This window comes from Elephas maximus, chromosome 10 (genome assembly GCF_024166365.1).
Source record: "Elephas maximus indicus isolate mEleMax1 chromosome 10, mEleMax1 primary haplotype, whole genome shotgun sequence".
NCBI classification, from domain to species: Eukaryota; Metazoa; Chordata; class Mammalia; order Proboscidea; family Elephantidae; genus Elephas; species Elephas maximus.
The window spans coordinates 41915905-43033816 of record NC_064828.1 but is presented as its reverse complement, the minus strand read 5'-3'; the positions used below and the strand labels follow the sequence as shown (position 1 = coordinate 43033816).

Sequence of the window (1117912 nt, the reverse complement as noted above, 5' to 3'; positions counted from 1 at the left end):
AAGACATAAATATGGGAACAAAATATGATATTCTTTAATTAGAAAAGTAACAATATTCTGCTATCCGATAATTCTGATCTATCTGACCCTGCAGCATAGAGCTCATTCTTACATTAGCACTCACCTTTGGTTTTGGTTTGGTAGAATCAATACAGGGGACATTGGTGGTTCAGTGGTAGAATTCTCACCTTCCATATGGGACACCCGGGTTTGATTCCCAGCCAATGTACCTAATATACAGCCACCACTCATGTGTAGCTGATGCTGAACAGGTTTCAGGGGTCTAGGGATAAAGACCTGATGATCTACTTCTGAAAATCAGCCAGTGAAAACCCTATGGATCACAATGGTCTGATCCAGTCATAAGGATGTCTCAGAACCAGGTAGTGTTTCATTCAGTTGTACATGGGGTCTCTGAGTCAAGGCTGACTCCATGGCAGCTAACAACAACAAATCTAGAAAAGGAGGGTGATTGTGTAGAGAGGGTGGGGATGGGGAACATTAGGCTGCTCGTTGATGGAAAAGCAACCACATAAAAAAGGTGCCACAGTCTTTCTTGAGTGTCACAGTCTTTCCTTCACACTTGTTTCTTCCTTGAAAATAATTATTTAATTATAGAATTAACTCTATTATCAATATTTACCTTATGAAAAAAGTACTTACTGTGGGGGAGATTACGCTAGGGGAGCAACAAACGACTTTTGTCTTGTACTTTCTTTGCTCCTCTTCTTGTCTATTGCTTAGATGTTCTCCTACGATTCTCTGCAATAGTGGTGCAGTGGTTAAGCATTTGGCCACTAACCAAAAGGTTGGCAGTTCAAATCCACCAGTAGCTCTTTGGAAACCCTATGGGGCAGTTCTACTCTGTCCTATAGGGTTGCTATGAGCTGGAATCCACTCACAGCAACGAGTGTCAACGAGTTCGCATACACTTAATCGCTCTCATCATGGCATTAATGCTACAGAGTTTTCATCCCATAGTTCCAAATCAAGTTATCCGATATAATTGATCACTTTGTGCTAGGTCTTAATGAGAATATTGTACAAAATAAATTAAAAGTCATTATCTTCATGAAACATACATACAAGATGGGAGCCTGAGGAAAACATTTATTTAAAAATATTTAATAATAATGGTAGACGGGCAACCTACCCTCTTGACTAGTTGGTTCTCTAGAAGATGATGGCCAGTGGGTACAGGGTAGTCAGAAAGCCCCAAGGTGATTTTTTTCCCAAAGCTTTTAAGTTTAGTATATGAAACTCCTCTTGCTGTAATTCAGAATCAAAATGGAAGAAAAATAGGTTGTATTTTCATTAGCATTTAAAAATCCTTGATTAGAGAAGACTGGCAATCTATTTGAATGGGCTCAATGATAATGGGTTAGGTTGGCAATCTATTTCTGAAAAAAATCAGCCACTGAAAATGCTAAGGAGCACAGTTCTACTCTGACACACCTGGGGTCGCCATGAGCCAGAATTGGCTAGCTGGCAGCTAGTACTGATAGGGTAGAAAGGACTTTTGTCCCAGATATTATTTATGTCAGTATAAAAATGCTGTAAACACTCAAATTCCCTTTTCTTAATGGGATTGTTAAGGTTGTATGTCTACTTGCCTGGGCCATGATTCTCAGTGGTTTGGCAGTTATGATGTAGTTTGGCAGTTGTATAAAAATGTGATCACCCCCATGATGAGATTTAATATAATGTGATCACCTCCATGATCCGCTGTGAGCAGCCAATTAGTTGAAAGGGAGTTTCATCGGGGGTGTGGCCTACATTTAATATAGGTGGATTTTCTGGAAAGACTCACTCTGGATCCTGCAGCTAGCTTCTGTTCATCTGACCTCCGGTTCTTGGGACTTGTGTTAGCAACTTACTTGCCATCCTGTCTGCCAATCTTTGGATTCATCTGTGCTTGCAGCCTGTGAGCCAGAGCCCTGCTGTCTGACTTGCCAATCTTGGATCTGCCAGTCCCTGTGACTATGTGAATCAGGAGAAGCCTCCATCCAGCCTGACCCATGGACTTGGGACATTCTAGCCTCTACAACTGCATGAGCCATTTCCTTGATATCAATCTCTCTCTATATATATTTACATGCTTTATTGGTTTTACTTCTCTGGAGAACTCAGCCTAAGACACTTAATTATTAGTTAGCACAGCATTAGAATCTGATTGCCACAGCTTTAATTTTGCCAGAAATAAATGAAATTTAGTTACCATCTATAAATTCTTTCACGTTCATAACTAAAATATCAACATTATTATTTGCTCTGCGTTAATACCATTATTAGTGTATGAGCCTGCAATCAATAAATATTTGTCAAGCATCTACTATGCTGTCAGCAGTGCTAATAAATTTCTGAATGCAATTTTACTCACGTGTTTACTAAAATGTTCCTCATGTTAGTTTACCTGTCCAGTCTTTTTACATCAGTTTTTGAACTTGAATTAAAATACATTTTAGGAAAAGTAGGTGGCTGTTTGCCACCAAATAGAAATTTTTCTCAAGGTCTCATCCACGTGAATGCTCTGATCTAAAATTCTAATCTGGCTGTGGTTCAGTGTCTTTTAAGTCAAACACACCATCTCCTGGCAGCAGGAAGCACCAACCCAAAACAGCAATTTCAGGTCTCTTGTTCCAGGGTTGCTTGCATAATAAGTAGGTACACTAACAGCAGTGATTTGTAATGATACTATCCCTGCTGGGTAACTGTGTGGTTTTAGCAAGACGAGCTCAAAGTTTGCTCGTAGCCTGTATGAGACAGGGTGTGCTAATATAGGTCAACGGTATTATATGTTTATGTTAACTTTGTTTTTCAAACAAATTATGGTCTGGATTACTTTTCTTAACTGCTGTCTCTTGGCCTGTAGTGTTTATATAGAAATCAGAGCCTCTTTACATTTAAGAGTAACTTCAATATAGGCACACATGCTGGTAATGCCACCCAGAATAAATCAAGTATTGAACAACATGTTCGAACTGTGTCTTAAAAATTCTTGGATACAATTGCAGGCAATGGAAACTGTTTTCTGTTTCAGTGCTTTGATTTTTTTTAATGCCTCCCAAAATACTCAAGGAAAGCAACTTCTCAGCTGAGTTGATAAAGTGGTTCTGTTGTAGCGAGCTAGATTCTCACCTGCCTGTCTTGACAGGGTTGGAAGAAAACTTTCATATTTTCACCAAGATCCAGGACACAAAATTACCACTTAGGTAGCAGGCATTTGCCCAAAGCTTTGCTTAGGCCCTTAGGGATGTTCTTCAAAGAGACTAAGTAGTACAATGGTAGGATCCTGAATTTTAAAGTGAAACAGGCTGGGATTTGTCATAGCTAAAAACCACTCAGGCCTTAAAATTCAGAGGATTTATTCAACATAAAGATTCATCCGGATGAAGGAAACCACCAGCTCATATAAATGAAAACATGGGAAGTTTCAGAGAGAGTCTCAGGGGAAAACAGTTACAGAGTCGAAAAAGGAAATTGCAATGAAAATCGTTGACTGGTTAAACTTTCACTGAGGTCAGAAGAAGGAGGGCCAAGCAAAACAGGAAGGGGCTTCCATTGGATACATATGCTTAGGCAGACCACAAAGATTGATTACAATGCTCAGTTACAAAGTACATTTGGGCATAAAGGTTTACAATCATAGTCATGATATGCTTACAATGCATGCCTTTAAAAGTGTCTAGTTTTGATGTAAAACGTATCTTTGGAGTGTCTGGTACCTAAGGCTGGTGATAAAAAAATTTTGCCTAGGCCCTGTTGCTCAAGCTAAACCTGGGGAACTTAGATAGTAGATTGGTGCCTAAGGTCTTTTCTGAAATATTGTTTCTATATTCCTATTATGAAAAGAATATTTCTTAAGGCCATTTTACGCAAGCACAGCTGTATCAAAACCTCCCTTCTTGGGTGCGTTCCTTCCACATCCTGACTTGTTCACAGAGAAGATAACTCCCTAACTACCCAAGGTTGCTATGCCAGATAAGAAGCCTAAAAGCAGGCATTGCTAATTTCAGTTTTAATTCAGAGTAGGGACATGGATTTTAGTTTTTTACAATTTACTCTGCTCAAAGATTTACTGGAAATTTCTCTCTTACAGATTTAAATGCTATAATTTACAAGCTAAGTATGAAAAACCCAACCCTCTGAGTTCTACTCCCAAAATCCATTGCTGTCGACTCAATTCCAACTCATAGCAACCCTATAGGACAGAGAAGAACTGCCCCACAGGGTTTCCAAGGCTATAATCTTTAAGGAAGCAGATTGTCACATCTTTCTCCCGTGGAGCAGCTGATGGGTTTGAACAGCTGATCTTTTGGTTAGCGGCCAATCACTTAACCACTGACCACCAGGGCACCTTCTGAGCTTTACTACTCGTTCGTAAAATGGAAATAACAATAACTGCCTTATAGGTTTGTTGTCAACTTCGAAAGAGAGAACTTTTATAAAGGCAATTCTTACAACTGGCAAATAGGCAAAATGGACAAAATGTACATTTAATACCCATTTACTTCCCCTTTGAGAGATGTGTGGCATTCCATGCAAAGTACCTTCAGGCTGGTGGTCCATTTAAAGTCACACAGAACTCTCCCAGGTGGTTCTTTATGCTCCTTCTTTCTTCCCTTCAGAGCTTATGTTAAATTCTTCAGTGACCTGCTCTCTACTTCCCAAGTTGACAGCTAATCTAAAAAAAATCAATCCATATTAATATAAAGAACAAGGAGCCCTGGTGACACAATGATTAAGTGCTCTGCTGCTAACCAAAAAGTAGGCAGTTTGAACCCACCAGTGGCTCCGAGGAAGAAAAGACCTGGCTGTCTGCTCTTGTGAAAGATTACAGCCTAGGAAACCCTATAATGCAGTTTAACTCTGTCCTATAGGGTTGCTATGTGTCGGAATCAACTTGACGGCACACTACAACAGTAGAGAGAGCTAATGGATTATATTTAACAAGCTATTTTTGTAGCCGAAATGGATAGTGAGAATTTGGGGTTAGTCAGGTATGTTTGCTTTCTTCCCCAGCCTTTGTAAAAAATGATGTGCGTTTATCTAGAGTCCCTGGGTGGTACAAACGGTTATGCACTCTGCTGGTAACCAAAAGGTTGGAGGTCCGCTGAGGGGCACCTTGGAAGAAAGGCCTGGCTATCTACTTCTAAAAAAACACTCATTGAAAACCCCGGGAACCACCGTTCTACTCTGACAAGCATGGTGTCACCATGAGTTAGAGTCCACTGGAGGCAACTGGTTGCTGGTTAACTGGTTATGTCACAAACACCTGCTAAAACCACCCAAACATTGATTTACTTAATCCTCACAAATAAAATAAGTGATAAAGCAAGGGCTTAATGGGGTTAAATAATTTGTTCAAAGGAATAGTAGGCAGAACTGGTATTTCAGCTCTGCTTATTTAGATGTAAAGTCTGTTACTGTTACAATATTTAAAGCCATACACAGTGAGAGATACGAGCAACTATAAGAAACCTGGAGCCCTGGTGGTGCAGTGGTTAAGCGTTTGGCTGCTAACCAGAGGTCAGCAGTTTGAATCCATCAGCTGCTCCTTGGAAACCCTATAAGGCAGGCAGTTCTACTCTGTCCTATAGGGTCGGAATTGACTTGAAGGAAATGGGTTATGAGAAACCTAATATTAACCTAAAATAATTAGCAAATAATACAGTTTGATTATTATGGGAAATTTCTTTACTTGTCTATAGAATTGTATGATGTCAATTTAGCAAAGTGCCTAAGATATCATCTAGATTTAGGTACAGAGAAGATTCAGTATTACCCTGAAAGTTGAATTAGATTAGCAATCTTCAAAATGTGGTTTATGAGATCAAATCATTTTTATAATAATACTAAGATTTTGTTTGTTTTTTTCACCTGCATTCTCTCACAAGCATGCAGTGGCGTTTCCAGAGAGTACGTAGGCATAATATTGCAACAGATTGAATGCAGAAACTGATATGAGAATCTATTGGTTTTCTATTAACTCATACATTAAAGAAATTTGCATAAATGTAAAACAGTGCCACTCTTATCAATAAATTATTTTCATTTTGAAAAATAAAGGAATTTATGCTAACATATGATGGGTTCATTATTGTTATTTTTAAAATTAACTAAACATGCTTTTAAAGTGTTTCTTAATTTTAATTTCTAATCTGGTAACTATCAATAGCAACAGCTATAAACGCCAAGGGAAGTTTTGAGGCAGGGGTTTCAATGAGTTAATTAGTCTTTTTCCATGCCATTTGAGGAGTTTGATGTGCATTTAAATAGAGTTTGCCAGGATTCCTGAAACAAAAATAAAGTCATTTGCAATGTTTTTCTTTTCTGGTAAGAGTTTCCTAAAATGATAAAGTCAATTTGAAGAAGACAGTGAAAAAGTCAAGTTATTTTAGTGAGGAGAGTAGAACAGTAAAGTCATATTAACACAGACTGTAAACTGGATACTTGTAGGTGGTTCCTGTTCTCAATGTTCCCCCTGGTGGTCATTCTCAACCCGAGCTGAAAGACAGACTACAGTCACATTCAGGGTCACGATCAATCCAGATTTTCCATTTTATTCAAGGTGTCATAACCATGACTAAAAGAACCCTGGTTGTGCAAATGGTTAAGCATTCATTCGACTGCTAACCAAAAGGTTGTCAGCTCGATCCCACTCAGTGGCTCTGCAGGAAAGAGACCTGATGATCTGTTTCCGTGAAGATTAACAGCTAAGAAAATCCACGGGGCAGTTCTACTCTGTCACGTGAAGTCTTCTTGAGTCCAAATCGACTTGACAGCATCTGACAGCAACAATAATCATGAATAAAGTCTCTAGGGGTGTTTTTTTTTTTTTTTTTTAGCTTCTGCACTTATCAGGTTTTCCTGCTTTTTGTTTTGATTTTGTGTGATGATTTGTTGAATCATTTGATGGCACAGTGGCTATGCATCTGAACTTAACACACTGGAGACCACACATGCTGGAGACAACACATGTAAACACTGCACGACAGACAAATACTAAGAATCATTGAGTAGATAGGCTTTAGTTGTCAAATCAAGCCATAGTTTTTCTGCTTCTTTATCTGTTGTTGTAGGTGGCTGTCCAGTCAATTCTGACTCATGGCAATACCATGTTGCAGAGTAGTACTGCTCCACAAGGTTTTCAAGGCTGTGACCACCTGAAAGCAGATCTCCAGGCCTGTCTTCCAAGGTACCATTGAGTAAGTTTAAACCATCAACATTTTGGCTAGTAGTCAAGCACTTAACCATAAAGATTTCTTTTTCCAAGAGGAGAAACTGATGGTCCAAAATGAACCCTGGGTGATACCAGGCACTGTTTTACCAAGGTAACCTGTTCCTGTCCATTTTTCAGGTATTAGCCAGTAGGATTTTTGTACCACTGATAGAGTACCAATCCTAAGCGCCACCCAATGATCTGTTTTCTCTTAAAATAACCCTTAACAATTGTCAAGTAGTGTGGTAACATTTTGCTATCACTCGTAATCTGACACCAGGCAGTGGCATTTGGAGCACTGAGATGCTTAGGTGGATCTAAAACAAAAGCAATGTAAGGTGCCTTATTTATAAGGTTTGTCACAGTGAGACAATCTCCAAATATGTACTACCTGCTTTCTATCTCTTCCAAGTTCTATTTTTGCAAATATTTGGTTACAAAAGCTAGCTCCTATGAAAAGGACCTGAGTATTCCTTCAACAAAGATTAAGAACCTCCATTTCTATCGGAAATCAACACTTACTTAGAATCACCAGGAGCCCTGGTGATGCAGTGGTTAAAGGGATTGATTGCTAACTGAAAGGTCAGAGGTTCGAGATCATCAGCAGCTCCACTGGAGAAAGATGTGGCAGTCTGCTTCTGTAAGATTTGTTGTTGTTAGATGATGTCGAGTTAGTTCTGACCCATAGCGGCCCTATGCACAACAGAATGAAACACTGCCCAGTCCTGCACCATCCTCACAATTGTTGCTATGCTCGAGCCCATCGTTGTAGCCGCTGTGTCACTCCATCGCGTTGAGGGCCTTCCTCTTTTTCACTGACCCTCTACTTTACCAAGCATGATGACTGATCCCTCCTGATAACATATCCAAAGTATGTGAGATGTAGCCTTGCCATCCTTTCTTCTAAGGAGCATTCTGACTGTACTTCTTCCAAGACAGATTTGTTCGTTCCTTTGGCAGTCCACAATTCAAAGGTGTCAATTCTTATTCGATCCTCTTTTTTCATTGTTCAGCTTTTGTATGCATATGATAATGATTGAAAATACCATGGTTTGGGTCAGGCACACCTTAGTCCTCAAGGTGACATCTTTGCTTTTCAACACTTTAAAGAGGTCTTTTGCAGCTCATTTGCCTGCAATATGCCTTTGAATTTCTTGATTGCTGCCTTCATGGGTGTTGATTTGGGATCCGAGTAAAACGAAATCCTTGACAACCTCAGTCTTTTCTCCATTTATCATGGTGTTGCTTATTGGTCCAGTTGTGAGGATTTTTGTTTTCTTTTTGTTGGGGTGTAATCCATACTGCAGGCTGTGGTCTTTGATCTTCATCAGAACTGCTTCAAGTCCTCTTGAATTTCAGCAAGCAAGGTTGTGTCATCTGCATAATGCAGATTGTTAATGAGTCTTCCTGCAATCCTGATGCCCCATTCTTCTTACAGTCCAGCTTCTCAGATTATCCGCTCAGCATATAGATTAAGTAGGTATGGTGAAAGGATACAACTCTGATGCACACCTTTTCTGAATTTAAACCAGGTAGTATCCCCTTGTTCTGTTTGAAGGACTGCCTCTTGATCCGTGTACAGATTCCTCACGAGCACAATTAAGTGTTCTGGAATTCTCATTCTTTGCAATGTTATCCATAATTTGTTATGATCCACACAGTTGAATGTCTTAGCATAGTCAATAAAACACAGGTAAACATCTTTCTGGTATTCTCTGTTTTCAGCCAGGACCCATCTGACATCAGCAATGATATCCCTGGTTCCACGTCCTCTTCTAAATCCAGCTTGAATTTCTGGCAGTTCCCTGTCAACATACTGCTGCAACCACTTTTGAATGATCTTCAGTAAAATTTTGCTTGTATATAAATTAATGATATTATTAGATAATTACCAAATTCAGTTGGATCACATTTCCTGGGCATAGGCATAAATATGGATCTCTTCCAGTTGATTGGCCAGGTAGCTGTCTTCCAAATTTCTTGGCATAGATGACTGAGCACTTCCAGCGCTGCGTCTGTTTGTTGGAACATTTCAATTGGTATTCCATCAATTACCAGAGCCTTGTTTTGTGCCAATGGCTTCAGTGCAGCTTGGACTTCTTCCTTCAGTACCATTGGTTCCTGATCATATGTTACCTCCTGAAATGACCAATTCTTTTTGGTATAGTGACTCTGTGTATTCCTTCCATCTTCTTTGATGTTTCTCGCATCGTTTAACATTTTCTCCGTAGAATTCTTCAGTATTGCAACTCGAGGCTTGAATTTTTTCTTCCGTTCTTTCAGCTTGGGAAATGCTGAGTGTGTTCTTTCTTTTGGTTTTCTATCTCCAGTTCTTTGCACATGTCATCGCAATACTTTGTCTTCTCAAGCTACCCTTGGAAATCTTCTGTTCAGCTCTTTTACTTCATCATTTTTCCTTTTGCTTTAGCTACTTGACATTCACAAGCAAGTTTCAGAGTCTCTTCTGACATCCATTTAGGTCTTTTCTTTCTCTGCTGTCTTTTTAATGACCTCTTGATTTCTTCATGTATGATGTCATTCCACAACTCGTCTGGTCTTCAGTCATTAGCATTCAACCCATCAAATCTATTCTTCAAATGATCTCTAAATTCAGGTGGGATATACTTAAGGTTGTACTTTGGCTGTCATAGGCTTGTTCTAATTTTCTTCAGTTTCAACTTGAACTTGCATATGAGTAATTGATGGTGTGTTCCACAGTCAGCCCCCGGCCTTGTTCTGACTGATGACATTGAGTTTTCCATCGTCTTTTTCCAGAGATGTAGTCAATTTGATTGCTGTGTATTCTGTCTGGTGAGGTCCATGTGTGTGTACAGCTGCCATTTATGTTCGTGAAAAAAGGCATTTGCAATGAAGAAATCATTGGTCTTGCTAAATTCAATCATGTGATCTCTGGCATCCTTTCTATCACCAAGGCCATATTTTCCAACTACCAAGCCCTCTTCTTTGTTTCTAACTTTCTCATTCCAAAAACCAATAATTATCAGTGCATCCTGATTGCATGTTTGATCAATTTCGGACTGCAGAAGTTTGTAAAAATCTTCAATTTCTTCATCTTTGGCCTTAGAGGTTGGTGAGTAAATTTGAATAAGAGTCATATTAACTGGTCTTCCTTGTGGGCATATGGATATTATCCTATCACTGACAGCACCGTACTTCAGGATAGATCTTGAAATGTTCTTTTTGATGATGAATACAACACCGTTCCTCTTCAAGTTGTTGTTCCTGGCATAGTAGACCATATGATTGTCCAATTCAAAATGACTAATACCAGTCCATTTCAGCTCACTAATAACTAGGATATTGTCATTTTTGACAATTTCCAATTTTCCTAGATTCATACTCTGTACATTCCAGGTTCCGATTATTAATGGATGTTTGTGGCTGTTTCTTCTCATTTTGTGTCATGCTGCATCAGAAAAGTAAGGTTCTGAAAGTTTGACTCCATTCACGTCATTAAGGTCGACTCTGCTCTGTGGAGGTAGCTCTTCTCCAGTCATATTTTGAGTGCCTTCCTACCTGAGGGGCTCATCTTCCGGCACTACAATGTCCCGCTGTTATTCATAGGGTCTTCACCAGCTAGTTCTTCTCAGAAGGAGACCACTGGGTCCATTTTCCTGGTCTGTCTTAGTCTGGAAGCTCAGCTGAAATCTGTCCACTTTGGGTGACTCTGCTGGTATTTGAATATGAGTGGCATAGCTTCCATCATCACAGCAATGCACAAGCCCCCCACAGTATGACAAACTGACAGATGACTGGGGGCATAGAGATTTATAGTCTTAGAAATCCTATGTGGCCGCTATGGGTTGGAATCCACTCGACATTAGTGGATTTGGTTTTGGCTTAAAATCAGTACAGCGAACACTGGTGGTTCAGTGTTTTCTGGCTATCTGGACTACTGTGTTGTTTATCATCTAAATATTCACCTAATGAGGAAATAATAAAGATCTGAGCAGAAATACACAAAATAGAGAAGAGAAAAACAATAGAAAGAATCAACAAAATCAAAAGTTGGTTCTTTGAAAGGATCAACAAAATTGACAACCATTGGCCAAAATGACAAAAGAAAAACAGGACAGGATGCAAATAACCCATATAAGAAATGAAATAGGAGACATTGCAACAGGCTCAACTGAAATAAAAAAGGATCATAACAGAGTACTATGAAAAACAATTAGAAAACCTAGAGGAAATGGATGAATTTCTAGAAACACACTACCTAAACTAACACAAACTGTGATACAAAATCTGAACAGACCTATAACAAGGGAAGAGAATGAAAAGGTAATAATAATAACAATTCCCAACAAAAAAATTCCTAGCCCTGATGGCTTCACTGGAGAATTCCACCAAACATTCAGAGAAGAACTTGCACCAGTACTACTCACACTATTTCAGAACATTGAAAAGGAAGGGTACTTTTGAATTCATTCTATAAAGTCAGCATAACCCTGATACCAAAACAAGTGTCATGGATTGAATTGTGTCCCCCCAAAATATATGTTAACTTGGTTAGGCCATGATTCCCAGTATTGTGTGGTTGTCCTCTATTTTGTGATTTTTCTATGTGTTATAAGTCGTAATCTCTGCCTGTTAAAGAGGATTAGGGTAGGATGTAACACCTTTACCCAGGTCATAGCCCTGATACAATGTAAAGGAAGTTTTCCTGGGGTGTGGCCTGCACCGTCTTTTATCTTACAAGAGATAAAAGGAAACGGAAGTAAGCAGAGAGTTAGGGACCTCATACCACCAAGAAAGCTGTGCCAGGAGCAGAGTGCATCTCTTGGACCCACGGTTCCTGTGAGGAGAAGCTCCTTATCCAGGGGAAGATTGATGACAAGGACCTTCCTCCAGGACTGACAGAGAGAGAAAGCCTTCCCCTGGAGCTGATGCTCTGAAATTGGACTTACAGCCTACTAGGCTGTGAGAAAATACATTTCTCTTTGTTAAAGCCATCCACTTGTGATATTTCTATTATAGGAGCACTAGACAACTAAGACAACTAGGCAAAGACACCACACAAGAAAGGAAAATTACAGATCAACATCTCCCATGACTATAGATGCAAAAATTCTCAACAAAATTCTAGCCAATAGAATTCAGCATCATATAAAAAAAAATAATACACCATGACCAAGTGGGATTCATACCAGGTATGCAAAGATGATTCAACATTAGAAAATCAATCAATGTAATCAACCGCATAAATAAAACAAAAGAGTCACATGATCATCTCGATCGATGCAGAAAAGGCATTCAATGAAGTCCAACATCCATTCCTATTAAAACCTTTCAACAAGATAAGAATAGAAGAGAAATCTTTTGACATAATAAAGGGAAGCTATACTCGACGGCACTGGGTTCTGGTATACAAAACCAATAGCCAATATCATTCTCAGTGGAGAGAGGCTGAAAACATTGCCCTTGAGAACGGGAACAAAACAAAGATAACCTTATAATCACTCCTATTTAACATTGTGCTGGAAGTTCTAACTAGAACAATAAGGCATGAAAAAGAAATAAAGGGCATCGAAATTGGTAAAGAAGAAGTTAAACTGTCCCTATTTGCAGATGATATGATACTATACATAGAGAACACTAAAGACTTCACAAGAAACTACTGGATCTAATAGAAAGATCAGCAGAGTAGCGGAATGTAAGATAAACATACAAAAATCAGTTGGATTCCTATACACCAATGAAGAGAACTACAAAAAAGAAATCAGAAAAGCAATACCATTTATAAACCCAAAAAACCAAACGTATTGCTGTTGAGTTGATTCAGACTCATAACAATCCTATAGGACAGAGTAGAATTGCCCTAAAGGGTTTCCAAGAAGCACCTGGTGGATTCAAACTTCTCACCTTTTGATAGGCAGCCGTAGCTCTTAACTGCTATGCCACCAGGGTTTCCAAATTTATAATAGCCCCTAAAAAGATAAAATGCTTAGGAGTAAATATAAGCAGGGATGTAAAAGACCTATACAAAGAAAACTACAAAACACAACTGCAAGAAACCAAAACAGACCTACATAAATGAAAAAACATACCATGCTCATGGATAGGTAGACTCAACATTGTGAAAATGTTGATTCTACCCAAAGCAATCTACAAATACAATGCAATCCCAGTCTGAATACCAACAGCATTTTTTTTTTTTTTAACAATATGGGTAAACTAATCATTAACTTTATATGGAAAGGAAAGAGGCCCTGGATAAACAAAGCATTATTGAAGAAAAAGAACAAAGTAGGAGGCCTTGCACGACCTCACCTCAGAATCTACTATACAGCTATGGTAGTTAAAACAGCCTGGTACTGGTACAACGACAGACACATTGACCAATGGAACAGAATTGAGAATCCAGATGTAAATCCATATACCAATGGCCACCTGATCTTTGACAAAGGTCCAAAATATATTAAATGAGGAAAAGACAGTCTTTTTAAAAAATGGTGCTGGCAAAACTGGATGTCCATCTGCAAAAAAATGAAACAGGACCCATACCTCACACTACACACAAAAACTAATTCAAAATGGATCAAAGATGTAAATATAAAACCAAAAACCATAAAAATCATCGAAGAAAAAATAGGATCAACATTTGAAGCCCTAATATACAGCATAAACAGCATACAAACAATAATTAATAATGTACAAACATGAGAAGGTAAGCCAGATAAATGGAAACTCCTAAAAATTAAACACTATGCACATCAAAAGTCTTCATCAAAAGAATAAAAAGAGAACCTACACTGGGAAAAAAAATCGGCTTTGATATTAATAAATAAATAAATAAATACTCACCTAATGGCTGAGTTCAGTTATCCAGGAAACCAAATAATTTATTACAAGAAACTGGATTCCCAAAGGAAAATATACCCAATACATGAGTAAATTATAGCCAAGTGTTGGGCTCATTTCAATGAGTGACTGAAAATGCAAAAATCAATATTAAGAATAAGAGCTTTCCATTTCACATCCAATAGAATGGTTATAATCAGAAAAATGGAAAATAACAAGTGTTAGCAAGGATGTTGAGAAGTTAGAACCCTCATCCTTTGCTGGTGGGAATATAAAGCGATGTAGCCACTGTGGAAAACAGTTTGGTGGTTCCTCAAAAAGTTAAACACAGAATTACCATATGACCTAGCAATTCCACTCCTAGGTATATACTCAAAAGACTTGAATGCAGGAATTTGCACAGATACTTGTATACCAGTGTTCATTGCTGCGTTGTTCACAATAGCCAAAAAGTAAAACCACCCAAGTGTCTCTTGACAGATGAACGAATACACAAACAAAATGTAAGAGATATATATAGTCATAGATATCACATTCCATATCTATCTATCTATATATCTCACAGTGGAATGCTATTTAGCCATTAGGTGAAATGAATTTCTAAAACATGCTATGACATGGATAAACCTTGAAAACATTATGCTGAGTGAAATAAGTCAGGCACAAAAAGACAAACATTCTATGAGCCTACTTACACGGAATATCTAGAATAGGCAAATGCATAGGGACAAAAGTTTATTAGTGGTTACCTGGGGCTTGTGGGGGAGGGGGGGAGGTGCGGAAATGGGAAGTTATTGGTTAAAGGGTACTGAGTTTCTGTTTGGGGTATTGGAAACTTTTGGAAATAAATAGTGGTGCTGGTTGCACGATCTGGTGAATGTAATTCATGTCGCTGAATTGTACAGTTAAAATGGAAAATGTCTTGTATTTTACCACGAGAAAATAAAAAAGAGTAAGGGCTTTAAAGAAAAATAAATAAAAGCCAGTTAGATAGGAAAGGAAGAAGTAAAAATTTTTTTATTTGCAGATGATATGATTGTCTACATAGAACATCTGAAGGGATCTACAAGCAACTAGAACTCATACGTGAGTTTGGCAAGGTTCCTCGATACAAGATCAATACGCAAAAATAAATTGTATTTCTATTTACTAGTGATGAACAACTAGAAATTGAAATTTATAAAATACTGTTTATAATAGCAACAAAAATATGAAATGTTTAGGGATAAAACTGACTAAAATGTGTAAGATATGTACACTAAATACTGTAAAACATTGCTAAGATAAATTAAAGGAACCCTAAGTAAACAAAGATATGTACTGTGTTCCTGGATGAGAAGACTCAGTGGTGTGAAGATGTCAGCGCTACCCAATATGATTCAGTGAGATCCCAATTAAAATCCCAGCAGGGTTTGTTATTTTTTTTTTTTATATAGATATGCAAAGACCTAGGAGAGCCAAAACTACTTTGAAAAAAAGAACAATGTTAAAGAACTAAGACCACCTGATTCAATAAAGCTGTGGTACTGGCATCGAAATAGATCAATGGAACAGAATAGGGAATCCAGAATTAGACAACTGTTTTTTCTTTCTTTCTTTTTTTTTTAATTGTGCTTTAAGTGAAAGTTTACAGCTAAAGTTAGTTTCTCATACAAATATTTACACACACATTGTTATGTGACCCCAGTTGCTATCCCTACAATATGTCAGCACACTCCTCCTTTCTACCCCAGATTGCCTGTGTCCACTGAACCAGTTCCTGTCCCTTTTTGTCTTCTCATCTTGCCTCCAGGCAGGAGCTGCCCACTTAGTCTCACGTATCTTCCTGAACCAAGAAGCACACTCCTCACAAGTATCACTTTATGTTCCATAGTCCAGCCCAATCTTTGTTCAAAGTGTTGGCTTCAGGAATGGTTTTAGTTAACAGAGAGACCGGGGGCCGCTTCTTCTGGAGTTCCTCGTCTCAGTCAGACCATTAAATCTGGTCTTTTTTCTGGAATTTGAGTTCTGTACCCCACTTTTTTCCTGCTCCATCAGGGATTCTCTGTAGGACAACTAATTTTTGACAAAGGTGCAAAGGCAATTCAGTGAACAAAGAAGAGCCTTTTCAACAAATGTTACTGGAACAATTGAATATCCATACATAAGAAAATGAACTTTGATCCATGCCTTGTACCATATAAAAATTTAACTCCACATAGATCATAGACCTAAATGTAAAACCTAAAGCAATAAAACTTCTGGATAAAAACGTAAGAGAAAATCTTTATGACTTTGGGTTAGGTAAAGATTTCTTAGATAAAATACCAAAAGCACAAACCATAAAACAAACAAGCAAAAGTTGCTGAATTAGACTCATCGAAATTTAAAATGTCTGTTATGCAAAAGACTGTTAGAAGAATGAAAAGGTAAGCCAAAGACTGGGAGAAATACTTGCAAATTATAATCTAGTAAAGGAATTTCACCCATAATACATAAAGAACATTTGAAACTCAGTAATAATAATAAAAAAAAATGATAAATAGGCGAAAGAATTGAACAGACACTTTGCCACAGAAGAGATGGCCATGATGAAAAGATCATCAGTCATTAGGGAAATAATTTTTTTTTTAAATTGTACTTTAGATGAAGGTTTACAGAACAAACTAGTTTCTTATTAAACAGTTACTACACATATTGTTTTATGACATTGGTTAACAACCCCACGACACGTTAACACTCTCCCTTCTCGACCTTGGGTTCCCTGTTGCCAACTTTGCTGTTCCTTCCTGCCTTCTAGTCCTTGCCCCTGGGCTGGAGTGCCCCTTTAGTCTTGTTTTGTTTTATGGGCCTGTCTAACCTTTGGCTGAAAGGTGAATCTCAGGAGTGACTTCGTTACTGAGCTAAAAGGGTGTCTGGGGTCATACTCTTGGGGTTTCTCCAGTCTCTGTCAGGCCAGGGAAATAATTCTTTGAAAACTAGGAGAGAATCTTCGTAAATGCCTGGGGCATAATAATCTAATCATATTGTTGATTTTTCCTGGAAAAAGCTAACAAGTATTGACTGTTTTGATCTAAATTGATTCTGGAGAAAAAAGAACACGTCTCAAACTGTAAAATATGCACCATTATGAGGTACTGAAAGAAAATAGTATTGAGCTTTGTTATTATACGGAAGTGAGTAATAATTATTCTGTGTATGACCTTGAGGTCCTAAATCCACATACCATAACATTTGTCCATTGAAAGATGTACAATGCAATGGTTTTTAGTATGTTCACAGAGCTGATAAGCCATTACCACAATCCAATTTCATAACATTTTGATCACTTCCAAGAAGAACCTTGTGCCCATTAATAGCCAATCTCCATCTCCCCCCTAGTAGCCCTAAAAACCCATTGCTGATGAGTTGATTCTGACTCAAAGTGACCGTATAGGACAGAATAGAACTGCCCTATAGGGTTTCCAAGGATCAGCTGGTTGATTCGAACTGCCAGCCTTTTGGTTAGCAGCCGAGCTCTTAACCGCTTCGCTACCAGGGGTCCCTGGTAACCCTAGACAACCAATATCTACTTTCTGTCTCTATAGATTTGCCCATTCTGAACATTTCATACAAATGGAATTGTTGTTGTTAGGTGCCGTCCAGTTGGTCCCTACTCATAGCGACTCTATGTACAACAGAATGAAACACTGCCGGGTCCTGCACCATCCTCACAGTCTTTGCTATGCTTGAGCCCATTGTTGCAGCCACTGTGTCAATCCATCAAGTTGAGGGTCTTCCTCTTTTTCGCTGACCCTCTATTTTACCAAGCATGATGTCCTTCTCCAGGAACTGATCCTTCCTGATAACATGTCCAAAGTATGTGGGATGTAGTCTTGCCATCCTTGCCTCCAAGAAGTACTCTAGTTGCGCTTCTTCTAAGACGAATTTGTTTGGTTTTTTTGGCAGTCCACGGTTTACTCAATATTCTTCGCCGACACCACGATTCAAAGGAGTTAATTCTCCTTCAGTCTTCCTTATTCATTGTCTAGCTTTTGCATGCATAGGAGGTAGTTGAAAACACCATGGCTTGGGTCAGGCGCACCTTAGTCTTCAAGGTGACATCTTTGCTTTTTAACACTTTAAAGAGATCACTTGTAGCTGTTTTGCCCAATGCAATTCATCTTTTGATTTATTGACTGCTGCTTCCATGGGTCAATCAATATATAATCTTCTGTAACTAGTTTCTTTCATTAAACATAATGTTTTCAAGATTCATCCATGTTGTATAGCATGTATCAGCATTTCATTTATTAAAACAAAAGAGCTTTATTGAGCTATAATTCACATACCATGCAATTTACCCATTTGATGTGTACAATTAAATGTTTTTTTTAGCACATTCATAGGTATGTGCAACCATTACCACAGTCAATTTCAGAAAATTTTTCATAACCTCAAAAGAAACTACTTACTCTTTAGCTTATCACCCCCCCATACCACCTCTCCTCTCAGCCCTGAGCAATCCAAATCTATTTTGTGTCTCTATAGATTTTCCTGTTCTGGGCATTACACATGAACACTGTCATAAAATATGTGGTCTTTTGTAACTGGCTTCTTTCACTTAGCACAACATTTGCAAGATTCACCCATGTTGTAGCATATATCTGTATATTACTCCTTTTTATGGCTGAATATTCTATTGTATGGAGTCCCTGGGTGGTGCAAAGGTTAATGCTCTCAGCTGCTAACTGAAAGGTTGGAGGTTTGAGTCCACGCAGATGCACCTCAGAAGAAAGGCCTGGTGATCTACATCTGAAAAAAATCAGCCATTGAAAATCATATGGAGCATAGTTCTACTCTGACATACATTGGGTTGCCATGAATCAGAGTCAACACAATGGCAACTGGTTTGTTTTTTCGGTATGGCTATACTACATTTTGGGGATACTACATTTTGTTTGTCCATTTATCAGTTGATAGGCATTTGGGTTGTTTCTACCTACAATGAGTCAAACTGCAAAGTCAGGGGGAACAGTTCCCACAAGATTGTCCTCACTTTAGACACCAGCCACAGGTTTGGGGGTTCACAGGACCACCCTCACTTCAGATCAGCTGGCTATAAATTCATGGGTCTAACTCATCAATTTTTTTCCCATGGATTTTGCTTTCGGTGTTTTATCTAAAAAGTTATTGACAAACCCAAGGTTACCTAGATCTTTTCCTATATTATCTTTTAGAATCTTTTATAATTTTGCATTTGACTTTCAGGTCTATGATCCATTTTGAGTTAATTTTGTGAAAGAGGTAAGGTCAGGGTCTAGATTCTTTTTTTTTTTTTTTGCATGTGAACATCCAGTTGTTTCATCACCATTTTTCAAAAAGACTGTCCTTTCTTCATATATAAGTTGATTGTACTTTTGTGGATTTATTTCTCAGACCCCTGTTCTGTTCCATTGCTTTACTTGCCTGTTTTTCCAGGAGTACCACTCTGTCTTGATCACTGTAGCTTTATAGTAAGCCTTGAAGTCAGGTAGTGTCTGTTCTCTGACTTTGTTCTTCAGTATTCTGTTGGCTGTTCTGGGTCTTTTGCCTTTCCATTTAAACTTTAGAACTAGTTTGTTGATATCTACAAAGTAACTTGCTGAGATTTTGATTGGGATTGAATTGAATCTATAAATCAAATTGGGAAGAAATGACATCTTAACAATATTGAGTTTTGCTATCCATGAACACGGGACATCTTTGGGCAATTATCAGTTGGAGTCCTCGTGGTTCAATGGCTAAGTGCTTGGCTTCTAACTGAAAGGTTGGCAGTTTGAACCCACCAGCTGCTCTACAGAAGAAAGATGTGGCAGTCTGCTTCCATAAATATTTACAGCCTTAGAAACTCTATGCGGCAGGTCTACCCGGTACTACAGTGTCTCTGAGTCTCAATCGGCTTGATGGCAAAGAGTTTTATTTTATTACTTCAAATATTTCTTTTGTCTCTTTTTTTCTCCTTCTGGCATTCTCATTATACATATGTTAAACCTTTTGTAATTGTCCCACAGTTGTTGGATTTTCTCTTCCATTTTTTTTTCATTCTTTTTTCTTTTCACTTTGGAAAGTTTTATTGACGTATCTCTCTAGCTCACTGAATCCTTCCGTGGCTGTGTCCAGCCTGTCCATGAGCCCATCAAAGACATTCTTCATTTCTGTTACAGTGTTTTTGATCTCTAACGTTTTCTTTTGATTATTTCTTAGACTTTATAACTCTCTCCTTATACTACCTATTTGTTCTAGCATGTTGTCTGCTTTTTCTACTAGAGCCATTAACATATTAATCATAACCAAAAACCAAACCTATTGCTGTTGAGTTGATTCCGTCTTATAGTGACCCTATAGGACAGAGTAGAACTGTCCCACAGGGTTTCCAAGGAGCACTGCTGACCCTTTGGTTAGCAGCCAAAGGTTTAACCACTGTACTACCAGGGCTCTATAGTGAAATTCCTGGTCTGATAATTCTGAATTATCTAAATCTGTTTCTGATGCTTGCTTTTTCTTTTCAGACTGTGTTTTCTGCCCCTTAGTATATACTATTATTTTTTTTTTTTGAAAACAGTCATATTGTATCTGGTGAAAGGAACTGAGGTTTTATGTTTAGCTGGCTAGGAGTTAGGCTGTGCTTACTGTTTGCTATAACTGTGGTGTCAGGCCAAAATTTCTTCTAGTGTTCTTGTTTTTGTGTCCTCTGTCTTTGGTGTCCCTGTTTCTCTTTCTTAAATAGGGTTTAAGGTTTATAGTTCTTTTAGCTGTAACCTCCTATTATTACATGGGAGCCCTATTGATGTGGTCTTAAGGTAGGGGAGGAGGGGAACATTCTATAGGACTTTGATTGGGTCTGAATGTTTTTAGTGAGATTTCCCCCGGACTGTGACCTTCATAAGTGCTTCTTAGCATTTTTTTTTTTTTTTTATCTCCTCTTAGGTGAGACAGTAAGCCTTTGGTAAAAGTCAAATCAGTTAGGCTCTGGTAAAAAAGTTTCCCTTAAGGAAAGCCATCTTAAAGAGACCAGAGAGCTGTGGACATATCTCAGAATGGTTACCGCACCTCCCTCCCCACACCGCCCAACCAGAAGCATGACGATGTTTCTCTGATATTCACAGAGAGAACCCTGTGGGGCAGTAAAACTCATGAAAGGGTGGAGGCTCCCTAAGACTAGGACCTCAGGAGTTTTTAACTCTCAAGCTAGTCCACACTGAGCCTCCAGCAATTTGTTAATTATAGTTTAAAGTGTTTCTACCAGCACTGGCTCCAGTTGCAGACTTCTGCTTCTGGGCTTCTGCTCCTGGAAAGCTGAGATTCTCTGTATCTGCCTGTCTGTCTCTCCAATTTTTGGGACAGTGGTTTCCCTGTGACCTTAATTCTCTCGTGAAAATTAAAATTGTTGATTTTCAGTTTGTTCAGCTTTTTTCTTGTTGTGAGAATAAGAGTGATGAATTCCAAGCACTTTACATGTTGGGCCAGAAACTAGAAGTCTATACTGATTTGTTTTTACCTTCCTCAATCAGAGGAGCAGTCTTCCAAACAGGATACTCTCCGTTCACCTTGGAACTGCCATTCATAAACCAAGCAGGTCTTTGTTAGTCAATTGAGAACTGTTCATAGGGCACTACCCAAGTGCCAAAAGGATCTGGCATGTCCTCAGGTTATTCCAATGTCAGTCCTAGTGGAAAAGAGCCTACGTGCTTGTGAACACGCTGAGTACCACTTTGCATTCCTCCATTAGCATGTTCTTGCACAAGCCATTTCTACTTTATAAGGATCTTTTCTGGGCACTGTGCTCACCATTAGGGCATTTCTCTGATATCGCCAAGGACATTACATGTATTTCAGGTATCAAGATTTTTATATATCCATCTTGTAACCTGCAACACTAGTGAACTTGTTTATTAATTCTAATAGTCTTTTCATGGATTCCGTATGATTTTCTATATACAAGATCATGTCATCTGCAAATACAGTTTTACTTTTCCTTTCTAATCTGGATGTCTGTTAATCTTTCTCTTGCCTAATTGCCCTTGCTAGAGCCTCTAGTAAAACGTCAACTAGAAGTGAGAGCAGATGTCCTTGTCTTGTTTCTGATCTTAGGGAGAAAGCATACAGTTTTTCACCTTTAAGTAGAAAGTTAGCTATAGGTTTTTCATAGATTCCCTTTATTGGGTTTAGGAAGTTCCCTCCTACTCTTACTTGTTGAGTGTTTTTATCCATAAAAGGGTTGGATTTTTTCAAATACTTTTTCTGCATCTTTTGAGATGATCATATGATTTTTGTTTCTTATTCTACCGAAAAGATGTATTACATCAGCTGATTTTTGAATGTTAAACTAGCCTTTCAGTCATGAGATAAATTCTACTTGGTCATGGTATACAATTCTTTTTAACTGTGCTGGATTTAGCATGCTAGTATTTTGTTGAGCATTTTTCCATCCACGTTCATAAAAGGTATTGGTCTGTAGTTTTCTATTCTTGTGATGTCTGGTTTTGTTATCAGGGTAATACTGACCTCAAAAAATGAGTTAGGAAGTGTTCCCTCTCTTCCACTTTTTGGAGAATTGATGTTAATTCTTTAAATGTTTGATAGAATTTACTTCATTCCTTTTTATGGTTGAAGTGAACCATAAAGTTCAATCCATTAACATGGAACATCTTTCCCTTTATGAAAGTCTGTCTTATTCCCTTCCAGCAGTGTCATATAGTTTTCACTGTATAAGTCCTGCACGTCCCTGGTTAGGAGAACCATTATTTTAAAGTGTCTTCAAACACTAAGATTTTATCAATCTCTGACTTATCCATTCTCTCTTAGAGCTTTTCTTTCTTTCTTGAAATTTCTAACTTGTTCTGTAGTTGACAAAGTTATCTTTATTAGCTTAGGGAAAATTCAAACTGTTTAGCAGGAATCAATGCAAATTTTACTGTTTTAGACTCTAGCTGAGTTTCTTAAAAATAAAATATTAAGTTCCTGAATGGATAGTAAAGAAAAAAAAAAAAAAAAAAAAAACCTGAAAAAGCTACAGTTGTTGCCGTCCAATCGATTTCAACTCAGAATGACTCTGGGACAGAGTAAAATTGTCTCATGGAGTTTCCAAGGCTTTAATCTTTACGGAAGTAGACTGCCACGTCTTTTTCTGGTGGAGCCACATCTTTCTCCCATGGAGTGGCTGGTGGCCACCAACACGCTTAACCACTGCTCCACCAGGGCTGCCTGAAAGGATAAAAACCAGACTATATCTATTTGCCATCAAGTTAGTTCTAACTCATAGTTGACCCTATAGGACAGAGTGGAATTGCCCCATAGGGTTTCCAAGGAACAGCTGGTGGATTCAAACTGCCAACCTTTAGGTTTGCAGTTGTAACTCTTAACCACTGCACCACCAGGGCTCCTCTGAAAGGATAGAAGCATGTAATTACTGTCAAAATAAAAACACAGAAAGAGCTGCAGCTGTCCTTCATCCCTTCGGAGGCCCCTCTCCACCCCCTCAGGACATCTACTTCTGCTCTGAGACTTTGCTGAGTGCTGTGTGGACACTCCCCTTCTTATTAACAGAATGTTAGAAAGCTCTTTCCCTTACTGAAGAAGGAAGTCCTTGACCTCCTCGAGCCCTTTTAAGTGTGGCAGTGTAGAAGAGAAAAAGCACTGGGAGTACCAGAGGGAGTCAGAATAGTGGAGAAACAGCCTCTGATTAGAATTCACTTAGTAAATATTTATACCAGCCACTCCAGACTCTGACTGTGCTATGACAGTAAACTTTTAGGCAATAATGCACCGTAGAGAACTATTATTTGGTAGATTTTGCAATAAATATTCATGAAATTTATTGTTTATAATATTCTTGAATGAAAGTTTCACTTCATTTCCATCTATTTGGGTAAATTAATGTCAATAGCTCTTATCAATGTTTTTGCACTGAAAGTAAGCTCTTTAAAAACTATTAAACATTCCGCTAAATAAATTTCATACTTCCTTATTCGCCTTTTGAAAATAGTAAAGTCAGCAGGGGAGGAGTCCTTGCCAGCATTTATTCAGCATACCTCCTGCTACCCTTGTCTTTTCTCCAATCAACCCTTGCTAACCTTTGCTAACATTTTGTTTCCAAACGGAAGATGTAAATAAAATTTTTCTTTGTAGAAAGAAGTAATAGGCTTATTTCAATAAAAATTTTGATTATAAGCCAAATGCTGCACATGATGTTTCTCCAGGCTCCTAATTTTAAGTGAAAAAAAATTTAGCGGAATCTTTTAGCCAGCTAATACATCACGTCTTCCGTAAGAATTCATAATCAAATATTTCCATTACTTTTACCTTACTCTACCTCATATATTCATTTTTTTAACACATATTTAATAGCTACATTAAGCTAAAATATGAGAAGAATACAAAGACCCGTAAAATGCTGGCATAACCTAGAGAGAATGCCAGACTCTTTTCTCCGCCATCTCTCTTCCTCATTCCACTTAAACAAACAAAAAAACAAACTCAGTGCTGTTGAATCCATTCTGACTCATAGCGACCCTATAGGACAAAGTAGAACTGCCCCATAGGATTACCAAGTAGAAGCTTGTGGATTCAGACTGCTGACTTTTTGATTAGCAGCTCTAGCTTGCCCAGCTCTTAATCACTGCACCATCAGGGCTCCTCATTCCACTTCCAGTGCCGTCGAGTCCGACTCATAGCGACCCTATAGGACAGGGTAGAACTGTCCCATAGAGTTTCCAAGGAGCGCCTGGCAGATTTGAACTGCCAACCCTTTGGTTAGCAGCCGTAGCACTTAACCGCTATGCCACCAGGGTTTTCTCATTTTACTCAGGTGTCCCTTTTTTGAGATTTAGATTTTATGGGCTTTTTCTCTCTCTCTACCATTAGGCAGGTGAGATAAGGCTGCTTCCAATTTGGAGTTACCCAATTCTGACTAAGTCTACTGTAGGTCTTGAAGAAACATTATCCTTTTACCACACTCCCCCCGCCCCCCCCCCCCCATAATCTTGGCATGTTTATTTTTGGGTTTAGATTTCCTCAACATTAGCATGTTGAGGTAAAGACTGAAATTTAGGTTTGGGAGGTTTTAGGGAGATAGAATGAGCCCTGGTAGTGCAAAGGTTAAGTGCACAGCTGCTAACAGAAATGTTGTTGGTTCTAACCCATCCAGCAGGCCCGCTGGACAGAGACTTGCGATCTCCTCCTGTAAGGACTACAGCTTCTGTGAGTAGAAATCGACTCCACAGCACCCAATAAGAACTATAGGGAGATAAACGCAAAGAGACCACTCAGCCTACTTGCAGTGTTGAGGCTATTTTGCCCCATGTCCTAGCTTGGATTCTCCCAAAAAACAGAGTCTGAGACAAGTGCCTGCAAGCAGGTGATTTATTTGGGAAAGTAATCAGAGGGATAGAAGTGGTGACATTGGAAAGATGAAACAAGGCAGGATGAAATCCATTCCAAGGATGCACCACTGAGATGGTTACTGCTGTGGGTGACTGGGGCACAATCCTACTGAAGGCCCCTGAGGAACTATAAAATGTGTCTCAGAATTATCTGCTGAAGAGGCAGAAGAGGAGAGTATTTATCCACGAGCTCCTGTCTTCCCATTGGTCCTGGTTTCTTTACGTGAGCCAGAATGCAGAGAGGGCTCCCGGAGGCATCCTACATAATAACGGAAGAAAATTCTGGCAGAAAGCAAGAAAGCCTTGGTGCGGCTGAAACAAGTGCTGCCAGGCCACACCTTCCTGTAGCTTGTTATGGCAACAATTCTGGAACCAAGTAGTGGGGTAAGAGGATTAAGACGAGACATAAAGGTACCTAACAGGCATGACCGAAACAAGCCAAGGTCCTTGACCTCAGACAGCACAAGTGTTTCTGGCATATTGTCAACTGAAATGCTTTGCGATTGTGGGGTAACGTTATATTTGATAGAACATTAAATAAAATACGTTATAATCTCTTACCTTTATAAATATACCTTCCCTACAACTAGAAAAATTTATAAAATGTATAAAGGAATATACTTTCCCTACAACCAAAAAAATTTATAAAATGTATAAAGCTGTGGTGTTTATATGACTGAAAGCCAGGAAAACATAAAAGATAACAATTTAATTATTAATGCTCTTGACTGGGTTTTCTGTTGATATGCAGGCAATGTTTGGATGAGCAATAAAAAAATACAGTTCCTAAATTATATAATAAATAGTAAAACATAATAAATAATAATAAACATTTATATTTACATATATTTATTCTATAAAATGCATTGTCTTACCTTTATTTCAGAAATCTATCTTTAATCACTTTAAACCAAACCCACTGCCGTCAAGTCGATTCTGACTCATAGCGACCCTATAGGCCAGAGTAGAACTGCCCCATAGAGTTTCCAAGGAGCACCGGGTGGATTTGAACTGCCAACCTCTTGCTTAGCAGCCGTAGCACTTAACCACTACACCACCAGGTTTCCTTTATCACTTTAAATCCTTTAAAAAGTCCTTCTTTAAATAATGCTTAGGATATTTCCTCTCTAGTTAAATCCATTCTTAACAGCTTCATTAAGGTATAATTCACACACAATAAACTACATGTATTACGTATACACTTGTGACACCATTACCATAAGCAAGGTATGAGTACATCAGGACCATATCCTTTATCCCACAAAGTTTCTTCTTTTTTTTTTCCTTTGTGATTCTTCCCTCCTGATCTTCCCTGCCATTGCTTGTGCCTCTTGGGTCTTCAACTATAGTATAAAGTTTTAAATATCTCTGACAAAAATTGATGATAAATAAAATATATGGGGAAGCCTTTCCTATTACGCCCTCTGAAACATTGCCAGTTAATCGTTTTAGAGCACAGATTTTTAAAGAAGGTGATATTTTCATCTTACATGAGTCGGAATCAACTCGATGGCAACAGGTTTGTTATTTTGGTTTTATATGCAATTTACAATGTTTCCTATTAAAATCGCTTTACATTATTACAAGTCCTTGTGTTTCTTTGAACGGAAACAGAAATTAAATCGCCAAAATCACTTATGAAAACGTAGTGACAATCAGAACGAGTAGAAATGGAATCTTGACTGAATAAAATCCAATCTTACACAGTTTGAAAAGTTTATGTCCTGACTCCCATCTTTAAAAATATTCATTCATTTACACAACTGACAATAATTATTGAGCGCTACGTATTGTTCGAAGCTTCGAGAACAGTCAGTAAAGTCCTTTCTCTCATGGAGCTCACATTTTAGTGGAAGGAGATACAAAGCAAACAAGGAAACAAATACGTATGTACTATGTCAGATGATAAGTGTTATAAAATAATGTATAACAGAGCAAAGTAAAAGAGTGGGGAGGTTTCATTTTAATTTGAGGTATCACTAAAGTCCTGTCTGACAAAGTGACATAGGAACAGAGACTTGAATACGGCAAGGGAATAAGCCCCTGAGACAAAAATGTGCTTGGCGTGTTCTAAGAGCAGCAAGGATATCAAGTGTCTCAAATGGAGTGAATGAGAGAGCTAGAAGAGATGAGGTAGCTGGGGAGTCAGATTATGTAGACCTTTTGGCCATGATAATGACTTGAGTTTTATTTTGTGTGAGATAGAAAGCTTCTGGTGAATTTTGGGCAGAAAATTCATTATCTGACTAAAGTTGTTAATGTATCACTTTGGCTGGTGTGTGAAGAATAGAGGGCATGGGAAATGAAGAGAAAAAGCAGGGAGGCCTGTGACAAAGATAAATAACATGACATAGAAAAACTTTGGATCAACTCTATGCATGTTCCCTGATCATAGAAAAGCATCTTGGGCTTTGCTGATGATATAATCTAAGTGTGAGTTTAAGGAGCAACTGAACCAATGCTGCTTTGGAGCTTTCTGGATTTGTGACTCTCCAAAAGGTCTTTATGTCCATCTGGAGGCTTCTCTGAGGAGCTGCTCTTAGCATTTGGGTTGCAATGCATTTCTGTTTTGTTCTAGTTATTTATCACTACATAATAAACATCCCTCAAATGTAGTAGTTTAAAATAATGACATTTGTTTTGCCCATGAATTTGTAGCTTTGGCAAGGCTTGGCAGTTCAGCTCCTCTCTGCTCCACTTGGCGTCAGCTGGGTGGGCTAGAAGGCTGAGGTCTGAAGGGTGGCTTGCTCACATCTGGCAGTTGATGCTATCATCTGGAACCTCAGATGGGGTTTTAGTCAGAATGCTTACATGTAACCTTTCCATTTAGCTCCATGGCGTCCTTACTTAGAATATAGTATCTTGGTTCTAGGGATGAGCATCGCAGTAATGGCTGAGTTCTAAGAGCAAACCAGGGGGAAGCCATATCATTTTTTCTAATTTACCCTCCAAAGCCGTGAAGTGTCACCACTATTGCCTTCTATTCATTAGGAGCAAGCTTCTAAGGTTGGCCAGTATTCAAGGCAAGGGGAATTACTTGCCACCTTTTGATGGGAAGAAAGTCATACCTGGCTATGAGGCACATTGAGTAGGCAGATTGTAATGTTTAATATGTAATAAGTAGCCTTAGTAGTATTTCTAGGCCTAGAAGGGAAAAGCTTTCATTGCCTAGCTTGAAGAGGACATAAAATTTCAGGGGGGTGGGGGGGGGGGGACATGCAAAATAAAAAGAAGTTAAAAAAAAAAAAGGCAGAACTTGATCATTTGTTTCCCCAACAAACAGATGAGTGCTTGCCATACTTGAAAATCAAAACCTGTTGCTGTTGAATTAGGACAGAGTAGAACTGCCCCTTACGGTTTCCAAGGTTGTAACCTTTACAGAAGCAGACTGCCACATCTTTCTCCTATGGAACGGCTGGTGGGTTCAAACCACTGACCTTTCAGTTAGTACCCGAGCACTTAACCACTCTGCCACCAGGGCTCTTTTTCCATATTTTAGGAACCAAAATGTATTAGTCCTTGAGGAGCTAACAGACATAGAAACACACAAACAGATCCTGAGGTCCTCAACAGAAGGGCCCATGTCTTATTAACAAATCCTCAGGGTTTAGCATTGTTCCTGCAGCATACCCAAAAACCAGTGCCTTTGAGTCAATTCCTGCAGCATAGTAGACAATAAATATAGATTAAATATTCTATTGTGGTAAACGTCATAACAAGTTATATACAAAGACTTAAGAGAGTACAGAGGAGGGAGAAACATCAAGGAGTATGGCAGGCATCACAGAAAATATGGCATTTAAGTTAAGTCTTGAAGGATTATTGAGAGTTTGAAGTCAGCGGTATTGGGAGTATCGTGTGCAAAGGCCTAGAAACATGAAAGAGCATGACTGGTTAAAAGAACAGCATGGTCAGATGGCTCTGTGGCTAAAATGTATCCTTGGCACAGAGCAGGAACTCAATAAACATTTACTGTTTAAATAAGTGAAGGAAGGATATTGGGTGGTCAGCTAAGAAAAGTGAGTTTTATGCTACATGGTGTCATGTAAAGGATGTTGGAATGTATACTGCCTGCAACATGCAGCCATGTAACGGTTTTTACAAAGGGAAATGTTACAACTGGACATCTGTTTAAGAGAGAGAGCTCTTGCAGCCACAACCAGAATGGATTGAGATGGAGAAAAACTGAACAGTGATTGACCAGATCAGTTTGGAAGTCACTGCAAGAATAAGGCAGGATGGTAGAAAGAGGGAGAAGAGAGCAGACAAAAGAGATAGTTTTGATGGTAAAACTCATAAAATTTGATGATTAAATTATGGGGAATAAAAGTGAAGGAGAGAAGAATTCTTAGTTTTTTAGTTGGGTAACTACAGGATGATTATGCCATCAGTTAAGGTAGATTGTGTGTGTGTGTGTGTGTGTGTGTGTGTGTGTGTGAGTGAGTGAGAAGGAGCCCTGGCGGTGCAGTGGTTAAGTGCTCTGCTGCTAACAGAAAAGGTTGGTAGTTCGAACCTACTGGGTGTTCTGCAGAAGAAGGATGGGGCCGTCTGCTTCCGCAAAGATTTACAGCCTTGGAAACCCTATGGGGCAATTCTGCTTTGTCCTATAGGGTCACTTGGCCTGCAACGGGTAATGGGTGGGTGTATATGTGTGTGATATAATGAATTCAGTTCCACGTATTGTATAAAACGTGCCTTCAGCGGGGTATTAAAGGGGAGATGTAAACTTTTGACTTGCCATCAAAAGAAATTATTTACACCGTGAAAACTCTGGATGTCCGAAGCATTTTCTCTAACACTTCATGAGCTTTGATGATACAAGCATAGAACAGCAATTCCGTTACACATTTTCACAACAGGAGTACATTGAGTGGGACCAAGTTCTCACTCCCAAGGTTATTTCAACTTTTTTTTTTTTTTTTTTACCGGAAGTTTTGCCCAAACTCTATCAGGTACTTCTTTTTTTTTTGTAATAGAAACAAAGGAGTTATACTTCAGGGCTCACGACTGCAGCTGCCAGGAGACCAGCATATCTCCTTGGAATGGCGGTCAGGGAGTGGTGGTGGTGGTGTGGGTAGAGGACGCCACCTGCTGGAGCGGAGAGGAAGTTTTTTTTCTTAAACCAGCGCGGTCTGGGTAAGGGGGCTGGGGAGGTCAGGGGACGTGAAAAGAGAAGCTCTTCATTGGTAAGCACAATTTTGCACTTGCAGTTTTAAGTGGATTTCTACTTGGCCGCCTCAACAAATGAAATTTTAACCACAACTATGGCATTGCTCTGGGGTCTGGTTTCAATCCTACCACTTGCCTCTTAATTTCCAATTTTCAACAACAGGTTGCATATGCTATCGAATTGCATATGCTATCGAATTCCGGGGAGTCTCATATTCCCTAATCTGGTTCGTGGAGTCTCTGAATAGGCAGGACAGTGGAAGGACAATTACTCCCTCTCCCCCTCCTCATCCCCTTGCCTACATTAGGTGAGAACACGCACAAACAGATCCTGGGGAGTCTTATGAGATCCCCCAGGTTGGCCTATGTGGCCTCATTTGTCTTCAGAAACAGAACAAAACATTGTGACCTACCAACCCCAGGTTTGTTATGGCAAGGCTGACAGATTTGGCTAGTAAACAATGAGCTCCTTGTAGATTCAGACATATTATTACTTATTATTACAGCCCTCTGCAAGTTATAGAATGCGGATCAGTCCAGTATTACTCTTTCTGATCTAGGGTTATTGCTTAAAGGGGAAACTTGTGCACTTGACTTCCTCTGTCCAAGAGTGAGTATCTTCCATGGACTGAGTGACACCTGAAAGGTTAGGTTGTGGCGAGTGGTGCAGGATTCTTAGTTCTGGGCCTGGCTACGTAGTTTCAGTGTCTCTTTAGTGAGTTTCCTGTGAAGGCCTTTGGAATCTTCATAAAAATCTGCTCCCTGAAAGCTCATCTTGCTGTCTTCCAGATATGTCTAGTCTGGATTTGCAGGGTGCACAGCTTAGGTGTTAGGGCCACTGACACATGGATCCGGAGCTCGAGAGAATTTAGGGCTGAAGAAATGTTTAAATGTCACAGGTGGTAGCCATGAAAATGGAAGCTATCATCCAGAGAAAGGTATATTGTGAGGAGAGGACAGGCCTGAAGAAACTATCCATGGAAACACTCATATCAGGAATCAAAGAGACAGTTAAGCCTGAGATGGAGAGATTAGGAATGTAGAAATAAGACCAGGAACAAGAGGTATCACAGAAGTGAAGGGTTCTAAGAAAGGCAGCGAATGGAAATTGCAAATGTTTCAGGAAAGTTAAATAAGATAAGACAGGCAAATCAGTTATTACACTTTTTAGAAATAATATTACCTAATGTTTTTTTTTTTTTTAATGTTTACAGAATACTTACTATGTGCCAGGCTAAGTTCCAATACTGACTCACTCAGCCCTGACAACAATCACAGCAAGCATGCATAATTAGGGTCCTCTCTTTACACACGAGAAAACTGAGCACGTGAAAGTTAAGAACACTTCCCAAAACACCACAGGTATAAGCTGACTGATCCATGATTCCAACTGAGGTGGTCTCAATCACGTTACTATCAATGCAATGATGCGGATAGAAGCTAAACAGCAATAGCTTGAGTAAGGAATTAAAGAAAGTGAGTCTAGTTGATTCTTTCAATAAATTGACAGTGAGGAGATGTGAGGGTTGAAGGAAATCTCAAAATCTGGGCTGGTTTCCAGTTTTTTTTTTTTTGCTTTGGTCACTGGGAAGCCTATAATGCCAATAGTGCCATTTCAGGAGGAGAAGAAGGTTTAATGAGGAGAAAATACAAGTTTAGTTTTATTAAAATATAGTTAATATAAGCACATCCAAGTAGATCTCTCTAGGAGGTGGTTGAATCTATACGTCTGGAACTCAGGAGAGACATCTGTATTAGAGATGAAGAAGTTGAAGCTATAAATGGGTATGACAGTATTTTCTAGAAAAAGCTAAGAATGCGATCAAGGGCCAAAGAGGAAGCCTGTGTAACATCTATACAAAAAGGTTTGGCAGATGGACGATTCTGTGAAAGAGACAGAAAGAAGGTGCCAGAGAAGTGGAAGTCAATCCATGTGAGGTGGCATTACAGGTTCTAGTTGAGGATTGCAAGGGCAAAAAGCCAGAAGACAACAAGTAAGATAACTACTAAAAAGAAACTGTGGTTGTCATTAGCGCTTTTGTCCAGTACATCACTTCTCCTTCCCCCGGGCACATGTAGGTTTGTACTTGCCTATCACCTTGGAGTTAGGAATGCTCCTTGACGTGTGAGAGGAAGTGAGGTACATTACCACTGGTGGAAGCCTTTGAGAGCGAGTGGGTGACCTTTTGGTTAGCAGCCAAGGGCTTAACCATTGCGCCACCAGGGATCCTTCACTGCAATATAAACTAGGGATTTTACAATTAAGAGTCCATTTTACCTTTAGAAACATCAGTAGTACGGTAGGACAGAATTTCATGTATTAAAAAATGAGTGAAAAGTTAAGAACTTTGGCAGTAAAGGAAGGGAAAGAGGTAATATAAGAACTTGATATAACTTGGTATGAAATTAAGATAAGACCAAATGAAAAAAAAATTAAGCTGATGCAAAGAACATTTGAGAGCTGAAAATGTGAGCGTCTATTTGATTAAAGGAGCCCTGGTGGCACAGCGGTTAAGAGCCATGGCTGCTGACCAGAAGGTAGGCTGTTTGAATCCACCAGCTGCTCCTTGGAAACCCTCATAAACAAAAATCCCACAAATTGGTATTTCAGCTTATAACAACTGAACACAAAAATAAGGTCCTTTTGCTTTAGTTTTGTCAAAAGAAAGAAGATGAGAAGGTGATGACAAGCAATACATAGTAACATTAGTAAATGCTTAGAAATGTTTGGAAAGTATACCCCCCCCCCAGGAGTACTTAGGCTCTCCAAATGATATTTTTAAATCACTTAAAACTTCTCTGTTTTTAAAAATGAGTTATTTTATATTTGCAGAAGTTTTCACACTCTGATGACTTTAAAAAATCTAATACCCTTGAGACCCATGTAACTAATTAATATAATGCTCTTTAAAAACAAAATAAATTCGGAAGAATTCATGCCACAATTATAACATTGAGATAAACATTTGCATCAAAGGAATCTGATTTCAGATGTTGCATCAAATAACAAGCCGAACACTTCACACTGTATTTATACACCTTCCAAGAGACTAAATTATGCATAATTTATTGTGACTCTGAGCTTGCCACTCATTATGTAGTGTTAGCAGCAAATACTTACTGTGGGACAGATAAAGTATCAAAATAAACTATGGAAGGTGGGAGACTGTATCTCTTAAGGCTTAGAACCCCATCCGCTGTCTTTGTGTTTTCTACAAAACCAGAATTAAAGGCACTATCCATTGGGTTACCAAGTAATGGTAAATAAAAATACTCTCATGATAAATTCCTTCTAGAGTTTCTCACCACAGAGATGCTTGTTTCTCCAGACTAACTTGACAAATACTCTGGTAAGCTTAAAATATTAAAGCTTTTCTTGTTTTTCTCTCTTCTATTTTTTTGGTCTTTCTGCTTTCTCCAGATAAGCTCTTCTATGGGCTTCGGCTGAAAACCAGATTGTATTTTGAGCACAGGTGTATCACCAGACCCCTTAAACCACCGTGAACGATGGCAGGTCTAGTTCAAGAAAACACCTGAGGCATTCTTTTCAGCTGCAGCAAATATGGAAACAAGGGCATTCCTCTGCCAGGAAAATGGAAGGACCAACCTGAGGAATTTGAGAGAAGGCAGGAGCAGCAGCCTCAGTGGCAGCCTGCAGCCATCAACATCCTGGAATCCTACTGGGGATAAAGAAACACAGAGAGAAGTATAGATTAGGAATGTGGGAATTGCTGGATAAAAACTAAGTTTCCTTGCTCCTAAGAGAACAGGGAAACTGTTTCCCAGACAGAGCTTAATGTCAATTCAGAATGGGGTGCCAGGAATGCAGAGACCAAAGAGAGGTGGCAAGAAAAACTGAGGATTTAAATATATGGGATAGACACTAGTGGACAATGGGGCTTCAGGAAAGACTTTATGAGTAGGGGTGCCAAAAATGCAATTTCTAAAATTTGGAAGGAAACAGGAGTGTTTCTCTTTGAGAGAGGCAGTGTGCAGCAGTATGCTTAAATGATGGATTCTCCATCTGCTCCCCCAGTTCAGGATACGGAATTCTAGGGTCACAGTAAACCTCCTCATGGGCTTTTTCTCCCAAACGAAATTTAAATTCACAAATGGACTCAGGACAACTGGCATGGGTTGACTAGCTCTCCAATGAAGCTGAAACCAAGAAGCATTTTTTTTTCTTCTCCTCACTTCTCGTTTTTTTTTCTTTTGCTATAATTTATGGTTGATATGAATCACATGGGTTTAGGTTTTATATTTCCTGATTTCTGATTGAATTGATTTTGTTTGGGAAATAATCTTGAATGAGTAATTGATCCTTACATTGTAAAGTGCTCAAGCAGGAGTCATAATTTTTCTGGATTTGTGTTTTATAAATTTTTTGTGGGTGTGAGGCTTGTACTCATATTCCTATGCATCATGCAGAACCTTTGGTATTTAGGAAAAGTGAACGCATGAAATGTTTTGGGTCGAGGAACCCAATTTACCCAGTTTTGTGGGTGCTGAAGGAGCTTCCTTAGTTCCAGTGGAAGACTAGAAGGAGACCCGGTTTCGGCATTATAAATTGCTTAAGCCTGTTACTTGTGAAAGCCAGCGTTTCCCAAACCAGGGACGTTGTTCAGCAGCACAGTAGTAAGAGTTTTATGCTAACAGACTTAGACAAGTTTGGGAAAACCAGCCTTAAGCAGAGTTAACCACCATTCTTTTCCTGTAAGGCTTCTTATTATTTAATCTGTTTCTATGTGTTTTTAATCTCCAAGAGGGAAATATACAATGCAGTATTTCCAAGATATTTTTGGTCATGGAATACTTGTACGTGGTATACCGGTTAACGTCTCTCAGACAGAGTTTCTTAGGTAACCAATTTTGGAAACACTGAGCTATAAAAGGGAATTGCTCACTGGCTCCTTCTTAGTTCATACAAGGTGACTATGGGAATGTTATCTAACCCGTTTGACCTTCAGTTTCCTCATCTATAAAATTGGAAAATATAACTATAATATTTTTACACAAATAATGTACGTCTTCTACGTTTGTCAACCACTCCCTCCTCCCCCGTGCATTTTTGTAAGCCTGCTATGCTGATTTTTTTTTTATAGCAACGTGTAAAAAATTGGCATAGAAGTGCTTCTGAAAATACCGCAAGGTGGGGGAGGAAGTGGTTGGCAAAAAAACATAGAAGGTGGGCATTATTTGCATAAAAGTATGGTAACTCCTTGGATTACTGTGCACATTACTGACAAACTATCTCTCACATAGCAAGTACTCAATAGTTACTTGTTGATCAAATGTACCTAACTTAAAAAAAAAAAAAAAAGCTTGCTGCACAGTGGGTTCTGACTCACAGTGACCTGATAGGACATAGTAGAAATGCCCCATAAGTTTTCCAAAGAGCGGCTGGTGGATTCAAGCTGCCGACCTTTTGGATAGCAGCTGTAGCTCTTAACCACTGGCCCACTTGGGCCCCATACCTGGCTTAGTGCCTGCATATAGAAAACCAGTTGCCTTTAAGTCCATTACGACTCATAGCGACCCCACGTGTGTTAGAGAGAACTGTGCTCTATAAAGTCTTCCATGCTGATTTTTTCAGAAGTAGGTCTCTAGGCTTTTCTTCTGAGGTGCCTGTGGGTGAACTTGAACCTCCAAACTTTTGGTTAGCAGCCAAGCACTTTAACTGTGCCACCCTGGGATTCCATTTGACATAAAAAAGCAAACAAAAAAAAAAACAAAGCCATTGCTGCGGAGTCAATTCAGACTCACAGTGACCCTAGTCCTCAACGAATGGAAACTTTTATGATTACTGCTATCCTATGGAATCCTAGTGGTGCAGTGGTTATGAGCTCAGGTTGGCAGTTCGAATCCATTGGCCACTCCTTGGAAACCCTATGGGGTAGTTCTGCTCTGTCCTATAGGGTCACTATGAGTTGGAATCGACTCCACGGCAATGGTTTTTTTTTTTACTATCATTACGAGGTATGAATTCCAAATATAAATGCAGACAGACAGAACATCAATGTTGAGGAACATATATACCCAGTAAGCTTAAATTTTAGGCATGCTTATGTATATTTTTGAAGGGATAACTTACTTGGATTTGTAAATTGTCAAAGAGCTAATTCTAGAATCATAACATCTCATAAGAAAGTATTAAGTGCCCAGTGAGGGGAGAAACAAAGTACCATGTAACCACGGCAACTTGCTCTCGGAGAATATATTGGCCTAAATATGAATAATGAATTCTTTGCCAGTATCACACTATCCTACACACTGATGTTATAGGAAATCTTCCCAAAGCTCAATATGTCAGTTTGCTGTTCAAAACCTTGAAGATTTGCAGAGCAGTGAACCCCATTGAGAATCTGATGACAATTATAGGCCCTCTCCCTGGAGAAGTGCACCTATGCTCATGCACAGATATTTTGCCCCTACAATTTCAAGGTATTATTGAACATACCAAAGCCCATTTGAACCATGTATGGTCATTGGATGCTACTATCAGAATTTCTGCAGTTGAACACAGTAAGATAAAGCCCAGCATTTTTATCTTGACATTCAAAACTCTCTATAAATGGCCCGCATCAGTTTTTCTCAATTTTCATTTCTACCCCCCACCCCTCTTGGCCACACACATGGTCCAATTTTTTCAGGGCAAGAATTTGTCCATTGTTTTCCAAAACTGCGAGTTGCATTCTTGTGTCCCAGTCTTGTTTGTACCTGTTCCTCCTGCCTGAAATGCCTTTCTCAGTCTTTTCTGGTTATGTAATTCCTACCGTCTTCTTAAAGGTCATTGCAATTCTGTATATTCTGTGACCCTTTTCTGATCGATGGTGGCCATCAAAAAATCACGCTTTCCTCAGAGTTGCTGTGATACTTATCTTTATCACTCATTTGATAATACGTGTTTTCTTTAGTTCATTTTCTTACATTTTTATGTTAAGTTTCTCTAACTAGATTATAAGTGCAGCAAGGGCAGGGACCACGTTTTATGCATTTTGGCTCAGGGGTGAAATATGGCCAATAGCAATGCCACGTTGACTAGGCTTCCTTCAGAGTGTACTAAAATCATTTGGAAAATTAGCAAAACTAGGCTTAGCTTAATTTTCTCCACGAATGCAATGACCTGAAACAAACATGGATATAAAAACAAAATGACATTAATAAAGAAAAATATGAAATGGTTTAGAATTTGGGAGAATTGCAATCAGTCACCACTAGATGGAAGAAGTGATTTTCTTAGTCTGTGAGTGAATGTGAAGATTTTCATTTCAAGAATTATACTTGATGCTTGTGCCTTAGATGGTTGTTGTTAGTAATTTATCAGATTACCTTTAAGGGTACTGGTCTTCTTCATAATTTTATTAAAAGTATTCTCTATTCCCTTTTTCCACCTCTAACAAAAGCAAAACAAAAATAAAGCAAACAGATACAGCTAGCGTGAAATGCTATGGACCATATGACTGATTTAAAATATATCTTCAGACTCAGGGTGAAATTTTATGTGATTTCATTGCACATTAGCATAATTAATGTAGCATAATTAAGTTAACATATGTGCTGATATCTATAGACCTTTATAGACATCAAGGTCTTTCTGGGGTAAGTAACATGCTCTTTGACTGTATTTATTGCTATTGTTCCATATTTATAACATGACTGCATTTTAGACATCAAACATGACAGTTTTTGCCTCAATTGACTTTTGTTTTGAGCAGCCCTTTGTCTTCCTTCAAAATGGTAAACTTGCAGTTTAGTTAGAGAAAATTAAATCTGTGTAACTGTGAAAATCGCTTTTCACTAGGGGCAAAATTGATATCATTGCAATTGGTTTGAAAGTGAAACCTTTCACCTTTCTTTGTTTTTTTTTTTTCTTTCTTTCTTCTTTACTTTTCTCTCACTCTAACAGAAATGTTAGAATTATCATAAATGAGCTTTTGCACATGCTGTTATTTCATCTTCTGTAAAAATTTCAATCATATTCTTAATGTTTCTGTTTCCAAGCCAACTGTTTAATGTTCAAAGCTTTATTTCAGAGAGCAGCTCAGACTATTCATTTATGCTAACAGTGGAGCTTGAACAATACTGTAAATTAAAGAAAATGTAATTTTGGGATTTGTCTTATAATTTACCATTTTCAAAAAGCACTCTCTGGAGAAATTAATAGCTTAAATATTACTGGAATAATGAGGATCAAGTTTGAGGAAAATATAGCTTGAAAGTCTATTACTGAAAATGATGGAAATAGGCATTTTTGTGTTGCTATCGGAGCAAATATAATACCATACCATTTATCTCTAATTATCCCTAAGAAAAAGAATAAGAAGCATTGAAAAAACAAAGAGTAAAGATTTAAATGGATCTGTTATTCTCTTGCTTTCCCTCACCTACTATTTCTGTTATTATAAATATTAACAAAAATCAGCAAATAGAACTAGAGAGTAAAAACAGAAGGCTGATATTTTTTGGGTCAACAAAGAGCTTCTACTCAGCACATTGAAAAATCTTGGGCCTATTATTCTGGGAAAATATCCTCACATATAATCCAAGTGTTCATTTTTCAAACCCATTCATGTTCAACGAAGTGTGTGATTTTTCTATTCAAGTTAAAGAAAGCCAGATTGAGAATTTATCTAAATTCAGCTAATTACATTTGGTCAAGCATTGTCCTTGGCGCAACTCTAGAGCTAAAATTTTGTGCTTTTAATCAGCGATGGCTGCAGGAGCCATTGGCTGCAAAAATAGACATTTTAATTACATCAGGATACACTGCTATGACTAGACCTTTATGTTTTGTGTTGTTTCTTCCTGTCCAAATAAATGGTTGGGTTTATGCAACAAATGTGTCCTCAAGAGGTAAAATAGGGACAAAAACATGGAACAGTTCAGCAAGATTAATTTGTGTCTTAGTTCAGCTTTGTAAAGTTTAGAGCTTCCTTTCTGAATGGTAAGTAGCTTCTGACAGCCTTTTGCATTGTGTCTCTTATGGCACAGTCATCATTTGGGCTGGGTAGTTTCAGCACCACCCAATTAATTTTTAAATTATTCCACAAGGAATTGACACATTCTCTTGATGCGTTTATATCTGTGATCTTGAAGCTTGGATGCCTCACTCACTACTCCCTCCACCCCCTCCCCCCCGCAACCTGTGAGAAAGAGTTCTCTCCTTTGTAAAGGCAGGAATAGGGGATAGAAGAGAAGCAGGCAGAATTTTTTACATCTCCTCTTGTCAGTCTGGATGATTCACTAAGCCTGGTAGGCTGTATGCCCTGTATCAATACAATTACATAATCATTACCTGTAAGTTAAATCACTTCACACACCCACTGGCAAAACGGTAACAATAAAGCTATTCTTATGATTTTTCCCCTTCAGAGTAATTATATAGAGTTGAGAAACTAAACTACATTCCAACTCTGGTAACTTCAAACATTTTCTCTTATAAAACTTTTTTCTCTTCTTACCTTTCATTTAAAAAAAAAAAAAATTTTTTTTTTTTTTTTTACCTTTCATTATACTGAATGAAAAAAACCAAAGGGACACAAAAAACTGTTTATGGTGGAGAGACAAATAAGATGTATATTCCTCAGCTATTCAGCAGATATGTTCAGGAAAAACAAAACAAAACAAAAAACTGAGAGCATTTCATCTGCTTAGCAGATAGAAGGTGCTCAAAAGTCACCCACTTATATGTTAAATATATGTATTTCTTTCCAAAGGACTTGAAAAAATACCAAGATTTCAAAGAGTCAAAATGTGCTTGGGGGATTATTTTTCTACAATAAATGCAAGCTTTGGTAAAATTTCCAGGAATTAAGTGAACTAAGGATGACTTTCTGATTTCATAATTAGTTAGCTTTGAAAATTCATTTAGCATGCTTACATTCTGGGGATTTAAAGGATTTAGTGATAGGAGAGGAAGCCATGTAACCTCAGAGGGCATGGGTTTGAATCCAACACGGGTTGTCGCAGAAAGTTGATACCATTTGACAACTGCTTTGTGAAACGAGCTGGTCTCAGTCCAGTGGACAGATGTCCATATTGCAAAATGTTCTAATTGGCAATCTTAGCAGAGGAGCCAGGAATTGAATAGGCCTGGAATCTGAACTCTCTTCTCACTCTTTAGAGGGGCAGATAGAAGTACACTCAGAAAGGAAGCTTAGAATTGCTGGTGGCAATCATATACATGCTTTATGGATAAACAGAGGACTTCGTGTTTCAAAGCTGTCAGTCTAATTTTTTAATATACTCGAGTACTTTCAATAAGGCCTTTCCAAGTTGGTACAAGCGTTCATTACTTTCTGCTGCAAATTTGTCACTGCAAGTCAAATTCAGTAACTAGTAGAACTTAGAACATTTTGCTGGTGGCTCAAAAATATGCCCAATCTCGTATAGTTTTTCTATTTGCCACATTGAAGCGGACATCCCCAAAGCCTGGGAAATCAGATGGACTGAATTCCCGGGCAAATCCTTGTAGAATTATTGACATAGCAGTAGTCTTGATAAGGGCCCTTATGCTGAATAATGAAAATGAATGCCATCCTGAAATGATTTCAGCAGCTATGAGAAGGTCCACTGTCCCCACATGCCTAAAATTTCAGGACTGAAGTTTCATTCTTTTGGCTTTGGTTTTGATTTCCTTGGGAGAGGTAATTTTCCAAACTGTGGTCCATAGACCATTACTAGTTTTATAGGTTAAACCACACACACACACACACACACACACATTGCACATGCTTGTGTGTGTGTGCGTGTGTGTATTCCATATTCATATGAATTCGGAAAACACTTGGTTACACAGGTTTATTTTTGCAAAATTCGTAAAGCCTTTAATATACAAACGTGTCTTTTGACTCTCAAAGAAGAGAGAGAGGGTGTGCAGAATTTCATAGAACACCTGTTATCGCAGGTAACTAGGGTCCCAAGGAACACAGTTTGAGAAATGTTCTTTTTAGTCATTTAGAGTTTGGTGTGCATTGATTGCCAATTACTACCCAACAGAAAGGTTTTCAAAGGAAAGGGGAAAATAGGCAGCTCGTTATCTGGAATTACTGAAGACTAATTCCAACCCCCCTTCCCCCCAATTCTGCTGACATCAAAACACTGTTACAAAAATAAAAACCTTCTCCAGAATGGAAAATTGCTTGCTCTTTGAGAGGTTTAGTGGATTCTCAGTAGTGTGTTACTCCGGGAAAACTATTTTCAGTAAATCACCGGTGTAGAACAATTTCCTTCGAAACTTTAATTAGATAAGTAACCACAGTTGAGCCCCTCAGTGTCTTTTCTCTCTAAACCTGCAGCTTTCCTGCTCTGCTTGGGCTGTTATGGCAGCCCGGGGAGTCAGAAATTCTTCTTAGAGATACACAGTTGGACAAGTGGTCAAAGAAATGTCACCCCCAAGGGTCAGATAAACTGAAATTGAATGCTGGGTCTGACCCTTAAATCGACTTTCCTGCATCTTCTTATGGAAATTTTCTTGTAGAGGACAGTCTCAACTTCAGTGTGCACCCAAAGCACCCCCAAAGCCTTTGAAAATGCCCAGGGGTTTTGATTCTGCAGAACTAGGGTGGCTCCAGAAGTTTACTTTTTTAATGAGGTGTCTGTGTTATTTGGATACAGTTTATGTGAGGACCACCATTTCAAAAATATGTTAGAGGCAACAGAGAGGCAGCTTCTGAAGTCTGAGCATTGTACTCATACAATCAGTAATGGGATATTTTGGGCAATAAAACCAAAAAAACCCGTTGCTGTCGAGTCGATTTCGACTCATAGTGACCCTATAGGACAGAGTAGAAGTGCCCCATGGTATTTCCAAGGAACTCCTGGTGGATTCGAACTGTTGATCTTTTGGTTAGCAGCTGTAGCTCCTAACAACTGTGCCACCAGGGTTTCCAAATTAGGCAATAGTCACCTTAAATGATAGGAGAGTTTTCCTCAAATCAATTGAGTAATTTAGATATGCTGAGAGCATTGATTATTATTAACAATGTTCTCAGCATATCTAAAGAATGACACAGTGTTTTCAGAAGGGAGCATAGAAAAACAGAGTCTAGAGATACAAAATTTGTCATTGTTTACTGTGCAAAGGGAGGAGCACCCCGACTAATGAATACGCTCATCTAATCCTCTTGGCAGACAGACCCTCATAGTAGATAGGGATGCATTTAGTTCTCGTAAGTGGATACCACTAGCTACTAAAACCACCCAATGCACTTCTGCTTGAATTCAAAGCTCTAAGTGGATTTGCATTCCTAGCTTTCCAGCTGACAGACAATATGCTTATTAGGCAGCACTAATATTCTGATTCTCTTATAAGCTTATGTACCTATATTTAAATTTATTATAAGTTGTATGTACATATACCAAAACATTGGCTTTCTGATCTCATGCAATTACTCTCTGTTTCAGTCAAATGTGCTCCAGAGACTGACATAACTGACTTACTAGACTTGCAAAGCTGAGGACTGGGGCTTAGACCGGTGATTCTCAACTGCTGCTGCACACAGGTTGTCTTAGTCATCTAGTGCTGCTATAACAGAAATACCGCAAGTGGTTGGCTTTAACAAAGAGAAATTTTTTTCTCTCACAGTCTAGTAGCCTAGAAGTCCAAATTCAGGGCACCAGCTCCAGGGGAAGCCTTTCTCTCTCTCTCCTGGCTCTGGAGGAAGGTCTTTATCATCAATCTTCCCTTAAACTAGGAGCTTCTCCGTGAAGGAACCCCAGGTCCAAAGAATGTGCTCTGCTCCCAGTGCTGCTTTCTTGGTGGTAGGAGGTCCCTCACTCTCTGCTCACTTCCCTTTCCTTTTATCTCTTGTAAGATAAAAGGTGGTACAGGCCACACCCCAGGGAAACTCCCTTTATATTTGATCAGGGATGTGACGTGCGTAAGGGTGTTACATCCCACCCTAGTCCTCTTCAGTATAATCCAATCTTGCCTCATTAACCACAGACAAAGCTTAGGATTTACAACATATAGGAAAATTGTATCAATCACAAAATGGAGGACAACCACACAGTGCTGGGAATCATGGCCTAACCAAGTTGACACATATTTTGGGGGGGCACAATTCAACCTTTAAAAAACACTGATGCCTGGGTCTCATCCTCAGAGGTTCTGATTTAATTTGTTTGAGGTGCACTCAAGAAATTGAGATTTTTAAAAAATCTCTCCAGGAGATGTTGCATGCAGCCAAAGTTGAGAAACACAACCTTAGAGAACATAGACTTCATGGGTCTTGCCTAAGCTGCCATAATCTTCTGTTGACATTTCTAACTTGCCTTCAAATTGCTACAGATGCTTTATTTAAATTTAATCAAGGGATTCAAGAAGGGTCTAACCTGTGTTGGAATCGCCTGACGAGTCTAACTAGTGCATACTTTGGCATCCATGACACTCTACTGACCACTAGGTGCACAAACTGCATCAAGCAAGATGACCATGATTGTCACTCCTATTTTTGTCATTTCAAAAGGTAAAATATTCTAAATATATTATGATTTAATATTCAAAATGTATCCTAGACTATAACAATCAGGAAATTACCCAAGATGGTATCAGGGCAAATAAAAAACCCCTGTAGAAGCCAATAGATTTTTGTTTATACAAGTGTGTTTGAGAATACATTAAGCTTAGTGGGGTTGTGATTTACAGCCACTTCTAGCCATAGTTACATTATTTCTAGCCATTTTTGCATAGGAATAATCTTCTGGAATACTTCTACCCATGGGCCAATTCATTCCATGTCATAACACGAAGGTTCAGGGCAAGGGTCTCATCATGTTATCAATATATCTTATGATATTGCCACCAGTAATATATAGGTGATAGAGGAGAAACACTTTTGAAATATATTGAGTCAGAGTTAATCTGTAGAAAATTCTTCCAATTATCCTATGTGGAAAATTGTAAGTGGAGGATATGTTTCTCATTGACTCCAGTCAAAATGGAATTTCTCTCCTGTCAGGAATATACTTCACAGTGGATCAGAGAGAATTAAATGTACACATTCTTTTCTTTTTTGATAGAAATTGCATGAGATATAATTAATCAAATTTGTATATTTATGGAACACAAACTGTAGTGGTATAGTATTATTCTTTCTACAAGGAGTATTGCAAAATTATTGCCAGAAAAAGATCCTGGTTGTTGTTGTTGTTAGGTGTTATTGAGCTGATTCTAACTCATAGAGATGTCATGTGACAGAGTAGAACTCCCCCATAGGGTTTTCTTGGCTATAATCTTGATGGGAGCAGATTGCCTGGACTTTCTCCCACAGAACCACTGGGAGGGTTTGAATTGTCAACCTTTCGGTTCACAGCCAAGTGCCTTAACCACTGCAACACCAGGGACCCTTGCCATATCAAGAAGCGATCAATGAATACAAAGCCCCAAAATTTGGGAAAAATATACCACAGAGGTGTGTCCGGCAGTTAATTTGTAAAAATATTATATTATTTTCCTGGTATTTGAGGTTATTTCTAGTATTTGTCAGCTTTTCAAATTTTGTAATTTGTTGTGATTTCTCTCATTATAAATATTTATTTTCTTATTTAATTTTGTATTATTTTAGTTAAAAGATAGTACTCAAATTACATGAGCATTTAAACTAAAGCCAAACTCATTGCCATCGTGTTGATTCTGACTTATAGTGAGCCTACAGGACAGAGTTGAACTGCTCCGCAGGGTTTCCAAGGAGTGGCTTGTGGGTTTGAACTGCTGACCTTTTGGTTACCAGTAGAACACTTAACCACGGCAGCACCAGGGCTCCATATGAACATTAAAAAAATTAGGCCCCACAAAACCTGGATCTATCCCTGAATACGTTGCTAATAAAATGAATTAAAATATTGTTCTTTTACCATAATGTCATATCAAATATTATTCTGTTACCATCATATTGATTTAGCATAGAATCGTAGGTTAAAAAACAGAAAATAATTGTCTCTTTCTCTCTCTCACACACACACACAAAACCAACTCAGCCCCTCTCCCAATCGTATATGGTACAATTTTGAAGGAAAACCTTAGCTGATTAGAGTTAAATTTTTTTTTCTTTAATTTATGATAGGTTTTTGAAAAGTTGTGATTGGATGAAGAAGGGGAAATAAGAATAAGAAAATAATAGAAATAAGAAGAGGGAAAGATGCAAAAGGGGTAGTGAAGTTAGAAAAGGAGAAGAAAGATAAAATAGAAGAGGAGCAAGGAAAAAAAGTAGCAGAGGACAGATAAAAGAGAAAGGCTAGAGAAGAAGAAAGATGGGCAAAATACCAATTAGCTCTGTAAATAGTTACTAACGACTGGCTTACTACCCTGACTCATGACTGGAACTGATTGACAGGTTGGAATACCTCCTGTGTCTTTAGGAATGACCCAAAAAGATTGTCTTTAAGAAATATTACCCTAGCTGCTTGACTACTATGAATTCAAACCAGTTCTTCAAACAAACTTATTGAGATGAAGGGTAAAGGATGTGGTTCCACAGATTTCTGAAGGCAGATCATCAAAATAATTCTGTATTAGATGCGGTTTAGATAGATATACACCCCTTTTGTCATCTCCTGGATTTGGAAAACAAGTTAGGGATTATATATTTTAATCTTTATACAATAGTGATTTTAAAAACAGAATTCTGAGAAGTATTTATTCAGCTGTTACCCAAACAAGTTCAGAAACGATAGGCTTGTTTCTCTATAAAACAGTCCATTACATTTTGGGTAGTGGTACTTGTTAGGAAGAGTTCCTCCTTATTGAGCCCCAAACCCACCTTCCTGTAACTTCAAATACCAAGAGTCAGTATTATTCTTCCACGTAATACTCCTCTTTTATTAAACAGTTCTTCGAATGTTTAAAGACTTCATCTATACTTGGCATAACATGCTTCACTTTTGTGATCACCCATCTGTGGACATACCCTTGAGCTCTCTCTCAAAACATTGTAGTCAGAGGTGAACATGATACTCCACATAAAGATGGAGCGATATTGGGATTGTTACTGTTTGTTGTGTTCCAACTCGTTAAGCCTCTCTTTCAATTGGTTTTATTATCAGCTTTGTCACAATGCTCGCCTATGGCAAGCTTGTGGTCATCTAACATCCTCGTTTCGTTTCCACCCTGTCAGATTTTTAAATCTGAACTGCTGATGGGTCAGTTTTTTCCCTTGAACATTGTACTTGACAATTGATTTCTGAGCCTAAATACAGAGTTTATTCCTATTAAATTTAATCTTTTTAGTTTATATGCCTGACATTCTAACCTGCTGCAATCTTTCTGAGTTTTGCTTATTTTATTTATCTTATTAGCTGCTTCTTCCATGACTATCAATGATGACTGTACTGACTAATTGATAGCAATGCTGATGAAGAGATTTTGGCATATCCCAAGAATAGTGGTGCCCACGGAATTTTCTGTTATGATGGAAATGTTCTGTACTTGTGCTGTCCAGTATGGTAACCATTAACAATGTGTGGCTAGTGAGCGTTGAAATGTGGCTACAGCACAAATCTGAGAGCCTTCTCTGAAAGGTTGACATTAATCAACACACTTGGGATACGGTTTTTCAACTATGAATTCACCTATCCTCTACTGTCATAAAGTTCGGTGTGTTCATGTTATTCTCAAAGAAAACATGAAGAGAAAAAAATGAAGAGCAGTACCTGAAAGCAACATATTAGGTGTATGCTATGTGCATGGTGACATAGATGAATCTTAGAAACGTACTACTTAATGAAGAAATGTCACAGATTTTCTAAATATGTGAGTGTGATGTTTATATGTTTGTGTATGTATGTTGTTGTTGTTGTTAGGTGCCGTCGAGTCGGGTCCGACTCATAGCGACCCTATGTACAACAGAACGAAACACTGCCCGGTCCTGCGCCATCCTTATAATTGTTGTTATGCTTGAGCTCATTGTTGCAGCCACTGTGTCAATCCACCTCTTTGAGGGTCTTCCTCTTTTCCGCTGACCCTGTACTCTGCCAAGCATGATACCCTTCTCCAGGGGCTGATCCCTCCTGACAACATGTCCAAAGTATGTAAGATGCAGTCTCGCCATCCTTGCCTCTAAGAAGCATTCTGGCCGCACTTCTTCCAAGGCAGATTTGTTCATTCTTTTGGCAGTCCATGGTATATTCAATATTCTTTGCCAACACCACAATTCAAAGGTGTCAACTCTTCTTCGGTCTTCCTTATTCACTGTCCAGCTTTCACATGCATATGATGTGATTGAAAATACCAAGGCTTTGGTCAGGTGCACCTTAGTCTTTAGGGTGACATCTTTGCTCTTCAACACTTTGAAGAGGTCCTTTGCAGCGGATTTACCCAATGCAGTGCATCTTGATTTCTTGCAGGTTGTTAATGAGTCTTCCTCCAATCCTGATGCCCCGTTCTTCTTCATATAGTCCGGCTTCTCGTATTATGTGCTCAACATACAGATTGAATAGGTATGGTGAAAGAATACAACCCTGACCCACAACTTTCCTGACTTTAAACCAATCACTATCCCCTTGTTCTGTTTGAACAACTGCCTTTTGATCTGTGTAAAAGTTCCTCATGAGTACAATTAAGTGTTCTGGAATTCCCATTCCTTGCAATGTTATCCACAGTTTGTTATGATCCACACAGTCAAATGCCTTTGCATAGTCAATAAAACACAGGTAAACATCCTTCTGGTATTCTCTGCTTTCAGCCAGGATCCGTATGACATCAGCAATGATATCCTTGGTTCCATGTCCTCTTCTGAAACCAGCCTGAATTTCTGGCAGTTCCCTGTTGATATACAGCTGCAGCCATTTTTGAATGATCTTCAGCAAAATTTTGCTTGCGTGTGATATTAATAATATTGTTCTATAATTTCCACATTCAGTTGGGTCACCTTTCTTGGGAATAGGCATAAATATGGATCTCTTCCAGCCAGTTGGCCAGGACGCTGTCTTCCATATTTCCCAGCATAAATGAGTGAGCACCTCCAACACTGCATCTGTTTGTTGAAACATCTCAATTGATATTCCATCAATTCCTGGAGCCTTGTTTTTCCCCATGCCTTTCGTGCAGCTTGGACTTCTTCCTTTGGTACCATTAGTTCCTGATCATATGCTCCTCTTGAATATTGACTAATTCTTTTTGGTATAATGACTCTGTCTATTCCTTCCATCTTCTTTTGATGCTTCCTGTGTCTTTTATATTTTCCCCATGGAATCTTTCACTATTGCAACTTGAGGCTTGATTTTTTCTTCAGTTCTTTCAGCTTGAGAAATGCCAAGTGTGTTCTTCCCTTTTGGTTTTCCATCTCCAGCTGTTTGCACGTCGTTATAATACTTTTTGTCTTCTCGAGACGCCCTTTGAAATCTTGTGTTCAGTTCTTTTACTTCATCAATTCTTCCTTTTGCTTTAGCTGCTCGGTGCTCAACAGCAAGCTTCAGAGTCTTCTCTGACATCCATCTTGGTCTTTTCTTTCTTTCCTGTCTTTTCAGTGACCTCTTGCTTTCTTCATATATGATGTCCGTGATGTCATTCGTCATTCCACAACTTGCCTGGTCTTCGGTCACTAGTGTTCAGTGCGTCAAGTCTATTCTTCAGATGGTGTCTAAATTCAGGTGGGATATACTCAAGGTCATATTTTGGCTCTCTTGGACTTGTGCTGATTTTCTTCAGTTTCAGCTTGAACTTGCATATGAACAGTTGATGGTCTGTTCCACAGTCGGCCCCTGGCCTTGTTCTGACTGATGATATTGAGCTTTTCCATCTTCTCTTTCCACAGATGTAGTCAATTTGATTTCTGTGTGTTCCATCTGGTGAGATCCATGTGTATAGTCATCGTTTATGTTGGTGAAAGAAGGTATTTGCAATGAAGAAGTCGTTGGTATTGCAAAATTCTATCATTTGATCTCCGGCATTGTTTCTGTCACCAAGGCCATATTTTCCAACTACTGATCCTTCTTCTTTGTTTCCAACTTTTGCATTCCAATCGCCAGTAATTATCAATGCATCTTGATTGCATGTTCAATCAATTTCAGACTGCAGCAGCTGATAAAAATCTTCTGTTTCTTCATCTTTGGCTCTAGTGGTTGGTGCATAAATTTGAGTAATAGTCATATTAACTGGTCTTCCTTGTAGCCGTGTGGATATTATGCTATCACTGACAGTGCTGTACTTCAGGATAGATCTTGAAACGTTCTTTTTGACGATGAATGCAGCACAATTCCTCTTCGAGTTGTCATTCCCAGCATAGCAGACTATATGATTGTCCGATTCAAAATGGCCAGTACCAGTCCATTTCAGCTCACTAATGCCTAGGATATCGATGTTTATGCATTCCATTTTATTTTTGACGATTTCCAGTTTTCCTAGATTCATACTTCGTACATTCCAGGTTCTGATTATTAATGGATGTTTGCAGCTGTTTCTTCTCATTTTGAGTTATGCCACGTCAGCAAATGAAGGTCCCAAAAGCTTTACTCCATCCACGTCATTAAGGTTGACTCTACTTTGAGGAGGCAGCTCTTCCCCAGCCATCTTTTGAGTGCCTTCCAACCTGCGGGAAACCCTGGTGGCGTAGTGGTTGAGTGCTACGGCTGCTAACCAAGAGGTCAGCGATTCAAATCTGCCATGTGCTCCTTGGAAACTGTGGGGAAGTTCTACTCTGTTCTATAGGGTCGCTATGAGTCGGAATTGACTCGACGGCAGTGGGAGTGAGAGACTGAGTCCAACCTGGGGGGCTTATCTTCCAGCACTATATCAGACGATGTTCTGCTGCTATTCATAAGGTTTTCACTGGCTAATGCTTTTCAGAAGTAGACTGCTGGGTCCTTCTTCCTAGTCTCTCTTAGTCTGGAAGCTCAGCTGAAACCTGTCCTCCATGGGTGACCCTGCTGATATCTGAATACTGGTGGCATAGCTTCCAGCATCATAGCAACACGCAAGCCCCCACAGTACAACAAACTGACAGATGCATGGGTAACCATATATTCTACTCCTCTCCTTTCACATGGTCTGATATTCATTCATACTAAAGTGTTAGAGATCAAGTGTGTTACATAGGAGTTTAGGAATTACCACACTGGGTGAGATTTATGGTCCATCAATCCAGCATTCCTTTAAACAGGGCCTCCAAGGTGTGGGAGAAAGTGTTTTCACACTGAGTTTAGATTTGAAACATTCTTTATGTGTTTTGAATAAATAGCATTATTAGAAGCATTCTTTATTTCAAGCAGTCTGCAAGGAAAAAGCTAGGCCAAGAAAATCTAACATTTTCTGTTTATCAAGGGAACTCAAGTAATACAGGGCTGGTGGGTTAGTTCATTTACAGCTTAAGTGAGCAAATTCAATTGCCCGTAACAAACATTTTACAGATTTAGTGGAAAAATATGATTTTCTATGAAAAAATATGTGTTCATTACATACTTTGTGATTAAGTATTGCAACAATTGATAAAAAAGAAAAAAGGCACCACCACTATATCTCATGGACTAGTGAGGTCTTTGGATCACTGGACTCCTGCTCCAACTATTTCTTTCCATTTTTATTGGTTATAACATCATCTCTCCAGTCACCCAAGCTATAAACTTTGGAGTCATCTTAAATTTCTTCCCTCTCAGCCACAACATCCAACTGGTCACCAAGTTCTGCTATTTCTACCCCCTTAATGTTTCTGGAAATCATAGTGGTATAGTGGTTAAGTGCTATGGCTGCTGACTGAAAGTTTGTTGGTTCAAATCCACCAGGTGCTCCTTGGAAACTCTATGGGGCAATTCTACTCTGTCCTATAGGGTTGCTAAGAGTTGGAATTGACTTGATGGCAACAGGTTCTTTTTTTTTTTTTTATGTTTCTGGGATTGTCTCCTTCTCTGCATATCCATGTTCACTTCCCCAGTTCAAGCTCTCATTATCACCGCTTAGGCTATTGCAATAGCCTCCTAACTGATTTTGCTCCTTCTGGACAAATATTCTAATCCAAAGGTTGGTAAACTATAGCTAATGGGCCACATCCAGCCCATTGTAAATAAAGTTTTATTGGAGCACAGCCATCCCATTAATTTATGTTTTGTCTATGGCTGCTTTTATGCTGCAACATCAGAGTTGAGTAGTTGTGACAGAGACTGTATGGGCCACAATGCTCCAAATATTAATTATCTGGCTCATTATAAAAAAGTTTGTCAACCTCTGATCTAATCTATTCTCTCCACTCTGCAGCAAGAGTGATATTTCAAAAACTTAAACCTGATCATATTACTCTTGCTTAAAATGTTGCATCAACTTTCTATCATCCATAGAATAAAGTTCATATAGTTGTATACTAAGTATGACTCACAAGGCCACTACTGATTTGGTCACTGCCTGCTTTTCTAGTCTCATTTTTTTTGCTATTTGTCTACTATCTTACTGCATGCTGTTATGATAAGGTACTTGCAGTACCCTAGATTTGCTATGTTTTCCCTCAAGTTCTTGCTACTGGCAAACACGGTTATCTTTCAAAACTATGCCGTATTGTTGAAACTTGAGTAGACTTTCCAGATCCCTCCAAGCAGAATTAAGTATTTCCTTCCTGTGAATTCATCATTTCTTCTTATCCTTATCACTAACAGCACTTATTTTGTTATCATTTTTACTTACTTCTCTGTCTTTCCTAATAGGTTATGAGCCTTTGGAGGACCTGGATGGTGTCTTATTCACTCTAGTGTAACGTGTGCCTTGTATATTATACACACTTATGAAACATTTGCTGAAGAAACACATAAGAGAATGAAGAAACTTCAGTTAAACCTTCCTTGAATAAACTCTGGAATGATTTGTGTAAAAGCAAACATTTTGCTACAAAAGACTGTAAAACATTACTGAACGTGCTTATGCCAAAACTTGCTAAAGATTGTAAAAATAGAAAAACACAATGTTTCTCTATAAATTTATATTGCGGGGAAAAACAAAAATCAATTTATTATTATTTTTAATCAGAGGAATAAAAACAGTTTTTAAATGTAAGAAGCAAAGAAATGGTTTTGCCATTGACTGTGACTATAAACATACCAATAGTATTTGAATTAAATTATATCGTTTAAAAGCTATATTTATCAAAAGACAAGATTTGGCTTCATAACATAAAATAACAAGCATGGCTAATTTTTCACCTTCTAGTGATCTTTAACCGGGTCTTGTAGCCTGAGGTGACTGCATAGAATGATGTTAGTACTTGAAAGCCTGGATGCATAAGAAATGTGAAAGCTGAATTAAAAGCGTAGAAACCAGATATTCAGTAGATGTTAAGAATACATTTATTAGCGCACATAAAGCAACATCACATATTCAATATCCATGTGAAAAGCCAGATGATATAGTATTAAGTAAAAATTCAGATTATGAAAGTATATATTTGATTCAGCCTTTTGGAAATGGAAGAGTAGCTTAGTTAGACTAACCTTCCTGCAGACAATAATTATAAAACACATAGACAAAATATATTTAAAAAAATCCCAACTATTTGAAGGCACTGGAGAACACCCAAAGCACGCAAATTCATATCCCTAGATCAACAACTAAAAATAAAGAGGTAGAGCTAAAAAGCCACTAGAAGAATTAAAATAGAATTCTGAAAAATATTCAATTAACCCAAAGAAGGCAGAGCAGGAGGAACAGAGAAACAGGAATAACAAAAAGATGAGACAAATAAAAAACAAATAGTAAAATGGTAGATCTAAATCCAAGAACAAATAATTATGCTAAATATGATTGTATTTAGGTATACCATTAAATATCATTATTGGACTATTTCAGTTAAAAAGCAGAGATTGTCAGACTGATTAAAAAAGTAAAACAAGTAGAACAACTAAATAGACCCATAACAAAAGAAGAGATTGAAAAGGTAATCAAAAAACTCCCCCCCCCCAAAAAAGCCCTAGTCCAGACTGCTTCACTGCAGAGTTCTACCAAACATTCAGAGAAGAGTTAACACCACTACTACTAAAGGTATTTCAGAGCATAGGAAATGACGGAATACTACCAAACTCATTCTATGAAGCCACCATATCCCTGATACCAAAACCAGGTAAAGACACCACAAGAAAAAAAAATTATAAACCTATATCCCTCATGAACATAGATGCAAAAATCCTCAACAAAATTCTCACCAATAGAATTCAACAACATATCAAAAAAAAATAATGCACCACGACCAAGTGGGATTCATACCAGGTATGCAGGGATGGTACAACATTAGAAAAACAATTAATGTAATCCACCACATAAATAAAACAAAAGATAATTATCACATGATTTTATCAATTGGTGCAGAAAAGGCATTTGACAAAGTTCAACACCCATTCATGATAAAAACTCTCAGCAAAATAGGAATAGAAGGAAAACTCCTCAACATAATAAAGGGCATTTATACAAAGCCAACAGCCAGCATCACCCTAAATGGAGAGAGCCTGAAAGCATTCCCACTGAGATCCGGAACCAGACAAGGATACCCTTTATCACTGCTCTTATTCAACATTGTGTTGGAGGTCCTAGCCAGAGCAATTAGGCTAGATAAAGAAATAAAGGGCATCCAGATTGGCAAGGAAGAAGTAAAAGTATCTCTATTTACAGAAGACATGATCTTATACACAGAAAACCCTAAGGAATCCTCCAGAAAACTAATAGAAGAGTTCAGCAGAGTATCGGGATACAAGATAAACATGCAAAAATCAGTTGGATTCCTCTACACCAGCAAAAAGAACATCAAAGAGGAAATCACCAAATCAATGCCATTTACAGTAGCCCCCAAGAAGATAAAATACTTAGGAATAAATCTTACCAGAGATGTAAAAGACTTATACAAAGAAAACTGCAGTACACTTCTGCAAGAAACCAAAAGAGACTTACATAAGTGGAAAAACGTACCTTGCTCATGGATAGGAAGACTTAACATTATAAAAATGTCTATTCTACTAAAAGTGATTTATACATTTAATGCAATTCTGATCCAAACCCCAATGACATTCTTTAATGACATGGAGAAACAAATCACCAACTTCATATGGAAGGGAAAGAGACCTCGGATAAATAAGGCATTGCTGAAAAAGTAGAACAAAGTGGGAGGCCTTACTTTACCTGATTTTCGAACCTATTATACCGCCACAGTAGTCAAAACAGCTTGGTGCTGGTACAACAACAGATACATAGACCAATGGAACAGAATTAAGAATCCAGACATAAATCCATCCACATATATATGAGCAGCTGATATTTGACAAAGGCCCCAAAACGGTTAAATGGGGAAAACACAGTTTTTTTGACAAATGGTGCTGGCATAACTGGATATCCAACTGCAAAAAAATGAAACAAGACCCATACCTCACTCCATGCACAAAAATGAGCTCAAAATGGATCAAAGACCTAAATATAAAATCTAAAACGATAAAGATCATGGAAGAAAAAATAGGGACAATGTTAGGAGCCCTAATACATGGCATAAACAGTATACAAAATATTATTAAGAATGCACAAGAAAAATTAGATAACTGGGAGCTCCTAAAAATCAAACACCTACGCTCATCCAAAGACTTCACCAAAAGAATAAAAAGACCACCTACAGACTGGGAAAAAGGTTTTAGCTATGACATTTCCGATCAGCGTCTGATCTCTAAAATCTACATGATACTGCAAAAACTCAACTACAAAAAAGCAAATAACCCTATTAAAAAATGTGGAAAAGATATGAATAGACACTTCACTAAAGAAGACATTCAGGTAGCTAACAGATACAAGAGGAAATGTTCATGATCATTAGCCATTAGAGAAATGCAGATCAAAATTACAATGAGATTTCATCTCCAACAAGGCTGGCATTAATCCAAAAAACACAAAATAATAAATGTTGGAGAAGCTGTGGAGAGACTGGAACACTTATACACTGCTGGTGGGAATGTCAAATGGTACAACCACTTTCGAAATCGATTTGGCACTTCCTTAAAAAGCTAGAAATAGAACTACCATACGATCCAGCAATCCCACTCCTCAGAATATATCCTAGAGAAATAAGAGGCTTTACACGAACAGATATATGCACACCCATCTTTATTGCAGCACTGTTTACAATAGCAAAAAGATGGCAGCAACCAAGGTGCCCATTGATGGATGAATGGGTAAATAAATTATGGTATATTCACACAATGGAATATTGTGCATGATAAAGAACAGCAAAGAATCTGTGAAACATTTCCTAACATGGAGGAACCTGGAAGGCATTATGCTGAGTGAAATTAGTCAGTTTCAAAAGGACAAATATTGTATAAGACCACTACTATAAGAACCTGAGAAATAGTTTAAACTGAGAAGAAAACATTGTTTGTGGTTACGAGAGGAGGGAGGGTGGGAGGGTGGGAGAGAGGTATTCACTAATTACTTGGTAGGTAAGAACTACTTTAGGTGGAGGGAAAGACAACACACAATACAGGGAAGATCAGCACAACTGGACTAAACCAAAAGCAAAGAAGTTTCCTGGATAAACTGAATGCTTCAAAGGCCAGTGTAGCAGGGGCAGGGGTTTGGGGACCATGATTTCGGGGGACATCTAAGTCAACTGGCATAATAAAATCTATTAAGAAAATATTCTGCATCCCGCTTTGGAGAGTGGCGTCTGGGGTCTTAAATGCTAGCAAGCAGCCATCTAAGATGCATCGATTAGTCTCAAACCACCTGAACCAAAGAAGAATGAAGAACACCAAGGACGCAAGGTAATTACGAGCCCAAGAGACAGAAAGGGCCACGTGAACCAGAAACTACATCAGCCTGAGACCAGAAGAACTAGATGGCACCTGGCTACAACCGATGACTGCCCTGACAAGGAACACAACAGAGAACCCCCGAGGGAGCAGGAGAGCAGTGATATGCAGACCCCAAATTCTCATAAAAAGACCAGACTTAATGGTCTGACTGAGACTGGAAGGACCCCAGTGGTCATGGCCGCCAGACCTTCTGTTGGTCCAGGACAGTAACCATACCTGAAGCCAACACTTCAGACAGGGATTGGACTGGACTATGGGTTGGAGAGGGATGCTGGTGAGGAGTGAGCTTCTTGGATCAGGTGGACACTTGAGACTATGTTGGCATCTCCTGCCCGGAGGGGAGATGAGAGGGTAGAGGGGGTTAGAAGCTGGTGAAATGGACACGAAAAGAGAGAGTGGAGGGAGAGAGCGGGCTGTCTCATTACGGGGAGAGTAATTGGGAGTATGTAGCAAGGTGTACATAAGTTCTTATGTGAAAGACTGACTTGATTTGTAAACTTTCACTTAAAGCACAATAAAATTATACAAAAAAAAAAGTAAAACAAGCAAGACCCAACTACATGCTGTATACAAGAGATACATTTTTTTTTGACGAAAATATATACGACAAAACAGACCCATCCATTCAACTATTTTTATATATACAGTTTAATGACAGTGGTTACATACTCCACATAGTGTCACCATTCTTAATATCTCTGCCCATATTGTTTCACTACTGTTATCTTAGACTCTCTGTCTCTAAATTCTTGTCTGTGCTTTAGAGTTACTGTTGTTCATTTAATTTCATACAGGTAGTTCTTTAAAAGAGTGCAATGCTCAAGGCAAACATTCTTTATTAAATGAACTAAATTACTGTTTAGTTTAAAGATGACTTCATGGGATAGTTTTGGTTCAAGGCTTAAAAGTTGTTTTTAGGAAATAAATTTGGAAGATCCTCCAGTCTCAATGTATCTAGTAAGTTTAGTTTCCAATGAGAATTTGAAGTTCTATTCCAGTTTTTCCTCCTTTTGATCACCTACTGGGGACTTGATCAAAACATTTTGTAATAGTAGCTGGGCACCATCCAGTTTTTTTGGTCTCATAGCAGTAGCTCAAGGGGGCAACCAGACCTGCAGACCATTTCCTTCGCTGATTCCTGGGCCTCCTTCTTCCTCTATTGTTCCAGGCAACTACAGACCACTTGTTGTATCTTGGGTGGCTTCTCGTCAGCTTTTAAGACTCTAGTTACTACTCACTGAAGCAGGAGGAAGAACAGAAACTCTAAAAACAGTATTAGGCCAATTGACTGGAGGGGCCTACAAAACCATTCTCCTAAACCTTTGAACCAAGGAAACTATTCCCACTAGATACTTTCTTGTACTTGTGTAGTATCAACAGCTGTAGCCTTCTTCTTTTCTTGTTTTTCAGCTGCTGTTATTGTTGTAAAATTACATATAACATTGTATATGCCATTTTGCTGCTCCCCTCCTTTTTTTTTACCCTGGTGGAAGAGTTTTGTGAAACGGATTCATTTCTACTTAAAGATACAAATAAATTGCAAGAAAAGCAACCAGTAAGCCTAAAATGTATAATGGATAAAAATATTGTTCAATGGAATATTATACACCAATGAAAATGCACAAATTACTGTTATGTAAATAATATAAATGCTTCTCACAAACAATACTGAGTGAAAAGCCAGTCACACACACACACAAAAGCACATTGAATGATTTCGTTTATATAAAGTTCAAATAAGATGATCAACAAAAAAAAGGAAGACCCTCAAAGAGATGGATTGACACTGTGGCTGCAACAATGGGCTCAAGCATAACAATGATTGTGAGGGTGGTGCAGGACTGGGCAGTGTTTCATTCTGTTGTACATGGGGTCGCTATGAGTTGGAACCGACTCCACAGCACCTAACAACAACAACAACAAAATTCTGATAAGAAGTAAAACTAATCTATGCTGTTGGTTGTTAGGATGGTGGTTATCTTTGGGGAGGAGGGTGGGCATAGGGATGGATGAGGGCACAAGGGGACTTTTGAGATGCTGAGTGATGTTCTTATATCTTGATCTGGGTGCTGTTTATATGGGTCTGTTTACTTTGTGATAATTAGTTGAACCGGACACTCATAATTTGTATACTTCTCTCTCTGCATGTTTTCCTTCAATAAGAATGTTTATTTACATAAATGGACTAGTAGACTATGTAAAATCTAGGAAGATAATCAATCAGCTCATTAATAAAAGCAGATCAGTGTAAAAAAAAAAAGAGAGCATATTTTAAGGCAAATATGTAAAACAAGTGCTCAACCTCAAAATTTAGGTTTTTTTGAAAACCTCCATAGTCTGGAAGCTATGGCTAGTGAACCACAATTATGGATGTCTCTATGAACTCCTTTACAAATGTTTTGGGAGTTCACTAAAAAAAGCAAAAATAAAAACAGTACCATGAATAAGAGTATCAATGCCATTTTATATATCTTGAGTTTGTAATAATGTTTTTATTACCATCCCTGCTCCTCAAGATCTCCTTCCTTTTCTTTTCTTTTATACAATATTTGTAAATTTGTTCTGCTATGTTACATATAGTGTGCACAGTGAAGAGCAGGACGTTTTTCTTTTTAATGCCTTTATGATATTATGACTCAGAACAGTTGACTCCCACTTCTAAGGTTATGTTTTTGGTGTCAGAAATCTGTAGCTATTTGGATGTTTGAGATGGAAAACTCCTTGGGTTATCATTATTTCATTAACTCAGCCTAGTTGGGCTGGTATTTTGCAAACATCCTCCTCAGCATACAAGGTTATCTGATGTCTGGCTTGATAATATCTTGCTGAAGCACATGCCTTCAGCTCGTCCTTCAAGCTCAGTTCCCTTGAGCTAAAGGATGCAGGAATACAGCTCTAATTTCTGGTTTTATTTTCTCTCAGCTTAACTGTCTAGTCTAAGTATCGGTTGCGAAATCCTTTACTAATTCTTAGCCAATTTCTTTACTTTTCCTTTTGACTTCCAAATCCTTTCCTCCCAATATTTCAATTAGGGGTGATTCAAGTTTGAGCATGTATTGAGATTTCTATCATTTCCAGAGATGCAGACTGAAACCAGCTCTTACTAGCTCAGAGGAGCAGATGATGTGCATTTTGTCCCAACTCCTTCACCAGTGACACTATGTTGGTAGTTTGAAATTAGCCATGGTTGGAGCATGGAAATTGGCAGGCACAGGGCTTTATTTTTATATAGTCTGCTTACCAGCACACCACAGATATAAGTTGTCTGTGGTGTGCTGGTAAACAGACTGTAAAGAAAAAAAAAATGTATCTCTAAATGAGCTGAAAGAGTAGTTAGTTAACCCTAAAAATAACAAGAAGTTCTCAGGAAACAGGGGTTGGGGCAAGGATGCCTTTATAGATCATTCATTTTGCTAAAAACTAACCCTGAGTGAGCTTGGTGAAGACTTACTGGGAGTGATAACCTCAAACTGCTTACTGGTTGGGTAGTGAACTCAGAGATAGTATCCAGCAATTGCCTCTCAGTTCTTTGGCTTACTGTAAACAAGGCCACAAAGAGCCTGAGAATTATTTTATTCCTTACATAAGAAATCTTACCAGTTTTATTGAGGGCTAAATGGAGAAATGGAGTCCTGGTGGTGTGGTGGTTAAGAGCTCAGCTGCTAACCAAAAGGTCGGCAGTTCAAATCCACCAGCTGCTCCTTGGAAACCCTATGGGGCAGTTCTACTCTGTCCCATAGGGTGGCTGTGAGTCAGAATCCACTTGATGGCATTGGGCTTGGTTTTTTTTTTTTTGTGCTTTAAACCAGAAACGGTAAGTGTCTTAGGACTCTCTAGAGAAACAGAAACAGTAACATATATTTATATAATATCATATTTTTATGCAAATAATATGTGAGGACTTGAAGCACTTACTGATAAAGATCAAAGACTACAGCCTTCCGTATGGGTTACATCTCAACATAAATAAAACAAAAATCCTCACAAATGGACCAATAAGCAGCATGATGATAAATGGAGAAAAGACTGAAATGGTCAAGGATTTAATTTTACTTGGGTCCACAATCAACCTCCATGGCAGCCGTTAAAGCCGTTGCCGTCGCAGCAGCAGTAGTCAGGAAATCAAATGATGTGTTGCACTGGGCAAATATGCTGCAAAAAGACCTCTTTAAAGTGTTGAAAAGCAAAGATGTCACTCTGAAGACTAAGGTGGGCCTGACCCAGGCCATGGTATTTTCAATTGCCTTATATGCATGCAAAAGCTGGACAATGAATAAGGAAGACTGAAGAAGAATTGATGCCTTTGAATTATGGTATTGGCAATGAATACTGAATATATCACGGACTTCCAGAAGAACAAACAAATCTGTCTTGGAAGAAGTACAGCCAGAATGTTCCTTAGAAGCAAGGATTTCTAAATTTTGTCTCAGATTCTTCAGACACGTTATCAGGAGGGACCAATCCCTGGAGACGGACATCATGGTTGGTAAAATAGAGGGTCATCAGAAAAGAGGAAGACTCTCAAAGAGATGGATTAACATAGTGGCTGCCACAATGGGCTAAGCATAACAATGATCATGAGGATGGTGCAGGGCCAGGCAGTGTTTTGTTCTGTTGTACATAGGGTCACTATGGGTTGGAACCAAATTGATGGCACCTAACAACAAAAACGTGTGTTATACTTTTGTTTGCCAACTAGGCCTTCTCCCCCTCCCCTTGCATGATATTTTTGTAAGCAAGCTATACTAACTTATTTTTACAGCAACATGTAAAAAAATTAGCATATCGTGCTTATGAAAATGCCTCATGGGGGAGGGCACGGTTCACGAAAGCAAAACAAAACATATAACGCATGTTATTTGTGTAAAAATATGGGATAGATAGATGAAGAGAGATTTACCTCAAAGAATTACCTCATGTGATCGTGGGGGCTGGCAAAAATCCATAGGTTAGGTGGCAGGCTGGAGACTCCTGCTGGCTCATGGGATTGTAGGTCAGGAGACAGAAAGAGTGCAGAGTGAAGAGAGACTGAGTTCTGTCAAAATATCTATTTAGAGTCTGAAGGCAGAAATACTCTAAGGAAACTTTCTCTTCAAGTGATTGATTACATCATATTAGATTACATTATGGAAGGTCATTACATAGTGGAAGAGAAATTAGCCTAGGATTTGGGCAAATCACTAGCCAAGTTGACAAATAAATAAGTTTATGTTTTTGCTGTATTTGCAATTTGGGTTATATATCACTAGATTGTGTGACAAAGTTAGTCACCCGAAGTCTCCTCTTTAGAGACTTTTTAGAGAATAGAACGCCGTCTTTTTGAATTCTGGTTTTATTTTGCCCGAAGGCAGAAAAGAAATTACACAGCATTTTCATGGTTTCTTTCAAATTTTTGAGCCTATAAAACTTATTTTTATGAACACATTTTTGTAAGAATTATATTTACTTAAGAGTAGTGGGGGAATGCTATTTTCTTTCTTCTCTATCAGAGCTACTGGGTCTCACTATAGTGCTTTTCTCACCATGGTAGTGTCAGCAAAAAAGACTACTGCTGAGGATGCATTATTACTATTCATAGCAATATTTAAAGCCACAAAAATAGAAATGTTGATACTTAGCTTTAATGCACTAATCAAAGCGACTGGAAATTGCTTAAGTGGACCAATTTTTAAATCTTTTAAATGCAAAATACTCCTAACCAAATATCCGAGCAAGAACTGTGCTGGAACCTAATGATTAGAATGTTGGGCTTGAAACTAATTTTTAAAAAAATTCAATTTGGCTCTATTAAACAGCCATTTGTGAGACTTCTATTTTCTTAATATGGATTTTTTTTCTCTTTATGTGGTGGCCACTGTATTGGGAATTAGAGAACACTAGAGAGACACACCTATAGTCCACGAATATAGTCGCCTGTGTATATGTGTACATATATAGGTGACTACACATGGACCTCACTGGATAGAATACACACACAAAAAAATAAGACTACATCTGTGGAAAAAGATGAAGGAGAATCTCAATATCATCAATAAGAACATGGCCAGGGGCTGACTGCAGAACAGACCATCAATTGCTCACATGCAAGTTCAAGTTGAAGGTAAAGAAAATTAAAACAAGTCCACAAAAGCTGAAGTATGACCTTGAGTATATCTCACCTGAATTTAGAGACCATCTCAAGAATAGGTTTGACACATTGAACACTAATGACTGAAGGCCAGAGAGTTGTGAGATGACATCAAGGATATCATACGTGGAGAAGGCAAAAGGTCATTAAAAAGACAGGAAAGAAAGAAAAGACCAAAATGGATGTCAGGAGAGACTCTGAAACTTGCCCTGGAACATAGAGTAGCTAAAGTGAATCGGAGAAATGATGAAGTAAAAGAGCTGAACAGAAGATTTCATAGGGTGGCTCAAGAAAACAAAATAAAGGATTATAATGAAATGTGCAAAGACCTGGAGTTAGAAAACCAAAAGGGAAGAACACACTAAGCATTTCTCAAGCTGAAAAAACTGAAGAAAAAATTCAAGTCTCAAGTTGCAATATTAAAGGTTTCTATAGGGAAAATATTGAATGATGCAGGAAACACCAAAAGAAGATAGAAGGAATACACAGAGCCACTGTATCAAAAAGAATTGGTCAACGTTCAGCCATTTCAGGAGATAGCATATGATCAAGAACCAATGATACTGAAGGAAGAAGTCCAAGCTGCGCTGAGGGCATTGGTGAAAAACAAGGCTCCAGAAATGGACAGAATACCAATTGAGATGTTTCAACAAACACTTGGAATGCTGGAAGCTCTCACTCATCTATGCAAAGAAATTTGGAAGACAGCTACTTGACCAACTGACTGGAAGAAATCCATAATTGTGCCCGTTTCAAAGAAAGCTGATCCAACAGAATGCAGAAATTATTGAATATTAAGTAAAATAATTAAATTATTGAATATTAAGTAATAATTAAATTATTAAGTAAAATTTTGTTGCAGATAATTCAAAAATGGTTGCAGCAGTACATCGACAGGGAACTGCCAGAGTTCAATTGGGATTCAGAAGAGGACATGGAATGAGGGATATCATTCCTGATGTCAGATGGATCTTGGCTGAAAGCACAAAATACCAGAATGATGTTTACCTGTGTTTTATTGACTATGCAAAGGCATTCAACTATGTGGATCATAACAAATTATGGATAACATTGTGAAGAACAGGAATTCCAGAACACTTGATTGTGCTCATGTGGAACCTGTACATAGACCAAGGGGCAGTTGTTTGAACAGAACAAGGGTATACTGCATGGTTTAAAGTCAGGAAATGTGTGCGTTAGGGTTGTATCCTTTTATCATACTTGTTCAATCTATACGCTGAACAAAAAATCTGAGAAATTGGACTATATGAAGAAGAACAGGATATCAGGATTGGAGGAAGACTCATTGACAACCTGCAATATGCAGATGACACAACTTGCTTGCTGAAAGTGAAAAGGACTTGAAGCACTTACTGATGAAGATCAAAGACTACAGCCTTCATATGGATTACATCTCAACATAAATAAAACAAAAATTCTTGCAAATGGACCAATAAGCAACATAACGATAAATGGAGAAAAGATTGAAATGATGGAGGATTTAATTTTACTTGGATCCATAATCAAAGCCCATGAAAGCAGTAGTCAGGAAACCAAATGACATGTTACATTGGGCAAATCTGCTGCAAAAGACCTTTTTAAAGTGTTGAAAAGCAAAGATGTCACTTTGAGGACTAAGGTGGGCCTGACCCAAGTCATGGTATTTTCAATTGCCTCACATGCATGCAAAAGCTGGACAATGAATAAGGAAGACTGAAGAATCGATGCCTTCGAATTATGGTACTGGCAATGAATACTGAATATATCATGGACTGCCAGAAGAATGAACAAACCTGTCTTGGAAGAAGTACAGCCAGAATGCTCCTTAGAAGCAAGGATTTCTAAATTTTGTCTCAGGTACTTTGGACATATTATCAGGAGGGATCAGTCCCTGAAGAAGGACATCATGGTTGGTAGAGTGTCATTAAAAAAGAGGAAGACCCTCAGAGAGATGGATTAACACAGTGGCTGCCAGAATGGGCTCAAGCATAACAACGATTGTGAAAATGGTGTAGGACCGGGCAGCATTTCATTTTGTTGTGCATAGGATCGCTATGAGTCAGAAGTGACTCGATGGCACCAAACAACAAGAAAAGGAACCAGAGACACACAAGGAGGAATATTTCTCATAGGAATGCACAACATCCTCTAAAAAGTAAATTGTGATCTATTTTGATCAGGACTGTCAATGGCCTGAGCATTGTAAGTATCAGGTTCTCTGATTTCCAAGATCTTTCCTTTCTGATGGTTCTCTGGTCTGTACATGATCCACCTTAGGCTAACAATTTGAGAAGATAGTAAGATTCTGTGCAGTGAACCAGCTGTTGCCATTGAAAAATGAGATATGGATAAACCAAATCAACAGGGACCCTCAAATTTCACTGTAGATACTATCTCTCATGTTTCTCCATCCTATTACCTTGGTGGTGCAGTGGTTAAGAGCTATGGCTGCTAACCAAAAGGTGGGCAGTTTGAATCCACCAGCCCCTCCTTGGAAACCCTGTGGGGGCAGTTCTACTCTGTCCTTATAGGGTTGCTATGAGTTGGAATCAAATCAACTGGATGACAATGGTTTTTTTTTGTTTATCCCAGTGAAATAAAACGGGCAGGAAAACCACTGTGTGAAAGTTGTAGGTTTTCTCTTGAATTCTTTTTGATCTATTCTTGATTATGAAAATTAATAAGGAGTAAAATGAACAAAAACTGTGCCCCAAAAGAGAAGTCAAACCAGAATAATAACAAATCTGTCAGGCTTCCCCTAAGAAGCTAGAGAATTGTCTTTAACAATTGGGGGAATAAACATCAAACCCTAAAACTGTGGCAGTGTATTTCCCTCATGGCAGAACACCGGCAACAGCTAGGTCTAAACTGAAATTGCCTATTCACCACAAGAAAGTATGGTTGATATAATACCCAAGCGGGTTTTGGGGGTAGCGTCTCTACAGTATTTCAAACTGAAGAAGGTATCAGTTTCAACGTCTGTTTCAGAAAGTCTTGTGGTTGCTTATTGTGGAGGTATGCAATAGGTATAAACATATAAATTAAGTTCCTTCTGAGTTCAATTAATTAGTTTTATTGGGAGAACTCAGAGTTATTTAAAAGAAAGAGATTTTTTTTTTCCTGTGTGTGTGTTCAGTGCAGGTGATATGTATTAACAAGTAGACTGTGTGCATAAAGAATATGTTTGTGTGCATGCAAAGTGGTATTTTATTGAAGAACGCAAGGCAGGTTGTCATGGAGATTAAAAGCCTTGAAGTGCTATTCACTGGTGCTAGTTATGGTTGCTGGGCACTAGGATATTAGGTTCTGGCACCCTGAATCTTCCATTGTTATAAATAATTATACTTTTATCTTCGCTGTAAGGGCTATTCAAGTAGGATAAATAAATACAGACGCATGAACAAATCTAACTTAAAGGTAAATATAGCAACCGTATGACCCATCCTAGAGCAAAATTATGTAGCTGTGGTTTCTATACCATCAAAATGCTTGATTTTCATTGCAGGGTCATTGAAGCTGTTTATAAGATGAAATTACAAAATGCTCCAAGTCTGCACTTACATTAAAAGGCAAAAGAAGAATGAAAGCTATTGACCGTTAGTATGGTCACTGGTAAAAATAAAGCTTTCCTTCAGAAGCCGAGGAAACAAATGAAAAGCTCATAATGTGTTTTACTAGCATTTTCTTGAAATACTGTATTTATATGAGATTTCCAGCCTCACTTTGAGCTCTATGCAAAGCACAAAGTGATTTTTCTGGTGGTCTTTTCTCCTCAACGATTAGATGAAATGATCCTGACAAGTTTACCTCAGTAAGAAACTATGTATTTTCTATGTAAAGGCGGCTCTTATGCCTGGCAAAATCAGTATGGACATTTTCTTAACCAATAAAGCAATAGAGAGAGTTGCAATATAACAAACCACACACACACACACACACACACACACACACACACACACACTGCCTTCGAGTCGATTTTGACTCATAGCGCACATCTAGGGTTTCTAAGGCTGTAAATCTTTATGGAAGCAGACTGGTACATCTTTCTTTGGAGGAGTGGCTGCTGGATTGAAACTGCCGACCTTTTGGTTAGCAGCACAGTGCTTTAACCACTGCGCCACCAGGGCTCCAACAAACTACACATGTATACAGTATAACGTTAAAATCTGCAGCAGGAAGTAATATGGTTTTCAAAACTGCCTTAAGTGATGATTAACTGGAATTATATATATTTGTATTTAAACTGACAACACAGAATTCTTTTAAGACTTGACAGTTACGTGGAATATTTAAATGTAGTAATTGCAGTTGCTAAACCTCATGGGATTAACCTGCTGGAGAGATAGTGACATCTTATGCAGAAAAAAATGATTTCTACTGTGGGGGGAAAAAACTAAAACTGAAGGAATTCCCTGTGTGTTTCACATAACTCTTTGCAAAAAAGTTTATTGTAATGAATGAATTGGTAATATTCTGTAACAATCTATCGTGTGAACAATTATAGAATTTATATAAGTGTAGGCATATAATTTAGTTTTTCAACGTTGATTTTTAGGTTTTATAATATAGCACAGCTCACAAAACGTAAAACAGAATGCGTAGAGCAGCACTATATTAATGTAAATAGTATGAATCTTGAATTTTAAAGAAGTTTCTATATTACTTTTCCCCTGTTAATGGGGAATGATGTAACACAACACTCTCAGTTCATATTTAGGAAATATTTGTTGAGTGCGTTTATGCTTGGCAAAGACGTAACTAGGGTATGGCAGGCATGGCAGACATTGCACCAGCCCTGGGCACATGTTGCCACTGAGCAGTTTCTATTAACCTGGGGCAGCCATGGGTGTATCTATGGAAAATGGTGCCTATGTTAAGCATTGAGACTGCACCTTTGAGCAACCATCTGACACCACGCTTTTAGGTAACTTTACCGTAATATCAGCTCAAAAATACAAGTCAAACTCATTAATCTTTTAATCAACACATTACCATGCTTGAGGAAGGAAGTTGGGTTGTACCAGGGTAACAGAAACTGCTCAGTGGCACCACATGCCCAGGGCCTGTGCAATATCCTAGATATGGAGTGAATTGTGTGCCCCCAAAGATATGTTGAAGTCCTATCTCCTGTACTGGTGAATGAGACCTTGTTTGGGGAAATAGGGTTTTCTTTGCAGATATTATCAGTTAACAAAGTCATACTAGAGTAGGGAGGTTTCTAAGCTTAAATCCTTCTGAGTGGTGTTTGTAAAAGACAAAGACAGACATGGAAAGAGTCACATTCAAGGGGAAGACGGCATGTGAGGATCTGTCTAGAAGCCCAGGAATGTCAAGATATGCCCGGGGCTACACAGGCTAAAGGAGAAAAGGAAGGGTCCTCCCCTAGAACTGACAGAGAGAGCCCAGCCCTGCTGATGCCCTGAATTTGGATTTCTGGCCTCCAGAACTGTGAGAAAATAATTTTCTGTTCTTTAAAGCCATCCACTTCATAGTATTTTTGTTATGGCAGCCCAAGGAAACTAAGATATGCTCTCAGCACACAGTCTGGTTAAATTCAGTGGAAGTCAGGGAGCAAAAGCAACAATAATGGAAGATAGTATTGGCATGTTTTAATCAAATTAAATTATTTAAAAATTAAATCACAATTTTGCCATTTTATGTGTGGATAGAAGTGTATTAACCGTAGCAATTGTCTGTCATCCCCTATGTTTAGAACTTCTGGAGAAGTTCTTTGAGTTCTATCTATGTAACATAATCATATAGACAACAACTTGAACAGTCAAATTCCTTAACCATATTAACTGTCTATTTCTTCAGAATCCATTGTAATGCACAAGAGTAGAGTGAGAAGACATCGGCAGATTTCTATTTGGGTAGATGCCCTCAGAGTCCAAGGCTGTCTGTGCTTCTAACTCTCAAATTGTATCTCAAAATGTTTAAAGCACTATAAAAGTTGGCAAGCTTACATCCAGGATACACCCAAAATTGTGGGATAATCTGCTTCACATTAGGGTTAATTGGATAAGATATTCAGGAGAAATATTGCATTTTGTACACCAGAGAGGGTAGCTCTTGGATTGAGAACAACACACTTTAGTTTCAAGTGTGTTACTTGCCTACTGAGTGATTTAAAATAATTTGTTCATTGTACTGATGGAACAATGCTGGGTCACTGTGCCATGGGAATTTCTCTAGTGTGGCTGCCATCACTGCCATTGGAGAAAAGGGCCATTCCTCCCTTCAACAACCTGAGGCCTGACTGACTACACTGTTTCTAAATGTAAGGAATCTAAGGCCTCTACTCCTAAAGACTGAGCAGTTCTGTCTTCATTGAATTTACAGTTGAGTGGGGGGAGACTGACATTGCACAAGTTATTATAAGTGTGAAAAGTTTTATAAAACATAAGTTCAAAATGCACTGAGGGAATTTATCTACTCTAAAGAGCTGCAGTGTCTCCAAAAAACCATAGTAGTGGCTCCAAAATGACTTTATCTTTAATCTCAGGTTCTTCAGTTACAGACCTACAATTCCAGTCATACACTTTCAGTTTCAAAATAAATGTAATTGTCATGGGTTGAACTCTGTCCTGCCAAAAATGTGTGTGTCCATTTGGCTAGGCCATGATTCCTGGTATTGTGTGATTTTCCTATATGTTGTAAATCCTGCCTCTATGATGTTAATGAGGGAGGATGGGTGGCAGTTGTGTTAGTGAGGCAGGACTCAGTCTATAAGATTGGATTGTGTCTTGAGGCAATCTCTTGAGATATAAAAGAAAGAAGCGAGCAGAGAGATGGGGGACCTCAAACAACCAGGAAAACAGTGCTGGGAGCAGAGCACATCCTTTGCATCTGGGTCCCCGCACAGAAAAGCTCCCAGTCCAGAGGAAGATTGATGAGAAGGCTGACAGAGAGAGAAAGCCTTTCTCTGGAGCTGACACCCTGAATTTGGACTTTTAGCCTATTTTACTGAGAAGAAATAAATTTATCTTTGTTAAAGCCATCCACTTGTGGTATTTCTGTTATAGCAGCCATAGATAACTAAGACAGTAATTGACTCCTTTAACTCCAAATTCATCACTTCCTTCCCAAAACAGCACTTCTTTCTAAATTTCCTACTGATTTACTACCCTTTTCTGGGAGCCCTGCTTGTCCAATGGTTAAAGAGCTCCATGTTAACCAAAAGGTTGGCAGTTCAAATTGACCAGCTGCTCCTTGGAAACCCTAGGAGGCAGGCAATTCTACTCTGTCCTATAGGGTTGCTATGAGTCGGAATCGACTCGACGGCAATGAGTTTTTGGTTTATCCTTTTCCCAACCACTTAGACCTGAGTTACCAGCAGACCTAAGATCCATCTTTCATTCCTTCCCTCATTTTGTCTTTGATATCCATACTGTTGTAATACATTAAACACTTTATTTTGATAATGTCTATCCTGTCTGATTACTCATTCCCACCCACAAGGCATTGGGCTTTCAAGTAAATTAAGTATCATCATTTATTTATCCGATGAATATTTGAGTGCCTAATATATACCATGCCCTATGCTGGGAATATATTAGAATACAAAACAGCCATTATTCCACTGTTGTGAGGTCTACAAAGTCATAAATAAAGCAGATATGTAGTATACATTTTATCTACAAGATATAAATTCTATGAAGGGAAAGTATGTGCTGTCATGGAGTGCCATGTGAAAAATAATTGGGGTACCTGATATACTTTGGGGGGGATCTTGTCTGAGACCTAAGGGATGAGTAGCAGTTAGCCAGACGAGGAGTGGGTGGAAGAGGATTCCAAGTAGAGGGAAGATATCTTGTAAGGATTCCATTTCTAGAGAAAGTGTGAGGCCCCTGAAGCTGAAGAGGAAGGCAGAAGTCAGATTGTGCCAGGTATCATCAGCCTTTCTAAGGAGTTCAAATTTTATTCTCAGCTACTGAAATATATTCAGAAAGGGAATGGAGATAGAGATGTATTTGGAATACATGTAGAAATTATAATGAGCAGGATTTGTTGAAGGGATGGATATGAAGAAATGGAGGAGAGGCTAGACTTCTGGCAAGTGCAACTGGCTAAATGGACATGCTATTCAGTGAGACAGGGAACACTGGTTTGGGAAGCAGTGTGATGAGTTCGGTTTTGGATATGTTAAATTTGAGGAATATATGGGATACCTTAATGAAGCTCTTCAGGGAATAACTGGATACATGGACATGTACCTGCTTTCATGGAAGGCACTTTCCTAGCAAGTGTTAAGATGTATGTAATGACTACACAAAACCATATAGTTAATGTCATATTAAACTGGTGACTTATGGAGAATGTGATATTTAAGAGGGCCTTGAAAGTTTGATAGAATTTTGGCAAGTAATCATTGGTTGTACTTGTTTATAATGCTGATTAAAAACAAACAAACAAAAAACCCAAACCCATTACCATCGAGTTGATTCCTACCCATAGCGACCCTGATAGGATGTTCCAAATGTTGAGGTTGGTTTTTATTGACTTGTGGAGGATGGTAGCGGTACATTGATCCTTTCATTGAGGGATCCTCAAATGTCAGTATCTATAGCTCCTTTGTTTTGGGCTGGTTGCTTTCTTCAAGTTTCTGGGTTTGGAGGTATAAACTTGGCTGCCAAGGTTCTGGAAGCCAAATGGGGAAAGGGAACTCTCAGTTTTAGCGTTTTGTGTGGACCGTTAGTTTCTGTTTTAATTATGATATCTCTGCCCTTAGCAGTATCTGATGTCCTAAGACCAGAGTTCTTTAGGACCCCAGAGAGTGGGAGAGCAGAACTCAACTTGTCACTTTGGGAGGGGTTGTAGGAATCTTACTCTTATTTATAGGGTCTTTCAACACATTCTCCAATCTCCAGCCCTATCCTATACAAATTCTGAGGTTCAAGTGCTAGCAATTCCTAAACCTTTCGGAGATTCTGAGCAGGTTAAGAATCAGCTTGCTTCTCCTCCTCAGGCTTAAGTTTATCCTTTCTGTAACCCACTAAATCAGTACCATCATCCGTCTGCTTTCCAGCTTTCAAACTTTTGTCTCCCGTCTTCTGTTATCTTTGTCTTGTCATTGTCACTCAGAAGGGAGTTGGCATAAACTTGTGAGTTTAATCTGTCATGTATAGTTGGGCAATTTTAAAGATGTGCCTAACTACAACAGTTGGTAGTAAGTACTGGAAGATGATAGCTTAATAAAGTACATAATCTAATTTCCTTCTGTAATTTCATAATTCTTGTTGTAAAGAAATACTTCATAAACTTAGACAGTATTTTGAGCTTCAATTGTTTTACAGTTGTTTTAGTACTATTAGTGTCTTACATATCTTCAGGCATCCTTTTTATCTCAGGTCAATTTGCATCAGGTAATTGCTAAATTATTGAAAGCATTAACTTTTACATAAAAAACACTTTTACGTAGAAGTTTTTAAAGAATGGGTTACTTTGGTTAAAAAAAAGCTGAAGTTATTAGAAACAAAAGGCACAAGGACAAAAACAGTTATATTTAATTAACATTAAAGTTGTTAAATCAACTGATAAAAAAGATTGCAAGTTGGAATTCAGGCTGGTACTATAAACCTTAAGTAAAATCACCCGTGCCTGAGGATGGGCTTTGCAGTGATATCACCAGTTAAAGAGGATGGTGGGGCTGTCCCAGGATGACATCTCAAGATTCCAAGTTAATGGCAGCTTTAAGAAAATAATTGAAGGTTATTTGCCTTTTTTTCCTTCCCATTTCCTCTCCCATCTTAACCAAATGTTTTGTTGGAACTACAGGCCATATTTCTTCATATCTTCATAATTAACTCATATAAAAACAAAACAAGCTGAGACTTTCATAAAGTTTTCCTTTCTTCTGTTAGTTCACAGTTATAATCTCTAGTTCTGAAAGATAGATTCATTCATCTATTGATTGATTCATTCATTTACTGATTCATATATTTGGAGCATCTATTTTGTTTGGCATCACAGAAAGTACTGGAAGACGCAATGGTGAACAAAAGGAAATATGGTCCATGTCGTCACGTCAGGAAGAGGAGACAGACATTAATTAACAAAACCTACTAATGAAATAAACTAAGATGTTATGGATTGGATTGAGTCCCCCCAAAATATGTGTTGAAATCTCAACCCCTGTACTTGTAAATATGACCCTGTTTGGAAATAGGGTTTTTGCTATGTTAATGAGGTCATGCCAGAGCAGGGTGGATCCTAAACCTAATTACTTTTGAATTATAAAAAGAGCAAAATGGACACAGAGACACACACAAAAGGAAGTCAGATGCCATGTGAAGATTTTCTACAAGCGAAAGAATGCTTAGGAACCACGGAGGGAATTGACACTGCTGAGACCCTGATTTGAACTTTTAGTTTCCAGAACTGTGAGAAAATAAGTTTATGTTCTTTAAATCCACCCCATTGTGGTATTTCTGTTATGGGTGTACAAGGTAACTGAGAGATAAATGTCATGAAGGAAAGAAACAGGTTTTGTTGGTGAATGTGTAATGACAGAGTCTGACTTGAACTAGAGGGCTAGTAAAATCTAGGAAAGAACAAATGAGCTATCTGATGAATGCTAACCTAAAGGGATAGGGAGATGGTGGGAACAGTATTTTATCCATGCAATAAGAGGGAGCACAAGATATTTGAGGAACAGAGACAAGACAAGGTGTGTATGAACAGGGCTTAAAGAGGATCATGATGCAAGATTAGCCTGGAGAAATAAAAGGGACCAGATCTTATAGCAGTTGGAAGCCAGAGGGGGTGAAGTGGGAAGGAAGGACCATAATGCAAATTGAGCTGGAGAGGTAAAAATGGACCAGATCGTACAGGAATGGAAAGACAGGGCTACTGGGGACAGAAATGAAGGGGTGACATAAAAGGAGAACTTTCTTTGAATAGCAGTACTTGCATGCAAGTTGTTAAAACTGATAGTAGTGTTGCATCACACAGCTGATTCTAACCAGCTGAAATTGTTAAAGGACTGTGAACTTGAGTGAACCTTTAGGACATCAGATCCTTACTGATTCTAACTGAAGACTCTTTCCTGACCAATGAACAATGGGATTTACCTGTTTTAACCAAATACGTAATGATCTAAAGAGCCCTGTTGTCATAGTGGTTAAGCACTTCGTTGCTAACGGAAAGGTTGGCAGTTTGAACCCACCAGCCCCTTCAGGGGAGAAAGATGTGGCAGTCTGCTTCTGTAAAGATTACCGCCTTGGAAACCTTACGGGGCAGCTCTACTCTTTCCTACACCGTTTCTATGAGCAGGAATAGACTGAAGGGCAGTTGGTAATGTAATGATCTATAGACTCATTTTATCCAATTCGGAGTGCTAGTTTTCAATGCTTAATTAGCATCACCACCATGAATTCTTCCTTTCTGGTACTTAAACACCTCTGACTTTTCCCCATATCATGGGACACCCTAAATTTCTTCACTTGCAGGTGTTCCCTTGCCTGGCAAGGAATTGTTTAGCTTTTGATTTAGCTTAAGTGGCCTCTGTTTACTTTTTGACTGTGAGGATGGGGAGACGGATCATATGAGATTTGAATTGGAAAAGTCCTCTTTGGCTGAAGTTTGGAGAATGGATTAAAGAATGACTCAGTGGATTCCAGGAGACTAGTCTGAAGATTATTGCTGTAGTCCAGGTCAAAGATGGTAACATTGTTGTTGTTAGGTGCTGTGGAGTTGATGTGGACTCAAAGCGACCTCATGTGACAGAGTAGAACAGCCCCATAAGGTTTTCTAGGCTGTAATCTTTACAGGAAACCCACTGCCGTGGGGTCAATTCCGACTCCTAGCAACCCTATAGGACAGAGTAGAATTGCCGGATAGAGTTTCCAAAGAGCGCCTACTGTATTCCAACTGCCAGCCTCTTGATTAGCAGCCGTAGCACTTAACCACTACGCCACCAGGGTTTCCTTAAGAGCTATTGTTTCCACCGGAAGAAACCCTTGTGGCATAGTGGGTAAGTGCTATGGCTGCTACCCAAGAGGTTGGCAGTTCGAATCCTCCAGGCACTCCTTGGAAACTTTAGTAGTTCTACTCTGTCCTGTAGGGTTGCTATGAGTTGGAATCGACTCCGTGGCAGTGGGTTTGGTATTTTTTTGTTTGGAATCTTTACAGGAGCAGGTCGCCAGGTCTTTCTCCCGGAAATGATAATAGCACTCTAGAATGTCGGCAGTGAAAGCAGACAATAATAGATTTGAGAGCTATCCAGGAGCCAAAACCCACAGGACTTGGGGATGGATTGGGTAAGGTGGTTGGTGAAGGTGTCACAGATGACTCTGAGACTTACACAACTGAAGGGATGATGCCACCAATCACTAAGATGGGGAACCCTGGTAGAGGCCCAGATTAGAGAATGGGAAGGAAAGAACAGGAGTTCAATGTCCTTTAGGAATCAGAAACTTAAAAAAAAAAAAGAACAAAAACAAACCAACAACGCTGAACAGAATTTGGATTTTTACCTTTATCATATTTTAGAGTCACTAGACCTACAGTTTTTCCTATTGTTACAGATCTCTCTAGATTTTCCTTGGACTATCTTATTGGCATTTTCCATTGATAACAACTACAGTTATTTCAAAGAGCATTTTATTAAAGGAAGTTATGTATAAAGGTGTTGTGTGGTTTTTCTATGGGCCATTAATGCAGAGTGGAGCACATACTGAGAACTCAATGCAAAAATAAAACAAAAAAGTAAAGGCTTCCTTAAATTGGTGCATTGCAATGTGTAAATATTGGAAATCAAGTGTGGGCATGGGGAAACAGTACCTATTACTCACTTAGCATTGATTTTTAGTGGCAGCAGATTTAGATAAAGTCTGATCAATGGACTGTGTTACAACTAAATGATCTCTTTCATTTCCAAGGCAAGAAATCCTGATTCTTTTCTGAAAACAAAATTTCCTGTTATTACAAAGGCAAAGTGTTTTCAATATGGAAGACAAAAATTTTGCTTCTAAGTTTCTTGTTTATTTTATTTTTTTAAAAGGTATACAGGAGTGGGAAGTGGGAAGCAAAAGGAATTTTAAACAGAATATCTCAATCCTAGCTGTGGCCCACAATTCTAGTTGTTTTAAAAATTCTTCTCAAGACAGATTACCCGTAACACCACAACATACTCGGAGTAGAAATAAAATAATATGCTTAAGTCTGTTATTCCCCCCAATGCCATTAATATTTAAGATTCTATGTTGGTCATATTTTTGGTAAAAGCCTCTAATGTGCATTTTTAAGGAATTGACCAAGCTCTTTTTAATAAATAATTTCTTGTTCCTGTTTTATATTGTTTATCACCTTATCTCTTTTTGTATGTTTATTGTACTTATTTTATAGTTTGGTTATGTCTGTTCCAATATTTCCACTTCAGTCACTGTATGTTATTCAAGTTGGTGACATTTATTACAGTAGTTGATGTCTTCAAAAACCAGTTACTGTAGAATTGATTTCCGCTCATTGCGACCCCATGTGTGTCCGAGTAGAACTGTGCTCCATAGGGTTTTCAATGGCTGATTTTTTTTTTTTTTTTTTTTTTAGATCACCAGGTGTTTCTTCCAAGTATGATTTTCCAAGGCACCTCTGGGTGAACTCAACCACCCACCTTTTGGTTAGCAGCCTGCAACTTAACCATTTGTACCATGCAGGGACTCCTTGTTTGATGTCCTTAGGTGTATAGATATTCTGGCCTTTAAGCTTGTTCTTTGTGTGGGAGGGGGAATGGGTTACTTTGTCCGGGGAAAAGCCAAAGATCAGTCTTCTGAGAAAGTCTGGGGAAAGGGGTGTTGAGCCCCATGGTGGAAAGCCTTCAGCACCAGAACACCATTTCTGATGCTGCTTCACTATCTGGCAACTCCTCTTCTCAGGGATTCACCTCATGTTCTTAGAAAGAAGCCAGTCTTCACTAGCCCTAGGATTCGGAGATGGTGGCGGTGGAGGAATGAATGCTTTCATCCATGACTGTTTGCATTAACTTCTTCCCCAGAACTATTTTGGTACTGCCCTGGTGTTTCTTGCTGACGCTGGCAGCCTGAGCTGCTGTTCACAATTTCTGCATCGACAAGAAGGTAAGGAAAAGAGAGGCAGGAGAAGAACTAAGACACGTTTGCAAGGGAAAACGTCCTCTTAATGCAGCAGTGTCTAGCAGGTATCATAACTGTATTTCATCACAGTTGGTTCCAACCAGCTGAAGCTGGTCAAGGACCATCAACTTTGAGTGACCTTGGGATGCCAGACCCTTACTAGACCTGACTGAAGATATTTTCCTGATTAATGACCATTGGGGCCTGTTTTAACCAATGGTGTAGAGACTCTAGTGCTCTTTTCAATTCTTAGTTTTAACCACCATAAACGCTGCTCCCCTTGCTTCTACATGCAGACACACTTCCTAGCATCTAAACCCCCTGACTTTTCTCCCTAAACTGAGTACTTGGTGATTTTCTTCACAGATGTCTGTTCCTTTGCCTGGCTGAGTTCGTTTGATACTAAATTCCAACCTTTCCTTTCAGGGCCTCCTTGCCACTCTGTCTAGATGCAATATCTTTCCCTACCAATTCACAACTACCTGTTTATCCTGGATGTTTCTCAAGGCTTCCTCTTCTTCCTCTTATTATTATTATTAGTTTAGTTCTTCTCTTCTTCTTGCTTCTCTAGTTTTTCCAGCGGGGAGGTTTCGGGGGAGGGAGCTAACAGCCCATGCAGAAGACTTTGGCCTGATATTAAAGAAAATATTTTCCTTGGTGTCCCCAGAAAACTTTTTATAAATAGCTTCTTATAAAGAAAAATGGGCACCAGAAAAGGAAATGTCTATTTTCACAAGCTGTATCCTTTAAGACCTTGCAGCATAATTCTTTTTTTAATTAATTTTTTATTGTGCTTTAAGTGAAAGTTTACAGATCAGGTCAGTCTCTCATACAAAAATTTACATACACTTTACCATACACTCCTAATTGCTCTCCTTCCAATGAGACAGCATAGTTCTTCCCTCCACTCTCTCTCCTTGTGTCCATTCGGGTAGCTTCTGGCCCCCTCTGGCCTCTCATTTCCCCTCCAGGCAGGAGAAGCCAACATAGTCTCATGTGTCCACTTGATCCAAGAAGCTTGTTCTTCACCAGTATCATTTTCCATCCCCTATTCCAGCCCAATCCCTGTCTGAAGAGTTAGCTTTGGGAATGGTTCCTGTCCTGGGCTAACAGAAGGTTTGGGGACCATGGCCTCCATGGTCCCTCCAGTCCCAGTCTGACCATTAAGTCTGGTCTTTTTATGAGAATTTGGGGTCTGCATCCCACTGCTCTCCTGCTCCCTCAGGGGTTCTCTGTTGAGTTCCCTGTCAGGGCAGTCATCAGTTGTGGCGGGGCACCCTCTAGTTCTTCCGATCTCAGGCTGATGTAGTCGCTGGTTTATGTGGTCCTTTCTGTCTCTTGTGCTCATAATTACCTTGTGTCTTTGGTGTTCTTCATTCTTCCCTGCTCCAGGTGGGTTGAGACCAGTTGATGCATCTTAGATGGCTGCTTGTTAGCGTTTAAGACCCCAGACACCACTCTCCAAAGTGGGATGCAGAATGTTTTCTTCATAGATTTTATTATGCCAATTGACTTAGATGTCCCCTGAAACCATGGTCCTCAAACCCTCGCCCCTGCTACGCTGGCCTTTGAAGCATTCTGTTTACTCAGGAAATTTCTTTGCTTTTGGTTTAGTCTATTTGTATTGACCTCTCCTGTACTGTGTTATTGTCTTTCCCTTCACCTAAAATAAAACTTATTTACTATCTAATTAGTGGATACCCCTCTTCCTCTCTCCATCCCTCTCCTCTCTTGTAACCGTCAAAGAATATTTTCTTCTCTGTTTAAACTGTTTCTACAGTTCTTATAATAGTGGTCTTATACAATATTTGTCCTTTTGCAATTGACTAATTTCCCTCAGCATAATGCCTTCCAGATTCCTCCATGTTATGAAGTGTTTCACAGATTCATTGCTGTTTTTTTTATCAATGCATAGTATTCCATTGTGTGAATACACCATAGTTTATTTATCCATTCATCTGTTGATGGGTACCTTGGTTGCTTCCAACTTTTTGCTACTGTAAACAGTGCTGCAATGAACATGGGTGTGCATATATCTGTTCATGTAAAGGCTCTTATTTCTCTAAGATATATTCCAAGGAGTGAGATTTGCAGCATTATTCTTACGCTACCTGTAGTGGTTAGCTCTTTGTGGCTGTTCGTGTATATACCCACTTACATTTACTTTCCTGTAATAATTCCATAAGCTGACTCATGAGTAAGGAGTCTCCACATCCCATTTTAAAATGATTTTGTTCAGTATCTAAAATTGCTCCTAGAATATATCATTTGAGGGCCACTTGGCAAATGTGTTGATTCATTTCTACTGGGTACTTTTTTTTTTTGAGACATTCTCAGTGCTAGCTTTAGATTGAGTTATGGTGAAGAGCTAGACGGCTAATCAAAAGGTCAGCAGTTCCAATCCACCAGCTGCTTCTTGAAAAAAACCCTCTAAGGCAGTTCTACTCTGTCCTATAGGGTTGCTATGAGTCAGAATCAACTTGACGGCAACAGATTTGGTTATTTATTTATTTTTTGGTTTGTTTATGCACAAGGAGCCCTGGTTGCACAGTGGTTAAAGTGATTAACTGCTAACAGAAAGGTTGGTGGTTTGAAACCACCAGTGGCTCTGGGGGAGAAAGAGGTGGCAGTCAGCCTCCATGGAGATTTACAGCCTCGGAAACCCAATGGAGTCGCTACGTGTTGCAATTGACTCAAGAGCAGTGATTTGGGGGTTTGTTCACACATGACCATTAGAAATCTAATGATCAGACTGGGCTCAAGTTCTGCTCCTGCTTTGTCACCACAGGCTTCTATTTTGCTAAGTTACCAGACTTTAAGGTACTATTGAATGTTGGCTCCTGAAAGTGCCATGGAAATAGCCTGTTGATAAAGCACGGGTGAGTTTGTTGCTTATTGTGTCAAGGAAGATTGCTACCTTGATAGATCTTAGTAACGTCTTAAAAAAAAACGTCTTAGAGGAGGGAAAAGAGGTGATTTTCATGCGGGTTAGGGGAGCTAGCTTAGTACAGGTCCTTTAAGGTGGAGAGCTTGGTTAGGGGATTTGGCAATTTTTAATGATATACTAGTTTTATATTACAGATACAAATAGATTTTGATGCAGTGAGGTGAGGGCTTTGAAGTGAGTCTTGAAGGGTAAATAGTAATTTGATGAGCTTGGTTAAGCTATTTACTGCCTAGGAAGGGAGTGAGCTGAGCAGTCCAGTGTTCGAATAATGTCATTTGCAACTTCACCTTCTTAGGCAAGAGTTTCCTGGAATAATAGTCATGTTAATGCAGACCCTGAGCTGTGTGGGGTGTACATACTTTCAGTTCTTGGTGTCTCCCTTGTGATTATTCTTCTGCTCAAGCAGAAGAATAGACAACATCTGTAATCACTTCAGATCTTTACAGCTGTAAGGAGGTATTGTGACAGCATATCAAGTTTCTAGTGGTCTAGTGGTGTCGTATTTTCCTGTTCTTTTTGTTGGATGGGCACTTGTTGGATCATTTGATGGAACAGCTGCTGCACAGCAGCATTTAAGACTCTGAGGATCATACACCCAAGCATTGTTAACACAAATATTACCAGTACCAGTTGCCATCGAATTATCTTAGACTCATGGTGACTCCGTATGTGTCAGAGTAGAACTGTGCTCCATAAGGTTTTCAACGATTTTTTTTTTCAGAAGTAGATTGTCAGGCTTTTCTTCTGAGGCACCGCTGGGTGGACTCCTTCAACCTTTCCCTTAGCAGCCATGTATGTTAGCCATTTGCACCACCCAGGGCCTCCAGGCAAATACCAAAGGCAGAATAATGATGAGAGTTTGTTGTCTCCTCAACTAAGAAAGGGTACCTAGATTAAACCAAGAGAATAAATCCAAAGAGCCAAACAAACAAACAAAACTTACATGGGGTTTAAGACATAGTGTCTAATTTTATGATTTTTTTTTTTTGGTATATTTCTTGCTTCTTTTAGCAATATTAAAGATCCCAGAGAAAGTAAGTACCACATTCTTCTCTTCAAACAGCACGTGCTTCCCCTTGAGTCACCAATGTTGCATCTAAAATAGCCTTTTTTTGTTTTTGTTTTTGAATTGTGGTGTAGGTGGAAGTTTACAGCTCAAGTTGGTTTCTCATACAAAACTTTATACACACATTGTTATGTGACCTTAGTTGCTATCCCTAGAATATGACCGCACATTCCTTCTTTCCATCCTGATTTTCTGTGTCCATTCAACCAGCTCCTTTCCCTTTCTGCCTTCTCGTCTAGACTCCAGACAGGAGCTGCCCATTTAGTCTCGTGGATCTACTTGTAGAAGTACACAGTTCATGAGTATCACTTAATGTCTTATAGTCCAGTCTATTCTTTGTCTAAAGAGTTGGCTTCCGTAACGGTTTTAGTTCTGGGTTATCAGAGAGTCCGGGGGCCCTGTCTTCTGGGGTTCCTCCAGTCTCAGTCAGACCATTAAGTCTGGTCTTTTTACTAGAATTTGAGTTCTGTGCCCCACTTTTCTCCTGCTCCATCAGGGATTCTGTTGTGTTCCCTGTCAGGGCAGTCGGTGGTGGTAGATGGGTACCATCTAGTTCTTCTGGTTTCAGGCTGATGGAGTCTCTGATTTATGTGGCCCCTTTTGTCTCTTGGGCTAATATTTTCCTTGTGTCTTTGGTATTCTTCATTCTCCTTTGTTCCGGGTAGTAAAATAGCCCTGTTTTGAACTGCTATCTGACCAGTCTCATGAACGTCTCAAGGAAGGAATTCTAAAGCCTTGGGGGCATTGTCTAGCTCTCTTGCTGTCCTCTGAAGCAGGCCTCTGGCAAAGCATGAAGTAAAGAGGCTGGAAGAGAAAAGAAAGCAATCCAAAAATCCCTTAGGTTATTAAGGATTTGGTCCTCATATTGAGGCCCAGTTTTTCTACTTCTTGAATTCCCTTGTAATTTTTTGTTCTGAGACAGGAGACAAATGAACTAAAATGGACTCTGGGTAATAACCAGGAACTATCCTGAAGATAGGTATTAGTCTATTGAAGTAACTAGGTCCTGTCCAGTTGGCAAATAGTTGCCAGAGGACTTTTATAAAGCAAATCCAATACCAGTTGTTGGCCGAAATACCCTTACGGTATTTTAAATAGTATTGCAGTGTTCTGGTGCCATTCATCAAGACTTAGCATCAGGCATCAAGACTATTAGGCCTATCTGAAGCAAAAGAGCTTAGAGTAGAGCTTATACAGTATGTCTTACTTGTAAGATCTATGAAAATTAGACCATCTCCAAATACACTGTCAGTTCCCTGGTTTTCTTCCATGTTCTGTTTCTATGCAATTTGCTTACAAAATCCAGCTATTACAAAAGTCTTCAAGTATTTGGTGGAATCAGTAAACTCCCTTTCTAGGTACCATTAATAGAGAACTTTAGGTTTATGGCCTGTTGTGTTATTTGCCATCTAAAAAGTCACTTAATTGTTGTGTCCACTTCCCCAGGAAACCAACTAGTTCATTACAAGGAACTGGTACTAAGGGAAGCTGGGTAGCTCCCAAAGGGAAAATATATACAAACCCAACAGTCAGAGTGGCTGTATGCTTTAGCCAGTTTATGAGTAAATTGGAGCCAGGTGACTAGGATGAAAAAAACAATATAGAATAGAGGCTTTGTAGGTAACATAATTAAAGATAACCTTCAAGCCAGCAAAAGAAGAAAGCTAGGAAAATAAAGAGTAAAGAATGTAGGTTAAAGTGTGGTAATTTGTAGTCTTATTGCATGGCTCTTGAGTTGAAGCTGTTGACACCTCATGTTGTCATCTACTTGGTTCAAAGATTTTGAGTGGAAGCTGTCTTCTTTCTGGCAACTGCTTCTGAAGGGTTCCCAAGAATCCTCAGTTTGAGGTTTCTGTTTGGGACAGTCTTCCAGTGATTCAAGGATGATTTATTCCTCTTTAATTGAGAGACATGAATCTAAGGATCAACCCTTTGAATTTTCACTGCTAAGCTAGTAAATAGCACACGATTTGGTCCTTTCATTGGAATTCATGGGCTGTCTTTCTTTGATGTCCCTTCCAGGAGACTAGGTCTCCAAGTTTTAGGTTATGCAGGGGTTGATTGAAGGGTGTTGAAGAGGAGCTGTTCATTCATGTTGATGTATGGTGTATTGAATAAATTCCTTTAGTTTTGTCAGCTTGCCATAGTGTGTAATCTAGAATTGGAGGTGATATTCTTAGACGCATGAGACGTCTATTACTAACTTGTAAGGGGAGAGTTGGTGAGCCCAAGAAAGAGTTGTTCTCATTGTCATCACAGACAATGAACTTATCTTAGGCCATGAAAGCTCAAAGTCTTGAGAACTATGCTAATTTGAGTTTCAGAATTCCATTTATTCTTTTTTCCTTTCCTGGAGATTAAGGAGAATATGAACAGTGGATTTTCTAAGCAAGGAGCAGAGTCTTGCAAAAACCTTTTAAAAAATAGTCCCAAAGAAATAGTCTTTTCTATCATTTGAGGTAAGCATCAGAATTCCCAGGTTGGGAAGGCAAAATCAAATAATTTTTGCTACTCTAATTTTCAAATAATTTTTGCTCCCTGGCAAGAAATGACTTCAATACATCCCTAATGAGTAAACAATGACCAGGGTATATTCAAAACCCATGGCAGGAGGAAATTATATAATAACCATTTGGAGGTGTTTGAAGAGCATTGAGGCTGGACTCTTGTCCATGTCTCACCTTTAGAGTTTTACCACGATTATGCTATTGACGTGTAAAACATACACCACAGATGAATTCAGAAATTTTAATAATGTTCCACTGTCAATGTTAGTCAAGTATAGTGACCCAGTTTTCCTTGCCATGATGGGTAATTTCTTGTAAAAATTTTACAAGGTTCAATTTGAGAACCTTTGGTGCCACCGAGGGATCTTCCTGAGAGCTCTCTCTGAAATCTTCAGTAGACTCCTCCTCTCTTTGCTTACAGGAATGCCTTAGTTTCCTGGTGATGCATAAGGGCAAATACCAAAATGAGTGGGTTTAAAGAACAAAATTTATTTTCTCATAGCTCTGGAGGCTAAAAGTCCAAATCGGGGCATTGGATCTAGAGGAAGTCCTTTTTTGTCTCTTTCAGCTTCCAGTAGCTATTGGTAATCCATGGTGTTCTGGGCTTGTAGATGCACCTGCTTCCATCATCATCTGCTGTCCATCTTTCCTCTGTGTGTCTGTATATCTCTCTGTGTTTATACTCCCCTTTATAAGACACCAGTTAGAAGGGATTAAGTTTAGGACCCACCCTATTCTGGCATGACCTTATTAACATAACAAAAGAAAACCCTGATTTCCAAACAGGATCACCTTCATAGATACAGGAGTTAGGATGTCCACATATATTTTTGAGGGACACAATTCAATCCCTAACAAAGACTGAATTAGTGTCGAATCTATTTTTACAGAAAATGCTTTGGAGATAACTCCAAAAGACCTTTTCCAATGTCTACAGATTGAAATTTGAATTATCTATGAAATTTAGGGTCCCTATGTTTTTTTTTTTATGATGGCACTGGGTTTGGGTTATGACACTTAAAGTTCCTTAAGTCATCTTCAGGCTGCCCTGGGTGGCTCAAATGGTCAAGCACTTGACTATTAACTGGAAGGTTGGCTGTTCGAACCCACTCAGAGGCACCTCGGAAGAAAGGCGGGGTGATCTGCTTCCAAAAGTCATAGTCTTAAAAACCCTATGGAACACAGTTCATGAGTTGGAGCTGACTCAATGACATCTGGTTTAAGTCATCCTCAGAGTCTTCCCATTTTGCCTTTTCCATCCATACTTCGCATCCGAGGTTCTCACAAATACATGTTTTATATTGTTATATAAATACTTGTTGTAACATTTAATTGTTATAAATCTGGGAGCTCTGGAGTTTATGTTCCTAAAACTATATTAAATCCCTCTATAAATTTCTATCTTGACTAGGCTTTGGGAAGTCTTTGATGATGGCTTTCCACATAGAATGGGGCTAGAACTTATAATTAACCGTGAGGAATTTTCTTGTTCTGAGGGAGGTTTAACTTTAAGAGGTAATTGCATTTTGGGAGTTTCTGGACAGCCAGAAGGGAAAAAGAGCAGGTCAGAAGGAGAGATAGGTACAGAGGAAAACGCAGGAGCATAGGATGGGGGAAGAAGAAGAGTAGGCTAAAGGTCATTTGCTTCAAGTTGAGATTTGGGGAATCTTGAGGAGAGCAAGTTTTAAGATTTTTACATTTTTCTTTGGCCGTGACCAAAGAAATCTCTTAACAAAGCAATTTGGAATCTGAATTTCTTTGGCATGCCTCCTCAGAGCAATGAAAACGTGCAGATCATTAGTTCTTTGGTATTTTATTTCCTTTTTGTCCTATGCTGCTCCAAATACAAGGAATTTTGTTCTTGTTCGAAGTTCTCCAAAGTGACCACTATAAGACAGAAATAAGTAGTAATGTTAAAAGTTAGTCAGGTTTCCACTATAGGTAAAGAATTCCTAAAAAGAGTTTTATATTCTTTTTTTTTTTTTTATATTCTTAGGGGATATTTATTCTAATGCCAGTAAGTTGAGTAATCTAGTGTGCAAATAAATGGAGTTTTGGGAGTTTTCCGACAAAAAACAATAGTTAATGCAGTTTTCATCTTCCTGGGTAAGAGTTTCCTGGAATAATAAATTTATGTTGATGCAGACAGTCAAATAGTAAGGTCATGTTGTAGACAGCAAGTTGTGTAGATGGTTTCAGTTGTCAGCATTTCCCCCTAAACGCCCACATTTTTTTTCCTTGTTACAACTTTGGAAATTTAGGTTCACAAGCCATATGAGAAGTTGCATTAGTTTGCAAAGTTCTTCCTGTTTGCGGTGACACTTTTTCACTTAGTTGATTTAGGATTTGCTTTATCCTGTTGTCAGTTGGGATTTATTTTGAAAAAAAAAATGAAATTAAAATGCCAAACAGAGAATTTAAAGTGCATAATAGCCTCTAAAAATGAGAACATTTAGTCACAATCAACAAAACTCCTTCCATTTTAAGTCATGGTCAAAATTGGAAAGGAAAATTTAAAAGTATGATTTCTTCTTTTTCTCCCAGCCGGCATTATTAAATATAGAATGCTTAAAATTCCAGAAACAGTCTACTTTAACATGGCTTAAACAAGAATCTGTTAAGATCATTTAAAAAACCCAGAAATGTGGGGTAATCTTGTACTATATTTTCATTGTACACTTAAAAAAAAATTTTTTTTTTTGCCAAATTCAAAATCAGTTAAAAAATGCAGAGCACACTTACGTACCAATTCTGGTTGATTCTTTATCCTTTTTTGCTTATGGATGATTTGTTGAAAATAACATCTTTTGGTTTTAAAAACAATGACTTATAAAAGTTTAGAAAATTTAGAAAAGTACAAAGAAGAAAGGAAAATTTGTAAAAAATACTATTTTTTAAGAGACAGCCACTGTAGATTTCTATGCTGAGTAACAAATTACCACAAACTTAGCTGCTTAAAACAACAACACACATTTATTTTCTTACAATTTTTGTGGGTCCGAAGTCTAGGCATGGCGTATCTGGGTTCTCTGCTTCAGGGTCTCACCAGGCTGCAATCCAGGTGTTGGCTGGGTTGTGTTCTCATCTGGAGGATTGTCTAAGGGAAGAATCTGCTTCTAAACTCATTAAGATTGTGCAGAAATCATTTTCTTACGGTTGTATGATTGAAGGCCAGTTTCTTACTGGCTACTGACTAGAGGCCACCCTCAGTCCCTGGAAGCTGCCTAGCTTCCTTACCACGTGGGCTTGCATTTTCAAAGCCAGTAGAATAATTTTTCTCTCTCCAGTTCGCTAAGATAGAGTTTTCTATAATGCAACATAATCATGGGAGTGACATCTCATCATCTTTGCCATATTCAGTTGGTTAGAATTAAGTCATTCGTTCTGCCTGCATTCGAGGGTAGGAGATCATACAAGGGCATGTCAGTGGGGTCAGCTAGGGTGTATCCACTACAGCCACTTTACTATTTAGGGGTATATCCTTCCACGCTTTTTTCCAAAGGTTGTATACATACAGCACATTATAGTCACAGTGTAAACTGGTTTTTTCATTCTGGCAATATTCTTTAAAAACCTGTTTTTTTTTTTTTTAAATTTAACATTATATATATGATACATACATATGTATATGTACTATGTTTAATAATAGTACCATAATTCATAATAATAAAAAATGTGTCATCACTTATAATAGTAAAATTTATGGTTTAAAACCATTGGTTCTAACTTAAATGTCCATAAAGAAGAGATCAGTTATATAGTTTTTAATTTTATATCTCCTTTTATTGTGCATTAAGATGATTTCTGATTTTTAACTATTATAAGTAATTTTCCTATAGAAATACTTGCATAGAAGTCTTAGTGTATTAAAAAAAAAAAAGTTGCTAGGCTAGACCCGAAGCAGTGAAATTACTAGGTCGAATGTCAAGAACATTTCAAAGGCTTTGAATTTATATTCCCAAATTACCTGCCAGAATGTCAGTACCAATTTAAACTCCCACTACCCCTCCAACACTTTACCAATCTGACAAGTGAAAAATAGTATTGAGTTTTCATTTTGCTTTCTTTTCCTATGAGGGAGCAGGACATTTTCCATATGGTTTATTCTCTATTTCATTTATTCTGTTAAAATTATTTGTTCAATTGTTCATTTTTTTTTTTACTGTGTTGTAGTTGTTGGCTTTTTTTTTAAATGAAGAAAATATGCTAAAGAATATGAGAAGCATTAAATTTTTTTTTTTTTTGCAAATGAGTGGGAAATATTTCAAAGAAAAGCTTTAAAATATATAGATAATTTCAATGAATACTGGCACCTTATAACACTGCCCACTGACACACTAAAAAGTACAAAAGTTCATAACATATTGTAAGAAAAATTCATCCAGAATCTGCTCTGTTATCTTGGAGGTACCAGACATACCATATGCCGTGTCTAGGAGTTGCTATGGCAACTACTTTTAAAATTTAAGAACAGGGTAAATTGTTGCCTAAAATCTCCATAACTTAGTGAGTCAATTAAGATCTCGTCAGAGCACTGCTTTGCTCTTACTACATGGTAATGCTTTATTTCTCGTAGTTTTATAACATGTAAGGTCTCTAGATCAGAGAAGAATGTACTCATTTCTGACTGAGGAAGAAGCTGTTTATTTGGTATTTTTCTGATTAGGCATCTAATCTTTGATAAGGGGGACATAGGAAATAGCCCCTTGGAAGGTGGGCAGACTTGAGCATGTAATCATAAAGTTAAGAGAAAGTTTTAAAGCCTTGACCTCAAATGAGGTAACTGAAGTAAAGAGACTTGGTCACTGTCTTTTGACCTTGGCTGAACTGGGATCAGAACTTAGGTTTCTTGCCTCCCATTGTACCACTGCACTGGAATGTTTTCAGTTTAGTTACTTTTTAGGCTATTAAATTTATTTTTATCAAGGTAATACATTAACCCACCAAAGTGCACTTAGAGTTTCAAAATAAGATTATCAGTTTCTGGACTTTTCCCACCTCCAGCCAGCCTTTAGTTTATCAATTTTTAACACTATCTATTGAGTTTTCATAATGGTAATAAAGGTTTTAATTACTTTAATTTCTCCTCTGTCCCCTTTTCTCCTCTCTTATCCTCTCAAGATAGTTGTAGCACACTAAGTAAATCAACAATCAAATGATGAAATTATGATCTTATAAAATATTGTTAACAGCTGAAACAAGTAGATTCATTTCTCATGCAGCTTTTTGCTTTTTCCAGGGTTAATAATTGTCTCTTTTTAAATTTTCTATGTACCCATGCTATTTTTTGTTATACACTTACTAAAAAATATTTTTAAATATTGAAACTCAATCCTAAACACCACAACAGTTTAAGTCCCCACCCCAAGACATCCCTTATGAAGCCATCCTTCCTCTTGCTTCCATCTGGACTAGTTGCTTTCTAGAATGCTGCAAGCTGTCCATCTGAGACTTCCTTTAATTATTTTCATGTGTTAGAGCTCATGTTTCCTGAAATCCATGTCTTTTTCTTTCTCCTTCATTTCGCTGAAGTACATACATAACTTCCTAGAAAATAGTGTATGGGAGGTAAAATTTACAAATTTTTGCATATTTGAAAATGATTTTACTTTAATCTTATATTTGATCAATAAATTCATTGAGTACACAATTATAAGTTGGAAATAATTTTCTTTCAGAATTTTGAAGGCATAGCTACACTATTGTCTAGCATTTATATTGCTACCGAATAACATTTTCTTTATCCTGCTGTTTGAAATTTCACAATGACGAGCCTTGGTGAGGGTCTTTCTTCATTCATTATTCTGGCATTTTCTCTAGAGATTCATGTTCTTCAGTTCTGAGAGTTTCTTGTATTATATCTTGTATTATATCTGTATCCTTCTCTTTCTTCTGTTCCCTCTGTAATATCTGTTAGTATGATATGAAACCTTTAATATGAATTCTCAAAGTTTCTTTTCCTTTCTGTGTTATATTTGTCTTTTTGCCTTATTTTTTAAGATATTCACCTCATTTGATTTTCCTACCCTGCTATTAAAATTTTGAAATTTAGGCTTTCAGAGTCTTAATATGTAAGAAGTCTTTCTCTGATGATCCTATGATTTTCCCTTTTTCATAGTCTTCTATTTTTATTTCATGGATATAAATCTTCTCTTACTTCTTTAAAGATATTGTTTAGAGTCTTTAAAAGATTCTCTTTTTTCAACTCAATGTTATGTGCATTGTCTCTGTCTGCTTCAAATTCCTTTGTTATCATTACAAAAAAACCAAACCTGTTGTCATTGAGTTGATTCCAACTCATAGCAACCCTATAGGACAGAGTAGAATTGCCTCATACAGTTTCCAGGGAGTGGCTGGTGGATTAGAACTGCTGACTCTTGGATAGCAGCCACAGCACTTAACCACTATGCCACCAGTGCTCCTTGTTATCATTAGAAATCCCAAATACACTTTTTGAAAGGAAAAAAAAGTAGAATTATGAGATTTAAGTTTATTTGTTGTTGTTGTTAGGTGCTGTCAAGTTGGTTCTGACTCATAGCGACCCTATGAACAAGAGAACAAAACACTGCCCAGTCCTTTGCCTTCAGACAATCGTTGTTATGCTTGAGCCCATTGTTGCAGCCACTGTGTCAATCCATTTCAATAGATGATCTTTTTTTTTTTTTTTTTTCTACATTATCAAGCATGATGTCCTTCTCCAGGGACTGATCCCTCCTGATAACATGTTCCAAAGTATGTGAGATGAAGTCTTGCCATCCTTGCTTCTAAGGAGCATTCTGGTTGTACTTTTTCCAAGACAGATTTATTTGTTCCTTTGGTAGTCCGTGGTATATTCAATATCCTTCACAGACACCACAATTCAAAAGCGTCAATTCTTCTTCTGCCTTCCTTATTCATTGTGTAGCTTTTGCATGCAAAACACCATGGCTTGGGTTAGGCACACCTAGTCCTCAAGGTGACATCTTTGCTTTTCAACCCTTTAAAAAGGTCTTTTGCAGCAGATCTGCCTAATACAATGCATCTTTTGATTTCTTGACTGCTGCTTCCATAGGTGTTTATTGTGCATCCAAGTAAAATGAAATCTTTGATAACTTCAGTATTTTCTCTGTTTATCATGACTTTGCTTACTGGTCCAGTTGTGAGGATTTTTGTTCTGTTTATGTTGAGGTATAATCCACACTGAAGGCTGTAGTATTTGATCTTCATCAATAAGTGCTTCAAGTCCTCTTCACTTTCAGCAGGCAAGGTTCTGTCATCTGTGTAACACAGGTTATTAATGAGTCTTCCTCCAAACCTGATGCCCCATTCTTCATATAGCCCAGTTTCTCAGGTTATTTGCTCAGCACACAGGTTAAGTATGGTGAAAAGATACAACCCTGACACACGCCGTTCTGACTTTAAGCCACACAGTATTGCCTTGTTCAATTCGAACGACTGTCTCTTGATCAAAGTACAGGTTTCTCATAAGGGCAATTAAGTGTTCTGGAATTTCCATTCTTTCCAACGTTATCCATAATTTGCTATGATCCACACAGTAGAATGCCTTTTTAAAAGAGCCCTGGAGACAAAGTGGTTAAGCACTCAGCTGCTAACTCTAAAGCCAGGAGTTCAAACTCACCAGCCACTCCCAGAGAGAAAGATACGGCAGCCTGTTTCCGTAAAGATTTACAGCCTTGTGTGGTGCAATGAATTACTCAATATGGCCCTTCTAGCCATAGTCTTTGTGACTCACATACAATGATTGAGTGAGACTATGCAAATAACGTGTATGGGTACTTTGTGATAGTTAGGGTTTTATGTTAGTTTGGCTGGGCCATGATTCCCAGTATGGTGTGGCTGTCCTCCATTTTGTGATCTGATGTAATTATCCTAATTTCCCCCATTTTTTTTTTTTTAATAACTTTTATTAAGCTTCAAGTGAACGTTTACAAATCCAATCAGTCTGTCACATATAAGTTTACATACATCTCACTCCCTACTCCCACTTGCTCTCCCCCTCTTGAGTCAGCCCTTTCAGTCTCTCCTTTCTTGACAATTTTGCCTGCTTCCCTCTCTCTCTATCCTCCCATCCCCCCTCCCGACAAGAGTTGCCAACACAATCTCGAGTGTCCACCTGATATCATTAGCTCACTCTTCATCAGCGTCTCTCTCCCACCCGCTAACCAGTCCCTTTCATTTCTGATGAGTTGTCTTCGGGGATGGTTCCTGTCCTGTGTCAACTGAAGGTCTGGGGAGCATGGCCGCCGGGATTCCTCCAGTCTCAGTCAGACCATTAAGTTTGGTCTTTTTATGAGAATTTGGGGTCTGTATCCCACTGATCTCCTGCTCCCTCAGGGGTCCTCTGCTGTGCTCCCTGTCAGGGCAGTCATCGATTGTGGCCGGGCACCAACTAGTTCTTCTGGTCTCAGAATGATGTAGGTCTCTGGTTCATGCGGCCCTTTCTGTCTCTTGGGCTCTTAGTTGTCGTGTGACCTTGGTGTTCTTCATTTTCCTTTGCTCCAGGTGGGTTGAGACCAATTGATGCATCTTAGATGGCGCTTGTTAGCATTTAAGACCCCAGACGCCACATTTCAAAGTGGGATGCAGAATGATTTCATAATAGAATTATTTTGCCAATTGACTTAGAAGTCCCCTTAAACCATGGTCCCCAGACCCCCGCACTTGCTCCGCTGACCTTTGAAGCATTCATTTTATCCCGGAAACTTCTTTGCTTTTGGTCCAGTCCAATTGAGCTGACCTTCCATGTATTGAGTGTTGTCTTTCCCTTCACCTAAAGCAGTTCTTATCTACTGATTAATCAATAAAAAACCCTCTCCCACCCTCCCTCCCTCCCCCCCTCGTAACCACAAAAGTATGTGTTCTTCTCAGGTTTACTATTTCTCACGATCTTATAATAGTGGTCTTATACAGTATTTGTCCTTTTGCCTCTGACTAATTTCGCTCAGCATAATGCCTTCCAGGTTCCTCCATGTTATGAAATGTTTCAGAGATTCGTCACTGTTCTTTATCGATGCGTAGTATTCCACTGTGTGGATATACCACAATTTATTTACCCATTCATCCGTAGATGGACACCTTGGTTGCTTCCAACTTTTTGCTATTGTAAACAGAGCTGCAATAAACATGGGTGTGCATATATCTGTTTGTATGAAGGCTCTTGTATCTCTAGGGTATATTCCTAGGAGTGGGATTTCTGGGTTGTATGGTAGTTCTATTTCTGTTTAAGATAACGCCAGATGGATTTCCAAAGTGGTTGTACCATTTTACATTCCCACCAGCAGTGTATGAGAGTTCCAATCTCTCCGCAGCCTCTCCAACATTTATTATTTTGTGTTTTTTGGATTAATGCCAGCCTTGCTGGTGTGAGATGGAATCTCATCGTAGTTTTAATTTGCATTTCTCTAATGGCTAATGATCGACAGCATTTTCTCATGTATCTGTTGGCTGCCTGAATATCTTCTTTAGTGAAATGTGTGTTCATATCCTTTGCCCACTTCTTGATTGGGTTGTTTGTCTTTTTGTGGTTGAGTTTTGACAGAATCATGTAGATTTTAGAGATCAGGCGCTGGTCGGAGATGTCATAGCTGAAAATTCTTTCCCAGTCTGTAGGTGGTCTTTTTACTCTTTTGGTGAAGTGTTTAGATGAGCATAGGTGTTTGATTTTTAGGAGCTCCCAGTTATCTGGTTTCTCTTCATCATTTTTGGTAATGTTTTGTATTCTGTTTATGCCTTGTATTAGGGCTCCTAGGGTTGTCCCAATTTTTTCTTCCATGATCTTTATCGTTTTAGTCTTTATGTTTAGGTCTTTGATCCACTTGGAGTTAGTTTTTGTGCTTGGTGTGAGGTATGGGTCCTGTTTCATTTTTTTGCAAATGGATATCCAGTTATGCCAGCACCATTTGTTAAAAAGGCTATCTTTTCCCCAGTTAATTGACACTGGTCCTTTGTCAAATATCGGCTGCTCATACGTGGATGGATCTATGTCTGGGTTCTCAATTCTGTTCCATTGGTCTATGTGTCTGTTGTTGTACCAATACCAGGCTGTTTTGACTACTGTGGCTGTATAGTAGGTTCTGAAGTCAGGTAAAGTGAGGCCTCCCACTTTCTTCTTCTTTTTCAGTAGTGCTTTGCTTATCCGGGGCTTCTTTCCCTTCCATATGAAATTGGTGATTTGTTTCTCTATCCCCTTAAAATATGACATTGGAATTTGCATCGGAAGTGCGTTAAATGTATAGATGGCTTTTGGTAGAATAGACATTTTTACTATGTTAAGTCTTCCTATCCATGAGCAGGGTATGTTTTTCCACTTAAGTATGTCCTTTTGAATTTCTTGTAGTAGAGCTTTGTAGTTTTCTTTGTATAGGTCTTTTACATCCTTGGTAAGATTTATTCCTAAGTATCTTATCTTCTTGGGGGCTACTGTGAATGGTATTGATTTGGTTATTTCCTCTTCGGTGTTCTTTTTGTTGATGTAGAGGAATCCAATGATTTTTGTATGTTTATTTTATATCCTGAGACTCTGCCAAACTCTTCTATTAGTTTCAGTAGTTTTCTGGAGGATTCCTTAGGGTTTTCTGTGTATATAATCATGTCATCTGCAAATAGTGATAACTTTACTTCTTCCTTGCCAATCCGGATACCTTTTATTTCTTTGTCTAGCCTAATTGCCCTGGCTAGGACTTCCAGCACGATGTTGAATAAGAGCGGTGATAAAGGGCATCCTTGTCTGGTTCCCGTTCTCAAGGGAAATGCTTTCAGGTTCTCTCCATTTAGAGTGATATTGGCTGTTGGCTTTGCATAGATGCCCTTTATTATGTTGAGGAATTTTCCTTCAATTCCTATTTTGGTAAGAGTTTTTATCATGAATGGGTGTTGGACTTTGTCAAATGCCTTTTCTGCATCAATTGATAAGATCATGTGGTTTTTGTCTTTTGTTTTATTTATGTGATGGATTACATTAATGGTTTTTCTGATATTAAACCAGCCTTGCATACCTGGTATAAATCCCACTTGATCAGGGTGAATTATTTTTTTGATGTGTTGTTGGATTCTATTGGCTAGAATTTTGTTGAGGATTTTTGCATCAATGTTCATGAGGGATATAGGTCTATAATTTTCTTTTTTTGTAATGTCTTTACCTGGTTTTGGTATCAGGGAGATGGTGGCTTCATAGAATGAGTTGGGTAGTATTCCGTCATTTTCTATGCTTTGGAATACCTTTGGAAGTAGTGGTGTTAACTCTTCTCTGAAAGTTTGGTAGAACTCTGCAGTGAAGCCGTCCGGGCCAGGGCTTTTTTTTGTTGGGAGTTTTTTGATTACCGTTTCAATCTCTTTTTTTGTTATGGGTCTATTTAGTTGTCCTACTTCTGAATGTGTTAGTTTAGGTAGGTAGTGTTTTTCCAGGAATTCACCCATTTCTTCTAGGTTTTCAAATTTGTCAGAGTACAATTTTTCATAATAATCTGAAATGATTCTTTTAATTTCATTTGGTTCTGTTGTGATGTAGTCCTTCTCGTTTCTTATTCGGGTTATTTGTTTCCTTTCCTGTATTTCTTTAGTCAGTCTAGCCAATGGTTTATCAATTTTGTTAATTTTTTCGAAGAACCAGCTTTTGGCTTTGTTAATTCTTTCAATTGTTTTTCTGTTCTCTAATTCATTTAGTTCAGCTCTAATTTTTATTATTTGTTTTCTTCTGGTGCCTGATGGATTCTTTTGTTGCTCAGTTTCTATTTGTTCAAGTTGTAGGGACAGTTCTCTGATTTTGGCTCTTTCTTCTTTTTGTATGTGTGCATTTATTGATATAAATTGGCCTCTGAGCACTGCTTTTGCTGTGTCCCAGAGGTTTTGATAGGAAGTATTTTCATTCTCGTTGCTTTCTAAGAATTTCCTTATTCCCTCTTTGATATCTTCTATAACCCAGTCTTTTTTCAGGAGGGTATTGTTCATTTTCCAAGTATTTGATTTCTTTTGCCTAGTTGTTCTGTTATTGATCTCTAGTTTTATTGCCTTGTGGTCTGAGAAGATGCTTTGTAATATTTCGATGTTTTGGACTCTGCACAGGTTTGTTTTATGACCTAATATGTGGTCTATTCTAGAGAATGTTCCATGTGCGCTAGAAAAAAAAGTATATTTTGCAGCAGTTGGGTGGAGAGTTCTGTATAAGTCAATGAGGTCAAGTTGGTTGATTGTTGTAATTAGATCTTCCATGTCTCTGTTTAGCTTCTTACTGGATGTCCTGTCCTTCTCCGAAAGTGGTGTGTTGAAGTCTCCTACTATAATTGTGGAGGTGTCTATCTCGCTTTTCAATTCTGTTAAAATTTGATTTTTGTATCTTGCAGCCCTGTCATTGGGTGCATGAATATTTAATATGGTTATGTCTTCCTGATCAATTGTCCCTTTTATCATTATATAGTGTCCTTCTTTATCCTTTGTGGTGGATTTAAGTCTAAAGTCTATTTTGTCAGAAATTAATATTGCTACTCCTCTTCTTTTTTGCTTATTGTTTGCTTGATATACTTTTTTCCATCCTTTGAGTTTTAGTTTGTTTGTGTCTCTAAGTCTAAGGTGTGTCTCTTGTAGGCAGCATATAGATGGATTGTGTTTCTTTATCCAGTCTGTGACTCTCTGTCTCTTTATTGGTGCATTTAGTCCATTTACATTCAGGGTAATTATAGATAAATAAGTTTTTAGTGCTGTCATTTTGATGCCTTTTTATGTGTGTTGTTGACAATTTCATTTTTCCACATACTTTTTTGTGCTGAGGCATTTTTCTTAGTAAATTGTGAGATCCTCATTTTCATAGTGCTTGACTTTATGTTAGTTGAGTCTTTACGTTTTTCTTGGTTTTTATCTTGAGTTATAGAGTTGTTATACCTTTTTGTGGTTACCTTATTATTTACCCCTATTTTTCTAAGTAAAAACCTAACTTGTATTGTTCTAGATCCCCTTGTATCACTCTCCATATGGCAGTTCAATGCCTCCTGTATTTAGTCCCTCTTTTTGATTATTGTGATCTTTTACCTATTGACTTCCATGATTCCCTGTTATGTGTATTTATTTATTTTTTTTAATTAATCTTAATTTGTTTGTTTTTGTGATTTCCCTGTTTGAGTTGATATCAGGACGTTCTGTTTTGTGACCTTGTGTTGTGCTGATATCTGATATTATTGGTTCTCTGACCAAACAATATCCTTTAGTATTTCTTGTAGCTTTGGTTTGGTTTTTGCAAATTCTCTAAACTTGTGTTTGTCTGTAAATATCTTAATTTCGCCTTCATATTTCAGAGAGAGTTTTGCTGGATATGTGATCCTTGGCTGGCAGTTTTTCTCCTTCAGTGTTCTGTATATGTCGTCCCATTCCCTTCTTGCCTGCATGGTTTCTGGTGAGTAGTCAGAACATATTCTTATTGATTCTCCCTTGAAGGAAACCTTTCTTTTCTCCCTGGCAGCTTTTAAAATTTTCTGTTTATCTTTGGTTTTGGTGAGTGTGATGATAATATGTCTTGGTGTTTTTCTTTTTGGATCAATCTTAAATGGGGTTCAATGAGCATCTTGGATAGATATCCTTTCGTCTTTCATGATGTCAGGGAAGTTTTGTGTCAGGAGTTCTTCAACTATTTTCTCTGTGTTTTCTGTCCCCTCTCCCTGTTCTGGGACTCCAATCACCCGCAGGTTATCCTTCTTGATAGAGTCCCACATAATTCTTAGGGTTTCTTCATTTTTTTAAATTCTTTTATCTGATTTTTTTTCAGCTATGTTGGTGTTGATTCCCTGGTCCTCCAGATGTCCCAGTCTGCATTCTAATTGCTCGAGTCTGCTCCTCTGACTTCCTATTGCGTTGTCTAATTCTGTTGTTTTATTGTTAATATTTTGGATTTCTACATGTTGTCTCTCTATGGATTCTTGCAACTTATTAATTTTTCCACTATGTTCTTGAATAATCTTTTTGAGTTCTTCAACAGTTTTATCAGTGTGTTCCTTGGCTTTTTCTGCAGTTATCCTAATTTCATTTGTGATATCATTAAGCATTCTGTAAATTAGTTTTTTATATTCTGTATCTGATAATTCCAAGATTGTATCTTCATTTGGGGAAGATTTTGATTCTTTTGTTTGGGGGGTTGGAGAAGCTGTCATGGTCTGCTTCTTTAAGTGGTTTGATATGGATTGTTGTCTCCGAGCCATCACTGGGAAACTAGTTTTTCCAGAAAATCTGCTTAAAAAAAAAATGCAGTCAGATCCCTATCCGAGTTCTCCCTCTGGCTCAGGCTATTCATATGTTAATGAAGCTGCCTGCGTCCAGTCCAAATCCCTGCAGGACGGTTCCCCGGCTCGGACGCTGCTCTTTCTGCTCCAAGACCAGTCACTGCCTCCCGGGGACTTCTCCTACTGGCTGCGTCCCACGCCGCCCGTGGAACCGGCTGGTCCCCCTCCCGGGGTTACTTCAGGGGGGTGGAGCAGCTCTCTGTGCTTGTGCCGTACCTGACTGGTACACTGGCTCCAGGCTCTGGAAACAATCGCTGCTTCCCCGTATTAGTTCGTTCTCCATCTCTAAATCTGTGTTTGTTGTTCAGGGTTCGTAGATTGTTATGTATGTGATCGATTCACTTGTTTTTACGAGTCTTTGTTGTAAGAGGGATCCGAGGTAGCGTCTGCCTAGTCCGCCATCTTGGCTCCGCCTCCATTTCCTCCATTTTTGTGTTGTAAATCCTAACGTCTGTATGTTAATGAGGCAGGATTAGTGTGGGGTGTATCTTGAGTCATAACCTTGCGAGAATTGGGTCCCACCCTTATCCAAGCCATGCCATTCCTTGGGTTGGGGCCTGCATCCAATGTATATATGTGGGTGCTCTGGCAGGGCTCTCTCTTTCTCTGCATCTGCATCTTGAGTCTGGTTTGTCACTGTTTGACCCCCGGTTCTTGGGATTTGAGGCAGTGGCCTACCATCTGGCCAGCAGACTCTGGGATTCACCAGTTTCTGCAGCCCCATAGCCCAGTAGCCTATCTTCTGACCTGATTCGCCAGCTTCTGCAGCCTGTGAGCCAGCAGCCTTGTCATCTGACATGCTGATTTGAGTTCGTCTGCCCTTGCAGCCATATGAGTCAGAAGAAGCCTGTGCCTGACCTATGGATTTGGGACTTGCCAGCCGCTACAACCACATGAGCTGTTTCCTTGATACGTGTCTTGAGTTCTGTGAGATGTGGGAGCGAATTACTGGACCCAAATATGGTAGAGAGAGTACTGAAGGGAGGAGGAGTAGTTAATGTTACAGATGATGGAGTGGTGCAGTAATTTGGAAAAGTTGGATATTTGGGACATCTTTAACCTTTGCCTCATAGGAACCAATTTTGTGCTGAGTCTTATAAAATTATTCATTCACCTTGGAAACCCTCTGAAGCAGTTCTACTCTGTTCTATAGGGCCACTGAGCAGGAATCAACTCGATGGCAACCGGTATCCTTATTTATCATTAAACTAGTATTTGGTCTCTCATATTTATCATTATGAGAGACAAATACTAAACTATTGAAGTATGATTAAGAATTTTTTATAAAGAAAGTTACTAAATGGCAGTGATTATGAATTTTACCTTTGTTTTCCACAATGCATACATGTAAATAAACCTTTTAAAGTGCTTATAGGACTTTACAAGGAGACTTGGTGGTGCAGTAGGTAAGTGCTTGGCTGCTAACTGAAAGGTTAGAAGTTTGAACCCACCAGCAACTCCATGGAAGAAAGATGTGGTATGCTGCTTCTGTAAAGATCAGAGCTCTGGAAACCTTATGAGACAGTTTTACTGTGTCCTATAGGGCTGCTATGAGTCAGAATAGATTCGACAGCAATGGGTTTGGTTTGGCTTATAGGATTCTACACACTTTGGCAGGTACCTTATAGAAGTAGAAAACTATTGTTATTTCTTGGTACTTTCTACCCACCATACAGTTTCTTTTATCTCATTCTAAAGCTTCCTGTTCAAAATCTGTGCTGAGAATTTTTACTGGTTCTTTCCTTACCTTTTCATCTTCAGTGGTAATTTCTTAACCAACCTCTCTTTCCATCATATTATATAGTATATAATGAAAAGGTCAGGGCAAATGAGTTATAAATCTTCATATAATTGAATATGAAATGAAACATTTCTTATGTGAGTCATTATAATAAAACATTGTTAAGGTGCTCTTAAATATAAAAATCTCTGCCTCTGGTAAGCCTGGGGAATGAATAGATGAATTGTGGGTTATATTACACAAAAGGAGGGAAATGCGTTCTAATCTATACTGCAAATTTTGTTCTCTTTGGCTCAGTAAAATTCTGGAAAAAATGTTTTAAATTAATCTGTTCCTATAATGATTTTTTTTTATAATGATAATCAAAGAAAGAAGACCTTTACAGTTGTGACAATCATTTCCTGTTTTTGTTTTTTTCCTAGTACTTGGACTTAACAGTTCTAATTTCACCTTTAAAATGACAAAATTTCTTTCATTAGTTGTTCAACCCTACCAGAACAACTAATGAAAGGAAGAGAAATTGGTCTTTGCTTTCCAGAAAGTTTAAAAATGGAGATCAGAGGACTAAATGGCCACTTTCAAAATATTTGTTGTTAAATTTCGTTGTTTTAAAGGTGAAATTAGAACTGTTAAGTCCAAGTGCTGAGAAAAACAAAAACAAAAATAGGAAATGATTGCTACAACTGTAAATCTATTCTTTCTTCCATCACCATTATAGGAACAGATAACTTTAAAACATGTTTTCCAGAATTTTGCTGAGCCGAAATGAACAAAATTTACAGTTTAGAGTAGAACGCATTTCACTCCTTTTTGTGTAATATAACCCATAGATAATCTGTTCATTTCCCAGACTTACTAGAGGTACGGATTTTTATATTTAAGAGCGCCTTAACAATGTTTTATTATAATGACTCGCATAAGAAATATTTCATTTCATATTCTGTTATATGAAGATTTATAACTTATTTGCCCTGACTTTTCACTAGATACTATATAATCTGTCATTTTATTATAGTTGAAATATATGGCCTTGGTGACAGAAACAATGCCAGAGATTGCGGGATAGAATTTTGCAAGACCAATGCTCTGTTCATTGCAAATACTTTTTTTTTTCCTTGCTAACATATTTTATTATCATTTATATTTTTAAAAATTTTATTTTGTTGTTGTTGTTGAGAATATGCACACTAAAACATACACCAATTCAACAGTTTCCATATTACAATTCAGTGACGTTGTCATTCACGGTTTGTAATAGAATGGAATATTTAGATTTATACTTAACTTCCTGGACCACTAATGAGGTTGAATATATTTTCATAGATTTATTAGCTAATTATATTTATTTTGAAAAGTTATTTGTGTATATGTCTACTAATTTTCTATTGTTTGTCTTTTATTAAATCTTTAGAACTCTTACTACATGTCCTTTGCTATTTATGTGCATGTACTGTGGTTGTCTTTTGACTTTGATTTGTATTTTATATAGTCAGTCTCTTTCCTATATGATTCTGGATTTCATGCCATGCTCAGAAAGACCCTCTCCACCCCAAGATTATTAACATAGTCCATATTTTTTTCTAGTTACTTTTAAAGCATTTATAGCAAATACCTTTTTCAACAACATAAACGGTGACTGTACATGTGGACCTCGCCAGACGGAATACATAGGAATCAAATCGACTATATTTATGGAAAGAGATGATGGAGAAGTTCAATAGCATCAGTTAGAACAAGGCCGGGGCCAACTGTGGAACAGACCATCAATTGCTCATATGCTAGTTCAAGTTGAATCTGAAGAAAATTGAAACAAGTCCATGAAAGCCAACATAAAACCTGAGTGTATCCCATCTAAACTTAGGGACCATCTCAAGAATAGAGTTGACACATTGAGCACTAAGGACCAAAGATCAGATGAGTTGTGGGATGATATCAAAGACATCATACATGAAGAAAGTAAAAGGTCATTAAAAAGACAGGAAAGAAAGGAAAGACCAAAAGGGTTGTCAGGAGAGACCCTGAAACTTGCTTTTGAACATAGAGTGGCTAAAGCTAATGGAAGAACTGATGAAGTAAAAGAGCTGAATTTCAAAGGGCATCTCGAGAAGACAAAGTAAAATATTACAATGAAATGTACAGAGAGCTGGAGTTAGAAAACCAAAGAAAGGAACATGCTTGGCATTTCTCAAGCTGAAAGAACTGAAGAAAAAAATTCACACCTCAAGTTGCAATATTGAAGGATTCTATAGGCAAAATGTTGAATGATATAGGAAGTATCAAGAGAAGATGGAAGGAATGCACAGAGTCACTGTACCGAAAAGAATTGGCTGACATTCAACCATTTAAGGAGGGAGCATATGATCAAGAACTGATGGTATTGAAGGAAGAAGTCCAAGCTGCACTGAAGGCATTGGCAAAAAATAAGGCTTCAGGAATTGACAGAATACCAATTGAGATGTTTCAACAAACAGATGCAACAGTTTTAGATGCTCACTTGTCTGTGCCAAGAAATTTGGAAGAGAGTTACCTGGCCAACTGACTGGAAGAGATCCATATTTGTACCTATTCTAAAGAAAGGTGATCCAACAGAATGTGGAAATTATCAAACAATATGATTAATATCACATGCAAGAAAAATTTTCTGCAGATAATTCAAAAGTGTTTACAACAGTACATTGACAGGGAACTGCCAGAAACTCAAGCTGGATGTGGAACTATGTGGAATGAGGGATATCATTGCTGACATCAGATGAATCTTGGCTAAAAGCAGAGAATACCAGAAATATCTTTACCTGTGTTTTACTGACTATGCAAAGGCATTCAACTGTGTGGATCATAACAAATTATGGATAACATTGTGAAGAATGAGAATTCCAGAACACTTAATTGTGCTCGTGGTGAACTTGTACATAGGTCAAAAGGCAGCTGTTTGAACAGAACAGGAGGATACTGTGTAGTTTAAGTTAAGGAAAGGTGTGTGTCAGGGTTATATCCTTTCGCCATACTTGTTTAATGTGTATGCTGAGAAAATAATGCAAGAAGGTGAACTATATGAAGAAGAACATGGCATCAGCATTCGAGGAAGACTCAATGACAACCTACAATATGCAGATGACACAACCTTGCTTGCTGAAAGTGAAGAGGACTAGAAGCAATTAGTGCTGAAGATTAAAGACTACAGCCTTCAGTATGAATTCTATGTAACATAAAGAAGACAAAAATCCTCACTAGACCAATAAGCAACATCATGATAAACGGAAAAAAGATTGAAATTGTCTAGGGCTTCATTTTACTTGAATCCACAATCAATGAACATGGAAGTAGCAGTCAAGAAATCAAAGGATTTATTGCATTGGACAAATCTGCTGCAAAAGACCTCTTTAAGTGCTGAAAAGCAAAGACGTCGCTTTGAGGACTAGGGTGGGCCTGACCCAGACGATGGTGTTTTCCTTTGCCTCTTATGCACGTGAAAGCTGGACAATGAATAAGGAAAACTGAAGAAGAATTGATGCATTTGAATTATGGTGTTGGCGAAGAGTACTGAATAAGAGTGAGAATTGAATAATTGAAGAAGAATGAACAAATCTGTCTTGGAAGAAGTATAGCCAGATTGGTCCTTAGAAGCAAAGATGGTGAGACTTCATCTCATGTACTTTGGACATGTTATCAGGAGGGACCAGTCCCTGAAGAAGAACAATATACTTGGTAAAGTAGAGGGTCAGCGAAAAAGAGGAAGACCATCAACGAGATGGATTGACAAAGTGGCTACAACGATGGGCTCAAGTATTGCAATAGTTGTGAGGATAGCACAGGACCAAGCAGAGTTTCTTTCTGTTGGGCATAGGGTCACTATGAGTCCAAGCTGACTCGATGGCACCTGACAATAGTTGGCTCCTTTGTAAATGTGTGATATTAAGAGTTAACTCTTCTTTTGAAGTCTATTTAAAAAGTGAACCAAGTTAGTTCTCGGCACTTTTTGGTTTAATCAATGCAAGAGATATATCTCTCCACCTGAAGTTGGTAAAGCAGCGATCCACTGCTTCTCCTCACTCTTTCCCAGCGTTTTCGCCCACTCTTTTCCTGGAGTTTCTCTGCATCATTTGGTTATGGTGAATGGATGAAAAGCAATAGAAGTGGGGAAATATAGGAAGTGATGAAGCTGAAGGTAGGTAAGGGTGTATTCAGTGTCTACTTAGTGTATACTCAGATATACTGTGACCCTTCTGGCTCTAGGAAAATCCTGAGCAGAGCGTATTAATAACAGGATCATAGTTTGTTTCCTGTTCTGAGCAAGCAATCTCAGGTGATGGACTATTCATAGTGTAGTTAGTTGGGCTATTTTAAGCAGTTGTTTTCACCTTCCCCATGTGCCTGGCACTTGTCATTTGTTAAATGGGGGTAATGCCTACCTCAGAGCACTGTTTTGAAGATTGCAATTAGCTAATGGATTTGAAAATACTGCAGCAAGTTAAAAATGTTCAACACAAGGCATCTAACATATGCTTCAGGGGCTCTGTACTGTTTTAATGGGTGGGAGGTGAGTCTGCTTGGGCACCTGCCGGGCCAAGATCAGTCACTGTTCCCCACAGAAATGGCTGGGTGTGGTTGGCCCGGAAACATGAAATTGCACACGCCTCAACGCAGGGCTGGGATCCCTAAGGCTATGGGTAAGTTTATTTTTTCTTTGTTTTGTTTTCTTTTGATTTCGGAGCATCTGCTGACATAATTCTCATTCTTGGAAAAGATAGTAAGAAAAAGGACTCCCTGTATTTAAGCAGAAAGGGTCATCTTTCACTCCAGACCACCCCTTCTTATTCTCTTTCCCTTTAACCACCTTCTTTTCAAAGGGTATTTTTTTCTACATATCAAATTTATGAAGCTCTGGTGGCACAGTGGTTAAGAGCTTGCCTGCTAACCAAGAGGTTGGCAGTTTGAATACACCAGCTGCTCCTTGGAAACTCTATGTGGCAGTTCTACTCTGTCATGTTTGGTCCCTTTTACCACCTTCTTTTTAAAGGGTATTTTTCCCACAAAATCAAATTTATAAAAAATGTTAATAGTTTAGGATGAAATACTTGGGTTCAGCAATCCCAGAAAAGCCTTATGCTAAGATACCTCTGGTAATAAGTTATCAAACAAAAGAAAATAAAACCTTGACACAAACAGTTCATTGCGTTATAAGCAGCTCACACAAGTCACTGAGGACCCAGGTCCCTTCAATCTCTCTGCTGTGCCATCTTCAGCACGGGTTTCCTGTGGAGACGAGTTCTGTTCACATTCGAAGGGTGCAGTAGTTCCAAGCTTCCTATCTAGACCCGGTGACCTGCAGGGCAAGGTGAGGGGCTATCTCTTTCCTGAGTCTTTTTTTTTTTTTTTTTATTAACTTTTATTGAGCTTCAAGTGAACATTTACAAATCAAGTCAGACTGTCACATATAAGTTTATACACACCTTACTCCGTACTCCCACTTGCTCTCCCCCTAATGAGTCAGCCCGTCCAGTCTCTCCTTTCGTGACAATTTTGCCAGCTTCCAACTCTCTCTATCCTCCCATCCCCACTCCAGACAGGAGATGCCAACACAGTCTCAAGTGACTACTTGATATAATTAGCTCACTCTTCATCAGCATCTCTCCACCTACCCACTGTCCAGTCCCTTTCATGTCTGATGAGTTGTCTTCGGGGATGGTTCCTGTCCTGTGCCAACAGAAGGTTTGGGGACCATGACCGCCGGGATTCCTCTAGTCTCAGTCAGACCATTAAGTATGGTCTTTTTATGAGAATTTGGGGTCTGCATCCCACTGATCTCCTGCTCCCTCAGGGGTTCTCTGTTGTGCTCCCTGTCAGGGCAGTCATCGATTGTGGCCGGGCACCAACTAGTTCTTCTGGTCTCAGGATGATGTAGGTCTCTGGTTCATGTGGCCCTTTCTGTCTCTTGGGCTCTTAGGTGTTGTGTGACCTTGGTGTTCTTCATTCTCCTTTGCTCCAGGTGGGTTGAGACCAATTGATGCATCTTAGATGGCCGCTTGTTAGTATTTAAGACCCCAGACGCCGCATTTCAAAGTGGGATGCAGAATGTTTTCATAATAGAATTATTTTGCCAATTGACTTAGAAGTCCCCTTAAACCATGGTCCCCAAACCCCCGCCCTTGCTACGCTGACCTTTGAAGCATTCATTTTATCCCGGAAACTTCTTTGCTTTTGGTCCAGTCCAGTTGAGCTGACCTTCCATGTATTGAGTATCGTCCTTCCCTTCACCTAAAGTAGTTCTTATCTACTAATTAATCAATAAAAAACCCTCTCCCACCCTCCCTCCCTCCCCCCCTCGTAACCACAAAAGTATGTGTTCTTCTCAGTTTATGCTATTTCTCAAGATCTTATAATAGTGGTCTTATACAATATTTGTCCTTTTGCCTCTGACTCATTTCACTCAGCATAATGCCTTCCAGGTTCCTCCATGTTATGAAATGTTTCAGAGATTCGTCACTGTTCTTTATCGATGCGTAGTATTCCATTGTGTGAATATACCACAATTTATTTAACCATTCATGCGTTGGTGGACACCTTGGTTGCTTCCAACTTTTTGCTATTGTAAACAGAGCTGCAATAAACATGGGTGTGCATATATCTGTTTGTGTGAAGGCTCTTATTTCTCTAGGGTATATTCCTAGGAGTGGGATTTCTGGGTTGTATGGTAGTTCTATTTCTAACTGTTTAAGATAACGCCAGATAGATTTCCAAAGTGGTTGTACCATTTTACATTCCCACCAGCAGTGTATGAGAGTTCCAATCTCTCCGCAGCCTCTCCAACATGTATTATTTTGTGTTTTTTGGATTAATGCCAGCCTTGTTGGAGTGAGACGGAATCTCATCGTGGTTTTAATTTGCATTTCTCTAATGGCTAAAGATCGGGAGCATTTTCTCATGTATCTGTTAGCTGCCTGAATATCTTCTTTAGTGAAGTGTGTGTTCATATCCTTTGCCCACTTCTCGATTGGGTTGTTTGTCTTTTTGTGGTTGAGCTTTGACAGAATCATATAGATTTTAGAGATCAGGCGTTGGTCGGAGATGTCCTAGCTGAAAATTCTTTCCCAGTCTGTAGGTGGTCTTTTTACTCTTTTGGTGAAGTGTTTAGATGAGCATAGGTGTTTGATTTTTAGGAGCTCCCAGTTATCTGGTTTCTCTTCATCATTTTTGATAATGTTTTGTATTCTGTTTATGCCTTGTATTAGGGCTCCTAAGGTTGTCCCTATTTTTTCTTCCATGATCTTTATCGTTTTAGTCTTTATGTTTAGGTCTTTGATCCACTTGGAGTTAGTTTTTGTGCTTGGTGTGAGGTATGGGTCCTGTTTCATTTTTTTTGCAAATGAATATCCAGTTATGCCAGCACCATTTGTTAAAAAGACTATCTTTTCCCCAACCTGAGTCTTTTTTACAAGTGAGGAATGCTTTTCCAGAAGCACCCAGTGGACTTCTCCTCACATCTCAGCAATGAACGGGGTCGTGTGCCAATTCCAAACCAATAACTGAAATGAGAAATGGGTTGCTATGACTGATTTAGACACATCATCTTGCTGAGTCAACCACAATCACCACTTGAAGCATGATTTTTGTCTAACTTTGAGTTGGAAATCCTGTAACATTTTGATACTGGATTCAAGTTCTCTTTTGATGGCTATAGTGAAACTCTGCAATTACACATTCAATGATAATGTGAATTCATATATATAACACAATTTGAGTGGATTCCTGTTTTCTGTACAGCTCTCATTTTCAAATTGGGTGGGGTAAGTTCTTATCTTCTGAGGAGGGAGGAGGAATGTAGCGTGTAGGGGAGGGGAGGGCTGGGTGGGTGTATCCAGGTAGTTCTTCTGGGGAAGCAGAAGCAAAACGTAGAGCCATATACTGTCAGTATTTTTTCTATCCAGTTTCTTTTGATCAGACTTATGAGATAGATGCCAAGCAACAAGAGTGTTCTGGGACTCCTGTCACTCTTCTTTCAGTCCCAGCTAGCCACAGAGTTCAGAATTGTCTCCACAGAAATTTAAGGTGGAGTAGAAAATCACAACCAGTTGTAGACAAAATACAATCAGGACCAGGATGAATTTGGAAGGCATATCCGGGGTCCCAGGAACTTCTGGTTAACTAGCCACTTTTGGTCATTTCACTGACTTCACAATAATGCAACGTGCATTTTACGTGATTACGGTTTTGGATTTCGTTTATTGTGTTATGGCAGAAATTTCCTGCATTTCGTTCCTTGTCTTCATACTGGTAGGGTAGCACAGTGGAAAGAAGCCTGACAAGATACAGATGTCTCCCCTAACTTGGAGACATTAGTGCTTCTTCCTATATGTGTTTCAGAAATTCTGAACCTGGTGAAGGAAGAGGAGGTAATAGGACAGAAGAAAGAGCAAAGAGCAAGCCACAAAGGTTCAGAGGCTATGGGACTTTGCTACAGAGATATTATCAGAAAGACTTTCCTTTAGAGATTCTTTCCAAATAATATAGTTATCAGGAAAGAAACCATAATTTGCCATGGCTAAAACATTAAAAGAAAGCACGAAAAATTTCTGCTAAGCAATGGAAAGTTATTCAGATATGGACATAAACAAACTAGTTTGTACAAATAGTAAAACAGAAAGGTAACTGTATAACTTTGGCGTCATTGGTTGATTTATAACATTTTAACATTCTTCGTATTTTCAACTTTGATGAAACGTGATTTTTACGCTGATGCAGAATAGAACGGAAACTTGTAGTACCTAATTTATGTAACTAATTTCATGTGTATGTGTTTATGGTTTTAAAACTGATTCTTTTAAAACTATCTTTATTGGGATATAACTTACATAACAAAGAAGTCACCCATTTTAAATGTAAAAGTCAATGATTTTTGGTAAATTTATAAAAATTTTGGTAAATTTCACCATGACCCAGTTCTAAAACATTTTCATCACCCAAAAAGTTCCCTTGCATCCATTTGCAGTCAATTCTCACCCATCTCCAGCCCCAGGCAGCCATTGATTTGCTCTCTGTCTCTAAACATTTGTCTGGCTTTTTTTCACTTGTAATACAGTTTTGGTGGTTCTTGCAAGTTGTGTTGTGTATCAGAAGTTCATTCTTTTTCATTGCTCAGTAGTATTTTCTTGATGAATATACCACGTTTGGTTTTCCATTTCCCAGTTAATGAAGATTTGGCTTGCTTCCAATATTTGGCTATTATGAATAATGCCACTGTTGGCATTTTTGTACAAGTTTTTGTGTGGATGTGTTTTCTGATTTCTCTTGGGTATATACCTGAATGTGGAATTAATTCTTTTTTTTTTTTATGGTGTTACGTGGAGTCCCTGGGTGGTACAAACTGTTAACATGGTCACTGCGAACTTAAAGATTAGAGTTTGAGTCCGCTCAGAGACTTGGTGATCTGCTCCCAAAAAATCAGCCGTTGAAAACCCTATAGAGTACAGTTCTACTTTGACACACATGGTGTCTCCAGGAGTTAGAATTGACTTGACAGCAGCTGGTTTTTAATTGCTATGGTGTTATGAATTGAATTGTGTCCTCCCACTCAAAAAAAAATAAGTCAAACTCCTAACCCCTATACCTATAAATGTGGCCCTATTTGGAAATAGTGTTTTTCTCGTTATGTTAATAGGACCTGCTGAAGTAGGATGAGTCCTAAATCTAACCCCTTCTGAATGATGTCTTATGAAAAGGACACACACTCACACACACACAGACAAGACAGATGCCATGTGAAGATCCCTCTAAAGCAACCAAGGAACACCTAGGGCTATAGAAGCTAAAAGAAACAAGGATCTTCTCCTAGAGCCGAGAGGGAGAGAGCCTACCCCTGCAGATGAAAATACATTTCTGCTCTTTAAAGCCGCCCATTTGTGTTCTTTTTTGTTATGGCAGCACTAGGTTTCGAAGACATATGATAACTCTAGGTTTAACCTTTAAAGAAACTGTCAAACTGATTTCCAAAATGACTGTACCATTTCAGATTCTTACCAGCAAAGCATGAGGGTTCTAATTTTTCAGTATCCTTGCCAAATATATCTGGTACCATGACTCTTTTCTATTAGTCATTCTAATGCGTGGGAATGGTATCTCACTGTGGTTTTCATTTGTATTTTTCTAATGACTGATGATGTTGTAATTGTTTTCATGTGCTTATTAGCCATTTGTATATCTTCTTCGGTAACATTTTTTTTTTCCCACAACTTTTGACTATTTTTAATTGGATTGCTTTACTTCTTCCTACTGATATGTAAGAATTCTTTATATATCATGGATATAAGTTTTTTTTTCCCCCCAGATATATGACCTGCATATACTTTCTCCAAGTCTGTAGTTTGTCCTTTCATTTTCCTATTGGTGCCTTTTGAAAGTCAAAGTTTTTAATTTTGGTGAAGTCCAATTCATCATTTTTTTCTTTTATGGATCATGCTTTTGGTATCATACCTAAGCAATCTTTCCCTAATCCAAGGTTTTCTTCTAAAAGTTTTACAGTTTTTTGTCTAACAATTAGGCCTATGGTCTTTTTTGAGTTAATTTTTATGTAGGGTGTAATGCAAAGGGTCTAAGTTCATTTTGTTGCATGCACATATCCACTTGTTCCAGCACTGTTTGTTGAAAATCCATAGTGCTCCCACCAAATCAACTGACCATAAATGTAAGGGTTTATTTTCGGTCTCTGAATTTTTTTTCCATTGATCTATACATCTTCCTTCACACTCACCATACTGTCTTCATTACTGTAGATTTATAGTAAATTTTGAAATTGAATGTAAACTTGCCAAATTTGTTCTTTCTGGAAATTGTTTAGGCTCTTCTAGGTCCTTTGCATTTCCACATAAATTTTAAGATCAGCTTGTCAGTTTCTACAAAGAAGAACAAATTTGCACACTTACACTACCTGATTTCTAAATTCTTCCAATTAGCACTAAACTTTTTGTTCACATAGATTTTTATTACGTTCTCAAGGTCTTGGCACTAAGATTAGCCTTAGGGCTTATAAGAATCCTCTCCTATGAACTACATCAATCAGTGAATGAATACTTATAGGTTTTACAGTTCATTTAAAGAGATAAGAAATTGCAGGAGGTAGGAGGTCCTAACAGTGGTTTATCTGGAAAAAAAAAAAAAGAAGAAACACAAGCCTGACTTTAGAACCTGCTTGAGATTGGTGCTTGATAGACTTTATTTCTGTTTGACTGTTTCTCTTTTAAGTCCCCTAGGATTTTTTTGGAGGGGCCCTTGTGGCGGAGTGGTTAAGTGTTTGGCTGCTAACCAAAAAGGGTTGGCAGTTTGAAGCTACCAGCTGCTCCTTGGAAACCCTATGGGGCAGTTTTACTCTGTCTTATAGGGTCACTAGGAGGTGGAATCGACTTGATGGCAATGGGTTTGGTCTGATTTGGGTTTAGGGGTCCTTGGAGGTAATGGTGAGGAGTTTGTTTGGCTTTTATTGTTGATAATACAAAGGTATTTAATCAAGGAAGAGGCATGATCAGAGTTGTTGTTTATACAGACAATTCTCAGAGTAATAATGTGTGGGAGTGCATGGAAAAGGAAGAGACTAGGGACAGGAAAACCGATTAAGAGTCAAATTCAGTAATCCAGGCCAAGTGGTTTCCAAATTTTAGTGTATGCCAGAATCACCTAGAGGTCTTGTTAAAACAGATATTGTCCTCACTCCTAAAGTTTTAGATTAATAGATCTGGGGTAGGGCTTGAGGTTTTGTATTTCTAACAAGTTCCGTGGTGAGCTGATGCTGTTGGTTCACTTTGAGAGCCATTGGTCCAGGCAAAGGAAATAAGCACATGAATTAGAATACAGGCAATAGGATTGGAAAGGTGTCAGTGTGGCAAAATCCATATGCCTTAGTGATTCTAGGATATGGAGTATGAAGCTGGAAATCAAGATAACAGAATTCAGACCTGGGTGATTTGTGGTCCTTTTAGTAGAGCTAGTTGTAGAAGGTTAGTTGGAGAGGTAGGATGATGATGAATTTATTTTGGACACTGAATTTGGGATGTTAGAAAGCCACTTAGGGGTAGACTCTCAGCAAGCATTTGCAAACGCGGGCTTCTAATCTGCAACTGGGTGGGATAGAAACGGGAATTATGAAGCCACCATTGCAGAGTTGACCTCGTGACCATGGGAATGGTTGAGGCTGCAGTGGAACTGAGAGGTTCAGAGCCAAGAATAGAAATTTGGAGATTCTTACCTTCTGGAAATGAGAGGAGTAGCAAACAGGGGAGTGGCCAGGGAGGTGCAGCGTCACAGTGTGCAAAGGAAGAGAAAGGGTGAACAAAGGGCCAACAGGGTCGTACCCTGCAGAACAAGATGAATGCCCTCCAACACCATTAGATTCTGTGATGAGGTTATGGGCGAGCTTTAAGAAAGAAATTTCAGCAAAGCAGGAGGCTGAGACAAGATTATAAAATCTTAAGGAGCAAGTAAATGGTTTCAGAGAGGAGATTCGTGTTGTTGGGTGCCATCGAGTTAATTTTCAAATCATAGACACCCTAGGTGACAGAGTAGAGCTGCCCCATAGGCTTTTCTAGGCTGCAATCTTTATGGGAGCAGATCTTTGGGTCTTTTTCCTGCAGAGTAAGTAAGAAGTTGAAACAAATGGAAATCCCGAAGATAGTATTTAAAAAGTCCTGAAAACTCAATGAGTTCATATGTGCCCCTCTCGACAGAAGGGGCTAACTCTACATTTTAAGGGAGCTAGTATATATATATATTTTTTTTTTAGTATCCGAGAGTTTAGTATCTGAGAGTTTGGTACAGCCAGAGAAGAGCTGTGCAAAGAGCTGTGCGTAGCAGTGAGCTGAGGACCAATCAATAGCAAGCAAGACAGGGAGCTGTGGTTTAGCAAATACAAATCGCATCGAGTACATGGAAAAAAGAAAGATGTGGATATAGAAAAACAGAAAAAGGGGAACAAAAAGAACCAAAATGTGTCATTGAGGGGTATTTTGAGGGATACACTAGTAGGGACAGAATTGTCTTAACCGGTTACTTGATCATCTAGTGATGAAAAGAGGGGATATTTGTATTGCCAGAATTTACTCATATATATCTGATTCTTTGTTAAGAATACTAAAAATTAACAGCACTTTCCTTCACTGTCAATTGCTGTTCATAGGAGCCTAAAATAATGCAACAAAATAATTATTACTGAGGTACTCTCAGTACTACTGAGACTTTCCTAGTACCCTAAGTGTAGTAATGTGATCTGACTTTGCAAGTACCACTGGTATTTTCTGAAAGGGCTGTAGGGCTGAGACTGGTAAGAACAGTGGGAAACACCCACATAACCCGATGAAAGAGGAGTCTAGATTCAGTTCTTATAAAAATAAACAATACAAAAATACAGAAAAGTACTTTTGTCATCATTTTTGCCCCCTTCCCCTCTTTAAGGACATTGGAAACAGTAGTTAGAAACAGATGTGACTTCACACCAGATCCTATGATTTTTTTCAGGCAGAGAGAAGACATTTCTTTAGCCTATCTTTTTATCTGCTCGCTTAGTGTACATTAAAGAACTGATGTTCGCAGTATAGCTGATAGCTAGTGGAAATGAAATCATCTGTATTGACACATTTGAAAGTTTCACATCTTTTTCCACTTAACATGCTAACGTGATAATTACTAGACTGATGATTTTTCCAGTGACACATCTCCTTTGTCAATATTTAGACCTGTGTATAGAAAGCTTATCTAACACACCTGGCTAATTTTCACTTAATTTAAAAATAAATGGAACATGTTTAGCTTGCAGGGTTAGAACAAAGAAAAAAAGCTTTCATAAATAATTTTCTCAAAACACTTCTATGGTAATAAGAAAATGACTCTAAAAAGATTTTTTTTTTCATTAAATGTATTTGATCAGATTTTAAAATCTTAGTGAAAGGATGTGTTAAGATCATCTTATGGATTTTGAGGCTGTTAGGAAAATTCTTCGGGAACTTACAAAAATCACTTGTAATATTCAGGGAAATCGCTGCTTTAGATTTTGCAGCTTTGAAAAGCTATCTCAGAATTTGGTTTACTTCTTGTTTTGAAATGCCCCGTTTGTAATCAATCATTACAATGCATTATAACTTTGATAACTCAGAAGAATCTTGGTTTTAATTTAGTGTCTTGGAAGATTAAACCTTTTTATAGGTAAACTCTTCTAGGATAAACTCAAGGTGACTTTGAGATCTCTCTAGGACTCTCTAAGATTTTGTGAGTCAGCTGATTCAAACTTAATTCAAACTACATTTTTTATTTCCAAACTGGGTGGTTGGTCTGTGTTTTACTTCAAAAAAAAAAAATTTTTTTTTTTTTGCTTGGAAAGCAGGAGTTTCAATTTTGCATATGAATCCCCTTGGCAGTGGCTGAACTGTTGCTACTACCCAGGCCCCTGGCTGGCTGATGAAGTGCAAGGCGCTAAGGACTGGAAATATTCATTTCAAAAAGCCGAGGTGAGGGGAGATCTTCAGTTGTTTTCTGATTGGTTTCTCAGCATCATGTGTTTTGGGGTCTTGATGTTCCTTCCTCTCACCTCTCCCCATTCTTCTTCTCTTTTCATAAAATGTAATTGCTGTTTAAAATGTTAGCCTGGCTTTCTTTTGGAAGTAGAATTGCACCAACAGTAACTGGATTAACTGTATTGCTAGGTTTTTCTCGTTTCCAAGGACGGCTTCGGAGGTGTAGAAATAAAAGCCTTCTAATTTGCTGCCCTGTTGCATTAGGGGTCATAATCTTTGTATTACAATTTAGCCATTCTGTGTTGAGTTTCCATTCTTTCCTTCTCCCCTGAATTCCTGCTGAAAATGGCAATAAAAGTTACACAGCTGAAGCTTGCATACAGACCTAAGATGTAATGAGAACAGCACTTCTCATAGGAATTCTAACCAAAGGGTCGGCAGTTCGAATCTGCCAGGCGCTCCTTGGAAACTCTATGGGGCAGTTCTATTCTGTCCTACAGGGTCGCTATGAGTCGGAATCGACTCGACGGCACTGGGTTTTTGGGTTTTTATCACAGGTTTAATTGGCAAATATCCAGAATGAAAAGCATACTTCAAGTATACCGAGATCTTTCCTCCTTTCTTTTCTCCCCTTCCAGATTAGATTATAAAGCAAAGCTCATTATTTTTATTGTCACTTGCCTATGGAGGAAACAAGGTTGTTTAAAACCTCCAAAGATTTGAAGGAAAGATCAAAGAAGTCATTATTATGACCAGATTCGTTGAACCAACGAGAAAGATATAGCAACATCAATGTTCTAAGTTAGAGAATAAAGTTAGAATTGTAAGTTAAAGGCGAGCTGTTAGACTCTACTGGTTATTCTGGAAAGTCAACTGAAAAAATTATAGATGTGGCTCATTTTTTTTTTCATTATTAATTGTAAACTTGCCAGCAGATGTAATTGCTAATTAAGGGTAATCCAGAGAATGCAGATGGTAGAGTAAAATCTCACTCGCTGGTGAATTGAAAAGATCCCGTGAGAAAAGATCCTGTTAGACGTATTCCTCTAAAAATAGTGTCTCCCATTTTTGCTGTTACTTCCTGACAATGATACAAGATAATTAAAAATAATGTACACTTTAAAGCAGTAGTTCTAACCCCCCCCCCCCCAGTCAATTAACATGAAGTTATATTCTTTAACAGAAACAGAAGTCCCTGGCCTTTCTCATGAGCTGGACCTGGTTTTCTAGTAACGATTTTAGCAAAATAAGATTGACAAGGAAACTATACGCAGGGACTTCCTGAGAGCTGATTTTCGATAGGAACGCTACAGGTCAGGTTAGGTAAGTAGAGTGAAAATGAAGTAAATGTAAGTATTCCTAGAAATGGATAGTGAGTAAAAAGAATGGCATACTTTGCATGAATTCAATTATGTGTCAAATATTTTTCATACTCTTATAGAATATAATAAAGTTTTTTTTTTTTGAAATTATCAGTCTCTTCCTATAGGCAGAACTATGTGGAAACTCAAGTTATCATTACAAAGGTGCTCTGGCAGACAGAGAATCAAATAAATGGGATGAGATTAATTAAGTGTTTAATGGTAACTGGAAGACAGTCTCATCCATCCTTCTTAGGGGAGGGTTGTTCTTATCAACAGGACCAGAATACTTGAAGTTCTTTGATTATTGTTCCCGCTGTCCTGGACAAAGCTTGGAAGAGCTCTCTTTGGTCACTTGATCCTTTTATCTAGCTTGTCCCCTCCCCCGCTCCATTCCACATGTCCTTTCTTTAGGTGAGTTACATCTTTTAACCAGTACATAAGTATGGTGGCCATTCTGGTTCCTTCAGTTTACTTTAAATGTTTATATTTTGGACTGTTTCATGTTTACTGTATAGTTGAACTCTATAGTTCTCTAATTATGTCCTTTCCTATCACCTGGAGACCTCCAAAATGCAGATTCCTGGAACCCCAACAGATATACCTTTTCAGGGCCCAGGGATGGGTCCCATAACAGATGATTCTGTTGCAGGAGATAATTGAATCACACATTAAAAAATATTGCCAGTGAGTATTTTCATTTCATTTTTTGAATATGTAATATACTTACAGAGTTCAGAATGACTAGACTACTAAAAGGTGTATGGTAAAAAGTCTGTCGCACAGTCTGGTCCCCACATCTGCTTGATCTCCCACCTCTCAGAAGGTAACCCTGGTCCACTGAGAAGCAGACACCAAAATGGGATTGTATATGTAGATATGATACCTGTGGAAGGAGAGAGAAGGAAGGAGAATTGGTAGGAGGATTTTCAGACTACAGCATAGTTTTAAGAGAAATGTGGCCAGTCCATTGAGGAGTCTTAGAGCCAAAGTCTCTTGAAAGAGGAGTTCCCTGGATTGTCACCTTACTCGGTCATGTCTGGGAAATTGGCCTTCTAGCATATATAGATCCAGAGGAACAGCAGCTGGAGCTGCATGTCAGTTATGCTCCCTGCAATAGCAGACCCGAGTGACACAGTTTACGGCCATTACCGGTTGCTGCTGAGTTGGCTCTGGTTCATGACAACCCCATGGTGTCAAATTAGAACTCTTCTCCATAGGGTTTTCAATGGCTGATTTTTCGGAAGTAGGTCACCAGGTCCTTCTGTTGAGGAGCCTCTGGGTGAATTCAACCTCTAAACTTTACGTTAGCAGCTCAGCTTGTTAACCCTTTGGGCCACCCAGAGATTCCTCCTGGCCACTGTTGTTGCTAGGTACTGTAGAGTTGGCTCTGACTCATAACGACCCTAAGTACAACAGAACAAAACACTGCCCAGTCCTACGCCATCTTCACAATCATGGGTATGTTTGAGTTTATTGTTGCAGTCACTGTGTCAGTCCATCTTGTCGAGCGTCTTCCTCTTTTTTGCTGACTGTCTAATTTACCAAGCATGATATCCTTCTCCAGGGACTAGTCCCTCCTGAGAACCTGTCCGAAGTACGTGAGATGAAGTCTCACCATCTCATTTCCAAGGAGCACTCTGGTTGTACTTCTTCCAAGGCAGACTTGTTTATCCTTGTGGCAGTCCATGGTGTATTCAGTATTCTTCACCAGCATCACAATTCAAAGGCATTAATTCTTCTTTGGTCTTCCTTATTTATTGTCTCTTTCATATGCGTATAAGGTGATTGAAAATACCATGGCTTGTGTCAGGTGCACCTTAGTCCCCAAAATGATATCTTTGCTTTTCAACTCTTTACAGGATAAATTATTCTTGGTTGGCTGTTTTTTTCTTTCAAGATTTTATATATGTCATTCCCTTGCCTTCTTGCCTGTATGGTTTCTGCCAAGTAATCAGAGCTTAGTCTCATTATTTCCCCTTTGTATGTGACTTCATTTTTCTCAAGCTGCTCTCAGGGTTCTTTCTTTGTCTTTGGTTTTAGAAAGTGTGATTATGATATGTCTTGGTGTTTTTCTTTTGGGGTCTATCCTATGTGGGGTTCACTGAGCTTCTTGGATAGTCAACTTTTTGTCTTTCATGATATTAAGAAAGTTTTCTGTCAGCAAATCTTCAATGATCCTCTCTGTGTTTTCCATTTTCTCCCCCTGTTCTGGAACTATGATCAAACACAGATTTTTGCTTTTGATTGTATCCCACGTCATTCTCAGGTCTTCTTCATTTTTTTCTCTGATTTTTTCTCAAAGTGGTATCCAAGGATTTGCCTTCAATTTCACTGATTCTGTCTTCCATTGTTTCAAATTTGCTCCTAAAGCCTTCTATTGCACTGTCTGTTTCTGAAATTTTGCTTACCTGTTGGATTTCTAATTGCTGTTTTTTGATATGGTTTTCTGTTGTTTATTTATTTTGAGATTTTGTTTCTGTATTATTTTCCTTGATTTCTTCCATTGTTTTGTCTGTCTTTTCCATGATTTTGTCTGTCTTTTCTATAATTTTGTTTATTTTTTCCTTATTTTTGTCTGCATTTTCCTTCATCTGTTGGAGAACCCTGAATATTAGGTTCTGAATTTCCTATCGGGTAGTTCCAGTGTCTTTTCTTCTAGCAGAAGGTCATCTGGTATTTCATTTTCATTGCTTTTTGGAGCCAGTGTCTCCTGTTTTCTTTTTTTAATATGTTTTGATATTGTCTGCTGTCTCTGGGACATTCAGGAATTATTTTCTTCATTTATTGATTGTAGGTTTAATTGTTTCATGCTGCTTTTTTGGGCTTTATTTGGTTATGTCTGGGCAGGCAGGCTGGGTGTGTTTTGTTGCTTGCTCACCTGTGGGCATAATACTTCTTTCCACCTTGTCCAAGTGCACAGGGCTGGTCACTTGGTTATGGTGTAGCAGGGTGGGTCCAGCAAGGGTGGAGGAGTGGGGATGGGTAGTTTGCAGCATAAACTTGGGGCAACAGGGTGGGGCTGGGGGCAGGGCAGGGTGGGGTCTGAGGGACCATGTGGATACTGCTCAGGGTCATGGCACATGGTATGGATAGGCAGGAGGGAAAGGAGAGGATGTGATGTGCAGAGCTAAGTGGTAGGTGAAAGAAGAGAAAGAAGAGAGAGAAAGGTGAAAAAAGTAGTAAAAAAAGAAAAAAGTAAATAAAATGGCAGCACAGTAGGGTTTGGTGGGTGGGGGCAGGACAGACATATTGAAGCCATGGTCTGGTGGCTGCCTAGATGAGTGGTGTGGCTCAGCCTGTCAAGAAGTGGTGTGGGTGGTGCATGGAGCTAGGTGGGTGGGAGAAAAGAAAGGAAAGTGGGGAAAGAGAGAGAAGAAACGAACAGTCAAACAAACAAAAAAAATACGGTGGTGGGGTGCCAGCCATTGCAGGTGGGGCGGAATTGGGGTGGCAGTGAGCTGATGTCTCTTTTCTCGGGTGACACAGCACGGCCTATCAGGAAGGGGTAGAGGCAGTGCAGGGCCTAGGTGGGAGGAAAAAGAAAAAAGAGGGGAAAGATAAAGGAAAATAAAAATATATGGTGCTGAGAGAGCTGATCTGTGGGGGTGGCACAAGCTCAGGGAGGCTGTGTGCCAGCGGCTTCCCAGCCAAGCGATATGACACAGCCCATCAAGAAGTTGGGAATGGTGAACGGGGCTGGGTGGATGGGAGAAAGGAAAGGAAGGAAGGTAGAGAGAGAGAGAGAAGAAACAATAACAAACAAAAAAAGAACAAATAAGTAAATAAAATGACACCAAGGGAACCAGTCAGTGACAGCGGTGCAGACCCAGGGAGGTCACACGCAGTGAGTCTCCAACTGAGCTGTGCAGCATGTCCCCTCCAGAAGGGGCTGGGGCGATGCACAGGGCTGAGTGGACAGGAGAAAGGAAAGGAAGGAAAGGAGAGGGAGAAAAGACACAGAAAACCGGGGGGAGGGGAGGGGAAGAACAAAGCAAACAAACCAAAAAATCACATCCTGACAAGAAGGGGAGGAGATGGCACATGTAGTTAGGTGGGGGGGTGGGGGGGAGTGGGAAGGAGTGGGGAGAAAGAAAAGGAAGGAAGGGAGAAAGAGAGAAAAGCAACAATAACAACAAAAAAGCTACAAAAAAAAAAATCAAAACAAACAAGCAAAAATACAAACCAACCAAACAAACAAAAAATGGTGCTGAAGGGGCAGGCTGGTGGGGTCAGGGTGGAGCCCGGTGGCAGTGAGCTAGTGTCTCTGTGGCTGAGCAGTCATGACCCTTTGGCAAGCAGTAGAGGCCATGTAAACAACAGAAGGATGGGGAGGTGGGAAAGCGTGTATCCCTGTTACTGGGTGCTCTGTCTTCTGCTGGGAGCTCCATGGAGTTGCCTTCCCCTGCTCCCTGTCCACAGTCCTTGGTGGCTGAGGTCCAAGATGGTGAAACTGGGTGGCAGTGAGCTGGTATCTCTCTGGCCAAGTGACCGTGGCCCGTTGGCAATCAGCGGAGGCCTCGTATAAGAAAGAAGGGTGTGGGGTGGAAAACCTGCATCCCTGGCTACTGGGTGCTCTGTTTCCTTTTGGGAGCTCCATGAAGATGCTTTTCCACACTCCCTGTTTGAGTTCTTTGGTGGCGGTAGCCCAAGATGGTGAATTTGGCCACATTAGCTGGTATGGGACCTCCACTCTGTAGCTCTCCTCATTCTCTGTCAGTTTCTTATTCCACTCAGTGCTTGATCAAGTTATTTCTTCCTTCATTTGGTACTTAGGGTTCCAAGACTGACATTTGTGTCTGTTTTACTTAGTATTTTGGGTCTTAGCTGCAGAGGGATGGCATGGTGCTTATGCCTGTAGTGCCATGTTGGCTCCACCTTACTTTCTTTTCAACACTTTAAAGAGGTCTTTTGCAGCAGATTTGCCCAATGCAATATGTTGTTTGATTTCTTCATTGCTGCTCCCATTGGTATTGATTGTGGATCTAAGTAAGATAAAATCCTTAACAGCTTCACTATTGCCTCCATTTATCATGATGTTGCTTATTGGTCCAGTTGTAAGGATTTTTGTTTTCTTTTTGTGGAGGTGTAATCCATAATGAAGGCTGTAGCCTTTGATTTTCATCAGTAAGTGCTTCAAGTCCTCTTCACTTTCAGCAAGCAAAGTTGTGTTATCTGCATAATGCAGGTTGTTCATGATCTTCCACTAATCCTGATGCCAAGTTCTTCTTCATATAGTCCAGCTTCTTGAATTATTTGCTCATCATATGTACTGAATAGGTATGGTGAAAGGATACAACCCTGACACACACCTTTCCGGACTTTAAACCAGACAGTATCTCCTTGTTCTGTTCTAATGACTGCCTCTTGGCCTATGTACAGGGTCTGCATGGGCATGATTAAGTGTTCTGGAATTCCCATTTTTCCCTATGTTGTTCATAATTTATTACAATCCACACAGTTGAATGCCTTTGCATAGTCAATAAAACACAGGTAAACATCTTTCTGATATTCTTTGCTTTCAGCCAAGATCTATCTGACATCAGCAGTGAGGCCCCTTTTTCCATGTCCTCTTCTGAAACTGACTTGAATTTCTGGCAGTTCCCTGTTGATGTACTGCTATAACCATTTTTGAATTACCTTCAGCAAAATTCACTTTCAGGTGATATTAATGCTATTGTTTGATAATTTTCACTTTCAGTTGGATCACCTTTCTTCAGAATGGGCACAAATAAGGATCTCTTCCCATCAGTTGGCCAGGTAACTGTCTTCCAAATTTCTTGGTATAGATGAGTGAGCACTTCCAGCATTGCATCTGGTGGTTGAAACATCTCAGTTGGTATTCCATCAACTCCTGGAGCCTTGTTTTTTGCCAGTGTCTTTAGTGCTGCTTGGACTTCTTCCTTCGATACCATCAGTTCTTGATTATATGCTGCCTCCTGAAATGGTTGAATGATGACCAAATCTTTTTCATACAGTGACTCTGTGTATTTCTTTCATCTTCTTTTGATGCTTCCTGTGTTGTTCAATATTTTGCCCAAGGAATCCTTCAAAATTGCAACTCCAGGATTGAATGTTTTCTTCAGTTCTTTCAGCTTGAGAAATGCCAAACATGTTCTTCCCTTTTGGTTTTCTTACTCCAGGTTTTTGCACATTTCATTATAATACGTTACTGTGTCTTCTTGAGCTGCCCTTTGAAATCTTCTGTTCAGCTCTTTTGCTTCATCATTTCTTCCATTTGCTTTAGAGGCTCTACATTCAAAAGCAAGTTTCCAAATTTCTTCTGAAGTCCATTTTGGCCTTTTCTTTCTTTCCTGTTTTTTTAATCACTTCTTGCTTTCTTCCTGTATGGTGTCCTTGATGTCATCCCACAACTTGTCTGGTCTTGGGTCCTTAGCGTTCAATGTGTCAAATCTATTCTTGAGATGGTCTCCAAATTCAGGTGGGTTATGCTCAAGGTTGTGTTTTGGTTCTCATGGACTTATTTTAGTTTTCTTCAGTTTCAACTTAAACTCGCTTATGAGCAACTGATGGCTTGTTCCACAGTGTGCCCCTGGCCCTGTAATGACTGATGATATTGAGCTTTTCCTTTGCCTCTTTCCACAGATCTAGTTGATTGGATTCATGTGTTTTCCATCTGGTGAGGTTCATGTGTATAGTGGGCATTCATGTTGTAGAAAATAGGTATTTGCAATGAATAAGTCCTTGGTCTTGCAAAATTGTATCATGCAATCTCCTGAGTCATTTCTATAACCAAGGCCATATATTCCAACTACAGATCTTTCTTCTTTGTTTCCAACTTTCTCATTTCAATCACCAGTAATTATGGATGCACCTTGATTGCATGTTTGATCAATTTAAGACTGCAGAAGTAGGTAAAAACCTTTAATTTCCTCATAAATTTCCTGTGTAGATTTGAGTAATGGTTGTATTAACTGGTATTCTTTGTAGGCATGTGAATATTTTTGTATTACTGACATAGTTTTAATTCAGCCTAGATCTTGAAATGTTCTTTTAGGCAATGAATGCGATGCCATTCTTCCTCAATTTGTCATTCCTGCCATAGTAGACCATATGATTTTCTGATTCAGCATGGCCAATACCAGTCCATTTCAGCTCACTAATGCCTAGGATATTGATCTTTATGCATTCCATTTCATTTTTGATGACTTCTAGTTTTCCTAGATTCATACTTTGTACATTCCAGGTTCTGATTATTAATGGATGTCTGTAGCTCTTTCTTCTCGTTTTGAGTTATACCACATTAGCAAATGAAAGTTCAGAAAGCTTGACTCCATCCATGTCATTAAGGTTGACTCTATTTGAGGAGGCAGCTTTTCTCCACTCGTGTTTTGAGTGCCTTCCTACCTGAGGGGTTCTTCCTCCGGCTCTCTATCAAACAATGTTGTGGTGCTGTTCATAACGTTCTCACTAGCCAATTTTCTCAGAAGTAAACCACCAGGTCCTTCTTCCTAGCCTGTCTTCAGCTCCACTGAAACCTGTCCACTATGGGTGACCCTGCTGGTATTTGAAATACCAGTGACATAGCTTCCAGCTTCACGACAACACTCAAGCCACCACAATATGAGATACTGACAGGCGCATACTGGTCCTGGCCACTACACATGGTTATTAGTTTCTTGTGAATCCTTTCAATGTATCTTTTTGCATATCTAAGTAAATTTTGACTCATAACAAACTATGGATAACATTGCGAAGAATGGGAATTCCAGAACACTTAATTGTGCTCATGAGGAACCTTTACATAGATCAAGACCGGTTGTTCGTACAGAACAAGGGGATACTGATTGGTTTAAAATCAGGAAAGGTGTCGTCAGGGTTGTATTCTTTCACCATACCTATTCAATCTGTATGCTGAGCAAATAATCTGAGAAGCTGGACTATATGAAGAAGAACAGGGCATCAGGATTGGAGGAAGACTCATTAACAACCTGCATTATGCAGATGACACAATCTTGCTTGCTGAAAGTGAAGAGGATTTGAAGCACTTACTAATGAAGATCAAAGACCACAGCCTTCATTATGGATTACACCTCCACATAAAGAAAACAAAAATCCTCACAACTGGGCCAATGAGCAACATCATGATAAATGGAGAAAAGATTGAAGTTGTCAAGAATTTCATTTTACTTGGATCCACAATCAACAGCCATGGAAGCAGCAGTCAAGAAATCAAAAGACACATTGCATTGGCCAAATCTGCTGCAAAGGACCTCTTTAAAGTTTTGAAAAGCAAAGATGTTGCCTTGAAGACTAAGGTGCACCTGACCCAAGCCATGGTATTTTCAATCACATCATATGCATGTGAAAGCTGGACAATGAATAAGGAAGACCGAAGAAGAGTTGATGCCTTTGAATTGTGGTGTTGGCAAAGAATATTGAATATACCGTGGACTGCCAAAAGAATGAACAAATCCGTCTTAGAAGTACAACCAGAATGCTCCTTAGAAGCAAGGATGGTGAGACTGCATCTTACATACTTTGGACATGTTGTCAGGAGGGATCAGTCCCTGGAGAAGGACATCATGCTTGGCAGAGTACAGGGTCAGCAGAAAAGAGGAAGACCCTCAACAAGTGGATTGACACAGTGGCTGCAACAATGAGCTCAAGCACAGCAAGGATTGTAAGGATGGCTCAGGACCGGGCAGTGTTTCGTTCTGTTGTGCATAGGGTCATTATGAGTCGGAACTGACTCGAGGGCACCTAACAACAGTGACCCTATAGTACAGGGTAGAAGTGCCCTATAGGGCTTCCCAGAGAAGGGCTGGTGGATTTGAACTGCAGACCTTTTGCTTAGCAGCTGAGATCTTAACCGTTGTGCCACCTGGGTTGCAAATATATGTATACAGTATTCCTATTTTTCTTCTTTTTACAGAAAAGTTATGATTTTATACTTGTTTTTGTCACTTTTTTATTTGCATTTTTGTCTGTAAATCTTGGAGTGATTTCTATATTAGTACATTTAGAGCTTCCTCATTCTTCTTATACAGTTGCCTAGTGATCTGTTGTATGGATGTACTATTTTTTTTTTAATCAGCCTTCACTAATAGCATTTGTTTCGATTCCAAACAATGCTGTTATAACTAAACTTTTACAGACATCATTTTGCACATATACAAGTATATCTGTAGGATAAATATCAGAAAGAAACTGCTGAGTCAAAGGATATATATAAGAAATTGTGGTAGATGTTGTCAAATTGCTCTCCATAGGGGTTATAACCTGTTTACACTCCTGATGTATAAGAGTGCCTATTTCTCCACAGCATTGCCAGATGAATGTATTATCAAATGTCTGCATTTTTTCCACTCTGATAAGTGAAAAACGGTAATGCAGTATAGTTTTACTTTGCTTTTTTTTTTTTTTTTTTTTAAATAGAGTGGGTTTGAACATAGATATTTAGGAGTCATTTGTATTTCTTTTTCTCTAAGCTTGATATTTTTATACTTTGTCTATTTTTTAATTAAGTTGTCTTTTTCTTATTGATTTAGGTGAGTTTTTATCACACACACGCACACAGACATAAAAGAGATTAGTCCTTAATATATAATATGACTTGTGAATACTTTTCCAAGTTTCTTGGTTGTCTTTCTACTTTATATATGGTTTTATTTTACATATGGGAGGAAAATATATACATAGTTTACACATGCTTTTAATGAATTTTATGTACTTAAGTTTATCAATTATTTTGGGAGGAGCTTTTGAATTTTGAGTCATAGTTGTAAAGTTAAGGAAATAAAGGAATGCTCCTGTGTTTTCTTCTAGTATATACATGATTTTTTCATCAAAATCTTGAATACATTTGGTTTAAAGCATAAGATGGGAATCCAGGACAATTCCTCTCCCCTCCACCCCCAGATTTATCCCAACTCAATTTATTGAATGAACCACTTTTTTCACCCATAGGTCTTGAGGTGCCACAGTCTTGCTATATTTTAAATTATGCTAAATCCCCTTATATATCTTGGTAAGACTAGCCTGCCCTCACAGCTCTTCCCTTTCATTGTTTTCCTAACTGTATTAGTTGTTTACTTTTTTCCAAATGAACTTTAGAATTAGCTTGATTTATTTAAAAAGTCAAACAACAAACACAACAGAAAAACTTGATGGTATTTTTGTTAGAATTCTGATTAATTTATAAATTATGAAGAATGATAACTTTATCACATCAAGCCTTTGTATTAATGATTATGGTCTAGCTGATAACCTTAACTGTCTTGTTTTCGAGCTCTTGAGACATTTCACTACGTTTCCGAAGTACTAAAAAAGTTCCCAATCATTGAACATATTAAAATATAATTTTCAAAAAGACAAAATCGTGATTTTTATTGATATGTAGAGTGAACACAAGTCAAAGATTTTATTTATCTCATAAGGGAAGCAGTAAGATGTTCAGTTAGTCCACAGAGCTTTAAGAAGCTAGATATATATAGGAACATCCATAGATTACTAGGTTATATACAAAATTAGTTAATGTCCAACAGGACCATAAATCTTTGCAGTCATCTGTTCCACTGGACAGAAATTATTTTCATATTTACTGAACAAACCACCTACACACTCACCTCTGTACCTACAGGGTTGGAAAATAATCCAGAGAATATAAAGTCAAGCCTAGCATTGTGCTGAAAGAACACCCAGCAATTTCTTTTGCCTATTTCCAAGTTTTTTTTTGTGTGTGTATGATTTAGGTGAAAGTTTACAGAGCAAATTAGTTTTTCATTGCAACCAACTGTTCCCCCTCCTGGAATGTAACTGACAAGGTTAAACCATCACCCCTCCTCTTGTCACAACCAGGGTCTGTGAATTCCTGATAAGAAATTCTGTGTAGCAACTCAAGGCTTCACTCACCACTCCCCACTCCATTTGGATGTGAGCAATAAGCCACAAAGCTATCCTTAGATAACCTTCATGTGTGATACCCCTCAAAAAACAACGCCTCCCTAGCTGCCATATTGCACTCCTCATTGCACCCCCATACATGTTAATTAGTTCCTGAAATTGCTCGCCTATTCCCAGAAACTTCATGAATTATACATAAGTTTCCTATCCCGAACCCTAGAACTTCCCTAGAATCCCCAACCTCTAGGAGCTTGATTCAAGACTTAGCCTCTCAGCTCCTTCCTTGACCAGCTTGCAGTAAAGTCTACTTTCTCTTTCTCAAAGGCCTAGTGTCTCTCAATGACTTGAGGCGTCACGCCAGACAGGGCCCACCCTCATCAGGTTACATCATTAAACAGTTAACATACAAATTGTTTTGTGACATTGGTTGCCAATACTCTCCCCTTCTCCACCTGTTATGGATTGAATTGTGTCTCCCCAAAATGTGCGTCAACTTGGCTAGGCCATGATTCCCAGTATTGTGTGATTGTCCACCATTTTGTGATCTGTTGTGATTTTCCTATGTATTGTAAATCCTACCTCTATGATGTTAATGAAGTGAGATTAGCAGCAGCTATGTTAATAAGGTAGGACTCAATCTACAAGATTAACTTGTATTTTAAATTAATCTCTTTTGAGATACAAAAGAGAGACTTGAGCATAGAGACATGGGGACCTCATCACCACCAAGCAAGAAGAGCCAGGAGCATGTGTCTTTGACCTGGGATCCCTGTTCTGAGAAGCTCCTGGACAGGGGGAAGATTGATGATGAGGACCTCCCCTTAGAGTCATGGAGCTAGCACCGTGAATTAGGACTTCTAGCCTCCTAAGCTGTGAGAGAGTAAGTTTCTTTTTGTTAAAACCATCCACTTGTGGCACTTCTGTTACAGCAGTATTAGATTATTTAGACATCTCCCCAGGTTGCCTATTTCCATTTGTCTAGTTTTCCTGTCCCCTTCCTGCCTTTTCTTTTTGCTTTTGGGCTGCTGTGCCCATTAGTCTCATGTACATGATTGAACAATGAAGCATGTCCCTCAGGTATGTTATTGTTACCCCTATAAACCCCAAAACCCAAACCCATTGCTGTTGAGTTAGTCCTGACTTATAGCAACCCTATAGACCTGTCTAATCTTTGGCTGAAGGGTGAACCTCAGAAGTGCCTTCAGTACTGAGTTAAAATGTCCAGAGTCCATACTCTTGGGGTTTCTCCAGTCTCTGTCAGACCAGCAAGCCTGGTCTTTTTTTTTTTGAGTGTGTGAATTTGAATTTTGTTCTACGTTTTTCTCCCACTCTGTCCAGGATATTCCAAGTTTTAGGAAATTTTTTTCTGACAAACTTATCATTAAATAAGATAGTTGGCATTTTAAAATTCAAAATTTATTTGGTTGAAGCTATTACATTATTATCATTTTGCACTTGGCATGGGTGGTTCTTTCTCTTTGATGATTTATTTTCTTAAAAGGAAACTCTAGTGATACTTCTTGGGCAAGAAAATTAATAAAGACATTGCATTCATTTAACAAATATTTATTGTGTTGAGCACTGTTCAGGTTTTTAGGATTCATCAGTGAACAAAGCAGAGAAAGCTTTCTGCCTTCACAGGCCTTACAGTCTATCTGGATGACATGGAACTAAACATAATAAATAAGTAAAGGAGATAGTACATGTGAGATGATAAAAGAGAAGATAGAGCAGGGTAAAGGGCATGAGGGGTGTGAGCAGAGGTGCTTTGGGTTGCCATTTTACATGGGGAGGTTAGGGTAGGCTTCATTGGGAAGGTAACATTTGAGCAAAGGCTTGAAAAAGATCAAGGAGTCAGCTGCGTAGGAATCTGGGGCAAGAGCATTTTGAGCCAACGACAAAGCAGGGCCAAGGCCCTATGGAAGGAATTTACCAGGCCTGTTCAAAGAACAGCAAAGAGGCTAGTGTAAAGAGAATGGAGTAAGTGAGAGAGAACAATCAGAGATGAGGTTAGAGGCCTTATCAAGTAGAGCCTTACAGCCATGTTAGGACTTTATGCCTTACTCAGAGTGAGATGAGAAGCAGAGGGTGACATGATCTGACATATTTTAAAGGTTCCCATTGGCCATTGTAGTGAAAATAGAGTTGGCGGGGGGGGGGTGGTGGTGAGGATCAAAGGCGGAAACAGGGAAAACAGTTGAAATCCTGTTGAAACAATCGAGGTAAGAGATTATAGTGGCTTGGATCAGGGTGGTAATAGTAGAGGAGGTAAGAAAAATTTGGATTCTGGATATCTCTTGAAGGTAGAACCAATATGATTCATTGAATTGAATTGGTGGGTGATTAAAAGGAGTTAAAGGATGATTCACAGGTTTTTAGTCTGAGACACCGAAAGGATGGAGTTGACATCTATTGAGGAAGGCCGTGGGCAGAATAAGTTTGGAGGCATTAGACCAGGGGCTCAGTTTTGGAACCGTTAACCTTCAGATGACTATTAGATTTCCAGGTAGAGATTTCATGTAGGCAGTTGGATTTATTAGCCTTAAGCTCAGGAGTGAGAGCTGTGTGGAAGATGTAAATTTGAATCATTGGACTATAGATGGAATTTAAAGCCAAGAGAATGGATGAAAAATTATCGATAGAGAACCAATGATTGAGCCCTAGGCCCCTCCAACATTAAAGAGGCTATTTCTTGATATGACCAAACAACCTTTTAAGATTATTATCAACTGAGGTTTGATCTCAATATCAATAGCAAAAACAGTTGAGACTTTTGTGCGACCCATCATTATTATTTAAAAAAAAAAAATTTTTTTTTATTGTACTTTAGATGAAGGTTTACAGAGCAAATTAGTTTCTCATTAAACAATTAATACATATATTGTTTTATGACATTGGTTGCCAACCCCATGACATGTCAACACTCCCCCCTTCTTGACCTTGGGCTTCCCATTACCAGCTTTCCTGTCTCCTCTGCCTTCTCATTCTTGCCCTTGGGCTGGTGTACCCATTTAGTCTCATTTTGTTTTATGGGCCTGTCTAATCTTTGCCTGAAGTGCAAACCTCAGGAGTGACTTCATTACTGAGTTGAAAGGGGGTCCTGGGGCCATACTCTTGGGGTTTCTCCAGTCTCTGTCAGACCAGTAAGCCTGGTCTTTTTTTGTGTGTGTGACTTAGAATTTTTTTCTGCATTTTTCTCCAGTTCTGTCCAGGACCCTCTATTGTGATTCCTGTCAGAGCAGTCGATAGTGGTAGCTGGGCACCAGCTAATTGTGCTGGACTCAGCCTGGTGGAGGCTGTGGTAGTTGTGGTCCATTAGTTCTGTGGAATAATCTTTCCCTTGTGTCTTTGGTTTTCTTTATTCTCCCTTGCTCCAGACAGGGTGAGACCAGTGTAGTATCTTAGATGGCTGCTCACAAGCTTTTAAGAGCCCAGATGCTACTCAACCAAAGTAGAATGTAGAACATTTTCTTTATAAACTATATTATGTCAATTGAGCTAGATGTTCTCCAAGACCATGCTCCTTAGCCCTCAGCCCAGTAATTCAGTCCCCCAGAGAGTTTGGATGTATCTATGGAGCTTCCATGACCTTGCCTTTGTCAAGTTGTGCTGGCTTCCCCAGTATTATATACCACCCATTATTGACTAAAAGTTAAATTAAGTGTATGTGAATCAAATCCTTCTGTAATATCAATGAGTAAAGTTGTAAATAAGCAAGTAATACAAATTTTTTTTCAAAATAAACAATAATTTGGCATTTGATAATAGCAAAGAATTAATGTCTCTTACAGAGAAACATGTTCTTGGTTTCGTTTCACATCATATTAAACTTCTCAGGCTCATTAGAGAAATATATTAGATGCGTATTATGTATTTGACCTTTGGAACTCATTGTCTAAATGTTACACAGGTTTATAGATGCAATTACAACATTATACCGTCTCTGATATTTGATAGGCTTTGCAAAAAGAGCTGGTAGTTAACAAAAACTCTATTATTTGTACCATATAATTATACTGGAGGTGTGGAGAGCCTTGCTTTTTTTTTTTTTTTTTAATGTGTGGTCTATATACAGCTCCCTGATTTGGTCAGGTTGAGCAGTGTTTGAAGAAAAGCCAAATATGCTCTGGAGAGAGCAGGCAGCCCTTGGAAACAGCTTAGCAATTAACGCAAGAATTTTTCCTCTTCTAAAAGATTAGTGTTCTCTGAAGCCCATCAGTACCTGGTATGACGGCTTTGAAGCCCCCCTCTTCTTCCATAGGCTGGCTCAGGGTTTGCACGCTACGGTTTTACTTTTTCTTCTTTTTGGAAACATGACTTTATAGAGTTAAAATTGTCATCTTCTGCTATCAACTGAAAACTTTGTATAAAAATAACTTAATTTTTTTAGAAGGCATAGCTACATGATAGAAACAATTCATAAAAATCAAAATGGGAAAGAAAGCATTTTTACTCATATGATTACTTTGGAGTCCTGATCAGAAATTTTATCAGATTAAAATTCACGATGAAGTTAATCAACTACTGCACAGCTGCACCTATTCCACGAAAATATCAGATTAATCTTAAGTGAAATTCCTCATTGGCTTGAAGAGTATAAACTCAATTTTTGTGGTTACTAAACACTCCTTTGAGGAGCTTAGGTGGTACAGTGGTTAAGATACACCAGCCGCTCCGAGGCAGGGAGATGTGGCGGTCTGCTTTTGTAAACTTAGAAACCCTATGGGGCAGTCCTACTTGGTATTGTAGGGTTGCTATGAGTCAGAATAAAAACTATAGGGTTGCCATGAGTCAGAATCTGCTGGACAGCAACGGGTTTGGTTTGGTTTGGTTTATGGGTCAGAATTGACTTGATGGCAACAGGTTCAGGTTTTATACATTACTCTGCTAATTACCACATGACTTTTGATTATACAGATTTATATATATGTGTACATATAGGTTAAAAAAAAACTAAACCCATTGCTGTTGAGTTGACTCTGACTCATAACGACCCTATAGAACAGAGTAGAACTGCCCCATAGAGTTTCCAAGGAGTACCTAGTGGATTTGAACTGCTGACCTTTTGGTTAGCAGCCTAGTACTTAACCACCACACCACCAGGGTTTCCAGATACAGACGGAAATAGGTATATAAGGTCTCTGGATAATGCAAATGGTTTGTGATGAGCTGCTAACCTAAAAGGCTGGCAGCTTGAACCCACTCAGTGGCACCATAGAAGACAAGCCTGGCAATCTGCCCCTGTGAAGATTACAGCCAAGAATATCCTATGGAGCAGTTCTAACTCTGTAACACGTGGGGTTGCCATGAGTTGGAATTGACTCAACGACGATGAACCTTTCTGTTAGCAGCCAAGCGCTTTGACCACTGCACCACCAGGGCTCCTCCAAGGAAGGTAAGGCAGCCAAAAAAAAAAAAAAAAAAACTGGGACCTTTTGGTTTATTGCTATGGCATGGCCTGACATGCAGTAAGCATGCAATAAAATTTGTTTTATGAATAAATTCTATGGGCTTGCCTAAGGACAAGATGTCATAAAAAAAGAAACAAAACATCACATTTATAAGCATATGATATCTCTGACCCACGTAATCACATTTACCATAGAATTGTCTAATGATATTTCCCTCCCCTCCCCTCCCTTCTCTCCTCCTCTTCTCATTCTCCTAACAGACTGTGTAGTCTTTGAGGGCAGTTACCTCCTATTCATTTGGGTTCCCGCACAAGTAGATCCTGAGACAAAGATTCCAGATGCAGAGAACACCGTAGAGAAGTAGGGACGTGATACTAGGAAGGAACCAAAACCAAACCAAACCCACTGCCATTAATCGATTCTGACTCATAGCGACCCTATAGGACAGAGTAGAACTGCTTCACAGGGTTTCTAAAGCTGTAAATGTTTATGGGAGCAGACTGCCACTTGTTTCTCCCACAGAATGACTGGTGGGTTCGAACCACAGATCTTTCTCTTAGTGGCCAAGTGCTTTGACCACTGCACCACCAGGGCTCCTCCAAGGAAGGAAAAACAAAACAAAACCCAAAACTCATTGCCTTGAGTCGATTCTGACTCACAGCGACCCTATAGGACAAAATAGAACTGCCCCTTAGGGATTCCAAGCAGTGACTGGTGGATCTGAACTGCCGACCTCTTGGTTGGCAACCAAACTGTTAACCATTGTGCCACCACGACGGCTCCAAGGGAGGAAAGGCAGCAAAAAAAAAAAAAAAAAAAAAAGCTGTTCTATTAAGCCAACTACTACTGTGGGCAACTGGAGCTCAATTTCTGGGGAAACTCTGGGAAAGAGTGGGTATAAAACAGCAGGTGCGAATTATCCCACCTGAGGGATGAGGGAGCTGGGGTAGTTATTCACCAACTCCTGAGAGTCATTGGTTGAGAGCTGCTGGGGCAGGGAGAGCTGGGGGGTAGGAGGAGTGTTAATTCCTTGGCACCTCTGACCTGCCACCACAGGCGGAGTAGCCTTCCACAGTTCCAAAAAAAAGCCCTCAGATCCTGAGATTTTAATACTGGCAGCTGGAAGCCAGCTGCTGAAATGGTGCAGTCCTAGGATTGTGGGTGGGATCCTGACAGTCTGTTACAGCCCTCATCATCTGTCTGCATACCTGATTCCAAGCATTTAGCAGTAAAATTTTTTTTTTTTTTTTAAAGTTTATTGGGAAACCCTGGTGGCGTAGTAGTTAACAGCCTACAGCTGCTAACCAAAAGGTCGGCTGTTCAAATCCACCAAGCGCTTCTTGGAAACCCTATGGGGCAGTTCTACTGTCCTATAGGGCTGCTATGAGTCGGAATCGACTCAATGACAAAGGGATTCTTGGTTAAAGTTTATTGACACAATGTGAAGTATCAGAACTTTTGTGCCCTTCCAATTATTGGGGGACTACAGCTCTCTCATTCGTCTATGGCTGTAGAAAAATAGAACTTTATCACTAAGGACCAATGGAAATAGACTTAAAAAATTCCCATCCACAATTCATTCAAAGAAAACTTCATCCTGTATCTCAGTGTTAATTGCAACACTATTCACAACAGCTAAAAAGTGGAAACAACCTAAATGTCCAACAACAGATGAATGAATAAATGAAATGTGGTATATATATAAAATGGATTATCACTCAGCCATAAAGAGAAACAAAGTCCTGATACACACGCTACAACATGGTTGAACCTTGAAAGCATTATGCTGAGTGAAATAAGTCAGTCACAAAAGGACAAACATTGCATGAGCCCACTTCTGTGAAATAGGCAAACGCACAGAGACCAAAGCTTATGAAGGGTTAACAGCCATGGGAGGGAGGGACAAGGGGCAGTCTTTGCTTAGGGGACACTGAGTTTCTGTTAATGGCGGTGGAATAATTTGGAAAAGGGTGATGGTTGTACAACATGACGAACTTAATCAACGCTACTGGGTTGTACATGTAAAAAAATGTTGAATTGGCAAATATTTTCTTATATATATACGTATATATTTTACCACATTAAAAAAATAGAAAAAAAAAACCCACCTCATTTTATATTGTTATCCACATATGCAAAATGTACCCCAATATCTACAAGTATCCTTGGGATAGCTGGGGTGTGCTGATGTTCAATTTAATGGTGATGGAATCAGACCTTCCAGGCTGCGTGGCCCTGGTTTGACCTCCCATTTAAGCATTGATGTCTTCTCTTAAGCTCAGTACTGGCCTTGTTCCAACCCTGGATGTTATTCAATATGAGGTTTTACAAAAAACTCCACCTCCTTGTATTTATTTTTTCTTGGATGAAGCTTAAAAAAATGTTAATCTATAGATCCTCCACCTCCATAATTACAATCGCCAGAGGAGTAGGAGCCAAACAATTAAATTCCCCATAGGTGTTGGGTGTAATAATTTCTCATGAATCAGAAGATTAAGCATGGCAACAACAAATGGAACAAGATGGTCTAAGTTCTGTTTTTCCTGCAGAACAGTAAATAGTTGCAAATCAAAAGCAGTTCTCCTTCATTACCGCCGTATGAGGCAGTAGGCTAAAAGCAGGCTCATTTGGTAATGTTTTCTGTGTGGCTATGGTATGTACATATGGTGCAGGCTTTATGCACTGTCTAATAGACAATATTATATACCAGGGTATTGCTGACACTCATTTTATGTGGAGCTACAACTGGTACACCCAGGACACTGGCCTCCAAGCTGTGTGTGCACAGAACTAAAGGAACAGTTTTGCTTGCTCAAGCCAGGCAAGACTATTTATACTTAAACACATTTCTTCACCGCTTACAACCTGCCATACTAGGTGACAGTCCAGGAAAGGACAGGCTACAATCATGGGCTGCGATCACAGGGAGGCCTGCAAGCTGGAGCTTGCCGTGAGCTTCACCAAGTTGACACATTTCCTCTCTCTCTTTACCCTGGAATCAGCTCCCCTGCTGTTCCGGGGGCCTTTGGGAATGCGAACTCTTGTCACAAGAATCAAAAAGCAGGCGTAGGAAAACGAATAGCAGAGCTGTAGTGTTTTTCTTCCCTCTTTTCTCTCCCCAAATTAAACCGGCTTGTTTATTGAAATTGGTCAAACAGTTTAATTAGCATTCCATGTTTGTTGTTCCTTTAATCAAGGTTTCAAACGGAACAAGGCAACAAGCCAGGCCAGTAATGAGTCTCCTCCACCTACCCTTAAGTTAAATACTTGCTGAGATTCCCATTTATTTCCCAGGGACATATCATCACTGGTGTACTCTCACTTATCATCAGGGTTATTGGGCACTGCTCATAAATGCATGCTAATTGGCAGCAGGCGATGTATGTATTTATGTAAATTCATAGTTATATATAGGTAGCCGTAGAACATTTTTTTTTTTTTTTGAAGTGGGGCGAGTTGGATGTCTTTCTGGAGGAATCTGTGAGATTATGAGGGCCTTCCCTGAGGAAAAACGATTCACAAGATCTCCTGGCTTATGTTTGAAAACCCATAAATTAACCTTCCTGCTTTTACAAAGTTCACTTGAGACATAAGCAAAAATATATTAAAAATTTTTTTTTGTTTTTTTCTGAAAAATGCCTGAGTATCTAATTACTTGGGTTCCCATAGAAGTTGAAGGGCTTAAGAGAAATGTAGAGGGTCCAGACTAGCTAGGCAAATGAATTTCATTTTGTTTCATCTAAAATCCTGCCCTACTTTTAGCTGCAAATGTAGATAACTTAGGCAGAGTTAAAGAAATTATGCAAATCCTAATTGCAAACAGTTTCCCTTTTAGCTTTTTTACATTTAGACTAACTGTAGTAATTATTTGAAAACCTTTTTGAATCCCACACTTAATAAAAGAAAATTTTATGCAAACAATGAAAGAGAATTTCAAAGCACTAAGCAAGGGTGATCCTGGTTTGCCTTCAGGGGCTAATGAAGCTGGAGAGGAGTTTATTTCTGGTCTTCATACTTCTCAGTATCATGCTGCCCTGAGGGCTCTGTAGCTCTACAAAGTATGGCAAAGAGAGAAAAGATTAATTCCTGCTGGTGGACTTGAGTGATAGGCTGTGAAGGAGGAAGGGTGTGGCTTATGTGGCCACTTCCCCAGGCTTGTGGGTATACTAGGCAAAATACAATAGTAGTTAAGAAAGATTACAGAAACTAGATTGGGCCTTCTTGCAACCTGATCCCATTTCAGCACAATTTGGCTGTATAACCTTACCTCTCTGAGCTTAGGTTTCCTCATCTGTAAAATGGAAGTAAAATAGTACTACCTCATGTCATTGTTTGGAGGATTCAGTGTGCTAATATGTACAAAGCAAAGCACTTATAACTATGCCTGGCACAAAGCAAAGGCTATGTGCCCATTATTATTGCTTTTAAATTGTGATAATGAAAGTGTCCAAACGTGCCCTTGGCTGGAGCTATTTTCTGGGCGTGAGTAGTGTCTATGGCTAGCATAATGGTCTGTTAAGTGGAAGCCTGGGCATTTGACTCACCTTGGTAGAACCTGTAAAAGGTAGCAGTGTGTGATTGCTAACAGTCAGGTAGATCTTTGCTTGGAGACAGGCTCTGCCACTTATGGGCTGTGTGACCTAGAGAAAAGTTACTTAAACTCTTTAAGCTTCTATTGCCTTTATCTTTAAAATGAAGATAATAATAAAATCCACTTCAGAGAGCCTTGTGAGGATTAAATAATCTCATGAGGATGAGCATCCCGAGTTAGCACCTGGCAGAGTAAGTGCCAGATAATAGAGAACAGGGTTTCTCAACTTGGGCGCCATTGACAAGCTGGGCTGGAGAATTCTTTGTTGTGTTGTTGTCCTGTGCCTCTTTGGATGTTTAGCAACATCCTTGGCCTCTACCCACTACATGCCAGTAGCAACCCCCCACTTCCAGATGTCACAACCAAAAATCTCTCAAACGTTGACAAGTATCCCCTGGGGGCAAAGAATTGCCCCTGGTTGAGAACCACTGATAAAGTAAGGATGAGGCTGAGGGAAAGGAAGTGTATTGAGAAACAGGAATATCTACATGAGATTTTCATCATTGACAAAGCCAGCCTGCTGCCAATAAGGGGAAAGGGCAGGAGTGAAGCCAAAGGAAGCAATTACTGTGTCCAGGTTGTCCCAAGTTTTGAGGGCTCTCTGGAGTCTTTAGCTGCAGAGTTTGGAAATGGGAGAGATATTTCAGAGCTCTATTCCTTCCGCTAACTTTCCTTCCAACTGATGGGGCCTCCGGAGTTCCCTCCCTTGGTTCCAGGAGACCTGCAGAATAAAGCCTGTGTCTTTTATCTCCACTAACAAAGTAAATTGCAGGAGCGACATCTCTGTACTCAACCTCAAATTCTTCTTAGAAGCAGGTAAGGAAATTATATGCTTGTGTAAATTTCAGCCTGATTTTATCTGGTCTTGCTTGCTCTTATTAATGCTGCTATAATCCAGGTAGTAATTTATGCTGTGATGCCATTCTGGTTATTCCAATTTAAATAAAGATGGAAATATTTAAGGATTAAAATGTCAGAAAACAGAGCAAAATAACTTTATTCATATATTTGATAAATGTTCATCGAGAGTTTAACATGTGCCAAGCACTGTTCTGGAGGCTTGGGATACATCAAGGAACAAAAGAAGTAGAGAACGCTTCCTTCATGGAAATTTAGCTAATCGACTTTTTAGGGCAGTAACAGCCCAAATGAACAAGCTGTGCCTTTGGGATAAAGCATACCTCAACCTCTACTGATTCCTTTTTCCTCTTTTACACTCGTCCTGCTCCCAGTTTTCTTTCTTTCCCAGACTTTCTGCCCTTAATTTGCCATGCCATGGAACTGAAATGCAATAGGTGAGTTGAACATAGCTTTTTGTATGTAGCTCCTAATCTTTCTGTCGTTTGCAGACTCTCAAAATGAAAAAGAGTCATCCTGCCTTGATCTAAAGAGGTGTTTGCTCTTGGGTTAACAGCCTGGCCATTATGATATAGGCTCCAGGGTGCTTCAATCTCTGTGATTCTCACAATCAAGGTTTTGAGGATTACAAATACTGGTGAACTCTCCCTGCTTCCCACCTGTGGCACACAGCTTGTATGGACCAGCCAGCCCCTGAGCTATTTCTCACTCAACTGTCTCTTCTCTAGCTACTCTATGGCCACATTAAAAAAAAAAAAAAAAGTTTTAATGGACCAAAACACAACCCCAGTTAACAGGCCAAACTCTGAGAATAGGATTCCAGACATCTTGGCACATTCATATCCAAAGAATAGGACATATTTTTGTGGAGGATAGTCCATTATTTTGGACCAAAACTTGCCCACATCTCTCTAGCTGGGTATTGAATGTGGCAACTGGATTAAGACAGAAAAAGAAAATTATGGACCAGGCCTTAGTGCTATCACCAGACTTCCTGTTTGTGAGAACGATTCCTGTGGATTCATCACTGGTGTGCCAAGCAATGCCAAGCAATTAGGAGCTGCGTTTCAAGAGGAAACTTCATGGGAGGAGAACAATTTGAACCTCAGCTTCAGGGGTGGGAAGAAATGAGAGACTAAATAGGTTTTTGATTTTATGTGGGTTTCCACTTTCTGTTTTTTTTTTACTTTGGCATTTATTTTTATAACAATATCTACCTACCACAATTTGTAACCAATTATGAACAGAAATTGTCCTTTTAAAACTCATATAGAACACTGAATTTGAAAGCACTTATAAAGTTATTAGAAGCTCTGGTGATGCAATGTTTAAGTGCTCAATAGTTAGCCGAGGTCGGTGGTTTGAACCCACCAGCAGCTTCAAGGGAGAAAAGACCTGGTGATCTGCTCCTATGATGATTATAGCCTAGGAAGCCCTGTGGGGCAGTCCTACTGTGTTGTATTAGGTTGCCTGGTAGCGTAGTAGTTAAGAGCTACAGCTGCTAACCAAAAGGTTGGCAGTTCGAATCTACCAGGTGCTCCTTGGGGACCCTATGGGGCAGTTCTACTCTGTCCTATAGGGTCACTATGATTTGGAATCTACTTGACTGCAACGGGTTTTTTGGTATGAATTGGAATCGACTCAAGGGCACACAACAACGACAATGAAGTTTTTACTCCACATTGTTCACAACATACTAAACACAGTTCTAGCCATCAAAAGGGCTATTAGCTGACTTGGAAAGATTTGTAAATAATACTGAGCACTTAGATTTACAGTTCTCTAAGTCAGTTTTAAAATATTATTTGATCTTGCAGTCTTAGCATCCAGTAATTAACTACCTGTGACCTTTCAAACTGTCATTGAACTTGGTCCACAAATGTGCAGTACTTGGGCTTATTTACTGCACACTTTAATTAGGGAAAAACAAGTTTAGACAGTCTGTAGAGGAGGGAAATAGGCATCTTTTCTTTTGAGCTTCTTCTTCTTTTTTTTTTTAATGACTCATCTACTCTTCCTTCTTAATGTCTAAGAAAGAAGTCAGGCATTACTTAGTTCTTTGTAGCAAAGCTGAGTGGCCCAGGCAGAGCTTACACATGATGATAGGCCATTGTGAGCAGAGAGGGTATAAAGGGTTATGTCCCCTGTGGAGAGAGGGCAAGTCAGATTTTCAAGCTAAACAGAAATTTGCTGTAGTAATTATCCTTTATCATTAATGACAGGTGATCGCCATAGCAACCCGGCTGCCACCTGTCTCTCACATACCAGCTCTGTATGCTCTGAAATCAAATAAGAGTACACTGCAAAGTCAGTTGTGGAGCAGGAATGAAACTCTCTGCTGTTGGTGCGAATTTAGCTAGTGGCATGCAAAAAAAAAAAAAAAAATTTTTTTTATGCATAGTTCCTTCTGTTCATGAAGAATTAAATAACACTCAAACTTAAGAGAATTATACATATATATATATTTTTAAATGAATGAACAGTGCTGACCCAGGATAGCCAACTGGCTAAGGGCACAGCTCTGGAGTCGGAGGAGACTGGGATTGAATCTGAGCTTTTCCACTAACTGACCTTGGGCAAATGGCTTAACCTCCCTAAGTATCAGAGGGTTAAACTCATAGGCTATTGAAAGGATTAAACTGGATAATACCTGCAAAGCACTTAGTACAAGGTGAGCACTCCATCAGTGGTAGCAGAAAACATCTGCTGCCTGGCAGCAAGGTGCATTGAGCACATAGCCAGGGCACAACACATGGCTCTTGTTGACTCAGCCAATTAGATCACTGGTGGACCACTACCAGGGGAATCTGGGTCTCCAAATGACATTCTCTACTATCTGTCTCTCCTCTCTGCTTTTTATGCATATAAACATGTGCACAAAGGCTCATAGACACAGCTTTTGAATGACACAATTTTCATCTCCTGTATCTAAACATTTTAGATATGTCTTCTCAATACCAAAAAGTTCAGTAGATTGTTTAATTGTTCTGACACCCCACGTTGACCAATCTCAGTGACGGCTGAAATTAGTTTTTCTTCTGAACCCCCTCGATTATGTCTCTAACCACTTCAGCACTCCTCTTAACCCCCGAGTCTTGGCACTGTGCTGAGGCCAATTAGAGCTGTTAATGCTGTGCCTACAGTGCAGGGATTTTTTCTTGTCATTAAGGTGGTGAGGACATGCCAGATTTTCTTTTCCTTTGACCTATCTGCCAAAGAAAAGCTATTCAATAACCAGAACCAATCCTAGAAGGTGTTGACATGTGCATACCCCTTTCCCTGCTGTATGTCACATGCACAATTTTAAGATAAATTAGGAATTGTCCAATCCTAAACTATGTCACAGTGCACAATCTAAAAATCACAAAGTTTTTACCCTTAACTGATAAGTACCTGAATGCTGTTCTAGACATCAATCACCAACACCAGAACCTGGGGTCAACCCTTTCCATCACCCAGCATGTTTAAATCCGGTGGTTTGCCCTCTCAAAGAGCCTTTGACTCTCCTGCTTTGTGTCTAGACTCACTGCTTCTCCTCGGTTCAGGCCTCACCCTCTGCCTCCTGAATTGCTGCTGCAACAGCCTACTAGCTGGCCTCCTCTTCTCCTGTTCATTTTCTATACTTCAGTCAGCATGATTTTATGAAATGCTAATGCAATCATGTTACTGCCCCTAAAAAAGAACTTTGAGTGGGTTCTTATCACCTCTAGCATAAAGATCCTTAGATATCTGCTTCTGCTCACCTCACTAGCCACATCTTCCAACATCATGACTTTTCTCCAGCGATACCAACCTACACCACCCCATCCATGCTTCCTTGCCTTTGCTTAGGCTTTCTTCTATATGCAACACCCTTTGTCCTTATTCTTCAAAGTCCTGCACAGTTGTTATCTCCTCTTTGAAGATTTTCTTCCGTTGTTGTTGTTGTTGGGTGCCATTGAGATGGCTCCAACTCATAGTGACCCTATGTACAACGGTACAAAACACTGCCCGGTCCTGCACCATCCTCACAATCATTGTTGCAGCCGCAGTGCCAATCCATCTCATTGAGGGTCTTCTTCTTTTTCGCTGACCCTCTACTTTACCAAGCATGATATCCTTCTCCAGGGACTGGTCCCTCCTAATAACATGTCCAAAGTACATGAGATGAAGTCTCCCCATCCTCGCTTCCAAGAAGCACTCTGGCTGTACTTCTTCCAAGATAGATTTGTTCATTCTTTTGACAGTCCATGGTATATCCAATATTCTTCACCAACACCATAATTCAAAGGCATCCATTCTTCTTCGGTCTTTCTTATTCATTATCCAGCTTTTGCATGCATATGAGGTGATTGAAAGTACCATGGCTTGGGTCAAGTGCACCTTAGCCTTCAGGGTGACATCTTTGATTTTTAAAACTTTAAAGAGGTCTTTTGCAGCAGATTTGCCCAATGAAATACATCCTTGGATTTCTTGACTGCTGCTTCCATCGGTGTTGATTGTGGGTAGATTCAAGTAAAATGACAATTTCAATCTTTTCTCTTTTTGCTTATTGGTCCAGTTGTGAGGATTTTTGTTTTCTTTATGTTGAGGTGCAATCCATGACGAAGGCTGTAGTCCTTGATCTTCACCAGTAAGTGCTTCAAGTTCTCTTCACTTTCAGCAAGCAAGGTTGTGTCATCTCATGTTGTTCATGAGCCTTCCTCCAGTCCTGATGCTGTGTTCTTCTCCATATAGTCCAGCTTCTTGGATTATTTGCTCAGCATACAGACTGAATAAATATGTCGAAAGGATACAACCCTGATGCACACCTTTCCCAACTTCAAACCGTGCATTATCCTCTTGTTCTGTTTGAACGACTGCTTCTTTTTCTATGTACAGGATCTGCACAAGCACAATGAAGTGCTCTGGAATTCCCATTCTTCACAACTTATCCATAATTTGTTATGATCCACTCAGGTCAATGCCTTTGCATAGTCAATAAAATGCACATAAACATCTTTTTGGTATTCTCTGCTTTCAGCCAAGATCCATCTGACATCAGCAATGATATCCCTCACGCCACACCCTCTTCTGAATTTGGTTTGAATTTCTGGCAGATTTCTGTTGATGTACTGCTGCAACCACTTTTGAATTGTCGTCAGCAAAATTTTACTCATGTGAGATATTAATTATATTGTTCGATAATTTCTGCATTCTGTTGGATCACTTTTTTTGGAACGGGCACAAATATGGATCTCTTTCAGTTGGTTGGCAAGGCAGCTATCTCCCAAATTTCTTGGCATAGATGAGTGAGCCCTTCCAATGTTGCATCCGTTTGTTGAAACATCTCAACTGGTTATCCATCAATTCCTGGAGCCTCGTGTTTTGCCAAAACCTTCAGTGCAGCTTGGACTTCTTCCTTCGATGCCATTGGTTCTTGATCATATGCTTGATTATTTCCATTCTATTTTCTCCTAAAATCATTACCCCCTCCTTTGTCATAGTTTTATATATTGATCATAATTGCCTTATTTAAAGATATTTTATTCTTCCCTACTAGACTAACCAAAACCCAAACCTGTTGCCATTGGGCAGATTCCAACTCACAGGGACCCTACAGGACAGAGTAGAACTCCGCATAGGGTTTCCAAGGCTGTAATCTTTACAGAAGCAGATTGCCACATCTTTCTCCCATGGAAAAGCTGATGGATTTGATCCACTGTACTTTCAGTTAGCAGCCAAGCACTTTACCACTGTACCACCAGGGCTTCTAGACTACTTGTGTCTAAAGGCTTAGATCTGGGTTTTGTTCATTTTTGGTACCCTTAGAGTCTGGTAGTTAGTAAGTCCTTAATAAAACTTTGCTGATGTAAAACACATTTAACATTTTTATGAACAGCACGGTCTTTTTCATAATAATGCATGAACGTCCAGTTATTTTTCTTCAAAAGGGTTACCTAAACTCAGTCTTATTACTGAAGAAAAGAAGGTAGGGAAATGCCCTGTGTTTGTTTAGCTATCTCCTTGGTCCTAAACAATTACCTTTTGCTATAGAATTTGAATTTAACTCAGGAGTATAGATTACAAGGAGCCCTGGTGGTGCAGCGGTTAAGAGCTCAGCTGCTAACTAAAAGGTTGGCAGTTGGAATCCACCAGCGGCTCCTAGAAAACCCTGTGGGGGCAGTTCTACTTTATCCTATAGGGTTGCAATGAGTCAGAGTCCACTCGATGGCAATGGGTTTGTTTTTTTCTGGTTTTTACAGGCTACAAATCACTATTTCCACTAGATGGCACCAAACCACTGACAAAAGAGACTCGAATGCTCTGTGCATATTCAAATAGCTTTAAAAAATCTTTCAAAGCCCATTATTCAGTGTTCTTCGGTATCACACAAAGCATTCGAAATTTGAAGAATTAGTGGGAAGATGCACATTACATAAAGTGCTGGCCCCTTACATAACAACTGAGGGCTTATATGGATTCTTTGACTTTATTTAATCTATATTTTATTAGCCTCTTAATATAAATGAAGAGAAAATTGTTATCAAGGGTTCTGTTTAAAAACAAAAAAAATTTTTTTTCAGGTAATTTGAAGTGTTCTTTTTATGTAATGCGTGGAGCAAAAGAGTGTCAGAGCCCTGAAACTCCTTTCTAAACAACGTCTTTAAACCTAAGACAGCTTTCATCACAGAATGGCTAGCTTCTTGGTTAATGACTAAAAATATTTCACAGCATTAGGATGATTTTCATGACATTTAAAATTAATGGTAAAGCTGTGTAGAGTTCACGTCACGTTTCAGAAATCAAAACAATGAACTTTTCCATGAGGAATGAAATAAGGCATCTCTTCTTTAACATAACAAAGGGCAACTAAGACAACTATGTTTCTTTAAACGCATGAACCTGTTTACTCTGTAGGCCCCAAACTGGTCTTTCCCTGATTGGCTCCGTTAACAACTAAAGTATGGGTTGGCGCATTCGTGTTTCCAATCATTTTGGCTTGCGAACAAAAAATGGTTGGCCAATCAAAAGGCATTTAAATTAGGCAGTGGGCTCTTGGAAAGAAATCTGTGTACTGTCTCCCACATTATTGCTCTCTAGTGTGGTGTTTGGTGTTTAAGGATGTACTCCATTATTTTTCTTATGCTTCACCATGGGACGACAAGGCAAAACACAACAGTTTGTAAACAAACACCTGACTAAATTTCTTTGGGTCTTTTTTTTGTTTGTTTTTTTGATGAATCGCTTTTATTTTTTTATTGTGCTTTAAGTGAAAGTTTACAATTCAAGTCAGTTGGTTCTTTCTTTTTTAAAATACATATTTTTTCAATTGCTGCTTTTTAAAAACAGTACTTGCTAATTATCCTTGTAATCCACAGTCTTTAAGATTTCTGACTGTTACCAATATTTAAAATGTCTCTGTCCCTTTCAATGTCGTTTTAACGGCACTGCACCATCTTCTCTGTGTAAAAATTCAAAATAACAGAGAGAGCACTACTAATGACACCTATGAGTTTCCTTAGGGGAGAGTAAACCAAAAAACCAAACCCGTTGCAGTCCAGTTGATTCCGACTCATAGTGACCGTGACCCTACAGGACAGAGTAGAACCGCCCCATAGAGTTTCCAAGGAGCGCCTGGCAGATTCGAACTGCCAACCTTTTGGTTAGCAGCTGTAGCTCTTAACCACTATGACACCAGGGTTTCTTATGGGAGAATAGCCACTCTTAATTTCAAAAAGAACGAAAACAAGCCCAAACCAGCAATCTCCTGTCATCACCTACGCATCTCAGTTTCCGAAACATTTTTAAAGGGGGAGGGAAAGTAAATGACTGATTATCACATTGCAAATGCTACCAACTAAAACTAGATAAATCTGCATTTCATTAGGGAATCTTAACTTCCATTAACTGAAGAATATTTGGATTAGCATAAAAAAATTAATGTGTTTTGTGTAAAAATTATGAATTATGAATGCTATGGCTTTAAACGTCACAGCAGGGGAAAATAATCTTAGTTCTATGGGATTCTAGTTTTTTCAAGTGTTGATCAGTTACGATCTGAAATTTTTCTTGTTTGTTCCCTGAGCACCGTCTCACTGATGACACAGGCACAGTTTCATCGAAAAAGTCCGATCTGCATTAGACCCATCCAGTATCCTTGTAAATGCAATTTAGTTCTGGCGTCTCTTTCAAATTTCTGCATTTGAACCTTTCACATGAAGTATTCATCTGAGTCCCTCTGGTTCGGCGACAAGAGTGGAGAAGCTGATTTTTGGATGTCCCTCTCCAGACATTCGGATTTACTTCTTTATAAAACCAGTGCCATCGAGTCGATTCCGACTCATAGCGACCTTATAGGACAGAGTAGAACTGCCCCATAGAGTTTCCAAGGAGCGCCTGGGAGATTCGAACTGCGAACCCTTTGGTTAGCAGCCGTAGTACTTAACCACTACACCACCAGGGTTTCCTACTTCTTTATAGTACTTGAAAAAAGAATAGCCTCCAAGAGAGACACACAAGGCCTGGTAAGCCAATTCCCCTGGACATGTTCTAATGTTCTAATTCAGTGCCTGCCTTTTCTGTGGCCACCAAAACTCCTCTATTCTAGTCCCAAAGCATAGTGCACTTACTGTAATTATTTTGATATTTGCTGTCTTCCAGCTACATTTTTTTTTTTTTTTTTTTTACCGGAACTGTAGGTAGAGACAGGATTTTTCCTGTGGGCTCTCATTCATGCAATTACTCTGGCTCCTCAGAGCCTGAAACTGTAATGTCACATCTTTGAAATCAAGGTTTGTTTTAGAGTGGGTTAATTTCTTTAAAAATATTGGTGGTAATTTGCTCCAGCTCTTTTCCTTCATGTGTTTTAATTGAGCGCTCCAGGGCAAACTTGCTGTGAGAGGGGAAGTTTTTAGAAATGAAAGGGATTGGTCGCCACACAATTTCGTGAAAAAAAAGAAGTCCAGCACTACATTTTCCATCTTGTTTGCTTTGGGAGTCTGCCACGAGAATTTGCTCAGCTCATTGCTGAAGGGTATTGAAAACACAATGACTTGCCGACATGGCGTCATCTGTAGTGTGGTTGGAACCTTCATGCTGACAAAGATTGCATAAATGCCTGTGAGAGCCAGTAGGCACTTCTGATGATTAACCACATAAAAAATGTTTTCCACTCTTGTTGCTGGCAGGAATGACAATGCTTTGGCCAGACTGGCCTCCTTCTGGACACCAGGGAGGTTCCAGCCTTGGTTTTCCCATCTGGTTTCAATACAAGCCAGGAAAGATGAAGAGGCGAGTCTTTTAAAGAGGCAGGACTAGACTGATTCTTCTGGCAGTAGTATCATTTTTTGATACATGAAAACATGCACTTGGGCCTGGGGAACAAAGCAATGCTTCTGAAATTTTCATTTCTGGGATAGATAAAGGCGTTTTGAACATCCTCATAAAGCAAAGGGATCTATCTCTGTAAGTCACAAACAAGCTTTGTGTGGAGAAGACTGTTAAATACATAAGCTTGTACTGTGGAGCTGAAGCTTAGTATCCCTGAAGGAGGACCAAGCTTACAGTTTATAGAAGCCATTTCCTTAATAGAAATACATTCTGTTGGTGCAATAGTACTTAGCCCTACAAATATTAGTAAAACAGCAACAATAACAGTATTTATGGTATTTTATAATTTCCAAAGAGCTTTTGATTAGATTATTTCCTTTGGTTTTCACAAGAATCCTGTTTATGTACAAGGAAACAAACTCAGGCTAAATAATGTATGCAAGGTCATGGAATAAGTGGGGGGGTGGGGGGGGACAGTGCAGAGAAACTTCAGCTTGGGTGACCTGTCACCAAAGCCAGTATACTTTCTACTACCTCACACTGCCTTAGTACCTCCTGGCCATACTTCCATGGTTTAAGGGAGTAATTTCTTTCCTTTTTTGATATTTTACTTTGTTTTAGGTATAAGTTTACACAACGAATTAGGTTCCCACTAAACAATTTTTATATAAATTGTTCTGTGACATTGGTTACAGTTTTCACAATGTGTCAACATTCTCATTATTTCCATTCTGTTTGTTCTGCTTCCTTTGATCTAGCTTCCTTGCCCCTCCTTGCCTGCTCATCTTCGCTTTTGGGTAAACATTGATGGTTTGATCTCACATAGTTGATTGTTTAAGGGACACATTACTCACAGGTGATATTGTTTATTTTATAATCCAATCTATTATTTGACTGAAAGCGGACCTCCAGGAGTGGCTTCAGTGCCAAGTTCAAAGGGTATCTTAGGGTAATAGTCTCGGGGGTTCCTCTAGTCTCTATCGGTCCAGTAAGTCTGGCCTTTTTTAGGAATTTGAATTTTGTTCTATGTTTTCCTCTTGCTCTGCCTGGGACCTCCTATTGCGTCCCTGGTCAGAACAGCCGGTAGTGGTAGCTGGGCACCATCTAGTTTTTCTTGTCTCGGGCTGGAAGAGGCCGTGGTTTGTGTGGGTTATTACCCTTAGGACTAGTTTCTTCTTTGATTATTTGGTTTCCTTCATTCTCTTTTACTCCAGATGAGTAGAAACTAATAGCTGTGTCTTAGATGGGCACTCGGAAGCTTGCAAGACCCCAGACGCTGCTCACCAAAGTAGGATGTAGAATGTTATCTTTGTGAACTATGTTATGTCAGTTTGCTGAGCTGTCCCACAGAATTTAACCCAGTAAACAATCCCAAAAGGTGTTTGGATATGTCCAGGAAACCTCTGTAACTGTGCTCCCTAAGTACTTTATTATATATATGAATATATATGCAACACACTTAAACATGTATATACATGTGCCTACAGATACACCTATACATGCAAGTGCATGTACTCACATATGCCTTCATATACACATGTATGCATACATACATACTTATATGGAGCCCTGGTAGCACAGTGGTTAAGAGCTATGGTTGCTAACCAAAAGTTCAGCAGTTCAAATCCACCAGACCCTCCTTGGAAACCCTATGGGGCAGTTCTACTCTGTTCTATAGAGTCATTGTGAGTCAGAATTAGCTCGGTGGCAACAGGCTTGGTTTTTTGGTTTATATGACTTGACTTCATGGCACTGGGTTATACCTATGTAACTCCACTCATATTTTTTGGTTGTTATTACTGTTGCTGTAAAATTGTGTATCTTATGGCATTTATCAAAACTGGCCCTTATCCTTGCATACTTGGTAAAGTTGTGGAGACTTCACCCATATCAGATGTTGTCTTTCCCATCAGCAAAAATAACAAGTGTCTACTATCTAGAAAATGATTCCTCTTCCCTTCCCCTTCCATCTGTGGAAACCATCAAAAAACACTGCTTTTTTTATATGTTTATACCTATTCTTGACTTTTCATAAAAGTGAGATCATATAATATTTGTCCTTTTGTGATTGAATTATTTCAGTCAACATAATGTTATAAAATGTTTTGCAGACTCATTATTCTTTATTAGTTGTGTTGTTTTCCATTGTATGTATATACCACAAGTCATTTATTCATTCATCCATTGAGGGTGCTTAGGTTGTTTCCACCTTGTTGCTGTTGTGGCTAATGCTGCAATGAACATAGGTGTGGATATGTCTGTTCTTGTCACTGTTTTTATGTCTCTTGGATACATACCTAGGAGTGGGATTGCTGAATCAGGGTGATTTCCTGACTATAACTTGAAGAATAAATATTTCTCACACAATTTGCTACTATTCTAAAAATAACAATTTTGTGTAGAATATTGTTTAGATCTGTGAATCCAGCACCTTGGGCTACTTTGTTTTCCCAATACAATGACGAGAACTTGCATTTGTGTAGGCAGTGTGGTACCGGCTATTATTGACTTGGGTGGGAATGTATGGAGAAAGCCTGGTATGTTGTAGTTCATGAGGGCTTATTTGCAGAGCAGTGTTGCCTGAATAATGCTTGGAACAAATCACAACATTTCTTATCTCAGAGTTGCCTCTTCTTTCTTCCATTCTTGTCTCATATATTAGTCTTTAATGTCCTTTCCTATTTATTATACTTTCTTGAAAAGGGTAATGGTAAAGTTAAAACTATCCAACCAAAAACATTTTCTTCAATGAAGCATTTAGCTAACATTCAGTGGTACTTTTCATTCTGGGATAGAGGACTCCCTCATTATTACTATGCAAGTAAAGCAAAGTCGTGATAAAATCACCAGAATCACAGCCAACAGTGAACTCAAATAGACCTCTTTATCATGTTCTTTTAACCATAGCACACAGAATGTGAGAGTTTTTCCAGAACCAGGTTTGGATGTTGTCAAATATAGATTTACATGGATATGTCATATTTTATGTCTATATAAAAAACAAAACAAAACGAAATCCATTGCCATCGAGTTAATTCTGAATCATAGAGACCCAATAGGACAGAGTGGAACTGCCCCATAGAGTTTCCAAGAAGCCCTGGTTGTTTTGAACTGTCTTTTGGTTAATAGCCATAGCACATAACCACTACGCCACCAGGGTTTCCTTATATCAACAGATTTGCATTTATATATGTCTTTGGCCTATAAAGCTGAGCAAATCTTGGATAAGCAGTAAAATGTTCTTTGAGTACAATTTGAATCAAAAGGTTATTTTCTTGAATTCCAGTCTTTGCTGTTTAAAGGTCCCTGGGTGGTGCAAAAGGTTTGTGATCAGCTACTAACCTAAAGTTTGGTGGTTTGATCCCACCCAGTGGTGCCACCAAACACAGGTCTGGTGATCTGCTTCCAGAGAGATTTCAGCCAAGAAGCCTGATGGAGCAATTCTTCTCTGTAACACATGGGGTCACCCATCAATAGTCTCTGCCCTCTCTTCTCTGTTTATTCAAATCCTTGCCATTTTACACATGATATCAGTCAGACCTTGACTGAAGGCCCAGCTATGCTGCTTGCCAACTGTGCCCTTGGGAATAATACTCTCTATAAATCGGTACCACCATTTGCCTGTCAGTTTGTCATACTGTGGTGGCTTGTGCATTGCTGTGACGCTGGAAGTTATGCCACTGGTATTTCAAGTACTAGCAGGGTCACCCATGGTAGACAGATTTCAGTGGAGCTTCCAGACTAAGACAGACTAGGAAGAATGGCCTGGCAAACTACTGCTGAAAATTAGCCAATGAAAACCTTATGGATCACAATGGAACATTGTCTGACTTGTTTGCTTTGGACACTGTCAGGAGGGATCAATTGCTAGAGGAGGTCATCATGTTCAGTGAAGTAGAGGATCAATGAGATCATGGGAGATTCTTGGTGAGAGGTATTTGCACAGTAGCTGCAACAGTGTGCTTGAACACGCTGGTGATTGTGAGGATGACACAGGACCACGCAACATTTTGTTCTGTTGTACGTAAGGTCATCATGAATTGGAGTTGCCCTGTTGGAAGCTAACAACAAGAAGGATAATACATCAGCAAATGAAGGTAATAAGAAAACTTATCTCATAGGGTTGTTTTGAAGATTAAATAAAATAGTTCCTGTAAAGTTTTTAGTGTAATAACTGACACAGAGTAAATAATGTGTAAATGTTTTTATTTAAGAGCCAAGATTAAACCTTGACTGTTCTTTGAGGCCTTCCTTGGAAGTTCAGGCTCATAGCTCCCTCCTTAAGATTAATCCTTACTCTGATTTCTATAGAATTTATGGATGATGATCTGGTAGATAATTTTTAATAAATTAAATTTCAATGAGCTAAATAATAAATAACTTAATAAATAAATTTAATACAATTTCCAGTGTTCTCTGATTGTTGCGTGGGTGTGTATCTTCTGTTCCTAGCCAGATTGTAAATTCATTGACATTATGGATCATGACTTAGATTTTTATTGCATACTCCATAGTATTTGTGCTGGTATATAATCATGTTTTCAACAAATCTTTGTTGGTTATTTAAAAAGTAAGAGACAGGAACTCTGAACTAATAGGCCTATCAGACACAGAGAAATGGGGATTGGCAGCGAGGATGGGTAAGAATAGAGGAAAAAATAGAAGGAAAACAATTGACCACCTGCATTATGTAATAGGCATTCTGATAAGTCATCTAATGTAATCTTCTCAACAACTGTATCCATATTTTATGTAAGAAGAGAAAAATACTGTATGATAGTACTCATGAGCACTATGAGGCTCAGGGTAGTTGGGTAACTGGAAACCATTCTAATACCTAGATATAGATGTACCAAGAACTATCCAAGACAAAGCAATGTGAACTGGCAATCAGACTTAAGTGTGGCTCTTTACTAGTAAATTTTCTTTTTGAGTTTTGAATGCTCTTTTCTTGAGCCTGACTTCTAGATCTTGGCTTCTAAATCTGCAGATGACCTTTGGTGTTCCCTGTTGATCTTGAGGACCTCTCTGAGGGCCACCTTTCATCAAGTCTTAACTGAGGCGTGATGGTTTTGGGCTGTGCACTAAAGGGCACCTTTGAGTTGTTCCACTTGATGCATCGAATTTTGGTGTTGGCAAAGAATACTGAGTATACTGTGGACTGCTAGAAGAATGAACAAATTGGTTTTGGAGGAAGTACATCTAGGATGCTCCTTAGAAGGAAGCATGGTGTGACTTTGTCTTGCTTACTTTAGACATGTCATCAAGAAAGACCAATTGCTAGAAAAGGACATCATGCTTGGCAAAGTAGGGGGTCAGTGAGAATGAGGGAAACCCTCGATGAGATGGTTTGATATGGTAACTGCAACAATGGACTCAAACATGTGAATGATTGTGAAGATGGCGCAATGTTTTGTTCTGTTATACATAAGGTTGCCATGAGTCAGAGCTGACTTGATGGAAACTAACAATACTAAAGGACAGCAGGTGGCAGGGTGTATTGTGAAGTCTAAAATTTCATGTGCTACCTTGACATCTTAGAGTTACATAGGACCCCAAAGGACTAATCATGAGTTCTCCTGCTCAGGTATGCCACTCCCACCCAGCAGGAAGGCCCCCACCTGGGTACTGGGTCCTCAGCTAACAGGTCTCATTTTCCTGCCAGCCCATGAAATTATTCAAAGACGCTAATCACATCCTCCCTTGGGAACCAGGGGCACCCTACTCTCTTGTTATTACAAAACCTGCCTCCCACAGCCCTTGTTGTTTTACTATATTCCTGAGCGCAAGCAATCCTGTGTGGTGTCCTCCTCCCTTGGGTTCTGAGTGTATGTGACTAATAACTGTCAATCTCATCTTTCCAGTGTTGGATATTGTATGTTCAGCTATCTCATACTGTTTAGGGTAGAGTATCCCTCCTTCACCAATGGAGTGAATAGGAGGTGGTCAGAACACAGGGGAGCTGTTTGTTCCTTCTTCATGACCTTTGATGGTGGCACTCTCTATGGGTGCCACTCCTGGCTTCCATCTGGAGACGTTCTAAATCAGACAAAACAAGACTGAGTGATAACATAATTTTCATTGTCTGTGAAGCAGACCAACTCAGTCCCTACCATGCTGTGGACAGGTACCAAGATGAAATTTGATTACGTGTAGACAGGTATCAAGGTGAAATTATTTTAATCCTTGTTTCATCTGTTCTTACCCCAAATGAACAATGAAAAGCTAGTACAGAAAGCTTAGCTAGTTCAGCAGCAATGCAGCATCTACTAATCATCAAATATTATAGATAAATTACAAGGTTTCTGGGTTTGCTTTAATTGGCCATGTTTTTACAAGACGCACTATGGAGTTAGAGGGCTGGAAAGAACTCCAAACACCAGTGCCTATCCAAAAAAAAAAAAGTTTGTTAAGTGCAAGTTACCATTTACTACTGTGTAATACATGTTCTTCCTTTTTTTATTCTATTTTACATGTTCTTTCTCATTAGATACAAAAGTCCTATGAATTAAGTAAAATTATCTTCCTTTTACAGAAGAAAAAAAAAATAAAGCTTTGAGATGTTAAGTCAGAAAGTACCAGAGCCAGAATCTAAATCCCAGTCTGCTGGACACAAAGATCATGCTCTTAACCACTCAGCTCTACTCCCTGAAGAGCATTGCCGCATAATAATTGCGGAGCTGCTGCTTATTAATATAAAAATTGGAAACATCCTAAATGTCCAGCATCAGAGGACTGGTTAAACATATTTTGGGTATTAAAAATTATACTAAAACCCAAAACCAAACCCGTTGTCATTGAGTCAATTCTAACTCATAGTGACCTTAAAGGACAGAGTAGCACTGCTTCATAGAGTTTCCAGAGAGCACCTGGTGGATTCACACTGCTGGCCTTTTGGTTAGCAGCCATAGCCCTCAACCACTATGCCATCGGAGTTTCAAAAAAAAAAATTATACTAGAGGTAAATATTTTGTGTCAGCCAAGAGTTTAAGCCAAAATATGAGATATTTTCAACTGGCTCATTGTATTTAATGTGAGTTAAAATGCATTTAATGTGAGTATTTTTACTATGTAGTCACATTAACATAGAACCACAAAGTTGAAAAGCTGATTATTTAGCCAGGGTTACACCAAATCCTCCCAGTCCGCTGCAACGTAGAACTTCTTGATCACTTAGATTCCAACTGTCTCCATTGAAGGGAGTGAAATCCCATAGTCGTACAGAGAGGTAACCATAAATAAAGAGGGTCCTGTCAGTCTAACATAACTGTGGACTTCCAATATTCACAAAGGGCCTCGCTTAATAGGATGACTCTGACTCTGAATCCTTTGACAGAATGAAGGATGATAGAGGGTATGCCTAAACCCGGGACATCAGCGTTACCTGGACCACCAGAGAGCGAGCTGTTTCAGTAGACCTAAGCTGATGGGGTGATGGGTTGTCAGGTCAGCATCAACATTGCCTTGCTGTGTATTATTTTGACATAAATGATAGGGAAAACGCCTTATTAAGTTCCCTAGTGGACCAGGAGGCAGATAACACTTAAAGTGTGCTTGTAAAACATAAATGGGTAGCTGAAGTACTGATAATATATTCTTAATTGTCTGGAATATAACTTAGAGTCCTCTGTTAACTGACGTGTGCGTGTGTGTGCGCGCACGAGCCCGTGCCTGAGCATCTGTGTGCACTTCCAAAAATTTTATGAAAAAGTAGTGATTAACAATCAGCAAATTGATATTAGGACTGTATTTTTTTTTTTTAATTTAAGCAAGACTAACATATTCTAAGTTCAAGTTGTTGTTACTGAGAATAAAAATATTCTACACATTTAACTCAATTGCTCATACTTTTAATTTCATTGGTTAACCAAGAAAGTATATAATGGTTAATGATGAATTAATCAGACTATTAAATTAACTAAACCAAGATTGTTGCCGTCAAGTCTGACTCATAGTGACCCTATAGAACAGAGTAGAATTTCCCCATAGGGCTTCCAAAGAGTGACTGGTAGATTTGAACTGTCGACCTTTTGTTTAACAGCCATAGCTCTTAACCACTGCACCAACAGGGCTCCCTTAAACTAACTAGGAGATTTCAGTTCCATAACCATTCTAGATAATTGAAGTTTTACTATCCTAGCCAAACTCACTGCTCTACCCACATCTGTTTTTAATGAAGAAAAGATAGAGATTAGAGATTTATGTCTCCGGTATTATCAATACCTTCTAATTCTACCAGATAATGAATCAGCCTTTTATTTTCCTTGGCCTGTGAAGACTGTATGTATATATATGTGTGTGTGTATATAAATACATGAATCTCCTTGTTTTCAAGAGATAGGCATAAATGAACACATAAATTTTACCCTTTAATCGTAAGCTGTAACAGCATTGAACTTTCTGTGACTTAAGATGGAGCACTTCGTTACCCAACTCACGTTATCATCTGGAAGGAGTTGGCTGTGTTTAAACCGTGCTTAACTGTCTTTAAAATGAAATACAACATATTTACATTTTTCTCCTCTAGTTTATTATAAAGTTTACACTTTAAGATTTTTAAATAGGAAACGTTCTCCAGCACTCGGATTTGTATGTGTTTCTTTGACTTAGCTGCAAGAATCAATCAGATCACGTTAAGGTGCACAAAAAGGCTCTTTTTGAAGCCTGTTATTAAATATACATAAGAATAGACTTTTTTTTGTATTCAGAAATAAAGAGAGAGAAAGTGTTCCATGTTTTTGAAGATTGAAATCCTTCAAAGCTTTTTTCGTTTGCAAGAAAACAAAAGGCTATTGTAAATTGAAGCGCTGAAACAGCGACAGCAGCAGAGTAATTAATTGCTCATTCATGAAAGAAAAACTGTAAGTGAGAGGCAAAAAGTTAACCCCTCAAAATAAAGTGCACGGCTAACAAAACAGCTATCAGCTCTTCTGTTTGTAAAACAGGATGGTCCTCTTTGTGCTGCTGGTTGCTTTGTTTTGAGACCTGGTGGCAATGGCTGATGTCACTATACCTATCTTGGAAAAAAGAGACAAACAAGCATCTGAAGATTTAATTTTTTTTTTTTTCCCTCAGAGACAGAGCTTGCTGATTAGGGCACTATATTGTGAAAGCCAAGGTAAGGAATATTTTATAGCCAGTGTTTAACATTTTCAATACATTATATTTATGATCATCTCTGCACTAAATAATGTAATTAAAATATACATGCGTATATACACATACGTATGGCAGAAGTGATTACTACGCTTCCAGGAGCTGTGAACAAGTGATAGAAATTGGAGACCATGTTGGATTTTTTTCTAAAACAGTCAAATTAAGTGATCAATCCTATTTAGAAAGCTTTTTCAATATATTTCATGCCCCAGGGAATCTTACTCCAACCAAGAGCTGTGGCTGGTAGCTACGCTGTCTACATTTGCAACAGCTTGAGCTATGCCATCTCACAGGGTTTAGGGAAATTGCTGCCAGCATAAAGCAAATAATTCCCTCCCTCCGGTCCTCAAGAATTGCAGGAAACTGTAATTTCTCATTATCAAACCTTCTGCTGTGTACCATCCTGCTGTACCTTCGAACTAAGAGTCTTATTCACAATCACCTTTCCTTCTTAAGCACAGGTGTATATGTATTTTGATGTGACAAAATCACACCTAGTCGTCAGCAGTATAACATCTTCCTAAGGTGATGGGGTGAAATCTGAAGCAGATTGAAGGGTGGTTAAAAAGCTCCCATCATTTTAATATTAAAACCTTAGCTGGCTTTACCTGCAAAGGTTCACACATTTAAGTTAGCTGGAAAGTCAAGTATCCATTTGGGTTTCCAGTTAGTTTAACTGGGGGGCTCTTTCCTGAATTACATTGATTTAATCTCTTGAGCTTCCAATAGCAACAAAACATAGACTAGAATTTAGGATGATGGAAAAAAAGAAAGTTCTATTCAGGGGTAAATATAGTGCCAATATACGAATATCTTCTTCTACAATTAATTTCATTTATAAATTCATGTTTAAAACTCAGAAGCTCTTTTCCCATAAAAACATTGTAATAAATGGTTATTGAGTTTCTTGGCTGCCCATGAAAATATATTTGAAGTGTAGAAGGTAATTATTATTTTTAATAATATTGGTATGAAAAAATGTGTTCCGAGCGCCAAAGAATGCCAAAGCGGGTTAGTCTCCCCACCCCCACAGAGAAGCAGGAATACTCTCTCCCCCGTCTTTAGGCAATAGGATTTGGAGTGCTGTGGGCTGAGGGTAATAGGGGTGAAGGATTTTCAGCAGGACAGAGGATGGAATGAGGGATTGGAATGAGAGGCAGGGGAAGGTGAGATGCCCTGGGTCAAAAGGATGGAAGGGGATGCCAAGGGAGAGAGAAGGATGGCCAGGGGCCATAAAATCCCAGCCTCATCCTGACCGACAACAACCCATCCATCGCAGTAAGGGGGTTGCAGCTGCGATGTTTTTCTCCCTCCAGAGGAGGGAGAGCTGAGTGGCAATGGTAGTAGCAGGAAGGGAAGGGGCATTTCTCTCTTGGTCTAGATGGGGTGCTATTTACATGTGTGGGGTATAAATAAGTTGGGGTCTTCTCTGTAAACCTTTTTTTTTTCTTTTTTGAATCTTTTGAATTCCGGCACCAAATGATTAGCAATGCTTAAGAGAATGCTTGCAAAAAAAAGAATATTTGTTCATTTGGCAAATAGTTATTTGTTTACTGTATATAAGGCACTCCTGAAGCCTGATGCCATTGAGTCAGTTTCTGCTCAACCACCCCATAGGACAGAATAGAACTGCCCCAAAGGGTTTCCAAGGAGTGGCTAGTGGATTTGAACTGCCGACCTTTTGGTTAGCAGCTGTAGCTCTTAACCACTCTGCCACCAGGTATCTACGTAAGGCATTTGCCTTACGTAGATACCTGGTGGCAGAGTGGTTTAAGCTCTCTTAAATACCTTTAGTTGAGTGCAAAACAATGCAATAGAAATTTTAAATTGCAATGTGTCATCTAGTGGCTATGTTTCTTGACTCCAGGAGCTTCCATTAATGAGCAGGGTCACACTCTCTTGTCTTGTTTTATGGGGACTATAGTAACAGTGAGGGTGTAGATAGAGCCTGGCAGGCTTTTGGAGGCAAGAGAGGTTACTTCTAGTAGGGGAGATTGGGACAGATGGTACAAAGGTAGTGGTGTTTGAATCAGGTTTTGCAGGATGAATAAGACGTATGAATACACGGTAGCACATTCCAGTCATGTTATAATGATTACTTAAAGTAGGTTGTTTTCAGCTGGAATGGAGTATAGAGTCTAGAATTGAGAGATACAAATGTAGAATCAACAGGACTTGGCAACTGATTGCATGAAGGGACTAAGAAAGTCTTATGATTTGTGAAGAAACTGATATCAATATAGAGAAGCCACAGGAGAAAGATTACATGTTTAGTTTAGGTCACATTGAGATTGAGCAGCCTTTTCAGCCTAGCCAGGTGGACCGGTGCAACCAGCAGTTAGAAATGAGACTGGAGCTGTGGTGAGGTACTGGGGCAAAGGGTTTCAAATCCTCTAGAAAGCATGGGTTGGATAAGATCGCCAAGGGGTCCAGAAAATAATAAGATCAAGAACAGATCTTTGGGGAAATATTTCTTATTTAGGGAGCAGGAGGAGGAAAAAAGGGTGGTCAGAGAAGTAAACTGTTGTCAGGAGCTGTCGAGTCAGTTCCAACTCATAGTGACCCTACGTATAATACAACGAAGCACTGCCTGGTCCTGCGCCATCCTCACAATCCTTGCTATGCTTGAGCCCATTGTTGCAGCCACTGTATCAATCCATCTTGTTGAGGGTCTTCCTCTCTTTCACTGACCCTCTACTTTACCAATGGAAACCCTGATGGTGTAGTGGTTAATTGCTATGTCTGCTAACCAAAAGATCCGCGGTTCAGATCTACCAGGTGCTCCCTGGAAACTCTATGGCCCAGTTCTACTCTGTCCTATAGGGTCACTATGAGTTGGTCTACTTTACCAAGCATGATGTCCTTTTCCAGGGACTGGGCCCTCCTGATAACATGTCCAAAGTATGTGAGACGAAGTCTCGCCATCCTTGCTTCTAAGGAACGTTCTGGCTGTATTTCCTCCAAGACAGAGAAGTAAGAAGCAGAGAATTACAAGAAAAAGATGATCATCATTACCCCAAAGTAAAGAGGTTTATTTACTTGAGAGAGAGAGAGAGAGAAAACAAATAAGTAAGTAAGTAAATAAATAAATTATCCACCTACTAGATTAGTAGTCTGTCCTATAGGGTCGCTATGAGTTGGAATTGACTTGATGGCAGTGGGTTTGGTTTTTGGTTTGGTTAGATTAGTAGTAAGGTAATTTTTGGTAACTTTTGAGAAAATAATTTTAATAATGCAATGAGGAGGGGTCAGATATCAAGGGGTCAACAAGTAGGTGGGTGGTCAGGAAGTGGAGGTTGTGTAGAGAAGGAGGGAGAGAAATATGGTTAAGGGATAAGGAAAACTTACGCATGATTGGAGGCCAGCTTTCCCAGAGTCTGATTCCTGTGGCACATTGCATCCTTGGGATGTTCGAAGACGTTCCATGGTCAAATAGGTTTGGGGAATATTCATTGAACAGAGTTAAGCAGGATTCCTTACTGTAGGACTTTTCAGGACCATTATTACATGGATATGAATAAGAAATATTTGGGAGAGAGATAGTATACAGCTTCCCAGGGTTTTGACGATGAAAACCATTTTTGTTGGACCATTTATTTCATGGGATTAAAGTGTTCTTGGAACACAATGTGAGAAATGCTGCTGCAGGCCAAGGGAAATGACAGTAAAGAGATAGAAATCAAAATGCAAATGTGAACAGGTTACCTACTCTCCTACTTGAAAATCTTCAGTAGCTGCTTAGGGTCTAAAAGATGAAGTTTACATGTCTTTTCTTTCTCTTTTTAGGTTTTTTTTTTTGAGATATCATTACTATTCCACACAATTCACCATTTTAATGTGCTCTTCAGTGTCTTTTTTTTTTTTCGGTATATTCACAGAGTTGTGCAACCATCATCATTATCTAATTCCAGGACATTTTTATCACCTCCCAAAAAAGCTTTAAACGTGTTAGTCACTCCACATCCTTGCTCCCCACCCCAACTCCCTGGCAACCACTAATATGCATTCTGTCTCTATGGATTTGCCTATTCTAGATATTTCATGGAAACCCTGGTATAGAGTCATACATTAAGTGGCCCTTGGTGCCTGGCTTCTTTCACTTAGGTAATATTTCAAGGCTCATCCATGTTGTATCATGTATCAGTACTTCATTCCTTTTCATGGCTGAATAATATTCCACTGTATGTATACACCATATTTTATTTATCCATTTATCAGTTGATGGATACCTGGGTTTTTTTTTTTTTTTTTTTTTTACATTTTGGCTATTATGAATAATGCTGCTGTGAACAGTCACGTACAAGCTTTTGTGTGAACATATGTTTTCAATTTCTTTTGGAATTTCTGGGTCATATAGTAATTCTATGTTTAATCTTTCGAGGAACAGCCAGATTGTTTTCCAAAGCTGTTGTACCATTTTACATTCCCCCCAGCAACATATGAGGGTTCTGGTTTCTATATATTTGTCAATAATTGTCATTATCTGTCTTTTTAATTATAATCATCCCAGTATGTGTGAACTGGTATCTCATTGTGGTTTTGATTTGCTTTTCCAAATGACTAAGCATTTCTTTATGTGCTTACGGGCCATTTGTGTATCTTCTTTGGAGAAATGGCTTTTCAAATCCTCTGCCCATTTTTAAATTGAGTTATTTGTTTTTATTGTTCAGTGGTAAAATTTTTTTATATTCTTGATACTAGACTCTTATCAGATATATGATTTACAAATATTTTCTCTATTCTGTAGTTGTCTTTTCACTTTGGTGTTCATATTTCTTGGCCATCTAAGGCCCCCAGATATGATCCCAATCTATTGCCAGTCTTATTTTTCTTGACCTTTCAGTATGAGCAATAACACGATAAACAGAGAGAGGATTGAAGTTGTCAAGGATTTCATTTTACTCGGATCCACAATCAACACCCAAAAGCAACAGACAAGAAATCAAAAGACACATTGCATTGGGCAAATCTGCTGCAAAGGACCTCTTTGAAGTGTTGAAAAGCAAAGATGTCACCTTGAAGACTAAGGTGCCCCTGACCCAAGCCATGGTATTTTCAATTGCATCATATGCATGTGAAAGCTGGACAATGAATAAGGAAGACCGAAGAAGAGTTGAAGACTTCAAATTGTGGTGGTAGTGAAGAATATTGAATATACCGTGAGCTGCTAAAAGAACGAACAAATCTGCCTTGGACGAAGTACAACCAGAATGCTCTTTAGATGCAAGGATGGTGAGACTGCGCCTTACATACTTTGGACATGTTTTCAGGAGGGATCAGTCCCTGGAGAAGGACATCATGCTTGGCAAAGTACAGGGTCAGCAGAAAAGAGGAAGACCCTCAATGAGGTGGATTGACACAGTGACTGCAACAATGGGCTCAAGCATAACAATGATTGTAAGAATGGCACAGGACTGGGCAGTGTTTTGTTCTGTTGTGCATAGGGTCGCTATGAGTCAGAACCAACTTGACGGCACCTAACAATGACAACAATTCAGTATGAACTATCCATTCTAACTAGATACCTTCCGTTCTTTAAAGACACCTAAATATTTTCACCGTGCTAGTGTCATTCTCCCTATTGAAATATGCTTTAAGTTTCCTCTACATTTATCTAAATCCTACCCATCCTAAAAGGACCACCTCAAATTTGCCTCCTTTATGAAACCTTCCCTGACTGTCTGAGAGCAGAGTGGTCCCTTCTTCCTTTGAATTCCTGTAGTGTATGTTTTCTATAATTGCTACCAAACATTTGTCACTCCGCATAGGATATACAGCCTCTTCATAATTTTTCTAGCATATATATTTCACTCAGCTGAAGGTGGTTCCCTTGCTTTGCATATTTATGTTTAAGTGTTTGTCAGAGAGAGAGGTAGGTTTTTACTTTATTTAAATTTGTTTTGGGAAAAGCTCTCTAGTTTACCTTTAAAACAATGACATATGATTGGCACTGAATCAATTCCCTCTCTCACAAGTTCATATTTATTCCTGATATTAAACATGTTTAGCAAACTACCAATCTTTCTTCAATAAAAATAAACATTTGCAGCTTATAAGTTCTGAATGAAGTTCTCATAGAAAAATGTTGGTAAGAGAACAGATTCCACTAATTTTAGTACCCAAAATGGACACCCTGTAATTTATTATTCTTCTTCTTATAATTATATTTATTATTACATGTAAAACAATTAAAGAAACATCTGAGAACATAGTTATTTCCAGTATTATGATGAAGCTGTCTTTTTGAAAGGAATATTATAGAAACTACTAATGTGAAGATGGGAAAAACTATCTGAATATGTGATAGCTCCCAGCAGGAATACTGAGAAAGGAGTGAAGATTAAAACTAGGCTACAGTTATGGAAGAACAAGTTACCTGGGGCTACAATCATGACTGACATTGTCTAAAATGGAGAACTAACTATCCCACTAATGAATGACACTGAACCTACGGGCAACTGTAGAGAAGGGAATAGAGAATAAAACCTGAGGTTGTCAAGGATCAGAATATAAATGGAAAGGCCAGAGAAAATAGCCTACTGCTAATATTTCTTCATTTTAACTAGAAGGATAAACTTTCATGTTTTATTTTGACACTAGTGATGGATGAAATAACATGGTCTTTTTTTTTTTTTTCTTCTTCCTGAAGTGAACATGTTTATGTTGGAGATGGAGTTCCTGGGTTATGTAAATGGTTAATGCACTCAGCTGCTGATGGAAAAGTTGGAGGTTGAAGTCCACCCAGAAGTGCCTTGGAAGAAAGGCCTGGCGATTACTTCCAAAAAGTCAGCCACTGAAAACCCTATGAATACTATGGAAGAGGAGGGTGAGAATGGTTGCACAGCCAGAAGAATGTAATCAATGTCTACTGAGTTATACATGTAGAAATTGTTGAATTGGTGTATGTTCTGCTGTGTATATTCTCAACAATAACAAAAAATTAAATAAATTAAAAAAAGGAGAACATCCTGTAGACCACAATTCTACTGTGACACACATGGGTTTGCCATGAATTGGAGTCAACTCTACATCAATTGGTGATTTTAATGCTGGAGATTTCAGGTCGAAGAAGAGGAATGGGTATTTAATTTCTCCCTATTCCTTCTCCACGAAATCAAGGAAGGGTTATACAAACAGCTGAGGAGGCCATGTACAAGCCAAAGGAACTCAAGCTTTTATGTTGCCTCCATGTTGAAGTGGGATTTGACCCTGAAAGAGCTTTAAGGCAAAAAAGCAGAAGTTTAAGGAAAAGCTACCTCTGGGCGTGAGACCCTAAAGACATCCAAGAATCTGGTACCCAGGTTAGCTACAGAATGAGAAGGTGCGTAAGCTAGACAACATTCTCCTTATCTTAGGAGAAATTAAGGAGAGAAAAGGAGAGGAAGAAAAAAAAAACTGAGAAGGGATAAAAGGAGGGCAGAAAACGGAGGCAGAGAGATTTTATTTATTTATTTCCCAGTCCTTTTCACTTAAAATCAATTCTTTCTTTAAGAAGTGCTGGGAATTCCAATTCTGCTCCCACAGATACTTTGTTCATCAAGGCTGAGTTCAAGGAGTCTGGTGGGATATAATACCGTAAAGACTTAACCGAAAGTTTCCCAGTATGCATTGTTTTATTTTTGTACATGCAATCCCTTTGTTTGCCTTGCGTGGCATTGACTATAAGTTTTCTATCTGTTGTCCTTTATCACTGAACCTCAAAATAATAATACTTCAAATTTTAGTTGCACATATTACCACTCAACTGAAAGATTACATTTTCCGCCTTTTTTTTACAGCTTGATGTAATCATGCCGATGAGATGTGAGCTGAAGTTTTCTTGGATGAGGTAGCTTTTTTTTTTCTTTTCTTTTTTTTTTTTATTAACTTTTATTAAGCTTTAAGTGAACGTTTACAAATCCAATCAGTCTGTCACATATAAGTTTACATACATCTCACTCCCTACTCCCACTTGCTCTCCCCCTCTTGAGTCAGCCCTTTCAGTCTCTCCTTTCGTGACAATTTTGCCGGCTTCTCTCTCTCTCTATCCTCCCATCCCCCCTCCAGACAAGAGTTGCCAACACAATCTGCAGTGTCCACCTGATATAATTAGTTCACTCTTCATCAGCGTCTCTCTCCCCCCCGCTGACCAGTCCCTTTCATGCCTGATGAGTTGTCTTCGGGGATGGTTCCTGTCCTGTGCCAACAGAAGGTCTGGGGACCATGGCTGCCGGGATTCCTCTAGTCTCAGTCAGACCGTTATTTTGGTCTTTTTATGAGAATTTGGGGTCTGTATCCCACTGATCTCCTGCTCCCTCAGGGGTCCTCTGTTGTGCTCCCTGTCAGGGCAGTCATCGATTGTGGCCGGCCACCAACTAGTTCTTCTGGTCTCAGGATGATGTAGGTCTCTGGTTCATGTGGCTCTTTCTGTCTCTTGGGCTCTTAGTTGTCGTGTGGCCTTGGTGTTCTTCATTTTCCTTTGCTCCAGGTGGGTTGAGACCAATTGATGCATCTTAGATGGCCGCTTGTTAGCATTTAAGACCCCAGACGCCACATTTCTAAGTGGGATGCAGAATGATTTCATAATAGAATTATTTTGCCAATTGACTTAGAATTCCCCGCAAACCATGTTCCCCAGACCCCCGCCCCTGCTCCGCTGACCTTTGAAGCCTTCATTTTATCCCGGAAACTTCTTTGCTTTTGGTCCAGTCCAATTGAGCTGACCTTCCATGTATTGAGTGTTGTCTTTCCCTTCACCTAAAGCAGTTCTTATCTACTGATTAATCAATAAAAAACCCTCTCCCACCCTCCCTCCCTCCCCGCCTCGTAACCACAAAAGTATGTGTTCTTCTCAGGTTTACTATTACTCAAGATCTTATAATAGTGGTCTTATACAATATTTGTCCTTTTGCCTCTGACTAATTTCGCTCAGCATAATGCCTTCCAGGTTCCTCCATGTTATGAAATGTTTCACAGATTCGTCACTGTTCTTTATCGATGTGTAGTATTCCATTGTGTGAATATACCACAATTTATTTACCCATTCATCCATTGATGGACACCTTGGTTGCTTCCAACTTTTTGCTATTGTAAACAGAGCTGCAATAAACATGGGTGTGCGTATATCTGTTTGTGTGAAGGCTCTTGTATCTCTAGGGTATATTCCGAGGAGTGGGATTTCTGGGTTGTATGGTAGTTCTATTTCTAACTGTTTAAGATAACGCCAGATAGATTTCCAAAGTGGTTGTACCATTTGACATTCCCACCAGCAGTGTATAAGAGTTCCAATCTCTCCGCAGCCTCTCCAACATTTATTATTTTGTGTTTTCTGGATTAATGCCAGCCTTGCTGGTGTGAGATGGAATCTCATCGTAGTTTTAATTTGCATTTCTCTAATGGCTAATGATCCGGAGCATTTTCTCATGTATCTGTTGGCTGCCTGAATATCTTCTTTAGTGAAATGTGTGTTCATATTCTTTGCCCACTTTTTGATTGGGTTGTTTGTCTTTTTGTGGTTGAGTTTTGACAGAATCATGTAGATTTTAGAGATCAGGCGCTGGTCTGAGATGTCATAGCTGAAAATTCTTTCCCAGTCTGTAGGTGGTCTTCATACTCTTTTGGTGAAGTCTTTAGATGAGCATAGGTGTTTGATTTTTAGGAGCTCCCAATTATCGGGTTTCTCTTCATCATTTTTGGTAATGTTTTGTATTCTGTTTATGCCTTGTATCAGGGCTCCTAGGGTTGTCCCAATTTTTTCTTCCATGATCTTTATCGTTTTAGTCTTTATGTTTAGGTCTTTGATCCACTTGGAGTTAGTTTTTGTGCATGGTGTAAGGTATGGGTCCTGTTTCATTTTTTTGCAAATGGATATCCAGTTATGCCAGCACCATTTGTTAAAAAGGCTTTCTTTTCCCCAATTAATTGACACTGGTCCTTTGTCAAATATCAGCTGCTCATACGTGGATGTATCTATGTCTGGGTTCTCAATTCTGTTCCATTGGTCTATGTGCCTGTTGTTGTACCAGTACCAGGCTGTTTTGACTACTGTGGCTGTATAATAGGTTCTGAAATCAGGTAAAGTGAGGCCTCCCACTTTCTTCTTCTTTTTCAGTAGTGCTTTGCTTATCCGGGGCTTCTTTCCCTTCCATATGAAATTGGTGATTTGTTTCTCTATCCCCTTAAAATATGACATTGGAATTTGGATCGGAAGTGCGTTAAATGTATAGATGGCTTTTGGTAGAATAGACATTTTTACTATGTTAAGTCTTCCTATCCATGAGCAAGGTATGTTTTTCCACTTAAGTATATCCTTTTGAATTTCTTGTAGTAGAGCTTTGTAGTTTTCTTTGTATAGGTCTTTTACATCCTTGGTAAGATTTATTCCTAAGTATCTTATCTTCTTGGGGGCTACTGTGAATGGTATTGATTTGGTTATTTCCTCTTTGGTGTTCTTTTTGTTGATGTAGAAAAATCCAAGTGATTTTTGTATGTTTATTTTATAACCTGAGACTCTGCCAAACTCTTCTATTAGTTTCAGTAGTTTTCTGGAGGATTCCTTAGGGTTTTCTGTGTGTATAATCATGTCATCTGCAAACAGTGATAACTTTACTTCCTCCTTGCCAATCCGGATACCTTTTATTTCTTTGTCTAGCCTAATTGCCCTGACTAGGACTTCCAGCACGATGTTGAATAAGAGCGGTGATAAAGGGCATCCTTGTCTGGTTCCCGTTCTCAAGGGAAATGCTTTCAGGTTCTCTCCATTTAGAGTGATATTGGCTGTTGGCTTTGCATAGATGCCCTTTATTATGTTGAGGAATTTTCCTTCAATTCCTATTTTGGTAAGAGTTTTTATCATAAATGGGTGTTGGACTTTGTCAAATGCCTTTTCTGCATCAATTGATAAGATCATGTGGTTTTTGTCTTTTGTTTTATTTATGTGATGGATTACATTAATGGTTTTTCTGATATTAAACCAGCCTTGCATACCTGGTATAAATCCCACTTTATCATGGTGAATTATTTTTTTGATGTGTTGTTGGATTCTATTGGCTAGAATTTTGTTGAGGATTTTTGCATCTATGTTCATGAGGGATATAGGTCTATAATTTTCTTTTTTTGTAATGTCTTTACCTGGTTTTGGTATCAGGGAGATGGTGGCTTCATAGAATGAGCTGGGTAGTATTCCGTCATTTTCTATGCTTTGGGATACCTTCAGAAGTAGTGGTGTTAAGTCTTCTCTGAAAGTTTGGTAGAACTCTGCAGTGAAGCCGTCCGGGCCAGGGCTTTTTTTTGTTGAGAGTTTTTTGATTACCGTTTCAATCTCTTTTTTTGTTATGGGTCTATTTAGTTGTCCTACTTCTGAATGTGTTAGTTTAGGTAGGTAGTGTTTTTCCAGGAATTCACCCATTTCTTCTAGGTTTTCAAATTTGTTAGAGTACAATTTTTCATAATAATCTGAAATGATTCTTTTAATTTCATTTGGTTCTGTTGTGATGTGGTCCTTCTCATTTCTTATTCGGGTTATTTGTTTCCTTTTCTGTATTTCTTTAGTCAGTCTAGCCAATGGTTTATCAATTTTGTTAATTTTTTCAAAGAACCAGCTTTTGGCTTTGTTAATTCTTTCAATTGTTTTTCTGTTCTCTAATTCATTTAGTTCAGCTCTAATTTTTATTATTTGTTTTCTTCTGGTGCCTGATGGATTCTTTTGTTGCTCAGTTTCTATTTGTTCAAGTTGTAGGGACAGTTCTCTGCTTTTGGCTCTTTCTTCTTTTTGTATGTGTGCATTTATTGATATAAATTGGCCTCTGAGCACTGCTTTTGCTGTGTCCCAGAGGTTTTGATAGGAAGTATTTTCATTCTCTTTGCTTTCTAAGAATTTCCTTATTCCCTCCTTAATGTCTTCTATAACCCAGTCTTTTTTCAGGGGGGTATTGTTCATTTTCCAAGTATTTGATTTCTTTTCCCTAGTTTTTCTGTTATTGATCTCTAGTTTTATTGCCTTGTGGTCTGAGAAGATGCTTTGTAATATTTCGATGTTTTGGACTCTGCAAAGGTTTGTTTTATGACCTAATATGTGGTCTATTCTAGAGAATGTTCCATGTGCGCTAGAAAAAAAAGTATATTTTGCAGCAGTTGGGTGGAGAGTTCTGTATAAGTCAATGAGGTCAAGTTGGTTGATTGTTGTAATTAGATCTTCCGTGTCTCTATTGAGCTTCTTACTGGATGTCCTGTCCTTCTCCGAAAGTGGTGTGTTGAAGTCTCCTACTATAATTGTGGAGGTATCTATCTCACTTTTCAATTCTGTTAAAATTTGATTTATGTATCTTGCAGCCCTGTAATTGGGTGCATAAATATTTAATATGGTTATGTCTTCCTGATCAATTGTCCCTTTTATCATTATATAGTGTCCTTCTTTATCCTTTGTGGTGGATTTAAGTCTAAAGTCTATTTTGTCAGAAATTAATATTGCTACTCCTCTTCTTTTTTGCTTATTGTTTGCTTGATATATTTTTTTCCATCCTTTGAGTTTTAGTTTGTTTGTGTCTCTGAGTCTAAGGTGTGTCTCTTGTAGGCAGCATATAGATGGATCGTGTTTCTTTATCCAGTCTGTGACTCTCTGTCTCTTTATTGGTGCATTTAGTCCATTTACATTCAGGGTAATTATAGATAAATAAGTTTTTAGAGCTGTCATTTTGATGCCTTTTTATGTGTGTTGTTGACAATTTCATTTTTCCACATACTTTTTTGTGCTGAGGCATTTTTCTTAGTAAATTGTGAGATCCTCATTTTCATAGTGTTTGACTTTATGTTAGTTGAGTCGTTACGTTTTTCTTGGCTATTATCTTGAGTTATAGAGTTGTTATACCTTTTTGTGGTTACCTTATTATTTACCCCTATTTTTCTAAGTAAAAACCTAACTTGTGTTGTTCTATATCGCCTTGTATCACTCTCCATCTGGCAGTTCAATGCCTCCTGTACTTAGTCCCTCTTTTTGATTATTGTGATCTTTTACCTATTGACTTCCATGATTCCCTGTTATGTGTATTTTTTTTTTAATTAATCTTAATTTTTTTTGTTTTTGTGATTTCCCTATTTGAGTTGATATCAGAACGTTCTGTTTTGTGACCTTGTGTTGTGCTGATATCTGATATTATTGGTTCTCTGACCAAACAATATCCTTTAGTATTTCTTGTAGCTTTGGTTTGGTTTTTGCAAATTCTCTACACTTGTGTTTATCTGTAAATATCTTAATTTCGCCTTAATATTTCAGAGAGAGTTTTGCTGGATATATGATCCTTGGCTGGCAGTTTTTCTCCTTCAGTATTCTGTATATGTCGTCCCATTCCCTTCTTGCCTGCATGGTTTCTGCTGAGTAGTCTGAACTTATTCTTATTGATTCTCCCTTGAAGGAAACCTTTCTTTTGTCCCTGGCTGCTTTTAAAATTTTCTGTTTATCTTTGATTTTGGCGAGTTTGATGATAATATGTCTTGGTGTTTTTCTTTTTGGATCAATCTTAAATGGGGTTCGATGAGCATCTTGGATAGATATCCTTTCGTCTTTCATGATGTCAGGGAAGTTTTGTGTCAGGAGTTCTTCAACTATTTTCTCTGTATTTTCTGTCCCCCCTCCCTGTTCTGGGACTCCAGTCACCCGCAGGTTATCCTTCTTGATAGAGTCCCACATGATTCTTAGGGTTTCTTCATTTTTTTTAATTCTTTTCTCTGATTTTTTTTCAGCTATGTTGGTGTTGATTCCCTGGTCCTCCAGATGTCCCAGTCTGCATTCTAATTGCTCGAGTCTGCTCCTGTGACTTCCTATTGCGTTGTCTAATTCTGTAATTTTATTGTTAATCTTTTGGATTTCTACATGTTGTCTCTCTATGGATTCTTGCAACTTATTAATTTTTCCACTATGTTCTTGAATAATCTTTTTGAGTTCTTCAACAGTTTTATCAGTGTGTTCCTTGGCTTTTTCTGCAGTTTGCCTTATTTCATTTGTGATCTCTTGAAGCATTCTGTAAATTAGTTTTTTATATTCTGTATCTGATAATGCCAGGAAAGATTTTGATTCTTTTGTTTGGGGGGTTGGAGAAGCTGTCATGGTCTGCTTCTTTAAGTGGTTTGATATGGATTGTTGTCTCCGAGCCATCACTGGGAAACTAGTTTGGGAAAGATTTTGATTCTTTTGTTTGGGGGGTTGGAGAAGCTGTCATGGTCTGCTTCTTTAAGTGGTTTGATATGGATTGTTGTCTCCGAGCCATCACTGGGAAACTAGTTTTTCCAGAAAATCCGCTAAAAAAAAAAAATGCAGTCAGATCCCTATCAGAGTTCTCCATCTGGCTCAGGGTATTCGGATGTTAATGGAGCCACCTGGGAAGGGTGGGGGAGGGATCAGAGAGCTAGGAGTGTAGCACCTCAGAATATAGCCAGAGTTGCTTGTCTTGCTTGGAATGACTATTATATCTGAGATTCCCGTGGGGCAAGTCGCCTATGTGTGCTGGCTGTGTGGAGATTGCCCCCGGGGGGTCTGGCCCGCTGGAGTCAAGGTCAGATCCTCCGCTTCCAGCCCCACGCCCAGCGTCAAGGCTCCCCTACTGGGACGGTGCACTCTCGACTCCAAAATCAGTCGCTGCCTCCCGGGGACTTCTCGTCCCTCCAGCCGCGTTGCCTTGCCACCTCCGCGAACCAGTTGGGCCGCCTCCCGGGGTTAGTTCAGGTGGGTGGAGCAGCTCCCCGTGCTTGTGCCGTGACCGAGTGTCCCAGCTGGAACGCTGTGCTCCCCGCTCCAATACCAGTCGCTGCCTCCCGGGGACTTCTCCTACCGGCTGCGTCCCACGCCGCCCGTGCGACCCAACTGGGCCCCCTCCCGGGGTTAGTTCAGGGGGGTGGAGCAGCTCTCTGTGCTTGTGCCGTACCTGTGTCCAGTCCAAATCCCGGCGGGATGGTTCCCTGGCTGGGACGCTGCTCTCCCGGTTCCAAGACCAGTCACTGCCTCCTGGGGACTTCTCCTACTGGCTGCGTCCCACGCCTCCCGCGGAACCGGCTGGTTCCCCTCCCGGGGTTAGTTCAGGGGGGTGGAGCAGCTCTCTGTGCTTGTGCCGTACCTGACTGGTATGCTGGCTCCAGGCTCTGAAAATCCCTGCTTCCCTGTATTAGTTCGTTCTCCGTCTCTAAATCTGTGTTTGTTGTTCAGGGTTCGTAGATTGTTATGTATGTGATCGATTCACTTGTTTTTCCGTGTCTTTGTTGTAAGAGGGATCCGAGGTAGCGTCTGCCTAGTCCGCCATCTTGGCTCCGCCTCTCTTTTTTTTTCTTTTTAAAATCTTCTTCCTCCTAGGACAGTTTTTCTGCCTAGAACATGGATATAATGGACGGATCTCCAGCAGCTACTTTGATCCATAAGGACAAGGGCCATACCTGCAGGATGGCAGAATGCTGGATGGAGTCTGGGTATCCGGAAACTATGTCCCAGAACCCAGTGCCGTCGAGTCGAGTAGAGCTGTCATATAGCCCTGAACTACCTAGCTCCAGACTTCTCTTACATGAAGGAGAAATAAACCTTAATCTTGTTTAAACCACTGTTATTTTATATCAGGTGTCAGCAATCTGCAGCCTATAGGTTGGCTGCCTGTTTTTGTAAATAAAGTTTTATCGGAACACTACCGTGCTCATTCATTTACTTACCGTCTGTGGTTGCTTTCACACTACAATGGAAGAGTTGAGTAGTTGTGACAGATACTGTATGGCTCCTAAGCCTAAAATATTTAATATCTGTACCTTTAAAGAAAAAGTTTACTGACTCCTGTTTTAGATTTATCACTTGTATGCAGCCTGTTATGGGTTGAATTGTGTCCCCCAAAATATGTGTAGTAAATCTTAACCTCTGTGCTTGTGGTTAGAATCCCATTTGGGAGTGGATTGCCTTTGTTAGGTCAATGAAACAGGATTAGTGTAGGGTGTGTCTTAAATCAATCTCTTTTGAGATGTAAAAAGAGATTAAACAAGCAAGCAAGAGAAAGATGGGGTAAGATAGATGCCAAGACACATGGAGATCTCCAAGGAACCAGGAAGCAGAACCTGAAGAGACAAGGATCTTCCTTTAGAGCTGACAGAGAGAGAAAGACTTTCGCTAGAGCCAGCACACTAAATACAGACTTTTTTTTAGCCTCCTAAACTGTGAGAAAATAAACTTCTGTTTGTTAAAGTGACCTGTTTGTGGTATTTCTGTTATAGCAGCACTACGTAACTAACATAGCCAAAACTAATGGCAACTGATGTTCCCTCTACTTCTCCCCAACCCAAACCAGACCTTGGCCTCCAATGCCACAGTGGAAAAAGAAAATGTGACAAAATAAATGAATTCTTGTTTTTTCCTACTTTAAAGGCCAAGATCCAGGTATAAATAATAGATATGGAAAACTATCAAGCTAGGACCTTTGTCTCCCCACTCGTCCATACTCCCCTATTAAAGGGGAAAAATTTAAGAAATACAAACTTTCTTTGGGCTGGGGAAGAGAGAGTAGAGAATCAGAGAGAAAGGCAGAGAGTTACTGGTTCCTGAGAAAGGATCCTGCACCGTGTTCGTTACTCAGGCAGAGGCTCAGGGTGGAGGAGTCAAAACCCCAGACAGATCTGGCAATCTAAGAGTAGTGGAGATGCATGTCTTATTTTCTGGGAAGTGCCTCAGAAAACGACAAGGCCCCAGGGTTCCTCCACACACTGACATGGCATAGAAACAACAGAGTTTCTATGGTGACAAGTTATGCCTGGGCTGAAGTGGTTCAAGATAGTTCACCAAAATCTGTACTTCCTACACCAAAAATGACGTGCTGGAATTGCCACATTTTCCTGTTCCTAACAAAGATATGAAGTAGTCAGCTGAAGGAAAATGAACCTAAAGGGATCTTACAATTGTGACAAAGGGATGCTACAGTGGAAGGCAGATTTGACCACAGAATTTAAGAGTGGGTGGGGTTGGGGATATCTTGGCATTTGCCAATGTGGAAGAAGATGTCAGCTGAGAACAAATAAAACTTTGAGAATATCTCAGAGGATGCCATGGTGGACAGATGATGGGAGATGACTAGATACCATCCACAGTGGCATGAATGATATATGAGCACCTTAGAACTTAAATGTCACTTCAGGAAGAGGGGGGGATTTTGCCCATCATTGACTGAGATTACATTTCCTGCCCTAGGGAGTGTGGTAGCGGGCTTGGAAATGTTTAATAACTGGCTAGGGTGTGGAAACCCTGGTGTCGTAGTGGTTAAGTGCTATAGCTGCTAACCGAAGAGCTGGCAGTTCGAATCTGCCAGGCGCTCCTTGGAAACTCTATTGGGCAGTTCTACTCTATCTTATAGGGTCGCGATGATCCAATGGCACTGGGTTTGGTTTTTGGTTTTTTAGGGGGTGGGAAGGTGCCCAGATTTGTAGCATTTGCTGATTTCCGTGGTATAAATACTCCCACCACGACCAGTTTCCAACTACCAACCTGATATCATTGAAGTTGGAGTTGGGAAGAGAATTACATAATCAGCTCTTATGAACCAGTACAAGCTGACTCCATCACACCACTGTGGAAGGACATCTGAATAAAAGGTGAGGCATTACGGAAAAAAAATGAATAAAGTTACATTTCTTTCCATATCTGAATCAAACAACACTTGAAAATATGTATCTGCTGTAAATTTTTGGATTAAGTTTCAATTTTGATAATTGCTTTCTTGGTCATTCATTTCGCATGATGCTTTTAAACCTCATTAGTGTTTAGGTTAATTTTTACAGGTTGTTTGCAAGAGGGGAGCAAGGGCAAGTTTTCATTCTTGCTTGTTTTCCACTCCTTCCACTTAATTGCACAATATGATTATTGCTTCTCTAACTGTTCTGCCAGAAATTCAAGCCAGATTCAGAGGAGGACATGGAATGAGGGGTATCATTGCCGACGTCAGATGGATCCTGGCTGAAAGCAGAGAATACTAGAAAGATGTTTACCGGTGCTTTATTGACTATGTAAAGGCATTTGACTGCATGGATCATAATGAATTATGAATAACATTGCAAAGAATGGGAATTCCAGAACACTTAATTGTGCTCATGAGCAGCCTGTACATAGACCAAGAGGTGGTTGTTCAAACAGAGCAAGGGGATACCTGAGTGGTTTAAAATCAGGAAAGCTGTGCATCAGGGTCGTATCTTTTCACCACACTTATTCAGTCTATATGCTGAACAGATAATCTAAGAGCTGGACTATATGAAGAAAAATGTGGCATCAGGACTGGAGGAAGACTTATTAACAACCTGCAATGTGCAGATGACACAACCTTGCTTGTTGAAAGCGAAGGAGACTTGAAGTACTTACTGATGAAGATCAAAGACTATAGCCCTTCAGTATGGATTACGCCTCAATATAAACAAAAATCATCACAACTGGACCAATAAGCAACATCACGATAAATGGAGAAAAGATTGAAGTTGTCAAGGGTTTCATTTTATTTGTATCCAAAATCAGTGCCCAACAGGAAGTTTCAAGTATCCCTTAGAGTTTGTAGACACTTTTACCGGTTGGGTAGAAGCCTTCCACTGCCAAACAGAAAAGGCATCAGAGGTAAGCAAAGCTCTTCTTAATGAAATTATTCCTAGATTTGGTCTACTTTATTCAATTCAAAGCAATAATAGAGGAGGTTTTGTATTCAAGGTTACCCGAGAAGTTTCAGGATATTTAGGAATCTGGTGGAAATTACACTCTTCCTGGATGCCACAGTCAATTGGAAAAACAGAGAAGATGAACCACACATTAAAGAAGACATTAGCTAAGCTACCAACCTGCCCTGGATCAAACTGCTACACATTGCCCTGTTGATAGTCTGGGTGGCCCCCAGAAACAGGCTCCAATTGAGCGCCTATGAAATGCTGTATAGGAGACCTTTTCTTAAGGCAGCCTGGGGATGTAGTGCTTCAGGTGATCCTCAAGTAGTCCAGAAACTTAGTGTTTCTAGGTGTCTTAGGTCCTGAAAGCTATTAACAATTATGCTTCCAGTCATATGTTCTTTCCCTCTTGTAAAAAAGTGGGATGATTATCATGTTCGTAGCCAGCTTCAACCCAAGTGGACCAATCCCTACAAAGTTCTTCTAATCACCTACTCCTCGGTGAAGGTAGCTGGAGTCAAGCCTTGGATCTACTACACCAGGGTGAAGTATGCACCCGCCACTCCAGATGAGCCTTTAATGGCTTCACCCACTGGCATTGGTCACCAAAGTGCAGACTATTTGTGGGACCATAAAGACAGCCAACTCCCGAAACCCTCAAAATAGAAGTGGGAGTGCGAGCCTCTGGAAGACTTAAGACTCAACTTACACATAAGCGACCTCTTTCTGCTAGTAGCCTCTTCCACCTTTTAAGTCTTCTTTGCCTGCTACCCCCAAGAAAATTCAACCTAGGTTCCTAAAATTCTACCCCATGTCAGCAGGAAGCAGCAAGATGAGTTGCCCACTCTTACCCCTTAAGATTAAGAAATTGTTACAGCTCAAGAGGAGATTGTAAGCTGACTCTACCAATGCCAATAAATTTTTATTAGTCAGAAAAGACTGCCTTAAAGCAGCCCAAGCCAGATTTGGGCCAGCTGTGATTATTAGTTGACTTCAACAGAGGATGCAGCAACAGGTGGAACGAATCAGAAGAAAAAATCATCACTCAGACCCTATTCCAAAGCGAGATGTCCAACAAGAACCATGTCACCTCCTGTTTCCTGGCTGCCATAATTCCTGCAACGTCTTCCTTCTAGAATTTTCCCTCCCCAGTATACCTGTGCAACTGCCATCTTGCTGCCCAGATCACATATAAGCCCTACTTCCTCATAGCTCAGGGAGTCAGATCTGAGGAACTTCCTCCCAGCTCCTGGCTCTGAGCATTGCAATAAAATTATTTTCTCTTCCTCAAAGACTGGTGTCCAGATCATTGGCAAGTCTGAGTGCGCCAGACAAAGACCTATCTTCCCAGGTTCAGCAACAGTATGAGGTCCCCATGTCTCTCTGCTCACTTCTTTCTTTTGTCTCAAAACAGACTGGCTTAAGATACAACCTGACCTTGTAGATTGAGTCCTGCATCATTAACACAACTCCCAATAATTCCATCTCATTAACATCATAGAGGCAGGATTTACAACGCATAGGAAAATCACATCAGATGACAAAATGGTGGGGAAGCACACAATATACTGGGAATCATTGCCTAGCCAAGCTGACAGATATTTTTGGGGGACATAATTCAACCCATGATAGAGTTGGAATCGTCTTGATTGTGCCTAATAGCAACTGTTCTTAGGGGGGCATTGGAGATTCAGTGGTAGAATTCTTACCTTCTAGGTGGGAGGCCAGGGTTAGATTTCTAGCCAATGCACCTTATGCGTAACCACCACCAACTGCCAGTGGAGGCTTGTGTGTTGTTATGATGCTTAATCAGGCTTCAGCGGAGCGTCCAGACAAAGACAGACTGGGAAGAAGGTCCTGATGATCTACTTCAGAAAATCAGCCAATGAAAACCCTGTGGATCACAATAATATGATCTGCAAATGATCGCGGGGATGGCATAGGCTGGGCAGCATTTCCTTTCATTGTGCATGAGTTATGGGTTGACTTGACGGCAGCTAACAACAATAAACTGTTCTAATAGCTTGAAAGGAAACCAGGTTTCTAAATATTTCCAGGGCCAAGATTGGTATAGTAAGTACAGGATGGAAAGGACTGGAGAGGAGATAAGAGTGTTCAATTAGAAATAGACAATGCACCATTACTTTCTGAGGGGTTGTGGGGCTTCCACAAGTTGCCAAAGTATGATATTCTAGCCTTTCAATTTCTTGGGGGAAGAGACACCCAGGAGTTTAGTCTTTGTTGAATGGTCATATGACTCCTCATATATTTATCAGCATGTTTCAAAGGTTTCTAGGAGCTAAAATGGGTTGCAATAACCCTTCAGTTCTTTATGATGCCGAAGATATTTAGCTAACAATGGGGTTCCTGAAAGAGTGAGTCTCCTATTCTGCAGTGATGTTTTTCCATTGACACGTTGGAAATGGGAAAGCTAGGAAACGAAGAAGCTAACTGAAGTAATGGAAGTAAGTAGTGAATTTTATGACACACCCTGTAAGAAAACATCATTATTTCCCTGCCATATTTCACAGTATTAGCAAGAATAAAAGCCTAACATATGATAATAAAAGGGTAATAAAAGACAATTGTATATTTATCTGGAAATTAGTTGTGATGATTCATATATCTTCTTGGTTATAATATTAAAAAATACATCAAGTATTTCTTACAAGAGCACTATAAAAATTGAACGAGTTAAATTTCTCTGGGCAATTTTCAACACTAAGAAAAGAGATGCCTTTTCAAACTAATGACTATTTCATGGATGCAGCATCTGTAATTCCCTTTGGCCCAAGAGTGAAGAGATAAGCAGTAATCATGCCTTCCAGGTAGAATTCGTAATCAAATCCTTAATTAAACTCAATATGGAAAGTCCTTAGTAAATATCAAAATCTGACTATCAGATTTTCTGGCAAATATTTAATGCTGTGTTCAGTATCTGCTATCTGTACATCAGTGTGGAAAGAATTAAGCCTTTCTTTTTATTTACTGGGTACCTGGGACTGTCAATGTCATATTTAAATGGAGAAGTATCTTGTATTTGAACACTATACCTTCATAGTATTCTTTTTTGCCTTACACATACTTAACACTTTTCAGAGAATTATAATTCATTTTACTATTTTGATATTTCTATTCGTTATGTATTAAGTAAAAAAAATATGTGTGGCTAATTCTCTTTTCAAGCAGTTTTTAATCAACTCTTTTCTGTTTATTCAGACCAAAAATCTCATTGTCTTTTATGACTCCTGGTGGTGTAGTGGTTAAGGGATAGGGCTGCTAATGAAAAGGTCGGCAGTTTGAATCCACCAGGTGATCTTTGGAAACTGGGGGTGCGGGCAGTTCTACTCTGTCCTATAGGGTCGCTATGAGTCGGGATCGACTTGACAGCAACGGTTTTTTTTTTTGGTTTTCTTTCTTTCATACGCTGTATCTGTCAGCAAATTCTAACAGTTCTAGCTCAAAAAAATACCCAAAATTCTACCAATTCTTATCTCCCCTTTTACTACCACCAGTCCATCTCTCACGTGGATTACTGTGATAGCCTCCCACCTGGCCTCCTTGCCTCTGCACCTGCCCCTCTGCAGCCTAATCTCAACACGGCAGCAGGAGGATCTTGTCATTCTGCTGCTCAAAACCCTCTAACAGCCTCCCAGCTCACTCAGATAAAAGCCAAAATCTTTATTATGGTTTTCAAGATTCTTCACCATCTGTCAAATATTCTCTGTGTATGAGAATTTGGGCAGTTGTTAAACTTACCTTGCATCAATTTCCTCATCTGCAAAATGGGAATAATAATACTGCCTGCTTCCTAAGGTTGTTGTGAAGATGTATCAGGTAGTACACATAGACCGTCTAAAGCTTAAATATAATAAGTGTTCAATAAGTTGGTGTTAGTATTTTCATCATTATTGTTTTGACTATAAGCACCATGAAGATAGGGACCATCAGGCAAACTGGCATGATGGTGCCCTGGAAACTGAGGCTGGAAAGGATATGAATTGGAAATGGACCACTAGTATCTAAGGTAGAAACACAACAGGTGGGGTGGGGTATAGGGCAGTAGTTTGAGGAACATTTCACAGAGAAGGGTTCTGAAGCTGATTGGCCTGGCATGATTGGATTTTCTGTCAGTCAATAGAGACTGTAAGGGAAGGATGGAGGGAACCAGGGAGAGTGTGTTCCAAAAGCCCGTATCTCAATTCTTCCTGCATTTCTGTTATTCCAGTAAATAGTGTAGTGAAAGCATGAGATTAGGGTAGGGGGAGCTGGCAGTGAAGGAGAAGCAGTGTTTTATCTACAACCGTTTGGATAACACTATTCAGTAAGAGGAATTTACAAAATAGTCCCGTTAAAGAATAGAGAAACTAGGAAGGAATTAGAAATAAAGTAGATGCTAGAGTCAAACATACAGATGAAAAGCCAAAAGTCTATCAGCCATTTTGACGTTTCTGCATATTTTGGTGTCTAGCATTATGTAGGTAAAATACCCAGCTGCTTGTCTAAATTTCCCATTTTTCATCCAGATGTTTCTATTTCTCATTGTACGTGGAATATATTTAATAATATTTATAGTTTAATTGGGCATTTATGAAAGCAATTATGAAGTTTGATTGGATATTCATAGTTGTGAAATGATAAAGAATGGCAGAAAATGTTTGCACTGCTGTAATAAAATTCTATTTTTATTTTGGGAAGATGTACTTGATTTTTCAATAGGAGAAAGAATTTTAAAAATTCAGTGTAACAACAAATTTGACACATCTGTTCTTCCTGTACAGAATCCTAGAATTGTAGGGCTGGGATGGACCTTAGGTCTGAGGCTGACAGTAACAGAGGGACATCGCCATCCGAAATAGATTGGACAGGAGATATCAAAGCTTAATATCGAGCTGAAAGCTGCTCTTCTGAAATTTGTTTTAAGTAATCCTCATTTGGGTCTTTGAGGTAACTGTTGAGAATCCATCTTCATTCCTTTCCCTCAAGGCAATCCTATGTTTAAAGACAATTCTCATGTCTTTCCTAAATTCTCCCTTCCTCAGACAATATATCTTCTTTTTCTTCATATGGTGTGTAAACTTTAATCACAATCCTCTGTATTCATCCTTCTGTATTTTAATTTTCTTTGAAAACTATATCACTTGTAACTGAGTAAAACACTCTTCTGAAAATCTGACCAGCACAGAGGACAACAGGACTATCACTTTTCTTATTTTGGGCACTATAGATATATCCTGGTGGCGCAGTGGTTAAGAGCTCGGCTGCTGCCCAAAAGGTTGGCAGTTCAAATCCAGCAGCCTCTCTTTGGAAACCCTATGGGGCAGTGGTACTCTGTCCTATAGGGTTGCTATGAGTTGGAATCGACTAGATGGCAATGGTTGAGAAATACTCATGCACTCCAAGTATTTATCAGTGTTTTTGAAGTTACATTTCATTGTTGTTTTCTATTATTTGATATCAATTCAAACAGATGGATTCTTTCTATTCAAACCACCCTTACTCTATATCTCCCCCATGCTGTGAGGGGCCCACTGAGAATATGGCACTAATTTTGTCCCTACTAAATTTTGTCTTGTAAACGTCATTGTATCATTCAGCCTGTTTAGTGGTTAAGGGTTTGACTGCTACTCCAGAGGTAGGCAGTTCGAATCCAGGAGCTGCTCCTTGGAAACCCTATGGAGCAATTCTACTCTGTCCTGTAGGTCACTATGAGTCGGAATCAACTGATCAGCAACAGGTTTTTTTTTTTTTTTTTTTTTTTTAGTTTTATCCAGTGTGTTACCTATCCCTTGCGTCTTTGGATCAACTGAAAAATCAGAAAGCCTGGTTTCTCTGTCTTCATTAAAAATATTTGATTAAAATTAGGATAAAACAGAATTAGACCTGTTATATGTCCTTGGAGACTTTTTTCCTTGGTTGATTTAACAGTGAGGTTGGGACCCCAGGGCAATTATTTGAGTGGTAACCCCTAGAGGAAATATGTGTTTATCCAGAGTCTGAGGAAAATCTTTGGGAATAAACAAGTTTGGCTCTGGAGCTCACAATTTAAGCATCTTAAGAGTTTCATTTATTGCTAAGAATTAACATCTAATTAAGTTATTAAAATATTTTAATAACAGCAAACAAAGTAGGTAAAGGAAAAAAAAAAAGAAAAAAAAAAAAAAAAAGACTGGTTGTTACCACGTGCAAGAAGTGAAGTTGAATTGTGCCCTGATTAATTGATTAAGGATGGTTCCTGTGGTGAATAATTATGTTCAATAACTGTCAATATAATTTGCAATCAATTATCACTTCTAAAACCAGCACATAGCAAACTCAGTTTTACACGCATCCTAATGCAACTGCCACATTAGGGCGCACCACCTCCCCTTTCTGTCATAATGCCCTTCACTCAACAAATCGTAATTGAAAGCTCTCACTTCATATCCAACAAGGTACCTTCCTCCCACTATCAGAAATTGCCTTGAAGCTTTTTTCTTTTTTTTCTAGAAAGTCCATTGTGATTAGTGGAAGTCATCCAGTCTGCGGTAGATTGAATTTCTCCAATTCTTTGTTCTCCTGTAGGATTTGTAGATATCCACATCTTTGGGATGGCGCCATGGTGGGTGAAGAATACCTTCCTGCCCTTTGACTTCAGGGCTTTGTCATGTGACTTGCTCTGGCCAGTGGGATGTTAGAGGTACACAGCAAGCAGAGGCTTGAAATATGCTTATGTAGGTGGGCTTGCCTTCTTGCGATTCTGTCATCACCTTGAGAAGAGCTTCCCCAGGTAGCTACTGTCTTTTTAGCCTAGATCCCAGAATGAACATACATGCAGCAGACCTAAGCCCAAGCTGCATCAAGGAGTCAAGTTCAGTCAGACCTATGACTTGAAGCAAAGTTGCCTAGTGAGCCCAGCCTAGATGAGTTGAATCCTAGTTGATATGCCGACCCATGAGTATGAGAATAAATGTGTATTGTTGCATGCCAGTAAATTGTGGGACTTTATTTTTTTTTAATGTAGCCATAGATAACAGCACAGTCTTTTCCTATAAAGTACTATTTCTTAGTTCAAGTGGGAAGTTTGTTGTCTATCCTACTGCTTAAGTTTACTAACAATTCATCTAGTCAGAATTTAGCTACACAGAACCCTCACCTGTAATGCAGCCAAAAACGTGGAAGAGAGAAAAAAAGATCTCCAAGTGCCTGAAAAGGATATCATGAGGCCCATCCACTAAAACTCATACATTTATCCACAGGAAACATATTCAGGCTCTCAAGTCTATTTATTCCTATTTTTACATTCAATATAAAATCTTTGCTAATCTGGTTTCTTAGCCAAATAGAAGAAACATAACCTTTCTCAAAAGAGGTCATTGGCAACGTGAAAACTTAGTCAAGCCTATGAACTAGTATTTGGGTACCAATAAATTAAAATATTAATGTCATTCTTAAAGATAGAGAATGCAAAATTTAGATGGTATTTTAAGATAAAAATGGGGCATCTCGTGCCTATTCTCTTGGAGATAGATGTTCACTCTTTTCTGCTTATAGAAGAAGTTGTGTAGAAAAATTCGAGAGATGCTGCTCTGTCATTGTTAAATCAACTCCACGTTAGCCTTTCTAAGAAAACAGGGAAGTATATTATGCATTTTAGAATTCAGCATTTTCATTAAATGGTTAAAATATAAAAGTTACTGATGCTTTCAAGGAGTAAATTTTTGCTTACCTGGAAAACCTGACTATGGAATCTTATTTGTTACTCATAGATTCTGGGTGACTGAGTCTTTACTGCATATAAATTTAGAAAATCTCACCTCCGCCACAAAACTTTCAGTGAAGTGGAGCAGGGAATTAATTCGTGATGATTCTTAAAGCCAGAGAAATGTCAGTCTGTGTCCAGGGCTGACTTCTATATGGAAAGAAGAAGACATGGCTCGTATGGAAGAAATTGATGGTTGAGTCATCCTTCCCCTAAGCATTCCCTGCCGGCCTACAATTTCCTCCATTGGTCTAGTTACTAATGATTTTTCCAATGAAGATCATGCACTGCAAGCTACAGAGTTCACCAACATGTCCTAGGAAGGATGAGAGATGCAGACATGTATTACTCCTGTCTCAAAGGGTTTATAATGTGGCTGGAGCAACAAGGCAGATAAGGAATGAGAAAACAAAACAGTAAAGACAAGGAGGTAGATAACTGAGAGGTAAACGATGTGTTATGGTTTCCAAGAGTTGTAGGAGGTTAAAGGAGGAAGGGTCAGGCAGGACTGGACTAGGAGGAAAGTTACTGAGGAGTAGGCCTTGAGAGATGGGTACGATTTTAGGGAGTAGACAGAAGCAGAAAGGTCATTCCAGGTATGGGGAAGAAAATGGACGCAGACCTATCTTTTAAAAGCTACAGAGTCAGGCAATGGTGGTAAAAACAATGGCTGTTAGGGGCAGTCTTTTTTTTAACACCTGCTGCAAAATTCATCAACTCTAAGATGACTGTGGACAGTAGAAATGCACCTCTATTGAGCACTTTCTATGCGATTAAATCAGTTTTGAACATCAACCCTATGAGGTGAGTATTTCCAGTTTCACTTAATAGATGAGGAGGTGGAGGAGGCTCAGTGAAGGTCACATGGTGATTCAAGGTGAAACCAGGACTTCCACGATCATCTTTAGATCACATATATTTTTGCCCTGCTCTTTCTCTCATGAAAAGGAAAATGAGCCCCTCAGAGGACCCAAATTACTGGAGAGAGTGAAACTCTGCATAAAGGGAAACAGCATTTTGTTTAAGAATTCAAATAATGACCATAAAAGCAGCACATACTCGTATGCTGTACCTCCATTTCTGTACTCCTTTTGGCCGCTACAAAAGAAGGGCTGTTTGAAATGAAAGTCCTTTGCCCTTAAAATATAGAGAACCAAAAGCAACATGTTTCAGTACTGAATGGAGAATTTACAAACACAACAGAACAGTGTTTTTCTAACTGTACTCATGGGAGGCCCTGGGCAGGGGAAGTCTTATATGTGATCAGAAGGTGATCGTGGAAGTCCTGGTTTCACCTTGAATCACCATGTGGCCTTCACTGAATCGCTCCACCTCCGTGCCTGTTAAGTGGAACTAGAAATACCCACCTCACAGGATTGATGTTCAAGTTTGTCTTGGGGAAGTCTGCCTAGGGGAGGGTGGAGGGTAGGACCTGCATGGTGTTCTGGGTTCCTTGACTCGCCCATCACAGGTGGTGTACTTTTTTAAAAATTTTATTGAAAGCATGTATTCTCACATATGTGTAAAATTTCCTTTGACCAAAAACTTTATACAGCTTAAAAAGGGAGGGCCAATTTCCAAGTCCAATACTTCCCACCTCCCCGCTGCAAACACCATTAGCTGAGCAACTTGACTGGATTTACTCTGAGATCAAACCTGGTTTTATGTTTATTGCTACAAATGATACAATGCAGAATATACTATACTAAAAATGCAATCAAGATATTCGAATAATGACTAAATATACTCACATAACCATTCAAGTGAGAGGAAAACTGACACGAGAGGAAAAACAGCTGTGCCAGCCACATAAAATAACAGGCACTGCTTCAAGGTCCTTTGAGTAAATGGAGGATGAACTTACTGTCCAGAAAACAAATGTCGTGTGTCTAACTATTAAACACAGCAAGAACACAGAATTCAGCTAGAAACATCATCATATGAATCTTTATGGGAGAGTTTCAGGGATTACATAGAAGGAATATGAACATATTTGAGTCCCTGGGTGGTGCAAATGGTTAGCCTGCTCAGCTGCTAATTGAAAGAAGGTTAGTGGTTCGAGTCCACCCAGAAACACCTTGGAAGAAAGGCCTGGTGATCTACTTCTGAAAAATCAGCCACTGAAAACCCTATGGAGGACACACATGAGGTCACCAAGAGTTGGGATTGACTCCAAGCCAACTTTTTTTTTTTTATATTGTTGGAGTGGCTTTCCAGAATAGTCTGACTACTTTATGCTCATCAAAATATTATGAGATTGCTAGTTTTGTTACAACTTCAATAACCAGGTATTGTTTTAAAGAGCTTTGTCAGCCCCAGGTCTTTAAACAACAACAACAACAAAAAACCCAGTTGGGGTTTCTTAAACTCCCTGCCTCCCAGAGTTGCTGTCCCATCATTAGGAGAATATGGGGTTATATAGAGCAGGGCCTGGGGAAATGGTCCTAATTTGTGCCATCTTGGGGAAGTCTACAGCCAATCCATTGGAACCAGGGCTTCCCGTAGAGGACAGATTCATCTGACTGAATGTTATAGTGAGCAATCTATGGCAGCTGAACAATCTGAGATAATGTGAAGTTTTGAATAACCAACTACAGTACAATGTTTGAAAAGCTGTAAAAAAGACTTCCTCACAATTGAAGACGGAGACTTTTATAATTCTCTCCCAAAGTGTTCCATTTTAGATGTCTTATAGGTAAATAGAAGTAAATGGTATGTATTTAAATTGGATTTGTTCTCAAATCTGTTCCAACTTGAGCAATTGCTGCAATAAAATTTCCTTTAATATCTTTGTTTAAAACTGCCATTCATAGAAAGCCCTAAATCTGAAGCTATTTCTAAAATTGAAGATTGAACATAATTGGTATTAAGTACCATTAGGTTCATTACTGGCCTTTTAAGAATATTTCTAAATTCTCTGGGATGGATATCATCTCAGGAAAAAGAAAGTTCATCTCTTGTGTGTTTCCTCTACTCAATTCTGTTCATCAAACTATACCATACAATATGTTAGCCTCCAAGTACTGGAAAAATGTGTCAAAACCCAGCTGTCAAGAAGCTCCTTCTAGTGGTGGGTGGCATATATACATGTACACAAATAATAACACCCTGCGATAGTTGCTGTAATAGAGGCCCATATAACATACATAAGGGTTTTGGAAACACAAACTGGGAGCTAAATTCTGCAGTCATAGTGGAGGTAAGGGAGTGAAGAAAGGTCAGGGAGGCCTTACTTGATGGATTTGCCGGGTACATAAAGGGGCAAAGGGATTTCAGACAGTGGGAAGAGTGTGTCTAAAGCCGTGGAGGTCAGAAAACTCAGGGAACAGTGGGAAAACTAGTGTGCTTAGAGGTTTAGCCATGTGAATGGGGAGAGGTGGGACAAGGGCCTGGAAAACCCAAACAGGTAAGCTGTGGGCAGGCTGTGTACTATACATTTATTTGTCCTCTGTGACTCTTGTGCTAGAATGTACCTTTAATCAAAATCCTAGAGTTGTAGGATAAGCTCGCACCTCATTGCCTTTGTAAAGGACTGCTTTTCCTTTCTTCTAAGACATACACAAAAGGAAAAGAAAGGTTTTGAAAAAGAATTCCAATACATTTCTTTCCAAGCACATTTATTTGTATTTGATTTTCTAAAAGAAACCGACATTCAGTGTATGGATCTGTAGAAATGTGTGATTTTGCTGAAATATATATTTTCCAGAACCATAATCATTTCTATCAGATCTTTGCTATTCCACAATAAAAAGGTCTTTAAAATGAATGACATGCCAATGGTATAGCATTATCTCTACCAGGGATTCTTAGATATTGTTTGTCAGTGTTTGAATAGTACATTTTTTCATGAGAACAAGCAAATTGTGGGCTCTAAGCATCTCAGAGAGCTCTTTTGATGATGATGAATTTTATCTTTGTATACGAGGTTATGCTGGGTGATTTGTAATGCATCTTTCTCCCTCTGTGCCTCTCTCTGTCCCCCGTCTCTCTATCTCTTTCCATGTCTACAGTGTGGCCATAAAGTTTGGAAACATAGTTTTATTATGTTATTTTATGTTACGTTACAATATGATTTTATTTGGTATTGTAATACAATATCAACAAAACTTTTATTAGGTGTTAATCTGTTTTCCCAGACTTGGTGGGTAGCCTGTAGTCTCAAACTAGCTGGTGTTGAGATTAGTCAAATGTATTTTGATATTAAGTAAGATGAGATACTTAAAAAGAATAGATTCTATCTAACTAGGGTTTACTTTGGTAGAACACCTTGTTGCTTTGGGGGGTAATCTTAGGTATAAGCTAATACTTTTATAACTGTCATAAAGTGGTGTATATGATGCCCTATGTGCTGCTGAGGGGACCATTGAATTAAAATGAACAATTCATGGTAGACCTGGCCAAAAATGGGTACAGATAGGATTAGTAGAAGCTAAGGTGGAGACCAAGGTAGATTGATGTTCGTGCTTGGAAACACTATCAGAGCTTAACTCTGTCCTGGTCACGTTCTATCTGTACAGAATATTTCAGCTATATGTCTAGTGGTAGGTGTTACATATCTCTGTCAATGTTCCATACTCTTCCAGCAGTGAAGTGAATGTCTTTGGTCAGTGTATGTGGAGCTTCACCCAGAGTCATAGGTATGGCTAATTGTGTTCCAGTGAGGATCTGCCTAAGGTAACCACCCATCCTTCTTAATACCATCAAGGTCAGGCAGCTACTGGCTCCTCTGGCACCTTTGCGAAAATTAGCCAAAAGGTTTCCCTTCCTCTAGATGGACATGGTCTTGGGAATATGGCTTAGGGATGGAACACATGCTAAATATTGGGAACCTTGTGCTGAAAATAACCTATATAATTATATATGATGGCTGTGCCTCCATTGTCTAGTGCCAGAGAACCCCATTGCCCATTTTTGGTTGAACACCTATTACATACTTTTGTAAGTCTATAAGTAACTAGTATACTTAGTAATATGTATACTTAGTCTATATATATAATGTACACGTTGTTGGTGTTGTTGGGTGCCATGGGTCAATCCCAACTCCTAGCGACAGCATGTGACAAAGTAGAACTGCCCCATAGGGTTTTCTTGGTTGTAATCTTTGTGGAAGTGGTTTTCCATATTTTTCCCCTGTAGAGCCACTAGGTGGATTCAAACCACCAACCTTTAGATTAACAGCCCAGTGCTTAACCATTGCACTGCTAAAGTTCTTTATAATGTACGTACTAATACTTTTTTTTTTTAATACTTAATATGGAGGTAGCATTTAAAGTTTGTTAGATTTTTTTTCTGGCTTCCTTTGTTAAAGTTGTGACAAAGCTTCGAAAGATTTCACCCCATCTGTTTCTGATATCGATTATTCTAAACCAGAAAAGAGAGTGTGAATTCATGAAATATCTTGGTCAGTAAAGCAGATGGTCATGAGAGCCTATAGAAATTCAGTTAGCAATCACAAGTCCAAAGGATGTAGAGTTATGCTGCTCAGCTGAGATGAGAGGGAGAAAATGTGTTCAGAAAGTCATGTAACAATAACCAATTTCAAGTTTGCGACTGTTTCACAGTTTTTTACTCACATGGTAGGCAGAATAACAGGCCCCCAGAGATGTCCATGCTCTGATGTCTGGAACCTGTGGCTACGTTACCTTACATGGCAAAAGAACATTTGCCAGCTGAAATGAAATTTAGAGGGAGATGTGGCTATGAAGATGGAAAATGGGGTCAGGAGCCATGGAATGTGGAAAGGACATATTCTCCTAGAGCTCCAGAAGGAACGCAGCCTTGCTGACACTTTAATTTTAACCCTGTGAGACTCATTTCAGAACTCTGACCTGTAGAATTAGAAAATAATAACTTTGTGCTGTTTTAAGCCACTAAGTTTGTTGTAATTTGTTAAGCAGCAATAGAAAATTAATCTACCTTTTATGTGCATAGTACTGAATCACACACTGCAAGTTTATGTTTCTTTTGGGACAGCCATTTCAAAGTCTTTCTATGGCACTTTATTTTTGTATTAAAAATTAACAGGCTTTGAGTAAAGGCAATGAAGTGAGATTGGTCCAGGCCCATTTGAGAAATAGTAAGGAAAGCATAGAAAGAGAGAAGGTGTTTTTAGAGCAGTGGTTCTCAACTATGGGCAATTTTTTGTCCATCAAGGAATATCTGGCAATCTCTGGAGACATTTTTGGTTGTCACATCTGAAAGAGTGTACTGGCATCTGATAGATAGAGGACAGAGGCATTGATAAACATCCTGCAATGCACAGGACAGCTGCTCACAACAAAGAATTAGCCAGCCTGAAATGTCCGCAGTGCTGAGGGTAGGAAAGCCTGCCTTAGAGGTATTGGGCAATGTGGTTCGATAGAGTTGGAGGGACTGATGAAGGGAACACTTTAAAGGCTAAATCAAGAAGTTTAGAATTCATGTAATAGGTTATAAATATACTTTTTAAGGTGGGAGAAATAGGACTTAATGATGATTAAGAAAGGTTCATTATGAGACACTCCATTAGATGCAAGGAAAGATTAAAGACAGGAGACCAGATAGACAGTTGCAGTAATTGAGCATGGTGTGGCAAAGTCTACAGTGCTCCACATAGTTGCATGTTTCAGGTACTGTTCTAAGGGCTTTACCTGCATTAACTCACCTAGTCCTTATAGCACCTATGTATTATAGTCATTATTCTTATTTTATGGAAAAAGAAACGAGGAACAGAGAAATTAAGTGCCCAAGGCCAGTAAAGGATAAAACTGGGTTTTGAAACTGAGAAATATATATTAGCTTTTAAATATTTTTTTTTTACAGGTTAAAAAAATTTTTTTTTAATGCCTGGACACATTATCTTTTTTTTTTTTTCTGTCAACTTGGTTGGAAAATTGGGTTTTTGGTTAAATAGAATAACGGCATTATGTAAAATTTACTGTCTTCTTTTTACATTAGACTGAGTTTGAGAAAGACTGAGAAAGCTGTGAAGATAGCAACTGGCTTCTTGAGTTCTAGAAAATTGCTTGGAGGGAAGATTAGAATTAAGGGTGGGTGAATTAAAAATATAGGTTGGAGGAGGTGAATAATCAGGGAGAGATGATCTCAATTTCTCACCCACCAGCTCTCAAATTCTGACTCCCCAAAAGCTTCAGCAAGGCTGTATATGCCATTCCACTGACACGTATCAAACTTGAAAAACACAATCTAGGCCAGGATTGTCACTCCACCGCCCACTCCCCAGTAACACTCCCTCATCCTGAACACTTCCCACTCAATAATCCTTTTCCGTGAAAATGAAGGAAGATGGCCGTGCCTTTCTAGAAGGCCTTGTGTGAGCTTGTTTAGGGAAAGGAATGGTCTGTGCAACTGAGGAAGAAGGGAGGATAGAGAAGAGGCTCTTTGTTTCATTGAGAGCAGCTCACAGTCAACTCCTTCCCTGTCTTTTGTACAGAGTGTTGAAGTTCTCAGTAGCTCTGAAGATCTGGGAAAGTTCGGAAAGCTGCTAACATAGTTAGTGTTTGTCCCAGAAGAGGGTTAAAACCAAGAACCCAGGTGTTTCAGTCTCGATTCTCTTACTAATACATTCCGTGATCTTGGACAACATTACTGTATTCGTCATTATCGTACTGCTTATTTTCCATGCAAGATCTTCTTTAGATTTTCATGGCAGGCTGGAGAATAAGTACAGTAGATATTATTACTATTTTTCTCCCCAAAAGAAAAACTGAAGTTCAGAAAGGATAAGTGAGCTACTCAGGGCCTTCCAGCTCGCAGGTGACAAAACTGGGACAGAAACATGATTCGACTCACTTGAAATCCATGTATTCAGATGTCACTGCCTCTCAAACTCTTGGGTGCATAATAATCACCTGTGTTGTTGTTGTTATGTGCCATCCAGGTTCCAACTCACACCAACCATAAATACAATAGAATGTAACACTGCCCAGTCCTGTGCCATCCTCACAATCATTACTATGTTTGAGCCCATTGTTGTATCCACTGTGTCAATCCATCTCACAGTTTGCCAGGTCTTTGGTCTTTAGTGTTCAGTGCGTCAAATCTATTCTTGAGATGGTCTCTAAATTCACGTAGGATATACTCATGGTCATACTTTGCCTCTCATGGACTCGTTTTAATTTTCTTCAGCTTCAACTTGAACTTGCATATGAGCAATTGATGGTCTGTTCTGCGATTGGCCCCTGGCCTTGTTTTAACTGAAGATATTGAGCTTCTCCATTGTTTCTTTCTACAGATGTAATCAACTCGATTCCTGTATATTAAATCTGGAGAGGTCCATGTTTAAAGTCACCGTTTATGTTGTTGAAAAAGCTATTTCCAAAGAATATGTCATTGGTCTTGCAAAATTCTATCATGCGATCTCTAGCACTGTTTCTATCACCAAGGGAGTATTTTCCAAATATTGATCCTCCTTTTTTTGTTTCCAACATTCACATTTCAGTCACCAGTAATTATCAGTGCAACTTGATTGTATGTCTGATCAATTTTAGACCGCAGAAGTTAGTGAAAATCTTCAATTTCTTCATCTTTGGCATTAGTGGTTGGTGCATAAACTTGAATGATAGTCATATTAACTGATCTTCCTTTTATGCATATGGATATTACCCTCTCACTGATAGCCTTGTATTGTATTTCAGGATAGATCTCGTAACATTCTTTTTTGACGATGAATGTGACACTGTTCCTCTGGAATTTGTTATTCCCTGCATAGTAGACCATATGATTTTCAATTCTAAGTAGCCTGTACCATTTTTTGGAACAATATCATTAACATCGCACACAAGTAAAATTTTGCTGAAGATGATTCGAAAAATGGTTGCAGCAGTACATCAACTGGGAACTGCCAGAAATTAAAGTTGGATTCAGTAGGTGACATGGAACAAGGTGTATCATTGCTGATGTTAGATGCATCTTAACTGAAAAGAGAGAAAACCAGAAAAATGTTTACCTGTGTTTCATTGACCATGCAAGGGCACTTGACCGTGTGGATCATAACAAATTATGGTTAAAATTACAAAGAATTGGAATTCAGAACACTTAATTATGCTTACATGGATCCTATACATAGACCTAGAGGCAGTTGTTGGAACAGAACAAGGAGAAGTTGTATGATTTAAAATCAGGAAAAGTGTGCATTAGGGTTGTATTTTTTCACCATACTTATTCAATCTGTTTGCTGAGCAAATAATCTGAGATGCTGGACTATGTGAAGCAGAATGTGGCATCAGGATTGGAGGAAGACTCATTAACAACCTGCAATATGCAGATGACACAATCTTGCTTGGTGAGGAAAACTTCAAGCACTTACTGATGAAGATCAAAGACTACAGCCTTCGGTATGGATTACACCTCAGCATAAAGAAAACAAAAATCCACACAACTGGGCCAATAAGCAACATCATGATAAATGGAGAAAACATTGGAATTGTCAAGGATTTCATTTTACTTGGATCCACAATCAATGCCCATGGAAGCAAAAGTTAAAAAATCAAACGATGTATTGCATTGAGTAAATCTGCTGCAAAAGACTCCTTTAAAGTGTTGAAAAGCAAGGATGCCATTTTGGGGACTAAGGTACACCTCACCTAAACCACAATATTTTCAATTGCCTGACATACACTTGTAGCATAGTGTTTAAGAGCTACAGCTTCCAAAAGATCGGCAGTTTGAATCCACCAGGTGCCTCTTGGAAACTCTATGGGGCATTTTTACTCTGTCCTATAGGATTGCTATGAGTAGGAATTGACTTGACGGCAAACGAGTTTGGGGTTTTTTTTTGGCATATGCATGAGAAAGCTGGACAATAAATAGGGGAGACCAAAGAAGAATTGATACCTTTGAAATGTGGTATTCGTAAACAATATTGAATATACCATGGACTTGCAGAAGAACAAACAAGTCTGTCTTGGAAGAAGCACAGCCAGAGTGCTCCTTGGAAGTGAGGATGATGAGACTTCGTCTCATGTACTTTGGACACGTTGTAAGAAGGGACCAGTCCCTGGAGAAGGACATCATACTTGGTAAAGTAGAGGGTTAGCGAAAAAGAGGAAGACCCTTGTTGAGATGGATCGATATAGTGGCTGCACAATGGGCTCAAACATAGCAATGATTGTGAGGACGGTGCAGGACCAGGCAGTGTTTTGTTCTGTTGTACATACAGTCACTATGAGTTGAACCGACTGTAGCGCACCTGAGAAGAACAGGTGCCTAGGATATCAATCTTCATGTGTTCCATTTCATTTTTGATGACTTCCAATTTTCCTAGGTTCATACTTCGTACATTTTGTGTCCTAATTATTAATGAATGTTTGCAGCTCTTCCTTCTCACCTATAGATTTAAGGAAAATACAGATTCCTGGGACCTACTCCCAGGTATAGCATCTCTATTGCAACCTATCTACCAGTGCTGTCCAGTCAACTCTGACTTATGCTGACCCCATGTGTGTCAGAATAAATCTATCAATGACTGATTTTTCAGAAGTAGATCACTAGGTCGTACTCTTTTTATTGTGTTTTATGTGAAAGTTTACAGCATAAATAAGTTTTTCGTTCAAAAATTTATACACAAATTGTTTTGTGATATTGGTTGGAATCCCCACAATGTGTCAGCTCTCTTCCCTTTTTCCTATCCCCCCAGGGTTCTCTGTGTCCATTTGTCTGGTTTTCCTGTCTCTTCCTGCCTTCTTGTCTTTGCTTTTGGGCAGGTGTTGCTCATTTGGTCTCCTATACTTGATTGGATTAAGAAGTACATTCTTCAGGTGTGTTGTTGCTTTTATAGGCCTGTCTAATCTTTGGCTGAAAGATGGACTTTGGGAGTGGCTAGAGTTCTGAGTTAGCAGGTTGTCTGGGCAATAGTCTTGGGGGTTCCTGCAGTATCTGTTAGACCAGTAAGTCTGGTATTTTTTTGTGAATTTGAATTTTGTTCTATGTTTTTTTGCGATACTGTCCAGGATCCTCTATTGTGATCCCTGTCAGAGTGGTTGATGGAGGTTGCCAGGCACCTCCATCTAGTCTAGTTCTTCTGAGCTCAGGTTGGTGGAGGCTGTAGTTCATGTGGTCCATTAGTCCTTTGGACTAATATTTTCCTTGTGACTTTGGTTTTCTTCATTCTCCTTTGCTGCAGACACGATGGGACCATTAGATGTGTCTTGGAAGGCCTCTCACAAGCTTTTAAGACCCCAGATGCTACTCACTCTGAAGTAGGATGTAGAACATTTTCTTTATGAACCATATTATATTAATTGACCTAGATGTCCCCTGAGACCATGTACCCTACCCACAGCCCCAGTAACTCAGTCTCTTAAGGTATTTGGATGTGTGTAGGAAGCTTCTACGACTTTGCCTTGGTCAAGTTTTGCTGACTTCCCCTATATCGTGTGTTGTCTTTCCCTTCACCAAAGTTAACATTTGGCTACTATCTAGTTAGTGATTTCTCTTCCCCACCAATCCCCTCCCTTGTAACCACCAAAAATTGTTGTTTTTTTTTTCTGCATGTAAATATTTTCTTGGGTTTTTATGATAGTGGTCTCATGCAACATTTGTCCTTTTGTGATTGACTTATTTCACTCCGTATAGTGCCCTCCAGATTCATCCATGTTGTAAGATGTTTTGTGCATTCATTATTGTTTTTTATCTTTGCGTAGTATTCCATCGCATGTGTGCACCATAATTTTTCTTATCCATTCATGCAGTGCACAAATGTTCCCATCTCCTCGCAACCGCTCCAACATTTGTTCTTTTCTTTTCTTTTTTTTTTTAATTGTTGTTGTTTGGTGCTATTGAGTTGGTTCCAACTCATAGTTACCCCATGTACAACAGAATGAAACTCTGCCCAGTCCTGTGCCTTCCTACCTGGTGAATGTCAATAATGTTGGGTTGAGATGGTATCTCATTGTAGTTTTGATTTGCATTTCTCTAAAGGCTAATGATTGTGAGCATTTCTTCTTGTGTCTGGCAGCTGCATGAATGTCTTCTTTGGTGTAGGGTCTGTTCATATCCTTTGCCCAGTTTTTAATTGGATTATTTGTCTTTTTGTTGTTGAAGTATTCTATAGATTTTAGAGATCATACCCTTGTCAGATATGTTGTAGCCAAGTTTTTTTTTTCCCAGTCTGTGTATTTTCTTTTTACTCTTTCGGTGAAGTCTTTTGATGAGTATAAATGTTTGATTTTTAGGATCTCCCAGTTATCTAGTTTATCTTCTGGTGTTTCTGTATTTTTAGTTATGGTTTTTATTGCATTTATGCCATATATTAAGGCCCCTAATGTTGTCCCTATTTTTCCTTCCATGATCCTTATTGTTTTAGGTTTTATATTCAGATCTTTAGTCTATTTTGAGTTAGTTTTTGTGTATGGTGTGAGGTATGAGTTCTGTTTCATTTTTTACAGATGGACATCCAGTTTTACCAGCACCATTTTTAAAAAGACTGTCTTGTCCCCATTCAATGGACTTTGGTCCTTTGTCAAAGATTAGCTGACAATAGGTGGGTGGATTTACATCTGAGTTCTCTGTTTTGTTCCATTGGTCTATGTGTCTGTTGTTGTACCTGTACCAGGTCGTTTTGACTAACATGGCTGTGTAGTAGGTTCTGACGTCAGGTAGTGTGAGGTCCCCTCCTTTGTTCTTTTTTTTTCAATAACGCTTTTCTTATCCGGGGCTCTTTCCTTTCCATATAAAATTGGTGATTAGTTTTTCCATCTCATTAAAGAATGCTGTTGAAGTTTGGATCGGGATGGCATTATATCTTTAGATCTATTTGGGTAGGATTGACATTTTCACAACGTTGAGCCTTCCTATCTGTGAGGATGGTAAGTTTTTCCAGTTATGTAAGTCTCTTTTGTAGTTGTTCTTGTATTGTTTTCTTGAATTCTTCTATTGCTTTGTCTGTGTTTTCCTTGATTTTGGCTATGTTTTCTTTGGTTTAATCTGAGTTTTCCATGATTTTGCCTATTTTTTCCTTTGGTTTTGTCTATATTTTCCTTGATCTCTTTTCTAATCTCTTGGGGAGCCCTAAATATTAGCCTTTTGAATTCCTTATCAGGTAGTTCCACTGCCTTTTCTTCTAGTGGAAGGTCATCTGATTATCTTGGTCATTTGCTGGAGCCATTTTGTCCTCTTTTTTATATGTTTTGTTACTGTCTGCTGTATCGGAGATATTAAGGTATTATTTTCTTTGTTTAGTGATTGTATGTTTGGCTGTTTCTTTGTTTTGTTTTGATACGTCTGGGCAGGCAGGCCAGGCGTTCTTTGCTGCTTGCTTGTCTGTGGACATGATAGCTGTCACCACCTTGAATGGGTGGGTAGGGCAGCAGCAGACAGGTTGAGCCCACTCCACTGTACCCTGGTTTGATGAGATGGCTTGGGTGGACTAGGCAAGCCCTGTCTGCCTCCTGATGTTGGCCCATCAGTGTGGTGCGTTCATAGCCTTTCATCAGATAGGCAGAGTGTCACTTGGGGGGTGTTAAGAGTTTGTTTCCCACCATTCAGCAGCTGTTTGAGTGGTGAGAGGGGAGGGGCAGTGCAGGCCTGGTGTGGCACTAGGCCTGAGCTGGTGATGCTCTATCCTCAGTGGCATGGAGAGGGCCAGAAGGAAAGGGGGGGGGGGTGGTGTTCAGGGCTAGGCGGAGGGAAGAAAAAAAAGAAAAGAGAGAGAAAGAAAAAAAGGGTAGCTGGCAGGTGGGAGGAGGGCAAACCTGGGGGCCACCAGGAAGTGAGGAGAGGTGGTATATGAGGTAGGTGGAAGGGAGAAAGAAAAGAAAAGAGAGAAAAAGAAATAAAGGGTAGCTGGCAAGTGGGGGCAGGGCAAACTGGGGGGCAAGCAGGAAGTGGGTGTGGGTGACATGTGAGGTAGGTGGGAGGGAGAAAGAAAAAGAAGAAAGGGAAAAAGAAAAGAAAAAATATGGTGTGGCAGGAACCAATGGTCGGTGGTGGGTGGACTTGTGCTAGTGGTAGGCTGTTGCCTTTCTACCCATGGTGGTGCAGTGTGGCCCTGTTGGAGGGGGTAGAGGTGGTGTATGGGACTAGGTGGGGGGGTAGAAAGTGACGGGAGCTGGCCAGTTGGGGCAGGTGGGATTTGGGGCAGTGATGGACCCATAACTCTCTACCTGTAGTGGTGTGGTGAAGCCTAGTGGGAAGGGGAGGGGTATGGGGCTAAATCAGAGGGAGAAAAAAAGAAGAAAGGAGGAAAAGAAAAAAAATGACACAGCTAGAGCTGGCAGGTGGGTATGGCATTGACCTGAGGTGGCAGTGTGCCAGGAACAGTGTGGTTGGCCTGGGGGGAAGGGGTGTGGTGGTATATGGGGCTAGGTAGGAGGGAGAAAGAAAAGGAAGGAAGAGAAAAAATGGAATGGCAGGAGCTGGTGGGTAGGGACAGCAGGGGGTTCAGGGTGGAGGCGGGCAGGTGGCTCTCTTCTGACTGCATTGCAGCATGGGCTGGTGGGAAGGGGTAGAGGTTGTGTATGGGGTTAGGCGGGAATGAGAAAGAAAAGAAAGAAAGAGAAGAAAATAAAAAACATAAAAGAAATGGCGCTACAGGAGCCCAGGATGGTGGTGGCTGGTGGCTCTCTAGCTAAGGTGGTGCAGTGTGGTCCGGTGGGAAGGGATACCGGTGGGGTATGGGGCTAGGTGGGACAGAGAAAGAAAAGGAGGAAAAGGAAAAAAAGGAAAACTGCAGATCAGGAGCCAGTGGGTGGGGGCCAGGGGGACCTGAGGTGGCAGCAGGCTGGTAGCTCTCTACCTACGGCGATGTGGAGTGGCCAGTCAGGAAGGGGTGGGGGTGGCACACAGGGCTAGGTGGGAGGGAGAAAGAAAAGGACAAAAGTAGGAAAAAATGTCATGGCAGGAGCTGGTGAGTGGGGGCAGGCTGGTATCTCTCTATCTGAGCGGCATGGCATGACCCATTGGGAATGGGTAGGGGTAGCATATGGGGCAGAAGGGTGAGGGGTGGGAAAGCCTATTTCTATGATTACCAGGTGCTCTGTCTCCTGCTGGGAGCTCTGTGAAGTTACCTTCCCATACTCCCTGTCTGGGGTTGTTGATAGCTGTGCTCCAAGATGGCGATGCTATGCTGTGTTAGTTAGCAGGGGACCTCTAATCTATCTCTCCTCGTACTTTGTTTTCCTTCAGTTTCTTCTTCCATTCCGTGTTTGATCTAGTTCTTTATCACTTAATTTGATGCTTAGGGTTCCAGGATTGACGTTTGTATCTGTTTTACTTAGTTTTTTTGGTTTTTGTTGCAGAAAGATGGCATGATGTGTCTGTCAAGGGTACCATATTCCAGGTCTTACTCTATTGTCATAGAGTAATATTAATAGTACCTCTGTTACTATAGTTTCTCTATCATTTAGATAGTATCTCTGTATTAATTTTTAGGCTTGGGGTGGGCTGAGAATTTGCATTTCTAACAACCTCTCAGGTGATATCGATGGTTCTGGACTACGGACCATTCTTTAAGTAGTACCACTTTATACTCTCCCAACATACCTCTTTGTACCGTAGATTCCTCATCTGTGAAAGAGAGATGATAATAAACAGGTTTCTTTATCTCTCAGGTTTGCTATTGAGATTGTGGTGAATTAAAAATGGCTACAGACACTTTGCAAGTCCTCCGATTAAGAGGGGCAGTCTATTTCCTGGCCCTTGCATCTGGAGGTGGCCTGATACTTTCTTTGACCAAGAAAATGTGGTACAAGTGACATGAGACTTCAGAGCAAAGCCTCAAGAGACTCATCAGCTTCTACTGTTTCCTTCAAGGACCCTGAATACCACCATGTGAAGAAACCCTGGCTAGAGCTTGTGTGATAGAGACCAAGCTGACTGGACATATGAATTTAAGGCATCTAGGATCATTCCTCTAGCTAACTGAAGCCTCATGAATAAGCAAAGGAGAGACCAAAAGAAGAACTGCCCAGTCAACCCATGAGATTGTGAGAAATAATAAATTGTTATGTTAAGCCACTAAGTTTTGGGGTGGTTTATTATGCAGCATTTATTATGCAGATAACTGAAATGGGAATAAAATGGATAATGATTGTTAAGACATTTTGAAATTGTAGTATTTTCTCTGAGAATAAAGCTTTTTTGCAATAAATAATAAAATCAACTATACTGAAAATTACTAAAGAAGACAAAAGATTTAAAATCAAACTATGAAAAGTAAAATAAACATTTAATAAGAAGAAATCTGGGAACACGTAGTGATAAAAGCAGATAAATGAATGAATGGATAAAAGAGAAGAGGGTTCATCTGTATACTGGTAGGAATAGAGGGAGTGGTAGAGTTGGAAAATCAGCATTTCGCAACCACATGGCAGAAGTTGGTTAGAGCAAGAGTCATTAGTGGATACTAAATCTAGGGGTGAAGTTTAATGAAGAGCAGGATAGGTGCATGATCTCAACATGTCTTCCCACAGATTGTTGTAAATTGCAAAGGGAAAAACTGTAACTATACAGTAGAAAGACCTCGGCTGGGCAAAGAAAATTAAAATCACCAATGAAGGCCAGTTGCACATTGTGTGCTTCCACATGTAATACCCTGAGGAGGAGTCAATGTTACTGGGAATGCATAAGAAGAATCTAATCATGATGAAGCATCAGGCAAACGCTAATTGAGGGGTTTTCTATAAAATAACTAGCCTATATTCTTGTTAAGCATTAAAATGTCATTAAAGACATAGAAAGACTGAGAAACTGCTCCAGGTGAAAGTAAATGAAAGAGACATGACAACTAAACACAATACATGATCTTTGACTAGATCCTGTGCTTGAGGGGAAAAAAATGCTATAAAGGACATTATTGTGACATTCGACAGAATTGGAATGTAGACTGCAGATTAGATAAAAATATTGTGTCAATGTTAAACTCCCTATAAATGAATATTCTTGGTTTTAGGAAATGCATGTTGAAACATGAAGGAGACAGGGTCAGGATGTATGCAATCTACTCAAATGATTTAGAAAAAAAATTACACACATGAGCAAGAGAGAGAAGGAGAGAAAATAAAGCAAATGATGTGGCAAAAAGTTAAACATTGATGAATCTTGGATCTTGGCAAAGGGTATATGAGTACAACGATAACATAAAAATCTAAACTCATTTCAGTTGTGTTTTAGAACATAACAGTCGAAGACTTTTAGTTGAAATGTGTTGAGCTATTCTTTTTTTTTAACCACCTCACCCTCACCAGCTACTCAGGCCAATAGGCAGGGTGTAATTGTCTATGGCTCACAAATACTTAAGTCAAGGTTGGCAAGGTTGTAGAATTGCCCAGGGTCAGGCAATGATGTAACTGTGAGCAGGACTAAAAGCTTTTATGTCATGACAGTAATGAAATGTGTTGAGCAATTTTCTCTAAGTCTGAAATTATTTCAAAATAAAAGTTATAAAGATATTATAGGTGAATATATTTAATGTCCAAGTGAAGATGAACTTTGATGACTTAAAAAAGGAAGAAATTATAAAGTAGGTTATTAATGGGTTTGGCCACATTAAAAAAATATCTTCTGTAAAATTATCGACAAAATTAAAAGACAAAAAACAGTTTAGGGAAATATTTGCAATTAAAATGACATAAGGTGAATATAATTAAAGTTTAAACATGAAGAACTTGTTCAAATTGGGGTAGGTAAGTAGACAAAGAATACAAAGAGAGTATTCAAAAAAATAAAGGAAAAAATACTGACCGATGTTAAAAACATTTATCTTCACAAGTAATATAAAAATGCCATTGGAAAAAATAGGTGCCTTTTTACTTAGGAATTTAGCAAAAATTGAAAATAATGCCAAAGATGTGGCATGAAGAGCAGTAAGTATCAGGAATTTTAAACATGTTTTTCTCATGGTCCAGTAATTAAACTCTAAGAATTTATCTGTGGAAAGAATCAGAAATCCAAACAATAATTTATTCACAAACACTGTTGATGTTATTGAAAAACTGGAAGTTAAGTCGACCAGGTTGCACATGATGTTGTAAAAAGTTTTTAATGATACGGAGACATTCTTATAATACATTAAGCAATAAAAAACTGTACACGTAAAAGATCAAATGGAAATATCATCAAGTATTAGCAACCATCTATCAGTCAAATCCAGGCAGGGAACAGATGACACACTTAAGAAAAAAAAAAGGGGGGGGATGATTTATGGAGGTGTGGGCAGGGTTAAAGGAACAAAGCTGAAATAGTAAAGCATCCAGGACTTAGCAGCAGAGGGTAATATTACCAACCCTAGTCCTGTTGGGGCAATGGCAGGGGACAGGTACCAAAGCTTCGAGAGAGCTGATGCTCTGGAAGCCCTAGCTCTTTTCCTACTCTCTGGTGTTCTGTTGGAAACCCTAGTGGCGCAGTAGTTAAGAGCTGTGGCTACTAACCAAAAGGTTGGCAGTTCAAATCTAACATGCGCTTCTTGGAAACTCTATTGGGCAGCTCTACCCTGTCCTATAGGTTCACTATGAGTTGGAATCAATTCAACAGCAATGGATTTTTGGTTTTGGTGTTCTGTTCACTGGATTCACCTTACATGAAGCCTGGGTAATGCAGACCCTAGAGGTCAACTTCCTGGTGCACAGAGCAGGGCAGAGAAGAGTGGGGAGTAGATCTAGAGGTGCAAACAGAAATTAATCAGCACAGGTATTATATCTGGATGGAGGATCAGTGGGTGCTTATCACTTTCTTTTTATATTCTTCGTAAAAAACTGAAACCAAACCAGTTGCTATCGAGTTGATTCCGACTCATAGCGACCTTATAGGACAGAGTAGGACTGGTGGATTCAAACTGCCAACCTTTTGGTTAGCAGCTGAGCTCTTAACCACTGTGCCACCAGGGCTCCATGCTCTTCACAGCTTTCAAAAATTTCCATTATGAGCAAAATTTCTCTTATAGTTGGAAAAGAAAAGCACTTTAAAAAAACCTCACAGTATTTTATAAACTAAACATGTAATTGGTCTCCCTTTACAGGACTCTAAGGAGACATATTGCTGCTTGCTGGTAGGAGAATGCTGCTAGGTAGGAAAATTGTTGTTGTTTTAGGTGATGTCAAGTCGATTCTGGCTCATAGCGACCCTAAGGACAAGAGAATGAAACACTGCCCAGTCCTGTGCCATCCTCACAATCTTTGTCATGCTTAAGCCCACTGTTGCAGCCACTGTGTCAATTCATCTCATTGAGGGTCTTCCTCTTTTTTGCTGATCCTCTACTTTGCCAAGCATGATGTCCTTCTCCAGGGGCTGGTCCCTCCTGATAACATGTCCAAAGTATGTGAGATGAAGTCTTGCCACCCTCGTTTCTAAGGAACATTCTGATGTACATCTTCCAAGACAGGTTTGTTCGTTCTTCTGGCAGTGCACGCTTTATTCAATTTTCTTCGCCAACACCATAATTAAAAGGAATTAATTCTTCCTCGGCCTTCATTATTCATTGTCCAGGTTTTGCGTGCATATAAGGAGATTGAAAACACCATGGCTTGGGTCAGGCCCACCTTAGTCCTCAAATTGACATCTTTGCTGTTTAACACTTTAAAGAGCTTTTTTTGCAACAGATTTGCCCAATGCAATATGTTTGATTTCTTGACTACTGCTTCCATGGGTGTTGATTACGGATCCAGATAAAATGAAATCCTTGACTTCAATATTTTCTGTTTATCATCACGGTGCTTATTGGTTTAGTTGTGAGGATTTTTGTTTTATGTTGAGGTGTAAACAATACTGAAGACTGTAGTCTTTGATCTTTATCAGTAAATGCTTCAAGTTCTCTTCGCTTTCAGCAAGCAAGGTTGTGCCACCTGCATAGCTTGCGTTGTTAATGAGTCTTCCTCCATTCCTGATGCCACATTCTTCTTCATATAGTCCAGCTTCTTGGATTATTTACTAAGCATAAAGACTGAATAAATATGATGAAAGGATACAGCCCTGACACACACCTTTCCTGATTTTAAACCACACTGTTTGAACAACTGCCTCTTGGTCTGTATACAGCTTCCATATGAGCACAATTAAGTGTTCTGGAATTCCCATTCTTTGCAATGTTATCCATAATTTGTTATGATCTATACAGCCGAATGCCTTTGCATAGTCAATGAAACACAGGTAAACATCCTTCTGGTATTCTCTGCTTTCAGCCAAGATCCATCTGACATCAGTAATGATATCTCTCATTCCACGTCATATTCTGAATCCAGTTCGAATTTCTGGCAGTTCTGTGTTGATGTACTGTTGTAACCACTTTTGAATTATCTTCAGCAAAATTTTACTTTTGTGTGATGTTAATGATATTGTTTGATAATTTCCCCATTTTGTTGGATCACTTTTCTTTGGAATGGGCACAAATATGGATCTTTTCTGGTCTATAGGCTAGGTAGCTGTCTTCTAAACTTCTTGGCATAGATGAGTGAGCCCTTCCAGCGTTGCATCTGTGTGTCGAAACCTATCAGTTGGTATTCTGTCGATTTCCAGAGGCTTGTTTTTTGCCAATGCCTTCAGTGCAGCTTGGATTTCTTCATCAGTCCTTGATCGTATGCTACCTCCTGAAATGTTTGAACACAGACTAATTCTTTTTAGTACAGTGACTCTTTCTATTCCTTCCATCTTCTTTTGATGCTTCTTGCATTGTTCAGTTTTTTGCCCTTAAGGATTCCCATAGAATCCTTCAGTATTGCAGCTCAAGGCTTGAGTTCTTTCTTCAGTTCTTTTGGGTTGAGAAACACTGAGCATGTTCTGTTTTGGTTTTCTAACTCCAGGTCTTTGCACTTTTCATTATAATACTTTACTTTGTCTTCTCGAACCACCCTTTGGAATTTTCTGTTCAGTTCTTTTACTTCATCATCTTCCTTTCGCTTTAGCTACTCCACTTTCAAGAGCAAGTTTCAAAGTTTCTTCTGACATCCATTTTGGTCTTTTTTTCTTTCTTGTCTGTTTAATGGCCTTTAGCTTTCTTCCTGTATGATGTCGTTGATGTTATCCACAACTCACGTGGTTTTTGGTTATTAATGTTCAATGCATCACATCTGTTCTTGAGATGGTCTCTAAATTCAGGTGAAATATACTCAAGGTCATACTTCACCTCTTGTGGACCTGCTTTAATTTTCTCCAGTTTCAACTTGAACTTGCCTATGAGTAATCGACGGTCTGTTCCACAGTGGCTCCTGGCCTTGTTCTGACTGATAATATTGAGTTTCTCCATCGTCTCTTTCCACAGATGTGGTGTGTTTGATTCCAGTGTATTCCATCCAGTGAGGTCCATGTGTATACTCACCAAATTTGTTGTTGAAAAAGGTGTTTGCAGTGAAGAAGTCATTGGTCTTGTGAAATTCCGTCATGCGATCTCTGGTATCCTTTCTGTCACTAATCCTTCTTTTTTGATTCCAACTTTTGCATTCCAGTCACCAGTAATTATCAACACATCTTGATTGCATATTTGCTTAATTTCTTACTATATAAGTTGGTAAAAATCTTCAGTTTCCTCATCTTTGGCATTTGTGGTTGGTGTGTAAATTTGAATAGTAGTCATATTAGCTGGTCTTCCTTGTGTGCATGTGGATAATATCCTATCAGTGACAGAGTAGTATTTTGGGATAGATCTTGAAATGTTCTTTTTGAAAATGAGGGTGGTGCCATTCGCATTCATTTTTTTCATTCCCAGCATAGCAGACCACATGACTGTCTGATTGAAAATGGCCAATACTGGTTAATTTCAGCTCACTAATGCCTAGATAGTGACATTTATGTATTCTATTTCATTAAGGGAAGTTAATAGATTAAAAAATAAATAAATAAAATGAATGTTTTCTTAATCAGCCTGAGTTGGAAGAGAGTCAGGTGAAGGAGAATTTAAACCACACTGTTTGAACAACTGCCTCTTGGTCTGTATACAGCTTCCATATGAGCACAATTAAGTGTTCTGGAATTCCCATTCTTCGCAATGTTTTCCATTTCCCATCCTGACCGTAAAAACATCAGCTTGATTAATCAACTAGCCTATTAAACTCCTGGTCCAGGTGTGAACAACCCATGCCCATGAAGAGAAATTTGGTAACAAAAAAAATCACACAATTTACATATTATTTTTTCTTTCTCAAGCTCATCTTAACTTAAAATGTTAAAATTTGTATTAAAAAGCTTTTATTTTTCTAATCTACTTGTTATGATATTCTTTAGCAATTAATTGTTTTCTCCACAATGCCTCTTTCCTGATTTCTTATATTATGCTTCTCTGTCCTATATTATCTGTATATTTGGTAAGGAAATTGCTGACTACAAAAAAATCTCATAGGAGTGTCTGCTTTATGAATAGCGGTGACTGCATAAAGCACTGTAGAGTTGGAGCAGCAGCAGAAGTAATAGCTTTGGTTTGGTCAAGGCCAGTTAAGACAAAGGCTCTCCCTTCCAGCCTTCCCCACATCTGGGCAAATACAGTTCTCAGAAAGTTCATGGCTAAATGGAGGTGGGGAAAGGTTCAGCAGCAGTGGGAACATTGCTTTCCTTTCTTTAGGACTGCTGTGAATATAATGGATGTTTTGTCTGGAACCGCCCTTCAAACCGGTCAACTATTCATGTACCTATAATTTGGGAGTGCAACTATAACATAAAAATCCAAATTTATTTCAGTAGAGCTTAGGAACATAATAATTGAAGACTTATTTGAAATGTGTTGATTTTATGGAAAGGGTCTGGAGAGAAGTAAGGGATTATATTTTAAAATGTGTCTTTTATTAAAAAGTTTTCTCCACAAATGCCTAGTATTATTTAAATCAGGTTAATCTGATTTTTGTTGTAAACATTTTGTGTTTGAAACGCAGTCATATTGGAGGTGTGTAATGATGTATCATCTTGGCCTATAGGGTCAGTATCATTTGGAATTGACTCGACAGCAAGAGGCTTTGTCAAACTAATTAAAAAAAAAAAAGATTTTGAAAGAAAAGAAATATTTTATTTGCTCAGAATTTTGAATAATTTTTTCAAGTATAATTTGAAATGATTAAAACAGTTCATTACTTGCTAAGAGGCTTGGGTCATGTGTATTTTGACTTCAATTATTTTGCACGTTGACATTGATTTTGATCATTTGTTCACTATCAAGTCTTCTATGACTGTGGATATAATGCAGTAAGACCATTAATAACAGATTTTGATTCAGGATGTTAAAACACGTGGAAACATTGTACGTGCATTTGGCTCATTGGGAAGTTCAGTCATGATCAACCTGTCATGGCTTATCTCCTTGGAGAAGCACTAATTTTCTCAAGTGCTTGGCCTGTTTGAGTGTCACAAGCCTGGACCCTGAACTCTCATTGAACTCATTGTTCTAGGTTGTAGTTCCATTTAATCAGGTACAGTTAAAAAATAATGTTTTAAAGTAAATAAGATAAAAAGACTCATTTTCTCCTCTTTCATTTTTTCATGTTATCACCTATATTAGTCCTGACTTTGTTATTTACCTAATCATTTTACTCCTATTAACTTAAGTAAATGTACTGATGTGGTATGTTTATTGATTAACTTAATCAATTGGTAAAACACTTTTTTCATACAAAATACGTAATTAATAATAGTAACATATATTAGCTCAAAATGAACATGCAAACGAAGTTAGAATAAATCAAATGACACTTATCTGGGTTCCATAAAAATAATCTAAAATTGCCTAGTTATCAACATATATAAGGATCCCTGGTGGCACAGTAGGTAGAGCCCTGGTGGCACAATGGTTAAGAACTTGGCCTCTAACCAAAAGATTGGCAGTTGAAATCCACCAACCATTCCTTGGAAACCCTATGGGGCAGTTCTACTCTGTCCTATAGGACCGTTATGAGTCAGAATCGACTCAGTGGCAACAGGTTTGGTTTGGTGGCACCACGGTTAAGCATTTGGCTGTTAACTGAAAGGTTGGCAATTGGGAACTCGCCCAGTGACTCCGGGCAGAAACACTTGGTGATTTGCTTCTGTACAGATTACAGTCAAGAAAACCCTAAGGGGCAGTTCTACTTTGTCATATGGTATCACTATGAGTTGCAATAGACTTACAGCACCCAGCAACATTATCAACATATATTAAAAAGGAAAAAAAATTAACATCAAAATTTTATAAATAAGTTAAAATAGAGACCCATACCAAAAACAGGGAGCCCTCGTGGTACAATGGTTAAGTGCTTGCTTACTCATCAAAAGGTCAGTGGTTTGAATCCACCAGAGGCTTTGTGGGAGAAAAGACCTGGTGATCTGCTCTTGTAAAGAGTACAAACTAGGGAAATCTTATTTGGCAGTTCTAGTCTGTCGTAGAGGGTCGCTATGAATCAGAATTGACTTGACCGGCACATAACAGCAACAATGACACAGCAAGAACGAAGCTACTTATTTATGACAATGACTTGAGCTAAGGATGAAACAGAAGAAGAATGAATCTGTTTGTATCACTGGCCATTTTCCCTTTCCAAAATTTTTAAGAGCACTAGACTTAGACCCTTGCCAAAGGGGACCAATGCAAAAGAAAAAAAATCGGTAAGTTGGACCTCATCAAGGTAAAGAACACTTGCTCTTCAAAATATAATGTTAGGAAAATGAAAAGGGAAGCCATGGAACAGGAGCAAATATTTGCAAAACATCTGACAAAGGACTTGTCTTACAACTTGCAACCTCATTAAAAATAGGCAAAAGATTTGAGCAGAGACTTCACCAAAGAAGGCATACAGTTGGCAATTTAACACATGAAAAGATACTTAACATTATTAGTCATTCAAACCTGTTGCCGTCGAGGCGATTCCCACTCATAGCGACCCTATAGAACAGAGTAATATGGCCCTAAGAAGCGACTGGTGGATTTGAACTGCTGACTTTTTGTTTAGCAGCTGAGCTCTTAACCACTGCACCACGAGGGCTCCATGGCTATTAGTCATTAGGGAAAAGCAAATTATAACTACTCTAAGATGCTATTAAGCACTCACTAAAATGGCTAAAACTAGTAAGACTGACCATCTGAGGGACTGCAGAGGATGTGGAGTTATGGTAACTCTAATAGACTGCTTGTGGAAATGTTAAATGGTATAGCCTTTTGGGAAACAAATTTTGTCATTTATTAAAAAGTTCAATATATACCTACCATCTGACCCAGCCATTCTACTTCTAGGTATTTACTCAACAGAAATGAAAGCATATGTCTGTATGAAGACTTGTACATGGATAGTATATCAGTTTTGTTTGTACTAGCCCCAAACTGGAAACAACACAAATATTCATTAACAGGTAAATGCATACATGTAACGTGGTGTATTCAATACAATAAAACACTGTTCAGAAAGAAAAAAGGAATGAACTATTGATACATGTAATTGCATAATCTGAAAATTATTGTGCCGAATAAAATAGCCAGCTGAAAAAGAATACATACTGCCTAATTCACTTATACGAAATTCTGGAAAATGCAAACTAATCTATAGCAACAATAACAAAAAAAAGATTAGTGATTGCGTGGCACAGGGAAGTGTGAGGGAGGTGTGATAAATTACAAAGGGTACTTTTATGGATTGAATTGTGTCCCCCAAAATGTGAGTCAACTTGGTTAGACCATGATTTCCAATATTGTGTGATTGTCTACCATTTTGTCATTTGATGTGATTTTCCTATGTGTTGTAAATCCTACCTCTATGATGTTAATGAGGCAGGACTAGAAGTAGTTTTGTTAATGAGGCCAGACTCAATCTACAAGGTGAGGTTGTGTCTTAAGGCAATCTCTTTTGAGATATAAAAGAGAGAAGTGGGCAGAGAGCCAGGGGGGCCTTATACCACTAGGAAAGCAGAGCCAGGAGTGCACGGCCTTTGGACCAGGGTCCCTGTGCTAGAGAAGCTCCTAGAACAGGGGAAGACTGATCACGAGGACCTTCCCTCAGAGCTGACAGAGAAAGAAAGCCTTCACCTGGGGTTGGCACCCTGAATTAGGATTTCTAGCCTCCTGAACTGTGACAGAATAAATTTCTCTTTGTTAAAGCCATCCACTTGTGGTATTTCTGTTATGGCAGCACTAGATGACTAAGACAGGTACTAAGAAACTTTTGGAGGTGATGGACAGAGTCACTATCTTGTTATGGTAATATTTCATAGGTGCTTACGTATGGCAAAACTCATCAAAGAGTACACTTCGAATATGTGCAGTTCATTGCATTTAAATTATAATTTAAGAAAACTGAAAACATTTACAAAGACCAAAAGAAAAAAATAAAAAGGAAATTTTTAAAAAGATTGAAGAATTTTTTCAACTTTTGTGTTAAATATGAAAGCTGGGCTGATATTTCTATTTGTGACTTCATACTTGTAAAGCACTTGGAATAGTCTAACTTCAAAAGTATTCCGTATTGTTAGAAAAAAATCACTAGCCAATTTTGATCTAAGACACAGGCCATCTGAGTGAGATTTCAGGTCAGAAGCGAGCAACAAAAGGCAATAGCTTCCATTTTGTTGGTTTATGTCAGAGATATACAGCTTTTGGGGACATCAGTGGTTACAAGTAGTTGTACTCCTGACAAAGAAGTGGCATCAGAGATGGTAGTGACTCAGAGGCAGCTTATTTCTCATCCAACTCTCTAGCATGATTTAAATTTAGACCGTTAACCTCAAATCTCTTCCTCCAGCCTTCCCAACAATTCTGTAAAAAAAAAAAAAAAAATTCTGGAAGTTACCAAATATTCATTTTCTGCTTTGTATAATAAGAATGGATTCTGTTGATTGTAACCAAACACCTTGATCAATATAACTCCTAAGGAAAAAAATTGTGAAAATCAAACATCTTTCTCAGAAAAAAAAAAAGAACTTATTTTTTTCCTGTTTTTTAAATTTGTTCTTAACAGTCTGGAAGACATTTATATATTCCCTCCTACCCCTTTTTTTAGATTTTCATTGTTGTTTTACATGGAAATCTTTAGTGGGATTAAATTAGAGTCATACGAGTGAACACTCACTTGATTTTCCATAAAAAGATTTTGGGTTCTCAGAGTGTAGTGATTTTGGGGAACAGGAGAAAGGTGGTAGGGATGGATGACGACGAACATAAATGATGGCAAATTTTGACACTTTTTATTGCTGTTTTCAGATAAAGTTGGATGTGATAGGTCTGTTGAATATCATGTACCAAGTTTTATGCAAATTAATTTTTGCTTGATTGGAAATTTTTGCTTAAAGAGGTAACAGGATTTTCAGATCAGATTGTCATTTTAATGATGATGCCTCTGGGGAGCAAGTACTCTTTCAGTGGAAGGTAGAGCTAGCTATATGTACTGACATAGAAAGGTACCTCTGACAAGTTGTTAAAGGAAAGAAGCAAGATAAAAAGTAATGTTAGTATATTCCCATTTGTGTGTGTATGCGTGTATGTAATGGAATTATACTACTTAGTCATTAGTACCTTAGTACCTGTCTTTGAACTAGTGGGGGTTTGGACTTCAGTGCATCAGACAGAGTGAAAGGCAAGGATGAGGCACTCACTGAAAAATAAAAGGATTAGGTGATAGTTTTTACAGTGAGAAGTGAGAAGCCCCTCTCAGCCTCCTTCTACTAATCTTCAATAATGCTGGCTGCCAGGCATATATAACCGAGACAGAAGACTGTCTCCTGAGAAAAGATATATCGACATTTGGAGTGTTTCCCAAAGAAAATCTGGATTTATGCTTAATTACCCTAGAGAAAAGTGCACAGGCAAACAAGGGCTTCCAGTCATCTTTTTATTGTATTGCTCCTAAATATATGAAGATAGACAAAGATTACCAGCCCAAAAGTAACTAACTAACTAACTAGCTAGCTAGCTAGCTAACAGACAAAAGGTATAAAGGAAATAAAACTGTATAATATCTTCAGATATATAAGATTTATGAAACCAGATCTGGATACTTAAAAAGAGGAATCAGAAAAGAAGTAAGAACTCTTGGAAGTGAAAAAAAAAAAAAAAAAAAAGTGATAGAAATCTTTTAAATATTAGTAGAAGGCTGAGCAGACAAAATTGAAGAAATCTCCTAGAAAATAGGACAAGACAGATGTAAAGTATGAGATAAGCAAAAGAAAAATTGGAAGCTCAATCCAAGAAGCCAACATCTAAATTCAAAAAGGAAGAACAGAGAAAATGGTAAGGAAGAAATGATAAAAGAACAAGGAAAAATTTTCAGAACTGAAGGTCAGAAGTCTACAGATTGGAAATTGCCTCTGAGTGTTCAGAGAAGTGAAGGGGGAAAAAAAAGACTCACATGAAAGGATGTCATACTGAAATTTCAGAATATGGGGGATAAAGAGAAGATCTTAAGTGCTTGCAAGGAGAAAAAAACAGATTATATCAAAGGGACTGGGGTGAGAATGCCTTCTGAATTATGAACAGAAACACCAGAAGCTAGAAGACAATGGAGAAATGAATGAAAAATTCTGAAGGAAAATTATTTTAACCTAGAATTACTCACCCAGCCAAGCTATTGATTAAGTGCAAAAAAGAGAATAAACGCTTTTTAAGGTATACAAATTTTCAAAAATTTACCTTTCATGTACCCTTTCCCGGGAAGCTATCAGTGAATGTGCTTTAGTGAAAGAGAGGAATGAGCTAGTAGAGGAAAATCTGCAATACAGAAAATATGGGATCTAGTGTGGAGAGAGCTAAAGGAAATTCCTCAGATGCTATTTAAAGGGAAATCTCAGCATGAATCCTGAAAGCCACCAGTACAGATCAGAGCACGGGGATGGGAAGTTCCAGCATGGCTGTCTTCAAGAAACAAAGTGAACTTAATCACTCAATAATGTGGAAAATTTTAATTAAAATAATTTTACATAACTTTTAAAGAGTTTGGAAAGAAGCAGAGAAAGGTACGTAGAAAATTAAGGAAATAAAAAAGAATAAGGCAATTATTAACTCCAGCAAAAACAAAAAACTTTATTAGAAAAGAAATATTATCATGGTTTTCTACTTGGTTGACTTATGGTGTCTGACTGAAGAGACCCCACATATCTACCAGAGGGTTTGCTTTGCATCAGCTCCCAGGGTTAATACTGCCAGAGATTGCCACGCAAGAAACCTCCTACCCTCTCTCAGTAACTGGTAGTTAAGTGTCTTGATTAACTCGACATCATTGATAGTCAGTTGAAAGTCTGATTTTGGCATTTTAGGAGTATCAATGTATGATGTCTGAAAGCATAGGTCATATGGAAGACAACTACTGTATGAGAGATGAGGACAGTCTATCCTAATAATAAATACTAATTATAATACTAATAATACTAATATTTAAGTCCTTACTATGTGTTAAGTGCTTTCCATGGTTTATCCCCACTCCCCTCCATATAGCCCAAACTCCTTGCGATTGAGTCAATTCTGACTCATGGTAACCCTGTATGTTACACAGTGGAACTGCTCCATAGAGTCTTCTTGGCTGTAATCTTTATGGAAGTAGATTTCCAGGCCTTTCTTCCATGGCACCATTGGGTGGTTTCAAATCACCAACCTTTAGGTTAGCAGTTGAGCACAAATGGCTTGCGCCACCTGCTGACCTTTATCTTTGTTAATCCTAGTCTAATACCAGTCCCATTTTACAGGTGAAGAAATGGAAATTTATAGAGGTTAGGCAATTTTCTCAGAATGGTAGGCTGGGATTAGAATGCAGGCGGTGTAATTCCAGAGCCTGTGCTCTTGACTACTGCTCTCTTCTGTCTCAACACATACTCGGAGAAATGCTGAAGGAGATGAAAACTTAGAATGTCAATGAAGAAAGAAGGCTTCTCTGCTGGAGGTAGTGGTAAAGAGTAAAGTGGGCTAACGTCAGACAGCGGGAGTGGGGAGGGATAGGATGTTGGCCTCCCAGCCTATTCATAACTATTGAAAATTGATGTGATTTTAACAATTCATTTAATTTTGAGATTTGTTGTAAGCTGCTCTTGAGTCAGCTCCTGGTTCATGGTGACCCCAGGGCTGCTGTGATCCATAGGATTTTCATTGGCTGACTTTTTGGAAGTAGATACCCAGGCCTTTCTTCTTAGTCGGTCTTAGTCTGGAAGCTCTGCTGAAACCTGTTCAGCACCATAGCAACATGCAAATCTCCATTGACAGACAGTGGTGGCTACGCTTGAGGTACATTGGCTGGAAATTGAACATGGGTCTCCTACATGGAAAGTGTTATGGATAGAACTGTGATCCAAAAATATGTGTTGTAAATCCTAACCTCTATCAGTGGTTATAATCCCATTTAGGAAAGGGTTGTCTTTGTTATGCTATTGAGACAGAAGTAGTGTTGGATATATTTTCAGTCAATTTCTTTTGAGATATAAAAGCAATTAAAAGCAAGCTAGCAAGAAGAGATGGGGTAAGATAAATGCCAAGATACATGGAAATCTCCAAGAAACCAAGGAGCAGAAGCTGAAAGGACCTTCCCCCAGAGCTGACAGAGAAAGCCTTCTCCTAGAACTGGTGCTCTGAATTCAGACTTCTAGCTTTCTAACCTGTGAGAAAATAAATTTCTGTCAAAGCCATCCACTTGTGATATTTCTTTTATAACAGCACTAGATAACTAAGACAGAATTTGGTACTGAGAGTGGGGTACTACTCTAACAGATACCTCAAAATGGAAGTGGTTTTGGAATTGAGTAATGGACGGAGGCTGGAAGAGTTTTAAAGTGTCTAAATAGTAAAAGCCTAAATTGCTTGAAGGGCCTGTTTGTACAATTATGGACATCAAAGGCAGTTCTGGTGAGGGCTCAGAAGGAAGTGAGGAAAGCCATAGAAAAATTCTCTATCGTCTTTGAGAATACATATGGTGCCAGCAACAGAAAGTTGATACAAATGTAAACATTAAATGTGCTTCTGGTGAGGCTTTAAAAGGAAATGATGAACACGTGATTGGACAATGGAGGAAGGGAAGCCCTTTTTATGCAATGGCAAAGGACTTGTTTGAATTATATTCAAAGTTTGATGGAAGGTAGAATTTGTAAGTGATGAACTTGGATACTTAGCTGAGAAGATTTCTAAGAAAGATCTTAAAAGGGCCACATGATTTGCCCTTGCTGCTTATAGTAGAATGTGAGAGGAAAGTGATGGACCTAAAAATGAACTGTGCAAAATGAAAACAGAACTTAAAGGTTTGGAAAATTCTGTGGTGCAAACTAAGAACACATGCCCTAGAATGTTCTCCAAGGATGTGGCTACACAATCTTTTGTTAAAGAGATTAAGCCTGTGACTGATGGCTCTAACCAACTACCACAGCAGAAAACCCATCATCTTACACTATAGGGGATAGAGAAGGAATGAAAGGAAAGAATGCTGTCTGCCTCTTGGAATTGTACAGGCAGGAAACAGGCCAAAGGAGCTACATCTTTTGTCTTCCAAGAAAAGAAAAGGATATCAGCCAAACTGTTGGAAGGAGCATGGCAAGCAGGGCCTTCTCAGTTTCAAAGGGTGGGGACATGGTCTCCAGGATTTAAAAGGGTGGGGGCCTAGCCTCTTTGCCGACTAAGTTCCAGAGTGTGGAGCTGCCATTAAGGTGTGCCAGTGCAATAGGGCTGCTACCCAAAGCTGAGGGAATGGGACTGCCATGCCCAAAAGGAAGAAGAATGGGGTCTGCCAGGGTCAAGGGGGGGTGGAGTCACCACTCAGATGGACTAGGAGAATGGGGTAGCCCAAGGCTGAGGGAGCTGTGTTGCCATCTCAGAGGGCCTGGAAGACAAAGTTCAAATCCATGACCAAGGGCTCTCCACCCAGAATCCAGAGAACATGGCAAATACCCAGAGTTTGGAGGGCAGGGATATTGCCCAGATGGTCTTGGAGAACAAAGAATTATTTTCAAACCTTAAAAGCTAATGAAATTTGGCCCGGTGGGTTTTGGACTTGCTTGGTGCCTGTTATCCCTTCTTTCCCTGAAACTTCTGTTAGAGCAGCACTAGATAACTAAGACAGAAAGTAAAAATTCTACCACCGAACCACTACTGCCTCCCAGCTTAGAGAGATACACTGATAAACACCTTCAGCCTACTGAAGAGGTCAAGAACATTGGCATCAAGTGTAGCTTTCTCCTGAGACTCCCTCACTTCATCCTTGTATGTCATTTTACCATTTCTTTCACTTATTATTCCCTTTAATTACCAGTCTTTGTATTACAAGCAGAGAAACCCAGGCTCTGCTTCTCTTGTTCGAACTTTTCCTTCACTTGTATTTGCCTCCAGGAGTCTTGGAAACCAGCCAAGGAGATTGCAACCTGGAGGCAAAGAGGCCCTAGTTCCTCCCACCCGCGAGCCTTATGAAATATGGTGTAGTTCCTACCAAGAGAGGTGGGGGTGGAGGCTGTGTGGGCAAAAGACACAGCTTTCAAATGTTCTTGTAAATATTCATAAAAACATGTCAGTGTTGCTAAACCTACAGCAAACGGTAATCATCCGTCCCCCTACACCCTGCATCTTTTTGCTGTTAATCCTTTTGCCCGCCTTGAATTTTTTCCCACAATTACTTCTCCCTCAATCCTTGTATTTTTGAATGCCTGCCAGACACCCTGGCCGTTGCTGCCCTTCTTGCAAGTTGGTGGTACCCCTTTCAAAGCAGTGGCCCTCTGCTGCCAGCTAGAGATTGAATGGTACACACCATCCTAGGCAAGGTGCTTCATTTTCTCATCTTGGTTCTTTGCTCTTGGGGGACACAACAATTGTTCTACTCAGGAACTGATGGGGATTTCTGAGCAACCTGGCACATCTGAAACATTTTTCTGACTCATTGAGCTGGCATGTGCTGCTCGATCAGCACTGGCCCTGTTCCACACAGCCTGTCACTAACAGTGGGTGTTGTTGTAAGCACGAGTTTTGATTGTGGCAAGATGGGCTCTGTGACTCTCCTCTTGTTCTGTTGAGTTCAGAAAAGGCATCTGGTCTCCATTCACATTACGTTTGACAAGAGTCCAAAACCTAAATGAATATTGCTAATAAAGAACTGTAAGGAAAAAACATGTTGAAAACTACTGAGTGTATTCAACACATATCAAACTTTGGAGAAGGGGTAGAGGGAGGAGAGTGAATGCATTGGGTTAAGATCATTGCTTTGCAGGGTGAGATCCCCTGGCTCTGTTCCTATGTCCACAAGCTGTGCCTCAGTTTGCCTTCTTTTAAAGGGGAGTGCTCAGAAAGTGCTTTATGATCCGGAAGAGACTGCCTGTGACCATGCATACGTTTAACTCTTCTGTTGGTCAACTAAGTTTCAAATGAGCTAATGTTAATTGAGTAACTACTCTGTGCCTAGGCCAATGGCAGCCAAGGGGTGGCTCTAAAAAAAAAAAAAAATTTTTTTTTTTTTTTTCTAGCCCCTGCATAATCTTCGTTGGTTCTCCCCTCCAAATCCTTTGATCTGTATAATTAACAGGTCCTCCACCTATTGTGTATTACTTTCGAACACAGCCTAAACCCCTCCCTCTTTGATCTTTCACAGTATATCTCTTGCATTTCAAACTCCAGCATTGTATCAGGTTCTCAGAGGACCCATCCGGCACAGCAGGAGAGTTTACTTCTCAATGGAATTGGTCAGAGTAGGGTGAAGAATGTTAAGATATGTAGAACTAAAGTAAACAAAAGGCCACTGAAGCCCCCAGTGAACAATTATTTTTTTCCTGAGGTAGCCTTTAAGATGAACCATTTGCCAAATGCATACACTGAGGTAACTGAATGAAGAAACTTTTAAAAGAATATCTTAAATTTCAGAATAATTACATTGTCACAGTTAAATTCTTTCATGCTCATGTAACACTTAGCTAAAATAAAATAAATAAAATGACCTGGTCTAGATCATCTTAGATCAGCATGATAAAATCTTGTTTTTTATATATGAAAGATTGCCTGTCTTTATGTTTTCTAATATAGAGGAATATGTTTTACTCATCAAAAAGTGCTGTCCCACAAATAAGCAATACTCCCACTGTATCTTTTTACCTGCTTTGCCCAGAGAAAATTTCTACTGTCTAGATTTTTGCAGAAATATTGTAAGGTGTCTATATGTTAGATTGTTTAGTTTTGGCCCATGACCTTAAGATCTTAAATCTGTCCAGGGTATTAAAGACAGGAAAAAGTGAATAAAAACTACAAATAATCTAATGTTTTTGGCAGATAATCTTGTGGTAGATAACCATGTCTAAAGCTTGTATGCCAAAAAATAAAAAAACACCAAACCTGTTGCTGTCAAGCCAATTCCAACTCATAGCAACCCTATTGGACCCAGTAGAACTGCCCCATAGGGTTTCCAAGTAGTGCCTGGTGGATTCAAACTGCTAAACTTTTGGTTAGCATCAATAGCTCTTAACCACAACGCCACCAGCGTTTCCTAGTCAGGTAAAACACCGGGCGAGAATTCAGGCTTGTAATTTGTCCAGCAAACAACTGGTGTACAATGTTGATATGGAACATTTAATAAATTCATAGCCTATTATCCGGGGGAAATAGAAGACGGAAAGATCTATGCTTGGGTCTAGTCATCCGTGACATATCTGGACAAGCAAGAACAGCAGTATTTAGAGCAGTCCTCAAGTAGCTCTGGCCATGGTATTTTCAATCACCTCATATGCAAGCAAAAGCTGGATATCATAAGGAAGATCAAAGAAAAGTTAATGCCTTTGAATTATGGTGTTGGCGAGGGAATGTTGAATATACCGTGAATATACCATGGACTGCCAGAGGAATGAACAATCTGTCTTGGAAGAAGCACAGCCAGAATGCTCCTTACAAGTGAGAACGGCAAAACTTTCTCTCGTGTACTTTGGACACTTTATCAGCAGGGACCAGTCCCTGGAGAAGGACATCATACTTGGTAAAGTAGAGGATCAGTGAAAGAGAGGAAAACCCTAAATGATATGTATTGACAGCGGCTGCAATGAAGGGCTCAAATATAGCAAAGATTGTGAGGATGGTGCAGGAACGGGCAGTTGTTTCCTTCTGTTATACACAGGGTTGCTGTAAGTCAGAACTGACTTGACAGCACTTAACAACAACAACAGCAACAAGCAATGTGCAAAAGAGCCCTGGTGGCTCAATGGTTAAGCACTCGGCTGCTAACCAACAGGTTGGTGTAGATCAAATGCACCAGTGGCTTCGCAGATCAATAAACCTGGACATCCGCTCCCACAAAGATCACAGCCTGGGAACCCCTCTGCGGCAGTTCTACTCTGTCATATGTGTTATCTATGAGTTGGGTGCCAAACAACGAGCTTAGTGAACAACATGAATTTTGTACTTAATAAATACTTGTTGAGTGGGTGAATAATTGAATGAATCTGAGAATTCTTTACAGAAGTTTATATTTGAGTTGAGGCATAAAAGATGACTACACATAGTTAGAAAAAGTAAAGATTCCTTTACATGATAGGGGGTGGGGAGGAATTCGTGGCTTTTGAGCAAACGAGTGATATACTGACATTTGAAGGTTAGATCACTCCAGTGGTAGTACGGACGATAGATCGGAGGAGGGGATATAGGGCCACTGACACTGCAATCAAATTAGTGATTGTCTTAGTCATCTAATGCTGCTATAACAGAAATACAAGTGGATGGCTTTAACAAAGAGAAATTTATTTCCTCACACTAAAGTAGGCTGAAAGTCCAAATTCAGGGCACTGGCTCCGGGGAAGACCTTCTATCTCTGTTGGCTCTGGAGGAAGGTCCTTGTCCGCAATCTTCTCCTGGTTGAGGAGCTTCTCAGGCACAGGGACCCTGGGTCCAAAGGACACGTTCTGCTCCTGGTGCTGCTTTCTTGGTGATATGAGGTCTACAACCCTCTGCTTGCCTCCTTTTCCTTTTATCTCTTGTAAGATAAAAGGTGGTGCAGGCCACACCACAGGGAAACTACCTTTACATTGGATGAGGGCAGTGACCTTAGTAAGGGTGTTACAATCCCACCCTAATCCTCTTTAATATAAAATTACAATCACAAAATGGAGGACAGCCACACAATACTGGGAATCATGGCCCAGCCAAACTGATACACACATTTTTGGGGGGACAAAATTCAATCCATGACAGTGATATAGGGTGATGACCTTAGGTATAAAGAAAAAGAGAATGGTTCAAGACATAATTAGGAAGTCATAGCAAAAAGCCTTGAAGATGGATTGGCTACAGGGATGAGAGAGAGAGAGAGAAAGCTTGGATGTCTTGGATTCCTTCACCAGGGCAGGAACCACAGGAGAAAACATGGTTTGGGAGAAACATTTGGTTCTAGATTCAATGAGTTTTAGGTTCTTAAGTGTTCTATTATGGGAGCAAAAGTTAGATTACATTATAAATTCTACGAGTTCAGGGCCCATGTTTGTTTAATCACATAATTTGTCCTATATGTTGGTACTTGATAAATCCTTTGATGATATTGATGGAATACCACAAGGTCATTCCTGCATTGCTTTTCCAACTAGGGGAACCCCTCTGTACGAAGCCCATGTGTTTATTTACTCACCCCAGTGGGGCTTTATGACCAGGTTGCCCTTTAGATGAACATTATCTATTTTTGCAGATGCTGTTTCAAAATTGATTAGTTCTTCAACCCGCCCACTGAAATCGTCTAACCTATTGAAGAAGCAGACTGGGATGTGGATTATAGGGTTTCAGATAACACCGAGTCCCTAGTGAAAGGTATGTTATTTCATTGCTTTGTTCTGTTTTTGGAAAAGTGTAGCTGTGTTTTCTTTTCTCCAACTGTATAGGTCACAGCAATTTTTTTTCCACTGGGAATTACAAGCTATAAGGAAGATTTCCAGGGTAGAATCACAGTCTCGCACAAATGCTAAATGCAACTAATCAAGGCCTGGAAGGTACACGGAGAGTAATTAGTAGGTTATATTTGGGTCAGTATTAAGGCCATTTATGAATTACTACAAGAAAAACAGATCGTTTGCCTTCCTATGAGGGGAAAATGGAAATATATTCATTTTGTGCATTGCAATAAATACATTTAAACGGTTTAAAGGCATTTGTGGCCATTTCATGTGTGTTTGTGTCTGTGTATATATGATGATTTAAAGAAAAAAGTGAAACATAATGAGAGTATTATGGGTAACAAGAAATTACACAAATTCGTACGATAGGGCATAGCTAGTATCAGAGCTGACAAACGGGGATTCTCACTCTTTGATTTCTACTACTAAGGAGTCACTCATTTGGTAGTATTAAGGCCTTTGCTGCACAACCATAATGAAGGAATTCAAGATAATAGAACACACTATTGGGGACTTAGTTCCCATTGCCTGTAGGGGCTTTTCAGGGCTCCCCTGACCACTATGGACATCAAATAGGAGGAAATGATGTTAATTCAAATATGGACATTTAGGAATCTTTGAAGACAGTGAAGATTATCAGTTTGGTGGTTAGAGGAATGGATTAAAAACAAATGCCGTACAACCCCCTTCTTTACTCACTCATGAAAATTGATCTCACCTACACCAATTGTTTCTGCCACCCTTCCTGTGGGAACAGATTTCTCCTTAATTTCTGTCTCCAGCTCAGACTTTCTGTCTTAAATATCAGAGCCCTGAATCCAATTGTCTTCTAACTCTATATCTATAGCTATATAAATCTATAACCTTATCAATATCTTTTTCTATATCTCAGTGTGTTTAAAGCTAAGCTCATCATCTTCTCCCAATAACCTGTCTCTCTTTCTGATGAAGTTTTAATAAGTCAGATGCTCATTCCTGGGTATCACCCTCCTTTCTTCTCTCTCCCTCACTGCCAAGATCCAATCAGTCGCTTCTTAGCATGATTTTGGTTCATGAATACATATGTAAACCGTCCCTGGTATTCTGTTCTACTGTCACTGTCTTAGTTGAGGCTTTCCTGATTTTCCCCCTGAATGACTTCTATAATCTCTTAATGGGTCTCTCAGCTTCTAGTCTTTTCTCATCTTATCCATGTGATCCATCCCAGAGATAACGTTTTAAAATGAAAATCTGGTGAGGTAACTTCCCATCTTAAAACCCTGGCCTACTGCTCTTACCCTCAAAAAATGACTAATTTCTACTTATTATGTAAACTAGAGACCATCAAGCATGAACTCTCTTAACTTCCTGTCAAACCTCACTGTGTGAACACGTATTTGCATGGTTTCCATCTTTGTCTCCTTCTCAACTTCCTTATTTCTGACCAAGGCCATGATCTGGGACCGTGATCTGTGTCCCTTTCTTGTCTACTCCCTCAGGACTCTCAGTCCATCATTTTTAGCTGTTCTCTTCATCCATCACTTCTCAACTGCCTTATGTCCCTTGACATAAAAACATGTTCAAGTGTCCCTGATATTAAACAAACAAAAATCCTTCCTCACATGCAACAAGGCCAAAAGGGAACTCACATTTCCTCACACTGCCCTTGGTTAATTGCTTTTTGTCCTTCAAATCTCAGCTCAAGTTGCACTTCCCCTCACTCTGTGCTATCACGTCACCTTGCATATGTATCTATCAAACACTTCATAGATCATCACTATTTTTTTGCCTGTCTCCTACATTAGACTGTGAGGTTCTCGTGCATAGGAACTGGTATTTTATTGTTGTTGCCAGCAATTAATTAGTTGAGTAATAAGCATACATCTCAAACCACAAGTTCAGGTCAGAACATTCTTCTTATTTTTCTAAAATTTCTATTTTAAGTGTCAGGCACTAAATTTAATCAATTCAAGTTTCCTACTCTCTGGGGCTGCGTGTATGTTGCAAGGGGTTATGGTGAGGTGATGCTGATGGGGGTGGGATGTGGAAGCCATGTTGTCTGGTCCTGAGTTGCCCAAGAAGTCATCCCTAAGACTTCCCATTCACACCTGTTCTCTCTTTACCGATCATTCAGATGGTTACACGCTCCTGATCCAGACAACAAGCTACTTTGACCTGGCTTTCTTTCAACTTTTTTACTTCTATCAGCTCTCTGGAAACATACAACTGAAATTTCTTTTGTTCCTCTTCCCTCCTTTTTCAACTCCCTGAGATTATGTCAGGAGTTGAGCAAGCAGGATTCCTTCTCAGGAAATACCAATGTCTTAGGTTTCTTACTTCCTAGCATTCTTTCTCCAGCCCCAGATTCAGCTTGAAGGTTTGGGGTAGGAAAAATTAATTTTGACCTTTGCTTCCAAATCTGTTGGCATAAACTTTATGCTCTGAGTCTGTCAGGGATTAGGATTTTGAGACCCCAATTCCCAGTGTATCAGTTATGATGCAGTCTGTGGTAAGAAATAGAATATCTAGCTGAAATGCACCCTTAGTAATAAGAAGGTTTAATGATCTCATATAGTGGGAGGTTGCGGGTAGAGAGAACATCCGTGGGTTGATTGTTAGCATAGCAATCCCAATGAAGCTTCAGGCCTTTTCTTACTCTAAGAATTCCCATCCTCTGATATTAGTTTAGTTCTCAAATTTATTTCCTCCTGGTTTCAAGATGGCTGTCCTGTTCTCCCATCTTTAGGAAAGAATGTAGAATATATCATATTACACTTTTAGAATAAGAAAATAAAATATTGCAAAGTCAAGTCATCCATGGTGTGGAAATATGTAAAATGTTTCCAACACAGCAAAGAGAGAAAGTAAAGGATCAGGGCAACTTCAATATAACCAATGACATTAGAATAACAATGTTTGGAGGTTATGTATGAAGGACAGTATTTAGCTGGCTTACATAAAACAGTTTTATGAAATGTGCATATTAGTCATGTGCTATATATATACTGTGTGTATATGTTGGTAATGCATCGCAGTCAAGAAATTCACTAATGAAAAGTTTAACGAAATAGAGTAAGAACTTGTCAAGGCATAACCCCAAAGCCTGACGTACTAGAAACAAAGGCTCCTATTGAAGGTCCAGATGTTGTGCTTTAGCTTAAATGATGTTGCATTGGTTTTCCGGTGACATTTTTACCTGTACCCTCATCAGTTTACTTTGCTTATGATAAGCTTGCCCTTCTTTTGGTTTACTTTCAAAGCATTTTATTTTTATCTTTTAAGGAGCCCTCTTTAGATGCATGTTTACCCCTCTGGCGGTCTCAACTGGAGGCGGTCAAGCCAGCTCTATGGTCAGGGCCTGTAGCAGTCAGGATTCTAAGTGTCTTGTCTCTTTTTATAATCACACTGAATCCCTGGATAGCTAGTTATTTTCCTCCAGAAAATATAGCTGGCTCTCACGTTTCCTTAGTTTGCATTATAACCAGAAAATTATGCATTCTTGAATTGAACCAGCTCACGAAATAACAAATGAGTAATGATATTTGGCTCTTGTTTTCCTCTTTTTAATTTTAAAAGGCGTAATGTGTGTTATCTCAGAGAACGTCAGTTTGCTGTTTTAAATTTAGCCATGTGGTCGAATCCAGCCGCCCCTTATAACTCTATTTTTTATATATTTCAAATTTCTTCCACATTTCAAAATCACATCAGTGAATGCATTTTCAAGGCCAAAATTGGAATTTCTGCTTGGATTCTTGTTTAGAGCTATTTCAACCTCAGAGCGAGCTTCTGTAGGCTATGGCCCTTTTCTTTCTGTCTTCCGGAACCTGAAAATCTAGGGCATGTGGCAGCCCTACATATTACCTGCCAGGGAGATCGTCTAGCTGAGAATTAACTCAGATGCATGCATTTTTATAAAGTTTCAAAAATGAGCTCCTAATATTATCCTTTGTCAATCATCTACCTATTATTTATTAGATTTCTATAACACCTTTTCTCCAAAGAGCTCAATGTATCTTAAACACATGTTACAATGCACTTTAAATAGGTGTTACCAAATTTGGCATTATCTGTGAGAAATACTGCTAAAATTATGAATTCCAACTGCAAATTATCAAAAGAATGAAAGAAAATTTCAGCATCATTTAAAAATGATCTTTTATTTTTTTTAAGGCCTGTTAGCCCTGTCAGAACCTCCCTCCAAAAGAATTCCAGGGTTAGCTTTGAAACAGTAAACTTTACCTACAGATAACCGCACTTAATCGGTATTTGAAATGTTACACAGTTTTCTTGTTTGCAAAGGTTCTGATGTTTCCTTTGAATACAACAGCCATTTCTGTCTAAATGTCAAATGGCAGACCCAATAGGCCTTTAGGTGTTTATTAGGTTAGACTCATAGGGACTCCTAACTCTTTTGCAGCTAAGATGCTATTTGTTTTCATTCATTTTTGCAGTCAGTGTTGAAGCCAGACCTGAGCACAAGGGAGCTGTCAGCAATCAGCTCCTGCCCCATTGCAGCAGAGGGAGGAGAGTGTGAGGGCGATGGAGGCAATTACTATGCCCTTTCTTCTTGGAAGAGGCAAATAAACACGTTATAATCTTTAAGTTAGAGGTAATTCACAAAGTCAGAGGCAGGCAATGCCTTCTAATTTAGAGACATTTTCTCTTTCTTTGCCATAAAAAACCACCCCCCCCACAAACTACAACAATAATAAAAGAAACCCCACAATCAAAGGACCAACCCCGACCTCCCCATCCTATAAATCCCAAATTGTGGGCTTCAGTTGCATTCTGCCCTTTTATTTTCTTTCCTCTTCTTTTTACTCAGATGGATTGCTTTCATTTGGGGCAGTCTTCATTCCACATGAGCTTTGAAATCATATCCCTGGATCTGTATAGAACGGCAGTAGTTCAAGGTATTAGTAGCAGCCTTCCATGGTAATGGTGCCATTAGATCATTATGACTATTCTAAGGTTCTACCTGTGAGCATGGCATGAATTTTATATTTGGAAATAAAATCCTCCCGGGATACCGCAAAGCTGCACGCTGGCCTTGCCCCTTCTCGCAGGCGGTTAGGATTGGCTGCCCTGTCTTGGGTCTTGTGTTACGCAGGAATAAGTCCTGCCGTGTTTGTTTCACATAAGAACCCCTTGAATTTGTTTATAATGATCTGAATGATATGATTAGGTGAACAAAGCCACTCAATGGTGACATTTATTAACCAGTCATCTCATCTGTGTTTAAATCTCGTATTACATTTCAGGGAAATTGTGTGACCCTAACTCCAGCATAACTTTTCTTTGGGGACCATTGCTTTGTATTGAGTTTGAATTAAAATTGAAGAGCATAGAAAGCAGGTTTTATTTCCAGAAGTGCATTTCACTTAAGAGGTTTAGACTGAGCCAGATTACATACGGAGGCCCACAGAAAGGTGGACGTTGGGACTTTTTAATTTAGCACTGGCTAGATGTTCCTGCCTGCATGAGTTAGGGAGCACTCATGACTCATTTCTGAAGAGGGGTATGGCAATTGGACGAGCAGTGCCGTGGAAATAGAGCAGAGGTGTCATGGAACAAATGGGAAAAAGCTATGTATATAAAAATGTAGTCTTTGTGTGTGGTTTGAAAGACATGCAATGACTACCTCCATGGGGATGAGTGTGCGCAGGGTGAGAGAATGCCTCTTGTCTGAGAGAGACGGCACGTAGATATCGGAGACAATGGCCAGGTGTACAGGTGAGACAAAAAAATGGAGAAATAAGACAATAGCCTATTTGTGTGAGAGCCAGGAAGGCTGGACTATGTGTAAGATTTTGAATGATAATGCAATAAGATATTTTATTATGGAAAATCTTAAACATTACACAGAAGTAGAAAGAAGAGTATAATGAACAGTTATATACTCCTTTCCCTCAGCTTCAACAATCAACTCATGGTCAATTTTGTGTTATCTTTACTTCCTTCTCCCTCTATTGCATCTATATTATTTTGAAGTAAATCCAAAACACCATGTCTTTGCACCCATAAGTACTTTTGTATGAATCTATAAAAAATAAATACTCTTTTGGAAATCATAAGCACAGTACTGTTATCATACCGATAAAATTATTAGTACTTCAAACCTGTCTGATTATCTCATTGTTCTTGATAGTTGGTTTGTTCAAGCCAGAATGTAAACAAAGCCTGCACATTACCTTTGACTGCTGTGTCTCTTAAGAATCTTTTAATCCATACATTCTCCCTCCATTTTTTTAACTTGCAGTTGATGCATTGACAAAAATTGGATCATTTTCCCTGTAGAGTTTTCCATATTTTAGATTTTGTTGATTGCATCCTCTTTTATTTCCTATGAAATAGTAGTTAGATTTAGAGGCTTGATAGGACTCAGGTTTGATTATTTGGCGAGAATACTTCATAGGTGGAGTGGTGTACGTCCATCAAGAGGCACATAATGTCTGGTTTTCCCTATTTTTTTGTGATGTTAGCAGCCATTGATGTTTATGGCCGAGATCCATTATTTTATTAAGGGTTTGAGACATGGGGTTTTCTTCTTTTCTTTGCTGAAAAAGTCTATAGGGAGAAACTTTTCAACAATTAGTTCTCCCTGGGGCACAGTTCCAATAAAAAAAAGCCCGGTTAAATGTTTGATTCTTTTTCTTTACTTAGGTGGTTCCCTAATATTCTCTAAAATCATTGAAGTTTGTTTCCTCCAGAGTCATTAAGAACGTACAGTTCTTACCATATTTGATTAGTTTCTATCCATAGCAGTTAGTATTATTTTTTGGGGTACAAATTATTCCACCATTGCTTAGTGGGAACCGTTTCAATTTAGCTCCTAAATTCTTTTGGCACAGTAATTTATTTATTTATTTTTATCATTGTACTTTAGATGAAGGTTTGTAGGACAAACTAGCTTCTCATTAACCAGTCAGTACACATATTGTTTTATGATACTGGTTAACAGCCCCATGACATGTCAGCTCTCTCCCTTCTCAACCTCGGGTTCCCTATTGCCAACTTTCCTGTCCTCTCCTGCCTTCCAGTCCTTGCCCCTGTGCTGGTGTGCCCTCCAGTCTCATTTTGTTTTATGGGACTATCCAATCCTTGGCTGAAGGATGAACCTCAGGAGTGACTTCGTCACTGATCTAAAAGGGTATTTGGGGACCAACACTCCCAGGGCCTCTCCAGTCCCTGTCAGGCCAGCAAGTCTGGCCTTCTCCTGTGAGTTAGAACTTTGTTCTACATTCTTCTCCAGCTCTATCTGGAACCCTTCACTGTGATCCCTGTCAGAGCAGTCAGTGGTGGTAGCTGGGCACCATCCAGTTGTACTGGACTCAGTCTGGTGGAAGCTGTGGTAGTTCTGATCCATTAGTCCTTTGGGCTAATCTTTTCCTTGTGTCCCTAGTTTTCTTTATTCTCCCTTGCTCCCAAAGGGATGAGACCAGTGGAGTCCCTTAGATGGCTGCTCACAGGCTTCTAAGATCCCAGATGCTACTCATCAAAGTAGAATATAGAACATTTTCTTTACAAACTACGTTATTTCAATTGAGCTAAATGTTCCCCAAGACCATAGTATCCACAGCCTTCCGCCCAGTATTTTGGTACTTCAGGGAGTTTGGAAGACACAGTAATTTTTGAGACCTTTCTTGTCTTTTGACCTAACTAGATGCCCCAGGCTCAACTTGTACATTTCCTGTTCCAGATCGGGCATCAGCCATTTCTTGAGGGAGTCCAGGTTCCTTTTGGTGGGAAATAAGCGGTAAGGGTATTCATCATACTAGTTGGTTGAAATGGTGTATATTTTTTGCGCTAGGGTTTGCCAATTTTTTCCAGATGCATTGCGTTTGTCCAAATCACATCTACTCAATGGCGATATTCACAATCATATCAGGATGCTTTCTGTTGTCAGGAACAGAAAGTCTGACCCAAGCTGATGTGGAAAATAAGGAAATTTCTTCTTACTGCCTTTTTTTTTTTTTTGGTAACTGAAAAGTCCAGAGATAAGCTTGCTTTCGAGTGAGGCTTCCAGTTTCTTCTGTCTCTGATATACTTTTTCTCACTCTTGATTTTATTCTAAGACTACCTCCCCTTATGGTCCTGAGATGATCATCAGTCCAGGACCCCATGCTTCCACATTTACACTCAGCAGCAAATATTGTCTTTGTCCTATTGTTCCAAAAATAATCCTGAGATTCAGTCTGAATGGAAATCCTTACTTAGGTCTTGGGCTTACTACTGAGCCAAACACTTGTTGAAAAAATCCGTTGCTGTGGAGTCAATTCGGACTCATAGTGACCCTATAGGACCGAGTAGACCTGCCCCATAGGGTTCCCAAGCAGCAGCTGGTGGATTGGAACTGCTGAGCTTTTGGTTAGCAGCCGAGCTCTTAACCACTGTAACAATCACTTGTTAGTTGGATGAAATGTGCTGATTGGTTTAACCTAGATTCCATACTCCACTCCTGGAGTTCGGGGATGATAAGAGCATCTTATCAAACAAACCAAGTAAATTTTCAAACAGAAATTTGGACTATTGGAAGGGGAGGAAAGGGATGGAAGAAAATAGGTGTTAGGGACCAACAAATACTGTGACAGTATGGTATCCTTTTCTTTCTTCTATCCATCTATCAATTCAGTCATTCATGGTAACCTAGGCAATATTTTAAGCATTAGAGAGACAAAGAGGAGTGAACTATAATCTCTAATCTCAAGGAATTTGTAGGCTAATAGAGAAAGATATTTATATGCAAAAAAACCCTTATAATAAATACCATGAGAGAAATTTATACGGGGCCCAGTGAGGTCCAAGGGAGGAAGTAATCACTTCTACTTGAAAAGAGGTCTTTCCAGTGTAAAGATCTCATGATTTTGTGATTATTTTATGATAGATTTCTTATCTTCTTTACAGCCTGCATTGAAAGACTCAAACATGGAAACATTATGAAAATGAAATTCTTTCTCAATAGTGGATTCATCCAGAAAATTATTTCACATCTCTAGCATTAAGGTATCAGCAGTGTAAGAATTAACCTCTCAAATTTTTTTTTCCCATTTGGCCAAAAGAGATAGAATATTAATGTTCTTCCAGAGATGAAACAAGTTTATGTTGTTAATGCAAAGTTGCTTGATTTTTCCAAGTTGGCTCGGACACTGCCAGCATGCTATCTATGTTCTTGTCATTTAAAAGAAAATAAGATGCCAAATCCACATTGTTCCTTTGGACTGACTGTGTGACCTGAACATTTATTTAGGCACAACGTCTGGATTCCAACACCAACATCTCAACCACATGAATTACAACAGAGCAGAATTTGGTGAGTGAATACCTCTTAAATCCATCAAGGAGAGTCTCATTTTAAAAGAGCAAAGAATGTCCAGTATAAAACAGTCCCACAGCAAAACCTCTGGGTATGGAGGTCACAGTGATAAAAGAAGATCATCAATTGAAAAAATAGTCTGATCCAAGTTAGTATGCATACATGGCTAGGAGACCGCTGACGAATTTAAAATTAAACACACCTCCAATTTCTTTTACTAAATACAATTTTGAAAGGTCCTAATGATGGTTACCTTTTCTATATTGTCAGCTGGTGTGAGGGTCTAATAAATTACAATCACAACTTACTTTGTAAGATAACAACTTTCTTTTAAACTCACGCAGTGTCATCTCATTATTGTTTTAATCATTAAAGTGATCCATACATCCCTTTCTCTACCTACTTTTCATCTTTAAAATGGTTGGTTCCTGTCCATAAATCGTAGTCTCCCATTTCCCTTCACATTTATGCTTTATTAACAATATCTTAGAGACCTACCACATTGTATTGCAGAAGGTTTATTGTGGTCAACTTTGCCCTTCAAAAAGCTCTGGGGAAAGAAAACAAAAACAAACAAAGCCAGCAACCTCAAACCCAAACCCAGCCATCTGTACTGTTTGACGGGGCGTTCCTGACTTGGAGCATTAGTCCTAGCTGAGAGTTACCACAGAGTGCTATTGTTTATGCTGCGCCACAGTGTAAAGCAGACAATACCACACAATCAAAGCCTTCACACTCAAACAGACATCACACTCTGTAATTATATTTGTCTGACAGATTATTATAATTGTACATGGCAGGTAGTGTAAAGCAGCTCTTTTTTACAGCCTAAATAATGTGGCATATTCTGCATACTGTAAATCAACCTTGCAGAAGGTAAATTATGAAAGCTAAATGCACGTTGAGTGTTTTTATTTACTCTTTTCAGTTAGCATCTTATGTGGTGCTAGACAGCAAAAGAGCATTACCTTATTTTGCCTGGTACTATTTCATTTAACACTTTGTTGTGCAAAGTTCCTTTTTGGCTGGCAACTTCTTTAATTTCAGCATACTCAGGGCATCTCTAGCAATGAGTATTTGTAATGCTTCCCCCACCCTCACTGACCCAAGGTGACCAAATATCAGACTCAACTGTGCTAAATTAGCACAGGGAAAAAACACTTTAGAAAAAAATTTAAATTATGAGCCCACTTCTATGGTTCTTTTATTTAATGATTAGAATAAAACCAATTTGGAGAAAAAGCTATTCAGTTGTTTGAAGAATTTAGGGGCTTTATTTCTGATGGCCTTCTGGTCTAATGGACGTGTTTGTGGTAGAGTCTTCCAGCGCTCACTTATGTCTGGTTCTCCTTTTCTTCCAGTCGCAGAGGAAGATTACATCTCTTTTGCCATTAGATGGGGCCATGTTTGCAACTGGCTTTGAGCGGAAGCGACATATGTCATTTCCAGTTGTGGTTGTTAGTTGCTATCAAGTTGATTCTGACTCATGAACAGTTATACTCTGTGACACATGGGGTTGCCACGAGTCATTTGCAGTACCAATATATAATTACCAATGTGAGACTCTTAGCATCCTTTTCCTCTGCTGCTGACCAAAGAGTCTGCATGTTTCAGAAGAGCAGTTAAAAGATGATAGCACTTCTGTCACCCCGGGTCCCTGAGTCACTGAAACTGAGCCCCCTGCCAGCTAGAGTTGGATATGTACAGTGGGTGAGAAATAAACTGTTGTGTTAAGCCACTGAGATCTAGGGTTTAATTTGTTACTGCAGCAAAATTTAGCTTATCCTAACTGATATATGACTCTTCAATATTTGATTTTTCTATGGTGGCCACATTTTACATTAGATTTGTGAATGTTATGTCAATTTGTCATAGTTTCTATACTACGATTCTTCTGTTTCAAAAATATTCATGATAAAATAATAAAAGCAACCAGACATCGAGTGTCTCATAAGTACTGTACATTATGGCTAATTCTCATAAAAATTTATAAAATCAGATAACTCAGGATAAAGCAGGTAAGTGCTTTCCCAAGTCTACTCAGGAATACTGTTCTAAACCAGTTCCGTCTAGGTCTAAAATCTATGTTTGTTCCATTTCACTATATAGGCTTGTGTTATTTAGTCCCTGAAAAAGTGAAATTGATTACAAAATAACCATAAGGCTTTTATGTTTTCCAACATATCATAGTGTTCTATTTATTTATTGCCTGGGTTAATGTGTGGGGTTAGATGCTGCATAAGGCTAATCTTAAACAGAAAACCAAAATGCACCCAAATAAAATTTGTAGGCTGATGTTTTAAATTATCAATCCAACCACAATTTTTTTTCAGGTGTAGCCATGATATTTATTGGATGTACAATCTGGATTTAGGCCATTTTCTCATATTCTTATCTAGGGAATCCATTCCTAACAATTGCTATTACTGAAGCCCTCTTCAACATTTTCTGATGACAATATTTTTCTGATTTCTCCAAGTTTCCCCATTGTTGTAGTCTTTTGTCTGCTTAGAGAATGACACTCACTGAGGAATTTTTGAAAATTAATTACTAATTCATTCAGAGTCTTGTCACATAGGTATAGTATACACATCAAAGTAATTCCTCACTCTGCCTTTATGCATTTCACTTTCCCAATCTGTACCAGTTGATATGAGTCTGCCCTAAATTGCCAGGTTCTCTTTAATGGGACTCTGTGCCTGCTCAAGGAGCCCTGGTGGCCCAGTGGTTATAGGCGGCTATTAAAATTCACCACCCACTCTGTGGAGGTGAGATATGGCAGTCTGCTTCCATAAAAATTAAACCCAAAACTAAACTTATTGCCGTTGAGTCTATTCCAACTCATAGTGACCCTATAGGACAGAGTAGAACTGCCCCATAGGATTTCCAAGGGTTGCTGGTGGATTTGAACTGATGACCTTTTGGTTAGCAGCCAAGCTCCTAACCACTGCACCACCAGGGCTCCTCTGTAAAGATTACAGCATTACCGTACTCTGTCCTATGGGGTTGCTCTGAGTCAAAATCCGCTCAACAGCAACAGGTTTTGGTCTGGTGTCTACTCACAGCTAATGAGTTTATTCTGGACTCTTGATTTAAGGTAAGCCAGTCAATAGGCAGCCAGCCACCTATGACTTTTGGCCTAATTGGAAAGATAAGCTGGGCCAATCAAATTAATATCTAGGAATTGAGGATTGAGAAAGTAAAAAACTAAGTCAGTAGCTATGGCAAATATAGTGGCAGAATTTATCTAACCCCTTGACCATTTTTGAGGAGCGAGTATTATAAACTTCCTCACCTGGGACTTCCTGCAATGTGGCAATTACCAAGGTTATCTAGAGTCAGGGACGGAATGTTCTCACTGAGAACAGAAAGCTTTGAGGTGGAACATAAATGTTCCATGGAAGGCAGAGCAACAACTTGTATGTAGCATCATACAAGCATGATTAAGCATCAAATTCCATTATGAAGAGAACGTTTATTGCTTTGGTACATGGGTTCTATTAAACATATTATCAGAAGCAGAGTGACCACCTAGAAAGTGGCCCAGAAAATTATCTGAGGAGAGATTTGGCTCTGTGTTTATTTTGGTAGAAAGTAAACAAAGGAAGCAGATAATTGTACTGATATATTCATATGCTATTTTTCTTGAAGGCTTAAAAATTTGACTTTGATTCCATTGTGGCATCTAATAATTTGGAGAAAATCATCTATTAATTTTGTAAATTATATACAAATATATTTCACATATGTTTGATTCAAATATATACATTATGTACTTAAAAATTATTCTCTGTACAATTGGAACAAGTCAATTGCTCACATTTAATTTGATATTCTATCAAAGAAATTCTGATGCTTGGAGGTGTGGAAGAATAGAGAGCCAAGAAGATCAGGGTCCTGGGCTCAGCTCTGCCTAGAACTCTCAGTGTGACCTTGATAGGCATTCATTCCTTCATTCATGTTTCATTCATTTATCCATCTACCTCCAGCCAGGTTGCCAAAACTTGGATCACAGCTCTGCCACTTACTAACTGTGAGGCCTTAGGTATATTACTTAATCTTCCAGTGCCCATATTTCCTCATCTGTAAATGAGGATAATGTTACCACCTATCTCATAGGGTTGTTATGGATATAAGTAAATAAATCTATTTATATGCATGTTGTTGTTGTTAGGTGCTGTTGAGTCGGTTCCGACTCCTAGTGACCCTGTGTACAATAGAACAAAGCACTGCCGCGTTCCACGCCATCCTTACAATTGTTGCTATGCTTGAGCCCATTGTTGCGGCCACTGTGTCAATCCATCTCATTGAGGGTCTTCCTCTTTTTCGCTGACCCTCCATTTTGGCAAGCATGATGTCCTTCTCCAGGGATTGATCCCTCCTGACAACATGTCCAAAGTATGTGAGACGCAGTCTTGCCATCCTTCCTTCCAAGGAGCACTCCGGCTGTACTTCCTCCAAGACAGATTTGTTCATTCTTTTGGTAGTCCATGGTATATTCAATATACTTCGCCAACACCTCAGTTCAAAGGCGTCAATTCTTCTTCAGCCTTCCTTATTCATTGTCCCATTTTTGCTTTCGCATGCACATGAGGCGATTGAAAACACCATGGCTTGGGTCACTTATATGCATAGGGTACAAAATTTAAGGAGGCCCTTGCGCAATCCTGAGAGTGAGGGCCTCTGTAAATTTTGCTGCCAAGTACCTCTCTTGCCTCACATTATTCCTGTCCCTGGGTCAGGCTATTATTATTTATTCATTTATGTACATTTTATTCTGAAAAAGTATAAGTATATGCATACAAAAATGGGAATAATTTGAGTTCCTACCATGTGAGTTTTTTTGAGCCTAGATAATGAGATAATTCGTATAAAGAGCTTAACACAGTGTCTGGCACATAGTAAATAATAAATGTGAGTTTTTTTTTTTAAAGAGTGATGGACTAGATAACTTCAAAAGTCACCTCCCAACTCTAAAAATTTGTAATCCTAGTTACATCCAGCTGGGTTAAATGTAATTACTGATAGCTGCCTCGAAGAAAGGTAGCACCAGTATTTAGAAGTGTGGCTCTGTAGGGGCAGGATTATTATAGAGAAGAGAGAAAACACGTTCTCAGTCTGTAGGGGATCACAGTCAGGCTGAAAAAAGGCAGGTGAATAAGTAAAACATATTCTCATACATATGTAACAAACAATCTATATCCAAATACACTTTCCATGGGGAACGACATGCGGTTGAGATGGGATTCTTTGGGAAGCTGCTTTTCCTTCCAACCAGCTGAGGAAGATTTTGAGAAGGAGGCCAGCTTTGAGTGTTCCTTGAAGTGCACACAGGAGATGACCATTGTTTAGGCTGACGGGCGTTTGGTAGAGTGTTTGTTGGGAACCGGAATGGGTGGAGCCTGAGGCTTAGAACTGAATTGGTGAACTGTGAAGGTAAAGGTAGATATAAAGTGAAATGCATTTGCCAGAGACATATTGGGTGGATATTGTTGGACAGGTCCTAAAACTTCATGAGGAGGTGGATGGGACCCTGAATGACTGTTGACATAAAAGCTCATTTGCCCATCTCACTCATCAAGGTGAGCCTCTTGCATAACTGATACCTATTAGCTGTTATGTAAGAGTCACAGAAGAATAGAGCTGCTGAAAACCATGAGTACTTGACCCAGATTGGTACAAACCCTTGTTACAATACCCTTGTTAATAGAGAGATTTGTTAGAATTTCTTGTTATTTATTAATTGGTCAACAAGTCAATAAAGGTCCAAACACCACTCACAAGTAGAATAACAACTTTAATTTAACATAAATTAAGCACTGCTTCTTATATTTGAGAAAAACATAGGAAAAACATAAACATATCTTGATTGGTTTGGCTTTGAAGTAAAGATATACCCAGCATGGATGCATAAATATTGCTGCCTTGGTGCCTGGCACAGTACAAATTCTACAGAAGGTGATCAACAAGAATTTTTAAAATAAATGAGAAGTGTCTCTTCGGATTAAAAAAAAAAAGGTGGAAGTAATTGTGCAGTTTATCGTAGGTGTGCTTATTATTTTATATCATGTTTGTTTAAAAGATGATGTTGCAGAAACAAATATATATGAAATGCACATCACAGAATCCTAGAAAAAATGCTCATTGATGCAGTTGCAATTATTTTGGGGGGTTTTATTACATACTAGGAGCCCTGGTGGTGCAGTGGTGGAGCACTCAGCTGCTAATTGGAAGGTTGGTGTTCTCCTTGGAAGAAAGATGTGCCAGTCTGCTTCCGTAAAGATTACAGCCTTGGAAACCCTATGGGGCAGCTCTAGTCTGTTCTACAGTGTTTTTTTTTTTCTTTATAATTTTTATTGTGTGTCAAGTGAAAGCTTGCAAATCAAGTCAGTCTCTCACACAAAAACCCATATACACCTTGCTACACACTCCCAATTACTCTCCCCCCTAATGAGACAGCCTGCTCTCTCCCTCCAGCCTCTCTTTTCGTGTCCATTTCGCCAGCTTCTAACACCCTCCACTCTCTCATTTCCCCTCCAGGCAGGAGGTGTCAACATAGTCTCAGGAGTCCACCTGATCCAAGAAGCTCACTCCTTACCAGCATCCCTCTCCAACCCATTGTCCAGTCCAATCCATGTCTGAAGAGTTGGCTTCGGGAATGGTTCCTATCCTGGGCCAACAGAAGGTCTGGGGGCCATGACCACAGGGGTCCTTCTAGTTGCAGTCAGACCATTAAGTCTGGTCTTATGAAAATTTGGGGTCTGCATCCCACTGCTCTCCGGCTCCCTCAGGGGTTCTCTGTTATGTTCCCTGTCAGGGCAGTCATCGGTTGTAGCCGGGCACCATCTAGTTCTTCTGGTCTCAGGATGATGTAGTCCCTGGTTCATATGGCCCCTTCTGTCTCTTGGGCTCGTAATCACCTTGTGTCCTTGGTGTTCTTCATTCCCCTTTGAACCAGGTGGGTTGAGACCAATTGATGCATCTTAGATGGCTGCTTGCTAGAGTTTAAGACCCCAGACGCCACTCTTCAAAGTGGGATGCAGAATGTTTTCTTAATAGATTTTATTATGCCAATTGACTTAGGTGTCCCCTGAAACCATGGTCCCCAGACCCCTGCCCCCGCTACGCTGGCCTTCGAAGCATTCAGTTTATTCAGAAAACTTCTTTGCTTTTGGTATAGTCCAGTTGTGCTGACCTCCCCTATATGGTGTGCTGTCTTTCCCTTCACCTAAAGTAGTTCCTATCTACTATCTAATTAGTGAATGCCCCTCTCCCACCCTCCCTGCCTCCCCCTTCTCGTAACCACAAATGAATATTTTCTTCTCAGTTTAAACTATTTCTCAAGTTCTTATAATAGTGATCTTATACAATATTTGTCCTTTTGCAACTGACTAATTTCACTCAGCATAGTGCCTTCCAGATTCCTCGATGTTATGAAATGTTTCACAGCTTCCTCACTGTTCTTTATCGATGCGTAGTATTCCATTGTGTGAATATACCATAATTTATTTATCCACTCATCTGTCGATGGGCACCTTGGTTGCTTCCATCTTTTTGCTATTGTAAACAGTGCTGCAATAAACATGGGTGTGGATATATCTGTTCGTGTAAAGGCTCTTATTTCTCTAGGATATATTCCAAGGAGTGGGATTGCTGGATCGTGTGGTAGTTCTATTTCTAGCGCCAAATCGATTTCCAAAGTGGTTGTACCATTTGACATTCCCACCAGCAGTGTATAAGTGTTCCAATATCTCCACAGCCTCTCCAACATTATTATTTTGTGTTTTTTGGATTAATGCCAGCCTTGTTGGAGTAAGATGAAATCTCATTGTAGTTTTGATCTGCATTTCTCTAATGGCTAATGATCGTGAACATTTCCTCATATATCTGTTAGCTACCTGAATGTCTTCTTTAGTGAAGTGTCTATTCATATCTTTTGCCCGTTTTTTAATTGGGTTATTTATCTTTTTGCAGTTGAGTTTTTGCAGTATCATGTAGATTTTAGAGATCAGACACTGATCAGAAATGTCATAGCTAAAAACTTTTCCCAGTCTGTAGGTAGTCTTTTTACTCTTTTGGTGAAGTCTTTGGATGAGCATAGGTGTTTGATTTTTAGGAGCTCTCAGTTATCTAGTTTTTCTTCTATGTTCTTTATAATGTTTTCAATACTGTTTATACCGTGTATTAGGGCTCCTAACGTTGTCCCTATTTTTTCTTACATGATCTTTATCGTTTTAGATGTTATATTTAGGTCTTTGATCCATTTTGAGTTAGTTTTTGTGCATGGGGTGATGTATGGGTCTTGTTTCATTTTTTTGCAGAAGGATATCCAGTTATGCCAGCAGTATTTGTTAAAAAGACTGTCTTTTCCCCATTTAACTGTTTTGGGGCTTTTGCCAAATATCAACTGCTCATATGTGGATGGATTTATGTCTGGATTCTCAATTCTGTTCCATTGGTCCCTGTATCTGTTGTTGTACCAGTACTAGGCTGTTTTGACTATTGTGGCAGTATAATAGGTTCTAAAATCAGGTAAAGTAAGGCCTCCCACTTTGTTCTCCTTTTTCAGCAATGCCTTATTTATCCGGGGTCTCTTTCCCTTCCATATGAAGTTGGTAATTTGTTTCTCCATCTCATTAAAGAATGTCCTTGGGATTTGGATCGGAATTGCATTAAATGTATAGATCACTTTTGGCAGAATAGACTTTTTTTTAATGTTAAGTCTTCCTATCCACGAGCAAGGTATGTTCTTCCACTTACGTAAGTCTCTTGGTTTCTTGCAGAAGTGCACTGTAATTTTCTTTGTATACGTCTTTTACATCTCTGGTAAGATTTATTCGTAAGTATTTTATCTTCTTGGGGGCTACTGTAAAATGGTATCGCTTTGGTGATTTCCTCTTTGATGTTCTTTTTGTTGGTGTAGAGGAATCCAACTGATTTTTGTATGTTTATCTTGTATGCCGATACTCTGCTGAAGTCTTCTATTAGTTTCAGTAGTTTTCTGGAGGATTCCTTAGGGTTTTCTGTATATAAGATCACGTCATCTGCAAATAGAGATACTTTTACTTCTTCCTTGCCAATCTGGATGCCCTTTATTTCTTTATCTAGCATAATTGCTCTCACTAGGACTTCCAGCACAATGTTAAATAAGAATGGTGATAAAGGGCATCCTTGTCTGGTACCCGATCTCAATGGGAATGTTTTCAGGCTCTCTCCATTTAGGGTGATGTTGGCTGTTGGCTTTGTATAAATGCCCTGTATTACAGAATTTTCCTTCTATTCCTAATTTGCTGAGAGTTTTTGTCATGAATGAGTGTTGAACTTTGTCAAATGTCTTTTCTGCATTGATTTATAAAATCATGTGATTCTTGTCTTTTGTTTTATTTATGTGGTGGATTACATTAATTGTTTTTCTAATGTTGAACCATCCCTGGCATACCTGGTATGAATTCCACTTGGTCATGGTGCATTATTTTTTTGACATGTTGTTGAATTCTATTGGCTAGAATTTCGTTGAGGATTTTTGCATCTACATTCATGAGGGATATAGGTCTATAATTTTCTTTTCTTGTGGTGTCTTTACCTGGTTTTGGTATCTGGGATATTGTGGCTTCCTAGAATGAGTTTGGTAGTATTCTATCCTTTTCTATGCTCTGAAATACCTTTAGCGATAGTGGTATTAACTCTTCTCTGAAAGTTTGGTAGAACTCTGCAGCGAAGCCATTGGGATCAGGGTTTTTTTTTTTTGTTGGGAGTTTTTTGACTACCTTTTCAATCTCTTCTTTTGTTATGGGTCTATTTAGCTGTTCTACCTCTGTTTGTGTTAGTTTAGGTAGGTAGTGTGTTTCTAGGAATTCATCCATTTCTTCTAGGTTTTCAAATTTGTTTGAGTGTAGTTTTTCATAGTAATCTGATATAATTCTTTTTAGTTGGGTCTGTTGTAATATCACCGATCTCATTTCTTATTTGGGTTATTTGCTTCCTCTCCTGTTTTTCTTTTGTCAGTTTGGCCAGTGGTTTATCAATTTTGTTGATTTTTTCAAAAAACCAGCTTTTGGTCTTGTTAATTCTTTCAGTTGTTTTTCTGTTTTCTATTTCATTTAGTTCAGCTCTAATTCTTATTATTTGTTTTCTTCTAGTGCCTGTAGGTTTCTTTTGTTGCTCTCTATTTGTTCAAGTTGTAGGGGTAATTCTTTGATTTTGGCCCTTTCTTCTTTGTGGATGTGTGCATTTATTGATATAAATTGACCTCTGAGTACCGCTTTTGGTGTGTCCCAAAGGTTCTGGTAGGAAGTGTTTTCATTCTCATTGGATTCTTTGAATTTCTTTATTCCCTCCTTAATGTCTTCTATAATCCAGTCCTTTTTGAGCAGGGTATTGTTCAGTTTTCAAGTGTTTGATTTCTTTTCCCATTATTGATTTCCGCTTTTATGGCCTTATGGTCAGAGAAGATGCTTTGTAATATTTCAATGTTTTGGATTCTGCTAAGGCTTGCTTTATGACCTTATATGTGGTCTATTCTAGAGAATGTTCCCGGTGCACTAGAAAAGAAAGTAGAGTTGGTTGCTGTTGGGTGGAGTGTTCTGTATATGTCTATGACGTCAGGTTGGTTGATTGTGGCATTTAGATCTTCCGTGTCTTTATTGAGCTTCTTTCTGGATGACCTGTCTTTGACCGAAAGTGGTGTGTTGAAGTCTCCTACTATTATTGTGGAGCTGTCTATCTCACTTTTCAATGCTGATAGAGTTTGTTTTATGTATCTTGCAGCCCTGTCGTTGGGTGCATAAATATTTAATATGGTTATATCTTCTTGGTATATTGTCCCTTTAATCATTATATGGTGTCCTTCCTTATCCTTTCTGATGGATTTTACTTTAAAGTCTATTTTGTCAGAAATTAATATTGCCACTCCTGCTCTTTTTTGATTGTTGTTTGCTTGATGTATTTTTTCCCATCCTTTGAGTTTTAGTTTGTTTTTGTCTCTAAGTCTAAGGTGTGTCTCTTGTAGGCAGCATATAGACAGATCTTGTTTTTTAATCCATTCTGCCACTCTCTGTCTCTTTATTGGTGCATTTAGTCTATTTACATTCAGGGTGATTATGGTTAGGTATCATTTTGATGTCTTTTTTTTGTGTGTTGTTGACAGTTTCTTTTTCCCACTTGATTTTATGTGCTGAGTAGATTTTCTTTATATATTGTCCTTTCCTCATGTTTGTTGTTGTTGATTTTGTTTCTGCTGAGTCTGTATTTTTCCCTTGTATTTTATTTTGATGAGTAGGATAGTTTGTCTCCTTTGTGGTTACCTTATTATTTACCCCTATTTTTCTAAATTTAAAACTAACTTTTATTTCTTTGTATTGCCGTATCTTCTTCTCCATATGGAAGGTGTATGATTACATTTCTTAGTCCCTTTTTATTATTTTAATGTTGTCTTCTTTTATATAATAACATCGCTGTTACCCTGTTTTGGGCTTTTTTTTTTTTTTTATAATCTTGCTTTGGTTTTTTGATTTCCCTGTCTGGGTTGACTTCTGGATGCTCTGCCCAGTGTTCTAGTCTTGGGTTGATACCTGATATTATTGATTTTCTAACCAAAGAACTCCCTTTATTATTTTATGTAGTTTTGGTTTGGCTTTTATGAATTCCCTAAACTTGTGTTTATCTGGAAATGTCTTAATTTCACCTTCATATTTAAAAGACAGTTTTGCTGGATATATGATTCTTGGCAGGCAATTTTTTTCCTTCAATTTTTAAAATATGTCATCCCATTGTCTTCTTGCCTGCATGTGTGCTATAGGGTTTTGGTGAGTCATAATTGACTCAACGGCAGCAGGTCTTGTTTTGTTTTGTTATATACTGGAAAAAAAGTGTGTGTTTGTATGTAATACATCCTTAAAATTAAATAGAAGTCATTGACAAAGTCTGAGTCACTAAATTCAAAAGAGTCGGAGGCTCGGGCCTTTTATGAAACTGCAAAATATCCTGTGGGGGTGGAGGATGGGCAGATTTTGATATTCAAAAGAATTTGATATAAATTCATCACTATTTTCATTTTTTTAATGAGTTGTAAAAGCAACCCAAATGTCCAACCATAGGTAAACACACTGTTCTTTAATGGAATATTATGCAGCTGTTAATATTGTAGGTGGAAAATATTTAATCACATGGAAGGATGTTAATAAAGACATTAAATGAAAAAAGTGATTTAAAAATCAGAATGTACCATATTACCCATTAAAATATGCATAGAAGAAGACTGAAATAATAAGATTTAAAATATATAACAAAAATCATTTCTGAGGGGGAGAATCACAGATTTTTTTTCTTCATGCTGTGTATATTTTCTAATAAAAAAAAATGTATTAAATTGTTTCTTAACATAAAAAAGAGATCAGAAAATACCTGGTAAGATTAGACATACTATCCTCTCTTTGTTTCCATGTTGAACTGAATGCCAACCTTCAGTTGCCTCTGACCTTGGATTTCCCTTTGACAAGGATTCTCCCTCTTGCTCATGAATGGATTTGATGTCTTCTGCTATTGTAATACAGCCTGTACCCCACCTAGCTCTGGATCTTACTTCATAAACTAGACTTGTGAATGAGGTGCCACATCTGCTCCCTGAGGTACTTGAGCATGTTTCATAAGCATAGGTCAAGTGGCCCTACTCCTTCCCGTAGACTTCCGCAGGACAAGGACAGTTTCTGGAATGATGAGATCACATGGTCTGTAAGGATGGCACCCTTGGTGATGGATGGGGATCAAAGACAGAAAGATCAGAGAAAAGATTATCATAAGGGGCCATTTCAAAACTGACAAGGGCCTGAAAACCAAAAATACCCATTGCCATCGAGTCAGTTTTGACTCATAGCGACCCTGTAGGACAGAGTATAATTGTCTCATAGGGTTTCCAAGGCTGTAAATCTTTATGGAAGCAGACTGCCACATCTTTCTCCCTCAGAGAGGCTGGTGGTTCAAACCGCCAATCTTTTGGTTAGCATGCTTAACCACTGTACTACCAAGCCTCCTTCCAGGGCCTGTAGAAAGGTCAAATTAGGCTACTTAGCATTTTGAAGAAAATGATTTGATTTGTTTGCTTAATATAGCATAAGTACCACTGTCAACACATGTAGTGTTTTAACATTATGAGCTTATTAAAATAATAAATCTGTGGAGAACATTCAAATCTTCACATAATTATGCTTGAACCTAATGCACAAGTGAAAATAGGTGATGGTAATAACATCGTACAACACTGGAGACAATTTTTCAGCCCGCAGGTACTAAAAATGTTACTGATTGCCGGAGCTTTGTGCCAGCTCCTTTCTATCTGTCTGCTTGCTGTTTTTCATTCAAATTATAACACCTTTTGCTGCAAGATAAATTAACAGGTTTTCTTCCCCCTAGTTTTAAGTTTAGATCCTTCGAAAAGCTTCACATAAAGTAGAGCCATTAGGTTTTGGTAAGAGGCCAAATTTAGGCAAAGCAGATACAAAAATACTTCATGTAAAATAAAAATTCAAATATCCTATGCATGCGTGAAGCTGCCTGATTGATGTATTTATGAGGGCCTGCAGGTTTGTTTTGATTTCTTCCTGCATTCATGAATCTTTGTTTTTATTTATTTATTTATTGTGGTCCTTTCCTCTTGCTGTGAGGGTTTGTATCGACTCGACGGCACTGGGTTTGGGTTTTTTTTTTTTTGGTTTGGTTCTTTTTAGTGAGAAAAAAATTTTTGTTTTTCTTTATCACCCATTAGAAGACTTTTTGAAGGGTAAAAACTATCCTGAATTTTTTGAGTGATCATTAATTTATCTAAGTCAGAAGTTGCATCTTCTTGACTTGGAAGAGGCATGGGTGAGCATCATGGCTTGGAGGTACAGACTGGAGAACCAAGAGAAAAGAAAGTTGGTGAATGATGACAATCTGGAGCCCGAAGCTTCTCCTTTCAGAGACATGAAGCTCCGCAACAATGACTTTCAAATAGGTATTGTATTTGAGAAATGCGTCCAGGCAAGAAAAGCAGTTGGAAGGTCAGTGTTATCCTTGGTATAGGATAGCTCAGTACTTTTTCTGTTATTGTGGTAGGTTGTAAGAGATCTAACTGTGAATCAACATCAATTATTAAATATCCATTCTGAGGATACATATCTTCAGTGCTTGCACGTATCTGTTGACCTGTTGCTGTTGAGTGCATTCCAACTCATAGCAACCCTATAGGACAGAGTAGAACTGCCCCATAGGGTTTCCAAGGCAGTAATCTGTATGAAAGCAGACTGCCACACCTTTCTACTGTGAAGTGGCTGGTGTGTTTGAACCGCCCACCTTTCAGTTAGCAGCCAAGTGCTTAACCACTGAACCACCAGGGCTCCTCTGCTTGCACGTAGTGGAGATTTATATATTCATATATATAGCACAATGCTTGCTCTTGCTTTCTAAGTGTTTCTAATTGCAATGCATTAATACCATACCAGTATATAGATAGACCAGTATAGACATTTCATTTCCTAAAATCTAGGTAAAGCAGATATACTGATTTTTAATTTATAGATGACAAAATTGGGTCTCAGAGAAGCTAAGTTGTCTAGGATTACTCTGTTAGTGAATGGCAGAGCTGGGACAGATGTCAAATCACCTGGATTTGAGTTCAGTTAGTTTAATGGTTCTCACCTGGAGTGAAAATTAGACTCACTGAGGGAAGCTTTTAAAATATGCATTGCTGGTGCCTTCACCCTTACATTCTGGCACGTATTCTTAGGGTTTAGGTAACTATCCTGTAATCTAAATGTATTAGTAGACTATGGAGGAGGGCGAGGTGAGATGGGTGGGAAGATAATTTCCAAAATAAATTTCAAAAAAATGCATTTCCTCTCAGACGTTTTTAATATTCCTCCTCTACACAACTGACCCTGTCAATTAAGAAGCCCCAAGGCAAACATTTGCATGAGAAAAGATAACACTATAAGGCAGAGTATAATAAGAACCCCTTGGGTGACAGACAATAAGAATGCTATGAATTCAGGGACCGGAAATATCATTTCTAACTCAGGTGGTCAGGGACGTCTTTTAGAACAGGTTGGACCTTGATAATGGCTAAAAGGAAGGCATGATTCAGGGAGTTCTTAATATTAAGTATTGAGAGAGACTCAACCACATTTTCCTTTTGAGTGCCACCACTTGTCAGCTGTTGCACTTTAGGAGAGTTTCATAATCTCTCTGAGGTTCAGTTTTCTCATCTTAAAATGGGGGTAATAATCTTTAGCTCACTGGGATATTGTGAGGATTAAATGAGAAAACAGATGTGTCTAGTATAGTGTATGCTATGTAGCAGCTCTTGACAAAGAGGAGTTCCTCACCCCTTAATTAAGTTCTAAATAAACAATTGAACTTTTCCCAATTCTTGGAAAACTTTATACTCTTTCTCTTATGGGTTGAATTGTGTCCCTCCAAAAGACATGTTCAAGTCCTAATCCTCAGTACTCCTGAATATATTCTTATTTAGAAATAGTATCTTTGCAGATGTAATTAGTTAATATAGGATCATGCTGGAGTAGGATCAGCCCTAATCCAATATGACTGGTGTTCTTATAAGAAGAGGAGAAGAGACACAGAAAGAGAGACACACAAAGAGGTCACTCCAGCAGAGATTGGAGTGACGCATAAGCCAAGGAACGCCAAGGATTGCAGGGAACCACTGGAAGCTAGGAGAGAAGCATGGAACAGACTCTTCCTCAGAGCCTCCAGAAGGAACCAACCTTGCCAACACTTTGATTTCTGACTTCTGGCCTCCAGAACTGTGAGAGAATAAATTTCTGTTCTTTTAAGCCATGTAGTTTGTGGCACTATGTTACGGTAGCTCTAGGAAAAAAACAAAACAAAACACGCTTTTGCACCTTAACAGGGATGTCTCCTTATCTATGCAGCTTGTCCTTTAAGGCCTTTTTTAGAAGTTACCTTCTTTAAGAAGTCTCCACGGTTCTCTCATTGGGATATGATCTTGCCCTTTCTGAGTTCTCTTAGGACTTCCCACTTCTCTCCTGCTCTTCCTCTTACTCCACTTTGCATCATGTCTCTCCTGCATCCTGTCCTACCTGCCTCCTATTTGCAAGCTTGTCTTTATATTCCTACAATACTTACCACAGCACCTTGCTTTTATTAGCTTCTGGCCAAATTTTGGATGAAGTGATTCCAAGGGTCTTGATGTCCCTTTTGGGTCTGGTGTGGCTAGGCCTGGACCCTGAATTAGTTCTCTTGATTTGAGGACCTGTTTCAATCACTTGGGATTTTTCTCTAATCTGTAACAGTTACACTAATCGGATTTTAAACTGACTGAACTCATTTATTATAGCCCGCCAGGGGTATGCATTAAAATTTAACACTGTTTCCTCTTTGAACAGAAAGAAAGTACTTATGGTGTGATTATATAGGATTAGAATTTTTCATTAAAAAAGGTTTTAAACACTTCGGCAAGTAAAAGGCAGAATCCTATTTAATGAGTTTTTAAAGGTAGTGAAAGTAAGCAAAGTCTAACAGGACCCACTGTCTTCCTCTCCTAACATAAAGCCCCTCTTTCACTGGGATGCACTGTGCACAACTCATGGCCTTATGACTTGTAAAGGGTTGCTATTTGCATGGAGCAATAGGAGACAAAGCCCATTATAAAACGAAGGGGAGGTCATACAGAAATCTAAGAGCAGGTCAAAACACTTCATAGCCTTGAGTGTGGAGAATATCTGAATTATAACCAAAGTGATTTTACAGACTCCACATTTAGAACCAAGTGAGATACTTTGTGACCTGTGATAATCTTAAGAGGCTTAAAGCCAGCATTCCTGAAGAAAGTTAAAGGTCCTGGGATTTGGAGGCTGTTACTGAGGTTTGAAGTTGTCTGGGTGGCTCACGGTGGTAGCTGGGGGCCTGGGGCCTTCCCTGCTGGGGCATGAAGAGACACAGAGCAAGACTTTGGATGGTTCTTATGGAGGTTGGCAGATGTGGTGCCATTTGATACTGCCCTGATAGCCATGTGCAAACACAGAAGCCACAGAATACAAAGCCCAGGCCTCTGGAAACAGGAAATCTAGCCAAAATATTTAACCAAGTAATTTTATCACTGCCTTTGAAATGGCTATGGTATGCATTTTAGTTGGGTTCAAGAGCACACGTATATCAAATAAAGGGCTTGGATTGAAATAAATCTACCTCAGATCTGTTTACCCAGCAAGATCTAAAGATTAATTTTCTAAGCATTTCTGAAATAGGAGTTGTTGGAATTGAAGCAAGGCAGCTCAGCGGTAACAGTTTAAGTTTTTCTCTGATGTGAACATTGATAGGAACAGAGTGGCTATTGGAAATATTATGTGTACATTCTCATTTAAGGCTAATTAGAAGTATTTTTGTGACTGGATATGGGGAAATGTGTCATGGGTGTCAGCACGCTGCATCGCACGGTTAATAGGAATGGGATCGTGCACTGGCAGTAAAGCCACATGTATCATACTTGGACACGAACTTTGATGAAGACACAGTTGTAGAATTGTTGTGTATACATTCTCATTTATAACTAATTAAAAGTATTTTTTTAATCTGGTATCTAGGAAATGTGACATGAGTATCAGCAAGATGTACTATATTAACAGTTACATCTCAATTAAGAAATAGATCGCCTGCATGATCTTGCGTATTTCTTGAAGAATCGCGATGAACAGGAAGTTGGGAAGAGTCTCTCAGGCCAGGCATGACACCTGGGGTCGAGGGAGACCTCCGAATAGTTTCTTTTCGTTTCCTTCTCCCTCTCTCTGTCTCCTGCCCCCACCCCCTTCCCTCTTTCCTTCCTTCTTTCCTCTCTTTCTTTCTTCCTGGAAGAAGTTGCTTTAGCTGCAGTAATACAATGGCCATGCGGTGAATGGTCATAGATCAGGGTGTCTAAACTCTTCAGCTATCTTTCTTTTTACAATCAATTATAAGGAAGTAATAACATTTTTTTTTAACATAGATACAGTCTTTATCATATGCCAGACATTGTTCTGAAAGCTTTATGTATATTTTTCATTTAATTTTCTTAACAGCCCAATGACATAGGTACTATATTATGTCCATTTTATAGACAGGGAAACTGAAACACAAAGAGAGAAAATGATAACTCGCCCAAGGTCATACAACTAGTAAGTGACAGAGCTAAGATTTGAATCTGGCTATCTGGCTCAAGGCTGTACCCTTAACTACTATGCCAAACTGCCTCTACAGTTTTTGTTGTATTTTGTTCTTGTTTTTATTGCTTTAATTTTTTTTGATGATGTATTTAATCTATGCATATTGTAAAAATTAAAAGAAGAAAAGTATAAGGATAAAAATAAAAGTTTACCTGAAATCTCATATCTTAGAGACAATTACCATTAGTGTGTTGGTGGTCATCCTTCATTCACCTGTTCATGGAATGAGGTTGTAGATATGATTTTACATGAATAGAATCATATCATCAGATTATCCATGTGGTTTTTTTAATTGAAGACTTCTTTTTCTTTGTTTTACTAACCTCTTCTCCATTCACATGTCCTCAATCACGTTTAACAAACTAATATGTGTCCTTTAACTTCCCTGTACATATACAATAATTTATAAATGTGTGTATTTATGTACAGATATAGGAGTTTTTTGGTCTTTTTGTTGCTGTTTTACAAAATTAGATTGTATTATATACACTGCTTGTCTTATTCCTATAACAGAAACACCACAAGTGGATGGCTTTAACAAAGAGAAGTTTATTTTCTCACAGTTTAGGAGGCTAGAAGTACAAATTCAGGGCACCAGCTCCAGGGGAAGGCTTTTTCTCTCTGTTGGCTCTGGGGGAAGTTCCTTGTTATCACTCTTCCCCTGGCTTAGGAGCTTCTCAGACAGGAATCCCGGGTCCAAAAGATGTGCTCCGCTCCAGGCGCTTCCGTTTTGGTGGTATGAGGTCCCTCTCCTCTGTGCTTGATTCTCTCTTTCATATTTCAAAAGAGATTGACTCAAGATACAGTGTAATCCTGTAGACTGAGTCCTGCCTTATTAACATAACTACCTCTAATTCTGCCTCATTAACATCATGGAGGTTAGGATTTTCAGCACATAGGATAATCACATCAGATCACAAAATGGTGGACAACCACACAATACTGGGAATCATGGCCTAGCCAAGCTGACACACATTTTAGGGGGACACAATTCAATCCATAATATTTTCTTACCGAACGAAATGTCAGGGAAATTTCTCATGTTAAAAGGAATAAATTTACCTCACTTTTTAAAAATTTAACTCCACAATAATAGTCCATTGTAGGGTTAATTTTATATGCCCCTCCAGTAACAAAATTCTCTTCCTATGGTGTTTTCAGACCCTAGATGGTGCAAACAGTTAAGAGCTGGACTACTAGCTGAAAGGTTGGCAGCTGGATGGAATCCACCCAGAGGTGCATCCAAACACAGGACTGGCCCTCTGCTTCGGAAAGGTCCAAAAAACCCCTTGTTGTGGAGTCAATTCCCATTCGTAGCAATCCATAGGGTTTTCAAGGAGCAGCTGGTGGATTTGAACTGCCCACATTTTGGTTAGCTGCTGAACTCTTAACTACTATGCCACCAGAAAAGTCAGAGCCTTGAACACTCTATGAAGCAGATCTACTCTGCACACATGGGATCGCCCTGAGTGGGAATCAATTCAACGGCAAGTAACAACAGCATAGTATTTTAGCCTGGTTTTCTCCTAAATCAAAAACCCAAGACAAGGGTTTGTAAGCACGTAATATATTAGGGAAGCCATTCCAGCCACTGGGGACAGTGAAACAAAGGCAGGAAAGTCAACGCAAAGGTACTTAGCCTGGTTGCTCCCTGCTGTGGGCCACACAGGCTTGGCCCTGTTTGAGAGGCCTTGTAGAGGGAGCCTTAGAACGCTTCAGGCAAGAGAGAGAGAAGGGGAGCAAGCATTTACCCCCGGCACTCAGTACGTATTTGTCAAGAATTGCGGGGTAGGTTGATAACCCCTGTAGAATTGGCGGGCTGCGCATGCGTGAGCGGTGGGCGGGCCCTGCAGGCCTCCCAGGCCACAGTGCGCAGGCGCAGGCCAGACTAGGGGAGGAGGTGGTGCTGCCTAGTCACATGTGGTCTGGCTACCATCGTGCTAGGCTGGCAGCTGCAACAATGGCTGGCATTAAAAGTGGACTGACAGAAATGAGGCGTCGATACGGAGAGTGTGTTAATGCCTGCTTTCCTCTGCCTTTCTCCTGGTGATCCACGGTGTTTGTGCAAGGGACACACTCTTACCCTCTGCTGTAACAGTGATGGTAATATCCCTTGTCTTAAGCACCGACTCTGTACCAAGTTTCTACACAGCACAGCTCCAGCCTTCACACCAATTGCATGGGTAAGAGGAGGAAATTGAGGCCAGAGAGATTAATGAGAGGGGGACCATTTGTACCTTGTTCTCTTTGTATTTCATGTTTAGCACAGTGCCTGACACTTAAAGAAGTTTCATCGTATGTGTTAAAGTGAATATTGTTGAAATAAATTGCCCCAAATCACACACCCAGTACTGGCAACGATGGCATTGAAACCTAGGAATTTCTGCCTCCCAGGCCTATGTGTCTATTAAAAAGTGTGTTTTCAATCTTTTTTGTTGTTGTTTTGGTTTTTGGCTTGCATACATCCTAAAATAATTTTGTAAAACTTTGAACTGCTTTTTCAAGTGGATATATAAAATCTGTTGTCATAAGTTTGAAAGTTAACTTTTTGTTAAGAGGAAAAAGGAAGTACTAAACATTTTATAAACTGAAATAAGATGAAGGTAGGCTATATTTAGGCTATGTTTGCCCTTATGACTTGGTAAAATGAGTTTTAACCACTTATTGAATAGCAGACACTGACCTTGAGAAAGTTGTATAGAGTTCTTATCCGTAGGTGTTATGAAATACATCTTGAAAACATTCCAGTTATGTTGACCTTTCAGTGTCACTATGCTGTACTACTTCATTGTTCTGAATCCAGAAAATTCCAACAATGGCTTAGCTTTCCCCGTAACAAATGTGTTTGAAAATGAAGAAAAGCTCCATGGCTGTGAGGTACAGTAATTAATTATTAAAAGGGAATTCCTAGAAACCAATGTTTCCAGGTATTCCTTTGTGTGGTTCCCGTGATTTGGAGCGGATGAGGGGGTACTGTACTTATCCTTTGAAAGGGTGTCATTTTCTTAGCTCTGTGGGTCTCTTTAAATATGCTTGATCACTGCTTCCTTGAAATATTTTCCTTCCCTGACTTCCTAGCTTATTTATTTATTTTAATAAATGGTACATACGACAAAAAATAGTCATATAGGAAAGTACAATGAATACAGAAAGCACCCCAAATCCTACCACCCAGATAAAGCATTGTTATTCTCTCCTCAGCTTTTGACAAGACATTGCCTTTTCCTGGTTCTTCTCCTCCCGTAACACCTTCCTTCTAAGTCTGATTTGATTACTAAAACAAAACCTATGTGTTGGATGTTATCAACCTCATTTTTAGATGTGGAAACTGCTCTCTGGATTGCTGAGTCCTGTGATGTGTGATTATCAGGGTTAGTCTGTAATAAAAGACTCATAAATGTCCCTCTTTAAACTTCTAGAGATGATAACCTGCTGTAAGAAGCCAAGGAAAGGTCTGTCTATAGAATTCTAGGATGGGGTTCTGTTGAGGGAAGTTTCCTCTCCAGCTTTTTTGTTTGTTTCTGTGGAACAACAAACAAAACAACAACAACAAAAACTCTGATATAGAACCTAAGCATAGTTATAGCAAATTGCTTTACTTAAAAAATGGTTTGGGGCCAGTGTAGTTGAGGATAAAATTAAATTGACTACTTGTCAAATCTCTTTATTTCTCTTTCTTGAATTTTTTTTTTTAAATCTCATTTCCGTGAAGGTGTTTTATAGATTAACAAATAAACTGTGAATACTGAAAACTATTTGTACTGTTTCCAAAATATACTGTCTTCTCATGGTCATTTAGAGTATACATTGAAATGCATGTAAATAAATAGAATAAATAATAGAAGAATGAAATTATATTTGAAAATATTAAAGGAGCCCATCTTTTACATTTTCACCATAATTTTTAGGCCTTATAACAAAGAGTGTTTTTCCTTATCCTCTTGGGAGCAGGGCTTTCTAGGTGCTTTTTCTGATGTTAAGAGATTTACCTTCTGGCTGTTGAAAATAGTGTAGTAACTGAGGAAACGAAAAGGAGAAATAAAGCGTGGGCTCCATGTGCTTAGCACATGTCTGGGTTCCAACTGGTCTGTGAATTATGAGATGCTATATTTTTTAATATACTAAAGGATTAATCCTTCATTAATAAAGTGTAATCAGTTGGGAAGACTTGCTCCACAGGACAACACCAGGGATTGTCTGCAGGAATGATCTCAAGTCACAGAATTAGGAGTTATCTGGAGAAGGCGTACTGTTGCCTGTGTTTGAACACAGTGAGTTGGACTAGAGAGGGCAGCCTGTGAGTGCATGTCTAAGTCAAGGAGCCTCAAGAGGTGAAGTGATCCATCCCAGGCCCTATGTGCCTATTCCAATTACTATTGCTATGTAACCCACCACCCCCCAAAATTCCCATTTTATTATGTCTCACCATTTTGTGGGTCAGGAATTCAGGCAGGGCTTTGCTGGGCAGTTTTTCTGCTCCATGTTCTTTGACTGGCATCATTTGGTGACATTAGCTGGTATCTGCTGCTCTGTTTAAGACAGCATCCCTCATATGTCTGGTGCCTTGGCAGGTTTAACTAGCCCATCTCCCTCTCCCTATAGTCTCAGGGGCTCACCATAAGTTCTTTCCTTTGGACCTCTTATGTGGTGACATGGAAGTGGAGTAGACTCTGCCAGTGTCTTATGGTCTGGGCCCAGAAATTGGCTCAGATTTACTTCTGGTATGTTTTATTGGTCAGAGCAGACATGGAACCCACCTAGATTCAAGGAGAGGGGACACAGATCCCACCTCTTGTTGCGAAGAGTGTGAAAGAATTTGAGATGATCTTTATCTACTATTTCTCCCACTGTTTGACTGTTAATGGAAAGGTTGGAGATTAGAGTCCATCTAGAGGTACCTCAGAAGAAAGGCCTGGTAATCTAGTTCTGAAAAAAAAATCAGCCATTGAGAACCCTATGGAGCACATTTCTACTCTGACACACATGGATTCTCCATGAGTTGGAGTCCACTCAATGGCAAGTGATACTGGTACTGGTAAGCCAAAGTTGTCACCTCAGCCTAATTGCTGCAAAAATGTAGTTTCCCAGTTTTCTGATAAAGCACCCAGCATGGTGTTGGGGACTAGAATTTGGGCTCAAGGGATCTCAGACTGCTTGTGATTGAATTCCAGCTCCACTCCACGCTTGTGCAGCAATGTGATCCTGGGCAGTCCTTGGTCCCTTCATTTGAAAAATGGGAGTAATAATAATAAGTAATACTAACGATAATGAATATTGACTTCATAGGACTGATGTAGGATTAAATGAGATAACACATGGAAAACCTTTAGTACAATACCTGACACTTATTAAGTGCTCAGCACATAGAAAATGTTCAATAAATGTCAACTCTCATCACCATTATTGTAGCTATAGCCCCCACTCTGGGGACAGAACATAAGTACACTGCGGGACTGAAGAAAGGAGGGGTTGAAATCCAAGAAAGACTTCTCATACCTCTCTCTCTGGTTATAGCCACTGGGGTATAATGTGATCTATAAACTCTTCTGTCTGTTGACATGCCAGCAAACGATACGTCTCTCTGATCTACTTAAATTTTCAAGCTTAATGTAAGGGCCCAGGTGCTGGGGGCTCAAGGCAGAGAGAGATCTGGGGGCTGGGAGCTGTCCTGGCCTTTACAAACCATTGCTGCTCCAATGAATAAAGCATTCACTCAGAGAGTCTGTGAGCTGGGGAGCCGCATTGCGTGCAAATCCAGATCAGTGGCTGAGCTTCTTCCAGGTTGAAGTTAATCATAACTGACATGTTAGAGTAAAACTACTTTAGAAAATCAATATTAAATTTACAACCTTTGACATTCTGGGACATCAAAGATAAAGGGGGAAATAAGCCATGGAGTAAACAGTCCTCCAGCTATGCGAGCTTCTCAAGGAGATGGGAGAATGTGGGAGACCCGGAGCCCAAATCGTACACTGTTAGTCTTGTTTTTGAACCACTGTCTCGACATCAATAAAAACATTAAAAAAAAAAAAAAAGTCACACAGACAGGCACGGTGAAGGAAGGGAAACAACAAGGAGAGAGCTCCACCAAGCTAATGTTGTTAGCTGCTGTGAGTCAGCCCCTGACTAATGGCAACCCCACGCACAATGAAATGAAACGCTGCCTGGTCCTGCACCATCCTCATGATTGGTTGTGAACGGACCATTGTGATCCGTTGGGCTTTAATTCTGTGATGTCACTAGAGGGGTATGGGGGTGTGGACCACAGTGGGTGACACTCTCAGAGGGGGTGACACCAGAATGACTGTAAAATTTTTGTGCAGGGTTTCAGCAGAAATTTATTATTTTTAATAAAAATATCCTTGCAGTTAGTTATAACAACAAAAAAATTTATCCTAAGCCCAGTTTACATGTATCAGTATGCCAACAAGGCTAAGACTATTTACGTTTTGAACCTTCTAATGCGCTGTGGTCAGAGCTGTCTTTATTACTCAGTTACATTGACGCTTTGAATCGCTTGGTTTCATCTGCACTAGCTACAAGCATGCGCGCTGTTGTCGTTGCTGCCAGTGTTTTTATAGTTTTCTGGTGTTTTAGCTACAATATGGTGGTAATTAGCGTGAGGGGGTTAACACCATGAGTTACCGCACTGGGCGATACCAGCCTTAGGGACACCACTGTTTTCATTGGCTGATTTTTGGAAGTAGATTTCCAGGCCTTTCTTCCTAGTCTGTCTTAGTCTGGAAGCTCTGCTGAAACCTGTTCAGCATCATAGCAACATGCAAGCCTCCACTGAAAGATGGGTGGTGGCTGCGCATGAGGTGTATTGGCTGGGAATCGAACCCAGGTCTCTTGAATGGAAGGTGAGGATTCTACTACTGAACCACCATTGTCCTCTCTACCAATCTAATAGACTCCTAAGAACATTCTGGAATGAAGTGACTGAATTCCTTCTCTGACAGTGAGGCTTGATGTTCCCGAACAATGGGATGCTGCAATTACGGGGCAAGCATCGCTTTGTGAGGCTGCCGAATCTCCTATTGAAGGTCCTAACCTATCTGGCCAGGGAACATGCGCTAATAAAAGGCTTCACCTCTCTAGTTAGGTCCTCCCTGCGTGCAGTGGGATATTTGGAAGCATAGTTAAACAATAAGATCATTGAAAAGCAAGAATGTGTTTTTCTGAGTGCTCCTCTTTTTTTTTTTTTTTCCTCAGGGGGTACCAGCTCTCAGCTGCTCATGTCTGGGATGGGGATTCTTTCTTTTCTAAAGGGGACTTTAATTTTGACTTATAGATGCAGAATCACCTTAGTCCTACCAGGAGGAGTAGGTCTTGGACGGAAGACACTGTGAGTATCCAACACAAGCAGGAGAATGAAAGACTTCCTAGTCCTTTGCATGCAGAATGATTTTGTCCTAAGAACTTGTTAGAGAACAGTGTCATCTCCTTGATGGGTCTGAGCACCTAGATTTCATTTGATAAATTAGCAAGTGCTCTAGGAAAGGTGGAGGAGGGGAAGGGAAGGCCAGGTGCTTCTCTGGTCTCAGTAGTCTCTTCCCTACCACTTCCTCTTTTGGAAGAGGAGCTTGAATTTATGCCCTAGCTCACCTGCACTCAGTGTGGTGAGTGTGAGTTTACCTAACAAGATGTTTGTTCAATGTGTCCCTCTATGAAGACTGTAAGGGAAATAGCAGCAATTCCACTGTTTTGCCCCTCATCTCCTGGTCTCCCATCAAAGATTCTAAAGACGCTGATTTGAGCCTCTCTGCTTTGTGGCCATTGTAGTTCACAGTGGTATTTTGGGCTACATCTTCAGATTTTGAATTTTGTTGTACCAGAGCATGGTCATATGATCAGAGACAGGCACTCTCAGTAATGTTCAGCTTTCATCGCTTCCTAAATAAAAACAAAACATAAATCATTTTCTCCATTTCAAATTCTGCAGAATCAAACATATCCTGAGCAAGCAGGTCAAGAACCAGGAGATGTACAAGTTTTGAAGGGCCTTGTTGATGTGTGTGAGTGTGAGTGTGTGGTAGCCTCTGGCACAATGGTTGAGAAAAACAAATGGCTGTTTGGGTCTGGTGTGTGTAGAAAGTGGAGAATTACCCTAAGTGTATATGAAATGTTTTTGCTCTTTTGAATGAGACATTAAATTCATAAATTACTAGAATAGGGTCTGGCACATAGAATATGCTCATTAAATATTATTTTGGTGAATAAATGAATTAGAGTTTCCCAGATAAATTGTGGGAGGTAACTAATACTTATTCAGGGCTTAATGTGTGTCGGGCACTGTATTAGGCCTTCTATTTATACTTTCTCACAGTACCTCTGTATTAGTTTTCTATTGCTGCTATAACGAATTACTACAAACATAGTAGCTTAAAGCAACACAAAATTTTCATCTTTCAGTACTGTAGGTCAGAAGTCCAACACAGGTCTCCCTGGGCTAAAATCAAGGCATTGGCAATGCTGTGCTCCTTTTTGGAAATCGTGGTGGTTAAGTACAACAGCTGCTAACCAAAAGGTCAGCAGTTTAAATCCACCAGGCACTCCTTGGAAACTCTATGGAGCAGTTCTACTTTGTCCCATAGAGTTGCTATGAGTCGGAATTGACTCAGTGGTACCAAGTTTTTTTTTTGGTGCTCCTTTTGGAGGCCGTAAAGGCGAATCTATTTCCTTGTCTTTTTCAGCTTCTACATTCCTTGGCTCCTGGCCCCTTCCTGCATTTTCAAAGTCGGCAATGGTGGGTTGAGTCCTTCTCATGCTGCTGTCTCTCTGGTTCTTGTTCTGTTGTCACATCTCTTTCTGACCACAGCTGGTGAAGGACCTCCCTTTTAAGGCCTGGTGATTAGATTGTGCCCAGGATAATCTCCCACCTCAAAGTCCATACCCTTGATCAGAGTTGCAAGGTCCTTTATGCCATGTAAATTAACATATTTACAGGTGATGGGAATTAGGGTGTGGACATCATTGGAGGCCCTTATTCTGTGTACTGCAACCTCTATGAGGTAGATGTTATTAATATCATTACATAGAAGAGGAAATTGAGTCCCAGAGAAGTTAAATAACTTGCTCTAGATCACACAGTATATGACAGAGTAGAGACTCCAACCCAGGTCCGTCTGTCTCCAAAGCCTGGGCGCTTCATCCTGTGCCACACTGCTCTGAATCATAAAATAACATGCTGCTGGATGGGGTGGAGGTTCAGGGGCTCATCGGGTGAGGAAGGGATGGGAGCTAGAATAGAAAATTTTAGGTGAATTCTCCTTAAAAGAGCAAGTTTGAGAATCAGGGGATTGAATTCCATGGTATAGCCTTTCATGGCAGAAGAACTGGATTAACATTTGAAAAAAAAGAATTTGCTCCTAAGAAGGAGGGGTTAGTTTAGGGGCAGGGAATCAAGTTTGCTACTTAAAGGAAATGTCTCCTCTCCCAGGGACCCTCAAAACCCCATGTCCCATGTTGTTTTGTTGAACTCATGCCTCTTGCTGGAAAAAGATTTACCAAGCAAATTCCTTCTAAGCTGTAAGGATTCAATGTACTACCCCTTTCAAGAGTATTACATTTAAAAATAGGGTGCTTTAACCCAAAGGCATACATAAACCAACACCCAACTCACTGCCATTGAGTCACCTCTGTTTCATAGCAACCCTATAGGACAGAGTAGAACTGCCCCATAGGGTTTCCAAGGCTGTAAATCTTTATGGAAACAGACTGCCACATCTTTCTCCCACAGAGCATCTAGTAGGTTCCAACCTCCAATCTTTTGGTTAGCAGCCAAGTGCTTAACCACTGTGCCACTAGCACTCCTCCAAGGCATATATTTGAAAAAACAAAAAACATTACCTTCCAGTCAATTTCAACTCACAGCGACCCTATAGGACAGAGTAGAACTGCCCTGTAGGGTTTCCAAGGAGCCCCTGGTGGATTCAAACTGCCAAACTTTTGGTTAGCAGCCATGGCTCTTAACCACTATGGCACCAGGGTTTCCAAGGCATACATAGAACTTTTGAATTTCTTAGTTCATTAAATTGATAAAGAAGCTGATCAGGGCAATATTTGTTGGCATTTGTTATCATGGGCTAAATTATCATTATTTTTAAAAATAATTGTAGATTTTGATTACTATGGCACCTGAGTCAGGAGTCAAGTGAGCCTTCCTGGTACCTATTCTGCCTGCTTCAGGAGACTATGTAGGTAGTAGGAAAATGAAAAAGATTGATATGAAATTTAGAAGACAAAGTAAGTATTGAATATTTGCTCATCACATGAAATCATTAGGGAAGGACACCTGATTGCATGAAGAAAGGGGGTTTGGGGAACTGGATTTTATGGGGGCGTTTGCCAGAGATTAGTCAGGCGGCTTCTAATAGCTGATGTTCAAGCCCTTTTCCAATTTTGTAAGAAAAAAAAAGAAAACCTCCCTGAATTTCATTCTCTGTTGCTAATAGGACAGAACAGCAATGATATACCACAAAAAGTAAGGGTACAACCAGGGCTTCGAACCGGTTCATTCCCTTTCAACCCCCTGCCGAGAATTTGCATTTCCACCCTAGATATCCTGAACCAGAGTCTAAGTTTAAGAAGATCCCCAGGTGATTCTCAGGTATAATAAATTTTGAGAACCACTGCTCAACTAGTGGTTCTCAGAATTGGTCCCTAACCAGCAGCATTAGCATTGCCTGGGAACTTGTTAGAAATGCAAATTCTCAGCAGGGGATTGAACCTGAACAAACTGGTTGGAAAGCCTGGATACAATTTATAAGTGAGCCAGATGGTTCCCATCTCATCTCATTGAATTGTTATCTTTGAAGAGTTCCTTTTTGTGGATTACAAAGAGAATGTAATCACTTTAGAAATCCCCAGAGAGTTTCATAATGAACTCTACTTACATTGTGTTGACACTAATAGTAACTATAACCATGATCTTCAAATCCCCATGTAGGAGGCAGGTCTATTGAAATTATAGCATGGGCCAATAATTCTTTAAAAAAATTTTTTTTTTAAATAAGCTTTATGTTGACCAAAAGCTCACTTACACTAGTTTCGCTTTCAAATATATTAAAAATGGAATCACTGTAGTTTAACTCATGAAAAATAACATTTTGCTGACAAGTTTTGTGCAGTTTAGTTTCGTATCAAATTAAGAAACTAAGTAAACCAAACATTTATATGACGGATTCATACTGTGAAAAAAATGTGATCACAGCTTCATATCACAAAACTATTAAGTTCTGTTCAAGTAATTTCCTCTCAATGTTTCCTTTCCTCATTTAAGGTTTCCTTCTTAACCAAAAAGCATCAAATTAGGAAGCTTAAATGACTGAAGTATTAACACTCTCAGGAAAAAAAATGATTGCCTTTCAGAATGGGAAAAAAGCCTCACCAATCTTCCTTACCAAGATAGTTACAAAGTAACAAGAGCTGAGAGTTTTGTTGTTGTTACATGCCTTTCTAATAGTTTGATTTTTCAATCTGAAGTTTCTTTTAAGATTAATCCTTTAAAATCATTTCCGGCAGTGTGCAATTCAGCAAGTTCAGAGAACGAAATGGTCAGGACCATTTTATCTTTGAAGATTGGGTTTATACTAGTGGGAATGTATTGAAGTAACCCTTGCAATTTTTTGTATAATAAATGGTAACTTGCATATGGTCCAATTAGCATTTCTGTGACTAAATCTAACGTTGCCCTCTATACAATCTTTGTTTAATTTTGGATTCCCTAGTCCATATTCACTATATCTCTGTTTGAATAAAAATGAAATTTTATCTGTCTTTTCGAATTTTATGTTTATGCACACACACACAATAATTTATTAGGTGAGGCTGATGTATAGTAAGGTGGCAAACTTGTAATGCCTTCTCTCTCCCTTACCTAGCATAGGAAATTCCTTTGTGTTTGGACTCAGTCTAAATGTTCTTCTAAACACATTGTTCTAGGCATCCATTACTGATTAATTGAAGTAGACATTTGACGTCTCATCAGGGTTTAGTTCACAAAATAGAATCTGCTTTAGGTATTTTCAGCAGAAAGGGATGTAATACAAAGAATTGGGTACTTCTAAAATTGGTGGAAGGACTGGAAGTGCGGACTCAATGCCTGACCTCTAGAAATAACTCCCAGATCACTACAGAACTGACCCTCCTGGGAACTGCTATGCTGCCACAGTCAGGAATGGAAGGAGTCAGGAAACTGCAACGGAAATTCTGCAGTTCCAGAAAATACTGCTGTAGCTGTAATCCAGGGATCAGGAAGCTGCCACTACCACTCTTGCCTCTGAACACCCAGGAAGCAGTTGATTGGACAGTGGAACACAGACTACGGCTGCTGCCACCGTTGCTGCAACTGCCCTTGGACACCAGTGAAGCTGGACACCGGGCATTGGGAATGAAGCAGAAAAACCTCATGCCGCCATGCCCTTGCTTGCCACCTTTCGAATCTCATATGAGGGATTTAATTGAGGAAGTCTATTTGCATCCAGAATCCTGGCTTTAAGGAGGTGGGAGAAATGCAGTTTTCAGCCCAGGAAGGCATAACGAAATCAGAACGCGTACTGAAGGTGTATCCATGGCAAACTTGCCTTGCTCTCTTGCTCTGTTTGTCCTTATCAGAGCTTCAGTGTAGGGATATGCGGAATTGTATAAAGGGTAACAGGAAGATTTAAGGACCTGGCTTTTCTTAGAAGCTATCCCCAAACCCTAGGGAATTTGACCCTTAACTTCAACTTAGAGGTTAACTAAAAAAATCAAAACTAGTAGCTGTTGAGTTGATTCTGACTCATGGTGACTGCATGTGTGTCAGGGTGGAACTGTGCCCCACAGGGTTTTAATGGCTGTAGATCGCCAGGCCTTTCTGTGGGTGAATTCAAGCCAATTACCTTTCAGTTAGTAGCCAATGCTTAACTTTTTGTACCACCCAGGACCCCACGCTTAGCGGATGCAGGTAATGATAGTTCTAGCTTCTGATTTTTAACTTCTTTCTCTTCAGCAATTCATTTTGCTTAGGAACCTCATTTTAGTTCTTGATCAGTTTGATGCTGCTGGATTACTTAGTTTTCGCATTTGCTTATCCTGCCTTTCCCATTCATAAGAAAGGAGGAAATTTCCTATCTTTAGTATGTTTTTTACCTGAATTAATAGGGACTTGGACTAGGCAGTCGATGGAACAGAACAAGCGGTAACTGCATGGTTTAAAATCAGGAAAGGTGTGCGTCAGGGTTGTATCCTTTCACCATACTTATTCAATCTATATGCTGAGCAGATAATCTGAGAAGCTGGCCTGTAAGAAGAAGTCAGCATCAGAATTAGAGGAAGACTCATCAACAAACTGTGATGTGCAGATGACATAAATTTGCGTTTGAAAGTGAAGAAGACTTAAAGCACTTACTGACGCAGATCAAAGACTACAGCCTTCAGTATGGATTACACCTTAACATAAAGAAAACGAAAATCCTCACAACTGGACTAATAAACAACATCATGATAAATGGAGAAAAGATTGAAGTTGTCAAGGATTTCGTTTTATGTAAATCCACAATCAACACCCATGGAAGCAGCAGTCAAGAAATACAAGGACATACTGCATTGAGCAAATCTGCTGCAAAAGACCTCTTCAAAGCATCAAAAAGCAAAGATATCACTTTGAGGACTAAGGTGCACCTGACCCAAGTCATGGTCTTTTCAGTCCCCTCATATGCGTGTGAAAGCTGGACAATATATAAGGAAGACCAAGGAAGAATTAATGCCTTTGAACTTTGGTGTTGGTGAAGAATACTAAATATACTGTGGACTGCCAGAAGAATGAACAAATCTGTCTTGAAAGCAGCACAGCCAGAATGTTCCTTAGAAGCAAGGACGGCAAGACTTTGTCTCATGTACTTTGGACATGTTATCAGTAGGGACCACTCCACAGAGAAGGACGTCATACTTGGTAAAGTAAAACCAAACCAAACCCGTTGCCACTAAGGTGATTCCGACTCACAGCAACCCTATAGGACAGAGTAGAACTGCCCTGTAGAGTTTCCAAGAAGCATCTGGTGGAATTGAACTGCTGACCCTTTGGTTAGCAGCCACATTAGTACCCTCCTGAGGGAGAAAATGATTCTGTGATAAGCAAAAACGCACAACCATAGAGTTTTGACTCTACGATTGATTCATTATGGCAAGGTAGGTATGTTACCTGACATGTCTTCTCTTAAGTAACAAACTTTTATGTAGTAACATCTGTACCCCACAGAGTACTTGATCTTAAGGTATCCCTATGAGCACATGTGGCAGGAACAGAGTGACTAAATGACAAGTGTCAGTCAGCAGGGTGGAACTCAAACCCAGGCCTTGGAACTCTGAATGTAAATTCTTTTCTACTACACTAGGAAGATCAATATTATTTTTAGAAGAATGTAGTATTCATAATTTGTAGCCAAGTCTTTAATGCATCTCTCAATTATGAAATGCCTAAAATACCCATTGCAATACAATTTAATATGCTAAGTGTTAAGAACTTAGTTTCGTCTTGGCAATTTTTTATATAACTGACAGAGGGATAGCTGTATGACATATTTTTCTGTAAAATAAATATTTGACAACTTTGATATGTGAGTTTTAGTCAGTCTTACAGTGTGATGTCTGTTTTAGATATTGACGCTTAATAGCCATTTTAGGTGAGCTATTCATTTATGTGGCTGTATATATATATTTTTGTAAGACTATGTAAAAAATTTATATAAAGAGGATGCCCATGAAGTTATAATTTCCTGTAGTCGTGCTCATTGTAATAAGCTCGTCTCCATCCTTGTGCCCATATGCAGTCATTCCCTCCAAGGCTGCTGAGAGTAATCATCTCCAATCCTGCCCTCTCCCTTTGGTGTCATCACGTTAAGCTTCTTCTCCGGTTCCATCTCATGTGCCACATCTCACAAGACCCAGTTGCATTTTTGTAGGTTATACCATCAATCTCACTGTATCAGCACTTTGCTAGTAAGCAGGACTGAGGAACTGATGTCTTTGAGTTGTCGTTTTGGAGAAGAGTATTGAATATACCACGTAATGCCAAAAGAATGAACAAATCTGTCTTGGAAGAAGTATAGCCAGAGTGCTCCTTAGAAACAGGGATGGCGATACTGCATCTCACATACTATGGACATGTTATCAGGAGGGACCAGTCCGTGGAGAAGTACATCATGCTTGGTAAAGTAGAGGCTGAGCGAAAAAGAGGAAGACCCTCAACAAGACGGATCGATACAGTGGCTGCAACAGTGAACTTAAGCATAGCAACAATTGTGAGGATGGCGCAGGACCAGGCGGTGTTTCGTTTTGTCCTACATGGGGTTGCTTTGAGTGGGAATTGGCTCAATGGCACCTAAGAAACAAACAGACAGGTCAAACACACTGATATGTGGCTTATCATTGTTATATTCTTTAAAGCAGTAAGGTAAGGGTGGGAAGAAGGCTACCCAGTCTTTTTGACTTTAAACTATTTGATGGGAGGATGAAATACAGATTTTTTTAGGTTATCAGGGCCCTGTGAAAAAAAGATTCCATTTTTAAGCCGGGGAAAGTTAGCAAATACAATGGGGGCCATCTGAACAATTTTTACAAGGCAGGACTAGGCCTTGAATGTAAAAGACAAATCACAGAATTGAAAAAAAAAAACCAAAAAACTATCAGTATTTATGGAATGAAAAAAAAAATTTGCATGTTATTTGCTTAAATTCTCTTGATCTTGCCACTGCCCCCTTTTTTATGGGGAAACTCCACAAAGAAGCCACTCAAGGAAGCTACTTAGAGAAGTTCTTTGCTTCCTTTTTTTTCCTTCCAATTATGAAGAAGCCAAGTGGCTCAGGGGTACTCTGTCTTAAAAAATAAAGACGGTGCCTATCAAGAAAGAGTCAGGTAGTTAAGCTTTAGGTCAGAAGTTACTTGCATCTGAGAGCCCTCTAAGTGCTTGGCTAATTTAGTTTGTAGAAATGAGATTCTGGGAGGTGCAATAAACGGACCAAGTAGTGCTCTCGGGGGATGTTTCCAGTGGGTCATAGGATCACCCTGTGTCTTAGATTTTGGTTCCGGTTAATAATCTCTTGTCATGTTCAGCAGGTTCTGGTATACAGAGTAATTCATATGCTCTTCTGTTGGGCATATGGTGCTTTCAAGAACACTCCAAGGGTTGATTTGACTGCTCTGGTTAATAAAGGATGGCACAGTGGGAAGGAAGGGAACAAGCTATGGATGGTGCGTGGGATTCAGGAGAAGAAGGCATTCACAGGAGAGCAGAGCTGCTGAGAAAAACAGCACGCAGAGACTTAATTAGAAAACCAATTTTACCATCATTTAAGTTGAATTCCAGCAAGTGTCACTGTTTCTTATGGTAAAATTCAGTGCACATGAAGCCCACGAGTAGTGAATGTATGTATATTATGTACATGTATGTTTTCTATATGTGTATGTATACATATGTGTATAAATAATAAATATGTATACAAATACATACATGTGTGCTTATGTAAAGGAGCCCTGGTGACACAGTGGTTAAGAGCTCGTCTGCTAACTGAAAGGTCGGTGGTTTGAATCCACCAGCCACTCCGTGGAAGAAAGATGTGGCAGTCTGATTCTGTAAAGATTCACAGCCTTGGAAACCCTAAGGGGCGGTTCCACTCTGTCTTATAGGGTCACGATGAGACAGAGTCGACTCAACAGCAGTCGGTTTGGTTTGTTTTTTCGTGCCTATATAAATATATTTTTTTAATAAAAATAAATATATGCAAACTGCTGACCTTTTGGTTAGCATCTGAGCTCTTAACCACTGCACCACCAGGGCCACACACACACACACACAGACACACACACAGACACGCACACACACACCCTCTCTCTCTCTCACAGGAGGCAGCAGAAGGACAAGATTTAACCCCAGACGCTATAACTGAGAATGGGGAGATTTTTGATAGGGTCAAAACAGAAAGAAGTCTAGAGGAAAGTTTTGGAGTAACAGAAGAATCTTTTAGGAAACAGCTTGAGACTTGTTCTTTTCCCATTTTAAGTCAGGGAAAGTGAGAAATTTTTCTCAGAGTAGCACCTCCAGATACCATTCACTGGCAAAAAGGAAATATTTTGTATATAAAATTAACAGGGTAAGTTTACACTCCAAGAATGTCATGCCTCCAGAATTTCTTGTGTTAACAGGGATTTGTGTCAAAGCCAATAGGAGCAGAAATTATCAGAACGATAGGAACACGGCTGACCCAATCTGTAGAGTTGTAGAAAGCACTACTAACGCCAACTTTGAGTAATTTCAGCAGAGAGCCTGAGAACTCTGCGACCAGGCAGTCAGCTCTGATACAAAAACTGACCAGTTGGACATCAACCAACATGGAACAGAGAAGGGAGGACTCAGGAGCCCAGAGAACTGGTGAAAGAAGACTGTGTTTAAAGCCGGGCCATGATCGGCATTACCTAGTCGTTCCCAGCGAAGATTATTTTTCAGCCGTGACTGTCCAACACATGGCCTGTGAACCAAATCAATCCTGTCTGAATAGGGTTGCAGCCCACTTGTAATTCTGAAAGATTTTGAAGAAAAAGAAAGTTTTCCCCAGTTACCTGACTTACTCTTCCCAACTAGCTGACGTGCTCGGCTGAGAGCTGACTGCTGCTAGGTTTTACACCGAAGACTTACATTAACAATTGTAATTGAAGTCAAAGTTGTCAGATATGTTCTTGTGTGCTGTTCAAGTTTAAATCCACACAATCATATCATGAAACCTGGACTAAATGATTGTGGAAGGAAGCAAGGCTGCGTGAATACATCTTTGACTTATATAAATTTATATACATCTTTCACCCATGCTTGAGTCAAGTTCAATGTTCAATGAACTCACTATTACTAGCAAAATAAATAAGTAAATAAATGCTACCTACATAAATAAGTAAATAAATGCTACCTACATAGAGAGAAGGAAAAGGGAAGAACTAATTAAGTGTTTGGAAACCCTGCTAGCGTAGCAGTTAAGGATGATGACTGCTAACCAAAAGGTCGGCAGTTTGAATCCACTGTGTGCTCCCAGGAAACCCATGGGGGTTCTACTCTGTCGTATCGGGGTTGCTGTGAGTCAGAATCAACTGAACAGCAATGGGTTAGGTGATTAAGTGTCCCTTATGTACCAGAATGTCTCTGGGAGTTTTTCATACATGGTAAATTTCTTAATCTTTCTATGCTATAAGTGTCCTGTAAAATGGGAATAATAATAGTACCTACTTTTTTTTTTTATACCCCATTGTTCAAGCTGTTTGTCTTCTCTTTGTTTTGTCTGCTCAAATCAGAACAAATTTAAACCCAGTTTTTGACTTGCTGTCCTCACCCCCAACCCTAATATCACTCTCATAAGGAAATTATGTTAGAGCCTGAGAGGTTTATTTCAGGTTTATAGCTAATGAGGTACATTTCCTTGTTTCATTAAAGGTTTTCTCATTCATATTTGAGATACCCTTGTAGTTTTCTTAACAAAATGATATACCCTTGCTTTTACACTTTTTTTGCTCCTCTTGGTTAGGCGTCTCCCAACTTGTCATTTAAAATGGACATTTGTTAGATGTTTTGACATCTGGTATTTCCACCTTCTGATTTGAAAAACACCAACAACCACAATAATATACTTTACCTGGAATTCGGCAAGAGAAGGAAAGGATGCTTCTTCTGGTATTACTGTGCTGTGCCTTCTAGAATTTGAATTTTCAAATTTTGAATGCTGTTTTTCTTTTTCTTCTTCCTTTCTTTTTCTGTCTGCTTTTTTTGTGCTGTAGATGAAGGTTTACAGAGAAGATTGGTTTCTCATTAAACAATTAATACACTTATTGTTTTGTGGCGTTGGTTGCCAACCCCATGACATATCGACACTCTCCCCTTCTTGACCTTGGGTTTCTCATTACCACCTTTCCTGTCCTGTCCTGCCTTCTTGCCCTTGCCCCTGGGCTGATGCGCCCATTTAGTCTCAGTTTGTTTTATGCGGCTGTCTAATCTTTGGCTGAAGGGTGAGCCTCAGGAGTGACTTCAGTACTGAGTTAAATGTATGTCCAGGGGGCATACTCTCAGGGTTTCTTCAGTCTCTGTCAGGCCAGTAAGTCTGACCTTTTTTTGTGAGTTAGAATTTTGTTCCACATTTTTCTCCAGCTCCATCGGGACCCTCTGTTGTGATCCCTGTCAGAGCAGTTGGTGGTGGTGGTAGCCAGGCACCGTCTAGTTGTGCTTGACTCAGTCTGGTGGAGGCTGTGGTAGTTGCGGCCCATTAGACCTTTGGACTAATCTTTTCCTTGTGTCTTTAGTTTTTTTCATTCTCCCTTGTTTCAGATGGAGTGGGACCAGTGGAGTATCTTAGATGGTTGCTCACAAGCTTTTAAGATCCCAGATGCTACTCACCAAAGTAGGATGTATAACACTTCCTTTATAAACTGTGTTATGCCAATTGATCTAGATGTTCCCCTAGACCATAATCCCCAGCCCTCAGTCCAGTAATTTGGTCTCTCAGGCAGTTCTAACGTGGCTGTGAAGCTTCCATGACCTTGCCTTGGTGAAGCTGTGCTGACTTCTCTAGTATTATGTACTGTCTTACCCTTCATTGAAGTAAATACTGTTTTTTTTTTAATTAATTAAAATGTCTCTGCACTTATATGGACAATGATCTGGGCTTATCTGTGGAGTAACACAAGATGAAAGCAACAGATAATGAATCCAAGTCTGAGGAAGACTTCGCATAGGCCAGAGTAGCTCAAGGAAGATAAAGTGTTAAACACAGTGCATTGGAAGCACAGCTTAATTTTTACAGGTTCTTGGTATCTGGTTTTTCAATTAATGCTATTCCTTGAGTTTTGAAAGAAATCACACACATTGTTGCTCTAGGAGCACCTAAAGCAAGAACAGCATCACCCAGCTCTAAAAATATTCCCCAATAGATAAACTGTTAACAAAACATGTTTGTGTTCACCCTTTGAATAGAAATATTTATAATTTGACTTTGCACTTAAATTTTTTTTTTTTTTAAATCAAGTAACTAAGTTTGTTTTTTGTGACGTGATGACCAAAATCAGGGCACTGGGTCACCACCTTTATAGACAAAGCAAATGATCAAGTATTCCAGGGCCTTAAGACAACCTCCACAGAACCAGCTTAGATCGTATTGACTTTTGTTTGTTTTAATTCATACATACAATGTTTCAGAAAAACATGTTAGAAATTTGTTTCTAAACCTGAAAGACAATGAATATCTGATGGTATATTGAGAATTTAATGCAACTCTTATGTTCATTAAGAAATTATCTCAGGGTATTCCAGTGGGTGAGCACCTGAGATGATGGACTTCGCCATGATTGTTTTCTTAGTCAAACTTAATCACTTCTGTATACATGTTATACAATTCTTATTTTGAAAATTTTTATATTGACTTTTGAGGTTTTAAGGGTCTTTGAAATAAGATAACATAATGACCCATCTCACCAAGTCTTTTTTTTTTTCAGCTGCTATTGAGTCATTCTGACTCATGGCAACCCCATGTGTGTCAGAGTAGAACTGTACTTCATAGGGTTTTCAGTGGCTAATTTTTCAAGAGTAGGTTGCCAGGCTTTTCTTCTGGGGTACCCCTGGGTAAATTCAAACCTCTAACTTTTAGGTTAACAGCTAAACACCTAACCATTCATACCACCCAGGTTCTCCCACCAAATCTTTACCAAGTGTCAATCAACCCCTGTCTCCTGCGTTCACCATCATTTCTGGATTGAGACTTTTGACTTCATTAGTGATCCAACTTTAAAATAGGAACATTTATCCTTCTGATAGTGATAAGCAATAAAGAGAACATTACAAATAATTGTCTTCTTTATTTGCAGTTTTAGGGTAGGATTATTAGTACTTCATTTAACAGGTTTTTACAGTTATTTTTGTTCTTATTGCACATATCATCCCTAATTTTTGCTGCTTAACTGTTTAATGTTTAGCTCATCCAGTCCTGCCTGATAAAAATCTTTACTTCATTTTTCTTCACTTTTGTGGCTCATGAGATGATTTCCATGGATGATAAAACCTTGAGGGTGTTTGAGAGACAAATGCAGGAAATATAAGCTAGCCTGCTTTATGACACTCGACACCTTAAGATGTGGTTTCTAGGTAACAGGGGCTGCCTGCAGAGAGTCATTCTTGATTCAAACCCCTGAGATGGGGGTGAGGAGGAGCTTCAACCCAGCACAGGCAGGTCAGAAAACGGGGAGCGTCTGAGTTTCACAGAGATTTAGAAAAATGATGCATTTTTGCATCACTTAGCACGGAGAAGCCTGTAACATAGTTCATATTATTATCATTTCATAGTATACTTGAAGGTTCACGTTGTTGTTGTTAGGTGCCATTGAGTTGGTTATGACTCATAGCGACCCTGTGCACAACAGAATGAAACACTACTGGATCCCGCGCCATGCCCACAGTTGTTATTATGCTTGAGCCCAGTGTTGCAGCCACTGTGTCAGTCCATCTCATTGAGGGTCTTCCTCTTTTCCACTGACCCTGTGCTTTAGCAAGCATGATGTCTTTCTCCAGGGACTGATCCCTCCTGACAATATGTCCAAAGTATGTTAAGACGCAGCCCCTCCACCCTTGCTTCTAAGGAGCATTCTGGTTGTACTTCTTCCAAGACACATTTGTTCATTCTTTTGGCTTCATATGCTTCTTTATATTATTTTGCTGTAAGATTAGGTAGTAGCAGGATTTGTTTTAAATTCTGGGACACAGGTAAGAGGTTCCTCTACTGGTTCGTACCTTTATTTGGAAATACATTTCTGAAGGAATGCGTGATGGATTTCAGGATATCATAACCAGGACTCTTTATGATGCTTTTAAAACATAAATGTCCACTTAGTATGTGTGTGTGTTTTCCCCTCAGTCTGTACTTCCCAGTCCCTCATTTTTCAGCCTTTTTTGAGTCTAAATGGAGGCATTGGAACAAGGAGAATGGTTGGGGGATTGACTAACTGTTCGATGATATTGCATCAGTACTTTCTGCAAAAAATGCATGAATAGACGAGCAAAGAGCCAGAGGTCCAAGGGCTACTGCTTGGGACCACAGCTACTCTTTCAAGCAAATCCAAGAACACAGAGTCAGCTCTTCTTAATTATTCATCGAATCTACTAAAAATGAGTTTTTCAAAACTTTTTTCCCCATCCCTGCTTTTTTTTCTTTTTTCTTTCCACTTCCCATTTTTTGGGAGATTCTGTTTATTCTTCTTTCTCCTGTCCTGGGTAAGATGCAGGTTCCTCGAGATGGAAATGGTTAAAAAGAAGACAACCAGGTGATTTTTTCAGAGAGAGGAAGTAGTAACAGTGGCCAGAGATTAGGAAAGAGATAGCAGGTAGAAACGCAATTTAGAGGTATGGTGTGGCCTTATTAGACATGGAGAGAGACTTTATCAGGAAGGAAATAGTGACCTCAATATAGAGAGCAATTTTAGCAATACATCTTAATGTTTGGAAAACATGGAAACATTTTTCACAAAGATTAAAATACTGTAGTTTCATTTATTAGTAGAGTAAAATATCATCAAATCACCCATTATAGATAGGCATAAACAGTGTGAATTTTATCATAACGTAAGTATCAGAGATTTATTGGGTAATCAGGGAGCAAAACAAATAATAAAGGACCTAAATGTGACAACATAGATCTCATAAACAGAAATAGCTTAGTAGGATCAAGAATATAAGCTATTTTTTATGCTGTCAGTCCAAATTAAAAACAAGGATGAAATGAAGCATTTCTGCTAAAATAAATCATCGCAAAGGGAAAATGAATTCACCTCCTACTTCCTGCCCCTCTAGCAACATGGGAAGTGTTAACTTAGAACTTTGCTTCCCTTCCCTTCCCCCAGCTCTTTGAGATGATACCTGAAACTCAATAGGACCTTGTAATTAAAGAATAATTTACTGATGGCGAAACACTTTTCATTTCACTAAGTAGATTTGAAAATAGAAATTCACTAGAACTGATAATTTCAGGGATCCTGATGCCAAGAAAGGGTGACATCAGCCAGGTTTTTGTGTGAATATCTTCAATGCCTGTTCAAGCTTTTGGGGTTTAGCCAAAGCCAAAACATGTTCTCCATGCTGTTGCATTTTACATTCTGGATGCTTCAGTTAACATGACTACATGCTTTACATGGTGTATGAAAGAGGAGGAGAAGGCAAGGAAGAACTCAGCAAGGGGAAAATAACAATGTCTATCCATCCTTAACTGTATGGTAACAATCTTCAGGATTGGTAACAATCTTTGGGATCTCTGGAAATCATAGAAATATCAAACCAAATTTAGAGTAAGGAAACCCAGACAAAGTAGAGCCCTGAGGGTGGACCTTTATTGCATTCTGACACTTGTTTCCACTTTAATACTTGTGTGTATCATGAGTAATGCCATTTGGGGCAGTCAGTAATTTTTGTTGAATGAATAAATGACCAAGCCAGGAAACAGCCTTGCCTAACTCGATAAAGCAGCTGTTTGTTGAACCAAAGGCCTAGAAATGTAAGGAAGCAAAGGAAAGACAAATAAGACATGGTATCTTCTCTCAAGCTATTATCTACCCCTGAGAAGTTCACCTTTGGGGAGTCTTGCAGTCTTGACTTAAGTTGGCTTTATCCTTACTCAACCCAAAGCACTTGATTTATGCTAGCAGTGGCAAAACTACCGCTAAATGACTGCTTTTCCAAAATCGTCCACAAACATACTAGATATTAAGGAAGACTCCACACCACATCACAGCTTTGAAATAGCAGATACACTCTATCCCGAATCTACAAATTACCTGGGTATGGGCTTAAACTCTCAATTTTAGGTTTGGAAGGTGTCATGGATTGAATTATGTCCCCCAAAATGTGTCCCTACTTTGGCTGGGCCATGATTTCCAGTATTGTGTGCTTGTCCTCCATTTTGTGATTGTAATTTTATGTTAAGGAAGATTAAGGTGGGATTGTAACACCCTTACCAGGTCACAGTCCTCATCCAATGTAAAGGGAGTTTCCTTTGGGTGTGGCCTGCACCACCTTTTATCTCTCAAGAGATAAAAAGGAAAGGGAAACAAGCAGAGAGTTGGGGACCTCATACCATCAAGAAAGCAGTGCAGGGAGCAGAGCACGTCCTTTGGACCCACGGTTCATGCGTGGAGAAGCTCCTAGCCTGTGGGAAAACCGATGACAAGGACCTTCCACCAGAGCCCACAGAGAAGAGAAAGCTTTCCCCTGGAGTTGACACCCTGAATCTGGACTTTTAGCCTACTTTTCTGTGAGGAAATAAATTTCTCTTTGTTAAAGCCATCCATTTGTGGTATTTCTGTTATAGCAGCACTAGATGACCAAGATGGACGTAGGAACCCTGGGTCCAAAGGACGCGCTCTGCTCCTTGCCCACTGTTTTCTTGGTGGTATGAGGTCCCCAACTCTCTGCTTGTTTCCCTTTCCTTTTATGTCTTGAGAGATAAAAGGTGGTGCAGGCCACACCCAAGGGAAACTCCCTTTACATTGGATGAGGACTGTAACCTGGGTAAGGGTGTTACAATCCTACCCTAATCTTCCTTAACGTAAAATTACGATCACAAAATGGAGGACAAGCACACAATACTGGTCATCCACAGGCACTCTCAGAACCATGGGAGGTACTTTTTCCCAACTAAGCATTATTATTTTATTTGCTTTCACTATGCAGGCTACATTATTGTTCTAATTTATAAGGACAGTCTTAATAAATAAACTTTGGTCTCTATACATTTGCCTGTCCTAGATATTTCATGTAAGTGGAATCATACAATATTTCTCCCTTTGTGACTGAATTATTTCACTCAGCATAATGTTTTCAAGATTCATCCAGGTTGTAGTATGTATCAGGACTTTGTCTTTATGGCTGAGTAATATTCCATTGTGTGTATGTGGATGGGAGAGAGGGGAAAAAGGGAGTCACTCTTTAGGGTCACTGTGCTTCTGTCAAGAGTGATGGGAAAATTTGGAAATGGATGATGGTAATGGTTGAACAACATGATAACTATAACTAATGTCACTAAATTTGTACATGTTGAATGTTGAAAAGGCAAACAATTTGTTACATATTTATTTACCAAAATTACAAGGAAAAAAAAAAGAGGGAGGCAGTATTCCACTGCTTCCATGAATTTTGTTACATAGGATGACAAACTAGGGAGACAGAGAATGTTCCTTGGTGAGGAGGGAGTTTGTGACACTAAGTGATTTACCACTAGCCATTTAAGGATCTTTGAAAGTGCAGTCGGGGTTTTGAAACTGATGCCCTGGCCAGATAATTGTTTCCTCCTCTTGGTTCTTTTAACTTTTGCTAGAATTTGAAAGAAAAATGAAATGAATGGTTTGAATTGTGTCCCCCCAAAATATGTGTCAGCTTGTTGAGGCCATGTTTCCCAATATTGTATGATTGTCCTTCATTTTGTGATTGTAATTTTCCTATGTGTTGCAAATCCCAACCTCTGCTTGTGGTTAATGAGGCAAGACTGGATTATGTTAAGGAGGATTAGGGCAGGATGTAGCACCTTTACTCAGGTCACCTCCCTGATCCAGTGTAAGGGGAGTTTCCCTGGGGCGTGGCCTGTACCACCTTTTATCTTATTAGAGATAAAAGGAGAAGGAGGTGAGCAGAGAAGAGGGGACCTCATACCACCAAGAAAGCAGTGCTGAGAGTAGAGTGTGTCCTTTGGACCCGAGGTTCCTGCAGGGATAAGTTCCTAGTCCAGGGGAAGATTGATGAGAAAGACCTTCCTCGAGAGCTAACAGAGAGAGAAAGCCTTCCCCTAGAGCTAGTGCCCTGAATTTGGACTTGTAGCCTACTAGACTGTGAGAGAATAAATTTCTCTTTGTCAAAACCATCCACTTGTGGTATTTCTGTAATAGCACTAGATGACTAAGGCAGTATCATTATTTATATGTGATTTCAAATTGTATTAAATGTGGTTAAATGAGATAGCACTTACCATAGAGCTACAACAGGGCATTTGGGAATTTATCTGGGAGCATTCAGGAGGAGGTGATGTTAGGTATGGATATAGGACAAAATTCTTTACGCTCAGGATGACAGGTAATGCACAGTGAGCCTGAATTAAGAGGTCACATCTGTAGGAGGCCAAACACACACAGAGAGATGCCTCTGGTTCTCCATGATTAAGGTGGTCCTGCTGGAAAGTTGTATAGAACTCAGAATATGCCTTGAGGGTGAGTAGCCAGTTATCTAAGAGGCATTTTACTCACTTGGTTGACCACTGCTCATAAGAATGAATTTCGGATTGACTCTTCATATTGAATCATTCAACAGTGTAAAACCTTTTCTTTTCTCAAGATGGCATTGAAACTTTATTCTTACCTTTAGGGTGCATAGTTTCTGTTGAAAAAGGCAAATAATGTAGTCTGTATGATTTACAAACCAATACAAAGCCATGGAAGTTTCCAGTTAAATCCAGTTATTATTCTAAACACATAAGGAGGTGGTAGGTCCAAAGGTATGTCTCCTTTAATAAAAGGAGCCCAGAGGACTTACAAATACCTAAAAGAAAGTAAACATTTTATCCATTTACCTTAAAAAGGAAGAAAGAATAAGGGAAGCAGAATATAAAATGGCTTGTCAGCATAACTTTGGCTGCAGTATTGTGTACACCAATTGCTACTTAGGTTTTGATCACATGAACACAGCCAGGAGTGCGTATGAGCTTTTTTGACCTGTAAAGGTATTTTGATCAATTACCTTCCAAGCAGCTGATAAGAAAACTTTGTCATTATAGCCCTAGAGGTAAGAGCCAGACCAGGGACTAAAAAGACCAGGGAAGAGACCTGAGAGAATGGAGGTCAGGTCCAGTTGTGGATGCGGAATGAGGTTAATAGCAGAATGCCCTGTGGATCTATACCAGAAAATATCTCTGTTGTTGAATATATTTATTATCCATTTATAAAAAAAATGAGGTGAATAAAAGAGTGATATTATTCAGTGACCCTACATTTTCAGTCCAGTAAGGACCATAAGAGACTCCAGAAAGACTTAACAAAACTAGGTAATTGAGCTATATGATAAAGATGAAATTTGAAACAGGCAAGTGTGAGGTGATGCACGTCTGAAAGAACAATTTAAGCTAATCATACACAGTGATGGGTATTGAATTAGCCATAACCTTCCAAGAAAAAGATCATGAGCTTTGCTCAATGTGCAACAGTGCTAAAAATAAGTCACAGAAAGAGGTGTGAGAATGATGTCGAAAATATTAAGGTGCCATTATATAAATTGACAGCCTATCCTTGTCTGGAATATGATGTTGAGTTTTTGTCAGCTCATCATAAAAATGAAATGGAAGAAATAGAAAAATGCACGGAAGACCAGCTAAACTGATTGGAAATATAGGGTAAGCTTCATTATGAAGGGAATATTTTTATGTCTCATTTAAATATCTCCTGTTGCAAAAATCCTATAGTGATATAAAAGACAGGTGTGTTTGACTCTCAATAGCATCTGAAGTATGCCCATTAAACAGAAAATAAGCACTCACATTTCATTCCGTAGCTTTTGGACTTGAGTAACCAAGACATTTTTATCCCCAAATAGTTTTCCTGAGTCTTGTTGAAAGTAGTACAAGTTGGTGGCGTCTCTCAGGGGAAAAAAAAATCATCCCAGAGAGAACATCTCCTTGGAAAATCCCATTTTATCTGGGCCAAAAATTAACATGTCTGTGCTTCACCTATATAATAATTGCTGTTTGTAATGATGACTTCACATAACTGCATGATTCTTAAAACGCTTTCAGAATCAGAAAACAAACAAAAAACCCAAACAAACAGAAAACACAAACCAAATTTGACATATTTTCCTAAAACTCGAACAGTAATTGTTTTTTTTTTTATACTAATTTACTAAACATAGTATTTGTTTACTCAGCGTGTACTGTCCTTGACCACCAAACATAAGTTATTATTGTAGGTTATTTTCTAGACTCTATTTAACCTGAGAACTTCATCCAATTTAACAGAGAATAAAAATGAGATATGGGTAAAACAACACAGGGAGACTGAAAAACAGGTCCAGCACTGATGTTCTTCTCTCTGGTTGCCTGGAGGGAGGGGGCTTCTGTCTCCTTATCATCTCTGTGCTAGACTTTGCTTTGAAGGAGGAACTGAGAAATGCATCCAAGATGAGCTCAAAAAGGGCTAAATATAATACTTGGTAAGAAAACACCGAATCTGTTGCCATTGAGTCAAACTGCCCCATAGGGTTTCCAAGAGCGTAAATCTTTACGGAAGCAGACTGCCACGTCTTTCTCTCATGGAGCAACTAGTGGGTTCGAACTGCTGACCTTTCAGTTAACAGCCAAGCTCTTAATCACTACACCACCAGGCCTCCTGTGAATACTTGGTAGTGAAAGTAATGATGGAGTTGAGCTATATTTCTCTGAGTGTTGACTCAAGAAACAATAGCAACTGAGATGCCAGTTTCATCTTTGTGTATAAAAGCTTGGCTTGTACTTTCTTTTCCTGGGAAGTCTGTTATATATCTGGCAAGTGGCTTCTTGGGAATAATTTCTTCTGGAATGACATATAGACACTTTAATGCTTCAAAAGGTAATCTTTACCAGGGTATAGACCCAAACAGTCTTTGTATATTTGAAAAGTATTTAACAATTGTTTTTATCTCTAAACAGGAGCTCTGGTGGCACAATGGTTAAGCACTCGGCTGCTAACTGAACCCACCAGCTGGTCCATGGGAGAAAGATGTGGCCATCTGCGTCTGTGAAGATTTATAGCCTTGGAAACCCTGTGGGGGCAGTTCTACTCTGTCCTGTAGTGTCGCTATGAGTTGGAATTGACTCAATGGCAATTTTTTTTTTTTTTTAACCTCTAAGACATCATCTGGATTGCTCTGTAAAATAAACAAAAAAAGTTGAGGTTTACATTTTAAGAGAATTGAACTCTCATAAGCTTTAGACTTCCCTTATTTTTTTTTTAATTAATTTGTTTATTGTGCTTTAAGTGAAAGTTTACAAATCAAGTTAGTCTGTCATACAAAAAGTTATACACATCTTGCTGTGTACTTCTAGTGCTCTCCTCCTAATGAGACAGTACATTCCTCCTCTCCACCCTATATTCCCTGTGTCCATTCAACCAGCTCCTGTCCCCTTCTGTCTTCTCATCTCTCCTCCAGACAGGAGTTGCCCACATATAGACTTCCCTTATTGAATAGCATTTTTATTTTGTTAATGCCTGAAATAAATTATCACCAAGATAAGAAAACCTTTGAAAGTCTCATATTATGGCTTGCTTCTGCTTTGGGCAAGAGGTGACCTTAGTACAAAATTTCCTTTAACTCTAAATTATCAAGCACAAAGTTAAAAAAAAAAAAAAGATCATATTTGAAACAAAAAGAAAGAAAAAAAGACTAGTAAACATTTAAAAACTGCTTCTATAGTTTTATTTTATTAATTAAAGAGCATAACTTTTGCATCATATCTCAGTGTGAACAAGGCCTTTCTGACAGTTGTAGTAACTGCCTCAGGCCAGCAGGGCACCATTTTGGAAATCGTTTCGGGAACTTAAAGATATCCTTGGAGCCCTGGTGGTGCAGCGGTTAATAGCTCGGCTGCTAACCAAAAGGTTGGCAGTACAAATCTACCAGTGGCTCCTTGGAAACCCTATGGGGCAGTTCTACTCAGTACTACAGGTTACCTATGAGTCGTAATCAACTTGATGGCAACGGGAATGATACTCTTGTGGGAGAAAGACGAGGCAGTCTCCTTCAGTAAAGATTCTTTAAAAAAAAAAAAAAAAAACCACTGCTACTAAGTCAATTTCAACTCATAGTGACCCTGTGAAAGGTTACAGCCATGGAAACCCATGGGGGCAGTTCTACTATGTTCTGTAGGGTCACTATGAGTCAGAATCGACTTGACGACAATGGGATTGGTTTTGGTTTTTTGCAATGTTATTATGCAGGGACCCTGATGGAACAGTGGTTAAGTGCTCAGCTACTAACCGAAAAGCTGGTGGTTCAAAGCCTTTCCATGGGAGACAGATATGGCAGTCTGCTTCCATAAAGATTACAGCCTTGGAAACCTTATGGGTGCAGTTCTACTTTGTCCTATAGGGTCTCTATGAGTTAGAATTGATTTGACAGCAATGGGTTTGGGCTTAATGATACTCTGAGGCATCCGTGGGTGGTACAAATGGTTAAACACTTGGGTTCGCACCCCCTCAGAGGTGCCTAAGCAGATAGGCCTGGAAAAATCAGCCATTGAAAACACTATGGAACACAGTTCTACTCTGACGCACATGGCGTCGCCATAAGTCGGAGCTGACTCATGGCAGCTAACAAAAAATGATGTCCTAACGGGCTAATAGTGCTTATAGCTAGCTTCTCAGGTGCCCTAGCTTCCTCACAGGGATACAATGTGAACCAGGAAGATCTGCTTTAGCAGTAGAGTGCTTTTGATTGACGGGTTATATCAACTTTGATAGCCTAGTTTGAATAGTATTAAGGAAGCAGGAAGTTTTTTTTCCCCCCCAGGTGCTAGTACTGACATTTAGCCCTGTATGATATACTAACACAATTAACTAAAATATACTGTTCCTGAAATGCGCTATCACCAAATGCACTATATTTTTCATATGATTTGCAATTTCCATGGAGAGCTCATTTGGATTACGTTTATAATATTCATTTAGCAAACTCCATTAGCAATGTTTACAAGTGCTTATGGATCCGGTAAATGAGTTTGCGGATGTGCTGTGAACGAGGCTAAATGCATCCATTTGTGTATGGGATCTGATGCATAAACTCATTCCAATCAGGCAGGGTATACAGCACGTTAAACTCTAACCTGGCAGTCTGGATTCTGGTAGGGCTCCTACAGTTTCCTAATATGACTGCTTCGACTTACCTCTTGCTTTCTTGATTTTCTCTGAAGGGGAACACTTGTTGAAAAACTGGATTAATAAGAGCAGCTGAGCGTAAGAATCCTTAAAAGCAAACACACACACACGTAAATGAACAGGTAAATAAATAAGCATACAGACTAAAGAGATGTTGATTCAGTCTCTTCCTGGTTGTAAATTAGGCCTTTTAGTGGAAAACTTTTCATACCCGTAGGTTCTTAGAACACTGATGACATTAATAGGGGTCTAACTTTTTGAACTACCCTGGTGACTTGGAAAGGTTTCTGCGTCTCACAGAAGGGCCTATCCTAAAAACTGCAAGTGTTCACGTTTGGAGTGGCTGATTCTTTTGATGGGAAACACCTAAAGGCCTGTTTAAAAGAATAAGGCCCTTTGCTAGACCACTGATGTTCTGTACAAACTATGGATTTACTAGTTTATGAGATCCAGATTTCTAGTGTTTGTTCATGTCAGGGGTGAGGATGTAATACCTGGAGAGAGAATAGGACAGCAATGCCCAGGTCTAGAAAGTTCTTGAATTAGGGAGCTTATAATAATAATAAACCCCAAAGAAACCCATTGCTGTTGAGTCGATTCCAACTCATAGTGACCCTGTGTTTGATGTTTACCTTAGACCGAGTACTTTACATGTAACTAATCCTTACACCAATTGTATGGGGGCATCTTATCAATGAGCAAACTGAGACTTAGAGAAGCTAAGTAATGTGTCCTAAGGTCACATGGCTATGAAGTGGCTACATTAGAATTTGAACTCAGGCTCTCTGTCTCCGGAACTCATGCTGTTCATGGCAGATGTGATCATTAAGGTTGTGTGTCAACCTGACAAGGCCATGATTCTCAGTGGTTTGACAGTTACGATGTAGTTTGGTAGTCGTATAATGATGTGATCACCTCCATGATAAGATCTGATATAATGTGATCACCTCCATGAAGGAATCTGCCGTGAATAACCAATCAGTTGAAAGGGAGTTTTCTTGAGGGTGTAGCCTGTATCCAGTATAGGTGGACCTTCTGGCAAGGCTCATGGGCTTTGCTTGCTCTGGGTCCCACAGCTGGCTCCTGTTTGTCTGACCTCTGGTTCATGGGATTTGAGTTAGCAGCTTACCTGCAGTCTTGCCTGCCGATCTTGGGATTTGTCAGTCTTCACTGGCTGTGAGCCAGAGCCCTGCTGTCTGACTTGCTGATCTTGGGTTTGCCAGCTCCTGCAGCTATGGGAATCAGGCGGTCTCCAGCCTGACCCACAGACTTGGGACGTTGCAGCCTCTACAACTGCATGAGCCATTTCCTTAATATAAATCTCTCTCTATATTTATATGCTTTACTGGTTTTGCTTTTCTAAAAGAACCTAGCCTAGGACAGCAGATAACTGATATTTTCCTCGTAGCTCATACTGAGGCACAAAGTTGGTTGCAACTGAAGAATAAGCAGTCTTTTCCAAGCTTAAATAGTTGTTCTCTTGGACTAGAAGCTTTAAGCTTACTAAGATTTAGGGTGTAATTCCCCATTCTAAACCTAACTTAAATCCAGGACACAGAAATTCGAGTCATCTTTGATATAAGAAACTTATCAAACAGTGCCATCCAATGAGGATATTTTCTTCTCTTCTTTTAAAATGAAGTTGGGAGTTTCAGTTATTATTTAACATTTTTTTCACAAATATAGTTTTTTTTTCATAGAACACAGATGCTCTTAACTCCCTAGCAGTCACCATCTGTACCTCAATTTACATTTCCCAAAACACTGCTGACATCTGTTTAAATGCCAATCTCTCCCCAACTTAGTGGAATTTTAGCTCAAAAGTGATATCCTATGAGTGATTTGGAGTTACAAAATTACTCTAATTTTAATCAAAACGCTCAGTGACTAAAGGTACCTAGGCTTTATCTGCCCCTTTGGGAAGGTTTCTACGCTAATGGAGGCTAATATTAAAAGTAATCTGTCATTTCCAGGTGAACGTGGGGCAATTTTGCCAGGTTAGACTTTTCACCTTGGGGGGGCGGGGATGATGGGAAGGAAGGAAAAGGTTCTGAGTTGTCATGGAGATAATTCTGGGTGATTAGGATTTTTCCCAAAAGAATCGCAACCCCTCCCCCATTTCTTTCCTAGGTCAACTGTTTTTTCATACAGAGATGTCTGACTTTCTTCAAAGAATCTCTGCGTGTGAAGAAAGGCATAAAGTACTTCCTGGGGGTAGAGACAGTATAGGAATGGGGCTGAGGCTGATTGAACAATGGGACTGAGAGATAGGCATGAGCTTTGGGATGCTGTTTTTTTTTTTTTTTAAAGAAATATAGAAATTACACCCCTAGATGGGTGTTAGGAAAGCCTGGTGGTATAGTGGTTAAGAGCTACAGCTGCTAACCAAAAGGTCAGCATTTTGAATTCACCAGGCACTCCTTGGAAACCATATGGGGCAGCTCTACTCTGTCCTATAGGGCCATTATGAGTCAGAATCAACTCAACGGCAGCGGGTTAACGGGTAAATGAGTGTTACTCCTTCATAAAAAGCACTCTGGGAAACTATAAATTTAATTTGATGGTGTTTATAATTCTTCAAAACATTCTTGATGCTACTGTGAAGTCAGGATACATTCTTTTTAAAATTCTTAAGGATGCCCAATCTTTGTCCTTTGAGGGTCAATTTGATTTTGGGAAAAAAATCAAATGTCATCTGGAATGTAGTGCTCTAAGATGGCAATTTTGGAAGATGAGCTCAGAAAAAACCTTAAACAATGGTAGTATCAAGAGACTAGGTATATAATCTCTCACAGAGAATTTTTTACTTTGAAGTAAAATTTGGCCTTGTTTGTGTTTTAGAATCAGATATAGGCGTTAGATCTGGCTTCATATATTTCGAGATATGTGACCTGGGTTATTTAACCATGTTAAACTTCTGTTTTCTAGTTTGTAAAATGGTGATAATAGAGTCTACCTCATGGCATTGTAAGGATCAAGGAGGAAATTGTACTTGAAATGCTTTGCCCAGTGCCTTTCATATAGTAAGTGCTTACTAGAAGTGATACTAACTCATCCCTTCATATCCTGAAGGTAGGTATATGAACTCTACTGTCACGGGGTACAGCATGATGTATTGGAAGGAGAGGACTTGGAGCCACACTCTATCATTTATTTGCCTGTAATGGTCTTAGGCAAGTCATTTAACTTTCAGAGTCCTGACTTCCTTCTCTACAAAGTGATGATAAAAACACCTCTTTTATCAAATTACCATAAATATTAGAGATAAAGTACATAAATAATTTAGAGCAGCAGTGATGGTTATTATGGAGAAGAATCTTAGAATGATAACCTTTTAATGATGTTCAGATTGCTCTACAAAGATGACAACAAGTTTAATGTTGACTGATAACTGGCATTTGAAAACCGACAAAATTCCAAGTTGCAACTTGGGAAGTTTTCAAGAAGGCAAATGTTTCTGGGCATGGCTCCATGACACCTGAATTTGTTGGTTTCAAAGTTGCAAACCTAGAGTGTCATAGGTTAGCTTGTCCCACTTGTATCTCCAGTGGTTTTCATAGCATTCCTAGTGTTTCTGACAAAAGGCCTTGAGTAACTATAGAGTACAATGGAACATCACATATATAGTTAGAAGAAGTGTCTCTTATCTACAGATCAGTACTTTAGGAAATAGTTTTAGTTGTGAAATATTTGAGTGTGGTTTTTAAACTTCAAGTTAAAAAATTTTTTAATTATTTTTATTGTGCTTTAAGTGAAAGTTTGCAGATCAAGTCAGTCTCTCACATAAAAACTTACATACACCTTGCTACATACTCCCAATTACTCTCTCCCTAATAAGACAGTCTGCTCTCTCCCTCCACTCTCTCTTTTTGTGTCCATTTCGCCAGCTCCTAACCCCCTCCACCCTCTCATCTTCCTTCCAGGCAGGAGATGCCAACATAGTCTCAAGTGTCCACCTGATCCAAGAAGCTCACTCCTCACCAGCATCCCTCTCCAACCCATTGTCCAGTTCAATCCATGTTGAAGAGTTGGCTTCAGGAATGGTTCCTGTCCTGGACCAACAGAAGGTCTGGGGGCCATGACTACCGGGGTCCTTCTAGTCTCAATCAGAACATTGAGTCTGGTCTTTTTATGAGAATTTGGGGTCTGGATCCCACTGCTCTCCTGCTCCCTCAGGGGTTCTCTGTTGTGTTCCCTGTCAGGGGTGTCATCGGTTGTAGCCAGGCACCACCTAGTTCTTCTGGTCTCAGGATGATGTAATCTCTGGTTCATATGGCCCTTTCTGTCTCTTGGGCTCATAATCGCCTTGTGTCCTTGGTGTTCTTCATTCTCCTTTGATCCAGGTGGGTTGAGACCAATTGATGCATCTTAGATGGCTCTTGCTAGCGTTTAAGACCCCAGACACCACTCTTCAAAGTGGGATGCAGAGTGTTTTCTTAATAGATTTTCTTATGCCAATTGACTTAGCTGTCCCCTGAAACCGTGGTCCCCATACCCCTGCCCCTGGTACACTGGCCTTCAAAGCATTCAGTTTATTCAGGAAACTTCTTTGCTTTTCGTTTAGTCCAGTTCAAGTTAAAATTTTAAAGAGACAAGGAGTTATACCCCTTCCCCACTTTATCCCCCTTTCCAGTATTAAATTCCACCCCCCAGCAGTTCTTCAAGAATTCTTAAAACAAAGGGAAATCAGAACCTGTAGCAACATCTCTCTATCAAGATGAGAGAATATTCATAGCTTCTTTTCAGTCTGCTTGGCAAAAAAAAAAAAAAAAGTCTCAGTTAAAATGAAATGTCTGACTCATTTCTACAGCCAAATATTTCTGAAATAAAAGTTTGGAGTTGCAAAAAAAAAAAAAAAAAAAATTAAAATCCAGTTCAATTCTAAAACAGGCTTAAAACTTGCTGGTTTAAATCAAACCAAAATGTTTAGGAATAAAACTGTAGCCTAAATAAGGAATTTTCAAAAAAGGAGGAAACCTTTTCCTCAAATTGAATCTTACAGAGAAGTCTAAAATGAGAAACATAAAAGCAAGGCTTCTCTAGTTAAAGAGGGAAGAGAGAAGACCCACCCTCTGAACTTCTTCCTTCCGTCCTCCATCTCCTATGATCATATGGTGCCTTCCCAGAAACCTCAGAGTTCCTGGGAACAGTTTGGGATCCATTGTTCTAGCTATTCCTATGATTTCATCTCTTGTCCCTGCTTTAAAAATATGTAGTCTTTTGGGCATAGAACATTAATCCTGTCAACATGAGTAGGCAGGAGACAAACATGTTTATACCCTGACAGCTCAGTTCTCTCTGCTTTGCCCAGTGTTTGGGAGCAGGGCTTCTGAATATAGACAAGTCTGTCTGCAAGTTTGATTTCTGTTAGTGGTGAAGTTTCTCCTTGTTAACTTGGCAGATTTTCTCTAATGACTCTCAAATCAAGAGGGCGGGTACCACAGTCTTAAAAAGTAGCTCTACAGGTGTTTGATAACATTAGACATGTTGATACTTCCCTTTGTCAAAGTACAATGTCAGCGTAGAGGTGGGGTGTGAGCTTGAGCCATCTTAGAAGGGACACATACTTTCTGCAGTGTATCCCCTCCATTTAGGAAAGATTACTTCACCCTTGATAAATTGCCGTTGGTGAGGCAGTGTGTGGGGGAAATGCCACTACCACACAGCCTCTGTATCTTGCTGTATAGAATGTTGGTCTGGCTTGTGCAGAGATTTCCTCTGGTGTCTTTTCCATGACATTTGGGTTTTAAAATCCTACTGTCAGAAATCATCCCACTCAAGGGGTAAGACTGGAAGTGCTGCATAGCTTGATGACCCTAGACCCCAAGGAAGACAGAAGATGCTTGGGGCTGATGCTCCAAACTGGCCCTCCTGCATGGGACCTGATTGACAGGCAGGCCAGGGCAGGAAGGGAACTGTGGAGGAGCTGCTGACTGCCAGTAGTAAGAAGTAAGAGCTGCTTGTTCTTCAACTTGGCTTTGCGCTGTTGAAAGCTGCTGGTTAAAACCCAGAGATTTGTATTATTGGCCCCTAAGAAGGCTCTATGGGGCCCTGGTGGCACAGTGGCTAAGCACTCTGCTGTTAACTGAAAGGTTGGCAGTTCGAACCCACCAGCCTACCCTGAGGGAGAAAGATGTGGCAGTCTGCTTCCATGAAGATTACAGCTTTGGAAACCCTGTGGGGCAATTCTGCCATGTCCTACCTATAGGGTCACTATGAGTCGGAATCAACTCAATGGCAGTGGGTTTGTTTTTTGGGAAAGGAGGCGCTTAAAGGAAGAAACTCACAGCAGTGTTCTATAATGCCAGCCCACAGGATTTAAGGGGAAGATAACTGTGACTCCACTTTTGTTAGCATTGTGTGTCATTGGGGAAATACTTTCTGTCTCTAATTAAACCTTGGTCCTCTCAGCTGTGAATTAAAATCCAGTGCTTCTTAAACTATCTATGTTGAAAGACCAGATGTAAAAAAAAAAATAATTTTTAGTCCTTGATAGACGAATATGTTTGTAAAATACAATAAAACAAATTCCTAGAAATGCTTATTTTTTATTGTTAAATTCAACAGACATAAAACTGTTCTGTCAAATTGCTTTTAAAGCTTCTAAATGTTTACTGTCAATTTCTACACTGTTTATTGTATGTAGACCAGTAACAATTTGTGGACTAGTTCCAGTCTGTGGTCTATACTGGTTAGAAGGGTATTAGGAGGCTAAATGGAATAGTACGTATGTTTTTGACAACCACTGTCATCACTTTTATATTTCATTTTCATTTAACCCTTGGGAAGGTATTTTACCATTCGTAAACTCCTACCTTTGTAAGGCCATAAGAACACATAGGTTTTCACAAAAAAATAACCAGGAAGGAGGGGAAAGGAATGGTTAAAACCAACCTCTCTTGAGAGACGGAGAAATGGTAGGTCTCAGGAGCAACAGCTAGAGGTGCAAGATTCCACAAACCAGGCGCAAGCCTTGAGACTGCTAATTTATAAATGTGAACCGAAAGCATTCAGAACAGGTCCCCAGGTTGGGAGAGAGAGCCATATCTGCAATGCAGTCAGTTAGCAAGATGTGCTAGTGATCGGGACAGTTATGGATTTCACTCCCCTCACTAGAGCTACTGGGTAACTGAGTAGAGCAGTGTTAAGCACCCAAGCTTGGAGGCACACAGACATGGGTTTGAAAAGCCTACTTCTTATTGCCAGTGTGACTCTAGATGAGATTATGTAAGCTCTCCAAGCCCCCATTTTGTCCTTTGTAAAACCAATCCGTTGCTGTCGAGTCGATTCCGACTCATAGCAGCGCTATAGGACAGAGTAGAACTGCCCCATAGAGTTTCCAAGGAGCGCCTGGTGGATTCGAACTGCCAACCTTTTGGTTAGCAGCTGTAGTGCTTAACCACTATGCCACCAGGGTTTCCCAGTCCTTTGTAAAGTGGGGGCTAATCATAGTACCTATTTTCCTTAGTGCTGGCGAACAGATTACATAAAGTCATTCCTGCTAGTGTTCAATACTTTTTGAATGAATAATGATAGCAGTAAGGCCAAGGTGAGCAGCTCAATTTTTGCCAAGCCAAGTTAACATGTGGGCCTGATTTTCCTTGGCATGGAGGACTGAAGAAGGGTCAGTGGTGGCAAATGTATCTCCTCTCAGGCACAGCAGAGGAAAAGAACCCTAAACCTCAGCACACCACTTTTAAAAGGTCTCTTCTGACCCTTAAATTATGACTTTCCCTGTAGCTATCTAACACTTTCTCTCCTTCCCTTCACCCCAGCTGTGAAGGAGATGGTTATAATATGGAAAAATGAATCAAAGTCTTGAATACATCATCCAAGGTGAGGAAAACTGCAGGGGTTGAACAGGAGTCTGGTGAAGCTGGAGCCCCCCCCCTTCTGTCTCTATCTACACAAAGTGCACAGAATATCCGTGATAAAAATTCTTAACACGATTTCAGAGCATCACCTTCCTAGGTAGATGACACGCAAAGGCAGTCACAGAGATTTGGGAATGATCTGACTCAAGTGGCTCATTTGTAAGAGCTCGAGTAACACTCCATAATGAATTTGCTGTTTACTGATGTAGCAGTGCATTCATTTGGCATTAATGGGCAGGGCCGATATACAGTCAGAGGTATTTTATTGAAATCCAAGCTTTGGTACCAGGCAGCTGAGTTGCTGCAGAAGGAAAGCAGTATGCCTATTTCAGAGTTACTTATTGCCATACCATTTAGTGGCTCAAAAATATAGAGAAAATATAAAGAATAAGATGAAACTATAAATGCTACCTAATGATGATGATGATGATAATACTATTTATCTATGTCTTTTTTGGAAGGCATCGTTAGTAAAGGGAGCTTTCCTGAAAAAGTATTGGTCTATAAGGGGTGATTTTAAGCTGCAAAATGGGCCAGAGTGCTCCCAAATACTTCTCTTAATTGATACAATTACAGAAGTAATTGGGTGTAATTTTTGAATTACAGGTCAGTAAGCCTTAATCTCCAAGCTTGCCTCATCCCTGAACTCTTCTCTAGTTAATTCTGGGGCTCTCAGTTCAGGTAGTATCTCATAAGTGCCCTGGGATGAGACACCTCTGATGTTATGGTATCCTCATCAAGGGACCTTGATGTTGTAATCTCAGCTCTGGTGCCCTCTTTAAGGATGTTGCCTGGCCAACACATCTGCCCTCCCCTGGGGGCTGTCCTGACCACGAAGCCTACAGTCTGGCTCCTTGTTGTTGTTGATTTTAATTCATAGCAACCCCATATGACAGAGTAGAACTTCCCCCATAGCCTTCTAAGGTGTAATCTTCATGGGAGCAGATCACCAGGTCTTTCTCCCAAGGAGCTGTTGGTCGGGTTCAAACCACTAACATTTGGTTAGCAGCTGAGCACTTAACTGTTGAGCCACCAGAGTGGTCTCTGGGAGAGGTGGGATAATAGTTCCCAATCACACAGTCAGGAACTCTGACGGCATAGTGGTTAAAGTGCTCGGCTGTTAACCAAAAGGTTAGAGGTTTTAACCCACCAACCTGTTGTTCGGGAGAAATCGGTAAAGATTTATAGCCTTGGAAATCCTGTGGGGAAGTTCTACTCTGACCTGTAGGGTCACTATGAGTCAGAATGGACTTGACAGCAATGGGTTTGGGTTTTTGTGTATTACACAGTCTTTCATAAACACAGATCCCCGTTTCTTACATTAACTTCTCTGTTAGGGCTCAAAATCAGCCCATCAGACTAGGTTTTGTATGTATGTGGCTGGAAAGCAGGTAAGGCTAGAGGTCATACCGTTCGCTGCATAGACCTCATCCAACTCCTTCCCAGAGACCCTCTAGAAGGCCTTTATGAGTAGACTTGAGGTAATGTCTTACTCATGCAAATAGACATTGGTGAGGAGAGAAGATTATCTAGCTCCACTTACCAGAGGCCTCTGGATCCTGGATCCAATCTGAAAAAAGAGTATCACTCGATGACAAACCAATTAACTCATACCAGTCATTTACACTTTCACATAAATGAGTTTTTAAGATACTTTTGTTAGGATTAGGCTTGGATAGGAGAGGGGCTGGAGAATATGGATCACCAGAGATGGAAAGGGATTAGAATGGAGTGGCAAAATGTTAAGGCTATTAAAACCAACTTTGACTACAATTGCACTCTAAGATGATCCTGCTCACTCTCACTATCAATCAGGTCGGTCATTTCTGATGAAACAAACCAGGGAAGGTTGTGCAGATAGTTGGAGACGTAAATACAGTCAGGGCAAGGTTTCCACACTTTGCCATCACCAAGGTCTTTTTAAAAATTGTTTTTCTCCCTTCAGGGACTTCAAATCTTTAAAAATTTTGTTTACCAAAAAGCGTTTGTCAGGTAAAAATTACTTTGTCTTCCTGGTTTATTAAGACAAGCTAAAGATAGCTGCCAGTCAGAGTTTTTGGTTGATATATGATAACCAGTGTTACCGATGTGATAAAATGCCATAAAAATTAAAACAAAATAAAAGAAAGCCTGAGTGTATGTATTTATGTTTACTATAGGTACATGTATGTTCTCCATTAGGTTTTCAAGAAACTAAATATAATTCACAGATACCTGTTACTGTTCTTAGTCTTTGAGGAACCCCAAAATCTAGGTGTGTAGGATGAGAAACTTACTCTGTAGTCTACCAGGGTTTGGGATATAGGGAGAACCACATTGTGCCTTTGGGGACTCTTCTAGAACAGCCTTAAGACTTTAGCCAGCACCTTAGGATAAATAATAGAGGCACACCTACTCCTCGCGTATATTCTAGTTCAAAAATTCTGTTCAAAGATCCAGGTGTTTACAAGCAACCAGCAAGACTGATTGTTCAGCTGACCCTCTTGCTAATTATCCCATTTAAGATTTCAGCCTTGACACCACAAAGAGAATATTGGGCTAAACTGGTTCTACCCAAAATGAGTGAGTTGGATGGGCAAATTTAGCCTATGTAGCATCTTCTAGGTTTAAGTTCTCATTCATCAATCTCTTGCCAAAAAGGAATAGACCACTGTAATGAAATATAGGGGTCTGAGAATATATGGTAGAACCTGGGTGACACTTCAGCCACTTTCATAAGCACCTGGTGTAGATTCTCATAGAAGAGTGAAAATAGAATTAATGAGTTCAGCAGTGTGCCTCTATGGAGAGGTCAGTTAAGATATTTGTACTCTAAAAGCAGCTTTGAGGACATTGATCTAGGAGTATATTCCTACAGAATCTTATGCCGCCTTCCTGATGGAGACAGAATTTAAAGTGGGGAGTAATTTGGATTAAAATATTTTAAGAGGAAATTAGAACCTGGATCTATTAGACTCTTGACCCCTTGTTAATTAATACAGATAAGAGACTTCTAATGTCAACTGTTAATTAAAATATATGTGAGAAGCAAATGCACATAGAATTTCTGTGAGTGTGGCTCAACTGCCTATTTAAACCAAACATACATTTGATTGTTTTTAAATATTGATGCCTTTGCTGTTATTACAAAACACTGAGTAGGAGTTCACACAATGAGAGCGACATGTGAATGTGTCAAGCTAATGTCAAAACAACAGCCTTGAGCAGCATTGCAGTCTGACAGGTTTCAGAACGGAGTGACTGCTGACTGGACTATTCCAAGGCTGAATTAGGTCTCTCCTCGTAAGGACCTTGCTGTTTCCTTGGGTGTCTGCAGCCTGGAGTTGTGTCAGACTTAGCTGATTATATCCCTGTGTAGAGAGGGAGGGCATGAACTTTGCCAACAGGAGCAATGAATATGTATAGTGTTTTTCTTTGGATCAGGCTGACTGCGACCTCCGCTAAGAGGGACTGTGTGACAGTATGCTTGACTTTCTTAGCATAAGGACTGCCAAATAAGGGATCTAGGTTGTGACTCTCATATAAGGACAATCAACAAGCCAATGCTGAACTTCTTTAAAAAAACATAACAAAACAATAAAACCAAACCCATTGCCGTCGAGTTGATTCCGACTGATAGTGACCCCATGGGACAGATTAGAACTGCCCCATAGGGTTTCCAAGGAGCGCCTGGTGGATTCAAACTGCCGACCTTTTGGTTAGCAGTCATAGCTCGTGACTACTATGCCACCAGGGTTTCTTGGTGAACTACTTTTACTGAACTTCTTTTAGCACCTGGAAAGTATGGCTCTTGCTGTTGGGTCACTGGAAATGCTACTTTCTTTGCCTGGAATAGTCTTGGCACCCCTTTAACCTGGTCCTGTCTGATTTCTACCCATTCAATAAAACTTGACCTAAATATTTCCTCAGGGGCCTTCCCTATGTAACTGTATCTTATCTGTTAATGTTTATGTATGTGAATGTTTATATTCCTCACTAGGCATGAGGACATGGACCACGTTTGTCATGTGTTCTGATACTTTCCCAGAACTCAGCAGGTGGTCAGACACAAAATAGCCAACCTTTTAATGTTTTAATCAAGCCATCCATTCAACACATACGCAGTCCTTACCATGTGCCAGGTACTGCTCTAGTTGCCAGGAATATAGCAGTGAAGAAAACAAAGTCTGCCCTCTTGGAACTTCCATTTGAATAGAGAAACGAAAAATAATTCAGGTTGTGATAAATACTATGAAGAAAAATAAAACAGGCAAGGAGATGGGGGATAACAGAAATGATAGCTATTTTAAATAGGGTAGGCAAGAAAGGCCTTTCTAAAGAGAGGTTATTTGAGCAGAGACTGAAGGCTATGAAGGAGCAAGTCATGTGGAGATCTAGATAATGAGTTTCCAAGCAGAAAGATCAAGCACACAGGCCTGAAGGTTAATATGATCTTGGCCAGAGGACCAGGGTGGCTGGGGAAGTGGTGTGAGGTAGGGGATGAAGTCGAGGTATTCTAACAAAGCTGTGACCTGATCTGATTTTTGTCTTAAAAGTCACTTTGGCTGCTGTGTTGAATGAACTATTAGGGTGGGAGAGGAGGGAAGGGTGGAAGTTGAGACCAGTTGGGAAGCCATTGCAGCAACTTGGGTGAGATAAGATGCTTGCTTGGACTAGGTTGGTAGAAGAGGAGGCAGTGAGGAATGTGTGGATTTGGGACATATATTGAAGGTGGAGATAACTTGCTGATCAATATGGATTTGGAGTGTGTGTGAGAGAGAAATCAGTAATAAGGCCTAAGGATTGGGCTCAAGTAACTGGGCAAATGGTGGTACCATTTAATGAGGTGGGAAGGCTGGGATAGGAGTAGGCTTGAGTGGGATATCAAGAGTTCTGTTTTGGTTGTGTTGTGTTGACTTTGAAATGTGTCTTATATACCTAATTGGGGAGGTTGAGAGGGCAGTTAGATATAGAAATCCAGATCTCACAGAACAGGGATGTCTTGGAAGGATAGACTGCCTTTGGAGCTATGGGGTTGGAAATGATCACATGGAAAGCATGCAGGGATATGAAGAGAAGAATAACAAGGACCAAGCTCTTGGGAACGCCACCATTTGAAGGTTTAGTAGAAGAAGAAGTTCTAGAAAAGAGTCTTAAAGGAGGTAAGAGGAAGAACAGGGGAGTTTGGTGGCTAGAAGCTCAGAGAAGAAAGTTCCAAGAAGGAAAGAGGTATTGATCATATTTGTTAAGACTACAGCTGCATGAATGAGTTATATATAGCCAATGAAGCGCTTGAATAAGAGAAAAAGATGTAAGGCATATTATTGTGCTCCTGAGCCTAACTGAGAAAGAGTCACTCACATTTGACTGTTTGGAATATACTTTTTTTTTTTTAATTTAATTTTTATTGTGCTTTAAGTGAAAGTTTACAAATCAAGTCAGTCTCTCATACAAAAATTTATATACACCTTGTTATATATTCTTAGTTGCTCTCCCCCTAATGAGACAGCACACTCTTTCCCTTCACGCTCTATTTTTGCATACATTCAGCCAGCTTCTGACCCCCTCTGCCTTCTCATCTCCCCTCCAGACAGGAGCTGCCCACATAGTCTCATATGTCTACTTGATCCAAAAAGCTCACTCTTTACCAGTATCATTTTCTGTCCCATAGTCCAGTCCAAACCCTGTCTGAAGAGTTGGCTTTGGGAATGGTCCCTGTCTTGGGGTAACAGAAGGTCTGGGGACCATGACCCCTGGGGTCCTTCTAGTCTCAGTCAGACCATTAAGTCTGGTCTTTTTACAAGAATTTGAGGTCTGCATCCCACTGCTGTTCTGCTTCCTCAGGGGTTCTCTGTTGTGTTCCCTGTCAGGACAGTCATCGGTTGTAGCTGGGCACCATCTAGTTCTTCTGGTCTCAGGCTGATGTAGTCTCTGGTTTATGTGGCCCCTTCTGTCTCTTGGGCTCATAATTACCTTGTGTCTTTGGTGTTCTTTACTCTCCTTTGATCCAGGCGGGTTGAAACCAATTGATGCATCTTGGATGGCCGCTTGCTAGGGTTTAAGACCCCAGACACCACTCTCCAAATTGGGATGCAGAATGTTTTCTTAATAAATTTTATTATGCCAGTTGACTTAGCTGTCACCTAAAACCATGGTCCCCAGACCCCTGCCCCTGGTATGCTGGCCTCCAAAGCATTCACTTTTTACAGGAAACCTCTTTGCTTTTGGTTTATTCCAGTTGTGCTGACCTCTCCTGTGTTGTGTGTTGTCTTTCCCTTCCCCTAAAATAGTTCTTATCTACTATCTACTTAGTGAAAACCCCCTCCCTCCCTCCCTCCCTCCTTCACCCCTCTCGTAACCATCAAAGAATATTTTCTTCTCCATTTAAACTATTTTTCAAGTACTTATAATAATAGTGGTCTCATACGATATTTGTCCTTTTGCAACTGACTAATTTCACTCAGCATGATGCCTTCCAGATTCCTCCATCTTATGAAATGTTTCACGGATTCATCACTGTTCTTTATCAATGCGTAGTATTCCATTGTGTGAAGGTACCATAATTTATTTATCCATTCATTCGTTGATCAGCTCCTTGGTTGCATCAATCTTTTTGCTATTACGAACAGCGCTGCAGTGAACATGGGTGTGCATATATCTGTTCATGTAAAGGCTCTTATTTCTCTGGGATATAGTCCAAGGAGTGGGATTGCTGGATATTATGGTAGTTCTATTTCTAGTTTTTTAAGGAAGTGCCAAATCGGTTTCCAAAGTGGTCGTACCATTTTACATTCCCACCACAGTGTGTAAATGTTCCAGTCTCTCAACCTCTCCAACATTTATTATTTTGTGTTTTTTGGATTAATGCCAGCCTTGTTGGAGTGAGATGGAATCTCATTGTAGTTTTGATTTGCATTTCTCTAATGGCTAATGATCGTGAACATTTCCTCATGTATCCCTTAGCTACCTGAATGTCTTCTTTAGTGAAGTGTCTGTTCATATCTTTTGCTCATTTTTTAATTGGGTTATTTGTGTTTTTGTAGTTGAATTTTTGCAGTATCATGTAGATTTTAGAGATCAGGCACTGATCGGATATGTCATAGCTAAAAACTTTTTCCCAGTCTGTGGGAAATCTTTTTACTGTTTTGGTGAAGTCTTTGGATGAACATAGGTGTTTGATTTTTAGTTATCTAGTTTCTCTTCTACATTTTTAGTAATGTTTTGTATACTGTTTATGCCATGTATTAGGGTTCCTGGCATTGTCACTATTTTTTCTTCCATGATCTTTATCGTTTTAGATTTTGCATTTAGGTCTTTGATCCATTTTGAGTTAGTTTTTGTGCATGGTGTGAGTTTTGGGTCTTGTTTCATTTTTTTGCAGATGGATATCCAGTTATGGATGTTAAGGAGGCTGTCTTTTGCCCGTTTAACTGACTTTGATCCTTTGGCAAATATCAGCTGCTCATATGTGGATGGATTTATGTCTGGATTCTCAATTCTGTTCCATTGGTCTATGTATCTGTTGTTGTACCAGTACCCGGCTGTTTTGACTACTAGGGTGGTTGTAAAATCAGGTAGAGTGAGGCCTCCCACTTTGTTCTTCTTTTTCAGTAAGGCTTTACTTATCCGGTGCCTCTTTCCCTTCCATATGAAGTTGGTGATTTGTTTCTCCATCTTATTAAAAAATGTCGCTGGAATTTGGATCAGAATTGCATTGTTTCTATAGATGGTTTTTGGTAGAATAGACATTTTTGCAATGTTATGTCTTCCTATGCATGAGCAAGGTATGTTTTTCCATTTATGTAGGTCTCTTTTGGTTTCTTGCAGTAGTGTCTTGTAGTTTTCTTTGTGTAGGTCTTTTACATCTCTGGTAAGACTTATTCCTAAGTATTTTATCTTCTAGAGGGCTACTGTAAATGGTTTCTATTTGGTGATTTCCTCTTTGATATTTTTTTTTGGGGGTGTAGAGGAATCCAACTGATTTTTGGATGTTTATCTTGTACCCTGAGGTTCTGGTGAACTCTTCTATTAGTTTCAGTAGTTTTCTTGAGGATTCTTTAGGGATTTCTGTGTATAAGTTCATGTCATCTGCAAATAGAGATACTTTTACTTCTTCCTTACCAATCTGGATGCCTTTATTCCTTTATCTAGCCTAATTGCTCTGGCTAGGACCTCCAGCACAACGTCTAGTAAGAGTAGTGATAAAGGGCATTCTTGTCTGGTTCCCAGTCTCAAGGGGGAATGCTTTTGGACTCTGTTTAGAATATTCATAAGGGTTATGATGGAGAAATGGGCTAGGGAAAGAAGAATAGAAAGAAAAGAATAATCCTTTTTGGGATTAGCCACCCTTGTGCTCAATGAAAAAAGGGAGTAAATTTGTTTGTTTGTTTGTTTGTTTATTGTAGCATATATGAGAGCCTGTTATGTGCCAAACACTGTTTTACCTTCAAAAGTATGATTCTGTGGTTAGGTTTGAAAAATCAGTGTTTCAGGTCAGTTTTATATGATTCCCTCTATGCCACATATTCTATCATAAGTCTATGCAACTTAAGTACCTTAAAACTGACAAGAATGAAAGGAAGGGCATCTTGGAAGTATTTCAACAAGGGAAAGAAATCTGAAAATCAAAGTTTTAAATAAAGATTAGAAAGAAATAAAGAACACAGTCATATCAAGTGAAATATGGGAATGACGGAAGATGGAACATCGTCAGGAGCTAAGGTTTACTGAGCACTTTCTAAATTCTTAGTCTGTATTAATCTATTTAATCTTTATCATAACCCAACAACGAAAACATCATCATTATCATCCCAAGTGAGGAAACTAGTGGGGAAAGATTAAGACACTTGTTCTGAAACAAATAGCATAGAAATGATTGAGCCAGGATGTAGACCTTGCTGTTTAGCTCCAGAACCCACATGCATAACCATGTTGTCCCATTGCCTTATAACCCCATGGAACAACCTCAAAAGAAGCAGCATGCAATGATATTGACTTGTGGGTCCAGTTGAGTGTCAGGAGAACGGGGTATGGTGACATCTGGACAGAGGTGGAAGGAAATCTCTGAGGTTTGACAATAGAGAAGACTGGAAAATCTTTTCAATGAATGTGAATCTCTGACGGGGTGAGTGGTGCATGTGTGTGTGTGTGTGTGTGTGTGTGTGTGGTGTGTGTGTGTGTAGTATGGAGGAAGCAATAAAATCTATCCATACCTGTCAGGGTGTTTTAGCAATGCTACTAGCTTCTCTGCCTGATTTGTGCTCCAGTGCTTTGAAGAGTAGGGTACAGACTTCTCTAAGGAGGCAGGGTGATGACAACTGAATTTCCATGTTGCATGCTAAAGGGATTCTCTGAGACAGGCATGATACTGACAGCTTGGTCCATCTTGCTTTCTTCTGAAAATCTCTAAGCATTGTCCACCAAAAAACATAAAAAAATTTGTATAGCTGTAGTTTGACATAGTCATCATACTAGCAGATTGATAAGGTTGATAAGTGGGAGAGTGGGAACGATAACCATGAGCTCTGTATAAAGAAGAAACAAGGCACACCCACTTGTTCAGCAGTTGGCATCACCCCTCCTACAATTGTCAACTCTTACTTTCTGTCACCAAGACTGGACGGGTGGATATATCCACGTGCCTGAGCTCTCAGAAATGAGGCCTGTTTCCTCATGCCTGGTACCCGGAGGTCTGCCTGCTTTCTTTATTTTCTGTAAGTCAGCTTGTAGAGTGAGGAGATGGAGCTTCTGAAGATTTGTTGCAGCCAAACAAGCCTCTGTTGTCATATTAAATACGATTAGACTCATAGCTTCCTCGTATTGGTGTGTAAAAGGGAAAAACTCACACACGCACACACACAACACACTTAGCTATTTATTTTTTAATCAGGGAAGAAAACTAGATTGCTAACTAAATGAGTGTTACCTGAATTCAAATAAGTGATAATTGCAAAAGAAAGCCTAAATGGGCTTTTATTTGCATTGAAGAGTGAAAAAGTCATTGGTGTTTCAGAATCACAGAGAGTAACCCTTTGTTTTCCAGTACGTGAAAGAATCTTCTGGAATTCTAAAAAGCCTGACCAAAAATAATATTTATTATTCACTTGGGTTTGAACTAGGCTACCCATCTAACTCTCCCTATCTGTCTTACCTTCATAGACCATCTTAACTTGCATCTCCGGTACTGCTCAACAGAAAACATTAATCACATTACCAGACGCATCCGCTTTGATATGATGAGTAGGTGCTGGCTGGTGGATGACTTCCTCTATGGCGTCTCAACTAAACATCTTGAAGCAAATACCTCATTTAGATTAGCCATATTCAGTTCAATTCAACTGACCTTTATTAGACTCCAGTTAGATAGGTGCAGAGCACTGTCCTAGCCCTTGAACAGGATAGAGAGGGAGTGAGTTGTGTTTCTTGTGTCCTGTGCTGACTACATAGCTGAGGAGGTGGATGGATATACAAGGAACTTTGGTAAAAAGCAGAATATGAACTGTGAGGCAGGTACATACTGAGGGCGGTGAGAATTACGTGTAGTGATAACGTAAGAAGTGTTCATGTATTTAACAAAATCCTGTAATGATGGACCTATTTACATGGGAGAGAAGATAGGGCTTGGGATATATTTGGCTCTTAATAAGTTGCAAGTTATTCGCCTTGCTTATTTGTTTGAGCATGTTGTCTGGACGGACCAGTCCCTGGAGAAGGACATCATGCTTGGTAAAGTAGAGGGTCATTGAAAAAGAGGGAGCCCTTCAATGAGATGGATTGATACGATGGCTGTAACAGTGTGCTCAAACATACATACTATTGTGAAGGACTAAGCAACAGATTCCTGTTTTAGCTGAAATCTAGATCACAATAGTTTCTTTAACTTAATATTAGCTTGCATGTTTGAGTGCTGACTTTGCATCAGGTACTGTCCTAGAAAACCTCAGCCATTGCCATCGAGTTGATTCTGACTCATAGTGACCCTATAGGACAGAGTATAGAACTGCTCCGTAGGGTTTCCAAGGCTGTAGCCTTAACAGAAGCAGACTGCCACATCTATTTCCTGTGGAAAGGCTAGTGGGTTCTAACTGCTGACCTTTCAGTTAGCAGCCAAGTTCTTAACCACTTCACCAGCAGGGGTCTGGTACTGTGCTAACTGGATTAGCTATAATATTTCATTGACTGCTAATACTTTATGAAATAGAAGGGGTTATTGGCTCTATTTACAGTTGAAGGACATGCTTAGAGGGATTAGGTCACTTTTCTAAGGTCACATACTAGTAACAATGAAACTGGAGCTTGCAACTGAACCTGACTTATTGTAAAAGTACTGCATGTTATTACTTTACATGTCTGTATATTTAGAGTAGATGCACCAAGAAACACTGATTGCTAGTGACCAGTAAGGCTGATAGGTTGTATCTGACCTCAAACTAAAACCCCTGTAGTTATCTCTCAAACCATTTCTCTGTGGGTTTCCTCACATCACAAAAGAAATAATTAAATTTTCTTGGGCTAAAATTTTTAATCACAGTATTGGTACCAGAGGTGGTTTCATGCTTGAAATGGCAGAGTCAAACTCATGAGCTGGCTCTTTCTGTGCCTGGCGCAGCCATAGCTTATGGTACCAAGAAGCATCTGAGGCAGGTAGCAGCTCCAGAGTATTGGATGCTGGACAAGCTGACTGGTGTGTTTGCTCCTGGTCCATTCACTGATCCCTGCAAGCTGTCCATTCATTGATCCCTACAAGCTGAGAGAATGTGTCCACCTCATCATTTTCTTAAGGAACAGACTAAAATATGGCCTGACAGGAGATGAAATAAAGATTTGTACGTAACAATTCAGTAAGATCGATGGCAAGGTCTGAACTGATATAATCTACCCTGTTGGTTTTCTGGATATCATCAGCATCAACAAGACCAGAGAGAATTTCCGCCTGATCTGTGGCACCAAGGGTTGCATTGCTGTTCATCATATTACACCTGAGGAGGTGGAATACAGGTTGTGCAAAGTAAGGAAGATCTTTGTAGGCTTAAAAGGAATCCCTCATCCGGTGATCCTTCTGCCACCCTGATCCTCTCACCAAGGTAGATGACATCGTTCAGATTGATTTCGAGCCTGGAAAGATTACCAATTTCATCAGTTTGACACTGGTAACCTGTGTATGGTGACTGGAGGTGCTAACCTGGTAAGAATTGATGTAATCACTAATGGAGAAAGATATCCTTGCTCTTTTGATGTGGTTCATGTGAAAGATGCCAGTGCCAACAGCTTTACCACTTGACTTTCCAACATTTTTATTATTAACAAAGGTAACAAATCATGGATTTGTCTTCCCTGAGGGAAGGGAGAAACCCTGGTGACGTAGTGGTCAAGTGCTACGGCTGCTAACCAAAGGGTTGGCAGTTCAAATCCACCAGGCACTCCTTGGACACTCTATGGGGCAGTTCTACTCTGTCCTATAGGGTCGCTATGAGTTGGAATTGACTAGACAGCACTGGGTTTGTTTTGTTTGTTTGTGGAGGGAAAGGTATCTGCCTCACCACTACTGAAGATAGAGACAAGAGACTGGTTGCCAAACAGAGCAGTGGGTGAAATGATCTCTAAGTGACATGAATAAAGAGGACATTGTGCATAATTAAAGATAATACAGCATGAAAAAAAGTATGAGCTGGATATGAGACATTGGTTATGTCATTGGTTTTTTATAGCTCATTCTTGCTGAACATTGGAATTCTGAAGTAGGGTGTCATGGATTGAATTATGTCCCCCAAAAATATGTGTATCAACTTGGTTAGGCCACGATTCCCAGCATTGTGTGGTTGGCCTCCATTTTGTGATTATAATTTTATGTTAAAAGGATTAGGGTGGGATTGTAACACCCTTACCAGGTCATATCCCTGATCCAATGTAAAGGGAGTTTCCCTGGGGTGTGGCCTGCACCACCTTTTCTCTCTCAAGAGACAAAAGGAAAGGGAAGCCTACAGAGAGCTGGGGACCTCATACCACCAAGAAAGCAGTGCCAGGAGCAGAGCGTGTCCTTGAGTGGGTTTCCTATGCAAAGAAGCTCCTAGTCCGGGGGAAGATTGATGAGAAGGCCGACAGAGAGAGAAAGCCTTCCCCTGGAGCTGACACCCTGAACTTGACTTTTAGCCTACTTTACTGTGAAGAAATAAATTTCTCTTTGTTAAAACCATCCATTTGTGACATTTCAGTTACAGCAGCACTAGACGACTAAGAGGGCATATAGCAAACAAAATGGCAACTAACTAATAGCAAAAGAAAAATTCCACAACCTCCTTCAGTACTTCATTAACAAAATCTAGGTCTTTCAATGTGTTTAAAATAAATCAAAAGTCATTTAAAAACATAATCTTGAACATGGAAAGATGTCTGTTGGGAAAAAATTGCAAAATTGTAGATGTGACATGCCCTAGAAGATGTTAGGGGACTGGAAGTGAGTATGTGTGTAAGAAACACCTAATTTTTAAACCGTAACATATATTGTTAATTTTTTTTTTATGAACATGTACTTCATTTCTGCTTAAACACACACACAGAGCAATCACAGTCACTTAAAAAAAAAGAAAGTATATTACTTCCTTTTACCATCAATAGGCGTTTTGTGGTAAGACGTTTTCAAAGTTAAATAATTCAAATAGAAACCACACTTTCAAAAACAAGTGAAAAAAGAATTAGAGTGAACAGTTTAACACTTTTATTTATACCATGCACATGTAAATTGCTTATTTGGGTATTTTGAAATTCATTTAGCAATAGGAGATACGGTGTTTGAACAGGGAGGGGAAAATGTTGTTGGCATTTCTTGAGAGGGGTAGTCTAATATTTGGACTGACTCAACACTATCATTGTAAAACAGTGATTTAGGTATATCCAATGCTGTATGGGAAATCCTGGTCATGTGGTGGTTAAGAGTTCGGCTGCTAACCAAAAGGTCAACAGTTCAAATCCACCAGGCACTCCCTGGAAACTCAATGAGTCAATTCTACTCTGTCCTGTAGGGTTACTCTGAGTCAGAATTGGCAATGGGTTTTTGTTTTTGTTTTTTGGTAATGCTGTTGGAGGAGCCCCTGAATGGTGTAAATGGTTAACATGCTTGCTGCTAACTAAAAAGTTGGTGGTTTGAGTCAATGCAGAGGTACTTTGGAACAAAGCCCTAATTGTGTATTTCTGAAAAATCAGCCACTGAAAATCCTGTGGAGCACAGTTCTACTCTGACACACCTGGGGTCACCATGAGTTGGAATCAATTCCATGGCAACTGTTTGTTTCATTTTTTAAATGTCATATGAGGTTCTGGTGAGAGACTTCTCATTGACTGAAGTAGGAATTACATCTTAATATTGAATTTTACCTTTTTAATATTAAGGGAGTCTCTGGTCTTGCCAAAAGACCAGAGAGTTTGGGCCTTAACTTTGCTAAGTAAGGCTTGTCAGTTTGCTTCCATTTCTTCTCTGTTGAACGGATGGCAAAATATTCTAACTGTGACATTGTAAACCATACGTGTCTTAGGCCGGGTGTGAGGGAGAGATTTATTGTAAGGAAATGGCTCATGCTGTTGTAGAGGTTGGCAAATCCTAAGTTCATGGGTCAGGCGTCAGGCTGGAGGCATCTCCTGACTCATGTAACTGCAAGGGCTGACAAACCCAAGACTGGCAGACCAGACTGCAGGCTGCCGGCTCATGGGCTGCAGAGTTCAATGACTCCCAAGATTGGCAGGCAGCATGGTAGGCAGCTGGCTCAAGTCCCAAGGACCAGATGATGATGAGCTAGATGCAGGATCTAGAGCAAGCAAGCGAGCTTTGCAAAATGCCCATGTATATATTGAATGCAGGCCACACCCCTGAGGAAACTTCCATCACAACTGATTGGTGGATCACATCAGATCACATCATGGAGGATGACTACATCATTACATAACTGTCAAATTATATCATTGAATAACTGCCAAACTACATCATTATGTAACTGCCAAACACTGAGAATTGTGGCCCAGCCAAGTTGACATACAACCTGAATGCGGTGATTTATTCAGGTTAGGTCTTTCACTGTTTCTTGTGTATCTTTTTTAGAGAGGACATCCTTTCTACTGAGAGTAAGAACATCCTGGGGTCAAATGTGAGTAATAGGGCCTAGCCATCCACAGGGACTTTACAGTGAGATATTGGATATGAAAAATCATTGAATAGATAAAAGTGTACCTAGTATGGTGCTGGGCACATTACCTGTACTATAGCATCTTCACAAGATTTACCTTATTTGATTCTCAGAACAACCCTTGAAATAAGAAGAGATAGTATTAAATTTGTTTTACAGGTGAGGAAACAGAGGCACAGAGTGATTAAGTGGCTTATTGGTGATTATAGAGGTGCTTTAGTTTCTTAGGGCTGCTGTAATAAAATACCACCAAGTGGGTGGCCTTAACAGAAATTTATTGTCTAACAGTTTTGGAGGCTAGAAGTCCAAATTAGGGTATCGGCTGGTTGACTCTTTCTGAGGGCGTGGAGAGAGAAAACTCCATGCCTTTCTCCTAGTTTCTGGTGGCTCCTAACAATCCTTGGCATTCCTTGGCTTGTATCTGCCTCCATAGTCATGGTGCCATCCTTCTGTCTGTCCGTGTTGGTTCTTTCTTATAAGTACACAAGGCTTGTAGGATTAGGACTTGCACCACTCCAGTATGATCTCATGTTAACCTTCAAAGATGCTATTTCCAAACAGGTCACATTCGTAGTTACAGGGGTTAGGGCTTCAGTAAATCTTTCTGGGGGGACACAAGCAGAATCAGAACTAAACCAGAGCTTTCCTGACTTGCTGCCAGATACTTTCCCCTCTAAATGTGGCATATTAGTATTTTGTTTTGAATCACAGAATAATGGACAGCAAGGAAATTGAAAGTTTTTTTAATTTTTTTTTTTTCAAATGGCCTAAAAACCAAAAAATCCTTTTCTCCTCCATTTGTACACATTGTTGGAGATGTAGATATATTGGGGGAATCAGGATCATTCAGGAGGTAATGCCCCTTGGCATCTGACTTAAGTTTTGGTGGGCAATTGCTTTTTTTTTTTTTTCTTACTCTGCAGTAGAAAAATATTACTATTGTAAGTGAAGGTTGCAAATGTGAAAATAGGCTCTCAAATGAAAATCGTATGGAGCACTTAGCATTCTGAAAAATATTTGAGTCATTATGTTGCAGTTCTAAAATTGAATCAATGCTATATTTAATAAGGCACAACAGGGCATGAATTATTGCACATTAATTCATACCCAGTGTGTTGCTAGGCACATGGCTAAAAGCTGAGAGCAGTCAATGCAACTAAACATGAATACGCCATAATTCACACACCAGAGGGTCCCACTGTAATTATAAAATGCTATTATAAAGGGTTATTTTAAAATATTTAGATATGTTAAGTTTTATACCTACATGGTTGATTCCTGACATATGGTGTTCTCATAAATTTAGCAGCTCACTCCCTTTTTCTCAATCCCGTAGTTCCTGGATTTACATGTTAAATCCTGGATCTCCATTTTCTCATCAGTAGGCTCCCTAAGGCTAGATATATTATTCTGTGGTTTTCAGTTTTCATTTGAAAAATAAAAAAAAACCTAGAACTTTCTCTTAAGAAGTGTCTTGCCAAGCTGTATGGTACAATGTATTTTAAATAAGGAAGGACAAGGGACAGGCTAGAAATTCTGCTGCAGTGTAGCTGGAGACAGAATGATGGTCAGGCTGAAGGGTGTGGCTGGGGCCCCTGAGTGGATGCTCTCGGTTGCTTAGAAGAAAAGCAGAAGGGAGCCTTGATGTTGGTTCCAGATGCCACAAGGAAGTGGTGAGAGTAAGTTAAAGGAGTGATTGCTCTGGCCTGCTTTTATTTTTAACTGTACAAACTACGGTTTGTGGTAGAAAGATAGGATTTAGTATTGATGATTGCTAATGAAGAACTTTCAGAGAAATCCAACCAAACCAAACCAGTTGTCGTGGAGTTGATTCCAACTCATGGCAACCCCGTATGTGTCAGGGTAGAACTATGCTCCATAGGATTTTCAGTGGCTGATTTTTTGGAAGTAGATAGTCAGGATTTTCTTCCCAGGAGCCTCTGCATGGATTCGAACCTCCAACCTTTCAGTTAGCAGCTGAGTGTGTTAACCGTTTGCACCACCCAGAGCATTTCCAGGAACCCAGAAATGTAATAGAGGCTGGTGGAATTCTGGAGCAGAAAGCTCTGTGTCTTTCCACTAAGGTGTTCTTACCCTCGGGCCAAAACATGATGCAAAATAAACACTGATGTAATGCGTGCCATAAAACTTTTTTACATAATCATTAGAAATTAAGGTATTTATGAAAGAAAAAATGTCTGATTGGTTCTTAGGAGATTTTTACACTCTTTGATATTTGTGTTGCTGACTTTATTAAAATGAATTAGACAAAAAAAATTGGTTCATTTTACCTCTAGTCATTATTCAAATGAGATTTCCCTTTTAATAATTTTATAGAAAAAATAGCTATTTTTCATGAAAATATCTTTTGTTTTGCCCTACTATATCATATTGTTGGATTTTGTTATCTATATTTTAAAAGTATATTGTAAACTTTATAAGGCAAAACATTAACATGATAAAAAATATATTTTTTTTTAACATGATAAAAAATAGCTAGACTTAAATACTTCTAAAGGCCAAACATGGAAGGATGTTGCTAAAATTAATGAACTGGGTTAATTTACATTTCTATCACCAAGACTAATTGTAAGAGCTTCTACCTTGATTAGAGTCCTTAGTAAATAAAAATATCTCAAATTTCGTAAGAATGTTTGAATCACTTGAGTATTACATGAAATTAGGCTGAAACAAGGTATTCATTCAATTCAGACTAAGGATGGAGAAATCAACTTCCTTAAACAGTAAGTCTATAATAGAAATTATAGAGTTATGTTGTTTTGGCCATGCATTTACTAGTTGTGATTTTTAATTGCAGATATTTTATTGAAATTTCAGCCACATTAGAGCTACCTAAACCAAACCTGTTGCCGACAAGTCAATTCCAACTCATTGCGACCCTGCAGGACAGAGTAGACTGCCCCGTAGAGGTTCAGGGAGTGGGTGGTGGATTTGAACTGCCATCCTTTTGATTAGCAGCCAGAGTTCTTAACCACCGTGCTACCAGTAAAAAAACTAGATACGTCCCTCAATAACCTACAAATAAAGGCCCTGCGCCTGGGCTGGTACTTCTGTTCTCAATCTAATACCAAAGCCAAAACCAAACCCAGTGCCGTCGAGTCGATTCCGACTCATAGCGACCCTATAGGACACAGTAGAACCGCCCGTAGAGTTTCCGAAGAGCGCCTGGTGGATTCGAACTGGTGACCCTTGGGTTAGCAGCTGTAGCACTTAACCATTATGCCACCAGCGTTTCCCAATAAAAAAAATAGTGGTTCTCAAATTTCCGTGAAATATCAGAATCTCCTGAAGGGCCTGTTAAAACACAGATTGCTGGGTTCTACTATCAGAGTTTCTGACTCAGGAACCCTAGAGTGGGGTTTAAGAATTTCTAGTTCTAACAGTTTCCAGGTGATGGTGATGCTGCTGGAGACCACACTTTGAGAACCATAGATTAAAAAAAAAAAAAAGTTATTATTGTTGATGCTGTTAACACTCAAGTTAGCATTTGTGGAGCCTGGCAGAGATAAATTGAGTATGTGGTTTATTTATATGATGACTAATAAGAAAAACATTCAACATAGGAACAGTTCCAAGTTTCCACCCCATATGGGTGTTAATAGGTTGAAGACTTTTAATCACAATGCATATGTGGGCAGTTCCTGGTTTTTAAATGGCTTGTTTTCCAGAGTTTGTTGTTTCTTTTTGAATGTTCCACAGATGGCAAAACTAACTAGCAAAAAAATAAAAACCTATTCAATCCATATGTGGCCGAACCACAGCACCAATCAAACTCTCATTTTCCGCTACTTCTAAGGAAGTATGTGTCTCAAGTTAATAAAAATTTATAAAGCAATAAAAATTTCCAAAGTGCTTTCACATGTATTATCTCATTTAATCCTCAGAATAATCCTATAAGAAAGATCTTAATTATAATAACTTTAAAATATGCTCTGCCTAAGGCCATGTGGGTAGTAAATAATGTAGTTAGGACTGGAATTCAGGGCTCTTTGACTCCAGATTCTGTGCCCTTTCCACATGCCATGGCACTTTTAAGTGCCACCTAGGACTTTGAGACAATGGGGACAAAGGAGAAGCCAACATCTGAACCTAAGTCTAGTTTTTGACCTGCCTTACCTGATTTCCTGGGCTTAGCACCTGAGGACCTGGAGTTCCTACTTGTTCCTTTTTGTCTTAATCCTTTACTCTTTCCCACTCAAGTGTCCTTAATGAATTTGCCTTCTGATAACTTTAACTTGCTCCTTCTGCCTGGCAATTCAGATCCCATTGTATCTCAAGAAGTGGTTGGGAGAAGGCTCAGATTGCAGACCACGAGTTTCTTTGCCTTTTGGTTTCTGAGTCAGAAACTCTCCTGAATAATTCTCTCAAGGTTCAAGCTCAATGTAGAGTGATAAAGAAGACAGAATAAAATGTCTCCTCTTGAAAAGCAGATTATTTCATATTTACCATCAGCAGGAACTTCTCCATCTTTGATTCAAAAGTTGACCATTATGCTGGCAGGCTAGCTAGATTTCTGATGTGACTGAAAAATTTAGGAAAAAGCCAGATCTTCTTGATTATTGCAATATGTGAGGTCCCCACTCTTAATCAAGAGCACCAATGCATAAGCATATGGTTTGCAGGTCCCTTTAGGTATTGGTTATTAGTCCATCAAATCCGGAGCAATACCAGGTGCTGCGTGCCAATTGAAGACTCCAGTCTCACAAGGCATGTACCTTGCCTCCAGGAGCCTTCAGGTTAATAGTTCTCAAGGCTACTTTGGAGCCTTCAATTTCAACAGTCTTCAGGGTTATGTTTTTTTTTTTCCTATATACCTCTTGGGTCATGTAAAGATGACTTAATCTTCAGTTGTCCAAAGTGCCAATTTTACAAATGCAATGGTGGAAGACAAGTGAGGCACTCAGCAGCCTCAATTAGAACAAATATAGGTACATAACAGTAAGATAAAGAAGAATATGTGACATGCCTGTCTGACTGAAGAAATGAAGGCACAGAGGTGCCACCAGATACAAGGGACACAAGTTTGCCTTCAGGCCCATGGAGTGTTAATATTAGCCCTCTTCAGACATGAAAAATAATAATTAGACACTGCTTGTCAATTAATGCCAACTTAAAGAAAGGCCCTATACTTAGCTTAAGTGAGAAGCATGGGTTGCTTGAAAACAGCAAGGAAGGAGGGAAAGGGTATAAAATAATGGAAGAGATAAGGTGAAAAAGAATAACAATTAAACGCACACGTACTTTCACAGAGTTGGGGCACTCATATTTCTAATTAGAATTTCAATGCAGGAGCCCAATTTAACCTTAGGGAGTCTTTATATTCATGTCACTGTTGTACACAGCAATCAATCCAACTCTGGCATCTTACTTGCAAGTTGAATTTTCATATCACATTAGTGGAGCCCCAGTCTCTTTATACCTCTAATGGATATTTTCTTTTTAGAGCTTTAGTATGTGTTTTGTCTTCTAGAAAATTCTATGCTGAGAGGAACAATAGCCATTTAGATACTGGAATTCAAAAGAATCAAAGGCTTCCTGACATTAACCCATTTCTTCCTTGACAAATGCAGTCATGGTATTTTTAGAATCATCCTCTATCATGTCTGCTGGAATGAATTTAGAGGATACACTAGGCACTGGATGGTATGATAAAAGAATCCAGAATTCTGTCTCCTGTGACTAGATAGTGATTAACAAGCTGCCTTGTAGTTCAGTTCCTCCCAAATCTCTAAAATGGGATTTTGACTTTGTCCTTCCCTTCTATTGTCCTCAGCAGATTCATGTTTTTTCCAATGGCTGATTTTTTGGAAGTGGATCATGAGGCCTTTCTTCTGAGATACATCTGGGTGGGCTCGAACCACCCACCTTTTGGTGAGTGGCTAAGGGCATTAACCATTTGCACCACCCAGGAACCCCTCATGTTTAACTAAACCCAGATCCAGTGCCGTGGAGTCAATTCCAACTCATAGCGTCCCTATAGGACAGAGTAGAACTGCCCCATAGAGTTTCTAAGGAGCGCCTGTCAGATTTGAACTGCCAACCCTTTGTTAGCAGCCGTAGCACTTAACCGCTACGCCACCAGGGTTTCCGTCATGATTAACTAGCAGCTTTTCATTCTGGAACATATTATGGAACGCCAGTCTATTACTCTGTATAACTTAAAGGTCAGTAGTTCTGTGCTTCCATCTTACCAAATAGGAAATTGAGACCAAGGAGGTTAAATATTTTGCCCCAAATCAGATAGTTCAGGAGGAAATAATTTTATCTCATACCATGGAGTGTAGAACTCAGCATATTATTAACCCTTCTCAAGCAGGAATTTATGAACTCCATATTCTTTCCTTTTGGACAAGCCCACATATAATATTCCTATATTGGGTCATATCTAAATATTATCCAGGCCAGTGGTTTGTGTTCACCAGTGTCAGTAAGAGAGTGTTTTCTTCAAGGTCCTAATTTGCATTGGAAACTAAATGTTTGTGGACTGTCCTTCTGAGTATACGCATGGTTTTTGTCAAGCTGGTGATGTGGGGCCAGAATCAGGAACCAGTACAGAGCTTTAGTCAGCCTGCTGCCTCAGAGCAAATACAGTGAGAATCCACAGAAAAGTGCATTCTATGGACCTGGATACCAGCCATAGATCTAGAACAGAAGATTGTGAATCAGGGTGACAGGTAGGAATTGAAAGGGATATTGGCAGTGAACCCAAGACACCCTTAATTTCTCAGTCTGCCTATGAAGGAAACATTGATCATTGCCTGGAAATGTGGACTGGACAGCAGGTATAGGTAGGGCTAATGTGGGACCACACTCTGTGGAGGGATTTGTAAGCGCTAAGATAAAAAGTAAGGCCCCCAGTGGCTAGCCAACCCTGATATATGAAGTCTCCAATGCTAAAAATTGATCCTAAAGCTCCTTTTGTGCAGTTTAACTGGGTTGAGGCCTAATATAACTGGATCAATTCAAATTAACTGTTCCATTCTGTTATGGTTCAGCTGCACATGTAGTGCTTCTTCCTTTGTTCCTCATCACCAGAGCCAAGTCACATCTCACAGGTTAAAGGGCACATTTCTCCAGACTGCTAAGTCTCTCCAAGACTTTAGATGCCAGCGGCAAGTCTGGGGGTCCCAAAGCACTCCTCAATTCTGACCTGCTGACTACAAATTCAAGAGCTTCAGCCCTAAGCACAGGTGTCCCTTGGGCCCCCCCTCACTTCTGACCTGCTGGTTACAAATTTGGGGGCCCCTCTATTCCTCTCAGGATGCCAGCCATAAGCTCGCCCCCCCGCCCCTTACTTCTGATCTGCTGGTTCCCACTACTCCCTTGAGTTTGATGATTTTTTAGAAATACTCACAGAACTCAAGAAAGTGCTATACTTACAACTACAGTTTTATTACAGCAAAAAGGATACAAATGAAGAGATGCAGAGTGAAGTCTGAGAGGGTTCCCAAAGCAGAGGGCTTCATATCCCAAAAAGCAATGCTCTGACCTCAAGCATGGCCACCGTTCATCTGTGAGTGGAGGCTTGTGTGTTGCTATGATGCTGAACAGGTTTCAGCAGACCTTGCAGACTAAGAAAGGCCTCGTGATCTACTTCCAAAAGAATTAGCCAGTGAAAACCCTATGGATCACAATAGTCAAATCCAATAGTCACCAGGAATCGGGGACTAACTCAACGGCAGCTAAAACAACCCTCCCACATATATCAATGTCTTCCACCAACCAGGAAGCCCATGGAGCTTCTGTGCCCAGAGCCTTTATTAAGGCCTCATTACACAGGCATGACTGATTACATCAGCCCCTCTTCCTCCTGAAACTGGGCTGATATCACATGGTGGGTCCCTCTGGCTTGGCCAGCCCCTACCTAAGGGCCACCACATTAACATAAATCCTCAGGTGTGGTGTGGAGGTCTCATCAAAGACACTTCAATCACTGGGGAAAATCTAAAGTTTTAGAAGTTATCTCTCAGGAACCAAAGACAAATTCTTTGGGTAAAGTTGATTGTAAACCACATACTATCTAATAAGGAACACTTGTTAGAAGTAATTTTATATGACTTTTATATTTATATTCTCTGTATTCAAACATTTTGCTCAATCAAATAAAAGAATTGAAATCTACTGACCCTCTGCACACACTGCCAAGTGGAGAGGTACAGGATCCCAAGGGAATGGTAGATAGATGTTTGGATGCGGTAGATGGAAGAAAGTTTTGGGAGGTTCCAGTCAGTGGGTGCTGGGTAGGAGTAGTTGAACTAATTTCTGAACCTTAAGGATGCTGAGGCTGAGTTTCTGAGAGTGACCCCAAAATATATTGACATACGGAAACAGTGGCCAACTAGCTCTTCTTCATAGATTTTTTTTAAGGGTAACAGGGATTTGGGGTAGCTTAGGGGTAGATAAGGAAACCCTGGTGGCGTAGTGGTTAAGTGCTATGGCTGCTAACCTAAAGGCCAGCAGTTCAAATCCACCAAGTACTCCTTGGAAATCCTATAGGACAGTTCTACTCTGTCCTATAGTGTCGCTATGAGTTGGGATCGACTAGATGGTAATGGATTTTTTTTTTTTAGGGGTAGATAGAGCAGTTCAGTTTAGCAATTTGCTGTGTGGGAAATGCTTTTATCTAATCCTCATGTTCACCATGTACCTGTTGTGTGCCTCCATCACCCTAGATTCTCTAGGGAAACTTCAAGCAGAATTGGTTAGAACTGGGAGGGAGCCAAACCAAGGGAGCCACAGGCACACCAGCAAGACAACTTGGCCTTTAGTGCTCACTTGGTTTTTCCTTGCCCTCTGTCTTAGGGTGGGTTCTCTAGAGAAGCAAAACCAGTGAAGTGTCTGTATATACAGACATACACACACACACAGATTCATCTCAAGAAAATGGCTCACACGGTTGTAGAGTCTGGCAAATCTCAAGTCCATGAGACTGGCCACAGGCTGGAGGCTTTTCCTGACGCACATAGCGGCAGGGGCTGACAAACCCAAGATCGGCAGGTCAGACAGCAGGCCACTGACTCACAGGCTGTAGAGGCTGATGAATCCAAGATTGGTAAGTAAGATGGTGGGCCGTTGGCTCACAGGTTGCAAAGGTGACAAATCCCAAGATTGGCAGGCAGTATGGCAGCCAGCTGGCTCAAGTCCCAAGAACCGGAGGTCAGATGATGATCCAGATACAGGATTCAGAGCAAGCAAGCATTGCCAGACGTCTATTTGTGTGTGTGTATATATATATGTATATATATATGATGCACACTATACCCCCAAAGAAACTCTTTACAACAGATTGGCTGATCGTACCACATCATATCATGGAGGATGACTACATCATTACATAACCGCCAAGCCACTAAAAATCATGGCCCAACCCAGTTGGTACACAGCCCTAACCATCACACCCTCTATCCCTAAAACCTGATTTTTCCATTGACTTGAATTGTGTTGCTTACCTGATATGTGATTTCAACATTGTCTTGAATCTTAATTTTTCTCTGTGAGATCTACTTCCTCTGTCCTGATGTAATCTCTGGACCTGGCATAACATCTGCTCTCTGAAGGTAGATTAGAAGGCAAGCCAAACAAGCCAGGCAGCATGTTCCAGAAAATATATGCATTTAGATGTGTGCGTGTGTGTTGTGTGTATATACACACATAAATATACACACCCATACATACATAGATCATTTTAGCACAGTATGGAACTTGAGGTATTGAAGTCCTGAGGACAGAGCCTGTGCTGATTTCATCTTTTGTCTCAAGCACTAGCACACTGCCTGGCACATTGGGGAGGTCAAATAAATATTGAACTGAACTGCTTTGTTTAATTTACTACTTTTCCAAGCGTGATGTCCTAGAGAAGGACATCACGCTTGGTAAAGTAGAGGGTCAGCGAAAAAGAGGAAGACCCGCAATGAGATGGATTGACACAGTGGATACAACAATGGGCTCAAACATAACAACTATCATGAGCGTGGCACAGGACCAGGCAGTGTTTTATTGTGTTGTACATAGGGTCGCTGTGAGTTGGAACCAACTTGATGGCACCTAACAACAACAGCAACAACTAACAAGCACCTACTGTAATGCTCTAGGCAGTGGGGAGGAAGCAAATGTAAACCACACATTATCATTGCATTCAAGGAGCTTACTAATTCTAGTGTGTGAGATGCAAATTATAATAAAGATTCAAAGAGAATGCTACAGGAGAGTGGAAGCATTGAGTATTAAATGAGACAAAGGACAGAGGAAACCTTTATAGAGAAAAAGACATCTGAGCTGGGCTTTGGAAGATAAGTAGGAGTTTAGAGGGAGAGAAATCAGTTTGGAAGTTATTGCAAGAATTTAGGCTAAAAGTAATGAAGGGTTGAAAAAGGGTATGGCAGCTAGAAATGTAAAGGAGTATAATGGATTTAAGAGATATTGTAGGAATACAATAAAAAAAAAAATACCTTCAGACCAATAAGGAAAAGGAAGCTGTCAGAATTTACTCTGATGATTTACACCAGAGCAATAGGAGATTCCTGTATCATTAACTGAAATAAGGAATTGAGGAGAAGAAAGTTTTGGTAGTTGAAAAACTTGGACACATATGGGATTCTTGAAAGATGGAGCTTTAATCTGTATGTACTGTCCTCCTTCCTCAACTCCACTCTAAGTACCAGCCACCTCTGCCATGCTGAGGAGTTTCTGGGCTGTGTTGTGTGCAGGCTATGGAAAGCGTGAGCAAGGCTTGGGCTCTGTTGGGGTTGGATGGGGACAGTAAGCACAAAACCTCTTGTTCTCTCGGCCTGAGGAGAGCCTGGAGACTTCAGAGCACCCAGGTGTGAGAACTAGAATGTTGTGCATCCTAGAGGGGGGCTTGGTCTGTGGCCATCCTTGGGTCATCATCGCCCTCCTTCCTAAGCCAAGGGCAGCATTCAAAGAAGTGGACTGACTGGTTCCCAGAAGCTGGGGGGAAGTTGAATAGGTGAATGTAGGCACCCTGTCCTAAAGGCTGGAGGAACCATAGTCTTGGCTGCAGGTGAGAGTGGGGAGATGAGTTCTTTCTTCTAATGCCCAGGGAATGAAGCAAAAAATTGCCTGCTGGAGATGGCCTGTGGAAGTAGAATATTTCTGTACAGGGCACCCCAGTCTCTGGACCTGAGTGAGTCAGGAGTTGAGAAATATAATAATGTACCTCAGGCGACCTAGCAGAGATAGAAGAATATCCAGAACATGTAGCTCCTAAAAGAAATAGAACTCTTGGTGGATACCAAAAAGAACTTGAACAAAGAAAGAGAACTTGACCTTCATATGCAGTATAGAATCTCTCAAACTCTTGGAACTAAAAACTCATAATTTTTTAATTAAAATAAAATCAATACACGAATTGAAGGAGAAGGTAGTCACCATTGGATTCCGAATCAGCCGTTTGGAAGATTAAGTGGCAAAAAAATAACCTTAGAATAGAAATAGGATGATAAAAAAAATAAGAGGAAAAAGATAAATGATTTTGGAGGACAGATATAGGGCACCCAGGATACAAATAATAGGCGTTCCATAAGGAGAAATAGGAATCAGTGGAGACGAGGCAATGATTAAACAAATAATAGAAGACAATTTCCCTTTGTTGAAGAAAGATTTGAGCCAGAAATTGAAAGGGCTCACTGAGTTCTAGGCGTGATTGTCAAGAAACCTAGGTTTAGCCTGGTAATCTTCCTGAGCTCAAAGGATTAAAAAAAAAAAAAATCACTTAGACTCCCAGAGAGAAGGAACAAAATGTTTACAAAAGAAGAAGAAAATTGGCAATCAGATGTCTCATCTACAACACTGGAAATAGAAGACAATTGAATAATACCTACAAACTATTGAGAGAAAAGAAGACAATCCAAGAATTCTAACCATACCAACATACCCTCCACTTGTGAGAGGAAAAGAAAATATTTGAGATTGTATAAGATTCCCGAGAATGTATTACCCACGTGCCAGATGTGGGGAGAATATTCAAGAGAAATCTAATATACAGCAATTACATGAGTAGAGTTAATATATGCTTGTGTATATATACGTATGTATATATATGTGTGTGTGTGTGTACATACACATGTATATGTGTATTTATATCAATAATGATAGCATGGTGTGGACATGTAATATAAAAAGTGCTAGGTAAATAAAGATTCTTGAAATAGAAGTAATATAACAATGAAAAGTCTAGGATTTGGGCATGGTAGGGTTGGGTCAGGATGGGGGAAGTAAAAGTATTCTAATAAGTAGTGACTTGGTCAAATAAAAACTGATCCTGTTTGTCTTTATGATTTTGATATTTAGTTCATCATTGAATTTTTTTTTGCATTTTGATTTTTAAAATATTGCATTAAAATATTTATCTTGATTACTACTTTTTTTGACTCCTCCTTTAAATTTTGTACCCAAGGCAAGTGCTTCACTTGCCTCACCCTAGATCCGGCCCTGCCAGCAAAAATAAGGAAATGGAAGAAAAAAAAAGCAGGCAGAGTCACAAAGCCAAGTAAGAAGAAAGTTTTAAGAAGGACGTCAAGGAAGATGGCATAGGATAAGGTCTAAGCAGAGGCCATTGGGTCTGGTGCTAGACAAGCTATGATAACAGTTGCAATAATCTAGTAGAGGGAAATTAAGGCCTGAATGGGAGGCCACAGGTGTAGACAACGATTAAGCGTGCTTTTGTAAAAGAGAAAGTCAGTTGTTAAAAATTCCAATGGCTTTTATCCTTCAGAATGACATCATGAAAACTTCATAGGAAGGGAAACCTCTTGGAATTAGAGCATCACCAAAAGCAAAACTCACCGCCTACCTTTGGCCAGGAGTCCCTGGGTAGTGCAAACAGTTAAAAAACTCGGCTGCTAACCAAAAGGTTGGAGGTTCGGGTCCACCCAGAGGCACCTGGGAAGAAAGGCCTGGTGATCTACTTCTGAGAAAGAAAGCCAACCATTAAAATCCTACGGAGTACGGTCCTACTTTGACATATGTGGGGTCACCATGAGTTGCAACTGACTCGGCAGCAACGAGTAGGTCTTATCTTCAGCTATTGAGGCAGCTCTGAGATCAAAATTGTCTTTAAAAAGAAATTTCTAGGAAGTCCTGATCCATGTCTCCTTAGAGGTCTCATAGCTAGAAAAGCAACGGAGCCTTTCAAAAAATCATCGTTGTATCACTATCACTTTACCCAGTTCTGTCTCTACAATCTTAGCTCATGCCCCTAGGTGTCCATGACTGTGGAAAATGATGTGTTCACCTTTCTTGTACCATTTTCATCACACACACTTTTTTTTTTTAATAATTTTTATTGTGCTTTCACTGAAAGTTTACAAATCAAGCCAGTCTCTCACATAGAAACTTATATACACCTCGCTACATACTCCCAATTACTCTCCCCCTAATGAGACAGCCCTCTCTCTCCCTCCACTCTCTCTTTTCGTGTCCATTTCGCCAGCTTCTAACCCCGTCCACCCTCTCATCTCCCCTCCAGGCAGGAGATGCCCACATAGTCTCAAGTGTCCACCTGATCCAAGAAGCTCACTCCTCACCAGCATCCCTCTCCAACCCATTGTCCAGTCCAATCCATGTCTGAAGAGTTGGCTTTGGGAATGGTTCCTGTCCTGGGCCAACAGAAGGTCTGGGGGCCATGACCACCGAGGTCCTTCAAGTCTCAGTCAGGCCATTAAGTCTGGTCTTTTTATGAGAATTTGGGGTCTGGATCCCACTGCTCTCCTGCTCCCTCAGGGGTTCTTTGTTATGTTCCCTGTCAGGGCAGTCATCGGTTGTAGCTGGGCACCATCTAGTTCTTCTGGTCTCAGGATGATGTAGTCGCTGGTTTATGTGGCCCTTTCTGTCTCTTGCGCTCATAATCGCCTTGTGTCCTTGGTGTTCTTCATTCTCCTTTGATCCAGGTGGGTTGAGACCAATTGATGCATCTTAGATGGCTGCTTGCTAGCATTTAAGACGCCAGACGCCACTCTTCAAAGTGGGATGCAGTGTTTTCTTAATAGATTTTATTATGCCAATTGACTTAGGTGTCCCCTGAAATCATGGTCCCCAAACCCCTGCCTCTGCTACACTGGCCTTGGAAGCATTCAGTTTATTCAGGAAACTTCTTTTCTTTTGGTTTATTCTAGTTGTGCTGACCTCCCCTGTATTGTGCATCACACACACTTCTGAAGGGATAAAAATAACGAATTTCGACTTTTTTTTAAAGGTCTTCCTCAGGCCAGACTCCACTTAGGTCCTGCTCTTCCTGTACACACTTGGAGAAGTGTTGCCAAGAAAACCCAAAACAAAGATGATTTTAAGCACACACATTACCAATGTTTGACAATCTTCTTTTTTCTAACTGGAGTTTTAAAGTGCTTCACATTCTTTTTTCTTTTTTAATCTGGGGTATAGTCAATTGGGAGTTTTTCCTCTTATCTTCTGGCTACTTTTCAAGTGTTTTTGCCATTATTTCACAGTTTATGTGTTCAAAAGAAAACATTACAGTAATAGCAACTCTTAATTTGAAAAACTGGAAGGCTTAAGCAACAAATTAAGAAAATGTAGTTTTCATTCCATACTGACTTCTGTAGCACCACCTTTGAGAAATGTTGCTATAGTTTGTATGTTAATTTTAGAGCTCTTAAGGCTAGAGTTGCTGTCAGTCAAACAGATCTTCTGTTGCTACTCCTCAGAGTCTATGACCAAATAACCTGCTAACACCTAGAAATCTTTTGTGTACAGATTGGCTGGTCGTGGGAGTTAATTGTCATAGCTAAATAAGGGTCATTTTCAACATTGCAAATTTATATATTCGATTTAATCTTCTAGATTGTCTTTCACATCATGTTCTTAGGAGAGAAGAATGTACTCTATTAAGCAAGAGTCTTTGAGGGAAAACAGTATCCCTGAAAGTGGCCTAGGAGCATTGTTGATGCATGACCAGAGAAACATCAGATTTTGCATTACAAAAGGGGTAGACTTTATAATCAGAAAGTCACTGGTAGCAGTGACTTGTGAAAAGTAGAAGAGGAATGAAGGCATACAGAATTGAAGTGTCCGTTTGAGGTTCAGAACGCATGGTCACTGATTGAAATAGGATCAGAATCTGTGCAGGTGTGTGTTTTCAGAAAAACCAAGTTTAGCTTTCCCTGTGATCATCATCTTGTTCTGAAGGGCACTGTTTTCTTTTTGAGAAACTGCACAACCTCACGGGAAAGGATGAGAGTGATGTTGTGAGAAGCGGAGGGACTGAATGCTAGGCACCTGAGTCAGACGGAGGCAGCCCAGAGAGGTAGCGCTTCAGGAGGTGTGGCAGCTATCATGTGATAATCATATCCTTGGAGAGTCACAGATCCAGAACAGAACCTATTGCTTTGCAATGCCCTAGGGTGTGATTGTCTTATGATACCATCCTAAAGATGTCATTTTTGCTCAATTAACACATAGTTCCATGAAAATTAGCTATCAAGATGAGTTACAAAATACAGATATTTAACATGACAGGCTAAAATAGTACAGATGTCTTCATCCAATTATTGCAATTTACACTCTGGACAAGGAAACTACTTGGATTAGTGATTTGACTTGCTAACATTTATAGGTTTTGTAACTGCATATGATTAACTGATTTCTTCATATTGGGCAAACTCTATTTTTACCGACAGAGCGGTCTTTCTAAAAGGCAGACCCAGATGGGTTTACATGAGTATCCTTGTCTCCCATCAGTTTGTTCTGCCCTTTTACAAAACTTTCCCAGGGATCCCAATAAGTTTCCTCATCCATTCTGCGGCATGCAATGAGAGGAAGCCAAACCATTTGCTTTGTGAGTGTTTGTTGGCAGAGAGTAAAATACGTTTGTCATGAGTGCACATGGGCTGGGAATATTTCTTGAAAAAATGGGGCATTAAGATGAGGAAAAGTTTGCATGTTGTAGGAAAGGAAGTCAGTATTAATCTGCTACTCCTCCTTCCCGGTAGATTGCTGTAATACTTTGGGCTGTAATACTTCTCTCTAAACCCTGGTTTTCTTATCTGAAAATGAGGGATTTATTCAGCTAATCTTGAAGTTTCTCTCCAGTTTTAACATTCGGTGCTTCTGAACTAAAGGTACATAGGATCCGCTACTAGGTAAGGATGCTGAATGACTGGGTTCTTACGGGGACAATTTTGCCTTCCAGGGAACTTGGCAATGTCTGGGGATATTTTTGGTTGTCACAACTGGGGGTGAGGAGAGTGTGCTACTGGAATCTAGTAGGTGGAGGCCAGGGATGCTGCTAAACACAGAACAGCTTCCCACAACAGAGAAAAACCTAGCCTAAAATATTAATAGTGCCGAGATTGAGAAACCTTAGTCTAGGGCATGGTCTTTAACATCTCGAATCCTTAGTTTCCTTATCTGTGAAATGGAGATAATAATAATATCAATTTAACTAAGTTTCTGTGAGGCTCCATAGAAGCAATGAATGTAAAGCAAGTTAGCACTGCCTGGCATGTAATAAAAATTCATTGGATGTCAGCAATTATTATTGTAATGAATAGTGCCAATAATATTAAAAATATATTTCAAATCAACTTTTCACTGACTATTTAATGAAATGAGCCCTGGTGGTGCAATGGCTAAAGCGTTCAACTGCTAACTGAAAGGTTAGCCATTTGAAACCACCAGAAGCTCCATGGGAGAAGTGGCATTCTGTTTCCATAAGGACTTATAGCCTTGGACACCCCATAGTGTCCTCTATGAGTCTGAATTGACTCTATGGCAGTAGGTTTGGGTTTGTTTTTTTTAAAAAAAATTTAAAGAAACATGCTAGCAACACAAGATTGAGCTTTGAGGTGATCTCTCACAGTGATTCCTGTAAGATGTATGATCTCTGGAACCGCAGCATGGGCCTCACCTTGGACGTGTTGGAAATGCAAATTCTCAAGCTCTGGCACAGATCTACTGAATCAGAAACTCTGACAGTGGGCCCAGGAAACTGTTTTAATAAGACCTCCGGGTGATCCTGAGGCTCCCTGAAGTGTGAGAACCACTTCTCTAACATATCCCTTGGGAATAGTTCCTTGAAGTAGGACCTGGGCCTCATCCTTTTTAATCACTCCAAACACCTGGTTGAGTGCCTTGTATGTGGTAGGTACTTGGTAAGGTGATTGAATGTGATGAAAAGCTAATTCATGAGCAAGACTTGATCCTACATTTTTGACAATTGTCCCCACAGCTTGGCATTGACTGATGTTGACAGACACAACAGAGTTACACACACAGGCCCTAATCTCTCTCTGTCTGCTTGTACCAGGTGTAAGGCAGCATGCCTGTGGGCTGAAGAGGCCACTTGTGCTTACAAGTTGAGACCTGCCAGCACAGTTCAAGTGATCCTACACCTTAGTTAGGGCCAAACAGAGGGAGAGGTTTCATTAGAAATAATTAAACTCAAATGAAACAAACCCAGGAGTTCGCACAACTGCAGCTGTGGCTGCCATTAAATCATTCCTCTATTGTTTTTATTGGAGGGATTTTGGAACTTATAAACAGATATTTTGGGGATGTTTGTATGTATACCTGGATTAATGGAGGAAATGTCTTATCTGAGTCTTCCCTCAGTATACAAGATTAGACCACCCTGAAAATGTAACTTACATTGTAGAAATATGGGACCAAAAGAAAAATATATTCATTTGAACTTAAAGCCCTTTTTTCCTATAGTTGCATAATAGGGATTCAGAAAATCAATCATAGTGAGACTTTTTCAAACCCTTCTGGTAGCTGGGTCAACATGTTTAGTGATGGTATAGGTTTTTAGCTTAAAAATTTGGAAAATAAACATGAAAGACCAGTATATTTGGAGGATAGTTTTTAAATGCATATTTTGTTTTTGTTTTTAAACATGTGCATACAAATGTAAGTGATAAAGCACACCATAAGCTGAACACCCAATTGGCCACTATTAAGCAATGGAATATTACCAATATCATTAAGGTTCCCTCTAGGTGCCTTCTTCATTGAAAACCTCTGACTGATCTCCACTCTTGACCCAGATAACCACTATTCTAAATTGTGCTTTAAAAATAATTTTACATCAAATCCATTCCTGATAAAAATTCTCAATAAAATAGGAATAGAAGGGAAATTCTTCAATATAATAAAGGGCAAAATCCTCGTGGCATAGTGGTTAAGAGCTATGGCTGCTAACCAAAAGGTTGGCAGTTCAAATCCAACAGGTGCTCTTTGGAAACCCTATGGGGCAGTTCTACTCTGTCCTATAGTGTCGCTATGAGTCGGAATCAACTCAATGGCAATCAGTTTGGTTTTTGGTTTAGACAAAACCAATAGCCAACATCATTATCAATGGAGAGAGGCTGAAAGCATTCCCACTGAGAATGGGAACAAGACAAGGATGCTCTTTATAATCACTCCTATTTGACATTACTCCTAGGTAGAGTAATAAGGCAAGAAAATAAATAAAGGGCATCCGAATTGGAAAGGAAAAAAGTAAAACTATCACTATTCACAGATGATATGATCCTGTATGTAGAGAACTCCAAAGATTCCACAAGAAAACTAATAGATTCAGCAGAGTTGCAGGGTACAAGATCAACACAAAAAATCAGTTGGATTCCTATACACCATCAAAGAGAACTTTGGAAAGGAAATCAGGAAAATAATACTGTTTATAACAGCCCCTAAAAAGATAAGATACTTAGGAATAAATCTAACCAAGGATGTAAAAGACTTTTACAAAGAAAACTACAAAACACTATTGGAAGGAACCAAAAGAGATTTACATAAATTGAAGAACATACCATGCCCACAGATAGAAAGACACAACACTGTGAAAATGTCATTTCTACCCAGAGTGATCTACAGATATAATGCAATCCCAATTGAAATACCAACAGCATTCTTTAACGAGATGGAAAAACTAATCACCAAATTTATATGGAAAGGAAAGAGGCCCAGATAAGCAAAGCATTATTGAAGAAAAAGAACAGAGTAGGAGGCCTCACACTACTTGATCTCAGAACCTACTATACAGCTACAGTAGTCAAAATAGCCTAGTACTCGTACAATGGCTGACATATAGACCAGTGGAATAGAATCGAGAGCCCAGATGTAAGTCCATCCACCTATGGTCAGCTGATCTTTGACAAAGGACAAAATCTATTAAATGGGGGAAAAAACAGTCTTTTTAACAAATGGTGTTGGTAAAAGTGGATATTCATCTGTAAAAAAGAAAAAATGAAGGAGGACTGTTCCCACACACGATACACAAAAAGTAACTCAAAGTGGATCAAAGAACTAAATACAAAACCTAAAACGATAAAGATCATGGAAGAAAAAACAGAAACAGTGTAGGGGCCCTAGTACATGGCATAAATTGATTACAGACCATAAGTAACAAAGCACAAATACCAGAAGATAAACTAGACAACTAGGAGCCTGCAAAAATTAAGCTTATACTATTCATCAAAAGACTTTACCAAAAGAGTAAAAAGAGAACCTACAGACTGGGAAAAAAATTTTGGTAACAACATATCCAACAAGGGTCTAATCTCTAAAGTCTATAGAACACTTCAACACCTCTGTCTTGGGCTGGGTTCTCTAGAGAAGAAAAACCAGTAATGTTTATAAATATATAGAGAGATGTTTATATTAAGGAAACACCTCGCATGATCGTAGGGGTTGGAACGTCCCAAGTCCTTGGATCAGGATAGAGTCCTTTTCCGATTCATGGAGCTGCAGAAGAACCTAAGGTGAGCAGGTTGGAGAGCAGGGATTCCGCTCACAGGTTGTGACAGTTGAGGAACCCCCAAGGTCGGCAGGTAAGACTGCAAGGTTTCTCTTGAGTCACTTAGCTGCAGGGGCTGGTGAACCCAAGATAGGCAGGCTGGGGAGCAAGACTCTTGCTTGCAGGCATGAAGATTAGAGAATCCCAAGACAGACAGGTAAGCTACTAGCTCAAGCCCCAAGAACCAGAGGTCAGACGAGAGATAGCTGCTGGATCCAGAACAAGCCAACGACTTTTGCAAGGCGAGCAGGAAGAAAGTAGGCACTGGAAGGCAGAGAGATGAAGGCTGAGTGGGTGGTGAGCCACCACAGACCCCACCCCTGCTGGTACCACTCAGCAGATTCCATCATGGGGGTGATCACATATCAAATTTTAACAGGAACGTGATCACAACATTATACAACTGCCAAAACACTGAGAATCATGGCCCAGCCAAGTTGACACACAATCTTAACCATCACAACCTCAATAACAAAAGACAAAGAATGCAATTAAAAGGGGGCAAAGGATATGAACAGACACTTCACCAAAGAAGACATTCAGGCAGCTAACAGACACATGAGGAAATGCTCACAATCTTTAGCCATTAGAGAAATGCAAATCAAAACTACAATAAGATACGGTCTCATCCTGACATTACTGGCATGAAACAAACAAAAAAGCAGAACATAAATGTTGGAAACATTGTGGGGGAAATGGGAACACTTATGCACTGCTGGTAGGAATGTAAAATGGTGCAACTACCATGGAATTGATATGATACTGCCTTAAAAAGCTAGTAAAAACACCATATGATCTAGTGATCCCACCCCTAGGAATATACCCTAGAGAAATAAGAGTAGTCACACAAATAGGTATGCACACCTGTGTTCATCGCAGCATTATTCACAGTCGCAAAAAGATGGAAACAACCTAAGTGCCCATCAACAGATGAATGGATAAACAAATTATGGTAATACACATAATGGAACACTGCACAAAGAGAAGGAACAATGATGAATCCACGATAAACTTCTCACAACATGGATGAATCTGGAAAGCATTATGCTGAGTGAAATAAGTCAATCAGAAAAGGGCAAATATTGTATGAGACCACTATTATAAAAACTCAAGGTTTATACACAGAAAAAATAATTTTTTTTTTTGATGGTTACGAGGGAAGTGAGGGATAAGGAGGGGAAATCACTAACTAGAGAGTAAACTAGATAGTAGACAAGTGTTAACTTTGGTGAAGGGTAAGACAAGACACAATATAGGGGAAGTCAGCACAACTTGACAAAGGCAAAGCCATAGAAGCTTCCTAGATGTAGCCACACATCTTGAGGGACCTAATTACTGGGGATTACAACTGGGGATCATGGTCTCTGGGGGACATCTAGGTCAATTGGCATAACATAGTTCATAAAGAAAGTGTTCTATGACCTACTTTGGTGAGTAGCATTTGGGATCTTAAAAGCTTGCAAGTGGCCACCTAAGATACATCTATTGTTACTGAATACATTTGGAGCAAAAGTGAACGAAGAAAACCAAAGACACAAAGAAAATTTGTCCAAAGGACTAATGGACCTCATGAACCACAGCCTCCAGTAGCCTGAGCCCAAAACTAGATGGTGCTCAGCTATCACCACCAACCACTCTGACAGGGATCACAGTAGAGGGTCCCACACAGAGTGGGAGAAAATTGTGAGATAAAATTCAAATTCACACACACACACACACACACACACACACACACAAACCCACCAGATTTACTAGTCTGACAGAGGCTGAAGAAACCCCTGAGACAATGGCCCATAGACACCCTGCTAATTTAGGACTGAAGCCACTCTTGAAATCCACCTTTCAGCCAAAGATTAGACAGGCCTATAGAATATAGCACACATGAGGAACATGCTTCTTAGTTCAATCAAGTATGAGACCAAATGGGCAAAACATGCCCAAAAGTGAAGGCAGGAAAGGATAGGAAACCTGGATGAATGGACACTGGGAGCCCAGGTTGTAAAGGGAAAGGGGAGAGTGTTGGCACATTGTGCAACTAATGTCAAAAGAATTTGTGTATAAATTTTTGAGTGAGAAGCTAATTTGTGCTCTACACTTTCACCTAAAACGCAATAAAACTCAAAAAATGAAAGTTTACAGGCAGTCCCTGGATTACAAATGAGTTTCACTCCTAAATCTGTCTTTAAGTCAAATTTGCATGTAAGTCGGAACAATTAGATACGATTCATGGCTAACATCAGTTAGTCATATGTTTGCGTTAGTGTATAGTATACAGTGTACCTTTCTATGCATAAAAAACATTACAGAAACACTTCCAAAATACACTGACACATCTTTAATGTAATAATACAGCAAAAACAATAATAATGTTTTGGTGCGCATCACAAAGTGGTACCCATTTGTTATTATGAACCATTGTATGTACCTCAAATGCTTAATATAATACGCTTTACAGGGGTTGGTTTGTAACTCTGGATTGTATGTCAGTATTACAGGCAGTCCCTGGGTTACGGACGTCTGACTTATGTATGACCTGTAGTTACGATTAATGTGGTGTTCCCGTTGGAGTCCAGGGTCCCTTATGGTCCTTGTTTTTTGGTGATTTGTGACCTTTAAATATGTCTATGTTATCTACTACACAGTGAGTTCTTTGTGGGCAGGAGTAGGTCTATTTTACCTCTATTTCCCTAGTACCTAAGATGTTGCGTGACCTATAGTAGATATATTAGTAGAAATGGCTATCGGTGACAGAAAACCAACTCAAACTGAGTTCACTAAGAAAAAAAAAAAAGAGAGAGAGAGAATGTATTGGTTCCTTTACCTGAAAATCTCAAGGGTGGTCCCAAGCAACTTCAGACTCCTACCCTTGTTGCAGCACCCAGCCCCTAGGAAGACAGAATCTTTTTGTAGTGCTCATACAAGGTCTTAGGTTCACTCTCATTGGCTTGAATTGGTTTATTCACTCGCCACCAAACTAGTCACTGTGATTCCAGATTATGAAATGCTATGATTGGCTTATGGCCAGGTCACATATCCCAGCCCTAGAGTCCTATCCATACTGCTTGTACTAAGAGTGAGAACGAAGTGGTTCTTTCAAAGTGAAATTTGGGGCCCCTAAACAGTGAAAAAACAATGTCTACTACAATAGATGGTCAAAAAATTCTATTTCAATCAAAACTAAAGAGTAAACATAGTAAAAGTATATTAGAAACGCACACAGGAATTGGCCGAGGTAATGAAGTATAGGTAGGACTTTGGTTTATAAGATGGCTCAAGGGAGACATAAAAACGAAGAGTGTCTTTCTTATGGGAAAAGAGAAAAAGAAAACAGTTATAATTAGTTTAGCTTAATTCTGGGGCTGTGGGCTGGGTGCTTCAGAAATGCTGGAAGCCATAGAGCAAGGAAAACAAGTGACCTGGAGTGGCAGAGAGGTACTGATGGGATCTGGAGTGAGGTTAATAAGGAGTCCAGGCAGTGGGATCCACTTTAGTGTCAGGAAGAAAGTTTATAGACGGGAGTAAGATAGACAGGAATCAGAGGCCCCCAATGCCAGCTTGGGAGTGACACACCCAATTTTATTTCCTTGAAGAAAAGAATTTCATCAACTTCATGCTCCAGTAACTCTACAGAGTTCTACTTGGAGCTATGGGGACATTCCTCATATCAAAACGCAGAAGGTTAAAATATGGGAAATGGTTTCTTCTTGAAGGGTTAATATGCAGTGAGTGTACATGCAAGGCGCAGACAGGTAGCTCTCTAGATACTCTTCTTATCACCATCATTGTTATTTGGTAATAAAATTAAGTTAGAACAGAGGACAATCTCTATGTCCTTGAGCATAGACGTAAGAGATGCTTCTTCTATAAATTAATTTTCATAGACTCAGAGTTTGAACTGGACACCAAGTTAAGTCCTATATTCAGGGAGGGGATTATGACTTGTCTGTAGTGAAAAGTCAAAAAAAGCCTAGCAACTTAAGAATATTTCTCTATCTTAAAGCTATTTTTTTTTTTAAAGCTATGAAATTTCAGTTAGTGGGCTTGTTTTCAGAGGAAATCAGGCAGTGGTAAAGAAATGATGCCTGTCAGGCCCGAGCGACTGTGCACATGATTCCGTCCACTTCTTATACCATTGGTTGCTGCCAACATTCTAGTTGTTTGTGTTCCTCACACAATGCGACTTCCTCAGGATTCATTATTGAAGTCATTTCTCTTTCTCTCTTCTCCTTCCCGGAGTCTTATCTAATCTTGTTTCTTCAGCTCTGCCTTTTCTATTTTATTTAATGGCATTAGAGGCTCCTAGACTTGAAACAGTCATTAGTAACCTCCTCAATTCTCCCTAATATCTAAGTTATTTAATTTTTTATCATGCACAGATGAGAATATCTATCTTTTCTTTTCCGTTCATACTGCTGCTACCCTAGCTATAGTCTCTTATTACTACTGGTCTGCTTTCTCCAGTGGCTTGCCTCTACGTCTTTCACTGCCAATCCATCCTTTGCACCAAAGCCAGATTAATCTTCCTAAAGTGTACCTCTAATTGTAGTGATCTCCAGGGTAAAAACAGAAACAACAACAAGAAACTTCATTGGCTCCCTATTCCTACATAATAGAGAATAAACTCCTCTTTGGTATTCAGTGCTCTCTGCAATAGACTACCAATTTGTCTTGCCAGTTTTATCTTTCACTGTTGTTGTTGTTAGGTGCCATCGAGTTAGTTTCATCTCAAAGAGACCCTATGTACTCCTTTGTTTATACCCTTCACTTCAGTAATCTCAATTATTCATCTTGCTCTACATATTTCCTTTTGACCATGCCCTTGTTCTACACAGAATAATAATAGCTAACTCTTTCACAGCACTTACTGTGTACCAGGCAGTAATAGAACTGTTTTACTTATTTTAATTCATATAATTATCAAAACAATCCTAATACATATGTATCATTACTAACTTCATTTTGCAATAAGAAAATCAAGGCAAGCAAGTTTGCCCTTAGTCACACAGCTGATTGATAGTTGAGCTGGAATTGGAACTCAGGCAGTGTTTATGCTCGTAGTCACTATATTCTTTTCCTTCTCTTCTTATTGAAATCCTAGCCTTGCCTCAGTGCCTATCTAAATCCTCCATCAGGGCCCATGTAAGTGCTGCCTTTTCAGTGATCCCTTTTTTGGCATTCACAAATAGTGGTGATTTGCCCCCATTTTGAACATCATAGCAATTTGTTTTCTACATTTCTTCTACTATATATACCATGCATGGTAGTTTAGTTTCTCTACTATTTTTATTTCCCAACTAAATAAATAAGGCCCTGTTCTTGCTCTCAAAGAGATCACAGTCCTGGTGTGTCTTGAAGCACCTAGCAAAGAGATGTCTAATGTTTAATTAATATTTATTGGACTTGATTACTGTTTTTTAGAATCAAGGAAGAATTTATTCCCAACCCCAGAAATCAAATCAGATAAACTAGAATGATAATTGCACTTAAAAAAAAAAATGGAATTGATTTATGGTATAGTTGGCATCTGGTTAAGAAAGACAGCCTCTTAGGATTACTTTATATTGAACTTCCACACATATTTGTATTTCCATACCAGAGTTATTTAGCAGTTCAAAATTATGGATAAAATAACAAAGGGATTTACTATGGTTTTTGTTAAACCTTGGTAAACCTCACACCTTTACATTATCCTTCAAATAAAACATCCAGGAAACCTTTCCAGCTCTCAAATTGAGGAAATATTTGACTTGTTGTTTGCATCAAGGTATTCTGTTACTTTACAACGTTTACCCATACTTGTTGCTCAAACCTTCTTTTCCCTCGAAACACACTGATTTTGAGAGGGACCCAGTTCTCCCAATTATTTAATTATAATATAGAACAAACACAAATGCTTAGAAATTACTTCTTCTATATCAATTGTCTCCATTAATGTAATTAACTCCTACTAACCCATCACTAGTCTGATTCTGGGCTTGAAGTCTTCAGGTTCAAATTAAGCCATCAGTCTGGCACAAAGATAGAAAAAGGAAAACCAGGAATCAGAGTTTTTCAGAATGGGATGCCTACTCTGCCAAAGGGTAAGCCTTCATCTTGTGGAATTTGACTCAACTGAATACTTATCCCTTCTTGCCATGTCTTTCCTGCATTGCCCTTATTATGAAAATTCATATTAAGTTGTGGATTTTCTTCCTGGAACTCTTTTCCCAGGTAACCAGAATGTGAATATGTTTGTCATAAATGTCTACAAGAGAAGTGGCAAATATTTGGGATGTTGCCAGAATCAGTGAGATCTTTTCCTGAAATGTATAACACGAAGTTAGCTTGAGATGCACAGTGAGCAGAGATAACAGACAGGAATGGAGGATGCAGTCACGCTAATAAGATTGCCACTAACAGGAGATGAAGTTGAGATTTCTGCATATAAATAAGGTGAGAAGCAATCAGGCAGCATCTACTTGAAATCAATTGCTAGAGGCTCTGGGTACCTAGGAGAATTATTTTATCAATGGATTTTAATTTCTTTTTTTTTTTCAGTCCCTTTTGCACGGTAGAATGTATGTGTACACTTTGACTGTAGTGGACCAGGCACCATTCAGTATAGTGGGATGACTTTCTAGAAGTCATGTTATTGACTGACACCTTTAAAATTGAGCACAATCTCCTAGTCTCTTAGCTGCAGAATTTTTGGCAGGAATTGTACCAATCTCTGGTATTGGGAGGGAGAAGGGGAAGAGACCTTTAAAGACCAAGACTATAAGAAATAGAAATGAGGGTTAATTCACCTATCTGGGGAAGTCATCATTAACAATGAAGTCTATAGACTGTGTTGTGATATCCATGTAATTCTATGGGGGTAAAGGAGTCTTTATGGCCTATTAGGTCACTAGAACCAAACTGGGTGATCATAGGTGACAAATGTCAGAGCCAGTTCAAATTGTGATTTGGTTGGTTGTCACTTTTCCATTGGAATATTTGAACACTCCAGTGCCCTACAATGCATTTTTATGTCATTCTACATTATTAACTTAAACATGCTAGTTTCCTTACTAATTTAACATACAAGGATGATATTATTAACTCCTGTATTTCCTAAAGAAGTATTACTGGAATATATGAAGTAACATAATTAAGTCTTCAGAAAAGTTAAATAGATTAAAAAATGTTATCTATTTCCTTTGCATCTGTCAGTTTATCATACTGTGGTGGCTTGTGAGTTGCTGTGATGCTGGAAGCTGTGCCACTGGTATTCTAATACCAAGAGGGTCACACGTGGTGGACAGGTTTCAGCTGAGCTTCCAGTCTAAGACAGGTCCTTTTAGGAAGAAGGACCTGGTGGTAGTCTGCTTCTGAAAAAAATTAGCCAGTGAAAACCTTTTGAAGGTTTGTCCGATAGAGAGCCGAGAGATGAGCCCCTAAGGTTGGAAGGCACTCAGAAGGCGACGACTGGGGAAGAGCTGCCTCCTTGAAGTAGAGCTGACCTTGATAACATGAATGGAGTCAAGCTTTTGGGGCCTTCATTTGGTAATGTGATATGACTCAAAATGAGAAGAAACAGCTGCAAACATCCACTAATAATAGGAACATAGAGTATGAAGTATGAATCCAGAAAAATTGGAAATTGTCAAAAATGGATGCATAAACACCGATATCCTAGGCATTAGTGAGCTGAAATGGACTGGTACTGGCTATTTTGAATCAAACAGTCATAAGGTCTTCTATGCCAGGAATGACAAATTGTAGAGGAATAGCATTATATTTGTTGTCAAAAAAACATTTTAAGATGCATCCTGAAGTACAACACTGTTAGTGATAGGGTAATATCCATATGTCTACAAGGAAGAGCAGTTAATACAACTATTTTCAAATTTATGCACCAACCACTAAAGCCAAAGATGATGAAATTGAAGATTTTTACCAACTTCTGTAATCTGAAATTGATCAAATATGCAATCAAGATGCATTGATCATTACTGGTGATTGGAATGTGAAAGTTGGAAACAGAAGATTGGGAAATATGGCCTTGGTGATAGAGACGATGCTGGAGATCACATGATAGAATTTCGGAAGACCGACAACTTCTTCATTGCGCATACCTTTTTTCAACAACATAAACAACAACTATACACATGGACATTGCTGGATGAAATACACAGAAATCAAATTGACTACATCTGTGGAAAGAGACAATGGAAAAGCTCAATACCATCAGTCAGAACAAGGCCAGGGGTTGACTGTGGAACAGACCATCAATTGCTCCTATGCAAGTTCAAGCTGAAACTGAAGAAAATCAGAGCAAGTCCTTGAGTATATCCCACCTGAATTTAGAGACCATCTGAAGAGTAGATTTGATGCATTGAACACTAGTGGCCAAAGATCAGATGCGTTGTGGAATGACATCAAGGACATCATTCATGAAGAAAGCAAGAGGTAAATGAAAAGACAAGAAAGAAAGAAAAGACCAAGATGGATGTCAGAGGAGACTCTGAAACTTGCTCTTGAGCATCGAGCACCTAAAGCAAAAGGAAGAATTGATGAAGTAAAAGAACTGAACACAAGATTTCAAAGGGTGTCCCAGGAAGACAAAGTAAAGTAGTATAATGACATGTGCAAAGAGCTGGAGATGGAAAACCAAAATGGAAGAAAACGCTCGGTGTTTCTCAAGCTGAAAGACCTGAAGAAAAAATTCAAGCCTCAAGTTGCAATAGTGAAGGATTCTTTGGGGAAAATATTAAACAATGCAGGAAGCATCAAAAGAAGATGGAAGGAATACACAGAGTCATTATACCAAGAAGAATTAGTTGATGTTCAACCATTTCAAGAGGTGGCATATGATCAGGAACCGATGGTGCTGAGGGAAGAAATCCAAGCTGCACTGAAGGCATTGGCGAAGAACAAGGCTACAGGAATTGACGGAATATCAATTAAGGTGTTTCAACAAACACATGCAGCGCCGGAGGTGCTCACTCGTCTATGCCAAGAAATATGGAAGACAGCTTCCTGGCCAACTGACTGGAGAAGATACATATTTATGCCTATTCCCAAGAAAGGTGATCCAACCGAATGTGGAAATTATAGAACAATATCATTAATATCATACGCAAGCAAAATTCTGCTGAAGATCATTCAAAAACGGCTGCAGCGGTATATCTACAGGGAACTGCCAGAAATTCAGGTCAGTTTCAGAAGAGGGTGTGGAACCAGGGATATCATGGCTGATGTCAGATGGATCCTGGCTGAAAGCAGAGAATACCAGAAGGATGTTTACCTGTGTTTTATTGACTATGCAAAGGCATTCAACTGTGCGGATCATAACAAATTATGGATAACATTGCTGTGAACGGGAATTCCAGAACACTTAATTTTGCTCATGAGGAACCTTTACATAGATCAAGAGGCAGTTGTTCAGACAGAACAGGGGGATACTAATTGGTTTAATGTCAGGAAAGGTGTGTGTCAGGATTGTATTCTTTCACCATACCTATTCAATCTGTATGCTGAGCAAATAATCTGAGAAGCTGGACTACATGAAGAAGAACGGGCCATCAGGATTGGAGGAAGACTCATTAACAACCTGCATTATGTAGATGACACAACCTTGCTTGCTGAAAGTGAAGAAGACTTGAAGCACTTACTAATGAAGATCAAAGACCACAGCCTTCAGTATGGAGTGCACCTCAACACGAAGAAAACAAAAATCCTTACTACATAATGATACAACATAATGATAAACAGAGAAAAGATTGACTTAGTCAAGGATTTCATTTTACTTGGATCCACAATCAACAGCCATGGAAGCAGCAGTCAAGAAATCAAAAAACATATTGCATTGGGTAAATCTGCTGCAAAGGACCTCTTTAAAGTGTTGAAGAGCAAGGATGTCACCTTGAAGACTAAGGTGGGCCTGATCCAAGCCGTGGTATTTCCAATCGCATCATATGCATGTGAAAGCTGGACAGTGAGTAAGGAAGACTGAAGAATTGACGCCTTTGAATTGTGGTGTTGGCGAAGAATATTGAATATACCATGGACTGCCAAAAGAACAAATAAATCTGTCTTGGAAGAAGTGACGCCAGAATGCTCCTTAGAGGCAAGGATGGCGAGATTGCATCTTACATACTTTGGACATGTTGTCAGGAGGGATCAGTCCCTGGAGAAGGACATCATGCTTGGTGAAGTAGAAGGTCAGCAGAAAAGAGGAAGACCTCAGCGAGATGGCTTGACACAGTGGCAGCAACGGTGGGCTCAAGCGTGACAATGTGAGGATGGTGTAGGACCAGGCAGTGTTTCTTTCTGCTGTACTTAGGGCTGGTATGAGTCAAAACTGACTTGATGCTGCTCAACAACAACTTCTAAATATTTAAATCACAAATATCAGTGCTTCCTAGGAGCAATGTTACTGATTGATTCAAGTCAATTTAACAAGTATTTATTGAGTTCCTACTAAATGAGAAATACTGTAGTGCAGATATCTGTGATGCAGAGTGAGTAAGACATAGCCTCTGCTATCAGCACCTTTTCGGTAGGGAAGGAGGCAGACATTTATAAGGCGTAGAAGTTATGCACAAGTAATATGTTACCAATGTATATAATTGAATTACATATCCAGTAGTCTCTGAAGCCTTGACAGTGGAGAGTGTCTTTGTCATCATTATAACAAATATAAGTTTAGTAAATGGCAGGTTCTCAATTCCTATTTACCAAATGAAAGAAAGAATAAATGTCAGTGAACTACCCAGTCAGCATATTTAGTCTCCTTCATTATATTTGCAAAACCAAAGATCATCAGATCTTTGTGAACCCTGGCACTTTTTATAGCTAAAACAAAAACAAAAATCATGATTATGAAAAATCACTGTTTTTATTCAGTGTTCATCTAGTTCCAGGCACTGTGCTAATATCTTTACAAAGTAAGTCTTATTTAATCCTCACAAAAGCCCTGAGAGGTAGGTACTATTTTACAGATGATGAGGTTTAGCAAAGTAAATGTAAATGTAAGATTTGGAATTTAAATCTGGGGTTGTCTGACTCCAAAACCCATTCTCTCAACCGCTATGTATTGTAGTGCCTAAGACTTTCAGAAAAAAACAAAAAGGCAGTAACTTTGAAGAAGCAGTTTATTTAGAGTTTTACTTCTATACTAAAAGAATTACTAAGAATAATTTGAAAGTATTTTAGTCAGTGGTACAAAATAGTATTGGCGTTGACAGAGACATTCAACCCATCTGGTCAGACAGGATAGGCTATGGCCTCCTTCCCATAGTGCTGGACAGGAGTGTAAATTTAACTGTGGAGCAGAGGAGTTTCGGTGGGGGTGGTGAGCCCAGGCACATTTGCTGAGGAGCAGGGCTCATCGTGGGAGTCTAGCATTTGTGTGGAGACTTGAGATATCCATAAGCACAGCCAAGACAATTCACTGTCCTTTTTCTTTCCCGCCTCCTAGCCCTGCCATATCTCTTCAAGTAGTGGCTCCCTTTGCATTATTATAGGGCTGTGTAGGTGTTGCTAGACCTAGAATTTCATGGGGGTGATTAGAAAGAGGATACTGGTTGCAGGGAGGACTATTTCGTTCCTGATACACCTGCATCTTTACCATCAGGAGAAGCCTAACAAGACTTGGTAGGACTGTGTGTGAAACATGTAGTCACATCCAGATACTTGTCCCTGGGAAGGAACACTAAGGCAATAAGTAGCCAAATTAACAGGATTCTATACCTTCTCTTCTAATAGCTTGCCCTCAACTTGAGCTAATGTGGTACAGTGAAAAAATGCTTCCAAGGCAGGAGGTGTTGGTTTCTAGGACTTTACCACTAACTAGTCAGTAATGCTGGGTTAGGCATTCTCCTCTATGGAGGTCAGTTTCTTCATCACTGACATGCAGGAATTGGATTAGATGTGTTCTAAAATCCCTTATGGCCATTAAAAAGATAAACTGCATGTGGAAACAAACTTGACTTAGCAGTTTGGATTTGCCACTTTATTAGCTGTGTAAATCTGGGCAGTCATTACATACACACACACACACACACACACAAAAAGAGTAGAAATTCTACTCTCCCTGCCTTACACCATTGTGATAATCAAATTGAAATGATATTTATGAAATTATTTCATAAACTGTAAAGTGCTTTGGAAAATTGAAATGCTATTAAATTTTTACATTTATTCTCATAGCCGCACATTGAAACTCTTTGTGTAACTGGAATGTGATGTTGGAATTTGAAAAGCTATTCCACCAGCCTCATTTAATCAAATATTCATTTTAAAACAAGCTCATGGATGTATTAAGATGTCAAGCAACCCCTCTGGCAAATTGTGAAATAATACTCCTGCATAGCATCCATTGCCATTGAGTCAGTTCCAACTCATAGCGACCCTATACGACAGAGTAGAACTGCCCCTTAGAGTTTTCAAGGCTGTAATCTTTACAGAACAGACTGTCATATCTTTCTCCTACAGAGCGGCTGGTGGGTTTGAACGACTAACCTTTTGGTTAGCAGTGGAGTGCTTGACCACTGCGCCACCAGGGCTTCTCCTGTATACCGTAAAAAAAAAAAAAAAAAGATGCAGTAAATCCATGCAAAATCTGATGGAAAAAGATTTAAAGAACTTTCTGATAGTTCAACACTGATGTTCTATTTAGCTGTTTACGTATATAAGATGATCTTAAATAAAGTCTACCTTTTCTGTGGAAACCATGAAAGAATGCCCTTCCCCTTTAAAAGTAAAGTATATGTCAGAGGCAGGAGATGTAAAAAAGTAAAACAGTTTATAGAGGGTAACAGAATCAGTAAGATTTGAAACTCAACTAATGTGAAACTGAGGTGTATGCAGAGATGATGACTTGTATCTCTTCCATGGTATAGGGAATGGTCTAGATTTTATATTGGCCAAGAAATAGCCTTATTTACTCATTTTTACTATAAATCTGTATGTTATTTTATTCACACATTCAAATTCATCATCCCAGTGACCCATGGATTAATTTGGTGGATGTACGTGTGCTAATGTGAGCATGTTTCAGATTCTTGACCATCTGCTTTAGAATCTGCTACCTTTTTCCCCAAGAGGTTCCATCTTGCTATAAAGGATGTCCAGAGGCCAGTTACCCAGGACATGCATAACAACAGAAGGTCAGCAATTAGAATGCCTGGCTATCCACTCCTTTCTAGGTTTCGAGGGAGGCATGGCAATATGGTGGCAAGAACAATGGTCTGGGGATGCGACCTGAGTACCTCTCCTGACCTCAGTTTCCTCATCCATACAACGATGGGGTTGGTGTTCCAAGAGGCTTTTGAACCTGATTAGGAAGTGAGGAAAAAGAAAGTGTATGTCATGGCCAGGGCTGGAGTGAGGAGGGGGATGGTAGGTGGGAATATTAGGCAGACTGGTCTTGAATCCTGGCTCCACCCACTTACTGCAGTGGGTTTGTTATTAATTTACTTAACCTTCCATTCCCTCAGCTCTATAATGGATAGAGCAATAACTCCCTTATAAAGTTGTTAAAAAAAAAAAACCAAACCTGTTGCCATCGAGTTGATTCTGACTCATAGCGACCCTGTAGGACAGAGTAGAACTGCCCCATACAGTTTCCAGGGAGCGCCTGGTGGATTTGAACTGCCGACCTTTTGGGTAGAAGCCATGGCACTTAACCACTACACCACCAGGGTTTCCATAAAGTTGTTATGAGTATTTAATAAACCAATTGTATAAGATTATTAGCTCTCAATAAATTGCAGCCATTATTATTGTATGACCTTAAGCTAGTTATTTAACCTCTCTATAGGGTCGCTATGAGCTGGAATCAACTCAACAGCACTGGGTTTTTGGTTATGTCTCAGTTACCTCCTTTGTGAAATGGGGATATTGGTACTTACTCCAAATTGTTGTTATGAAGATTCAATGAGTGTAATGTAAACGACTTTGAATAATGCCTGAAATGTAGTAAACACAATAATGTTAGAGGAAGAAGGAAGAAACTCCAACTGGCAGTATTATGGAGAGTGGCATTTTGGTGAAATAAATTAGAGGATAATTAGGATTTTGACAGAATGAAAAAAAGAAAAGAAGGGCATTTGACCCACAAGAATGAGCACGAGCAAATGAAAATGTGTGGTACCTTGGTGACCCTTGGGTCACCACTGGGTCTTTCATGTGGGTGGAACATAGTATTTATGGGCACATGCAGTAGGAGATGAGGTTGGGATCAGAGATTGGGGCTAGTGTGGGGAAGATTGGAATGCCATGTTCTAATGTTAGCACATTTTGATTTGTTTCTTTGTTGTGTTGTGATGTCCAGCCTCATCATTAGGTGTTCGGCAACATCATCTTCTCAATTAAACCTCTTCTGTCCTCCCTCCAAAGATAGCTCTTCCTTCTTCTGTGCACCCTTGGCATGTGGTACATATAATACTTTCATTACATAAGATGTCATAGAATATTTTAATTTTTTTTTTTTTTACATGGATCTCTCTCCACTACGAGACTATAGGTGACTTGAGGGCAAGAACTACAATCAAGTCATATTTTGAATAGCACTTGCCTTGACCATAATAGTAGATGTGCCAATGCTTACTGTTGGGTGCTTACTGTCTTTCTGTTTCCCTGAAACAAGAGGAGCCAGGGGATAAGGTAGGTTCATCTCAGTGGGACCACTATGCTGATGGAAGCCTAGGACTTCTTTTTAGCATTTCAGTGGGAGACTTTTTGAGTTAGGTCTCCAAAATTTGATTGTTAGGCAGTGAATAAGCATACGTACAGTTGGTCGGGACATAACCTCATCTATAAGTAGGTAGTTTTATTACTTCACTCTTCCTTTCAATACATTTTCTTAATTAAAAAAATTTATGCCTTATTTATTTCTTAAAAGGAATGTTAATTTTTAAATACAAAATAGAAAAAGACATTTAAAATATGCTGTTTTACCTAGATAATCCCCACTGATAGTTAAGAAAAATAAAAGTAATTTATGTATGTGTTTAGAAATTTTAAAGTGAACCGAAAGACACAAAATGAAAAGTGACATGCTTTTCCACTCTCCCTCTCCCCAAGCATAATCCCATCTCCCCAAATTAACTACTGTTCACTTATTTTTTATTAAAAAAAAACTGTTAATTTGTTTTTTATTGACTACTGTTAATTAAGAAATTACTGCTAATTTCTGGTAATTCTTTGATTTGCTTTAAATGATAATGTACAACGTAAGTAATTCTGTTTCAATAATGTGGCTTTTGTTATTTTAATACAGAACTTCTTAATACAGAACTTTTTCCAGACTGATGCGTTCAGAATTAAAGCATGCATTTTAATCTTTAGGAGTCTAGTTAGGGTGACAAGTAAATCTTTTGATGGACACAAGTTATCTTAAGTGACTATTGCCCAATTTCTGCTACTTGGATTGCAAGAACAGTCCCAAGAGAAGTCAGCATCTTCCAAGCTTGCCCTGTAAATCTAGACTATTCAGTGAGCACACAGTCACAGTCGGCCTCCTAATTTTTACTATTTTGTTTAAACTAATTTTTTTAAGACAAAATGTAAAATCTGGGTTTGTAACATTTAAAGTATTATTTTTATATCTGTACACATATATGCAAACAAAAACAAGTTGGCCGCTAGCAAGCAGCCATATAAGATGCATCAACTGGTCTCAACCCACCTGGATCAAAGGAGAATGAAGAACACCACGGACACAAGGCGATTACGAGCCCAAGAGACAGAAAGGGCCACATGAACTAGCGACTACATCATCCTGAGACCAGAAGAACTAGATGGTGCCTGGCTATAACCAATGACTGTCCTGACAGGGAACACAACAGAGAACCCCTGAGGGAGCAGGAGAGCAGTGGGGTCCAGACCCCAAGTTCTCATAAAAAGACCAGACTTAATGGCCTGACTGAGACTGGAAAGACCCCAGTGGTCATGGCCCCCAGATCTTCTGTTGGCCCAGGACAGGAACCATTCCCGAAGCCAACTCTTCAGACATGGATTGGACTGGACAATGGGTTGGAGAGGGATGCTTGTGAGGAGTGAGCTTCTTGGATCAGGTGGACACTTGAGACTATGTGGACATCTCCTGCCTGGAAGGGAGATGAGAGGGTGGAGGGGGTTAGGAGCTGGTGGAATGGACATGAAAAGAGAGAGTGGAGAGAGAGAACAGGCTGTCTCATTAGGGGGAGAGTAATTGGGAGTGTGTAGCAAGGTGTATATGGGTTTTTGTGTGAGAGACTGACTTGATTTGTAAACTTTCACTTCAAGCACAATAATAATTATTTTTTTTAAAAAAAAGTTGGCAACATTGGGATCCTAACTGGAGCCAAATCAGAATGGCTAATTTAGTTTAGGTTTCTGGGTGGCACAAAAGGTTTGCCCTGAATTGCTTAACCTAAAGGTTGATGGTTTGAACCCACCCAGCGGTACCACGGAAGATAGGCCTGATGATCTGCTTACATTAAGTTTATAGACAAGAAAACCCTATGGAGCAGTTCTACTCTGTAATGCATAGGGTCGCCATGAGTTGGAGTCCACTTGACAGCAACTAACAATTTCGTTTAGCTGACGAATTTCTCTGGGAATTATCTCAGTGATTACCGCCTGGTGGCAGGAGGGCAGCAGAGAGCTAGAGGCCAGGGATCTTGGAAAAGTCTTCTCCATGGAGAGCTGGCTAATAGTAGGTAAACCAGTAGCTGCCCAGGTGATTCTGACTCGCAGCGACCTCATGTGTGTCAGAGTAGAACTATGCTCCATAGGGTTCTCATTGGCTGATGTTTTGGAAGTAGATCAGCAGGCCTTTCCTCTGAGGCACCTCTGGGTGGACTTGAGATACCCGTCTTTCAGTTAGCAGCCAAGCACGTTAACTGTTTACGCCACCGAGGGACTCCAATTAGTAGGTAAGATGGGCCCAAAATGGAGAGGTACCTGGGGTGGTGTCACCAAAAAGGTCCTAGACCAAGCCGGCTGGATCTTAGAAATCAAAATAGAAGCAAGAAAGGAAGACGGAAATGGAAGTGAAAATTTTTGCTGGATCTGGAAGTTGGGCGAATCCTTTTGTGGCTGACCCTGCCGAGCCTTAAATGGGCACTGTTCCAGTAGGCTTGGGCTCTGGCAGACTCTTGAGCTAAAGCCATGCTCCCCTGCCCCACTTCTCTTCTCTTCCATTGCTCCTTAAGTGCGCAAACAGCAATAAAATCTACTGTCTACCATTGGTGAGCTTATAGGTTTTCATTATTGTGGAAAAATAAATAAAGGGAATATAGAAGAAATGAGCTCCAGTAATGATGCATTACTTTGTTGAAGAAATGTGACGTTAGATACTTAATTACTCCTGTCAAGGAAGAGTATGCAGCTGTGTGAGCATATGTCAGAGGGATAGATCTAGGCTGGTGAATCAGGGTGGGCTTCTCAGAGGTAGCGATGTTTGCCTTTCTAAGTATATGCAAATATGTAACATAAATCTGTATTTAGTGAACGATCATTGCTCTGTAAATCATACTGATACAAGACAGTCATGTGCCGTGCAGTGTGGTAAATGTAAACAGGCAACTTCAAAGGCATCTAGGAATTAATCCTGAGAATCATGTTTTCCATTAATAAAATATTGTTTAAATAATTCCATGAAATGAAAAATTTTCCTTATGATAGAGAATATTAAATGTTGGACAGTAAGTAATCTATTTAACATCAAAGAAAAAAATTTTGATGGTTTTTAAAAAAATTAAAATATACCATTAAACAGAGAGTTCAAAAATAGTATTTGAAATAGATGGGCCTTATAATAAAGCAGACAGTTACTAGAATTAGTCCTTAGAACAATTTCACATCAGCTTAAAAACCTTGTTTAATGTTCTTCATAGAATCAGAAAAGTTACGAATTTTATCATCGCAAAGGACTTTATAGTTATCCTTCTTAATCCCCGTAATTTAAAAACGATGAAACTGAGGGGCAAGGATTTAGCTGACATGTTTCTAGCAATAACACAAGTCTTAACATATTTAAGGAAAAATTAATTGGTGAGTGTTATGGATTGAATTGTGTCCCCCTAAAACGTGTTGGAATTCTAGTCCCTATAAGTAGAAACCCTGGTGGCATAATGTTTAAGCGCTGTGGCTGCAAACCAAAAGGTCGACAGTTCGAATCTACCAGGTGCTCTTTGGAAGCTCTATGGGGCAGTTTACTCTGTCCTGTAGGGTCACTATGAGTTGGAACCAACTCGACAGCAACAGGTTTGGCTTTTTTTTTTTTTGATTGTACCTGTAAGTATGACTCTGTTTGGAAATAAGGATTTTTCTTATATTAATGAGGTCATGCCAGTGTAAGGTGGATTCTAAACCTAATCACTTCTGATCAGGGTATACACACAGACACACACAGGAAGAAGAAGAAGATGGATGATGGAGACAGAAGCATCTATAAGCCCAGAAATGCCAAGGATTGCTGGCAGCTATAAAAAAAATTTTCTTTTTTTTATAAAAGCTGAACTAGACAAGGAAGGACCTTCCCCTAGAGCCACACCCTGAATTCTGACTTCTAACTTCCTGACTGTGGGAAAATAAATTTCTATTCTTTAAAGCCACTCACTTGTGGTAATTCTGTCACAGCAGCACTGGGTAAACTAAGACAATGAGTCATTTCAAAATATCTTTCCTGACTTAGGTAAAAATCTTCATCTTTTCAAATATACAGAAAAATACTTAGAAGTTGAGTCTGAATTCTAGTTCTTCATTAAAAATAAATGGACTTAGTTTTAAAGAAAATTTTACTTAGTTTGGAAATTAAAAGCTTTTCTATGCTAATCATAATGCAGAATCATCAATTATACATATAAGGGGGGAAAAGATATTGATTCCTCGACAATATTTGGTGGAAATACATGAGAAAAAGCTTTAGATATTTTAGGGAGAATAAACAATTGTCTTGTACTTTTGCATAGAGAGTATTGCATTTTCTAAAACACTTCTTGTATTTACTCACATGGTTCTTACAAATGGGTAGAAGGAGCCAGAACTGGTATCTTTGTTTTGTAAAAGAGTGAGGTTCAGAATAGGCCCCAGAGTTAAGGGCATGGTCAGGACTGTATTTGGAGTCTCATTCCAGTATACTTCTCCCCGCATGTTGGCATAAACAGCTGCCCTGATATTTGTAATGGACTATTGGTTGCTAACAGTTTAAGACTATAAAAAATGAACAATATTTAGTCATACTTGTAAACATAAAGATTTGATCAAGATTTCAAAAATGTTATGTGCTGTGACCGGAATATTTAGTGACCAAGAAGACATTGGAAACTACCAGCCAACTTCATACATAATGGTAAAAGACTAAATGCTTTTCCCTAAGCTCAGGAACAAGACAAGAACGCCTGCTTGCACCACTTTTATTCAACAGGGCACTGGATGTTCTACTCAGGGCAAGAAAATGAAATAAAAGGCATCCAGATTGGAAAGGAAGGAATAAAACTACATTCACAGATGACATGAACTTGTATACAAAAAAATCATAAGGATTCCACTAAAAAACTTTCAGAACTAACAAATGAGCTCAGTAAGGTTGCAGGATGGAAGATGAATATATATCAGTTCTATACACTCGACAGTGAACAACCTGAAAATGAAATTAAAGAAAGAATTTCATTTATATTAGCATAAAAAATACTGAAGAATAAATTTATCAAGAGAGACATAAGATGTACTCTAAAAACTGTAAATCACTTTTGAAAGAAATTAAAGAAGACTTAAATAAATGGAAAGTTATCCCATATTCATGGAAAGGAAGACTTATTATTAATTAAGATGGCAATACTCTCCAAATTGATCTACAGATTAGACTCAATCCCTTTCAAAATTCCAGATGACTCCTTTGCAGAAATTGACAAACTGGTCCTAAAATTCATATGGAAATTCAAGGGATCCAGAATAGCTAAAACAATCTCGAAAAAGAACAAAGTTAGAGGATTCATACTTTCTGATTTCAAAACTTACTTTAAAGCCATAGTAATCAGTACAGTGTGGTATTGGCATAACAGAAAATTGAGACTACAGAAATAAACACTCACATTTATGGTCTGTTGATTTTCAAGAAGTATGCCAAGTCAATTCAAAGGGGGATAGAATAGTCATTTCAACAAATGGTTTTGGTTCAGCTGTATATCCACATGCAAAAGAATGATTATATCACACACCATGTACAAAAATTAAAACAAAATGAATCAAAGACCTACATTGAAGAGCTAAAACTATAGAACTTTTAGAATAGAACATAGGGGTAAATCTTCGTGACCTTGGGTTTGGCAGTGGTTTCTTAAATAGCCACCAAAGAAAAAATACAAAAATTGGAAATTGGTCAAAATTGAAAACTTTTGCACTCCAAAGTACACTATAGAGAAAACACCATTAGTGAATAGAAGAAAATATTTTCAAATCATATAAGGGATAAGGAACTTGTATCTAGAGTATATAAAGAACTCTTACAGCTCAGTAATAAAAAAGACAAACAACCCAATTAAATAAATGGACAAAGGATCTGAATAGGCATTTCTCTAAAGAAACACAAATGGTCAATAAGTACATGAAGAGATGCTCAACGTTATTAGTCACCAGGTAAATTCAAATCAAAACCACAACGGGGTACTAATTGACACACACTTACCAGTGGCCCTCAAGTTGGTTCTGACTCATGATGACCCCATGTGTTGCAGAGTAGAACTGTTCCATAGGGTATTCGTGGCTGTGACCTTTCAGAAGCAGATTGCCTGGCCTTTTTCTGAGGTGCCTCTGAATGTGTTCAGATTGTCAGCATTACTAAGTGAAAGAAACTAGTCACAAAAGCTCACATATTGTTTGATAATTCTATTTGTATGTCCAAAATAGGCAAATCCATAGAGACAGAAAGTATTTTAGCAGCTGCTTAGAGCTGGGACAGAGGGGAAAGACAAGGGGGTTGGTGTTGGGAGGAAATAGGGAGTGACTGCTAATCGGTATGGGTTTCTTTTAGGGGTGATGAAAATGTCCTAAAATTTATTGTGGTGATGTGTACAACTGTGAATATACTAAAAACCATTGAATTGTACACTTTAAGGGCAAATTGTATGGTATGTAAATTATATCTAAGTAAAGCTGTTAAAAGAGGACATTGGATCATTCTAGCAATGATAAACAGAGTTTTAGGGATAGAGAAGAAGAGATGTGTAAGGCTTAAACACTCCTTCAGTGGATCCAGGCTGGATCCTGATTGCTTCTTTGGCATGGGGAGTTGCTGACGGCATCTACTCTGAAGATTCCTTCTTCCATCACACCTCTTTTGTTTGGGCTTTTGGATGCATAACAAATGGATGCGTAAGAGAAAAAGCCAAAAACCACACCCATTGCCTTCGAATCAATTTGGATTTATAGTGACTCTATAGGACAGAGTAGAACTGCCCCATAGAGTTTCCAAGGAGCACCTGGTGGATTTGAACTGCCGACCCTCTGGTTAGCAGCCAGTTAGCCCCTACGCCACCACGGTTTCCACTTAAGAGAAAAAGGGACAGTATTAATGCATATAGATAAAATGCCTTACAAAACCCTGGAGAAGGATCACAATGAAAACAGAGCCTGGAAAGCCACTAGGGTTCTAGGAAATGCTCTTCTCTCTGTCTTTGCAGAATGACATTCTCTGTTCTTGGTCCTCAGGGTGGAGTCTGGATATCTTTTAACTGCCTTCTTATCCACTCTCATTGCAGCTACACGCAGAAATGAACTGGCTTCTCTCAGTCTAACTTTCATTTTGAAAGAATGAAAAATTTGATTGTCCTAGCTCAAGTAAACTGTCTACTTCTTGTCTAGTTAGTTATGGTGCAGGGGTGGGATCGTACATAAATATGTCTTCTGGATGCCCACTGTAATGAGTATGAGAACAGATCTGTGAAAGGGCAGTGGCTTGTGGGTTGGGCAGGTATTTTAATGGAAGTCTAGTATGCTTGGGCAATACTAATCATGGTAATAGCTCTGGTGGTTATTGAGGACCTGCCTGTCTTAGCACTGTCGTTAGGTGCTTAACATCCTTTAGCTCATTAAATCCTTATACTCCTTTGAGATAGTATCATTAGTCCCATTTTATAGAGAAGCAAGGTGAGAATCACATTAAATAACTTGCCCAAGGTCTCACAGGACTGACACTAGTCCTCTATGTTGTCCTGCCAGTTCTCAGTAGTTCCATCCTTATACCTCTACCTAGGTCAGCCCAGTTTCTAGCTTTCTCTCATAACTGTGTGAGGAGACAGAAAGTGGAGAAGACAGCTTTTGACAGTAGTTGTTTGGTTATCTATTTCCAACCACTCTAAAAGTTATTGACTTAACAGAACAATTTTTTTTTTTTTTTATCTTTTATAGTTCTGGGGGTTGATTGGACTCAGCTGGGGTTTAACTTAGCTCTCATGTGGTTGCAGTAAGGTAGTGGCTGGGTATGGAGTCGCCTGAAGGCTTGACGGGGCTGAATGTCCAAAGTGGCTTCTTCACGCACATACCTGGTGAACCAGTGCCTTCCTTGTGGCCTCTGCAGCAGAGTGGTCTGGACTTTGTACATGGCGGCTCAGGGCTCCAAGAGGGAGTGCCCCAAGAGCAAGCATTCCAAGAGGGAAAAAGACAAAGTTGCCAGTCCTTCTAATGGCTAGTCCTAAAACTAGCACAGCATCAGTATCTCATGGCCAAAGCAGCCTAGATGCTAAAGATCACACAGGTACCCAAGTACACAAAGAGGAAAGGGATTAATAGAGGCCATCGTTGGAGACAAGCTACCACAGTGGTAAGAGAGGAAGTAGAGGTATAATTAGCATATTAATAGGAAATTCATAGTGCATGACTAAAGTAGGGTTTTGGGACATGAAAAGAGGCAGTTCACGGAGCCTGCTCTCCATATCTGCCTTAGTGTGACCTTGAGAGTAAATTTTCAAGAAAGTGTTCTCCAAGACATAGTTCCCCCAAATGTCCCTTTGTAATATTTCATGTTAGCAAGACATTGTCCCATGGGCAGATGTATTAGTTTTATCCACTTATTTCCAACCTACTCCTGAGTTTCCCTGTGGGCATAAATATCCCAAGAGTATATAAAGCTGGGGCTGCAAGAGCCAGAATCACCTACTCAGTTCCTCTGCCCACAGATAAGCCACAACAAAATCATAACGAAAGCATTTCAGTAGAGATCCAACCTATTTTTAAAGATAGAAGAAGAGAAGCTTCCACAAAAGCCTTAGGATACCCTTTCTGAGATACAATCGTACTTTATGTCTGATCTAAGTCCTCTATGCCGGTTGTCAGTCACCTCCCCGAACCCAACTCTCTGTGCCTGGGAAACAAAGCACTCACGGTCTTCAGAAAGAAGCTATGTGGATGAACTAATGAATGGTTGGAGCCCTGGTGCCACAGTGGTTAAAAGCTACGATGGTTAACCGAAAGGTCTGCGGTTTGAATCCACTAGCTGCTCCTGGAAACCCTATGGGGCAGTTCTACTCCGTCCTATAGCATTGCTATGAGTTGGAATCAACTCTACAGCAACAGTTGTTTTTTAAGTGAATGGTTACAGAGGGCTTTGAAAATATAAATTTCTGCATTAATACCTAAAGTCTCTATAAATACCTTTGCTTCAGCCTGAGGGAGGGGGTACTTTTTGAAAGATTTCACCTTTGTGGAGTACCTGACTAGCAAAGGTAAAGCTCTTGTTAAGTGAGGAAAAAATGATTCCTGCCTCTATTATGTATATTATTTATTGTAAAAGCTTTTCTAAAATAGAAACATGGTAAATCTTAGAGAAAAAAAAAAGTATTTCATGGCTCCCTTAGACTGTAAGCTCTTTTAACCAGGTGTATGTTCAGTACATACTTTTAAAAAATATATAATTCACAGGTATTATTGGTGTTGAGAAATGATGTGCAAGTGCTTTCTTGCATATGATGTCTTCTTGGGGGCGTGGAGAGATGGGGAAAAATCAACATTACATTTTCAAGTGATTTTCTTTTCTGTCCTCCATTTTTAAGGCATTATTTTAAAATGAAGGAGATGATTTGGAAGGTGCCTTATCAAAAATGACTATTTCTACTACTTAAAAATTGAAAAACAAATGTGTAGGGATTGTATTAAGGAAGGCTTACTTCTTTAAACTGTTTTTACCCATCCCTTTCTGCTGATGAAGGTTAAGATAATAAAGGAATATAGCGTGTGTACAACTGGAACAACTACGTATCCTGTATCTCTGCTTCTTGCCCACCTTTCCATGGGGTTATTAATAGGTTAACTAGATAGGAAATTATTATTTAAGATTGCATATTTATAGGAATTAAAGAAAGTTAAGGCAAATAGGGGAGGCAAAGGATCCATGTGGGAGAACTGCTTAGGAAAAGAAAGAAGCTTCCTTAAGGGGGCGCCATGTTGCTCTCTGTGATGCCTTCACCAGTTGGTAGAGTATGCTTTGAGACTCAAGACAGAGTAAAAGCAGAAGAGAGATGAGCTGTTCTCTCTGACATTGAAACTGAGTCCAACATATCTGTACATTTTCTGAATTTCTGTTTGAGGAAACAGAGTCTAGTAAATCTCCTTTTATCCTTTTTATAGTTGAGCCTTGAGTTGCCAACTGCACTTTAATCCAAGATGGTGGGAAGAATAAATTAAGTGAATTGATGCAGCCTGCAATCAGATGAACAGAGTGCTGTCTCTAGGAACTATTTTGGAGAGCCGTTTTGTAATTAACCTGGCAGTGGCATATTCAGATTTGATTAGTCTCATGTGGTCAGTAGGTAAGCTTGAGTTGAAGGTTGTTTTTTATTTTTTTATAATCAACAATAGGCCCTACTCTGTGATATATACGTGGAAGTTTGTTTAAATTATAGAAGTGGCAAAAATGTCGATCAATGCCATGGTCAGAGATTTGTCTCTGTTTCATAAATAGAATATATAAAATGTCTCATTATATTAAATATATGGAGACATTGATCTAGGTTCATCTTTGTATGTTAAAAATTCATATATATGAGTATATATAAATAATATATATGTAAACTATATGTATATATAGTATACATACATACACATATTTATGAGGAAAAAGTCATCTAATTATTTAGCCACAGGAAATTGATTTTCACTTGCTCCCTAACCCTGTTCTCTTAATTGGTATACATGATAAATTCCAAGTTAGTTATAGATTATTGCCTATTGCATTGGTGGGTTATGACTCAAACCTAAGGCTTAAAGATTTAATTTTCTGTTGTTCTTAATGAAATAACCAAGGCAGCAGCTCCCTGTGGAGGGACATGAAAAGTAGTATATAGATTGCCTACTAAAACATTTGCAGACCTCCTCAGTTTTCTGTTTTTAATGTGATGAAAATTTGTACAAATAACAAAGAAAGAATGTCATGGTAACTACAACATTTCCTATACATGTATTTTAGAGGGAAGCTAAATCAAAGGTCTTCAAAGAATTACTAGGGTTCTTTCTAGGAGGTTATTGACAAATATGTAGTTTGTCTCTGGAGTTTGTGCCTCGTTCACAGATTGGTGTATTTGTGATCCCACCGGCAGAATAAGTGTCTGTAATTCATTTCTCCTTGTTAACTAGTGTGCCTTTGTGTGTAGGGTGATTGGCAGCAAACTCGGCTGAGTCCCAACGGATGAGCTTGTTAGCAAAACCCTAGCATCCTATCTCTAATAAAGCATATCAGCGGTACATTTTGTCCTATCTATTAGCCTCTCTGTTTCTTTTTTTGTGAAAAGCTGAGTGTCCCTTTGAAGCAATGACAAATAAACCCCTGAACTGAAGTGCTAGGCTGCCTTACGGACAGCTGGATAGTAAATGTCACACCGTGTAGAGAATGCCTATTATCAGAGTGAGCCATTTGTTCCCGGCCTTTCAGTATCTTAATGTAATACAAAATTGCTAAATCAAGCCCCATGTCTGTGACAGAACATAATTAATGAGAAAGCAGGAGCCAATTCAACACTCTTTATTGGGACCTAATTGGCTCAGGCAACAGAGTTGTCACTCAACAAGAGACTTCCTTTAAAGCAATTTTGTTCTTGGTTGTATTACAGAGCCTATTAAATTGTCCCCTCCTTGATCACACAAAGAAGTATCTGCATGCAATAATTAGCTTTTCCAGGGGGAATTTTTTTTAACTCATGCAATACCGGCTCGTTTTAAAACTGTCTGCAAAAACACCCAGGCCCTGGGAGTGGGGGGCTGGGGGAGGGGTGTGCTGCCATACTGGGCGGCACTGTGGGCTGTTTTCCTGTCTGCAGAGTCACTAGGAGGTTGGGCTGCAGAAAGATGAAAAGAAGCACCAAGGAAAAGAGAGACTTGTTCAAATGTGGAGGGTAGGGGGATGATAGAGGAAGTGGGTAGAGGAAATTACTTTGATGGTTAATCATAGCTCACTTCATAAGCTGAGTTAAAAAGGGCAAAAAAAGGAATGCTTGTATGTACATATTTAAGTATATATTTAGTTTTTTTGTAGTCCTACCCGACTCCCTTAGGAATCAAAAGGAGCACAGCTATGGAGGAGGGTGGAGGTTAAACACATGTAGAAACCTAACTGTGTGGACCAACATTAATCTACTTGACCCGATGCTGGCATTTCATGGGGCACACCCTTTCAAAACCAGCACAAATATTTAAGAACGTGATATTATTTCAGTCTAAAATTTCACATTTGGGGATTATGTTTTTTATGTCTCCCTTATTTAATGAACCTCGAGATAAATTTATTCTTGGTATTTATATTTTTGTTATATGACTTTTTTTTTTCCTGTCACGATATCACAGACTTCAAAAAAAAAATCTGTGCCCCTCCTAAGTTTCAACACAATGTGACGTGCCCTGAGTAGAGATGGAGGAAAGCTGAGTTTACAGTTTGCACTGGCATTTGCCTCTAGAAAGATTTTCTAAATTCCTGCACTCGGCCAAAACTTAACTGGCAAAGCTTGAGGTAAAGGCAATGGGAAAGCTGTAGGAAATACACTTTAAAACGTAAAAATTAAACAATTCATCAGATGACTTTGAAAAATGCAACAGTTGATTTTAGAAAAAATTTATTAAGGGTTCATTTAAGTGACAGCCCTTTGAACAGGCAAGCGTGTGGCCCTTTTCTTGAAATAGCTGTCAGTTTCTCTGCCTCGAGAAACATCACAGAGATTGTCCAGTGTGCATGGCAGCAGCGTTTGGTTGGATTTAGAGAGAGCTGTTTGCCTCGACATCCGACATCCGTTGCTTTCCTTGATGAGGAAGCGCGAAGTGCTAGGAAAGGGAGGAAGGTAAACCTGTGAAATAGAGGGGAGCTGTACTGTTCTCGGTGGGGTGGGTGGTGTGTTTTAGAGAATGTTTGGAGCAGCTGAAAGCCCGGGACTGTGCCACGGCTGCAAGCGTATAATACGGAGGGCGCTCATGGTGTCATGTCTTTTACATTTTCTAGCATTTGCCGACATATTAGCTGTATCGGTTAACTGTAATTTATTCATGTATGTAGAGAAATTATTGCGTTCCCCCTCCGCATCGCAAACCTACCTCTAAACACTGAGCAAAGCTAGACTCACGACTGTCCTTTAAATGTTTGAAAAATATTAGTTGCTATTCCATAGGGTAATAGAATATAAATCTAACAGCCATACAAAAATATTAGTCAATAATGTCCTTTCCCAGGTGACTCCTGAACCTTGTGAAAGCACACGTTCTCAACAAAGATTTATTAGTCGAGTCGAGGAACACATGATAATGATAGCAAGAGCTGCCAGAATCTAATTTGCTTTAATTAATCATTTGCTTCATAACACAGCGAATCTCCCTCCCCCCCCTTTTTTTTTTAACTGTCTAGATTATTTTAAAACATTAGATATTACACTGTGGATGGCTGATGAAACCGAAATTGAATGCTGTAAAAGTTAGATTAGAAATTCATTTAACAGTATAAACATTTCAGAGTGCAGGATGGTGCCGATTAGGTCAAGTGAATACGGAGTGATAAAACAGTCGTGGAACTGAGAGAAAAAATATTGTCAGAGGGCACTCAAACAGCTGAATTTAGCCTAATTTAAATGTTATAGCTGACAAAAAAAAAATGTTAACTAGAAATCCCATTATAATTATTCTTTGGTATTTTAGCAACACAGACTGGTAAGGAGTCAGAACCTAGGTTTAAACACATTCATTTAACTGTACACACAAGCTCTGGGTTCTGACTAGAGTTGGTTGTCATGGTTAGGCCAGGGAGCCTCGTGCAGTGCTGAGGCTGAGTCAGGGTCATGGTGCCTGGGTTTTCAGGATAATCAGATGAACTCCCAGTCTGTGGCACCATTCAGATACTCCTCAGGCCCTCCTGGGCAGCACTGAGCACCAAGTGCTGTCTCCTCTGCACACGCCTGGCCTGAGAAGCAGCCAGCATTACATGACTCTAGACTGGGCTCAGTGTCCCCACGTGGTACAAATGCTTCATGTGCTCAGCGGCTAACCGAAAGGTTGGAAGTTCACGTCCACCCAGAGGCTTCTTGGAAGGAAAGGCTGGTGATCTACTTGCAAAAAAATCAGCCATTAAAAACCCTCTGGAGCACAGTTCTACTCTAATGCACATGGGGCTGACGGCAGCTGTTCTAGTTTTTGATTAGACTGGTGTCAGCTGAAGGAGCTCCGGTGGTGCGGTGGTTAAGTGCTTACTAAAAGGTTGGTGGTTTGAACCTATCGTGGGAGAAGGATGTGGCAGCCTGCTTCCGTAAAGATTACACCCTTGGAAGCCCTATGGGACAGTTCTACTCTGTTCTATAGGGTCACTATGCATCGGGATCAATTGGATGGCACCAGGTTTGGTTTTTTGGTCTCAGTTGAGTGTAATCAGAGAGTCTGTGGCCTTGAGGCCACATGAGGGAGCTCACTGACACCTCCACCTACAGTGGGCCGCATGCCCTAAAGCAGTACAGTTGGCTCGGAAGTGTTAAAGCTTTCCCAGGGATTTGAAGAATACCATTGTGGTCTGACTCAGCTGCTGTAGACTGCTGAGGTGAATGCTTTCGTGTTACAGGGAACAGGGGGTGGAGAACCTTTTGCATTTGTCCAGGCTTAGGGACAAGCAAAACATTCATGCTCAGAAATCTTGCAGTTCACTCCATTTTTCAGATGACTTGATGGGCAATTTCAGCCCTTAATTCTTACCCTTGTCATTGTAAGGCTCCCCTCCTAGTCTACTGGCTGTATTAGACGAGATTTAGCTCAAATAGATGTTCAGAATCCTTCAACAACTCCCCATCATATATTTGATAATATGCCTCCCTAGGTGTCACCCAAGGCCCTCAGTGACCTATTTCCTTCCTATGTTTATCCTGTCTCATTCCCATTCCTCATCCCTTCTCTGCCTAGCACTTGACTCACCATCAGTAATGAACTACTTGATTCTCAATCATGCCACACTAATTCAGTGTTGTGTATAACAGAGTAACTCATCTTGAATGTGACTCCTTAAGAAAGTCCTCCTTAACTCCTTCAGACGTACGGTGCCAACCTGAGAGGGTTGCTGTGAGGATTCATTGAGTTATGAATTATGAGCCTGGCGCCTGGAAGCACTATGTAAGTGTTAGTATTATTATTAAACTCTCTCTTTCCTATGCTGTCCCTACACTTTGTACAAGTCTCCCTCATATCAACCACATTATGACGTTGTTGGTTTCCATGTCTTTCTTGCTCTACTATCATCCTCTTAAGGACAGCAAACTTTTTTTTTTTTTCCCTGACTTTGAATCCCTAGATTAACACAGTGCCTGGCTGGCATGTAGTAGGTGCTCAGTCAATATCTCTTGCATGAACAAGTGGCGGGTCCATTAAAAAGAATTCTACAATTTGGCCACTGGTTGATTTTTAAATAAATATATAAGAGCTCAAATGTTTTTCCAAGAAGCCAATATTTTGTGTGGGTATATAACATCTTTTCTCAAGCAGGTTTCTAACTGCTTTCAGAATCAGTTGTAAACTCTCACAAGAAAATTAGCATTATAACACTATAGCGCCATCTCTCTCTCTCTTTAAAAAAATTATGTTTCTAAGGGCAGTCAACTACCCAATTCATTAAAATTGGTAGTAGATGAATTCGAAATGGCTTCAAAACCAAATCTGTCTTCTAAGTATGAAAAGGAAACCCTGGCGGCGAAGTGGTTAAGAGCTACAGCTGCTAACCAAGAGGTTGGCAGTTCAAATCCACCAGGCACTCCTTGGAAACTCTATGGGGCAGTTATACTCTGTCCTACAGGGTTGCTATGAGTTGGAATCAACTTGATGGCAGTGGGCTAAGTATGAAAACCTGGCTATAACTGAACATATTCAAAGACATCTCCCAAAATGAATTCAGTAGTGCCATCAGGCATGGAATGAGTCCTTTGACTGTGGTTCTTTGATGAAGATGTACTGCTATACTCTGCTTAAGTTCTGAGTTACAGTATACCCTTAAAATAAAAAGCTAGTTAGTTTCCATGTCTTCACTCTATACCTCACCTGAAATACAGTCAGTTACAATTATAATTGTAGAGTAATATAGTATAACCTGTTAAGATGAGAAAATATTGTGAGAGAGCCTTATTCTGACCCCCAAGGAAGCTTCAGACTAGGAGAATCACCTAAGGTGGAATTTTATAAGGAAAAGAACATTGATGTCCCCAGATTCATCAAACCATGTAGTTCTTTTCAAATCCTTGAGTAGTTGGAGCGTCCACTGCAGCTCAAGGCACTTCCTCACAACAGAATCACAGCAAGTCTAGTGCTGAGAAGCAGGGCACCATCTGGGCATCTCCAGGCAGTTGTCACCCTTAAGATGCAAGGAGAATTACAAACTGGTACTGACCAGACTGAATTCATTGAATCTCACTGAAGGGATGTGAGCAGAAAGGGTGTACTTTCATTTGCTTGGTTCAGAATTTCTTAACATTCAGAATGGGGGGGAGGGGAGGAGAAGGGGGCAGCGAGTGACTCCTGTGGTCCCACAATGAGCATTGTAATCAAGGAGAGCTCTGAACAGTGTTAGAAGGGTCTTTACATCCCCTCTAGCTCTTTGCAATATGCTCTTGCAGAATTGGTTAAATGAGCCGCCATACTCTGGTCAATATGAATAGGCTTGTAAGATGCTCTGTTTGATTTAATGGCCACCCATGGACTTCCATACGTGGAAGCGAGTGTCACATTCAGTCTGAATAAAGCTCTAGGAAATCAACTACTCCATTTGGCATCGTAGCTGTATTTTAATGTCCTCTTCAGAATTCTCCGTTATAGTAACATCTCTGCAATCAGCCTAGCATAAAAAGGCCTGTTTATAATAAATTGGTCAGCCTCTTATGTGCCTATCTTTCCTATTGGAGTAGAGAACTATAACATTATTCCTTGTAGACTAGGCTATAAGATTTTCAGGATGACATCATTTGCACAAATAATTTATTTCAGATTTTATTTTTGTTTGGAGCCTTTGTTTTCATCTTATCTCCTAATTGTCCTAGGGGAAAACAAAAAGAGAGGGGCAAATTGATTCTCCTTGTGAATTGTAGGTCTTTGGGAGATGTTTAAGTAAGATGTAGTTTTGAAGAAGCCAGTAAGTGAAAAACAAAATTGGTCAATCTTTTGTTCTCCTTTCAGTTAGGACACCTATGTGGCAGTTGTGAACTTTAGTGTCCTGGACAGGAAATGCTGGCAGAGTTAGAAGTGTGCCACTGATTTGTATGAATATTCTCAGGTGGAATAATCACCCTTCCTTGTTAGTACATAATAATCACCCAGTATAAACGACCTTAGACCTTTGGAGTAACATAAAGTTTTCTTTAGAGAATCAGCAATCTTTTAGACTCGCTATGGTCTTGAAAAGCAAAGATGTCACTTTGAGGACTAAGGTGCGCCTGACTGAAGCCATGGTATTTTTTCTTTTTTGGCTATTTTATTTTTTCTTTCTTTCTTTTTTTTTTTTTTTTTTGTACTTTAGATGAAGTTTTACAGAGCATATTAGTTTTTCATTAAACGATTAATATACATACTGTGTTCTGACATTGGTTGCCGCCCCCACGGCATGTCAGCATTCTCCCCTTCTTGACTTTGGGTTCACCATTGCCAACTTTCCTGTCCCTTCCTGCCTTCTTGTCCTTCTCCCTGGGCTGGTTTGCCCATTTAGTCTTGTTTTGTTTTATGGGCCTGTCTAATGTTTGGCTGAAGGGTGAACCTCAGGAATGACTTCATTACTGAGCTAAAAGGGTATCTGGTGGCCATATTCTCAGGGTTTCTTCAGTTTCTGTCAGACCAGTAAGTCTGGTCTTTTGTGAGTTAGAATTTTGTTCTGCATTTTTCTCCACCTGTGTCCGGGACCCTCTATTGTTGATCCCTATCTGAGCAGTCAGTGGTGGTAGCCGGGCACCATCAGATTGTGCTGGACTGGACTCAAGCCATGATATTTTCAGTTGCCTCATGTGCATGCGAAAGCTGGGCAGTGAATAAGGAAGACCGAAGAAGAATTGATGCCTTTCAATTATGGTGTTGGCAAAGAATATTGAATATACCATGGACTGCCAGAACGACGAACAGATCTGTCTTGGAAGTAGTACAGCCAGAATGCTCCTTATTAGTGAGGATGGTGAGCTTTGTCTCACATGCTTTGGATGTGTTATCAGGAGGGAACAGTCCTGGAAAAGGAGGTCATGCTTGGTAAGGTAAAGGGTCATTGAAAAAGAGGAAGACCCTCAACGAGATGGATTGACACAGTAGCTGCAACAATGGGCTCAAACATAGCAACGATTGTGAGAATTGTGCAGGACTGGGCAGTGTTTCGTTCTGTTTACGTAGGGTCGCTATGACTTGGAACTGACTCAACAGCACCTAACAACAACAATGGTGTACCCCAGTGTTGAAATTGCATATTACGGGTTATGCTTCTGTAAATAAAGGACATTTTGTTATGTCCACACTCAGCTGTGTTTCCTACTGTGATTTCTTTTCTAGGCCCTGCTGTGACCTATTCCCAGATACAGTGCATTATTGGTGAGCCTTTTTTGCCAGAACTTGAAGTCTGTCCAGGAGACAAAAACACTGATTAGGTAGAAAGAGGATAAAAGTCCTTCAGGAACAGAGTGACTCTGGACCTCAGCTACAGACTGTAGCTTATTCATAGATGTCAAAAGGTGGGGGAGCAGGGCATCCTGCCTTGAAGGTGCCTTCCCAGCTGTCTCGGGGAAGCATGGGCTCCTTGTGGAATAAAGTTGAAAGGGATATGGCCAAGTATTACCCCTGGGCTAAATTTGTAGAGGTCAGTTCTAGTTCAGTTTTAAAACAGAATCAATTCTAAGCCAATCTTTTGCTTTTATTTCTCATGGAGAGTTTTACAATGGATTCAAGGATGGTTAACTTTCAGAAATACTTGTGGGGTTACTAAAGAGTAGGCAGTTTCTCTAGTCCTGTTCCTATTCTGTAGCACTTCTCCTTCTTTACTCTAAGTGCTCAAGATAACTATATCTTCAAGAGACACCAGTGTTCTAAATTGGTTCTAGATAAGGTAACTTTTTGTCCTCTAAGAAGATTCTTTTCTGTAGTCATTTACTGGCATATAGGCCTAGAGCTCTACTTGAAAGATGAAAATGAAGAGAACTTACATTATGGATTTTTTGGGTGAGGTTGATTGACAAATACTCATAACAACATCAACAATTTACAGTTTCATTTAAAGTTGCTCTGGGCCCCATTTATGGACATTATTTCATTTGATCTTTACAATAAACCTATGTAGCTCTCAAGTGTTATCTATATTTTGCAGATAAGGAAATGAGGTTGAGTAACTTTCCAAAGGCCACTTTGTTGAAAGTAGATAAGAGCAGGCTTTTGAGATAGACAACCCTGGTTCTGCCCTTATTAACTACATGAGCTTGGGCAAGTTGTTGAAGCTCTTTAAGACTCTGTTTCTTCATCGGTAAAGTGGGAATGATAGTATTAGTGCCATCCTAATAGAAATAACACATGAAAAGCACTTAGTACATTGCTTGGCACAGAGTAAGTGATCAGTAAATGTAGCTGCTATTATTATTCTTTATCTGGCCTCGAGTTCAGCATTTCTTCCATTCTCCTGTGCTACCAACCTCAAACCATCACCTTACAAATTAAGTAGAAAGGAAGGGCAATTATTTTCCCAAATACTTACCACAAGTAATTAATTTTAGACCTTGTTCTGCAAACAATGGTGGAAATTACAGCTAGTTTTTCCATAGCAAGAAAACTAGCAATACTGCTTTTAATCTCCCTCAGTTTTTCTGCTCCTTTTTGGTGGCCAGGGGAGAAAATCTTATCCTCTTACTGTACCAAAAGAGAAAGATGCTATTTATATCTCCTGGCTATGAGCCATCATTGAGTGGTGGTTTCTCTACTACAGAAAGTCAACAATTGTTTAGAAGAAGATCTGAAGATGACCAGTTTTAGGCAGTCATGCTTAACACAGAACATGAGCTTTGAAACCAGTATTTTTCCCTTTATGTGACATCTCTGATTAAATTCCAGGAAAACTTTGTTGAATTATAAGATAAGCAAGCAAGGGTTAAGAAGTTGGATCTGACCAGTGTGTCCAGCTGTACCTTAAAGAACACACACAAACATACTCAACACACACACACCCCAAAGCAAAACAAAGAGCAGATAACTTTCAGTTCTATCCATTAGAAAGATCCATTTGTAATTTTTTTTTTTTTATGTGCAGAAGGGCCGCGAGACTGAAGTGATACCTGAGAGAGGCCTGGGAATACGTTTGCACCACATTACTTGGACTGCATGATAATTGAGAGCCATTGTGGCTGAACACTTTATGAGTTTGTTTAATTTGTCACAGTAAATAAAGCTTTTTTGATGCAAGTTAATTAGCTCTCTTGTGTTACTGCACATCAAATGTAATTAACAACCAACTGCCAGTGTGGGGTTACCCTTGTGTAACATGGCAATAGGGGGGAAGGCTTAACTGGGGCTGGAATAAATAAAAGATAATACTGTTGTATCAATCATCCTTCTTCCTGCTTATATTGGATGGACTGGAATTCGGGGGAAAAATATCAGGACTCATAAAATATCAGCTGCTTAATATGATTTCATTAAAATCTTCTGTATTATGCTAGGCTCACGTTTGCCACCACATTAAGTAAATTTAGCTAAGCACTGCTCAGGGTTCACTTTCTCCTTGGTTGGCATCGCGTATATATCCCCTCTGCTTGGAGCTTTCATTTCCAGCCATTTACCTTTCTTTGGCTCTGACATTTTATCTCCCTTTGTGATAAGTGCTGCCATAGCCCAGGCAGAAGGAATGCTATTCAGTAATGACTAGGAAGATATTTGTTTGAATGGGCAGAAGAAGATAATTGAAAGAAGGGGGTTCAAGTCAAAGAAGGGGATCATGCTTCCAAATTCGTAATGGCGTTCTCATCTATGTATTTTGAGAAAGTATTCTTTCTTTTTCTTTTTTTCCCTAGGTAAAGTTAGCACAAAAATGTCAACCTTGATTTACACTCATTTTTGATGATGTGGCCAGGAAGAAAGGTAGGAAGGCAGAAAACATCTCTTTAAAAGGACACAGTAAGAGCAAACTTGAGACAGTCCAAGCATCTACTGCAAGTATTTGCAAGTAAATACTCACTGGGAGAAAACAACAGTCTGAGTTAAAAGGAAATAATCAACTTATGAAGGTATGTAGCTTTACTAGAGTAAACCTTTCCCCTCTTACCGTCAGAATTCCCTCCTCTATAAGGAAGGAAGAATCTATGCCAGTTTTCTAAAGTAAGAAAACTCTTTTGTGGGGAGTAAGACATTGGGTAGAGAGGGAAATTGAAGGAGTGGCAGGTCTGGGTTTTGAATAGTGACTATCACTATAGCTGACAGCCTGGGGCAACTCACGTTCTCTGGGACTTAGTTTCCTCATAAAAATAAGTGTTAGATTAAATAGTTTCTTGGTTGTGTTCTAGCTCTAAAGTTCTCCGCTCTCTCTCTCATTCTCTTCTGGGGACTCCTTCTGCTTTCATTTCTCATACCTCTGCTGACTACCTTTGGCAGTGGAGGATGTGTAAGTCAGGCTACTAAGAAGTTAAAAGTGATGTGTTTAAGAGCGAGCCAGTGACTCTGCCTTCTCAGTCGTTCATTCGACACATGGCTTGGAACACTTTCAGTGAACTAGGTTCTGGGAATCCAAGGATGAAAATGAACAGACTAATCCTTCACATACCCAAGTGAAAACTAGAAAACGGGCAGCTAACTTAATAAATTATATTGCTCTGCCCATATTGATTTATTGACAAATATTCCTGTTCATTTGATGTAGATCTATTACCCATGGGTTTTTTTTTTTTTTTTTTCCCATGCCCTATGCATTTGATACCCTGAAATGGGCAAGGAGGCCTAAATTGAGACAGATAGGAGAAAATAAAGCCCCTTTTTATACTTGAGCATTTCATCCTGAGAAACTTCTTTCCTCTAGGATTTGGCAAGAATACGTGACTTATTTTCTTTAATTTGAGGATCTAGTATGAAGGATTATATCATGTATTTCATTCATTTTTCATTCTTTCAAAACTCCTTTTTTGATTACAAAAATAATACATGCTCACTGTAAAAAAAATGTTACAGAAGTTTAAGATAGAGAAATAAAATGAAAATAACCATTATTTGACTCTAGAGATAATCACTATTAATATTTTGGCTTATATTCTTGTATCTCTCTCGCTTGCTGGCATATACTAGTAAAAATATTATGTTTTTTTCACAGACATGGAAATAATACAATTAATAGTAAAACTTGATTTTTTTCCGTAGTATATCTGGACTCTCTTTCCATGTAGAATGAGCTTATTCTACTTTGTACTTTGTTAAATAGACCTATGTTTCTTGAACCAATTCCCAAATTAATTGTTTTTTTTTCCTAATTCTTTTGCTATTATAAATAATGCTGCATAGTATTTATAAAAATATTATTACTACTACAAGGAGTAATAAACACTCACTGATTACTTACTAGATGCCAGGCATTTTGTTAAACAATATAAAAAATATATATATATATAGGTACCACTTAGTTCTTGAAATAGTCCTGCAGATGAGGACAGTGACCTCTAGACATGTTGTGTGACTTCCCAAGGTAACACAGCTAGGAAGAAGTGGAGCTATGATTTCAACCCAAGTCTCTCTTATTCCAGAACTGCTTAACACTCACTCAGCAAATCTTTGTATGTAACATTTTCATATACTGTTATTAGTATTTCTGCAAGATAAGGCTTATAAAGGGAATATTGTTGGGTCAAAGGATATGGAATATTTAAACTTACATATGTATTTTCAAATTGCTCTCCAAAAAGTTTTTCCAATTAGCATTGCCAGTTGAAGTAAATAAGAGCACTGGTTTCTCAACACTCTTGTCACATTGTAGAACTATATATATATATATGTATATATATATTTAAACTAATATGATAGGTAAAAATTTATATCTTATTTTTGTTTTAATTTGATTTTTTTTTAACATTTTCACTCTTTTAGTAGTACAGTGTGTATATTTCAATGTCACCTGTGTCATCAGCTGTTGACATATAGCTCATATACCTATTATCTCCCTGTTTTAGCGAAATTACATGAAATTCTCAGTTAAGTTCTTCATTTTTCATTATAATACATTCTTCATTTTCTCTCTCATCATATGTATATCCAAACTGCTTGTTGAAGTTCTGTCCACATTGCCTTTGGAGTTTCTTTCTGGGAAGGATATACCAAGATACCACTCTACCAACAGGTTCCAGTTATTCAGTCCAGGTTAAAGGACTTGGGCAAGAGAAGAACGGGAATAGACCATATAAAATTAACATTAAATCGACTTTTTCTCCTAAAAATGATGATAGCTCTGGGAAGAGAGGAGAGATGACTTTTTAAAGAACAACATGGTATTTTTAAAATAGGACAAAGGGCTCAAGAAACAGACAAAAACCTAGAACGATAATTTAAAAGAACAGATATTCAAAATAATTTTGTTAAATAAAACCAACAAAAAACATTTAGAAAATATAACTTGCTGTACCTAGAACTTCATTAAAGCCATATTAATAGACTACAAACATTTGGATTTGTGCTTCTACATTAGATTGAGATGCATATAATCATTTATATACACTCGTAATTTCTAGAAATGAACCATATTGCCTACATTTTTTTTTTTCTAACTATACTTAGGAAGTGGGACAAAGGTAAGATCCATTTTACTTTATTAAGAAAAACAGGCTTCTATTTCATATTTATTCTCTTTGAAAACCATCTGCTTTCATGTCATCGTTGAAGCCAGGATTTCTTATCTGTAAAATTCTAGCTTTTCATGAGTTAAACCAAAAAGGAATAAAACAATTACATCAACTGTTTATTAGAGACACTAAAAATGTAGACAGAAAGATGTCTAGTCAGACAGATTATTATACTAGTTGAATCCTTAAGGAATTGGAGACTAAAAGCAAAACTAAAAAGAGCTAAGGAGATGTACAACAATAGAGAGCATGAGACAGTTAAAGATAAGTGAAATGTGCAGTGTTGTTGGGCTCAGGATGGGAAGAGAAGACTTTTTCATGTTACTTTTTTGTTAGAAAGCTCTTGCAGCAAAGCAAACTTAAAAATGTATTATCTGCCACAACCTACATCTTGAAGAAAGTGATTAACGCAATTTGGTCAGTCTATAATAGAGCCATAATATATTGTTGGAAAGGGCCTGCTGAGGCAAAATGTAGTGTTGAAAATGTGCCGTTTCTTAGTGATAATAGAGGCCACCAAAGTGAGCTTTGAAAAAGTAGGCCAGGCCAATGATTAAGCTAACATTAACACCTTCTCCTACTTGCACAGACACTAACTTTTCCTCAAGGGCCTCTGGTTCTTTAAACTTTCTCCTCTCACTGTATTTGCCAGATTTGGATATGTTTCTGGTAGGGAATTTGAAAACAAACAAGGAGTGAAGGAGGGAAGAAACTCTTGGGAAATACCCACCCCCCCAAAAATGTTGCCGTCGAGTCAATTTCAACTCATATTAACCCTACAGGACAGAGTAGAACTGCCCCTATAGGGCTTCCAAGGAACAGCTGGTGGATTTGAACTGCTGACCTTTTGGTTAGCAGCCAAGCTCTTATCCACTGTGCCGCCATGGCTCCAGGGGCAGAAAAGCGAATTTTTTTCAGTAATCTTATTTTTTTACGGAACCCAAAAACCCACTGCCGTCGAGTCGATTCTGACTCATAGAGACCCTATAGGACAGAGTAGAACGGCCCCATAGAGTTTCCAAGGAGCGCCTGGTGGATTTGAACTGCCAGCCTCTTGGTTAGCAGCCATAGCACTTAACCACTACGCCACTAGGGTTAATATACTTAAAATAAATATTTGATTCTCTAACATGACTAAAATGGACCACTTACAGCTCACTGATAACCTTGAGTAAGTTTTTTGGGGGGAAGTTTTCTTCTTGGGTTTCTACAAAAGCTTGTTTTCTAGGCTGATAGTAATGAAGGACAATGTGAGAGTGAGAACAGAAATAAGGATGAAGAGAATATTCCTCCAAACCTCATGTACTGAAAGGAGGCACTAAAAATGTAGACAGACAAAGATGGCTAGTCAGACAATCAGATTATTATACTAGTTGAATCCCTTAGGAATTGGAGGCTAAAAGCAAAACTAAGGCTCCTGCCCAGTGGATCCTCGTTTAATATTTCTGGGCAGATAAAAGACCATTAGAGAAGGAGAGATTTGAATAATATTTTCCATGTCCATCTGTCCCAAGCAACTGAACTACATTTTCAAGATCATACGAGGTCTTGGATATGTGACTGCTTTTAAAAGCAGGAGAAAGTCTGGGTTTGTAATCACAGAATCATGATTTTCAGAAAATATGAAGGAATTCTTAGCATGATTCAACGCAAGATAAGTTGTTGAAACAAAGCTTAAAGAGTTGAGTTTAGGCTAATGAAGACATTAACGCATCTCCGCTCAGAGACTGAGCATAGGATGGCAGTGAAGCTGCATGTTGTTTTTAAATGAAATTGAGGCTCTACAATTTGGTAAAGACTTGGATGAACAATATTTAGGAAAAATCAGACGTTCAGAGCTTTGAATTCTGGCCTCTTTCCCAGGTTCCCACATGCCTGGGAAAGGGCTCAACCAGTGCCGGCTGGCTTTTTGCCACACTATTTTAATGACAGATCTCATGTTTCAGATACAGATATGTTCCTTCACCTTTTCATTCTTCTGCCTCTCTTATCCTTGGTGCCCAATAGAGAATTTAGTAATCTAGATTGAATTGGCAAGGAGCTCTGGTAGTGCAGTGGTTAAACACTTGGCTGCTAACTGAAAGATTGATGGTTCAAACCCAACAGGCACTCTGCGGGAGAAAGATGTGGCAGCCTGCTCTTGTAAAGATTATGGCCTTGGAAACCCTGTAGGGCAGTTCTCCTCTGTCTTAGAGGGTCACTATGAGTTAGAATCGACTTGAGGGCAACAGGTGGTTTTGTTTTGTTTTTCGTTTAGCTTGGATTGCTGTCAGTTTGTCACACTGTGGTGGCTTCTTGCATGTTGTGGTGATGCTGGAAGCTATGGCACTGGTATTTCAGCAAAGCTTCCAGACTAAGACAGACTAGGAAGAAAGGCCTGGCAATCTACTTCTGAAAATTAGCCAATGAAAACCCCATGGACCACAAAAGAATATTGTCCAACATAGTATTGGAAGATGAGCCCTCTAGGTCAGAAGGCACTGAAAATACCCAGTGGCCACAACAATGGGCTTGAGGATAGTAACAATTTTGACAATGGTACAGGACCAAGCAATGTTTCATTCTGCTGTACCTAGGGTTGTCCCTATGAGTTGGAGCTGACGTGATGACAACTAACAACATCAAGAAGCTTGGATTGGAAAACACTAAAAACCAGAAAAATCAAACCCAGTGCCGTCCAGTCGATTCTGACTCATAGCGACCCTATAGGACAGAGTAGAACTGCCCCATAGAGTTTCCAAGGAGCACCTGGCGGATTCAAACTGCCGACCCTTTGGTTAGCAGCCGTAGCACTTAACCATGACGCCACCAGGGCTTCCGGAAAACACTAAAGTAGACTGCAAATTCCCTTACCTTAATACATTTTCTCTTCGTAACACCTGAAACATTGTTGGGCCCTTAACAGGTACTTAATAAATTCCTGTAGGTTAGTATTTGAATGAAAGGGCTGTTACGTTTTTGCTTTTCATCGTTCCGGTCTTTATTCTAACTAACTCACCTTTCAGAGCTAATCTGGGGGGAAATGGATGCAGTGACAGAGCTTCATTTCAGTCATCCTCAGCTTGAAATAATATCAGCAGTCCAGAGAAGTTGGGGACAGAAGAAGGAGCTGCGTTTATTTCCAGCAGGCCTGTGTGATCTCTGTTCTTGAGAAAGCCTAAACTCATTCTGCAGACTCTGAAAAGGATGAGCCAGGGTCAGGCAGATTTACGGGGCCTCTGGGGAAGAGAAAGATGAGATTAACCTGAGAATGGAGAAGATAGAGGAAATGAGTGTGTAAACTGTGGAGAGGCAGGGTGGTGTGGAGGTTGAGGATGAATTTGAAGCCGTTCAGACTCAGCTTTGAATCTGGGTTCCACCAATGACTCGCCATACGTAGCTGGACAAGTTATTCTCCAAGCCTAAACTATTCCATGGAAAGTGAGCATAACCCGAATGTGTCCAAGTTCTACAGGCTTCAGGGATCACCCTTTCCATTAGGCGCCCCCCCTCCCCCACAAAATGGGTCAGGAATCAAAACAAGTACAGTGAGGCACTAAGCATATGCATAGTATTTCACATGGTTCCCTGGGGGTTACAATCTCTTGATCACGGCTTTTTCCCAAAATCTTGCTTCTATTATCTAATACCTGATAGCTCTTTGCCATCTCATCACCTGCACCTACCATTACCTTTCCCAAATCTTCACCAGTACAGCGCTGCTGACTTAAGAGTCTTTCTCTAAAGGTTTGGTGAAAAGAGAAGGGAAGTACAGTAAACAGGAAGTAGTTTAAAATCCTTTAGCTTCCTCAACTACAGAGAATTTCTCACAGGGAGTCTTTCTCTTTGGGCCTCTGCCTGGTACAAATTTGGAGGGCTATTCTCACCCTTGTTTGACCCAGACCCTTTACCTACCTCCTTTCTCATCCCATTTCTTCCCCCTACCAGGATCTCCAAGCTTTTTTTTTTTTTTAACCAGAAAGCTTACCTTTCTTAAAGAGTTGAGGAAACTCCCCAAATTCCTCTTACTTTATTTTCAGAATTTTTGAATTAGTACTTATTGGAAGCATTTTTTTTTAACTTACCCCAGATGAAATTCTTAGCCAGATCACTCTCCCTATGAATAGTTTCTATATGAAGAAAAAGTAGTCTCCTCATGAAAAGTTTCTACATGAAAAAATGGGAAGGAGAATAAAAGAAAACGTAGATACCTGTTTTCCTCCTTCTGAGAGCAAACACCAAGGTAAGTTGTGGATTTCACAGTCCTTGCTTCGTGAGTTTCTACCCCCTTCTCTCTGTTTGCCTGGCTCTGGCCTGTTCAAACTTATATATTGGAAGGCATCCTGTAGCCAGGCACATCTTAAAAGCCAGTATTTACCCTTTCCTTTGCTGTCCGCACTTGTACTAGTTAGGGCTTTGCTATCCAAGGCTGGACATCCCTGGAGAGTGAGATTGGAACTAGTACCCGAACAACCAAACCCATTGCCATCAAGTCAATTCCAACTCATAGAACCCTACAGGACAGAGTAGAGTTTCCAAAGAGTGACTGGTGGATTTGAACTGCCCATCTCTTGGTTAGCAGCCTTAGCACTTAACCACTACTTCACCAGGGTTTCAACAGCAAGGTAGAATGTTAGGTTATGTTTAAAAGGGTTGTGATTTTATTTTTCCCTATTCTAGTTCTTTGGAAGCTGTTTGACTAGATGATCTTGAAACTTTCTTGTAGCCTGTACAAGTTCTTTAACTATATGAATGGGTAAAGACTGCTCCTGAACTCCTGCACATTTTTTAGGGCTCTTCTTCTTCTTCCCTTATGTCCCCATTCCTCCACTTCTGGAGGTGAGAGGAAGGAGGATATGTCTGCTTCTCCTCTCTGGAGAGATCCTAGTTGAAATGCGATACCCTGGAGATCAAGACCATTTATTGTATCTTGGTCTTGGTGCATGGAGTGAAGGGAGTAGAATGAGAAGCAGCATCCCTAGGAAGTTCGAGGTCTGTAACCCAGTAGATAATTTCAATGGAGTCACCTGTCCCCTGGAAGCTAAGCTTCGAGGGACTTTCTGAGCATGATGCTGAATAAGAGGCATGGAGGGTTAATGAAGTTGATGTGAGGAGAAGTTGTAAGTTACAAGGAGAAGTTACAAGTAAGGGAATAGACCTGGAATTCTTGCTTCACTTACTAACTTCCTGTTTAGCTTTATAAGGGCTTCTCACAGCTGGGGACGTGAGCAGGCTAGGAAGGCTAGAGCGGTCCTGTGGAGCAAAATTCTTCTTTCTCTTCCACCTCCTTCTCTCGTCTCCAAGCTCTGACCTTAAGGGCAGCTGGTCCTGTATATCAAATACTGTCATGTGTCACTTTTCAGGACATGGCAGACATGGGACGGTTAATGACTGCATAGCCTAGGAGGAACAGGATTCCGGAATTAGACTGCCCATTGGTGATGTGCATTTCTATGGGTAATGATTTAGCTGACCAAGAGAGCAGATTTCTGAACGTTTTGGTGATAAATAGGTTGTGATCCAGGTAAGAAGTTGGTGTGGAAAGAGCATCCAATGTTAAGCCTGGTGAAAGCCTGGAAAAAATGAGACAATGAGATATCATTAAGCCCTAAGGGATATTCTTTTCCTAGTACTAAGATTCCTGTTTGGATAGTGGCTAAGTTGTTACCAAGGAAGAGAAACAAGGAAACAAGCATGACTTGTTTATTCTTCCAAAGTAGTTAGCAAAAACAGCCTTAGCAGGTTGATGTTGCAAACTCTCATCTCTGATGTAACAGCACACAATTCCCTTGACAAGAGACAAAGCAACTGCTAGGTTTAATGTGACTTTACATGAACAAAAGATCTCGCATAATAACACTGCGCTGTGCTGACAATCCTTTATGAATACAGCAGTGTAATGCCAACAGTTAGCTGACAGCAGAGCTGCCTGCCTGGATAGAAGGTTTTGGAACTACACAGGAGGGACAGATTCGACTCAAGGTAGTTCTGGTGAAATGTGGAAAGGCTGACATCTGGACTGTCATGCAAAGCAAACACTTTCTGATACACAAGAGAAATACCGTCTGAGAGGTCCTGTTGAGGCTTCCAAATTGTCATCAAGAGCTTGTTAAATTTTCATAATTTTATTGTGGAAGAAAAGAAGATCGCTTCAGAGAACTTAGAGGGAGGAGACCAGTGTTTGGGATGAGTGCCTTTGTTCATTTAACTACTGGTCTTTTCTTGACTACTTTCTATAGACCAGGCACTATCCTAGGTGACAGAGATACAGACATGAATAAGATAGTCCCTGTCCTCAAAGGGATTGTTATCTATATTTAGAGAGGGAAATAAGCCAACTAGTACAATATACTGTAGTAAGAAGTGGGAATTAAGTCAAGGTTGCTATGGGAGCTGAGATCAAGAACATGTCATTGTATGTGTGTGTGTGCGAAGGGTAGTGTTGGTCAGGGAAGGCTTCCAGGAGAAGGGGGTTTTCGAATTAAATTTTACCAGATGAGTAAGGATGAGTAAGAGGAACGGGTGAATGGGTGGATGGATGAGTGTTCTAGTTGGAGAGAACTGTGTGTGCAAAGACTTGAATTTATAAAAGGGGTGCCATGGAGTGCATGGTGTGTGTGTTAGGAGATTCAGTGGAGGCGTGGAAACCAACAGATCCCGTATTTAGTATACCTTTTCAGGTTTTTATTGATAACAGACTGTTGAGGAATAACAGGTACAGGTCTCCCTTCATGGCAGAGCAGAATTTCCTGATACAAAAATTGTTAGACCTTAAAGGAGGTTGGGAAACCCTGGTGCCATAGTGGTTAAGTGCTACGCCTGCTAATCAAAAGGTTGGCAGTTTGAATCCACCAAGGGCTCCTTGGAAACTCTATGGGGCAGTTCTACACTGTCCTATAGGGTTGCTATAAGTCAGAATCGACTCGATGGCAATGGGCTTTTTATGGGTTAAGGGAAGTTGTTGGGGAAGATTATGAGATTTTCTTCTCTGAAGGGTGTGGTTTAGAAAGCAAGGTGGGCAGATTTTGAGACTAATCAAGGGTTCTTTCAACTCTGAGGGTTCTCTTTGTTTCCAAAAATGACTAAAAGAAATGGGAAAGATTAAAGAAAGACACCGTGTGGAATGCAATTGCAAATGCTACAAAATGTTAGGGACAGGCTCTGGGTTCTTATACAGAGACATTTAATTTTAGTATAAAGGCAACTCTAAAGCATTTGAACTATTCACAGTAAATTCTAACAATTTATGCTTCCTTGCAACCTTTAGAAATAGGAACTTGCCAAAGTTAGGAAACTGTTTCTCCAAGTGCTCTGAAGAAAACCCAGACCATAATGGATATTTAGTTATTCTTTAGTGCAAGGAGCTGACCTTTACCACTGTTTCTGTGTTATGGGTTGTCTTCAGCCATTCATAATATGGAGGGTTCCAGTGCAGTCCGTGTGCCCATTCACTAGGGGTGGCCAGGTTTGTGTCTAGTTATCAGTTTACCCAAACTAAAAACTACTAGAGTACTAACTTTATTAAGCTTTTGCTTTGAGATTTATATCCCTGCAGATTGCATGAAGAGTGTAAACAGAGATTTTCCTGTTTGAAATGGAAATGTAGGTCATGCTTGCTTTTCAAAGCACATTTGTCCATTCCCCCTTGTGTGTTGTGTCTCATTGGTATTAGGAGGACCAATGTGATCAAACAGCAGAGCTGGCTTAAAAGAGATGCCATTCAATGTCATCACCTTCTGTAAACATGAAAAAAACAAAACAAAAACAAAAACCAGAGGTAATTTCATAGAAGTCAGAAGATGTTAGAGTTGGGAAGGATATTGGAAATCATCTAGTTTTTTACCCCCAATTGGTAGATGAAGAAATTGAGGTCCTTGCTTAGGGCCCTACAGTAATAGAATATTATTTAGGTCTTTCCAATAGCTAGGCTAACACTCTCTTCTATGCTATAGTATTTCCCTTTTCATTCCTAATGTAAAGCAGAATACTTCTTTTCTATTATGGGTCAGGTATTTTTGAAAATATAAGTGCCATAAAAATGTGTTATTTAAAAAAAATTGTATAAGAAGAGGTACACTGAATTAAAATCCAAGCCTTTGATTTACTGAAACATCAAGTATTTGGTTATAAATTTTACACACTGATCTCAAATCCAACAGCCACTGCATGTGGAGTTTTTGCCCCTCACATGATCACATCTGAAAGCCAGCAACATAGCTAGCAACTCACCATGATGACTTGGTTGGCAAAGGCAATAGAACAAATCTACATCATCAATTCTTTAAGTGCATTGCTGATTACATAGTGATTCCATCTATCGCTTTATCCATGTAACAACCTTAAGAGACACACAGGAAAGTATTAATTTTCCCGTCATAGAGATGAGAAAGCAGTGTCTTAGAATAACTAAGTGATTTATTCGAAGTCATGGAGCTGGTAGATAGCAAGGCAGAATTAGTACCCAGGCATTCTCACTCTTGATCGTGTGATCCTTTCAGTCTACCTAATCATCATCATCATTATTACTTTTCTTTTTTTGACTTTTTCAAATATCTCTTCTATTACTTTTCTAAGGCCAGTAGATCACAATGTATAACAGCATCTCTCTTGCCTTACTATTATATCAGTTTACTGCTTTTATATTCCCAGAACATGTCTCTTGGTTGTCTAATGAATTAAGCTATAGCTTCTAGGGAAGATGACCACACCTAACTATGTTGGTGGTTCAGTGGTCAGATTTTCACCTTCTATGTGGAAGACTCAGGTTCGATTCCCAGCTAATGTACCTCATTTGCAGACACCTCCCATCTGTCAGTGGAGGATTGCAAGTTGCCATGGTGCTGAACAGGTTTCAGTGGAGCCTCTAGACTAAGATGGACAAGGACATACTTCTGAAAAACCAGCCAGTGAAAACCCTATGGATCACAACTATCAGAATCACACACAACCAATCCTAGGGATGGCTCATGTCCAGATAATGTTTCATTCTGTTGTGCCAGGGCTAACCCAATGGTAGCGAACAATAACAACTCTACCATTAAGTGAACAATAGCAGTTAATAGTAGTGTTGACTTTTCAGTGTGTCCCCAAACCATAACTCCTAGAATATCTAAAACAAATGACGACACCCAAGAACAACACTGAAAATTTTGATGGCAAAATTAACAACTCAAAATACTTAGTCTTAAGCAACTCTAGTCCTACCTTTGGTGGTTTCTCATGGGGTTCTGTCACCCAGTTCTTGGTCCTGTATCTCACAGTGCCTTCTGCACTTCCACACTGTGTCCCATCCACTGGGCTTTACCCACTCTCAGTAGTGTACCCCTAGGCTCTGTGCTTAACATTTTACAACTAGATAGTTAATACTCATTGGAAAAGAGGTAGAGGAACAGATGTTCCTGCACAAATCAGGGCCTTTACTTTTCACACAAATCAGGGTTACTTTCTAAGGACAAAACCACTCTGCTTTTTAAGATCTGCCCTGAAGTACAATGCTGTCAGTGATAAGATAATATCCATATGCCTACAAAGGAGGACCAGTTAATATGACTATTATTCAAATTTACACACCAACCCAATGCCAAAGATGAGGAAATTGAAGATTTTTCACCGAGTTCTGCAGTCTGAAATTGATCAAACGTGCAACCAAGATACACTGATAATTACTGGTGATTGGAATGCTAAAGTTGGAAACAAAGAAGAAGGATCAGTAGTTGGAAAATAAGCCCTTGGTGATAGAAACAACACCAGAGACCATGTGATTGAATTTTGTAAAACCAATGACCTCTTTATTGCAAATACCTTTTTTCAACAATATAAACAGTGACTATACACATGGACATTTCCAGATGGAATACACAGGAATCAAAGAATCAAATCTACTACATCTGTGGAAAGAGATCATGGGGAAGCTCAATGTCATCAGTCAGAACAAGGCCAGTGGCTGACTGTGAAACAGACCATGAATTGCTCATAAGCAAGTTCAAGCTGAAACTGAAGAAAATCAGAGCAAGTCCATGAGCACCAAATTATGACCTTGAGTATACCCCACCTGAATTTAGAGACCATCTCAAGAATAGATTTGGTGCATTAAACACTAATAACCGAAGACTAGACGAGCTGTGAAATGACTTCAAGGACATCATACAGAAAGAAAGCAAATGGTCAGTAAAAAGACAGGAAAGAAGGAATAGACCAAAATAAATGTCAGAAGAGACTGAAACTTGCTCTTGAACATAATGTAGCTAAAGTGAACAGAAGAAATGATGCAGTAAATGGGCTGAACAGAAGATGACAAAGGGCAGCACGAGAAGAAAAAATAAAGTATTATAATGACATGTGCAAAGACCTGGAGTTAGAAAACCAAAAGGGAAGAATGTGCTCAGCATTTCTCAAGCTGAAAGAACTGAAGAAAAAATTCAAGCCTTGAGTTGCAATATTGAAGGATTCTATATAGGCAAAATATTGAATGATGCTGGAAGCACCAAGAGAAGATGCAAGGAATACACAGAGTCACCGTACCAAAAATAATTGATCAACGTTCAGCTATTTCAGGGGGTAGCATATGATCAAGAACCAATGGTACTGAAGGAGGAAGTCCAAGCTGCACTGAAGGGAATGGCAAAAAACAAGTCTCCAGGAATTGACAGTACCAATTGAGATGTTTCAGCAAACAGATGCAGTGCTGGAAGTGCTCACTTTTCTTTGTCAAGAAATCTGGAAGACAACTTCCTGGCCAACCGACTGGAAGAGATCCATATTTGTGCCCATCCCAAAGAATGGTGATTCAACAGATTGTGGAAATTATTGAACAATATCATTAATCTCACATACAACTAAACTTTTATTGAAAATCATTCAAAAGCAGTTGCAGCAGTACATTGACAGGGAACTGCCAGAAATTCAGGCCGGTTTCAGAAGAGGATGTGGAACCAGGGATATCATGGCTGATGTCAGGTGGATCCTAGCTGAAAGCAGAGAATACCAGAAGGATGTTTACCTGTGTTTTATTGATTATGCAAAGGCATTCAACTGTGTGAATCATAACACATTATGGACAGCATTGCAAAGAATGGTCATTCCAGAATACTTAATCATGTTCATGAAGAACCTGTACATAGACCAAGAGGCAGTCATTCGAACAGAACGAGGGGATACTGTGTAGTTTAAAGTCAGGAATAGTGGTGCGTCAGGGTTGTATCTTTTCACTGTAGTTATTCAGTTTGTGTGCTGAGCAAACAATCCAAGAAGCTGGACTATGTGAAGAAGAACATGGCATCAGAATTGGAGGAAGACTCATTAACAACCTGTGTTATGCAGATGACACAACATTGGTTGCTGAAAGTGAAGAGGACTTGAAGTACTTAGTGATGAAGATCAAAGACTATAGCCTTCAGTATGGATTACATTTCGATGTAGAGAAAACAAAAACCCTCACAACTAGAACTATAAGCAACATCATGATAAATGTAGAAAAGATTGAAGTCGTCAAGAATTTCATTTTACTTGGATCTGCGATCAATACTCATGGAAGCGGCAGTCAAGAAATCCAAGAACATATTGCATTGGACAAATCTGCTGCAAAAGAACTCTTTAAAGTGTTAAAAAGCAAAGATATCACTTCGAAGACTAAAGTGCTCCCGACCCAAGCCATGGTGTTTTCAATTGCCTCATATGCATGCGAAAGCTAGACAGTGAATAAGGAAGACCTAAGAAGAATTGAAACCTTTGAATTATAGTGTTGGCAAAGAATATTGAATATACCATGGACTGCCAGAAGAATGAACAAAATCTGTCTTGGAAGAAGTACAGCCAGAATGCTCCTTAGAAGCAAGAATGGTGAGACTTTGTCTCATGTACTTTGGACATGTTATTAGGAGGGTCCAGTCCCTGGAGAAGGACATCATGCTTGGTAGAGGGTCAGCAAAAAAGAGGAGGACCGTCAATGAGATGGATTGACACAGTGGTTACAGCAACGGGGTCAAGCACAACAATGATTGTGAGGATGGCACAGGACCAGGCAGTGTTTAGTTTTGTTGTACATAGGGTTGCTATGAGCCAGAACAGTCTCGATGGCACCTAACAATAACAGCAGGTAACAAAAACAGTAAAGATTACCATAATTATCTATGAACTGCTATGTCAGATGACCTCTCTGTGTGTTAGTAGAATTCTGCAAGGTGGATCTCTAATAGTCATTTTACAGATATAGAAACAGCCTCGAAGAGTCTCAATCACTGGTCCAAGGCCACATAGTAAGTGTCAGAGCTGGGATTCTCACACAGGTCTGTCATTCCAAAGCCCATGCAATTTTAAGTAGACATTTATGTAGCCATATTAGATTTTGAAAGTTTCAAACATTGGACCTAATTTTAGGAGTTTGCACTGGGGAATATTAAAAATCATTCTCTGAAACCTCTCTTTCAACTCTGTTCTCTAAGAAGACCTTCAACTCTGGTGTAAGGTGGCTGGGTGGTAGATCGCATCTGAAAGTGTGGGGTCATTGTCATAGCAAAGAGATCTTTCAACGTAATCTTGTTAAAGAGGATTTAATCAGGACAGGATACATATTTGTATTTTTTCTTGTGTATTGATGTCTCAAAACACAATTACACTCTGAAGTAATTCTCAGACTGTTTTATGAAGACAATGTTAATAACATTATGGTACACTCTCAGAGTTGACCCTGTCTTCCAATCTTCTATTAGATGTAAGGCCTGTCATTCATAGAGTCACAGTTTCATAAACCATTCATGGTCATCTATGACAATGAAACTCCCAGTGGCTTCTAAACCTGGGTGACCTTGAGAAAGTCACTTATGTTTTTGAACCTCATTTCCTTTTCACATAGGGACAAACTTTGCAAACTTTCTTTTTCCAAGCATTTCTGGGAGTACCCAGGGGAAGTGTCATTTGCTTATGAATCAGCCTGGGCCAAGGTTCACTTTTTATGCTCTTTTTTGTGAAAACTACAGTTGGACCCCTGCCACTGATGTTCTACTCCAAAACTCATATTTCACCCTAGGTCAGGTCTCTCTGCTAAATGGTCCAGCCATTCATGCTGAATCTTCATAGGACCAGGAGAAATTGGGAGTCTTCACTGAAGGGAGATGGCAATGGTTCCCAACCCTCAATGTCACACTGTATTTGGGGAAGCCCAGTGGGGCATTGTTTGGCTCTCTCAAGGAGTCACGGAATTTAGTGACAAAACTCTCAGTTTCACATAGTTACTTCATCCTAAGTCATCAACGTGGCTGGACTGCAATGGATTTGGTTGGCGTCTTAGTCATCTAGTGCTGCTCTAATAGAAATACTGCAAGTGAACGGCTTTAACAAAGAAAATTTATTTTCTCATAGTATAGTAGGCTGGAAGTCCAAATTCAGGGTGTCAGCTCCAGGGGAAGGCTTTCACATTCTGTTGGCTCTGGACGAAGGTCCTTGTCATCAATCTTCCCCTTGACTAAGAGCTTCTCTGCGCAGGAACCCCAGGTCCAAAGGACGCTCTGTGCTCCCGGAGCTGCTGTTTTGGTTGTATGAGGTCCCCCTGTCTCTGTTCACTTCTCTCTTTTATGTCTCAAAAGAGTTTGGCTCAAGACACAATCCAATTTTGTAGATTGAGTCCTGCCTCATGAACATAACTGCTGACTACCTTGCCTCATTAACATCTTAGACGTTGGGATTTACATCATCTAGAAAAATCACATCAGATGACAGAATGGTAGACAATCACAGGATATTGAGAATCATGGCCTAGCCAAATTGATATATTTTTGGGGGACACAATTCAATCTGTGACAGCTAGCAACCATTACTTCCTAAAACTGTTAACTGGTGCTTTATTACTTGGCTCCTTCTTCCTTTAGAATGGATTCTTTAGTGTCCTTCCTTCCTTCTTCCTATTCTCAAATGGGGTTTTTTTTGGACCGCCCACTAGTTTTCTAGATGTGCACGAGCCCCAGCGTCTGAAACTAATCATTGTCATAGCAGGCGTAATGAAATAGCCCATGTGAGTGATTCCTCTAGAGCTGTGCAGGGCAAAACCTGTGCAATGTATGACAAAGCCTGTCTTAAGCTTAACTACTAGCTTGTTAAACATGCCCAGACATGTCTGAATCTCCTGCTAGAACAATAAAATCAACAAATGCTTCCTGTATACAAATGCAAGTTGTTGTTACTATTATAAATATTAATTCATGACAGTATGGAATGAGATTTACCAGGGTACATAGAGTTTTATTCTCTGGTTGAAGGAAAAAGTCTTGGTCATATGTAACTTAAGTGGGTTCTGTCACATGCCTCACATGGCAGGTAGATAAGAAAATCTTTAAGTGCCCCTTAATGACCGTCTTAGTTATCTAGTGCTGCTGTAAAGAAATACCACAAGTGGGTGGCTTTAACAAAGAGAAATTTTTTCTCTCACAGTATTGGAGGTTAGAAGTCTGAATTCAGGGTGTGAGCTCCAGGGGAAGGCTTTCTATCTTTCTGTCGGCTCTGGAGGAAGGCCTTTGGAGCTTCTCTGCTCAGAAACCCTGGGTCCAAAGGATGCACTCTGCTCCCAATGCCGATTTCTTGGTGGTATGAGGTCCCCAACTTTCTGCTCGCTTCCCTTTCCTTTCATCTCTTGTGAGATAAAAGGTGGTGCGGGCCATACCCCAGAGAAACTCCCTTTACATTGGATCAGGGTTGTGACCTGAGTAAGGGTGTTACATCGCACCCTAATCTTCTTTAACATAATCTAATCTTGCCCCATTAGCCACAGGCACAGGTTAGGATTTATAACACATAGCAAAATTACTGTCAATCACAAAATGGATGACAGCAACACAATACTGGGAATCATGGTCTAATCAAGTTGACACACATTTTTGGGGGACACAATTCAATCCATGACAACGACCTTATAGTCTGTGAAAGTAAGATTACATATGGAGCCATGTAGTTAATCTATGAAGGATCTGGACTTGAAAAAATCATCTCTACAAGAATAGCACTGCAGTTCCATTTTTCATATTCTGAGAAAGTTTAAGTTCAATCACAAAAATTAGAAGTGAACCAAAGAATAGTATGGTAAAAACATTTTTTTAAAATATATTTTACATAGAGGTATATAAATAAATATGCACATATAAAGATTAACTCCAGAGTCTGCTCTAAAAACTAAAGAGTTATTGGCGCTTTAAAAAATAAGAACAAAAAAGCAAATGTGAAAACTTTTAAATTAAATTCCAACATTTTCAAACAAGTGCTGCCTGGGAGATCACGCAAAGCATTCAAAGCCTAAATTGAATGTATGTTGGCAAGAGCATCTTCACATCTCTCTAAATAACTAGCTAATACAGTCAGTATTTTGCACCTCATCGAGGCCTGGCACTTATTTGCAAAATGTTCTAGTCAATTGTCAACTAAAAAAGAATGCAGATTTTCAATCCTTTGGGGTGGGGTGGCGGGGAGGGACAGGCAAAAGTTTTCTCTCCTCTCAAGGAATATTGTATTGCAAAGACTATTCTCCAGAGGCTGCCAAGAGTGCTGTCAGGTGTAATCCAGCCCATCAACATTTTTAGAAGGAAGGCAGAATCAACACAAAAACAAAAGATGAAGCCATTCGAAAAGGAGATGTAGAAGCATCCACCTTTAGCTGCTATAATTAAGCATCTTGTCTATTCTATTGAATAAAACTTTTGCAGAAAGTCAAGTGCAGAGCATAAAAAAAAAAAAAAAAAGACACTCTGAATTGTTTCTCTTTTCTTTATCCTTTTGCCAGGCCTCTATTTATTTATCTGACCTGAACAAAAGTTCATCAATCATTCAGCCTCTTATTCAATCATGTATTTATTTAAGAACACATACAGGGACCCTGTGTAAGACAAGGAATAGCAAAAAAACATACTGGCTGCACCGTTCTGCAGCCAAGGAATGTATAGAGAATAAAACACCAGTTCTGAAGCTGTTATAACATAGAACAGAAAAGGAGGAACATCACGAAAGAGGGGAAAGGGGACTGTAAGCCTGAAAAAGATGGATACGTGGTTGGAGATTCATGTCTGCCATTTTTTGCACCCTCCTATATTATAGGCATTATGCTTAGTATTTTGTTCATTAAATCCTTTAACAACCCTATGTGGTAGGTATTACCCCCATTTTACAGATGAGCACATTAAGGCTTAGAAGTTAATACATTTGATTAGGGTCCCACAATGAATGTTAGGGCTGATATAAGAATTCTCAGGTGCTTCTGACTCCAATATTTGGCAGGGCTTTAGGGAATACTTCATAGAGATAAGGGCATTTGACAGACCCTTAAGGGTTAGGTAGACTTGAAATATGGGTGATGTGGGAAAAGCTCGTTTAATGAAGAAGAAACAGCGTGGGCCTAGGGGTTAAAGTTTGTTTATAGCATAGGGCAGGGCCAGGAGTTCCCTATTTATTGAGTTTGGGCTTATAGTAGTCCATATATTGAAAACTTGGTAAAAAAGGGAGAATAATGTAAAAAATAATACATGGTAGACTTTTTATTTTAACATAAAATGTAAAAGCATACACTTATTTGCCAATCGTTGGTTGAGGAACCAAATAATTTTCTTGGGTCATGAGTCCACTGATTGGAGTCCCTACCCATAAAACACCATCTTATGACTGGTTTTATATAAACCAGTTTGTTTTATTTAAAATGGAACAGAAGCAGGAGACATTTGAAAACAAGCTTAGTGCAATATCTTTCTGGATTTTTATCATTTGTTTTCTCAATCTGTTATAGCTGTCTTGCCCATTTCTAATTTGACAGTATTTTTTTTTTATTGGCTCAATTTTCATCAAGCATATAGCTTAGTTTTCGTAGAAACAATTTTCTTTCTGTACTCATATTTTATCAGTTTTTATATTTAATTAAATCACGTAGTTGCAATAACAAGTACGACTGGCATAAATATGTTTGGGCAAGCATACAGCTAATTGATGGTGAAGAAGGGCACAGACGTGCTGTATAACTTGCTAACTCACAGTGCTTAATCAGTTGAAGCCATGCTTTACAGAGGTTATGGAGAGCATTGGTCTGATGAGTCAATTAAATAGAAATGGCTTAAGATAAAAGTTATTGCAATGGAGAAATAGGAGATAAGATATATTGGGGTCAGATTTTGTAGGTCCCTGAATACCAAGCTAAGGAATTTAGTCATCACTGATTAGCCATTGTCACCATCCTCACAACGCTGGGATCATTATACTCAGAGCTGTGGCTAAGGAAGATTAACCTGGATAGTGCTTAGAGCAATTGGGTAGAGAAAATAGCAAGAGAAAATAAGTTAGTGCCAAGTGTGAAAGGAGAAGAGAAAATGGAGGTGAAGGATATCCTGGATGTCAAATGAGTAGGACCTGACAGTAGGTCAGATGTGAATGTGGTATTCAAGGTACCTTTCACATGAAAGCGAAGGAGGAGGACTTTGCCACCTGGACATGATATGAAACTCCAGGGACTTTACTAGTGCTTTTGACTTTTTGTTTCCATTTAGCTTTGGTCATTCTGCAAACCATCCAGGTGGTTGCAATGGCATATACTGGAACAGCCGCTGCCACATCACTGTGTATACAACCTCTCCCTGATTCAGAATTCTTTTCTATTATTTCCTAGTTGTTCCAGGTATATACCCTATTACACTGATACTAAGATGCACATTTTTTTTTTCACTATTGCATCTCTGAAATCAGATGCATCTTATAGTTGATGACATACCAAAATTTAATCAGTTGCATGTTTTCCTTCTTGGTGATCCAGAAATTACTGCAGTGTTTTATAATCATAGCATCTTCCCTCCTCAACTAGATCACAAATTCCATGGACAGCACTCAGCCTCCTTTTCTTTTGCATCTTGATAATACCTCGCACAGTGCTGGGCACATAGGAGACCTTTAGTAAATATGTACAAACCCATTGTCGTTGAGTCGATTCCAACTCATAGATACGCCATAGGACAGAGAAGAACTGCCCCATAGGGTTTCCAAGGAGCGGCCAGTGGATTCCAACTGCTGCCCTCTTGGTTAGCAGCTGAGCTCTTAACCACTGTGCAACAAGAGCCCCTTAGTAAATACTTACTGACTTGCAGTTAACTGTGTAGGGGGTTGAATACACCTTTCCCTATAGGTAGAGTCCACGCCACCCCTGTTAGGAAAATGACAGTAGAAATAAAACCATGAAGATAAAATATGTAATGAGAAGATGTTTACTGCAGCCATAATATGGTAATGATTGAATAATGATTAAAAAAAAAAGAGACTTTATTATTTATCTCAACATCTCCCCTTTCCATTGACTTTCCTAGAGGTATTAAAGATAGAATAATGCAAAGAAATCAAAACAATGCCAACTCTTGATTATTGGTATGAAGAGATTGTTTATTTCCATATAATTAGTAACAAATTTTGATTTCCAATATATACCACAATGTTTTCTAAACTTTGCCACACATTAGAATTACATGGGGGAATCTTTAAAAAACACAGATGTTTGGCTCTCACCCCCAGACATTCTGATTTAATTGGTATGGTGCACGACCTGGGCATTAAAAAAAAAAAAAAAGTTTTTCAAAAAGCTTTGTGGGTTATTCTAATGTGCAACAAACTTTGGGAACCACTGTATTGTTGGTACAAGTATTACCTCGTATTGAAAACAAGTATTACCTTCTTTTTGTTTTATTGATGTAAGAACTCTCACTATTCACTGTGCATACACAAAAACCTTTTCATATCGAAACACAAACCTTCTCTGTAGTTCCAGGGACATTTGTAGAGAGAGGTTTGCATAAGCAGGTGAAAAGGTATGGAAGAAAAGAGAATAGTCTGAGCACAGAGGATTATGTGGAAGAGCTAAGGGTCTGATACATAATGAAGAAAAAGGATATTCCTCCATTTCACCTAAATTTGGACTTTAATGAGGCCTTGCTGTTTTGCTTGAATCAGTTTTCTATAAAATATATATTCATATTCAAATGTCAGGTCAAAATACATTAAAAGATAAATTTTAATGATTCACTACTTTGAATTATTTAAGTCTTGGAAAATAATCAGAAGTCTGAAAGGGAAAAACACTTCAGGTTGTTGATCACTGCAATCACTACTCTGGGTAGATATATATTGTATCTTTGTTGTCTTTAATTTCTGTGATTCTCTGAACTAAAACTTGTTGTAATACTGCCCTTCATAATGACCCTGACTATTCTTTGGCTAGTTCTGAGATAAAAAGAGCAAGATAGTAATTTCAAGATGTATTTCCTATACAACTCTGCTTTTGTGACTTTATCGATCCCAACATTATCTGAACTCTTTCCTCCCTAGTTTTGAGATATCAGATGAGAAGGAGTTATTTTACTATCTCTTGGAGGACAACATCAATGAACTATTTTCATCCAAGGCAGCATAAATTGTTTTTGTCCACAGCATATTCCACCCAAAGAAGGCAGACTCTGATTACTGGTTATTAAGCTTTTTCTTTCCTGCCATATGTCTGAATGGAACGTGGCAGATTTTCCTTTGGGTTTCTACGAAGTGTTGTCTCAAACCGCAATGAAATGAATTGTTTGAAAGGCCATAATAACAGTGGTGGTAGTAGATTGTTGCTGCTTCTTGATAAAACAGAGAACTGGGGCTATTTGAAATCAGGGTAACTTCTGGGTGAAGGAATAAGGCCTTGAAACCAAAGATCAGATTTGTTGTTAGCCCAATCCTATCTAACTATGAAGAGCATTTGTTTGTTTGTAGTTTCTGCAGATAGTTCCCTATCTCCTGAGATATACAAGAAACAGTACAGAATGAGGAAGAAAATGCCAGAGCAGCATCATGTTGGGTGATGTTTGTGTTGGCTGTACTTAACGTGGAAGGAAAGTGTCTTCTTTTTCCTGTTCAGTCGCACTCTCAATCCATTTGGGGTAATATTTAAAGAGGCTGGTCATCAGCCCAGAAATGCATAAGGGAAGATGCATTAACCACAGTTTTTCTTCATAGTGTTCTCTTCACATATTCCTGTACAAGACATTGATGTATTCTAAAGATCACCTTGCTAAAAGAGCTGATTGCAATGGTTTCATTAGACTTCTGGAGGTACCGAAGTGGATGCTTTTGATGGTGATGTGATGTAATTGTTTTATTCCCAAATCCGAAGCCAAAGGAGTTTATCTAAAATTGAGAGATTTTTTGATAAAGTAGTCTTTAAAATCTAAGCTTTAGGATCTTGGACATAGGCTACAAATCATAATATGTTATTTGACTAAGTGCCCCAAATTATGGATCAAGGTCACTTTTAATATATTGGATTAACTCTATAAATTCTGTTTTGAACACCTGGTTTCATAAAGCCATAGAGGCATCACAATTTAGACTAGGAAGAGATCGATAATACCAGCCAACTTTTATGGATCGGGGTGCTGAGACCCAGAAAGCTTACCTAATTTGCTCTGATGACTCCTAGCCCAGAAAACATTTTATCCACTTTAAGATACTCCATTAAAACACTACCTGTGCCTATATTCACTTTAATGACATTTGTGCTAAGGAAGTCTTTAACATCGCTCTCCCATCATCTCTCTACTGGTCCTGTATTTAGCTTCCTTTATGATGATGAAGACAGCTAATATTTACTGTGTGCTTACTATTTGACAGGTTTAAAGCTAAGTGTTATATATGTATTTATCTCATTTAGTCTACACAACATTTTATAAGGTAGATCTGCCAATTATCCCTGTTTACAGATGAAGAAACTGAGGCATGAAAGGTGATGTTACTTCCACTAGGTTGTACAGCTACTAAGTAAGTGGTAGAGCCAGAGCACCAAATCATAAAATGTACCCAGTTGATAGTTACCTGTTGCTGTTGAGTTGATTCTGACTCATAATAACCCTACAGGACAGGGAGAACGTCCCCATAGGGTTTCTAAGGCAGTAATATTTGTGGAGGTAGTAGTCTGCCACATCTGTCTCCCGTGGAGTGGCTGGTGAGTTTGAACTACTGACCTTTCAGTTAGCAGCCAAGCGCTTATTTACTGCGCCACTGTTGTTGTTGTTGTTAGGTGCCATCGAGTTGGTTCCGACTCATAGCGACCCTATGCACAACAGAAGGAAACACTGCCCGGTCCGCGCCGTCCTTAAAATCGTTGTTATGCTTGAACTCATTGTTGCAGCCACTGTGTCAATCTGCCTCGTTGAGGGTCTTCCTCTTTTCTGCTGACCCTGTACTCTGCCAAGCATGATGTCCTTCTCCAAGGACTGATCCCTCCTGACAACATGTCCAAAGCATGTAAGACGCAGTCTCACCATCCTTAACTTTAAGGAGCATTCTGGCCGCACTTCTTCTAGGGCTCCTTAAATTGATAGTAAATAGAAATCAGCATGTTAAAATGAACTGGGTTTGGACATTCTATTAAAATTAAGGGAACCTTACATGAAATTTCTGTTTTTTAGTTTTGTCGATTATATTGTATTCATTGGTAATTCAGCTCCTTAATACATAAAATGATCATTCACTTAGTATAGTCAAGGGTCATGTTAAATTGGTTAGATAATAGGGTCTGCAGTAACATTCACATGTACACAATAATTTTTAAAAGAATTATCTTTGATTCCCATCTACATTTATGTATCTGTATTATTTCACATATGTTAGTCATTAAGGAAATTAGTGACAGTAATACTTAAGAAAGATGAGTAAGAGAAAATTAATTATCCATATGGGCAGAGTAATACTCTGATGATGGTTTAGCCCACAGGAATTTAGAGTTTTGTATCTTAAATCCACATCCTTGGATAAATCAGCAGCACCTATCAGGATATGATTTTCTATCTACCGTATATTGATTCCACACCCTGATGGTGCACTGGTTAAGAACTTGGCTGTTAACCAAAAGGTTGGCAGTTGGAATCCACCAGCTGCTCCTTGAAAACCATTTGGGGCAGTTCTGCTCTGTCCTATAGGGTTGCTATGAGTTGGAATTGACTCAATGACAATGGGTTTTTTTGGGGGGGAACATTGATTCTAGTTTTGATTGGTTTTAATGGAAGCCATGACTGTCTTCTGTGTCTCAGTCTTAGGTTCTCTTAGTCACACCTAACAGTCTTAATGTTATGGGTCAATGAAATACCTGGCCAGTAAGCAGAGTGTAACTGAACAATTCTCAACAAAGAGGTTTGAAGAATAGGTGGTGGTTATCCAGTGATTGACAGCATCTCTTTGATAAGAATTCAGGGAATGACTTCTTTCTCAGTCTTCCACATCACAGTGATCAGTGATTAGAATTCCATCAGTCCATTCTTCTCTGGTAGCTCAACTCCATACGCAACATCTTCAGATACTCACTGTAGACACATCCTGTGTAACAGGTAGTTGGAGTAGGTGCTACTGTAAGACAAGAAATCATCTTTTAACTTGGAGGACAGCTCTTTTAACCTCTAATATTAGAGAATAGCTTTTTTCTTACTGTAAGCATTTGCTTTAAGACAGGATCAGTCCAGGATGAAAAGGAAGACATGGTGTTCTCCAGAAATCAGCTTTAATGCCTGAAAGAGACCATCATTGGACAGAACTTTTGGATTCTCTTACTTTCATCTTATTCCTTACGATTATGTCACCTGGGTCTTCCTGCATGCATCCCTCCACTTCCTACTTCATAATTACTTCCTTCAAAATACTCGTGCCTGGTGATTTCACCCCCCACTTAGTCATCATAATTTTTATATAATGTATATATTGTTTGTAATGTGTCATCTTCCTTTATATTGTTACATTGTAAACATGCTGTGTTAAAATATGTTAAATTGGTTTAAACAAGTTTCCTTTTCAGATGCCTTTAATTTAGCTCGGATTGGTCTAAATCCATGAAGAACCATATATTAAACACTCTTGAATAGCTTCTATGAAAAGAAACTTAATTTATGATGTTTAGTATTATACATTATACAGTTTCTTTATTTTTCACTCAGTTCATCGTGCTGTGAAAATTCATGAATATTTAACTATTAAATGAAATGCAAAATTTTCATTATCATTTTATTGAAAACTTGACATCTTAAAATACCATACATACCATTAGTATTCTAATGCATTGTCACCTTATTGAAAAATGCTGCTAAAAAACAATACAGCCATTCAGAAAAAAAAAATTTTGTCCGCCCAAGGCTATTAACTATAGTTCTACACATACATTAGTGACAAATAAGTGAAGCAGCCAGTGCTCACAAAAGATGTCACTAAAATGCTAGGAAACAACTGTAACCATAGAAACCATCTCACACTGCAATCTGAACATCTTTTGTCAGTGTGTGACTAGAAATGAGATGCTTAAAATCATTAGACTATCAAAAAATCTGAACATCTCTCCATTGAAATTTACATATTTAAATATTTTGAAACCTGCACAAACTTCAACATGATACTTCTATAAAATATTGTTTCAGCTCCTAGCCCTCAACTATCAGTTTAGATATAACAACAAAAATTATACATGAAGACTTACAATCTTTCCCCCTCTCCCTTTAGGCTACGTGCATTGTCTGAGAGCCTAAACAAACACCCCAGAGAACAGAGGTTAGCTCGGAGGGCTGTCTACTTTCCTGCTCTAAATCCTCACAATGGTGCCATTCTTCACCTTTCCTTTCTCTTTTGAACAATCACTGGCTTAAATTGTACCTGTTCCAGCAAGACAGGTTTGCAGGTTTCATAAGCCTTCATGACAGTAAGTACAAAATTGTCTTAGATAATGAGATATTTAAATAGAGGCTTTGACAAACCAGTATAGGAGGGTGTGAGTTGGGATGAATGTGGAACAGCCTTTGCAACCTTGGATATGGAACTGAATTTTTTTCTCTTGTCTTCATCTTCTCAGAAACTCCTGAAAGGTCTGGTTATTTAGCTGAGTGCTCTGTGTTTAAGGGGCATTGGAAGCCATTTTTTTCAAAACCTCCATGCGAAACTCAAAGTTAGGAAGCTCCTTTGAGTAACCTGGATTTTTGAGACATTGCACTTTCTAAATTGTTTGCTCTATACCTTTCAGTCATCATTCTAGAAATATTTGTGGAGTACCTACAATGTGCCAGACACTGTTCTAGGAACACGGGACACATCAGTGAACAAAGCAATGCTCACTGCTTTTGTGGAGCTACGTTTTAGCAGGACACAGACAATGAACAACAGAACAGGTACGTAAAAAGCATATAATATGGTATTTTTTGAGCACCTACCATACGCTAGGCACTGTTGCAGGCTTTTCAGATCCAGCACTGGACAAGACAGGTACAGGCCCTGCCATCCTGCAGCTTTTATTCCAGAAGAATTATAAGGGCATATTTAGCAAATCTGTAAGTGCATAGATAGGGTGCTTCATCTTCCAGACTTTACCATTGGCATTGCCGAGGGGGTAGTTCCAGACACCCCATTATTAGCAGTCAACATGAAATAAATAAGCATGATCCAAGGAGCAATTTTCAGTGGTTTACCATGTACCTAAAATGTCGTGTTCGGTTCCCTGTTCATTCTTCTAACCATTTTTTTCCCTGATTTCCAAATCATCTTTTCTATAGAAAATGAAACCACTACCCTTTATAGGAAACCCTGGTGGCGTAGTGGTAAAGTGTTACAGCTGGTAACCAAAAGGTTAGCAGTTCGAATCTACCAGGTGCCCCTTGGAAACTCTATGGGGTAGCTCTACCCTGTCCTATAGGGTCGCTATGAGTTAGAATCCACTTGATGGCAATGGGTTTTTTTTTTTTTTTTTTTTACCTTTCATAAGTAATCTCCTTTTCCACTTCCAAATAACTATGGATTTTCTTCTATAAATCTGCCAGTCAAGCTTATCAGAGACTTAATAATAACAACATCATATGTATACATATATATATTAAAAATCCAAATCCGTTGCCATCGAGTAGATTCCAACTCATAGCAACCCTCTAGGACAGAGTAAAACTGCCTCCGTAGAGTTTCCAAGGAGAGGCTGGTGCATTCAAACTGCCAACCTTTTGGTTAGCAGCTGAGCTCTTAACCACTACATGACCAGGGCTCCAATATAGATGTATACGTATATATGTTGTTGTTGTGTGCACCATCGGGTTGATTTCAACTCATAGCAACCCTACAGGACAGAGTAGAACTGCCCCACAAGGTTTCCAAAGAGCGGCTGGTGGATTTGAACTGCTGATCTTTTGGCTAACAGCCTGAGCTCTTAACCACCTCCCCACCAGGGCTCCTATATATGTCTATGTGAAATATACACACGTACTGTCTTTTTGAATATTTACTGTGTGCTGGGCACCATGCTAAAAATGTCAAATACCTTCTCATTTAAATCTAAAGAACTTGTTCAGATGGGCATTATATCCATAATTTACAGATGAGGGAAACTGAGGATTACAGCAGTATAGTAACTGGCCAAAGAATACATAGCTAATGACTGGTATTACTGAGATTTGAACATGAACTTGTCAGACTTCAAAGTCTTTTCTTTCAACCACATTTTTAAGTCAGGGAAGGAGAAGAACTCTTCTCACCTACCCACCATGTGCTTCAAAAGGAATTCTTCTGAGGGACAAGGCCTGCACTTTATCATAGCAGTCACAGAGCTTCTTTTGCCCTCCTTCTGGGTGCCTCCGTTCTACTTATGGAATTCTAATCTCTTCTCTACACAGCTGCCCCAATGTCCCCCACGTCCAGGATGCTCATCTGCAGCTGAGCATATAGGGGTGGGGTCAGACCCAAGGAGGAACACTCTCTTGATTGCTTAATAATGACCTCCTGTACGCAAATGGGTAGGAATCTTCCAAGTTGTAAGGGACCATGAAGGTATCTAATTCCTTCATTTAATTGATCAATAAACGGTGATTTAGAGTTGGTGGGAATTGCCTAATTACTTCAATAACCAGTTAGCAGTAGAACAAGGATTTGAATCCTGAAATACTGTCTCCAAGCATGTGCTTTTTTAGTAATACACTGAATCACATGCATGTTTGTTGTGTGTGTGTGCAGGCACACATATGGGTAGAAAGCCAGCATAAACACACACGCATGTGTACTCTCTGTATGTGCTGGTTCTGTGTGTTTAAATTTGATTTCTAGAATATTAACCTTGTCTTCTCGTCTAACTTCTTTTACGTTTGTTTAAACTGACAAGTGCAGTGTCACCAGCACCCTTGATTTATTAGGGGCATTGGAAGGGAACCAGAAAAATGACTTTGCATCTCAGTCATCAAGGCCTCCATCTCTCCTGACCCCATAGGTCGCTTCCACAGGGCTGACAATGTTGCTATACTTTGCACCATTTCAAAACCCTCTGTTGAAAAACACAGCTGTTCAGATTTGCTTGATAATATGATTTCATTAGTGCTTTATAAAGTATATATAATATGCATACATGTATACACACACACGCACACACAGTTATATATAAGGCGGCCCACACATGCTATTTCCTATTTTTTTCTTTAAAAGTATAAATGTGCTATGAAATTGTTACTACATCTTTTTATACAATAGAAAAGACAATGCTACTGTGTTTTAAAAAAGTACATATTCAATGATAAATGAACAAATTCATAAAAATTTAACAGCAAAAATGGTACCACAGCTTACTCTTTGCCATGGTAGTCTAGAATGGTTTTCCATTCCATTTCTCAATCACCAGCATGATATCAAGTCTAAAATGTAAGTGGTTTTTGTCCACACTGCAATCTAATATCCAGCTGTTTGCTTTTCTTCCAGCTCCCTGCTGCCCACCCCACCTCTAACTGAGGGCAAGAAGCACTATTAATCATTCTTGTGCTCATTATTGGACTGGATTCTTCTCAGTGCTGCAGTCCCCCAGGGCAAGGGAAACCTGCTTAGGCAGACCACCCAGGATTGCACAGAAAAGTGGTCAGTCTGAATGCAGGTGGTTGGTCTCCTGCTCAGGTTTCTGTTAAGACCCATTAAGTCTGCCGTGATGGGCACTTAAGAGCATTAACTCCTTCATTCCCCAAGCCCTCCAAGCACTAAAGCATTTTGAATGTTCCAGGAGAATTGGTACTACTCCTGGAGAGTCCTGGGGACCAGCAGCTTTGGTCCTGATGAGAGAACACCAATCTAGAAAAAGCATGGGGTAGAAGCCAAATCAGGACCCAGAAATTCCAACAGGTACCTCTTAGAACTGGGAAGCACTCTGAATTATGGAATCAAAGCTACAGCTGTATTTTCAGGGGCTTTGGAAAGACTCGTGGTATTTCAATTACTTCCCCCATTAGTCTCCAAAGACTGAAATTTTAGCATTATCGCTTTATTCATTTCGCACCTGTAAAAATGCAAATACCCTTGGGAGGGTCAGCATATTAAGCCTTAGGAATAAAGTAAACGTTTGCATGAGGAAACTGACCTGAGTCATTTGAAATACAGATTTTAATAGAAGGCAAGTGAAAATGCAAGGTGGAGGGGACGGAGTAAGGAGAGAAAAGGGTGCCAACAGTAGGAGGAAAGGAAGAAGGGTGGGAGACTGGAGCTGCTGAAAACTCTTCTCATTGTCAATAAAAGTTATAATTCATGAATTTTAGTAGTTTGTCAGGATGGGGGCTGGACGATAGATTTTGTAGATTTGACTGGGGGCAGGCATCCAAAATTTAAGAAGCTCTTGGCTTAGTGTTCTTTATCCCACTCAAGTTTGAGCCTGTGGTGCTGCTGTATGAGATGTGGAACAAGTGGAGAGAGAAAGAGGGAGAGCGAGTCAGAGATGGAGAGGGAGAGCGAGACAGAGGTGGAGAGGGAGAGTGAGACAGAGACGGAGAGGGAGAGCGAGACAGAGATGGAGAGGGAGAGCGAGACAGAGGTGGAGAGGGAGAGCGAGACAGAGATGGAGAGGGAGAGTGAGACAGAGATGGAGAGGGAGAGTGAGACAGAGGTGGAGGTGGAGAGGGAGAGCGAGACAGAGGTGGAGAGGGAGAGTGAGAAAGAGTTGGAGAGGGAGAGTGAGACAGAGATGGAGAGGGAGAGTGAGACAGAGATGGAGAGGGGGAGAGAGAAGAATGTAAAGCACAAGCCCTCCATGGTGACTGGCCTTCCTTCTGCCAGGAGTCAGAAACTAGCCAGAGACTCGTAAAACCCAGTATTGATTTGTTTTAAATGCAGGCACTGGACAGAAAGGAGATTATGCTTTCTGTAGAAAGGATTCATGTCATCATAGTGAACTTCTGGTTAGTAGTATAGATAGAAACAGATGTTTTTTATTTTGAAATCATAAATGCCTTTCTTGGTTTCGTCTCTTTTTTTTTCTAATAATGTCTTCAAAGATGTGCATGGAGCACAGAAACTTAGTAAATACTTGTTGAATTGAATTGAAATTGCAATCTGCTGCTAAACAATTTTTTGCAAGTCTACTCAGACAATGTCACTGCACTGACAAATAGGTCCAGGAACTTCTAATGCACAACCGAATGAATGTGAAGCTCTTTTCTCAGGGTTCACCATCCCTCAGATGTCAAGTACTCTCCCTGCACAGAGCATGGTTGCCATCTCCTATACGTTTCCTCCGCTTCTCATTTATGAGCCTCTACGCATCTCCCTGTCTCACATAAAGCTCTGTCCCTTCTAGCCTTCAGGTTTTCATTTCAGATTTAATTTTCTCTGTTAGGATTTTCTGAGCTGACAAAAACTAACCTATGTTAGCACTTTGACTCTACACTTTCTTTCTTTGTACACCAACTCTGAACTCAGCACCCCAACATATGCCGAACAGGATTTTGATTGATACAGAGAGATCTAAAAGATAATGTGTGGATGGAAGGGAGAAGATTTGATGATGGAATGAATGAGGTGGTTGGCATTGGGGTGAGCAGATTGATTGTTGACACCAAGGTTCCTGACTTGAAGAACTGATTGAATGGAGGGCTTCACCTACCATGATAGAAACAGAGACTTGGTGTAGGGTTATTACCCAAGTATAATTGGTGTATTAAAAGTCATTTTGAGGCTAATTCTACAGTAACTATTGAAGCCAGGTATGGCAGAAACCATCTCTAAGTTATGGCTCTAGTGTAACCCACAAGAATTGTTCCAAAAACTCTGGGGACAAAAATGGTCATATCTCTTATTTATATTCATTAAGACCTACATTTCTGTCATGTGTCCACTCCTGAGGGCTTACACACTCTAAAAATGAGGTAAGTTTGAATTTTTTATCCAATCAGGATGAACCCGGTGTTTTGTGGATTGAATTGTGTCCCCCCAAAAGATATATTGTAGCCCTAACCCCTGTTACCTATTTGGAAATAGTGTCTTTATAGATATAATCAAGCTAAGATGAGGTCATACTGTGTTAGAGAGGGTCCTATATCCTCATAAGGAAAGAGAGATTTGGACACAGACACGGAGACACAAAGGAGACACGGATACAGGGAAAATGCCATGTGATGACAGAGGGAGAAGTTGGAATGATGCAGCTACAAGCCAAGAAATGCCAGAGATTTCTAGGAACCACCAGAAGCTAGAAATGGCAAGGAAAAATTCTTCTCTCAGAACTTTCAGAGGAAGCATGACCTTGCCAGCATCTTGATTTCAGAATTCTACCCTCCCGAGTGTGAAAGAATAAATTTCTGTTGTTTTAAGCCACCTAGTTTATGGTAGTTTGTTATGGCAGCCTTAGGGTTTGGTTTCTCCTGTGCTGCCTCTACTCCTCACTGCTGCACAGCTGTTAACAACTCCCACGCAGTCTAGAGTCACACTAATCCCTGCTGCCCAAGCGTCTTCGCCAGTGACAATGGCTCTTGGAGGAAGGATGGACATCTTGGAAAGAGAATGGAGAAAGGATGGAGGAAGGATGGAGGGAGAATAGAGGAAGGATGGAGGCCGAATGGAGGAAGGATAGAGGGAAGATGGGTAAACTCAGCTAAGGATGCCCAGGATCATTTGAGTCCAAGGTCATGGCTCTTAGAGATCAACTCTTTCAATCCCAAGCCTGGGTGTTCCCCAAGACATCCACCACCGCAGGTGCACTGCATCAGAGATAATCTGGTCAGCCCCTCCCTTCATGGGCCTGAGATAGTTGTCTCTCACTTATGTGGATCTGTCCTCCAGGAGTTGGGCAATTCTTCCTTTTTAGCCCTGAGAACACTAAATATCTCATTATATCCGTTTCTCGGACAATAAAGCTAACCATTCAGTTTCCCAAGAAAGGTCCCAACCCCACTCATCTTTGTCATTTCTGAGGAAGGGATAGAGCTATGGTCTGTCCTTCAGAGGTGAATTATTTTCATAAAAATTATCCAGGAGGGTTTTCAGCATCTCTTCTGACTAGAGCTTTGAACTAGAGCTTTTCATCTACCTTAGGTTATTTCCAGGGGCCATTTGATAAATATCATCTTGATATCTCTCTGGTGGCACCTGCATATACATCAAATCTAAAATGCTTCTGTAGACATGATATGAGCCTGAGCTTCTCCATTTTAGCTACTCTTTATAGGAATGGCAGACAAAAAACTTTTAGCTGTAAGATATTTAGAGATTATTCAGCCCAGAGTTAGTAGACTGTGGAGCGTCTCCAACTTCCTCTCCCTTGTCAGACATCACTAATCATATAACTCTTTACTGATGAACCTTTATTCGGTCTAGCAACCCTTCCTTATTTAACACTCCAGGAAGTCATTCTCAATTGATCAAAGCTGGCAAGCAAGATGAAGCCTATTTACCACTCAGATCTTGACTGGCCTTCTCTTTATATGATTAAAAAAAAAAAAAAAACAGAGAGAAAAAGAAAGAAAGAAAAGCAGAGAGGGTAAGTCGGTGGCCAAGGTCACATAACTGGTAATTACAAGGTTTTTTTTGGTACTATTGAGAGTAAGATTTGTGTTATGCCAGTCTTTAACATTTTCATTGATTAATGATAGTAGTTTTTGCTTCATAGCAACTCTTTAGGACAGAGTTGAAGTGCCCCATAGGGTTTCCAAGGAAGGAGTGGCTGGTGGATTTGAACTGCTGACCTTTTGGTTAACAGCCGATCTCTTAACCACTGCGCCACCAGTGCTCCTCATAGAGTTTATAATGCTGAATAAATACCCTGTAGCAAGTAACCCCATGAGATAATTTGTAGCATTGTTCAGTGTAGTGGGTCTCGACCCCATTAGTATAAGAGGAGACTTTGCAGCCCTAATTTAATTTCTAAGCAACTTCTGTATTTACTTACCCCACTGGGAACAGAGCTAATAATCCCACAGACTCACAAGCTGAGAAGTGATGGAATGATTGGGTTACAGTTCTTTAATATTCATGAGTGCCTAAATGTCAAATAGACTCAACTCTAAGCCATTTGCTATCACTCAACAGAGAGCCTGAAAAGCAGCTAAGTGTGTGGACTCATCTTTCAGCTATTTTTGGAATAAATGGTCCACTTAGGCTGGGTTTACATACTGCTGACTCAATTGGTTGAGAAATGAAAAATTAGGTCAATCACCTAGCTATTTTGATACTCAATGAAAAGTCATCAACATATCCATTTTGAGTTTTAGAAATAAGCCATTGAAATCCACTATTTGTGGTGATAGGGTCACTGTGAGCCAGAATTGACTGGACAGTAATGGATTTTTATAGACAAATACTCTCAAGATTCCTGATCCAATAATAATACATGGTGTTATGGACTGAATTAACCAAAATCAAACCTCTTGCCGTCAGGTCAGTTCTGACTCATAGCAACCCTATAGGACAGAGTAGAACTGCCCCATAGGATTTAGCAGCCCGTGTCTTAACCACTACACCACCAGGGCTCCATGGATTGAATTATATCCCCTAAAAAAAAAAAAAAAAATTTTTTTTTTTTTAAATATGTGTTGTAAATCCTAACCTCTATGCCTGTGATTTTAATCCCTTGTGGAGCCCTGGTGGCATAATGGTTAGAGCTCGGCTCCTAAGCTAAAGATCAGCAGTTCAAATCCACCAGCCACTCCTTGGAAACCCTATGAGGAAGTTCTATTCTGTCCTATAGGGTCACTATGAGTCTGAATCGACTCGATGGCAATGTTTTTTTTTTTTTTATATGCCAGGTGTAGTACTAAGCACTAGCTATTTAAATATATTATCTCATTTAACCCTCACAATAACCCTATGAAGAGAGTACTATTTTCCTTGTTTCAGAAATTAGGCAAGAGAAGCATATTTATCTTTCCTTTTTAATTAAAAATATGGATTATGTAACTAATAAAATTAAACACTTAAAAATTTATTCTGTGCTTAATTACAAGTCTAAGGATTTTGTATTAGAAAATGGGTCCAATAATAGAGCCTTGGCATTCACTTCCATTACTTTGCTTTCTGAGAATTTTCACTGTAAAAAGTGCACTTTAAAGCAATCTGGAGGCCTGGAATGCTGACGCCATTCAGGAGAATTGAGGTCTTTGGTGGCGTTAGAGTTCTATCTCAAGTCTGCGATTTTCTGACACTCCATAAAGACTTGAGGCCACAGTGACAGAATTTACACCTCATTCATGTCCACCCTGCTCCAACCTAGAGGAGCTGTATCATGTTAGTACCCAGGATGTATACACAGAAAGGCAGCCTAGGTATTCTACCTGCCAGCATCATCCGTAAAAAGGTATGCGATCAGGAAAATTATCATACTTATTGCCAGCTCTTCAACAATTTTTGTACATATGAAATGATTAAAGGAAGCAAGGGAGGAAACCTTGAAGGAACAAAAGAGCCTAAAGAAGTCAGCCAATAAGCAATTTAAGAAGAAGAACATCATGAAAGGGAGATATAAAAATACTCCCATATTGCCTTGGTGACGACAGAGGAGGTGGAGGGTTGATGGTGAGTATGTGTGTGAGTCTCAAGTCGTTTTAGTATCTGTAGAAACTTCCTCTTTTACCCCAACCAGTTGCCTCCTGGAGTCAGTAGTAAGTTCTGATAGATGAGACTGCCTGTAAAGATTGGAGCTCAGAGTAGCTGAGCACTCCCTCCTTCCCAAGTCTATACTTCAGACATAGATCTACCTGCCAGGTTTGTTCCTTGGTCAGGACATGAGGACAGTGCTGTGACTTGAGATGTGTGTTAGCACACAGTGCCTAAAAGCCACCTCTCCAGGCCTGTGCTTTGAATGGCAGGTGGGGTTGATAGTAAATTTGTGTGTGTGTGTATGGAGAAGCTCTCAGGGCCAGAGGTGCAATGGAAAGAGAGGAAAGGGTAGTCTCAGCACAGGAAGTAGAAAGACCTTGACCTCAAACTAGAAAAGACCCTTTTGACATTGAGGTTTATGCTTAAGAAATATTTGGCCAGGACAATTGGGATATAGACAAATTTCCAGGTGAAACCTAACTGCTAAGCAGTCTGAAAGATGCAGAAGGTGCTGCCCATACAGTATGGGCTTCTTCAGAATTTTGGAAAATCTTAGCTTCTAGCTACCTGGCATGGAATAGCCAGGAATTGAAATGAATTAGCAAGATTAAAACGATGAATGCAAACTCACTGATGCATGTTTAAACTCAGGTGCAAATTATTGTATCGATAGAAATTAATTATCCTGAATGTTAGAGAGGGCTGCTGACCTAACCTAGTCAAAGAATTGGACCTCAGTGGCCACTTTGTCTCAAACGCAATTTTGATTCGTTTACCTAGAGATTTAGTCCCTGAATAATGGACAGAAGTTCCTGGGTGGTACATATGGTTTGCACTTCGGTCGGCAGTTCAAACCCACCCAGCGAAACCATGGAAGAGAGGCCTGGCAATCTGCTTTGGTAGCAATTACAGCCAGGAAAACTCTGTGGAGCTCAGTTTTACTCTGTAACACATGGGGATTGTCATGAGCCAGAATCAACTCAAGGTAACAGGTAATGGAAAGGAATAGACTGGAAGTACAAACAAAATTATCATATAAAAATATTTCAAGTGCTTTTTCACTTACAGAGTAGCTCAGCAATCTACATATTGACTGAACTTGACTTGGTTTAACTTTGCCAAGTACCATCATCATCTTTGACTTCCTGATGCCATACCAAGCTACAGTGTTTCTATCATGGATGCATGTTCTTTTTGATGGAGGGAAATGTTCTTTTTTTGGTTGCCTTCTTTTTTCCTTTTTAGTCCTTTCTTTTCTCTTCAATATTTTTCTAATCATGAAGTTCAACCACTGGAGATTTCACTGACATCCGACTGCAATCATAGTCTTTGGAGGATGGAAACAATTAAACTAGATTATATTCATATTTCATACCTTTTTATAACTTCATATATTTTAATACACCCACAGCGACAGGTAAAAGTGAGTCAAGATTTCCATAAAGAGACATTTCACCTTGTGTCTAATTGAAAATGCAAAATACAAATTGAGGTTTAGAGATGAAATCACATTGGAATGGAGTGCTGGCATAAGAATAAGTTTGCTCCTCAGAAAAAATGCATAAATGAACCATTTGTTTAATGTTATAGCATCTATCTCCTATTTGGGGTGGGTGGTGGGTGGGAGAGAATGTATATTAACTCATTGTGTGAGATGGACAAGTCTCTCAATGTTCTCAGCTTGAGTTTTCTCATCTATGAAACAAGCAGATTGGATTAAATTATTTTAGTATCTCCTCTAGCTTTAAAATCCCATGATTCAGTCCCAGAAATCATAGAAATGTTGTCATGGATTGAATTGTGTTCCCCCCCACCAAAATATGTGTCAACTTGGTTAGGCCATGACTCCCAGTATTGTGTGGTTGTCCGTCATTTCGTGATTGTAATTTTATGTTAAGAGGATGAGGGTGGGATTATTACAACACCCTCACTCAGGTTATCTCCCTAATCCAAGGTAAAGGGAGTTGCCCTGGGGTGTGGCCTGTACCACCTGTTATCTCTCAAGAGATAACAATGAAGGGGAAGCAAGCAGAGAGTTGGGGACCTCCTACCACCAAGAAAGCAGCACTAGGAGCAGAGCATGTCCTTTGGACACGAGTCCTTTGGACACGGGGTCCCTGCGCCTGAGAAGCTCCTCGATCAGGGGAAGATTGAGGGCAAGGACCTTCCTCCAGAGCCAACAAAGAGAGAAAGCCTTCCTCCGGAGCCCGCACCCTAAATTTGGACTTGTAACCTACCAGATTGTGAGAAAATAAATCTCTTTTTGTTAAAGCCATCCATTTGTGGTAGTTCTGTTATGGCAGCACTAGATGACTAATACAAATGTTCTGCAATAAGAGCCAAGTACCCTGGGAGCAAGCAAAGTTTGTAGAAGATGTCCCAACTTAATTAATGGTGCTCATTATTTTCCTTGATCTGTTACAGTGATTGGAATATTCATGTCTGTCAGGAACAGAATCACTTCCCCTTGGACAGAGCTTGATAAGTAACCACACATATTCCTTATCCCTTTATATTAGTTTTCTAAACAGCATGGTGTATGACATATGGGAAGATTTTAGCTTTCTACATTTCCCAGTCATGTTTTCCTAAGAGTCATCGTAGTGTGTGTTCTTGAGTGGAGAGAGTAAACAGCAATATGTGAGGTTAGAGAGCGCGGCAAAAAGCAAAGCCAGTTCATGAAGCCTTACATGCCGAGAGAGGGGCTTGGACCTCTCGGTACTTTATTGTAAAGGTGAGGAAAAACCATCAATGATTTTTAATGGAAGAAGAGGAGGTGAGAAAGAAATGATCTGGTTTGTATTTTAGAGAGACAACTCTGGTACACAGTGGAAAATGAACCGGTATGGGGATAACCCACAATTAATGTAACCAGGTAAGATGCTATGGAAATAGTCCAGGCAGACAATGATAAAGGACACAAAAGTAGGACCAGGGGAGATGGAGAGAGGAGGGTGAACTCAATAGTAATTTTGGAGGTAGCGTCACCAGTTTTTAGTGGTTACATGCATGTGGAAGGCCAGGGGAAGAACAAGGTTGAAGATGACTCAGGTTTCAGTCTTGGAAAACTGGAGAGATGGTGGATGTTTCAGTAGTGAAAATAATGGGCTAAATTTTATGCATGGTTGATGAAAAAACAGCAGGAATGGTCTCAAGGAAAGAGTAAAGGGAAGGGGGAATGTTGACTTTATACTGAGGGGAGGCAAAGAACCCTAATAAGAGAAGGTGGAAGCGCTATAAACAAGGCTGTAGGCTTCGTAATACCTCCGGGGACTCTTTTTGTCTGCTCCCTTTGGCTTGTTCAACTGATTGAACAATCACTTCTTCACACCTCAGGGAGTTTACTGTATGGGAGAGACAGAGAGAAATAATTACAATATATCATCAATGGATGTACTAGTATTGTGATTCTCTTTGTGTTTCACATGCTAAGCACGATGCTTCTTGAATGAATAAATACATAAATTAACTAACCTAGCGCCATAACAAAAGTATGTAAAACATGATATGGGACCATGGAGGAAGCAATGAATTATTTTAGCACTGAGCATAAAAGTCAGATAATATTTTACAGAGAAGATGACATTTAATCTGGATTTTGAAAGTGGAGAATGGCTGAGAAGAAATTCAGGCAAAAGGAATGACATTTGTAAGGGTATGTTGATATTAAAACAAACGTATACCTTATACCTTATTTTGAGCTCTTGAAGAAGAAGCATGTCCTTTTTGATCATTGGTGTTGAATTCTGGGTTATCATATTGAGATTTTTTTTTTAATTAAAAAAAAAGACATTCACTCTTGAAAGTATGCCTCTATTTCATGATTTATAGGATTGCCATATTATTATGCTTTGTACATAAAATATAAGTGGTGTATGCAGAGTTTCCCTCACTTAAATCAAACAGGGAAAGTAATTCAACTAAGTTATTCCCTCAGTCAGTCAGTGAATGATCGATCTAATGCTGCTCTTATGTGAACAAGAGCAGCAATACTGATGAGTAAACCCTGATAATGTTTAAAGCCTTTAGGTTTTGGATGAATAAATGTGGAATAAATGAGATTTTTAAAACTAATATTAATTTTTCAATAAACTTTAGAGCTGAAGAGCCATAAATATATACATTCATTCATCTTCCTCCCAACCTTTACAGACTGTAGTCTAGAATTTTGTCCTAAAGTATCAACATTCTGATACCTTGTTGCAGTTAATTTATAGGGGAAAAAAAAAAAAAAAACCAAACCCGTTGCCGTCGAGTTGATTCCAACTCATAGCAACCCTATAGGACAGCGTATAACCGCCCCACTTGGCTTCCAAGGGGCACCTGGTGGATTCAAACTGCCTACCTTTGGTTAGCAGCTGTAGCTCTTAACCACTATTCCACCAGGGTTTCCTATAGAAAATAAGGCAATCACTATTCTCTAGACTATCTGTCACATATGTTCCTTCTTTAATCAAATATTATTTAATATTTTTTTTTATGTGTCAAGTACAGAGCCCTGGTAGTGTAGTGGTTAAGAGCTCGGCTGCTAACCAAAAGGTCAGCAGTTGGAATCCACCAGCCGTTCCTTGGAAACCCTATGGGGCAGTTCTACTCAGACCTGTAGGGTTGCTGTGAGTAGGAACTGACTCGATGGCACCTAACAACATCAACAAGTGTGTCAGTTATAGAAGTCCCTGTGTGGCACAAATGGCTAAGCTCTCGGCTACTAACTGAAAGGTAGGTGGTTCAAATCCACCCCAAGGTGCCTTGGAAGACAGGCTTGGTGATCTACTTCTGAAAGATCACACCCACTGAAAACCCTATGGAGCCTTTCCTATCCATTGCCTGTGCTCAGGACTCAGGGCAATTGTCCTTCTAGACTGAGAATCGAGAATTTCTTTGGAAGCAGACATCTTGATGGCCTTCTCTTTCTGTGACCATTGATAGCTTTTATTAGCCCATTGCTGCCATCTCATTTGTAGCACCTACCATCTGTCATCAGGTATATAGGTGGCATCTAATTCCTTTTTGTTCACTGTGATGCCTGAGAACAAATGTAGTGAGCAGCCCTTTGTGGTTCACGTGGTAAGAGCAATGCATGTGCTTTAGATGGGCGATTAAACTGCAAATCTGAATCCCTCTTTGTTGGGCTGGACTCCCAGACCTTTCAAAGCTCCCGTGGATCCAACAGACATTGAAGGTCACCCTGGAGGAAGTTTACAAGTCTAAGAGCCTTGGCCCCACCCTCAGAGATTCTTCATGTATATAAAGTACATAGTATATTACTTGGCACATAATAGGTGTTCATTAACTGGTTGCTGTTGTTATTATTGTCATGATGAGGCCAGGAGGGAAAGCATACACACTCAAAGATCTCACTAACAACAACAATGATAAATTATGATGTATTAAACAGATGCTGTGGGAATTTAGGGGGCATTCCCCTTGAGCTGGAAGGACAGGGTAGCATCAGAGCCAGAGACTGAAGCATGCAGGCATTTGGTAAGCTGGTAGAAATTCCGTTGTCCTGCAAAACTTTGCCTGGCTCAGTTTATAGTCACCAAACTTATAACCACTGCCCACTTCTTTTTACAGCTTTTCGTGTTATTAATATAAAAGAACATAGGCCCCTGCTAGCACTCTTCCAAAGGCACAGAATTCTATTAAAAAACAACAGAATTCTATTAAAGAAAACAACTGCCTCAGAAAGAGAAAGTTTAAACAGGTTATAGGCAATTACCTGAGGGCTCCTTCCCTGATTTCCCTTGGGTGGTTTTCTGGAAGATGCTGGCATCTGAGTCAGTATGCAATTTCATGATGGGAGAGGGGTCATCAGAGGCAGAATACTCCTTTTCTTTAGGGGGGGAAAAAAATAAGGCAGGTCAACATAAAAAAGTCTTTAAACTCTCTTGAGAACTAGATTGATCTTGAATTTTTAAGACATCTTAAAATACTTCAGGAAGGGTTTCAAGTCATCACCCTTTTGATATTGCCAAGAGGTTAGTCTAAGTGCCATTGCCTTTGGAATTGTTTTTTTTTTTTTAGCCAAAAGACAATTTAATCATCAAATAGCAATTTGGTCCAATAAGCAGGAGTAAGGCGGTATCAGCATGAATTTCAAAAACCTGCTAAGAGCTATAAATATAGCCTGCAATATTTTGCAATATCTAAAGTGTTTGGCCTAATGTTGAACATGCTCCATTGTTCAAACCAGCTGTGTTCTTTCACTCTTTCATTTCTATAAAATGAGGATAAAGGCTGTCAAAGCAAACGCGGCAGCGGCAGCAGCAGACTTTCTTGCTGAAAAGTTCTGTGTACATAGTACATAGCAATCTCAAGATGGAACTTTGAATGTTTCAAACCAGAACAAAATCTTCATCTAATTACAAGTGAACTATATTAAGCACAAAAGGCAATTTCAAATTATACCGAACAAAGTTACATTTTACTCTTTGCTTTCAAAATGCATTTATCGCAATTTCACAAACTAATTGCAAATTCATTTTGCTTAATTTTCTTAGGTTATTTCTTTTATTGCTTTCAAGTGCTCTGCATATTTCTGAACCATCGAAATCCATAAGGGAGATTCAGAGGGATTTTTTTTTGTTGTTGCTGTTAATTTGTATTTAAAATTGTATAATAGGAAATGAATCATTCTTTTCGTTTCTTATTCTTGGATTAATGTGGTGTCCACTAAACCAGCTCCAGTTATTATAGACACATTCAGAATAGAGGGAGAGAAAGTTACCAATGATGAGCACATTTCAAAAACCAAGATTTGGAGAAAGACATTAAAATTTTAGAGACAAACGCAAATGGAGTTGTATGTAGCTGGCTTCCATTTATACCTAGGCAATCGTGGGTCTTTGTATACAATGTTGCTTGGCTTTTTACACAGAGGCAGCTCTCCATTTTCTACCACAGTTGGTTATCCACTAAAAAGATTGACTGTGGCAAGCGGTTCATTGAAGGCTGGGTATTTCACTGTTTACTGTAATTCTAGTTTATCCCTCCCAATTGCGCGCTTTGTCTAGGAAAAAACAGTTGAAAAACCCCTGCATTCCAAAGTCAAATACAAGTTGATATATTAAAAAAATTTTTTTTTTTAGTTATTTTACATTTCCGGGCTGTCCCGCTCTTGCACCATCAGTAAGGATGGTAGAGAGTGCCCAGTGTGTAGCAGGTGTGATTTCGTTTCAGTAATCTCACAGGCAAAGATAGTTCCTGGTAGGCTTGAATTCATAGTTCAGCCTGGACTTTATTCATAGCTCTCCTAGGGAGAAACGTCAGCCCCTAATGAGTCTGCACTCTTGTCTTAGGGGTGTGTGTGTCTGGGTGTATATGTGTCTGTCTGTCTGTTGTGGGGATGGAGGGAGGAAGATGGGAAGTTACTCCTGTGTTTTCTCTCTTGCATTGGGGCAGATAAGATGACTAATAGAATTGGATTTCTAGGCCCACACGTTTAATAGTATTACTCAGTCTTCATGTTACTGAGTAAATTGTTTATGTGCTTGTTAATTCATTGCCCCCAAATAATAGGAAGCCGGTGAACCTCATTTTGCATTTTGTGAATTTTAGCGGTTTTTGCTTGAGGGGAGTGTCAGTAGATTGTAATAATAACCTACATTTACATAGCACCTTCAATACTTTCATACTAAAAGAATCTACAGTGCACTGAAATTCCCCTGAATAGATACAAGCGCTATAGATATCTTTCCTTAAATGATCTCAGATATCATCTTGCCAATAATTAAAATATAGTCATTCTTAGAACATAGCCATGGAAAGTGAAAAGTGTTATCTTCTTGGTTAGGGCTGGGATTAACCATAAAGGTTTAGTATCTAAGAAGCTGGTTTAAGGACATGAAGAGCTAATTCACAATTATTTTAGTACTGGTATTAGGCTTTTGTTTGGGCTACTTCTTTATGGCCGTGTGGTCTACCACATAATCTAGTAAAGTTTTTTTTTTTTTTAGCATAGGGTGACTTGATCCTTTCCCCTGCTTGGCTGATTGCCAAAGAATTTGGCTTTGCTCTTAATTAGCAACTATTGGCTTTTCCGGTTTTTGCTGAAACATCATGTCAGACTTTCTGTTGCCCAGCTCTTACCCAACACTCAGCTGAAAGAAACAGTCACACGGAATGGCTTGAAAGGTTTTCAGATTACTCATTTCTCCAGATATTTAAGTATTTCCCCAGAGAATCCATTCAAACCACAAGGGAGCTGGGTAGTTCAGACATCTTATTTTGCCCTCTTAAGAGAGATTTTTTTCCTGAATTTTATTTACTAATTCGTTTTTCTGTTCAAGAATGATTTTGCACAGCTGATTTTATTGAGCAGTGCTTTGCTGTGGTGTTATCCTCTAGACTGAGGGAAGTTGGGAGACCAGGTCACAGGAAACCTGTTTGTCACAGGGGTGTTATTGCAAAGTCATGGCGTCATGCGATGTTCTCTCTCTGTGGACCTGTGGGAGACATTCCTCTCTGATCTCAGTATTAGGGAAGCTTTGGCTTCTTTATAGCAACTGTGTTATTTTTATATCATGGACACTACGAATCGTCATATTTCACTTTGTTTGGCAGCCCACAAGCTCATATCCAAATGTGTAGCCCACTTATAGAAGCTGTGCGAACTTCATAGCATGTATTTCTCTCTGTAAATCTTTCTTCTAACTTTATTTGGTTTTTCTGCTCTTTTTATTTTTTTTAACCTTCCCCCACCACCGTCCCTTCATATTATTTTAGCATGATTTGCTGTATACATTTTTGAGGCTACCTCATATTCTTTACAGAATATGGATCATGAGGTATAAACAAGCAAATAAATAGCAAGAAAAAGCTGTCTACGGACCCTCAAGGGGGCCTAGATTATTTCATGTATAGCCAAGACAGAGCATACTTGGCTGGTGATATCAGGCTGTGTGGCACCCACAAACCATACACCCGGAGGCCTGGAGCTTCAGACATTGTGGCAGGATGTTCTACTCAGGTATCCAAGAGGAAAAAGTGCTCTGAGCCCAAGTGGGTGATTTCCAGTCTTCTCCCCTCTCCATGTTGAATGCCAGTTTTCTTAAGGAGTGTAACAGGATATATGAGGAGTGAATTCAAAGTCTGTAAGTCCTCTACTGAAGACATTACAGGACGCTCAGGATGCTGGCCACCATGGCTCATGGCTCAGGTCTTTTCATAAGGATGGTGATCATTGGGCAGGAAGGCTGGAGCAGAGCTGGGCACTCTGTGCTCCCATTAGGATGAAAAATTCCCAATTTGGGAGAGAATGTGGTAGGCTGGCTGATGGAAAAGAGAGCTGGATGGTCATAATATAGTCCCCAAGGACTCTCCAGTCATAGTTTAAGCAAACAATTGCGGCCAAGTTCTCAGAAGAGTCAGAAGTGCCTGGAAGTGGGTGTGATTCATAGACCAGCAATTTAGGGCACAACATTTTAGAGGGCAGGGATCTCAGGTAGTTCGCAACGAGAGGGCCCTTCAGTTCTAGGTCAGTTCTAGGGTTCAGTGAAATGATTTATTTCCTTCCTTGCATGCGAGGCATATTTGTCCTTTAGTTTGTTTCCTTATCTGCTTGTTGCTGTTGTTGTGTGCCGTCGAGTTGATTCCAACTCACAGCGACCCTGCAGGACAGAGTACAACTGCCCCATAGGGTTTCCTAGGCTGTAAATCTTTACAGAAGCAGATCACCAGGTCTTTTCTTCCGTGGAGCAGCTAGTGGGTTTAAGTCACTGACCTTTCAGTTAGCATCTGAGTGCTTAATCATTGTACCACCAGAGTTTCTTTTTATTATCTGTTAACTGTGTTAAACATCTAAGCTTTTTGTAGCAATACATGTCTATGCAATGTTGCCCCCTTGGGAAGGCAGGAAGAATGCTACCAAATTGCAAACATGGGTCCAGAAAGTTGCTCTGACATCGCTGGTGTCCTGACTGCAGCCCTGGACTAGGGTTCTGTAAAGGGTGTGGGGAATGGGAGGCAGCCCAGGTAAATAAAGAGGAGTCTAAACGGAAGTTTTAGTTCCTACATTGACTCTGTTCCCAGGTGTGAGGTTTTGTCCATCTTTGGGATCTAATTTTACTTAAAAAAAAATGTGGACAGAGAAGAGAACTATGCCTGATTGCTATTTTCCTGACTATTCTATACAGGTAAAAGGACGTTTTGCAGATGTGAGTGACTTGCTAGATGTTACCCGGAATCTGGAATAAATGGGCTTGGGGCATATGAGAAACATTTTGGATTTTCTGGGAGGAGATGGTAAGGTAATAAAAGCTGACATCAATCCAGAAAGTCTGGCTAGAAGAGAGGATCCCACTGCCTAGACGGATCATGCACACGTTTCAGCCCACGTGTAAATTCCAAGTGACAGCAGGGAGAGGAGTCATCTGCTCTCCAAACATGATACAGTCATGGCAGCAGAAATGGCAGAGCCTAGAGATAACGCCATGCCAACTGGGAGTCAATGAGAAGTGAATGCAGGTCTGCAGTCTGCACACCTGGGGCTGGCTGGAGGCCTTTGGCACTGGCCCCTGTTTACATGAGTCAGAGCTCAGATATCCTGGCTTCCTGCCTAGTTTTTGAATCACAGCCAGCTTGGAGAGGAGACCAACCAGACTGAGTTCTCTGGACTACACCAGACAAAGGAGGCCCTTGGCTTTGACCACAGTCCCAGATCTCTTTGGGACCAGCCTTCTCCTAGCAGCATACTTGAACTTATTGTTTATAACAAGATTTCACTTAAACTAGCTCCCCTAGTTACTTGAGATAAACAGCACAGAGGGAGAGAGAGAAATGAAGAAGAGTAATAGGAAAATGTGTGCTTTTAGCTGAGAGTTTCAGCTATTCGTTCTGATTTTCAAAATAGCCCCCATTTCTGAATTCTGCATTTCGGAGAGAAAGATGGCAAATCTAATGATTGCCATTTAGGTTTTACAGTACTGGAAGAAAAGAACGAGAAGGGCAGACACAGAATTGGAGCTGGATCAATTCTGATTTTTCTTCTGCTGCGTGATGATCACCACAATGGTGTTATTTTATACAGGCGTGTATCTTCTTCTGTGTCCTCATGCCTCTGCCTTGAACTCCAGAGTACGGGAAATATGACAAGTTCCTCCCTTTGCTTCTGCTGAAATTATTCCAGTACAGAGCAATGTACGCTTCATTTTATAGTCTGCCCTTTGTCAGATATTTGAAGGTCTTCTTTATATAAAACACTGTGCTAGGCACATGAATATTACAAAGATAAATGATGTGGGCCTTTGCTTTAAAATAGCTACCAGTCTACCAGGGAATCGATGGCATATATTCTACTACCTATAATAGTAAGTTGGCTGGGGCACATGCCTTGGAAAAGTTGCAAGTAGAAGTCTGTGAATGTCCAGAGAAACCAGAGGACGTTTTCATTGAGACATCAGAAAATCGTTTCTTAAGATGGTGGGTTTTATGAGTGAGTCTTGAGAAACGTATAGTATAGGATTTAATAGTTAGAAATGAGGCGAGAGGACATTATAGGAACAGGAATGATGCCAGCTAAGGCCAAGGGTGGGTTCAAGGAAAAGACAATTTAGATCAAGTGTAGGGTAGGGTATATAATAATATTAATAACACCTTATCTTTAGAATGATCTATAGTTTTCACATTTTTACCACTGTGTTATTACATTTGATCTTTGTAACAACTCCATAGGGTAAGCCTATAACTGTTGAGGCCAGGTTAATGGATTTGTTCTTATTCAGCATGTAGGAGGGAGCCATGGAAGATATTTCTTTGGGAAGTGATGCATTTGAGCTGGGCATAATGAAGGCCAACACAGCAGAAAGGATCTTTTGCAGGCTGGATTGCAGTAGGAAGGTCTGGAGTTGGGAAAAACAATTCTGAGGCTGTGGTGGTAATGTAAGTTTGGAGTAAGGCAACAGAAAGGAAGAGAGGGTGAGAAAAGACATATTGCCAAGGTAGAATCGCAGGCCCATTGGAAGTGATTTGAATGCTTCAAGGAGGTCTCAGAAACTATATTACAAAATTCTCTGCTCTGATCGTCTCTCCAGTTAGAGTTAGTTGCTCTTTATCTGTATTCTCCAGGAGACCTGGTCGTGCAGTGATTAAGCACTTGGCTGTTAACCAAAAGGTTGGCAGTTTGAACCACCAGCCACTCTGCAGGAGAAAGATGTGGCACTCTGCTTCTGTAAAGATTTAAAGCTTTGGAAACACTAGGGGGCAGTTCTCCAGTGTCTTATAGGATCACTGTGAGTCGGAATTCACTCGATGGCAATACATATCTGTATTCTCAGAAGACTGTGTGGTAACTTTATTTAGCACTTACTTCTTTCTGCCTCATTTTATTGTTTATTTACATATCTGATACCTCTGTGAGGTTGTAAGCTTCTAGTGGATAAACCAAAACCCCAAACCTGTTGCTTAAAGTGGATTCCAACTCTATAGGCCACCCTATAGGACAGAGTAGAACTGCTCCTTTTGGTTAATAGCCGAGCTCTGGATAAGGATAACGCTATTCATCTTTGTCTTTCCTCAAGGGGAGCTTGCACATAACTAGTGTTTAATGAACACTTGCTGTATTTAACTGAAGTTTGGCAATGAAAGGCAAAATTAGGGCTTCTAGCCGAAGGGTTACAGGAAGGGGTCGATTTTTAAAATTTTTTTAAAAGAAGCAAGTGAAATACAGTAGAAGTAACACGCAAGTTGGAGTCAAGTTTGATTTTAAATCCCTACCTATTTATCATCCACATGACTTTGGCCAAATTACTTAACTTTTTTAAGCATAGTTTTCTCCCATATGAAATGCCTATAATAGAATCTACCTTTTGAGGTTGTGTGAGGACTACATGAAATATTATATTAGGTAGACATCTGTACAAAATAGATTGCTCATTGGCTAGTGCTGCCTCAGGTAGGTTTTTTATGTGTAGAAGAGACTTTAGATGCTATCTCATTTGACCCAATCCTAGGTGTGGGAACTGAGTGTAAGTGACTTGCCAGAAGTTATTTCATTACAATATCTGTACATAAGAAATATATGTACAATATCTGGCACTTAAGAAATTTTTAATAATATTCGTTCATGTCCAGGCCTGCTACAGTTCTCAAACTTGAGTATGTTCCTAGAAGAATGGGAAGGAAATTATGAGGTTGAAAACATAAAAGAAAGGCGAAATTTTAGAACAAGTTTTCGTAAGATGCAGCAGGCAGAGGAAAAGTTTTGTTTTTGTTTTTTAAAGACATACAACAAAAAAAAATGCAGAAGAGAGAACAGGAATAGAGAGACTTTAAAGAGATTTTGACAAGTGAAGAACAGGGATTCTAGGAACACCAATCTCAGAAAAGTCAGACGAAAGATGATCTGTTGGAGGTGAGGGGTGAGGAGGGATGTATATGGGGTTGGGTACTGGAGGTGAGGGGTGAGGAGGGATGTATATGGGGTTGGGTACTGGAGGTGAGTGGGCAATGTTTGAAATAACTGCTGTGGGCTCTGGGATAAAAAAAAAATATAGGGAATCAACAAAACAAGAGAAGAAGGGTTGCTAAGAAGTAGGGAAGATCAGTGAAGCCTGATGGCATGAGTTTGCTGTTGACATAATCAGCAAAGCATCAAAGCATGAGCCCAGAGTGTTCTTGGTCAATTCCATTTATGGAGTTTTTGTCGGTGCTGCTCAAGGCCTTGGGCTGGCACAGATGGGCTATTAACCAGGGATGGATGGGGGTTGACAGCAAGAAGAGTGTATGTGTAGATAGATAGATAGCAATAGACATAGACAGACATAGATATTTGTTGTTGTTAGGTGCCATCAAGTTGGTTCCCACTCATAAGGATGCCATGAGCAACAGAATGACACACTGCCTGGTGGTACACCATCTTCACAATCGTTATATTTGAACACATTGTTGCAGCCGCTATGTCAATCCATCTTCCTTTAGAGTCTTCCTCCTTTTTGCTGACCCTCCACCTTACCAAGCATGATGTCCTTCTCCAAAGACTGGTCCCTCCTAATAACAGTCTTTTTTAATGACCTTTTGCTTTCTTCATGTATAATGTCCTTGATGTGATCCTACAACTCATCTGGTCCTTAGTGTTCGATGTATCAAATCTATTCTTGAGATGGTCTCTAAATTCAGATGGGATATACTCAAGGTTGTAATTTGGCTCTCGTGGACTTGTTTTAATTTTCTTCAGCTTCAACTTGAACTTACATACGAGCAATTGGTGGTCTGTTCTGCAGTTGGCCCTTGGCCTTGTTCTAACTGATGATATTGAGCTTCTCCGTCGTCTCTTTCCACAAATGTAGTCTATTGATTCCTTTGTATTCCATCCAGCGACGTCCACAGGTATAACAGCCATTTATGTTGTTGAAAAAAGCTATTTGCAATGAAGAAGTCGTTGGTCTTGCAAAATTCTGTCATGCCATCTCCGGCATTGTTTCTGTCACCAAGACCATAACAACTACCGATCCTTCGTCTTTGTTTCCAGCTTTTGTGTTCCAGTCACCAGTAGTTATCACAGATATTTGTACATATATATATCATAGATATATATCTGCCTATATATAAATGATAAATATAGACATAGATAAACATAGTTCTGTATCTCACATACACAAAGAAACAGAATAGGTTACTTATGGACCCTTGTAATAAATTACCACAAACTATGTAGCTTAAAACAGCATAATTTTATTCTCTCACAGTTCTGGAGGCAAGATGTCCAAAATGAAGGTGTTGGCAGGACGGTGCTCTCTCTGCAGGCTCTAGGGGAAGATGCTTCCTTGTCTCTTCCAGCTTCTGGTAGCCCCAGGTGTTCCTTGGCTTGTGGTAGCATAACTCCAGTCTCTTCATATCTTAATCCCTCTGTGCCTGTGTATTCTCTTCTATCAGAACACCAGTCATAAAGAGATGAGGGCCTACCCCACTTAAGTATGACTTTATATTAACTATTTATATCTACAAGGAGCCTATTTCCAAATGAGGTCACATTCTGTGGTTCTGAGAGTTAGGATTTCAACATATGTTTTGCGGGGGGGTCACAGTTCAGCCTATAACAGATGAAAATGACAAATTTGGAAGGATACACACACACACAGACACACCCCATACGTGATATATGCATACATACATATGTATGTATCAAAGAATATATGTATATATGTGTGTATGTATATATATATATATATATATATATATATATATATATATACATCCTCGCTTATTAGAAGCAAGGATGGTGAGACTTCATCTCTCATACTTTGGACATGTTATCAGGAGGGATCAGTCACTGCAGAAGGACATCATGCCTGGTAAAGTAAAGGGTCAGTGAAAAAGAGGAAGACCCTCAATGAGGTGGATTGACACAGTGGCTGCAACAATGGGCTCAAGCATAACAACGATTGTGAGGATGGCACAGGACCAGGCAGTGTTCCAGAAGCAACTTGATGGCACCTAACAACAGCGACAACAACGTAGATCTGTATAATGGATATATATCATAGAAGCAAAACAGATTGCTGAATGACTAACGTTATATCAGATGTTCTTTACATGTAGAAAAGACTTTAAATGTTATCTTGTTTAACCCAATCTTAGGTGTGGGAACTGAGTGTGATTTTTCTGAAGTTATTTTACCAGGAGGCAGTGTGGTATACCAAAAAACGAAACCTGTTGCCATCGACTGGATTCTGACTCATAGTGACTCTATTAAAAAAAAAAAAAAAAGAGTAAAACTGCCCCGTAGAGTTTCCAAGGAGTGACTGGTGAATTTGAACTACCAACCTTTTGGTTAGCAGCTGTGCTCTTAACCACTGCGCCATCAGGGCTCCAATGTGGTATAACGGTTAAGAATGTGGCCCTGAGATCTGACTTCTGGAGTTTACATCCCAGTTGTATAAAATGTGTTTTACTTATTTATGAATCATGAATAATAACAATACCATTCTCATAGGGTTGTTTTAAGGATTAAATGAGATAATACTTATAGCATGCTTAGTTTGAAGTCTGGCATATGATAGCCACTCTATAAATGTTATCTAGACTCAGGTATTTTGATTATTGTTCACTGCTCTGTCTACCATGGGGGACTGTCTTGTTGAACTGATGGACCTCCTTGAGGTGTGGCCATGAGAAACTGAAAATCTCCTTTGGTGTAACTCTTTTCCTTATAAACCATATTATATATATTTGGCCCATGTATCTTATGAGCTTATATCTTAACCCTTGATGCACCAAATCCTCTTTTCAACATTTCTATTGAATTCACACAGTACCTTCACAATCAGGGTAATCTTGCTTGAAATACTTACAATGAATAATCTTTGTGCATAATTTATGAAATCAGTCTCATTTCTTTGTAGTCATGTGGCCTTTATCATCTTTCACTTTTAAAGGCTAACCTCAATTTTCTTAATCAGAATTCTGTTAAAATAGGAAAGCTGTTTTTTGGACAAGAAAACCAAGCAACAGAGAAGGCCAGTGAGTTTCCAGAAGTCAAACAGTGCCAAAATTGTGAAGCATGATGCATGGATTATCTATAGCCTGGCATGTTACTATGGCTTGTATTCCAATTATTACCTCAAACCAACATGAGTTTATCTAGAAGGGTTTTCTGTGGCCTGATGGCATCTCAGATACATTTGAGGCAGACCTAAAATATCAGACTCCCTGCTTTGGAACCTAGAAATGATACTTCCCCCCCTACCTCTACCCTTTAATGTGTGCCTGCGGAGAAAAAAATTAGAAATCAGACCTAGCAAGGCCATCTGGACCTTGGGAAACAAGTCAATTGTTTGTGTTTCTTCCACTCCCAGAGATATTCTGAGGATTGGTACCAGCCTGGAAGAAAGAAGCATCCATGGACCATCTCATTTCTGACTCAGGAAGCCAGCTGGGTGTTGAGACTATTTCCATGGTTTCCAATCCATCAGTGCTTGAAAACATTTACTACAGAAAGGATCGCTGGCTCGGGGAAGACATTTGTCTAATTCGGCAACAGCACTTTGCTCTGCATTTCCAGATTATGCCTCTCCTTGAAAATGATCTATTACAGGAGCAGTTTATCAAATTAAACACTTGTCATTATGCAATGCAAAATTCATGAAGCAACCAAATGTCAGGGATCTACATATTTAAAAGATGGGAGCTTTAGCATTTCTTCCCTGGCAGGGAATCTGAACAGTAAAAGGCCCAGAGAAAAACATAGCTAATCACAAAGCTGTTTTGGAATGGACCAAACCATTCCTTTTTGGGACTGGTGGTCCAGAGGGAGCCTATTTTCCTAGTGTAAAAAATAATTATTTATTCAACAAATAGCTATTGAACCTCTACATTGTGCCAATCACTGTGCAAAGCCCTGGGGCTATGTCAGTGAATATAAACAACATCTCAGTTCTCATGGGACCTACAGTCTCGTGAGGGGTGAAGTAACGTGGGGGAGACAGACAATAAACAATAAATAAATGGACAGGAAGTTGATACATTTGACATACTTTTCTCATATACATACACAGTTTTTTCTGTCAGAGAGAAATGAGCTTTAGCTTCTCAGACTCCAGCAGCTTGTTTTGAATTTCTAGGGCCACATCACTCACCTGTGAAGCAGTTAGCCCTGAACAATTGTGGTGAGCAGGGTGCTGCACAAGATACAGAAATGGTGAGATACCCCAATGGTCTCACCTCTTCAGGAGCAAGGAAGAATGAAGAAAACTGAAGACACAAGGGAAAGGTTAGTCCAAAGGACTAATGGGACACAACTACTACAGCCTCCACCAGACTGAGCCCAACACAACTAGATGGTGCCGGCTACCAACGCTGACTGCTCTGGCAGGGATCACAACAGAGGGTCCGGGATAGAGCTGGAGACAAATGTGGAATAAAATTCTTACTCAAAAATAAAGTCCAGACTTGCTGGCCTGACAGAGACTAGAGAAACCCTGAGAGTATGGCCCCCAGACACCCTTTCGGCTCAGTAATGACGTCACTCCTGAGGTTTACCCTTCAGCCAGCCAAAGACTGAACAGGCCCATGGAACAAAACAAAACTAAAGGGGCACACCAGTCTTGGGGCAGGGACTGGAAGGGAGGAGGGAACACGAAAGCTGGTAATAGGGAGCCGAGGGTTCAGAAGGGAGAGTGTTGACATGTCGTGGGGTTGTTAACCAATGTCATACAACAATGTGTGTACTGTTTGATGAGAAACTAGTTTGTTCGGTAAACCTTCATCTGAAGTTCAATTAAAAAAAAAAAAAAAGAAATGGTAGAGTACCACAGGGTGAAAAATAAACTGGTTGTCTGCAACACGGTTTCCTTTGAAGAAATACAAAGCACACTCTTGAAAAAAACTGAAGGTCATAATGTTTGGACTCTCTGAACCATGCTTTCTCCCATAATACCTTTGCTTCTAGCTCTGGCAGAAAGAGAAGGGAACACATACTCATTCCTGGGTTTGGCCTTGATAGAGGCAGGAGCCTCAGACAGCTTCAGACCTTGCTTAGGGGCCCAATGACCCATCCGTTTTAAGCTCCTAAAGAACACTCTTTCCTAGAGGGACCCCAAGTCAGCCCTCAATGGCTTCTTCACTGGGAACTACACCTACTGGCCGTGACTCTACTAGCTTGAGAGCCACAGATACTCTAGTGCCTTTCCCTCAGAGCTCGGCTGTCAGCTCTCATACCATGGCACCCTAAAGCAAAAAAAAACCTGTTGCCTTTGAGTCGATTCTGACTAGTACCACCTTACCCATTCGAAAGTTGCATTGTTCATGACATTTAGACCTGGCTGCTTTGACATAGCTATTTTGATGCCAGGGACTTTGTGACTTGCAAACATCTGTGTTGCGACTTTGACACAATATTTTAACTTTTTTTTTTTTTTAATATGCATCATGGGGATAGTTAAGGATGAAAAAGAGTTAAAAAATAAACTAGCTGCCTGCAAGGACCATGTGGAGAGGCTGACTCCCTTTTGAGAAAGTAATGAGTTTACAGGCAGGGTTAAGTAGGGAGTGGCTGGAGAAGACATGGAGGTTGTATAGCACTAAGTTATAAGAGGGCAGAATCAAAGCTGGAAGAAACTTAGAGGTCATCGACCTTAACTTCTCTCCACTTCTGGAGGATTGCTTTCAGGAACTGCAGCCTGAACAGATACTCACTTCACCTTCACTGGAAGGGCATTCCCTAATTTGTCAGGCACTTTATTCCACATTTGGACGGTAGCATACTGGGTCAACATATTTTTTACTTCATCGAAAGATAATATAAAAAACATATAACCGCAGGAGGTAGAACTTTGCTGGTAGTAGGAAAGTACAGGGGGTCCCTATATTTATTTGAACTAAAAGAGAAGCTTGTACGTATTTCAAGGAAACGAAGCAATAGAGAGGAAAGAGTTAAGGAGTCTAGAAAAGAGACAGATGATAAAGCTTCCAGAGGCCAGAGGCAGGAAGTGGTCAGAGACACAGATGGAAAGGTTATTTTCTTTTTACTCATCCTCCCACTTACCAGTGTCTACCACAGTGCTCTTAGCATAGTGTGTGTGCAGTAGAGAGATGTGGCGATTGGTTAATTGAGAAGAAAGATATTTTTGAGATCCCAGGAGAAGATAAAAGTAGGGATTTAGAGACAGATCTAGGCTCTATCTAGTGATACAAATCATGTCAGCTGGGGAGCAAGGGAAAATACAGAAGCATCTTTTTTTGGCCACTGAAAACAAAATGGCTGCTGTTTAGTGAATTTTAAAGATAAGGATTGGGGGCGTGCGGGGGCGGGGGAAGCCTGCCTGACTCCTTTGTACTTCCTACCAAAACTGAAGTAATAGGCAAGGGATTCAGACCAAAATGTCCCTCCTGGAGGAGAGAACATGCCAAGAGGACCCTGGCCAGATGGGAGCTGTAGAAAGAGGCTCAGAGAGGCATTTCACTCGCCCAGTCAGTTTGGATTTAAACCAGGTGCCTCCAGGGTAGAAGGCCAAAGCTTTGCCAGTCAAGAGCAGAGATGTAAGCTGCCGTTGTGTGAAAACAAGTTAAGTTGCTTGGTTCCAGGGAATATGGTCCAAGTGTCATCAATGCATCTGTTTAATAATGCGTATCAGTAGCTGTTCCAGAACTTGGACGCCTTGAGTTGCCTTTGTTTCCGCATTTTCAGAAAAACGAACAAGTCCCTGCCTTAACCGAAGCACTAGATGGCAGCATAGGACACCTATTCAACTGCCTCTCTCCACAGGCTGCTGGAATTTTGACAGATACAAAACGGTACCTGTGGTTTTGTGTATAAAACTGGTATAACTGTTTGTACATTTAAAAAATGTAACAATAAATTAAACATAAGGGAAAGGGGTTGCTAATAAATACAGTGTTAGACTGCATTTTTGTATACCAGGTGACAAGCTCGGGCATTCAGACCTGATTTGTGTAGGGGATGGGCAGGACCGGAAGCAAGTCGAAGGAGTTGCGAAATGTACATGCTGGGTGGTTATAGCTTCCTTGAGGATTGTTGTTGATTTACCCATATGTCTGTGTGCATTACACAGAGGTGAACGTTTAGGGAAGTGAGGGGTACGATATGTCTGAAAGTCTGGATACAAGAAATTCTAGAAGGAAGTACTGCTCTGTGTTTCCCTAGCTCAGTGTTTGGATGGGTGGCAGGTGAAAGTGTGAGCTTGTTCTATTTGTTTTCCTTAAAAGGGACACAGATTATGCCTCTCCATTTTTTTCAGACAGCTCCTCTTGTCATTTAGAAAACAGGATTGTTAAGCCAGCACACATCCTAGCCTGTAGGACTGGGGCTAATCCATACTGTCGTGTTTTTCTTCTTGGTCTAGGCTGATTCATTTTCTTGTTTAGAAGAAGCTACTGCCTGAGACGCCAATGACGTGGGTTTGATACCAGCAAGGGTCAGTTGGCTTGCTGCACAGAAGAAGAAAATAAGAACTATTCCAAGGGCATACATGGTAAATCTCACCCAACCAGCTGTACAAAGATTCTTCATCACTCCTAGACAAACAATTCAAAACACCTAGCCTATCAAGATGACCAGGAGTATTATCATTTCATTCATTCTTTCATTCAACAAATACTTGTTATCACAGTACCAGAGTGCTGGGAAATGAAAGATACAAAAAGAGAACAGAACAGGATATAACATAGTACATGGACTTATCACAAAGACAACAATAAGAGTAATTCCTATGGGTATAACATATTTTTATGCAAATGACGTGTGCCTTTTTCTACGTTTGCCAATGGTACCCTCCCACCATGAGGTATTTTTTTAAGTGCTGCTATACCAATTTTTTTACGTGGTCCTGTGGGAAAAAAAAAAATTAGCAGGGCGTGCTTAAGAAAATACCTCATGAGGGAGGGCGTGGCTGGCAAAGAAACATAGAAGGCATGCGTTAAAAAAAAAAAAAAAATTTTTTTTTTAATTTGTGTAAAAATATGGCAATGGCTTGTGGTTCAGGACACACTTTCATCCAAAATGTCCTATTTGATTCTCACAATAACTCTGTGAGGTAGATGTTTTTCAGGTGAGGAAGCTGATGCTTAGAAATAATTAGTAATTTGCCTAAGATCATAGCCTACGAGTTATGATACAGCTGGGACTTGAAGGTAGTCTTTTGACCCTGATTCTTAAACTCTTTCCACTATACCACATAGCTATAAAGAAAATGCTTCATGTTTTATACTTTTTCAAGCTCTTCTCCTTTGAAAACACTTTCATCTCAGAAATGTGTGAAATTTAGATCAAAATTTAAATTCAAGCATCAGGTAATTATTTATTTAGCAAATAATGTTTAGAAATAAAGAAGTGTTCTACTAACTGTGGAATCAAAATAATGGAAGGTGCTAAGTAAGAAAATTTCACCTTGGTTTGTTGCTGTTTTAGTGTTTATTTACAACTAGGACAAATGCTCTTTTGAATAGTATTTTTTTTTTTTCATACTGTGGGGATGCAAATTTCTTCTGGTGAAGGAAAGGGTGTTTTTCAGATCTCATTTCTTTACTTCATATACCTAAATATTCTCATTTCCCTCATTTTTTCCCCCTACATTTCTGTGTTTTGCTCCATACAGTATACTTACCACCCAGCTGACTCACTGGCATGTAGAGGCTTCTCATTTATTTGCTGATTGAACGGAAGGAATGAAAGCAAATGGGTTCCATCCATTGGCCTCACTTGGTCCAACTCAAGCCAGCCTTCTGCCTTGTTCCAGAGAATCTCTCTAATTTAAGGTCAGGATCATTTCCTAATAGTGGATGATCTCTTGCGAGACAATCTAGCTCTTGCTTGTACTTTTTTTTTGCATTGTTCTCAAATTGTTTCATGTGAGCAAGGTATATTTCCCAACCAGAGTATCAGGTCTAGAGGGCAGTGCTTATCATCAGGAAATATAGTTTATTTGCTTTTGAGAACATTTTTTATTCTGTGTGTGGCCAAGCCTTTCCAGGGTGGCACATTTCAGTCCAGTTCCATCTATAGGCACTTGAGCATGAACAGGGAGGTGGAGATGCTATCTTTTGGAGGGTGCTGCACCAGGCAAACTGTCCTATTTCAATGTAGGCATTCAGAGTCAACAAAGAGGCCGTGTTGCTTTATTCTCCAAGGCTGCTGATTGCTCATTTTAATGATCTAGGTCCATCGTCTCCTTTTTAGCCAGTTACAAAGGGCCAGTTGTAAACAATCACTGCCCAAATTGGATCATATTACCCAGGAGATGAGTAAATGCCAGGTATAGACCGTTTAGTGTCTGAAAGGCTTAAAACACAGCCTATGATGTAAATCAGAAGCAAAGACCATAAAAAGTAGGTTGATTTCTCCTTACTTAGCATTCAGCGGAAGGAATCATTTAAATACTCAACGATTTTAACAAGCTTTCAACATAGAGATTAATGAAGTCGCCCCTCTATCCCTCTCCGCTTTCTGTGTGCATGAGCCCACTGGTGACTTTATCCACAGGCAATGTGTTGCCATCTATATAGTAGGATTTGAAGTACTCCACAGAGTCCCCCAGATTTCTCCCGTCTTGGCCTGCTATATATAGAACAATCTTTAGAATCATTTATTTTGGATTAGGTATCATATCTAGAAAATTTTTATGGAAATGGATATTATGTTTTAGAGAAAAAAACATTAAAAATTAACAATAAAGTAATTCATTAGGTTACTTAATTTTCTCTAAGTATCCGTACCACCACTCTCCTCACCCCCACCTCACCCCACATAGATGAGGCATAGGGTACTTAACTTCTGATGATAAAGTAGGAGGGCAGAAACATCACTAAAAATCCCAGTTGCTGTCGAGTCAGTTCTGACTCATGGCGATCCCAAGTGTGTCAGTAGAACTGTGTTCTATAGGGTTTGCAATGGCTGGTTTTTTTGGAAGTAGATCACCAGCCCTTTCTCCCAAGGTACCTCTGTGTGGACTTGAACCTCCAGCCTTTTGGTTAGCAGCTGAGCATGTTAACCACTTGTCTAAAATAATCTTTTTTCAGCTTTAAATCAAAGTTAGAGTTAATAGAAGTTTGGGAGCACCAAAAGGAAAATTGTGATCTTGTTGTGAGGATCTTTTAAATATTAATTTTCCCTCTCCTATGCTAGTGTCGTAATTCTCAACAGGAAATGAATCAGAATTCATCTCAAGCCTTCCTGTATGGTACCAAGAAAGTAGAAACTCTTCTACTTCATACAATCATCAGAGTCTCAGAGATCCTGGTCAATGATAATAGAAACAGAAATTCAGGCCACACTTCAGGGCTCCCAATTCAGGAATGTGGGTTCCCCACTTCCTGGTCCCAGCAAAGTGTGTGCAAAGGCTCTCTTTCCTGCCTCTCAGTGTCCTCTGTGACCTTTTAAAGTCTCAAATCCCATGGGTGACAAAAGGCATCTCCACAAATAAGCCAGAGAGAGAGAGAGAGAGAACATACCCTCAGGAAAAGACCAAAGGGAGTCTTCCACAGAACAAGTGAAGTTAAACCTGATGCTTAAATTAATTATGCTGTAAAAAGATTGTGCCAGAAGCTCACACTTAAATTTAGTACCTGATTTTATTTTATTTTTATAAGGGAAGAAAACTTTTTGAGATAGAGTGAAGAATCGAAAGTCTAAAGGAAACAGAAGTACCTTCGTTTTTTTATTTCATGGAGTATTGGGGAAGAGAGGAGGAGTTGGACCCCAATTCCACATTCTCGGTCAGTTCCCCATCAGGTTGGCCCAAGGTGTGAGGGACAGGGTGGCTCGCTCTCAGGTCTGGTCAGCACACACGAATCTACTGGTTGATAGCTCTCCTAGCAATTACCCCTCAAACCTTTCTCTAACAGCTCTTGCCTTCAAGAATGGGCCTTCTTCGACATGATGACTCACCGCTGTCCCTGCCAGAGGCCCAGGAAAATAAAGGTTTCCATGGCATCTATGCCTAGGGAAGGACGCAGCAACACAGAGTGGGAGGGAGGGACGGGCTTGTAGTCTGGTTCTAGTGCGCTAGGTCCTTATCCAGTGTTTGTGGTGTTTGCCAGTATTTTGTCATTTTGGGTCTGTAAAACCAGCCATAGACAGCATGATCACTTCTTTATAAGCACCACACCTACAAAATTAAGATGTCTGTAGGGACAATTAAGTCAAAATCTCTAAGGCACCAGATCCCTTAAAGAGACTCAGGCTAAGCTCTTCAGACAGGGATTGGACTGGACTATGGGGTAGGGGGTGATACTGTGAAGAGTGAGCTTCTTGGATCAAGTAGACGCATGAGACAATGTGGGCAGCTCCTGTCTGGAGAAGAGATGAGAGGGCAGAGGGGGTCAGAAGCTGGCCGAATGGACCTGAAAATAGAGAGTGGTGGGAGGGAACATGCTGTCTCACTGGAGGGAGAGCAGCTGGGAGTATATAGCAAGGCATATTTAGGTTTTTGTGTGAGAGGCTAACTTGGTTTGTAAACTTTCACTTAAAGCACAATAAAAATTAAAAAAAAAAAAAAGTTTCTCAGGCTCAACTACCTCAATTGTCAAATAACCAGCTTTGCCTTTGACAATGTGCCAGGAGTTGAACTGTTTCAGGGAGAAGAGCAAGAATCAAAGGAGTGTGTCTGTGTGTGTGTCTTTGTGTCTGTACCTGCTGTGTGGGTGGTTAATCTTGTATTTTCATAGCTTCATAGCTTATTGGAGTTGATGGGAATAATACTAATTATGGTTTCAGCCAAATTGTTCATTTTTATTGCCGGCATTTTCAAGTATTTGCAGCTGGGCCAACTGAAAGCTGCACTATAACTGTACCTTCAGTTAATTCGCTCTGCTTTTTCGTTCTACCAGGCAGCTGATAGATGGACCACTATGTGGTCCAAGCAAGGCAACATAGATTTCTAGAAAGGGGGGAGGCTTTGGGGATTAGTGTTCTGGCCTAGCCATGTCTTAACTGTGTAATTACCTAAGATGGTTGTTGTGAGGAAAAAGCAAGGCATTCCAACAAAAGTACCAGCATGTGCCCTATCATTGAATAGGTGTCCAACAGATAGGCCTTCTGGTTGTCCCTAGCGCAGTGAACAGAAATGATAGATAAGCTCTTTGCTTCTGTCCTTACTGTGAAGGCCACATGACCCACTTTTATACCATCCTTCCAAAAAACTCACTTTTCTTTTCCAAATAAAGCTAAGATGTAGATACAAGATACCCCCAAATAGCATAGTTTTCTGACATGAGGAAATGTATCCTTATGCCCACTGTGGGGACTTAAAATCTTGGGCTCTAGACTTATGGTTCCACTGAGGTATGATTCACATGACTTTGAGCAAGTCTTTCAGGAACTCTTAAGTCAGTATTCATCCTAAAATAAAAATTACCCTTCTAAGGCTTAATTCAAATATCTATGCCAGTCCACAGTGATCCAGGGGTGGAAGAACCAGTAAGCAAGGTATGCATGGGCTTGCTTGTGCTTACTCACTTATTTACTAATCTCTACTGCACAATTTCACATGGATACCTTGCTTACTGAGTAATGTGTCCCTGTACTAACCTTTGTGAATTGTGGCTGCCATTAGAGTCACATGCTCTGGCGTTATTTCTTCCGTGTTAATAGCATCTCCCCAACCAAATCGTCAGCTCTAAGTGTGCAGGTCCATGCCATATCTTCCTGGAGCATTTTCTACCATGAAAATGTTTCTTGATTGATGGATGATATTGGTGACTTTGTTATCTAGGGGTCATCATCTAGAGTGTGGACTACTGCATTTGGAGCTCTGGCTTTTTCTTCTTCCTGTACCACCTCACCTTTTTTTTAAAGCTCTAACCTCTCCCACCAGGTGTCAGACAGGACATGGAAAAAACAAGTCAATCTTGTTCCTTGCTATATACTCTTTGATGAAGGAGAATTTGAAAAACCATTGCCTAACATGGAATTTTTTTTAGTTATCTGTGATTTTCATTTATACATGCATTCCTTATTACTTCTGGCAAGGGCTCCTGGAAAGAATCTCATGAAGACTGTACACAAGAAACACTGTTATTACAGGGAGGAAAGGGTTAAGTATGACATTTGAATTAAGTATAAGTGCTGCGGCTGCTCAGCTGGGTATAGTAATGCACACCTGATGCTACTTAGAGTCTGATGTCCTAGTAGCAGCTGCTAAGAATTTTTAAACAAAGAAAGGACCAAATATTTGCATAACTAATTCCAAGTTTAGGAACCTGCTTTATGATTGTTAATAACTAAAAGGAGAAGGAAAAAAATCAAGACTGTGTAGTTGATGGGACCAACTAAATGCCTTTCTCTTTTTTCTTTCTTTCCCTCTTTGTTCCGTCCTTCCCTCCTTCTCTCTCCCTTCCTTCTTCACTCATACAGGTAAGAGGAAGAATAAGAGGAATAACTGAGAAGAGGTGCAGATGTCACAAGTGGACCAGTTGCTGTTCTACTAGTCTTTGCCATAGTGACAACTGAGAGACTATTCCTAGCAACTCCCAAGTCTCCATTTCAGTAGCTACGAACATCACACCATCCTAACACTGGAGTACCACAGGCCAGTCCGTGTGCTATAGAAAGTGGTGTAATACAGCTTCTGTTTACCAACAACAGACGGCCTAAGCACTGTGGGCACATTTCCCATATGGCACAGCATGGCAGAAATGTGGGCTTTGCCAAAACATTGACGACCTTACATACATTCACAAAAAGATCCAAAAAAGTCAATTTCCAGGGCCTGAAACAGCTTAACATTAATAGCAGAGCTTTCCTTTCTACTTTTTACATCCCACTTACATTACTCCTTCAGAGTCCACTAAGATGGAGCTCTAAAGCTAAGAAGCAAAGTCATGGTGCCCTTGCTGTGCTGTGCATATGAAGCAGACCACACACCTGCCATGAGATGAATGGTAGAATGCTTCTGATTTCTAAATGGAGGCAGTAAATCTCAGAAACACACCTTTCTTTACTTTCAATGGTGAAGCCAGTTGCCACCTACATGCCTTTGTCAACCTTCCCTCAGTCAGGTTGATGGTCCAGAGAGGCAGAGTGGACATAGAGGAGGAACCCATGGCTTTCTGCCTCTTCAGTGATTTGCAGCCTCCCTGTCATTATGAGGCAAAAAAGTGAAAGAGGCTGTCAGAAGTTTCTACATTCCAAAGCTCCAGAGCTTTTATCGTAATCGCCATGTGCAATAGAAGGGTATGAAAACAGAAATAATCTGTCATGGGTTACCTTGGCTGAATTTAGTGTTTTAGAAGATAAAATGGAGAAAGAGCAAGGCTTTAATGTCTTTTCCTCCTTCCCACCCTCACCCCCAGTGCCTCATACCTCACTTCTGTTTTCTCAGAAAGCCAATGTTTACAAGGTGTTCATATATACACAGAAATAGACAAAGGGACCTGTTTGAGGTCCTTAAAAATACAGTCTCAGAGAGTCAGTTATCAGAACCACAGACATCTCCATTAAAACCAGTGTCAGATTCCTGGGGTAGAAAAAAAAAATTTTTTTTTTTTTTTTTTGTAGGCAGGAGGCAAATTACTCTGTTTATGGGTTACTGGGTGAAGTTTCTGGGAATAAACCAAATAAGCCAAACCTACTGCTTTTGAGTCAATTCTAACTCGTGGAGACCCCATCAGGCCACTAAATAATGTAAATTTAAATTCTGAGAAAAATTTGTAGATGTCATACTGATGATAGATACACCATCCCATCAAATGCAGCAGGTTACTTTATAATGGCTGAATGACTGCCCACTCTCTGTAGGCCATGTAGGGCCACACGTCTACAACGCCTGTCCAGAAAACTCTTCAAACAAGTGAGGAATTTTCCATAATCCCTGATGGAGCAGCATATTTGATCTGTAAATGTGCTGAAGTCTACAATGCTGAGTTAGATATTTTACCTACAAATTAGAAATAGCTGTCAGTGACATCTTGGTAAGATTGTACAAGCTCATGGCTTTGGGCAAGGATAACCTAAAGTGTTAAAGATAAATATAATTAATTTGTTTGCCATAAGCCAAAATCAAACCCATTGCCACCAAGCCAATTCCAACTCACAGTGACCCTATAGGACAGAGTAGACCTGCTCCATAGGGTTTCCAAGGAGTGGCTGGTGGATTTGAACTGCTGACCTTTTGGTTATCAGCTGTAGCTCTTAAGCAGTGTGCCATCAGGGCTCCTTGTTTGCCATAATACGGAGAAAAATGCTGTTCACATAGCCTATGGTATGGAACTTTCATCCAGTCCTGGTATTTGGCTAGGTGTCTTGCAAATACGTATTATTAATTGCAGGAAGAATCAGAGGAATAATACAGATGGCACAGTGCATGTATCAGTCAGCGTACTACCCGCTGCTATAAAGTTGATTCTGACTCGTGGCAACCACGTGCGTTCCAGAGCAGAGCTAATCTATAGGGTTTGCTTGGCCATCATCCTTACGGAAGCACATCACCAGGTTTTTCTTCTGTAGCACCACTGGGTGAGTTCAAACCACCCACGTTTAGGTTAGTAGACAAGCACAGATCACTTGCCACCCAGGGACCTTTCAGTCAGCAATGGGCAGTACTGTAACAAGGCTCCCTGCCCCCCACCCCCTGCCAAATCTCGGTGGCTTAGTACAAGAGGGATTTATTATTTGCCCAAGTCACAGTCTAACGCAGGTTGGAGGGGTGGATGGGGACTGTCTACACAGTATTCTTGTATGTAGTGGCTCCATAACTTCTAGGGTCTTGGAGACTTTCAATGGGTCCTCTGGATTCAGCTGACTAACAAAGAAGAAAGAGAACATGGAGAAGGCACAACCATTCTTACTTGCCTTGACATGAAAGTGACACATACTGCATCTTCTCAGATTTTATTGTGAGGATACGTCACATGACCCTATCTAATTGCGGTGGGCCTGGGAAATGAGACTAACCAAGCACCAAGCTCTTTGCTTTGCCAATAGCAGTGTCTTTGTAAACAGGACAAATAGAACAAGGCTTTTTTTTTTTTTTAAATGAATTGGATGTAGCTAGGGCATATTGCCAGCCTTATTCCATGTAGCAATCTGTAAAAGAATTGCAGACACAATAGGGTAACTGTAAAATTTTCTTCTTGTATCACCTTTCTACAATATACATTCCACCACTGAATGTCACAGCTGGGGATCAATATTTCAGGGTGCCCTTAGGGGATTCACCACCAGTCAGATCTTGCCAAGTGAGGAGACACCACAGGCCGAGTTAGCCCTTGATCTGAGCCTGGGTAGCTGGTTAAGAGGGTTGTAAAATTTCAAGACAGTGTCATTCCCAATTGCAGTGGCACCTCATGTTTCATTTCTAGCTCCTTGGTGAGAGTGTCTCCTCCCACTGGCATGGCATTTAGATCGTTTTAGTGGCTCCTAAGATGGGTGTGAGGAGCACAGAGAAACTCCTTTGAATGGTAATCAGTCTGTCTCCAGACATAATACTAGCAAAGATGCTTAAACAGCACTCTGTAAAGATGTTAAGAAAATATTTGTAGTGCTTCACACACACCTATAGACAAAAAACAGTTCTTGTTGGTGTAGAAGCAACAACACTGTACAGCCTTAATTAAAGCATCATCTGACCTGTTTTTTTTTTTTTTTTTATGCTACAGTTGCAGAATCCTGCTGAAGAAAAGGATTAATTACAGATGAGCTGTGTGTCATGATAATTAACTATTGCGGCTTCTCTTTTTATTTGCCACATTCTGGTACTTTTTTCCGCTTTAGTAGATTCAAGGAATGAGAATTTTTATCACATCCCCTGCCTGCAGTCCCTGATGGATTTGTCACACATAAATTTGCACGGCATACACAAAATATTGAGCCATCAGCATTTTTTTTTATCCCTATGCGCATTGAAATGTAGAGGAAAGTCAAGCGTGTAGTAAGGCAAAAAGTCCGGGTATAGAGGTATCAGAGGGATCATGAGATGTGGGAAAACAAGGATTGAGAAAGGACCCTGAAGTGAGGTTGACATCAGCTAGCTTTGGAAATATTAGGCGCACGTTAAAAAGAGGTAAATAAATTGAACCCAAAGGATGGTGACGAAGCAACAATACCATCTAACACTGATCTGATGAATACTTGGGATTTTCCACTTAATACAGTGCGAGCTCACATATTGATGTATTGACAAGATCACAGCCGTTTCTAAGGTTTCCACAGGATGCAGGTCTTCCAAAAGCATCCCTCAGAGTGACGCTATAATTCTAGAAGTGCATAATTTCCTCTACTCACAATGACTCTATTGGCAAAATGGCTAAGGTACACGTTCCTATCCTGCAGTTCCTTCTGTGTTGGTTATTGTTCAACTCAGTAGAGAGGTGTGGGTAGTTAACTTAGGTAATTAGTGATGGTTTTCCTCAACTTTGGGAGCTCGCTTAAGCATCCCCTATTTTGGTGTTGCCGGCAGCAGAGGTCATTGGGTGCAGCTTCCCTGAAATCACCCCATTTCTGGAATTCCTGAAAAAGGCCTTCTCATTATTGTTTCTCCAGTCCTTTTCAGAGTTGTAGAAGCCTGTGATTCTCAGTATTGAATTTCTACCTAACCAAAATACCTAGCTAGCTACCTTTGGTTTTCCCAGTAAACCCTGATTGATGGATATACTAGTTCTGCAGCTTACGTTATTTCTGAAAAATTAAGTAAAAAAGGATTTTGTGTGTGTGTGTGTCAAAATTTCAGTCTGTTTGAGGTGAATTATTGTGTAACATAAATTCATTTAAAATATAAATTATTTCAATCCTGTTCTCAAAATGACCGGCATTTTGAGACATTACAGTCAAAATGATATTATAGTCACTGCAAATGCCAAACACTTTAATCTCAGGCACACTGCAGTGATCCTCTCTCTTATATTCAACCCGTATTGCTTTTGGAACAGTGCTAGCTATGCATAAATAATTTACAAATAAAGTAGGTTTTAGATTTTGTAGCAAATATACTTCCCATATTTTCTAATGGATAATTTAATTCAAGCAAGAAACCATACTGGGTGGAGAGATGGGAAATGTAGGCTCTGCCACTGCCTAGTGATGTGACCCATTGCTAGTCATTCACATGGTTTCCACATATAAAACCCTGACAGTCCACTCAGTGCCTTATCAAAGTTCTAAAATGTCACTACTATCACATTTGGTTATAGAAATACGTATCTTGAAATAAAATACCAAATATGAACACTTGTAATTTATGTTAAAAAGCTAAAATCTACAAAAGATAAGGATTACTATGGCTGATCTCCAAAGTCAGAGTTCTGGCTGATTTTCTCTCGCAAACAACAGAGATTCTGCCCTTGTGGGCAAACAGAAATTCACACCCACATGCATTCCCACACATACCCATACCACAGTTAAGAACAACTAATGGACGTTGGTGGTGATAATTAAGACATAATGATGGTAAACATTAGTTCATTCTTTGCAAAATTTAATTGTAGGCAGACCTCTTCAATTTCAGATTTAGTGTAGGGAAACCTGTAGATACACACACATGCTGTCATACACATAACAGAAGAACATGGAATTCTTCCCCAAAGTGAAACAGATAAACATGAATATGTCCTTTTAATATTCTTCCTCAGATATGCTTAAATAAAACAGAAGATGTGAAGTAATGTGGGGAGAGAATTTAAGAATGCAAATGTGAACGCTAAAAATATTTTTTAACCCTGTCATTTAAACAGTATATTATTCTCATTTACAGGTGAGGAAACTGTAACTGTAAATAACTCATAGGGGCTGATGTATTTCTCTGGGCTAAGCCAGGTATATAAGAAATGGAACAGGTTTTTTGACACCTAGTTCATTGTCTTTCCCACTACCCTGTGCTTCAATTTCCCCATATATAGAGGAGAGTTAAGCTTTGCTGCTTTCAACTCTGCTTCCATGCTTCATTGACCAGTCCACAGGAAGTTCTTACCTAGGCCAATAGGCCCCTAAGGCTAATGCCTGATCAAGGCAAAAGCCAGGAAAGGAACATAGATGACAATACGTCTATAACGCTATGACAAATATAAAGAGAAAATAAATATAATGCAGTGTTGTTTTGTTGTTAGGTGCCATTGAGTTGGTTCCAAATCATAGCGACCTTATGAACAACAGAATGAAACACTGCCCAGTCATATGCCATCCTCGTTGTTACACTTAAGCCCGTTGTTGCAGCCACTGTGTCAACCATCTTATTGAGGGTCTTCCTCTTCTTCACTGACCCTCTACTTCACCAAGCATGATATCTTTCTCCAGGGACTGGTGCCTCCTGACAACAGGTCCAAAGTATGTGAGACATAATCTCACCATCCTTGCTTCTAAGGAGCATTCTGGTTGTACTTCCAAGACAGATTTGTTTGTTCTTTTGGCAGTCCACGGTATGATCAATATTCTTATCCAACACCACAATTCAAAGGCATCAATTCTTCTTCGGTCTTCCTTATTCACTGTCCAGCTTTCGCATGCATAGGAGGCGATTGAAAATACCATGGCTTGTGTCAGGCACACTGCTGGTTCTATGGGTGTTGATTGTGGATCTAGGTAAAATGAAATCCTTGACAACTTCAATCTTTTCTCCATTTATCGTGATGTTATTTATTGGTCCAATTGTGAGGATTTTTGTTTTCTTTTTGCTGAGGTGTAACCCATACTGAAGGCTGTGGTCTTTGATCTTTATCAGTAAGTGCTTCAAGTCCTCTTCACAGTCCTCTTCACTTTCAGCAAGCAAAGTTGTGTCATCTGCGTAACATATGTTGTTAATGATAATGTTGTGCTAGCCAGAAAAAATGTACCTCTGAGATCTCTAGCTGTGGGGAACATAATTGACTGCCCCAGTTGCTGTCTCTAAAATCCATTGCCATATTTGCCCCCAAACCACACTTTGCACAGGCTGCTCCAGTACAATAACTGCGTTCAGCAGGGATATTAAGAGAAGTCTATTCCTGTCAGATCTAATTCCGGAGGATACAGGAGTCCTCTGGCAACTCTGGCTAGAGTATTTCCCATTGGCTTATGCTAGGGCGGCGACAGTAGAGGTAGTAGTGAGAGTGGTTGAATTCGGTATGTATTTTGAACAGAGGACGAATATAAGGAGCCCTGGGTTTTGGGGTGTGTGGCACAGTGGTTAAGTGCTTGGCTGCTAACTGAAAAGTCAGCAGTTTGACCCCCTAGCCACTCCTTGGGAGAAAGATATGACAGTCTACTTCTGTAAAGATTGTGGCAGTCCGCTTCTGTAAAAATTTACAGTCCCGGAAACCCTGTGGGGCAGTTCTGCTCTGTTCTGTAGGGTCACCAAGAGTTGGAATTGACTCTATGGCACAAAACAACAGTAGCAACAGCATGAATCAGTAAGGATGTGTTCTGTTTCAGAGACAGAAAATACAGCTCAAACCAGCTTAAATAATAGAGGAAATCTCTTGGCTTATGTATCTGAAATGTCCAGTGGTAAGAGGAGCTTCAAGTGAGACTTGATCTAGTTGCTCAGTGATGTCAGTGGGAACCTGAGTTGTTTCCATCTCTGAATTTGATTTTCCACAGCTTTGGCTTCATTCTAAAAGCTGGCTTGCCTCATGATTTCAAGTTTCCTGACGATAGCAGCCAGGCTAATGTTAAATACTTCATCATTCATGACAGGTGGGACAGAGAGAGTGTCTTTTCTGATAGTTCCAATGAGAGAGGAAGCTTCTTTCCCAGAAGCCTCCAAAAATAATATGTTTTCCCAGATTAAGTTCATGTCCATTGCTGTGGCCAGGGAGATGGGATGCACAGATTGGATTGAACAATTCAGCACCCTAGGGCTCGGGGTTGGTCAGTCTTGCCAAAACCTGTGACTGTGAGATTAGGAGGAAGGAGGAAATGGAAGCTGGGGAGAGCAACTGCAGTATATAAGATAACGATATTTCTGTATGTTAAATGCAATATGTGGTCAAAGATGAAGTGTTTTGAGGCACGGTCCCTTAGCAGCATGATGAAAAAGGTCTACAACAGCTTAGGTAACTACTGGGCTCCTTAGTGTAACTGAATGAGGAAAATAAGTTAAACGTTCAAGAGACAGTGGCTGTTTCTTCTTTTTCAATGAAAAAAATTACAAGAAGAGGTTATGAGATGATTACACACTTGGCTATTAACCAAAAGGAGATGACAGTTTGAATCCACTAAGAGGCTCCTTGGAAGAAAGGCCTGGAGAGCTATTTCCGAAAGATCATCGTCATTGAAAACTCTGTGGAGCACAGTTCTACTCGGAAACACATGGAGTCACCATGAGTCAGACTGGCAGCTGGTTTAGATTTTTGGTTGTCCTCTATGTAGAAGTGAGGGGTCAAATCCCCTAGGGTTTTGGGATAGCTTCTAAGAAAAGCCAGTTCCTCAAATCTTCCCATTATTCTAAATGCAAGTTCTGCATATCCCTATGCTGAGGCTCAGAAAAGGACAGAGAAAGCAACGTAGTTTTGTCCTGGATACACTCTTCAGTATGTGGCAACTGTCTGATTATTTTTGTTAGTGACGGAGCAGGCACTGTGAGGCTGGGTGGTTACCATGCTGTTGGTAACTACTGAATGGTAACCACTGAATGGTAACCATCAGACATGGAGGGAAAGTTACTTGGCTTTTGGGCACTAAAAGCATGTGCTTAGGGCATACTGAAATAGCAGGCCAAAGTAATTAGAGCTCATTTAAGTCAGCGTAGCTTGTTGAAAAATGTCATGTCTAATAACTGTGATTTCTTTTTTCAGTTATTTTATTGATAGAGCAAAGCTGCACTATGCGTTACATAGATGGTCCTTTGGCTTCTAATTTAGGAATTGATTAATTGACTGATTCATTCTTATTCACCTGATACATTTATTCAGTAAGAGAAAAGATATAGGTGAATAAAAAAGGGTAGGTAAACTTCTCCAGAAATGTCTTTCTGGGTCATTATGGAGAAACTGAGAAGGGCCCTGGTGGTAAAGTGGTTAAAAACTCAGCTGCTAACCAAAAGGTTAGCAGTTCGAATCCACCAGCAGCTCCTTGGAAACCCTATAGGGCAGAGTTGTACTCTGTCCTATAGGGTCGCTATGAGTTGAAATCGACTCGGCGATGGCAATGGGTTTTTTTTTTTTTTTTGCATGGAGAAACTATATTAACATCAGACATTGACTTTAGTGTTTTGGCAGAAATCTTTTTAATATAGCTTTAGAATAATAATGATCATTTATTCCTGCAAAAGAACACTGACTTTGCTTTCGCTAACTACATCTCATACTTACTTTTTTATCTAAGTATAACCTTTTTCTGTGTTCGTATTTCAATCCAATCATGAACATTTACAGCCGTTTTCATTTAGTTTTCTCAGTTTCCCTTGCTTGTCCTGGAACAGTTCCTGCAAAGACAAGGCTTCATATGTCTTATTAGGTATATTTGGGTATCCAAGTCATCATTCGGGCCTATTGCATAATAGCTACCATTTAGTAGTCACACTAAAGGCCAGGAACTGCAAAATGTTTTGCAAACACTACCTAATCTAATTCTCACACAGCCTATGAATTAGGTATTCTTAGTCCCATGAGATGAAGAGCCCAGGATTTATGGGATTAAATGACCTGCTTGAAGTCATTCTGCTGATAAGTGGAAGAGTTGAGGTTTGAAATCCAGGCTTCTGTGGCCCCAAAGACTTTTGTCATTCATGCCGTACTGGAATTTTACCACACAGAGTAAGTACTTTGAAATTCATTTCATCTTGTCTCCTTTTAAGGTAATATCCATCTTATTTTTTCTGGCTGACTTCCCAAAACTATTTTCCAGTGTAATAACTCATTGGTAAATCTCTACTTTGGGATTCTTTCTTTGTAGATGTTGAACTTTTAGGTGGTGCCCTCCAAGAACTTGTTTTTGGATTCAGGGGGAAACATACAGTTCTTCCTCCATTTCTCTCAACATATTTTTCCACTTTCCTCGACACTGTCACTACCAGTCTTTGCTGCCTAATTCTCAGTCTCCTCACTTGCTTTTCCTCCGTCCTTTGGTTCTCTAGGACCATAAAAAAATGTACTAAGGAGAGGCAGGAACATTTTCAAAATGTAGTTTTGGACAGGAATAGGTAAAATGTTAGTGGGAAAATATTTCTATTTTTATTGTCAAGTCAACTGTGGGAAATATAGGTAGGTTTATCATCTTTCTGTTAGATTTTATGTTCCTTAACACATGTCTTAAAATCAGGCATGATTTTTTTATATTATCCAGATTTAAATGCTGCATAGGAATTCAAGAGCCAGGTGGAAACTTAAATAAATCACTGCATACAAGAAACAGTTTCTATTCATTTGGTCTTTGCACTTGATGTTGAGGATATGTACTTCAGAATATTGTATAACTTACAGGCCCAAATAATATTCTAAAGATAGGAAACTTGGTGGTGCATGCCATCTAAATGCACAGGCTAAAATGGATGTAAGTGAAACCACTCAACAGCTGGTACAAGTGTGCTGCTATAAAAAAAAAAAAAAGCTATAAAAGAGTACTGTTAAAAGATGTCATTAGAATGCAGGGCTCATCCCAAGTAACATATCTCACCACGTCTCTTGTCGCCACGTTTCCAGCTCCCCTTCTTTTTTTCACACAAGATGAGTGTAAATAACCCAATTCTTATTCTTTATAAATGAACTCTGAAACAAAGTTTGGTTCTAAGACCAGAGAAGAGCCTGCTGGACTCCATTTCTCCTTTTTGTTGTGAAATAATGACATTATTTCTAAGCTATGAAATTTCAACAGTGTTCTAGGAATCCTTATTGCTTAACTGGAATGTAGCAAATGGATGAAGAAGCTCTGGGAGAGATGTTTCTTAGCTTTGCATATCTTAGCTGATACGTATTGAAGGGGCACACCCCATCACCTAGGCTTAAAATTTCTAAATCTCTCCCATCCATCTCTTCCTATTTGGCCCCACTACTGCTGCCTTGGCCTCTCATCATCACAATTGCAGAAGTCATCTAACTCCTACCCTTACCCTTAGTCTTGTCCATCTTCAACCTGTCTTCCATAAGGTTTCTGAAGTGACCTTGTTCATAAACAAATATAATCTGTCATTGGTCTTCTTAAAAAGAGGCAGTGGCAACCCAAAGTCTATAAAACAAAATTTAAAATGTTTACCATAACAAAGTATTTCATAATCTAGCCCCAAGTTTAATTTATCTCCCAAAAACCCCACTAACCACTCACTTACATTATGCATGCAATATTTTAGCTGCATCAGACCACTGGACATTGCCTGAGTAGACCACATTTTCTCACTGCTCTTGTTCTTGGTACTTGCTATTCCTTGTGCAATAGAATTTTCTCCATTGTCAGTTTGGTGAGATGCTCATCATTGACGTCCTGTCTTTGGTGTCAATTCTTCTCTGAAGCCTGTCCTGGGAGCCCTCAGGGAATTAGGTGACAGCTTGTGTAGCCTCCACTTTTGCACGTACCTCCTCTGATGTTGCTGGGGAGTGTTTGTTCATTCATGGGACTGTAAACATCTTGAGGATGGAGTTTGTGTCCTTATACCTTTTGGATCCTGAAAACCTAGCACAGTGCTTCTAATAAAAGGCACTCCATAATTTGAATGAAAATAATTACTTTGAACTAAACCGGAAAGTAAAATAAACTTAAACCAAGATGTTTATTATTTTATAATACTGACAAAAACCCATTGCCATCGAGTTGATTCCGACTCATAGTGACCCTATACGACAGGGTAGAACTGCCCCATTGAGTTTTCAAGGAGTGCCTGGTGGATTTGAACTGCCGAACTTTTGGTTAGCAGCCTTAGCTCTTAACCACTGTGCCACCAGGGTTTCCAATAATACTGACTATAGAGCTTCAAATCCCTCCCTAAATACATGCTGTAGAGTTATATGAAAATACTGGTCATATACATGCTATCCTATATACTTCAACTCTGAGCCTTACCAAGATAAAATAAAAGGGTCAGGCACTCATTTCTTGAAGGCAGTAAGGGCAAGAAATTGCTACTCATTTTTCAACACCAATTATTTAATTGTATACTTCAAGAGTAATATAAATAATGACATTACCTTCAATGCTTCAGTTGAAGAAACCTGGTCCACTCTCCTATGGAATGTTCTTCATTCTGAATTTATCTGTCTATTTACTTGTGGTATAGTTTAACTTTTCTTCTACTTATTTATTTATTTTTGTATTTCCTGTAAATGTAATTAGCTCTAGAGATTTGATAAGATCAGATTCAGTGTTTTTGGCAAGACCACTGCATGGGTGTGTATTATGTTTCATATTTCATCATGTCAGAAGGCACATAATATCTGGTTGTAACATCTTAGTGATGCTAAGATTGATCAGAGGGTTCAGAGAGTGACAGTGTGATCCCTCCATTTTAACTTCTCCATCTACCTTTTCTTTAATTTCTTTCCCATCAACCTTTCATGTATTGGTGACTGTTGCCTGGCTCAATTATTTTATTAAGAGTTACAGAATCGTGATGTTTAAATTCTATTACTCATTTCACATTTATTAGCTGGAATTTGGCTAAAAACAATCAAACAAAAATGTTTGCTCATCAGTTATCCTGAAATGTAGTTTATACAGGAAAGGCAAAATAATGTGTAGTTATTTCCTTTTGATTACCACATTCAGTCTAAGGAATCAGTGCCCTACTTACTTCTAATGGTGCCCAGTATACCTATTCGCTGTTGAATTTATGAATTTATTCCAGTTATTTAGGACCATGCAGTGACCTGATGCATAATATGATGATCCATCATCCATTATGGCCATAAAAATGCTCAGCTTTTGATTTATGTTAGATGGTGAAGTTATGTCTCAATATCAAGGAATTGCATAATGATCTTCAACATAAGCCTGTACTGATATTTTATATTGGTCAGCCAATCAGGTATAGTCAGGTAAAAACTAACTATCTTAATAGTTGGCACCAAAATTACTCTGAGGGAGAGATCAAACTTTGCATAGGGGGAAAAAAGACTTTGATAAATTGCTTGGGATGGAAGGTGAAAGAAAGGAGAGAAAATGTTGTAGGTTAATATAGCAAAAGCCTGCAGCCCAAGCGGATAAAATTTGCTGAGGAACTTTTTAAAGAACAGAGACATCTAATATTTAATGTGGTATAAATTGTTATCATCCCTCCCAGAACTTTGGTAAAGTCCACTACAGAACATACTAAAAGCCTGATATATGGGAATAAAATGCCTAATGAATTTTTGAGGGTGAGGGAGAAGACAAGGAAAGAGGCTGGATTCCATGCCTGTGTCAATACGGTATGGACAGAGCCTGTTTACGTGTAAGAATGAGATGATAAACTGAATCAACCAAGCAGAGAAAGGAGTTGAAAGCTGTAGGTGGCCCTGAAAACAGGAGCTGCCCCCCAAATCACAGAAATTCTGGAGGGGTATTTTGGAAATTCCTTAGGAATAGAAAGGTGAGTTGAGCCAATCATATCTAGAATCTAAGGGACAAGGTGACATAGTCAATACAAAGAAATTATATTAAATAGACCTCAAAGCTTACAATATAATTTATTGGTGATTGTCATTTCTACCTTCCTCCATAGCTGAAAACTTTCCTTTTCTCCTTACTGCTCCTGATCCAGTAATGGTATCCTTAGTTATTCTATTGCTTTCGTAACACCTTCTTAGCTCTGCAGTCAGCAATGTAGTCCTCCTTTGGAACTGAGGTTGCTCATACCAGTTTCCGTTTGGAAGAGTTCAATATGGCTTCTGTCTCACCATGGATCAAGTCTGGGACTTTCACTTCAGACTTAATTTACGCTCTTTGCAAGATGCCTTGGACCAGTTCATGACCTTGAGTCTTATCTACTAGTCTGGCTGCTTCAAAGCCCTCTTTTGATGATTGTGTAATTTTTACTTTTAAGTCTTTTGAAAGCAAACACTTCATGTCTGAAAATTTCTTCCAATCTCAAAATTATCAAATAAGCCATTAGAATTGTTAAAATAATGGATGTTAATGTTAGCCATAATAAGTTTGGAAAATTAATTTATATAGAACATATTATTGAAGTCCCTGGGTGTGCAAATGGCTAATATGCTTGGCTGCTAATCAAAGATTGGAGGTCTGAGTCCACCGAGAGGTGCCTTAGAAGAAAGGCCTTATGATTTACTTCTGAAAAATCAGCCTGTGAAAACCCTGTGGAACACATTTCTACTCTGTTACACATGGGGTCGCCCTGACTTTTGTGATATTACCTCTTAATTAAGAAATATAGGCAGCAGAGCCAAGATGGCGGGTTAGTCACACACATCATAAAGTCCCCCTGCACCAAAGACCCAAAAAAACAAGTGAAACAGAAGCAGGTACCAATCTGGAAACCCTGAGTGTCAAAAAATAAGGTCTAATAACTGAACAGAGCACTTACTGGATGGAAAAAGTGAATGAACTTAGTAAACAAGGAGTAACTCTGAATAGAGGAGCTCAGCCAGCCATCCCGACCCGACAGGGCTATCTTAGGACAAAGGCAGCAGCTACCCTGGGTGAAGAAAACAAGGCAACTTCATGACTTTCCCAAAAGGGACATAGAAACTCTATAAAAAAACACACGGAGAAAAGCAGAAGCAGGGACAGAGCCAGGATCCAGAACTGCAGATACTCAGGAGTGGCGGCCCCTCACTCAGGGGTCAGTGGTACGTACAAGGCAGTGGACCTGTGGAGTGTTGGCAGGAGTTCTCCACCCCAGCTGGCCCCTGAGCAGTACCCGCTCCCCACACTTGAGCAGGGAAAGGTCCTGCTCACTGACTGCAGTGGATGTGAGATACCCCAGCACCCTCATATCCTAGCCAGAGGTACTCTCTCCTCTTTAACCCATCCTTCTGCTCAAGGACAGAAGAAGCTCCCATACCCCACCTGCCTCTCCTGACTAGGGGACCACATTAGCCTCTCCACCTCCTCCCTAACCCACCCAACCCCATCCACTCCCCCCTTGCCCACCCTGATGTGCACACCTGCCCACCACCTACACCCCCCAATGGCCCAGTGGGGGGCAGTGGTGGTGAGACAGAAAGAAAGCCCACCTGTTGCCCCCTTCTCCTTCCCCCCACCCTGGCAAGGGATGGAGGAGATGCAACTGTGCATGCATGCCCCTGCTGCCTATTCCTCTCTCCCCCAACCCTGCATGAGGCAGAGTTGGAAGCAGCATCACTGCACGTGCATCCGCTCGGCATGACTCCCTCCCTCAACTCAGCTGGTGAGAGATGTAATTGCCACAACTGTGCATGCATCCATCTGCCACACCTTCCTCTCTCCCTCCCTCCCTCCACTTGGAGAGAGGCAAAGGTGCCATGACTGCATGAGCATACCTCCCACCCCTTCCTTCCTCCCCCACCCAGCATGAGGTGGAAGCTGTGCAACTGCCACCACATCCACCCAGTGCACCGCCATCCCTCACCCTGCCCAGTGAGGGACGAAGATGCCAAGACTGTGCACACATCCCCCCCCCAAGGTCCTTTCCTCACCCCTCTACCCACTATGAGGCAGAAGTGGCACAGGCACACACACACGCATCTGCCTGCTACATCTTCCTCTCTCTCCCCACCCACCGACAGGCAGAAGTGGCATGAGTGAGTGTGCATCAGCTACCGTTCCCTCCCCCCTCCCCCACCCAAGAGGAGGTGGACGTAGTGCAACTGTGTGGGTATCTGCTCGTCATCCTCTATCTACCACCCAGATCTCTCTCCAGCTGGCGAGAGGTGATGACCATGCCCCTCCTCACCTGCCACATCCACCACACTGGTCACTACACCTGCCTAGAGAACACTACTCCCCGCTCTTGCTCCATGGAATCCAAGACATATGGAGTCCAAAGCCTGCCCCACCCTCAGCCACCCTACAAGACCAGTAAACAGAGACCCAAGCTCCCATACCTATCCACAGTCTCACTTGACCAGAGACAGGTAGGGAGTGCTCCAGCGTGCCAGCTGCACCTGCCAGGAATCATCAAAGTAAAACAAAACAGGGCCCATCAAACAATTATACAAGTAAAAAAATAAACACAATGACTACTTAATGTCCTGGAGACAACGGATGATAGCAAGCCACCTAAAGAAGCTGGGCGAGATGGCCCCAGCAAGTGACCAAAATAAAGAACCAGCAAACCTCCTTGAGGAAGAAGAAGTAATGGAGCTACCTGATAAGGAATTCAAAAGACTTATGTATAGGGTCCTCAAAGGAATCAAAGAAAACATAGACAAAACTGTGGAAAATACAGATAAAACCAAGGAAAGCACAGAAAAAATGCTAGAAGAGTTCAGAAAAACAATATAAGAGCAAAATGACAAAATAAATAGACAATCGGAAACCATACGAAAACTGCAACTAGAAACCTAGAAGCTTAACAATAGAATTTCAGAAATAGACTACTCAATGGAAAGTCATAGGAGTAAAATAGAAACAAGGGAAGACAGGATCAGCAGAACAGAAGACAAATTCCTTGACAAGAATCTGTTCAAGGAACAATCAAAAAAAGCACAAAGAAAGCCTAAGAGTTATATGAAACACTATCAAGAGGAATAACTTATGGGTGATTGGAATCCCAGAAGGGAAGGAGACAACAAAAAGCACAGAGAATTGTCAAAGACTTGCTGACAGAAAACTTCCCTAATGTCATGAAAAAAGAGAAGATAACTATGCAAGAAATGCAGCCTACCCCATACAGGATAGACCCCAAAAGAAGAATACTGAGACACATCATAATCAAACTTCCAAATCCAAAGACAAAGAAAGAATCCTGAAAACAGCTCAGGAAAAATGAAAGATACCCTATACAAAGGGTCATCGATAAGACTAAGCTCGGCAGAAATCATGTAGGCAAGAAGGCAATGGGCTGACATATATAAAACCTTCAAAGAAAGAAAAAAAAAAAACTGCCAACTGAGAATTACATACCCAGCAAAATTATCCCCCAAATACGATGGTGAATTTAGGACATTTAAAGATGAACAGAAATTAAGGGAATTTGTAAAAGCCAGACCAACTTTACAAGAAATATTACAGGGAGTCCTTCGAACAGAAAACTAACAACAGACAACAAGCAGAGATTAAAACACATGACATTAGCCAGATATCAACCCAGATAAATAACTCTAAAAAATAAAATAAAGCTAAAAGATGAAAAACAGGGAACCAGGGACATCAATCTGTAACTGATGACCACTTCAAAACATAAAGGGGAAAAAAAGGATATAGGTTTTAGAACTTCCAAATGCAGAGGAAGTCAAGATGGTATCAATAAATAAATGACTGCTTTAAACTTAGGAAGATAAAGGTGGATTTCAGAGTAACTACAAAGAAAGTTAACAAATATACTCAACAAAATATAAAACAAGAAAACCATAAAGACTCAGCACACACAAAACCAACAACAATGAAGGAAAAGACAAGCCACGATCAAAAGGAACTCAGCACAGAAAACTAAGAGGAACAAAGAAACTGTCAACACCACAAAAAAAAAAAAAGCAAAACAAAATGACAGCAATAAACGCATACCTATTTTTTTTATTGGTAATCACACTGAATGTAAGTGGCCTAAATGCACCAGTAAGGAGACAGGGAGTGGCAGAACGGATTAAAAGAAACATGACCCATTAACATGCTGTCTAGAAGGGACACATTTTAGACACAAAGATATAAATAAACTAAAACTTACAGGATGGAAAAAGATATATCAAACAGTAACCAAAAAAGAGCAGAAGTGGCAATATTAATCACTGATAAAATAGACTTTGAGGCAAAATCCACCTTAAAAGGCCACCCATTGCCATCGAGTCAATTCGGACTCATAGTGGCCCTATAGGACAGAGTAGAACTTCCCCAAGGGGTTTCCAAGGAGCAGCAGGTGGATTTGAACTGCTGACCTTTTGGCTAGCGCCCTAGCTCTTAACCACTGTGCCACAAGGGTTCCATAAGACACAAGGAAGGAATTATATAATGATGAAAGGGTCACTCCAACAAAGTGACATAACCATAATAAATATATATGCACCCAATGATAAAAAAAAATGATACAGCTCCAAAATACATAAAACAAACTCTAACAGCACTGAAAAGAGAAATAGACACTTTCACAAAAATACTAGGAAACTTTAACACACCACTGTCAGAGAAGGATAGGACAAATAGAAAGAAACTCAACAAAGGCACAGAAGATCGAAATACCACAATCAACCAACTCAACCTCATAGACATATCCAGAACACTTCACCCAACAGCAGCAAAGTACACATTCTTCTCCAATGTTCATGGATCGTTCTCCAAAATAGACTACATTTTAAGCCACAAAGCAGGCCTCAACAAATTCAAAAACATCGAAATAATACAAAGCATCTTCTCTGATCACAATGCTATAAACGTAGAAATCAGTAAGAGCAAAGCAAGGAAAAAAAAAACCTAATACATGGAAACTGAATAACATCCTGCTTAAGAACTACTGGTTAATAGAAGAAATCAAAGATGAAATTAAAAAAAAATCCTAGAATCAAATGATAATGAAAATACAAGATACCAAAACCTTTGGGACACGGCAAAGCAGTGCTCAGAAATCAATTTATTGTAGTAAATGCACACATCAAAAAAGAAGAAAGGGCAAAAATCAAGACTTTAGCCCTATAACTTGAACAGTTAGCAAAAGAACAGCAAAAGAAGTCCACAGTGGCCATAAGAAATTAAATAATAAAAATTTGAGCAGACATAAATGAAACAGAGAACTGATAACCAATAGAATCTACAAGACTAAAAGCTGGTTCTTTGAAAGGATCAGTAATACTGACAAACCACTGGCCAAACTGACAAAAGAAAAACAGGAGAATATGTAAATAACCCAAATAAGAAGTGAGATGCTTGACATTACAACAGAACCAATTGAAATTAAAAAGAATCATAGCAGAATGCTATGAAAAATTGTCTGCCAAGGTTGAAAATCTAGAAGAAATGGTTAAATTTCTAGAAACACAATACCTATCTTAACTAACACAAACTGAAGTAGAAAATATGAAAAAACCCATAACAAAAGAAGAACTTGAAGGGGTCATGAAAAAAAAAAAAAAAAGAAGAACCCAATGGAAAAAAGCCCTGGCCCTGATGGCTTTACTGGAGAATTCTACCAAACATTCAGAGAAGACACCAATTCTCCTCAAATTATTCCAGAACATAGAGGAGGAAGAAATACTCCCAAATTCTTTCTGTGTACCCAGCATAACATTGACCAAAGCTAGGCAAAGACATCACTAAAAAACAAAATTACAGACCAATGTCTCACAGGAATATGGATGCAAAAATTCTTAACAAAATCCTAGCTGATAAAATTCAACAGCATACCAAAAAAAAAAAAAAATATATATATATATACATGTTACAACAAAATGGGCTTCATACTAAGCATGCAAGGGTGATTGAATACTAGAAAATCAATGAATGTAATCCACCACACAAATAAAACAAAGGAAAAGAATCACATGATCATCTCAGTTAGTGCAGAAAAGCATTTAATGATGTCCAGCACCCATTCCTGATAAAAACTTTCAGCAAAATAGGAATAAAAGGGAAACTCCTCAGAGTAATAAAGGGCATTAATACAAAACAAACAGCTAACATTATCCTCAACAGAGAAAGTCTGAAATCATTCCCCTTGAGAATGGGAACCAGACAGGGATGCTCTTTATCACCACTCCTATTCAACATTGTATTGGAAGTCCTAGAGGAGCAATAAAGCAAGAAAAGAAAATGAAGAGGATCCAAATCGTTAAGAAAGAAGTAAAACCATTCCTGTTCACAGATGATATGATCCTATACATAGTAAATCCCAAAGATCCCACAAGAAAGCTATTGGAACTAATAGAAGGATTCAGCAAAGTGACAGAATACAAGATCAACATACAAAAATCAGTTGGGTTCCCCTATATCAACAAAGAGAACTTCGAACAGGAAATCAGGAAAACAGTATCATTTACAAAAGATAAAATACTTAGGAATAAATCTAACCAGAGCCTTAAAAGACCTAGACAACAAAAACTACAAAACACTGCTGCAAGAAACCAACATAGACCTACATAAAGGAAAAGAAACATCCCATGCTCTTGGGTAGGAACACTTAACATTGTGAAAATGTCAATATCACTCAAAGCGATATATAGATCGTATGCAATCCGAATTCAAATCCTGATAGCATTCTTCAATGAGATGAAAAGCTAATCATTAACTTTATATGGAAGAGAAAGATGCCCCAAATAAGTACAGCATTATTAAAGAAGAACAAAGTAGGAGGGCATACACTTCCTGATCTCAGAACCTACCACTACACAGCCGCTGTAGTAAAAACAGCCTGTTACTTGTACAATGACAGACACATATACCAGTGGAACAAAATTGAGAACCCAGAGGTAAACTCATCCACCTATGAGCAGCTGATATTTGACAAAGGCCCAAAATCCATTAAATGAGGAAAGACAGTCTCTTTAATAAATAGTGCTGGCATAACTGGATATCCATCTGCAAAAAAATGAAATAAGACCCATACATCACACCATCCCCACAAACTAACTCAAAATGGTTCCAAGACCTAAATATAAAACCTAAAACTAAAAATCATGCAGGGAAAAATACAGACAATATTAGGGGCCCTAGCAGATGGCATAAACAGAATAACAAACATAACTAAAAATGAATACACAGCAGAAGATGAACTAGATAAATGGGACTTCCTGAAAATTAAACTCATGCTCAAGAAAAGACTTCTCTAAAAGAGTATAAACAGAACCTACAGATTGGGAAAAAACTTTTGTCCATGACATATCCAGTAAGGGTCTAATCTCTAAGGTTTATAGAAAACTTCAACACCTCAGCAACAAAAAGACAAACAACTCAATTAAAAAATTGGCAAGGGATACGAACAGACACTTCACTGAAGAAGGCATTCAGGCAGCTAACAAACATATAACGAAATGCTCATGGTCATTAGCAATTAGAAAGGTGCAAATCAAAACTACAGTGAGATACCATTTCACCCTTATTACTGGAACTAACCAAAAAACAGAAAATAACAAATGTTGGTGAGGTTGCAGGGAGATTGGAACTCATATGTTGCTGGTGGGAATGTAAAATGGTGCAACCACTATGGAAAATGGTATGGTGCTTCCTCAAAAAGCTAGAAATAGTAATACCATATGATCCAGCAATCCCACTCCGAGGTATATGCCCTAAAGAAGTAAGAGCTGTAACATGAATAGACCTATGCACATCCATGTTCATTGCAGCATTATTCACAGTAACAAAAAGATTTGAACAGCCTAAGTGCCCATCAACAGATGAGTGTATTAACAAACTGTGGTACATACACACAATGGAATACTCCACAGTGATAAAGAATAATTACGAATCTGTGAAACATCTTAGAATATGGATGAATTTGAAGGACATTATGTTGAGTGAAATTAGCTAATCACGAAAGGACAAATATTGTACAAGACTAATATTATAAAGTAACAGCAAAAGGTTTACACACAGAAAAAAAAGAAAGAAAAAACGGTCTTTGGTGGTTACCAGGGATGGGAGGAGGATGGAGGGAAAATTACCAAATAGGTAGATGATACGTGTTAATATTGGTGAAGGGAAAAGCAGTATAAATATGGGCAGAGTCAGCACAACATGTCCAAGAAAAGAGAGGACACAGAAAGGAACAGAATTTTTTTTTTTTAAGGTAACTACTATAGCATAGACAATCCTGCAACAACAGTATTAACAAACATGGATTTACCAGTGGGTACTTAGGTAGAGAGATATGCCAAGAGGTATGGGAGATGTAAGGGAGCACACCCACCAGCAGATACAGGTTTGGTGGTGGGTATTTCTACATACATGACTGTAGGTTCTTCTCATATATTAATATAGATAAAAGAGCACACAGGGGCACAGTCGGGGAAACCTCTTGACATAATCAAACACCTCACGGGACGAAGTTCCTAGACTTGAAGGCAAAGGACCATAGACCTGGGGACATCTACATCAGTTGGCATTATATAGTTCGTAAAGACAATGTTCTGCATCCTACTTTGGTGAGCAGCGTCTGGGGTCTTAGAAGCTTGCTAGCAGCCATCTAAGATACAGCTGTCGGTTTCTTCCTGTCTGGAGCAAAGGCGATTGAAGAAAACCAAGGACTCGAGGGAGCAATTAGTCCAATGACACTAATGCACCACAACCTACAGGACCCTGAGACAAGAAGAACTAGATAGTGCCCAGCTACCACTACCAATCACTCTGATTGGGCTCCCAACAGAAGGTCCTGGACAGAGAGGGAGGAAAAAATGTTAAACGAAAATTCAAATTTACAAAAAAGATCAGATTTACTCGTCTGACAGAGACAGGAGGAACCCCCGAGACTATGCAACTGACTTTCTGACCTGGAATTAAAGCCATTCCTGGAGACCACCTCCCAGCCCAACAATAAAAAATCAAAACCAAATCCGTTGCTATCTGGTCATAGCAACTCTATAGGAAAGAGTAGAATTGCCCCCATAGAGTTTCCAAGATTAAAACTGCCGACCTTTTGGTTAGCAGCCGCAGCACTTAACCACTACACCAACGGGGTTTCCAGCCCAACAATAGACAAGCTCATAAAATAAACAGTAATACCCGAAAGGAATTTGCTCCTTGGAACAACCAATTATATGAGATCAAAAGGGCAATATTTGCCCAAAACAAAGATGAGAAGGCAGGAAGGGGTAGAAAATCAGATGAAAGGAAACCGGGAACCCAGCACGGAAGTGGGGAGAGTGCTAACATTGTGGGGCATGAAGCCAAGGCTGTGAAACACTTCATGTGCAAACTATTGAATGGGAGTCTAATTTGCTCTGTGAACTTTGACCTAATAAACAATTAAAAAAAAATACAAATCTATTAAAAAAAAAAAAGTTATTCCTTCAGTGAGCCAACAGAATCTCAAATGCTCCTTGAATCTTCTAACCTCATGGTACCTCTGTGACTATCTGAGGTAGTCATTATTCCAGTTTGATGCAATGGGAAACTGAGCTACAGCTGCAAAGCCAGTTAACAAATGAAGTGACTGTATCAATGCTCCCCTCTTTGGGGGCTTAAAGGATGAGCCTACCTTGGCTCTGGATACCTGTTTTACACAAATACAGAAATAAGAATATCTATTTGTCTAAGCGTCTAAGTTAAAACCATGCCATGAAGAGAGAATAATATATCTCTGCAAGTTTTCTTACCTAAAATGTAATATTGTGAGCAGAAATTGATTCTTTGTTTCAGAGCTGTTTTATTTGCCAAGGACAAATCCTAGCTGCTGAGTGAAAGAGCTGAGTCCGTTCAGTGTCTCATTCCCTAAGAGGTAAACACAAGAAAATAATGATTCTTGTTATGAGGGACAAGGCCTTCATTCGTTGGAAGGAACAAGACATTTCCATTTTTGGGAAAGTTTGTTTATATTCACTTATTTTGACAAAAATCTTTTAAAAATAAATGTAAGTATTAAAGAGCATATAGGTTTTTCTTTAAATAAGAGAACATGCAAAATAAGGAAAGCCATTTTTTCTTATTCAAAATGAAATCGCACAGCGTAGTAGGAAATGAGTTCAGAGTTTACATTCCTCAGCCCATGTTAAAAGACTAGTGGTTACTTTTCAACATTTTTCTCTTGTGCTCCTCTTTAATTGCACTGTGATCTCCCACAGTATCCAGGCTCCTGACTTCTTTCTCCTTAGGTGATTTCCCACCAGACCTTTAATTCTCCTCCCTTCAACTATGCAGAGAAATTCTTCTCTTATCAAGCTACAACCCCCAGTTGTCAAACTCAAGTCCATCTTGGGGTTCAGCAAAACAAAGGATCCTCCATGTAATGGGACCCGCCGTCCTTGAAAGGAGTTGGGGTCACAAATGGCTTGACCTCGGTATTTGACAGCTTGTTTCTTGAGTGGCCTGAAAAATTAATGCACTTTTATCAAAACCAAGTTATTATGCAAGATCCTGGAAACTCTTCTTATTTGAGTAGCAGTAAAATTCAAAGACTATATTTTACATTTCCAAATAACCTCGTGCTGGGCTCTTGAAACATTACTTCTTTCCCCTTTTAATTGGTATGTCATCTGTTTTTATAAGGCGATCTGAAACTCTAGAGAAAGCAGCAACATCAATTCTAGAGGGAAAATGTTTGTTTCTTAGTGTGAGTTCAGTTATTAGAAGTTCAAATTAAACTAACTTAAAAGCCAAACCAAACCCATTGCTGTCAAGCCGATTCTGATTCAGAGCAACCGTGTAGGACAGAGTAGAACTTTCCCACAGGGGTTTCAAGGAGTGGCTGGTGGATTTGAACTACCAACCTTTTGTGTAGCAGCCAAGCCCTTTACCACTGTGCCACCAGGGTTCCAAACTAACTTACGAAGAGTCATTTTTGTGTAATCATGTTTGACATGCTTAAAAATTACATGCACGACAGAATGTAAAGAGGAGAAGTCTCACTGTGAATGATACTTAAAGTTGACTAAATTTCATCTGTTTCGACACTTGGGCTGTATATAAATTAATGATGTGATTGCCAGACTGAAGCTGTGGCTCTCAGTCTATGCTAAGAGCTGCTCAAAGGATATCACCTTTTCAGTGATAAATAGATTTTGGAAGTTTAGGGTATTTTCAAGCACATTCTTGGGTTTATTTATTACCTGGAAACTCCTTGCTGAAAAGTAGGTCAGGACACATTGGTACCATTTTGGAGAAGTTCTTTTTGTACTGACTGGTGGATTCCTTAACTTCAGAGTAGATTCTTCTGTTGAGGAACCCATTTTTGGTGACACAGAGTGTTTTAGAGGGTTAGGAAGGGAAACCAGATCTGCAAGGAAGAAGATTTGAAATTGTTAAACTCATTGACTTCCTGCTAAGATCTAACAGTGAACTCCAAGCAGAGCTAGGGATGAGTACGGGACACTGTATTGCAGTCTAAGCAAGCAAGCAGCATAAAAATTTATTTATGTATTTATTAAACACACCTTTGTACTTAATGGACCCTGGTGGCGCCATGGTTAACAGCTACTGCTGCTAACCACAAGGTTGGCAGTTCGAACCCACCAATCACTCCTTGGAATCCTTGTGGGGCAGTTCTGTTCTGTTCTGTCCTGTAGGGTCACTGTGAGTCGGAATGGACTCCATGACAATGGGTTTTTTTTTTTTTTTTCATGCTTAATACCAATCTAAATGCTCTTTGCTTAGATTAATTTTGCCCTCCTGAAAATTTCCCTTCAAAACCTAAGAAAATTTGTAATTCCTGTCTTTGAACTCCATTCTTTTCACCATTTGTTCCTGTTGCATAACTCAATTTACTAATCTCTAGCATTACGATTTGTCCCTTTTTTCCCTTCTCTTTAGGACTGCTCCATCTGTATTTTTCTAGCTGTCCATTCTACTCTTCTCTCCCTTGGTTCCATCTTTTCCATCTTTATCTCCTTATTTGCCTTGAAAGGTGAGGTTGTTGGAGTTTAGATTGAAGGTTGTTGCATCTGACATCCCTTATCTGTCTTCTTGGGACTTGTATGGGAATCATCTTCTCATATAGTCTCAGTTTAAAGGATGATTTCTTAGTGTTTCTTAGTGTTGCAAATCCATAGCCCCGGTGAAATCTGCACGTCATTCAAAGGGCCAGCCTGGTCCCAGGATCATGGATGACCAACCTGAAGGTAGTGTTTGGAGGCAGCACCTGATTAGGCCCAGAGGTTTGGATACCATTTGAGAGAGAACATCTCCATGTTTCCCAGCTGTCCTGGTCCTTGGCAATTCAAGACTCATGGGGTTTCTTTCAAGAAGCACCTGTTTGCATTGTAGCTTGAATTTGTAGCAAATTATTTCTACACAGTTGGAAATAACATCAAATTGGCTCTTTTACCAGGCATGCTGGATGGACGCATTTGGGTTTCTTAGATGTTTGTGTGTTCTTGTAGTGTGAAAATGCCTTTATTTAAAACAAATACATTTTCCAGCTCATTATCCCACAGTGTGAAGCCCAATTCTGTTAAAAATAATTACAAAGGCTGAATTATTTTGCTAAGAAAAACAGGTATGCACATGCTATTCTGAATCCAAACCTTTGTTTCCATCAGGCTGTCGATGCATCATCCGAGGATACTGAGACTTGGAAATTTAAGGAATATTCCTTTGAGGTTGTTGTTGTCAATATTTCTACCGATCTGCTGATGAAGAATTCTTCCAAAAATATGGAATAAATATATTTCATGTCCCTCTTAGATTCTATCAGAAGGAAGGGAGCTTTTTACTTCTATTTTTCTTTCTTAAAGTTTTTTGAAACTCATTAGGTGCTGTAGTCTTTTGGGGAGGAAAATAAAAGGTTGATCTTATGCCTCCCTAAGTATCAGGAGAATGTCTAATTTACTCTGGGAAAGCAAGAATAAAAATCTCAAGAAGGTAAAATTTTTGAGATACAAAAATTCCAATTCCCACCCAAAGTCTGAGATATCAGGTTCATGAATCTCTGCCTCCTTCAAATTGACCAGCCTCTAAAATGGTTGTCTGTACTTGCCTTTGTTAGCACTAGACAAGGCGCGTGGTTTATGCTTTCCTATGTAGTTAATTCGAAGAGAGCTAGTTCCGGGCAGATGAGGGAGATAGCGAGGAGGAGAGGAATGAATGCCCTGGGCACTTGAAATTTTTTTCAGTGTCTGACTCTTAATGCTATGCAAGCGATTAGAGTTGATCATTAATCCTCAACAAACCTTCTAAGGTTAAAACAGCCATGTTATGCAGGGATTATGGAAAATTCCTCCGGGCTAATACAATTTTTGCAATAACTATTTTGGTGTGCAATGAAATTTGGTCCATGACTGCATTGGTCCTAAAGGGGACACTGAATAAAGAGACATTCTAGTCCCTATAGGTGCATTTTTCTGGCCCTCAAAGGTGCTACTTGAATAATGTTGTGAGATGTTGAGTAATGCTGTATTCTATGTCGTTCTCTTGGTGATTCACGCTGCATGTTAAAAGTTCTGAGAAGTTCTGCAGTAAAGTAACTTGTTTAACTTTGTTTAACTCAGAGTTTCCCAAACTTACATGATCATTGTACCCTTTTTATATGCAACATTTATTAACATTCTGGGATTCCACAAGAAGCATGCTAGTTTTATTTTTTTATATTTGGCATAAGGAATGGTAAAGAGTTTGCCAGGAAGATATACAGAATTATCTCCTGATGTACATGTTACGATTGGTAAAACATATCAGATGCTCTGATATTACCAAAGGTATTCTAAAATTTTGGTAGATGTATGAAGGCCCAGGATATGTAGCAGTACGTATAAATCAAACCTAAAACCCAGTGCCGTCAAGTCGATTCCGACTCATAGCAACCCTATAGGACAGAGTAGAACTGCCACATACAGTTTCCAAGGAGTGCCCGGCGGATTCAGACTGCCGACCCTTACGGTTAGCAGCCGTAACACTTAACCACTACGCTACCAGGGTTTCCAGCACTTATCTTCTTAGTATGTATTAGAAGTACCTAATTCAGTCTCAAATTTGGGTTATGCTTTTTAGGGCAGGGCTGTCAATCTAATATTTTAAAAACTTGAGAATATAAGGTAATATTTTATTGTAGGGGGGAAATCACCCAAAAGTTATATTTTAAAAAAGTTTATATTTAATAAATAAAATACACACATGCATATATTCTTTTGTAATAGTCTGTAGAATGGAAATGTTTGAATTTTCTTTCCTCTCCCCACCTCTCTCCACACCCTGCAGTTTTGCATGTTTTGAAAGCTATTCTATCTCACCTCTTGTGTACATGGTAATATGGCCCCCGAGGGATAGAGGGAAGTAAAAGCACAATTCCTGCGCTTCAGTAGCTGATGAGAAAAGACTTTCGGTCTCACACTGACGAATGAGTAGATTGACCAAGGTAGATCAAAGAGGAAAAGTGCATTCTGGGTGGGATGTTCAGTTGAACAAACAGTAGAAACAGAACTAAGCATGGCCTCACCCCGTGGTCAGTTAGCACCAGGAAGCAGAGGAGCTCAGTGACTTACAGGCAAGTGGTTACCAGCTTTCAGATGGATGGCTGTCCTCTTCAAGGGGGGTAGCCTCTATGCAGTCTGAGAAAGTTGGTTGCTTTATTTTTTTTTAATTTTTATATTGTGGTAAACTATATAGCATAGAATTTTCCATTTTAACCTTTTTTAAGTGTACAATTCAGTGGTATGAATTATATTCACAGTATTGTGCAACCATCAATGCTATTTCTTTCCAAAACTCTTTCATCACCCGAATCAGAAACTCTGTACCCACTGAGCAGTAACTCCCATTCCTCCACCAACCAGCCTATGGTAACTACTAATCTTTCTACGCATTTGCCTGTTCTAAGTATTTCGTGTAAGTAGGATCACCCAATAATTATCCTTTTGTGACTGACTTATTTCACTTAGTGTCCAAGGTTCATCTATGTTGTAGTATTGTTAGAACTTCATTTCTTTTTATGGCTGAATAATATATACCATATTTTGTGTATCCATTATCTGTTGATGGGCATTTGGGTTGTTTTCACCATTTGGCTATTGATAATAATGCTGCAATGAGCACTGGTGTACACACATCTGTCTGAGTCCCTGCTTTCAATTCTTTTCAGTATAACCTAGAAATTTTGGGGTCATATGGTAGTTCTATGGTTGACTTTTTGAGAAAACACCAAACTGTTTTCCACAGCCACCGCACCATTTTACATTTTACCAGCAATGGACGAGAGCTCCAATTTCTCCACATCTTGCCAACACTTGTCATTTCCCTTTTTATTTATTTATATTTTTATAATAGCCATCCTAGTGGTTGTGAAGTGGTATCTCACTGTGGTTTTGATTTGCATTTCCCTTATAACTAGTGATGTTGAGCATCTTCTTCCTGGTTTAGAAAAGTTTAAATCCAAGAGTTTTGTTGAAGTCTGTAAGGAAAAAAAATTATCTATTATGAAACTAGATTGATATAGGGGAAAACTCTGTAAGAAATCCAAAGCCTGTCTCACTGATGGATATGAATGATAACTTCATACAGGATGACTGAGAGGAGCATTTGCCTGTGGGATCATGGTTATGTTAATGAAAAGCCTTTTTTAAATGGCATTTGTAGGGTCTAAGAGGTTCTCAAGCTTCCATCTAACAAAGGAAGGAGAATACATTGAACCATCGCAAGAAACCTAGGTACCGGGTTTCTACTGGGAAGTTGATGTATATTCCCCCAGTCCTGGGAAGGTAAGGAAGAAGCAGCAGGTTTTCTATTTGTCTTACTCCTTTAAATAAATAAGCAATGTGTAGCTTTTTATGTGTAGCCCTTTTGTGTAGAGTGCTTTTGAGAAATTTAGTTGGTTTGGGAAAAGGTAGGAGAGAAGAAAAGAACTGAAGGAAAGGTAAGGTCAGACTAGCTCATGGCTGTTTGCTCTTGATAGCAGGGTAAATTGATAGCCTTGATCAATTCTCACCTTCCATTCCCGGGGTGTAAAAGGGATACAGTCAGGTATTTTATAGTGACCATTAGACTTGAAAGATTAGAAAAAGTACACATTAAAGAATATTATTTCTGGTGAAAGATTAACAAAACAGTGAACTTATGACTCTGTGCTATGTACAGCCTTTGTTTTTATGTGCTTGTTAAAAGAGACTTTACCTGTGGGCTACAGTCAGTTAACTAATTAACTGAGAATTACTCTCCAAGAATTGACTAGGACCTGGCAGTCTAAATATAGAATTTCCCCCAAGAAGAGGAAATGAATAATTTAAATACTGTTGAAATTAGACAGCTTTGAAAGAATTTCTAGTGTCTTCAGGGATTTTGGTGTGTCTTTTCAAACACGACCAAATCCTGGGTTTATAGCCATGCCTGGATCAGTCTCTGATACAGCAATGTGAGTGCTGTCTAAATGAGGGAAGGTGTTGTTTAACATTAACAGCTTCTTAGAAGGGTAGAACCAATACTTTAAAATGTAGCTATACAGGAAGTATGACAGTGTAATTATTCTAAAGGAATTTTATTTTTATTTTTTATTGTACTTTTATAGAACAAACTAGTTCCTCATCAAACAGTTAGTACACACATTATTGTATGACATTGGTTAACAACCCCATGACATGTCAACTCTTTCCCTTCTCAACCCTGGGCTCCCTGTTACCAGCTTTCCTGTTCCCTCCTGCCTTCCAGTCTCTGCCCCAGGGCTGGTGCACCCCTTTAGTCTTGTTTTGTTCCATGGGCCTGCTCAGTCTTTGGTTGAAGGGTGAACCTCAGGAGTGACCTCATTACTGAGCTGAAAGAGTGTCTGGGGGCCATATTCTCAGGGTTTCTCCAGTGTCGGTCAGGCCAGCAAGTCTGGTCTTTATGACTTAGAATTTTGTTCTACATTTTTCTCCAGCTCTGTCCGGGCTCCTCTGTTGTGATCTCTGTCAGAGCAGTCAGTGATGGTAGCCAGGCATCATCTAGTTGTACTGGGCTCAGTCTGGTGGAACCCATGGTAGAAGTGGTCCATTAGTCTTTTGGACTAATCTTTCCCTTGTATCTTTAGTTTTCTTCATTCTTCCTTGCTCCCAAAGGGGTGAGACCAGTGGAGTAAGCCGGATGGTCTAATGGAATTTTAAATTAGTATGCAGGTACATTTAAAACACAAACCTGAGAAATTGCCCTTCAAAAATACATTGCCCACAGCCATTGAAACTTTATATTTCCACCTTTACCAAGAGATGTAAAGCCCGTACAATACAATAAGGGAACAAATTGGAGTAAAGACAGTTTTAGTTGTTTTAACTAGGATCATTTAACAGCTAGACTCTTTGTATTATAATATCTAAGGCTCATTTTAAAACTCATAAAATGTGTAAGCCAGCATGGAATCATGTGTTTGTAATCGGTCTCAGTGGTAAGGATTATTCAAATTAGCCTGAATGCCAGGAGTTATATTAGTCTTCACAGGTCACAAAGTCTGGAGTATAGTCCTTGGGTCCAGGAGGGTGACCAAGCAGCCTGTAAATGTGGTATGACTGCAGGGACCTTTGGGAATTGGCCAACAATTGCCTGAAGAAGTCTTTGAAGCAGTCCTTGTCCTGGAGGTGCCAATTACAAAGCAGTGTGAGCAGTGGGTGACATAGCAGTCAACAGAAGACACCATGACAACTCCTTGGGCTTGGAGGGTCAGCAAAGACTCTTAAGGGAATGGTTATCATTTCTTGTGGAGGAAATGTAAAACTCTGGGAAGTTATCCTCTAAGTGCATGACAACTATGTACTAGTTACTGTAAGTATTTACAGGTGATAGGATGCTTTGTAATATGATAATATGAAAACTTTATGTGTATGTAGTGTATCCAGTGAGTCCCTAGGCGGTGCAGACAGTTAACACACTCAGCCACTAACCAAAAGGTTGGAGGTTTGAGTCCACCCAGAGGTACCTCAGAAAAAAGTTCTGGCAGTCTACTTCCGAAAAATCAGCCATTGAAAACCATGTGGAGCACAGGTCTACTGTGACACACATGGGGTCACCATGAGTTGGAATTGACTCCACTGCAACTGATAAATACGATCTGTTTGAATAGTTCCTGCTTCTTCCCTTTCCAGACACTTGGTAGGATTCTTCTTCCTTGATCCCTTGAAGGGCTTGTTGTCATGAGATTTGCTTTGACCACAGAAATGTTAACAGAAGTGACACGTGCACCTCCAAGTGGGTGTTTTAAAAGCCTGTGTGCCATTTACCACCTTTTTCCTCTAATGTGATGACCCAGGAAGACTGTGTCCAGGGGAAGTGTTCCTCAACCAGGTCTTAAGTGACTATGAGGAGCAGCGTTGCCCTGTCAACCCATAATGGACATGTGTGTATGCAAGAAATATGTTTTTGCTGTCTTAAGCCAATTTTGTTTTTGTTTTTTAACAATAGTGTGACCTACCTACTCTGACAGATGAAAACATCCATCCATCATTGGTTCTATGAAGGCTCATGGTACCCAGTAAAGGAAATTAATGCTGAGTAAAATGCAGAAGTTTTTACTGTTTTATTTGTGTGTGTGTGGTGTACGGCCTCTATCACGGTTGTCCAAAAGCCTTTATTTACTTATTGATTTCTTCTCTGATTATTGAGTGCCAAAAAGCAGAGTTCTGGCTCAATGAGGTGTTGCTGTCAGAGAATAGCCTTTCGCCTCCAGACACAATCTAAATAAGTCAAATACACAAGAAGCACTTAAATAATAATAACTCAAGCCCCTATGTTATAAGTCCTAAAATAAGATAATTCCAAACATTTCAATAGATCTACCTTCACCTTTTAAGATATATACTTAAAATAATCCAATAAACAATTTATGCTAATGTATTTTCTTTCTGTTGTTGTTATCATGTGCCATAGAGTTCGTTCCAACTCATAGCAACTCTATAGGACAGAGTAGAGCTGCCCCTTAGGGTTTCTAAGGAGCAGCTGGTAGATTAGAACTGCTGACATTTTGGTTAGCAGCTAAGCTTTTAACCATTGCACCACTCTCTAAGGAAGTGATGAGGACAATTTTTTTTTCCCTGTCTTGGCTCATAACATTAGTGCCTTCCCAGTCACTCAGGCCAGCGCCCTCTGTCACTCTTTGTAGCCCAAGCAGTTGTGGAGGCCTGCTGTGCCCAGTCCAGATTCTTCACATATCCACTTCCTTCTTTCCGCTGCATTGTCAAGGCCTGGTTTACGCTCTTTCCATCACTTTCTACATTACTGTGTCCTTCTGCCTCCAGTTTTTCAGGTTCCAGTCCACCCTTCATGTGGAAAATTTTTTTTTCCAAATCAAAGCTGATTTTTCTGTTAAAAATGAGAAGCCAGGATTCATCTTCTGTTAAATTTTTTAATGTCTGTCTTCTTATTATTTCCACTTTCTGGGCTCATTCTCCCCTTATCTATTGGAATTAGCATTTGAGCTTTTTGTTCCTACCACACAGATGATTCAGTTAAAAATTTAATTTATGTGCCAAGTCATTTGTCAATATGGTAATAAGATATATTCTCTCCCTTTTTGCTCTGGCACAAACAATAACACAAAAAGCATAGCCTAAAATTCAGCTCAAATTTCAATTATCTTTTCCTCCAAAACTTTGTTGGCCTTTTTGTTTCCACAAAATAAAGGAAGGAATTCAAGGATATCTAAATTTACTTCTAACTTCACCTCCTATTTTGTCCTTCAAAGTAGAGATTCTTATTATTGACTAGTATATTCCATTTTACACATCCTGAAAATCAGTGTTTTTTAAATTGATTTGCTGAGTGAATTACTTATCCTAATGAGCAATACTTGGTATATTCTAGAGCCTGGAGTTATTTGACAAATTTGCTTATCTTATAAATTCGTTGACCTTTTAAAGTATCTTTAACAAAATAGAATAAACAATCTTTGGTTGAAAAAGAACGATGGCCCCAGTTGGACTAAAGCTGATCATGCATGATATTAACTTCTTCCAAGATGGTGACGGCCAGTGATCTTTCAATTAGCATTTAACTAAGAACGTAGAAGAAAATGGAACAAAAATAAGACAATGGAAAAGGCATTTCATAAAAATATGGTAGAGTTACTAAACCAATTAGTCAGGGCAGACCATAAAGAATCTCGTATTACACAGTGTACAACATTTATTTTAAGTGAGTCTTGGGTTTACCCATCTTGGTGTTTGAATCAGTGATACAAACAAGGACTACACAAACAGAGCGCACTTTGGAGCAGCTAGGGAGAGTATCTTTGAGAAGGCGAGACTGAACCAGCCTTTGAAAATTAGGACCAGTTTGGAAAGAAGACTAGGAGCAGGAATACATTTATAGTTGAGAAGCCTGATTGGAATTTATGTTAGAGAAGGGGATTGAGGTAAGACTGGGTAGGGAGGTTAAACCAGAATGGAAGGGCTCTGAATATCAAATTGAGGGGTTTGAGCTCTATAGTCAGAATCAGTGCTTCTCAACTGGGGAGGGGGATGAAGAAGAACTTATTACTCAGAGAACTTATTAAAACTTTACTGCCCAGCTCCACTCCCTCACCCATTATCCCCAAGGTGCACTGAGTGGTCCTGCTGTAGAGAGGCACAGTTATTGATGGAGTATCTAGATTGCTTTTGACAAGAGCAAATATTTGAAAACACTACCACAGGCAATTAGGAGCCTTTGGAAGTTCATGAGTAGAAGAGTTTCTGCCAAATCTTTGTATAATCAGACAATGAGCCCCGTGTAGGGTCCCAAACCCCTCTAGACCCTTCCTTTTATAGCACTAAAGAAGAGTCGACAAATGTAGGTAATAGAGCCTATGTTTGTCTTTTTATTTAGTATTTATGATCTATTTAGGAGCTGTAACCAACAGAAGAAATGTATAAAATGCTTCCCCAACTTCAGAGAGAAAATATGGAATTGTACTACCGCACTTCTGTGCGTTATAAATCCTGGGATCATTTTTACCTCTTAACACACAGATTATGTTCTGTACACTTTAAAAGAGAGACTTCTGGGTAAATGTCATGAAATAAAGTTTATCTTAGGACAAAGGTATCATGCCCAATTTATAAATCTCTTTTAAAAACAAATGGAGAAGTGCCTCTCTCCATCTGCTCTAAGTGGTGCACCTGAAGTCCGGATCTGAGCCTGAAGCCTGCCAACATTTACATGCTGATTAATCCTATAAAATTTGATAGAGTCATTCCACTACAACACCTGGAATAATTGCATAGTTGCTGGCAAAAGAGAGCAGAAGGTACTGTTACATCTGCCAATCACTGTGTAGTTAATAGTTCCCCAGAAATTGCACTAAATACTAGAGTCCTGACCTTTTTGTTTATTCACGACCCATTTTCTTTGTATTCTTCTTCTTTTGATTTGATTGTTTGTTGCTACATTTAACAACAACAAAAAGAAGAAGCAAGCCACCCACACCAAAATCCTCCTTTCATCCATTAAAATTAAGCATTTAATAATAACAGAGGCTGAGAGAACAGTGAAGCTGCTGAATTCTAAAGTGTATCAGTAAGATGCAGAAAAAGGCTCTTTTGTCAGCAAGGTAGGTCTGCTGGCGTCCCTGCATTGGATGGGTCCCCAGTCATGATGCACCCCAGTTTGGGAACAAGTCTTCATGGTAAATTTTGCTGATTTGTTTTTCTAGAGCCCTTTTGATTTTTTTTTTTATGTTTTACTGATAATGCCTCAGTTCTCATATCAATTCTGAGAGCCAGGAGGGGAAAAAAAAAAAAAAAAGCAGGTGTTTTAGTTCCTCATTTTAACAATAGAAAACTCAGGCACACAATGGTTGTAACACTTTCTATAGTTTATTCTGAACTGATACTCTAATAAGCACCTTATGGGGAAATAGGACATACTAAGTGGCAGAATGAAAGTATGTGGACTTTAGAATGAAAAACCTTGGGAAAGTTACCTAAGCTTGTCAGTCCTCAATTTTCTCATCTATAAAGCATAAATAATAATGTTTATACATCAGTACTAAACAAACATTAGTCTTCTCACTATATAATTTACTCAGTTTGTTACGTTTTCTAAATTTGTAAACTATGTGTTGTGCAATATGTGTTATGTATGAAGTGCTAATAATTTATTAACACCTATGCAAACAGCATTTGCCTTTTAATAAAACACAGTTTGGGGGGAAACTTAGCAAGTGGAATAATTGGTCAGTTTATATAGATGAGAGAATGCCTGAAATTATTTTTAGAAAAAGAGGACTATGAATAAATAAAACAAATAATTTAGAACTAGCGGAAATAAAATTTTCACTAGACTGCAATCTTCTGAAACTCTATTAAAAATAGCATTTATTATGGGGTTTTGTGATTACAAAAAGAGTGTAGTATATTCATTATATAAATGTTGGAAAGTATAGAAGAACATGAAAGGAATTGCATTTATATGTGATAGATTGAAGATACTTTTCCACCTGAAAATAAATTGACCTGAAACCCTGGTAGCATAGTGGTTAAGAGCTATGTCTGCTAACCAAAAGTTTGGCAGTTTGAATCCACCAGGTGCTCCTTGGAAACTCTATGGGGCAGCTCTACTCCGTCCTATAGGGTTGCTATGAGTTGGAATCGACTCAACGGCAATGGCTTTGGTTTTGGGTTTTTGTAACACATCAATAAATACATTAAAAAAGGCATCAAATCTCACGGACACACCGAAGGGATAGAAAATGAAAGCAGATAGAAATGTCCACAAAATTTCGGAAGCTGGAAACCAAGTGAGTGGCTGCTAAATAACTTGGAAGGGTGAGGAAGTTGAAATACAGTTGCTTCCAAGGGGGCATAAGAGGAGGATTTTAAACAAAAGCAGCTTTAATCCTCTAAATTCAGGATACAGATATATGAGATGTCTCAAAGCCTGGGACAGGTGGACGCTAAATATGTGAGGGTTGCTTTAATGTCTATACAATGGATACCTAGTGCAACTTTGCGAACTGCACCGTTAAAGAACAAGGTGGGCAAACCTCGCCTTTATCACTAACTTCTTGGCAAGGGTCAGCATGAATCCAATTCCCAGCTGGAAATGGATCCAGGCCTCGCTTTTCCACATCTCCATATCTCGTCACTAGCCACTTCCTTGGCAAATCCTCTTTTTCTGACTCTATTCATTCAAAGTTGGATCAGACCTCATTTCAGCTACCCTGAGAGGGGTCAAAACATCCCTGGCCACCCAAGGCCAGGTCATCGGGGACCAGCTATAGGCTCAGGAATCTGCACAACTCGCTGCTCTTCAAACGAGGTCATAAGCTATAAGGGCTCTATCTTTCATTGACTGTCCATGCAGATTTTCTCCACCCGCAAACCAGCCAGAGCTGTGTCTATTACAAATTGATTCTGTACTGCCAGCCTCTGATGGCTCACTGACCCCTGTGAATTCATTAATTCTGTATAACAGCTTACAAAATTTATGGAAACTATTAGCTATACTCACAGTTACCTATTTATTATAACTAGAAAGGATACAACTAAGTGAAGAGATTCATCAGACAAGGCCTGGGAGAATCCCTGGCAAGAGGCCTTCATTGTCCCCAGGGACGTGCCACCCTCACCCATTCATGCATGTTCTCACCAATTCAGGAGGCCCCAAAAGAGGAAGCACCAAGATCCAGGGTCTCTTAATCATTGGGACCTCATGCATATGCATGACTGAAGCCTTAATGCACAGTTGTGATCAATGAATATACTTGACTGCATCATTTCCCCCCCTCCCTGAAGTTAGTTTTCCAGATTCAGGACCTGTGTAGCTCCTACTTGCCTGGATATTTTGGGAAACAAACCAAAAAACCAAACCCGGTGCTGTTAAGTTGATGCCAACTCAGGGCAACCCTACACGACAGAGTAGAACTGCCCCATAGGGTTTCCAAGAGTGGCTGTGGATTCAAACTGCTGACTTTTGGTCAGCAGCTGAACTCTTAACCCCTGTGCCACCAGGGTTCCTTGGGAAGCAAAAAGCACCTTAATCGCTTGGGCTCTTTTCAGAAACCAGAGACAAAGGCCAAACCAAGTTCAATATGTCCCACACACTTATGTCCTCAAATTCTCTCACTCCAGTTGAAGACACTTGAAAAAGAAAAAAAGGAAGTTGAACTAAACAAACTATGGATCCAGGGTACATGGAAGCACCATACTGAGAACAGGTAGATTAACTGAGAATCTGTATTGAGAGAATGCTTATCCCTACTTCTCAAGTTTACACGTGGAAGGACTGACCTAGAGTAACATCATGCTTGGTAAAGTAGAGTGTCAGCAAAAAAGAGGAAGACCCTCAACCAGATGGATTGACACAGTGGCTGCAACAATGGGGTCAAACATAGCAATGATTGTGAGGATGGCGCAGAATGGCAGCGTTTTGTTCTGTTATACATGGGGTCCCTATGAGTTAGAACGTAATGACGACAAGAAGTACTGGCTTTCTTGAACTCGGTTTCTTGTAGAGGCAGTGGAGGGCTGACTTCAGGCAGAGGCCAGGACATCTTCCAATACTGAATCTGCTTCTGTCCACAGGTCCCTTTTGTGTGGACCCTCATCCTAGTTCCACTGACCCTGCCTATTAATCCTCTCACATCATTCTAGGTAACACCTACTCCATTTCTCTTTCTCCTGATGAGTCTGGCCTCTCTAATCTCCTCTGTCTTGTAGCAAAATCTGGGTCTTCATGTATTTTTCTTTCCAAGCATTGTTTCTGGCATAATCTTTAAGTGCTTCTTGAAGACCTTTCGGTTTTCAAAAAATCAAATAATCAAAATTCTTCAGACATTATGACCATTAAAATTATAAAGGATTATCTCTGCTGTGAATTAAAAAAAGTTAAAAACTCAAAATCTGAGCTTTTACTTTTATTTGTGCCATAGTGGACAATGAAAGCCTCTGACTCAGTGAGTTGGGTCAAAAGATCATAGAGTAACAGTATCTGCAAAACTTGTCCTGCCATATTATACCACAGAACTTGAACATTGATGGGGTGACTTCAAAGGTTCCATGTAACTACTACGTTAAGTGCCTCTCAAGAACCTTATTCTAGTTTAAACAAACCCATTTTTCTTCCATCAGGAAAAAGGAAGGTGAAGCCCTTGGTGGTATCCACTGGGGGTGGGGGAATACATTAGACTTAGTTACATGGTAGTAATGTTACTAGAAAAAAATACCTTCTGATATGAAGCTGATGATAAATATTAGCTGCCTCTAAGATTGAACTTGAATATGGTTCTTTAATCTACCCCTTCTCAGAAGCTCGAATGAATGATTTTTCCTTAAGTTTTTATAGGTGCTGTGGAATCAATTGTATTTAAAGTAATAGGATATAAAAGGAAAATAAATACCAAAACATTCTGGGGTGTTATTTCAGTTCACTTGTTGGAGTTCTAAATGACTCTAAATTTGTTAATCACTGTTGGAAGCTTCATGATTCTTCCTATTTCTCAAGAGTGTCATACTGTGTGGGAAACATGTTACCTTACTGACTCATACCCTAAAGCCCAAAAGAGTTAATTAACAGTTTCTGAAGGTATGTATCTTATTTATAAAATAGTCACTTATCAAAACATTCCATAAAGTGCTATAGAGGTCAATGAAGACTGACATTTTCCCTACACATTCTAAAAGAGATAGCACTCCCTACTTTTTAGGTGATGGCTTATTTCTCTCCAAGTCTCATCACTTTTTTTATGAACCTATAAACTCCATTCAAACTCTCCAGGTGAGTTTTGAAAATAAAAATGAAATGAGCATCACAGTTTTATTGTTAATAGATCTTAACCATAGATATGGAATGAGATAGAGAAGGACAGGAAGGAATCAGAAGATAAGAGGTTCCCCACAGGCTGAATCTAGTGGCATTCATGGTAACTTAAGCTTTGGAAATGGTGATAGTGAAGAAAATTGCTTGAAAGTTATGGGTACATCTCACATGGCACTACGAGTGTCAAGTATTCTGATGTTCTAGAAAATTATGCTGAATTTGGTTGTGTAGCTTTCTAAGCATTGATTCTTTAAGAATCTAATTACTGGGGGAAAGGTTCAGGATCAGAGTTATATGGATAAAGGAAATTCTCTCATTTGGGGAAGTTAAAGTTTTCCTACCAATTCCATTATTTCTTGAGGCAAAAATGTACACTAAACATCCATTATCTAGAAACTACACAACTGAAAAGTCCTTTTTTTAACTGGAATCTTGCTTGAAAAAAAAAGATAAAATCCACTTAATTAAGTTGATAGGACAATAAGGTCCTTCAGAGGAGGCTCTTGTTTTCACTCTCTTTGCCTCACAACACCTAGCACAGTGCCTTGCAAGATACAGGGATGATCAATATCACTATTTGTTAGCTGGATTAATTAATTATTCATCAGAGAAAGAAGAATTTGGGTTCTATATTATTATAGAGTCAAAAAATTGAGAACTGGTAAATCTTGGGAGCATAAATAATAAACCTTATTTAGTCTGTATAATCAATCAATTTATCTGAGTACTCTTATTCTCGGTTGTTTTGGGAATTTAAAGAGAAAAAAACTTCATTTATTATCTGGAACCATTTTATATAACAGTTGACTATGGATTTTGTGCTTTCCCTCAAACATTCATTCAATAAATATTTATTTAGAATTTAACATCTGCTAAACATGCAAAGGAAACCCTGGTGGCATAGTGGTTAAGAGTTACAGCTGCTAACCAAGAAGATGGCAGTTTGAATCCACCAGGCACTCTCTGGAAACCATATGGGGCAGTTCTACCCTCTCCTATAGGGTTGCTATGTGTCAGAATTGGCTCGGTGGCAATGGTTTCGTTTTTTGGAGGCATGCAAAAAACATATATAAAAGAAACAAAAATACTCTTTGTGGTTCCAGGAGCTTGTAGTATAGCTGGGAAGAAAATAGTGCATATAAATAAGCTATTAAATATTTAATAACTTATAATAGATACTTAATAACTTTTATATATTAAAGAACAAATTTATGTGCATACAGGGACTCCTAGAAGGGAACATCTAACAGCCTTAGAAGGCATTTGAGCTGTGAGAAAATGAGGAAGATGACTTCACCATTTTCTTCAGAAATGGTAATAGCGGTTATAGGAGTAGGAGAAAACTTTGTGGGAGTAAGAAAATAAAATAATTTACCTTGATTTGATGAGCCAGAGAGACAGTTAGAGGAAGATGCCCTGTAAGCTAGTGTTTTTCAGACTTTTTTGACCACAGATCCAAGCAGGAAATGCGTTTTGTATTGTGACGCAGTACATAACAGGGAAACCCTACGTGACAGAGTAGAACTGCCCCATAGGGCAGTGAAAGTCTCACAAAGTAGTACTTACCTTTACTACATGCAGTGCGCTGTGATATTTTTTATTCTATCTAATCTACTGTCACAGGAGAAAGATGTGGCAGTTTGCTTCCTTAAAGATTTACAGCCTTGGAAACCCTATGGGGCAGTTCCACTCTGTCCTGTGGGGTCACTATGAGTCAGAGCCGACTTGATGGCAATGAATTTGGGGTTTTTTTTTTGTTTAGTCTACTCTGGTTTGTGCTGGTTGTGATCTACTAAATGGATATCATGATCCTAATCGTTGCTGTAGGCAGTTGTGAGTGTGATTCCAGAGCTTAGGTTCTAGAATAGAGTGTAATCTAGAATAGAGTGTAATCAAGACTTACCTGTAATCAGGTATAGGTGGAGGCAAAAGTCACAAGATTGGCCAATTATGAGCACCCAAATTCCAAAAGTTAGTGATAACATGACTTGACCTTTCCCGTATGGTTCTTTTCAGAGCAGGCAAAGTCACCTTTAGGACTCCAGGAATCCTTTTTCTCTCTGGGCTCTCACCTCTCCTTTCCTTTTCTTATATTTTCCTTGTTCTTTTATACTCCTCTACTTTCCTTCTCCCAGCAATTGCGAAGATGGCATAGGACTGGAGGTTTTGTTCTAAGTAAGGTTGCCATGTGTCAGAGCCAGCTTGACTGCAACTAACACAGCCACCATCCTTCTCAGTGTCCTGGCTCCATCCTCACAGGGTCCCGACTTATTCAGAGGAGGTGGCCGTAGGTCCTTAAGGTACATCTTCCTGTTCTCCTAGGAATAGCTTAGGCTTCTTTTAGATTCTTAATAATGGAAAAACGGTAAGACAAACACTTCTTTTTCTCGCCAATGTTGACCACATCTCATATATACCTTCAATATGCTATTATGTGTATATAATCTCTCCACTTTACTGCTTCAAGGAAAGCTTATTCCCCATTTCTGATGTTTCCTTCATGTGGAGAGGCTAACATACCAATACTAGCCTCTTTCTATCCTTTCACTCATTCTCACCAGTGAGGAAAGGGTGAATTTTAATTGGCATCTGTTACGTGTTGAATTTTGTCCCCTCAAAATATATGTTGAAATCCTAACCCCTGTGCCCGGAAACAGGTTTTTTTTTTCTTTTGTTATGTTAATGAGATCATACCATTGCAGGATGGGTCCTAAGCCTAATCACTTCTGAGTTGTAAAAAAGACTAGAATGGGCACAGAGACACCCGTAGGTGGAAAAGGAAGACAGATGATGAAGACTGATGCATTTTCAAGGACAGGAACCCCAAGGGTAGCTGGCAGTTCCAAGAAGCTGAAATAAGCAAGGAAGGACCTCCCTCTGGAGCAGTGTCTGAATTCAGACTTCTAGCCTGGTGACACAACGATTTAAGTGCTCAGCTGCTAACCGAGAAAGACCTGGTGATATGGTCCTGTAAAGATAACAGCCTAGAAAACCCTGTGAGACAGTTCTACTCTGTCACATGGGGTGACTATCACTTAGAATCGACGGCACCTAACAACAACAACCACCTCCTAAACTGTGATAAAAGAAATTTCTGTTCTTTAAAGACAGCCACTTGTGTTATTTCTGTAATGACAGCACCAGGAAACTAAGACAGAATTGCCCACCATATGTAAAGGAAGGGCCTGCGATTCTGGGAGGTAAGTTCAATTCAGTGAAGCCTCATGACCTGGTGCATTGGAGGAAAACACTGAGAGATCGAAAACAACTGGCATTTGGGGAGGAAAATGTTGTTGTTGTTGTTAGGTGCCGTCGAGTCAGTTCTGACTCATAATGACCCTATGTACAACAGAACAAAACACTGTTCCATCCTGTGCCATCCTCACAATAATTGCTTTGCTTGAGCTCATTGTTGCGGCCACTGTGTCAACTCATCTCATTGAGGATCTTCCTCTTTTTTGCTGACCCTCTGCTTTACCAAGCATGATGTCCTTTTCCAGGGACTGGTCCCTCCTGATAACATGTCCAAAGTACATGAGACGAAGTCTCACTGTCCTGGCTTCTAAGGAGCATTCTCGCTATATTTTTTCTAAGATTGATTTGTTCATTCTTTTGGCAGATCATGGTATATTCAGTATTCTTCACCAACACCATAATTCAAAGGCATCAATTGTTCTTTACTCTTCCTTGTTTATTGTTCAGCTTTCACATGCATATGAGCCAAAAAACTAAACCCATTGCTGTCAAGTTGATTCCTGCCATCAAGTCGATTGCAACTCATAGTGACTCTATAGGACAGAGTAGAACTGCCCCATACAGTTTCCAAGGAGCTGCCAGTGGATTCAAACTGGTGACCTTTTGGTTAGCAGCTGTAGCTCTTAACCACTATGCCACCAGGGTTTCCACATGCATATGAGACCATTGAAAATACCATAGCTTGTATCAGGCGCATCTTAGTCCTCAAAGTGACATGTTTGCTTTTTAACACTTTAAATTTTATGATTCCATTTTTCTCAATATGAAAGACATCATCAGAACAAAATTTTGAGGAATATATTAGAATGAAAATATGTCTGGATCAGGAAGCAAAGAAAAAAATCAAATGAAAATTTGGCTCTCAATTCCAGCAAATAGTTCTGGTTTGCATGCATTCAAGAGGGAAAGGATCTAAGTAAGCATATTAAACTTTTGGGAACTCAGCTGAGTCTTCGTGAAGGTAACTGGGAAACAGCATAGTAAGAGCAGACATATGGCAGATGTGTCACCACTGAAGATAAAAGATAGTCTGTCTAAAGCTGGGAACATCCAAAAGCTAAGGAAAGACAGCATCTCAAGGAACCTGTCAGGAGGGAGGTGGTGCCCTAGAACCTTTAAGGGTCCAAGGTTTTTAAAATTCCAGTAGCAGCCTGAAGTTCAAGAATCTACTGAGGTGTTTCTCCAACTAATACTAGTATGAGGATAAGGGGAAACATTCCCATGAGATTGATTTCATCACCTAATTCAAGGTTTCTCAACCTTGCACTATTGTAGCTTAAAAAAAAAATTATTGTGGCTTGTATTGTGGCTTAGGGCAGAATAATTCTTTGTTGTGGGGGACTGTCCTGTGAATTGTAGGAAGCTTAGCAGCATTCCTGACTTCTGTGTCCTAGATGCCGGGAGCATACCCCCTCGCCAGTTGTGACAACCCAGGATGTCTCCAGACATTGCCAAATATGCCCTGGGGGCAAAACCACACCTGATTGAGAACCACTAACAAGACTAACAAGAAAAAAAAAAAAAAAAGAGGTAGCTGAAAAAGCCAGCACAGCGTGGAATGAAAATGTCCACACTTAAGTCATTGACCTCATTCATCACTGTTGGACTAGAAATACAGAGTCCAAAGGGGAAAGGGAAATTGAAAGACTGAATACTGCTGACTCAGAAAGATAAATCACCTCAGATTAGGCCTTTGAGATTAGATTCAGAAAGATAAGACACCTCACACTAGGCAGTGGCCTAAGACCGTCACTGTTGTAAATTTCTAAATTTTGTGAGAAGGTAGGATTATTTTATGCAAATCTCTATGAGAGGTGAAAACATGCATAGGTGTCACTACTCCCCTCTCCACCCCAGGTATGATAAATGTATAATGCCAAAAGTAACCTGTTTGTAGGTTTCAACTGTATATGTAGAATTTCAAAAGTCTTAAGACTATGGTCTGCCATAGATAATGGGCATCCTAGCTAAGTGGAAACTAAGGTTTTCTTCAACTAACTACCTATCCTTTGATACCACCAAGTCTCTGCTATGGCCTAAGGAAATACTTAAATTCTTTGTCTTAGAACATAATTTTGCCTGGAACAACTGATAAAGAGATGGGGATTATTTTATATTCAAAATTTCGTGGAAGATGGGGCTAGTGCTATAAAAGTCTCTTATGTTTTAGTGATCCTTTGGACTCTAGAAAAGTGAGACTCATAAGAGATTTTGAAACAGATCGGTTCAGATTCACAGATTCTAAAGGATATTTCATCCGTTGAAGACAGAGACTTCTGTGGCTGCTGAGAGAACACCACTCCACCCAGGCTTGTTGTAGATAATCTCTCTGAAACTATATAGAATAAAAAATCTAGCCTTAATTTATCTTGAAAATATTTATAATTTATTTTTCAATGGCAAGATAATTTCCATTTTGTTCTTCAATTTCATTGAATTTAATTTGGGGATCCTTTAAAAGTGGGGCACATGAGCATTTTCAATTTCTTAATTTCCAGAGAAATTCATAATAGGAGAGAGTTGATATTCAAATTTGAGGATCCTTATTACCATCATTTTATTACTGCAGTATCTTTGATCTCGTTGCAGTATTGATAGCTTCGCTAGTTAACGTGGCTCGAAATAATTTGGAATTAGAAATAGAGCAGTGAGTCAAGGTTAGGCTTTGGATAATAGATTGGTTTTAGAGATCTTAGCTACTTCATGATTCTGACCCATTTTAGATCATTCTGGAAGCAAAAGCTATGCTCAGCAGACATCAGAGAATCTGGAATGGAGCAGTGGTTGCTATTGGAACTGGCCTCTTGAAGATGGGATTTGTCTGTCCTGGTAGTGTGATCTCCTGGGTGGGGGTGGGGGGAAGCGTGGCTAGCTCCACCTCAGTTGATCACAGCTTTAGCAGTTACCCAAATGGGTTCAGAGAATGAAAAGCTGAGCAAGATTGGGTGGGGGAACATTTGTTCTCCTTTCCTCATATTCCTTTAAATGTGGAAAGACATACATTAGTGCAGCGCTCGTGGCTTCTCTTACCTTACCTCTCTCTTATCCCCAACACACATACACAGAGACACAAGGAGGAGTAAATTCCGATGGGTGATTTAATGGCGAATGAGCATGCCCAGCTACCCCCTTCCTACTGCCCTTCCCTGCTTGAAGCTTACATTGTGGTGGGCTCCTCTTTACTGTCACTTTGACAGTGGAACAAGGATATTCAGCATTGCCTGTCTACCGCTGAGGTCTGGTTATAATGCTGTCTCTGTTCTACTCCTTATCTGTCTTTTAAGTGGTTCAGAATTCAGGAGGGGTGGAAAAGTATAATTTATGAGCCTCTTCAAACTCCAGAAGACCCCCTTCCCTCTAGGGGAGGAACAGAGGGTGTGGGAAATAGAAAATTTCATCTCACCACCCAAATCTAAAGAAACCCTGGTGGCACAATGCAGAAGCACTTCACTGCTAACCAAAAGTTGGCATTTCGAACCCACCGGGCAGCTCTGCTTGGAAGAAGACCTGATGATCTGCTCCTGTGAAGATTACAGCCTAGAAAAGCCTATGGGGCAGTTCTACTCTGTTATATGAGGCTGGCTGTGAGTTGAAAATGAACTCAAGGGCACCGAACAACAACAACCCAAATCTAAGCTTCTCTGAATCTTTTGCTCTCAGTTTCCTTATCCACAGGCACTCTGAGGTTCCTGAGCTGGGTGGTCTCACTACCATAGCTGGCCACTGGAGATGCTAACTTATCCTGACCGGAGCTGAAAAAATTTTCTTTTTAAGTTAGCTGAGGGAAAAAAAAAAAAAATTTTTTTTTTAAAAGGGTAGGCTTTTCTTCAAAGCAACTTTTACTAAATGAGGAAATCCTCAGAGACAAATAAATTAGAATAAATTTCTGATCCTAATTTAAAAAAAAATGACATTTAGCCAAAACTAATTTGGTTTGCATAAGCCCCTTTTTTTCTCATTTTACTCCTTTTTTTTTTAAAATAAGGAAATGGATTCTATAGAAAAGTCAAATTTCCAGTCCTTTAGATTTATATTGGTACCGCTTCTTGGTCTGGTGAGGCTTAAAATTCTCATAAAATTTTCTTCTCTGTCTTTTATAAGTAAAAGTAAGGTAACTGTAGTTATGGAGACATATACAGCATTCTATTCAAGCAGGATGGTTTTCCACAATTCTGTCAGTGCGGGCGTGACTCCTACTAGAGGTAAAGATCTTTCCTTTACCCCAGGCTGCCCTGTCTACATAAATAGGCAGTATACGTAACCACGGTGCCAGTCCTCTCAGCTCTATGTCCTGGAACAGTGGGCCCCTTTAGCCTCCCATCTCTCCTCCCCACTTATGCCAAAAACCAGGCCAAAGCAACCCTTAGAATAATGAGCAAACACCAATTAAGTCTTCCATGGCAGAGATTCTGCTATTTAAGAGATGGAGGGAGTACTTGAGCTCTGATCTATTCCCTCAGGCAACTGTTCTGATTTCCTAGAGGATTGGAAAAGTACCTCCCCATAGGAGTTATTTCAAAGGTTTTCTGATTCACCATCCAGCACTTGTTTCATCATACCATATTGTCTAGTAAAATTGAAGAACCTCTAATTGTATATTTCCACTGTTAGTGACCTCCACCAATGCGTTCGATGCAGTAGATCCCATTAATACAGTGGTGTCAAGATTCAGCCAACATTTGCTTTGGAAATGTTCCATAATAGTTGAGTGAGTAAACTCTATGAGTATCACAGGCATACAAAGCATGGTTTTTGAAGGAGGCTCCCACCTGTATCAACTTTGCCATTAGCCAACTGGTGTCTTTGGGCGATCACTAAACTTGAAGCCTCACTTTCTCAATATTTTTTTTTTTTTAAAAAGATACTATCTACCATAGATGTAATAGTGTTTTGAAAAGTTTAAAGGATTTTAAGAATCTTAGGTATGTGAACTGCAATGTAACAACAGCCACAGAAGAGTAAGACCTCTGGATAATGAATGTTTGGTGAGTGTGGTGTTGGGAGCCCTTCACTGTATTGAGTTTAGCAGTGGGCACAAAGCAGGCACTGTAAAGTACCACCTGGTTTGATTATCACATTGCAAACAGCTAAAGGAATTATTTTTTGAAATCAGCTTTCCATAGGACCCAACATACCTCTCTATGTGAAGGAGTAAATACCTCGGCATATCACTATATTTATAGTTAAAACCATCAAAACTTTGTATTTCAAAAAAAGACCAGACTTACTGGCCTGCCAGAGACTGGAGAAACCCTGATAGTATAGCCAGCAGACCATAGTAATGAAGTCACTCCCAAGGTTCACCCTCAGTCAAAGATTAGACAGGCCCATAAAACAAGACTAAAAGGGCACAACAGCCCAGGGGCACGGACTAGACAGCAGGAGGGGACAGAAAAGCTGATAATAGGGAACCCAGGGTCAAGAAGGGAGAGTGTTGACATGTCGTGGGGTTGTTAACCAACGTCATAAAACAATATATGTACTAACTGTTTAATGAGAAGCTAGTTTGTTCTGTAAACCTTCATTTAAAGTACAATTAAAAAAAAAAAACCCTCTGTTTTGCTCAGTATTTGATTCAGTACAGCTGAACACTGCTTCAATGCCCCTTTCTTATAGGGAAGAGATCCATGGAGACTTGCCTAGACCAATGTTTCTCAAATATTATTAAATACAGATTCTTATTCAGTGGGCTGGGACAGGGTTCAAGATACTGCCTTTGTAACAAGCTCCTAGCTGATGTTCTTCTTGTTGGTCTGCAGGTCTCACTTTAGGTGGCAAGGTGAGGCTATCAAAGGAGATAGGGAAGTTAGCTGTCTTTCTTAAAAGGACTTTAAAGGAGAAAGGAAGGGAGAAAACTACTATTACAATCGGAACATGCACTGGAATTGATGATGGTGCTAGTGGAGAAAAGCAGTGCAATGTTTTCTAAGATCTAGAAGCCTAGCATTTGTAACTTGAGGCTACGTAGAAAACATCATGAAACACATGGAAAAGCAGATATTTACTGATCAAATGTGAGCAATTCTTTGTAAACCTTAGCAGCTGGAAAGAGTGCAACAAATTAGATACGCATTCTCTTGCTCATTGAGGTCAACTGGAGTTTGTGATACCAAGTTGCCTCTGGGTATCGTTGCCATTGACATAGTCAGCACCTTGACCATGAAAAATATCTCTTTATCTCCCATAATGAGTGGTCGATTCTGTTTTTTATCCTGTCCACAGTCTACTGTATAGTTTGTGTCATATAGTTTGTGACACTAACCGTGTCAGGGTAGGTAACAATATTCAGTCCATTAGCGACAGACTCCATTTTGTTTGTACACAACTAGTACAAGAATCAAGAATCAAATAAGGTATTTATTTATCTCTTTTTGACGGTAGGTAGGACCCCTGGTGGTGCAATGGTTAAACATTACACTGCTATATGAAAGGTCAACAGTTTGAACCCTTCAGCTGCTCCTAGGGAGAAAGGTGTGGCAGTCTGCTTCCCTAAAGATTTACAGCCTAGGAAACCATATGGGGCAGTTCTACTCTGTTCAGTAGGGTTGCTGGGAGTTGGAATTGATTCAAGGGCAATGTGTTTGGTTTTGGTGTTTGATGGTAGTGAGAAATAGGCCAATAGAATCAGAATAACCATTAGCTTTCAGAATTTTTCTTATTCTTGCTGTATTTTTCAATATCATGACCAATGATAAATCTGATGTAATGATCATCAATAAACCAAAAAAACCAAACCTGTTGCCACTGAGTCGATTCGGACCCATAGTGACCCTATAGAACACAGTAGAACTGCCCCATAGGGTTTTCAAGGAGCAGCCGGGAGATCTGAACTGCCCATCTTTTGATTAGCAGCCACATCACTTAACCACTGCACCACCACGGCTCCAGGATCATCAATAACAAGATAAAATAAAGTCCCTCCAGTATTGAGGGTCTTTTTTTTTTAATGAAAATAATCATAATAGGATCTCATTAAACCAGGTCAATCGAGGTCGGGCGAATTTGAATGAATGTAAAATATGAACTGTGGCTTGTTTTAAAAATGTACTACTTTCAAATACCTTCAATAACTAGAATGAAGCTAAGAGAGGACATTTTAATGAATAAATAAGAATACAACTAATTAGCTAATCATTTGATATTGTAAATAAAAACCTAACCTAGTGCCTTCGAGTAGATTCTGATTCATAGCGACCCTATGCTTCTAAATGTTTGGGGTGCTAAAAAATTGTTCTTCCAAATCCTTAAACTACTTTACTGCTTTTTTTTTCTACCATTAATATGCATAGAAGGTGGACTGGTGGTACGGTGGCTAAAGCACTCGGTTGCTAACTGAAAGGTTAGTGGTTGGAATCCACCAGCTGCTCTGGAGGAGAAAGATGTCACAGCCTGCTTCCACATAAAGATTACAGCCTTGGAAACCCTATGGGGTAGCTCTACTCTGCTAACCAAAAGTTGGCATTTCAAACCCACCGGGCTGTCTAGTTGATTCTGATTCATAGTGACCCTACAAGACAGAGTAGAACTGCCCCATAGCATTTCAAAAGCTGTAAATCTTTACAGAAACAGACTGCCACATCTTTCTCCCACTGAGCAGCTGGTGGATTCCAACTGCCTACCTTTGGGTTAGCAGCTGGATGCTTAACCACTAGGCCACCAGGGCTCTTTACTCTGTCCTATAGAGTCAGTATGAGACAGACTCAACTCAATGGCAATGGTTTTTTTTTTTTTTTTTTTGTAACATGTCTATATGAGCCCTGATGGTGCCATGGTCTATGGGACAGTTAGTTCTGTTCGGTCCTGCAGGGTCCCTATGAGTCAGAGTTAACTTGATGGCAGCAAGTTTATATGTATATAAGTACTTTAAAAAAGTTAATTGGACCAAACTAAAAAAAAAATCTGAGTATTCCTCTAATGTGTGCCATACGATGGAGCTGGAAACAGTGAAATTTTACTGACATTACCGTTTGTCTTCTGTTTGGCCAAAGTTCTTTCAGGCCTTAGGCCCATGAGCACATTCTTTAGTTATATTTTGACCAAGTCAAGAGCCCGTTTTTAGGTGGCGTAAAATATGCACGGTTCACTTTTCTTCCGTGCATGAGTAAATTTCTGTTGCATTCCTAGTTTTCCAGTGTCGTTTGGAAGCCGGCGGTGGTGTCCTCCCAGATGCTTGCGTTCCAAGGTTCTTGTCTATAGGTGGAGCCGCCTATCTGGGGTTTGATGAAAAACCCTTTCACTGATGATTCTATTTTCACATTTTTTAAAATAATCTCTCAATTAACTGCTTCAATATGTTTATGAAATTTCTAACCTGATAATACCAACAGGCGTAACATTTGGTGGAGATATTTTGATGTGAGCGGAGCTGGTAGTGGTAATACAGCAATAATTGCCGGCTCATTTACGGACTATTTAGGTCGTGCAGTGAGCCAGATGAGAACAGCTAATGAGCACAGCTTCTTGCTGTAATTAGTCGAACAGTGGTGGCTCACAGATGATTTACAGTTTGCAAAAAAATCTGTGTATTTACTGAAGTGCTTATGTATTCTGTAAAGTTGTGACAAAGTAACAACTTGGGGATGTTGTGCTTTCTGCTCCCACATATTCTTCAGAGAGATTAAACAATAATGCTATCAGCACCCACAGCTTTGGCGGCGAGTGGCGCAAGTGATAGGCGGCTTCAGGTTTTCTCTCTGCCTGTTTCTCACCCTGTGTTTCTTTCACATTCCCACACTGTTTCTTTCACAGGCCTCCTTAACAATGTGGTAGGCACAACGAAGCATCTCCACAGCTTTTCCATCGTGTCTACCGTGAGTGGGATCATTGGGGGTCTTTTATGGCTCTCCTTCTGGTGGTCAGATATTAAAAAACCCGGGCACCTTGAATAAGTAGTCTCAAATAGCTGCAGAATATGGTGGCCTGTCTTTAAAAGGTTGATGCTTCATTTCTGAAAAAGACTGGGGCCAGAAAACTATACCATAGCAAACAGAAAGTGGACCAATTATTGCAGATTTGGAGGGGTCTCAATTTGGAATATATTCTATTAAAAATTTTTGGTCCGAGGCTTCCTTTGGTTTGGAGCTATGCCAGAGGCATGATTTTAAATCCCTGTGAATGATTACCATGGTTGCTCTCAGGGAAAGATAGGTCTGCCACTTCTTTAGGGGGAAAAAAATTCTGTTTAAGGGTTAAAATGTTATCGTTAGGATATTTTTTTTCCCTTAATTTTCCTTGTTGCAATCAGGCTAACTTCTTTTTATTCTAAACTTGGTAAAGATAACTTGTTAATGTCTTCGGTCAATCTAAGTTAAATGTTGCCACACCACCTACTAACCAAACCCTGTAGCAGCCAGAACTGGCTGGGTCTTGTAGAGAAATCTTGAAGGCAGAGGGTGTTTTCTCTTGCAAGTTAATCTGATAGACATTCTCTGGGAGTAATACAACCTTGATCTACTGAAGCATTTAGTTGTACAAATTACACTTAATCAGAAAAAACAATTGGAGGGGATAGAAATCTCTTGGGCTATCTTTGAATTTTTTTTTTTTTTTTGTCATAAGCTGGAGTTTTCTGTTTTTTAAAAACCAAAATCAAAAGGATACAGTTCCAAAAATTGTTTGTGACTCCTTTTGTCCGTAAGTCCAAAGCAGCTCTATGCAAACAACAGCCAATACAATGTCTTGGTGATGAGAAAAGTTGATATATTTTACCCTGGCTTAGATTTATATTTAAGTAAGAAGTGTGAAAGCAGAAAAGTTCTGGACTTGTTTGAAATTGATGAGTACCATTCAAATGAAAGAATATGGAACCAGAAAGCATCTAAGGAAGTAGTAGTAGATGTTTGTTGTCAAGATTGGGCAAAATTAAGAGTGAGAAATTCAGAATGATAATTGCTGCGCCTCTGCCTCTCCAGTACTAATAAGCTTGGCTTTTTTTTTTTTTTTTACTAACACACACCAGCAGTCAGAGTTTCATTTTTATTGCTCTTCTACTCTTACAGTTGTATTGTCTTTATGTCTATTCTACCTGGTTGCTTGCATTAATGACTAGCAGTGAATTAACAACAAAAAATCTCTCTTCACATTATATTATGCCAGCAAGCATAACCAATTGAGGGCAAATTCATCCTGGAAACTTTATAAGACATAGAGTGGTATAGGAATAGTCAAAAAGTCAAAAGGATATTACCATTTTCTGTTGATAAAAAGCTGTCAACTGTTTCTTTTTAGAGAAGTATGCTTGTTTTGATAGCCTAGTGACACCTACATATTTGCAAAGACAGCCTTCTGGCCTGCAGTGATTGACTCAGCTAGCCAAACACCTTGGATCCTGTAGGGGGATAAAGAACGCAATAGTGTATTTCAAGTAGTAGCTTAAGAAAGATCTGGACCAGTTTCGTAACAGAACTATGACACTGCAAGCAGTACTCTAAATGCCAAGCAATGGAAATGATATCCTTGGCACTTACTTTTTCCTCTGTAAAATGCGGACACTACTAGCTACCTTAAGAAATTAGGGACGATGGAGTACCTAACATAATGTCTGGCATATGATAGATATTCAATAAAAAAGTAGCTATTATTGTTATTAATGTGTAACAATAATTACTATTATGAATGTAATTTGCTGAAAAATCCAATCACTCTGAAAAAGTTGCCAAAGTTTATTTTTATGACCATGCTGTTCATTTAAGAGATACTGCGTGTTCTTCTTGGAAATAAGTTCTTTAACAAGCTACATGTAGTCGTAGGGTGCACTATTAGAACGACACTTTAACTGGTGGGCTCTGGGTAAGGAGAAATGTGATTCACACCTGAGAGACTATCTACAATTCATAAAAATCACGGTGAAAATGTCTAAGCAAATTTTCTAGTACACTAACTTCTCAGCACTTCTTTTTTTGTCTTCAATTTCATTAGTCTTTTCTGACATTTCACTTAGAAATAAGGTCTTACGCTTAACATTATTCTTTTAAAAGTATGACATAGCTAACTTTAAACTACTTATTATCTAGATGCGCTTACCCCTTAGCCTTCCCTTCTTGCATGCTGTATATGCCCTTATTTGTTTGCCCCACTACTCAGAAAACACAATAAGAAGATTCCGTTGTTGCTCCATTTAATAATTGTTGAATAGGTCTGGCAAAAAAATTAACAGGAGAGACTTTTTTTCCCTTTGATCCATGATAATTATTAAACACAAACTTGGTTATGAATCCTGAAGGCAGTTATTTACTGAAATTTAACTTATTATGTGAGCATCTTTGACCAAATTCCTTTGGATATTCTAGACTGTAGCATAAAGCAAAGTTATTTTTCTCTGCATGAGGAGAGGGCACTGTGTAATGATCTTAAGCATGGCCTCTTGAAGAAATGGCACAAAAAACACAGTTATGGGGTCCGAAAAAATTAACTGGACTTATAGGACATGAGACTATAACAAGTTCATTAAAAATGAAATGCTCAAAACAAATTATGAGCTTGCATATAGCTAGGATTTTTTTTTTAAATCTCAAGGAGACAATTTTAAAATGCTTGCCTGTGACCATATAACAGTTAATTTACATGAGAGGTAATAAATAATAATAAAGTGGTGACTGTAAAATATATGAAATATACTTATCTACAGTTTTTATCAAATACATTTTAAAAATGAGGTACCATTTTATACTTGTAAGATTGGCAAAAACTAAAGAAGATGAATCTGAACTGATAAAAGTTTATTGAAATACTTTCAGACACATTTTTATAGCTTTGTTAATACATAATTGATGTATACTAAACTGCATGCGTTTAATGTATACAACTTGATGAGTTTTGACATGTGTATATACCCATGAAACCATTACCACATCAAGATAATGAACCTGTCCATCACCCACAGGATTTTCTTGTACCTCTTCATAATCTATCCCTCTCTCCTTCCATCCCCTCCTCAGAAAATCAGTAATGTGCTGTCACTGTAAATTAGGTAACAATTTCTCAGAATTTTATATAAATGTCATTGTGCAGTATGTATTCCTTTATTGTCTCACTTCCATCCATATTACTCAGTCTAATTATTTGAAGATTCAGCCCTGTTGTTTTGTGTATCAATAGTTCATTCTTTTTTATTGCTGAGGAGTAGTCAGATGTATGGATATACCATAATTTGTTTACCATCTGATGATGAACATTTGAGGGTTGTTTTTTGGCGCGGGGGGAGGTGCTATATAAAGCTGCTCTGAACGTTCTCATACAAGTTTTTGTGAGGCCGTATGTTTTCATTTCTCTTGGGTGAATATGTAGGAGTGCAATGCATGGGTCATATTATGGGTGTATGTTTAACTTTTGAAAACATTTCCTATCTGTGTGCCAAAGTGAAACTGTTTTCAGTAGTGCTAGCGAGTCCATCCTTGCTAACACTTGATCATTTTTCCTTTTTATTTTTTAATTTTAGTTATATAATAGGTGTGTAGTGGTACCTCATTGTGGCTTTATTTTAGGTAAGTTCTCCAACTTTGTTTTTCTTTATCAAAACAGTTTTGGGAATTTTAGGTCCGTTTCACTTCTACACATGTTTTAGAATCAACTCAACATTTTCTACCAAAAAGCCTGAAGGGATTGTTATTAGAATTGAATTAAATCTATAGATGAATTGGGGAGGAATTGGCATTTTAACGATATTGAATCTTCTGAGCCAAGAACACAGTGTACATCTCCATACATTCAGGTCTTCTTTAATTAGTGTTTTCTACATTTCAGTGTATAAGTCTTACTCATCTTTAGTCAAATTTAACTGTTTCATATTTGTGATGGCATTATAGTGTTTTTTTAAGATTGATGTAATTTTAATTCTCATTGTTGCTTGTACATACAAAACAATTAATTTTTATTGACCTTGTGCCCTGCAATCCTACTAAACTCCTTAGTTGACTTTTTTCTAGCTTTCTTAGAATTTTCAACAAATAAAATCATGCAATCTCAAATAAACATGATTGTACTTACATTTTTTCAATTTTTCTGTCTCTATATTTTTCCTTTTCTTTTCTTCTCTAATTGGATTGTCTGGGACCTTCAGGACCATGTTGAATAGAAGTGGTAGGAGCAGACATTCCTATCATTTTCTTGATCTCAGGGTAGAAAGCATTCAGTTTTTCACCATAAAATATGTTGTAAGCTCTAGCTTTTTATGTGTATACCCTTTAACAGGTGGAGGAATTTTCCTTCTATTCCTAGTTTACTAAGAGTTTTTTATCTTGCGTGGATGTTGGATTTTGTCAAACGCTTCTTCTCCTTCTTTTGAGATGATCATTTGGTGCTTTTTCTTAGTTTGCTAGCCTTATTAATTGCATTGATTGATTTTGAATGATAAACATACCTTGAATTCCTGAAATAAATTCTACTTGGTTATGATGTATTATTTTTTATATAGTTGGATTTGATTTTTTAATATTTTGTTAAGGAATTTTGCATCCATGTTCATAAGGGATATTGGTCTGTAATAGTCTTTTCTTGTAATATCTTCATCTGGTTTTGACATCAGGGTAATTCTGCCCTCATGGAATGAGTTGGAAATCATTCCCTCTTTTTAATTTTTTGGGAAGAGTTTGTGTACAATTGGCATTTCTCACCTAAAGATTTAGTAGAATTCATCAGCGAAGCCATCTGGGCCTGGACTTTTCTTTGTGGGAAGGTTTTTAATTACAAATTAAATTAATAAATGTAGGACTATTCAGTTTATTTCTTGATTGAGCACTGATAGTTTGTATCTTTCAAGAAATTTGTCCATTTCATCTAAATTTTCCCATTTCTTGGCATAAAGTTTTTCATAGTATTTCTTTATTATCCTTTTAATGTTATAAGATCTGTAGTGATGTCACCTCTCTCGTTCCTAATGTTGATAAAATGGGTCATCTTTTTTCTTGATAAGTCCAGCTAGAGGATTATCAATTTTATTGATCTTCTCATAGAAACAGCATTTTGTTTCATTCTTTCTTTTATTTATATTGTTATTTTTCACTTTGATCTTTCTTTTCTCCTTACATTTACTATGGCTTTCATTCATTCTTTGTACTCATTTTTTTTTCTAACTTTTTTGTTGAACTTTAGATGAAGGTTTACAGAACAAACTAGTTTCTCATCAAACAGCACACACATTGTTAACATTGGTTAACAACCCCACGACAAGTCAACACCCTCCCTTCTCAACCCTGGGTTCCCTATTCCTGACTTTCCTGTTCCCTCCTGCCTTTTAGTCTCTGCTCCAGGTCTGGTGCTCCCATTTAGTCTTGTTTTGTTCCATGGGCCTGTTCAATCTTTGGCTGAAGGGTGAATCTCAGGAGTGACCTCATTACTGAGCTGAAAGGGAATCCAGGGGCCATACTTTCAGAGTTTTTCCAGTCTGTGTTAGGTCAGCAAGCCTGGTCTTTCTTTTTAAGAAAGAATTTTGTTCTACATTGTTCTCCAGCCCTGTCCGGGACCCTCTATTGTAAGCCCTGTCAGAGCAGTCAGTGGTGGTAGCCGGGCACCATGTCATTGTACTGGACTCAGTCTGGTGGAGGCCATGGTAGATGTGGTCCATTAGTCCTTTGGACTAATCTTTCCCTTGTGTCTTTAGTTTTCTTCAATTCTTCCTTGCCCTGAAAGGGTGAGACCGGTGGAGTATCCTGGATGGCTGCTCATAGGCTTTTAAGACCCTAGTCGCTACCCACCAAAGTAGAATGTAGAACTTTTTTTTTTTTTATAAAGTATATGCCAATTGAGCTAGATGTTTCCTGAGACCATGGTCCCCACAGCCCTCAGCCCAGCAGTTCCATCCCTCAGGGAGTTTGGAGGTGTTTATGGAGCTACCATGACCTTGTCTTGTACAAGTTGTGCTGGCTTCCCCAGTATTGTTGTACTCATTTTTTAATGTGGAAGCTCAAGATCCTTCTTTTTTTATTTTTCCCTTCATTTAGGTGTTTAGTGTTGCAAATTTCTCTCTAAGCATGGCATTAGCTGAATTCTACAGATCTTGATATGCCATGTTTATATTTTCATTGAGTCAAAAATGCTTTTTAATTTCCCTTGTGATATTTTTGACCCAGAGTTTATTTAGAAGTTTCTTGTTTAATTTCCAGTTGTTTGGCAGTTTTCCAGAGATCTTTCTGTTGTCAGTTTCTGAGCTCATTCCATTGTGGTCAAAGAACATACTTTGTCTGGCTTGAATTCTTTTGAATTTATTAAGATTTGCCCTGTGACCTGGAATGTAGTCTATCTTTGTAAATGTTCCATGAAAAGAATTATATTTTTCTGTTTGTGTGAAGTGTTCTATAAAGATCAAGTGAATTGATAGTGTTGTTCAAGTCTTCTATAGTGTTAATGATTTTCTGTCTCCTTGTTCTCTGAATTGAGAGAGGGGTGTTGCAATCTTTGACCTTTAAATTACGATTCTTGAAAGCAGCATATACTTGGGTCTTACTTTTTTATTCAATCTGACAATCTCTGCCTTTAAATTGGAACATTTAGACCATTTATATTTTGTTTTTACGATAATATTAGTTTTAAGTCTGTCATCTTGCTCTTTGTTTTCTATCTGTCCTATCTGTTCTTTCTTGGCTTTTTCCTCTTTTTCTGCCTTCTTTTGGATTTTTTTTTTAATTTTATTTTATCTCTTTTATTGCCTTATTTATTTTGTTCTTTTGGTAGTTAATACACACATGTATACACACACATATAATTTTAACTTGTCACTTATTTAAAAATAGATACCATTCTATAGTTACAAGGTTGAAAAAAATTTTTAAAAGAGGAATCTGAACTAATATAAAGGTGAGGAAATTAATACTCATACACTTTTGGTAGGAGTATGAACTGACACAATATTTTGTGGTGCATATTTTGTGACACAGCAATCATATGGATTATTTCTAGGAAGTTAATCTAAAGATATGATTCAACAGGTGCACAAAGGTGTATGCATCTATATCACAGTATTGTTTATGATAGCAAAATAATTAGAAAAGCCTGAATGTTTAGCAACATGTGACTGGTTAAATAAGTTATGCTACCACCATTTTATAAACTATGATTGTATCATTAAAATGATGTTGTAGATCTCTAATTTTGTTATGGAAGGATGTTTACAATATATATTATTAAATAAAAAAATCAAGTTACAGGATAGTATTGATATATAATCTCATTTTGTTAAAAAAAATAGCATGTGTATATTTATTCTCAAGGGAAAGAATGTGAAAGTATAGCAATATTTATCCCTATGTAATGGGACTTTATCGATTTTACTTCAATTTAATATTTTATTTCTTCTATTTTATATTATAATCATGAATTAAGTAATTTGTTTTAATTAAAGATAAATTTTAATAGTGGCAGCAACAACTACTTTAAGCTTAATTTTGCTATTATTTAGTTATTCCAACAGAATAGCTGAGATCGTACAATTGACTACCTACCTCAGAAAAACGTTCAAAAGATTTCTTAAAACATCAGTGACTTGATTTAGTTCCATATTGATTTAGGATATTTTGTGTAAGGCTATATGATTAAGTCTTTTAATGGAATTGATAAACATTCTAAAATGACAAAGAAGAGGTTTTCAACAAAGCAAGGACAACATCACATCACATTATTCAAGTAACTGTCAAATCCCACTTGTCCGAGTTATGTAAAATGAAATTATTTTCTTCCAAAAAAATGATGGGAGAAATTCAAGCCTTTAGTTTCGTTTAGTTCAAGCATATAACCCAGTCTTCTGCAGTGCTTCATCTTGAAAGGGTGTAATTTTCTGAGACATTCTCTGATTTTGCTCATGTTAGAAATAATCTCTGAGAAGGCTTTTCCAGTAAGGTTCACAGTTCTGCTTTGAGCCTTGGATAAAAGTATCATTGCTTAAAGGAGGTAAAATTTAGAAAACAAAAATAAACTGAATTACTTTGGAACTAAGAAGTTTTAATTTAGTATCATACATTTCTCTTTCAGTGTTTGGGGCACACAGTTTCTCTCCTCAGAGAATTTATTTTCTGATTTGCTTTCTTGCCTTTATTCTCATGAGAAACACCTGCAGCATTTCATGAAACTCATTGCCCTCATATATTTTCAAAGATTTTTTTTTCTTTAAATAACTGGATTCATTTATTAAGTATAAATTAAAACAACCAAATTGAGATTTTATACCAATAATTTGTAGCTTTCCATCAGTGATTTTGCATTATAGGTCTGTATTAGTATTGGGTTACCTGAACTTTTCTGATGAAATAAGAATTTTTTTTTCTTTTTTTGTCAAGGGAACAACTTGTCTTTAAGCATTAATTTTAACCTAAAATGTAAGAGATAACATATAATACACTACAATCTGTCCAGCACTGCAGACAATTATTACATGGAATCACTCAAGAGAGAGTAAGAAAATAGGATAGAAACTTACAGGGTAGTTTGCCTTTAGAGGAATTTGGCATGTTAGGATAATACAGTAAAACCAATGAATTAGCTTTTGCCACTGGTGCTTATCAAAACCAGGGTTGTAACAACATGCCCGGAGCATGCAGTGGCTATACTGTTTGATACGGGAAAGGATGGAACTACAAAGCTAGAGTTTGGTTTCTCAAGTGAAACAGCAGTTGTAGCATGATCCTAATTTCAAAATATGTACATTTGGAAAAACTCAGAAAGGAAATAAACCTAAATTAGCTCATTTTGTCATTTAAAGAATATTTATTGCAGGCCTCCTGTGTGCTAGGCCCTCTGCCAAGCACAGGGGAACTTGGTGAATAAGACAGACATGGCCTGTTTTCAGGGAACTTAATTTACTGAACTGTAAATAGGTTCTATCTCTGAGAATTATGGGTGCTTTTTTTTTGTTTTTGCATGTGTTCCTCTATATTTTCAAAAATTCCTTAAATGGGATTTCAGAGAAAAAAATCAATAATTATATTTATAAAAGTAGCAGTAGTATTCATAAAATCTGTCCAATAAAGTCCCTTTGTTGACCGAAGTCTGAACTGTTGCTCTTTGTCTCTTTATTCTGGTCTGCCGTTATGTATTTTGCTTCTCTGTTTAACTTCTCAGATTCGGTTTATCTATTTTGCTTCCCCAGCAGCTGATCCATTGGACAGAGAAGACATGAAAATATAAATAATAGCAAAAAGGAAAAACTGCAAAGTAACTGTGCAAGATAAGTCAAAAGGTAAGCAAGGTATGCTAAGTACCTTTCCAAACAAAATAGCCCACAGCTATAACCACTTACCATTTTCTTTCCTAAAAAAGAAAGAAAGAAAAAGAAATGATATAGGGAGAAATACAAACTGTAGAAATACAAACATGATTATTTCATTTGTCGCTGTCATAACTGCTTTCCTCAATGTGAAAGTTAGAATTAAAGCCCCCTGCTAAACTCTCTGTTCTAGTTCATTTTATTTGTTTATGTATCATTTGCATTTTAAATTTACCTGAGCTGAGACCAAGGCTTTCCACAGAACCCTCCTCCTTCAAATAGAATTAGGTACTGTCTATAAATAACTCCTTTCTGACTCTGGAAACCCAGCCTATGTTTTGTGGCCCATGGGAGCAGTTGGTCATGCTAAAATCATATATTAGTGTCTTGCTAGGGACCACCTTTTGGAAACTGAATATGATAGGGGTACAGCTAAGGTACGTGGAGCTCTGGTGACATAGTGGTTAAGAGCTTGACTGCTAACCAAAAGGTCAGCAGTTCAAATCCACCAGCTGCTCCTTGGGAACCCTACGGGGCAGTTCTACTCTATCTTACAGGGTCACTATGAGTCGGAACTGACTTGATGGCACCTAACAACAACAACAACAGACATTAAGTATATTTCCAGGTCTTAGAATTCAAAAAGAGCAAATATTATCTGAGTCAAAGCTGGGGTTTAGTTGGAAAAGAAGAGACTGGGGCTGGAGGGCTGGAGGAACCATCACAACTTACAGTATTGGGGTACAAGGACACAGGGGGACTGGCCACAAAGTTCACTGGTGGCTGATTCTCTGAGCTACACTTCTTAGCATCCTTAAATCTTTTCATACATTTGCTTTGTATCAGTCACAGAACTTAGGACAGGAGTAAGCTAAGCTACTTATGCTTCGCAGTATGTGGGGGGGGCGGTGGTGCGCAGAAGGGTATAGAGATTAAATCAAGACTGTTGGACTCCAAATCCCATTCTCTTAATTACTACTCTGTACATCCTCCCAGGAAAACTATTAGCTGTGAATAATATTTATATACTCTTTAGTGGGGAAGAGAAATAACATTAAGCACCTAACATGTGTGAGGCATTCTGTTAGGTGTTTAACATATGCTATGTTATCTCATTTAATTCTCACCACATCTTTCTTTGTTTTTCAGAATAATCCTCTCAGAAGGTGTTATTATCCTTGTACCACAGACAAGGAGAATGAGGCTGAGAGAAGCTAAGTGTTTGTCCAAAGTCACTTGGCTGGGAAGCTCCATGAGGACAGAAACTATGTCTGTTTTCTTTTTTTGTTATCTCTTTGCTTTTATTTTAACGAGTGTTTTTGTTTTTCACCATGGCAAATCCCAGGCTAGCACAGTGCATCAGAAGGCATGTTGGAATCCGTGCTGCTAGGTGTTCATCCTAATTTTAGCTCATCTCCTTCTTTTCGCTTTTTAGAAAATGTGCTAGTTGTTCTTGTTAAGTGCCATCAACCGGCCCCCAACTCGTGGTGACCCCATATACAATGGAATGAAACACTGACAGGTTCTGCACCATCCTCCTGATCAGTTGTTGCAAATCAAACCATTGTGATCCATAGGGTTTTCACTGGCTGATGTTTGGGAAAAGATCACCAGGCCTTTCTTTCTGGTTGTTAGTCAATGGTCATCAGATAGCCGTGTGCTCCCTACATTTTCCAGTCTGTCTTTCTCTAATGTTTGGACTAGCATTTCCTTCTCTAAAGATTAGACTGGGTGACTTGTTATAGCCAAAGGATACTGAATAGAGGTGGAAAGAATATATGCCATTGCTGGGCAGATAAGAACTCTTGTGTCTTTGCCATCTCTCTCATCTCCCTCTTTCCTTCTTTTGGTGACCTTGGACACCAGGTGCTCCAGGTGGCATAGTTACAAGATACAGGACCGATTAGACCCTTGAATCACCACTTGGAGAAAAGCTGCACAGGAGAGCTGTGCACTCACATCCCACCCAAACAAAACCCAGTGCCGTCGAGTCGATTCCAACTCATAGTGACCCTACTTGCATATAAAGTGAAAATACATACCTTTTATTGTATTACAGCCCTGAGATTTTTGGATTTTTTTGCTACTGCAGCATAGTCTAATCTCTCCTGATCAGCACAGACAACATCTTTTGTTGATGTTCTTCAATACCCTCTTTCTTCTAAGGTAATTTCCTTCTCCTTTATACACTGCTGCCTAGAAAAAAGAGTGATACGCTTTCTGGGGGGGAGAAACTTTGTCCTCAAGCATGATCGTATTCAGTGCACAATGAGAATTTCACTCGTGTTAGATTTAATGACACTGTGAGAAGCACGGAATTCTGCTGCTGAGTACATCTTACAAATTGCTGTAAGCACTGTGCTATTTGGGTATGTTTGATGAAAGTTGGTAAGAAGCATTCTATTTGGGATGAAAGCTTTTTCTCTACTTCATCATAACCGCTAGTCAGTCCAGTCTATAGCAGAAAATCCTAATTATGGGCTCATAATCTCAGATTTTTAGCATTTAAGAATGTTAATTTGAACCTCAGCGTAACTGCTACTCAGTCCAGGCTGTAGCAGATCTTAATTATGGGCTCATGATCTTGGATTTTTAGTATTAAAAAAATGTTAATTTGAACCTAATTATTGGATAGACAACCTAGAAGGTGCCACTTTTGTTTTTATTGACTCAGAGTTTACAGAAAAAATTAAATAATGCAGTGCAAATCTACAAGGAGGTCTTCTTTCACTTTTTGCCAGCAGAGAAGTAACACAGCCAGCACTTTTGAGGCAGAAAGTAAGATATTCATTGGGGCTGCCTCCAGTTCTTGGGCACACAGACCATCTGGCAATGAGAGGAGATGGGGGCTCAACATGCCCTTTGTTAATAAAGTGATTGCCACTGGGAGGCATAATTCCTCCTTTAATTGTGTACCTATTTGAGAAGAGGGAGCAAATAAAGGGTCTCCCTTCTCAGATGAAAATGATGAATGACCTCGAAGACTCAGCACTAGTCATCCTTGGAAAGCTGGATTCTCATCAACTCTGCTTATTATGAGTCCAGTCTGAGTGTACACAAAGCACCTATTGACTTCCGTGGGAGCTTTGAGCAAGTGGTCGTGGCACAGTCAGTCCTGAGGGATGAAGTATTTTTTTTAATCGTGTTTCCTAGCTCATTGAAAGGCTAGAAAACCAAGGTGGAAAACGTGGACACCACAATTATGAGTCTTAAAGTGAGATAAGGCATACAATATGGGTTTCACATCTGCACTGATGATTAACTGCAACCACTGTGTGCCAACGGAAGCTGTGGTGCTTGGTGCCTTTCAGTCACTGATGCTATGAAGGGGAAAGGGAAACATAAAAAGAAGTTTCCAGAAACATTTAGTTGACACATCATCTGTGAGGAATATAAGTGAAAGAGAAGTGCTGGAGTTCATGGAACACACTAATAGATAGTTATTGTGGGTGATTTTACTTTTAAACTAACAAATAAGGAGCCAAGCTCCTGATTATGTTCAGTTCAATATCTGTTACAGCAGTTCTCAAGCCATTGCTCGATAAATCCTTTTTATGATTGTTGAGGACAATGAGGACGGCATGATGATGGTAGAAATACAGAAGGAGTAAGATAGTAATATGTTAATTAATATGACTTTAATCATATTTTACTAAGCTATTTTTGTTGTTGTTGTTATTGTAGTTTTAGCTATGGTTGCAGTTTTACTATAATCTCTATCAAGGAGAGTTGCTGTGTGTACCAAAAACTAAATGTTTCAGAACTGTATTATCTGTCCCACTGAGGAGGCAAGTAGGAGACAGCTAGAGTGGAATGAAGATATTTCTGCAAGAACCATCATTATTCATTGTCACTGTCAGTCAAATCATTTGAAACCTTGAGCTTTAGGATTAAAGAATTAGCCATTATACAATACTAAAATTACTAGGCTAATACTCATTCAAACTGTTTAACGACCAGTATATCCCTTAAGTCCCTTCCTGTGGAGTCAAAAAGTTAATTGTAAAAATCAGCCCGGGCGGAATCCAAAACACTGAATATAAAATGATAATAGTGACCATTTGTAAGTAATTATGCATTACTACTTAGCATAGTGCACTAGTGATTTTTAATAAGACAATCTTAGTAACGTGTATTTCAGTGCTTTTATTATCATGCTCAGTACATCGTAAGTGATCAACAAATATGTTTTGAATTGCTTCTTATTGGGCGGTAGTTAAGTACTATACAGTGACCTGTTCTCCAGCAGAATTCTCTTTTCTTCTACTTTCTCTCTATCTCAAATCATCTTCCCTCGCCTACCTCCCATGACAGAATCTTAACATGCATTGCGTGCACCTCCTGGTACACCACAGGTTTTTCATAACAGTTAAACAACAACTCTAATTACTACACATAATTGAAGGGTAATTTTCCACAGTACAGGTGCAGTTACCTGAAATCTATTCTCCTACAAAGTACTTGAACAACTCTTTACTCATTGAATTTTGTAAGGAAACCAGGTATCTTTTAATAACCTTTTTTCTCCCACTATTTAAGAGGAGAATTGGGCTTTACATTATTCAGAACAAGAAATAGTCTTATATAAATTCAAACCTGTGAAAACAATTTTCTTGGACAACATTGATTCCATTGAGAAGGGCATGGGCTTTCTCCAGTTACTAGACCTGGCTAGTGTTTAGTTTGACAGAAATTACCTGTTTTTTTTACTTCTTCTGGGCAGGGACTATTAAGGTTCTTTCCTAAGGATTTAAGTACTTCAAGTTGCTATTATGAAGAAATTCTTTCTGTAAAACAAGGCCCTATCAGTTTTTGTGCTCTTTGCTGCAACAGGTCAGAGGGCGGAAAAGCACACAGAAGGTCCCTCCCACAAAGAAAGCTTTGCTTGACTTTTTTCAAACATAGTGTTTTCTTTGGCATAATACAGTGAAACCTGTGAGAGCCGGAGCTTGGCAGAACTGCCTTGCTTTTCCAGGCCTCCCAAATTTTCTGCCTTTGACGGGGTGCAGTCACCAATTTTCTATCACTCTTAGTGGGAAATATTTGAGTTTTCCTTCTCTGACAGGTTTCGGCCTTACACAGGTTCTGGTTTTCACAGGTTTACTGTAAATATATAGACCTCAACTTCCATCAGTTTTCCCAGCCTTAAAAAGTATAAATGTGAAGCTCTGAGCACGTGTTTGGAGCCCTGGTGGCTCAGTGATTTAGAGCTGGGCTGCTAACCAAAAGATCGGCATTTCGAATCCACCAGCCACTCCTTGGAAGCCCTGTAGGGCAGTTGTACTCTGTCCTATAGGGTTGCTATGAGTTGGAATCAACTCAATGGTGACTTTTTTTTTTTAATGCAGGTGTTTAAAAACATGCTTGATTAGAGAATTTGTCATTTTCAGTTTAACAGTTACATAGACAGCAGTTTCAAGTAATGTTTAATCCATTAATGGAACATTAAGAAATAGAAGGAAGAATAAAATGGAAGTCTTGCCTTACAGCTTAAAGATGGCCAGAAATAGCTGCTTTGTGAACAGTGAGTCAGCAAGCTCTAAGAAAATACTGCCTTTTCCTAAGGTACCTCTTACCTTCATGGTTAGGACTGAGAATATTAAATCCTAATATGGCATTTCATGACCTAGCTTCATGGCCCCAGGCTAATTTCGACTTAAACTCTATTATCCTAAAGTTGTTATTCTTTTAAGAGGTTTAGTACACTTTCTAGCACAGTCTGGAAGCCTTTCTTGAAAACAGAATGGCAGTGGTCAGAGAAAGTTGGCATTTAATGTGGCGACATGCTATGTAGCACCTCCTCTAGCAAGGAATTCAACACCATAAGTGAGGGTTCTTGAATTCACACGCACACACACACACACACACACACACACGCACATACCCCCAGAGTAATAACAATCTTGTAGGACTTCTCAGGGCAGACTCCGTGCCTGGGTTTCCTGATTAATTTGTGTAATTCTTTCGCAAGTGTTACACAGTAGGCTTCTTGGGCATGCATTAATCCCGTAGACTTAAAGTCACATATGCACAACAAAACAAATCATAAATAATGAGATACTAAAAACCAACTGTCACTGAGGTAGCAATTATTGGTGTCTCTTTTTCGCTTCAGTGACTTTTTCCTTTTACCCTGAGACATGCAAACAGAACAAACAATTAGCGAAATAATTGATGATCAGTACCTTCAAAGCTTGTGGTGACCTGGTTTATGCTTTATAAGCTTAATAATGAGAACACCTCTTATTACTGATTAGTGTGCTGCCTGGTGCTCTCTGATGGTGCTCTGAGGTACATCTGTATTAGACAAAAGGTTTTTATCTGCCCTTTACAGTTAGTTGGTCCCTAATGAACTGAGCTTTTGTCCCTTGCTGTTTTTAGATTCCAATTAAACTTGTTTATAGAATAGACAAATAATTAAAGATGTACTGTTTTCCACGACTTAATATTGTCTTGCAGTAGGGTTGTGTTGCAGTTGGTGGCAATTAACGTATATAGTCATGTTTTTAATCATTTACGTATTAAACCGCATGCAAAATGTGCCTATGTTTTCTTAGTCTTCTTTGTGCTTGTCAACCCATTCTCTTAACTTGCACTGGGTGTGCTAATTACCCTCTGTCAAGCTAGGGTAATTCATCTTTTCCAAGAGAAATAAATTCAGTTTTCATTTTTATGCTTGAGAAAGTTAAAGAATGGCAGTTTATTTGGGAGCTTTCTGAACCAGAAAAGAATGCTTTAAGGTTATGACAAACTGATTTTATGTTGTGCACAGCAAGAAGTATTAAACAGATAAATAGCGTGTCATGCTAGAAATTTTATGTTGCAGAATAATTTCTTACCTCTTCTGTTGAATTTCCTCTCAACTGACATTCTACATTTGGCCCTTATGCAAAATAACCTGTAGAAAATATTTCTTGATCATAGCAATAGGGAAACTGTTTGGTAGCTTTGTCATCCCCAAACAAATTCAAAACTCCCACAATCCCCAGAAACTGTAAAACTGTTAGTTCTCTTGTAACCTGTATGGAAATACTCAAAATGATAGCCTCAGGGTCCCATTTTTACATTTTTAAACAATAAGCTCAATAAGTTTTAGATATGCACATGCTTTATCAATGAGATCGGAATTTTTTTTTTTTTTTAAGTGACTGACTTCCCTGAGATTTCTCAGGCAATGTGTGACATCAGCTAGTACTGTTCCCATATCCCAAGCACTGTTCCTCCCACATTGTAGGCCATCAACAAATATCCCTAAATGGATTCATTTCTTCATCTTCATTCATTGGATTCTTCCAATTATGAGTTAAATGTTAGTGAAAAAGCTGGGCCCTGGAATTCCGAAAGGCTTATGTGAACAGGGAGACCAAACAACTGGGAGGTGTTCTTTGGGAAGATGAGATTTTTGTTTCCTTGAAACATCCAGAGCATGTCTTGTACAGGTACTGCAGTGGAAGGGAAAGCTAGTACAATGAGACACCTTTTGAAACTTAGGAGGATTTGTTGTCTTCAACCTATTAGGATAACAAAAATAGAAAATGTTGTTTGTTCTCTAGCCCTAGGGTAAGGATAGAAATGCGATTCCAGTTGTATTCTGATTATTTTTCCTCTTTGTTTCGGAACAATATAACAATCTTAGAAAACATACATCTTGTATGGCTAGCATTTCTTTAGATGCTAAAAGCTCCTACCCCAATATGTAATATAAATGGCTTGGATGATCCACAATTTTTTTACATGCATATTTCTAGCAATGTTTTGAATCTTTGAGGTTAGTGCCACCTGGACACTTTTTCCCTTATGGTCAGGGAAAGTACTGGATCAAATCCTGCACAATTGAGAACGTGACAGTAGGTCATATATGCATGTAGTTTGGGTGTGTTAGAAGCACACAACAAAGTTGCTGGATTAATCAACACTTTATGTCCCTTTAGTAAAACGTGCTGACGGACATCCATGGCACATGGAGTGCCAGTGGCTAGTAGACCTCTTGCTAGGGCTCCCACACATTTCTGCTCCCACAGGCTGAGTTGCATGCTTATCAGGGGTTAGTTGGGTTTTTTCCCCAAGCCCATGTGTGCCATTTTTACTGGTTATATTAATTACATAAAATTAATTGTAATTTAATTACATTTTACATCTATGAAATATGATTTCAAAAAAAGTTATGTTTCTGTGACAACTAAATTAGCTGCTTTGTAAAGACATGATAGAGTTATTAAAAAAAGATGTGCTGTAGGATTAAGTTTGGGTGAGACAACAAAATACATAAAAATCTATAAGAATATCCCACTCAGATTTGCTGTGCAAATCTCTGTGAGTTAAATAAACCCAAATAGAACTTATAGAAATACATTAGGGATGTGTTTTATGCAGGAAAGATGAAGGAATACGCCAATCAGCAGATCCACACTCAAGGAGAAGGCCTTGGTTCCTAACACTGGGGAAATAATCCACAGTTATATATCTTACGTTAAAATGAAATGCTTAGAACATGTATTCTTTTAACTCTATCTCACATTAACTACATTAACTGCCTTTTTATATTAATTGGACAACTATTATTCCCATTTGCATCTGATAAGAGAGCATCTACTGCACCAGATAAGTAGAATTTCCCTATAGCCAAGTACCTTAGGTAATTCATTAACTAAACACCTTTGGATGAGAGCCCAGACTCATGCTTATTAGCCTGCATTTTGCTCACAGTGATGTTAGAGTGAAATAACTCTAGAGTGTGGAAAAATATCATTGTTCCAATTTAAAGCACGGTGAGGAGCTCAATTATGGTTAGGCCAAGTGACTTATTCAGGATTAAGTCCTTTATCTGGTGGGTGTCTAGGTGATCTCACAGTGGTTTACTCCATAGAACCTCAATCCTGCACATTTATTTCTGGAAATATAATTTGTTCAAACACTGGTCTCAGGTGCTGAATAGTAGGCTATCTGGATTTTGGCAGTAAGTTCCTGGATTTCTCCCATTTATATGCATATCTAATGCAGGGCGTGTAAGCAAGAACTAGGACCTGGATAACTGACACATTAGCAAGTGTGAAAATAACTCAATTAACACAGGTATAATGTGAGAATGTCCATTAATTCCTCAGGAAACAATGGCTCATAGTGCTAGGACCAATGCAGGGTCTTGCAGATGGTATCAAACCAACTGCATTTACAAAGACACAATGCGGCATCTGGAAGGCTGGCAAAATCCAACAACTTCAGAGACAGCAAGTCAAATTTGATCAGGGAGACCAACACTTGACCACATGAGTATCTCAGCTTCCTGGGATGTGTTCCAAAATCCATCCATCTCATCCAGTGTGACAGTCAAAAAAAGTCACACTTCTCATCTCTGCATCAAGCCATGTCTCTGACTGTCACACAACTCGGCCTGCCTGACAGAATAAATTTATAGCATCCTCCAGTGGCTTCCTCACCTTTTTTTAAATACATAACCTTTTCTTCCCCTTAAGTAAAAGAACATGCATAATAGGCGCACTGAGCTTCAAATGCAATTTTCTGCGGACAAAGGAAGAGTTCAGAGGTTTTAATTTCATTGATTTTAGAAAATGCTTCTACCTCTTCCTCACTGATGGTCTCTCAGTAGATAGAGATCAGGGGATCGGGCAAGAGAGCTACGTAAGCATGTATGCGAGGAGGTGAGAGCACAGACTCTTGACTCAGACTTTCTGAGTGTAAATGGCATTACCTATGATTAGCTGTGTGACCTTGGGCAAGACACTCAACTTTCCTGGGCTTTGTATAATATATTCTTTTTTGTTTTTTTAATTGGGGGATGATGATAATAATATTAGCCATCTAATAAGAGTGTCATGAGGCTTTGATGCATATAGAGCACTTAGCATATTTCCTGGCATATAAAACAAGCTTAATAAATGTTAAGCATATATTATTTTTAAGCCTTGGCTATAAGCTAAGGTTATGTCACAGTCGTGAGAGTTGGAGAAAGCCAAGAACAGAGTGAGTGGGGGGCTTATGAGAAAGGGGCTGGGAGGTGGTATCCCTGCTCTAGTTAGGCTTATGGGAGAGAATAAAAAAGAAAGCTTCTTACTGGTACTGCCACATTTGCCTGGGTAGAAGACTGTCATAAATTGTGCACGTGCTTGGAGCTTCCCTTGTGCCATGTGTACCCATCAATAATTGGTAGCAACCGGTGGCAGTTAGGTGAGAATTTGGGAATTCAGAATTCTGGCCATGTTCCCATCTGTTATGACTTACAGTAATAATGATAATAAAAATAATAATATAGGCATATTAATCACACATAGCACTCACTACAGTGTCAGATACTATTTTAAGCACTTTTAAAATATATTAATTCATTTATTCCTCTCAACTATCCTACAAGATTTTATTTCCATTTTGCAGAGGAGGAAACTGAGGCACAGTGGTTGGATAAGTGGAAGTACTAGAATTTGAACCCAGCCATAAGTTATTATATTATGAGCAGATATGTGTATTTATTATAATCTGTATCATTATACATTGTGTTATGAGTTTCAACCCTTCCATCACTTTTACTCCCCAAAGAGATGGGAATTCCGGGGGCTATTGCAAATCATACATAATATAGTTTGCTGATGCTAGAAGGATACTTACAACTTTCTTTATTGTAATTCTATAAATTCTCCTAGGGAAAAATAATTGAGAGGCATTCTCTGTTGGGGACTGATTTTCTGTTTAATGAATGGTACTATTATTATGACTAACTAAATCACCAACTCATAGCCTGCCTAGTCTTAGCAGTCTGAGTTTGAGCAGGAAAACAGAAGCCACCGAAGTATTTTGATAAGAAATGAGAAATTCCTCAATATGGAATTAGAGGCATATACAACTTTTGGTAATTCTGAGAGGAGGAAGTCAGGAGGCCTTTCAGGAAATATTTCAGGAAATCCAATAGCACAGGGATTGTAGGGAAGCTGCAGCTGATGATGTTGGCTGTGTGTTGTAGCACCATAGTGGGTGATCCTTAGTAGAAATCTTCAGAAGTCAAAAGCAGGCCACACCTCAGATGATCTAAGCTTCTTGCTTGCATTTGCCAAGGAAGAGCGAGCGTTCAATCTGTGGGAGTGCGTCTTATAGGCCAAATCTAAGGGCCAGGGGTTTATGGGAAGTGTAGTTCCAAACTTTTCTCCTACGATGCAGAGGAGAATGCAGAGGGGGGTGACAGAGATGCTGTACTCAAAACAGACCATGGAATACACTGAAATGAAGCCTCAGAAAGCCAGCTTGGACATCTCCCTACTTCTTGACAAGATTTTGTCAACCATACCAGGACGGTGGTTTTCAAAATGCATCAGCAGTCATTTTTTTTTTTTTTTCCTGTGATGGTGAAATGGTATAATGTAGAACATTCATTTATGAATCCTACAGGTATTTACTGACCACTTCTTTATTGAAGGAGCCCTGGTGGCTTAGCAGTTAAGAGCTTGGGTGCTAACCGAAAGGTCAGCAGTTTGAATCCACCACCCATTCCTTGGAAACCCTGTAGGGTAGTTCTACTCTGTTATATAGGTTTGCTGTGAGTTGGAATCAACTCGACAGCAACAGGTTTTGGATTTTTTTTTTTTCTTTTTGAATACCCTGCTTTAGGGAGTTCCTCATTACCAAAGCAGAAGGGCTTGCAAAAGGTGTTCAATTAAAATTTTTTGAATTAATAGTTTAATTGAATATTATAAATACAGTAAACTGTGTTCTAGCTTCCTAGCAGATGTTGTACTCATTCTGTGTCACATGAGTAGGACAGAGAAATGCCACAGGGGTTCAGAAGAGGAATTTGTGATTTTTAACTTTTGCGGCCTGGGAGAGTTTGTTAAAGATGTGGAATTTGAGCAAGGCAAGAGAAAATGACTGTATCCTATCCCTAAGTAATTTAATTACGTCAGAAACTAAACCTAGACCTCTATGAAGTAAGTACTGTTGCTGTTTTCATTGTACATTGGCGATAACCATGGCTCAGAGAGGTTATGTAACTTGCCTAATATCACACAGGCAGAAATTGTCACAGTGCACCTAAAATCCAAGCAAATTAGATTCTAAAGCCCACATTCTTTCAACCTCACCACACTTAGTGTCAAATTTGTTTTATACTCCAAATATAAACTAAGGTAAACAGAGCTCCCAAATGTAAGCTTTTATAGAACAGAGCCTTACGTACATCTCAGTAAAGCTACATACGTGATCCAGGGTTTACAGAGAAAATTAAAAACATGCTGAAATAAGTAGTAGATCAATATAAGCCTGTCTGATATCAACAGAAGACCCATTAGCACAGCTGTGAACTAAGGTACCATAAATCCTTTTGCAGCCAACTCTTGTTTCATTGAGCTAAAGCCATTTGGATCTGTTACAGTGTTATAGTCAGTGGTCCAGTTTAGGGAAAGAACTTTAACTTATTAATTTATGAGGCAAGCTAGCTTTGTAATTAAGAATGCGGATTTTGGAGCAATACTGCCCTGGTTTGAATCCTGTGCCTGTCACTTGCTAAGTGTTTAAGGCTCAGGTTTCTCATCTGAAAAACAGGAATAATAGTAATACTTATAACATTTGTTATCTATTATTGCATAACAAATTATCTCAAAACTTTGGGTCAGGGATCTGGATGTCGCTTAGCTGGGTGGCTGCTTTAAGGTCTTATAAGATTGCATTCAGAGTGTCAGCAAGTGCTGCGGTCTCATCAGAAGGCTTGACTGGGCGAGGTTCTGCCACCAGACTCACGTAGTTCTTGGCAGGACTCAGTTTCTTGTGGTCTATTGGACTGGAGACCTCAGGTCCTCTTTGGCTGTTGGCCAGAGGCCTCAGTTCCTTGCCATGTGGACCTCTCCCATGACATGGCAGCTAGCTTCCCCTCAGAGTAAGTAAACAAGAGAGAGAGTGCATAACATGGAAGCCACAATATCTTTGTAACCCAAGCTCAGAAGGGACATCCATCACTTTTGCCATATTATACTCATTGGAAGCAAGTCACTACGTTCAACTCATTGTCAAGAGGAGGTTATTACACACAGGTATGAATACTAGGGAAAAAAAAAAAAAACAACCCAGTGCCTTCGAGTCGATTCCGACTCATAGCGACCCTATAGGACAGAGTAGAACTGCCCCACAGGGTTTCCAAGGAGTGCCTGGCAGATTCGAACTGCCGACCCTTTGGTTAGCAGCTGTAGCACTTAACCACTATGCCACCAGTTTCCTGAATACTAGGAGGCAGGGAGAATTGTAGGCCATCTTAGACGCTGCCTGCCATACCTACCTCATAGATTTGTCGTGCTTGTCGAGTTAATATTATATAAAAGATCTTAGAACAATGCCTGGGACATAACAAGTGATACATAAATGTCAGTTGTAATTATTACTATATTCAGATAATTGGGATGATTAATAAATAAGACTCAGTTCCTAGCTTCAAGAAAATGACAGCTTACTGGAAGATCTAGTACACACGTAATGATAATATGGAAAGTATCACAGTGGAGGCAAAAGTAAAGAGCTGTGGGTATTGAGAGGAGGGAATGATCACAAAGAATGGTGAGAAATTATAGAAGTTTTGATTAACAAATTGATATTTGAACTGAAGCACTAGAATATGAGTAAGATTTTGACAGGGTTCATGGGGGACAGGGTTGGGAAGAGTGGTCAGAGAGCTGTTGAAGACAGCAAAGCAGGGCACTAAGTAGACCAGGGTAGCAGGCCATTATCCAGGAAACCATGGATAACCCAGGCTGATTGGAGTGACCAAAATGCAACACCAAACTTGGAAATGGAAATGAAATGTAGGATTTACACCTGATTAATATATTGAGACTACTGAAGGAAAGCCTGGTGATGTAATTCAGTCAGTGGTGGGAATCATTGAAGGTTAGGAGCAGGGCACAAAACACAAAGCTAAAGTTCAGGAAATTTTTCTGGCGGCTGGAAGTAAGAATAGGTTAAAGTGAGGGAATCCTGGAGAAGAGCCCAGGTAGGTCATTATTACAGTAAAGTGGTGAGGGATGAGGATCTATCTGAACTAGAGCAGTGTAAGTGGGATGGGCAAGGTAGGGGGTGAATTTGAGAGAGGAACAGCTTCAGTTAATAGTTTTGATATATCTAATTAAGGTTTAGAGTCCCTAAGTGGCAAAAACAGTTAAGTGCTCAACTATTAGCTGAAAGGTTGGCAGTTAGAACCCACCCAGAGGTGCCTCAGAAGACAGGCATGGTGACCTGCTTCTGAAAAGTCACGGCCTTGTAAACTCTATTGAGCAGTTCTACTCTGTACACATGGGGTCACCAGGAGTCAGAATCAACTCCACTGGCAACTAACAACCATTAAGGTTTGGATTAGGTTTACTGACTTTGAAGACAACCCTAGGGACAAATCCTGGCTCTGACAACTTTTAGCTGTATCACTTTGGCTAAATCGTAAATGCTCCCAACCTTAGTTTCTTTGAAGCAAAAATATTAAATGAGCTAATGTTTGTAAGTATGTGTAAAGGACCAGCATGATGATTAACATAGTAAATGCTGAATAAATATTAGTTTATTCCCTCTGAAAAAGTAATTCTTTATAAACAGAACTGTAAATAAAATTCTGAGCCATTATTTTGTAATTGGTCCCACTTGTATTGGGTTTAAGCTTTAACTATAATATAGTTATCAGTTATATTACCATACCATGACCCAAGCCGTGGTATTTTCATTCGCCTCATATGCATGCAAAAGCTGGACAATGAATAAGGAAGACTGAAGAAGAGTTGATGTCTTTGAATTATGGTGTTGGCAAAGAATATTAAATATACCATGGACTTCCAGAAGAATGAACAAATCTATCTTGGAAGAAGCACACCCAGAAAGCTTCATCTCACGTGCTTTGGACATGTTATCAGAAGGGACCAGTCCTTGGATAAGGAAATCATGCTTGTAAAGTAGAAGGTCAACAAAAAAGAGGAAGACCCTCAATGAGATGGATTGGCACAGTGGCTGCAACAGTGAACTCAAACATAGCAATGATCATGAGGATGGCACAGGAACAGGCAGTGTTTTGTTCTACTGTACATAGGGTCACTATGAGTCAGAACCGACTTGATGTCACCTAACAATGTCTTTCAATATAATAGCAACAATAGCATCCAACTTTTATTAATTTATGAGTATATGCCCAGTACTGTACTAAGAACTATACATGCATCACCTCATTTAGTCCTGCCATTGACCACATGAAATATAGGTATGTTTTCATCATCTGCATTTTACAGTTCAGAAAATGGAGACTTGAAGAAACTTTCTTAAAGCCCAATAGTTGCTAAGTAGCAGAGCCATGTTTGAAACAAGTTCTCGCTGATTCCAAAGCCTTGCCCTTAATTAGTGAGCTACCTTTCTAAAATATAAATTAGTACATGTAAATATTTCTCCTCCATATATATCTCACCTAGTGTACTACTTTGTATAGGAGGAGTTGCTAAATTAATACATTCTTGTTGATGAAGACCAATCACTCATGTTCCAATTGAGATGATATGGCTGCCATTTTTCTGGCTTCAGACTCGCCTGGCACTTCACCTCATGAGTGATGAATGTGGTTTTTACTTCTTACTATTTTGGCACTGTTCAAGCACTTTAAAAATGTTGCCTTCCTGACTTTGAGAGGGTGATTTACCAAAATGTCAGTCAGAATTAATTTGAATGATATGCATTGCAGTTCCCAAAGGCCTGGAGTTACTGGCATGTTGTTTTTGGATGTCATATTTTGATGGAGATAACATTTTAACTGGAGTAGGAAGGGCATGATTTTGGATGAGTCAAGCAGTAAGTCACCAGGGACTATATTCATAACTGTATAACTGTATTACTATTCTGCCTTTACAGGAGTTGTCTAATCACTGTGATTCCAAGCTGTTCAAAAGTTAGAGCACCCTATCTTTTATTTCATTTTGTAAAATGCCTTCTCCTTAAATTACTATATGCCATGGTTTTCTCCAAGAGATTTAAAATTGAGTTTATGCTGATGAATTTTTGAAAATTATGCTGAAATAAATGATAATTGGGACCATTCCAGGAGGCAGAAATACCAGGATTTGGAATTGCTTATTCCCTAATTCCAAATAACAGCTCTGTTTATGCAAATGAACTTGGAGATTCTGAAGTTCCATTTTAGATTTTTCTGAAGAGATTATTTCTTGGCATAAAAGCAGGATAAAAATGCTTGCTATCTAATGGGATCAGTGAGAGCAGAATTCCAGAGTCATTTAATGTTAGAGTTACAAAGGATTTTAGAAATCTTCTAATGCATGCCTTGTCTTTTAGGGACAAGAAAGTTATGATTCAGGGTGGTGAATTAACTCATCCAAGGTCACATAACTGCTTAGACATGGAACTAGAATTAGAATTCAAGGTTCCTGGCACCCAACTCAAGTTAAAATTAACTTTAGCAAGTGCTTGGTTCTTCAGAGGTGCATTTTCTAGGTGTTCAGTAAAAAGATGATGTAGTTTAGCCCTAATTCTTGAAATACATTGCTGTCTATTACTGAAGATAATATCTATCCTGTTACATACCATCTTCTGAATGATTGCTGATTGGCCAGCAGTTTCATTTTGACTTTGGGACACAGTGTTTCCCATATTTGTTTCCTTATTGCTTCCTAGAAATACACTGATTAAAAGAGATAATTCCATTAAATGAAATGATTTTCCTAAAGTATTTTTAAAATGGAAACAAGATTTGCTAATATGAGCATTCCAAAAAACAAAAAAAAAACCAAACCCGTTGTCATCGAGTTGAATCTGACTCATAGCCGGCCACCCTATAGGACAGATTAGAACTGCCCCATAGGGTTTCCAAGGAGTGGCTGGTGGATTCAAACTGCTGACCTTTTGATTAGCAGCTGTTATGGATTGAGTTATGTACCCCAAAAATATGTGTCCACTTGGCTAGTCCATGATTCCCAGTATTGTGTGATTATCCACCATTTTGTCACCTGAGTGATTTTCCTATGTGTTGTAAATCCTACCTCTATGATGTTAATGAGGTAGAATTAGCAGCAGTTATCTTAATGAGGCAGGATGCAATCTGCAAGATCAGGTTGTGTCTTAAGTCAATCTCTTTTGAGATATCAAAGAGAGACGCTAGCACAGAGACATGGGGACCTCATACCACCAAGAAATGAGAACCAGGAGAATAGCACATCCTTTGGACCTGGAGGCTGTGTGCTGAGAATCTCCTAGACCAGGGGAGATTAATGAGAAGGATCTTCCCGCAGAACCAACAGAGAGAATTCCGACTTCCAGCCTCCTAAACTCTGAGACAATAAGCTTTTGTTGTTAAAGCCATCCACTTGTGGTTATTTCTGTTATAATAGCACTACATAACTAAGACAGCAGCCAAGCTCTTAACCACTGTGCCACCAGGGCTCCTGTATTAGATAATATTTACTAGTCACCTGTCTGCACCTATATACACCTGATACAGTTAAGGCATTGTATAGACTAAGAAACATATATTCTGATTTTTCTACTTCAGTAGTATGACTGTTGAAGGAAATGGAATTGATAGAATGACATCCAGTAAGTTTAATTAATTCGATCAATACAATGTTAAGCCACATGTAACAAAAGGTTTAACAAAGAAAGGGTTGGGTCAGTTGTTAAGATCAGTGGTTCCCAGATTTTGAATGTCAAAGACTAGGGATGTTTCTCCCCAAAATTTTGAGGACCAAATATAATAAGGCTCTGAGGATAGCCAAATTTTATTTTGAAAAATGATGAAAAATTAAAAAAAAAGTTTTTATCTACCATTACTATTATAAGAAATAGGATATTTTAATATTAAAAAAAATGTAAGAACATAATTTCAGAATAAAGAATCAGTCTTCCCAAGAAAAGGCAGTTTCGACTGATACCCTTATGTCAGTAGGTAAGTGTGTGTGTTCCTTATGTTTTTTATTCGCTACAGATGGTACGAACTCTGTAGCAGCACTGGTCCAAGGACTGGTCTTCAGGAACTATTAGTTTTGTTTTGTAGAATCAGTAGACATTTGCTTCCTTCCCTGTAGCTAGGGAAAGAATCAAAGAAAAGGTAAAATTGCAGGGGTATTAAAAAAAAAAAAATAGAAGATACCAGAGGTAACTGATAAGTACATTTTCAAGTATAGGTATAGACTGGAAGTAGTCTCAGACATAGAACTCTAATTATTCAATGAAAAAAGGATCTGAGGAAAAATAATAAACCTGTATAAGGAATGAGATGGAGAAGAAGGAGTTCAGGAAAACTTTGGGGGGCATCTAATTAATTTAAATTTGTGGGAGGTTATTACTTTTCTTGTAAATTATTAATCATGGCCAGAGTAATAATGAACAGCACTGATTAGAGAAAAGAATCAATCGAATAGCTGTTCTGAATAAAAAAAATTAGGTAACTAGAAATGTTTCCCTTTTAAAATGCTTTCCTTGAAATAAATACATACCTGTCAAGCTTCAAGGTACATGCAGTAACTACTTACTTTTACGGGAGTTTGTCTTTGAAAGACATGTCTTTCCTGCTCAGAAGATGTTTGAAAATCCATTATACAGTAAATAGCAAACAATGACTACAACCTAACCCAGAGCACCTTGCCTGTGAAAGGCAAAGCCATGCTATGTATTCAGGGATTCTGCCATAAAGAAAACAAAAGGTATTTCCAAATTACCTTCCTTTCAAGGTGTGGCTGATGGGGCCTTGGGAGGATTTTTCTTCTGTTCAGGGAGCTGGTAGCTGCTGCGGTTCGGAGGATGGGGCTTTGGTAAATCACATTTGGAGACTGAGTTCCTTCTTGGCTGAGCGGCCATGACTTTGTACATTGATATCATGTAACATTTGTGTTACTTGTGATTGGAGTCTTACACTAGAATTTGGGGATGCATTTTCCTTCAAGAAACAATGTTATTAATTGTAGTTATATCCTAGTTCGGCATATAATGGATCATCTAACGCCTTATGTAACCCAAGCACCAGCCCTAATTGTTTATTGAGCAGGTACTAATCACAATGTGTATCAATGATGGACCTTCCCTATTTCTTAACTCTGGGATTGTTTTTTTTGAATTATTTGCTCTGACTGACTATGGCCTCTTGTTTTTACATTCTTCGTTAAGATCCTTGGGAGTATCTTCATTTATACTCTCATTGTAATTGGGCATGGCCAATTCTATTTCTCTGTTTGCCAAATAATTACTAATAACGACATATATTCCATAGATCCCGGTTGGACTCTCCAGATTCAATAGAATTTCACCTTTCTCTTTAGTTGTGTTTTGCGATATAAACAATTAAATGAACTCCTTTTTTTTTTCCAAATAATAAAACGAGGAATTTATACTAGAACCCAAAACACAGTTCAAAGAAAACAATTACACTGCTTGCTTTGCAGTTTTGATAATGGAGATGTACTAATGAATGCCAAAAAATAAAAAGTTGCCTAGGCCAAATATTTTATTCTCATTAGGAAGTGTTTTGTAGCATGATTGATGCTTACTCTGAAGAAATCACTGAGAGGGGCAGTTGGGGAGCGTTTGAGACACAGGGTATGTACTCTTCTGTAATAGAAAGCACCTTTAACCTCCTTTCTTTTCACAAGTTGTTTTTGATTTTCAGAAGATAATTTGTTGATCTTAAAAACAGGGTAATATACTGTATAGGTGACAGGTAAGGGAGGCACTGAGATGAGGTGGGCAAAGGGCTGAGCATGAGTTACACGTGAAGCATGGAGTTTGAGGCCCCAGACTCTTGGCCGTACTAGCTGGGTTGGAATCCCAGCTCTACCACTTCCTTACTGTGTGACTTCAGGTAAATCACTCAACACCCCCGAGGTTCAGATCTCTCATCTGTACATGGAAATAATAATAGCACCCCATTCAAAGGGTTGTTCTGAGGACTGAATAAGTTAACACAGCTAAAGCCCTTAGAGCCTTAGGGCCCGGCACAGTTAAGTGTTTGCGGTTAGTATGGAGAAGAGTCCCTGGGTGGTAAAAACAGCTAAGCGCTCAGCAGCTAAGCGGAAAGGTGGGAGGTTCAAATCTACCCAGAGGCACATCGGAAGAAAGGCCTGGCAACCTATTTTCAAAAAATCAGCCATCGAAAACCCTATGGCACACAATTCTACTGTGACACACATGGGGTCGCTATGAGTCAATGTCAACTCAACAGCAGTTGGTTTTTTGTTTTGTTTTTGTTACAAGTGTTCTCCAAAGTGAAGGTCATGTAACTCAGAGACTGCCACTACAAACGTCTGGTTATATTTATTTTTTATCTTAGCCTTTTTAGATTTCGTATTTTTGTGTATGTTTTCTAACATACATAGTATGAATATACAGAATATGTGTGTGTTGCATATATATATATGTATATTGGAGGAGCACAGAATTTTTTATCAATGGCAAATACAGTCAAAGATTAGTAGACCACTGATATGGTGATCTCCTAATTTTATTTTAAAATCTAGTTCTTAGGAGGAATCTCTTTGCATAGTGAATTTTATTTTGTATTGAAGCTATGGTAAACTTAACAGAGTAGGAATATACTGTTTTTTAAGAATAAAATAACGACCACATTACATTTTAAAATTTACTCAAAGCTTCCTTTTTCTTCTTTTAAGCAATTTCTTCAGAATGTTCACCACTAAGGCATAATTGCTAAATTTTTGTGAACATTGAAATAATTTGTACCAATGCATTTCTTGAGGACAAGAAACCATTTCAGATTTCATGTGTAGATTTAGAAAGACCTCATGCAGGTATTTGTAAAAGACTCAACTCCTTTCTACTTTCTTTTTATTTAGATTTTCTTCAATGTATTGATACACTAATTCCCCAAATTACTTTCTAAAATTTAATGACAGGAATATAAAAGAATCAGTATCTAGGTGAATGTTTTCCTTTCTAAGGTGAATATTCTAAAAACCTGCTGCAAAATGTTTGTCGCTTTATGGTCCAAACCATTTTGTTACAACTGAACCACAAACCTGCGGCATCAAATTCAGGGTAAAAATAAGCAGGAAGATTTAAAACAGAAAACAAAAAAACACCACTGTGGCTACAGAGCAAATATATGAAATAATTATTACCTTCAAAAAATTCTAGAGAGGCTTGCTTCCACAAGATGTCATTATATAAATGATCTTTGGAGGGCCTGAGAGCTCATGATAAAACTACCAAATTGCTTATTAGGAAGCGAACAACAGCTCTGCTGAGATAAGTGTAATAGGCTTGGAAAAGCACATCGATGGTGCAGTCCACCTACACAAACTCAGCTCCTACAGGAACACAGAAAACACTTTGGAATTCATTAGCATGCAGTATTTACCCAAAAGCTTCAAAAACATTGTGTTTGCATAATTTTATCAATTGTCAATAGCAGTGCTTGCCAACATTCATATCTTTATTGAGATGCAAAATTAAGAGCAGGAAGAAAGTTTGTGTCAATATTAATACTGAACTCACTTGAAAAGATGACATTTATTAATAGTGCATCTGGCTGAAAATTCACAGTGGTACTTAAAGGCTAGACATAATCCTGGTGCAGGAAACATTTTTTAGCAAGCCTTGTTCACCAGCCACCTCACAGTTTTGAAATATGTAAACCTTTATTCCATTCCACAAATGGCTACTTCCAAACTTTTGTTGAAATATGGGATGGGCTGGATGTAGTTAGAACAAGAGCAGTAATAAGACAAAGATTACAACGCACTAAACATTTTATGGAGAATTGTGTTGGTGTTAAGCATATTAGTTTCAAAAACTATGTTTTGGGAACAGCTGGTGTGGGCTGAACATGGAAACAACTGTTGTAAAACAAATGTTAAGGAATTGCTGTAAACAAGATTCCATTTGTTTACTGTATGTTTCCATTCTCTTTCTCTCCCTCCCCACTCTCTCTCCTCCTTTCCTCTGTCACTCCTCTATCTTCATCCATCCTGACCAATACAACCAGAATGGCCAAAGATTCCAGGTGTGTATGTGTGTGATGGAAATGTTTTATATACCCAATTCTGACTCATAGTGACCGTATAGGACAGAATAGAACTACCCCATAGTGTTCCCAAGGAGCAGCTGGTGAGCTGAACTGCTGATCTTTTGGTGAGCAGCCGAGCTCTTAACCACTGCGCCACCAGAGCTCCGCATATGTGCATATATATATGTGTATACATATAGGAAGAAGGACCCGGCAGTCTACTTCTGAAAAGTATTAGCTGGTGAAAACATTATGAATAGCAGCAGAACATTGTCTGATGTAGTGCTGGAAGATGAGCCCCCCAGGTTGGAAGGCATTCAAAAGATGACTAGGGAAGAGCTGCCTCCTCAAAGTAGAGTCAACCTTAATGAAGTGGTTGGAGTTAAGCTTTCGGAACCTTCATTTGCTGATGTGGCATGACTCAAAATGAGAAGAAACAGCTGCAAACATCCATTAGTAATCAGAACCTGGAATGTACGAAATATGAATCTAGGAAAATTGGAAATCATCAAAAATGAAATGGAATGCATAAACATCGATATCCTAGGCATTAGCGAACTGAAATGGACTGACATTGGCCATTTTGAATCAGACAATCATATAGTCTGCTATGCTGGGAAAGACAACTTCAGGAGGAACGGTGTTGCATTCATTGTCAAAAAAGAACATTTCAAGATCTATCCTGAAGTACAATGCTGTCAGTGTCAGGATAATACCCATACGCCTACAAGGAAGACCAGTTAATACGACTATTATTCAAATATACCCACCAACCACTAGGGCCAAAGATGAAGAAATAGAAGATTTTTATCAGCTGCTACAGTCTGAAATTGATCGAACATGCAATCAAGATGCATTGATAATTACTGGCGATTGGAATGCAAAAGTTGGAAACAAGAAAGAAGGATCGGTAGTTGGAAAACATGGCCTTGGTGATGGAAACAATGCTAGAGATCGAATGATAGAATTTTGCAAGACCAACGACTTCTTCACTGCAAATACCTTCTTTCACCAACATAAATGGCAGCTATACACATGGGCCTCGCCAGATGGAACACACAGAAATCAAACTGACTACACCTGTGGTAAGACACGATGGAAAAGCTCAATATCATTAGTCAGAACAAGGTCAGCAGCCGACTGTGGAACAGACCATCAATTGCTCATATGCAAGTTCAAGCTGAAACTGAAGAAAATCAGAGTAAGTCCACGAGAGCCAAAATATGACCTTTATATCCCACCTGAATTTAGAGACCATCTAAAGAATAGATTGGTTGCATTGAACACTGGTGACCAAAGACCAGATGAGTTGTGGAATGACATCAAGGACATAATACAAGAAGAAAGCAAGAGGTCATTGAAGACAGGAAAGAAAGAAAAGACCAAGATGGATGTCGGAGGAGACTCCGAAACTTGCTCTTGAATATCGAGCAGCTAAAGCGAAAGGAAGAATTGATGAAGTAAAAGAACTGAACACTAGATTTCAAAGGGCGGCTCGAGAAGATGAACTAAAGTATTATAATGACATGTGCAAAGAGCTGGAGATGGAAAACCAAAAGGGAAGAACACGCTCGGTGTTTCTCAAGCTGAAAGAACTGAAGAAAAAATTCAAGCCTCAAGTTGCAATAGTGAAGGATTCTATGGGGAAAATATTACATGATGCAGGAAGCATCAAAAGAAGATGGAAGGAATACACAGTCATTATACTAAAAAGAATTAGTTGATGTTCAACCATTTCAAGAGGCAGCATATGATCAGGAACTGATGGTACTGAAGGAAGAAGTCCAAGCTGCTCTGAAGGCATTGGCGAAAAACAAGGCTCCAGGAATTGATGGAGTATCGGTTGAGATGTTTCAACAAATGGATGCAGCGCTGGAGGTGCTCACTCATCTATGCCAAGAAATATAGAAGACAGCTTCCTGGCCAACTGACTGGAAGAGATCCATATTTATGCCTATTCCCAAGAAAGGTGATCCAACCAAATGTGGAAATTATAGAACAATGTCATTAATATCACACACAAGCAAAATTTTGCTGAAGATCATTCAAAAACGGCTGCAGCGGTATATCAACAGGGAACTGTCAGAATTTCAGGCTGGTTTCAGAAGAGGACGTGGAACCAGGGATATCATGGCTGATGTCAGATGGATCCTGGCTGAAAGCAGAGAATACCAGAAGGATGTTTACCTGTGTTTTATTGACTATGCAAAGGCATTCGACTGTGTGGATCATAACAAATTATGGATAGCATTGCGAAGAATGGGAATTCCAGAACACTTAATTGTGCTCATGAGGAACCTTTACATAGATCAAGAGGCAGTTGTTCAGACAGAACAAGGGAATACTGATTGCTTTAAAGTCAGGAAAGGTGTTTGTCAGGGTTGTATTCTTTCACCATACCTATTCAATCTGTATGCTGAGCAAATAATCCGAGAAGAGGGACTGTATGAAGAAAAGCGGATATCAGGATTGCAGGAAGACTCATTAACAACCTGGGTTATGCAGATGACACAACCTTGCTTGCTGAAAGTGAAGAGGACTTGAAGCACTTACTAATGAAGATCAAAGACCACAGCCTTCAGTATGGAGTGCACCTCAACATAAAGAAAACAAAAATCCTCACAACTGGACCAATGAGCAACATCATGATAAATGGAGAAAAGATTGAAGTTGTCAAGGATTTCATTGTACTTGGATCCACAATCAACAGCCATGCAAGCAGCAGTCAAGAAACCAAAAGATGCATTGCATTGGGTAAATCTGCTGTAAAGGATCTCTTTAAAGTGTTGAAGAGCAAAGATGTCACCTTGAAGACTAAGGTGTGCCTGACCCAAGCCATTGTATTTTCAATCTCATCGTATGCATGTGAAAGCTGGACAATGAGTAAGGAAGACTGAAGAAGAATTGATGCCTTTGAATTGTGGTGTTGGCAAAGAATATTGAATATACCATGGACTGCCAAAAGAACAAACAAATATGTCTTGGAAGAAGTACAACCAGAATGCTCCTTAGAAGCAAGGATGGTGAGACTGCGTCTTACATACTTTGGACATGTTTTCAGGAGCGAATATTCTCTGGAGAAGGACATTATGCTTGGCAAAGTACAGGGTCAGCGGAAAGGAGGAAGACCCTCAGCGAGGTGTATTGACTCAGTGGCTGCAACAATGAGCTCAAGCATAACAAAGATTGTAAAGATGGCGCAGGACCAGGCAATGTTTTGTTCTGTTGTGCATAGGGTTGCTATGAGCCGGAACTGACTGGACAGCACCTAACAACAACAACAACATATGCATGTATATACATATATGCATATACAAATATATGTATGTATATACATATAAACAAACAAAAGGCAAACCCATTGCCAACTCATAGTAGCCCTGTAGGACAAAGTAGAACTGCCCCATAGGGTTTCTGAGGAGCAGCTGATGGATTTGAACTGCTGTCTTTTGCTTAGCAGCCAAGTTCTTAACCACTGTGCCACCAGGGCTCCCATATACATATAAAAACCCATTGCCATCGAGACAATTCTGACTCATAGCGACCCTACAGAACAGAGTAGAACTGCCCCACAGGGTTTCCAAGGAGCACCTGGTGGATTTGAACTGCAGACCTTTTAGTTAGCAGCCATAGCACTTAACCACTACACCACCAGAGTTTCTGATATACACACACACACATATATATCAATATATTTGATATTTATGCATATATATGCATATATATATTTCCTGTTTTCACAATTATGTATGTCTGATTTCTTGAGTTGATCTTTTGTGCTCAAAAACTGTAAACATGGAGTAGTGGTGATATTATGGTCTGATGTAGATTGTTGTCGAATAAAACATCTTCACTCACTATTTTGCTCCTATTCTTTATGGCTAACCAGCCAACCATCCCTTGGTTTTTTTTCCGAACTTCTCCTCCAAGTGTATTGTGCATACATAGTCACAGAGACCCATATTGCTGAAAGCCAACCACATTTCACTTAAGCAGTTTGGAACTTTAGACTTTGGTCCAGATAAATATGAGAAAGATATTGAGAACAATTTAAATGGGGCCAGCGCCTCAGGCTCCACCTCTCTCTTTAGAGCTGTTCGACAAGAATTTCTAGCAACATCAAGAACTTAATACCTTCTTGTCCTATTTTCAGAGCCTGCTTCCAGCCCACCCCTGCTCAGCTGTTCAGTACAGAAGGAAATCATGGATCAGTGTCATTTTATTTTCATCTTTTAATGCGGATGCCTAATTCCCAAGGGATTATGATTATACAGTTTAATTAAAAGAATTTGAAAGGATTGTTGATAAAATAATCTAATGAAATGCTTCTTAGGCAATTAACAAACTTAGAACATACTCTGCTGGAGAGCAGAGGCCAACGTTTTCTCCTTCATTGCAGGCTTCAGTAAACACACCTCTCTTTCCTAGGAGACACCGGTGTCACCACGTCCCTTGGTCCTTATTAACATTTTGTATCTAATACATATGGGCTCAATGGGCAAGGTCTGCCTGGTGTAGAGCCCTGTGAAATTTAACAATGACCACACAAAACTAGGTATTTCATATGTGTATGGTCTGCATTTTCTGATCTCTCTGAGTTTGAAATAACCTGTAAACCTTTAAAATAATTTACTTCCCTCATTCTGCCTTTTAATTGATCGATACACATAGTTGAAGCATCTACCCACAACTGCAGCTTTATCTTTTATTGGATTTTTTAAAATTGTTTGATTTGACATATTAGGAAAAAGAGTATAATGCACAAAGAACTATTAGAAACGAAGTTTACCTACCTTTTTTATTCAGACGAGAGCTTCAGTCCGTGAGGAATCCTCACTAGTTCATGCCATTCCTCTGCTCAAAATCCTGCCATGGTTTTCTGGCTCGAGAGAACAAGAAAACACTGCCTTTGTTTTAATCTTAGTGACCAAGCGTTATTAAGGAGGAAATATTGGTTCTATGAAATAAGAATTACTGATACTTAGAAATCAAATACTTTGGCTCAGGAATTGTGGCCGTTGTTATTTATCACCCTCTCCTACTTTTTTTTTTTTTTTTCCTACATGTGTGAAGCTCAATTCCTCATTGTTGTATTTTCAATTTTTAGGGAAAAAAATACAGTGTAGAGTATGATTGATACTTTTCTCATTGCCAGAGGAGGGGGGGGATCCTATCGAACTTGACCTTGATTAGAAGAATCCATTTATTCACAATCTTTTGTTTCAACAAATAACAATAGGTACTCACTATTTGAAAAGTGATGTAGAGTTGTTTCTACCACCCATCTGTCAGTTTGTTGTACTGTGGTAGCGTGCATGCAGCTATGATGATGGAAGCTAAGTCATCATCAGTATTCCAAATACGAGCAAGGTCACCATGGCAGACAGGTTTCTGCAGAGCTTCCAGGCTGAGATAGGCTAGGAAAAAAGGCCTGGCAATCTACTTCTGAAAATTAGCCAATGCAGACCCTATGGATCACAACAGAAAATTGTCTGGTATAGTGCTAGACATGAGCGCTCTGAGTTGGAAGATACTCAGAATACACAGTAACCACAACAATGTATTCAAGCATGTGAAGAAGCTGGTGTAGGACCAGGCAATGTTTGGCTCTATGGAACATGGGGTGACCATAGGTTGAAACTGACTTGATGGCAGCTAACAACAAGTACAGTTGAATATTCCTTGTCATCAAGGACCTTACAATTTAATTGGACAGAAGAAAAGTTCCCCCAAAACATTGAAAAAGCATGTACTTCATAAAATAAAAAGGGGAGCTAACATTTATTGAGCTAAGCTCCTTATATAATAATCTTATTCAATTCTCACAACCACTTATTTTGCTGATCAGGAAACTGAGGCTCTGAGAGGACAGACAGTTCAGCAGAGATCTCAAGGTCCAGTAATGGAGACACGGGAAGTCTGCATCATCCCAAAGGCCACGTTCCTTTCATCAAAGTGAGCTATTTTCCAGGGGTGAAGGAAGACATACTTGGAATTCAGAAAAGTAGGCATAGGGAAAAGTGTCGAAGGAGTGGGGTTTGGAGATTGGAAGGATCTTAGAAAGATTGACCAATATTGAGAAAATCTTGTTTCACTCAAGTAAGTATTTGCAAATGGTAATGATTTTTAACTGCTTTCCTTTTCCTCTCTGTTTGCTCTTCAAGTAAGCTAATCCAGAAACTTGAAACAAGAATAGAATGAAATTTTATATTTGAAGTTCAATTATTAAAAGTAACTGTTGACATTCCTCATTCCGAATATAAAGCTATGACTGAAAGCCCTCAGAACTACAATAAACACCAAGGTATCTGTATTATGATGTAACATGTTATGAATTTACTTGTTAGTGCTCAACTGACTTTTGCTTAGTGGCAAGAGTTTGCTGTGAGCTCATGCACCGGATCCTTTCAAGCCCTGAGCAGAGCACCCAGCTTGGGTGTTCTGTTAGAGTGGCCACAGAGCCCCACGGAGTCCTATAAATAACTGGAAGCCTTGAAACAGCTCCCAGGCACTGCTTTAATGACTTCCAAGAGTCATCATGGAAGGTGATACTCAGAAGAACGAAGGAAACATTAGAAAAGAATGAAAGGAGCACACAGAAAACATCTTACTAATATAGATATGGCTTTTGTGACCAATCTGTACTTGCCCACAAATTTTACAGAAATCAACATACATCAATCTGAATTAAAAAAAATAAAATAAAATAATAATACAACTCTCCTAAGTAATGATACATTCCTAGTACTAAGTATATGCAGAGGTGCAGCGGGGTGGAATTTGAAAGCCTGCCCCAAAATGAGGGAGCCTGGGAGCTGAAGTAAGTGGGTTTGATGGTTTCCATTGTACCAGAGTTTGATGTAGAACACGTATGGATAGTTTGTTTCTAATTATCAATTTAAAAATAGCTTTAAAATATTTTTTTTAAAAAAACTTTAAATTTTGAACAGCTCTTGAAGCACTCTTACAGAGCTCTAGTGTTCTCAGGGACAGAATTTGAGGAATACTGATTTAAAGCATAATTTTTCTCCTGGAAAAGCCTTGAAAAAAATGGTTGAATATAGAGGTAAACACTTCATTTTACTCTAAGCAAACAGGGGTCATTCGTGCCTCTTCAGCTGCTCTTTTCAAATCTTCAGAGGATCTCCCGCTGCTTTTGTTGACATGAGTAATAGCCCACTGGGAAAGAAACTTTGTGGAGAGAAATGTCAAATATTTCCTTCTAAAAACTGGAAGTGGAGAAATATACAAGAGGGAACTCTAGGTGAGTAAATAAGTTACTCTTGAATGATTTAAAATACAGATTTTCATTAGTCTTTTTTTTTTTTCTTTCATTTTTAAGCTCGACCTCTCTAAATCTGTTTTTGGCTGTAATGGAAAGAAACAATAAAAATCTAATAAATTGCAGTACCTCCAACTCTATCAATGATAATCAAAAGTTATTGCGTTCAATTAGATCATACTTTAGTCACATACATCTACAGTTCTGTGAATTCCATTTTCAGATTTTACTGCATTATAAAAAGAATAATTTTAATAGAATAGCTTGAATAGAAAATTAACTAGAAGAATGTGTCCATTTTCAGATTAGAGGCTCTATTATACATTCTGACATACACATTTAACAACATGTCCTTAATATAGCAATTCAGAGCATTTTGGTGTTCTTTTCACATTAACTTTTGAAAGAAAGACGCAAACCATGGAAAACCTGTCTGTAGAGAAAATGCAATAAAATAAAACGTCACTCAATTATTAACTGAGTTGAGACTCTGCTCCATCACTTATACTGAAGTGAGTCTTTGCATCTTTATAGTGAGCCGTATATTAAAGATTTATGTTCAATCAGTGATCGAAAGGTATTTCAGTGTATTTGAATTTAAGACAGGGTCAAGTAAGTTCACTTATGATGTCCTTACTAAAAAATTCTAGTTCTACAGAAAATTGTCAGGTAGAGAAATTCCTCCAAAATCTTCCTTTCAGAGATAAGTACGCTTAATGGCTATATTGTATCTTTCCAGATTGTTCTTTTTATTATTGTACTTTAGAAGAAGGTTTACTGAACAAACTAGCTTCTCATTAAGCAAGTAGTACATTGTTTTGTGACATTGGTTGCCAATCCTATGACATGTCAACACTCTCCCCTTCTCGACCTTCAATTCCCTATTATCAGCTTTCCTGTCCCCTCCCACCTTCTAGTCCTTACCCCTGGGCTGGTGTGCCCCTTTAGTCTCATTTTGTTTTATGGGCCTGTTTAATCTTTGGCTGAAGGGTGAACCTCAGGAATAACTTCATTACTGAGCTGAAAGGGTATCCGGGGCCATACCCTTGGGGTTTCTCCAGTCTCTGTCAGGCCAGTGAGTCTGGTCTTTTTTTGTGAGTTAGAATTTTGTTCTGTGTTTTTCTCCATCTCTGTTCGGGACCCTCTATTGTGATCCCTGTCAGAGCAGTCAATGGTGGTAGCTGGGCACCATCTACTTGTACTGGACTCAGTCTGGTGGAGGCTGTGGTAGTTGTGGTCCATTAGTCCTTTGGACTAATCTTTCCCTTGTGTCCTTGGCTTTCTTTCTTCTCCTTTGCTCCTGATGGGGTGAGACCAGTGGAGTATCTCAGATGGCTGCTCACAAGTTTTTAAGACCTCAGATGCCAAAGTAAAATGTAGAAATTTTTTTTTATAAACTATGTTATGCCAGTTGAACTAGATGTTCCCTGAGGCCATGGTCCCCACAGCCCTCAGCCCAGTAATTCCATCCCTCGTAGAGTTTGGATGTGTCTATGGAGCTTCCATGACCCTGCTTTGGACAAGTGTTTCCAGATGTTTTAGTGCATTGTATTCCACATCTATTCACAAATATGGAATCCCTGGTTGCGTAGTGGTTAAGTGCTACGGCTGCTAACCAAAGGGTTAACAGTTCAAATCTGCCAGGCACTCCTTAGAAACTCTATGGGGCAGTTCTACTCTGTCCTACAGGGTCGCTATGAGTCGGAATTGACTCAACGGCACTGGGTTTGGTTTTGGTTTGGTTTATTCACAAATATATTTGTATAAGAATAGTTTGTTTTTACCTTTCATGTTATTCTATATCCTCTATTTTAACTTTATAGTAGAGCAGGGATTGGCAAATTTTCTGTAAAAGGCCAGATACTACCATATTCTTACCCAAATAACAGGAGCCTTCTGCATTTGTTTGCTGTCAGTGCCCCTCTCCCCATGAGGTATTTTAGCAAGCAAGCTATGCTAATTTTTTTTTTTTTTTTTTACAGCAACATGTCTAAGAGGATTGGCATGGTGGCACTTGTAAGAGTGCTTTGAGGGGGAAGGGGGAGAGGGGAGGGGGCTGGCAAACTAACACAGGGCACACATTATTTGCATAAAAATATGGTATATATTTTTGGCTTTGCCACCATACTCTCTCTGTCACAACCACTCAGTTCTGCATCTCTAGCACAAAAGCACCCATAGCCAATAAGTAAGTGAATGGCTCTGTTTCAATTCAATCTTATAAAAATAAGCAGTGGACCATATTTGCACCTCGGGCCATAGTTTGCTGATTCTTGCGATAGAGGATGGTCCTTTATCCCTGTTGTTGTGTGCCATCGAATCACTGCCAGCTGAGAGCAACCCCACGTGGCAGAGTAGAACTGTGTAACTTCGAGGCTTTAATCCTTATGGAAGCAGATCACCAGGTCTTTGTCCTGCAGAGCCGTTGAGTGGGTTCAAACCCCCAACCTTTCCATTATAGCCAGATGCTTAACTGTTACACCACCAGGGCTCCTTCCTTTATCTTTACCTGTACGGATAAGTCATTCTTTGTAAATTTTATGTATATACATAAACAAATCCCTTTGAGGGATATTTAGGTTAGTTTCAATATTAACTCTTATAAAAAATGCTTCAGTGAATAGCCTTGTGCATATGCATTTTGTCGATTATTTCTTTAGAATAAAATTCTGGAATTTGAATCGTTGAGCCAAACAGTATGCATATTTAAACATTTAAACTGTTACAGAATTAGCAGAAATTTAAGTATACTAGGCTATACCATTCTGACCAATTTCATTTATTATGATTTCTATTGTATTGTAGTAGGTATGTTTATATCTGTGTTTTTAATTAATAATTTGTAAGAGGAAACCCCTGGTGGCGTGATGGTTAAGGGCTACAGCTGCTAACCAAAAGGTCAGCAGTTTGAATCCACCAGGCGCTCCTTGGAACTCTATGGGGCAGTTCTACTCTGTCCTATAGGGTCGCTGTGAGTCAGAATCAACTCGACAGCAATGGGTCAGGTTAAAAAGGTTAGGTTAATTTGTAAGAATGCAAATTCTTCTAAATCAAAAAGCATAGGCGTTAACTAAAGAAAATGCCATATATATGTGTGTGTGTGTGTGTGTGTGTGTGTGTATTCATTCTAAAACTAATCTTTTGCCTTCCTTTTCAGGAGAGGAACAGATTAACAAAAACAAAGAAGTATATATATATATATATAAAAGGAGTAGAAATTGAAGATGCTCTAAAATCCTAGTGTTAGAAAAACCAAACCAAACCCATCGCCGTCAAGTTGATTCCAACTCATAGTGACCCCATAGGACAGAGTAGAACTGTCCCACAGGGTCATGGTAGATTTGAACTACCAACCTTTTGGTTAGCAGCCATAGCTCTTAACCACTATACCACCAGGGCTAGAGCGTATTTTAATAAACTTGTTGGATATTCAACCACCAAATAAGGTCCATTTCAAAGGCTATTTTCTGGTCCCAGATAATGAAGTCATTTTTCTTTTTCAAGAGAAGTAATCAAAATAAGAAACACATCCCTTTCCATGATTCTGCAGAAGCTGAATTTGTTACTAAATGCATTCTGCAGGTACTCTCCAGCTAATTAGGCCAAGAACGTTGGCACTCTCAGTTGAGTGCCTTGACACTGAAAATTCTCTAAGAAGAGAATTCTTAGAAAAAAAGAGAAGGAAAGAACACACTAAAAAGCCTTGACTGTACTTGCTGACAATTAGGAGGAAAATCTAAAGTTTTAGATGATAATAGGCGCCCTTGGCATAAAATGTGATTGTACCCCTTGTTTCAGGCCAACTAGCCGTTAAATCCCTGACTGGTATCTTTTAAGCTGCCTTCTCTGGAAGCTATAGTAAGACAAACGAAACAGTGAGACAAACCAAACTGGGCCTATAGTTCTCTAAACTCTTTCTCTTTCAGTCTCAAAATTCAATTCAAGCGCCATTTATTCTTTCCTTCTATCCTGTTTCCGTTTTCACTCCTATCAATTGTAGCTTCTTGTGTCTTATTAAATTTGGAACTGTATTAAAGCTATCTTCTGTTTTGTATTAAAGCTATCTTCTGTTTTGTATTAAAGGGGAAGTCAAAATATTCTGAATAGTGGATTGCAAGTGTAAAAGAGTTTATGTACAAAGAACTCCTGCAAGGAGTTAAACTGTGTCGTCTTAAATCAGACTTGAGAGACTTAAAATTTTAGTTTTTTTTTTTTTTTTAATATACGTGGGTCATTGTCTCAGTGTTCTCTGAAAGCTAGATGTGGACTGTGTCTGATTAAACGCCAACTCCTGGGCTGTCAGCTGGGCTTGTAACATAAAAGGGAGTTGAACAATAGCTTATGAATTCATTAGAAATGACAGCCATGTTTCTATCAAACATCTCATCTGTTGTATTGATGATTCACACCAGTAGAATGAAAACTTTCACCACTCTGTGTACAAAACTTAGGAAAGCAACATACAGCAGCAATTTATAACATGTACACACTCTTCTTCTGGTTTGTAAACCATTATTAGATTTAGGCCTGAATACACAGTTTGACAGACGCTTCCAGCCTCTTAGGTTTCAAACAACAGTTTTCACTTGCCAAAATTCTCACTTCATCACTATGAACACGAAATAGTAGCAGCTGGTTCAGGTAAGCTAGCAATTCTCTTCTACACCTAGCAGCACATCTTAAATTACAAGAAATCTCAGAAAGTTAGAAATACTTGAATTGGTGTTTTGAAGTCCTTTTCTGGTATCAATTTCAAAATGTTGTTCAAATACCATTCTTTCTTTCCAAACAATCCAACCACAGAAATACCCATACTCAAGTAATTAAATTTTTTTTTATTGTGCGTTAAGTGAAAGTTTACAGCTCAAGTTAGCTTCTCATACAAAATTTTATACATGTATTGTTATGTGATCCTAGTTGCTCTCTCTGTAATGTGACAACACACTCCCCTTCCCACCCCTGATTTCCCGTGTCGTTATTCAAAGAGCTCCTGTTCCGTTCTGCTTTCTCCTCCTGCCTCCAGACGGGAGCTGCCCATTTAGTCCTATGTATCTACTTGAACTAAGAAGCGCACGCTTCCCGAGTATCAGTTTATGTTTTATAGTCCAGTCTAATCTTTGTCTGAAGAGTTGGCTTCAAAAAAATAGCCACGTTAACCTTCCTTGTATCTTTCCAATTTTAGCATATGTACTGCCGAAGCGAGCACAGAATCTAGAATTTAGAATGTCCAGGAAAAAAAAAAATCTATTTAACTGTCATGGTATTTCTGAGGTGAAGGGCAAAACTAGGAAAACCAAGGGCCTAAAGTCTGTGGAAAGGGGCAAGTATTACCGTGAATGGAATATAAATCCACCCTGAAATCAGGTGTGCTGGGCAGTGTAAGGAAGACAAGGCTTGCTTTTCATGAACTGCCTTTCCCTGAGGCCAGACTGACTCAGAAAACAGCTTAGGAAGATGGGAGAAGCATCTACTTTTTTTTTTTTTAACAGGATATTAGAATTGGGCTAGGAGAAAGATAGCTGATCATATCAAAATTGGGCTAGGAGAAAGATAGCTGATCATACCAAAAAGTAAGACAAAAATATCCAAAAAATTAGCTAAAGAATTAGAAATGAAGAATCTATAACTGGAAATTAAAATGTGATAAGTGATGAGGTCTAATGATAGTTGGCTTCTTGACATATTTTCCTCATTTTTAGTTTTTCTTTCTGGCAAACATTTGCTCCTTTGCATTGCTGTAGAACAAAATGGAAACAAGACTTATGTTTCATAGAGTACACAGTTAGTTTCATCTGCTAACGTGCTTATGTTTCGTCATGTTCCTCATGGTTACATTTTCTTTACCTCTGAGAAGGATATCATAAAGATATATGGGCTTGTAATACTGCGATGGTCAGCACCTACCCTCCCCACAACCCCGAACACATGAATCCTCATCAATGCTGCATTTTCCTCATTTGATTGAAACTTTTTTGTTTATTTTCATTTTTAAGGTTTTCAATTTAATTTTTTTTAATTATTTTATTTAATTTTCAAAAAATTACCTCACTTATTTTTTGGTTTTGGTGAAGAATTTATGGGATGCCAAAGGAATCACAAAATGCACTGATAACCTTCAGTCTTTAAATACATGAAAAGTTACACATAACGTTGAAGTTCCTTTTAACCTCATTTCCCTCTATCCTGTGTTCAAACACAAAACAAATGCTAATTTTTCTCACAGGTATGTGTGTTTTAGATTTTCCCACTGTTATTCATCTGCCTCTCCTTGTTCAAGTACTAACTCAAATTATACACATTCTTTTTTCTACTTTTATGGTTCTTGCATTTTTTTCAGGCCTGCTTATTTACGGAATATAGATAGAAAACAGAATACACAGCTCTGTTGTTCCTAAAACAAAGACAACCGGGTCCCAATTTAAGCAATTAGAGAAAAGCAAATGTTATAACGAAATGTACTGAGATGGAAAGAATTTATTGCAACAGTATGTGTTTTCTTCTCTCCAGAAATCATTTGTTTATAATCTTGAGTTAACAGTGACCTATTGACCACATAACCATGATTAAAGCCATTTGCAGTGTGCAGGCAATGTGTCTATAGGTTCTATGTCTCCTGGTGCTCACCTGTAATTATCAGTGGGAAGTGGTAATCAGCACCATGAGCAAATGGTTACGATCTGATTTTTCATAATCATTTTTCCTCTTGTCAGTGCCTTTTGTTACACAAATTGTTTATCATCTAGTCTGGAGTATTCAGATTTTATAGTAATGGGCCATTTATCAGATATTACATGTACTTAAGTTGTGAAGATTTTTTAAATTTATGAAGTATAAGTCATTATTGTTGCTGTCAATTCCAGCACATGGTGACATCACGTGTGCAGAGTAGAAGTGCCCCAAAGAGTTTTTAAGGCTGATACCTTTTGGAAGGAGATTGCCAGGCCTGTCTTCTGAGGTGCCTCTATGTAGGTTTGCGACTCCAACCTTTAGGCTTGAAGTCCAGTGTTTAACTATTTGCGCCACCAAGGGACTCCTGTATGAATTATAGCCGTTATGTGTTAAAGATATTTATTCAGGCAGCAGTCAAGAAACCAAAAGACACATTGCACTGGGTAAATCTGCTGCAAAAGACCTCTTCAAAGTGTTGAAGAGCAAAGATATCTTACCCTGAAGACTAAGGTGCGCCTGACCCAAGCCATGCTATTTTCAATCACATCACATGCGTGTGAAAGCTGGAAAATGAATAAGGAAGATCGAAGAAGAGTTGATGCCTTTGAATTGTGGTGTTGGTGAAGAATATTGACTATACCGTGGACTGCCAAAAGAACAAAAAAATCTGTCTTAGAAGAAGTACAACCAGAATGCTCCTTAGAAGCAAGGATGGTGAGACTGCGTCTTACATACTTTGGACATGTTGTCAGGAGGGATCAGTCCCTGGAGAAGGACATCATGCTTGGCAGAGTACAGGGTCAACGGAAAAGAGAAAGACCCTCAACAAGGTGGATTGACACAGTGGCTGCAACAATGAGCTCAAGCATAACAACGATTGTAAGGATGGCTCAGGACCGGGCAGTGTTTCGTTCTGTTGTGCATGGGGTCGCTATGAGTCGGAACCGACTGGACGGCACCTAACAACAACAACAACATAACATTCAGGCAGAAGTAATTTTAAATTTTAATAAATTTATTCATATAAAAAGCTTAATATAAAGGTATGACCTTTTTTTTTTTTTTAGCAAATCAGTGAAAATACTTCTACATAATAGGCTGAATCATATCAAAACCTGTGAGATACATTTTAGTCAAGGTACATCAATTCTCATTCCAAATTTGCATCACTAGTGGTAGCTCTTACTTCTGGGTCCGTGGTTTCACGATGAAGAACGCACTTTCACAGAGCCAAGTAGAATCAAATAAAAGTCATATTTTTGCTACATAGCTAGAAATTACAGGACGCTTTGGAGAATCATATATTCATTTCCAACTTTCAGAGAAGCCGTATAATTTCTGTAATTGTCCCTCAGCTCAGTAAGTTCCACATCAAAGTTGGCAGCTGCTTTATATTTCAAACTCATTGGGAAGTTTTCCACCATGTCCCTCCCCTACAGAAATCTAAATCACTGTAAATATTTTTCAATATGTAAATAACTTCTGAAATTGTGATTTCTACTGGCCTCATGGAAGGTCAGCTATGGAAGTGATTTTTCCACCCCTACGGAAAAATTTTTTTTTTTTTTTTTTTTTTTTATGGATAGAGAACTGCTATAGTGCTTCGGGCAAGATTCAGGTGGCATGTTATCTACAGTAGAGATTCATGGGACCAAGGGAAAATGGGTAACACATGACGTGGAGTTGATGTCTAGGTCAAAGACAGAAAGCCTGTTTCAAAACTGTTTGTTAATCCAGGTGAATGAAAGCCATGGGGGGGGAGGGAGTCTAGGAAAGGGAGGAAGAGCAGGAGCAACACATGGTGGGAGACATGTTAATTCCAGGGACAGGGTGGAAGGCATTTAGAATATACCTGCATATATTTGTGTTTACTGGTTAAGTTCATTAAATGGTCAAGATTCCACTTGCCCTTCACTCAATCTATTTAGGTAGTTTGAGTTTCTTCTAAATATCCCATAAATTGAGAGAGGTTAAGGGCATAAGCATAAAGAAATTGACGCTCATAATTTACTTTTTTGAATCAACCCAACACTGAAATTCACCATATATGCTTTTTACATAACGGAGGCTCAAAACTCCAGCTTCCATTTTGAGTTGAATCAGTTGTTCTAACTTTTCTTCCCTTTCATTGTGGCAGCCTTCACTTGTCTGAAATAAGTGAACTCAATGTTTTCAGTCTTAAACTTCTCCATTTCTTTACTAGCAGGTAGTTAATTAGGGTCTTCTTATTTTTGTGTTCTAACTTAGTCTTATTATTATTTATTATTATTATTTAGCTTACTTAATTATGTTTGGTTTCAATTACATTCTTGGGTCTCAGGTAGCTTTTATTTGGCACTGGATTAAATGTCCAGTGTCAGATTTAGAAGCATAGTTCTTAAACAGCCTTTTAAAATGGTCTTAACTAGTTAATGCTGCTAGAATGTAAAGCACTAAAAGACAAGATTTTAAGTAGTATGTTGCCTTAGAGGATTATCAAATTACATGAGTTTTGACAGTTCGAATCCACCAACTACTCCTTAGAAATGCTATGGGCAGTTCTACTCTGTCCTATAGGGTCTCTATAAGTCGGAATTGACTTGATGGCAACGTCAACGGGTAATGGCTAGGTGAAAATGAGGAGTCTTTAAGGAAAAGAAAGTCTTGTTTACTCTTCAGTCAGTAATTTCCAGGGAGCTTTTCTGCTCTGTGGATTAAGGCTTTATTAATGTGTTCTTATTTCTTTTGTTACTTGCTTCTACCTTGTATGTTTCCTCTCTTCCTCATTGGTCTTTACCATTCAGTATCTATTATTGATAGACTAGATGATTAGAATTTTTATTCCTTAGAACTTACATTTCATAAAATATTGTCACCTTTGTATCTTTTGCCTCTGGATAAATCCTAAAACTTTTCCCCTATTTCACTAACCTGAATTTTCTGCAGTATCTAATCTGTTGTTCACTGCTCCTTTCTCAGATTTTAGTTGAACAATTTTATTTTTCACCTTCATGAAATTGGACTTTTCATAGTGTCTTATTTTTGAGAACCCAATATGTATTTGAGAACTCAAATTATACATTTTATAAAGTGATCTTTTCTTCTTGCGAAGAATCTATTTTAGAGAAGACATTTCTTCGTCTTCCTCCAGATGGTCTGGTTTTGACTTGCAGTATCTTTTCCGTGTCTTTCAAAGGAATCCCCACTCTGCCAACTTTCTGTTCACTGGGGCCATCTGTTCCAGATGGAAGCTCATCTACACATCTTTTCTGTTTGCTGTGGCTGCCTGCCCCATATACCCCACCCTGTGGAGAGTTCAAAACCAGAAGGAGAGATGGGGAAAAGGACAGCAAAAGTGTTCTATCAGGGTCTACCTGTACCTATTTTCTAGGTGCCTCACGGTGTGGAAAATCACAAACTGACTCTCCTTATCACCCTTTTATGGATCATCTTCCATACAGTAGAAATTCCCTGAATTATCTGGCACTTGAGTGGCATTTTTCCTTATTTCTAGCTGTAACACTGGCATTCTACATTAGTTTTATATTTTATAATCATTTCCGTGGAAATTAGGAGTGGAGGTGAGTTCAGTGTCTAAGCCCCTGGTCTTTTCCTTTTTGGTGTTAAAAACGCTGTGTTTAGAGACTGGAGAAACCCTGAGAGTGTGGTCCCCAGACACCCTATCAGCTCAGTAATGAAGTCACTCCTGGGGTTCACCCTTCAGTCAAAGATTGAACGGGCCCATGCAATAAAACAAGACTAAAGGGGCACACCAGCCCTGGGACAGGGACTGGAAGACGTGAGGGAACGGGAAAGCTGGTAATAGGGAGCCCAGGGTTGAGAAGGGACAGCGTTGACTTGTTGTGGGGCTGGTAACCAATGTCATACAACAATGTGTGTACTAACTCTGATGAGAAACTAGTTTGTTCTGTAAACCTTCATCTAAAGTTCAATTAAAAAAAAAAGAAAACACTGTTTTTAGGTTCCATGATGTACTATTCCTGTTACGGACATCATTGACAGGCTGGTCTCTCAAGTCTTTTCCTTAATACTGCCATATTTCCCATCCCTTTTGGTTTTGAACTCCTCAGGGTCCTGCCCATACTGAGCATTTCCTTCCCTAGTGTGTTCTCTAAATTTCATCCTAACACCAGTAGCACATTTTTCTCCACTAAGTCCTCATCGCCCCTTGTAGCTGCTCGCGGGGTTACTGTTATATCATCAGGATGTTTGACTGGTTCAAACATGTGTTTAGAAGGCAACTCTCTCACAGTAAGGAGAGATCCTTTTCATTAATTGAGAGGGCAAAGGAGCTCCTGATACCAAAGAATTCTTCTTCATATGGATATACCTCAATTTAATCTTTTCTATTTGATTGAATAAACCATGCTTTCAGGAAATTTATTGTACTTTTTATATCTCCAAAGTGATTGAAGCACTGAGAATCCAGCTATATGGAAATCTTTAAGCGTGAAAAAGTAGTTGGAGCCATTTTGTTGTAAAAACCACTTTTTTGCCCTCTTTTCCTTCTGATGCTTTTTAATATCACATATGTCTGATGATTTGGAGGTTACGTGAAGCAGTTTTTTAAAAGCCTCTTCCTGAAAAAAATAATCCAGAAGAAATCAGGCTTCAATTTATTCCATGATTACCCAATTGCTCTTCTTCTGTCTGTATCCTAGTCAGCTTCCTGAGAACTTCCTAAGCCTTGTAGATTAGTTATAAATTAGCCACAGAGCCTGAGGAATTCGGGTGTTTAAATATGCTTTTGTTAAGGACATATTTTCCTCTCAAAGCAATGACAAAGCTTAGCAAAATCCCTGCCAGCGGACAGATGCTTGACAAAGAGAAGCAAATAGCCTAATGAGGACCAAGTGGGTATGATTCTAAATGCAGTAGGTTTGGAGGAAGAACACCTGTGCCAGATCATGGCTCAGCCTAGTGCAATGATGGGAAAGGCTGATGATGCAGGAAGCAGGGAACTGGCACAGCACGAATTTCCTCATGGTCTAGCAGGGTGGAGGTTGGTGTGCTGATGCCTCTCCAGTCCCCCAGCCTAAACTATTAAGGGGAGAGAATCCAAGACTCCAGCTCCTATGACTCGATGAATTCCTTGCTCCGTGTATTATGTCAGACAAGAAAGGTGCAGGGAGTTGTGTCCACTCATCTCAGCGAGATGTTTGACCATCCAGGGGCTGATCTCTCAAAGTCAGCGAGATGAGTTCTCCAACGCCTTTATAATTTTTGCCTTGCTTATTTGCAATTTTGTGGTAAACTAAAGTGAAAGCAACCTTAGCAGACAGAATCTGAATCTATGTGCTTAAAAATCTTTGAACTTGCATGAACCTGTGTGGTCTGGTCCTCCTCCATAACATACGGGCAAGGTCAGTTTTTAATGAGAACTTTTCATTCTGACCATCCCACCAGTAATTTCATGAAAAATGTTTGAGGGAAAAATGAACTATTTTACCAATGTATCAGATTCATTTTTCAAAGGTAAACACTGTTTGTGATCTGAGATTGACAAGCTTACATCTGTAAAACTCAAGGTTGTCATTTTTGGGTAGAAACTATGGCATTAATCAGAATGTTAGATCATCCACAGTACTTATATAATGTGTTATTATTTATCCATCTTGAGTAGCTCTATTTCCAAAGGGGAGAAAAAAATATTACAACAACCAAGTGAGCATAGTATTAATGACAGCGGTGTTATAAATAAATTTTAAATGATGCCAGAAAGCATGTGACAAGAAAAAAATAATTCCCTTTTTATATTTTTCCCCTTCAATGTCCAAAATATGCTGCTATAAGTTTATGCACAGATTTTGTTTGAAAATTCCTGAGGAGTGAAGCCAGTCCCATGCCAACAAAGGATGGGTTCTTGGTTTGGTGCAAATAAAAGGATTTTCACAACTTCTACAATGGAAATCCCCAGGAAGCCAAGAAAACTGGCAATGCATCAAACAGCCCAGCTGAAGGGGAGAAACAAACAGGGTGACGATTAGACACTGAAAAGAGTGCTATTCTGTCCTTGATATTAACATAGCAGAGAATCTAGGATCCTATAAACATGAATTTCAGGATCTCTTTCATAAGCTCCTTTTGGACTAGGGATTCTTCCAATACGATGTGAATACCTCTTTGCGTCCCTCTTCCTAATTCAAGTTGGAGCCTCTGTTCCTAAACAGCTATGTTGTTCTTCTAATAGGACAGATAGACAAGGACACTGCAGGAGACAGTGGTCCTCCATGTGACACCACTCATCCCCCCGGGCAGGGAGCAATATGGTTCCAGTTTGAAGTTCACCATTTTGACACAAGTATGCAGAGTATGCTATGAGTTATCTTTTTATAACTAATTCCACTGACTTCTATGTTGGTTTGTACACCTGAAAAATACATTGAAACATATAAGACCTGCCACTGGAATGTATTTGGCCAAGCAATGTATTTTGTAATGTCACTGTTTTTCTCTGATACTTTATCCAATGGGTATGGTTCTAAAAGAGATATGTGACTGCCAAATAAGTGCCCAGTTCACAAAAAGGAATGTTCTCATGGATTCATTTTAAGCCTGCCACTTAGTATTTTTAAGTCTGTTTTGCAGAAGTTATTCATGTTCTAAAAATTAGGTAGATTTAACGCAATCCTAATCTAAATCCCAGCAGTTTTTTTGTAGTGACCAGTGAACTGATTTTAAATTTCTTGTGGAAAAGCAAAGGAACAAGAATAGCCAAAACAATTTGGAAAAAGAAGAACAAGTTGGAGGACTCACGCACTCTGATTTCAAGATATACTATGAACTTGACTGCTAACCAAAGGTTTGCAGTTTGAATCCACCAGTCGCTCCTTAGAAACCCTATAAGAGTTCTACTCTGTCCTGTAGGGTCACTATGAGTCAGAATCGACTCGACAGCAATGGGCTTATAGTAATCAGAGGAATGTGGGATTGATGAAAGGATAAACACGTAGATCAACAGAACAGAACTGAGAGTCAGAAGTAGACCCACATACATATGGTTTATTGAGTTTCACAAAGGTGTGAAGATGATTTAGTGGAGAAAGTGTATTTTCATCTCATGATGTTAGAAGAATTAGACATCTATATACAGAAAAAATGAATCTTAGCCATACTTCATACCTTATACAGAAATTAACACAAAACAGATCATAGAATTAGCAGCTTTATTCGTAGTCACCAATAACTGGAAACAACCCAGATGTCTTTTAACTAGTGTATGGATAAGTAAACTGGCACATCCATACTATGCAACTGTGTTATTGTTAGGTTCCCTTGAATCGGTTCCAACTCATAGCAAGCCTATGTACAACAGAGCCAAACATTGCCTGGTCCTGTGCCATCCTCACAATCATTGCTGTGTTTGAGCCCATTGTTGCAGCTACTGTGTCAATCCATTCTACTGAGGGTCTTCTTCTTTTTAGCTGACCCTCTAACAAGCATGATATCCTTCTCCGGGGACTGGTCCCTCCTGATAACATATCCAAGGTATGTGAGACCAAGTCTTGCCATCCTTGCTTCTAAGGAGCATTCTGGCTGTACTTCTTCCAAGACAGACCTGTTAATTTTCCTGGCAGTCCATGGTATATTCAGTATCTTCAGTTCTTGTTTGGTCTTTGTATTCATTGTCTAGCTTTTGCATGCACATAACACAATTTAAAATACCATGGCTTAGTTCAGGCATACTTTAGACCTCAAGGTGACATCTTTGTTTTTCAACATTTTAAAGTGGTCTTTTGCATTTGGCCAAATGCAATACATTGTTTAATTTCTTTATTGCAGTTTCTGTGGACGGTGATTGTGAATTCAAGTAAAATGAAATCCTTGACAACTTCAACATTTTCTCCATTTATCATGATGTTGCATTTTGGCCTACTTGTGAGGATTCTTGTTTTCTTTATGCTGAGGTGTAATCCATACTGAAGGCTGTAGTCTTTGATGTTCATCACTAAGTGCTTCAAGTCTTCCTCATTTTCAGCAAGCAAGGTTGTGTCATCTGCTTATATCAGGTAGTTAATGAGTCTTCCTCCATTCCTGATGTCACGTTCTCCTTCATATAGTCCAGCTTCTCATATTATGTGCTCAGCAAACAGAGTGAATAAGCATGGTGAAGGATACGACCCTGACACACACATTTTCTGATTTTAAACCATGCTGTGTCTCCTTGTTTGGTTTGAATGACTGCCCCTTGGTCTATGTACAGGTTCCACATGAGCACAATTAAGTGTTCTGGAATTCCTATTCTTTGCAATGTTATCCATAATTTGTTATGATCCACACAGTTGAATGCCTTTGCAAACTCAATAAAACACAGGCAAACATTATTCTGGTGTTCTCTGGTTTCAGCCAAGGTCCATCTGATATCAACAATGATAGCCCTTGTTCCATATCCTCCTCTGAAAATACTGAGTCCAGCTTGAATTTCTGGTAGTTCCCTGTTGATATACTGCTGCAGCCATGTTTTAATCATCTTCAGCAAAATTTTACTTGCATGTGATATTAAGGATATTGCTCAATAATTCCTCATTGTTACATCAGCCTTCTTTGGAATGGGCTCGAATATGGATCACTTCCAGTCAGTTGGCACAGTAACTGTCTATGAAATTTCTTGGCATAGACAAGTGAGTACTCCCAGTGTTGCATCCATTTGTTGAAACATTTCAACTGGTATTCTGTCAATTCCTGGAGCTTGTCTTTTTTGCCAACGCTTTCAGCATGCTTGGATTTCTTCCTTCAGTACTATCAGTTATTGATCATATACTTCCTCCTAAAATGGCTGAACATTGGCCAATTCTTTTTGGTGCAGTGACTGCACATATTCCTTCCACCTTCTTTTGATGCTTCCTGAGTTGTTCAATATTTTGCTTATGGAATCCTTCAATATTGCAATTCGAGGCTTGAATTTTTTCTTCAGAACATGCTGAGTATGTTCTTCCTTTTTGTTTTTCTAACTCCATGTCTTTGTACATGTTGTTATAATACTTTACTTTGTCTTCTCTAGCCACCCTTTGAAATCTTGTGTTCAGCTCTTTTACTTCATCATTTCTTCCATTTGCTTTAGCTACTCTCCATTCCAGAGTAGGTTTCAGAGTTTCTTCTGACATCCATTTAGGTCTTTTCTTTCTTTACAGTCTTTTAAATGACCTTTTGCTTTCTTCGTGCATGATGTCCTTGATGTCTTCCAACTACTGATCTGGTCTCCAGTCTTTGTGTTCAATGTGTCAAATCTGTTCTTCAGATTACCTCTAAATTTGGGTGGGATATACTCAAGGTTGTACTTTGGTTCTTGTGCTCTTGTTTCAATGTTCTTCAGTTTCAAGTTGAATCTGCATAAGAGCAGTTGATGGTATGTTTCACAGTGAGCCCCTGGCCTTGTTTCTGACTGATGGTATTGAACTTCTCCATTATCTCTTTCCACAGATATAGTTGATTTGATTCCTGTATATTCCATCTAGAGAAGTCCATGTTCAAAGCTGCCATTTATGTTGTTGAAAAAGATATTTCCAATCAACGGTTTGTTGGTCTTGAAAAATTCTATATGGCGATCTCTGGCATCATTTTTATTACCAAGGACATATTTTCCAACTTCTGATTCTCCTTTGTTTCCAACTTTCACATGTCAATCACCAATACTAACCAATGCATCTTGTTTGTTTCTCTGATCCATGTCAGACTGCAGATGTTAATAAATATCTTCAATTTCTTCATGTTTGTCATTAGTGATTGGTGTATAAATTTGAATAATAGGCATATAAAATGGTCTTCCTTTTAGGTGTATGGATATTATTCTATCACTGACAGCATTGTACTTCAGGATAGATCTTGAAAAGTTCTTTTTGATGATGAATGTGTTGTTGTTCCTCTTGAATTTGTCACCCCTGGCATAAGAGACTATATGATTTTCAATTCAAATGGCCAGTACCAATCCATTTCAGCTCACTAAGGCTTAGGATATTGATCTTCTGGTACTCATTTCATTTTTGACGACTTCCAATTTTCCTAAATTCATACTTAGTACATTCCATGTTCCAATTACTAATGGATGTTTGCAGCTGTTTCTTCTCATTTTGAGTCATGCCACATTAGCAAATGAAGGTCCTGAAAGCTTTACTCCATCCACATCATCAAGGTCAACTCTACTTTGCAGAGGCAACTCTTCCCCAGTAGTATTGTGAGTGCCTTATAACCTGAGGTGCTCATCTTCCAGCCCTGTATCAGACAGTGTTCTGCTGCTATTCATAAGGCTTTCACTGGCCAGTTTTTTCAGAAGTAGAGAACTAGGTCCTTCTTCCGAGTCTCTCTCAGTCTGGAATCTCTGCTAAAACTTGTTCACCATGGGTAACCCTCCTGGTATTTGAAATATTGGTGGCATAGCTTCCAGGGTCACAGCAAGATGCAAGGCACCACAGTACGACAAACTGACAGACTATAGGTGGATGGAATTTCACTGAGCAATAAAATTCATGCAATATTATGGATGAATCTTCAAAGCATTTTACTAAGTGGAAGAAGCTAGGCCCAAAACGCTGCATGCTGTCTGATTTAGTTTATATGACATTTTGGATAAGGTAAAACTAGAGAGAGAGAAATTAAGTGGTTACCAGTGGTTAGGAGTGAAGGAGAGTTTGATTACAAAAGGGTTTGTGGTAATGTTTTGGGGATGAGGGAAATATTTTATATCTTGATTTTGGTGGTGGTTACAAGACTGTATGCATTTCTCAAAACGTATAGAAATTTACACCCAAAAGAGTGAATTTTACTGCATGTAATTTTTATAAAGTAGAAAAGAAAGAACCAGTACATAGATTTTTCCAAAAAATGTTAATATGTAGCTCCTTGAGGGTAAAGACTCTGCTTTCTTTTTCATTGTAGTCCCAAACAATGAGTATGTGAGTATGTGTATGTGTGTGAAGGTGTGTGTGTGTGCATTTAATGCATTTAAAGCACATTTTTTCTATATCAGATGCAGTGCAATGAATTACTTAATTTGGCCCTCCTAACCATAATCTTTGTGACTCTCACAAAATCATTGAGTGGGAATATGCAAATACAGTGCTTGTGGCCCACCAAGGGGATGGAACAGCCTGCTAAGAATGCAGATAAGATGCATGGAACTCCTGTGGGGATGGGACCAGGCAAATAAGGTATATGGAGCCATAACAAGGGAATGGGTCTGGTTTTTCATCCACCCTGCTATGCTTAAAAAAGAGAGCCGATCCCACAATGAGAAGGGACCTCACTGCCACCAAGAAGAGATGTGAGCAGAGGGTGACCTTTAGATCTGAAGTCCCTGTGCAGAGAACCACCTAGACCCAGGAGACAGAGAGCTATAATACTGGAGATGGCGTAAGACAGAGGGAAGCAGTGACAAATGTACCAGAGAACTGGCAGCAGCCGAACCAGGAAACCAGTAGGAGATGGCACAGTGAGCTTCCCGGATCATGTAGTGAGAGAGCTGAATGCTTTCGGGCAGGGGACTTGCTGGCAGAGTGGGGTGCCTGCAGGCATTTGTCAGTGGAGCTAGGCTTGCCAACCCATGAAGTTAGAGAGATGAGTGCCTTCATGCTGAGGCTTACTAGCAGAGTGGGGTGCCCCTGGGCACTTACTGGCAGAGCTAAAGGGTTTATAACACTTGCCCAAGCTGGGCAGAGGCTGGGCCTGCCCAAGGGGCCTGAGAGGCTGAGAGGTTGAGGGCCAGGGAGAGGCCTGCCTGTGAGCATGGCTGAGAAGCTGTCCTGACTGAAGAACTGTATCCTGAGTCTTTTCTGGTCCTGAATTGTAACCCGTTACTTCCCTAATAAACCTCATAACTGTGAGTATGGTCTGTGAATTCTGTGTGGCCATTGCAATAAATTATCAAACCCAGCAGAGAAGCAGAGAGTGCCGTGGGAGGGACAGCTGGTGTCATAATTGGTAAATAGGTTGGAGAGAGGAGGTGTGCCTGACCTCTGCCTTGAAGGAGTCAGCCTTGGGCTGTTGATCTTGATTCTCCTTCCCTCTTGTGAAGTTAAAAAAGGTCAGACACTGCTATCATGCCATTTTTACATCAGGTCATAGTAAGATTTCTGTAGTCAGAACACTTCTATGTTCTTGGGGATGCCTAGATTTATTTTTACTAGAGCTTTTAAAAAAAAAAGCACACTGGAAAATAAATAAATAAAGGAGATCATTTACTAAAGCCCCTCCACGGCAATCCCCAGATTTTTGTCTTGTGTAACAAAGGAAAATGTTATTTTAACATACGTAAGAGCTTCTGCTCAAAATGAACCAAAGATATCTTTTTATAAAAAGGCAAAAATAACAGAAGAGAAATATACATGACCCTTTAAAATGCTTTTTTCCCCCCTACGTTTGAAAATGTGACAGCCCCCTGCCTCCAGCACCTCAGCTGCACAATCAGGGCCCAGAAGGATTATTAATGAGAACACTCCCATTCTGTTTTCAAGCCCACATAATACCAGTTTAAAAAATAGCTTTGCTGAAAGAATATTATCCATCTTTCACACCATACTTGGAGATTCTGACAGCCAGATCCAAAAAAGTACAGCACTCTGTAGTCTGCGTCAACCAGAACAACTCCTCTTCACGTAGAACCAAGAAGCAGCACCCGTTTCCCCCAGAGATTCTCTCAGCCTAATATTCCCCAAGTCAGATGTGTCAGGGAAAGCTACATTTATTGTGGGACTCAGATGTAGTTAATACAAAAAAACGCTACTGTTGTTGCTGTACTTATGGTGGTGACAATCTAAAAAGTTCTCATGACAGTAGAAATGACACTTTTGACATGCTATATATAGAGACAGAAGTGTACGATTTGGAATCTGCAATGGATCGTGACTCAGTCTGCTTGTTCTCACACTTTGTATTGTTTCTTGGCACCACTGTATGTCTTAAAGCACACACCAGTTCTGCCAGTGACAGACCTCCTTAGCTGATCCTCATTATCACCATGGCACAGAATCAAACCCCCATTCAATTCTCTTTGCTTTTAAGAAAAGTATCTTTTGAGCCTTACATCAATGTCATGTCAGAGAACTAGGGAGCTCCCTGCTTATAGATTTACCCTTTTGAATGGAAAACAAGTAAAGGGATTAGCCAACTAGCAACAAAGGGAAGCCCCTTGCCCTAACATCTACCCTTCCCGTTAACCAATATCAGGGGAAGCATCTTCTGCTTTGGGGGCAAGAACCTTGACTAAATCGGTAACACTCATGTTTTCCATCTTTTCCTATAACCTTCATTCTTTGCAATGAGGGAGTGGGAGAAAATTCTTCCAACTTTGCTTTCATCTGAAAGGCCATGCATATTCTGTGTGCCATCCTGACTGCTTTTAAAGTAATGAAAAAAATCCTGAGTAATGGAAAATATCTTGAGGCCATGGTGGTTACTGGGAATAAAGTAACCAGAAAAATGGGATGGGAAAGAGAAGTCAGTAGAAGGCACAGTGTCAAGATAAGAAAGGAATAGAGGCTGAGGGGAGCCAAAAGAGAAGGGGTCAGTATCTGGGAACACTGGAGAATACGCTGTCAGAATTTCAGCAGGGCCATAGAACCTTTATATAAGTGCTATTCTCTGCTCAGGCAGTAACTCTGCTGCCTTTTGGATAATTCAGGATTCTGCTTCTCATCTCCAGCCTCCTTACTTACCTCGAAGGCATTTTCCAGAGAGGACATATGTTCTTCATTTTCCATCCTACGTTACATGGTAGCACAACTCTCCTACCGCCACCAAGAATCTTTGTCTGCTTGCCAGAGGGTTGCAACATACAAGCACACACTCACCCACCCACACAAACACAGGCTAAGCAGCCTTGTCTGCCCATTTCTATGTCTCTTATATCTAAGAACTATGCTTGTAAAAGAGCTGGAAAAAAAATTTAGGTACGTTTTCTATCTATCCATTCATGAAACTAGTTTTTAGTGAGCATTGTGTTTATCATTTGTTCTGGCCTAAAGTTTTTTACAAAGTAAAACATTTAAAAATTTTATTTATTAAAAAAACAGAAAATTGTAATAAAGAGAATTTATAAAATACTTTCATCCTATCATACTACATTGTATTATCTCATTGTACCACATTGAATTACCTTTTGGAGCCCTGGTGGTGCAGTGGTTAAGCGTTTGGCTGCTAACCAAAAGTTCAAATCCACCAGCCGCTCCTTGGAAACCCTGTGGGCCAGTTCTACTGTGTGCCATAGGGTTGCTATGAGTCGGAATCAACTCGATGGCAGTGGGTTTGGGTTTTTTGGTTTATATTACTTTTTGGCATTTATATCCTTGACACTTGTTTCATTTAATATATGATGAATCTTTTAGAATGTCCGTTAGTTAGAATTGGCTAATTTATGCTGCAATAACCAAAATCCCAAAATCTCAGTGGTTTAACATCAAAAAAGTTTATTTCTTGCTCATGTTACTTGTCCTAAACAGATCAGTCAAGGAGTCTGCACCACACAGTCAGACCGATGGGAGCTCCATCATCTTGTAGCTGCAGTTTTTAGAACACACTGACTCCTCAGTTTCTAAAGCAAGAGAAGGAAGAGATTGGAAACTCTTGTAAGAGTTTTTTGTTGCCTGAGTCTGGAAGCGACACACATCATTTCCATATTTCATTGGCCATAAGAAGTCACCTGGCTCCACCTTACTGCAAGGCGGACAGGAAATGAAAAGAGCAAGTGAAACACTGGTAGGCATTACTGTCTCTGCTGCATCACTTTAATAAAACCAAACCAAACCCAGTGCCGTCGAGTCGATTCCGACTCATAGCGACCCTATAGGACAGAGTAGAACTGCCCCATAGAGTTTCCAAGGAGTGCCTGGTGGATTCGAACTGCTGACCCTTTGGTGAGCAGCCGTAGCACTTAACCACTATGCCACCAGGGTTTCCAAATAAATACGAATCTAATTCACAATTTTTATAAGCTAAACAGAAGGAACCTGTATATAAATCAAGAGGCAGTTGTTCAGACAGAACAAGGCGATACTGAGTGGCTTAAAGTCAGAAAATGTGTGCATCAGAGTTGTATCCTTTCATCATACCTGTTCAATCTATATGCTAGCAAATAATCCGAGAAGCTAGACTATATGAGGAAGAACGGGGCGTCAGGATCGGAGGAAGATTCATTAACAACCTGCGTTATGCAGATGACACAACCTTGCTTGCTGAAAGTGAAGAGGACTTGATGCATTTACTAATGAAGATCAAAGGCCACAGCCTTCAGTATGGATTGCACCTCAGCATAAAGAAAAAAGTCCTCACAACTGGACAAATAAGCAACATCATGATAAACAGAGAAAAGATTGAAGTTGTCAAGGATTTCATTTTACTTGGATGCACAATCAACAGCCATGGAAGCAGCAGTCAAGAAATCAAAAAACGCGTTGTATTGGGCAAATCTGCTGCAAAGGACTTCTATAAAGTGTAGAAAAGCAAAGACATCTCTTTGAAGACTAAGGTGCACCTGACCTAAGCCATGGTATTTTCAATTGCATCGTGTGCATGTGAAAGCTGGACAATGAATAAGGAAGACCGAAGAAGAGCTGACACCTTTGAATTGTGGTGTTGTCGAATAATATTTAATATACCATAGACTGCCAAAAGAGCAAACAAATCCATCTTGAGAGAAGTACAACCAGAATGCTCCTTAGAAGCAAGGTTGGCAAGACTGCGTCTTACATACTTTGGACATGTTGTCAGGAGGGATCAGTCCCTGGAGAAGGACATCAAGCTTGGTAAAGTACAGGGTCAGCAGAAAAGAGGAAGACACTCAATGTGGTGGATTGACAGAGTGGCTGCAACAATGAGCTCAAGCATAACAACGATTGTAAGGATGGCGCAGGACCGGGCAGTGTTTCGTCCTGTTCTGCATAGGGTCTCTATGAGTCAGAACCAACTCAAGGGTACTTAACAACAACAACGAACAGAATTCTCTTTTTAAATAATATTTTATTGTGTTTCCAATGACAGTTTACACAGCAATTTGGGTTCCCACTCAATAATTTCTACCCAAGTTGCTCAGTGACATTGGTTATTGTCATGGATTGAATTATGTTCCCCAAATAAGTGTGTATCAACTTGGTTAGGCCATGATTCCCAGTATTGTATGGTTGTCCTCCATTTTGTGATTGTAATTTTATGTTGAGAGGATTAGGGTGGGATTGTAACACCACCCTCACTCAGGTCACCTCCCTGATCCAAGGTAAAGGGAGTTTCTCCGGGGTGTGGCCTGCACCACCTTTTATCTCTCAAGAGATAAAAGGAAAGGGAAGCAAGCAGAGGGTTGGGGACCTCATGCCACCAAGAAAGCAACACCAGAAGCAGAGTGTGTCCTTTGGATGTGGGGTCCCTGCATCTGAGAAGCCCCTCGACCATGGGAAGATTGAGGACAAGGACTTTCCTCCAGAGCTGACAGAGAAAGAAAGACCTTCCCTGGAGCCAACACCCCAAATTTGGACTTGTAACCTACTAGACTGTGAGAAAATAAAATTCTCTGTTAAAGCCATCCACTTGTGGTATTTCTGTTATGGCAGCACTAGAAGACTAAGACAGTCACATCCTTTACAATACATGAACAGTCTCATTTATCTTTGTGTTAAAGTAATTGTTGACTGATTGGTCTCATATAGGTAATTTTTTAAAGGAGCACAATAGTTGAGGGTGATATTCATTATTTTTTGAGCCAATTTGTTATTCAGCTACAAGGTGACCTCAAGGGTTAGTTTAGGTTGATGGTTTGAAGAGTCTTTCAGGGCAATAGCCTCAGGGAGTCCTCCAGTCTCAACCAGCCCAGTAGGTCTGTTTTTTTTTTTTTTTTTTTTGCTTTTTAGGAATTTAAGGTTCTGTTCCACATTTTTCTCCCATTCTTTTAGGGTCTGTCTACCGTGGCCCTAATTAGTACGGTTGGTAGTGGTAGCTGGGCACAATGTAGTTCTTCTCGTCTCAGGGTAGATGACGCCATGACTTGTGTAAACTGTTAGTCCTGTAGACTAGTTTCTTATTTGCAAGAAGAATTACTTTAAATGTATATGCCATGATTATTTAATCACCTGTAGCTGAGCATTTAGATTGTTCTGGTTTTTAGCTACTCTAAACAACTCTTTCTATCTACATATTGAGTACTTTTATGATTGTTTCTTTAGGATGGATTTCTATAATTTGAATTTCTAGGTCAAGGCATTTATGCAATTAAGGTTTGTATACATAATGTCAAAATATTCTCCAGATTGGCTGTCCAAATTGATATTGCCACAGCAATAATGATTATGCTCATTTCTTCATACCCTCACCAAAATTATTATTTACTTTGGACGTCTGCCATCATGAAGGGGATGAGGAGAAAATGGAACTTCGCTGTTTTAATTTGAATTTCTTGGATACTTTGGCCTCTGCTTTAAAATGCCCCATTGTTCTGGAGAAAATAACTCATGACAATTTAGGATCTCAAGTTGGGTAGTACAGCAATTTGTGTGAGAAAAAGAAATAGGTAAAGAGTTTCCATATAAATTATTGTCATGAAAATGGTATCTTTTAAAACTATGTATTAAATAGTTGGGAAACCCTGGTGGTGTAGTGGTTAAGTGCTATGGCTGCCCTCCAAAGGGTCAGCAGTTCGAATCCCCCAGGCAGTCCCTGGAAACTCCATGGGGCAGCTCTACTCTGTCCTATAGGGTCGCTATGAGTCGGAATTGATTCAACAGCACTGGGTTTGGTCTGGTTTATTAAATAGTTATTCTACTTATATCTAAAAAGCAAATTTTATTTCTTAACATTTTGAGCCAGCCATTTTAGAATCTTGGAACTCTTGCCAGGATTTCTTTACCAAGAACAAGTAAAATGTTTCCTATTGTGAAGATGTGAAGAACAGATGTTTTCTTCATTAATATATAGAAATAGTCATTTTTATCTTAAACAACATTAGAATTTTTAAAAGTGTATTGAAAATAAGTGTCTAGTTAAATTTTCAAGTGTCTGATGTGCCAAAAAATGTTTATGAACACAGTGAACAAAATGTATATATTAGGTCAGAATCTTTGATAAAACAATCTAGATAAATGTCACTAAATTAACAAGGACCATGTTGCTTTGGAGAGAAAATTAGAGAAGTTTTTGTCCCATCTGCCTTTCCTCATTATTTTACCACCTCCAATTTTTTTTTTTTTAATTCACTTTTCCTGTTAACTTTATGGGGTGACTTCATGTTTATAAACTGAAGAGAAAGATCTATATTTCATTGATTCTGTGATTTTTTGCTGTTGTTATTGTATTTGTTCACATTTTATTATTTCTGAAGTTGGGATGCATTTTACAGTTGCCGTTAGCCAGGCAGCAGATGTAACTTTTAGTCACTGTCAGCACACGCATGTCAAGGCTTAGAGGATGGGTGAAACACCTGGAAGACAGCCTTGGAGACAGCAGAGGAGCACTCTTAGGAAATAGCTCATCCTCAACACTTTTGATGGAAACCCTGGCGGCGTAGTGGTTAAGTGCTACGGCTGCTAACCAAAAGGTCAGCAGTTCAAACCCACCAAGCGCTCCCTGAAAACTCTATAGGGCAGTTCTGTGCTGTCCTATAGAGTCGCTATGAGTCGGAGTCGTCTTGAAGGCAGTGAGTTTTTTTTTAGTTCAACACTTTTGATAGCACAGAGGACAACACCATGTGGAAAAATAACATGAACAGTTCTGAGTATATAAGGAATCAGAATGTGAATTCAAAGTTTTAAGAATGCATTATCCAATTTATATGCCTGTGTTTTCCTTTTTACTGGCACAAAAGTGATATATTATGAAAACCTATGCCAAAATTACTTTTAATAAATGTAAAATAGAAAGTCTGAGTGGTAAAGCACTGTGTCATGGTTTAATGGCAGCATATTTTTTCTTTATGAATTGATGACATCTTAGAATCAATAAAACAAAGTTATAGGTGATGAAAGATTGAAGATTTGAAAAAGGGGGATGTATCCTAGAAGAGGTGGAAGTAGATGAGATCATGGACACAAGTAGAGAGAAGAGTCACCTTTGGAAAGGAGGTGAAATTCTTTGTGTCAGAAGGAAAGGAGGAGATGAATTTTCTTCCTTTAATTTCTTACTGTTCCTTATATCTGACGCCCACTCATGCAGCTATAGAAATTCCAGTCAGTCTTCCAACAGGAAGTGATTATCCTATTGCACACTGATGCAAAAATCTGAGTAACAAAACCTGGCATTTACTGCACACATACTATATTCCAGGCATTATGTTTAACACTTTTTATGAAGAAGACATTTGAAAGTGCACAGGTCTGACGGTCCTAACTTCTTTGCAAAGTTTAAGTTAAAGCACGTGATGTTTCCCAAGGGTGTTTTACTATAAAGAAGGAAAGAAAAAAAAAAAAGTAGAAGGAGAAGGATAAATCCAGGATCTGGGAACTTAGGGAGATATCACTACTCAAGATTCACAATGCTTATTAGCGTATTAAAAGTTCTGAGAGGGCCTCCAGGTAAAATTTTCCTACTTAACTAAAATTTAAACCCAGTATTTCTGAAACTATTTTACTCTGAGATTCTCATTACATAACCATCTGAACATTCTACATACCTAGTATTCTACAGACGATACTGGAGCATATTAATTTAAGGTCTCCTGTAGGACTTTGGAGTGAACCAGAAAAATTTAGAATAGCCTTCATGGGAAATAAAAACAAATAACATTTACAGAGCTTATTCTGCACACCGAGGCTTAGTGTTTTGCATGCAGTCTTTCATTTACTTACAGTGAAGAAATGATTGGGAGACAGTATAGTAAAGTGCTTAGAGAATGAGGTCTGGAGGTTGAAATCTTCATTCTGCTACAAGATAATCAAGTGAGTTATCCTCTTGGTCCCTCAGTTTCCTCATCTGCAGTGTGGAGATAATAATCGTATCTCCCCCTCATTATGTTATAAACAAACAAACAAACAAAAAAAAAACCACTGCCATCGAGTCGATTCTGACTCATACCTCTCATTATGTTATAGTGAGGATAAAATGAGTTAATCTATACACTCTGTATACTTGAGAAGGAAACCCTGGTGGTGTGGAGGTTAAGAGCTACAGCTGCTAACCAAAAGTTCAGCAGTTTGAATCTACCAGGTGCTCCTTGGAAACTCTATGGGGCAATTCTACCCTGTCCTATAGGATCGCTATGAGTTGGAATCAACTCGACAGCAATGGGTTTGGTTTGGTGTTTATACTTGAGAAGATCAAGACTTATGGAGGAATCCCTGTGACAGGTACAATGATAAAACCCATGTTTCTGATAAGGAAACTGAAGCAAGCAGAGGTTAAGATCACATACTTAATAAGTGGCAGGGCTGTGACTTGCTTTTAGATCTTTCTGATGCCAGCTCCTATACTGCCTTCCTAGTATTATAGGCAGTCAATTTGAGAAGAAAAATAATTGCTGAGCAACAAAGTAGACCCAGTTGAGTAGCATGGGTTTCTAGGGAAATCACTTAGTTGGGTTTGATGACTTAAACCTATGGTAAGTGTTACAGAAAGTGGATAGTATGTGGGTGGGGTGTGTCTATATAAATTTACATGTTTTTATTTATATATTTTAATAACAATTTCTTTTAGATAAGACACAAAAACTATAATCCATTAAGAAGGAAAACAGATGTATCAATATTTAAAATGTCTGTCTGGCAAATCACAGCAAAGTTATAAGACAAACAACATACAAAGAGAAGATATTTTCAAACATGTGTAAGAGACACAATATTGCTCTTCAGGATATTTAAAGAACTCCTACAAATAAGTAAGATAAAAAGACAAACATCTCAAAAGAAAACTGGATAAAATACATGAAAATAAATTCACAAAGAAACCCAAACAGTTAATAATTATGAAAAGATGTTCAAGCTCGGTAATCATGGAGGGATTTAAAATAAGGAGACTTCATTTTATATGCATCAGATTGGCAAAGTCTGACAATATAATGGAAAAGGGTAGTGAGGATGTAGAGAAACAAGAACTATTAAACATCACTGATAAATTCATAAATCTCTTTAGAGAGCCAATTGGTACTCTGCAATAAAGATAAACCCATTGCCATCGAGTCAATTCTGACTCATAGTGACACAGTAGAGTAGAACTGCCCCATAAGATTTCCAAGGCTGTAATCTTTTTTAATTTTTATTGTGCTTTTAGTGAAAGTTTACAAATCAAGTCAGTCTCTCATACAAAAATTTATATACTCCTAATTACTCTTCTCCTAATGAGACAGCCTGTTTCTTCCCTCCACTCTCTCTTTTTGTGTCCATTCCTCCAGCTTCTGACCACCTCTGCCCTCTCATCTCCTCTCCAAATAGGAGATGCCAAAATAGTCTCAAGAGTCTACTTGATCCAAGAAGCTCTTTCTTCACCAGGATCTTTTTCTATCCCATTGTCCAGTCCAATCCCTGTCTGAAGAGTTGGCTTTGGGAATGGTTCCTGTCTTGGGCTAACAGAAGGTCTGGGGGCCATGACCACCAGGGTCCTTCTAGTCTCAGTCAGATCATTAAGTCTGGTCCTTTTAAGAGACTTTGGGGTCTGCATCTCACTGCTCTCCCGCTCCCTCAGGGGTTCTCTGTTGCATTCCTTGTCAGGGCAGTCATCAGTTGTAGCCGGGCACCGTCTAGTTCTTCTGGTCTCAGGCTGATGTAATCTCTGGTTTATGTGGTCCTTTCTGTCTCTTGGGCTCATAATTACCTTGTGTCCTTGGTGTTATTCATTCTCCTTTGCTCCAGGTGGCTTGAGACCAATTGATGCATCTTAGATGGCCACTTGCTAGCATTTAAGATCCCAGATGCAAAGCTGTAATCTTTACAGAAGCAGACTGCCACATTTTTCTCCTGTGGAGCAGCTGGTGGGTTTGAACCGCTGGCTTTCCAGTTAGCAGCAGTTAGCTTTAACCACTGTGCCACCAAGGCTCACTGAAGTAAAGACAGAGTGCTTATATCCTACAACCCAGCAATTGTGCTTGGAGATATTTGCACCCATAGACCATCCTTGAATATGTGCAAAGATTACATAAGGATAATCATACAGTACATGATATTGTATACAATAGTGAAAAATTGGAAACATCCAATAGGAATTGAGAAATAAGTTATGGCATAGTGAGTTATTTAATGAAATGCTACATAGCTGATAAAGTGAACAAACTAGTTACATATGTATTTATATGGAAAAATCTAAAACAATGTTGAGTTATAGAAAGCAAATTGAAGACTAACATGTACAGCCTGAGTGCATTTATGAATAATTAAAAGAACACACAAAGCATTATTTATACATAGATGTATATACAAAGTATAAAAGCATGACCTAGAAGCTTACACAAGACCTAGAAGGTTACAAATCAAATAATGCTTGTCTTTCAAAAGGAAGGAAGGAAGGGAAATGTTGTGGAGAGGAGGAACAAGTACTGCTTCAAATTTACCTGAAATGTCTTTTTTTTTTTTTTTTTTAATCTGAAACAAAATGACAAACTATAAGAGTTTGTTAATTCTGTAAAGTGGGTAGCGCATGAATGAAGAAGGTGATGATAATGATGTGTGTGTGTGTTTTCTGTAGTTTGAAAACATTTCCTCCAAAATATTCAATGAAAAGCTAAGACAGCTTAAATAGTACTGTAATGGCAAGAAGGTGATGTTGAGTGAACAATATGGATTGCAAAAGAAGAGACTGGCTGTAAAATGGTTCCCTCAACTCTGCTACCATCAGATTGCTTTCTCTTCTCTCTAGATTCTTTCACAATCAAATGCAAATGTTAACTTGAAAGGGTAACCCCTTGGCCCAGTGGCATTGTAATATGGATTAATTTTGCAGATGAGCAGGAGGTACTTCATAGCTTTAAGGAAAGAGACAGGGCTATGAGTCAGAATCGACTCCATTGCACAAACCAATAAGATCTAAAAGTAAAAGCCCAGAGTTTAGGATGATGAGTGTGAGCATAGAGACCAGGGCAGGAGATCCAGGAAAGTGTATGTGGAGTCATCCTGCCTTGTAGGGCTGGGATGGGGGAGGTGAGTACTACAACTTGAAGAAGAAGGAAGTTGGTGCCAAGTCTTGCATTTGAACCAGAGCAGGTCCTGCTGTCCATCACCTGACTTCCTCTAGGGTTCCTGGAAGTACTAGACTTTCCCTTTGCTTCAGACAGTGGACTTTTGCTTAGCTAGCTAATCAGTCAACATTTATTGGTCTCATCACTATTCATAGAACACTGTATTCCGTGGAGTAGATACAAAAGAAATAGAAATAGAAGCCACTTACAAGGGGCTTCATGTAACTATATTAAAAATCCCTCCAGATACAGGATAAAGAAAAGATTTTTCATCAGCTACACATACTCTCCTAGGCCATCACAACTCATAAATCAACAATTACAATTTCTTTGCAACAGGACTTCTCTGGCGAACTAATTTTAGGTTCATGTTTTGTGGGTAAGATTTTTTTTTTTCTTCCCTTCAATTAACTTTCCTCAACAGACATCTCCCACTTCTGATATGTAGTGAATTCTGCCCAAATTTCCCTTGATTTTTATAAATTTCCTAGAGGCCACATATGAAATATTTCTTGTCTCAATTTCCTTCTTTTTGACTTTTATTTTCCCTGAGAAGAACGCATATCTACAATGACATGCAAGTGCTTTTTGACCTCATTTGATACATCCCTCAGAAAACCTCTCTGAGTCTTAATAACATCTTTGCTGCTGCTTGCTATTGTGGAATATGGTGCTGACACTCTCAGAAAGTTTCTGATCTTTCCCAGCACCTGCTTTTTTCAAATACGCAATTGAATTTTTCACAGTTGAACTCTAACATTTCTCTCCTAACTGAGTGAAGTTTCACAACACACTTGAAATATTTCTGAGGCTGGGCATATGTTCCTGTTTATCCAACACAAAGCAGAGGCCTCTTTGAACTTTTGTCTCCTGATAATGTGCCTCATATTTTAACATCATAACACTCTAAGATTGCAACTGTTTGGAGCCTTTCGTACTTCCCAAAGAATTTTCTCTCACTTTTTTTTTTCTCTCTCTCTCATTTTAAACAACTGTCTAAGGGTTGTAGTAGACCGTCTTGGTGATCAATGCCAATAAACCTTTGGTATGTTCCCTCATTTTTCTTTATCTTACACATGTATTTAAAATTTTACAAGACCATCTCACAAGTCAATACATCTTTGGGTGTCAGAAACTCAATTGATGCCAGGAGGCTTTGCTCCCCAAGAGGTTGAACCCTTTCACTTTTTTCTTCAGAAGCATTTCCAGCCGTTCTCTCCTCTCTCTTTCTGACTGGTGTTGCTTCCTCGGCTCTTGAGAGACTAGCATAACGCAGAGCCACATCCACTGGGAACTGGAATGATGAGCGTACAGGTTGGTTATATTAAAATATTAAAACTCATCTGAATCTTTGTCAGGTTTGACTTTTTATCCTTTGTGGGCTTTTTAATTTTTTAAAAATCTGGCTCAGAGAAACCTGAAAATGACTTCTCTTTGGCTCTTTAACACCTTCTTCACACACCACAAGAATATTATCCAGGATGCATTTGGCCCCCTATCTGTCATGAAACCTTAGTGAGATATTTCTCTGGAGTTCCTCCAAAGACGAGGGATCCCACATGGCATCCTTTTACACCTCTAGGGAGGAAAAGGAGGTATTCAAACTGCATCATTTGCTGGCTGTATTCTTGGCTGGATCCAAAAATACCAGTTTTACTCAAGTGCTGTTACCTTATTTGCTAAGAAAATATTACCTTCTCAGTCCCTCTTTTTTGATAGACTTTTAATCTACATCCTTCACCCCTTTTGGTCTACTGCCCCTCTTATCAAACAGCGTAATAGACTGTCACATGAGTTCTAAGGAAATGGATAAAGTGATACATGTTTTGAGATATACTGATTATTTGGGCTTCACAAAAGCAAAACTTTAACATTTTTGTCCAAAATATCAGAAACTCCAATTTTAACAAAATTTGCAATTACAGCACTTCAAGTGAACTGATTTTCTTTCAACCTAGTGTTGCCTGCACTATTATCTTTGAGTTCTTCATAAAAAGATCAACTTATAAGTCCAAGATGTCATCATAACCATGAGTATCTTTTACCAGATTTTTACTCAAGCGATTGAGCAGAAATTAATTTCTCATAGTTTCTATTTCTCTATATTAAAAAGCTCAATTTTTCTATTTACCTTTTGTCCATGATTTGTTTGCAGAGAAGAAAGGAGCAATTAATTAATTTATTTCGTATAGACATACTAACTAAATAATTGGGCCCTCTGGAATCTACTCTGGAGTCCAAAATACCTGAGTTGGTTGTCCATACTGACGAAATTACCTGGATTACAAAGCAAGGCTTCCTGGAAATTTTATTTAGAAATACGCTGCAGTCAATATTCATTTCCTAAGAGATCCAGTACAGCAGAAAAATATAATTGTAAGGAAGTCTTGTCCTTAGTTTGGTGGCCTAGAATAATAAAGTGTTCCTAATAAATTTTTTTTTTTTTTTAATAAATAGTCATATCAACTCATGTTATTGTTAAATGCCGTTGGGTCGGCTCCAACTCATAGCAACACTATGTATAATAGAACAAAACGTTGCCCAGTCCTGTGCCATCCTCACAATCGTTGCTAAGTTTGAGCTCATTGTTGTAGCCACTGTGTCAGTCCTTCTCATTGAGGTTCTCTTTCTTTTTTGCTGACCCTCTACTTTACCAAGTATGATGTCCTTCTCCAGTGAATGGTGTCTACTGATGACGTGTCTGAAGTAAGCAAGACGAAGTCTCGTCATCCTTGCTTCTGAAGAGCCTTCTGGCTGTATTTCCTCCAACACAGATTTGGTCATGCTTTTGGCAATCCAAGGTATAGTCAATATTCTTCACCAACACCACATTTTGAATGCATCAATTCCTTGGTCTTCCTTTTTCATTGTCTAAATAATTTTTGTAATTATAGCTATAATATACAACACAAATGTCAAAAATGATTTTTGTACAAGTAGGTGAAATTAAACGGTAAGGTTATATTAATAAAAATGACAAAGAGTAATGGAGGGAAGGATAGCAAGAACTAGAAGTTAGTGAAATTCTTTATCTTAAATAAAGAGGAATTCAAAAGATCAATTCATTGTTTATTTTATTGAATCATGAAAGTAGTGCTTGTATATTATATACCACTTGTAAAAAAAAAAAGGTATTGACAGATTTAAATTTTTTTCTCATTATACTTTTTGTTTGTCCCATATTTCTGGAATGAGTCAGTTATATACATTTATTTCAGGTATTACTTAGATATATCCTACAAAAGAAAGTCTAAAAGTGCTTTCTCTAAGTATATAAAACATTGAATTTTTATTAAATCAGGATTTAATGACAAAAACCAAAATCAAAATTTAATTTGTATTTTCTTTCTCCCAAGAACCTTTTGTTAAATCTAATTACAGGTGAAATGGCTGTATACATTAACAAATCAAGAAGGAAAGAGACTAATTCATAGACCAAGGATGATAGTGTATGTCAATTTTGCCCATGATTTTATTGAGACTTACTTTGAGAACTTGAGGAAAAACAAATCTTAGGTGAAAATTATTGTTAAGGGGAGGAAGAAGGAGGAAACCTGACTGGTCCCTGCTGAAAGTTTCAGTCAAGGTATGTGTGGGAGAAGAGGAGAAAGAGTGGCAAGAGATGGGCCACCAGGAACCTATATTCCCATCTGCTTAGTTATCTAGTGCTGCTATAACAGAAATAGCAGAAGTGGAGGGCTTCAACAAACAGAAGCTTATTCTCTACAGTCTAGTAGGCTAGAAGTCCAAATTCAGGGCGTCAGCTCAGGGGAAGTCTTTCTGTCTCTGTCAGCTCTGCAGGAAGGTCCTTATCATCAATCTTCCCTGGACTGGGAGCTTCTCAGCCCAGGGGGCCCTGAGTTCAAAGGACCAGCTCTTCTCCTGGCACTACCTTCTTGGTGGTATGCGGTCCCTATGTCTCTCTGCTTACCTCTCTCTTTTGTATCTCAAGAGAGATTGATTTAAGACACAACCTAATCTTGTAGATTGAGTCCTGCCTTATTAACATAACTCCTGCTAATCCCATCTCATCAACATAATAGAGAGAGGATTTACAACACATAGGAAAATCACATCAGATGACAGTCACACAATACTGGGAATCATGACCTAGACAAATAGATACGCATAATTTTTGGGGACACAATTCAATCCATGACACCACACATGGCACGGCGTGGCTTGTTGAGATGGCCCTAAATCTCCTAGGTTCAGTTCATTTGCTTTTAAATTAATCAGCTTTTTCTTGTCCACATCATAGAAATTGGAAATGAGTCTTGAGCTGAGGTATAAGCTACATGAGCTACTTTTGAGTCGTTCTCTTACTAAGGAAAGGGAGGAAGTGAACACTACCTAGGAAAGTATAAAATGACCATAATGGAAAGCAATGATTTGCCTTTTGCTAAAGCGGTAACGACATGTGCAAAGTGCTGGAGATGGAAAACCAAAAGGGAAGAACACGCTCGGTGTTTCTCAAGCTGAAATAACTGAAGAAAAATTCAAGCCTCGAGTTGCAATAGGGAAGGATTCCATGGGGAAAATATTAAATGGCACAGGAAGCATCAAAAGAAGATGGAAGGAGTACACAGAGTCATTAAACCAAAAAGAATCAGTCGATATTCAACCATTTCAAGAGGTGGCATATGATCAGGAACCAATGGTACTGAAGGAAGCAGTCCAAGCTGCTCTGAAGGCATTGGCGAAAAACAAGGCTCCGGGAACTGATGGAATATCAATTGAGATGTTTCAACAAACAGATGCAGCACTGGAGGTGCACACTCGTCTATGTCAAGAAATATGGAAGACAGCTTCCTGGCCAACTGACTGGAAGAGATCCATATTTATGCCTATTCCCAAGAAAGGTGATCCAACCAAATGTGGAAATTATAGAACAATATCATTAATATCACATGCAGGGAAAATTTTGCTGAAGATCATTCAAAAACGGCTGCAGCAGTATATCGACAGGGAACTGCCAGAAATTCAGGCTGGATTCAGAAGAGGACGTGGAACCAGGGATATCATTGCTGATGTCAGATGGATCCTGGCTGAAAGCAGAGAATACCAGAAGGATGTTTACCTGTGTTTTATTGACTATGCAAAGGCATTCGACTGTGTGGATCATAACAAACTATGGATAACACTGCAAAGAATGGGAATTCCAGAACACTTAATTGTGTTCATGAGGAACCCTTACATAGATCAAGAGGCAGTTGTTCAGACAGAACAAGGCGATACTGAGTGGCTTAAGGTCAAGAAAGGTGTGCGTCAGGGTTGTATTCTTTCACCATACCTATTTAATCTGTATGCTGAACAAATAATCCAAGAAGCTGGACTATATGAAGAAGAACAGGGCATCCAGATTGGAGGAAGAATCATTAACAACCTGCATTATGCAGATGACACAACCTTAGCTTGCTGAAAGTGAAGAGGACTTGAAGCACTTACTAATGAAGATCAAAGGCCACAGCCTTCAGTGTGGATTACACCTCAACATAAAGAAAACAAACATCCTCACAACTGGACCAATGAGCAACATCATGATAAACAGAGAAAAGATTGAAGTTGTCAAGGATTTCATTTTAGTTGGATCCACAATCAACAGCTATGGAAGTAGCAGTCAAGAAATCAAAAGACGCATTGCATTGGGCAAATCTGCTGCAAAGGCCCTCTTCAAAATGTCGAAGAGCAAAGATGTCACCCTGAAGACTAAGGTGGGCCTGACCCAAGCCATGGTATTTTCAATCACACCATATGCATGTGAAAGCTGCACAATGAATAAGGAAGACCGAAGAAGAGTTGACACCTTTCAATTGTGGTGTTGGCGAAGAATATTGAATATACCACGGACTGCCAAAAGAACAAACAAATCTGTCTTGGACGAAGTACAACCAGAATGCTCCTTAGAAGCAAGAATGGTGAGACTGCGTCTTACATACTTTGGACATGTTGTCAGGAGGGATCAGTCCCTGGAGAAGGACATCATGCTTGGCAGAGTACAGGGTCAAGGGAAAAGAGGAAGACCCTCAACAAGGTGGATTGACAGAGTGGCTGCAACAATGAGCCCAAGCATAACAACAATTGTAAGGATGGCGCAGGACCAGGCAGTGTTTCGTTCTGTTGTGCATAGGGTCGCTATGAGTCGGAATCGACTCGACAGCACCTAACAACAACAACAAAGCGATAACTTCATTGGGATTTGAGAGAATATGAGACAATCCTTAGAGAAAAACACAGGTTTCATGAAACTTAAGATAATAATTCCACATGTGTATTGCTATTTTATTTTTAAAGTAATGAAAAAAGAGAAGAATTTGCCCTTTCAAATATGTGAGACAATTGGATTCTCAGTAACAATGCCATTTTTTAAAAAACTTATGTTTTTTTACATGTAATAGGAACAAGAATTAAATGCTTAAAGATGGAGTGCTTAAAAATGAGCTGAGAAATATTCTTCACACAGTTGAGGCTGCCTACCCATACTTTTGCAATATTTTGAAAGAACACTGTAGGCAACTTAAGAAAAATGAAAATCTTTGTTATTTGTTGAAAAACTATATTTAAAAACTTTTTTTGTTTGTTTTAAAGAATAGCCCTATCAACCTGAGAATTTCTAGCATTCTATTGCCAGGCAAAAATATGGGAAAAATACAAATAAGCTATAACTAATAAGCTGATCCATTGATTCAGTAATTATTTTTCATTGACTGTATTAGGTGCTAAGGTCCATGGTTTATGTCCTCATGAACATAGGGTCTCTGGGTTCTGACCTCATGATAACAACTACAGCAATGGACTCTAAAAGTAAAAAGTCTATTGCAAAAGGAAACTGTCCAGAATAATGGCACTTGTGCTAGAGTGATCAGGTTATGGGTGATCTTTTCCCTTTTTCTCTATTTTCTCAGTTTCTTTCTTTTTTTTCTTTTTTGTAATGTGGATATTACTGTTAACATACTCTTTAAAGCACCACTGATTGGGGACGCTGTGCTAAGTAAAACTGTGCTAAATGCTTTATAAACATTGTCTCATTAATCTTAATGATTAATGATAGTCCTTATAGTTGTAGAAAATAAAGCTTTAAAAGATTAAAAATCGTAACTCAGGCACTTATCATAATTTGAAACGTGGCTGGTTTCACTTCAAGTGTTCAAAACCACTATGAAACATTAGCAAATCACAACACTTTTAAAGCTCTATTTGCTCTGCCAGAATATGATACAGCATGTTAAAAGATAGAGTGAAATAAAATTTGCCTGCGATTTAACTTTGTAAATTATGTATTGCTAGAAATATAGCAATTCTTTATTTTGTTTAAATCACCTCAACGGCCACTGTTCCCCTTCCCACTGGGCTGTTGGATAGTTTATCTTTCCTTCTTGAAACTCTTCCAACCCAGTGTTGTACCAGGAATCCAATATTATGTGCACATTTCAAGGCATTCTGAAGATTGTATGGACATTAGTTAGCTGTATCCACTGATTACTACTGAAATGTCTACTGTCCAATCCACACAGTTCACTCAGGTCAGGGAAACTCTACAGGTTTTTTATCATGATTTAGGCACAGGGATCTTTGGAGAGACTGGGAAACATATAGTCATTCTTCCTTGTAGTGTTGTAATCTTGGGGCAGAAAGCCGGAAGTAGGTTCCTTGCCTCCAAAACAGCTATAAAATTTAAAACCTCTGTTGGTGTTGTTTGAGGATACCATTTGCCCATACTCTTGTTAACCCTTGTGAGAGGTACATCTTAACTTGTGTGAGACTAATTCCCTGCAGGCTGGCTTTCCAAAGAAGGCATTGGACTCCTGCAAAACTCCATGAAAACTGGGATGACCTATGTTTAGGGCAATAAATACTTGTCACTGTCAAGGCTGGACCCCAGTTCCTCACCCATCATGCCATTCGAGAGGCCATACCCCCCCAAAAAAACCAAACCCATTGCTGTGAAGTCAATTCCAACTCATAGCGGCCCTATATAGGACAGAGTAGAACTGCCCTATAGGGTTTCCAAGCAGTGGCTGGTGGATTCTAACTGCTGATCTTTTGATTTGCAGCCGTAGCTCTTAACCACTGTACCACCAGGGCTCCAGTTGAGAGGCCAGTGCTCCCTCAACCATGAGGGCTGGTGGGGTGAATTCTCTGCTAACTTGCCACAACATGAAACCACAAGCGTAAGCCTTCTTGACTCACAAGAAAGGTACTGGCACTCCTCCCAACCACAAACGCTGAACTAGCAGCTTAGAGTTGGAGCAAAAGTCCTGCACATCATGTTGTTACTGAATCCTGGTTTCTCATTCAGGGAATAGGTGAGAGCTTTTTCCCTAATCATGCAGCCTAAAAGCATCACAGTCCAAGGGCCTGAATCCCTTTCTCATACATGAAGCTCAGTCCTGCTAGATTGCTCTGTGGAGTCCAGAACCCTAGCTCCTGTTTCTGCCCCTTTGCACTTTCCTCACGAAATGCTACTCAAGCAAGCCCAGGATGTGTGACATGTGCCCGCTTGAACTTGTTTACACACCCTTTGACATTATCAGATTAGTTTTTATGAACCTCAAGAGTATAAAATGATATTTTTATGCTTTTAGTATTTCCTTGGTTATTAGTAGATTGACCATCTTTCCATACGTTTACTGCCCATTTTTGTTTCCTTCTCTTTGAAGTTCCTTTTGATAGTTGTTGCCTTTCTCTTATTAGTTTGTAAAACTTTGTTAGCTGTTATTAGGTTCCGACTCATAGAGACCCTATGCACAACAGAATGAAACACTGCCCAGTCCTGCATCATCCTCACTGTTGTTGCTTTGCTTGAGCCCATCGTTGCAGCCACTGTGTCAATGCATCTTGAGGGTCTTCCTTTTTTTCGCTGACCCTCTACTTTACCAAGCATGATGTCCTTCTTCAGGGAGTGATTCCTTCTAATAACATGTCCAAAATATGTGAGACACAGTCTCACCATCCTTGCTTCTAAGGAGCATTCTGGTTGTAATTCTTCCAAGACAGATTAGTTTGTCCTTTTGGCAGTCCGTGGTATACTACATATTCTTCTCCAATGCCACAATTCAAAGACATCAATTCTTCGGTCTTCCTCATTCATCGTCCAACTTTCACCTGCATATGAGGCTATTGAAAACACTCTGGCTTGGGTCAGGAATACCTTAGTCCTCAAGGTGGTATCTTTGCTTTTCAACACTTTAAAGAGGTTTCTTGCAGCAGATTTGCCCAATGCAATGCGTCTTTTGATTTCTTGACTGCTGCTTCCATGGCTGTTGATTGTGGATCCAAGTAAAATGAAATCCTTGACAACATCAATCTTTTCTCTGTTTATCATGATGTTGCTTATTGGTTCAGTTGTGAGGATTTTTGTTTTCTTTATGTTGAGGTGTAATCCATACTGAAGGCTGTGGTCTTTGATCTTCATCAGTAAATGCTTCAAGTCCTCTTCACTTCCAGCAAGCAAGGCTTTGTCATCTGCCTAACACAGGTTGTTAATGAGTCTTCTTCCAATCCTGATACCCCGTTTTTCTTCATATTGTCCAGCTTCTCTGATTATTTGCTTAGCATAAAAATCAAATAGATATGGTGAAAGGATACAACCCTGACACATACCTTTCCTGGAGTAAAACCATGTAGTATCCCTTTGTTCTGTTTGAATGACTGCCTGTTGATCCATGTACAGGTTCCTCGTGAGTACAATTAAGTGCTCTGGAATTCCCATTCTTTGCAATGTTATCCATAATTTGTTATGATCCACACAGTTGAATGCCTTTGCAGAGTCAATAAAACACAGGTAAACATCTTTCAGGTTTTCTCTGCTTTCAGCCAGGATCCATCTGACATCAGCAATGATATCTCTGGTTCCACGTCCTCTTCTGAATCCAGCTTGAATTTTTGGCAGTTCCCTGTCGATATATTTTTGCAACTGCTTTTGAATGCTCTTCAGCAAAATTTTCCTTGCATGTGATATTAATGATATCGTTTGATAATTTCTGCATTCGGTTGCATCACCTTTCTTGGGAATAGGCATAAATATGGATCTCTTCCAGTCAGTAGGCCAGGTAGCTGTCTTCCAAATTTTTTGGCATAGATGAGTGAGCAGCTCCAGCACTGTATCTGTTTGTTGAAGTGATGGTATTCCATCAATTTCTGGAGGTTTGTTTCTCATCAATACCTTCAGTGCAGCTTGGACTTCTTCCTTCAGTACCATCAGTTCCTGATCATATGCTACCTCCTGAAATGGTTGAACGTTGACCAATTCTTTTTGGTATAGTGACTCTGTGTATTCCTTCCATCTTCTTTTGATGCTTCCTGTGTATTTTAGGATTTTGCTCACAGAATCTTTCAGTATTGCAACTCAAGGCTTGGATTTTTTTCTTCAGTTCTTTCAGCTTGAGAAATGCTGAGTGTGTTTTTCTCTTTTGTTTTTCTATCTCCAGGTCTTTGCACATGTCATGGCAGTACTTTGTCTTCTCGAGCCATCCTTTGAAATCTTCTGTTCTGCTCTTTTATTTCATCATTTTTTCCTTTTCCTTTAGCTACTTGACATTCAAGAGCAAGTTTCAGAGTCTCTTCTGACATCCATTTTGGCTTTTTCTTTCTCTTGTCTTTTTAATGACCTCTTTCTTTCTTCATGAAACCCTGGTGGCGTGGTGGTTAAGTGCTACAGCTGCTAACCAAGAGTTCGGCAGTTTGAATCCTCCAGGTGCTCCTTGGAAACTCTATGGGGCAGTTCTACTCTGTTCTAAAGGGTGGCTATGAGTTGGAATCGACTGGACAGCAGTGGGTTGGTTTTTTTCTTTCTTCATGTATGATGTCCTTGATGTCATTCCACAACTCATCTGGTCTTCGGTCATTAGTGTTCAATGCATTAAATCTATTCTTGAGGTAGTCTTTAAATTCAGATGGGATGTACTCAAGGTTGTACTTTGGCTCTCATGGACTTGTTCTAATTTTCTTGAGCAGCACCTTTAACTTGCTTATGAGCAATGGATGGCCTGATCTGCAGTTGGCCCCTGGCCTTGTTCTGACTGATAATATTGAGCTTTTCTGTTGTCTTTTTCCACAAATGTAGTCAATTTGATTCCTGCATATTCCATCTTGCTAGTCCATGTGTATATTTATTATTTATGTTATGAAAAAAGATATTTGCAATGAAGACATCATTCGTCTTGCAAAATTCTATCATGTGATCACCAGCATCATTTCTATCACCCAGGCCATGTTTTCCAAATACCAATCCTTCTTTGTTTCCAACTTTAGCATTCCAATCACCAGTAACTATCGATGCATCCTGATTGCATGTTTGATCAATTTCAGACTGCAGAAGCTGGTAAAGATCTTCAATTTCTATCTTTGGCCTTACTGGTTGGTGCTTAAATTTGAATAATAATCGTATTAACTGGTCTTCCTTGTAGGCGTATGGATATTATCCTATCACCGACAGCATTGTACTTCAGGATAGATTTTGAAATATTCTTTTTGACAATGAATGCAATGCCATTCTTTTTCAAGTTGTCATTCCCAGATAGTAGACTATATCGTTGTCCAACTCAAAGTGGCCAATACAAGTCCATTTCAGCTCACTAATGCCTAGGATATTGATGTTTATGAGTTCCATTTCATTTTTGATGATTTCCAATTTTCCTAGATTCATACATTCTACATTCTGATTACTAAAGGATATTTGCAGCTGTTTCTTCTCATTTCGAGTCATGCCACATCAGCAAATGAAGGTCTTGAAAGCTTGACTCCATCCAGATCATTAAGGTGGACTCCACTTTGAGGAACAGCTCTTCCCAGTCATATTTCAAGTGCTTTCCAACCTGAGGGGCTCATCTTCTGGCACTATATCAGACAGTGTTCTGCCGTTATTCATAAGGTTTTCACTGGCTAATTCTTTTCATAAGTAGACTACTGGGTCCTTTTCTCTAGTCTGTCTTAGTCTGGAAGCTCAGCTGAAACCTGTCTACCATGGTATTTGAATACCGGTGGCATAGTTTCCAGCATCACAGCAACACACAAGTCCCCAGAGTATGACACACTGACTGACATACGAGGGTGTAAATTTTACTGGATACTAATCATGTCTCTTATATGTGCTGCAAATCCTTTTTTCCCATTGTTTCTCTTCTAACTTTATTTATGGTGTCTGTGTTTTTTTCTTCTTTGTTTGTTTGATTTGGTGTTTGATAAAAAGGAGAGATACAATGCCACAACGGTTAAGTGCTGAGCTGCTAACCAAAAAGATCTTCAGTTTGAACCCACCAGCTGACCTGTGGGAGAAAGATGTGGCAATCTCCTTCCATAAAGATTAAAAAAAACCTAAACCAAAGCCATTGCCGTTAAGTTGATTATGACTGATAGTGAATGACTGGTGTATTTAAATTGCCAACCTTTGGGTTAGTAACTGAGCTTTTAACCACTGCACCACCAGGGCTCCTCCATAAAGATTACATCCTTGGAAACCCTATAAGGCAGTTCTACCCCATCCTATAGGGTTGCTATGAGTTAGAATTGACTGGAAGGCAATGAGTTTACAGGTTTGATAAAAACTACATTTCTACTCCTGACTGTTCACACAAACTAATCCTATACTTCTTTTTCTTTTTAAAATGACTGATATTATTTATTATTCTTAGTAAATCTTATTTTTGACTGGACTTAGACTTAGAGATTGAAGTTATCAGAGAGGACAGACTCTGTCTCTTGGCAATTCCTTCTTGGCGTCTTACTTTGGTTACCTTCACTTTCTTGGCCAAATGCTTCTTGTTTATTTTTCTTAGTAAGCTGTTTCTTAATACGCCGGCTTTTTGTGTTCCAGGGCACGTGGAATAACAGGATACTGAGTCATGGGTGCTTTGGTCTTGGGTGTCTTACTTTCTTTGTTCATGGGCTTTCTCACAGCATACTGGTGGACATGGCCTTCTTAAGAGAAATTTTCAAATTATGTTCTTTTGGGCCTCAAATATTGAGACACAGTAGTATTAGTCAGTCCAGAGATATCCTTCTTTCCCTTTTTGCAATAACCAAATGGAGAACACTCAAATTGGCATATACAATGCAACTCCGAACAGATTTGCACTTCCTGTCTCCAGTTCTCCTTGGTGTATACAGTATTGCCTTTTACTCAGGAGCAGGTGAACACAGCCATGTAGGGAAACCTTGTCTATAGTTCCCACCACCGATTTGGACCACAAAGCTCTTCTGCTCTTCTCCCAGAGTGTCGGGAACAACGTCTGTGGCCATACGCTGTTATAAAAGGTATGAAGTTTGTGTTCATTGTTCATTTTAATGAGTTTCTAGCAGGCTTGGAAGAAGATACTCATCTTCATCTTGAAGCAGCTGCTTCCCTCTGAGAAGCCACAAGAGAAGGCTAATTCTGTATTTCTAACTATGAAGTGGACATTTTTACTTGCATATACAAAATGAATTCATCTTACCTTTCTTTTATAAGCCCTCCTCAATTTTTCTGTCCTATCATGGTCCCGTTGCTACTATATACATAGACTTGAAACTCTTATAGTAAATTTTGACTTTTTTAATGTTTATCCCCTTTCTATACACAGGTAGAATTCTTATCCTTCATGATGGAGATCTGGGTTTGATTCCTGCCCAAAGCACCTCATGCACAGCCGCCACCCATCTGTCAGTGGAATCTTGCATGTTGCTGTGGTGCTGAACAGGTTTCAGCAAATATTCCAGACAAAGACAGACTAGGAAGAAAGGCCTGGTGATCTACTTCTGCAAATCAGCCAATGAAAACCCCGCTTATCACAATACTCAGACCTGGAACCCATCATGGGGGTGGCGCAGGACCAGGCAGCATTTTGTCCTGTTCTACTCTACACAAGCTAGCTACAATTGGAGGGGCCAACTTAACGGCAGCTAACAACATAGACTATTAAACAATATATATTTGATACCAGATAAATACACCTTGACATTATTGCTTTGGGTTTTATCAAAGATGATAGAGAAAATATTATGTTATCATTCTTCTTGCAAACTGTTCCCCCAAATACATCAATTATAGTTTGAAGTTAGAGACAAAAAGCTCGTATAAAAAGAAACTGTCATGTGCAGATTTTTAACCAATGAAGGCTATACTATACGGTATTTCAATGATTATTTAATATTCAAATCAACTCCCTTATTTGCCTTTCCAAAAGAAGAGTTATTGGCAAGCCTCTTTCTTGACCTTTTAATAGAACTAACACCTATTTGTGAGCATCTGAGAGCTCTGGAAGGAGGCAGTGGTTGCCCTAGCTGTTCCTTCTGGCTACCCATCTTCCTGAATGGTTCTCTCAGTCCCATCTATAGGAATTTCTTTTCAGGTTTATTACCTCTTGTAATTTTCACATGAGTCATACAGTCATCAAAATTTTCTTTCTCAGTAGCCAGCTAGGTTGGAAGACAAAAAGAAAAAAAAAAAAATCAGCTCTGATTGTAATTTTAATGAAGCAGGGTTTACATTGTTTCCAGGCTATCTGCCAATTTGCTATTTTGGAAAGTTAACCCAGATGCAGCTTAATCAGTTTGTCTTTTTTATTTATTTATCACCAAAAGTTCTCTTGTCAAGATCAGATGAAGGGTAGTAATATACCCTTAATGATTTTGCACACCAAATAGGAGTCAGTTCTAACTTCAGTGAACAGGAGCCAGCTGGTGTGGCACAGGCCCAGGCCTCCCAGAGGCTCCATCAGCCTCTTCTCAACCCCTTCCCATGACCTGCTATAGTCTCATGCTCTCTTCTCTTTTCAGCCTGTTTCTGTTGGTTTCAGCAAATCCATCGGTGGCTGACGTATGGCTCCTTAACCAAAATACCTTGAGAAGCAAAATCTGACCTCATTGTAATAAGTCTCCCCTCAAGCCATAACGTTTTCCTTTATTTTAAAAGTATCTTGATGAATAGGTTTGAACTTTACACTCTCACAGAACATTGGAACTGCAACTTAAGTTTTTGCAATGTACATAGCTGATTCCTGTAGCCATTATATGTTCTTTCATGTTTCTGTCAATTAAACTGTGTGTACACATACCTCTAGAACTTTGTGATATCATACCGGGATGCCAAAAGTTGTGGTAAGACAGGGTAAATTTGTGGCCCCTGCCCTAACATGTCCACCTGAACCTAAGATTATAGTAGCACTGAAAATCCTAGTAATACAAAATTGAGGGTACAATTGTTCGACTCAGTCCCAAATATGTTGACTATTCTCCCATAAAAGACTAAATAAAGCTTAAGGGTCCATTTCATGGCCTGTATGAAAATGTAAATGGCTAGACTCATTCCATGTTCCCTTTCTTCAACACCCACCCCTTCCTCATTCCCTCCCCCAACCCCAGAAAAAAAAAAAAAAAAACTAGTACCATCACAGCCTAACAGGTAATTATGTGATGTGAGCAGCCTAGGCCTATTTGCCCTCACTTCACTTCCCCTGCTCTGTTTTGCGTCACAGGGGCACTGATCTCTGCAGCTGCGGTTCCCATCCTCAGCTGGCTTCAAACTGGATTATGGAGGGGGTAGTGGGGAAGAAGAAGCCAGTGTATCTTTCCTTTTCCCTCTCTGCCAGCAGCTTTTAGAATCCAGCTTTGGCAGGCCGGCCAGCCATGGTTCCAGCTTCCACTAGCACTGGGTAACACTGCCTTCTCCCTCTTCAGTCCTTCAGCCGTGGGTGGAGTGGCTTCCCACTGTTGTTAATATTTGAATTGCCTCCACTGTCCCCTGTTTGTCTTCTTAGCAATTCCATCACCTACAGAATTAATTATCTGCGTTATTGTCTCTTTTTAACTACTCATGTGGTTTCCGTTTCCGGCTAGACTCTGATGATACACATAATTTCCTCAGTTTATATGAAATTACCTTGCAGACTTTTCTTGTTGTTATTTAAATCTCTGTTAAGAAAAACACAAAAACCAAGCCCAATGCCATTGAATCTATTCTGACTCATAGAGACCCTACAGGACAGAGTAGAACTGCCCTATAGGGGTCCTTAGGCTGTAATCTTTATGGGAGAAGATGACTAGGTGTTTTCTCCTGCAAAGCCTGGTAGCTTAGAACAGCTGACCTTTCAGTTAGCAGCCAAGCGCTTTAACCACTGTGCCACCAGGACTCCTTTTAAACCTCTCTGAAGACTAGAAATTATTCCATCAAAAATATAACTACAAGAGGGAAGCCCAAGAAAGTGTAAATTTTTAATTCATTCTGATACATCTGTTGACTTGCTTTGGAATGCAGTATATTTATTTAAAATAAATATTCCCCTTCAATAATGGTTGCAGTAAGGGACCCTGTGCTTTAATTAAGTTCAAGAAGATGAAATAATACTTTTTGCTTAATCCTACCATTTCTCTGGTCAGAGAAAATTGTTAGAATTTTTAAAATATTTTTTAATATAAACTTTTATAAGGAGCATTATTATATTTCTGTAGTTTGTGGAGAAAGAAAAAGCAGCAAACAATGTTTTTCATTATTTTGCTCTGGTTAACCGATACACAATATGAAAGTGGTAACAATGAAAGTAACTTTCAAGGTTTCCCACTGCATTTTAAATTGAAGCTATAGCAGAGAGCAGAACCCCTTCAACTTTGCTGTATTTGACATTAATTATGGATTTTCAATTTATTGTATCTCGACGTTGTTCATCTGTCTGTTTTGTGGTGTAAGATGTGCGAAATTTTATCGAATAACCAGGAAGTTGGAGGTAAAGGTCACACTTGCTGTTTGTTCCTATATAAAACCCCTGAAATGCATGGTGAGAGTATCAAAAGGAAGATACTGCTGACGGTGAAAACTTAGCTCTATCATTAAAATAATTAGAATCTGAGATACAATAATCATACACTGAAATAACGTTCAGATCATTTAAAATTTCCATTTTCCTTTGTTTATTTCTGAAACGAGAGCTCTAAGCTTAGTTTTTATTGTCATGTTGCTTTTATCAATAATAAAATTAGCTACCGCTTGCCAAATGCCTGCCATAGGCTATGTTTTACATGCCTTATTCAAATATTTATTATAATTCAGTAAGTTAGACATTGTTAGCCTCATTTTACAGATGAAAAAACTGAGACTCAGATATAAATTAATCACTCAGTTTTGTTATTGTGTGCCGTAAAGTTGATTCTCACTCATAGTGACCCTATAGGACAGAGTAGAGCTGCACCATATGGTTTCCTTGGCTGTGGTCTTTACAGGAGCAGATCACCAGGTCTTTTCTCTCACAGGGCCACTGGTGGGTTCGAACTAGTGACCTTTCAGTTAGCAACCACGCTTAGCCATTATGCCACCAGGGCTCCTTCACTCAGTATTATATGGTATCTAAATGGCGAAGCTAGGATTCAAGACAAGGTAGTATGTTTTTACCTTACTGCATTAATTCTCTGTCCAAGAAGAAAGGCAAATGGAAATTCATTTTTGAGCCAATTCTTTATGCATAGGACTCTGTTAGGATTTTTTAAAGACCTGAAAGTAGAAGACACTGACCTCGCTAAAAGAAGCTTACAATTTCATTTGAGAAATGAAGTGTTCCAGATTATAAACAGTAATGGAGTAGGCAGTTCAAACTATGATCATGGATGTGTTAGTGTGATATGGTTTTAAGGAATAATGGGAGTAGTAGAGTGAGGTTAATTGGGGATATTTTCTTTGAAGAGTCAAATTATGAACCAGCTCCAAAAGATAATAGAAGACATGTGTCATGGGTTGAATTATGTCCCTCAGAAAATGTGTGTATCAACTTAGTTAAGCCATGATTCCCAGTATTGTGTGATTGTCCTCCATTTTCTAACTGTAATTTTATGTTGAGAGGATTAGGAGAGGAATTGTAACACCACCCTCACTTTCTTGGTGGTATGAGGTCCCCAACCCTCTGCTTGCTTCCCTTTCCTTTTAGGAAAGGGAAGCAAGCAGAGGGTTGGGGACCTCATACCACCAAGAAAGCAGCACCAGGAGCAGAGAGAGAAAGCCTTCCCCTGGAGCTGACGCCCCGAATTTGGACTTGTAACCTACTAGAATGTGAGAAAATAAATTTATCTTTGTTAAAGCCATCCACTTGTGGTATTTCTGTTATGGCAGCACTAGACGACTAAGACAACATGGATTAGTAAAAAAAAAAAAAAAAAGGATAAAGAGAATTACAATCAAGAGCAATTGGCATGCTTAAAATCAGAGATGGAGACATAAGAAAACTATTTGTGGAAGAGTGTGAGGCAATTTAGTTTGATTGAAATAGGGAAATAAATCATGAGTAAAAGAGAAATGCAGTATAAGATTAATAATGTTTGAAAACCTAAGCAGAGATAGCCAGGGCAGTTATGCAATAAAATGAAATAAAAACCATCCATAATGAAAAGGAAGAAATGAAACTATCTCTGTTTGCAAATGACATAATCTTGTATGTAGAAAATCTTAAAGAATACACTAATAAACTATTAAAAAAAAATCTAATAAATTCACAAAGGTTGTTGGATACAAAATCAATATACAAAAATCAGTTGTATTTCTATATGCTAGCCATGAACAATCTGAAAAAGAAAATTATGGAAATAATTCCATTTACAATAGCATCAAAAAGAATAAAACATTTAGGAATAAATCTAACCAAAGAATTAAAAAATTATGCTCTAAAAACTACCAAACATTGTTATGGGAAATTAAAGAAGACTTAAATAAACGGAAAGACAGCCCATGCTCATGGACCAGAAGGCAATATTGCTAAGATGGCAGTGCTCCCCAGATTGATCTACAGACTCAATGTAGTCCATTTCAAAATCCTAGCTGGCTTCTTTGCAAAAATTGACATGCTGGTTCTAAAATTCATATGGAAATTCAAGGGACACAGAATTGTCAAAAACAATAAAGCAGAAAAAATTTAGAGGACATTTCCCAATTTGGAAACTTACTACTGCCTGGGCATGGATGAATAATGTGAAGCTTGCCTTCAAAACTAGAGGGTGCTGAGAGACCAAAGAAAGAGGCAGGCAACTCCAGTATGGCAGGAAAGGAGTTTATTAGAGAGAGTTACATATTAGACAGTCCTGGGAGCCGCAAGACCAAAGTGGATCTCTTTGATCCACAGTGGGAGGTCAGAGGTTTTATAGTGGCAGTGGACAGTAGTGGCTACATGCCAGGGACTTACATAAAGATGACTTAGCAAACTGTAGTGAACTAGTGGACCACATAACGGCACTCATGTTTGGCCTCACAAGGCCTATTTCCCCTTCAGTCCATTCTTTGAGGCTGGGTCTCACAACCTGGCACATTCTCCCTCTTGTGTACAGCATGAGAGACCTGTTTTCCTCCCTGAGGGGAACAGATATAGAAGTGGGATTGGCCAGGTGCTGTGTAGTGTCCATGCATATGCAAGAGACAGAGAAAGTTACTGTGTGCCCAGAACAGGGAGAAGGTTTCTCTGATAAGGAGAAGGAACGGGAGAGAGAAGGCAACCCAACTTCCAGCCACTCCATCAGAGAATGTTCTGGGCCCAAGGCCTTTACTTAGGCAGCCTGAACGGGAGGCTGTCTTAGTTATCTAGGGCTGCTTTAACAGAATACCATAAGTAGATGGCTTTAACAAAGAGAAATTTATTTTCTCACAGTCTAGTAGGTTATAAGTCCAAATTCAGGGCATTGGGTCCAGGGGAATGTTTCTCTCTCTGTCGACTCTAGAGGAAGGTCCTTGTCCTCCATCTTCCCCTGGTTGAGGAGCTTCTCAGGCACAGGGACCCTGTGTCCAAAGGGTGTGCTCTGCTCCTGCTGCTGTTTTCTTGGTGGTATGAGGTCACTAACTCTCTGCTTGCTTCCCTTTCCTCTTGAGAGATAAAGGGTGGCACAGGCCACACCCCAGGGAAACTCCCTTTACCTTGGATCAGGGAAGTGACTTAAGTAAGGGCGGTGTTACAATTCCACCCTAATCCTCTCAACATAAAATTACAATCACAGATTGGAAGACAACCACACGTGGCCTGACCAAGTTGACACACACATTTTTTGGGTGACATAACTCAATCCATGACAGAGGCATAGAGGCAGACATTTCCTCCAACAACCACCAAGTTACAGTAGTCAAGATAATGTGATACTGGAATAATGAAAGGATTGATAGTCCAGAAATAAACCCTTACATTTATAGTACATTGATTTTTGATAAAGGTGCCAAGATAATTCAATGGGGAAAGAATAATCTTTTCAACAAATGGTGCTGGGACAGCTGGATGTACACATGCATAAATGTAGTTGGATGACTTCTTCACATCACAGACAAAAGTTAACTCAAAATGGATCATAGACCTAGATGTAATAGCTAAAGCAATAGCTATAGAACTCTTAGAAGAAAATGTAAATCTTTATGTCCTTGGGTTAGGCGAAGACTTTTTATGTATGATAGCAAAAGCACAAGAAACAAAAGAAGAAATAGATTTATCGGATTCATCAAAATGGAAAACTTTTTTGCTTCAAAAGATAATATCAAGAAAGCAAAAAGACAACCCACAGAATGAGGGAAAAAAATTATTGCAAATCATGTAGGTAAGGAGCTTAGAGTATATATAATTCCTACAACTCAATAATAAAAAGACCAATAACTCAATTAAAAAATGGCCAAAGGATAGGAATAGACATTTCTCCAAAGATGATATACAAATGGCCAAAAAGCACCTGAAGAGATGCTCAATGTCATTAGTTATCAAGAAAATGCCAATCAAAACTACAATGAGATACCACTTCATACCGACTTCTTGTTGTTGTTAGTTGCCACTGTGTCTGTCCTGATTCATAGAGACCTAGGTACAACAAAACGGAACATTGCCCAGTCCTGCACCATCCTCATAATTGTTATGCTTGAGCCCATTGTTGCAGTCCTGCACCATCCTTATAATCATTGTTATGCTTGTGCCCATTGTTGCAACCACTGTGTCAATGCCTCTCCTTAAGTGTCTGCCTCTTTTTCATTGACCCTCTACTTTACCAAGGATGATGTCTTTCTCCAGGGACTGGTCCCTCCTGATAACATGTCCAAAATATGTGAGACAAAGTCTCACCATCCTTGCTTCTAAGGAGCATTCTGGTTGTACCTCTTCCTAGAAATATTTGCTCATTCTTTTGCCAGTCGGTGGTGTATTCGATTTTCTTCTCCAACACCACAATTCAAAGGCATTGATTCTTCTTTGGTCTTCCATATTCATTGCCCAGCTTTCCAATGCATATGAGGCAATTGAAAATACCATGGCTTGGGTCAGGCGCACCTTAGTTCTTAAAGTGACATCTTTGCTTTTTAACACTTTAAAGAGGTCTTTTGTAGATTACTTCCAATGCAGCCAGTCCTTTGATGTCTTGACTGCTGCTTCCATGGATGTTGATTGTTGATTCGAGTGTAATGAAATCATTGATAACTTCAGTCTTTTCTCCATTCATCATGATGTTGCTTATTGGTCCAGTTGTGAGGATTTTTGTTTTCTTTATGTCAACGTATAATCCATACTGAAAGCTGTAGTCTTCTTTGATCTTCATCAGTAAGTGCTTCAAGTCCTCTTCACTTTCAGCAAGCAAGGGTGTGTCATGGGCATAATGATTAGTCTTCCTCCAATCCTGAGGCCCCATTCTCCTTCATGTAGTCCAGCTTCTCAAATTATTTGCTTACCGTACAGATCGAATAAGTGTGGTAAAAGGATACAACTTTGATGCACATCTTTCCTGACTTTAAACCACGCAGTATCCCCTTGTTCTGTTCAAATGACTGCCTCTTGGTCTATGTACAGCTTCCTCATTAACTGTTCTGGAATTCCCATTCTTCATACCCACTAGGATGGGTATAATAAAAAAAAAAAGTCAGATAATAACAAGTGTTGGCACACATACGGAGAAGTTGGAACTCTAATACATTGCTAGTAGAAATGTAAAATGGTGCAACAGCTTTGAAAAAGAGTCTGGTAGTTCCTAAAATGGTTAAACATAGAGTTACCATATAACCCAGAAATTCCACTCCTACGTATGTACCCAAGACAAATGAAAACATATTTCCACACAAAATCTTGTACATGAATGTTCATAGCACATTTTTCATAATAGCTAAAAGGTATAAACAACCCAAGCATTCGTCACCTGATGAGTGGACAAACAAAAGGTGGTCTCTGCATACACTGAATATTATCCAGCCATAAAAATGAATGAAGTAAGATGCATGTTATATCATGGATGAACAATAAGAATGAAACATTATGGTATATAAAATGAGCCAATCCCAAAAGACTACATAGTGTATAATTTGTTTTATAGGAAATGTTCAGTATAGGCAAATCTATAGAAACAGAAAGTAGGTTAGTGACAGTGGCCTGGGGCCAGGAGGGAATGCCTGCTAATGGGTACAGAGTTTCTTTCTGAGGAAAATGTTCTAAAACTGGTTTCGGCAATGTTGCACAGCTCTGTCAGTACACTTAAAACCATTGAATTGTACATTTTAAATGGGTAAATTGTATGGTATGTGATTTATATCTCAAAAAAGCTATTAAACAAAACAAAAAACTAAGCAGAGGTATTAAGACATGGTACTAGAGGAACTCCCCATGGGAACAAGATGTGGCAGTCTGCTTCCCTAAAGACTTACAGCCTTGGAAATCCTAAAGGGCTGTTCTGCTCTGTTCTGTAGGGTGGCTATGAGTTGGAATCAGCTCTATGGCAACTGGCTTGTTAATTCAATTACAGAAGGACTGAAGAAATGCACTTTGTTTTCTGTCACTTGGTGGGGCCACTAAAGATAAGTTAGGACCCAACTTGTTGGAAATGAGGATTGTCTCTCAACATTTGTCCCCCCATCAGCAGGCACATCCTCAACCACTGTTAGGGGAAGCAAAGGGAAGGCAGAATTGGCCAAGCTTCTCTGAAATCATGTCTATTAGCTCTATCTTCAGGGTTTCAATCATGTGAAGGAAACAAACGTAAAGCTTCATTCCCTTGGTTTTTTTTCTGATCTCTTACCTTGTGTTTTGTTATAAAATGATTTTTGAAAAAAAAAACATTTTGGTGAGATTTATATAACAAAACATTTCAACCATTTTTATGTGTACAATTCAGTGACATTAATTCAATTCACCATGATGTACAAACCATTACCCTTTTACAGAGAACAGAGGGGATGCCTCCTACCTCCTCTCCACATAAAACCAACACAACTGAAAAGAGCCCATGCTCTTGATTTCCTGTCACCCAAGAAACTGAGAACATAAGAGGATGTTGATAGCTGAACACATTTAATAACAGCAAAGAGAGTTCAATGTGTCCCTGAATTGTTCTGTATGTCATCATCACTGCTAAGTGCCTGAGGGCAAAGCTCAATTTTTTGTGTTGTCTTTGCTATCTTTTGAATATGGCTGTGTTTTATGACTGGAAAGAAAAAAGATAATCTCAATTTTTTCTGCCGCATTCAGATGCAAAATTGTCAGGTAGAACATTTTCCTGCTAGCTCCTAAGCTCACTTCTCTTCCCTGGGGATTTGAGGGTCCGTCTAAGCCCATGTATCACAGGCATTCTACCATCCATCGCTCCCCGCAAGATGTCATGGCAGGGCAAGTAGATTTGAGCTTGCTTTTTAGAACCATGGAGCCCCTTCTTAATTAACAAGAATAAGCATTTTCCAGGGAATGGAAAAATTAGAATTCTTCCGTTTGATTAGTACTGGTACTTTCTAGATAGTGGCATACCCTAGAAGTATTTCTCTTATTTGTTGAACAACGTGTTAGAGAAGGAAGATTTTAAGACGTCACTGAAATCACTTGAAAAAGAGTTTATTGTGTTTATAAGTCAAATGACTGATAGAAACTTTCATTACCACTGGGCATATTTTTATAAAACATTTTTTAGCTCTCCTCAAGTTGTCTTAGACAATTGATTACTGCTAATACTTTATAGCTTTATAGCTAGCAGAGTAGCCTAGAAAGAGAAAAAAAAAATTTTTTTTTTTTTTTGGTTTGCTGAATACCATATTATGGATGACAATACTCAAGATATTTCTGAAATCAAGATAAAGAACATCTATTATTTTACTTTTTACCCATGCAACCAGATAATCTATTTCTAATATGGAAGTTAGGTTAGCTTGACAGGAAGAAGCTGTTTCAACTAATCTTCATTCTTTTCCTCTCTTCTAAGTGTTTGCCAGTCTAGCTGAACTTCACTCTTCTTCTGCGGTCAAGCATGCTGCAGAACCAGATGCTCCCCCTTCAGTGCTACCCAGAGCCCCTGAATATAGTACTTACAGAGTTGCCTGCATGGCACAGTCAGCTAAGCACTCAACTACTAACTGAAATGTTGGTGGTTCAAACCCACACAGCTATACCTCAGAAGAAATGCCTGGCAATCTGCTTCCAAAAAACCCACTGCCTTGAAAACCCTATGGAGCTCAGTTCTACTCTGCACGCATGGAGTTGCCATTGAGTTGGAATTAACTCAATGGCAACTTTTTTTTTTATTATTATTTCTAATAGTACTTGACATGTTTACTTTTTAACATTTTAACATCTTTAAAATAGGAGGTATATTAAAATCCATGGAACAATTGCTGTCAGCCAAGCAGCGGTCATGACATTGGTTGTTGTTGCCTGTGTAATGCTCGTAGCTGTTCAAGTTGCCAAGACCTCAGATGAGGTGAACCATGTCCAGTAGTTTTCCTTTCTCAGATTCCCAGGAGAAGCATCCCAGATTGTTTTAGCAGGAATCATGTGTGCTCTGCCTGGTCAGGAGTTGACAGAGTGTCTTGATTGATACAAGGTGCCCCAACTGATAAATGGCAGAGGGTCAGTTCCCCAAAGGAAAAAGGTACAATGACTCAAAGAGAGCAGGTAGACACTGGCCAGACTAAAGCACCAAATGGCCACTAATACTCTGAGGCTTTTGCCTCTTCTCTCTTATTTTCTGTCTTTTGGTCTTTTTGTTTATATTCTGGGGGATTTTCTCATGTTTGTCACTTAAGCCTTCTATTGACTTTTTATTATGGCAATCAAATTTCCAAGAGATTTTGAAAAATCAAGCATCCTTTTTTTTTTTTTTTAAATAGATGTTTGTCACTCAAGCCCTCTATTGAATTTTTGTTTTGGCACTCAAATTTCCAAGAGATTTAAAAAAATCAAACATCTTTTTTTTTGCTTTTAATAGATACACTATGCTTTTTAATCTTTCTAAATATATCACGAGTATCTTCTTGTTTCCTGGGTCATTTTTTTCCACTTTATCTTGATTTTTCACTTTTATGTGCCAGACTTTCTTCAAATATGTTGTGACACTTAATTGTCTGATTAATTTTAAAATGAAAAAATACAAAGATTGAGTGGGAGTTCTAGGTATGTGGGTAGGGCTTGTGAACTTGAGACTTTCCTTTGTGATGAAAATGTAGAGAGTTTGCTATTAGATTGTGGCACCTCTAAATGTCAGAATGAAGACTTCAGTCTGGGTGCTAGTGCACACATTCTTGGTTTTCCCAAGAAGGTTTATCCCATTTCGAGAGAAGATTCACAGAGAGGAGAGCAACCATGGTATGTTTTGCCTGGATGGGATAGGAGTGGGATAAATGCCTTGCCACTGGGCTTCTGCAGTAAAGGATGGGAGAGAGGGATGGGGTTGCCTGGTCTCTGTCGACCTTATCAGCCCCTGTGATCTTAGCCTTACTCACTCTTGCCATCTGATTCCTGGCTGTTATGTCCAGGTCAGTTACCACTGTGGGATTCAGCCAGGCACACAGGTTCATTTTCTTGCTGCTGCCCTCACCATATGTGATCTGAATCTTGGCTTCCTGCACTCTGGTTCCCCAATAAATATTTTTCCATTTTGATAATCTAGAAACTTAAAAGAAATCTATCATCCATGGATGGCCTCTTTCTGGTTCTCTTTACTATTATCTAAAAAAAAAAAAAACAAAAAAAAAACCCATTGCCTTCGAGTTAATTCCGACTCACCGCAACCCTACACCACAGAGTAGAACTGCCCCACAGGGTTTACAAGGAGTGGCTGGTGGATTCCAACTGCTGACCTTTTGATTAGCAGCATGAGCTCTTAACCACTGTGCCACCAGGGCCCCATTACTATTATAGGCTTGTGTTATTTTAATTTTATACTTCTATTTTAGTGAGGGGATATAAATTTATTTGCTCAGTGTACCATTTTGAACTGGAAACTCAAGCTTGTTGGTTTTTGTTTCTTTTTATTACAGTAAAAACATATATAACAAAATATTTGCATTTCAACATTGTTTACATGTACAATTCAGTGACATCAAATATGTTCATTATGTTGTGTGGCATCACCACTTTCCATTTCCAGTATTTTCCATCACCCTTAATAGAAACTCAGTGCCCCCTAAGCAATGACTCCCCCTTTCGTCCTCCCTCCTGCTCCTAGTAGCCACTAATAACCCTAGGTGTCTGTACATTTGACAGATTCTAGATATTTCAGATGAGTGGGGTCATACAATATTTGTTCTTTTGTGACTGACTCGTTTCACTTAGCATAATGCTTTCAAAGTTCATCCATGCTGTAGCATGTATCAAGACTTCATTTTTCCTTAGGGCTGAGTAATATTCCAAACTTACTCCTTCAAAGTTAAGTTGCTTGTCAAAGGTCAGATAAAGTCTGAGTGTACTAACAGGCTGCACTGCTCAACATATACTACAATATGGATGGCAACCCCTGGAATTGTGTAGTTGGCTGGTCCACAGTTCTGATTAAAAACTAGATGTTATAAAAAGTACAACTTTGAGCCAATGTTTAGAGAAAAGAAAGATAGGAAGGAAAATTTCCAAGAAGAACTAAAAAATAAAAGGTGAAGATGAAACTCTTAAAAAGAATATGAAAATATGGATGCATACTAGTGTATTAATACAAAGTCAGTCTCAAGGAAATGGAATGAAATCTATGACCGTAATTGAAAGTACTGCCTTTCTTCTCCCTACACCTCAAATACTCAAATCAAGTCATTTTGATTTCCCTATTTCTGTTTATTATATCGCTTTTTTTTTTTTTTTTCAGTCACCTGGATTTAAAGTTTTGGAATCTTTTTTTGTTGTTGTTGTTAGTCTGAATGTTGAGCAGTAGGCATTTAAGGTTGTATGGGACCTTAATAATCACGTATATCTTGTCCATAATCTGTCATTTGGGTGTCTTTTGTTCGACCTATATTATGACTTTAAAAAAAGTTAAATTTGTGACCTTTCTAGGCAAGTCACACATTTTGCAGTCTCACAGACTACAACACTCTATTTTAATCTTCCTTTTGGCCCAGTTCGCACATTTATGACACCTATCTTGTGCCTGTAAACATTTGACTTTTCCAACTTTGATCTAACCCAACCAATTACTTAGTGCTTGAAATCTGCCTACTAATTTTCTGCTAAGAGGTTTGGCATATGCTAGAGCACGTCCCATGGCAGGGACCTTCCTTACTTTGAGCTTCATTACTTATACTTAAACCAGTGCTTTTCTGCAGGAAGCCTTTTTAGATTTGTGGTTATTTTGTTTCATAGCAATTGGAGGACGCTGTGGATAGTCAGAGGATGTGGACAGGCAGAGATGCTAGCTGCATATGAAAGTTTTGCACAATGGAGGATTATCATGCATGATTTTCCATTAGCATTCACGTAGGTGAAGAAATGATTCACACTTATTTGAGAGTCAGGAAACCCTGATGGTGTAGTGGTTAAGTGCTACAGCTACTAACCAAAAGGTCAGCAGTTTGAATCCACCAGGAGCTCCCTGAAAACTCTGTGGGTCAGATCTACTCTGTCCTATAGGGTTGCTAGGAGTTGATATCGATTCGATGGCAACAGTTTTTTTTTTTAATTTGAGAGTCTAGGAAATAATTTTCCATTTCACAACAAAGTTTCTTTCTTCATAGTTATAAACTAAAATATCCAGTAATGTAGTAATGTAATCAAGGGGGTATTGCCCTCTCTTCTGAGAGTTGTTTACTATTTCAGAAAATCGCATCGGCAAAACAATGCCACTCATTATGATTGAGTCACCAAGAAATACAACACACCAGTATTAGTCGGCACATAGAGCTGCCACTTGCAGATAACGTAACAAAAGAAACCTGTGATTCCTTTTAACAGACTTAGAGCTAAATATTAAATTAAAAAAAAATATTAAATTAGTGCTGATATATTAGATGCAGGAATCTAATTGAATTTTCTTAATAAAGACTTTTATTATTTCACATTATTTCCTTCCCATATGTTTTGATTTTTTTTTGCAAATAACAGTAATAAATATAGGTTATGAAGATTACATAAAAATTATTTATGTTGAAGATGGCCTTTTTTTTTTTTTTTTTTACAGTGTTATTCAAGTTCTGTCTCTGTCTCAGTTTTTCTGTAGCTTCTTGCATTACTATCTCTTTCCGCAATCCCTCTTCAATCCCCCATAGCCTACCCAAGGTTATAGGCTCCTGGGTCTCTCTGTGTTCCAAAGACTGATTGTGAGCTTCAACATGTGGAGGAATTTCAAGGCAGGAGATATGTTTTCAGTGATACTTTGTCACTATCCCGTCATAACATTGGGAATTATTTTGACACTACACTTATAAATAAGGCCCAGCTCATTTGTGCTAATATCATACTTCATCATTTTCTCTGTTTCCAAAGTCTGTAATTTGTCTTGGCATGTTATCCTTATTTCAATTAAGATTATTTCCCTCTTTCTTTTATCATATACAAATAAGCTGGTCTGTTAGGGCTTCCTTCAATTCTAATTTTTATCTTAGTGGCCACTCTTTCGTCTTTCTGAATTCATTGTATTGAATGGTTTCTGATCTTCTTAACTCTCTTAAATCCAAACGTATTCATTATCAGTAGGTGGAAGCGTTTGTCTATAGCAGCGCTTGTTCTGGGATAGCCTTGCCTGAGGATTTGCATACTGAGATACATATTTTATTATAATTTGCTTTTTGCTGTTTTTTTATTTCAGTAACAATTTTCTGCTAAGCCATAGCTGAGCTGAGGCAAAGAAAAAAAATTATTAGCAATATGGATTTTGTCTTCATTTAGTTTTGATATTTTATTAATCATGGATATTTTGCATTAATTTTAATATTATTATCTTGATTACTGAATATTTTGGACCCCCTTGAATTCTTGCCTCACTTGTCTCACCCTAGTCCTGGCCCTAAAAGAAAGTGATAGAGAATGTATGTCCACTTAACCTCCATCTTCATCTTGTTTATGTCCTTTGCACTATTTATTATCAGCTTCTGGATTAAACCAAGGTACAAGCATCCTTGAACTCTGCTATATCTTCCTTCTTTCCCACCTTGAAGCCGAGACCAGCCTCAGAGCTCCGGTCTAGCACAGCAACCAGGAGAGTCTATACAACTTAATCTTCTTCCTCTTGGGTTTTCCCTTCTTCAAGGTAAAATTTTCAATTCTGTTAATCACTCTTCATAGGATATAGTTTCAACTCTTGAGACATTGACTGTTGAAACAAGGTGCTTTCAACTCTGTCTCTAAAATGGTTTTGGAATCAGTCCTCTAATACTTTCTGATGTTATCCTTCTTTCCGTTTTGCTTGAGTTATTACAGTAGGTTCCTAAATGATGTTTTCACCCTCTGGTTCTCCTCTTTCAAATTTTGCCTCCAGAGTGCAAATTAACTTCTGAACACAGATTTGATCATTAACCTTCCTGCTTAAATACCTTTAATTAAATATATGTATAATATACTATACTTCTTACTACTCCTTATTTTTTTCCTGAAGTAAGTCCAAATTCCTTAGACTTTTATTCATGGCTTTCTTAACTTGGATCTCAAATAAACTTCTCAGTATCATTTCCTTCAGTCTCGTGTACAAAGGCTTTGTGTAAGCCACACTGGGGCAGTTCATAACTTCGTGAATACATTCTCTGATTTCAAGACTTCACACATTTGTTTAAGCACTTCCTTTGCCTGGAATGACCTCTTCATTTCTGTGGGAATATTTGCCATCCTTCAAATTCATACTTAATTGATGATTCTTTTCTAAGTTTTGCCTGAGCCCTCAGTTTGATTGGTCTCGCCCTCCTCTGAATTCTGAATCCCCTTTCTTTTAACCTGTTTTACAGCACTCAGATCATATCTCATAGACAGATGGATGGGTGGATAGATAGATATAGAATATATTGCTTTTTTGTTTTGATTTGTTTTTTGCTTCCCCTACCAAAATCCAGGGTCCTTAGAGAAACAACATGGTGTAGAATTAAGAATGCAAACTCTGAAGCCAGACCAACTGGGTTTGAATCTGGACTTAACCATCACTTACTAGCTATATGACTTTGGAGAAGTTATTTAAAACTTTTTTTCACTCAGTCTACTACTTTGTAAAATGGAGATAATAATAATAATGAGGATAATAACACCCTATTTCTCCTATGTGTTGGGAGGGCCAAATGAGTTAATATATGTAAAGGATACACATCAAGTTTGGTACATGTTATTGTTATTGTTAGGTACTGTCGAATCGGTTCCGACTCATAGTGACTTTGTGTACAACAGAATGAAACATTGCCTGGTCCTTTGCCATCCTCACAATTGATGCTATGTTTTTGGTGCATAGTTAGTGCTATATGGGCATTAGCTACTACCGAGGGCAGTGATAATGTATAAAGCATCTTTGTATTCTCCCACAATGCCTTGCACATAGTAAGTTCTCAACAAATATTTGACTAATACATGAATGTAGCACTTTAAATAATGTATCTGCTGTCTTCTCTAAGAAGTCTTCACTGCTGAAGAGGAGGAGCAAGTTTGCAAATATGTTAGAAAACAGAATAATCATGAATAAAACAAGATAATAAATGAAGGAAACAATTAGCATTGATAATTTGAAGTGAAGTTGGAGAGGGAATGAGGGAGCTGAGTAAAGCTGAAGTCAGAGAAGTAGACTGTTAAAAAGAAAAGAGACAGAGCTAACAGGATATAAAAATTTAAGGGGATGCAGAAAGTCAGAAAGGGCCCAAAAGGAGTAATTAAAGGGATAGGGAAATCAAATCCAAGTCTTCTGTTATTTCAACCTAGTTACAAATCCCCTACTCATAGGCTTTGATACGGACAAAAACTTGGAGGACTAAAAAGTAGAGCTGTTGAGTGTATGTGCTTAGGGCCAAAGTAAGAATCGTGAGAAATGATTCTATTTTCACTACATGAATTTTCACTTATGAAAAATCAGACTTTTGCAGAAACTATGAATTTGATGAGGACTAAAATTGTGTCATTTCTACCACAGCACAGTAGGTTGTCATAGCACAGAAAATAAATACAAGTGGCAAAATTCCATGTCAGTAATATATCCAGAACTCACTAATATTGCCCCTGGCAAAAATTTGCTATGCTATATAACATTAAGGAGGAAAAAAATAACACAGACACACAAAAAAATCCTTCTGGATAAAACGACAGATTTTCACCTGTGAAAGGTCACCTGTCATGATGGAGGGAAAGAACAACTTAGAAAATTCCAGAAAAAAATGCAAGTTGCTTTTGTTAGCCATGTATCACTTCTTTTCTCACCAACAGTGAGAATTTTTTTCTCACAGTTCTAGAAGAGAAAGCAAATCTGAACTCAGCCCAAGTGTCCTGTATGAAAAAAAAAAAAAAAATCTGTGTCCATAAGCTTGGAAAAGCACAGTGTTTCATTTTTAATTTTTTAGGAAATATGACAAATACAAAACAGAACAGATGTTATGTCTCCAAGCAACATCATCTTTGACACATCTTGAAGTTTTGTGAAACCTGCTCTATTTTATTTCTAACTTTTCATATCGTAAAAGGAAGAAAGACTAAAATGTTTGGTTTTAATGTTCCCTTGTGTTGTTTTTTTGTTAGTTAATCATTTGCTCTTTTTTTCTGTCACATCACAAACAAATACTTGCTCTTAACCTTCTCAATCTATAATCAAAGGGTCGTTTAAGTGCAGTTACTCATTTTATTTAACTGTGTAGTGTAATTATTATTTACAGATTGTGAAGAAATACGTAAAGAAAATTATGCCAATACTAAGAGTATCATGGTATGATGTAAGTGTATTATTTTGTCACCTCTGCAACCCTTTAGGCAAAATTACTGTTTATTTTCAGAAATACAATTATGAATCACAGAAAATATACATAGAAATTTTGGATCCATTCCCTGGCACAACAAATCAATGTTACAGTCAACAGCCTTTTTTCTTTATTTATTAAGACATAATGTACAACGAAATTATTAGACAAAGTAATGAGCCTGCATCAATCTGTCTTTGCTTTTATAAAACTCAGTATTACTTTGTCAGCCTTGTCAATGCTGCTGAATATTAATAGGAATAAAGTTAATTGCTGGGTGGAAAAAGGTCTTACTCAAAGTGAAAAGGAAGCACCTTGCTGAAATCTGTCATTTTTGACAAGCCATAATTTATTTCTATGTAATGAAATGAACTGACAGGTTTCTAACCTTGCTTTTATCTTTACCACAAATTCTAATTATTTTCATTTGGGATTTTGTTGCATCCTAAGCTCTGACCACTTTCATCGTGTGGAAATTAATTATTTCATAAAAAGTCATTACATACAGGAAAGGATATATGAATATATAGAAGTGCATGTATGGGTATAACTGTAGGCATATATATATATATACGTTTATGTGTGCTGCATATACTATCAAATATAAAATAAAGCACATGGGGGCACAGTTATGGATACTTATTAGACAAAACCAAACCTCTCACAGGATTGGGTTTACTGGGTTTGAGGGCTTAGGACCATTGTCTTATGGGGTAGCTCAGTTAATAGGCACAGTATAGTCCATTAAGTTGATGTTCTACATCCTAGTTCAGTGAGTAGCACCTGGGGTCTTAAAAGCTTGCAAGCAGCCATCTAAGGTAAAACTATTGTCTGGAGTGAAAGGGAAAGAAGGAAACCAAAGACGCAAAGAAGAAACTAGTCTACAGAACTAACAGTCTGTACAAATAACAGCCTCACCTACCTTGTGACCAGAAGAACTAGATGGTGTCCAGCTACCACTATCGACCATTCCAACCAGGGGCTCAATAAATGGGCTAGGATAGAATGGGAGAAAAATGTAGAACAAAACTCAAATTCCTAAAAAAAAAAAAAAAAAAAACACAAAAGGCCAGATTTACTGGACCAGTAGAAACTGGATGAACCGCTAAGATTACCGCCCTCGGATACCCTTTAAACTTGGAACTGAAACCACTCCCAGTGTTACCTTCAGCCAAAAGACTGATTGACCCATAATATAAATAGTATCACCTGTGAGTACTGTGGTCCTCTAAATAATCATCTAAATGTAATGAAATGGTCAACATTTTCCCTAGACCAAATATGAGAAGGTAAGGAGGAGCAGGGAAGTTAGATCAAGGGAAACAGAACAACCAGAATGGAAATGATGAGAATGCTGATATATTGTGGGAAATGTCACCAATGTCACTGAACAATATGTGTAGAAATCATTAAATGAAAACCTAATTTGCTGTGTAAACTTACACCAAAAACACAATAAAATACATATTTTTTAAAAGTAGTTACATATTCAGAGTAGAAGGAACTTTGCTTAGAGTATAAGTAAGCAACAATATTGTGTAATCTCTGGAAGCCATACAAATGTATTTGTTGTATCTCAGTAGCCAAGAAGGAGAGGAAAACAATGTCTTTAAGAAAAAGGAAGGGTTATATGTGAACATAATAACTTCCCAGCCTATCTACATGCTAGTTAAATGACTTCATTCAAAGAAAATGAATAATGGGTAATTACTTATGGTTTATCTTGGTTAGATCGTCACCTGATTGGAAACATATCCAGTTGTGCTAAGAATTTCAAGAATTTTCCATTAAACTTTCAGCAGTCATAACTTTAAAACAATACATATTTTTACTTTAAATCAGTAGCCTACCAAATGCAGAAATATTCTTCACTCAGCAGAGTTTAAGAAATAAGCTGATCTTGAAAAAATGAGCACTGGCTAGCTTATAAGGTTTATATTACCAAAAACCAAACCAAAACCATTGCCGTTGAGTTGATTTTGACTCACAGCGACCCTAAAGGACAGAGTAGAACTGCCCCATAGAGTTTCCAAGGAGTGCCTGGTGGATTTGAACTGCCAACTTTTTGGTTAGGAGCTATAGCTCTTAACCACTGCACAACCAGGGTTTCCAAGGTTCATATTAAATAAAATAAATTTTTATTTAATATATTAAATTATTTAGAGAGGGCCAAATTAAGATAAAGCAGTAGGGTTAAAATAAATTTATTGTTGTTTCTTTCTCGATCATATAACATTATAGTTGCTTTTTTTTTTATGAGAATATGCATTTATTGTTGGAAACTTTGAATGACATATTATTAGTGAAGGTTCATCATGGTTCTTACACACAAAAAAATGAGGAAACCACTTGAAAAGTCACAGCTAGAAGGAAGAGGATCAACGCAAGCTTTTGTTTTTAGAAATTAGACTTTGTGGCCTAATGATGTTGGTGATGCTTTAATTAATGAAATCCATCTGTCCTCATGCCCTGGTCTCTGACAGCTGGCTGTTGTTTCTTTACCATATCCAGCACTGTCTTAGTTACGTAGTGCTGCTGTAACACAAATTTATGTTCTCTCAGTTTAGGAGGCTAGAAATCTAAATTCAGAGCTCTGGCTCTAGGGGAAGGCTTTCTCTCCATCAGTTCTGGGGAAAGGTCCTTGTCTTTTCAGCTTCTGGTTCCTTGGAGATGTCCACGTGTCGTGGTCCAGTGCTTGGCTGCTAAGCAAAAGGTCGGTGGTTCAAACCCACCAGTCGTTCTGCAGGAGAAAGACGTGGTAGTCTGCTTCCATAATGATTTACAGCCTTGGAAATGCTATGGGGCATTTTTACTCTGTCCTGTAGGGTCGATATGAGTTGGAATTGACTTGACAGCAATGGGTTTGGCATCCATCTTACTCCATCTCTGCTCACTGGTTTGCTTGTTTAATCTCTTTTATATCTCAAAAGAGATTGACTCAAAGCATACCTTACCCTAATCTTGTCTCATTAACATAACAAAGACAACCAATTCCCAAATGGGATTATGAACACAGGCAATAGAGGTTAGGATTTACAACACATATTTTGGGGGAACACAATTCAATCCATAACAAGCACCTACATCTAATAAAATCTCAGGAGCCTGCTCTTTTCCTCTTCGCTGAAAGTAGTTGCTACATGTGACTGGCCAGCAGATTGGGTGGCATTTATGTTGTGATTCTTAGTCATCCCAATTTTTTCTCCGCCACATCCTAGTCACAATGGGGAAAAATGAAAAGCAGCTGCTAACAGCCTCACAACGGTTCTGTAATTACTTTCCTGGGCTGGCATTATATGATTTGACAATGGCCTGGGGATGTAACAAATAAGAAAAACCTTGTCATTCAATTTAAAAGGCTTCCTACTAGGGCAACACACTCCCCTACTTCATCAGAATGACAGTACTCAACTCTGACACAGCCAGCAGTTTAGTGCTGGGTGATGTAACTGCAGCCAGGTGGTGCCAAGCAGAAACAGCCAACTTGCTTTCCTATTGACATTGCTATTGAATTGAAGGATGAATCCTACCTTAGGCCAGAGATGTGAATCACAGATCTAAAAAGCACCAACCTACTTACTTCAAAGAAGAAATGCTAAAATATTAGAGTTTTTTAGTTGAACGATTAATTTTGGAGAGGGCAATCCCACTTTGCCAAAGATTCCAAATTACCTTGATATCCATTAGGTGCCATTTTCATAGCTTTGCATAATCAGGTTTCACCCCTCTCTTGCAAGATGATGTCACCAGGTACCGGTACTATTTGTCAAGACAGACTATTGTAAGAATTCAACCCAGTTATCACTGACTTAAAGCTTTAAGTCTTCATTCACATCACTGTCCAAAAAACATTTAGTGAGTGGTCTTCCACATTGTGAATCAGAGACCCAGCCTCCATCTGGTGGAATCCCTGGAAGGAGGCTGGATTTCTAAAGGTCTCTGAATCCTCCATCATATCCTCTTTATCCAACCAGGAGACAATGAAAAGAGAAAAGTCACAAAGGAAATTTAAGGGCTCAGCCTTTGGAAGTGCAGTATATCATTTCTATTTTTTTTTTATCCACCTTCTACTTTCCAGATCTATTCCCCTGACCCCACCTAAGATGCAAGGGGCTGGGAAACGAGTTTCAGTGTTACACTGAAATGAAAAAGTGTCAGTCTCTGCCATGTCACATTCAACAATTGGGTGAAGAAGGGCCATTAATTACACAGCCTACAACCACTTAAAAATAACCCACCGAAGGCCATTAAACTATGATGTTCGCATTTCCACTAGTATCAGTGATAAGGTGCATTTTTTTGGAGGCAGCATTTAGTGTTTTACTAGTCGTAATTTTACTTCAGTTGGTTGGGGAAAAGCTTTTAGGAGATATTAGTCTAATCATAAAAACTAAACAAAATATTCATTCACTTAACAAATACTCATTGCGTAACTACTATTTGACAGGCACTGTTCAAAGTGCTTGAAATATATTGGTGAGTAAACATAAACATTCCTGTCCTCATAGACCTTGAATTCTAGAGGAAGGAGATAGTAAAAAATACACATAGTAAGTAACTACATTGTATGGTGTATTATAAGATGGTAAGTGGCATGGAAAAAAGAAAATGTAAAGCAAAATAATGAGTGCTTAGCTGGGGTGTTGGTAGTGGTTAGGGCAAACCCTCTGAGAAGATGATGTTTACTCAAAGACTGGAATGGGGTGAGGAGAATTAGAAATGTAAGTATCTGGAAAGAGAATTTTAAGCAGAATTAAAAGCCATTGCCAGGGCACTGATAAAAGAGAAAACCTGATGTGTTTGTTGGATAATAAGGAGGCCTGTGTAGCTGGAGTGGAGTGAGTAAAGAAAGAGAAGGAAAGGAAGTCAAAGAGTTCATTGGCCCGTTCATATATGGCTGTATAGGCCACTGCGAAGACTTTGGCTTTTACTTTGCATGAAGTGAGTGCCCACTGGAGGGTTTTAAGCAGAAGAGAGATGTTACATGACTTAAGCTGTAACAGCTAGACTATAGGAGCCTGAGGGTAGAAGCAGGCCAGATAGAAGACTATTATAGTAATAAACCAGGTAGATATGATAGTGGATTTATGAGGCTATAGTGATGGAGATGGAAGAAGTGGTTGGGTTCTGTCAATACTTTGAACATAGACCCAACAAACCTTCCTTGGGTATTGGATGTGGGTCGTGAGAAAAAGAGACAAGTCAAGGAAAACTAAGATTTTTGGCATAAGTAAATAGAAGAATAGGGTTGCCATCGTAAGAGATGGAGATGGCTACAGGCAGAGCAGATTTAGTGGCTGGATCACTTAATCTTTGGAATGGTGCATTTGAAATGCACCATTACACATCCAAACAGAGTTATTGAATTGGCAGTTAGATATGTAAGTCTGAAGACAGGAGAGAGATCTGGTCTAGTGATACAAATTCAGGAGTCACTAGCACATAGATAGGAGCCCTGGTGGTGCTGTGGTTAAGAGCTCAGGCTGCTAAGCCAAAGACTAGCAATTTGAATTCACCAGCCACTCCTTGAAAACCCTATGGTTTAGTTCTACTCTATCCTGTAGGGTCGCTATGAGTTGGAATTGATGGTAGCAGGGTTTTTTTTTTTTTTTGTAGTATATATATGATATTTAAGGCCAAGAGATTAAAATGAGATGCCAGTGTGTGTGTGTGTGTGTGTGTGAAAGAGAGAGAGAGAAGGGAAAAGAGGTCCATTGACTGAGCCCTGGGAAACTCAAATACTAAGAAGTTGGAAAAGAATTCATCAGCAAAGGATATTAGAAGGAACAACTAGAAAAGTGGAAGGAAATCCAGAAGATTCCTGAGAACCAAAGAAAGAAGTATATTAAGGGGAAAGAATAATCAATTGTGTCAAGAAAGATAAGGATTGGGAATTGACCGCTGGGTTGAGCAATGTGGAGGTTATTGATAACCCTGACAAGAACATTTTGAGTGAAGTTGCAGGGATGAAAGCCAGATTGGAGCGGGTGGAAGAAGACTCGGAGAAAAGGTATTTTGCTGTAAAGGGAGACAAAACTTTTTTTTTTTTTTTTTTTTTTTTTGCAGTATTTGGCAGGTAGAGTCAGGAGATGATTTTTTTTTTTTTAAGATGTGCAAAATAACAGTATCTTTACATGTGTTGATGGGAATGATCCAGTTGAGAGTGAGACATTGGTTATATAGGAGAATGGGGTGGGAGATTTGCTGAAGTAATGCCATGAATAGGCACAAGGGGATAGGCTTTAGATGAAAGCAGGATAATTCATCTGTGATAACAGCCGGAAATCAGAAAATGTGGGAGCAGATGTGGAAAAAAATCTGTGTAAATTCTCAGCAAAGTTCGAAGAAGAAACAAAAGCAGCAAAGAATAAGCTAACAAAACCCAACACCACTGGAGTGTTATATACAGGAGATTCTTCTAATAGTTCTAATTTCTGTAAGCTATCTTGGGAAAGACACCTTTAGAATAGATTAATATGATGTTGCATCTGCACTATGAATATTTATGAACCAGGTTCCATGAACTGCATTCTCATGATTATTCTCATTTTTCCATGGTACATGACCTCCACTCCATTCCAGCTGGTATCCTTCCTAGACAATGATCGTTTCAGCCTTCATAATTTTGCTATGCTCTCTCCCTCATATAAAATGCCTTCTCATTTCCTCTATTCAATTCTTCATATATATTTACATACATTAATTAAAAACTATGTATTGGAAGCATTTATATTAACTGGTCTATAGCCAGAATTTGAGATCCATAACATTGAGAAGAAGAAATAGGGTAAATTAAAAAGAATCCATAGTATTTGATATCAAAATAATTTCAAGCTCACCCCAAGAAAATTCTGTCCAAGTGGATTTGCTTCAGGGGCAATCTGACAAAGTCTAACAAAGTTTTAGCGCCTGAGGAATAAAGAAACTTACTCAGGAACAAACCAGTTATAGTTGTCAGTCATTGCCCTCATCCCCAGCCTATTACCCTTCTTAAGGAAATCTCTCCCACCTGCAGTCCCTGCCAAAAAGATGACTGTAGGCAATCATATTTACACCAATAACCCCAATTCACTGGCCACAAATGGTTGAACCAAAATAAATGAATTAGAATCTTTCTTTTGAGAATTTGTAAAGTGAGTACTGAGTGACTAAGTCAGTTGTGGGGAGAAGAGCTGCAGTGTCTACAAATACAGATGAAAGACAATTCAGGCCAATCCTTAGTCACATGGCATTTTGTGGGAGGAGAGAGGCTAGGGGTAAACAGACAAAACCGGTTTATATACAAAAAGTAGGAGAACAAATAGGATAATCTGTGAGAAGCAGAGACCCAATAGCATGAATTTCCAGGGTGAATAACCTCGGTCTTAACCCTTCTGATCATGTCCCATGTGACCTGATATTAATATGTTTTCCATTCTTGGATTCTTTTGAAATTGTCGATTGAATCCTTAAACCAAACTCCTATTAAGTGCATTTCTTTCCTTGTAATTGAGTATATTCTAAAATAGTCATCAGGTTAAAGGGACACAATTATAATGGCAACTCTGAGTTAGGCTCATATCTCCCAGTGGTACCCTGGACATGGGAGTTAGTTTGATCATTTTTAAATTATATCACCTTGAAGTCTGAATGGCCAGAAGGAGGTATCTCCCTACTTTTCATTTCTTCATTTAGACTTGTAAGGTAGGTGGTAGCTAGTGGTGAGACCTGTGAATTTGAATTTGTTATAATTCCAATGGGTTTACCACAAGTATCAGAATTTTCCAAGATGTTCCTGATATCCTAGCATAAATATTGGTTTCTAAGATGCTGAGTAGTACTCTGGCTAATAAGATATTAACCAGGACTCTGAGGAAAAAAGTAATTGCTAGAATATCTACATGCCCTTGCAGAAAACAGGCATCCTGCATTTTATGAAGGAAATGTGTTTCTGGAAGTAGGCATGTAACTGAATTAGGACTATAGTAGTGACTTTATAGTTTATACCATATGAAGATTTGTGTTTTCAACCTTGAACACTAGCATTTATTTTCTTTTCCTTTAAAATTCTCTGTAATTATGATATGCCTCTGTCTCTTATTTTTTTCAGCTACCATTTATACAACTATTGGTCAATACTATGTTGCCATAATGTTATGGTGCCTTTCATAATAACAAAGATATTGTGAATCCCCAACTGTAATATGCTGATTGCTTGCTTTTAAGCAATCTTTTCCTTTCTTTTTAGACCACTAAGTAGTCCTAGAGTACTAGTAAGTGCCTTAACAACTGTAAAATTTGCATTTTAAAACTTAGCATGATTCTTTCCCTCTGATTTGGGAAGATTCATCTCTATCTATTACTTGGCCTTAGTCAGATATTATGGATCAAGTTTGTTCCCCAGAACTTTTTTTTCCCTTAGTCAATTGAATATATTCTAAGACAAAACCAAGCACACCAACATAAGTGTAATGGGAGTCCCAGGAAAAGGGGAGGAGGGTAGAGAAGAATAAATATGTGAAGAAATAATTGCCAAAGCCCCATTTTTGATGAAAAACATTAATCTACAGATCCAAGAAGCCCCCCAAAACTCTGAATATGATAAAGACAAAGAATACGATAAAGACTGTATGCAAGCACATCATTGTCAAACTGCTGAGAGCCAAAGAAACAGACAATTTTTGAAAGAAGCAAAAGAAAAATGATTCATCACATGGAGGGGAACAATGTGATTAATAACTGACTTCTCGTCCAAAACAATAGAGGCCAGGAGATAATGGAATAAAATATTCTTAAAAAATTCAAAGTGCTGAAAAAAAAGAAAAATTCTCATCCAAAAGTTCTATATCCAAAAATGTTCTAAAATTCATTCTGGTGATGGCTGCACAACTCTATGAATGTACTAAAACCACTGAAATGTACATTTTAAATGGTTGAATTGTATGGTATATGAATTATATTACAATAAAGCTATTAAAAAGAACCCCCCCCCCCAAATCTATATACAGCAAAATTATCCTTCCAGAATGAAGGCAAAATAAAGACATTGCCTGATAAGTAAAGACTGGAACAATTCATTGCTTGCAAATCTGCCTTAAATGAAATACTGATGGTAGTCTTTTAGACTGAGAGGAAATAATATTAGACAGTAACTTGAATCTACAAGAAGAAATTAAGATTACAGTAAATGTTAAATATAAAAGATTATGTTTTTTCTTTTTTATCTCAATTCCTTTAAAAAATCACAAGACTATATATTAAAAAAAAAAGATAATGCCAAACACACTCAACACTCAATTTAAAAGAGCACAATAGAGTACTCACTGCCTGAAAGCAGTAGAAGTATGGTGTGTTATGTCCATTGCCTGAAAGCTTATATTACAATTTATCTTAATAAAAAGTCCTCGTTAATTGAAAGCAAACAGCACTCAGAATGTAGGAAAATGTATATATTAACATTGATCTGTAATTGTTTATATATTTATATATGAATATAAATAAACCTGTTACCATCAATTCAATCCCTACTCATAGTAGTCCTGGTGATGCAGTGGTTAAGTGCTTGGCTGCTAACCAAAAGGTTGGCAGTTCGAACCCACCAGCTGCTCTGAGGGAGACAGATGTGGCAGTCTGCTTCTATAAAGATTACAGTCTTGAATGATTAAGGTTGTGTGTCCACTTGGCTGGGCCATGATTCTCAGTGCTTTGGCAGTTATGACGTAGTTTGGCAGTCATGTAATAATGTAATCACTTTCATGATAAGATCTTGTGATCACCTCTGTGATGAGACCTGTTGTGAGTAGCCAATCAGTTGAAAGGGAGTTTCCTTGGGGGTGTGGCCTACATCCAATATAGGTGGACATTCTGGCAAGTCTCTTGGGCTTTTGCTTGCTCTTGATCCGGCAGCTAGCTCCTGTTCATTTGATCTCTAGTTCTTGGGACTTGAGCTAGCAGCTTACCTGCTAGTCTTGGGATTTGTCAGCCTCCACAGTCTGTGAGCCAGCAGCCTACTACTGTCTGACCTGCCAGTCTTGGGTTCGTCAGCCCTTGTAGCTACATGAGTCAGGAGAAGCCTCCAGCCTGACCCACAGACTTGGGAATTTCCAGCATCAACAACCACACGAGCCATTTCCTTGATATAAATCTCATAGACAGAAACTCTATGAGGCAATTCTACTCTGTCCTATTGAGTCACTAGGAGTGTGATATATATATATTTGCTATGTATTGAATTGTTTTTATATGTTTTATATTCATATAAGTTTGGGAAAATATTTCAGAGACGGTTTTAAAATAAATCCATGTCACTTGTTATCCAACATGCATAGAGTTACTTGGAATTTCAATTCCATTCTTTTTTAACTCAAATTTTGTAGGAATGATGATGAAAAGCTGCAAAGATAGTTGTGTTTTTACCTTTAAGTATTTGGCAGCTGTGTGAATGTAGGTCCATTTTGCTACTGATAACATTTCTCATGGCCCTGAAATTTAGGACAATGTCATGGATCCATATCTGATTGAATTTGAGTTACTTCCCTAGCAATCAAGGCCAGTGGGGCATTCTCAATTAGTTTCCACTTTAAAAATGCGTATCTGTCTCAGCTTCTTCCAACACATTCTTACACTGGGACATGACAGTATTTTTCATCAGTTCTTTCCTTTCATAAGCTTTCAATGGCTCCCCAATGAATTTTCTGGTGCAGTAGTCAAGGCCCTCTATGATCTGAATAATTTTCACCCTTACTTCCAAAATACTTACCAAACTAGTCTATTCACAGTGGCGACACTGTAACCAGACAATTATTGTCAAAGATAGAGATGAAAAACAGCCAAGAAAGGCAAAAAGAGGCAAAGCAAATAGGCAAAAATAGACAAACAACAAAAGAAAACAGGTAGACGCAGAGAGGAATATAGAGTTGATAAGAAGATGAACAGGCAAGATTTCACATGTCCTGGGGACTCTGTCTTTTGCAAACTTTTATTATAATGAGGGTCAAACGTCAACTAGAATAAACAGAACCTTCAACACTGAGAATTAGAGACCCTTACTGGCTTAATTTGTGTTTAAGACATGCATCTTAAACCAGTTAAAAGATTATATCATTTGAGAAGATACTAGCAAAAAATTTGGCACTTGAATATATTTAATTGGGAGAAATGTGTGATATAATTAATTACACTCTCCTGAATTCCTAATATACATTTAGGATCCCAGGGACGTAGTCAGCCCTTTTCAGGTGATATGGTCAAAGGAGGACATATATGCCACTCTTCTTTGATTACGATCCTTTCTAATGTTTTCTCTGGAGTTATAAAGGATATAGCAGAATCCTTTATTTTATTTATTTATTTTTTTAATGTATTACAACTTAAGAGGAAGACTTCCTTTTGGATTACTCTCTCCCCTTTGTTCTTTTGGCTTTAAACTCTATTATTTGCTGCTTATATCAGTAGATGAGGGAATCCTCATCTCAAAATCATAGATATGCCTTGCCTTATTTTTACTCTCTAAAACTGACAGTTAATGCTGTGACATATTTAGCACCACTTCTTATGCTTTGAAAATATTATCCATTTGTTTTTGAATGATTAACCTGAATTCTTGGCCTGGATAATTTTGTGGTTTAAATTCTCCAAGTTTGTTCTCTAGTAAAGCCATCATACACGTTTTGCACTATCAATTAAGATGGAGTTATTTGGCAGTTTCACAATACAGCACGTTCTGTTTTCCATATTGGCTAACTTCCTGTATGCTATTTTGAAACTAGGTGACTAGATATCTGTCACATTTGTTGCTTATTATTTTTCAGTCTTGAAATTATTTTAACCAAAACCAAACCAAACCCATTGCCATCAAGTTGCTTCCAGCTCATAGCGACCCTAAAGGACATAGTAGAATTGTGCCATAGGTTTCCCAAGGCTGTAAATCTTTACAGAAGCAGACTGCTGCATCTTTCTCCCGTGGAGTGGCTGGTGTGTTTGAATGACCGATTAACAGCCAAGCTCTTTAATCACCGTGCCACCAGGGCTTCTACAACCTTACCTTAGGGATATCTATATTAAAGATTCTGGGTTCAAATTCTCAGTTTGCAGACTAAAACCACAAAGGAAATATTCAATTTTCTCACACAAAAAGTTAGTCATGAATTGACTTATCTGATTAATTCATCCCCAGCCATTTTCCCCTGAAAAGATTCTGAGGGAATGAGACACAGGAGGGGAAAATGTTGGGAGAGGAAGAAAGATTGGGAACATGAATTACTGCCAAAGCTCTCAAAATCTTATGTATTGGTGATAGAGGTGTTGAAGATGGTGGTGGGATGATGGTGGTGGAGATGATGGTGGTGAGGATGATAGTGGTGGGAATGAAGGTGGTGGGGATGATGGTGGTGGGGATGATGGTGGTGGGGATGATGATGGTGGTGGGGATGATGGTGGTGGGGATGACAGTGGTGGGAATGATGGTGGTGGGGATGATGGTGGTGATGATGGTGGTGGGGATGATGATGGTGGTGGGGATGATGGTGGTGGTGGGTACGACGATGGTGGTGGGGATGACGGTGGTGGGGATGATGATCGTGGTGGGGATGATGATCGTGGTGGGGATGACGATTTTGGTGTGGGTGACAATGGTGGTGGGGATGATGATGGTGGTGGGGGTGACGATGGTGGTGGGGTGACGATGGTGGTGGGGATGATGATGGTGGTGGTAATGGTGGTTAGAACTAGCAGCAGGTTATGAGAATGAGGGCCTTAAAAAGCTGTAGAAGTCTTCCAAAAGTAGGGTAAACCAAATAAAACTTCACATATTTTATACTTTTGCCATGACCTTATCAACAAAGTTTGATGACAATAATGGTGGTAAGCAGGTGAGTTAACAGTAATTGTAAGCTCAGGTAGGGAGTCGCAACACCTTTTACCCCTCATGAAAAGGTTCTTGTGCTTTTTTCTCTCTATGAAGTCAGTAAAATTGACCTATTCAGGGCTTTTCTAACTTTAACAGGTGTGATTTAGTCATACTGTTCTGAATTCTTATTTCTTTCCATACATCATACATCCCCTTGGGGATAAGAAAAGAATGGAGCAGTTAAATGGGAAAGAGTTTATCCTTAACTACTTCTTCTATTCTCCTCTCATCATCAAAGAACTACAACCCCCCCTGCCAAACAACAGGAAAAAAATGAAGCGGATATGTGCCTTCGGGCCTTTCTAAATACTAAGGGTGTAAGTGTTTGCTTACACGAAAATTTTTTCTCTGTACAGTGAAAGTGGCCCATGGCAGACATTAAAAATATAGACATGCTAAACAGATACCAAACTAATAGATAGTTAATCAGTATTTTTATCATTGGAAATATGACCTTTCCATTGTATCGTGCTTTAGTTTCCTATCCCTAAGACAGATATGCAGTGGCATATCGAAGAGGTCAGAAGTTGAGAGGCCTAGAGAACTGCCCAGGTGAGGAGCAGTCCTTTATCACACATATTTAACATAATTTAGAATCCTTTGGTGATAAGAAAAAGTAAGCTGACTTTACCTGGTTTTATTATTGTTTTTAAATTCTTTACAGACAGTGCACCCCGCCCCGCCCCCCCCCCCCCCGTTACTTACATATGTGGAGTAGACCAGTCCCCTCAGCCACCCCTCACGTTGGTATGCCACTGTCCTTCGGGAGAATAGGCAAGACGTGATATTTAGCCCCAAGAGAATAGTTGCTTATTATGTACCTCTGTACAAACAAATACACATGCAAACATAAAAAGGCAGTTATATTAACACAGAATCTAGATCTACATGTTTACAAATAAATTTTTATTTGACTGTAACTTAGCCCTGCTTCTGAGAAAATATACACTGTATAGACAAGAGTAAGAATTACTAACTGTGTGTATAAATGTGTACGGTTACGGGTATAAGATATGTATTTGTTTATATATGAAAGGGAGAAAGAGAGAGGGAAGTAGAAAGATAGCAGTCATGCAAACTAGCTTGGATCCCAGCTCCTCCTCCTAGTCAGTTGTGAGATTTCAACCTCTTGTGCCTGGTTTTTCTCAGTGATAAACTGAGCATAATAATAGGGCCACACTCGTAGAGTTAACTGTGAGTGTTCAGTGAAATGACACACAAAAAGTGCTTAGCCCACCGTAAGGTCATGTCAAACCATCATTAGCTATTACTACTATATGAAATATCTTTTTATTACTGTGAATTGGTTTTTATATGTTCCATTTCTACTTTGTCCAAAATTCCTCAGGTTTGCATATATGTAAGGCTGGGCAGGAAAAGGTGCAAACATTCCTTTGTGCCATCAGTTTAAAATACATGTGTGCATGCCAACTCCAGGGGATTCTTTAACAGTAAGGTGCACCCTGCTAGTAATGTAAGACAGCACTTCCTGTGGGCCACACACTGCCGTCGGTGTTTCACAAATATTTCATCCTCACAACAACCTCTTGAGGATGAGAAAACTGATACACAGGCAGATGTATTTTGCTGAAAGTTTCACTAATAAGTGACAGAGGCAGGAAGTAAACCCAGGCACTTTGGCCCTATCACCAGTGGTTATAACCACCACTTTGAACTGCCTGTTACAGTCCCACACAGATGCACACCACGTGGGCCCCGGGCTGTTGGCCTGAAATGTGGATTCTTGGACCAAGATGCTGATATGGTCAAGTTAAATAGTTCTGAAGACAAATTTGTTTCATAAAGGGAGCGCCTCCGTCCTGTCGTCACCTGTGTTACAAGTTGCTGCTTGTTGTTGTGCAAAGGACTGCTGAATCCTTCTCCACCAGTTGGAGGGAAGAAACCCAACTCACATGTCATCATTCCCAGGTGTAAGAAGCACCATTACTGTGTATGAAAGATGAGGCATTATTTCATTGACTAGATTCTCCTCTCTGTTTTAAAACTGTCCTATTTCTATTCATCATTGGGCCTCTTTCTGAGCTTTTCCCTTGCTAGAATGTCTCCAAATTACATCCTCTACCCCAGTGAGAAAAACAAAATAAGTGCAAAACCCTCTTTAGTATCATATAATAAACCTCAAAAGAAAATCCATCCCCAGAGAGTGAGTAATACAGTAATACCTTACTTTGGGGCGCCATTCTCTTTCTCTAGGCTGGTGCTCTCCTAACTTAGCTTCTCTTTATATTACCACCTGCATGGCTCTCTGCACCTTTAGTGCCAAGAATCATGAGAAAATCTTATAACAAGAGTAATCGTAATAGAATTTAATCATGCTGTTGGCAGCAAAGGGCCAGCAACCCTAATGATAATGTTAGAATAGAGAGCCCTGGAAATGGTATAAGTAGGTAAAATACTGTAAACTGAAGGTGACCTATGTCTGTAATGCACACTTTAATGATCATTTAGAGCCAGGCACCATGAAAATATGTCCAGCATCTATAAAACATTAAACGTTAAGCAAGCCTTGAAAAAAATCTGAAACCTCAATGAATTCTATCGTATTACAACCCCGCTTGTTAGATAACCGAATTATGATGCATGAGGAACATTTTAAGAAATCAAGAGTGAAAAATAGAAAGGATCATAATTTACAAATAACTAGACATTTCTAAGTTTCAGACAAATAAAACTTTGTGATACATTATTTTACCTTTTTATATGGTGTAGGTAGAGTGTGACCCTGAGTTTAGATGGAAAAATAGATAAATATGTATAATTTTTGGCCAAATGCTTTCGGTGACTTTGAGTCTGGTATGAGCCTAATATTAGGGTGATCAGAAAGTTATCATTTTTAGGTTCTCTACATGTTCTTCAAGGACTAATCCATGCCTTAAATAATACTGACATTGTTTATTCCAAGTCTTTCTATAGAATATTGCAAATGTTAATTCATCAGCCTCCACAATATCCTTTTGGAATGACATAGGAAATAATATTAATAACACCTGAGGCTTGTGTTATGCTTTTTATCTGAAAATCCCTGAAGGCATCATAAACATTAATAACATGAACCAAGCCCCTAAGAGTACTAGCTGGGTCTCAAACAGAAAAGATTACTAGCCTCATTTTGCAGATGCTGAGATTTACTTCCAAATAGGCTAGGAAAATTGCCTCAGACTACAGGAGCGGTCACCAGCTGAGCCAGCACTAGAAATCAATGCTTTTGATTCTTATATCCCCATTCCAGACACTGTACTATTTCTTATGGGAGCAAGAGGCATTCGATCTTTACATCTGAATGTAACATTTAGCTTTCACAAAACTATGCAGAACTACCTAGAACTCTTCTCCTTGCCTACATCAGTTATCCCCAGCACCTTTCCACCTCAAAAGCAGATTAAGTATAAAGTTGCATTTCATTTCATATTAGGAACTTTGTACTAATCTAGACTGATAACAGGTCCCTGGGCTGCACAAATGGTTACGCATTTGACTGTTAGCCAAAAGATTGGTCGCTCAAACTCATGCAGGGCCGCCTCAGAAGACAGGCTTGGCAATTATCTTCCAAAAGGTCACAGCCTGGAAAACCCTATGGAGCACTTCTACTCTGCACACGTGGGGTCACTATGAGTTGGAATCGACTTGGCAGTGACTAAATATAACAACAACACACTGTTAGCATATATTTTCAGAAATTTCCCTCAGTATAAAAGTCATATAGATACTCCAATTCTGCTTTGGAGATATCATTTCATTCCCCTACAGGGTGTGTAAAATTTAATTCAGGGTTTAAGTATCAGGAGCTGTTTGGAGATTCACCCTAGGTGTCTGTCTATTTTGGGCGCAGATAGACATATAACAGTGGCTAACTTTTAATGTTCCCAATCACACCTACCTGGGTTAGAACTTGTAAACGTTTGAACTTCAGCAGGATTAGGAATGGTTTGGTTTTCTTCCACTCCCACCTACAGGTGGAACCTTTTCTGGATTTGAAACTCGATAAAGCAATTGACACACACACACACACACACACACACACACACAAAATCCAATTCATTAGATGATGTCATTTTATACGAATATTTTTTTCTGACAAACTGTTGGTAAATATTTACCTTAAGCTTGATTTGTGTTGAATCTAATGTGTACTCCGAGTGCTTGATCTCTTTTAGAGCAGATAAAAATCTGTTCAAAGCCAGCTAACTAGTTTCTTCCCTGGTTATAGATCCTGATGACTTTTAGTCTTTCTCCCTTAGAACTGCTTTCAGGAAATGATGGGGAGCTTTTCAGCTTTACTTTTTGAAGGAAGGTACTGCTTTGCTTCCCTTTCATATTTGTCTGAAAGCACCTCTGCCAGCCAGCTAGCATCTGTGCTACATGTGAACTTTTCTACAGAATCTCCCAAGCAAGGTGAAGAAATCATTAATAGTCTAGATTTCAATCTTCTGCACAGCTCAGGAAACAGTAAATGAATAATTTGCTGCCCTTCTCTTTGGCAAGCTGATGCCTAATGATTACCCAGGGACAGGATAATGATACCATAGCGATTACATTATGTTTTTCTAACCACTTTCAAGGCCTTTGCTTTCAGACCTGCCCTAATAAAAAGAAGGCTCTGAAATTGGGCCAGGTCTTTATTAACAATGTTCTGACAGACTCTGCTTAGATAAAATGCATTCACTTCTCAAATCTGAACCTTCTTCAGAGGATTTGGAAGGCATAGGCCCCAGAGTACAGCCAATTGTCTGAACGCTTTCATAATGAGGAAATCAGGAGCTGGTAACTTCCGGGGCTTCAAACCAACCAAACCTGTTGCCCTTGAGTTAATTCCGACCCATAGCAACCGGATAGGGCAGAGTAGAACTGCCCCATTGGCTTTCCAAGGAGTGGCTGGTGGATTCAAACTGTGACCTTTTGGTTAGCAGTTGAGCTCTTAACCGCTGCGCCACTAGGGCTGTAAACAAGTTCCCAGGCAATGCTAACGCTGCTGGTTAGGGACCAATTCTGAGAACCACTAGTAAGTAGAGCAGTGGTTCTCAAAATTTATTACCTATGAGAATCACCTGGGGATCTTGTTAAACTGTCGATTCTGACTCAGTATATTTGGGGTGGAAGCGTAAATTCTCAGCAGGGGTTTGAACTGGAATGAACTGGTTCAAAGTCCTGGTAAATTCATAAGCCTCTGTAAGGATTTATTTAAAGAAGGTAAGTTGATAACCTATCTCTAGACAGTGAACTGGCTCCGCGAGATCTATGTAAGACAAGGAGACAGAAAATCATAAAATCCAATCTTCGCTAATATTTTTGAGTTACAATGTGATCTTATGAAAGTCAAATATTTCTCAGTTTCTTGGGCACTGCAGGCAGAGTCAGCAAAGCTTTCAATCATTTGTTGTATAAGTAGAAGAGATGATAGATGATAATGATAAATGGGAATACAGATAGGGTTACTACTGACAGGAACCAATATCTGTACATGCAGCTATGCATAGAACCAGTGCTTTTTTGTTTTCTCTTTATATGCAAGGAAATGTGTTGGCAGCATTTCGTCAGCCTCCAGTCCATCCGTCCTGCACGCTGCTGGCAAAGTTATCGTTCCGAAACACAGTAATATACTTCACTGCTATGATGCCTCACCAATGGCCAAGTTTGTCTGAGGATGGTCTATTTGATAATACCTGGGAAACGTTCAAAATGCAAATGATTTCTGCCTCCCTTCTGATTAGTGCGTGTGTGTGGAGAGAGGTGGGGAGTAGGGGACAGGGGTGCCGAAAACAGATCTAAATTTTTAAGTAATCTTCCCCAAGCTATCTGGATTAGATAAGATTTGGAATCCTGAACTCTCTGGAGAACCACAGATATTTTACTAGAGAAAGCTAGGAAACCATTTTAAGAGACCAGGCTGTGGTAGGAGAATAAGGACATGTGAAAATACAGGGGTTGAAATGAATAGGAGGTCCGGATGTTACTCAGGATTTTGGATTAGGTGCTGAGCTCTTAACCACTGCACCACCAGGGCTCCTTGGATTAGGTAATAGGGGGTAAAAACCAAGACCCAAACCAAACCCATTCCCATTGAGTTAGTTCCAACTTTTGGCGGCTCTGTGTCAGAATAGAACTGCCAAGGCATTTCTTCCAAAGCACCTCCAACCTTTAGGTTAGTAGTCGAGTGCAACCTGTTTGTGCCACCCAGGGACATTTGGAAACCAAGGTAAGTGATGTAAAATGAGGCATACACATACTTGAGGGGTGAAGTAGGAGAGAATGTATGTGAAAAATGATGAGTTTAATGTACACTGAGTTTGGGGTACATACAAAGGAAGCAGGTGTGATAATTATTAGGCCATTGGAACACAGGAAGAAGGCCTGGGTAAGGGATATTGCTTTGAGAGTCAGCAGTCATGGGTATGGATATGATGACTATTATAGATTGAATTGTGTCTCCTGTAAAAGTTATGTAGAGGTCCCAACCCAGTAAATATAACCCTGTTTAGAAATAGGGGTTTTGTTTTGTTATGTTAATGAGGTCATACCAGAGTAGGGTGGATCTTAAACCTAATCACTTCTTACAAAAACAGTAGAATTAGGCACACATACAGTGGGAAGACAGATGCCATGTGAAGAGCGGTCTACAAGCAGAGGCACTCCAAGGATTGCCAGCAGACACAAGAAACTAGGAGAGAGGCCCATAGAAGGATTCAACATGCCTAATACCCTGATTTGGACTTTTAGCCTCCAGAGCTATGTGAAAATAAATTTGTATTCTTTAAAGCCACCTACCTGTGGTAGTTTTTGTTATAGCAGCACAAGGCAACTAAAACAACAACCCAAGAAATATAGCTGAGGATTGAACCATGAGAAACTCCAACATTAAGGGGTGTGGGGAGGTGGAGTGAAGGCAGAGGAAGAGATAAGTGAAAAGAAGTGATCAGAGAATTGGAAGAGAGGTATCACAGAATCCAAGGGGGAGGTGGTGACAATTTTAAAGAATAGAAAGGAGTTGACACTATCCACTATCCCAGAAGTATCCAGGAAGATAAGAACTAAAAGGCCCCCTCAGGGTTTGACAAAAGCCAGTTTAGCGATGTATGTTGGCAGACATGTTGTTGCAATGCCTTTGGAGTGAATGGGGATACAGGGAATTTAAATTCTAGTCTACTTTTTAAAAAAATAGCTTGGTTATGAGGGGAAGGAAAGAGAGGTAGCAGTAGTTAAAGGGCCAAAGGTGACGATTTTAAGGTAGAAGAGAGACTTGAACCTGTTTATATGCTAAAGGAAAGGAGCAATTGAGAGGGGCAGACTGAAGATAAAGAGAAGAGAAAAATTGATGGAATGAAGCTGTCAAGGAGATGAGAGTGGAGGGAATCCAGAGCACAAGTATACATTTGGTCTTGGAAAGTTTGTGGGTTGAATTGCATCCCCCAAAAGGATGTGTTGAGGTCCTAACCCCAGGTACCTATGAATGTGACCTCATTTGGGAACAAGGTCTTTGTAGACGTAATCAAGCTCAGATGAGGTCATAGTGGATTAGAGGGACCCTAAATCCGCTGACTGGGGTCTTTATAAGGAGAGGGAGATTTGGAGCAGAGAAGCACACACAAAAGGAAGGAAGACATGCGATGGCAGAGGCAGAAACTGGAGTGATGTAGCTACAAGCCAAGGAATGCCAAGGATTGCCTGTATCCACCAAAAGCTAAGGACAGGCAAGGAAGGATTCAGAGGGAGCATGGCCTGCTGACTCTCAGCCTCAAATACGGTGAGAGAATAATTTTCTGTTGTTTTAACCTGCCCCGTTTTTACCCATTCATTATAGCTGTCCTAAAAAACAAATACAGAAAGCAAAAGGTATATTCCTTCCTCTGAGGCTAAACATGGGATGGCTGTGTAGATAATTTTTTTTTTTTTAATCTCAGGTGATTTGGTAAGAATGACTGGGGAAGGTTGAGTAGGGCCTTGAGAATAGCGGTGAAATTTGGAGCAGTTGCTCTTGAGACTTGAGAGAGCAAGGTAATAAAATTCTAGGTAATATTAATAATCCACTTGTGATTACAAGACTATGAAGATGTAATAACCCAAATCTCATCAGCTGTGTGGCTTTCTCCAATAGTTCTTAGCATAGGACTAGATGTAACAGGTTCAGAGTTGAGTTTTTACAGGAAGAGTATGGTAGAACAATAAGAAAGGAAGAAAGGACTAGAAGGGCGGTAATAAGTGAGAGGTTTGAATTTATTATTCTAAGCATTAGGCTGGAAGTTTAAGCCCTGCTGAAGTAGAACAGAGGTGGAAATCTTGAGGTTAGGAGGTAAAGGCATCGAGAGGCAAGGTATGAGTTGAGTGTTGGAAGATAATACGTCTTGCTCAAACATGCCATAGCTTTAAGACAACACTCCAAATCTGCGTAGTGCTCACAGGTTGTACCCAATTTCTAGACAGCCAGGAGGCCATTAGAAAAAGGACATCAATAACTAATTACTCCATAAACATCTTGTCCTTCTGATCGGAGCCTGAACGCAGGTTAGTACTTGAAAAGTAGCTTTTATTCCTTAAACAAGAATCATACAGCATACAACTGAAAACGTTCCATAACGAGCAGTGCTCTCTGGCTCAAAAGCTGTCCAGGCAAAGATGATGACTCTTCCACGCATTCCCTGCTTTGCACCATAGATGAGGAACTTAAGTAGAACTCTACTACTGCCAGTCTCCCCCTGGCCAAGTAGGTCCACTTTAAAAAAAAAAAAAAGCCTGTTGCCATCTAGTCAATATCCAACTCATAGTGACCCTATAGGACAGAGTAGGACTGCCCCATAGTGTTTCCTAGGAGCTGCTGGTGGATTTGAACTGCTGAGCTTTTGGTTAACAGCCAAGCTCTTAACCACTGCACCACTAGGGGTCTGCTTAGGTAGACTGTAAATTTATGCTATGTGTCCTACCTGCACCACAGCCAAGGAGACCAAGAAAAACATCCTCTCCTAGCTATGTTATACCCCAAGCCTAAGTGACTAATTGTATCTTTTTTGCCCTACTAACAAACATCTAAAAAAACAAACATCCTAGTGCATCATGCCCCTCCACTACCGGTCCCCACCCCACCCCCCCCGACCCCCAGACTTCCTGAGGTGGAGGGTAGTAGTTAGTTCAGAGTTGTATCTTTTTAATCTGCTAACAATTATCAGGCCTCAATGGGGCTGGTGGTTTGTTCTGAGGCGTAGGGACGCCAGCTGGGAGAGAAACAGAAAACGATGGCCATTTGACTTGCTTGAAGGGCTTACTTCTCACAGGTATGTTGTTCACCTGGACATTGATGTTGCCCAGCATGATGCTAGGACTTGGCTAAGAGGGAAATTGAGACTCAAGGGCCAAAATTTTAATAAATGTTGGGAAATGGTTTTATAGCTTGCAGTCTTAGAGATAAGAGAAGGCAGAGGGCAAATAGCCAAATAATGTCAGCTGTATGCCTGGGGTTTAAAATTGTCAGAAACTGCTGACCCTGCTATTCATCAAGCTGAGAACTCTAGGAAAGTTGTAGGGGACTGGGGAGAAAAGGACCCATGTTTTGAGTGACAAATCTATGCCAGGCACTATACTAGACACTACATATGATATTTCACGTAATCCTTTCCCAACCCCATTAAGATAGGTATTATTTCCTTTTTTATAGATCTGGGAGCCAAGGCCTAAAAAGATCAAGAAATCTGGCCAAGGTCACACAGTTAGAGACAGAGGCTAGACTAGAACATGCACCTCCTAAGTTCCACTGTTATATGCTGTTGTGATTTCTTCCATTCCTGTCATTAAACATTTTATTTTGAGATTCTATGATGCTCAAGGCTCTATTTAAGACATCAAGGATACAAGGTATCTCAGCGAATATAAGAGGTCCCTGCCCTCCAATAGCCTATGATATAATGGGAAACGTTGTCTTAGTCGTTCCTCCAGGAGAAGCAATACCCTAAGCCAAAAGCTTCTAAAAATTGGTGATGTGGGGTGTGTCTTTACCACATACTGGGTTATGTTATTTTCAAACCTAGTGTAATTCTTTTGCCAAACATGAGAAGAAGCATCACTTTTGCTAGTGAATATAGAAGCATCTATATTTAGTCAGCCCTTCATTTTTGGATCTTCCACCAGCCCATACAACTTAAAGCTGTGTCTGTTTCTGTTACAAGCAGCCTAGCTACACGCATTGTATGTGGTTCTTTAAGAGCCTTATGATTTTTATTATCCCTTTGTGACAGCTTTCTCAGAGTTATGCAAATGGTATGCCAAGTGTAGTAGACTGAAATTTCTTCTATTTTATCCCTGTCCAAATAGAAGTTGCCTTATCTGCATATAACAGTTCCCTTTGCAACTCTGTTGTGTAGAAAATTGGAAGTCGTTTGTATTTGCATTTCCTGGGGATACAGACAAGAGCAGATGCCAATAATAGATGTCATAATTTGCTGCCTTCTCTTTGCTGCCTATAAATCTTTGAATATTTTTCCTACAATAGCAAGTAAAGAGATTCAGCGAGCATAATGGGGAAAGCGGAGATGTAAATCTCAGCAGTGGTGGTGAATTCCAGCTATGAATATTTCAGAAACAAGACACACCCTTTAAAGGAAACACTAATGGTTCTTAAGATGCTGCTAAGCCTGATATGCTTTTGATTTCATGTAATAACCCACAGCTCCTGAGTGCACAGCACTAGGTCCTGGCTAGTAGATGCTAAGAAAGTCTTTTCTCCTGTTCTAATTTCAAATGCTGGCCTTACTGTGGCATCAATTCTTGATTACCTGTGTACTACACCAGAGAATGCACACTTCAAATTTAAATAACTTCTGTGGTTTTTAAACAAAGACACTCAGGTTAAAAAAAACTTTCTCTGTATCTCTCTGCAGCTCCCTCTCTCTTTCCTTCTTGTGCTCACACACACACACACACAAATAAAAACATCCTTAAATACTGAGCCTTGAGTCCTTTCATCTCTGAATCCTTTTTGACTGGGGGTAAGTCAACTGGATGATGGTGATTATCTGAACATCAATATGAAAAGAGACCATTTTTACTCAAATTATGAGTCTCAAATATAGAGATTTTATAGATCAAATGTCAATTTTGTATTTTTCTAACATCCGATGTCCTGCATAATAATAAATTGGGATAGTTCGAAATTATCTAATCTTCTCTGTTCTAGCTCACTGTGGCCATTTGTCTACCCGTTTCACTTTAAACTTAAACCTTCATTTACTACATTGTTTCAGAAATTCGGGAGCCCATAGCAAGACGGTTTGCTTATGCAGTATTTTTTTTTTTTATCTGCCATGTTGTACAGCCTTTCTATAAGGTGTCTATTATTATTCCTGTATGATGTTTACATGCCTTAGTTGGTGCAAATGCTGTAAACTAGCTCCAGTATACTTCTTACCTAGCTGTAATCAGTGATACACTGCCAGGAAGAATTGGCAGGCTATTAACTTAAAGAGAAGAAAAAAAATAAGAGTTACACGTAGTAGATGAGCTTTCACTGAGTTTAGAAGAATACTGACATCAGGTGTATTTGATTCTGACCACAAATCCCTTCCAAATTTGAACAGTGTTTTATTACCTGAATTACTCTTTGCCACCCAGATAGAGATACTGTTTGGAGTCTTTGGTAGGCCCGTCTTGGTGAATCACGGTGCAAACCCTTAGGATTTTGGAGTAAAGCCCTGCCTTCCTCTGCAGATTACTCTCCTTTTGAGAAACAGCTTTTTGGCTTATTACTGGGCCTTAGTAGAAACTGAATTCTTAACCATGGGACACCAAGTTACCGTGCGGCCTGAGCTGTACCATCATGAACTAGGTGTTGTCTGACCCACAGAGTCATAAAGTTGAATGTGGGCAGCAGCACTCCATCATTAAATAGAAGTGGTATATACGAGAACGGTCCCAAGCAGGACCTGAAGGGGCAAGTAAGTTGCATGAGGAAATGACCCAAATGCCCATGGTCTCCACTCCAATCACATTACCTTCCATCTTCCATTCTGAACCTATGGCTTCATTGGAAGTTCCTAATGATCCGAAGAAGAGAAAACTCATGCCTGGTTTACAAATGGTTCTGCACGATATGCGGGCATCACTTGAAAGTGGACAACGGCAGCACTACAGCCTTTTTCTGGGAACTCCCTGAAGGACAGGGGTTAAGGGAAATCCTCTCAATGGGCAGAGCTTCGAGCAGGGCACCTGGTTGTTGTTCACTTTGCTTGGAAGGAGAAATGGCCAGATGTGCGATTGTATACTGATTCATGGGCTGTGGCCAGTGGTTTGGCTGGATGGTCAGAGACTTGGAAAGAACATGATTGGAAAATTGGAGACAAGGATTTTATGGGGAAGAGGTATGTGAATAGACCTCTGTGAATGGGCCAAAGAATTGAAGATATTTGTGTCTCATGTGCATGCTCACCAAAGGGTGACCACAGCAGAGGAGGATTTTAACAATCAAGTGGATAGGATGACACATTATGTGGAAACCACTCATCCTCTTTCCCCAGCTACTCCTGTCATTGCTCAATGGGCTCAGGACAAAGTGGCCATAGTGCTAAGGATGGAGGTCATGCATGGGCCCAGCACCATGGACTTCTACTCACCAAGGCTGACTTGGCTGCAGCCACTGCTGAATGCCCAATCTGCCAGCAGCAGAGACCAACACTGAATCCCTGATATGGCATTCCTCGAAGTGACCAGCCAGCAACCTGGTGGCAAGTTGATTACATTGGACCACTGCCATCATGGGAAGGGCAGTGTTTTGCTCTTACTGGAATAGACACTCTCGATATGGATTTGCATTCCATGCATGTAATGCTTCTGCCAAAACTACCATCCGTGGACTTAATAGAATGCATAACCCATCATCGTGGTATCCCACACAGCATTGCCTCAGATTAAGAGACTCACTTCACAGCAAACGAAGTTTGGCAGTGGCCCCATGCTCATGGAATGCACTGGTCTTACTATGTTCCCTGTCATCCTGAAGCAGCTGGCTTGATAGAACGATGGAATGGCCTGCTAAAAACACAATTACAGTGCCAGGTAGGTAGCAATACCTTGCAGGGTTGGGACAGTGTTCTCCAGGAGGCTGTATATGCTCTAAACCAGTGTCCAGTGTATGGTGCTGTTTCTCCCGTAGTCAGGATTCATGAGTCCAGGAATCAGTTACCCCCAGTAATTGCAGACCCACTTGCAAGATTTTTGCTTCCTGTCCCCACAACCTTATGTTTTGCGGATCTAGAGATCTTAGTTCCAAAGGGAAGAATGCTTCCACCTAGAGACACATCACTGATTCCATTGAACTGGAAGCTAAGGATACCATCTGGCCACTTTGGGCTCTTTATGCTTCTGGATCAACAGGCAAAGAAGAGAGTTGCCATACTGGCTGGTGTGACTGACCCTGATTACCAAGAGGAAATCAGATTGATATTACATAATGGAGGTAAAGAAGAGTATGTCTGGCATACAGGAGATCCCCTAGGACATCTCTTAGTACTACCAGGCCCTCTGATTAAAGCCAATAGAAAACTGCAGCAACCCAGTTCTGACATGACTACTAATGGCCCAGACCCATCAGCAATGAAGGCTTGGGTCACCGTACAAGGCAAAGAACCGTGATCAGCTGAGGTGCTTGCCAAGGGGAAAGGGAATATGGAATGGGTGATGGAGGAAGGTAGTTCTAAATACCAGTTATGGTCACATGATCAGTTGCAGAAACAAGGACTGTAATTGTTATGAGTATTTCTGCTTTGTATGTGTGCATCAAATATTTTCGTTTTCTTAACTTATAAGACATAAGATGTAAACAGGGCTAGTGCATTTTCGGTTGTATGTGTGTTCGATGTATCATGTTAGATGCAAGTATGACTTTATAATTGTCTTTTTTCAGAATTATATATGGTTTAAGGAGATGTGTACAGGTGCCAAGCTGACAAGGGGTGGATTGTGATGGTTAAGGTTGTGTGTAAACTTGGCTAAACCATGATTCTCAGTGTCTTGGCAGTCATATAATGTTGTAAGCACTTCCCTGTTGAAATTTGATATGGGAGATTTGACATCCCATGATGGGATCTGCTGTGAGTAGCCAATCAGTTGAAAGGGAGTTGCCTTGGATGTGTGGCCTGCACTCAAATATAAGCAGATGTTCTGGCAAAGCTCTAGGATCTGCTTGTTCTGGATCCTGCAGCTGGTTCCTGTCCTTCTGACCTCCAGTTCTTGGACTTGATCTAGCAGCTTACCTACAATCTTGCCTGCCAATCTTGGAATTCATTGATCTTTGCAGCCGGCGAGCAAGAGCCCTGCTACCCAACCTGCTGGTCTTGGGTTCACCAGCCTCTGTAGCTACGTGAATCAGGAGAAGCCTTGTGGTCTTTCCTGCTAATCTTGGAATTTGTTGATCTTCACAGTCTGTGAGCAAGAGCCCTGCTCTCCGACCTACCTATCTTGGGTTCACCAGACCCTGCAGCTACATGACTCAGGAGAAGCCTCTACTCTGACCCACCGACTTGGGACGTTCCAGCCTCTACAACTGCTTGAAAGCCATTTCCTTGATATAAATCTCTCTGTATGTATATATTTATATCCTTTACTAGTTTTGTGTCTCTAGAGAACCCAGTGCCCTAAAAAATTCCCTGTGCTTCACCTATTCAAATCCCACTCTCCACCCTATGGTAACCGCTGATATTTTTACCATCTATGTATAGTTATGCCTTTTCCATAATGCCATATAACTGGAATCCTACACTATGTAGCCTTTTTCAGACTGGCTTCTTTTACTTAGGAATATGCATTTAAGATTCAACTATGTCTTTTTGTGCCTTGATAGCTTATATCTTTTTATTACTGAATAATATGCTATTGTGTGAATGTAAATGGGTTTTATTTTTAAAGTTATCTTTCTGTTATTAGTTTTGACTTAATTTCATCGTGATCAATGAAAGGGAACTATATGATATGATGTCAAATTTTTCAAATTAATTGATTCTTTCTGTTGTATATGATCATTCTTTTTAAATATTCCATATTTACTAAATAGAATGATCATCAGTTTGGGATAGTATTGAGAGTTAAAGGCTTTTGATTCCTTCTTCTATTAGTTTAAACCAGTTTAAACGTATTTTCAGTGTGTTTCAGTTTTATTATCTGAAATTCATCAGATCAAATTCTACTGTTTGCTATTTCTGCAGATACAACTTTTTTGAGGTAGACTTTTTTTCCCACCCAGATCCCAGGTCAAGTCAACAATGGTTTTTCTAATTTCACTTTGCCAATAGGTGGATATTTACCTTCCACCCTTTTGCCAAGGGTATAGCCCTTTATGAATCCTGGCTTCGTGTATGTCTATGAGGTGACGTTTTACCAGTCTGACCCTACAACTCAGTCAGTTCCAAGGCCTTGTTTTTTGACCCATCGTGTTCATTAAATCCTAATGAATACCATGACTGACTAAATACCTCCCTCCCCACCCCTCAAGCTGCCAAATTATCACACCAGTTTTCTAACATGGCTTTTAATGTTCTCCTTACTTTAAGCCCCTGGAGATTTTGCATACTTTTTGTGAGATTAGCTATATATTTTAAACAATGTTTATTACGTTTTTATCCCATGTTTGTAGGTATTTGTAGCTGAAAGATTTTCAGGGCCTCTAGTCTGTTGGGGAAACCCTGGTGGCATATTGGTTAAGTTCTATGGCTGTGAACTGAAAAGTCTGCAGTTCAAATTTACCAGTTGCTTCTTGGAAACTCTATGGGGCAGTTCTACTGTGTCCTATAGGGTCGCTATGAGTTGGAATTGACTTGACAGCAATAGATTTGGTCTAGTTTAGTCTTCCTGAGCCCTTGTAGTGCAGTGGTTAAAGTGGTCGACTGCTAACCAGTAGGTTGGCAGTTCAAACCCACCAGCTGCTTGTCAGGAGAACTATGTGGCAGTCTGCTTCTGTAAAAATTTATAGCCCTGCAAACCCTATAGGGTTGCTAGGAGTCCAAATTGATTGGATGGTAGTGGGTTTGGTTTTTGGTTTCCTAGTCTGTCCTATTACTAGGCATAGACGTTCTGGTTTTTTTTTTTTTTTTTTTTTTTTATCTTATCATTTTGCCTCAGAGACGGCTGGGTCCACATGTCTTTGTAACTCTTTTCCTATCCCTGGTTGCCACTTGTCTCTATGTATTCTTTCTGGTACAATTAAGTAAAAAAAAAGAAAAAAAGTAAAGGGAGGGCTAATTTAAATGTGAAACTTTGACATGGGGAGTCATATCCTTGCTTGAATTTCAAAGTGAAAATGGATACCCGTAATGTATAATGTCAAGGACACTTTGGGCAAATACCTTAACATTTCCTTACCTACCTTCCCTCCTCTCACATGACAATTGCTCAAGGACATTCCTATTCCAATTTCAAGTGGAATATATATTTTACAGTTACATTTGAAGCAATGCAAGGAAGGAGAAACCATAGTGACTGCAGTAAAAGAACATGAATTATAGTTTAAACTCTGTCACTAAGTTGTCTTATGAACTTCAGTTAAATTATTCTGCCTTTTACTGCCATGGTTAGTCTTGATTTGTATAAAAGCTGCAAGGTCTGTTTATGCTGCTGTAATTTTAGTTGTTATTACTTAAGAATTTCTTTGACCCACCAAAGGTACAGAATGATAAAAATGGGAAGTTTTATGTTCTTAAGTTTTTAAGATCAGAAGTTTTTATCGTCATTCATAAAAATTGAATTAAATGATAGCTCTCAGTATCTGATTAAAAAAAAAAAATGAAACCTGTTGCTCTCAAGCAGATTCCAATTCATAGCAACCCTATAGGACAGAGTAGAACTGCCCCATAGGGTTTCCAAGAAGTAGCTGGTGAATTAGAACTGCAGACCTTTTGGTTAGCAGCCAAACACTTAACCACTGCGCCACCAGGGCCCTATATAAAAAAAAATCAAACCCCTTGCCGTCAATTTCCACTCATGACAACCTTATAGGATGGAGCAGAACTGCCCCATAGGGCTTCCAGGGAGCGGCTGGTGGATTCAAACTGCTGACCTTGTGGTTAGCAGATGAGCTCTTATTTCCCATAACTCCCATAAAAAGAGAATCATTAGATACATTATATTAAAATTATTTTGTGTAAGAAAATGAACTGATATGATCTGAATAGGAAAAGCCTAGAAACCTGGACATGTATGTTTCTAGGTTACATGAAGGGCAGAAGCTAATTATTCTGACCTAGTTGAAAGAATTAAATATAGTCACAAAGCATGTAATTAAACAACTAACTATGGTGTTTCATTCCTTGCTGTAATTTGACATTTCAGCTACAGTCTCTGCTTATCCTGTCTTCTCCCACATTTACACTTCCTCCTATTCACACAATCCAGTTAAACCCAAAAGCATTAAACAGAAGTAGCTAGAGAAGGTCTCAGCATCCTGGCTGCCGCAGCTGCTAAGAGCTACTTGCAACAGTTATGATTTATATACCCTTAGAGACCATGTATTTCTGTGGCCAGAGCACTCCCTTTAATAAGAAAGCTGGGGTGGGTATTTGTAGGTCCTTTTGCTTTGGCCTTAAAAGCGTTAACCTGAAGTGAATTGGCCTTTCCATTCTACTTACTTAAATTTGAATAGATTTACTCAAATTTAAATGATTCGTTCTGTACTTTCCCCGGTGATTAATGCCACCATTTTATCTTTAATTTTCTTTCACAGCAGTAAAAGACCTCAAAGCCCGTGATACGGTTTCCTCAAATAGCACTGATAGCATTTTCTAGCCTCATTCTCTGGAGGCCTTGAGTTGCTTTTAGGGGAATGTACCTCCCATAGACTTCCAGTAGATGGCAGGTACAGTACTTCAAACCTCTCATAACATGAGAACTACAACAGGGTAATACATAAAAATCGTTTGTTACTCTGTTTGAAATCTCAGGAGCAATTAAAAAAAAAAAAAAGACGGAGTAAAACTTTTGTTTATGGATCTGATATCATATTACCATATAAGTATCTTCTTATTTTTGTCTTCTACTAAAAAATACAAATGCAAAAAATGAAAATATGCCTTTATCGGGGAATGCCTGCCATTACAGATTGCAAATTAAGCATTTAAATGTTGAATAATATAATCACCATGTTACAGATGTTAAAGTGCTTAGTGAACAAAGATACATTTAGCAATTTTTAAATATAAATCTTGAAGGATGAGAAACCATTGTTTTATAGCAATTATTGTTTAATAGGCTTCCAGTTACATTTATTCATTTTTTTTTTTTTTTTACAGGTGCATAGATGGTAGAGGTACAAATACAGAAAAATAGGTAGGTACATATACATACATTGTATATACATACAAAGGTAGATTTCTCAATCGATGCCTTTGTTTGCTTTGTATAATTAGTCCCATTTCAATTTACTATAGAAAGGAATTTCTACAGTGTATTTGGAACGAAATTCCTCTCTGTGATCTATCTAAGAAACAAAGAAGAATGCTTAAATAGACCTCTCATCAACGAGAAATGAGTGTGCTGTTATTCAGTAAGGCCGTACCTTTCCTTTCAGTTTATTATGTTTGTGTTATGCAGAAGATGTTCCACATGATTTGTATGACTGAGATTCACCCAACGTAGTAGCTATGTGACTTTGGACTATCGATTTTCCCAACTGTAATGCTATACGTTTTACTTACTTATTTTGTTTATTGTCTGTCTTCCCTGTTTCACCTGTAAGTAATATTTTTGTTTCCAATGGTTTTATTCATTACTGAATCTAAAACATCTAGAGAGTGATGCCTGCACTTAGTGGCTACTCAGTAAGTGTTGACAGAGTGAATGAATGGATTTCTTTTACAAGGTTGGATTAGAAGATAAACATAAAATGTCAAACAGTAATCACTCAATAATTATTTGATTGGTTCAAAACCAAACCAAACCCATTGCCATTGAGTCGATTCCTACTCATAGTGACCCTATAGGATAGACTGGAACTGCCCCATAGGGTTTCCAAGGAGCAGCTGATGCCAACCTTTTGGGTAGTAGCTAAACTCTTAACCACTGTGACACAGTAACCCTTTTATTCTCTCTCTCCTCCAGCACAGTAGAAACCTTAGTCATCTTTGACTCGTTTTTCCTCTTCAGCACTCAGGATTAGAAGACAATTTCCTAAATCTTTGCTTCTCTAAAGTGTAGCCCACAGACTAGCCGCACAGGCATTACCTGGGAGATAGTTAGAAATTCAGAATTTCAGGCCTCAGCCTAGAGCTAGTGAAGAAGAATTTGTATTTTAACAAGATTTCCGGGTGATTTGTACACACAGTAAAGTTTGAGAAGCACTAATCTAAGCCTCTCCTAAAACATGTCCTGGATTTTTCACCCATTTCTAGCCACCATAAGAAATAAAGTATCTTCTAAATTAGTCTGTTTGCCTCAAAACTATACAACCAGACTCAACTTTATAAAGATTTGGTCACATTATTGAAATCTTTATAAGAATCGACAACTCCTCTTTTTACATAGTTCCTTCTTCTGAAATTCAAGCCTCTCCCTCCCAACCCCATCTTGTCTTATCACAAATTTATTCTTTAGTTGGATTCTTGCAAATTCTATTGTCATCATTGGCTACTTTTAGAACACCACTGTTTATTTAACCAAATGCTAGTCATCATCGATGTTTAACAAAAAGGATTATTTCTCCAAGGTCTTCCCTCACTGCAAGAGCCCACATGGGTTTCTCCATTGTCTGTTACACGTAATAACATCACATAACACTCATTATGGAGTATGCTTTTGCAAGTTTGCTTTTTAAGTGAAGGTCTTATTTCTCCAATAATATTGTGAGTTCATCAAAAGCAGAGATTGTATCTTTTTATTTCTTTGGCATCACTCTTAAGGCATTGAAAAGTTAAGTAAATACATATATTCCATTTTGGGCTAGGCTGCTTTTAAGACTATCTGGATTTCCAGGAACACAAAGCAAAGCCAGCTAGCTGAAGCATAAAGGAATATTGCACAGAATCAAGACTAAAGGGTATCCCACACAATCAAAGGGTAGAAGTGAAGGAGAACCTTGGAAGGTAAGGGAACTAGAGGATGAAAAGCTGACCACAATCCCTTAACCATTCAGACCTCTTTTCTTTCTGCCTTCTCTGCTTATTTCCACATGTACGGATCACTCTTCTCTCCGTATATTAGCTGTCTCTGCTTCTTTGGTCCATATGAAAGACAGACCATGCTCACCTAGCATCTTTAAGCCTACATATTGCTAGACTAGCCACCTGAAGAAATTGATAGGGGCCACTTGCCTTAGTTTCAGATTGCTGATTAGAGCTTAGACCCATCCAGTCAATGATTGTCGGAGTGAAATCGCTCCTGCCAAGGCTTCAGTGTTTTTTGTTTTTTGATAAACAGTTAATTGTGGAGAGAGGGAAGTCATGAGTTAGGAAACTATTTGCAAGTATATATTCTATGGAACAGTTCTACTCTGCCACATGGGGTTGCTATGAGTTGAAAATCGACTCGACTGCACCTAACAACATATTATAACCAGCTAAAGCAGAATCTTAGCTCACCTCTATTTACTTAAGTGTAGTGTAAAACTTTTCTTCCCAGCAAGTACAGAAAATATGGTTAATTCTACAGTTTAGCTTTTTCTTTTCTCAAAAATTTCAATTCTAGCTTTTATTTAGTTACCTGATCAATAAGATAGGTGTTTCGCTTTCTACATCCTGCCTACAGCAAAAGAGAGTTCCAGGCGTCATCTTACCTCCCTGCTTTCATTCAGAAAAGCCTGTCTTTTTAAAAAGCTCTCCAGGAATGAAACTCCTTTAGCTCCAGTCAAGAATGTGCCCGGCAATTCCCATACACCTGAATATACACTTCTGCTACTTAAAAAAAAAAAAATCTGTTCACAAAAACTTGTAAGATTTCAATATTGATTATGACTTTGAAATAAGTGAATTTTGTTCTTTCTGACTTCTCTCTTAACACGTATACATACATACACAGTCTGAGATCACCAAATCCATGTGAAAAAAAAGGAACAAAAGGAGAGGTAAACCCTAAAAATATATATGTATATTTCTTAATTATAGTTGAGAAACATAATTATCATTTGAAACAAATGTTAAAGGATATTAAAAACTAAATGTAAAGAACCCTAAAGCAACAGGCACAATGTCATTTTGATCAATATTTGAACCTAAAACATCACTTAGTATGTACAACCCATAATTTTGATAATGTTATGGAATTATTAGCCAAATTGTTGAGTTGATTTTAGGTTATTGAGTATTTGAGTAAGGTGAATTATTAAAAAAAAAAGACCAGTGGTAAGAGAAAAATTATAGCTATGTCATTGTAATGAGTGGTATAAACGAAGCAGATCATTTTTACTGAATGGGTAGTAGTTTTCATTAACGTGATATGTGAATAAGTAAACTCTAAGGTTGAGGAGCCATAGGCTCTTGTTATTTGAATACTCACTTAAACGTTGTATATCAGGGAACATTGAGCTAATTATAAAGACAAGCTCTTGAAGGAGAATCAGATATAGGTTTTTTTTTTTTTTTTTTGTGTGTGTGTGTGTGTGAATTGTCTGGAATGGTCACCTACCTTGAGTTTGGTTGGTTGATTACTTAACTCCTCATTTCGCTTTGCTCATGCAGTCTCAATTTTGTTTCAGCCATCAGTGCTTGTAGACCAAGCTAAAAAGATCTTATCATTGGCACTTGCTTAATGCTTCAGTGAAGATGTAACAAGGCTGTTACACTGGGTCTCTCTCTGGATCATTAAACAAATCATATAACCTCTAATTCCAGTTATCAATGTAGGAAATGAAAAATCTTGCAGACCAATGTAAAAGAAAAAAAAAATGTCACTCACTGTCCTGCAAAACACCTTCTAGGCTACAGTATGGTTGTACCTTCTTCTCATGCCATGTTCTTCAACTCTGCAAACAGGTTTTCTATTTTCTAATTGTTCACTAGGGACTATTCTGAGTTTATTGATTTCCTATGCCATTGGTATCATGGCCCCGATTCATCACTCACTACTGCCCTGTTGGCACAGTGGTTAAGAGCTTAGCTGCTAATCAAAAGGTCGGCAGTTCGAATCCACTAGCTGCTCCTTGGAAACCCTATGGGGCAGTTCTACTCTATCCTATAGGGTCGCTATGAGTTGGAATCAGCTCAGCGGCAATGGGTTTGGCTTTTGGTTACTGCTTTCTCAAGGAGCCTTAGTGGTACAATGGTTAAGCACTCAACTGTTAGCTGAAGGATTGGTGGTTCAAAACCACCCAGCAACTCTGAGGGATAAAGACCTAGAGATCTGTTCCATTAAGATTACAGCCTAGAAAACTCTAAGGGGCAGTTATACTCTGTCCATTGGGGCTGCTATGAGTCAAAATCAACTTGATAGCACCTAACAACAACAACAGCTCTCTTAACAAGTTTCTCTACATTTTTCTTCCTCCAACTCATTGTTCACCAAGCCATATTTACTGGTATGCCATAGCATTTCTACTTCGTCAATAATTTCCATGGCTGATGCTGTCTTTATTTGTTCCTTTACTGGCTAACCCTCTATCTCTGGTAGCATAAGAGCAAAATTCCTCTGTGATCAGGGAAAAATGTGATGCCTTTAAACATTTATTCAAATACTGCATTTATTGAGCTCTTACGGTGTGCTTAGACCAGTGCTCGGTAGCTTACAACATAATGGAGGAGATAGGTACAAGAGAGAACTAAAGTACAATTATGAAAATTTGCAGAAGCCATAATGGCAGCTCAAAGAGGGGTAATATTTTTTTTTAACTTTTTTAAAATAGTTTTTATTGAGCTTTAAGTGAACGTTTACAAATCAAGTCAGTCTGTCACATATAAGCTTATATACACCTTACTCCATACTCTCACTTACTCTCCCCCTAATGAGTCAGCCCTTCCAGTCTCTCCTTTCATGACAATTTTGCCAGTCTCTAATCCTATCTACCCTCCTATCTCCCCTCCAGACAGGAGATGCCAACACAGTCTCAAGTGTCCACCTGATACAAGTAGCTCATTCTTCATCAACATCTCTCTCCAACCCATTGTCCAGCCCCTTCCATGTCTGATGAGTTGGCTTCGGGAATGGTTCCTGTCCTGGGCCAACAGAAGGTTTGGGGACCATGACCGCCGGGATTCCTCTAGTCTCAGTCAGACCATTAAGTCTGGTCTTTTTATGAGAATTTGGGGTCTGCATCCCACTGATTTCCTGCTCCCTCAGGGGTTCTCTGTTGTGCTCCCTGTCAGGGCAGTCATCGGTTGTGGCTGGGCACCATCTAGTTCTTCTGGTCTCAGGATGATGTAAGTCTCTGGTTTATGTAGCCCTTTCTGTCTCTTGGGCTCATAGTTGTCGTGTGACCTTGGTGTTCTTCATTCTCCTTTGCTCCAGGTGGGTTGAGACCAATTGATGCATCTTAGACGGCCGCTTCTTAGCATTTAAGACCCCAGATGCCACATTTCAAAGTGGGATGCAGAATGTTTTCATAATAGAATTATTTTGCCAATTGACTTAGAAGTCCCCTTAAACCATGGTCCCCAAACCCCCGCCCTTGCTCCGCTGACCTTTAAAGCATTCAGTTTACCCCAGAAACTTCTTTGCTTTTGGTCAAGTCCACTTGAGCTGACCTTCTGTGTATTGAGTATTGTCCTTCCCTTCACCTAAAGTAGTTATCTACTAACTAATCAATAAATAACCCTCTCCCACCCTCCCTCCCTCCCCCTCTCGTAACCACAAAAGTATGTGTTCTTCTCAGTTTATACTATTTCTCAAGATCTTATAATAGTGGTCTTATACAATATTTGTCCTTTTGCCTTTGACTAACTTCACTCAGCATAATGCCTTCCAGGTTCCTCCATGTTATGAAATGTTTCAGAGATTCATCACTGTTCTTTATCGATGCGTAGTATTCCATTGTGTGAATATACCACAATTTATTTACCCATTCATCCGTTGATGGACACCTTGGTTGCTTCCAGCTTTTTGCTTTTGTAAACAGAGCTGCAATAAACATGGGTGTGCATATATCTGTTTGTGTGAAGGCTCTTATTTCTCTAGGGTATATTCCGAGGAGTGGGATTTCTGGGTTGTATGGTAGTTCTATTTTTAACTTTTTAAGAAAACGCCAGATAGATTTCCAAAGTGGTTGTATCATTTTACATTCCCACCAGCAGTGTATAAGAGTTCCAATCTCTCCACAGCCTCTCCAACATTTATTATTTTGTGTTTTTTGGATTAATGCCAGCCTTGTTGGAGTGAGATGGAATCTCATCGTAGTTTTAATTTGCATTTCTCTAATGGCTAATGATCAAGAGCATTTTCTCATGTATCTGTTAGCTGCCTGAATATCTTCTTTAGTGAAGTGTGTGTTCATATCCTTTGCCCACTTCTTGATTGGGTTGTTTGTCTTTTTGTGGTTGAGTTTTAACAGAATCATATAGATTTTAGAGATCAGGCGCTGGTCGGAGATGTCATAACTGAAAATTCTTTCCCAGTCTGTAGGTGGTCTTTTTACTCTTTTGGTGAAGTGTTTAGATGAGCATAGGTGTTTGATTTTTAGGAGCTCCCAGTTATCGGGTTTCTCTTTGTCATTTTTGGTAATATTTTGTATTTTGTTTATGCCTTGAATTAGGGCTCCTAACGTTGTCCCTATTTTTTCTTCCATGATCTTTATCGTTTTAGTCTTTATGTTTAGGTCTTTGATCCACTTGGAGTTAGTTTTTGTGCATGGTGTGAGGTATGGGTCCTGTTTCATTTTTTTGCAAATGGATATCCAGTTATGCCAGCACCATTTGTTAAAAAGACTATCTTTTCCCCAATTAACTGACACTGGGCCTTTGTCAAATATCAGCTGCTCATAAGTGGATGGATTTATATCTGGGTTCTCAATTCTGTTCCATTGGTCTATGTGCCTGTTGTTGTACCAGTACCAGGCTGTTTTGACTACTGTGGCAGTATAATAGGTTCTAAAATCAGGTAGAGTGAGGCCTCCCACTCACTTCTTCTTTTTCAGTAATGCTTTACTTATCCGAGGCTTCTTTCCCTTCCATATGAAGTTGGTGATTTGTTTCTCCATCACATTCAAAAATGTCATTGGAATTTGGATCGGAAGTGCATTGTATGTATAGATGGCTTTTGGTAGAATAGACATTTTTACTAAGTTAAGTCTTCCTATCCATGAGCAAGGTATGTTTTTCCACTTATGTAGGTCCTTTTTTGTTTCTTGCAGTAGTACTTTGTAGTTTTCTTTGTATAGGTCTTTTACATCTTTGGTAAGATTTATTCCTAAGTATTTTATCTTCTTGGGGGCTACTATGAATGGTATTGGTTTGGTGATTTCCTCTTCGATGTTCTTTTTGTTGATGTAGAGGAATCCAACTGATTTTTGTATGTTTATCTTACAACCTGAGACTCTGCCAAACTCTTCTATTAGTTTCAGTAGTTTTCTGGAGGATTCCTTAGGGTTTTCTGTGTATAAGATCATGTCATCTGCAAATAGAGATAATTTTACTTCCTCCTTGCCAATCCGGATGCCCTTTATTTCTTTGTCTAGCCTAATTGCTCTGGCTAGGACCTCTAGCACAATGTTGAATAAGAGCGGTGATAAAGGGCATCCTTGTCTGGATCCTCTTTTCAAGCGAAATACTTTCAGGCTCTCTCCATTTAGAGTGATGTTGGCTGTTGGCTTTGTATAGATGCCCTTTATTATGTTGAGGAATTTTCCTTCAATTCCTATTTTGCTGAGAGTTTTTATCATGAATGGGTGTTGGACTTTGTCAAATGCCTTTTCTGCATCAATTGATAAGATCATGTGGTTTTTGTCTTTTGTTTTATTTATATGGTAGATTACATTAATGGTTTTTCTAATATTAAACCAGCCTTGCATACCTGGTATAAATCCCACTTGGTCGTGGTGGATTATTTTTTTTTGATATGTTGTTGAATTCTATTGGCTAGAATTTTGTTGAGGACTTTTGCATCTATGTTCATGAGAGATATAGGTCTGTAATTTTCTTTTTTTGTGATGTCTTTACCTGGTTTTGGTATCAGGGAAATGGTGGCTTCATAGAATGAGTTAGGTAGTATTCCATCATTTTCTATCCTTTGAAATACCTTTAGTAGTAGTGGTGTTAACTCTTCTCTGAAAGTTTGGTAGAACTCTGCAGTAAAGCTGTCAGGCCAGGGCATTTTTTTATTGGGAATTTTTTGATTACCGTTTCAATCTCTTTTTTTGTTATGGGTCTATTTAGTTGTTCTACTTCTGCTTGTGTTAGTTTAGGTAGGTAGTGTTTTTCTAGGAATTGATCCATTTCTTCAAGGTTTGCAAATTTATTAAAGTACAGTTTTTCATAATAATCTGATATGATCCTTTAATTTCAGTTGGGTCTGTTGTGATGTGGCCCATCTCATTTCTTATTCGGGTTATTTGTTTCCTTTCCTGTATTTCTTTAGTCAGTCTGGCCAATGGTTTATTAATTTTGTTTATTTTTTCAAAGAACCAGCTTTTGGCTTTGTTAATTCTTTCATTTGTTTTCCTGTTCTCTAATTCATTTAGTTCAGCTCTAATTTTTATTATTTGTTTTCTTCTGGTGCCAGATGGATTCTTTTGTTGCTCACTTTCTATTTGTTCAAGTTGTAGGGACAGTTCTCTGATTTTGGCTCTTTCTTCTTTTTGTATGTGTGCATTTATCGATATAAATTTACCTCTGAGCACTGCTAAGAGGGTTAATATTGCCACACTTATGCTAGGGTAGGGGTGGGGAGGATGGTCAGGAAAGATACATCGAAGGGACTAATGCTGGGTTGAATCTTTTTCTCCCAACATTTTTTGATGAAAATTCTCAAACATGTTGAAAAATTTTAACAAAGCTGAAAGGTTCTACCATTAACATTCCACTATACTTGCTTTCTCATATCTAGCCATTTGTCTCTCCTGTGATCCATCCACTAATCCATGTTATTTTTTGATTATTTTTAAAGTAAATTGTATCAGTACACTTCTAAATGTTTCAACATGCATATTGTTAGCTAGAGTTCAATATTTATGTCCAATGTTTGTCTTTTGTTGTAATATTTATATACAATAAACACACAAACTGTAACTTTTGCCAAGTTTTGACAAACACATACACATCTGTGTAAACAAACCCCTATCAAGATAAAGAACTTTATCATCACTTCCCTTGTATCTCTTCCATTAATCCACGTTCATATTCCCTGCCCCCAGGGGCAACCATTGTTATGATTTTCTCCCAACAAGATTAGTTTTGCCTGCTCTAAGAGTTTGTGTAAATGAAATCATACAGTATACTATCCTCTGGAAGGGATAAATTTTGTGCCTTAAAAGATAAAAAAAAAAAAAGTGAAGTTCTGTGAGAGAGGAGAAAGGAAAGTTGAGTCAAATTGTACCACTCACCAAGACCAATTTAGGGCCACCTTAGTTAATTTCACAGACTCTAGACTCTGCTGTCTGGTGATATCCTGACTTTGACTCCTTGACGGTTATTGTGTTGTTGTTGTTACTAGGTGCCATCTGGTCAGTTCTGATTCATAGCGACCATGTGTACAACAGAATGAAACATTATCTGGTCATCCTCACAATCATTGCTGTGTTTGAGGCCACTGTTGCAGCCACTGTGAGTCAATCCATCTCACTGAGGGTCTTCCTCTTTGTCATTGACTCTGTACTTTATCAAGCATGATGTTCTTCTTCAGGGACTGGTCCCTCCTGATAACATGTCCGAAGTATGTGAAACGTAGTTTTGCCATCCTCTCTTCTAAGGAGCATTCTGTCTGTACTTCGTCGAAGATGGATTTGTTCATTCTTCTGGCAGTCCTTAGTATACTCAATATTCTTCACCAAGACCATAATGCAAAAGTGCCAATACTTCTTTGGTCTTCCGTATTCTTTGTCCAGCTTTCACATGCATATGAGGTCATTGAAAATACCATGGCTTGGGTCAGGTGTACCTTAGTCCTCAAAGTTACATCTCTGCTTTTTAACACTTTTAAGAGATCTTTTGCAGCTGATTTGCCTAATGCAATACATTGTTTGATTTCTTGACTGCTGTCTCCAAGGGTATTGATTGTGGATCCAAGTAAGATGAAATCCTTGACTACCTAGATATGGAAAATCAGTAGTCAGAAACTTTTCATTTATTTTGTGTGTGTATATTTTTCTTCTCCTCTCCTTACCCACAGGAACCTGTTGCACGAGAGTCTTACTATACCAGTCTGGAATCAAATTGCTTTAGCGTAATTCTTTTTGGGTGTCAGTTGATATGATTATTGATACTGTATCCCAGAGCTGGATTCCCAAGCTCATCTGTTTAACCACCTACCAATAACACCACTCTTATCACAGTTTCTTGTTCCCCATAGCTCCCTATTCCATGATTATCTATATCTTCTGTCTTAGTTATCTAGCGCTGCTGTAATGGAAATATCACAAGTGGATGACTTTAACAAAGAGAAATTTATTCTCTCACAGTTTAGTAGGCTGGAAGTCTGAATTTAGGGCATCAGCTCCAGGGGAAGGCTTTCTCTCTGTGTTAGCTCTGGAAGAAGGTCTTTATCATCAATCTTTCCCTGGTTAGGAGCTTCTCTGTGCAGAAACCGCGGGTCCAAAGGATGCAGTCTGCTCCTGGTGCTGCTTCCGTGGTGGTATGAGGTTCCCATGTCTCTCTGCTCACTTCTCTCTTTTATATTTCAAGAGATTAACTTAAAACACAGCCTGATCTTGTAGACTGAGTCCTGCCTTATTAATGTAACTGCCCCTAATCTTGCTTCATTAACATAGAGGCAGGATTTACAACACATAGGAAAATCATATCAGATGACAAAATGGTAGACAATCACACAATATTGGGAATCATAGCCTAGCCAATTTGACACATATTTTGGGGGAACATAATTCAGTCCATGACATTCTATCCCTTGGCCCCCAAAATTCATGTCTTTGCCACATGTAAAACATATTTACCTCATCATATCATAACAAAAGTCTTAAATCAACTCCAAGTCCAAAATCTAAAAATTCCTCTTCATCTGTGAAATCTAGAATACAAGTTATCTGCTTCCAAAGTATAATGATGGAACAGGCACAAGCTAGACATTTCCATTACAAATGGGAGAAATTGGAGGGAAAGAAGGGATAACAGGCACCAAGTAAGCCAGCAGAACACATTACATTAGCTCTCAAGGCTTGAAAATAATCCTCTGTCCTGGAGACTATCTGACAATGGCCCTGCCCTCCAGACAGTAGGTACTGGCCATGCGCTCTCCAGATTCTGAGTGGAGGCCCCTCGGCCCTGGGTTTCAGCTTCACCTTCCAGGCCCACTGGAACTGCAACTCTGCCCTCTCAAATTTGGGTGGCATCATTTCCTAGTCTATCTGAGTGGTGACTCTGCCTTTTGAGACTCCAGAGGTCCTGGCCCTACCCTTTGAGATTAAGGCAGCTCTACTTCCTGGATTTCTTGTCTCTTTAGCTTCTGCTTTTTGGTTCCTTGGCCTCTTGGCCTCTCAAACCTCTCCTCCCCATCTGCCCTCCTGGGGCAAATATCCCAAAGCCCTAGCTCCACCAATAAGTGCCTGGAGGCACCCACTCCACCAGTAAACTTTGGCCAGAAAGCACTCAGCTCTCTTGCTCCATGGGTTGGCTCCAGGGCAGTCTTGCACCGGTCACCTCCTTCTGCTACTGCTGTTTCTCTGCTGCTGCCATTTCTCTGCTGCTGCTTCTCACCACCTGCCCCATCTCCAGTGTAACAGTTCTCCTCACTTCCTTTTGAGTCTTCACCAGAATTGTCTTTGATGTCCATAAATCACCAACAAACTAGGCTTTTACTACTGGGCACTTTAAAACTCTTCCAGCCTCTATCCATTCACAGTTTTAAAACTGCTTTCACATTTTAGGTATTTGTTAGAGCAGCACCTCACTCCCAGTACCAAATTCTTAGTTATCTAGTGGTGCTATAACAGAAAGACCACAAGTTGATGGCTTTAACAAAGAGAAATTTTTTCTTTCATAGTTTAGGAGGCCAAAAGGCAGCTCCAGGGGACAGCTTTCTCTCTCTGTTGGCTCTGGAGGACAGTCCTTATCATCAACCTTCGCCTAGTCTAGGACCTTCTCCACACAGGAACCATGGGTCTCTGCTCCTGGCGCTGCTTTCTTGGTGGTATGACATGCCCATGTCTCTCTGCTCACTTCTGTCTTTCATATCTCAAGAGATTGACTTAAGATACAACCTAATCTTGTAGACTGAGTCCTGCCTAATTAACATAACTACCTTTAATCCTGCTTCATTAACATCATAAGCCAAAAAAAAAAAAAACCTCATTACCATCAAGTCAATTCCAACTCATAGTGACCCCATAGGACAGAGTAGAACTGCCGCAGAGTTTCCAGTGAACACCTGGTGGATTTGAACTGCTGACCTTTTGTTTAGCAGCCGTAGCTCTTAACAACTACACTACCAGGGATTCCTAACATCATAGAGGCAGAATTTATAACACATAGGAAAATCAAATCAGATGACCAAATGGTGGACAGTAACACAATACTGGGAATTATGGCCTAGCCAAGTTGACATATTTTTGGGGGGACACAATGCAGTCCATTACATCCTCCTTATGCTTTTAGGTATGAAAGCACAACCAAACACCTCTTGCCTTTAAGGACTGTTAGTGAAAAATCATAATATCCCAGATGATAGGAATATTACCTCATAAGAAAATTCCTTAATCAGCTAAAAGAGCTTAACATTTATAGCTGTCTAAAGCAATTAATCAGACATTTTATCCTTTGCAAAAGTAAGTGGTAAAGAGAATCACAAACTTCTAAGAACTGTGTAATAATAAAAACAAATATCTCCCAAATTTGGAGTAGTTACTGTAATGCAAACACAGAAGTCTATATTTTAAGTATTAGTAAAACAATTTTTAATTCAGTTGTATGAATTTCAAGGATAAATTCGGAGCACAAAAAATCATGTGGATATAGTATTTTTAGGCATTTAATTAATCTCGTTCATATGTCTCCATTATCATTGTTTGCAAATGCATTGACCGTCCTAGTCTAGTGAAGATTTTACTGTTTCAGTCTTCAAAAATATAGGCACAGTATTGAGGAAATTTGGGGGAATTGTTTTTAATTCAGCAAACTATTATAGGCTTCCAAACTGATGGCAAGTTTCCTGTGCCTATTCATCTTTTTACAATACCACTCAGCAGCTAAGATTGCCTGAGCCAGACTCACTCTGCCATAGTGAAAAGAAAAATGCCTGAATGTAGAGAAATCACTGCAAGGACAACAACCGTTGAAGAAATCTAGCTGTATTTATGCTGTTAACAAGCTATGTGACCTTGGATAAGCCAGTACATGTCTTCTGGTCTGTGGTTTCTTGCTTTTAAAAAGAACAATGTCGTCCTATCGTAAATAAAAATCTCAATTAAAAAACTAATCAAAGATTAAATTTTTAAAAGGGCATATGAAAACGAAAGTTATTTTTCAATGTAATTTTAATGTCCTTGTTTCATACAGGCCCTCTGGTTACACACAATCACGTCATTTTGTGTGATTGGGTTTATTGAAGATTTAATATGTACTAATCACAAAAAAAAATTATTATTATTTTAATCACAAAAAAAAATTATTATTTTTTTAATCACAAGAGTTTTTTCCAGAGTACTGGTGATTGTAAAGATTAGAGTGTTTTTCAAGAAGTTTTTATATACTCATTAATTAATTCAGTCCATTTATATTATTTGATTAACTACTATGTGCTTGGAGCCCTGGTGGCACAGTGGTTAAGAGCTCGGCTACTAACTGACAGTTAGAATCCACCAGATGCTCTTTGGAAACCCTATGGGTCAGTTTTACTCTGTCTAGTAGAGTCACTATGAGTTCGAATTGATTCCATGGCAATGAATTTTTTTTTTTTTTTTAATGTGCTTTGTATTGTTTCCACAGAATTTACTTGGTATATAATAGGCAGCCAGGAAAAAAAAAAAACAAAAAAAAAAAACCCACAAATGATTGAATAGAAATACAAATAGGAAAGGAGAATATTTTAGCCTTCAAGAAAATGACACATGAGGTGAAAACACTTCTGCCCCCAAGTCTCACTCTTTGATCACTGTGCACCAGCCCTACAGCAGTCTCCACTCTGCCTGCCCATGAAGCACCTTTGTGGAATTAGAAACCCACATTTCTCTCTCAAGTACAAAAGACTTATGTCAGTATATTTTCTTATTTCTCAATAACAAAAGTTACAACAAATCGAATTGTTGCCTGAATTGGATTTTGTTACAACAAATGAATTATTATTGTTAAGTAAATACTACTTATTGCATGTAATTACATATCATCTGTGTCTTAGTGAGGAAACCCTGGTGGCGTAGTGGTTAAGTGCTACGGCTGTGAACCAAAGGGTCGACAGTTCAAATCCGCCGGGCACTCCTTGGAAACTCTATGGGGCAGTTCTACTCTGCCTGTAGGGTCGCTATAAGTCGGAATCGACTGGACGGCAGTGGGTTTTTTTTTTTTTTTGGTTATGTGTTAGTGAAAAGATTTATAAATTTAAACTGGGAACTCAGCAAACATTCTGGTAGAGTAAATTTTAGAGGATAACCACTATTTCCAGCATCGTAGTTTAGTTTTGCCCAACTTTAAGACTTATATAAATGGGGTCATAAAGTATATACTATGTTATCTACTCGGTTTCTTTCAATCAACATTAGGTTTGTGAGATTCATTAATGATAAATGTAGCTTTAGGTTGTTCATTTTCATCATGGCATAGTATTTCATTTTATGTCTATAGTATATTCAATCTGTTGTTGAAACTATAGTAACACCTGCGAAAGCTGGAACCAAAGTGGCTACACCAATTTACAGTCCCACCTACAATGTGATAAGAGGTTCTATTACTTTACACTCTTAGAGACATTTGATATTTTTGGTCTTTTTAATTTTAATCATTGTAGTGGTGCATGGGAAGCCCTGGTGGTGCAGTGGTTAAGAGCTCGGCTGCTTACCAAAAGGTTGGCAGTTCGAATCCACCAGCCACTTCTTGGAAACCCTATGAAGCAGCTCTACTGTCCTCTAGGGTCTCTATGAGTTGGAATCGATGGACGGCAACAAGGTTTTAGTGGTGTGTGGGGTTGCCTTGAATCGAAATCTAATCAGCGACAACTAACAGCAGTGGTGTGTAGTAATCTCATTGTATGTGTGTGTGTGTTAATTTAACTGTATTTTGGGGTAATTGTAGATTCACGTGCAATTGTAATAGTACAGAGAGATCCTGTGTAACCTTTGCCCAGTTTTCCCCAGTGGAAACATCTTCCAAAACTGTAGTGCGATGTCACAAGCAGGATGTTGACATCGATACAGTCAAGATACAGAATATTTCTATCACCATAAGGATCCCTTGTGTTGCTTTTATAGCCATATCCACTTCCCTTCCACTCCCTCCTTACCTCTAACAAGCACTCATCTGTTTTCCATTTCTATAATTTTTTCATTTCAAGTATGTTACATAAATGGAATCATACAGTATGTAACTTCCTAGGGTGGGCTTCTTTGTACTCAGTGTAATTCTCTGGAAATTCAGCCAGGTCATTGTGTCTATCAATAGTTTATTCCTTTTTATTTCTGACTAGTATTTCATGGTGCAGATGTATCACAGTTTGGGACATCTGTGTTGGCTATTACATATAAGGCTGTTATAAACATTCATGTACAGGTTTGTGTGTGGACATAAATTCTCATTTGTCTCCGATGAAGCCCTCCAGTGTAATTCGTGAGTCATATGATACTTGCACGTATAGTACAGAGTGACTGTACTATTTTAAATTCAGTTTCTCCACTTCCTTGCTAGCATTTGGTGGTGTAACTTTTTTTATTGTTATTATTTTAGCCATTCCGATAGGTGTGCAATGATACCTTCTTATTTTAATTTGTATTTCTTTAATAACTAATGATGTTGAAATCTCTTTATATGCTTGTATGCCATCTGTACAACCTCTTCGGTGAAATGTCTCTTCATGTCTTCATGTTGCATGTCTTCATTTTGCTCATTTTTCTCATTTTGTTCTGGGTTTTTTTTTTTTTTTACACTTTTGAGTTTTTAGATTTCTTTATATATTCTACATACTAGCACTTTGTCAGATATGTGATTTGCAAATATTTTCTCCTAGTCTGTAGCTTATCTTTTTATCTTTTGTCAGAGTGTTTTACAGAGTAAAACTTTTTAATTTTGATTGAGTCAAATTTATGAATTTTTTTTTTATGGCTATGCTTTTGTTTAGTATCAAACAGAAGAACTGTTTATAGCCCTGGGTCTCAAAGATTTTCTTCTTTTTTCCGGAAAATGTTTTATAATTTTATATCTTATATTTAGGTCTATGATCAATTTTGACCTAATTTTTGTTTAAGATATAAGACTTTGGTCAGGATTCTAGTGCCTATGGGTGTCCAGTGCTTCAGCACTATTTGTTGAAAAGGCTATCTTTCTTTCATTTAATTGCTTTGTATCTTTGTCAAAAGATCAGTTGGGTGTATTTGTGTGGGTCTATTTTATTTTTTGGATTGTCTGTTCCATTCCCTTAATTTGTGTTTATCCCTGAAAATACCATGCAGTCTTGATTATTATAGCTATATAGTAAGACTAGAATTCCTCCTACTTTATTCTTATTTTTCAAAATTATTTTAGCTACCCTAGTTCCCTTGCCTTTTTATAAAAATTGTAGAACAGCGTTGTCTGAATCTACAAAAATATTTTGCTGGAATTTTGATAGGAATTGTGTTAAACCTGTACAAAAATTAGGAGAGAATTAATATTTTTACTATGTTGAGTCTCCCAATCTATGAACATGGTATGCCTCTCCATTTGTTTAGATTGTCTTTGATTTCTTTCATCAGCATTGCGTAGTTTTCAAAAAGCCAGTTCTCTATATTTTTTGTTATATTTACATCTAAGTATTTCATTGCTTTCGAGTGTTTCTAATGGTACTGTATTTTAAAATTTGGTGTCCAGGTATTCATTATTAGTATACAGAAATACAATTGATATTTGTATACTTATTTTGTAATCCTTTAACTTGTTGGACTCATTTATTAGTTCTAAAATATTTTTTCCAGATTCCTTGGAGTTTTCTCCATAGATAATAATGCCATCTGCAAATAGTACAGCTTTATATCTTCCTTTCCAATCTGTATGCATTTTATTTCCTGTTTTTGCCTTATTACACTGGCTAAAACTTCCAGCACTATTTGAATAATAGTGGTGAGAGCAGATATCTTGCCTGGTCACCAGCCTTATGAAAGAAGCATTCAGCCTTTTGTCATTATGTATAATTTTAACCATAGTTTTTTTTTTTTTTTTGTAGATAATCTTTATCAAGTTAAGGAAGTACATAGACTAGTGCTTTGGATACAGAGGTAACTTGCATCATTCCTATCCTTAAGGTGCACAGCATTTAATGGAGGAAACAGATGCAGTCAGATAATTAAAATACAATAATGAAAATATGTGTAAGGCATTATAAGAACAGAAGAGAGGGGAAAATAACCTAGCTTATTCTACAGTAGGAATAAGCATGAAGGATGGGAAAGATATATCAAAGAGCCTAATAATGCCTGAGCTGAGTACTTTTCTGAGTCTTTTTCCCCCAACATTTTATTATAAAAAATTTCAAACGTAAAACACAATTTTCAATACCCTAGAAAAAGAAGAGCAAAGTAAAGCCAAAGTAATCAGAAAGAAGGAAAAAATAAAAAGAAGTCCATGAAATTGAACACAGAAAAATAAAGTCAGTGAAGCAAAGAGCTGGTTCTTTGAAAAGATCAATAAAATGGACAAACCTCTCAAAAGATTCTTCATGTATGGTGTCTTTGATGTCATTTCAGAACTTGTCTAGTCTTGGTTTAGCATTCAGTGCATCAGATGTATTCTTGAGATGGTCCCTAAATTCAGGTGGGATTTACTTAAGGTGATATTTTGGCTCTTTGGACTTGCTCTAATTTTCATCAGCTTCACCTTGAACTTGCATATGAGCAACTGATGTTCTATTCCACAGTCATCCCTGGTCTTGTTCTGACTGATGATATTGAGCTTTTCCATCATCTCTTTCCACGGATGTAGTCTATTTGATTCCTGTGTATTCCATCTGGTGAGATCCATGTATATAGTTGCCATTTATGTTGAAAAAAAGTATTTTCAATGAAGAAGTCATTGGTTTTGCAAAATTCTATAATGCAATCCCCAGTGTCATTTCTATCACCAAGGCCATATTTCCCAACTACAGATCCTTCTTCTTTGTTTCCAGCTTTCACATTCCAATCACCAGTAATTATCAATGTATCTTGACTGCATGTTTGATCAATTTCAGACTGCAGAAGTTGGTAAAAATCTTCAATTTCCTCATCTTTGGAATTAGTGGTTGGTGCATAAATTTTAATAACAGTAGTATTAACTGATCTTCCTTGTAGGCGTATGGATATTATCCTATCACTAACAGCGTTGTACTTCAGGCTAGACCTTGAAATGTTCTTTTTGACAATGAATGTGACAATGTTCCTCTTCAATTTGTCATTCCTGTCATAGTAGACCATATGATTGTCCGATTCAAAGTAGCCAATACTCGTCCATTTCGGCTTACTAATGCCCAGGATATTGATCTTTCTGTGTACCATTTCATTTTTGATGACTTCAATTTTCCTAGATTCAAACTTCATACATTCCATGTTCTGATTATTAATGGATATTTGCAGCTGTTTCTTCTCATTTTGAGTCGTGCCACCTCAGCAAATGAAGGCCCCATAAACTTGTCTTCATGCATATCATCAAGATCCACTCTACTTTGAGAAGTTAGCTCTTGTCCAGTCATATTTTGACCACCTTCCAACCTGAGGGCCTCATCTTCCAGCACTGTATCAGACAATGTTCTGTTGATATTCATAAGGCTTTCACTGGCCATTTTTTTTTCAGAAGTAGACCGTCAGGTCCTTCTTCCTAATCTTTCTTAGTCTGGAAGCTTTACTGAAGCCTGTCACCATGGGTAACCCTTCTGGTACTTGAAATACTGGTGGCATGCAACATGCAAGCTACCACAGTACAACAAACTGACAGATATGTGGGGTCATTCGAATGGAATAAGGAGATACTATGTGGTGGCGTAGTGGCTAAGTGCTATGGCTGCTAACCAAAAGGTCTGCAGTTTGAATCTGCCAGGTGCTCCTTGGGAACTCTATGGGGCAGTTCTACTCTGTCCCACAGGGTCGCTATGAATCAGAATTGACTCGACGGCAGTGGGTTTTCTGCAGTGGTATGTGGTTTAAAGCCAGGAAAGGTGTGTATCAGGGTTGTATCCTTTCACCATACTTATTCCAACTTTATACTGAGCAAATAATCCAAAACCTGGACTATATGAAGAAGAACCCGGGCATTAGGATTGGAGGAGGATTCATTAATAACCTGTAGTATGCAGATGACACAACCTTGCTTTCTGCAAGTGACCAGGACTTGAAGCACTTACTGATGAAGATCAAAGACAACAGCCCTCAGTATGGATTACACCTCAAAATAAAAAAAGCAAAAATCCTTACAACTGGGTCAATGAGCAACATTCTGATAAACGGAGAAAAGATTGAAGTTGTCAAGGATTTCGTTTTACTTGGATCCACAATCAATGTCCGGAAGCAGCAATCAAGAAATCAAATGACATATTGCTTTGGGCAAATCTGCTGCAAAATACTTCTTTAAAGCATTAAAAAACATATTACTTTGAAGACTAAGGTGCACCTGACCCAAGCAATGGTATTTTCGGTTGCCTCATATGCATGTGAAAGCTGGACAGTGAATAAGGAAGACCAGAGAAGAATTGACATCTTTGAATTATGGTGTTGGTGAAGAATATTGAATATAGCGTGGACTGCGAGAAGAATGAACAAATGTGTCTTTGAAGAAGTACAGCCAGAATGCTCCGCAGAAGCAAGGATGGCAAGACTTTGTCTCCTGTACTTTGGACATGTAGTCTGGAGGAACCAGTCCCTGGAGAAGGACATCATGCTTAGTAAAGTAGAGGGTCAGTGAAAGAGAGGAAGACCCCTAACAAGATGAATTGACACTGACTGTAACAATTGCTCTCAAGCATACCAAAGGTTATGAAGATGACGCAGGATTGGGCAGTGCTTCATTCTGTTATACATATCGTTGTGAGTCGTAACTGACTCAACAGCACCTAAGAACAATGACAAGTAGCAAGATTGACAAAGAAAAAAGAGAGAAGACACAATTTACCAATATCAGGAATGAAATAGAGTACCTTACTATAGACCACGCAGACAGCAAAAGGACAATAAGGAATTGTTATGAACAACTCTACGCACATAAATTTGGCAAGTTAGATGAAATGGGCCTCTTCCTTGAAAAACATGAACTGTCACATCTAATATGAAATCAGTCATTTGAATAGCCCAGAAACTATCAAAGAAATTGAATCTATAATTTAAAAGTACCAATAAAGAAATATCAGTCCCTTACTGTTTCACTAGAGAATTCTGTCAAACTCTTTAAAAAGAATTAACACCAATTCTGTACAATCTCTTTCAGAAAATTGAAGAGGAAGGAAAATTTCCAGTTTGTTTCATGAAATTGGTATTCTCATGATCTCAAAACCAAAGACGGTATGCAAAAAGACTACAGATCAATATGAATATAGACACAAAACCCTTAACAAAATATTACCAAATGGAATTCAGCAATATATAAAAGAATTATATACCTTGACCAAGTAGAGTTTACCTCACTGTGGTTTTAATATGCATTTTGCTGAAGTCTAATCACCTTCTCTAATGTTTATATGAGTGCCTGTTTTGTGAAATGTCTGTTCAGATCTCTTGCCCATTTTTTCTGTTGGATTCTCTGCCTTTTGCTTATCCATTTGTAGGAGTTCCTTATATACTCTGGATACAAGCTCATTAGTGGTTATATGTGTTGCAAATGTTTCCCCCCTGTGGCCTGCCATAGCCCTCTCTTTATCGCTTTTTTTTGGTAGACTAGAAGTTCTTAATTTTAATGAAGTCTGATTTGTTAATCCTTTCCTTCATGGTTAGTGCTTTTTGCGTCATTTCAGAGGTTTTTTGTATTATGAAGATTAGCTCCTTTATTACTGTCTACAAATTTTATTATTTTACCTTTCATCTTTAATTTGCAATCCTGTGATCTTTGTGTAGTTTGAGGTAAAGATCATTATATTATTTTTTCCAAATAAATATCTAATTTATCCAGTACAATTTATTGAAAAAATCACCCTATTCCCACTGCTTTGCAAAGCTTCCCTTTTACTGTATGTATGATTTATTTCTGGATTCTTCAGTCTTTTCCACTGGCATATTAACCTCCTTGTGCCAATACCACAAAGTCCTTCTATTTTCCTTTTTCTCAACTATGGTCTTGCTATTTTTAGTTGTTTGCATTTCCATATAAATTTTAGGTTATCTTGTCAATTCTATACCATAAAAAAAAAATTGCTGTCACTTGGATTGGAGTTATATTTAACCTATAGTTGAATTTTCAGCCAATCCATGAGTATGGTCTATCTCTTCATTTATTTAGGCATTCTTTAATTTCTCTCAACAATACTTTATAATGTTATGCATTTAAAAGTCTGCATATCATTAAATTTATCCCTAGATATTTGATTCTTTCCAATGCTATTGTAAATGTATCATTAATTGCTTAAATTCTCGATGTTTATTTTCCTAATTTTACTCTATACATGGGTATAGCTACTTCAGATGAAGAATATAAGGCATGGAGAGGCTAATTAACTTGTGTACAGTCACACTGATCATAATGGCCAGAGTCAGGATCTAAATCCAAGCAGTTTGACTCTGGAGTTTACACCCTTAATCACCACATTATACCAAAATAAGAGCTCATCATCGATTTCTAATTTCAGAAATACCAGTAGACTGTGATGAGACTGGCCATAAAGGCCATTATAAAATGCCCTATAACTCTGGACACATGAAGGATGGCAGGCATGGAAAAAAGGAAGAAAGGTAAATGTAGCTGTCAATTTGCTGACAAGATTAAATTCTCAGATGCCCAAGAAAATATCCAAAGAGGCAGGTGATTTAAAGGTGATTTTTAAAGAGAGGTAGGGGTTTCCAGAGACACCTACTTAAGATCTAACACTTAGATGAGCTCTTACCCAGTTAAAAGTTCTTACTGGCATTTTGCTGTCTATATGTGAAAACTGGTGGGAACAGCCAGCACAGGCCTTCCAAAACTATCCCAAGACAGAGGGATCTCTATGTCCTCCAAATGGCAAACATTAAATCTGCTTCCCATGTGGTGGCTTGGGGCCCAAATGGAGACACTAAGACTAAAAGGAGAAATCCTATGAGGAGCACTGATCATCCATGTGGGATAATGTCTAAGATTTAAGAAAGTGTGTGCATTCTTCTTTTTGTTTTACTAATGGGTAAGATGGACTTTTTATTGGAGAAAGTCCTCTTTAAAAGACCACAAGGATGATTTTTCCACCAAGAGGGATGTAGCAGCCATGGAGGTGCACTGCTTAGATCTTAATTCAAGAAGAGGGTAGTTGATGGACAGATGCTAGCTGCTGCAACTTCTGATCTGCTGACACAGGTGGCTGTGGAAGTCTCAATAAATCAGAGCAGGACCAAAGAGTAGAACCCCATTGACCCCACAAGAACCAGGCTTAGCTGCGTCTTTTTGCTTTCTTGCATCAGATATCTGAAGCTCCGTAGGAGCCAAGGTCATGACTAGAGTCAGGTCAGAGAACTGCTCATTGCTCCTCTCCTCCAATCCCTTCCTTCACTCCACCACCAATTATGTGAAGCTTATCCCAAACAAGAAACATTCCACCTGCATCTATAACTGAGTTTCCTAGGGAGCAGGACTAGGACCCTCTTTAGGGAGCATTTCCTACCCACTCACTGCCACCGAGTCGATTCCAACTCATAGCAATCCTATAGGAGGTAAGATATCTGCCCTATAATCAGGTTCCCTTCCTCCACATAGTCAGCCACTGCTGTCTGAGTGGGAGTTACCATTCTCAAAAGCCCTATTTGGGACAGGGACACATGTCTCATACTCTTAAGATGGGAGTGGAGGGTGATATCTGGATAAAAAGTAAAATTTCTTTGCAGAAAAGAGAAGAATTTCTGGAAGAATGTGTCAAGATATTTTTTTTTTTCTAATATGAACTTATATTTCTTATCTGAGTATTTCCTTCTTTCCATTTCTCCTATTAAGAGAAATAAAAGATAGTTTTTACAGTTTCAGCAGAGGGATGTGAGAGGATTTAGGGAGTAGATTAAATATCTAGGACAGGTACATAAGGGAGAAGAATGCCTAGAGACTAGAAAAAGTTCCCGTGGATTGGAGTGATGGGAGGAGAAAATGAGGTTGCCTTGAATGGGTTTCCTGAGTGTGTGGCTGAAGGCAGACAGGACCTTGGGCAGGCTCACATGAGAAGTCCCATGTCCTGAGAGTGGCATAGAGGCTGACGTGGTTCCTTGGACTTTGTTGACTGGATCAATGAACATCTTAGCAGTAACCAGTCCCTTCCTTCTGCCTTGTTGCCACATAACCTCTCTGTGACCTAGTGCAACCCCAGTACAACCTCGGAGAGGATTAGTAAGACTGATGCTATGATTTCTAAATAGCGGAGTACAACAGAACTTCAAAATTAAGTGGATGTGTGTGTCGGTGTGTTTACAGAGAGAAGTCTGTAAACTATTTCTTGGACTTCTGAGTTTGTGGTCCGAGGTACATAACTATTACATTCTATTCTACCATACTTAATAAGACCGACATAGTATTTCCCAAAATATGTTTTCAGAGTACAAAAAAAAAAAATGTACCTCAGTTAAACAATTCTGTGAATATTGTCCAAGCTGTTAACAGTGGTTATTTCTATTGTTCATGCAGCAGGGAGTAGTTAGATGATCAATGCTGGAATTGGCCTGGGAGCCACAGCAGAGAAACAAGGGGACTAGAAGTCTACAGCCTAAGTTCAGATAAAGCTGAACTTGGCCTAGCTACCTTTTCAGAAGGCATATTGAAGGGTGTCATTCAGCAGCACCAAGTAAAATGGGTCAGGCCTTCCCCTTCTCCAAGTTCCGGATTCCTATGAAAGTTGAAACTCAAGAGTTGGCCTCAGTAGGTAGATGAGATTAGCCTTGCTGAGGACTGCCACAGCATAGAACAAAAATACAGGTGCTTCAGAGGCATACAGTGTGATATTGCCAGCTGACAGCAAGAAGACAGAGCTGAGTCTCACATAGGCCACCAAAGTCAGGGGTTGCTTGAGAGTGAGTTCCTCAGCAGGAGGTCCTATTGGCACCACCACCTATTCTACATCAAGATGAGAGCTAGAACAGAAGCTATCCCCTGTCGCTAAAACAGTCCATTCAGTAGACTTTGGTATTCTCTTTCTTCTGCCTCATCAGCAGAGGGACAAATATTGTGATGAGGAAGGGAAGTAGTATACCTATGAAGACAGACTTTTTTTTTTAAGTATTTCACCGTCAACGATGTATGGAAGACAGCTTAAAGTTAAATAAGTTTCTTTATGGCATTGTTTCTTGGATCATTTAATAATGTGAGATCTTGAGAGAGGGGTTATTATTTACAATGCATCTCAAACTCATTTAGCCATGTGTCTTTCCCGGCCCCCATAATATAAAGGTATATTGTACTGCTGAACACCTTTCATGAAATATTAGACTATTCGTACACAGTAATTTATTATTTAAAAAATATATTTAGGTAAGTATTCTTTTTCACAGCTGAAATGGTAGTAAGTATCAAAAGGTTAAAAGTCCTTTCATCTGTGTATAAGCTGCAAATGCTTGGAGACTTCAGCAAGTTATCAAGTGTTTAAACGGCTCTGTTTTCCAGAACAAAACATTCTGGAGAAGATATTTCTTTCTGAGCCTTTAGCTCCTGTAGAACAAGATAAACAGGTTTTATTGAAAGACAGAAAAAAAAAAAAACTTTCATTTCAAGAAGCAAACATGTTATTCAAAAAATAAGTACATTTATCATTGTATTCTGAACTTTAATTTTACAAATTTGTTCACATTTCTGTTTACTGCCCACTGGCTTCACCACCCCTCCTGAAACACACTCATTTTTAAAGATAATTTTTTTTTTCTTGAATAGTTAGTCATCCTCCAACACAATACACAAACACACACTTTTATAGCTATCCATCGTTCTTTAAAAAATACATATGAAGTCACTTGTTACCATCAGATACTGAAATATTTCCCTAATAGGAATCAGCTGTGTTCTAGCCTGGGCAAACATAAAATTTAAGTAACTGCATATTACTGATTGAATTACTGAGAAGAGCGAGTTGATCAGTGTAAAACCTCCCCCTATTTTACCTTTGTTTAACTTATATAAGTTGGAGTTAAGGCACCCGAAGTACAACCTTCTTGGGAAAACCAGAAGTGAAGCTGTGAGAGGCAATTTGTTCTAATTTCCTGGACTTCCTGGATCAAATGAATATGAAATTCTATTTGTAAAGCACACTTTTCAATCACATGCATTCCTCGTCCCCATCCAAATACGTAAAAGTACAGAGTTAAAAGGATAAGCATGATGGTACCCAAAATCAAATTAGTTTTTGTCAGCGAGTGACATTTAACTCTGAAAAATATCAGTGTAATTTTGGTAAGTAGGTTGCCAAGAATGATAGTGTCCCTAACTCATACATTACACATGTTCGTCTCTGGTTTTCAGAGAATAAGGGGGGAGAATGTTCAGAATGTCGTGAGATAGTTGTCAAGGGTCACATTTTGTCTTGGGGAAACCTTCAGCCCCTCCCCCATGTAGCACCCCATTATCACTCCGGATGGAAACCCTGGTGCCTTAGTATTAAGAGCTACGTCTCCTAACCAAAAAGTCAGCAGTTTGAACCCACCAGACACTCCTTGGAAACCCTAGGGGGCAGTTCCACTCTGTCTTATAGGATCGCTTTAGGTTTGGTTTTTGGTTTTATCACTCCAGACAGTCTCAACTTCTCATCCATCTTAATAAACTGCAATGTTCAACACCTAGGAAAGGGCAGGATTTCAGAGCTAGAGCCCGCCTTCACACTGTTCCTCAGTCAAGCTGTAGACCACCTACTCATGAGGCCTGCTCTCGTGATGTAAATAAAGAGGGAACTGTGTTATACATTTTGTTTATCAATTATTATTTCCTGTGCTTTTTCTTAGTTTGTCCTCTAATTTTTATAATTTGCTACAACTACCTGAGTTGTTTTGATATTCAAAAAATAAAGCACCAACAGATAGAATACTAAAAGGACAATATCCAGACTGGCTTCTTATCCCAGCAATAATGGATATTTATTGTCATTCTGTAAAAAGCAGTAATGAGAAAAGCAAAATGGCATGTAATGAGCTGGTACATTGAAGAAGCCACATTATATTAGACTGACCATACGAAATTGTCAGTATTTGACCATCTTTGACCTGCAAAAAGGGGACCTTAGGAATCAGTAAATTTATGTTAATGGGGGAGGAATAACTCAGAAAAGGAGGGTGAGAATGGTTGCACAACTCAAAGAAATGTGATCAGTGTCACTAAATGGTACCTGTAGAAACTGTTGAATTGATGTATGTTGAATTGGTGTATAGTCTCAGCAACAACAAAATAAATAAAATTATATTTTTAAAAAATGGCCCTTTCATGTGGTTCAATCTAATAAGAGAGTACAAACCTTGTCTAAACTGATTTGCCACTACCCTCCCAGGCCTCGAATGTGAAGATTCTGTGTGTAAACTAAGAAATTGCTCTGATTTCTGAAACTATGCAGCGATGACCTTGTCAGTGGTAATCGTTTACTGAGTGCTTACTATGTACAAGAAATTGTATATTATTTATCTTATTTAATCATTACAACCTAAATATTGTCATATTCATTTTGCAAGTGAGGACATGGAAGGTCAAAAAGTGAAGCAACCTGCCGATTCCCACAGTGAGGAAAACGGAGTGTTGGTTTGAACTTAGTTTTAACTTCCAGGTCTGCACATCATCCAATCATTCCCCGCCCTTAAATAAATTCATTACTATTCAATGCAATGTTGCTGAAAGAAAATCCGTTTTTCTGTGTTTACAAGGTGTTAACTTGGAGTTAAAAATAACTACTTTCTCATTCACTTCTATTAACGTTACTAGGAAGAAAGATCTATCGTTGAAACACATGAGTTCAAAATGAAAGAATAGTTGTAAAACTTAGCTCTCCTAACTAAAAAGTCATAGAAAGTAGAGAGCAGTTTAAAGTTTTCTCTTGATTGCATGGCTTCCTCTAACCCTGGTTAAAATATCACTTTCACTTCTTCAAATGGCAGGCAGTATAGACCAGCCTAAATGATGTTCATTTTTTTGAAAGGTACTTTTTATTACAGACTGTGACAGATAGAACAGAGCATAATGGTTTTTAAAAACAAAACCCCTCCGGGTGTCAGGCGTAACCAGGTGAATATACCTTTGGTGTTTGCCCTCTTCATTAGAACCAATACTCAATAGAATAAGCCAGGGGGATACTTCTATGCATTCTGCTATCTGGCCCAATGTGACTTTCTGGGAAAGGACTTATGACAGTCCCTGTAAGAGTACCTAAGGAGAGAAATACAGAGAGCCTCCATATACATTTCAGTCAAGAATACACACACTTCAACTAACAAATGTAACTGGAAATGTTACTGAAATATCATTACACATTGTTTAAGGAAGCATACATTCAAAATATCCACTATCGTTCATTCCTCTATAAGTTTCTGAGAGTATGCATGACACTGGTGTTTCCAGTGAAATGACAATGAAACCTCATTTTCTCTGGATAATTTGCATCCCTGTATTGCCTGTAGTATATAATATCATCAGTTCCACATTTCATCAGTTCCAAAAAGTACATTTTTTTTTTCATTTTAACATCTCTGAAATAAAAATATATCTCACGGTAGATGACATGTTACAGTTGTTATCTGGGTAACAATTGTGATATAGTTTTCATTGCCAATCCAAGCATGCATGTCTTAATTAGTCCTGTTGTAGTGACTGGACATCTGTAATCTTCTAACATTTTGGTCAAGTAAAATTTTAAGGACCACTTGAGGAAGGCAAGTAAATCCCAGACATCATCTAAAAGCCATCCTTTATACTTTCTGGTAAGGTCAAAAAAGTGCCAACATCAAAGCTTGCAACTTCAAAGAAAATTTCTGAAACAACAGTGGAAATCTCTTGGTGCCCCAGGGGACAATATCCTATGAAAAAAAATAGGAATTTTGACAATTCTGAGTAGAAAAATGACTTGTGAGAGTTAGATTCTCTATGCAAAAATATTTTAGGGATGCTTTAACCAATTTATTTTGCTTATGGTTTTCTTTTCACGAGAATCTAATAAGATTCTAAAAATCACTACATCTAAAATAGCTATTTCAGTAGATTTACAATTCTAAGTGAAAAGAAAGTAGTATGTTTTAATTCAACAGTGTTTTCTCTGTCTTAGTGATACATAAAATAATGGTGTGTCTTACAGTCAATGGTGTCTTAGATTGGTAATAACTCAAGTTAAAAATAATTAGAGGTTTCCACATCTTCTCTACCCCCTATATCCAATTAGTTATAAGACCTTGTCAATTTTGCTTCTAGAATATATTTGTACTCTGACCCTCCTCCCTCATTCCCACTGCTTTTCCTTTAATTTTCATGTTCTCATCATTTCTCCCAAATTGTTACAATAGTCTCATGCAGATCTTCTTACCTCTAGCTTTCCCCAGACTAATTCATCCCCTTCAGTGACAGTGAGCTGTATGAAATGCAGTATGATCCAGCCCCTACTCAGGTTAAAAAAAAACCAAGCCCAAACCCATTGCCATTGAGTCGATTCCAACTCATAGTGACCCTGTAAGACAGAGTAGAATTGCCCTGTAGGAATTCCAAGGAGCGACTGGTGGATTTAAACTGCCGAACTCTTGGTTAGCAGTTGTAGCACTTAATCTCTGTGCTGCTAGGGCTCCACTACTCAGGTTCAAAAACCTTAATAGCTGCCCATTTTCCAAACTGTAGTTGATAAATGTATTGCAACCATGTCCCTTTTCTACATGCCGTTGGCTAATCAGTCAAGGTTGCTTTTCTTCTTACATTTATATGCAGATAGGGTTTGTGTCTACCTTGCTAACGATGATATCACATGTTCTTAGCATAGTCCTAGCACTTAATGTAGACTCAATAAATTTTTGGTGAATGAATAAACGAGCCCATTATACCTCACAATCGTTCTAAACACCAAGCTCCAGGTGACAACTACCAATCTCTTGAGGTTGTGCCAAAAAAAAAAAAAATTTTTTTTTTTTTTTACTCAAGGTTAAATCTGTTAACCATCCAAACCTACAGATGAAGTCCTAAACTCTTTAAATAGTAAACAAGGTCATTCAAAGTTTGTTCCTCGTCTTTCACAGTTTCATGCCTTGTGCCTTTCCAACATGCACCCTTATACTTGAACCACATGAAAACACTTAACATTTCCTGATCAAAAGTCGTCAGTTCTTTTGTGCCCCCTTCATACTGCTAAATCGGCATTAGTATGCTGAGTCAACTGTTTGTGTGTCTGTTTGCCCTCTAGAAAGTGAACTCTTGAAAGAATTATGCCACGGTCATTTTTTATGCATGTTCTGAGTACCTAACGTCATTCCACCAGAGAAATTTGTTGGAGCAAAATGTTTTTGGATGACTTTCTAGCATACACACTTTCTCCACAAATAATTCTAAAGGTGTAAAATAAATACAGAGTGTAAAGGTAGATCTGAAAGGGACCACAAAAAAGCCCACATCTTGAATAATATGAATATGTACTCCTGTTGTTTAAATCTCAGGCTAAGGTTGCCATTTTGCTTTACTGCATTGTTACCAATGTTTTAATGGCCATACTATGGCATATCACTAAAATGCAAATAAGTGATTCTATTATTGTTTTGGAAACCTTGGCGGTGTAGTGGTTAAGAGCTACAGCTGCTAACCAAAAGATCAGTAGTTCAAATCCACCAGACACTCCTTGGAAACTCTATGGGGAGGTTCTACTCTGTCCTATAGGGTGGCTATGAGTTGGAATCCACTGGACAGCAGTGGTTTTTTTTTTTTTTTCATTAGTTTCTTAATGTTCCTGTAATAGATATACCACAAGTGGGTGGCTTTAACAAACAGAAATTTGCTTTCTCATAGTTTAGGAGGCTAGAAGTCTGAATTTAGAGTGCTGGCTCTAGAGGAAGGCTTTCTTTCTTTGCCATCTTTGCCTAAAGGTCCTTGTCTCTTCAGCTTCTGCATTCTTTGGCAATCTTCATGTGGCACGTATCTTCCCGTCTATTTTGGTTGCTTCTGTGCCTAAACTTCTCCTTTTGTATCTCAAAAGTGCTTTTCTTAAGATAAACCCTACGTTGATATAGCCTCATTACTATAACAAAGAAAATTTTATTCCCAGATGGGATTATATCCACCTTTATAAGGGTTAGGACTTACAACACACATTTTGGGGGCACGCAATTCAATCCATAATAATTATAGAATTTGAAATACAATATCATTTCTCCATGTTCAAAGTAAGCATGCATTTTAGTAATACACTTTTCAAAGACAAGTCAATTATTCTGAAAACCATAGAAGGAATTAAAATTAAATCAGAATGCTTGATTTTCTTCCAACATACCAAAGTATTTTGTTACTTTGAAAACACTTGTCATGATGAAGAGATCACTTCACATTATTCAGTTGTCAACATTTGGGCCACCATGTTATAACTGGAATAAGGAGTGGCTCAAGGAAGCAGGTAGAGTATTTGTGTCTGTGTTGTTCCAGTACAGAATAAGACACCATCACATCACCAGAGCATGTTATACCACCACTACTACAACACCACTCAACATTGAGACAATCCCAACTCATAGTGACCCTCTAAGACAGAGTAGAACTGCCACATAGGGCTTCCAAGGAATGGTTGGTGGATTGAAACTGCCAACCTTATGGTTAGCAGCCAAGCTCTTAACCATGATGCCACTAGGGCTCCAGAGCATGTTATACTTAATAAACATTTGCTGAATGTCGCTTAAGTTAAATATTTGGACAGGGTTAGTTATTAGGAACCCAGGATGGCACCAAGAAATTGAGGACAACAATGAATATGCCAGTGAAATGTTCCATGTTACTGTAATTGAGAGATCCAGTCTCTCACACCCTAGATTATAAACCAGAGGCAGCCTGTCATAGATTAACGCACTTCTGTTGAGTCAATCCCGACTCATAGTGACCACATAGGGTTTCCAAGGCTGTAAATCTCTATGGAAGCAGACTGCCACATCTTTCTCCCATGGAGCCACAGGTGGTTTTGAACCATCAACCATTTGGTTAGCAGTCAATTGCTTAAAGAAAAAGAAAAGTAAAAGATAGTTCCTTAATTTTTAATCATTTGCCGTGAATTATTTTCTGGAACAGTTCCAGGCGTATTAAACCACTAATGCTTTCCAAACTGATTTGTTTTATAGTGCAGCCTTTCAATCAGAGGTATAATGTGAAAACCTGGCTGGAAATCAGAGGACTTGCATTTTCACTGGCTCTGCTGCTCATTAGCTATATAATACTGAACAATGAATTTTACAACTCTTAACCTTGTCCCTTTTTTATTTATTTTAAAGAAAGATAATCTAAGAGTCAATGTTGGTCCAAGAGTCAGAGATTTGAAGTTTCTCAATTTCTCAGGGCCTCAGTTCTGGACTATACAATAAAGGTTTGTTGTTGTTAGCTGCCATCAAGTCAACTCGGACTCAAGGCGACCTTATTTACAGCGGAAAGAAATATTGCCTGGTCCTGCAGTCATCCTTGCCAGCATGTTTGGGCCATTGTTGAGGCCATTGTGTCAATTCACCTCCCCAAGGGTCTCCCACACCCTTTTTGGCCCTCTGCTTCACCAAACGTGATATCCTCTTCTAAGGATTGATGCCTCCTGATGACTTGTCCAAAGCAAGCAAGTTGGGCAATGTTCTATTGTGATCCATATGGTTTTCACTGACTAATTTTCAGAAGTAGATCACCAGGTCTTTCTTCCTAGTCTGTCAGTCTGGAAGCTTTTGTCTATCATGGGTGACCCCACTTGTATTTGAAATACTGGTAACATAGCTTCCAGCATCATAATAACACACAAGTCACCACAGCATGACAACCTGACAGATAGGTGTTAGAATAAAAGATGAGAACTGAAGAAATCTAGGAAATTTTCTAACCTTAAAGTTGTTTGATAATGGAATTCACCTCCATTTTTTGACTTTCACTTTAAGGGCTTCTGTCTCATCTCACCCTCATAAAAACAAGGGTAGCAATTCTATAATGATTGATTATCTGTAGGTGTGATATCTTAGCATTATCTTTACCAATCTTTTCTCCCTAATCTTTTAAACAGAAGAACTAAGATTCTGTCTCCTGTTAAATCTTATTTTGTCTCCTATTTGATTATGCACCTTCATATCATTTGCCTCCATATCTGGATGACAAAAATATTTTCATATGAATATATAATGTTTTCTTCCTTCCGCCTCTTTCCTACTCCTGAGTTCTTTCATACGGGGCCTGAAATTAAATTCTTCTCCAAATTCATACATTACCTTCACAATTTTCTATAATGCTTTCAGTTGGGACATTGAGGGAAAACATACTTTAGATACAGCTCTATTGCCTACTAAGAAAAAAATTAATAGCTCACTTAAAAAAGTCTATTTTTAGATCATAACTAAGCACCACAGTCTCTCAAAGGAAAAATTTTCTGTCAGTTGCCAAAATGTGAGTTAAGTACATTTAAAGGAACCCTATTCTTTTTCAAGCAGTAGTTCAGAGCCAACATTAGAAAACATTGTTCTAAACATCTAAGATGATAAATACATGTATTACTATGAAACAGAAAATATATAAGATTGGGAGAGAAATGTGTTTTCTTAAATGCTTTGGTTACCAGCTGGAGCGTTCAGGTGAAATTAGAAAATTAGAATTTTCTCCCCTATGAATATAGACTAAAGAAACGTGTATGGTTGTACACTAATAAACATGTCAAAGAATGTCCATAGCCAACAATTTAAAACTAATTGCCATAGGCACTATTTTCCATAGATACAGCCCTGCCTGCGTTCAGGTGAAATTAGAAAATTAGAATTTTCTCCCCTATGAACATAGACTAAAGAAACGTGTATGGTTGTACACTAATAAACATGTCAAAGAATGTCCATAGCCAACAATTTAAAACTAATTGCCATAGGCACTATTTTCCATAGATACAGCCCTGCCTGTATGGTCACTATGAGTTGGAATTAAATCGATGGCAGTGGGTTTGTAATGATATTGAACTGTATTTAGGCAAAGCTAATTAAATGATAAAGCCCCTATATTCTAGAGGCTTATGCACTAAATAAGGAGTCACTATGTTTTTTTTTTTTATGAGCCAGAATCGACTCAACAACAATGGGTACAGGTATGGTGGCACTGTAGTTAAAGCCCTTGGCTGCTAACGAAAAGGTTGGCAGTTCAAACCCACCAGCTGCTCTGCCAGAGAAAGATGTGGCAATCTGCTTTTGTAAAGATTTACAGCCTTGGAAGCCTTGTGGGGAGTTCTACTGTGTCCTATAGGGTCGCTATGAGTCGGGATCAACTTCGTGGGTTTTTGAGTTTGGTATTCTAAATGATGATAGGAAAGCAAATTAGTGACAAGATAAATGTTAGATATCTGCTTATCTCTGCTGGTATTCTCTTGCAAGATGATAATTCTGTTCTCCTCTCCCTACAGCATACACATAATTTTACACAGAAAATTTTGCAGGATAGAGGTATGGTGATATTCATTCATGCATCCATTTATTTACGTATGTATTTTTAAAAATTTAGTCAACCAAAATATATTGCCAAATACTATGCAAAGTGTTGAGCATTGAAAGGTAAAAAGATATCAGCCTATGCTGATCTTACCAGTCTATCAGGCAAATAAACATTCAAATGAATAATGACATATATTTTTATGTAACTGCTACAATACAGTGGAAGTATATGAAAGGGAGTGCCTTAGTGGCGAAGTGGTTAAGAGCTACAGCTGCTAACCAGAAGGTCAGCAGTTCGATTCCACCAGGTGCTCCTTGGAAACCCTATGGGGCAGTTCTACTCTGTGCTATAAGGACATTCTTTTACAAGTTTATTAGTGCACAACCATATACATTTCTCTAGTTTATATTCATAGGGGAGAAATTTCTTATTTTCTAATTAGAGTCAGAATTGATGGGCAGCAATGGGTTTGGTTTGTTTTGTTTTTGTTTAGTAAGGTAATAAATAACCATTGGAGCTGAAACTTGAAGGGTAAGTGAAATTTATCAGACAAAAAATGGAGAGAATTTACTGGTGGAGGGAATTAGCATAGAAAGTGTACAAATGTGAATGCTCATGGTACATTTACAGCACATTTGGTTGTACTGTGGTGGCTTGCGTATTGCTGTGGTACTGGAAGCTTTGCCACTGGTATTTCCAATACCAGTAAGGTCACCCTTGGTGGACAGGTTTCAGCAGAGCTTCCAAACTAAGACAAATTAGGAAGAAGGACCTCAGAAGTCTACTTCTGAAAAAAATGTCAAGTGAACACCTTATGACTAGCAGGGGAACATTGTCTGACATAGCACCAGAAGATGAGCCTCTCAGGTTGGAAGGCACTCAGAATATGACTGGGGAAGAGCTGCCTCCTCAAAGTAGAGTCGACCTTAATGACATGGAAGGAGTAAAGCTTTCGAGACTTTCTTTTGCTGATGTGTCACGACTCAAAATGGCCAATATCAGTCCATTTTGCCTCACTAATACCTAGAATATTGATGTTTATGTGTTCTATTTCATTTTTGAAGACTTCCTATTTTCCTAGATTCATTCGTACATTCCACATTTTGATTATTAATGGCTGTTTGCTGCTATTTATTCTCATGTGCAAAATTTTCTGTGGCTAAGAAAATTATGTGTATGCTGCCTGGAGAGGAGAACAGAATTATCATCTTCTAAGAGAATACCAGCAGAGATAAGCAGATATCTAACATTTGCCTTGTCACTAATTTGCTTTACCTATCATCATTGAGAATACCAAACTCAAAAATCCACGGAGATGATTCCGACTCATAGCGACCCTAGAGGACAGAGTAGAACTGCTCCATAGAGTTCCAAGGATTCCTGTGTACAACTAAAAATGAGAAGAAACAGCAGCAAACATCCGTTAAAAATCAGAAAGTGGAATGTAAAAAGTATGAATCAAGGAAAATTGGAAGTCTTCAAAAATGAAATGGAATGTATAAACATGAATATTCTAGGCATTAACGAGATGAAATGGACTGGTATTGGCCACTTTGAATCAGACAATCATATCATCTACTGTGCCAGTAATGACAAATTGAAGATGAAGGGTGTCACGTTCATCGTCAAAAAGAGCATTCAAGATCTATCCTGAAGTATGATGCTCTCAGTGATAGGATAATAACCATACACCTACAAGAAAAACCAGTTAATATGACTATTATTCAAATTTAGCATCAACCTTAAGGCCAAAGATGAAGAAATTGAAGGTTTTTTACCAACTTCTGCGGTCTAAAATTGATCAAACTTGCAATCAAGAAGCAGTGATAGTTACTAATGATTATAATGCAGAAGTTGGAAACAAAAAAGGATCAGTAGTTGGAAAATATGGCCTTGGTGGTAAAAATGGTGCCGGAGATCTGATGATAAAATTTTGCAAGACCAATGACTTCTTCATTGCAAATACATTTTTTTTAACAACATAAACAATGACTGTACATGTGGACCTCACCAGATGGAATACACAGGAATCAAATGAACTACATCTGTGGAAATAGATGATGAAGATGCTCAATATCATCAATCAGAACAAGCCCAGGGGCTGACTGTGAAACAGACCATCAATTGCTCTTGTGCAGGTTCAAGTTTAAGTTGAAGAAAATTAGAACAAGTCCCCAAGAGCCAAAGTACAACTTTGAGGGTATCCCATCTGAATTCAGAGACCATCTCAAGAATAGATTTGATGCTTTGAACACTAATGACCAAAGACCAGACAAGTCGTGGAATGACATCAAAGACATCATACATGAAGAAAGCAAAAGGCCATTAAAAAGACAGGAAAGAAAGAAAAGAATAAAGCAGAAGTCAGAAGAAACTCTGAAACTTGCTCTTGAATTCAGAGTAGCTAAAGCAAATGGAAGAAAATGATGAAGTAAAAGAGCTAAACAGAAAATTTCAAAGGACAGCTCAAGAAGACCAAGTATTATAATGACATGTGCAGAGACCTGGAGATAGAAAACCAAAAGGGAAGAACACATTCAGCATTTCTCAAGCTGAAAGAACTGAAGAAAAAATTCAGTCCTTGAGTTGCAGTTCTGAAGGATTCTTTGGGTAAAACCTTGAACAACACAGGAAGCATCAAAAGAAGATGGAGGGAATACACATAGTCACTGTACCAAAAAGAAATGGTCGACATTGAACCATTTCAGGAGGTAGCATATGATCAAGAATTAACGGTACTGAAGAAAGAGGTCCAAGCTACACTGAAGACATTGGCAAAAAACAAGACTCCAGGACATGACGGAATACCAGTTCAGATGTTTCAACAAGTGAATGCAGAGCTAGAAGCACTCACTCATCTATGCCAAGAAATTTGGAAGACAGCTACCTGGCCAACTGAGTGGAAGAGATCCATATTTGTACCCACTCTAAAGAAAAGTAATCCAACAGAATGTGGAAAGTACATAACAATATCATTAATATTACACGTAAGTAAAATTTTGCTGAAGATCATTTAAAATCAGTTACAGCAGTACATAGATAGGGAACTGCTAGAAATTCAGCCTGGATTCAGAAGACGACTTGGAACAAGGGATATCACTGCTCATGTCAGATGGATGCTGGCTGAAAGCAGAGAGTACCAGAAAGAAATTTACCTGCGTTTTATTGACCATGCAAAGGCATTTGCCTGTGTGTATTATAACAAATTATGGGTAACATTGCGAAGAATGAGATTTCCAGAACGTTTAATTGTGCTCATGAGAAACCTGTACTTACACTAAAAGCAGAACAAGGGGCTTTAAAGTCAAGAAAAGTGTGTGTCAGGGCTGTATTCTTTCACAATACTATTCAATCTGTATGCTGAGCAAATAATCCGAGAAACTAGACTATATGAAGAAGAACAAGGCATCAGGATTGGAGGAAGACTCATTAACAACCTGAGTTATGCAGCTGACACAACCTTGCTTGCTAAAGGCCGGGGGACTTGAAGCGCTTACTGATGAAGATCAAAGACTACAGCCTTCATTATGGATTGCACTTCAACATAAAGAAAACAAAAACCCTCACAACTGGACCAATAAGCAACATCATGATAGGTGGAAAAAATACCAAAGTGGTCAAGACTTTCATTTTACTTGGATCCACAATCAACACCCATGAAAGCAGGAGTCAAGAAATTAAACAATGTGTTGTCTTGCGCGTATCTTCTGCAAAAGGCCTCTTTAAAGTGTTAAAAAGCAAGAATGTCACTTTGAGGGCTAAGGTGTGCCTGACCCAAGCTGTGGTATTTTCTATGCCTCATGAATGTAAAAGCTGAACAATGAATAGGGAAGACTGAAAATGAATTGATGCCTTTGAATTATGGTGTTGGCAAAGAATATTGAATACACCATGAACTGCCAGAAGAATGAACAAATCTGTCTTGGAAGAGGTACAGCTAGACTGTTCGCTAAGAAGCAACGATGGTGAGACTTTGTCTCACATGCTTTGGCCATGTTATCAGGAGGGACCAGGCCCTGGAGAAGGTAAAGTAGAGGGTGAGTGAAAAAGAGGAGAACCCTCAAGGAGATGGATTGACACAGTGGCTGCAAAAATAGTCTCAAGCATAACAATGAGTGTGAGGATGGCAGCGTTTTGTTCTGTTGTACATAGGGTTGCTATGAGTTGGAACCCGCAGGACAGCAGCTAACAATAACAACAATAGTTATTGCAAGAATTTCTGAGCCTTTTACAACACTGTTCTGTGCCCCCCAGGAGGCTGACTTATGCAAACTGTTTTGACTAAGACTTTACTCTCTGGCTTCCAGTTGATTTAAACTAATGGAAGGGAACAGCAGGAGATGAGAGGAAGAAAAACAAATTAGATTTTTATTCCCCCAGCTCCCTCCTAGCTTGGATGTGACCTAGTAATGGCTGCTTCCTGTTTTAAAAGCCCTCTGTCAAAAGGCTGTATCCTGTGATTACTGTTCTCTTTAGTTTGTTTTTTTAAAATATATTTTCTTAACTTTAATTTTTTAAATATTTTATTTATTTTTGGTAGCAATATACACCACCACACATGCATCTGTTCACAATTTCTACACAAACAATTCAATAACATTGATTACATATTTCACATTGTGCCACCATTCTCACCATCTCTACCTGTATTGTTTCATCACCATTAATTTAGGCTCTCTGCACCTTAAAGTTCTCACCTGTGCTTTAGATTAACTGTTGTCAATACAGATAATCTGTTGCTCTGTTTAGTTTCTCTCCTCTTCATCCTTCAGTTGTAGAAGCTTCCAGTTCTTGCTAACCCAAAGGAGCATTGCCATCCCTTGTTGGTTTCCCTTTACCCTGTCCACAGCTTTGTAAATTGTACCTTCATTAATTTCTCCATAATCCTCTATTTTGAATATAACATCTGTTTTCTTCTGGGACCCAGAAGAAAGTAATCGGCATCAGAAGTGACCCCAGGAATGAAACCTTTAAAGTGGGATTCTGTAATCGAGTTGCTAACATATTTGAGGAGAACACAGATAACATCCTTGCCGAAGGGAAATAAGACAACAGTAATCCATGGCATGTTGTGGTATCACCATTACTCAAATCATCACCGTGGCATGGAATAGAATATAGGTGGAGGGTAAGTACTGGAAGATCAAGGGGCTATGACAGTGGATCACATTGGGGACAACGGTGATTGCAAGATTACAGCTTGGGATAGTTGTTTCTGATTGTTCTAGAGAATTTGCAAAGAGAAAAGGACAAATTAAAAGCCTTGGATACCAAAGTCAATGCATAAATAGAAAATTAGAAAGCCTCTATTGTTGCTCTGAAGGAATCCTTTTTTTCCTATAGACACAGAGCAGATATGGCTGAGATTCAAGCCCATGGTCTGAATGGAAGAGTTATAGAGTCGTGGAGCCAATTAAATGGGCAAACTTGCCAGATCTTAGGCCATTTTAATCTGGTGAGCAGAAAGTGGCAAGCATCCTATATGCCTTACTTAAAACACATGCGTGCCAAAGCATGGGAGGTAAGCCCCACAAGAGTCCTGGGTCCTTCCACATAATTGGAGGTTCTAGGAATTCATATAGTCTAGAGCTTTTTGTGACGCATTTGTGCTGCCTGCTACAAAGAAAGAAGCACCCAAAGGCGATGCTGACTGGTGCTAAGAGCATAAATGTTCTACCGTGAATGCCTTGCCACTTAGGCCTTAGGAACCAATGGATCAATTTGTATTTGAAGAGCCTGTTGCAGACAGAGAGGATCTATGGAGTGTCTGGCAAGCCCTGATAGGAAAGCCCTTAGAATTTTGGAATACGGTCATCTCCTCGTCTGTCATTAACTATTTTCCATTTGAAAATCAGCTCCTGGCTTGCTTTGGTAAAGACTGAAGACCTGACCATGTGATATCAAATGACTGGGCAATCTGAACTGCCCATGTTATACATGATCCATGAAATCCCAATATTAAGTGAAAATGGTAAGTATGAGACTTAACTCTAAGAGAACTGGAAGGCCCTAGTACATAAAATGAGTAGGTGGCTCAGAATCCCATGGTACCTCTGTGTACTGCTTTGTCACTTATTTCTTCACTTGCATCCATGGCTCAGCACTATATGCTGCCAAATTCTGGAAAATGGATAGCCAGTGCATTACAGCTCCACTCAGAGGTGTTTCTAAAAGGCAGTTGCTAGGGAAAATCTTCTGAAACAACAGAACATCTAGATGTCTACTTAGCTTTGTACAGATCTACAGTGATTAATGAAAGTAGCTAACACGTTTGTTTATTAGTTGGCCTGGGACATGGCAAGAAAAAGACTGGAAGAATGATAACATAACGAGGAAGAATTGGCAGGGGCATGTCAATGAACTTCTTGGAATGGGCATAGATTAGGAAGCAACCCCTGTCACCTTTGTCTGTTGAGTTCAAGATAATACGGGGATGCTAGCATTGCATAATGTTTTCTTTCATCTTCATCCTGATAAAATTCAAAGTCTTATAAACTAGAGAAAGAAGAGGAAATTTTATCGGTATATAGTTGTTTTGTTTTTTAAATCTAACAGCAAAAATTTCAGGCCTATTTCCTGTCCTTGAGCCATAATTTATTGCCCCCCTGATTTCTTCAGTTTTAATTTCCTTATTTAGGTTTCTGCAGGTTAGTCATCATTTAGAGTCTGCTTTTTTGTTTTGTAAGAAGGTCCTGTGATCCTTTTAAATTTAGGTTGTTTGAGCTGTGAAAATGCTTATAAAAATAAACATGCTTTGTTTAATCTTTCCTAGCTGTCAAAAAACTGCACACGATTCGTGCTTTTGTTTGGTTCATTGTCTTTACCTTTGTTTCTTTTTCTGATGGAGCAAAGCCTATGAATTTCTAATCTAAGTTTTTTTTTTTTTTTATAATAAACTTATGATCATTTTCACTGTAGTGTGTGCCTCTTGTATTTAGTTCACAAAATATTTTTTGGTTTAACCTAGGGCCTAAAAGCTAAAGATTAAGTAGGGAAATTAATTGTGATTGTTGAACTGATTGACAAAGTATTATAGCTAGATTATTTTCTATTTCACTGTGTCCCCATCAAAAAATTTTAAAGTTGTTAGTTGTGTCCACTTGTACAATGTAAACTTAATTTTGCATACTTCTTTAATGAATCCTTTTTCAGTGAACCCTTGATTAAAGTAAATATAGTAAAAGAATTCACCAAATCATGTTTGTTTCCATCTTCTTCTAATTTGGTGTCAGTAATATAAACCACTTTCCAGAAAGCCTACCTTGTTGCTACTTGGTGCTAGGTAGCCTCTTAAATTCAAATATCAGAAAGTTCACTTTATCGAATCAAAAAGCTTGCTCGTAATGAATTTTTATGTCCACTTAAATTGAAAACTAAGAAATATTTGTGTTTTTGAAAGTATGATTCTCTCTAACACTGTATGGCTTCAATTCTATCTTCTTTTTCAAATGCACTAAGACTATTGACATTTATTAGAAATAATTGTTAAAATAGTAATTTCTTTTAGTTTTCCAATCAATCCTCAAATGCGAATGTTGTCCCAATTTATAATCATACGTATAGAGGGCGCTGGTCTTCCGTTCGGTCTCGTTTACACTGCCCTATCCCTACTCCTCTGACTGGCTTAAAGCCACAGTTTTAAGTGGGCTCTCTTCTACTAATTCAACAGAGTTTGTACCCTGCCTATAATAGAATCTGAAGCAAGAGTAAAATTGTCACAACACACTGAAAATCAGCTGGCAAACAAAATTAACATTACTTATTATCATGAAAATTTTAGGCCTTTTTTAAATTTTTAATCCCTTTGAAACAGATTGACTCAAAAACAATGGAACCTACTTTTAATTTAGAAATTTTGAGGAGTGGGCTTTGCCAGTTGACTCCAGAGATTTATAGAAAGGCAGACTTTTGTGGAAAATACACATCCCCAGCATCTCAAATCATGTATTGGGAATTACATACTGACCTTATTCTCCTCGGTGTTCTCTGGGAAACTGCTTCATCCATTAGTCCTTGTTTGGGGGTATTTTCAACCTACCCTGCACCACCAGCAACTTTCTCTTTCCTTCAGTCATACACACGTCTCCGCCATTCTAGAAATGTCTTTCCTCAACCAATCTCCTAGCTCCTACTGTTCCTTTCTCATTCCCTTCACCACCAGCCTTCTCGAAAGAGTAGTCTGTATTGGTCGAATTTGTTTCCTCAATATTTAGTCTTTTCTCATTCCCTTACAACCTGGGTTCTGCCTCCAGCACTCTTCTGAAAACCACTTACATTGAGGTCACAAATAAGATGTGTTCAGAAGTTGGGAGGGTTCACAGTATTAAAGGCTGTTGAAACCTCAGGCTGGTAATTGGGTCTGGGCCTCCTGATGAAGCAATTAGAAGAAAGGCAACCTAGGTTTTCCCTCATGGCATGTCTAGATCTCTTGAAATAGGGTTGGTACCCCCAAAAGAAAGGAGGCATTTATTAACATCCCCAAATGTATGACCCATAATTCAAAGAGAGGTTAAAAGTCAAGAACGCTACCTGGTTAAGGCAATACAAAGACATTCTGAGATACTGGAGAAATCTGAAAATATATAACTCACATATTTTTTAGAGAAAAATTATCCTAAAATATACATCATTCCACAGAGAAATGAAGCAAAATTAATAGCTCACAAATAGGGAACTTGTAATAACTTATAAAATGGTAAGTAATAAACATGGCAAAAATAGAATTAAGTGTGAAGGATTCAAAATCTTCCATTACAAAACTAAAGTCAAAAATGAATTTTGCGAAAAAGAAGTTATACAATATAAAAACTATATTTTAATAAAATTATATGGGTCCAAAATCATAGCTTATATTAATAAAGTATATTATATGGATGGGGAGCCTTGGTGGCATAGTAGTTAAGAGCTTGGCTACTAACCAAAAGCTCAACAGTTTGAATCCACCAGCCACTCCCTGGAAACCCTATGGGGCAGTTTTACTCTCTCCTATAGGGTTGCTGTGAATTGGAATTGACTCAACCCAATGGATTTATTAGATGGATGGAGAACCCAAAAGGAAAAAGTCTGTGAAATTCAAGCTGACCAAAGAGATATACAAATAATTCCTGACTAAAAATATATAAGAGTTTCAACTCTCCCAATAAACAGTAAGGCTTTCATAGGGAATAAAATAAAATGCCATTGTATGTTCTTTCCTAGAGCTGCCTCTGGAAATAAACAAATCACATATTTTGGCCTCTGGGCGAAGACGGTTTCAAGTAATAGATATCTCCTTTGTTATATAAACCGAGAGTCTAGTGCCGTTTGAAAAGTCAGAAAAATACAGAAATCAATGTAAACTTTTTAAAAGTAATTTTTGCAGACTAAATAGAATTCAAGACAAAAGCAAAAAACAAACAAAAAATGATAATGTATACAACCCACAATGAAGAAAAGACCTTTAAGAGCAGACAGCATGAAAACATACAAGCAGAACTTTTAGGAATACAAAGATTCATTGCTGGGAAGGCAATAGAAGTGGGAGATCACATAACTCCATCAATCTTTGACAAACTAAAAAGGCCAAACATAAATAAGGGGTGCAGAAGATGTGAATAGTATAATTAGACAGTTAGATTTAAGAAATTCATAATATGTCATTTCCTGTCCAATAGAGGACATCCATTTGTCAGAATCTATGGAACGTTTGCAAAACTGAATCTCATAGTAAGCCATAAAACACTTTTTTGGCTTTCATTCCACATTTTGTCGACCACATTGTAATAACTCTAGAAATTAATATTTTAAAGTTCAAATGCAGGCAATTTGGAAACTTAAAAATTATTCTAGTACTTGAATTACCAAGTACTTAAAACTAATTCACAGTGCGGGGAGGGCTTATTATTATTTAATGTTTTTTGGGATTAAAATAAAATTTATAAGCATAAGATTTTCATATTTATTAGAGAGACATTTCTTTCAATTTTTAAGAAACACTAACTTAGAAAATAATTAAAATGAACATACTATGTATTAAGACTCACAGGTACAAATAAAGTCAAACTTGAAGCAACCCTTAAGTTTTTCTCTTATTAAAGAATTAAATAAATTAACTACACATAATGTTTAAAAAGGTAGAAAGAGAACACAGCCACCTAAAGAAATAGGGACAAAATTAATAGATAAGTAGAAGCTGATTAATTATAAAACAGTGGAATTGACAAATACAAGATTTGCCTTTAAAGAAAACGAAAAATACTTCTATAAGAAGTATCAGGAACAAAAGAGAAGGGACTTCTTGACAGAGATTAGACTTGAGAATGAAGATAAAACATATAACAGAGATTTTGAAAATATAATGATTCTATATACAACTCTATTTTAATTTTTTAAATTTTTAAAAATATGATCCTGAAACAGTAATTGCTAAAATTGACCCAAGAAGAAACACATGAAATCACGATGTGTTGGAATTAATCAGATGGCAATGGTTTTTGGTAGCTCAGACTGCTAACCAAAAGGTTGGCAGTTCGAATCCACCAGTTGCTTCCTGTAATCCCTATGGGGCAGTTCCCCTCTGTCCTTTAGGGTGCCTATGAGTCAGAATCGATTTGACAGCAACGGGTGTATGTGGTGACACAGTAGGTCAGTCAACTTTGTCTATTCTCTAATGAACTTTTCTTTCCTTTTATTTTATTTATTCTATGACCATATATGACCTGATTCCATAACCATCCTAAGTTGACTTTTCCAAAAGTTTTCCTAAGTTGTTATTTTAAAAATCCAATTTGTTTAGATTTTCTGCAATGTTTTTGATTCTTCCACTTTTCCTGCCTAATATGACAAGCAGACTAAGGGAGGTGATGAGTGCCCTAAAAATGCCTTTAAATTACACCCTAATGTTTATTTGGAGGCATAAGCAGTGATGAAGAAAGAAAATATTCTTCTATTTTCTTCAAAAAAGGCTCTCAGAAAGTTGCGGACGCCTCTGAAATCTTAGTCTGTTCTCATAACATTAGCAATTAGAGAAACAAATTTAGAGAACGCTATAGTCCTTTTTTTTTTTTTTATAGTTCTGGTGGTGCAGTGACTAAGAGCTACAGTGAGCTATGGCTGCTGACCAAAAGACTGGCAATTAGAATCCATAAGCCGCTCCTTGGAAACCCTATGGGGCAGATGTACTCTGTCCTATATGCTGTGAGTCAGAATGGACTAATCGACAACGGGGTTGGTTTTTGGTTTTATAGAGAGGATCAAGCAGAGAGATTTTTTAAGAAGTCCTTGATTCCTCTCTTCTAATTCTGCATATTCCTTGAAGATTATCTTCAAATATGTAGTATATGATCAGAGTTCTTAGTTGCAAACAAGAGAAATCATCCTGGTTAATTTAAACAGAAAAGAGATGAAGTAAAGGAAGAAGAGGTAGAGAAACCACATAAGGTGCCAGAAAGGAGGCACAACAGAACTAGCCACACAACAGAACTAGCCAGATCAGAACTAGCCACACAACAGAACTAGCCACACAACAGAACTAGCCAGATCAGAAATCTGTCGCCAGCATCTCTACAGTACCACTACCTACAGTAGGAAAAAAAAAAAAAGACCCCAAAAATCACCATACAGAGATTTTGTGCACATAGTTCACCTCTGAATCATTGCTTTACATGAGTGTTTCTGACTGATGGACCCATGGTCCCCTGTCTGTACCCTAGCTACTAGACCCACTACAATATGTAGGGTTTTTTTTTTTTTTTTTTAATGGAATCAGCCTTCAGAAGGTAGAATTTAGAGATGGACAAAATATCAAAATGCAAAGTGGGTGTTTGAAGTTTATTTGATAGGCAGACTGTAAAAAACTGGACGGGACGATGTCTGACCTCCTCTAACTTCACAAGGTGGAAGGAAAATCAAGTTCAACAACCCAAGGCTGATTCCTCTGAGGTGGAGGTCAGACATGCCTCCACTCTCCGCCATCTTTACCAATCTCAGCACCAACCGTCCTTCCCACAGCACTCCCTACTTACGTGCTGGGTTCAATAATTCATTGGAATGGCCACACAGAACTTACAGACCATACTCAAAATTATGGGTTTATTAGGGAGAAACAGGTTACAATCCAGGCTCAGGAACAGTCAAGGATACAGTTCTTCCATCAGGATAGCTTCTTCCCAGCTGTGCTCACAGGCATGCCTCTCCCTAGCCCTCTGCCTCTGCCCAAATGCACTCAGCTTTCTCTCTCCATGGGCCAGGAAGCCCACCCTGCTGTCTCCTGCTGCCAGGTCTCTCCTGTCACTGCTTCTCACCATCTTCAGGGTTACAGCTTGCTTTCTGTCTCTCTTTCTTTCTCAGTCTCCTACTTCCAGGAGTTTCTTAGCACAGGGATCCCGGGTCCAAAGCACAAGTTCTCCACTCCTGGCTGTTCTTCCTTGGTGGTGGTAGGAGCTTCCTCTTTCCTCTGGAATTGGCTCTCTTTTAAGGTAAAACTGATCAATCCCCTTGGTAGGACACAATTACCCTATCATGTAGTCCCAGCCAATCCCTGGATGGGAGTTACAAGACCATGGCTAGAAAGGCTACACACAAAAGTAATTAATCACACCAGACATAAATGACAGATGTCTATCTCAATCCATCTTATAATTGATATACATCAATATACATTCTTCTACCATATTTGGGAAACCCTGGTGGCATAGTGAGTAAGAGCTACAGCTGCTAACCAAAGGGGCAGCAGTTTGAATCCACCATGCCCTCCTTGGAAACTCTATGGGGCAGTTCTACTTTGTCTTATAGGGTCACTGAGAGTCAGAATTGACTTCATGGCAATGGGTACGAGTACCATGCTTAAATTTACAAACAACACTGCAGCAATGATATGTTCCAACTTAACATCCTGTAAGTATCAATTATATTTGAAAGGTACTTACCCTTTTGCTGAAGGGAATACCCAAATTCTCTTCATTTGCTTCATCTAACTCCAAGTCTGGTAGACACCAAATAAACAAACCCATTGCCTTTGAGTGGATTCCGACTCATAGCAACCCTGTAGGAGGTAGAGGGTCAGCAAAAAGAGGACGACCCTCAACAAGATGGATTAACACAGTGGCTGCAGCAATGGGCTCAAGCATAACAATGATTGTGAGGATGGTGCAGGACCAGGCAGTGTTTCCTTCTGTTGTACATAAGGTCGCTATGAGTTGGAAGCAACTCAAGGGTACCTGTAGGGCGGCACAAAAAGGGATCTGAACTTTTGTCAGCTTGCTTGTATGAGGTCTTTATAGTCTTCTATTAACTTTTTACCTCTGGTTCTGTGGAAGCTCCCCGAGATCTGAGCTATAGTTCCCCCTGTCTTTTCTGTGAAAAAGGAACCTACTTTCCCCCCACTATAAGGGTCAATCACTCACAGTGAACATGGTATTTGTTTGTTTGTTTTGTTGACACAAAAATCTCAAAACTGATTATATTAACTTCCAATTTAATGGATCATTTTTGTGTGCCCTTATGGAATCGTTTGTCCCTGGGTCTGAGACCTTGAAACTAGAATTTTCTGTTATGGGAACAGGAAGCAAAACCTTTTAGAAGTGCATGGTTAGGTATAATAGTGAAAGATGCCAATCCCACTTCTCCCCATTGTTCCTAAACCCATGGATCCTGGCTATAGGAGTAATACAACCATTTTTGGTTGCTGCTTCAGAGCATATAGCACTGCTTCAACCTAGCAAGGTGTTGGCTCTCAACTGAAACTATAAATAAGTCTTCAGTAGGCTGGTCTACCATTTTATAAGACCCATGGTTTCTGAGTGATAAGATGCACAGGAACACTAGTGAATTCCATAAACAGAAACAACCTACTCTGGGTCCATAAAATCTGTACATGGGATGTTGTGATCAGTAAACAAGGCATTCGGTGAGTTCGCAGACAGTGTTCTTGGCAGAAACATTATAGGCAGGGAAGTCAAATCCAGTGCAGAAAAAGTCTCCATTAGAGTGAGGAAAAATCACTGCATCCTCTGCAATAAAACTAGTCTACGTGGCTGACTGGCTTCCCTCCCCATCCCACCATCTTAATTTATCAGGGATTCAATGTTGGTTGTGTTGGCAAGTTGAGTACACAGACAAGGCATTAGCCAGATCAGTCTTGGTAAGAAGATGGCCACATTGTTGAGGGCATGCATAACCTGTAGCATAGCCACTTGGTTCTGGGTAAAATGCCTGATTAACATCTCCAGAGCTTGACCACTTGATTATTGAAAATCTCTTTCTTTCTTAGTTGGGACCCTTAAATGAATATTCACATGAGGCACACTTTTTTTTTTTTTTTCGTAATCTGGGCTCACTCTAAGATGTCCACTCACGTACCTGTCTCCCAAACTTCCTTGCCACCTATCCTCAAATCTCATTCCGTATGAGTCCATGAAAAAGCTCTCCGAACAGCTAGACTCTCTCCATGAAAAAATGTAGATTCATAATTCAGGCTATCTCTCCTTTCAGGGAAAGTGGACCTCAAGATGCATCCATCATTTGAAATTTTGCCCCTTTGGAAAATTTCCCTTCTCCACTGTCCTTCAAGTCACTTCTGAATAGCAAGAGTGAACTCCTGCCTGGTGCCAATATTTTCTGCAAAGCCGAAGGATACTGGGTTCAGTTCTTACTCTCCTCAGTTAGCTGGCCTAAGGAAATCTCCCATGAAGTCATAGGTATGAATTGAGAGATAAAGAGCAGTGCAGTAGTTCCCATATATACATGAAACTTACGACAGTGTCGTTATTGTTGCTGGCCGCCATTGAGTCAGCTTCCGACTCATGGTGACCCCGTGAGCCACGGAACAAAACGCTGTCTTGTCAGAACATTGTGATTCACAGGGTTTTCACTGGCTGATTTTCGGAAGTAGATTTCAAGACTTTTCTTCCTATTCTTAGTCTGGAAGCTCCACAGAAACCTGTTCAATGTCATAGCACCATGCCAGCTTCAACTGACAGATGGGTGGTGGCTACACATGAGGTACATTGGCTGGGAATAGAACCCGGGTCTCTTGCACAGAAGGTGAGAATTCTATCACTGAATTACTAGTGTAGGTATAGCTTCCCTTTGAGGTGGGAGTGCTCCTGAATTAATAGGTTGATGTTTTACATAACACCCATGGGTGTATCAGGTTAAGAGGCAGAAACAAGGGGCAATATTAAAGGCTGCAGTAAATATACCAAATGTAGAATGGTAGCTGTAACTGTACTTGCTTTACAATAATCCACTGTAATTCTCCAAGAAGTATCTATATAGGCTAGAGGAGAGTTACAGGGGAACGTGATAGAAACCATCATTCCTGAATTCTTGGAGTCTTTGATGTGGGCACTAACCTCTGCAATTGCTCCGAGAATACAATATTGCTTTTGTTTTACTATTTTCATCTCAGGGTGTCAGTTCCTCTAAGGGTTTCACTTGGCTGTTTCTACTCGGGCCACAGTTTAAGTAGCCAGTCTGGAGATTCTGCCAGTTGCTGAGGATATCTATTCTGATAATAAACTCGGGAATCAAAGGAATACCCAAGGATGTGTTCACGTACCAATGGCCTATCGTAGAGCAAAATCACGAAGGCTGGTTAAAATTGAGGAACCAGAGATTGCTGCAGCACAAAAGAACATTGCAATGGGGAAACGGGGAGTTCCAAGAAATGGAACACACAAATCTAGGGGGGAGCAGCTGGGGGCACGTGGTTATAGGGCTGGATGAGGAAGTACAAAACACAGTATTCTGATTGATTTACAGGGATTGAGGTCAAGCAAAGGTGAGACAAGGTAAAGCATAATCTTTGACCTTATTGGTTACATGAATACATTGATTGGCTAGAAGACATAATTGAAAAATGTGGGGTCAAGGGGGTGGGGGCTTCGTGTTAGTTACAAAGCAATGACATGACTGAAATTTTCAGAAGTGATCTCTTAAAAGTTAGCTTGCTCAGAGCGTCAATCTGCGGAGGAGGTTGGGAACAAAGAGTTTCCATCAGGGAACCAAATGAGTTTCCATGAGGTATTTATTCACATTCTTTAGCCTGACTGCAAAGACACTTATTTCCTTAACAATAATAGGGGCTGGTTCCTAGGCAACAAAGGTAGAGCCTAGGGGAAAGGTTACATTGAGCTCTTAGAGTTCCTTCAGTCATTTTATAAAATAGGTCAGATGCCTGTTTTGATTTTATATCTTATCGGGCACCACTATGAGATGAATTCAGGCCTGAACTCCATTTATCTCTTGACTTCCCCTCCTCCCAAAAAGATGAGCCAAACGCTATAGATTTCCAGCCCCCAGGGGTTAACATTAGGTCAGATCCTCCGACCACAGAATCCTCAATGCAGACTTAATTCATATTGCAGGTCCTTTGGAAGAAGGCTAAGGGTAATATTTATCGGGATTTATATGACGTTTGTAAAGGATATTTTCAATGCTCTACCCAGATCTACTTGACTCCCTCATATTGCTTCCATGTGCCCCTCCTCCAGCAATTTGTGTCTGAATCTAAAGTCCTGCAGCTGTAACCCTTCTTCTAGAGACTCCCTCTGGGTCAATGGAGCCACTTTGCCTGCAAGTGCAGAGAAGAAAAGTACCTGGCTTATACACCTCCACTCCCAATGTGGCACCTAGCCAAAGTCTGTGGATGCAAGAATATGAAACCTCACCTTCCTTGCTCCCCTGACCTGAATTAGGAGAAACTCTGAGGTACAGAGATCTCTACAGGGTCAGATTGGAGGCTAGGACTTGGCCTGACATCATACCTTCATTTGGCTCCTTCTTTCCTGTCTAGTTTCCTGACTCCCTTGCTGGTTTCTCTTGGGGTCACTTTTTAAATACATTGTTTGCACATAAATCCTTATTTCAGGGTCGGCTCCAGAAGGGACCCAGCCTAAGACAATGTTATCATAGGATTCTTCCTCAAGAATTCCCAGCCTTGTTTTCATTCAAGCAACTGCACTGTGAATTGACTCAGGGAGCCATGACATAGATGCTCAATTCTGGGATCTGTTTTCCAGCCCGAGTTGTGGTTGTTTGTTTGTTCTGTTTTGCTTATACAGATCAAGTGGGACCTTAGTGGGTACGCAACTTTTTCAGGCTCAAGTGGGTACACAACTTAATCAGCAAGTCAAAGGGTATATATTAAACTACTCTGATTGTTGCTACATGGGGATAAGTGCTGCTAATAAGACTTATTTTAATGGCAGCAACTTCCACCTTCATTTATCTGCTTGCAGAGGATAGGCAATGCATACTTTCCAAAAATGCCTGGACATGTTTGTCTGGTTTGTACCAAATATTTTCCTTTTTTCTGCACCCAAATCTAAAAATTTAGCAGAATATATGTTTCCTGTGTTCTCTTTTAGAGCCTCAGAATCCAGTATCACATATATTCCTGAAGGTTTTTTCCTATATAACTTGGCAAAATATTACAATCTTTTTGCAATATTTTTACGAATTTTTTCTTCCAGGGTTTGACTTTGCAATGGCTTCTTGGGACACTAGTTATGGATCGAAGGCATTGATGGGTGTCAGGAACAGGTTGTAAGGAAAATTACATCACCTTGCAAATTAATTCCCTCATGCAAGGTGCTTACACAGTTTTTAAGGAAGGCAGGAACAGCTTCACCAAACACTGTTTGACGAAAAAGCTATTTCTTCTAGAAAGAAATGTTTAGTGGCCTGGAGTATTCAAAGCACTCTGAGTTTTCAGGATTTTCCACTTTGTCTCAATTACAATTCCCTTGAAATATCTTAACTTTCAGTAAGAGACGTGGTACCATTTGAATTCAACTGATGTAATTCAGAAACCACAGGATTAGGCTGTGCATTTCATTTTCAGTTTCATCAGCCCCACAGAGCTGAGAGTTAATTTTAGGGTAATCATTTTATCGCCCTGGCTTTTTGACTGTCAAAAGCTGAGGATTTAAAACTTTAAGCTTGTCCTTTCCTTTCGTTCAAAGCTTCAGCACATTTAGAAGTAGTCAGCTTACCCTGCAGCTCTTGGGTTCCTCACGTCCATTACACTGTTCCGAGGCAGCAATCGTGCACCCACCCGGTCCTTGGCCTTCAAGAGCCACTTTACTCCTGATCATCAAGACCACAGATGATAAAATAAGCAACTGTTTCATCAAAGCAGGCCATGGATGCCAATTGTCTTTTCCCTAAGACTAACTGGATCCTCAGAGCTTTCAAACCAACCTGTCAGATAATGAAGCCTGGACACTCGTGTTTTAGAGGGTTCCTTGAATTTCTGGCACAAATGGTACTATTGTTAAGGACCTTAGTTTTAAGCAAGAGCATTCATTCTGCCTAGTTCAACCAGAAATGGTATTTATTAAACATACTAGACAGCTTATATACTCACTGGGAGGAATGGGGGAAGAAATAGCCTGTGCTCACCAGAACACTCATAGTCATACCACAAAACTGACCTAGTGAGGGAGCTTTTGATTCTATTGCCAGCTTCTCAACTCCTTCAAAAACAGTCCCAAATGAGAAGACACCTCTGCCACTGCCAATGCTAAAGCCACCAGAAAAAAAAATGGACCGGTCCCTTACTTGATTCACTTCCAAACTGAAGGCGCATGTGGATGCAAATGACTGGTGGAAACTGGTCCCCTGTCTGTAAACCTGGGCACAAGGGAAGCTGAGAAATACAGCTTTTAAATTCTGTCTTTGGAAAGCAGGATTTACCTTGTGGGAAATATCAAAATGCAGACGGGTATGCAAAAGATGTCGTGCAGCCAGAAATGACAAATGTATACTATATATGGCTACTGTGTTTAAAATAGTTTCATAACACTTACTATGAAAATATCTCAGTAATTTGACCTACTTTTCACCCTCGTATATTTGAAATACCCGAAGTGATTCTTAAATTACAATGCATTCTGCAAGGTGACCACAACCACAGTTTTACAAAAAGGATCTAGCTTCCAGATCAGTACCATGAACAATACGCCCATATATGTAGAGTCTACAAATGTTATTGGAGTTCAGGAATAACATTCTTGCCATTCAGAGTTTATATTTTATGGAAACATATACTGCAAGGTAGAAATTAAATCACCAAATTTATCATCATTATTTTTTATCTGTTCATATGAGTTATTAATATAAGACTATAATTCTTCATTAAAATATAAACAGAGCATGTGTGTATTTTTTTGAGCATGGTTCATTTGTGTTTATAGCGAATTCTACGTGATTGGAAATTTTGTACGTACTGTCTAGCCTATAAATATATATTCTCCATAAATGGAGAAATTGAAAATAGCAGTCCTACTGTTCAATAGAATTAATACCTCCTGGGAGTAGTTGTCAATGAATGAATGATAGGATTTCGTGTAAAAATAACCCAGCTTCCTCACTTCTGTGGTGAAATAACTCTAGGAAGCATAGTCTTATCCATCATCTTCAGTTGGTTAAGCTCCAGTTACCCACAGTTGTAACTTGTTTCAGAGTTGTGCTAGATTGCAAAAGATGGCCACAAACTCCCTCAAAAAGAAAGAAAAAAAAAGGTAGACTCTATTTCCTTCATTCCCTTGAATTTGGGCTGATTTTGTCACTTGCTTTGACCAATAAAATATGACAATGCAACAGAAGTAACATTGTGCAACTTCTAGGCCAAGGACCCAATAAACTCTGCAGCTTCTGTTTTTGCTGTCTTGGAACTCTGATACCACCGTGCTGTGAAGGTATCCAGCATGAAGAACCACATGCAGAGAGAATCTCAGCCATCCGAGCTGTTCCAGCCATCCCAGCTGAGATCTCAGGTATTTGAAAGAGGCCATCTTAGACTATCCTGTTCTAACTCAGGCAAATAAATGGAGTATACCCAAATCCTTGTCTCAGAATTTACTTCTGGGGGAATCCACATTAAGGCACCTACTTATGATCTTCTTATCCCTTACATGCCAATCCCAATCTAATCTCAAATGTTTCAACTTTACGCTCTAAAATCTCTTGAATCATTGCACATTGTTTTTAGTTTCAGTACACCTATGTTTGCTGTATTTGAAGTGAGTTTCTTATAGACAGCATATTGTTGGATTCTGTTTTTTGTTTGGTTTAGTTTTTGTTCAGTCTGCCAATCTCTGGCTTTTACTTGGTGTATTTCAGCCATTAATATTTAAGGAAATTATTGTTATATCAGGGCTTAAGTTTCTTCAGCACTTGAACGATGCTGTGCCGCTTCCTTCTGGCCTCTGTGGCTGTCTTATTTACCAAGTGCTGCTGTAACAAAAATAACACAAGTAGGTGGCTTTAAAGAACAGAAATGTATGTTCTCACAGTACTGAAAGCTAGAAGTCCAAATCAGGGTTACAACCATGTTGATTTCTTCTTTGTTGGTAGCTCCAGGCATTCCTTGGTTCCTTGGCATGCAGAGGATGCTCACATGGCATCTGTCTTCCCCTATGTTTATGCTGGTGCTTTTATAACTCAGAAGTGATGATGTTTAGGATCCACCCTACACTGGTATAACTTCATTAACGTAACAAAAAATACTATTTCCAAACGATCACATTCTAAGGTACAAAGGCCAAGAATTCAACACATTTTGGTGGGGTGGGGGTTAGGGTACATAATACAATCCATAATAGTGGCTTTTGATGAGAAATCCCCTGCCATTCAAATTGCTTCTTTCCCAATAAAAAAAAAATAGATACCAAAAAAAAAAAAAAAAAACCACTGCCGTTGAGTCGATTCCAACTCATAGCAAGTCTATAGGACAGAGTAGAACTCCCCCATAGAGTTTCCAAGGAGCATCTGGTGGATTCGAACTGCTGACCTTTTTGGTTAGCAGTTGTAGCACTTAACTGCTATACCAGATAAGGTGTCATTTATCTCTAGCTGCTTTCAAGATGTTTTCTTTGTCATAGTTTTCAGAAGTTTCATTGTGATGCGTCTTGGTAAGGAATTCTTTGGATCTGTCTTGTTAGGGGTTTGCTCAGTTTTTTTTTAATTCGTAGAGCATATCTTTTGCTAAATTAGGGGAATGTTCAGCTACTATTTCTTTGAATTCTTGTTAAGCTTGCCCTCTTTTTCCTCCCCTTACGGAACTCCACTGGCATGAATGTTAGACCTTTGCATGATCCCACCAGTCACTGAGGATCTGTTCATTTTTGTTGCAGTCTAATTTTCTCCTTTTGTTAAGACTGGATAATATCTATTAATCTCTCTTTAAACTCACTGATTCCTTCCTCCATCCTCTCCAGTCTTCTATTAAACCCACCCAGCAAGTGAGTTTTTTACTTCAATTATTGTTTTTTTAGTTATAAAATTTCCATTTGGTTTTTCATATGTATATGGATATATATAATTAATAAATACAAATAATAAAATTTATTTTTCCCTGAAGCTTTACATTTCTTTCTGAGTTGTTCTATTTTTTCATTTGTTTTAAGCATGTTCATAATTGTTCATTAAAGCATTTTTATAATGACTGAGTTAGAATACTTGTCAGATAATTTCAGCATCTTTGTCATCTTTTTTTTTTTTCTTCTGTTTAGTGTCTTCTTATTCATGTTAGGGTTTCCTGGTTCTTGTTATGACAGTGACTTTCAGTTGTACCCTGGACATTTTAGATATTATGTTATGATACTCTGAATCTTATTTAAATCTTCTGTTTCAGCAGGCCTCCTTTGACAACCTCCCCTTCAAGGGGAAGGAAGGTACCACCTCATTACTGCCAGGTGGAAGTGGAAGTCCAATTCCCTACTCAGTTTGCATTGCCACCTTGTGGGGGAAGGGTGCCTTATTACTACTGGTCAGGTGTGGAATTTCAGGCTGCCCACTAGGTCTCTGCTGACGCTAATACAGTGGGGAAGGAATGGCTCATTATTGCCAAGTTGGGGTAGAAGTCCAGGTTCACCATATACTCTCTATTAATAGAAGTCTAACAGGTTCCACACTTGACTTTTTCTGATACCACCGCAATCGTGGAGCAGTGGGGTGTTGGGTGTGGGTGGGAACTTATAGTGGGGTGAAAATTGAGGTCTAGTCTTCCCTCTTGGTCTTTGGTAGTGGGTGTAGGGCTACATATTTTCTCATGGTATTAGGCTGGGTCCCTATAAGTCAAAAATCGACTCAATGGCACCCAACAACAATAGAGTAGTAATTGTCACAAAGTTTTCTGTCTTGCTAGGCTGCCCCTTTTTGGTACTTTGGCTAGGGAAAACAGGCTTTCTGGGCTTTTTTTGTTTGCATGTGATGGTGTTTCTGGGTATCCGGCATCCAGGCCAGAATATATGGAGCAAAAAGAAACCCCAGGAAATTGACGCTGTGTTATTCCTTGGTTCTAAAGGTCCACAGTCAGTCTGCCTTCTTCTTACCACTTTTCAGAGCCTTTTATGTTGTTTAATATATAATATCCAGAATTTTTAGCTGTATTTAGCAGGAGGGACAGGGAGAAGTGCATCCACTCCATATTATCCAAAACCAGAAGCCTCGTAAATTCTCATCAATTTGTATATATTTTATAACAATCATGAAATGTTAATATAATAATACATGTATTAAAAGCAAAAAAATTAACACATATAGAGGAGGTGAATGTTCAGAATTTTTTTTATTGATGGAGTGCATAGCCAAATGCAGTACTCAAGCTACCGTTGTAATAAAAGCAATCTGGCCTGTTTCTAGGTCTGGCTCTGCCTCTAACTCACTGGGTGATTTGGGACATTCATTTTTTCACCTCTACAATGAAGCAATTAGACACGACCACTTTCACCTCTAAATTTGCACAAGGAATTCCAGCTAGTATCCCCCTAAGAGATATAAAATTGTTCTTGTTGGTGTTAGGTGCCTTCAAGTTGGTTCCTGCTCATAGTGACCCTATGCACCACAGAATGAAATACTGCCCAGTCCTGTGCCAGCCTCACAATCATGTTTGAGCCCATTGTTGTAGCCACTGTGTCAATCCATCTCGTTGAGGGTTTTCTTCTTTTTTGCTGACCCTCTAATTTACCAAGCATGATGTCCTACTCCAGGGACTGATCCCTCCTGATAACATGTCCAAAGTATGTGAAATGAAGTCTCGTCATCCCTGCTTCAAAGTAGCTTTCTGGCTGTACTACTTCCAAGACAGATTTGTTCGCTCTTCTGGCAGTCAATGCTATATTCTATATTCTTCGCGAACACCATAATTCAAAATCATCAATTTTCCTTCTGTCTTCCTCATTTGTTGTCCAGCTTTCACATGCATATGAGGTGACTGAAAATATCATGGCTTGGGTCAGGCTTACCTTAGTCCTCAAAGTGACATCTTTGCTTTTTAACATTTCAGAGATGTCTTTTACAGCAGATTTGCCCAATGCAGTACGTCATTTGATTTCTTGACTGCTGCGTCCATAGGCATTGATTTTGGATCTAAGTAAAATGAAGTCCTTGACAACTTCATTTTCTCTGTTTATCATGATGCTGCTTATTGGTCCAGTTGTGAGGATTTTTGTTTTCTTTATGTTGACGTATAATCCATACTGAAGGCTGTAGTCTTTGATCTTCATCAGTAAGTGCTTCAAGTCATCTTCGTTTTCAGCAAGCAAGGTTGAAAATTGTTACCATTATTGATGTTTTATACAAGGTGGTTTTTAAATTCTCAAAACTATTCATTCCCTATAGGATAAACTTTTATCCAAATTTTGTTATAATTACTTAATCAAGATTTATCTCATACATGTAATGGTTATATAAAAGGGGTCTATTATTCTAATTTTTAATTTCAGGGTTACACTATTGTATAAAGTAATTTAGTATTTTTCCTTGCTACTTTTCCGTAATTTGCCTCTCTCCTTCTCTTTTCTGATAGAACTTAAAAGGTCAAAAGCAGAAAGACTATTAAACATTTTACCTAGTGGTTCAAGATAATAGATATTTGTCTTTTGTGCTCTGTATGTACTGTTGTTGTTGTTGTTAGGTGCCATCAAGCTGGTTCTGACTCATAGCGACCCTATGTACAACAGAATGAAACACTGCCCGGTCCTGTGCCATCCTCACAATCGTTATGCTTGAGCCCATTTTTGCAGCCACCATGTGAGTCCATCTCGTTAAGGGTCTTCCTCTTTCTCGCTGACCCTCTACCAAGCATAATGTCCTTCTCCAGAGACTGATCCCTCCTGATAACATGTCCAAAGTATGTGAGACATAGTCTCACCATCCTTACTTCTAAGGAGCATTCTGGTTGTGCTTCTTCCAAGACAGATTTGTTCATTCTTTTGGCGATTCATGGTATACTCAGTATTCTTCACCAACACGACAATTCAAAGACGTTAATTCTTCTTCAGTCTTCCTTATTCATTGCCCAGCTTTCGCATGCATATGAGGTGATTAAAAACACCATGGTGTGGGTCAGGCGCACCTTAGTCTTCAAGGTGACATCTTTACTTTTCAACACTTTAAAGAGGTCTTTTGCAGCAGATTTGTCCAATGCAGTACGTCCTTTGATTTCCTTACTGCTGTTTCCATGGGCATTGATTGTGGATCCAAGTAAAATGAAATCCTTGACAACTTCAATCTTTTCTTTGTTTATCATGATGTTTCTTATTGGTCCAGTTGTGAGGATTTTTGTTTTCTTTATGTTGAGGCGTAATCCATACTGAAGGCTGTGTAAACCATACAGATGGCTCTGGAAACTCTGTGGGGTCAGTTCTACTCTGTCCTATAGGGGTGCTATGAGTTGGAATCCACTTGACGGCAATGGGCTCTGTGTGTATAAATAAAATATATTTCTTTTACTCTAACATGTTATATGCCAGATTCATCACTTTGCCAAAACAAATTCCAGAAGTTAATGATTTGGGGATTAGGAGTAGAAGGGCTATTTTATAATGACTTTATATTGCACCATAGCTTAGTTTGGCTAATATAGCACAGGTGTGTGTGTGTGTTAGACATATTTGTTCAAAAGAAACTGGCTTCTTCCAGGTTGTTTCAAGGCTGTGGGCTACTAATGCCCTCTACAGAGACACAGTGCCTGTGGTGTCTGAGGACATAGGTGAGTTAGAGAGATCATATTGACATAACTTGGGTATTAGGCAGGCAAAATTTACAGGCCAAATAGGATTTGTATTGCTTAATTATTTTTTAAAACTGAAAATTAGATTATTTCATCAAGTGGATCATTTCTCAGTAATATGTCACTTTATAAGTGTGATGGTTAATTTTATGTGTCAACTTGGCTAGACTATGATTCTCAGTCATTTGGCCAGACACTGGACTTGTCACTGTTCCATAATGTTATGTAATGTAATGTAATGACCTTCCATGAAGTGATCTGATGTAATCAACCGATTAGTTGAAAGGGGAGTTTCCTTGGGGTGTGGTCTGCCTCCAGAATATAAATGGATGTTCTGGCAAAGCTCACTCTCTCTTTTGACTCTGTACTCTTCTCGTTGTCTGACCTATGAATTTTGGGACCTAAGCCTTCAGAAGTCTCTGGCCTGTCACTTCACTACAAGTTTTGGACCCGCCAGCCCCACAATTGCATGAGTCAATCCCTTGAAGTGAATCTCTCACTGGTTTTGCGCCTCTAGAGGACCCAAACTAAGACAGTAATTTTGAAAACTGAGATTGCTTTCTAAAAATAGAAAATTTTCTTTTGATATAATTTTATAAGATTTTGAAAATCGATTTTTAAATACCCTTTATTCCCTCTGTTTTTCAACCAGATGCTTATCATTTTTAAAGTTCTATGCTTTAGCGTGGAGCCCTGGCGGCATAGTGGTTAAGAGCTTGGCTGCTAATCAAAAGGTCAGCAGTTCAAATCTACCAGCTGCTTCTTGGAAACCGTATGGAGCAGCCCTACTCTGTCCTATAGGGTCAGTATGAGTTGGAACCAACCCAACAGCACCCAACAACAACATACTTTAGTATTGAGAGTATTTTATTGGCACTTACATTTCTAGCCAATTAACAAAGGACTAGAAAAAGTCTATTTGGAAGGACAATGAGGAGCAGCAAAGCAACTACTGTACAATTTCACTTGACAGTGATATTTCACCAAGTTAATTTCTGTCATAATAAAATACAGTAATGTATATATATTCTATCACTTACTTTCCAAATATAGCATACATCAGTTTTTAATTTCTGACAGCAGAAGTGATGTTCTCCTGAGGTTTCAAATTTGATTTGAATATTCAATTAAAAATTTACTAAATGTCTTGCTAATTTAAAAAAAAAAGCTTTTTTTTTTTATTTTGTCAGTTTAATATATTTCTTCATTACAAAACCTTTGAAATATTTTACATCTCTGAATAATTCTATTTTAAAAGTCTCTAGACATAATCCTTGTTGGCAGACCCAGTCTCTCCCACAATCTATTAGTCTTGGTTTATACTGTTTCCTGTGTTTCTAAATCTTTATTTCAATTTATGAGTATATTTCCTTACCGAGTGATTGTGCTATTATTCCCATAAAGAAAAGTGTGTTAGCAAAAACATAGCAATAAGCTACACGTTCAATCATAGGGGCTCACTTAAACTGTATTCTACAGTACTTTGTAGTCATTTCAAACGTTGTTTCTTAAGATTTAACGACTTGGGAAAATGCCTTTATATATTAAGTTTAAAAATCAGTTTGTAAAGCAATATTTTCAATATGATTCCATACACGTTCACATAGGAAAAAAAAAGGGGGGGAGAACATTAATATGTTACCTCTGGGTTAGGAAATTATGGATGATTTTTATTTTTTGCTTAGACTGATGTTTTTCCTAGATTTTCCACAACAATCGTGTATTACTTTATAATCGAAATAATCATCATAATCAGAAAAAGAACAATAAATGTTATTCTATTCAAGACATTTGATATTTTTGGAAGTTAGTCCATGAGATATGTTACCCATTGTGGGAGACATTTTAAACTCAAGCCATTGCCTTGTTTAGCAAATAATTATTGAACTATTCTATGCCGATTTAGTCCTTGGTTCTGGGGACACCTGAGGAGGGGTATGCACAGATGATTACAAAATAGCTCCTACAGGTATCAAACCAAACCTGTTGCCATTGAGTCAATTCTGACTCACAGCAACCCTGTAGGAAGGAGTAGAACTGTGCCATAGGGTTTACAAGGAGTACCTAGTAGGTTTGAACTGCTGACCTTATGGTTAGCAGCTATAGCTCTTAACCACTATGCCACAAGGGTTGCCCATATAGGATGCAAGTAAAAACAATACTGTGTGATAGGTGCTATAGTAATAACCCTAAGAAAGTGCTATAAGCATATCAAGGCAGAGGAGCTAGCTATGTCAAGTGAGGCGCCCTGAGTCAGACTGAACCTCATTGATAGCCCCACAAGGAAATGTCTTTCTGGTTTACAGTTAGTTTCTAGGAACTAAGATTTTAACCAGAGTGAATATAAAAGACTGCTATTTTGAAAAATGTCTGTAATTTTTTGATCTTCAAAAGTGTAGCCTAACAGTTTCTTTCAAAAAGCATAGTAATGAGCATTTTAAATTTCTGGTGCTAAGGGATACCAAGGGGAGTAAAACAAGAGTCTTCACCTCAGGTAGCTCAGAGTATAGATCAAATGTTTTTCTGTGGACACCTATGATAATTTTATCCAAAAATTCTCTTCGAAAATCATACAATGAGAATTAGGAAACATACAGTTATCCTTCTTGTTTTGGCTGTGAGGAAGCTTAAAGGTAAATCTTATACTTGGCAGCATTAATCATGCATATTCAGATATTTGCTGAACTCATTTATTTATTTTTTGAACATTTTTTCGTGGTTTCGGTAAAAGTTTACAGAGCAAATTAGTTTCCCAACAATTTATACACATTGCGTTTGGTGACATTAGTTGCAATCCCTGCATGTAACAGTACTCTACCCCCTTCCTCCCTAGGTTCTCCATTTCCATTCCTTCTAGTCTTTCCTGCCCCTTCCTGCCTTCTGAACTTCGTTTTTGGGCAAATGCTGTCCTTTTAGTCTTGTATGGTTGATTGTTCTGAGGAGTACATTCCTCAGGGGTGTTACTGTCCACTGTACAGGTCTGTCTATTGTTTCGTTGAAGAGTGATCTCCAGGAGTGGGTTCAGTTCCAGGTTTGAAGTGTGTCTAAGGGCCATTGCCTCGGGGGTTCCACCGGTCCCTGTCAGACTGGTAAATCTGGTCTTTTCTACGAATTTGAATTTTGTTCAACATTTTTCTCCCACTCTGCCCAGGATCTTTTATTGTGATCCGGATCAGAGCAGTCAGTAGTGGTAGTTGGGCACCATCCAGTTCTTCAGTTCTTAGGCTAGTGGAGGCTGTGGTTCGTGTGGTCCATTAGTCCTTTGGAGTAATTGTTTCCTTGAGTCTTTGATTTTCTTCACTCTTCTTTGCTCTGGATGGAAACCAATAGTTGTATCTTAGATGGCCACTTGCAAGCCTTTAAGACTCCTGTTGCTACTCACCAAAGTAGGATGTAGAACACTGTCTTTATGGAATATGTTATGCCAATTGACCTAGATGTCCCCTGAGAATATGGTCCTAAGCCTTCAAGCCCAGTAACTCAGCCCCTCAAGGTATTTGGTTATGGCTAAGAAGTTTTCATAACTTTGCCCCCTGTGTGCTCTACATGGATATATTCACAGAACATACAATTGCATATGTAGAAATATTCTCTGCCAAACCTGTACACATGTGCTTATGGGTGTACTCCCATACACGATCCCACATCTGTTCAGCTTACATATCTATGTATGCACTCAAAAAATTGTTATTACTGTTACTGCAGGATTGTGTTTGTAATAGTATTTACCGTTGTTGCCTTTTACTCTTGTGTACTTCTCAGTGTTTTCCTTTGCCTTGGCCATGTTGTGCTGATATCCTCCTTATTGTGTATTGCCTTTCCCTTCATCCAAGTCAACAGGTGTCTGCTATCTAGTTAGTGATTTTCTCTCCCTCCCCCTCCCATTTCTAATTTATTTCGATAAAAAGATTTGTAGTCATTGAAACAGTTTTATTTTTTCTGAAAAGGATACAGGTGACAAATCATAAATTAAAAATACACAAACACATCCATTATTTAATTATAAAATATTTAGAATTCTATATAAAAACAAAGAAAATACATTTGGTAAAGGAAATAAAGTTCAAAAGGAATCTTCCTCATTGGTGATATAAATTTATTTCTCCAAAGCAAGTAACATTTTGTATTTCAATAACTGAGTTCTGTTTTGTTAAGGTTCAGTTTCCAAGGTCAGATATAGATGAGAATGCACTGAAATTAAAAAGAGAGAGAGAGAGAAGGCAAAGATGTGCTGGGCAGTGACAGAACTGCTGTTGCATGGACAAACCAACAAGCATTCAAATCCTACTGTCTATACTTTTCAACTTTGGCATCCAACAAGCGCAGCAAAGCACAAAGGCTAAAGTACTCTAGAATGTCCTTCTTTCATAAAGAGTAAGAAGAGTACACTGTTCTTTTTAAAGTACATTCTGAAATAAGCCTAAAATTTAATATTTTTTCTTTTTTCAGTTTATGAGGACTTCTCCTAGACACGCTAGATGATTGATTAAACAAAACAAAATACATTTATTAATCAGTCAATTCTGACTCATTGTGACCCTATAGGACAGAGTAGAACTGCCCCATAAGGCTTCCAAGGCTGTAAATCTTTAACAAAGCACACTGCCGTATCTTTCTCTCTCAGCGTGCTTGTAGGTTCAAGCTACTCACCTTTCAGCTGGCAGCCAAATGGTTTAACCACTGTGCCACCAAGGCTCCTCATATTTATAAAAACTTATGTGTAATATTATATAAATATACAAAGACCTTACATATTTAAAATGAATGTAAAATTAATATTTAATTCAAGAAGTAAATATTCTAGTTACAGCTGTGTGAGGAGAAGATTTTTAATTTGATGCATATAAGATCAAACATGTAAATAACTGAATTTAAAAATAGTAAAGTACGGGGAAGAAGGTTTATTGTGGTTGAAACAGTATGTGTCTTAAGGAATGTATGTTGGAGAATACGAGTTAGTAAAGAAGATGCAGCATTATGATTAGGTAAAATACATCTTCGCTTCCATATAAATGGCCTCATTTTGATGAGCTCTGGTGGCACAGTGATTAAGTGCTTGGCTGCTAATGGAAAGGATGGCATTTTGAACCCACCAGTGGCTCCATGGGAGAAAGATGTGGCAGTCTACTTCCGTAAAGATTATAGCCTTGGGAACTGTATGGGCAGTTCTACTCTGTCCTATACCATCGCTATGAGTCAGAATTGACGCTATGGCAGCGAGTTTTTTACCTTATTTTAATCATGCAGGCTTTGATCTCGGTGGAATACGCATTTTATAGCAGTAAGTGGATTTTGGACATAATGCCATTTAAAACTTTTCTAAGCCAAGGAAAACAAATTATTTTTTCTTAAACCATTAAAAGCTATTTTTCCTGGTTATGTCACTAAGAAATAAATGTGCCAAATTCTTTCCCTTAAATAAGTTCATTTTCCAAATCAAGTATCAGAAACCACACACAAGAAATTTTAGCTCAAAAATATTTTTTTCCAGTAAGCAGCCCAAAAAGGAACTTTGAATTAATTGTACCTCCTTTTTTCCTTTCTTATTAAGTTTCATAATTCCATCATTATTTTAAAAAAATATACTGAATGAAAGAATGTAAAGTCACACAAAATGTCATGTACTAAAAAAAATAAATTAAGTTATGGAATATTACCAACTAATAAGATATATTTGATATTCATAGTTGGAAAACGTTTGGATATGACACTGACCTGGAAGAATGGAGGAAATGTTTGTATCCCTGGAACCAGTGAGCCTTAAAAACAGGATTAGACGAATTGCATCTTTATAAAAAAATAAATGCACCCTACTGTTAATAGTTTCTGAATTCGAATGTGCACAATTAGATTTCGCAACTCTAAGAAGTTTTTTTTTTTTTTTTTTTAAGTAGCCTTCTGAGTACACTGAAGCTGGAGGAAAAACGTTAAAGGGGTGATTTCACTTTGTTTTCTACAGAAGACCTGAGCAAATTTTATGATACCTTGGAACCATTGGGTTGTAGCTCTTATTAGAACAGCAGAGTCCAAGTTTTTTACTTCAGGAAGGAATACTTAAGGAATCAAGTCTAACAAGAATTCATGGCAGAATATAAATGTAAATGTAAATGTAGGTATTCCCCATGGAGACAAAAACGTATACTGTTGTAAAAGCTTCAACATTTTGGACTAAAAATGTAAAAGTTTACCTATGACTTTAAGAATTAGAGAAATATAGTTTAAGAAATGCTTTTAAAAACTTAAAGGTTAACACAGGCAACTGGATCTATTTCTTCCAGCCCATCGTTGAAGTAAAAGCAAATAAAACATCATCCTATAACAGAGACAATTGATTTTTCAGAAAAGAATGCAGGTCTAAAAATCAATATATATACTCGTATATAGTAATTAAATTCTTACTTGTGAAAAACAAAGTGATAATCATCATGCTCCTAGTGGGAAAAACTAGAGTTGGGTATTTATCTGATTTCAGATTAGGGAGATATAAGCAAAGGCAGAAAAAGACATTTATAAAACAGTTTGAAAGATACAACCCCCCCCTCCAAAATTAAAAGTTGAATGCCAAATGCATTTGCCTTTAAATATAATAAAGGAACAATATTTTTTATATATACAAATCTCTTATTCACTAATAAGGAGAAAAGGAGTATTCCAATACACAAAGGTATGAGGAACTCAGACCACTCAAAAAAGAAGACATGTAAGTGACCAGTAAGCACATAAAAATGTTTACTTTCACACGAGTAATCAAATAAATAAAAATTAAGATGAAAAATTCATATTTTACCTACTAATAAATCAATTTTATTTTGAGGGGGGAAGAGTGTTTAAAAATCATTACTCTTACAAACAGCTAGTACATTTTTCCTAGAGGCTAGTTTGTCAAAATGATTTAAAAAGCTTAAAATATGTATACCCTCTCTCCTGGAAGTTCCATTTTTAAGAATTCACCTTAAGGAATTAATCAGATCTATGCTTAAAATCTTATGTGTAAGAATATTCTCTGCAACTTTATTTGTAAAAATGAAACAGTAGAAATAATCTAAATTAGTGAGAATATTATGCAGCAGAATCACTATATTAAAAACTATTTTGCTCTAGATGTAAAGTATGGTTTGACAGATTCTCTTAGTCTATACCTGTGCTGTTCCTTTTTTTAATAATCAAAGATTACATTATACTTATTACTGTTGGGATAGCGTGGTGCCCAAGGTTAAGCATTCTACTACTAGCTGAAAGGTTGGTGGTTCCAACTCACCCAGAGATGCTTGTATGCTATGAGTCTGAATTGGCTCGACAGCAACAGGTTTCATGCCTGATTTTAGGGACTACCATTGTGCTCACAACTCTCCATAAACCATTTGTTTAATAATCTGTTCTAGAATTTTGCTGATTATTAAGGTTAAACTCAGAAAGCCCAAAAAACCCATTGCCATTTAGTCAGTTCTGACTCATAGTGAACCTATAGGACAGAGTAGAACTGTTCCATAAGGTTTCTAAGGAGCAGCTGGTGGATTCAAACTGCTGACTTTTAGTTAGCAGCCAAACGCTTAACCGCTGTGCCACCAGGGCTCTGATCTTAAATGCAGTGGTGTAATTTTTAGAATCTTTTTTGAAAATTGGGCATTTGTGTCATTCCAGTTGTCTAGTATCTCTGTTGTTCTCCAAGAACACGTAAAGATATTGAAAATGCATCTGTGATGGTTAAGATTGTGTGTCAACTTGGCTGGGCCATGATTCTCAGTGGTTTGGCAGTCTTATCATGTGATCATTTCCATGATGAGATCTGATATAATGTGATCACCTCCATGATGAAATCTGCTGTGGGTAGCCAGTCAGTTGAAAGGGAGTTGCGGGCATGTGGCCTGCACTGATTATAAGTGGACATTCTGGCAAGGCTTGTGGGCTTTTTGCTTGCGCTGGATCCTGCAGCTGGCTCCTGTCTGTCTGAACACCAGTTCTTGGGACTTGAGCTAGCAGCTAACCTGTGGTCTTACCTGCTGATCTTGGGATTCATTGATCTTTGCAGCCTATGAGCAAGAGCCCTATTGTCTGACCTGCAATGTCAGGTTCCTCAACCCCTGCAGCTACGTGAATCAGGAGAAGCCTCTATCCTGACCCACGAACTTGGGATGTTCCAGCTTCTACAACTGTGTGAGCCATTTCCTCGACAGAAATCTCTCTCTCTATATATTTATATGCTTCACTGGTTGTGGTTCTCTAGAGAACCCAGCCTAAGACAGCATCTATCACTGCAATTCTTTGGAAACCAATCATTTGACTGCACATAATTTATTTAGATTCTGATCATGTTCTCACTTATATTGAGCTTCAATTTCTTTATCGACCTTTTTACATACTTTTCTTTGCTAGAGAAACCAACCAAAATCAGAGTTAGCTTGCTTTCTCTTTTGTTCTTCACATTACAAAAGAGTTTTGCTGGCAGAAATGATGTATGGACTAAAACAATTTATGATAGCTACTATTCTGGTGATGCTTAAGAAGCCCTGGTGGCACAACAGTTAAGCATTTGGCTGCTAACCGGAAGGTTGGCCATTCAAACTCACCCAGCAGCTCCAGGGGGTGAAATACTTGGTGATCTGCTCCTGTAAAAATTACAGCCTAGAAAACCCTATGGGGCAGTTCTACTCTGTCACATGGGGTTGGTATGAGTAGAAAATTGATTTGATAGCACCCAACAACGACGTGTACCAGGCACTCTGTCATGTGCTTTTATGTACACTAAATCATTTAATACAACTTTTCAATAGTGTAGCTGTACAAATGGGGGTACTGAGGACTCAGAACACAATTAGTGGAAGTGCCAGTGTGTGATTCCAGGAAGCCTGTTTTCAGAGCCTTAGCTCTTAACCACAACACTAATAAGTGGCATGTCTACTATCAAACTTTAATTAGCCTTTTTCCAAAGCAGATTCTCATTCTAGCACAATAGCTGTTTTCAGACTTCTTGTTCGCAATGGCAACTTTTATTTCCAAATGAATTTGTGGCCTTCACAACAGGCAGTTTGCAAACTCTTGTTCTATAACATTTTATATCCCAAGAGCATCACTTACATATAAAATTAGCCAGTTGTTTTGTTGCTCATATACCTTATGCTGAGTTTATTTCTCACCTGGGTCATTTGTGATTTTATAGTTGAAAGCTTGTCTTCGAGGGCCTCCTATCCTTTTGGGAGGAGAAGGGTTCTCTGAGTCTAGGATCATACCTGTATTTTCTTTGAATTTTTGAAATCTGTTTTCTTCAGGAACAAATTAGTTTTTCTCTTTGGTGAAAATTAAATCACAAGTTGACTTTTCCCCCTTTATTTTCCATGTAATTATTAGCAAGATGTTCACGTTTTACCAGGTTTTTGGCAGATGTCTGTATGGTTGACATTACCCCTCTTTAACCTTGCCTGACAGACTGTCATATATGAGCATATTTAAACAAATGACAATAAAAAACGTTTGCCACATACGTTTAACTTCTATAGATTGATCAACTGATCTAATAAACATCTTTATCCTGATGCTTACAACTGTTAGTGCTCAATAGTACAAACAAAGAGGACAGCCTGGAACCGTACTTTCTCCTCAAATTTCTGATTTCCATATTGGTGTAGATTTCTCTGACCCTCAGTTTGCTAAAGTGTAAAATGGTTGGACTAGGAGGGAATCGGCTCAACGGCACTGGGTTAGGGGATACTATCTTATCACTCACTGAATTGCATATACTTTGTACTCCCTTTTCTTTCTCTGCTGTCTGTTTTATCTGGACAAAGCATACAGTGGTCTAGAATGGTTCCCATTCAAATCAGTTTATTCTTAATCCTCTTTCTGATTATTCACTGTGAATTACTGGACACTTAGTTTTTTTTTTTTTAGCATATTATAAAGCTGTCTTTGTCATTCCTCCTTGTTTTTCATAGTATCTACTTTTAATTATCTGGACAATTTTCTTTACCTTCAACTTTTAATCTAAATACTTTTAAATTTGTCATATATCATTTCCCAAAATGTGTTCTGTGGAACATTAGCTATGTAATATATAAAGATATGTTTACATGTTAAAAAAAAAAAAAAAGAGGGAAGTTCTGAAGTAAAAAAATGTTTAGAAAGTATTGGGTTAAATGAAATAAAACTTCTTCAGAGTTTTCAGAACCTTTAAATGCTAATATACATAGAAAATTTAAATGTTAATTTTTAAGCTATCCAAGAAAAGTAAAGCTTATGCCGTGACTCTCAAAATTATTTCAACATACAACCCTCTTTGAAAAACATCCATCTTTGGAAATTGGCCTAAGTACCTCTGTGTACGTTTGCATACCCAAGTCACTGTTATGTGGAGTCTTGATTAAGGCATTGCACCTTCTGCCTAAGGTAGTCTTCTCAGCCATTGCCGGAAGCCTATCTTTATTCCGGTAATGTTAGCAGTGATTCAGAAAACAAAATCCCATTTCATGAATGTCATCTACTTAACCAGCTATTTCCTTTCTAGGTCCTCTTCCCAAAGTTAAAACCTCCACAAGGGATTAAAACCATTGGTATTCTCCCAAGTTCTTCAAATTTTCTATGTAGAAATTTGAAGTCACCAGAGATACAAATCAAGTTTCTTCCTGGTGTTATCTATTGCTCATTCCCTTCTCATCAGGCAGAGGTGGGTAGCAGTTGGCAAACTCTGACAGCTCTCAAGTGTCTACAACCAACCTTGTGTGGAGATTTTCTGTTTGTCATGGGGAGCTCCAGTGGCTTGAGGTTTTTTTTCTTCTTCTTCTCTTTATTTACTCCTTTACATTCAGTAACTTATCAGCCTCTTAAAAGAAATTTTGATTCTGCAGGGTTTCTTTAGAATTCCCTTCATTGCCCCTACTCCCTTCTCAATCATTTCCAATGCCCTACAAGAACCTTTTTGCTATTGAGTAAGCAGGATATCTAAGTTCCTATAAGTCACATATAACTGATGGGTGCTTTAAGCCCTCTCCCTCTAGTGATTTCATCTAATCTCACTTTGAAATGTCTTCTTCACGCTGATGATTTCCAAGTATATTTCTGGCTCTTCTCTTTCGAACTCTGAACTTATATATCCAGCTCTAGTTGATATTTCTACTTCAGTGGCTAGTGTCATCTCAAACTCAACACGGTCAAAGCAAAAATCTTATTTCCTCCCCAAATCTGCTCCTTCCATGTCTTCTCTGTCTCTGTTATTAGTACCACTATCAGGCCAATTCCTTAGAAACTTAGGAGTCTTTCTTGACACTCTTGTTCTCTCACCCCCTGAAAACCTCTGATTCGTGGGCAAAGACATTCAGCTCTGCCTAGAAAATAGGTCCTGAGTTTGTCCATTTCTCAGCACCTCTACTACTATGACCATAGTTGTTCAAGCCATGTATCTGTTGCCTCCCAATAGTCTCCTACATGATGTCTCTACTTTTCCATAAAAGCCAGTTTTAAAAAGTGCTAATTAAGTCTTACCTCTTTCTGGTGTAAAACCTTTCAGTGGTTCCATAATGCACTTAGAGTAAAATAAAAACTCCCTACCATGGCCTCCATGAGCCTTTGTGATTTGATTTCTACTAACTCTCTGATCTCATCTCATGCCATTGTTGCTCACTATGATCCTGGCCCTTTCTTCTTGTGACTTCAGAATGCCAAACACATTCATGGGTGAAAGTCTTTGCACTAGCTCTTCCCTATGCCTAGAATATTATTCACCCAGATCTTTTTAAGGCCAGCCCCATTCTATCATCCACGTTTCTTCTGAAATATCAACTCCTCAGTGAAACCTTCTCTTACCTCTGGTCCAAAGTCATGCCCTCCTCAGCTCCCACAAGTCACTCTCTTTACTACTGCATTAATTTATTCATTCAATAATAACTATCAGAATTTATCTTATTTATCATTCTCCCTCCTACTATGTTTGTTTGTTTTTCCCTCTTATTCACGAAAACTCTGTTAGATTAGGGTGCCTCGTCTACCTTCGCTGCTGTACACCCAGTGCCAGTACAGTACCTGGCACAGAGAAAGTCCTCAATAAATAGTTGTGGCATCTACAAAATGTGAATGTCTCCAGCTCTCCTAAATCTCAAGTGAAATTAGCTTTTGTTGGTCCCTTGTAAACTGACCGGCAAACTTTTTTAGTGTTACCTTGAAACTCTTTTCCTTCTGGTAATAGAAGTTGTGGAATATCAGTTTAATTTCAACTTTGGAAGGAAAGAAAATATATTTTTTGACATTAAAAAAAAAACTTCTTAGAGAATTCAGAAGGGCACTGCATCAAGGATAATTCCACAGTTCTCTGAGATTAGCTGAATCTGCTACATTAGGAAAATTACATTCTACCATGGATGGGTCACTATGAGTCAGAATCTACTCAAGGACACCCAACAACAACATGGATGGAGGAAGTAACAAGCATGGGAAATACTAACGCACACATGTATGTCTTCTCACACCACCAAATCCAGAGAGAATAGATTTAAGTATCTTCAGGGGCAGTGAATGACACAACGTTGTTGGGAACTTCAAAGCTCCATCACTATCCATCCTTGTACAGCCAGGTGATCTCTGACAAAGAGTTGAAGTCCATTCAATGGGGGGAGAAACAGTCTTTTTAACAAATGGTGCTGGCAAAATTGGTTATCCATTTGTAGAAAAATGTAACAGGATCCATGCTTCACACCATACACAAAAATTAACTTAAAATGGATCAAACAGGTAAACGTTAAAGCTAAAACTATGAAGTTCCTGGAAGAGAATACAGGGACAAAACAAGGGGGCCAAGTTTTTGGCATAAATGTCCTATCAAACACAACTAAAAATATACAAACAACAGAAGATAATTTAGATAACAGGGACCTCCTAAAAATTAATTACTTCTGCTCATCAAAAGACTACCAACAGTGTAAGAAGAGAACCTACAGACTTGGAAAAACCTTTGGCAATGACATATCAGACAAAGTTCTAATCTCTAAAATATATAGAAAACTTCAGCAACTCAACAACAAAGACAAACAATCCAATCCAAAAATCGGTAAAGGATATGAACAGAGACTTCACCAAAGAGGACATTCAGGTGACCAACAAATACATGAAAAGATGCTCACAATCATTAGCATTGTTGTTGTTGTTAGGTGCTATTGAGTTGGTTCTGACTCATAGTGACCCTAAGTACAACGGAACGAAACACTACCCAGCCCTGTGCCATTCTTATAATCACCGCTATGTTTGAACCCATTGTTGCAGCCACTGTGTCAGTCCATCTCATTGAGGGTCTTCCTCTTTTTTGCTTACCTTCTACTTTACCAAGCATGATGGTTCTTCCCCAGGGACTGGTCCTTCCTGATAACACGTCCAAAGTACGTGAGACAAAGTCTCGCCATCCTCACTTACAAGGATTCTGGCTGTACTTCTTCCAAGACAGAATTGTTTCTTCTCCTGGAATTCCATGGTATATTCAATATTCTTCATCAATACCATAGTTCAAAGAAATCAATTCTTCTTTAAGCTTTCTTATTTATTGTCCAGCTTTTGCATGCATTTGAGGCGACTGAAAATGTCACAGCTTAGGTTAGGCACACATTAGTCCTCAAAGTGATATCTTTGCTTTTCAACACTTTAAGGAAGTCTTTTGCAGCAGATATGCCCAGTGCAATATATTGTTTGACTTATTGCCTGCCGCTTCCATGGGTACTGATTGTGGATCCAAGTAAAATGAAATCCTTGACAACTTCAATCTTTTCTCCGTTTATCATGATGTTGCTTATTGGTCCAGTTGTGAGGATTTTTGTTTTCTTTATGTTGAGATGTAAGCCATATTGAAGGCTGTGGTCTTTGACCTTCATCAGTAAGTGCTTCAAGTCCTCTTCACTTTCAGCAAGCAAGGTTGTGTCATCAGCATAATGCAGGTCGTTAATAAGTCTTCCTCCAGTCCTGATGCTGCATTCTTCATATAGTCCAGCTTCTCAGATTATTTGCTTAGCATACAGATTGAATAAGTATGGTGAAAGGATACAACCCTGACACACACATTTCCTGATTTTAAACCACACAGTATCCCCTTATTCTGTTTCAAGGACTGTCTCTTGGTCTATGTACAGGTTCCCCAGGAGCACAATTAAGTGTTCTGGTTTTCCTATTCTTCACAACGTTATGCATAACTTGTTATGATCCACACAGTTGAATGCCTTTGCATAGTCAATAAAACACAGGTAAAGATCTTTCTGGCATTCTCTGCTTTCAGCCAGGATCCATCTGAAATCAGCAGAGATATCCCTGGTTCCATGTCCTTTTCTGAATCCTGTTTGAATTTCTGGCAGTTCCCCGTAGATGTACTCCTGCAACTGTTTTTTGAATTTTTTTCAGCAAAATTTTACTTGTGTGTGATATTGTTCGATAATTTCCACATTCTGTTGGATCACTTTTCTTTGGAATAGGCAAAAATACAGATCTCTTCCAGTCGGTTGGCCAGGTTACTGTCTTCCAAACTGTCTGGCAGAGATGAGTGAGGGCTTCCAGCTTTGCATCTGTTTGTTGAAACATCTCAGCTGGTACTCTGTCAATTCCCAGAGCCTTGTTTTTCACCAGTGCCTTCAGTGCAGCTTAGACTTCTTTCTTCGGCACCATTGATTCTTGATCATATGCTGATCATTTAATGCCGACCAAAGGACATCGATCTTTATGCATTTCATTTTTGATGGCTTCCAATTTTCCTAGATTCATAACTCGTACATTTCACGTTCTGATAATTAACGTATGTCTGAAGCTGTTTATTCTCATTTTGAGTCATGCCACATCAGCAAATGAAGGTTTCAAAAGCTTTATTCCTTCCACATCATTAAGGTTGACTCTACTTTGAGGAAGCAGCTCTTCCCCAGTTATACTTTGAGTGCTTTCCAACCTTAGGGGCTCATCTTCTGCCACTGTATCAGATAATATTCCATTTGCCATTAGATAGATGAAAATCAAAACTACAATGAGATACAATCTCACCCCTGCAAAGATGGCAATTAAAAAAAAAAACTGATGAGGTTGTGGAAAGATTCTAACTCTTATACACTGCTGGTGGGATTGTAAAATGGTGCAACTACTATGGAAAACGTTGTGGCACTTCCTTAAAAACCTAGAAATAGAAATACCTTGTGATTCAGCAATCTCACTCCTAGGTAAATATCCAAGAGATACAAGAGCAGTAACACAAATAGATATATGCACACCTATGTTCACTGCAGAGCCCTGGTGGCATAGTGTTTATGAGCCAAGCTGCTAACCAAAAGGATGGCAGCTTGAATCTACCAGCTGCTCCTTGGAAACCCTGTAGGGCAATTCTACTCTGTCCTATAGCGTGTTGCTATGATTTGGCATTGACTAGATGGCGACGGGTTTATGTTCATTGCGGTATTATTCACAATAGCAAAAAGATGGAAACAATCTAAGTGCCCATCAGCAGATAACTGGATAAACAAATTGTGATACATACATACAATGAAATACTATGCAACTGTAAAGAATGAGTCCATTATTATAACATGGATGAATCTGGAGGACATTAAGAAAAAAGCCAATCACAAAAGGACAAGTATCGTATGGTCCCACTATTATAAAACAGTCAAGAATAGATATACACACAGAAAGTAACATTCTTTGGTGGTTAACAGGGATGGGAGAGGGAGAGGGAGGAATCACTTTCCAGATAGTAGACACATGTTATTTTTGGTGATGGGAGAGGCACTTATCAAATACAGGTGAAATCTGCACAACTTGACCAAGGTAAATGAATACACTAAGAACTACACAAGAAAAAGGGACAGCTTTGGTAAATGCTATTATACATACAGTTTGGCAACAACAGTAATAACTACCAAAAATATGTGCGGTTACATAGATAGACATATATGTGTGTATGTGTAGAGGAAGACATATGTGAGTACATGCACGTACATGTGTAGGTGTATCTCTAGGCACATGTACATACATGTTTATGTGTGCTGCTTATATAAACATATATATAATAAAGTACATAGAGGGCACAGTTACAGAGATTTCCTAGACATATCCAAACAGCTCACAGGATTGGTTTTTCCAGGTTAAAAGGCTTAAGACCATAGTCTCGTGGGATAATTCAGTCAAATGGCATAATGCAGTGCATAAAGTTAATGTTTTATACTCTAGTTTGGTGAGTAGTATCTGGGGTCTTAAAAGCTTCCGAGCAGCCATCTAAGATACAGCTATTGGTCTCTATTTGTTTGGAGCAAAAGAGAATGAAGGAAATCAAAGTCTCGAAGAAACCAGTCTACAGGACTAATAGCCCACATGAACCATGGCCTCTTCTAACTTGTGACCAGAAGAACTAGATGGTGCCCGGATACCACAACTAACTGTTCTGACCAGAGACACAATACAAGGTCCCAGATAGAATGGGAGAAAAATGTAGAACAAAATTCAAATTTCTAAAAAAGGCCAGACTTACTGGACCAACAGAGACTAGAGGCACCCCTGAGACAATTGCCCCAAGATACCCTTAGAACTTGGCACTGAAGCTACTCCTGGACATCACCTTTCATCCAAACAATAGATTGGCTTATAAAATAAACAATATCACCTGTGAGTAATGTGCTTCTTTAAACAGTCAACTATATGAGATCAGTCAACATTTACCCAAAAGTAAAGATAAGGCAAGGACGGGAGGGGAAGCTAGATCAATGGAAACAGAACTAACAGAATAGGAATAATGAGAATGGTGAACACTAACCAATGTCACTTAACAAGTTGTATAAAACTGTTAAATGGGAGCCTAATTTGCTGTGTAAACTTTCACCTAAAACACAATAAAAATATTAAAAAAAAGCTCCATTACTAACGCTTCAGAGGAAAATACCTTGCAATGTCCTAGGCCAAAACCAGAGAGCAAATAAAGTAGAACAAGAAAAATAAAATGCAACCCACCAGAAAGAATACGTGATGGTTTGCTTGGGCGTGTGTGTCAGCCAAGGAAATGAGGAAGGACTAGAAAAGCTGAGAAGGTGGAGACAGGGCTGGATAATTTGCCAGATGCAGTGTAAAATGAAAATGCAAAGCCTCTTGTTCAAAATTAAGAATTCCAAGACAGTGACAGCAGGCCATTGTTGCACAGCATTAGACCAAACTGGGCTCTTCTGAGGGTGGGGTCCTGTGTCACTGCACATTAGCGCACTCACGAAGCCCGCCCTGGTAAAAGGAGAAGATTAGAACTAATCTCCAAGGACTGGGAAACATCCCCTCTCCTGCCAGCTGATAGATACAACAAGAAGAGGCAACTACCAAAATTAGAACAGCTGAACATGAGACGGTGCCCAACTTTGACGGTGGTGCTAGTGATGGTGGTGGTATTAGGGTGGAGTTGGGAGCATCACTCCCATAAAGCAGACTTCAGAGTGACAGAAAAGAAAGAAAACTGTTTTTGAAGATCCAGATACAGGGAATAAGGCAAAGAGGCCAAACCAGATCTTCCTCCAGCCCTTCAGTAGACAAAGCCTTTTCTTTCAAAATAATTCAGCTTTTTGTACAGGTCTGATGCCTTGGGAGCTGGGGTGAAGTGGGTGGGGTTGTGTAAGGGTGTTTCAGAGAGAAAAAAAATGTACAGAAAGGCTCAGAAACACTTCCATGGATTGGCTTCCTACCCTCTTTGGCAACAACCCCGATGGCTCTTAGGGGTCCGGATGCAGTGGGTTTCCAAGGACCCGCTATTTTCATCCCTCCTTGACGCTCTGAAGGTAAGACTCACGGGGAACTGCAAGGTTCGGCATTCTTGTGTCCAGGAATGGTCACCTTACTTGTAAAATGTGTAGTTCTGGGACATTTGGCAGGGGTGCTGTGGACGGTGGGGACGAGGGCAGCCGGTCGGATGAGGCGCGCCCGGTCCCCTAACTCCGCAGCCGGGCTCGCGGAGACTGGAGTTCCCCGCGGCAGGAACGGACCCCGCCGCCCAGGCAGCCCCGAGCCCCACCGCTGCGTCCTGCCCCGGCTGGGAGAGGCGCAGGCCCCGGGAACCGCGGGCGGAGAGGGCGGCGACCGGGCGCTCTGCGGCCACTGCGGCCGCGGTTCGTGCGGCTCCGGCGACCGCCGGGTGGTGGCTTCGCAGTGCCCGCCCCCAGCTCCCCTTCCCCGCCCCTCGCGCCCCCTCCCCGCCCCCGCCCGGCGCCCGGGCCGCGCTGACCCGCCGCCCCGTCCCTCCGAGCGCGCCGCGGCGGCTGCACCTCGGCGACGGCAGCGCCTCCCCCGCGCGGCGGCCGCGCTCCCGGCGGCGGGATCCTCCCGCCTCGGCCATTTTCCCTCCTCCCTCCCCTCCTGGTTCTCATCCTTCGCCCTCCCCCCGCGCGGGGACTTTTCCGGAAAGTTTTTATTTTCCGCCTGGGCTCTCGGAGAGAGAAGCTCCCGGCTCGGTGGCTGCAAAACTTTTCGGCTGTCGCGCCGCCGGACCCCGCCCTCGGCTGCCCAGCCGCGCGGCCCGCGACGCGCCCCGGCCGACGATGAGCGCCCCTCCGGTCCTGCGGCCGCCCAGCCCGCTGCTGCCAGTGGCGGCGGCGGCGGCGGCGGCGGCGGCCGCGCTGGTCCCGGGGTCGGGGCCAGGGCCCGCGCCTTTCCTGGCTCCCGCCGCGGCCCCGGCTGGGGGCATCTCCTTCCATCTGCAGATCGGCCTGAGCCGCGAGCCGGTGCTGCTGCTGCAGGACTCGTCCGGGGACTACAGCTTGGCTCACGTCCGCGAGATGGCTTGCTCCATCGTCGACCAGAAGGTAAGGCGCCGCGCGGCTTGGAGACCGGAGCCTCCCCTCCGCACAGGGGGCGCTGCCCGGCCGGCCGGCCGCCCCTCGCCGCGCCAACTTGCCGGCTCCCGGGGCTCTGCCGGGAGCCAGCCTCGCCAGCGCTCTGGAAGGGTCGGGCACCGGCCGAGGTTGGACCCCGCATCCCAGGGCATTGCCTTCCCTGCCGCCCGGCCCTGCGCTCGTCCCCTCTTGTTTTATACCCCGATTTTTCTCCAGTCTGCATCCTACTCATCAATTTGCACCCCGCTTATGACATTTCCAGGTATCTTGCCCTTTTCTCGGCGCGCTCCTCCTTCCGTTAAGACTTGCAGGCTCTCCCCTGTCTTCCCTCCGGACCCTGGACCAGCATATTTCTGGCGCCAGGATTCTATCTCCACAAGACTTTTCTCCCTGGGACTTGCTCAGCACCATTTCAGCACCACCCCCTTCCCCTTCAGATCTCTCAGCTCACTTAGATGCTGAGGCGTTCCTGGAATGGTCTGGAGAGGAGGAATTTCTCACCTGTCAGCTAAGTTTTTAAGAGAGAGTGATTGGCGCGACCAGCTGTGAAAACAACTGACCAGACCACAAATAACCCTCCTCCTTGTCGTCTTTTAGTGTCTCCTCTATATGAACATGAAAACACATTTTCCAACGTTAAAACCTGAACGTTAGAGCCTTCCTGCTTTTCATCCCCTGGGCACTTGATAGTGGGACACTGAAATGGGGGTGCAGATACTTAAGTGGTGGTGGTGATGCACAGGAGTACCCCGAGGCTGCTTGTACCCTTCAAGTTTGAGGATGTGGAACTCTGGACAGCAGCCAGGACAGTTCGGAAAAAGAACAGTTATCCTGGACCAGGCCACCCTGGGTAGGAGACCGGGTCTGCCCACCACTCTTCATGGGGCAATTCTGAATTCTAGGTTATTCCGGTAGCCATCCAGAGGGATGTTATATGGAAGGGGTAATAAGAGTGTAAGGGAGAGGGGGCCATGGCGCCAGCCTTCTTAGTATAGACAGGGAAGTGGTGGGCAGAGACAGAAGTCTCTGAAGGTGCTGAATTTCAGCCCCAGGAGACTGGCTACAGACTCAGTATTGGAACTCACTTTGTAATGATGACTTGGATAAACCCGAATTGCATTCTTTACTCTGGAGCAGAGTTTGCTAAACCTTGAGGGTTGTGAATTGTGGCATTTAGCACATGGATATTAGGAAAAAGCCCAGGGGGGAAATCACTAGTGAAGGAAGTTATAAAAGTTGTGGAGGCCAGAATAAGGTTATGAGTGCCAGGAATTTTTATGGAAAGCAGTGATATTTCATATTGCATATTACAATTTCCATGAAAGTGAAAAAAAAATTTGTGTAATGTTGGTACAAGTCCTACCATTTCTGCACATCATCAGTACTATGGAATATCTATTGTGGGTGAACAGGAGTACTCTCCAAGACACTGAAAGCCTTGCCTGAATGGAGGTTGTAGTCTACAATCGTATCTCCATAAGGATGCAAAGTAGTTTTTACAAAACAATACTGATATGCATATAAACAGTGTGTGATAACATTTCTCAAAAATCCAATGTAATTGTGTAGAAATTAAATTGGCCTGAATTCTAAAGCAAGTGACAGAGTGGCAGGGAAGATTCAAATTGGGTCACATTAACCTGGACAGACTTTGGTTTCCTTAAGCATAAAGCATGTGTGCGCACTACCCCCTTGCGCACACACCTGTACTTACCTTGATGGTGTTTCGGATGGGCAGAAACATACATGATACAGGAGATTTGGGATTGGGTATTAGATGGAGAGTGAATTCCTTTTATTTCAGTAGTGACCAAGAGTGATGTTATATAAAACAAAAAACCAAACCCGTTGCCGTTGAGTGGATTCTGACTCATCACGACCCTATAAGACAGAGTAGAACTGCCCCATAGAGTTTCCAAGGAATGCCTGGTGGATTTGAACTGCCGTCCTTCTGGTTAGCAGCATGTAGCTCTTAAACACTATGCCACCAGGGTTTCCTGATGTTATATGGAGGGGGTGATATGAGTGCAAAGAGAGGGGGCAACAAGCCCCAATGGAGTGTGGAGACCTAAGCGTGGTGACAGGGTATTTAGGGAAAGTACAAGATGAAAAGGCCTTGAAATTGAAATGCACTCAAGTTATTAGAAACCTTAATACTGTTCTACATAGAGGTGTCGTACCAAGGACATCCAAAAGGTAGATTGTGCCCTGTGGAAACTGTTTTAGAATGTCAAAAATGTTCTGGCAGAAAGAAAACTGGAGTTCAGTCATGAGGTAGTTGAGACCTGAGCCAAGGCTCTGGGGAAGAGTCCTGGAGAAATATTGCAAAGGGAAAATCATCCGTCCTGGTGACTGATTTGTAAGGGGTCCCCTCCCGCCTGCATTTATTCTAGCAGTTGTCTGTCTCTAAAGAAAAGTTGGAAAAGCTGGATTGGGATAGTCAAGGTAAAGATCTCACTTTGACTTTTTTTTTTTAAGGTTGTGAGGGTTATATTTAGAGAGATGGATTTGAGAATTATTTATATACAAGATATTGTAAATATGTACTGGCTAGTGGATCCAGACAGGGATTTTTCAATTCATCTGTCTAGGTATCTGTCTAATCTATCTGTCTTATCTATCATCTGTCTGTCTGTCTGTCTATCACCTATCTATCTATCAATCGTCTGTCTATCATCTGTCTATCACCTATCTTTGTATCCATCAATCGTCTGTCTGTCTATCTATCATCTGTCTGTCTGTCTATTTATCTATCTAATCTATCTATCTATCTAATCTGTCATGTGTTTCAGGACACATTATTACCCTAGGCAGAAACAAGATTAAGAAGGATAAACATCTTTCACAAAGTAGCAGGGATCTCTTTCCTTTCTGATCCTAGGAATGGCAGAGGTGCCTTGCCCTTTATTTTGGTTTCTTCTGAAGTACCTTGGAGTCCCTAGGTGTTACAGATGGGTGATGTGCTTGGTTGCTAACTGAAGGGTTGGAAGTTTGAGTCCACCCAGAGATGCCTCAGAAGAAAAGCCTGATGATCTGCTTCCAAAAGCCAGCCACTGAAAATCCTGTGGTGCCCAGTTCTACTCCGATACATGTGGGACCGCCATAAGGCAGCATCGACTTGACAGCAACTGGTTGAAGTACTTTCTGAAGGTATCAACTGTGAGGAAGAATGACAGGAGAGATACAGACAGACAGACAGGTAGATAGAGGAAAGGCAAGGTGGGGAGGCAGGAAGTGGATGCCACAGGAGAGAGCTGAAAGCTTGAAAGCATTTACAGTTTACTGTGTAGTTTGGAGTTACGTTGAGCTTACATCAGAGGCTCTTCTGATTTTCTGAGTCATCCGCATTCGTTGTTTTAAAATGTGTGAAGAGGTTTCTCGTCCAGTTTGTTCAAGAGCTCCCTAAATACTAACATAGATCAAACCAAAAAACTTGTTGCCGTCGAGTTGGTTCCGACTCCTACCGATCCTATAGGACAGAATAGAACTAGCCCCAAAATGTTTTCAAGAGGTGGCTGGTAGATTCGAACCACCAGCATTTTGGTTAGCAGCCAAGCTCTTAACCTCTGTGCGAATCCAGTAGTAACATAGATCAGACTAGCTTAAATCTTTTGACGTGTTAGTTGACAGTTCAGTTTCTTTCAATAACACTCATGACACATTTGTCCTGGGACCAGAGCCTGAGGTGTACAGGGCTGAAGAAGAGATACCCTGTCTGGAGAAACTCTTTTATTATTATTTAGAATTTAGGACATACTTTTTCTTTAACAATGAAGTTTGAAAAGCGGCAGATATAGAGCCGTACTGGAAAAATTTGATGGTAAACCAACACATATTCTTATTTTAAGATAAATGTACCCTAAATATCTACTGAACTATGTGACTATAGATTTCTTCCATCTTTTAGCTTAGATTAAAAATCTAGTCTTGCTTTTTTATATGTTATAACTTATGAGTATATAAAATATTGTTAATTGCTTCTTTTTGGAAGTATTGACCCAAGGTTTTATTTATATTATGCTTATTTGTTTACTTTGCCATCATGTAACCTTGAAGGGTGGCTGTATTTAAAGACTGTGTTCTGTTAGTGTACATGATAATTGTTTTCAGAGAGTAAAAGAAGAATAGCACTAGTTGACTTCTCGATGAAACACTGTTACTTTCTACTATCAAAGGAATGGTGAATATATAGACTGAGAAGGAATTGTTTTGAAGCAAGAGACAGCGTTCCAAAGGAAGAATTAACTTGGCATTATAGTACATTATCCATCTACCTGAACGCACTTTCTCTTTAATAACAAGTAGTATTAATTTAGACGTGTGATGCAGTTAATATGACTGTATTGCGTGTATTCATGTTGCTATTATCTTATTAGAAGGACAGCTTATATTTTTCTCTGGAATTTATTTAAGTAGAGTAATAGAACATCAGTAAGACCACTGGCATGTAGTTTTACATTAAATGCCTTTGTACCGTTGTTTATCTGGCCAAATAAATCAGAGTAAGATTTTAAATAGAAAACAACTCAGTAAAGGAATAACAAAGGGAGGGCCTTGCTTTGAGAGCAATGTTGCTTTCCTTGTAATTCTTTCACTTTCTTAATTGTACATTGTTTCTTAGCAGTTTGGGTGTCCTTGTTCATTTTATTGTTGATTTTAGCTACCTTACTTCTACACAGATTGAGAAAGCTGAAAGTAATTAGCTGCTTGACCAGCCCAACATACGTGAAATAGCAAAATCCCGCTAAGCTAATGACAGTGTTTGGGTCTTAGGTGTTTATTTTTCATTTTAATTTTATGTTTGGCCATCTTGTGTGTCTACTGATTTCTGGTTTAATGCTGAAGTGTAGAATTTATCGTTTCATTAAGTGATTCTTAATAATATAATTTTAATAAAAAATTTTTTTCTTTATACTGTATATTTAAAATTTAAATTTATTTTAAAGTTTAATAGTATAATAGGATTGTATTTTGGAGATACAGTGAAATCTGTGAGGTCCCAAACTCACTAGATTGCCTTGCTTGTCCCAGTCTTTCAAGTTTTCCACCTTTGACAGGATGAAGTCTTAATACTTTTCTGTTGCTCATTTTAGTGAAAAATATTTGAGTTTTCCTTCTCTGGCTAGTTTCCGCCTTACACATGTTCTGGCTTTCATACGTTTTACTGTCTGTAGTATATCAATATGTGTGTAACTTTGACATGTAGTGTGTACATACAGGCAGTCCCCGAATTACAGCAGGGTTCCATCCCAACAGCATCTTGGTAAGTCGATTCTGATGTAAGCTGAATACCTCTTTTTTTTTTTTTAGTTTTCGTTATAATTGCCTTTTATCTGTATCTATATAAATCTGATCTTTGAACATCTGTGAAGGAATGATATCATCAGCAAATTTTGTGCTGCAACGTCGTATGTAGCACCTATTACTAATGGAAGATGTACAAAAACAGGTGGTCGTAACTGCGGCTCGTTGGAACTCGAATATGTTACCTAAGTCGGGGACTACCTGTATGTGTATTTATATATGTATGTATGTCTGTGTATATATACATATATGTGTACCACCACCTATTGCCATCAAGTCAATTCCAACTTATAGTGACCTTGTTTTATATATATAGTATGTATGTTTGTGTATGTGTGTATATGTGTGTATATAGAGACACACACACACACATATATTAAAAAAAAAAAATACTAAAAAACCAAGCCCATTGCCTTCGAGTCGATTTCGACTCATAGTGACCCTATAGGACAGAGTAGAAATACCCCACAGGGTTTCCAAGGCTGTAATCTTTAGGGAAGCAGACTGCCACATCCTTCTCCCACTGAGCAGTGGGGTGTTTGAACCCCAGACCTTTTGGTTAGTAGCCAAGTGCTTAACCACTGCACCACCAGGACCCCTATTTACATAATGTTGTATAAGGAGGCCTGGTGGTGCAATGACCAAAAGGTCAGCAGCTCAATGGGGGCCAATCTGGTCCTGGAAACATTATAGCCTGGGAAATCCTGTGGGGCAGTTCTACTGTGTCTAGGGTTGCTATGAGTTGAAATCGACGAGAAGGCATACAATAACAACAATATGTATGTGTATATAGAATATATTATCTAAGTGTTTTTGCAGAATTATTTTTTGAAGCCTTATTATCCAGGTATCCACTCCAGATGCTGAACTACTGTTTTAGGCCTGTGTTACAGGCTGCAAAAAGCGGGGCTTTATTTGTCTTGCACCTTTACAAAGAAACTTAACTTTGCGTATATATCTTTTATCAATACACAACTGTTAACCTCTGTATACTATTTAACAGTCTTCACTAGGAGAATATCCTTTGAGCCTGTGATGCCAAAGGCATTATGCCTTAGTCTTAGGGCTAGGAAGACTTGGATAATTGGCTGTTTGGATAAACATATGTCTGCACTGACTTGGGCCCTTAGGCTCGGGATTGAGATAAACTTAAAAGAATTTTCTGAGAAAACTTTAGTTGTGTGTGGGGGGGGGATAATGGGAAAATTATTAATAAAGTTCCAAAACTTGTCCCATGAAACCATACTGTATGACAGTGTTGCTCTGTGACACCAGACTGCTATCATAGCTATTAAGGGGGATTTAACTTTTTTTTGGTGAGATGATTTTTTATGTAGGTCTTCAGTAATTTATGCATGAATAACATGTAATGACCTCACTAGACAATGCAAAATTTTCTAAGTCCGTGAACGCATGGTTGTGACTTACCTGAGATTGCTTTGAGGATGAAAGGTACAATCTGTAAAGGGTTAAACATACTCCCTGGTAAATGTGTACATAATAAGTGGATTTTTGATACTTTTAGGGTCTGTAGACTAACATACAGTCTTCTTAACAAAAGAAATGTGTATATTCTTTATTAGGTTATTCTTATTTCAATATATACTTAAAATGTTAGCATGAAAAAGCAACGTGGTTGAAAGACTCAGGTGGGATTATTTTTTTCTCTGCTTTCTGTAACAAAGCGAATCTTGGAACTAGGTGTGCTTTGAAACACATTTTGAAATCTCAGCCTCTCAGAATTCCTCAAGGTTTAACTTGATTCTGCCCAAAATGAAAAACACATTTGCTGTTAAAATAAAGTATACCCACATTGCTTTTTATTATTTTTGACAAGAAGCTGATTTAATTCTTCTTCAGATGCAAGTAGCAAGTGGAGTTCAAATGATATTTATTTGATAAAAAAGAAGAATACAATAGATAATGGTACAACGTTTGGCAACATAATGATTCTCAACTATGGTCCTCAGACAGAAATCAAAAGTTCCTTTGTATAGCAGCCCGTAACGTGAGGAGGAAGGCACTTGGAAATGAATTATGGAGATCACATTTTGCTTTCATGCTAGCATCTAGAGATTATTTGCTAAATTGTTACATCTGATGAATAGCTAATATAACATAGTTGATTATTCATATGCTGAAGTGTTATATTGGGATGAGAAAGCAAATTTACTGGGAAGTGGTTAAGTTAGCAGTTTGGCTAAGCCAACCATAAACCTCTTCCGAATCTTTTCTCTAACTACCACTTACCTCTTGTGGAACTCCGTGCCCATTATAAAATAATTTGACAACCACAATAAATAATTACCTGTCTTTTAAAGTGGAGTGTAATGGAAAATTACATGAAACTAGTGTGTGTATTAGGCTGTGGAATCATGGAGTAGGCCATTCACTAGCTCTCAAGATATACCAAGAAACCAGTAGAACATCAGGATAGCAGGAGATCAGGATAGCAGGGCTGGACCCAGACTGGTTTAGAAGAAGTCGGTAAAATTCAGTCTCATAGGAGTTGTTGATAACGTGAAGATTCTTTGCTTTATTTTTGTATTTGTTTTGTGCTGAGAATAACTAACGTTTTTGACCTCTGACAGTAACGTTGATTCATCTGAAAGATCTAAGCACAAATGTGAAAATAGAGGTAAAAATATAGAGTACTTGTGATTATAGTTAGAAAAAAAAATTACACATACAACAACAAAAAAACTCATTTGCCACCAAGGTGATTCTGACTCATGATGACTCCATGTGTGTCAGTAGATCTGTGATCCAGAGAATTTTCAGTGGCTGATTTTTCAGAAGTAAGTCATCAGATCTTTCTTCTCAGGCTTCTCTGGGTGGACAAGAATGGCCAGCCTTTGGTTAGCAGCTGAGCGTGTTAACTGTTTGCACTACCCAGGGATTCCTCTAGAGATAGCATTCACCTTCAATTTCCACAGAATTATTCTAGAGAGGTTTAGGAAAATAAATAAATAACTTTTCTCTTTCTTGATAGAATTTAGATCCAGAGGAAAGGGTTATTTTAAGTGCACATAAAAATCAAAATTCTTTTTCATCTATAGGAATATGTAAAATGTCCCCAGGAATTTCTCTGAAATTGTCAACTACCTTAGTTACCTAGTGCTGCCGTAATGGAAATACCACAAGTGGGTGGCTTTAAAGAATAGAAATTTTTTTTCCCACAGTTCAGGAATCTGTTGTTGTTGCTGTTGTTAGGTGCCATCGAGTCGGTTCCATAACAGAACAGAATCAAAACACCGCCTGATCGTGCCATCCTCATACTGGTTGCTATGTTTGAAATCATTGTTGCAGCCACTGTGTCATCCATCTCATTGAGGATCTTCCTCTTTTTTGCTGACCCTATACTGAGCAGGATGTCCTTCTCCAGGGACGGGTCCCTCCTGATCACATGTCCAAAGTATGTGAGACTAAGTCTCGTCATCCTCACTTCTAAGGAGCCTTCTGGTTGTATTTCTTCTAAGACACATGTGTTTGTTCTGGCTGTCCATGGTATATTCAGTATTCTTCACCAACACCATAATTCGAAGACATCAACTCTTCATCAGTTGTCTGCATATACACGAGGCGATTGAAAATACCATGGCTTGGGTCAGGTGCATCTCAGTCCTCAAAGTGGGATCTTTGCAGCAAGTATGCCCGATGCAATACGCCATTTGATTTCTTGACTGTTGTTTTCATGGGTGTTGATTGTGGATGTAAGTAAAATGAAATCCTTGTCAACTTCAATCTTTTCTCTGTTTATCATGATGTGGCTTGTTGGTCTAGTGAGAATTTTTGTTTTCTTTATATTGAGGTGCAAACCATACTGAAGGCTGTAGTCTTTGATCTTCATCAGTAGGTGCTTCAAGTCCTCTTCGCTTTCAGCAAGCAAGGTTATGTCATCTGCATATTGCAGGTTGTTAATGAGTCTTCCTCCAATCCTGATACCATGTCCTTCATACAGCCCAGCTTCTTGGATTATTTGCTCAGCGTATAGATTAAGTTTGGTGAAAGAATACAACCCTGGTGCACACCTTTCTTGATTTTAAACCATGCAGCATCCCCTTGTTCTGTTCGGATGAGTGCCCCTTGGTCTATTTACAGGTTCGGTATGAGCACAATTAAATGTTTCGGAATTATCATTCATCACAGTATTATCCACGATTTGTTGTCAGAAGCTAGAAGTCCCTATTCAGGAGATCCTTCTTTGTCTATTTCAGCTCCTAGTAGCAGGCAATTCTTGGGGTTCCTGGTCTTGTAGATGTATCTGTTGTGTGTGCCTGTCTCCGTAGAGCTTCTTCCCTGTGTCTGTGTGTCTGTATGTATTCTGTTTAGAAGTGATTAGATTTAGGATTCACCCTACTTGTAATAAGCATAACAAAGAGAATTCTTATTTCCAAACAGGATCACATCCACAGGTATAGGGGCAAATATTCAATACGTATTTTTTTGGGAGACAAAATTCAAACCATAAGATCAACCAGATATTTTTGTACCATTAGAAATTAATGATGACAGTACCGTTGGAAGTTACTTGGTAGCAGAGAAACCCACAGTATGCTGGTTCTTTACTTTGTCTTTTTGCTCTCATGCAAAAAACATAATTAAATAAACAAAGCCTTTGGTTATATATCTAGGATGACCATTGTGGAATATCATGTAATTTAGATAGATTTAAAGGTAAGAATTGGTGTAAAAATAGCACATATTAAGACACAATTACACCAGTCCAAATTTAAATTTTCCTGTATAGAAATTTCTTCCAAAATTGCAAAAAAGTTTTATTTGGCTAAAGCCACATAGTTGATAACAGCAGCTCAGTGATGTCTGGCAAATAGAAAGATTCTTGCAACCATGCAAGAATTTTGTATAATTTATTTTGGTGAGAAAGAAGAAGAAAATTTATGTACCCTTTATTGGTTCATTGGTTTCTGTTCTGAATAAACCCCTGACTGATGAAGAATTTGTTGACTTTTCAGCTTGTATTTAGGCACAATTTCAAGAATTTCTGAATGCCCCTTACCTTAATTGTCAGCAGCCACTTTTATTTCACGTATATATCATAAAATGAATGAAAAGTGTGAATGTGATAACAAAAATATGAATGAAAAGTATGGATGTGAGTAATAAATGCTTCTGAAATGTCATAGCCATAAAAACCCTGCAGAGCACAGTTCTGCTCTGATGCACGTGGGTCCTTATGAGTAGGAATGGACTTGACAGCAACTAAGAACAACAAAGTCTCTGTAGACTACTGTTTTGTTAACAAAAGAAACATGTGTTTTATTAACAAAAGTTTTGTCCAATTTATTTTGGTAAAAAAGAAAAATTTTTATATATACCTTCCTCTGGTTCAGATTGTTGGAGAGTTAGTGGTGTATATATGAAGTATTATAGCTTGAGACATTTATAGATTGTTCCCTGGTGGCATAGTGGTTAAGAGCTACGGCTGCTAACCAAAAGGCTGACAGTTCAAATCTACCAGGTGCTCCTTGGAAACCCTATAGAGCAGTTATATTCTGTCCTGTAGGGTCACTACGAGTCAGAATCTACTCGACGGCAATGGGTTTGGTTTGGTTTTTCAGTTTTCAAAGTTTATTTTACAAGTAACAGATGCTTAAGATCCAATTAAAAGAGTATTATACATCTTAAGATCTATTTCCTTTTTCATAAAAAATGGAATAAAAAAATCAGAATATAATCAAAGTCTGATATGTTACAGACAAAAGCATATTTGTACATCAACTAAAGCAGTCATTTGTTCAAATATTAAACCCATATACTATTAAATGAGCTTGCTTTTAATGTATTTTTTGAAAATTATTTAAGCCAATTTTGAAGTAAGATTTTCTCGCTTGAAATTTATTCAGCTAGATTTGTGTTGATGTGAATTTCAAATTTTCTTAAGAAGATACTTTCCATTAATCATTAATAAAGATTAATCCATTAGGTTAAAGCATTAAAGGTTTTTCAGCAATCAGTGTTGGACCTACCAAAAAATCAAAACCTTTCCTATGTTGCTAAAATCAGTCATATTAATGATATGATAAATAACTACTGGATGATTAGAAACTGTCACTTTGTTTTGAATGGATAGCAATAATCAGAGAGAGACCAAGGATTCAGTTCCAGCCCAGCTGCTTGTATTAAGTTCCAAAGGACCTAATTGACTGGAATATGTGTCCTATCACCAGCCAAATATTTATGGAGTACCTGCCATATTCAAGATACTGTGTCTCAGTCTCTTTATCAATTAAAAGTGAACTTTACCCCTCTGAGAGTTTTTGGAATAGCTTGTCCCAGGACCACTGGGTTGTGGTTGACAAGGTTCCAGGGTCCCCTTTGGAAGAACTCATGAGTGACAAAGAGCCTTCACCTGGCATCTTCCTTCACAGTAACAATGGCTGGCAGAGGGGAGCCTCTAGGAACAAAACCTTCCTGGCACTTACTCTGTGTACCAGTCCATATCTTGGCTTGTTCTCATTTGTCATTTCTGGTTCTCACAGCAGCTCTTTGCTGCTTATCTTATCTCTGTTTTAAGGATGAGGAAACTAAGGGTCAGAGAGGTTAAATCATTTACCCCAAATCCCATGCGTACCCAGTAAGCAGCAGAACTGCCAACAATTTATTCACTTCACTATAGCTAACCCTAAGAACAGGGAAGGCTAGCATGGCCATATATACATACAGAGAGTTTGGTATCATCAGACTGTGTTGCCATGAGTCGGAATCATGAGTAGGAGATTAAAATTTCTATTTTTTTTGCCTGAAATTTACTGAAAAATACTAAAGTTTAGATAGTATGATATTTTGTATATGTTAGTTTCCTTCATATGAAATTCACATCCCAATAGTGGTCAGCTAGAATTCTAGCCACCATTATTACAGGGTATCTCTTATGGGTGGCTAGATTACCCCCTAGGCATTCATAATTAACATAATGAACATTAGAAATGAACTCTCACTTGGGGGGATATTAGTGTTATTCAGGAATTATGATTGCCAAAATTATTTTAGAGATACTCCTAACCCTTTTATGAATGGGGTAGAATTGAGTGAAGCTGGTATGTTTTTATGTAGGAGGTCCTTCTGTGTCCTTCCCTTGGTTGGAAGGGTTTCTAGTTGCTGATGCCAACACTAAAGAGAACAGAATCCTTCCTTGGAGATGTTATCAAGATCACATCCTGGGGACTGCACAGTGCATCATATGAACTGAAATGTGTCTAATTGTTCGTGTACGTTTGTTTTGTAAGTATATGTGTCTAAGAATTTACTTTGGAATTTGTATTCATTGTACTCTGGTAACAAGATTGTGGATTCACAATTCACAACATAGTGAATCCTTACCCACCTTTAAATCTCCGGAAGTCACTGTTTGACTCGTCCAAAGAAATTAATTAACGCGTATGATTAAACTGGCTTCAGTAGTTTCACAACACTTCCTTTTGGTAAGATGGGGATGCTAAGGTGTTTTGGAAGAAATTTATAAGGCCATATATTGATCTGTGTGGTTCAGGACCAGTGGGTGAAAAGAATCTTACCTATCAGTAAATCAGTGAATCCTTTCTTCTTGAATAGGACATTGATTTCAAACAGATTCTTAGAAAATAACAGGGTCCTTTAGAAAGGTACCTTTCAGTGGTTGCTTTCATTTTAGAAGTTGTGTTTGGATTACCCATTTGCTAAGTTTCGTGCTTTGCCAATCTATTTTCTCCTTTTTTGTATATTTTATTTGTTTGTTTTTGGTAAATTATGAACAAACCTACCCTCAGGTAAACTTAATTCCACTTGTTGCAGATGGTCAGTCACAAGCCCAGGGGAGGTTTTCTTTCCACTTCGGTGGTGTTAACCAATCTCAATAGTAATTTAATTGTCTTACATTCCTTTTCACTGCTTGTGTGCAAGGCTAAGGCCAACACTTCCGTTGTAGACTAATTGTACTATCCTCAGACTTTACAAAAATATAGTTGTATATATAGGTAGACATGACTTAACTTAAAATATACTTGTAATCCAATTCAATGCTAAAAATTATTATTAAACACAGATTTTCTTGTAGCCACCATGTTAGGTGCTGAAGCTCCTGTCCTGAAAGACTACTGGGCAACATATAGTAGGTTTTTCATTGCTAGTGGACTAGAAAAGGTTCCTGAAACATGGCCTGTCTTTTATGTAATACTTAGAACTTTTTCAGCTTTAATGCAATGAACAAGTTACATAGAGAATTTTCTTTTGACATGACTCATTGGTAGACTCTTGACTAACAAAAAGGCAGCAGACCTGTTCAGCTGTATTAGAAATCTGATATTACTAGATATCTACTAGTTAAGTACTGTTCCTCATAAGCCTCGTCTTGAGATAACCCAACTTTAACTAGTAGCATGGAAAGCAGCAGTTGTTGCTCCAGGAGTAGTAACGTGGCTCACTCATGCCTCGCTCTTCTTTACCTAATCATAACTGCTGGGAAAGAATTGTCTTGTTTCTAAGTAGTCCCTGGGGAGGAAGGCTCTATGCTCTTCTCTGCAACAGATGTTAACTTCTTCTACTAACATGGAATGAGTTGATGGCACCCGAGATGTAGAGACTTAGAATATTTAAATGTATCCAATAGCTTGCACAGATTTTTGAAGAATAAAAGACTAGCTCTTGAATAATCTTTGCTTTTATTCAATTCTTTGGGAAGAATAGGGAGCTAAAGTAAACATACAGTGAGAAAGGAATAATAGAAAGGAGTTGAACTGGTACACCAGGTTAAATAGGGTGACCACATGCCCAACTTGTCCAGGACAGTCTCAGTTTATGTCTCTTATTCTGGCGTTCTCTTAAATTATATGCTGACCCTAGATAAAAACTGCGGTGTTTTAAGTTAAAACCGAACAACAGAGAAAAACAAAAGCCTTACTTAGGACAGACTTTTTATTATCTTTTGGCCAAAAATCCTTGTAAGGTTTAAAGATACAAGCAAAACTCACATTTAGAGTTTATTTTGTAAAGAGTCATCAGATTCTACATAGTAACCATGTCATTTCTGAATAACTTTTCGAATGGAATCTTAAGCTAAAAACAAGAACAGAAGTAAAAACCATAGGACAGCCAACATTGAGATTGATTCCATAAACTTTTCATTAGCTTCCACTTAGAATATACCATCTAAAGTAATGTAGCTCTGTTTTCCAGTCAGCCAGTGTAAATCAAGATACTGCTTTGCAGTGTCAGTCAGCAAATAAATTTACTCATTCTGGTAGTTCATCCTACCTGTATTCATTCATCCAAATAGGTAAATAGAAAAGCCTTCCTTGAAGCTTCAGTGCTTGTAGCAACTATCACAAAGGTAAATTATGCTCATTTTGATGCCGAATAATAACATTTGTACTTTCAAGTTGTACTTTATTGTATTCTCTGTTCTGGAGAAAATATAACATGTAAGTATAATTTATTACATTGCTGGCAAAAAAAAAAAAAGGAGAAAGCAGACTGCACACAAATACTTCTGAGGACTTAAAAACTTGATTTTTTTTGTATAAAAACGTAAGCACACAAACAAGACAGATAAAATTTTGGAAATTTATTGTCACAAAATAACAGTGTGTAGGCTGTAGCTTCCTGTTTTCTTAAGATGTTCACAGGCATAGTCTGGATGAAGCAAATACATGAATTTTACCTATTATTCTACATTTGGTACCTGCTGATGAATATGCTTTTGAAGTAATATTAAGAATTACAGGTTCAGAAAGCTTAATGTTGAATGTTCTCTCTGCTAAAAAATACTACAAGTCAGCAGGTCTAAAGTCACTTGGAAAGGAATTTAATTTTGTGTAATCATTTCTGTTTAGCATTTTTTCCATTTGGACAATTATAATTTCTCTATATAAAATTTCGGAAAACCTGGTGGCATAGTGGTTAAGTGCTACGGCTGCTAACCAAGGGGTCGGCAGTTTGAATCCGCCAGGCGCTCCTTGGAAACTCTGTGGGGCAGTTCTTCTCTGTCCTATAGAGCCGCTATGAGTGGGATCAACTCGACGGCAATGGGTTATATAAAACTTCTATAATTCAATTGAATAATTGTTTTCCTTATATATTGAAAATTTCAAAATTACTACAGTAGGCTGAACAATGAGCCTCAAACATGTCTACATCCAAATTTCCAGAGCTGGGAATATTACTTTGTATGGCAAAAAGGGACTTCGCAGATATGATTAAGGCGGGCCCAATCGGATCACATGAGTCCTTAATAGGGAAGGATCTCCCTGGCTGATGGAAAAGGGAGAGAGGGAAGCATGAGAGGGGCTCCATCTGCTGTTGCTGATTTTGAAGGTAGGGTAAGTGGGCCACAAGCAAAGGTCTTTATAGGAGGGAACCAGCAGTCAGAGTTAGAGTGGGAGAAGATGCAACTACAGAAGCAAGAGAAGAGGTTGGAGTTTCCAGAGAAAGGAAGGGCTCATGAACCAAGGAACGCAGGCAGCCACTAGAAGCTGAAAAAAAAGGCAAGGAAACGGACTCCCCGCCCCCCTCCCCACCCCGAGCCTCCACAAGGAACCAGCCCTGCTAACATCTGACTTTATTTAGCCCAGTGAAACTGATTTCAGAATTCTCATCTCCAGAACTGTAAGAGAATAAGTTCGTGTCTTTTTTTTTTAGAGTTACGGTAGATATGTATATGTATATATATATATATATAAGAAAACATCCATCAGTTTAGTTATTTTTATATGCATAGTTCAGTGGCAGTGATAATGCTCATCGTATGGTGTGCAGTCATTACCGCTATTCTTTTCCAAAGTATTTTACCATCCTTAATAGGAACTTTGTGGCGTTTAAGCCACTCAGGTTGTGGAAGTTTGTTAAAGCAGCAGTAGGAAGCTAACATATGTCACCTTCCCTCTGGGAAAGGTGAGGAATTCAGATAAGCCCCAACAGGGATCATACCACTCAAAGTTAAACACATTTAACATTTTGGTGACTATCTTACCAATTTTTTTTCTCTATAAGTAAATATGCTCCTTATACCTTATACATGATTTTTTATGCTTTTTTCATTTGATACCATGTGTCTTTTGTTGTCAATTTCTAAATATAGTGCCCTTGAGGATAGTTTTTGTGAGAAGAAAAGGCTTTTCAGATACTTACCTTGGTTTTAGAATTTAATATTCAGATTATTAAAGATCTATGTTCATATGTTTATTCTTAATCTCTCTGGTACAACTTATATATATATTTTATAAATCTAGCAGATTTTAACAATCACATATAAGAACCTTTGAAGGGTTACTGGTATCCTTCGTAAACCCAATTATTCAGATGCCTTAAAACATTTTAAGTTGCCTTTCTAAATTTGATATATTTTGATTTTTAAAAAAATACTGCAGTCACTTATGTGGTAAACCTTTACACCTTCTTAAGTAATTCTTATGCTTCTAATTTAACTTATACGTATGGTAAAGTTTAAGTTCTTAAGTGTTCTAACACCACACACATAGGCCAACATCAATTATTTAATTATATGTATGTAATATGCACAAAAGAAGCCAAGGTAGCACAGTGATTAAGTGCTTGGCTGCTAACCGAAAGGTTGGCAGTTTGAATCCACCAGCTGTGAAAGATGTGGCAGCGTGCTTTTGTTAAAGATCACAGCCTTGGAAACCCAATGGGGCAGTTCTACTCTGTCCTATAAGGTTTCTATGAGTCGGAATCAATATACAATAGGGTTTAATATGCACAAAAGTATTAACATTGTGGCTTTGATTTGCAAGTTTTTCTATGTTTAATTTAAAATCTTACCATATTTGAAACGTGTTTTCCAGGAAATAATTATGTGATCTCATACAATTGGTGAAGTTCCCTTCTCATGTGAATTTTGCAGTTGTCTTCTTGCCTTGGTTCATGTTGTGCAAACACCAGTGCTTTTAGCTGGGACAAAGATTGGATGTCGATCAAATCCATGGAACCCCATTTGGATCAGTGATCTCATTACTTTAATAAAGGAGTCATCATGTATCCCCTGTCCCTGGATTCAATTTATAGATTGCTTTTATAAGTAATGTGTGCTGATAAAGTTTCTTGTTCTTAACTAGATTGATCATTTTATTGGATTTTGTATTTATTTAGCTCTAAACATAGGTGAATCCATTTTCTATCTTGCAGAAGACCTTTAAACTTAATGGAATGATTATTTTCATATTCTTTCTCTTAGGGCCACATAATTCTGATAGATATAAAATATGTGATTAAATATTGGCAGCCTCTCATGGCTTTGTCTTACCATCTTGTTACAACTCCTAAGATCATTCTTCAAATAAGATACTTTCCTCTGTAAAAAAGGAACATTTGTGGCACCACTTTTAATGATCTACTCTTGGTTAAAAAAAAAATTATTTAGTTGTTATTGTTCTTAGGTGCCATTGAGTTGATTCTGACTCATAGTGACCCTAAGTACAACAGAATGAAACGCTGCCTGGTCCTGGTCCTGTGCCATCCTCACAATACTCTTTTTTTTTTTTTTAATTCTTATACATATATTTTGGAAACTCTGGTGGCATAGTGGTTAAGAGCTATGGCTGCCAATCAAAAGGTCGGCAGTTTGAATCCACTAGCTCCTCTTTGGAAACTCTATGGGGCAGTTCTACTCTGTCTTGTAGGGTCGCTGTGAATTAGAACTGACTTGATGGCAATGGGTTTTTTTTTTTTTTTAATATTCCTAAGATTAATATTTAGATTATAGATTTATTTCAGAATTATAATGATTTTTTGCTTTCTTCAGGTTGAAAAGGACAAGTGCACAAGGTTTTGGCTTTTTGCTTTGCCTTTAAAGAGAAAAATCTTGTGCAGTAAGCAGTGAGATGCAGAATATGCTGTTATATTTAATAGCCAAAGCTTAAATCTGTATTGGGTGGACTACATATGTCCTATAGCGTTCTGTATTGTTTTTAGTTGCAGTTGAGTTGGCTCTGACCCATGAAGACCCCACTTAGGAAGACCCCACATACAACAGAAAGAAACATTGCCTGGTCAGGTGGTCCTCATGATCATCGGTATGCTCAAAGCCAGTGTTGCATCCAGTGTGTATTTTGAGTGCCTCCCTACCTAGAGGGCTCATCGTCCAGCACTATATTGGACAATATTCTGTTGTCATCCATAGAGTTTTCGTTGGCTAATTTGTGGAAGTAAATTGACAGGCCCTTTTTTTTTTTCTTCCTAGTCTGTGTTAGTCTGGAAACTCTGCTGAAACCTGTCCACTGTGGGTGACCCTGCTGGTATTTGCTGTGTTTCACTGGGTTTTAAAAGTTTATTGTTTGTTTATAATGAAGCTGTTGTGAATTTGCAAGATATATCTCATATGTCCACCACCTACCTGTTGGTTTGTTGTACTGTGGTGACTTGCATGTTGCTGTGATGTTGGGAGTTATGCCACTGGTTTTTCAGTCATCTCATGTGTGTGTGAAAGCTGGACAGCGAATAAGGGAGACTGAAGAAGAGTTGATGAATTTGAATTATGGCATTGGTAAAGAATATTGAACATACCATGGACTGTGAGAAGAATGAACAAATCTGTCTTGGAAGAAGTACAGCCAAAATGCTCCTTAGAAGCAAGGATGGCTAGACTTTGTCTCACATACTTTGGACATGTTATCAGGAGGGACCAGTCCCTGGAGATGGACATCATGCTTGGTAAAGTAGAGGGTTGGTGAAAAAGAGAAAGACCCTCAAAGAAATGGATTAACACAGTGGCTGCAACAATGGCCTGGAACATAGCAACGATTGTGAGCATGTCGCATTGTTCTGGTTCTGTTGTACATAGGGTCACTATGAGTCGAAACCAACTTGACGGCACCCAACAACAATAAACAAACAACCCTGGGATTTGGATCTCTTCTGAGGAATTGGTATTCCTCTCCTTTCACGGAGCCAAGGATTTAGCTGGTAAATGCCATCCTGCTTGAAAACATTTTATGGTAGGGCCTGAATAAATATTCATTGAATTGAATTGAGTCTTAGGAACAGAAGGAGTCTTTTGTGGTTGTTAGTGGATACCTAGATGAAATGCTATGAAAGACACTTAGAGGTTTCACTTGTCAAATCTCAGTCTCATTTACCTGTGGAATTTAAGAACATTAATTATGCAAATAATAAAAAGCCTGACATAAATATAGTGGTAGGAGAGACATTGATGTAGAGGAAATAATAATATTGTTGGAGAAAAAAAGTATCAGAAAATAATACAAACTCAACCAACGTTAGTTAGAAGTTGCTTTGCTTCCCACCCACCTGGGAAGTGAATTTGAGAAACTCAAATGGGCTGACAGGGAACATTCAGTAGAGCATTCAGCAGAGCAGCCATCAGGGACGAACTTCTTTTTTTTTTTTCTCCCCATACATTACATCAAAACAAAACAAAACAAAACAAAACAAAACAAAACAAAACAAAAACTAAACCCATTGGCACTGAATCAATTCCAACTCATAGTAACCCTATAGGACAGAGTAGAACTGCCCAATAGGACTTCTGAGGAGCAGCTGGTGGACTTGTACTGCCGACCTTTTGGTTAGCAGGCTGAGCTCTTATAATTAACACCTCTTACGGGGGGACCTAGTATCTAGGAACCCTGGTGGTGCAGTGGTTAAGCACCTGGCTGCTAACCAAAAGGTCAGTAGTTTGAACTCACCAGCTGCTCCATGGGAGGAAGATATGACAGTCAGCTTGGGTAAAGATTAAAGCATTGAAAACCCCATGGGACCGTTCCACTTTGTCTGTCCTCTAGGTTTGCCGTGAGTTGGGATCAACTCAACAGCAATGGGTTTGGTTTTTTTGGTATCTGTTAGTCTACATGTGTGTGATTTCTTATTTTCTGGGATTTTAATTTTAGTCTTTTTCCTAATTCTTTTTATTTTCTCCTTATTAATTTTTGCTCTTGATGACCCAGATTTACACCTCATAAATATGCCCTGCTATTTTTTCTTTATAATTTACTTTTGCATGTAGTTTTACGCTTCCTTGGATTATTCTTAAATGTCTCATAGATACTCATGAGTTGGTTTTCTCTGAGATCATAAGTCCTGCTGGGTGGATATTATATTTGATTTTCTGGAATCAGGTTGCTTGTTAACATAACATCCAGTTCTTGGTTGAGGAATCTGTGGTCTCCCAAATACATAACCACTGTGTTTTGGACAAACGTTTTCATGCTGTATGCCACAAGTGAGTGCAGCCACGACAGTCCCGCCTGGGGAGGGCTTCTCCCAGTCCTTGATGAGGAGCCAGGGGATGTCCAAAGCCCTGTATCACCCATTCATGGGAGGTAGAGGCATGTTTATGAGCTATTCTGCATCTATGGTACTTATTACAAGGATGTGCAACCCTCTTTCCTGCCAAGATCCTACAAAGAACTGAGGAGAACCTGTTGAGGACAGGGGTTATCCCAACTTAGATTTTCACAATGAAATATTGTCCCCATTGGCAAATGGTTATTTAGCCATCAAGTATTTATCTTTTACCCAGGCATTCTAAGGGTAGGGGTCTTGATGTACAAAAAGCATTACTACTGTTTATTTTCTGATTGTTGGCTGTATGTTAACCTTTATATGTTAATGAGGAGCTCTGGTGGCGCAGTGGTTAAGAGCCCGGTTGCTAACCAAAAGGGTTGACAGTTCGAATCTACCAGCCGCTGTACTCTACCAGCAGTTCTACTCTGTCCTATAGGGTTGCTATGAGTTGAAATTGATTAGATGGCAATGGGTTTTGTTTGATAAATAAGTATAGGAGCCCTAGTGGCACAGTAATAGAGCTCAGCTGTTGTCAGTAGTTCGAATCCACTAGCCACTCCTTGGAAACCCTACGGGGCAGTTGTCCTCTGTCCTATAGGGTTGCCATGAGTTGGAATTGACTAGATGGCAATTGGTTTGGTTTGATATATAAGTATAGGAGCCCTAGTGGCACAGTAATAAAGAGCTCAGCTGTTGTCAGTAGTTCGAATCCACTAGCCACTCCTTGGAAACCCTACAGGGCAGTTGTCCTCTGTCTTGTAGGGTAGCTATGAGTTGGAATCGACTTGATGGCAATGGATTTTTTTTTTTTCATTTTATGTATGTATATGTACTTGTTCTTTTTTCTTGCCCTTTCTCTAAATTTCCTACGATATGAACTGATTATAAAAGTAATCAGAAAAAGATGATAAACACTTTTTAAAATTGGATCTAATAACAAACCACTAATATTTTTGTGAATATAAAAATTGTGGCAAAACCAGTTATGTGAGAATTAAAAGAATCTGTATTAGTTTTATTTTGCCATTTTTGAATCAGTTTTAACTCATTTGAAATGACCAAATAAACATTTATCAAGCAGGGCTATATGCTGGGCATAGAAAAGTTTCTCTTTTAATCCATGGGGTAGCCATGTAAGAGGTGTGTGGGACAAAGAACTCAGCTTGGCCTTTGTCTCAGGTTTCTAGAAAATAGCCCTTGGAATTTCTCCAGCAGTCAAAGTATCTGTTTTTCCAAAACAGCAAGGTAACACTTAAATACCACATGAGTTGAGAGCCCCCAACTCATCACATGCACATAAACAGGGGGGCAGGGTGCATAATGCAGTCAAGTGTATGTATTCATTGAGTCATTTATATGCCTGAAGTCCCAATGACTAAGCACCCTTGGACCACAGAGCTTCTTCTTTTGTGGCTTTTTGGATTGGTAAGATCATCCATGCATGGGAGAGGGTGGCATATCCCTGGGGCCAGCAGAAGCCTCATAGCAGGACCCCTCCCAGACCTTGTTTGATGTGTCTCTTTGCTTGTATCCTTTCTGGTTATAATAAATGGGTGACTGTAAATATAGGTAATGTTGTTGTTGTTAAGTGCCAGGAGTCAATTACGACTGATAGCGATCCTATAGGACAAAGTAGAACTGCCCTATAGGGTTTCCAAGGAGTAGCTGGTGGAGTTGAACTGCTCACCTTTTGGTTAGCAGCCGAGCTTTTAACCACTATACCACCAGGGTGTCTAGTATAGGTAATAGTCTCTGTGAATTTTGTGAGCCATTATAGAGAATTAATGAACCCATGGGTGGGGGCTAGTAAGTCAGCAGAGGCTGGCAGTACAAAGTCCTAACTTGTAAAGACCCAGCTGTGGATGGCTGGTAGGCAGGGAAAGGCTGTATGGGCAGTCAGTGAAGAAAGATAGAGTCCTTCTAGCTTGAGAGAGAGAGAGGGACTGACTGAAGTGCAGGGAGATGTGTGGACTCCAGGGCCTATGGCTAGTACCCATGACCTGTCCCTGAGTGGCCACAGATATTTTGACCTGGCTCAGCGTGGCTGGGGATGAAGTCTCACCTAACTCTGGTTGGTTAGTGTAGAGAGAAGAAGAGCCAGAGAAGTGACTGGCAAGGAGGAATGGAGATGTGGAAAGTTGAAGCCTGGATCCATTTTCAGGTGGGAATTGGATTCATGGTGATTCTTACCACATGGTTATTGATAAAGGTGGGGTTTTTCCACCTTGCCTTTTTTTGTAGTGCAGTTGGCAGCACAGAGAGAAATTTTTAATCCCTCTTTTGTGGGCCAGAGAAACCCACTCAAAAGGAATGTTCTGTCGTCAAAAATACTTTAGTAAGGAAATTATAACTTGAGCCAAACTGTTCGTTTGATGCTTTAACTTTGTATTGGCTTTGCTTTTAGGAAGCATTGTACTCTTTTGATGAGCCATATGATTGATAAAAATAATTCTACCCATTTCTTCAAGTAAACATAATGTATCTCACATCAGAGTTTCTCAACATGAAAATTAATAAATCATCGTTGTCATGCACCTTATTTCAGGTCTCATTGGGCCTGATGAGAAGAGTGAGAACCTGACAGTGTAGGAAGAGAATAGTAGATTATAAGTAGGATACCTAGGTTACGGTCCCATACAGATGTATACGTAGTACCTACTATGTGCCAAGCACTATTCTAAGCACTGAAGATATAAAGTTGAACAGTCTTGGGATCCTCCACAGTCTTCCAGCTTAGATCCTGAGTTTCCATATCTTTATTAGGTCCTATCAAACAGGGATAGCAATACCTGCCATTCCTGCTGCCAGGGTTTTTTGCAAGGATCAAAAAAAAAAAAAAAAAGACTTGAGTATGTTGTTTTTGGAAATGACCCAGCAACATTATAATTATAAAATATTATTATTGAGTGACAAGGTTTGACATTTTCATGTTAAGTGTTGATCAGATGTAAATGTAATGTAGATTAAAGGATACATTTGGAGTTGAAGATTAGTAGAATTAATGGATTTTTTATGTTTTACATTTTAAACTGCTTTATAATAGCATTATTATATAGATTTTACGTTCTTTCCCTTGTCAAAGCCAAGAGTTTTTATTAACACTGGCTCTCGCTGTGAACTCTGTAACGGAAAGGTTAAGACATTAGCCTGGGCTGAATCCTATTTTTGCCACTTGCTTTCTAGGTAGCTTGGGGCAGCTTACTTAAGGTCTCACTTGCCTAATCTGTTAAATGGGGATTGTAAGAGTCTGTGCATTATAATAACCGTTTTATAGGATTGCTGTGTGAGTTAATGAGATAATGTGTATAAAACATTTACACAGTGAATTGCCAATACTAAGCAGTCTAGCTTAGTATTTGCTAGCTGTGATGACAAGCTTATTCATAAAATTATTAAGGTTATAATTTTAGGCCTTTATGGGCAAAATCCTAACTGGTAATTCTTATTGTACATGAACAACTCTCTGTGTAAAAAGGTGTATTGTACAAATCCTTGTGTTCTGCCTTGAAAAGAAATTGGTCCTAGAGATTTTTGACAAGGCTTAAAAAATGGTAAATTGATTTCTGTAATAGTAATTCTCCTGAAGAAATGTTTCCATTTTATTGACAAAAGCATCTAAATTCAGTGTTAGGAATTTATTTTTTTCATGTAAACTGTGTTCGACTGGTATGTGCTTATACGGAGTCTTAGTGAATTGTGGGTTGAGTTCAAAATAGCAAGTGCTAACCTTGGTATAAATATTTTCATATTTGCATCATAAGTATGAGAATTTGCACTTTGAGCATTTCATACATCAATTAAACTTCAGAACACTCCAGTGATCAAGATATTGTAAATCAGCCTTCTGCATGAGTACTAACATTTGCCAACCACCAAAGAAATTCTCTGCCTCCTGTACTCTAAAATAGCATCCAGATTAGAGTCTTTGATATTGATTTGATCTTATCTTACTTTTTGTTTATTAAGAAATATTTAAAAAAATCTTCACTACCTAGAAATGGATAGCTCGGTCAGTGTGTATCTGTGGACATAACTGATGTAACCATTTCGGCTAGATTGGGGCCACTGTAGTCAAATTCTCAGCCAGCACAATTAAAAACAAAACCATCATGAATAGCAGTAATAGTGGGCCTTTGTATTGGTCAGAATTATTGGTCTAGTTATGTTGGAAGAGAGAACGATACAGAGGAACTGATGATGTGTTTTGTTTAAACTGACAAGTCTTAGTAGCCAAGTGAAGTGATAAAATGTGATGTATTCTACTTCTTATTCACGTGTCAGTATTTGAATGATGTTAGGTGTGTTGAGTTAATTCTGACTCAGAGTGACCCTATGTACAACAGAACAAACACTGCCCAGTTCTGTGCCATCCTCGCAATCGTTATGTTTGAGCCTGTTGTTGCAGCCACCATGTTAATCCATCTTGTTGAGGGTTTTCCTCTTTTTCGCTGACCCTCTACCAAGCATGATGTCCTTCTCCAGGGACTGGTCCTTCCTGATAAGATGTTGAAAGTATGTGAGATGAAGTCTTGCCATACTCTCTGTAAGGAGCACTCTGGCCATACTTCTTCCAAGACAGATTTGTTTGTTCTTCTGGCAGTTCATGGTATATTCAGTATTCTTCGTCAACACCATAATTCAAAGGTGTCAATTCTTCTTGGTTCTTCCTTATTCATTGCCCAGCTTTCACGTGCATATGAAGTGATTGAAAATGCCGTGACTTGGGTCAGGTGCACCTTAGTCCTCAAAGTGACATCTTTGCTTTTTAACACTTCAAAGAGGCCTTTTGCAGATTTGCCCAGTGAAATATGTCTTTTGATTTCTTGATTGCTGCTTCCATGGGTGTTGATTGTGGATCCAAATAAAATGAAATCCTTGATAACTTCAGTCTTTTCTCAGTTTATCATGATGTTGCTTATTGGTCCAGTTGTGAGGGTTTTTGTTTTCTTTATTGTTGAAGTGCAGTCCATAGAGAAGGCTGTAGTCTTTGATCTTCATCAGTAAGTGCTTTAACTCCTCTTCACTTTCAGCAAGCAAGGTTGTGTCATCTGCATATTGAAGGTTGTTAATGACTCTTCCTCCAATCCTGATGCCATGTTCTTCTTCATATAATCCACCTTCTCAGATTATTTGCTCAGCATACAGATTCAATAAGTATGTGAAAGGAAACAACCCTGCCGCATACCTTTCCTGACTTTAAACCACACAGTATCCCCTTGTTCTGTTCGAAGGACTGCCTCTTGATTTATGTACAAGTTCCTGATGAACACAATTAAGTGTTCTGGAATTCCCATTATCTCAGTGGTATCCATAATTTGTTATGATCCACACAGCCGAATGCCTTTGCATAGTCAGTAAAACTCAAGTAAACATCTTCCTGGTATTCTCTGCCTTCAGCCAGGATCTATCTGACATCAGCAATGATATCCCTCATTCCACATCCTCTTCTGAATCCAGTTTGAATTTCTGGCAGTTCCCTGTTGATGTACTGCTGCAACTGTTTTTGAATGATCTTCAGCAAAATTTTGCTTGCGTGTGATATTAATGATACTGTTTGATAATTTCCACATTCTGTTGGATTGCCTTTCTTTGGGACAAGCATAAATATGGATCTCTTCTAGTTGGTCGGCCAGGTAGCTACCTTCCAGATTTCTTGGCATAAACAAGTAAGCACTTCCAGCACTGCATCCGTTTGTTGAAACATCTCAGTTGGTATTGCATCAGGTCTTGGGGACTTTTCACCAATGCCTTCAGTGCAGCTTGGACTTCTTTCTTCAGTACCATCAGTTCTTGACCACATGCTCGCTCCTGAAATGGCCGAACATTGACCAGTTCTTTTTGGTACAGTGACTCTGTGTATCCTTCCATCTTCTTTTGATGCTTCCTGCATCTTCCACTGTTTTCCCCGTAGAATCCTTCAGTATTGCAATTCAAAGCTTGAATTTTTTCTTCAGCTCTTTGAGCTTGAGAAATGCTGACATGCTCTTCCTTTTTGGCTTGCTAACTCCAGGTCTTTGGATATTTCATTATAATACTTTGTCTTCTCGAGCTGTTCTTTGAAATCTTCTGTTCAACTTATATCTTCCTTTTGCTTTAGGTATTCTAGGTTTACGGGCAAGTTTCAGAGTCTCTTCTGACATCCATTTTGATCTTTCCTTTATTTTAAATGGCATTTTGCTTTCTTCATGTATGATGTCTTTGATGCGATTCCACAAGTCATCTGGTCTTCACTTATTAGTGTTTAATGTGTCAGATGTATTTTTGAGATGGTCTCTAAGTTCAGGTGGGTTATACTCAAGGTTGTATTTTGTCTGTCACAGACTTGCTGTAATTTTCTTCAGCTTCAGGTTTAACTTGCATATGAGCACGTGATGGTCTGTTCCACAGTGAATCCTGGCCTTGTTCTGACTGATGATATTGAGCTTTTCCATCCTCTCTTTCCACAGATGGAATCGATTTTTTTCCTGTCTGCCCTATCTGGTGAGGTCCTCATGAATAGCTGCCATTTATGTTGTTCAGAAAAGGTATATTTGCAATGAGGAAGTCGTTAGTCTTACAAAATTCTGTCATCCGATCTCCAGGTTCATTTCTGTCATCAAGGCCATATTTTTCAACTACTGATCCTTCTTCTTTATTTCCAACTTTTGCATTCCAGTCACCAGAAATTATCAATGCATCTTGATTGCATGTTTGATCGATTTTGCATAACGATTGATATCCTAGGCATTAATGAGCTGTAACGGCCTGGGATTGGCGAGTTTTAATTGTAAAATCCTATGGTCTACTTTGCTGGGAGTGAAAAATCGAAGAGGAAAGGCTTTGCATTCGTCATCAAAAAGAACGTTTCAAGATCTCTCCTAAGTACAACGTTGTCAGTGATAGGATAATATCCATTCGCCTACAAGGAAGACCATTTAATATGGTTATTATTCAGATTTATGCACGAACCACCAAGACCACAAATGAAAACTGAAGATTTTTACCAACTTCTGCAGTCTGAAATTGATCCAATATGCAGTCAAAATGTATTGGTAATTACTGGTGATTGGAATGCAGAAGTTGGAAAGTTGAATAATGTGGGGTTCATTTATTCAATACACATTTTGTAGTACGTCTGTATTGCCTCAGCTACACATAGACCTTTGCTGTAGAAAGATGTAAAAAGGACCATGGCCCTCCTTGAGCAGCTTATAGACCTCTCATTGCTTCATTTGGCGTGTTAGCTAAAAAGTAGTGAAAGGATTTTGATTCTTTTAAAAAAGAAGTAGACCGTAGTCTGTTTTGCTGTTTTAAGCTTAGGATTGTCATTATACTTAATGGTCTTCAGAAATACTGTACTGATAGTCCCTGACTTTCTTGTCTTAACGTACAAAAATACACATAACTGTGGAACTGCAAATTTCAGGGTTGAAAATTTGGATATACTACTAACTTAGGGAAACATAAAGAATAACAAATTTTATTTTTAAATTTATGAAATTAAGACATAATTTGTAGCTTCAGGATAGATTGATTTTAGTTTGTAAGCTGTTTTAAATTTAAAGGGGTAATTTATAATGCATAAAAATATTTTTGTTTACGTTTCAGGAAACTTAGGTAGCACCGTGTTCAGCATAACAAGAACCAGAATATAAGAAAATGCTAATTATTATTTCTTTGAATATTAGTATTCGGAGTATATTTTTTACTAAAAATTACTGAGTACTGTTTTTTTGTTTTACTGCTGAAGAAAGCATTTTATCAAACTATTAAAAAACCCTTAATTTCCCTTCCCAAGATTTAAAGAATTGTATGTCTTCCTTATGTGGGGAGTGATGCCTCGGTGGTAGAATTCTTACCTTCCATGCAGGAGACCTGGGTTCAGTTTCTGACCAGTGTACCCCATACACAGCTACCACCTGTTTGTTAGTGGGTGCTTGTGTGTTGCTCTGTTGCCGAACAGGTCTCAGCAGAATATCCGGATTGAGCTGGAGTAGAAAGAGAGGCTTGGTGGTCTAATTGGGAGGATCAGCCAGTGAAAGTCCTGTGGATCACAGTGATCTGACCTGCACAGGACCGGGCAATGTTTTGTTCTGTTGTGCGTGGGATTGCCATGAATTGGGGCAGACAACAGCAGCTAATAACAACATCAGGCCTGCTTTTAGTAGTACAGAATATGTGACCAATATATTTAAATGCATCTTTTTAAGAAAGGAAAGCAGTATTAGTTTTACATTTCTTCATCGTTTTCTATTCTGAAATGCCCTTCAAATCAAAATTGATGTTCAGGAAATATTTTGAGTATTAAAAAGGTCCCTTTTTCTGAGAATTATACATCATAACCTCTTTAGTGTTTCTTGGATGGTTTACTAGATTTTCTGCTTGATAGCTTACTGCATTGTGCACTGAACAATTGGCAAACTGTTCAACAAGTACAAGAGTATATGGTAACAACTATTTTCTGTCAGTCAGTAAGTCAGCCTTTTAGAAATGCAACTCTAATTCTTAATCATATCTTTCGAAAAAAACGGAATACCAGTGCCTACCAGGTACCCAACACTTTACTATGTTCTCTTTTTAAAACCTGTATTAAAATACTGTGAGGTTGCACTTGTTCTTCTCTTTTTATAGGTTAGGAAACGGTGACACAGAGAATTCAGTTAACAGGGCTGCAGAGTCACTAAGTGGGAAACTTGTGTTTGGTTCACAATACCTGCCTTTCCACCGGATGACAGTTCCAGGCCAGAGATCCTTGTAGTCTAATGCACAGGCTTCTCTAAGGGCTGTATTAGTTTGTTTGCAGTCTGGTTGTGGAAAACACACCTCTTTTTGAAATGAATGGGAAATGTTAAAACTGTTTGTGGGATTCTTTCAGTGCTGAGACTCAGTGGGCATTCTGGACCTCACCTTCCTCCCCAACACACATGTTCTTTGTTTTCTCTGTAAGAGTGTTGGTTTTTAATTCATTTTTTAAAATATCAGTTTGAAAAATAAAAAGGTTGTATAATTGTGCCTTTTAACCCTAAGATTAAATGTGACTTGCCAGAGTCCCATAGTTTACTGCCAAATGCTCTCCAATTTCAGATGTACAATTGTGCGCTTTTTAAGATTCCCGAAATTGGGGTGTATTTTACCATAATGAAATGAGTTTTTTCATTTATTAACTGTGTGACCTTGGGCAAGTTACTAAGCCTCTCTGGGCCTTTTTTCTTCTTTACTGGAAACATCTCCTGTTCTTCCTGTACCACTTGCTTGTTGAGTAAATCAGTTGAGACAGTGTAAGCCAAAACCTTTTGTAAGCTGCTCAGCACTGTAACCATTTATTATATGTGCTAGCAGTTCTCACATTTGAGCATTCATGAGAATTACCTGGGACGTGTATTAAAACTGCAGACTCCTGGGACTCACACGCAGTGGTTCTAATTCTGTAGATCTTGGGAACAGAGACAGACCATTATAAAAAAGAAGATAGTACCAATAGGTGTGTGAAATTTTGTAACGAAAGTGAACATAAAACATCTTTGAGAGACTCCTACTTACCATCAAGTCGAGAAAGGTGAAAATGACTAATACTTGGCGAGGAGAAATGGTTATACTTGGGTGTTGCTGATAAGAGTATAAACTTGACCTTAGCTTTCTAGAGAATATGTATTAAAAGACGTAGAAGTATGCCTACTCTTTGATCTAGCAATTACATTTCCAGGATTTTTAAAATGAAAATCCTGTGTGTGATTTTGGACATCAGCTTTCTAGATAATATGTATTAAAAGACATATAAGTATGCCTACTCTTTGATCTAGCAATTACATTTCCAGGATTTTTAAAATGAAAATCCTCCACGTACAAAATCATGTGCAGGAATATCCAGGGCATAGTTGTTTGTGAAAGGAAACAAATTGCAAACAACTCAAATATCTCACAGTAAGGAACTGGTTAAATGAATTATGGCCTGTCCACATTATGAAGAATTACACAAACGTTAAAATGTGGATGTAGAAATTTATCTTTATGTACATGAATGATGTTTGTGAGATGTGGTTAAGTGGAAAGGGTTTATAAGACACACATAGGAAATGAGCCAATTAAGAAATTTGGGTATGTACATAGAAGTCTAGAAAGATACTCTGATCATGGAAAATTGTGAATGGTTTTCTCTGGCTGATGGAGTTATAGGTGCTTTCATTTTTGTTATACATTTTTATGTATATCATTTTATACAAAGTAAGAATTTTATTTCTAAGTTTTTAAAATCAGAGAAGTACAAGAAAGCGGTTTTCACTTTTAAAAAGAAAAATATTTAGGGAACTTACACTTACCGATTAATATCGTTATCATTATTTTCTCTCAGACTTTGTGTCCACAGCCCCTTCTGCACCGGGCCTCAGCTACACATAACAGCTTATTTGGCTTGTTTGCTTCTAAAGGCTTTTATAAGAAATCTCATTTGCAATTTAGTTGTGGTGACAGAAAGCGAGGAGTTTCCTGTCCCATCACCAGTTTACCTTCCTTTATCATAATTTTCATAATAAACAGGAACATCTCGAAGTTCAGCCTTTTCCAGGCACTTTGTGTTAAGTGAGGCCTGGCCACCACAGTGTAATGTACTTTCATTTGGTTGCCACAGATGTTATTTGTTTTGAATTGTGTTTGCCCAGCTTTATAACCATCCCTGAAGCTTTTGGTGATGGTGGCAGAATTAAGTCCTCTCTCTTTCTTGTCCTGATGGTTTGCTGATTATCAGGGAGAGAAAACCACTGAAGTCTACTTTTTTCTTGTCACCTAAGCAAATACTACTTCTGAGAAGGAAAAGCAAAACCCATGTTTAGGCTAACAGTTTTGATGGGGTATGTTTGCACGTGTGCACACGCATATGTATGCCTGTAGAAGTTTAAAAAACCTGATGATTAGTAAGCACTTAATGAAAAATTATCTTACTGTACTTAAGAATCAGCAAACCTGGAAAAAAAGCTCTGGCTTAGTATATTAACCACATAAGAAAATCAAATTCTCAGATTCTGTTTTTCGCATCTACAAAAATGAAGATAATTGTTTTCCATACTACCTAGGAAAACCCTGGTGGCGTAGTGGCTAAGAGCTACGGCTGCTAACCAGAAGGTCGGCAGTTGGAATCCACCAGGTGCCTCTTGGGACCTCTGTGGGTCAGTTCTACTCTGTCCTGTAGGGTTGCTATGAGTTGGAATCAACTTGACGGCAGCGGGTTTGGGTTTTTGTATGGGTTTGGGGCATATTGAACTAGATAATGCTTTGTACTTCATTCATTCATTTATTTATTCTACAAATACATATTGAGCACCTGTTAGATACTAGATGGTATTCTAGCCATGTAGATATTTCAGTGAACCAAACAGAAAAAAATCCCTGCTTTGCTGGAGCTTATATTCTAGTGGGTGGAGATAAACAATAAAAAATAAGCATAGTAAATAGGTGAATTATTTAAAATATGAATAATGCTATGGGTAAAAGTAAAAGATACGGGTATAGAGAATTGGGAGTGCTGGGGTTGGGGCAGGGTAGAGTAGGGGGACAAGTTGCAGTCTTGATCAGGGTGGACTTCTCAGGAAGGTAACATTTTGAATGAAGACTTGAAGGAGATGAAGGAGTAGCCAGTTGGACATCTAGGGGAAAGCTTTTCCAGGCAGAGAGAACAGCCCGTGTGAAAGTCTTAAAGTGTCTGAAGAACAGCAGTGAGACCACTGGGGCTGGAGTGAGGAAATGAGATGAGAGAGATAAGGGCCTTTGTGGGCTGTTTAGTGACTCCAGCTTTCACTTTGAATGAGATGGCAGCCATTACAAGGTTTTCAGAGTAGGAGTGACAAGACCTGATTTAAAAGGATTGCTTATTGATGCTGTGTGGAGACTAGGCTGTAGGGGGTGAGCTTGGAAACAGGGAGGCTGATTAGCACCTTTTACAGTAATTCAGGAAAGAGATGATGGTGGCTTGGATGAGTGTGGAGCAGTAGAGATGGTGAGAGAAATCCATAAAACATTGTCTATGAAGGTACGCTTTTTCTTATAAACATGGTGTTAAGTTAGAGGGTATCCACTTCTCAAAATTACTGATGTTTTTTTTTTCTGGGGCCTAGAATTTAAGTATATACTGTTATTTGAATTACATGTTTTAAAGTCTTATGTCTGGCAATTAAACGGGCACCTTAGTTTTAGAGTACTTTTACTAATGACCTTTTGAAGAAATCAACTTTTAAGGTCACTAGATTGCTTTTGTGCTTCCACTGATAGTATAGTACATGTAGTACATGATCCAGGGGGTGATTCAGTGTTTCCCTTGCTTATTTCAGAAATTGAGAATTCATTCTCCACACTACCCTAACCCTCTGTCCTCTCTCTACCAGCTAATCACCAAGTCTTGTCTCATTGTGTTTTCAAATTGTGTCTCAAATCAGTTTGTGTCTGTGAATCTCCGCCATTAACCTCATGGTCCTAGATATCATCAGTGTTGCTTGAATTGCAAGTATCCTTCTCCACTTAGCAGACAGGGAATTTCATATGCTGGAAACTCTATGGGGCATTTCTACTCTGTCTTATATGGTCGTTATGAGTTGGAATCAACTCGACGGCACTGGGTTTTTTAGATTCATCAAGTCACATCCCGGTGTAAATCACGCCCCGGTGTAAAACCCTTCAGTGTAGGTTATTCTCCACATTCTCTCATCCATTCTTTGTCCTTCTTTGTCCTACTCTGCACCCCAGAGGGTATAGACACGTGACCAGAACTCCTTTGATTTGTTGGTTTCCAATGAGGAGGGTATACTTCCTGTTTCAGCAAGAATGAGGTCCACAGTCCATGACATGGATGCTAATCTGTAAGGAGGCCCTGCATGACGTGCTGATGTACCCAGAAGACTCATCTCACCCCTTTCTCCTTCCCTGCCTCAGATGGTTGTCTTTCATTCCATAAACTCCCTAAATGCCTTCTACCCCCTTGGATTCATACTTATCGTTCCTCCTGACCAGACCACTTGTCCTCTACCTCCTTTCTCTTGACTCATCCTTGCTGATCCTGGATGTCTCAGCTTTAACATCACTTCCTCAGTTAAACCTGCCCTGGATGTATACTCCCATTTTTCACTAAACTTTTTCCTGTGTAGCAGGTAGTGCGACTATACATAAACGTTCGTGTAACTGTTTGCATAATATTTCTCTTTGCTGCTGGATTTGAGCCTCTAAGAGGTCACATATTTAAAAGCTTTTATTGATCTTTTAAATCTCTGCCTCAGAAGCGGTGCTTGGCACACACAGTACTCACTCACTGTGTGATAGATGTAGTGTGCAGTAATTGTCAAGGAAGTTTTAATGTGTTATTGTTGCATCATGGCTAGGTGAAGAAGTGTAACTAGAACTCAGGTGTATGGGACCTTCTTTTCTCTCATGAAGCTGATACTCAACAGCCCAGCAGTAAGATGTAAGACCCTAAGAACCACATGCTAAAGAAAAAATGTTATTTAATGATACTTTCTAATTTAATGATACTTTGGTCTTTGTTTTAGTTTCTGTCAAGTTGGAATTTGAAAGTGTTTTTAATAATTTTTTTATTATATATGTTATTGTAACTTTCGTGACTAGAATTATTTTCGTGACTTCTTTTCTCAAACACATTTATTATTATTATACTTTAGATGAAGGTTTACAAAACAAACTGTCTTGTCATTAAACAGTACACATATTGTTTTGTGACATTGGTTACTAACCCCATGACATGTCAACACTCTATCTTTTCGACCTTAGGTTCCCTATTACCAGCTTTCCTGTCCCCTCCTGCCTTCTAGTCTTTGCCCCTGGGCTGGTGTGCCCATTTAGTCTCGTTTTGTTTTATGGGCCTGTCTAATCTTTGGCTGAAGGGTGAACCTCAGGAGTGATGTCATTGCTGAGCTAAAAGGGTGTCTAGGGACCATACTGTCAGGGTTTCTCCAGCCTCTGTTAGGCTAGTAAGCCTGGTCTTTTATTGTGAGTTAGAATTTTGTTCTACATTTTTCTCCAGCTCTGTCCGGGACCTTCTGTTGTGATTCCTGTCTGAGCAGTCCGTGATGGTAGCTGGGCACCATCTAGTTGTGCTGGACTTGGTCTGGTGGTGGCTGTGGTAGTTGTGGTCCATCAGGTCCTTTGGACTAACCTTTCTCTTGTGTCTTTGGTTTTATTCATTCTCCCTTGTTCCCAAAGGGGTGAGATCAGTGGAGTATCCTAGATCACCGCTCACAAGCTTTTAAGACCCCAGGGGCTACTTACCAAAGTAGAATGTAGAACATTTTCTTTATAAACTATGTTATGCCAGTTGAGCTGGATGTTCCCTGAGACTGTCAACTAGAATTATTGATATTATTTTTCTTCTAAATTAAGAGCAAAATTATATTTAACAAACAAAAATGAGGGAAGGAAATCTTTGGCATGAAGTATGTAGGATGACGGTAGGAAGAATGACATTTTTAAGATTTAGGAAAACAAAACTAAAAAAAACCTGTATTATAAATTATTCCAGTTATTTTAGAAATAAAAAAAAAATTCTAATTATTTTAGAAAACAATAATGCTGGTAATTAATCCCCTCATTAAAGTATAACTTAAACAAGAAAATTAGGTTTTGTCAGCTACCAATACCTTCAATGTTTTGAAGTCAAATCTTTTAAAATTTTTGTCATCGTGAAATTTTCAATTTGTTCTACATTTATAATAGAAAATGAAAATTTATTAATCTCTTAGAGTATTATAGTTCAGTTTTATCTCATTGATTCATTTTTAAAAGTTTGAATTGTACCCTCAGAGAGTCCATAAATAGCCATTTTGGAAGAAAGTAAAAAGATAATATTATTGAATTGCATACAGAATTCAGTAGGCAAAATGTAACGTCATTCTAAGTATTTCAAATTCATGGAGCTGAATGAAATTTATCTTTAACTTTATGAACAAATAGTCTTTCATAAGACATATTTAAATGGTGTTTCTATTCTTAAATAAATATGCTGGCTATAACATTCTAGAAATAGATGTTTGATGGAAATGTTGACAGATACTTATTTGTACATAATGAAGCCCCTAAGAATTTTAGTAATCTCCCTCTCAATGAGTGCCTATTTATATTTATTATTTACTTATTATCAATTCTAGTAATAATCAAATTTAGAGTGCCTACTAAACCCTTTGCCATCGAGTCAATTCCGACTCACAGTGACCCTATAGGTCAGAGTAGAACTGCCCCATAGGGTTTCCAAGGAGTACCTGGTGGATTTGAACTGCCGACCTTTTGGTTAGCAGCCGTAGCACTTAACCACTGGGTCACCAGGGTTTCCAGAGCACCTACTAGGCACTGTATAACATTTGATGTGCCCTCAGCCCAGTGGGTCCACTTTGAAAGGTTCTGTGTTCGAGCACATCCATGCTGGTGCATACCTGATAAGATGATTCAGCCTGCAGTCTTTAGCTTTTCTACGAGTTAGTAAGTGATAGGAGGTCAGGACATACATGTAATAGACCTTGTAGCATTAATCATTCTCAGCATAGCAAAGGAAGGATATTTTCGGGAGGCCTTTATTGAGAGGCCTGTCAACATGGAAACTACAAAACAGATTCCCCAAAGAAATAATGCCTAATCTTCTGTCAATATCTTTTGTGTGAGTGGCCATGAAACAATTCTGCATTTAGTGGAAAAAGGCACAGCAAATTGTTCTTCATACGAAGAGAAACTTCCTCCACAGTCTGGCTAAGATGTTGGGAAAACTCGAGTCCTTAAATGAAAAGAGAAAACCCAATTAACAGTTATTTATCTAATATCTACTGTGTATTCTATTCGTGAGGGTGTCACACTCAGTATATTCGAATCCTTTGTTTTATGTCCATTTAGTAATTAAATCTTCACTGTACTGTAATATAGTTTCTGAATGAAAGGATCAATGGTTGTGTGTGTAGACATGGATGTTGCAATGAAAGAAATGTAGGTGCTGAACAGCTGTGTGTAGAAAAAGCATCTGGAGAATGTGCGATCTGGAGAAGGTGAGTGATATGACACTCCCCAGGTATTCAGAAGACGTGCAGTTTGGTGAAATTAAGTAATTCTTATTAATGTTGAAGTGAAGTAACTAGGACTAACACAGTGAATTAAATGGGTTAGTCGTCAGCATTGGTGGGCTTTTAAACTTTTGATGAAAGTCTTTTAGAAAATTTCATAGGCAAATAGGGAAATTCTTTTGAAGTTTGTTGTAGAAAAATAAATTTAGATTAGTTTGGTATGTCTGTGTGTTTGTAAAGAGGTGGCTACCTGTAAATACTGTTTCTGAATTTAATTCTACAACTCTCTCTTGAGTACCTTCTACCTTCTATTTTTAAAGCAATGTATAGTTTTTGCAAGGGATAAAATAGGGTTAAGGTATAATACTTGCCCTTTAGAAATTTACCAGAAATATGGGAAACAAAATAATCTAGAAGATAAAAAAGAAGAACAAAGATTGTGAGAGATTGAGATCATGCCTTGGAGAGTCAAAGTAGGGTAAGATCTTGGTCAATTAGAGGGATCAGGGAAGTCTTCATGGAAGAGGTGGCATTAGAATAGACATTGAAGGGAGAGGTGGAGATGAAGGAGGAGGAAAGAACTGGTATCTAACCAACTATTTCACCTATGTTTTGTTAGTTTTTTTGTGGTGTAGAATTGGGCGAGGCTGTCACCATTCGTGGTGGCTCTGCTTTATATGAAAAACAAACAAAAAAACCCAAAACAAACAAAAAACTATCCATTTATGATTATTGCTCTAACTAGACCTTTTTTGTTGCCATCCCTTAACTTTTTGTGTAGCCTGCACTTCTGATGTACCAATTACTCAAAAAAAAACCTACTGCCGTCGAGTCGATTCCAACTCATAGCGACCCTAGAGGACAGAGGAGAACTGCCTGATAGTTTCCAAGGAGCACCTGGCAGTTTTGAGCTGCCGACCTCTTGGTTAGCAGTCGTAGCACCTAACCACTATGCCACCAGGGTTTCCCATTTATAATTAAGCTCCTTTAAAGGAGTTCTTCTGCCCACTCGTTTTACATTTGCAGCTTATGACATAGTTGCCCTTTGAGTGTCCTGCTGTCATCCATTTCCCATGTGTGTGTTCCCTGTGATGGGAGAGATTTTACACTGGTGCTTTCCTCTTTGATACATCCCCAGTATCTAGAACAGTCCCTGTATATAACAAGCATTTGTTAAATATTTGTTGAATGTTTTTCTTAGGAGTTCTTTCTTGACATTTAATGCTAAGTATATTTTGTGTGAAATGCTGATAAAACTGATCACGAGAAACTGTGAGCTTGGTGACAGACACAATTTTCAGAGTCATATGAAGTATTAAATTTCACAACAATGAATCAATACTTAATTAAAAAAAAAAAACCTGCACATTTTTGTTTATTCCTTAGAGTATGCAATGTTAAATGCCATCTGGTGTCTTTGTATAATTGGTTCCGTGGCTTGCACTTTCATCCATTCGAATGCTATTTGGGCAACGTAGAATTTCCTCCCTTGGAAGAAGAGCTGTTGAATTGGAAGATTTCCTTTTCTTGGAAGAGACTTGAAATATTTTATCTTTAACCATTTTATTGAAAAAGACAATTTGAGGGACTTGTTTCAGTCCTATAAAACCAAACCAAATGCTTTGCCGTCGAGTTGATTCCAACTTCATCCAACTGTAGGACAGGGTAGAACTGCCCCATAGGATTTCCAAGGACCAGCTGGTGGACTCAAACTACCCACCTTTTGGTTAGCCGCCATAATAGCTTATAACCACTGCAGCACCAGCGCCCCTTCGGTCCTATGGTGGTCCTTAAATTATATATGAATTTTCTAAGGTTATTGTCTAACTCACCTTCGTTCTCTACATCGAGTCAGGAGTTTTATCTGTCTTGGCTATTTCTCTCTCTCCCTCTGTTTATACAAATATATTAGTTTTATTTGTTTTTACTTAGCATTTATCATGCCATGTAATGTGCCACGTTTGTTATTCCTCACAGCATCTCTGCTTTATGGATGAAGAAATTGAGGCTTTGGAGACTCAGCTCACTTGCTCAGTGATGGGTAGGATTTGAATCTAGAGAGATCCTTTATTTAATGAGGTTTTCATTTCCAAAGATGCCATTTAGAGATTTCTTCATTTCTTTAATTATAACAGGTTGGGAGAATTAGTAAGAGCTCTCAACAGTGAGAAGAAAAAAAAAATAGTGGTAATACCCAGTCATTCTAAACACTAGCAGCTCTTTGCTTTCTCTCAGAAAGAAGATCAGAACGGTGCCTGGAGAGAACTGCATTTGATAAAATATCGGCAAAAGTATTAGACTATCATGGTAGTTTCAGTAATACAGTCATCTAGGGATTTAAGTGGTTCATACATGTAATAAAAATGTGGCAAATTATTTGAGAACCTCATTAGAGAATTACCAAGGAAAGATTTTTAGCTTAAGTGATTTCCTATAATGATTAGGACTAAATGAGTATCGGTAAAAAAAATCGCTATCACTGTTTATATAATAAAGGGCTTGCTTTGCCCAGCTTTACTCACCAAGGGCCTGCTTTGCCCAGCTTTACTCACCAAGTTATTGTTACCATATTCACTTGTCTTGTATTATATGCTTTTTTGGTGAACTATTTTTAAATAATTTTAGAAACAGGGTTGAGTATGTACAAATCCAGGGATTTTGCCACTAGGTTGCTGTAAATAACTTAGTGTTGTAATAATAATAACCAAGCTTTTACCTAGGCGCTGAACTGCCGATTTGTGTGGTACATGCTGCTCTTTTCCTCACTCCTCTCTTTCTTCTCTTCCATTGCTATGTAGAGTTTTACTTCCCTTTGCTCACATACGTCAACCCTGTTGGCAATATGGTTGTCACAGACTTTCTCAAATACTTCACGTGATTTTGTTGTCTTGTTAACCTTGACTTATATACCACTCACATTTGAATTTTTTCTTCTTTCGAACACATTTGCTTACTAAAATACAATCTATGCTCCAGGTCTCCAGCATATGGCATCTCCTTTCACGATGCCCTTCTAGCCTATTCCATGTAGAAGTTGAGACGTCTTTCACAGGCCTTCTGTTAAGTTTTTTCTACTCATATAGCATTTATAAATCACCTCAGGTCTTTTATAGAAAGGAGCTCATGCCATTTATGACATATTACATTGTATATTAATAACTTGTACTCTTCTTCTTGATTTTAAAGTCTTTGAGGAAAGACCCTGTACCTTATATAACTTTGTATCAGTCATAGAACCTAGCACTATGTTCTTTTTCCATAGTATTCTTGCCCCTCACACAACAGATAACTTCAATGTTTATTTAGAAGCAATACTGCTCTTATTGCATCAGTAATATAGACATACTGAACATTACAGACACACAGACGTGCAGATAAAATATAGGCCAAATCTTCATGCATTCTAGAGGGCACACATGGTGCTGACTCCTCTGTGTACCTGTTATACCTCTTCTTTTGAAACTTGACCCTCTTTCCATAAGAGAAAGGGAGAGCGATAGTGGTAGCAGGCTGCCATAGAAGTTAACTCATGACCATCCTCAAGGCAGTCACGTTTGCCCCCTGAGTTCTTACCTGTAGCTTGAGCTAACAGTAGTATCAGAACCATTGTTAGAAGATTTCATATTAATCTTGGCAAGGAACGAACAATTGACATCAGACATAAGTTTTATTTTATGTTTTGCTTTTGGCGCCTCATTGCTGGAAAACTGATGCTAATCCACGCCACCTGCAGCCACCAGATGTGCCATGCAGAGGTGTACAAGTTCCTTTCCAGAAAACTGCGTGATGCCGAATGTCAATCATGTATGTTGAAATGACAGCACCTACCATCGGAGGAGAAAGAACAGCCACAACTCATGCTTTTTCTTTACCATCACATACTAATCTGGGTGATCAGTTCTGTGATGAATTAAATGCAGCAGACAGGGAAAAACTAACAAAAGTAATGGTTCAGTTCATCTTTTGCTCTGTTGCAAAATAGCTGTAGAATCTGTCGAAGACTATCTCATTGAGCCGGCATTTATACTGGGTGTGGTTACATCCCTGCTGACTACCTTACTCTTCTTCGCTCATACAGTTTATGAAGAGAATTGGCTGGAAAGGTGTCAGCGGATGGTGCTAGGCACAGAGTAAGCTTTATCACTGCACGGTTGAATATGCTTCCAGGAACTCTCTACCACATGTGATTTTTGAAAAGAAACTTGTTCATTTGAACACGTGGACAGGCTCTTCATCCAGATTCTTAGGTCATAAATGGCATTGCCACACATTTAGTTGAACTACAGCATTGTTTGTTTTACCTAGGGCAAAGAGGGAGAGAGAGTAGGAAGTGTTTCAAATTGACGTTCTTAAAACTTCACATGTTCTACCTGGGCTTGTATGTATCTGCATCTAGAGATAATAGAAATCCCTTATATTTCAGTTTCATATCTTTTCAAATTTTGGCAGCCACTGCTAAGCATTAAAAGAATGCCTGGGCAGAGAATCAATTTGAACTGTTGAGCATATGAGGTACACCCTACAGTTCCATTGATTTCATAGAATATTAGTGAATAACAGTGTTTGTCAGCAGCGAGGACTTACAGTAAGTAAGCTTTTCTTTGTGCTAAAATGTGCCAGAGTGGAGAGTAAGTCTCCTCCTCTCCTTCCCATTTAATTCCTTGTCCTGAAGTTCCTGCCAGCCCCACTGCCTGAAAGGACTTTGGATGGACATCAGGGAGTATTTTCTCATAGCTCAGGTATTCTATAAACACATTCCAACTATTGTATCAGAAAAAAAGTATTTTGATTTAAATTCCTTTCTTCAGGGAATGGGAATTCCTCCTTCCCCCTGCTAACTGCTGGTCTTATTCAAGTTTTGTCAGGAGATGGGGTACTTTTTAGTCATAATTATTTCTCCAAACTCCCTTGGCTAGATGTCTGAAATTGCTCTTTGGTGTTAATATATGGTGTAGTTCCAAAGTACTGAACAAATGAGGATTTGTAAACGAATATGAGTGAAGTGCCAGCCCCTCTGGATGAGTTGAAGACCATAAATAGTGAAAGGATTACACTGTTTTGCCATTTTGAGTAAATAGTTTTCCTATTTGTTGGGCCAGTGCCCACTGAAAGCTCATCTAATAGAAATGAGTAAAGCCATACCTTTTGTTTTTTCAGGACTGAAGAATAGCATCTACAAAGAAAAATATATTAAAGTTTTTTTTGCTGGCCTCTGTGCCTTGCTTTTGTTTTTCCTTCTGCCTAGAAACTTGCCCCTCTACCTACGAAAACACTGGGCTCAACCCCAGGTGAATTTTTACTCATTCTCAGGACTTGTTAGCTGCTGTTAAGTCAGCCCTCAGACTCATGGCAAAGCCATGCACAGCGGAACAGAACACTGCCCAGTCCCGTGCCATCCCCACGATCAGTTGTTGATCAGACTGTTGTGATCCATAGGATTTTCATTGGCTGATTTTCGGAAGTAGATACCAGACCTTTCTTCATAGTCTTAGTCAGGAAGTTCTGCTGAAACCTGTTCAGTATCATGACAATACGTAAGCCTCTACCGATGGATGTGTGGTGGCTGCATATGAGGTGCGTTGGCTAGGAACTGAACCTGGGTCTCCTGCGTGGAAGGCAAGAATTCTACCACTGACCTACCCTTCTTTTCAGGATCTCTTTCTTGACTCTTCAGAGAAGAACTCTATGCTTGTTCCACTCTGCTTCCTCAGCCTCTTCCTCTCCACTTTCAGTAACCCGGTTATGTGCCTCGATATGCTAATGTCAGTCCGCTTCACCTGACTGAAGTCCTTGATGTGTTGTGACTGCCTTTCTCTTCTTCTTTTTAAAACATATGTGTATTCGATTCTGTCTTTTGGACCTAATGGGTTTCTGTTAAATGTTTGCTGAATGAATGGATAGATGAATAATTTTTATATTCTTTTTATATGCAAAAAGCTTCATGTATGGAAAATCACCTTTGCTGTCTTTATCTCAATGTTCACAAGGGTATAAAATTGTGTACCATAAATTGCAAGTAAAATAATTTGTAACTCTTTTAATTTTGGAAAATTTAATACCGTACTGTGATCATTAGCAATACTAATTATCACTTTGTATGGCATTACCGTATAAAGTGATCATTGGTATTGCTAATATTACACTTGAAATATACATTTGTATGGTTTTATAAAATGTTAACTTTTATTTTTTTGTGTTTTAGTCTAGTTTTAAATTTGAGATGTTATTTATCATATATGCTTGGCATTAAAAAAAACTTAAAAAAATCTTACTATCCTGATAAAAAAAAATCTTACTAGCAAAATAAAAAAAAATTATTCATTATATAACCAGAACATTGCATACAGATTGAATAAAAAGTGCTTATAATCCCAGTATTGGTAAATTATACTTGGCATTTTTGTCTGTAGTCTTGAAGACCCTCTGAAGTGTATTTATGTACAACCTTTTGAGTAAAAAGGGACATTACACTGCACATATTGTTCTTTAACTGAGCATCACTTTTGAGCTGACCAAATTACCCAAAACATTTTAGGGTAGGAGTTGCCATTTGATGATCATCTCTGCAGATGATGCTCACATTGAAGCTAGAAGGTCAACCATATGGAGAGGTTAAAAATAAAATCTGCTGGCCTTCGAAATCCTCTTATCAGCCACCTAACGGGGTCAGATGCTGACAGTGATACATTTGAGAGCAGCAAGTAAAGACAGATTGCAGAAGTTTCATAATTGTGAATTGTCTTCTCATTTTTATTCATTTTTACTTGTCTTTGTTTCCAGTCTTAGGGTCTCTGGACTGTGCAGACTTAGGTGGCAAATCTCAGGTGCACCCCCAGAGGGCTAGTGGTCACTTACATGTTCATGAGTCAAATGAAGTGTTTTATGATCTGTCAATCAAATACAACCCAGGAGTCAGAAACAAGTCTTTTCCCGAAGTAAGTTTCTTCTAAGTGTAGCTAAAAAGAACTACTTTGTCATTAAAGTGAGTGAATATTCATTTTTAGAACAGACATATTTGGATTGTGTTAAACATATGTCTGTTAGTGAGAGTGTAAGTCACAAAGATAAAATTTCATCTAAAATAGTGTATATAGGGGAAAAGCAATAAATATATATAAAAAAGAAATATACACATGGTAAAATACTTCTCTTTTCTGTACACATTTAGTTCTTTAATGGTTGTGCCATCATTTGTTTTTGTTTTGTTTTTAAAAGAAACTGGAGAGAAAATACAATTTCTAGAGTAGTTTTGATGGGAGATTATTCATTTTTAGCCATAATTATTTCTACAGAATAAATACTTAGGACAGGTCTTTAGGTCTTTCACAGGGTTCTGCTGTTAAATATGATTACTAAGCAAATGAAAATATAAGAGAAAAAAAAAGTTAAGATTCAATGGCAAATCACTTGTTCCTAAATTGTCCTATTTTATTTCTTTTTGATAGAAAACATTGGAGATAGTAAAATATTTTTTATAGAACAACCAAAAGCTAACTAAAAGTAGTGAAATCAACATGTCCAGATATATATAGTATAGATCCTTTGCTTTTATGGTTGTCATTTCATAATCTGGAAACATTTCTTTGTTTACCTACTGGTAGACTGATCATTGTTGTGTCAGGACTGAGCTGAGTTCTGAGATGTCATGATGAATAAGTTTTGTTCTCAAGGAGCCTAAATTCTGATGGGGGGAGAATAAATAGTAAACAGAAAGTTACAAAAAAGTATTAAAGAGGCTACGAAAGAGATCAATAAAGAGTCCATGGGAAAAGGTAGGAAGGTTTTAGAGTTCAGAGTTTCTGTCTTGGGGGGTTCTGGGACTCTCCATGGAAGAAGTAAGAGCTAAGTTCAGTGACAAATGGAAGTTAAATAGGTGAGGTGGTTTGAGGAGAAAATGGAGGGAACTCCTGCGGTAGGTTGTGTAACAGGGAAGGAACCCTGAGCTTAGGGCACCTGAATCTTTTATAACAGCCAGTCATTATGCCTACCCTTTGCTCCAGAGGAAGACACTATTTCTCTTCCAAGGCATTTCACTACTTAAGCATCGCTGAGTAGTGAGTAAAAGGTAGCCTAAAACAAAGATGATAAGAACTTCTGCTTGCGAGGGATGCGGAGATAGAAGAGACTTGTGTCACCCTATGTGTGGTCATTACCAAACCCATTGCCATTGATTCCGACTCATAGCAACCATATAGGTGCTACAGTAGTTAAGAGCTACGGCTGCTAACCACCGACTGCTCTGTCAGGGATCACAATAGAGGATCCAGGACAGAGCTGAAGAAAAATGTAGAACAAAATTCTAATTCACACACACACAGACACACATACACATAAACACCAGACTTACTAGCCTGACAAGAGACTGAAGAAACCCCTAGAGTATAGCTCCCAGACACTCTTATAGCTCAGTACTGAAGTCACTCCAGAGGTTCACCCTTCAGTCAAAGATTACACTCATAAAACAAAATGAGACTGAATGGGCACCAGCCCAGGGGCAAGGATAAGAAGGCAGGAGGGGACAGGAAAGCTGGTAATGGAGAACCCAGGGTTGAGAAGGGGAGAGTGCTGACATGTTGTGAGGTTGGCAACCAATGTCACAAAGCAATATGTGTATTAGTTGTTTAATGAGAAACCAGTTTGCTCTGAAAACCTTCATCTAAAGTATAATAATAATAAAAAAAAAATAACGAAAAGAGCTACGGCTGCTAACCCAGAGTTTGGCAGTTTGAATCCAGTTCAAATCCACCAGCTGCTCCTTGGAAACCCTATGGGGCAGTTCTACTCTGTCCTATAGGGTCTCTGTGAGTTGGAATTGACTCAATGGCAGTGGATTTGGTTTTTTGTTTTATGCGATCATTATTTGAAAGGCACCCACAGGGATGGAGAACAGATCAATATTTTTGCCAGGGGCCGGGGTGAGGGCAGGGTTAAATTATAAACGGGAAGTATGAGGGAAGTTTTGGGGGTATGGAACTTTTCTGTATCCTAATTGTGATGGAGTGTGCACAAATTTATTCAAGTATTAAATTTCATAAAACTGTATACCAAAAGTGCATTTTTACTGTAGATTCACTTTCAAGTGTAAAAATAAATAAAAGCTACATAGAAATTTAAAACTTTCTCAGCCCAAATTCCTCTCCAGTATGCTTTCTTCTCTCCAGACTCTCTTCACGTTGCCCTTTGAGACTTGGGGCTCAAGTGCTGATAATCTGCCCTCTGCTATTGCTGTGAGTAAGGGAGAGGTGGGAGGGGATGGATTTGGAATTTTGAGGCACTTGGAAAAGCTTTGAAGTAGCTGTTGTGGAAAATGAAAGCAAGCGTTAACTAGGAAAGCACGCAATTTTATATTAATTAAAAATAGCTTATTGTACCAGTAATTTGATACCATTTTTATGGATAGTAAAAACAAAACAAAAAAACTCCCCCCAAAAAAACACAAGACTTTTTTAAACCTCCCCTTATGATATGCTACGCCTTATAATGTTGTTTAAATGGACTTCAGTCAAGTACTCGTAAACTGTCATTTGCCCCTGGAGAGCAGATAAATTGCTTATTTCTTTAAATGTACCACTTATGCAAAGAACATTCAACAAAATCATTACTCCTTACAATTCTTTTGTCAAGGCTCTTTAATGATTTTCATCTTAAATGTATGGCACAAACAATATTCTACCAACGACAATGAAAACAATAGTCTACCAACAACAGCAAAAACACACACACACAAAAGAAAAAAAAACCACAAAGAAAAAAATGCACAATTTCATGGTTCTAATAAACGAGCTGTTTTCATATCCGCTGCTTGGCATTGTCCACATGCATCACTGTTGTGACTCAGCAGTAGTTATTTCACAGGCACAATTGGATTTGCTTTTTTTCTATTAACATCATTTTTATAAGTAGTTCTTACATATGACCCCCTGAACCTTATCAAGGATAATACTTATAACCATCTGGGCTTTTGTGGACTTTTTTTCAGTTTATTTATCTGTGTAAGGCATTATTATCTCCATTTTGTAGATGTAAAAACTGAGGCTTAAGAAAGTTCAGAGGTTTGCCTAAGGATAGACATAAATGCATTACACCTGTTAAAGTACAATCTTCAGAGGTATAAAGAATGGATATACTTATCATAGTCATTGGCTTTTATTTGTCCTCTTCGTGAATATTAACTAAATCCTGAAGCTGAAACGTATGTGATCACAAAGCAGTCTGATTATTTACGACACGTGCAGCTTTTATTGTGTATACTACCAAGCAGTGGAAATATATATTAAACATAGGGTAGTCATGTTGGATAAAAGTGTTAGAACTGTAGCAAGTGAATCTTAATAATATATAACTACAGAAATTTGATCTGTGAATGAAGAAAACCTCCTGATTTTGTGTAGTCTTCAAACTCTTGCATGTACATACCATTTGTAAAAACAAATCTGATCACGTATTCCAATGTGGCTATTTATTTAAAAATTATATACATATGCTACTGTACTAATAGAATTTATATATATTATAAAATACATAACATACATTTCATGAAGATGAAATTAACCTTTACATGACCATAATTTCTAATATTTTCTCCATCTTTACTTTGGTTTTCCTTGTACATTGCTGGGGTAGGTACTCCCCCTACATTTATAACTGATAAACTAATGGCTAAAAGTCATTTTGTATATTTTTAGGTACTTTTAAAACCAGTATCCATTGCATTCAACAAATGTATGTTAAATATAACACAGGTATAACTCGCAGATACTGCGAGTTTGGTTCCAGACCACTGTAATAAAACAAGTCACACAAATTTTTTGGTTTCCTACTGTATATAGAAGTTATGTTTATTTTATCTATTAAGTGTACAGTAGCATTATGTCTAAGAAAACAGCCTATATACCTTAATTAAAAAATACTTTATTCCAAAAAAATGCTAACTACCATCTGACCTTCAGCCAGTGGTAGTCTTTTTGCTGGTGGAGGGTCATGCCTCCGTGTTGATGGCTACTGACCGACCAGGGTATTGGTGGCTGAAGGTTGAGCTGGCTGTGACAATTTCTTAAAATAAGACATCAGTGAATTTTGCCACATTGATTCACTCTTCCTTTCACAAAAAATTTCTCTGTAGCATGCAAAGCTGTTTGATAGCATTTTACCCACAATAGAACTTCTTTCAAGATTGGAATCAATCCTTTGAAACCCGGCCACTGCTTTGCCAGCTAAGTCTATGTAATATTCTAAATCATTTGTTGTCAGTTCAGCAATGTTCGCAGCATCTTCACCAAGAGTAGATTCTATCTCAAAAAACCATTTTCTTTGCTCATCCACAAGAAGCAACTCCTTATCCGTTAAAGTTTTATCGTGCGATTTCAGCAATTCAGCCACATCTTCAGGCTTCACTTCTAGTTCTCGTGCTGTTTCCACCACAGCAGCAGTTACTTTATCCACTGAAGTCTTGAACCTCTCAAAGTCACCCATGAAGGCTGGAATCAACTTCTTCCAAACTCCTTTTAATGTTGATATTTTGACCTCCTCCCATGAATCACGAATGTTCTTAATGGCATCTAGAATGGTGAATCCTTTCCAGGAGGTTTTCGATTTACTTTGCCCAGATCCATCAGAGGAATCACTGTCTATAGCAGCTATAGCCTTACCAAATGTATTTCTTAAATAATGAGACCTGAAAGTCAAAATTACTCTCTGATACATGGGCTTCTGAATGGGTGTTGTGTTGTTTTGTTAGGTGCTTTTGAGTCAGTTCCTACTCATAGTGACCCTGTGTACAAATGACCGTATGAACAAAACACTGCCTGGTCCTGGGCCATCCTTATAATCATTATGCTTGAGCCCATTGTTGTAGCCACTGTGTCAGCCCAGCTCATTGAGGGTCTTGCGCTTTTTCGCTGACCCTCTGATTTACTAAGCTTAATTTCCTCCAGGGACTGATCCTTCCTGATAACATGTCCAGTGTATTTGTGATGAAATCTCACCATCTTTGCTTCTAAGGAGCATTCTGGCTGTACTTCTTTCAAGACAGATTTGTTTGTTCTTCTAGCAGTCCATAGTATATTCAACATTTTTCACAACACCATAATTGAAAGGCATTGACTCTTCTTCGGTCTTCCTTATTCATTGTGTGTAGCTTTCACATGCGTATGAGGATGGTGTGTTAACAGGCATGAAAACAACCTTAATCTCCTTGTACATCTCCATTGGAGCTCTTGCGTGACCAGCTCATTGTCAATAAAAACAATGAGCAGTAATATTTCGAAACTTTTTTCTGAGCAGTAGGTCTCAACAGTGGGCTTAAAATATTCAGTAATCCATGTTATAAACAGACGTGCTTTCGTTCAGGATTTCTTATTCCATTTATAGAGCACAGGCATAGTAGATTAAGCATAATTCCTAAGGGCCCTAGGATTTTTGGAATGGTAAATGAGCGTTGGCTTTAACTTAAAGTCACCAGTTTCACTAGCCTCTAAGAAGAGAGTTGTCAGCCTGTCCTTTGAAACTTTGAAGCCAGGCATTTACTTCTCCTCTGTAGCTATGAAAGCCCTAAGCGGCATCTCCTGCCAGTATAAGGCTGTTTCATCCACATTGCAAATCTGTTGTTTGGTGTAGCCATCTTCATCAGTTGTCTTAGATCTTCCGGGTGACTTGCAGCAGCGTCTGCATCAGCCCTTGTTGCTTCACCTTGCACTTTTATATTATGGAGATGGATTCTTTTCTTAAACCGCATGAACCAACCTCTGCTGGCTTTAAACTTTCCTTCTGCAGCTTCCTCACCTCTCCCTGCCTTCATAGAATTGAAGGGAGTTATGGCCTTGCTCTGGATTAGGTTTTGGCTTAAGGGCATGTTGTGGTTGTTTTGATCTGCTATCTAGACCACTAAAACTCTGTCCATATCAGCATAGGTCTGTTTTGCTTTCCTATCATTCGTCCGTTCATGGGGGTGGCACTTGTAATTTCCTTCAAGAACTTTTCCTTTGCATTCATAACTTGGCTGTTTGGCTCAAGAGGCCTAGCTTTCAGCCTATCTCGGCTTTTGACATGGCGTTTTCACTGATCTAAATCATTTCTAGCTTTTGTTTTAAAGTGAGAGACATGCAACTTTTCCTTTCGCTTGAACACTTTGAAGCCATTGTAGGGTTATTAATTGGCCTAATTTCAATTTTGTCCTGTCTCAGGGAATAGGGAGGCCTGAGGAAAGAGGAAGAGAGATGGGGAAACGGCTGGTCGATTGAGCAGTCGGAACACTCACACCATTTATAGATTAAGTTCATCGTCTCGTATGTGGCGCCCCGAAGCAGTTACAATAGTAACATCAAAGATCACTGGTCAAAGATCACCGTAACATATAATAAATGAAAAAGTAAAATATGGGAGAATTATCAAAACGTGATGCAGAGACACGGAGTGAGCATGTGCTGTTGGAAAAATGGCGCTGACAGACTTGGTCAATGCAGGGTTGCCACAAACTCTCAATTTATAAAAAACACAGTGTCTGTGAAGTGCAATAAAGCAAAGTGCAATAAAATGAGGTAGGCCTGTACGTACAAAGCATTTTGTACATGCTGATCTTGAGTTGCTGTTTGCAAAATATGCAATATGACAATGAATACTATTTTTGAGATCCAGTTATTTCTTGTAAAATCTAATCTTGATTTATATCTAGCTAAGTTCCAAAAGTTGTGTCTTTTATCCTTGAGGAAGTGCCTGTAATTATAAGATGAAAGTAGAGTAAGCAACATCAAATTTACTTGTAAAGTATGTTTGCTGATAGTTTGCAACCCTCATCTGTGGCTTCCATTTAAATTGTCTTTGGAAAAGTGAATGAACTGATAGCTTACATCATGAGGTTGTTCATGCAAATATTTTGGCATTTTAAAGACAAACACAAATACATAAAATGTAGTAAAGCATCAGGGAGACACTGGCAAATGACTCCATGTGATCTCAGGAAAACAACAAGTTCTGAATTCATATGTGTATCTTAATAGCCTGGATTGTCCCTTGAATGTGTTTCTGTTTTGACTGCTTTAGCAACTGCCAAATAGAAATATTCTAAAGGGGAAGAAAGATATTTGGTGTGAAGGTTTTAAATGGCTTTTTATTCAGAGCAGTTATTTATTTTCCTGTTGACTGTAGTAATTAAGAAGATTGGAATGTATTATTTTTTGGTTATATATTAAGTATATTAGTACACTTCTCCTGAATTGTTTTTTTTTCTTTCTTTTTTAGTTGAGTGGACAAAATACATTTTCTTTCCTGAAACAAACAACATCAAATTCAGCTTTTAAGGTTAAAACATGTAAATTTTCTTTCCAGTGGCTACAGAAAATCTAGCCAAAATCCAGAGACGTAATGGGTAAGGAGAACAAGATCATAGAAATGGTTTAGCAGTGAGTACAGCTACTGCCGTGTTAGGTCTAGAATAAGCAAAAGATGACAAAGCATTTTCCATTTGTCCAGGAAAGTCAACAACACACATTTTCTAAGGGTGTTTCTTAACTTTCACACCCCCCTTTCATCTTTATTTTATCAGGTTTAGTAGGTGGTAACTTTGGGTCAGCTGGTTTACTATCTCATTCAGAGCTGACCAGATTTCCCGGCACATCTTTTTGTCTCTTTTGGCAGTTAGGTTAATATATGTGACATAAGAGGATCCAGTGCTAGAAACAAGCACTTGGCAAACAATTAATATAAAACAGGGTAATAATACTTACCGCATACTCAGACCGTGGGTCTAGAACTGCTCTTTCAAATGATGTGGACGAAGATAAGAACAGCTAACCTTTATTGAATATTGACGAGAACCTACTATGCTAAATTGCTAAAAGCATTATATGTATTTAATCCTCGTGGTAACCCTGAGTTAGTTACTTTCTAATACCCATTTTATAGATGAGAAAACTGAGACATAGTGAGGGCAGGTCACTTGATTGAGGTCACATACTAGATGGCAGAGTCAATATAAGAACTCGGGTTTTATGTCTTCCAGAGTCTACTACACTTATACCTCATTGCTGTCGAGTTGATTCCAACTCGTAGCAACTCATAGCAGTAGTAGGGTAGAACTGCCCCATAGGGTTTCCAAGGCTGTGAATCTTTACCAGAGCAGACTGCTGTATCTTTCACCTGCAGAGCGACTGGTGGGTTCGAACCACCAACTTTTCAGTTGGCGGCTGAGTGTTGTAACCACTGCACCACCAAGACTCCTCTATTAGACTATACTGCCTCTAATTTTTGCAGTAAATTTTTTTTTTTGGCAGATGGTGATCACAGAAGTTGCTTAAGGTCACAACTTTTAAGTACGCCTTTTTTTTCCTAAAGTCAAATTGTGTGGCGTTTATCCTAAAAATATTATCACTTTTGTAGTTTTGAAGAGGGAGGTGTGAAAATTTGAAATGTTACCTATTCTCATTTAATTTCTTACTTTCCACGAAGTGCAGACCATATCCCAGATCTAAAGGTCATTATCAATTGTTTCTCACACTTACAAAAGGGAACGTGTAGGCTCAGCTTGGAGCAGAGACTCGCATTGTAGGAGTGTCACAGTACTCAGCAAAGCTGTGGCACTTATGTTTGGCAAAGCATCCTGGGCAGATGAGTGATTCATATGGTAGGAACACTGCTCCTCAAGAAGGTACTTTAATATGAATATTAGCACCTCTAAATGTTTGTGAAATAACCTTAGTGTAAGGATTGGAATATTGGCATAATATTATAAAATATTTTCAAAAAATGGCTGTGTTTAACAGTTAAAAATATTGACAGAGTAATTTTTTAAAGATGTGTGTGATGATTCAATTCTGCATTCTCTGTGAAAAGAGCTAAAGTCTGTAATTATGTTTTCCAAAACCCCATTGCCTTCGAGTTGATTCTGACTCATTGGGATCCTATAGGACAGAGTAGAACTGTCCCGTAGGGTTTCCAAGACTGTAAATCTTTACGGAAGCAGACTGCCACATCTTTCTCCCATGGAGCGCCTGGTGGGTTTGAACTGCTGACCTTTAGGTTAGCAGCCGAGCGCTTTAACCACTGTGCCACCAGGGTTCCTAATTATGTTTTAGAGGAACATTAAACAATATTGATGTAATATCTGATTCCAAAATTACACTGAGGTCGAAATGAAATTTATTTATATCCATACTTAAGGAGCCCTCGTGGTGCAGTGGTTAAGTGCTTGGTTGCTAACTGAAGGGTAGGCAGTTGGAACCCACCAGCCAGTCTGTGGGAGAAAAGACCTGATGATCTGCTCCTGTAAAGATTACAGCCTTGGAAACCCTATGGGGCAGTTCTAATTTGTCCTGTAGGGTCTCTATGAGTCGAAATTGACTAGACAGCACCCAACAACAAGCAAAATACCGATACTTAGAACTGATAGGTAATGATAGTACTTTGTGACAAGCAGTGTTCTTAGATATAATAAGGAAGAAGATGGAATTTTAAACATACATGATTTCGAAATAATTCTTAACATTTTGCCAGGGGTTATTAAAGCAAATGAAAGGGATTTTTATAAGGTATAGTTCAGTTGCAGTTTTCTTCCTCGGAATTTACATTATTGCCACGGTCTGCGAATGACAAACATTTGTGGACTATGGCAGCAATCTGTTGGGTGTTTCAATCTATTTTGAGCTGAAATTGATTAGCACTTTATGAAAAGTGTACAGAAAATTGCCATGCTTATCAAGGCAAATCAAGCCATAATTCTGCCTTTTTTTTTGTACACCTGCAGCTATGAATATTTTTTGGTGGATACATTGAGATGTGCTCAAGAATATACATATTGGACTGCATATCATGCCATTTATTCTGATCTTACTGACAGTTTGCAAACAAAAACTCAAAACAAGCTGCAACCGTGTGCAGCTTCCGAACTGTAGGTTCTGATTTTGGCATCTACGAAAGCTCGAGGGAAAAGGGGCTACAGCTGAAGAGGTGTGTTTCTGCTCATCATACTGTGAAATATAATCTGGGCATTTGTTCCTTGGATTTCATGAAATATGGAGGAAATCTGAACCAAGAGTTTCACCTGATTACCTTTATTTTTTGCCCCACCTTCATAATAATAAAGAGAAGTGAAAATAGTCTATAATTGAAGATTGTAGTGACATAAGGTAACCGCATTCAAGGAGGATCATTAAGAATGAGGAAGTGAGTGATGATCATGAACTTCATATTTTGAGAGACAGAGCACTTTCTGTCGCAGCAGTTTTTGGAGAAAAACAAATAAAATAGGCCAAGAGTGAAGGAGGAGTCTGTAAAGCCATGGAATACACTGAAAGTCAGTGTTCCTTAATTGGATTTTTAAAACAGAAAAATGATGTAGAACGAGATAAGTTTTTATGCTGTCACACTGGGACTGATTTGGGAATAAACACCATGAGTGTAAAAAAGTACAAAAAAAAAAAAAATCATTGAAAATTTACATGTGCCTTGGGTGCAGGCTCTTCACCTAAAGCTTATTTTCATTCCAGCAAATTTTGTTAAGGTGTGATTTGAAAGTAGCATATTGTGTGCCTGAGTCTATATAGAAAAAGATCGTGAGTAATCTTGCTAAGTTCTCTATCCCCAATGAGTCTATTCAGATACAATTCTATAATTTATACAAAAACACATTTCTAATACAAAATTATATTAAAAGTAATTTTTTGTGTGCTGTTGTAGAAAAATAGGACAGAGAAAGAAAATTTCACTCACTCATAATCCTAACATTTGGAAATAAAGCTATTAACATTTTGAAGTGTATCATTCTAGTCTTTTTTTAGTATAGATTTGATGTAATAAACAGTCTGGGGATTTGCTGCTTTACATGATACACCATGAATATATTTCTATGTCATTAAACATTCTCCTATGATATTATATTTATAGAATTTATTTTTTCTGTTATGTGGACATACCAACATTAATTTCCTATCTGTGTATGGTTAGGTGTTTAGATATTTATAATATTTTATAATTATTATTAGCTTAGCCAAATTGAGTGCTCCTGGGGTGCCAGTGAGTATTTTATTTAGTCTTCACATCACCCCATCCTGTGAGAATAGATATCACTCCATTTTACAGACAATGGGAGTATTAGATTGATAGATTGAGATCAAGTAATTTGTGTAAATTCACAAAGCTGGTAAATTGTGAGCCAGGCATGACTCCAGGAAGCATTTTCTTCAGAGTCCATACTCTTAGCAGCTGCTTTGTACTGCTGGGATGAGTGTGAATTATCCAAATTAATTCCAGGTGAAGGAGGTTCACCTCTCTGGACCTACCTGGGTGAGAGGTCAGCTTTCCCAGGGTCCCATGTGTGCACAGAGAAGGATAGATTCCTAAATTAAAACCTGAGTATGGTATGGAAGGGGGAAACGAATGCCAACAAATGCTCACTGCAGTAATGGAGTCAGGAGATTATGCTGTCTACCATAAAGTTCACTAAGACATATTACATATAACATAAGACTAGAGCCTTCGTATGAATTACACCTGAACATAAAGAAAACAAAAATCCTTACCACTCGCAACTGGTCTGATAAACAACATCATGCTAAATGGCAGAGAAACAGAAGTTGTCAAGGATTTCATTCCACTTGAATCAAAAATCAAAGCCCGTGGAAGCAGCAGTCAAGAAATCAAACAATGTATTGCTCTGGGCAAATGTACTGCAAAAGATCTCTTTAAAGTGTTAAAAAGCAAAGATGTTACCTTGATTACTAAGGCGCGCCTGACCTAAACCATGGTGGTTTCAGCCACCTCGTACGCTTGTGAAAGCTGGGCAAGGAAAAGGGAAGATCAAAGAAGAATTGATGCATTTGAATTGTGGTGTTGGTGAAGAAATATACCCTGGACTGCCAGAAGAAAAAACAAATGACTTTTGGAGAAAGTAAAGCGAAAATGCTCCTTAGAAGCAAGAATTGTGAGACTCCATCGGGCTTACTTTGGACATGTCATCAGGGAAGACCAATCACTAGAAAAGGACATCATGCTTCGTGGGTCAGCGAAAATGAGGGAAACCCTCTGTGAGATGGATTGATGCAATAGCACCAACAATGGGCTCAAACACAGCAATCGTGAGGATGGTGTAGGACCACGTAATGTGTCCATCTGTTATACATAAGTCAGAGTCAGAGCCCCTGAGTCAGAGCCCACTCAACAGCAAATAACAACCACAAGAAGACTTATTTCACTGCCACATAGAGGCTAGAGAAAGAGCGAGAACATTGAATTAAGCAGGAAGTCCTGGTTCCAATGTCGAGTCTCATTAGTCCAGCTTTGGAGACTTGGGCATGTCCTTTGATTTCCCTGAGCTTTGGTTTTCATGTATGTACAATGAGAGGTTGGAATTTGGTGATTTCTAAGGGACTTTGTAGTGTTCAAATTCGGAACTTCCAATTTTTCTGGAGCTGTAGAGCATCTCGCACAGTGCCTGTCCGACACAGATGTTCAACACACATTTCCTTTCCCTCTGTCCCGTTGCCTGACACACTTTGTTGTAGTGCAAAGAACAAAGATTTTTAAAAGTCAAATGGGAATTTGAATGCTGCTTTCTTGCATCCTAAGCTGTAAGCTCAGTCATTTCTCAGGATTCTGTTACGTCTTTTGTAAAATGCATTTTCATGGGAGTAATGTTGATAAATACATTAGATCATGTGTGTAGTGTCTGGCATAAAGTAGGTACTCAACAAATGGTAACTCCCTTTCTTTTCTTTTCCCTTTGAATTTAGACAGGAATGGGTCTGCCGTTTGCTGGAAAAATAAAGCAAAAGAAAAAAATCTGACTACCTTTTTTTCTTGATCTATTATTAAAATAATAGTTATTAATGTATTATTATGTTCTGATAAAATATTCTGTAATTGTTTGATTTTTCTTCTTTTATTACTTATCTTCTAATCTCTATCTCCTGCTTTCATTCCTCATTAATAACTTCTTATTTACTTATATCTTTCCTTATTATATAATAAAATATTCATTTCATGTTATAGCCGTAGTTTCAAGGGTCATTAATCTTTTCATTGTCAAGTTCCATGATATGTTCTTAGTCTTGCTTACTACCCTTTTGTCAGCATTTTACTTTGTAGTATGTCCTCAGGCTCTTGAGTCAGCCAGAGTCAGTCTGTTTCTCTCCTGTTTGTCTATTCTGATTTTAATCCTGAGGAGCCCTGGCCGTGGAGTGGTTAAGTGCTCTGCTGCTAACTGAAAGGTTGGCGGTTTGAACCCACCAGCCACTCTACGGGAGAAAAATGTGGCAGTCTGTTTCCGTAAAGATCACAGCCTAGAAACCCTATGGGACAGTTGTATTCTGTCCTATAGGTTTGCTATGAGTCAGCATCAACTCTATGGCAGTGGGTTTGGCCACTGTGCTTATCAAGCTCTCTCACTTTCTTCCTGACTATTCCTTCTCAGGAAATATTAACTCTTAAGCCTCCATGTTAAAATTTTCAAACACATCCACTCTAATCCTTACTACTCTCTAGAACTCCACTTGTACATTTCTAATTGTTTGCTGGATATTTTCCCTTGTGTGGCTAGTGTGGGAAACCCTGGTGGTGTAGTGGTTAAGTGCTATGGCTGCAAACCAAGAGGTTGGCAGTTCAAATCTACCAGGCGCTCCTTGGAAACTCTATGGGGCAGTTCTACTCCGTCCTATAGGCTCGCTACGAGTCGGAATCGACTCGATGGCAGTGGGTTTGGTTGTTTTTGGTTTTGTGGCTAGTGTGTACCTTAGCCTCAGTCTGTTTAAAATCAAACTCATTTTTATTCCCTTGCCAGATTTAAAAAAAACTGTTTTTGTTACCATCCGTGTGCCTGTCGCCTCGCTTTAATGGGGAACAATTGAGCTACTACTAATAAAATGATCTTGGCATTGTGAAAAAAAAATCATATTAAACCAATAGTAGAAATTGATTGAAGTTTATTTAATATACAATTTGCAAATCAGGATAACCTTTCAAGTAGAGAATCGAAGATGAGAAGAACTTCAAAATTCTTACAATACACCTTATTGGCATTTCCATGGGAAAAGGGCCAGAAATGAACTGATAAACAATTTGTGGTCAGGAAGAATTTCCTATAGCATTGTCTTGAAGAACAATTAAAATAATTACAGATTTACCCTAAAACATAGCTCCCAGACTAATCTTTGGAGTCTCTTTTTCCTGAAACGGACTGAATTCTTCAAAAGAGCACAATGCCCAAGGCAAAACTGTCTTACTAGTTTATCTAGACCATTGTTTGACTCAAAGAATTTTTAGAAGCCAGTTTCTTCAAGGCTTAAGGTTCAAAAGGACAGTGTCTTAGTCATCTAGTGCTCCTGTCACAGAAATACCACAAGTAGATGGCTTCAACAAATAGAAATTTATTCTCTCACAGTCTGATAGTCTAGAAGTCCAAATTCAGGGTGCCAGCTCCAGAGGAAGGCTTTCTTTGTCAGCTCTGGAGGAAGGTCCTTGTCATCAATCTTCTCCTGGACCAGGAGCTTCTGAGTACAGGGACCCAGGGTCCAAAAGACACACCGTGCTCTCCTGGCACTACTTTCTTGGCAGTAGGAGGTCCCCTGTCTCTCTGCTCGCTTCTCTCTTTTATACCTCAAAAGAGATTGACTCAAAACACAACCTAGTTCTTGTAAATTGAGTCGTGCCTCATTAAGGAAACTGCTGCTAATCCCACCTCATTAACATTATAGAGGTGGGATTTACAACACATGGGAAAATCACATCAGATGATGAAATGGTGGACAGTCACACAATACGGGAATCATGGACTAGCCAAGTTTACGCACATATTTTGGGGGACACAGTTCAATCCATGACAGACACCTCAGGGCAAGTGCCCTGGGTGGTCACCGCAACTCTGTGGACTCCAGAAATCTGTATTCCAGAAGAATTAGAAACAGTTTCTTAGCATGTACATACATCATTTAATAATCCTCATGACCACCCTTGAAGCAAACTTAAGAAAACCCTCAACCTTAAGAAAACCCTCAACCTTAAGAAAACCCTGGTGGCGTAGTAGTTAAGAGCTAGGGCTGCTAACCAAAAGGTCAGCAGTTCAAATCCACCAGGTCTTCCTTGGAAACCCTGTGGGGCAGCCCTACTCTGTCATGTAGGGTTGTTATGAGTCAGAACTGACTCAGTGGCAACGGGTTTGGTTCTTTTGGTTTTTGGACTTAAACTCTCAAACCTGACCTTGTACATCCCTGCCCCGTTTCCTTTGTCAGCTACTTTCGCTTTCATTGTTCAAGCTCAAGGCAATTCCTACCTCCTTGGTGAAAACTTCTCCTGCGAACTAAGCCCGAGTGATCTCTCTCTTATGAATCTCCTAGCACATATGTCTAGACTGTCTATTTGGCCATTTTCATCCTCTTTTGTAATGCTATTTCAATAGCATATGCTGCTCATAAATTATATTGCAAACAATTTATATTTTGCTAGGGTGACATGTATTCTGTGTTCCCCAATGATTGTCTCAGTACCTGCCCCAACAGAAATGCATAGTAAATTCTTCTTAAGACGAACTAAAATTCAGTTTGTTTCCATTACAGACCTTAGCGTAGTGCTTAGCACAGAGTCTCAGTAAATATTTGCTGATTGATTTGAACATATTGATACTTTAATTCTCTCTCTTGAGGCCACAAGTTCTGTCTAGTGAACAGTTTGATAGGAAAAAAAAATCCTGCATGTAGTCTAATTTGTACGGCCTTATTTAGGAGATTCCTGTTCATTTTTGAATACTGATATTTGTTGAACAAAGCAATGTTCATTATATGTAAAAGTTTCAAATATTTTAAAAAGGGTTTGTTCTGGCCTTTTCTCAGCCTTCATCTTCCTAGGCTTGATGTTCATTCACACAAGGCAAAATCCAAATGTAGTATTCTAAAATATAAGATTATGTTTCCTCTTTTGTTTTCATATTGTTACTAGTAGGTAGTAACTTTAGAGAACATTCCATAGTCCTTTTTTGCTATGATTTCTGATAGCTCAGAGTTCATTTTAGTACAGATATAAATTATATGATTTCTCTCTAAGTGTATTTGCCTTGCACTTGTGTCCATATTGATTGGCCTCAGTAAGTAGAATCCATGTTTCCATAGGAACTAGAAATAATAAATAGATATTACTATGCCTAGAGTTTCATTATTCCATGAAGACATTTGCAAAGCAAGAGAATATGAATTTATATGCCAAGTGATCTATCTATTTTGGCTTTTTAAAGAAATAAGTACCTTTGAAAAGCTACACTTTATTCCATGAAAATGTCTTTTTTGTCCTCATTACCTCTGAGGAAACCTTCCCATTAGGGTAGTACATTGATGAAGTTATTCACCCCCTTTCCTCTTTTATATGATGCCATGAAAACAAACAAAACAAAACAAAAAACCATGTGGTGGAGATAAGATTCTGGGCTAAATCTCTCAGTGTACTGACTTTTCTTTTTAGGTTTCCGTATATTTCTGATAACATAAAGGGCCACTCTTCATTGTTTTTGTAATCAGTGACTAGGTTGACCTTAATTTTATTGACACTACTTTTGAAAACAATTGAGACTGATTTCAGAAGTGACATCTTTTACATTGGAGAGGACTGAAATGATGCAAAGTGGCTTCCTTTGAGGAATGCTCATTACCAGAGTGGCAACAAGGAATTCCACTCCAGCAGTTCCTATAGTGATTGTGAACTGGCTCACTTCCCAGCTCTTAACAATTTCAGTGTGAGCTTTTCTTGATTGACCAACAGTCTCCAGCATCTCTGAACACATACATTACACACACACACACACACCACAGAGCCAGACACAAGATAAACAAACAAAAGACTCTTATTAAACCCAAGGGACAGCAAGCTCACACAAAACGATTTCATCTCTTTTGCATAAATAAGATCCCATATCTGTTACGCTGTTCTGGAGTATCTGGGAAAGCATATAAAGCCTAACTAGATTTTCAGAGTGTAGTCAACTGTAAAATGTTTTTTAGTGGTCCATGTATTGAGAGTCTATGAGTAACACCCCCTGCCATAGATTCTCATAGTCTAAAACACTGATCTTTCCAAAACTGTGGACTCATTTATCAGTTAATTCTGTCATCTATTTTTGGGACATTTACCATGTGCCAGGCCCTGTACTAGGCAGAATGTCAGAAGCCTCTCTCAGATACCCCATGCCCACTCTGCCTTCCTGCACCTCCTCTCCATGCCACAGTGGTGACCATTTTTTGAAAATCCAGATTAGACCATGTGCCTTGAAATCTTTCAGTGAATTTCCATTATGATTTCCCTAAATTCTTTTCTCCTTATCAATGGCTCACAAAACCTTGTGTGATTTGGCCCCTGACACCTTCTCTAACCTCATTTCCTTCTATTCTGTCCCTTGCCCACTGTGTTCTAGCCACAGTGGCCGCCTTTCTATCCCTCGATTAGGCCTGGCTGTTTCTCATCTGTGAGCCTTTGCACATGCTGTTCCTTCTGATTGGAACATCCTACTCCCTGTTCTTCCCAAAGCTGACCCCTTATCTTTCATGTCTTATCTGAAATGTCACTCCTCAGAGAGTACTGCCCTGGCCACACTGACTAAATAGGCCTTCTCTGTAACTCTTTTTTGTTATTCTCTCTGTTGTTTTCCATATAGCACCTTCACAGTTCTAAGTGTATATTTATTTGCTGTTTTTATTGTTGTGTCAGGAGAGACTCCTAGACTGTGCCAAAATGGAAGGATCTTGAGGTTGAAGTCTCTAATCAGATTGAAGAGCAGCTACAGCAGGAATGAGGCTTTGAGGGAGCCAGAAAGATGGAATGTTATGGCCACACTGGCTTCTTAGTTCTCAAATGTGGAGCAGTTCTTAGAAAGGACAACTTTCAGGGTTAGGCTGTGTATGTAGGAGGCCAATGGCAAGGGGAGGTGAAGTGAGGGTTGCTAGAACTGGGTGTTAACTGTGTGCCAGGCATCACTGGGCACTGGATACATAAACCTCAATTCCCTTGCAATATAAAAATAATGACACTGTTGGTAAAAAGAAATGGCATTCTTAGGAGAAAAGGTGGTTATGCATGTCTTCTTTTTCTTTTCATGCTGTGAGTCCCTAGACTCCATAGGGAAGGGTAGGTATTGAACTCAGATTATTGGGCTGTCAGTAAGTTGTATGTTGAAAATGTTTAGGATAATTGGATGTGAAGTGCCTACATTAAAACTGAGAATTGGATTAATTGGCATATATGATGAGATGCCAAAATTCAGAAAACTTTGAAAACTTTCAACTGCAGACTCTTATATTTGGATGTTGGAATGAAACTTTCCACACATAATGCTTTCTTTGATTCCTTCTGTAGAGTTGTAAGAATGTTGTTAACCAAAATACATTGAGAGGAATATTAATATGTTATAAGCTGAATTCACATATGGTCGGTCATTGCCTTAGAGTAACAAAAATGTGCCAGTTAAGGTGATTTAGTTCTGTTTTTTTTTTTTATTTCATAAAATATTTTCTTTAGTATCACGTTTTAGAGATAGATTGTGTGTTTTGACTGATGCTGTATGTATTTTAAACATGCGTTTTATCTTTTTTCAGGTTTACCTTCTAAACTTACAAATTATTTTGGCTGTTCTTTACAACCCTACGGTTTCCTAGAAGTAGCTAAAATTGTTATTCTTTTTGTGGTTTTTGAGATTATATCATTTTACCTTAGGTTCTCTGGAAATCTCTGTCTGCTTTACTGATTTTTGTTGGGAAAAAAAATGTGTGTTTCAAGACACAATTCTCCCCGGGTAATAGGTATTATCCAAACATGAAATATAGTAAGATTGTAGAATGCTCCAAGGAGTCTTGACTTTTGAAAACAAAGGACAGGAGAATGGTTGTCACATTTTCTTTGTAATGTATTTTGCTTGATTTTCTACCATATATTAATTTATTTATGTTTCTCCTTTTTTCTTCAGTGATGATAAATCACTTTGTGACCAGAATAGATAAGAATACTCCCTGGGCTCACTTAGCTTTCTATGTGTACTTCCAAAAGCTAAGTTGCTTCCTAAAGCCTAAAATCATCTTTTGTTTGTTTTAGAAGAGGTAGAGAGAGATTTAGAGAGAAAGAAAAAACATGTCTGTAATGAATTGAAGATTTAAAAAAAAAGAAAATTATTTCAATAGCATCAAGTTAAGACAGGAAGAGAGGAGGGAGAGAGCATGTCAAAAACACTAATGAATAGAAACCATGGATCTTCCATTTGGGAGTAAATATTGGAGGGAAAGAATTTGTATACTTAAACATTAATTCCTCATGGAACTTTCCCCATTCTCTTGTACTAGGTCTGCTTGCCTCTTCTACTTTCTCAAAGCACCAGGTACTTTTTCTTTCATGGCACCTATTGGAATAATAAATGTAATTACTTAGTGATAGTCTGTCTCTCCCCAGTAAATTTTTGTTCACTGGTTCTCAACAGACTGATACCATGGAGCCTGGCATTGAAGAGGCTCAGTGCATTAAAAATACAACAAAATAAAAAAGGTGGAAAGGCAGACCATTAGAAGAATGAAAATTAAATGGTGTGCATGTTACCATGTGAAGGAAGAAGAAGACAATTTTATTATATTTCCCCAGATGAAATACAGGCAATAGATCTGAGAAACTAGATGGCTCTTTTTCCAGCTTCAGGGGCGTGGTGTGTTTTCTTCATTTTGATGAAGCGCTCACTTAACAAATCTCACTTTTAGCTCCACTGGTTTTAATGTACTTTCATATCTGTTATCTTGTTTTTACCCTAGGCTATTGTAAGGAAATATGAGTAGGAATTTATACCTACTTTATTGATTAAAACACAGAATAATATTAAAGACGTACTGAGGGGACCTACCTAAATACTCATACTATGAAATAAAATAAGCTCTTTGATTTTGTGTTTTTCCCGCTTGAGAGGTCAGTGAAAGAAAACCCTTGAAGCTGTGCTACAGTCATTCAGTAAGAAATTTTCGATTAAGAATGGCAACACAGTTCAAACTATTGTTTCTGTCTTTGTAAAAGTCAAAATTGATTTTGCTTTATGAAGATGCCGAAGAAGAAAGTCCTTGGGGAAGAGGTAAGGTCCCCTTATAACCTGCTTGCTGTCAGTGTGATTTTATTCTTCAGAAAAGTGTACCTAGATATTTTCTACACTAGAACTTCTACTTCTCCACAGCCTTCAGTGCAACACAGGGGGTCATGTCTAAAACCACGGTGCCTGTTTTATAATCCATTATGAATTTTTCAGGTATACCACTCACAACAGAGAGAGAAAGTCTGCTTGTTTAGGTGGTTGACGTTGTGGTATATTTTTTCATGTATATTCCAAGTGAAATGTTTATTTTCTGAAACCACTTGTCCCTCTTGTCTTGCCCTTAAGTCTGTAGGAATGAGGAGTTGATTCAATTAATGCTGAATTGTATGAGAAAGTGTTCGAGAAACCTACAAGTCACTTTAATGCAATTTTTTCAATTCAAAGATCAGCTTTTTTTCTTCATTCAGATTATCTCTGAAAATATTAGTTTTGCCTTCTTTTATAGACCTTTTTTAATTATTAAAAAAATATCATTTCTTGAGCATTGTGTTCAATTAAAGAATTATAATCTCTAGGCCATAGATATTTACTACCAAAGAATGTAAATTTATTATGGATTAGTTATTAAATTGAATGAATTCCCCTTTTCATCTTGGAATTCTTACTAGATCAGAGTTGTAAAATGAAACTCATTTAATTTCACCCATTTATCTACATGAGAAAGCTAGGTGACTGGATATAAATGAGTCATTACTATTATGTTTGTTAATGTGGTTCCCAAAGCAGTTGGGCTTTGACTGTTGATGGCCTGATTTATTTTGAAAATTATCAAACAATGTGTTAATTTCTTCGAGTGGGGACATGATTTACTATTTTATAACTAAACAACATGAAGAATAAATCCATTAGTCTAAGAAGATAGATTTGGCCTGCCTTTTGCTATTAGTTTAATAGTCATGGCCTTTTTGTAACCAAAAAGAAAGTAACTGATTATAGGGAAAAAAAATGACATCCTGCCCCTATTTGAATAGAGGAGACTTCTCTAATATTGAAAGTAGGGGCTTCTAAGGGGAGCAATTTTCAGTCATTTGTATGTGAAGTAGATAATAGTTTTATTTTTTCATTTTTCTAAATATCAATATTTTCTATTTCTACAGAAAAAGAAATGAGGTTGTAGAGTTCTATTTATGTGATTTGGCATCAGAGGTCTTTTCAAAGAGAGAATAGTTTACGGCACTGAGAAAAGTTAGGAAAAGCCATTGTATATGTGGAATTTTCTACTCTTGGTGCTGGTGGAAACTCTCTTTGAAGGCTTGCCCCCACCCCCTTTTTTTTTTTTTTTTTTTTTTAATATTCCCAAGGGAGAAGTGGTGCCAAGGATAGTAACCCATGTCATGACAACTCATTTCCCGAGTTTCAAAGTGATTAACGGGCCATCATTTAAAAGGAAATGATCACACGCCCAGAATGTAGTTAGGTACTTGTGGTGTGAAGCAAGACTTGAAGGACCCAATGAGGGAGGGAACCAGGGAATTGTTCTTAAAGACATAGTGTTTAACCTCAGAGGTCTTATGAAGACCTTACCTATTCAGTTGAGCCATTTACTCCTTCAACAAGTATTTATTGCATACCTACTATTTGCCAGACACTCTTTTAGATAAGGATCACAGCAGAGCTAAAAACAGCATGTACTCTCATGGAGTTTATGCTTTAGTTGAGAGAGACAATGAATTAGCAAACAAATTAATATGTAGATAATGATACATGCTTAGAAGAAATCCATACCAAGATTAGGGGGGAGAGATGTTGCTGCTGCTTTATATTGGCTAGTCAAGAAGGCCTTGCCTCCATCTGTCCATCCATCCATCCACCCACCCACTTAATGCAGTAAATATTGAACTTAAATAAGACAGATAAAGTTTCTGCTTTCAGGGAGTCATATAAGTGAGTTATATGTAACTTAGAACCCATTTTCCTAGGTTAAAAAAAAGTGATAAACAGGTTAAGATTCCTAACTGGCTCACAAAAATCCCGTTTTACCTGTGTTTAAACTTTACTTTGGAGCTAATGAGATGAGACTGCATTCTGGTTCTTGGGAGAAGACACCAAAGTGTAGGGGTGAAAAGGAGGAGAGGAATTCCTCCTTTTTCCTGGACACCTGGCAGGCATCCTGTGGGAATATTTTAAATAAGCTAGCTTTAGTCTCACATTCTTCTATCAGATTTTCAGCACCCGGGTTTTTTGCTATATCCTCACACTGCCCTTTTAAGCCCCAGTGGGTTTGGTAGCCTGCTCCACTCTCAGAAAGGGCTCTAAGGCATCCCAGCATTTTCTTTATCTTTGATTCTCCCTCAGTTACCATTTGAGGAGAGCATTGCTGTCGAGTCAATTCCGACTCATAGTGACCCTATAGAACAGAGTAGAACTGCCCTATATGGCTTCCAAGGAGCGCCTGGTGGATTCAAACTGCCAGCCTTTTGGTTAGCAGCTGTGGCACTTAACCACTGTGCCACTAGGATTTCCATTTGATTGAATTACTTCTCCTAAATATATGAATGACACATAATGCAAGCATAACCCTAACCTAACAGAGGAATTTGCATTTTCTAAAGTGGATAGGGAAAGCCAAAGCCTCCTGTCAGTCCACTGCCCAGGTAAGTTTTGGAGCCTTCCTTTCCACTTTTTTCTCTTTCACCTGTGAATCCATAGTTTGTTAGAACCAATGTTTCTTTCTCTAATGGCTCTCATGAAAATAGGAAGAGAGACAGACCAGGGGCCAAAGGCATTTTTATTTTCTGCCTTTTGTAAGGTGGCTATTTATATGTCAAGCTTAGTCTGGATAGTTAGTTCTACTGAGGTAGTCTGGCTGGCCATCATGTGCAAATGGCAAGCCAGTAACAAGGACAACAACAGTGATAATGTTAAGAGCTTTGTTTTCATATGCATTTGTGATTTCATCCAGTCTTTACCACAGTCTTTCAGGCTATACAATAAAACCATTTCAGATAGATTAACAAGGCGAGGTGCAGAGAGGTTAAGTAATCTACCCAAGGGTACGCAGCTAGTAAATAGTGGAATCGGGGTTTAAACCCCAATTTAAACCCCAATAGTGGTTTTGCTTGACCCTGAAGCCTCTTTTCTTTTCACTACTATTATCCCAGAAATAAGTGAGTGTTGATTCCATAGAAATTATTCTCTTAATAGACCTGAGCTCTGTTAAGTCAGGATCAACAAGTACCTCCTGGCTCCGTATTTTTTGGAGACTGAGGTAAGTGGACAAGGCAGAGGAAAGGCTGGCATCCGGAGTTTTTTTTTTTATTGTGCTTTAAGTGAAAGTTTACAGTTCAAGTTAGTTTCTTGTACAAAAATTTCTACACACATTGTTATGTGACCCTAGTTGCTATCTCTATAATGTGACAGCACACTCTTCCTTTCCACCCCGGATTTCCTATGTCCATTCAACCAGCTCTTGTCCATTTCTGCTGTATCATCTTGCCTCCTGACAGGAGCTGCCCATTTAGTCTCATGTATCTGCTTGAGCTAAGAAGCACACTCTTCACGAGTATCATTTTATGTCTTGTAGCACAGTCTATTATTTGTCTGAAGAGTTGGCTTTGGGAATGGTTTTAGTTTGTTTTAACAGAGAGTCCGGGTGGAGCCGACAACTAATAGGTTCTTCCTCCCCAGCAGACTAGCAAATTGAAGTCAGCCAGACTCCAGGTTGGAAGAACAGGAAGGTTTATTCACAATTTGTAGACTGGGAGGCAGGCAGGGTCTGTTTGTTATGCTCCCTGTCAGGGTGGTCATCGGTGGTAGCTGAGCACCGTCTAGTTCTTCTGTTTTCAGGCTCATGGAGTCTCTGGTTTATGTGTCCTTTTCTGTCTCTTGGGCTAATATTTTCATTGTGTCTTCGGTGTTCTTCATTCTCCTTTGTTCCAGGTGGGTTAGGACCAATTGAAGTATGTTAGATGGCCACTTGCTAGCTTTTAAGATCCCAGACACCACTCAATGAAATGGGACGCAAACATTTTCTTAACAAACTTTGTTATGCCGGTCAACCTAGGTGTCCCCTGAAACTGTGGTCCCCAGACTCCCAGCCCTGCTACTCTGCCCCTTGAAGTGTTTGCTTGTATTCAGGAAACTTCTCAGCTATTGGTTTAGTCCAGTTGTGCTGACTTCCCGTGTATTGTGTGTTGTCCTTCTCTTCACCTAAGATAATTCTTGTCTGTTTTCTGGTCAGTGAATACCTCTGTCCCTCCCTCCCCACCCTCATAACCATCAAAGAATGTTTTCTTCTGTGTTTAAACCTTTCTTGAGTTTTTATAAAAGTGGTCTCATACAATATTTGTCGTTTTGCAACTGACTAATTTCACTCAGTGTAATGCCTTCCAGATTCATCCATGTTATGAGGTATTTCACAGATTCATTGTTGTTCTTTATCGTTGCGTAGTATTCCATTGTGTTAATTTACCATAATTTGTTTATCCATTTGTCCATTGATGGGTACCTAGATCGTTTCCATCTTTTCACTATTATGAACAGTGCTGCAGTGAACATGGGTGTGCATATATCTATTCGTGTGACGGCTCTTATTTCTCTAGGATATATTCCAAGGAGTGGGATTGCTGGATCATATGGTGCATCTATTTCTGGCTTTTTAAGAGAGCACCAAGTCGATTTCCAAAGTGGTTGTACCATTTTACATTCCCACCAGCAGTGTATAACTGTTCCAGTCTCCCCACAACCTCAGCTGGAGTTCTTTTATGATGATTTTTCCCATGTCAGCTCACCGGGCTCAGAGATGTGCTCAGGATCTGTTCCTACCTCAGGTATCCAACCTTCAACAGGCCTCCTGGACACTCTGTGCTCTGACTCTGTCCTGGACTTGTGGTAACCCGACTCCTTCCCTGTCTTGAGTGTTAGAAGCACAGTGCAGCAAATTAGTTGAGCTGACAGCCCTGTTAGCCCTTCTCATGTTCACTAGTAACAGGGCCTCCAACCACAGATCTTAGAGGAAGTTTTATCTAGCTTTCACACCCTTTGGCTGTATGTATTTCTTTCTCCATGGGGACAGTTGCACTGATTGTTTACTTTTATCCCCTATAAAAACACATAATAAGAAATTTGTGGCTTTACTGTCTTTGTTCTTCTGCTTAGGGTACCTAACAGGTCTTTGGTAGTGGCTGTACTACCAGTTATTCAGGTATTTCAACAATTGGCTGCATTTATTATTATTATTATTATTTTCTTGGTCTTTTATTGAGGGGGTTGGGGAATGGGCAAGGGTACCTGAGTTGCTTTTTTTGCAATGTAAAATGATCTGCTTGTCTCAAGTGAAAAACACATAGTAGATTTGGCAAAAGGATTTGCATTTGGCTGCATAGGCTGGAAGCTACTTTTGGTTTTCCATTATTTTCCCATTGACCAATTTCAACTTCCTTCCTGAGGCATTGAATGCAGTGTTTTTTTATATTGCGTTATCCCTGTTCCAGATGCACATATTTTAGTGAAGCCCAAAGCCAAAGGAATAGAATGAATCCGTTATGGTGGATTTGCATACAGTTTATGATACTTCCTCTATTATCAAAGATAATCCTTCCACAAGTGTACTTTTGCAAGAGAAACGTCATCACCAGTGAAGGCAGTGGAATATAGTGGAAAGAGCTCTAGTGCAGGAATTTAGATGGCCCATGTATGGTCCCATCTCTGCCACTAATAAGAAATGTAATCTTTGATAATTTCCTTCATAAAGTTCTACCTGTAAGCCTCAGACTCTATTGAAATGTGCTGGAAAGAATATGAATTTTGGATTCTATTACTATAATTTACTTTAAAACAGTGCTATATTATGTTGATGTTAGTTTAAGCTATATTCTAGCATGGTCATTGCCTTAATCAGGAATTCATATCCCTGAGAACTAGGCCTTTCATCAAAGGGCCAAACTCCAGAGGTGCATACTACCAGCTATCTTTATCTCCAGGCAAGAAGAGAGATTTTTCTTGTTAGCCAATGAATGTCAGAGTGTGTTTTCATTGGCGAAATTCATGGCTTGTTAATTAACGTGATGGATACTAGTATCAGTTTTTGTTTTTGAAATAAAAAATGGTGTTCTAGATCCATGGAATGGAAAGGTATAGGAATCCAGTGAAGCCGTCAGGAATGGCTAGGGAAGCATGAATCCTAAGCCAACTGTCTGATAATTCAGAGGGTGATGGTTGCCAGATGCCTCGTTAAAGATAACTGAATCCTTTCTCAATCCTTTTTCTAGATTGTTGGTGTGAAATATATCAGAGCCCCTAAAAGAATAAAAAGCCAGGGGACCTCACTGAGTGTATAAATGGTTTGAAGAACTTCCTTGGTTGTGTGTGTGTGTGTGTGTGTTCCTGACAGCTAATTAATGTTCTGTGTAGGTCACAATTTGCTCTAAGACTTGCTTTCATACCTGGTTATGAGGTCAGGGAAAGAAGCCTAAACTCTTCAATTACTTCTTACTATCTGTGGGAGCTACCACAGAAAGAAACTCGTAGTTACACATGGCCAAATTAGTTTAGGTAAGTTTGCATAAAAATTGGAGAATCTCAGCGTTTCCTCTTAACAAGTTGTATAAGTTATATAACCTTTCTGGGCCTCAGTTTTCCCACCTGTACTTTTCCTTACCTGGTGATTGCAATTACTGAGATAATATATGTAATGTCCTTGGCAGAACTCTTGGACCGATGCAATTCCTTTAAAAATTTTATTTCCCTGACATTGTCTGATGGCAGAATGAAGGGAAGATTTGATTACAGTTAGGATTTGCCTGGCACATTTGTGCATGGCCAGGTCCTGAAAGAGGCCAGTGATAACAGATACAGCCTCACTGTTCTGCAGGACTCACAGAAACTGTGGGGGGGGGGGGGGGTAGGGGGGAGGGGAGGGGGACACCTGATCCTAACTGGTCCAGTTAGATTATCTTTCCTAGGAATTTGGAAACTGACAGTATAGTTGCCTTCTTCGTGCAGGGGGAACTGTGTAACATGTTTAAATTTGGGAGATGTGGGGTGACCACCTTTCTCTATCATGAGGTCCAACTGCATCCAGTGTTAGCTACAAGAAAGACCCTTTGTCCTGTGTCCAGGTTAAGCTAGCTCAAGTTAGTTTATATTGATTGTTACCCCCCCAAAATCACTATTTTCAAGGTTGCTGGTATTGCCTGACTCAGTGGTGTAGACTCAGTCACATCTTTTCAAGCATAAGTAGCATTTAATGTATTTGATGTCTTCTTCCTCCTTACAGTACTTCCTCCCTTGGCATTTATATCATCTGCGTTCTCTGATTTTCTTCCTACCACAGTGGTGAGTCCTTTCCTTGCAGGATTCACCTTCACTTTCCAACATCAAAGTGTTGAAATCCTGCAGGGCTCAGTTGTTGGTTTTCTTCTCTTTATGTACACATAAACCTGGCTGATTTGATCTAGTGTGATGGTATTGAATACTGTCTGCTTTTTTTTTTAATTAAATATTATATTTATATAGTGTTAACTCTCAAATTTTACTTTTTGCCTCAGCCTCCTCCTTGAGTTGCAGACATGTATATCCAGCCACATAGTTAATATCTTCTCTTGGATGCCTATCAGGTACCTCAAACTTGGCGTGTCAGAAATATTCATCTGCTTGCTTGGGTTAACACTGTAGTGTGCTTGTCTTTTTTATTTTCATCCCATATTCAATCCATTAACAAGGCATGTCAGCTTTACACTGGATTCGAACTCTGACTTCAGCTCATCATTTTTACCTCTACCTCCTGGTCCTGACCACTGTCAGTCTTACTGTGTTACTGGAGTGGCTTCCCAGCTGGTCTCTCTACTTCTGCTCTTGTCTGTATATAACCTCTTCTTTTCTCAGCAACCAGAGCTAGCCTTCTAAAGTGTCATAGCATGTCCTTGCTCTATTGGAAGTCTTCCCAATGACTTCCTGTCTCACTCTGAGTAAAACCCAAACACTATTATGGGGCCCAGATACCTTCGTGATTGGGCCTCTGGCTACATGGCTGACTCATCTCCCAAGGCTTCCCTTCTTGTCGCTTCCAGTCCCTCTCTTTGCTGTTCAAGCACATATGCCCCTGTGCTTTTCTACTTATTGAGCCCTCTGCCTGGAGTGCTCTTCCCTTGGATACTCATGTTGTGTGTTACCTCTCTTCAATCAGAGCTCTGCCTAAATGTCACTACCAAGAGAGAGCTGCCCTAACCTCCTAGTTCATTTGCCCTGACCTACCCCCAATGCAAAACACTCCTTTTCCTCCTCTGTATTTCCTTACATGTTTTATTTTTCCTTGTAGCACTTAGTACTGCCTGTAATTGTATATTATATTTATCTCTTAATGGTCTCCCTCAGTAAAAAATAAGTTCCATAAATGAGGGATATGTCTTCTTTAGTCTTTATCCCCATGACCTAGATGAGTGCCTGACATAAGCAAGTGTTCAATAAACATTGATTTTAGTTTGATGAATGAATAAGTACAACCAGAAACTTCCATCCACTTAGATGTTGAAAAATCCTAAACTTTATTGTCATCTAAAGTGTATATGGCATATTTTCTTAATTTCGGGGTGAATTTTTTCATATTTTATTATCCGAAATAAAATTACATCTTTAAATCAACATGCATGTGTAATATGGTAGAATAACCTTCTGAGCTGTTTTTAAATAGATTCCACAACATGCCATTCTACATTGTGTGTGTAAGCAGGATGTTGAACCTGTAGTTGGTAGGGCAGCCAACATATTTTTGGCTCTTATCAAATATTCTGACGACTTGACGGCAGTGGGAGTGGTTTGGTTATCAAATATTATTTAATAACAATAGGTGTATAATTTGCAGTTTAGAAGTTTTTTTTTTCTCTTCCTGGTAGAGGTTTTTACTAATTATTGTGTCTCATGATTTTTATAGACATTAATGAATTCTTAGATATTATTTCCACTGTATTATAATTTATAAGTCTTTGTACAATGCTATGTGGTTAGTGGTTTTGATTTTTCCAATTGTATTAGTTTTATAAATGTAGAAAAATATGTTGATACGTAAAATGTGACATAGTTTTAAAATCATATGCTATAAAAATCATGTTCTATCTTCTATTTATTCATATTTTTGGAATTTACATTTATCTTGCTTACATTGTCATGTTTTCAAAGTTTATCTAAATAGTTTGCAAATGTTGAACTTTAATGGGATAAAATGTAATTTTTCATCTTTTTAAAATACCATGTTGGATAACCTAATATACCTTTCTTGGAATAATTATTTTGATAGGTATACTTATAGTTCAGACTTTTTTTTTCCCATTTTGCCTTTGAACACTGTCTTTTTGATGACCTTTTCCTCCAGGGTTTAAGTAGAAGAGGCTTTCCCAGCATTCTGTTCTCCACCAGAATCTTAACACTTTACCCAGCCCAGATACCTATACTCCCAGGAGTCTTCTAGAAAAAGTAGTTCAAATGAAAGATTATTTCATGCTTGGTATGTTCACAATTCTGTAAACTCGTTTAGTTATGGAGGATGATATGAGTCAAAGATGGACAATTAGTATACAGAAAAGGATTATCTTTTCTCCCTGAAATTTGAAGTCTTAAGGTTACATGCCCATCAAAAACTTATATCAGTTGTCCACACAGACTTGTAACAGGAAGAGAATTGAAATTGACAACACTGCATATTGTTAGCACCCTTCAAAAACTCCATCCTCAGTGAAAAGATGATTATAAAATCTGCTCACCAAAAGAGACTGCAAGGAAATTTGTCTCCCTCAGCCTGGGCTCTGGGTGTAGGAGAGGGGAGTCTTCCAGGAATATAGGTAACCATAGACTTACACATAACATATGTTAGGGGATAGAATTTATACAATTTGTGTATCTCAGATACCCTTAAGCCAAGAAACTACAGTATTAGTCCCAGGGCAGAAATAACTTTTGGGGATATGAGTGAAGCCAATATAGAAATTATCTGGAGGGGAGAGTCTTAAAAGCTTGTGAGCATGCATCTGAGGTACTCTACGGGTCCCACCCCATCTGGAGCAAGGGAGCATTGAAAAAACCAAAGATGTAAAGGAAAGATTAGTCCAAAGGACTAATGGACCATAACTATCACAGCCTCCAGTAGACTGTGTCCAGCACAACTAGATGGTGCCCAGCTAGCATCACTGACTGCTCTGACAGGGATCACAATAGAGAGTCCCAGACAGAGCTGGAGAAAAATGATGAACGACATTTTAACTCACTAAAAAAGACCAGACTAACTGGTCTGACAGAGACTTGGAGAAACCCTGAAAGTATAGCCTCCAGATACCCTTTTAACTCACTACTGAAGTCACTTCTGAGGTTCACCCTTCAGCCAAGGATTACACAGGCCCTTAAAACAAAACAAGACTATATGGGCACACCAGCCCAGGGGCAAGGACGAGAACGCAGGAGGGAACAGGAAAGCTGGTAGTGGGGAACTCAAGGTCAAGAAGGGGATAGTGTTGACATGTTGCAGGGTTGGCAACCAGTGTCACAAAAGAATACCAACAACAACAACAACAAAAAAGAAAACAGCAAACCGATTGCCATCGAGTTGATTCTGACTCATAGCGACCCTATAGGGCAGAGTAGAACTGTCACATAGGGTTTCCAAGGAGCAGCTGGTAGATTTGAACTGCCGACTTTTTTGTTTAGCAGCCTGAGCTTTTAATGACTGTGCCACCAGGGCTTCATTCTCACAAAACAGGATGTGTATTAGTTGTTTAAAGAGAAACTAATTCGCTCTGTAAACCTTCATCTAAAGTACAATTAAAAAGTGCAAATTTAAAAAAAAAAAAAGAAAAGAAATTATCTGGAAGAGCACAGGATTGCTATAGGTAAAGCCCTATTGAAGATGAGCTCAGAATCCAAAATTAAAAACACATGAAACCAATCCAACATGAGTAAGCATGCACTCAGTAGCAGCAGGATTAGAACTTTAGAAAATAGACCAGTCAGAGGGTATATACATCTAAATTATTAAAGATACAAAAGAAAGAATAAAAATGTTTTAAGAAGAATATAAGACAGGAAAAACAAATTTTAAAAGGAACAAAATAAAACTTTTAGAGATGAAAAATATGGCAATTTAATTTAAAATTCAGCGGGAGGGTAAGAGAATAGATTAGACACTGCTGAAGAGAGACTTAGGGAACCAAAAAATAGACGTGAGAAAAATTCCTAAATGGGAGCATAGAGAATAAAGCCATGGAAAATATGAAAGGTAGGTTATAAATGTGGGGAGCAAAATGAGCAAATCCCATTTATACTTAATCAGAACTCTAGTTAATTAAAGGTATTATAAATCTGCACTATCAGGAAGTAGTGAGCTCTGAGTTGTATAACTAAAACAGAATCTACACTTACGCATATCGTAATGAAATTGAAGTAGACCAAAGAACAAGAGAAGATCTTAAAAGTAACAAAAGAAGTCAGAGATTACTTAAATATGAGTGACAGACTTCACAAATAGTAATAGCGGAAGTTAAAAGACAATGTAATATCTTCAGTGTGCTGAAAGATACTGCTGTAACATTGAATGGTATAGTCAGCTAAATTATGACTCGGGATTGAGGGTAAAGTAATGAAGTTTTCAGGAAAAGTGAGGTTACCACCAACAACTCTTGCTGGAAGAACTACTGAAGGATGTGCTTCAGAAAGAAGGAGGTTGAACCAAGAATGGAGTGGTGAGATTCAGTATGGAATGGTAATCAAAAATTGTTGTACCTGAATAAATTTGAGCAAACACTACTTGCAAAATAGTATAAATAATGATAATGTTTATTTTGAAGGACTTAAAAACAATGTTAAGCTAAACCATTAGGAACTATCGTTGATAAGATGGGGGAGGTAATCACAGTGAAAATATTCTAAGGTTCCTAAATTGTTCTGAGGAGTAGATATACTGATTAACATTCGATTTTATGGAGTAAAAGTACGGCTTATGAAATGATATGGGAAACCTTAAAAGAAATATAAATAGAATAAGCAATTTTCAACCCATTAGAGAAAATAACAGGGAATATGGAAAAAATTTAATCCAGCAAAAGACAAAAGAAGAAAAAATTCATGGTAAATAGAAAGAATTAAATATGTATCAATAATCATAATAAATATAAATCTATCAGTGAAAAGACTGAGGTTGTCACACTGGATTAAAAAACAACACAAAATTCTGCAATATACTATTCCTAGGAGACATATGAAAAATATAAAGACAGAGAACAGTTGAAAGTAAATAGAGGGAAAGAGATATGCCAAAAGAAAGCTGCATAGATATGTTAATAGAAAATTGAAGTTATGGTAAAAATTATTAGAAATATGAAATTTAGAATTTAACTTTACCCAAAGTACTCTGATCTTTGCCCTTGTTTCTTGAGAGATAACTCTAAAACCTACTACTCTATCTGAAAAAATTTAAAAGATCAGAAAAAACTCAGAATCCATTTTACTTCATAAAGCAGCCTTAGGTCATTTCCTTTGAAAACTAGTATATGAATGCAGAGAGTTTTTTTTTTCTCCTGGGAAGTTCACATAGCTTCCAGAAACCAGCAACAATGAAGTAACAGTATTTTCTAATGTAGTAAAATACTGACTAATCAAAAATGTTTGAAAAAATGAGAGTTCTGAAGAAGTGAATCTCACATGCCCAAAATTAATCATAAAAGCTTGTTACCGCAGTACTTGAAATTCAGTTAAATCTTCCTAAGATGTAGGTGTATGGTATTTTTTAAACGTATTTTTGGCCATAATAGGTCTAGTTAGCAAATCCAAATGAATATTTTATAGATCATTGAATATAAATGTGTAGGTACAATTATTGACATCAGTTACTATTACTCTGTATTAATGTAATTAATGACAATACTTGGTATTTGATTACCTGTATAAACTTTCAGTATAAAATGTAGACATTGGACTGAATTTATACCTGACAAAGCCATAGATTGTAAGTGCCCATTTAAAATAAATGTTTTATGCTACTGTATTTCATTGTAATTTGTCTTCTCGAAAGTAGGTTCTTAGTTGCTCAAGGATTTATACAAATGAATTTGATTACCTCCCTTACTTTATAGTGTTAAATATTAGCTTCTCTAAATACACGTGAGAAAGCTGAATAAACATCCTTAGTGCTAATGGCTAATGTTTATTAGGAAACAGTTGATTGAAAGAGCAGTTGTTTATGTATTATGAATTACAGTTTTTTAGAAGGCAGCTGAGATGTACTTCAGGCTGCAGCAGAGCTGAGGGACGTAAAATGAGTAGGTTTTTTTAGTTTTGGAAATAATTCAATTTTGAATTTTTAAACACTTTAGTCATCCTGAGGAAAAAGGGTAGTTTCCTCTCTTCCACTGTTAGTCTATTTGTTGAAATTATTTATGATTCTCTTTTCAGTTTTAGGAGCATTTAAAGTCCTAATCCAGCCATGAGTGTAGAGACCTTTTACTGTGCAAGGAAATAGATGGAATCATTTTAAACTTATTTGCAGCCAGAAGCTAAGCTCACCATCCCTGTGATAGGCTTCTGGTTACCTTTTATTATGATTTTAGGAAACTTTGGCGGAATCATATGGCCAGCCATTTCCTCCTCTAACTTCATTCCTACTAAGCTTATTCCTAATCCTGTACACTTTACACAGCTCTGGCTTTACTACCGCCAGCCTTTTCATTGGCTCTTAGAAATGCCAGTTCTATTGCTAACCCACACAGGGCCTTTATGTTTCCTACGTGGTCTCCTTACCTGAAATTTGGATCCCTGATCTTTGTCCTCTCAAAGTCCTCTCCAGAGAAGGCTACTTTTCTAGCTATCTCTGTCTGAGGGTGAGGGAAAGGTGTTGGCAAACCTTGGCTCCCCAGAGCTAGGTCCAGACTTTGGTTATGTGCTTTGTCAGCAGTTCTTCTCTGCAGTTCTAGGTGCCTGTTTCCAGCAGCTGCTGCTATTCACCTTCCTCAGTGCTGTCAGGTAAACTCAACGACAGTGTTCTGGTGTCCCAGGTTACTTCAGCTAGGTTAGCATTCTCTTTTTTTCCATTGCCCACCCACATTCTCAATGAGCTGTATGCATACAACATCTCTCAATAGTGCCACGAACTCCTTGTCTTAGTTATCTAGTGCTGCTATAACATAAATACCACAAGTGGATGGCTTTAAGAAACAGAAGTTTATTCTCTCACAGTCTAGCAGGCTACAAATCCAAATTCAGGGCGTCGGCTCCAGGGGAAGGCTTTCTCTCTCTCTCTGCCCTGGAAGAAGGTCCTTGTCATCAATCTTCCCTTGGACTAGGAGCTTCTCAGGTGCAGGGTGGGTCCAAAGGATGCACTATGCACCTGGTGCTTCTTTCTTCGTAGTATGATGTCCCCATGTCTCTGTGCTCGCTTTTCTCTTTTATATCTCAAAAGAGATTGGTATAAGGCACAATCTAATCTTTTAGATTGAGCCCTGCCTCATTAACATAACTGCCACTAATCCCATCTCATTAACATCATAGAGATAGGATTCACAACACATCGGAAAATTATGTCAGATGACAAAATGGTGGGCAATCACACAATACTGGGAATCATGGCCTAGCCAAGTTGACAGATATTTTGGGGGGATACAGTTCAATCCATGACACTCCCCAATACCAGTGATCACTTTTTCTATGCCCTGATCTTTTAATAAACTCCGATTCCATTGTACTCCCGAACCAAACTGAACCCACTGGCCTCAAGTGGATTCCAACTCCTGGTGACCCTATAGGACAGAGTAAAACTTCCCCATAGGGTTTCCAAGGCAGTGATCTTTATAGAAACAGACTGCCACATCTTTTTCCCATGGAAGGGCTGGTGGGTTCGAACCACCGACCTTTTGGTTAGCAGCCTGACTCTTTAACCGCTGTACTACCAGGGCTCCCTCCTACTCCCGGTTACCATATTAATTTTCCCAGTTCACTGCTTTGACTGCAGACTTAATGGCTCAGCCTTCAATGGTCCTTCAAGGCTTACCAAGTAAGAGTACCAAAACCTCAGTTTGACAGTCCAGCCCAACCCCCCAAATCAGTGCCAATTTACTTTTCAAGCCTACCCCGTGCATAATATTTCTGCTTAAATATCCTTACTTTCCAGCTGGCTGGGTGTTCTTGATATTTCCAAGCACACTCTCCTTTTCCTTTGAAATGCTCTCCTTTCGCCTCCAGCATGTTCTAATGTAGCCCATGCCCTAGGGAAAGCACGGTGTGATTGCCATATTCTCAGCGAAGCCTGTTTGACTCTTCCATGTGTAGAGTCTGTCTATCTTTTGATTTCCCATGGTACTTCATTCACACTTTTTAGTGATATTTATTATGTATTTTTCTTTCTTATATATTGGTTTTTTTGATGGTACAAAATATGAAAATGGGCCTTGGGGCAAAGGCAGAATATAATATTGTTGGTTATACATGGATTTTAAAATAATTTGTTCAGAAGCGAAGTCCAGAGGTGATAACTTTCAGAGAACCTGGTCAATTCAAGATGATAAAGGGAATCTTTGAACCAGAAGCAACATTTTTTTTTCAAAGTTGGTCTAAAATGGCTAATTTCTTTAAGTTTACATTTTATCCTTTTTGAGGTAAAGTAGACTATGAAGTTACAGGTTTTTCACATAATTAAAAAAGTAAAAGCTGAACCTGTCATCCAGTTTTCAATTATTCAAGCCAGTAAATGCAGGAAATAGAACATGAAATGGAAAATAATATCCATGTCCATCAGCTCAACTAAGTTTATAAGTAAAAGCAGCAAAGGGCTTTGAGTTGTGAGTCTCTCATCGTTGACTGCTCCACTATTTTTCTAAGAGAAATTTATGGATATCTCTGCAGCATCACAGCATGAGTATATGACACATTTTTTAATTAAATTTACTTGTTGATTGGTGTGCCTACATTTGTTTGTATGTTAATTTTAATTTATCAGATTGTAAACTCACAACTGGGGAAGAATAAATTAGCTCTTCAAAGAAAAACACAGGCTTCAGTACAGCATTATATAATAAAGCGAAACAGACAAACAAAAACCCTTTGCAGTCGAGTTGATTCCAACTCCTAGTGGCCCTATAGGGCAGAACAGAACTGCCCCATAGGATTTCCAAGGAGCAACTGGTGGATTCGAACTGCTGATCTTTTGGTTAGCAGCCCAGCTCTTAAATCACTGTGCGGACGTAGTAATTTATAGTCTTTGAAAGCACTGGCTCTGTAGTCCACTGCCTGAGTATGAATCTTCCTCCACTACCTTTAGTTGTACCACCTGTGGCTAATTATTTAACATGAATGAGTCAGTTTCCTTATTCCTAAAATGGGGATAATAATATTTACCTCATAGGATGTGTGAACACTAAATGAGGTAATCCTTGTAAAATGCTCAGTGTGGTGCCTAACATATAACAGTTGCTTTCTAAATTTAGTAATGTTTTATTGTTATCTTAGTAAATTTATGGCCAGATAGTGCCACTAATATTTAGTGAAATTAAAAAAAAAAAGGCAGTGGGAGAAGTTAATCATGCATGAATTATCTATAAAGTAGAAAACCAAGCAATAAATAATTAAGACCATGCTTTTGTTAATTCTGTTTTTCTAAGATTTAGGGTTAGCTAAAGCCAGAATTTAGTTTTGTGTAAGGATTAATGTTAAAAAGAAAATTTTATTGAACTTTCAGCAATGTTTGAACTATATGGAGAAAAAAAAAAAAAAAAAAAAACTAGACCGAACCATTATAAAGGGAAAAAAATCAGTTAAAAAAAAGTTCAGGCCATTATTTCACACAAAACAAGAAAAAAAAAAGGGGCGGGGGGGATCTCAACATAGTGCGCCAAAACAAACTGGATAAATGGTGCAGCTATATTTTTGCCCAAATTACAACGTGGATTAATGAGTTCCCCCACGAGAACAGTGAATAGCTGACAGCTTCTGTCTTTAGCAAAGCCTGTTTGAGAAAACTTAACTCTTTTTTTTTTTTTTTTTTTAGTTTTACTGAGAAACCATGCTTGAAAGTACTGATGTTTTATGAACACAAAAATTTAATATTAAAATCCATATTATTCCTTTTTAAAGGAAGAATAGGTCTAATATGGTAAAATACCTATAGAGAGGATCCCCCATCAGGCAGAGATGGAGAAGGACATGCTCTTTAGAAAGAAAAGCCATCTTCCTTTGCTCAGTAAATTGTCTTGAGAGGTCTGAATAGCTACTGTACTGGGAGTTTTTCTTAAAAAAAACAAAAAACAAAAACCCTACTCTCTAGTTAGTAATGGCTCTGATGGATAGAAAATAGAGGCATAAAAAGGATAGCTTTTTCATATATGAAACTGAAATTGGTTGAACTCAACAAATAGCAATTTCAATGTATAGGAGATAAATCAACCAAAGTTCTTCCAGGGATTACTCAGAAAATGGATATGTGGTCAACTGTAAAGTAGAATCCTATGTTATACATATTCGTATACTGAAATGTTTCCTACTTGATGGAGAAGGAAAGGCCACTCAATACCATCTGCCCGGGAAGCAACAATAAATATCTGTCTGGCATCATCAGAATCCAATTGCTGTGAGGCATACTGCCTTTGGCTCATGAGTAATGGTTTTTATTTCAGTAGATGCATTAAAGAGGGGAAGTTGCCCATTCCATTTTAGGCAGTTGAATGTTAAAAGGAAATTTTAGTTTCATACCTATTGTAAATGTGGATTTTGGCCCTTGAGACTAGATTGTATGTGTACGTGTGTGTAGTTTAGCAGAGTTATTTTAAAGGAATAGCATTTTGGACATAGTTCTGTCTAATTATATTATTTTACATAGAAGGAAAATGAGGTTGAATGACTTACCTGTGGTTATACAACTGATGATAAATTGTTAGATGTGTAGACCTACTTAAGGTATTATTTACTTACCCACATGATTTCCAAAAGAATAATCCTTTTCCAGGATAAACATTGATGTAGATGCCACCTTTTAGAAATAGACTGTTTTTCACCCTTTATATTCTTGAGATAGATTATATTTTTAAATAAATATTTTAGAGATAATAAGCTGTAGGAAAAAAAACCATTTTATCCTCATAGTCTCTTTCCTTAGAAGATATTCTTCAGTTGTACACAGAGTTTGTATTTCTAACTTTTCTGAATACTTTGAAAGCTTAGGTTACCTCAGTAATAAAAAAATGACATAAAAAAAAAGGATGCATATGCTAAGTGTGATGTCCAGGTATAAACAGGGAATAAAATAAAATACCACACATGGGCCAGTTGATAAAATTTATAATTGTGTAATAAGTTACTGGGAGTCTTGATAAGGTAGGTAATGTTATTTTAATAAAAATTATAAATATTTTAATATTTCTATTTAAAATAAAAGGATATAAAATAAAATAATAATTCTACCTAAAATAAAATAAATTCTAAATTTTATTGGTAATATCCAAGTATATAAAAACATCACTTTAAGGGACATTTTGCGCAGTGAAAAGAAGGCGTTAATCCAATTTTTGATTCTCTCTTGAGTTCTCCAAGGAAGTTATAAATAAGGATGCTGTTTTAAAAAAATTTTGAATGATAGATGTATATATATGATTTTATTCTGCTAAAGAAGAGGAGAAGGGAGATAAAATTTTCTTTCTCAAAATTAAAGGCCTAGTATAATAAAGGCTATTATGAACTAAGCTAAAAGCCAAATCAGCCTTGCAGGATACAACGTATACCCACTGCTGTCGTATATAACAGACAAATAAAAAGAAATCCTACAAATCAGTAAGAAAAAAATATAAACCTGCCATTGGAAATGGGTGAACGGTAAGTGAATTTAAAGAAGAGGAAATCTAAATAATATTAATACAGTAGTAATCAAGGAACTATATAAAATTAGAATGAGAATAACACTTCATATCCTCCAGTAAAAATTTTAAAATGTTGACAGTATCATACTTTAGAGGAGATTTTGGAGAGGGTATGGAGAAATTATATAGTGGGTGAAAGTGTGAATTGGTACAACCACTTTGGAAAACTAATTGGCCCTATTTTTTGAAGCCGAAGGTAAACGTGTACAATGAGCCAGGAACTTTTGCAAATAAGCCCAGGAGTTATGTAAAAACATATTCACCATAGCATTGTTTGTTACGTTGGAAGATGAAAACAACTTAATAATGTGCTGTGTTCATAAGAAAGAGCCCTGGTGGCGAATTGATTGATTGAGTGCTGAGCTCATAACTGAATGGTTGTTGGTTTGAACCCACCAGACGCTCTGTGGGAGAAAACACCTGGCAATCTCCTTCCATAAATATTTAAAAAAATCAACCAAACCCATTGCCGTGGAGTTGATTCTGACTCATAGCAACCCTATAGGTCAGAGTGGAACTGCCCCATAGGGTTTCCAAGGAGTGGCAGGTGGATTCGAACTGCCAGCCTTTCGGTTAGCAGCTGAATGCTTAACCACTGTGCCACTAGGGCTCCTCCATAAAGATTACAGCCTAGGAAACCCAGTGGGGCAGTTCTACTCTGTCCTATGGAGTTGCTATGAGTCAGAATTGATGATTAAATGGTCACTGAATGAAGCATGGGCTGGAAGAATACACACCAAAGTTGTGAATGGATGGATACAAATGAAATTCAGAGGGAGAACAAAAGAGACAAAAGTTTAAAAAGCTGGACAATGAATAAGGAAGACCTAAGAAGAATCAATGCCTTTGAATTATGGTGTTGGTGAAGAATATTAAATATACCATGGACTGCCAAAAGAACGAACAAATCTGTCTTGGAAGAAGTACAGCCAGAATGCTCCTTAGAAGCAAGGAAGGTGAGACTTTGTCTCATGTAGTTTGGACATGTTATCAGGAGGGATCAGTCCCTGGAGATCATGCTTGGTAAATAAAGTGAAGGTCAGCAAAAAAGAGGAAGACCCTCAGATGGATTGACACAGTGGCTGCAACAATGGGCTGAAGCATAACAATGATTGCGAGGATGGCACAGGACTGGGCAGTGTTTTATTCTGTTAGACCTAGGGTTGCTATGAGTCGGAATCTACTCAATGACACGTAACAACTAACAACAATATGACGTGATTATTAAATAGTCTTTGAATAATTAAAGCATGGACTGGAAGAATACACAGCAAAGTTGGGAAGGGATGGATACAAATGGAATTCAGGGGGAGAACAAAAGAGAAATTTAAAAACCACACACAGAATGAAAACTCAAAACTATTTGCATAGCTCTTGGACTGTGAGTGAGGAGAGCTGGGTTTAGGTGTAGCTCTGCTGCCAACTTAACTGTGATCTCAAACTGTTTGGACCTCAGTTCTCCTCATCTACAAAATGAGATGATTTTATCTGGCCATCTTAAATCTTTCTTCCAAACTTGAAATTCATGTGAACCTTGTAGCAGTGTGACTTTAGATCTGTTTTGTGAACACACTTTGTCTCCTCACTTTTTTCATCTGTAAAATGGGAAATAATAGTACCTAATTTCGCATTGGCGAGTATATGAATTAATCCACATAGAGCACTTAGCTTTCTGCCTGAAAGACATTACCCATTGCCGTTGAGTCAATTCCAACTTATAGTGTCCCTGTAGGACAGAGTAGAACTGCCCCATAGGCTTTCCAAGGCTGTAAATCTTTGTGGAAGCAGACTGCCACATCTTTCTCTTGAAGAATGGGCTAGTGGGTTTGGACTGCTGATCTTTAACTACTGTACCACTGGGGCTCCTTGAAAAACATTATCACTCAATAAACATTAACTACTATGGCCATGACTTGAAAATCTAAATTCATGAAACAGATAAATATCTTAATCATGAAGAATATTTTCCTCTTTAGAGGCTTCTTTTAGATAATAAGCTTCTCCAGTATATTATAATAAGCTTGATATGTTTATGGCTCCCAGGGACTGGTGTTTTACATAAAATGAGCTAGTCATACCTTTTGTAAACTATTGGTTATATTGTAGTTTTTAATCTGGAAAGGAAATGTCTGAGATATGAAATAAGGAAAACAAGACATTCTTGTTATATGTGTTTTTTTTTTTTTTGTATGTATTGGTTAGAGAGTATACTTTGTCTACTTGAACCATTCTCTTTATTAAGTCTGCTGATTGTTGTGGTTAAATACATGTATTTGAGGAAGACTGAAAAAATATTTTATTGAGAAAACAGCATTTAATCCTCTAACATGATGGTGGAGACACAGATTACCTCCAGAGTAGACCTGACTTAATTCTTAAATATAATTCAGGAAAAGAAATACAGATTTCTTAAATGAGAAGATTTGACAATGTGCATAATTTAATTGTACAAAGACAAATTCTGCTCTGAATGTCTTCTTGGCAAAGGAAGGCCCATTAAACCATGTTTCAATACACACTCTTGGGTAGAGGGTGGAGAGGGAGGGAGGGACAATTTGTAGTACACAGTATCTACTTTATGGCTACTGATTTTAAACAAATTTCAGATTACCCTTATTGTCTAATCATATGTTTGGGAGGATGGGCTATTTATGAGATGTTAGCTTCCCAGATGCTCAGACAATGTGCTTTAAATGCTGTATTCATAAACCAGCCCCCAAAATGCAGCAGATTAGCTGTTTCTAATCTTTGCATTCAGAACAAATGTTACAAAAAGGAACACTTGCAGAGCTGTGTAGTCTCCATGACCTCATTAAAATGTATTTACAAGTGAAGTAGACAGAGGAGCAAATGTCTGCACAAAACATTGCTACTTGATTAATTTTTTTTTTTATTATTACAAAAGCACTTTCTATGAAATCTGTCAGCCTAGTGAATCCGTTGTCTTTTCATTTTTGGTGTTTTGTTTATTTTCACTGATATGCAAACGCCAAGTTTAAAAGAAATATGGTAGCAGTAAATATGAACTTAGTGAAATAATAAAAAAAAAAGTAGCACATGACTGGGAACAACATCTGGTTCAAAGTATGTGTAATGCTAGGATTTAAGTAGGGAAGTTGTCTGAAGTTGAAAAAGGTTCTGTTTTTCTTAAATGTCAAGTTTCTTATGTTAGTTGAAAAATGTTGTGTTATTATGGGCTTCATGCCTAAGGGTAATTTCTTAAAAGAAGGTCTCGTTATGTAAAGAGTATCTGGAAACAAACAAAGAAACAAACCTTTTATTACCTCTAAATTAGAATTTTTGTTCCGAATACTATGGTTTAAAAAACACATGAAAAAATAAACAGGAGCACACTGTGACGTTCTTCCTTATTAAGTTTGTATAAGGCATTCTGTTTTGAATTCTACTCAAGGAATATCTGGTATCGAAATACCTAAAAAAATTTATAATGTATCTTATTGCTTTTAAGGATAGATTGTATTCCATTTGGAAACCCTGGTGGCATAGTGGTTAAATGCTAACGGTTGCTAACTGAAAGGTTGGCAGTTCAAATTCCACCCGGCGCTCCTTGGAAACACCATATGGCGGTTCTACTCTGTTCTCACAGGGTCACTATGAGTTGGAATTGACTTGATGGCAATGGGTTTGGGTTTTTTTTTTTTTTTTTTGGGTATTCCATTTACCTATTGGTATTGTTGTTAGTTGCTCTCAGAGTCTACTCCAACTCATGGAGACCTGTGTACCACAGAGTGAAACATTACCCAGTCCTGGGCTTGCTTCATGATCTTTGTATTCTTGAGTCCATTGTTGCAGCCGTTGTGTATTTTGAGTGCCTTCTAATCTATGGAGGTTATCTTTCTGAATTACATCAGACAATATTCTGTTGTGACCCATAGGGTTTTCATGGGTTGATTTTTGGAAGTAGATCACCAGGCTTTTCTTCCTAGTCTGTCTTCGTCTGGAAGCTCCCCTGAAACCTGCCCACTATGGGTGACCCTGTTGGTGTTTGAACTAACAGTAGCATAGCTTCCAGCATCATAGCAACATGTAAGCTACCATAATACTAGAAACTGACAGATGGGTGGTGGAGTTATCTATTGGTGTGTATCAACATATTCCAAAATTTAGAGACATAAAACAATAACCAGTTTATTACACTCATAGGTTCTGTAGGTCAGGAATTAAGGCAAAGGAAGTTCTTTTGTCTCTACTCCATGGTGTTTGAGGTCTGGCTAGGTTCTGGAATCACCTGCAGGCATCTTCACTCACATGTCTGGCTGGTGGGCAGGGATGATTCAAAAATTGGGTTCAGCTGGGACTATTGACTTGTGTGCCTGTATGTGTCCACACTGTGTCCTGGGCTTCTCACAAATGATTGGCTACTGGTTTCTGAGAGGGACCTCTTAAGAGGGAGCTTCCCAAGGGGGAGAGCTTCAGAAGAGCCGTGGAGGAAGGTCCATTGTCTCTTAAGGACTAGCCTTGAAAGTTACATACCATTGTTTCCACTGCACTCTATTAGTTGGAGCAGTAACAAGCCTGTCCAGATTCTAGGGGAAGGGAAGTAGACTCCACCCATTAATGGAGGAGTGCCAAAAAAAACTTGTGGCCCTTTTTAAAATGTCCACAGACCCTGAGGACTTGATGGTTCTAAGGTATTTATCCCTAATTCAGAAAAAATGTGGTCTTATCTCTGTTTATTTTTAAGGCATATGTGATGATGGTTATATATGGGGTATGTGTGTGTTTTAAATAGAGGTATGTTTTGCTGAAGGTCCATGATACATTCTGTGAAATATGACTTGGAGATTGTGCAAACACCATATTATATACAGGAGAGAGGTGTGTGGGATGGTCACTGGGAGGCCCTGGGACTCTTACGTCACTGCAGCTGTGCTGAGGGAGTGTGCAGAAACTTTGGCTCCATTGCCACTGGTTCTGTGTGTCACCACCAGGTCTTTGCTGAGGGGCACACTTGCATCCAGCTGGCTGCCTCCGGGTGTGTCAGTTCCCTTCACTTCCTTCCTCCCTGCCTTCCACCCGCCCACCCCTGTGGGCTTTAAACTCTTCCAGCCTCTCCTGCTCCTCCCCCCCATTCCCCCAGCCACCTTTCTTGCTCCTCCCCACCACCACCTGGCCCCTCAGGAGTTGTGGTCTCAGGCCTGGGCGGTTGCATGGGGCACCCTGGCTGAGTGCGGCAGCAGCCTTGAGGTACACCCCCCTTGGTGGCTCCAGCGGTGTCTTTGTGGCCCCTGTCTGAGATTAGTGCAGTAGGACAGGCAACTACAGATGGGCGCCAGGACCTCCCATCTTTTTGCTGCCCCAGGGCCTGTGCTGATGTGGACTGGAGAGCTAGTGAGAGACAGATAGGATCTACAGTACTTAGCAAAGTCAGTCTACCCTGTCCCCTTCTCCGGCTGAGATTTCAGAACTCTGTTACAACTTTATGGGACCGTGCGGTTGGATTTTGCCCAGCTGACATTGTGTGGGTGCCTACCTGTATTTGGAATCAGTATTATTCTTTTATATTTTGAATTCCTTTGTAAGTGTATAAATTCAGGGATAAAAGACCTTTTTATTTCCAAAGATCCAGGGACCAATTAGGCCTGTATTACTTAAGGGACATAAAATGTGAATGTGATTCATTGTTGTGATTAGGTTAAGAGAATTTCAGGGGTGAAATCGAGGTGAAAGAAAAAGAATAAACAGAGGAAAAGAAGTACATCAAAGCAGAATGGGAAGAAGAGGGGAGAACAAAAGGAGACAGAAGTAGAAGAGATGAGGAAGATGCAAGAGTGGGAGACAGTGTGGGAGAAGGAGGGACACCAAGAAGGGGGAGGTATCAGGAAGAGGAGTTCTGTGGTAATTAGATGAGTGTCAATCAATGATTACACTGCCATTTGGATAGTAAGTGTGAGATGCTTTTAATGACAAATCTGGCTTCCCCCCAAAGCATTCGTATGGCTCTACTCTTTAATGTTTTACAATTCCATCTTGGAATGGGATAACCAGAGATGTGCACCAGTGCAAAAATTGTTTTCTGATGGTCTAGCTATATTCTAGTGTAGTGTTCCTCAAACTTCAGAGTGTAAATGGATGACCAAAGAATCTTGTTAAAATGCAGATACTGATTTAGCAGGACTGGGGAGGAACCCAGGCGATACCGTGTTCTAGGTGGTATCAGTGTTGCTGGTCCTTGGCCCATGTGTTGAGTAGCATGATTTTAAGTGTAATGAAGGCGGGGGGCGGGGAAAGGACTTCATAAGGAAGCACATCCCTGTGAAAGAGCACCAATAAAAGGCCCTGGTCTCAGATTCAGTCTTGAGTACACATCTGACTCTGTGTCTTTCTACGTGTATAACCATAACTGCCATGTGTTATACTTTCGTAGTTGCTGCCTTCGCAAAAGCGGAAGTAGTCGTTTTACCATATTGAATTGTGAGGGTTACATAAACTACCATTTGTGGTATATACTTCGTCACAATAAATGCTTGATGACTATCATGGTTCTCCCATTTCTAGGAAGGCCTAGCATAGTGTTTTCAAGAAGCCTTGGTTTTATAGAACAAAAGCTAAGTATAAAACAAACAAACAAAAAAAACACAACCAAACCTGTTGCTGTCGAGTTGAGTCTGACTCATAGCGACCCTGTAGGACAGAGTAGAACTGCCCCACAGGGTTTCCAAGGAGCCGCTAGTGGGTTTGAAATGCATACCTTTTGGTTGGCAGCCAAGCTCTTAATCACTGTACCACCAGGGCTCCAAGGTGTTGATTTTTGTATTGGCAGAGAAAACTCTTGAGGCAACGGAAAGCAAAGGCACCCCTGCCTTCATGGAACAAAGGAAGGACATGGACAACAGGAAATTCATCTCATAATTTAGCTTACCAAAGCTCAATAGAGAAAAAAAAATCTTTTAGACACCACTGTTGGTAAATATTGGTGGTCTTGTTTGGACCTATTCCTACTCTAGATAACATGGCTAAAATGTTAACCAAATCATGCCGCTATCCTCTTTAAAGTCTTTTAATGACTACCCTTTGGAGATTAGGTCCTTACCTTGGTATAAAGTTGTTATAAACAGTCTTTCATGATCGAGCAAATACCTACTTCTCACTCACATCCCCCATGGAAATTCGTTACTTCTACCAGAGTGAACCTCTCCTGCCTCAGGGCCCTGACTCTGCACAAATAAACATGGACAAGTGCAAACCTGTGCACACACACAGATGCAAAGATATGACTCTTTACTTGGCAATTACTACTTCCAGTATCAATTTAGGTGTCCCTTTTACAGATCTCATTATCTGCCATGAGCACCCCTTTCTATGCACATCTCTCTCACAGTACTCATGGCATTGTTAAAAAAAGAAAAAACCCAAAAAACTTTTTCTACATTATTTTCCCCTTTGGAGTGTGTTCAGCCTTTATCCTTATTTCTCTAGGAAGTACAACATATTTGCCACATGTAATCTGAGAAAATATCTTTTCTGAAAACCTGGAAAAGAATCCATGTCTTTGATTTACTCATTAAGGAAAACTGGTGGCCCCATTAGATTTTAGAACCAAAAGTGATTTCTGCCTTTGGAAAATGCTGATATTCAATGAAATTTTAAAGCGTGGATATTCCAGTCCTTCATGAAATTCAGCATTGCTTTGAAAAGGATTCCCTGTTGAGGTGATTACTTTTCTGGCTTTTTCAGTATGTGCCGAGAAATGGATGACTGCTGGGTTAGCCAGACTAAATTAAAATATGTTGTCATCATTACTGTCATGCTGGAGTATTTGCAATCACAAGGCTTTCTAATATTTAAATAATACAAACTAGACACATCCTCAAGTATCTACCAAAGGATTTCGTATGACGGATTACATAACTGTCTATCTTCAAGTTACTTATTGGCCTAGACTAGCATCTAGCTCCGTTAGTACATTGAATAAATTTCCTGCACATGAAATATTCTCTTGATGTCGGCAGGTTATTTTGTATTGTGAGTGACATTTCTGGCAGATCATCTGACACCCACGTTGTAACTGGAAAGCCTAACATTGTGCTTCAGTATTGGTACTGGGCAGAAAATGCCATTGACTCTGACTTTCTAGATCTCAGCGGGGGAGGGAAGGGGGCATGATGCTGATGATACTTCAAGAAAGGGTGGTTAGAGTTTTGAAGGAGGCTGGGAGAGTTAAACATTTTTATTTTTCAAATTATTATGGTGGTTTCAAAGTGATAAAGTATAGTTCTTACCTTTAATTTTCGTAAATGGAAAATTGTGAAAGCTTGTTTTGGAAACTTGGACAAAACATTATTTAGCTTAGTCTGCTACCACTAAGTTTGATCCTTGTAGATTTTGGCAGAAGCTAGTAAGTGTGACAGAGGTTGTTTCTCTGAAATGAATAAAAGGACTTTAGAACATTTGGGTCCTATTCTTTCCAGTTAAGAACTTTTCCAAATACAAAACTGTTCCACTCTCACCGTAGCTGATAACTCACTTAGAAGCCACATAAACTGATTGAAATACACAGGGGCCTCAAGTACCGCATTCCAACTGTGCGTATTCTGATTATTATACTGAATACACGCAGTGTGTGTCTGAAGAATGTGTCAGCTTATGGGGAACTGGGAGAGTTTCTAAGGCTTAACCTCAGTGTTCTCAGATTGAACATTTGGAGAGCCAAAACACACAGTGGAAAATATACACAGTCTTGCTGTTTCCAATTAGGAGTGGGCTCCTGTCCCTTCTACTTTAGCAGGTGGCTATTCGTCATTAAGAATAAAAGTGTTTATTAATGAGAATATGATATTTTGGAATTTGCAAATTGGGAAAGAAAGACTAAGAACTTTTTTTTCTTTCGATCAAAAATTTATAATTGTGTCATTTTAATGCTTCTGTCCTCTGACCTGTTATTTAATGACTTTACAAAAGTGGACTTGACCTTCTTCCTTTTTGTGTCAGCTACTGGGTTATGTAATGGGGACAGTGCCCCATTAAACAGTGTTTTGTATTTGATCCAGATATCTTATCTAAGTAAGACAAAGGAAGTGGTAATAGGATATTCATTCAGTGATTTTTATCATTTGGAATAATCAGTCCAATGGGGTTAGGGCCAAAGGTATTTTAAAATTATGGGCCTTGTTTATATTCATTAAGTATTTATCTGCATTTGAATAGATTTGTAAAATTTTTGCATTATTCTGTGAACACATAGGCTATGAAAATAACACACATTAAAAGTAACAGCATGTGAATCCGTCTGTGATATTTATTTAACGTATCAAAATGGAGTATGTTTTGATATTCTTTGCTTACAGACTAGTCAGTAATTGTTAAAATGCAAACCATACACACACATAATGGAAAATAATAGAATCCCCTAATGGTGTTGTTGTCATTTACAATATTAAAATGGAAAGCCAAGAAGAAAGGTAGTATTTAGTGAGTGCTTATGGGGGACCAAGTGTGCAGGGGCAGATTATCCGCTAGGCAAGGTAAATATGATGCATGCCTCGCTTACCAGACCATCTGTGGTACCAATGTCACATGTTTTCACCACATCAAAGATGCTGCATGTAGGTATGCTGGCCATCTGTCTCTCTTCCAGCCCCTACAGATTCCTACAGAATCAAAGCTTCTTTTCAGATTTACATTTCTGGACGGGGTGGATGACGCAGTAAGCACAGGTAAGCATGGCCTTACTTGTGCTTACTTTCTAATCTGTAGTGAACAGGTTTACTTGGGCTTTACCACATCAAATTGTTCACTACAGATGACTTAGTAAGCAAGGTAAGTACCACGCCTACCTTGCCTATTGGATAATTGACGGCTTGGTTTTTTCACGTAGTATGTTCAGTTATTTCCATGTGGAGTCTGAGAGAAGTCAGGCAAACCTGTGCAAGGTCACCCAACCTGTAAATGTTAGAATTCGGGTCTGTTTGAATTCAAATTGTGACTTTTTACACCTGACTGCACTGTTTCTATTTTGAATTGAGCTCTTGTACAGTTTACTTTTGGCATAACTTTAAAATTTCCCTGGAGAATTTTTTAAAATATCTTGATTCTTAGAAATATCCGGCTCTTTTTTAGTGAGATGTCCCTTTAAGAATGTTGTGGCACAGAAACAAGAGCTCTGGGAGTGTTATAAGCAAGAATCGGTAAAGAAAGGCCTTTTTGCATCCTAACTGGTTGTGGCATATCCCCTAAACAGTATCGTTTCTAGATATGCATGAACAAAACCCAGGATTCTGTACTTAGAGCAACATTTTAAAAAATGTTGATGAAAATCTAGATATTATGTACCTAAAGTAAAGGGCAGAACATTAGCTGCCTGCAAACACAGTGATTGCTTTCTTCCTTTGGAAGCTAAGGATCTCACAGCATGCGATTTTATTTATAAACAGTACTGTTTCTCTTACAGGAGGTTCATCATAAGGTCATCTTTTTGACTGTCCAGACTGAAGCACTAAAATAATTATTACTCCATTAACATGCTAGACAAATGCCAAAGCCATTTTGCTTCTGAGCCTTTGTTTGCTGAGGCATCAAGTGAATATTGACCCAAGGGAAATAGTCACAAAACAAAAAAAGAAGATTGTGCAACGCGCATAGGATGAAATTCCAATCATTTCTGGAAAGAAGAAACCCACTGGAAGGATTCTGTATAAAATCATACCTACATCATTTGTTTTGAGGCCACTAAATTTGATCTGATTATTTTCTATAGCTCATGTGTAATGAATACTTGCAGTTGGATGACTGGGTATTATTTATTCAAAGACCGTACAAGAGAAATAGATTGCTTTCAGTGGTGACCTGGGAGGCCAAGGACATTGAAGATCTAGGCAGCACATGAATCATGAAATGTAAAAAGAAAAAAAAAAAATTAAAATAGAACAAATTAGGTTCATGGAGTTAGTTGTAAAATCTGGTTGCTATGCTGTGTTACTGATTACAGGTATCACCGTTTCTGTGACAGGTTAGATGATTGAACCAGACTGGTGGTCCCTGTGGGTGATGCAGGCAAAGTGTTTAAAAGGCTGCTCTGTAAAGTCTCTTTGAGGAGGCGGTGTGTGGATGTGCGCGCGCTCACGGGCTCTCACCTGTGCATCTGTGGGCATTCTACCTGGAGGTTGCCTATTGTTCAATGGAGCATTGCCTACATTGCTATGTTGCAATCAGAACATTCTCATTGTTGCCACAATTGTTTATTATAACATTCTTTCCATCAATAATTTTTTTTAAAAGAGGGTTGAATGAGTTCAAGAATTAGTGTGTGAACCGTTTTTTCTTCCTTTGTGCTGCTTTATAAACCCTAAATGGTGAAATGACTCCACTGTGTCTTTGATTATGCTTCTTTTTAAAGTAGAGTCCTTTGTTTTTATTTTGTAGTTCAGAGTGTAAGGAGAGAGTGAATAGAGTGAGAAATTAACTTGATTTCTCCTTCTATCCAGATCTAAGAGTCATTATGTTATTCAGGTAGAGCAGAAAGCTGGGGCAAGTACTGTGTAATGATCGGGGTCTAGCAAAGCATCTGGTGCCCAATAGGCTGAGTGGATGTGTGTTGAATGTTGGTTGAACTGTGGTCACTGGGCGCCTACTCTGTATACAAGATGCCGTGCACTGTGGGTTATCACATAACTCTGGTTTCTTCTCATTCTCCTTTTTCCCCCTGGTTTGCTTTCTTTTTGATAATCTTTAAATATTTATCCTTGGCTGTCTTCTCAATCTACACAATCTTTCTTTTAGAGAAGACAAGATAAGAGAACTGTCTTGTATCTAAACATCACCAATGTAACCCTAACATCGTTACATTTACCCTGCTTATCTTTTCAACTTCAGTGCTGTGTGTTTCCCGTCTTCCTAAATTCTGCACCTCTAAAGATACCTTTTTTTTTTTTTTAAAGATACTGCCCTGGAATATCAAACTCAATATGTTCATGTTTTCCTTTGTCTTTTCCCCTATGATGTTAAGGATCCCCAAATTTTAAGCTGGGAAACAGGAGCATCCTAACCCGCTATCCCCCTCCCCATCTCACCATACACAATCAGTTGGTTGTTGAGCACTGTCCATTCTATAGCCTTCTTTTCTTGTTACCTTTCTCTTTTTTGGTGTTGTCCTGAGCCTAGCTCTGATCGCAACACCTGAGGACTATTGCGGTTACATATGAGCTGAAAATGTGGAGCATAAGTTATCTTTTATAAAAGATAACTTATGTTTCACATTTTCACCAGAATTGACTATTCAAAACAATAATTTCATCACTCAGAATTTCTCACCAGAAAAGATTTCTACTACTTCCTCCACGATTATGTTGTAGTTCCTTAGCGTGTTGTACAAGGCCATTGAGGATCTGGCCCTAATTGGTTTTATCCCCTCGCTGCCCCACCACCATTATCCATACCCTCAGAATATGCTGTGCTCCCAGTCACACTGATCTCCTTACTGTTCTACTATTCTTAAATATTTCAGAATCATATGCCTTCCCCTGTCTTAGTCATCTAGTGCTGCCATAACAGAAATACCACAAGTGGATGGCTTTAAAGAAGAGAAATTTCTTTCTTTACAGTCTAGTAGGTTACCAGTCCAAATTCAGGGCTTTGGCTCCAGGGAAAGGCTTTCTCTGTCTATGGGCTCTGGAGGAAGGCTTCCCCTGGTTGAGGAGCTTCTCAGGCTTAGGGACCCCATGTCCAGAGGATGCTCTCTGCTCCTGGTGCAGATTTCTTGGTGGTATGAGGTCCCCAACTCTCTGCTTGCTTCCCTTTTCTTTTATCTCTTGAGAGATAAAAGGTAGTGCAGGCCACACCCCAAGGAAGATCCCTTTACTTTTCATCAGAGATGTAGCCTGAGCAAGGGTGTTACATCCCACCATAACGTTTTAACCACAGGAAGAGATTATGATTTATAACACTCAGGAAAATCACAAAATGGAGGACAACCACACATGGCTTAACCAAGTTGACACACATTTTTGGGGGACACAATTCAATTTATTATACCCCCTGTGTGTTCCTTAACATTAGAGCCAAAGCTTATTCATCCTTCTCTCCCTAGTACCTAATCTTTCTCTCTAGCACCTAGTACGATGCTCGTGTATAGCAGGCATTAAACAGATGTTCACTAAGCTGGACCAGTAGAGTTGTAGCCAGAAGATGTTGCCTTTGGATGGGTGGTGTAGATGAGCCTCGTTCCCAGAGCTGATCTGGAGTGTCTTTTGGTCCTGCAGCCATTGTGTTTAGGGCACATGTGCCTCAGCTGCTGGTTGTAGAGGCTGCGAGTTAATAGCAGTGAGGAACTGAGTGTAAGAGACCTCTGTGTTAGAAATAACTGGGATTCCCTGTGGGCCAAGGTCTTTTGAGACTTGAACATTGGTCATAGTCTACAACATAATATCAGTACCTTCACGGCAGATTTCAGGGATTTAATTTTCTTAGAGTTTATTGATGTTATTTGTGAAACTTCATGCAGAAATAAAGCAGATCCTTCAAAAAATGTTCACATCAAAGAGGGACACACTGGATACACCAAATTTTGGTAAATAAATAGACTGGTACTGCAAAACAAGATGAAATGACTATCATTGGGTTTTTATTGGTATTTAAATGAAACAAAAATAGTAGTATGAGAGAACAGGGGAAATTTCGTTTTGTTTTGTTTTTCAAATGAAATGTTCTTTTCAGTGTTTAAGATTTCAAATGCTGTGAAGACTGAATTCTCCTCCAGGCCCATAATTAGACCAATTAATTGATATTGTCTTTGAATAAATCTTTTTGCCATTATTTTCAGGAAAGTGTGCGATTTTGACTACAGGTACTTCTAAATGAATTCTTTGAAAAATAAAGCCCTGAAGGTATTAGAACACAATACATGAATAATTAAAAAAAAAAAAATAGACAACAAATATTTAGAATGGTTAAACAAGAAAGTGAATTAGCATCAAATTAAATAAGCTGCTATGGATATTTATCTCCACTGTTGGAGAGAATTGTGTGGTATGGTGTTTGTTTGTTGCTGTTTGTCATCTGTTCTGCCATCTCAGCTAAACTCATGAATTGAGAAGCAGCCTGGGCTTATTTCCACAACATTCAGACCTTACTGTGCATTTATACTTGCTTACAATATGCTTCTCTTTTCTTTCCAAGCATGGTCATCATTTTCACATCATCGGGTGCTCAGTACAGCGACCAAACACGATGTAGTCAAATTGTCTAGGTAGCGAGGTAAAAGGGACATTGTCAAATACCATTTTTTAAACTTTAATTTCTTTTTCTGTCTTCATTGTTTATGATAACCTTCTAGAAACTTGAAAATAGCATTTCCTTCCCTGCTGTTTCTGTCATTTGTGTTTGGAAGACTTTTTTTTTTTTCAGTGAAAGAAATACTGTATTGCTTTTAACTGAGAAGGAAAAAAACTCCAAAACTATACTCTTTTAATTTCTTCTATAAGAAAGAGGTTTTCTTTTTTTTCTTTATTGGATTTTTAGGGGGAGTTTATGAGAAGAATTAAGGAAGCAGTGGCTGGGAGAGGCAGGATAAGGCAGGTGTTAAGAACGTGGACTCTGGAGCCTAACTGCCTGGATTCAAATCAGGGCTTCAAGCAGGTTCAGTTTGAACCCCTGCCAAGAATTTGCATTTCTAACAAGCTCCAAGGGAGTTATACATAAGAATCACATGGGGATCTTGTTAAAATGTAGGTTCTGATTCAGTATATCTGGGGTGGAAATGCAAATTCTAAGCAGGGAACTTGTTAGAAATACAAGTTCTCAGTAGGGGTTTGAAACAGAAACAACCAGTTTGACGCCCTGATTCAAATCCCAGAACAGCCACTTACTGGCCGAGTGATCTCTGGCAAGTTACTCTCTTTGTTCCTCTGTATCCTCATCTGTAAAATGGAGATCACATAACGTGACCTACTCATAAAGTTATTCTGAGTATTTCTTGAGTAAATATTTGTAAGATATTTAAAACAGTACCTAGAATATAGTGAAGTGTTTTTGTAGCTCTTCAGTGGTACAAATGGTTAATATACTTGGCTGCTAACCAAAAAATTGGAGGTTCAAGTCCACATAGGGGGGCTTCACAAGAAAGACCTGGTCACCTACTTCTGAAAAGTCAGCCATTGAAAACCCTGTGGAGCATGGTTCTACTTTAACACACATGGGGTTGCCATGAGTTGGACTTGATGGCAACTTCTTTTTTTTAAGTCTTTAATAAACATGTCTTCCCTTCCACCGTCTTACTGCCCTTATCCTTTCCCCTCGTAGTGTGGCTTAGTGGAAACTGGGATCATCAGCTCTTCAGAGGGTCCTCTTCAGAGGGGTTCTTGTTGTGTGCTGTCGAGTCAATTCTGACTCATAGTCACCCTATATGACCGAGTAGAACTGCCCCATAGACTTTCCTAGGCTGTAATCTTGAAGAAATGTGGATCTTTTTGAAATTTAATGTTTTCAGAAGTCATACTGTATGAGTTTTCCATGCATGCTTGACTTTGGCTTAGTTGAGAGAAAACAAAACAAAAAACCCAAACCCGTTGCCGTCAAGTAGATTCTGACACATAGCAACCCTATAGGACAGAGTAGAACTGCCCCATAGAGCTTCCAAGGAGCACCTTGTGGATTTGAACTGCAGACCTTTTGGTTAACAGCCATAGCTCTTAACCACTATGCCACCAGGGTTTCCATGGTTGAGAGGAGGCATTGTTAAAAAGGTAAATACGTTTATGAATCCCTAGGCCTCTAGTCACTCACAGCATGCTTTCATTTTGATTTAGAAGGAGGCTCACTCTTTAGCTTTTGTGAAAAACATTTTAGTTTTACAACTTCACAGATGACAGAAATGTAAACTGGAAATAAAACACATTTTTAAAGATTATTCTAGGAGACATATACTTTCCCTTAAAAAAAAAAAACCCAAGTAGCATAAAAAGTGTATAAATAGTATATTTAGAAGAATTAGTTGTGAACACTCAGTCCTTAATATGCCTTTTTATCTAAATGCAGTGAAAATGAGTCATTTTTGAGGCTTCTTAGGTCACCAGTAGTTTATATTTATTTCATACTGAAGGCAGCCACAGAGATACCATGATCTCTCGGACTGCCAGGAACTTGGGGGCATTTTGATGTGTTAAGACTGTTTTTGGTAACCATGGAGTTATGTGGAATAGATCACTTACTTTATTGAGGACATAATATTCTGGATGATAACTTTTACAGTCCATTTTAGTATAAAACTGTTAACAAAGCTAAAGAAGCATTAAAAAAATCTTCACAGAAAGCTAAGTCAGAATAAATGTAAACTTCTAAAGATTATTAATGACTACTTGACTGAGGATATATATTTAAGAGAAAAAGAAATTGCCTAGCACTTAAGAACAGTAGGCAAGTAAAAGAAGTTCATATATTGAACAGTGAATGATGAGAATTTAAAAAGCAAATGACTTTTCAGATTATTTAAATATTGTGTTGATGAGTAACTGTTTTCCATTAATTATCATATAAATTCCATAGGTATAGAAAAGAGTGGAGCCCTGGTGGCACAGTGGTTAAGAGGTTGGCTGCTAACCAAAAGGTCAACAGTTCAAACCTACCAGCTGCTCCTTGGAGACCCTATGGGGCAATTCTTTTCTGTCCTGTAGGGCTGCTGTGAGTTGGAATTGACTCAACAGTAACAGGTTTGGTTTTGGGTTTTGGTTATAGATTAAAGTAACAATAAAACATTTCCTTTAAAAAAAAATCAACTCCATACCATCAAGCTTCTGTTGTTCTTCTTCAATGTGTGACCACAAATTAATTCCTTTATTAGGCAGTGGTAGTAACTCAGAAAGCCTGGCCCTTCTCCCTGTGATGATTTCTATAAATTACTGATAAAAAGTTTCTAAGGGGCACAACTAGACCAAAGCAAAAGCAAAGAAGTTTCCTAGATATATCCAAACTTTGAGGGACAGAGTAGCTGGGACTGGGGCCTAGGAACCATGATTTCAGGGTACATCTAGTCAATTAGCATAACATAGTTTTTAAAGAAAAAGTTCTACATCCCACTTTTGTGAGTAGCCTCTGGGGTCTTAAAATCTTGTGAGCAGCCATCTAAGATACATCTATTGGTCCCATCCACTCCGAGCAAAGGAGAACGAAGAAAACCAAAGACACAAGGAAAATACTAGCACAAAGGACTAAAGGATCAAATGAACCAGAGATTTCACCAGCCTGAGACCAGAAGAACTAGATGGTGCCTGGCTACCACCAATGACCGTCCTGACAGGACACACAACACAGAATCCTGGACAGAGCAGCAGAAAAATGTAGAACAGAATTCAGATTCACATAAAAAGACCAGACTTAATGGTCTGACAGAGACTGAAGGAACCCCTGAAACTATGGTCCCCAGATCCTCTGTTAACTCAGAAGCAGAACAATGCCTTAAGCCAACTCTTCAGACAAAAACAAGACTAGAAAACAACAACAAAAAATACATGTTAGGAATGTGCTTCTTAGTTTGAACAGATACATGAGACCAAATGGGCAGCTCCTGTCCAGAAGCAGGATGAGAAGGCAGGAAGGGACAGGAACTGGTTGAATGGACACAGGGAACCCAGGGTGGAAAAGGGGAGTGTGCTGTCTGTCACATTGTGGGAATTGCAACCAGTGTCACAAAGCAATATGTGTATAAATATTTGAATGAGAGATTAACTTAAACTATAAACTTTACCTAAAGTACAATTAAAAATAATAGTTACTTAGGTTAAAAAAAAAAAGATATTCACAATTAAGGCTGGATTATGGTTTCAGGCTTGTCTTGGCACATATGCATAAAACAGGGGCTATAACTACCAGCTGACAAGTCAAAGAGATTGGGCCTCCAAGAAGTACTTCCTGGAGTTAGGAACTTGGATCAGTAATCTCCAGGAGCTTTAGAAAGCTATATTGAAATTTCATTTTTTTCTGAACTTATTATCCCACTACCTCAACACCCCCCTAGACACACATGTACACATATACATTACAGAAAAATAAAGTTCCTAAGGGAAGTTTTAACTACTCACCTGGCTGTGTATCATTTATTAAGATGTTCTTTTTGCTTATACCTACACTGAAGGTAGAAACAATTTTTTTAAGTCAATGAAGAAATGAATATTAATATGTAGAAAACAGGCCCCATTTTTAAACTGGTAGACATAAGAGCTATTCTTATTTCTATAGTTTACAGAAAATAAAAAAGGGAGCTCAAGTTGTACTATGTGAGAAGCCATGTGAGAAGTGCTATATGAGAAGTCGGAAGTGTTCAGTGGACCAAGAGTCTGTTTCAAGACTTTTAAAGTACATCCATTCTTAATGGTCCTCTGGGACGAACCCTGAGACAGGAGACGGGTCCCACTATCCAGATAGGGCAGATGTTACATGATGCGCTGGGCTGAGTCTTAGTGAATGTTCCATTGCATAGTCCTGGAAATTGTTCCAGGCTATCTAATTAAGTACCACTTGGATTAGTGATTAGATAGTTATCAATACGTTTTCTCCCCTTTTTTTATATTCAGACCTGAGTCCCTGGATTTTTTTTTCTCATTGTCATGTTTAACATCTTGCTGTCAACAATTTCCCCCTTGGAGCATTTTGAAAAGGAATTTTTGCCACGGAAAGGTGAGAATATGCAGATGGATATAAATCACGAGACTACGGTGTTCATGGGAAGGGTGACGTGCTAGTGGATTAGAATGAGATAGCAAAGTATCGTATGTTTGATTTATCTTAAATAATTTAGGTATTTCTAAGGCTAGTTCTACCATGTCGTGATTAATTATTTAATGTTATAATAGTGTGCAGGGTCAACTGTGGTAATTTTTCTTTGATGATTAAAAGGCCTTTTGCATGTACTTTTTTGGCTGGTTTATTGGGTTTCATGTGTTTAGTGGAACAAGAGTCTGCTTAAAGGCTTTTAAAGTACATACATTCTTAATGGTCTTCTGGGAGGAACCCTGAGACAGGAGACGGGTCCCACTATCCAGACAGTGGATGTGACATCATGCACTAGGAGAAGCCTCTCAAATAGAGCTTGAATTAAACAGAGAAGTTGGAGCTGCCATAGCTTGTCAGAATCAACACCAAACACTTTGCACTGTTTATCTGTGTTAAACTGTGCATTGTCATCTCCTTCTAGATTGGTATGTATTTAAATATTAAGCCACCCTTTACAGTGTTCGTGTAGTGATGCCATTCGAGTTGGCTGTTAGCTAATTTTGCTTGCCCATTGCCGTCAGGTTGATTCTGACTCATAGCAACCCTATAGGATAGAGTAGAACTGCCCCTAGGGTTTCCAAGGGACAGCTGGTGGATTTGAACTGCTGGCCTTTTGGTTAGCACCTGAGCTCTTAACCACTGTAAACACTAGTGCTCCAGTCTTGCTTAATCATTAAGAATTCTGCATATAGTTAATTTAATTGAGTGAGATATAATTACCTTAGTTTCTAGTGCTAAAGAATCAGTGAGAGAATAGAATAGATCCAAGATTTTTCTGGTAAGTAGATACAGAGCTGCATTTGTGTCAGTGCCAGCAATGAAGGCAGCAGGGAATCGCTGAGACAGGGCTTACAGCCAACCTTGGATCCAAGCCTAGGTTGAGTGGAGAGGGTTTTACCTTTGAGAAAGTGTATCAGAGTCAGGTGTGCAGACTGTAGTTATAGCATGTGGAGACATTAGAGGTAAGCTGTTTGGAACTGGAAGGACCCACGATGGGGCAAGGAAAGGCCCAGTTCCTTGGTACACTGGCACAGCCAGGAGCCTGGGATTCCTTAGGAACTTGAGACTGTCAAAACAAAACTAGGGCAGCACTAGCAAAGAGACGTTGATAGTCCGCCAACTCTGCTCTCCTGCCTGGGGAGGTTCTTAAGCGCTTTTTGTTAGACTCCAGGCTCAAAGCTTGGCTAGATGAAGGCACAGTAATTTGCCACACCTGGCAAACCCTGACATAGAGTTGTTGGCATATCCATGTCTTGACTGGTGTGATGCTGACAATGATTAATTATGTAGTAGTGTATCAAAAAAACAGTCAAATGAGGCCACGAGCAAAGTGCTGCTTTATTTGTGGTTCCTCCCCTTCTACTCTGATATTTTAGCTCTAAAATGAAGCTGGAAGGGAATTTAGCAAATAAAGAGAAAAAAGTGAGGTTGGAGAGAAGTCTGTACATATCCATTCATTAATTCAGTCTTTTGTTAAAAAAATATTTACTGAAAACCTTGGCATGTAATTACCCAAGGCGAATGAGTATTCGGTAATCTTTGAGATTCAAATTCCACTTTACTAATGAACATCCAGTGTTTTACTCAGAGGTACAGATTTAGTAGTGGCAAAATTCATTTGGATCCCAAAGTTCCCAAAGTTTGTTCTTTCTTTCAGGCTCTTCAGGTCTCTGCAAAGTCCAGGTTGGAAGCAATGGTGGGTTTATCCTGGCTGTGAGTGTTGTCTGAGAGAGCAAGAAATGGTCTGTTGAGAAACTGGGTGTATAATCTATACTGAGTTGCTACTAAGCCCTCGAGAGGTGGAAGGGAGGGGAGAGAGCAGATTGCCCGTGTTGATATTAATTGCTTACATCTGCTGAATATTTTGAAGGCGCTGGGTTCTGTGGTGTTAAGCATATTTCTTCCATTACCTCATTTAGCACAGTTAAAGTGGTACTAGTTACCCTTTGGGCAGTCTTTGTCCCTGAGGCCCTGCAGACTGGCCACACCCTTTCCTCTAGGACTGCACCAAGCTTAATTGCAGCACTACCAAGCTTGCCATAGGAGGTGCCTCAGTGGGAGTGAGTGGGTTGCAGTACTTCTGGGGTATACCTGTCTCCCTGTGGGTTGGGGCAGTGGACTGCGAAGAGGGGGACTCCTGGCTTGACATCCCTGTCCCCATCTGGGGCACAGAGCATTGTTTTGGCTGTGGTGGGCGAGCCAGTGGGGCAGGCCCCCAGGCACTTGCAAATGTTGCCTGCATTCACCCCACATTCAATAGCAAATGAAAGCACCGTAACAGGTTGAGAGAGAAACTATGGAAGAAAGGAAAAATCTTAACATTTTTGCACCTTTAATGCCACTTTCCCCTGCTTTTGGAACAAGGGGCCCTTCATTTCCGTTTTGCATTGGGCCCTGCAAATTATGTGGCCAGTCCTGATAGGCATAGTGTTATCTTCAGCAATCATTTACTATACACAGTGCCCACTTGTTTGCACTCCATCATCCTATATTTGCTTCAAATCTCAGTGACATAATAAGAAGATATTCAGTGAGACTGTGTGGGGACTAGAACAGCACAAAACCCATAATGATATAAATATGTGGTGGAAAATTACAATAAAACCCTTGCATCTTCCACTTTAATTTTGCCTCAAGGAAATGGCAAGATGCCCAGCTGGCAGTAACCAGTTCCAAATGAGCTGCCAAAACTGCTAGGTGCTTAAATATATAGTCTGTTGCTCTTCCCCATTCTGGTGTCTGACTATAGGTTCTGGGGTCTGATTCAAAGCCAGGGCAGGTGCCTGCCACCTGGAAGCATTTTCTTAAGTGCCTTGCTAATATCAACACAGAAAAACTCATTGAAATGTATTTTTAAATAACATTGAAACTGCTTTACACGTGTATACATGTCTGTTGAAATACAATCATAAATAGGCTTAAAATGTTTTCAATTGGAATTCAAAGGGACATGATTTGTATCTTGGAACAATGAAAGATTCTTTTAAAAAGGAACGTTTAGATAAAATTAAAATATTTGAAAAGTTTGTAAATGTAGCTTGAAGCACTAGCATAACAAAATTAAATGGCTTCACCTCTACAAATAGAGGTGCCTGTTTGCAGTTTGAGTCCACCAGGTGCTCCTCGGAAACTCTATGGGGCAGTTCTATTCCATCCTATAAGGTCGCTATAAGTCGGACTCGATTCGACGGCACTGGGTTCTGGGTTAGTAACTGTTGGAAACCCTGGTGGTGCAGTGGTTAAGAGCTATGGCTGCTAACCAAAAGGCTGGTAGTTTGAATCTACCAGGCTCTCCTTGGAAACCCTGTGGGGGCAGTTCTCCTCTGTCCTGTAGGGTTGCTATGATTTAGAATTGATTCGAGGCCATTGGTTTGGTTTTGGTTGGTAACTGTCAGGTAACAGTGGTAGTGGTGATGAGGTAATGAAGAATAAGTACAGTTTTTATGACATGTTTCAATCTTTGAGGCTAAAGAGCCTCTCTTGATTCATTAAAAAAAAAGAAAACTTTGGTACTTTACATGTCTGATGATTTCAGGATGCTTACAGGCAGTGCCAAGTCTCCAATTAGGGTTTTTCTTTTCCTTAAGCCAGCACAAGAGTTTTCCATGAACATCTCTGTATGTATATAGCATTGGGGATCTGTGAACTTCAGAAGTTTCTGAGGTCAATTTTTGTTTCAATGCTTGTCTGAACAATCTGAACCATTTCCCAGTGGTGATCTAACCAGACAACTACTTTGTTTATAGTTCTGCCTGACCTGAAGATATACCCTGCTTAATGTCCTGGTTGTTTTCTAATTCAGACTACCTAATTCAGACTGGATCCACTCAAAGTATTTCTTCCCCAGCGTCATGAAGTCCAGGCAAAGAGGAATCATTGAAATCTAGGGTCCATCATTACTTTCATATTCTAACCTCCCTCTCCCAAATCTATTGCTAGATTCCCAAATAAAAGCGAGTTTAACTGATTTACTTTAATCATCATGTCTTTTCTGTACTCTGTCACAGAGTTGCTAATTAGAAGCAAAGTGTCCAAACAGTTCTGTAGAAAGAAGAGAGAGACCCAGCAAGGGGCCCAGATCATCTGTAAATCGGGTAATTAGTGAAAGAATTACCATGACTCGGTTGTCTAGGAGTGCTTTTTTAGTGTATGTGGTGGAAATAACCTTTGTGTGCTCCTGTGATTGGTAAGATCTCTGACTTGACTTGCTTTCCTCACCTGGGTGCTCATTTGCCAAGCAGGCTGGTCTTCACATTTGTGTCCTGGTGGATGATAGCTGCATTGCCACAGTATGCTCATCTAAATCTATTTTTTCCCCAAACATCACTTCCATGTTCGAATTTTTCACTTTTCCAGCTTGTTCTCATTCTTAGTCTCACCCTAACTTTTACATTTTCCTCCCTTCTCTCCATTGCGTGTTCTCCTTCCTTGGCAAATTAACCTTGTGGTGACTCACACTTCCCGTCAAACTACAAGGTGCTCTGGTTCCGTAGAGGTCAAAGCCCATGTTCTAGAGCCAGCACGCCAGAGTTGAGTCCTGGCTTCGCCACTCAGCAGCACTGTGACCTTGGGCAAGTTACCTAAACTCTCTGTGTTGCCTTTTCCACATCTTTAAAATGGGCTCCATAATATGGCTTCTACGGGGCCCCAGTGGCACAGAGGTGAGAAGTGTTTGCAAACCTAAAGGTCGGCAATTTGAACCCACTATTCACTTAGCGGGAGAAAGATGTGGCAGTCTGTTTCTGTACAAATTACAGCTTTGGAAACCCTATGGGGCAGTTTTACTCTGTCAGAATCGACTCCATGGCAATGGGTTTGGTTTTGGTTTTTAATACAGTTTTTATCTCATAGAGTTGCCGTGAAGTTTAAGTGAGTTAATCAAACATTCAGAACAATGCCTGGCACATAGGAAGTTAGCATTTGTTAAAACCCAAAACCCATTGCCCTGAAGTTGATTCCAGCCCAGTTCAGTCCCCTACTCATGGTGACCCCATGCACAGTGGAACACAGTGCAGGCAGTGCCGCGCCATCCCCCCACGCACAGTGGAACACAGTGCAGGCAGTGCCGCGCCATCCCCCCGCGCACAGTGGAACACAGTGCAGGCAGTGCCGCGCCATCCCCCCGCGCACAGTGGAACACAGTGCAGGCAGTGCCGCGCCATCCCCCCGCGCACAGTGGAACACAGTGCAGGCAGTGCCGCGCCATCCCCCCGTGCACAGTGGAACACAGTGCAGTCAGTGCTGCGCCATCCCTGTGACTGGTTGCGGATCAGACCGTTGTGATCCGTAGGTTTTCATTGGCTGATTTTTGGGAGTAAATCACCAAGACTTTCTCCCTAGTCCCTCTGTCTGGAAGCTCCTCTGAAACCTGTTCACCATCATAGCAACACTGAAGTCACAACTGGCAGCTGGTGGCTGTGCATGAGATGCGTTGGCCAGGAATCACATGGAAGGTGAGAATTCTACCGCTGAGGCACCAATGTCTCCACTTTTGTTACCTGATTTAGTTTAACTCATTGATGTGACCATTAAGGCTCCTGTTAACATCCCATTTTTTTCTGGAAACATCTGTTAATATCCTAGATAACTAATATTCCTTGGAATACAGTTGGAAAATGCTACTGTTATTCCTACTCTTGAGGTAAGTTTAGTATTTTCACTTTTTTGGTCATTTTCCAAGGAGGGCAATTTGAGGTGGAAGATATAGAAGTAGACATTCTCTCATAGTCAGATCCCTCTGTTGTAGGCATTCCTTAGCCAGGCTGCATGAGTTTTGCTCTTTCTTCAGACCAATTACCGATGATTCCAACACCTCACTGCTGACCACATGGGCATGGACATCACCTGGGAGCTTGTGGAAATGTGCATCTCAGGCCACACCCCAGATAAACTGGATCTAAATCTGCATTTTAACCAGATTCCCCGGTGCTTCTTAAGCACATATAAGTTTGAGAAGCACTATACTAACATTTGTGGGTCTAGAGCACCATAATTATACTCTAGGGAAATAGGAAAAAACTAACCTGAATTTTGTTTTACAACACATAATATTGACTGCTTTTGTAAGTATAGCACTTTAAGCCCTATGAGATTTCCTGGAAAACCTCTGCTGGCATTCTCTTGGGTGTAATTGTTATTGATTAATGTCATGATTAAAAGTGCAGTGTAGGTCTACTGGGAGCTTTAGCTCACTGAATGAAAAAAAAAAAACTCACCTCATTGATCAGAAGCCCTAAGTCAATCATTTTTCCTTTTTTAGAAAACACTTCAGATAAATAGCAATAATCTTAACAGTGAAAGATTTGTCTCAAGGGATAATCTTTCTGACAATGACTTGCATTGATTAAGTTCATTGCTCTTTAACTGTTCACTTCGTTGCTGTGGTAACTTTCTTTTAAAAATTAGGATGCAGGTTCTTAGGTGGGATTATCTGTGGAGAAGGTAGCTCGAAGAACCACATTGGAGCTTTTTGTGCTACTGGCGAATTATTTTCTGAGAATCCAGTGCTCTTGTTTTTTTTCTAAATGCTGCTTTATTGAAACAGGGTTCCAGATAGGAGAGGCGTTGGACATGTTTATGGAGTAGACAGCATACAGAAGAGACAGGCTAGTAGTATGACTCTTGATATCTATGTCAACTAAAATAAAAAAAAGACCAAAAGTGCTGGATTTTTGCCTGGAGAGTTTGCTTTTTGAACATATTACCTTTATAAACTTTGTGCGACAATATTGTTAGACCAGCCCCTTGCCGTTTGCATATGTCTGTCTTCGTGGGTGGCTGGTTGGAACGTTTGGAAAGTCTTCAGCTTATTGTGGTTGTGAAGCGTGAAGACTCAACTCACTTGATTGGATTTTGACATTTGAAATACCAAGTGATGTGTATTAACTCATTCAGGTCCCTCAGATACTATGCATTCTTTATAATTGCAACCATAATTATTAACAAAACAGTAGAATTTACTTGAGTTTCCAAAACAATTACTGCCTCTCCATAAGGGAGGCAGTAGAAAGTATGATAACACCCATCTTCCATACTCTACCTCACAAAAGTGAACTTTCTGAAATGTAATTTAGGTCATGTCTTTCCCTCACTCAAAATCCTCCAGTGTGTCTCCATCCTGTCCTGGACAGAGAATAAATTCATGTAGACATTGGGAGGCACTATCATCTGGTTCTTCTATACCTTTCTACTTTTGCTTCTAACGATTTTCTACCAGGGGTTCTTGCCATGGAGAAATACTTAGCATTTCCCTGAATGATTAATGTTCTGTCATATTTCTAGACTTTTGATGTGCTAGTTCCTTTACCTGGACCAGGCATAACTAGGGTATGGTAGATAGGGTGTGTGCAGCTTGAGGAGAGGCGCTAATGACCAATTTCTGTTGGCCATTGCAGTTTCCATCACCAGCTGTAAGAGATCATTCAGCAATTTGAAACTAATTGCCATAGGCGCTATTTTCCACGGATAGGCTTTTGTCTGGACTACACTATAGTTCCCTTATCTTGCTCCCTTCCCTGCCTGGTGATATAACTGCAAGACTCAGCTCAGTGCCACTGGCTCTGTAGGACCTTCCCTAACCCGACAAGTTGTTCACCTTGTGTACATACTTAAGCTGTGGCACTTATATCAGCCAGGGCTCTCCAGAGAAGCAGAGCTAGTAGAATGGAGAGATAGATGGATGGGTGGGTGGATGAATGTTGGGGGGGGTGGATGGATGGGTGCATGGGTAGGAAGGAAGGAAAAAAGGAAAGAAGGAAGGAAGGAGGTAGATTTCCAGGAATTGGCTTATGTGATTGTAGGGACTGGCAAGTCTAAAATCTGTAAGACAGACTGAAGGCTGGAAACTCCCAGGCTGCAGTCTTGAGGTAGAATTTCTTCTTCCTCAAGGAAACCTTAGTTTTGCACTTAAGGTCTTTCAACTGATTGGATTAGACCCACCCAGATTATCAAAAGATCATCTCTTTTACATATAGTGTACTGATGGTAGATGTTAACCACATATACAAAATACCTTCATAGCAACAACTAGATTAACATTTAATTGCATAACTGGGTAGTATAGCCTAGCCACATTGACACATATCTAACCAGCACACATGTCATACTGTAATCATTTTTGTGCCTGTCTGTTTCTATCTTAGAATTCTGAGCTCTCTGTCATAAACAAACATTACCTTTAAACAATTAAAATATTATAGATTTCTTAAATTGTAAAATTAATAAAAAATGTAATTCCTCTGCTATTTAAATGTATTAATCCTTAAGTACCTGTGAGTCAATTTCTCCATGATTTATAATGAAACACTCCATTGATATCTTGATAATATTTTAATTGAACGGAAATAGAGAATGAAGTATGTTTAATAACAAGTCACACATTATATATAATAGATGTCTCACTAAATGCCTAATTAAATTAATATGCTTATACAGTGTGGCTATAGAAATGAAAGAAAAGGATCTGTGCAAAAATCCCCTTATAGCTAAATAAGTCCTATGTCTGTATCTTCAGCCAGAAAGGTGCCATTATATATAAACCAAGTACAGTAGCTTAATATTTAGTGTCAGCTTTTCTTCCAACTGTGTCACCACTGAAAAGGCACTCTTCTTATTTTAGTCCTTTCTTTATATTACAGTTGTTTGAAGGTACTGCTCAAAACTCTTTCTTTCATGAAAACCTCCAGGATTAATTGGTCTGAGTATTCATTTTTTCCCCTTGTGTATTTGTTTACATTTGCTCTTTTGCTTTCATAACTTTTGAACATCATTTGACATTAATGATTTGAATCTCTTAATATCACTATTTAACATCTGCACCTAAATATACTCTTTAAGGCCACATTCAAATTGTTTGTATCCAACCACTTTCTTTCTTGCCACCCTGTATCAGCTTTTTCCCTTGGCACCTGTATTTGTTAGTGGCACTGTCATGCTCAGAATCTTTGAAAACTAAACTTCTCAGTACACGCCAGAGCTTCTAGGTCCCTTCCTTTTCATATCCAATCAGAATGCTCAGCAAACCCCAAAGAGTGCCCTTTCCTTAGGTCTCACTTTCACAGCCTCTGTTTTGATCACACCAACTATCTGACGTACACTATTGCAATGAACTTTGTAGATCAGGTACTGCCTCCTCACGTTTGTCTACTGTGTTTGTTAGAAGTTACTTATCCTAATGCAGAGATATAGTTTTGCTCAAAAATAAAACAAAACCCCAAAACCAAAAAGCTTGTTGATTTCTCATTGCCCAGTAAATTAAAAACATTTTCCTAATCTGATCACTTAAAAATATTCCAGAATGTTTATCTTTACTATCTCACTCACTCTTCTATCTATGGACCTTGTATACCATCAAAATTGGATTTTTTATTCTAACCCATAGGTACATTGTGTTTTACCTTCTTTGAAATTTAGCCATTTCTTTCCTGCATCTGAAATGGTCTACTCAATTTCTGTCCAGTGAAATACTTCTTATCTCCCATCTTCTTCCTAAAGCCTCTGAGTCCTTTGAGACTTCATACTGGTATGACCCAAAGACAACATGGAGGAGGGTTACAGAGAAGGCAGTCACGCATGCTGAGCTGAGGTGGCCAATATCATGAGGTGCAGATTTCTGATTCTCAAATCTTGAGCCTCTGAAATTCTACTTTTTCAGGTTAGTTGGATTTGCTATAGTTTCTAGAAGTCAAATGCCTATTAGTTAAACTTCACAAAATATACTTTTTTTAGCTGGAATGCTTATGTACTAATTCATGGTGAGTGATGTGCTTTTGTGGAGTATTGCTCTCCACAGCAAGATGCCTGTGAAACAGAGTCAGTAACTAGAAATTTGCTAAATTGGCTCACAAATGAAGCATAAAGAATTGATTGCTCTTGAAGGATATTCCATCTAGGTTATAGGAAAACCTCATTCTCCAATGGGGTCACCTGGTAAGGTTTCTTTTCCCTAGATAATTTGATATAAACACTGATGGGTTCTTTGGGTTCCGGTCTCTTATCGATCACTCCAGTTGACTGAATTACAGTTCTCCTTTACAACATTTTCCATTCAATCATGTCATCCTAAGAATACTGTTTTGCTACTTGTTTTAATTTTAGCAACACCCTATCCTTAGCAGTTAATTTGTGAGATAATTCAGGAATACAAAAACCACATGAGTAAATCTTTGGTCTGCTGAGCTCATTCATCATGTGTTTGCCCTTGACCTTTTATATTTTAATAATGCTCCTTTTGTCTGAAATTCTACTAAAATTCTTAAATTACTTTATACTTTAGATGCATTCACTTCTCTGCTTCTTTCTTAGTGTGTTTGTATTGTGGTTATTTGCACAATATGTTTGTATTGAATAGACAAGATATTATACAAAATAATGTTTAGTGAATTACATTAAACTCTTAAATAAAACAGTGCTTAAAGTGTAAAACATATATAGCATATAGTAGTTTGTATCCCTGGTGGTGTGGCGGTTAAGGTTGTGGCTGCTAACTAAAAAGTTGGCAGTTCAAATCCACCAGCGGCTCCTTGGAAAATCTATGGGGCAGTTCTGCTCTGATCTTTAGAGTTGCTATGAGTCAGAATTGACTCAATGGCAATGGGTTTGGTTTTTTTGGTTTATAGTAGTTTATTTTTCAATAGAGAGTCTGTGGTAGCGGGTAGGAAGCAAGTGTGACGTGACATGGGAAGAAATAGTAAGGGGTTGGATTGTTCTGAAAGCGACTTAAAAAAAAAAACCAGAAGACTGAAACAACCTGACAGTATTTATGTAATACCTGCCCAGGTAAAGATTTATAAAATAACTAAAGGCGTATCTTTCAAGAAAATCCAACAATAACAACAACAAAACAACCCAATTTTTTTTTTTCCCCTCATTTGAAGTCAGCCCATGTCTGTATGTAGAATTTGTAGAGTTCAAAATTAACCTTTGGGTTTTATTAGTTAAGGCAAGTCAAATACTTTCCTGAAATATGGACTTACCAAATACGAAGACATGAAAATGGAAAAACAGTAGTGATTTTAGGAATTTGGCTCACAGGAAATCGGTGTCATTGTAAGGCCTAAAATCATCTTGGTCAATCCATAGAAGTTAAGTTTTTTGTTTGTTGTAAATCAGGGATAATCCTCTAAAAAACCTTAAGGTCTAAACTGTAGAGTTTTAATAAACTGAAATGGACAAAATCTATGAACAAAATTTTAAACAGTGTGACTGCTCTGCTTTACTCCCAGTGTTGCTTCTTGTTGGAATGGTATATCATAGCCAAGTTGATTAGATATAGAAGTTTGGGTCTTTCTGGAAGGTAAACATTTTTGTAATTACATGTTGTTGTTGTTGATAGGTACCATTGAATTCATTCTGACCTAAGAGACCTCATGTGACAGAGTAGACCTTCTCTATAGGGTTTTCTAGGATGTATTTCTTATGGGAGCAGTAGTTAGGTCTTTCTCCTGTGGAAGCACTGGGTGGATTTGAACCATCAGCCTTTCGTTTAGCAGCTGAGCATTTAATCATTGCACCACCAAAGCTAATGTTTCATAGAGTATAGTGCTGCCAAAGAAAGTGATAGGGATTCTAAACATTTTATGTTCATTTGCAAGATTTCTTAATAAACATTTTTAATCCTTGCTACTGCAGACTTTTTGGAGGAGAAAAATGAGTGTTATAGATAATACAACTCAAACTATGGAAGTATGCTTTCCTCAGGAAACCCTGAGAAATTTTGCATGTCAGTTTTGAGCCACTGACATGATTAATAAAATGAATAAAAATAAATAAAAAATCAAAATCCTAGCAAAGTGTTTTGTCATCTTTTTCAAAATACTGATGGAGAAGCACTTTGTCTTCTTTTACCAATATTTATGAAGTCAGTTCATTTAAATATCATGTATTTAAGCGTGTAAAAACAATTACTTGGTTTACTGAGGCTTTTGCCGTTTAATAACTTTTGTCATATTGAAATTTGCCAAGAAATGATCAAATCTACAACGTTGATTCTTGCAAACTGTTCATGTATTTTGAGGTTGATACCAATCCTTTCATTAGTCTATGAACAAATATTTATTGAACACTTTTTATGTACAAATTTCTTTGTGTAAGGGTCCTGAATAAGCAAACTGAGGCTTCTCTTGGCTTAAGCAGCAACCACATCATGGGGATCCCTCCCTTCCCAAGAAAGAAGAGTAAAAGTGAGACCTGCTGTTCATAGCTATTGTAGCAAAATTAATACTCAAGATCGGAAGGGATAGTTTGGCTCATCTACTAGTGAGGTTATAATTAAAAAAGAAAAAGAATCAGTGATATGGAAGATTTTTTTTTTTTTTATTGTCAACATTTCAACCTATAGAATGTTGTACACTGTAAAAAAAAAAAGATTAAGTTGTGTCTTAGGCTGGGTTCTCTAAAGGAGCGAAATCAATGAAACGTATGTATATAAATATATATATTCTATTTCAAAGAAATGACTCATGCAGTTTGGAGGCTGGCAAGTCCCAAATCCAGGGTCATGTGTCAGCTGGAGGCTTCTCCTCACTCATGTGGTTGCAGTGGCTGACGAACCCAAAATTGGTGGGTCAGATGGCAGGCTGCCAGCTCACAGGGTTGCAGGAGCTGGTGAATCCCAAAACCTGCAAGTCAGCGGCAGGCTGATGGCTCCCATCCCAAGAACTGGAGGTCAGATGATGATGAGTTGGATGCACAATCGAATGACAGAGAGAGCAGGTTACACTCTCAGGGAATCTCCCCCATGTGAGATCACAAAATAGAGGATAATTATATAATACTGAGAATCATGGTCTAGCCAAGTTGACACCTAACATTAACTATCACAGTCCACCCCTTGTCACCTTAGCACCTGTACACATCTCCTTAAACCATATATCATTTCTAAATAAAGACATCTATAGTGATACTTGCACTTAACATGATACAACCAACATGCATACAACTGAAAACGCACTAGCCCTGTTTGTGTCTTATAAGTAATGGGGTAAGGAACAAAGAAACTAAATATGTATATATACACACATGTATAATAAAAAAGGGAAGAAATACTTATAACAATTATAGTCTAGTTTCTGCAACTGGTCATGTGATCATCACTGGTATTTAGAACTCATTCCACCACCCATTCTGTATTCCCTTTGCCCTCAGCAAGCACTTCAGCTGGTCACGGTTCTTTTTCTGGTGGCATGACCTAAACTTTCATTTCTGAAGGGTCTGAGCCATTAGTCATGTCGGAAATGGGTTACTATAGTTTTCCATTGATTTAATCACAGGGTATGGTAGTACTAAGAGGCACTCAAAGAGATTGAAGGGATCTCCTGTATTTCAGACATACTCTTCTTTACACGATTATGTAATATCAATCTGATTTCCCCTTCTTAATCAGGATGAATCACACCAGCCAATACAGTTAACTCCCTGCTTTACCTGTTGATCCAGAGGCATGAAGACCAAAGTAACTGGGTAGCATTCTTAACTTCTAGTTCATTGGAATCCATGTCGTTTCTCTAGGTGGGAGTATTACTCACTTTAGAACTATAAGACCTCTAGACTTGCACAGCATAGAGTCGCTGAGATGGGAAGCAAAAATTTTGCAAGTGGGTCACTAGGAGTAATAGTGAGTAGTGCCATTCCCATTTCCACCCCTTGATTCCGGGACTCGTGAATCCTAGTGTCATGGATTGAGTTGTGTCACTCAAAAATGTGCATCAACTTGGTTAGGCCATGATTCCCAAAAGTCGTTGTTCAACATTTTGTAATCTAACATGATTTTCCTATGTGTTGTAAATCCTACTTTCTAGCTGTGGTTAATGAGGCAAGGCTAGGTTATGTTAAAGAGGTTTAGGGTGTGATGCAACACTCTTACTCAGGTCACAGCTCTGATCAGATATAAGGGGAGTTTCCCTGGGGTGTGGCCTACATCACATTTTATACTACAAGGCATCAAAATAGAAGCTAGCAGAGAGAGAGGGACCTCCTACCACCAAGAACGAAGGACCTGGAGGGGAGCGCATCCTTTGAACCCAGGGTCCCTGCACTGAGAAGCTTCTAGACTGGGAGAAGATTGATGACATGGATCTCCCCCCAGAGCCACAGACAGAGAAAGCCTTCCCCTAGAGCTAGCACCCTGAATTTGAACTTTCAGCCTCCTAGACTGTGAGAGACTAAATTTCCGTTTGTTAAAGCCATCCACTTATGGTATTTCTGTTACAGCAGCACTAGATAACTAAGGGAGAAACAGCACCATATAACAGATGCTGGCTTAGGGCATATAAAGCCTCCTGGAAAACATTTCCCCAACACTGCAAAGTATTGCCAACTAGCTGGTGCCATAACTTGTGTCTTTAGAAGGCCAATTCATTGTTCTATCAAGCCTGCTTTAGGATGTTGGGGCACATGGATGTTATTGTTAGGTGCCGTTGAGTTGGTTCCAGCTCAGCACCCTATGCACAACAGAACTAAACACTGCCCAGTTCTGTGCCATCCTCACAATTGTTGCTGTGCCTGAGCCCATTGTTGCAGCTGCTGTGTCAATCCATCTTATTGAGGGTCTTCCTCTTTTTCACTGACCCTCTGCTTTACCAAGCCTGATGTCCTTCTCCAGGGACTGATCCCTCCTGATAACATGTCCAAAGTATGTGAGACATAGTCTTGCCATTCTTGCTTCTGAGGAGTATTCTTGTTGTGCTTCTTCGAACACAGATTTGTTCCTTATGGCAGTCCATGGTATGCTGGATATTCTTCACCAACACCACAGTTCATAGGCGTCGTTTCTTTTTTGGTCTTCCTTATTTGTTGTCCAGCTTTCACATGCATATGAGGCGATTGAAAACACCATGGCTTTGGTCAGGCACACCTTAGTCCTCAAGGTGACATCTTTGCTTTTCAACACTTTAAAGAGGACTTTTGCAGCTGATTTGCCCAACTCAATAAGTCTTTTGATTTCTTGACTGCTGCTTCCGTGGTGTTGATTGTGAATCCAAGTAAAATGAAATCCTTGATAACTTCAGTCTTTTCTCCATTTGTCATGATGTTGCTTATTGGTGCAGGATTTTTGTTTTATGTTGAGGTGTAATCCACACTGAAGGCTGTGATCTTTGGTCTTCATCAGTAAGTGCTTCGAGTCCTCTTCACTTTCAGCAGCAAGGTTCTGTCATCTGCATATTGCAGGTTGTTAATGAGTCTTCCTCCAGTCCTCATGCCCCATTCTTCTTCATATAATCCAGCTTCTCAGATTATTTGCTTAGCATACATACAGCTTGAATAAGTATGGTGAAAAGATCAATCCTGACACAAACCTTTCCTGGCTTTAAACCATGCGGCATCCCCTTGTTCTGTTTGAACAACTGCCTCTTGATCCATGTACAGATTCCTCACGAGCACAATTAAGTGTTCCAGAATTCCCGTTCTCTGCATCATTATCCATAATTTGTTATGATCCACACAGTTGAATGCCTTCATATAGTCAATAAAACACAGGTAAATATCTTTCTGGTATTCTCTGCTTTTAGCCAGGATCCACCTGACATCAACAGTGATATCCCTGGTTCTATGTCCTCTTCTAAATCTGGCTTGAATTTCTGGCAGTTCCCTGTCAATATACTGCTGCAGCCACTTTTGAATGATCTTCCACAAAATTTTGCTTGCATGTGATATTAATGATACTGTCTGATAATTTCCACATTCAGTTGGATCACATTTCTTGGGAATAGGCATACATATGAGTCTCTTCCAGTCGGTTGGCCAGGTAGCTGTCTTCCAAATTTCATGGCACAGACTAGTGAGCATTTCCAGTGTTGTACACATTTGTTGAAATACCTCAATTGGTATGCTGCCAATTCCTGGAGTCTTGTTTTTTGTCAGTGCCTTCAGTGCAGCTTGGACCTCTTCCTTCAGTACCAAAGGTTCTGATCATATGTTACCTCCTGAAATGGTTGGACATTGACCAATTCTTTTTAGTATAGTGACTCTGTGTATTTCTCCCATCTTCTTTTGATTCATCCTGTGTCATTTAGTATTTTCCCCGTAGAATCCTTCGATATTGCAACTCAAGGCTCAGATTTTTTTCTTCAGTTTTTTCAGCTGGAGAAATGCTGAGCATGTTCTTCCCTTTTGGTTTTCTACCTCCAGGTCTTTGTGTGTGTCATTATAATACTTTACTTTGTCTTCTGAAGCTGCCCTTTGAAATCTTCTGTTCACCTGTTTTACTTCATCAGTCTCTCCTTTTGCTTTAGCTACTCAGTGTTCAAGAGTAAGTTTCAGAGTCTCTTCTGACATCCATTTAGGTCTTTTCTTTCTCTCCTGTCCTTTTATTGACCCCTTGCTTTCTTCACGTATCATGTCCTTTATGTCATTGCACAACTCGTCTGGTCTTCTTTGGTCATTAGAGTTTAATGCATCAAATCTGTTCTTGAGATGGTCTCTAAATTCAGGTGGGATATGTTGAAGGTAGTACTTTGGCTCTCGTGTACTTGTAATTTTATTCAGTTTCAGCGTGAACTTGCGTATGAGCGGTTGATGGACCATTTCATAGTCGGCCCCTGGCCTTGTTCTGACTGTGATACTGGGCTTTTCCATCATCTCTTTCCACAGATGTAGTTGATTTGATTCATATGTATTCCATCTGGTGAGCTCCACGTGTAGTCACCATTTATGTTTATGAGAAAAAGTATTTGGAATGAAGGAGTCATTGGTCTTGCAAAATTCAAAATTCAATTATGTGATCTCCGGCATTGTTTCTCCAAGGCCATATTTCCAACTACTGATCCTACTTCTTTGTTTTCAACTTTCGCATTCTAATCATCAATAATTATCGGTGCATCTTGATTGCATATTTGATCAATTTCAGACTGTAGAAATTGGTAAAAATCTTCAGTTTTTTCATCTTTGACCTTAGTGGTTGGTACATAAATTTGAGTAGTAGTCATATTAACTGGTCTTCCTTGTAGGCGTGTGGGTATTCTCCTATCACTGACAGCATGTACTTCATAGATCTAGAGATGTTCTTTTTGAAGATGAATGCAATGCCATAGTTCTTCAAGTTGTCATTCCCAGCATAGCAGACCATATGATTGTCTGATTCAAAATGACCAGAACCAGTCCATTTCAGCTCATTAATACCTAGGATATTGATGTTTCCATTTTATTTTTGACGATTTCCAGTTTTCCTAGATTTGTACTTCGTACGTTCCAGGTTCTGATTATTAATGGATGTTTGCAGCTGTTTCTTCTCATTTGGAGTCGTGCCACATCAGCAGATGGAGGTCCCGAAAGCTTAACTCTATCCACATCATTAAGGTCGACTCTACTTTGAGGAGGCAGCTCTTCCCCAGTCATATATTGAGTCCCTCCCAACCTGAGGGGCTCCTCTTCTGGCACTATACCAGACAGTGTCCCACTGCTGCTCATAAGGTTTTCACTGGCCAATTCTTTTCCTAGTCTGTCTTAGCCTAGAAGTTGAGCTGAAACCTGTCAGCCATGGGTGACCCTGCTGGTATTTGAATACCGGTGGCATAGTTTCCAGCATCACAGCAACACGTAAGCTCCCACAGTACCACAAACTGACAGACATGTATTGTTGTTGGGTACATGGTAGGACCAGGGAATTCCATTAGGATGGGCCCATTGCTGCACTTCATTTGCTGTGAAGTGAGCCCTTTAATCTGAGGCAAGGCTGGGTGGGATACCATGATGGCGTATAAGGCGTCCTGTATGTATGGTAGTTTTGGCAGAAGCATTGTGTACAGGGAAGGCAAATCTGTATCCAAAGTAAGTGCCTATCCCAGTAGGAGCAAAACCCTACCCGTTCCATTTTGGAAGTGGTTCAATGCAATCAACCTGCCACCATGTTGCTGGCAGCTTGTCCTGAGGAATGGTGACATACTGAGGACATAGTGTTGGTCTCTACTACTGGCAGATTTGGCACTCAGCAGTGACTGTAGCCAAGTTGGCCCTTGGTGAGTCGAAGTCCATGTTGCTGAGCCCATGTATAACCTCTTTTCCTGCCATCATGACTGCTTTGTTCATGAGCCTATTGGGCAGTGACAGAAGTGGCTGGGGAAAGAGCATTACTGGTTTCCACAGAAGGTGTCATTCTATTCATTGATTGTTGAAATCCTCCTCTGCCAGGGTCAACCTTTGGTGAGCATTCACATGAGACACAAATATCTTCACTTATGTGGCCCATTCAAAGAGGTCTGTCCACATACCTCTTTCCCATACATCATCGTCACCAATTTTCCAATCATATTCCTTTCAAGTCCTTGTCCATCCAGGCAAATCATTGGCCGCAGCCCATGAATCAATATATAGTTGCACACCTGGCTATTTCTCCTTAGAAGCAAAGTGAAGAACCAAGTGCACTGCTTGAAGTTATGATCATTGGGAGGATTTTCCTTCACCTCTGTCCTTTGGAAAGGTCCCAGAAAGGGCTGCAGTGCTGCCACTGTCCACTTTCCATATCGCACAGAACCATCTGTAAACCCAGCGTGAGTTTTCTTTTTGTCAGTCAACTGATCATAAGGAACTCCCCATGAGGCCGTAAGTGCAGACTGGGAAAGGGAAGATAGTGTGACAGGAGCAGAGACCACCCACATTTGGGCCACTTCATCGTGTAACTTACTTGTGCCTTCAGGTCTTGCTCAGGTCTGATCTGGTATGTAACACTCCTGTTTAATGATGGAGTCCCGCTATGCACGTCTGACTTTATGATTCTGTGCTTTAAACAACACCCAGTTCATGATGGGCAGCTCAGGCTGTATGGTTACTTGGTGGTCCATGTTAAGCATTAAGTCTCTACTAAGGCCTAGTAACGAGCTACAAGCTGTTTCTCAAAAGGAGAGCAGTTATCTGCAGAGGATGGCAGAGCTTTGCTCCAAAATCCTGAGGGTCTGCACTGTGATTCACCAGTAGGGACCTGCTGCAGAGTCCAAACAGCATCTCTATCTTCCACTGATAGTTCAAGTGCCATTTAATCAGAATCATATGGCCCAAGTTGAGAGCAGCTTGCATGGCAATCTCAACCTATTGCCGAGCCTTCTCTTTTTCTGGGCCCCATTCAAAACTAGCAGATGTCAAGTCACTTGATAAACAGGCCAGAGCGGCACACCCAAATAAAGGATATGTTGCCTTCAAAATCTAGAGGTCCACCAGGCATTGTGCCTGCTTTTTATTTGCGAAAAGGGCCAGATGAAACAATGTATCCTTCACTTTAGAAGGAGTATCTTGACACACTCCACACCACTGGACCCTAGAAATTTCACTGAGGTAGAAAGCACCTGGATTATTGTTGAGGTAATTTCCCATCCTGTAGCATGCAAACGTCTTACTAGTAAGTCTAGAGTCATTGATAAGTTTTCCTTACTAGATTGAATCAGTGTAATATCATCAATATAATGGACCATTGTGATGTCTTGTGGAAGAGAAAGGTGACGAAGTTCCCTTTGGATTAAATTATGACATAGGGCTGGGGAGTTGATATACCCCTGAGCTAGGACACTGAAGGTATATTACTGGCCTTATCAGCTGAAGGTGAACTGCTTCTGTTGGTCCTTTGAAACAGGTATGGAGAAAAAGGCATTAGCCAGATCAGTAGCTGCATACTAGTTACCAGGATAGGTGTTAATTTGCTCAAACAATGAAACCACACCTGGAGTGGCAGCTGCAGTTGGATTTACCACCTTAAGTATACTGTTATCCACTGTCATTCTCCAAGATCCGTTGGTTTTTTGCACAGGCCAAATAAGCAAGTTGAATGGGGATGTGGTGTGAGAATCACTACCCCTGAATCCCTCAAGTCCTTGATGGTGGCAGTAATCTCTGCAGTACCTCCGGGAATGTGGTATTGCTTTTGGTTTACTATTTTCCCAGTCAGAGGGAGTTCTAGTGGCTTTCATTTGGCTTTTCCTACCATAATAGCCTTTACTCCATTTTTCAGGGATGCAATGTGGGGGTTTTGCAAGTTGCTGAGTATATCTGTTCCAATTATACATTCTGGAACTGGGGAAATCTCTACAGGATGGATTCAGGAACTCTCTGGACTCATTATTAGACGGACCTGAGCTAAGACTCCATTAATAGCCTGACCCCCATATGCCTGTACTCTGATTGGTAGGCCACAGTGTTGTTTTCAGTCTTCTGGAATTAATGTCTTTTCAGAATCAGTGTCCAGTAATCCCTGAAAAGCCTGATTCTTTCCTTTTCCCCAGTGAACAGTCACTCTCATAAAAGGCTGCAGATCCCTTTGGGGAAGGCTGGGAAAAAGATTAACAGTGTAAATTTTTGATAGTGTAGTGGAGTCCTTCCTCAAGTATAACCAGCCCCTGCTTTGTTCAAGTTGTTGTGGGTTGGTAAACTGGCTCAAGTCTAGGAATTAATTGAGGGACCGTGACTCTGTATTCTAGCAATTCAAGTTAGACTGCTGTTCACTTTACCTGGAATTCTTCCACTTGTACAGATCAAGTAAATATTTAGCAGATTTCCTATCTATTTCACTCCTAGGGAATACCATGACTGAGTGGTCAACACTGTAAGTCCATATGAGTCAAAATGTTCTGATTACTGCTTTGTCTCCGTTGTCCATTACAGTAACCATGCCCACCTTGTCTTTGGTGATTAAATGCCACCACTTGGCCCCTCCCACCCTGGGATCCACTCAGCCCACTATAATTATGAGTCTTAATTCAGTTAGGGCATTTCCAACTATCAAATCTGACTTATATGAAACAGCAATCATAGCAGTCTTCAAGGATGCTGGGGGCTCCCATCAAAAATTTGTCCCTCACCATTTTGGTAAAATATGTGTCCTCTTGGCACTCTATGGGTGAGTCTGTGGGGTCATTCTGATAAATCCACTATAACGTGTCAATTTCCCTAAGCCTTTGGATACCTTTTTCTACAGTATACAAGGCAGGTCTGGCATTTCAGCTTGGTTTAGTGTAGTCTTCCAGTTCATCCACGCTTCAGTCAACCAACCAAATAAACTATTAGATGTTTTCCTAAACTCCCAAGCTGAAACATAGAATGAAGAATCTGTGCTTATTGAGCCTATAGCAATAAACTCATACTGATCCAACTTTGTGTTCTTTGCACCATTATCACACACCCTTAATAGCCATTCCCAGACATATTCCCCAGGTTTCTGTTTGTATGCATTAGAAAAATCAAGCAGTTCTTTTAGAGTGTGGCATACCTCTTTCTGGATTACAGCTTGTACTTCACCTCTTGGGGATTGCTGGGAATTAAGTCTAATTATAAGTCTAAAAGCAAAAATAGGTGGTAGGTTGGGTCCTGAGACATTTAGGAATGTCTTGTAAGACATCTGACTCAGGTGATGCCCTGGCAAGGTCCCAGGCATTGCCCCAAGCAATAAAACCAAACAAAAAAACCAAACCCAGTGCTGTCAAGTTGTAGCTGTTAATATCATCAGATGGGAGTGGAAGTGATAATGGTTTTACTGGGAGGGTGGCTTAGCAGACAAAAATGGAATAATCTGTTCAGCTGAGAGTAAGATGCCTGGTTCTGTTGGTAGGAGTGAGTCAACAGAATTTAGGGACTCAGCTTCCCCAGCTTCCTAATTATCTGCCCATATGCTCATATCCCAGATTTCAGGATCTCATTTCTTCCCAATCAATGCCCTCAATTTAACTTCAGACACCATTCTAGGTTGGGAATTCAGGTAGCATTGTTATTTAGCCACTCTCATGATTTTTTTTTTTTTTTTTTTTTTTACGATAAGACTCTGGGTTTGGTTTTTGGCAGTATCAGCTCTGTTACTACAAGAAATAGGCTTCCTCTCAGGGTACAATTGGCAACTTTCAGGTCTTTTATACAGCATTTGAACTGTGACTCTCATGTCCCGAGCTCATCCATTTCTTTCACCACTTTGTCTAATGAAAGTAGGACTAACCATCTTCGTTATACTTCTCATTCTGAAAAAATTGTAGAAAAGTGCCAAATATGTAATTACCCATAACCTTGTCCCTCACAAATATTTGATTCAGTGGTGGGGATATTTTGTGTATTTGTATTGCCACCTCATGCCATGGATTAGCAGTGCCGACTTTACTACTGGAGGCAGTCATCAGTGCCTTTAAGACTAGCCAGACTTCAGAACCAATTCAGAAAAGTCATCCTTATGATTTTGTTCTTCTAGAATCATTCTCAGTACCAAATATCTTTGCCTGGGTTCTCTAGAGAAGCAAAACCAGTGAAGCATATACACGGTCACACAAGATTTACTTTAAGAAAATTGCCCATGCAGTTGTCGAGGCTTTCAAGTCCCAAATCTGTAAGTCAGGCATCAGGCTGGAGGCTTCTCCTGACTCATGTGGTTGCAGGAGCTGGTAAAGCCCAGAATCTGCACGTCAGGTGGCAGGCTGCTGTCTTCTGTCCTAAGAACTGGTGGTCAGGTGATGACGAGTCAGATGCAGGATTGAGAGAAAAAGAGCTTTGCCAGAACATCCATATACATTGGATGCAGGCCACACCCCTAAAGAAACTCCCCTTACATCAGATCACAATACAGAGGATAACTACACATTACTCAGAATCGTGGCCTACCCCAGTCGACACATAACGTTAACTATCACAGGTTCTTATTTCTCTATTTTGAGAAAATATTGCATACCATTTTTTCTCAGCCATTTCATAAATTAGAGTGGGAGAAAATATAGCAAGTATAATTTAGTGGATGGGTCACTACTAGAGGACTTTCATTATGAATATTTATAATCTGAAGTAGATATGAGAAGCGTGTTAGAGAAAGTAGCAGGGGCAATAATCGTATTCTTGTGACACTGCCTTGACTCTGAATTACATCGGGTAGTCTAAAAACCTTAGCCTATTGCTTCTTAAAATTATGTATATGTCGATCCCTAATGTTCTGGGCTTGAATTTGAAAGCCTCACTCATCAAGATTTTTAGACACATTATATTTGCTTTTGCAAATTAGGAGCTCCAACCACAGATGCAAGTATACATTGCCATGTGTGGAATTAATGCTTCAGACAGCTTATGAATATGTATGTGTATTTTGGTGGCGCTTCTGCTACATAAGTCTGAAAAGCAGTGGGAAGTGGGTGGAACTGCGTGGAACTGCATATTGCTGTCAGAAAAGTGCAATTTTCAAAGAAAAAAATTATAGGGACGAATTTTCATTTCAGACATGTGGCTTCAAAGACTAAATTTTCCAAAAGAGGAAAGCTGATATTTGTCTATTTTAATTGTTAAAATTTCTGTTGACATTTTCACAACAGCTTGGAAATGTTCTGAGGACAATCCTTTGTATTTAAATGTACATACATCTGCATGATGGTTTCTGGAATGCCTCAAGACTTTAGTGTTTTAAGTTACAGTTGTGCTTGATTGAATGCCTCTATCACTGGTAAAACTGAGTGAGTTCAGCTTAAATTTTAGAGGGAGGTTTTGTGTCTGTGTCTATCCCAAGCACTAGGACTTCTGTATTTATCACTGGTTCCCTCAACATCATGTTTGTCTTGGCAAAGAAATGCTAAGTAAATGGTAGCGCAGTTTAGTCACTTAAGCTTTATTGTCACCGCACCTGGGTCATGGTACCTGGGCAGGTTTAGAAGAGAAACAGGAAAACTAAGGTGAATGTTTGTTCCTTCAGTGGCTCGTGTCTCTGCAGCAGTGAAAGTGCCTGGAGACTCCCTGGGCCCAGGAAAATGCAGGGCCTTCATCAACTGATTGTGGCTCCCATGGATACTCTTAATTAATTATCCACGTGGTCATTACAGGACACCCTGGCTGGTACACACGGTTAAGTGCTCAACTATTAACTGAAAGATTGGTGGTTCAAATCCACCCAGAGGTGCCTTGGAGAAGGGCCTGGCGATCTACTTCTGAAAGGTTACAGCCATTGAAAACTCTGTGGACAGTGGTTCTACTCTGACGAACATGGGATTGTCATGAGTGGCAATCAACTCAATGGCAACTTTTTTTTATGGTCAGTGCAAAGTGGCCCTTTGTATAGAAGTTTGGAGGTGTTCCAGGAAACCTTGTCACTTAGTGACAAGTTGGTGTGTTGGTGTGACTAGACGAGGATCAGATCATATTTACATATTTCAAATTCTCTAACAGTACAATTCTGATATTTCAGACATTTAAACCATTTCTTCCAGAATAATTTGAAATATCAAATTGAGCCAGTGATGATAATGTCATCCCTACAAGTTTATTATATTAGATTAAATTTATTTATATTCGATTATTTAAATAGTGATCACCAAAAGAGATTTCAGTCCATCACGTCTACACAGTTTGTTTTCAAACCCCAGTGACATCCTCCTTAAAAAGCATCTCATACAGCTATGCCTTTTCACCTTCTCCTGGAATAGTGTCTCTTGGGGGGCGGGGTGGTAGGAATTTTGCAATACCCTAGTGTTCAGGAAAGGGAAAAAGCACTTGACCATTGTATTTGATATGTAGTTAGAATTCCTGTAAATTTGACTTACTTTGAAAATAGGGTTGACCTGATTGAGGGTCAAAAGGTTTTTAGATGAAAATATTTTCCCCCAGGTATCCTGGGCCATCATTTCTTAATGGCCTTCCCCCTTAAAGCTTTTAAATTAGATTAAGGGAATATGTTGTCTAGTAACTGTATAAAGAATTAAATGTTAAAAAATTGTCAGATGTCTTAAACAAACAAAAAATAGCTCTTGTCCCTTGACCCCTTTTGCCCCTATAGCTTCTGTGTCATTTCTTGTTTCCCTTTATAATGAAGCTCAAGAGTTGTCTATATTAGTTGTCTCTAGTTCTTCTTTAATTATGTCTTAAACTTACTTTAATCAGACCTTTGTCCCCACCACTTCAGCAGAACTCTGGTCAGGATAAGTAGTGACCTCTGAGTTGCTATATCCACTGGTCAGTGTTTGATCTTCATAGTATTGACCTACTGTGGAGTCTTAGAGACATTGAATGGCTCCAGATGCCTGTGACTCACTTGCTCCTCCTCTTCTACCAGATATCCAAATGTTGGAGTACCTCAAGGCTGAGTTCTTAGTCCTCCTCTCTTCTTCATTTGCACTCATCACTGGGGAGCTCGTTCAGTTTAATGACATTAAATATCATTTATAGGCTTGTAACTAACAGATTAGTTAAATATAAATACCATTTATAGGCTTGTAACTAACAAATTTGCTAACCAAAGGGTCTGCAGTTCAAATCCACCAGGTGCTCCTTGGAAACTCTATGGGGCAGTTCTACTCTGTCCTATAGGTCGATATGAGTCAGAATTGACTCGACGGCACTGGGTGGTTTTTTTTTAACTAACAAATATATATCCCTAGCCTAGAATGCTCTCCCATACATTTAGTTTTCTATTTTAGAAGTTATAGAAATTTCTGGTTACACATCCGAAAATTTTAATAGAAAAATTTTTGCTTCTTACACCAAAAAGGAAAAAAAAAAGTCTGTAAGGTGATAAATACGTGAAGAAAACAATTCATAACCTTTTGATATTGTTATAATTAAACATTCATTCTAATTTCCATATTCAGGAGTTGGGGAATTTAACGTAAGGCGGACAAACTAGAATCACTCAATTCAGGAAAACACATCCTGCACATTTAAATGACTTTTATGCATACTTGTTGATTGCTATTTCACATTTAAAGTTATTTACCTAACAAACTAATTCATGCTAACATAACATACCGTGTAATCCCATTGGAAGATATCATTTAGCAAGAGAAATCGTTTGCTTGTTTAGAAGAGTGTTACAAATATACATATCACTGTTATTTATGTATCAATAGATGAAAGAAGAGTATAGCATTTGTAATTAAGGAAGAAACACATACTGATATGACCAGCTGAAATGTTTAAAATGATCTTAGTAAATTATGTTTGTTTTGCCTCCCTTCCTTTGCAAATTTTTTTCCTTTTGCCTACCCACAGATAAACAGCTAACTAGACTGTGTTAAGCAAGTTGACTTTTGAAACTAAAATATGCATTCCACAGCATACTTCTGGTATTTTTGGGCTTGGAAAAGCCTAAGTTTTTCATGATAATGAGCATGGTAGAACATCTTGTGTTCTGTAAGTGACTTAAACTATTGTTACAATGCCAAATTATCGTATTAATCATCATTTTTTAGTTGATCAGCAATTTCAGACCGATTTGTTTCAGTCTTAGAGTTACCAAATTTTTTACTCATTCTTTAAGTTACACAAGCTCTTACTCATGCTGAAGAAAAGACAAAGTTGAATTAGAGCATCCAGGAATATTTATTACAATATAAAGAAAAAAAAATTATGAAAATTAGGCGAGAATATAATGGGAACATGAATTATTTAATGCATGTTGTTGTGAAAGCAAGGTAGCAATACAGAGGAAGATAAACTTTCCCTGTATCTCATTTGATTCAATAACATGATGACATGTTTATTATATAAACTAGATTAAATGTATATATATAAGTAAATATAAATTGTATTAAATATATAAAAATAGAATAAGGAAACATAAAAGTGATGAAGGAAAATGGTTTAGGGGTGACATTTTCTGACTTTCTATAGCTATATTTAGAATATCAACCAATTTTAAAGAAAATTGATCTGATGGACTATTGATACATTTGTGACTAAAAATTGATACTGATTTTGCTTTGGGAACTAGTGAAAAATGGATGAGTAATATTTAGCTTCCATTGGGCAGATATTCAAAGACTAATTTTCATACAAATGAAAACACAAATATCAAAGCCGAAAGCAAAAATATTCAGCTTAGTAATATTACATAAACTTAAAACAAGTATGCATATGATTGTTGTACTAAATTTTTATGAAACTAAAAATCATAAATCCCATTTGTGATGAGTATGTAGGGACATATATGAACTCAAACATTGCTGGTAGTATAAATTTGAAGAACCTTTATGAAACGGTCTCAATATATTGGGAGGGTCACAATAATGATCATACCTTTGGTTCTACCATTTGGCTTCTGTTTTTGAGACTTTGCCCAAGAAAATAACCCCAAAATAAAAGACAGTGAGTGATGGACACGTGTGCGTGCATGCACACACACGGAGTGAGCATTCTCCCTATACAGATATGTATTTGGTAATACCAGAAGTCAGATAGAAACCCGCTATCTAATTTTTTGTATTTCCATTATGAAAGTACAGTATAGGTTGAACAACTATATTAGAAATAAATCAGTAAATCATTTTACAACATGTATTTGAACAGTGATTATAAATATCTAAAAGCTTATATGTAGAAGGGGATGAAAGGGATAGGCAAAAAATAAACTAGTAATTTATGGTTAAGCTCTCAGCTGGTAATTGAAACGTATTTGGTTCAAACCCACCGGTTCCCATAAAGATTGCAGCCTAGGAAACCTTATCAGGCAATTCCACTCTGTCATGTAGGGTCCTATGAGTGAATGGCCTTAACAGCACACAACAACATGTAGTGAAAGGGGAACTTTGTATTTCTATGTATCTTTGTTTACTTCTTCCCTTAATTTCCGATTATAATTGCTCCATATTTCATATTTTAAAATGGAATATAATAAAATTATATACTAAAGTATACTCTAAAAAACAAACAAAAAACCTATGGTTGTCGAGTCAATTCCGACACATAGTGACCCTATAGGACAGAGTAGAACTGCTCTGTAGGGTTTCCAAGGAGTGGCTGGTGGATTCAAACTGCCAGCCTTTTAGTTAGCAGCCAGACACTTAACCACTGTGCAACCAGGGCCACAAAGTATACTTTATATTAAAATTTATATTATAAATCGTGGCCCTTGTTTCATTTGAGTACAGTTAAAACTTAAAAGTAATCTAAAAGAACATTGTGAAATTCTGAGTCCCCTTTTATAAAATGCTGTAAGTGGCATTTGAGTCTAAAATTTCTGTTAAGATTTCTGCATATTATGGCAACAAAACAAACGTAATCACCCTGCACAGCATAAATTTGCAAACTGCTAATAAGCTTGATTTAAAATGGCCATGGTAAAAATTTGCTTGTATTGTAAGGAACATTTGGACCTCAGTCAATTCAGAACACAGCCCATGAATTGCTGTGTTCAGAAGAGGTCCTTTCTTAGCTTCCATGTTTTATTGTGTATCCTTAGTTCTACCATCAATGGAAAATACACCTAGACATCGAATAAAAATATACTTCAGAAAAAAATGTGATCCAGTTCTGCGGCTCCATTCCTGTGGGCAGACAGCAGCTGCAGATGATTTAAAATCCACAGTTTCAATAGAGTTGCATAGAAGAATTCTGGAGACCAGCTTTGTTTTTCAAAGCTGAAGGAATTAAAAAAAAGAAAAAGTCCAAACTTCGGCCTGTTCCTTCCTATTTGAATCAGAAATACCCACTATTCATGAACGTGACTGTTTCGAACATTGCTCCTGTTTAGTTGTGCAGACCGAATTGTGTTTTTACTTCCCATCTTCTGAAAGAACACACACTAAAGAGATAGCTGTGATGGTCTTTACAGAACATGGCCTTTAAGGTACACAAGTGTCTTAGAGCAGACCAATCCTCAATAGTAGCTTTTGTTTTCTTTAAAGAAGAATATATCTCAAATTTACGTGAAGCGAAAAGAAAAAGTGACCAGGTGACGTGTTTCTTTGATTATTAGTTTGGATGATTTTGAAATAATTTGCTGCCTTTACTTTTCCTGTGGGCATTTTTTCCTGCCAACATTTTAAAGATGACTACCTATATGAATATAGAATTGAATGTCTTTATAAGTGCAATTCCATTCTCTCTTCTTCAGAAACACCTACCATTTAAATAAAATTACAGTGCTCCTGCAAGCAACAAATAGTCTTTTGTTACCCTTGTATATTTATACACATTTTGCTTTTATTTTAACCAGAAGAATTTTCTCCAGTTTTGGCAGCACTAATGATCTGCAGATTGCCATGTTATTTTATTTTTTCATGATGGAAGTGTGAAACCTTTAAAAAAAAAAAATCTGATTCGTAACTGTCTCTATATTGCCGTTACATTCCTTTGTATGTTTTTAAATGTGCTTTATTTTGTGATCAGATCGCTTGTGAACCAGAGAACGTTAGGGATATGTTTGGCATTTTAAAGCAATGGCCTCAAATTGGCAGCATTTTAACATTGACCATTTTACTGAAGCCTAGCTAAGTGAATTTGAATTGTTTTTCCTATCTAGTTGCCGTCAGATTATTGCTTTCTCTCAAGTATTGCTGTGTCCAGGTATTTGAGAATTGATATTAAGTTTCCAAATTGTTGATAAACCTTTCCTTTTTGCCTGAGTACTTCAACAGTATTGCATTCTGATGCTTGTCACATTTTAGTGATTTCCCTGGCTTCTGTTGTCACTGAGATGGCAGAATTATTTCCCTCACTTTTTGGTTCATAATAGTCACCAAATTTCAGCATCCTCATCCTAGTTGAAAATTTGGCAAGCTCAAATAATGTCAAGTGTCATCCTTGAAAGCATTAACTATTAAATAAAGTTCTTCTTTACTAAGGAATTTCTCATAACATTTGGGTGAATTGATGTGTGAAATGATTGTTACTAAAATAGATATTAGATAGCTCTACCAAGAAAGTATCTTACCCTGCCTAACTCTGCAGGATTATAGTACAAACCTTAGACTGTCTATCCTATAAAAGATACTTAATTTTAATACTATTTCATGTTTTAGTCTATGTTCGAGATTAAAGCGCAGCTGTTTGCTAATTTTGGAAACCCTGGTAGCATAGTGAGTGGTTCAGCTGCTAACGCAAAAGGCAGCAGTTCAAATCCACCAGGTGCTCCTTGGAAATCATCTAGAGCAGTTCTACCCTGTCCGGTAGGGCTGCTATGAGTGAGAATTGACTCAGCGGCAATAGGTGTGGTTTACTAATTTTACTGTGATATGAACCTATAGAATTCAGCTACAGTATTGAACAAGCAGCCGAGCTCTTAACCACTTCATCACCAGGGCTCCACAGTATTAAATGGTGCATAAATTTTGACATTTTCTAGTTTTATATTTTTATATTAGAACACAATTTTATGTATTTTGAAGAGACTTTTATAACTTACATTATTGGGGGAAAAGCAAGGGCAGAGCTTCGCTTTTCTGACCTGTGACATGGGGATTATGTACCTTTTTCATAGAGTAATAATTAAACAAGGTACACAGCTAGAAGGGTTAAAATCAAAATGACATACCCACAGGTGGTAAGAATGTGAGGGAACTGGAACTTTCATACTCAAACACCTGTGGTACAAACACTTTGGAAAACATTTTGTCAGTTTCTTAAAAGGTTAAGCAAACCCCTACATATGGTCCTGCCAGTCCACTCCTAGGTATTTACCCAAGAAAAATGGACGCACGTGTTCGTACCATGACTTGTATACAAATGTTCATAATACCTTTATTTTAACAGACCCAAGCTGGAAATACCCAAATGTCCATCAGAAGGTGAATGGATAAACTGTGGTATATTCATATAATGGAATGCTATTTGGCAATAAAAAAGAATGAAGTATTGATATGAATTACAATATGGATAAATCTCAAAATAGTTATGCTAAGTGAAATAAACTACACAAAAAAGTATATAGTATAGGATTCCATTTATAGAAACTTCTAGAAAGTGAAAAGTAAGCTATAGTGAGGGAAAGGAGATTGGTGGTTGCCTGGAATTTGATGGAGGGGAGCTCAGGGAGGGTTTATAAAGGAGCATGAGGAGTGATGCATAGGGTCCTCAGGGAAGAAGCATGTACATTTATACTGATAGTTGTGGTGATTTCTCAAATGTATTTATATGTCAAAGGATATTAAGTTGTATACTTAAATGTGTGTATATCAGTTATACCTTAGTTAAGCTGTTAAAAATAATAAGGTAACACATATGAAAGCACCTAGTATATTTCTTGATGAAGATCAAAGACTATAGCCATCAATATTGATTACACCTTAACATAAAAAGAAAACATAAATCCTCACAACTGGACCAATAAGCAACATCATGATAAATGGAGAATTGTTGATTTTCAGTTTTTCAGCTTTTTTCTTGTTGTGAGCATGGGAATGATGACTTCCAAGCTCTTTATAGGTCTGACTGGAAACTCAGACCAGAAGTACTCAGTACTTTTAAAATGTTTAATCTTCATAACCTTCAGAGAAGCCTTTCCTACCATTCCTTTTCCTCTAAGTCAAATTCCCATTTTGTGTGGTCTTTTTAAAGCATCTTACACACCTCGGTAGCACTTGTAACTATTGTGACCATATAATAGATTGCATATTAATATCTCTCTTTCAAATGCAGGATTAAATATGTGTTGTTCACAGGGCCTCATACGTACTCAAAAAAACCAAACCTGTTGCTGTCGAGTCGATTCTAACTCATAGTGACCCTGTGGGACAGAGTAGAACTGCCCCACAGAGTTTCAAAGGAGTGCCCGGGTGGATTCAAACTACCAGTCTTTTGGTTACCAATCTTAACCATTATGCCACCAGGGTTTCCATGTACTCAAAGCTTAATAATAAATCTTCAGTCAGCGAATTAATAAGATAACATCATAACTCAGTTTTATATATTAAATACAGGAGTCCCCCTTTTCTGCACTTTTGTTTTCTATGGTTTCAGTTACCCTGGTGGTCAACTGTGGCCTGCAGTGCTTGTGTTAAGTAACCCTTATTTTACTTATTAATGGCTCCAAAGCTAAGAGTAATGATACTGGCAATTCTGATATGCTGAAGAGAAACCATAAAGTGCTGCTATTTTATTATTAGTTATTGTTAATCTCTTATTGCATCTAATTTATAAATTAAACTTTATGAAAGGCATGTATGTATAAGAAAAACATAGTATATATAGGGTTTGGTGCTTTCAGCAGTTTCAGGCATCCAGTGGAGGTCTTGGAACGTTTTCTCCACCTAAGGAGGTGCTACCGTAATTTCATGGTATAGACAATAAAGATCCTGTGGTACAGTGATTCCAAGGCCTTTATAAGGATGTTTAGTCTAGAGATAAATTTAATTTTGAACAAAGTGAAGAAAACTAAACAGAAATATGAGCAATAGGGTTGAAAAAGATGCCCAGAGACTTAGAAATCAGCATATTGTATGTAGATAGATTGAATTAGATTGAGAATCCTCTGGGGCTGGCTAGCGCTCGGGATTGTTACACTTAATCAATTGAGGAATGTTTTCAGCAATGGTAGGCATCAACATCTGTTCTTTTTTTTAAGCAAAAGTAAAGACCTAGTAGTATTTGTGGCATGTGGTCAGCATGTTATTGAATAAATTATGAATCATCTGTTATATTACAGCTGGCATGATGAAAATGAAATAATAATTAAACTGTATCCATAATATCTTTTGTCATAAGTTGCTCACTTAGCCAAACATATCATTAGCAAATATAATTTTATATTCTGTATTTTTAAATGCAGCACACTTAGATGATGCTTCTGAGTAGTTTGTATCCTTATTATTAAATAAATGGTGACGAAGTCCCAAACGAAATACAAGAGAAAATGATTTGAATATTAAATTCATTCGAAGGAAAGATTCATGGTTATAATTCATTTTCCTTACCTAATATAAAATCATATTTTGTGTTTTGTTCAAGGACATTTTTGTTGTTGGCAGTAATGCTCAGAACTCAGGGGAAATCATTAAAATAAAACAGTCTTCAAGATGAAGCAAATTACCCCAAATGCATTTTTGAATCAGATGAGAACATGTTAGTGCAAGTGCACTTTGAAGCAGAACACTTGACTAAGACACAGAGAAGCATCGATAGTATATTCATAAGTGTTTGCTGGTTCTTTAGAGTATCACTGATTGCATCTCTTCTCCTTTCTTCAGAACGTTCTCAAAATAGGTATGATTCCAGTCTCCAACTGAACTGAGCCACCTGGTACCCTGTCCTAGGAAAACAAAGGTCTCAGATCCCCAAGAAATTATTACGACATAAGGAATATATCATAGGCATACTTTCAGGTACGCAGACCACATGAATGTTCTTGACAAGGTGAAAGAAAAAAAATGTTTTAATCCAAGAGGGAGAATGTGAAACTGCCACTTTCAGCAGAGTAAATCCCGTGCCTCAGTGCATTTTCCAAGAATATTCACAAATGATTCAATTGTCTCTTTGTAAATGCTCTTTAGGAAGAATATGATGACTGCTCTTTTTTCCCTTGGGTTACATTAGTGAAAGTTTGTTCTGTGGTTACCTCATGGAAGTGTTCCCCTGAGCTAAAATCTGTATTACAGAATACAAGGGGAACTTAAAAGTTTCGTCTCTAACCTGATGGTGGCTGTTTGTCATTCTTTTGGATCCTGCTGTATTTTGGAGACTCCCCTACGTTTTGAGGCAGAGCCCTTAGCCATTACTGAAATTGAAAACATCTTCTTAGCCTTCCTTGTTGCTTGGTACAGTCCCGATAGACTTGGCAACTTGTGCAGCAGAGGCCTCCTTGGGATTTTGGCAGGCAGTGGCTTCAGCCATGGTGGTTCCATCTAATTTCCAGAGGAAGCAGTGGCGGTTGAACTGATGTTGATCTTCAGCCACAGTCTTGTCCTGGACATGTCGGGGCTGTGAGCTGAGGTGCCAGTGCGCAGTAGTAGGACCTCAGTCTTGTAAGTTTAGGCATTGGCTGCTGAACTACCTAATTGAGTTCTCAGGTCCTCCCAGAGTTCTACAAGCTACTCAAATCTATTTCAGTAAATTCCTTTTGTTTGTAAATGAGCCACAATTGTTTCTGCTGCTTATAGCTAAGCACTCTGAATGATAAAAACCTTTCTATCCAAACTGTCACCAAATATTGTCATTTCATGTTTCAAAATGGCTCCTGCCACACACAATTTATCTCTTTAGACATGATTACAGCAACAACTTCGCAGTAAATGTGATACCTCTAGTCTTTTTTTTCTCAATCTTCTCCCATGATTTATCTTTTAGTCATCATTCTAAAACACTGGTTCCATGTTGCTTTCCTCTATTTAAGAACTAAAATAGTACTTCCTTAGTATCTCCTAAAAGTTATGAAGCTTTGGAGTCAGACACATATAAGCTCAAACTCTTTATTTTAGGTGATATGACTATGTGAATGATATTTCAGTTTCCTGAACCACAGTCTCATCTTTAAATGAGTATAATAACCTACACTGTTGTTTTTGTTAGGTGCTGTCAAGTCAGTTCTGACTCACAGCCACCAACAGAACCAAACACTGCCTGGTCCTGCGCCATCTTCACAATCATTGTTATGTTTGAGCTCATTGTTGCAGCCACTGTGTCAGTCCACCTTGTTGAGGATCTTCCTCTTTTCCTCTGACCCTGTACTCTGCCAAGCATGATGTCCTTTTCCAGGGACTGATCTCTCCTGACAACATGTCCAAAATATGTAAGATGCAGTCTTGCCACCCTTGCTTCTAAGGAGCATTCTGATTGTCCTTCTTCCAAGACAGATTTGTTCGTTCTTTTGGCAGTCCATTGTATATTCAATATTCTTCACCAACACCACAATTCGAAGGTGTCAGTTCTTCTTTGGTCTTCCTTATTCATTGTCCAGCTTTCACATGGGTATGATGCAATTGAAAATACCATGGCTTGAGTCAGGTGCACCTTAGTCTTCAAGGTGACATCTTTGCTCTTCAACACTTTACAGAGGTCCTTTGCAGCAGATTTACCCAATGCAATGCGTCGTTTGATTTCTTGACTGCCGCTTCCATGGGTGTTGATTGTGGATCCAAGTAAAATGAAATCCTTGACAACTTCAGTCTTTTCTCCATTTATCATAATGTTGCTCATTGGTCTAGTTGTGAGGATTTTTGTTTTCTTTATGTTGAGGTGCACTCCATATTGAACGCTGTGGTCTTTGATCTTCATTAGTAAGTGCTTTAAGTCCTCTTCACTTTCAGCAAGCAAGATTGTGTCATCTGCATAATGCAGGTTGTTAATGAGTCTTCCTCCAATCCTGATGCCCTGTTCTTCTTCATATAGTCCAGCTTCTTGGATTACGTGCTCAGCATACAGATCGAATAGGTATGGTGAAAGGATACAACCCTGATGCACACTGTTCCTGACTTTAAACCACTCAGTATCCCCTTGTTCTGTCCAAGCAACTGCTTCTTGATCTATGTACAGGCTCCTCATGAGCACAATTAAGAGTTCTGGAATACTCATTCTTCGCAATGTTATCCATAGTTTGTTATGACCCACATAGTCGAATGCCTTTAATAGTCAATAAAACATGGGTAAACATCCTTCTGGTATTCTCTACTTTCAGCCTGGGTGCATCTGACATCAGCAATGATATCCCTCGTTCCACATCCTCTTCTGAAGCCAGCCTGAATTTCTGGCAGTTCCCTGTCAATACACTGCTGCAGCCGTTTTTGAAATAACCTACACAATGTACAGTCATTATGAAATTTAGTTAAATGACATGAAAAAATGCAGAATAACGTAGGCTGCTTGTGTTTCAAATCCTGTCTCCATCACTTAATAGCCTTGTAAATTCTGACAAGTTATTTAACCTTACTATGCCAGAGTTTTCTCAGCTGTAAAAGGGTGTAAAATAGAACCTAACTCATGCATGTAAAATGCTTGGAAAAGTGCATGGCGTAGACTAAGTGCTCAGTAAGTGTTGATGTTATTATCATAAGTAAAACATTCAGGTAAAAGTAACACTGATTTCTTCCACCTTCTCTTCCCCCATTCTTTTTTTCTTGTCTGTATTCTTGTCATTTTCATGCTTAATCCCACTTTCAATCCAGATAGACAAAGATACTTGGTTTTCCTATAAGTTTATCCACATTCCAATTTTTAAAGACTGTTCAAGGCCCTGTGCATTTTCTTGGAAGCCTTAATTATATACATCAACTGATTTTTTTTTCCTCTGATTTAATTTTTATGGCACATAAATTTAACTCTTGGATTTTTCTTGAATGTGTGTTAGTCTAGCTTAGAGTATGAGGTCCAATGTCTCCTTCGGTACTAGTCATAATAGTTGGTCATTAAATACATGGTCCTGAGTTAATCACTTTGGAATTACTTCCAGGTTCTCATTTCTAGCTTGTGGTTCCACTATCAGTTTAGTTATCTCAAAATAGGATAAAGCAATTAACAAGCAGTGGTTGCAAACTAGGAGAAAGTTGTGTTCCTTTCTGTAGAAATAATATTTCAAAAGTGGTTGAATTATATGTTTGTTGTTAGATGCCCTTGAGTCAGTTCCGACTCATAGCGACCCTGCATACAACAGAACGAAACACTACCCCATCCTGAGCCATCCTCACAATTGTTACGCTTGAGCCCATTTTTGCAGCCACTGGATCAGTCCATCTCGTCGAGGGTCTTCCTCTTTTCTGCTGACTCTTTGTTAAGCATGATGTCCTTCTCCAGGAACTGGTCCCTCCTGAAAACATATCTAAAGTACATGAGGCAAAGTTTTGCCATCCATGCTTCGAAGGAGCATTCTGACTGAGCTTCTTCAAAGGCAGATCTGTTTATCCTTCTGGCAGTCCATGTTGTTGTTGTTGTTAGGTGTCATCCAGTTGGTTCCGACTCATAGTGACCCTACATACAACAGAATGAAACACTGCCTGGCCCTGCGCCATCCTCACAATCATTACGCTTGAGCCCCTTGTTGCAGCCACTGTGTTAGTCCTTCTCGTTGAGGGTCTTCCTCTTTTTCATAGGCCTTCTGTTTTACCAAGCATGATGTCCTTCTCCAGGGACTGATCCCTCTTGATAACATGTCCACCCTTGCTTTTAAGAAGCGTTCTGGTTGTGCTTCTTCCAAGACAAATTTGTTCGTTCTTTTGGCAGTCCATGTTATATTCAGTATTCTTTGCCAACATCCCACGTCAGAGGTTTCAATTCTTCTTTGGTCTTCTTTATTCATCATCCAATTTTCACATACGTATGATATGATCGAAAACATCATGGCTTGAGCCAGGCACACCTTAATCTTCAACGGGACATCTTTGCTTTTCAGTAACAAAAAAACACCCTGTCGTCGAGTCGATTCCCACTCATAGCGACCCTATAGGACAGAGTAGAACTGCCCCATAGGGTTTCCAGGGAGCGCCTGGTGGATATGAACTGCCGACCCTTTGGTTAGCAGCTGTAGCACTTAACCACTATGCCACCAGGGTTTCCTTGCTTTTCAGCAAAGAGGTCTTTTATAGCAGATTTGCCCAATGCAATGTGTCTTATGATTTCTTGACTGCTGCTTCCATGGGTGTTGATTATGGATCCAAGTAAAATGAAATCCTTGACAACTTCAATATTTTCTCCATTTATCATGATGTTGCTTATTGGTCCAATTGTGAGAATTTTTGTTTTCTTTATGCTGAGGTGAAATCCATACTGAAGGCTGTGGTCTTTGACCTTCCTCAGTAAGTGCTTCAAGTCCTTCTCACTTTCAGCAAGCAATGTTGTATCATCTGCATATCTCATGTCATTAATAAGTCTTCCTCCAATCCTGATGTTTTTCTTAATATAGTCCAGCCGCTCGGATTATTTATTCAGCATACAGATTGAATAAGTACAGTGAAAGGATACCACCCTGGTGCACACCTTTCCTGACTTTAAACCACACAGTATCCACTTGTTCTGTTCCAATGACTGCGTCTTGATCTATATACAGGTTCCTCATGAGCACCCCTAAGTGCTCTGGAATTCCCGTTCTCTGCAATGTTATCTATCCATGATTTATTATGATCCATACAGTTGAGTGCCTTTGCATTAAGTTGAGTGCCTTTGCATAGTCAATAAAACACAAGTAAACAGCTTTCTGGTATTCTCTGCTTTCAAATAGGATCCTTCTGACTTCAGCAGTGATGTCTTTGGTTCCACATTATTTTTGGAATCTGGCTAGAATTTCTTGCAGTTCCCTGTTGATATACTTCTGAAACCACTGCTGAATGATCTTCAGCAATATTTTACTTACATGTTATATTAATGATATTGTTGGATAATTTCCAAATTTGGTTTGATCACCTTTCTTGGGAATAGGCATAAATATGGATCTCTTTCAGTCAGTGGGCTTCCAGATTTCTTGGCATAGATGAATGAGCACTTCTAGTGCTCCATCCGTTTGTTGAAACATCTCAATCAGTATTCTGTCCGTTCCTGAAGCCTTTTTTTTTTGCCGGCGCCTTCAGTGCCAGTTGGACTTCTTCCTTCAGTACCATTGGTTCCTGATCATATGCTCCCTCCTGAAATGGTTGAACATCGAACTCTGTGTATTCCTTCCATCTTCTTTTAATGCTTCCTGCGTCGTTTATTATTTTCCCTGTAGAATCCTTTGGTATTGCACCTCTAGGCTTGAATTTTTTCTTCAGTTCTTTCAACTTGAGAAATGCCGAGTGTGTTTTTCACTTTTAGTTTTCTACCTCCAGGTTTTTGCACAGGTCATTATAATACTTAGTCTTTCAGAGCCATGCTTTGAAATCTTCTGTTCAGCTCTTTTACTTCATCATTTCTTCCTTTTTCTTTAGCTATTCTACATTCCGAGCAAGTTTCAGAGTTTCTTCTGCCATCCTTTTTGGTCTTTTCTTTCTTTCCTGTCTTTTTATTGATCTTTTGCTTTCTTCATGTCTGATGTCATTCTACAAATTGTCTGGTCTTCGGTCATTAGTACTCACTTCATCAAATCTGTTCTTTAGACAGTCTCTGAATTCAGGTGGTATATACTCAAGGTCATATTTTGGGCCTCACGGACTTATTCTAATTTTCTTCACCTTCAACTTGAACTTGCATATAAGCAATTGGTGTTCTGTTTCGCAGTCAGCCTCTGTCCTTATTCTGACTGATGATATTGAGCTTCTTCATTGTCTCTTTGCACAGGTATAGTGGATTTGATTCTTGTGTTTTCCATCCTATGAGCCCCACATTTATAGTTGCCATTAATGTTGTTGAAAAAAAGGTATTTGCAATGAATAAGTTCTTGATCTTGCAAAATTCTATTATGCTATCTGCGAGTCTGCTTCTATCAGAAAGGCTGTTTTCCAACTACCAACACTTCTTCTTTGTTTCCAGCTTTTACCTTCCAATCACCAGTAATGATGAATGCATCTCGATTGCATATTTGATTAACTTCAGACTACTGAAGTTGGTAAAAATCATCAATTTTTTCGTCTTTGCCCTTAGTGGTTGGTGCATGAATTTGAATAAGAGTCATGTTAACTGGTTTTCCTTGTAGGTATATTGATATTATCCTATCACTGACAGCGTTGTGCTTCGGGAAAGATCTTGAAATGTTCTTTTTGACGATGACGGATTCCTCTTCTATTTATCATTCTTGGCGTAGTAGACCATATGATTGTTCTGATTCAGAATGGCCAATACCAGTCCATTTCAGCTCGCCAATGACTAGGATATTGATCTTTATGCATTCCATTTCATTTTTGATGACCTCCAATTTTCCTAGATTCATACTTTGTACATTCTACATTCTAATTATTACTGGATGTTTGCAGCCGTTTCTCCTCATTTTGAGTTGTACCACATCAGCAAATGAAGGCCCTGAGAGTTTTACTCCATCCACGTCATTAAGATTAACTCTGTCTCGAGGATGCATTTCTTCCCCAGTTGTATTTTCAGTGCCTTCTGACCTGAGGGGCTCACCTTCCTGCACTATCCCAGACAATGTTCCACTTCTATTTATAAGATTTTTACTGGCCAGTTTTTTCAGAAGTAGACTGCCAGATCCTTCTTCCTAGTTTGTCTTAGTATGGAAGCTCCATTAAAACTTGTCCACCATGTGTGTCCCTGCTATTATATGAAATACCAGCTGCGTAGCTTCCAGCGTCACAGCATTACACAAGGCCCCACAGTATGACAAAATGACTGACACGTGGGGATGATGTAGCCGTGCATTTTTATATTTTAAAAAGGAAGCTATAAACAGCATGAACAGCTTCGGTGAGCACAAGTAACTCATCAGAAAAATAGATGGAATGGTAATTTGCATGTCATATAGAGACAAATGGAAACCCTGGTGGCATACTGGTTAAGTGCTATGTCTGCTAACCAAAGGGTGGGCAGTTCAAATCCTCCAGGCTCTCCTTGGAAACTCTATGGGGCAGTTCTGTTCTGTCCTATAGGGTCGCTATGAGCCGGGATCGACTCAATGGCACCAGGTTTGGTTTTTTTATTTTATAGAGACAAATGTATAGAACTATTTTTATACATTATTTACATTGTAATATATAATGTGTAAATATACATTATAATGTAATGCTCTTGAGTTGTTTTTATTCCTTTTTTTTTCCAGCTGAGTATTTGCTTAGGAATTAGTTCTTGGGGAAGGACATCGTGCTTGGTAAAGTAGAGGGTCAGCGAAGAAGTGGAAGACCCTGAAATGAGATGGATTGACATATCGGGTGCAACAGTGGGGTCAAGCATAACAACAATTGTGAGGATGCCACAGGACCAGGCGGTGTTTCGTTCTGTTGTGTGTAGCATTGCTTAGTCAGAACTGACTTGACAGCACCTAACAAGAACAACAGCGACAGTTTGTAAAAAGGGTGTCTAAAACTGTGATTGGCAGAAGAGTTTATCTAAAAGTATCTTAGCTCGTTACTAACCATTATTTTAAAAATACTTTAAGCAGTCCAAGCCACTTAAGATTTTATATGATTTTTTTTAACAATTAAGAGATCTTATGACACCAAATATCAAGAAAATTTTAATTACTAAAAACAAAAACTGTGCCAAACAGCTAGACACCATAAAGTGAAGATAAGGAACTTAATCACTAAGATTTCACAACAGTAAAATATTACAAAGAAAATTCTTGGTGTAGTTGTACTTTGCAAGGAATATGTGAGAACTGAAAATTAGGAGTATATACACACAGACAATAACAAGAGAAATGGGCATTATTTTTGGAGAAGATCTGAGGACGCTAAGATTTCTAACTAAATGTCGTCATCTTTGAAAATGGGGTGTGTAATCTTATCAACTTTTCATCTACTGTACAGATTCAAGTAACATTTTATCTTAGGCAGAGTTTTGCAATCCCTCAGCAATTGTTAAATGTCAGCTGAAATGGGAAGAGTCCTAATAGGTGTAGAGAACATTTAGGATCCGAATAGAAGGAAAAATGTATATTCACAGGAGTCAATATGTAATATGTAAGGTATAATATGTACTACATGACTTATAATGTATAACAATATGCATACTATGTACTACAATTTATTTTATATTATGCCACATATAGTTTGTAAACCCATTGCTTTTGAGCTAATCCCAATTTATAGCGACCCTATTTTTTTTTTTTTATAGGACAAAGTAGAACTGGCCATTGGGTTTCCAAGGCTGTAAATCTTTACAGAAGCAGACTGCCATATCTTTCTCCCACAGAGTGGCTGGTGGGTTTGAACCACTGACCTTTTGGTTAGCAGCCAAGCAGTTTAACCACTGTGCCACTGGAGCTGCATATAATATACAGTGTTTACTAATATACATAAATATTTATTTATATTCATATATATACCAGTTGCCGTCGAGTTGATTCCAACTCATAGTGACCCTATAGGACAAAGTAGAACTGCCCATAGGGTTTCCAAGGCTATAAATCTTTACAGAAGCAGCCTGCAGCATCTTTCTCCCACAGCACAGCTGGTGGGTTTGAAATGTGCCGACCTTTTGGTTAGCAGCTGAGCATTTAACCATTCCTTATATAACAGCTATACCACTGTTTTCCCATGCATTGTATGTATGTATGTGTACATAGTATATAGTTTGTTAGTTTCCTAAATATACAGGTGGCCTGACTGTTTGAAATAGTAATCTTCCTGTGTTTTCCTCATAGGTGAAAATATTAGCATAGACCCTTATCGAGAGAGTTTAATGTGAATTTCTGTGAAACATAAACATCCCATATTCAAAAAAAGGAGGCGAGAAAGGAGCCCTATGCTGGAGTCACTCTCTGGGTGTATCCCCTGAAGTGAGTGCCCATGGTGGTTTGGTTTTCTTCTGTTGGCCATGGGTGGTGCTCCCATGAGCTGTGTTTCTCCTTTTTTTTTTTTTTTTTTTTTTATTGTACTTTGGATGAAGGTTTACAAAACAAACTAGTTTCTCATTAAACAGTGAGTATACATATTGTTTTATGACATTGGTTAACAACTCCATGACATGTCAACACTCTCCCTTCTCAACCTTGGTTCCCTATTATTAGCTTTTCTGTCCCCTTCTGCCTTCTAGTCCTTGCTCCAGGGCCAGTGTGCCCCTTTAGTCTCATTTCAATTTATGGGCTTGTCCAGCCTTTGGCTGAAGGGTGAACCTCAGGAGTGACTTCATTTCTGAACTGAAATGGTGTCCAGGGGCCATACTCTCATGATTTCTCCAGTCTCTGCCAGGCCACCAAGTATGGTTTTTCTTTTTGAATTGGAATTTTGTTCTACATTTTTCTCAAGCTCTATCCGGGCCCTTCTATTGTGATCCCTGTCAGAACAGTCAGTGGTGGTAGCTAGGTACCATCTACTTGTATTAGACTCAGTCTGGTGGAGTCCAGTACAACTAGGTAGTTGTAGATGGTAGATGTGGTCCATTAGTCCTTTGGACTAATCTTTCCTTTGCATCTTTAGTTTTCTTCGTTCTCTCTTGCTCTGGAAGGGGTGAGACCAGTGGAGTATCCTAGATGGCCAGACACTGCTCACCAAAGTAGAGTGTAGAGCATTTTCTTTATAAACTATGGTATGCCGGTTGAGCTAGATGTTCCGCGAGACCATGGTCCCCCCAGCCCTCAGCCCAGCAATTCTTTTTTGTTTTTTTTTAAGTGCTCTATCTGTTGATGCTTCTGTCCTTTTCTGGTATTTGTACGAGTTACTGTAATGTTTTTAGTTTCCCCCTTTTCTGCTTGCATTTGTCCCAGGTTCAGTAGTGACTTGGGCTTTCAGATGTAGGACATTGCACACGTCATACTGGCCCTGATAGGCATGTACTCAGTGTGGTTACAATAGAGGAGGAAATTTTAAAACAAAACAAAACAGATTTTGGACAGTTTAAAGAATAAATGCAAAATGTACATACAACATTCTGCCATAAAGAAGGCATTTGAAACTAGTTTCAGAGTAAGATGATCATAGAAGAGGTAGGCTGATGTTTGAGGTCTGTTACATTGTGTTCCTAGATGACAAGGCTAAAGCAGAGGCTCTAAGTAATTGTTTTGCTTTTTTTTTTTTTTTCTTTTTAATCAAGGTGAAAGAGCTTTAGAATGTAAGGGTAGAACAAATCTTTCTAACAGAAATTTGCAGCCTTTGTTGAAATAATGAGTTAAGTCTTAAACAGTGCAGTGGTTCCGAATTGAGTCCAGATTTGTTGCTCAGGGAACTTGGAACATCATTCGTCAGCTTTATAGATAAAAAGAATTGAAGAGATTCTAAGAGATTAGAGGCAGTTTTCCAGAAGGAGTAATCGAAAAGTTTATAAAGTACTGATGGATAAATTTAATCTCAAACCCTAGCAAAATTTCAAAACAGACTATAAAACTGAACACTTAGAAAAGGTAGCAGTGTTAATAGGAGATGGCTTGACTTCCAGAACAAATCATGCTATACTAACTTGACATTTCTTTTTAAACAGTTACTTGATTGAGGATGTAGGGATTTCTGTTTATGTGATGAGACTGGATTTCAGCAAGATATTTAAAAAAAAAAAATCTTACGATATTCTTTCAGAGAAGATGGGAAAATATGGGCATCTTGGAAATGGTAAGCTTCTTTCTAGTTGTAAAATTAACCCACTGAACAACTGACTGGGAAGTTTCTAGTAACGTGTTGTAAGGTTCCGTCATTGGGCCCTTCCTTGTTCAGAAGTTGTCCGTGGCTTGGGTAAAGACACGAAGACCTATTTGTCAATTCCATGTATATCTAAAGTAGAGGGATGGCTAGTAAAGGGCAAAGCAGGGAGGTATAGCACAGACTTTGGAATCACACAGTCTAGGTAAGAATGTTGATTCTAAAGCAAATTACTTTTAAAGTCTTTTGGGACTCTGTTTCTCGTCTTTAAAAGAACAACCAATTTGCCATGTTACACATCATAGTAAATACCCAACAAATGTTAACTGAGTTCCTCCTTGGTTGACAGAATAAAGATAAATATTTCAAGCAACTGAAAGGATGGTCTAAATTAACACGCAACCCTTATTATTACAAATATAAAATACACCATTTCTTTATTGAAAATTGTCACTTATACAAATACATTTGTGCATGAGTGAGAGAGATGCTGAGGGGCTTGTTGATTGGTTTTCAGGAAACAGTGTAATTTTGCTGTCAAAAATCAGCTTCAGTCCAGGCTGTGTCAATAGAAACATGGTTTAAATATGAAGGAAGTACCATACCTAAACCATGGCTCTTTGATCACATTATTTTGAAGGAAATATTGACAAAGTGAGATTGGTCCAGTGAAGGATCCTGATACCATACTCTTTGAAAAATGATTGAAGAAATGGAATATATTTAACCTGGAAAGAAGATAAGGGGATTCTTGAGGTATGTATATGATAGACTTGCATGAGGTTGAGAGATTAGAGGTTTTTTGCTTGGGTCCAAAATGTACAGCATGGGTCAGGTGGTACTATTTACAAGGAGAATTAATATTAGAAAGAGCTTCCTTGAAATTAAGCTACGCAGATTATGGATCCTGCCTCAGTGGAGGTGGAGTTCATCATTGCTCAAGATTTTCAAGCTGGATAAGCACTCATCAGATATGAATAGGTGAGATTACTGAATGAGTTGTGGGAGGCTCTCAGAATTGGAGTTGTGTAGACAGATCATGCAAGACCTCTAGAAACTGGACTGATCTCTCTGGTGGAGCTGAAAATCTGGGCAAATTTTCTCTTTTAGGGAAAGAAAGAAAGGTTCAGGAGAGTCTAACCCAACCCAATGCCCTCGAGTCAATTGGCAGCATGAAAATCAGGATTTTGGAGTGTAGGCTGGGGACTGCAATTAGGAATAGCATAAGAATAACTTCAAGTAACTTAAAAAAAAAAGTTAAACATGACATGTGTCTTAATTTCCTAGAGCTGCCATAATAAAATACCACAATGTGGGTGGATTTAAAGAACAAAAATTTATTGTCTCACAGTTCTGGAGGCGGGAGGTCTGAATTCAGGGCATGGGCAGGGGAAAGATCCTTTATTGCCTCCTTCAGCTTCTGTTAGTCCTTGTTTCTTGGCACTCCTTGGCTTGTAGACCTTGTAGACATATCCTCATATCTGTAGACAGGTCCTGGAACAAGGCACTTTCCTCCAAAAATAATTGATATTTTGTTCTGCCAGGCACCTGGGGGCACTTTGAATCTGTCGTTATTGTTCGGTGCCATCAAGTCGGTTCTGACTCATAACGAGCCACCCATTGCCAGTACTGTGCCATCTCCGTGACTGTTGGCATATTTGAGTTCATTATTTTGCCTGCTTGTGTCAGTCCATTTCATTGAGAGTTTCCCTAGTTTCCTCTAAGCCTCTACCAAAGATGATATCCTTTTCTGGCAATCAAATACCTTGGACAAATGTGCTGCAAAAGACGTTTTAATGTGTTGAAATCAAAGGTGTCGCTTTGATAACCAAAGTGCACCTGACCCAAGCCATGGTCTTTTCATTTGCCTCGTATGCATGTGAAAGCTGGACAATGAAAACGGAAGACGGGAAGATTGTGTTGCTCACATTGTGATGCTCGCAAAGCATATCGAATATATAGGTAGTCCTCAACTTACAGTGGGGTTCCGTTCTGACAATTCTGTCGTAAGTTGGTTCTGACCTGAGTCAAATACCTCATTTTTTTTTTTTTTTTTAGTTTTCATTATTTTACCTTTTATTATCAGTAGCTTTATAAATCTGATCTTCATTTGTCTTTGGGGGTTGGAAACATTACATATAATCTTACAGATATATTTTAATACATGTATACATAAAAAAATACACAAATCCTGCAAATATACTCCAACAATGAAGAAGAGTTGGACAATGTTGACATTTTATCAGTTTTGGTAATAACTCCACTTGTGGAAGGTTCTGGATCATCTGGATTATCCCTGGGAATGGGGATGGCATTTCTAGTCAGAAAATTCATGAGAGTTGTCTGTATGGTCCTTTTCTTCTTTCCAACAGCAGCTCCCTGGTTCCCAAATCTGCCTGTTGACTTCAGCAAAGTGATGAACATTTGGGTCGATGTTTTCAAGTAACCAAAGCCCCTGATTTGTTTAGAAAACTAAATCTGTACAGCAGTGTTTTGAATAGTAAATCATAAAATCGAACATCTTCGAGTGAACATCTGAGAATGATAACATCGCAAATTATGTGCTGCAGCGTTTTATGCAGTACATATTACTAAGGATAAGATGATAAAAAACAAAAAAAAAAGACAGTCTTAACTGTGGTTCGTTCTAACTCAAGCGTGTCGTAAATCACAAACTACCCATACCGTGGACGGCCAGAAGACAAACAAATCAGTCTTAGAAGAAATCCAACCAGAAGTGAGGATGGTGAGACTTTGGCTTGCTTGCTTTGAACACATGATCAGGAAAGACTTTGAGTCTAGCATGAACCAAATTCAAGGCTTGAGGGATCCTAGCAATGCCAACGTGGACTGCGTATCTACCCTAACTCTATTTTGCTGGTACCATGAGTTTATTTATACTTCTTACAAGTTGAGTTTGTTGTGGGGAGGCACTCCTGTTAGGTACCTACCCTGTGTCAGCCTGGGACTTTGATTTCAGTCACTCCCTACTAGTGAGGTCGTCAAGACAGTCATTCAGATTTGCAGGAATTTTGTTTTTATTTAGAATTTGCAAATGCCTGTAGGAAAAGGTTGCTTCCATGCTAGCTTACCTTTCTGGGATCTTGTTTTTCCTTCAGCTTTAACCTGATAATTTCCTATTATCTTGTCAGCTCTTTTATGCTCTGAAAGATAGTTATTAAAAAAATTAATTACCCAACATTTTTTCAGATTTTTTTCCCCCCAGTGGACGATGATTGGCCTGAAAACCTAGTTCATCATTACTGGAAACTGCCAGTTCTCCAGTGATTCTTTACCAGGGTTGTACATTAGAAACAAGTAGGGACTTTTTTGTTGTTGTTCCAGAATACACATACCTGGGCACCACAGCAGAGATTATAATTCTATATGTCTATAATCCATTGCCATTGAGCCTATTCCTACTCATAGCAACCCTATGGATAGAGTAGAACTGCCTCTTAGGGCTGAGCGGCTGGTGGACTTCGACTGTCAGCCTTTTGGTTAACAGTTGTTGCTTTTAACCACTGTGCCACCAGGGCTCCATGTATGTCTACAGGGCATGACAAATTTTTATTCTTAAAAACATCCCAGGTGATACTACTCTGCTTAAAAACATCCCAGGTGATACTATTCTGCAGTACTGATTCAAGAATCATTGTATAAGGAAAATAAAAATTAAAAGAAACAATACAGACAATTGTGATATACAAATTTAGATCAGATTCCAAAAAACCAGCCCACTGCCATCGAATCGATTCTGACTCATAGCGACCCTATAGGACAGAGTAGAACTGCCCCATAGAGTTTCCAAGGAGCGCCTGGTGGATTCGAACTGCTGACTTTTTTAACCAAAAGCACTGTAGCAGTTGTAGCACTTAACCACTCCACCACCAGGGTTTCCTTGCCATGTAATACAAACCACAAATTTCATTAATCACTGAAATGGTTGTTAAAAATAAGTTTTCAGTGGTGATATTAGTGTGGTTTATTAACTACCTCCATCCTTCATGTGAAAGATGTATAAGAATCTTTCAAGTCTATAACTAACACCTTCAGAGTAGAGGTCTAGAATTCTAATAAGTCCACACAAAGGAGTATTCTTTGTCCTGCTCTGAATGGAGAGTTAGTCAATCCTGCTGGAAAGGTGAACCTTTCTTGTAGGGTGGCCCTTGGGGTGGCTCAAAAGACAAAGAGAGGGGAGTTAAGAGTCTTCAAGAACAGGTGATGTGATACCTGAATACTAATGCATCCTTGAACTTGAGGTAGAGTTCAGTCCAGGACTTGTTTTTATTAAAAAACATGTTATACTGATTATCCAAGGCTACCAATGTGTTTACTTAAGAATTAGACCATTGTCACTGGCCAAACTGGCTTAGGTCATTTTATAGCACCTCTTCTTTCCCTCCCTCCCTTCAAGAACCGTGTTTAAGGAAAGTCACTTCTCTTGCTTGCAAGGAGAGGGAGAACCCTTATGTTTTACAGAGGAAAGATCCTGTTATTCATTGCATTCTTTGTCCCCTTTTTTCACTTCTTAGATTACTGGCTAATATAATGATATCATTGATAGTATCAGCTTATCGCACAGTTGATAATCATAAAATAAGGCATGAGAACTCTAAATGTTCAGTAGTTTTGGGCCATTTAAGTAGAGGCAGATGTCTCATCTACTGCAGTAAACTATGAGAGCACTCCAGACTTCTAGAGAAATGAAGCCGAGATACGGTTTTTGAGTGCCGTTAATTCTCCCACTTATTTTTCCCAACAACCATATGAGGAATGTGTTCTTGTTCCCATTCTGCTGATAAGCAAGCCAAGGCTCAGGTGGTCCTAAATAATGTCATGAATTTGGGCAATCTGCCCAGGACTTTAAATGCTTAATGCTTTTGATACACCACTGTGTTGCTTCCAGTATTTATTGATGTTTATTATGGTTATTTCAAGCCAATGTTCCCAATTTAAATTATGTTTAACAATATATACCTAAGGAGGCAAGGAAGTGTGTTCTCTAAGTTAGAAAAGTTTCAATAGTTGCTGCTTAAAAGAAGGGGTGAAAATGGTAATTTAAGGTAAAACATGAAATCTAGATAACAAAAGTATGTCTAGAACTACCCATTCTATCTGAGTTTTGGTTAGGAGAAATATTTACTGTGTAACTATATAAATGGAAGCTATCAAAACATAAACGACCAAGAAGCTGTCTACTTCCAAGGTAAATAGATGTGTTACAAGGGATCTAGAAAGGCTGAAGAACAAAATAGATTGACTTGTGTTGTAAGGCCTGACAAAATGGAACTAGTAGATAGTAGTCAACAAATAATTCACCAATATGAATTTTAGCTAACATGTTTAAGAAGATGAGAGAATTCCAATTGGTGAGATTTAAGTGTCATGTTAAAGTGATTTGAAGTCCAGAAGCTGTTATGCCAAACCACCTATGCAAGACTGAACTGCATATAGTCTCTTATTGGCATAACTCAGTGACTGTGCAAATCATAACGCAGAACAGTTGCTCCAATATGAATAAGGAGGGAATTTGGGGTTGGCTGAATAGAATGTGGATTTTTACAAGGAAAAATAAGAGAACTATTGAAAATGGCCATCATACAAAAATAGTAAACAATGTTTCCTGTCCATTGACTGAACACAATAGTCTCTTATTTAGTAGCATAGGAGAAGTCTGTATTTCTCAAGCTTTTGCATGTGTTTACAGTCAAGGGTATGGTTGGCCGGACTATTTTAACTATAAATCTCTGAATATGAAAAAAGTCAAAATTAATTTTTATAAATAGAAGGTATTTTGCCAATGACTAATATGCTGTTTCTGAGTCATAAAGAAAATATATCTATAAAATCTTCTCTATGAGTGCTCTCTTTAAGATTTCTCACTTGGTGAATTTTGCCCCATGCACCAGCGTTTCACTTACATGAATTGATACCTTATGGCACACAGTACCAATGTCCATCATCCTGCCTGTGACTCTCAGAGTTTCCACATCCTTGGTGGGCTGTCGTATTTTTGGATCAAAGTACAACATTGAACGTTTTAGTAGAAGCTCTCTCTTTTGTGCCAAGGTGACTCCCAAACTTATTGAATATTACTGAGTTGCACAACCTCCAAACTATGGCAGAACATAAAAAAAAGAACATGGAGGGGTAGTAATGCAGTCTATGGTGGCTTCTGGGATGTTTACATTTTTTTTTGTAAATTAGTATCATGACAGTGTTTAGAGTTATCTAAAGTTTGAAAATGCAAAATGCTTAATTTTCTAATAGGAGGAAGATTGCAGTTTTTAAATTAATTAGGGTCCATTTCATGGGCCTGGTGCTTTCCACACATCAGTGATTCACATGCTCTTTCAGATGAATTTCATATTTATTTGAAATATTCACAATTACTTTCTTCTTAAAAATTTTCTCCACTTTTGTTTGCATTCTGATAGTTTGCCTCTTCTTCCTAGCACTTTTCAGACATACCGTCTTTGCACAGAATCTTAATGTCATGTGTTAAGTACAATTGTGAAATACCTGGAAAAAAAACCAGTGGTTACAACAGGCTCCTTAGACTGGGGAACATTGTGGTGGTTGAGATCAAAATGACTACTGTATGACTAATGAGTACCATTTGTAAAATACTGAGACACTATTGCTCTTGAGTGTGGTCTTATTCTTATGTATGAAAGTTTGTAAGTTGAGAGTTCAGAAACATGGGAACTTCGGTATTTAACAGTATGTTTCTACTCCAAGTGAATGTGTTTATTTCAAATGAATGTAAAATTACAGCAGAGAAAATAATTGCTGTAACAGGAGGATTCTTTTCTTCAAGAGTTTAGATCCTAAAATTAGCACGTACTCCATCAGAGAGAGGCTTCTCTTGGTTCCAGATCTGAGTGCCCTGGGGGAAGGTGGGCCTCATGTGGCCAGCTCTGCTGATTTTTAAAGAGAAATCAGAAATCATGGGACATTTCCCAGTTTGTGAAATTATGTGACATTTCCCAGTTTTTAAAATACTGGCCAAAAAAATATAGTAGGGACTAACACAACAACTTTGTAGCGCTTTCTTCCTCTGCTTTAAAGGTCAGTTGAAGAATTGTGTTTTTAAAAATATGATGTAAATAAATACTGATATTGCAGTTAAGCTCCAGTTATATGTTTGCCAAATGTCTGTATCTGTGTCTGTGGACATTCCTGTACATTCCTCTCTCTACTTGGCTCCCTCAAGAAGAGAACAGTCATTTACTAACGAGAGGTGCTTAGGTCTCTGACCTCCTGCTGAACTGCCGACCATCTCTGAAGTTTTTCTTTCAGGGCTTGCTGTGTCTCAATGGTTTTGACAACTCCTGCCGTAAAAAAAAAAAATTTTTTTTTTTTTTTTTTACTGTAGCCATCTTAAAGTCAGTCTATACATCGACTAAGGTTTGCCTTCCTCTTGCTGCTCCTGATTATTCTTTTTCTCTGGTTTTTGCTTCCCTCTTTTTCTTCCACATTGAACAGTATTACTCATTGAAGCATCTTCTTTTTTCTCTTTCTCCTTTTCCATGCTCTTATCCCTCTCTCTTGGTAGAAAGAGATTTTAATTGTCCCTTTAGGAAACTATAATTTTGGAAGAAAATTGCTAGCTTCCAAGCAGTGCAATCAGAAAGAGAGGCACACCCAGGAAACAAACCTTGTATCCTGGCATTTCATAGCTCCTAAGAACAGCAACTCATCTTCGTTCTTAGGCCTACCATTCTTCTGTATTTTCAACTTCAGAGAATATGTATCAACACGAACTACTTGAACAGCAACTCATCTTCGTTCTTAGGCCTACCATTCTTCTGTATTTTCAACTTCAGAGAATATGTATCAACACGAACTACTTGGTAGCCCAAACCCCAAACCTGGCAGTTGTCCTGACTCTGCCATTTCCACTATCCACACTCCACCATCAACTCCAAATCTTTGGCCCTTCTCCTTATCCCCACTCACTCTGCCTTCCGTAAGGCTCTCGGCACTTCCCGTTTGGATTGCCTTCAATCTGTTTGTCTGGTCTCCACTCTCACTCCCTTGTAGCCAGTCTTTGAAAAACCTCGTTTATGATCATGCCATGTTTCTATTAAAAAATCTATTAAGCTTTTCTGTGTCCAAAAAAATGAAAAGTCTTTGGTGTGGCAACCAAGGAGTATTCCATACTTCCCTCTCCTACCATTTTCATTAAATATGTTTTGTTTTAGCCATACTCAACAATTACTAATTCTCATGGAGTGCCATATATTGTCACATTTACCATATGTCTTTGTCCACCTACACCTCATACTTCAAAACTTAGGTTAAATGACACTTTCTCCATGAAGCCTTCAGGTTGGGCAGAGTACCCCTCATCTGTGCTTCCTTAAAACCCTGCATTTGGCTTTATCATTACGCAGAGACAGTGTGCTTCTCCAGCTTCCTCATTAGACTGTGAGCTCCTTGAGGTCGGGATATGTTTTTCGGCCCAGAATCCCTATATGTCCAAGCACTGTGCTAGATCCCAAAGATGCCGAAACAGCCAATGGACTTTGAGTTTTTCATTCCTTTAAGATACAGAATATTCTAATTTAATAGCAATAAGACATATGGACTCTTGATTTTTATTAAGAGTCATATATATGGTCAATTCATTTGTCCTGTATCTTTTTTTCAGTCTTATTTTTATAATTGATTTTATTTCATTTTTTGTTATTGTTGAGAATATACAACAATTGAACAATTTCTACATGTGCAACCCAGTAGCACTGACTACATTCTTTGAGTTGTAGAACTATTCTCACTCTCCTTTTCTGAGTGCCTTTCTCATTAACATAAACACATTGCCTCCTAAGTTTCTTATCTAATCTTTTGAGCTGTTATTGTCAATTTGATTTTATGTAGATCTTAAAAGAGCACAATGCTCAAGGCAGATATTTGTTATTAACAATTATTCTTTTTATATATTTTAAAACTTTAGGGCTACGTTCAACATTTTTTAGTTTTTTATCTACACAGACAAATAAATCCAAGATTAAAACATGAAGATTATATAGTATGAAAAGGAAAAAAAAGAAAAAAAAAACCTTGTGTGTGATCAGTCAATTCCGACTTATGGCGACCCTATAGGACAGAGTAGAACTGCCTCGTAAGGTTTCAAAGCAGCAGCTGGTGGATTTGAACTGCCAACCTTTTGGTTAGCAGCTGTAGTTCTTAATCACTGTGCCATCAGGGTTCCTTATATAGTATGGGGGACTTCAAAGACAAATATTTTATTTTATTATAGAGCATTAGAGTTAAGACAGATAATGAAAATGAGTCTTTAGGCACTCTGCCCTTTTCATCAAGTTCACGAATCATTAACTCACTGATAAAGGGTATTTCCTTATGAAGAGTCCCGAGCCTTTCAGATAATTTCTGAAGCACCCCATCAGTCAATTCTGGGGCTACCACTCTGTTTTTATCACTGTCAGATATCTTTTTCCAAAGGACTTCAAACTTTCTAATTATGTGGTAGAAAACCTGGCCTGTAATGAAACATAGAAAGGGACCTATGGCATAGCTCCTGAAAACATATGAGTGTCTGCCTTAGTCATCTAGTGCTGCTGTAACAGAAATACCACAGATGGGTGGCTTTAACAAAGTGAAATTTATTCCTTCACAGTGTAGTAGGCTTGAAGTCTGAATTCAGGGTGGCAGCCCTAGGGGAAGGCTTCCTCTCTCTGTTGGCTCTGGAGGAAGGTCCTTGTCATCAGTCTTACCTTGGTCTAGGAGTTTGTCCATGCAGAAACCCCAGGTTCAAAGGACACATTCTACTCCTGGTACTGCTTTCTTGGTAGCATGAGGTCTCCATGTCTTTCTGCTTACTTCTCTCTTTTATATCTCCAAACAGATTGACTTAAGACACAATCTAATCTTGTAGATTAAGTCCTGCCTCATTAACATACCTGCCACTGATCCCACCTCATGAAACATCAAAGAGGTAAGATTTATAACACATAGGAAAATCACATCAGGTGACAGAATGGTGGACAGTCACACAATACTGGGTTTTGGGAGGACACAATTTAATCCACAAGAGTGCTCAATATCGACACTGGTCCTACTTCCATTAAGAAGGATAGAGGTGAAGGGTAGACACTGGCAGTTCTGTTGGATGTTGTGTCTTGCTTTACTGTTCCAAAGAAATATCTGTGCTATTAGGGGTTTTATTTTTTTATTTATTTAATATTTCTCTTACTCTTGAAGTTTAATTGGTAAAAGATGAAAAACTGTATGTAAATTTTAAAGTTGTTCCCAAAAAATGTTAAAAAAACTTCAGTATACCTTAATCGTCAAGTAAATCTTAATTTAAAAACATAGAAAGTCTTTATACATAGTACAGAGAAAGAACACTTCAAACAGACTTTGGCAGCATGTGTCTTTGTTTCTAAATGTAAAGTTTTTAAACATAGCTTGGTACAACAGTTTGTTAGAGCTAAAATTCAGTTTGTGTCATTTTAGGAAAGCTAAACATTATTTCTCTGTCATATGTCTTTGAAATGATATCATATGTTCTAGAAACTCAATGGGGTATTTAGAGTGCCAGTACTTGCTAGAGGAAAAATGCATATGTATAAACATTATAGATTTGAATATAGATTACTTATGATTATATATAAACATTATATTTTTCTTATTTTTTCTCATGTTTATGAAACAGTAATGTCACAAATGGACAATAACTATGGAAATTAAATGATGAATGTGTGAGATAATAGATATATTATTTACAAATCAGTCACTCTGCTACCTGGACAGCATGAGGCCAGCCTGATCAGGTGGAGAGCTAAAGAGAAACCTGGTTGTTCACAGGGTTCAAAGAAAGCCAAAGTCTGGAAATGAGCTCAAGGCTTACTGCTGAGGAGGAATCTGTCTCAGCATACTCAACAACTAGCAGAAAATATGTACCCAGGTTATCAAGACAAGGCTCACAGAGTCAACAGTTTCCTTCAGGTTAAAACAAGGCAATGTTCCCGGGAGTTAGCGATCAACAGCCAACCAGGAAGAACTCAAGTTCAAAGGCCAAAGTGTTAGCCCCAATTCGTTAGGATTCCCCTGATTTCAAATGACAGAAACCAGTTAAAGCATTATCCTTGGATGAACCTATTTGTACACAAAAACCCAAACAACCAGAGGAAATTTAGTTTTATCCAAGACTCAAACAGTGTTACTAGGGTTACTCCTCTTGGCTTCCTTGACCCGTCATTTTCTCAGATCTACACAGTACACTCCTAAAGTCCAGTTTCTCCCCATGTGACTTTAAGCCTCATATTCTTAAGCTACTATGCCAGGAAAGAAAACCGTCATTTCTCCAACTCTTGCCAAAAAATTCCCAAGTTTCATTTAGTTTGGATCAATTTACATAAAATACGCAATTCTTGAACTACTCATGATGACAAAGGTAACAGCATTATGCTGATTAGTAGGTTTAAGATACGCACCCCAGCTCTGCAGCATAGGGTAGAATCACTTCTACAAAGTTAATGTTTGATATGAAAACTCAGATAAAATAAATTCATTGACAGAAAAATATAAATGCGAAAATTGGCACTACCGAACAACCCAGTGCCGTCGATGGCTTGAGTAAATTATTAACTATTAAAAATGAATAACCCCAGCTCAGATGGCTTTTACAAGTGAATTGTGTCAAACTTTTTTTTTCTTCTTTTTATAATTTTTATTGTACTTTAAGTGAAAGTTTACAAGTCAGTTTCTCACACAAAAACTTATATACACCTTGCTACATACTCCCAATTACTCTCCCCCTAATGAGACAGACCGCTCTCTCCCTCCACTCTCTCTTTTTGTGTCCATTTCGCCAGCTTCTAACCCCTCTACCCTGTCGTCTCCCATCCAGGAAGGAGATGCCAACATAGTCTCAAGTGTCCACCTGATCCAAGAAGCTCACTCCTCACCAGCATCCCTCTCCAATCCATTGTCCAGTCCAATCCATGTTGAAGAGTTGGCTTCAGGAATGGTTCCTGTCCTGGGCCAACAGAAGGTCTGGGCGCCGTGACTTCCGGAGTCCTTCTAGTCTCAGTCAGACCATTAAGTCTGGTCTTTTTATGAGAATTTGGGGTCAGCATCCCACTGATCTCCTGCTTCCTCAGGAGTTCTCTGTTGTGTTCCCTGTCAGGGCAGTCATCGGTTGTAGCCAGGCACCATCTAGTTCTTCTGATCTCAGACTGATGTAGTCTCTGGTTCATGTGGCCCTTTCTGTCTCTTGGGCTCATAATTACCTTATGTCCTTGGTGTTCTTCATTCTCCTTTGATCCAGGTGAGTTGAGACCAATTGATGCATCTTAGATGGCTGCTTGCTAGCGTTTAAGACCCCAGACGCCACTCTTCAAAGTGGGATGCAGAATGTTTTAATAGATTTTATTATGCCACTTGACTTAGATGTCCCCTGAAACCATGGTCCCCAGACCACTGCCACTGCTACGCTGGCCTTGGAAGCATTCAGTTTATTCAGGAAACTTCTTTGTTTTGGTTTAGTCCAATTGTGGTGACCTCCCCTGTATTTTGTGCTGTCTTTCCCTTCACCTAAAGTAGTTCTTATCTACTGTCTAATTAGTGAATGCCCCTCTCCCACCTCCCCTCCCTCCCCCCCTCCTAACCACAAAAGAATGTTTTCTTCTCAGTTTAAACTATTTCTCAAGTTTTTATAATAGTGATCTTATACAATATTTGTCCTTTTGCAACTGACTGATTTCACTCAGTGTGATGCCTTTCAGGTTCCTCCATGTTATAAAGTTTCATAGATTCCTCACTGTTCTTTATTGACGCGTAGTATTCCATTGTGTGACTGTACCATAATTTATCCATTCATCTGTTGATGGGCACCTTGGTTGCTTCCATCTTTTTGCTATTGTAAACAGTGCTGCAGTAAACATGGGTGTCCATATATCTGTTCATGTAAAGGCTCTTATTTCTCTAGAATGTATTCCAAGGAGTGGGATTGCTGATCGTGTGGTAGTTCTATTTCTAGCTTTTTAAGGAAGCGCCAAATCGATTTTCAAAGTTCCCACCAGCAGTGTAGAAGTGTTCCAGCCTCTCCACAGCCTCTCCAACATTTATTATTTTGTGTTTTTTGGATTAATGCCAGCCTTGTTGGAGTGAGGTGGAGTCTCATTGTAGTTTTGATTTACATTTCTCTAATGCCTAATGATCGTGAGCATTTCCTTATGTATCTGTTAGCTACCTGAATGTCTTCTTTAGTGAAGTGTCTATTCATATCTTTTGCCCATTTTTTAATTGGGTTATTTGTCTTTTCATAGTTGAGTTTTTGCAGTATCATGTAGATTTTAGAGATCAGGCACTGATCCGAAATGTCATAGCTAAAAACTTTTTCCCAGTCTGTAGGTAGTCTTTTTACTCTTTTGGTGAAGTCTTTGGATGAGCATAGGTGTTTGATTTTTAGGAGCTCCCAGTTATCTAGTTTTTCTTCTGCATTCTTAATAATGTTTTGTATACTGTTTATGCCATGTGTTAGGGCTCCTAACGTTGTCCCTATTTTTTCTGCCATGATCTTTATCGTTTTAGATGTTATATTTAGGTCTTTGATCCATTTTGAGCTCGTTTTTGTGCATGGGGTGAGGTATGGATTTTGTTTCATTTTTTTGCAGATGGATATCCAGTTATGCCAGCACCATTTGTTAAAAAGACTGTCTTTTCCCCATTTAACTGTTTAGGGGCCTTTGTCAAATATCAACTGCTCATATGTGGATGGATTTATGTCTGGCTTCTTAATTCTGTTCCATTGGTCTACGTATCTGTTGTTGTACCAGTACCAGGCTGTTCTGACTACTGTGGCAGTATAATAGGTTCTAAAATCAGGTGAAGTAAGGCCTCCCACTTTGTTCTCCTTTTTCAGTAATGCCTTATTTATCCTGGGCCTCTTCCCCTTTCATATGAAGTTGATGATTTGTTTCTCCATCTCATTAAAGAATGTCATTGGGATTTAGATCAGAATTGCATTAAATGTATAGATTGCCTTTGGTAGAATAGACATTTTTATAATGTTAAGTCTTCCTATCCATGAGCAAGGCATGTTCTTCCACTTATGTAAGTCTCTTTTGGTTTTTTGCAGAAGTGTACTGTGTTTTTCTTTGTATAAGTCTTTTACATCTCTGGTAAGATTTCTTCCTAAGTATTTTATCTTCTTGGGGGCTACTGTAAATGGCATTGATTTGGTGATTTCCTCTTTGATGTTTTTTTTGTTGGTGTAGAGGAATCCAACTGATTTTTGTATGTTCATCTTGTATCCCGATACTCTGATGAACTCTTCTGTTAGTTTCAGTGGTTTTCTGGAGGATTCCTTAGAGTTTTCTGTATATATATATATATATGATCATGTCATCTGCAAATAAAGATACTTTGACTTCTTCCTTGCCAATCTGGATGCGCTTTATTTCTTTATCTAGCCTAATTTCTGTGGCTAGGACTTCCATCACAGTGTTGAATAAGAGTGGTGATAAAGAGCATCCTTGTCTGGTTCCAGATCTCAATGGGAATGTTTTCAGGCTCTCTCCATTTAGGGTGATGTTGGCTGTTGGCTTTGTATAAATGCCCTTTATTATGTTGAGGAATTTTCCTTCTATTCCTATTTTGCTGGGAGTTTTTATCATGAATGGATGTTGAACTTTGTCAAATGCCTTTTCTGCATCAGTTGATAAAATCATGTGATTCTTATCTTGTTTTATTTATGTGGTGGATTACATTAATTGTTTTTCTAATGTCGAACCATCCCTGCATGGCTGGTATGAATCCCAGTTGGTCGTGGTGAATTATTTTTTTGATCTGTTGTTGAATTTTATTGGCTATAATTTTGTTCAGGATTTTTGCATCTATGTTCATGAGAGATATATAGGTCTATAATTTTCTTTTCTTATGATGTCTTTACCTGGTTTTGGTATCAGGGATATGGTGGCTTCATGGAAAGAGTTTGGTAGTATTCCGTCCTTTTCTATGCTCTGAAATACCTTTAGTAGTAGTGATGTTAACTCTTCTCTTAAAGTTTGATAGAACTCTGCAGTGAAGCCGTCAGGACCAGGGCTTTTATTTGCTGGGAGTTTTTTGATTACCTTTTTAATGTCTTCTTTTGTTATGGGTCTATTTAGTTGTTCTACCTCTGTTTGTGTTTGTTTAGGTAGGTACCGTGTTTCTAGGAATTCATCCATTTCTTCTAGGTTTCCAAATTTGTTAGAGTACAATTTTTCATAGTAGTCTGATCTGATTCTTTTTAATTTCAGTTGGATCTGTTGTAATATTGCCCATTTAATTTCTTATTCAGTTTATTTGCTTCTTCTCCTATTTTTCTTTTGTCAGTTTGGCCAATGGTTATCAATTTTGTTGATTTTTTCAAAGAACCAGCTTTGGGTCTTGTTAATTCTTTCAATTATTTTTCTGTTTTCTATTTCGTTTAGTTCTGCTCCAAGTTTTATTATTTGTTTTCTTCTGGTGCCTGAGGGTTTCTTTTGTTGTTCTCTTTCTATTTGTTCAGGTTGTAGGGATAATTCTTTAATTTTGGCCCTTTCTTCTTCGTGTATGTGTGCATTTATTGATGTTATTTACCTCTGAGCACTGCTTTCGCTGTGTCCCAAAGGTTCTGGTAGGAAGTGTTTTCAGTTTCATTGTTTTCTATGAATTTCTTTATTCCATCCTTAATGTCTTCTATAATCCAGTCTTTTTTGAGCAGGGTACAGGTCAGTTTGCAAGTGTTCAATTTCTTTTCCCTCTTTTTTCTTTTATTGATTACCACTTTTATGGCCTTATGGTCAGAGAAGATGCTTTGTAATATTTCAATGTTTTGAATTCTGCTAAGGCTTCCTTTATGACCTAATATGTGGTCTATTCTAGAGAATGTTCCATGTGCACTAGAAAAGAAAGTATACTTGGCTGCCGTTGTGCGGACTGTTCTGCATATGTCTATGAGGCCAAGTCAGTTTATTGCGACATTTAGATCTTCCATGTCTTTATTGAGTTTCTTTCTGGTTGTCCTGTCCTTCACTGAAAGTGGTGTGTTGAAGTCTTCTACTATTATTGTGGAGTTGTCTGTCTCACTTTTCAATGCTGACAGAGCCTGTTTTATGTATCTTGCAGCCCTGTCTTTGGATGCATAAATGTTCAGTATGGTTATATCTTCTTGGTATATTTTCCCTTTAATCATTATATAGTGTCCTTCCTTATCTTTTATGATGGATTTAACTTTAAAGTCTATTTTCTCAGAAATTAATATTGCTACTCCTGCTCTTTTTTGCGTGTTGTTTACTTGATGTATTTTTTCCCATCCTTTGAGTTTTTGTTTGTTTGTGTCTCTAAGTCTAAGGTGTGTCTCTTATAGGCAGCGTATAAACAGATTGTGTTCTTTAATCCATTCTTCCACTCTCTGTCTCTTTATTGGTGTATTTAGTCCATTTTCATTTAGCGTAATTTTGGATAATTATGAATTAAGTGCTATTATTTTGATGTCTTTTTTTGTGTGTTGTTGACAGTTTCTTTTTCCCACTTAATTTTATGGGCTGAGTAGATTGTCTTTATTGTCCTTTCCTCATATTCGTTGTTGTTGATTTTGTTTCCACTGAATATTTTTTTCTTTCATTTTATTTTGATGTGTAGGATAGTTTGTCTCCTTTGCGTTTACCTTATTATTTACCCCTATTTTTCTAAATTTAAACCTAACTTTTATTTCGTTGTATCGTCTTATCTTCCTCTCCATATGAAAGATCTGTGACTACATTTCTTAGTCCCTCTTTATTGTTTTAATGTTATCTTCTTTTATATAACAACATTGGTGGTACCCTGTTTTGAGTTTTTTTTTTTAATCTTGATTTATTTTTTTGATTTCCCTGTCTGGGTTGACTTCTGATTGCTCTTTCCAGTGTTCTAGTCTTGGGTTGATACCTGATATTATTGATTTTCTAACCAAAGAACTCCCTTTAGTATTTTTTACAGTTTTGGTTTGGTTTTACTATTTTGCTAAACTTCTGTTTGTCTGGAAATGTCCTAATTTCACCTTTATGTTTGAGAGACAGTTTTGCTGGATATATGATTCTTGGCAGGCAATTTTTTTCCTTCAATTTTGTTTATATATGTTATCCCATTGCCTTCTTGCCTGCATGGTTCCTGCCGAGTAGTCCAAGCTTGTTCTTATTGGCTCTCCTTGTAGGTGACTTTTTTTTTTTTAATCCCTAGCTGCTCTTAAAATTCTCTCTCTATCTTTGGTTTTTGCAAGTTTGATTATAATATGTCTTGGTGACTTTCTTTTAACATATAACTTATGTGGAGTTTGAAGAGCATCTTGGAAAGATATCTCATCTTTAACGATACCAGGGAAGTTTTCTGCCAACAAATCTTCAATAATTCTCTTTGTATTTTCTTTTATCTCTCCCTGTTCTGGTACTCCAGTCACTCGTAGGTTATTTCTCTTGGTAGATTCTTAAGGTTTCTTTGTTTTTTTTCATTCTTTTGTCTGATTTTTCTTCAAATATATTAGTATCAAATGCTTTATCTTCAAGTTCAGAAATTCTGCCTTCCTCTTGCTCCAGTCTGCTTCTCTGACTTACTATTGAGTTGTCTACTTCTGTAATTTAATTGTTAATCTTCTGAATTTCTGATTGCTGTCTATGGATTTTTCCAGCTTATTAAATTTTTCTTTATGTTCCTGAATAACCTTTTTAATTTCCCTATTTGCTTTATCTGTGTGTTCCTTGGCTTGTTCGGCATGTTGCCTCATTTCCTTCCTGATGTCTTGAAGGGTTCTGTATATTAATCTTTTGTATTCTGTGTCTGGTAATTCCAGGAAGGCACTTTCATCTAAAAGATCCCTGGATTCTTTGTTTTAGGAGCTTGTTGAGGTGATCATGGTCTGTTTCTTTTTGTGACTTGATATTGACTGTTGTGTCTGTGCCATCTGTAAGTTATCGTATTAGTTTTTATGTTTGCTTACTGTGTCATAGCTTCTTGCTTTGTTTTGTTTTGATATGCCCAAATGGGTTGCCTGAGTGAGCTACCTTGATTATTTTCACCTTTGGAGCCCTGACATCCTGTTCGCAGATGGCTGGAGCTGTTATCAGGTATATCAGTCTGGGAGTCCATTCACTTTTCTTGTAGAATTCAGCTCAGGTGTCCAGGTAGCTGATCATCAAGTGTGTGGCATAAGCTTTGTCGTACAGTCTTAGAGGGGCAGGGGTGATTGGTATAGGTATCGGTACCTGGTTGTAGCAGGGAGTCACACTCTGAACAAGGAAGGAGGCTGAGAATCATTCCCCACGTGTCTCTGAGGAAATTGTGTCCCTGTTTCCTAGAGTGTACTTGTGGGTGGGTTCTGCAGACGGACCATGGGCACCCAATGTTTTTGGTTGTAAGAACTGGGAGGTACCAGTTACCCTTGGACCCCTGTAGCAGGTGGCTGTGTGACCTGAGTGGAGCTACTAGTCCTTAGGCCCCGATCTGGGTAGGTGAGGAACCTGTTTAACAGGCAAAGCAATGTCAAACATCAAACACCGACCCCTCTGCCGCACAGCTGAAACGGTTGGAGTCTGCCAACAAGGGCCTATTCTCCTGAAATAGGCCCACACAGGTCCATGCAGAGGGGAAAGGTACTCAAAGTCCATGGACAGGAGACGCTTCTGTCCTGAGCTTCCCCAGTTAGTGTAGCTGGCAAATTATCTTTTCCCCCCAGCTGCAAATTTATTCCTTCTCCAAAGCCAGGAGGATGTCTCTAGGTGCTCATCAGTGCCTATCTTAGGCCCAGGGAGGTCAGCCGCTGTAACCGGCGGGTGGCGTGGAAAAATATACGCAAGTGCTTAGCTTTTGCTGAGGGCGCTGTTCTTCTCTAGTTCCAGAGGTGTGAGTGGGCTGTGTGGCTGGCTGCTTCTGCCTGAGGAAACTGCAGCTGAACGCTAGTACTAGCCCACTGCTGCCACTCCCAGGAATGGTGCCTGAGGGCTCCCTGTGATTCAGGTCCAATAACTCCTCTCTGCTTCTGAACCATCTCTTCCTCCCCTTGCCCCTGGGTTCATTTTCTAAGCATGCCTTTGATGTTCAGGGCTCCTAGCTTGTCATAAATAATACTCGTTTCACTTGTTTTTTGGGTCTTTGTTGTAAAGAGGGCTCACTGGAAGCATCTGTCTATTCCACCATCTTGGCTCTGCCTCCTGTCTTTTGATTTCTTTACTGCTGCTTCCATGGGTATTGATTGTGGATACAAGTAAAATGAAATCTTTGACAACCTCAGTCTTTCCTCTGTACATCATGATATTTCTTATTGGTCCAGTTGTGAGGATTTTTGTTTTCTTCATGTTGAGGTGTAATCCATAATGAAGGCTGTGGTCTTTGATCTTCATTAGTAAGTGCTTCAAGTCCACATTTCTTTCAGCATGCAAAGTTGTGTCATCTGAATAACGCACGTTGTTGATGAGTCTTCCTCCAATCCTGATGCCCTGTCGTTCTTCTTCCTACAGCCCAGCTTCTCAGCTTAATTGCTCAGCATGCAGATTGAATAGGTATGGTGAAAGGATACAACTCAGACACACACATTTCCTGACTTTTAAACCACTCAGTATCCCCTTGTTCTGTTCTAACTACTGCCTCTTTATCCATGTACAGATTCCTCATGAGCACAGTTAAGTGTGCCGGAAGTCCCATTCTCTGCAGTGTTATCCATGGTTTGTTATGATCCACACAGTCAAATGCCTTTGCGTAGTTAATAAAACAGAGGTAAACATCCTTCTGGTATTCTCTGCTTTCAGCCAGGATCTATCTGACATCAACAGTGATATCCCTGGTTCCACATCCTCTTCTAAATCCATCTGGAATTTCTGGAAGTTCCCTTTTGATATACTTCTGCAGCCCCTTTTGAATGATCTTCAGCAAAATTTTGCTTGCATTTGATATTAATGATATTATTCGATAATTTCTGCATTTGGTTGGATCATCTTTCTTGGGAATAGGCAGAAATATGGATCTCTTCCAGTCAGTTGGCCAGGTAGCTGTCTTCCAAATTTCTTGGCATAGACGGGTGAGCACTTCCAGCACTGCATCTGATTGTTGAAACATCTCAGTTGGTATTTCGCCAGTTCCCAGAGCCTTGTTTTTCACCAGTGCCTTCAGTGCAGCTTGGAATTAATTATTCCTTCAGTACTATCAGTTCCTGATCATATATTACCTCCTGAGATGTTTGAACATCAACCAATTCTTTTTGGTGTAGTGACTGTGTGTTCCTTTCATCTTCTTTTGATGCTTCCTGTGTCGTTTAATATTTTCGCTGTTGAATCCTTCAGTATTGCAACTTGAGGCTTGAATTTTTCCTTCAGTTCTTTCAGCTTGAGAAATACTGAGCGTGTTCTTCCATTTTGGGTTTCTATTTCTGGGTCTTTGTACATGTCATCATAATACTTTGTCTTCTTGAGCTACCCTTTGATATCTGTTCTGCTCTTTTACTTCATCATTTTTTTCCTTTTGCTTTAGCTACTCGACGTTCAAGAGCAAGTTTTAGAGTCTCTCCTGACATCCATTTAGGTTTTTTCTTTCTATCCTGTCTTTTTAGTGACCTCTTGTTTTCTTCACATATGATGTCCTTGATGTCATTCCAGAACCTGTGTGGTCTTTGGTCATTAGTGTTCAGCGTGTCAAATCTATTCTTGAGATGGGCTCTAAATTCAGGTGGGATATATTCAAGGTTGTACATTGACTTTCGTGTACTTGTTCTAATTTTCTTCAGTTTCAACTTGAACTTGCATATGAGCAATTGATTGTCTGATCTGCAGTCGGTCCCTGGCCTTCTTCTGAGTAATGATATTGAGCTTTTCCATAGTCTCTTCCCATGGATGTAGTGAGTTTGATTCCTCTGTATTCCATTTGGTGAGGCACACATGTGTAGTCACCGTTTATGTTGGTGAAAAAAGGTATTTGCAATGAAGAAGTCATTGGTCTTACAAAATTCAATTATGTGATCTCTGGCATTGTTTCTGTTACCAAGGGCATATTTTCCAACTACTGATCCTTCTTGTTTCCAACTTTTGCATTCCAATCACCGGTAATTATCAATGCATCCTGATTGCATGTTTGATCAGTTTCAGACTACAGAAGTTGGTAAAAATCTTCAGTTTCTTCATATTTGGCCTTAGTGGTTGGTATGTAAATTTGAATAATAGTTGTATTAACTGGTCTTCTTGTAGGCGTATGAATATTATCCTGTCACTAACAGCAGTGTGCTTCCGGATAGATCTTGAAATGTCCTTTTGATGATGAATGCAGTGTCATTCCTCTTCCATTTGTGATTCCTGGCATAATAGACCATATGATTGTCCAATTCAAAATGACCAATACCAGTCCATTGCAGCTTACTAATGCCTGGGATATCAATGTTTATGTGTCCCATTTCATTTTTGACGATTTCCAATTTTCCTAGATTCATACTTTGTACATTCCATGTTCTGATTATTAATGGATGTTTGCAGATGTTTCTTCTCATTTTGAGTTGTGCCACATCAGCAGATGGTCCTGAATGCTTGACTCCATCGATGTCATTAAGGTCAACTCTACTTTCTGTGGCAGTTTTTCCACAGTTGTTTTTTGAGTTCCTTCTAACCTTAGGGGCTCATCTTCTGGCATTATATCAGACAGTGTTCTGCTGCTGTTCATAATGTTTTCACTGGCTTATTATTTTCAGAAGTAGACTGCTGGGTCCTTCGTCTTAGTCTGTCTCAGTCTGGAAGCTCAGCTGAAACCTGTCAGCTCTGGGTGACCCTGCTGGTATTTTAATACCAGTGGCATAGCTTCCAGCATCACAGGAACACACAAGCCCCCACAGTTCGACAAACTGACAGACACGTGGGGGATTCTAAAGCTAGATAAGAACAATAGAGGAAAAGATCACTATAGGTCTGTTTCGTGTATTAATGTAGATACCACAATCCAAAGTAAAAGGTTAGCCAAATAAACCCTGTGGTATACTACACATAAGTCTTCTTGATCAGATAGTGCTTATCCCAGGAATGCAAGGTTGGCTTGAAATTTTAAAATATCAGTATTTAAGTATTTTTAAAATGTTAGAATAATTCATCACACTATTAGATCAAAGAAGAAAAATTAATTTTCTTAATTGATCCCATAAAAGCATTTGGTAACTTGTTTATGAAAAAAATATATTTTAGGAAAAAGGAATAGAAGGCCACTTTCTTAATTTGGTAAATGTTATGTACAAAAAACTTGCATCAATAATTATATTTCATGGAGAAATTTAGCAAGTATTTTAAAGATTTGGAACAAGAAAAAAGTAATTGGTCAAGGACAACAGTATAAAAGAAGAAAAAAGAAATAGAAAGATTTGCATGAAAGAGATAAATCTTTTGATATTTGCAGATGAATTGGCCATTTATCTTAACCATAACAGCAATATGGAAAAATAAACTGTGGTGTTTTTGTAAGAATAGACAAATAGTCTGAAGAGAGAATGACCTCAGACATAAATTGATGTGTATAGGAGAATTTTATCTGTGATAAAGAGTGGCACTACAAATCAGTGGAGAACAGATGAATGGATTAGTAGATGATATTGGGAAAATTGGCTTACTCTGTGCAAAAAAATAAAACTAGGTGCCTTAATAATACAATATACCATATGCAAAGTTACTCTAGGTAGATTAAAAACCTAAATGTGAAAGCTAAAATTATAAACTGAATAAAAGAACATTCAGGAGACTGTGTTTGTAATAATAAATTTATTCATTTATATAAGAATTTGGAAGCAAAATTACAGAATTAAAAGTTGGTGAATTTGATAACTTATAGAATTTCTACGCAACAAAGGACATCATGGACAACATTAACAAATATGTGATTAAATGGTTGAGGATATTCGTAATATCCAAAATCAAACAGGTTATCAACATATAGAATACAAGGAGTGTCTACAACAATAAGAGAAAGACAGCAACACCAATAGGAAAATAGGCAAATAATATGAATGGCCAATTTATTGAGGAAAAAACCCCCAATGCCCACAAATTCACAATATTTTATTTGGTAAATACAAACTAAAGCAATTATGAGATGTCTTCTCTCAGCTATTCAGCTACAAAAAGCTGGAAAGTTGAATAATGCCAGGTGTTGGCAAGGATTTGTGGACTTAGGAAGCCTCATGTAGTGCTAGTGAAAGTGTAGACTGGTGGACGTATCTTTCCAGAATTATTAGTCAAATTAAAATGTGCAAATATTGTGACTCATTACTTTTAGATATCTATCCTCAAAAAACTTCTCACACAGGTGCTTGAGGAAGTGTGTATCAGGATAACTATTGCCACTCATTGTTGGGGCAGTAGTTGGAGATTTGAGTGAACATCACTGGAAAGTGAATAGGTAGACTATTGCGGATACCACGGAGTATTATGTAGCAAGTGGAAGCCATGGGTTAGATGAGCATATAGCAATACCTCAGAAACAGAGCTGTTTGTGGAAAAGAATGAACAAAGAGATATGTTTTATGATACTATTTATGTAGATCAAAATATATTCATACAAAATAACTGTACGTTTGGTAACACACACAGATAAAAACCACATTATGATGTCTGGGAAAGGCGTAGAAATGAGTGATAGGAATAAAGGAGAAAAAAATGATGCATGTAAAGAATTTCCCCCAAAGTATGCAGAATGGATTCTGTCTGGCCAGAAATAAGAATGTCTAAGGTCTCAGCAATGTTCAAGAAGTCAGATTATCAAAGGTGAGTCTAATAGGCAGAGCATGTAAGAGTACTCTGTGAACACCAGCCTAAGGCAATGTGTTTGAATAGTTATTATCAAATTGAGAGCTGCCCAAGGACCTGGGCCCAAAAAGTGTGGAGGAAATGGCTAGCTACTTCAAGTTAAAGAGGATTGCAAGAATTTGCAAAAAGTTGGTTCTGAAATTCTCATCATAGCAGAGTAAGCTTTTTTTTTTTCAGTGCTGTCGAGTCGATTCTGGCTCCTAGCGACCCTATAGGACAGAGTAAGCTAAAAAAAAAAAGCTAGAAACACTAAAAACTATTGTTGCATGTAGAATTTTTTGTCTCTCTCTGATGGAATGTATGTTTCATTTTGATAGTTTCTTTTTAACTCTTCCCATTTCTTTTATCTCTCTTTTTAATTTTTATTGTGCTTTAAGTGAAAGTTTACAAACCAAGTCAGTCTGTTATACAAAAACGTATATACATCTTGCTGTATACTCCTAGTTGCCCTCCCTCTAATGAGGCAGCATACTCCTTCCCTCCATTCTCTGTTTTGGTGTCCATTCGTCCAGCCTCTGACCTCCTCCGCCCTCTCATCTCTTCTCCAGACAGGAGCTGCTCACATAGTCTCATGTGTCTACTTGATCCAAGCTCACTCTTCACCAGTATCACTTTCTATCCCTTCACCCAAAACTCACTGCCGTCGAGTCGGTATGTGTTCTATCCCGTAGTCCAATCCAATCCCTGTCTGAAGAGTTGGCTTTGGGAATGGTTCCTACCTTGGGCTAACAGAAGGTCTGGGGACCATGACCTCCGGGGCCCTTCTAGTCTCAGTCAGACCATTAAGTCTGGTCTTTTTACAAGAGTCTGAGGTCTGCATCCCACTGCTCTCCTGCTCCCTCAGGTGTTCTCCGTTGTGTTCCCTGTCAGGGCAGTCATTGGTTGTAGCCAGGCACCATCTAGTTCTTCTGATCTCAGACTGATGTAGTCTCTGGTTTATGTGGCCCTTTCTGTCTTTTGGGCTCATAATTACCTTGTGTATTTGGTGTTCTTCATTCTCCTTTGCTCCATGTGGGTTGAGACCAATTGATGCATCTTAGATGGCTGCTTGCTAGCATTTAAGACCCCAAATTCCACTCTCCAAAGTGGGATGCAGAATTTTTTCCTAATAGATTTTATTATGCCAATTGACTTAGATTTCCCCGGAAACCATGATCTCTTTTATGTCTCTTAATTTTTCCCTGAATTATTCACATCTCTTGGCTCTGTCCTTTTGCATCCTTCCCAACCCCCACCCCCACCCATATCGACCTACTTCTTCTATGTGGTGTGTTTACTTTCTATTTTTAAAAAATCGATTTTCTAGGTGTTTCTCTTTCTGCATTTTCCCTGTGGCAAACAGTCACACGTCTTTGTTCCTGTTTCTTTCTACTAAGAGGTCAGTTTTCCTCAGCCTCCAGGTCTACTCTGCACTCCTCCCACACTCCGTTTACAGTATGACTCCGGGACGAAAATGGTAGAAGCGAATAAACTACTAGGTTCCTTGATCTTGTTTTCATGCACATATTTTAGCAATAGAAAGTAAAGGTTATAAAAAACAATTCAGAAAATCAGAAAAGTTTGTTTATAAATATATTCCTTTTACAACTTTTGTTTTAGTACTGTACGTTGTTTTTTGATCATTACACAGAAACAGGAAAATTAAGGTTAATCACTATCAACTAACATTACTTGTTGGCCTTTGGCCTTATCATGGTAAGTTGGTGATGCTCTCCTGGACCTTGAAAACGTAGGCACACACAAGAAAATGTTACCTGATTCCCAGTTCTAATGGGTATAGACATTTCTGAGAGCATGGATACAATGAAAAATAGTTGACTGTTCAGTCATGGGGGGCAAGGAGGGGGAGGAAGGATACAAATAAAAAATGCTTGCTTCTGAAAATCTACCTCCCCACCTATAACCCTACCACAACTTCAGCTTTCCTTGCAGGTTTATAAGGAAGTTACAACCAATATCACTGATTATGTCATCCTTTTTCTATAGAGTAGAGCAGCATTCTCTTAAGGCAAAATACTTTTTCATTATAGGGAACTGAAAAAAATCTCTTCATTATGAATTTTTGTGATATAAATGTGTGTAGCATAAGAAAGAATAAAATATACAGTAATTTATGCACAATATCTAATAATTCATTATAAGTTTTATATAGCCAATTATAGATCACTAAATAATTTTGTCTGTTTTTTTCTGAAATTTTTTATCTGTAGGCAACATAATTCTGACATGGTTGTTGGTTGACATTTTTATTTAGGTTAACAAGTGAGATGAAAATGAAACGAGATGTATATCAGAACATGTGTATGAATGACATGAGTGAATTTTTTTCTGAATTGAATAATAGTTTTGAATAATGGAAGAATATTTCTTCAAATTTTTTGTGTGCTGTTCCTCATATAATAGGACGAGCACAATACTTTTTAATTTAGAGTATTAATCTTTTTCCAGTTCATTTCTTAAATCTAAATGATCAGCAAAACAATAAATCAAGCCCTTGTTTGTAGCATTCGTCAGTTACCATGATGTAAATATTGACACCATCGTCGATTTCAAACCAGCACTGAATATGGAGTTGAGAAAGGTGTGCAATAGGACAACTTTATATACTATTTCTACCACGCAGATATGATAGGTGTGAAAAAACCTGATGTCATTAGGTACTGTCATGGATTGAATTGTGTTCCCCCAAAATATCTGTCAAGTTGGCTAGGCCATGATTCCCAATATTGTGTGATTGTCCACCATTTTGTCCTCTGATGTGATTTTTCCTATGTGTTATAAATTCTGTCACTATGATGTTGAGATGCATTAGTGGCAGTTATGTTGATGAGATCTACAAGATTAGATTGTGTCTTAAGACAATCTCTTTTGAGATTAAGAAAGAGAATTGAGGGCTGACTTTCCAGTTAATTGGTGACCCAACTATTTTCTCCTTTGAATTCTTTGTTGATACCATGTGTTTTCACTAACGGAAGGCATACTGATTAAAGGACTAATTCAGAATTTTTATTATGAGTTATGGGTTTTGATACCCATTATTTGGTGTCATATATGTCCCAGAAGAACTTGGACGTACTAAATCCTACTGATGTTGCCGGGAACTCTGGGTTCTGCTTGACGTGACACCATCAGGGCCAAAAAGACAGAGACCAAGTTGGGGAGAACGAAAGGCAACGTTATTGGTTGGCCAAGTGAGGAGATAGTTGGGGCTATGTGCCATCCAAGACTGTCTTTCAGACAGCTTATTGAGGCTGGTTTATATAAGCAGAATCAGTTTCAGAATACCAAATGACGCAGGTGCAGGCATGGGGTATTTTAGAATAAGTAAACATTTTCTAAGGCCACGGGTTTGATTCCCTGCGCAGGAGGAACTTAATCACTTTTGTCCTTTAGCATGTGTCAGCTCTTCACCCTGGGGTGGAGAATTTACCATGCATGAAGCATTAAAGAGCTAAAGGTCATCTGTAATGCCAGATTGGAGGGCAGGACCTGTTTCAGCCAATTCGGCTAGCTGGTGGCTGTTCTCTTTAAGGAGATTCTAAGGAGGAAAAGAAAGACCTCTAGGACATGGGCTGGGAGATGGACTATCTTGAGGCTAAGAAAAATGGCTGTATGTCTCTAGCCCTGTCTTACCGATGAGTCAATGATAAAATCTTTTTTTTTTTTTTTTAATTTTATTTCTTGAAAATTTGCAAAACATGAGGTAAAACATGGAAGACACCTGGCAATGACCACACATACATTTTGTTCTGTTCTCCTTAGGATTTTTATTATTTTTCATGAAACTTTTTAAAAACATGGTACAATGCATTCTTCCTTATTGAAGAAGCAGATGACCTACTGCCCAAATAAATAAATCCAAGGGATTTTTTACCTCAGGGAAATTACCACTGCAATGCATTCTTCATAACTCTAAAAGCAGTACCGACAGGCCTTGGATTTATTTTTAATCCTGAGATTCAAATTCCCACTACTATTTATACATTATTCGTTATAACAGAAGCAGTACTAACAGCTAAGACGCAGAAACAGCTGCCCTGGAATACTGCAGAACTGCCCATGGCAGTGCATTCCACCTACTACATGTGGAAGCAATGATTGGGCCATAAGATTGAATGCAGGAAAAGAATAACTTCTAGGAGTTCTAGTCTCTTGAAAAGTACCATTGCAATGCATTACTCCTTATTACCATGGCGTTATTTACTGTTCGGAAGCTAGAAAAGCAGGGAACCAGTAACACGTGGAACCAATGAATGGCTCAAGGAGAAAATGACCGCTATGACTGAATGAAGAATAAGAATAGCTTATTCTCATGATAAGGTCATTCTCACGAGAACATAGTAACTGGGAGACATAGTGAAGGGGCTTATCTCATAGAAATAAATGCAAGCCTGTCAAAAGTTTAGAAAATTCACACATCCAGGAGGCATCACCTAAGATAATGCTCTATACAAAAATGAGGCTCCAACTCAGGGTTCTTTAGTTTCATGCATTTCAGAAGGCTTCCACCTTGAGGCTAAATGCTTTGAAATTGGGCTACCTCTTTCCCAAAAAACTCTAGAAGCAAAAAAGTGGGTTGGATACTGTATATCACATGAGTTACCAAAGGGTTAAGTCCTGGCTCTGACCCTTACTGACTGCAGGACCTTGAAGAAGTCAATGTCTCTGTGACTAATGATATTCTTCTCAAAGTGGGGGTAATATTATGACCTACTTCATAGGATTACTGTGAGAATTAAATGAGGTAATTTTAAACCACTAAAAGATGGGCCATTATATATAATAAATGCTCTATAATTGTTAATTATTACAACTTACCTGGCCCATCATTCTCTAAAATGTGTTCTGTAGAACAATAATTCTATGTGATGTTAAAAAAAAAAAAAAGTAAAGATTCCTTGTTTAAGTAAGTTTAGGAAATGCTGGGTTTAAAAGACAAGCATTTCTCTTGATATAAGACTTCTGTCATAACCTTTAATATGCTAATATGAGACATTTCTCAACTTTAATCAATTATGGGAATCTTCCATCTCTTGAAAAAAATCTTATTTCACCAGTGTATATTGAAATATATTTTTCATTTAAATATTGATCTCAACCATTTTCTATTGTTACTATTTGATTATGGTTAAAACTTCATGTATTATGGCACTATTTTTAATTGATTACTCCCAATAAGCTTAAGAATTAGCAAGCACAGAAACTGACTATGGATGACTAAAGTAAAAAGAGGGTTCATTGGAAGACTTTGGGGGAGCTAACACATCTAAGGAAGAGAAAAAAAAGTAGATGGGGAAAGGGCAATTTCTCATTTAGCAAACTACCAGTTAGCTGCACCACTTGTCTGTCAGTTTGTCATACTGTGGTGGGTTCCGCGTTACTATGATGCTGGAAGCTATGCCACTGGTATTTTAAATGCCCACAAGGTCACCCATAGTGAACAGGTTTCAGTGGAGCTTCCAGACTAACTCAGACTGGGAAGAAAGACCTGGCGATCTACTTCTGAAAAATTGGCTAGTGAAAAACTTAGGAATTGCAGTGGAACATTGTCTGATAATAGTGCCAGAAGATGAGCCCCTCAGGTTAGAAAGCACTCAGAACGTGACTGGGGAAGAGCTGCCTTCTTAATACAAAGTAGACTTTAATGCCATGAATGGAGTAAAGCTTTCAGGACCTTCATTTGCTGATGTGGCACAACTCAAAATGAGAAGAAACAGCTGCAAACATCCATTAATAATAGGAACATGAAACGTATGAAGTATGAATCTAGGAAAATTGGAAATCGTCAAAAATGAAATGGAATGCATAAACATCAATATCTTAGGCATTAGTGAGCTGAAACGGACAGGTATTGGCCATTTTGAATTGGACAATCATATGGTCTACTATTTCGGGATGACAAACTGAAAAGGAATGGTGTCATGTTCATCATCAAAAAGAACATTCCAAGATCTATCCTGAAGTATAATGCTGTCAGTGATAGGATAATACCCATACACCTGAAAGGAAGACCAGTTAATATGACTGTTATTCAAATTTACACACCAACCATAAGGCCAAAGATGAAATTGAAGATTTTTACCCACTGCTGCAGTTTGAGTGGGAAAAAGATGTGGCAATCTGCTTCTGTAAAGATTACAGCCTTGAAAACCCTATGAGCAGTTCTGCTCTGTCCTGTAGAGTCTCTGTGATTCAGAGTTTACTTGGTGGCAACAGGCTTGCTTTTGGTTTTCTGCAGTCTGAAACTGATCAAACAAGCAATCAAGATGCACTGATAATTACTGGTGATTAGAATGCGAAAGTTGGAAATGAAGAAGGATCAGTAGTGGAATATATGGCCTCAGTGACCGAAATGACATGGAGATCACATTATAGAATTTTGCAAGACCAACCGCTTCTTCATTGCAAATACCTTTTTTCAACAACATAAAAGGTGGCCTCCTCAGATGGAAAACACAAGAATCAAATCGACTACATCTGTGGAAAGAGACGATTTAGAAGCTCAGTATCATCTGTCAGAACAAGGCTGGGGCAGACAGCAGAACAGATCATTAGTTCATATGCAAGTTGAAGTTGAAGAAAATTAAGACAAGTCCACAAGAGCCAAAGTACAACTTTGAGTATATCCCATCTGAATTTAGAGACCATCCCGAGAATAGATTTGACACATTGGACACTTAAGGAACAATCAGTACCAGATAAGTTGTGGGGTGACATCAAGGACATCATACATGAAGAAAGCAAAACGTCATTAAAAAGATAGGAAGGAAAGAAAAGAGCAAAATGTATATCAAAAGAGACTTTGAAACTTGTTCTTGAACGTAGAGTAGCTAAAGCAAATGGAAGAAATGATGAAGTAAAAGAACTGAACAGAAGATTTCAAAGGGGAGCTCGAGAAGACAAAGTAAAGTATTATAATGAAATGTGCAAAGACCTGGAGTTAGAAAACCAAAAGGGAAGAACACGATCAGCATTTCTCAAGTTGAAAGAACTGAAGAAAAAATTCAAGCCTCAAGTTGCAATATTGAAGGATTCTACGGGCAAAATATTGAATGATGCAGGAAGCATCAAAAGAAGATGGAAGGTACGCAGAGTAACTGCACCAATAAGAATTGGTCAGCGTTCAACCATTTCAGGAGGTAGTTTGTGATCAAAAACTGATGGTATTGAAGAAAGAAGTCTAAGCTGCACTGAGGGCATTGGTGAAAAACAAGGCTCCAGGAATTGACAGAATACCAATTGAAATGTTTCAACAGAGGGATGCAGCGCTGGAAGCACTCATTCTTCTATTTCAAGAAATTTGGAAGACAGCTACCTTGCCAAATGACTGGAAGAAATCCATCCTTGTGCCCTTTCCAGAGAAAGGTAATCCAACAGAATGTGGAAATTATCCAACAATACCATTAATATCACATGCAGTTAAAATTTTGTTGAAGATAATTAACAAATAGCTGCAGCAGTACATCAACAAGGAACTGCCGGAAATTCAAGCCAGATCCAGAAGAGGACAGAACAAGGGATATCATTGCTGATGTCAGATGGATTTTGGCTGAAAGCAGAGAATGCCAGAAAGGTGTTTGTTGTTTTTGTTATTGTTGGATGTCCTTGAGTCAGTTGTGACTCACAGAGTTCCTATGTGCAACAGAATGAAAAACTACCCAGTCCTGCTCCAAACATCACAGATGTTTTCCTGTTTTATTGAGTATGCAAAGGCATTCAGCTGTGTGGATCATAACAAATTATGGATAAAATCGTGAAGAATGGAAATTCTGAGCACTTAATTGTGCTCCTGAGGAACCTGTACATAGATAAAGAGGCAGTCTTTTGAACAGAACAATGGTGTACTGTACGGTTTAAAATCAAGAAAGGTGTGCTTCAGGGTTGTATCATTATATTTATTTATTCTGTATGCTGAGCAAATAATCCAAGAAGCTTGACTATATGAAGAAGAATGTGGCATCAAGATTGGCGGAAGACACATTAACAACCTGTGATATGTAGATGACACAACCTTGCTTGCTGAAAGTAAAGAGGATTTGAAGCACTTACTGATAAAACATCAAAGACTACAGCCTTCAGTATGGATTATACCTCAACATAAAAAAAACAAAAATCCTCGCAATTGGACCAATAAGCAACATCATGGTAAATGGAGAAAATATTGAAGTTGTCAAGGATTTCATTTTACTTGTGTCCACAATTAATGCCCATGGATGCAGCAGTCAGGAAATCAAATGACATATTACATTGGGGAAATCTGCTGTAAAAGATCCGTTTAAAGCATTAAAAAGCAAAGATTTCACTTTGAGGACTAAAATGCTCCTGACCCAAACCATGGTATTTTCAGTTGCCTCATATTCATGTGAAAGCTTGACAATAAATAAGGAAAGCCTAAGAAGGATTGATGTCTTTGAATTGTGATGTTGGTGAAGAATACTGAATATACTATGGACTTCCAGAAGAATGAACAATACTGTCTTGGAAGAAGTACAGCCAGAATGCTCCTTGGAAGCAAAGTTGACGAGACTCTATCTCATGTACTTTGGACATGGTATCAGGAGGGAGCAGTCCTGGGAAAACATCATGCTTGGTAAAGTAGGGGGTCAGCGAAAAAGAGGAAGACCCTCAATGAGATGGATCAACACTGTGGCTGCCACCTTGGGCTCAAGCATAACAATGATTGCGAGGATAGCTCAGGACAGGGCAGTGTTTTGTTCTGTTATACATGGGGTCTCTGTGAGTCAGAACTGACTCAGTGGCAACTAACAATAACGTCAGTTAGCTTTTGTTGTGAAACAAACTACCCCAAAACAATGATGGCTTAAAACAACATTACTAACTTAGGTTACAATTCTGTGAGTTGGCATTTTTAGCTGGGCCCAGCTGGGTGGTTTTTCTGTTAGCCTCAGTGTAGGTTGACTTATAATGACCTTATTTATACATTTGACTTTTGGGTTACTAACAACTGAGACACTTGCCTGGGCTATGTATCTGTCATCAGTCAGCATGCTTACCTGGGCTCATTCACATGGCAGTTGCAGATTTTAAGAGCAGCTAGAGAAGGTAAGCACTTATCCACACGGACTATTCATGCCTCTGCTTACATCATATTTGCATATATCTTATGGGGCAAAGGAATTCACATGACTGACCCCAAAATCGGAGTGGGAGTGCACTCATAATTGTAAGGGAATGGATGTGGATTCCAGGGAAGAAAGTAGTTGCTGGCTTTTATGTTATTTATCTTTCATAGTTGCCTTCAAGCACTTGTCACAGAAACCCCCATAATAATATTAAATTATAGGCATATGTAAATGTACTTAATATGACGTATGTAGGTAGGTGGTTCTAGGATCTCTAGTAGCTTCACAGTTTCAGGATCCATGGTTGGTGTCTCTGCGATTTGTCTCTATCCCATGGCTGTAACTTCCAGTTTCTAGGCATCATGTCCTTAGAGAGCTGTAGTCAAAGGGAAAATTATCTGAGGGGTCAGGGCAATGAGAGCTTATTTTGCATTCCTCATGGCTTTATCAGAAACAAAAAGCTTTCCTGTAAGTGACCAATAGACTGCTTTTTAAGTCTCCCTGGCCATAAGTAGATGACATGGCCTACCCTATATTCAGGGAGATTGGAATAGCAATTTTCAGGCTTTTTCAAAGAAGGATGGGAACAGCTGATAGATAGTCCACTAACAGTATCTACCATCAGCAGGACTTAGAAATTTCCTAGGATCATGTAAGCGCTGTGTTCATGCCCATGTGTCACTCAGCTCAAGGATTGGAGGCACAGCAGAGTCTAGTTTGTGTAGCTTGGGTTATATTTTTACCCCTTGACCAGATGAGGACAATATTCCTCCCTTGTCTATTCAATGGACCAGAGATAGAATAGTAATTCCCTATAAAAATTAATAATAATAAATGAAATACTATTCATCAACGGAGGAGTGGATGTAGAATGGCGGAAAACCACCACCAGCGCCACAAGTGTTCATCATCACGAGGAACAGATCTTTAGAATGGAATTATACAGTATTCTGATTAATTGAGAATTTCTCCTGTGTTGCATTGTGTACTCTTCTGGCACAGTTATGTGTGACTTGAAGTTATGGTAAATATAACCCATAGATGATTTTCCACAATTTTGCTTTATTGGAATGAACAGATCTTTATATGGGATATCCCTTGGCCCACATTTGTTAGAATATTGATCATACCCCAAGGAAGACTTATATTGAACTGTGATGCATTGATCCTTCTTCTCTGCAGTGCAAGAAGGAGTAAATAATTCCTTTAGCAGTTCATTAGACTCTACTTTGTGATACCTCTTTAATGTGATCTTGATTAGTTTTTTCCAAATTTTGTTACGTTGTGTAACTTACATGTGTGTATGCAGTACATTCCAACTAATTCTGCCAGCAACTTGAGATGTGTTTTCTCTAAAGCAGCTGTGCACATGCTAGGAGGAAAATAAATACTGACTTTGGGATTAAACAAGGGTTTGGAGGTACAGGGTTTCATCTGTTTGTCACTGATTGTACATTGTCTCTTTACCTTACTTAATAATAACTATTATAATAACATTGATTATTTATTGAGCCTTACTATATGTCAGTCCTGTTCTAAATACATCACAGATTGTCACATGGTTTATATGCACATAGGGAAGGAAGATGACACCCAGCATGGGTCACTGATGACCCCTTAAATAAGTAGTAGAGCAAAGTATGCCTGATTTGTTCTCCTGGCCTCCAGTGTGGTCTCCCTATGATTGAGTATTGGTGCTGGTGACTGCTGTAGTGGACCAAGCACTCCCAAAACGTTGGTAGTGTTGGTAGAAAATGGATTACTGGAAGAATGACATACAACCCCCTTAATCTGCCTGTAACACTTATACATAAACACATACAGACATATTCGACATGTATTGAAGTGTGAATAAGCTATAAAAATTATATCCTGGAAGGCAGAGAACAATCCCTAACCTGGTTCTTACCTGCCTGCTTGCCCTTCCTCCTCTTTTCTCTCTTTTGCTTCTGTTCTGTTTGTTGGATGAATGTGTCTATAGTCTGGCATACCACATGGTTTGAGCTGGCTGGCTAGAGTGGGAAAGTAGATAGCACAGTAGTTCTGAGAAACAGTGGAACCTAGACCTTCTGTTGTACAATAGCTTTCCCCCCTCCTTTATTATACAGGGAATACTCATATATGTAATGAAAAATTTGTAAAACAGAAAAATCATAAAATATGATAGTCTTTCATAATCTCATTCCTAAATATACCCACAGTTAATATTTTTGGTTTAAAGTCCTTTTTCTGTGAATCGATGCATTTTTAACAAAATTAGGTCTCAGTTGTGGCATACTCTTCTATCATTTTTTGTTTCACTTACTGGACATCATGACAAATTTCCTACAATATTGAGGATTTCATTTTCCACTGTACATTTGCTTGTTCTTTTATTCAAAACATGTTTATTAGCCATGGTGTTTTCAGTCGCATTATATGCATGTGAAAGCTGAACGATGAATAAGGAATACTGAAGAATTGACACCTTTGAATTGTGGTGTTGGTGAAGAATATTGAATATACCACGGACTGCCAAAAGTATGAACAAATAACAAACCTGTCTTGGAAAAAGTACAACCAGAATTCTCCTTAGAAGCAAGGATGTCGAGACTGTGTCTTACATACTTTGGACACATTATTAGGAGGGATCAGTCCCTGGAGAAGGACATCATGCTTGGTAAATTAGAGGGTCAGCAAAAAAGAGGAAGACCCTCAACAAGATGGATTGACACAGTGGCTGCAACAGTGGACTCAAGCATAAGAAGGATTGTGAGGATGGCGCAGGACTGGGCAGTGTTTCATTCTATTGTACATAGGGTCGCTATGAGTTGGAACCAACTCAGTGGAGTCTAACAACAATATCAGCAACAGGCACTGGATTTTAAAGGTGGCATAGTAGTACATTAAAATGATAGATCTTAATTTATTTCTCTAATTTCTTATTGCTGCGTGTTACTTCATTCAATGCGTAAATACTTATTAAGCACCTGTTACCTGCTTGGCATGTTCTGTGTGCTGAGAATGCAGCAGTAAATGATGCAGACAAGACTCTTGCTCTCTGGAAGCTAACATTGAGGGAAACGATAGACAAGAGCCTCCAAGTAAATACATACAAGGCAGGGTAGGGACCTGCGTGAGATCCAACTTCATCAGATGTCCATCTTACTGATATTTGTCAAAAGTTTTGTTCCATTGGTGGTGCTCTCTCCACTCTTATGTTCAGCACTGATACAGATGAAATTCTTTTTTTACTTTACTGTTGACTCAATAGGATTTGTAGAGATGAAGCATTAATGTTATGGTTCATCTTCCTTTTTGAACCAGAGGGTTTTTTGGCTTATGTAATTAGAAAGGACATTTCTCAGTCAGATAAACATGCTCCTATCTATCCGTCTGTCTGTCTGTCTACCTGTCTGCCTACCTACCTACCTACCTACCCACTCACCCACCCACCCACCTACCTACCTACCATCGAGCTATTATCTATCTACATTTAATTCATTAATCAATGTAGTATGTGTTTTGGTTGATGGTTGAGATTTATATTTATTTTCCTCAAATAGACTGAAATAAAAAATCATAGCACATTATATGTATTCAGTAAATTATAGCAGTTACTCAAATTATTGATAGGTTCAGGATATTTGCTACTGATATTTAATACTGGAAAATTATTGCAAAAATATTTTGATAGGCAGATTATACAGTATCCATAGATATGTTACATAAAATATTTACAGTGAGTTTAGTATATGTGTTGAAGATGAATTGTAATTTTAAAAATGTACTTTGTTGAAACTAAACATTGAAATTATCTACAGTATATTGGCAGTAGAACCTTGTAGAAAGAAAGTAATTACCATATGTTTACGCAAATAATGTGCACCTTCTGCATTTGTTTGCCAACCACACCCTACCCCCCCACTATGCTAATTTTTTTACAGCAACACGTTAAAAAAAATTGGCATAGTAGCACTTATGAAAATACTTCACAGGGGGAATGTGTGGTTGGCAAGCAAATGTAGAATGTGCGCATTATTTACGTGAGAATATGGTACAAATTTATTCCAGAGAGATGGTAAGACAAAATCATAGACTCCTAAAATATGTCAACTCATAGATTAATGAAATATGTTAATATTTGTTAACTGTGAGTAATATTTGTTTACCTTCTGGTAATATCCTACAAATCGATAAAGTGAATCACTTCATAACTAAGAAAGGAAATTACATTCTAAATTAGGGTAAAGATAACCTCCACTTAATAGATTCTGAAATAAATGAAAATTCCCTCAATAAACAATGAGAATAATTGGAAAAGGACGGTGAAGATACACTTCCTATGTATTGAGCATTCGGTTCAATGACCTTTTATTGGTTGTGTTTGCCTTGAGTTTGGCCCTGTCCTGGGTACCAGGCATACAGCAGTCACACAGCCCCTGCTTGAATGGACTTACATTTTAGGGGGCAGAGAGATAATATACATATGCACAATGAAGTAATATAATGACATTTGAGCAGAGATCTGAATGAGGTAAGGATGTGTACCGTAGGATTTGTAGGTAGAAGGGTATTCCAGGGAAGGGGAATATAGCATGACAAAGATCCTGAGGTCAGCTCAGCTTGGTGGTTGAAGGGTCTCAGTAGCTGTTAACTGAGGGGAGAGTGGTAGTCCGCAAGTTAGATAGGTGAACTGAACCAAGATCATATGGTTATCTATTGATTTTGTGAATAAGATATTCAGTTTTCTTTGCATAACTAAAGTTTTTTAGAGGCAATAAGGTCAAGATACTCTGATAACATAGCAATAGAAATTCCCACAGTGGCTCAGAAAATGAGAATTAGGCCCTCAGAGATCTGGAGGTTTTATATTGGGGAAATGGGCTTCTTTAGTGTGAGCTGCCTGCCAAAGTTGCCGTAAACATTTTAGTGTTCAAATGTGTCTGGGCTGTAACCTCTGGAAGGAAAGGAAATCCTGATTTCTAAAAATAAAAACTGCTTTTATTTTAAGAGTCAAAGGGGAACAGACTGTCCCAGTAAATACAGGTCATTGAAATGTTTTAATTGTGGAATTCCTTTTCACAAAACCGTGAATTGGAATACGAAGGAGGATCATCTCATCAAACACAGAGATTGCTAGATATCATATTTTTAAAATGTCTCTAGAAGGAGAGAGTCTAAAACCTTCTTTGAGGAATCATGAGTTTGTGATACTGCCTGTGTTGGTAATGTTAAACATAACTGAAAGAACAGTTAACCCATTCCTCTAATACATGTGTGAAGTGAAATAGCCTACTTGTTTTGTGATTCATTTATTCAAGCATTCAACAAACTTTATTGAGTGCGTACTGTATGCCAGGACTATTCTGGGCTCTTGGGATACAATAGTGAATAAGATGTGAAAAGTCCTTGCGGTAGTGGAGTTAATATATTAGTTGGGAGACAGGTAAGAAATGATTTTTTAAATTTAAAGATAGACATGCTTCATAACTTCAGATAATGAGGTTCTGAAGAAAAAAGAAGCTTCAGGATGAAAGAAATGAGTTACAGGGGCTGTTGTTTTACTTAAGGTGATCATTAGAAGTCTTTGTGAGGAGATGACACTGTAGCAAAATGAAGAAATTAGCCATCAATATTGAGAAAAGAATATTCCAAGCAGGGGCGAACAGCAGGCCTGAAGACCTGAGGCAGGAGCATTAATGACTTATTTGAATAAACAGTAATGAGGCTACAGTGGAGGAAGAGTGATAGAAAAAGATGAAAACAGAGGGGTAGCCAGGGGTCAGAGCCTTGAAACAGACTAGTTATGACTTTGGGATGATTCCAGATGTGAAGGAAAACCACTGGAAAGCCTTAATCTCACACATGTTTTAAAAGGATGACTCTGGCATTGGGGGACAAAAGTGGGAACAGGTGGCTTGTATAGTCGTTAGGATTTGGGTAACAGGTGGTGGCTTGGAGTAAGGAGATATCATTGGAAATGGTGATAAATTTTGAATTTAGAGTATATCGTACTTTTAATGTAGAGCCAGTAGGATAATGAATTAGATATGGAGTGAGAGAGAATGAGAAAATTCAGAGATTTTGGGCCTGAACAACTGCGTGTTGGTGGCGTTTCCTGAGATGGGGAACACCAAGGAGGAGTGATTGTGGGCTGATATTTGAGAGTTCTATTGTGAACATGTAAGTTTGAGATACCTCATAGATAGCTAAGCAGAGATGTTGAATACCAGTTAGATGAGTTGGTGTTTCCGGGGGAAGATCAATGATGGAATAGAGATTTATGTCATTTGTGGTATTTAAAGCAATGGGACTGGATAAGATCCTCTAGGACAGTGATTATAAATAGAGAAAATAAGTTCTCTGAAGAATGAGCCCGGAGCACGCCAGTATCTATATAGAGATTGAAAAGTGGAGGAGATTCAGGAGAGGTGACTGAGAAGTTACAGTCTGTCTAGTACGAGGAAAATCAAAAGAATGTGCAATTCTAGAATCTAAAAGAGTTCAACTGGATCAGATGCTGCTGAGATTGTTGCCTATGAGGCCTGAGAATTACCCAAAGAATCAGGCCATTGACAGCCTTAAGAGAGGTGCTTGAGAGTAAGTGCAAACACTCATTTGCAGTGAGTACAAATAACTTCTTGTGAGGAGTATTTCTATAAATGGGAGAAGAGAAATGGGGTGGAATTTGGAGTGCAGTATACCTTGGCTGTTTTGTTGGAAAATTTGAATTTTGATTGCTGTGTTTGAAGTTTTGTGAGGCACAATGTTCTGATTCTTAACAGGTTCCAGTCTCAACTAATGAATTTTATTTTTTATGAATTTAGAGTGTGACATCAGGTTTCTCTTGGCCCTCATCTTTTTGGTTCTCTGTGTTCAACTACAGTTGATTTTCAGTACTGATATGATCAGCTGGCTCCCTCTTGCTCTCTTTGTGTTTGGGTACAACTAGTTTAAGAATATAATTTTTAATTCAAATGTTTCACTTCTAATTTTAACCTGCCCCTCCCTCCCTGCGAAAAGGTATATAAATTGGTGCAGTGACTGGATCTAGATGACAAGATACAGTCATGCAGCCAACCTCTTATGAACTCCAAATTGCTTGGAGAATACAATAGAGATTGTTGGCAACTTCTAGTTGCCGGGCTGTGCAGATGGCCCAGATTTCTCAGCTCTCTGAGTGGAAACCAGTTTTCTCTTGAGAGCTTTTTGTTCTGCCCTCTCTTAAAGGCAAATAGAAATTTCTCTCAAAATGTCACTTTTAAAACGTTTCCCACACTGACTCTTCTCATATTTACTGTTTTGTGATTATAAGAAAATTGGATTACAGAAGTACAAAGGGAACAGGATGAAGAATATCAAGAAGATAGCTTTTTTAGGATTGTCTGTTGGCAACTCTCTGAATTTTAGGCAGAGAAAACAGAGATGGTAGCTTAGATCTTCATGAGGGTGGTAGCTGTTTGTATTATTCAATAATGTGTCCCTTGACACCCAATAAAATAAAAAATACAAACTTGTACTGGGATAACTTACGCCACAAGATGTTAGCAGGTTGGGAACCATTCTTTTCCTTCTTAAAAAGCTGAAGTCATTTTGTATTGGCATGTATTAGATTTATAGGCTACTTTTGAGATGTATGAAAAATGAAAGAAATTAAGCCTTTTTTATGCAAAGTCACAGTTTAAAGTTTCACCTTTATACCCATATTTACTGTACCCTAATCAAAAACACAAACATCTATAGTTTTTTTCCTCATGTTTCATTCTTTAATTCAACCTCTCATGGAATCAAATATACTTGTACTCTCTCACTATACTTCCGATTTAACCTTAGTTGTAAATTGTTTTCTATATCTGCCTTTGGAGCCCTGATGGCACAGTGATTAAGGGCTCAGCTGCTGACCAAAAAAGGTCAGCAGTTGAATCCACCAGCCATCCTTGGAAACCCTATGGGGCAGTTCTACTCTGTCCTGTAGGGTCACCATGAGTTGAAATTGACTTGACAGTAATAGGTTTTTTTTGTTTTTGTTTTTAATCTGCCTAAGAGAGACAGTGGAAAGCCTGGTGGCGTAGTGGTTTGAATCTGCCAGGCACTCCTTGGAAACGCTATCAGGTAGTTCTACCTTGCCCTGTAGGGTTGCTATGAGTCAGAATTGACTCGACGGCAGTGGGTTTGGTTTGGTTTAAGAGAGACAGCAATAGATCATTGGTCAGTTTTGTTGGAAACATAATACATTTTTCTAAAAACCTGACTGAAGATCTCAAGACATTACAGATATCCCTAAGAACCTTTGCAGGTATCCTTTTATTAGAAAGGTCTTTGTAGGTGGGACTGGAGCCTATGATTGGTTGGTTGTTAGCTCAGCTCAGTACGTCTGACCACTTGGAAGTGAACTAAACACCAGTAAGTGAAATGTTACTTGTGGTGGGGTGGCAGGTGGTTTTATTATCTTTGGCTCTTCCCGACTCTGCTACAAGCTATGGCATTTTTTCAGAAGCTGTACAGCATTTTACAGGGGAGAAGAAATTCTTTCCTATCTGGGGAACATCAAAGTAAATGAGAGAAGTTGTTTTCATTTTGATTCTTTAAATCAAATTCACTGACTGCTTATCAGTACAAAGAAGGGAAAAATACACCAGTTCTTTGGGGATTTGGCTTTCGGAAAATAAGATTTTTATCCTTGGAACCAAGTGATCGTTAGCAGCACAAACAGAACAATGGAATTCCACTGTGTCAATGCCAACATCCAAATCTATGGCGCTTGCTTGCTCCCAGCACAGGAGATGAAATTAACACAAAATGTCATAATATGCATAAATACACAGGAGTTCTTAAAAGAAAAATGAGTTAATTAGTAAGTTCTTCTTGACCAAATATAGGATAATACTGAAGAAAAATAAGATACCCTGTGTGAAATAAACATATATATCAAAAACTTGACAGAATAGGAAGTTAAGAAAGGCTGTTGTTGTTGGTTTCCATCCACTTGATTCAGACTCATGGTGACCCCACATGTGTAGAGTGAAACTGCTTCATAGAGTTTACAAGGTTGTGACCTTTCAGAAGCAGAACACTAGGCTTGTTTTCCGAGGAGATATGGTGGGTTTGAACTGCCAACCTTTTCAGCTAGTATTTGAGCGCTTAACCATTTGTATCACCCAGTCAGCACCTTAAGAAAGCTCTAGTGTGCCCATTTTCGTTTTCAGGACCTGGCTGGAGCCAATTAGAAATCATGCAAACTGGATTGAAGCCATGGGAGTGAAGCAGAAATAGCAGATAACCGAGTGTGCCTAATATATGCTGTCCAGTCCCTCATCTGGAGTTTTTTGATCAAAAACAGCTTGGCCTAGAAAAGTTCCTCAAGATCATTGTTGTTGTTGCTATTAGGAGCTATCGAGTCAGTTCCAACTCATAGTAACCCTGTGTACAACAAACCAAACACTACCAGGTCCTGTGCCACTCTCGTGATCATTGTTATGCTTGAGCTCATTGTTGCAGCCACTGTGTCAGTCCATCTGCTCAAGGGTCTTCCTCTTTTTCATTGACCCTTTACTTTACCAAGCATGATATCCTTCTCCAGGGACTAATCCCTCCTGATAACATGTCCAAAGTATGTGAAACAAAGTCTCGCCATCTGCTTCCAAGGAGCATTCTGGCCGTACTTCTTCCAAGACAGATTTGTTCGTTCTTTTGACAGTGTGTAGTATATTCAGTATTCTCCACCAACACCGTAACTCAAAAGCGTCTATTCATTGGTCTTCGTTATTCCTTGTCCAGCTTTCTCGTGCATATGAGGTGACTGAAAACACCATAGCTTGGGTCAGGAGCACCTTAGTCCTCAAGGTGACATCTTTGCTTTTTAATACTTTAAAGAGGCCTTTTGCAGCAGATTTGCCCACTGTAGTGCATCGTTTGATTTCTTCACTGCTGCTTCCAAGAGTGTTGATTGTGTGTTCAAGTAAAATGAAATTCTTGACATCAATCTTTTCTTCATTTATCATGATGTTCCTTATTGGTCCAGTTGTGAGGATTATTGTTTTCTTTATGTTGAGGCGTAATCTATACTAAAGGCTGTAGTCTTTGATGTTTATCAGTAACTGCTTCAAACCCCCTTCACTTTTAGCAAGCCAGGCTGTGTCATCTGCATAATGCAGGTTGTTAATGAGCCTTCCACCAGTCCTGATGCCCTGTCCTTCTTCATACAGTCCAGCTTCTCAGATTATTTGAGCAGCATACAGATTGAATAAGCTTTAGCTACTGACTGTTCAAGAGCAATTTTCAGAGTCTCTTTTGATATCCGTTTTGGTCTTCTCTCTCTTTCCTGTCTTTTTAATGACATTTTGCTGTCTTCACCTATGATGTCCTTATGTCATTCCACAGCTCCGTTGGTCTATGGTCATTAGTGTTCAGTGCATCAAATCTATTCTTGAGATGTTCTCTAAATTCAGGTCAGATATACTAAAGGTTGTATTTTGGCTCTAGTGGACTTGTTTTTATTTTCTTCAGCTTCAACTTGAACTTGCATACGAGCAATTGATGGTCTATTCCGCAGTTGGCCCCTGGCCTTTTTGTGACTGATGATACTGAGCTTTTCCATTGTCTCTTTCCATAGATGTAGTTGGTTTGATTGCTGTGTATTCCATCTGGTGAAGTCCATGCGTGTAGTCGCCACTTATATTGTTGAAATAAAATATTTCCAATGAAGAATTCCTTGGTCTTGCAAAATTCTATCATGTGATCTCTGGCATCCTTTCTGTCACTGAGGCCACGTTTTCCACTACAGATCCTTCTTTGTTTTCCACTTTCACATTCTAATCACCAGTAATTATCAATGCATCTTGATTGCATGTTTGATCAATTTCAGACTGAAAAATTTGGTAAAAATCTTCAGTTTCCTCATCTTTGGCTTTAGTGGTTGGTGTGTAAATTTGAATAATAGTCGTATTAACTGGTCTTCCTTGTAGGCATATGTGAATTATCCAATAACTGACAGCATTGTACTTCAGGATAGATTTTGAAATGTTCTTTTCGACGATGAATGCAATGCCATTCCTCTTCAAGGTGTCATTCCCGGCGTAGTAGGCCATGATTGACTGATTCAGAATAGCCAATACCAGTCCATTTCAACTCACTAATGCCTAGGGTATTGATATTTACGTGTTTGATGATTTCCAATTTTCTTAGATTTATGCTTCGTACATGGCACATTCATTATTAATGGATGTTTGCAGCTGTTTCTTCTCATTTCACGTCATGCCATATCAGCAAATGAAGGTCCGGAGAGCTTAACTCCATCCACGTCATTAAGGTTGATGCTACTCTAAGGAGGCAGCTCTTCCCCAGTCGTATTTTGAGTGCCTTCCAACCTGGGGCGGGGGGGGGGGGCTATCTTCTGGCACTATATCAATGTGCCACTGCTATTCATAACATTTTCACTAATTTTTTTCAGAAGTAGACTGCCAGATCCATCTTCCTAGTCTCTCAGTCTGGAAACTCAGCTGATACCTGTCTACCGTGGGTGACCCTGTTGGTATTTGAATACCAGTGGCATAGCTTCCAGCATCACAGCAACACACAAGCCCCCACAGTACGACAAACTGACAGATGCATGGAAGCCAAGATCATAGCTATCTATAATAACAACATCAGGCACGTATAAATTATGTACTATGGGCCTGTGTTTATTGTAAAAATTTTACGTGTTAGTTCATTTAACCTCTAACCTATCCTGAGCCATATGCAAACAAATATGTGTGTAGATTTATGTATATATACACACATATATATCACATTGATATATATGCACCCAATCTTCACTTATCAACTGTCTCATTGTCTGACCTTTTACATTTATAATAATAGTGCAGAATCTATCCAACTATTTTGTATTAACCATAGGTACAGCTGAGGTGTGGGATAAGTGTAATGTTGGCTGTGATGGTTAAGATATGTCATCTTGGCTAGGCCCTGATTCTTAGCAGTTTGGCAGTTATGTAATGATGCAATTTGTCTGTTATGTAGTGATATAGTCATCCTCCATTTTGTGATCTATTGTGGTCATCCTCCATTTTGTGATCTAATGTAATGATTCTCATTGTGCATTTAGTGTGGTAGGCTAAACTTTCAAACACAGTCTTGGTTAGGCTTAGGCTACCCTAATTTTTGCATAATGCCTATTTTTGTGTAACGACCTTGTCTTTGGACCCTAATCATATCAATAAGTGAGGAATGGGTGTATATGTATGTATATACACATATCAGATGTGTTTGGGAAACAAGTTTCTTTATAAACATTAGTTATGATAATGTGGATGGTGAATCTTCAAGAAGCTAGAGTGTCTGTTTTTTTAAACTTATTTCAAATCTTATTGTCATGGCACAAATGTATTGCTTTGGAAAATGTAAATTTAGTCTTTTTACTCAGGCCTAGGTCTAAGTCCAGGGGTTCATGAATGAGTGCGTCATCTGGGAATCTCATGAAGTGTCAGAGCTACATAGCATATCCTGGTTCAGGCACTGGATCCATGAAATGTGAAGGGATAGTGATGTGGGAGCCAGAAATACTTAAAATAATCTCTAGAAGTTTTTCTTGTCCAAAGGTAATGATTTTTAACTTTTGATAAAAATATTTTAGTTGATGTCATATGCTTCACTTTATTTAGTATATCTATTCTTTATCATTAATTCATTAAAATAATGAACAAACATGTAGCCTCATTAGGAAATACAGAAATCCTAAGTATTCTATAATGAGTTTTACTCAAAGTGAGACAATGAGTGTGATTTTTTTTCATTTATTTCCAAGGTACAAATCCATATACCTAATTACTGTTGTGTGAGTAATTTCAGAATACCTACCAAGTCTTCTAATAGCTATCACTGACTAGTAATCTGTCAAGGTATAATGCAAGATAATATGTTTCTACACAACAATGAGGCTCTCATTAATTACTGCCACCTGTAATTGGTTGATATGAACCTTTATTTTAAAACTTAGAAATTATATACAACAAAATAATTATTTAAAGTACCTCCAGGAAGTCTGTACACAGAAGTTGCTGTATTAGAGTTAATGATTAATAAGTCATTTCTTATTGCTTTTGTCTTTTTAATAGATGACATATTATTCAAATTGAAATAGAGGAAAAGTTTCTGCCAACAGTTAAGCATCACATTGAATCACATCTGCTTCCTAAAAAGATAAGCACGCAATTTATTAAGCAGCCTTCTTTAAGCAATATCTGATATAAAACATCAGTATATTTATATGCCAAGGAAGAGAATTTACAGTCTAGCTTTATTCCCAGGGGTTATGCAAGTTTAGATTACGCTCATGTTTCTATGTTTTATAGAATAATCAACACTAGAATCTCATAGCCAAAAATCTACCATTTCAGATTCAATTTAAACTTTACCTCCAAAAGATGCCAAGTGGACCTCTCTTTGATGAAATATATTACTTCTTAGATGTCTTTTCCTTTTTATTTTTCTTTGCTCTTATACAAATAGAAGGCAAGGTCTAAAGTTAAAATCTGAATTCAAATGATTCTTTAAACAATGGAATTGGGAATTTAGTGGAGAGTGACTGAAAAAGGAATCTAAGCTTAAGAAAGTCTACTGTTCAGATTCTAATCTGTCTGTGGGAAACCAAGAGTGGAACAAACTACAGTCTATGTTGGATATGAAAGGGCAATATAGTGGAGAGAGGAGGACTCACTAGAGTGTCTTTTGTGTTTCTAAATCTGGACCTTGGTGCTCCTGAAGTTGGTGGACACCTGGCGTGAGACATCCTTTTCCAAAGAAAGCATTGGGCTGTGGAGCAGGGAGTCATATGACTGCAGGTGATCACGTGAGAGAAGAGACTACAGAGGGAGCAAGGCAAGAGGTGTGATTGTTTGCTAGGGTTATATGCATCTGGACACCTTGGCTCTGTCCCAGAATATAGCAGAGTAAAATGGAAAATGCATGTATTACCGACCCTATAGTGGGCAGTTTGCTGTAGAATTTCATGGCTTGGGAGATGTACAATGAATGCTCTTATTTCAGTGTACAGTAGGTGCTCTTATTTCAACACCATGACAATCATATGATCTTCATTATTTTAGAAACTTGAATTTTTCAAGGATTTAAAAAATACATTTCACAAAAATAGGTATTATATGTTTATCATCACGAGTCATATCTTTTTGACTGAGCATTCAGAAATTGGATGAAGAACCTGTAATAAAAGTTGAGATAATTAAAGGAAAGTTATAATGAAAGGAGAGATAATAGAACCTTGTCTTTGACAGTGGCTCTTCGTTCTTGTATGACGGAGTGCCCTTCATTTTCCATCTAGCTTAGAAGGGAGAAGGAGCATTGGGTGGGGGAGAGAGGCAGAGAGGAGGCAGAAAAGGAGACAAGAACGGAGAAAAAAAAAGTCTGAGTTTATTTTTTGTGGTTTCTGTTTCCTAAGATTACATTCAGATACTAGGCACACCAGCTATGTGGTCACAGTGTGGAATTCTTTTCATGTGCCTCCTTTTGAGGATATGAGATCACCAAATTTAAGAGCCTTTGCCCAATTTGAATGAATTTCAGAAATATGCCTCCAAATAATATGGATATTTACTTTTTTCTTCTTTATTTAATGTTTACAACTCATGCTTTTGGTGGGCTTGGGCCATCTCATACAAAAAATTTTTAGCACCTGCAATGGTATGCACTTGATAATCTCACACAACGGTTATTTACTGTTTGTTGTTTTTTTAATTGACGTACTTACGTTTTCCTTGCCTGTAATTGTTGTTATGTGCTGTCTAGTGGGTTTCGACTCATAGTGACCCTACAGGACAGAGCAGAACTGCCCCATAGGCTTTCCGAGGAGTGGCTGGTGGATTTGAGCTGCGGACCTTTTGGTTAGCAGCCCAGCTCTTAACCATTATGCCACCAGGGCTCCTGCCTGTAATTAGAGTAATTTTTGTTGTTGTTGTTAATTGTGAGAGGGGTTAAAAAGCAGATGGTTCAGGGAATCGTTCCCTTGCCTAGGGAAAAGCTAATAATACAAGTTTGAGATTGCTGTCTTGTTCTTTGTCTTGCTTTTCTCACATGACATCCCCTGGTAGGATCCAGTTGAACTAAAGATCTGTTGCTTTTAGAATAATCTTGAATTACCTAACCTTTCCTGCTCTTTATCGCTGGATGCTGGAGCCACTCCCGCTATAACGTCTTTCCACAAAAGGAGCTGAGAGACATTTTTACCCACTTTTTAAGCATTCTTATTGAAATGGTCAATCACACTATATCCTTTTAGTCCCTGTACTCCGGTAACAACATTTAGGTTGTATTTTGGCCGAGTGATAGCACCTTTTCAATTTCTTTCTTCATTAAGCAGGACCAGGTTAGCAATACTTGTGGACAGGAAGAGCTCTTGGAAAATGACTTGGGAATTATCTTGAACGAGAAGTGCGCAGTATTCAGCTGCGTAATGTATTTGGTTATTGATTAGAATAATCCCGTTTCATTTCAGGACTTTGACTGAATCCTCACCTTTTAGCAAAAGTAAACTGGCAGATTATTTTCATTTCCTATTCGGGCCCGTCCCCCCTCCTCAGTTTTTTTCCACTTGACTGAGTCATGGAGTAATTTGTTTCTGGTATTGCTCGTTCCTCACCCCTTGTGATTGGCCTCAACTATGGAAAAGCACCCTTTGTTCTTTAGATTTCCCATTGGCAAGGTCACATTTCAGCTACTTATTAAAACATGTATTTATTCTACTCCGGAGCACATTATCTGGCCAGCCATGAATTTATAGTGAAATGTAACGGTAAATTGTGCTCTGTGGTCACAAATGCCAAATGATACACACGGCAGCACAGAGGTTTCCTGCATAGGGTAGAATTAAAGAGCTTAGGACCAGTGCCGGGATTGTTGGCCGTATTTTCATAGTGGCCAGTTTTGTTAGACTTGAACTTGGAGAGAGCTTGAAATCACTTATATCAGATGTTTGTGCTCACAACCACAAAGCTGCTGAGAAACACATAACTGATCTTGTAATAAGTTCCAGCTGAGTTTACAAGCCTCTGAGCCTTTCTGAAAGCCTGTTTAGTTTAATGAGGGTTTTTAGATTTCCAAGCTCACACACCTTCACATAAAAACAGATGATTATGACCAAATTAGGGAATGTTGTTCCCTGAGTGTTTTCCCCTAATATGTTCTCTTCTCGGTTGTCACACAGTGTTCCCTTACACTTTTCCCCTTCCAGGCATCATGTTTAAATATAATTTCTGAAAGTCGTATTGTATATAGTTTCTATTCAAGCAGAATGTTACATTATATAAAAGAAAAGATTTTTCTCTCTTAATAGCCAAAGGCAAATATGCATATAATTGTTCTGTCCAATAAAAAATGGTACAATTTGAAAAAATCGAACCCTTAGCTTCTGCTACCATGACAACTGTCCGAAAGGGCTAGGCCTCCATGTTCACTCCTGTGCGGTGGTATGCAGCATTCTTCAACCTGTTTCTAAATGACTTGCTGATACAGAGAGAAAAGCTATGTCTGTTAAACAGTAAGAAGGAGTGTGGGAGAGGGAATAACCACTCTTTCGTCATTTATATGTTGAACAGATAACTTCAATGAGCATTGATAACACTATATATTTAAAATATAGTCTTTTAAAATAATAGCTTGATATGTGTGACATGTTAGAATTAGCCTTCCTACTCTTAGTTTTTAAAAGGTTTTCTGAGGCCCTCTTGGAAGGAAATATGGTAAGAATTATGATGTGAGGTGTTTGAAGCTATAATTAAATGCCAAATCATTGATTACATTATTATGCCCATAGTTTTGCAGAGGCACAAACATCATGTGATACAGGACCATAGGGAAATGGACTATAGAGATGTCCTTGAAGAAGTCAAGAGATGTGAATGAGGCCAGGCCACACCAAAATTGTGATGTGAGGGCAGAATCCTTGTCTTCTAAACCTCTCTTCAGTTTTTCCATCTGACCCTTACACCACAAATGTACAACAACAAAGCATTAGTTAGAAGACTCTATAAAGTTTAGCTCTTCTTTGGGGAAACAATTTACAATTTTATCTCTCTTTCACAGCTATTATTTTCTTCCTCACCCCAACCCAAGCACTGAATCGCTTGAGTTTTCTCTCTCCTGTCTTGAATCAGAATCAGCTACCCATCCATGGTTTTGGAAAGGCCATGGAGCCCTGGTGGTGCAGTGGTTAAGAGCTCAGCTGCCTACCAAGAAGTCAGTAGTTCGAATCCACCAGCCACTTCTTGGAAATGGGGCAGTTATACTCTGTCCCATAGGGTTGCTATGAGCCAAAATTGACTCCAAGGCAACCGATTTGGTTTTTATAGTAAAAGGATCTGTGAATTAATTAATGCGCTATACTTCGACGAACATTTGTATTCTAATCAGGAATAATCCTTTAACAGGTAAAATTTAACCCAGTATTACTGGGGTCTGAGAGTTGAATGATAATTTTTTAATTATGTATTTTTATCCTGTGACTACTCATCTTAACAGAGCCCTGATGGTGCAGTGGTTAAGAGCTTGGTTGCTAACCAAAAAGTCAGGAGTTCAAATCCACCGGTGGCCCCTGGAAAACTCAGTAGAGCAGTTCTACTCTGTCCTATGGGGTTGATATGAGTCAGAGTCAACTTACAGCAACAGGTAAAAGAGAATTGAGAGGAGAGAGCAAAAAGTTTGAGAGGACTTCAAAGATACAGTATCCCTTTAGAAATTAATCTGCTCTGTCGATACCCCTGTAACTTACTTTTCATACAAATGCAGTTTTTTTGTTGTTAGGTGCCCTAAAATGTGTTCTGACTCATAGTCACCCTATGTACAACAGAAGGAAACACTACTTGGTCTTGCTCCATCCTTACAATCATTATTATGTTTGAACCGATTGTTGCAGCCACTGTGTCAATCCATCTGGAAGGTCTTCCTCTTTTTCACTGATCCTCTACCTTACCAGTCATGATGTCCTTCTCCAGAGACTGGTTCCCCCTGATAACATGTCCAAAGTATGTGAGATTAAGTCTTGCCATCCTTGGTTCTGAGGAGCAATCTGGCTGTACTTGTTACAAGACAGGCTTGTTTTTTCTTCTGGCAGTCCATGGTATATTCAGTACTCTTTGCCAACACCATAATTCAAAGGCATCAATTCTTCTTTCATCTTGCTTATTCATTGTTCAGCTTTTGCATGCATTGAGAATACCGTGGCTTGGGTCTGGTACACCTTAATCCTCATAGTGATATCTTTGCTTTTCAACACTTTAATGAAGTCTTTTGCAGCAGATTTACTTATTGCAATACATTGATTTCTAGACTGCTGCTTCCATGGGCGTTGATTGTGGATCCAAGTAAAATGAAATCCTTGACAACTTCAATCTTTTCTCAGTTTACTACAATGTTCCTTATTGGTTCATTTGTGAGGATTTTTGTTTTCTTTATGTTGAGGCGTAAACCATACTGAAGGCTGTAGTCTTTGACCTTCATCAGTTAAGTGCTTCAAGTCCTCTTCACTTTCAGCAAGAAAAGTTATGTTGTCTGCTTATCGCAGGTTGTTAATGAGTCTTCCTCTAATCCTGATGCCACATTGTTCTTCATCTAGTCCAGCTTCTCAGATTATTTGAGCATCATACAGATTGAATAAGTATGGTAAGAGGATACAACCCTGACACATAACTTTTTTGATTTTAAACTATGTAGTAGTAGCCCGTTGTTCTGTTTCAACGACTGCCTCTTAATCTATGCAAAGGTTCCTCATGTGCACAATTAAGTGTCCTGGAATTCTCATTCTTCTCAATGTTATCTGTAATTTGTTACAATCCATACAATCGAATGCCTTTGCATAGTCAATAAAACACAGGTAAACATCTTTCTGGTATTCTCTGCTTTCAGCCAAGATGCATAGGACATTGGCAGTGACATCCGTTTTTCTGTGTCCTCTTCTAAATCTGGCTTGAACTTCTGACAATTTCTTGTCAATGTACTACTGCAATTACTTTTGAATGATCTTCAGCAAAATTTTACTAGTGCGTGATATTGTTTGTTAATTCTGCATTCTGTTGTATTGCCTTTCTTTGGAATGGGCACAAATATGGAGCTGTTCCAGTCGGTTGGCCAGGTAGCTGTCCTTTAAATTTCTTGGTATGGATGAGTGAGCACCTGCAGTGCTGCATTAGTTTGTTGAAACATCTCAATTAGTATTCTGTCACTTCCTGTAACCTTGTTTTTCTACAAGGTTTTCAGTACAGATTGGACTTCTTCCATCAATACCATTGGTGTTTGATCATATACTACTTCCTGAAATGGTTGAATATTGACCAATTATTTTTGATAGTTACTCTGTGTATTCCTTCCATCTTTTTTTGGTGTTTCCTGCATTGGTCAATATATTGCCCACAGAATCCTTCAAAATTACAACTCGAGGTTTGAATTCTTTCTTTCTTGAGTTCTTTCAGCTTGAGAAACACTGAGCGTGTTCTTCCCTTCAGGTTTTCTAACTCCAGGTCTTTGCACATTTCATTATAATACTTTGGCTTCTTGAGTGGTCCTTTGAAATCTTCTGTTCAGCTCTTTTACTTCATCATTTCTTTCTTTTGCTTTAGCTACTCAACTTTCAATAACAAGTTTAAGATTCTCTTCTGACATCCATTTTGATCTTTTTTTTTTCTCTTTCCTATCTTTTTAATACCCTTTTCCTTTCTTTATGTCTGATGTTATTGACTTCATCCCACAAATCTTCTGGTCTTCAGTCATTAGTGTTTGTGATTTTCCTATGTGTTATGAATCATAATCTCTGCCTGTGGTTAAAGATTAGGGTGAGATGTAACACCCTCGCTTGGGTCACGTCCCTGATCCAATGTAAAGGGAGTTTCCCTGGGTTGTGGCCTGCACCACCTTGTATCTTATAAGGGTAAAAGAAAGGGAAGCAAGCAGAAAGTTGGGGACCTCATAACACCAAGAAAGCAGTGCCGGGAGCAGAGCACATCCTTTGGACCCAGGGTTCTTGTGCAGAGAATCTCCTGGTCCAGGAGAAGATTGATGACAAGAACCTTCCTCTAGAGCCAACAGAGGGAAAGCCTTCCCCTTGAGCTGATGCTCTGAATTTGGACTTATAACCTACTAGACTGTGAGAAAATAATTTTCTCTTTGTTAAAGCCATCCACATGTGATATTTCTGTTATAACCCCACTAGATGACTAAGACAAATGTGTTGCCATTCCTCTTGTATTTTTAATTGCCTACATTGTAGACTATAGGATTGTCAGATTCAAAATAGCTAATAACAGTCCATTTTAGCTTGCTGGTGCCTAGGATATTGATCTTTATGCCTTCCTTTTCATTTTTGAGAACTTCCAGTTTTCCTAGATTCTTACTTTATACATTCTGCGTTGCTGTTTACAGCTGTTTCTTCTCATTTTGAGTCGTGCCACATCAGCAAATGAAGATTCTGAAATCTTTACTCCATCCGTGTCATCAAAGTTAACTCTACTTTGCGTGGCTGCTCTTCCCCGGTAGTATTTTGAGTGCCTTAAAACCTGAGGGGCTCATCCTCCAGCACTATACCAGACAGTGTTTTGCTGCTATTCATAAGGTTTTCACTGGCCAATTTTTCCACAAGTAGACTGCCAAGCCCTTCTTCCTAGCCTGTCTTAGTCTGTAAGCTCCACTGAAAGCTGTCCACCATGGGTGTCCCTGTTGGTATTTGAATTACTGGTGGCATAGCTTCCAGCATCTCAGCAAGAAGCCAAACCACCACAGAATGACAAACTGGTAGACAAGTGATGGAAATGCAGTTTACATAGAAATAAGTAGTCAAAGTGTTGAGCAGAAGAGATTAGTATTCTATGTCTTAAAATCACATGCGATTTTTGCTCCCACCTGTAAGGAGTAACTGGTATGGGACATGCCCTCTTGCTGTAAACAAAGAAAATGATACAAAAGTTATAAAATGCCTATTTTCGACGTTGGCTAACTGCCAGTCAGGACTGTGATCCCTGAGAGAAGGGAAATAATGCGAGTACTACTACCTGAGATTTCTGCCTGGTAACAGAATCCAGACTCTGCAGTGTATGAAGAGAGAACCAAGCAGAGCCTAGAGGTCTGGCTTAGTGAAATAGAGACAAGAGTTCCAAGAGGGAGATACAATAGGAATTTGATGGGGGGAATACTGGAAAGATGGAACTTATGTAAAGAAAGGACTCCAGAAATCTACTTAGGGGTCCATTTGAGTACTGAATACAAATCTCAGTATGCATAGGGTGAAATTCCACAAGCAGGACCAAGAGCAGCTGTGGGAAAACTCTGAATGGAACACTTCCCAGAGCTCACTTAGGGCTGAGAGACATTTGACTTTCTACAAGCCAAGTAGGTGAGATTTTGCTGAACACTTGAGGCATTTGATAGAAATATTTGAAGAATTATGCTTTGTGTAAGAGTAGTAAAATTTTAGTAGGTAGGATAAATTATGCCTAGAGTAAAGAAAATGCTTGAGCTGTCCTAATAAAGCTTAAAAACAAGCCTTGAAAGGATAAAACTGATCTCCAAGTAACTTAACATCCTGCCAAAATATATATCAACATTCTTTAAAGGAGACCACAAAATCCAACTACTTACATTAATCCCTGATATTTGGCATCCAATAAAATATACTACACATATGAAGAAGCAGGAAAATGTGACCAGTAGCCAGGGTTAAAATTAGTTAATGGAAACAGATCAGAAATGTCAGAAGTGATGAACTTATCAGAAAACAGCTTTTAAAGATTTATATGAAAACATGAACTTAATGAGAAAAGAAATGGGAGATATATAAAAGAACCAAATGGAACTTTTAGGGCTTTAAAATATAATATCTAATATGAAAAAATCACTGGGTGAACTTAACCGGCAGTGAGAGAGTATGGTAGAAAAGATAGTTAAAGGCATAGCAATAGAAATTATCCAAACCAAACTTCATACAGAGAAAAAAAAGACTAAAAACCATGGAGCCCGAGTGAATCTGGGACAATATGAGGCAGTTTGATATAAAAGTAAGTAGAGTCCCAGGAGAGAAGGGGCAGAAAAGTATTTGAAATAAATGGCTAGAAGTTTTCCAAGTATCTTGAAATCGGTAAATCCATAGATGAGATGCTCAGTATACCTCAAGCAAGATAAACACCAGGAAAATCACATGTAGGCACATCACTATTAGTTTTTTTTAACCTGTTTTGTTCTCTTTTTAATTTTATTGTATTTTAGGTGAAACTTTAGAGAACAAATTTATTTTCCGTTAACAAATTGTACACAAAGGTATTTCGTGACGTTGGTTGCGATCCCCACACTGTGTCAGCACTCTCCCATTTCTGCCCTGGTTTTCCTCTTGTCTAGTTTTCCTACCCCTTCCTGCCTTCTCACCTTTCCTACCCCTTCCTGACTTCTTTCTTTTGGGCAAATGGTGCCCTTTATGGTCTTGTATGGAACACGTTCTTTTGTTTATTTTGTAGGCCTGTCTATTGCTTGTTGGGAAGGTGGTCTCTGGGAATGGCTGCAATGCCAAGTCAGTGCGGTGTCTTAGGTCTGTAGTCTTGGTTCCTCCAGTCTCTATCAGGCCAGTAACTCTGATCTTTTTTTATGAGTTTGGTTTTTAGTTCTACATTTTTCTCCCACTCTGCCTGGGATCCTCTATTGTGATCATGGTCAGAGCATTTAGTAGTGTTAGCTGGGCACCATCTAGTTCTTCTGGACTTGGGGGTCGTGTAGGCTGTGATGCATGTGGTCCTTTAGTCCATTGGATTAATTGCTCCCTTGAGTTTTTGGTTTTCTTCACTGTTCTTTACTCTGGACAGGAAGAGGCTGCTAGTTGTAACTTAGATGCCCTCTCTCAAGCTTTTAAGATAAGATCCTAGACGCTGCTTAACAAAGTAGGATGTAGAATATTGTTTTTATGCAGTATGTTATGCCAGTTGACCTAGATGTCCCCCAAGACTATGGTCCTTAGCCTTTAAGCCTAGTATCTTCATCCTGGGAGGTGTTTCATTGTGTGTAAGATATTTCCATGACTTCTATAATGGATTGAATTATGCCCCCCAAAACATGTGTCAGCTTGATTAGGCCATGTGTAGTTCTCCATTTTGTGATCTTCCTATGTGTTATAGATCATAATCTCTGCCTGTGGTTAAAAGGATTACTCAGGTCACCTCCCTGACCCAAAAGGGAGTTTCCCTGGGGTGTGGCTTGTGCCACCTTTTGTCTCTCAAGAGATAAGAAGAAAGGGAAGTGAGCAGAGAGTTGAGGACCTCATACCACCAAGAAAGAAGCACCAGGAACAGAGTGCATCCTTTAGACATGGGGTCGCTGTGCCTGAGAAGCTCCTTGACCAGGGGAAGATTGAGGACGAGGTACTTCCTCCAGAGCTGACAGAGGGAAAGCCTTCCCCTGGAAGCCGATGCCCTGAATTTGGACTTGTAACCTACTAGACTGTGAGAAAATAAATTTCTCTTTGTTAAAGCCATACACTTGTGGTATTGCTGTTATGGAAGCACCAGATGACTAAGACATCTTCCCCTTGTGTGCTGTATTGTCTATATTAGTATACATGTGACATCTACAAATATGTATGGAGAGATATCCACAATCTAATGTATATCTGTAGGTTAAGCGTGCTCCCTTACACCCTCCCACGCCTCTTTAGTTTACCTACCTACCTATGTATCCCTTCATAAATTATTAATACTGTTGTTGCAGGATTGTCTATGTTATAGTAATTGCCGCAGGTGCCCTTTGTTCTTGTGTTCCTTTCAGTGTCTTCCTTTGCTTTTGTCATGTTGTGCTGACTCCCCACATATAGTGTGTTGCCTTTCCCTTTAGCAGTATTACCATGTGTCCATCTATCTAGTAATGTACATTTTCCTACTCCTTCCTTCCCTGGTAACTATCAAAGAATTTGTGTGTGTGTGTGTGTTTTTAATAATAGTGGTCTCATACAATATTTGTCTTTTGGTGATTGACTTATTTCAGTCAGCTTCATGCCCTACAGATTCATCTATGTTGTGAGATGTTTCACATTCATCATTGTTCTTTATCATTGTGTAGTATTCCATTGTGTGTATGTACCACAGTTTATCCATTCATCTGTTGATGGTTACTTAGGGTTGTTTCCATCATTTTGCTATTGTGAATATACTGCAGTGAACATGGGCATGCATGTATCTATTTGTGTCGTGCCACTTAATTCTCTAGGGCATATACCTAAGAGTGGGATTGCTGGATCTTCTGGTATTTCTATTTCTAGCTTTTTAAAAAAGCATCATATCATTTTCCGTAATGGTTGTACCATTTTACATTCCCAACAGCAGTGTATAAGAGTTTCAGTCTCCCCACAACCTTGCCAGCATTTGTTTTCTGTGTTTTGTTTGTTTGTTTGTTTATTGAGATGGTATTTCACTGTAGTTTTAATTTGCATCTCTAATGATTCCTAGAGTTTCTTCATGTATTTGTTAGCTGCCTGATTATCTTCTTTGGTGAAGTGTCTGTTCATGTCCTTTGCCCATTTTTCAACTGGATTGTTTGTCGTTTTGTGGTTGAGGTGTTGAAATTTTCTACATAGTTAAAGTTCAACTGCTTGTCTGATATGTTGTAGCTGAAGTTTTTTTTTCCGGTCTATAGCCTCTCTTTTTACGCTTTTGGAGAAGTCATTTGATGAGCAGAGGTGTTTAATTTTTAGTTCCCACTCATCTAGTTTATCTTCTGCTATTTACACATTTTTAGCTATGATTGTTATACTGTTTGTGTCATGTATTAAGGCCCCTAAGATTATCCCTGTTTTTTCTTCCATGATCTTTATAGTTGTAGGTTTTATATTTAGCTCTTTGATCCATTTTGAGTTAGTTATGAATGGTGTAAGGTATGTCTCCTGTTTCATTTTTCTGCAGATAGATACCCAGTTTTGCCAGCACCATTTGTTAAAGAGACTGTCTCTTCCCCATTTAATGGACTTTGGCCCTTTGCCAAAGGTTAGCTGTCCATAGGTGGTGGATGGATTTATGTTTGGGTTTTCAGTTTTGTTCCATTGGTCTGTATGTCTGTTACTGTATCAATGCCAGGCTGTTCTTACTCCCATGGCTGTGTAGTAGATTCTGAGATCAGGAAGTGTGAGGCCTCCTAGTTTTTTCTTCTTTTTCAATAGTACTTTTCTTATCTGTGACCCCTTTCCCTTCCATATAAATTTTGTGACTAGTTTTTCCCTCTCATTAAAGAATGCTATTGGAATTTGCATCGGTATTGCATTATATCTACAGATCATAGTATTGTACATTTTCACAATGTTAAATCTTCCTATCTATAAGCATGGTGTGGTTTTCCGTTCATGTAGGTCTTTTTTGGTTTCTTGAAGTAGTGTTTTGTAGTTTTCCTTATATAGGTCTTTTATGTCCATGGATTTATTCGTAGATATTTTATTGGGGGGGGTGGCGCTATTGTAAATGATATTGATTTCCTGATTTCCTTTTAAAAGTTCTTTTTGTTAGAGTAGAGGAATCCAACAAATTTTTGTATGTTGATCTTGTATTCTGCTACTTTGCTGAATCCTTCTGTTAGTTCCAGCAGCTTTGCTGTGGAGTCATTTCGATTTTCTATGTATAGTGTCATATCATCTGTGAATAGAGATAGTTTTACTTCTTCCTTGCCAATTTGAATGCACTTTATTTCCTTTTCTTGCCTGATTGCTCAGCTAGGACTTCCGGTACAGTGTTGAATAGAAGTGGTAATAAAGAGCATCCTTGTCTAGGCCCCATTTTCTAGATGAATGTTTTCAGTCTCTCTTTGTTGAGAATAATGTTGGCTATTCGTTCTGTGTAAATGTCATTTATTATGTTGAGGAATTTCCCTTCTATTTGTATTTTGCTGAGAATTTTAATCAGGAATGGGTTTTGGACTTAATCAGTTACATTTCTGCATTGATTAAGATGATCATGGTGTTCTTTTGTTTTATTTAAGTGGTGGATTACATTGATTGATTTCATAATGTTGAACCATCCTTGCATACCTGATATGAATCCCACTTAATCTTGATGTATTATTTTTTTCATATGCTGTTAAGTTCTATTGGCTAGAATTTTGTTGAGAATTTTTGTGTCTATATTCATGAGGGATATTGGTGTGTACTTTTTTTTTTTTTTGGTAGTGTCTTTGCCTGGCTTTGGTATCAGGGTGATGCTGATGGAATGAGTTCGGGAGTATTCCTTCCTTTTCTGTGCTCTGAAATGGTTTTAGTAGCATTGGTGTGAGTTCTTCTTTGAATGTTAGAATTTTCCAGTAAATTTATCTAGGCCAGGGCTTTTTTCAGTTGGGAATTTTTTTTTTTTTACTTCATCAGTTTCTTCTTTTGTTCTGGGTCTGTTCAGACTTTCTACTTCAGTTTTTGTTAGATTAAGTAGGTAGTGTGTTTCTAGAAATTTGTCCATTTCCTTTAGGTTTTCAAATTTGTTGGTCTACAGTTTTTCATAATATTGTGTTATGATCCTTTTTATTTTGTTTGGTTCTGTTGTTATGTCACCCATCTCATTTCTTATTGGGGTAATTTATGTCTTCTCATGTTTTTCTTTTGTCAATTTGGCCAGTGGTTTGTTGATTTTATTGATCTTTTCAAAGAACTAATGTCTAGTGTTGTTGATTCTTTCTACTTTTCTGTTCCTATTTCATTTATTTCTGCTCCAATCTTTATTATTTCCTTTCTTCTGGTTACTGTGGGCTTCTTTTGCAGCTCTCTTCCTGTTTATACAAGTTATGGTATTAATGCTTTGATGTTTGACCTTTTTTCTCTTTTGTTGTTTGTATTTATAACTGTAAGTTGCCCTCTGAGTAGTGCTTTTGCTCTGTCTCAGAGGTTTTGATATGTTGTGTTTTAATTCTAGGAGCTTTTTTTGTTTAATCTTTGATTTCTTCAGTTACCCAGTGGCTTTTAAGCAAGGTGATATTCAATTTTCATGTATTTGATTTTTTTTCATTGCTCTTCCTGTTATTGATTTCCCCTTTTATAGTGTTTTGGTCAGAGAAAATGCTTTGTGTTGTTGTCAAATTTATTGTGGCTTGCTTTGTGACCTAAAATATGGTCTGTTCTAGAGAATGATCCACGTGTGGGGAGAAAGAATGTGTACTTTGATGCTCATCGGCAGAGCATTCTTGATACGTATATGAGGTCTCATTGGTTTATTGTGGTGTTTAGAATTTTATCTTTGTTGAGTTTCTTTCTAGTTGTTTCGTCCTTTTCCAAAATTCATGCATTAAAGTCACCTACTATTATTGTGCAACTGTCTATTTCTATTTTCAATACTCTTAGAGTTTGTTTTATGTATTTTGGAGCCTTGTCATTTGGTGCATATATATTTATTAAGGCTATGTCCTCTTGGAGGATTTACCCTTTACTCATTGTATAAAAGTCCTTCCTTGTCTTGGTAAATTGTAAATTTTGCCTTAAAGTCTGTTTTGTCAGAGGTTAATATTTCCACTCCTGCTTTTGTTGTTGTTGTTATTGTTTGTCTGATATATCTTTTTCCATCCTTTAAGTTTTAGTTCATTTGTATCTTTGTGTCTAAGGTTGTCTCTTGATGGGTCTTTTTTTTTTTTTTTTTTTTTTAAATAATCCATTCGGCCATTCTCTGTCTCTTTCCTGGTACATTTAATCCATTTACATTCAGTGTGATTATCAACAAATATGAGTTCACTGCTGTCTATTATTCTTTTTGTTGTTGTGTCGATGGTTTCTTTGTTCTGCTTAATTTCTTGTGCTGGGATTTTTTGTGGATTTTCTTTTTGCTTCTGTCGTTGTTGATTATGTATTTACGGAGTTTTTATGGTTTTTTTCTTTTGATAAGTAGGTTTGTTAATTTTCTTTGTAGTTACCCTAAAACTAACCTTTGTCTTCCTGAATTTAAAGCAGCCTTTTATTTCCTGATATTGCCTTGGCTTCCTCTCTATATGGAAGTTCTATAACTATACCATTTATTCCCCCTTTTTTGTTTTGCAGTTGTCATCATTTACAGAGTGACATATCTGGGTCCCTGTTTTCAGTCTTTCAGTGTTATTTTATTTTTTGGACTTCTTTATCTGGGTTGGTATCTAGCTGATGCTGTTGTGTGTCCTCATCTCAGGTTGTTGTCTATGTTGTCAGTTCTCTGTCTGTAGGACACTCTTTAATATTTCTTGCAAGTCTGGTCTGGTTTTTACAAATTCCCTTAACTTTATCTGGAAATGTGCTAATTTTACCATCATATTTGAGGGACATTTTTGCTGGGTATATAATTCTTGGTTGGTAATTTTTTTCTTTCAGGGTTGTATATATTTCAAACCATTCCCACCTTCTTGCCTGCATTATTTCTGCCAAAAAGTCAGAGCTTATTTGTACTGGTTCCCTTTGTAGGTGAGCTTTTATTTTTCCCTAACTCCTCTCAGGAGTGTTTTTTTGTCTTTGGCATTAGAGAGTTTTATTATAATGTGTCCTTGTGATTTTCTTTTGGGATCTATCTTGTATGGGTTTCGTTGTGCTTCTTGGATGAATATCTTTTCATCTTTCATATTAGGGAAGTTTCTGCCAGCAAATCTTCAAATATTCTTTCTGTGCTTTTTATCCTCTTCCTGTTCTGGGATTCCAATCACATGTAGATTATTCCTCTTGATAGTGTCCCACTTAACCCTTAGGTTTTCTTCACTCTTTTTTCTGATTGTTCCTCAAACAAGCTAATATCAAGGGATTTGTTCTCTATTTCATTGATTTGGTCTTCCATTGCTTCAGTTCTACTCTTGTGTCCTTACATTGAGTTGTCGCTTTCTGAAACTTTATTGTTAACCTTCCAGATTTAAGATTGCTGATTTTGTATGGTTTTTAATTGTCTTTATTTTGTCATTTTGTTCATGTGTTGTTTTCCTAAATTCTTCTAGTGTTTTGTCTGTGCCTTCCTTCATTTCGTGTATGTCTTCCTTTTGTTTTGCCTGTGTTTTCTTCGATCTCTTGGAGGTTCTATATATAAGTCTTTTGAATTCCTTATTCTGTAGTTCGATGATCTTTTCTTCTTCAGGGAGGTTTTCTGGTTCTTATTTTGGTCCTTTGTTGTCTCTGAGGCTTTAAAGTGTTATTATATTGTTTTTAGTAATTGTATATTTGTTTTCTGTATCCTAATTTTTTGTTTTGGTGTGTCCAACAGGCAGTGCTGGCATGCTACTCTGGTCAGCAGTCTGGCCACATTTGAGCACTCACCATCTGTCTTTGGGTGGGTGCGGTAGGAGCTAGATGGGTGAGCATGGGACTTTGTTCTCTGGTCTTGCTGGGCAGCTTGAGGACAGCCTGGGTGAGGGTTGGCTGCCACCTGTCATCATCCTGATGGCGTGGGAGTGAGGAGTGGTTCATATTGAGTATATTGGGCCACAGGTGTGGTGGGTATGTTGTGTGAATGACGGCATGGTCATTGCCACTCACCAGATGATGGGGAGGTGGATGGTTTGGAGGTGGGTGTTGAGTGTGTGCAGTTGTGCTGGCTCCACCTCATGTCAAGCAGAAGGAGGGGGGAAGTGGCGAGTGGGCGTGTGTGTAGTCATGCCATGGGTGCCTCTCACTGGGCCGGGGGAGGGGTGGGAGCAAAGAGTGGGTGCACTCATGCCTCCGGTGCCTCATACCAGGCAAGGGGAGGGGGAAGGGAGCAGTAGGCAGGCACGCTCACAGTCGTGATGCCCACGCCTCTTGCCAGGTGGAGGGGGCAGGGAGGAGCATCCAGTAAGCACACATGGGTTGAACTGCCTGCACCTCTCATTTGGTTGGGGGAAATGGGAGGGAGCAGCAGACGTGTACACAGACGTGCCATCGGTGCCTCTTATCGGGCAGATGAAGGGTGAGGAAACAGTGGGTGGGCACATGCACACTGCTATGCTGGTGCCTCTCACCAAAAGGGGGAAGGGGTGGGAGTGGCAGGTTGGTGTGAGCATGATCACGATGCCAGTGCCTCTAGCTGGGATGGGAGGACACGGGGAGCAGCAGGCAGTCATGCCTGGGCCTCTCACTGAATGGTTGGAGGGGAATGGGAGCAGCAGGTATATGTACACATGTGCCTCCGGCGCCTCTTGCCAGATGGGGGGAAGGAAGAGGGACTGGAGGGCAGACACACATACAGTTGTGTTTCTGCCACCTGTTGCCAGGCTGGGCTGGTTGCTACTGTAGAGTGGGTGCATGCATGGTCGCACATGGTCTCTGCCACTGCTTGAATGCTGAGGTGTGTGTGTAGGTGGCATTCGGGCACATGCACTGGAGGGTACCTACCACCACCATTTGTCTGGTGGGAAGAGGCGGGTAGTAGATGTTGCTGGGGTGGAGTGCTCGTGTTATGGACCCTGGTCAGTTGGTGTGTCCTGGGTATGGGGTCCCCTATCAGTTGCACACAGGAGGATGGGGGTAGGAGGTGTGTGCCCATATGGTTAGTGGATGTTTATGCCCAGACCTTTCATGTCTGCAGCAGCAAGCATTCCATACCTAGTCCCAACCAAATGTGAATTGGGGAGGGCCATCTAGGATCTGTTCAGGTGGGAGATGTCCTGCCACCACCCTGCACTTCCACCGTCTTGTGTGCCCCACTCACCCCCGAGATTGGGGACTACTGTTTTGGGCTGTCTGGTTCTGGATCTCAGCTCTCTCCCTGCTCTTGCTTCTCTCCCAATATGTCTGTATAGTGTTTGCCTCCATGTTTTCCTCTCCTAGGTTTACATCTAACTTTGTCTTAAGATGTCCATGTTGAGCTGGGACAGTTAGTAGAGCCCCTCCATTTCGTATTACTCCTCCCTTGCTGTGTTCATTCAAGTTTTCCTTCCAGTCAGTGTTCAATTCAGTTCTTTTTCCTTACTTTTTGATGTTCAGGGTTCCAGGATTGTTTTCTGGATTTGTTTCACTTAGTTTTCCAGGTCTTTGCTGTAAGGGGATGGTAAGGTGTGTCTAACCAATCCTCCATCTTGGCTCCGCCCCCTTCGTTATCATATTTTTAAAAGTAAGTCATGAAAATAAAAATTTTAAATAATCAGGAAAGAGAAACAAAGCATTGTTGTTGTTTGGCATCAAGTCGATTCTGACTCATAACATACAGGAGAAAAAAATAATCCAGATTTGTCCTCAGAAACAAGGCAGCAGACAATAGTATGAAATTTTAAAGTGCTAAAAATATTATTAATATAGAATTCTGTATACAGCAAAAATATCTTTCAAAAGTGAGAGTGAAATAAAGATTTTCCCAGGCAAAATCTAAGCAAATTTGTTGACATCAAACTTACACTATAAGAAATATAAGGGAAAGTTCTTTTGACTGAAGAAAATGGTAATATATAGCTATTTGGTTCTACACAAAGCAGTGAAGAGTGGCAGAAATAGTAACCTTTTGAGTATATGTAAAAGACCCTTTATTATTTTAAAATTTATTTGAAAAGCTATTGATTGTTTAAAGCAAAAATATTAGCATTGTATTTGGTGTTTCTAACACCATCCATGTGTGTGGATGTAAAATACATAGTCCAAAGGAATGAATGATGGAATAGAAATGCACAGGTGTAAGATCCTTGTGTTCCATGTGAAAGTGTATCAAATAATTAAGCAAGGAGATATGGTTAATAAGCCAAGAGAAGTAAAAGGAAGGACCAAGAAATACTTAACGTCACAGAGGAAAAGAAAAAACAAAACAAAAAGGAGCAAGGAAGAGATGGGATCAACAGAAAAAAGATTATAAGATGGTAGCCTTAATTGCCATTTATACTAAATGTAGATAATATAAATACCCCAATCAAATATTTGTTGTGTACAAGAAACTAAATTGAAATATATAGAATCAGAGAGATTTAAGGTATCTGGAAAATCTTTGAATATTTGGACATTACATGTACTCTTCTGAATAGGCCATGTGTCAAAGAGGAAATCAGAAGATATTTTCAATGAATGAAAATAAAAAGGCAGAATATCAAATTTGTGGAATGCTTTTAAAGAAGTTCTTAAAGGGATATTTATTGCATTAAGTGCTCATATTAAAAAGGAAGAAAAATAAATAAATGTAAATTAAAAAATCTAGGCTTCCACTTTAAGATCAAATTAAATCAAAACCAAGTAAAAGGAAGGACGTAACAAAGATAAGAGAAGAAACTTATGAAATTGAAAGCAGGAAATAATAGAGGAAGTCTATGAAAGCCAAAGCTGATTCATTGAAAAAGAAAAGTTAAAATTGATAAACGCCTAAACAGACTTACCAAGACAAAAAGAAGACAATATTACAAATACCAAAAATTAATAAGGCTATATCCTGATAGAACCCACAGACATTAAAAGGATAGTAAGAGAATAATATGACAACTTTTATGCCCATACATTTAACAACTTGGATGATGTGGACAGCTTCTTTGAAAACATAAACTTCCAAAACTTGCTGAAGAAGAAATGGAAAATCTAAATAGTCCTATATCTATTAAGGAAATTGAATATGTAGTTGCAGACCTTCCAAAAGAGAAAAACCCAGGCCTAGATGGCTGCATTAGAGAATTTGATAAAAATTTTAAGGAGGAAATAGTACTATTTCTACATAAACCTTTCCAGAGTAAGTCTTTCCCCAACTAGTTGTATAAGGCCAACATTACTCTTACATCAAATCCAGGCAGACATTACAAGGGAGAAAAACAAAAATAAAAACAGAATGATTTAGTTTCCTAGTGCTGCCATAGCCAATTACCACAATCTTGGTGGCTTAAAACAGAAATTTATTCTGTCACGGTTCTGGAGGCGAAAAGTCCAAAATGAAAGTGTCAGCACAGCCCTGATCTGTCTGAAGACTCTAGGGAAGAATCTCTTCTTGCCTGTCTCCTAGCCTGTGGTAGAGTGCATCAGTCCTTACTCATCCTTGTTATGTAGCTGCATCACTGTAATCTCTGCCTCTGTCTTCACGTGGACTTCTCTATTCTTCTGTATCTGCATATATCCAAATCTGTCTCTCTGTATAAGGACATCGATCATTGGATTTAGGGCCCACCCTAAAAAAAAAAACTTTTTTTTCTTTCTAATCCCGTATAACCTCATCTTAACTTGATATCATCTGCAAAGACTCTATCTCCAAATAAGATACCAACATATCTTCAGGGGGGTGGGGTGGGGATCTCACAATTCAACCTACTGTATCCTTCATGCACATATTCTCAACAAGATACTAGCAAATCAAATCCAGCATTAATATATAAAAATACATCAAGAACAAGTGAGATTTATTTCAGGAATGCAAAGTTGATTTAGCATCTGAAAATCAGTGTAATTCACCATATTAACAGACTGAACAAGAAAAAAGCCTTTGGCAAAGTTCGCCATCCACTCGTGATAACAATTCTCAGGGATAAAAGAGAACTTCCTCAGCCTGATAAAGGGTAACTATAAAAGACCTGCAGCTAACATCGTGCTTTATGCTGAAAGAGAATGCCAACCCCCTAAGGTCAGAAATGGGGCTAGGATGTTTATTCTCAGCACTCATATCCAACATAGAAATATGAAATACTAGGGATAAATTTAACAAGTATGTACAAAACCTATACATCGAAAACTACAAAACATTGTTGAAAGAAATTGAGAAGGACCTAATACATAGGGAGATATGCCTTGTTTGTAACAAAGTAGAAATCTGTATTTTTTAAACATAATTCTTTCCAAATTGATGTATAGATTCAGTGCAGTCTCATTCAAGTCACAATAGTTTTATTTTGTAGAAATTGACAAACCGATGCTAAAATGTATATGGAAATTCAGAGGAGTTGGAATTGACTTGACTGCAGTGGGTTTGGTTTTTGGTTTATGATATCCAAAACAATCTTGAAAAGGAACAAAGTTAGAAAGATTACACTACCTGAGTTCAAGGCTTAGTATAAAGCTACAATTATAAGTACAGTGTGGTATTGGCTAAAGATAGACATTGATCAATGGAACAGAGTAGGTAGTCTAAGAGCAGACCCACCCATATATGATCAGTAGATTTTCAGCAAAGATACCAACATAATTCAATGGAGAGAGGATGGTCTTTTCAGTAAGTAGTGCTGAAACAATTGAACATCCATATGCAGAAAAATGGAACTTGATGTTTATGTCATACCATATCCAAATATTCTAAAATGGTACAACCTTTTTGAAAAGTAGTTTGGCAATTTCTTACAGAGTTAAACAGACAGCTGTCATATGACCCAGCAACTCTAGGTATTTACAAAAACCAAAAGTATACGTGCATAGAAACACTTGTACACAAATGTTTATAATACCTTTATTTGTAATAGTCACAAGCTAGAAAAAAATATGTTCACTGGTGGGTGAATGAGTAATGAATTATGGTAATTGCTAATTATGTGTAATGATGTAATTAGTAAGAAGGAATAAAAAGAGATGGTTCTCAAATGCAATATATATGAATGAATATCAAAAACATTACAGTGAGCAAACGAACCCAGCCAGAAAAAGAGCATGTAATACATACTGTATGATTTCATTTATATGAAATTCCATGACTGCAAAACTAATCTGTGATGACAGATAGTGCACCTGTACTTGGATTAGGATTGTGGGGTGGCATCAGCTACAAAGGAATACAGTGTGACTTTTGGGGCTGATAAAAGTGTTCTGTGGCTCCGTTTTGATTTTGGATGGACAGGTGTTGATGTTTCTCAAACTCATGTACTTACACACTTAAAATGGAGTAATTTTATTGTATATACATCCTGCTTGAATGAGTTTATTTATTTATTTATTTATTTATATATAACTTTTATTAAGCTTCAAGTGAACGTTTACAAATCCAATCAGTCTGTCACATATAAGTTTACATACATCTCACTCCCTACTCCCACTTGCTCTCCCCCTCTTGAGTCAGCCCTTTCAGTCTCTCCTTCCTTGACAATTTTGCCGGCTTCCCTCTCTCTCTATCCTCCCATCCCCCCTCCAGACAAGAGTTGCCAACACAATCTCAAGTGTCCACCTGATATAATTAGTTCACTCTTCATCAGCATCTCTTTCCCCCCCGCTGACCAGTCCCTTTAATTTCTGATGAGTTGTCTTCGGGGATGGTTCCTGTCCTGTGCCAACAGAAGGTCTGGGGACCATGGCCGCCGGGATTCCTCTAGTCTCAGTCAGACCATTAAGTTTGGTCTTTTTATGAGAATTTGGGCTCTGTATCCCACTGATCTCCTGCTCCCTCAGGGGTCCTCTGCTGTGCTCCCTGTCAGGGCAGTCATCGATTGTGGCCGGGCACCAACTAGTTCTTCTGGTCTCAGGATGATGTAGGTCTCTGGTTCATGTGGCCCTTTCCATCTCTTGGGCTCTTAGTTGTCCTGTGGCCTTGGTGTTCTTCATTTTCCTTTGATCCAGGTGGGTTGAGACCAACTGAGGCATCTTAGATGGCCGCTTGTTAGCATTTAAGACCCCAGACACCACATTTCAAAGTGGGATGCAGAATGATTTCATAATAGAATTATTTTGCCAATTGACTTAGAAGTCCCCGCAAACCATGTTCCCCAGACCCCCGCGCTTGCTCCGCTGACCTTTGAAGCATTCATTTTATCCCGGAAACTTCTTTGCTTTTGGTCCAGTCCAATTGAGCTGACCTTCCATGTATTGAGTGTTGTCTTTCCCTTCACCTAAAGCAGTTCTTATCTACTGATTAATCACTAAAAAACCCTCTCCCACCCTCCCTCCCTCCCCCCCTCGTAACCACAAAAGTATGTGTTCTTCTCAGTTTATACTATTTCTCAAGATCTTATAATAGTGGTCTTATACAATATTTGTCCTTTTGCCTCTGACTCATTTCGCTCAGCATAATGCCTTCCAGGTTCCTCCATGTTATGAAATGTTTCACAGATTTGTCACTGTTCTTTATCGATGTGTAGTATTCCATTGTGTGAATATACCACAATTTATTTACCCATTCATCCGTTGATGGACACCTTGATTGCTTCCAACTTTTTGCTATTGTAAACAGAGCTGCAATAAACATGGGTGTGCATATATCTGTTTGTATGAAGGCTCTTGTATCTCTAGGGTATATTCCCAGGAGTGGGATTTCTGAGTTGTATGGTAGTTCTATTTCTAACTGTTTAAGATAACGCCAGATAGATTTCCAAAGTGGTTGTACCATTTTACATTCCCACCAGCAGTGTATGAGAGTTCCAATCTCTCCGCAGCCTCTCCAACATTTATTATTTTGTGTTTTTTGGATTAATGCCAGCCTTGCTGGTGGGAGATGGAATCTCATCGTAGTTTTAATTTGCATTTCTCTAATGGCTAATGATCGAGAGCATTTTCTCATGTATCTGTTGGCTGCCTGAATATCTTCTTTAGTGAAATGTGTGTTCATATCCTTTGCCCACTTCTTGATTGGGTTGTTTGTCTTTTTGTGGTTGAGTTTTGACAGAATCATGTAGATTTTAGAGATCAGACGCTGGTCTGAGATGTCATAGCTGAAAATTCTTTCCCAATCTGTAGGTGGTCTTTTTACTCTTTTGGTGAAGTCTTTAGATGAGCATAGGTGTTTGATTTTTAGGAGCTCCCAGTTATCGGGTTTCTCTTCATCATTTTTGGTAATGTTTTGTATTCTGTTTATGCCTTGTATTAGGGCTCCTAGGGTTGTCCCAATTTTTTCTTCCATGATCTTTATCGTTTTAGTCTTTATGTTTAGGTCTTTGATCCACTTGGAGTTAGTTTTTGTGCATGGTGTGAGGTATGGGTCCTGTTTCATTTTTTTGCAAATGGATATCCAGGTATGCCAGCACCATTTGTTAAAAAGGCTATCTTTTCCCCAATTAATTGACACTGGTCCTTTGTCAAATATCAGCTGCTCATACGTGGATGGATCTATGTCTGGGTTCTCAATTCTGTTCCATTGGTCTATGTGCCTGTTGTTGTACCAGTGCCAGGCTGTTTTGACTACTGTGGCTGTATAATAGGTTCTGAAGTCAGGTAAAGTGAGGCCTCCCACTTTCTTCTTCTTTTTCAGTAGTGCTTTGCTTATCCGGGGCTTCTTTCCCTTCCATATGAAATTGGTGATTTGTTTCTCTATCCCCTTAAAATATGACAATGGAATTTGGATCGGAAGTGCGTTAAATGTATAGATGGCTTTTGGTAGAATAGACATTTTTACTATGTTAAGTCTTCCTATCCATGAGCAAGGTATGTTTTTCCACTTAAGTATGTCCTTTTGAATTTCTTGTAGTAGAGCTTTGTAGTTTTCTTTGTATAGGTCTTTTACATCCTTGGTAAGATTTATTCCTAAGTATCTTATCTTCTTGGGGGCTACTGTGAATGGTATTGATTTGGTTATTTCCTCTTCGGTGTTCTTTTTGTTGATGTAGAGGAATCCAAGTGATTTTTGTATGTTTATTTTATAACCTGAGACTCTGCCAAACTCTTCTATTAGTTTCAGTAGTTTTCTGGAGGATTCCTTAGAGTTTTCTGTGTATATAATCATGTCATCTGCAAATAGTGATAACTTTACTTCTTCCTTGCCAATCCGGATACCTTTTATTTCTTTGTCTAGCCTAATTGCCCTGGCTAAGACTTCCAACACGATGTTGAATAAGAGCGGTGATAAAGGGCATCCTTGTCTGGTTCCCGTTCTCAAGGGAAATGCTTTCAGGTTCTCTCCATTTAGAGTGATATTGGCTGTTGGCTTTGCATAGATGCCCTTTATTATGTTGAGGAATTTTCCTTCAATTCCTGTTTTGGTAAGAGTTTTTATCATGAATGGGTGTTGGACTTTGTCAAATGCCTTTTCTGCATCAATTGATAAGATCATGTGGTTTTTGTCTTTTGTTTTATTTATGTGATGGATTACATTAATGGTTTTCCTGATATTAAACCAGCCTTGCATACCTGGTATAAATCCCACTTGATCAGGGTGAATTATTTTTTTGATGTGTTGTTGGATTCTATTGGCTAGAATTTTGTTGAGGATTTTTGCATCAATGTTCATGAGGGATATAGGTCTATAATTTTCTTTTTTTGTAATGTCTTTACCTGGTTTTGGTATCAGGGAGATGGTGGCTTCATAGAATGAGTTGGGTAGTATTCCGTCATTTTCTATGCTTTGGATTACCTTTAGTAGTAGTGGTGTTAACTCTTCTCTGAAAGTTTGGTAGAACTCTGCAGTGAAGCCGTCCGGGCCAGGGCTTTTTTTTGTTGGGAGTTTTTTGATTACCGTTTCAATCTCTTTTTTTGTTATGGGTCTATTTAGTTGTTCTACTTCTGAATGTGTTAGTTTAGGTAGGTAGTGTTTTTCCAGGAATTCATCCATTTCTTCTAGGTTTTCAAATTTGTTAGAGTACAATTTTTCATAATAATCTGAAATGATTCTTTTAATTTCATTTGGTTCTGTTGTGATGTGGTCCTTCTCGTTTCTTATTCGGGTTATTTGTTTCCTTTCCTGTATTTCTTTAGTCAGTCTAGCCAATGGTTTATCAATTTTGTTAATTTTTTCAAAGAACCAGCTTTTGGCTTTGTTAATCCTTTCGATTGTTTTTCTGTTCTCTAATTCATTTAGTTCAGCTCTAATTTTTATTATTTGTTTTCTTCTGGTGCCTGATGGATTCTTTTGTTGCTCAGTTTCTATTTGTTCAAGTTGTAGGGACAGTTCTCTGATTTTGGCTCTTTCTTCTTTTTGGATGTGTGCATTTATTGATATAAATTGGCCTCTGAGCACTGCTTTTGCTGTGTCCCAGAGGTTTTGATAGGAAGTATTTTCATTCTCGTTGCTTTCTATGAATTTCCTTATTCCCTCCTTGATGTCTTCTATAACCCAGTCTTTTTTCAGGAGGGTATTGTTCATTTTCCAAGTATTTGATTTCTTTTCCCTAGTTTTTCTGTTATTGATCTCTAGTTTTATTGCCTTGTGGTCTGAGAAGATGCTTTGTAATATTTCGATGTTTTGGACTCTGCAAAGGTTTGTTTTATGACCTAATATGTGGTCTATTCTAGAGAATGTTCCATGTGCGCTAGAAAAAAAAGTATACTTTGCAGCAGTTGGGTGGAGAGTTCTGTATAAGTCAATGAGGTCAAGTTGGTTGATTGTTGTAATTAGATCTTCCGTGTCTCTATTGAGCTTCTTACTGGATGTCCTGTCCTTCTCCGAAAGTGGTGTGTTGAAGTCTCCTACTATAATTGTGGAGGTATCTATCTCACTTTTCAGTTCTGTTAAAATTTGATTTATGTATCTTGCAGCCCTGTCATTGGGTGCATAAATATTTAATATGGTTATGTCTTCCTGATCAATTGTCCCTTTTATCATTATATAGTGTCCTTCTTTATCCTTTGTGGTGGATTTAAGTCTAAAGTCTATTTTGTCAGAAATTAATATTGCTACTCCTCTTCTTTTTTGCTTATTGTTTGCTTGATATATTTTTTTCCATCGTTTGAGTTTTAGTTTGTTTGTGTCTCAAAGTCTAAGGTGTGTCTCTTGTAGGCAGCATATAGATGGATCGTGTTTCTTTATCCAGTCCGAGACTCTCTGTCTCTTTATTGGTGCATTTAGTCCATTTACATTCAGGGTAATTATAGATAAATAAGTTTTTAGTGCTGTCATTTTGATGCCTTTTTATGTGTGTTGTTGACAATTTCATTTTTCCACATACTTTTTTGTGCTGAGGAGTTTTTCTTAGTAAATTGTGAGATCCTCATTTTCATAGTGTTTGACTTTATGCTAGTTGAGTCGTTACGTTTTTCTTGGCTTTTATCTTGAGTTATAGCGTTGTTATACCTTTTTGTGGTTACCTTATTATTTACCCCTATTTTTCTAAGTAAAAACCTAACTTGTATTGTTCTATATCGCCTTGTATCACTCTCCATATGGCAGTTCAGTGCCTCCTGTATTTAGTCCCTCTTTTTGATTATTGTGATCTTTTACCTATTGAGTTCCATGATTCCCTGTTATGTGTAATTTTTTTTAATTAATCTTAATTTGTTTGTTTTTGTGATTTCCCTATTTGAGTTGATATCAGGACGTTCTGTTTTGTGACCTTGTGTTGTGCTGATATCTTATATTATTGGTTCTCTGACCAAACAGTATCCTTCAGTATTTCTTGTAGCTTTGGTTTGGTTTTTGCAAATTCTCTAAACTTGTGTTTGTCTGTAAATATCTTAATTTCGCCTTCATATTTCAGAGAGAGTTTTGCTGGATATATGATCCTTGGCTGGCAGTTTTTCTCCTTCAGTGTTCTGTATATGTCGTCCCATTCCCTTCTTGCCTGCATGGTTTCTGCTGAGTAGTCTGAACTTATTCTTATTGATTCTCCCTTGAAGGAAACCTTTCTTTTCTCCCTGGCTGCTTTTAAAATTTTCTGTTTATCTTTGGTTTTGGTGAGTTTGATGATAATATGTCTTGGTGTTTTTCTTTTTGGATCAATCTTAAATGGGGTTCGATGAGCATCTTGGATAGCTATCCTTTCATCTTTCATGATGTCAGGGAAGTTTTCTGTCAGGAGTTCTTCAACTATTTTCTCTGTGTTTTCTGTCCCCCCTCCCTGTTCTAGGACTCCAATCACCCGCAGGTTATCCTTCTTGATAGAGTCCCACATAATTCTTAGGGTTTCTTCATTTTTTTTAATTCTTTTATCTGATTTTTTTTTCAGCTATGTTGGTATTGATTCCCTGGTCCTCCAGATGTCCCAGTCTGCATTCTAATTGCTCGAGTCTGCTCCTCTGACTTCCTATTGCGTTGTCTAATTCTGTAATTTTATTGTTGATCTTTTGGATTTCTACATGTTGTCTCTCTATGGATTCTTGCAACTTATTAATTTTTCCACTATGTTCTTGAATAATCTTTTTGAGTTCTTCAACAGTTTTATCGGTGTGTTCCTTGGCTTTTTATGCAGTTATCCTAATTTCATTTGTGATATCTTTAAGCATTCTGTAAATTAGTTTTTTATATTCTGTATCTGATAATTCCAGGATTGTATCTTCATTTGGGAAAGATTTTGATTCTTTTGTTTGGGGGGTTGGAGAAGCTGTCACGGTCTGCTTCTTTAAGTGGTTTGATATGGATTGTTGTCTCCGAGCCATCACTGGGAAACTAGTTTTTCCAGAAAATCCGCTAAAAAAAAATGCAGTCAGATCCCTATCAGAGTTATCCCTCTGGCTCAGGCTATTCGGATGTTAATGAAGCCGCCTGGGGAGGGTGGGGGAGGGAACAGAGAGATAGGAGAGTAGCACCTCAGAATATAGCCAGAGTTGCTTGTCTTGCTTGGAATGACTATTATATCTGAGATTCCCTCGGGCGCGTTGCCTGTGTGTGCTGGCTGTGTGGAGATTGCCCCTGGGGGGTCTGGCCTGCTGGAGTCACGGTCAGATCCTCCGCTTCCAGCCGCACGCCCGGCGTCAAGGCTCCCCTACTGGGACGGTGCACTCTCGACTCCAAAATCAGTCGCTGCCTCCCGGGGACTTCTCGTCCCTCTAGCCGCGTGGCCGTGCCGCCTCCGCGAACCAGTTGGGCCGCCTCCCAGGGTTAGTTCAGATGGGTGGAGCAGCTCCCCGTGCTTGTGCCGTGACCGAGTGTCCCGGCTGGGACGCTGATCTCCCTGCTCCAATACCAGTCGCTGCCTCCCGGGGACTTCTCCTATCGGCTGCGTCCCACGCCGCCCGCGCGACCTGGCTGGTCCCCTTCCCGGGGTTAGTTCATGGGGGTGGAGCAGTTCTCCGTGTTTATGCTGTACCTGCGTCCAGTCCAAATCCCGGCGGGACGGTTGCCCAGCTGGGACACTGCTCTTCCTGTTCCGAGACCAGTCACTGCCTCCCGGGGACTTCTCCTACCGGCTGCATCCCACGCCGCCCGCGGAACCGGCTGGTCCCCCTCCCGGGGTTAGTTCATGGGGGTGGAGGAGCTCTCTGTGCTCGTGCCGTACCTGACTGGTGCGCTGGCTCCAGGCTCTGGAAACAATCGCTGCTTCCCCGTATTAGTTCGTTCTCCGTCTCTAAATCTGTGTTTGTTGTTCAGGGTTCGTAGATTGTTATGTATGTGATCGATTCACTTGTTTTTCCGTGTCTTTGTTGTAAGAGGGATCCGAGGTAGCGTCTGCCTAGTCCGCCATCTTGGCTCCGCCTGAGTTTATTTTTAAAACTGGAAATGAAACATTCCTTGTTTTCAAGTTGGAGGAAAAATGGAATCTTAGTTTTCCCATCCTTTCCTTGTGCTCTAATGATATTATGGGAGAAGTTTCAAAAAATGTAAATGACTTTTTTTTCTTTCAATTAGCACAGTGGAAGCAGTGACATCATTTCAGCTGTTGTGTTTATTTTAAGGAAGTAAAATTACCTAAGTGACATGCAGAAGTAGCTTTAAGCCTGGGTGTCAACACAGACTCTTAAGAGTAAGAGGATGCTCTGAATATATTTATAATTCATATAGAATGGCTCACATTAATGTAGCCCCTAATTTTCTGAATAAGAAAAAGGAAAGGGGAAATTTACAATATATTTGATTTGCCTTAAGAAATCATCAAATTCTGAACATTTCTCCCAGAGTAATCCCTAGAAGTCCACATTTATTGACGTAACAGTCAAACCCTTCACCAATTCCAGAACAAGAAAGACAGTTTTCCCTGCTTGCCTTATGACCTTTTCCCAGCACATTGCAATTATCAGTTTATAAACGAAACAACACTCCTCAATACTTACGTGAGAAAAGTCAAATATAAGAAAAGAGCCCCCCTCCCCTTTTTTTAATGCGAGAGCCTTGTTACCCACCAAATTAGCCAAGGTTGTTTGATTGCTTAATTTTAATTCTCAACGCTGGCGCAGATGAGCGTTCTCTTACACTACGCACGGACAAGTGGATTGATAGTTTCATAACCAATTTTAAATTTGCTTTGAGAGCCTTAAAGGTGTTCATACCGGTTGATCAAATAATTCTACATCTAGTGTCCATCCTAAAGGAATTTATCAATCAGAGATATGGTTCGATTACATTAGAGGAGAAGACATTTATAGGTTAGCATTGGGAATGATATTAAGTAAACACAATTGATATCACTATTATTATTTTCCTAGATTTGCAATTATAAGATATCAGGCATTCATTTGGCTATCATTTTTGAGTCTGTGAGTGGGAAATAATCCTTGAGAGAATTTAACTCTTGGATTTACCCTTATAAGGAGAATATAAACTAGTTATAAAAGCAGACTATCTTAGCTTTCCTGCTTACGTATTTAACATAGATTGCATTGCATAGTAGTTGGAACATGTAAGGGCAACAGCAGAAGGGTGAGTTGGGTTGTCTCTTCTGGTCCTCCCCTGAGTCAAGGGATCTAGATAACACTTCTGCCCACACACAGAACACTTGTAGGTTTATTGAGTCATCTTTTATTTCCATAAACACAAAAAAGAGATGCCAAAAAAGACTGAATTTCTTTACAAATTACCTGCAACAGTATGTGTATAGAACTGTAATAAGCCCACTCTCACATTTATGTTACAGGCTGAGAATTGCTAGAGATCTTATGAAAGTGCACACTTCTTCCCACCTATTGTATCTCTCAACCATCTTAGTGCCAGGAATGACTTTGAATCTTACGTCATATTCTCCTGTCTTCTTGCTCTGTAATTAGAAGACCATTTAATTTTTACAGCCTTTATGATAATATGTTTTCTTCCCTCCTGATTTGGAGACTTTCAGTTTCAATGATGCCACTCATTTTTATTTTTAATCTTCTAGATGCTTTGAACTTTTAAAATTAGCTGGTATTTTTGTCTTGACATTTATTTGTTTGTTTTTTATTTTAAATTTAGGAGGACTTTGACATTTGATATTTGTGTTGCAGTTCCCTGAATGTGGTTTCTATGGAATGTATGATAAGATCCTGCTTTTTCGCCATGATCCTACCTCTGAAAACATCCTTCAGCTGGTGAAAACGGCAAGTGATATCCAGGAAGGCGATCTTATTGAAGTTGTCTTGTCAGGTAGTGTACTTTTTTGCTTATTCATAGATTTAGGATTTATGTTTGAATAATTCTTGTGTGTGTAGGTACTATGTGTATACTGTATTATATTTTACTCTGGTAACATATAGATAACAAAATTTGCCATTTTAACCATTTCTAAGTGTACAATTCAGTGGCGTTATTCATATTCCATTGTCTTGTAAACATCATACTGTATTATATTTTACTCTGGTAACATATAGATAACAAAATTTGCCATTTTAACCATTTCTAAGTGTACAATTCAGTGGCGTTATTCATATTCCATTGTCTTGTAAACATCATTACTATTTCTAAAATGTCATAACCCCAAACAGAAACTCTGTATCCACTGAGAACATGTTCCCATTCTACCCTCCTCTGAGCTCCTGCTAACCTCTAATCTACTTTCTGTATCTATGAATTTGACTATTCTAGATATAGAAGTGAAATCATACAATATTTGTCCTTTTGTCTCTGGCTCATTTCATTTGGCATAGTGTTTTCAAGGTTCACCCATGTTATAGTATGTATGAGAACACTACTCCTTTTTATTGCTGAGTAACATTCCATTTCAGACCACATTTGGTTTATCCATTCATCTGTTGATAGACACATGGGTTATGTCCATCTTTTGGCTATTGGGAATAATGCTGCAGTGAACATCAGTGTACAGTATCTGTTTGCAACCCTGCTTTCATTTCTTTTGAGTATATACCTAGGAATGGAATTGCTGGGTCAAATGGTAATCCTGTATTTAATTTTTTGAGGGACCACCAAACTCTTTTCCACAACAGCTGGACCATTTTACAATCCTACCAGCAATGCACAATGGTACCATTTTCTCCACATACTCACCAACACTTGTTACGTGTAGTTTTTTGGATAATAGCCATCCTAGGGGGTGTGAAGTGCTATCTCATTGTGGTATTGAATGGACATATGTTTTTGATGCATCATCGAAAGCATATGTCAAACTCAGCCCCAACAGGAGATTTTGGGGCCCTGCCCATATGAACTTTCAAAATTAATTTGGAAGGAAGCAGAAGATTTCCCTTGAAATTGGCTGCTTCCACACCTAAGTACTCTACCAATTGCTCGGTCAACCTCGTTCTCCCGTCCATCCCCTCAACAACACACACGTACCTTCATTTACTACCTTGAATCATTTAGGCAGCAGCAAAAGCAGACAAAAAATTCATTAGCAGGGAAGCTAAGACAGATGCGCTGGCCCCAAATATGTTGAACATCTGGGAGCCCAAAAAATAAAAGCAGGGCTAGGAAGCCATTGACATATGAGAGTCAAAAGTCCAGTATCTGTAAGCCAAGACCAAAGAAGAAACCAGAGCTCAGGAATGAAAACAAGTCAGATCAGGAAATGCGACATCTTCACTTTGAAAGCTAAGACATGGCTCAGTAAACTCAGTCCCTGACAGATGCTGATTTTACCTCTGCTCAGATGTGCACTTCCTGTTTCAGGATTTAGAGGTTAGTAACAGGACTGCCTATAGATACAGAGAAAATGGATGTATTTAGCATTAAAAAAAGAGTGCCAGACAACCACTGCAGAGGGAATCTTTACAACAGTGGTCAGTGACATAACTGTGAAGTTGTCCAAAATGTTATTGCTTATTTTTGCTAAAAATAGAGTCATTATTGAGAAACTCAGATTGCCTTGCTCCTTCCTCTCTTCCAGCCTCTTTTGTTTGCTCTCTCTTTGGCCCAAGACTGTTTGGAGAAGCATCTTTTAAAGGAAATCTATTCACTTTAATGATTCTAGACTCCGTTTCCTTCAGGTTCCTCAATTTGTGCAGAGCCCAATACTGGAGTGCACTGACGATAATCCAGTTTGTCTGTTTTGTTTACTTTGATTTGGTCCAATTCAGTTTGTCTTTATTGGTCGCCTACCATTGTGTGAGGTATGAGGCTGCCACACTTTCATTGTGTAGCTGGATCCTAGAAAACAACTTTCTCGCTAGATGAGAGTAATAATTTTCTTGTTGTTTCTAGGGTAGCCAGTTGCTAAATAAACAAACCAGAAGCACAAAAGCATTAATGCCCTTTTATTAATTTTTCTGAAAAAGCCACGTGCTTTGCCTGGGTTCTCCCTTTTGCCTTTCTTTGGCTTTTCTGACGTTTGCTTACTGCACCTGGCCTTTCAAAACTAGTGCCTAGACATACCATTTCCTGAGTTTGCTCTTTTCTGAACACTAGGGGCTGCCTGAAATAAATTATTCAGAGAAATCATGCACTGAATCTGTCCTCACCATAATTCATATTAAACTCATAGCCAAACTGCTTTGCAAATAATGTAATGTGTTTTATGAGTCTCCCCCCGCTCCATGGCAATGTCCAGAAATATATGAGGATTTTTAAGTTGCATTTCTAAGTTTATTTTTATTTCCATTTTACTTTTGCTATGAAGCGCTGTATAGTAGTACCAGGCAGATTGAATGCAGCCTGTGTGTGGGTGTGTGTGGGCTGCCAATTTGCATGTTATCCTAGAGTCAGTGAGCCACACAGCTCTTCTCCCACAGTTAACCCGATGCGTTCCTCTAGAGTTCCCTTGCCACACACAGAATACCAGTCTGCTTTCCTTTTCCCATCTTCTCAAATGGAGACCAGCATTGTGCTTATGCTCCACTTGTTGTACCATCTACTCTTCATGCCTGTCTTTACTACCTCCCTGGCCACATTTGCTGAGAGAGCTTTTAAAAGCAGCCCCCTTTCTTACCACCACCAGGCTCAGGAAGGACCCTCCAACTCCTACCACCTGCCTTGTCTGTGTTTAAAAGAATCTATGCTGTAACAGTCCATTTCTGATTATGAGCCTCGGATCTTTGAACCCTTTCCTTACTCCACACATTTCTGCTTCCCTAATGCCATTGAACCCTTAAATTATTCAGTTATGTTTAAATCTTGAGCACTGTAAAAATGGCTTGGAGGCAGTGTCTGACCCTCTCCAACCCCACAAGGGGGAAGGAGAACCAAGATCAACAGTGCAAGGCTGACTCCCATGAGGTGGAGGCCAGACAAACCTCATCTCTGTACCCTCTTTACTAATTCTGATATCAGCTATCCCTCCCGCAGCACTCTCTACTTCTCTGCTGTGTTCGATAATTCATTTCAATGGCCATACAGAACTCACAGACCATACTCACAATTACAGGGTTTATTAGGGAAGTATCAGTTACAATTCAGGCTCAGAAACACTCAGGATGCAGTTCTTCCATTAGGACAGCCTCTTCCCAATGGTGCTCACAGGCACATCTCTCCGTGACCCTCAGTCTCTGCCCAAAGTCATTCAGCTTTCTCTCTCTGTGGGTCTAGAAGCCCACCTCGCTGTCTCCTGCTGCCGAGTCTCTGCTGCTGGGCCTTGCCTGCTGGTCTCTCCTTCCTTGGTGGTGGCAGGCTGTTCCTTCTGCTCTGGAATTGGCTCTCTTTTAAGGCAAAACTGACCAGTCCCCTTGGTAGGCCACAGTTACCCTATCACACAGCCATCTGGGTGAGAGTTACAAGACGATGGCTGGAAAGGCCACATGCAAAAGTAATTAATTACGCCACAAGCACTTACTGGCAAGCATCATTGGCAGCAGGATTCTCCTACCTCCTCTCCTGCTTTAATGCTTAACAAGGCTCCAGGAATTGATTGAATATCAATTGAGATGTTTCAACAAACAGATGCAGTGCTGGAGGTACTCACTTGTCTATGCCAAGAAATATGGAAGACAGCTTCCTGGCCAGCTGACTGGAAGAGATCCATATTTATGCCTATTCCCCAGAAAGGTGATCCAACCGAATGTGGAAATTATAGAACAATATCATTAATATCACATGCAACCAAAATTCTGCTGAAGATCATTCAAAAATGGCTGCAGCAGTATATCGACAGGGAACTGCGAGAAATTCAGGCTGGTTTCAGAACAGGACGTGGAACCAGGGATATCATTGCTGATGTCAGATGGATCCTGGCTGAAAGCAGAGAATACCAGAAGGATGTTTACCTGTGTTTTATTGATTATGCAAAGGCATTCAACTGTGTGGATCATAACGAACTATGGATAACACTGTGAAAAATGGGAATTCCAGAACACTTAATTGTGTTCATGAGGAACCTTTACATAGATCAAGAGGCAGTTGTTCGGTCAGAACAAGGGGATACTGATTGGTTTAAAGTCAGGAAAGGTGTGCTTCAGGGTTGTATTCTTTCACCATACCTATTTAATCTGTATGCTGAACAAATAATCCGAGAAGCTGCACTATATGAAGAAGAACAGGGCATCAGGATTGGAGGAAGACTCATTAACAACCTGCATTATGCAGATGACACAACCTTGCTTGCTGAAACTGAAGAGGACTTGAAGCACTTACTAATGAAGATCAAAGGCCACAGCCTTCAGTATGGATTACACCTCAACATAAAGAAAACAAAAATCCTCACAACTGGACCAATGAGCAACATCATGATAAACGGAGAAGAGATTGAGGCCGTCAAGGATTTCATTTTACTTGGATCCACAATCAACAGCCATGGAAGCAGCAGTCAGGAAATCAAAAGACGCGTTGCATTGGGTAAATCTGCTGCAAAGGACCTCTTCAAAGTGTTGAAGAGCAAAGATGTCACCCTGAAGACTAAGGTGTGCCTGACCCAAGCCATGGTATTTTCAATCACATCATATGCATGTGAAAGCTGGACAATGAATAAGGAAGACCGAAGAAAAGATGACACCTTTGAATTGTGGTACTGGCGAAGAATATTGAATATACCATGGACTGCCAAAAGAACGAACAAATCTGTCTTGGAAGAAGTATGGCAAGAATGCTCCTTAGAGGCAAGGATGGCGAGACTGCATCTTACACACTTTGGACATGTTGTCAGGAGGGATCAGTCCCTGAAGAAGGACATCATGCTTGGCAGAGTACAGGGTCAGCGGAAAAGAGGAAGACCCTCAACGAAGTGGATTGACACAGTGGCTGCAACAATGAGCTCAAGCATAACAATGATTGTAAGGATGGCACAGGACCAGGCTGTGTTTCGTTCTGTTGTACAAAAGGCCTCTATGAGTTGGAACCGACTTGACGACACCTAACAACAACAACAACATCATGGTTAGCCCAAATAAAAGCTAAACAAAAATTTCCCTTAAGCCCTCCCACCCTCGTATTACAACCCTGTTTCTTTCCCATATCTCTTACCTCTTTTCCCTGAGTCTGTAGTGATCAAATGCCCAGTATGTCTTACCTCTTCTGTGTCTTCAGGCTGTATTTGCAGTCTGTCTGTCCTGAAGGTGATGCTCCATCCCCTTCCATCTGGGAGACCTTGGCTTTAATTTTGCTTACTCTTGCAGAGTAGTTGAATGAAATGGTTCTCTTCTCTTTTCCCAGTGCCACTTTTGGGTATTTTCTGTATAACATTCCCTCTTCTTCAAATGATATCCATTTTGGTTATTTATGTCACCTTTTTTATGTCATTGCTTTGAGATGATTTACTTCCTTGAAAGATCATTTCTGTTTAACCATGGTGATAACTTCAGCATCAGACTCCTATTTTTACTTTCCATTTTATGCATACAGTCATCCTTGTTGTTTTTAAAGTATGTGTCTGACTTCAGATTCTTTGCTATCATTGTTCATTGTCATCGCCGTGCAGCATAGCCCCATACCTGTCCTCACCAGTAGTAGTACATGACTTCAGCTCCAAGATCTCCACTTGGAAGCACTCTTCTTCTCTACCTTAGTCTGTCATCTTGCCCATCCCCTACCCAGTGCACACGTCTGTTCCCTGTCCTTTCACTATAGTTTTCATTCATTAACCCCCTACTATGTTGTTGGCTACATTTTTCCTTTTCTTTTTTCTCCCCACAGCACATGGCCCATTCACTGTAGGCATGCCTTATAGCACTTTGTACAGTCTCAACTATCTTATATCCTCTTATTCCCATCTCCCTTTCCAAACTCTGGCAGGGCCTACTATACCTACCTGTCTGTAGTCTGAATTACCATAACATCCATTTTTACTATTCCTCTCCCTGAGCTGTGCAGGATTCCTAGACACATAGTGCCCTGCCTACATGGCTCAATGCAGATCAATGGCCTTACCATTCTTCCATAATCTTTCCCTCCCCCATCCTTTTTTGTTGTTATAGATAAAGCTTTTCAAAAAGCATGTATGAATTGATTGATTGACTGCTGGCCACAAGGTTAGAAGTTACCACATAAACCAAAATTCTGGGAGAAAAAAAAAGATTTTTTGTAAATATTATTCCTAGATGTATCCTCAAAGGTCAGCTGAAGCTGAAGTTTGCTTTCTATGCATGCATTCTAGGCCCTGGCAAGAAATTAATGTCTTTTGGGTGGGGAGGACTGCATTGTACTATAATTCGAGGCAAGACAAATGATAGCTACTAGGATGCTTCATGCCACTGGGTGCAAGGTAGTTTGAATCACAGACTCATTTCTAACCTCTCCTTGAAGGGAATGGAGAGCTATAATTGGCAAGGCCTGTAATAAATATGCCATCTCCTGAAGAGGGGATAAGGTTCAGCTTCACCCAAACTACACAAGGTATGGGTAAAAGAATACCAGATGTCCCTTCTGCCTTTGACCAATTCCATAAAATAAACATGCTGTGGACGTTTTGCTCTTGAAGACTATAGCTTACTGTGAAATTTTATTCATACAAAATTTGTCTTTTTCCTAATCACAATTTAAACTTCACTTTGTAGTTCAACATAAACATAATTTGGGTCTTTTTATATTTATCCTCATATCAATGAAAACATTTTCTAACCTAGGACTATTGTAAAAATGTGAGGAAATCTGGAAGAATAATTTCAAGGAAGGCCTCTTGTCTCTTCAGACAACATCAAGTCTTTTGCTGATGTCATTTCTACTGAGACCTTTCATCAACTGTTAGCTGCTTTGGGAGTTGAAAATTAGTCTGGCTGCTCCTGACTAGTTTGCTGGGTATTTTTATTTCTCTCCTTCTTTATGAAAAACATAGCTTGTGTGAGTTAGCGTGCTTAGCCCCAGTAATCCAGGAAAAGATTGCTCATGGTGGATGGGTTGGGTTATGGAGAAAAAAAGTGCATGGCAGTTCCCTGCCCCCCCACCCCCCACAGACGCCTCCACCACTAGCAAATTCTTTTTGTCCATTAAGCAAAGGAATAGCATTGTTACTATTATGAAATACGAAAACACTGCAAGTGGAAATACGTCTTACCAATGCCAAAAACAAGTTCAAGTGTATGGTACTGACCTGTAAAATAAAGGTCTGCAATTTATCTGAAGTCTTCTTCATGGTGGGTTTTTATCAAAGCCTGATAGTGCAGCCATAGCAGAGCAAATGAATGAAAGGACTGTGTTCACATGACTGAATTCTTATTATTTGTTTAGTTTTTGGCCTGATATCTAATAATTGTGTGTGTGCGTGCCTATCTTGTGGGTGGTTAAATGGAAAGAGAAAAAGACTATAAGAATTTCTCAAATAAAGTCACCATTTTAAAGAGCAAAATGTGAAATCTTTCCTTCTTCTTTCACTACAGTAAAAATCCGTATTTTTAGATATTTTTATTTGTTACATTTTGACAGTCAATCAAGCTGTATTATTTTGTAGCTTTTGCAAATATCTGTTTGCACGCATGGTCATTTGTTCCTTACCATCAAGAGATGGGAAACGTATTAGAAAGCCAGTGCTGTAGTCTAAGCAGAAAGTGAGATGGGCCTTTTCTCAAGCAGTGACAGAAGAGCTGAAATAGAGGTAAAGAAGGTGAGATATATTTTGGAGATGAAGTTAAAGAGGCATAATAACCATTTGAATGTAATTGATGATCAAACCAAGAAACCAAACCCAGTGCCGTTGAGTCAATTCCGACCCATGGTGACCCTACAGGACAGAGTAGAACTGCCCCCTAGAGTTTCCAAGGAGCGCCTGGCGGATTCGAACTGCCGACCCTTTGGTTAGCAGCTGTAACTTAACCATTACGCCAGGGTTTCCGTAGTTAATGATGGAGAATGAAAAAATGAAGAGGACCCTAGAGAGAGCTACAGCCGCCTAATAGTGATTGTTTCCTTTTCCCCCATCCCAAGGCTTGCCCTCCTACATTGCCCAATTTTTTTCCCAGATGGTTTGAGTACTGCCCAGAGGTGCCAAAGAACTGATTCCTTGTCCATGTAGTACCGCTGATTTTCTTTGTGACTTTGTACAAATTGCTTCAGTGTTTTTTGTTTGTTCGTCTGTTTACTTTTTTGGTCAAAGAGCTTAACACTCAATGAAGAATCGTGTAATGTTAATATTGCATGAGTTCTATGTTTTTGTTAGTCTGCGAGCAAGGTGGTATGCATAATGATTGAGTATGATTTCCAGAACCTGACCATCTGGGTTCCTCACTACTTACATCTTTACCAACTCATTTAATTATTCTGTGTCTCAGTTTCCTAATCTGTAAAATGGGGGCAGCATTAGCACCTACTTTGTAAGATTATTAAAAAATTAAAATAAGTTAATGCATGTAAAACACTTTGGCGAGTTGCTACATATAGCAATTGCTCAATAAATTTTATTAAGATTGCTTCCCTTCCTCACACTCTAAACAGCCTTTCCCATAATGTTGATAGAATCCTGGTCTGATAACTTTGAGAAATATTGGGTTAAACCATGTTAAAGGAATTCTTTGTCACAAGAGTCTTTAGAACTTTTCTGCATGCTTATATGAAGCGTAACTGTCTAAGATCACTCCTCAAATTCACTTTATCAGAGAACATTGTTTTCCCTCCAAGTTCCTGCTGAGCCTTCAGCAGCATCCACATTGGAGAGACTGCTCTGGGTCATGCCCATGGACCAAATGGTCTGAGAGGGTTTATCCATTCTCTCTACAAATAGATCACTTTGTTCATGGAGGGGAAGAGTTGAGCCATAGAAAAGCAGGAGTTAGGAAGAAAGGTGCTGTCATATAAAAGAATTGTAACTGGTCTACATAGCGTCACAAGCTTCTGAAGCAGTTTGCATATGTAATTTTGTTTCCTTTATAAATGACTTTTGGAGGTACAGAAGCCAGATATCATAAAAGTTATGGAATCTAAATTTTAATGTGTCTATACCCTGCAGCGAGTAGGGATAGTACCAGAGTTTGAATCTAAGTGTTTAGTCACTATTCTATACTACTTCAACTTAAGTTTTTAACCCTTGGAACTTGGACCAGCAAACAGAAATGCTTAAGGACCTGTTTAAAACATTCTTACTGTAGTTAAACAGTTTGTATTTCAGGGTTTTTTTTTTTTTTTTAATGATATTTGTAACAACAAAAACAGCAATGAGCCACAAGATCCATTGACCTAATTTTACACAGAACCCTCTTCTTCACACAGAAATCTAAATATTTAATAAACATACTCATGCAATCTGTGAGCAGGTTAAGAAAACCTTGGAGGCTCTTCTCTATAGGTTTACAACACAAAATATATAAAATGATAAAGGAAACGTGCCTGTCCTTTAACCAATATCTCATGCTATTATTTCACAGCTCTTAATAAAAACTGAAATAGTGTCTTAAACTAGTTGCCATTGAGTCTGGACTACACATTGTCATAACTAATTCTTTTTTAGAATTATTTATGTAAAACCAGTGCCCTTTTCAAAACATTGTGGTTTGTTTTGTGACATTTCTCATGTCACCAAATCAAACCCATTGCCATTGAGTCGATTCCGACTCATAGCGACCCTATAGGACAGAGTAAAACTGCCCCATAGGGCTTCCAAGGCTGTAATCTTTAAGGAAGCAGACTACCACATCCTTTTCCTGCAGAGCGGCTGGGGGGTTCAAACCACTGACCTTTCTGTTAGCAGCTGAGTGCTTAATGACTGCTCAACCAGAGCTCCTTTTTCTCATGTAAAATGAGGCCTAATTCATAAAATACCAACCATTTTCTTACTGAATTCCATTCCTACAACTCCAGGGTTATAAATTTCTACAACTCCTGGATTGTGGAAATTGTCATGACCAAGTAACACAACTGCTACCCCACTCAATTCACACTGTCTTCCTTGAGTAATTTTCTCAGCCATTGCTCTTTTCCCTGTTAATATTCTTGCTTTCCTTCTGAAATATATTCATTTGTCTCTCTCTTCTAATGAACCCCCCAGTACTTATCTGACTTAGCTTTATCGAGTTCTTTCTTGCCGCTTCCTCACCTGGAGCCTCAGTGTTCCATACTTGCATTAAACTAATCCAAACCAAACCTACTGCTGTCTAGTTGATTCCAGCTCATAGCGACCCTATAGGCCAGAGTAGAGCAGCCCCATACAGTTTCCAAGGTTGTGAATCTTTATGGAAGCTATCTGCCACATTGATTCTCCCACAGAGCGGCTGGTGGGTTCGAACTATTTACTATACTTGCATTAGAACTCATAAAAAAATCACCCTGGAGCTGGCCTCAGACTCTGTACTTTGTATTTCAGAGACTGGAAGGAATGAAGACTGATATCCTGAGGCACTGTCTGACCTTTCTTGCTGCTTCCCTGTCCTGTCCATCCCGCACACTGGAGCTTATCCATCTAACATAACTGCTGTCTGTGCCTAAGGGTCAGCTGGCAAGATCTATAGGAAAAATTGATTTGTGTGCTCCAAAACTGGAGTCTAAATCTTCATAAATCTCTGTCAGGGTCCATGCAGTGGTTTTCAGAGAAGGACGTATCAAGCCTCTCTCTTCACACAGATTTAGCCCAAGGCCTAGTCCTTCACCACCTGGCAAGTGGATATCCAGCCAGAAATCATAGTTTCTCCTTCTCTTCTCTTTTTGTCTATTACTTCTCTAATTAAGGACAGTATTATAACTGTCATCCAGGGAAAGAACACAAGGTCAACAAAAATCACAGAAAGGGGACTTTTTCTCTGTATTTGCTGCTCTCTCTCTGACCAGAATTTATTTGTATTTGATTATTAGAGTAGAGGTTTAACAATCTCATGTATTTAAATCTTACCATGTTAGGGCCTCAGTGGCACAACAGGACTCAGAGAATTTTGGATATTAAGGATCCTTCTAGAAAAGGTAGTAAGACATCTTATCTTCTTTATCTTTGATGTGAATTGGTGTACAAAACACACAGATACACAGAAAAAGTCTTATTAATCTACCAGATTTACCAGATTTGGCTCTGAATAATTTGGGGCTAATTAGCAAAAATATTTTGAATTTTTGGATTTCACATATTGGAGATACCAAAATAGATGGATCAGAGAATCTGATCATAATATAAAAAATGTTTAGGCAATAAAATATCTTATAGGCAGCTATTCCTTTGCTCAGCTCAATGCAGAGTGATATGGATTATTATTTTTTTGAATCTTTGAAAAACTGAGAATTGACCATGATAATGTATGTGAAGTCTATATAGCACATTGCCTGGGATATATGGATTTTTTTAGAAATCATTTTAGAAAAGGAGGCAGGGAAAAAAAATAAGTCAGAAAAGAAATAAAGCATCATGGTATAGTACTCACACTATGTGGCATAGTGGTTAAGAGCTCAGCTGCTAACCAAAAGGTTGGCAATTTGAATCCACCAACTGCTCCTTGGAAATCCTATGGAGCAGTTAAGCTCTGCCCTGTAGGGTCACTATGAGTCAGAATTGACTGGCTGGCAATGGGCCTGGGTTTTTTTCTTATTTAATTAGTTTTATCTCATATTTTCCCAAAGAATTAATAATAGCTTATAAAAATATAATAAAATGCCAGATATTGACAATGGATGCTGTCTAACATTTAGATAACTAAATATAGAAGACGTTTAGTTAAGCATGTAAATTCTAGAATATTCATTTAAAAATAGCCATAAAACTTTATCCTCATACCTCATAAGCAGCTTTGAATCAGAAGAAAACCTGTTTTTGAAGTCCTTACCTTTCTTTGTATAATGTCCCACATGCTTATTCTTAGGGAAATCATCTATCTGGGATTTTGGGAAATTTATATAGTGGCATTCCAAATGCAGTTTAAAAAAATATATTGATCAGAATCTATCAGTCAGTGTCAGTGTTGATCAAGATTATTTCATGATCTTATATGGATGGAGGCTCTTTTTTCCATGAGTACATATCAGAATGTCTTCTTGACTTTTTCCCGTGCAGTGATAACCCCCTTCACCTGCCAAAACCAAACCTGTTATCATCGAGTTGATTCCAACTCATAGGGACTCTATAAGTTAGGCTTAATAAAATGAGTTCTGTTGCCACTTACTGTAAAGTTTCCAAGTAGCAGCTGGTGGATTTGAACTGTTGAACTCTTAACTACTGTGCAACCAGGCCTCTAATAATCCTTTTAGTAACGGGAAAAACCAGAACACATATCCCGTTCCATGTTCAGGAGAGCCTAGAGAAGGAAAGAAAGGAAGGGCAGAATTGTTTATGCCATAAAAATCAATGAAATGATGTCATCGAAGGCTGCCAGTGTTAAAATTGGAGAGTGATTACTAGATGGCTATTTAATGGCTTAAATTATTATTATTTTTTAGGTGAAAGATTGGGTTGCACATGAAAAGCTGCCAGGTATCCCTTTTTGATGTTCCATGATCGGTGATACATAGCACTTCAGTTCAGTAACTCAGCCGTGCCGCCATCTGCCCAGCAGTCTCATTCTGCTGGTTGGCATGCCATTTATTTGCTTTTAACATGCAATTCATATAAAAATCCCTCATAATCTGCCAAAATTAGAAATGCAGCTGTTTTAAGTCTTAAGCAGCAGTAGCACTATTCAGTATGCCAGTATGGAGGAGTAAAATAGAAAGATGTATTTGAAAAGAGCAAAACTGCAGCAGAATGTATTTGTACTTCCACTTTTCCAAGTACGTTCAAGGCATTTATAGCCTGTTACTAGCGCTTACTTCAGGCTCAAAGTTAAGTCAATACATAAATAGACCAAATATCTGCTTTACTACATATATTGTAATACAAGAATTGGGGTTTGAATCAAGCTCTGGATTCTTTTTTTTTTTTTTCCTTCATGTTATGAAGCAATTTCAGCTTTTCAGATTCTAGAAAACAAGAGTTTTCGGAGTAACCCTGGACCTCATGTTATTCTATTTTCATCTTCCTCAGGAGTTTTTTGAGGCTCCGATCATTATAACTTGTTAATCCTGAGAACATGATTATGTAGAGCTGAGCTGGGAATTCTCAATGAAATGAGCAGTTGGTCCGTATTTAAAAAAGAAAAGTGTGGGGGGGAGGGTGAATAAAAAATATATTTTTCACCACATAGTACTCCTGTGATACTGAAAGAAAAAAAAAGGAAAAGACACCTCTATTTCACTATGATATCCACAGTCTAATTATTTAGGAATGATGAAAAACTGAAAAACGAAACCTGTTGCCATCGAGTCGATTCTGACTCATAGGCATTAAACCAAAAAACCAAACCCATTGGCTTTGAGTCTTAGGGTTTCCAAGGATCGCCTGGTGGATTCAAACTGCTGACCTCTTAGTTAGCAGCCACAGCATTTAACCACTGTGCCACCAGGGTTTCCTCATAGGTCTTAAGAAATAATAAATATCTTGTAGGGTACACTCTGTCCATTATACTCATCCAAAGGCACCTTTCTTCACTAGACTTTCCTATTGTGAAACTGAAGTCAGATAATTTGGAATTGGTTTACTCCACCCTTTATACTTTCATACTCTTAGGTGTTTAAAAGTTTAGGTTGAATTCATTTGCTGTGTGCTATTTTTGGTCCCATATAATATCTTTCCCTGTATGAAATTCACACATTTAAAAAATTATTTATATTTGTGAGACTTGACCTGTAAAAAATTACTTCCTATGGATTCAAGGCACAAAAAGTAATGAATGAGCCTGACAGAATCTTGCTAAACTGAATAACTTGATACGTGTTTATCTTGGAGGCTTGGTGGCACCAGTGATTAATCGTTAGGCTGCTAACCAAAAGGTTGGCAGTTCAAATCCACCAGCCGCTCCTTGGAAACCCTGTAGGGCAGTTCTCCTCTGTCCTATACAGTCGTTATGAGTTGGAATTGACTCGATGACAATGGGTTTGGTTTTTTCGGATTTGCATTTATCTTATACCTCCAATAAGATTAACAATAATGAAGAACAGGGACTGTGTGTTAAAGTCCTTAAAAAGAAAAGCCATGTAACGTTTATGTCAATGCCAGACATACGGTAGTCACTCTATGAATGCTTGATCCTGATTAATACAATTTGCTTTGCAATGTAAGACTTCATAAATGGATCTCAATTTGATAGAAAACATTGATTTTGGTTGTAAAAAGTTAAAATATTTGCAAAGCTCCAAAGTTAAAAGACTGAATTCAGTTGTTTCATTTTGCTTGTAGTAGTTTCTAACCACTGATAATGGAAAAAACCCATCATTTCACTTGTCTTGTTTACCTCTTTCATTTCACAGTATTTTGTTGGATCTGGTTTTATAGCAGTGTAACGTAATTACTTTCTTAATTACCTAACATTGCAGGGTAGTTATATATCCATGTGATCTTATGTTTATAAAATTAAAATACCATGCTTTTCCTTTACACTAATTGACATAATGCTAGCTGCCCTGATACTCTTTAGAAGACTAGGCTTTCTGGCATGTTATTATAATAATTATTATAAAACCTTAATGAAAAAATAGTTGTTTAATTCTATAGCCTTATTATACTACCTTTTCCACCAGAACAAATGTTTAATGTTTATATATGGAGCCAAATAGATTCACCTGTTGTCCTTAAATGTCAGCAGCAATCTTGGGATTTATCTCTTGTTTAAATCTCTGCTCTCGTTGGTTTTACACTTTAAAAAAACATTTACTGCTGAGCAGAGGTGTCAGTTTGCCAGCTTTAATGACTGAAAACTCTTATTCATCCCCTGGAGTATTTAACATGCAGAATGAGCTAGACAAGAACAAATGCATCTTTCTGTCTGACAATCAGACTGGCCTTTATAGACAATTGTTAGTAGTTGCAGTGGGATCCTTTCCGACTCATGGCGACCTCACGTGTGCAGAGTACAGCTGCTCCACAGGGTTGTCAAGGCTGTGACCTTTTGGAAGCAGATTGCCAGGACTGTCTTCCAATGTGCCTCTGGGTGGGTTTGAACCTCCAGCCTTTTGGCAAGTAGTTAGACACTTAACCATCGGCACCACTGAGGCACTCCTTCATAGATGATAGAACTCTACCAAAAGAGTCTGTAGCAAAAGCCAATTTTTTTTTAAATTAGCTTTTTATTTTGGATTAGTTTCAGATTTAAGAGTTAAAGACAAAGTACGAAGATGGAACAGTTACCCTCACCCAGATTCGGTGTCCCCCAGTGATACCATCTTTACACAGCCATGGTACCTTTGTCAAAAGTAAAAAAAAGCAGTATTGGCACATTATTTGAATTTGCCAGTTGGTCCATTAATGTCCTCTTTCTGTTTCAGGATCTAATGCAGTGTGCCACATTACATTTAGTTGTCATTTTGCAGCAGTCTCCTCTGGTCTGTGATAGTTTCTCAGATTTTTTTGTTTTTTCACGACCTTGACAGTTTTGAGAAATACTGACCAGGTGTAGAATGTCCCCCAATCTGAGTTGGCTTGATGTTTTCCTCATGACTAATTAGAGTTTAAACTGGAGTTATGTGTCTTTGGAAAGAAAACCACAGAGAAGAACTGCCCGTCTCATCACATCACATCAGATAAGCCCTGACAGAGATCACTGATATGGCTAATTTCCTTGGTTAAGGTGGGGTTTGCCAGGTTTCCCATTATAAAGTTACTATTTTTCCCTTTCTCTATTCTTAATCTGTTTCTTAAAGGATGCCACTAAGTCTAGTCTACCCTCACAGGAGAAGACAGATAAGCTTCATCTGGAGGGGGGACATGTCTAAAAAAAGACCTTCATCTGGAGGGGGGACGTGTTTGCATAGTATAAATGGAAATGGAATTTTTCTGGAAGAAAGACTTGTCACTTCTCCATTTATTTATTGAAAACTGAATTTTAGTTGTATTTCATTTGTTTTGTTTTGTTTTTACTAAATGCCTTAGTTTCCTTTTTTTTTTTTTTTTAGTTTCCTAGGGCTGCCATAACAAAATGCCACAGAGTGGGTAGCTTTAAAGAACAGAAATTAATTTTCTCACTGTCTGGAGGCTAGGAGTCTCAATTCAGGGCATCATCGGGGCTCTGCTCTCTGTGTCTGCTCTAGGGGAAGATCCTTCCTTGTCTCTTTCATCTTCTGACAACCTTGAATGTTTCTTGGCTTTCCTTAGCTTAAGAGGGGTCCTCAAATGCTGTCGTCTCCCTGTGTGTGAGTGTTCCCATGTCTGTCCTTCTCTTTGAGAGTCCCAGCGTGATGCAAATGGTTAATGCCTTCAGCTGCTAACCAAAAGGCTGGAGGATTGTGTCCATCCAGAGGCACCTTGGAGGAAAGACCTGATGATCTACTTCTGAAAAATAAGCCATTGAAAACCCTGTGGAGCACAGTTCTGTTTTGACACACAGGGTATCCATGAGTCAGAGTTGACTCCATGGTAACTGGCTTGGTTTTTTGTTTTTCCTTCTCTTTCGTAAAACACCACTCAGAAGGGATTAAGATTATAATCTGTTCTACTCCAGTATGACTTCTTTAATTTAACTGATATCATCTGTAAAGAAAAACTATTTTCCGAGCCCAGGTCACATTCACCAGTGTGGGGCCTAGGATTTCAGCATATCTTTTTGGAGGACACAATTCAATTCATAATACTATCTTTAATAAAATGATTCTGGCGCCTCTTATCATAGTAATATTTTTGAGTTCAGCCTTTCTTATTAAACATATAAAGGAGAATTTATATGTATGTGTGTGTGTGTGTATATATATGTACATACATATATATGTGTATGTTGTAGTCAGCTGCCATCGAGTTGGTTACGATCCATAGTGACCCTGTGCATAACAGAACAAAACACTGCCTGGTGCTACGCCATCCCCACGATTGTTGCTATGCTTGAGCCCATTGTTGCAGCCTCTGTGTCAGTCCATCTCATTGAGGGACTTCCTCTTTTTCACTTTAAAGAGATCTCTTGCAGCAGGTTTGCCTAGTAAAATGCGTCTTTTGATCTCTTGACTGCTGCTTCCATGGTTGTTGATTGTAGATCAAAGTAAAATGAAATCCTTGACAGCCTCAATCTTCTCTCCATTTATCATGATGTTGCTTATTGGTGCAGCTGTGAGGATTTATGTTTTCTTTATGTTGAGGTGTAATCCATATTGAAGTCTGTGGTCTTTGATCTTCATCAGTAAGTGCTTCAAGTCCTCTTTGAGCAAGCAAGGTTGTGTCATCTGCATAATGCAAGTTGTTAATGAGTGTCCTTCCAATCCTGATGCCCTGTTCTTCTTCATATAGTCCAGCTTCTCAGATTATTTGCTCACATAATCTGATAATCACATAGATTGAATAGGTATGGTGAAAGGAAACAACACTGATGCACACCCTTCCTGACTTTAAACCATGCAGTATCACCTTGTTTCATTCAAACAAGTGCCTCTTGATCCATGTACAGATTCCTCATGAGCACAATTAAGAGTTCCAGAATTCCCATTCTCTGCAATGTTATCCATAATTTCTTATGATCCACGTAGTTGAATGCCTTAGCATAGTCAATAAAACACAGGTAAACATCTTTCCTGGTATTCTCTGCTTTCAGCCAGGATTCATCTGACATCAGCAGTGATATCCCTGCTTCCATATCCTCTTCTAAATCCAGCCTGAATTTCTGGTAGTTCCCTGTCTATAAACTGCTGCAACTGCTTTTGAGTGATCTTTAGCAAAATTTTTCTTACATGTGTTATTAATGGTATTATTTGATAATTTCCATGTTTGGTTGGATTACCTTTCTTGGGAATAGGCATAAATATGGATCTCTTCCAAATTTCATGGCATAGATGAATGAGCACTTCCAGCGCTGCATCCATTTTTTGAAACATCTCAATTGGTATTCTGTAAATTCCAGGAGCCTTGTTTTTCATCAGTGCCTTCAGTGCAGCTTGGACTTCTTCCTTCAGTACCATCACTTCCTGATCATATGTTACCTGGTGAAATGGTTGAACATCGACCAATTCTTTTTGGTATAGTGACTCTGTGTATTCCTTCCTCCACCACCCACCACTGCCGTCGAGTCGATTCTGACTTATAGCAACCCTATAGGACAGAGTAGAACTGCTCTGTAGAGTTTCCAAGGAGTGCCTGGTGGACTCGAACTGCCAACCTTTTGGTTAGCAGCTGTAGCACTTAACCACTACCCCTCCAGGGTTTCCGTATTCCTTGCATCTTCCATAAGTATGTATATATACACACACACACATATATATGGAGAGAGAGAGAGTTTTGAGAATAATTAACATAGATTTTTAAGAAGAATTGTGAACAGAAATGAACACTGTTGTGTAGCAAGCCATCACACTGAAGAGTTAGGGAAGTGCCAAAACCCTTTGTTTGCCCTATCCTGACTCTACCTCTTCTTTCATCTTGCAGTTTGTGTTAATTATCTCCTTGCATTCCTTTATTGTTTTACGTGGTGAGATTTTAACACTTAAAAATTGAAATCCTTCTGGGATGGTTAAGTAGGTATGGCTTTCAGGCAATAAAAATTTTAAAGTATTTCTTTTGCACTTTCACATTTCCCCCTTTTATTTAGGGAAATAAATTGCACACTTTACTAGTGACAGTAATAAAGCGTACTCTAGGTATTGAATAATCTGTCTCCGAAGCAGGTGCTAGTCAACAGGTGTGGGAATCTCTTTAAATTAGAATTTGCCATAAGCGAACAACATTTACTTTAATAATAATTTTGAAAGTTTGTAGTGTGAAATGAAGAGAATCAGCACATTAATACCACCAGAAGAAGTCATAAGTTAAATGAAAATATATTTTGGAGTATATATAAAGAAATGACTATCTTGCTTTAGGAGGAGTGATTGTAGCTATATTTCTATTTATAGACCTAAAGTTTTTTTTTGTTTTTTTTTTATACATACTCGAACATAAAAGGATGACTGGTCTCCTTACCTTACTCAGAATTAATAGGTAAAAGCAAAATATCTAAACGTATCTTTTATTTGGCGTCATGGCCACCATTAAATTTTGAAATTAATTTTTTTTAAAGCTCACATTCATATGTAGCTACAACAATAGTCATACAACTGCTAGAACAGATACAGGGTTCAAAACATGATAAAAAACATGATACTTATCTTAATTCTCTGTGTCACTTAAGTTTGCCCTTGGAAGTCATGCAAGGTGGTGCTAGTTCCATTGCTATATGCCATCCTTTAAATATTCAATACCCTAAAGTCTTTGCTTTTCTAGGATATGTTTTTATAATTACTTCAACTACCCACTTGAATAGATCACTTGTGGGGTTGGTTTGGTCATCCCGTTAAACTGTCCCTCCTAATGTTGTCTCATGGGCCTGATGAGGGCACCACTGCGTCTTAATCCACGTGGTGAATAAGAAACATACCAGAGAGACTAAAAACACTTTTAAGAAACATCTGTGTCTTGGGTAAGGGCTGACCCCCAAACGTAAGGCTGACAGATTTACCTTTGGTGATCAATTCAAGCTGCAGTCAGAAGAAATGAGCAGTTAATGAACATTGAAATATCAGAAGCCAGATATTTTCAAGAGGTTTCATAACTGGGTCAGTGAACTGTCAGCCTGAAAGATGTTTCCCAGGAGTCATCTCATGATGATGCCTAAGAAACAAGTCTAGAAAGGCACATCAACATTAGGAAGCCAATGGAGATAGGCTAGAGTTAGGAGTTTAGAGAAAGTTACTAATATTATGAAGTGGTCAGGTAATGCTTCATATACAAGCAGGGTGTTAAGCTGTTGTTTGGTTGTATCTTGGGAGATACTAATGGGAGATGTGAATGATGCTGGACCATAGATGTGTGCCATAAATTAGTTATTTTTCTTCCCACTAGATTGTAAGTTCCAAAAGAGTAGGTACATTGTCTTTCTTCTTTATTGCTGCATCCCCAGTGCCTAAAACAGTTCCTGGCACCTAGTAAGCACAATAAATATATGTTGAACGAACAAATGAATCTCATGAATCACAAAATTCTGTTGATGTTTGCTTCTACCAAATAGCTGCGTTATGATTACTACTTGCTAGTTCTATTCACCATGTACTCTTACCTGTATCACAGGTATAGCTTCCTAATTGTTTTCCTTGCCTCTAGTCTTATGTTCTCTCATTCATTTTCCTCCATAATGCAAGCCTAGTCATCCTTCTAAAGCATAGATTGGATCATGCCATTCCTTGGTTTAAAACCATTCCAATAGCATGGGGATAAATCTTTCTACATGCCTTATGAAAGTGTTCATGATTTGTCTGCTGGTTATTTCACCATCCATATGAATTCTTATTCTGCTCCCTACCCTGTCCAACTCCAGTATACAGGCATATGGAACTTCTTTCATTTCTTCCCATATGTTGTAATAGTCTATCTTGCTTCCAGGGCCAGTTTATATCTGCTAGTGCTTCAACTTGTACTGTTCATATGCACCTCCATCCCCTTATGATTACCTGGGTAACATCTAATCATCTTTTGGGACTCAGTAGGTACATCCTCTCTAGGCAGTCTTACATGAACCACTGAGTTTGTGTCAGGCAGCTCTTCCTACCAGGTGTTCCCATCATTAAAATTTATCACTCTCGGTTTATAATCATATGTTTACTGGCCTTAAGGTAGACCATACTCTATGAGGGAAGGCCCCATAGTTATCTAATTTGAAACTATAATAATAATATGATAGGAATTTTTGTAAAGATTAAATGAGAATACTATGAACCATTTATATGTTTTAACTGCTGTTATTATTATTATCATTCCCCGTGCCTTGGGCACCATTTGGCAATACATGTTCACTAAATAATTATTGTTGAATGTATTAAACTTCTACACTGATTTTATTCATGATTACTTAAGTCAGATTTTAACTTAAATTTGGTGTACATGAGGATTAGTTTAGAACAGTATTGTTTTTACCTCTCAATCTAAAGAGAATTTTTTTTTTTTTTAATTAATGTTTGTGTTGTTTTCTTTAAACTCAAATCTTTAGTAGCATCTAACAACATAATTTCCTGGAAAACACTCATCAGTGAACAAGAATAAAGAACACATGGTTTGAATTTCCACTGTAGTTCGAAGACTTTAAAAAGAAATTAGGAAACCAAGTTAAAAAATGGAGAAAGGATTTGAATTGTCATTTCTCCAAAAAAGACATACAGATGACTAATAAGCACATGGAAAAATGCTTAACATCATTAATTGCTAGGAAAATAGAAATCAAAACCACAATGAGATGACACTTAACGCCACTAGGATGGCAATAATCAAATAGATGGACAATAACAAGTTTTGGCGAGGATGTGGAAATAATGGAACCCTTGTGCATTGCTGGTGGGAAAGTAAGATGGTGTAGCTTCTCTGGAAAACAGTTTGGCAGTTGCTCAAAAACTTCTTAGCAATTCTACTCCTACGTATATACCCAGGAGAACTCAAAACATCTTCACACAAAAACTTTTACATAAATGTTCACAGCAGCATTATTTATAGTAGCTAAGACGTAAAAAAATAAGGATGTTCATTAACTGATGATTGGATAAGCAAAATATGGTATATTCATTCAATGGAATATTATTTATCCAGAAAAAGTAATGAAGTACTGATACATGTTGCAACATAGATGAGTCTTGAAACTATATGAGAAATGTAAGAGCCAGACACAAATGGTATCATATTGTATGATTCTACTTACATGAAATATTCACAAAAAGCAAGTCCATAGAGACAGAAAGTAGATTAGTGATTGCTGTGGGTTGGTGAGTGAGGGGTTTTATGATGTATAAGAGAAAGATAGGTAAAAAAATAAAAATAATACAAAAACTTTATTGAACACCATTGGAAATAATTGGCACCAACTAGTTACTGAAAATATTAGCAAATAAGAGAAAATTGTTAAGAATCTCTCTTGCCTTTATTAACCAAATAAAATTTTTTTTTTTATTATTTACCAAATAGCAGTAGTTTATTAGGAAAAGATATTCTTTATTAAAAAATTGGAATTAATAATGTGAGATGAGTAGTAGAATTAGAAATCACTATTTTGCAACCTCTAATGAAACCCTGGTGGTATGGTGGTTAAGTGCTATGGCTGCTAACCAAAAGGCCAGCAGTTCAAATCCACCAGGCACTCCTTGGAAGCTCTATGGGGCAGTTCTGCTGTGTCCTAAAGGGTCACCTATGAGTCGAAATCGACTTGACGGCAACGGGTTTGTTTTCTGGGTTTAATGAGAGGTCAGGCAGTCTACTTCTGAAAAAAAAAAAACTCTATCGAGCACAGTTCTGCTCTGACACACGTGGGGTCGCCACGAGTTGTAATCAGTTGACACCAACTTTTTTTTTTTTTAATTCATTATTCAGGCAGTGTTCCTCAGTGGATGAAGCCATTAGATAAGTGATTCTTAAGTTTTACTATGCATCAGAATGTCTAGAAGGACTTAAAGCACAGTGTTGGGCCTCACCCCCAGAGTTTCTGATTCAGCATGTTTGGGATGGGGCCAAAACTATGAGGAACTTCCCAATGGAAACATCAGGCTGTCACCACGTGAATCTACTCATCAATCAGCGTTACTAAAGTGGAACAACCAGACATTTTGAGCTAATAGATGTTATGCAATTATGATAGTACAGTACATAATAAAATTTTCTTGCCAGAAGAGTTGGACTTAACAAGGCTACCTTTCATTTACATGAAATACAGGAGAAAGAGGAACAAGTTAAATGAGAAAGCAAGGAGCAGACGTCACTCAGCTTACCCAACATGGCATTTAAAAAAGAAAAAAAGAAGGGAAAAGAGAGGACTGCTTTAGACCAAAGAGACAAAATAAACATAGTGCTAATTTTTTAACCTATTGTTGATTGTATGAGAGTTCATTTTACTGTTTTTCTACAGGTTTGAAAGCTTTATAATAAAATTTTAAAAATCTTCCAAAGGAAGAAAAATGGGGGCGGGAGGGGAGGGAGCTTTATACTACCAGATAGCAAACATACTAACTATAAAAAAAACTATACAGCTGCATAATTAAAACAGTATGGCCTTGACTTGTTGTTGCCCTGGAGTTGCCTCCGACTCATAGCAACCCCATGGATAACAGAATGAAAGGTTGCCTGGTCCTGATTAGTAGTGTGTTTCAGTTCATTGCTGCAGCTGTTATGTCAGTCCATCTCACTGAGGGTTTCTCTTGTTTTCGTTGGCCCTCTGCTTTACCATCTGAGAAACATGATGTCCTTTTCTAGTGATTAGTCTTTCCTGATGATGTGTCCAGAGTAAATGAGTTGAAATCTCACCATTCTCACTTCTAGGGGGCATTCTGGTTATATTTCTTCTAAGACTGATATGTTCATTCTTCTGGCAGTCAGTAGTGTATTCAGTATTCTTCATCAGTACCACAGTTGGAGTGCATCAATTCTTTTTCTGTCTTCCTTTTTCATTGTCATTTTTGCATTCATACAAGGCAACTGAAAAGACCATGGCTTGAGTCAGGTGCATCTTAGTTAAAGATTAAACATTAAAGAGATCTTTTGCAGCAGATTTGCTCATTGCTTGATTTCTTGATTGCTGCTTTCACGGATGTTTATTGTGGATCAGAGTAGAATGAACTCCTTGACAGCTTCAATTTTTTCTCAATTTATCATGATGTTATTTATCAGTTCAGTTGTAAGGATTTTCATTTTCTTTACCTTCAGGTGCAATCTATACTGAAGGCTGTATGTAGCCTTTAACCTTCATCAGTAAGTACTTCAAGTCATTTTCAGTTTTAGCAAGCAAGGTTGTGTCACCTGTGTATCACAGGTTGTTGATGAGCCTTCCTCTAATCTTGATGCTGTGTTCGTCTTCATATAGTCCAGCTTCTTGGACTATTTGCCTTTTCCAGTTTTGAACCAGATTTTGACTTAGTCAAGAAAGAGACATATTTGTGTATAAAAATTTTGTTTTGGATTAATGAGGAAAAAAGGAATGGATTATATACTAAGTGATGTGGCACAACTGGACATTCATTTAGACAATAAATTCTAAAAAGTTTCAAGTGCAAAGAAGCAAATCTATAAACTTTAGGTGAAAGCCTTCTGAGTGTGACAAAACTAAAACTGTAAGGGAAACTTATTAAAACACTTAAACTTCTGCACAGTGATAAATGTCATAAATATAAGGGGCTAGCACAGGAATTTAAGAAAACCTCTGCCATAAAAGAGAAAGGATTAAAAGTTAATGTATATGTGGAGCTCCTGCAGAAATAATGACAAGTCAAATAGTCAAAGGAAAAATGTACAAAGATCTGAATAGGCAGTGCACAAAATAAGTACTAAAATATATACGAAGACAAATGGAAACCTAATAAACATTATAAAAGATGGTCGACCTCATTTGTAATCTAATAAATCCAAGTTAAAGTAACAGTTTTCACTCAAAAGATTGTCAAAAATTAAAAACCCAGGCAATATCCAGTACTGATGATGGTAGAGGAAAATATGTAGCCTTGCATACTGTTGGTTGGAAAGTAAATTGGTAAAATTGTTTTAATGGGCAACTTGGTAGTAGTTTTCAAAAAATTTGAAAAGCACACCCTTTAACTAAGCAATTCCACTTCTAGCAATCCATTTTTTAGAAATACCGTATTTTACGCAAATAATGTGCACCTTCTACGTTTGTTTGCCAGCTGCACCCTCCCTACATGAGGTATTTTTGTAAGCGCTGCTATGCAAGTTTTTTTTACATGTTGCTGTAAAAAAATTAGCATAGTAAGTTTACAAAAATGCCTCTGGAGGGGAGGGTGGTGTTGGCAAGCAAACATAGAAGGCACACATAAAATATGGTATACTGACATGTAGAAACACTCTTACAAGTGTATTAGCAATACATTGGAAACTACGCAACTGCCCATTAATGCCAGAATAAATTTTGATACTTCAGTGCCGTGAAATATTATCTGATAGTTCAAAGAAAGAATGAAGGAGAGCTACAGTTATTGATTTGGAAATGTTCATGGCGTTGGATTAAATGAAAACAAGGAAATAGTATTCTGCGGTTTGTGTTTTATCAAATGCCACACCCATCATCATGAATCTATACTTGTGCTTTATCATCTAACAGGCAAGGCTTTCCTCTCTTCATTCCAAACACAGTTCCTTCTGCTTCATAAGGTCATTGCAGGCTGAATTTTATACTTTGAAATGCATTCACAAACAGAGTTCTGGCCACTGTTGATTTTGCCCTTAATTTTAGGGCAAATTGGCAATGAGTAAGTCTTCTGTCAAGATGCACAAACCAGCAATCATTTCAGTCACGTATTAGATGGAGCCGTGTCTGGGAGGCCCTTGCATGATCAAATGGCTCTAAGTGGATACACACGGAGACTTAAGATAAAGTTCTTCCAATTGGGAGGGCAGATCCTCTCCCAATTTCAAGAGTCATAAGTGTTTCATTATTAGAAAACTAGAAGGGAATTGAGAAAAACTAGGATTCCCTGTAGTATTTAAACTTAAATGACAGCCTGCCATGATGAAATTAATTCGGAAGAAGGACAAATTGTACCCTGTAGGATTTTTCCTTAATAAATCATTTTTTAATGTTCATGTATCAAACAAACCAAAAAAAAAAAAAAAAAAACTCAAAAAAACAAACCCATTGCCATCGAGTCAATTCCGACTCATAGTGACCCGAGATTCATGTATATTCTGTTACAATTGACAGACCTTGATAAAGCTCGCTGCAGTCAAACTGTAATAGCTTTCCTTACAGATAACACTGCTACGCTTGTAACTTTGCTCCCTTCGTTGAAAAATGACATCCTACAGAATCATGCCTACCTCGCTTAATTTGAGGAAGTTAAACAATTTTATATCCTAGCGCATTATCCAGATAATAGTAATTAGAAACATTTATTTATGTTTCGAATGTCATTTTCAGTTTTTCCAAAACTTAGTTTCAGATACCCAGATTTTTGAACTGGGGAAACACGGGATTACTGATGTAAATATCCATGCTTTGACAAATCCCATGACTACTGACAACAAAAAAACGTTTTTAGGAAAAAAAAAAAAATATATATATATATATATATAGTATAATTTAAAAAAAAAACATAATAAAGTTTATTGGTGCATCTCTTGTTTTCTTATTAATTTTGACCTTTAGTTACTTTAGAAAAGCATAGTGCATTTTTAGATATTGCTCTACAAATTTGAATAGGCATTTATTCTCAGGTGCTCTGTCTTCTCTGGCATATAAAATTACAGGGTTCTTATATAATATCAAGAAAGTAGAAAGCTGTGGGAGTTATACAATTTTGTTATGTCAAACAAGAATACATTAAAGCTTACTGTTTGTTAAAGTTAAAAATACATTTGCTGAAATTGCTGGAAAAATTGAAGCACAATCATGTCAAAAGAAATGAAAAAGAACTGAAGTGTGATTACCTAAAATTTCTTTAGTGTAACTCCTGTAAGAAAATTTTACATTAAAACATTCTTGCCTTTCTCCAAAAGTTATTTTGCACGTAGATTTTAATTAAATAGATGTTTGCAGTGGGCAGCATACAGTTCTTTGGTGGCTATTCTGAAGAAGCTTCGTAAAACTTAAAACGTTAGTAAAAAACAAATCTGCATACATAATGAAGAGCATTCTGATTTTAGGAAATGGCTAATTCAGATGAAATTTTAACTTTTCATTAAATGTTTAATCTTGTGTAGCTATATTAATTAACTAATAGAAAAGCCAGGAGTTGTGCTGATGATATTATTTGTCATCTGAGTGTAAGGATAGTTTTCAAAAGATGTAGTGATGCTCTCTCTGCATTAGCTCCCGATATTGAGATTTTAAATTTATGGTCAGAGTAGGAATGGATTTAAATATGGCTGTATTATTTTTTTCTAATGAATGGCGCCCTGGTTGCGCAGTGTTTAAGAGCTCAGACTGCTAACCAGAAGGTCGACAGTTTGAATCTGCCAGCCACTACTCCTTGGAAACCTTATAGGGCAGTTCTGCTCTGTCCTATAGGGTCACTATGAATCGGAATTGACTTGATGGCAGTGGGTTTTTTAGGTGTCAAAAAGTGGCCACAGATATGTTTTATGGAGCCAGTAAAATGGGTTTTTCTTTCTAGAGAGTTAAAGCAGGGTTTTCTTGAAAAATCACAGGAACTGGCAGACAGGTGCAGCATCCCATAGGCAGCCACCACCTGGACTAGGTGCCTCTTCTTGGATGGATTTTGTACTTTTCCTTTCACTGGCGTCACCTGCTCACTCTATTATCTTCCTGACACTGAGGCTGAGTATCTGTTACCTCTCATCTTTGCATTTGCTATATTATTTTTCTTGTAATTCAGAAATATTTAGCAGAAACTATGTCTCTGGCAAACGGTAGAAAAGCAAAATATTGAGAGGGCCGAATGTTTCAAGCAAAATGTGTTGAAATAATATTCATTCAGTTTTGTTTATTTCCTACCATGTCTGTAGATATTTTACAACGTTTTTGTTATCGTTCTATTCTCATACCATATCCACTCATTTATAGTTTACAGTTCAGCGGTTTTTAGTATATTCAGACTTGTAAAGCCATTACCTAATTTTAGAACATTTTCATCACTCCAAAAGGAAACCCCAAACCCACTAGCACTTCTCATAGGCATTTAAAAGTATAAACCCCATAGAAAATAGAGGAGTCAACCTTAGCCTGTGTTGAAATCCTACCCCTATACCTGTCCCTGGTGGCATAGTGGTTAAGAGCTACAACTACTAACCAAAAGGTTGGCAGTTTGAATCCACCAGGTGTTCCTTGGAAACTCTATGGGGCAGTTCTACTCTCTCCTATAGGGTTGCTATGAGTTGGAATTGACTGGAGGGCAACGGTTTCCTTTTTTTTTTATACCTGTGGTTATAATCCCATTTAGTAATGGATTTTCATTGTTATGTTTATTGAGACAGTATTAGTGTAGGGTATGTCTTAAATCAGTCTCTTTTGAAACAATAAAAGAGCTAATTGAGCAAGCAACAAAGCAAGCAAGCAGAGATCAGGAAGGATAGATGCCATGCCACATGAAGATCACCAAGGAGGCAAGGAATAGAAGCTGAAAAGAGACAAGGACCTCCTCCCAGAGCCAACAGAGAGAGAGAGCCATTCCCTAGAGCTGGCATCCAGAATTCTGAATTCTAGCCTCCTAAACTGTGCGAAAATAAGTTTCTATTCATTAAAGCCACCCACTTGTAGTATTTCCTTTATAACAGCACTAGATAACTAAGACAGCCTGTGATCCAAACTTGATTTCAAAATTTGGGAAACATGATTCTCATGTCTTCTAAATAGCCATCATTTCCAAGTTTTGTATGTACTTCAAATTTTATAACCAAATTTCTCACATACTCTTCGTGTAAGATACTGATTTTTTAAAAATCTTTGTTCCTTTGAAAATATGTAGGCCAAATATATGACTCTGGGGGGTATCATTAAATGCTTTCCTAGAGATGGATATGAATTCCTTAATCAGCAATCTGTATGCATAATGTTGAACTCATGTTTTTTTGTTTTAATTTATTGGGCTAGCCCGAGATACTCTGACATATGCTCTACTGAAAGCAAGATGCTTTAGTGGATGGTATTGTCCTCATCTTTTGGTATATACCAAAAGAATGCTTACAAGAGACTTACTCCGATATTTCAAGTATTTCAAATTGATGAGCTAATCAGCATTTTTTCCCCTAAGCGCTCTCAATGTAGCTAATAATCCAATCAGAAGCATAGATTTTAAGTTTATCGGTCCATCATTTTTCATATGTATTTTTTTTTTCCCTTTGTAAAATCTGGGATAATAGATGCCACTTTCCATCCCCTGGCCTGCCTCCTCTTTTCTGATGTTTCCCTTAAGTTTTACCCTAAACTCTTTCCAGTTTGAAGGCGTCTTCCTTGAACTCCAGATCCTCATATCCAGCTGCCTACTCAGTATTTCCTCCTTGGATGTCGAATAAGCTTTACAAAGACAAAAGTCAGCCTTAGTCTGAGCTCTCTAGAGGAGCAAAACCAGGGAAGCATATACAGAGATATGTATAGAGATTTATTTCAAGGAATTGGCTTACACAATTGTGAGGGAATGACTCTGGCAATTTTGGGGCGGGGGGGGGGGCAAGTCCCAAATCCATGAGTCTGATGGCATGAAGGCTTCTGGTATACTGAAGGCTTCTGCTGTTTTTCACATGGTTGCAGGGACTGGCAAATCCAAAACCTGCAGGACAGGGGCAGGCTGGAGGCTTCTTGTGTCCCAAGTCCTGGAGGTCAAGCAACAAGAAGGGTACAGGATCAAAAGAGAGAGAGCTTTGCCAGAACATCCATCTATATACTGGAAGCACGCCCTACCCCCAAGAGAATTCCCCTTTTAACTGATGGGCTGCTCATATCAGATCATAAAATAGAAGATGATTAGATAGTGTTTGCCAAACCACTGAGAATCATAGCCTAGCCAAGTTGATACATAGCGTTAACCATCACAAAGTCCAAAACTGACTTTGTCATAGCTTCCTCCAGACTTTTTGCTCCCAGAGTCTTCTCATTTCAGCAAATGGAACTTCCATCCTTTCTGTTGCCCAGGCTGAAACCTTGAAGTCATCTTTGCTTTCTACTCTTTCATAGCCTACATCTACTCTTTTTATCAAATCATATAAGCTCTGCTTTCAACATATATCCAGATTCTGATCTTTCCATTCCTCAACTTCTTTCATCTTGGTCTAAGCCACCATCATCTTTCATCTGCTTCTGCCCTTGTCTCTATACTCACAATAGAGCATGTACATGATCTAAGAGCATCTACATGATCTACTCAAATGAGCCATATCCACCAGTAGCTTTAGAAGGCTGTGACATTCAAGGCCCCACATGACCTGGTCTCTCTACCTCTGACCTAATTTCCATGACACATCTTTCCCCCTCCACCATTATGCTTCAGCCTCATTGCCCTCTTTGCCATTCCCTGAACACAACAGGTCCACTGTCATATCATGGTCTTTGTGCCTGCTCTTCTTTCTGGTTGGAATGCTCTTGCCCCAGATATCTGCCTGGTTCACTGCTTCACTTACTCCAGGGACACTTTCTCAGTGAAGCCTTTCTTAGCCTACCTGTCCAAAGTTTTCCTGTCTAAAAGTCCTTGATATTTCCCATCTCCTTTTCTGAAAGCTTTGTGTTTTCACCTTCCTATCCCCCCTCTTCTTTATCGTTCCTCCTTCATACTTACTACCCAACATGTCATGTAGCTAATTAATCTACTTTGTTTATTATCTGTCTCTCTCACTAGAATGCAGTCTTCACCAAGGGAGATTTTTTTTTTATCTGTTTTGTTTATTGCATTAGCTTTAGTGCCTCACAGGTCTTATAGAACATAGCAGGTACACAGTAAATATTTGTTGCATTGTTGAATACAATGTCTTCATTACATTTAGTGTGAGAACATTGAGAAATGGTCCTCAAGAAACTTGGCCTTCTTTAGCACATGAAAAGGTATTAAGCCAGGACCATTCTGTTCTCATAATTGGACAAATTAATTTTCAGGTAAAAATCATGAGAAATAAATAGTGGGTTTAAAACCAAAAACCAAGCCTGTTGCCAGTGAGTTGATTTAGGTGACGCATATTCCATATGAGCTAGTAGTGTGCCATGCCTACCTAGAAAATTAAAGTAGCCTTTGGTTAGCATAAAACAAACCTGTTGCTGTCGAGTCGATTCCAACTCATAGCGACCCTATAGGATAGAGTAGAACCGCCACATAGGATTTCCAAGAGCGCTTGGTGGATTCAAACTGCTGCCCTTTTGGTTAGCAACTGAACTCAATCACTGCACCACCAGGGTTTCCAGCATAAAACAAAGGGGATGGCAATCCTGCTATATTGTGCATATTCAGAATCTGCATTATTTTCCATTCTGGACTATATTTTTAAAAGAATTTTAATCTTCTGGATAAGGATAAGAAAAACTGTTGAAGGATCTAGAGTCTACTTCTAGCAAAGGTAGTAGAAAGGAGGGGGTTCCCGTGCAGATTGATGCATACTTTCATATATCTGATTCTTGAAATGGAATAAGGATGAGGTTTATCCCTTATAGCTCCAGTAAGAACAAGTAAGATCAATGGAAGGCATATTTTGGCTCAGCATAAGGAAGATCTCACTGGAAGAAGTGTCCAGAATGGAGTCGGGACTGTTCTCAGCAGATAAATTGCCCATTGCAGGAAGCCATCTGGGTAACCATCTGTGAGTGATACCTTAGAGGGTGGGAGGCTGAATTGGATGACCTCTAACGTCTTCCTGCTCTAAACAGTGATTTCATCTCAGAAGACAATATGGATCTGAAATGTACTTGACCTTGTTGTAACAATATCACGATTTTTAACCGTGGTGTTAATTTTTGTTATTGTCATATTGGCAGACGTCATTAGCAGTTCCAGTCTACAAAAGACTTGAATCCCTGCTTGAAATTTAGTAGCGATTGGACCGAAACTTCTGCCTTATTTAACAGTAGATTGTGAAGCTGTTAAAACTTTCCAACCATTGCAATAGCAACTTCTTTGTTGTTTTTTGCATTTCTGGGTTACCTGGGATTGATATTTTTTTTTTTTATAAACTTTATATTTCCTACCCCTATGGAGAAACAAATGGACTGATTTGACTCAAACTCGCAGCACAGAATTCCAGGTTTAATGGTCCCAAACAATTCTTGGCCCAGTAGGTTTTGGAATACACAGGAATTGAGGGAAGCTCCAAATTTCTGATGTATTTTTTGAATATCAACATTAAACTGTGACAAAACAAGTTGTAACATCTTTAGAGTTTAACCAATTAATAAGGGTACCAGAGCTATGCTGCTTATTTCACTTAAATGCTTGCCAGACGTTGTCTCTAAGTAAATGACAGATGTTTCTCATTTACGTTGAAAAAAAAGCAAAATTCATTACCAAGTAACAGGAGATTTCAAATACAAAATTCAAATACATTGCAAATACGTAGTGCAGTGTATTACTGAGCAACAGTTTTAGACATAGCAGGGCCACAGAGAGTAAATACTGTCTACAGTGGCCTGCACGTCACCTCTTTAGATGAGCCTATTTGTTGTCAGATACAATTTGGTTACTGAGGAATGAATCAATATTAACCAATACAGAGAAGAACACTGCAGTTATTTGGCAAACTCACATTTTAAATAACTTCCCAAGTTGTAAAATCTTCAATTTATCAGATTCGCTATAAGGATATGATGACATTTCTTTCTTGAAAGGGCAAAGGGGAAGGATGAGTGAATTAAGCGTTCATGAAGTAGCATTCATGGCAGTCTGAATTGGGGGAAGATGAGAGTGGTGAGTAACTGTCGCATCAGGCTTTCCATCAACCCTATTAAAAAAACAAAACAAAACAAAACTCAGTGCATAATATATCCAATAGTTTAATTTAATCTAAGCTTGAATTACAAAGGAAACCCTGGTGGCACAGTGGTTCAGAGCTACGGCTGCTAACCAAAAGGTTGGCAGTTTGAATCCACCAGCAGCTCCTTGGAAACCCTATGGGGCAGTTCTACTCTGTCTTATAAGGTCACTATGAGTCAGAATCGACTCAGTAGCAACAGGTTTGGGGTTTTTTTTTGTTTTTTTAAATTACAAAAGGAAAATTGTCAGCTTTCCCCCTTTCACTATATCTTTTTAAGTCCCAGTCGTTGCAAATTTTCCAATTCTTTTCTGTCTGCCATCTTAATAGAAACAATCCTTTTCCTAAAAGCAATCCCATAAAGGGTCATTCCGCGGGGTTCTCCTTGATTAAAACCCAGTGCTTAAAGTTATGAGTGTCCTTGCTCTCAAAATGTAAATAAGGGAGAGGCGGAGCCAAGATGGCGGACTAGGCAGACGTTACCTCGGATCCCTCTTACAACAAAGACACGGAAAAACAAGTGAATCGATCACACACATAACAATCTACGAACCCTGAACAACAAACACAGATTTAGAGACGGAGAACGAACTAATACGGGGAAGCAGCGATTGTTTCCAGAGCCTGGAACCAGCGTACCAGTCAGGTACGGCACAAGCACAGAGACCTGCTCCACCCTCCTGAACTAACCCTGGGAGGGGGACCAGCCGGTTCCACGGGCGGCGTGGGACGCAGCCAGTAGGAGAAGTCCCCGGGAGGCAGTGACTGGTCTTGGAGCAGAAAGGGCAGCATCCGAGCTGGGGAACTGTCCCGCAGGGATTTGGACTGGACGCAGGTACGCCATAAACACGGAGAGTTGCTCCACCCCCCTGAACTAACCCCGGGAAGGGGACCAGCCGGGTCGCGCGGGCGGCGTGGGACGCAGCCGATAGGAGAAGTCCCCGGGAGGCAGCGACTGGTATTGGAGCAGGGAGATCAGCGTCCCAGCCGGGACACTCGGTCACGGCACAAGCACGGGGAGCTGCTCCACCCATCTGAACTAACCCTGGGAGGAGGCTCAACTGGTTCTCGGGGCGGCACGGCCACGCGGCTGGAGGGACGAGAAGTCCCCGGGAGGCAGCGACTGATTTTGGAGTCGAGAGTGCACCATCCCAGTAGGGGAGCCTTGACGCTGGGCGTGGGGCTGGAAGCGGAGGATCTGACCGTGACTCCAGCAGGCCAGACCCCCCAGGGGCAATCTCCACACAGCCAGCACACATAGGCGACGCGCCCGAGGGAATCTCAGATATAATAGTCATTCCAAGCAAGACAAGCAACTCTGGCTATATTCTGAGGTGCTACTCTCCTATCTCTCTGTTCCCTCCCCCACCCTCCCCAGGCGGCTTCATTAACATCTGAATAGCCTGAGGCAGAGGGAGAACTCTGATAGGGATCTGACTGCATTTTTTTTTTAGCGGATTTTCTGGAAAAACTAGTTTCCCAGTGATGGCTCGGAGACAACAATCCATATCAAATCACTTAAAGAAGCAGACCGTGACAGCTTCTCCAACCCCCCAAACAAAAGAATCAAAACCTTTCCCAAATGAAGATACAATCTTGGAATTATGAGATACAGAATATAAAAAACTAATTTACAGAATGCTTAATGATATCACAAATGAAATTAGGATAACTGCAGAAAAAGCCAAGGAACACACTGATAAAATTGTTGAAGAACTCAAAAAGATTATTCAAGAACATAGTGGAAAAATTAATAAGTTGCAAGAATCCATAGAGAGACAACATGTAGAAATCCAAAAGATTAACAATAAAATAACAGAATTAGACAACGCACTAGGAAGTCAGAGGAGCAGACTCGAGCAATTAGAATGCAGACTGGGACATCTGGAGGACCAGGGAATCAACACCAACATAGCTGAAAAAAAATCGGATAAAAGAATTAAAAAAAATGAAGAAACCCTAAGAATCATGTGGGACTCTATCAAGAAGGATAACCTGAGGGTGATTGGAGTCCCAGAACAGGGAGGGGGAACAGAAAACACAGAGAAAATAGTTGAAGAACTCCTGACAGAAAACTTCCCTGACATCATGAAAGACGAAAGGATAGCTATCCAAGATGCTCATCGAACCCCATTTAAGATTGATCCAAAAAGAAAAACACCAAGACATATTATCATCAAACTCACCAAAACCAAAGATAAACAGAAAATTTTAAAAGCAGCCAGGGAGAAAAGAAAGGTTTCCTTCAAGGGAGAATCAATAAGAATAAGTTCAGACTACTCAGCAGAAACCATGCAGGCAAGAAGGGAATGGGACGACATATACAGAACACTGAAGGAGAAAAACTGCCAGCCAAGGATCATATATCCGGCAAAACTCTCTCTGAAATATGAAGGCGAAATTAAGATATTTACAGACAAACACAAGTTTAGAGAATTTGCAAAAACCAAACCAAAGCTACAAGAAATACTAAAGGATATTGTTTGGTCAGAGAACCAATAATATCAGATATCAGCACAACACAAGGTCACAAAACAGAACGTCCTGATATCAACTCAAATAGGGAAATCACAAAAACAAACAAATTAAGATTAATTAAAAAAAAATAATAAAAATACACATAACAGGGAATCATGGAAGTCAATAGCTAAAAGATCACAATAATCAAAAAGAAGGACTAAATACAGGAGACATTGAACTGCCATATGGAGAGTGATACAAGGCGATATAGAACAATACAGGTTAGGTTTTTACTTAGAAAAATAGGGGTAAATAATAAGGTAACCACAAAAAGGTATAACAACTCTATAACTCAAGATAAAAACCAAGAAAAACGTAATGACTCAACTAACATAAAGTCAAGCACTATGAAAATAAGGATCTCACAATTTACTAAGAAAAACGTCTCAGCACAAAAAAGTAGGTGGAAAAATGAAATTGTCAACAACACACATAAAAAGGCATCAAAATGACAGCACTTAAAACTTATTTATCTATAATTACCCTGAATGTAAATGGACTAAATGCACCAATAAAGAGACAGAGAGTCACGGACTGGATAAAGAAACACGATCCATCTATATGCTGCCTACAAGAGACACACCTTAGACTTAGAGACACAAACAAACTAAAACTCAAAGGATGGAAAAAAGTATATCAAGCAAACAATAAGCAAAAAAGAAGAGGAGTAGCAATATTAATTTCTGACAAAATAGACTTTAGACTTAAATCCGCCACAAAGGATAAAGAAGGACACTATATAATGATAAAAGGGACAATTGATCAGGAAGGCATAACCATATTAAATATTTACGCACCCAATGACAGGGCTGCAAGATACATAAATCAAATTTTAACAGAATTGAAAAGCGAGATAGATACCTCCACAATTATAGTAGGAGACTTCAACACACCACCTTCGGAGAAGGACAGGACATCCAGTAAGAAGCTCAACAGAGACACGGAAGATCTAATTACAACAATCAACCAACTTGACCTCATTGACTTATACAGAACTCTCCACCCAACTGCTGCAAAATATACTTTTTTTTCTAGCGCACATGGAACATTCTCTAGAATAGACCACATATTAGGTCATAAAACAAAACTTTGCAGAGTCCAAAACATCGAAATATTACAAAGCATCTTCTCAGACCACAAGGCAATAAAACTAGAGATCAGTAACAGAAAAACTAGGGAAAAGAAATCAAATACTTGGAAAATGAACAATACCCTCCTGAAAAAAGACTGGGTTATAGAAGACATCAAGGAGGGAATAAGGAAATTCATAGAAAGCAACGAGAATGAAAATACTTCCTATCAAAACCTCTGGGACACAGCAAAAGCAGTGCTCAGAGGCCAATTTATATCAATAAATGCACACATACAAAAAGAAGAAAGAGCCAAAATCAGAGAACTGTCCCTACAACTTGAACAAATAGAAACTGAGCAACAAAAGAATCCATCAGGCACCAGAAGAAAACAAATAATAAAAATTAGAGCTGAACTAAATGAATTAGAGAACAGAAAAACAATCGAAAGGATTAACAAAGCCAAAAGCTGGTTCTTTGAAAAAATTAACAAAATTGATAAACCATTGGCTAGACTGACTAAAGAAATACAGGAAAGGAAACAAATAACCCGAATAAGAAACGAGAAGGACCATATCACAACAGAACCAAATGAAATTAAAAGAATCGTTTCAGATTATTATGAAAAATTGTACTCTAACAAATTTGAAAACCTAGAAGAAATGGATGAATTCCTGGAAAAACACTACCTACCTAAACTAACACATTCAGAAGTAGAACAACTAAATAGACCCATAACAAAAAAAGAGATTGAAACGGTAATCAAAAAACTTCCAACAAAAAAAAGCCCTGGCCCAGACGGCTTCACTGCAGAGTTCTACCAAACCTTCAGAGAAGACTTAACACCATTACTATTGAAGGTATTTCAAAGCATAGAAAAAGATGGAATACTACCCAACTCATTCTATGAAGCTACCATCTCCCTGATACCAAAACCAGGTAAAGACATTACAAAAAAAGAAAATTTTAGACCTATATCCCTCATGAACATAGATGCAAAAATCCTCAACAAAATTCTAGCCAATAGAATCCAACAACACATCAAAAAAATAATTCACCCTGATCAAGTGGGATTTATACCAGGTATGCAAGGCTGGTTTAATATCAGGAAAACCATTAATGTAATCCATCACATAAATAAAACAAAAGACAAAAACCACATGATCTTATCAATTGATGCAGAAAAGGCATTTGACAAAGTCCAACACCCATTCATGATAAAAACTCTTACCAAAACAGGAATTGAAGGAAAATTCCTCAACATAACAAAGGGCATCTATGCAAAGCCAACAGCCAATATCACTCTAAATGGAGAGAACCTGAAAGCATTTCCCTTGAGAACGGGAACCAGACAAGGATGCCCTTTATCACTGCTCTTATTCAACATCGTGTTGGAAGTCTTAGCCAGGGCAATTAGGCTAGACAAAGAAATAAAAGGTATCCGGATTGGCAAGGAAGAAGTAAAGTTATCACTATTTGCAGATGACATGATTATATACACAGAAAACCCTAAGGAATCCTCCAGAAAACTACTGAAACTAATAGAAGAGTTTGGCAGAGTCTCAGGTTATAAAATAAACATACAAAAATCACTTGGATTCCTCTACATCAACAAAAAGAACACCGAAGAGGAAATAACCAAATCAATACCATTCACAGTAGCCCCCAAGAAGATAAGATACTTAGGAATAAATCTTACCAAGGATGTAAAAGACCTATACAAAGAAAACTACAAAGCTCTACTACAAGAAATTCAAAAGGACATACTTAAGTGGAAAAACATACCCTGCTCATGGATAGGAAGACTTAACATAGTAAAAATGTCTATTCTACCAAAAGCCATCTATACATTTAACGCACTTCCGATCCAAATTCCAATGTCATATTTTAAGGTGATAGAGAAACAAATCACCAATTTCATATGGAAGGGAAAGAAGCCCCGGATAAGCAAAGCACTACTGAAAAAGAAGAAGAAAGTGGGAGGCCTCACCTTACCTGACTTCAGAACCTATTATACAGCCACAGTAGTCAAAACAGCCTGGTATTGGCACAACAACAGACACATAGACCAATGGAACAGAATTGAGAACCCAGACATAGATCCATCCACGTATGAGCAGCTGATATTTGACAAAGGACCAGCGTCAATTAACTGGGGAAAAGATAGCCTTTTTAACAAATGGTGCTGGCATAACTGGATATCCATTTGCAAAAAAATGAAACAGGACCCATACCTCACACCAAGCACAAAAACTAACTCCAAGTGTATCAAAGACCTAAACATAAAGACTAAAACGATAAAGATCATGGAAGAAAAAATTGGGACAACCCTAGGAGCCCTAATACAAGGTATAAACAGAATACAAAACATTACCAAAAATGATGAAGAGAAACCCGATAACTGGGAGCTCCTAAAAATCAAACACCTATGCTCATCTAAACACTTCACCAAAAGAGTAAAAAGACCACCTACAGATTGGGAAAGAATTTTCAGCTATGACATCTCCGACCAGCGCCTGATCTCTAAAATCTACATGATTCTGTCAAAACTCAACCACAAAAAGACAAACAACCCAATCAAGAAGTGGGCAAAGGATATGAACACACATTTCACTAAAGAAGATATTCAGGCAGCCAACAGATACATGAGAAAATGCTCTCGATCATTAGCCATTAGAGAAATGCAAATTAAAACTACGATGAGATTCCATCTCCCACCAGCAAGGCTGGCATTAATCCAAAAAACACAAAATAATAAATGTTGGAGAGGCTGCGGAGAGATTGGAACTCTCATACACTGCTGGTGGGAATGTGAAATGGTACAACCACTTTGGAAATCTATCTGGCGTTATCTTAAACAGTTAGAAATAGAACTACCATACAACCCAGAAATCCCACTCCTGGGAATATACCCTAGAGATACAAGAGCCTTCATACAAACAGATACATGCACACCCATGTTTATTGCAGCTCTGTTTACAATAGCAAAAAGTTGGAAGCAATCAAGGTGTCCATCAACGGATGAATGGGTAAATAAATTGTGGTATATTCACACAATGGAATACTACGCATCGATAAAGAACAGTGACGAATCTCTGAAACATTTCATAACATGGAGGAACCTGGAAGGCATTATGCTGAGCGAAATGAGTCAGAGGCAAAAGGACAAATATTGTATAAGACCACTATTATAAGATCTTGAGAAATAGTAAACCTGAGAAGAACACATACTTTTGTGGTCACGAGGGGGGGAGGGAGGGAGGGTGGGAGAGGGTTTTTTATTGACTAATCAGTAGATAAGAACTGCTTTAGGTGAAGGGAAAGACAACACTCAATACATGGAAGGTCAGCTCAATTGGACTGGACCAAAAGCAAAGAAGTTTCCGGGATAAAATGAATGCTTCAAAGGTCAGCGGAGCAAGTGCGGGGGTCTGGGGAACATGGTTTGCGGGGACTTCTAAGTCAATTGGCAAAATAATTCTATTATGAAATCATTCTGCATCCCACTTTGAAATGTGGCGTCTGGGGTCTTAAATGCTAACAAGCGGCCATCTAAGATGCATCAATTGGTCTCAACCCACCTGGAGCAAAGGAAAATGAAGAACACCAAGGCCACACGACAACTAAGAGCCCAAGAGACAGAAAGGGCCACATGAACCAGAGACCTACATCATCCTGAGACCAGAAGAACTAGGTGGTGCCCGGCCACAATCGATGACTGCCCTGACAGGGAGCACAGCAGAGGATCCCTGAGGGAGCAGGAGATCAGGGGGATGCAGACCCCAAATTCTCATAAAAAGACCAAACTTAATGGTCTGACTGAGACTAGAGGAATCCCGGCGACCATGCTCCCCAGACCTTCTGTTGACACAGGACAGGAACCATCCCCGAAGACAACTCATCAGACATGAAAAGGACTGGTCCAGCGGGTGGGAGAGAGATGCTGATGAAGAGTGAGCTAATTATATCAGGTGGACACTTGAGATTGTGTTGGCAACTCTTGTCTGGAGGGGGGATGGGAGGATAGAGAGAGAGGGAAGCAGGCAAAATTGTCAAGAAAGGAGAGACTGAAAGGGATGACTTAAGAGGGGGAGAATAAGTAATACCCAGAAAAAGTGCATGTTTGTCACTTTGTATAAAAATAGCTAAAAATGAATACGTAGTTTATGAAGAAAATGGTTTTCTTTACCTTCCAGTAGTAAAAATGCATAAACTAGCTGTTGGGTTTAAACTACTGTGTGTAAAAAAACTGTATCATATGTAACTTGGATTTTTTTGTAAATAAATGTTAGTGCACTCTGAAAAAAAAAAAAAAAAAAAAAACATCGCTCAGAGTGGGTAGCCAAAACAATGGTCAAAAGAGAAAAGTTCTATACTATGCAGGTAACATACTAGGTAGGGCTGGTGCTTTGAGGGGCAGAATTGGTTGGAGTAGCAGTGTACAAAGGGTTAAGCATGTAATAATGCTGGTCATTTTTTAAGCACTTTATACTCACATAATTAAAGCAAAGATTCTCTATTTTTATCACCATATCACAGGGAAAGATACATTTCCACCAAACTATGAAAGTATGTTTAAGGTGGTCTGAGTTAGAATACAATGGGAGCTTTAAAAGCTATGGGAGCTTTAAAAAAGAGGTTTTCCCCTCTCTGTTCCCTTTCTTATTGAACAAACAGCCTTCTCTGACAGCTTTTGAAGATTCACACTTAAATTCTAGGTAGGTCCTCTGCCAAAAGATGCAGCATGATAAACTCTAATGAATGTATATAAATGTAATATTTTAAATGGGAAACTTAACCCACACTGTCAAGTTTTGGGTACAACTTAAATTTTCTATAATGGTTTTGTGTGCTTGAGATCATTACTTTGTAAGTTTTATTTCCCTTACAATACTTTGAGTGGGCCATTTTAGAAATGCAAAAATCTCTTTAAATGGCGTTCAAAACAGACTTCCCACTCATTTTTTTAAAATTCTGCTCAAAAGAAAATTTAGAGAGTTCTAACAGCGCTTAGTCAAAATGTACCTACTGGATGATTCAATTCCTGCCTTTAAATCTCTCTGTGTTCACTGTTAAATACAAAATCAACTGTCCCTAGAGCTTCAGATTGTCTTACCTAATTTGACCTTATTTACATTTTTTTTAATAACTTTTATTAAACTTCAAGTGAACGTTTACAAGTCCAATCAGTCTGTCACATATAAGTTTACATACATCTTACTCCCTTCTCCCACTTGCTCTCCCCCTATTGAGTCAGCCCTTACAGTCCCTCGTTCCGTGCCAATTTTGCCATCTTCCCTCTCTCTCTATCTTCCCATCCTCCCTCCAGTCAAGAGTTGCCAACACACTCTCCAGTGTCCACCTGATTTAATTAGCTCACTCTTCATCAGCATTTCTCTCCCCGCCGCTGACCAGTCCTTTTCATGCCTGATGAGTTGTCTTCGGGGATGGTTCCTGTCCTGTGCCATCAGAAGTTCTGGGGAGCATTGTCTCTGGGATTCCTCTAGTTGCAATCATACCATTAGGTATGGTCTTTTCATGAGAATTTGGGGTCTGTATCCCATTGGTCTCCTGCTCCCTCAGGAGTTGTCTGTTGTGCTCCCTGACAGGGCAGACATCGATTGTGGCCAGGCACCACCTAGTTCTTCTGGTCTCAGGATAATGTAGGTCTCTGGTTCATGTGGCCCCTTCTGTCTCTTGGGTTCTTAGTTGTCGTGTGATCTTGGTGTTCTTCCTTTGCCTTTGCTCCAGGTGGGTTGAGACCAATTGATGTATCTTAGATGGCCGCTTGTTGGCATTTAAGACCCCAGGTGCCACAATTCAAAGTGGGATGCAGAGTGTTTTCATAATAGAATTATTTTGCCCATCGACTTAGAAGTCCCCTCAAACCAAGTTCCTCAGACCCCAGCCCCTGCTCCGCTAACCTTTGAAGCTTTCATTTTATCCCGGAAACTTCTTTGCTTTTAATCCAGTCCAATTGGGCTGACCTTCCTTGTATTGAGTGTTGTCTTTCCCTTCACCCAAAGCAGTTCTTATCTACAGATTGATCAATAAAAAGCCCTCTCCCTCCTTCCCTCCCTCCCCCCTTTGTAACCACAAAAGTATGTGTTCTTCTCCGTTTTTTGTATTTCTCAAGATCTTATAATAGTGGTCTTATACAATATTTGTCCTTTTGCAACTGACTCATTTCGCTCAGCATAATGCCTTCCAGATTCCTCCATGTTATGAAATGTTTCAGAGATTCGTCACTGTTCTTTATCGATGCGTAGTATTCCATTTTGTGAATATACCACAATTTATTTACCCATTCATCCGTTGACGGACATCTTGGTTGCTTCCAGCTTTTTTCTATTGTAAACAGAGCTGCAATAAACATGGGTGTGCATATATCTGTTTGTATGAAGGCTCTTGTATCTCTAGGGTATATTCCAAGGAGTGGGATTTCTGGGTTGTGTGGTAGTTCTATTTTTAACTGTTTAAGATAACGCCAGATGGATTTCCAAAGTGGTTGTACCATTTTACAATCCCACCAGCAGTGTATGAGAGTTCCAATCTCTCTGCAGCCTCTCCAACATTTATTATTTTGTGTTTTTTGGATTAATGCCAGTCTAGTTGGTGTGAGATGGAATCTCATCGTAGTTTTAATTTGCATTTCTCTAATGGCTAATGATCGGGAGCATTTTCTCATGTATCTGTTGGCTGCCTGAATATCTTCTTTAGTGAAATGTGTGTTCATATCCTTTGCCCACTTCTTGATTGGGTTGTTTGTCTTTTTGTGGTTGAGTTTTGACAGAATCATGTAGATTTTAGAGATCAGGCGCTGGTCTGAGATGTCATAGCTGAAAATTCTTTCCCAATCTGTAGGTGGTCTTTTTACTCTTTTGGTGAAGTCTTTAGATGAGCATAAGTGTTTGATTTTTAGGAGCTCCCAGTTATCTGGTTTCTCTTCATCACTTTTGGTAATGTTTTGTATTCTCTTTATGCCCTGTATTAGGGCTCCTAGGGTTGATCCTATTTTTTCTTCCATGATCTTTATCGTTTTAGTCTTTATGTTTAGGTCTTTGATACACTTGGAGTTAGTTTTTGTGCTTGGTGTGAGGTATGGGTCCTGTTTCATTTTTTTGCAAATGGATATCCAGGTATGCCAGCACCATTTGTTAAAAAGACTATCTTTTCCCCAATTGACTGACACTGGTCCTTTGTCAAATATCAGCTGCTCATACGTGGATAGATTTATATCTGGGTTCTCAATTCTGTTCCTTTGGTCTATGTGCCTGTTGTTGTACCAGTACCAGGCTGTTTTGACTACTGTAGCTATATAATAGGTTCTGAAATCAGGTAGGGTGAGGCCTCCCACTTTCTTCTTCTTTTTCAGTAATGTTTTGCTTATCCGGGGGTTCTTTCCCTTCCATATGAAATTAGTGATTTGTTTCTCTATCCCCTTAAAGTATGACATTGGTATTTGTATTGGAAGTGCGTTAAATGTATAAATGGCTTTTGGTAGGATAGACATTTTTACTATGTTAAGTCTTCCTATCCATGCGCAGGGTATGTTTTTCCATTTAAGTATGTCCTTTTGAATTTCTTGTAGCAGAGTTTTATAGTTTTCTTTGTATAGGTCTTTTACATCCTTGGTAAGATTTATTCCTAAGTATTTTATCTTCTTGGGGGCTACTGTGAATGGTATTGATTTGGTTATTTCCTCTTCGGTGTTCTTTTTGTTGATGTAGAGGAATCCAAGTGATTTTTGTATGTTTATTTTATAACCTGAGACTCTTCCAAACTCTTCTATTAGTTTCAGTAGTTTTCTGGAGGATTCCTTAGGGTTTTCCATGTATACGATCATGTCATCTGCAAATAGTGATAGCTTTAGTTCCTCCTTACCAATCTGGATACCCTTTATTTCTTTGTCTAGCCTAATTGCCCTGGCTAGGACTTCAAGTACGATGTTGAATAAGAGTGGTGATAAAGGGCATCCTTGTCTGGTTCCCGTTCTCAAGGGAAATGCTTTCAGGTTCTCTCCATTTAGAGTGATATTGGCTGTTGGCTTTGCATAGATGCCCTTTGTTATGTTGAGGAATTTTCCTTCAATTCCTATTTTGGTAAGAGTTTTTATCATAAATGGGTGTTGAACTTTGTCAAATGCCTTTTCTGCATCTATTGATAAGATCATGTTTATCTTTTGTTTTATTTATGTGATGGATTACATTAATGGTTTTCCTGATATTAAACCAGCCTTGCATACCTGGTATAAATCCCACTTGATCAGGGTGAATTATTTTTTTGATGTGTTGTTGGATTCTATTGGCTAGAATTTTGTTGAGGATTTTTGCATCTATGTTCATGAGGGATATAGGTCTAAAATTTTCTTTTTTTGTAATGTCTTTACCTGGTTTTGGTATCAGGGAGATGGTAGCTTCATAGAATGAGTTGGGTAGTATTCCATCTTTTTCTATGCTTTGAAATACCTTCAATAGTAATGGTGTTAAGTCTTCTCTGAAGGTTTGGTGGAACTCTGCAGTGAAGCCGTCTGGGCCAGGGCTTTTTTTTGTTGGAAGTTTTTTGATTACCGTTTCAATCTCTTTTTTTGTTATGGGTCTATTTAGTTGTTCTACTTCTGAATGTGTTAGTTTAGGTAGGTAGTATTGTTCCAAGAATTTATCCATTTCTTCTAGGTTTTCAAATTTGTTAGAGTACAATTTTACGTAGTAATCTGAAATGATTTTTTTAATTTCATTTGGCTCTGTTGTGATGTGGTCCTTCTCGTTTCTTATTCGTGTTATTTGTTTCCTTTCCTGTTTTTCTTTAGTCAGTCTAGCCAATGGTTTATCAATTTTGTTAATTTTTTCAAAGAACCAGCTTTTGGCTTTGTTAATCCTTTCGATTGTTTTTCTGTTCTCTAATTCATTTAGTTCAGCTCTAATTTTTATTATTTGTTTTCTTCTGGTGCCTGATGGGTTCTTTTGTTGCTCACTTTCTATTTGTTCAAGTTGTCGGGACAGTTCTCTGATTTTGGCTCTTTCTTCTTTTTGTATGTGTGCATTTATCGATATAAATTGGCCTCTGAGCACTGCTTTTGCTGTGTCCCAGAGGTTTTGATAGGAAGTATTTTCATTCTCGTTGCTTTCTAAGAATTTCCTTATTCCCTCCTTGATGTCTTCTATAAAACCCAGTCTTTTTTCAGGAGGGTATTGTTCATTTTCCAAGTATTTGATTTCTTTTCCCTAGTTTTTCTGTTATTGATTTCTAGCTTCATTGCCTTGTGGTCTGAGAAGATGCTTTGTAGTATTTCGATGTTTTGGATTCTGCAAAGATTTGTTTTATGACCTAATATGTGGTCTATTCTAGAGAATGTTCCATGTGCGCTAGAAAAAAAAGTATATTTTGCAGCAGTTGGGTGGAGAGTTCTGTATAGGTCAATGAGGTCAAGTTGGTTGATTGTTGTAAGTAGGTCTTCCGTGTCTCTATTGAGCTTCTTACTGGATGTCCTGTCCTTCTCCAAAAGTGGTGTGTTGAAGTCTCCTACTATAAATGTGGAGGTGTCTATCTCACTTTTCAATTCTGTTAAAATTTGATTTATGTATCTTGCAGCCCTGTCACTGGGTGCGTAAATATTTAATATGGTTATGTCTTCCTGATCAATTGTCCCTTTTATCATTATATAGTGTCCTTCTTTATCCTTTGTGGCGGATTTAAGTCTAAAGTCTATTTTGTCAGAAATTAATATTGCTACTCCTCTTCTTTTTTGCTTATTGTTTGCTTGATATACTTTTTTCCATCCTTTGAGTTTTAGTTTGTTTGTGTCTCTAAGTCTAAGGTGTGTCTCTTGTAGGCAGCATATAGATGGATCGTGTTTCTTTATCCAGTCCGTGACTCTCTGTCTCTTTATTGGTGCATTTAGTCCATTTACATTCAGGGTAATTATAGATAAATAAGTTTTTAGTGCTGTCATTTTGATGCCTTTTCATGTGTGTTGTTGGCCATTTCATTTTTCCACATGCTTTTTTGTGCTGAGACGTTTTTCTTAGTAGATTGTGAGATCTTCATTTTCATAGTGTTTAACTTTGTGTTTGTTGAGTCGTTACGTTTTTCTTGGCTTTTTTCTTGAGTTATGGAATTGATATTCCTTTTTGTGGTTACCTTATTATTTACCCCTATTTTTCTAAGTAAAAACCTAACTTGTATCCTTCTATATCGCCTTGTATCACTCTCCATCTGGGAGTTCAATGCCTCCTGTATTTAGTCCCTCTTTTTGATTATTGTGATTATTTATCTATTGACTTCCATAATTTCCTGTTATGTGTATTATTTTGTTTATTTATTTATTTTTTAGAATTAGTTTTAATTTGTTTGTTTTTGTGCTTTCCCTATTTGAGTTGCGTTGATATCAGGACGTTCTGTTTTGTGACCTTGTATTGTGCTGGTACCTGATATTATTGGTCATCAGGCCAAACAATCTCCTTTAGCATTTCTTGCAGTCTTGGTTTAGTTTTTGCAAATTCTCTAAACTTGTGTTTATCTATAAATATCTTAATTTCTCCTTCATATTTCAGAGAGAGTTTTGCTGGATATATGATCCTTGGTTGGCAGTTTTTCTCGTTCAGTGCTCTGTATACGTCGTCCCATTCCCTTCTTGCCTGCATGGTTTCTGCTGAGTAGTCTGAACTTATTCTTATTGATTCTCCCTTGAAGGAAACCTTTCTTTTTTCCCTGGCTGCTTTTAAAATTTTCTGTTTGTCTTTGGTTTTGGCAAGTTTGATGATAATATGTCTTGGTGTTTTTCTTTTTGGATCAATCTTAAATGGGGTTCGATGAGCATCTTGGATAGATATCCTTTCGTCTTTCATGATGTCAGGGAAGTTTTGTGTCAGGAGTTCTTCAACTATTTTCTCTGTGTTTTCTGTCCCCCCTCCCTTTTCTGGGACTCCAATCACTCGCAAGTTATCCTTCTTGATAGAGTCCCACATGATTCTTAGGGTTTCTTCATTTTTTTTAATTCTTTTATCTGATTTTTTTTCAGCTATGTTGGTGTTGTTTCCCTGGTCCTCCAGAAGTCCCAGTCTGCATTCTAATTGCTCAAGTCTGCTCCTCTGACTTTCTATTGCGTTGTCAAATTCTGTAATTTTATTGTTAATCTTTTGGATTTCTACATGCTGTCTCTCTATGGATTCTTGCAACTTATTAATTTTTCCACTATGTTCTTGAATAATCTTTTTGAGTTCTTCAACAGTTTTATCAGTGTGTTCCTTGGCTTTTTCTTCATTTATCTTAATTTCATTTGTGATATCTTTAAGCATTCTGTAAATTAGTTTTTTATATTCTGTATCTGATAATTCCAGGATTGTATCTTCATTTGGGAAAGATTTTGATCCTTTTGTTTGGGGGGTTGGAGAAGTTGTCATGGTCTGTTTCTTTATGTGGTTTGATATGGACTGCTGTCTCCGAGCCATCACTGGGAAACTAGATTTTCCAGGTAATCAGCTAAAAAAAATGCAGTCAGATCCCTATCTGAATTCTCCCTCTGGCTCCGGGTATTCGGATGTTAATGGAGCCGCCTGGGGAGGGTGGGGGAGGGATCAGAGAGCTAGGAGTGTAGCACCACAGAATATAGAGCTGAACACCGCGTTCACGCTCTGCCCCCGTCCACCAAAATCCGGGCGGGACGGGTCCCCGGCTGGGACGCTGCTTTCCCTGCTCCGAGACCAGTCACTTCCTCCTGGGGACTTCTCCCTCTGGTGCGTGGCACTGCTCGCTCGAACTGGGTGGGCCTTTCCCGCACGAACGGGTGGGCCCGCCCCCAGGGTCTATTCAGACGAATATAATTGGACCCCGCGGTCACGCCCCGCCCGCGCGCGCGCCCAAATCCCAGCGGGACAGCACCCCGGCTGGGACGCTGCTTTCCCCGCTCCGAGACCCGTCACTTCCTCCCAGGGACTTCTCCCTCTGGTGCGCCGCGCCACACGCGCGGTCTGGGTGTGCGTCCCCCCGTACGAATGTGTGGGCCCCACCCCGGGGTCGCTTTAGGGAAATATAGCTGACCACCCCCCCGCTTGCGCCCCGCCCGCTTCCCGCCAAACTCTTGGCGGGACGGCTCCCCGGCTAGGACGCTGTTCTCCCCACTTCCAGATCAATCACTGCCTCCCGGGTGCTTCTCCCTCCGGCTGCGCCGCTACGCCGCCCGCGCCAACCAGCTAGACTTCCTCCCGGGATGGGTTCGGGGGGGAAGGGCTGGGCCCCCCTTCTGTGGCGTCTGCCCTCCTGGGCTCTGCCCCAGATCGGGCTCCAAAGGTCACCTGCCTGGTACACTGGCTCCTAGTTCTGAAAATGGTCGCTGTCTGCCCGTATTTGTTCGTTTTCTGTCTCTATGTCTGTGCTTGTTGTTCAGAGTTCGTAGATTGTTATGTATGTGATCGATTCCCTTGTTTTTCTTCCGAGTCTTTGTTGCAAGAGGGATCCGCGGTAGCGTCCACCTAGTCCGCCATCTTGGCCCCGCCTCAAGCCCTTACTCTTATGGGAGTATTTTAAATTAAAATTAAAAAAAAAAAAAAGAGAACATAAATGGCTTTTAACTTTGACTGCTCATTAGCGTCTCTCAGGCAGTTTTTTAGAAGAAATACCTGTGCTTCCTCAACCCCAAGACCTCGTCAATCAGAATTTCTGTGGGTGTGATCCAGCATAACCAGAAAAATCTAACCCATTGCCGTTGAGTCAATTTCTACTAATAGTGCCCTTATAGGACAGAGTAGAACTGCCCTATAGGGTTTCCAAGGAGTGGCTGGTAGATTCGAACTGCCATCCTTTTGGTTAACAGCTAAATGCTTAACCACTGCACCATCAGCACTCTGTAATCCAGCATGGACATTCTTTAAAAGTCATTCAGGTGATTATAATGTGCAACCAGAAGTTAGTCACTTCTGCACTGGGTAGGATAACAATTGAAACCAGCCTGGTAACCTGAGTGGTTTGAGTACAGATTTTAGGGGCGAGAAGAATAAAGAAGTCTGGATGCAAAAGATGGACAATGAATAAGGAAGAATGAAGAAGAATTGATGCCTTTGAATTATGGTATTGGTGAAGAATATTAAATATACCACGGACTGCCAGAAGAACGAACAAATCAGCATTGAAAAAAATACAGCCAGAATGCATATTAGAAGCACGGCAAGACTTCGTCTCACACACTTTGGGCATGTTATCTAGGAGAAACTGTTCCCCAGAGAAGGAAAATATGCTTGGTAAAGTAGATGCTCAGCGAAAAAGAGGAAGACCCTCAATGAGATGGATTGACACAGTGATTGCAGCGATGGGCTCAAACATAGCAACAATCATGAGGATGATGCAGGACTGGGCAGTGTTTTGTTCTGTTGTACATGGGGTTGCTGTAAGTAGGAACCGACTTGGCGGCACCTAACAAAAACAACAAGGTGTTTGAAAGACTCCGGTAGAATTACGGTGAAAATAATTGTGTTCCTTTTGAAATCCATTTAAATTTGGGTCCTAATGTAACTAAACATGTCACTTATTCTCACCACAAAGGTGTATTATTGATCATCCACTCTCTTCCAGGCACTGTGCTAAGCATGAATACAAAATGGTGCTGGAGACAACCAGGTAGCTTCCATAAGGAATGTAGAAGGAGGGTAAACAAGTCACCAGACAATTTTAATCCAGTAGCACAGGAAAGACAACCACATGAGGAATGCATCTACTGAGATTGAAGAGAAAAGGGGAATCAAATGAAATTTAAGGTGAAAAACGAAAGATGAGTAGGATTTAGTCAGACGAGAGGGTGGGAATGGGAAGTATTCTGAGGAAATCAGATACCAAAGGCCACAAGCAAGAAAGTGCAGGTGCATGTCACAAAATTAAGAAATTCAATGAAGCTGGAATGAGGAGTCCATGGTTAGGAGAGTTGATGCAGTTAAACAGATAAGCAGCTTGGAGGATTTGAAAGGTTATACCATTCTTCATAGCAGGGATGGTTTAACCTGTTCGGCAGTGTTTAGACCAGATTGTGAAAGGAGGTAAGACTGAAGGCAGAAAAAAGACAGATTGAAGTAGAAAGCCAGGTAAGAGTTGATGGTGGCTTTAGTTACAGCTGCAGAATTGGAGAAAAGTAGATTTTGAGAGAGATTAGGAGTTAGTTACTGAATATTTGGAGACAGAAAAGAGGAAAGAAGCAAGGATGGCATCCATATTTTGAGTGTGGGCAATTTTATGAAATTAAAATAAGAACCTTAGGAGGAAGCACAGATTTTGACTGGAAGTTGATGAGATGGGTTTCGAATATATTACATTGAATGTTCCTGTGAACTGAACAAATGAACTGTGTAATAATCAGCGGGAAATACTGATCTTAAGCTCAAGACATGTTGGGGCTAGGAATAGACTTGGAGAATTAAACCATGGTAGTGCTGGCACAATGTTTGACTGATAACTGGCAGGCTATCAGCTTGAACACACCAGCTGCACTTTGGGAGAAAGATGTGGCAGTCTGCTTCTGTGAAGATTTACAGCCTTGGAAACCCTTCAGGGCATTTCTACTCTGTCCTATTAGTCTGAGGGTCACTAGGAGTCTGAATCCACTTGACAACAAGGTTTTTTTGTTTGTTTTTTTATGGAAAACCTCATCAAGAAAGTGAGAAGATTAGGGGACCTATATTTGGTGAAAAAATAGGAACTTGTGGTGTGAGTACCTATGCAGTAAACTGGACATTATTATAGCTAGGTAATAGTTCTGGCTTTGCCACTACTTATAATTGTGCCATAGACAAGTGATTTGATGATTCTTGTTTCATTTTCCTAATCTATACCAAGAAAGCTTCTGTCAGTTTGTCGTGCTGTGGTAGCTTGCATGTTGCATTGATAGTGGAAGTTATTCCACCAGTATTTCAAATACCAGCAGGGATACCCATGGTGGACAAGTTCCAGTGGAGCTTCACACTGAGACAGACTAGGAAGAAAGGCCTGGTGGTCTATTTGTGAAAAAATTGGCCAGTGAAAACCTATAGCAGTGGATCATTGTCTGATATGGTGCCGGAAGATTAGCCCCTCGGGTTGGAAGGCATTCAAAATACGAGTGGGGAAGAGTTGCCTCCTCAAAGTGAGTGGACCTTAATGACATGGATGGAATAAAGCTTTTGGGACCTTCATTTGCTGCTGTGGCATGACTCAAAATGAGAAGAAACAGCTGCAAACATGCATTAATCATTGAAACATGGAATGTACGAAGTATGAATCTAGGAAAATTGGAAGTTGTCAAAAATGAAATGGGATCAGTATTCTAGACATTGGTGAGCTGAAATGGACAGCTATTGGCCATTTTGAATCAGATAATTTTATTATCACCTGTGCTGGGAACGACAGACTGAAGAAGAATGACGTCGTGTTCACCATTAAAATGAATGTTAAGATCTATCCTGAAGTACAGTGTTGTCAGTGTTAAGATAATATCCCTATGCCTACAAAGAAGACCAGTTAATACAACTATTATTCAAATTTACGCACCAACCACTAATGCCAATGGTGAAGAAACTGAAGATTTTTACCAACTTCTACAGTCTGAAATTGATCATACATGCAATCATAATTATTGGTGATTGGAATGCAAAAGTTAGAAACAAACACGAAGGATCAATAGCTGGAAAAATATGGCCATGGTGATAGAAATAACGCTGGAGATCATATGATAGGATTTTGCAAGACCAGCGGCTTTTTCATTGCAAATACCTTTTTCAACAAAGTGAATGGCAGCTATACACGTGGACCTTGCTGCATGGAAAACACAGGAATGAAGTTGACTACACCTGTGGAAAGGGATGATGAAAATGCTCAGTATCATCAGTCAGAATAAGGCTAGGGTCCAGTGGTAGAACAGACCATCAATTGCCCACGTGCAAGTTCAAGCTGAAGCTGCAGAAAATTAGAGCAAGTCCACGAGACCCAAAATATGACTTTGAGTATTTGAATTTGGAGACCATCTCGAGAATAGATTTGGTGCATTGAACACTAATGACTGAACACCAGACAAGCTGTGACATGACATCAAGGATGTCATATATGAAGAAAGCAAAAGGTCATTAAAAAGACAGGGAAGAAAATAAAGGCCAAAATGAATGTCAGAAGATGCTCTGACACTTGCTGTTGCATGTAGCAATAGTGAATGGAAGAAATGATGAAATAGAAGAGCTGAACAGCAGATTTCAAAGGGCAGCTCAAGAAGACAAAATGAAGTATTACAACGAAATGTACAAAGATCTGGACTTTTAGAAAACCAAAAGGGAAGAACACGTTCAATACTTTATTAAGCTGAAAGAACTGAAGAAAAAATTGAAGCTTCAAGTTGCAATTTCGAAGGATTCTGTGGGCAAAATATTGAATGATGCAGGAAGCATCAAAAGAAGATGGAAGGAATACACAAAGTCACTGTACCAAAAAGAATTGGTAGACATTCATTTCAGGAGGTAGCATATGATCAAGAGCCAAAAGCTGCACTGAAAGCATTGGCAAAAAACAAGCCTTCAGGAATTGACAGAATACCCATTGAGATGTTTCAACAAATAGATGGCAGCATGCTGGAGGTGCTGGCTCATCCATGTCAAGAAATTTGGAAGACAGCTACCTGGCTAACGGACTGGAAGAGATCCATATTTGGCACCTAACAACAAAGAAGGGTGATCAACAGAATGTGGAAATTATTGAACAATATCATTAATATCACAAGTAAGCAAAATTTTGCTGAAGATAATTCAAAAAGTGTTGCAGCAGTACATTGAAAAGGAACTGCCAGAAATTCAGATTCAGAAGAGGACTTGGGATGAGGGATATCATTGCTGATGTCAGATGGATCTTGGATGAAAGCAGGGAATACCAGAAAGATGTTTACGTGTGTTTTACTGACTGTGAAAAAGCATTTGACTGTGTGGATCATAACAAATTATGGATAGATAACATGAGAAGAATGGGAGTTCCAGAAGACTTAATGTGCTCATGCAGAACCTGTGCCTAGATGAAGAGGCAGTTGTTCTAACAGAAGAAGGCGATACTGTGTGGTTTAAAATCTGTATGCTGAACAAGTAACCTGAGAAACTGGACCATATGAAGAAGTATGGCATTAAGATGAAAGGAAGACTTACTAACAACCTGTGATATGCAGATGACACAACCTTGCTTGCTGAAAGTGAAGAGGACTTAAAGCACTTGCTGATGAAGACCAGATACTGCAGCCTTCAGTATATGGATTACACCTCAACATAAAGAAAATAAAAATCCTCATAACTGGACCGAAAAGCAACATCATGATAAACAGAGAAAAGATTGAAGTTGTCAAGGATTTTGTTTTACTTGGATCCACAATCAACACCCATGGAAGTAGCAGTCAAGAAATCAAGTGATGTTTTGCATCCGGGAAATCTGCTGCAGCAGACCTCTTTAAAGTGTAGAAAAGCAAAGATGTCACTTTGAGGACTAAGGTGTGCCTGACCCAAGCCATGATTTTTTCAGCTATCTCCTATGAATGTGAAAGCTGGACAATGAGTAAGAAAGTCTGAAGAAGAATTGCTACCTCTGAATTATGGTGTTGGTGAAGAATATTGAATATACCTTGGACTTCCAGAAGAATGAACAAGTCTGTCTTGGAAGAAGTATAGCTAGAGTGTTCCTTGGAAGTGAGGATGGCGAGACTTTATCTCACGTATCTTGGATATGTTATCAGAGGGATCAGTCCCTGGAGAAAGACATCATGCTTGGTAAGGTAGATGGTCAGCAAAAATTAGGAAGCTCCTCAACAAAAAGGATTGACATAGTGGGTACAACAATGGGCTCAAGCATAGCGATGATTGTGAGGATGGTGCAGGACCAGGTAGTGTTTCATTCTATTTTAAAAGAATGGCTATCAGTCATAACCGACCTGAGGGCACCTAATTACAACATACCAAGAGAAACGACTGCCCCAAACTCATAAGGTTGCGTGATAGGCAGACTAATGGCCATCTGAAGAAGTTTGTTTCCTGATGTATGGAACCTTTGAGTAGGTTAGGTTCAGGGCTTCAAACCAGTTCATTCCAGTTTGAGCCCCTGCTTAGAATTTGCGTCTCTAATAAGTTCTCAGGTGACGCTAATGCTTCTGGTTAGGGACCAGTTCTGCAAACCACCAGTAGAGCCAAAACCAAACTAAACCTGTTGTCAATTCCGACTTAATGTGACCCTATGGGACAGAGTAGAACTGCCCTGTAGGGTTTCTAAGGCTGTAATCTGAATGGAAGCAGGCTGCCACATTTTTCTTCTGCTGAGCGGCTAGTAGAATCAAACTGCTGACCTTTTGGTTAGCCACCAAATGCTTATCCACTGCACTACCAGGGCTCCTTCCTGGTAGAGCAGTGGTTCTCAAAATTTATCATACATAAGAATCACATGGGGATCTTTTATAATGTAGATTCTAATTCAGTATACCTGGGTGGAAATACAGATTATCAGCAGGGGTTCAAACCAGAATGAACCAGTTCAAAGCCTTGGTTAGGTTACATGGAAAAGGACAATTGAGGTTGCAGATGAAATTAAGATTGCTAATCAGCTGACCTTAAAATAGGGTTATTAGTCTGGATTATCCAGGTGTACCCAGTATAATGACACAGATCCTTAAAAGTGGAGAAGGGAATTAGGAGGTAGAACCATAGAGGTGGTAGCATGAGAAGGATGCAGGTCATGTTGCTGACTTTGAAGATGGAGAGATGCAGCCACAAGTGGAAGATTGCAGCAGCCTGTTTTTCCAGTAGCTGTGGAGTTGATTTCAAGTCATGGTGACCTCATGTATTGCAGAGTAGAACTGTGCTCCATAGGGTTTTCAATGGCTGATTTTTCAGAGATAGATCACCAGGCCGTTCTTCCGAGGCACATTTAGGTGGACTTGAACCTCCAACCTTTTGGTTAGCAGACAAGTGCATTAACCATTTGTATCACCCAAGGACTACAGCAGCCTCTAGTAGCTGGAAAAGGAAATGGATTCTCCCTGGAGCCTCCAGAAGGAAGGCAGCGCTGCCAGTACCTTGACTTTAGCCCAGTAATACCCATTTTAGACTCCTGACCTCCAGAACTGTAAGATAATAAATATGTGTCATTTTGTTGCAACAGCAATAAGGAATTAATAGAGGTCGTTAGGCAGATGACATCAGCTTATGAATATGAAATGATCTTGAGCAGAGTAGACCTTGAGGAAGGTAATGGAACTTCTGAGCCTCTGGTGATACCTAGCTTGGAGAGCTATTGTGAGGCTATAAGTATTTATTAACTAATGCCTTCTTCCCCTTTTTGTTGCGTTCCACTGCTGACCTCAGTCAGTTTCTCCACCCCACCCAGAATCTGAAGATCCTTTGTTTCATCTGGGCTCTGGTACAAAAAAAAAAAAAAAAAAACCTAGTGCTGTCAAGTCGATTCCGACTTATAGCGACCCTGTAGGACAGAGTAGAACTGCCCCATAGAGTTCCCAAGGAGAGCCTGGCAGATTCGAACTGCCTGCCCTTTGGTTCGCAGCCATAGCACTTAACCACTATGCGACCAGAGGCTCTAGTACAGCTGGTAAAATAAGGGCAAGCACATTGCTTCTCTTCATACATCATTATATGAGGTTAAGTGTGCTCTTTAAGAATATATAAGAACTTTTCTGGTCTGATATATATATATATATATTTTTTTTTAAATGTCCACATCACAAAAAGAAATATGTTTCTAACAGAGACCAAGCCTCAGAAAACCACAGAGTCAAAATTGATGAATTGGGCATGGCTACTGCCACAGGAGGGCTTTGGCTGGCAGGCCACAGAACCTTGGGCAGGGAGGAGGAGGTCAAGGGCAGGCTGTGGGGGAAATGAAAGAAGAATGACCAAGCTTTAGAAACCGAGCAGAAGGAGGCTCTGACAGCAAAACTGTGGTGTGTAAAGAATGTCGAAACAGTCGTTTGGTGATAAGTTCTGTGCAGCGGTCAGCATCCACACTATCCAGCCTAGGTAGAGGGAAAGATAGTGATAATAATAGATTTCCTTACTGAGTACTTAGTGAGTCCCAGCACTATCTTAATTGTGTTAAAAATTATCCTCAAAATAATTGTGTTAGTAAGTAGTGTAATTGTCATTACCATGTTACAGATGGAAAAACTGAGGCACAGAGAAGTTTGCTGATACAGACAAGGTCATACGACCAGTAAATGGCTAGTAGTTTTACATGGTATGCAGGCAGAGCCCTTGACCAGAAATCCATGGACAGGCATTCTTTGGGGCTTTAGAACATCTCTCAGCCAATAGCAAGGTTTAGTGTCAGTGGACCGAGTTAGTGCTAGTTTTGGGAGGAAAACTGGCAAAAGCAAAATGCAGTACCAGATGTAAAGCTGATTACCTGGACATGGATCCTAATACGGGTATTAGCAAACTGATGTAACCCTCAGAAGTGGGTCCGTGGAGTACCCCAAGTGTGAGGAAAAAGGCTGAAGAAACAGCACAGTAGACTAACGAGGGTAGTTGATAGCGTGCTGGAATACAGAGCACCCACTTGAAGCCCCCCAACCCCCTCCCAACTGACCACACTTCCCTTAGTCATTTTCCTAAATGCCTCCACCTGGAGACTTTATATGAGGATCCTGGTGCATGTGATTTCATCGTCAAAGTCAGGCAAGTTTGTTACCGGGTGAAGTGTGGAGCAGACTCCCCATGCGAACACAAAAGGACCCAAAAGATACACAGTAAGAGGAGGAGGGCAAAGGAAGCTGTCAGTGGAACAGGGAGTACGTATCCCATTTCCCTAAACTATGAAGGTAGGAGGCCCTGAAGGAGCTTTGTAAGAATCATGCAAACCAAATCCAAAGCTGCACCAAGTGTTTCCCCCTCTTATAATACTGTTACTATGGAACGTTATTACATGTGTGTCTTTGAAGACTTTAAAATGGAAATAAACATTTTTCCCCAAATCAGCTGTCATCATCAAAATGAGAATCTGTCTTACTGTTAGAAATTCTAAGTTTACGAAGTTTCTGTTTCTAAAACTAAGTGCTGATGAGAGCTATACAGTCCAAAATAGAAACTTTTTTTTTCCTCATGCACAAACATCTGAACTTGAGTTATAGTTAGTTGGTCCAGTATCTCATAGAAAAGATTGACCACGTGTGTGCGTGTGTGCACGCACACACACACACACACACAGAGGTGGGGGGACAGGAAAAGGATACAGATACAGCTTTTACTCATTTTCTGAGTTATGATTATTCATCTTTCTAAAATAGCCAACTAAAGATCCTCAAAGAATGTCATTTGCCTGCAGAGATTTATCACCTTTGCCTTTATATGTCAAAGGGTACATCACAGGATTGGGAATTTTAGCCATCCGTGTTTTTCTTCAATAAAAGTATCTTGAACAAGATGAAGTTAAAGTTTAGTAAAACATCCTGCTGGCCCTGACAGAGTTTTCAGCATCAACTTCATCTCCATGAAATTAAAGAAGCCCTTTATTTATTTATTCCCCCCTTAGAGGTAATGTAGAGATATGCTTATGTAAGAACATTTTTTAGTTTAATATTTTAGAAAGATGAATGGTGATAATGCACAGGAAGATTGAATGATATAAGCTTAAAGTAGGTGAGGACAGTTGAGTTGTGAAGAGTTTCATTGCCATGGTCTTTTTCACCAAAGGAAACTTTTCAGATAATTGGATATGCTGTCCTATCAGTTTTATCACGGTGGAAGTTCACTGCAGGCGATGAAAGAACAGTGCTTTTAAATGTATTTAGTTTGGCATTCAGTTTCTCAAATACTTTTGGAAGAACATTGTGGAACATATTTAAACAAGCTGGAAACAAGCACTTGAAGCCAGGGAAAGCCATACATTCTAGCAGTCATCAAATTGTATGTATATACAAATAAGGCGCCCCAACGCTGAGAGCAGTCAAGTCGCTGCTGAGTTGGCTGCTTTTTTGCGCTTTGAGTGGGAAACGGCAGGAAGTCACATTAGCCCTGTCGCCTGAGAAATGCTGCTGAGTGGATGCCAGCCAGGAACTCTGAGGGGCTTACATTTTTGGAGTTTGTTTAAATCTTCCTCCAAGGAAGGACTCAGTCGTTTTCTACCCAGAGAAGTAAAGCTTTGTTTGCGAATCCTTTTTGTAAAATACTCCCTGTAAAGAGAAAAATAAGTTCTTTCAGAAATCAAAGACTCAAAGGCAACAAAGCCTTCTAAAATAAGCTTGAAGTGCTAGTCCACTGGAAAAATTGTATGCCTTAATTTGCTGACATTCTCTGGGTGCAATAGTAGCTCAAGAAGCCAAGCTCCTAGACACGATCCCAGCAGGGCTGGCCATTTTAGCAGGCTGAGCATGTCCTTCTGTTCTTTTAGAATCATCTTGGTAAACACATATGACCTGGAACATTTTTGCCTACTTTACCGTCAATCCAATTCTAACTTCTTTTAGAGTCTGGAGACATGAGTTAATTAATAATGAACATGCCCTCATTGCCTACACCGAGCCCCTCACTGACAAGTTGCTATGCAGGGTACAAAACAACAAAAAACCTACTGCCGTTGAGTCAGTTCCAACTCATAGTGACCTACCATAGGGTTTCCAAGGCTGTAAATCTCTACAGAAGCAGACTGCCAAATCTTTCTCCAGAGATGACACTGGTGGTTTTGAACCGCCAGCCTTCTAGTTAGCAGTCGATCACTTTAACCACTTTACCACCAGGGCTCCTTGTGGGGTACAAAAGAAATGGAAAATGTGATTGATTTTCTACCTTATGGAACCAGTTACTTGGTTGAGGAGAGAACAATGCACTTAAATTATTGGTGCATAATATAGGATATTATGTAAAACTAAAAGGTCAGCTGTGTCTTGAAGACCAAACACTGTGAACGTTCAAAAGAGAGGGTATTGGGAGAAAGAGTTCAAGGAGACTTCCAAGAAATGATGGTTCTTGAACTGGACTCTGAGGGATGGTGTTGGGCATGAAGCACCATGAGTCAGGATTGACTCGACACCAGCTGGTAATCTTCCTGAAATGCCACTGTCTTCAAATCATTCCCTTGATTTAAACTAAATGGCTTTATGTTTTCTACTGCATTATTCATTCAAGAAACATTCATTGAACAGCAGCTACATAGAAGGCATAAGCAGGTAGAGAAGAGGGGGAGGTAGGGATGCTAAGAGAAGTAACGTGTGGTCCGAGAGTTCATGGAGTTTGTGTTCTAGTAGAAGAAATAAAATACTGATAAACACAATAATGGGTAGACTGTGACAGATACTGTAAGAGTGGAGAGGAACAAGGGGAATTTAATGCAGAATGTAGAATCTCAGCTTGCTCTTGAAATGTGAAACTTAAAAGGCAAAGCAGGGAGAAGGCAGGCATTCTAGATAGAAAGATCTGCCCGGGATCAGAAAAGCAAAGGGCAGTTCAAGGAGTAACAGTTGTTTTGTTTGCCTAGATCATAGAATACCCAAATGAGGAGGTACAGGGAGCAGCTAGAGGTGAGCCAGGGCTTCGATAGGCTTAGATGCCTGCATTGGAAAACTGCGTTCAACAGATAGCAAACAGGAAGGCACAACAGATAGTGAAAGTTTCTGAGCAGACTTGGAGTCATATAGATTATGGTTAGGTTTCTGGAAAAATAATGTTAATCACTGTGCACAATGGACAGCAGAGTGGCAGCGATACAAGTTAGAGAGTTTGGGGGAAATGGGTTTGTAGCAGTGGGAGACAAAGGAGAGAAAATGTAGACCGTAGACTTGATAACTGACGAGATGAGAAGTTGTTCAGAAAAGCAGTCAATGGTGATACTGAGCCCTAACACCTGTCTGGAAATCAGTTGGTACTGTTAATGAAGACAAATTCCAAGTAGGAGGTATATCCAGGAAAAACAATGGATATAATGTTGAGTTTGAGGGCTAGTGGGATATCCAAGTGGAAATGTCCAGCACAGGGTTAGAAATGTGCTTCAGGTCAGGAGAGAGATTGCAGTTGGAGGAGTCATCTCATAGGCAGTTCTTAAAGACAGGGAAGTCAAAAGATCATCAATAGAAAGGATAAAGAAGCCAAGTGGAAGTCTTCTGAAGGATGGAAGAGCTGTAGACAAGAGGGGAGGCAAGCACAGTGAGGAGACAAGAGTTCAGTAGACGCTAAGGAAGAGGAGATGTCCAAGTAGATGAATTTTTAAACAGTATTAATGCTGAAAAGATAACTATCACATAGAATATAGACTGAGAAATAGCATTTATTATGCCTTCTATCTAGGGTTTTCAATGGCTGTGACGTTTTGGAAGTAGATTGCCAGATTTTTAGGCCTTTCTTCCAGTGCACCTTTGGGTGGATTTGACCTGCCATCCTTTTGGTTAGTAGCCGAGTGCTTAACCCTTTCTGCTACTCAGAAATTCATTCAGGAACATTAGTTCTAATTATATGAAGGATCTAACCTAATTTTTCACTACAAAAATTTTTTAACGTTACAAAGGCAAGTAAAATTGTTTTAATGAGACCCTGAATCCAATAAAAAAAAAATTGAGATAGAAGTTAAACTTCTTCTAAGTTGTATCTTTCCTTCTAACAATGGTACATAGTTCAATAGCCTCATTTAAAACCAAACTAGTCACTGTTGAGTCATTTTCAACTCATGACAAGCCCAGGGGCGTCAGAGTTGAGCTGTGCTCCATGGGGTTTACAATAGCTGTGACCTTTCAAAAGTAGATCACCAGACCTTTTTCCGAGGCACCTCTGGGTGGATTCATACCACCAGCTTTTTTGTTAATAGCCAAGCGTTTAACCGTTTGTGCCACTCAGGGACTCCTGTCCACACTTTACCAGATGCTAAGTAAGTAAGTGTATAAGGATCACCAAAGCTGGTTGGTATTCCCAGATATAAGGCGTTTACATTTCTAGATTACACAGTAAGATAGAAAACTATAAGTCAGCTTACATGCTTATGTTCTTAATTACATGAACACTTAAACACAGAGACATTATAGTTTTTATACTATAAACTTTATAGTTCTGTGGATATCAAATTATATGTGATCATTCATGGCCGTTTTGCTAGTTCTTACTTTCCGTTTGTCCATCGTCTTTAGGTTCAGTGTAAAGTTTGCTAGCGAAAATGTCGTTGGTAGTGTAAATGAGAATTACATCTATACTCAGCAGTTTTGAAAGCTTAACTGCTCATTTTCTCAACATATTGTTAGTGTTATTGGCTTTTACTGATCCTTCTAAAATCTTTCCACCAGTAATTATGTGAATTCTTGAATATAAATTGTGCCATGTTGCATGGTTGAATCAAAAGTACAGGATCAAAACTGTGATCCATGAGGGCAGGTGTTGGCTTTTACACAAAGAAACAATGCAACCGTGACAAAAGAGAAGCATTTCTCAGAGACAATATATTTTTTTCTTATCTTGTAAAAAATATTAAAGTATATAATTACTTAACATATCTAACTGCCCTTCAAATGATTTCAGCATAATAATAATCTCTGCCTGGTTCATATTACTCAGAGTGCAATAAAGAATTGTCTGTTATAATAACTTTTCAAATGCACATTGACTGTGACATGAGGGAGGCCAGGTTCCCATGTATATGTTCTTTATAATAGTGACACAGACAGCTTATTTGCCGCCTTTCCCTTCAACCAGTATGTCATTATGCTGCCCTGTTATGGAACACATAAATATAATTAACTTTTGATTACTCAGAACAGAGCAAACTTTCTAGGATACTAATTCTTCCCATCTGCTTTCATTTTCTTTTTGATCTTTTAAACTCACTGTATATCCCGATTTTCATGGAAAGACACAAAGGGTCAGGAAACAGACTTGAAAATAACACAAGAAAATTTGAGGTTTTACCATGGGAAAAATTGAGGACAGTAGATGAATAATGTTTGGGGATTTTTTTTTTTGAATGCATTATCCTCCCAATTTTGTTTTAATAGTTAACACTTACGAGTCCATGGGTGGCACAAGGAGCCCTGGTTTCTGCTTTGGTTAAGTGCTCGGCTACAAGCCGAAAGGTCTACAGTTTAAACCCACCAGCCACTCTGTGGGAGAAAGATGGGGCGGTGTGCTTCCATAAAGATTACAGGCTTGGAAACCCTATGGGGGCAATTCTACTTCGTCCTATAGGTTGCTATGAGCTAGAATCGATTCCACGTTGGGCGACACAAATGATTAAGTGCTTGATTCCTGGCCATTCGACCCACCCAGTGGAGCCTGGGAAGACAGGCCTGACAATCTGCCTCTGAAAGCTCACAGCTTTAAAAACTCTGTGGAGCAGCTCTGCTCTGCACACATGGGGTTGTTACGAGTTGGAATTGACTCAATGACAGCTAACAACAACAGCAACGTTTATTGAAAGTTTACTATATGCCAGCACTGTGCCAAGTTCTTTGTAAGCATTATCTCATTTAATCTTTACAACAGCCTTAACTTTTTTCCCCCTGAACCAAATATAGTGAACCTCTTTCCATATCAGTAAAAATCTGCATTATTTTTATGTGTGTCTGTGGTAAACGTGTATGTAAGAAAACATTTGCCATTTCAACATTTTTTACATGTACAGTTTGCTGATACCAGGCCTGTTCATCGTGTTGTTCAATCATCACCGCTATTCACGTCCAGATTTTTCTGTGACTCGACACAGAAGCTTAGTGTGCCTTAAGTGGTGATTGTTGCTGGCCTCCACATTTTTGAAGCAAAAAATATGAAAGAGGGAAGCAAACAAGAAATAATACTTTATTTGCAGCTAGATATTTAAGCCCAAAACACCAAAATAGAATTTTACGGAAATACACAGAACATTGAAATATACAGAACATTGCTTCTTTGTATTAGTTTTATATTGCCGCTGTAATAAATTACTACAAACTTAGTAGCTTAACCAAAAAAACCAAACCTGTTGCCGTCCAGTCGATTCTGACTCATAGCGAGCCTATAGGACAGAGTAGAGCTGCCTCATAGGGTTTCCAAGGGGTGGCTGGTAGATTTGAACTGCTGCCTTTTGGTTAGCAGCTGTAGCCCTTAACTGCTGCACCAACAGGGCTCCTAGTGGCTTAAGACAACACAAATTTATTTTCTTTGAGTTCTGGAGGTTAGAAGTTCAAATGAGTCTCATATATGGTTTATGTGTGTACATGTTCTCAAAATTATTATGTATGTTGTTTTATTTCCTTCATCCAACTTATAAGCTCATTAAGGGTCTTACTTTAAATAACGCCCTTAATACCTTGAGGAGCCCTGATGGCACAGCGGTTAAGCCCTTGGCTGCTAACTGAAAGGTCAGTGGTGCGAACCCACCAGCTGCTCCACAGGAAGAAGATTTGGCAGTCTGCTTCTGTAAAGACTACAGCCTTGGAAACCCTATGGGGCAGTTCTACTCTGTCCTATAGGATCTCTATGAGTAGGAATTGATTCAAAGGCAACGGGTTTTAATGCCTTAAACAATAATGAACTCATGCTAAGTTCTAAGTCCTTATTAATTGATCAACTTTTGTAGACTTATGAGAATCAGTGACATTATTCTTAAGCAGTGGTTCTCAACGCTGAACACATATGAGAGTTAAAAAGAAAAATTGCATATCCATGCTCCAAGCCAGACCAATTAAATCAGAATCTCTAGAGGTCAGGTCCAAAGGAGCTTCCACTGGTTTGATAGTCCCCAGGCGATTCTAATATACTCATTATCTTCCAGTGGATTCTGACTCATAGTGACCGTATAGGATAGAGTAGAACCGCCCCATAGGGTTTCCAGGGATTGGCTGGTGGATTCGAACTGCTGACCTTTTAGTTAGCAGCCAAGCTCTGCGCCACCAGGGCTCCAATTCTAATATACAGCCAGGGTCAACAATTTCTGCTCTAGATATAGGTAGTTTGTGGTAGGAACAAACAACTGTTTTGGCAATGGAATAAAAAATGCGCGTTCTTAGGGCAGAAAGGGGCCAGGTGGAGAAAAAAAGTGGCAAATGTCCCAGCAATGCCCTGGGCTTATTTTAGGAGAAGGCTGGTTATGGGTTGCATCAGCAGGAATGTCATTCCGTGGCTATATTCCTAGGAAATTTTACCCTTATTCTGATGACCTAAAGACATCACTGTGGTACTCTGCTGCCCTAAAATCCCAGTTGCTGTGGAGGAAAGAAGCTTATGCATTTGAGGTTCCTTTGGCATTTTAAATGAGGAAGTTCCTTCACAGTCCGGCCCCCCCCTTCCTCGTGTGCTCTCTCCCTCTCCCCTGCTCTCTCACCTTTTTCGCAGTTTCATGCAGGGTGGACTCTGTCTCTTCACTCCCTTTTATAAAAGCCTGTGACTGACTTGATGTTAAAAAAAATGTGGAGCTGATTTCTCAGGCCATACAATTTACTCCTCTCCAGAGCTTTCCTCTTGCCCCATCTGTGACATTGATTGCTCCTGGATCACCACTGCCCCATGTCCCCACTTCTTAACAGTCCCTACATCTAGTTCTTTCTTAGCCCTCAAGCCTCAAATCTCAACAATTTACTGTACTTCTTATTTCTGAAAAGGTTCATGTAGTCTCAAATTCCTCAACAGGCAGTTTTTAGAAATTGTGCCTTGAACTGTAGTCTTTCACCTTGGTACCATTTTGCTTTTTCTTCTACTGATAACAGTTTTTCCACTTAAATGTTTCATTACCTCAACCAAGGGTCTCAGACATGGCTTTTCCCTTTAAACCTTCCCCTCTTTCTTCTTAGCAGCATCAATATTTTGTTGCATCCATGCAAAAACAAGCCAAACTAAAACAACTCCAAAAATGAACAAACAAATAACAACAAATGGGAGTCATGTTTGCCTTCCCATTCTTTGTTGGTAATAGATTATGGATTTTTCCTTTTTTCTCTATTCCCACTGCTGCTTTCTTAGTTTAAGGTTCCCAGGATGCTTACTGGTCTCCAAAGTGTCTTTGTTCTTTCTGTGTCTCCCTTTATACGTCCCTAAACACTACCTGTATAATTTCACAGCAACACTGCCACTACTCTGTTTATTCCACCCGGCAAGGGAGAAAAGCAGCTTCAAAGGTAACGTCCTTTTTTTAATTCAGCTGGATGGAAAATACAATGAGTGTTGTTTTTCTTTAAACTACACATGTGATGCTTTTAATTAAAACAAATTATAGTAATTTTTAAAAAGAATCTACAATATGTCATATTGCATTCTAGCACCTCAACTTGAAATATTAAAATTGGCCATCAGGTCATCCCAAATGAACTACCCAACTTTTTTTCCCACCACTGCTTCTCTTGTTGATCCCTTCAGTACCCTTCACTTCCCACATTTATTTCCCTTTTGGAGACCTTTCGCACTGTTTTGCTATCTGAGAAATTCTGTTTCTCCGACAATCCAAGATTTATACTTCCCTTTTACTGCAAAGCTGTTTGTATAGCCTCCCTTCTTTTTGCCTGGAACTCTTTCTGATTGGTACTCCTCCAGATCCATGGGAGAGTTGTGGCCTTTAGTATACATTCTGATGTTTGGTTACATAGTATCTTATAGTCTTCTTGACCTGTTTTGGTTGGTTTTTAGTTTATTTATCACTCCTCAGCTGGAATAAATCGTAGAGGGTTGACCATGAATCTGCTGCTACTTTGTTTTAAAAGCAGTATGTTGTAGGATGCTTTACTTGTTTGGTTCAATCACACTGAGTGTCAAAATAATTCAGAGAATGTTACTGTAAATGTGGAGAGGGCCAAAAAAATGCTGAAGGGCAGATACAATCTTTGAGTGCTAAGAACAATGGCTTTTGAAAATGACTTCAAAGCTCTAGTAAATGTACTGATCCTGGAGGCAAAATCACTTTTTGGAATGTTTTGCCCAGAGTCACTTGTGCTAATGTTATGTTTATAGCACATTTTAGGAAGATGGGCTAAAATTGCCATATGGTACATGTTTAATCTATTCTCTGCTTATCACCAAATCAGTTCTCCCTCCCCCATTTTAAAGTTCCACTTTTAGGTTCATTTTCATCAGGTTTTTTGATATACGTGGCACACGGCTTGATTTCTGAGTTTTTTACTTTTTCCCCACTCTTTTTCATTTCCATCTAGGAAAATTATAAAAAGAGTCCAGGAACACGATTGCATTCTATCCTGCCACGTGGCTTTCTGATTAACAGACAGCTTTTATTGGTGGCTGAAACTTTTAACTTACCCAAAGCTGAAAGTTAACGTACAAATTGTCCTCTTTTTAATGTTTAGTTTAATGCTTACTTATTATCATTTCGAATAGTATTAACTGATTTAAAATTAGGATTATCATTGTTAAAGGTATGCTAATTATGTTGTGACTCAACTATTCAGTTTGTTCATTTAAAATCAACATATTTATATTAAAATCTATTATTTTCATTAGTTAAGTACTGAAATGTATTTTAATAGGAAGATCTATCTATGATCATATGGCTTAGATTATAAGAATTGATTATAAAGTCCTCTTTATTATCTGCCAGGAGCCCAGGTGGCGCCAGCAGTTTATGATAGGCTGCTACCTTAAAGATTGGTGGTTTGAGCCCACCCACAGCTCTAAGGAAGAAAAAGCCTGGCAATCTGCTTCTGTAAAGATCACAGCCAGGAAAACCCCCTGGAGGAGTTCTACTCTGGCACACGTGGGGTCGCCAAGAGTCAGGGGCTGAATCAAAGGCAACTAACAACAGCTTTATTCTCTGATAGATACACACACACACACACACACACACACATACCTTTGATATAAAAAAAAAAAGACATTTTAAATTATAGAAAAATACAAAGGTTTTTATAATGTGTCATGCCAAAGGAGAAAAAAATACAATGACTCATAAAACTCAATATCCATGTCTAATAAAAATCATTAGGAAGTTAGAAATAGGAATACTTAAAAAAAAGTGAAGAATATCTAGCTTGAATCAATAGCATAATTTTAACAAGAATATACTAGGCACAGACCAATCAAGGTTAAGAAGAAAGACCTATCTTTACCAGTATTCAGCATTCAGCTTCAGGAAGTTCTTAGCAAATACAGTAGTACCCAAAAAGAAATGAAGTAGAAATTCCAAAAGAAACAGGCAAAATGATCATTATTTACATTTGCTGTGATTACTTGGTAAATCCATATGTAGGTCTGGATTCAGATGACCCAATTTATTCTTCAGAACTTCCCTGTTATTTGTAGCCTCATTTGTCCAGATTCACAGTCTTACTTTCTTCATATATAAGATGGCGTTACAATAGCACTCATTTGGAGAATTTTGGGGATTAAATTAAAAAAAAAATGATATTTTGCATTTAGCACAGAACCTGAGTAAAAGTAAGTGCTCAACAAATATTAGCCCATTATTAGTAAGTACAATAACAGTAAAATTTAAGAATAGAGGTAAAACTTGAGCTTAATAAATAAATGGAAAAATTGGTATCTGTCTTATGTACCACTTATAAGGTCCCCTTTTCTTTGTTATATTCTGTCTCTAGAGCAGCGCAGTCCAGTACAACTTTCTGCAGTGGTGGACATGCCGTTGCTCTCCAGTACAGTAACCACTAGTCACATGGGGCTTTTGGGGACTTGAAATGTAGCTGGTGTGGCTGAGACACTGAAATTTTATCAAATTTAAATTTAAATCATCACAGGTGGCTAATAGCTACCATATTAGAATGTAAGTCTTTAGAGGGATCTTACATCACAGGCTTCGAAAATTGATGAATCCCAAGATTGGTAGGCAAGACAGTAGGTAAGCTGCTAGCTCAAGTCCCAGGAACTGGAGATTAAATGAACAGGAGCCAGTGGCAGGATCCAGAGTGAGCAAAAGCCCACGAGTCTTGCCAGAATGTCCACTTATATACTCCATGTAGGCCATATGTTTAAGGAAACTCCCTTTCAACTGGTTGGCTACTCACAGCAGATCCCATCATGGAGGTGATCACATTATATCAAATCTCATCGTGGATGTGATCACATCCTCATATGATGCCAAACCACATCAAAACTGCCAAACCACTGAGAATCATGGTCCCGCCAAGTTGACACACAGCCTTAACCATCAATCATCATGATACTAATATTAGCACCTTGTTTGGCATATAAGTGCAGAATAAATTTTTGTTTACCCTAGCAATAATAAATACTTGTTGAATGAATGAGTGTCCCTTTGAGAAAGAGATAATGCATTTATTTGACAAATATCTACTGAATACCTAAAATACCAGACAGTATACTCTATTCTTCAGATTAAAAAAAAAAAAAAAAGCAAAACAAGGAATTACGATCCACCAGCACATGGGGTCGCCATGAGTCAGAATTGACTTGATGGTAATAGTGCATGGCTATAGTTCTTTTCACTGACAGTTTGCAAATGTTGATTAGAGAGTTCACTGGGATTTAACTTTTAATTTGGAAACATAGTTTAAAACACTATCTCTAGGAAAGATAAGTAAAAAAATTATGTTATCCTGTTTCCCTTCTGTAATATTTACACATATTTCAATCTTAAAGGAATGCTATGATGAAATATTGATGAAATAGATGGGGCACATTTATTGCAGCAGATACCATAGTGTGTCATCAATAACTGTAAATCGTAGAGAAAGATGAGAAAATTTTCAAAATTTTAGCAAACATCATGACAAGTTGATTACATGCTAGACGCAGGTCTAACTGCTTGATGCATAATACGTCAAGAGGCTTTAAGAGAATTACTACTAATTTCAGCTTCATTTTACAGATATGATAATAACTAAGGCATACAGAGTAAAGAAATGTGGCCAGGCCCAGAGAGCTAGAAGCAGTGAAGCTGGGCTTCAGACCCCAGACACTTGTGCTCCAGGATTTGTACTCCTAACTTGCTATATGATACTGAACAATGCAATCCTACCTGCCTCTGTATTATCTACATGCTCAACACAAAGTAAACTCTCTCCTCACATGAAATGATAGTCACAGGAGAATATTTCTAAAGAAGGGGACAAGTATCAGAATTTTAAGAGGTACATATGTAATTTTAAAACTACTTCCCCCACATACATGGTGGTATATCCCATTGGGAAAACATTGAGAATCACTTATCTAAACGAGCCATGACGTGAAACTTCAAATTTTGATGAAAATTTACATGTCTTATTTTAAACATTTTCCTGAAATCTTTAGATAATTTGTTCAAAATATATATGATGATATAGTTAACCCTTGCTGCTTTTAATAATAATGGTATTTTGATTTGAAAATGGAGGGGAACATAATTAAAACATTCTGAAGTCAAGTATGGCTAGAATATCATGTGAGGATAAAATGTATATTAAATGAGTAAATGAACAAGTTCAAAAATAATAATTCACTTAACATATACATGCACACCATTTTGATAATCAAAAGGGCCATTGTACAAAATGAATTCACCATTATCTAAAATAATAAATTTTAGATTAAAAATTATAATATGCAATTACTAATGATAAAAAATTGTTAATGATGACTTTGATCTTTCGAAGCAGTACCAAAGTTTGTGATTTTAGGTACAAAGATGAAATATAAGATTCTAAAACAAATATAGATAGCCCCAGAATATGAATGAGTTGTGTCCCAAAACCCATTAATTTGTAAGTCAGATTATTTAGAACACAGAATGATTTTTTAATTAAAAAAATATAAACAGGAATTAAAATCACAGTTTACCAGAGCCTACCAAACCCACAACATAGTCACAATCAGCTAGGTTTCATGTACTTATTAGCCCCTTATATCTTCTTTGGTCAACTTTTTTTACAAATCTTTTGCCCATTTTTTATTGGGAGGTTTTTTTGGTTGTTCTTTTATTTTGTTTTTAAATATTGAATATTCGGAGTTCTTTATATATTCTGGATGTAAGTTCTTTATCAGAAATATGTTTGACAAGTATTTTCTCCCATTTTGTGGCTTCTCTCTTCATTATTTTAACAGATTTTTCAAAGACCAGAAGTTTTTAATTTTGAGAGTCTAATTTATCACTCTTTAACAATGGTATTGTGTCTAATACTTTTGATATTGTATGTAAGAAATCTTTGCTATTAGTATAAATGTATATCAATTCTGACACACATATTTGAAAATGTCTACCATATGCCAAATGCTATACTGTGTTTCTTAAATGTCCTGTCATTTAAATAATTCTCAGAATTATTCATTGAGTCAAGTAAAATTATACCCATTTCAAAGATAGGAAAATGAGATACAGAGGGATCCTACAGCTAAGTGGTAGGTGGAAATAGCATGAAGCCATGTTGTCTGACTCTAAAAGCCATATGTTTTCCAGTGCTGTAAAAGGAAAATTGTTTTCAACAATACAGTTCCTGAGATATGAACGAGCTGTACAAATTGTACACAATTCTCTCCACTTCGTCTCCCATTAAATCCTGCTGCTCTGGAAGTTCTCTTCGAGAGCCCTGCTGCCCTCAGCATCCAGCAGGACTCTCAGCCCTGATGTTTTCCTAGTGAATGGATCCAGCTGGTGAATGGATAAACAAACTGTGGTCCATCCATACAGTGGAATCCTACTCAGCAGTAAAGGGAATGAACTGCTGATGCACACAACATGAATCTCAAAAAAGAAATACTTAAATGATATTTTGGAAAAGGGTCAGGAAATAGATCAGTGGTTGTCAGGGGAGGGGGTGGGCAAGAGGCTGTCTACAAAGGGGCACAGGGGAATTCTGAGGAGGAATAAAATTGTTCTGTATCTCAATTGTACTGTTTGTTATATGATGGTATGTATTTGTCAAAACTCAAACTGTACACTGAAAAGGGTTTTTACTTTCTAAGTAAGTTATACCTCAGTAAAAACTGACTAAAAATCATAAACTCAGATTTTCAATTTATGAAGCTCTTTTTTTTTATTCTGATGGAGCCCTCATGGCACAGTGGTTAAGAGCTTAGCTGCTAATCAATAGGTCAGGAGTTCGAGTCCACCAGCTGCTGTTTGAAAACGCTGTGGGGCAGTTCTACTTTCTCCTATAGAGTAGCTGAGTTGGAATCAACTTGACAGCAACAGGTTTGGTTTTTTTGGGATTTTATTCTCGTGAATCTGAGTGGACCATCTTAATCATTCAGTTTCGTACTTTCTAAGGAATACTATACCATGAATCCCTCAGCAGCAAGTATTCTTCTCTCAGTGACTGTGAGCTGCAGCCAGACAATCCCTGCACAAAACAGGTGCCCAGTCAGCAAGCATGGAACTGAATTTAGCCAATATTGAACTGTTGCTTCTTCTGGAGTGGGAATACCCAGCAGGTTTCATAGCTTTTAAGTGTTTTATTCACAAATCAAAAGGAAACATCTGCTTCTATGAAAAGTACAGTGAGACTTAAAGAAACTCCAAGCAGTGTATATAGGGCCTGGACTGTTGTCTACATGCAAATGTGTTTGACGACAGTGACGTTGTTTGTCATGAGAAACCCAGCTGCCTATCAGAGCATTTCAGTCTAATAGTGTATCTAGCCTTTGTCTAGGGGTCTTTTGTAAGTAGTCTAAAGGGCAATTTGTAAACTGGTATTCCTCATGTAAATTAGGTCATTATCCTCTTAAAGGTATAAAGTCTCCTGTATGCGGTGGAGCTTTCTAAGAAACAGGCTTGACCTTTCCTCCAGCCTACTCAGGGGTGCCTGCAGAGCCTGCACTCATTAGCTAGAATTTGACTCCATGACATTTTTACTTAATTTTCTTTTTCCTCTATGTTGGACACATGGGGGCAACCATTTATGTTCTTTCTTGACCTGAGATGCTCTCTAATCTCTTTCCAGCTGTGACATTTGTCATTCAGTCACATCAGGATATGGTGACCCCTCTTTCCCCACTGCAATCCCCAACTGTTAATTGATTCATTTTAGAGAAAGAACTAGACCCAGCCTTATGGACTTAAAAAAAAAAAAAAAAAAATTTTTTTTTTTTTTTTTTTAGCTCCATTTAATTAGTGGTAAGCAGAACAAAAAAAATGAATAGTGGATAGAAAAGCAATTTCCTTCAGAGTGGAAACACATTCCTTATGAGGTGGTAGAAAGAACAAATAATAACAGTTTTTAAGCCCTTAGTTGCTAAGTGTTTTAGATTGGCGATAGACTGAAAAGTAGAATTAGCATTATTGGTAGTACTACTAGTAGTATTGATGATGATGACAATAATAATAATAATTGTAAATTGTATTAATAATGACTTGGATTCAAATTCAAGAATTTCTGACCACAAAACCCATGGTCTTCTATGCTAAGAACTTTGTGTGGTAACTGCCACCAGCGTGTCATAAACTATGCAAATCATTTTGTGTCCTCCTCACGGCCCAGTTGAGGTGAGGTTTTAGCAAGCCAGTTTCGTAGATAGGGACACTGGGGTTCTGAGAATTGAAGTAACGAACATAAGGTCATGCATTTGCCATGACCAGGATTAGAACCCAGGTACCTTCTGACACTGTGGCCTGCTCTTCATCACTATCCACACTGCACTGTCTTAGAGTGATAAGGTGCATGTCTGGACAGCATTGCTAGATATTTTTAAAAACATTGCCCAAAGTATGATACTGATGGGCTTTACTTTTGAACTTGAAATAATATATTTACAGATTATTCCAAAACCAAACCTGCTGTTGTTGAGTCAGTTCCGACTCAGGGCAACCCCATAGGACAGAGTAGAACTACTCCATAGGGTTTCCAGGGCTGTAAATCTTTACCGAAGCAGACTGCCACATCTTTCTTCTGCAGAGTGGCTGGTGGGTTCACATTGCTGACCTTTGGGTAAGGAGCTGGACTCTTTAACCATTGCACCACCAGGGCTCCTTAAAAATTATTAGGGCTTAATGAAATATAGAGCCTTAGAACTGTGGGCAAGCGATACGAATCTTAAAGGCATTGCTTTATTTATTCAACCACAAACAGTACCTGATCACTTAATAAGTGTGTACAAATTCAAAGAAGGTATGATCTCTGTCCTCCAATAACTTATTATTTTGGGTGTGAACAGATAAATCAGTAAGCTGCAAGTAAGGCATTAACAGTCTAGAGTGATACATTTTATGATAGAAGTGTGCTCAGGAGGCTATGAGGACAGAGAAAAGGGCCATTTAACTCCATAGAGGTGGTATATCTTGGAAGGCTCCACAGAGCAGATGACACTGAGTGGAATTGTAGAATGGGTAGGAGTTAGCTACATAAGGAATATTTGCATGTCAGGGCTTCAAACTGGTTTGAACCAGTTCACTCATAGCTGATGAAGTGAAACCAGAACAGGCCAAATTTTTAAAATTTGGGTGAACTGGAATGATAACTGGAAAAGGGAAAAGTTACAGGTCGATAACCTGGAATGGTATACTCAGAAGAGGCAAAGCGAGCCCTTTCATGAGCCTGAGGTGTGAGGTTGGATTAGGCAGGACTGTGGAGAGCGACACACGTTGGAAGTGGCGGGTTCAGCCTCCATCTCTGAGCAGAGCACCGCTGTTTCCAATTCTACTCAAAATCCTACAGGCAAGAGATTTGGTTGTTTATATAACTCGTACACTGTCTGTGTTTTTTAAGAGAGAGATTAAGTTTCTAGCAGGGCTTCAACCCATAATTTTTCCTATTCCAGTTTTTACTCCAGTTCACCCAAATTTAAAAAATTCCCATTTATTAAGGCTTCTCTTCCTCAGCCATGACTGAATTGGGATGAACTGGTTCAAAGCCCTACTGCATGCAAAATAGGTGGAATGGTTTATGTGAAAGACCAGGAAGCATGCAGCAGTAATGGCTGGAGCAAAAAGTGAATTGATGGGAGTGCTCTGGGCCAGTTTCTCAGTATGGAGATGTTTTGTAGCTCTCTCCTCTTAGTTACATAGGATTCCATTGTGTAGCAGTTTCCCACTCGCAGTATCTTTCTGTCAGGAGGCAGTTCTGCTTCTAAAGCAGGTGTTCCGGAGCAGCCAGTTCAACACCGTAGAGCTCTTTGCTTTACAGGGAAACAAAGGATCCCTCAGGTGTTAACTGTAACTCTGTGGATCCACGAACATATCACAAAATGCTCTTTGAGCAGGGCTTTAGCCCTGCCGCCAAACACCCCTATTGTCCTGGCTCCTGCTTCTGGTAAAAAAAAAAAAAAAAAAAAGTATATTTATATAATAATAATAAAGGATTTCTTTCTCTTTGAGCAAGCAAGAATGAATATTGTTGTTGTTAGGTTCCAATGAGTCAGTTCCAACTCATAGTGACTGTATGTACCGCAGAATGAAACACTACACCATCGTCACAATTGTGGCTATGTTTCAGCACATTGTTGTAGCCACTGTCTCCTTGAGGGTCTTCCTCTTTTATGCTGACCCTCTACTTTACCAAGCTTGATGTCCTTCTCCAGGGATTGGTCCCGCCTAATAACATGTCCAAAGTAAGTGAGACAAGCCTCGTGATCCTCACTTCTAAAGAGCATTCTGGCTGTACTTCTTCCAGGAACTATTTGTTGGTTCTTCAGGGAGTCCATGGTATATTCAGTATTCTTCACCAACACCATAAGTCAAATGCATCAATTCTTCAGTTTTCCCTTTTCAGTTTCAGCTTTTGCATGCATATGAGGTGATTGAAAATATCATGGCTTGCATCAGGTGCACCTTAGTCATCAAAGTGACAGCTTTGTTTTTTAATATTTTAAAGATGTCTTTTGCAGCAGATTTGCCCGATGCAGTATGTTTGTTTGATTTCCTGACTGCTGCTTTCATGGGTGTTGACGGTGGGTCCAAGTAAAATAAAATCCTTGCCAGCTTCAGTATTTTCTCCTTTTATCTGGATGTTGCTTATTGGTCCAGTTGTGAGGATTTTTGTTTTCTTTCTATTGAGGTATAAATCATACGGAAGGCTATGGTCTTTGATCTTTATCAGTAAGTGCTTCGAATCATCTTCACTTTAGGTAAGCAAGGCTGTGTCATCTGCATATCGAAATGAGTCTTCCTCCAATCCTGAAGCCCTGTTATTCTTCATATAGCCCAGCTTCTGGTGTTATTTTCTCAGCGTACAGATCAAATCAGTACGGTGAAAGGATACAACCTGACGCACAACTTTTCCAGTTTTAAAGCATGCAGCATCCATTCTGCTAGCTTTCCTAATTTTCATAATAGAACATGGGCCTTGTCACCTGCATGCCTGATATCTGACAATGCATGAGGCTCTCTCCTTGTCACTTTCTGGGAACGAGAATGTATAATTATTGTAAATAAACCTATTTGTAACGATGCTAAATAACAGTGACTACTATATTACTCTCTGGCCAGTCAACCAGTAGTCCCTGCTACATGATAATGCTAATGAGTCTTGTCTATTTTGATTTCTTCCATCATTTTGATTTCTTCCACCACTTTATAAACTGTTCTTATTTTGTCAAGTCATCTTCCTTCCAGAGATTTGATAAGCATTCTATTTCCTTCTAGTTTCTATGGTTTGGTATTTTTATTTAACTTTTCACTTATCAGTTATTTTAGTATAAAAGATTAGTTTCTAAATTATATTTTTTCCCATTAAGTAATTTTTACCAATTGTTAACATTTTTATATAATGTTTCCCTTTCATTGATTTATATCTCTTGTATCATATTTTAAATTCTTACTTAGAGTTCATTTTTGGGTTATCAATTCTATTTTATTAATCTCTTTTATTTATGTTGTACAAGATCCACATTTTAAAATGTTAAAGTTTATAGAATGTTTTCATATCAAATGGGGCAAATTTTTATTATCATTCTCCTTTTAAAGCTTTTGTATTCTTGTCAGAATTCTTGCAAAAGGACTGTGGAATAATTTCATTAAACTCAACAGGATTCTGTTACAATACTGAGGTTGATTTTGGGGGGGGAGAAGAAGGTGGGGTGGGATGGTTGGTGATGTTAAGATTAAAAGTAAATTTTTGAGCCCACGCATATAACTCATCTGGGCCTACTAGAGATAATTAAAGCCCTTAAAATAGATAAATATAATCTTTTTTCATCCATCCTAGACTTCAATTCCTTCTTGAGTATATTTGTTCTTCCTATTTTTTCCTATTAGTTTGAAGATGGTCCACTTTTCTGGTGAAGATGGAAACAAAATTACAGTTGGATAGTTGAGCGTTTTCTATTTCATCTGTTAGCATTAAGTTATTTTTCCCCCATGGCTCAGGCCTATCTCTGCCTCATTCCTTCTATATGAAACACAGCCAAAAGGCCTTTTGTTCTGGCTTAGATTTTTAAAAAGCTTCAGCTTTTTCTTTCCTTTAGCCTTCCTGAGATGGTTTCTCTGGCTGGAGCCCCTTATTTATATTCACCCTGACTCTGTGATGCTGCTTATGTCTTTGATATGTTCTCTTTCCGAATATGAGTTTATCAGAGAATACCTTGTGCAGTCATGTCTGTTTATCTAGATACTGTCCCCTTTTCTTCCTAATTAGGATAGCGTGCTATTTTGTTATCAAAATATGGCTTTTGAGACCCTTTGTATTCCCCTTGGACCCATGTTTTTTAAGAGTCTCCAGCCATGGACTTAGAAAATATTTTCCCAGAACTTTCTGGATTGTCTAACGAACATATCTAAATACATTCTATGTTTTCTATCTTGGCTGCCATGAGCTCTGGGTTGATAAATTCACAGCCTCTCAAGCTTTCCATCACTGTACTGAAATGTTTTTCTGGTCAGATGTAAGTTGGCAATGGAAATACCTTTTCTGTTTTTCTTCAGCCATCCAAAAAATGCTACCAAAAGTGTCTCAACAAGAGTTGGTTGAATGCTCTTGCTGCTGAAAAGCTGTAGGGTCTACCTAATATTGGCCATTTTCAGATAGGACAGAAATGTGAAATTTGTGATTAATTTGAACAGTGCTTGCATGTACAGAGAAGCTGGTACAAAAGTGGCTTGGAAAGAATGGGACCAGTGGAGAAGCAGAAAGAGCTGAGCAGCCTCAGGGTACAGGTGGGCATATATGGAGACGGGCAGGAAATGACTGGTGCAGGTTTAACTTTGCAAGCGCTGTCACACACTTGGGCCGCCATAGCATGGGGGTGATCTGTTGTCACATCTTAGTTTCCTGCCTTATAGACAACTTGGAGTCATTCAGGCTGACTGCCTAGACAGTGTATCAAAGATGATAAGTGTCAAGAACCCACAGTAATTATAAAGAAAAATGTAGATAATCATGTAAATTATCTATAATTAAATAAAAGCAGACTATCTAAAAATGGTTCCCCTTTTCCTTTTCAAAATATTCTTCACCCATCAAGATCCTTATAGGGTCCCCTCTTCAATGAAATTTTCTATGACAGACTCAAGACAACTTAGGTACCCCTTCTTTTGTGATTACGTCCCTGTATTTTGTATTATGATTACTGATATGTCTGTTATCCTCAACAACAGATACTATTCCTTAGGCATCTTTTTGTTTCCAACATATACTGTCTTAAGTAGTTGTTGTGTGCTGTCAAGTCAATCCTGACTCATAGCGACCCTATAGGACAGAGTAGAACTGCCCCATAGAGTTTCCTGGGCAGTAATCTTTGTGGGAGTTGATCTCCAGGTCTTTTTTTCCCACGGAGCCACAGGAAACCCTGGTGGCCTAGTGGTTAAGTGCTACAGCTGCTAACCAAGAGGTCGGCAGTTCGAATCTGCTAGGCACTCCTTGGAAACTCTACTGGGAAGTTCTACTCTGTCCTGTAGGGTCCCTATGAGTTGGAATGGACTCGATGGCAGTGGGTTTTGGGGCCACTGGTGGGTTCAAACTACTGACCTTTTGATTAGCAGCCAAGCACTTTACCATTGCACCACAAGTAGGTTCTGAATATTTTAATAAATATTTATCAAATAATGAGTAGGGTCTGAATATTTTAATAAGATGTGTCATAAATCAGCTGTATGCTTGAAGGTATTAGGTCTGCTTGGCCTACATGACATGATTAAAGAAAGATACAGAAATACTTTCAATATTTGAAGGACCATCTTCATTTTAAAAGATTGCTTTAGGACTCCGACTAGTAAATAGAAGTTACAGAGGAGTGTTTGGGGCTCAGTATAAAGAACTTTCTAATACTTTGAGATATTCACAAATGGAATAAATTGTTTTATGAGTAGTAATCCTTCCACCAGTGAAAATTTTCATGCAACAGAGGATGTGCGTTATGTGTGCATATGAATGGATGGATGGGAGTCGGATAGATGTGGTTTCTTATTCATAGAATACCTTAAAACTGGTGAGTGGATGTGTTTGTGGTGCGTGTGTGTGAGGGCGGGAGGGGAGGAATCATATCCAGAAACTGTTTTCAGTACTCCAGAAGCTAAGGAAAAAACAAATTTCCCCACAGAAATTTTCACTGCCTTTAAAAGCTTCAAAATGCCTTGCTTTTGTCCAGACCAATGTCAGTTAAATGTAGCGACACTGTGTATCACATAGGTCCATAGCTCCAATGGGCTGTTAGTTAAGAATTACTTTTGATTTTTGTAAAAAATCATGATGTTTTAATTGTCAAATAAATACAGTAACGAGTCATAGTAGCTAAGAGTGTATATGGCTCTGGTGTCAGGTTTGCTCAAGTTGACGAAATGTCTTAGGTAACTCTCTTGTTTCTCTGAGGCTCAGTTATCACATCTTTGGGTATAATGATAATATCCACCTCATAGATTTCTTGTGAAAAATTGAGTGAGATGATGACTGCCGGTGTTAAGCATTTCTTATTGTATCAGATCCAACTTGCTGTAGCCAGTATGAGTTACTGTCTCTCCAAAATTGCCAAAATTACTAGTAAAAAGAAAAAACTGAAAAACTTGGAAGATCTGACATTATTTTATGATGAAAATTATTTTGACCTACAGAGAGGATTTATTTTGCTTCAGGGGTGTCATTTCTTCTGTACTGGTAACCAAACAGTTTACTCCATTTTGTGCAACAATTTATAATGAGCCTTAAAAGAACTACTGATTATCTTAGGGTTTTTGGCTCAATTACCTATTTCAAATGCTCAATGACTAAGGGAAGCCTGTCATTTTCTCCTCTCCTGCACACTGGAGCAAACAATAGACTGTGAATAGAGCAAATCAGGAGAGACACAAATACCAGTATAAGGGGCCCATTGTGTTTAGTTTGTAGCCCTGTCATATGGTTTTAATTTAGGTCGGCTGATGGATTATGACAGACCGACAGATAGCACATTGTTCCTTTCATGGATTCTCTAGACACTTTAATATTCCTATTCTTATCTGTCCATTTTGCTTCCAAAGCTGAAATGAAATGGGATTACGGCATTCACTTTGTTTTCCTGTGCTAAGTGATTATCTCTGAAGTACAATTTTGTGATTAGGCGAGACAGCATGCATACACTCAGCTAATGCTGATTTCCCCCAGGGTGTAGAACAGGTAAATTCATAATGAATGGATGTTGTGCTTTGATTTCAGATGGATGTTAAACCTCACCATACTTGGTAGATTTTATTTAAAAACTCTACTTAATTATTCTAAAATTAACAGGAGAATATTAAAATTGAACTTTAGAAATATGGCATTTAAACTTAAGTCAAGGGTGCTAACTGCTTATGAATGTTAATCCTCATCAAAAAAGTGGAAAAATAGAAAACATACCTGACATACATCGGTGAGTGTTTGGTCATTGAAAATCTTTTAAATTATTTATGTTCCTCCTGATTAATTTTTTAAATGTCTGAACACAGCTTGTATTTGTATTGTCAAATTCTAGTGTTCCTGATTTTGAAAACTACAGTAATTATTCAGCTAATTAGTGTCATAGTATTGTCATAGTGTTTTGGTCATGGGGGGCTTTTTTTTGCAAGAAGCTTGGAGTTGTTGGTTAGCATGGTATTTTTTTTTTAGCTATCTTTTTCTTTAAAACAACTTGCATATGAGAGACTAATTTTGAAAAGGATTGTGTCTCAAAATTAGACACAGTTTGACCAAACCACCAGAGTAGATGATTGGCACCCAAACCATACCTTTACACCGATTTACTTAAAATAAGCATTGGCTATAATATTGTGAATCTTGAAATGGGAAGTATATAATGTGCAATTTTCCAAACTTATCTCAATTGAAACCCTTTTTGACAAGGAATATTGAAGCTAGTCAGAACTTCACATAGGAAATGATTAGATGGCTTCATTCTTTTACCAGCTTCTATTTCCCACACTTAAATCTCTTAGCACAGTGTCCAGGATATATTGTTCTTGTTGTTGTTAGCTGCCATCGAGTCAGTTCCGACTCATACCGACCTTGTTCACAACAGAAAGAAACACTACTCAGCCCTGCGCCATCGTTACAATTGTTGCTGTGCTTGAGCTCATTGTTGCAGCCATTCTGTCAATTCACCTCCTTGAGGGTCTTCCTCTTTTCCGCTGACCCTAAACTTTGCCAAGCACGATGTCCTTCTCCAGGGCCTGATCCCTCCCAACAACATGTCCAAAGTATGTAAGATGCAGTCTCACCGTCCTTGCTTCTAAGGAGCATTCTGGCTGTACTTCTTCCAAGACAGGTTTGTTCATTCTTTTGGCAGTCCATGGTATATTCAATATTCTTTGCCAGCGCCACAATTCAAAGACATCAGTTCTTCTTCAGTCTTCCTTTTTCATCGTCCAGTGTTCGCATGCATATGATGCAATTAAGAATAATATGACTTGGGTCAAGCGCACCTTAGTCTTCAAGGTGACATCCTGCTTTTCAACTCCTTAAAGACGTCCTTTGCAGATTTACCCAATGCAGTGTGTCTTTTGATTTCTTGACTGCTGCTTCCATGGGTGTTGATTGTAGATCCAAGTAAAATGAAATCATTGACAACTTCAGTCTTTTCTCAGTTTATCATGATGTTGTTCATTGGTCCAGTTGTGAGGTTTTTTGTTTTCTTTATGTTGAGGTTCAATCCATACTGAAGGTGTGGTCTTTGATTTTCATTAGTAAGTGCTTCAAGTCCTTTTCATTTTCAGCAAGCAAGGTTGTGTAATCTGCATAACGCAGGTTGTTAATGAGTCTTCCTCCAATCCTGATGCCCTGTTCTTCTTCATATAGTCCAGCTTCTCGGATTATTTGCTGAGCATACAGATTGAATAGGTATGGTGAAAAGATAAAACCCTAACGCACACCTTTCCTGACTTTAAACCAATCAGTATCCCCTTGTTCTGTCCAGATAACTGCCTCTTGACCTATGTACAGGTTCTTCATGAGCACGATTAAGTGTTCTGGAATTCCCATTCTTCTTAGTGTTATCCATAATTTGTTATGATCCACACAGTTGAATGCCTTTGCATAGTCAGTAAAACACAGGTAAACATCAAATTTACACATGAACCACTAAGGCCAAAGATGAAGAAATCGATTTTTATCAGCTGCTGCAGTCTGAAATTGCTCGAACGTGCAGTCAGGATGCAGTGATAATTCCTGATGATTTTAATGCAAAAGTTGGAAATGAAGGATCAGTAGTTGGAAAATATGGCCTTGGTGATAGAAAAAATGCCGGAGATTGAATGATAGAATTTTGCAAGACCAATGACTTCTTCATTGCAGATACCTTCTTTCACCAATATAAATGGTGACTATACACATGGACCTCGCCAGATGGAACACACAGGAATCAAATTGACTATATCTGTGGAAAGAGACGATGGAAAAGCTCAATATCATCAGTCGGAACAAGGCCAGGGGTCGACCATGGAACAGACCATCAATTGCTCACATGCAAGTTCAAGCTGAAACTGAAGAAAATCAGAGCAAGTCCACGAGAGCCAAAATATGACCTTAAGTTCATCTGACCTGAATTTAGAGACCACCTGAAGAATAGATTTGACGCATTAAGACACTAGTGACCGAAGACCAGACTAGTTGTAGAAGGACATAAAGAACATCATCCATGAAGAAAGCAAGAGGTCATTGAAAAGACAGGAAAGAAAGAAAAGACCAAGATGGATGTCAGAGGAGACTTTGAAACTTGCTCATGAGTGTCGAGCAGCTAAAGCAAAAGGAAGAAATGATGAAGTAAAAGAACTGAAGATTTCAAAGGGAGGCTCGAGAAGACAAAGTAAAATATTATAATGACATGCGCAAAGAGCTGGAGATAGAAAACCAAAAAGGAACACTCTTGGCATTTCTCAAGCTGAAAGAACTGAACAAAAAATTCAAGCCTCGAGTTGCAATAGTGAAAGATTCTATGGGGGAAATATTAAACAGCACAGGAAGCATCAAAAGAAGATGGAAGGAATACACAGTCATTATACCAAAAAGAATTAGTTGATGTTCAGCCATTTCAAGAGGTAGCATATGATTAGGAACCAATGGTACTGAAGGAAGAATTCCAAGCTCCTCCGAAGGCATTGATGAAAAACAAGCCTCCAGGGATTGACAGAATATCAGTTGAGATGTTTCAACAAATGGACGCAGCAGTAGAGGTGCTCAGTCGTCTATGCCAAGAAATACGGAAGACAGCTTCCTGGCCAACTGACTGGAAAAGATCCATATTTGTGCCTATTCCTGAGAAAAGTGATCCAACCGAATGTGGAAATTATAGAACAATATCATTAATACCGCATGCAAGCAAAATTTTGCTGAAGATCATTCAATAACGGCTGTAGCAGTGTATCGACAGGGAACTGCCAGAAATTCAGGCTGGCTTCAGTTCAGTATATATCAGAGCTCAATAAATTTTACTTCTTCTTATTTTCATAGTTTTCAAATTGAGTGAAATCAAAGCTTTAATAAGTTGATAGGTAATTTTCAATAATAAAGCACATTCATTTGGAATAAATTACTTTTATTCAAAGTTCAAGGTAAAAACCGATCCATTAAAATTTTTAATTTTCTTTAGGGTCATGGTCTTATGGGGCAATCCAGTCAATTGGCATAGTATAGCTCTTCAAGTTTGTGTTTTACCTCCTAGTATGGTGAGTAGTGTCTAAGGTTTTAAAAGCTTACTAATGCCATCTAAGATACAGCTATTGGCCAGCATTCACCTGGAACAAAAGAGGAAGAAGGAAAGCCAAGAATCAGAAGGAACTGGACCATAGAACTATTTTGAGACCAAAAGAACTAGATGATGCGCAACTACCACTACCAAAAGTTCTGATCAGAGACACAATAGACTATGGCCCTGAGTTACCCTTTAAACCTTGAATCAAAACTATCCCCTGAAGTAACCTTTAAGCCAAATAACAGTTTAATTCAAAAAGTAAAGATTATTTACTTTACTGAAAAAGTGAAAAAAAAAGTGTTACCGTCTTTTAAACAATGATCTATGTAAGACCAAATGAATAACAGCTATTCTAAAGCATAGATGAGGAGAGCGGAGAGTTTAAGTCAACAGAATGAAACAATTAGAACAGAAATAATGAAAACATTGACACAATGTAAATAATCTAATGAATTCCACTGATCATTATGTTTAGAAACTGTTGAATGGGAGCAGGTTTTGCTGTGTATATTTTCACCAAAAATAAAATGAAATATTAAAAAAAATAAAGAAAAAAATCTTCATCCCCCGTTATGGTTTAGTTGTATGTTCTTTGAACTGTCAGTACTCTTTCTGGTAGACGTGATTAACTCTCCTGAATGCTCTATTTTCACTCATCCTAAAAGACGCCAGGACCTCAAAGCTGTCCTCGTAACTTCAGACACCCATCTAACTGAGATGAGTTGCCTACGTTTTCAACGTTTACTCTAGCACACCTTACATACTTTGGTTATACGGTAAACATGTAATAAATACATTTAGTGAGTGATATGATATTCCAAGGCACTCTCCCAAAGGGGGAATGTGTGTTCCCCACATCATGGGAATATTGGATATAACTTTATGGGCAGTTAGAAAAGCTAAGAAGCAGTGCTGATATGGTAAAAAGGACACTGGATTGGGGGCCAAGACACCTGTGGCTAATAGTCCTAAAGTTGGACCCTGCTTGCTTACTAATTATTTACAAATCAGCATTTCCATTCAATTTATTTTTCAACATTACCGTTTTTACAGCATCCGCCACCTTTGAAGACTTTCAGATTCGTCCCCACGCTCTCTTTGTTCATTCGTATAGAGCTCCAGCTTTCTGTGATCACTGCGGAGAAATGCTGTGGGGTCTGGTACGTCAAGGCCTTAAATGTGAAGGTACGTTACATTCTTCCCTAACCAAGTTTAAGGCATGCTTGAGTTATCTGCTTATATTGTGCACTCTACAACAGTGTCCTATTTCCCTCAAAAGTGTCTTCCAGGCATTTGCTAGGTGCATCCATTCTGTTCTGTTCATTTCCTTAAATTTCCCATCTTCAGCAGATAAATCCGTAATGAATGGATGTTGTGCTTTGATCTGCGATCCCCAGACTGCATATCTTTTCCATGTTTCTCCCCTGTATCACGCTGATTATTTTGGTAACAGACTGAAAGTAAAGTTTGCATCTTAAGTATGCCGGAACTTGGAATGGTAGACATTCAATAAATGTTTGTTGAGATGAACCAAGATTCAGGAGGTTAACCAAAGCATCCAAAGTCACACAGCTATTGAGTGCCAGACTAGAATTGTACCTGTGTTTCTACAGCTCCCCTACAACCCCCCCTCCCTGCCAATAGATAGTCCAAGGGCTATTCATAATCTAGTTATTGGAAAGATCAATTAAAGAGATATTTTTTATCCCCGCTGCACAATTCAAGTTGCTAGAATGCCATAATATAATTTTTAAAACTATATCCAGGTGATAACCTTCTTTGGTGTACTGGGAGAAAGCTATATGTACTCAGCCAATATGACCAAGCATTGATACCATGACCTATAAATAAGCTAACACAATTTTTGAATTTCTGTCTTTGTGAGGAGGGAAGTCAAGAGTCAGTGATCTAGAAGAAACTCTGCCTAAAATGTAGTGTTAGGAAAATTTGTCTCTTCTGCTGTGTGACACATAGGGAAACTCGAGTTACATGGGGAAACTCTGAATGGTGCATCCCTAATTTTAAAATATGCTTCCAATTACTGATCACCTATTATGCCAAAGAGGAGCCCTGGTGGTGCAGTGGTTAGGCGTTTGGCTGCTAACCAGAAAGTCAGCAGTTTGAACCCACCAGCTACTTCTCAGGAGAAAGATGTGGCAGTCTGTTTCTGTAAAGATTTACAGCCTTAGAAACCATATGGGACAGGTCTTCCCTGTCCTGTAGGGTCACTATGAGTTGAAATCGACCCAACGGCAGTGAGTTATTATGCCAAAACCAGCATGTGAGGTATTTTACATATTTTCTTAATAATTCTACGGAGTAGTTATTACCCCCATTTTTCAGACAAAGAAATTGAGGTGAAACCATTTGTCCAAAGTTGTGAAGACAGCAAGTTGTTAAGCCAAAATTCACATCAGTGGATGCCAAAGTTTGTGATGCATTGTGATTAATTTTACCTGTGTATGTCCACCCACATTAGAATTTGTGGCTGCTAAAAATAACTCAGATAATCTATTTGGAATTTTGTCCCTAGATCCTCAAAGCCCAAATCTCTTATATCACAGAACATTAAAAAAAATGATCACTAGGGTCATTACTGAGGTCATCCAACAAAATCAGAATTCCAAACCCAGCTCATATGTAAATTGGGGGAAATAATGAGAAAGTGCTCAATAGAAAATTTGAATTTCTGCAGAGCCTTAAGAAAACCGGAAATAGTAATATTTTTTTAAATCTATAATTTACAGCTAACACTGGAATAACCTTTAGTTTATGGTTGTACCAAAGTCATTTTTATTTTCTCTTTACAGGATGTGGTCTGAATTACCATAAGAGATGTGCATTTAAAATCCCCAACAATTGTAGTGGCGTGAGGCGAAGACGGCTCTCGAATGTTTCCCTCACTGGGCTCAGCACTGTCCGCCCTGTGTCTGCCGAGCTCTCCACCAGTGCCCCTGATGAGCCCCTTCTGGTATGGCCTTCTGTTTATCCATTTCCCCGTTTACATGAGAAATCTGTGGGAAGATGTGATAACAGTGTCAATCCAAGACCGTATGCTGGGAGGGAGGACACAACCAGAGTGTTAATAGATGTGTTTCTTCAGGGCTTGTGTTGGAGATTTGTCAGTGCTTCATCAAATATCCAAGAGCTTTGAAGTTTGCTTTTATCTCCCAGCCTAGTGAAATTATAAAGTACGTGACAAATCATCATGGTCACAGGGCCAGAGTAGCACAAAATAATGCATTAATGTTGCAAAAACATAGTTTGTCAAAATTTGGAAGCCAGTGATTAAAAGATATTCTAATTTGAAGATTATTAGAGTTATCAGTGGCATAACTGAATATTTATTCCATAGAAAATGTGAAATTTGCTCTTATGACAATATGGAAGTCATTTATTGCTTGATGCCCCCTTGTATATATGCAGGTATATTGGCAGAATGACAGGTGTTCGACAAATTCTGTGAGACAAATTGGTGCTTAAAACCTTAAATGTTTCCATTAGTGCTAAAATACATATAGATATGGTTTAAATATTCTTTCAGAAATTTAAATTTGGATTTTCTGATCATTCAAAGCAAAACAAAAATTGTGGAAATTATGTGAATTATTTAAAATAAAGACATTATTCTGAAATAGCCTAATGGTTTGAGGCTGAGGCTAGAAAATTCCTACAATACAACTCTCCTACAACCCCCCTCCCTGCCAATAGATACTCCAAGGACTATTCATAATCTAGCTATTGGGAAGATCAATTAAAGAGAAAAAAACAAAATATTACTAAAATACTCAGGTTAAATAAATAACCTCTTAGCGTGAAAAGAGAAAATGAATTTTGAAGACATCTCTAAAAAGTTGTATTAATTGGACTTCTGGCCAACGTGTCGCCATAGACAGAAGCACCACGCCATCCTGCCACAGCAAAGACCCAAAAACCTAAGTAAAACAGAGACAAACGTCATTCCTGGAGCCTGAACTGCCAAATGAAGAGATAAAGGACTCGGCCAATCACCGAATGGAGTAAGAAACTGACAGAGGACAGAGAGCAGGGAGAGGTACATGCAGAGCGCCCCATCAGCTAATTCAGCACGGATCCTCCATCTTGTACTCCTGTCAGGGATCGGCAGACAGGGAACATGGGACAGCAGCTTTGCGGAACTCCCAGCAGGAGACAGAGCACCTGGTAACCAGCGATACACGCTTTCCCACCCCCCATTCTCTCCCCGCTGCTCTACCTGCGAGGTTCCTGGCTGTTTGCGGTAGCTCCGCCGCCCAGGAAATGCAGCATCCATGCTGCTTGGATTCCCCCCATGCACGTCAGAGATCAGCAGATAGGGAGTATGGGAAGACAGCTTCAGGAATGTCCCAGCAGGAGACAGAGCACCCAGTAATGAGCGATATACACTTTCCTAACCCTCCCTATTCTTCCCTCCCCGCTTTGGCCTCCTCTGCTTCCCACCAGCCATAGTCTCTTGGCCAGGAGGCCACTACTTTGGCCTCAGGCTGCTTGGATTCGCCCTGCCCACACTGGCTGGGCCCCTGAGCTGGTGTTGGTTCTCTGTCTCTTTTGGTTTCTTCTGTGCCTCCTAACACTTCCCCCTCCTTTTTCTGGAACACCTGACTCTGTGTGCCATCTTTGCAACTTCTTGAAAGGCTGTGAAGCCACGCTGGACTGGGGAACCACTCCCCCAACCTGAGATACCAAGCTGGTAGGATCCCTGGGGCTTTTTTTTCCCTTGTTTTGCTTTTGTTCTGTTTTGATTTGTTTTGTTTGTTTTTCTTTTCACAGCTTGGGAGCCCCTTCTAGCTGGGCTCATTGCATGGCTTAGAAGCCACTCCCCCAGTCTGCACAGCCACTTAGGTGGGAACCCTGGGGGTGTTTCTTTTTGTCTTTTTTTTTTCTTTTCTTTCTCTTTTTCCCTTTCTGTCTTTCTTCATTTCTCAGTTCTCACCTCTCTACACTTACCTTCTTTTCCTGTCTCCTTAATACCTGGAGCTGTGTGACATCTATACCTCTCTAGCCAGGCTATACTATGCAGCCTGAGAGCCACTTCCCTGGTCTTAACAGCCCCACTGGTGGGGCTCCAGGGCTCCTGGGGGCTTTTCTTTTCCAAATTTTTATCTAGTTATTTTTATTCTTTCTTTTCCCTTTTTTCCCCTTTGCTTTTCTCCATTTATTGGTTTCTCATCTCTCCACTCCAATGTCAAGCTCCCTTAGCACTCTTTTTGTTGTTGTTTTTTTCTTTGTTTGCGTATTTGTTTTTGGCTCCTCTGTTTCTCTCTTCTCTTTCCCATACCCCTATTAGCTCCACACATCACCACCTCCTCACTCTTTCCTGCCTACCTGCACCACGCACTGAACATCACACCCCTGAGGAGCACAGGCATGGCCTACTGGAACCTGCCCAGCACTGATTCCTGGCCCATCCTGTCAGCCCTAGTACGTACCACAAACAGCCCATCCCAGCCCCTTCCCTTCAACTGGACCTGCCTTGCTGCACCATAGCTGAATGACTGGCCCTGCCATTGGACAAGGAGGTGAAAAATATTGTGACTACAGATGACCAAACAACAAAGAACGTAGAGCTTGCCTGATCAGCCATGACCAAATAAAACAAAAAAGCAGGATGAAACAAACAAATCTACAATCAAGAAACTAAGAAAATAACTACTGAATGTTCCAAAGACAGCAGACAATATAAAACCATATTAAAAAAAAAAACAGGACAGGATGGTTCTAGTAGGCATTCAAAATAAAACACCAGATGATTTTCCAGTAGAAGAAAAGACACTAGAACTACCTGACAGGGATTTTGAATCTCTAATATTCAGAGCAATCCAAGAGTTAAAGCAAAAAACAGACAAAAATGAGGAAAAATAGACAAATTTATGGAAAAGGCAGAAAATTCATGGAAAATACAGACAAAAAAATGGAACAATTCAGGAAAATAATACAGGGACAAAATGCCAAAATAAATTCACACCTAGAAATCATATTAGAACAACTTGAAATCCAAAAGATAAAACAAGATTTCAGAAATGGACAGTGTCATAGAAGGGCTGAGGAGCATCTTAAAAACCATGGAAGACAGAATCAGCAAAATTGAAGACAAACACTTGGCTACAACTCTGAGGAAAAATCAGAAAAAAGAACAAGGAAAAATGAAGAAACCCTGAGAATTATGTGGGATACTATCAAAAGCAAAAATGAGGAAGTGATCAGAGTTCCAGAACAGAGAGAGAACATGAAAAACAGAGAGGATCATTGAAGAATTGCTGACAGAAAACTTCTCTAATATCATGAATGATGAAAAGCTGACCATCCAAGAAGCTCAATGAACCCCATATAGGACAGACTCCAAAAGAAAAACACCAAGGCATATCATAATCACACTTGCTAAAACCAAAGATAGAGAAAAAATCCTGCAAGCAGCTTGAGAAAAACAAAAAGTCACATACAGAGGAGAAACAATGAGACTAAGCTCTGACTATTCAGCAGAAACCATGCAGGCAAGAAGGCAATGTGATGACATATATAAAACCTTGAAAGAAAAAGTTGCCAACCAAGAATAATACTTCAAAACTTTCATTCAAAGACGATGGTGAAATTAGGACATTTCCCATATGTAAAAACCAGACCAAACTTATAAGAATTATTAAGGGGAGTCCTTTGGTCTGAGAACAAACAACATCAGACAGCAGCCTGAATCTAGGACGCAAAATTGTTCCAGCCAGATACCAACCTAGGAAATGAACTCTCAAGGACTATACAAAACCAAAAGAATTGCAATAGGGAATGCGAGAGGTTAATCTGTAAATGGCAATGTCATAACAATAAAGGAGGGAATAAACAGTATAGGTATAGAACTTTCTAATGGAGAGGAAGGCAAGGCGATACCATGTAGTAATAGACTGGTTCAAACCTAGGAAGATAAGGGTAAATTTCAAGTAACCACAGAGAAAGTTAAACCTACTCATCAAAATAGAGAAGAAAAACATAAAGTCTCAATAAAAACAAAATCTATAAAAAGAAAAGAAATCCACAAACAAAAGGAACTCAGCACGGGACAGTAAGAGAAACAAAGAAAATGTTAGCACCACCACAAAATGACAGCAATAAACTTACACCTATCAATAATTACAGTGAATGTAAACCCAGTGGGGGGAAAAAAACAGTGCCGTCAAGTCGATTCTGACGCATAGCGACCCTATAGGACAACATAGAACTGCCCCATAGAGTTTCCAAGGAGCGCCTGCTGGATTTGAACTGCCGACCTTTGGTTAGCAGCTGTAGCACTTAACCACTATGCAACCGGGGTTTCTACACTGAATGTAAATGGTCTAAATGCACCCATAAAGAGACACAGAGTGATAGAATGGATAAAGTGATATATGTACACTCATGTTCATTGCAGCATTGTTCACAAAAGCAAAAAGGTGGAAACAACCTAGATGCCCATCAACAGATGAATGGATAAACAAACTGTGGTACAATACAGGAAGGGTCAGCACAACTGGACCAAACCAAAAGCAAAGAAGTTTCCCAAATAAACCGAATGCTTTGAAGGCCAGCTTAGCAGGGGTGGGGGTTTGGGGACCATGGTTTTAGGGGATATCTTGGTCAAATGGCATAATAAAATCTATTAAGAAAACACTCTGCATCCCACTTTGGAGAGTGGCATCTGGGGTCTTAAACGCCAGCAGGCAACCATTTAAGATGCATCAATTGGTCTCAATCCACCAGGAGCAAAGGAGAATGAAGAACACCAAAGACCCAAGGTAATTATGAGCCCAAGAGACAGAAAGGGCCACATAAATCAGAGACTACATCAGCCTGAGACCAGAAGAACTAGGTGGTGCCCGGCTACAACTGATGACTGCCCTGACAGGGAACCAAGAGAGAATCCCTGATGGAGCAGGAGAGCAGTGGGATATAGACCTCGAATTCTCATAAAAAGACCAGACTTAATGGTCTGACTGAGACAAGAAGGACCCCAGAGGTCATGGTCCCCAGACCTTCTGTTAGTCCAAGGTAGGAATCATTCCCAAATCCAACTCTTCAGACAGGGATTGGACTGGACTATAAGATAGAAAATGATACTGGTGAGGAGTGAGCTTCTTGTATCAAGTAGACACATGAGACTATCTGGGCAGCTCCTGTCTGGAGGGGAGATGAGGAGGCAGAGGGGGACAGAAGCTGGCTGAATGGACCCAGAAATACAGGGTGGAGAAAAGGAATGTCCTGTCTCATTAGGGGGAGAGTAGCTAGGAGCATATAGCAAGGTATATATAAATTTTTGTATGAAAGTCTGACTTGATTTGTAAACTCACTTAACACACAGTACAAAAAGGAAAAAACTGTGATACATACACACAGTTGAGTATTACGCAATGATAAAGAACAACAATGAATCTGTGAAGCATCTCAACATGGATGCATCTAAAGGACATTATGCTTAGTGAAATAAGTCAATCACAAAAGGACAAATATTGTATGAGACCACTACTGTAAAAACTCATGGAAAGGTTTACATACAAAAATAAACAATATTTGATGGTTACAAAGGAGGGGAGGAGTAGGTATGGAAAAACAGTTAATAGACAGTAGATAAGTGGTAACTTGGGTGAAGGGGTAAGACAGTACACAATGCTGGGGAAGCCAGTACAGCCTGTACAAGGCAGGGCCATGGTAGCTCTATACACACCCAAACTCCCTGAGGTACCGAATTGCTGAGCTTAGGGCTGTGGTGAACATGGTCTCCGGGAACATCTAGATCAATTGGCATGACAGAGTTTATAAAGAAAATGTTCTATGTTCTCCTTTGGTGAGTAGCATCTGGGGTCTTAAAAGCCCATGAGCACCCATCTAGGATATGCCGCTGGTCTCATCCCTTTGGGAGCAAGGAAGAATGAGGAACACTAAAGACACAAGGGAAAGATCAGTTCAAAGGACTAATGGACCATATCTACCATGGCCTCCACCAGACTGAGTCCAGTACAACTAGATGGTGCCCGGCTGCCACCACTGACTGTTTTGACAGTGATCACAATAGAGGGTCCTAGACAGAGCTGGAGAAAAATGTACAACAGAATTCTAACTCAAAAAGAAAGACCAGGCTTGCTGGCCTGACAGAGACTGGAGAAACCCTGAGAATATGGACTCCAGACACCCTTTCAGCTCAGTAATGAGGCCACTACCGAGGTTCACCCTTCAGCCACAGATTGAACAGGCCCATGGAACAAAACAAGACTAAGGGATACAGCAGCCTTGGGGCAGGGACTGGAAGGCAGGAGGGAACAGGAAAGCTGGTAATAGGGAACCCAGCACTGAGAAGGGAGAATGTTGACATGTTGTGGGGTTGTTAACCAATGTCATACAGCGATGTGTGTACAAACTATTTGATGAGAAACCAGTTCTGTAAACCTTCATCTAAAGTTTAATTAAAAAAAAAAAGCTCCTAAAAAAAAAGGATTAATTCATTGTTTGGAAAATATTTTATTGTGATTCTTATACCACCTAAATTTGTTACAGTATAAACCAGACATATAACCCAAATGATTGCTCATTTTGATAAATAGGAAAATTCCATGTACACTTTTTCCAGGCCTTTTTTTTTTGAGGAGGGGAGGGGGGTTCTTGTGTTTTCAATCCTTCATTAAGTGAACTTGTAGGGGAAAAAGGTAAGTAATAAATCCACCAATAAGTAGAAAAATATATTATGTTTTCGTTGCTATTCAGGATACACGTGTGTGATTTTACGTGTGTGTGTGTGTGAATATATATATTTGAGTTATTCCATAAGTTTGTATTAATTGGAATTCATAATATTCTTACTTAAAGGTACTAAAATAAAAATATATTGGCTTTTTAAATAATGCTCAGGTCACCTTCCCAACCCTTTACTTCTTAAACCAAAAAAAAAAAAAAAAAAAAACCACTAAAGACCAAAAAAAGTTTTTTTTTTTTTTGGTCTTTAGTTCTTAACTGAGTTTAAATTTTTATAAGCAGTGACTTTACAAGTTAGAGCAGTTACTCCTGTGTCTTAAGTATAGTCACTAAGGATCATACTGTTTAAAGGACAAACATTAAAAAACAAGTTTAGGAAACAATTATAAATTGTGTCTTGTTTTCATTTTTTATCAGGAAAAGTTTTTTTTTTTAATTGTTTAATATACCGCGCAAGAAATGTAAAGTTCTAAACAAAAGTGATCGATCGTTACAATAGATAACATATTTATGTAATTAATGCTAAAAATTATTTGTTTTCAACCTAGCTCAGTTTAATGTAATATATACATTGTGTGTGTGCATGTGTATATATGTATATATTCAACACGGACAGCACTGGGTTTTATATATATATATATATACACATAACATATATATGGAAACCATGGTGGCGTAATGGATAAGAGCTATGGCTGCTAGTCAAAAGGTCGGCAGTTCAAATCCACCAGATGCCCCTTGGAGACCCTATGGGGCAGTTCTACTCTGTCCTTTAGGATCATTATGAGTCGGAATCGACTCAATGGCAATGGGGTTTTTTATTGTATTATATATACCTAACATCATACATATATGATTTAGGTTTTATAAGTATAAATTCAATGTTATACATAATTAAAATATCATATGCATGCCTATATGTATGTAAATATTATTTAGGTTATGTAACTATAATCTTTAATACAAGTGTTTTCTGTTTTCAAATTATTTAATTTATTTGACCAAATAATTTGTTTGAATTACAAGTTATTTTTATATAACATGCTGAAATTTTATTGGCTCTTTATTGTTTTATTGCTTAATGGAAATTTTTTAGAGTAAAATGCTTTTTTAAATTTTTTTAAAATACATTTTTTAAAAATCAGATTTTAACCATGTTTGTCAGTAATGCTTGTAAAATGATGTTCAGTTGAGATATTTATGAGGTGAGAAAACACTGGGGCCATCAAATCTTTGGAAAATTATTGGTATAAGTTTTTATAACCTTGTGACCAGAAATTCCACTCCGTTATATATAAAATGCTCTTCAGGTAACCTTTAAATGGGAAATGCCCTTGGGAATAATGTTTGTGACAATATGTGACACACTGGCTCTCAAAATACTTTTTACATATATCATTGTCTTTTGTGCCCTCCTGGGGTGACTCCATGTCTCTCCCCTTATCCAGTTACTAAGAAAGTAGGAAATGTTGGTCTGCAAGAAAGAGAACACACATTTCCTTGTTGCTTTGGGTCATGCCCTAGCTATTTTGGATAGCAACAAAACTACCCTTCTCTACCCAGGTATGCTTGGAGTACAACAAATATGTCTGTTTTTATTCCTGGGCAAGAAAAGGCCAGTAATTATAGTTTAAATGGTATGGCGACTGCTTAGTAAGAGGTGATAATATGTTATCAGTAGTAAAACCTTTTAATCTTATATTCGAAAAGAGCTTTTTCCTCTTTTGAAAGGGGTGATGATCTACCTAAGGATGCCATTACTCACTGATGCCACTAGACTCTCCATTTTGCAAGAAAGCCATATTGGTATTCTCTCAAATATAAGTATACTGGTATTCTCTCAAATGTAAAAAGATGATTTTTCCTCTTCCATAGTTTGAGTGACTGTTTTCACTATAAAATCACCAGTTTGATACAGATTAAGGGATTGGTAATTCTACTAGTTTATCCATTTTAGCATATAAATTGATCCTCAGATTTCTTTAATGCTGCTAAGATAGAAATTTATAACAATGTAGATCATCTGAAAATCCTTTGGCAGTAAACTTTATCTGTTATTCTAACCATAAAATAGTCCATTCTTAAGAAAATCCAACATGTATTCAATTTATGACATGACAGCTTTATGAGAGTGTGTCTTTTTGTAAATCATCACCAGTGTTAGAAGTAAACAAAGGAAGAACTCTGTAGACTTTAAGTAGGACACACTAATATATTTTATCATTATATGTAAGTATACTTATCAAGATTATATTAATCTCCTAAACTTTTAGACAGTTGCTGATAAAGAGCCGTTGCTTTTGACAATGGCAGAAGAGCAGTCGACATTAAGTGATCCTATCATTTCTCTCTTCTTTGCCCATCTTTTTTTATTTTTGTTTCTAAGTGTCCATATGGTATTTGGGAAAAGTCAAAGTTAATGGAAACCATGTCATGAAAGATGTAGTCTAAGGCGAAAAGGGTAATAATCTGTTTTAGGACTTCTCCTAACCATGAAGGAGAATCTTGTATCAGATCAACTCTCCTGCCACAGACAACTATAGAAACTGAATAAAATGTGACAGAACAAAACAAAACACAATTTGAAGACATCTGAGAAGAACCAAGACAGTCAGGGGTTAAGGATTCAATATCCTAGCAAGAAGGAAAGCTCAGAGAGGTCAATGCAAAGGGCACCCCCCAACACCAAAGAATTATTGGGCCCAAAATTTCAGTAGTGCCAAGGTTGAAAACCCATGGTGTAGAAAAAAGCTGTGGGACTTCTGGGTTTATTAAAAAGCCATAATTAATAAGATAATGTGGTATTACAGAAGTACAAAAAAAGAAAAAACAGTGGAATAAAATAGAGAATCCAGAAACATACTTGCACATACAGGCCAACTGTTTTATGGCAAGCATAGATAGCACTGTCATGAGAAAAGAATGGTCTTTTCAATAAATATTCCTGGGACCAATTAGATATCCATATGGAAAAATATATATATATATATATGTTTTTTCCATATATATATCCATATCCATCTGGAAAATATATAAAAATCAACTCTAGGTAGGCCAACATAGAAGAATAGAAGAACTCGAGACAGGAAAGGGTTTTTTACACAGAACTCAAATCACTGATGACAAAGGAAAAAGATGATAAGTGGGACATATTAAAATTAAGAAATTATTTTCATCAAAATCTAACATGAAAACAGAGGAAAAGTAAGTCACAGAGTGGGAGAAGATATTTTCAAAACATATATCCTATAAAAGACTCATATCTGGAATGTGTAAAAAACATCTACAAATAAGTTCTAAGACAGACAGCCTCATTTCAAATATGGGCAAAATACTTGAACAGCACTTTACAAAAGAAGGTAGCCAGTTAACATGAAAATGTGCTCAACACCATTAATTACCAAGGAACTTAAAGTTAAATCTACAATGAGATATCCCTACATCAGAATATTTGATATGGGGTGGGGAAGGGGGGACTGACAGTAACAAGTGTTGGTGAAGATATAGAGCAACTGGAACTTCCATTCACTGCTATTGGGACTATACATTGGTTCAACATTTGGAAAACTGTTCGGCAGTTATCTTCTAAAGCTGAACGTATGGATATCATGGGGCACAGAATTTTCACTCCATGCTATATAGCCAACAAAAATGTATACATACACGCACAGAAAGTTATATACAAACATATTGTTAACATCCTTATTTATAACAGATAAAAACTGGAAATGAATTGATTGTGGTATATTCATACTATAGAATAGCATTAAAAAAAAAATTGCTGTTGACTCATAACAACCTTATAAGACAGAGTAGAACTGCCCCATATGACTTCCAAGGAACGGCTGGTGGATTCAAACTGCTGATCTTTTTGGTGAGCAGCTGAGCTCTTAACAACTGTGCCACCAGGGCTCCAGAATAACATATAGCAACAAAAGGAATGAAGTATTGACTCACTCAAAGACATAGATGAATCTCACAACATAATATTGAAAGAAGTCAAACAAAAAAGAGTATATACTTAACAATCCAATATATGACATTTAGATCAGGCAAGACTAATTTATACTGAAAGAGGTCAGAATAATGGTTCATCTTAGCAAGGAGCTAACTGGGAGGGAGCAGAAGGATGCCTTCGGGTTACTGGAAAATATTCTATATATTGATCTGGTGGATGTTAAATGGATTTATGCATGTTTAAAACCTCATCAAGCTATACAGCAAGAATTTCGTGCACTTTACTCCATACAAGGAACCCTGGTGTCGCAGTGGTGAAGCTCTCAGCTGCTAACCGAAAAGTCGGCAGTTTGAACCCACCAGCCACTCCACGGGAGAAAGATGTGGCAATCTGCTTTTGTAAAGATTACAGCCTTGGAAACCCTATGGGTCAGTTCTACATTGTCCTATATACAGGGTCACTATGAGTCGGAATTGACTCAGCAGCAATGGGTTTGCTTTAGGTTTTTGATTTTACTAGGTATAAATTATTCCTCAGTAAAGATGTTTTAAAATGATAACAGCAAATAACTATCCAAATAGCAAGTAATGAAATCATGAGAGTCGTCTATCACAAGTCATGTGAGAAAAAAATTATATCAGAATAATTCATAATTGAATTTAGTTCCAAGATTCCTCCCAGCCAATTAAAAAAAAATGAGGTTACATAATTTATATTATCCAGTAAGAAGCATAAATTCTTGGGTGGTATTTAATAGTAATTTAATAGTAATGTACCACATTAGTCCTTGAATACATAATATTCATCTGCATAATAAGCACTGTTTCGTGTGGTGGTTTTCACCACAGTGTAAAATTGTAATTCCTGTGATCTTACTTCAAGGGGGAAAAAAAAAGCGAAGAGAACTATGGTATAATATTATAAGCAACTGCTAAAGAAGTAGGTAGTTCTCTTTTCTGCTCTATGGACATTTCTGGTGTTTCTAACTTGATACTAAGATAGAATGTCAAATACCTAGAGTTATATGTTTTCTAACATTTTTTTCTTCAAAATAATGATCCCATAAAATATTCTGCAAAAAAAAAAAAAAGCTTCCTAATGAAATAATGAAATAAGATTGGAAAATGTTTCATGTTCCATCTAAGCATTGGCGATCACAATACTGATTTAAAAATAGTTAAAGTTCCTAGAAGTCTTGCAATAATAAAATCATTGTTCCCAAACTGACTTGAATATGGAACCCCTTTTCTCATAAAACCGTAAGACCTTATGGAGGAAAAACATGCTTTGGGAAATAGCAACTTAGAGGAATAAATGAGTAAATGTTTGTTGCATAGACCATCTTCAAATATGATGAGCTGAATGGCATTCAGCTCAAGTATAAATTCCAGTGAGAGCCCTGGATAAAGGTATTTCGGGCTGCTGATTGAAGGAAAATCCATGAACTTGACTACCAGATGTATAGGTGGAAAGATAATATCTTATTTTGGAAATTGAGAAGCTTGATTTATTTCCTCTCCAATGATAAAGTTTTGCCGCCTCTGCATGAAAATATCCCATAAGAGCGCCTGCAAATAGGGTTACTTTTTTTTTTCCCCTCAAAAGTCACGTTTAAATGTGTTCACGTGAGCAGTTGTCCCTGAGTTCTGCACATACTTCATGTCAGTCCAGAAATGTTTAAGAGCAGGTATTACTGGCTAACAATCCTTGATAGGACCTTAATCTACACCATTTTCCAATGTCCTGGACTAAGTGGATTAGCTACAGGTTGCAAATTAGGATACTGGAGGTTCAGAGAATAGAACATAGAATTTTGTTCAATGTGTAGTATTTATCCACTGGAAGAACCACTGATTTCAAAACATAGTCATGCATTTTGACTAAGAAAAGGAGTCAACTCTATTTGAGTTTGCATTTGGTATCTAGTTGTCTGCTGGAGGGAGCAGGGATAAGAAAGATCATACTCAATAGAAAAGATTAGGAATGTGTGGTCTGTGTAACCAAGCCTTTTCTTAACATTTTCATTGATAACCTTCTCTTCTTTAAAAAAAAAAAAAAAATCCAGAAAAACCTTTCTACCTCAGAAATATATTTCAACCTTAAATGAAATCAGACAGAAGATAGTAGTATGCTAAAAAGGCTCTAAAATGAGCAAAGAATGCATTGTGAGCATATTACTCTCATTAAAACTCTCAGCCAGTGTTGGACTTGCCAGGTTTGTAAACCACTGACTGATACACTGATTACTCATTAGCTTATCCTGCAGGCAGGGAGAGAACAACTCTGTAACTTTTGATTACTTTGATGACCTTTTTCTTTCTTTTCCCATTTAGAGGATGAATTATTGTGAAGAAAATCTAATCTTTCATTTAAAGGTCAAAAATGCTTCATTCTGACTAATTTATTTTCAACAAGGTGAAAGAACCATCTTCATCACTGATACCATGACAAGTAAAGGGGTGTTTGTTGTTTTAACCTCTACCAGGTCACAACTGTAAACTGTACTTTTGCAATCTTGACTTAGTGTCTAGAGCGCCATTTAAATTTTGAAAAGAAGTTTCCAACTCAGATGTCTCTGTGACCACAATGACTGATTACTGTGATAACATTTTGCTTTATCTTGAAAACGCACCTATATGAAACATTAATGAGTAATATGCATTGCTTTCCTCCACTAACACTTTTTTTCCTGTCTTTTTTTCCTTTTATTCTTCACCTTTGTCTGCTTTTTCCTCTTACAACTTCATGTTTCAGTCTCCTGTGAGTCCTGGCTTTGAGGTAGGTACTAACTCTACTTGGCACTCTCAATGTGTTTCGCCATCTTTTTCAAGCCAGCATTATGATATTAAATTGACATCAGATGGTTGTCTACATTAACTCTTTGAGAATAATCAGATCAAAATTCAACTGAGAATTCAATCCAAAGAATGGCAGAAAGCCTACAGGTTTTGTTTTTTGTTTGTTGTCGTTACTGTTTGGCTGTCGAGCTCGGACAAAGAGCAATGCAGGCATTAGAATAATCAATTCAGGTTTGTTAGTTTAAACCAGATTACTTGATTGCATCACATTAGTTTCTTTTCTATGAAATTGAGTAGAGAGGTTGAGAATAAAATAAAATACCGTCAGCCCTCACTTTGTGAGATGCCATGTTATCTGAAACTCAGCGCATATTGGAAGGAGTTCTGATCCAAGTTCCACAGACCTTGCAGAGTGAGGACACCATCCAATATGCACAAGGTCCATTGGCATCAAATCAAAACCCACTGCCATGGTGCACAGTGCAGTGCAAAATGAGGACTGCCTGAAAATGAATATAACTGCTAGTTTACAGTTCCTGAGTTTAGTTTCTTTTTCAAGAAAGGAGATTTTAATCCTTACGTATTATCACAATCTACTAAATCTTAAAGAAATGATGGCTTGCAGCTAGAAATATCAAGCTTTCAATCCAAGAACACATTATATGTGGAAACGGCACAAATGTCCTTTGTAACGATTTGAATTAAGCCCTCTCCAAAATAGTAACTATTGGCCTTTTATCTATCTTAAGAAATTAACAACTTGACTGTGGAAGAGAAGGATTTAGGTAAAGTGTTGAAGCAGAGCCTACAACAGTTCTCCTCTTGTAATAATTTGTTTTGACAATTTGACTTGTTAATGATCAGTTTCCCTCATATCTGTATCTTGGACCAATTGTGAGTTGGCATATTGTTATTTTCCCTCATGAGAATACAAATTGAAAATACCATTATTAGGGTCCATTCTAAGATGACCTTCTGAAAGTAACTCTGACTACGGAAGCTAATGAAAACACAACCAGAGCGTGTTCCGGGTTGAATAAAATTGACAGGTTATCTGATTCATGGAATGTAAAATGAATTAATTTATTTCAATAATAATAAATTCCTATGTTTGGAAAGACCATTCTTGTTCAAAGTGTTCCCTACTTGGAAAAGTTCAGGGTGAAGCTAGGGAAATGTAATTTTTAATATACCTGTAAATTTAAGTTTGTGACTCAAAAATGCCTTGTAGACATAATTCTAAATGTGAATTATATCTTTCCCTTCAAATTATTCTTTGGGCTTGAAGCCAGACAAGGATGGGAGGCATTTTTCACTTCTCCTATGCTCCAATTGGGAACAGACTACATAAAAGGGGACTGAAAAGTCTGATTTTCCTTGGAAGCTGTGCAAATTAAAGGCAGCCAGCCTTTCTTTCCTGATGGAAATAAGATGCACATGCTGCATAAGCTTTTTTTTTTTTTTTTAACTTTGTTTATATATAGTTTACTGAAACGGTAATAGACTGTTCTCTATATAAATGCCTTGGAAGAAAATGATGCATTAAATTTGACCAAATATTCTTCAGAGAAATATTTTCGTGACAGTGTGTAAATAACAGAATTAGGGAATGAGGTTATGGAAACCTGATCTCTGTACCACTGTTATCATGTCCTGGTCAATTTACACTGTCAGGTTTGTAATCCTTGGGTACAAAAGTATACAATAATAGATAAATTTCTTGCCCTCATGTAGCTCAAAAAGACAGGCAATACTCAAATAAGTATACTAAATGTCTTTGTAAAAACTTACAGATTTTCTCCATTGCAGTAACGTTCATTTAGATTGCTTCAAATTTTTATTTTAAACAATGCTGAAATAAGCATTCTCATATGTATTTTTTACACATCTGTAAAAGTATTAACGTGCCTTTAATAAGCATTTGTTGAACTTATTAGTAAGTTATATTCTGAGGAACCAGATGAATTAAAGAATATATGTACTTTTCATGTTGACATTTTGCCATATAGTTCTTCAAAAAGTTGTAAAAATGCATCAAAAATACAATAAATAAAGGAAAAAAAAGTTGTAAAAATGTATAACTCCACCAACAATAGTATACAAGAGTTTCTGTTTCCTGATACCCTTCCCAACAACGTTTTATTGATATTTTCTCTCTTTTTTTGGCTAATTTGATAGGTAAAAGATATTTCTGTGCCTAAATATGTATTTCCCTATTGGAGAGGATACACAGCTTTTTAATAATACTTACTGGCATTTGTATTTCACCTACTGTGAATTGCCTGCTATTTTCTGTTTTTCAGTTGGGTTGCTTATTGGTTGCTTAGGACCTTTACATATTATGGCATTAATCTATTAGTCTATGACAGAAATATATACTCAATTTGATACGTATTTTTGACATCTTTTACCATACTTAATTTTTAACATGGAGAAGATAAATGTATTTTAACTCATCCTTTTACTGTATGTACAGTTAAGAATAAATCATTGTAGGCAGATTAAACAATACTTTTGCCAATGATTGAGGTAAATGATCCTTTCTTGAGGTAAAAGAGATGAAGTAAAGGTAGAAAATGAAGCAGAATGTGAGACACTGGGTGTCGTTTGTGACCACACAGGATACAATTGGTGATACAGCTTTTTAAAAATAAGTTAGAACGGCCTTATGGAATTTTTAAAAAATTAAATCGGTTTACCAAAGTTATTTTAAGAAGTTTTTAAATGTCTTTAAGAGGGTATCTATTATTATAGCTTAGAGATGAAGGGGCTTAACAGAGAATTAATTCTATGTAGAATTAAATGCTCCTACTATTTTTTTACTGTAGTATTTTTGGTTATTCTTAACATTCAGCCTAACTTATAGAAATTAAAAAAAAAAAATCAGGGTTTCTGAAATTATTGTTACAGGAATTAAGTTGCTCATTCCAAAAATTTTCCATGTGTTTGACCATTTTGTATCTTCACCTTTTGCGTCCTTTATTTTTTATGGAATATGGACAATACTGAGTTCAACTTTTTATGTGAGTGCATATTTTCTAAATAGAATTTACCATAAATTGCTATTATTTTTATAGAGGTTTACTGACTCATGTTTAATTAAGAGAAGCATTGTACTTAAAGAAACGCTTGGCTGCATACTTTCTTAGAAAATCTCCCCCAAAATGACTCATTCAGTTACTGTTTTCATTTATTTAAAAAAAAAAAGAGAAGAGAAGCCATACCAGTATTGCATTATTTATCTATTACTGGATATGATCCTGATACAGTTTGTAGTATTCAAAGTAGATTCTTCTCAAATAGGCACATAGTGGAAAAAAAACAGAAGAAGAAGCTGTACTTAATCCTATTCCTGAATGAAACTACGATGATATTTCTGGCCAGATGAATATTTTCCAGAATATAATCCAGTGTAACAAAAGTCCATCTGGAATTAGACACTTTAATTATTACTCTTGTGTTCTGGAGTTCCAGGAATCCTAGTGATTCATGTGAATTAAAATGCCATTTTTCCATTTAAATACGCACAGTGATACTCTTGTAGTACATACACCACATAAACTGTAAGATTTCTTTTGATAATTGTATAAACTAGTTCTCCCAATTCAAACCTGATCAGTGTACAGTTCAGTGAGTTAGAAATCCTCAGCCCTTCACTACTGCCCAGAAAAGTATACACACCAGTGGGTTTGGAGGGAAGGAGCCCTTCAGTAAACTTAATAAGATTGTGAGGCCTACTTTTGCTATCAGCTGTTGCCTGCTTTCATTCACTGTGTCTGGCTATCATATGTAAATAATTCATGCTCTGAACAAAAACTCACACATGTATAATTATAAACCTGAACGCTGCAACAAGAGAGTTCTTCGTGAACCAGGGTGGGAAATGGGGGTATCATATGCCACTCGCCCATATTTATAAAGGAATAGATTTAGGAACAACTGGGTTTATAATGAAAGCTCTGAATGTCCTGCCCAAGATGCCATAGTCTCCCTAACACTCCCACAAGCCACACCTTGAGATACGAAATATTGCTGAGGGGAAGTGCCCTCTGCTGTTACCAATAATAGGCATTTACTTAGTGACCATCAGTGTGATCTAATGTCACGTGGACCCAGACAGATTTAAGTCCCTCTCATTTAATTCCTGACCACTCCTGACTACTGAGCTCCCTGCTGTGTACCATGAAAAAAGGCTATTTATGCTCCCTTTGAGAGCTCATGTGTCCTGATGCATGTGTCTGCCCAGAAAAATAGAAACAACGTTTTTGTAGAAGAAATAAAAATTAAAAGGGAGGAGAGTAAGAGATCGGAATTGATACTACAAATTAGACTTTCAGGAAATCCAGAAATAGTTCAGCTTCCAATATATTTAACTGTGTTTTCTGATGTATTTAAGTTCATTAACATACTTGATCCATTAGACACAGTTTTCTGATCTTTGCTTCAGTGTGCTCAGATTAATTCCTTCCTTCTCAGGAAGAGGGGAAGTGTTGTTTTGAGGGTTAAAAAAAAAAATAGTGAAATGGAAGATGAAATAATGTCCAGAAGTCATAAACAAATAATGTCTCTTTCTCCAAATATCTTAATTTTTCACGTCTGTTTCTCTGAAAATATCACTCAGTAATACTATTTCAATGAGTTAGTGTTTTTCTGTATTTTTTAAAACTCAAAGCTTTCTTTTTCTCCTGTAAGTAAAGGAAAAATGTCACTTATCTTTTTATTTATTTTTTCTTTATTTGAGCTACATTAAAATCTAGACTTTGGTCCTACTGTGTTGTTTCAGAAGGACATGTGTGTGCCTGCACACACATACACACACATGCACACACACACACACACACATGCACACACACAGCTGCGTGTTTCCCATCGGATGTGATACGCTAGAATTCTATAAAATACTGTAAACCCTTCCCAGTTATCCTCATGGGCCATTTTTAAAGGGAGAGGTTCTTGCCTTTGTTTAAACCTTGGACTATGTTTATGGCGAGGTTTTCCAGCTTCTGCTTGGTGTCTCCAAGGCAATAATCAATAGAAAAGCCTCTTTCCAGGTTATTTCAATACAACTCTCCTGTGAACTTAGAAAACTAGGCCAGGTCCCTGTCTATTTGACCCAGATAAAGAACTATGGGAATGTATGTCCTAAAATCTGTCTTTGGTTTTCCACATCATCTGTTAACCCTCCACTTCACTTTTTGTATATAGATCTTGTCCAGTGCGTGAAGCTCCAAAGCAAAGGCTGTTAAGATGCAAAGTTATTTTCTTCCTTAGTGGAGATTCTCCTTTCTTATAAATTTAGAGTGCACGACGTTAATGTTGTATCACCTTCAAGTAGAAAGAGAAGTAATCCTACTTACATTGTCTCCCCTTTCCTCCCAAAACCACCCAGTGCCACCGAGTCGATTCCAACTCGTAGCGACCCTATAGGACGGAGTAGAACTGCCCCATAGAGTTTCCACAGGAGCCTACAAATTTGTAGGATGTTGGTAACTGACATTTTGAAAAAGCAGTGCATGTAACATATGCAACAATTCTGGAATAGTTCTGGTGCTTTCTCCGCAAAGGGTGGCTCACTTAGAAAATAGTAAGGTTCCTTTACCCTTCGTTTGTTTACTTAAAAAGAGTGAAGCAGTATAAAAGTTAATGTAGCTTCCGAGACTACTTTAGTACTCAGTGAGTCTCAATCACCTTGTATTTTTAAGAAGAGATATGTCATTATGTGATTATTATGTTATTAAGAGATATGTTAATATGTTATTACTTCAAAAGCTTTCACAAATTGCTGCAAACATTAAGAAATGGATCCTCCACTGTAAGACACAGCATCCGTCACCACCGAGCAGGGGACACGCTTTTTTTTTCCTGCCCTGTAGCAACCTTTTTCACTGTTAGGAAAATGTGTTGATTAGCTTTTATTTATGCTATATATTTAGGGTATCCAACTGAGGAGCCAAAGTCATTTATCTAGCACCCTTGGCAGGTAGTTTAAGGGATATAGATTCATAATTACAACTGAATAGCACAGAACAATTTGAAACTCACCAGACACCTTAGCCTTTACTCAGTGAATTACAGGGTATGGAAATACACATGTTCCTGTGTGAACTCTGTTTCCCTGGGGTTTTCAGACTTGTCTGTTGCCCAAAAGCCACTCTGTGCTGGAAAACCCCTGGCTCCCTGTGTGAGGGGTAATGTGTTCTTGTAAGTGTTGTTAAAAGGAAATGAGTGTTCCTCTTTGCTTTAGAAAGTAGTCAGCCTCAGGCTGAGCATTTGCAGTAGCGATGTTTTACTGGCACCAACTGTGTATAGGGTTAGATAATCATTTTCATTTGGCTTAAACAGGTTTCATAGTATATAAAAGAAATCTTGAGGCAGCCTGAGAACTGGGAGGACTGAGTTGTTCTAAATCAGAATTGTGTTGCTGGTAGTACTTAGCATTGTCATTACATGGGAGATACACTTTAAGGTCCACACCAAATGTCTCTTCTTCAGGAAACCCCTTTTCTGAGAAATCTCTCGCCCGGACCATGGATGGTGGCTTACTTTCTTCAAATTCTCGTTCGTGTGTGTGTGTGTGTGTGTGTATACATGGGTATTTATCTTATTCTGAGTGAGGGAGTATTCTAGGAGTTGGTGATACAGTGGTGAACAAAATTGGCAAGATATACTCGTGGAACTTATGCTGAAGGAAGACACTAAAAAAACAAAACAATAAATAGGTAAGAAAGACAATTGTAGGCTGCAGTGATAGCTCTAGAGAGACAAGGTGGTATGATAGAGAATAAATGGGTGCTGGTGGCCTGGGGGCCTCTTGGAAAAGAAACATAAACTGAAATCTGAAGAATAAGAAAGAACTGTCTATGCAGAAGGAAGGGAACAGCCTATATAAAGATCGATAGTAACAGTAATGTGTCTAAAATTTTATTGGATGATCAACTCCCTGGGCACAAAAACTGTTACTTACTGGTCTTTTTTGTCCTGCAGTGTCTGAATGGGACCTTCAGGTAGGATTTGTCCTAGGAAACACTTATTGGAAACCCTGGTGACATAGTGGTTAAGTGCTAGGGTTGCCGACAGAAGGGATGATGTTTCGAATCCACCAGGTGCTCCTTGGAAAGTCTGTGGGGCAGTTCTCTGTCCTATAGGGTTGCTTTGAGTTGGAATTGACTCGAAGGCAACAGGTTTGGGTTTTTTTATCTTGATGACTGTAGTGTAGGATAGGCACAGTTCTTTGAAAAGAGTCGAGGTGTTAGATCTTAAAACTTCTGGGACAAAAGCCTTCATGTTTGGTTGGATCTGTTTTACCACAGTCGTGCTAGTATCTTTTAAGCATAAAAACACCTGAATAGGAAAGTAAGCAGCCAACCAAGTGATCCTTACACCATGCCAAACAAAATCCATTGCCATAGAGTTGATTCCAACTCTTAGCGACCCTATAGGACAGAGTAGAACTGCCCCATACGGTTTCCAAGGCTGTAATCTTTATGGAAGCGGACTGCCACATCTTTGTCCCATGGAGCCACTGGTATGTTCCAACTGCTGTCCTTTCAGTTAGCAGCCAAGTGTGCCAAGTATTTTAACCACTGCACCAGCCAGCAGGGCTCCTTGCTTATACAATAATAGAATTATTGTACAATAGAAGCTGTTTATTCAGCTACTTGTGTTCCATAAGACATACATGATTCAGATGCTATCCTTAGAGCACTGACAAGCTCTCCTGTGAGTCAAGGTTAAGGGGTTCACAATCTTTTCAGACAGCGTTTTGTCATGTAGGACATATTATTATGTGATTATTCTCATTGTTTCCTATGAGCTGTTACCTCTTAAAAGGAAGAACATGCCTTCTGTTTTCCATATTAGCATAAAATCATGAATGTGAGAACTGGAAGTGACTAAGAAGAGGGGATTCAGTAGTACCATCTAGAGCAAAATCACCTGAGTTCATAACTCTGCCTCTTACAAGCTTTGTGACCTTGGGCAAGTGATTTAACCTCTCTGTGCATTTCCTAAGCTGTAAAGTTGAAGTTGTTACACTAGTGGCCATTAGGCTTAAATGAATTAATGCGTGTAAAGTACTATGAAAAGAGTTTAACCTGTATAAAGATTATAAAAAGTGTTTGCTATTATTATCTATTTCCAAAGGCCTCAGACTTCCCATGGGCCAGATGTAGTCCCCAGATAAGATCATTTTTAGTTGACTGGCATGATGTTAACGAATAGGTCAGCAGTTCGAATCCACCAGCTGCTCCTTGGAAATCCTATGAGGTAGTTCTACTCTGTCCCATAGGGTCTCTGTGAGTTGGAATCAACTTGACAGCAATGGGTTTGGTTTGGTTTTGGTTTTGGTACAGTGTTTTAATTTTTTATTTAGAGTTGCCAACATTTAGAAATAGAGTTATTTCATAAAACACTTGAATTTCATGATACTTGGTTTACAAGCATTATTTGACCAGTGATCATTCCTTTTACACGGAGCCTGCCCTCTCCAATTTACTGTAGTCTCCACCCTTCCCTGTTGCATCCACAACACTGAGAGCCACCCATTTGTGTTAACAGTGTACAGGTATTTGAGTTTACTACGCCCCTCTCTCTGGAGCAGAGGAATTCTAATACAGGTTTCATACTCAACTTGGGTATGCTAAGCAAACAAGTAGAAAGAGCAATTGCAGTAAAAAATATTCCTTAGCCTGTTGGACTCTCTTTAAAAAATTTGTAAAAATATAAAGAAAGTGTCAAACTTCAAGTCAATATAACACTAAATTTTATAAGACATATTAAAGTCTGTATTTTGAATATCTCTATTGAAATGTGATCTCTGTCATCCATTATTTCTATGCATTTACCTGAAAACATATGCATCACCTAGTTCAATCAATGCTTGTTGTTTGTCATGTACAATTAACATGTACCAACGTGTAACATGTCATGTACATTTACCATTAACAGAGGACAAATATGAGAAAGACACTGTCCTTCCCTTAGATGCTTATTGCTAATGATTGGGACAGATTCATAAAGAGATAATGTACACATATATGATAAAGTATTCACTACTCTTCAGTTTTTCTTTAACTCAAGGGGAGGTTATATCTCCCAAAATTCAGTCCCAGTGTGGGTCATGAAATAAGTTTTAGTTAATAAACATTACTGTTTTACTACTGCAGAAGTTTTCACTTGAATTCATGTTTTTTGTAAAGTGACTTATTTCAGGAAATCTTATGCTTGTTTTACATCAGTGACAGTAAGCAAACCACAATTAAAGGAAACTTTCCCCCATTTTCTAGCTTTACTAATGAAGAGAGTTCATTTTCACCTGCTCAGTGGAATATACCTTGTTGGGAAATTGTTTCAGGGTTCTGTTAAATGTTTAAAGACATGTTGGCAGTTGGAGTTTCCATAATGTAATCTAAGTAATCGTTTCTTGGGAAAGTTCCAAACTTGCTGAGTCATTAATTTTGCATACCAGGTTAAAAAGCAAATCCAGCCTCTAGAAAAACAGGATACATTGCCTCTGTAAGTAAGAGCTCAGTGTATATCGCTCTACTCTGGCAGTCATTTCAAATGGAACGCTTTTAGTATGAGGATGTCACAGTCTTTAGCAAAGCCATAGGTTTGGTTTGGGGTTTTTTTTGTTTGTTCGTTTGTTTTTTAAACTCTAAAACCCTCCCTGGTTTTAAAATTCTGTTTTTGTTGTTGCTCATTTCTCGTAGTCTCTCCTGTCTGTGATTCAATCCCTTCTTACACTGAGAGCAGAAAAGAGACTATATTTTTCTTCATGTATAATTGGCCAAATCAAATCATTTACATGTGTCTGTCCAAATACCCTGGTGGCATAGTGGTTAAGTGCTACGGCTGCTAACCAAAGGGTCGGCAGTTTGAATCCACCAGGCGCTTCTTGGAAACTCTAGGGGGCAGCTCTACTCTGCCCTACAGGGTCGCTATGAGTCGGAATCGACTCGACAGCACTGGGTTTGGTGTTTGGTTTGGTATCCAAATACCTTACATTACGGTTAGGTCAGTTCTCACCAAAGTTCCACACCTGTCTTTTGATCCAAATGCCTCCACTGAGGAAAAGGGCGATTCATGGGACCGAGGGCTACTATGAACGTGTAGATTTTTAGAAGTGCACCTACCTACTTAGGCTTATCGAAATTAGAGAGATGATAACTTTAAATCTGTTTTTGTGAGTTTTGAGTCAGTTTTTGCTCTGAACATAATAATGGAGCAGAATGAAACAAAACATAGCTGTTCCTTTTCCAGAGCATTTCAACTTTGCTCCCTTTACTTTTTTTTTTGTTGTTGTTGTTGTTCCTATAACTTTTCAGTTAGCAGTCAAGCGCTTAACTATTTGCCCCACCAGGACTATTTTATTTTTTAAATTTTTTATTGTGCATTATATCAACTCGACAGCACTGAGTTTTTCTGGGTAAATGAAAATTTACAGAGCAAAGTGTTTTCCTATTCCACAGTTTGTACATAAACTATTCCATGACGTTGGATTCATTCCCCACAGTGTGCCAGCACTCTTCCTCCCTATTCTCATAGAAAAGAGCCATTCTGCAGATCCACCAGGTTCACCAGATCTGTGCTGCCAAATAGGAACAGCAAGTAATAGTTGACATTAATTTAAACACTGTCTCTTAGTCATCTAGGGCTGCTGTAACAGAAATGCCACAAGTGAATGGCTTTAACAAAGAAAAATTTATTTTCTCACAGTCTAGTAGGCTAGAAGTCCAAATTCAGGGTGTTAGCTCCAGGGGAAGGCTTCCTTTCTCTGTTGGCTCTGGAGGAAGGTCCTTCTTGTCAATCTTTCCTTGGTCTGGGAGCATCTCAGCACAGGAACCTCAGGTCCAAAGGACACGCTCCGCTCCCAGCACTGCTTTCATAGTGGCATGAGGTCCGCATGTCTCATTTCTTGCTTCCCTCTTTTGTATCTCAAAAGAGATTGACTTAAGGATACAACCTAATCTTATATATCTCATCAATATAACTGCCACTAATCCATCTCATTACATCACAGTGATAGGATTTACAACATATAGAAAAATCACATAAAATGGTGGACAGTCATACAATACTGAAAATCAGGACCTAGCCAAGTAGACAGATATTTTTGAGGGACACAGTTCAATCCATGACAAACACCATCTTGTAAACCTAGTAACACCTTCACTAGTATGATGGATAAGGAAGAATTTTCTCTTTAGTAAAGTTAATTTTAAATAAAGATTCTATTTAAAACTCTAAAGTAATATATACATTACAATTAAATACACACACACACACACAAAGGCAAGCTAATGAAGAATTAAAATGATATCTCTTTACTTTATATGATAATGAATTAAACCCCACCCCAAAAAAACTCACCGCCATCGAGTTGATTTTGATTCATAGTGACCACATAGGGTTTCCAAGACTGGAAATATTTACGGACATCGACTATCTTCCTCTCTCAGAGCCCCTGATGGTTTCATCTTCCTCTCTCAGAGCCCCTGATGGTTTCATCTTCCTCTCTCAGAGCCCCTGATGGTTTCATCTTCCTCTCTCAGAGCCCCTGATGGTTTCCAACTGCCGACCTTTCCGTTAGCAGTCAAATGCTTTACCCATTGCACCACCAGGGCTCCGTAATAATGCATTAGGTACAGAAAACCCTGGTAATTTCAGTCAACGTTATGCTTTGAAACGTTAAGTCTCATGTTAAAGAGCCCTTGTGGTGCAATGGTTGAGCTCAGCTGCTAGCCAGAAAGTCAGTGGTTCGAACCCACCAGCCACTCTGTGGGGCAGTCTGCTTCTGTGAAGGTTGAAACCAGAGAACCAAGCCCATTGCCGTTGAGGTGACTCTGACTCAAAGCGACTTTATAGGACAGAATAGAACTGCCCCATAGGGTTTCCAAGGAGTGCCTGGTGGATTCGAACTGCTGACCTTTTGGTTAGCAGCTGAACTTTTAACACTACGTCACCAGGGTTTCCCTATAAAATTACAACCTTGGAAATCCTATGGGGCAGTTCTATGTTCTAGAGAGTCCATAGGAGTTGGAATTAACTCGATGGCACCCAACAGTTTCATGTTGAGATTATCTTAAAGTCCAAGCTAATTGGATTTGGATCAATGAGATTTTTTAAGCATCTATTTCCTTTAAAAGTTTCAGTTTTTGAATTTTGCCTACTCTGTAATTTGATGCATCAAACAAACAAAAATGTAATTATGCCTTATGGTATACATACCTTCGAATAACACTTCACATAATAATTGAAATTATTTCTTTTGCTTAAAGGAGTATTGCTTAAAGCAGTATTATTAATGAACAAATGTATTACTGATTCTGAACACGCTTAGAAGTTTTAAGCTCATGTTTGCATCATTAGAGATATCTTACAAGGAATGATTGACTAGATTACAGAAATGGTAGTTCCTAAGCGTTTATATAAATAATAATATATTATTGTGGGGCAGTGGCCTTTTCCACAGGCTCTTGTTTTGTGTTTCCAATTTGTTAGATATCAGTGAACGCTTTTTTTACGTTTTGATGAAGAATGTACAAATACCCCATATTATAAAATCATCAAATAATGACCCAAAACAAAAAAAACCCATTGCCGTCAAGTTGATTCTGACTCAGACAATGAGGCAGTCTTCTTTTTTTATCTTGGCTTCTTAGATGTGTCTCACGGTAGGGAAAACACGTGCAAATCTATGCATGTATGTGTAGTCCTAAACCAAACACCAAGCCTGATGCCATCCGGTGGATTCCAACTCATGGCAACCTCAAGTAGAACTATTCCATAGGATTTTCTTGGTTGTTACCTTTATGAAAGCAGATTACCAGTCCTTTATTTTGTAGCGCTGCTGGGTAACCCACCGCCAACTTTTATGTTAGTTGTTGTTAGGTAGCATCGAGTCGATTCTGACCCATAGCGACCTCATGTACAACAGAACGAAACATTGCCCAGTCCTGTACCATCCTCACAGTCGTTGTTATTCTTGAGCCCGTTGTTGCAGCCACTGTGTCAATCCATCTCATTAAGGGTCTTCCTCTTTTTTGCTGACCCTCTGTTTTACCAAGCATGATGTTCTTCTCCAGGGACTGATCCCTCCTGACTACATGTCTAAAGTATGTGAGATGTAGTTTTGCCATCCTTGCTTCTAAGGAGCATTCTGTTTGCATTTCTTCCAAGACAGATTTCTTCATTCTTTTGGCAGTCCATAGTATCATAGTATCTTCAGTGTTCTTGGCCAACACCATAATTCAAAGGCATCAATTCTTCTTCCTTCTCCCTTATTCATTGTCCAACTTTCGCATACATATGAGGCGATTGAAAACACCATGGCTTGGGCCAGGCGCACTTTAGTCCTTAAGGTGACGTCTTTGCTTTTGAACACTTTAAAGAGGTCTTTTGCAGCAGATTTGCCCAATGCAGTGTGTCTGTTGATTTCTTGACTGGCGCTTCCATGGGTGTTGATTGTGGATCCAATAAAATGAAATCCTTGACAACTTCAGTCATCTCCATTTATCATGATGTTGCTTACTGGTCCAGTTGTGAGGATTCTCATTTTCTTTTATGTTGTGATGTGATGTGATGTGATGTGATGTGATGTGATGTGATGTGATGTGATGTGATGTGATGTGATGTGATGTGATGTGATGTGATGTGATGTGATGTGATGTGATGTGATGTGATGTGATGTGATGTGATGTGATGTGATGTGATGTGATGTGATGTGATGTGATGTGATGTGATGTGATGTGATATTAGTAGTTGTGCAGAAATCACTCGTGCCACCCAGGGACCTGTGTCTACTCCTGGAGACATAGAAAATAATCCTGCAAACAAAAGTTCAACTTCACTGTCCCTTCTCAAAAGTGTTTGTTACCTAGTAAAATTAAACAACTCAAGGAACCTCCTTTTGAGTGGTAAATAGGTTCCCATCTGAGAAGCCACCATGCATGCACCTTGTCTAAAGATTTTAAAGCTTTGCTTTTTCATTTTAGAAATATAGGCCACATTGAAAACAAGTAGTTTTATTTGGGACTATTAGAACAGGTAATGAGAAGTATTTCTGGTTTTATTGCTAGCTGATTTTGATTTTTGAAATACCATGGATGACAGGAGGGCACTCTTTTTCAATAGTTTTAAAGGCTTAGTTTCTCACACTATAAAAATTATGGAGTTTGTGAGTTGTTATTCTGTGCCAAGGTCACATGTGATTGCATGAATTTCATCATTGCGTAAATATGTCTGTAGTACTGTCTCTAGCCCACCAAATGACAGCCAATTATTTGTAAGGCCATGTAATATTTTAAAATTCCTTATGTAATCCTGCTCTGAAGGTAATAGATGAAATTACTTCTCAAGAATAATTCTAGTTCTTGTAGTTTATGGCAGTGTTTATACGAATGAGATGAGAAGTATGTTGGATGAGAAGAAAGCATTCAGTTTACCAGATTCCCTCATAGACTTCTAAGTGAGTCTACCTTCTGGTATGCTAAATGGCCCAACGCCAAACTGACTGTTAACACAGTCTAGAATTAAGTATCTTAAATTGAGGAAAATGACTAAAGAGTGATCTGTGCAGCTTTTCATAGGAGTTACCAATCCGAGAACATTTTAAGTCTTCAAAGAAAGTGTGACATCAAGTCATCTTTTATTCTGAGTGTTGAACTTTCTAACTATGGAAAAATATTAGTTTCATTTTGTTCTATGCTAAAACTAGTCCCTTAGCTACAGTTACTAAAGAGAGGGCACATGGAACAGGGAGGGAACTTACCCTTTGGATTTAATTGTTCTTCAATTCCATTGAAGGTGTTTATTCAACATATATGTTCTGGTTTAACAAACATGTAGCCTATCTTTATGAGCATCCTGGGCTTCTCTGCGAAAGAAGCCTTTCCATAGTAATATGCTTTATGGTTTTCCTTTATAAAACTGTAAATATAACTGTAGGTATAATATCCTAATGTAGAGCCTCATCTCAAATTTCTTTTCACTGCAGCTAGTGAATCTGAGAATCAAAATTTCCCCATTTGGTAATTAACATGATTACCTTTGGGGGCAAGTGGGGACTGAGATGGGTAGAAATTATATGTAAATATGATTTATTTTTCATCTTGTCAGTAACTGGTCCAAATGTGAAACTACCTGGGAAAGGTGGTAATACATATTGACAAGGTTGGAGAAAGCCAGATCACTCTTAAGTTATTTTTCATAATTTATGATATTTAATTGTAACTGTGTTAAGAGAGACAGTTTGATGTTGGGCCATTTAGAATATCATAGGGCAGACTCATTAGAAGCGCAAGAGGGAGTCTGATTACATAGGTGAATACCAGTTCTTATTTACTTTTAATACTTGTTTGTTGTCTGCTGCTTCCTATTAATAGATTGTATACAGAAGGGCAAAATGATGCAGTACCAAGATCAGGGGCCCTAGAGGCAAATAAACATAGGTTCAAATTTTTGCTCCATTGTTTAGTAGCCAAGGAGCCCTGGTGGTGCAGTGGTTAAGTACTAATCTGCTAACCAAAAGGTTGATGGTTCAAACCTACCAGCAGTTCTGTTGGAGAAAGATGTGGCAGTCTGCTTCCATAAAGATTACAGCCTTGAAAACCCAATGGGGCAGTTCTCTTCTGTCCTATAGGGTCCCTATGAGTGAGAATCAACTTGACATTGACTTCATGGCAGTGGGTGTTTAGCAGCCATTTGACCCAAAGGAATTTATTTAAACTTGAGGAACTTAGGTTCCTCAACTATAAAATGTAGATAACAAGGCCTGTCTTATAAGGCATCTAACACAGTGGCTACTACAGTATAAGAGCTTAATAAATAACTGAGGAGCTTCATGTAGCATTAAAAAGCAATTTCATTCATCTTTTATTCTGATGATTCCCAAATAAATTTATTCAGATGAATCCCAAGTATATTTCCATGGTATCAAGAGATACCATGAAATTGTCCAAAGCATTGAAAACATGATTAATTATAACTCAATTAAAAAAAAAATCTATGTACTGGGCTAATTAAATAATTCCAAACTGGGAGGTAGGAGTGTGCAGGGATATGATTACAACCAAAACACCAATATTTATACTCCGTTGTATAATCCACTTGTTGCTATGTTTTTCAGATATAAAAATTAGAATATAATTTAAAAATTTTTTTTATTAATAAGTTTGAAGAATAATTTTAAGTCATATTCTTTCCCCTTTACAAAAAAAAAAAGAAGAAAGAAACTTAACAGGCACTTTTCAGATGAAGTAGTATGGAGGGCAACAGGAAGTATTTACTTTTCGTCTTTCCGAGCTAATTTCATTTTCTAACCATAGCCATGTAATACTTTAAAAAATGCCATTGAGAAAATGTTTGCAGTAGGATTAAGGACATTTTTTGTTGTTCTTGTTGGTTTGCATTCATCTTTATATTTCTGTATTCAAACTAATTAATTTTTAAAAGAAAAAAAGTTAAGGAACCAGAAATCAGATTCAAATATCTGATCTCCAATTCCCTTTTTTTAGCCTATAAAAACCAGGTAACTTAAATAAGAAATAACCCACTGCCATCAAGTCAATTCCGACTCATAACAACCCTGTAAGACAGAGTAGAGCTGCCCCATAGGGTTTCCAAAGCTGCCACACCTTTCTCCTGTGGAGTGGCCAGTGGGTTAAACAGCCAAGAACTTAACTACTGTACCACCAGCGTGCCTTAAACAAGAAATAAAGGGGCCATAAATTACATTAGCAGAAAGATAGCTTTAGTTCATTTTTCCCATAGTCTTAAGAATCGAACCACTAAATACAATAGTAAAACAAAATGAAATTTAAAAAGAAATAAATAAAAAGAAATTGAGTACTCTCTAACATTCTATTATTATTATTGCTTTTCAAACAAATAGCAAAAGTCACCATCAGAGTCATTTATCGGCCGAGAGAAGAGATCGAATTCTCAGTCATACATTGGACGACCAATTCAGCTGGACAAGATTTTGATGTCTAAAGTAAAAGTGCCACACACCTTCGTCATCCACTCCTACACTCGGCCCACTGTGTGCCAGTACTGCAAGAAGCTTCTCAAGGGCCTCTTCAGGCAGGGCCTGCAGTGCAAAGGTAAGGATGATTTTACCACCAAATGCTTAGTCACTCATCCACCTGAAATTACAATTTTTCTTTGTTTTACAACTGCTCTTTATGATGAATTATTGTTTTTGTTTGTTTTGTCTTAAAATCACCATCATTAGATTGCAGATTCAACTGTCATAAACGTTGTGCGCCCAAAGTACCAAACAACTGCCTCGGTGAAGTGACCATCAATGGAGGTAGGTGAAAATCCAAAGTCCTGTTCATGCTCCTTCTGTGTTTGAGAGGGTGACAATTAGGACTCAGGTTTTTTTTTTTTTTTTTAACTTTTATTATTTTCTGTTCAGATATTTGTGACCTAGCCCAAGGCAAATGATGGCCTGAGTTTGTTCTGCTTTACTGTAGAAAAGCACTCATTCCATCTCACTCACCTGTGGTGAAAACCAAAGAGTCTTTCTTGACCTTTACACTGTGAACCAAACCCAAAACCCATTGCTGCCAAGTCGATTCCGACTCATAGCAACCCCATGGGGCAGAGTAGAACTGCCCCATAAGACTTCCAAGGAGCAGCTGGTGGATTTGAACTGCTGACTTGTTTTTAGCAGCCATAACTCTTAACCACTACACCAGCAGGGCTCCCCGCTGTGAACAGCCAGTAGTAAAAACTTAGATGTCCAGAATATCTCCCCCAGCTGTCTTATTTTATACTCTTAGTTTGTTCAGAAATGTGAAAGTGGTTGGAATGCCCACAGATTATCCCTTTCAAAACCCTGTTACTTTATCTTTAAATTTTTTTTTTTATGTGTTATATGTTTTCAGTAATAGAAGGCATGATTACTAATTGAGTGTGTTCAGGTTTTTGGTTGGTAATGTGGACTTCGAGAAATATTATGTGCGCAGATATTTTCCCACTAGTCTGGTGCCATTTTTAGCGGACTCTGTCTGTCCGAAGGATCTTTAAAGGGTGGTACTTTCCATTTGGTTACATTGGACATCTCTGGTTTTTCAAATATGGGACATGCACACACACAAACACACACACGAAAAAAACCCAAACCCACCAGGGCTCCATAACTTACACAGGAAGCCATAAAACTGCTTACAAGAATTCTCTAATTGTACCAAAAAAAAAAAAAGTTTGACCCAATCACAGGTCCTGGATACACTGCCTCATACATAAGCCTTCTGCCTTAGTGAATTACACAAGCCCCCACTGGAGGGCAGCATTTACTTTTAGTTGGACAAGTAGCCTCCTAAGAAACCTGAGAACCCGAAAATGTTTGTGGGTACCTTCTGTCCCAAGAAGCATAAAACGGTTACAGCTCTCAGTCTCTTTCCTCCATTCTCATTCTAAGCATTGAGACAGAAGTTAACTTTTCTTCCCCATCCATCAATGAAGAGAAGGCTCACAGAGACTGTCCCTTCGGAAATAGTCACTTATTTCCTTCACCCAATTATTATTTTTATTGTATGTGTGATTGTTAACCTGCATCTTTATTAAAAGAGGAAATTTAATTCAGCCAACTAAAAAGAACATATTCTTTCCTATTGTTGTCATGTGCTGTCGAGTCAAATCTGACTCATAGAAACCCTATAGGACAGAGCAGAACTGCCCCATAGAGTTTCTAACGCTATAATCTTTATGGAAGCAGACAGCTACATCTTCTTCCCACAGAGTGGCTGGTGCGTTCAAACTGCTGATCTGTTGGTTAGCAGCCAAGCACTTAACCACTGTGTCATCCTTTCCTATGTTTGGGAATATTCCTTTGGAAAAATCCTAACTACAAAAGTCAATTTTGAAGGATTCCTAAGAAAAATGCTATACCCTAAAGGAACAGCTCACATTTTCTTTCCAGGTAGTGTTCTCACTGGATCACTACCAAAACATTTGACTTAGAACCTCAGACTAATATTTTCCATAGATAGTCGGCTGCTTTATATCTTCAGTCTGATACCAGTTGTCTGATTCCTCTGGGAGGAAAGATGACTATGGAAAACCATGTTAACAATTTGAGTATTTTTGTGCCTAAAAAGCTAAAGAACAAATGCTATAATCTTTGCTCTAGAACTTTCTTCTCTATAATAAATACATACCTGGAAGAAGAAGGGAGAGCTCTCCAGGAAAACATTCCGGCACTAATTTCTGACTTAGAGATTCATGAATTAGCTGCCAAAATGGAAGCTTGGCAATCTCCCCACTTTCTGGGGCATGTGTGGTTAACTTTGTTCAGGCCCATGGAACCCAAACCATGGGGAAAAAGTACAGTTTTTGATGTTGTTGATTACCTTGAAATTGCATTTTCCCATATGTTGTTGTTAGGTGCCGTCGAGTCGGTTCCAACTCATAGAGACCCTACGCACAACAGAACGAAACACTGCCCAGTCCTGTGCCATCCTTAAAATCGTTATGCTTGAGCTCATTGTTGCAGCCACTGTGTCAGTCCACCTCGTTGAGGGTCTTCCTCTTTTCCGCTGACCCTGTACTGTTCCAAGCATAATGTCCTTCTCCAGAGACTGATCCATCCTGACAACATGTCCAAAGTATGTAAGACGCAGTCTCGCCATCCTTGCCTCTAAGGAGCATTCTGGCCGCACCTCTTCTAAGACAGATTTGTTCGTTCTTTTGTTTTTTTTTTTTTTTTGGCAGTCTATGGTATATTCAATATTCTTCACCAATACCACAATTCAAAGGCGTCAACTCTTCTTCGGTCTTCCTTATTCATTTTCCAGCTTTCACACGCATGTGATGTGATTGAAAATACCATGGCTTGGGTCAGGCGCACCTTAGTCCTCAGGGTGACATCTTTGCTCTTCAACACTTTGAAGAGGTCCTGTGCAGCAGATTTGCCCAATGCAATGCGTCTTTTGATTTCTTGACTGCTGCTCCCATGCCTGTTGATTGTGGATCCAAGTAAAATGAAATCTTTGACAACTTCAATCTTTTCTCCATTTATCATGATGTTGCTCATTGGTCCAGTTGTGAGGATTTTTGTTTTCTTTATGTTGACGTGTAATCCATACTGAAGGCTGTGGCCTTTGATCTTCATTAGTAAGTGCTTCAAGTCCTCTTCACTTTCAGCAAGCAAGGTTGTGTCATCTGCATAACGCAGGTTGTTAATTAGTCTTCCTCCAATCCTGATGCCCTGTTCTTCTTCATATAGTCCAGCTTCTCGTATTATCTGTTCAGCATACAGATTAAATAGGTATGGTGAAAGAATACAACCCTGACGCATGCCTTTCCTGAATTTAAACCAATCAGTATCCCCTTGTTCTGTCCGAACAACTGCCTCTTGGTCTATGTAAAGGTTCCTCATGAGCACAATTAAGTGTTCTGGAATTCCCATTCTTCGCAGTGTTATCCATAGTTTGTTATGATCCACACAGTTGAATGCCTTTGCATAGTCAGTAAGACACAGGTAAACATCCTTCTGGTATTCTCCGCTTTCAGCCAGAATCCATCTGACATCAGCAATGATATCCCTGGTGCCACGTCCACTTCTGAAACCAGCCTGAATTTCTGGCAGTTCCCTGTCAATATACTGCTGCAGTCGTTTTTGAATGATCTTCAGCAAAATTTTCCCATATAGCCAGAAAATATCTGATAAAATGTGAATACTTCAGGCTTGGCAGGATGGTGTCTTTAATCAATCCATTTTCTAATTTTAAAATAAGTACTTTACATTAGTACATAATTATAATATATTGCATTACCATCAACTGCCTAGTGACAGGGCTCAATATTACTTCAACTATATAGTATGTTATGATTTTAAAAGCTATTGCCTCTACAACCCATTTAATATATTGGCCTCTGTGATTTAAAAAAAAAAAGAAAGAAAGAAACTGCAACAGTAAGAATCAATGGCTGAATCTTTTTACATGAGAAGCTTTCTCACATCATCCCATATATCACCTTTTCCTATCAGTAGCGTATTACTGAAATGTTATCAGTTTCCTATTCACTTGTACCTGGTACCACTTTGCTCCATAGCACTTTGCTCCAATCCCATCCTTGATTTCCTTGTAAGGATCTCCATGACTTTTCATGTTCTTAGGCTCAGGGACACAGAAAACAAGTATCTGCCTGTAAAACTGTATACTTGCCCTCTTATAAATTTAGATATTTATGAGCTAAAATTAAAAAGAAAAAATAAATTCTTCATATATTCATATGACTATTTTTAGGGCTTCCAATTGATTTATTTTAAGATTGCCAACTTTCCTTTAAGCCCTGAGTCCAGGTCTCCAGGCTTATCTTCACCGGTGTAAAACAATTTTCTAGATTTGCTTAGCCCTGGGGCAGAGTCTGACGTGGTCATGGAAGAAGGGAGCGATGACAACGACAGTGAAAGGAACAGTGGGCTCATGGATGACATGGAAGAGGCACTCGTTCAAGATGCTGAGATGGTGATGGTAGAGGGTCAGAATGACAGTGGGGAAATGCAGGATCCGGACCAAGACCACGAGGACTCTAACAGAACCATCAGGTAAGGGTGGCACTCCCAGTCTCTATCAAATAGTGGAGCCCCAGTGGTATTTACTTTTTAATGCTATTTGATATTTCAATCTATTATAAAAGAAATGTAAAAGGTGTGTTTAATTCATTAACGAATGAGCTGTGTTCTTTACATGAGAGACTTTGCAGTTGTGAGGTCTTGATTCCCTTGGAGGAGTGTCGTTTTGCATCCTTTCCTAGCATTGCCTCATTCACTGATGCATTTTTCCTTTGCGTGTGAGGGATACGCACATGTGCTGTCCATAAATTTTTTACTGAGTTAATATTTATTCAGAGCTTATTGTGTGGAAATGCAAAGCTCAGGGATCAACTCCAGCAGCCAACATCAATTTTATAGCTGGCCCCTCTTAAAAATGTCACATCATGTCTCTACCTCACTGAACTTCCGTGTATGTATAATTTTATATTTGTTATCGAATTATTCTTGTTGATTACTACATGATCCCCAGTTTTTATTTTGGGTCAGCAAACTACAGCCACCAGGCCAAAATCTGTCTGCTGACTGTTTTGTAAGAAAGTTTTATTGGAAGACAGCCACACCCAATTTGTATTGTCTGTGGCTGTTTTTGCACTACAATGGCAGAGTTCGGTATTCTGTAAAGCCCAAAACATTTATTATCTGGCCCTCTACAGAAAAAAAGTTTACCAGCATTTGAATTATATTATAATGCAGATTGAAACCTTTGTGTCCATTTTGCTAATGGCATATTCATTGGCAAACTGAAATAGTTCATGAGAGTCCAAACCAAAACACCTGTTGCCATCCAGTCGATTTGACTCATAGCAACACTATAGGACAGGGTAGAACTACCCCACAGGGTTTCCAAGGAGTGGCTGGTGGATTGGAACTGCCAGCCTTTTGGTTAGCAACTAGTAAAAATATCATGAATCTTTTTTCTATTTAGCAGCATAATACATTTTTTAAATACTGGAAAATATTAGTCTTATGACCCAACTGTCTTTCGAAGATGTGCATTTCTTTACTACCAAAAGGCCTTAGACAGCGCATGTGTGTGCATATGTACACGCGGTGGAGGGGGGTGGGAGGAGAGAAAAAAAGAAAGAAGAGAAAAGAATGAAAGATCAGCATAATTCCATGAGTTATTGTTATTAAATGACACCTTACCTTACAGATTTTAATTTTTAGGGAATTACAAAAAGACTAAAACTCATGTTGAATAATATAGCCTTTAAACGATTAACATTTTGTCTGTAATAAATAGTTAAATAGGCTTTTATAATGTGATTCTGGCCTCAGTATGCTGTGACAGTAATCTATATGAACACCTTATAGTTCAACCCCAAAACTAAGATGCTTATTATCCTGCCTCGGATTTTTAAAGTGTACATATAGAGTGCCTGTCACTCTTCAGAGTAAACTGTGGTGTTTGAAAAACCATTTTACATTTCACTAAAAATGGGATGTGAATTTTTGGGCTTTCATTTTAAAAGAGCTGAAATAAGATTTTATGCATGAAAAGATCTGTATCTAAAAACATTTCTTTCCTAAAATATTTTGACTTTTCAAGTCCGTCAACAAGCAACAATATCCCACTCATGAGAGTAGTGCAGTCTGTCAAACACACGAAGAGGAAAAGCAGCACAGTGATGAAAGAAGGGTGGATGGTCCACTACACCAGCAAGGACGCACTGGTAAGTTCCGCAGTGAGCAATTTTCTGTTGTTGGTTTAAGTGCATGAGTTGCCAGTGGTCCCTGAGGCTTGTGGGATGTCTGAGTTTCTGGGAGCAGACCCGAGCCCAGCCATCAGATAGAATCAGAAACCAAAACCCGTTGCCATCGAGTGGATTCCAACTCATGGCGACGCTATAGGACAGAGTAGAACTGCCCCATTCGGTTTCAAGGAGCACCTGGTGAATTCGAACTGCCCACTTTTTGGTTAGCAGTCATAGTTCTTAACCACTACACTACCAGGGTTCCGGATAGAATCAGGGGGCACACATGATCAGTCTGTGTATCAGATGTAGTTGAACGAGCAACTAAGTGAGAAAAAAAAATGTAGGAAGCAATTTCAGGGGGACAAGGTTGTCTACCTCTATTCCTTGAGATCATCACCAAACAACGTGAATGTTTGCCTGTCACTTAAGAGCAATGGTGAAAGCCACAGTATGTACACTCAGAATGCTGCTTTGCAATTCACAATTTTAAATGAAACACTACATGTTGGGGGACAAAAAACAATAGTAACTATTGTAAACTTCTCAAATAATTAATTACATGTGCACTTCTAAACTAATCCATTCAGGAATGTAACAATTCTATTTTTAATTAGATAAAAGACAACATATTTTAATTTTTTCATCTAATCTGAATCTGTTCACTTTTCCAGGTTTTCCTAATAGTTGATTAAGGCTGAGTGTGTGTGTGTGAGAGAGAGAGAAGTTGATGCCCTCTTCAAGGTTATATTAATTGACAATCAGTGATAAGCTCATTTCTCAGTCACTGATCGTTCTTCCCTCAACATCTTCTGTCTGTAGGGGCCCCATCATTTCCTTAGATAAATAGATACCTATAATGTAATCATTCTATCTGTAATCTAGACCTTCTATTTTGGAGAAAGAGTTACATGATTTACTGTAGGACTCAATTGAACACCATCTAGTTCTAACTAGACATGACATAAAATAATTAAAGTACGTTTACTGTATTTAACAGGCCAAATAATGATTGTAGAAGGGACCAGAATAACGTTGGGGTATTTTGCTCTTAAAAGAAGAAAACACACACACACATACACTCATACTCACGCTAAAATCATGAAAAATACCTGGAGTAACCAAGGACCTGGTTAGTAAATCACAGGAGATAGATCTATAGTGAGCTTAAGAGAAGACAGAGTTGTTTGATGCATTCCCTGACTTTGTTAATGCCATGGAGTCAACCCTACCATCCAGCAAAAAATGTCCTAGCTTTGTTGTAACATTCAAAATTCTTCCATCTCTAATGGAAGCCAAAATGCCTGATTGGATCAGCATAGTATTCCTGTGTTCTGAAAAAATGAGTATGTATTAACACTATATCTCTTATTAAGCCTTTTTATTTTATCACAGACTACAAATCCTCCTTTAGCTCTTCAAGCACCCAAGTAATTTTCTAAATGGTGTTTTCAGTTTACTGTGCACATACTCAGTACCAGACATGTACTCGGTCCTAGTGCATCATCTCCAGTATTACTCATAACACTGTGATGTAGACAGAGACACCTCTCTCAGAACGTTTGCTAAATCATCAAATTCCAGAGTCTAGAATTGAGTGTGGATGTGCCTGGTCCAAAGCCCCATGCATGTTCTCTATCATTGGGAAACTGTTTTGATTTTTATTAGTATTTTTAAAAAAGTTTTTAAATGATCCTGAATCTAATTTCTATTTCAGAGGAAACGGCACTATTGGAGATTGGATAGCAAGTGTATTACCCTCTTTCAAAATGATACAGGAAGCAGGTACTACAAGGTAAGGATGGTTCTTGATTGAGTTCTTGTATCCCCTCTTGCTTTCTCATGGGAATGTAGAATAGCAGAAACACAGAATACATAGTAAGAGACATGACTGTTTTTGTGTTTTCTCTAAGATATATTTTTTTCTTTTATGTAGTTTACAGATTTCTGGGCAATCGGTTGTGACCTCATGATTCTTCTGTGATTTTCACATTCCTCTGGGGAGTACTTCTGGCCCCATGGGATGACGGTGGGGAGAGGAAGCTTAATTGAGCATTTTAGCAAGGGATGTGTGATTTAACTAGAGAATTTGAGGTCACGAAAGATTAGCTAAAAGCAAATTCTTGAGCTCTACTACATCCTGCTTTTCCTTGTATCTTTGGCCTTGCAGCACATCTGTGGTACTAAGAAACATTTTATGATTTTCCATGCATCACCAATAATGTTCATGAGAAACATTTCCCTCTAAAGAAAAATGTGGCAGCAATTTTCATTCTCTCTCTACATTAAATAACATAGATTTGGCATAGTGAAGAGTAAAACACCAATCCTAAAGAAGTTCGTAGTGAAAACAGTAGACACTTGGCTTTTTCAAAATGAATCAGACTCGGACATAGTTGATCTAATTCCCATTGGCCGTTTTACATGGCTCTAACAAAAGACAGAAACCTCATTAAGTTTGAAAATAAGATTTTTATTTAAAAATTATTATTTCTTAGTCACTCCATGCTTCTTGGAGGACAAAGTGGCATTTTTTTATTTCAAAATTCGTTTAAAAATAACTCATTTTAAAACCAATACCGTGGTGTTCCCCACTAAAACTATTTACTTAGCTGTATGATGATATTATCCTGTATAGATTCAAGTTATAAGATTGATTTTCAATGCCTTAGAAAATAATTAAAACGTAAAAACAGGAATACATACCCAAATGCATTTCAAAGCATTATTCTATGCAGTTATAAAAATTATCATTTATATTCTGATTCTTGGATTTTGAGCAAGATTCCAATTCTTTATTCTTAACCACATTTACTCCTGTCTTGTGAAGATAGTAAAGATGGCCCTTACCTTTTCTAGAAAAAGGATATGATAAGATTTCCCTAAATAAAAGAATTTTTGAATATTTTAAGTAATATTGTGCATTATAAATCCATTCTGTATAAATCATGGCTATTTTTAATGTCATGTCTTGCATGTTCCTAGCATGCATTTTATTTGAAAGTTTACACATTTTTGATAAACTACATTTAGCATACTTTATCTTCCCTAGGAAATTCCCTTATCAGAAATTTTATCCCTGGAACCAGCAAAAACTTCTACTTCAATTCCTAATGGGGCCAATCCTCATTGTTTTGAAATCACGACAGCAAATGTAGTGTATTATGTGGGAGAAAATGTGGTCAATCCTTCCAGCCCACCACCAAATAACAGCGTCCTCACCAGTGGCATTGGTGCTGATGTGGCCAGGATGTGGGAGATGGCCATCCAGCATGCCCTGATGCCTGTCATCCCCAAGGGCCCATCGGTGGGCTCAGGAACTAACTCACACAGTAAGTCTGCCAGTTTTCTAACTGTAGCGTGAAGCTCAGTCATCTGCCTACCCCTGACTCAATAAATATATATCTGCCTTTCCTGGGAACAGAATGAAGAACACCCCCTTGCAAATGATTTAATTTATTTGAGAACAGGCTATGGTTTCTAAATAAAAGCTGCTTCGCATACAAAAAAATTTCATTCCTCAAATGATTGTATTTTCTTTTCTTTTTATATGAAAATTGTAACAAATTGATATAAACCCTGTGTAATAGGCAATATCAGAAACCTAGGACCAGTGGTCATAAAATAAAAAGTAATTTAGTCAGCCTGAGACTAACCTAGAGCTAGTCTAGGTTCGTCTGCTTGCAAACTTGAATCAATATATTTCCCCCAAACACCTACCATGGTATTCTGTGCAGAGAACTTGGTGGACAGAGTACTCGGTAACTCTTGATAATTTTATCCCTGGAAAAAATGCGCTGTTCATTAGTAGTAGGAGGTAGATTTTGCCAAAATGCAACCAGAACCAACTATTAAGGATGAATTTTAAAAAGAAATTTTAGAGATCTATATAAAAATGTGATTTTAAATTTCATAATGAAGTCTGAATTAACCTTTCTTTTTTATATTTATAGCGTTTTATCTGTCGATCTATAATTGCTTTTTAATTTATTTATCTCTAAAATGAACATACTTAGTAATATATATGCCTATTTTGGTGCTAAGCGCTTGATGTGAAATTTCTGTTTTAGTCCCAAAATAACTCCCACAGATAGATATTAATGATTTGCCTATTTTATATCTGAGGACATCAAACTGAGATTAAGTTGTCTAAGCTCATATGAGAACTAAGAAATGGCAGAGCCAGTATTTGAACTCAGGTCTTTCTGATTCCAAATATTATACTAAACAGATAAAATATTTTTCAAAACCAAGTGCATAGTCAATCTTTAATTTTAAAAGTAAAGAAATATTCTAATAGGTATTTTCCTAGAAAAATCTAATTGCCATGATTTATTTAAAAATAGCCCTGTAGCATGATTGCTAGGATTGTGCTTACTTACGTTGCTCTTACCTCTCTTGCTAATTCTCTGTGTGTTTGTATTTTTTTGACTTGTGCTTCCAGGAGATATTTCTGTGAGTATTTCAGTATCAAATTGCGAGATTCAAGAAAATGTGGTGAGTATATATCTACTAATGTAAAATTGGGAACATGGCTGTGAAATAAAAGCATTCATAAAATAGATTTTTATTTACGTAATATTACAATTTTTCAGTGTTTTCCAGAAAATAAAATAGGATCCCTTGGGATATTTTTCTCCCAAAAGATTTTAGAAACGTTACATGATATAGATTTTTTTAGTGATTTTGCTATAATCTGTTGTGTAATGTCAAGCCAAATATCTGTTACTCATCTCAGCTGGGGAATTATAATGTAGTGCCTGATTTTTCACACATTTGTCCAGCTTGGTGTACTGGGATTTTATTTGAAGTTACATAGTACTAAATAAAATAAATCATTGATTGGCACGAGCAGCTCAAACATGTAGTTGTTTTCCATTAATTAGTTGCTACCTAGGAGTGCTGACATATGATGAGGAGTTTCAGGTACTCTTACAGTAACTGAAACATCAGGGCAACCCCAAGATAATGGAGTAATCCAGATTTTATTGCTCCCAATTCTATCCTCTAGTCACCTGTGCCATATCAGTCTATCCTTTGTGCTCAGTTTTTGAAAATTGGTGACCAGACGTATTATGAAGTGTTTACATTCTGTCATGTGTTCATTTGTTATATTTTGTCCCTATAGCATGTAGCCAAAAAATATTCAGGCCTTTCCCACCACTCATGACCCAGATTTGCATTCTATGTTGCCTGCAATGCTTTTGATCGAAAGAAAGCAGTTTACAGCCTTCCTTAACACTGATCTGAGTTTATTTTTTCAAGCATAAACTCCGTGAAGCTACTCATTACAAGAATAGTTTTACAACCTTTGCTAGATTAGAATAAAGAAACATAAAGTCAAAAATGAATTGGAGAGACTTGGGTAAATTTCATAGAGAATATTAGGTGAATTTTTGTGCTCTCAGTGACCACATAAATTTCTAAACAACTGCAGATTCATGTTGTTTTTGCTTAGTTTAAAAGATATTTGGGGAAATAGAGACTACACTATATAGGCTTCTTGGGAAATTCCAGATAGCTGTGGGGTCATCCCACCTTGTTCAATGTCCACTGATACCTATAGAAAATTCTGGGTCAGTCTTGAGTTATCAGAGAAAGCCCCCAAGAGAGTTTCGTTACAGAGGGAGTAGCTTGAACTCAGAATATTGGAGAGGTATGTTATCCATTGTATTGTCTCCAGACAGCACTGAACTCATCCTGCGAATACTCTGAGAGAATTACAGGATGGGGAAAACTTGCAGTTGTCTTTTTAGGAAAGATGGCAAAGGCATAGGATAAAAGTGGATAGGATATGCAGAGGGTAGTCTTGTATGTAAAATGACTTTCTTTGCAAGGTCAAAGACACTATAAATGTGGAAGAGAGACAGCAAATAGGATAGGATGTAATTGGAACACTAAAGTCAAAAAGTAATGTGTTTTCATGAGCTTGGTCATCAAAGGACTGCAAATCGTAGATTAAAACATACTACTTTATTCAGCAGTTATTATTTCAAAGAGAAAAGAGTAAGGTTTTGGACTTGTTACCTCCAACACTGGAAAAAATGGAACAGTTTAGCTACTTGGCAGATGAGAATTCATAATGGATTGTCATCCTTTTGTGGTGTCACCAGCTCGCTCACAGTGATTCAGTGTCCTCTTCCTTTAGGCTCATATGGATGTGGGTGACTATCTGTGAAGGTGAAAGTGGTTGGAATCAGGATTAGTTTAGGCATGTGGTTAGGAACCATGATTATTTAACCTGAAATTTCTAATAGCCATCCAAGTAAGAAAACCTCTCCCTGAGTACGTATAGTAAATGTCATATAGTTTTAAGTCTTATTTATCTCCGTTGAAGTACATTTGATGGCACATTAGAAAGCCTCTGCCACATAAGATCATAAGAGATTTCAAGATGTTACAATATTACGTTAATGAAGAGTGTGCTCTGAATATTGTAGTCATATTAATGGATTTCGTCTAGCATTTACAATTAAATTATTTCTGTTGTTTTAAATAATTAATATTATTATCAGTGCATTAAGAAAATTATAATCTATGAGGACTAATATTTTATCCCACCTCACATTTGTTTTTTATTGGGCTTGTGCCGATAGGACATCAGCACTGTATATCAGATCTTTCCAGATGAAGTGCTAGGTTCTGGGCAGTTTGGAATTGTTTATGGAGGTAGGTCAATTCACTAAAGTTTTTTACATAATTTAAATTTTTACATTCTTGTGTTTAGAAAAGAAAAGTAACATCTCTGGGAAAAACATAAAGGACAAAACCTATGTGTGTATAAGTTCGTATGTGTGCATCTTCCTGACAAAACCTGTGCATGTATATGTTTGTATGTGTGTGTCTTCCTGAGTGTTTTACCTACCTTCTTTTAAGTTTCTTATAATAGTCACTATTTAGAAAATTGTACATATTTCTGCTTTGAAAGAGAAAGTTTTCTGCTCATGAAAAGCTTGTTTGGCTTAGATACTGACAATCTCTCCACAAAACGCTGAAGCAATTTGATTTATTTAGACAAAATGTTGAGGAAACAAGGAAGTTGTGATTAACAGACAAATCAGTTCCATTTTCTGTTCGTGTATTTGATCAGAATCCTATAGAAGCCCATTCACAGGACAAGGAAAATACATCCTTTAATTGTTTAATAGTGTTAATAAAGTATTTGCTTCCTTAAGATCTGAATTTTTTTAATTTTTGAAGTGAAATACTGAATTTTTACATTTTTTCTTATTTCAAGCCTTTTGATGAATTTATTATTTTGACTTCCGTTGTTTTAAATTCTAGCCAGATCAATCATCATTTTCAAGTCTTTAAAGAACATTTAATTTTAATGTTTTACTTGTAAATTGCTGTCATAACTTTCAGTTCCTTAGATCAGCAACAGATTGTCTTTTTTGTGAGGTCAGGGTGCCCTGAAACAATCACAATGTCCTACCCCGTGTTATTTCTCATCATGTGATATTGGGCTTTTTGTTTAAAAATTGATTTCTGCTCTGTTTTGCAAAATAATTTTGATTTCTGTAAAACTCTTAAGTGATTTTTTTTATTCTACTTTTAGTGCATGTTAAAAAAAAAAAACACCGCGGTGATATTTTTAAAGCAACTTCCAGAGGCTGGCATGGCTTTGGGACAATACAGAAACGTTCTAGTGACCCATGCATTTATAAATTTTAAAAGAGAATTTTTTTATAATCATAGTTAATGATCATTATCTTTTTGATGGAAAACTTACGAGTGAACTATTTGCTAGTTCATAACAGTGGAGTAGGGAAGACCAAGTACTAGACAGATCGTTGCTGTATAAGTGTAATAATTGCATGCAAAAAAATAATAGTAGACAAAAAAAACCCAAACCCAGTGCCATCGAGTCGATTCCGACTCATAGCAACCCTATAGTAGACAGAGCATGATAAATATACAAAACTGCACATAGTTTCGGAGTGGGGTTGGGCAATGGTGAGTAATGAGGTTAGAGAGACCAAAAGGTATCAGATAATTTGGAACATCATATTTTGGAGAACCAGGCATAGAAGGAGGCCTCCACAAGGAAGACAAAGAACAGAGTCTCAGAATAGTAGAGGCCAAAGTAGATGTGACTTTGTTGAGAGGCGTTAAAGTGGTTGAGTTGGAATAGAGATTACCATAAGTCAGAGTTGAGTGATATTGAAAGCATAAAGTGAAAACATTTCATAATAAAGGGAAGGAATCAGAAGGAATAGTTGCAGTGAAAGTGTAGGATAAAGGAACATAAGATTTATAACAACAAATGTTGAAATAATGAAATTTCAAGTTAATTTCTGTATGACAAAAATGTAAGTAATTAGGTCACTGTATTTTTCATTTTCAGATTCAATTAACGTTATTATTGTCTGCATTTACTACAGTGTAATATTGTAGAAGTTAAGAGTTTAAGGTACCCCACAGATCCCTCTGGGTTTGTTGTGAGAATTAAATGGACTAGTGTATAGAAGGGGTCTATCATGTGATGATGATGATGATGGTGATGATGATGACAAATATTTTTTGAGTGTGGCATTTTGTTAGTACTTTACATGTTTATCTCATTATTACAACCCTACTACTGAAGATGAAAAATCTAAAACTCAAGAAGATGAAATGATTTGCTTAGGTTCTCAAAGCTAGTATGTGGCAAAATCAATGCTTTAATTGTTCCCACTATAATACACGTAAACTAGTTTATCTGGGCTTTAAAATTATACTTTCTTAAGGAGAGCCCTTTTATTGGCAGTGTGCATATTTTCTGTATAAGGTAACTTAATATCCTGTTTCTAAAATGTATTTATGAGAAAATGTCAGGCTGTTGACACACATAACTTTCAATCCTCCAATTCTTTTGTGTTCTAAATTATGACTAATTTTAAAACACATATTTGACATAGAATAATGGAGCTAAGTAATGAAATCTTTATCGATATGAGTCAGTGCTCTTCAGGAATGTTAATTTATTCAGTGAAACATCTTTTTAATTACTATAAATAATAATTAATTTTTTAAATTACTATAGGTTCTCTTTAATAAAGATGATATTTAATAACATTATGCTAATGTCTCCCTTTTTATTTTGAAGGCAAACATCGTAAAACAGGAAGAGATGTAGCTATTAAAATCATTGACAAATTAAGATTTCCAACAAAACAAGAAAGCCAGCTTCGTAATGAGGTTGCAATTCTACAGGTACTCCTTTGGTTTTCATTCGGGGCTGTAAAATCATCATCTTAACTTCTGTAAAAGAAAAAAAACTTATCCAAAAATCATTGTCACAGATATTCGGGAACACTTTAGTTAACTATAAAGGGGAATCAAACATCAGACTATTACCTGGGTAGTATCCTTCCTGCGTCTAGGCTGCGGTTGTTCTTTATTCTGTATTTAGTACTAGGTCTTGATGTATTATTAATACTCATTCAATCAATAATGTTTAAGCCTTTGCCCACAGTGAACATGGTGAGATCATTTTGTTTTACATTATAAGTGACCTTGCCTTGATAAATATTCTTCCTTTATGCTGTGATAAGTATATGAATGGGATACGTAACTGTCAGCATATCAGGTAAATGTGTAAATTAAGTCCAAGAAGCAGATCGTCTTGGTTTTATTAATGTCCTCTTTGTCTCTCACTGTAAGCCTTTCATCTAATATTGATCATGGCACTTGCCTCCTCTAATTAACATAACATTCTCTTTTTACTAACAGATTTTGTTAGTAAAGGGTATTATATGGTATATATAACATGTCACCTTTAAAGCTTTTTCTGCAACCAAAGGGAAATTGATCAGTTGCCTTCTAAATGCGGCCAACAAGCTATCCAGTCCCAAAAATTTAGACTGTGGATAAATGCCCATTTTTATATAACCACCATAATTGTCATGCAAGTTGATCACAGTGTTCTAATTCATAATTTTATTGAACAAGGTTCATTTGAACATTGCTAGTGAAACAAAACAGATTACATTTCTACATTCATGCCTTCATTCAGCCTCCATTTATTGAGTTTCCAACTTCCATAGAAGTTGGAAAAGATACAATTTCTGTTCTGCAGGAGCTTATGTGTACACAGACTAAAATGATAAACTAATTGTGTACAAATAGCCTACTGTACATGAAAAAATAATGTTAGACTTTCCTGGGACTCAGAATTTCTAAAGATGATGTTTTGTGTGTCTTGACCACCAAGGTAAAGTAGAGGACTATCACAGTGTTCTCTTCTTTCACGGAAGAGACCTTCAGATCTTAAGATGCTGATTCGTGACTTAATGTTTGCTCATCAGTTACCAAAAAAAGATGCAATTATTCTTATCTTATCAAGATTGACATCTGAAAACTTAAGTTACTGACATATCCCAAACCTGGACTTCTGTTCTTCCTGTCTGCACCCCCAGGTGGTTTCCTGGAAGCAGATTCTTTTGCAGCATGCTAACCTCCAGAGAAAGGAGCCCTGGTGGCACGGTGGCTACATGCTCAGCTGCTAAATAGCAGACCAGGAGTTTGAACCCACCATCTGCTCCCTGGGAGAAAAGACCTGGAAATCTGCTTCCATAAAGATTTACAGCCTTGGGAATCCTATGGGGCAGCTCTACTGTGTCCTATAGGGTTGCTATGAGTCAGAATCATCTCGATTGCAGTGGATTTTGATAAACCTCCAGAGTTACAGGAGATGAGAGGAGTCAGTTTCAGGGTTAACATGGCTACACCTATCTGCAGAAGACCAGCTAGATGTTGAGAGTCTAATTTATGTGTCTATGACTTTTAATTGGCTTTCCTGAGCCTGTCAACACATTATCAGCTGCGGGCACTGTAGTGAGGTAGAAAAATAAAATGTACCTCCACATAAACTGCCTCCCATCTCCTTCTCTAAAATATTATATGCAACCAACAGCTCTCTCTAGATTTAAAAATATATAGACATTTAGCAAAGATTTTATTATAATATGGTTTCTTCAAAAGAATTTGCTTAGATTGAAAGTCAAATTTGCCTGTCAAGCATATGAAAAAGTCAAACCTCTCTCATATTATAGCCTGGAAGCGCAGAAATTCTCATCACCTACCTTATCACCCAACCCTATTTTCCCCAACCATTCTTCGCTTCATTCATTCAACTAATATTTACTCAGTGTGTATCATGAGCCAAGCACTGTTCTAGGTTCAGGCGATAAAGACGCACAGGTCCTTGCTGTCACCTGTCTTTCATTCATCCATGCTTTTAGGTGGATATTTACAACACATTCTATGCATTGACTTTTTAATCACATTAAGTGAAATTGTCAGTCACATAAAGTCTTTTTTTAGGCTTGATGTAATTATATGCAGATACAAAGTTCAGGAACTCATACTTTATCATAAAACTGCTAATTATTTCAAATACGTTCACCAAAAAAAAAAGGGGGGGGAATTCATTCTGTCCCCCAAATGAAAACAGACAGGCCAAGAACATGTCTCATTCCTTTTTTATTGTTGTTAGATATATATCATTGTCTGATATATTAGACCCTCAAGAAAAATTAAACCCAGTATCCAGAGACAGGGAAGCCCATGCTTATCTCCTTCAAATCTTTGCTCAGATATCACCATCTATATGAGTACTAGTACTACTCTGACCCCTTATTTAAAATAGCAGCCTACCCAAACCCTCTCCTCCATCCCTATCCCTATACAGTATTTTTAGGCAAATAACATGTGCCTGCCTTCTACGTTTGTTGGCCAACTGATCCCTCCCCCAAGGAGATATTTTCTTAAGTGCCACTTTGCCGGTTTTTTTTTTATACATGCCGCTATTAAAAAAAAAAAATTAATATAGGGTGCATACAAAGATGCCTCAAGGTTGGGAGGAAGCAGTTGACCAACAAACATAGAGGCACGCATTATTTACGTAAAAATGTGGTATTCATGGTTCCTCTTACCCTGATCTGTGGGGTTTTTTTTTTTCTTTTCTATAGCACTTACTGCCTTCTAAGTTTTGATATAGTTTTATTATATTTTGTATATATTCCTCTCTCGCCGCCACCCCTTGGCCCTGCCACTAGAATACAAGGATCGGGAGCATAGAAAGCACTGTTTCATCTCCTAATGTATCCCATCACCTGAAACTGTTCTGGCACACATTACCATGAAACCAAACCCATTGCCGTCAAGTCCATTCTGACTCATAATGACCCTGAAGGACAGAGTAGATCTGTCCCATAGAGGTGCCAAGGCTGTAATCTTTATGGAAGCAGAGTGTCATATCTTTCATGTATGGAGCGGCTGGTTGGTTCAAACTGCAGGCCTTTTAGCTAGCAGCCAAGCACTTGACCACTGCACTACCAGGGCTTCTTTGGTACACATTAGGTACACAGTAAATATTTTTTGACTGAATTAATTAAAATTGTACAAAAACATCATCCTGTCTTGTAGCATGACTCACATAGTCTTTAATCAAGTTTCAAAAGGCTCAACTGCGTTTGCTGTTAATGGTGAATTGGTTGATTGGTTAGTTACGCAGGGGCATATGTGGTTTTCCCTGTGAAAGCCCTCATTGCCTCATCTATTTCTTATTAAAAGAGAGAACTCAGCATTTTAGAGCTGAAAAGGCAAAGTGGTAGCGGAAAGGGGGCCGAGAGAATACATTTGTGACTCACTAACTCTGATTTGGTCATAGTAAGTACCGTAATTAAAAGTTAGTTGAATGGTGGAGAAGATTTTTGTTTACATATCTTGAGGAACAGAGTTCTGTCACTCTGGATGTAAAAGTCATACCCAAAAACACTTAGAATCCTCTGTCTTGTGGTCCCCTGGCTTATGGAAGCTGGTGCCCTAGTTACTGGTTGTACCTGGAGTTCGACAGGGTCTATCCTCATCCCCTCCTTCTAATTGTCCAGAATGGAGCCATGTGGGTTGAAGTGGCTGATTAGAGAAAACCTTCTTCACACAGCTCTGCGGGTCCCTTTGGTCAAATTTTTATTTGTTTCTATTTGAGTGAAAGAGCACTGTAGATGATAGAAGACTTCAAACTTCTGTAAATATGGAATGTAAGAAAAAGTAGAATTCTCCTTTTATTTTCTGTTTCACCTTCTCAGCGAGTATGATTCTTATGGTATAGTTATCCCTTATGTATATCACTTAGAATAGCTCTGTTTTTGACATCTAGCAATACTTCATTATGCTTTAGAAGGATGATAATTAATATAGATGTTAAACTTATTTCATGAAATTCTTGAGGAATCCTGTTTACCTTGTTGTTTGGAAGTTTGTATCTTGATGAGAAGCATGGTAAATTTGAAATAAATGTTGTTTTTTTCTATTTGTGTCAACAAAACAAGAATATAAGGATGCTTATCTTAGGGTTATTACAAAAACTGACCTTCGTAAGAAAATGTAACCATAACTTAGAAGCTTAACCTCTAAGGTAAATAACATTGGTATAATTTATTTAATAAACTTTATTTGTTAAATATTATGTCAACACCAATTTCTTCAGTTACAATAATTTATTTTCTAACTTACCACAAAAGCACAATGCATAAGATGAAGATAATGCATATAATTCTAATTGATATATTATTGTTTCTACTTTGACTAGCAATTTCAATTTATATAAGGAACAGTACTAGATACAACATGTGAACGCATTTTGCAATTATAAAAGGATTGGATATAAAGATAAAAGAAAACATTAAGTATGAATTTTATAGGGCGTATATTAAGTGTATTCTCTTGTATTTATCTCTTAAAATTAGCCCAACCGTTATGGTTTCTCTGTTGTGAGGCACTTTTCTTCTCACTCAGGTCTCTCTGGACTTAAAAACAACACAGCAACAGCAACGAAAAATGTGGTTTTCATTTGCCTCGCTGTTCTCATATTTACAGCCCAGTCCCTCCCTTTTGCACTCTCATATACTAAACTTTGAGCTCTGTTTCCCTTCCATTTCTTGTTCTCGCATTCCCTTCTCCCTCCTCTTTGGCTTCCATACCCTTTTCCCACACTTTCACCTTTCTTAAAGAAAACAGATGCTACCCTTTTTGCCATCCCTTGTTTTCTTCCTCTGCCCATCTCTCTCCCTCTGGCTATATTTTGGTCCTTATCCCACTTGACTAATCTCAGTCCTTCCACAGTATTGTTAAGTTGCTCCTTTTTCAATCACTCCCGTCACTTCACCTCTGCATTTACCAGATCCTAGTTTTTCCCTACTAGCTCCTCTGGACTTCTTCCTCTTTCTTTCATCTAAATGAATTGTACAGATTTGGAACTCATTCCCAGAATGAGGTGTCATCCATTTTAAAACAGTTATCTGTCGTCTCTTCACCAGACATTCCCTAATTGAGCTCTTGAACTCTGACCTCTCACAGGCTTTCCAGTCTCATATTTCTGTCCTTAGAATGCCTCCACTTTACTTTGCCCCAGATCAGCAAGCCTAAAACCAAATGCTTCATTCTCTCTTCCTGGTCTTGTCGATTTTGTTACCATTTTTTCCAGTTTCTTAGACAAGGACTTAAGGAAAACATTAAGTCACTCAGCAGTGCCTGTTAAATACTTGCTTCCTTCAATGAAATTTACTGGGCCTCTGAGGCATAGAAAAATGAAACCCTTCAAAATCTGTATAAATCTCATTGGTTAGTCAGATACAACTAGGTATAAGACAGAAGAGCTGTGGGAGTATAGTGCAAGAAGTCAGTGATTGTAATTGAGGCCAGGTGGTTGGAATCAAGGAGCACTTCAAAGAGAAAGAAGACACTGGTGAAAACTTGAATGATTCATAGGCTTTTGATAACCAAAGAAATGGTAGAAAAGGCCTCTGGGCTGAGGGATCTCTGCAGCAAAATAAATATTCTTGAAAAAAAGTAGGAAAGTTTAGGTCAGTTTAGCATAGAGATCTTCAGCCATTTTTCTCATGTATCCTCAAAAAGAATCCTGAAAAGCTTTGTACCTATTTATGTGCTTTTAAGTTGGCATTTAGAACCATTTTATCAAAAGTGTAGAGTTTTCAAAGGTATAGGAATGTAGTTTTCTAATGTAGTGGAAATATTTATATTTGAAAATAAAAGTGTTAGGTAATTTTTAAATAACTAAATAACTCTTTCAAATAAAACTCCTAGATAACTCTTCTGTCATTAGTATCTAACTATCATAGACATTCGATACCCACAGTGAACCAATTAAAAAATTGTGTGAGTCGTCTCTTCTTTAACAATAGTATATTTTACAGCATTCCTATTTTCCTTGAGCTATATTTCTATTCCACTTTCCCCACAAAGTTGTATCCTAATAAATATGTTTCTCTACAGGGAAGTCTTTTATTGGTTCTCCTTTCATAATTTTTTACAGCAAATATAATTATATAATTTGAATTTCTTGACTATAAGACTTTAAATGTTTAAAAAAATATCCTGGGTTATCATTACAATTATAGGATAATAAAGTAGATAAAGTAACATTTTTATCTAGAAAGATATTCTACAAATCTTGATAAATACGTGGTGTTGTAAATACTTGGTAAATACTTGTTAGACATAAAAAATAAAATGTTACTAGAAATACATTTTTTAACAAGGCAGATTTTTTTTAATGAATTGGTAAGTGAATATTATTTATTGCTTGAACAAGACAGCGTTCAGCAAAAATATTATTTCTTTTTATTTTTTTTAATATAGGAGCTGAGAAAATTTGTTCACTTAAAAAGCTGTAAGCCTAAAAAAAAAAAAAAAAAGAGTGAATTATCTTCAGAAATTCATGGGAATCCTCAATCAATTCACAGCTCCATTAGGGCCCTCCTTTAATTTTGTTGAAAGCAAGGAGAATGGACACTGTGGCAGGAGCACTCATGACAGGCAGTATTCAGAAATCTAGAGAACATGGCATAAGTATTTGTGAGATCAAGGTGGGGAGGCCTCAGTGGTATGGCCCCTGAAGCATACTGGTTAGAAAAGACAGAACCCAGATCCTAAAAGAATTTGAGTCCACGGTTAGAATCAAAGCAGTGTATGCCACAGTCTTTGAAGAGCATAGGTTCTGGAGTTAGCCTGCCTGGATTTAAATCTCAGACTTGTTATGGAAGAGTTATATGAACTTGGACAAGTTACTTAGGCTCTTTGAGCCTCCGTTTTCTCATTTAAAAAACCTCAGAGATGTTGTGAAAATCAAATGTGATAGTTTTATAAGCTGTTAGTGGTGCCTGACATGTAGTAATGGTTCCATACTTATTAGATAGTATTATTATCACTAGGTTATAAGTCTAACTCCAAGGAACAAGTGTATAAGACCAGATAACTTGATGTTGAGTTCCTTACATCAAGAAACTAGGGAAATATCATTTTTTCATAACAAAGAACACAGTTGACTCAAACTTGTGAAGTAAGTAGCATCTGGGGTCTTAAAAGCTTGCAAGCAGCCTTCTAAGACACAACTACGGGTCTCAAACTCACCAGGAGCGAAACAGTAAGAAGATAACCAAAAGCACAGAGAGGAAACAAGTCTACAAGAGCCACAACTTCATCTGCCCTGAGGCAGAAGAACTAGATGGTATTCTGCTACCACCACTGACCATTCTGACTGGGGCCACAATAGTTGGTCCAGGGTAGGATGGGAGAAAAATATGAAGCAGAACTCACATTCTTATTGAAAAAAAAAAGGCAGACAAACTGGAACAGTAGAGAACAGAGGACCCCCTGAGATTATCTCCCTGAGATACTCTTTAAACCTAAAACTGAGCCTATCCTCTAAGATCACCTTTTAGCGAAATAGCAGAGTGACACATAAAATTAAGAATATCACCCATAAGTGCCCTACTTAAAAACCATCAGTATGAGTCCAAAAGGTCAAAAATTTCTCAAAAGCAAAGATGAGAACATAAGGGGGCAGGGACACTAGAGTACTGGAAACACAGAACACAATTAAAGAGAGTGTTGACACATTGTGATAAATGTAACTAATGTCACTGAATAGTTTATGAGGAAATTGTCAAGTAGGAACCTAACCTGCTAAAACCTAAAAAGACAGTATAGGTGTTGTCTTAGTCATCTAGTGCTGCTGTAACACAAATACCACACTTAGATGGCTTTAACAAAGAGAAGTTTATCCACTTGCAGTCTGGCAGTCTAGAAGTCCAAATTCAGGGCACCAGCTCCAGCGAAAGGCTTTCTCTCTCTGTCGGCTCTGGAAGAAGGTCCTTGTTATCAGTCTTCCTGTGGTCTAGGAGCTTCTCTCTGCAGGAACCCCGGATCCAAAGGACACGCTCTGCTCCTGGCATTGCTTTCTTGTTGGTATGAGGTCTCCCATGTCGCTCTGCTCCCTTCTTTCTTCTATATTTCAAAAGAGATTGACTTAAGACACTATCTAATCTTGTAGAGCTCATCAACATAACTGCTGCTAATCCATCTCATTAGCATCATAGTGATAGGATATACAAAACGTAGGAAAATCACATCATATGACAAAATGGTGGACCATCACGCAATACTGGGAATCATGACCTAGCCAAGTTGACAGATATGCTGGGGGGACACAATTCGATCCATGACAACGTCAGCCAAGGCTTTGAAATACTAGCTGGTTTCAGTTCTCAAAGCAGGTGTAAAAGCACAGGTGCCCACTCCCTTCCCCCCTGTTTTGCTCCCCTCTTTGTTCAGGTCCTTCTTCAAGGACTTTCCCCCAAGCTTGTAATTTTTCTTCATGGCTGTTAATCAGATGTCTGTTGATTTCACTATGTACTGCACAGTGTGTGAAGTCAGAGTAAGACTTAATCTTTGCCCTTGAAGTTTAAACTCTAGTTCCAGAGACAAGACATGTATATGAAAAGTTAAGATTTATTAATACAAGAGTATCATAGGGCAGTTAGTTTTCAGATGAGTTAACATTAAAGAGAACCCTTAAGCCTGTGAGATCAGGGAAGGCTTTATCACCTCCCTCAGATGTGGTTGTGTTTTTTTTTAATTTCACATGTGGTAGACTTGGTGCGAACATCTAATTGAACATTTATTAAGTTTTCCTTAAGAAGTTTTCAGTTTTGTTGGGGGGATCCAAAAGACTAAAAGGTAAAATGGGATTCGTATTATAAGGGGTACAGAGTCCATTTCCAGTTGGTAAGAGTTAGGGGAGAGATGGAAAAAAGTCATTCTAATAGGAGATGACACAGTGGTTAAGAGCTATGGCTACTAACCCAAAGGTCAGCAGTTCAAAACTACCAGCTGCTCCCTGGAAACCTTATTGGGCAGTTTGGTTTGGTTTAGTAGGAAGTTACCGATTGAGCCTGATCTTGAGTAAATATGTGTGGGCTGAATGAAAGATGAATAAGAGTTCATCGAAAGAAAGGGTAATATCAGAAGCAAGAACAAACATGGACTATTTAAATTAATGTAAACATTTGATTCTTATGCTGAATTTGCTGTGTTGTTATTTCTGAATTTTTTTTTTTTTATTCTGTCTAATCCCAAGCAAATAACATTTGATTGTGGCTTAGAGGTTGTTGTTGTTGTTGTTAGTTGCTATTGAATCAGCTCCAACTCATGGCCACCTTAAAAAAAAAAAGGGGGGGGAGTAGATGGAGAGGGAGGTAATCATGATAGAAAACCAGAGAATAATGTTGCTAAGTGTGGGTGAGAAAATGAAATTTTCTCTAAACTGGTGATTTTATTTTTTAATCACGAAGAAACCGATTCTTTCTCTAGAGAAAAAATATGAAATTTGGGTACTTTCTCTTTTAGTGTGTATTGATGGGTTGGTATATAATTCTGTTGTTTTATCTAATATGTTTATTATATTTTTTCAAGTGTTTCTTTGTGTTTTTCCACTTGAAGAATTTTCATGAAGTGTTGTCATTAGGCAAAACATGTTTTGCAGCTCTAACGTAATCTTACTGTTTTCTGCTTAGACTATGTGTATATATGTTTAAAATAAAGAGAAAAAGGAGGGCCTTTTATAAGAAAAGGAAAATGAACTTAGAATATTTTTCCAAATAGATACTGTGTTAGATTAGAAGTTAGTCATGGTAAAAACTTACTGTCAAAAGGCAAAACTCTTCCATTGTTTAATAAATTTCTCTCGACCTCAATTTACTTAATTGTAGATTGGAAATTGTGCAACCTTGGCAGGTTTGCTTCACAGAAATGGGGTGCTAAATTAAATGAAGTATAAAATCAATGTCTCCCACCATATTAACAGAAGAACACTAGTCTTTGGAGTTCCTTCATGGAACAGGAAAAAACAAAGGTTCCCTCATTAAGGCAGTTTGGGAGATGTTGTAGACTATATCCAGGCCATCCATGTCTTGGAGTGAACATAGCCTTTCACTTACTAAAGAGTCTAAGAAGTTCCATAATTCAGAATCTGTTTAATTTTGAGAATATGCCAGTTAAACACATTTGACCACAGAGCTCATATACAATTGTAAGATACTACCATCTGACCTTTTTGCTCATGATGTTCTGTTTTCTGACCTTGTCCAGTAGACAAGGGCCTACTCACTCCAGTTTCCACTATCTGGTATACGATGCATGAGAAGGATTGTGTCTACACAGATAATTTACCATTTTATAATAGAATGTTATGCTTTCTGGAGTTCTGAGAGCTAAATATAGAAGTTGGGCTACATTAATAAGATTTGCTACAAATGACACTTTTTAAGTCTAAGGCCAAGATTAGATTGAATTTATGTGCCATGTTTCCAACCAGGTAGATTAACAGGAAATAAAAGTGTTTTCCAGATGTGTCTTCATGTCTCTTCATTTGATGTAATATAGGGGAAAAAATCCTTTATTCAGCTTTTATTGTGCATTAAACACAGCTTGATCTACAAATTCCAGTTTCTTTAATTGTTCAAGCCATACTTTTTATGTTACCTCTTCTCAAAACACAAATCCAGCAATAGTGCGGGGGGGATGGAGATCATATTTTATGAGTGGAACATTTGTTGTTGTTGTTGTGTGCCACTGAATCAATTCCAACTCATAGGGACCCATAGGAGAAAGTGGAACTGCCCTGCAGGATTTCTTAGACTGTAATATTTATAGGAGCAGATTGCCACGTCTTTTTTTCCTACAGAATGCTGATGGGTTTGAACTTCTGACCTTTCAGTTAGCAGCCAAGTGCTTAACCATTGCACATATTGGCCAGTCATTAATTTTGTCTTTGCAGCCTTTGCTGCAGGTTCTCAAATATTACATCCTTTTGTTTAAATTCAACTTGAAATCGTAGTCTCGGTTGTGTGATGGGGATGGGTACTGGGATACATTCAGGATCTTTACTGCATGAATTCTCTTGATAGAAATAACCTCTCCCCGCCCCTCCCATTATAGTATCAAATTTAGCCATGTACAAACATTGATGCCAGTGAAACCTCGGAGTATGAAACTCAGACAGTGAGCTTAGAATTTATAGATTTTGTCTTTAAAATTTTCCACTCACACCTCTAAGCTGAACAGGAATTCCTGGTGATGGGTAGAAGATATGACATATCTTTGTACTGTTTCTACCTGGTGTGAAAAGTCCAGACAGGCTGGAAGCAGCATGAGAGATAATGTTTTCTGCATATTCCTCTCCCCTTCTGCATTTAGCTACTTCTTTTATAGAGAAAGGAAGGGGCTGATCATGTTTTTCATGTGTCTGCAACAGCCCTGGAATCTAAAGCTAGATTGAAACATTCCCAGAATCGATGAAGTGAAGAGTGATTGAGAAGTGTGATGGATATGGACACAGAAGCTATATGTCAGGCCTCAAGTGACTTTTTGTCATAGCAGATATTAAATTGATCCTTCTTTTTTTTCTTTCTTGGAGCAGTTTTACTTAAGATGTAGAGGAAAAGACTATGCATGGACTCAGTTAATTTAAAAGTAAAAAAAATGCAGTGGTGTGTTGTGCTTTATTAGCTAGTAGTTAAAAGTTGACCCCTTTAATACTGTCAGAGCAGAATGTATGTATTGTAATGAACAGTTAATAGAGATACTTCAACATAATCTTTCTCCCTCAAAATTTAGAACTACGGTAAGCCAGGGCCACTTTGTAATATTTAGCACAACAAAGGATAATTACACTGCAGTTCTGGTGATTGGTATGAGCAAACAGCTCTTGTCAGGAATAATCTGAACATTTCTGAGTTCCCCAGAATCTGCTGAGTTAAATTTGCTCATGGACTCATTGATCTGAATGTCCGTGATGACCATCCCCAGGAGGACGACCGTGATAACTGCTCTGGCTATTGAAGTCATGTGTGCATTTATTCTTCTCTCAATGTATGTTAGCCTTATTTTGTTCTAGGTGAACATCAATATGCATTTCTAAGATTTTATAGATGAAATTTCCCACAACATGCACCCTATTAAAAAAAAAAAGAGACACTAAAATATGAGCCTATTGAAATTGTAGACTTTATGCCAACTGAACAAGAAATGGGAACTCGTTCACAGGCAACATCTGAATGATCTTTATTCTCACTTTAGGCCAAAAGGGCTTTGATGTGGTGCAACATGTTACCCTGGCCTGGTGGAATGCTTCTGTCACCACCGAGGTCTAAAGCCACAACAAGGGAATGATAAACTCGAAAGCGCAAGTTTCTGACAGTTCGTTCTTCACCTGATGTAGCTCCTGTTAGGCAAAAGGCATAAGGAAATTTTATTTTCTGCTGCTACCACTGTAAATTTTAAATTATCAAGCTAAAGAAGGAAATTTGGCACAGATTTTTTTTTAAATGGCAGAAAATCTGTTCAATAACAATAATAACTAACTATGTTCTGGGCACTATTTCAAGTATTTTATATACTTTATATAATTAAGTCCTAGTTACATTATGAGATAGATACATTATTATCATCCCGGTTTATATATGAAGAAACTGAAGCACCTCAGAGAATTTAAATAACTCATCTGAAGTCAGGAGCTGGGAAGAGGCAGAGTTGGAATACAAACTCAGGCAGTCTCCAGAGTCTGAGTTCCTGATACTATGATCCAGGTCTTGAGGCTTTCTTTGTTGACATACTTGTTCTTGGTTCAGATCTGAAAATGAGAAAGGGAAGGGAGTTGAAAGACTTTCACTACAATTGAGAAAATCTAGGCCTTGCCCTTAAGGGACTACTGTAGTCTTGTAGGCAAGACAACAGTTTCTCTAATAAGTAAATAAAATATGATGAGTGTCATGAAAGAGTATTGCACCAAAGACTCTGAGAATACAGAGGCATCCATGTAGAGGCTGAGAGAATTAATGAAAGCTGTCTGAAAACTAAATATTCACACCAAGAAAAATCATCTGGCTCAGGCTGAGGGAATAGTATGTATGAAAGCAAGGAAAGGAGAGAAAGAATAAGGAAATATAGTTGACCTGAGGCAGACAGACAAAGACAGACACACACACATACACACACTGATGCATACAACACAGCCACAGAACCAGCTGAACCAACATCTCAGTAAAAGAGAGAAAACCATACCCTCAGGACCCATCTGGTTGACCTATGTCCTTAGAAACAGACTAAGACCAGTTCTACCACCCCACCTGGATACTGTACTGGTCAAAATGGATTCCCTAGCTGGGGCTGGCAGATCTGAAGCCAGCAGGATATGTGGGCCCTTTTGGGTGACTTCTTCTAAAAATGGTTTAGTGTAGCTATGGAGAAGAGTATATATGTGAAAGTGGAAGAAAAGAAGGTGGAGAATGTAGGGGTCAGGGAGGGGGAAAAGGAGCTGATTGTGAAGGGTCCCATATGCCCTACCAAGGGGATGCACCTTATTTTGAAGCTCGTAGTAATACACTGATGGACTTGAAGTAGGGTGATACGATCAGAATCACCTTTTGGGAAGATCACAGTGGCAGCCCTTTGGAAAAAAACTGATTGGAGGAGAACAAGACCTAAGGCAAGAAAGTCAGTTGGTAGGCTGTGCAAATCCCTAGGAAAGAGGTGATAAGGGTTCAAACCAAGGTAGTTACGGTGAAGATGAAGGTGAGGGATCAGTGTGAGAGGGATTAAGAAGGTGGACTCCATTAGATTTTGAGATCAATTGGTTGTTGAAAATGATGGAGAAATACGTTTAGAAAGATTTCCAGGTTTCTTGGTTATTCACCAAGAGAAGAAACACTAGAAGAATAGGTTTGGATGGAAAGACAGTGATTTCATTTTTTGGACATAATTCATATAAACAAACATACCTAGAAGACAAATTGGATATAAGATTTTAGAATTCAGGAAAAACAGCTGAGCTCACCATATCAACTAGGGTATTATTTTTTTTACCAAATTTTTTAATCATTTGCCATCTAAAAGATGCTTTTTTAGCGTCTGTCAGAGAATTACACACTATTTTTACTTTATAAGGCATTATGGAGCCTTGGTGGCACAGGGGGTTAAGAGTTTAGCTGCTGACCCAAGGGTCAGCAATTCAAACCCACCAGCCGCTCCTTAGAAACCCTATGGGGCAGTTCTACTCTGTCCTATAGGGTCACTGTGAGTTGAAATCAACTCGATGGCAATGGATTTGGTTTTGGATAAGGCCTTATTATGATTTCTAGGCCCATCAAATGACATGTAAATTGTGAGAGACTATGATTAGAAATGTGTGGAATAGTATGCTTTTCTTTCAATGCTAAAAAACTGGCAGGAATGAGAAGAAAGCCACTGCCACAGTGCCGCACCTCCAAGAAACGCACCTCAAGCACCCTGCCCACGCTGCTGTGCAATGGAACATTCTTGCTTCTGCCCCTCATGCCATTTAGATTTGGAACCTGGCCTCATCATTTTAAGTTTATTTTTTTCTGTGTTGATATGAGTTAAAGCACTTAGCCATTTTATAGAAGAGTTGTCAGAAGTACCCACATTAAAGCTGTACTGCTGCTAATAACCAGGTAAAAAGATACGTTGAACTTAATTCTTCTCTTGCCCACCTCACATTATGTTTGGGTATAATTGATCCTAAAGGTAGAAGAAAAAAGGGAAAACTATGACAACTTTAACTTTCCACAGCTAAATATATGGAATAAGTTCTCAACTCCAGATTTCTACAAAGCAATACTATTAGAATTAAAGAATGTAAGTACAAACAAAATATTGATTAATTTGAATAAAAACATACACATAAAGTAGAATATGCACAAACCAAAAATTAAAGTCACCATATTTTTACGAAAATAACACGCACCCCCTAAGTTTGTTTGCCAACCGTGCACTCCCCACTGTGAGGTATTTTCATAAAGGTGTGCGTTATTTGTTAAATCTTTATTATTTCTTCATAATAAAGATCCGGTTGTTTTTAGTGACTATTTTCCATTGATTACATAAGAATTCTCTAGGCAGCTTGGGTCAGGAAAATTTTAGTCTCAATCTTCAATTGAGATTTCCTTCTAGACTTCAAAACAAACAACTTATATTCACCCCATGCATGTCTTCAATCTGTTATGTGTGAATGGACACTATTCTTTCCTGTGCTTGAGCAAATGTTTCATTTCCTGAAAATTAAATTATTTAAATGCAACAAGCAGATGGCCAGAGTCCTGTGCACTGATATAGCTTGCTCTGCCATGAAATTTATTATTCAAATTCCTAAGCGAGGCCTGAGAAGTTACCAGAAATTCTTTGTACACATTACTGTGCTATAGTTGATCTTGCAGTTTTTATGCTATTTTTAAATTAATTCAGTTACTTGGGACATTAGGAGGTAAAGGTTAGAAAGCTATTTCGTATTTTATGTAGAAAACTAAAACTGAAGAAATCTTATAGACCAGTTTGGTTGAAGTTTATATTAGACTGGTCTTAAGATACTAAAAATGATAACACAAAACAACACACCCAGTGCCGTCGAGTCGATTCCGACTCATAGCGACCCTATGGGACAGAGTAGAACTGCCCCATAGAGTTTCCAAGGAGCGCCTGGCGGATTTGAACTGCCGACCCTTTGGTTGGCAGCCGTAGCACTTAACAACTACGCCACCAGGGTTTCCAAAAATGATAATATGGATGATAAATGATAATAGAAAAATACTCGCTTGACAGTATTACAATCTCTAGGCCAAAGAAACACTTCTTACTGGATAAATGAGGCATGGTTCTTTATATTCTGTTTTATTTTCTTTTGTCACTGTCACATTTAAAAACAAGTTAGGTCATTGATGCAGTGCAAAAAATACATCCCTTGAGTAAGCATCTATGATGGCCTTGTCTCTACCATACATAATAATCTTTTAAAAAATCAACCTATTATATATCAACTATTCAGAACATTCTTTTGCTGTTGGAAAGATTTTTCAAGTGCCATTCGGTGTATCCTTTAGCCAGCCTATGAGGCATAAAGATATTTATAAAACAGCAAGGACCAAGTGCAATGGACATATGAGTTTAAACTTTTTGAAAAAATTTTGCTTTATTACTAGTTGTATATACATGGCCTTAGTCTGATGTCTTCATTGAATATGTTTTAAAAATTTTTTATATATCTAACTATATTCAAAGTCCTTTATTAAAAAAAGCAAAATTTTCCCTTCTCCTTATCATACAGATGTCATTGGAGGACGTTTATTGTGTCCTTCAAAGCTTACCCTGTACATAGCACAAAATATTTGACGGTAAGCACTCTCATTAATCCCTTACTTTTGGCCTAGAACATTCTGGGATTGCACCGCTTCAATGAACATATATCAAAGTCCTACACTCTGTAGGGGGGCTCCACCTGTCATGTTATAGAGTGGGTGAAAGGAAAGAGGGATATATTGAGTGAAGGACTTTATACCTGTAAGAACTCAGGTACTTAGTGGAATTCAGGTAGAGGCACACGAGAGTTGACCATATATATGTGGGATAATTTAGATAGGAGAACTTCTTAGTCATCATGTTTCAAAGCAGATTTCATTAATAACCAGAAGTCTACTGACTCAAACCTCCCTCCCCCCACACCCTTCACAAACCCCCGAACCTAAGATAAGGTTAGTAGAGGCAGGAGGCTGAGCAGCTGGAGCACCATTCTTGTCCTCCTGCCCTGAAGGTCATTCTCTTGTAGCCCTTCTCTCTTTCTTTGCCCCCTAGTTTATCCTGTACCCAAGCGCAGGGAACCCCCTTGCCTCGATCCTTCCGTCTATTGATATTCTCCTTTCCTGTTCATTGTTCCTGCTGCCCACCCAGAAACAAAGCCTTGGCCATTTAAGGAAGCCAAACCCCCCAGAACATAGCTTGAGTGCTTAAAGTTAGATTAAATAGATGATAGAAAATAGATAGATTAGATAGATGATAGAATGATTGATTGATAGATGATAGATAGATAGATTGATTAGATAGGTAATCATAACTCAGCAGGATCCTCTAACATCATCCTTAAAGCTTCTGCCGTGATCATTGATTTAAAAAAGGAGAGCTGCAACCCCTGGACACCGAGAGCTGGTGGTCTTTCTAATCAGTGTGGCTATTCTATCAGGGAAGAGGCTTTGAGAAAATGAAACAGCCTGGGGCACAGGTTCAGGTAGCAGGAGATACGTTCTCACACTCTGTTGTTTGAACAATGCAATTACTGATGTTCCGTAGTGCATTTCCCACAGATATGTGCAATCGTATCAGACTCTCCTGCCTAAGGATGTGGTGCTCCCATAGCAGTCAAAACCAGCTGGCTACCTGGTCTTCTTTATAGGCAATAAGGACATATACAGTAAGAGTGGTGATAGTGTGAACTTGGTTGGCGCCACCCTCTTTCCATGTGCCTTAGCCCTGACCAGAAGAGATTAACTGTGGAGGCCTAGTCCCTCTGAAGTAGCCGATTTGACTGGTTAACAGTGTAACAGTTTCATGACCATTGATTCCAGCCCTCCCAAGGTAGAGGGCTGTGAGGAGATGAGTGACCATCTGGGCAGATCATGTTCATAAACTTGCCATTCCATGACCACGTTACACTGCATGGTCCAGCACCAAGGCATCGAAATCACTAAGACCCGTAAGATGTCAGAGGTACAGATCAAAATTGCCAACGTAGTGCACGGACACCCCCAGAGGCAGGCTATTGTCATAGGAGCTCCTGCCAGCCAAGCCTGACTCGGTAGTGAGTCAATGCCAAGCTTTCGCTGGAAATTGGTGGCACAGAGAACAACAGCAACAATGTGGATTCACCCACTACCCCCTCCACTGCTCACCAGCCAGCATCCATCTGTGAGATTCCTGAATAGCGAGCAGTTTCAGGTTTTAAGTCATTTGTGAAAAATTTATGTGCAATTTTGTTACTCGCTGAGAATTTTTTTCTAAATTAAAGCATTTTAATTTTTTCTACGTTCAGCTGTTAGAACATTTAAGATAGTCTCTGTTTTTGTTTCTTTGTTTCAATAGTTTTTGTAGGGATTCCTTTTATCATTGAAATATAAATAGAATATAAAATCATTTCTGTAAATTTAGAAAATTTTTTGTGTACACACACACAGAAATAAAAAGATCAAATGATCAAAGGCTTTTCTTGATGCCACAGAACAACACTTAAATATTATTCCAAGGCTATATCTAATGCTAACAGTAATTTTATTTGACATGTGACAAGTAATATATCAAGCAAAATGCAGCCTGCCAGTCACTAGCCATCAGTTTATTACAGAAGTATTTAGGGAGTACTTGACAACCATGCAGGTGTCCCACCTACTATGGTGTCCTGGACAAAGCTGATCCTCAATAATTATTTTTTTATTGTGTATATGGAGCCTTGGTGGCACAGTGGTTAATAGCTTGGCTGCTAAGCAAAAGGTCAGCAGTTGAGCCCACCAGCCACTCCTTGGAAACCCTGTGGGGCAGCTCTACTCTGTCTTATAGGGTCGCTATGAGTTGGAATCAACTCGACAGCAATGGATTTGGTTTTTGGTATTGTATTTATAGTGATCTTCCCTCGGATTAAGAGCTTCAGTGAGAAAACCCGTCAGCCTCCAATAGCAGAGCTTTTCCAGGCAAAGGTTTTGACTAAGACATTTTATCAGTACAGTCACATGCCCTGTGTGTAGGAATTTTCTGTTTTCTACATTAGATTTTTACCAGTTGTGTAGATACGGCCTAGTATGCTTATTTGAGACAGTATGCTTAAATATTGGAGAAGATCCTAAGAAATTACAGAGTTCTCAATATGGAATTCTAATTAAAACCTACTTACCAGTTTGCTGTGCTGGAGCATGGGTTTTTAGCATGGAGAAAATAATTTCACTATGCAGAGAAAGTAAAGATTATTTTTTGGAGACATAGAATTTCAAAAATATAAGACAGAAAGCACATGTGGAATTTAGAGGTGTTAAGAATCTTTAAGCGTGGGTTTCTCCATCGCTTTAAGCTTAAACAGTTTCGTATAATCAGTAAGCTTGCCAAACAGTCTCAGAAAAACTCATTTTCTTCAAGTGCTTTATTTCTCTTCAATAGAACCTTCATCACCCCGGTGTTGTAAATTTGGAGTGTATGTTTGAAACGCCTGAAAGAGTGTTTGTTGTTATGGAAAAACTCCATGGAGACATGCTGGAGATGATCTTGTCAAGTGAAAAGGGCAGGTTGCCAGAGCACATAACCAAGTTTTTAATTACTCAGGTAAGAAATCAATTAGAGGAAGAAAAAAGGCAATATTTAATATCAAATGTTATCCCTGTATAACTACAATTTTCTAGTCCCTACTTCCAAAGTCTAAACTACTCTATAAAAGGTTGCAGTGGCTCATTGTATTATCTGATTTTTATCTATGTCACCCAGAGTCAATACAACAAATTTAGTAACATGTCTGTTGGCACATGTATTAAAGCTATTCATGAAATTCTAACATGTATGGGGGTAAAGTCCTGATTCTTTGAAAATATTCAAGAATGAGTATGCTGTGAGCTCTTACGGAATTCCTTCAGCTACACCTGTCTTGAATGCTGTATGAATACCATAATATGCTTCTTTTTCTGTTGAATTTACTTTAGAAACTCACTGTGTTAATCTAGCTCAGTTCAGCATTTTGAGCATAAAGAAGGTTGGCTATTCATTGATGGTTTTCTCTTGATCGTTTGTGTTTATGTCCTGGTAGAAAACATGTTAAAATAAACTACTAGACTGAAATAAAATTATTCTGGTGATTTTCTTCTTTGTAGATACTTGTGGCTTTGAGGCATCTCCACTTCAAAAACATTGTTCACTGTGACCTCAAACCAGAAAATGTGTTGCTAGCATCAGCCGACCCTTTCCCTCAGGCGAGTACAAAACCTCTCTGAGCACAGGTCCAGGGGACAGCACCACCAGTTCCCATGGAGCATTCTGCCTGGTCTCTTATTTCTCCAGAACTTTGTTTCAAGTTTCACCAGTTTGTTTTCATTCACTCATTTGCTTGTTACATTTTTGTGACTGCTGTTTTGTCATTCTAGCTTCTCAGGTCAGCCTGCCTTAACAACACACAATACCTTCTCATCCTACTTTTCGGCTTCTGTTTTGCACAGGTCCTAGAGAACTGGCAGGCTTAGGCCAATGTTTAAAGCACTGGCTTGAGAGTGAGAAGACTTAGGAGGCTCAGATCTACTGCCAGCTCTCTAACGTGGACAAGATACTAACTTCAGTTTTGCTCTCAGGGACCTGGGCAAAATCTTCTTACTTTACTCAGCTTGGAGGGTGGAAAACAGCAGGATCTCTCCCCAGGGGATCATATACTCTGAAATGACCTAAGGTGGCTGTCTTCCCTTGTCTCCCTAACTGATTCGATTCCTGCTTAGGGGCCTACACAGGGCTAATGCTGAGGATGTTGTGCGTGGCATGACGTGCCCCCACGCTTACCCTTCAGCCTTTACTTATCACCCTTTGACTTATGTCCATCACTTCACTGATGGGCATAATGTTTTCCTGCTTTGTAAAGCAGTATCACTTATCCCTCTGTACATTTATTTTGATGTTAAAATATCTCTTGCTTTTGGGGGGAAAGAAGGAAGAATGTTCAGGTGATCTTTTCATGAGTGAAAGCGTATTCTTTGTGTTAGTACATAAACTACTGTCTCATGCAGATAAAATGGAAAGTGGTTCTTAATTCTACCATGAGAAATCCATATGATTTTAGGTAAAGTATTACAGTTGTCGATGGCAGAGCTGGGCTAAAGCACACCCAGGCACACAATTTGTAAACTTACGGTTTCTGCAAACCGTTATATTGTTACAGGTGAAACTTTGTGATTTTGGTTTTGCCCGCATCATTGGAGAGAAGTCTTTCCGGAGGTCAGTGGTAGGCACCCCAGCTTACCTGGCTCCTGAGGTCCTAAGGAACAAGGGCTATAATCGCTCTCTAGACATGTGGTCTGTTGGTGTCATCATCTACGTAAGCCTGAGCGGCACATTCCCGTTTAACGAAGATGAAGACATACATGACCAGATCCAGAACGCAGCTTTCATGTACCCACCGAATCCCTGGAAGGAAATTTCTCATGAAGGTAACATTGTTCGTTCCAAAATGATAATGGTGTAATCCTTAAGTATTATTATTTTAATTGCAAACTATTAAATTAATACATGCTCATTGTAAAGTGCTCCATAGACCAGGGGCACAGCTTGACTGATATGGGTTGAGAAGTTGATTAAATGGAGACCAGAAAATGCTTTTTGATGAAACGTATGTGTATTATAGAGAAATTGGGAAATGTATTAAGAGGTAAATGAAACAACCAGAGAGAAACTATTAATACTTTGTTACATTTTCTTAAACTTTGCATATTTATACTGTGGCATAATGATAATTGGAGCCCAGGTGAAGCAGTGGTTAAGAGCTTGGCTGCTAAACAAAAAGTCGGCAGTTTGAATCCACCAGCTGCTTCTTGGAAACCCTGTGGAGCAGTTGTACTCATAGGGTCACTGTGAGTTGGAATTGATTTGACAGCAGTGGGTTTGGTTTGCTTTTTAATCGTTACTAAAGGCTTACTTACCATGTGCCTGGTGCTATGTTAAACATGTAATCATTATCAACACAAGAACCCTATGGCCTGGATCTTTTAATTATTGTGTGTGTGTGTGTGTGTGTGTGTGTGTGTGTGTGTATTAGTCTTATACTAAGTTGTGCATTGGTTTCCTCTGTATAACATTAAAGCATGCATAATGTTTTATTTAGCCATTTTCCTAGATTTCCTAGATGCCATAGATTTAGGTTGTTTCTATTTGTTCAGTATGAGAATTTTCTTATGTATAATTTCTGCATGTATTTCTGAGGATTTCTTTAAGATAGATGACTACGATAGTGTTGCGTTATTTATATTCTTCTCAGTAAATGTTCTAGGTTCTAAAAGAAAAAGAGATAGTTAAAACGAAAATAGGAGGGAGAGGTAAGGCAGAGAAAATGGCCCACTTGGTGCTTCGGCAAGGAGTTCCTCAGTGAGCATGCTTGGGAGCGTATTTAATTCTCACAGAAGCACCTTGAGATAGGTTTTACGATTAGACTTACTTCAATGAGAAAACTGAGGCTAAAGAAGTGACGCCACCAGCCAAAAGCACAAAGATAGCAAGTGGCAGAGCCAGAGTTTATAGCCAGACAGTCTGAGCTGACATTCTTCAACCACTGCTCTGCCCTGCTTGTCTTCTGGTTTATAGGCAACGTCTAGTTCAAAGTTTGTTCTAGCCACATTTGTTCAGCTCTTTGCCACGTAAAAGGACTCATTCATAGATGAATATCTCTCATTTGATACCTGTACCGCACGCGGTGGCGTTGAAGTGAGAAAAGAGCGTGTGTAAACCGTCTAAGGCACATTAAGTTCTTAGACTACTCTTGTTATTAAATGGTAAGAGCTATCCATTATCAAGACTTTGAGTTACCGTTAGCAACAACCTTCAGCATCCTCTAATTAGTTGTAAATCATAGCGAGATGGATATACCTTAAAGGAATCTAGGACCTCCAAAAAACTATCATGTATATCAAAGGAATAATCAAATATTTAGGATAATTCAACAAAAGCAAAAAGTGACAAGTAAATTTTTTTTTTTCCTTTCCCAGGAAACAGGAAAGAGGAAATTATAGTATCCAATAACCTGTGGCCAACACTCTTGTTAGGAAGCATTACCTCTAAATACAGCTAGCCATTATGCATTATACCTCTAATAACAGAAAGCCAGTAAAATAACTTGATGTTCTTACTAGAATGTAATTCTGGAATATTGCTAAAGCCAGTCAGACTAGGATATAGGGAAAATAACCTATATTTTTAATGTATTGTTCTTAGAGTAGAGGGGTAAATGATGCCTACTTTCTGGTATTGTGGAAATTTACCAGATTTGCTATGTGGATATAACCTATTTAGCCCAGAAATAAATAACTATGGACTGCAAACATTAGTTATCACTGTTAATAGACACCAGAAATGAGGAACTATGGACTGTAGATGTTATCACTGTTAATAGACACCAGAGACATAGAGAGCAATGGATCAAGAAGCACTCGTTGAGCACAATATATACACACCAGAGCTGATATAGGATCCCCGGTTGGTGCCGTGGTTAAAACGCTTGGCTGCTAACCAAAAGGTCAGTGGTTTGAACCTACCAGCCGCTCCTTGGGAGAAAGATGTGACAGTCTGCTTCTGTAAAGATTACAGCCTTGGAAACCGTATGGGGCAGTTCTCTTCTGTCTCATAGGGTCGCTGTAGTCGAAATCGACTCAACAGCAATGGATTGGTTTGAGGTTTTTTTTTTAAGCTAATATGAAAGTAAAAGGCAAAACATAAAATACACTTCAAAGTTTGGGGAGATATGTAATGTGCATTTGGAAACATGATAATTCATTTCCTTGATTTGTTGGATATGAAATCAGTGTCTTGAAGTCAGAGGAGGGAGAATCTACCAACTTGAGTGGTCCGAACAGCATTTTCGGAAGAGGCAGAACTTAGGCCATTCACTGCTGAATCGAAAAGGAAGGCATATGGCATTTCAGAAAAAGGGAATTATACAGGATGAGAATTCAAAAGGCATTTATATTTGAATAGGAAATACACATTTTAATTGATTACAAATATATCTAAGCACTCCTACCATTCCGAACTAATGACAGTGAGACTAGCCTAGGTAGAAGACAGGAGTCCTAGTTCTGAGTGACTCAGGTACCGGTTAGGAATTTAGCTAGCCTTTCCTCAGTAGGGCTGTGTGGCTTGTCCTTGCCTTTGATGCAGAGGAGACCTACCATTTGCTGACTGATGCTCTGAACAGAAATGAAGCTTCCTGACTGCTGGTGTATAAGCAGACTCGTGTTTGAATACAAAGGAAAGTTAGGTGATGTCAAGGTGTCAGCATAGAGCTAGATTGGCAAAGCAGAATTTTTAATAATTTCTAAAATACTTGAAGATAGGATCCTGTTGTGATAAAAATCTGAGTTGAGAGCTCTACCACTCACTGTATCGGTGACCTTATCCCAGTTACTTACTCTCTTAAGTCTCAGTTTTCTTTTCTGAAATATAAATCCTATGTATAAATCCTACCTCATTAGGTTATTATGAATGTTGAATGACATTGTTGCAGAATGTGATTAGCACAGGGCTTGGGCACATAAAGTATGTTCAACATACTAGCTTAACTATATGAACTTAAATATATTGAACAACTTCAACGTTTGTCAGTCACTTTACATGTTCTGTCTGTCTATATGTATGTTTTTAGTTGTATACATGTATATATATATAAAAAGTTATATACATTTATAAAGCTAAGTAAGAATGTATGTGTGCATGTATGTGTATATTGACAGCATGTATGCAAGCAAAACACTCTATTGTGTGTCATATGATTACAACAGTTGCGCTCAAGAGGAGACTCTAGGTCATCATGGGCTGGGAGTTTGGGAACTTATTAGTTCATTCTAAGGCAGTTCTGTATGTTCCACCTTGTTTCATTTCATTATTATGACCATCTGGATGGTCATTTGTCATCATCTAGCATAATTGCCCATCGCTAATTAGACATGGCCCACTTCTGCCTCCAGCTTCATCTTATACCAGGTCAGGCTTAGCTCTCAGCTCATCCATCCTATGGGCCTTTCTCAGTTTCTTAAAAGGACCCACATACCTATTTAAAAATACTTACTTACTTGAGCTAATTTACTTTATGGAAAAGGCAGTCCAATATCACATTTTAAAACAATCATTTGAAACTAAGGGAAATTATGTCTCACTTTATCATCTACCTTTACTATGCCTCTCTTTTCGTTGCATTTAAAAATATTCTGAAAGAGCAAGAGATAGACTAGATTATCCTCCCTGTTTGACACACCCGGTATATGTCTGGTATGTCATGAGAGTGAATCCTGGGCATTCCCAAAAGAGCGTAAAATTGCAAACAAGTCTTATTCTATGACTGAAGTGCCAAAGGTGTAGCACATAGAAATAGGATATGTAAAATTATCAAATAGAACACAGGAATATTTGCCAGGCAGGGGATTCCTAATAATTTTGCCAAGGCACCTCCTTGACTAGGACTCATTTTAATCAAACTGTCATAGGCTAGCCCTGAACCTATAGCAGGCATTTTTAAACTTTGACATGCAAACAATCAGAGGAGCTAGTTAAAAATGCAGATTCCCAGGCTCCACTTTCATAAAATGACATCCTGTGCTAGAAATGTAAAGGCCCATGGATCACACTTTCAGAACTGCTGCTGTAGAGCTCAGATCCCGTGAAAGACCTGTAAATTGATGGTGCCCTAAATTTTTTTTTTTAAGGTTCCACTAATTAAATCTAGATAAATTATAAAATGCCTTTCTCATTCCTAACATCTGTTTGCATCCACATCATTTTCTTTATCAAATATTTAATGTAAGGACATATTATTTGTTCAAAATGTCAAATATATTTTGATGCAGATTGCCATGAACGTTGTAAAAATAGAAAAAGAAGCACAAGTTTTTTTGTCAAGAAAAAAATTGTAAACTCCAGGGAAAACAGAAAGTTGTATAATAAATAAGCAACTAATATATGTGTTATGATTTGGAGTGTTGAAGGAATGTGGGAAAAGAGAGTCCCTTTGACTTTAACATTTGAAAATTCTCTTCTGGATGGGCATGAGTTTAGAGATTGAGAGTTGAGTTTTCTTCATAATTCTGTTTGTCAGTTAATAATATTTATATATAAATTACATTCTGTTCATTAATTTGAAATTTTAGACCATCTTTAGACTAAGCATAAACCCATTGCTGTTGAGTTGATTCTGACTCATAGCAACCCTATAGAACAGAGTAGAACTGCCCCACAGGGTTTCCAAGGAGTGGCTGGTGGATTTGAACTGCTGACCTGTTGCTTAGCAGCCATTGCTCTTAACCGCTGTGCCACCAGGGCTCCAGACTAAGCATAGGTAACATTTATAGTTATGCAAAAGGATGTAGATGTTGAAACCTCTATAACCCTGGGAAGGAGGAGGACAGGGAAGAGGGGAAGAGAGGTGTAAGAGCCCTAACGTCTTCACAGGTCATCATGGGATTCTGCCTAAGTGAATGAACCAAGTTATATATGTATAAGTGTATGATTTAATATATGATTTGATTATAACAGCTAAAACGTTTCAATAAATGTTACGTATGTATTACCTAACACTATATATATCTCATCTTGTGTGCCAGGGACTGTTGTAAGTTACAAACGTGGTCAGTGCAGTAATTTAATATAATTAGAACACTTGGGAGAAGGAGGAAGATGATAAGGTAGAAAAAGCTGAAATGAAACAATTCCTAACCCTTAAGAGCAGGGAATTCATGGTTATTTTTCAAAGCGGTTCTCCTCAAACTGTCTGTAGTATAGTAAAGAACCTAATTGTTTTATTTTTAATTTCCAAACATTGATTTTGGGGACCTGGCTGCTAATCAAAAGGTCAGCAGTTCAAATCCACCAGCTGCTTCTTGGAAACCCTATGAGGCAGTTCTGCTCTGTCCTATAGGGTCATTATGAGTTAGAATCAACTCGACAGCAGTGGGTTTGGTTTTGTTTGGTTTATGGACCAATACTTTGTAAAATACAATGAAAGGTCACAGCAATGTCAAATTGTGTAAAAGTTTCTCAAGGCTTAGTCTTACTCTGTATACTTAACTCATCGTAGACCGATAACAGACTGGCACTGCTCCTCAGACCACACTTTGAGTAGCACTGGCTTAAAGTTAATGACTCAAGATGCTGGTTTATTATTTAGAAGTATAGAGGTAATCAGAAGAATTTTTTTTTTTAATAGTTAAAAGAGATATATCTCTGGTGAACAGGATAAGTGATTTTTATTTTTCACTTTGAACTCTTCTTATTGTTTGAATTAGATCTTTCACCAAGTACATGTGGTGCTTTCATTAAAAAATAATTTAAAAATGAGTAAAAACACATGGTGTGAAAACAGGATCCAGAAATACGTGGAACACGGCCTTTTGTATAACTCTAAATCCTTTGGTGTGGTCTAAAACTTGTCTAAAATTTTAAACAAAGAGTAAATATAATATTTTATATATAAATCCTATTCACTGAACAGCTATAAATTACATTTCCTTTTCTGCAACACCAGTTGATAGAGTCTGAACAGATGAAGAAGATGAAATCTTAAGTCTCTAAGCCTATGTCCACACAAAGGAGAATTTTCAAGTGTGAAAAGCAAACAGGTTCTCTTTCCAATCGTAACACAAGTCTTAGATTATTCTTTTCTTTTTATAAGTTTAATATACAGCTTTTTCTTTTCCCCAGAGTTTATTAGAGCAAAAAAAGAAGTGACACAGGAACCAAATGATGTAGATCGTATAGTTAGTGAAGCAAAGTGTGATGCTCCTCAGAGCGAGTCATTTTTCCTGGGGGAACGATGACAAACCTGCAGTGATGGGAGAGCACTTGTTAGGGTAGCAGTACATTTCCATCATCAGATTGAATTAATGTGTTCAATTAGAGGCATACGGTAAATTCGAGGAAGATTAGTAATGGACCGTGGAGATCACCGGAGAATTTACTCTTTTTTTTTTTTTTTTCCATTCTGAGTTTTGATATTCCTTTATATGGCATTAGGGAGACAAGCAGGCAGTAATCAACACAGAGGCAGCCTCAGAAATTGTCTCACAACAAGCCCCCGACCCCTGCAGACAGAAGATCAATTTCTGTGTTCACAGGTGAAGTCTATAGAATCACCTATTCCCAAGTCACCTGCTGTGTTGTTAGGGCTCTGCTTCAGAGTCACGTGGTTAGTTGGTATCAAGAATTAAAATCAGGCAGAAAGCCTTGACATACCATTTATTAAAAAACAACATCCTGCATTAATCCTAATGTTTGTCTTTAATGCAAAATTAATTATCAAATCGTGGTGATGCAGTAGTGATGTAGGTTTGTTCCACTTGGGTGCTCCCACATCCTCTCAGGTAGTGTTTCTGCCTCTTCTTTTCCCTGCCAAGTACAGCTTGGTCTCAATCGTCTGCTAACATTTATGTACAGTATAGTATATATGGCATTACAAACCATAGAAGGGCTGGAATAATATACCACTAAATTTGTCAAGGCATCTAAATCTTATTTTAAAAGCATTTTTTTTTCCCATTCAGCTGGGTAAATTCCAATAAAATTGGCCATAGTGTGTTTCTTCCCCAGAAACTGGAGATAAAAAATGCAGCCAGCACAAACACAAAGCAAAGCTAAATCAAAGCCTAGCAGCATTAGCACATGGTATGTTTTCAAAATCCAACAGTGTTGCAGAACACTGAACACTGAAGTTGGAAGTAGTACTTTGCCATGAAAAGGAACCAGCTGTAGGTCCCTCTTTGGCTACACACTGTGCAAAACAAAAAATAACCCCATTGAAAATAAGCCTTGGATAGAAGAGACCCAGAAAACCAATGGTATGAGAAACAAAAGAAAGACAATTGTCATTTTAATGATTAAACTGTGTTTGTAACAGTTTATGAGCCTTGCGGATCCAGCAAGCCTGCTGAATATTAATGATAGATTGATTTGTCAACATATTAACACCACTGTCAGATGGAACAGCACGGAGGGGATGTGAGGGGATTAGCCAGTGAACTGCTTAAAAATGCTGACTAGGTGGCAGGAAATTCAATCAAGATTGGTAAACTAAAGTGAATTATGTGGGTCAGAACGTCCACTGGGGCTGAACATCTTAAACAATCTCTCCTTGAAATTCTGGAATTAATTGTGTCTAATTAAAAAAAAAAAAAAGAAGCATGCATAATAAGGAACTTGAAAACTGTGAGCCAAAAATCACATAATGAATTAAAAAATATCCACCAGTTGAGTGAATTTTTGAATGTATATATTTACCTATTTCAAAACCCAGATGAGGTAATGTCTGAAAAGATGTCCCATCAGTAAAAGAATCATTTATTCTGATAGCAAGTAAAATATAATTAATGGAATTTTCTCTAACAAATGATCATTTTTAGAGAGCAACTGCTAAGAAGGAGCTTTAGCAAAACCACTGGCATTGCAAGTGCTCAAAAACTGGCTGTTTATTTGCCCCAAAATTGCAATATTTTCTACATTTGCTAATTATGTAAGTAAATTTTCACATCTGAATGTATATCATGGTTTAGTTGAAATATGACATCTGAATAGATGTAGAATGTCAGAGTAGAGCAACAACAAAAGTTAAACATTATATATGTTTGCCTTTTTCCACAATGACAACACTGAATAAATCTCAAAATACAGGACATTAAAAATCTTGTAAAACCCCTGTATGAAGTACAAGTTCCCTCCACAGCACCAAATCCACTAAGCAATTATCCAGAAAACTCGTGAATTGTTCCAGCAATGTAAAGCATACAGACTCATGAGGAAGGCCATTTCTACTGAACTTGACTCTAACATAAGGAACAAAAATGTCTGTGTGTTTAAACCCACTGGTAGAACAGGTTTGTCTTAGTTATCTAGTGCTGCTGTAACAGAAATACCGCAAGTAGATGGCTTTAGCAAAGAGAAATTTATTCTCTCACAGTTTAAGAAGCTAGAAGTCCAAATTCAGGGCTTCTGCTCCCTAGTGGCGTAGCGGTTAAGTGCTATGGCTGCTAACCAAAAGGTTGGCAGTTCAAATCCACCAGGCGCTCCTTGGAACCTCTACGGGGCAGTTCTACTCTGTCCTATAGGGTCGCTATGAGTCAGAATCGACTCGATGGCAGTGGGTTTGGGTTTCTTTTTTTGGCTCCAGGGGGAGGCTTTCTCTGTATGTTGGCTCTGGAGGAATTTCCTTTTCATCAGTCTTCTTCGACTCAAGGACCCCAGGTCCAAAGGACGTGGCTATCCTCGTGGCTCTTGTTTCCTGGTGGTATGAGGTCCCCTGACCCTCTGCTCACTTTTCTCTTTTATATTTCAAAAGAAATTGACTCAAGACACAATTCAGTCTTGTAGATTGAATCTTGCCTCATTTACATAACTGCTGCTAATGCCATCTCATCAACATCATAGAGATTGGATTTACAACACATAGGAAAATCGTATCAGATGACAGAATGGTGGACAGTCACACAATACTAGGAATCATGACCTAGCCAAATTGATACACATATTTTGGGGGGATACAATTCAATCCATGAGGAACATTTTCCAAATAAAGGCTTATTTCAGAGTTTTGAAAGCAGCCATCATGTCTCCCTCAAGCTTTCTCTTATCCTGGAAAGTCAGCTTTTCTTTTACCCTCTTGTTCACTCTCATCTATCTATGTTCCTTTTAAGTCAAAACCCAGCACTGATCTGACTCAAAGTTCAATCAGTCTAGGTAAGAATATAGTGAAGCCACCACTTCCCTCATTATAGAGAACACATTTCTGGTAGCATGGCATAAAATAATATTAACTTTGGGAGCAATCAGTGGACTCACATTGAGTTTACTGTAGATGTAAAATCCTGAATTCATTCTCACATATCTTGTTGATAAGCCAGGTTTTCCAATTTGTACTTACATTTTTTTTTTTTGGAAGGAGGTTACCCAGAGTACCTTAGTTTCATTTGTCCATCTTAAATTTTATCTTACCAGATAGCCCATTGCTTCAACCCGTAATTGTTTTGGAACTTATTTGTGTAATCCAGCTTGTTTGCTCTTCCTCTCAGTGTCTTCTGAGAAGTTATCACATAACCCTTCTATGCCCTCATTCCAGAATACTAAACAAGATGGGGCTGAGAACAGATACCTTTCCCTGGATTTATATCCATCTGCTTAGGGGACCTCTGGTCAGTATGAAACCAGCTGTTAACCACTGTCAGCATTCTCACATCCTTCAAACAGAAACCCATTGCCATAAGTCGATTACAACTCATAGCAACAGTATAGGATAGAGTAGAACTGCCCCATAGAGTTTCTAAGGAGCAACTGGTGGACTTGATCTGCTGACTTTTTGGTTAACAACCTAGCTCTTAACCACTGAGCCATCAGCGATCCTCACATCCTCTAAACCCAGAAGCCAGTGCACATCCTCTAGCCCCTTATTATTCAAAATGAGATCTGAGGACCAGTAGTGTCGGCATTGCCTGGAAACCATTAAAAACAGAATATCAGAAATCTTCGCTTTACGAAGATCCCAGCATGACTCACATGTATGTAAAAGTCTGAGAAGCACTGCCTAGCAAAGTGATTCTCAACCCTAGCTGCACATATTAGAAAAACCTAAGGTGCTCATGAGACTCAACAACAACAACAAAGTGCTGATAAAATTACTGATACCTGGACACCTCTCAAAAACCGGTTGCTATCAAGTCAATTCTGACTCTAGCAACCCTGTAGGACAGAGTAGAACTGCCCCTTAAGGTTTCCAAGGAGCAGTTGGTGGATTCGAACTGCAGACTTTTCAGAGGCCCACTTTATAAAAATTTTCACTTGGCATTTCGTTCGAGTATCCGTATTTAAAACAAAACAAAAAACCCATTGCTGTCGAGTCAATTCTGACTCATAACAAAGACCTCTTCAAAAGATTTTAATGTGCAGTGAAAATGGAAATAAAAAAGCCACCCTAAATATCATCAGAATAATATATTAAGCCCTGGTGGCACAGTGATAAGAGATCATCTGCTAACCCAAAGGTCGGCAGTTGAAATCCACCAGCCCATATTTGGAAACCCTAGAGAGCAGCCCTACTCTTTCATATGGGGTCAGAACCGACTCAATGGCACCTAAAAACAAGAAGCATCATCAAAATAATATAAATATTTTTATTTCTTTATTAGATTTTGAATCAATTGGGCATCTCTTTGGGGGCAGTTGTGTGCATATGTTTAAACAATTCATGATTTTCAAAGATTGTGTTGCTGGCCTTCAGATGGAAAATGAAATTGCATACAAAGCAAAGGAGTAACTATTGATAGAACAACTTTCTACGGAGGAGAGGAAAGAAGGGGAAGACACTGACTAGTGTCTCTAAAGGTCTTGCACTTCACTGGATTTCAGTAATCGACTCAGGAACAAGTGAGGTGATGATTTCCAGTGGCCTTGTTTGCTGCCTGCAGCCTCTGGCTTCAGCCCCTGAGAGCAGCATCCTAGTTAGTGTTGCCAGGCAACAACATGCCGGGTTGAGAGCTGGAATGTGAAGGGTTGTAAAACGATTTTTAAAATAAACACACAACTTACCATCAGCACGAAGCAAACCAAAGGGAGAAGTACGAAGCACCACACCGAGGCAGGCTGTGAGGCAGAATTAAAGGGGAAAAGAACAAACTTCCTTGAAGGCATGGAGTCTGGCAGTTGACTGGTGACAGCTCCATCCCAGAATGATATTTCTGAGCTGGTTTGTAATTTGAGGATGAGTACCAGAAGGACTTGGGGGTGGGGAAAAAATGAGATTAAAAAAAAAAAGGAAATTACTGTCTGAGCAAAAGAGGTCAGCCCTGAGTTTCACAGGTAATTTCCCTTCTGGAAAATACACATTGGAACATGAATGTGATCTCTATGATATTTACGGGAATGATGGAGATCTTCCCAGGATCATTCTGATTTTCTGACAGGAGGCACTGATCCTATGATCTGTTACATTTTGTAGAGTTGTGATGACCTACCACCCAGGCATATTTTTAGGCAAAATATACAAACCATATGCACTCAATATGGCTATTAAAACTAAGAGCTGAGAAAACGGCCATTTGAATTTCTAATTAATGTGTTCAGTGTACCAAATGCTATTGAGGAAACATTCTTCTAACATATTAAATGATATATTTTGTTTGAAATATATGTGAAAAAAATGAATAAAGCACAATATGTGTCGCCCTAAAGGAGCTAAAATCTAGTGTGGGGCTGGTAAATGGAAAATGACTGAGAGCTATGACCTGGGGGACCTACTAAGTATTGAGAGATGTCCCATTCCATTATTTCATAGGATATTCTCCAAGGTTTGGGCGCCCTTCAGTTTAGCTACAGCAATGACTCATGCAAATGTAGCTTTTATGAGTAGAACAATGACACAGAGCCTGTTGTGTTCAAGCACTTGGCACTTGCCCTAAAATGACAATGGCTGTAACGTGGTTTCTGTGATCTCAAAGATAATTATTTGATACCAGAAGAAAATGGAGTCTATGCAAATAACACTCTGATGGAGCATCTCTTTTCATTTTAAAACATAAATCCTTTTAGCACCTTCATATACCATTTGATCCTGTCTTTTTTCAAGTATACTTGTGTACCTGGCAAACAAGCTGCAGAGAACTTCCGCTAGCCATCCTAACATCTGCTAGAAATCCCATTCTGCTAAAAAGAGAACATTTGATAAAATTTTCTCTTTGCTTTCTTGACATTTTAGTCTTTCATCTGATGGGGCAGCGAGGAGAATTGCTGTACGGGATGTTAGGGAGAAAGTAATCGTGTTAGCTGTGATGTTAGTACAGCAAAAAAGAAAACTCAAAAACATGTTTTCTTTCCCCCTTTTTTTTTTTTTTCCTAATTTATGGGAAATATTTTAGGTCAAGCCCATGGCTAGAGACATTTTAGAGAGCACAAAACTCTTTGTTCATGAGAGAGAGGGAATTCTTTAAAAATGAAAAATTGAAGTATATAATGTTTAAGAACTTCCAATTAAAAAAAGAGGGGGGGGGACTTTCTGCATTGCCCTAATGTAGCTGCCCAAGAAGGTGTTCAGAGAGCTCAATTTAAGACTGTTTTTTTACAAGATGGAAAGAGGATTGAGCTTAAGGATGGACAAAACTCTCAGAACAAACTAGGAAGGCTAACTCCCAGAATAAATGGGCATATGCAATCAGAAAATCATTATACAACTCTGAAAAAATTGATACTATATTTTCTGCAAAGAGAAGGAGGAACTAGCCAATGCCTATTTCGCTCCTATTTTCTTCAAGGAGAGAGAGAAAGTTCAAATGGAAAGAATAAGGAAAGAGTCCTGTGAAATAAGAAGTATAGCTCAAGAGAGTAGAGAATTCCCATTTCCTGCGCTGCTTTGGCCCTAACCCAACCCCTGCTGTTTAAAATGGCATCTGGATATGTGCTAATTGCCCCAAACTGCTGAGAGGTCAGAGCTGTGTGGTAGTAAACCTCACCTTACGAAGTCCAGGTATCTAGATACAGTCTTCTTGCTATATTCATGGGGGGAGGCACAGGGTACCTGTAACTTCTCAAGCATTCTCTGCCTCCCCAAATACCCTTTCTTGTGGGCTCTTGATTCCTTACAGGCCCCTAGATCCTCATGATCTCCAGGTTACCTGGAGTTTCTGCATCCCTCTGGCTCCACCCCCATGGACACCAGCTTTCTGTCCTGCTGCTCCACCAGCATGCCATCTTTCCACCTCACTTTCCATCCTGCTGCATTCCTCTTCTTTCCCTCCTGTTTCCCACAGCCAGACCATGTTCCCTTTCTATCTTGATGTTTTTGAGTGGAATTCACAGAATGGCCCGATTGTGTATCTGTCTCTCCCACTGTCTCCCTCTCTTCTGCACTTCCAAAGGCTTATTCTACCACATTCTCTCTAGATCCTAATTACTTCCCAAGGTATGCCTTACTACAACCCCTCCAGATAAAATTTCTGAATCTCGATTTGAGCTTTGGAACTGAAGTTTAGACCCACTTTGGACTTTTTTTTTTCCTTTTGGTTATTGGCTTTCTTCTGGGATTGCTGTGGCTGCCCCAGTTTTATTAGTCTTACCTGCTTCTTTGCTACTGCCTTTGTCTTTCCATTAGCTTGGCTCTCTGCTGAAAGCTAGCATCTGGTGGGTGGGGAAGTAGAGGTATCACAAGGGGGGCACTCGGTGGCAGCTATAAAATGTGATAAACGTTCAGAACTAGATGTACTGCATATTGAAGAAGCTAACAGAGCAATTGTGAGAAATTTTTAATAAGTCCTAGATAATGAGAGAGATACCAGGATACCTAAGACAGGCCAGAGTTCTCTGAATTTCTAAAATGGGAAGGGAATCGATTCTGAAAATTATTCAGGAAGCTTCGTATTGGTCCCTGGCAAAATTCTCAAATGAATGATTGAATAGATGGGTTGCAAACATTTAGAAAACAAATCCTGATCCTTAGAAGGAAATGACTGAAAGTCCGTATTAGCTTACACAGAGTAAACTATTCCAGAATAACCACATTTTCTTGTTAGATAGGATTGCCAAATTGGTAGAACAGGTAGTAACAAGAGTTGATGTGTCTTGGCAAAATCTCCCACGATAGCTTTGGAAAAGATGATAAAATATGGGCTCAGTGGGAATACTTCTAGGAGGAAACATTGCTGGTGTATCATCTTTACTCAAAAAAATAATTAAGAGGTAATTGGGAGTGTGATCTCTGATAGAGTCACCAATCTCTCTGCTTAAGTCTTGTCATGAAAAAAAGGGATCTAAATAAATTGAAAAAATCCGTAGCAGATGGGCTCATTCAGTCTGAAGATGGCGGAAACCTAGGAGGATTAGTCTGTATGATGGGGGATCACATCATGTTCAGAATAGTCTTTGAATGCTGAAATGGTGTGCTACGGCCACAAAGATTAAATATATATCCCTGTATTTAAGTCCATCAAAGTGTGATGGAAGTAGAACTAAGAAAAACTTAATGTTCGTGACTAGAAAAAATCTGAAATTTTAATTAATTATTGAGATTATCGTCAGCTAGTAATAAAATAATGAGACAATGGTGTAACATGGCTTCTCTATGCCATGAAGGTTAAGAGCATAAGTTTTGGAGACAGAGCCTCCTCTCACCCCAGGTTTCAGCCTCAGCTCTGTTACCTAGGAACTGTCTGGTTTTGACCAAGGTACATAGCCTTTTGAAGCTTCGGGTTTTCCCTTTACACAAAACGGAGATTAAAATAATAGCTTCTTTCATAGGGTTGTTATGAGAAATAAATAAGAATGTTGTTGTTAGGAGCAGTCCAGTCAATTTAAATAAGAATAACCAAAACCAAAACCACTGCCATTGAGTTGATTCTGACTCATAGCGACCCTATAGGACAGAGTAGAACTGCCCCATAGAGTTTCCAAGGAGCACCTGGTGGATTCGAACTGCCGACCCTTTGGTTACCAGCTGTAGCACTTATCCACTACACCACCAGGGTTTCCGTTAAATAAGAATAGAACTGTAAAAATTAAAAAAAAAAAAAAACTCTCAATCCCAGGCTACATGTACAGTATCTTTGTGTATAAATAAATATGGCAGTTAATGATGATGAAATTTCTGGTCAGTAATTAACAGTGCATTTTAACAGGGACATTGAATAAAGACAGTGAACATTAAAATAATGTTGTAGAGGAACACTGGGGAGTCTGAGGAATAACTGAAGGAACTGCAGAAGGTGACATTAAGGGGAATTATGGCGTAGAATAGAATCAAGTTCCCCATTGCGTTTAGAATATAAATAGGATTCGTAAGAGTAAGTTATAAAAACACGACTTTGAGAAAAGAGTTCCTGTCATTATTATCATAAAAAATAGACTATTTCCCATAGGTAGAGATAGTTACTAGGACCTTCTCTAGTTTTATTTTGGAAATGCTAAACAAAACATTTCTTATTTTAATTAGTATTCTACTTAATTAAAGGTCAAAGATTCAAAATGATACATATTTTTTTAAGTGCGTGTGTGCTGTGTTTTGCTTTTCCAACTAGATTGGAAGCTTTTCAAGGCCAGAGTTTTATCATTAACATTTTTTTTCCTTTCCCTAAGTAATTGCCAGGGAACCCTGGTGGCTAGTGGTTAAGAGCTACAGCCTGCTAACCAAAAGGTTGGCAGTTCAAATCCACCAGGTGCTCCTTGGAAACCCTATTAAAAAAAAAAAAAAAACTCACCTGTTGCCGTTGAGTCGATTCCAACTCACAGCGACCCTATAGGACTGAGTAGAACTGCCCCATAGTTTCCAAGGAGCACCTGGTGAATTTGAACTGCCAGCCTTTTGGTTAACAGCCATATGTTTTAATCACTGTGTCACCAGGGTTTCCTGGAAACTCTATGGGGCAGTTCTACTCTGTCCTCTAAGGTCACTATGAGTCAAAATCGACTTGACGGCAACGAGTTTTTTTTTTTCTTTTTAATTGCCAACAGTAAGTACTTAGGGAAAATGTGCTTAATGAACAGATAAATGAATGATTGATACATACATGTGAGGAATGCTCACTGCATGAGTATTGTAGCAATTCACAGGTGCCCAATAAAAGGACATTGTAAAAAAACAAAATAACAACTTTAGAATCTCTTAAAAACTGCGGATAATTGTTGAAGCGGCAAATGGTTTGTTATACCACCATTAAAAAAAAAAAACAAAGTAGTAAAAAACACTTTGGATGGATGCTGATTGATAGAGGCTTTGATTAATAAAAAGGACTTTTAAGAGTTCCAGAAAAAGTGACAAGTAGAATAGAGCTTCTCAAATACTGATGATAAACTCATTTACTCAGCAGCACCAGATTCCCAACATTTAACTACAGGTTCCAACATTTCATGAATAAATTATTTCTACCACCAAAAGTCAACTGCTGTTTCTGAGAACTGAAATTACTGTGGAATATGACTTGGTGGTAGAAATCAAGTCCTCATATTACGCATTTTGCTCTGAACTGCCTCCCGTTCATAGAATTGTATGCTGTATTGTGAGCTCAAGGTTTTTTTCTCACTCTGGGCCCACTGTAATCATATGAGCTCGTTAGAATTCTCTCTTTTGAGGACCATATTTTCTTAAGCATATGGTCAACACATAATTTTTTATGTATGTATCTGCATATATATACATACACACACACATATACTTCCTTATAGTCTAAAGTATTATCTCCCGGAGATACTTATCATCACCTTGATATGCTTATCCAAGTGTCTCAAGTACTGTGGCTACAGTCAGACTCTGATTGTATGTTTCAGTTAGCAGAACAATTTTTTCATCTTCGTATATTGCATTTCCTTCAGACACTTCCAGTTGCTCTCTGGCAGTACTTCCCTCCCCATTAGGGAGTGTGATTCACTGTTGGGGCCCATTTGGGCAAAAATCAGACCTTTGTTGAGTTAGTGTACTCCTACCTTCCTAATTATAGAATTCAAAGGCAGAATGAGTGAATTAATAATATACATTTATTCCCAGCAGTGTCTGGGGAAGTGTAATGCTGCAGCATGGTTACAGTAGCACATAAGCTTTCCCTTCACACCTCGTCCACCATTTTTGCTGTGTGGCTTCACAGCAGCAAGAATGGAAGGTACACTTTACTCACCAGTGAATAAATCATGTGAATAGATGTTATAAAGCACATGCCCAATACACAGTCCACTGAGAGAATGGTACTTTCAAAGCTCTCTGAGAACACACAGTTGGAATTTGAAATTGTACTAAGTGCTGTGTTTCCTCAGGTATCCTAGCTAAAGCAAGATGATAGAGGCATAGAAGGCATTTAAATGTGTGCTGTTGCATTTAATTTCTCTAATAAAAATAAAATTCTTAGGCGTTTGATTCTATAACCCTTCAGTGCAGGCAAATACTTGGAATCTTAGCATCTGTCATGGATTGAAATGTGTCCCCCCCAAAAAATGTGTGTAGCAATTTGGTTGGGCCATGGTTTCCAGTGTTGTGTGGTTGTCCTCCATTTTGTGACTGTAATTTTATGTTACAGAGGATTAGGGTGGGGTTGTAAAACCCTTACCCAGGTCACATTTCTGATCCAGTGTAAAGGGAGTTTCCCTGGGGTGTGGCCTATACCAACTTTTATCTCTCAAGAGATAAAAAGGAAAGGGAAGCAAGCAGAGACTTGGGGACATCATACCACCAAGAAAGCAGTGTCAGGAGCAGAGCTCGTCCTTTGGACCCAGGGTTCCTGTGCAGAGAAGCTCCTAGTCCAGGGGAAGATTGATGAGAAGGCTGAGAGAGAGAAGACCTTCCCTTGGAGCTGACACCATGAATTTGGACTTTTAGCCTACTAGACTGTGAGAAAATAAATTTCTCTTTCTTAAAGCCATCCACTTGTGATATTTCTGTTATAGCAGCACTGGATGACTAAGACAGAATCAGAGAGATACAATTCTAGACTACCTAAAGACTGAGGAAATCACTTCTCTTTGCCTGATAACAAGAAGAATTCTGATTGAATGAAGCTGCTTTTGTCTCAGATAGCTGGGGACTCATGTGGCGATCTATATTTTCAGGTTCTATCCACCAGGCCCTCCGTGGAAACTCTATGGGGCAGTTCTACTCCATCCTATAGGGTCGCTATGAGTCGAAATCGTATACAGGCTTGTGTAGACCAAAAAATAGTCTTAATGGTTGGAGAAATTGAGCAGGTAATTCTCATTGTTCTTTCAGCCACCTCTTTGATTTAGAAAGATCCATCTCTCAGGAGATGTAATCACCAGGGTAGTTTAAGGGTGGGAATTAAGACTCTGGTGAATTGTGACTGTTCCCATTAGTTTGGCAGATTTCAGTAATCTCTTTTTATGAAGAAAATGCAAAGATTATGAAAGAAATAGGTGAAGTTATTACAACACTGAGAAGACAGAATGTGATTCTGGCCATCAGTGTGTTCACCTGATCAGTACTGTGTATAATATTGGTTAGGTGCTGTTGAGTCGGTTCAGACTCATAACAATTCTTTGTACAACAGAAGGAAGCACTGCCCAGTCCTGCACCATCCTCACAATCATTGTCATATTTGAGCCCATTCCTGCAGCCACTGTGTCAGTCCATCTCGCTGAGGGTCTTCTTTTTTGCTGACCCTCTATTTCACTAAGCATGATGTCCTTCTCCAGGGATTGATCCCTCCTGTGATAACATGGCCAAAGTATGTGAGATTTTAAGTCTCGGCATCCTTGCTTCTAATGAGCATTCTGACTGTACATCTTCCAAGACAGATCCGTTCATTCTTCTGGAAGCCCGTAGTATATTCAGTATCCTCTGCCAGCAATTCAAAGGCATCAATTCTCCCGTCTTCCTTATTCATTGTCCAGCTTTTACATGCATATGAGGCAATTGAAAACACCATGGCTTGAGTCAGGTGCACCTTAGTCCTTAAAGTGACATCTGTGTTTTTTTTAACACTTTAAAGAGATCTTTTGCAGCAGATTTGCCCAGTGCAATGGACTGTTTGATTTCTTGACTGATACTTCCATGGGCATTGATTACGGATCCAAGGAAAATGAAATCCCTGACAACTTCAATATTTTCTCCATTTATCATGATGTTGCTTATTGGTCCAGTTGTGAGGATTTTTGTTTTTCTTTATGTTAAGGTATAACCCATACTGAAGGCTGTGATGTTTGATCTTCATCAGTAAGTACTTCATGTCCTCTTCACTTTCATCGAGCAAGGTTGTGTCATCTGCATATCACAGTTTGTTAATGAGCCTTCTTCCAATCCTGATGTCCCATGCTTCTTCATGTAGTCCAGTTTCTCGAATGATTTGCTCAGCATACAGATTGAATAAGTATGCTGAAAGGATACAACCCTGACGCTCACATTTCTTGACTTTAAACCTCTTAGCATCCCTCTGTTCTCTTTGAGCAACTGCCTCTTGATCAAAGTACAGGTCCCTTATGAGCATAATTAAAACCCCAAAAAAAAAAAAACCCAAACCCACTGCCATCGAGTCAATTCTGACTCATAGCGACCCGATAGGACAAAGCAGAACTGCCCCATAGAGTTTCCAAGGAGCGCCTGGTGGATTTGAACTGCTGATCTTTTGGTTAGCAGCTGTAGCACTTTTACCACTACACAACCAGGGTTTCCGAGCATAATTAAGCATTCTGGAATTCTCGTTCTTTGCAATGTTATCCGTAATTTGTTACGATCCACACAGTTGAATGCCTTTGCATAGTTAAACACAGGTAAACATCTTTCTTATACCCTCTTCTTTCAGACAAGATCCTTCTGACGTAATATCCCTCATTCCATGTCCTCTTCTGAGTCCAGCTTGAATTTCTGGCAACTCCATGTTAATGTACTGCTGCAACCGCTTTTGACTTATCTTTAGCATAATTTTACTTGCATGTGATATTAATATTTATTGTTTGATAACTTCCACATTCCGTTAGATCACCTTTCTTTGGAATGAGTACAAATATGGATCTCTTCCAGTTGGTTGGCCCAGTAGCTGTCTTCAAATTTCTTGGCATAAACAAGTGAGCACTTTTAGCATTGCATCCATTTGTTGGAACGTCTTAATTGTTATTCCGTCAATACTGGAGCCTTGTTTTTTGCCAATGCCTTTATTGCAGCTTGGATGTCTTCCTTCATTACCATCAGTTCTTGATCATATGCTGCCTCCTGAAATGGTTGGACATTGACCAGTTCTTTTTGGTACAGTGACTCTGTATATTCCTTCCATCTGCTTTTGATGCTTCCTGCATAGTTCAATATTTTGCCCATAGAATTCTTCAAAATTGCAAATCAAGGCTTGAATTTTTTTAGTTCTTTCAGCTTGAGAATTGTCGAGTATCTTCTTCCCTCTTGGCTTTCTAACTCTAGGTCTTTCATTATAATATTTTACTTTGTCTTCTCGAGCTGCCCTTTGAAATTTTCTGTTCAGCTCTTCAACATTTCTTTCATTCACTTTAGCTACACTACATTCAGGAGCAAGTTTCAGAGTCTCTTCTGACTTCCATTTTGGTCTTTTTATTCTTCTTCATCTTTTTAATGACCTCTTGCTTTCTTCATGTATGATGTACTTGATGTCATTCCACAACTTCTCTGGTCTTTGGTCGTTAGTGTTCAACGCATCAAATCTGTTCTTGAGTTGATCTCTAAATTCAGGTGGAATATACTTAAGGTCATACTTTGGCACTCATGGACTTGTTTTAACTTTCTTCAACTTCAACTTGAACTTCCATACGAGTAATTGACGGTCTGTTCCGCAGTCAGACCCTCGCCTTGTTCTGAATGATGATGTGAACTTCTCCATCATCTCTTTCCATGGATATAGTGGATTTGCTTCCTGTTCCTTCCATCCAGCAAGATCCACATGTATAGTTACCATTTGTGTTGTAGAAAAAAGGTATTTGCAATGAAGAAGTCGTTGGTCTGGAAAAATTCTACCATGCAATCCTTGATGTCGTTTCTATCACCAAGGCTGGAGTTTCCAACTACAGATCATCCTTCCTCCTTGTTTCCAGCTTCCACATTTCAATCACCAGTAATTATCAATGCATCTTGACTGCATGTTTGATCAATTTCAGTCTGCAGAAGTTGGTAAAAATCTTCAATCTCTTCATCTTTGGCTTTAGTCGTTGGTGTGTAAATGTGAGTAATAGTCGTATCAACTATTTATTTAGTTATGTAGTCATGTTTACATGGATTCACAATCAGTGCCCATGAAAGCAGCAGTCAAGAACTCAAACAAAAGACCACTTTAAAGTGTTAAAAAGCAAAGATGTCACCTTGAGGACTAAGGTGTGCTTGACTCAAGGCATGGTGTTTTCATTTGCCTCGTATGCATACCAAAGCTGGACATGCAGAAGGAAGACTGAAGAAGAATTGATGCCTTAGAATTATGGTATTGGCAAAGAATGTTGACTATACCATGGACTATCAGAAGAATGAACAAATCTGTCTTGGAAGAAGTATAGCCCGAATGCTCATTAGAAGGTGGATGGTGAGACTTCCTCTTACATACTTAGGACATGTTATCAGGAGGAACCAATCCCTGGAAAAGGATATCATGCTTGTTAAAGTAGAGAGTCAGTGAAAAAAGAGGAAGACCCTCAATGAGATGAATTGTGGCTGCAACAATGGGCTCAAACGTAACAATGATTGTGAAGTTTGCCCTGGACCAGGCAGTATTTCCTTCTTTTGTACATAGGATCCCTGTGAGTCAGAACCAATTTGAGGATGCCTACAAGTATTTTTGAATAGTGGGAGGGTAGGTGGTTTCTATTTATTTCTTAATATTTTCCTGTATTTGATTTTTTTTAATTAAGTGAGAATGTGCATAATTAATATAAACAGAAAAAATTATTTTTTATGAAAAAAGTTAAAACTGTAAATATGGTATAAATCATTTTAAGAAATGTGATCCGTGCTAAAAATATAATTTCTAGAAAAGTTCAGTGAGAACTCCAGCACATGATGGGTAACTAGGCTGGTTTGTAGACTAAATGAGTATAGGAATCACAGTTTCTTCCTAAATTACACTCCTGGGAGCCTTAATCAGAAGTAGAATACTGGATTCTATGTACTGTGGTTGGTTTCTTGTCTGAATCCCCCTAGGAAAACAGCAAAGTCTGATATAATTCTAATTCATCAGTTATTTCTAAAGGCAAAATCAAGGTGAAATTTTAAGAGACAGTGTTTTCTATTGGACCTTTTTATTTTTTTTGCTTGTGTTGATTTGTTTTTTTGTTTTGTTTGGACCTCTGGTTTTTTGACCCCAAGTTTGTCATGAGTCACGGCCCGTATTATGCTTCATTATTTTCCTTTTAAATATTGCATCCAGATGTCTGTAATTTATTTCAAGATAGAAAGCCTACTATGCATATTAAAAGTTTTAACACATTTTAAATAAAATTCGCAAACATTTCCTCTTGAATACTAGTTTTATCCTGCCATTAGTGCAGACATATTAAAGGGATGTATATGTATTTTAAAAAATTCCTACTCTAAAAATATGTATCAAAGACAGGACCAAGAGAAGTTTACATTGTACTCACCAAAACCCATTGCCAACAAGTCGATTCCGACTCATAGCGACCCTGTAGGACAGGGTAGAACTGCCCCATAGAGTTTCCAAGGAGCGCCTGGCAGATTTGAACTGCTGACCTTTGGTTAGCAGCCCGTAGCACTTAACCACTATGCCACCGGGTTTCCATCATACTCGCAGCAGACTCTAATATTCCTTCCTTCACAATTATTTTCAGCCTTATCTCTTAGGATCCAAAATAAAGTGAAGGCCAAGGTTTTAGAATTCTCAAGAGGAATCTCCTTCAGGTTCTAGTGCTTTTTACCACTCTGCTGCATTTAACCGTGTGAAATAGCAGATGCGAAATGAACTGTAAATGAACTATGCATATGTTCCAGATTTGTCATCTATTTTTACCAAGAATTAAATTTTTTTCAGCCATTGATCTGATCAACAATTTGCTGCAAGTAAAAATGAGAAAACGCTATAGTGTGGATAAGACGTTGAGTCATCCTTGGCTACAGGTAAAAAAAAAGAAAAAAATCAATCATTGGATATTTTCTCTGTTGTATGAGCTTGTAGATATTTATAGGGTTTTGCTATTATATGTAAAAGTCTTTTTTGATAGTTTTGAAAAATGTAGTTGTTCTAATATCAATTTGTCAAAAGGCATGCAACTTCTTGGGATTTAATAACAGTTTAGTTTCTCTAAACCGCTCTTTCTACCAGGAAAATTTGACGAGGAAGAAACACACACACACACACAAAGGGGGTGGGGTCATAACAGACCTCAGAGGACCAGATTTCAAAAGCATCTGTATATGTAATCCTGATAAATATCCAAATAAATGCCCATCTGGTCATGCACTGTACTTGTTTGCAGGCTATAATTTTAAATCCTAGGCTTTTATTCATGGAACAGATATAGCAAATACAAAGTATATGTATATACTTGTGTTGTCTTAAATATTTATTATTTTCGTATTGAATTTAAAGGTTAGATAAATGAAGCCTGTATTACTGTGGACTACTAAAGGATTATTTGTAGGGTGTTGAAGTTCAAAGAAATACCAATAATCCGAATTGCTCGACGTCAAGTGTTAATTGCCCACCTTTTGATGCCTGGTACCATATAAACAATATATTTGCAAAGGTTAGGCAAATAGAATGGCTTTGGTATTGATGCTGTTACTTCAGGGTGAGCTGATGAAAGATGCAACACTGTTAGAATGGAAGAGAAAATGGTAACTCATAGATAATGGAAACTGAGAGCCTATGAAACAGCATGTTGAATTTTAATGCTCTCTATGGTAATGCTTTAAAATTTCCTCCTCAGGATTATCAGACCTGGTTAGATCTACGGGAGCTGGAATGCAAAATCGGGGAACGTTACATAACCCATGAAAGCGATGACTCGAGATGGGAGCAGTATGCCAGTGAGCAGGGCCTGCAGTACCCCACACACCTGATCACTCTGAGTGCTAGGCACAGTGACAGTCGTGAGACGGAAGAAACAGAGATGAAAGCCCTCAGCGAGCGTGTCAGCATCCTCTGAGTTCCATCCCCTATAATCTGTCAAAACACTGTGGAATTAATAAATACATACGGTCAGGTTTAACATTTGCCTTGCAGAACTGCCATTATTTTCTGTCAGATGAGAACAAAGCTGTTAAACTGTTAGCGCTGTTGATGTATCTGAGTTGCCAAGACAAATCAACAGAAGCATTTGTATTTTGTGTGACCAACTGTGTTGTATTAACAAAAGTTCCCTGAAACACTAAACTTGTTATTGTGAATGATTCATGTTATATTTAATACATTAAACCTGTCTCTACTGTGCCTTTTGCAAATCAGTGTTTTTCTTACTGGAGCCTCCTTTTGGGTTAGAGAGACAACCTGGCCATGAAATAGTTCTCTTCTGTCTGGCCCATTGGTGTTGTCATTGTAAGCAAACTCTTGAAGAGTAGATTATTACCAGTGTTCTATGAACAATTCCAAAACTCGTGGAGAAATTGATTGATGAGGGCAAGAATGGACATACAGTCCCAAGAAGCAAATGCATGAGAGTTTGAATGTATAGTTGCAAACCGTTGCCTGCCTGTCTGGTGTGCCACCTGTATTTAAAGTCAAATAAGTGCACCTGGGCATGCAAGCCCTACTGCTCTTAAGCCTAAATGCCTTAGAAATGTAGACTGCCGTATGTAACAGATACATTTCCCCCTTTCTTACAATAAAGTCCCTGCTGTACAATGGAAAATCAGCAGCTAAGCAACTTTTCACCTTTCTGTATTTTTCAATAACAAATAAATATTCTTTTCAAAGCCTGTGTCCATCTGACTGTGATTTATGTTGATTTGTAGTTCACACAAGTGATTTAAAGAGGTGTCTGCTCAAGAAGCATGTTTGGTAAAGTAGAGGGCTAGCGAAAGTAAGGGAAACCCTCAGTGAGGTGGATTGACCCCAGAGCCACAACAGTGGACTTAGACATACCAACGATCATGACGATGGTGCAGGATCAGGCAGTGGTTTGTTCTGTTCTATATAAAGTTGCCATGAGTCACAGCTGACTCGATGGCATCTAACAACGATAACTCAAGAAGCAGATAGAAGTTTCATGATCTGGAATTTGGCCTTCTTAACTCTGAAGCTGTAAAAGTGTGTTTCAATGTGTAGTGAAAACTTTCTGTCTTGTAAATCACCTAACATCCAATAGAAAGAAAGGCTTTCAAAGGGAAAAATACCAAAGCCAAACAGGATCCTTAAAGTCTTAAGAAAGAATATTGAAAATAACAGTCAGTATAGCTTCCTGATTTAGTCAGGATAAGCTAGGGCTTTATTACGATAAGGAGTCTTGTTTATCCCTTTTTTTTTTTTCCCACATTATCTAAAACAAGAAGGCTTTAAGGTGAACTACAAAAATCCATAAATATCGGAAAATAATTCCTAAAGAGAAAGGCAACTGAAGTGAGGTTCTACAACCCAGAGAAGAGAAAGCTAACATTGGACACAAAAGACTTTAGCTATATTTAGCGGATAACGAGTTTTTCTTAGTAGCAGGATGACAATGAATGGTAAGAGTATGTAACTGGAAAAACAATGTGATAAATGCTTGGAAGAATTTAAAAGTGCTGTGTGACACTCGAATATTTTAAAGAGTAATGAAATAAATATTCTTTGGAAAATTTTAAGAAGCAAGTCGATAAGTATGTTCAGACAGTGGACTATATTTCCACTTGGAGGGGTGAGGGGAGAATAGTTGATCTTTCCAGTGCTTACTCATTGTTTTGTATTATTACTGAATTTTAAACAAATGCATCTGAACATTTAAGCATTCTTCAATCTGTTGCTTGTCTCCAGGGTTTAGGTGTGTGTGTGTATCTGTGTTCAAGTTAATAAGCATACACAAGCACACAGACATATCCATATACTCTGATAGCATTTCATCAGCTTGACAAAGTAGAATATGTTAATAGTAGAACAATGACTCTGTTACCTGGCCTAGGAATATAACCAGCACCTTCTCATGGCATAAGGCTAAGTAAGCAATTTCAGGAAAGAGGACAAGGTGTGAAAACATAAAACCTTTCCTTTTGGTTAGCAACGAAGCACTTTAACTACTGTGCCACCAGGGCTCCTCCTTCCCTCTTAGTATGCATATATTATAAATTAGAGGATCATAATTTAAATTATAATAATTTAGATTATATTCAGGTGCTTATATTTCATCAGCTGCAATATAAAATGTACTCAGTACTTTTTTCCTCACTTGTTCAGGGATCCTGAAAGAATTATAGGATAAGGAACCATGATAATGTGATCCATATGTTATAAAAGAAGTCTAGAATCCTTGATGACTGGGGAGAGGAACCTAATATAAGTTACTCTGCATTATGAGGAAATCCTGGTGGCGTAGTGGTTAAGTGCTACAGCTGCTAACCAAAAGGTTGGCAGTTTGAATCCACCAGGCACTGCTTGAAAACTCTGTGGGGCAGTTCGACACTGTCCTATAGGGTCGTTATGAGTCGGAATCAACTCAACAGCAATGGGCTGTGTTATGAAACCACACGGTAGCTAATTATGCAGGAAAAATTTATTGAACTTCTGTCCAGCTCTCTCCTAGACTATAAGAGATTTTTAAAATGTGAATAAGATTTGTTCCTTCTCCCAAAGAGTTTAGTGTTTCTTAGATAGAAACAAACAATAAATTTTTGGTGCTTTCATAAAATAATATGTAAACGTGTAAGGTTAGTAACGGCTCACATAAAAACCAAAACCAACCCCCTTGCCATCCAGTTGATTCTGACTCATAGCGAACCTATTGGACAAGTAGAAATGTCCCATAGGGTTTCCAAGGCTGTAATCTTTACAGAAGCCGACTGTCACAGCTTTCTCATGTGGAGCAGCTGGTGGGGTCAAACCACTAACCTTTTTGGTTAGTGGCCGAGTTCCTAACCACTGCACCACCAGGGCTCCTTAGGGGTCACTTAGAAAGGCCCATTTAATAACGGAGGGAGAAAGGCAACAGCGTGATGTATGAGCAGAGCTAGAAAAACTGGTAGGTGTTCACTAGATGAAAGTGAAGAAGACACGTGAACAAAAACGTAAAGATCAGAAAAGCACCAATAGGCAGACAAAAGTAGTTCTTCATAGAAGGAGCATAAAGGAAAGAAAAGGAGCTAGAGAAGTGCATTGAGATAGATAAGGTGCTAGGTCAGGAGGGCCTCGTACATTATTCTAAGGTATTTGAAATTTATTCTGTGTAAGTCAAAAGGAAACCATTCGAACTGTCCAAAAAGACGAGTAAGCAACATCAAGTTCACTCCACCATCAGCACAGACTGGATTAAAGCCGGGCAAGGTGCAGAGCCAAAGAGCAGCTAAACTATTGCAGTAAAACATACGAGATGAGATTAGCATCTGAACTAAGGCAGTAAGTGGTAAGTAGGAATATGGGCATATAAGAGATGTTCATAGGTTAGATCAATGGGATGTTGTTATTGAATGAATTTGGAATAAAAAAGAAAGATAGGAATCCTGGATGAGTCCTAAATTTTGACTTGGATGATTAGTGAAACTACTAACCAAGTGAAATGATAGCCTTGGAAAAGGTGAGTTCATTTTTGAACATGTTGAATTTAAAGTTCCTATACTTTTTTTTTTTTTATACCAAACAAGATTCACTGGTGGCAAAGTAGTTAAGAGTTCAGGCTGCTAATCAAAAGGTCAACAGTTTGAATCCACCAACCACTCCTTGGAAACCCTATGGAGCTGTTCTACCCTATCTTGCAGGGTCGCTATGAGTCGGAATTGACTCGACAGCCACAGGTTTATACCAACCAAAGTCACATTCACAGATACAGGGGTTAGGACTTCAAAATATCTTTGTTGGGGATACAGTTCAATCCATTACAATGTCTAAGGCTTTTTCCAACCTTTCCTGAGCATTCATGCAGCCTTGTACATACACGTAGCCTTTCAGCCACCAGGGATATGTGTAAGCTTTCCCTGTATTTTCCTGTTAAATTTCTGGGTAATCTGCCGGTCTATTGATTATCTCCACCAGTATTGCAGCCTCAGGGTACCTTCAATGATGCCCTTCCGTGATTTTGACCAGGGAGATTGAGGGAGCCCTGGTGTTACAATGGTTAAGTGCTCAACTATTAAACAAATGGTCAGTGGTTCGAACCCACCAGGGTCTCCTCAGCAGTCTGCTTCCATAAAATTTTATAGCCTTGGAAACAGTATGGGGCAGTTCTACTCTGTCCTGTAGGGTCATTTTGAGTTGGAATTGACTCAATGGCAATGGGTTTGAGTTCTGGTGGGATTGTTTTTGATGACAACCTTGGGAATGAGTTTGACCATGCAAATCAAGTCAGTCCCCTCTTCAGTAAGCCTCCTGGTCCTCCCAGCTTGCCCTACCCTAGTAGAACTACCTAGCCACACAGCTGAAGGGGCAGCGGATGGGAGCAGACTAAAAAGCCACCGACTTCCACTATTTTTACTGAGGTTTAGTAGGTTTTCTTGAATAAACACTTCTCAATTTGTTATATGCCTTTGGTCAATTTCCAGAGGCCTGGAATGGTTGTTTTGGGTAATTTTGTCAGTTTTATCTTTGTTCCTTGAGGAAGGAATTTGCTGAGCTGATCACTCTGCTAGTCTGCAAGTCCCCAGAGATATTAACTTCACTTTAAGATTCTCCTTAGAATATTAAACAAATCCTCTGAAAATTTAGCTAATCTATTTTTTATTGTAAGTAAAAGGACAGTGGGGTCAATTAGGATAAAATATTCAGGGAGTTTCGAGATCTCTCATGATGGCTACTAAACTATCAGGGAGTTACATTTTAATTCTCTTGTGAGAGTGAAACATCTAATTTAAAAATTGCATTTAATCCATTTCTCCCTCTTTTGGGGTCTGATCAATATGGCTCCCTATACCTAAGTGGGTAAAAATATTCTGTTATCTCTCCTACCAGGTATGACCTGAGTGTGTATGGGTGTGGCACACATACACCTTCAAACCCCTAGAGCTCCCGTCTCAGTGGACAGCAGTATGCTACTGGAGAACCAAACCAAACCAAACTCATTGCTGTTGAGTCGATTCCAACTCATAGCGACCTTATAGTACAGGGTAGAACTGCCCCATAGAGTTTCTAAGGGACACCTGGTAGATTCGAACTGCCAACAGTTTGGTTAGCAGCCATAGCACTTAACCACTATGCCACCAGGGTTTCTGCTGCTGGAGAAGTGCCTGTCACATTGCTTTTTCGTATACAAAATCTAGCACCATAGGGGTGACTCTTCTACTTGACTTCCTCACATTTCGAACTGCTTTGCTCCTTTGTCCCTCTGATTTGTTTCTCCTTCTCTGCTCTAAACTTTTCTTGAAGGTTCAGGGAAAGAATTCTTTTTTAAATCCTCCCAGGCTGAGTTTCCCTGCTTCCTACCTGACCCTTCTCTTGATTCTTTCTTCCTCCTTTGAGTCAGAACTCATGAATACACCCTCAGTTATCTTTGTTCTGTTTGTTATCCACCAACAAATGACCCTTTGACTTAAAACAAACTCAGCTTCCCACCTTCAATGAAACACACGCACAGAAACAAAACAATATAAACAAACAGACTTGGACCCTGATTCTCCTATTAAACATCTAATTTCTAACTTTTCTGTTTGAAATTTTTTTTGTCCTTTGGCCTCCATGTTTATATACCATGGAATCAAATCTTCATTCTTATCACCACAAAATATCTTCTCTCAAGAATCCTGTGAAGCCTAATTCCAAACTGATGTACTTTCTCAATACAGCATACCCAAAAAAAAAAAACCCAAGCCCTTTGCTATCGAGTCAATTCTGACTCATAGTGACCCTATAGGACAGAGTAGAACGTCCCCAAAGAGTTCCCAAGGAGTGCCTGGTGGGTTTGAACTGCCAACCTTTTGGTTAGCAGCTGTAGTTCTTAACCACTATGCCACCAGGGTTTCCCAACATAGCATAGATGTTATTACAAGCCCAATTGTGGAGACAGACATACTTCAGGTTGAATTTTGGGTAATCATGAAAACAATGTAATGCCTCATGTTTCTGTAGGAGTGTTGTGAGAGATTCAATGGAATGAGGCATATAAAACTCTTAGCACATATTTGGCCCAGAGCAAGCCATCAATAGATAATTTCATTAGTATTATTATTATGTAATCACTCGACAAACACTTTGAACAGTTTCTTTGTGCCATGAACTGTGTCAGGCACTGGGAATATAGACGATGGAAAGACATGTGGTGACTACGCACATTTCTTATGACCCTTCTTCCCTAATGTTCTGCCTCCATCTCTTTTGGTAGAAACGGGGTAATGTACTGAAAAGGGCATGAACTTCGGAGCTTGACAAGCATGGATCCAAACTCAATTCCATGATTTATGTGAATTTGAGCAAACTGCTCTAAAGCCTCTGAACCTTAATCTACTTAGGAATAAAATAGCAAAAATAATACCCATTTTAGAGTAGTTTTGGAATGATTAATAGAGTAAGTATTTAAAATTCTTAGCCCAATTACTGGCACACTTGGTGTTCTCAGTCCTCAAGGAGCTTCAAATTTATTATTTTTACTCTCTTCTCATAATTTTGCTTCCAACTGGAAGGTAAATAGATGTCTGGTATTGACTGACCAGTAGATTTCACTACTTTCCACAAAACAAGGCAAATGCCTGAGTCTGAACTTCCTGTGTAGGCCTCTTAGAAGATCTCTAACAAATTAGGTTCTTTGAAAGAGTTTTCGCCCAGGAGGAATCACTTGAGTAAAGATACAGAAGTAAGAATAAACTTGGCACGGACAGGGGAAAAAGACCTGATAAAGTAGAGCGTTATTATGAGAGTAGACCCAGGAAACAGCATTGTCCAGGTTAAGTTGTTGTTGTTGTTTGCCACCAAGTCAATTCTGACTCACAGCGACCACATAGGACAGAATAGAACTGCCCCATAGGGTTTTCTAGGCTATATTCTTTAGGGAAACAGATTCCCAGGTCTTTCTCCCATGGAGCCACTGTGTGGGTTCGAGCACTTTAGCTTTGCACCATCAGGGCTTCTCCAGGTTAAGTAGAACTAGATTACCAAAGGCTTAAAAAAAACGGGAAGAGGAGTTCACACTTTGTTCCAAAACATGTAGTGAGCTATCTGAGATTTTTAACTAGGGAGTTTGTGGAATTATTTATTTTGCTCTTAACAAAGGCAAAAGAAAGCCATTATAAATTTTTGTTTGGGGTCCAAAACTTTAAATATTAGTTCTAAGTCATGATTATTTTCACAAGGAAATTAAAAGGCTTAAAAAAAAAAAAGTAATACAAGCAGAGTCTAAATTAAGCTAACCATACTCATTGCTTCTTTTTGAAGACAGAGTACTTTTTCAAGGTCAGACATGAATTTCATCCTCATACTTGATTCCTTCCATTCAGACACCCAGATAAGCTAAGAGCATCTCAGAGGAGATAGCGACTTAAAGTCTGCTCAGTAGGCAAAACTGCAGAATAAGCCACATTGGACTTCATAAAATTGTAGCTTGTGTACATAGAGACATAATCATTAGAGCCAATTATCTTTAGACAGACTGAGATTTCAAATTCTAATTACAAAGTTTTAGCCTCATTAACACATGTGCTTCATTTTATATCTTGGCTACCACATTTTATTGTTACAATTCATTAAAAATAATGTGAAAAATGAAGATGATCATAAACTTCATCATATAAGCAAAAGAAAAAATAGTGCCTGGGTAATGATAACAACATTTTATATTTGCATAGCAACTTCCTTTAAAGGAGCTCAAAACATTTCACAAACATTATCTCATTAATCCTATGAGTAAAGAAATAGAAAATCATTTCCTAGATCTCTGAGCTAGGGAAATTGATGCATTAAATGGTTACAGTTTGTTTCTAATGTTCCACGTTGTTATGAACAAAGGTGTTCAGATGTCTTTATTGTTATATTTTTAAATTTACATGCAGTAAAATTGTCTTTTGTTGGTGTACAATTCTTTGAATTTTAACACATACAGATTAATATAACCCCTGCCACATTAAAGTCACAGAACAACCCCATCACCTCAAAAAACTTCCATTTGTTACTTCTCTGTAGTCAAGCTCGCACATTCACCTGGCAAATACTGATCTGTTCTCTGTCTCTACTGTTGGACCTTTTCCAGTATTTCATGTAAATGAAGTCATAACATATGTAACTTTTTTAGGCGGGCTACTTTCTCTCAGGATCCCTGGTGGCGTGGTGGCAATAAAGGAAAGGGTGGAGGGTTAGAAAGGTAGGAGAAAGACGTGGCAGTCTGCTTGGGTAAAGATTTACAGCCTTGGAAACACTATGAGGCAGTTCTACTCTGTCCTATAGGGTCGCTATGCATCGGAACTCCACAGCAATGGATTTGGTTTTTTAATGGGTACTTTCTCTCAGAAGAATGCCTCGTGGACCCATTTGTGTTGTTGTGTGAATCAATAGTTTATTCCCTCTTATTACTGAGTAGAATTCCACTGTATGAATGTATCTAGTGTATCCATTTACGTATCAAAGGACATGGCTTTTCTTTCCAGTTTTTGATGATTATGAATAGACCTGCTATAAATATTTGTGTGCAGATTTTTTGAGTGAAAATAAGTTTTCATTAATCTAGATTAAATAATTAATGAGTGGGTTGCTGACTCATATGGTAAATGTATGTCAACTTTATAAGAAACTGCCAAACCGTTTTCCAGAGTATCTGTACCACTTTGGTGCCACCAGCGATGCATGAGAGGTCCAGTTCCTCTACATTCTCATCAGCACTTGGTATTGTCACTTCTTAAAAATTTACATTAATCATTCTAATAGGTGCGCAGTGGTATCCCATTGTGGTTTACAGTTGCATTCCCCTAATAGCTAATGATGTTGAGCATCTTTCCTGTGTGTTTCTGTGTTTCATTATATGTTCTTTGGTAAATTGTTTAAATGTTTTGTACTCAGTTCTAGGAGTTTCTTGTAGATTCTTTGGAATTTTCTACACAGACAGGCAACAGCAAGTAGAAACAATTTTATTTGTTCCTTTCCAATCTTATGAGTTTATTATCTATTCTTGCCCTGTTGCACAAATAAGAAATTGCTCCATTGCATCTAAATTGTCAATTTTATGCATACAGATTTGTTTGTATTATTCCTTTGTTATCCTTTTAATTTGAGGAGTCTGTGGTGATATCCTGTTTTTCACTCCTGACTTTGGTAATCTTCAATTTCAATTCCTAGGTTGTTGATTTAAGACCTCTCTTTGTTTTTAATATAGTTAATGCTGCAAATTTCCATCTAGTCACTGCTTAAACTGCATCTCACAAATTCGATATTTGGTATTTTAATTTTTAGTAAATTTTGGGGTCAGTTTGAAATATTTTCTAACTTCCCTTCAGTCCCCAAAACTTGAGGTCAGATGATGACAAGCCAGTTGCAGGAACCAGAGCAAGCAAGCAAGCTTTGCCAGGACACCCTATATACACTGGATGCAGGCCACACCCCAAAAGAAACTCCCCTTACAACTGCTTGGCTGGTCACATCATGGAGGATAACTACATCATTACATAATTGTCAAATTATTACAAACTGCCAAACTACATCATTACATATCTGCCAAACCATTGAGAATCATGGCCCAGCCAAGCTGACACACAACCATAACCATTACAATTGGTGTGCTCAGGCCATTTAAATTTAATATAATTATCCACAGTTTTTGAATGTAGGTCTACCTTGATATTTGTTTCCTCTTTGTTCCCTCTGGTTTGTGTTCCCCTGTTTTCCCTTTCTTGCCTTATTTTGCATTAGAATATAGTTTAGTATTCTTTGTTAATTTACCTATTGAGTATTTTATGATCTCTTTACTATTTTGCTAGTGGTTGATTTAGGGGTTACAATATACACACTTAAGTTTTCACAGATTACTTAGAATTAAATTTTACCACTCAAACTGGAATGTAGAAGCCTTATAGCCTTATAGGTCCCTTCACTTTCCCTTCTTTATAATGTAGTCGCAATATGTATTATGTCTATATAGATTCAAAGCCACATCAGGCTGTGTTATAATTTTCGCTTTCGACCAGAATACATGTTTTTAAAAAATTAAGAGGGGAAAAATAATTATAATTTATTATATTTACCCAGATATTTACTATCTGCTCCTGTTCCTTCACTGTTGACATTCTAAATTTCCCTCTAAAGTCATTTTTCTTCAGTGCAAAGAACTTCCTTTAGTGTTTCTTTTAGAGCATTTCTGCTAGCATCGCGTTTCATAGTTTTCCTTCATCTAGAAGAATATCTTCCCTGAATATAGTATTCTGACTGACAGTTCTTTTCTTTCGGCACTTTAGAAATGTTGTTCCCCTGCCTTTAGTCCCACTGCTTTCTGATCTGATCATATATTTTCTCCCTATGTATAATTTCTCTCTGGCTACTTTTTACATTCTTTTGCTTGTTTTTCATTTTCAGCATTTTAATTATGGTATTTCTGGACCTGAATTTCTTTGCATGTATCCTATTTGGGGTTCACCAAGTTCTGTGTATCTCTAAGTTTATGTCTTTGACCAAGTTTGCAAAGCATTAGGTCATTATTTCTTCAAACAGTCTTTCTGTGTCATACTCCTTCTATTATCCTCATTTGCCATTACTTTGTGGAGTATAGTTATCATAAAACAAAAAGTTCTTGTTAAATGGATCGTGACTCAGGGAAGCCTCATGTATTTCAGAGTAGAATTGTGCTCCATAGGGTTTTCAATGGCTCATTTTTTGAAATTAGATTGCTAACCCTTTCTTCCAAAGCACCTCTGAAAGGACTTGAACTGCCAAACATTTAGTCAGCTTGAAAGCTTAACCGTTTGCACCATGCAGGGACTCCATAGTTATAAAAGGTACATTAAAGTCTTTATCTGATAATTCCAACATCTGTGCCATCTCAGGATTGGCATCAATTAATTATCATTTTTCATGTGTGATATTGAGATTTCCCTGTTTTTTTGTATGTTGAGTAATTTTGGATTTTATCCTGGATTTTTATTTTGAATACTACATTTGTGGCTCTAGATATTATTTTAATCATATACAGAATATTGATTGTTTTGCTTGTTTGTTGATTTTACCAGTAATCAATCTTGTTATATTCAGGTCCAAAATTTCTGCTTGCCTTTTGTGGGCTGTGGCTCCAAAGTCAGTTTATTTTTCTTAAAGCCTTTTCAGTGCTACTTGGATATGTCTTGTATATGTACTACCTAGTGGCTGCCTGGGACCCAAGAAGTCATCTAACCCATAGCTTAGTTCTCAAGGTCTTTGATATTCTGTTTAGAGCCAGATCCAAACATACACAACTTGTGACTGAGTCCATAACCTGGAATAATTTTTTTGAGCTCCCTCCTCTCTGTCACCTCTCAAACACTTTCTATTTCCCTGAGGACCTGATTCCTTTCCCTCTGGATAGAAAGCCAGGATTTTAGTTTCCCTACTCTGTTGCATATTTCCTGTGTCTGTGTCTAAACTACAAAACCTAGTAGCAACAGGATATATAGTATAGGGAAAAAGAAACAATGAAAAAACTTCCTGCACCCTTGGGACCACAATTCCTCCGATCAGAGATAAGAGTTTCTTCTTTTGGAGTTTTCTGCCTATCTGACTATCACTACCATTGCTGTCACTACAGTTTCAGGATTGCCTAAGGGTGGAGGTAAGAGAGAAAAATAATAAATATAGGATATTTATCCTACTCTTTCTGACCTGAATGGGCCCATTTTTCTGTTCTTCACTCCAGTAATAGAGGGTTTCTCTTGAAGCTGTTTCTGTTCAAACTCAGTGCTCAGTCTCAGGTTTCAGGTTACCTTTGAGTCCATGCCAAGAGATAACAAAGAAGAAAAAAAATAGGACACTCACCACCAATTTGGTGATACTTCAAGTTCTGGTTTCTTTCCCCAACCTGCCTGCTACCGTTGGCTTTTCAGAGTGCCCAGATACCTGCTCGATGTACGTTATATCCAGAGTTTTTAGTTGATTTTCACAGAAGGGACAGGGTGGAATGTGTTTACTCCATCTTGACTGGAAACCCTGGTGGTGTAGTGGTTAAAACCTACAGCTGCTAACCAAAAGACTGGCAGTTTGAATCTACCAGGTGCTCCTTGGAAACCTATGGGGGAGTTCTACTCTGTCCTATAGGGTTGCTATGAGCTGGAATCAACTTAATGGCAATGGGTTTGAGGTTTTTTTTTTTTTTTTTTTTTTTTTGATTGGAACCAGAAACCAAAGTTCAGATTTCTTGGGTCTGAGTAGTCAAACCAATCTTGAGGGTAAGCTTTAGTAGTCAGGAGCCTAAAGTAAATGTCCAAACAATAATAATATGTAAGATTTATTCAGTAACTATGATGCCAAAAATTCAAGCATTTATTTAACCCATTTCATAACCCTATGTTATAACTCTATGTGGTAGGTATTTTATATGGTTTTTACTTTAAACATAAGGGAACTGAGGTACAGAGAGATTAAGTAATTTATCCAAGGTCACACAGTTAATCACTCAGGAGGGTAGGATTTGAATCCAGGAAGTCTAGCTCTATAACCCAAGCTCTTAATCACAACAAATGTGCTTAGTTCTCTATTTCTTTTTTTGTTTTGTTGTACATGGGACTGTATATTTATGGGAGAACTCTGAGTATAATTGCTATAAGCTTAACTTATTTATCCTAAGCATAGAAGGGAGCAAGGATTAGTTGGCAAAGAGGTGATATTACTATTTCTGAGAAGGGCCAAGAAAATATTTTGAGGATCCAAACAATGTTAAAACCTTAAGCCGAAGAAACAAAACCCATTGCCACTAAGTCAATTTTGACTGACAGCAATCCTATAGGACAGAGTAGAACTGCCCATTGGGTTTCCAAGGAGCAACTGATGGATTTAAACTGCTGACCTTTTTGTTAACAGCCAAAAGCTTAACCACTGTGCCACCATGGCTCCGTTAAAGCCCTAGTGATCATTTAAAAATGTGTGTATACCATCAAGTTCTCTTCCTCAACCCCCCAGATTTAACTCTAAAGTTAAATGGAAGGGATGTGGAAAGTGGAAGGTTTCTGTAAGAATCAGCCCCTCCTGCAAAATATATATATATATATATATTTAATTAAAACAACCAATAGCTTTCACTTACCCATAAGATTAACACCCCAATCAAGGCACTGAAATAGTGCTATACAAAGTGAAATCTGTAGACTTGGACTGGTCTATGAACTATTTCTGGGTTACCACTAGGTAAGTACGGAAATTGAGAGTGTTTAGAAATTTTTATAGCAATTCAATAGCATAATTTTATGCCACTGAGAATAATAATTTAAAAAACTGGTCTTGTACTTTATTGTCATTGTCTTTATTTTATTCTTCTGGTGATTCACTTTTACTGTGTTTTTCAAAAGTATAAATATGCAATGAAATGGAAACAATCAAAAAAAGCAAAATTTGTTCTTCACCACAAATAGTTTGAGAAGCCCTACACTAAAGCACACACTCGTCTGTCAGTTTGTCATATTGTGGTGACTTGCATATTGGAAACTATGCCACTGGTGTTTTAAATACCTACAGGGTCACCCATGGTGGACAGGTTTTAGTGGAGCTTCCAGACTAAGACAAACTAGGAAGAAAAGCTTGGCGATCTATGTCCAGATATTAGCTAGCGAAAATCTTATGGATCACGACAGAATACTGTGCAATATAGTGCTGGAAGATGAGGCACTTAGGTTGGAAGGCACTACACAATGGCAGCACCAATGGACTTGAACATACCAACGATCATGAAGATGGTGTGGGACCGGGCAATGTTTTGTTTTATTGTACACGGGATCGCCAAGAATTGAAGTCAACTCGGCAGCAACTAACAACAACAACACTGAAGGACAGTGACTAACTTCCAATATTTAAAGAAACAATGGAAAAATTAATTAGAACTTAGGATCCCTGACATGTTTTCCTCCCTTCAGTGATTTTTAATGTTTCTAAAAAGTGTGCCTGGGGTTTTAAATAAGGTTGTGTCTGATTGTAAGAGAAAAAGATCAAGGGAAAGATCAAGAGAACGAATGTTGACTTTTCCTGAAAGTTGGTGTTTACACTTTGAATTTCTTTTCTTTCAAATTTTAAGCTTCAAGGTCAAAACCCTACGGTCCCATGATGAAGAACCCAAAAGCTGCCTATGCAGGGGAAGAACCCCTGAGAACAAGCAAGGAACTGGATTGAGGTTTCTCTGGGGGTTGGAGGTCCTTTTGGAGCACCATAGCTCTGTAATCTCAGCCCTTGCAAGATAAAAAGAAAATAAAATAAAAGAGTAGCGGGGGCAAGTGCATCCCAGTGCATGTCACTGCTTTCCTTAGTCCTCAACCCAGTCAGTGACAAGTGGTTCTTACCCTCCCCCCCAAAAAAAACCCAATGCTGTTGAGTCAGTTCCAACTCATACCAACCCTATAGGACAGAGGAGAACTGTCCCATAGAGTTTCCAAGGAGCGCCTGGTGGATTTGAACCGCTGACCTTTTGATTAGCAGCCATAGCTCTTAACCACTACACCACTCTTACTCATTTGAATTCAGCCAGCTCAACTAATCCTTACTAATTTTTTTTTTTTTAATTTTAACATACATGTTACATAAACGTTGTCTGCTTAAGCCTGACAATCAACCAACTTCTTTGGAGGTTCCTTTAAGTATTTGGAATTAGATCTTAATGTAAGATAATATACAACAGCAACACTGAATGTGTTCTGAGAGAGAAAAGGACTCTCCAAAGTGTAGAGACCATGTTCTTTGTGATTAAGTTTTAAAACATTCAATTAGAAAAACCCTAAGTGAAAATGAAGGCTTGTTCAAAGCTTTTTTTTTTTTTAATTCTAGTTGATTCAAATGCCAATACTCAAAAAAAAAAAAAAAAAAGATTTGCAGAATTGGAGAAAATGGGATGTATACATGTCTCAATTTGCTCTAGCTAAAATACTAATGGTAAAAAATGCAGAAAAGAAAAATAAGTCATTAGTTATATACTGACTAGTTCATTGATGTTGGTTTATAGCTTCCAGCTATCAGTTGCCTAAATAAAGTGTTTCAGTGTAGTTAAGCCAGCGTATCCTGTAAAAATTTCCTTCATAAGGTAGGAAACACAGTGTTCTCCTAGGATCTCCTGGGATTCTTCAGGTAGTCTGGCATTTCTCCTAGTCTGACATTCCTTCCTGCTTACAAAAAAAATTTTTTATTTCTCTTGTCTGCATTTATTCAAACGTGAAACGCAGCTCTTAATTTCTCCCAAATTATCACTTCCATGAGGGAACTGGGTGAAAATTGGGGTTATAATTGTTCCTACCTCATACGGCTGTTAGAAGGATATTGTTATACATGTGTTAGAATGAAATCATGCATGTAAAGTGCCTGGTACACAGTAAACATCTCATAAATGTTGGCTTTTATTATTTGTTCAGGAATAATGGCATGGGGTTCCATCACAGCAGAGAAAATGAAATTAAATATTAGACACCCCTGTTCCCTTTGAAAATCCATTAGCCTGTTCAACCCCAGGGGTTTCTTACTATCTCTCTTACAATCTAGCTGTCCACTTCTCAATTCCTGTGGCTTCTTTTCTTAGGAAGAGGTATTTAGTGTTTTTGTGCGTCCCTCTTTTCTCACCTCCACCCTATCCTCCACTATCACCCTTCTCCTGGCAACCTCTGTTCTACGGTATGGAGGAGAGAGAACTGGGGTCAGATGTGAGCCCAAGAGTCTTTCTTTTTTTGAACTCTTTCACCTTCGGGAGGCTTGATGGCTCAGTGGTTAAGTGTTTGGCTGCTAATCTAAAGGTGTGCGGTTTGAATCCACCAACCACCTGGAAAAAGATGTGGCAGTCTACTTCCATAAAGATTACAGCCTTGGAAACCTTATGGGGCAGTTCTACTCTGTCCTGTGGGGTCACTATAAGTGGGAATTGACTTCACGGCAACCGGTTTCATCTTTGAAATCAATGACCGACCCTAACAGCTAGAGTAGCTAGGGCAATCAGTTGTGAGATTACAGGATAAAGTGGCTCCCAAATTATAACATGACTTTCCCAAAAACTCTTTTCAGAAATGAACCATCACTGAAACAAGGAGAATTGGGTAGTGCGTAAAATCACTCTTAGAACACTAATATCAACTATTGCTCCATGTTCAATCTTCCGTTATAAGCGGCAAATTTGATCAAGGAATAAACATTTGAATTTACTTGTAATCAATTCAGTTAACATTATACTGAAAACATTCTGTCCAAAGGAGTTAAGTCTGATATTAACAGACCTCTGAAACAGAATTAAAAAAGCTTCCAAATATTTTAATTCTTACACAGATAGTCCCTGACATATTTGAGTTAACAAAAAGCACTTACCACCACTTGTTTTTTTTTTTGTATATCTTATCATTAGCAATATGTAGTACATATAATGTTTAAATATATCTGTAAGTTTATATGTAATGTTTCCAACCGCCCAAAACAAAAAAAGATCAGATTTATAAAGATACTGATAACAAAAGGCAATAATAAAGAACACTAAAAAAAAAACCAAAAAACTATTTGACTGACCTCAGAACCAATTTACTGTAGAGCTTTTGGAATGGAACCCCATTGTAAGTGGGGACTACCCAAAACCTATATTTAATGCATTTTTAGAAATGGTACTGAAAATTGATAATGAACTGAGTTGGAAAAAATAAATATTTCTAGCAAAATCTCACTAATTGGGTGGAATTAGGGAAAGTCTGAAACAGTAAAAACAAAAACTGAAAATATGAGTATATTTTGTATATATAGTATATAATGCACTAATATAAAGATAATATATTTAAATACATATATAATATAAAAATACCTGAAAATCTAAGTGTATTATATATATACACATATATATATAAACATATATGTATATAATATGTATAAAACAAGCCCATTGCCTTCGAGTCCATTCTGACTCATAGCAACCCTATAGGACAAAGGAGAACTGACCCACAGGGTTTCCAAGCAGCATCTGGTGGATTCGAACTACCTGACCTTTTGGTTAGCAGCCCAATGCTTAACCACTGCGATGTATACACTAAATATATATTGTAATTTTATAAAGCTAAAAATACTAATAAATGAATTACAATATGAGTGACATGAGAATGGTTTGAAAGCACCTTTTCTTTTCCCTTAAATAATTTTTATATTATTATTTTTTTTAATAATTTTTATTGTGCTTTAAGTGAAAGTCTACAAATCAAGTCAGTCTGTCACATATAAGCTTATATACACCTTACTACATACTCCCATTTACTTTCCCCCTAATGAGTCAGCCCTCTCCCCTCTTCCAGGCTCTCCTTTTGTGACTGTTTTGCCAGTTTCTAACCCTCACTACCCTCCCATCTCCCCTCCAGACAGGAAATGCCAATACAGTCTCGAGTGTCTACCCGATACAAGTAGCTCACCCCTCATTAGCATCTCTCTCCAACCCATTGTCCAGTCCCTTCCATGTCTGATGAGTAGTCTTTGGGAATGGTTCCTGTCCTGGGCCAGCAGAAGGTTTGGGGACCATGACCACCGGGATTCTTTTAGTCTCAGACCATTAAGTCTGGTCTTTTTGTGAGAATTTGGGATCTGCATCTCACTGTTCTCCTGCTCCTTCAGAGGTTCTCTGTTGTGCTCCCTGTCAGGGCCATCATTGGTTGTGGGCAGGCACCATCTAGTTCTTCTGGTCTCAGGATGATGTAAGTCTCTAGTTGATGTGGCCCTTTCTGTCTCGGGCTCATAGTTATCGTGTGACCTTGGTGTTCTTCTATATTACTATTTATGATTGCTGATATGGTTATCAAATACTTTCATTAAAGGTAATATAAAATTGATTTGAGATGAACCCTTTTGAATGATCACAAATTAGTTGCATTTGAATTGTTATTGTTGTTGTTGAATCTGTCTTAGAAGAAGTATAGCCAGAATGCTCCTCAGAAGCAAGGATGACAAGACTGTGTCTTACATACTTTGGACATGTTGTCAGGAGGGATCAGTCCTTGGAGAAGGACATCATGCTTGGCAGAGTACAAGGTCAGTGGAAAAGAGGAAGACCCTCAATGAGGTGGATTGACACAGTGGCTGCAACAATGAGCTCAAGCATAATGATTTTAAGGATGGCACAGGACTGGGCAGTGTTTCGTTCTGTTGTGACATAAGGTCGCTATGAGTCAGAAAGCGCTCGACGGCACCTAACAACAACAACCTTTAAAATTGAATGAGGAATTCCGTAGTCAATAAACTGAAACTTACCTGTATTCTTGGAGAATTTCATATTTCCATAGATGTTCCCATGTTGTTGTTGTTACATGCCATCCAGTCAGTTCCAAGTCACAGCGACTCTATGTACAGCAGAAAGAAGTGCTGCCTGGTCCTGCACTATCCTCACGATAGTTGCTGTGTTTGCATTGTTGCTGCCACCATATCAATCCATTTCGTTGAGCGTCTTCCTCTTTTTTGATGATCTATTGTGTTGGGTACATCCTCTGCAAAAGACCTCTTTAAAGTGTTAAAAAGCAAAGACGTCACTTTGAGGACTAAAGTGCACTTGACCCAGACCATGATGTTTTCAATTGCCTCACATGCATTAGAAAGCTGGACAATGAATAAAGAAGACTGAAGAAGAATTGATGCATTTGGATTATGATGTTGGCAAGAAATACTGAACATACCATGGACTGTCAGAAGAATGAATAAATCTGTCTCAGAAGAAGTGCAGCCAGAATGCTTCTTAGAAGCGAGGATGGTGAGACTTCATCTCACTTGCTTTGGGCATGTTATCAGGAGGGACGAATCCCTGGAGAAGGACACCATGCTTAGCAAAGTAGAGGATCAGCCAAAAGAAAAAAGATATTCCTATAGGTTGATGTTATTTCATGTTCTTGAAGAAGTGTCCAATTAGATAGGCTTAATGGGCAATAAAAGGATATTAAATCTTGGCCTATAATATCACAGGTAGATCAGAATATCAGTAATTCCTGATTGCTTGATCAAACAAAACTTAATTAGCTCTTATTTCTGAAGATAATTAACATAAGAAACATCAGGCTTTTCATACCTACTTGTCTAAGTTAGGTTTTGGTCTAAAGGATTCTCAGCCACCCTCAGAGTAAATCAGTAGACTTTCATAAAGTGCCCTTAATTATACTTATTAGTATTCATCTGGGAAAACTGTATTGTCGTTTCTATTTCAGGAACAAAAGCTGGAACATTAAATCTTGCTGTTGCCTAGAACATTCAGTTTGAGACTGATCTTTTCAAGACCTTTCTCTGAGGATATCATTGTGCTCCAATGTTTCAGTTACTAACATGTAACAATTTTGTTCTATTGAATTATAAATGATTTCTCTAGGGAGTGTTCTATTTAGATTGAAGGCAGTTGGCTTTTAACTTAGTTTAATAATTTGCCTTATCATTTTCCTGAGACTACATCAGCATAAGGAATTAATCAACAGTTTTCATCAAAGCAACTATCACCAAACCGGTTGTCAGTGGCTTAACAGTCACCAGCCCAATCGCCAAAACCCCAGCCCTTATTCCCCCCGACAAGAACAGCAGCATAGCATCAAAGAAAAAATCGCACCATTCAATGTTAAAGGAGGCAAGGATGGATTTATTAAAAAAGGAATATTGCAAGGCATGGTAGGGGGACAGGGACCATTGGAAGGGAGGAGAAAGGGACACTGCAATAGGGGGAGAGAGACTATTTGCTATGGGGAATGAAAATAACAAAAGTCTGATTCCTACTCTGCTGAAACAAAGAGCTTCAAGTACAAAGAATTTCTAGGTTTTAAAAGCTAGAGTGGGCTGACAGAAGAGTACTGAGGAAAGTTAAGGGGAGGGAGGAGAAAACAGATTCTCTGCTTAGGCACCTGGTGATTACCAAGACTGAGGGGAACAGGAAGCTCAGTGTGATGGTTAAGGTTGTGTGTCCACCTACCTGGCCATGATTCTCAGTGGTTTGGCAGTTATGTAACGATGTAGTCATCCTCCATGGTATAATCTGATGTGATAAGCCAATTAGTGGTAAGGTGGGTTTCCTCTGGGGTATGGCCAAATCCAATATATATATGGACTTTTTGGCACAGAACTTGCTTGTTTGCTCTGGATCCTGCATCTGGCTCATCATCCTCTGACCTCTAGTTCTTGGGACTTGAGCCAGAGGCCTGCCGTCTTACCTGATGATCTTGGATTCGTCAGCCCTGTAGTTACATGAATTAGGAAAAGCCTCAGCCTGATGCCCGACCCATGGACTTAGGACTTGCCAGCCTCTACAGCTGTGTGAGCCATTTCCTTGAGATAAATCTCTCTCTCTGTCTGCATATATACATAAAACCCATTGCCATTGAGTCAATTCTGCCTTTGAGTCATAGCAACCCAATAGGAGGTAGTAGAACTGTTCCATAGGGTTTCAAAGGAGTGGCTGGTGGATTCAAACTGCTGACCTTTTAGTTAGCAGCCAAGCTTTTAACCACTGTGCTACCAGAGCGCCATACATACATACATACATATATATACATACATATATATATATGTATATATATATACACACACATACACACACATATATGTACATATATATACACACACATATACATATATGTATGTATGGTTCCCTGGTTTTGCTTCTCCAGAGAACACAGCATTAGACAGTCAGGAAGAAGACTGTCTAATGTTTTTCCAGACAGCAGATCATTTAGGCCATCTAGGTCAGTTCTTTGCAGTGCACCATTTTCCAGAAAACAAAGCCATCACTCCTCTCCAGGATCATAGGGCTTGAGTAAAATTCGACATTGTCAATACTTTTATTTAGTACTTACTAGGAGCCTTGGGGAAACCCTGGTTGCATAGTGGTTAAGAGCTACAGCTGCTAACCAAAAAGGTCGGCAGTTCAAATCTACTAGGCGCTCCTTGGAAACCCTATGGGGCAGTTCTACTCTGTCCTATAGGGTCAATATGAGTCAGAATTGAATCAGTGGCAATGAATTTGGTTTTTTTTTTGGTTTAGGAGCCCTGGTGGCACAGTGATTAAGAACTCGGCTGCTAACCAAAATGTTGGTAGTTTGAATCCACCAGCCACTCCTTGGAAACCTTGTGGGGCAGTTCTACTCTGTCCCATAGGGTCTCTATGAGTCAGAATTGACTCGATGGCAATAGGCTTTTTGTGTGTGGGGGGGGAAGGGGGCAGTCACTATTATTGCTTTATGTGTTTTAACTCATGAATTGTCAGAACATCTCTATCATTATCATCTCTATTTTATAGATGAGAAAACTGAGAAGTAGAGAGAATAACGTGCAGCTAGCAAGTGGCAGAGCATAGATATAAACTAAGTAGTCTGGCTCCAGAGTCTCCTCTACCCATACATAGAATCTCTTGGAATGTCTCAAATATGTTCTCAAAAGTCAGACTTGTTCTTTAGGAACTGTAGTCCTTCTGTAGGCACCCAACTCATGGCTACTACAGGGCTGCATGGTATCAAATACTCCTGGCAAGGCTACTATTCCTATTGTTGAGAGAGTGATGGGGTTAAGGTAGTCCCTCTTCTTCTTCAGCCCAGTAGCTTGGGCCATGACATAGCAGAACACCTTCTCCTCATTTAGGTTACACTCACTTACTGAGACACAGCACAAGTGTGTCTTGTGCTCTAGTTTCTACCTTGCTTTTGTTGTATGGTTAGTTTCATCTGACTGGCTCTGTAAGTGAATTAGGAGTCCTGGGTGGCTCAAACTGTTAAGTGATCAACTACTAGAAGAAAAGTTGGCAGTTTGAGTCCACCTAAATACCCGTCAGAAGAAAGGCCTGGTGACCGACTTCCAAAAGGTCATAGCCATTGAAAATCCTGTGGAGAGAAGTTACTCTGAAACACATGAGGTTGCCATGAGTAAGAATCAATTCAAAGGCAACTGGTGGAGGAAAAACGTATTATAGATCCACCACTCTAGGAATGAAACCAAGTCACTTTGGTGATATGAGGGAGTGGTAGGCAGTGTGGTAAAAGGGGGAATGGAGAATAGAGAACTAGGATAGGTGGTGGGAGAAGAGTAAGTATAGTTTACTAGTCAGTACGCTAGCCACTTCACGTGGGTGAACTAATCTAATTCTTAGAATCTGTGAAGTAGCTATGCAAAATCAGCTATGTAAAAATAGGATCAACACTATCACTAAGATCATCACTTAATGAAGCTAGAAAGAGGCATAATAAAGTTTCTGACCATAATATTTGTTGTTGTAGGCTGTCCTATGCAGTGTAGGATGTTTAGCAGCATCCCTGGCTGTTATGGATTGTGGATTGAATTGTGTCCCCCCAGAATATGTGTTGTAAATTCTAACCTCTTTGCCCTATGGGGCAGTTTTACTCTATCCTAGAGGGTCTAGAAACCCTGGTGGTGTAGCGGTTAAGTGCTACGGCTGTTAACAAAAATGTCGACAGTTCAAATCCACCAGGCCTGCTTGGAAACTCTATGCGGCGGTTCTACTTTGTCCTATAGGGTCGCTATGAGTCGGAATTGACTCAATGGCAATGTTTTTTTTTTTTTTGGTGTAGGGTCTCTATTAGTCAGAATCGACTCTAGGGCAATGGTTCAAGGGGTATGCCTGTGCATATAATCCCATTTGGGAATGGGTTGGTTGTCTTTGTTATGTTAATGAGGCAGGATTAGTGCAGGTTGGGTCTTCAATCAATCTCTTTTGAGGTATAAAAGAGATTAAACAAGCAAGCGAGCACAGGAAAGATGGAAGAAGAGAGATGCCAAGCCACATGAAGATCGCCCAGGAGCAGAAGCTCAGAAGAAACAAGGGTCTTCCTCCAGAGCCAACAGAGAGAGAAAGATTTCCCCTGGAGCTGGTGCTCTGAATTTGGACTTCTAGCCTCCTAAACTGTGAGAAAATAAATTTCTGTTTGTCAAAGCCACCTGTCTTATTTAACTAACGGTGCTATAACAGAAATATTACAAGCGAATGGCTTTAACAAAGAGAAATTTATTCTCTCATGGTCTAGGAGGGTAAGAGTTCGAATTCAGGGTGCAAGCTCCATGGGAAGACTTTCTCTCTCTGCTGACTCTGGAGGAAGGTCCTTGTCATCAATCTTTCCTGGTTGAGGAGATTCTCAGTGCAGGGACCCCAGGTCCAAAGGACATGCTGTTCTCCTGGCTCTTATTTCTTCGTGGTATGAGGTCCCCATGTCTCTCTGCTTGCTTCTTTCTTATATATATATATATATATATATATTTCCTTCAGTGCCAGTTAACTCTATTTATTAAGTGGATACGTTAACATAGGAAAGAAAATGTCCCTTAAATCACAAACTCTTTTAAAAAATTGTATAGCAATAAAATTGTTCTTTAATTGTAGTTGCGTATTGAAAAGACCTTATATCAAACAAATCAATATAAACAGATAGTCTTCAGATCAGAGGAACTAAAATTTTTTATGTGTTTTGTTATCTTTATAACATAAACAGATAACATACTTATACTGTAATAGTTAAAGCATAAAATCCATAACTCCAGAATATATCTACTGCTTCGTGGAAAAGTATTAGCATTTTTAACAACAAAATAGAATGCCTCATAGTCAGTAATTTTTTCCTATTTGTTCTTTAAAAAAATAAACTATTCTTCTTGACTTACTCATCCTTCTTCCCCCGCCTGACCAGGAGGTCTCTCAAGTCTCCATTGTTATTCTCTACATGGTCTAATAAATTTAAATTCTTTGCCTCAAATATTCAACAAATTCAATCAAAACAAAAATTTTCATGAAAAAGAATCTTATTTCATAATTTTCTTAATGTGCTTGAGAATTTGATTTGTTTTAATTCAAAAGAGATTGATTTAAGATACAGCCTAATCTTGTAGGTTGAGTCCTGCCTCAATAACATAACTGCCTCTAATCCTGCCTCATTAACACATTTTGTCATCTGATGTGATTTTCAGATGACAAGGATGATAGACAAGTACACAGTACATGGAATCATGGCCTAGCCAAGTTGACACACATTTTTGGGGGAAACAATTCAATCTATAATACCAACTATTTGTGGTATTTCTAGTATAGCAGCACAAGGTAACTAAGACCCTTGCCACTACCTATTAAATGCTAGTAGCACCTGTACTCTGAGCTGGGACACCCAAATATGTCTCTAGACATTGCCAAATAGTCTCTAGGGAGCAAATTTGTCCCTGGCTGAGAAACACTGCCCTAAGTCTATGTGACTTGAAAGTCCACATGAAGTGGTCTTGCTAGTGCACCAAGTTACCAGTACAAGGAGGAGAACCAAGGGATTACCTTTGAGGTGTGGTTTAAATGTTGTACGAGGTTTCTCATTAGTACATAGGTCATTTTATGATTTATTCAAGGTTTAGGACAAGATTGAATGGAGAGACACAGAGTAAGGATTAACTCAGCTCAGCTTTAAGGGTTAAGGTGATTCTCAGACTTCAGTACAATGGAGAGCTGTTGAAAATGCAGTTCTCTGTGTTTCAGTGCCCAACATCCTTACTCTATAGGTCTGGAATTTGAATTTGTTAAAAACAGTAACAACCCACCACCCCCACCCCAACACACACAAAAAATGCCTCTGGTGATTCTGATAAAGTGGTTCATAGGCTATACTTTCAGAAACACTAGTAGAATGAGAAACAGATTAAATAAAAATGAAGATAAGGTACTAAATACTGTGATGCTAATTTCTGTTGGATTTGGGTCTAGTGGTGAAGACTAAATTGAGCTTTCTTTTTTAGGGGAAATTGAAACAGATCAAATTTGTTTTTAACAGCTTTATTATAAAAATAGGCAAAATCTAGATCATGAGTGTCCCTGAATAATATCCTAGAGAAAACATCCAGACTGTATGAAAAAGAACAGGACATCAGGATTGGAGGAAGACTCATTAATAACCTGCATTATGCAGATGATACTACTTGCTGAAAGAGAAGAGAACTTGAAGCAATTACTGATGGAGATCAAAGACTACAACCTTCAGTATGGATTATACCTCAACATAAAGAAAACACAAATCCTCATACCTGGACCAAAAAGCAACATCATGATAAATGGAGAAAAGACTGAAATTGTTGTCAAGGATTTCATTTTACTTGGAACCGCAATCAACACCCATGGAAGCAGCAATCAAGAAATCAAAAGATACATTGGGCAAATCCACTGCAAAAGATCTCTTTAGAGTGTTAAAAAGCAAAGATGTCCCTTTAAGGACTAAAGTGCATGTGACCCAAGCCATGGTGTTTTCAATCACTTCATATGCATATGAAAGCTGGGCAATAAATAAGGAAGACCAAAGAATCAATGCCTTTGAATTATGGTGTTAGCAAAGAATATTGAATGTGCTATGGACTGCCAGGTCTGTCTTGGAAGATGTACAGCCAGAATGTTCCTTAGAAGCGAGACTTCATCTCATATACTTTGGACATATTATCAGGAGGGACCAGTCCCTGAAGAAGAACATCACGCTTGGTAGTGTAGAGGGTCAGCAAAACAGAGGAAGATCCTCAGCCAGATGGATTGATACAGTGGCTACAGCAATAGGCTCAAGCATAGCAACGATTGTGAGGATGCCACAGAACCAGGCAATGTTTCATTCTGTTGTACGTAAGTCACTATGAGTCGGAACTGACAGGACGGCACCTAAGAACAACAACAATATTATTTTACTTAATATTATATCACAAATATTTTTCTAAACCCTAAAATTATTTGAAAAAGCCATTTAAATAGCTGTGTAATATTTTTAGAGTTTTCATAATTTATTTTACTATTCCTCTATTGTTGTCATTTAAATTATTACTGTTTTTTTGCTATTGTTAAATAATATTTACACAAATCTTTAGTAATTTTCTTTTTAAAAAAGGAATTGACAGATAAAAAAATGTGAATTTTCTGAGATGTTTAATAAATTTTGCACAATGGCTTTCAAGAAAGCTTATGTGAATTTACACTCCCAGAAATACCAGATAGATAATAAAAAATAGCTCAGACAAAGGCACAGAAGGGTGGGAGAACACAGAAAGTTTGAATGAAGGCTGAGACCAAAGAAATGGATCTCATGAAGGGTACAGAGAAAGAAATGAATAGATGTTACGTAATCCTAGGTATCTAACTTGGATGTTATGGTCCATTCACTAAGATAAGAGTTCCTGGTGACACAAAGGGTTAAGTGCTTGACTACCAGCCAAAAGGTTGGCAGCTCCAACCCACCCAATGGTGCCTTGGAAGACAGGCATAGCAATTGGCTCCCAAAAGGTCACGACCTTGAAAACTCTACAATACAGTTCTACTCTACACACATGGGGTCACCATGAGTTGGAATCAACTTGATAACAACTGACAACAACAACAAGACAGAGAAATCGTATGAAAAGTGTAGGAGTTTGGGAGGGAGATAATGAGCTCAGTTTTAAATACATTAAATATAAATTGAGTATGGCATATCCAGATGGCTATTTTAGATTTTCTGGTCTAGAACTCAGGGGGTCTGGGCTTCAGTTATAGATTTGAGAGTCCTTAATATATATGAACAGGAGCCTTGGTGGTACAGTGGTTAAGCTCTCCGTTACTAACTAAAAGGTTGTGTGAGTTGGAACCCACCAGCCGCTCCACGGGAGAAAGATGTGGCAGTCTGCTTCTGTTAGAAGTTACAGCCTTGGAAACCCTATGGGACAGTTCTACTCTGTTCTATAGGGTCACTATGGGTCACTCGATGGCTATGAGTATGGAATATACATACACGAGGCCAGTAAAAACTGGTTGATCTCTCAAAGTACGTTACAGGGAAAAGAGAAACCAGAGCACAGAATTTGGGGGAACGACAATATTAAGAAGTCTTATAATCTCGCTTCTCTAAACCAAATATTTTTGAAATAAAAATAACTGTAATTTTGTGATAACTAGCACTAATCATATAATCACATCATGGTTCTGAATTTCTGTAGCAACAACACCCACTTTCCTCCTGACTCATGTATACACATCAAATGGATATAAAATGTTGTAGGAGAGGGACCCAATAATTTTGCCTTTAAAATATACATTTAGGATGTAAGAAATTCAATTTTGCTGTAAACTGGGAAAATTTATAATAAATTAGAATAGTAACAGATACACACACTCATCTTAAGAACTAGGCATTTGGAGCAATTACCAAATTCTGAGAAATTAGTATCATTTTGAGATTCTGTAGCCAGCAGACCATGAATCATGAAAGAAGCACCCCCCACGCCGCCCATCCCCCATGCTGAAAGGCAAAAACACTTTCTCTTCTGGAAGAGCCCATCTAAATGATGTAGATTTGTATACTTTGCCACCTTGTGGTCATCAGAGTTATTTGCATGAGTCCAACTGTGCTGGGGCTTGAAGATTTTCCTGTTAAAAAAGGTGGATGTTCTTATGTACTTAATCAACAACAATACCAGCAGAAATATATTTGAATACACTTGACTGATCTTGGCAAAAGATGGCCATGCCTAACTAAAATGCCTATCTGATGGATTTATTATTATGTGTACTCGATAATTTTTCTAGACCTTTCTTACAAGTTTTTTCCACATGTTACTACAGTAATTATTTTGGAATAGAATGCAAGTTAATAAAAATGAGAAAAACATTATTGTTGTTGGAAGTGTGAATATGGGCTTAATCTTTTTTGCCTTTCACTAAAAAAAAAAAAAAAAAAACCCACCACTATATGGAGAGAGAGAAAGAGAGACAGGCAGACAGACAGACAGAGCATATATATCAGAAAATAAGGCAACATTCTGTAAAACTCAAACTAAAGCATTCATGAGGACTTAAACTAAACTGTAGTTTTTATATTTTATAGTTCAATCTATAAGAAACAAATGTGCTGGGAAAATGAAATTTTTAATATTAACAGATATATTTTAAAGATATTTGAATTCCTTAAAATCAAAATAAATAAATAACCAAACTAATTGCCAATTTTCTGTGTGTCAGAATAGAACTACGCTCCATAGGGTTTTCAAAGCTATGTACTTTTGGAATGCAGATTGCCAGGCCTTTTTTCTGAGTTGCCTCTGGGTGGGTTTGAACCTCCAACCTTTTGGCTGGTAGCTGAGTGTTTAACTGTTTGGGATACCTTGAGTTATGTACAGGGTAATAATTACTGCATATTTTATTATATTTTTTATTTCATCTGATTTTTTTTCATGTGAGATTTTGTTCATTGTAAATGTACAAAATATTCTAGTATTTGTCTTAGAAGATACTTAGAGAACATCATCTTATTTTTATTTCTTTTTCTTAGGCATTAACAGAGGTTTTTGACATTTTGAGTCACTAATTCCCTGTATCTTGAAGCAATAAAGTGGGCTTTGAAATATAGTGTCACAGACCTAGTCACTCCTAAGTTGTATTTTGTTTCTCACAACACAGAAAGTGCTATTAAAATGCAGCTAGCTGAACAGCTAGGCCTAATTTTCTTAAAATTTTTTTTTCACTAAAAGAATACACTTTGGACTGCATTTAAGCTTTGGTAATAGGGTTTAAAAAAAAAACTTACAAGACAGATATTTACTCAGGCTATTCAACTGAAAGGATTTGCCTAAGGTTCAGTCAGGAGTAAGGAACCATATGGAGTCCCTGGTTAGTATAAATGGTTAACACACTCACTGCTAACTGAAATGTTAGAGGTTCGAGTCCACCCAGAGGCACATTGGAAGAAAGGCCTGGAGATCTACTTCTGAAAAACTAGCCACTGAAAACTCTATGGAGCACAGTTCTACTCTGACACACATAGGGATTGCCATGAGTCAGAAATGACTTGACAATAACTGGTTAGGAGCAATGTACAAAACTTTTGAAAACACAAAGACAACTATGAGAGAAAAACATGGGAGAGATTATTGTCATCCTATGTTAATCACCAGAAAGCCAACTTAAAGTTGCTGTTAGCATCAGATGCTGCTGATGTTAGGTCCATACTGCCTATTCTAAATGACGGTCACTCAAGAATCATTTTGGTTAGTGTGTCCAGCAAAGGACTGAGTCACTCCAGAATCATCAAGTAGCCAGGACACACAGGCTTCTACCATTTTGTTCCCCTTTGCTTATCAGTTTAATTGGAATAGCCATGAGGAGAGAGATTTCTTAGAAGACTGTATGTCCTCTGATATATTTTAGAAACAAATCATAGTATCTTGTCAAAACTCTGATTATGGGAGGGGGGGTTTTTCCTCATAGAAGGAAGAGGATTTACCTAGGCAGCAAAGATGGTCATAGAAGGGATACTTGAAGAACATAAGGATAAAAAGGGATAAAGGAATCACTTTCTTTATATGTTGGAAAGATTTGATGCAAAAATAGTAGCTCCATTCACATGCAAGTCATGTGATACGTGATATAATAAAGGAATATCTTAATCCAAAACAACCATTTGTTCAGATGAAAGCTGGGTTTAAACCCCAGTTTAACTACTTCCTTTGTGGGCAAGTTATTAAATCTTTTTAAGACTTAGTTTAATATAAACATAGTGATACTGGCCTCAAGTGGACTCATAAATATTAAATAGTATTAGTCAGGGTATGCTAGCATATGCTGCAGTAACAAATAAATCCCAAAGCCTCAGTGGCTACACACATAGAAATGTTTCCCTCTTGCTCATGTCGCAGTCTGATGCAAATCTGGTAGTGTTCTTGTGTGCTTCTTCTCCAAGCAGGGACCCAGACATCCCAGGTTTCTAGCAGCACAAATGGAAGAGAGCACAGAGTAGGAAGTATGCCCAGTATTTGCCACCTAGAATAACTAAAACTAAAAACCAAACCCACTGCTGTCAAGTTGATTCCAACTCACAGAGACCCTGTAGGACACAGTAGGATTGCTGCCCCATAGGGTTTCCAAGGCAGCAATCTTTATGGGGAAACCCTGGTGGTGTAGTCTTTAAGAGTTACGGCTGTTAAACAAACGGTCGGCTGTTCGAATCCACCAGGCGCTCTTTGGAAACTCTACGGGTAGTTCTACTCTGTGCTATAGGGTCACTGTGAGCCAGAATGGGCCCAGCAGCAACAGTTTTTCTTTCATCCTTTTTTTTTTTTATAACCTTTTTGGAAGCAGACTGCCACATTTTTCTCCTCTGGAGCGACTGGTGGGTTCAAACTGCTGAACTCTCAGCAGCCGAGAGCTTAACTACTGTGCCACCAGGGCTCCTCTACCTGGTCTACTTTCTTTTAATAAGTGTATTATTTACACACTTCAATAATTATTGACAACATAATCCTTGTGAAACAACTTTAACCTGTTCTGACTCATAGGGCGAGAACCCGTGCTCTGAAGAACTTGCCAGATGAGTTAGGTGGTAAGGGAAGGAGTCATTTGACTTTGAATATACTTTCCTAGCTATACGTATTGCTACCTTAATGTTCCCTGGCCAAGCAGTGTGTATGATTTGTCATTGTTTTCTAATGACACTTGCATATGCAGTAAGTCAAATTATAAAAAAAAAAAAAAATTAATAGCAATCAATACATCCAATTCTCCTGTTTAAAACAAATTACGATGCATGTGAGTTTATTTTTCTTTCTCTGGTCTCACTTCAAATCAGGTGGCTATTATAAACAATACAAAACAAACACTTTATTTTAGAAAATTATAGAAAATGGCATCACCTTTTACAATGCTGCTAAAACATGCGGGCTTTTGTAAACCCTAAATCAAAACTCCTGTGAATTAATATCCAAAATGCCTTAGGAGAAATAAGATTGATTTTTTTTTATCATCTTTTTTTTAATGTAGATGTGTTTAGCAAGACTGGAAATTTAAAGTATAGACACACAGGACTGCATATTACTGCCATCAGGAAAGTGAAGAGAATTGTTTTAACGGTTGTAACAGTTTGTTGTTGTTAGGTGCTGTCAAGTCAGTTCCAACTCACAGAGACCCCAAGTAAAACAGAAGGAAACACTGCCCAGTCCTGCGCCATCCTCACAATTGTTATACTTGATTCCTTTGTTGCAGCCATGTGTCAATCTCTCTCATTGAGTGTCTTCCTCTTTTTCGCTGACCCTCTACTTTGCCAAGCATGATGTCCTTCTCTAGGGACTAGTCCCTCCTGATAATATGCCCAAAGTGTGTGAGATGAAGTCTTGCCGTCCTCGCTTCTAATGAGCATTCTGGTTGTACTTCTTCCAACACAGATTTGTTTCTTTCTTCTGGCAGTCCATGGTATATTCAACAATCCTCAACAACACCATAATTCAAAGGTATTAACTCTTCTTCTGTCTTCCTTATTCATTGTCCAGCTTTCTTTCACATGCATATGAGGTGATTGAAAACACCATGGGTTAGATCAGGTGCACCTTAGTCTTCAACGTGACATCTTTGCTTTTTAACACTTAAAGAGGTTTTTTTTGCAACAGATTTGACCAATGCAATGAGTCTTTTGATTTCTTGACTGCCGCTTCCATGGGTGTTGATTGTGGATTCCAGTAAAATGAAATCCTTTACAACTTCAATATTTTCTCCTTTTATCACAATGTTGCATTTTATCTTTTATAAAAAATAATTAAGTCCTGAGAGACAGACTTAGGATTAACAAAACACACTGTTGGTAGGCTAATGGATACACATCAAAATTTATTCAAATATTCTTTATTTAGCTCAAAATAATAATAGCAATAGGTGCCTTCATGTATTGAATTGTGTCCCCTCCCAAAATATGTATTAACTTGGCTGGGTCATGAGTCCAGTATTGTGTGGTTGTTCTCCATTTTGTGATCCGTTGTGATTATCCTAAGTGTTGTAAATCCTAACCTCTATGATGCTGGGTTGGGTATGATGTTAATAAGGCAGGATTAGAGACAGTTATGTTAATGTTATGTTAAGACTCAATCTGCAGGATTAGATTGTATCTTGAGTCAATCTCTTTTGAGATATAAAAGAGAGAACGGAGCACAGAGAAGAGCGACCGTACACCACCAAGAAAGAAGAGCTGAGAGTGGAGGGTGTCCTTTGGACCTATGGTCGCTGCACTGAAAAGCTCCTAGACCAGGGGAGGATTGATGACAAGGACCTTGCCCTAGAACAAACAAAGAGAGAAAGACTTCCCCTGGAACTGGCTCCTTGAATTTGGACTTCTAGCCTCCTAAACTGTGAGAAAATAAATTTCTCTTTGTTAAAACTATCCACTTGTAGTGTTTCTGTTATAGAGGCACTAGATAGCTAAGATGGATGCCATTGGTTATCTGCTACATGCCACACACTGTGCTGGGGGCTGTTTTATTCTCTCCCTCACTTACTCTTCACAAACAAATGTGTAAACAAACACACGCACATGTACAAGAACTGAAATATGTTTATTGGCTTCATTTTACCAGTGAAGAAACTGAAGTTCAAATAAACTTTGGTTTCAGAATTTCTCTTCCCCACACAGTCTCTTGATAAACATTTTCAGATCCCAAATCCAGGTGCATATTGACCTACAGTCTTAGCATTTTTAAAATTGTAAGAACTCCTACAGTTATCTAATCCAAGCCTCTTGTTTCACAGCTACGAAACCTGAGGTCAAGTTAGGGTTCCTCAACATAACACAACTACATATTAACAGAGGTGGACCAAAGTCCTAAATTTACAAACGCCCCATACAGTGCTCCCTCACAGTCATTCCAAGCTATGGTCTTTGAGCAACCAAGGATTAGAAAACTGGGAGCCAAAATTCAGGACCAAACCATTCATGGAGTGGCCAGAGGAAGAGAGAGGGAGGATGTAAAATGCTCAGAGAGAAGTAGAAAAGCCAAAATAGACTTGGGATGTGATATGGGCACAAATCTACTGGCTGTTGAGACTCTGAAATGATGATGCAGAAGGTAGAGGAGATGTTCACAATTGGGAGTTGGAAGACCAAGAAGAGCACTCATCCTTGCCAGCTGGACATGAGGGTCCATGAGATGATTGCGGCTGGGGTAGATCAACCTGCCAAGCTTTCCCAGAATTCTGTGGTTTCACGGTCAGTCTTCAGGGATTATAGGCCTGACCTACTTTCTACACCTCTATTCATCTCTTTTCATTTTCTCCTGTTATTTCTTGGATCTGAGCTCTCTTCGTCTCTCTCATGGGACTATTGTTATTCTTGCATTTGGGATCCTTCACCTAAATTCTAGCCTAGCTCCAACTCATTTCCCACACTGCTACTGAAATGACATTTCTAAAATGGAAATTGGATCATGGAGTCCTCTTTGTTTTCCCTAGGATGTTATTCAGGGACATTCATGATCTAGATTTTTGCCTACTTCTATAATTTCCCTTGTGCCATATCTGCTTGTCTTCAAGACTTGCCATAAATATCAGTTCCTCCTTGAAACCTGGAAACACTGTCATCCTTAGATGGGACTGAACATTTCTGTATTTCAGTGTTCCCTCCCTGTTGTATCTTCTGCAACCACAATACCCCTGGTCCTGTGTTGTCTTTGCTTACTTGCCTGTCTCCCTCTGGTGGTCTCTAGGCTCACATGATAGGGACTACATTCTATTCTTTGCACTGTCATCTCCAGTGCAAGGCCTGACACTTAGGCTGAGAGACGCAGAAGAACCAGGATAAGACAGGAAGAAAGATAATTGGAGATGAGAGAGACTACGTGCTTTCAAAAAGGATAAATTGATTCGGGTTCATCTATATAAGGATTCCCGTCTTGGAATCATGAGAGTCCTTCTCTAATCTTACTCTCTTTTCTTTATGAACACCCTATCATGACCACCTTTTTTAAATTTGAGTTATCTTGACTGGGTCTCTCTGTTACCTGAGACCAGGGTAGAATTAACCAGTAAGCATGGTATGTACTGGTTTACAGTAAGCAAGGTACACACAGGCTTAATTGTGCTTACTTACTTGTCTGTAGTGCACAGTTTTACCTGCTTTTTGTGAAACTGCACTACAGATAAGGAAATAAGCACAATTAATCCCATGCGTAACTTGCTTATTGGGTATCCGTTCCTGCTTGAGACTGAAGGGGACTTGTCTAGAATGAGAAGTCTTTAATTGGAGATCATTTAGTCTGATAAGGTATTAGAGATAAAGAAGTGTTTGGTTTCTTAGTAAAATTTTAGCTAAAATAGGAAATGCAGACATGCTCTTTTGCCCAGTTGAAACAATAAATATACTTGAATCTCCATTCTAGAAATCTGATCTAATGGAAAGTAATAACCCTGGCCAAGTTTTCTGAAACATTCAAAATACTCCATTGACCTGCATCTTTATGTATTACCAGCAGAAGAAAACATAACAATGTAGTGTGCTAACGCTGGAATTCCAAAATGTTTTGAAGTGGTTCTAGAGACTTGGTTATGCTTACATGGCTCTACAAAATATTCAGTTCTACATGCATTTATTGACTACCTACTATGCATTTTGCAGGCAGTGTGCTAGGGGAAAGGAGCCCTAGTGATGCAACAATTAAGTGCCTGGCTGCTAGCTGAAAGTTTGGTGGTTCAAACCCACCCAGCAGCGGCTCTTCAGGAGCAAGACCTGACAATCTGCTTCAAAAAAAATTACTACTTAGAAAACCCTATGGAGGCGGATCTACTCTGTCACCTGAAATTCTCTGGATAGCTCCCCAAAACAACAACAAAATGCTAGGGGAGTCCCTGGGTGATACAAATTGTTAGCCCTCCCAGCTGCTAACTAAAAGATTGGAGGTTCAAATCTGCCCAAATGCACCTCAGAAGAAAAGGCTGGTGATCTACTTCTGAAAAATCAGTCATTGAAAACCCTATATAGCACAGTTGTACTGTGACACACACGGGCAACCATGAGTCCGAATCAACTCTACAGTAACTGTTCGTTTTCTTTCTTTTTTTAAAAACTGGTGCTAGGTAGGGAGGACTCATCTCTCAAGGGATTTTAATCTAGAAAATAAAACAAACAAAAAACCAAAAACAAACAAAAAAGCCCCAAAGATACAACATATCAAAAGTCTCAGAGATAAAGGATTCCATAGAAGCCTACTCTGGAAGAGAACCTAGAGCCTCCAGCTCAACCCTTCACTTTACAGAAAAGAGAGCTGAGGTTCAGAAAGGTTGTCCTGGTTTCCTAGTGCTGCTGTGACAGAAATACCACAAGTCGGTGGCTTTAAAGAACAGAAATTTATTTTCTCATAGTTCTGGAGGCTAAAAGTCCAAATCACGGTCTCGGCCAGGTTGATTCCTTCCTTGTACATAGTTTCTGGGAGTTCTTGGTTCCTTGGCTTACAGACAGTCCTCGAAGTCTGAATTCTCCCTGTATATGTGTGCTCCTGAGTCTAATCTGCCTTTTTTTTAATAACTCAGAGGTGATTAGGTTTAGAACCCACTCTACTTGGATATGGTCTAATTACCATAACAAAGAAAAAAGTCTATTTCCAAATAGGATTACATGCATAGGTATAGTGGTGCAGATTCCAACACGTATTTTGGGGGGATCACAATTTAATCCGTAACAGAGGTCAAGCATATGGATTTGTCAGGGCTAGAATTCAGGACTTCTAAGTTCACATGAGTATTGATGACTTGTCAGATAGTGAGTGCATGCCATGCATCTTAAATATGTTGATTTGTTTTGGGGAATCATTTAAATTCTTGATTTTCTTTAAAAAAAGGAGTCAGGCACTCTCCACAAGGAATATTGTGAAGATTCAATTAAAAAAAAAAAGGAACAAGGCAATGCTGTGAAATATTTACACTATCAAATTTATAAAGTATTCTTGTTGTTCCCAACTCTATTTTAACTCCTAGAAGGAAGGAACGCACACAAGCTAGTATCCCCACAAGCTGGTGTACATGGTTGGTGTTAATTACCAAGCTGTTAGACTGATTAATTGATATTTAAATTGGGAACTGAATGTAACATTGGGGGTTTCAGGTAGAAGTAATCAAGTCAGTTGTTCTGAAAATAAATTTATCCCAGAACAAGTGGATCTACCTGACTTATAAATGACTGAAAATAACACTTATTATGAAAGGATAAATCTTTTGGATAGTAGCCTTGCTAAGCAAAATTCTAAGATTTTCAAGGAAAATGATGTAAAAAATGACAGAAAAATAGGTGTTAGGATGCGATGGTTATTGCATTGTCCTTAATTTTTGTGCCTTTGCATTTCAGACATACCTAGATATATCCTCCACAGTTAAAAAGGAATCTCAGTTTTCTTAAAGATACCATGGGCCTCAGTAACCCTTCTACTTGTGTATAACTTTCCACAGCCTAGCCCTCAGACCACGACTCTTGCACAAAGCCACGACTGCTACTGCCACAGCTCCGGGAGAAGCACAGAAAAGGCCAAAACAAGTGGCACCATCACTAGTCCTTTCATAGTCCCAGAATTTCAAAGCTTCTTGTTTTTTTCTAAGTTCTGACATGAGCCACAGAAGCACAGTCTAGAACAAGTTTATTCATTCATACAAAAACCAGAAAACCAAACCCACTGCCATTGAATCAATCCCAACTGGTAGCGTAGTGGTTAAGAACTACAGCTACTAACCAAAAGGTCAGCAGTTTGAATCCACCAGGCACTCGTCTAAAACTCTATGGGGGCAGTTCTACTCTGTCCTATAGGGTTGTTATGAGTTGCTATGAGTCATTCATACTAGATCTTCTAAATCCCTCCTTTCAACACACAAAAAAAGCTTACTAATACACCAAACCAAAAAACCGAATCAATTGCCATCAGGTAGATTCCAGCTCATGGAGACCCCGTGTGTGTCAGAGTTGAACTGTGCTTCCTAGGGTTTTCAATGGCTGTCATCTTTTGGAAGTAGATTGCCAGGGCTTTCTTCCAAGGTGCCTACTGGATGGGTTTGAAACTTCAACCTTTCAGTTAAGCCAAGCACTTTACCATTTGCACTGTCCAGAGAACCCTATACAGGGCATTTCTGTTTGTTTTAAATGCACAGGTTTATAAAGATAAGGCCTAATTTCCAACATATGGCACCCAATGTACAGCACAACAACTACCAATTAATTGAAAGAACATTCTCAGTTTAAAAGAGATTCAAAGACAAAAAATTGGAAAGCTTTTGATCAGAATTTGTTGTTGTTGTTGTTGTTGTTAGGTGCTGTCCAATCAGTTCCAACTCATAGCAACCCTACGTACAACAGAGTGAAACACTGCCTGGTCCTTAGCCATCCTCACAATCATTGTTATGCTTGAACCCATTGTTGTAGCCACCATGTCAATCCATCTTGTTGAGGGTCTTCCTCTTTTTCGCTGACCCTCTACTTTACCAAACAACGTGTCCTTCTCCAAGGACTGATCCTTCTTGATAACAGGTCCAAAGTATGTGACATTTTCCATTTTCACTTTTAAAGCCACTTTCTCACTCCTGCCCTCTGCTCCATGCTCAGTCTGTGCTGTGTGCACTGCCTCACCTGGGGTCCCACTGTCTGACTTCAGTGGGCTTCAGCCAATGGAAAGAAACAGCAGAAGATTGAAGGAGGGATGAATGAGAGATCTGGAAATTGATTCTCTAGGTTCCCTCTCTAAAGGGACACTGCATGCTAGCTGGACCCCCTTAGTGAAGGACACAACTTAGATCAAGCAACCTTCTCCAAATAATCACCTAACTGTAGTTTAGGTAACAGCTTCTTCCCTTTGCCTCTTGAAGCAGGGACAGGAATGGCTCCCCTTGATGTGAACCCCAGGGTGCTGCATGACCTCTTTTTTGTTCCTTTTCTGGGACTTGGACAGATACAGAAAAACTTAAGTAAAAACATAGAGCTAATTAAGTTCAATGAGGTCAGGACTTTGTGTCTGCTTTGTCAGTGCCTAGAATAGCAAGGAGCCCTGCTAGCATGGTGGTTAAGGGCTTGGCTGCTAACTGCAATGTTGGCATTTCAAATCCACCAGCCACTCCTTGGAACCCCTATGGGGCAGTTCTACTCTGTCCTATAGGGTTACTACGAGTCGGAATTGACTCAACAGCAATGAGTTTGGTTTGGCTTAGAATACCAAACCCAAAACCAAACCTGTTGCCATCAAGTCAATTCTGTCTCATAGCCACCCTATAGGACCGAGTAGACCTGCCCCACAGGGGCTCCAAGGCTGTAATCTTTATGGAAGCAGACTGTCACATCTTTCTCCTGTGGAGCAGTTGGTGGGTTCCAACTCTCAGCCTTTCGGTTAGCAGTTGAACGCTTAACTGCTGCACCATCATATAGTGGACACTTCAAACATATTTGTCAAATTGTTTTGCAGGCAAATTTTCATGAAAATTACAATTGCTAAGTAAAAAAAAATACTTATGATTTGCCAATATAGAAATTAGAAATAAATTCCTACTTGTATACCAAAACCCCCAATCATATCCATTTTTATTATATGTATTATTGCTACAAATATGTGAACAAACAAGATTAATGAATGAAAGCAACATCAGAAATGCCATTGTTGAAATAACAGGACAAAGGACGTTCACTATTTGAGATCTTAAATTTAACTTTGTAGGAGAGAGATAAGGAGCTCTGGTGACACAGAGGTTAAAGCATTCTCCCGAAAAGATTACAGCCTTGGAAACCCCATGGCAGAAGCTCTACTCTGTCCTATAGGGTTGCTATGGGTTGGAATTGACTACACAGTGGCTTTTTTGTTTTGTTTTCTTTTTAATGCAGGACATAGCTCGTATATTCTGTATCTACTCTTCCACAATAGACACACCCATTTGTATAGTCTCTCACTTAATAAATATTTATCACCTAGGGTGCCTGGCACTGCCCTAGAAGCTAAGGGTGTAATGGAAGTAAACTAGGAGCTCTCTCTGCCCACCCTATCAACATGTCATGGTATAGAGTTGGGGTACAGGGAGTGCTGAGTGCTGTGGGAGCCCATGAAAGGATTATTAGACCCATATCTTAAGACTTCCTAACATGAGAGCTAACAGACAAGAAGGTGTGAGCCAGGCGACAGAGGGGATAGGGAGGAAGGAGAGGGTGTAGCAGGCAGAGGGGACAATAATGTGTGTGAAGGTCTGCAGAGTGACAGCATTGTTCACTCACACAACTGAAAGAAGTTCATCATGGCTGGAGTGCAGGGTTTGAAGAAATGAGTACTGAGAATTTTAAGTTACAGAATATTTTCCAGTAAAACCCAGACTATGCAAGGCTTTTTACAAGATTTTAGGGAGTTAAGATTCCAAGCCAGTTAAGCACTTAAAGAATGGAAAAAAAAAAAAAAAGGTAAGGGAAATAATTATTCTGCTCCTCTTCCCCAGAATATAAACATTGAAGGGGTTTAGACAGGTGTTTTACTCTCACACAAATACATATTTTATATTGCCCAATCAGGAAGAAGTTAAGGATCCCAAGGGTTACTGTAAAGCAATTATTCTCTAAACTCATTGCTGTCCAGTCTATTCCGACTCATAGCGAACCTATCCTCTAGTTGATATTTATACACTTTGACAAGCTTAAATAACAACTGTGACAGAACAGCTAACACTCATTGTGTGTTTAGTATGTGTCTTAGTTATCTAGTGCTGCTATAAGAAAAATATCACAATTGGATGGCTTTAACAAAGAGAAGTTTATTCTCTCACAGTCTGGGAGGCTAGAAGCCAAAACTCAGGGTGCCAGCTCCAGCGAAAGGCTTTCTCTCTCTGTTGGCTATGGGGGAAGGCCCTTGTCATCAATCTTCCCTGGTCGAGGAGCTTCTCAGCACAGGGACCCCGCGTCCAAGGGACTCGATATTCTCTTGGCTCTTGTTTCTTGGTGGTATGAGGACCTCAAAAATTCATGTCCTTGCTGCATATAAAACACATTCACCCCAGTGAATGTCTTAAAATTCAGCAAAAGTCTTAAATCAACTCCAAGTCCAAAATCCAAAAAAATTCCTCTTCATCTGTGAAATCTAGAATACAAGTTCTCTGCTTCCAAAGTATAATGGTGGAACAGGCACAAACTAGACATTTCTGTCACAAATGGGAGAAATTGGATGGAAAGAAGGGATAACAGACACCAAGCAAGTCAGCAGAATACATTACATTAGCTCTCAAGGCTTGAAAATAACCCTCTGTTCTCCCCTCCAAACTCTAGGTATTGGCCAAGCTCTCTGGGCTCTGAGTGGAGGCCCCTTGGCCCTGGGCCTCAGCTCCGCCTTCCAGGCCCACTGGAATAGCAACTCTGCTCCCTCAAATTTGGACGGCCCCATTCTCCTAGTGCATCTGAATGGTGACTTCACCCTTTGAGAACCCAGAAGTCATGCCTTTACCCTTTGAAACTGAGTCAGCTTTGCTTCCTGTGTTCCTTGTCTCTTCAGCTTCTGCTTCCTGGCTCCTGGTTCCTTGGTTTCTCAGCCCTTTGGGCCTCACTTCCCTCTCCCCTCCTGCCCACCTGTCTGCCCTGCTGGGGCAAGTGTTCCATAGCTCTTTAGCTCCTATAATAAGTGCCTAGAGGTGCCCCACTCTGCCAGTAAACTTTGACCAGAAGGCACTCAACTCTCTCGCCCCACGGGTTGGCAAGCCTAGCTCCATCAATAAGTGCTCAGAGGCACACCACTCTGCCAGGAAGTCTCCTGCCAAAGGCACTCAGCTTTCTTGCTCTGTGTATTGGCTCCAGTGCTGTCTCCTGCTGGTCTCCTGGTTCTCCTGCTGCCATTTTTCTGCTGCTGCTTCTTGCCATCTCAGCTGTCTCCAGTGTAACAGCTCTCCTCACTTCCTTCTGAGTTCTCACTGGAATTATCTTTCACGTCCATAATTCCACCAACAGTCTTCTTTGAGGCAATCTAGGCATTTAGTATTAAATTAGATTAGTATTAAAAAATTAGTATTAGGCACCTTAAAATTCTTCCAGCCTCTATCCTTTCATTTTCAAAACTGCTTCTACATTTTAGGTATCTATTAGAACCACACCCCACTCCTGGTACCAAATTCTGTCTTAGTTATCTAGTGCTACTATAACAGAAATACCACAAGTGGATGGCTTCAATGAACAGAATTTTATTCTCTCACAGCCTAGTAAGCTAGAAGTCCAAATTCAGGGTGCCAGCTGCAAGGGAAGGCTTTTTCTCTCTGTTGACTCTGGAGGAAGGCCCTTGTCTTCGATCTTCCCCTGGACTGATAGAGACTGGAAAGTCCCAAGTTTATGGGTCAGGATAGAGGCTTCTCCTGATTAACCTAGCTGCAGGTGCTGGCTAACCAAAGATGGGCAGGTCAGAAGGATTTGGCATCACAGACTGTGAAGGTTGATGAATCCCAAGGTCAGCAGGCAAGACAGCAGGTAAGCTGCTAGCTCAAGTCCCAAGAACCAGAGGTCAGATGAGCAGGAGTCAGCTGCAGGATCCAGAGCAAGCGAAAGCCCGTGAGTCTTGCCAGGAAGCCCATTCATGTATTCAATGCAGGCCACACCCCTAAGGTAACTCCCTTTCAACTGATTGGCTACTCACAGCATGGAGGTGATCACATTATACCAAATCTCATTATGGAAGTGATGACATCATCATATGACTGCAAAATGACATCATAACTGCCAAATCACTGATAATCATGGCCCAGCCAAGTTGACACATATTTGGGGGGAACACAATTCAACCCATAACAGTATGTTATAGGCACTGCTCTAAGAAGTCTATACGTATGATTTCACTTAACACTCACAATAACCCTGTGAGGAAGTTACAAGTTACTATTATTATCTGCAATTTGCAGATAAGGAAAAAGAGGCAAAAGGAAATTAAATGATTTGCTCAAGTTCACTCAGCTAGTGACTGGTAAAGATTTAAAATCAAAAGAGGGGTGGGGCCGAGCTTCTCCTCGCCTCACACACAAGACAAGTTATGAGAAGACCTGGGAACAGCATCGGTATTGTCAGTAAGT

At 38.8% G+C, this 1117912-nt stretch overlaps 2 protein-coding genes and 2 pseudogenes across 6 annotated transcripts; 3 read left to right on the top strand and 1 right to left on the bottom strand.

Moving 5' to 3' along the window:
- The first annotated feature begins 296054 nt into the window (after nucleotides 1-296054).
- Nucleotides 296055-297029, top strand: LOC126084371 (40S ribosomal protein S4, X isoform-like; annotated as a pseudogene).
- A 204466-nt stretch (nucleotides 297030-501495) lies between these two features.
- On the top strand, nucleotides 501496-911843 carry LOC126084369 (uncharacterized). 2 transcript variants are annotated; one of them, XM_049898959.1, is made up of 2 exons: nucleotides 501496-501521; nucleotides 902709-911843. In XM_049898959.1, exon 2 carries the CDS (start codon nucleotides 902999-903001, stop codon nucleotides 904010-904012), a length of 1014 nt encoding a protein of 337 aa, XP_049754916.1. In that variant the 5' UTR covers nucleotides 501496-501521; nucleotides 902709-902998; the 3' UTR covers nucleotides 904013-911843. The 2 variants fall into 2 exon arrangements, with proteins under 2 accessions (XP_049754916.1, XP_049754915.1); XM_049898958.1 differs by lacking the exon at nucleotides 501496-501521 and adding an exon at nucleotides 541405-541430.
- On the bottom strand, nucleotides 549207-549893 carry LOC126084370 (40S ribosomal protein S6-like; annotated as a pseudogene).
- On the top strand, nucleotides 675993-1076947 carry PRKD1 (protein kinase D1). 4 transcript variants are annotated; one of them, XM_049898955.1, is made up of 19 exons: nucleotides 675993-676156; nucleotides 898784-898922; nucleotides 982928-983059; nucleotides 984685-984845; nucleotides 998313-998336; nucleotides 1015248-1015458; nucleotides 1015590-1015667; nucleotides 1019711-1019915; nucleotides 1021474-1021597; nucleotides 1023336-1023413; nucleotides 1024671-1024950; nucleotides 1026063-1026115; nucleotides 1028215-1028287; nucleotides 1030707-1030813; nucleotides 1049948-1050109; nucleotides 1050649-1050747; nucleotides 1051698-1051965; nucleotides 1074964-1075049; nucleotides 1075862-1076945. In XM_049898955.1, exons 1-19 carry the CDS (start codon nucleotides 676019-676021, stop codon nucleotides 1076078-1076080), a joined length of 2637 nt encoding a protein of 878 aa, XP_049754912.1. In that variant the 5' UTR covers nucleotides 675993-676018; the 3' UTR covers nucleotides 1076081-1076945. The 4 variants fall into 4 exon arrangements, with proteins under 4 accessions (XP_049754912.1, XP_049754910.1, XP_049754911.1 ...); XM_049898953.1 differs by lacking the exon at nucleotides 675993-676156 and adding an exon at nucleotides 676628-677176 and having other exon boundaries at nucleotides 1075862-1076947; XM_049898957.1 differs by lacking the exon at nucleotides 675993-676156 and adding an exon at nucleotides 884714-884831.
- Nucleotides 1076948-1117912: the final 40965 nt, after the last annotated feature.

Coding starts and splice junctions, on each gene's coding strand:
- PRKD1 (XM_049898953.1), top strand. CDS start 676,913: ATGAGCGCCCCTCCGGTCCTGCGGCCGCCCAGCCCGCTGCTGCCAGTG. Junction 983,060..984,684: donor TCAAGGCCTTAAATGTGAAG/GTACGTTACATT, acceptor TTCTCTTTACAG/GATGTGGTCTGAATTACCAT. Junction 1,075,050..1,075,861: donor TGAGTCATCCTTGGCTACAG/GTAAAAAAAAAG, acceptor TTTCCTCCTCAG/GATTATCAGACCTGGTTAGA.
- LOC126084369 (XM_049898959.1), top strand. CDS start 902,999: ATGGGAATTCCAGAACACTTAATTGTGTTCATGAGGAACCTTTACATA.